This window comes from Moschus berezovskii, chromosome 4 (assembly GCF_049115385.1).
Source record: "Moschus berezovskii isolate FMDL1 chromosome 4, NW_MosBer_1.0, whole genome shotgun sequence".
Classification (NCBI taxonomy): Eukaryota; Metazoa; Chordata; class Mammalia; order Artiodactyla; family Moschidae; genus Moschus; species Moschus berezovskii.
In genome coordinates, this window is record NC_142463.1 from 16,052,379 (window position 1) to 17,205,811 (window position 1,153,433).

The following is a 1,153,433-nucleotide window of genomic DNA, read 5'->3' on the forward strand; positions in this document are numbered from 1 at the left end:
TCCCGTGGTCATGTATGGATGTGAGAGTTGGACTGTGAAGAAAGCTGAGCACCGAAGAATTGATACTTTTGAACTATGGTGTTGGAGAAGACTCTTGAGAGCCCCTTGTACTGCAAGGAGATCCAACCAGTCCGTCCTAAAGGAGATCAGTCCTGAGTGTTCATTGGAGGGACTGATATTGAAGCTGAGACTCCAATACTTTGGCCACCTGATGCAAAGAACTGACTTGTTGGAAAAGACCCTGATGCTGGGAAAGATTGAAGGCAGGAGGAGAAGGGGATGACAGAGGATGAGATGGCTGGATGGCATCACTGACTCAATGAACATGAGTTTGGGTGGACTCCGGGAGTTGGTGATGGACAGGGAGGCCTGGCGTGCTGTGATTCATGGGGTCGCAAAGAGTTGGACACGACTGAGCGACTGAACTGAGCTGAACTGAATGAGAATCTGCGCATTAGTACTGGGGAGTAGGGAGCTCTACTCAGTGCGCTGTGGTGACCTAAATGGGAAGGAAATCCAAAAAAGAGGGGATATATGTATGCATATTGCTGACTCACTTTGCTGTGCAGAAAAACTAATACAATATTGTAAACCAACTATATGTTAATAAAAATTAGGAAAAAAAAACAAACAACCCACTCCTCTCCTGTTGATCTTTGTGGTCATAGATTCTTCTGTGGTCATAGATTCTTCCCCAGTAAAGAAGAAAGACCCCAGGCCAAGAATGACCCCTTCCAGCTGAGACCAGGCCACTGCAGCCCAGAGACCCAGTGCCCTGCCAGGCAGCAAGGCTGTGCAGGTAGAGCCAGCTGGCTGCCTTTGATGGAGAACGGTGGTCTCTGCAACCCTTTGGCCTCCAAGTCCTAGAGGCTGAGGACACAGGGTGATGAGAGAGGAGACTGGAGCAAGTTAGAGTCTGCACATGCCCCCCCGCACTTCCTGGCACCCTGGGGCTCCACCTCGGCCTGGAACGCCTGCCTGGATTCCTGCCCGTGTGGTTTCCCCTGGGCCTCTCCCTCACGTCCGCTGGCAGAGCATCCCCAGCTGTCTGCATTCCTCTGCTGTGAAGACGGCCACCTCAGGGCCAGGCCTGGCTAGGACAGCTCTGACTGTGGGAGCGTGCGTGCTGGTGAGGTGTGCAGGGACACACCTGTGGGCACCAGCCTCTCTGAGCTCGCACATAGCTGTGCCCTGTGTGTCCATATATGCATGCATGTGTGTGTGCAGGAATGTGGAGAAAGGGCCTGTGTGGATACGCATGAATGTGTGAAGAGTACAGGGGGAACTTGCGGATCTCTGATGGCCCCAGGGACCCATGGGCAGGGACATGAGCTCATGCATGATGTAGGGGTTGGGGAGTGTTTCCCATAAGTGAGAACCCTTGCGTGTGTGAGGGTCATGCACCTCTCCTGGGCTCAGCTCACAGCCATTGAGAGAAACGGGAGGAAACAGAGAAGGGGCTCAGGCTGAGCTCAAGCATAGAGTCCATTTGCCTGGCTGAGCTGAGGGTTTTGCACTTGTTCCCCTGTTTAACCCTCACACCAATCCCAGGAGGGATGGAAGTGGAATTTGAGGCTTGGAGAGGGCCAGTTACTTGCCCAAGGTCACACAGTCTGTAAGTGGTGGAAAAGTGAAAGTCACTCAGTTTTGTCTGACTCTCACAGCCCATGGAATTCTCCAGGCCAGAATACTGGAGCGGGTAGCCTTTTCCTTCTCCAGGGGATCTTCCCAACCCAGGGATTGAACCCATGTCTCCCACATTGCAAGCAAGTTTTTTACCAGCTGAGCCACAAGGGAAGCCCATAAGTGGTGGAGCCAACCTTTAAATCCATGTCTGCCTGACTCTTGAAGCTTTCAGGCAGAGCAGGGAGTTGCTGCAGGGGTCATAGAACAGAAGAGATCAATGCACCATACAGCTCAGGGCTGAACTCTTCCCTGAGGGCAGTAGACTTTGAGATGCCCACCCATACCTCTTGTACCCAGGCCCCCACCTGCTCCAGTGGCTGTATCATAATAAACATGCATGTGGAGTCATTGCTCTGTGTCAGGTCCTGGCTAAGTGCTTTGTACTAATCTCATCTAATCCACCCCAATACTCTGAGAGATTGGTATTATTATTAGGTTATTATTATTATGAAAGTGAAAGTGAAGTCGCTCAGTCATGTCCGACTCTTTGCGACCCCGTGGACTGTAGCCCACCAGGCTCCTCTGTCCATGGGATTCTTCAGGCAAGAATACTGAAGTGGACTGCCATTTAACTGAGTGTAAATAATACCATGTGCCTGTGTGCTCAGTCACTAAGTCATTTCCGACTCTGTGATTCTATAGAAATGTAGCTCGCCAGGCTCGACTGTCCATGGGATTTCCCACTCAAGAATACTGGTGCCTATATGCATAGTAAGTCACTTCAGTTGTGTCTGACTCTTTAGGACCCTATGGACTATAGCCCACCGGGCTCCTTTGTCCATGGGATTCTCCAGCAAGAATACTGGAGTGGGTTGGCATTCCCTCCTCCGGAGGATCTTCCCTACCCAGGGAACTGAACCTGCATCTCTTATGTCTCCTGCATTGGCAGATGGATTCTCTACCACTAGTGCCACCTGGGAAACCCAAATGTGGGTAGACACACATGTCTACATGTATTAATACATATATGTATATGCATATATGTACATATAACATCGTTCTTGTGTTCAACTCTTGACTCCATCGACCGTAGTCCACGAGGCTCCTCTGTCCATGCGATTTTAGTATTATAGATAGTATTATTTGGGCTTCCCTGGTTGCTCAGTAGGGCTAAAGAAGCCACCTGAAAATGCAGGAAACACAAGAGACATGATACAATCCCTGGGTCAGGAAGATCCCCTGGAGGAGGAAATGACAACCCACTCCAGTATTCTTGCCCCCAAATTTCCATGGACAGAGGAGCCTGGTGGACTACAGTCAAAGGGTTGCAAAGAGTCAGACACGACTGAGTGACTAAGCACAAGAATACTGGAGTGGGTGGCCGTTTCCTTCTCCAGGGGATCTTCCTGACTTGGGTATCGAACCTGTGTCTCCTGTATTGGCAGGTGGATTCTTTACCATTGAGCCACCCATTCCGTTCCGTCACTCAGTCGTGTCCGACTCTTTGCGACCCCGTGGACTGTAGCCTACCAGGCTTCTCCGTCCATGGGATTCTCCAGGCAAGAATACTGGAGTGGGTTACCGTTTCCTTCTCCAGGTGGTCTTACTGACTTGGGTATCGAACCTGTGTCTCCTGTATTGGCAGGTGGATTCTTTACCATTGAGCCACCCAGGGAAGCTCAAATAATACTGTATATAATATTTATTATATAGAATAATAATTCTTAGTATTCTCATATTAGATATGAGGAAATCGTGGTGCCAACATGTTAAGAAACTTGCCCCAAATCTCATGGCTGAAAATGGTGGAGGGAGATATTGAGCCCAGGCAATTTGGCTCCAGAGTCCCAGCGCTGAAGCCCTACACATGCGGCTCGGGCCAGCACTTCCTAGTGCTTGAGCCGCCAGCTTCATCCCCTTTCTGCTGGGTGGTCTCCAGCTCTACCCTACATGCAGGCTCAAGGGCATTGAGGGCCGGGGGTACCAGGTCCCCATCTCACAAATATGGAAACTGAATCTGGGCTGGTGTAGTGCCTGGGCCTGATAAACTGACTCCCGCAGTTCAGCCCTAGCGTCACCGGCTCCTTGTCTGCGGTGGGATGTAAGGCGTGTGCCCTGGTCTCTCTGGGCCTCAGTTTCTGTCCTGTCTGCAGAGGGCAGGCAGGAAGGGCTGTCCTGAAGTTTGCAGGCGGGGCGTCCTGGGAACAGGTGGGGCAGGCCTGGCAGCAGACACCGAGGGAACAGGCGGGTGAAGGTGAGACCAGGCCAGGCTGAAGTCGAGGTTCGGAGCCGGTTTTCCCAGGCTGTGTCTGAGTAATCCTGTGTCTATATTTATCTCTTCCTTTCTTGGGTGAGCAAACAGAGCCCGATGCCAGCCTGGCCTGCCACCCCCCAGGCCGGCACGTTTCTCTCACCTGCTGGGTGGCCCGCAGTCTTGGCTTTGAGCTCGGCTTGGCCCACGTAGGACACACAAGGATGTTGGAGCCAAGTGACTTCCGTGACAAATCTAATTGACAGTGGTGGCTTGGGATGCTCTGCAGGGGCCGCTGCATGCGTGGGCAACCCTGACCAGGGCCTGGGCAATGACCATGCACTGGGGGCCTGGGAAAGCCCTACCCAATTCAGGAGCAAAGGGCCCCCTTGGACTTCCCTGATGGTCCAGCTTTGGGAATCTGCCTGCCAGTGCAGGGGGCAAGGGTTCGATCCCTTGTCCGGGAAGATTCTATATGCTGCAGGCGACTGGGCCTGGGCACCACAGCTACTGAAACTCATGTGCCCTAGAGCCCATGCTCCACAGCAAGAGAAGCCACCACTATGAGAAGCCCATGCACCACAACGAACAGTAGCTAGCCCCCACTCGTCACAACTAGAGAAATCCTGCGCACAGCAACAGAGACCCAACACAGCCCAAAATAAGGAAAGAGTAAAAAGATACATATTTTAAAGAAAGGGTACTCTTATCTCAGACAATGACTTTCTCGCCTCCATTCACACTTCAGTGTAAACGGCAGCCCCTGGTCCCTCCAGGATCTGAAATTTCTAGACATCTAGAGTCAGACCACTCTGGGGCTAAATCCTGGCACTCTGGTTTCAGACAAATAACCTATCTGTGACTTGATTTCCTTGCTTGCCAAACAGGGCCAATAGTTTCCACTCCTCAGGGTCCTGTGAATTCATAACACTCAGGTGTTCTGTACTGACAGATGGGATCGGCTCCACTGGGCAGGGGTCACCGGTCCCCACCTGCTTCCACCCTCCAAGGCCCAGATACATGGCAGTGACAGTGGACCCACAAAAGACCACAAAGGGGGCTGTGTGTGCCTGACTCTCACACCATGCATTTAGTCATGGACGCCCCAACTCTGAGAGGTGCATGCAGCCTTAGACCTGGATGGGTTAGATGAGTTGGGGCTTGGACCCTGAGAAGACCTCAGAAGGGACCAGATACTCACTGCGCTGAGCCCCGTCTCCACGGTGAATGGGGAAGGACAAGTAGTCAGTCAGGCCAAAGGGAGGATGGGAACAGAAGAGCATCTTACGGAGAGATATAGCTCAGCCTGGACCAGATCTGGGCTCCATCCCCGACCCCAGCCAGGGTCCCCGATGGCTGGTTAGGTCTTTGCCCCGATTCTGGCCTCTGCCCTGGCAATGCCACCTTCCTGACCTTGGGGAACCCTGGGCCAGGTGCACGTGCACCGCAGCCCTGCCTGCTTCCAGGTTGGATTAGGCAGAGTCCGAGGACGTGCCGGGCTGGCAGGCTCCCGGGTGGGGCGGCTGCCGATGCTGGGGCTGCCCTGTGGTGGCTCAAAATAGGGCTGCAGCAAAGCCTTGTATGGCTCTGGCAGAGTAGCTCAGCGGCAGCACCGATTGGCTGGGCTGGCACTCCCAGCCAGGGTTGCCTGGGCCCCAAACCACGGTAACCAGAGCCACCGGGAGCGAGTGGATTAGCATGGCTGCCTGCCCACCCGCCTGCCCGCCACCAGGGCTGCTCTTTTCCTTTCCTAAAAAGGCAGAGCTGGGCAGGTGAACTGGGCCTGGGGTAAGGAGGGGTGGGCGGAGTGGTCCAGGTGGCTCTGCTGAGGGTTCGGGAATCCTAGCTCTGGCCTTGGGCCAAGCTCTTCCCGGCTCTGGACATCAGCTTTCTCATTTATAAAAGGGGGAGGTTGGTAGCTGGGTCTCTGTAAAGTGGCTGAGGCTGTGATGGAACTAAAGGATATGTCTGCTGGGGTCCCCCAACCCAGGTTTCAGGACTAAGAGGTAGCCAAGAGGCCCAGATTCTCTTTCCATAGAACCAACCACTCCTTGAATGTGTGGGCCTGGTTTTAAGTCTCTGCTCTGCCCCTTACCACTGTGGTCTTACGAGCAGCATCACCTGTCCAAGCCCCAGCCTTCCTCCTCTACAAAGTGACGAGGTGATAAGTCTCTCCCTGGGCCAGATGGCAGTGATGAGCCCCATGCAGGGCAGCCCCAGGCTGCTCCCTCCTCAGTTGCCCCCATCCTCACCTGACTCTTCTTGCTTCCTGTTTCTCCCTGCTCATGCCCATCTCAGGCTGGCCTGCCTTCTGAGGCCATCCTGCTAGCCGTGGTTTGTCGCTGGGAATCTCTAGGAGTAAGCATGGTCTCCAGGTCCTAAGCCCAGAGAAGGTCTAGGCCTAGGGAGAGGGTCCAGACCCAGATGGGGAATGGCAAGGCTTGGCCCAAGGCTTCCTGAGGTTCTGGGTCAGGTGTGACCCGGGTCGGTTGCCCTGCCAGTTGCCAGGGTGGAATCTTGGGCTCTACTCTTCTGTGAAGTGGAGGTAGGTGTCCTATCTCCCTCACTTCAAAAGGGAAATTGCCTCGTGAATTCCAGAGAGTCCATGGGAGGCCTGGTGTGAGTGACAGGTGGGCCTGAGGGCCAGCAGCAGGCTGGGGAGTCAGGTTCTTCAGAGAGTTTGAATGCACTTGACATGCTCTCAAGCACTGGAATCCCAGCTCCTGTGTCTGATGGTCCATACCTGCGCCTTCAGCCTCAGACACGGGGACCTACTGGGCTACCCTGGATGGCTGCTGAGAAGCCAGGCAGCTGTCAGGAAGAAGCCTTGGCCTGGGCCTACCTCCTCCCCTGGGTTCCTGGGGAGAAGGAGGTGACGAGTCTGAGATCTGGGGCTCCCCTGGGGCCAGAGCACAGGGTGGAGATGAGGAGGAGGAACTTGGGGCTCCCAGAGGCGCCGCACTAGAGCCAGACTTGAGTCAGGCTCTTATGGCCTCTAACCAGGCCTGCGTCTTTGGTTGGTAGGGGTCCTTTTGTTTTTAATATTTCTTTCTTTCTTTTTATTCATTTGGCTGCACCGAGTCTTTGTTGTAACTTGGAAAGTGGATCTTTCCAAGATTCACTCAGGATCTTGGATCTTCTTTGCAGCTTGTCGGATCTTTAGTTGTGCCACGTGGAATCTTTAGTTGCTACATGGAGACTCTCATTTGGGGCATGTGGATATCTAGTTCCCTGAACAGGGATCAAATCTGAGACCCCTTGCATTGGGAGGGACCACCAGGGAAGTCCTCAGTGGGGGCTTTTTGGAACTTCCACTTTCTTCTCTAAAAATGGGGACCGTGACTCTCATCTCCCTGGGTTGCCGTTGGGACTATAAGTTGTTGCTGCTGTTTAGTCCGTCATGTCTGACTCTTTTGAGACCCCTTGGCCTGTAGCCCGCCAGGCTCTGTCCATGGGATTTCCCAGGCCAGAATACTGGAGTGGGTTGCCATTTCCTACTCCAAGTGTTCCTCCCAACCCAGGAACTGAACCTATCTTTCCTGCATTGCCGGGTGGCTTCTTTACCACTTAGCCACCAGGGAAGTCCAAGGACAATAAATAGGGCTTGTAAAACGCTGGAGGCTGGGCTTGGCTCCGGCTCTGTGCTCTTCTTCTTCCAGGCCTTTTTGGGATTCCACTTTCCCACTGGTCTCGACTGAAATTCAGGATCTCCCCAAGGACTCGTTCCCAGATGGCTGCTCCTTGCCTTCCACACCCCATGATCAAAATGCCAAGGGCCATCTTTCCTCCGGGCCTCCTTCCACAGCATTATTTTTTTCACTCCCTGTAAAAACCCAGCACCTTTGAGGCCGATGCCATGAGGCCCTGTCCCTGCCCCCATCCCATCGCTGACATCTGCTCAGCCCTTAGGTGTTTCTGACACTGAGAAGTCGTATCCTCGTGTGACTGTTACACATTCCTCGTCTCTGTCACTAGGCACAGCCATGGGATCGCTTTGGCAGGTGAAATTTGAAGGGGGAGACGTCTTTTCCCATGTAGAGCATTTAGCTGTCAATGCAGCATTTCACAGCTCTCTCCTTTTTTCTGCCTCTGAGGTCACAGGAACACGGGATAAAGCGTCCATCAGCCTAGGTCTCCAAATGATGAGGATGAGTACAATTCAGCTGCTGACCCACATTGGACATATGGCAGAAGGGAAAAGTTCAGCTTGCATTGTTTTCAGTTCCTGAGTTTCTGGGTTGCTTGTTTCTGCAGCGTGACAGCCCGTATCCTAGATTATAAAGCCTAGCTCACAGCCTGGGTTTCCAGTCCAGCCCTGCAGTCAGCAGAGAAGAACATCCAGGTCACTGGCACCATGGATATTCGCTTCCCAGCCTTTTCATCTCTTGTGCCCAGCACCCACACCTGTGTGGTCCACGTTGCCTTCATCCACAGCTGTCCTGCCTCTGGAATAATGAACAAAGACAATTTCCAACCTTTTCTTCTCTGTTCTCATCCCAAATCCCCAGTCACTTGACCACCGGCCTTTTTCTGTGTCAGCCACCCCGGTTTGCATCCTTCCCAGCCTGTGAATTCAGGGCTATCTGTAACCTCACCTCTTCATCGGCCAGTTCTCTCACCTCCCACACACCACTCCTCTGTCCTGTCGCCGGGTAAAACCTCCACCTGGAATGAACCTATTTGGTTGCCCTCTCCATGCCTTTGAGCACCACTGAACAAACCACACCATTTAGCAGGAGCAGTGCCATGCTGGTGATTCTCTTTCCCTGGCCAGCTTTCTCCTGCTCCCCTCTCAGGCCATTCACACTTTCTCAAGTCTTCAGTCCACCCCCCCAACCCCCGCCCCCCACCCCAAACTGGACCTTCCTCTTCCCCCCTCAACAGGTGACATTTCCTGGCAGAAATGTTCTCAACTTCCTGTCACTGTTGTCACTTGCACCTCTTCCCTTGGGCCACACTGGGAGAAACTTCTGCATCTGGTACTTACCTCTCCTCCCAATCAAGCAGGCTGGGGTCTCACCACCTCATTCCCATCTCCCTTCTTCCCAGGACTCCTTGCCGCCTTCCAGCTGCAGCCCCAGCTCTCCCCTGCCCTCCCCTCAGGTCCTGGGGAGGATGTCTGGGTCTCTTCTCCTTCCTCCCCAACCACCACCCCCTGCCTCCACAATTCATTTAGCACTGGCAGTGTCTACAAACGGCCTGCAGGCCAGGCGCTGGACTAGGCCGGCTTTTCCCCAAGTCAGCAATGATCCTCCTGCCGCTGAAACAAGCAGGCGCTCTTAGGTTCTTAGTGCTAAACTTGTGTCCAGCATTTTACCCCGAAGACCTCTCTTGATTGTCCACGTACCTCTTCTGTCTGCTCCTATCAAGGCTTCCCCTCCACCCCACCTCCATCTGCAGCCCTCCCCCCAACCCCCCCACCCTAGGCTCCAGAGCCCACAGGAGTTTTAGGACTTACTCTGCATGAGAGCTTTGTTCTCTCCTGTGGCAACAGCTATGGCCACTGGGACTGAGGAATTAATGATGGCATTATTTGCTTAAGGATGGCCTCCCCCATTAGAATGAAAGTTCTCTGAGGGCAGGGCTGTCTGTTTGGGTCACTGTTGTATCTGGTGATTGGTCCCTCACTGGTGCAAAGCAAGTCAATGTTGCATACAAAAGGTGGGGACCTGTACCTGTCTTTTTCATCCCTGTAACCACAGCACCCTGTGTGAGGTCTGCTCAGAGGACATTTGTTGGAGCCTTACCATGTTCAAGGTTCTGTTAACCATGCTGTATACATGCTTCCCAGGTGGTGCTAGTGGTGAAGAACCTTCCTGCCAATGCAGGAGACACAAGAGCCACAGGTTTGATCCCTGGGTCAGAAAGACCCCCTGGAGTCAGCAACCCACTCTAGTATTCTTGCCTGGAGGATCCCCATGGACAGTGGAGTCTGGTGAGCTATACAGTCCATAGGGTCCCAGAGTTGGAAACGACTGAAGTGACTTAGCACTTAGCACAATCACTCTCTCATTTAATCTTCACAAGAAACCCTCCACTTTACAGAATAGGAAACAGAAGCCCAGAGAGGTTGTGTAACTTGCCCAGTGTCACACAGGCAGTGAATAACCGTCACGATCAGATTCCAGGTCTTACCTTGTAGTGAGCTCAGTGGTGGCCCCTCAAAGGTAAGTCCATGTCCTAACTCCTGGAATAAGTAAGTGTGACCTCCTTTAGAAAAGGAGTGTTTTCAGACATACTTAAGTTAAAGATCTAGAGATGAGATCATACTGAATGAGTGTGTTCCCCAAATCCAATGACGAGGGCCCTTAGATGGGACACACAGAGAAGGCAGCGAGAACGAAGGCAGAGGCAGAGATGAGAGCGATGCGACTACAAACAAAGGCCGAGCATGGCCTGCAGCCACCAGAAGCGAGGACAGGGGTCTGGGACAGATCCTCCCTCAGAGCCTCCCAAGGAACCTTGATTGCAGACTTCTGGCCTCCGGAAAGGTGAGAGAACACATTTCTGCTGTTTTAAGACATTTAGTTTGTTCATTTGTTCCAGCAGCCCTAGGAAATGAATATAGACCCCAAACCACATGGCCATGTACCCATGCCTCCTGCCAAGCCTGGAAGGGAGGGGCCCTTGGAATCCCAGGCTGTGTGACCATGGCCTGGCCACTCACCTTCCCTAGCCCTGATTTCTCTGTAGCAAAAGAAGCACTTGGGACTCCGAGTGTCCCTCCAGCTCTGACATTCTATAGCCCTAAGGAAAATCATGAGCCGGGCAAGCAGGCCTCTGTTGGGATTTTCAAATTTATTCCAACGTGCTGTTTTTTTTTAAAAAATATCCTCAGGCTGAACACTCAGCCAGAGCTATAATAAAGGCAATTATTATACTTGTAAAAACTTCTCATTCACAGTACAGATGTAATTTACAACAAAGGTCACACATCAATACTGAGCAGTATTTTCTTTTTGTACATCAGACTCTGTGCTTTAGACCTGTGGGAGTTTTTGTTTTTTTTCCTTTTGCACTGATATATATACCATACCGACGTTGCAAGATGCAAGTAGAGAAACTGGAGTTTAAATAAAATTACAGGCAAAACTACCCCATCCCAGTGTGGTTGCTGTACATATCTACAGTACGATTTTTGGAATGTATTGCCATTTAAGAACATAGAAACTCTCTACAGACATGTTCACATACGGAATACATACACCTTTTAGGGGAAAAAAAGAGGCAAATTTGTATCTTACAGAGAGTTTGTTATCTTACATTTGCCTATACATTTCTTTCTTCTGTTTCTTTTCTCTTCCTTTTTTAACACTAGGCTTAGTAAAGTGATCGTAAGTGCCGAAGCGGTTTTCTGATGGAAAGCAGACAGGATTCGCGACTCAGGAGCAGAATTGGTGGAACGGGTCTTTGGGAACTTTCTCCCCTTGGTCTGCAGATCTGTCTCCAAGGACGGCTGCCCAGGCAGGACTTTTACTTTGAAGAGGTTTTGTCTGGAGAAAGGACTAGAAAGCAATTCAGCTCAGTTTATCTTGCTTATTCTTATTCAAAAGGGTTGGGTGAGGATGGAGCAGGGGCTACAGGGACCCAGAAATTAAATCTTTCAGACTTGTTAACACAGAGAGAGGTGGAGGGACTGCTGGGTCTGGAAGTTGGAGGTGATGGAGGCGGGAGACTGGGCAGTTTGCTGCTGTTGGCTTCCTGGAGGGTCTTAGTGGTTGGGGCCTTGGAGGGGAGTGGGGCAGGGGGAGTAGGCTTGTAAAAGGTGCCTTGGAGAGGAACAGGTTAGTGCCCAGAATGACCCTGAGCTTGTCCTTAGGGTGAAGGGCATCCTGGAGGGTAGGCCTGGGGGCCGGCTGGCTTGGAATCCCCATGACAAGAGATGGCTCTGAAACTCTAGCAAGTTGGTCTCCGGCCCCCAGCACCCAAGGACCAGAGCTGGCCTGTACCCAGGAATGACTGTCCTGCACATTTCAGCAGAACAAGCGACAGGTGTCTGTGCCAACAATTTGCACTGCTTTCTCCACTGTGTCCCTTAACAGGGACAACAGTGTCACAGGCAAGCTGGAAATGTGCAAGTGGTTGGGAGCAGGGCAGGAGGGTGTGACATGAGAGTCTTTCCCTTATCATGCAGGTGTGCGTGCAGGCTGGGAGCTCTGTGTTTGGGGGAGCAGGAGTGGAGTGTGGCAGAGGGGGTGAGAGCCATGCCCAGTGACACACAGCCCAGGCGGGTGGCATCAATTCCATTTCTCTGGTGCCCGTGTAGGGCAACAACCTTTTGGCCAGACTGCTTGCACATAGTGTCTGTCATTGAGAAATGGGTCTCTGGTGACTCCTGGCCTCCATCCCCTCCGCCTGTGCCTGACTTTCCCCTGCTGGCCACCACCAGCCATGACTAGGGCTCCAGGAAGGAAACCTTCGTAGTTGGGCTGTCTGAGTACCGGAGGAATGATGCCCAGGGGAGAGCTGTGGGGCAGGGCTTGGAGGAGGGGCCTGGCTACCCCCAAGGTCAGGGGCTACTCTAGCAGAGCCCCCTGTTTGCTGCTCTGTAGGTCTGGAGCTGGAAGATCTTGCCCAGGAAGATTTCAAGCCTGGGCTGAAGCAATGCCCTTTATCCAGCTCCCAGGCCTCGGCCCTTAAAGCCTCCAGTCCTTAGGCAGCCACCTTCCCAAGCCCCTCACCTCCGCCCTGGGTTGAGGTTGGGAAGCAAAGGTGGGGAAAAACCCAGCCTCTGGACAAGGCTGTGACTGGGGCTCAGGGTTCCTTCTAGCTTTCTGCCAGGATACACCAGTGCCAGCACAGCCAAGGCTGGGCTTGTCAGCCTTCTTCCAGGGGCACCAAGAGCTTCAGACCCTGGCTCAGGCAGCCAGGAAGTGCTGGCTAACCCTAGCCTCAGTACCCTGGAGCCCAGCCGACCCCCTCCCAGGGAAGCCCTTCCCCATTGTCCCCTTTTTGTCTTAACCAGAGGGAAATGAACCAGGTGGTCTGGCTAGTTTGTCCTGGCAGCAGAGTCCAAGGAGGGAAAGGTCCTGATCTGGTGGAAGAGGGAATTACGCCCAAGGGTAGGAGCCCACAGAGGTGCCTCTGCACCTTATGGTGTCCTGTCTAAACAACTTCAGCAGCCCAGGAGCCCCCTCTGGCCATAGGATTCACACAGCCTGGCTGAGGAATGAGGATCGGCCAAGGAGGCCCCTGCTCGGCGGCATCAGCACCTGCCTGTCTGGGCTATGACCGTGGTCCTTGCACTTCCCCCTGCTGGTAGAAACAGAAGAAAATAATTTCTAGAGTTTGGGGAAAACCCCACCTATCCCAGGGCTGGGTGGACATGCTAGAGCTCAAGTTCCATATTTCAACTTGGGACTTCAATTTCTAGTCATGTTATTATTATTTATTATTATTTTTTACAAAGCAGCCTTTTGCCCCAGAAAATATAGGGCAGCTTCTTAAAGGAGGAGATGGGAATGAGGGATGAGGCACTAGTTATTCTTGATTGCTTTGGAGAAAAACTGAAATGACCTCGGACAATAGGAGCCTAGGGGAAATATCAAACACCATTCTCTTTCTAGATATATATACATATATGTATATATACACATATATAATTTTATTTTTTAAAAGAGATTTAAGCCAACCAATAGGAGGCCTGGGCAGTTCCCACCAGTCATGGTTCTGGGTACTTCTGGAGATAGTAGAGGCCTGACAGTGTGTGACACGGGAACAGGAGGACCGGTCCTGCTGCAAAGAGGTCCAGAAATGAGTCCTTGGAAGCTTCCAGTGCCAAGTACTGGAAAAGCCCAGTCATGGAGGAAATAGAGCCCTTTGTACCCCAGGGACCAAATGTGAAATGAAGCCCAAGCCTGGCCTTGGGAATGGCAAGGCAATGCACCTTGGATCTTGACCCCCAGGGGTTAGGCCTTGTCCCTTCAGCCTTGTGGGTAGTTTCTAGAACAAAGGCGCAGCAATGGCTGGGGCCCTGAGAGCAAGGCCGAGGTCAGGTGCTCAGGAACCGGGAGATGGGTGGTCAGGGCTCCTTCCCCAGTCCAAAGGTTGAGGGTGGGGTGCAGAGTAGAGGTGCTGGGGTGGGGGGATTTGTCTACGGGTCAAATGCCAGAATGGGATCATGATTCAGACCACCAGGGTGTCTGGGAGCCCTGGGGACCCAACCAGCAACTACCTTCTACCTGCTCCAAATAGTTTGTGTTGAAATCCTAGGAAAATTTACCTTTTCTTTGGAAAAGGAAAGTTGGAGTTTTCTGGGGGCCTGACCATGGAGTCTCCCAGCCTGTCCCTCTGCCTTGGGCCGCTGACCCTTCTGCTAGCAGCCAGGGGAGGCCACTAGCTGGGGTGGGATGAAGCAGCAATAAATAGGAACCATAAACTCTGTACATAGGAGTGCTTGCTTTTACATTTACTTACATATTTTTAAAAGTTTCCTTTTTTTCCTCTGTCTCTCCCTCAGTGCATCCCCTTTCTTTCAGCAACTGCCTGCCTCTCGCCAGCTTTGTGGGTGGCTGCTGATCACAGTGGCCCAGGGTGAGGCCCCATCTAAATATTCACAGCCTCAGTCTCCTCGTGGGTTTTTTTTTTTATGTCTGTGTGTGTGTTGTTTGTTTCTTTTCAAGCAACAAAAGGTCATAGAAAAAGGCACAGGTAACTGCATACGAGGTGGGAAGATAAGACAGACGGGGGAGCTGAGCAGAAGCTGCTTGGGAAGATCGACAGATGGGACACGGAGCCCGTGACAGCAAGATGATTCGAGGAAGTCGGCTGGAAATGTCTGTTGCCAAACACCAGAAACCAGATGCTGAAGCGGTCAGGGAGAAGCTAGGTGCTCCGGGGCCCCCGGTCCTCGGGCTGGTGTGGAGGTGCTCCGGGCCCCCCACTTCCCGAGGGCTGGGGGGAGCCCTGACTGGTCCTGGGTTCCCCGGAGAGGTTCCTCCTCCGGGCTGGGAAGCGAGCAGAGGTCTCGGCCAGGCAGCCCACAGAACTGCTGCGGTCCAGCGGCGGGGTGGCGGAGGCCGCGGGGTTGGCCGGCACCCGCGGTGACTCGAGGTGGGGGCTCTGGGACTCTGCCCGGCGGCCCGGGGGTGCCCGGGGTGAGGCCTCGGGTGGGGTGCAGGGGCTGTGTGTCAGCGTGGGCTCTGTGGGCACTTGGGCTGCACGGGGCTCCCAGTCGGGAGGTTTGCCCAGGCCCCCTCTCGTCCTCCCCCTCTCCATGGGGTAGTCCCTGGCCTCCAGCTCCGAGGACAGTGTGAATTTGGAGACCTTGGCCACGGGGGACACGGAGGCCGACGAGCTCTCGGTGGGGCTCCAGCGGCCTCGCTCCTGGGCCTCCCGGGACCCCGTCAGGTCGCTTCCGCCCCCCGAGAAGCCGCTGACCCAGGCCGCGCTGGGCCCGGGGAGCAGGATGGGTTGGGCCCCTGGCCGGGCCTGCACCATCTGGATCCCGCCGATGGGAATCAGGGGGCACGGGGCGCGGGCCAAGCGCTGGGAGTGCAGAGGCAGGTGGCTGAAGATGTTCTCCGTCCGGGCCGGGCTGTGGCCGTGGAAGTCATGGGGGGCCGAGAAAGGTCGGGAGAAGAGAGGATGAGAGGGGGCAGGTGAACAGGACGGACTTGGTGACTCGGCCTTCTGCTAGGGTCAGAAAAGAAGACAGGGGAAGGTGAGGGTTACCTGCTGGGCACATGGAGACCCTGAGGACTAGAGAGAGGAGGGGACTCGGCGAGATCACACAGCAGGTCCTGGCTGAACACAGCCACTATCGAGTCCCAGCCCTTGCCTATGGTGTCGCCCTGGGTGGGTGCCCTCTCTGGAATGGGCCGTCCCCAGCCCTGTAGTGACCATAGGCACACTCAGGAACCAAGGTCCCCACGCTTCCGGCCGGCATGCTCATCTTCAGAGGATGGGGCTGCCCACCCTGTTGGCTCCCACGCGCCGGCCCCTCTCATGATTCCGCTGCCTCTCACGTTCCTCAGACAACACTGACCCAACTTCACCCTTGAACATGAGTTCCCACCCCAGGCGCTTAACCTCCTCCCACCACCAAGAATCTGCCTGCAACGCGGGAGACCTGGGTTTGACCCCTGGGTCGGGAAGATCCCCTGGAGAAGAGAAAGGCTACCCACTCCAGTATTTTGGCCTGGAGACTTCTATACAGTCCATGGAGTCACAAAGAGTCGGATACAACTGAGCGACTTCCACTATTTCACCACCAGGAATTTTAACTTGAGCCCCAAATTAAAAACCAAGTTAAGATTCCTGGATGGTGCTACTTCTGGAGCTCGAATCTCTTGAGGGATGGTGCTGATTCTGCTGGTGGTGAGCAGAGGTGTTGGGTCGTGACAATCCGGTGACAGAGAAGGTGTTGGGGGGGAAAAGGAAGCCGACAATGACAACGGTGTCAGCGCTGGGGCTCGTGACCGTGGTGGTGACAGTGATGTTGTGACAACGGTGGTCAAGCTTATGGGGTGGCTGGAGTGTACTGATGGCAGATGGCACTGGTGATGTGACAGTGACGGTGCTGATGGCAGGATGGGATGGAGTTGGCCGAAGTGACTCGGAGGGTGCTGGTGGCAGGCATGTTGGAGATGTGGAGATTTTGGTTGGGCTCTGCCATCTGCTCAAAGAATACGTGGAAATGGGGTGGGAGGAAATGGCATGAGTATTTATACCCACACCTAAGGCCACACTGCTCGAAAGTGACAGAGCCCAGATTTAACTCTGGGTAGCCCAGAATTAAAAAACCACCAGGTAGTCCCTGGTGGCTCAGATGGTAAAGAACCTGCCTGTGATGCTGAAGACCTGGATTCGATCCCAGGGTTGGGAAGATCCTCTGGAGAAGGGCATGGCAACCCGTTTCAGTACTCTTGCCTGACGAATTCCATGGACAGAGGAGCCTGACCGGCTACAGCCCGTAGAGTTGGACATGACTATGCAACTAACACTTCCACTTTCACTTTCTTTCAGTGCAGCTCCATAGTCCACGCTCTGCTGCTTCTGACACACAACTAACTGGTTTCAGGCACCCAGCACAGTGCCTGGTGTAAGTGGTGCCAATGCACGCCTTATTGGTAACCGCTGAACCGGCAGGGGTGCAGCTCCGGGTGTGATGCTCAGGGAGGTGTGAGTTTGCGGCCCCCCACCCATCAGCCATTTGGGGGACAGGAACTCACCCACATGGAGGTGCAGGTCTCCGCTGGGCTTCTGCCGAGAAGCTTGTGAGGTAGAGGCGCGGGCGGGTAGAGAGCCTGGGGGGCCAGCCCTGAGCCTGGGCCACGATCGGCCGCTGAGGGGCTGCCCGGCCCCGCCAAGGCCCACTTCCCTGGCAGCGCTGACCGTGGTGGTGACTCGGCCTGGCCTGGAGACCGTCTCCTGGTGGGCGAGTGTCTGGGGGGGCCTGGGTCTGCAGCGCCCTTGCGTTCGGGGGGCAGGCGCGCTCGAGGAGGCAGTTCCCTTCCCAGGGGGTGGAAGGCAAGAGAAGACAGCTCGAGTCTCGGGGACCCACAGGGGAGAGGGCCCGTCTGTGGGCCAGGCGGGCTTGGGGCTGAGGCCAGTGGCTCTCGGGCCAGTGAATGTCGCTGGGGAGACGAGTCGCTTTTGGTTAGTGAGTGTTTTGGGGTGAGTGGTAGGTGGCTGCTTGCTTCTTTGCTTGGGGACCACGGCCTCCTCGGGGACATGGCCTGGGAGCTCAGGGCCGAGCCTGTGTCCTTCTCCACGGGGCCCCGGGGGGCCGGTGCCAGCCGGGGGAGGCACAGGATGCTTTGGCTGGATGTGGAGCAGCTGCCGGGTGCCGAGAGCTCAGCTTCTGAGACTGAGCTGCCCCGGGTGGCCTCTGTGGGCTGAGGGCCCTGACCAGGTGAGGAGTCTGCCGGCAGCATGGCTGGCGGGCCAGGCGGGGGCGCCTCCGAGGACGGGCCTGAGGGCTCGTCCTGGCTCTCCTCCTCGTCTTCGTCCTCATCTTCGTCCAGGTCTGAGTCCGAGTCCGAGTCGTCCAGGTCTGAAAACTGGTGCTCTGCCACGGCCTCTGCACCCTCTCGCCCTTCCGAGTCCTGGAATGGGTCATCACTGGTTCCTGAGGGACAGACACAGGAGACCCGAGGTTACAGCCGTCCCCCACGCTGCTTGGTGCCACAAACCCTGCCTGACAGCCAAGATCATTGAGGGATGGGAGCACTTTGTAAACAGAGCAAAAATGACCTTGTATCTACCATGTTCAGGTTCAGTTCTAGGGCCTGCATGTGCGTTAATTCACCTAATCCGCAAATAATCCTGCCAGGTTGGCACTATTCCTATCTTCATGTTACAGACAGGGAACTAAGATGAGAGAGTTTACCTTACCTTGCCCAGGTACAGTAAGTAGTAGGGTTGGTATCAAACCATAGCAAACAAGCCAGGCCTTTTCTTTTTCTTTTTGGTTAGTATTCAGTGCTGGCTTCACCATGAGCAAGTTAAGCCACTCAGATGGGCCTCTGTCTCCATCTTTGTCAAATGAATATGACAGTCTCATCTCATAGGGTTTGCTAGGAGGAGGAAACACAAGCCTGGCACACAGCAAGGGCTCAAATATTAATAACTGTAGCCACTCAATGCATTCATGGAGACATCTATTATTCTGGGACACAGCAGCCATGCTGGCGGGTCCAGTAGCACTGGACATGGTCAGTTTTACACACACCTGCCACTGTGGCCAGGCTGCTGATATCTGGCACAATAGCATCTGGCAGGTGGCAGGCCCTGTTCTCTGGGAAGGTTTGGCTAAGCTGACCGCAGCCTGCAGAGAAGGCCTCTTCCCAGCCACTCATATCCAGAGAAGGTGCTTGTAGAACTCCTGGTGCTCCCAGCTGGGGAGGAGAGTGGAGCTCTGAAATACCAGCCTCCTGGTCTGACTTCTGGTAGGGCAGTCCCACCAGCAGGGTCATCTCTAACAGGACACAGGCCTAGTTTGGGCATCTTTGAAGCTGGCAGTAATCAGGACTTTGGGGAGAGCTCCGCTAACATCTCGCCCACCTGGCAGGCTCCTGAGGGTTTGGGTCCTGCTGGCCCAACACTAAGCTCATGTTAGCACCCACTCGACTACTAACTAAGACAGCTGGACACACGAGCTGACTCAGGTCACTGGTACAACCATGCTTCTGGACTCCACTATGCCAAGCTGCACCGGGATCAGAAACCCCAGCATTTGTGCTTTCAAACAGCTCAGCACTCAGCAGTCAGATGCACACAACGGATGACAGTTGGCATTCAAGAGGATGTAGATCAAAAACTATGGGGTGGAGCTGGAGCTGTCAGGTGAAGGAAGGCCAAGGGCATGACCTCCTGGCAGCTGGGAGCAGAATGACCAGAGAGGGGGAAGGGGCTGGGGACCAGAGAGCAGGGGTCGTGAGCAGGGAGCAAAACATACCTTAAAGCTTTGCCCTAAGACTTTAGCCCCAGGAGCTCACCTAGCCTCTCACGTCTCGTCAACCTGTGGGGAAACCCACGCCCATAGCAAGCAAATGTTTCCCCAAGGTCACCCAGAAAGTAATGGCCGAGTCAGGACTAGCATTTATAACCCCTACATCATTACACTGCCAGTTTAAAGATGTTTTTATGCACCGCCAAGCAGGAAATGCTCTGGGTTTGAATCTCAGTCCCACCCCTTCCTTACTGTGCAATGTTGAATAATTTACTTTTTCTCTCTGGGTTCAGTTTCCTTGTCTGTATAATGAGGGGGGTGGGTAAGAGACAAGAGTTTCCTTGTCTGTTAAATGGGGGGGGGGGTGGGTAAAAGCCACCTCATGAAGCTGCTGGGAGGATTGTGAGGGTCTGACACCTAGTAAGTACCCAATAAACCTCAGTTCTTCTCACCCCAAGTACCCCACAACCTCAACACACAGGCAGCACGGACAGCATCTCATGCTGCAGTTGAAGGTCAGAGGGGTAGTGCTACCAGTCAGGGAGTCAGTCAGCGGCTCCTGATATTCAGCAGGAAAGATCCTAAAGTCTCTTTGTAACAGATGAAGACGCTGAGGGACAGAGAGGGCTGGTGCCCTGCCCTAGGCACCCAGCTCAGGAGTGACGGAAGCCAAGACTCCCCTGCCCAGCACAGAGTTCATCAGGCCCCCCACATCTGGGCTCTTGCAGGGCTCTACGGGAGGCCCCTGGCGATCAACCATTCCTAATGCCCCTCACTGTCAATCTCCACAAAGTCCCGCCTCTCTGGGGCCAAAGGACGGGTGGAACGAAGCGCGCCGGGGCGCTGAGGGGGTCTGGCCACACGGTGGCGCTGGTGCTCAACCTCCTCACCCTCAGGGGCGGGGCTGCGGCGCCGGCCTGGCCACCTCCCAACCACTTCGGGTCTAACAGACAAGCTCCTCCCCGAATCTTCATCATCGCGGGAAATGGCAACTCCATCCTTCCAGTTTCCTAGACCATACACCTTGGAAATCATCCTTGGCTCCTTTATTCTCATGCGTTCACCCTCCACCCGCCCCCGCCCCCGACCCCTGATGTGTCAGCAAAACCTAACAGCACGTTTCTGCCCTAACACCACCTCCCTCTGCCGATCCAGTCCAACACTGCTCAGCCTGCATCACTGCCTCCAGCCGCGCCCCCTACCGGCCATCCTCTGCATACAGAGTCAGGGCAGTCGCTCCAGCAGGCGGCTAAACCCATCCCTTGACCTTCACAGCCACAGCTCTCTCTGACCTCCCCCGACTCTTGCCCTCAGGGGCTCTGCACCTGCTGTTCCACCTGCAGGGAGAGCCCTTCCCCAGGCTCCACGTGGCTTCCTGACCCCCTGCCTCATGTTCGCGGCTCACATCCCCTGAAGAGAGGGGCCACTCCCCACACTTCCCTACCTGTCATGGATGCTTTGTTTCATACTCAAGGCCCTTGCCCTATTTCACATTTGTTCACTACCCGGCTCCCCTCTAGAATGCAGGCTTCCTGAGGACAGGAACTACATTTCATTCATTGAAGAATCTCTAACCTAGAGTAGGACTTAGAATAGGGCTGGTGCTGGCAGGAATTATTTCTAGAACGATTGCACTGATTTCATGCATGCTCAAATAAGGTCATCTTGGTCATGAGTTTTGGCCTCATTGGGAAAATGAAGCTGAACTTACCCAGTGGACCCTGGTGCGGTGCTAGTGGACACACCCTGCCTCCCACCCAGACAGGGCTCTGGGCTTGGGTGTAGCTCCCCTGTCCAGCCCACCAGGCACTGGAGTGGCATGGAGCCATATGGAGCGGTTTATGTCTGACCTCAGGCAACTTCCATAACCTGTTTGAGCTTTAATAAATGTCTTCAATTTAAAAAGGAGTGACACAAATTTCTACCACAGTTATGAGGACTTAATAAGACATCTGTAAATGGCTTGATGTACTTTCTTGATCAACTCAGTAACCTCATATTCTCATTTTGGAGGTCACATCTCCGAGTTCACTGTATTCTGTTCAATAAAGCTGATTCATTTCACCTAAAAGGAAATATGATCTAACTTGTTTTTAAGACTGCACATACATTCCCAAATCAGATAAACAGAAAGAAATAAGACACAGGAACACACACCTCTCTTGACTCCGATTTTAGGGGATCGGGTCAAAAGTTTGCTTTCTTCAGAAGGAATATCTCTGTTTGCTTATCTACCCACAAAGTTGCTCTGACCTCCTTCTTGGATGCTGAGGCCCGGCAGGGCCCAGCCAGACATGCTGACTTGGACTCACCCTCCCCTCTGCCTTGTCTTCACAGAAACTGGACCTAGTATGGCTCTAATCTTGCTACTGGGGGACTGAGGCTGGAGTGCAGGGCTGGGACGTGGGACGGGATTGAGAGATGACAGTCAGGGGGCTGTCAGGTCTGCCTGGCTTCAGGTCTCTTGAAAGCCCCTAGCTCTAAAAGACCTGGGCATCAAGCCCATGTCCATAGTGTGGAGGTGTGAGTGTGGGTGTGGAGCATATAAGAGTATGTACCTCACTGCGTCATTGTGAGGATTTGCCAGGATAACCACAGCACGTGTCTAGAGTATGCCTGACAGACTGGATGCTCAATCAATGTTGACTATGATTACTCATGTATTAATGTAACCACCATACATTCACTGAGCACCCACTGGGTGCCGGGTGCTCCACCTGTGTGGCAGACAGCAATGCACACGTGCTCGGGCTCCAGGCACCTGCTGTAAGAGGGAGGGGTGGGAGCACCATCCTTCTGTGAACTTAACCTTTGTCTCTTTGTACTTGGGAAAACTGGAGAAGAGGGTGAGGAAGAGGGTGAGGAAGGAGAAAGGGAGGGGGAGTAGAGGCAAGGAGGACAGACAGGAGGGGGAGGGTGGGGGAGGGGCGGAGGGGAGGGGGAGGAGGGAGTTGGCAATTCAGTACCTTCTTCGGCTTCCAGCTCCTCCAGCACCCCCGTCTCTTGGCACTTTTTGCTGTGGGCCTTCGACTTCATATGCTTAGTCAGATTCCCTGGAAAGGAATGAGAACAGATTCAGGCATGGCTGGAGGGCAGGGGGCCAGGGTGGCGCCTGGCAGGGCAGGTGCCAGGACATCCCTCTGCCCGGGTGCTCAGGTTGGGGGTGCAGCCGTGCACGATGGTACAGAGGAGCTGGGTAGGGTGGGTGAGGGGCTGTGAGGGGACAGAGGGTGTCATGAGGAAGTGAGATGCTGGTTAAAAAACAAAAGGAGATTAAAAGACAAGTCATATGCAATAGGTTTTTCCTGCCTTTGATTTAACCCTGGGTCCAGGAGCTGGTGACAGGATTACTGACCATCTCAAATGCTGGGATGAGAGCAGGGAGCCAGCCCATGAACTAGCATGGGAGTGGGTGCTGAGGATGTCCTTCTGGCTGAGGACACTGCTAGGCCAGCCCACAGAGGGGGATCTTAGGGTCTGGAAGGAGGAACCAGGACACAGTTACTGCTATTAATAGATGTGGAGAAAGGGCAGAAGGCATAGCGAAGCCTGCTAGACAGGGACGTAGCCACAAGCCTGGGGTCCAAGTCTTGACTTCCTTAGAAAGTCATGGCCCCTTCCTGGGCCTCCAAGGTCACTGCCATGCAGACATGGCCAAGGGTGGTGGACACAGGGAAGGCTGAGCAAAGGCTTCGTCCTCCCCATGACTACAAAGCCCTTGGTGGGTGGCTGACTCTGTCCACAGTGGGCTGAAGAGCAGAGGCAGCAGCTCTGTGGAATCAGGGGAAGCTCTGCGACACCGATTCTCCCTGACGTGTGCACAGCACTTCACAGGTCACAAAGCCCTATGGGCAGGAGCGGTCTACGAAGGACCAGCAGGGGAGCCCCAGCTCGCCTCAGGATGCAGGCCAGATGCCTCAGGATGTTCCTTTGGGCTCAGCAATCGCCTCCAACTGTGATGTGCTCACTGTTGCTCTAGAGATCGCTAAATTTCCGAGTGGTCCTTCATATAATAAATCACAAGGCCCTTGAGTCAGGTATTCTATCTCACTCATCTTATTAGCAGGCTTGAACAGAGGGACGGAAGAGAGAAGAATGGACTCCAGGAACAGATGCATAGAAAGATTGGTGGACAGACATACGGATGGATGGAGAAGTGGGTGAGAGGAAATACGGAGTGGCAACCAGGATGCAGAGGAAGGATCCAGATAGCTGGGTGGGATACTCGATGAGCAGACAAGCTGATGGGTAGACAGATGGAGGATAAAAATAAATAGAAGGATAGATGGAAAATAGATCACGAAACATATGAGAAGATGGAGAATGGAGAGAAGGAGACCTGGGCAAATGGGAGAAGGGCTGGCTGGCTGGATGGACGGAGGCAGCACACATCAACGGGAAGGCAGACAGACAGCAGGATGAAAGAATGGGCAAGTGGACAGAAGGATGGGTTGGTGGGAGGAAAAATGGGAGAGGCGGAGACGCAGATGAGAGGGGAAAACAAATGGACAGGAAGACAAGCTCTTAGGGTGAGCAGATGGGAGAAACGGATAAATGGGAGGATGGATGGGTGACTAGGGAGAGAGCACCCATGCATGAATTAATTTTCTTAATTATTCTGAGAATTTTAAGGAACCTTAGGGTTTTGCTCAGAGGCAACAGGAGCCTTAAGCTGAGATTGCCTGAGGTGTGCAGGCCAAGGGCAGCAGAGATGGAGAGAAGCTGTTTCTTTCCCCTTCCCTCCTGCTAGTCCTAGTCTGTGCTCCAGCCTTCCCTCAGATTCTCTTCTTTTAACTGGACAGAAACCTGGATCTTCTACTCCTGGCCAAATGGGGAGCAGAGCCATAACTTCCAGAGTCATCCCAGGGCCAGAGGATCCCCAACGTCCCTGTCTAACGTCCTGGGCCTCTGCCCAAAGCCTAAGCAGGATGTCAGGGGGCGGTCAAGGCAGCTGGGGTGTTCCATCCAGAGAGACCAAATGTCCCCTGAGATTCTGAGACCAGCCTGCCATCCCCTGAATACCCCAGACCCCAGGGGACTGCCCACACTGCTCATTTTGGCTGTGACATTATTGTTGGACCTGTTCTGTCTGGAAGGGTTGGGTCTCTTACTCAACCAAGTGAGGTGCTGAGCATACTATGGGTGCATAATAACTGTGAATGGGAAATGTTCTTCTCATCACAGAAGTAAAGTGTTGGGAGGAAACTCACAGACCATGTGACCCACCCCCAACCAGGCCCAGGGTCTTCCTGCTTCTGTTCTGACTCCTGGCCCTGGTGCTGATGATGCCACTGGATGAGATAATCAGCTGTCTCAGGTGACAGGATGCTCTGGGACAGCTCCTGTTCACCATCACGGAGAACCAAACAGCCAAAGCCACAATGCCAGTTAGTGCAGAGCCCTGTCTGGAGCCAGGTCTCAGGACTGCAGATGCCTTGCGTGCTCCGTACTGGTGGAACAGACCAAGACATGTAGGAGCTTGGTGGCCTTGGGTCTGGGTCTGAGCTCTGTCGCTTGCTAGCTATGTGTTCTTGGGCAAGTGCGTTAACATTTTGAGCCCCAGTTTCTGCAACTGTAAAGTTGTACCTACCTTGTGGGGATGATGGGAGAAGCTGACGAGCAAACACATGTAGAGTGGCAGCAGAGTGTGCCTGGCAGAGAGCAAATGCCACTGCGCGGAACCTCCTTCCTTCCCATGCTGTGTGTTTCCCCCCACCCCCAACAAGCAGTGTTTATTGAGCACCCGGGAGACTCTGCCACAGCCACGCGCTGGTTGTGGAGGAGAGAGAGATGCTGAGATGATGACTGCGATTTAAATGCCTTCACCAGTCTGTCTGGGCTCAGCAATCCCAGGAGAGGGCGCCAGGCAGCCCCTGGACGCCAGCTTCTCCTCTGCCCCTGCTCCGGAGGCTGCAGGGAGGAGCTGGGAGTCTGAGTGGCTGCCGGGATAGGCCGTGGGGACATACGGGCGGATGTGCAGCCCTGAGTGTTACCCAGCACCCTCCCTGAGTATCCCCTATGTAGGTCTGCCTGCTCCTCTGTGAATTGAAGGAGGCAAACCAAATGGCTGCAGGTGTCTTTTCAGGCCTGGATGCCATTTCCTTGTCAAGGGTCAGAGCCTCAGCTTTCCAAGCAGAGTTCACAGCTTTTCACATCGTCCCAGCACCCCCACCCCCACCCCAAACCTGACCGTCCTGAAATGAAGGAGGAAAGGCAAGCGGATGGAAATGATGGGTGTCTGGAACACAGGTGGATCCTCCACCAAGAGCATCAGCTGAAGACTGTGTCTACCCCATTCGGCTTTGGGCTTTGACCAACCACCCTCCCTCAGCCCCTGAGGGCTGCTCCAAACTGCCAGCTCTGTCCGCAGGCAATCGGCGCAAGGGCTTGTACCCAGCACAGCCCTTCTGCTGGCCTCGGGGAACCTTCTCAGAAGAGGACGCAGGACACCAGACCTCCGTAGGGACATCCCAGTGGGCCTTCCCCAGCCTCACTCCCTGAGACAAGCCGGTGCTAGCACCCAGGACCAGAGCTGCTGTCACAACGTCTGACACAGAGACGGAGACACAGACGGGCAGACAGAGACGGACAGGAAGGCTCCCAAGCTGGTGCAGCCAGGTTGTGGCGATGGAGGGCCCTGAGGACCGCCGGGCCCAGCTTCATCTCTCAGGCGGCCTGGGAAGCCTGAGCCCAAGGATGAAGGGAGGGAGGAGATGGAGGCAGGAGCCCTGAGAGGAGGGTGTCTCCTTGGGTGTCTGGGCTGATGGTGAAAGGTTCCGGGGACTAAGGGGAGCTTCAGTGTCTCATGGCTTCCGTCACTTTCCGGCCTCGTGCAGAGAGAGCCAAGAGTGAGCTGGCTCTGCTTCCATCTGTCACTGCCCATACTAGCCCCTCTCTACCTCCCAGAGTCTGAGATTCCACTTTCTCAGAAGCACTCACTGCTCTGGCTCTGGAAGGTTTTTGTGTTTCAGAAGGTTCTAGGAGCCTTGGCAGAGAGTTCAGCACATGCCCCATCAAAGGGTGAGAGGAAATCCTCCTGGGCGGGGCCTTCAGGGCTCCACCCCCAGGTTTCATCCCAGGCTCCGCCCCCTGGGCACTTAGAGGGCCTGCTGACACTCCACGGAGTTTATGTGCTCTGGACCCTCCAGGGCTCAGGGGGACCCAGGAAAGGACTGCAGATAGCTCAGCTGTGTGACTTCCAATGCAGGAATCTCCTGGAAAAGGGGTGTTCCTGCCAGGGACCCAGACCTCTCTCAGACTTGGCAGAAAAAGACTAGGACTTTGCCCTCAATAAAGCCAGAGAGAACTGAATAGAGATTGCTCTGGGAGACTGCTTTGGCTGGGGACTTGGCTCAATGGATCTTTCCAGTCTCACATAGAGGATGATGGCTCCCCGAGGTGGTAGGCAGCTCTGCGTGACCCTAGGCTGGGTGGGGGAGGGGGTGCTCTCAGGACTGGGCTCCTCACGCTGAGGATAGGATGGTGTGGTCCCCTGGACAGCCTGGGAGTTGGGCCAGTAGTGATCCACTCTGGAGGCCACCTGGTTGGCCACCTGATTTCACCAGTCCTTCCAGACAAGGGGAAGAGAGGAAGGTGGTGGGGGTTATGCCCCAGAGGCAGGGGTCCTAGCTGATAGTTACAGCTTCAGCTTTAACAGTCATTTCTGGCTTGGGTAGGGGTCGGGGGAAAGACTTGTTTTCTTTACCTTCATAGGGGTGCTTGGACAAAAGGTTTTTGGCATTCAGAGTCAAAGACCATCATCTGAATTGTTGGTCAATGGCTATCCAATTGTTGAATTTCCACCTCTCTCCTCCAGAAGGTCCCAACTGGCCCCCTAAGGCCAGAGGAAGTGGGGCTGAAGGGGGCGTGTGGGCATGGAGCCCACGACTAGGACGGAGGCCTGCTAGGTGACTGTCCTGCACGTGGCGGGGTTGCAGGCCTATCGGTCCTCCCGGGGCCCTCTGGACTGCTGTTGATGAGACACTACGAAAGAAGAGCGTCAGGGCAAGGAAGGAGGATGGTCGCCTGTGTTTGAACCAAAACCTTGGTGGAAAAGTTCGAGTTCCACTTGGGAATGATGGCGCCGAGGACAGAGGAGGCCAGGCTGACGGGGTCAGGAGACCAGAGATGAGACCCAATCACAGAGGGCTCTGCGAGCGAGGGGGTGAGATAAACTGCCCCCCAGCCTAGCACAGAGAGAATGCAAGGGATCAGGAGGAGGAAGAAGGAAGGCTCAAAGTCCGGAGGGGCCTGCTCAAAGTCACCCAGCCTCTCTCTCTGGGAGCAGCTATACCTACAAAAGGAAGGCTAATGGGCACCAAAGCCAAACCTGCTCTCAAGTTGCATCCACTGAAAAAGCACGTGGCCCTGGACGGGGCTGTCGTGGAGGCCCCCAACTTGCCTGAAGGAGAAGGTAGGACCCTTGTGCCCAAACCCTGAGCCAGGAATCTGCCAAGCACAAGAGGCTGAAGCCACCAGGGTTGCTGAGAGCCCAGGCCTCCCTCTGAGGCACCTTGGTCTACTCGGCTTCCAGGAAAGAAATGGGTCACAATGCCTTTCCTGCCCTGTAGGAGCAGCCAGTGGAAGGAGCAGAGAATAGCTTGGTCCAAGTCTCGCCGAACTCAGCCTCACTGGTTCACGCCTGGGTCCTGGGTGGCTGCAGCGGCCGTGGCTGCCCGCATCATCCAACACAGCCCTCTGGATTCATACCCTCATTGGGCGGTCCACCTTCCTCTCACAGGCGACTGCCAGAGCCTGAGCTGACCCTGAGGTGCTGTGTGGCCAGGGCAGGAATGACAGGTGCTGCCAGTCAGGGTGAGGGGAGAGCCCGGCCCAGTGCTGAGGGCTGCAGAGAAGCTGGGCGGAGCGGGAACACGGTCTGAGTGGTGAGGTGAGGTGGAGGCAAAGTCTGGCATGAGAAGTGACCATGCGAGTGTGTTAAGTGGCTCGGGGTGGAATGGATTTCCAAACTCAAGAGTGGCAGTGACCAGTGTGGATGCTGGAACTCATCAGTTCGGTGGATAAAGGGCTAAGGAGACATGCAAAAGGAAGCGGGGTGATGAGATCAAATACCAAACCAGGAGCTGTGCGCTAGAGTGCCACCGCCTGGCCGTGGTGGGAATCGCATGGGTGGAGGGTGGATGGGGCCAGTGTGGGATCTAACAGGACAGGCTGGGCAGCCGACAGTGTCACCGCCCCGCCTGCAGCAGGCTGCTCTGCAACTGGGGAGCCCGGAAATCAGGGCTGCTCAAGCCCCAGGCAGAAAGGTCCAGGCCCCGGGCTCTGTGCTGGAGCTCCCAGAGGGGAGCTCCCTGCAGCGGGCAGGGCCAGTGCTCCGCTGACCGTCTCTTACCTTTGGTTTTAAAAGCAAAGTGACAGTGCTTGCACACATAGGGCCGGACGTCAGTGTGGGTGCGGATGTGTTTCTTCAGCATGCTGGGCTTCTTGCAGCGAATTCCACACTCCTCACACACATATTTCCCTCGGCCGCGGCCTCGCACATACACATACTCTTCGTTTGATTTGTACCTATGAGCAACAGGCGTCATGGTAAAGGAACAACAAAGGAGGAGGGAGGCAGGTTCCCACCTCAGAAGATGCACTCGCTTCCTGGCCACATCCAGCTCTCAGCGGCGGGGGGAGCGGGGGCCGCGGAGCAGAGAGAACCGGGGCGGGGGATCCGCCCTGGAGCCCTGCACCCGCCCTGTCCTCAGACGCGGGGGGCAGGGGCGCGCCCCCTCCTCTCCCTCAGAGGCAGCAGGCCCTGCTGTTCCGGCCTGGAGGGAAGCCACAGGGCCACAGAGGGTCTCTGGCCCCTGATCAGATCTGGCCCCTCAAATCCAGCCTCAGCACCAGCTTCTGCTTCTAAAGAGCAGCGGCTCTGGGCCACCTTGTAACAAAGAGACCAAAATAGATGACAGCCACAGCTCCGGCAGCCGCCACTGAGCCAGTGCTCACCCTGTGCTGGACACCTGCCCACAGTCAGTCACATCCTCCACGGAGAGCCCGAGGCTCCCACAGCTAGCAAGGGACAGAACTTCTGAATCTGCCTGCCCCAGAGCCTGTCCATCCCCCACGAGGGGTGACCGGCACCGAACCAGTCCGCTCGGAGGCCCGCCAGACGCGCACGTGAGGGGAGAGCGGAGGGCGCTGTATTTCCCGGTCCTCGGAGTCAAGACACCCGGGGCCCGAAGCTCTCTCCCCAGTCTTTTCCGTCTTGAGCCGAGCGGGAAGCTCTCAGGACCCAGATTCCAGCCACCTGGTCTCTCTCCGGGGATCACCTGGGGTCCTCGCAGGAAGTACCGACAGCCTGCGGGAGCCTCCTGGGGCGGCCGGCCTCCCTGCTGGGCCTCAGGGCCCCTGTGCTCTTGGCCGTGAATCAGAATGCTCTTATTTCCACTTAGAAGGAACCCATGAGTCCCACAAGCTCACTCGATACCGTCCTTGTCAGAACGCCATGTTGGCCTAATGCTGTAGATGTGCGAGTGTCTTGACAGGGATGGGAAGGCTGCGGCAGGGCCCATGGAGGGAATCCTGGCATAATTCCAGGAGAAGAGCTTTCTGACTGTGAGACCCAGGGTCCGAGGGCACAGGCACCTTAGGAGAGGTGCAGCTTTCTCAGCCTGCAGAGTCTGCCTCCTATGCCAAGCAGGAGGCCTGCCTGTGTCCACACTGTACATCCCCCTCCCACCCAGGAGGTTTGGCACCCAGACTCTGGGTGGGGGTTCAGAGAGGCAGGGAGGGGACTTGCGGTAGGGGAAGGTGAGGGAGTGACAGCGGCTGGGATTCAGTCCTGCTCCGCTGGGACCATCAGCTCACAGCTGGGAGGATGTCACCAGGATGGGCCTGCAGGAGGGGACTCTGAGGGAGGGAGCCAGCAGGCAGAGGCACAGTGATTACCAACGCTCATGCTCAGATGCACGCACACACCACACCACTTCCACTCTGCCCTTCTCGGAGGTTCCATGACAGCCTCTCCCCTCTCACTTCTAACCACGATGGAGCCTTTGGGTCCCCTGTTTTTCACCCCCTCCCACCCAGGCCTATAGCTGCCCCCATTTCTACCACATGTGCGCTTCTCTCTGTACATAAGACAACTCGGAAGCAGGCAGACAGTCCATCGACCTTGACTACTGTCAGCCCCTTCATTCTCCCTCAATAGCAAGTTTAAACCACAGGTGGGTGCCCAAATGGAGACACACACGTACGCAGAGAAAGGACTCTGCTCGAGCCTCCAAGGGTGGTGCCGTAACTTGAGGGGTAGGCTGAGATGGCAGGTACGCAACCCCGGACACCACTTTGTCACACTGCATGGAAGGTGCACAACCTGCTGGGAACACAACCTTGGGCTGGGAGAGGCTAGAGAGGATGCTGAGAGATGGAGGCAGAAGGGAGGACCCCAGGCAGGGACCCCAGCAGCAAAGGCACGAGTGTTGAGATGCCTGGAGAGTTCGGTGGGCAGGGCAGACTGGATCACCATCAGCCTTGAAAGCCATGCCAAAAAGCTGAGACCTGGTTAACGTTGTCTTAAAGGTAAACGTAAAGTCTCAACAGAAGATACTTCCTTGGTGCCATGGGGAACGGTCTGCAAGAGGAGAAAGAGAGTCTGGGTACAGGACACTGGTGTTGTATGACAGGGATTTGAAGCCTTCTGGATATAGAATCTATAAACCCTGGGGGCTGTCTGAGTGATACAGGGGGCACCAGGCAGGAGGAACAAAGATTTCAACTTAGCTAGCTCAAGTGGTACCAGCCACGGGCTTAGCGAGAAATGGTACAGGATTCTAGCCCTAAATTACTGAATGTGAGATGCTCATGAGAGAATTGAAGAAATGTCCACACACAACCAGAATTCCATGGGACTCGGGATGGGACATGTAGCTTTGTGAGGAGGCAGGGGACTCCTCAAGAGTATGAAAACAGAAGAAGGATAGTGAGAGGGCCCAGGAAGCACCCAAAGGTAAGGGTGGGTAGAAAGATGGTGCCAAAAGCCACCGCCAAGCAGAGAGAGCCTGATAAGGAACCAGGAGAGAATGTGGTTTGGGAGCCAGAGAAAAGAGGCGAGAGAGGAGGCAGTCAGCAGGGCCCAGGCGATGGAGGTCAGGGGAAGCGTGGCCCCTGGGGTCCCAGGGCTTGGAGAGGGCAGTTCTGGTTGGCCAGCCTGGAGCCTCTGACTTCTCTGCTCCTCAAAGGCCAGTACTGGGGTTGTGCAGCTTGGTGGTTCCCAAAGGACCAAGTCCAGGGACAGGAGTGGGGCAGCTGTCCGGTGTCGCCTGGGCCCTCCTCCCCTTCCCAGCCCAGGCTCATTCCCTCCAGCCTGTGCTGGAGGTTGGATGGTCCTTTACAGGGACCTCCCTATAAGACCTCACCCCTCCCCCAGCAGCTTCAGGCCTCCACTTTGGACACACCCCACCACTGTGCACGCGAGCTCAGTCCTCTTGGTGCCAAGCAACAGCAGCCCCTGCGCCCCAGACCTCAGCGACCACTCCATCTGCTTCCCTTCTCAGCCCGAGTCTGGAAAGAGCCATCCTGCCGGCAGTCTCGCCTCCTCACCGCCCCAGCGCAGCTCCCCTGCTGACTGTTCCTGTCAGTGTCACGGGCTGCTAAATCTGAGTGACAGTGGTTTTATCCTGTCAGCCCTGTTGTCTACCATCTGGAGATACCTGCTGGCTTGGTGACCGAGTCTCCTCGGCAAGTTCCTTCTCTGCACCCCCACCCTCCCCGCTGGTACCAACCTGCACGCTTCTCCCCTCTCAGCAGCCTCCGGGTGAGCTCCTCCACACACACCTGATTTTTCCCCCTGGATGCCCAGGGCTCCTCTGTCTCTCCAGCTCTGACCGCTCTGCTGTACATCCAGCTGCCCTCTTGGCGTCGCCCTGGTGGTCTTCAGGCACCTCGCAGCCCATGTTCCCAGAATCCTGTTTCCACATCCCCCACCTGTACCACTGCCTCCTGGGTCCCCGCGTCAGTAGATGGCACGCACACCTGGTGGTGGCCAGGCCAGCATCCCTGATGCCTCCACATCCTTCAGTCTTCTTGGTCAGCCCATCCCCACGGCCTGTCAACACCACATGTGACATGTGTTCCAGGGAGGCCCACCTCCCAGCGGCCACAGGCCAGACCACCATCCTCTCTCCTACCCTGCTGCATACTTTCTTCACAAGACAGCCAGAGGGGACTCTCCCCAAATAGCACCCATCCTGTCGCTCCTCCCAGCCCAAGGGCCCCACTCAATGCTCCTCCCACTGCCCTCCGCATAAAGCCCCGCCCCTCACTCAGTGGGTGCTGAAGGCCCTGAGGCACCTCCTGGTCCAGCTACCCCTCCAGCTCTTCCCTTCATGGCACTTCTCCACCAGCCACACCAAATGTCATCCTGTGCCTTTGAGTCCCTTCCTCTGGCCTTCCACCTCCCCCTCCACTCCCTCCCCCGACCCCCGCCACCACCTGCTACTGTCTGTCTGTCTCCTTCAAGGCTCTGCCAATAGGCCCCTTCCTTCAGAGCCCTCTCTCACACGCCCATGGGCCTGGGGGTCCCACCCACTCCTCCTTCATGGCAACTGTCAAGCCGTGTGTACTGTCATGCCCTCTCACAGGGCGGTCCCTGTTAGCCCCATGGAGGGGGGGACACGTCTGCCTCATCCACTGGTGCATCCCCCGGGCCTAGCACAGTGCCCGATGCCCTGCAAGTGCTCGGTAGGCATTGCTGGACACACGAGAGCGAAACCAGGGCCTTCTTTCCTCATGTCTGCTAGAGACCCTCAGCCAAGATGCTCTCATGAGTCCCTGAGCACAAGTTCAGCCTGACACTGTGGGCTCCCCACGGATGCGGCACACAGCCAGTCCCTCCCAACCATGGTGGACTGGCTGCCAGAACACTCCCTACTTTCTGGTAGGGACCGCTCTGTGCATAGAGAGGTCAGCATGAGAGCCGGGTCTGAGTCCTGGCTCCTGAGTGAACGTGCTGGGCGACCTTGGAAAAATCACTTCCCTTCCAGCGAAAGCAGTCAGACTTTGCCCTTAGATGCACCAGTCACTGCCACAGGCCTGAGGTCATTCAACCCTCCCACCAGCCCTTGGCCACTGTTCCCATTTTATACAAATGTGAACCAAGGCCCAGGGAGTTCAAGTGATGTGACCGAGATCACACCATCAGCAACTTTTCCACTTTGTCCCCCTGTCCCTGCACAGACACTGCCGGATGCTTTTAGGTGATGCTGACCAAGGTTTCCTTAGCACCTTCCTTCTCTGGGGTGCCCAGGAGCCTGTAAGACCGCAGACAGAGGAGAACAGCACTGCTCTCCTGCAGCCCTCCTGAAAGGCTGCCAGCTCTGGGTGGAACCGAGGGTGTTGACAGCTGCAGAAAAATGCCCTGCAAAGAGCCAGGGAAAGAAGCCAGAAATGCATGGTGGGGCTCCCAGGGGTATGGTCCTGCTTCCCAGGTCTGCTGGCCCCTCCACCCTCCAGCTGAGGCAGCTCTTCAGCCACAGAGGAAGTGCCCTCCCTGCCCCCTGCCTGTGCCTAGCCTGCAAGACAGTTTGCCGCCTGGGTACAGCTGATTCACGGCTGTCTGAGCCCCACCACCTGCCTGTCTTCTGCTGCTCTGATGAGCCAGGGATGTCAGCCAGTCTGGAAAATGCTTTCTTTTGTCTTTGAAAAAAAAAAAAAAAGCTGTTTCTGTGGATTCCAAAATGTCTTAGAGAGACCTTGAGCTTGACTGCCTGAGGCTCAGGGCTGTGGGGGCCTGAGGTCACTACTCAGCACCAGGGGTCCTGAACCAACCTTCGCCTGGAAGAAGCTTTTCTGTTCCACTGCCCTGGATCAGGAGGGGAGCGAGGCTGCCAGGAGGGGAGTGGAGCTGCCAGAATCTTCTGGGTCTGTTTTCATTCTTATGCTGCAGCTCTGAGACTCACAGATTCAAAGGAAAAGAAAGAGAATCTTGCACAATCCCTTCATCAGGGGAGTCTTATTATTTTCATCTGACAGAGAAGGAAACAGAAACAGAGAGGTTGTGTGTCTTGCCCAAAGTCACAAAGGCAGCTCGAAAGTGGTGAAGCAGGAACCGGAACCCAGCTCTGAGCCCAGTGCTCTCACGGATGACACAGTCTGACCCCCTGCCTTCAGCAGCTTCCCCTCCAGTCCTGCCACTCTGACCATTCAGCACATGACCCCTTGGGTTGTGGCTCCAGCCTTTTCGTAGGCATTTCTGAAACCTGAAGTTTTCCCCAAGCACTTGGGAACGCAGTGCACAGCTCTGAAAGGAGATGGCATATCCCTCTGCTCTGGATTCCAGAAGAGGGGATGCGGTAGAAGTTAAATGGCATCTCAGGCAAGGCGATAGGTGAGTTGTTGTTTTTGGACTCTGCATAAGATGAAGACTCAGCAGTGAAGCTGCCCTGTGAGGTAGTGAGCGCCCTGTCACTAGTGCTGTTCATGCAGAAGCCAGGCCGGGAGGCCCTGGAGCAAGAGAATGAGTGGTTATGGCAGCTCAAAGGGGCTTTCAGGGCTGTAAAATGGGTATACTTACCCTCTGAAAAAAAGCGAAAGTCCCTCAGTTGTGTCCAACTATTTGTGACCCTATGTAGCCTGCCAAGCTCCTCTGTTCATGGGATTCTCCAGCAAAAATACTGGAGTGGGTTGCCATTCCCTACTCCAGGGGATCTTCCTGACCCAGGGATCGTACCTATGTCATATGCAGCGCAGGCAGATTCATCACCATCTAAGCCACCAGGGAAGCCCTGTGTGTCCTTTAAATTTATCCAGTAAACAGAAATACTGCTTCCTGACCAAATGGGGGTCTCAGGGCACTAGAAGGGAGGGGGCGTGTTGGGGAGGAGCGGTGAGCTGGCCACACGACTGAGGGACGCAGAGGAGGCACAGGAAGAGGGAATGGCTGGGGCTGAAGTGATGGAAGGCAGCGTGCAGTCTCCCTCCAAAGGGAGAGAGGCTACGCCTTTCCAGCCAAGTGTTGCATGAGGCTGTCAGATCTTCCGGGTTTTCAAGAAAACCACAAATCCAGATTAAAAACAATAATAATAATATTAGCATACCCTGAGATAGCTGTTACTGGGTACCGAACACTATTTTAAATGCTTTGCATAGCTTTCCTCATTTAAACCACAAGGTAGCCCCGCGACACAGGGAATTTAATCACCCTCGGGTACATTTTCTTATGTAAGAAAATGGAGTCACAGAAACGTTCAGTAACCGGCCTGAAGCCACACAGACAGCAAGTTAACAGAATCAGAATTTGAACCAAGGTCACATGTTACAAAGCTCAGGCACTTAATTGCTATGAAATTCTAAGACTTAAAATCTCCTCTTTGAAAAAACTGTTTCAGGCAAGCAAAATAGGAGAGGCAGATTTAGCCCAGAGCTAAACTTGTGGCTCAAAGTAAATTCCCCAAGGTCATGTGGCTAGTAGATACCTGTCTTGACCTTTAAACCCATGACTTCTCTTTCCACCAAGCTTCGTTTTTCTCTTGAATGAGGGTGTAAACTCAATGACCTCGGTGTGACCTTCCTAATTTGAGCTCTGAGGAGGCTGTTCCAAATGTCTATTATTGATGTTTTCATATATTGTTAATATTTTATCCTAAAATTCTCAACTCTCCTCCAGATTTGGATATTTTAAAGTCTTGTCAAAATTCTGATTTTATTTTGATTTTGTAGCCAAATATGCTTTCCCCCAGGGGCACACAGCCTGGGTAAAATCATGCAAAAGGAGAGGAAGATGCGACCAGAAATGTGCATGCTGTTCCTCTGAGGCGACCCACGCTTGCGGGCAGCCTGTGTTCCATGAAGCGAGGCTCAGGGTTGGTTCCCGGCGGTCACTGGCCCCCTGGAGGTCCGGCCACAGTGAGCCCACCAGCTTGTCTGCAGTGACTCGTTGCTCTCTGGGTGAGGCTCAGAAAGGAAGAGATGTCTGTGGAAAGAGGAGCAAGTGCCAGGTGGCACTGAGCTGTGTATCTGCTAAAAATATTCTGTTGCCAAGAGGTTGGGAACACACCCTTTGGTGACAAGTATACTGGGGAAGCTGAGCTGTGGGTCATGGGGGAAGTTCACACTGGGTCTGGGCACATTACAGACTCTCATTTTGTCAGGGTTCTGCAGAAATCATGTCATATCACGACATCTGGGGTCGTTGTTGTTTAGTTGCTAAGTCATGTCTGACTCTTCTTCGACCCCATGGACTATAAACTGCCAGGCTCCTCTATCCATCGGGTTTCCCAGGCAAGAATACTGGAGTGGGTTGTCATTTCCTTCTCCAGGGGAGCTTCCTGACCCAGGGATTGATTGAGGGTCTCCTGTATTGGCAGGCAGATTCTTTACCACTGAGCCAGTAGGGGTGGTGGGTATTTAATGCGGGGTCCAGGGACAAACCTGCTGTGCCAAGAATTCCTCGGCACATGTGTAATAAAGCATAGGCTCAGAGCCTGACAGCACAGGGTCTATTTTAAGCAGTATTCTGTGTATTTACTCAGTAATACTTACAAAGGCCTGGTCTGAGCCTGGCCCAGAAAGGCAAAGCTAAATAAGACTCTGACCTTGATCTCCAGAATGAATAACAGGTACTTAAAAGATGGTAAAATAAAGACAGAGAACATGTAACACAGGCAAATCACAAAGTGCCATGGAGGACCGGGTGGGTCTTAGGTGGCTTTTGTGGGTGAGTCAGGTCTGACTGGGGAGACTCCTGTGTTGGGAGTCCCCATCTGGTTGCAGGGTGGGGGATGGAGTGGGCTGGGAGGCCTGGAAGCTGGGGGATGGTGGTGTAATTGTATGGAGCCCAAGATGGGGCAGAGGCAAGGGTGAGAGGAAAGAGAACACAGATTCCCAGAGTCCAGGCTGCCTGACAGAACAGGAGGGGAGGGCAGGTCAGGAAGCCTTCCTTTACACTTTTCAGAAGCACTCCCACCACGGACGCCAGTCCATGTCTATTTTGCAGGCTTGTATCTATGCCATTTGGGCTATTTTCTCGATTTTTCTGGTGTGATTTCTCATTCTAGGGGGACATCAGCTCAGGGGTCTGACATGCAGCACTCGGGTCTAAAGAGAGGAGGTGGCTTTTATTCTAAAGGAATCAATACAATAACTTGAGATGCTGTGCAGTGAACGACCGAGTGGAGAAGCCTAAGAACCACCGAGCAGGCACCCAGCCTGGGCTGAAAGCAGCTCAGGCCCGAAGAATGCAGCCAAGGCCCTGTTTCTGACCAGACGGTGACTTAGGGAAGGAGGCAGGATGCCAGAAGCTGAGCCTGTCGTGTTCAGAGAAGTGAAACTACCAATGAGGAGTGCACTTCTTAAAGGTGCCCGTTTACATGGGGGCACCCCAGCCTTTAGCAGGCCCAGACTTGCAGGGCCTTTCACGCTGTGCTCAGGATTTACGGAAGGGGAGGTTGAGCAGCAGGGTTCTGGGCCCCCATGTCCCCCATCGCATTGAGCTGTTTTTCAGAATAGGAACCTATATAAACTGAACTTTGTAAAAAAGAGTCCCGTGAATTTAAAATCAATTTGAAAATCACTGTTAAAGTACATTCATGCTGGGAAGGACCTAAAAACCTTCAACTTCCTGGGTGGGAGGGGTCTTGCGCTCCCTCTGATGAGGTCTTTCTCAGGGCAGCCCATCCACAACCCCACCTCTGGCACCTGGGGTCTCATGGTGTCCCAGGCAGCACCTTCCACTCTGGGCAGATCTCCCCTTAATTAAGCTAAAGCTGACCTTCTGTAGTCTGAGCACAGTTCAGTGCAAGCCCTCTTGCACATGATGGTCCCTAAAGGATGCTGCTCTACCCAAGATTCCTCTGCTCCAGGCCTCAAACAGATGTGCTCAAGATGGATTCCAGATTCCTCCTCAGACCTTCCCAACCCCTCCAGGTTGTCCCTCTTAAGATGGGATGGCCCAGAGCACCCAGAGGCCCCCTGTTGTGACTGGAGCCAGTCCAGCCTGATGCAGGACTATGGTTGGCTAGTTCTCCCAGCTTCACTTCCTTGCTCCCCAGACAGGAAGCAGGTCAAGAATGGGGAAGTGATCAGATCCTGGAGATTGGATGCATGTTTTACTCTTTACTAAAAAGCACAAAAAGAAAGTCAGCCAGGATCAGAGGTGTTTCTTTTGTCAGGGAAAAAGAAACAGCTAGCATTTGTGGAGTGTTTACTCTGTGGTAGGCGTGTATTATAGGAATTATAATCAAGCCTTGGCGTGATTCTATACGGCAATTCTATATGGCAAGAAGTAGGGATGGAAGCTGGCTTAGACAAACCTCAGGGGTCAGTACAGAAGCCCGGCCTGTGTCTTGCAGGCAGAGGGGATGGGGACGGTGTTCTGTTACAGCCATGCTCTGGAAGCACCCCCTGAGGCTGCTTGCAAGAGTGAGTTGAGGGGAGCCTGACCAAGGCCATCTGTGATAGCAGCTGATGAAATATGTGTAGACACTGGGTGCCTGATCAATGCCTACAGGCCAATGTCTATGAGGCACTGTGTCACCATGCCCTGGGGAACCTCAGGGTTTCCTCAATGCTCAAAGATTTGTATGCCTCAAGATGCAAATAAGAGAAGGCTGTGAACTATATCAGATTCCCACAATGAATGTCAGGTGTCTCTGTGCTGGGGAATAGCTGTGAGGTAATGACAGCAAGGAGAAGGCAATGGCAACCCACTCCAGTACTCTTGCCTGGAGAATCCCATGGACGGAGGAGCCTGGTAGGCTACAGTTCATGGGGTCGCTAAGAGTCGGACACGACTGAGCAACTTCACTCTCACTTTTCACTTTCATGCCTTGGAGAAGGAAATAGCAACCCACTCCAGTGTTCTTCCCTAGAGAATCCCAGGGACAGAGGAGCCTGTTGGGGCTGCCGTCTATGGGGTCACACAGAGTCGGACACAACTGACGTGACTTAGCAGCAGCAGCAATGACAGCAAGGCTTTCCCAAATATCCGAAGGCACCCCTTTTCAAGAAGGGGCCAGCTGCCATTACTGGCTGCTTCAATCTGCAGAACACACAAGGAGGCTGTGTGTTCGGGCCCCAGACTTACAGACTCAAATCTTACAGGGGAAGAGAAGAGAGTTCCATTCTAGTTGTCCCATGATGACAGGCACCTTCCTGGCTCTTGGTCTGAGCAGATCTGCTCTCTACCAGCTAGGAGTAGAGGAGAAACCAGGCTCATAGAAAATCTGTCCACAGATGCCTCGGGTCACAAGTATAATCAATGCCAGTCTCCTGGGAGGCGGCTCAGACCACAGGCAAAACCAAGACAGGTAGGAAGATCTGGGTTCATTTTAAAAAAGAATGTTCCAACCCCAGAGCTACAAACTTGGAGCAAAGCAAGCTCGAGTGGTAGTGAGCCCCCCACCATGGATAGTGTGTAAGCACAGACTAAAAGTCAGGTTTGGGGCAAAATAGATTCCTATGGTAGAGAGGCTGGATTTGAGGTGGGTCTAGTGGGAATCTAAATGGACAGTACCCAACCTGGTGCTCCAGCCACAAACAGCCTACGGGGGGATAAGCAGGAAGGAAAGGTGTGGCCATGGCTCAGACGGTGAAAGGACCTGTCTGAGGTTGCACAGCTACAGTGTGGTGAAGTGGGGATCCACTTGCTTTGTTTGGGATGCTGCAGAGTGCAGTGGTTAGGCACGGGTTGGGGCGTTGGTAGGGGCAGACTGCTGGGGTTCAAATCCTGCCTCATTCCCACAGTGTGGCCCTGAGCATGCTACTGCCCCATGGCAGGGCTGGTGCTGGAGACTCAGAGCAGCTTGCTGTGGCTGTGGCTTTATTATACCTCTTGGCTGAACCCCTCAGCTGTGTGATCCTGGGAAGGTTACTTAACCTCTGTGTGCCTCAGTTGCTTCATCTGTAAAATGAGGATCATGTACTGTTTCTTGACTTGGGGGTAAGTGGACATAATTTGTATAACTATACAAAATCATACATCATTTTGTAATAACTCACAGATTGTACTTGTCTGACTTGGATTGCTTTTGTGTGTATGGTCTGTTTCAATTTTTAAAATTACTGAAAGTAATAGTATATACTCACAGGGTTATTGTGAGGTTAACTTTGTTAGTCTAGGTTATGTGCTTTGAACTGTGCCTAGTACATAGCAGGGGATCAATCTGTATCTGATCTGCTGTCTATCTCTCTGCCTTGAGAGCGCTCATCATAGTTAGGTTTAATTTTCAACAATATAAGGAGGGACTTCCCTGGTGGTCCAGTGCTTAAGACTCTGTGTTGCCAATGGAGGGGGCCTGGGTTGGATCTCTGATCAGGAAACTAAGATCTCACATGCTGCGTGGTACGGACAAAAGATTAAAGTAACATAAGGAAAACAAATGTCCCCAATTTTGATAGACTATGAAGCATGGAGATGTCCTTTCCTCCCAACTCAAAGGGGAAGCCATGGTTTGGGGCAAAGATGCCAGTGGAATGTCCATCCCTGGCATATACCGACCAGCTGATACAGGAAGCAGTAGGGCTGAAGCTCCATCATCCCCTCCTCCACCTCAGCCACAGGCAAATTTACAAAGGAATTCAGAACATGCTGATTAGAATGCTGAAGCCCTTGGAAGCCCTCTGAGACCATAGGCAAGATGATGATGGTGAGGACCAAATTCCAGTGATGAAGATGGAATTGCTGACTCGGACCATGAAGCATTCCAGCATCTACACTTGGATACTGAATACATGGCTGAAGGTATCATTTGTTCCTCCTACAACACATGATCCACCAGACAGGGAGTTTGTACCACTTATACTCCAGCTGTCCATGCGAGACAGCTTTTGAAATGGAAATCAATGTGATGAAAGATTAAGACCCAATAAAGAAAATGCAGGGTCAATAAAAGCCTCAGTGAAGTTAACCAAACTGTCAGATTTATATCAGCGTGATAGAGGTGCAAGATGGCGAACAGATTTAGAAGAAATTCTAAGTTTAAGAATAAAGAGATTTGGTTATTTGCACTTGAAAAACAGAAAACAAGGCTTCCCTGGAGGCCTGGCAGACTGGACCATGTGAGCTTTACATTTACAGGTAGCCTTTCAACAACCTATCACCTTAAATGACTGACCAAAGCTGCAGCCAAATGAGGGTCCTCACAACTGGATGATGGGGCTGAGGTCACGGCACATCCACAAGCAGGAATTGTCCCTGGGCGGCTTGAGTTCCTGCTGGCTGATCACATCTCATCTTCTCTTTGGTTAAAAGCTTTGAATGCTTTGGATAGTTCTTAGCATGATAGAAGGGAGGGGAATTTGCGGGAGGCCGGGTGAGAGATGTGGCTGTTGAAAGCTTCCAGAGCTCATACATTAAGTTCAGACTGTTGCCACCACTAGCTTGGTTATCCTTCAGAAAAGCCATGTCTATGAAAACTTGTCAGAAATTAAAAGATGTGCTGACCAGTTAGCAGATAACATCTCATCTGCCTCCAGTCCAGTGAACCTGGCCATGATCAGGCACTGGACGTGAAAAAGCAAACCCAGAGAAAGAACATGAGGTGCTGGTCGCAAGGGACACGGCTCTTTTGGAGTCATCTAATCGTAAAGGGGAAGGTAGAAGCTTCTGAACCTCCCAGAAGATATTTTTCAAGGATTGGGAGTTACACCCCAAGCACACAATGGGCCATCTCCTTGAGGCCTTCCTCATGTTCCACTCTCCTTGGCCCCTCCCAGCCCTCACCTTTTGGAGCTGGTTTCCTCACTTGTATTCATTCCACCGCTCACCCTGGGGATGCAAGTCTCAAAAGATTACAGCTTCTGACATGGCCTCCAAAGAGTCTTCTTTATGAGAGGGGAGAGGATACCTCCCCCTGCCAACTCCATCCTTCACCATCGGCCCTGGGGAAGCACCCCACCGCCATCACCATCATCTCTGTCCACAGACATTCAGTGGGGCCCACTCAGGGCCTGGCCAGGGGCACGTGGAGGTGCAGGAACAGGGTTCAACTGGGATTTGCCATGCAGGTGACTGAGAATCAGAAGATGCAGAAAGCAGGGTCCCCAGTTAGTGGCAGGGGGCTGTGAAGGGCAGAACGCAGGATCTGGAGCCACAGAGGTTTGCATTTGAATTGTAGCTCCGTTTCTCACTTCCCAAGTGACCATGGTCAAGTTCCTTTGCCTCTCTGAGCCTCAAGCCCCTCAACTGGAGAATGGGTATGTGCGTGTGTGTGTGTGTGTATACATTATTCAGCAAGGGGTGATGGAATTGGAAACTACATTTGTGGAGGGTTTAGTGCTGATTTCTGTACCTGGGGCACAGCAAGTCCTCAATAGGCCACAGCTGCTATTATTGCAGGGAGGGTGGGAGAGGTTGATGGGAGGGTAGGAGGGTGCAGGGGAGGGACAGGATGGCAAGGGGACTGTTGGAGAGGACAGGGCTCAGTCCAGGGGGCCACGTGCTACATTTCAATCAGTGGTCACCAGAGGTCAGTAGGTTGCCTGAGGTCCCCCCTCAAGTTCACACAGACATTAACAGCGGAAGGCTTCCCAGTTGGCTCAGTGGTAAAGAATCTGCCTGCCAAGTAGGAGACAGAGGTTCGATCTCTGGGTCAGGAAGATCCCCCAGAGAAGGAAACGGCAATCTACTCCAGTATTCTTGCCTGGGAAATCCCAAGAATAGAGGAACCTGGCAGATTTCAGTCCATGGGGTGCAAAGAGTTGGACATGACTGAGTGACTAACATTGACAGCGGAGCCAGGACTATGTCGGCCAGAGACTCCCATCTCCAAAGTGGGGCTGGGGCTGACGGGCCTGGGTGTGACCTCATCAGAAAGGGCTGCTCCATCCCCATGACTCCACACCTCCCCGCACCAGGCTCCGCGCCAGTAGAGAGCTGAGTCAGTGCACAGCCTCTCCAGGAGGCCTGAGGACAGCTCTCCAGCACATTGGCCCTGCAGCATCACTTACATCTGCCGTTCACAGCACGTGAAGTGCCTTCCAGAGCAACCGTCAGCAAGAAGGCAACCCTGTGGTCAGAATGACACCCAGATGAGATGTAGAATCAGCTCAGAGTGGCTGGATGAGAACAGAGCCTGCTAAGGTTTCCCACAGCTCTCCTCGGGGTTTGCTGAGACTGGAGGCAGGTACCGCACGTGTCCTCCAGCCTTCTGGCTTCACAACAGCCTGGGAGGCAGAGATGGCTGTCTGTGCTCCAGAGATGGAGAAACTGAGCCCAGAGACACACAAAGACACGCCCTCAGCCACACAGCAAGTGAGTGGCACCACAGTATGCCAAAGATCATTCTGATCAGCCCACCGCCTACATTTTAAAATATACAGTTGTGAACTGTAAGTGCCTTTTATGAAAAGTATTTCCCCTGCCCGTGGGCTCTAAGGCTGGCCATGAGGGGGAACATGGAGTTGTCTGAACCAAAGAGAAAATAATGCAAGTCAAGATAAGGTTAGACAATGAGTCTGGGGGCTTCAGAAGAAGACGTAATGTACAGCAGGCAGCAGCAGAGTGGGGAAAGTCTGGGAGACTCCATGGAACAGGGCCATTTGACCCGAGCTCTGAGGACAGTCCCCTGCGGGGATATGGAGCTAAAGAAGAGGAGAGGTTCCTCCAGGTGGAGGGAACAGCAAGATTAAGAGCAGAGGCAGAGAAGCCTGGGATGTCTGGCAGTTTGGGCTGGGGCAGAGAGAGGCACATAGGGAAGTGGTCTGGGGCCTAATCAAACATGGGGTGCTTTGGAGGGGACTGAGGAGTCAGTCAGGGTTCTTTCTGAGCCAGGCTTTCCAGCCAATTGTCTAATGGAGTTATAGGAATAACAGGGGATTTAAAAATAGCCCCAGTGCATGGAGTGTGTATACAATTTACAGTTATTTTCATTTGTGCGTTCCCATAACAAAAAAATTGGGATGAATAATATGGCCTTTTCCATTTAATGAGAAAGTAACAGAGGCCCTTTCCCACCTCCACTGACACCTGTGACCCCATGACCCCATCACAGGCCCCTCCACCCACTCATCTCCCACTCACTGCAGCTCCTGTCCCCCTCCAGCCTTGGACCAGCTCGTCCGTCTGGAAAAGTCTTCCCTCCCCTGCCCGCTGACTTTCTTACCTGCCCCTCATCCTCAGCTCACCACTGTGCCCTCAGAGGTGCTTCCCTCGCACCGCCTGGCCTCCTGGTCAACAGCTGCGTGTGCAAAGCTGGCCAGGAGGTGCCAGGGGCGGAGCTGTGGGACTCACCAAGCTGCCATGTTGATGTGTTCAGTCCTCATAACAGCCCGTGGTTGTGTCGGCAGAGCTCTCCCCACTCAGCAGATGAGAAAGGGGGCACTGAGGGGCTGAGCAACTGCTCCAGGTCACACGCCCAGCAGTGATGGAGAAGGACCTGGCCCCAGAGGCCACACTCCTGATTCCTCCCCGCCGCCACCATTCCTGCCTCTGTCCTGCCTGACCAGCGTCTTTCCAGGCATGCCAGACTCCATCTCTAGACACACTGGTTCCATGCTGCTGGGGCGATGGGATCGAGGCTTTCTCATTTAATCCTCACCTCAACCCCAGGAGGCGGCGCTGTTCCAGTCACCCCCCAGAAGAGGAGCAGCGGCATAGGTGGGCTAACAGTTTGTCCCAGATCAGACAGCTCATCGGGGCAGAACCAGGGTGGCTCCGGGTCTCTCAGACTCCAGGCACAGTGATCTTCCTCAAGACTACAAACGACAACCCAGACCAGCGTGCCCAGCCTCCCTCCCAAATATCCCCCCACCAGACCCACCCACCGGAAGTGATCTTCCCACGAATTGCATAAAAGCCTGCAGTGATGCTTCTCTGAGGCAAGTGCCTCGGGCCCTCCAGGCATCTGAGCTCAGAGACAGGCTTGCCTGAGCAGAAGCCCAAGGTTCCTGCCCCAAGGGCTCACAGTCACAAAATCACAGGTTTCACTCGCTGGTTACGTCTTCCTAACACACATTAGCATAAAACATGACAAATGTAATAAGGAGCATTTATGGGAGCCGCGTAAAATCACCCTGATGGTTTGTATCACAGTCTGCAGGAGGTTCTCACCGGGTAGCTGCAATGTAGCAGGCCGAAGTAGGCGGGAGCCAAGGGCCCAAGAGTCCCGGGAGGGGACAATACACATGAGGGGTTCTTGGGAGGCCAGAAGCAACCTTCCCAGCGTGGTGTGGGTGAAAGCACCCTGATTCCTCAAGAGGAAAGGGACAGCACCCAGGCCCACCCAGCAGGTAGGGTGCAGAGAGGGGTCCCTACAGTGAACGGCCAGGCCTGTATGCACAGCCTGCTGGAACCCCAACCTCCTCCTTACTACTTCCTGCAGGAACCCAGCACTTGACCCCATCCAGGAGTCTAATGGTTGTACTAGGGAGAAGGTCCAACACCTGGGGAGCTCAGCTGGTTGCTTTTAGCATGTTGTCTCCACTGGGATGGCCTTTCCTGGCACATTGGGCAGAGGAGACCAAAGGAAGAGGGTGGAAGGTGAGGATCTGAGCAAGCATGATGGATGCCCTGTCCTGCTGGACCCCAGGCGAGGCCCCAATGCATTCACGATAGCCTCTTCCCCGCCTCAGGTAAGGGCTGGCTGACTAAAGGCACTCTGGCCCCTAGAAGGGGGAAGGAAAAGAGCCTAGACCAGCATGGGGACATCCATGGGTCACTGCTGGGCCTTTTCCTGAAGCAACAAGACCCCGCGGGCACCCTGCTGGAGTCCAGGTGGGGGACGGCCCAGCCTGTATGAATCCACAGCATGCTGGCTCCTTCAGCCTCAGCTGGAACTCCTGGGCCACCACTCAGCCTATGGCTGGCTCCCCAGGGACACTCTGTTCCCCTGGTCCAGACCCATCCAAGCCACCACCTCCTCTCAGCCCCTCCTCTCCTCCCCCTGACCCCTGACCACCGAGGAGGAGGAGGAGGACACACGTCCTCAGCTGCCCTCCTCACAGGAAGGGTTCACCATTTGTCGGTGAAATCAGAACTGAAAGAGGGCAGACACTGGGAGGTGATAAAGCTCAGAAAAATCGCGGTTTGTAGGGTCTGGGCCTGAGTTCCCGAGCTAAACAGTCTCAGACGCTTCCGAGAGACAGCCCGACTGCTGCATCTGCTGATATTTAGAAAGTTGACGGGAACTGATCTCTTCCTCTCTGCTAGGGGGCGGCTCCTCTTCTTTCTGAATCAGCCTGGGCTCAACTGGACTGGCTGGGCGAACACATTGTCCTCCCAGGCCCCTAAAGGTCCTGTCTCCCAGCTGAACAGCACAGCCGGCGGACCAGCCCCTCCACCCTCTGCCCTGCCGGCGGGCTCTACTCCTCGCAGCCTTCCCCGGGGAAGTGCCCTGTCTGCTCCTGGCTCCAGTTCCCAGAAGCCCTGGCTGGCCGCCTCCTGGCCCCAGTCTACCAGCTGCATTGCCAGTGGGCCATAAGGCCTCGCTCGCAGCCTGGCTTCTCCCTGGCTTCCTTAGGTTTGTTTTGCCTCCTGTGTCTGTCCTGTCTGTTGTCACCATGTTCCTGGGAACCGGCCTGCCCAACACACCCGCCCCCTGGTACCCAGGCTCCAGCCCAGTCTGCCTTCTGCTGGCTGCTGTGCCCCGGGACCCACCTCCCACCAGCTGGGCTGTCCTTCTTTGGTCTGCAAGCCGCCCATGGTGACAGAGGACGCCCATCCACAGCACAGATCCAAGATTCTGCTTGGAGTTCAGGCCCAGCTCTTTCTCTGATCTGATGCCTTTAGCTCCCTTTCTTGGCCTTGGCTGATTCCGCTTGTTCGGAGATCTGCCCGGCGGCCCCTGACAGCCTCTGCCCTTTTAAACTCTTTCCTCAATTCCTGGCTTCCCTGGTCTCCTTTCTTCTGAGCCAGACTGGTTCGTTTTCTTTTTTAAGTTTTTATTTTGAAACAATCACAAACATGTTGAAAGTATAGTTCTAAAAAAATTCTTTTTTTCTGTAACTGTTTAACAGCAAATTGCCAACCCCATGAACCATCAGCCCTGAATTCTCCAGGGTATGCTGCTTCTATCCAAGCCCACGTCAGGCCTCTCTGTCTGGTCGGGCTCTAACTCTCCATGTAGGGTCCACCCCATGGTAGGGGTGGCTCTCCTTAAACCGCTAGGGTGTGTCTCCCCAACCAGGCCACCCTGTTAGCTCTTGAACACAAGGGATCCTCTGGAGTCAAACGTCTCTTTACATGGGAGCTGAAAGTGCGTCAGAATCCCAGCCTGATTCACCACAATGCCACCTCCCTGCCATCAGCATGGCCACGGCGAGATGGCACAGATCCTGTGCCCTCATACACACTCAACCACACAGCCTTCCTCCCTTTTTCCTGTTGGCGTATTCTGAGTGAAGGCCAAGAGGCTGGCTTCTATTATTCCTATGCTGTGTTAATGCCTCCCTGGGCTGTGGTTTCCTCATTGGCAAAGTGAGGAATTTGGATCAAATGATTTCTAGGGACCCTTTCAAAATAATGATAACAGTGGACTCTGATTAAGTACTTTCTATGCACCAAGCACTGTCAATTCTTTACATGTGGCCTCTTAGTCAAGCCTCATACGAACTCTTTGAGATGTAATTGCTATTATCATCCTCATCCTGCAGATGAGGAAGCTGAGGAACAGAGCAATTACCTAACTCACTGATGATCAACTGGTTGCCGTGTTAGAGCCAGGGTTCCCACACAGGTGGTCCGGCTTCAGCATTCACGCTCTACCACAGTGTGCTTGCAGAAGAGGGAGAAGCCAGCTAACTCCTTACTGGAAGAGGCCGTCATGTAAATAAGTACTGATCATTGATGGCAGATTAAGAGGTCCAACAGTGTGCTGGGCACATGATAAACAAACATCATTTCCTGTAATTCTCAGCTTTGTTCAACAGGTGCTATTATTATTCCCATTTTTCAGATGAGAAACCTGAGTCATAGAGACGTTATGTGATTTTCTAATCAGAGGCAGAACCAGAATTTGAACCCAGGTCTGGCTGATGCCAAAGTTATGCTCTTGTCACCATATTCTGCTCAACTGAGATACAGGGCTCTGCTCAGGGGGTGGGACCGAAAGATGCCACTCATCCCCTCTGTTTGGCAGTGCAGCGGGAGGGGTTGGGCCAGACCCTGGAGAGCTGATTCTATTTAATATGTCTGATTCACAGTGGCACAGAGAGGTACCTCCACTTCCAGGGATGCATTGAAGATACCCAAGTGGGCAGGCACAGGTGGCAGGATGTGGCCTCTGGAGGGTATCCCAGAGGCTGGGCCTTCCCCACTGTGGGCAGTAAGGAGCAGCTGATGCTTGCGGGGGACAGACCACAGCAGGGACCCCTCCTCCAAGAGACTCTGGTCCAACTCTGTCTTAATTTTTCTAAGCTCCTCATTTTTCCGGCAAGTCCTAGAGGTTTGATATGTCTATTGCCCTGCTCATCTCCTCACCTGTATGTGTCCAGGCAAGTAGTGCACAACACCCAACTCCGGGCTCCAAGAGGAAATTCTTCCCAACAGACATCTTATCTCAGGCCAGGGCACAATGCCAAGGGCTCTTGCCCAGGCAGGGGCACCCTGCAGATGAGCTCGGCTTAGATTCCCTGACCTTTAGAGAAGGCAGCTTCGCTGAGGGAGGGACAAGGACTTGCAGCAGCCCACATAGGCCCTTCACTCAGATCTCTCCCTGTAAACTGTCTCTGAGCAACATCTTCCTCAAGTATTGAGTGCAGAGCTGAAAGAGCTCACAGACTGACAAGAGCTGGAAAGACCGCGCCCATCATGTCATGAGAGCCAGAGATGGTTCACCCAAGCCACACAGTGACCATTCATGCTACAGATGAGAAAGCCAGGTTCACAAAGAGCAAAGGCCTACCCAAGGCCTCAGCACTAGTAAAGGCAAAGTCAGGATTTAGCCCCCAGTCCCGGACTCCGAGACCCAAGCCCTTTCCCACATCCTCCAATTACCAAGGGAGAGACTGCAATCCAGACAGAAAAGATGATTTGTCCAAAGTCTCCAGCTCTGGGACTCACGCCACTTAGCTCCCTCTCTCCGACAAGGAGGCCTCATTTCAAACAATGCCCAGAGATGGAAAAGGTAAAATTTCCTATGATTTGCAGATAATAAAATTCAGGTGGACCCATGCTCAACCCCAGTGTCAGACTTTCCACCTGCCCAACCCATGTGTCGTTTCTTTTTTGATTTCATTTTCATTGTCCACAGATTAGTCTCCAACTCTCACCTTCTTGATATGCTGTTCACACACAGCTGTTAGCGACAGAGCCTGGCTTACACCTTCAGCGGCTCTCTAGTGCCTGGGGAGAAAGGCCACCAGAGCCTGGGGAAGATCATAGTCATGCTGGAGGGGCAAGGAGGTGGGAGGAAAGGAAGATGGAAGGAAGGAAAGAACAGTGAAGGGGGAAGGAAGCAAGGAAGGCAGCGGCCCCTTTGCTAAGCACTTCCTATACGCCATAGTAAAGAGCCCATAGAATCATACCATTTAGTTCTCACTAAGGAGCCTACTTTAGGGACTAGCCAGTAATTGCCAGAGGCGGGCCTAGAATCTCATTCTGTCTCAGGCCAATGCCCAAAGACTTCCCAGACTTTCTGGAACACCAACACCTTCCCCTGTGCTCCTCGGAGCCCAGAAGTTCAAGGAAGTGCCACAGGGGCCCCAGGGACCTATGGGGGAGGCTGCACGGTGACCTTCTCAGAAGACTATTTGGAAGAATGAGTTATGTGCCTAAAACATTCTTAAAAACAACCCTACTAGTCGCCTGTTATTAAAGATGGTGGGGGAAACAGTATTTATGTTTCCTTTCCCTTTCCTCCTCTCTCTCGGCATAATAAACACACAAAGAAGAGAAAAGCAGGAGAGGACACTGGCAATGCAGTTTTGGAAGCTGGAAAGAGATGGATGGCTGAACAAGACTTTGCAGACTCAACAGAATGGAATCTAAGTTGACAGCAGGTTATATGAGAACAAACTCGACTTATACCACAGGGCCCCTCAAGGACGCTGGAGGTGTATACGGGGAGAACCAAGATAAGGACAACTAGTGGAAAGTCCTGTTAGAAGCAGTCAGACCTCACCCCTTCCTCAACTCCAGCAGCCAGATCGCTCCTGAAAAAGCCTAGAGGTTTATTCTCTGCAAAGGTTGAGATGGAAGGCCTTTGAGGGGGACTTCAGGCCAGGTGATGGCAGGACGGGGAGTCGCGAACAAATGAAGGGATGGAGTGAATGCATCACTGGAGGCTGAGACCCTCCTTCACTCTGCCTCCCACCTTTTTCCTTTCTGGGACTCTCAGACTACGGGAAATGAACCCTGCCACCTTCAGGTGGGAGACTGGAGTCTTCATCCAAGAAGAAAGACACAAGACTGCCACTGCAGCCTCCGCAGTAGAACAGCCTAGTCTTGGGGAAGGCTTGCTCTCACACTCAGGCACCCAGCCATCTTTGAGCCTCCCACTCTTAACATGCGAAGACACCAGAGGTTATCAGATATCTGAGAGAAGAGACTAAACAAATACAAGGGTGAAGGGAACCCGAAGGAAACAGAAATCAAGGGGAAAAGGACACTAAAGACAAAACAACTAACATTAATAGCCTCCGAGAGGCCTGAAATCAGTCAAATAAGAATAGGATACTTGGTACAAATGAACTTACTTACACTACAGAAATAAAGTCACAGATGTAGAAAACAAACTTATTGCTACCAGGGTGGCAAAGAGGAGGAGGAATAAATTGGAATATTGGGACTGACACATGCACACTACTACACATAAAAAAGATAACTAATAGGGACCTACTGTATAGCACAGGGAACTCTTCTCCATACTCTGTAAAGACCTATATGGAAAAGACTCTAAAAAAGAGTGGATCTATGTATACGTGTAACTGAGTCACTTTGCTGTACAGCAGAAACTAACACAACACTGTAAATCAATTATACTCCAAAAAAATTTTTTTAAATCATTCAACTTAAAAAATAGAGAATATTTTAACTAACAAAAGTACGTAAATAAAGATATTCTCAATAAAAAAGAATAGGATACTATTAATTTAAGAGGAACATGCAAGGAAAATTAAAAATGTGATAGCAGAAATGAAAACACGAATGGTTGGAAGACAAAGTAGAGGTCCCCAGAAAGGAGAGCGAAAATAGAAAGAGATGGGGATTCTGGCAGAGAGGTATAGAAATTAGAGGAATGAGCCAGGACCCATTCAATGCCTGAATAACAGCGGGGCCTCAGAGAGGAGAGAGAACCAGAAGAGAGAAAATCCTCAAGGAAACCACTCAGGAAAGTTTCCTAAAGCAGAAGTCCCTGACTTGCCAGATTGAAAGCATCAGTGAGTGATGAAAACTGCTCCACACTGAGACCCATGCTTGAGAAGTCGCCACTCTAAGGAGGAAGAGAAGGCCCTCAGACAGTCACAGAGGATGGGACAGGAATCGGGATGCATCTGGAACTCTCGAGAACAACCCAGAAGCTTGAGGAGACGGGAGCAACGCTTTCAGACTCTAAAGGCAAATGACTTCCAACACAGAATTAGACACTTGAGCCAACTGAGGAACACATTAAAAACACTTCAATCCATTCACTCATGCAAAGCTTCGAAAAAGCTCACCTCTCACAGGCCCTTTCTCAAGAAGATCGTGCTGAAGGATCGTCTCTGTGAAAACGAGGAAGTAAACCAGGAAAAAGGAAGATGTACGGCTATGAGGTGATCAAGCACAGGAGGCAAGAGAATCTCTAGGGTGAGAGTGAGGAAGCCCTGGGGTGGCAGCTGTGTTGCGGGCTGAGGGAGCAGCCAGTGTGGCCTGGAGTCCACAGGATCCCTCAGAGAGGACTGTGTCCGCAAGATGATTTACAGAGGACCTGATGCATCCGAACGTCTTCAGGGGAGAGTTGTGAAGTGAGAATTTGGGGGTTGAATTAACAATAAATATACAGACAACTGGGGTTTCCCTGGTAGCTCAGCTGGTGAAGAATCTGCCTGCAATGCAGGAGACCTGGGTTTGATCCCCAGGTTGGGAAGATCCCCTGGAGAAGGGCATGGCAACCCACTCCAGTATTCTTGTTTGGAGAATGAACAGAGGAGCCTGGAAGGCTACAGGCCATGGGGTTTGCAAAAAGTCGGACATGACTTAGCGACTAAGCACAGCACAGCATATAGAAAACTGATGAAGTTAACACACATACAACTTTTATTCCTAGAGAAAATAAAAGTTGTATAGGAAAGCAAAAGTATCATATAACATAGCCATGAAGCATAAATGGTACGACTCTGATGAGAGGATGGCGGATGAGGGGTCACATGTAGATTAGGGAAAGGCTCGTGAGTCACTAGCTTAAGCTGAAAAGCCCACAAGTAGCAACCCAGGCACATTATTCAGAAATACGAAGGTCAACCAAGATAATCAGCTGCTGCTGCTACTGCTGCTGCTGCTAAGTCACTTCAGTCGTGTTCGACTCTGTGTGACCCCATAGATGGAAGCCCACCAGGCTCCCCCTTCCCTGGGATTCTCCAGGCAAGAACACTGGAGTGGGTTGCCATTTCCTTCTCCAATGTGTGAAAGTGAAAAGTGAAAGTGAAGTCGCTCAGTCGTGTCTGACCCTTAGCGACCCCACGGACTGCAGCCCACCAGGCTCCTCCATCCATGGGGTTTTCTAGGCAAGAGTACTGGAGTGGCTTGCCATTGCTAGAAGAGATGAAAGTTATTGCTTCTGGGGTGGGGGTGGGGCAGGGCAGAACATGTAGGGGAAAGAAGAGTATTGTCGTCTTCCATAACAAAATTTATACAGATGTTTGGCTTTTTCAACTCTGTGCATGTAAAATTTAGATACAAGTAAACACAGTAGCTAAGACTCAGTGCTCCCAGTGCAGGGGGTCTGGGTTTGATCCCTGTTCAGGGAACTAGATCCCACATATTGCAACTAAGAGCTCATATGCCACGACAGAAGATCTCACATGCCACAACCAAGACCTGGGACAGCCAAATAAATACATGAATAAAAATAAATTTTTAAAAATAAATAAATAAAAACTGAAAGAAAGAGGGAGAGTGTGTGCCACTGTTTGCTAAGAGGACGCTTCCCCCACAGGAGAAAAGGGGATCCCCCAGGACAGGGAGGAGGCAGGTGGAGACTCAGGCAGATGTGGTCCAGGCCCAGGGGATGCCCAGTTCTCATTGCAGCCCTGGGGGCCATCGCATGTTGGGGTGGGGACTCCACTTCCCCACCCCCACATCCTCAGCTGAGCCTCTTGCTGCCTTAGACCTTACAGCAACCAGAGGCCAAATCAGCTTGAGAAATGGATTCTCCTTTAAATTTTAATAGGATGCATTTAGGTCTTCCCTGACCATCCTCAGGACTCTGGGGACTCTGGCCCCAGCAGACTCAGACATTCAGTCTGCCCCTTGATCAATATGTCTTTTCTATTTTTTTTTTTAAACTGTCGGTGACTTGGGTTTCATAGTGACATAATCAGCTTTGTCTAATGTCTGGAGTGAGTGTTCCCTGGGAAGTCCTTTGAGTGCTCAGTAGAATGATGCTAGGCCAGCACGGAGAGTGAACCTAACTAGACTGCTTAACATCTGAGATATCTGTTTGGAGGATAATCTTTACAAAGGAATAACTTTCCCAAGAATCTAAGTGGTTTTCCTAGAAACAGACATTTCCTGTTTTTTGTTTTTTTTTTTTCACAAAACAGCCATTCACAGATCTATTGTTGAGAATGTAGGTATCTAGGAACGGTGAGAAGAGGTCTGGATGGGGCTGAGAGAACCCTTCCCTCTTCCCCCATCCAAACCATCAGTTCTGCCTGCAGTGCACCAGCATCTGTCTCTCCTCATCCCACCCCATTACTCTAGGAGAAGCACCCCCTTCTCATCAGCGCTTGGCCCCAAGCCTTGCACCTCCTCGAGGACTCTGCCTGCACTCAGCTCCTTCTCTCCCAGCATCTGCCAAGCCCTCCCCCGCCCACCACTACTGTCAATCATTCCTAGCAGCACAAGCCTACTGAGGATCTCTCCACGTAAATATCGCCTGCTCAGCCTCACACACACATGTCCGGTCCCGCCCTCACCTCCTTGTGATTCCCTCCTTCCCTCCATAACCAGCCTCTTGGGACAGGTTTACACGCGCCACCTTCAGAACTCCATCTCCCCAAAGAGCTCCCATCAAGTTCACCAGTGACCCCCATATGGCGATATCCCATGGACACTTGCCTGGCCTTCCTGTCCTTGGCCTTTAAATGGCCCTCAGCACAGCTGACCTTGAACTCCCTCTGCCGTTGTCTTCCAGGATTTCTCACTCTGCCGGCTCTCCTCTATTCTTTTCACTTTTCCTTCTCAGATTCTTGCAGCTTCATCTCTACCTGTCCTCTGGCATATCCCGGCTCTGTCCTGGATGCCCTATTCTTTTCTTTCCATCTCCCCAAGTGATCCCCCATCCAGTTGCATCCTCCTAAATAGCATCTATGCACTGAAAAATGTGAATATCTACATGTATCTACACATACCTCAAATGTATCTTTCCTGTCCTCTGAAGGCCAGGCTCAGATATCCAGTTGCCACACACCTTCCTGAACACTTGGAGGTCTGACTGGCATCTCAAAGTGAACACTGTCCACCAAGCTTTGATCTCTCCTTCCCCAAGCCTCTTTCTTACTCTTCTTCCCATCCCTGCCCATCTCTGTAAATGGCAGCTTCATATATCCTTGAGCCAGAAACGTGGCAGTCATTCTCCATTCCAAGCTTCTCATCCTCACCCTTTGTATTCGATTCACCAGATGTCCTCTAGCTCCACCCTTCCCCTCTCCACTGCCATCTCCCTGGTCTGGGCCATTGAATGTCGCACCTGTACTTTGCAATATCCCACCCTCCTCTGTGTCCACAAAAGCCCAGGTCATATTCCCTAGGTGAGATGGAACAACAGGGTTTAGGAGAAACAGAAAGAGAACAAAACCAAGTTTGGGCACATGTGATAGGAGCTGGGCAACTTGCTCCTGGCCCACAGGGGCCACACTCAAAGCTGCACATCTACACTCCAGGGAGAAGCTGAGGATTCAAGAAGGATCAAGGCACTGAGTCAGAAAGAAGACACAGCCCTGATAGGCTGGACTCACCCAGGAAGGACAGCGGCCTGTCTCCAGAGTTGGGTGCCCAGGACCACTCCTCTCTGGCCCCCAGGACAGAAAGGATCTACTCAGAGCAGGCACTGGCCAGAGAGCTGGGAACCTATGAGCCAGCCCTTTTTGGAATCATGTTTCATTTTTGAACTGTAACACTTGCAGGGAAGGTAAGCAAGCAAACAACCTTGGCTCCCAGCCCCAGGTGCTTGCCCCATAGCCAAAGCCACCTGACTTCACCTTCCCAGGCCAAGTCTGACTTCAGGTTGGTGGGCTGGCCCTGACTCTCTGTCCTTCCTCCTTCCTGAGACCCAGGGTCTCCCCTGCTCATGGATTCTAAGGGCTGATGAGTTCAGGGACACAGCCCCTCACCTGAGGTCTCAGGTAAACGGAAATTCCTTCAGTTAATAAACATTCACCAGCACTGCCTACATGCCAGTCACCATTTTCAGCACTGGGGATACAGCAATGAAAAAAGCACAATTCCTGACTTCTCACAGGGTGTATGTTCAGGAGGGGGAAACAGAAGTAAACTAGTGACTGGGGAAAAACGAAGCAGGAAAGGGAAGTTGGATAAGAAATGCTGGAGGAAGGTACACAGGGGAGGATGATCTGGTAAGGCTTCCCTGAAGGGTGACTGAAGGAAGTGAGGGAGCTGTGGGACTCTGAAAAAAGTGTTCAAGGCAGAGGGTGCAGCAAGTGCAAAGGCCCTAAGGTAGCAGCATGTCAGACAAAGAGATCTTTGGCTGGAGCACAGGAAGCAAGGGGTAGGAGCCTGCCAATGCAGGGGACACAGGTTTAGTCCCTGGTCTGGGAAGATTCCACGTGCTGTGAGGCAACTGAGCCTATGCACCACAACTGAACCTGTACCCTGGAGCCCGTGAGCCGTAACAAGAGAGGCCACCACAGTGAGAAGCCTATGTACTGCAATTAGAGAGTAGCCCCTGCTTGCTATAACTAGCGAAAGCTCATGTGATGACCGAGTTCAGTCAATAAATACATAAATAAAAATTTTTTAAAGACCTATTTAAAAGAAAAAGGAGAAGCAAGGGGTAGAGGGGCAGGCAGAGGTCAGGGAGGACCTGGGGCTAGAACACGTAGGTCTGCGGAGTGGGAGTGACAGGGTCTGCTGATGTGAAATGGGATCGCTCTGGCTGCAGGGTTAAGAATACATGATAGTGGGTAACAATGGAAGCAGGAGATTCTAGCAGGAGACTGTGACGATCCAGATGAAACTCAGCAGCAGTTTGAGCTGGGACGTGGGAGACATGGGCAGATTCTGGATATGCTTTCACAGGGTGAGTTGACACGATTTGTTAATGGAGATGAGACAGAGCTGTTTTGAGCCTAAGGATCTGGTTCCCAAGATGGAAGGAGATGCTGTTGGTACCTGGAGGGCTTGCTTGGTCAGCACATACTGAGTTTGAGGTGCCCTAGTCTTCCAGGTCGGAGAAGGCGATGGCACCCCACTCCAGTACTCTTGCCTGGAAAATCCCATGGATGGAGGAGCCTGGTGGGCTGCAGTCCATGGGGTCCCGAAGAGTCGGACATGACTGAGCGACTTCACTTTCACTTTTCACTTTCATGCATTGGAGAAGGAAATGGCAACCCATTCCAGTGTTCTTGCCTGGAGAATCCCGGGGATGGGGGAGCCTGGTGGGCTGCCGTCTATGGGGTCGCACAGAGTCGGACATGACTGAAGCAACTTAGCAGCAGCAGCAGCAGCAGTATTCCAGGCAGAGGTACCCATGAGGCATCAGAAGCAATGGTTTACAGCTCAGGAGTGAGGTCTTAGCTGGAGATTCAGATTTAGTGTCCTTGGTGCAGGGACGAAGTTTAGCCAAGGAAGTGGACAACACTGACCAGGGAGACCATTCAAGGCCACAGGAAACTAGTCTGACTGACCAGGTGCATGAGTCATCAGGACACCCAGACTGCCAACTGACTCACCTTTCCTCTCTGCCTGTCCCAGTCTCATATACCCTCCAGGCCTAGCACACCTCCTCCAGGAAGCCCTCTCTGGCTACTTTGGGCCCAGGGGTCCCTGCCTGCTCTGAGCATCTGAACACTGACAGTCCACACCTTAGCACCAGGCCTTCTGCTACCCCTGAGCCAGCCTCCTTGAGAGCAGGATCACAGTTGACCCTCTTGGCTCTGGCTGTCTTCTGGTACAGAGCACTTGTAAGTTCTGTGACAACCCCAAACTTTCACGTCCACATCTGCAAATTCTCCTGGAGGGTGACACCAGCCCCCAAAGAACCATAATATCAAGGGGTCACAAGAAGCAAAGGTGGGAGGTACAGTGGGGGCCCAGATGGGACAGCAGGGCTGTGGGAGAAGATGACCTGACTGGTGGCATTACATAACCCCATCCCCCTACCAAAGTGCTGAAATTAGATGTGACAAGTGGAGAGAGTGAGGGTTCTTCACGGTCAACAGAGTGAGATTATCCTGGAGGGGATCAAAACAATGGACACAGAAATGAAAAAATACTCCGATACCCACTTGTTAGCACCATGAACTGTGCTGGTCTTTACACAGGGCAACACAGGATCCTCCAACAACCCACAAAGTATGTAATTATTCCCTTTTACAGATGGGAGGCAGAGCTGGAGAGGTGAGGGGACTGTCCCAGTGGAATAGGTTAGTGGGAGAGCCACTCTGGGGCAGGGAGGCCAGACCTGGCAAGACAGGGAGATTCTGAACACAGCGGGTGGTACTAAGTGATGACCTGGATGGAATGGTAGGGGTGGGTGAGAGTGGGGACCCTTGGCCAGACCGCAGGAAGAGGAGAAGAGGACTCAGACATGGCCTTCACCTCTCAGCTGAAGGTAGACTGTGTGGCAGAGACTCTGGGATGCAGCTGGAGCTGTGAACTAACTGGTCTGGGAAGAGGCTCCTGCCAGCTGCCCTTTCGGGGCTCAGAACAAGGGAAATGCCTCAGGGAACCAGATCTCCAGTCTGGAGACTGTTGCCTCTCAAGGTGGAAGCAAACCCCTTTGTTCACACCAGCTGATATTCAGCCACCCCTGGGACCCCACAGATGGTTGTTGAAGCTGCGGGGAGAAAGCTGTGACTGATCCACCAATTCTGGGGTGAAGTCTTACGGGGCCTTTGGAGGATCTGATGATGTGCAAACACAGAAACACACGGGGGCGCTCTAACCAAGTACCAGAAGAGGAAACCCGCCAGTCCCCAGGTGGAAAGACAGTGTTCCGAAAACCCGCTGGTCTAGTGTTTCTCAATGGAGCAGTTACGGGAAGTCTGGGCAAGATATTTCTCCCCTTTGGGGACGTGTCCTTGCCACTGCAGGATGCTTGCCATCACTGACCCCCTTCCCTATTGCTGTGACAACACAAGTCTCCAAGTTCAGTTTTCAAACACCCCTTCTCCTGGGAGACCCTGCTGGTCAGTGTTGAAGGATGCCCACCAGTGGCCTCGGGAGCTGGGCACTGTCTCCTCTCCCAATGCTCCAGAGGAACCCGGCACCTCCCACTTTGATCTTGTGAGCTGGGCACCTGCAAGTGCTGGAGGATTGTAGGCCCCATTGACATTCCATGTTCCTGGGGACCCTCCTCCCTGGGAGGCAGGTTTTCCTCCATGCCGTTATCCCTCAGGACTGGGTAGGAAGAGGGCTGCGTTGATTACACTGGGGACACAGACACAGGACCCTGAGACAGACACCACGGGACCTGCGTACAGACACCCACATCCCAGGGAGCACACACGTGGTCACACAGAACACAGCTCTCACGACACTTCCACAGAGCAGGCCTGGAACCAGGCAGCTTGCTGGGAGCCCCGAGAGCCCCAGAGCTGAGAATTCTGAGATGTTTCAGTCACTAGGTTGACAAACACAAAGCACCAAAGGTGAAAAACCAGGGGTGTTCCTCTAAATGTTTACAAACCGACGAGTCCTGGACCTGGCCAGTCCCAGAAGAGACCCAGAGACCGGTATACACAGCTGATGAGTGCAGTGCACCCTCAGCCCTGTAAACATCCCAGCTGGCAGAGCCCAAGGGACACCAGACCTGTCACCGTGGCTGCTTAGGCAGGACAGAGGTGACTTCTGCAGAACAGGCACCAAGGCAGACGGCAGTCTGCATAGGCCCCAGGAGGGCCACCATCAACCCCACCGTGGGGTCTAGGAACCCAGCCAGCATCTGAGGCAAGAGGGGCTGGGAGAAGACCCAGACAGCTCCAGTCCCCAGCATGCACCTGCTGTCCCCCAGCCCCCACCAAGGAGCCAGTGTCCCTTAACAGAGGTGGCCAGGAAGTCCCACAAAGATGGCACTTCCTGGAAGGTGGGAAGCCCAGGGATCCTGTGGGCACAGCCTTGCCTGGTGAGATGCTCACCACCTCTGAACACAGACCATCATTCTGAACACAGAACGCAGGCACCACCCCCAGCCTGCGGGCTGGCGCGAGCGCTTACTGCATGGAGAGCAGACACTGCCAACCAAACATAATTCTTACCCTCCTTCGAAGATTTTGATCCTCGCCGGCTCCCCTCTCTTGGAGGTGGGAGCATCCTCCTCCGGCTTCCCTCTCTTCTCCTCTTCTTTCTCCACTCTAGCTATCTCTTTCTGTCCTTCCGGGGAAACCAGTGAAGGGAGGCGAACCTGGCCCACCACAGGAACAACAAAATCACGGCTCGTTAACACGTTGTCATGGAATGATGCCCACGCTTCACCGTGGCTCACTTCATTCATCCTCCCTCTACCCAATGACAAGATGCTATTAGCCCCACTTTATAGAAGAAGGGAAATGAATCCCCAGAGGTGAAATCAGAACCAGGACTCTCCCAGGCCTTTCTCAGGGGGAGACCAGGCCTTCTCACGAGATGTGCGTTTCCTCTCTTTTTTCACACTAGTCTAGGGGATTCTGGGGACAGGTCCGCATCTTGGTCTCCTGGGCCATGCCAATGTCAGAGAAGGCATGTGAGGAATGCTGCATACAGAAATGAAGACTTCACCTTTGAAGATTAACTGGCCCAATTCTCCTTTATACATCAGAAAGTCATGGCCACACAGCAAGTCAAGGGCACTTCTAGGAGCAGAAAGCAGGTCTCCTGAAGGTCCTGACCACCCCTGACTGCTGCCAGAGCTGGACACAGAAAGGCTGTGCTGCCCACTGATGGGCATATGTCTGGGGGTGAGCATTTTAGGGAACCCATTCTTTTCATGAGCTATAGGCCTTGGTGTTAAGAGCTGGCTGGAAAACCTGTCCCCTAGATCCTCTGATGGTGGCAGGGGTGGGTGCACCTTTAATAGGGAGCAGTGATGCTGGGCTGGGGGCTGGGGCCAACAGTGATATTCTCATCCTACTTCTTGCCATTTTATTAAGGTCAGGAGGAACTGCCCTGTTTATAGCCAGTAGGAGCAGCAACTGTGTCCCCTGGTACTGGGACAATCTAAGGACAGAAGTCCCTGCTTCAGCCACCACACCTGCTCCTACAAGGGGCTGAACAGAAAAGTTCAGTTCAGTTCAGTTCAGTCGCTCAGTCGTGTCCGACTCTTTGTGACTCCATGAATTGCAGAACAGAAAAGTAGCTGATTGGAAATCAAGAATCTGTGTTCTTGCATCACATAGGCCACTGCAAACTGAGCCAACCTTGGGTGGATTACTTTACCTGTTTGAGGCTCAGATTAGACCATCTTAAAGATTCATTCCAGGGTCAACTTCAATGATTCAGTGACTCCTGACAATCTCTTCAGAATCGGAGATGGGGAGTGGAAACCAAGTGAGGGTATGGTGTGCCGCTTCAGCAGAAGATAGCTGATTTTATGCAATACTCATAGGTTTTCAGAGCGTGCTGTTTTCACTTCCATGTCAGCCTGCCATCTGGGCCATCCATGGACTGACCAAGAGGCCTCCCTCAGGCTGATAAATGCCTTTTGTCTTACAACCAGCTGTGATGTCAGAGCCAACCTGGAGGAGGCTGGTGTTGGTGGCAGCAGACACTCTACCAGGAAACATGGTTGGAATTGAGCAGGGGACCAGGGATCCACTTTAAGTTTTAAAGATAATAATGTGAATAACTGCAGATAGTGATTATCAAGTGTCAATGTGCCAACCACTGTTCTAAACACACCTTGCATATTTTAACTCATTTAATTATCTCCACATTCCTATGAGCTAAGTATTTTCTATCTTACAGCTTTTTATCTCTGTCTTACCAATGAGGAAACCAAACAAGAGAAGTTAAGTAACTGACCCAAAGTCAATTAGTAAGTGAGATCGGGGAACTCAAATTTGGGCAATCCAGCACTGAAGCCCTTGTTCTTAATCTCTTTGCAATAGTGCATGTGGTTGTCAAAATTATCTCCAAGGAGAAAAAAGGAAGGAGAAACTTGGGGAATGAAATGTGGCAGCAAAGTGAACTCTTGTATAAGCTTGGGTTTCTCCATGGTTTACATATGAAAAAAAATGTATGTGACCAAACTCAAACCTGATTTGGTGGTCTATTCCTGCATAAAGATGGCTAGGAAGAGCTTTGAAATGCTGATATCACCCAAAGGGCGTTTTCAGAGCTACTAACAGTGAATGGAAGCTATGGGATGACAATTGTCAGGTCAATATAATAGGGAACTTTCTTAAAGCACTGTCCAAAGATGGGTTGGGTTGTACTAAGGGGTGGTGAGCAACCTATCACTGGAATGCAAGCAGAGACCAGAGAGAGGGATGACTGTAGAAAGGCATCAAGCAGTGAGCTATGCAGTTATGTAATGTACCAGACTGGTGAGCTTCTGGTAGGAAACACACTAAGTTTAAGTGTTTAAGTGAAAGTCTTCAGTCATGTCTGACTCTTTGCAACCCCATGGACTATACAGTCCATGGAATTTTTCAGGCCAGAATACTGGAGTGGGTTGCCATGCCCTTCTACAGGGGATCTTCCCAACCCAGGGATCGAACCCAGGTCTCCTGCATTGCAGGCGGATTCTTTACCAGTTGATCCAAGTGAACCAAATGAGATATTCCAGGAAAAAGCTGCCCCTCATTTTAGGAAAGCAGCATTTTAAACAAATGGTTGTCAAACCCCACTAAGCCAAATTAATTCTTTATTTTTCTTAAACCACCTTTCAGTGTTCAGTCATTAAAACAGAGGAGCAGTTCAGATCATCCAAAAGAACTTCAGAGTGAGACCTAGTTTTGAATCCAGGCCATTTACTGTGTTTGGGACCTTGTGCAAGTTACCTGACTTCTTTATGCCTTGGTCTCTTTATCCATCAAATAATGATATAGAAACCTATCAATGTGGTTGTGAGGAAAAAAGTCATGTTGGGCGTAGTACTTGGTACACAGCAGGTGCACAATAAGTTCTAAGTATGACTATAATTCCCACAGCATCTTGGGAGTAGCCACAACCAGTAAGAGACACTGGAGAGAAAATCAGTCGTGATGTTTATAGCAAAAGTGGAAATCTCATTTAAGGATGTCTGTAGACTGACAAGGATATTTAGAGAATAAATTTGGGAAACAGTTTGGTGAAGAATATCCAGGCGAGCTAAGGAGAAATTCAATGTACAAGCATCACTCAAAAAAAAGGAGGATGCAAATATAGAAGTTAATGAACATAGTTTGTTCATTTATCTACAATCAGGATTTAGTTGAGGGGGATTTATTTGGCCAAAGGATCTGTTCTAAAGACTTACAAACGAAGACCTTTAAATTTGCAGTCACTTTTACAGTCTTCTTTCCTCGAATAATTGAAAGAAGAAAACAGACTCTCTGGAGTCAGACAGGTCTCGGCTCAAATTCTGGGTTTGCCAAATACTTGCCATGTGACCTGGACCTCTCTCACCTTCTGACTCTCAGTTCCTTCATCTACAATGGAAATGGTACTGCTACCTCACAGGCAGCAATGAACATCAACTGGATTCAAGTGTCCAGAACAATGCCTGGCACAGGGAGGCTACTCAACCAATAAGACCAACTGTTATTCCACAAATATCAAGTCAGTATAGCACATCATGACTTGAATCCTTACGCTGGCCTTGTCACCTGACAAGGTGACACCAGGATATGGAGGTGTCACCAGTCTGAAGCAAACTTGGAATTATCAAATATCAGTCTTCCTAAACTTACAGAGATCAAGGTTTTATGCCTCCTAATGCAGCCTCAGGTCAGAGGCAATGGAGGAGAAAACATGAGCATAGCCAGGGCTGTGCACTACCATCAGCAAAGATGGGTCAGGCTGTGGAACTGTCACCTACTGGTAAAGAGGGATACCACGGTTAAGCTCTATTTGCTGTTTCACTCACATAAAAGAAAAAAAAGAATATTTCAAGAGTCTTTTTTGTCAAACTCTAGACTCTCTGAGAAAATCTCAAGTGGCACCAGAGAACAGAAATAGTAGATGCGGAGAACAAGAAAAGCAGGAAAAGACAAACACTATAAGGAAGAAATATATGTTTGAGCGGCATAAAATTCTCAAACTGTGGCAGGCATTCCCATCACATCCCATGATGTGCTATACTGACTTGATATTTGTGGAATAACAGTTGGTCTTATTGGTTGAGTAGCCTCCCTGTGCCAGGCATTGCTCTGGGCACTTGAATCCAGTTGATGTTTATTGCTGCCTGCCAGGCAGCAGTACCATTTCCATTGTAGATGAGGGAACTGAGAGTCAGAAGGTGAGAGAGGTCCAGGTCACATGGCAAGTATTTGGCAAACCCAGAATTTGAGCCGAGACCTGTCTGACTCCAGAGAGTCTGTTTTCTTCTTTCAAGGTTTACCAACTCAGTCTTTTGGATGAGATTGTTTCTCTGACATTTCAATAGAAGCTAATGAGAAAGTGGGTCACTTTAAAGTTCACTTTAATGAAATGCATCTAGTCCAATGATATGAGGGACACTGACAAAGAAATCCAATAAATAAGGTGGCCAGTCACAGCTGATAGAGAGGAAATCTGCCCACTCAGTTGGGTCTCGTTTTGCAAATGGACCTTGAGGAGAATGTGGCTTTAAAGGCTCAGCAAAGGCTTTTACAATCAGTGCGTAGGAGAAAAACGAGACTGGACTCACCTCTGCCACGCGGGGCTTGCGGGAGCTGGATGGCACAAGCCTTCCTGTCTCAGGATGTGGAGCTGTGGCCATGGTGTATGTCTCTTTGCTCACCCTCTGCTTAGACCTCAGGAGGGACAAAGCAGCTTTAGTGGAAACCCCTGGAAGGTTGGGGTTGTACAAACTTATGCACCAACCAGCGTAAACAGAGGACCTCCTATCTGCATGCTGGATGTGATTTGGCTTAATGTAGTTTAAATAGCACCAACTGACATTAGTGGTTGTGTGGAGGCTGGGGAACTGCAGTACCTTCTTTGAGTCCGTACCTTCTTGCAACTTGGCTGGTCTGGGGGATGTTTCTGACAGAGGTTGTGAGCTGGGAGGTACCAGTGGAGGGAGGTCAGCTTGTTCCTTGGAATCTTCTTTCTTCACACTTGATGGGAGTAATCCTCTCCGATGAGGTTTACCAGATGGTTGGGCATATTCCTTCAAAGCCTCTGAGCCTGGGGCTGTCGCATGGGGCAATGAGGGCTGAGGAAGGGGAGGAATTTCCTTTGGGTCAGATGGATCTGAGGACAGGCTGGGGAGTGTTTCTAGTTCCCTCCTGCCCTGGCCCTGGCTGCCCAAGTGGGACTTCTCTGATCTCTTGCTATCCTCGGTGCTGCTAAGCACCACGCTACATGGTTTCACAAGTTCAAATTTTTCATCTACCTTAGAAGCCTCCTCTTCCTTCACCCTTTTTTGCTGCTGGGTTTCCATGGTAAGTTCAAGGCTGCCGGCTGGTGAAAGGACACGTTTGCTTCCTCCCACTGTTGATGAACTCCCCTCCAGGCTCAAGACACTTTCTGATGCCAGAGAAGTGCCTTTTCTTTCAGGTAATGTCACAGGCACTCTCAGGAATGGAGTCGGGAAACCTCTGCTCTGTTCTTCACTTACTCCAGCCAGTCTGGGCCCGACCTCGTATACATCTGCCCCACACACGGATGTCCCTTTGCATGACGGCTCCTCAAACTTGGGAAGAGCCACAGTTGCTGAGCTGCCTTGGGACTGGGTAACCAGGATCTGGGAGAGAGTGGTGTACATGGCACTCCCATAGGATGGCATGTTGGTCTGGATGCGGACGGGCACAACTAGAGACACCATGGTGTCTGGACAAGCAGGCAGGGCCAGCGGAGGGGCTGATGTAGGTGCTGAGCAGCTGGATGGGGGAGCCACAGTGGGCAGCTGGACGTCACTGCTGTACTCTGTGCTGGGGGAGAGGCCAGGAGTTCCTGTTGCTAGTGTGGCCAGGCTAGTTTTGATCTGGGGCACGTGGCTTTCCACTTCACCGGGGAGCTGAAGGGTGAACTGGGATTGCAGAGGCAGGAAAAACCCAGAAGAAAGTGCTGAGGAGGCAGGGTAAGGCATGGGGAGAAATGAAGGGGGTTGTCTGAACGGGATGTTGGCTGGGTGAGGCATGAGCTGGGGGAGGTGGAGTTGGCCTGGGTGTAGAACAGTAGGTTGGAGAGGAAGTGGGGGAGCTTGAAATAAGGAGGGAGGAAGAGGGGGCATGGAGTATGGTGTGGAGAGCAGGCTGGACATGGCCTGGGTGGGGAAGAACTCTGAAGACTGTCCTGGCTCATGCTGTAGGAGGTGCTGGAAGGAGAAAAGGGAGACAGGCGGGGGCAGGTAGGGTTTCTCCTGCAAAGGGAGCTGAGCAATGGGGTGGGGGAACACCTGCAATGCTTCTGTGTAGGGCGGAGTGGCCCCCAGCGCTGGTCTGTCCTGCACCTGGCTCTTGCCTCCCGGGTGCCCGCTGTGCGAGGTGGCTGCAGAGGAAACTGGGGGCAATACGCCTTTGGCCAAAGATTTACTGGAGGAGGGTTTTGGTTCCTCACTGTCCTGTCTTCCCTTGGGGGTGGCCTCTGGCTCAGTTTCAGGAGGCCTGCTCAGAGAAGCCTGTCTCACCAAAAAGCATTTTCTTCTCTCTGGTGGGGCTGCTGAGGCCACTGGAGCTGCTGGAGTTGGTGCCGAAGGGCCTGTCAAGGACAAGCTGCCATAGTCGAAGGATTTGCTGCGTGTCTCAGTCATATGGGTGGAGTGGGAGATGTTGGGGCTCTGTTCTGAGGCTGACCTCCGCATCTCACGGGCATGCGGGTGGTGGCTGGGGACGGTCAGCATGTGGGTGCCCAAGGGTTTGGAGCGTGTGTCTGACGAGGGCCCAGCAGCTTCAGTTTTTCCATGGTCATCTCTCTCGAAGGAGGCAGAGCGGCTGGACCCGCTTAGTGAGACACTGCTCTCCTGGCTCGGGCTGCGAGACAGAGGCACGGAGGACTCAAAGCTGGATTCTCCTGATGACTGGGCCATCTCTGCCAGGCGCAGTCTCTTCTTCTTGGGTGGCAGCTTCTCAGCTGGGAGCTGGGCAAGCGTCTGGCTGCGCTGGGGCCACTGGAACTCCTCTGTCTTCTCTGGCTCCTTAGGGGGTGGCTCCGGCTCTGTGTCTGGCCGGTCGGGCTCTTCGGTCACCAGGATTTCAGGAACCTGAATGTTGGGCTGGCGGACCAACCTGGGCTGCAGGGAGTGGGCCGAGCGTCCGTGTGGGGCGGGCGGGGGTGATGAGAAGGGGGCCGTAGACTTGTCTTCCCCTTCCAAACCGCCAGGCTGCTCCAGAGAGTCAGATTTCTCAAAGGAACTGGTGTGCTGGATGACAGAAATTTCTTTGGACGTGGTTCTCCTCTCCTTCCCTGATTCTGAACTGTTCCCTGGCTTAGGAGTCCTTGGCTGGAAGCCTGCGGATCCCTCCAGGGAGGGCACTGGCTTACTCGGCTCTGCTGGTGACTTGCTGGACTCCAAGGGAAGGTTCCGCGCAGCCTCTGAAGGCCCAGGGCCGCCGAACTGACTCTTTGTGGACTCAAAGCCGGGTGGCTCCTCCTCATCCCCGAGGCTCTTCTCTTTCCTCCTTTTCCTCAGTGGAGTGAGTTCCAAGGTGGTCCCCAGTTTGTAATGCATCATCTGGGACCAGGGCTCATGCTCGGCCTGGCTCTTTTCGGCCTCTGGAGACACATGAGCACCCACGGTGACTGGCTTTGCCATCTGAAGCTCTGAGCAGTAGTACTTTTTATGGGCCTCATAGTTGTCCCTTTTCTTGTACCGAGCACCACATATGTTACATTCATAGATCACCCCTTTCGTTTTCAAACCCTTCTTGGTCTTTTTGGTGAGGTCGCTTTCCCTGGGTTCCGGTTCATCTGCAGGCTTGGAGGCTGTGTCTTTGCTGCTGGGCCCTGCCTCCTCAGAACTGTACTCTCCGCCCAAAGGGAGTTCGATGGCCGGCTGGCGCTTGAGCATCCGGGGGTGGGAGGTAAACAGTTGACTGCTGCGGCTCAGGGCTTCCGAGTCGGCGACGTGGTCGTCGAAGGAGTAGCTGCCTCGGAAGGTGTGGTGGGGGGTACTGAGGGTGCAGGTGGCAGAAGGCATTGAGTGGCTTCTCAGCAGAGGCACAGGGGGGGTGGTGCTGGGCGGGCGCTGGAGGCTCAGCAGTGATTGTTCGGGCTTCACTTTCTCGCTGTGCGAGGACAGTGGCTCCCGGTAGAGGCTGGATTTGGGTGACTCCATGCTGCTCCGCCGTGACAGTGAGCTCCTCCTGGGCTTCACGCTGTCTATCTCACTGGTGTCCACCACGGCCTCGTTGATGGTGATGAGTTTGGTGATATGCTCAATCACCTGTGTCCGGGGCACGGACAGAGGCACCAGGCTGGGCTTGTCTTCGGTGGACAGGGGCAGGAGGGGCTGGGTGGAGGTGGCCGTCAGCATGGTAGTCCGCTGCCCGATCCTCCCGCACTTGCCAAAGATGATCTCGGCGTAGGACCTGGCGTTGGTGTTTGGGGGGCTGACCTGCTGTTCGGCGCTCTCAGAGCGTGAGAAATACCCAGATTCGGTGCTGCCTTTGCTACCCGGGCTCAGGAACGCCTGCTCGTCGATCACCTTCTTCCTCTCGCTCAAGCGGAGGGCCAGCTTCTGCTTTATTGTGTGGGTGTCTTCAGGTTTATGGCTCAGGGGGTGTTCAGATGAGGGTTCTGCAAAGGGAGCTGGGTCCTCGAGCGATGGGGCCGAGCTGGACTGGGACAAGGAACAGCGTTCGTGGCTGGAAGCCTGGCTCCCAGAGCTGTACAAACTGCTGGACAGGAGTGGGTGTTTGGGCCTCGGGGAGAGCTCTGTGGGGTGTGTGGACGTGGTGCCCGTCTCCTCTTCTGAATCTGTGCTTTCTCCCTCGGTGGGCTCCTCAAACTCTTCCCCAGGGATCCTCTCCATCTCCAGCCCTGGGGGATACATCTCACCACCCATTCCCGAGGCCAGGCCGGCTTTGATGCGGTGAGCATGGGACTTCCGGTGCTTGTAGAGGTTACTCTTGGTCTTGAAGGAGAATCCACAGGGGCCGCAGGGGTAGGGCCTCTCACCTGTGTGTGAGCGGATGTGTTTCTGGAGCACACTGGGCTTGGCACAGGGGCGGCTGCAGTATTGGCATATGTACTTGCCGGGCTTCTGTGGTTTCCTCTCCTTCTTGTGTGCCTCTTCCGTGGGCTTCAAGGAGACCTGGGAAGGACGGGGCACAAAGACTTTGGGGATGCCAGGCAGGTCCTCGGGAGGAATGATGGAAGCGTGGGAAGGGAGGAGCTGGCTTTGAGGATGGAGCCCAGGGGTCACAAAAGAGCCTGAGGGTCCAGGTCTCATTGGGTCGACCAGCTGCCATGTGGACCCCTCCAGGAGATGCTCGGGTTTGCCGGGTGACATGAATGCTGGTGTCAGAGGGTGCTGCGGAAGCTGGGAGATGTGGACCGAGGCTTCGATGGAGGACCTCTTGGGGGGCTTCTGCGGCTGGCCGGTTTTCTCCTGAGAGCCTTCCCTAAGAACCGACGAGGGGCCTGGGAAGGGCTGCGGGGCTAGTAGCTCTTGGAGGGGGCCCTCTTGAGTGGCGGCTGTGCTGCTGCCAGGGTACGGGGCGCTCGATGAGACACTGGCCTGAATGGCCTCTCCTTTGGTCAGTCGCTTCCGGGGACTTCCCTCAGCCTTCTTGGTGCCCTTGACACTTTGTTCAGGATCCATGACCTCCACAGGACTTCAGATGCTATTCAGGGAGGGTCAGAGCAGGCCGCATTTATGAATAATCCAAACGTCCCAAGGAGGCGTCTGCCTTGGGTAACATTTGTCAAGAGCTACGGAAGTCAAACCCAAGGTGGTCTGGGGAGTTTTTAAAAACTTTTTGCCAAGTGTCACTGGCTGCAAGTGGACTCAGGGCAGGTCATCAGGGCCCAGACTATTCACATCGGTGAGGCATGGCCCTCTACTTCACAGACAGAAAATGCACCAGCACTTTCTGCCTGAATGTCTGTCGTGGAAACGTCATGAAAGATGTCAGAGTCGCCATCGTATTGTTTCAGTTGGCAGTGGCAAGTGGCCCCCCACAAGTCCCCCGTGTGCTATGCAATCTGTGGATGGCTAGAGACGGCTGTGTACATGGTCCAGGCATCCCTGGTCCCGGCACAAGAGAAGCCACGCTGGATGTCGTGGGCAGCTCCGTCCCGCCTCTTCTGCCCTTTCGTCCGGTGTTGGAGATGAACGGTCGCGGAGGGGAACTCACGCTCTTCTACTTGACCAGAGCACACACACAGAAATACACACACAAAGAGAAGAGAAGAGAGAGTTACTGTAACTCATCCACAGCTCATGCAGCTCTGGTGAGACCTGGTATGATCCCTAAAGGTCAACAAGGGAGACGCAACCCCAACCCACAGCCCTGGACCCTGCGCACCAGGGCACTCTTGGCACCTCCTCTGCCCACATGTCCAGAGGTGCCAGTGACTCTGAAAGTCCACTGTGGTTCTGAGGACTGTGGCTCTGTGGGGTGTCAGGAGCAGAGTAGACTCTGGGAACCATGGGGGACTTAGGAATGACAAGCTTGGATTCCAGTCTTTGCTCAGAGAGCGACTCTGAATGGGTTTCAGCTCCCTAAGCCTCAGTTGTGTCACCTATGAAATGAAATAATATCTATGAAATAATAGCAATTCCTGGCTCAACTCCATCTCGAGCTGCAGTACATCCAACATGAAAATGGACATGGATGCCACTGGATGAATGCTGACTGGTCCTGTGGCCAGTACAAGAGTTGAGGCTGGTCGGTTATCTGGAGATGAGCTTTCTATGAGAGGGACTGTTCTCAGGTTAGTATTTCTCTCTCTATCTGGTGCTGGGTTCTGAAGGTATCCAGACTTATAGCTTTGCAAACCATTGCTAACCCACCTCCCAAGCCTGGTGTTTAATGAAAAAGCTAAAACCACCATCCCTATAGTGGTTCACAGTCTAATACAGGGTGACCACCAGAGCCACTAAGCAATAGCTGGAAGGTCATTCTGGAAGCTTCCTTCACTTTCCAGCCTTTTTTTGTCCAGTCAGTGACCCAGGGAAATCCTAGAAGTGGCTCAGAATAGAGGTCCTTGTCAAACTGAGAGGCAAAGTTGGTCAGAGTGGAGCCCCAAGTATGTCTGCTCTGCCGGGGTCAGCTGAAAGTTGGGCAGCCAAGGCTTCCTGGGCTCTGAGGGCATTGCAGGGCCCTTTTCCCCAAGAGCACAGACAGAATTTCAAAGCTGGAAGTCACTGTGAACTTTGTCCTGCCAGACATCTTACTTTCCAGTGGATAAAACTCAGTCCTGCGAGGGGAGGGTGGCCTGTTAAGGTCCTGTGTTCTTAAGAGGTAGGGCCTGCACTTGAATCCAGGCTCCCTACTGCCAGATTTTACTCCCCAGCCACCTCGCAGGTGTCCATACCCGGGGTGAGGGTCTGGGAGAATGACTGGTGTGTCTCTATAGCCTTCTTCCTTCTCCTGTAGGCATGCTCTGCCCTTGGCATACTGACCGCAGGCACCCTTCATGACCTCACCTTTATTTTCATTGGGTGTTAGCTGAAGCAGTCTTGAAAAGTTCCCACTTTCTACTTTCACAGAATACTCTGAAAGACTCAAATAATTGTTGCTCAAGTGGCAGGACCTCAGACATAGTGACATGCCACGGAAGGGCAAGGAGTTCAACAACTGGCTAAAAAGTATATTCTACACATTTATTCCTTTTTTGTTTCCTTTTCATCTTGGTTCTATAAAACCTTCAATATCACTATAGTAAAATTTTATAAATATTTTTAAAAGAATGACAAGCTATAAATCCAGATAAAAAACGTCTGTAAATAAGAATGACAAACCAGGACAAAGGAAAGCGTAGATAAGGCAGGAGGGCGGGACTGGTGAGATGGAAAGAGCACTGATATAGCAGTCAAAAGGGCTTCCAGTGCTTCTACAGCTCAGCCATACACTGATGTCTGAGATTCTTGGCAGCCAAGGAGAAAAAGAAGACACGGTCCACGGTAGAGTCATTATAACCAGAGAAGAAGAAAACACGTACGTTCCTTGCAGGAGGCAAAGCATTACTTGAAAAGAACTTTTTCATGTGGGACTTCAGACAGGGGCAGCGAATGATGCATGAGATCACCTATGCCTTTAAATAACATCCCTCCAGCAAATGCTATGACCAACCTAGACAGCATATTAAAAAGCAAAGACATTACTTTGCCAACAAAGGTCCATCTAGTCAAAGCTATGATTTTTCCAATAGTCATGAATGGATGTGAGAATATGTGTGACTGTAAAGAAAACTGAACGCCGAAGAATTGATGCTTTTGAACTGTGGTGTTGGAGAAGACTCTTGAGAGTCCCTTGGACTGCAAGGAGATCAGACCAGTCAATTCTAAAGGAAATCAGTCCTGAATATTCATTGGAAGGACTGATGCTGACGCTGAAACTCCAATACTTTAGCCACTTGATGTGAAGAACTGACTCATTGGAAAAGACCTTGATGCTGGGAAAGACTGAAGGCAGAAGAAGGGGATGACAGAGGATGAGATGGTTGGATGGATCACTGACTTGATGGACGTGAGTTTGAGCAAGCTCTGGGAGTTGGTGATGGACAGGGAAGCCTGGCATGCTGTGTAGTCCATGTGGTCACAAAGAGTCAGACACGACTGAGCAACTGAACTGAACTGAACTGAGCAAATGCAGTGATTGAGTTTCTTCAATGGAAGGTCACAACTCGGCAAAGGCTATTCTTTGAGCAGTCAAAGGCCTCCTCTGACATAGGCAGAGAGCATCCTTCCAAAGGAGGATGAATGTGGGAAAGGCAGGGAAACTTCATTTCATCATATTACTGTCAATAGGGTGGCCATGTAAGATGTCATCCAAAGTAGGGTACTTTGGAAAGTGAAAGGGGTACAACTAAGCATTACAGAGGAGCAACAGGAATAAACCAGGTCCTCTCAGGCAAACTGGAAGAAATGGCTACTCTTACAATCAATATTTACCTGTCATCCAGACCAGGCACGAGTGCCATATCTGGGAGTCTGGCATAAACTGTGATCTCTGCTGTGAGGACCGAACTGACACCATGGTCTCCTATGGGTCCTTAAAGACTGGGCATCGAGTCTCATCCCCTTACTTGACAAATGAGGAGACTGAGGCCTAAAGAAATAAGGTGATTTTCCCTAAAGACTGCAGTGTGATGGTGGCCAAGGCAGACCACCCTGTGCCACCCGCTTGCTGGCCAGAGTTCATCCCCACCTCTGTGACTAACTGGGCACCATAGCCTATGGTTCTGTGGCACATCCGGCACCAGAGTCTATGGCTCCCTGTTCTGTGAAGGCACCGGCTTGGCCTCATGGGAGGTGGCTGTATCCCTGGCGAGGAGTGACTACAGTGTCTGGAGGCTTAACAGTCAAGGGGGCCTTTCAACTTATGTCCTAACCTCGCTGTGGCTATTGGATGGAAGAAATGGGGAGAAGACTGAGGTTGGGGAGCCCATCCTGATGGCATTACCCCAGGCCTTGCTTATCCAAGCTAATGTGGGCAGAAGCTCTGAGTCATGGAAAAGTCAGATGAGCCAGGACCTGCAGTGTAGACAGAGAACTGTGCTCTGGGCTGGTTTGTGACTCCTGGGCTTGGCTGTACTTGTGTGAGGGAAGGAGGCCCTGGGGTGCTGTGGATGGATAATAAAGCGTTGACTCTACTTACTATGTCTATTGACCCTTTCATGCAAGGATCTCAATGTACCCCCAAACTACTAGCTAGCAGTGAGCTTCACCTCTTCTGATGGATGGATGGGCCCCTCTGCATGACTGAATGGGGTGTGATCAGTCTGAGTGACAGCCAGCTGGCCAACGGGGATCCTACACTGTCGGCTCCTGTGTTTCTCCCTTCACTGAGCCACAGGGGTGGGTGGGGAAGCGCCCAGAGGCTGGGGCTTGGAGCAGTTCCCAGGCCAGGCAGGAGGGTGGGGTGGATGAGGGAGACAGTCAGGTGACTGTTGTGTCATTAGGCGACTCACTGGGCCAGCACCACCTTCCTGGGGTCAGCACCTGCCTGGCAGTACTTGGGAGCAGGGCCTGGCACTCTTCTGGAGCGGGCCCTCCTGCTGGCAGCCTCTGGGGCAGGAGCAGGCAGGACACATCAGCACCATCAGCTACCTCGATCATGGAGTCAGGGAGGCCTGAGAGCCGAAAGGACCACCCCTTCAATCTGCACAGAGGGCACTTGAGCTGTGGGAGACAGTGACAGGCCCAGGCAACACAGGTCCTCAGATTCCGGGGCCAGTGCTCTCTGCTGCCTTGTTCCAAACCTCATGACATGTCAGAGGTCCTTAATACAAGAGGCAGTGGGAGGGGGCAGCCGGGACTGGGTGCAGAACTGGGGAAAACCTACAAGAACTAAGAAGGTTTCACCCTTGGAATGGGTTACAATTCACACTGGCATCAACATTCTTTTACTTAACTATTTAACCCCTTTAGAAGGACCATTTGCAATCTCTGTGACCAACTGATGCTAAGAAAATGGCTCTTGTCTACATTCTGTGCTTCTGAAGGTGTGTGTAAAATTTTAATACTAGCTAGAAGTAACAAAAGGAAAAATTGCCTCTGCAGAGAACTGGTGACCATACCTGTAAAAATCACCAATGACATGAGGTCAGAGGTAGGGGGTTTTCTTTACAGGGTCCAGAAGCTGGACCAACAGGAGTCTGAGCCTCAGGCCAGGGAAGGATGGATGTCCTCTGCTGATGGTGGCAGAATGGACCTGGGGTCCACCTTGCCTGCTACTAAGGTCACAGCCCTCAGAGCTCTGGTTTAGAAACCAGCTTAGAACCGTGAGAAGAACCTGAGTTTTAAGAGCCAGGTGGCTAACATATCAGACAACTTGGCTCTCACTCTGGAGGCTTCCATAGTTCTAGCTAGTAGGATATCCCGACACAGAAGAGAGTAGGGTGCTGGGGCTGGAGCGACGAAAGCCTCAAGGGAGAGGGATGAGGGGCATGCAACAGGGCTGAGGCCTGAAGCTCTTCAACCAACTGGACACCTCTTCTGGATCCAAGGCATGGGGACAACAAGGCCATTGCCCAGAGTGGACCCCCACAGAGTGAAGATAGGAGGGGGGCTCTAGCAGGTGGTCAGCTTCATTAGTCCTGGCAGGAGGCCAGCCTGAGTCTGCATGAGCTCTAGACTAGGGAGCTTGAATCACCAGCCAAGATAGATGAGACTCAGGCAAGATAGGGACAGTGGCCTGGTGTTCAGAGGGCTATTAAGTCAATCCATCCCAGACCTGGGGCATAAAGTTCTTATAATTTAGTTACACATACCCATGGATGAATGCACCCAAATATGCCAAAATCTGGTAAAAATTTTACTGACCGTAAGTAATAAAACACACCAGGACAGTAAACCTTTTGCTTATTTTCAGACGCTGAAACCCAGCACAGAAGGCCAGAGCCTAGCTGGGAGAGGCAAGTAGTGTTTTCATTTAAGAACCCAACATGAAAGCAGTGGCCCTTCTGAGAATCTGTGTGTATGACACTGTGTCTGTGTGTGTACGAGATGGGGCAGAATTCTTACGCAGCAAACAAATGTGAAAGTGGCTGGGGGCTCAGATAGTGGCAAGAGAGGGTAAATGTGAAGATGTGGGTCTGAAGCCTAACAGGAGAGGTTGTCAGAGAGCCAGTGAATGAAGTCTGGACAGAGAGTGGCCATAGCCAATGGTGGGGCTCTGGCTGGTAACGGGGAACAAGGCAGAGCCTGAGAATGTCTCCCACTAGCCACTCCCCTTTTCGTTTTAGCACTTGAAGCCCCTGAGCATCAGCTGAGTCTTTTGTCACCCACCTAGGATGCATCTACCAGCATCCTTTGCAGCTAGTTCTGGTCAACAGCTGTAGCTTGCAAGTCATGGCCAGAAGGAACAATGTCTGCCCTCCACGTCCTCATTTGCTCAGGAAGGAACCTGGAGGTAGTAGTGGAGGTGAACCTGACTATGTTTCATAAGGCTCCAGCTTCCATAGTGATTCCTCTAATGGATCTGGGCAAAGTAAGTTGAAAACCTTCTGGAAAGGATTCACCATTCTAGATGCCGTTAAGAACATGTGTGGTTCATAGGAAGGGGTCAAAATATCAATAGGAGTTTGGAAGAAGTTAATTCCAATCCTTGTGGATGGCTTAGACTTTACGGAGAAAGTAACTGCAGATGTGGTAGAAATAGCAAGAGAACTAGAATTAAAAGTGGAGTCTGAAGATGTGACTGAATTGCTGCAATCTCATGATAAAACTTTAACAGATGAGGAGTTGCTTCCTAGGGATGAGCAAAGAAAGTAGTTTCTTGAGATGGAATCTACTTTTGGTGAAGATTTTGTGAGGACTGCTGAAACAACAATAAACTTAGAATATTACATAAACTTAGCTGATAAAGCAGCAGCAGGGTTTGAGGGGACTGACTCCAATTTCGAAATAAGCTCTATAGAGGGTAAATTCCTTTCAAAGAGCACTGCATGTTACAGAGAAATCGTTCGTGAAAGGAAGCAGTAAATTAATGCGGCAAACTGCATTGCTGTCTTACTTTAATAAACTGCCACAGCCACCCTATCCTTCAGCAACCTCTACCTTGATCAGTTGGCAGCCACCAACATCAAGCCAAGACCCTCCACCAGCAAAAGATTCTGAATCATGCACTGAAGGCTCAGAAGAGGGTTGGCATTTTTTAGCAATAAAGTATATTTTAATCAAGTTATATACATGGATTTTTTTGACATAATGCTATTGCATACTTAGTAGATTACACTATGTGGTGGTTTCGTCACTAAGTCGTGTCTGACTCTTGCGATCCCATGGACTATAGCCTGCCAGGCTCCTCTGTGCATGGGATTCTCCAGGCAAGAATACTGGAGTGGGTTACCATTTCCTGCTCCAGGAATCGAATCCGGGTCTCCTGCATTGCAGGCAGATTCCTTACCGACTGAGCTACAAGGGAAGCTACAGATTACACTGTAGTGTAAACATAACTTTTATACGCACTGCTACTGCTGCTGCTAAGTCACTTCAGTCGTGTCTGACTCTGTGTGACCCCATAGACGGAAGCCCACCAGGCTTCCCCGTCCCTGGGATTCTCCAGGCAAGAACACTGGAGTGGATTGTCATTTCCTTCTCCAATGTGTGAAAGTGAAAAGTGAAAGTGAAGTCGCTCAGTCGTGTCCGACCCTTAGCGACCCCACGGACTGCAGCCTACCAGGCTCCTCCATCCATGGGATTTTCTAGGCAAGAGTACTGGAGTGGCTTGCCATTGCCTTCTCCTTTATACACACTAAGAAACCAAAATACCTGTGACTCACTTTATTGCGGTGATCTGGAACCAAACCCACATCTTCAAGGTATTCCTCTAACTGGCACACAGCTGATGCTCAAGAAATAAGAACAGATGTTGAATCTAGAGGTCAAAGCAGGGTCTCCAAAGAAGTCAATATGACGCTGAGCCACCCAGCTAGTGGTACAGCATTTCTAATTTCCCCAGACAAAAAATACATCAGTTCCCGAGCTGGGCAGGGCAGTGGGGACAAAAGCATAGGCAGGAGATGCTGCCACTGATGGTGGCAGATTTCAAGGATGGTCTGGGACACTTATCAGATGGAACCTTTCATATCAACCTAGGGCTTAAACTAGAACTGAAGACACTCATGGATTAAGTCATTACAATCTTGACATGCAGATTGGCTGGCCCATCCCCCTGCCTCCAGGCTTCACTAGATGGCTCTCCTGCTGAGGCTGGAGATTTTGGAGGCTCCAATGTACCTCATGGTCACTGGTTTCCTGTGAAATGATGACAGGTCAGTGAGGCCCAGGGCAGGGCAGCTCTCAAGGGGCCTGAACCTGGGCTTCCATTATGGTCAAAAGGATAAATTGCATGAGCACATCCTATCTTCAGACTCACAGCACTTTGTACCCATCATCTTCATTTGCTTCTGGGAGGAAACTGAGGCCCAGAGAAAAGACTTGACCTGCTCATGGAGAGCCAGCTAGGAGGTGTTTGGGCCAAACTGGAGAAAATTCCTGAACCCTCCAATTTTCTGTTTGGGGCCATGTACCCTGAATGGCAGGGATGGCCTGACACTGATTAAGCTTCCCTGGAAGCCCCCCAGGGGCAGACAGATCTGGGCTGCAGGGAGGATGGCAATTAGGGCACCTGAAGAGAACCAGGGGGCAGAACACCAGGACTCCTCACCACACCTGGCTTGCTTCCCAAGATACTCCCCACCTTTCTCAGGGTCTGTGAGTTCCCTCCAGCAAGGGCAGAGGAAGAGTCCTGGAGTCAAGATGCCAGGGGACCCCGTTACTTGTAGAGGAAGCCCCTGACACAACTCTGCTGTGTGACCCTCAGCATTTTCTTGCTTTGTCCACCTGCGAGAGGTTGCCTGCATTCCTTGGCCCCTTCCATCTTCAAAGTCAGAAGTGGCTGGCACATCTTTTCACACTGAATAACACTGATTGCTCTACCTCTCTCTCACCCGTAAGGGCTCTGGTGATTATGTTAGGCCCTGCCTAGATAATCTATAGGGCTTCCCTGATAGCTCAGTTGGTAAAGAATCTGCCTGCAATGCAGGAGACCCCAGTTCGATTCCTGGGTCAAGAAGATCCAGTGGAGAAGGGATAGGCTACCCACTCCAGTATTCCTGGGCTTTCTTTGTGGCTCAGCTGGTAAAGAATCCACCTGCAATGTGGGAGACCTGGGTTCGATCCCTGGATTGGGAAGATCCTTTGGAGAAGGGAAAGGCTACCCACTCCAGGATTCTGGCCTGGAGAGTTAGATAATCTATAAAAATCTCACCACCTCCACATCCTTGATTTAATCACATTTACAACATGCCTTTTTTCACGAAAGGCAACATGTTCATAGGTTCCAGAGGTTAGGATCTGGACATCTTTGGGAATTATTATTCTGCTTACCACAGTTCTATCTCAGTATTTTTTAAATCTGTATATCTTGTTCTCGAGTGAGGCTTAGAACTTTGCATAAGCTTATTAAGCAATTATTTCATTCAGGGAACTATTTTTCACATCTTTTGCTTATGTTCCTAATGAATTATATATTTATTTCTTTATACAAACTCTTTCAATATTGGGGATATTAATCTTTTCGATATGAACTGCAAATACTTCTATCATTAGTCTTTAACTTACTGAACAGGAAAATTTTGTTTCTATGTGGTCAATGCATCATCAGTCTTTCCTTTTATGACTTTTAGGTTTTGTGTCCAGGATTATTTTTTTAGAATGTCGCCCACTTTTCTTCTAGTCCCTTTAAGATTTATTTCTTCTTTCATCTCTCTCTGTCCCTCCACCCCTTTGTTCCTCTGTTCCTCCCTCCATCCTTCCCTCCCCCCCTTCCTTTCCATTTCTATCGTGGCTCCATCTGGCATTTATTTTTGTGTAAGGAGTGAGGTAGAGATAAAGCTTAGTATTTTTTTTTTTTTTTAATATAGCTAACCAGTTGTCCTAACAGTATTGTTGAATAATCCACCCTCACTCTGCTGACATATCCTGGGGCATCTAAAAGCACAGGTTCTAGCTCCATTCAGATCCATCGAAACAGTATCAATGGGAAAAGGGCCCCAGAATCTATATTTTTACAAAACTTTTTATGTAAAAATCTGACATAAGCGTCTCTACAGTCCACTATTCGGGGAAACCGATGGAACGCCTCTAATTACCTCCTCTAACTAATCACCTTGCCTCGAGGTCCTCAGTGTTCCTCCACTCCACCCCACCATTTATTGCAGAAAGTGAAATCTCATTGATTGCCAACCTCACCAAGCCTCTCCCTCTGTCAAGAACTCTCAACAGCTCCCAACCACAGGGAGATGCAGCCAATGGTGTTTCAGCCTCATTACAACCAGGCCCCTCCCAGCCTCCTCTCTCCACCCTGCACTTAGACTTTGCATCAACTCAAAACCACATGCTCTGGACCTCTCTGCTTGATCACATTGCTGTTCCCCAGAGAACAGGCAGAGAAAGGAGTCTAGGAGGCTAATTCCACAGAGGAGTCAGGGAAGGCTTCCTGTAAGACTCTGTGCTTGAACTGGGCCTTGAAAGATGGGGACAGTGTTGATGGTTAGACTTGAAAGAAAAGGATTCTCATCTAAGAGGGAGGTACAACACACGCAGAGCTCAGGAGGCTGGAGTGTGGTCACAGGGAATGTTTTATTTGCAGCCTCTCTTCCCTGCCAGGCTGGGGGCTCCACATGTGCAGGCAGAGGCCGCACACTATGCTAGAGGTGGGGCTCAGGGCATGGGCAGAAGTTTTCACAAGTTCCCTCCTAGGCCCTAGAATGACAAGAAAAAGCTTCCAACTATGGACGCTTGGTTCTGCCAAACAGATCTTCCAACTGAGCTGGGGTGAGTGCTGACCTTCAGAAAGCAGGTAGAACGCACAGCCTGGTTCTATGGGGTGGCCAGGAGCAGGTTGCTGGGCTGGATCAGGTTTCCAGGATGACCAGTCCCTCACAGTAACTCTTCAGCTTGGATTCACTCATGGAAAAACAGGCAATGCCTCGAGTTTGATGAATTGCCTATGCTGGGAAGAGAAAGTTTTCCACTCATCCAACAGGTCAAATAGTGCTACCTCCCTGAGAAGCCTGAGACATCTGCCTTGGATCAGCCCTGTGTCTAAACCAGTTCATCAACATCTTCCTGGGAAATTTGTCTCTCTCTCTGGACTGGGCAAAGGCTGGGCCTTATTTACCTTTGTATTTCAGTGCTGGGCACTGGACTCAGCCCTGAATAAAATATTTAAAATACTTTAAAAATACTTAAGTGAGTATCTGCTGCATGCCTAAGCTATACTAAACATGAACATATTGATCCTCATACAGGTCCCCTTCTGCAGAGGAGAGGCCCAAGCCTCATAGAGATGAAGCTATTTGCTTCAGATGATACAAGAAAGGGAAGAGGTAAAATCTGAACCTTGAGTTTAGACCATGGTCTAGAAAACCCCCAAAAGTGCTGACCTTGGTCAGAAGGGCCCGGTGGGTTCTGCCTTCCTTGCCAGCACCCTAGTTCCTCCAGGAAATCTTCCCAGTTAACCGCAGCCATCTCCACTCGCACCAAAGTCTCCTCCCTATGTGCAATCACTCTGTATGACCCTGTTAACCTCAGGGCTGAGTTTCTTGATAAATGCTTTTTATCAGCTATGAGTGGTAGATTATTCACTGTCTGGGCAGCTCCTAAATCATTTCCCTTGGATGACTGTCTGTGTTCCTACTTTCCCTTCTCCTCCTCCCTTCCAACTCCAAGACCCAGACAAGGTTTGAAATTTACGCACACTGGTTGAGAAGCAAATTCTATTTATAGCAAAGAGAAACCTAGGTAACTCCAGGTGAGTTACACCTGTCTAATGTTTGTCTTCCTGTTAGAAAGCCCAGGGATTGAGGGGGAATTAAACATCATGGGGGAGCACTGATCTCCAGAGACATCCCCAGGAGAGGAGAAACAGGTTTTACAGCAAGACCAAGCAACAATGCAGTCAGAACTCCACTCCGCCAGACCTGAGGAAGCCCAGACTTAGCACTGATTATTTGTGGTTGTAATAAGTAACGCAAAGATGGTCCTGACAAATGCCTTGTATCTAAACCAAACAACTGAATTATTAATATGTGTCAGGGCCATTCTTAGTGTTTTGCACAATAACTCTTATCAGGCAGGGATCATTATCATCTGCATTTTACAGATGAGGAAACTGAGGCACAGAATCACAAAGTTGGTAATGGCAGAACTGGAACCTGAGCCTGGGCCATCAGTGGCCTCTGCCATGGAGAGTTTCAAGGCTGCTGGGGCCATACCAGCCTTGCAGACAGGATTCAAGATTGAATCACTCCTAACACTTCAGGTCATCAGACACTGTTCCTAGCAAGTCCCTCCCATCCTGTGGACTAGCCTTAAGAAGAGCTTTTTTTTCCCCTTTCATTTACAAAAAAAGTATCTACTGTGTTTAACTCTTGTTCCCACTAAGACTAAAAATGAACTAAGGTCAGGAACTGTAGCCTGAACTCAACAAGGGCCCAGTGAAATCTAGATGATTGTAGTTAATTAATCTATGAAGATATCTACTGTTAAAAGTCTAGTTATCTATCCACCCACCTATCTTGTTATTAATTTATAACCTCCTTGTTCCAGTAAGGATTAAAAGAGCCTCCTGGACACCTGTGAGAACTTCATGAGCTTCTGAACTTAACTCGGCCTGCTTATCTTAAATGGTCCAGGAAGTACTTATGGGTGAAAGAGCCTGAAATGAAAGCTGGGCACAGTCAGGCAGACTTGTCTTCCAGCCATTCACGCCCTGCCAGTCGCTCATGGATGCTGCCTAAGAAGCACCTGCACTCCACGTTTGTCCCAGTGACCTCTCTCTCATTGGTATCCAGCAGGTCTAGCTGTTCCTTTGACGTCCTCTTGTTTCTACACAAATGTCCATGGTACAAAAGGAACACCTGCCTACAAGCTTCCTAGGTAGTTAAGGTCCTTTGGTTCACTCTAAAGGGTAATATATAGAACACGCTACAACACACATAATACACATTATAGAACAAATGACCAGAGAGATGGGGTGACATAGTGTATACCAAAGTGGACAATGACAAAAGAGGGACTACCTGTGGTCTCCACCATTCCTGCCCACGTGGCAAGATGGCCATAACTGTACTAGTAATGATAAAGCAGTTATAATGATTGCTTTGAAACTCATTTATTCATTACTCAAGTATTACATGGACCTTCTCAATGACAGGCCAGTAATATGAAAATAGACATAAATTATAGACCTTACTATCCATATGAAGCTAGATAGTGTGGTACTGACACAAGAGAGAGAAAAACAACAACACAATCAATGGAAACAACAGAGCAAGAAAACAGACCCCAGGATATACAGTTACCTGATTCATAAGGAAGGTATGACTGCATTTGCCAAGGGAATTGTTAGTCTTTTCGATAAATGGTGCTGATGCAATTGGATCTATATGGAAAAGAATAAACCTTGGCTATACCATATACACTTTTCACTTTCACTCATTGGAGAAGGAAATGGCAACCCACTCCAGTGTTCTTGCCTGGAGAATCCCAGGGACGGCGGAGCCTGGTGGGCTGCCGTCTACGGGGTCACACAGGGTCGGACACGACTGAAGTGACTTAGCACCAGCAGCAGCATACCATATACAAAAATTAATGTGAAAAAGATGATTGGCCTGAATACAAAAGATTAAAAAATGAAGCTTGTAGAAGAAAACACAGAAACATATCTTCATGAACCTGAGGCCAGCAATGATTTCTTGCACAGTTCACAAAAAGCAAAATCACATAATCATAAAAGACAGGATTGGTAAACTGGGCTTTACTAAAATGAAAAATGTCTACTTATCAGCAGATAAGAATAACAGAGCAAAAGACAAGTCAGAGACTGGGAGAAGATATGTGCAATACATAGTCAACAAAGGACTCATCCAGAATTTAAAAAAATCCTAAAAACTAATTTTAAGAAGCCACACAACCCAATTAAAAATGGCCAAAGTGAACCCCAAATGTAAGAGTTAAATGATACAACTCTTAGAAGAAAGCATAGGGGGAAATCGTCAAGATTTGGATTTACCAACAATTTCTTGGCTATGAGACTAAAACACAGGCAACCAATGTGAAAATAAACTGGATTTCATCAAAATTTAAAACTTTCATGTTCTAAAGGACATAATCCAGAGTGATAAAGCAGTCTACAGAAAGGAAGAATATATTTGCAAATCATATATGTGATAAGGGGTTATATCCAGAACATATAAAGAACTCCTACAACTCAAGGGAAAAAAACCAAACTACCAAATTAAAAAATCAGCAAAAAACTTGAGTTCCTCCAAAGAAGATAAACTAATGGTCAAGAAGCACATGAAAAGATGCTTAGCATCACTAATCATTAGGGAAATGCAAATCAAAATTATGAGATACCACCTCACACACATTAGAAGGGTTACTATAAATTTTAATCAGTTCAGTTCAGTTCAGTTCAGTCGCTCAGTCGTGTCCGACTCTCCGCGACCCCATGAATCACAGCACGCCAGGCCTCCCTGTCCATCACCAACTCCCGGAGTACACTCAAACTCATGTCCACAGAGTCGGTGATGCCATCCAGCCATCTCATTCTCCGTCGTCCCCTTCTCCTCCCGCCCCCAACCTTTCCCAGCATCAGAGTCTTTTCCAGTGAGTCAACTCGTCGCATGAGGTGGCCAAAGTATTGCAGTTTCAGCTTTAGCATCAGTCCCTCCAATGAACATCCAGGATTGATCTCCTTTAGAATGGACTGGTTGGATCTCCTTGCAGTATAAGGGACTCTCAAGAGTCAGAAACCCAGAAAATAATAAGTATTGGCAAGGATATAGAGAAACTGGAATCCTTATGCATTGTTGATGGGAATCCAAAATAGTGCAGCCTCTACAGAAAGCAGTCTGATGGTCCCTCAAAAAATTTTTTTTAAATTCAGTTACCATATTACCCAGCAATTCCACTTTCAGATACATACTACAAAATAGATTTTCAGAAAGATACTTGTACACCTTTGGGCTATTCACAGTAGCCCAAAGGTAGAAATAATCCAAGTGGCCACTGATGATGAATGGATAAGCAAAATGTGGAATATTCATGCATAGACTATTATCCAGTCTTAAAAGGGAAGGAAATTTTGACCAATGAATGAATGAATCCTGAGGACATTATACTAAGTGAAATAAACCAGTTACAAAAAAAAACAAATGGTAAACAATTCCACTTTTACAAAGTACCTAGAAGAGTCACATTTGTAGAGACAGAAAAACAATGGTTATCAGAGGTTGGCAGAGAAAGGGCAAGCAGAATTGTTGCTTAATGAGTATAGAGTTTCAGTTTTGCAAGATGAAAAGAGTTCTCAAGATTCACTGATATTGCACAACCATGAAAAAAATACTTAATATTATTGAGCTTAGAAAGGGTTGAGTGAAAGTCACTCAGTCATGTCCGACTCTTTGCGACCCCATGGACTATAGAGTGCATGGAATTCTCTAGGCCAGAATACTGAAGTGGGTAGCCGTACCCTTCTCCAGGGGATCTTCCCAACCCAGGGATCGAACCCAGGTCTCCCACATTGCAGGCAGATTCTTTACCAGCTGAGCCACAAGGGAAGCTAAAAAGGGTTAAGATGGTAAATTTTATGTTACGAGTATTTTACCAGAATTTTTTAAATGGCAAAAGATTTCAACAGGCACTTAAAAAAAAATTGCTATGTGGGCCACATTAAAAAAAATGCCTTGACGCCCGGCTCCGGCGGCGCAGACGCGAGAGATGCCCGGCTCCGGCGGCGCAGACGCGAGAGACGCCCGGCTCCGGCGGCGCAGACGCGAGAGACGCCCGGCTCCGGCGGAACCGACCACGTGCAGAATCGTGGCTGAGATGAGCTACCCCGCGCCCAGGGTTAGGGCGGTGGCCGAGAGGAGCTGTACCACGTTCAGGAGGCGGTGGCTGCTTGGGCACCAGAGGGCTGAGAGGAGCTGATCCACATTCAAAGCAGGAGGGGCGGCCTTGAGGAGATACCCCTCGTCCAAGGTAAGGTACAGCGGCTGCGCCTTGCTGGAGCAGCTGGGAAGAGATACTCCATGACCAAGTGGAATATAAGAATCCAGTGTTCTGGGGAGGAAGGAACAAGATGGCAGAGGGATAAGACGGCAAGACCGCTTTCTCCCCCACAAATTCATCAAAAGAACATTTGAACGCGGAGTAAAGTCCACAAAACAACTTCTGAATACTGGCAGAGGACATCAGGCTCCCAGAAAAGCAGCCCATTGTCTTCTAAAGGAGAGAGAAGAAATCCAGCTCCACCCACCAGAACACCGACACATGCTTCCCTAACCAGGGAACCCGGACAAGTCACCCGTCCAACCCCACACACAGCAAAGAAACTACATAATTAAGAGAACTCCACAAACTGCAAGAAGAGGGAAAGGCCACCCCAAGCAAAGCAATATAAGCAAGATGAAGAGGCAGAGAAATACCCAGCAAGTAAAGGAACAAGATAATTGCCCACCAACACAAACAAAAGAAGAAGATATAGGGAATTTACCTGATAAAGAATTTCAAATTTTGATGGTGAAAATGATTCAAAATCTTGAAAGCAAAATGGAGTTACAGATAAATAACCTGGAGAAAAGGATTGAGAAGATGGAAGAAAGATTTAATAAGGACTTAGAAGAAATAAAAAAGAGTCAATATACAATGAATAATGCAATAGATGAGATCAGAAACACTCTGGAGGGAACAAACAGTAGAATAACAGAGGCAGAAGACAGGATAAGCAAACTAGAAGATAGAATTGTAGAAATAAATGAAACAGAGAGGAAAAAAGAAAAACGAATTAAAAGAAATGAGGACAATATTAGAGACCTCTGGGACAATGTTAAACGCTCCAACATTCGAATCATAGGAGTCCCAGAAGAAGAAGACAAAAAGAAAGACCATGAGAGAATACTTGAGGAGATAATAGTTGAAAACTTCCCTAAAATGGGGAAAGAAATAATCACCCAAGTCCAAGAAACCCGGAGAGTCCCCAACAGGATAAACCCAAGGCGAAATACTCCAAGACACATATTAATCAAATTAACAAAGATCAAACACAAAGAACAAATATTAAAAGCAGCAAGGGAAAAGCAGCAAATAACACATAAGGGGATTCCCATAAGGATAACAGCTGATCTTTCAACAGAAACTCTTCAGGCCAGAAGGGAGTGGCAAGACATACTTAAAGTGATGAAAGAAAATACCCTACAGCCCAGATTACTATACCCAGCAAGGATCTCATTCAAATATGAAGGAGAAATCAAAAGCTTTACAGACAAGCAAAAGCTGAGGGAATTCAGCATCACCAAACCAGCTCTCCAACAAATTCTAAAGGATCTTCTATAGACAGGAAACACAGAAAGAGTGTATAAACTTGAACCCAAAGCAATAAAGAAAATGGCTACGGGATCGTACTTATCAATAATTACCTTAAACGTAAATGGGTTGAAATTTTCAAAAAGGCTAGGAAACAATTCTCATAGCCATCAATAGTTCAGTGTTGAGTTCATGAATAGTTTTTAAAGTTTGGGACAAACTGTAGTATTTGCTATTTGAAGTACTATTTGTAATTGGCATATTACGATGTAACATTGGTCTTCATTTCCAACTTAAAACGCCTAAAAATGCCTAACAGGTTTTTAGATTTGTGAATTTTAGTTGAAATGTATTTTACGATGTTACTAAACCTGCAGAAATATTGAAATATTTCAGAGAACTTATTCACTGTACATTTAATTTACTTTATTTATAAAAGTTATGAACTGTAAAAAAAAATGTCTTTATTGAGTATTTTACAATATTGCTTCTGTTTTATGCTTTGGCCATGAGGCATGTTGGACCTTAGCTTCCTGACCAGGGATCTAATGCACACTACCTGCGCTACAAGGCAAAGTCTTAACCACTGGGCCACCAGGCAAGTTCCTCAACAGGTAATTTACAAAGAGGTTATCTAAATAGTCAACAAGCATATGAAAAGGTGATTAACACCATTACTCATTAGGGAAATATATATCAAATCCACCACACATTCACCAGAATGACTAACAGGAAACAAAATGACATGAAATGTTGGGAAGAATGTGGAGCAAATGGACCTCTTCCTGTATATTGTTGGTGGGAAGGTAAGTAGATGCAGCCATCTGGACAACTGAATGGCAGAATCTTCAATGGCAAACACACACCTACCCCACGACCTAAAAATTCCACTCCTAAGAATATTTCCTATAGAAACGCATATATACATGTATATATATATATTTGCTAAAAAACGCAAAAATGCTCATAGTAGCTTTACGTTATGAAGCAGCAAAAACCTGGAACCAACCCAATGCCAACAACAAACAGAGTAGATAAATAAATTGAGGTATATTTACACAAGGATTATCACACAGTAATTAAAAAGAACGAAGTACTGCTACAGACAAAAATCGCTCTCACAGATAAAATAATAAGCAAAGGAGTTCAGATACAATAAACTATATACCGTATGATTCCATTTAACTAAAGAACTGACAATTAATTTTATTGTACTGGAAATCAGAATAGTGATTAGTTCTGTGAGGCAGGTAAGTATTGACAAGGAAGAGGCACGTAGGAGTTTTTGGGGTGATAGAAATGTTCTACATCTTGATTTGGTTATATATATTACATGAGTCGGACCTTTCTCAGCAAAGGTCCATATAGTCAAAGCTATGGTTTCTCCAGTAGTCACTTATGGATGTGAGAGTTGGACCACAAAGAAAGTTGAGTGCTAAGAATTGATGTTTTTTAACTGTGGTGTTGGAAAAGACTCTTGAGAGTCCCTTGGACTGCAAGGAGATCAAACCAGTCAATCCTAAAGGAAATCAACCCTGAATATTCATTGGAAGGACTGATGCTGAAGCTGAAGCTCCAATACTTTGGCCACCTGATGCAAAGAGCCTACTAACTGGAAAAAATGCTGATGCTGGAAAAGTTTGAAAGCAGGAGGAGAAGGGGACGACAGAGGATGAGATGATTGGATGGCATCACTGACTTAATGGACATGAGTTTGAGTAAGCTCCAGGAGATAGTGAAGGACAGAGAAGCCTGGCATGCTGCAGTCCATGGGGTCGTAAAGAGTCAGACATGGCTTAGCAACTGAACAACAAAAATATATGTAAAATCTATTTGAGTTGTAACTTTGTGATTTGTGTTCAGAATTATATATGTTATGCCTCAATTTAAAAAAAGACATGGACTTTTGCACTTGAAAAATACAAAGCCTATGAAAAGAGAGACACAAACAAAAATAGATTATAAGGTATGGTAGGCACTGTGATAGAAAGAGGTTCTGAGTATGGCTGGGGATGGGGAGGGAGGACTCACTGCAGGGAGTATTTAGAGGAGGTACACTGGGCTCTGAAGGACCCAGTAGATTTTACCAAGCAGAAATGGGGACTAGTGTGAGCAAAGGCAGGATGATGCGGGGGGAACCTTGAGTGTGTGGGAAGGTAGCTCTGTGTGGTTAGAGGGTTGGGGGTGTACAGCACCGTTAATGGCGGGAGAGGAAGCTGAGGACATGAATCAAGTCAGTCTTCAGACTTGTTTATTTAAACGAGCTCCCCATAAACACTTGCTGAGTGAATGAGTGAATGAACCAACCTTCCCACAGGCACAGCACATCTGATGCCGGGGGCAGCAGGCACGGCATGTTTGCACGGCGACAAGTAGTGATGAGATGCATCCCCGCTGCGGCTGTACAGCCCATTTCTTCTAAGATCGTTAACGTCCCGAAGTTCAATATCTTCTAGGTCCCAGAATTTGAAAACATCCTCACTCAGTTAACAGTACTGACTCTGCTGTGAACGCTGAGGGATTATTTTTTTTATAACTTACCCTCTCCGCCAACTTCCTTCCACACCATCTCGCCATTTTTGATAATTATATATTTTAGGTTGTTTTGGCAGTTGCCTTTAACATCTTCCAATAATATACTTAAATTGCTATTTCCTGGTCTGTCAACTTTTGACAGTATCTATTCATTTCTATGAAGAATGAAAAAATTTGTGCATAATCCCTCGTTTCTACTTGCCTTCTTCTGTCCACCTTTAAACTCCTGTTAGTTTAACATTTATTATTCTTACATTGTCAAGTTTCATAACATTTGCATTCTCTTCTATATTGAGTCTAGTCTATAGGTTAATTGTTATAGTCCTTCCCTGAATATTCATTGGAAGAACTGATTTGAAGCTGAAGCTCCAATACTTCAGCCACCCGATGAGAAGAGCTGACTCACTGGAAAAGACCCTGATGCTGGGAAAGATTGAAGGCAGGAGGAGAAGGGGGTGACAGAGGATGAGACGGTTGGATGGCATCACCGACTAGATGCACATGAGTTTGAGCGAACTCTGGGAGATGGTGAAGGATAGCGGAACCTGGCGTGCTGCAGTCCGTGGGGCAAAGAGTTGGATATGACTAAACGACTGAACGACAACAACAAAAATAGGTTAATTCTAAAAATTGAAGCTAAGAAACAATACAATTGCAAAGAGATTATTTCCTGAGGAACCACTTGGTATGAACAGTCCCCAGAGAAGGAAATGTAATTCCACATGACTAAGATCTTGTCATAAGAAGAAAAGTCTTCCACAAGTTAAGAACCAAGCAATCCTCCTACACAGTAATATATGCCTTCCTTCACTTCTTGAAATCACATCATCTTTTTGGATTGCTTTTTTGATTGACAGAAATAACTCCAGCTTTTTTTCCTTTCAGTAATACGGATGACTGAGTGATAAACTTTCTGAACACTTACACATAAAAAGTCTTTATTTTGCTTTCAGAGTTTGAGGAGATAGGATTCTTAGTTCAAAATCATTGTCCTCCAGAAATTTGAAAGCACTGGTAGACTCTCTTTGGGCATCTTTTTTTTTTTTTTAATTGATGAAAATCTGAAGTAAGTTTTGATTCTCTGTGGAAGCTTTTTGTTTTTTCATCTTTGATGTTCTGAAATGTCAAAAAGATTGAATGTCTAAATGTTCCTTTTCACTGATTCCTGTCCTGAATGCAATGTGATTTTTCCATTTAAAAAATCTGTGCATGTTTCTTCAACCCAGGGAAATTTTCTTTTGTTACATCTTTGTAATATCCTTCTCCCTCTGTCATTGTCTGTCATCTTTGTTTCCAGATTTCCTATTTAGTGGATACTGAACCGGAGTTGGTGATGGACAGGGAGGCCTGGCGTGCTGTGATTCATGCGGTCGCGGAGAGTCGGACACGACTGAGCGACTGAACTGAACATTCATGCAAAGATGGGCTCGATAAAGGACAGAAATGGTATGGACCTAACAGAAGCAGAAGATATTAAGAAGAGGTGGCATGAATACACAGAAGAACTGTACAAAAAAGATCTTCACGACCAAGATAATCATGATGGTGTGATCACTCACTTAGAGCCAGACATCTTGGAATGTGAAGTCAAGTGGGCCTTAGAAAGTATCACTGCAAACAAAGCTAGTGGAGGTGATGGAATTCCAGTTGAGCTATTTCAAATCTTGAAAGATGACACTGTGAAAGTGCTGCACTCAATATGCCAGCAAATTTGGAAAACTCAGCAGTGGCCACAGGACTGGAAAAGGTCAGTCTTCATTCCAATCCCAAAGAAAGGCAATGCAAAAGAATGCTCAAACTACCGCACAATTGCACTCATCTCACACGCTAGTAAAGTCATGCTCAAAATCCTCCAAGCCAGGCTTCAGCAATATGTGACCCGTGAACTCCCAGATGTTCAAGCTGGTTTTAGAAAAGGCAGAGGCACCAGAGATCAAATTGCCAACATCCGCTGAATCATGGAGAAAGCAAGAGAGTTCCAGAAAAACATCTATTTCTGCTTCATTGACTATGCCAAAGCCTTTGACTGTGTGGATCACAATAAACTGTGGAAAATTCTGAAAGAGATGGGAATCCCAGACCACCTGACCTGCCTCTTGAGAAACCTGTATGCAGGTCAGGAAGCAACAGTTAGAACTGGACATGCAACACAGACTGGTTCCAAATAGGAAAAGGAGTGCGTCAAGGTTGTATATTGTCACCCTGCTTATTTAACTTATATGCACATTACATCATGGGGAATGCTGGTCTGGAAGAAGCACAAGCTGGAATCAAGATTGACAGGAGAAATATCAATAACCTCAGATATGCAGATGACACCACCCTTATGGCAGAAAGTGAAGAGGAACTAAAAAGCCTCTTGATGAAAGTGAAAGAGGAGAGTGAAAAGGTTGGCTTGAAGCTCAACATTCAGAAAACTAAGATCATGGCATCTGGTCCCATCACTTCATGGGAAATAGATGGGGAAACAGTGGAAACAGTGTCAGACTTTATTTTTGGGGGCTCCAAAATCACTGCGGATGCTGATTGCAGCCATGAAATTAGAAGACGCTTACTCCTTGGAAAGAAAGTTATGACCAACCTAGATAGTATATTAAAAAGCAGAGACATTACTTTGCCAACCAAAGTCTGTCTAGTCAAGGCTATGGTTTTTCCCGTGGTCATGTGTGGATGTGAGAGTTGGACTGTGAAGAAAGCTGATCGCCGAAGAATTGATGTTTTTGAACTGTGGTGCTGGAGAAGACTCTTGAGAGTTCCCTGGACTGCAAGGAGATCCAACCAGTCCATTCTAAAGGAGATCAATCCTGGGTGTTCATTGGAAGGACTGATGCTGAAGCTGAAACTCCAATACTTTGGCCACCTCATGTGACGAGTTCACTCACTGGAAAAGACTCTGATGCTGGGAGGGATTGGGGGCGGGAGGAGAAGGGGACAACAGAGAATGAGACGGCTGGATGGCATCACCGACTCGATGGACATGAGTTTGAGTGAACTCCGGGAGTTGGTGATGGACAGGGAAGCCTGGCATGCTGTGATTCATGGGGTCGAAAAGAGTCGGACACGACTGAGCGACTGAACTGAACTGAACTGAACATTCTGGATCCATCCACCTACTTTTTCTCCTTGATGTTTTGCTCTACATTCTGGGATATTTCCCTAGTAGGAACTTCTAGATTATCAATTTGGTATTCCTTTATATGGGCTTCCCTTGTGGCTCAGCTGGTAAAGAATCCGCCTCCACTGTGGAAGACCTGGGTTCGATCTTGGGTTGGGAAGGTTTCCTGGAGAAGGGAAAGGTTACCCACTTCAGTATTCTGGCCTGGAGAAGTCCATGGATTGTATAATACATTCATCTATATTGATTGAGTCAGTTCACCCACTGTGTTTTTGTATAAGTCATATTTTAAATTTTCAATAATTATTTATTTTTCTCTGATTGCTCCACCTTCATAGCAACTGATTCTTTTCTATTAAATGAGATGAAATACCAATGATAATTTATTTTAGGGCTCTCTTACATTTGAAGTCTCTGTTTCCCTTGAAGTGAGCTCTCCTTTTTCTCTTTTTACCATTTTCTCCTTGGTTTTCCTCTAAAGCTTGGTGACCTTGGTTGTCCATGCTGAGTCGCTCAGTTGTGTCTGACTCTTTGCATCCCTATGGACTGTAAACCTCCAGGATCCTCTGACCATGGAATTCTCCAAGCAAGAATTTCCTCCTCCAGGGGTGGGTTGCATTTCCTCCTCCAGGGGATCTTCCTGATCCAAAGATCAAACCCCTGTGTCCTGTGTCTCCTGCATAAGCAGAAAGATTCTTTACCACCGAACCATGTGAGATATAGATTTACAAATGAAGAACTGCGTTATGAAGATAGTGTATGTGTTCAGTCAGGCAGTCAGTTCAGTTGCGCAGTTGTGTCTGACTCTTTGCGACTCCATGGACTGCAGCCTGGCAGGCTTCCCTGTCCATCACCAACTCCTGGAGCTTGTTCAAACTCATGTCCATCGAGTTAGTGATGCCATCCAGCCATCTCATCCTTGGTCGTACCCTCCTTCTCCTGCCTTCCATCTTTCCTAGCATCAGTGTCTTTTCCAATGAGTCAGTTCTTTGCATCAGGTGGCCAAAGTGTTGGAGCTTCAGCATCAGTCCTTCCAGTGAATATTCGGGACTTATTTCCTTTAAGATTGACTGGTCTGATCTCCTTGCAGTCCAAGGGTCTCTCAAGAGGCTTCTCCAACACCACAGTTCAAAAGCATCAATTCTTTCCGGGTCCTCCTCCTACAAAGTCAGCTACTATATTGGCATTTCTGGAAAGCTGATTACAAAATTCTTTACACAACAGTTGAGTTGTAACAGGAATTCCTTTATTTTTTCTCATGCCTTTCTGATAATACCAGAAAGCCCAATCCCCATCCTAGAAAGAGATACTCTATATAAAATGTAAGCTTCAAATTTCCTTTCAGCAGGCTCTTGCCTGCATCCCCAGCCTCTTCTCTTCCTTCTCTCCTTTATGTATTCTGGCTACAGGGAGCTGAAAAGTTCTCAGAACACATGTCTTTCCTGTCAATCCAAATGCCCTGACTCTTCCAGACATGTGAGAAACTCCTTCAGATGTCCTCTAAACCCACTGTAATGGTGCCTTGGCTGGGCCATGGTACCCAGATGTATGGTCAAACATTATTCTAGATGCAGGTCTCTTTTAGATGAGCTTATCATTTAAAGCTGTAGACCTTGAGTAAAGCAGGTTACTCTCCATAATGTGGGTGCTGCTGCTGCTAAGTCGCTTCAGTCGTGTCCAACTCTGTGCAACCACATAGACGGCAGCCCACCAAGCTCCCCTGTCCCTGGGATTCTCCAGGCAAGAACACTGGAGTGGGTTGTCATTTCCTTCTCCAATGCATGAAAGTGAAAAGTGAAAGTGAAGTCACTTAGTCATGTCCAACTGTTAGTGACCCCATGGACTGCAGCCTACCAGGCTCCTCCATCCATGGGATTTTCCAGGCAAGGGTACTGCAGTGGGTTGCACTGCCTTCTCTGTAATGTAGGTGAGCCTCATCCAATCAGTTAAAGGCCAACCAGAACAAAGACTGACCTCCTCCAGCAAGAAGGAACTCTGCCAGCAGACAGTCTTAGGACTCCAACTGCAGCTCCTCTGGGTCTGCACTCTCCCAGCCCACCCTGCAGATCTGGGACTTGCCAAGCCTCCACAATCATGTGAGCCGATTTCTTAAAATAAATATTTCTCCGTATATATTTAAGTCCTGTTGGTTCTATTTCTCTGGAGAAGCCTGACTAATACATCACCCCAGACAGTAAATTCTGCAGCAAGCTTTCTGCGACCCTCGTGCATTCAGTCAAACACTTCTGTACTTCTCACACCATGCTGTAATTTATTTATGAGCTTTTCTCCCCCTAAGAGACAGACTTCTTTCAGGCCAAGAGCCTTTCTCATTCACCACTGTATCCCTGGTACCTAGCACAGTGGCAGGCATACGAATAAATAGTTCTTAATAACTATGTTGGGCAAGTTCAGTTCAGTTCAGTCGCTCAGTCGTGTCCGACTCTCCGCGACCCCATGAATCACAGCACGCCAGGCCTCCCTGTCCATCACCAACTCCCGGAGTTCACTCAAACTCATGTCCTCAGAGTCGGTGATGCCATCCAGCCATCTCATTCTCCGTCGTCCCCTTCTCCTCCCGCCCTCAACCTTTCCCAGCATCAGAGTCTTTTCCAGTGAGTCAACTCGTCGCATGAGGTGGCCAAAGTATTGCAGTTTCAGCTTTACCATCAGTCCCTCCAATGAACATCCAGGATTGATCTCCTCTAGAATGGACTGGTTGGATCTCCTTGCAGTCTGAGGGACTCTCAAGAGTCTTCTCCAACACCACAGTTCAAAAGCATCGATTCTTCGGCGGTCAGCCTTCTTCACAGTCCAACTCTCACATCCATACATGACCACGGGAAAAACCATTGCCTTGACTAGACGGACCTTGGTTGGCAAAGTAATGTCTCTGCTTTTTAATATACTATCAAGGTTGGTCATAACTTTCCTTCCAAGGAGCAAGCGTCTTTTAATTTCATGGCTGCAATCAGCATCTGCAGTGATTTTGGAGCCCAAAAAAACAAAGTCTGACACTGTTTCCACTGTTTTTCCATCTATTTCCCATGAAGTGATGGGACCAGACGCCATGATCTTTGTTTTCTGAATGTTGAGCTTCAAGCCAACCTTTTCACTCTCCTCTTTCACTTTCATCAAGAGGCTTTTGAGTTCCTCTTCACTTTCTGCCATAAGGGTGGTGTCATCTGCATATCTGAGGTTATTGATATTTCTCCCGGCAATCTTGATTCCAGCTTGTGCTTCTTCCAGCCCAGCGTTCCTCATGATGTACTCTGCATATAAGTTAAATAAGCAAGGTGACAATATACAACCTTGACGTACACCTTTTCCTATTTGGAACCAGTCTGTTGTTCCATGTCCAGTTCTAACAGTTGCTTCCTGACCTGCATACAGGGCAAAGGGTAGGTAAATTAGTGAGAACAAGAGAGGGTCAAGGCAGGTGGAAGTCTTACTGAATAAGGAAATCAGGTCAGACTCTTGTAAGAGACCCTGTATGGGCCAGAGAGGGATAAGATAACTAGTTCCCGAAAACCATGCTCAGAGCACCACTCCTAAATACAGGTCATCATGAGGGCCTCTATGAGTTTAACCTATGGGAGGACTCTGTATGGCAGCGTACAACCAGCCAAGCTTCTCCAGTCCCAGGGAGCTCGGCTTAATTTAATACTGACTAAATTCTAAACTTAATCTCTTGTTAGGAAGTCTCACTTTGGGGCCTGATCTGAGTCTTCCTATTTTGATGACAGCTGAACTCTGCAAGCACTGGTGGAGGGGCACTGTTGTGTCCTGGAGGGTCACCTTCTCTAACTCCCACTCCTAGATCATTCATGCTCTGTCCTCACCAAGCAAGAAAATGTAGTCAGGTATAATTTTCTGAGACCTCATTACAGAAAAAAAGGCTTTTGCAATCTATACATCCTTTTCTCCATCTGCACCAGATGATTTTGAAAATTCCACCTGGCCGAAGAACATGGACTGAGGGTGCAAGACAGGAGGTGGATTCTTTGGGAATCTGGACTCTGTGCTTCCCCAAAGTTCACGCACAGGTTGCCTGATCCCCAGTGAATCAGGTACAAACGAATAAGTGAATGTATAGAACATACATATGCTAAATTCAATTGATTATAACATGTCCCAAGTTCCTCCCCATAAGACAAGCTCAGGCCAAGAGCATTTAACTCAGGAAAAAGGAAAAGAGCCAGAAGAAAAGATAAGTTGGATATCTTATCTAAGGGATGGGTGGTTTAAGAAAGATGAATCAGATCTTATGACAAAGAGACAAACTGGGGATCAACTTGGATAATTTCAAAAGCTGACGTTACTAAATGCTCTGTACCAGGCACTCTGCTAAGCACTCGAAATACACAGTTCCATGAGGTAGGAATGCTTTTAAGTCCATTTGACAGATGAGGCCACTAAGAGGCACGTAGTCAATAAAGGGTGGGCTGGGAGTCCAGGCAGACAAGCGGCTCCCAAGTGTATGCTCTGCTTGTGACCGCCTCCCCATATAAGTTTCACATGTGGCACCAGCACATTTAATCGAGAAAATAAGGAAAAAGTAGAATTCTGCTCAGGCCAGGGGATCTAGAGACATGGCTTTGCCCCACCTCATTGAGATACCAGAGCAAGTCATCCCAGATCTGTGCTATCTGTTCCCATATTTGAAAAAGAGAATATAGACCATAGTTGGGCCCGGGGACCTTACCAACCCTGATATTCTGGATGCTTCTGCTCCCTAACTTGGGTCTGCCAGCTGCTCTGAGGCCCACTCTCCCAGAAGGTCTGAGTTTGGTCCTTCCCGAGGCTTCCGACAAGACTTGTGTGGACAGAGACCAGCCCCCACCCTTTCTGGACACTCAGCTTCTTTATAGCACCAGACCCTCCTGCTGGCAGTGATGCTCCACCCTGAGCCCCATGGCCTTCACCTCTTCAGCTTCCCAAACCCCTACTTCCACTCCCTCCCACCTCTGTCCCCCTCCTCCAACTCTTTCTGCCTCCTGGCTGGGGTTCAAGGCCCTCCCTCCATCATGCTGGCTGGTTCCCTTTCTTCCCTTCTCTGCCTGGTCAAACCTTACCTGTCACTATTGCCAGCTCCACCCTGGGGTCTCCAGGGTCCCTGACACAACCAAATCCCCCCCTTCCTCTGAGTTGTGCTTACACCTCTACTTCAGATAATAATATGAATAATGTCCCCTTGTATGGGTGCCATGATTATAGCTCAGTAAAGATTTTTATAGTCGTTCTGTTTTCTGATTTTACCAGGTTCTTTCTTGCAGAGACGACCTACTGTTTATGCTACCTCTCCCAGCTTAGACAGTGAGCATCACACCACAATGGAAAAGCTCCTCAAGAGCGCCTTCTGGTTAGGGCCTTATCATCGCATTTTGCAGATGAGGAGACAGGTTCAGTGAGACCACCAAGCTGGAAAATGACCAGCGGGATCCAGAGCCCAGGCCTCTCCTTTTCAGACCAATGCTTCTTGAGGGTACCTTACTCCCTGATATGCACTTAGGATCTGACTCAGTCCCATATTCCTGTCCTGTCCCATTAGCTCTGACAAAGAGCTGGTGTTCTGAACTCAGGAATCAGGAGCAGTGTGTTGATGTGAAAAATTAATTCATAAGGGCCTAGAATCACCTTCCAAGTGCTTCCCTCCAGAGCCCTATGATGCCAGCCCCACCCCCTCCCTTCTCTTTACGCCTTGAGAAGATGGGCAAAGGTGGGACCTTGAGAGTCTGATATCCTGGTCCGTTTTTACTTCACCCAGAACTTCAGGAGACCCAGCGAGTGGCATTTCTTGTTTGTCATGAAGAAATAGGGCGGCTTCTGTTTGTTGTTCCCTTGAGTCTGGCAGGATTTATAGTGTGTCCCTTTCCAGGACTCAGGCTGAGAGGCTCTGGGGTGCCTGGAAGGGGGAACTACAGGGATGCCCTGGGGAGGGAGTGGTGGAGGCCAGCCAGGACCACTGACTGCTGAGTCACCTCCCAGGGTTCCAGGCAAGACAGAGCCCAGCTCACTGGCCTGCAGGGACTCCCCATTCCCTTCCCAAGAACTCCAAGTCCTTTTAACGTGCCACAAAACTCTCCAAATGGGTTTCATAATCAGTTTTGGCCCAAGTGAGTGATTTCTCTTTCCCAAACAGGATCATACCCCTGTCTCCCTGCCCAGGTCACTCCTAGCTCCCTTCGTCTATGTCAAATACCGTTCCCAATTCTTGACTGGCGGGGCTCAAGACAGCTTCTGTTGTATCCCTCACTGTACTGATAGCTTCACATGTCATACGCCCAGCTGTAGATTTTAGAAAGCAGAGCTGTGTTTTAATCCCCTTGATGTTCTCTGTGCCTGCCCAATGGTAAACACTTATGGGTGTTCATAAGTGAAAGAACAAATGAAAGGATGAAGTTTAATCATGGAAAACCTTGGCTAATGGGTAGTTCACAGAAGGCACTTTGATTCCTTTCTGGAAAAGGGGGTATATTCATTTTCAAGACTAGAGAATATAGTCAGGCCCAGCTGTCCATGGGATTCTCCAGATAAGAATATTGGAGTGGGTTGCCATGCTGTCCTCCAGGGGTCTTCACAACTCAGGGACAGAACCTATGTCTTTTATGTCTCCTGCATTGACAGGGGTGTTCTTTATCATTAGCAGCACCTGGGAAGCCCAGAGAATATATTAATCTATTAATAAACAGAGTTTTCTAAACTTTGAGTGTCTCTGTCATGAACATGCTCTATTTGGAACTTGCTTTTTGGAACCTACTCTATCAGATGATGTATAATTCACATACCATAAATTTCACCTTTTAACATGTACGATTAAGTGGTTTTTAGTATATGCATGAGATTGTGCAACCATCATTGTGCAATTTCAGAGCATTTTCATCATTCCAAAAAGAAAGCTCATACCCCTTGTCAATCCACATTCCCCTCCCCTCCATTCCCTGGCAACCGCTAATTTATCTACTTTCTGTTTCATATAAATGGAACCATACAGTATGTGGTCATTTGTGTCTGGCTTCTTTCACCAGCATAATGCTTTTAGTCAACTGCTTTAAAAATATTAGTAGTTCATGGTGCTTCTCAGAGCACCCTGGCCCCCAGAAGTTCTGAAGCCATAATACCAGGAAGACTATGCAGTTTGGAGGGGGCACTGTGGGCGATCAGGACAGCATGGGGACTGGCAGCAGATCTGTGGAGATGAGAAGTGTGGGAGTCAGACAGGAGATGGTGTCACAGCCTGTACAGTCTGGGGTCAGCAGCAGAACCAGTGGGAAAGAGCCAAATTACACACGGGGCTCAGAGCCCTGCAGTTTACTCAGGGATGCCTAAGGGAACAATTGCCTGCAAACTCCATTCTCCAGCCCTGAGTCTGGAAGAAGAGTCTCACTTCTGAGGTGGCTTCAAAGCTTAGCTCCTTAAGGTGTGAATCCCCAGGGATTGGCCGGTTCAGATCTAGGGGTGCAGGACTGGCAGTGGCCACCATCTCTATGTAACCCAGGCATAGCTGGGAAGCAGCGCCTCCTGGCAGGAAATCCCAACAGGCTAGGTAGAGCCAACAGTGCTTTGGTCTTAAGCAGCTTGTATAGGAATTGATTAATTCATTAATTAGTTGTTTCATTCAATTTTAACTTGCCCCCAAGTTTAACTTGCTTTATTCCACAGAGGACCTGAGGTAGTTTACACACACAAAACTGGAGCTTAAGTTAAAATTGACACATGGACTAAGAGAAAATGGAATCCGTAAGGTCTAGAGCAGAAGCGGGGTGAAGAACATAGATGAGAAACTTAGGAGCCCCACGTGCTGGCTCTGTTTGGGCCCCAGGTCAGGGCAGGGCTTCCTGGCAGTAAAAGAAGTAAGGACAACACAATGAGTCGCACCTTCCCAGTGTCCTGACGATAAGCAGAGCAGTTTCTCAGAGAAAGCGCAGCCCTTCTTGGCATTAAGATCTGAAGGGAATTTCTCTCGTGCTGTTTCAAATAGGGAGCCATTCACGGAGTCATTCCTCTAATACTTCTCGGGCTGTGACGCACCAGCTCCGGGCTGGCTCTGCTGGCCTCTAAAGATGCCAGGTGGGCCCCACCCTTTACATCATCAGCTCTTGTTTGGGAAATTCTGTGCCATTTGGTGTCCACTGTGCCACATTTCACCAGAAACACATATCATCTGTACTGTTATTTATATAAAACTTCAATTTACATTGACTTGAATCTGACTTGTTAAAACACAGCCTCATCATAGTAATAGGGATCATAGGTGTAACTGCCAACTCTAGGTTTTTACTGAACTGTTTTAATAATAGTAAGAAATTACTCTTGAAAATAAGGGATTTCATGGTGTATGATTTGTCTAATGTGCTGGTGGATTTTGTTTGCCAGTATTTTGTTGAGGATTTTTGCATCTGTGTTCATCAGTGCAATTTCTTTTTTTGTGATATCTTTCTCTGGTTTTGGTTTCAGGGTGGTGGCCTCAGAGGATAAGCTTGGGAGTGTTCCTTCCTCTGAACATTTTTGGAAGAGTTTGAGAAGAGTAGATAATTGCTCTTCTCTAAATGTTTGATAGAATTCGCCTGTGAAGCCATCTGGACCTGGACTTTTGTTTGTTGAAAGAGTTTTCTTGGAAAGATTTTTAAATCATAATTTCAATTTCATTACTTATTATTGGTCAGTTCATATTTTCTATTTCTTTCTGGTTCAGTCTTGGGAGATTGTATAAAAACTGTATGATCATCTCAATAGATGCAGAAAAAGCTTCTGACAAAATTCTACACCCATTAATGATAAAAAACTCCCCAGAAACTGGGCATAGAGGAAACCCACCTTGACATAATGCAGGCTATACTCAACAAATGTCAGGAGACATCATTCTCAATGGTGAAAAACTAAAAGCACTTCCTCTAAGATCAGGAACAAGATAAGGATGTGCACTCTCATCACTATTATCCAACACAGTTTTGGAAGTCAGGCCACTGCAATTAGAAAGAAAAAGAAATACAAGGAATCTAAACTGAAAAAGAAGTAAAACTGTCACTGTTCACAGATGACATGATACTATCCATAGAACATCCTAGGAATGCTACCAGAAAACTGCTGCTGCTGCTACTGCTGCTAAGTCACTTCAGTCGTGTCCGACTCTTCACGAGCCAATGGACGGCAGTCCCCCAGGCTCCCCCGTCCCTGGGGTTCTCCAGGCGAGAACACTGGAGTGGGTGAAAACTGCTAGAGCTCATTAATGAATTTGGTAAACTCACAGGATACAAAATTAATAAGCAGAAATCCCTGGTATTCCTATACACTGACAATGAATGATCAGAAAGAGAAATTAAGGAAAAAATCTTATTTACTATTATATCAAAAATAATAAAATACCTAGGAACAGATAAACTTACCTAAGGAGGCAAAAGAACCATACACAGAAAACTATAAGACTCTGATGAAAGAAATCAAAGACAACACAAACAGATGGAGAAATATATCATGTTCTTGTATTGGAAGAATCAACATTACAAGAATCAAAATGACTATACTGCCCAAAGCGATCTATAGATTCAATGCAATCCTCGTCAAATTACCAGTCGTATTTTTCACAGTATTAGAATTTTTTTTTTTTTTTTACAATTTGTATGGAAACACAAAAGACCCTGGATAGCCACAACAATCTTGAGAAAGAAAAAACAGAGCTGGAGGAATCAGGCTCACTGAGTTTGGACTATATTACAAAGCTACAGTAATCAAAACAGTATGTTACTGGCACAAAACCAGAAATATAGATCAATGGAACAAGATAGATAGAGATAAATCCACACACCTGTGGTCACCTAATCTATGACAAATGGAGAAAACACAGCCTTTTCAATAAGAGGTGTTGGGAAAACTGGAAAGCTATTAATACATGTAAAAGAATGAAATTAGAATACTCTCTAACACCATGAACAAAAATAAACTCAAAATGGATTAAAGATCTATTTAGGCAGAATACCCTTTGACATAAATCACAGCAAGATCTTTTTTGATCCACCTCCTAGAATAATGAAAATAAAAACAAAAATAGACAAATGGGATCTAATGAAGCTTAAAAGTTTTGCACAGCAAAGGAAACCATAAACAAAACAAACAGACAACCCTCAGAATGGGAGAAAGTACTGGCAAAAGAAGCAATCAAAAAGGGATTAATCTCCAAGATATAAAAACAGCTCATGCAGTTCAATATCCAAAAATCAAATAACCCAATTAAAAAAAATGAACAGAAGATCTAAATAGAAGTTTGTCCAAAGAAGACATACAGATGAACAAAAAGCACATGAAAAGATGCTCAACATCACTAATTATTAGAGAAATACAAATCAAAAGTAGAATGAGGTATCACCTCACACCAGTCAGAATGGCCACCATCAAAAAATCTACAGACAAGAAATGCTGGAGAGGGTGTGGAGAAAGGACCTACACTGTTGGTGGGAATGTAAACTGGTACAGCCACTAGGGAGACCAGTATAGACGTTTCTTAAAAAACTTAAATTAGAACTACCATGTGACCCAGCAATCCCACTCCTGAGTATATACTTGGAGAAAACCATAATTTAAAAAGATACATGCACCCCAATGTTCACTGCAGCATTATTTACAATAGCCAGGACATGGAAGCAACCTAAATGTCCATCAACAGGTGAATAAATAAGGAAAATGTGGTATATATATATATATATACACACACAATGGAATATTAGTAATAAAAAGAACAAAATAATGCCGTGTGCAGCAACAGGGATGGACCTAGAGATTGTCATACTGAGTGAAGTAATTCAGACATAGACAAATAATATGATATTGCTTATATGTGGAATCTTAAGAAAAAGGGTACAAATGGACTTATTTACAAAACAGAAGTAGAGGCACAGATGTAGAAAATAAACTTATGGTTACCAAAGGATGGTGGGGAGGGGTACATTGGAAGATTGGGACTGATATATACATACTACATAACTAATAAGGACCTGCTGTATAGCACAGAGAAGTCCACTCAATTCTCTGCAGTAACCAATATGGGAAAAGGATAAAAAAAAATAAGAGTGGCTATATGTATATGTATAACTGATTCATTTTGCTGTATACCAGAAACTAACAGAAACTGACTGTATACAGCTCCTCCATCTTTGGCTGCAAAGAATAGAATCAATCTGATCTCGGTGTTGACCATCTCGTGATGTCCATGTGTAGAGTCCTCTTGTGTTGTTGAAAGAGGGTGTTTGCTGTGACCAGTGCATTCTCTTGGCAAAACTCTATTAGCCTTTGCCCTGCTTCATTTTGCACTCCAAGGCCAAACTTGCCTGTTACGCCAGGTGTTTCTTGACCTCCTACTTTTGCATTCCAGTCCCCTATGATGAAAAGGACATCTTTTTTGGTTGTCAGTTCAAGAAGGTCTTGTAGGTCTTCATAGAACTGTTCAACTTCAGCTTCTTCGGCCTTAGTGGTTGGGGCATAGACTTGGATCACTGTGATATTGAATGCTTTGCCTTGGAAATGAACAGAGATCAATCTGTCATTTTTGAGATTGCACCCAAAAACTGCATTTTGGACTATTTTGTTGACTATGAGGGCTACTCAATTTCTTCGAAGAGATTCTTGCCCTCAGTAGTAGATATAATGGTCATCTGCATTAAATTCACCCATTCCAGTCCATTTTAGTTCACTGATTCCTAAAATGTTGATGTTCACACTTGCCATTTCCTGTTTGACCACTTCTAATTTACCTTGATTCATGGACCTCACATTCCAGGTTCCTATGCAATATTGCTCTTCATAGCATCGGACTTTACTTCTATCACCAGTCACATCCACAACTGGGTGTTGTTTTCGCTTTGCCTCTGTCTCTTCATTCCTTCTGCATTTATTTCTCCACTCTTCTCCAGTAGCATATTGGGCACCTACTGACCTGGGGAGTTCATCTTTCAGTGCCATTTCTTTTTGCCTTTTCATACTGTTCAGTAGGAATAGTACTGTTCATACTGTTTCATACATCACCCTTATGGCAAAAAGTGAAGAGGAACTGAAGAGCCTCTTGATGGAAGTGAAAGAGGAGAGTGGAAAAAGTTGGCTTAAAACTTAACATTCAAGAAACTAAGATCATGGCATCCAGTCCCATCACTTCATGGCAAATAGATGGGGAAACAGTGGAAACAGTGAGAGACTTTATTTTCTCGGGCTTCAAAATCACTGCAGATGGTGACTGCAGCCATGAAATTAAAAGACGCTTGATCCTTGGAAGAAAAGCTATGACCAACCTAGACAGCATATTAAAAAGCAGAAACATCACTTTGCCAACAAAGGACCATCTAGTCAAAGCTATGGTTTTTCCAGTAGTCACGTATGGATGGACTATTAAGAAAGCTGAGTGCTGAAGAATTGATGTTTTTGAACTGTGGTGTTGGAGAAGACTCTTGAGAGCCCCTTGGACTCCAAGGAGATCAAACCAGTCAATCCTAAAGGAAATAAGTCCTGAATATTCATTGGAAGCACTGATGCTGAAGCTGAAACTCCAGTACTTTGACTACCTGACACGAATAACTGATTCACTGGAAAAGACCCTGATGCTGGGAAAGATTGAAGGCAGGAGGAGAAGGGGACGACAGAGGATGAGATGGTTGGATGGTATCACCAACTCGATGGACATGAGTTTGAGCAAGCTCTGGGAGTTGGTGATGGACAGGGAAGTCTGGTGTGCTGCAGTCTGTGGGGTTGCAAAGGATCGGACACGATTGAGCAACTGAACTGAACTGAGAAACTAACATAACACTGTAAATCTATTGTACTCCAATAAAAATTTTTTAAAAATAAGGATTCAACCTGTGTTTCCCGAAAACCACCTCATGTTCTACTAATGATTTGTGTCCAGCACAAAAGCCCCTCCTCCCTTTACACTCCCAATGCACTGGGTTGCGCCCCTTTCACGAAAAGAAAAACTGCCCATTACCCCCTCTGCCTGCTAGAGTGATGGAGCCAGTCCCCAGGCAGTTGTGATTTAGGTTCCCCCATCACATCCCATAATCACAGAGCAGGAAGGACCCAAGAGTGTAATCCTATTATGAGCCCATGTGTGACAGACAGACATGCAGGGGCCCAGGGAGCAGAAGAGTTGCCCCCGATCACAAGGCTGGTGATGGCAGTGGTCAGGACTTCTTCCAGCCTCGCCTTTGTCATTGGCCCAGATGGACAGGTGACCATTTACATAACCAAAGACAGATGCTCACTGAAGTCCTCTATAAGAGGGACCAGGGTCTCACCCAACTCCACAGCAAGCCCTGCGAGGGTGGGAACCGTGTCTGTTTTGTTCCCCAGGGTGAAGTCTGCTGGGCACATAGTAAGTGCTCAGGGAACAACCCTGAGATGTCAACACCAAGGTCTGCATGATAGTCTCCTCTAGGGGGTTTGGGCAAGGAAGGGTCTGCAATTGCAAAGAGATATGCAGTACCTTCTGCCATGCTTGTTGAAGTCTTTTCAAGTGGGATGATGGGTTTACTGATCTTTTTCCTATTATTGTGTGCTTTGTTGCTGTTTGAAATATTTTTTAAAAATTAAATATATTTGTTAAATATTGATACATGAATAAATCAGTACTAAATGGCAACCCACTCCAGTGTTCTTGCCTGGAGAATCACAGGGACGGCGGAGCCTGGTAGGCTGCCGTCTATGGGGTCGCACAGAGTCGGACACGATTGACATGACTTAGCAGCAGCAGCCTCTGATCACATGGTTCGTTGTCCCCTATGGCTGGTCCAGATACCTCTTAAAGTGCAGCATCCTCTAGAATGACCTCCTCCCCACTGAAACACACACACACACACACACACACACACACACACACACAGAGGGGCAGCATTTTTGCTAGCGCGAACAGTGCAGGAGGAGAAATCCAAGTCAGTGGGGGTTGAGAGTTCTTATTACAGTTTCCCCCAATTCACACACATGCCTTCCTGAAAAAGAGGCCCTTTGTGAAACATTAAAGGACTGACTCGACACTCACCCAATGAGAAAATAGACTTATTCTTCGCTTAGAGAAAATGCCAATAATTTTGGAGCCAGATAGAACTTCACATATCTTCCAGCTCAATACCTTATTTTATGAAAGAGCCCTGGAGGGCAATGACCAACCCAGGTTCACACACCGGGTGTGCAAAAGCATCTCTCTGCGCCAGGAGCAAGGTCACTGGGGGGCACTTTTCTCTAGCTTGTCTGCCTGCTGGTTCCTAGGAACCGTCTTACTAGAAAGGCGTAGTGTAAATATTTTGCTAAGCAGCCAAGAGAGGAAACTTACCCAGGCTGAGTTGCCCTGCGCTGGGTGCTGGCCATGAACACAATGCTCAATGAGGGCCATTATCTGGGAAGGGAGGCTGTTTGTTCCGCTACGGGTCGGTGCCAGAGCCCGGAGCCACCAGGCTTGCCACTCTGGCTGCCACACAGAAGAGTCTCCTTGCGCTCAGCAGACTCTGCGGTTATGCAATGCCGGGCCAGGAGGTGAACTCTCCCCGGACAGCAGCCAAGCCTTGTTGCTTCCTGCCTGAGTGTATCCATCTGAACAGGCTCAAAATTGAGGGCCTCAGTGTTTGCAGAAAATGCTCGGGCCCTGAACCTGCTGGTTTATTCCAGAGGGCATAGCTTGCCCATCCCTGTAGCCCTGGCATCCTCCTCACGTGGTCCTGGGCCCCAGCACCACTCTCTGGCCTCATGACCATGCTTACTAGTCTGTGTTCTGGCCATTTCCTCTGCCTGGAACTCCCCTCTCCTTGCTCTTTCTCGGTCAGTTCTGTCTGGTCTAAAGCCCCCATTTTAAAGCCCAAGTCCCACCTCACATTCTCAAAGCCTTCCCTAATCACCCTAGCCACCAGTGACTTAAGCTGAAGTGGTGGGTTTTCAAGCCAGAAGAGACCTGGAAGTCATCGTTCCAACGGCCCTGTTTTCCAGATGGGGAAACTGAGGCTTAGAGAAGCTGACAAGCCTGAGAGCAACATGATCAAATGTGAGCACCAGCAGGACTCTCCTGCCTAATCTCCTTTTCTCACACTACACCTCCCATCTGTTGGTGGATCACGTCGGCTCTGCCTTCAGGCTGCACGCAGAGTCCAACCACTTCCCAAGGCTGCCACCCTGGCCACACTATCACCTCTTGACGATAGCACCAGCCTGCCATGCTACCCTGACTTCCTGCAGTGTGGTCTTCACACGTAGCCAGGTGGCCTTTCTAGAACATTCAGCAGACCAGGCCACTCCAGGGCTTGGACCTCCAGTAGCTTCTCAACTATCTGCACACTTTCACCCTCTGCCATGACCTCTCCAGCCTCTGTTCCTCCTCTTCCCCCATCCCTACCCCTCCAGTCATACTGGCCTCCTTGCTGTTCCCACCTGCCAGGTTCCCACCCCTGCCCAGAACACTCTTCCCCAGATGCCCCAGGGCTCACTCCCTCACGCCTTCGCTATTGTTTGTTGTTTAGTCACTAAGTCATGTCCAGCTCCTTTGGAACCCCAGGGACTGTAGCCTGCCAGGCTCCTCTGTCCATGCCCAGGTCTATGCTCAGATGCCACTTCTCAGGCAGGCCCATCCTGACCACCTGATTCCTTTCCTGAGGCCATCTTGTCACTGTCACCACACACTTTATATAAGTAAAAGATAATATCTTTATACTTTTATAGATAATAGATTCGTGTCTTTAATCGCTCATAAAACAGTGTGTAATAAGGTGACAACATATTCCTCTATTTTCCCCCTGCAAGAGGCAGGCATTTGTGTGTTTTGTCACCTTAAATTGTTGTTGCTGTTATTCTTGTTCAGTCTCTCGGTCATGTCCAACTCTTTGTGTGTCTTAATGACTTGGTGACTCTTAAAACAATACGTGGCAACTTCTGTCCAGGCAGGGTGGGCTTTAAGGATGATATATCCCTGTTAGGGTGGATAATGGTGATGGAGGTCCTGGAGTCCTTGTGGCATAGTGTGTGTGAGTGTGTGCGTGTGTTAGGAGTTGGGGGAGGGGATGGGTTTAGGGGCACATGCAGGATCAGCGAAATGAGAGCCTCTGAAGGCTCCCAGGAGGCCAGCTAGGAGACTGCCCAGATGCTATATTTACAGGGACTTATGGGGGAAACACCCAGACACCCGGGCCTCAGTGCTTCCCCAACCCGGCCCAGGCAGAGCTGACCCAGAATGGCTCATTCACAGAGGCGGCCACACAGAGGCTGCCCAGACCGGGGTGTGAGGGCCCAGGCACGACTGGCTCCTCCCTGCTTTGAGGCAACTTGAATCTGCAAGCCTAGGAATCTTTCTGTTTCTTGAAGCTCTCCAGTGGGTGAGTAGTAGGCCCCACTGGGGTTGGGGGCCTCAGCTAAGACCCTCTGCACAGAGCTCTATTCCCTCAAAGAAATACCTGTCAAATGAATAAAGAGGGAAGTGGAAGGGAAGGGGAACAGTTAGGCATAGGAGAGGAAGCCGAAGGCTCCGAGCAACAAAGGGATCCCCAGGAAGCATGCCAACCAGAACCAGGCAGAGCCCAAAGGGCAGGGCTTGTCCTGACAGGTGGGACAGGCGGGCCCAGGATTCACTCACTCGCCCATACCTGCAGCTTCGCTGGCCGGGAGCACACATCCCAAGCAAACAGAAACTCGTGATTTTGGTTTCATTTGGATTGACATTTTTATTTACCTGTGGCACAGTTTCTCTGAGGTTGGCTGGTTTTATTCTAAAGAGGGGCCCAAGCTGAGCTCCCCAAGTGACTGACTGTTGAAATCTGTCTTTTCTTTGTCTGTCCTGGCCCATCCTGACTCTGCTCCTGGCCTTCTGAGCACTTCTTCTCTGACTCTTTCACCTGAGCCTTTTCTTCCTGGATGCCTGTGCTCATTCCTCAGGCTTTGGTCCTTAATCCCCTACTTGTCTCTCTCGGCATTTCTCACCTTATCCCACCAGCAGCTTCCACAGCTGCGTAGACCACCAGCCCTGCTCCCGGAACTCCCCAACCCTGCATTTCCAGCGGCCAACATCTGGGCTTGGCATCCTGCTGGCCTCTCAAGCTCAATATGCTTAGCAGCAAATTCATCTTTTCTCCTCCTCTGCCTCTGGTATTAATATTCCCCTAAACCTCCAGGCTTGCAACACCAGAACTACCTCAGAATTCCATTCTCCACTGCCCCAATATTGTCCATCCATCCACCCACCCCACCCATTCCCTCATTTGTTCAACATCTGAGGGCTTCCCTGGTGGCTCAGGTGGTAAAGGCTTTGCCTCCAATGCAGGAGACCCAGGTTCAATCCCTGGGTTGGGAAGATCCTCTGGAGAAGGGAATGGTACCTACTCCAGTATTCTTGCCTGGAGAATTCCATGGACAGAGGAGCCTGGCTGGTCCACGGGGTCACATAGAGGGGCGCACAACTGAGTGACTAACACTTTCACTTTCTCACTGACTTGGCACTGGGGACAGTCCCCATGAGTCCTCCTCCCTCTCTGAAACCTCTAGGACCAACCCAGGCCATGTTCCAAAACTAGTCAGGCCCACATCTGCAAGTAATTTGCAGTGTGACCTCGGGCAAGTCATTTGCTGTTTCTGAGCTTGGGTGTCCTCCTCTGCTTTGGGAGAAGATAAGAATTCCTACCTGGCCTCTCCTCAGCCTGGCGGTGATACCTGCAGATGATGTCCATGTGAAGATCATCAGTTTATGACCATCACCCCCAAATATGTTGCAGCCTCTGATAGACCATGGCCTTAACCCCCATGCAGCTTCTAGCCTCCAGTCTGAGACAGAATCCCAGAAGCTGCATTTTAAAGTAATAGCCCAGGAAATTCTGTTCAAGTAGAGAGAGAGCTGTGGATCACACTTAGGGAAATTTTGGCTCACAGGAGAAAGTCCAAACTCCCTCACGACCCACCCCAGCCCCTGATCAGACCCTCACCCTACTGGTCTGTCCATTCATCACCCTGAACCCAAAACTGAGTCTGATCTTCTCCTGCCATTTCCCTAGCACAGAAAGCCTTCCTGACCTCCCTATCTCTGATAGTCTTTTGTCTACGCTGTAAGGTCCGACTCAAATGCCTTCTCCTTCCTCTGATTTGTAATTGGTATCCTGGCTGGCTTTTCACCAGCTCACATTCTAGTTTCCTAACCAGCCCGTAAGCTCCCCGAGGGTACCCATCTGTCTCACAGATATTTGTGTTCAAACACAAATGCTTATTGAGCATCTACAAAGACCGAAGCCTCACTGCAGTGTCATAGGAAGGAGGAAGGCAGAGTCCCTGCCTGGGGGTGCCCTCTCTAACAGTAAAAACAGAGTAGAAGTGAAGACAGGGGACCACAGAATCCCAGAGCAAGGGTTCCTAATGCCATGGGGGAGGGTTACACTGGAGGCAGAGGAGAAAAGTCCAGAAAGAATGTGCAAGGGGTCAAGCATGAGGAGTTCCACAAGAGCTGGGAAGGAGTAAGAGGGATGGAGACGACAGGAACCGCTGGGCTGGGAACGCTGAGCTGAGGAGTTAGACTCGTCCTGTAGGTCAGGGGTTGGCAAATCCAGCCTGCTGCCTTTTTTTGTCCATGAAGTTTTACTGGAATTCAGGCACGCCCATTCTTCTACACATTATTCATGGCTGCTTTCACGTTACAATGGCAAAGATGAGTAGCTGCAAAAGGCTGTACGGGCGGCCAAGCTTAAAAGATTTACACCTGGCCATTTTGAGAAAGTTCTGCGGATCCCGGCCATAGTGGTTGAAAACTGTGGGAGGATTTTAAGGAAGAGACAGCGTGGTCAGATTGGTGTTTCATCTTTGTATTACTCTGAGACAGCACAGGGATGGGCTGGAGCAGACAAGCCAACAGGAAGGGAAGACGGCTGGGAGGCTGCTGTAACGAGCTGTCCAGGTGATGGGGATGGCTATCACAATTGCTGTTGTTGATTAGGAGGGTTATTAAGAGTTGCTGGGTGCCCGCCTCAGGTTAAGCCTTTCACAAGTACTCCCTCACTGAATCTGCACAGCCACTGCAGGTAGTGTTGTTACCCCCATCTCACAGACGAGACACAGGGAGGTAAAGCAGCTTGCCCAAAGTCACGCAGCTGGGAAGCCGCAGAGTTGGGATGCAAAACGCCAAGCTCAAGGTCTCTGGGCTCAAGCTTGTTTGCTTGTTGACGGATCCCTTCAAGCTTAGCTGAGAATTCACAGAATACAAGCCCTCGGCAGGAGAAAATCGATCTGAGTCGAGTCAGGCAGGAAGTGGGAGGCAGGCGTGTGGCTATTTTGGAAGAGCGACACGAAAAACCACGAAACTTCCTACCTGTCCCGTTTTGCTCCCATCTGTCCTTGGAAACAAGGCTGCCCCTCTCTTAGATGAAAAGGTGTTTCTCCCCACACAGTGGCTCTGCCGCTGGTGGTGGGAGAGAGCACTAAGCTTAGCACATGCTGGCTATTTTTAAAGGGCTATATAAACAAACAGGGCTATGTAAATAAGAAAAAAAAAATGAGGTCATCCTTTTAAAATCTAAAAATGTTCTTTTTCTATGGGGTGAGCAGCAAAACCTCAGAAAGAACTCATGCTTTTTTATCTGTGAGAGGCCTTCTCCAGCCCACAGCCTCCCAAAGCCACCAGCCTGCCCCTCCCTTCTCTGTGCCCACCAAGGGAAGGCAGGGGGCCTGGGAGCTGGGACTCCTGGGTTTTATTCCTGGCTGTGTGGGCTTTGCCTCAAATGCCCAAAGCCACTGTCCAACCCCAGTCACCCCCTCCTTGGGGCTTTGACATCTGTCCCCAATCAGGTCACTGGCAAGTATCGCCCATGCTCACGTGTCCGCCTCCTGCATAAACTGAAGCTGACCCAGAGGACCCCTCTGTCACCCCTTTTCACCTCCCTTGCTCCCTTCCCCTCTCTTGATCTGTTGACTGGCCTCAAAGGTTCTCAGCATGATGATTAGAAGCGATTTGTATATGCCTTCCACATCCTCCCCTACCATTTTTTAGTATATTTTAATCTTTTAGACCTTTTCTTCCGAGCCTATGGCTGGAAGCTGTTAGAGCAGCCCTGGAGAACTGTGTTTAGGTCATCAATTGTTAGCAGACACCTCCCAGCTTCAGCAGGTGCTCCTGGGACTTCTCTGTGTTTCCCAAGTACTTTTTACATTACTGATGCCCCTTCCCTGCCCCATGAGCCTCTCTGCCATTGACAACATCACCTCGCTTCTGTCCTCTGCCATCTTTCACTACTTTCTCCTGAGCCTCCCAACCCTAACCCTCAGCATCCTTGGCTCCACCATTGTCCTTCAGCACAGAAAACAGAACCACCAATATTCGCCGAAGGACCAGTTTTCAAATTGTGTTCTGCAGAGGTGCTTCAGAGGTTCTTCAAATGTCATGTGACAATTTTATCCTAAAAATATAGTTTGACTCCTGTTAAAACTGTTAGGGAAAACGGACCTGCACATCCAAAGGTGTTCAATGGTACACTTAACAACGGTGGTGGCCAGCTGAATGTGGTTTGTGCAGATCTCGGTGGATTTGGAACTTTAGGATCGAAATGTGTTTTCAACTAGAAAGACTGGAGCTCTTTACTGAGCATCTTTATGCTGTTTTTTTGAAATTCAGGACAATACACACTTCTGTAAAACTACACAAACAAGTATATGCTAAAGCTTTCAGTGATACGAGAATGGATTACTTGGATTACTACGAAGATGTCACAAATGACTGTATGCTTCCTGAGTGTTGTAAGAAGAACGAATTCAAGCAAATGTTTGATACTGTTAGTGATGCAAACCAGAATTCCCATCTCCTCCTCCCCAAATGTCCACATAACATTGAATTAAAGGCCCATCCTGGGCTGCATGGTCGGCTGTGAGAAATCTGTTACCAATTCACATCGTTTTATTGACACGATTTAGAACTTTCTTAATACCATGCAACCAAGCCAAACAAAACAAAACAAAAAGACAAAGTGATCCTGGATGTTACAGCTGATATACTGATTCAATGACCATCTAGAACAGACACCAGAAAACTTCTTCTATACAGGGCCAAAGAGTAAATATTTTTGGCTTTGTGGGACAGACAGTCTCTGTCACAACTCTTCAACTCTGCCATTAGAGTGGGAAAGTCGCCATAAATAATGTTTAAACGAATGGCATGGCGGTGTTCCAAAAAGATTTCATTTACACAAATCAGGCAGCAGCCTGGGTTAGGCCCATAGGCTGTAGTTTGCTGATGCCTGATCTAGACCCTGAGCTTCTAATGTTTTTATGCATCAAAGCTGAATCATTGCTCTGTTAATGGATGCTCATAATAAATAGATGTTAAAGTTTTGAACTTAGAAAATAAATGGGTGTTAATAAACTACCACTTTAACTTGGCATTCCGTGCAGGATTTGACTTTTTTAAATGGCTTCTAAAACTCTAAAAGCTTGAAAACTACTAGCAGAAAGCTTTGCTGCTGAGAAAATGCTTTCATACCCATTTCCAAATTAGATTCACCGTCTAATCACTCATTCAGAAGTCACATTTATTCTGGAGAAAGCCCCAGTCCAGGACTGTACTAAATGTGAGGGGCCATGACTCCACAAATATATAATCCAACATATTCATCTCCAAGCCTCAAATGGTGCTAATTACCACCGACCCCCCACCCCCACCCCCGTGCCCCTGCCGCCGACATGAGGGATTCTGCAAGGCCACTGAAGGCTGGCACATGGTTGGCTCCTGCCTGGCACCCCTGCCAGCCTGGGCCTGAGCCCTCCACCTCACTCAGATGCCAGGTATTCTAGCTTCCCCGACGGTGGCTGGGGGAAGCTGTGCCAGCAGTGGGCCCTGTGTGCCTGGACACTCCAGAAGCACTGAGTCAGCACCCCATTAGTCACATAAGCTTGTGTTCCCCAGAGGGAGCACGGGAAGGGGTGGGGACCAGATTTCTCACAGGAACTGATAGTTCGTTTCCCTCTGGGTCAGTCCCATCTCCTAAAGATTCTACCGTGCAGCTGGCAGGGACTCCGTGGACAGGAAGAGAGAGTGTGAGAGGAGAGTAGGAGAGGGCCAGTGCCAGGCCTGGGGAGGGGTCTCCATCTGCATTCCCCACGACAGTGTCCCCATATCTCTGCCTGCAACCCTCAGAAGTTTCTATTTCCAGTTTAGTTCAGATATCTACTGTATACCAAGCTGCCTAAATCCAGACCCTGCCCTGAGACTGCCAGCGGAGCAGACTATGTACAGCTAACTGTGATGGATATGAAAGGAGACAAATGCTAAATCAAGGTACCACAAGGTATCCCAGGATGCCAAGGAAGGGGGACCCATTCGTATGTATTATGGTACCACTGATTTCTATTAAAACACAGATATCCCTAGGGTGGGAGTCATCCTTGAAGCTGTTACTGCCATTCTTCAGGAAGCATGTTAGTGGAGAAGAAAGTACTGTATCTTTTGTAGCCAGAGGCTCTGCTCCTTGCTGGATGTGTGACTGTCTTTAAATTACTGGACCTCTCTGTGCTCAGTTTCCTTATCTGTACGAGAGAGGCAACAGAACCAGCCGCGCTGGGGTTTCTGCAGGACTAAATCTTGTCTGCAATGTGCCCAGGTCCTGTGTGCAGCATTGGCCCTTAATTTCACCCTGACTCTCTCTGAGGAACTCAGGCACTGGGACCAGGTAGCAGAGCCTGGCTGACACGTCACAGGGCTGCAGTGAGGAGGGCGGAGTGGCAGCCAACCTGCTTGCATGAGCTGGAGGGCTGCCCATCTTGGGGAGCCCTGGCTCCCCAACATTCCAGGGCCTCACCGGTACCTCCCCAGCAGCCCTGTGCGGCAAAGGCCACGACTCTCCTATTTTCCAAGCAAGAAACTCGAAGCAGAAACTAAGCAACCTGCCTCCCAAACCAGTAAATGCTGAAGCTGGGATTTGAACTTGGGAAGATCCAGAGCCTCCACTATTAAGTTCCACATTTACACATCCCCTCAAACTGAGGCTCACGTGCCAGGGCTCCCTTTCTTAGAGTCCGGGGGATGATTCCGCCACCTCTGCTGGAGAACCCTGATCATAGCCTGGGTCTAGGAGGTCCACATGGCACTGCTGAGCTGTGTGCAGAGGTCCAGGCCCAGGCCCCCCACAGCTCAGGCAGCTACAGAGAGGCTGTTTCTGAGGGTTGCCAGAGGCCCTATCCTCCTCTCTGTAGGTGAGAAAACTTCTGCCTAGAGGAAAAGAAAGAGCACTGCTCATGGCACACCAGGCTGGGAAGCACCTGCTGGGACTCACAGCTGAGCCCACAGACCCAAACACAGGACAGGCATCTCCAGGGGCCCCAGAGAGAGGCCCCAAGCACCCAGACCTTGGCTAGACCAACATAAAAATACAGATCCCTGTGTCCCCGGCCCCCAAGAGCCTGATGCAGAGAGCATGTCTGGGTGGGCCAAGAAATCTGATGTCTTCCTTTTTTTTTTTAAAAAAAAACCAGGCACTCCCTCCCTCCCTCTCCTTCTCCCTGGATGATTCTCATATACTCCACGGCCAGACAAAACAACCAAAGATTTATATTCCTGACCCAAAAAGCTTCTAACACTACACACCTAAACTGAACCACAGCCTGAACTTATAACCTGAAATCACAACTCATACCTGAAGAGTTAAAAATGAATTAAATGGATACACACACACACACACACACACACACACACACACACACACACACATACACATATACAGAGAGAGAGAGAGAGAGCACCTAGCCATACTGGGGCCTTTCCCAGGCCCATTTAGTCAGTCTCTCTGAAGGTGGGGCCCTGCCATTGGAATTTTTAAAAACTCCAGGTGATTCTAATATGCAGGCCAAACCGAGAACCCCTTTCATTTCTTCACATCCAGGAGAAGCCTGAAAGATGCTGCTCTGTTGCGATCCTCTGATTAGGGAGGGGGTTTCTTAGGCAAGAGCCATCGGGGGGCGGGGGGCACAGAGAAGTGGGTGGAGCTCTGGCCAGCAGGAGATACAGTGAGGCTGGTATGTAGGGAGACTGTGGTCCCTTAAGAGGAGTTGTTGCCGAGGACAGACTGGAAACTGAGGGACTGGAGAGACAGACCTGCATCTGAGGGGAGAGACAGTCTGCGGCAGTAAAACAGTGTTGATTTTCAAGGTTTCTACTGTACTCCCGACCAAGGAAGTCCCGAGGAGATCCAGCTTCCACAGAGGCTCAGGGAAGGCATCACCATCAAACCTTATCACCATCATCATCCATTTTATCATCATCACCATCATGCATTATAAAGAGGAAGGACTCTAGCAAGCTCAGGCAAGAAAGACCATGTGGAGCTCCCAGCAAGCATGTTTGAGGACCACCCGTTTCCTACCTGTGTTGAAGGCACCACTTGCGATGACCAAAACTAAAACGCTGTTCTCTTTGAAAACCAGCGTTCATGTCCACTCCTGTGGCAGCTGCCTTCTCTCACACTCTGTTCTTCCCTCTGCAAGGGGGAGCTCGCCTGGCCAGTATCTCTCGAGGCTCCTCCATGAACTAGTTGGAGGCTGCCAGGTTCGTGCTTCGAATCCTGCAGGGGATGGTCAAGAAACATGATCAAAGAGTTTGCCTGGTCAACTTCTTTACACATAGAACAATGTCCGCCTGGTCCCAGATGGCCCAGGCCCCCAGCTCCTCCCAGGCTGCTTGTCTTGGGGCAGGGACAGATTCCCAAGTGGCCTGGGGAGATGGTGTGGTGTGGCGGCCCCGGTGCCTATCACGTTCTACCTTGTATCAGACACTGAACTTCTCTGAGCCTCTATTTCTTCATCAGCAAGGAGATAGAATTCTAAGATGGTGCTTAGGTTTCCTGTCTCCCTGGTGAAAACATCCTGCACGATCCTCAGGACTGTGAATATGATGGATCTTACTCTTAGCATTAGGTTACGTTACAGGCACACTTGACCTTAAAATAGGGCGATTATTCCATGGGCTTGACCTAATTGAGAAAATCTTTAAAAGCAGAGTTGTCTCTGGTTGGTCACAAAAGAGGAAGTCATAGGGCTTAGAATCTAAGTCATAGGGCTTAGAATCAAGGGAAGGATTCGCCATGCACTTGCTAACTTGCAGATGGAGGAGGCCGTCTGGTAAGGACCTGAGGGCAGCCTCTTGAAGCTGAGAGTAACCCCCTGCTGAACCCCGACAACTCCCAAGGACATGGATTCAAACAAGTGAATAAGTCTGGAAAAGTGAAATTTCCCTCTGAGCCTCCAGATGATAACTCAGGCTACGAATACCCTGATTGCAGCCCTGAGCAGAGAACCCAGCCACTCTGTGCCAGACTTCAGAACTACAGGACTTCGAGCTTACAAAGGAGGCTTGTTTTTGGCCACTGGGTTGGAGGTAATTTGTTACACAGCAAGAGAAAACCAAGACAACCTGCAAAAGCGACTCATAGTGGGGCCTGGGTGAGAATTAAACACAATAATAGACATAAGAGCTCATTGTATCCCCCAAATCACCAAACAAAGCAGAGCACTGAGGGCCAAGGGAGGCAATGTTTACTGCATCAGTTTTTAATAGCCAATTTACCAGGCTGATTTAAGAATGAAACAAGAACACGCAGAGGAACGTGTTTCATGAGCTAGAAGGCCTAGGCATTCTAGCTGAATCTAGAGTCACCACTCTGTACTCTGGTGTGTCTGCTGGAGGCAATATGGACAGGCAACTGAGAATGGGTAACCTGGATACCTACCTGGGTTCTACTGAAAGCCTTCTCCTCATTACCTCTGCTTTGCAAAGTTGCTGAGCCTTTCTGTGCCTGATAAGAGGGGCTAAGAATGACAAGAACCTCCCGGGGTTTAATGATTCCATACACCTGAAAGGTCTCAACCAATGCCTGGCACGTGGCTCGGTCCATGTCATACTATGGATACTATTTCACTATTCTAGTAATCTAGGTCTGGGGTAACCTGCATGCAGGTCTGGGGCACTGTCACCTTCCTTCTTTCGGGCACCATGTTTTTATTGACACAGCTTTGGGATAGTTCATGTTTTGTCAGCTACATCCTACTGCTGATTCCTATGAAGACACAGCTAACCAAAGCCCCTCTGCTGCCCCCTCCCTGCCTTACCCATTGCTCTCAAATCCAGCCAGCCCCATCCCACACTCCAGAGCAGCATCACACCACCACACAGCGGTGTAATGGGACTTGCTCCGTGGCTCCTGCCTAGTCTCTCCTGATTCTGTTGTCCAAGTCAGCCAAACTTTTCACGACTTCACATTTTTCTACCATCCCCAGATCCGACCTCACGCCCTCCAACAGATCTCAAATTATTAATAAAAAGAGCTAGTTCTATCCCTCCCAGTATAGAAATACCAAGGGCTCAGAACATGTTATCCCATAAACATAGTCCACGCTTTCCCACCTCTGAACCTTGTTGACATCTACTCCCCTCCCCTATAACCATGTCTCAGTTCAGTTCAGTTCAGTTCAGTCGCTCAGTTGTGTCCAACTCTGTGACCCCATGAATCACAGCGCGCCAGGCCTCCCTGTCCATTACCAACTTCTGGAGTTCACTCAAACTCACGTCCATTGAGTCGGTGATGCCATCCAGCCATCTCATTCTCTGTCATCCCCTTCTCCTCCTGCTCCCAATCCCTCCCAGCATCAGGGTCTTTTCCAGTGAGTCAACTCTTTGCATGAGGTGGCCAAAGTATTGGAGTTTCAGCTTCAGCATCAGTCCTTCCAATGAACACCCAGGACTGATATCCTTTAGAATGGACTGGTTGGATCTCCTTGCAGTCTGAGGGACTCTCAAGAGCCTTCTCCAACACCACAGTTCAAAAGCATCCATTCTTCAGCGGTCAGCTTTCTTCACAGTCCAACTCTCACATCCATACATGACCACGGGAAAAACCATAGCCTTGACTAGACGGACCTTGGTTGGCAAAGTAATGCCTCTGCTTTTTAATATGCTATCTAGGTTGGTCATGACTTTCCTTCCAAGGAGTAAGCGTCTTTTAATTTCATGGCTGCAATCAGCATCCGCAGTGATTTTGGAGCCCCAAAAAACAAAGTCTGACACTGTTTCCACTGTTTCCCCATCTATTTCCCATGAAGTGATGGGACCAGATGCCATGATCTTAGTTTTCTGCATGTTGAGCTTCAAGCCAACTTTTTCACTACCTGGCCAAATCCTACCCACCTTTCTCAGAAAGCTCAGCCAGCTCACCCCAGAGTGGACTCAAGTCCTGCCTCCCCAGAATACCCACAGCACATTTGCTGGTCTCTCAGAATATGTAACAGCACCTCTATGCCCACAGATTCCAGGAGTCTTAAAAAGCCTTGGTAGGGCTTCCCAGGCAGCACAGTGGTAAAGAACCTGTCTGCCAATGCAGGAGTCACAGGAGATGTAGGTTCAATCCCTGGGTGGGGAAGACCCCCTGGAGGGGAGCATGCCAACCCACTCCAGTATTCTTGCCTGAAAAATCCCATGGACAGAGGAGCTTGGCAGACTATAGTCCATGGAGAACACAGAGTTGGACAGGACTGAGCAACTGAGCACACACGAGTGCACGCGCGCATGCACACACACACACACACACACACACAGCATACACCTGGGGTGGGCCATCTGACTCATCCCCCTACCCCTAGAGCTGGTATGGTGTGTCACACACAGTCAACATAGAACAATTCTCTTTAGAACCTAACCTGGCTGTTCATTCATTTAACTGATGTGTATTCAGTGCCTACTTGGGGCCAGGCTGGGTAGCAGATCCTGGAGATTAAAGACAGCAAAGATTTGGTCCCTCCCTTCAAGGGGATCCTAGTTGGGGGTGAGGATGTGGGAGAGGCAAGAAGTCAAAGGAATGCATTATAGCATCCCTGGTTCTAAGCTGCTACGCGGTAAAGGTGTAAAGGAAGGAGCAGTCAGTCCTGACGGTGTCGAACGTGTGTGAGAGAGGGCGTTTCAAACAAAGGGTGCGCCCCCAAACTGACCGAACGTTCAAGAAATTGCCCTCTGTCCCTCTGGTCAGAGGTGAGGGGCAGTGATAACTCATGAGGGGAGAGCTGGGAGGGAAAGAACTTGGTATATGTGATAGTCTGGCCTTGATCTTGTCGGGGAGTGAGGTCACTGAACCGTCCTCGTCAGTGAGGTAATGCGGTCAGGCCCAAGGGTGTGGCTGGAGGAGGAGATGGGATGAGGTGGGAGGCCGGAGCCACAGCTCTCCTCTCCCTCAGTCAGCATCGCCTCGATGCCACTGTGGCCTCCGGTGGCCGGTGGGAGGGCCAGGTAGACACACCTGCATCGGGGTCACCGGGAACGTTACTCACACCTGAGGTTCTATATGGCAAACCGGGCTCCGCCATCTGCCTCCTCTCCCCCAAACACCACTGACATGACAAGAGACATGTTCAAGAAAGAACAGATCCATAGCAGCATCAGCTGGCCAGCAAGTCTGAGGAAAAGCAGATGAGTAGGAAGGACGGAGAATCTAATCAGAGCTCAGTCAGTCTCACCCAGCATGGACAAGAGAAGACCCACCAGCCGAACACCCAGGAACCTGGCACAGAGGCAGCAGAGCCAGGGCAGGGCGGGAAGGACGGGATTCCTGAGAGCCAAAGATAATGAGTGAATGCTTCCAGTTGCCAGAAACGCCAAAGTTGGGGCACAGGGCAGGGGACAGAAACCACCAGCCCAGACACCTTAGTGCCTTCATGAGCATGATTTACTTCCACGAGACTCCAGCCCTGGCAGATGGATTGACTTCTCATACAGAAACGTGCTGAAGGCTCCATCAGCTCTTCTCTGATTCTCTTGCCTCATCTCAACATTCCTCCTCACTGTTTCCACCGGTCTGGGACTGCTGTGTTGTGTTCCTTACACGATCCTAGTCAAGCCCTACGTTGACATACCTGTTTCAGAGACTTCCAACCGTCAACAAATCCAGATCTTGCCTCTTTCCTCCAGACATGCCAAGACGCTATAGAAGTGACGTTCCCCCTTACCCAGTGAGCGATGAACTCAGCTTCCTCTCCAACAGCATCTATACAAATTTTGAGAATCAAATTGACTTTGGGCTTGACATCTACATCATTAACTGCTAGAGGGCAACAGAGCCAAGACTACAGAGATCTGAGGGAAAACAGTGAAAACCCTGAGAACTGTTACTCAGCCGAGTCTCAAAGCCAAACAGAGAAACACTAAATATAGTACGCCACCCACTTATCTTTTCTTTAAAAAAAAATTACTCAAGGAATTACTCCAACAAAATAAAACCTGTATCAGAATAAGTAATTCAAGAAAGGTCAAGGCAGGACATGCAGGAAACAATGATGAACAGTAAGAGTAGAAAAATGTACAGTCGAATCTAAACAAATGTGGGTAATAATGGTCTCATCTTGATGGAAATTAGATAACATTTAATTCTTGACATTGACATAGAAACACAGGTTTTAGTTTTTTATTTAAGGGTAACCATTTCTGAAAGGAAGATAAGATACAGATCTTTTTAAACCACTGTGGGGGAGGGGGGATAAATTCAATTAATCCAGCAAGAGTTGGGTAACAAGAAAGGAAAAGTATAATGAACAAAAGATATAAAGTAAAACGAAACATCATAAATACAAGAATGTAAACAAATTAGATTACTTTAAGACAAGAGATTATGTAGGGGAAAAAATCTGGCCATATGCTATTTATACAAATTAATAAAGGCTGAAATCAAAGAAACAGCAAAAAGACATCAATAGGCAAAATAGTAACAAAAAGAATGCAGGTCGGTCAGTATTAATATCCAACAAAATACAAATATGTTAGAATAAAATGGGGCATTTTATATTGCTAATGAGTCTTTCTCCAAGAAGAAACAAAAACCGTGAACCTTTACCTTCACCCTGGACAACAGAACCATAAAATATATGAAATAACACATTCTTAGCACTACAAAGAGAAGGCAAAACAAAAACAAAACAAGCTCATGACTCAAGATTTGATGGTACAAGTAACCTTATATAAGAAAAATACAGAGGATTTGCAGACAGTAAGCTTAACTTCATATATACTCGAGAAACAAAACACCTTTTTCTTAAATGTTCTTGTACTAGACTACAAGAAAATCTCAAATTCTGACATAGATATCACAAAGTCAGTTCTCAATACCATAGAATTAGAAACTAACAAGTAGCAAATAAAAAAGTAAATTACACAGGACAACTTTAAAATGCATTGCTAACTAAATCTGAGTCAAAGAGGACAGCAAAACTGAAAGTGCAGAATATTTATAAACACACAAGATTGAGAATCCTACTTAAAAAACCTGTGGAATGTAACCAAAGCTGCATTTAAACCTTAAATACTTTCATAATAAGAGAAGAAAGATGGAAACTACATGAAGCAAGCAGCTAACCCAAGAAGCTGAAAAACAATAAAATAAGGCAAAATAATCTAGAAGGAAGGAATGAATAAAGGTGAAAGCAAAAACGGATGAGTGAGAAAAGTACAGCAACCACAATGGGAGAAATTGGTTCTCTGAGACAAGCAACACAGACAAACCACAGGCTAATCTGACTAGCAGGGAACAGTAAAATCACAAATAAGCACCGAGAAAGACATTATTAACATGTATATTAATATGGCTTTAAATATAAGGGAATTTAAGAGCAATTATTTTAAGTTTAAATACATAATTTAATGTCAACGAATTTGAAAACTGATGACTCTTTAGAAAATTATAAATTGTACAACTAAAGAAGAAGGAGAAAATCTGGAAAGGCCAATAACAACTGAAGAAACAGGAAAGGCTACCAAAGATGGAATTCCAAATTAGTGAGAAAGAATGGAGTATTTAAATAAGATAACAGTGACAACTGGCTGGTTGTATATTCATTTGACAAACATTTACTTAGTGACTACTATATGTTAGGCACTATTCTCTGGCATTGAATATGCAGCAATGAACAAAACAGTAAAGGTCTCTGCCTTTGGAGGAGTTGAGGGTCTGGCTGGGGAGATGAGCAAGAAACAAACACGTAGGTAAAATAAAAGGTATGACAATAAAGCGGGATACAGTGTGAGTATGGATGGAGAATTCTATTTTAAATAGAGTACATGCACCACACTTACAACAGATTTAAAGATAAAATATATAAGCAAATCCGTGAAAACACCAAAACTATTAGAATATTTGTATAATTTAGTGTTGGAGAATAACATTCAAAGTCTGAAGCAGATCTCAGTGCTCTTAAAGGAAGAGATTAACAAAATTGACTACACACAAAAAAATTAAGCACTGCATATAACAGAGGACCCTGCTGACGGTTACCAAGTAAATGACAGACAAATGACTGCAACATATATAAAACAGGGCCAATATCTACAATATGTAAAAAGCACCCATAAAACAATAAGATGAACAGCTAATGAAGTGGAGAGAGGAAATAAACAGATCATTATTCAAGAAATTAAAATGTGTAATAAATATATGCAAAGATGCTTGGCCTCATTAATAATCAAAAGATATATATTAAAAGTCAATATCACCTTTTGCCCATTTGACTGGCAAAGAGGAAAATGACTGCTACCATCCAGTGTTGGAGAAAATCAGCGATCACAGTTTATGCTGATCCAGCAGCTTCACAAGGGCACACACACAAATATACATAGATCATCTTACAAAGATGCACACATGATGGCGGCAGCACCATTTTTATCAGTGAACATGGAAACGACCTTAATATCCATCAGCAAGGAACTGGTCTAATAAGTAAATGATGATAAATCCACCCAATGGTATAATAATGGGACAATATTTTTTCTTAATTAAAAACAAATACATACTCTGACTGATATAGAAATTCATCGTGACTTTATGTGTTGAGTATTGGGTGACCTCCCTTACTTTTCACAGCCTGCTGGATGGAAGGCACTATTGCTGGTCCCACTTTCCACATGAGACTTAGTGAGGAAAAGAGACCTGACAGGTGGTAACCTTGGTTCCTGTCTCACTCCAGAGCCTACACACTTAGCTGCTACACACACTTTCCCTCAATGCATGTGTGTGTGCGTGCTCAGCTGTGTCCGACTCTTTGCGACCCCACGGACTGTAGTTCGCCAGGCTCCTTTGTCCATTGAATTTTCCAGATGGGAATACTGGAGCTGGTTGCCGTTTCCCACTCCAGGGGATCTTCCCTACCCAGGGGCTGAACCTGCATCTCCGTGTCTCCTGCATCGTCAGGCAGATTCTTTATGACTGCACCAATGGGATGGTGTGCAAAAAGGGGGAAAGCAGCATTACAGACACACACATATCTGTGTAGCTGTTAATGCTACAGAGGACCTGCAGGATGAAGTTGTCAGCACATCCTAGGGGTGAGACTATATGAATGGGGCTCAGAGCATGCATTTTCTTCCTTTCACATTCCTATACTCTTTTCCTTTTTTTTTTTTTAAATCACATATCGCTTTTAGAATTTAAAAATTGCAATTTTAAGATGATATAAAACTGTCTTCTTTTTAGAAAGCAGCCGAACAGGGCAGGTCTTCCTAGGGCAAGAGGGGCCCATCTGCAAGGTGGCATCTACCCAAGGCAGGAACGACCAGGGCCAGCTCTTCTGCCGGCCCCACCCAAAACCACAAGGAGGGAGGCCCATCCTCTCCCCTCCCCACCCTCCTTGTGGAACCAAAGCAACAGAGCATGGCCTCTGCTGGCAGGTGGAAGGCGCCCCACATCCGGCCTGGGCACTGGAGGTGCATCCCTGCAGGGGAAGTTCAGCTGATGAAGAGTTAAAGAAAAACCCCGGATGCCCACAGGGGCCAGCCTCACTAGAGCACAACAAAGCCACTTTCTAAGGGCTGGCAAGGAAGCCTGGGGGCCTGGGATTCCAGCAAGGGGCCTCACACCCTGATCCCAGAGGAAGTGGACAAGGCCAGCTCTGAGGCCACGGCTACCCTCCTGACACACAGCCTGTCCTCCACTGTGAATCTGCAGACAGGGCTGGCACAGGGATAAGCTGAGTCTGCTTGGGGCAGGGAACTGCAGGATGGATCATTCTTATTTTTATTTCTGTTATGGTGGTCTGTAAACCAATAAGAAAACCCAAAATCCAGGACACTGGGACACACATGCAGAAACCCATGGAATAATCTTGGGAGATCATGAGAGGCTACTTAGCAATTGGGAGGGGAAATGGAGAGAATTACTGCCTCATTTACCTAACATCAGAGAAGTAGCACAGGAAAAGCTCAGAGAGTCAGCCCTGATATCAGGGGAGCTTGGTTTCAGACAGACCCTGGTTTCACTCATTAATAGCTGTGCAACCTCGGCTAAACTACTTCACCTCTCTGAGCCTCTTTCCTCATGAGTAAAAAAGTGAAGGACATCACCCCTCCCAATGCTGGTTGTGAGCACTGGATGAGCCAAAGTGTGAGAGATCTAGCGTGGGCCTCGCTTACGAGAGGCACTCGGGTAATGCCTGTGCTTTTCCTCAGTCACAGTGGCAGACCTTCCCAGCCATCCTCCCTGGCTGTCCACCTCTCCTCGTTCTGGGTCCTGTTTTGAGGTTGGCTCTGCAAGGTTTCCTGCCTCCTCCCCTGCGGCCAGGCTTCAGTCTTTAGGCTGACAGGCTTTAGGCTCAGCTCCCTTTGCCGAGATGCACACCTTTGCTTCAAACGCGTGCATTCCTGTCTGAAAACATACATGGCCACATGCACTGGGCCGCCCCTGGATCCTTCCTGGTTCCTGACCCCATTCTCCAGACAAGAAGCTTCTCTCTCTCTCATGGAGTAATGAGGTGACCCCAAACAAGGAAAATGAGCAGAAAGAAAGGCAGGGGAGCTCAGAGCCTTTGAGATAGATAGGGCATACTTTGAGAAGACCTGGGAAATGTTTTCCAGTAAAAGCAAAAATAAAGGATGGTGATATATTTCCACCTGTATTGAGGATAGAAGAAGAGGAACTTCAAGGGCAGGGTAATGGAGTCTGTTTAGTGACAGGTGAGGCTATCTGGTCCCACGAACTCTATGGGGATCAGGCAGGAGAAACACCCATGGTTTTCAGACACTTCAGGGAATGGGGAGAGAGACGCTGAATGCAGGAGCCTAGCCCAGGAGCCTAGGAGAACAAAGAGTGGCGGGAAGAGGAGGTGCGGAGGAAACCCCAGGGACTGCACGTGAGGTTGAGGTGCTGAGAGCCGCCAGGGGTACAGGGGAAAAGGACTCGCTTCCTGCCATACCAGGCCACACCTAGTGGCGGCCCTCTTTCAGCGGAAGTCTCCTGCAGCTGGGTACAGTAGACAGCCCACTGGACTGGTCCACACTCGAGAGCCAGCTGCATCCGGCCACCTTGGACAAGACACTCCCTGTCACTGGGCTAGACCCTAGGGTGCAAAGGTGAACAAGGACTGTCCTGCCACGGGGCAGTCTCCATCTAGTAGGGAAGCTGGGCCAGAAAATCAGTGATTACCATCCTTTCTCCCAAGGACCCCCAAACTTGGGCTGTTTCCCACCCTCTCCCCACCTGGAAGGCTCATCACATGCCTCTAGTTTGCAGAGACAGAAAAAAGGGGCAGGGAAGGAAACTCGCGTTTGTTGCATGCCTACCGTGGACCAGTGTTAGTGCTATCACCTCACTGTCACAGACGCTGCCACCTGACAGTTGAGGAAGCACAGGCGTGTGGACAGTCCTGCACAGCTGAAGGGGAGCCCTAGGCTTTGGTGTCAGATTAAAACCAGGCACCACTGGTCTCTGTCGCTGCGTGGCTCCAGGCAGGTCACTTAACATTTCAAGTTTAGTCTTCTCATCTCTAAAATGGGAGCAACAGTGCACAGCCTGGGTGGGTGTAAGAACTCAGTAATACTGAGTCAACTTTCCAAAAAATGACCTTCTCTGCTTCCTCTTTTGGTTATTACCGATCTTTTAGCTTTACTTATATCGACAATGATTTTGTGTGCTAAGTTAAGAAGATTTCAGATTCCAACTCTATGGCAACTTATTGACAGGGATGGCACAGGAGGGGGAAAAAACAGCAGGTTGAGGCCCTGGGAGACCTGGGGACTGTGACACCCCAACCACTGGCCCACAGTGGGGAGGCATCACAATCAAGGCCCTCGGGGCAGAATGAGAACCAGGGTGTGTGTTTGGAGGAATTATTGCTTTCTGCATCCACATGGCTGCCCCCCGAGCTAAGAGGGGAAGCCTGATGACCTCAGACCCTCCAGGCATCGGACCGAGCTTCTGGCCTAGCTCTCCATCTGCCCAGTGCTGCTGATCCCCATCCCCCACCGGCTCAGGAGCTCAGGCCAACAGAAAAGGCTGTGCCAAAGGAAGCTGTCTGCTACAGAGCCCTCTGGGTCTGCTCTGCTGTTCTTCCTTTTTTTGGACTTTGTGGCTGTTTGAGCTGGTACCTTTTTCCATAGAAAGTTTCCATTGCATCAGTTATTTACATTGTCACCACCTATATACGTAGGCTGTTTCGAATCGGTGAACCAAATCACGCCCAAGCCCAGGCTCCGCCCTGCCCCCCACAGGGGAATGGGGAGTGCCAGGGTCAGCCCTCAGAGCCGGAGACCCCCACCGGTCCCGGGCTGGGGGTCTGACAGGTGGGAGGACCTGTCTCAGCCCTGGCTGGGCCACCTTTCATTGGCTCAGTCCCCTTGGAAAGCTATTTCTAAGGTGGAATTTAAGAGGACAGGCCCCAAGTTCGAATCTCTGTCTCCTCCACTTCCTCGCTGTGTGATCTTCCTAGAGATAGGTTACTTACCTAACATCTCTGAGTCTCAGTGAACTAGTGTGTAAAACAGGAAAAACTGTGGCACCTGCATGGCTGGACTAAGGGGAGACTCAATTTATCCACACAAAGTGCTTAAAACAATGCCCAGCCTAAAGCCTCAATGAAAGGCAATAAATATGGATAGAGTCCTCTTTTTCCATCATCCTGTAAAGATCTTCTCTGGACCAATACATAGCAGCTTCTGAACTGTCACCCTCTCCATAAGGTCAGATAAATTGTCCCAACACTCAGCTCTTACCATGCCCTTTCCTGTACCAAAGTTCTTAGTGGTTCTTCCTATAAATCTATACTTGGGATCTCCTCCACTAATAGCCTGGTTGCCCCTGACATCAATGCAGTCCTAGACAACCCCTGCTCCAGCCAAACTATTATGCTCACAGTTTGTCTGTTTCTGTACAGCTCTGTCTGTCTGAAATGCTTTTCTCCATTTCACTGTGGCCAAATACAACCACAATCACCCAAGTGAGCCTAGCTCATATGCCACCTCCTCCATGAAGCCCTCCATGCCCTTCCCTCTCTGGCTAGAAATGACTCCTCATTTACAGCACATGGTCCCGTTCCTGTGGCCTTTCCCTTTTCTCCCCTGTGTTTGTGGAATATAATACTGATACAAATGTTTGTCAGCATCACACACAAACCACACGACCTTTGGGGACAGGACTAGAATGCGTGTGATTCACCTTTGTATCACACACAGAGCTTTGAGCCTCATTCATGAGAATGAATGAGAAGATATACTCTGAGTTCTCTCACTTGACCGCCCCTGGGTGTAGGTGTGCTGGTGAAGATGAATCAACAACTACGCAGCATCCACGTGTTCTTCTTGAGGGAACCAGCGGACAAGCCATCAGTCAGGACCTCCATGGGCTCACAGCTCCAGCTCAGCCCTAGTTCCACTGCTGAGTCCCAGGTAAGCAGCCCATTGCCCTAGACGGGACCCTGAACCTCGGCACAGGGACTCCACGAGGCATCCTGAGAAGTCTAGGAGCCATGGCTGACTTCTTCCTTTTCCCCAGGTTCCCAGTGAATTCACTCCGAAAGAGTCTCTCAAGCCCCTGGGCTCCTGTGCACCCACTGCCCCTGGCTCCTCTCTCCATGCCGTGCAGAGTAGTGTTCCAACATTGCAGAGTAAGTGGGTATCACGGTGTGCCATAACCACTTCTGATGCTTGCTGACCACCCTTAGGAATCCAGATTCCTCAAGAAAGTGTCAGACCCTCTTCTCCATATGGTCACATGACCTTCCAGCCTCACTCATCACATGATGCTCTTGTTCACTCCTTGCCCTTCAGCTACTTAATACCTGGACGTGCCCCCTTCTACCCAGGTTCCAAATTCTGTTCAGGAAGGTCCTCCCTCCCCTCTCCGCCAGGCACACTCCCACCCATCCTTTGAAAGCTCAGCCCTGGCAAGTCCTCCTTTTCCCTTAGCCCTTCCAACAGCCAGGCACCGGGCTGGAATCTCTTTCTCTCTTGCCACTGACCCTCCACCCAGAGCTGCGGTGCAACACTGACCCCATTACGCTGTGATATTATCTTCCCGTGAGCCCATCTTCCCTGCAGACAGCGAGTGCCTTTAGGGCAAGAACAACGTGTACCATCTGTGTACCTCCGTGCTTGTTAGCACAGAGCTTGGTGTGCGGAGTGAATGAGTGATGAGTAACAGCCAGTAAACAACCCCTACTGGCCTGCCTTCCAGGGTGTTGCCCCTGACATCATCACATTCAGGAACTCACTTTCCAGGACAAGCAACAGGTGACTCTGCCAAACCAGCAGGCCCAGGGTCCACCGAGACCAAAGGGCTTTCCCAGGGTCCCCAACATCTCTGTCTATGCTGCAGCCCCAGACCCTGGACAGCCTAAGGCTTGCCTTTGTGGCGACTGCACATCCTGGGAACCTGGAGTTGGGCTGAGGCTTTGGGGCACTTCCAGGAGGAGGAGAATCTCAAGGGTGTTCTGCCTCTGGCTACTCAGAACCAAGACTGTCCATACTGTTGCCTCCCTCCTGCCCAGCCTGAGCACTCCTGTCTAGACTGTGCCCACCTTCGAGTCCTCTTACTCCTCACGGGGGCCACCCTCTTGTTTCCCTGCCAGGCTGAGTCTACCTATCCATTCTTTAAACAGCTAAACTCCCAGAATATAGGGGAGGGTGTGGGGCACACAGGAGGTGGGCAGGACCTCAGCTCTGCCTTTAACTGGCCACGTGACCAAGGAGAAGTCATGTTCCCCGCAAGCCCCCAGTTTCCCCTCTGTCAAAGATTAGAACAGGCCCATCTCTGAGGTCCCCTTCCGTTTCAACTCCCTGACAAGGAGTTGATTTATTTACTAGTCAGAATAACTCTTCCCAGTTAAAGGAAAACAAGCAGAGAAAACCATGTGTCTTTCTCAGCATCTCCTGTAAGTCAGGATGGATCTCTCACTCTGGAAATATGTTATACGGTCTTCTGATTCTTGAAGGAAAGCCCTCACTGGGTGGCAATTTCTATGTGCATATAAACCAGGGATTTAAAACACCCTTGCACACATCGGTTCTTCCTTTTGAATTTTACAGTTTGGTGAGATGGGTCTTTCTCACTCTCATCTAACAGATAAAGTGAGGCTCAGAGACATGAGGGGATGGTTAAAGTTCCCCAACTAGTGTGGGGGAGGAATGGCACTGGCCCCTAGGATGTCGCAGCACGGCTGCCAGGGAGCTGGCCTTGCCTAACGGACAGCCAGGATAGTTTAGAAAAGCAACACCCAGCTGCCCATGCTTTTCCACGTGCTTTCTTCACACATGTGGACACATTCAAAGATGTGTGGAGTACAAGGCCACGCAGGACGCTGGTGTGAGGAAGACGCCGAATTTCTAGAAGCCGGGCCCCTTCCAGGCCCACTATTCTAGAAAATAGATGATGCTGAGAGCTGGACAGACAGCTCTTCCAAGGAGAGAAGCCTTTATTTCTGAAGATTCCAATCCCACCTGCTATCACAGGCCTCCATGCCTTTGAACCCTGTCCAGGACAACAGAATCTCTGTCCCCCAAGATCAGGCAACGCCTCAATCCTCCTGGTCTTCCAGGCCCTCTGGATGCAGGGCTCCTCCCCTGAGACTCCCAGTGAGAGCTTGACTGCATGTGATCTGATTATCAAACAGGGCAGGAGAAAAGGTGGGGGCCCCGAGCCCTGGGGAAGAAGGAACAAGTGCTGCAGTTCTGGTCCCTTCTTCCAGCCTGTTGCTCCCATTTGTCATCCATGATCTTGTACTGGTGCTTTACTGGTCTGGTCTTCCAAATTACACAGTAAACTCCCTATTGGAAGCCCCATGGAAGGGCCTCTAGGTGCAGTTGTGCAGTACACAACCTGGACAACCATCCACAGCTCACAACTTCCAATCAGTCCCCGCATAGCATTCACCACCACTGTAACTGAAGACCTAACTCATTATTCTTGCTTCACAGAATACACATTCTCAGGGAAGGACCAGACTCTGTTTTTCTTGTTCCCAGGCTGAAGCCCAGACCCTAGCATCCTATTAACACGAAATAAGTTCTCCATAGATAGGTGTTGGAGTAATAAAGTCATTTAGCCACTCGCTGGTGCATTTAATTGGAAGAAGAGTGGACCTGCCCTGGAGCTGAAAGTGAGAGAATTGCATTCTGGTCCCAGCTCTACCACCAGCCCCCATGTGCCCTTGAGCGAGGCCTCAGTTTCCTTGTTTATTAAGGGAGGGTGGGGTTAGATGTCCCCGCCACATTTGCCTGATGCTGAAGGTGAGGATCTCTGGAAATTCTGTACCCTGGGCACCTCACTCGCCTCACCTACGTCCCGACCGTGGTTCTCTATGTTTTGTGTGGGCTCCCCCAGGTCCAGCAGTGCAGAAAGTGTCTAAATCTAGGGGAGAAGGGCTCCAGGCAGGGTGGAGACAGATGCCACAGTGGGGAGGGGAGCTATTTCTGCTGGACTCTGCCTGGGACAGAAAAGCAACACTGATAGCCACACTCACCGAGACAGCAGTGTTGTCAAAGGCTTTCACACCAGCTCTGTTTACCGGCAACCCGTCTGTGAGGAAGGAGGGAAATGATCTGGCCAGGGCCAAAGGTCACAGGCACCACAACTAGGACGGAACCCCAGATGTCCTGTGTTCAAGTCTGGGCCCTTTCAGCACACAGCACAGAACACAGCTTCTACTAGTAGGGGGCACAACTGATTTCAACAGGCAGAAGTCACTCATTCTTTTTTTTTCAAAACTTTTTATTTTGGAGTATAGCTGATGAACACCGTTGTGATAGTTTCTGATAGTTTCAGGTAAACAGCAAAAGGACTCAGCCACACATACACATGGATCCATTCTCCCCCAAACTCCCCTCCCATCCAAGCTGCCACATAACATTGCAACTCGGCTAGAAGTCACTTATTCTTCACCTAGGTTCTGGCGATGCCCTAGGCCTGTGGTTGCTGGGGGGTGTAGGGGGTGTCAGGGAGAGGGAAGGGTAGAGTGTGGGAGGGGTAGCAGCCTGCTGGTGGTTAAAACAGACAATGCAAGGTCCTCAAATGAGTGACATAATTCTAAAGTGTGTTTAGTTGCTCAGTTGTGTCTGACTCTTTGCAACCCCATGGATTGTGCCCACCAGGTTCCTCTGCCCATGAAATTTTCCAGGCAAGAATAGTGGAGTGGGCAGCCATTCCCTTCTCCAGGGGATCTTTCTGACTCAAGGGTCAAACCTGGGTTCTCCCACATTGCAGGCGGATTCTTTACCGTCTGAGCCACTAGGGAAGCCAGGATAATCTCCCTACCCAAAATGCAGCTAATTAGCAGTTATATTTCCATGTGAAATCTTAATTCCTCTTTGCCAGGTACAGTGATGCATCCACAGGTTCCAGGATGAAGACAGGCTTCCCAGGGTGGCTCCGTGGTAAAGAACCCACCTGACGATGCAGGAGTGGCAGGAGCTGTGGTTTCGATCCCCGGAAGAGGAAATGGCAACCCACTCCAGTACCCCGTCCAGTATTCTTGCCTGAAGAATCCCATGGACAGAGGAGCCTGGTGGGCTACAGTCCATGGGATTGCAAAGGGTTGGACACGACTGAGCACACACATGCACAGAGATGAGGACGCGGACATCCTCTAAAGGTCCTTATTCTGTCTACCCATCATGCTGCAAGGAACACATCTCCCCTAAATACAGCTCCAGGAGAAAGGCGGCCCAGGCCGGGAGAGAAGGAGATGGGGGAGGGGAGAGGCGGGCAGACACACACTCACACCCTGCCAGCAGCGGTGGTGGCAGCTTCCTGGCCGGCTGGTTAGTATACATCACCCTTGAAAAACTCGTCATGTTTCTACACTGAAGCGGGCACGTGCAGTTTCCACAGTGACTGCAGAAGCAGAGCCAGAAATAGCCCCACTGAGATGGAAAACATCCCCTCCTCAGAGCCACGCACTCTCTCATACCCACAGTCCCCACCCCGTGGCACCGTGGGCACAGGAGCTTCCAGCAGGCCCCGCCCTGCAGTGTCCCAATCTTTCCTTCTCTGACCTCTTGCCATGAGCCACTGGGCACCCCCTTGGGCCTGAAGCCCATGGTGTTCTGATCTGGCCCTGTCCTCAGGCCTCCAGGATGGGGCTGGGCCCTGCCCCAAGATAGCCAGGTCCACAGAGGCAAGTGGCTACTCACACCAGCCCAGCCTCTGCTCCGGGGCGAGCCCCACCAAGCTGCTCTGCGTTCCTGCCCTGTGACTCCCACTTGGGAATCTTGATTGAAACCCTGCCCCTCATCCCCCAGGGTGTTAGAAGAGCTCACCCTCTTCATGAGCTCAACATTTTGCTGAAATATATAGACCCGCAAATATGCAGGCCTCAGCATCCACACCACTCACTCATACGACATGGTGTTTTTAGGGCCCTGGGACGTCTCGGCCATGCTGGTTAATTTCTCCTGTGTTAGGTCCTATCCTGTCAAAGGAAAACAAAAGTCACCATACCTTCTACCTGCAAGGCATGGTGCTAAGCAATCTGTGTGCACTAGTTCATTTTATCCTCACCTCAACTCAATTGCTATCACCCCCACTTTACAGAGAGGAAACTGAGACTCAAAGAAGGGAAACAATTTGCCAGGGTCACAAAGCCAGAAAGCGGTAGGGCCCAGTCTGAGCCCAAGGTGCCAGACCTCAAACCTAGTCTGTAGCCACCTGTCACGTCACGGGGTGGGGTGAGCAGAGGACGCACCCAGATGATGCTTGCTAATGCTACATGAGATGTCCCAGACTGCCTCCTAGAAAGCTCTGAGCCACTCCTGGCACCTCCAGTTTCGTCTCTCTGTACATATTAAATAAGATTTTATTAGGGCCATGAAGAAGTGAGGGTGAGGGAGGTGCCACTGGAAATCACTGACTGTAGCCAACCGTCCCATATTGATGACCAGCCCAAGACTCAGGAATATAGGCGACCTACCCTGACGCAGGGCAGGCCTCTGAGCTGAAGCTGAAGAGGTCCATGTTTCTCCTGGTCCTGGGGGGAAATCATCCATTTTCTTCCCCTCAGCCCCCTGCCCTCCTGGAACAGAACTGACAACCAGATGTGGTGTGGGTCGTGGCCCCTGCTTTGACAACGTGGCAGACTTGCTGGCTGGGTGGTGAGATCGTGGTCTGCATTCCCTCTTCTGGGAAGCAGGGCATGTGTGGAAGCATGAGGGCAGGCACAGGCCTGCGGTAAACCCGTCATGATGGAGAACGGCAGCTCTCGGCCCTGAGACACCGCTACCAAAGATGGCAAGAGCCCTTCACTTTGAACCAAAAGCCTCAAGCCAAGTCCCATCCCGCTTTAATACTTAATACTCGCCACTGGGGATACTGAGCCACCCACACAGAGAAGATGGACTTTTCTGAGTCTTAACTCTTGGAGACTACAGTGTCTCGGTAAGGGGTCGGTAGGAGTTTGAAATGAGACAACCCGTGGTAATGCTGGAGGCACAAGCATTCCCTTGGTGGTGGAATGCAGGCTGGTGATGCTACAGCTGTGGGGCAGGACCCAGGAATATGCGATTCCCCGCCCCCTCCACCCCTATGCTAATTCCACTGCAGGTTGTCTACAGACCACGCTTGGAGAAATCGGTCTAGAAAGTGCTCAATGTGTGTTTGTAGAAGACAGGGATCTGTGAACATCTGTTGAGCTGCACATGGCTGCTGGAAGACACGGGCTGGAGGAAATAAGTAATTTTCTCCAAATACACTTCCTGTGAAGCCCAAATGATGGGAACTAGGTTGAGGATTCTAGGACTGAGAAGATGACGCAATAACTCCCTTCCCCAAGGAGCAGACGTGAGTGTTTCCTGTCAGATGGGAGAGACCTGGCTGGAGAGTCAGGCTGGGGTGGAGTAGGAGTAGGCGGGGGTGGGGGGGGTGCTCAGGGTCAAAGGTAGGGAGGGGTGATCCCCGGGGCCCCCAAGGGACTCATTCCACAGCCCGGTCTCTTCAGCATCTTCATGCAGACAGGAAAGAAAGAACTGAAAATACGCTCATTAAATCTGCATCTGGCACCCAATTTGGCAGGGTTGCCAAAATTCTGTAAGACTAGAATTAAATTAGCAAATTGGAAGTAAAATGATTTTAAGCAGACATGATGGAATTCATCAGAGCCAGGTGGAAGCTAGTGGGGGAAGGGACCCAGGAAAGCCCACACACCAGCCTCAGGGTGGGAAAGCCTGGCCGTGAGAGGAAACAGAAAAGAAACAAACCTGTGAGCAGACCTGACTCAGATGATTGGATTCACCCTTGGAATGTGCTCGGTGACAAAGCCAGCCCCATGCTGTGAGGTGGTAAGAGGCTCCTCCTAGGAGACAGGAGGTATGGCCGGCAGCAACCAGTGAAGGAAAGCAGCCTTTCACAAAAGAGCAAGAAGAAAGGACCCAGGGAATGGCTAGGAAACGAGATGGGCTGGGTTCCCCAGACCAGGGGTCCCAGGAGGGTAGGCACCAGGGGTGGTGCACACAGCGCCCTGTGTGCTGTGCAACCTGTGCTCCCCATTGTGTGTTAACTGAGCTCATGGTTTGCAGAAGACACGAGGATGGACTTGGAGGGGTGGGGGTGGCACAGAGTTTATGCAGGGAGGGCCAAGAGGGTAGAAGCACTTAGTAAGCATCAGACACCATGTCAGATGTTTGCCAAGCATGACCTCATTTCATCTTTTCAATAATCCTGTGCCATAAAGATTAGCCTTTGCTCTTTATTTTCCTGGGCTTTCTTTTTTTCTCTCTTTGTTCAAAAATAATTTTTTAAAAAAATACAGAAGTACATAAAGTAAAACGTGGACCAGTCACCTTTTACCCTCCCAATTTCTCCTCCCCAGATAAAAGTACCACTGAGAGTTCCCTGGTATTTTCCCATGTTGCTTCCACGAACACAGACTCTCATCTATACACGCACACGCATACACAACTGCTTAACAATTTCTGCATAAAAATGGGATCAGGTAGCACATCTCACACAGAAAACCTTTTTTCCAGTTAAGAATATGTTGTAAACGTACTCCCATGTCAGGACCTACAGATTCATTTCTTTCTTTTTAAATGGGCGAAAAGTATTCCGTGGTGCAAATTCACCATAATTTTCTTAAGCATTGTCAATGCTGGACACTGAGGTCATTTCCAAGTTCTCTCTGTTGCAAACAACGTACAAGGGAACACCCTTTAGATGTGTGTGTGTGTGTGTATACATATATACACATATATACATTTGTGCCTGTGTGCTCAGTCGTGTCTGACTCTTTGTGACCACCATGGACCATAGCCCACCAGACTCCTCTGTCCATGGGATTTTCCAGGCATGAAGACTGGAATGGGTTGCCATTTTGCTTCTCCAGGGGAACTTCCCAACCCAGGGATCAAACCTGAATATGTGCCTTTATCATTTTTATTGGCACCAAATTAAGCTCAAAGTGCCCTTGACCGTTGCCAGCACTAGCTTGTCTCTATTTTTTCACATTTTTGCCATCTCTAACCATTTTACTTTATAATCCTTTGTTTTTTAGTAGATAGAGCATAAATCATATGTTTATGAGCTATTTTCACTTCTCTGAACTACCTGCTTTTCCAGTGAGTGAGAGAAGGGGACGACTGAGAATGAGATGGCTGGATGGCATCACCGACTCTGTGGACATGAGTTTGAGTGAACTCCGGGAGTTGGTGATAGACAGGGAGGCCTGGCGTGCTGTGATTCATGGGGTCGCGGAGAGTCAGACATGACTGAGCAACTGAACTGAACTGAACTACCTGCTAACATCTTTGCACATTTTTTTAAATTTGGCTGTATTTTTAGTTGACTGATGGAATTCTCATCATAAGAATAACAACTAACACTTTCTATGCACCCAACACTGCTCTAGGCTTTCTGCGAGCTTCATAGCATTGAATCAAAACTCCAAAAGGGAAGTGGTAGCGTCAGTCCACGTTTACGGTGGGGGAAAGAGAGGCTCGGAGACTTCAAATGACGTCTGAGGTCATGCACACCCAATGAGGGACAGGCCAGTCTGAGGAACTAGCTGAACCAACCATTTCATCCTCAAATGAGATATTTGAAAAGCCGCTCCCTAACCTAGAGAGAAAGAAAATTCCCTCTTTAAATTTTCCCTCTTTCTGTTATTTGTTCTTCACTTTATCTGTGGAATCTAAGTGCATATTGATTTACTATTCCAGGTAAGAAACTGAAGTTCAGTTTCTAGAGGCAATAACAACATGGAATTGGACCATGTACCTTAGGCGGGACAGGGAAATGTTGAGAACAAGGCTGAAGTGAGGAGCAGGATTTGGGTGGGGGCAGGATTTATGCATCGGGGTAAGTGTCATGGGACGTGGAGGTTGAGGCAGGACCCCCTTCTGTGAAGGGCTCCAAAGGGCAGGCAGGCAGTTTCCAGGACTCCCCCTGGGGGCAACATGGGGTGAGAAAGTCTGGTACCAGGGAATAAGGTGAAGATTAGCTTAGCTAGGACTCATCACTAATCAAAGGGCGATCTCACCCAGCCCAGCACGTCCAGTGACCTGGCACCAGGAACAGTAAAGATGCTCATATTTCAGGGTGACAGACATACCTGTGTATGTGGAAGTGCTGGGGATCCCTTGTGTGAAATCCACGCTTGACAGAGGCAGAATTTTGGGTTTTAGTGGCACTTTTAATGAGGTTCTTTTTTAACTCCCAAAACACCAATGTTGCATGTGGGTTTCTGGGTTAGAGACCTACCACCAAGCTGTCACGTGGCTTGGCTACCCTCATCTCAGGGAACACACGCAATACTTTTGACTTCCTTGGACACAACACACAGTGGAGAGAGAAGGATCATTTGCATGCCATTTGCCATTTTTCTTCTGAGAAAATTAAGTTAACAAAATAGGAAAAAATGTGGGAAACTGACTTGCTAAAACTAACATGCAGAAACAAGTTTTAGAGGCACAAATCAGCATTTTTGTTGTTGTTGTTACTGCTGTTCAGCTTTGACCTCAGATAACTTTATCGTTCCCAAAATATTTTTGTATAGAACTCTAGTTCATCAATCTTATATATGTGTACATCTTCCTTATATACACACAAACATATAAAATCTGTTCCTTATATGTACAGATATAAGTATATATAAAAAACCATATATATATTCATATATATGGGCTTCCCAGGTGGTGCAGTGGTAAAGAATCCACCTGCCAATGCAGGAGATACAAGAGACATGGGTTCAATCCCTGGTTCGGGAAGATCCCCTGGAGCAGGAAATGGCAACCACTCCAGTATTCTTGCCTGGAAAATTCCATAGATAGAGGAGCCTGGCGGACTACTGTCCATGGGGTCACAGTCAGGTGTGACTGAACATGCACACACATACTCATATATATAATGAGTTCTTTGATTAATCAAGATTGGAAAACTGCACACAATATCTACCTCTACAAACACACACACACACACTTTTTGGGAGATTTTCAATGCTCTGTCACATATTAAAGACTCAGAAGTCCTGCCGTATATAAGGGTCTATTGATTTGGCTACAGCACTTTTATTTCTTTCCATCCACGGCACTTGTGTTCTAGAACACACACTACAGGAAACACCAGACTTTACTTCACAAGATCAGAGCCTGCTTAAAATAAAGAGTCTATCTTGGAGTGACTGCCCTACTCTTTTGAACATCAGATACTTTCTAACAGACTCATGTGATGGTTTCCTGTTCATTTGAGCATCTTACGTCTTTCCTATATTTCAGGGTGACACCAAGTGCCCACATGCCAAGGCACAGGCCCTCTGGAAACTGTAAGGAGATCAGGTCACCCAGACAAGCTAAGCTGTGTCTCCCAAGCAGTTGCACAGAGAAGCTGGACCAGTCGCTTGCTCTGGACTCAGTGGTTTTCAGCTGGAGGATCCCCAGAAACTCATCTAAGTTAGGTTGCTTGCTTTGTGAGTGCAAAATCACTGAAAGGAAGCTCTTGACCCTGGTCTCTTTCCTTCATTCCAAAAGACACTGTTCCCTGGCCCTGATGTTTTCTACCGTGAGAGAAAACTATCTTAGGATTACACCTTCCCTCTCTGATTCTCTTCTCACTGCCTCACACCACTGCCATGAGTCACTCCGATTCATATAATCACGGGAGGTAGCCCTACAAATAAAACTAGTTTCCATCGACAGCATCAATTGAAAGTGAGTCAGTGAACTTTCATCACATGTAAAGTGCATACTTGGCATAGCCTAAAATATATGTTATGTGGTACAGGAGACATTCACCTGGGAGCATTCTCCGCGGGACATACCTCCCAGGGAACATTCCTCCTTCATCATGGTTATCTGCATTGGTTTATAATTTTGCTCCTTCTCACACGGGCAACTCTAGGGGTGACAGTAGCCTTAGGGATTCAATTACCCGATGACCCTTTATGACTCTCCTCATGAACCTTGAGGAGGCCAGCTAGTTGGAGTGTATGTGGATTTACTCATTTATTTTTCCATACATTTTTCACTTTGGAATAATCCTATATTGACAGAAAAACTGCAAACACAGAGAGAGTCCCCGTAAACCCTTCACCCAGCTTCCTTTACCGTTGGCATCTTACATAACCAGTGTAGATTTGTCAAGTGGAAACTGACACTCGTAAGTTACTATTAACTCAACTACAGACTTTATTCGTATTTTACCAGTTTTTCAGCTAATGTTCTTTTTCTGTTCCAGGGTCTGTTCCTGAAGGATCCCATATTGCATTTAGTCATCATATCTTTTTAGTCTATGGATTTGCTTTTGTTTTCAAAAAAATAAATATCATCCTCCACTGCACACAAGGTGGTATGCTGGGTGCCCAAATACCCTGTCAGGAGAAATACAGATATGCTGGGCAGCAATGTCTGGATTTGAGTGCTCACTTTATCCCTCACCTGGGGAATGGTCCTCGTCTTGTCACTCCATAGACAGAGTTCTTGGACCACAGCTGCAACGTGGAGACGGTACCTCTTCCTTGTTAGAAGGCTGACAGTCTATGCGGACAGGCATTTTAAAGGTTTAAAGACCAATTCGCTTAGAGTCCTATCCAGCCTACTGTTATGATCATTGACGGGGGGATCATGAATTAGGCTTGGTATCCTGTATCTAAAGCAGGATGGTCCAGAGTCTGAGCTGCTTGGCTGAGCTGACCATTTCAGCCGCAAATGAGATCTTTCCATAGGCTCTCGGGTACACCATAAAGAAAGAGAGCTCTGCTTACATTAGTCTATTCATTTCCATACTTCCTTCATGGCTGTGCTCAAATGTCACCGTAGTGATAACCTCTCCAACCACCCTACATACATCCTGGTATCCTTCCCTTGGCATTCTCTTACTTCTTAACCTACGGGTTTCTCCTTCATGGCACTTATCCCATTTGACATATTACACATTCGTGCACGGCTTTGTTCACGGTATGCCTCTCTCTGCTAGTCTGTAAGCTCCAGGAGAGCACTGACCATCATCTGGTTTGATCACTGCTCCATCCCTGGTCTGAGGACTTGGGAAGCATTCGACAGATATTCAGTAAATGACTGGATCTCCAGGGTCACCCTGCAACATTTTGCCTCCATCCTGATCATCTGTAAACAAACTGGTCCCCATCCGAACACACTGTTGAATTCAAATGGGAAAAAAGCTATTTGGGAAGCAGGTGGCTTAGAGCCTTCTGGGTCTTCTTTAAGGGGGGAAAGAAAAAGGAGTAATACCCTTCCTTTAATATAATTTCATGCCATTAATGTCCCTTCACCTACCTCCCCTCCCATGAGCAGTTCTGCCAATTAGAAACCACAGTCTCTTCCTTGTCCAGAGTCTGTCTGCTGGCTTCTCCACACAATCAATTCCTGTGGAGCCCAGGCTGGAAGAAGCGGGTGAAACCCCCAGAGCCCGCTGTGGCACTCCATTATTGAGGCTATTCAGCATGCACATCAAAGGCCCACAGGCTTGTCAGGGCAGGGAGATGCCAGGGAATCTGGAAGACTGGCCTTGTGAGAACAGTGAGGTTCAGCGAGGAGGGGGAACTGGGAATTGACACACAGTGACCTTGTGGCAGGTTCCAGACAGAAGTCAGGACTCCTGGCTTTGCGTCCTGGTCCTGCTTCCTCTTGGGCTGGAACTACCTCCCCAGTCACCACGAGGGGCAGGTGCTTATTTCCTTGAGCACCAATGCTGGCTGGCTGCCTGCCCCTGCCTGACCCTGGGGACCTGACGAGCATGGGCAGCGGTGGGTGGAGGTCATGTTCCAGAAGCAGCAAAGCACAGGACAGTCAACAGCCAGACAGAAAGGAAATGGGGGTCACATTTGCTGAGAGCCTGGTCCTCTTTATCACCATCTCACCTCATTCCCACAGTGCCCGGCGACAAAAGTGTCATAACCACATGAGATAAGCAGGGAAGAGGAAACACAGAGAAGTTGAACAATGCCGCGAACTGCACAGCAAGCACATGGCAGAACCAGAAGCAGAGGGGAGATCTTCCTAGTTCCCAAGCCCTGTCCTTCGCCCGCCAGCTCTAGGAGGAATCCTGAAACCTCGACAGCACTCGAGTGAGGGGCAGGGCCTCAAAATACCAAGCTATGCCCTTGGTGAAGTAGCCAGAACAATCCCATTCTGGAGATGAGGAAATTGAGATCTGGAGAGGAAATGCAACTTGTCTGTGGCCACGTGGCTAGGGAGTGGTTGGATCAGCTAGACTCTGAGTTTCGGGAGGACGCAGGCACACTCCTAGAGTTTAGGCCTGTACTGAGCCCACGGAAGGACTCCACCCACTGTCTGTGAATACATGAGTGAATGACAAAGTTGGTTAGAAGCACAGCGTCCTGTGACTCCCACATGCCATGTGCTTGCCCCTCAACTGTGACCTCAGGAACTCAAGACCAGGCTGATGTAGGCAAGCACCACCTGAACTCAACAATGACTTTCAAACCCCATGTACCCCTGTCTGAACCCACGGATCTATCAGAGGCATGGTTAGTGATGCTGGCGCTTATCCCCATGCAGCCTGCAGCTCCCCACCGGAACTGGAACTGAGCCATAAAGTGGGACGGGAAGACAGCTGAACTGGTCATTCTTTGGCCCAAGAACTGGCGTTTACAACGTGGACTGGACCCTCTTCTCAAAAGTCTGGTATTTGCAGCAAATTGGTCTAATTTTAGTGAAACTTTCTGTTGTTGTTGTTTAGTTGCTGAGTCATGTCCGACTCTTTTTGTGACCCCATGGACTGTAGCCCGCTAGGCTCCTCTGTCCATAGGATTTCCCAGGCAAGAATACTGGAATGGGTTGCCACTTCCTTCTCCAGAGGATCTTTCTGACCTAGGAATGGAACCCTGTCTCCTGCATTGGCAGGTGGGTTCTTTACCACCGAGCCACCAGGGAAGTTCAGTGAACCCTTTAGTAGCAACCAATTCACAAATACTGCAATTGTTTTTATTACTATAATTCATTTATCATAATAATAACCAAAACTATTGTTTCCTGTTCACCTACTATGTGCCAGGCACAGATATCTCATAAGATATCTGATGTAAATAGTCTCCTGTAACCTATTCAGCCACCCTGTAGGGAAGAGTGAGGATTCCCATATTACAGATGAGGACACTGAGGTTTGGGAGAGGTAAAGGAACTTGGCCAAGGTACATAGCAGAAAACAGGAGACGCAAACTCAGGTCTGTGGGGCTCCATAGCACGTGCTCCTCCCACGTGGCTGATGTAAGCTGGGGACTGGGGGGTTAGAGCCATAGCTGGGGAGGCAGACACAGGGCCTGCCACGGTTCTCAGACATACAGCTGGCTGGGCTTCTGATCCCCAGGCTGAACTTCTAGAGCCAGGGGGCTTCTCCATATGCCCAGAAACCACCCCTAGAACCTCTCAATCAGACAGTGCGGGTATAGCTGGGAATTCTTATGTTACAAGCCCTCAGGTGACAGGAAAAGACACCCATGGTTAAACCACTGCTTTCAATTCTCAGGGGGTCATGCTTTCACATCTACATGCTCTTCCAGAAGGTTCCAACATGTTTCTTAAGATGTTCATTGCATTATTTACAAAGGATATCATGCCTCAGAACCCAAGACCTTACAATTCTAGAATTCTTAACAAAGCAACAATAATTCTGATCATCCACAGATAGGGTGTGAAGATCTTTGTTAACCATGACAACTATTCCCAGAGTGTGATGCTGATGAAAAGGACTTGGGAGCCCAGAGCCTTGGGTTTGAGTCCTAGCTCTGCCCTTTATTAGCCATGCAGCCTTAGGCAAATCAGTTCAACAAAATAGTTATTCAACACTCTGGGCTGAAAGAATGAAGACACAGGAGTGGACCAGAAAAGACATAGTGCTCTTAGCTCTGAGTTCCTCATCTGGAAGATGGGAACCAACAGCTACCAAGTGTATATGATGGCGTGCAGGCCCCCGCATGCTGATGGGGGTCTCACTCACAGCCCCAGGGCCTCCGGAAGCAGGCTGTCCTGTGTCCTGCTCTGCAGGTGAGGAAGCAGGGATTCACGGATGAAGTGGCTTGGGGTGAGCCTACAGCAGCAGCGTGTGGCTCTATCTGTGGTCTCTCCGCCCACCGCCACCACCGCCCCCCTTCTTAACGATTCTCCACTTGGCAGATGAGTCCACAGAGTGAGTGGATAACAGGAGAGAATGCTCTGCAGTCCATCAGGAACCGCACAGCTGTATGACATCATGGTTATTAATAATGGAAGTGGCACAACAAATTCGCCATCCCTGCAGAGGGACCACCTGAGTCGCTGCAAACCTCCCACACACAGAGCATCAGATTCTGTCATGGCAGAGCCGGGAGGGGTCTTAGGAGTCCAGTCCTTTCCTCATTTTTAGGGGTGGGGAGTGGGCAAGATGGGAGGGCAGCCCTCTGAGACAGCAGACGCAGCCCCGCACAAAGCCCCGGGTGTTTCGAGTATGGCTTTTGTGACTGATCCACCAAGATAACCCGACACCAGCACGTGCCCACTTCAAAGGGTGCTGGTAAGCGAATCAGCAGGGGCTGTAAGTGTGGCCTCTCCAACGACCCTCAACCCAGCTGCAGGGCCTGTGTACCTGTTGTTCCTCTGCTTGGGTACTCTTTTCCCAGATCTTGACATGGCTATCACATGTTCATGATTCAGGTCTCAGGATAAAAGTCAGCTCCTCAGAGAGGATGCTCTCGACCCTCGCTTTGGCTTTCCCAGCTCCTCCCTGACACTCCCCATCACACGGCCTTGTCTTCATGGTGTCTTCACGGTGTGCATCACCGGTGAGTATTATCTTGTCCATTACTGTTCATTCTCTCTTCCCACTGGAATGCAAGCTCCATGAACAGAGGATTCACTCACTTTCATTGTCTTAGTCCCCAGAATGGTGCCGAGGTCCCAGCAGGCACTTAGCAAACATGCTCAGCAAGCCCCCCTGGATATCAGCCTGGGTCACGGGCCTTCTAGCAGCCAGCAGCCCTTCACTCGTTGCTCACTCACTCACTCATTCAATAAATGCTTATTGAACGTCTCCTCTGTGCCAGGCATTCTCCTAGGAGCCGGGGATTCCAATCCAGCTGAGACAAAGCCCTTGCCCTAATCAAGCTTTGACAGTTGATTAAAACAATCGACACAATAGAAGCCAGAGCTGTTTCGGTCACATCATGTGTGACCAGACAATAGCTGACCGAAGGAAAGTGGGGGGAGAAGTATGGCAGAAAACGGGAGAAGTGAGAAAACACTGGGGAAATGCAAATAGACTGGCCTTACCTGGGCCTCCCACGTGCTCAATACAGTACTCATTTTGGGGAGCTGGTGCCAGGCAACCCCCCACCACCCCAGCTTTGGGGACATGAGGACAAGGGCACATGCCCATTGCCACAAGTGCCTCCTGGCTGCAGCCTGGAGCACAGCAGGATGGCTACACGTGAAAGCATGGACAGGAGTGGATGCGAGGGAGGTGAGACCGGTGAGTGAGGGTGTGTGTGCATGTGTAGGAGTGTGTATTCATGTGCAGTGGCACATGTGTGAGTGAGTATATGGGGTCAAGTGTGTAAGTGTGTGGATGGGTTGAGCATGTGGGAGTACACATGCACGTGTGTGTGTGTGTGTGGACTCTGGTGCCATTACTCTTCAGCACAGCTTCCACATCTGGTAGAACTTAACTTGCTCAAGATCCCCCCTCCACCCCACAAATGACGCATAGTAGGGACCCGATCATCGTCGAGTCCATTTAAGTCTTTCTGTTTGCCAAATATATTCCACAGAGTGTCCACATAAAGCAGCAAGGCTGGTTTCAGGAGAGAAGAGTCAACTTCTGGACATAACTGAATGGAATGAGAGCACTGGATGAGGAGTCTGGGTTTTGTTCCCTGCTCAACCGCTAACTCCTGGGTGATCTCGGGTCACTGTTCAGCTGTGACCTCAGGTAAGGCACTCAGCTCCTCCGGGCCTCTGTTTACTCTTCACTCAAGAAGGCAAGTAGAACTCAGCGACTGGATGAAAACACATCATGTCTACTGGTAGCTACAGAAGCACCGCTTCCTGGGAGAGCATGTGTGACCCAAAAAGAGCAACAAACAGGATCAACCAGAGAAATGTTGGGTCTGACAAAGCTAAACAGGTTCTTTCACTGCAGCACTTCTCAGAGCCTTTAACTTGTCAATATGAATTGTGACTGGCTAGAAGGGTTATAGAGAGCTTGCAGAATTTGCCAGACTTACTAGCACAAGGAAACCTAACTCGTGGCACAACTTTTAGAACTAATGTTCCACAGAACCTACTTTGGGGGATCTGCTAGCAGGCACATGGGACATTTCTCAATGCACCCTTTCTTGCAGACGTCGGAACAGAAATGGCGTTCAGTCTCCCTAGATCAGAGAGCACAGCCATGGCAAATATCAGCCCAGAATCATCCAAACCACAGCAACTGGCTTGGACACAAGGCTTTATATCTACAGAACATTTTTACTTACATGATCTCAGTCTTCCCTAACAACATTCCGCTGAGGACCTTCATCCCCATTTTCCAGATGATAAAATGTAGCCCGAAAGAGATTAAGGAATCTGTCCAGAGCCATTAAATGATGGCCCCAGTACTTGCCTTTATCATTTTTCTCTATGACCTTAATCAAGTCGTCAATCAATACGTTCTATATTTTATAGGTAAGCAATTGTAGCCACTTTGCAGAGCCCCCTGCCAGAGCCGAGGCTGACACACCTGCACCTGTTCTGCAGCAGCCACCACTGCTGTCCAGGATCCCCGGCGCAGCGGGCACTAGTTGAGAGGGGAGGGGAGGGCGCTCAGAGAAAAGCCCAAGGAATGAGAGCCGCTCTGGAAACACCCAGGCTGGGAGGCCGGGAGTCACTCCCCGCCGGTGGCCACACCCTCCCCACCATGCCAGGTACATTCCCCTCAGGGCTGTACCCCCCCGCGCCAGGTGCCACTCTGCAAGCGGGCAAGACGAGCCAGATCAATGCTAGTTTCACTCACTCCCATTAAGCCGGAGGAGCCCAAGTCCGATCTGCTCTGACAGTCTGAAATTGCCAGCGCCTCCAGGGGTAAGCGTGGCCAGGACGGCCAAAGCGGTTCACACCGGGGTGCCTTGTCCCGCCTTGTCCCGCAGGCAGTGAGAGGCCCCAGAGGCGGTGCGGGCTGCGGGGCTGCTCCGGGCACAGGGGCCGAGTGAGGCTGTGCCAGGCGCTGGTGTGCGAGAGAAGTGTGAACGCGGGAACGCTGGTGTCACCCCGGGTCGGTGACAGAAGTAGCGTCTGGGAAACGCAGGCGAAGAGCGCGTGCACCAGGCAACCCCAGGCTGCGGAGGAGTCCCGGAGGTCCGGGGAGCTGGCCCGACGCGCTCCTGCACGCGCCCGCGCCCAGCCCTCTCTCACCCGCTCCGCCCGCGAGGGTGGCCCCGCTGCGGGCCGGTCGGGCGGCTGACGCGCTTGGCGGTGCCCGGCTCCCGGCTGCCAGGCCGCGGCGGGGCGCGGGGCGCGGGCGCTCGCTGCTTACCTGCGGGCGACCGCGACTCCGCGGCTCCGGGCTGCGCTGCGCTGGGCTGGTCTGGGCTGCGCGCCCGGCCTCCGCGCGGCTCGGCAGCGCCCGCTCGCTCGGCTCCGCCCGGCTCGGCTCCGCCCGGCGGTGCCCGGGGCTCTCGCTGGCGGCCCACGCGGCGCGGGGTGGGCGCGGGGCGGGCAGGCGGGCGGGCGCCGGCGGCGGGCGCGGCTCCGGGCCGCCCCGCGGCCGCTTGGAAGCTCCTTATTTGGGCAGTGATGTCAGGGGAAGTCGCAGGGGCCGGACCACCCACTTCTTTCCATTCACTCCCCAGAGTTTCCTGTCGCCGAGCCCGGGGGACCCCGGCGCCCGCAGCGGGCGCCTCTCCGGCCGGCTCGGCCCTGGCGTACCCGGCTTCGCTGTCGGCCGCTTGGGGGTCCCGGCGCGGCCGGGTCCAGGAGGGCGCTCGGGCAGGCTGCCGCCCGGGAGGGTCCGCGTCTGGGGAATCCCCGGCTCCCGGCGGCCGCGGGGAGGGTCGGTGCAGCGGCCTCCGCGGTGACAGGCCGTGTCACCCCGGGCGCCGCCCCTCCCTCCGCGCCCTCCCCGGCTCCCGCGCTGTCATTTCCTCCCAGGCCCTCCGGGAAGGGCAGTCAGGGAACCCCGGTCGTCACCGCCGCCGGGGCCGTGCCCCTCGGGGCCCCGTCTCGGCTGCACCCGGCCCGGCGGGCGTCCATCTACGTCCCCAAAGTGCCGGGTCCCCGCCTTGCTCCCGGGTGCCAGCCCCGATCCGGGAAGCCCGTGCCTCCCAAGGCGGGAATATGCCTTCGCGAGTGCTGGGCGGGGCGGGCCTGGCCGGGCTCCCTGGACTCCAGCCTGGGCGTGGGAGTGGGGATGGGGGCTCCCCGGGGCTTCCCAGTGGCCTGACTTTGCCAGAAGCTACCGGATCCCAAGGCTTGGGACCTGAGTCACACTGCTCCACCTTTGCACCAGCGCCCACCAGGGACCCCACTGGCCTGCTTCCCGAGGGATCAGAACTGGCCACCAGGATCTGTATTTTACGGATGCGGCACACTGAGGTTCTGACTTGTCAGGTGACTTGCGGGAGATTAACTCTGCTGAACCTGGACTGACCCTGGGTTTGGCTGACTGCAGGGCTGGCCTCTGCTGCCCGGGAATAGCCTCAGGAGGTTGTGGGGCCTGGGACCAAAGTCAGGACAAGAGTCAGGCAAACTGAGTGCCTACAGTGCCAGCTGAAGAGGCACTCCCTCTCCAGGTCACAGAAGTTCAAGGACCCACAGGGTGACTGACAAGCTGACCTGGGAGAAGCTGACCAGGGCTTCCAAAAAGGCCTTGGAGGCCCCAGGCTTCCTCTGACTCCAAAGTGATGGCCTAAATTCAAGGCCCTGCCTGTCACAGGGAGTGAGCTTCCTCTAGGCCCAGGGGACAAGCTAGTGGCCCTGGGGATTTCCGTGCCTTCCTCATACAACAGCTTTCAGCAGAGCCCATTCCCTCCCTCCAAAGCCAGGGTAGAGCAAACAAGCCCCTCCCAGACCACCGGCTTTAATAGAGGAATGGCAGCTTCCACAGGGGAATCTCACTCCTAGGTGCCTGCAGGAGGAAACCACAACTCCATGGCTTGTAGGCGGTGGAGGGAGGTGTGATCACAGCTGGACACTCACTGTGCCTGCGCACTCATGCATACAACTGCACACCCGCTGGCCAGTTGCCAAGGCTCCCAGCTGTTCTGTTGATCACCACCACTTCAGTCCCCCCACCTTCCAGTAGCGCCCAGAGCTGCATCTCAGCTCCAACTGGGTCATCCTCTTTCTGACAAAGCTCCAAAGGGAAGGACCACACTCTCTGATCTGGCACGCAAGGCCCCTCAAACAGCTGCATCTCCCGTGGTTCAACCCTCCATGTCCTTTTCCAACACTCTCTCCATCCTTCCACCAGCATTCACTTTTGGGGGCGGGGGTCTTTGCATAGATTTTCCTCTGTCTGAAATGCCCTCTCTACCCGTCCTGTGTCCTTTACACCCCAAATCAAGCTTGTCTTTGACACAGTCTTCCTCTTACTTAGGGCAAGTGAGACAGGATACCCCATGGAACAAGACCTTGTCCCTCACTCCACTCCTTCCTTCCCACTCTGCCCTGCTTACTGTCTCTGGCTGGGAGCAGCTCCAGGTGGGAGCAAGTGGGGGTCTTGTCATAATTCATATGCCTGGCATATGTCACAGGCAGAAAGGCTCAGGTTTGTTCCTACCCCAGGACGAGTACCCTCTCCACCTTTGAGGGGTGGCCCTAACCCCACTGCAAGCTCCCAGTGGGTTTAGTCACCCTCCTTTGCTGCCACTGGCAGCTCAATGCTTCCTGCCTCTAGAGACGTGCCCATCACCCCAAGCTGCAGTCAGCTGAGAGAGACCTCTCCTCTTTCCAGTCTGGAAGCTGCCAGGAACTTTCCATCTTGGTTCTTCTCTCCTGCCAAGACTGAGAAGTCTACAAACGTTTGTTAAGTGAATGAATGATCCTGGGGGGTGGAGGAGAGCAAATGGAAAGATAAACTAACTATAGGAGTGGCAGAATGATCCAATTCAGAGCTGCAACTGAGGTTCAGGGGCCCTGGCTAGGGTCCTAGGGTGGAAGGTAGGTTCTCAGACTGGACTGGATGCTTAAGAAGTGGGCCAGTGTGCCAGCCCTGCAGAGGCTGCCCTGCCAAGGCCCTTTCCTTGGACTGCTCCTTTGTTCCAATTTTCTGTGGCTTGGGATTTGTCTTCCCCGCCCTTCTCTCGGTAAAGTTCTGTGCCACCCCATTGAGGCAGGCTGGGACATTCCCATCCCAACCTTCAAACATATACTCCAGACTGGCTACAGCAAGGTAGAAAGGAAGGCATGAGAAAAGTGTTTTAGTGAGTACTTTCATTGTGCCAGACACAGTCATTCTGGATTTTCTGGAACTCTCCCCAGAGACCCTGCTTTTTACCCCTCAGGTCACACTTCCCAGCTGGCAGCCATCCTCCAGGCCAGGAGTGTCGACCCAGAAGCCTTCACTCCTTCAACCAGAGCTCCCAGTCTCCTGTCTTGAGATTCAGTCTCCATCCCAGTTCCGGTGCCAGTTCTCACCGAAGGCCAGAAGGTCTTCAAGACTCCAGCCTCAGAGCTCAGGGATATGGGATGCAGGCAGGCAGCCGAGCTTCAAGGCAAGAAGCCTGAGCCCAACTCTGCTCCGTGAGCCATCACCCCTACCCTGGGGCCCCAGGCACCTTGCTCACCTTGCAGCTGGATGGACCCCAGGTGAGAAGGCAGGTGGTGCCAGGTGCCAGTTCCTTCCTATCAGCCCTTCCACTGCATATAGCTGGGCCAGGTCTTGAGAAATTCCCAGAGCTTGGCCCTGGGGGCTTTCCTACATTCCTTCATTCCTCAAACATGAATCAGGCTCCTTCTCTGTTCTGGGAACGTGCAACACTCACACAAACCTGTGTGCTGGGAGCTCCATCCAAGGATGGAGACTAGCAGGTAAACAGATCATCCCAGTGCAACTTGCTAAATGCTACAGCACTGTTTGCCCAGCCTGGGGCAGAGCAGGGGCATATGAGGTGAGAGATAAGATTTATTCTACTTCTGGGGCTACAATTCAGGGAGACTGTGGTCCAGGTGTCCCAGGCTAGATTGCTGAATGCTTGTTTCCATAGAAACAGTACACTACACACACACACATACACACACACACACACACACAGGGCTTGGTTCTGCTGTGAAGCCAGTATCACGCTGTAGAGAATTTATAGACTAAAAGAGATTGGAGCAGAGGAGATGGTTGGCATCGGATCTGTCATCTAAGAGGCTGTCTCTGTGAAATTTTCTTTCCAACTCCTAACAACCAAATTATAGATACAGTTTTGGAACACACCATGATTCCAAAAGGTTGGGGACTGCCATGGTCTTGGGAGAGCTTTCAAGGTGGAGCTAAGCAACCCACCCAGGAGGCTTTCCAGGTACTTTATGTTTGGATTTTGTGCTTACTTACCAGCCACCCCTTCTCCAGCTCCTTTCCTCCGTGGCTCTGATTCCCTGGACTCGCATGCTTTGTGTTGTTTTACTGTTTGTTGGTGTGTGTGTGTGTTTGCCGGGCACTCTCTTGATAGATCTGTTACATCAGTCCTCACTTCTCACAGAGGTAGCCATCTCTCTCCTGGGACAGAGGCTGAGGGACTCTTAGAGTTTATGGAGATCACCTCCAGGGGTCCCAGAGGACTCAGCCCCAACCTCCCTTCCCAGCCTAAAAGCTGTGTTTCCGGCTTCCTGTCTAAGTCAGGCATTCATTTCCTCCTTCATCTGATGCCGTGGGTAACAGCATGGGCCTCGGAGCCACATGGATCTGGCTTCAGCTCCCAGCCACACTTACTGTGCAATCTTGGGCATGTTTACACGATATCACTGATCTTGACTTCCTTATTCTAAAGAACTGCTGTGAAGATGTGACAAGAAACTGCAACAGAGCCCTTGGTGGAGTACCCAGCACCAAGTAGGTGCTCAATAAATGGAAGCAACGATTGATTATATTGTGACCCAGAATCCTGCTCCTCCTGTATTGTTCATTTTCTCTAGTGGGGATGCCCATCATCCCAAGCCTGAACCAGAATCCCTTCTCCATTCTTGCTGCCCCCCAGGCCACCATCACCTCCCAGTTATAACAGCCTTCTGCCCGGCCCCCCTGCCCATCTCCTGCCCTCCCCCTACCCCCGGCATCCATTCTCCACATAGGCAGAACTCTCTAAGACAAATTCAAGTGAGTACCTGTTCAGCTAACTTACCCTGTCTGTCAGTGCCTCTTTTAACAGCTTCAGTTCAGCTGCCCAAGCCTCCCTCTCTCTGCACACCCCCCATGCTCCCGTCATGCAGAACTGCTCACTGTTGCTGAACCTGCCGAGTGCATTTTGTGCATTCAGTCCTCAGTACTGTTCCTCTCATTCATATTGCTTGGCTGGCTCCCATCCAGCCTTCCAGGTCAGCTCAGAGGCCACTTCCCTTGTGAAAGCCTCCTGGGTCCCCCAGGTGGCATTGGCTGCTTCCTTCTCCGTGAAGCTCCAGCATTTGGAACGGATGTTCTGGCTTGTGCCCCATTATATGCAGTCATTTCAATGATGTATCTGTTGTCCCTTTAGTTTCTGCAACTCCATGCACAACCACGTCTTATTCAGTGTTAGGAACATCACAGGTATGCAGAGCATGCCCAGGATAGACTTCTGTGCCACTGGCCATCCTGTCCAGTAGGCAACTACAAGAGGCCACTGACCAGTCTCCCCCAGATGACAAAAGTGTCCTCTTTTCCTACACTTCAGACTGAGGCTTTGGCTCAATCTGAACCCCAGGTCTGCCTCATTCTGGTTTTCCACCAGCATTTCTGGGGACTCCCGCAGGGCCCACTGAATCCCAGGTGGGGAGGGTGGGGCCTTTGGTTCCAGGAAATCAGATTAGTCACTCCCCTTGGCAGCTGTGAGAACAGGTTTTCCCCAAGCCTAGGGGCCGACCTGCAAGATCATCAATAAGAAGCACTATTTACTCTGAGTATGGCTTCATGTCTGCCAATGGAAAGTACATCAGGAGAGCACCAGCTTCTGAGCCTTGGATTAAGACAGTCTGTGCGCAGGTCCTGGCTCTGACACTTACTAGCTGCTTAACTCCCCTGAGTCTCAGTTTTCACAGCTGTAAGATGGGGAGGATAATGCATCTCAGGGAAGGATGATGAGGAGCAAATGAGAGCTAATGAAATTAAAGGAGTCAGTGCATTGCATCAAGTAGCTGCCTGTAGTAGATGCTCAGTAGAGGGAGCCCCGCCCCCCCACCTCCATTCAGGCTCTTTGGAGGGCATCCTGATGCATGAGACTCAGTTGTTGATAGTAGCTCATAAAGTGAGGGAGGGAGGAAATGAGAATTTAATCAGGCCCCATAAACATTAAGACAAGATAAACTGTAACAGGTCTGACAAGAAAAAGTTTCAGGAGCAGCAAGAAAAATAGGGAAGTTCTGGGATGGCCATAGAAACATCTCCCCTTGTGTGAATTTTATCCAACCTATAGGGCCAGCAGAGTCTGAGGGCCTGGGGATGGGCAGGGGGTGGTCAAGAAGGAACCCCCAGGCAGGACCAGTGAGGCCTGATGGGGCCTGTGCCTCTGCCAGTCTGGTTCCCGAGAGGACTTGCACACTCAGAAAATAATTGCAATAACAGTGAATAAAAGCAATGGATGGTGCAGAAGGAATGGGAAAGAGAGATACGAATGAGAAAGAGTGGGGCCTGTCCTGAAAGCTAATTTTTGTTAGATGAAAGCCTCCATCTAACAACTATAAAGAAATCTAGAAATGGTCTCACTCCACCCCTGTTCAGGCTCCCTCCCATTGTGGTCTTTCTGATCTCTCAGGGCAGGTGGTGAGAACCCCAAACCTCTATCCTTTGGTCTTGGAGTCCTCCTGCAAGGAGAGCCTGGCCTGGTCTAGATCATTCATTAGTTCCCTAAATGCAACAGGAATTTTCACATTCCATGCCTTGGCTCATACTGTTCCCTCGACCTGGAATGCCCTTCCTTCTTCCCCTAGACTGCCATCCACCCTTCCCCTTCAGCTCTCCTATTAACTCTCCTAGACTATTTAGTGAACTCCTCCTATAAGCCTTCCTTCAAATGTTCTATTTTTAATTTTTTTTTCTGACCAGCTCCTACCCTCAGTAGAATTAAAAGATCACCTCCCTCAATGTTCCTGTAACTTGCTTTGCACACATCATCAGAACATCTATCATATAAAAACAAAGCATTTGCGTCTCACACCCCCACTAGGTTGGAAGAGCTACAGGGGTCTCTGCCTGGCAGGGCTTGACATATAGAGCACCTGGACAGCTTCCTTCCATACCTCCCAGAACTGGGGAACATGGCAGCATCTTCTACTCTGCCTGGATGTGTGGACAGAGCCCTGTTGATCCCTTGGGAGCTCCAGACTTTTAAAGCAATCAGCCATGCTCCTTCTAGCCTGAAAACAAGCCCTCTGAGGACTGTCTCCCCCAGGACTTCCTGTTGACTTTGTGCAGTCCACCCTCAACCCTACTCTGAATCTGACTGGATGAGAATCCCAGCAAGTATCCTGGGGCACCTAGAGGGTACCACATAGAAGGAGCTGAGTCAGGGGAGTGTGGGAGCACAGGCATGTCTTCAAGGATGGCAGACCGGAAGAGCTGGGGACCTGGGGAAGGAAAGGTAGGCACATGGATTTGGTGGCTGGTTCTGAGCTTGGAGGTGAATGGTCAGCAGCAATCTGGAAGTGGGGAGGAGGATGTGATGGTTAATTTTATGTGTTAGATTGGCTGGGCCATCAAATTCTGGGGTGCCCAGCATTTGGCCGAACATCAGGGTTTTTCTATGAGGCTGTTTCTGGATGAGATTAACATTCAACTCAACAGACTGGGTGGAGCAGATTGTCCTCTCCAATGTGGGGGGCCTCATTCAATCCATTGAAAATCTGAATAGAACAAAAAGGCTGAGGAAGAGGGAACTCCTTGGCTGCCTGACTGATTGAACTGGGACACTGGTTTCCTCCAGCCTTTGGACTTTGACTGAAACATCAGCTCTTTTTGAGTCTCCAGCCTAGAGGCTTTCAGACTGAAACTTATACCAGCAGTTCTCCAGGGTCTCCAAGTTGCCAACAGTGGATCTCAGGATTCCTCAATGTCCATAATCATACAGTCAATCCTTATAATAAGTCTCAGTTTCTCTCTTGTGTGGGCCTGTACTTTATATGAAAGAAAGTTATTCCCTCAGTCATTTATGTCCGACTCTTTGCGATCCCATGGACTGTAGCCTGCCAGGCTCCTCTGTCCATGGAATTCTCCAGGCAAAAGTACTGGAGTGGGTTGCCATTTCCTTCTCCAGGGAATCTTCCTGACCCAGGGATTGAACCTGGTCTCCAGCATTGCAGGCAGATTCTTTACCCTTTGAGCCACACTATTTCTGTTATATATGTGTATATGTGTGTGTATATCTTATTTTCTGATTCTCTAGAGAACTCTAACTAATACAGAAGGTGAAGGTATAAATTTCTCAAATCTCAGGAGGGTCCCACATTTGCTTCTGTTTGTCTGACAACTCTCTAATAAATGGGCATTTCCTACCTTCCTCACATTGGAGTTGGCCTAATTAGCCTAGGAGAGCCTCTTTGCAGCTGGGGACACAAGCTGTCACTCCTCTGGGGACTCCCAGCACTCAGTACGGGCCTAGTGGGTTCTCCGTGTGCTAGCTAAACAAAACAGACACCTTACACTGATTTGGGTCAGTTCAGCTCAGTCACTCAATCATGTCCAACTCTTTGTGACCCCATGGACTGCAGCATGTCAGGCTTCCCTGTCCATCACCAACTCCTGGAGCTTGCTCAAACTCATGTCCATCGAGTTGTGATGCCATCCAACCATCTCATCTTCTGTTGTTCCCTTCTCCTCCTGCCTTCAATCTTTCCCAGCATCAGGTCTATTGGGTAACTTTTGATAGATTTGGGCACAATCACACCTGGTCCTTCATGTCATCACCAAGGCTCTACAAGAGGCAGGAGAGGGAACCATAAACCCCGTTGCTGGATGAGCAAATGGAGGCTCAAAGAAGGCCTAGAGGTACCCCAATAGCAGAGGGGCCAAGGAAGGACGCAGCCCTGGGTCCAGCTGCCACTGCCTCATCTGAACACATGCAGCCTCTAACGGATGCTCAGTGAACACCTAATACAGGCTAGGCCCTATTCTGGGGACTTAAGAAAAAGTACCATGGTGAACAAAATGGATGAAAAGCCCTACTCTGTAGAGCTTACATTCTAGAAGGAAGAGCCAGACAATAAAGAAACTGAAGACATAAGTGAATCATATAACACGTTAGCAGGAAGTATGTACTATGGAAAGTACAAGGTAGAATAGAGTCAGGGAGTCAGGAATGCAGGGGTGGGAGATGGTCACGGATTTAAATAGGGTAGTTAGAGTAAGCCTCATTGAGACGGTGGCGTTTGAGCAATGACTTGAAGCAGGTGAAGACTGAGTCCTGTAGATATTGCGGGAAGATCTTTACAGGCAAAGAGAACAGCCAATGCAAAGACCCTGAGGTGAGCGTGTCAGGCATGTATGAGGCCCTGTAGGACATTGTGAGAACTGTAGCTTTTGGAGAAATAAAGGCTACAGCTGAGGGCTGGGCCCCCTCAGCAGGTTTCCAATGGTTACCCCTCTTCCCAGAGAGCAGGACCCAGCTTGGGATGGCAATGAAAGTGTTTGAGGATGTCTGTAAGGAGGAGGGAACAACAAAGAAGAGGCCCAAAGAGGTTTTCCTTGATTATCACCTTCCTCGGCTTCAGCCAGACAGCTGGTGACTTTACCTGCATCATTCCTATGGGCCTGTCTTCTTGCTGCTGGAATTTGATGTTGGGTTCCAGGGCAGCTTGGACCCTCCCTGGTGGGGATGGTACTGGACAGGTTAACGTCCTAGGAGAAGCATTCAGAACCAAAGTCAGAGAGACCCAGCTTCTGAGGGCTGTTTGCAAGGGGACACAGCCCTCTCAGGGGATGTGGGAGGAGTCAACCAGAGAAGGGGCGGGAAGCACTCCAGGTAGACTGTACAATGCTGGCCCCTGGCTGGCTGTCACATTGCCACTCAGCCTCGACAGGGAGGCAGGGGCTCCGCTTTGCCTCTACTACACAATGACAGATGTAAGAAGCAGATCCATTCCCGCAGCCTAGATGGGAGTTGCAGTCAGCAGCCTAATTTTAGATGGAGCATCTGCTCTTCTGTCCTGGAGACTCAGCTCTGTCTGGGATTCACTCCGTCTGGAATTGCCAGAGAAACAAATTCTGTTCTATAGGTACAGACATGGGTGGCGTCCAGATCAGAGCTGGCCAATGGGCCCTTGCCATGGGGAGGCCCCAGAAGCTACGCCACACCAGGGCCTCTGTGTCCTCCCGCTGGTCTCACGTCAGACACCAACAGCCGTGGAGTCCTGTGAGTGCCATCTTGGATTTCCAGTCTGCCTCCCAGCAGGTGCATCAAGTGTGGGTCTGCCGACTGAGGCTTCCTGGCCATCCTTTCCCACTGCTCCCAGCACAGGCCCTCAAGAGTTCATCCCAAGCACAGACAGACTAAAAAGACCAAGGCCAGGAGAAGCACCAAGGAAGGTGCTATTGTTTTGCAAATCTTCCCAGAAAGGCTTCTCAGAGGAGGTGATTTTTGAGTTGGACTTTGAAGAATGGGTAGGTATTTATCAGGGGAAACGGCCACCGTGACAGGGGAAAGAGGTGAACAAACAAAAGCTCAAAAGAGCATTGAATGTTTGGGAATGACCCAAGGGAGAGAGGGAGGGGAAAGTGGGGATTCCGGGTGTGTTGGGGACCCAGGACTGAACTCTAGGCTGAGGAATTGGACTGGTGCCTGCGTGTGGAGCACACGGAAGAGACTTGGAAGGGGCCTCTAGAGCCTGGGCTCCAACAGATGAGTGTGGTAGCTTTCAGGGGCAAAACCCAGGGCCTTCGAATCTGGGAGGGCCACCTTCCTTGTCCCCTTTTGTTATGGCCTGTAGGGTCCTCCCCTACCACCTCCCCCTCACACACCAAATGCAGGGAATGCTGGCCGTGCCTACTCCCCTCCCAGACTCCCACTTGAGCGCTGGGCTGAGCATCTCCAGGCATCATTTACCTCCTCCACTCCCCAGCCATTATGGTCATTGTTCCGTCCTTGCCTCAACCCCCAAGTCCTGTGGGCAGGTTCCCCCTTGGCTTCTCTGGACTCAGCTTTGCCACCCAGTGCTGCCATCTGGGATTCCTACAGAAGGACCCTGCAGTCTGACATGGCCTGCTCTAACCTCAGCAATGCGATGTGGTACATGGGATGGCAAACCATGCTCTCCAGGCTACGGGCATTGTCTAAGTCCTCTAACAACCTTTTCAGATGTTTATTACGTATCCCTTTTTGCAGGTGAGGAAGAAAAGCTTTGAGGAGGTGAACTAGCAGCTGATCACACAGCCAGGAAGTGGTGGAGGTGGGGACGGATCCCAGTCTGTCCTTCTTCCTTTCCCACCAACCTTCTCCCAGCCCTGAGGGCAGGACCTGGGCAGTTGGTGTCCAGAGCATAGGCGGTCATAAGACCTCTGGCCAACTTGGGTGGAGAATGGAAAGCTGGCATTAAAGGAAGCCTCTCTCAGAGATCCTACCTTGATGCCCTTGAGAAAGAAGGAGTTAAGAGCTTATGTAAAGAGATTTGCAAATAGAATCTACAAAACAACATTTGGATGATTTAAGTGTTAAGGAATCAGAACCATATGGATTAAATGTCCCTGACGTTACGTATGGTTTTAAAAATTAGAAGGAAATGTACTAGGAACACACACACACACACTCACACACACACTCACACACAAATATGTAAGGCCAGACCACATTTTTAGCTTTGTGGACCTGGAGGTATTTGAAAAACATGACATAACGCTCACCTAACAGTTCCCCAGGTGGCCCTCCCCTCTGCCCTCCCCAGCTTCTGTCTTCCCCGCCACCAAACAGGGCTCAGTCCTGCCCTAGGGTCCCAGCCTGAGAAAGAGGCTTCCCAGAACAGCCAGCCTGTTGCTCTAACCACAGGACAGTTAGTGCCAAACAGCTGGGCCGGGAGCGGCTGGGGTCTCCCAGAGACCAGATGGGTGGGTGGTCACAGGTGGCAGGAGGCAGAGGGGTTGCCAGTTTCCCAAGAGGGAAAACTGTAAGTGCTTTCTGAGAAGACACTGTCAAGTGCCAGGGAGTCAGGCACTCTGAGGTGAGGTTTCCATTCATAAATGCTTCTGTACCTCACTCAATTCTCCCACCCCCACTTCACAGGAGGGGAAACTGAGGCTCAGAAGGGCTGGGTGCCCCACACAACTGGCAGGCAGGAAACCAGACCGCAGCCTGGATTTCCTTGTCACACACCCAGGGCTGGTCCCACTGTACTTCGCTGCTTGAAGCAAACTGAAAATGGGCGCCTGGGTCCAGTTTAACTCTGAAAGTTAAAAAAAAAAAACAAAGCAAATCCTGATTGTGTCAGCTGCTTAAAGTTGAAGGGTGTTTTGGGGGACTCCCCAGATACAAATATATCTGGTTTGGTTGTGACTCTGAATTGCACGTGGTGTTGAGCTGGGGGGAGAGGGTCTGTGATGCTCAAGTGGGGAAAAACTAGACCATCAGAAATTGCCAGGTCTGGTTCTAGGGGAGAAGAGAAAGGAGGAGAAGGAAAGCCACTGCACACTGTGGTGGATGCCAGGAGCATGGCATCTCCCTGGACCCTCACCCTATCTAGAAGGCAGAGTTGATGATTTTCTTCCCCAGAGAAGGACACCCAGGTGCAGAGTCGAGGTAAGGCTCCCATGAGTACACTGCTGCATTCCTAACCCAGGCCCCTCCCACAGTAGGCCAATGCCCTTGTCCTAAACTCTTACTCTTACCTCCCCCAAACCAGCCAGGGCTTAACCAGAAGCAGGCTTGTCAGGAGAATTCAATGCTACACAGACACAAGCCCGGCCCAGCATCAAGAGGGCTGGCACCGAGTCTGTCTCATGCACGGCCAGGTCCCTTGCGTCCAGTCTCACTCCTAATGCTTGTTAAATGAGCATTAAACGTATCAGTGGGTGGAGAGGAAGGAGGCATCCTCATGCGTTCTCTTCTCTCCATCCCTCACTCACACCGTTGTTACGTGGATGCAGGTGAAGGCCTTCACACTGATGGATTTATTTAGGTGACACTTCAGCCTCGTCAATGGGACACATACTTACATCCTGTCCAGAGCTTTAGGGGTGCTGATTTTAAGCTTAGGATATTCTAAGGATGTGGAATAAATCCTCAGGGCAGGAAGCAGGGAGAAAGAGAAAGGGCACATGGCTGGGACAGAGAGGGTGTGACTCTCCCTCTCGAGCTTCCTCACTCTCCTATACCCAGCACTCTCTAGAAAGTCTGCAGAAAGGTCTGTTGATTGATGGGTTTCTTATAATGGCCTGTTGCTGCTACTGCTGCTAAGTCACTTCAGTCGTGTCCGACTCTGTGTGACCCCATAGACGGAAGCCCACCAGGCTCCCCCGTCCCTGGGACTCTCCAGGCAAGAACACTGGAGTGGGTTGCCATTTCCTTCTCCAATGTGTGAAAGTGAAAAGTGAAAGTGAAGTCGCTCAGTCGTGTCCGACCCTTAGCGACCCCACAGACTGCAGCCTACCAGGCTGCCCCATCCATGGGATTTTCTAGGCAAGAGTACTGGAGTGGCTTGCCATTGCCTTCTCCATAATGGCCTGTTACCGGGTATCTTTATAACTTGTCTCATCCCAGGTTGACCTGGCCACAGGCCACAAGGGCTGTGTCCTCCTCTTGGGATCAGATCAGTCACTTTCCAAGTACCTCTGGGGACTGTCTTTGCCCTCAGCCCTTCTCATGGTCAAATATGTTGGGGAAACATGATAAAACTGATTATTACACAGACCTCCTGGAGATTCCCAGCGTACACCCACTGACAGATGAAAATGCAGAAGGGAGCCGGTAAAGAAAACAGCTCATCTTTAATCTACTCTTATTAGAAAAGAGCAGATTCCTCTTCCCCCCACCAGAGGTTCCATCCTCTGCACCCGATTTTTAAGCACACAGGGTTCTTGCAATTCTGGGCACGAGTTGCCTAGAAGGCCCCTCTGAGATCCATCCTCCCATGGGCATCCCTGTTCTCCCACCAAAACCCCAAATGTTCTCTCTTCCAGTCTTTAATCCACTTCCCTCATGGGCCCCAGGCCTGTCCTGCTTAAATCTTCTCAGTGACTTCCTTTTGCACTTGAGACCAAGACAACATTTTTTCCTTCAGGGACCCCACCTGCCTTTGTTGCCTCATCTCCCCCTTACTTTACTCAAGGCATAGGGGTATTCTTTCAGTCTCTTCTCCCTCAAGGCCTTTGCACATGTCATGTCCATTGCCTGGAATGTTCTTCCTGAACATCCCTTCTTCACCAGTTAACTCCTCTCCAAACTTCCAATTTCACCTTGCACATCAGCAACCCAGGAAAGCTCTCCCTGACGCTATGTTCAAGAATACACCCTCTCTACATACTATCACTTCCTGGATCTCAGTTCAGTTCAGTTCAGTCGCTCAGTCATGTCCGACCCTTTGCGACCCCATGAATCACAGCACGCCAGGCCTCCAAGTCCATCCGGAGGACTCCTCCCGGAGTTCACTCAAACTCATGTCCATTGAGTTGGTGATGCCATCCAGCCATCTCATTCTCGGTCGTCCCCTTCTCCTCCTGCCCTCAATTCCTCCCAGCATCAGGGTCTTTTCCAGTGAGTCAACTCTTTGCATGACGTGGCCAAAGTATTGGAGTTTCAGCTTCAGCATCAGTCCTTCCAATGAACACCCAGGACTGATCTCCTTTAGAATGGACTGGTTGGATCTCCTTGCAGTACAAGGGACTCTCAAGAGTCTTCTCCAACACCACAGTTCAAAAGCATCAATTCTTCGGCGCTCAGCTTTCTTCACAGTCCAACTCTCACATCCATACATGACCACTGGAAAAACCATAGCCTTGACTAGACAGACCTATGTTGGTAAAGTAATATCTCTGCTTTTTAATATGCTATCTGGGTTGGTCATAATGTTCCTTCCAAGGAGTAAGCGTCTTTTAATTTCATGGCTGCAATCAGCATCTGCAGTGATTTTGGAGCCCAAAAAAATAAAGTCTGACACTGTTTCCACTGTTTTTCCATCTATTTCCCATGAAGTGATGGGACCGGATGCCGTGATCTTAGTTTTCTGAATGCTGAGCTTTAAGCCACTCTAGCCAAGCCTTGTCCATCCAGTATGCCTGTATACTCTCATGCCCTGCATACGCTTGCTCAGCATCATGTGCTTCCTCTTCAGAGCCCAACAAGTATCAACATTTGTAACTTCTTTTTATTCCTGTAAGTTTTTGTCTGATGACCAGTTCCCTCTCTGACATATAAGTGCCATGATTTGGGTGACGTGTGTACTATGTTCACCACTAAATTCCCAGAACCTGCCACGGTAGCTGCTGGCCTGAGGTTTTCCCAGCATGGCCTGAGGGGATGGCAAGAGGGTCGCAGTGACCTCAGTCTCCTTCCCATGCCGGGTGAGGTGGAAGAATAGGGGACCCAGACTCCAGCCTTGGGTGTCTCAGAAATTCACCGTGAGAGAGTGACAAGGGCACAGAATACTTCTGAGCTTGTTTCCTAATCGACAAGATTGAAAGGATGTGCCAGGGCAGAATGACTCCCATTTTTGCACCACATTATTAACTCAGTTCTTTCTTCCAATCCCAGGGTAAGAGGCACCACTGCTGGGTATCTGTCTGGTATCCCCTCTTCCCTTTCTCCTGGTAAGAGCTCCTTAGGGAACTGACTTTCTCAACTTCAGTCATGATTCTGGCAGGGGTCCCCATCACAGGACCCCACCACCCTGTCCATGGTAGGCAGCAACCTATCTACTTGGCCAAACATTACTGTCCGCTGGACCAAGTGTAGTCAGATGACCCAAGCAGCAGAGCACCTCCCTGGGATTCCTCCCCCTGTAATCACTTGGAGGAAAGGTTATGTTTCTATCTGGAGTCACTGGCTGGGATAGTGAAGGCCAGAAGCCTATCACCCTTCATGGCCTCCCACTGTGTCACGCTATGCGCAAGAAGAAGCCCAGAGGCAGCAGATACGACTGAGGTCAGCACAAGAAAGAGTAAATACGAGAAACCTAGGGAAAATAGGAGCCTGATGACCTGATGACATTGTATCACCTCCTGGATCTAGCCATGCCTGAGGTCCACCCACTCATTCATCCAGTAAAATGAGATGGTGAGGCAGTACCCAATCTCTTTCCTCCTCTCTCCCAACTCTCTCTCTATCTTTTAAGGCAGATGGAATTCTCTATCTATTACATATGAAAGAACACGGCCTAATACGCCCAGGTCCAAAGTCATCCCATAGTACTAAACAATCTCTGATAAGGACGGTAGTAGTGAAGATGATGCATTAAGAACCGTGTACCACTCTAACAAGCCTCATGTGTGTCATCCTGTCTAATCTTCACAACAAGCCTACACAATAATAGAGAAACACAATGGTGCGATGGGCATTAGGAACGCTAGAACAGGGTGCTAAAGACCTCAGCTCTAATCTTGGCTTTGGCATGCACTAACTGCGTGATACTGAGCTGGTTTCTAAAGCTCTCTGAGTTTACCTTTCCTCCCCTATAGGTAGCAATGCCTGTGTGAAAAGCTGCCATGAGGAATGATGAGAGACAAAACAAACTAGCAGCATTTCTAACTAGGAGAGTCTTCATACACATTAGCTGAACCTGGGAAATCCAGAAGTCGTTTCTAGAAGGATAGTTCTATATGTCTCACTTATTAGTAGTAGTGTTGGTCATGGGTAAAAGAGAAGAGGAATGTGTGAGACCCTCCCAGCTAGAGTTCAATATCTGGTGAACGTCGGACATTGGCCACTAGCTGCCAACTGTGCGGGGACACAAGGTTGGCTGATGGGTCTCCTTCCTCACATGCTGGGCACTCAGATGTGTCCATAGGGGTGGCAGCTCCAGCTGAGTGGTGACAGGTCGCCAAGGCAAGGAGCCTGTTTATGGCTTCCACATGGGTCTAAGCTGCTTCCTGTTTCTCTGGACAGTGAGAAAGGATGGTCCAGGGCTCTGCAAAGGCTGAATTGACCCTGATCCCCCATCTAATGGGTTGTCGGCTTTATTGGAGTGAGGGTAGGGTATATGCCCCTTTGAGTTGGGCTGTCTGAGAAGCTGGACAATCTGTGTCTCCTTCCAAAGAGCGATTCTGAAAACTGCTGCTCAGAATAAATATTTTGGTTGCATTTTGCGATGTGACTGTGGGGGAGATTTCCATTGAATGTGGTTTGCAAGGCAATTCTCTTCAGTTGTTTACTCCCTGAGATCCCCATGGCTGGTTCCTGGCAAGCAGCTGTGTCTGCTGCACTCCTGGGCCGCTGGGACCTGATACTCCTCCTCGCAGAGGCTGTACCGGCCGGCCCTTCCTGGGGGTCGGATTACAAAGATGCCCCAGGCACCAGCCACCAGACCCTCCCCACCTTCCGGCTCCACCTTGCCCTCCTTTGCCAGTGCTGGCCAAGGCTGGTGCTCGCTTAGGAGCCTCGTTCCCACCAACTAAGGGGAAACTGTAATTAGCTGAGCTGCTCTGGGCCAGGGGCTTGGAATTCCTGTGGGCCCAGAGATGTGGCCTCGTCCATTTCCTCTTCCCAGAGTGGCCTCCTGCTCCTGCTCCTCTCCACCCACTCACCTCTTCCCTGGAGCCACAACCACAGAGAAGGCACCGTGCAGTCTGAGCAAGGCCACTGTCTCCCACCCACCCCCCACCGGAGCCCTCTTGAGAGAAAACCCATCCCCAAGGGGCCAGAACATAGCACGTCTCTTAGTTACAGCGACTGTGACAACTATCCTACCCCTCCGAGGCCAGGTTCCTAGGGCTGCCGAGACCGTGCATACCTGGTGTTTGTGCCCGCTCAGATCACGAAGTCCTCCAGCCAAGAGGTCATCTCTAACTGCAAAGAGGAGGTAGGAAAAAGTGGAGGCATCAGGCCCGCCTCTGTGCCAGCTCACCCTAGGGCCTGCTCCCTGCTCCTGCTGGGGCTGCATTTCTGTTCAGACAGAGGAATTCAGGGGATCAGGGTCTCGCAATCAAGAGAGAGAAACAACAAAAATGGGGGGAAGGGACATTTCTGGGCACGAAGTAAGGTGTTTGTGGTACGGGACCCAGGGAGAAGATGCTCCACCAGGGATGGACCGTGAGGATCCTGGTTAGGGGACCTCATGTCAGGACTAGGCATTTGGAACATTAAAGACCCTTGTTGTGGAGGCATCCTTGAAGCTGGGTGGATATTGTTTTTTCTCCCACTAATTTTTTCACCTCTTCAAAGCCACTCCACAATTCCTTTGACATGCCCATTTCTGGATGGTCCAAGAGTTACCGTGATATGGACCTTTTAGGACTCCACCTCATTTTGTAAGTAAGAAGCTGAAGCTTCCAGAAACCAAGGTTTACACCCAGGGTCCCAGAGTAGGATGAGGCAGAACCTGGATTTGGACTCATTTATCAGAACCCCTAGACCAGGACTCCTGCCATGGCACCATGGCTGCTGTCAAACAGAGAAAAGACAGTCTGTCTCCCCAGCTGGGTGCCTTAGGATCTTTTGTGCCTATACTTGCAGTGAAAGTTGCTGGCCTCTCCCCACCTTCTCCTAGTGGTCCAGAGACCAGCTGCAGGCATTTAGGAAGGGGGCTGGTGGGGGCGGGGAACAATCTGCACCCCTGGAACGGCAGGGAGCTGACCAGCCCACATGGCACTGACTCTCTGCTGACACTCTGCAGACCAGGAGTGTCCCTCCTTCCCTTCTAGCACCACTCAGCCCCAGGCTCTGGGCTCAGCACCTGAAGGTCCAACCCTGCCCCTGGCCGAGCTCATCCTGCTCCAGACTGGGAGGATGTGGGAAACCCAGTTCCACCAAGGGCTAGAATTAATTTTCTCACCAAAAGCCACATGCCCTGTGGGTGCCCTGGGCTTGCCTCGGCTCACCTGTCATGGTGTTATTTTAGTGCCTTGGCGGGCAGGGGCAGAGCATCTCCCTGGGGGTCTGACCTGAGGCTGGTCCTGTTGCCCTCATCACAACTTGAGTCCAGCTCACTTCATGGAGAGGCTGGCACCTGGGCCTCATACTCATGGCAATGAGGTCTGGACCCTGCCGTGAAGGGAGAGGGGCCGGGACTGCTGAGTCCCCTTCTAACACGCACTGACTGTCACACCTGAAGCACACACACGCAGGCCTGACAGCCACAGCTGTGACACCAGCATTTCTCTGCAGGCCATCTTGGGGAGCAGGCCGGAGAGGGGCCATGCCTCTCTGGCCTGGCGAGGGGGAGACCCCCCTACCCACCAGGTCTCCTCAGTGTTGAACAGGTCCACAGTGGCAAAGGGGTCACTCTGGCCTTGGCCTTGGCCCCGTGCTCTAATTCCCATCTTCCAAACTCTAACTGCGGCAGGGTGTCACTCAGAGTGCCAGCACGGTGGGAACAGTGGGGCACTGAGCTACACGAAATGTACAGGGTCTCAGCCTAGTCGCCTGGTCTGGCTCAGCCTATAGATAAGGGCCATGTTCCATCGTGTTTCTCTCTGAACTGACTGCCAGGCTGTCTGAGTCCCAGCCTGGAGAGAAGGGATGTCTTTTCTGCTGGTCCAGAAGGTACAACTTGCCCTTCTTCCCAGAAATGGCTTTGGGCCACCTCATTCTTACGTTGGTTACTTACCACTACCCCAGTCTTTGAAAACAGTATGTCAGTATGCAGAGTCTAAGTCAAAAAGGACAAACCCCTCTTGGAAGTTTGCCTTTTATGGAAATAATCACTGCACCAATTATGGAGCACTGACTATATGCCAAGCGCCACACCAAAATTTCACCTGTATTGAACCCTCACAATAATAACCCCAGGAAGCAGTACTAATATTACTTCCACTTTACAGGTGAGGAAAACAAAGCTCAGAGTCCATATTTAAAACTCTGAGGTCCTGCCCATCCCCCAGGAGCTGAGCACTGACCTGTGTGTTTTATCAATGACCTTTGGGAGCTGTTTCTTGGGAACTGGGTGGTGATTCAAAGTGATGATGCTAAACCGTGATGAGTTCTCCCCCAGCAAGCAAAGCAGAAGTGTTCAGCCGGCACACACCTGCTTCAGGCCTCCTGCCCACCTGACCCTGGGCTCAGGATAGGAGGTACAGGAGACAGGAGTCCTTGCACTGCCTTCTGCCACAGACACAGCTCGTTCAGCACACAACTTCTGGGCCAGCCTGGTGCTGAGTTGGCTTCTCCCCACCCACTGTTCCCAGAGACCACCCTAATGGGATGGGTAGAGGCTCCAGCTGGCTGGGGCACCTGAGAAAAGACAAACCAGGAGAGAGATCCTGTGTCCCAGTCCATGTGAATCCATTGTCACAACCTGTGGCTGATGTGTACGCTCTTCTTGACATGGTCTGGCTGCCCCAGCTTGCATTTTCTTACTACCTGTGAATCTGGTTCATTTACGAATCTGCTCCCAACTCACCTCTGGGAACGGTGGAGCCCTGCTCAGACACATCAGTTTTCCCTCTCAGGCTCTCCCAGACACTATTTCCCAAGCTATTACATAATCAGGGGAGCCCAGCCCCCACCCACCAGGTATTTAATTGGAAAGCTCTTTCCCAAGGGCACTGGGGAAACTTGTGCCAGCCCAGGCCTTCCTACATCCCAACCCCCACTGTGGTCTCTCTCTCTTACACACAGACACACCCAGGTACCCCGGAGCAGCTGAGGCCGCATCTTCTGTCCACGCAATCGGCCATGCCCAGCAGCTTACATGCTTTGTGCTCATGGTGAAATACGATGCCCTGGGTCATTCAGGCCCACTCGCACCAGGAAGTCCTCTCTGACCACTGGCTCATGGCTGGTCTCCTCCTGGCTCTGATAGCACTGTGTGCTCCCCATGGCTGCATCTGTCTGCCTAAGGAGGCTATGACCTCTCCAGGGAAGGGACCAAGTCAGATTCCTCCCTGTGCCCCCAACACCTGAATCTGTCTGGTCCTGAGTGGGCAATGGGAAAGTGGATGAGGGGCTCAGTGAATGAAGAGAAGGATGCCCTGTAATAGGTGGCTTGGGGGGTCACTGTAAAAGCAGCATTAGAGACTTCCCAGAAGCACCGCATAACATCAGCTCTAGAGAGACTGAGAAATCAGTCCACTTTTCAGGGCAGAAACTGAAGCCCAGCTGGGGACAGGTGGTGGCTAAGGGTGCCACCTGTTCGTGGCAGAGCCAGGGACTCGACCCAGCTCCCCTCAGGCTTCTCCATACTACCATGCTGCCCCCGAACCTTGATAACAGGCTCTGGGGGATTCATTTCCTCAGTAATGAATCCACCATCCTGGGCTCAACCTGGGATACAAACACCACCAGTCCAGTGTTCAAGTTTTCTGTGCAGACATATACCTAAAGAGCTACAAAGTAGGGTGAAAAGGAAGCAACAGAAATTCATACAGAGGAACCAGCCAGGGGGATGCGAGAGGTCAGGAGAGACATCTTGGAAGAAGTGACATCCAGTTTGAGTTTTAAATGAGAATTTACGAGGAGGGCTCAGTTGGAGATGAGAGAGAGGAGAGGAAGTGGTGGTCCAGGGAAAGAGAAATGCGCAAAGGCACAGAAACATGAAATGATACAGCCCGATGGGGAACTGCACAAGCCCAGTGGTGAGGCTGAAGCCCTCAGTACAGAGGGAACCTGCACTCGGAGGCTGGCACAGGGGTCAAGGCCACATCAAGAGGGGCTCGAAAGCCATGCTCATCTAATTGGACTCCAGTTTGCAGGTAAAAAACCTTACCTCTGGAATCCATATGCCCCACAGTCCCCCTTCCTTTGTCCTTCTGCCATCTCCAGCGAGGTAGGAGGCTATAACCTTACTCTGTCATTTACCCAGGCAGTCCCTCAGAGCCCTGGAATAAGCACTTCTCAACTCACAGGCCCTCTTCTTGGCCACAGACAGCCTTGCATCTTAGATGGTGGAGGAGCTGTGCTATGCTAAAAATTGCTACTTGCAGAAATGAGTTGACTTTGGAATATGGTGTTCCTATGGATAAGCCTGCCAGACTCCCCTGTCCCTGGGATTCTCCAGGCAAGAATACTGGAGTAGTTAGCCATTCTCTTCTCCAGGGGATCTTCCCAACCCAGGGATTGAACCCAGGTCTCCTGCATTGCAGGTGGATTCTTCACCATCTGAGCCACCAAAGAAGGCTAGGGATAAGCGTCATCAACAGGTTTGGAACTTTAGCCAAAGCAGCTTCTCTTGGGTCTGAGTGAATGAAAGGGTTATTGCATGGCCCAGGGCTCCAAGGGGATACTGTTTGGAGCTGAGAGAAGGCCCACTCTGGCCGTGAATTTCCCTACAAGATTGTACCTACACAAGAATCCTGGAGGAACTACTTGGACCTTCACCAGCCTCCAGAACTCAGTAAAAACTCAGAAGCATGAACCACAGAAGGCTGGTAAGGGATGGAGCTAAGGAAGAAGAGGCTTCAGTAGCTTTCTGGCTGGTACCCCGTGTGGCTATCACCATCCCAGCATTTGGAGGTTCTGCCCACTACTGCCCTCCTGGCCCCAGCACCTGATGGTGACACTTGCGACCCATGGCAGAACCCAGAAAATTGTATAGGAACAAAAGGCTGTTTCCATGAGGCCTCATAGCTCCTTTTTTTTTTTTTTCTTTTTCTATTTTATTTACTTACCTTTAATGTGGGTTACTGTTAAAAAGTCTTTACTGAATTTGTTACAACATCACTTCTGTTTCATGTTTGGCTTTTTTTGGCCATGAGGCATGTGGGATCCTACCTCCTCGACCAAGGCTCGAACTTGCACCCCTGGCTTGAAAGGTGAAGTCTTAACCACTGGACCACCAGGGAAGTTCCTCTTTTTGAAAAGCTGAAGTATAGTTGATGTACAATGTTGTGTTAGTTTCAGACATACAGCAAAGTGATTCAGTTATACACACACATATATTTTTAAATCACACAGTGATTATCCAATCCCTACCCAATCCTTAACTGATCACCAGCTGAGTGACCCTTTGTCCTAAAACGTCTTCCAGGAGGCAATGCTCTCTGAAAAAGCCCTTCTCCTGACTCAGGAGATCCAGTCAGGCCTCCTGTGTGACAGATGTGGAAACTGAGCCCAGGCAAGGGGAAGTGGTTGCCTAAGGGTCACGCGGTGCGGCGACTGTGAGGGTACAGGAGGACCCAGGGCTCCTCACTCTCCACCTCACCACCCCGACTTCCTGGAGGTGACTCAGCAAGACAGTCGGCACAGGAAGGAAGTGGGAAAGGGAAGCCCAGCCCGCTGGATTCCAGGTCACCACTCTGTTAGTCCAAAGCCACCAACCACCTTGGCCATGCGGCTCTGCCTGGTGTCCGTGACCTTTTAGCCCTTCCTTCCCAAGGCCACAGCTGCTGACCATTTCCTCCAGGGTGAGACTCACTTGACCTCTCTGGGGTCTCCAGGGACTCCCGTGGTGCTTCCCTCTGCTAGGTCAGGGGGTCACTTCCACAGACTTGGCGAGTGGCCGAGCCTGTGTGGGTCAAAGGCTCATGAATGAAATGAAACCAGGAGGAATTACAGCCTCGTGTTTCGTAACTGGAGCTGTGGAGCCAGTATCCTGGGCTCATCGGCTGCTGTCTCTGGGTGCTTTGGTTAACTCAGTTTCTTTGTAAATCTGTTAAGAAAAAGTGATCCCACCTACTTTGTCAGTTGCTTAGAGGATTAGGTGAGATCTTACATTTGAAACCTACCGTAAACTAAGCCATTCATGGTAGCCCCTGTCATTGCTGCCTTTGCTAGGTAGATTGCCACACGTCATCTCATTTAATTCTCATGGCAAGCCTGAGAAGTAGGTAAATTATTCTCAGTTAGCTGGAGAGACACCTAAAGCTCAGGGAGGAGTAGGCACCTACCTCATGGCTGGTGGAGATAGAATTTGAATCCGGTGCAATCTGATTCCAGGGCCCAAGTGTTCCCCCACTAGTTACAGCACCTTCTCTTGATGTTAGGTGTCCTCTGCTGGTGTTTGCACTCCTGGCTACAGGCTTGTGTGGGCAGGGCCTCTGTCCCCTCCCCCAGGACTAGAGTCTTGGCTCTGCCACTTCCTAAGAGTGAGACTGGGAGTCTCTGAGCCTCTGTGGTCCCGTCCACTGCCTGGAAATTGGCTCTCTCCCGGTCCTCTTCACACAGGAGCAAATGAGATAGACGCCCCAAGCTGGCAAACCATGCTGTCTGAACTCACAGTGCTATTTGTGCAACCAGAGCAACTACTGGAAGGGTGGTCAGTGCAGCCCGAGGCTGGGGCTCCAGAAAGACCAAGCGGCGAGGACAGTCTGTCTTGGTCACCAACAGAAAACGCCACAGCTTCTTCAGCCTGGGGGCTTTCCGTATGCTGAGAACAGGCCTCCGAGAGCAAGGAGGAACAGACTGCGAGTACATCACAAGTCTCTCTGCTTCCCTGGACTAGAAGTTCCCCAAGGGGCAGGACCAGCTCGCAGCACAGGCCTTGGATGTTGGATGGAAGACAGTCTGCCCCCAAGCTCCAGCCACATGGGCCACCTGCTGGGTCACCAAGCAGACCATCACCACCCCCTCTAAGATCCCCTGACTTCGCAGGGAGAAGATAGCATCTCCCCTTCGTGAGCCCCCATCCCCACCTCAACTGCAGCATATTATCATTGTCCTATTTCAACCTAGGATTCTTGTTGGAGCAAGGGGAGGATTTGAATAAATAAATACACTTAAGTTTAATTGTTTTCCATCTGTTTCTCTTGCTGGATTGCAAGTCCCTTGAAGGCTCATTCTGTGTCGTATTTATAATTCTCAAAGACCAGCACAGGGGGCCTGTGGGGGTTTGTGGTGTGGTTCTCCCTTCATCCATGCAGACTGTGTCCTGTTTCACCATCTTCCCATACCCCGAACTCCCACAGGCTGGGCATGTATCAGAATGATGAATAAAACAGATACTGATAGATTCCACTACTAGCAAAAGAGCTGATTTATATATATCTATCTTGACACATTCTGGGCTTACTTTTGGGTTCTGGGCTATATTTTCAAAGAGCAAAGTCCTTGTTTAAGTAATCTTTTGCAGAAAAGTGAGCTGATATTGATGATCCATTATGGGATGGCAATAAGGAGCAGGGGCTTCCCTGATGGCTTAGTGGTAAAGGATCTGCTTGCCAATGCAGGAGACCCAGGCTCAGTCCCTGGGTCAGGAAGATACCCGGAGAAGGAAATGGCAACCCACTCCAGTATTCTTGCCTGGAGAATCCCATGGACAGAGGAGCCTGGTGGGCTACAGCCCATGGGGTCACAAAAGAGTCAGTCACAAGTTAGCAATTAAACAACAAGGAGTAGGGATTCATCTAAAGCCCTATAACATTTTCTTTTCTCTTTTACTTTGCTCCTGAGAAGAATGACTAGAAGGCCACTTCTAGGACATACCAAACACTCTCTGACCTGCATACAGCTGGATTGTGAGAGTTTGCTGTGGCCTTTTAACTACTCACTGTACCATGCACAGACCCCGCCTCTTGTCTGACTCAAGGAACCCTGGGACAAGCAGTATCAAAGGCTTCCAGGGGTGGGGGATGGGAAGAGCAAGCAGAAAGCAGGAGTTTCTTAGACCCCAGAGCCAGGAAGTGGTTCCAAGCTTCTGTGAGTCTCTGGTTTTCACCTGGGAAGAGGGAGACTCAAATCCTCCCTGTAGAGTTCCTACAGGACCAGTATGAGATGATAGGATGTTCAAACAACTAGCTCAGGGCACAGTAAGCATCAATTTAGTCATGCCACAAACATTAATTTAGCATCTACTATGGGCCAGGTGTGTATGCAGATGACACTACCCTTATGGCAGAGAGTGAAGAGGAACTCAAAAGCCTCTTGATGAAAGTGAAAGAGGAGAGTGAAAAGGTTGGCTTGAAGCTCAACATTCAGAAAACAAAGATCATGGCATCTGGTCCCATCACTTCATGGGAAATAGATGGAAAAACAGTGGAAACAGTGTCAGACTTTATTTCTTTGGGCTCCAAAATCACTGCAGATGCTGATTGCAGCCATGAAATTAAAAGACGCTTGCTCCTTGGAAGGAAAGTTATGACCAACCTTGATAGTATATTAAAAAGCAGAGACATTACTTTGCCAGCCAAGGTCCGTCTAGTCAAGGCAATGGTTTTTCCCGTGGTCATGTATGGATGTGAGAGTTGGACTGTGAAGAAAGCTGATCGCCGAAGAATCGATGCTTTTGAACTGTGGTGTTGGAGAAGACTCTTGAGAGTCCCTTATACTGCAAGGAGATCCAACCAGTCCATTCTAAAGGAGATCAATCCTGGGTGTTCATTGGAGGGACTGATGCTAAAGCTGAAACTCCAATACTTTGGCCACCTCATGCGGCGAGTTGACTCACTGGAAAAGACTCTGATGCTGGGAAAGGTTGGGGGCGGGAGGAGAAGGGGACGACGGAGAATGAGATGGCTGGATGGCATCACCGACTCTGTGGACATGAGTTTGAGTGAACTCCGGGAGTTGGTGATGGACAGGGAGGCCTGGCGTGCTGTGATTCATGGGGTCGCGGAGAGTCGGACACGACTGAGCGACTGAACTGAACTGAACTGAACTGATGGGCCAGGTGAGCTTTCCAGGTGGCGCTAGTGGTAAAGAATCTGCTTGCCAATGCAGGAGGAGGAGATGCAGGTTTGATCCCTGGGTTGGGAAGATCCCCTGGAGGAAGGCATGGCAATCCACTCCAGTATTCTTGCCTGGAGAATCCCATGGACAGAGGAGCCTAGCAGGCTACAGTCCATGGGGTAGCAAAGAGTCAGACAGGGCTGAAGCGACTTAGCATGCACGCATGAGCCAAGTGCTATTCCTGGCACCAGAAATAGCATACAGACAATGGCATGTGAATGCATGAAGACAAGCAAAGCGAGGAATAAGATGTGGGCAGCAGGAGGCACGGCCATCTTAAATAGGGGCCAGAGAAGTCTTTAACAAGACTTCTTTACATTTCAGTAAAGCCTTGAAGGAAATGAGGGAGTGAATCCTGTGCACATTTTTCCCAGCAGAGGAGACAGAGGAACAGTATAGGGGCCAGAGGATACGGGGTATTAGAAGTTATTGGTGGCTGCATCACTGGGGCTGTGGAGGCATTTATAAGACCTCTGGCTTTTACTCAGAGACAGGAAGTCACTGGAGGCTTTCCAGGTTGAGACAACCTGACTCTTAGAACTGATCGATACCTTTCTGCCGCACCTTCCCTTCCAAGCCTTATTCAATACTCAGACCTCTACCACTCCAGCTCATAGGCTTTCTCCATTCTCACATTCTTCCAGCTTTCTAAATCAACGCAAACCAGGAGGACCTCCGCTCGTTCTGCCAAATGTGGGCTGGACAGGGGCCTTGCCGAGAGACTGGTTGGAAAGAGAGAAGCCTTCAGCAGCGGGTCCTGCTCTCCTCCGCTGCTTGGAAGGCCTCTAGGCCTGGTTCGACTTCCGTAAGCACACACACTGGGTGCCCAGTGATGCCGGGGACCCCGGCGGAGTCCCCACTGTCACTTCAGCATCTGAGACAGCTCGGCACAGAACTAGGAATTTCATTTAGTACTTCCTTGCCCTGTTTGTTAACCGAAAGGTGAAATCAATTGTTCTAAAATGAAACAATTCCCATCTCTATCAGTGGTTCTTAACCTTTTGTGGGTCACCTGCCCCTTTGAGAATCTGCTGAAAGCTACGCGCTGTCTCTTCAGAAAATGAACACAGAATATGCATTCATTCTCTTATAACTTCAGGGCTTTCACAGATCCCTGAAAACTCAGCAACGAAACTAATGTCTATGCTGACAATTTCTCAGTCTGTAGTGCCAAGGGAATGAATGAATGATGCAATGAAGGAACAAGTGAAGAATAAAGAAGTTGCATGTACTTGGGGGAATTCAAGGCAGGACAAGGTCAGATATGCAGCACCTCTGGACACCTGAATTCTTGCTGATGGTTCCTGTAGGCTTCAAAGCAGCCAACTAAGATGTGTTAACAGCACATGGTGAATCTTTACTGGATAGGTGTCCTCCAGAGAGAGCCCCACGTTTCCTTTGTTGCAGTTCAGTCGCTAAGTCGTGTTGTCTGACTCTTTGTGACCCCATGGATTGCAGCATGGACTCTTTTCCTTAAATTTTATTTATCGCTCTCGTCCAGCCCTTCCGAGTGACCATCTTTCTCAAAGGTATAACACTTTCCTGCCATTCCCAGGGTGCCCTACACAAAGCAGAATCTTTTGGGGGTAACTACAGGGCAACAGGGTAAGCATAAATTCAGACATGGATAGGTAAGCCATTTCTTCTTCCTGACATACAGCTGAGCCAGCTGAGACCTGGAGCCCCAAGTCAGTCCTTCCCCATCATCACCCTCCTGCTGGGACCCAGGCTCCCAGCCTCCCTCTTCATTTTATTTTTCTGATACATGTCCTGAAATGCTGGAATGAACTTTCAACTCATTCTTAACTGCTGCATCTCTTCCTGTGAGGCTTTTAATGTAATCTCATTTTCTTCCAATCACTGTACTATGTTATGACAGAGGGAGACCTTCAGATGTGACTGGAGTCCGTAGGGATCTCTGCCCAAACATGCAATAGCCCCAGAGAGTTCTTCTCCTAGAGCAGAGTCTCCAAGCCCCAAAGACAAGGCTTTGAGGCGCCTCCCACTCCTCCTCTCACAGGTCTCCCTCTCTGCCCTCCTCCCCACCTCCCTCAGCACCAGGCTCTGGCCACCTGAAGCTGGGAATTCCCCAAACAGACCCGCTGTTTCCCAGCTCTCTTCCTTTGCATATGCTGTGCCTGCCACCTCACACAGAGGTCACCACCTGCTTGCCTTCCAAGAGTTCCCATCCCTCTGCGCAAGCCTCACCTTCCCAACCTCCTCAGAAGATCTGTTTCCTTCCTTTGCAAATCCAGGGTCCTTACCTCAACCGTGGCGCCTGTGACATTGTATTTCTGAACTCAGCCCTTCTAACAAAGTCTTTCCAACCTCTTTTTTGAAACTTGTTCAGGGGAAACAAAGGTAGAGCTTAGATAAACACAACTGTTTACCTGTTCATCCCGTGACCTGTGTCTTATTTATCTTTATTTCCCCAGCAAACAGCGGCGGGTACACACTGATGCTTCAGTACATATTTGTTAATAAATGTGTCCTTTGTAGGGTTGTTCTCTCTTTACCCTAAGAGCTGGGTTGTCTGTTGTAATCTCAACCTCCTGCCCTCCCACTGCCTCCACTTCCATTCTGCTGGGAACTTATTAGAACTGTGTGCAAACCACGAGGAAATAGGTACTAAGGGATTCTCTTAGGAGGAAACTGATGGACTTCTGTTATGGACTCAGGTTATTGTGCCTTAAGTGATGGCCATTCTGGTGTAGCTGTGCCTTCTGAGATCCAGTGGGTGAGGTCACTGGATGGGAAAACTCCTCCAGTCAGTTGTCATAGTAACCATGACTTTCAATTTCATGCAAGCGAGTCCCTGAGAGGAAAACACACCATGGGGTGGGGGAGGAGTGGTAGGAATCCATCAAAGGCGTCCTAGCATTGTCCTCTCTTACCCTTTTCTTTGCTTCTTGCTGGTTTACACGCTCAAGGTAGATGCCATTATGTGTGGGCATCTGAGTAGAAGCCGCTTAAAATAGCCACCCGACTATTTCAGGGAGCAGTTGAATATGCATGAAGCTATTTTAGAAAAGATGTGCCCGGCCCAGCTAATCCAAACCCCATCCTTTCCCTTGGAAATGCCAAGAGGAGCTGAATGGGACCTTTCTTAGTCTTTCCCACTGGGGTGGGGGTTTTTCAGAAGCCGCAGAAACAACACCTGGGCTAATGTTGGTCTAGCAGCCCTGTCAGCTCTGCCTCCCGATCCTGCAGTCACAGAGGCTCCAGGCCAGACAGTTCAGCCCTCCAGAGTCCTCCAGAGCCTTGGCAGCCTTCAACCACAACCATGCCACAATCCAGTTGGCCTATATTTGTTCATTTATTCCTTTAACACACTTTTATGGATAGATGAAATGAGACAAGTTCATTTGAGGGGGTAGATGGACAGGTGAGTGGGGACGACAGCCCTTGTGGTTCCTAAATAGAGGGGTGACCCAAAGAAGGAGCCCTGTTCTTCATGATGGCTTGAGAGAGGGGGGAGATGGTTGGATATGGTTCGGGGTGGGATGCCCTGTTGGGAGGGAGGGTGTGCCTATAAGAAGGTGAGAAAGAAAGGGGAGCCAGACTGTGGGGGCCTTGAGGGCTAAGTTAAAGCATGCCACTTTCTCTGAGCCCCCAGGCTGGGCCAGGAAGGCTCCCTTCCGAGCCTACAGCTCTGTTGCACCTGTTGCTGCCGTCAATCCAGACCAGAAATCCCTTGGTCAGATTCTCCTGGGCATCTATGTAACCCAGAGCCAGGCTAGGCACTGAGCAGATGCTCAGAATTTTGGTTGAAAGTGTGGATTCTGGGAGCAGACTGCCTGGGTTCTGATTTGAACTCTGCTTCTCACTAGCTCTGACCTTGGGCATGTTATCTGCCTCTCTTTGCCTCAGTTTTCTCACCTTAAAACGAGGATAATAATAGCACCTATCTCTTTTGGTGAGAAGTACATGAATTAATATATGTAAAGGGCTTAGAAGTCTATGGGGTGCCTGGTAAGAAACATCTAAAATTATTAGCTGTTTTTATTATTCTACCAAATCTGGCTTTTATCTTGACAATGGAAAGGCATCAGGGAGGAGGTTTTCTTTCCAAAATAAAAATAAGTTTACTGCTTTGCCTGATTTTACTTACACATGTCTACCATAAAAGTTGAAGCATTATAAGTACAAAGAAGAAAGAGGGAAACTATCTTTCATGCTGACCCACAGATAACTATCATTAACATGACTAGTTACTTCCCTGGTGGTCCAGTGGTTGAGAATCCACCTTCCAATGTAGGGGACTCCAGTTTGATCCCTGATAGGGGAACTAAAAAATAAGCATCAGTTCTTCGGCGATCAGCTTTCTTCACAGTCCAACTCTCACATCCATACATGACCACGGGAAAAACCATAGCCTTGACTAGATGGACCTTGGTTGGCAAAGTAATGTCTCTGCTTTTTAATATTCTATCTAGGTTGGTCATAACTTTCCTTCCAAGGAATAAGCGTCTTTTAATTTCATGGCTGCAATCAGCATCCGCAGTGATTTTGGAGCCCCCCAAAAATAAAGTCTGACACTGTTTCCACTGTTTCCCCATCTATTTCCCATGAAGTGATGGGACCAGATGCCATGATCTTTGTTTTCTGAATGTTGAGCTTCAAGCCAACTTTTTCACTCTCCTCTTTCACTTTCATCAAAAGGCTCTTGAGTTCCTCTTCACTTTCTGCCATAAGGGTAGTGTCATCTGCATATCTGAGGTTATTGATATTTCTCCCGGCAATCTTGATTCCAGCTTGTGCTTCTTCCAGCCCAGCGTTCCTCATGATGTACTACTCTGCATATAAGTTAAATAAGCAGGGTGACAATATACAAACTTGACGTACTCCTTTTCCTATTTGGAACCAGTCTGTTGTTCCATGTCCAGTTCTAACTGTTGCTTCCTGACCTGCATACAGGTTTCTTAAGAGGCAGGTCAGGTGATCTGGTATTCCCATCTCTTTCAGAATTTTCCACAGTTTATTGTGATCCACACAGTCAAAGGCTTTGGCATAGTCAATGAAGCAGAAATAGATGTTTTTCTGGAACTCTCTTGCTTTCTCCATGATCCAGCGGATGTTGGCAATTTGATCTCTGGTGCCTCTGCCTTTTCTAAAATCAGCTTGAACATCTGGAAGTTCACAGTTCACGTATTGCTGAAGCCTGGCTTGGAGAATTTTGAGCATGACTTTCCTAGCGTGTGAGATGAGTGCAATTGTGCGGTAGTTTGAGCATTCTTTGGCATTGCCTTTCTTTGGGATTGGGATGAAGACCGACCTTTTCCAGTCCTGTGGCCATTGCTGAGTTTTCCAAATTTGCTGGCATATTGAGTGCAGCACTTTCACAGCATCATCTTTCAGGATTTGAAATAGCTCAACTGGAATTCCATCACCTCCACTAGCTTTGTTCGTAGTGATACTTTCTAAGGCCCATTTGACTTCACATTCCAAGATGTCTGGCTCTAGGTGAGTGATTACACCATCATGATTATCTTGGTTGTGAAGATCTTTTTTGTACAGTTCTTCTATGTATTCATGCCACCTCTTCTTAATACCTTCTGCTTCTGTTAGGCCCACACCATTTCTGTCCTTTATTGAGCCCATCTTTGCATGAAATGTTCCCTTGGTATCTCTAATTTTCTTGAAGAGATCTCTTGTCTTTCCCATTCTATTGTTTTCCTCTATTTCTTTGCATTGATTGCTGAGGAAGGCTTTCTTATCTCTCCTTGCTATTCTCTGGAACTCTGCCGAAGAACTGATGCTTTTGAACTGTGGTATTGGAGAAGACTCTTGAGAGTCCCTCGGACTGCAAGGAGATCCAACCAGTCCATTCTAGAGGAGATCAGTCCTGGGTGTTCATTGGAAGGACTGATGCTAAAGCTGAAACTCCAATACTTTGGCCGCCTCATGCGAAGAGTTGACTCACTGGAAAAGACTCTGATGCTGGGAGGAATTGGGGGCAGAAGGAGAAGGGGACGACAGAGAATGAGATGGCTGGATGGCATCACCGACTCGATGGACATGAGTTTGAGTGAACTCCAGGAGTTGGTGATGGACAGGGAGGCCTGGCGTGCTGTGATTCATGGGGTCGCAAAGAGTCGGACATGACTGAGCAACTGAACTGAACTGAACTGAACTGAGGGGAACTAATATCTACTTGCCTCAGGGCAACTAAACCACTTGCCACAACTAGATAAAGCCTGAGTACCACAACGAAAGATCCCACGTGCTGAAACAAAAGATCCCACATGCCATACCTAAGACCTGACACAGCCAAATAAATAAATATTTTCTTAAAACACGAGTAATTTTTTAGATACAGTTGACTGTCATTATTCTAGCACTCTGCATTTGCAAATTCACTGACTCACTAAAGTTGGTTTATAATCTCGGAATCAACACTCACAGTGCCTTTCTGCATTTGCAGACGCACACAGAGCAAAAGCTTTCAGCCGCTCCACGTGCATGTTCCCAGTTGAGGTCGAAAAGGTGACACTGCCTGTTTCAGCTCCACTGTGTCAAGAAGTGTCCTTTTTACAGTCTATTTAGTGCCATTTTTGTGCTTTTTGTCAGTGATCTCACTGTGATGCGCCTTACAGAGACAACGCGTGTGCTAGATAACCTTCCTCCAGGCAAGGGCTATTTGCCATTAGTTCAATATTTTAATATATATTAAATATACATACATATATATAGTTCAAAAACATATATTAAATAAGGTGTATTTGATAGAAACACACATAAAACAGGTAATACGTTGACAGATTGACAGAAATGACCAGAGGCTCCCAGGCACCTAATGTTGTATTTCCCCTGGGAGTGATGGCTCAGTGTTCACTGGGTCAGTGTTCGTGGAACTTCAGAGAACTGAACGACTGTGAATAACGAGAATCAACAGAACTTTTCTAGATACACAGATGTGTACCGTTCGGACCATACTTTCCACATTATTTTGACAATCTAAAAAATAAAATAGTAATCAGGACATCCCTGGTGATCCAGTGGTTAAGAATCAGCCTGCCAATGCAGGAGACACAGGTTCGATTCCTGGTCTGGGAAGATTCCACATGCTGCAGGGCAACTCGAGATGCAACTACTGAGCCCACACACTGCAACAATCGAAGCCTGTGTGCTCTCGAGCCTGTGTTCCGTAACAAGAGAAGCCACCCCAGTGAGCAGCCCATGCGCTGCAACAGACAGTAGCCCCCACCCGATGCAACGAGAGAAAGGCTGTGAGCAGCAATGAGCACCCAGCATAGCCAAAAACAAACAAATACAATTTAAGAACCATATCCTATTATGTGAAAAGCAGCTTTCTGGACCCATAAATACATACAGGTCTCTAGATGGCTGCATTTCCATGGGCATTCTTTTACTTATTAACCTACTGATGGACGAATTGATTGCTTCTGATTATTCACTATTATAAACAACACTATGATAAACAGTCTTATTGGTAATAATAAAATAGCCAACATTTATTCAGTGCTTACTCTGGGCCCAGCACTCTGCTATGAGTTTTATAAGTATAATGTCATTGAATTTTATTTATAATAAGCATACGTATAAATTTACATATACAAATTATAGCTATGGTTTTTATAAGTATTATCTCATTGAATATTATCTCACAACAAGCCTATGAAAGTGGTATTATTATTATTATTATTATAACCACTTTACAGATAAGGGATCTGATGCTTAGAGAAGTTAAGTAACTTTACAGGATCACAGGGCTTAAAACCAGGTCTCTTTGACCTCTGATATCTCTTTCTTAACCAGTATGCTCTGCTTCCTTCTTATATGTACGATTCCAGGCACTTTTTGACTGTTTCCTTAGGATATCTGTTTAGAAGTGTGTTGATGAGTTGAAGGCTATGCACATTTGAAAATGTTGATATATATTGTTAAATTCAATTCACAATCCACCAACAGTCCTCCAGTGGCCCTGTGTCCCACTCCTCACTTCCCTAGGTATTCTCACACTCTGACATAGGCAACCAGAAGTACATCTTCATTCTTTAATGCACATCCTTTGACTACAGGTAGCTACCCTTCATATGCTTGCCATGCCCTGTGTTTTGTCTTCTGCAAACTGCTGATTCATATCCTCTGCCCATTTTCCTACTGGTCTGTCTTTACCTGATTTATGAGCTCTTCTTAGTGCTATTAACCCTTTACCTGCCATACACATGTTCCCCTATCATACGTACTTTTCTTAGTTCATTACTATTCCTTAACCCTGATTATTGTGGGATTTTTTGCCCATGGGTATTTAATTATTGATGTTTTATTTCATGATTTCTGGATTTAGTTTTCTACTCAAGGAGCCATTCTCCATCCCAACAGGGTATAAACATTCCCTCACTGTTTTTCTTCTAATACCCTTCTGGTTTCATGCTTTTTCTTTAGCCTGGAAGTACTTTGATGCAAGGACTGAGATTTGGATCTAGTTTTATTCTTTTATTTTTCTCCTAAAATAGCTAACTTGTTGTCTTATAGTATGTTAGGAATCATTTGCCTTTTTGTCTCTAATTTTAAACACCGTGCTCACTTACATCTACTTTTGGGGGCTCTGTTCTTGTCCATCGATCCACAGGCCTATTCCTTTACCAACACTGATTTTTTTCTAGGTTACTATTCCAAGTTTATCTTTTCAGATATACTTTATAATCATTTAATGGAAACACTTTATTAGAATTGTAATTGGAATTTCATTTAACTTGTAGACTAATTCACAATGTCTTCCCAAGTTTATTCCCGGAATTCTGTGTCTTTGGAGACTGGAGTCTTTTCCCTCTATGCTTTTCCCAGCTGGCTCATTCTGATGCCACCTTCTTCAAGGACCCTGCTCCAGCCAACCCTGCAGGAAGCAATCACTCTCTCCCCCAACACTTCCCGTGTCATTCTTACATTTTCACCCCGAATGACAATTAGTGAGACAGCAGGCTCTTGGAAGGCAGGGTCCCTGCCTGTTTGCGCACCTGTCACCATATGTTGGTAGATGGTCAAGGCCATGGAGATATTTGCGGAATGAATAGATGGATGAATCAGGAAGTGAAAGAGGACTCCCCGGTGGTGCAGTGGATGGGAGTCTACCTGCCAATGCGGGGAACACCGGTCTGATCCCTCCAGGAAGATTCTATATGCTGGAGAGCAACTAAGCCCACACGTCACAACTACTGAGCCTGTGTGCTGCCACTATTGTGCATCCAGAGCTTTCGCTCTGCAACAAGAAAAGCCACCGAAATGAGAAGCCTGCGCACGGCAACTGGAGAGTAGCCCCCACTCACCCCAACTAGAGAAAAGCCCACACAAAGCAATGAAGACCCCATGCAGCCAAATATAAACAAAATTACTTTAAAAAAAACAAATGAAGGAAAGACATATTCCTAGAAAACTGAAAGTGAAGTAGATTTTCTATCAAAAAAAAAAAAAAAACACTCTACATTTCCATAGACTTTCATTAGAAAACAAAAGCTTTGTCTTCAGCTAAATTCCTGAGACCACGCCAGAATCAGAGAAGTGGTGGCTGCTCGGGTGATGTGCCAAGTGCAGTCTGCCTCAGCACCTCTCTACAGAGACTTCCACCCTTGCCGAGCAGCCTAGGCACTTCTCAGGGAGGCTCTCAAGGCCTTGAGGACTTTCCAGAAGGAGGAGCACAGGCATTCATGAAGTGCTTGCTTGCACTTTCCTGGAAGATACAAAACTTCTGAAAGATTGGTATCACTAGCCCAATTTTGTGGATGGAGAAACTGAGGCTTAGAGAGATGGAGCCCTGATAGAGTAACTTGACAAGACTGGCAGGAGGTGAAGCTGTTGAACTCTAAGGGCCTGGCCTCTCCCACAATAATGTCCAGAGCCCCAGAGTCTGGGAGGCTAAGGGGCCCAAAGAAGAGTCCATGGAGTCAGAGAGAGAGAGGGTCCTGCCTTCACTGGCCAAGATAGTCCCTCAAGAACTTTTTTCCTTCAGAGCAGCAGTGATGCCTATGGGCTGTGCCTGAAGAGCACTGAACTCCAGTCTAAGAGCCAGTGTTCAGGCTGGGAATGTGTTACACTGGCCATGCTGTCACCCTGGGACTGGGGAGGGGAACTGGGGTGGAGGTGGAAGATTTGCCACGGGGGAAGGGGCTGGTCTCCAGCACACATTTGGGGACGCCCTTCCGTTTTCCTCCTCCCAGTCTGCCCAGGGTTGGCATTTCTCGACTTGGCCCTGCAGGCCCCTCCTGGGAGTCTGGCCAAGCGGCCACTTCCTTATTGGGCTGGCAGCTGCTGGGCCAGTCTCGGCTCACTTCTAAACCTGGATCAAAGCTCCAGTTTCTCACGAAGGACTGTGGGTTGGGGATCGATACATTCAACTGTCTTGGCACTGTGTCTGACCCCATGTGGGCCCCAGGGATGTGGAGATGAGTAAGCCACTGGCTTCCTCCCTTGTGGCTCCTTTCTGCTCAGGAGGCAGAGTTTGCGGAAAGGTTCTAGCCCCACCTTGGTGCCACGGTAGAGATATCTAAGTGCTGGGGGAGCCTAGATGGGGAGAAAGTGGTGAGACGATTCAGCAGGTACCAAGCTGTGAAGGTTAGATGTCAGGCTATGGCATGTGGACTTCATCTTGTGGACAAAGGGAGCCATCCCATGTTTTGAAGCAAGAGCCTCCCACAAACAGGTTTGTGCTTCAGAAACACATCAACCAGGTGTGTGTGTGTGTGTGTATATATGTGTGTGTGTGTGTATTTCTTCTTAACATAAATTACCTATTTTAAATTAAAACAATTATATTTTCCAACAAAACTTTAGAGAGTGGCATTATTTTATATTTATATATTATTTTATATTTTGGTAATGTCTTAAAGACAGCTAGATTTTTGTATATGCCTCTACATTTGATCTTTATTTTCAATATACATGTATAATTTTTAAGGTGAAAATTAAAGCATCTCCATTTTGCAAAAATAAAACCAAACCTAAGAGAACACAGAGCAAATGGATACGAACCCAGATGAACCGGTGACCCACATGGTGTCTGGGAATGGAAAGAACCCTGGACGGTTCACATTCAAGTTCCTGCTGCTGACATGCTGGACTACTTTGAGCAAAATTACTTCCCCATCTCAACCTCATTCCGGACATTGTATGCTTGTACACATTTGACAGAGGTGAAACAGTAACGTGAGGGTCTGGAAGGCTCTCTCCACATGCCCACAGATGTTTTAGATACCCTGCTGCAAACTCACCACCCATCCATTTCTTGAGAAGTCTCTCTCTCAGCTGTTTCAGTTCAAACTCAAGCCTGTCCTGTGAAAACGTGGCCCTGTCCAGAGAAGCAATCGTTCATGCGTTCGGTGGGCCACCTGCCCACCAGGTCCGGCCTGCTGGGCTGGGAACGTCAACATCGGCCCCTTCCTGGTGAGAGAAGGAACAGGGAGCCGGCTTGTTCTCCGAGAGCAGAAGACTGGCCAGCGAGGAGGAACATTTTAAGGTGGGACGCTTCCTCCTGCACCGTTGGCAGCTGTCTACATAAGGCATCCATTATGTGCTGCCCCTAAGGCCAGTGGGCCTGAGAGGCTAGGCTAAAATTAGTGTAAAAATGCACACCCGCCAGAGACACAGAACATCCGAAGGTCAGATGCCTGCAGCCTGCCACCCGGGCAGGAGCCAGGGAGCGGGCACAGAACAGCTGTGGCAGCATCGGCCTCCGCTTCCTCTCGGGCATGGGGATGACAGCCCTGCCCAGAGTCCTGGTTCCATAGCTTGGCTTGAGTTGAAAAATAGGATGCAGAGTACAATCCCAAACATTTTTTTTAAATCTGTGTACATTCATAGGAAAAAAAAAGGTGGGAGACAAATTCACTAAATGTCCAAAAGGCAGTATCAAATATGGAATAGTGCTAATTTTTTTTTCTTTTCCTGTACTTTCCAAAACATTCTCAACAAATACATACTACTTTTTCAATCAGAAGAAAACACAACTGGACTACCCTGGTGGTCCAGTGGTTAGGAATCCACCTGCCAATGCAGGGGACACAAGTTTGATCCCTGATCCAGGAAGATTCCACATGCCGCAGAGCAACTACTGAAGCCTGAGCACCCTGGAGCTCATGCTCTGCAGCAAGAGAAGCCTCTGCAATGAGAAGCCCGTGCATCACAACTAGACAGTAGCCCCCACTTGTCACAACTAGAGAAAGCCCACGCACAGCACGAAGAATCAGTGCAGCCAAAAATAAATAAATAAATACATATACATTTTTTTAAAAAGAAGAAAACACAACAAAAGATGCCATCCATTATATGTTTATATTAAATATAATTTTGTATGTATCTTAAATTTATAAAAGTGATTAAATTGTTTACATTTATAGTCATATAGTGAGGGCTTCCCTGGTGGCTCAGACTATAAAGAATCTGCCTGCAATGAAGGAGACCCGGGTTCAATCCCTGGGTCAGGAAGATCCCCTGGAGAAGGGCATGGCAACCCACTCCAGTATTCTTACCTGGAGAATCCCATGGACAGAGGAACCTGGTGGGCTACAGTCTATGGGTCGCAAAGAGTCAGACATGATTGAGTGACTAACACACACACACACACACACACACACAGAGTCATATAGCACATATGTGCATGTAAATATGTTTAGATATCTAGTCCACTGATGTTTATCGCTTTGAATTCCAGAATATCAAGCCTGACTGGCATTAAAGAGAAACATTTTCCAAGTCTTCCTTTTATGGAAGAAACTGAGGTCCCAGAAGCAAAGCAGGATGCTGAGAAACAAATTTTCACTGATCTTCATTCTGATAGGAGTTTCCCCAAATCTTGCCCACTTTAATTCTGTTGTTGTTTTTACTCCCACTTTATGGAGATAGAAACTGAGGCACAGAATTGATTCACCCCACAGCACCCAGCTAGGAAGCCACAGAGCAAAATCCCAGCCCTGCTTTCCTATCCAGAGCCCACGGAGCTAGAAGGAAGGACCTGTGGAAAACACTGGCTCCCTATTGTAAGTAGAGCTGCAATGAACGCTGGGGTGCATGTGTCTTTTGGAATTATGATTTCCTCCCAGGATTAGGATTGCTGGGTCATATGGTAGCTCTATTTTTAGTTTTTCTTAAAAAATTTTTTTATTGAAGGATAATTGCTTTACAGAATTTTTTTATTTTCTGTCAAACCTCGACATGAATCAGCAATATAGGTATACATATATATCCCCTTCCTTTTGAAACTCCCTCCCATCTCCTGCCCCATCCCACCCCTCTAGATTAATACAGAGCCCCTGTTTGAGTTTCCTGAGCCATACAGCAAGTTCCCCTTGGCTATCTATTTTACATATGGTGATGTAAGTTTCCATGTTACTCTTGCCATACATCTCAGCCTCTCTTCCCCTCTCCCCATGTCCATAAGTCTGTTCTCTATGCCTGCTTCTTCATATTTTTAGTTTTTTAAAGAATCTCCACACTGTTCTTCATTGTGGCTGGACCAATCTACATTCTCACCAACAGTGTAAGAGGGTTCCCTTTTCTCCACACCCTCTCCAGCATTTATCGTTTGCAGATTTATTGTTGATGGCCATTCTGACTGGTAAGGACATGGAAACAAGCTTTATGGCCATCATTAGAGGAAGACGTGGCCCATATATACAATGGAATACTACTCAGCAATATAAAGGAATGGCATTATGCCATTTGCCAAGACGTGGATGGACCCAGAGCCTGTCATACAGAGTGAAGTCAGTCAGAAAGAGAAAAATAAATATGGCATATTAACACAACTATGAGGACTCTAGAAAAATGACACAGATAAACACTATTTGCAAAGCAAACAAAGAGACACAGAAGTAGAGAACAAATGTACAGATGCCAAGGGGGAAGGGGAGGGCGGGATGAACTGGGAGGTTGGGATTGACCTATATACACTACGGTGTATAAAACAGACAACTCAGGAGAACCTACTGTACAGCACAGGGAACTCTGCTCAGTGCTCTGTGGTGACCTAACGGGGAAGGATTTAGGATCCAAAAAGAGGGGATATATGTATGCATATAGTTGATTCACTTTGCTGTACAGTAGAAACCAATGCAACATTGTAAAGCAACTATACTCCAATAAAAATTAAAAAGCAACAAAAAAAGAAAAAGAAAAACCACTAGCTCCCTGAAGCCTCAAGCACTGAGTAAGCCATCCCACACAGGAACATGTTTTGACTGTCTTTCCTGAGGCCTTTGGGGTGGTGCAGGCCTCCCCAGCCTCTGGGAGCCTTTGAAGGAACAAGTGCAAAGAATGGTGTGGGGACACAAAGGTCCTGGTGCCCCCGCTTTCCCCATGTGGGTCAGGTGGGGTGGGGAAGGTTTGCAGGGGAAGGCAGGCAGGTGCCAGGTCTTCGGAACAGGAAGAGTCAACCAGGGAAGCTGACTCTCAAGCTCTGCATTCCTTAACTGGCCCCCTCCAGCCTTCCCGTGTTCCAGCTCTGGAAAGATCTTGAAGCCACTTCACGTGCTGGTATCTGAGGCTTCTGCTCCAGCTACAACGTCTGCCTGCGGTGCCTGTCCCTCTCTCTGTCTACTGCCCCTGCTCTTTCAGGGCTCGACACATCCCTGCGTGTACGCATTCTTGTTAGCAAACACATTTTCACTGAGTGCCTACTGGAAATGGCAACCCACTCCAGTATTCTTGCCTGGAGAATTTCATGGACAGGGGATCCTGATGGGCTACTGTCCACAGGGCAAAGAGTTGGACACAACTGAGTGACTAACATTGACACTACGCATTAGAGCAAGACAGACAGAGTCCCAACCCTGTCGGTGCCCTGAGTTCTTAGAGAAGGCTTAGTGTTCAGGCTGCACCAGGTCACTCAAGTGAGGGCTCTGAGGTCAGACTGCCCAGGTTTAGCCTGGCTTGGCCACTTCCCTCTGTGTGTGCCCATGATAGGCACTCGGCCCCTCTGCATCAGTTCTCCTTGTCTGTAAAAGAGGATGATAACAGCACCTGCCTCATAGCACTGCTGTGTAGGTGGAGTGTAAATCCATATAAAATTCTTAGAGCCTATTATGCAGAGTGAAGTAAGTCAGAAAGAGAAACACCAATACTGTATATTAACGCATGTATATGGAATTTAGAAAGATGGTAACAACAATTCTATATGCAAGGCAGCAAAGGAGACACAGATTTAAGAACAGACTTTTGGACTCTGTGGGAGAAGGCGAGGGTGGGATGATTTGAGAGAATACCACTGAAACGTGTATATTACCATATGTAAAATAAATGACCAGTGCAAGTTTGATGCATGAAGCAGGGCACTCAAAGCTGGTGCTCTGGGACAACCCAGTGGGATGGGATGGGGAGGGAGGTGGGAGGAGGACTCAGGATAGGGGGCATGCGCACCCGTGGCTGAATCATGTCAATGTACAGCAAAAACCATCACAATATTGTAAAGCAATTAGCCTCCAATTAAAATAAATTAGCTAATATAAAAAATAAACTTGGATTACCTCTTAAAAATATTCCTAGAGTAGTACCTGGCACATAGTAAGTACTCAAAAATCATTCGTTATTATAATTCTTCTTCTTCTTATCAGCATATTTCTCAGATTCCCTCCTTATGATGGCCCCTGCTCCTGCCTTCTAGCCGCCCCTCCTCTGCAGCCGCTTAGAGCATCAGCAGCAATGTGATACGGGCCTTTGAGGGCATTTCGTCTCCTTTCCTGTATGTGGTGCTGCTGCTGCTGCTAAGTTGCCTCAGTCGTGTCCGACTCTGTGCAACCCCATAGACGGCAGCCCACCAGGCTCCCCCGTCCCGGAATTCTCCAGGCAAGAACACTGGAGTGGGTTGCCATTGCCTTCTCCAATGCATGAAAGTGAAAAGTGAAAGTGAAGTCGCTCAGTCGTGTCCGACTCTTCGCGACCCCATGGACTGCAGCCTACCGGGCTCCTCTGTCCATGGGATTTTCCAGGCAAGGGTACTGGAGTGGGGTGCAGGGACCATATTTATTCATCTCTGTCCCAGGTCCTGGCACAAACACAGCAACAGTGTCTCCAGGACTACTGTCAAGATGCTGGGTAACACGTGCTCTCAACTCCAACCAAGAAAAGTCTCAGAAGCTCCTCGCTGCCTGGGCTCTGGAGGAAGCACATCTGGCCATATCTCAGAGCTCACTGACGTTCCTCTAACTGTGAAGCCTGACCTGGATCCGACCCTTCTGAGCTGACAAGGGAGCAGGCACCAGGCTTCCTAGAATGCTTCTCTGTGTTGGGGAGCTGGGAGCTCTGCAGGCAGGTCATTGTAAACACCAACACGGATGCCCCACCAATTGGGAGCTTTCCCATGGTGATGCCTTTGTACCTACCAGTCCCTTTGCCTAGAGCGCACTCTTTGCCTTTCACAGTCCTGATCTGACGAACTCCTACTGATCCTTCCACACCCCCTCTTCCACAGTGCTTTCCCTTTCTTACAAGGTGTTGTTCTTTGTTTACACATCCCTTCTGGAGAAGGGACCATCTTATTCCTGTTGGGGCCCCCAGTGTCTGCCAGTGCCTGGAACAGAGGAGGTGTCAGGAAAGTTCTGCCAACCTAAATTTTCAAAGGAAAATCTAGTCCATTGGTCTGACTGCCCATGAAGGCACAGGTGAGAACTGCCACACTTGAACCAAGAAAACCCACAGGCCTTCCCAGGACACCTGCTCCATCGCTGGGACAGGAGCTGGGCGAGCAGCCCAGGACGTAAGTGTGCCGTGTGATGGGCAGCGGGCTGGCCTTTCACAGAGCTCTGGCCCCTGATTCTGGAACCACCCGAGGAGGTGGGTATGTGGGAGATGAAGACCCCCAGGAACAGGCAGTTACACTGCTCCCCGAGGGAGTGACAATACAGGGCTGGAGTCCAGTGCTCTGGCCCCCAGAGCCTACTCTTCCGTCTCTCCCAGGAGACAACAGATGTGAAGGCGTTTCGAGTCCTGCCAAGAGAGGAAACTGCAAAACTACACAATTGCAGAGTGTTACCCGCCACACAGAAAACGACTCTAGGGCGGGAGCCACCTGGGTCTGTAGTGGAGGGGGGAGGGCTGAGGAAGAAGGGCTTTAGTAACAGTACTGCATTCTTTCTCTCTTCCTTTCTTTTAAATATTTACTCATTTACTCTTTGTTTTGGCACATGGACTCTCTAGGTGTGGCATGTGGGCTTGGTTGCCCCACGGCCTGTGGGATCTTACTGCTTGGACCAGGGATCAAATCCACGTCCCCTGCATTGCAAGGCAGATTCTTAACCACTGGACCGCCAGGGAAGTCCCTGAATTCTTTTTTAAACAAACAGTTCTTTTTTTGCATTTTTAAAATTTTCGCTTTTTATATTTTTGGCCGCATCACGTGGCATGTGGGATTTTAGTTCCCCAACCAGGGATTGAGCCAGCACCCCTTGGATTGGAATTAGGGAGTCTTAACCATTGGGCCACCAAGGAAGCCCCAACACTGCATTCTTACAGGACTGCTGTCTGGGGGGAGGCAGCCCCGATCTTCAGGGGTGGGGAAGGAGGGGAACCGGGTCGGGTGGGAAGAGAGGTTCTGATGGCAAGTCCAGCAGCCCTCCACCAGAGAGGCCCCCAGGGTGCCTAGTGGCTGCTCTTCACTAGGAGATCTGAAGGGCCCCAGGGGGGCACAGACAATAAGGGGTTCCTGCGCTGGGCCTCCCATGACTGATGCTCAAGGTTCTGATACAAGCATCTCCTTGCTGCTCTCAGCCTCTCCCTGGGGCCCAGAGTCTTCTCCTGGCACCCCAGACTGACCATCTGCTTTCCTTCCTCAATCATATAGGGCCCAACCCAAGCTCCTTAACCTGGCATTCAAAGGCCCACCTGCTTCTCCCAGGCTCACTTCTACCCACTCTTTCTTTGCGCCTACTAATCCCAGTTATTCCACCTTTGCATGTGTTGTCTCCTTAGCCTAGAAGGCCCTTCTTCCTATTTTGCCTGGTGAACTCCTATTCATCCTTCAAAGCCCAGTTCAAGTTTCACCTTCCAATGGTCCTCCCTGAACCACCCCCACAACCAAAACCAGACAGAATGGACCCCTCCCGCCTTCACAGGTTTCCTCTACCGTGGCTATTTACACATCATCTCCTCCTTCAGATGGGAAGCTTTTTCAGAGCAATGATGTGCTTTATTCTTCTCTGAGCCTCAGTGCCCTCTGGTCTCATCTCCTGGGCAGCTCTCCTGGGCTTCCTCGCAGATCAGCCGATAAGCTTTGGCCTTGCACTCACTCCCACACAAAGAAAGGCCCTGCTCTTAGGTTAACCTGCTCTCCCACCCTCTGTCGCCTTTCACCCAGCTTGATCTCACACCCACACTCTGCTGTGGGCCTGCCCATGCTCTCGGCTTGTGTGGGCCGCCGTTGCCCTTCCCATCTGGGCAGTGCAGTCTACAGTGACCATGGGGTGCTGTGCAGCCATGACAGGGCCCATGCCAGGCTGGTGACTGTCCATGTTTGAATTTGTCTTCAAGCACAGTTTGCTGGAAGGGACACAGGTCCTGGCCCCCAAAGCACACATGCACTGCAGGGCACACGCGAAGCCCAACCCAGGCTCCCCATGGATGGGAGGTCCATGGAACAGTCAAATAGGAGGTGAGCCCTAGGGCAGTGGCAGGCAACTGCTATGCCCTTGGTCCCTCCTCCCAGCCCAAGGCCTTGATCAGAGCCTGGAAGAACTGACTTCTGCCCCATTCACTGAATCCTATTCCTTCACATTCACACAGAAAAACAGAAACAAAGAAAGGCAGGTTCCTGTCTGAGATTTTCCTGAGGAGTGAAGGCTGACATGGTGTCAGAACCAGTTCCCTGGCTCCTCTCCCAGGACACGTTCCTAGCGCCATATGCTGCCATGGGTAGAAATGCCAGCTGCAGGACTCTGGACATTTGGCAGTGTTTTCCTGAAGTCTTGGTAGAGTGCGGGGCTCCATTCTCCTGCCAAGGCTAGAGGCAGCCCCACCTGCCTCCTGGCCACACACACACCCATGGTCTTAGGGTTGTGCTGAAATGGCTCCACGTCCCATCGTGGGAGGGAGTGATGGGGAGCTTACCTGCTAAGGGTCAGCCGTGGTCTCATGGTCGAGATATGTCAGAGTTTTTTAAGAGCTTGCAGGGCTGTGCTGGAGGGAGGCCTGTGGGAAGCAGAGAATGTGAGAATATTATACCACCGCCATCTGTCAACTTGCACTTGAGTTTGAAAAATGCATCCCCACACGGTGAGCACAGCCTCACTGAGAAGAGCTTCACAGCTGAGCTCCAGCCACCACCCCTTCTCCAACAGGGTCATCCCAGGGTCAAGATCAGACTCCCCGGGGGTGCCATCATAGCCTCCTGACCCCACTCCCAGAGCTGGAAGTCTGGAGTCAACAGCCCCCGCTGGCGCTTCTGCGTTCTATTTCTGCTTCCCAGTGGAGGAACTCTCACTTTCAAGCACTCCTTGAGAAAAACCTCCCCTCACGGGCTCCCAGAGCACCAATAGTTGTAATTCATTCATTCTTTCTTCCATTATCCATTCATTCATGCCAACATTCCCTAGCCACTTGGGGAATCTCTTAGTGCTGCTGTCAGGTCTTACGGAAGCAGTCACGGAAAGGGACAGCTCAGGTCTAGTAAGTCACTTGTATACCCAGTGCAAATGCCACAGCTCCCAATCCCCAGCCTGGGGGGCTCCGCTCTCCGAGTGATCTCTGTGCTAGACATTGGGCAAAGCCCTTAAACTCCACGCAGGACCATAGGATGCTTCCCATCAATTTTAGCATGAAGACTCCTTTTCATGCAAAAGTATTCCTCAAAACTACCTCCCCGCCCACTGTGCACTTAGTATCTTTCCTTTGAAAAAAATACAAAAGCTACAGGAATGTGCCAAGTCGTTTCAGTCGTGTCCGACTCTTTGAGACCTATGGACTGTAGCCTGCCAGGCCTCTCTGTCCATGGGATTCTTCAGGCAAGAATATTGGAGTGGGTTGCCATGTCATCCTCCAGGGGATCTTCCCAACCCAGGGATCGAACCTGTGTCTCTTACGTCTCCTGCATTGGCAGGCGGGTTTTTACCGCTGGCACCACCAGGAAAGCCCTACAAGAACACAACACCTTACAATTAACTTGTATTTTAGTGATCACAGCACCACTACATCTAGTTAAATAATGGTGATACACACTCAACACATGTTATTTTTGTCTTCCATGTTTAAGGCTTTGGCCCCTTGGAGATCCATATTCATTCAATATTTGTTCAATGGGTATTTAAGGGGCATCTCTGGGATGCCTCCTCCAGGGCCACAGCTTAGGAGTCCAGGTAGGGGAAAGAGCAGTGGCTCTGCATGGTGGGGTGCTTAAGTTCCAGCCCAGCACAGACTGGATGCGAGCCCTCAGCAGGCCACTTGACCTGTCTCTAGCCCAAAGTCCTTATGAGTAAAGTGGAGATGATCACCCTGACAATGGAAAGTCATGATAGGATGAAATGAGATAGAAAGCACCCAGGTCAGGGCCTGGCATAAAACAGAAGCTCAACAAATGGGCACCAGAGGATTTTCATCATCATTGACCATCACCCTCATCATCATTACTGTCTTTATTATCGCCACCACCACCATCGTTGTGAACATCCTCATCGTCAGACCACCACCACTGCCACCACCACATCATCCTTTCCGTCTCTTGCTGAACCCCAAGAGGCCTGTCCTTGCCCCTCCAGTAGGATACACTGTAGTCTCCACCTTATGTGATGTGTATGCACATTTTCTTTCTCAAAGTCATGTGCTGCTCTGTAATTTCAGAGCTGTGTGAAACTGCATAAGGTACTTAACCTGTCTAAATCCATTTCTGCATGTAAAAATGGGACAAGTTTTAGTAACTCATGGAATTGCTGCAATGTAAATGCATATGAAAACTCAACACAATATCTGGGATTTGGTAAATGCTTAATAATAGCTGGTCATTATTACTGTTATTATTACACTTCTCCTCCTAGCCTCTGAGCCCCTATGAGCAGAGACCATGCCAAATTCATCTCAGTCTCTGCACAGAGTGTAGCACAAGGCTTTTCTCCCAACAGACATTAATGAATGTTTGCTAAAACAGTCTTGGAGGCTTACACAAAATCACATGCAAAATAACTCAAGGGACAGGAGCATGGAACATGGTCAAGGAGAGAGAAGGATAGAGCCCTGATAAGACTCTGAAAACTTCCAACAGATCTCCTGAAGGGAGCCATTTGTTACCCGGGGAGCTAATCTGCAGATCCGCTAGGACCTTCAGCCATTCATTCATTCATCAAGCTGACCAAAATCTCATTTGGTTCAATAACAAATCCTTGCTCAGTGTCTTTTTCCCCCTATTTTAAATCTTGCTTCCATCTGGCACACCAGTTGGTCTTCACAGAAATGCTTGGAGGCAGTTAGAACAGGTACGAACAATCCATTTTGTAAATAAAGAACTGAGAGAGGTGATGAGACTTGCCAGAGGGCACATAACAGTCAAGGACATGGTGGAAAGTAGACCAGGGTCCCATTCATGACATTGATTCCTTCCCACTGGCCCCATGATGTCAAGAACTTTACAAATCCGGAATCACTCATTCTCACTGCCTACTTTGCTTCTCAGAAAACAAAACTGAATTAAGTTATTTTGGTGCTATTTTAACATGCCCGTTGGAAAAGAAAGACGAGAAGTTCTGTGAGTCAGGGACTATGAGAGCCACAACAGTGTAGGGGCAATTAAATTTTTGGGTGCTGACCCCAGATGGCCTGGGTTCAAATCCTGACTCTGACATTCATCAGTTGTGGAACACTGGACAGAGCACTTAAGCTCTCTGAGCCTTGATTTCTTCATCTATAAGGAAAACTCATTCCAGCTATCTGCAGGACTGTGACAGTTAAATGAACTAATTTACGTGCAGTATCAGATCATGAACTCCTTATTGAGAAATTCAGACTTAAATTGAAGAAAGTAGGGAAAACCACTAGACCATTCAGATATTACCTCAATCAAATCCCTTATGATTATACAGTAGAAGTGAGAAATAGATTTAAGGGACTAGATCTGATTGATAGAGTGCCTGATGAACTCTGGACGGAGGTTCGTGACATTGTACAGGAGACAGGGACCAAGACCATCCCCATGGAAAAGAAATGCAGAAGAGTGAAATGGCTGTCTGAGGAGGCCTTACAAATAGCTGTGAAAAGAAGAGAGGCGAAAAGCAAAGGAGAAAAGGAAAGATATAAGCATCTGAATGCAGAGTTCCAAAGAATAGCAAGGAGAGATAAGAAAGACTTCCTCAGTGATCAATGCAAAGAAATAGAGGAAAAAAACAGAATAGGAAAAACAAGAGATCTCTTCAAGAAAATGAGAGATTCCAAGGGAACATTTCATGCAAAGATGGGCTCGATAAAGGACAGAAATGGTATGGACCTAACAGAAGCAGAAGATATTAAGAAGAGGTGGCAGGAATACACAGAAGAACTGTACAAAAAAGATCTTCACAACCAAGATAGTCACAATAACGTGATCACTGACCTAGAGCCAGACATCTTGGAATGTGAAGTCAAGTGGGCCTTAGAAAGCATCACTACTAACAAAGCTAGTGGAGGTGATGGAATTCCAGTTGAGTTATTTCAAGTCTTGAAAGATGATGCTATGAAAGTGCTGCACTCAATATGCCAGCAAATTTGGAAAACTCAGCGCTGGCCACAGGACTGGAAGAGGTCAGTCTTCATTCCAATCCCAAAGAAAGGCAATGCCAAAGAATGCTCAAACTACCGCACAATTGCACTCATCTCACACGCTAGGAAAGTCATGCTCAAAATTCTCCAAGCCAGGCTTCAGCAGTATGTAAACCGTGAACTCCCAGATGTTCAAGCAGGTTTTAGAAAAGGCAGAGGCACCAGAGATCAAATTGCCAACATTCGCTGGATCATGGAGAAAGCAAGAGAGTTCCAGAAAAACATCTATTTCTGCTTCATTGACTATGCCAAAGCCTTTGACTGTGTGGATCACAATAAACTGTGGAACATTCTGAAAGAGATGGGAATCCCAGACCACCTGACCTGCCTCTTGAGAAACCTGTATGCAGATCAGGAAGCAACAGTTAGAACTGTACATGGAACAACAGACTGGTTCCAAATAGGAAAAGGTGTACGACAAGGTTGTATATTGTCACCTTGCTTATTTAACTTATATGCAGAGTACATCATGAGGAACGCTGGGCTGGAAGAAGCACAGGCTGGAATCAAGATTGCTGGGAGAAATATCAATAACCTCAGATATGCAGATGACACTACCCTTATGGCAGAAAGTGAAGAGGAACTCAAAAGCCTCTTGATGAAAGTGAAAGAGGAGAGTGAAAAGGTTGGCTTGAAGCTCAACATTCAGAAAACAAAGATCATGGCATCTGGTCCCATCACTTCATGGGAAATAGATGGAAAAACAGTGGAAACAGTGTCAGACTTTATTTCTTTGGGCTCCAAAATCACTGCAGATGCTGATTGCAGCCATGAAATTAAAAGACGCTTGCTCCTTGGAAGGAAAGTTATGACCAACCTTGATAGTATATTAAAAAGCAGAGACATTACTTTGCCAACCAAGGTCCGTCTAGTCAAGGCAATGGTTTTTCCCGTGGTCATGTATGGATGTGAGAGTTGGACTGTGAAGAAGGCTGATCGCCGAAGAATTGATGCTTTTGAACTGTGGTGTTGGAGAAGACTCTTGAGAGTCCCTTATACTGCAAGGAGATCCAACCAGTCCATTCTAAAGGAGATCAATCCTGGGTGTTCATTGGAGGGACTGATGCTAAAGCTGAAACTGCAATACTTTGTTTGGCCACCTCATGCGACAAGTTGACTCACTGGAAAAGACTCTGATGCTGGGAAAGGTTGGGGGCGGGAGGAGAAGGGGACGACGGAGAATGAGATGGCTGGATGGCATCACCGACTCTGTGGACATGAGTTTGAGTGTACTCCGGGAGTTGGTGATGGACAGGGAGGCCTGGTGTGCTGTAATTCATGGGGTCGCAGAGAGTCGGACACGACTGAGCGACTGAACTGAACTGAACTGAACTGATCTAGAAAGGGTTAGTTGTAATCATTATTATTTTTTAATACTTTTCAGGAAGCAACAGTCAGAACTGTACATGGAACAACAGATTGGTTCCAAATAGGAAAAGGAGTACGTCAAGGTTGTATATTGTCACCCTGCTTATTTAACTTGTATGCAGAGTACATCATGAGGAACGCTGGGCTGGAAGAAGCACAAGCTGGAATCAAGATTGCCGGGAGAAATATCAATAACCTCAGATATGCAGATGACACCACCCTTATGGCAGAAAGTGAAGAGGAACTCAAAAGCCTCTTGATGAAAGTGAAAGAGGAGAGTGAAAAGGTTGTCTTGAAGCTCAACATTCAGAAAACAAAGATCATGGCAACTGGTCCCATCACTTCATCGGAAATAGATGGAAAAACAGTGGAAACAGTGTCAGACTTTATTTTTGAGGGCTCCAAAATCACTGCGGATGCTGATTGCAGCCATGAAATTAAAAGACGCTTGCTCCTTGGAAGGAAAGTTATGACCAACCTAGATAGTATATTAATAAGCAGAGACATTACTTTGCCAACAAAGGTCCTTCTAGTCAAGGCTATGGTTTTTCCAGTGGTCATGTATGGAAGTGAGAGTTGGACTGTGAAGAAAGCTAATTGCCGAAGAATGGATGCTTTTGAACTGTGGTGCTGGAGGAGACTCTTGAGAGTCCCTTGGACTGCAAGGAGGTCCAATCAGTCCATTCTAAAGGAGATCAATCCTGGGTGTTCATTGGAAGGACTGATGCTAAAGCTGAAACTGCAATACTTTGGCCACCTCATGCGACGAGTTGACTCACTGGAAAAGACTCTGATGCTGGGAGGGACTGGGGGTGGGAGGAGAAGGGGACGACAGAGAATGAGATGGCTGGATGGCATCACCGACTCTGTGGACATGAGTTTGAGTGAACTCCGAGAGTTGGTGATGGACAGGGAGGCCTGGCGTGCTGTGATTCATGGGGTTGCAAAGAGTGGGACACGACTGAGCGACTGAACTGAACTGATGTTATACAGATTTATATCTTAATATTTTAAGTTATTTATTTATTTATGACGGCACTGAGTCTTTGTTGCTCTGCGTGAGCTTTTCTCTAGCTGTGGTGAATGGGGGTTACTCTCTAGTTGTGGTGCGTAGGCTTCTCATTGCAGTGGCTTCTCTTGTTGCAGGACACAGGCCCTAGGTGTGTGGGCTTCAGTAGTTGTTGCATGTGGGCTTAGTTGCCTCACAGCACGTAGAATCTTCCCAGACCAAGGATCGAACCCATGTCCCCTGCATTGGCAGGTGGATTCTTAACTACTGTATCACCAGGGAAGTCCTGTAATCATTATTATTTGTGATGCATGCTCTGCACCTCGAACAAGGCCTGGCACAGAGAAGATCCCTAAAAAACATTTGTTGGATGGTTTAATGCACGAAATATTCCCTGGAAAGAGGTCAGTAGCTGTGCCTCCAGAATGGATAAGTCAGTCACAAAGGGAGCTGGAGACCGGTCTCAGAGAACCTAGGGTCCCCGAGTTCGTAGGTCAGGCAAAACCAGGAGTAAGGAGATTGGTTCAAGAGGCTTTATGTCCAATACATGTCAGGCTGTGCATGTGCTGTGTGCTCAGCTGCTCAGTCATGTCCGACTCTTTGCAACCCCATGGACTGTAGGCCACCAGGCTGCTGTGTCCATGCGATTTTTCAGGCAAGAATACTGGAGTGGGTTGCCATTTCCTCCTCCAGGGGATCTTTCCAAGCCAGGGATTGAACTGGAGACTCCTGCATTGGCAGGCGGGTTCTTTACCACCGCACCACCAGGGCCTCTCTCATGAAGAGCAGTAAATACGACTAATAACAGTCAGGAGAGCGGGCTCCAGAGTCAGACACTTCAATTCAAGCCCTCACTCTCACCCTGTTAGTACTAGTTGTGTGAAAGTGAAGGCGCCCAGTCGTGTCCGACTCTCTGCGACCCCATGGACTGTAGCCCACTAGGCTCCTCGGTCCATGGGATTTTCCAGACAAGGCTACTGGAGTGGGTACCATTTCCTTCTCCACGACTTACTTCCTAATATTGCCTCAGTTTCCTTACCTATAAAATGGGGACACCTACCTTGAAGGAAAGTTGGGTTGATCAGATAGCCCATGGAGGAGGTAACGCCTCCTATACCCAGCTCTGGTTCATAGAAATACTGATGATGAGCCTAACAAGGTCAATAGCAGCTGACCATGATGGAACTCGTCCCATGGGCCAGTTCATCCTATGCCAAGTGTTGTTCTTACCATGCTCTCCCTCATGTGGGCTTTGCATGCCTCTGCTAAGGCTGTGACATGTTAGAAATGCTTAAGCTGCACCCTCGGCCAAAAGGCTGCTGAAAAAAGGCAAATTCTCTATTTGGTCCCAGTGCAGATTGGACTCCATGGAGGTGACATGGCTCCTTGGGAAATGGTCCCCTGGGGAAAGGTGCTCTCCAAAGAATCCACCTGGGGCATCCCTCCCAAGCACCAGTGCAAGCATCTCATAGTCACCATGCAGGAGCCTCCAGGGCAGTCCCAGTCCCTATGGGGGGTGCAGACCCTGCTGTGCTCAGTTTCCCTGTTCAAGACCCCCAGACTCACCAATTGGCTTGCTTATGGGAAGGAATGGACATTTGTTGAGCCAGAAACTTTACAGTCTTGATTTCATGTAATCCTCACAGCAAGCCTGCAGGTGGGCACCCGGAGGTCTGCATGGACCAATTACAAGGCCCTGAACAAACTACTCAATCACCTATGCCTCCATTTTCTAATCTGTGAGCACTAGATAAATATCCTTATTCAGTAAACCCATTTTGCAGAGAAGGATGTTGAAGCACTGTGGGGAGGGAGGTGCTCTGTCCAAAGTCATATAACTAACAAGTGATGACACTGGAGCTGTATGACTTCACAGTTCCATCCATTCTTTCATCATCACTTCTGCTTTGAAGGTCCACCCAGTACTGTACACTGGATCCAAAGTCCCTCTCTTTTAAAAAAACATTCATAGATGGTATTATGGTATTATACTGAAACTGTATTTTTAATTTTCTAAAATCACAGTGACTTAACAGAAGTCAATATATTTTTTTATCTTTGAATAAAATTATATTGACAGGTTCTAATAAAGTTTTTGTTTGTTTATTTGTTATTCTTTATTTCTCTTTTTGTAGATTTTTTTTGGAAATAAATAATAAAATAGAACCATTTGGAGTTTGATTAAATAAGAAATAAAAAATATTCATGATGCAGTGGGACAGAAACAGTATAACCCCAAAAGACTAACTTATTTACTCTCTGGCCCTTTATAAAACAAGTTTGCTGACCCCTGATCTACTTGAAGTGACAAATAGATTCAAGGGATTAGATCTGATAGAGTGCCTGAAGAACTATGGACAGAGGTTCATGACATTGTACAGGAGGCGGTGATCAAAACTATCCCCAAGAAGAAGAAATGCCAAAAGGCAAAATGGTTGTCTGAAGAGGCCTTAAAAATAGCTGAGTAAAGAAGAGAAATGAAAGGAAAAGGAGAAAAGGAAAGATATATTCATCTGAATGCAGAGTTTCAAAGAAGATCTAGGAGAGATAAGAAAGCCTTCCTAAGTGACAGTGCAAAGAAATAGAGGAAAACAATAGAATGGGAAAGACTCTAGAGATCTATTCAAGAAGATTAGTGATACCAAGGGAACAATTTCATGCAAAGATGGGCACAATAAAGGGCAAAAATAGTATGGACCTAACAGAAGCAAGCAACATGGACCACAGCCTTGTCTGCCTCAACAAAACTATGAGCCATGCCATGTAGGGCCACCCAAGATGGCCGGGTCATGGTGGAGAGTTACGACAAAATGTGGTCCACTGGAGAGGGGAATGGCAAACCACTTCAGTATTCTTGCCTTGAGAACCCCATGAACAGTATGAAAAGGCAAAAAGATAGGACACTGAAAGATGAACTCCCCAGGTGGGTAGGCGCCCAGTATGCCATGGGAGATCAGTGGAGAAATAACCCCAGAAAGAATGAAGAGACGGAGCCAAAGCAAAAACAACACCCATTTGTGGATGTGACTGGTGATGGAGTAAAGTCTGATGCTATAAAGAGCAATATTACATAGGAACCTGGAATGTTAGGCCCACAATTCAAGGCAAATTAGAAGTAGTCAAACAGGAGAATGAATGAATGTGGACATTTTAGGAATCAGTGAACTAAAATGGACTGAAACGGGTGAATCTAACTCAGATGACCATTATATCTACTACCGTGGGCAAGAATCCCTTAGAAGAAATGGAGTAGCCATCATGGTCAACAAGAGTCCAAAATGCAGTACTTGGGTGCAATCTCAAAAACGACAGAGTGATCTCTGTTTGTTTCCAAGGCAAACCATTCAATATCACAGTAATCCAAGTCTATGCCCCAACCAGTAATGCTAAAGAAGCTGAAGTTGAACGGTTCTATGAAGACCTACAAGACTTTCTAGAACTAACACCCCCAAAAGATGTCTTTTTCATTATGGGGAACTGGAATACAAAAGTAGGAAGTCAAGAAACACCTGGAGTAACAGGCAAATTTGGCCTTGGAGCACGGAATGAAGCAGGGCAAAGGCTAATAGAGTTTTGTCAAGAGAACGCACTGGTCACAGCAAACACCCTCTTCCAACAACACAAGAGAAGACTCTACACATGGACATCACCAGATGGTCAACACCGAAATCAGACTGATTATATTCTTTGCAGTCAAAGATGGAGAAGCTCTATACAGTCAACAAAAACAAGACCGGGAGTTGACAGTGGCTCAGATCATGAATTCCTGATTGCCAAATTCAGACTTAAATTGAAGAAAGTAGGGGAAATCACTAGACCATTCAGATATGACCTAAATCAAATCCCTTATAATTATACAGTGGAAGTGAGATATAGATTTAAGGGATTAGATCTGATAGAGTGCCTGAAGAACTATAGACGGAGGTTTGTTTCACTGTACAATGGGAAGTGATCAAGACCATCCCCAAGAAAAAGAAATGCAAAAAATCAAAATGGTTGTCTGAGGAGGCCTTAAAAAGAGCTGAGAAAAGAAGAGAAGCTAAAGACAAAGGAAAAAAGGAAAGATATACCCATTTTAATGCAGAGTTCCAAAGAATAGCAAGGAGAAAGCCTTTCTCAGTGATCAATGCAAAGAAATAGAGGAAAATAACAGAATGAGAAAGACCAGAGATTTCTTCAAGAAAATTAGAGATAACAAGGGAACATTTCATGCAAAGATGGCACAATAAAGGACAGAAATGGTATGGACATAACAGAAGCAGAAGATATTAAGAAAAGGTGGCAAGAATACACAGAAGAACTATACAAATAAAATCATCAAACCCAGATAACCATGATGGTGTGATCATTCACCTAGAGCCAGACATCCTGGAATACAAAGGGAAGTGGGCCTTAGGAAGCATCACAATAAACAAAGCTAGTGGAGGTGATGGAATTCCAGATGAGTTATTTAAAATCCTAAAAGATGATGCTTTGAAAGTACTGCAATCAATATGCAAGAAAATTTGGAAAACTCAGCAGTGGCCCCAGGACTGAAAAAGGTCAGTTTTCATTCCAATCCCAAAGAAAGGCAATACCAAAGAATGTTCAGACTATTGCACAACTGCACTCATCTCACACGCTAGTAAAGTCACGCTCAAAATTCTCCAAGCTAGGCTTCAATAGTACGTGAACTGAGAACTTACAGATGCTCAAGCTGGATTTAGAAAAGGCAGAGGAACCAGAGATCAAATTGCCAACATCTGCTGGATCATCGAAAAAGCAAGAGAGTTCCAGAAAAACATCTATTTCTGCTTTATTGACTATGCCAACTATGACTGTGTGGATCACAACAAACCTAAATTCCTAAAGAGATGGGAATGCCAGACCACCTTACCTGCCACCTGAGAAATCTGTATGCAGGTCAAGAAGCAACAGTTAGAACTGGAGAAGGAACAATGGACTGGTTCCAGATTGGAAAAGGAGTACATTGAGGCTGTATACTGTCACCCTGTTTACTTAACTTATATGCAGAGTACATCATGTAAAATATTGGGCTGGACGAAGCACAAGCTGGAATAAAGATTGCTGGGAGAAATATCAATAACCTCAGATATGCAGATGACACCACCCTCAAGGAAGAAAGCAAGGAAGAACTAAAGAGCCTCTTGATGTAAGTGAAAGAGGAGAGTGAAAAAGCTGGCTTAAAGCTCAACATTCAAAAAACTAAGATCAATGCATCCCGTCCCATCAATTCATGACAAATAGATGGGGTAATGATGGAAATAGTGAGAGACTTTATTTTCTTGGGCTTCTAAATCACTGCAGATGGTGACTGCAGCTGTGACCTTAAAAGATGCTTGCTCTTTGGAACAAAAGCTATGATCAACCTAGACAGCATATTAAAAAGCAGAGATGTTACTTTGCCAATAAAGGTCCACTAGTCAAAGCTATGGTTTTTTCCAGTAGTCATGTATGGATGTGAGAGTTGGACTATAAAGTTGAATGCTGAAGAACTTATGCTTTTGAACTGTGGTGCTGGAGAAGACTCTTGAGAGTCCCTTGGACTGCTAGGAGTGCAAACCAGTCAATCTTAAAGAAAATCAGTCCTGAATATGCATTGGAAGGACTGATGCTGAAGCTGAAGCTCCAATATGTGGGCCACCTGATGCGAAGAAGTGACTCATAGGAAAAGAGCCTGATGCTGGGAAAGACTGAAGACAGGAGGAGAAGGGGATGACAGAGGCTGAGATGGTTGGATGGCATCCCTGACATGATGGACATGAGTCTGAGCAAGCTCCGGCGGTTGGTGATGCACAAGGGGGCCTGGTGTGCTGCAGTCCATGGGGTCATAAAGAGCTGGATGCTTCTGAGCAACTGAAACTGACCACTGAACTGACCGACTGACCTACTTGATGAAATATGCTGCCTCCTTTGAAAACACAATTATCTTTAGATTTCAGGTTGATAAAAGCAAGCTACAGAGTTTTATATACAGGATGATTTTGCCTACGGAAAAAGAACCCCATATAACAAAACCACATGAAAACAACACAAAAAACTCAGAAAAACAGATGAAAGTATTAACAGTTTGGGGGGCATAGAAACACAGTAAGTGATTTATGCTTTTTATTTCCTTGTACTTGTCTTCACTTTCTAATTCTTAGGAAACACACAAGTATCATACAATGGAAAAATCACATTTTAAAAAGAGAGATGCATAGTTGAACATCTCAGCTCTGGGCATCCCGGTAGCCAAGGTAAGGGATGAAAGAAGATGGGATTTTTGTCAGCGGTTACGAAGGAGCCAGAGAACTACAGAAACACAATCCTTCTGGCCCAGATTCTGAAAGACTTGGTCACCAGGGTCTTTGCTTCAAGGGTATCAAAAATTACAGTGCACAACTTTATTCTTTACTAAGGTACTGAGGTATTCCACACATATATGACTGTTCTTCAAGTACTGACCTTCAAATGATGTCAAAGAGAAAGTGTTAAGCTATGATTCCATAGGACAGCTCGCGTGGCCAGGGTGATACAGGAGTTTATAGCTCAAGGAAAGACTTGTGGAATCTGGTGGGGAAAAGCATCGATGTATCCAATAAACCCATACACTTTCTGCAGAGAATTTTTTTCTCAGAAAACAAAACTTACATTGAAGACCAGTGTGTAAAATAGATAAAGATGAGGTGCCTTGGTAGAAGTAGAGTAGGGCATGTTTTAGGTCAACCTCACAACTTTCTCCAAGACTGCCCCTGAATGGGGTTCTGTGTCACCTCTAGGTGTTCCTGGAGCCCAGCTGGCAAATGGCTCCATTTGACCACCCCTTGGAGACCTGGAGAGTCCCTGGTCCTCGGCCAGGTTGAGGGCACTGGAGAGAGCAGCAGAAAGGATGCTCTGTGCTCACAGAAGGCAGAGCTATGTCCAGACACAACTGCGTGGGCAAAGACAAGGTTTCACTGTGGATGTTAAAAAGTAAAGTCATAACTGCTTTCTTGAAGGGCGTTGGGTTGGGTAGCAAAGGACTCAGCATTCTGGAATGGCAGTTCTGGAGCCATCGAAGGCTCTGACAGGTGGCAGGCTGACGCCCAAGAGGAGGAGGGTCTTTGGCGGGTGGATAAGCCTAGAGGACACATATGTGAACCAAGGTTACAATCTCATTTCTGTTTGAAACCCGAAGAACAAAACATAGTTAGCAACAGGTTGTGGGACAGTACAGTGATGTGGTTAAGAGGGGACTCTGGATCAGATTTGAATTCTCCTCTGCTACTGACTTGCCCATGGGAAAATCATCAACTCTCCCCAAGCCTCAGTTCCCTCACCTGTAATAAAGGAAAATGGTAGCCATATGATAGAACAGTTGGGAGGATTAAATGAAATAGTGTCTGCCAAGTGCTTACCCGCTTACCTGCCCCATAGTAGATGCTCCATCATGATTTGCTATGTGGCCCAAGGGACCTGGCCAAGCCTGTAACCCATCCTTCCTGGGGTTTGGTTAACCCGGGCATGGACCTCTGATTCATGCAGTATTGAGGAAAGCCTCAGGGATGTGCTGCGGCTGTCACCAGTTCCCTGTCATTGAGGAGTAGAAGAATTTGGAGAGCAGCTGGGAGGAGCCAGGAGCAGCCATCCCTCAGGTGAGTGTCTCAGGTTGCCTCTAGAATGACTTGACAGAATCCTCTGCTTGTCAGGGTGATGTCAGAGGGGGCTGCCTTTGTGGGGTCCTGACGGGGTGCTCATGTGTCTCCTGCTCTGAGTGGCCATCCCCATGCAGTTAAGGTCATGCAGCTTTTACTCCACGTGAGGGACATGAAGCGTGCCATCTCTGCTTTGGCTTTGGGTCAGGCATCACGGGCTACTCTGGACATTTGCTGGGTTTTGGCCCCTCAACTCCCCCACTCCCTACTTCTGCAATAGCACTGTGATTTCATTTTGGAGGAATGAGCTCTCCTGCTCTTGATGGACAGTTAGGCAAGGCTCCCTGCAGCCCAAGGGATGACATGAGGCTGAGCTAGGTATTTTGTATGTTCCTCCCATGCCTCTGAATCTTCCATCTCTGCAGCCAGGACAGGACTGCCAGTGATTCATTCCTGTTTTATGCTCCTCCAAGGCTTCCCTGGTGGCTCAGAGGTTAAAGCGTCTGCCTCCAAAGCGGGAGACCCGGGTTCAATCCCTGGGTTGGGAAGATCCCCTGGAGAAGGAAACGGTAACCCACTCCAGTATTCTTGCCTGGAGAATCCCATGGACGGAGAAGCCTGGTAGGCTACAGTCCAGGGGTCGCAAAGAGTTGGACACGACTAAGCGACGGAACGGAACGGAAGGGGCCCTGGATCCTTTGCTGAGCCTGGTTCTCCAGCCTTCCTACAAATTCTGTGAGAGTCTCCTTATCCTTCCAACTTAACCCCTTTTCACTTGAGGTATCTAAAGTCAGCTTCTGTCCCTTACACCTAAGACTCCTAACAGATGCAGAGAAGAAGAAGTCACAATGGCTTCAAAGGGCTATGACCAAGGGCTCTGGCACCAAATGCAAACAGGAAAAGTTCAAGTGGAATACAGAAGCCTTCCTTTGTTGGGGCCAGCCCTTCCCCATGCCCACAGGGTAAACCATTAGTCCAATCCTGTAAGGGTAGTTTCATTTCACTTCTAGTGAGTGGTTCGGGCATAGGCATGTGACTCAAATCTGGCTAATGGGGCCTTTTATTCCCATTTTATAGCTAAAAGAAGGATCTCTGGGATAAGAAAGAGATTTTGGAAAAGATGATTCTCTTCTGCACCATCCACCATCATGCCTGCAAATGGGACCATCTGATGGCCTGGGTGAGAGAATGCTGAGTCGGTGGGAAGGTGGGCGGAGCAGGAGAGCAGGAAAGGGATGGGTCTTTGTCATCATTGGGCTGCTGGGCTATTCAAATCTGGAACTGTCCCTATCTCTAGGCTTCTGCAGTTAATAAGCCCCTTTTATTAAGCCGGGGCTTCCCTGGTAGCCACCTACAGTTGGGTTTCTCTCATGTGCAGCCCAGAGCATCCTTGTACCCAGCTAGAACTTCAGATCTGGGAGCGTGTACCTACCAGTGGACTGGGGTTGTAGCATCAAGGGCCAGTGGCAGGAATAAGCCTGGGGAAGGGAGTATCCAGAGGGTGGGTAGGTCCAAGGAGGACCACTCATGAGTAGGTATGGGTAGCCTCTGGCAGTGGTAGTCTCTAAGTTAGAAGAATGGCAGTGCCATTTCCTGGCCATCTTCTTTGTTTGGGGCAAGAACCTAGCCAGAAGCTTGAGGGCATAATGAATAAGATCCAACCCAATGTATGGTTTGGGTGGGATAGTAAGAACTAGCCAGAGTCTCATGGTATAAAGTTCATATGGGGCTTTGACACTTGCAGGGTATTGAAGGTTAAGACAGGGAAGCAGAGGCAGAAAGAAACACACCAGTTATGTAGAGTCACCAGCAGGGCAGAGTTTAGTGGAGGTTGAAAATCCATAAATACTCCTGTTTCACCACCTCCACCCACAGGAATGCCGGATGCAGAGCTCAGGACAACCATGCCAATTCCAGGCCAGCCCCCTGGGCACTCCTACTGGCTTTGGCTCAGGCATTGGACTGGCACCTTGGAGGGATGGCGCCTAAGAGAAGCAGGGGAGGCAGGGACTAACAGGGGCTGAGTTCAGGAAGCAGCTTCCATCAGGAGCTGGGAGATCCCCGGCGAGACTTCCAGCTTAGGGCACTCTGCGTCTGACAGTGTGTAAGCAAGCCTCGTGCCTCGGAGAGCCAACCCTGCTCTAGTCTGAAGGCCCAGCAGCTGGACCACGCTCCTCCCTCCATCCTGTGCTTCATGCATCCGCCAGGGATCAGGCGCTTCCTCCCGTTGCGTCCTCAAATGCTTCTTCAGAGCTCCCACCACCCGGACCCAGCACTGAACAAACCACAGAAAGTCTTTAGGGGCCATTTTCCCGGCTGCAAAGATCCTAAAAAGGTCATCTGGAGTGCCAAAGGGGAAACAGAAGCAGAGAGAACAGGGGCATGCTCTTAACCTGCTGTGTGACCCTGGGTGGGCAATGACATTGCCAGCTTGCACGTTCCCTGGTTCAGCTTCAAAAGGACAAGCACGTGTGAAATGGTAAATTAACTCTTCAGAGCCAAATGGAACGGCCCCCAGTCAGCCCGGAGTGAAGGCTGACTCTCCTCCCCCTCATCTCTCCTCCTCCAACAGCTGGGTCTCCTGCAACACCTGAAAGCTTAGTCCCAGCCCTTGTTCCACCCCATCACAAGTATTATCTAAGGAAACCCCGGCTCAGACTTTCCTGCCCTAACACTGTGCTCTGTTTCTGAAACTGTCTCCGCCTTGCTCCCAAGACCCGACACACTTTACTTCTCAGCCTTAGTTCAGCTCCCAGCTGCAGCCCCACGAGCCCCGTGCTGAGACTGCTCAGAAGGGTGGTGAGTCGGTGGCGGTGGCCGGCGGTGGCCGGCAGTGGCGGTAAAGCACGTGCTCCCTGCCAGGTGCCCATCTGAGCATTTTGCAGGGATCACTTTATCAAATCCCCAAAGAGGACCATGTCTGGCAGTTGCTCTCATTCCTCCTATTTTATAGAAAAGGGAGCTGAAGGCCAGCTTACCAAAGGTCACCTGGCTGGTAAGTGGCAGTGCCCGGATGTCCCCCTGACAGCCCACATTGGCGGTTTCTCTGGTCCCTGCTGCGGGCCTGAACTGGGTTTTCCCTCTGCCAACCCCTGGGCTGGCCTTGAGCGCCTGCCCCGCCCTGTGGGTGTGGTTGATCTCAAGTCCCAGGCCTCTCTCTCCCTAGCACTTTAGACTGCGGTCATGTCCTTCAGAGAGGACGTGAGATTTCACAGGACCTGGAAGAACACAGAGGGCATGGCGGTGGGGAGCGGGGTGAGACCAAAACTCAAGTCTGGTTGCTGGCAAATGTAGACCCCATGAGTATATCCATGAGTTGGTCCCATCTCTTACCCACTCACCCACAGCCGCTGGGCTATAGCTTCAGGGTGTTGATGGCATCCACCAACCAGGGAAAGCTGAGCAGGACAGTGAAAAAGCTTGACAGCCCTGTGTTCGGACCCCAGTCCTGTCCCTTCATGTTCTGCAAGCTTGAGGCACATCCACAGGGAGGGTGCCGCTCTCAGCGTCCGACCACCATCTGTGACATGAGGCTGAAGACATCAACCTTGCAAAGCCTTCTCGAGAGATGTGAGATGCCTTCCACAAGCGCCTGGCTCTCAGGGGCGCCCGCTCCTCTTGGCCCTGGCTGTCTGCTGATGCCAGGGGTGGCCTCTCGGGGCTGAGAAGTTCACACGGTCCCAGCGATGCCCACCACATGGCTGGCAAGGCCCTGAGAACACTGGGCATGCACGCTGGAGATAAATACAGGGTCCAGGCACCTGTTTCTGAACAAAGGGCTATTCTGGGGTTTTAATTGCTCATCAGGGGGAAGTCAGGCTCTGGCCAGTGACCAACCCTGGAGGCTCAGGACAAGCACTGGGGCAGCAAACACACCCAGGGGCAGGTGCAGAAATGCCAGCCAACAGGTGACAAATCCCAGACTGTCACCAAGGGAGGGCGCTTAAAAGGCCTCTGAGCACCCTCACAGTCTACAAATAGGGAAACTGACACCTGGGCGGGGGGAAGGCTTGCATTCACTGCTTCCACGAACATTCATCAAGCACCTCTGTTAGGTTTGGCTCTGTGCTCAGACCCAGGAACCTGACAGCATAGGGGAGACAGAAGGCACACATGCACACCCAGTGCCTTGTGACAACTGCCAGGAGGAGGCACGGACAGAGCCGGTGAAGCAGGAAGGAGGGACGCCACCCTGATCACGTGGTCAAGCATTCGTTCATCCATTCACTATGTGCTTGGGGCTTGTCTGTACCGGGCGCTGCTTAGGTGCTGGAGACACAGCCCTGAATAAAGTTCAGTCCCAGCCCCCGTGGGGTGTACAGTTTCACAGCAGAGAAAGGTAGTCACAGAAAGGAAGAGGAATATGACAGAATGTCAGGGTGCTACAGAGAAAACAACCCCAGGATAAGGGAACAGCAGGCACCTGCTGCTGGCTGATGTTTCAGGTAGAGACAGTCAGATTGATGCCAACCATGAAAAATGAACTGGAGCACAAGAAATACGCAGGGTAGTGAATACTCTGCCTTCGGAGTGAAGAGAGGAACCAAGGCCCAGAGATGACCTGCCTCGGGGGTCACAGAAGACCAGCCATGGACTCAGAAATTGCCCCAGGTCTCCCCTCCATGGCATGGCACGCCCTCTGTGCCCACAACCACTTTCCCCACCTCCATCCTCCCCCGGGGTTGGGGAAAGCGCCATGCAGCTCTGCTGGGTGGGGGCCAGGCCTCTTCAGGCACCACCGCCTGGCTCACCAGTCGCCCACATCTGAGACAATGAAGACTGACAGCCAGACCCTGGGCCATCCAGACACCGTAGGCTTGTCCCTCCCCCTGTCAGTGACCTCCCACTGATGTCAGTGGTGCCTTGGTGTCAGACACACATGGTGCCTGCTCTTCTGAGTTGTTTGACCTTGACAAATTCAGCGCAGCGTCTGTCACAACTGGCTGTTGTACTGCACTCACAGAGCAGGGGGGGATTAAATAAAGTGAGGAGCTAAATGTCCACAGGAATCTGTGGCCCACAGGGGGCTAGAGAGGGCGGCCACCTTCCCTTCCTACATTTGCCCCCTCACAACCTGTGCCTGGGCTGCATCCCAGAGTATCTCTCCCTCCTCAAGGCTCCCACAACCCTGAGAACTCTCATGGTTTCTTCCTGTGTCTGCTGTTGGTCCCAGCTGGAGAAAAAGATCTCCAGCACCCACAGCAGCCTCTGGCTCCTGCATGTCTCCAAGCCACTGGCTGGGGACTCAGCTTAAAGCCACACTCAGCACTGCTCCATTAAACACCCCCCACCATGCAGCTTCTAGCACGGAAAACTAAACTTGAAGAATCATGAGGAAGATAGACAAGCAGATTCAGAGTCAGCTTCTTATCAGCCTGATGACGCTGGGCAAGTTAACTTCTTTTTAAAATTATGAATGAGGATAATAATCAGTGCAAAGGTTCTGCAAAATTATATGGTGATTTTAATATTATTGTTTTCATTATAGGATCATAGGTTGAGGCCAGAGTTTATTCTACTTGTAACCTGGTACTACAATCCTTTCCACAATGTCCTGCCCCCTGGGCAACCTCTTCTAATTGACCTCTCCAATGATGGGGAACTTACTCCCTGATGGGCTGCTGCTGCTGCTAAGTCACTTCAGTTGTGTCCGATTCTGTGCGACCCCATAGATGGCAGCCCACCAGGCTCCCCCGTCCCTGGGATTCTCCAGGCAACACTGGAGTGGGTTGCCATTTCCTTCTGCAATGCATGAAAGTGAAAAGTGAAAGTGAAGTCGCTCAGTCGTGTCCAACTCATAGCGACCCCATGGACCGCAGCCTACCAGGCTCCTCCGTCCGTGATTTTCCAGGCAAGAGTACTGGAGTGGGGTGCCATTGCTTTCCCTGATGGGCAGTCTCTACCATATTTTGACTGCTTCTGAGCATCAGAAACATTGATGCCTGTTGTTTGAAGCCCTGCCATGCTGAGCTCTGGAATACAGAGAGGTGAGTGGGTGGTGAGCATGCCTGGGGGAGGGTCTGGGGAGAGGTTAGAGATTATGGTGGGAGTGAGTCAGGAGTCAAGGGCACCTGGAAATAACACTTGCTGCTACTGGGCCAGGGAGCACTCTCTCATGTAGCCCCACCACCGGAGGTCAGCTCCCCTTCCCAGGTAAACTCCTACCACCGGTGTCTTACTCTGCCCAAGGCTTCAGAGCCAGCCCAGCCCTTCCATAAGACATCCTGCCTGGGCTGCCTCCTGCCTGGGATTGCTCAGCGGCTGGACCACAGGGCCCTGGGTTCTCAAACCATGATGTATGATTAATGACTCTGATGAGCTCACCAGCCCACAGAGGGAGGGTCGATCCGAGGGGAGGCCAGAGGAAGGCTGGTTATGGATTTTAACCCTCTGATGTTACTGGCTGGGAATTTAACATCAATAATTCAAAGCAGTGGAGAGCAGGGGTTGAGAAAAATGCAAAAGAGAGAGGGAGGTAAGGACAGAAACAGAGAAGGGAAGAAAAGGGATGGGGGAAGGGAGGAGAAAGGAAAAGAAGCACAGATGATTCACTGAGTGTCTCCCAATGCCATTTTCACCTCCTTTAGCTCCTTCTAAGCCCCAGTGAAATCTGGGAAGCATATACCATCATCCCCACTACCCAGCTCAAGAAGCTGAGGTATAAAGAGGAAAAGGGAGGGTGTCAGGGGTTGAGGGGCTATAGAAAGAACCTGGGTTCTGTCTGCTACACCTTGACTCTGGAGTGTCACCGGGTGAGGGGACACAGAGCGAGGGTCCCTGCCAGCGGAGGACAGCCAGCCCCAGCTGACACTCGGGCTGACAGCTGGTGAGATGAGTCTGAAGGACCCTGTCCCAAGGAGAGAAACCAGTCGTCGGCCTTCTGGACAGCACCAGAACTTTGTTTCTGGAGCTGAAAAAATTAACTGCTATATTTAAAAGCATTGTTCGGTTGCTATGGCAACAGAGGGACTAAGAATAATGTAAAAAGAAGATGATATGCCAGGTTGTCACTGGCAACCCAATTTTAAGGGTGTGTGTATGTGTTTTAAAAGAGGGAGGGGGTGGGGAAGAGAGGGGAGACAGCATTTAGACTGTTTTCACCACTCCCTCTGGCACCAGCTGCCCCCGTGACATGTCCAAGATGAAGCCAGGCCTGCGATCTCACAGGTCTGCCCGAGTCAAGGGAGAGCTGGAATGGCCTGGCCCCGAACCTAAAGATAAAGATGGTTCTCATTCCCAGATTGCTGTCCCCTCCTGACAGCCCCCCACTGCCTGGGCAGCTTCCCTCAGCTGTGGAACCCCAGCCGGAGGCACCTCTCAAACAGATGGCCCCAAAATAGCTTCTTCCCTCCAACCTGGGAGATAGCAGCCAGCCTGGCAGACTCCCTGGGGACCACCAGGGAGACCAGATGGTCGGGAGAGAAGAGCAAGAGACAGATTTATTGATCTGCAACATGGATGTCAGGCTTGGGCGGACATGGGCACAGGGTCGCCCTGGCTCTCTGAGGAGTCCTGCAGAGAAACCCTAGGTCCAACCTTGGTCTGAAGCCTGGGCCCAGGTGACCTGGAGGATCTCAGAGCAAGCCTGACCAAGGACACAAAGGTGGGTGGGGACTGTGGCCCCTTGTACATCAGCCAGATGCTTGTCAGGGCTGAGATGGACGCACCCATGGGAGACATGGAGGAACTAGACAGCCCAAATCCCCGGGGCAGTTCATTAACAGTCAGGTTTTGGAAAGAGATCTATTATTTTTACCTCTGTCACGATCATGCACTTTGGAGGGAACTATGAAATCAGTCAACCAGGATGCCTGTGCCACATCTGCTGTGTGACCTCGAGCCAGGCCCTCAGCATCTCTGGACCTCAGTCCTGCCATAGGCAAAAAGACAGTGATTTTTTTTTTTTTTCCAGGACAGCAGGTGGGCCTAAGTAAACTGGAGTTTATACAGCACCAGGCCTGGCTCACAGAAAATCTTCAGTGGATCACACCTCCCACCAGGAGAAACTCTTACTTTAGCACTTCTCTCTTCAAGCCAACTCTGAAGACCACGGAGGCACCTGTGCAAATGAACAAGGAGTGAGGCACAGCTGGGGAGGTGCCATCACTCAGAGACGGTCACGGAGGCCCTCGGGGTGGCTGGACATGCCTGGAGGTCAGGGATTCTGGAGGAAGGGGGTGGTCTCACAGAACAGGGAGGAGAGGGAGAAGGAAAGACATTCTGAGCAGAGGGGTGACTTGAACAAAGGCAAGGAGGAGGGTCTGAGAGCAGGGGACACGTTCGTGGGGCCGGAAGCTACTGGCAAGCAGAGTCACTAGAGAAGGGAAATGATCAGACTGGTGTTTTAGAAGGGCCCCGTGTCTAGCTCAGCAGGGATGCTACGTGGGCCAGATGAACTGGAGGCAGGGAGGCCCACAGAGATGCTGGTAGAAGAGTTAAGGCAAGAGACAAAGGGGCCTGGGCCAAGGTGGGACAGGACTTTACAGTTTACAAGGTGCACCCATGACCTCATTTGATCAAGCCCAGGATGGACAGAGGGAACAAGTCCTTCCCCTTCCTGCCTATGGGGCTTCCCACAGGGGAGGGGCACCCAACATATAGGGAATAGCTACATATTGACTCTCAAGCATCCTCTAGAAGCAAGCATGTCCAGGAGAGCTGGAGAAGCCCAGACAAGGGATAGGTCTCTGGGTGGGTGTGGTCAGGAAGGGCTTTCTGGAGGAGGAGCAGTGGAGAGCATTCTGGGCAGACAATATGGCACAAATAAGTAGAGTTTGGCGAGAGGACTGGCCTAGTGCATTGGGGAAAGTAGCCCTTGGACCCCACTGCAGCTGAGACCTCTCCTAGGAGAGCTGGGAAAAAGCAGATTGGCGATCGCGGCAGGGCTAGGTCACAGAGAGCCATGAATTCCAGGTTGAGAGTCTGCATTTTCCTATGGGCAGTGAAGACTTGCGTGGAGCTAAGAAGAGTTGGGGAAGGATGAGAAGATGCGAGCAAAGCAGTGTCAGGAAGCCCAGCAGGGCCAGACATCTTATTCCTCCTTCCTCTCCTGACTCTCAAATATAGGATCCTCCTTCTTCTCTGGCTGTGTGAGTTACAGCAACAGACATCAGACCTCAAGCAACACACCATAAAAAATGGGTATATTTTCCACCTGGGCCTCATGGGAGTTCAGGCTAAGTTAGCCCCTGGGCAGAGAGCTCTCCTAAGTGGCTCAGCATCTGGGGACCAGAACTTGGGCAGAGGTCTCAGGGCCAGGGCAACTCCACAAATCTTGGTCTCTGCCTTTTCTCCTTCCCTCAACAAATATTACTGAGCACCTGTTATGTGTCAGGCACTCTTCTAGGCACTGAATCAGGTAAACAAAACCCTTCTTGGAGCCCAAATTCCAACAGGGGAAACAGACAACAGTAAATGAATATGGGAAGAGCATTTCAGGCAGAGGGAGTGGTGCATGCAAAGGTCCTGGGGCAGGAATGAGCCTGGTGTGTTTCTCTGACTCTTCATCTAATCTTCATGGGGGAAAGAGATGCTCAGAGAGGTTAGGGGACTTGCCTGGAGTCATGTTGCTGGTTAGTGGCCAAGCAGGGCTAGAGGGCAAATTTGTTGCCTGCTGGTCCAGAGCTAGTGCATCACTGGTTCACTGGCCACATCTCAGGACATAGGCTCCAGCCAGAGTGTGGGCATGGACTACTGACCATCTGGGGAGGCAGAAGAGGGGGTGGGTCAGCCATTCAACAATATTGATGTCAAGTGCTGGCTGTGCTGGGCCCTGACTTGTAGCAGGGCATGTATGGATGGACAGAAGTTAATGTCCTCATGGAACCTATATTCTAACGAACATTGAAGGATACGGGGATCACAGGATTCCAGGATCTTAAAGTCTGTGGCCAGAATCCAGGAATCACAGAATGAAAATGATTGTATCTTAGCGTCAAGAATTCAGAATCAGCTTCTCAGCATGTGACAGCTGGTGGAGCCCTTCAGCAGCATTTGGTTCATTTTAAGGAGGGGGAAACTGAGGCCTGGTGCAGTGAATGTCCCACAGATGGAGACTAGTGGGAAAGCCAGGATCTTACACCTAGGAGTCCAGGTTCCTGAGCCACAGGATTCTTTCGGGCAATGGAGATGAGCATGGGCTTGTGGGGCAGAGAGACTGCTGTGGGTCTGCACCCTTTGCTTGCTGTGGAATGGAATCTTTCTGAACCCTGACTTCCTCATCTGAAAAATCAGACTAACAGGGCATCTACCTCAAATAGATCTTGAAAAAATTAAAATAACATATGATGTAAAGTGCTTAGCATGGTAAATGCCCTAGATGCCGGCAGCTGTTGTTATAATTATTACTGAACCTTTAAGGACACTGGTATTTGTCTTTATAGGTGACAGAGATTGGACCCTGCTGGAATCAGAATGGCTGGCCTGCTCCAGCTCGCAGACTTAGCATCCCACAGAGGATCTGCGGGGCGTGTTAGCTGATGGAGAAGAAGGACTGCTTCACTCTGACCTCGAAAGAGACACGTGGTGGGTGGGGCCCGAGCCTGCTCCCTGCTCCAGTCCCCCCTCCCTCCTTCACTCGCTCCCCTGTCTCTATTTCTCCCCTCAACTCCACCCCTTACCCCCCCCCCCCCAACAGAGGCCTGGGCTGCAATTATAACCATAGACTTTGACCCTAGGGCAGTGGGAGCTAAGACCAAAGGGAAGCAAAGAAGCTTCCAGTGGATTCTAGTTAGGGTTCCAGATGCGTGTTCCAGCCCTCCCTCTTGACTGTGCTGAAACTAGCCTTGATGGTACCAGGACCTACCGGAAGATTACTGAGTGCACTGATAAGAAGCATACCCTCAGCATGGCGAGAGACCAAGGCCAGAGAGCTGCAACAGAGGGCTCAGAATGCGCCGCAGCAGCTGTGGCAAGTAGCTGCACGGGGCAACCAGGCCTAAACCCAGAGGACTTCCTCAAGGAGGAGGAAAAGGAGAAGGGTTTCGTTTGAGCTTTAAAGGATGGGGAGGATTTGGCTAAACAGACTTCATCGCTCAATATGGAAAAGAGTGTCACAAGCAGAAAACAAAATGAAATGAGGCAAAAGTACAGAAGCACAGAGGCTGGAACTTCCAGGGCAGAGAAGAGCAGCAGTGAGGCTCCACTGAGAACCTAGACTTTTTCGAAGCTGGAAGGAAAATGTGAGGGGGAAGGTGAAGCAAGAACTTTTGCCTCTGATTTTCACATTTACCTTGAGTGAACAGTAGTTCTTTCATTCATGTGAGTAACTCACCTGCCTAGAAAGAGCTGAGGCCGTCTAATTGAGTCATTTTTCCTTCCTGTGCCTCAATGTTTCCATCTCCCGAATGGGCGTGCCCTTGTCCTGGGAGGGAGACTGCCCCAGAGCACTTGTTCCTGACCAAAGGACAGACCTCACTGGCCTACGCTGCTCAGGAGGCCTGCAGCAAAGTCCCTGCTGGAAGTCTTGGCTCATCTGAAAGCCCTGGACTAGCTGGGACATCCATCTTCCTGGAGCAAAAGCCACAATATCAGAGAACGATGAGGCAGTGCCCGGACTCAGGGGGACACAGAATCATTCCTCAGCTTCATCTCAGCCTCATGCAGCCCCAGTTGGGACAACAATTTACATTTGTACCACACTGGGGAAAGGAATCTTTGAGGAGCTCCATGTCTCGCCTGGGTCTTCCACCCAGCTAAGTGGCAAAGTCGGGATCCAAACTCAGGACAATGTGACTCCCAGCCCCCAAGTCCTGTCCATCATGTCAGGCCGTCTCTTGCCTTAAGCTGCCCAGGCTGGGGGCACCCACCATATACAGACAGAGTAGCCCCATATCTATACCCAAGCATCCCTTAGAGGAGAAGCTAAGACAGGAAGCAATTTATTCTGAGTCACACAGGACTGGGACTTTTCAGGCCGACTGGGGCCCAGCCACACCTGCCATGCTGGAGGCCCAGCCTCTCTGAGACGGTTGACTCTGGCCCTGCTTTCAGTCAAGTGTCCTTTCCAAACCACCGTGGACCCGCCTGTGCTGCCCCTGTCCACCCTCATCCATCCTCCCAGACCCTCCTCTATCGCCCAGATGTGGAAAAGTCTCCAGAGAAGCCAGGAAATTCCATTCCCAGAGCAGCTTGCTAAACCCCATGCACTCGCAACACCACCTCTGTGCAGTCCCCTGGGGCTGCTTCCAGGTTCCAAAACTCTTGAAGGCCAAGAGGAAGGGAGATGCTGTCGTTTTTTTCACTGGGACCATCCCACAAATAGGATGGTTCGTTCACAGGTTGATTCCATTTGGACACACACAGAATAGCTTTGAGTCCATCTAGAAAAATTGTGTTCATCCAGTCCTGGCTCACCCAATTCAAGCGCTGGATTATTATTATTACTGATCCACCTTTTGAAGGAATATTATGTGCAATTCCTATGCCAGGTGTTGAGGGAACTGCAAACAGAACCAGAATCAGGCTCTGATGCCAAGAAGCTCATAAGTAGGGAGATTGGAACCCTTGTACACTGGTGGTAGGAATGGGAAATGGCATGGCCACTCCAGAAAACAGTATGGCAGTTCATGAAAAAAGTAAAAATAGAACTGCCATATGACCCAGCAATCACACGTGAGCATTTCTCCCAAGAATATTGAAATCGGGATCTCACAGTGGCCTCTCACTCTCATGCTCACTGCAGCGTTATTCCCAATAGCCAAGACGGAGAAACAACTAAGGGTCCACGGACGGGCGAATGGATAACAAACAGGTGGCACCCACATGCGACGGAATAGTATTCAGCCCTAAAAAGAAAGGAAACCCTGCCGGATGCAGCAACACGGGTGAACACGGAGGACATTATGCTGAGTGAAAAGAGCCAGTCACAAATGGGCAGATGTTTAGGATTCCACGTCCACGAGGTACCAAAATAGTCAAACTCAGAAGCAGAGAACACAATGGTGATTGCCGGGGGGAGGGGGAGGGGAGAAGTGGGGAGCTGCCATTCAACAAGTATAAAGTTTCAGTTCAACAAGGTGAATAAGCTCTAGGGATCTGTTGGACGACATCATGCCTGTAGTAAATGATAATGTGCTGCATGAATAAAATTTTGTTCAGTGTACTAAACGCTCTTATGAGGACTTCCCAGATGGTGCAGTGGTAACGAATCCAACTCCAATGTAGGGGACACAAGAGATGTGGGGTCAATCCCTGGGTCGGAAAGATCCCCTAGAAGAGGAAACAGCAATGCACTTCGGTATTCTCGCCTGGAAAATCCCATGGACAGAGGAGCCTGGCAGGCTACAGTCCATGGGGTCGCGAAGAGTCAGGCTGAGTGACTGAGCACATGCACGCAGAGCTCTTGTGACAGTGAGAAGCAAAGCTCGCAGACTAGACAAGGGATTTATAGGTGCACAGGCTACTTAATAACGCTGGTGGCAGAGATTTACATAATCTGTATCCTGCGCCAGGCATAGTTCTGAGTTGTTATCTGTATTAACTCATTTAACACTGGCAATGACACTATGAAAAATGGGTTACTATCATCTCTATTGTACAGATGAGGACACCGAGGCACTGAGAGGTGGAGGAACTCGTCCACCATCACAGTTACTCTGCTTACAGGTGCAGAGCTGGGATCGGAACCCAGGCAGTCGACTCCAAGGTCATGCTCCTAGCCCCTCACTGGGCAGTGGCTTGGTAAGTGGGAGTATATTCCAGAACAAGGCTGTGCATTGCACAGCATAGAGCCATGCATGAATGATTCCATCCAGGGAGTGATGCCTGACCTCGACGCTCAACAGAAACCCATCACCTGTGAAGACTAATGGAGCCAGCAGAGACACGTGAGCGCAGGAGGAGCCTCTGCTCCCTTGATCCCCACCTTCCCCATCCTGGCGTTGGGTCCCCTTCCTCCAGATGCAAGTCCCAGGGCTCTTGGTGTGTGCAGTTTGCAGCGTGGACATGGTCTGCTTTGCTGTAGCTGTAGGCTTGTCTCAAATCCCTCCCGAGCAGATCCCTTGCCCCACCCGCTTCTCCCGCCTCCAGCAGCCAGCACAGACCTGGGATGTGGCTGGTGCTTGTGAACTGTAAGTTGAACTGCCGTGAATTTCTTACAGATGGCCAGCCTGGCCCTGACTGGACTGTGAGATTAGCCAAACAAAGTTGAATTCCTCTTTCTTCTTTCCTTCCTTTCAAGAGGTATTTGTTGAGTATCCGCTACCTGAAACAGCTGGGATATGGCAGGACAATCCTATTCTCCAGGTACTCACAGTCCAGTGGGGGAGAGAGACTAGCAAAAAGATGACAGTAGTGTGACTAGTCCTGGCATGAGTGAGCCCAGGGGGCATAGGAGGACACTGGATGGGCAATGTTGGGAGGCAGTCAAGTCACTGGGCATCTAAACTGAGATCTATAGGAATTAGTCTAAGTGCTTGTGTGTGTGCATGTGTGTGCACACACACATGCACTGCCTGCCAGATTCAGAGAGTGGTTAAATCCAGAAATTCCTAGGAAGAGGGAATCATATTTGCAAAAGCCCTGATACACAGAGTGGCATCACATTTTGGGGTGGGTATAGCACAGAGGTGGAAAGGGAGAGGGAAATAGTGGGATAAGATCCCAAGGGCCCTTGCAAATCACACCAAAAAGGAATCTGGTGTTTATCCCTGGAGGCCACAGGGAGCTACTAAAAGATTTGATGCATATATTCATTCTTTTTCAGATCTTTTCCCATATAGGCAATTACAGAGCGCTGGGTAGAGCTCCCTGTGCTGTGCAGTAGGTCCTTGCTGATGATCTATTTCACACACTGTAGTGTGTATATGCTAACCCCAAACTCTTCATTCATCTCCCCCCCTTCCTTTCCCCTTTGGGAGCCATAACTTTGTTTTCACAGTGTGTGAATCTGTTTCTGTTTTGCAACAGAATCACTTTGCTGTAGACCTAAAACCAACACAATATTATTAACCAACTATATTCCAAGATAAAATAAAAATTAAATTAAAAATTTTTTTACAAGGGACAGTATAACCAGACTGGTGTTTTTGAAAGATTCCCCTGGTGCGCTGTGGAGAAAAGACTGGAAGGGCGCAGTGGTGGTGACAGAATCAGTTACAGAAACCTCGGTAAGACAAGGTTGTTAGAAGTAGGAGAGGGCGGGGACAGACCTGAAAGATCTCGAATCACCAGGACCTGACAGCCTTGGATAGGGTGGAGGTTGTGTCAGGTGAAGTCCTGAGTTTGGAGCACCCATCCCTTCTGGGGGCCCCATCTTCTCTTTGCCACTATGTCCATCCTCATCCCATTGCCCAAACCAGAAGTCATGGAATTCGTGGGGGAACTCCATATAACACCAAACATGAGCTCCATCCCATGAACTGGGAACAAACTTACCAGGAGAAAATGCACCCCCACTGTAAAATCATAACCCACATATGCAATACACCATAAAAATATGCTGTGAAACTCAGCAGAACTGGCTGACTCTGATAATTCTTATTAATACTTGTTTGTGATTTGTACCTTTCATTTTACTTCCTGTGAGCACTCATTAGCTGTCAAGCAGGTGCCAGGAGCTTAAGAAAAACCAACAGGAGAAAACTGAAAAATTGAGATAATTCTAAGTAGTAGTTTTGCTCTTTAATGCAAATTGGGGAGACATAGACAACAATTTAGTTTAGTAGTGGAACATTTCAGCACAGTTTTCAGAGCATGAGGTGAAGCCCTCCTATAGGTTTCTCCCGGTCAGTACTGGACAGCAATCTGATTAAGTGGTTCATGCTAAAGAATGAATAACCAGCAGGGTACCTGAACCCCTCCTGGAGGTACTAGCAGCTTGGTTAAGGGATGGAGGGCAAGCAGCTTTCCCCACTTCTTAAATGCCATCATCAGCCTGTCCACCCAGAGAACACAGCCTGTAGTTTCTCCTGGGATTACAGCCACCTTGGGGCAGCCCTAACATGAACCTTCCTCTGCATGTTTGCAGGGGTAGCATCAAATAGTGTCTTGGGGTGAACTTTCGCTTCCATTCCATCACCACTGTCATCTTCCAAAATCACTCCAAGAAAGCAAACTATCTTGGTTCATCCAGACCACTGTAACAGAAATCTATAGACCAGGAGGCATATAAACAACAGAAATTTATTTCTCACAGTTCTGGAGACTGGGAAGTCCAAGATGGAGGAGCTTGCAGATTCAGTGTATGGTGCGGACCTACCTCTTGATTCACAGACAGCAGTCTTCTTGCTGTGTGAAGGGTGAAAGGGACAAGGGAGTTCTTTGGATCTCTTTTATAAGGGTACGAATTCGGCTCTTGGGGCCTCCCTGTGGCTCAGCGGTAAAGATTCATCCTGCCATTGCAGGAGACGCAGGAGACTCAGGTTTGATCCCTGGGTCGGGAAGATCCCCTGGAGAAAGAAATGGCAACCTACCCCAGTATTTTTGCCTGGAAAATCCCATGGACAGAGGAGCCTGGAGGGCCTACAGCCCATGGGATTGCAGAGTCAGACATGACTTAGCAACTAAACAATAACAATCCTGCTCATGAGGGTTCTACTCTTATGACTTTAGCACCTCCCAAAGGCCCCACCTCCTAACACCATGACATTCATCAGGTTTCAATATATGAATTTGGGGGAACACATTCAACCTATAGAACAAACATAAAATCTAGGTTAAAAAGTATGCTGACTCTGCAAATGCAGCTTGAAGATAAATCAATATGTTCTCACTTCCACCAAAACACTGCTTGCGAGATCTTCCTCTGAGAACAGCTGCTGGGGCAGCAGGAGACTGGCTCCTCCTGGGAGAAAGAGGCTGCCTTCACATGTAAGGTCTAGGACTGAATGAACAAAAGAATGGGCTGTTTTCCTTCATGAGGTACAATTGCTGCCAACTAAAGTGAAGAAAGGCTTCCCTGGTGGCTCAGAATCTTCCTGCAATGCAGGAGACCCAGGTTCGATCCTTGGGTGGGGACGATTCCTTGAAGAAGGGAATGGCAACCCACTCCAGTTTTCTTGCCTGGAGAATTCCATGGGCAGAGGAACCTGGTGGGCTACAGTCCATGGGGTCGCAAGGAGTCAAACACGACTGAACGACTAACGCACAAAGTGAATAAAACAGTCCATTGAAGAACAGACACTCTGCAGATGGGAGACGACGGCCAGAGGAAGGAGTCTCACAGTTGTCTCTTTGGGGTATAGAAATTCACAATGCCACATAAGGAGCAAGGGGCCATGCTGGGATCTGAACTGGGAGAGTCAGGCTCTAGAGTTCAAGATCTTAACTATTCCACCACACTGCATCTCAGACTAGGGCAGAGAGACTTGAGGGCAAGACTGGAGCAGCCCAAGGGCAACATTCAAACATCTGGAACAGTGAGGGGAGAAGGGAGTGGTCCCGTGGGGATGACCAAAATTGGAGATGGAAGTAAAGGCAGGCAGGTCTCTGCTCACTGGAAGGAAGAACTTTCTAACAAGCAGAGCTATCTGGCAGTGGATGGGCTGTGCTGGGCAGGACCAAGCCCCTTGCCACAGGCAGTTGGCAAGGAAGGAGACCTGTGTGCTGGGCAGGGTGGAGGGAATTCCTGAACTGGAAAGAGGGCTGTACTTAGAGGTCAAAACTGATAATACTCTCTTCCTTTCCCAGACTTTTCCTCTATGCAGGCCTCGGTGGCTCGTACAGAAGGCACAGATGGTAATTTCTGCCTCTGGCCAGATGTGGGGCCCCAGTGAAGACGCGTTTGTGGGAGAGATGACCACAGACACAGGGGAGAGAACTCAGAGGCAGACCTTGGAGACACAGAACTGGTGTTTACTGAGTTTTTCTAAGTACTACTTATTTGAGCATTACATGTGTCACCTCCTTTTCTCCTCGCATCTTCTGAGGTTGATATTCTTCTCATCACACAGAAGAGGAGCCTGAGGCCCAGGGAGGCGAAGCAGAGAGCCTGGGGGGCCCAGGGCACCTGAGAGCCACCTTGGTGTTCCCACTGTGGGAACAGAGGCCCAGGCAGGCTTGGGGCCACTGGGGATCCCAAGGTGGTCGGAGGGTTCAGGGTGGGGGGCGGCGGGCAGCCGAGTAGAAAGGATGGGTGGGGGTGGAGTGGGGAGACACTGCCAGACGGAAATGAAAGTGGCCTCGAAAAAAAGGAAGGAGGGAAGAAAAGCAGAAACTAAAACAAGTGACAAAGAAAACGAGAGTCCAGAGGAAGTGGCCAGGGGGCGTGGCGCCGCCAGAGGAATCCCCCACTGCCCGGTGTTTCCTCTCTTCTCAGAGACTGGGGGTGGGGGGGGGTGCGGCTGACCAGCGGCGCTGTCACTGCGACACCTTGGGTCAGAGGCTGCCAGGCTTCTTTGGAAAGGAAGGCCTTGTCCCGCCAGCCCAGAGACGCGGCAGCGACACCGAGCCCAGAAGCCCAGGCGGGGGCTGGACTGACCACGTCCTGCTGGCCGCTTCTGGGACATTGATTAGACCTCACTGGGCCTGCCTCCTCTCTCTAAAGTGGGTACAACCTCCCAAGCCCACAACATGGCTGGGAGGGCTCACTGAGCCACAGACCGGAGCAAGGAGAATGGCACCTGGGGGCCCTGCTTGCCTGGAGGAGCACCCAGGAGACGAGCGGGTGGCAGGATGTGCACTGGCACTCCTGGGAGGAGCGTGTGGAGGGGGCGCTGTGGAGGGAGGATCCATTGTCTCATTCTTGAGTATTTATCTATTGGACGCCTGTGGGTCCTTAATCTCTCTATGCACTGTTGGCCCTGGAAGTAAAAGGCTGAGAAGGGTGAGTCTATTCCCAATACAGCCTCTGCAGAGGGACTCCCAGCTCCTTCTCCCGACTCTTCCACTTGATAGCTGTGCCACCTTGGGCAAGCGACTTGACCTCTCTGAGCACCCCTCCTCATCTGTAAAGTGAGAACGAGAAGCCTACCTACCTCCTAGGTGGCGAGGATTCAGTGAGACTGCAGAAAGCACTCAGTCCAGAGCCAGCCACAAATCCATCAGCCTCAGTGGGGCAGTGCCCAGCCTGGTGGGAAGCTGGCTGCTCTACAGGGACAAGAACAGCTCTGTAATGGCAGGTACCACCAAGGGCTGGAGCACTCAGGGCTCAGCAGGGATGCAGGGCTGGCTCTGCCAAGGTGTCAGAATGGACAGAAAGGAGATGGAGCTGGTTGGGCAAAAGGGTCCAGCAAAGGGAACAGCAGAAGCAAAGGCCTGGAGACCAGGCAGAGGGTGAAGCGTTTGGGCACAGCAGTGATGGATGAGGCTGGATTTGTCCAGGGTGAGAAGCTCTCTAGTCCAAGGCTCTCCAACAGTGCCCAGACCAGCCCCAGAAGTGAAACAGACATGCAGCTGGGGATGCTCTGGTCAGATAGGCTTCTAGGGCTGGTTCACCCAGCCAGACGTTTGCTCGGGCTGTCTGCCTCCAGATGGACCCGGGGAATTCCCCAGGGGGTGCACATGGCTCTTGTGAACTGGTCTGGCCTGAGGTTCAAGGCCAAGAATGAGGGCAGCTGCTGTGGTGAAGGTGTCACAAGGCTGGGGTCATGGGGAGGAGAAGGAGGGGCTTTCTCGGCCATGCCTTTGCTCAGTGTTCTAGGCCTTGTTTGCATAGAGGACAGCTGCCCCTCTGGGGCCACATCACCTGCCTCCATATAACTCCATTCTCACTCTCAGTCACAGCCCCCACTAGAGGTCTGGGGGTTATTCAGGCTGCCTTGGCCATGTGGCCTTCCACACAGCCATCCAGGAACAACCAGAAATCAGACCACCGGCTCTTTGCCCTTCTGCTCACTTGCCCAAGCATCAGGGTCTCCATCTGTGAGATGGAGATAATAACCAGACCTACCTCCCTGGAGGGTTGTAGAAATGAAAAGAGGTCCTGAAGGAAATGCACTTCGCAGAGAACTCAGAGAGGGGATCAGTCATTGGGGGCCCCTTCCCTTTATCTACTTCTTCCATCACATTAGAGGGACTGGCCAGACCCAGGCCCATTCCCTCCCTCGCTCCAACTCTGTGGCTTGTTCAGTTCAGTTCAGTCGCTCAGTCGTGTCCGACTCTTTGCAACCCCATGAATCACAGCATGTCAGGCATCCCTGTCCATCACAAATTTCCGGAGTTCACTCAAACTCACCTCCATCGAGTCAGTGATGCCATCCAGCCATCTCATTCTCTGTCGTCCCCTTCTCCTCCCTCCCCCAACCTTTCCCAGCATCAGAGTCTTTTCCAGTGAGTCAGCTCTTCGCATGAGGTGGCCAAAGTATTGGAGCTTCAGCTTTAGCATCAGTCCTTCCAATGAACACTCAGGACTGATCTCCTTTAGAATGGACTGGTTGGATCTCCTTGCAGTCCAAGGGACTCTCAAGAGTCTTCTCCAACACCACAGTTCAAAAGCATCAATTATTCGGCGATCAGCTTTCTTCACAGTCCAACTCTCACATCCATACATGACCACTGGCAAAACCATAGCCTTGACTAGACGGACCTTTGTTGGCAAAGTAATGTCTCTGCTTTTCAATATGCTGTCTAGTATATTGAAAAGATATATCCACTATCTATACAACAGTCTATTCACCTGCAAAGTGAAGAAGAAACTGAGCAGCACTGTTCCCCAGGCAAAAATAGTCAGCTGGAAAGCTCATCCCCTCAACCCCACCTTCTACTTCTACAGGAACCAGGTGCTTCCCGGGACTCTGATGCCCCTTCCCAAACTTGCTGTTAGAAAAGGACCTAATGTTAGTCATTTACCTTTTAGTCTAAATGAGCTTCCAGTACCTTTTAAATTGGAATATTTTTAGAAGGACTCTAATCTCCCTCCCAACTCCAGACCCACTTTACAGAAGGAGAAACTGAGAAGAGGGGGAGAAAAAAAGGCTGTGACTGGGGTCGGTGGCTTGTATATAGCAGGTCTGTACTCGAGACCAAGGCCTCACGAATATTACAGTCCTTGTAGACTCAGCCACTGTGCTTACTCCTCTTGTTATTTCAATTCAACTATAAGCCAACTAGCCCAACAGTTGATTCTGCATTGAAAGGTACAAGGTGCTGGAGACCAAGAAAGAGAAGATGTGTTCTTTCTTTTGATGTGCAATCGTATGTTACATGAGCCTCCAGTCTCACCACTCCTGAGCCTCACACCAGCCCAAGGAGGGAGGCAGGAATTATTGGGCCCATTTTCCAGATGAGGATCCTAAGACCAAGAGAGGGAAAGTGATGAGGCCAAGGTCCTACAGCCAGTTGGTTTTAACCTTAGAAAATCCAATGGCAGAGTAGGGTGCTTTCATCTTACCTCTTCATGTGGAGAGGAGAAAGCCCCCACCTGCCCCAAATTCCCCTCTGTCCACTTGAGGAGGCCTGGTCTAAGGCTCTGCTCAAGGAAGGCTCAGTGTGGGGAAAGTGCCAGGAGGATGGCTTCTACCCCACCTTGCCATGACCCTGGACAGGCTGCTTCCCTCCTGGAGCCTCTGCCCTCCTTCCCTGCAGAGGTGAGGAGTAGATGAGCTGACCCTTCAAGCTTCTCCCCTTGCTGACCTGCATGTGCCAGGCCTGCCCAGGCTGCAATCCCTGGTGTCAACACTCCCAGCTCCTGCTGCTGCCGGTACTGGGTACCCAGAGAGCTAGTTCCCCCATCAGCACTCGCTCCTGGGGCCAATCTAGGAAGGGGGCATCACTGGACCACCAAAAGGATGCTACCAATGCTGCAAACAAATGCATGGGGACGCCAGGGTGTACAGCCACGTGGTTCTCTCTGCTCTCTGCACATTAATAATGCATGCACAGCCGGCGTGGGTCCATCACAGGCCTGAGGTCAGGTGGCATTAGGAGGCTCCTAATGGTCCTGATTATGTGGGGAAGGCTCCCAAGTGGAATGTGGGAAGCTTGGGCGGGAAGCCAGGATTCCGGGCACTTAGATCCTACAGGTGGGAGGCGGGGGGTCTAAGAGGGCAGCTTCCACAGCCCATAGCTCCATTCAGAGGATCAAATGGGGTGAGCTGAAGCTTCCCACAGGGGGCTGTTCATGAAGAGGAGGAAGGACCCCAACCTCTGTGCATAGGTCACAAAGAAAGCGAGGAGTCTTAGAGATCAGGGCTGAGAGAAGCCCAGTCAGAATCTCTCCCTGGAGGCCCCTCTGCCCAGTAGCTCTGCAACCAGTGCCTGCACACCCCCAGGCCCAGGACACTCAATACCTCCAAGAATGACACACAGCCTATCTCTGAGCAGGTCTGACTGTGGAAACAGAGATAGTTGTACACTTCAGTCCAGAGCGCAAGTGCCACTAAATATTGATTGAGTGAGTCAGGAAGCTGGATAAAAGAGCTGACAAGAGAGACAGAGGTCCTGAGTCCTATTCCTGAGGGTCCTCTTTGTCTTCAAGTAATTCCAGGCCACCAAATTGGCCAGTTTTCTGGCCTACCACAGTGGCAAAATCCCTGCCAGAAGCCCTGAGCCAACGCAGGGCCCATGAGCCCCTGTGAGCTTTGCAGCCATGGGCAGATGGGTGAGGAACTGAGGGCTGGGTGGGCTTGTCCCCAAGCACAACCTCACCTGCGGGCTGAGCCCCACTTCTCGGCAGGATGTGCACCATTTATTCCTACGGAGCTTTATGCCCAGGCTGAACAAATCTCTTCAAGCTCCGCCCACTCCCCATCATCCAGCTCCTGGACCAGGAAGCTCCACCCTCTAGGACAGACCCCCAGTTCAGGCCTGGTTGCCCCCCAACAGAACCACAAGCATACAAAGCCAGAGACACAGTCCAGAGCCATGTCTTCACCAAAGAGCCCCTGCTGGGGGGTTAGATGTAGCTAGGTCCTGGGATGGGCAGGAGAGCACAGGACATCCAGGTTTCCAGCCCCCATAGAAAATGAGAGCACTCCAGTCGGCCAAGTTCAAGTGTTCAGAGCATTCTGGGAAATCACAGGGAGGAAACGCCGTGGCAATGAATTTTCATGCTGACCCCTGGCAGTCCAAGGCTCTTCTGTCATCTCCCCCAGGGGCCACTGGTATCTTCCTGGCTGCATGAGGCAACAGGCCATATGGGTTGTGCTGAGACCAAGTGGTTGGGGTGGGAGTGTGGAGGATGAGAACACAGCCAAGGAGGAGCCAAGGGATGGGATGTCCTTTGATTCTGAAACCCCAATGCTGACAGCCAGCTGCCTGATACCAAGGTACTAAGTGGTAACTACTGTAAAAAGCCAGGAGCTTGACAGTGAAGAGTGGAGTAGAATGCCTTACTCTGTGTCCCCCAGCCCTTGCTTTCACATCACAGGCCTCATGCTGGTGGGAAGGGCCCTGTGGGGCCACCACCCAGCTCTCCCTGTACTCAAGAGGAAACTTAGGCCCTGCCAGGGCAGAGGCTCTCAAAGATCATGTGAGAATTGGTGATGGAGACAGATGTGGAAGCTGGAACTCCTGTCTCCTGTTCATCACCAGCAAACATAGAGGGAGCCAGGAACTGGGACCTATGACTTGGCCTCAGCCCTGGTGGGGAGGCAAGCCTGTGCCCAGAGAGTCTGGCCACTGTGGGGTAAATGATACCGGGCCGGTTGTGCTTACAGAGAGGGTTGAAGCCCCAATACTTGGGACATCTGATTCAAAGAGCCAACTCACTGGAAAAGACCCTGATGCTGGGAAAGATTGAAGGGAGGAGAAGAAGGGGACGACAGAGGATGAGATGGTTGGATGGGATCACCAACTCGATGGACATGAGTTTGAGCAAGCTCCGGGAGTTGGTGATGGACAGGGAAGCCTGGTGTGCTGCAGTCCATGGGGTCGCAAAGAGTCGGACACAGCTGAGCAATTGAGCAACTTTCCAAGAGGTGAGTTTGTGCAGCCAATGAAAGAAGAAGAAGGACAGTGGCTGTGAGGGATGCTTCAGAGAGGACACGGAAGGGGAGAAGGGTGGGGAGACCTCCGTGGCGCCACACTCTCTTTGTCTCCTTACTGTCCTGTCACATCCTACTTGGCCACCAAACCGGTGTCCCACAAGTACACTTATCCTCATCATCTCCAGCTGTCCCCTCTGTCCTGATCCTGGCTCTCGGTGGGTACAGAATCTACACCCGCCCCCTCCTCTCAGCTCACGCCTTCACCCCCACTCCTCCCTGCCTGGCAGCTGATCATGCGTGCATGCAAAGTCGCTGTGTCTGGCTCTTTGCGACCCTATGGACCCTAGACTGTCAGGTTCCTCTGTCCATGGGATTCTCCAGGCAAGAATACTGGAGTGGGTTGCCATTTCCTTCTTCAGGAGATCTTTGCAACCCAGGGATGGAACCTGGGCCTCCCACATTGCAGGCAGAGTCTTTGTAGCAACGGCACCTGGGCCCCTTGGTCTGGGATAGGGTGGGGGAAGCAGAGAAGAGAATATCCATTGACAGGGGTGGCTGCAGATGCTGCTAGGTGAGATGCAGAATGTAGAAGAAAAGCAAATTGAGGGCTGGGGGCAGCAAAAATGATACAATGGTATGTTTGGCATTGGGAGTGTTAACAGGATGTTCCTAGGGCATTCAGGGTGAGTTTTGGCCCTGCGGGCAAAATGTTTGTGACACCAAATAATGCATTCCTTCTCCAGTATCAAGTGACTGCCCCACCAACATGCTCTAACACTCACTAGTTAGAGCCAACTCTTTGACTTCTTTCAAACATTCTATGTGTTTCAACACATTTAAACCTCCAATAACTCTTTTCCGAAAGCACTATTATTATCTCCATTTGACAGATGAGAAACTCAAGGCCCAGAGAGGTGATGTGATCCTGCCCAGTAAGTTACCGACCAAGCAGAAAACTGGAGTCAGTTACAAATAATTTCTATTGAGCACCTACTGTATAGGAAATCCTTTCATTTTATAAGGACTTTAACATGCCTGGCACACAGTAGGTGATCTAGAAATGCTTGCTATGTTGGTGATGATGATAGCGAAAAAGATGACAGTCCTGATGGGGGAAAGCTGAGAACTCTCTTCTTCTATTTGATTTAATCCTGTGAGGGAGAGGGGTTAGGGCCCCCTAACTATAAGGAAAGTGCAGCAAAGGCATGTGACATTGTGGGTCATGAGGAGGTGAGCTTAGATCGCGTAGACCAGCATCATCTCTGGGGCTTGCTCCCTGCTCTGAAATAGGAGCATCCCTCCCCACAACCAGCAGCCTGCTTCCACTGTGCCCTGCTCCCACCAGGGGCTGCCTGCTGGGGCCCTCTCTTCCCAGCCCCATACCTGGGGACCCAGGCTTCACCAGAGGATCAAACCCACCTCCCCTTCTCCACCAACACTAGGCACGCTCCGTGACAGGCGGGTGAAGGAAGTCTGCGTGCTCCCCGCCACCCACGTGCTATCTAAATTCACTGCCAGACAAAGCCTTCTCTTTGTCCTGGCGCCTCCCTCCCTCCCTGCCATTCATGTGCTGAGAGATTTCATTTCCAGTAAGTGGAGGCTGGAGAGAGAAGAAAGCAAGCAGGAGAAGGAAGAAGGAAAAAAAAACCTAGAAGGGAGGCAGGAGAAAAAGGCAACAACAGTGAATCAGGGCCAAGACTCAGCCCCATTGTCCAAGTGACAACTCATTAAAAATGATCTGTAGGCTGTGCGAGGGAGATGCTGCCTCCGAGGACCTACCTCTCCCCGTTCAATGAGGCAGCATCACAGCCAGTGCCTGCCCATGGTTATCACACCAGCCCTCATACACCCATATAGGGGGCAAACCGAGGGTTCCCCCATTCTCACCCCATCCTGCTTAGAAGGAAGGAGCTCCCAGGCTTAATGCCTAAGAACTGTCCAGTTCTGGGCTGCCCCCACCCGCCATGGTACCCAGAGCTGAGCTCTCCTACAGCACCTCGGGAGGTGCATTTCCCACGGATGAGACCAGGCCAAGCTCCCTGGGCAGAGTGCCAGATGATCAGCTCCTCCTGGAAGGGGTGGGGTCCTGGGATGACAAGGCCCCCTGGCTTGAAGAGAAAGAAGGTGGTCCCACTGCTCACCCAGCTCCTTCTCGCCCCAGGGAAGCAGGGCGGCCCCGGGAACAAACATTCATCTCTGGACCCCAGCTTTTCACATGTGAAAGGAGAGGGATGAGCTACAGGCATGCCATCTTTCCATGCCCTGCCGCGCTGCACCCCCCAATTTTGTGAGCATTCACCACAGGCAAAGGCAGTAATGGAAACCACTGCAGACCCGCGGCTTCCTCCAGCAAATGTTCATTGACTACCCTGGAGGCCCAGGCGTAAGACACGGAGGTGACCACATGTGCGTATTTCAGCAGTTCAGACACACAGCCTGTCAGAGGCGAGGCCTTGAGGGGAGCAGTGAAGGGCCAGAAGGAGTCTGGTTCTTCCTCTACACAGAGAGGCCAGCATGGCTGCCTGAGGCCCTCTGGGTCCCCAGGGCCAGCCCCTCCAGTCTCCAGCCACCCTCTGCTTCTCAGACCTCAGGCACTCTCCCCACTCCCAACACCAAGCACCAAGTGAGGCCTTCATGTTTTCCTTTATCTGCTGAGAAACCCAAGTCCCTTGTCCCCAGCTCGCAGGAGCTCCCCACTCGAGCATCTGGGATCTGAGTGGTCTGCTCTGAAGCCTATTGGAGTCACTCACAAGCTAGCTGGCCTCAAGCAAGCTGCTTAATGGATCTCAGCCCAGTTTTCTCGTCTGCAAATAACTACTGGTGGGTTGTCTGCAGCCTTAATTAAGATGCTGTGTGCACAGGGAAGAGCTTAGTGTGGTGCCTCAGCTTAACTTCCTCTGTGTCCGCTGTCTGCCATGTCCCAAAGCCCTGTTTTGGTTGACTTCCTCCTGCCATCCTACCCACCTTGGAGGAGACCCCATCTCAGCTCTGAAAGGTCTCTGACTCTCCAAGCCTGGTTGGTACATCTCTGTGTCCCCAAAGGGCCCATGACATACCTCTGGACTTCCTGTCACTGGAGTTCCTGTCCCGGGCTGCAGCAGACCCTTGACTCATCCATTGGCCCCTAATCTCTGGGCACCTTGAAAAGAGCCTAGTTTACAGTGACTCGTTAGCTCTAGTACCTTTGGTTTATGAATGAAGAGGCAGAGGTTCAGAGGAGTGAATGACTTGCCGAGGTCACATGGTTAATCACAAGGACGGTGGGGCATCGAACTTGGCCCCAGCATTTCTTTGTCACAATTGCATTTTAACAAGAGCTGTCCAGGCCTTAACCCAAGGCCTCAGTGACCCTGAGAATCCCAGACTGGTGACAAAACTGGGGAAGGGGATGTTTCTGGAAAAGGGGCTTTTTATGGGGAAAGTGTTCACAGATTCGTGGGACTCTGCAGTCCTAAAATATAACAGGCATCCTAACCTGTCCTGGCACATCCTTCGTGCCAGGCCGTGATGGGATCTCTCACATTCCTGCTCTCTTCCGTGCCACCATAATCCTATGACGAAGGATCTGGATCCAAGTACATATCTACAGAGGAAGTTTGTGCATGTGATTTGCCCAAGGTCATAACTGGTAGCTCAGACGGTAAAGAATATGCCTGCAATGCAGGAGACCTGGGTTCGATCCCTGGGTCAGGAAGATCCCCTGGAGAAGGAAAAGACTACCCACTCCATTGTTCTTGCCTCAAGATTTCCATGGACAGACGAGCCTTCTAGGTACAGTCCATGGGGTCACAAAGAGTTGGTGACGACTGAGCAGCTAACACTGCTACCACTACACAGCTGGTAACACTGAGACTCATATTTGGCGCTGGCCACCCTTGAGGGGGTCCCTCCCATCCCACTCTGGCCCAGGCCTGAGTCCTGTGCTGCTGATGGCTGGGATGGATGCCCAGTGGAGCAGACCTGCCCCAGGCCTTTCCCTTTAGGAAGGAGGAGCTGGTCAACACCAAAGGGAACCTTGGCATTGTGCCCAGAGCATATGACGCATCTCAGAGCACCATGTTGACACGGACATTTAGCAAAGAAACAAACACAAGGTCTTAAAAAATTAAAACAAACTCATAAAGTGATGGCGAAGAACACAAAACATGAGAATGCTTACAGGAAAACACAAAACTTCCAAGAAATTCATTTTAACCTTCTCTGTGGAAAACTTTGAGAAATACTGAGCTACTCCCATCTTCACATGAGACAGAGAAAGAAACCGGAGCCCAGAGATGTCAGGTGACAGGCTCAAGGTCACACAGCCAGTTCTCTCTCAGGACCTGGACGAAGGCCTAAACAACAAGCCCCCGCTGAGCCCAGTGGATCTGTGGCTAGAAAGCCCTGGATCCCAGGTAAGGTAATGCTGCTTATGAACTGTCCTGCCTGGGGTTGGTCAATTCTCTCCCCCATGCCTCAGTCTCCTCATCAGAAAAGTGGGGTCACGGTCTCAGTGGCATGTGCGCCAACACTAAGGATTCAGTCTCGCCTCAAACAGCCAGCCTCCCTGCCCTCCTTCGGCCCTGTGACCACTGTAAAGAAACTTAAGGCGTCAGCACTCAGCTCCCCAAGAAGGGGGATTCCAGCATCTCGCCTCTGCTTGTAATGGACCGTGGTTCCATCACACCACAGCATTCCGTGTGGGTCCCCAGGTACAGCCTCCCTAGGATGATACTGTGCTCAGAACAATCTCAGAGCCACCGGAAACCCGAGTTCCCTCAGCCGTCCATCCACTTCTCCTGGCGGGGGAAACAGGAACTTCTGACAATAGTATCCGCATAGATGCCGCATGTGGCAATACCCAAGGAGCGCTCACTGCCCCTGTGCCATTGGCCCAGCCGACAGGGGGTTTCCGGGGAGCCTGGGGTAGGGTTTCGACATCTTGAGCTGGAGATCACATGAGCAGAGCATCGGTGGTGACCAGGGAACTCCAGAAAACCAGGCTGGGGGAGCACTTTAGCAAGAGCTGAGTGAGGTCAGAAAAGCTCTGCTGCCTGGGTGGTGGTGGCCAGAGAGGCCAGCCCAAGGTCAGGCAGCCACTCCTTCCAGGAGCCGAGGTGAGCATGACAGGCTGTCCTAGAGACCGCCCTCCCAAGCCCTGGGCACCCGTAAGTCTTGTCAGATGGGAACAGGGAGGCTAGGGTGCATGAGTAATGGAACCTCGGGAGTTAATCAGCTCGTGAGAGAAAGAGACAGGGTTCCCCCTTCCTCCATCTGCCTTTCTCAGAAGAAAGTCCGGGCTTCTTCAGACCCTTGCACAGCTATGCCCAAATCTAGCTACTATTTTAAAAAGTACTTCTCAGCCACAGATGCCCAATCTTATCGCACATGGTTACAGGTGACCCTGGAAAGGCAGACAGGGTTATCATGTCCACTTGACCGATGAGAAAACCTGAGGCTCTCAAAGACTCTGTGACTCGCTTAAGGCCAAGATTCAAGTTTGGTCTCTCTGGTCCAGCCACCCAGGTCACTTCAGAAGAGGGGCCACCAGCAGCAGCACAATGGCAGCAAAGCCACATTCCCATGTGACCACGACTCAAACGTTTCTAAAGTGTTTTCACAGCCACCCCAACATCTAGTCATGGACAGCCTTTTCTGACCCACAATCCCCATGTGAGTGAGAAACTGTCTGTTACCATATTAAAGACAACAAAAAGGATCAGAGAGTTACAATGACTTGCCTAAGGTCACACAGCAAAAAAGCGACAGGTCTAGTTTTCTTGGGCTCCAAAATCACTACAGACGGTGACTGCAGCCATGAAGTTAAAAGACACTTGCTCCTTGAAAGAAAAGCTATGACAAACCTAGACAGCATATTAAAAAGCAGAGACATCACTTTGCCAACAAAAGTCTGAATAGTCAAAGCTATGGTTTTTCCAGTAGTCATGTATGGATGTGAGAGCTGGACCATAAAGAAGGCTGAGTGCTTGAGAACTGATACTTCAGAATTGTGGTGCTAGGCAAGACTCTTGAGAGTCCCTGGACAAGACTCGAGACTGCAAGGAGATCAAACCAGTCAATTCTAAAGGAAATCAACCCTGAATATTCATTGGAAGGACTGATGCTGAAGCTGCAATACTTTGGCCATCTTCTGTGAAGAGCTGCTGCTGCTGCTGCTGCTAAGTCACTTCAGTCGTGTCCGACTCTGTGTGACCCCATAGACGGAAGCCCACCAGGCTCCCCCGTCCCTGGGATTCTCCAGGAACTCATTGGAAAAGACCCTAATGCTGGGAAAGATTGTGGGCAGAAGAAGAAGGGGGTGACAGAGGATGAGATGGTTGGATGGCATAGCTGATTCAATGAACATGAATTTGAGCAAACTCCAGGAGATGGTGAAGGACAGGGAAGCCTGGCATGCTGCAGTTCACAATGTTGCAGAGTCAGACACAACTTAACAATTGAACAACTAGGACTCAAACCTATATCGTCCAGCTCCCCCATACTCTGTTCACCAAACCATACCCCTGGCCGTCTTCATACTAGGGGGATGAAGATACGGACCCCGGTGACAGTGTGGCCCCGGTCCCCTGTTCTCCCAGGCCCCAGGGCCCTGAGCCACTATCCCCAAGGCCACCCAGAAAGCAGCTTTTGCAAGACCTGCTGGGGGCAGGGCAACCAGGAAGCCTGCAAGGGCACTCAGGTGGGCAGGACCATCAACAATACTCCCTGTCCTCTGCAGCTTGGCCATCGCTCACACGTAGCCACACTCGGAGAACCGGGAAGAGACTTTCGGATGTTCAGCTAGGTTCTGGAGTGACACTGCCCACTTGTCTCTCCATTCCCAGCAGGGTGACACCCCAACGGCATTTTAGGGGGCAAAGAGTGGGGAAGGAGAAAACCGACATGGACAGAAAGCTCAGCTCTGGATGAGGGATCCTTTTCATTCCCTTATTCTACAAATATGAATAAACACGCTGGGCTAGGAACTCTCTCATTTCCTCTTTCACTGATTCCTATAAGCAGCACCAAGGAAGCCTTTCACCACACAGATGCTGAGAAGGCAGAGAGGTGGGATAAGTTGGGAAGTGAGTGCTGCAGGAGGGAGGAGTCTGTGGTCCCGGGGCTGGCCTGACTCTGCCACTCATTGCTCGCTGTGTGATCCACATAAATCTTGTGCTGTCATGGGGCCATGGTCTCATGAAGTAGCCCCTTCTCAGATGTCAGCTGTCCTAACTCGTGGTCTCTGCCCTTGGGTGGGCAGAAGCATCCTTGGTGAGGACAGCCAAGCCCACGAGGAGGAAAGAAGAAATAGGGGCAGCTGGCCGGAGAGAGGGCTCGTTCTCCCTGAGCCTACAAAGACTGGCACTCTTCTCTCTTCATCAGACTCAGTCAGAGAAGGGAGAGGAGAAAGAGGAACGAACTTTGGGGACTACCCTGGGTCAGCCCTCCAAGCATTTTCACAGAGTATCCTGTCTAGTTTCTAAGATAACCCAGGGAGACCCAAACTGAGGCTCAGAGAGAGAAAGTGACTTTCCCCAGATCACACAGCTAGGACAGGGAGGGGCTGCTGGGAACACAAGTCTGTTCGCCTTCAAAGAAAGAAGGTAAGCCACCTCTTCTCTTTCCTCCTTCCTTGTCCCCCAGCCCTCCCCCTCTTGTTAGACAGAAATGGAGGAGCAGTGTAGTAACCAGAAGGGAACCCACCTATCCCTCACCCCTGCACTCACCAAGCGGAATCTGGGTCCCCGACTGGCTCTCCGTGGTGGGAGTCTGCTTACCCCCACAGCCCTGACCCCTCCCCACACTCCCACCCACCCATGCCTCGGTGACTAACCAGACCTGGGGCTGACAAAGCCACCCTCTCTGGGCTCCCGAGTGGAAACAAACCCAAGCTCCTCCCTTCCTCTTTAACCCTCACCCCCATCTCCTTGACCTTGGGTCTCTGGCAAGGCCCTGCATTGCACTGGGAGATAACCCCACAATACAGGTGAGTCACAAGAGGCTGCAACCACACCACACATGTCTGCAGCTTGAAGAAACGTTGCCTTATTTGTCTGCTTTCCTGTGCATGCCAGGGGAGGGGGTGGGGCTGTAGAAATGGACAACCTTGGCTTTGACTTGCAGCTCAATCATTGATGGTGTGACCTTGCGTCCGTTGCTTGGGTTATCTGAGCAGCCTCAAACTCCTGATGTGTCAAATGCAGGGCTACTCTGAAAATTAAAAACCACGATGTCTGTTAAATGACAGACACATAGCAGGTCCTCAGCAAGTCTTCCATCTTTCCTTCAACTGCCTGAGATGTTCCAAGAGGACTGAGGGGCCTAGGCATTCATTTACATTGTCCATCCAAGAAAAGTGATAGAAAATGCTCTCCTTATGCTTGACTTTATTTGAGAAAAGATAAACAAAACACTTTTTAGAATTGATCTTGATTTTTATTTTAGCCCTTAATTCTAAATCACCTTGAATTGGTCCCTGAACACATCTGGCCTCTGAAATCAGAAGTTCTGTACAGGCACCAAATTTCATCTGTCCAACTGTCTGACCATCAATCTATCTACCTGTCCACACATCCACCCACTTACCCACCCACCCATCCATCACCCATTATTACATCTGCCCATTTATTTGTCCATCCATCTTTCCATCTCTTTGGCCACCCATCCATCCACCCAATATCTGAATACCTACTACACGCCAGTCACAGTGAGGCTACAACAAAAAGAAGCTTCCAAAGCTTCCCCATTCTGTTGGCTCAGACCCACACCATAAGACAGTCAATAATTGCTTTTCCACTGGTTGGATATAGAGACAGAAAAAGGACTGCCTCCCTTCCTGGAATCTGGCTTGCTCAACATGGCCTTTCTTCTGTTCCACATGTGAGTCTCCTGGTAAGTGTCTTTCACGTGAATAATTATTTCTCAGTGAGCAGGATATTCCCTGTAAGGGAGAGGGTTTCCCTAAAGTAAACACTAGGCATGCACACACACCACATAAACCTACCAGCTTCCAGTTTTCACTGGCATGTCCAGAGTACCCGTGTGCAAAGCACAGTCAGGGGCCCGCTGCTGGTTCTCGTTACTCCTCCTTATCGCCCCCCTGGGCTGAAATAATGCTTCACAGAGGAAACACTCCATCCTGCTGTTATATCATCTTCATTTATTTTCAGCATAGCCTCCCTCCCACCTCAGAATCTCTAGTTTCTGTGCTTATTTGAGAGGCTATGTGATAGAGTAGTCAAGAGTGCAGTCTGAAGCCAGGCTCCTGGGGGTCAAATCCATCCCTCCAACTGTGTGACCCTGAAGAAGCTGCCGAGCATCCCCGTGCCTCAGTCTCACTGCCTGTGAAAATGGGGATCAGTAACAACGCTTTCATGAGGTTGTCGTGAGGATGAAATGACATCATGTCATATTTCCACTGGGGGGCAGGATCACATCCTGATAAGGCATATTTAATTGTGAGTGGGTACTTGGGTGTTCCAATGACTGGAGTGGGGCATGGGGAAGAGTGTCCCTGACAATAGAGCACAGAACAAGAAATACTAAATCTTGCAACATGCTAGTCAGCCTGAACAAACAACTGCCCTGAAAAGTGTCAGCTGCATCCCCACTGAGAAACTCTGTATGGAAAGTGCATGGTAGACATCACCACGATGTGAGCTGTGACTTGTTTCCTGTCCCCTGCCATGGAAGCTCCGTGAGAGCAGACCTGGTCTGTCTCCTTCCTGTTGCCAGATCTTCAGCACTTAGGACAGGGCCCAACATATGGCAGACACTGGATGAACGAAAGAAGGAACGGTATGTGTTCGATCCATAGCTGGTGAGTGGCCGGTTGGTGAAATACATCAATTCCAATCACAGTTTGTGTTTTCAGAGTAGCTCCAGACCACAGGAAAAGGGGAGGTGGTGGAGGAACAGCTGCCCCCTCCGCCGCACGTCTTCTCCCAGCCTCCTTCGAGGCCTGAGCCTGCTGGAGATGGTCCCTGGGGGGCTGGCAGCTGCCTTTCACCGGTGAATACTGTCTGCTCATAAAGGCTCCTGTGTTCTCCCCAACCAGAATGTGGAGTAGGGCCCTCCTTGCTTTCCTCTCTGTTCCTGGGCACAGAGGACCTAATCCTAAGTAAAGCCTGGGAGATATCTGAGCAGTTGCATTTTTCTTCTCTTCCCTGCAAGTGTGCAATCAGGCACCATCACATTAATATGGACACACCTGATCAAGCAGAGTCCTTAGGAAATGTAAGGGGTAGAGATGAGAGGAGGGAGCCCCTAAATATTCTAAGCAGAAATGGATTAACCAGAAAACTCCCATCAAACATTTTTCCATCCTTAGCCCCCTCTCCTCCTTGGTAACAAATAGAATCCTTCCCTATCGTGTGGAGCTCAGAGTCCACTGAGCTTTTGCTAAGTGTCTATTGATGCAGTGGGAAGAGGTCCCTGACATTGTTGGTTTCCAGTCTTTGGGGAGACAGCCAGATGCCAAGAAAGCCATGATCTGAATGTGCTGGCCAGACAGCCAGGATGGAGAAACTCTGGGAGATTATGTCAAATGGGGGCTGAGTCCCTGACACTCCTCGGAAGGTAGGAGTACCTTTTTAGGGGTAGAAAGTTTAATAGGAACTTGAGCCCTTGCATTTAGTTGTGTTTTTCTTGTTCATTTTGATTTTGGTTTTCTGCAAATTCTGTTTAATAGATGGTATTGATCAGTAAGATCCTGGCTAATCCTGGTTTTATAAGGTATGTTTATTCAGTGAGTGAATAAGAAGATAGCCCATGCCCTCCAGAGCTCAAATCCCAACACATGCCTACCTAACCTGTCAGGTCTTACCAAGTGCCAGAAGCAGGCCAGCTCTGTTTGAGGATAATGGGACAGAAGGCGGGGGGTGGGGGGCAGGGGGAAGGGTGGCCAGGGAGGCTCTCTCTGATCAGGTGCCATGTAAGCAGGGGTCTGAAGGAAGAGAAGGAGCCAGCAGCATAGATCTCAGAAGAGCTTCAACATCAGCCACAGTGAGTCCTACATCATGAGTCAACATCATGAGTCCTAGTTCTGGGAAGTACTGGGCTCTGGTCAAAAGCTAGGAGCTCCATGGATGCATGCTGCATGTTAAGTTGCTCCAGTCATGTCCAACCCTTTGCAACTCCATGAACCATAGCCCACCAGGCTTCTCTGCCCATGAGACTCTCCAGGCAAGAATACTGGAGTGGGTTGCCATGCCCTTCTCCAGAGGATCTTTCCAACCCAGGGATCGAACCCGCGTTTCTCACATCTTCTGCATTGGCAGGAGGGTTCTTTACCTCTAGCACCACCTGGGAAGCCCCACCACCAAAGAAGAAGATGGATATTTTTCCTGAGTCTCCTCTCTGTGGACTTTCAGCCCAAATGAGCCCTAGGCAGTGATTCCCTTCCATCCTCTCACAAGTCTGGCACTCTCCTTCCGTGCTCACCCCAACAAGGAAGTGGAGCACAGGGTCACCGTCACCTGAATATCACCCTGGCGAAGTTCTCACATCTTTCCATCAAAGAAACCCTAAGAAGGGAGGACACCAGCAGGGCTCCCTTGGGGAGGTCCAGCGACATGGGCCAAAGCAGGTCCCACAAGCCAAAATACCTTTAGTCTCTTGTTTATGCTTAAAATGTACATATACAATTCTGCTTCATGATCTATGCATGTAACTCTCCCTGTGATGAAATATGCCTGCACTTAATGGTTCTCCTGAAAGATGAGCTAACTTTACATGGGATTCCCCGGGCCTGTGACATCCTGCATGGACTCCAGGGACATGGGCACCCAGAACTGAGAAGCACAAAGCAGAGGAACCCTGGCCTCGGGTTCTAATCATCACTTGCTATGGACACACTGTGTGTCGTTGCTTGAACAAAGAGAGGGGCTGTTGTAGCTCTTGGTTCCACCTTTTTAGGGAGCTCATGACTCCAAGGATCCCAGTGGAAGGAAGCATGAGGTGGATGACCAAAAACCTGAGCTAGAAGTGTGGGTGCAAGAGTGGGGATCTGGGAAGAATGCTCTGGCCAGAGGCCCTCCCCTCTGCACCAGAAGGAATATAGCAAATCCCCTAAGAAGGGGGATGTAGAACCTGTGTCAAAGGCCTCCTAGCTGGAGATCAACAACTGCCAGTAGCTTCTAGGAGATCTGGTACCTAGCATTGTCCTTGCACATAATAATCCTTAATCAACATTTGCTGAATGGATGGATGAATGAATGGTGAATGAATGAATAAATAGCTACATCACAAAGAACTAGTGACTCCCGCCAGCCTAGATGATGCTAATTCTTTCTGGCCCTAAATAGCATATTTGAGGTGGCCATACCACCCCTCCTGTCCCCACTCTAAATAAGTAATTTGATGCACTGCCTGCCGGCCCCATGGTTTCTCTCTGTGGCTAATGCAGTAAAAAGAGCAATAGACTATAAACCACTAATTATATTTAGACAAAAATCACCTTCCATAAAAACAACAGTAATAATAGGTACCAAATGCCTGGGCCTCTGCTAATCTCTTCACATCCATTATCCAGTTGTTTTTCACACCAACCTGTCATCAACACCCTTTTGGGGTTAGAAATCAGGGACTTCACAAGGTGGCATGTTTGCTGAGGAAACAGGGCCCTGAACTGGCCGTGAAGTCCTCGGTCTGTCCTCTGTGGGAAGCAAGGTCCTTCCCATTCCAACTTCCTGGCCATGGTCCTCGTGATAAGAAGAGTCTGAGGGACTCAGTACCATTTAAGCCCATGAACATGGGGCACAAGAGCTGTCCAAGGAAGCTGCGCATGGAGGTGGCACGTCCTAGTTGGGCTGCACTGGCTCCAGGCTCGGGGTACCTGCCCCTAGGTTGCTGTAACCCAGGGAATCTCATGTATGGGGGCCATGCTCCATGGGGGTGATGGCACTGGGTTAAGCCCACCAGCAGCAGATGCTGTCGGGGCTCCGTCCATCCTACTTGGCCGCCTGGTCATTTCCTTGCACACCAGCCTGACCTCCGCAGCCAGCACTGAGCCTCAGTCTCTGGAACTCACTTTCCTGCCTGTACTGAGGGCTGAAAGGGCCTGGGAGCTGGTGTGTTCCCACCCAGGGGCCAGCTTCTATCTGCTGGCTGATGGATGTAGGGTATAAATATGCTGGCTCCCTCACAGACACTCAGACCAGGTAATGAGAAAGTCAGGCAGGGCCAGCATGTGACCTGGGGCAATGGTCTAACCATGGGCCAGGGGCTACACAGACCAGATGAGCAGCAAAAGGGAAAGTGCAGACCTCAGGGTTAGGAGAAGGAGGAAAGATGAAATGAGGAGGAAGACCTTTCACAGCTCCTGAGCAGTAAAGCCCTGCTCATGAGAATCAGGGCCAGTGACGGGGAGGAAACCCTGAGCAGGCAAGACGTTTGATCCTGAGGACACACAGGGCCAGCTGGGACCCAGAGGGCACTGTGCAGGGCACCCCCAACTCCAGTCTGAGCTCACTAGCTTCCACCAAGTACCCATGTCAGTGCTACTTACCGAAGACTCAGCAGGCAGCTGCCTGCCACCAAGGCCAACTGGCAACTCCCACCCACGTAGAAATAGCAAGGGGATGAGGAAAAGGAATGGAATCCATTTTTTCTTAATTATAAAAACAGTACATACTGTATTTCAGAAAGTACAAAGAGAAGGTTAAAATGACTTATAATCCTACCTCAGAGATCTGATCACCACGATTCACACTTGGTGTCCTTCTTGATATACTCTTTTCTGTGCCTGGTGCCGTTTGGGTTTACTTTTTGTCCATTAGATTTACCATGTTTTTCCTTTGTCCATGTCAGTGCCTTTTCAAGTCATTGAACGTCCAACTGTGTCTTCAGTATGTCCACCCCCTTCAATAGCTGTGTGGTCGTATGTTGTGCAGATTGATGACATTTAAAGCAAATGACCCCTTACTGATAGACTGTTGCTGGGTGTACAGTAAACAACACTGCAATAAACCTCTTTAAGGTGGTGTCTTCCTCTGGCCAATTAAGAACATGGATCAAAACTCTTAAAAAGATATTATTTCCTTTGATCCAGTGATTCCACTCGAAGTGTTTGCTCATCCTAAGGAAGTAATCAGATAAGAGAAGGCTGCTGGCATGGAGAACCCAGAAGACCTGGAAAACCAGGCACATTATCAACACGGGGAGCAATGCAATAATGGAAGGATATACCATTCTTGAGGATGGGGCCAGAGTAGGAACAGGGCTTCTATGTAAATATCATGTGTACTTTTGTCTTGAGTGCCTGGCATGGAGTTGGCACTTAATGGGTTCAGAATAAAGTGTGAGAGTGGTTTCAAATGCAAGGGAGGCACCTAGTTAAAAGTCTGAGTCTTTGCAAAAGTTGGCAGAAGAGCAAGACCAAGACATACTGGTCCAAGGTCCCAAGCAGCCTTTAGTCTCAAGGAGAGCAGTAAAGGGTCTGGGGGCCAGGCAGGTGACCAGAAGCCCTGGCTTTATGGAAAAATGACACAGTAAAACCAAATGCACCCTTGTTTTGTCCCTGATCATTGAGAAGTCATTCCCCATCTCCCTGCCCCACTTCCTTCAACTGCTGAACAGGAAACTGTGGTTGACCTATCTACAAAAAGCCATCAGGGAGGTAACATTTGAAGACAGATCTTCCTCAACTTACAATGGGATTACGTCCTGACAAACTCATTGTAAACTGAAAATACTATAAATTGAAATGCTTTTAATAAGCCTATTCTACTGAACATCATTCCTTAGCCCAGCCTACCTAAGACATACTCAGAACACTTACATGAGCCTACAGTTGAATAAAGTCATGTAACACACAGCCCATTATTATAAAATATTTAATATCATGTAATTTACTGAATACTGTATTGAAAGTGAAAAACAGAATGGTCATCTGCAGTGTATCTGTTGTTTGTCCTGGTGATCACACAGCTGACTAGGAGCGGAGGCTGTGCCTGCCCAGCATCATGAGAGCGCATGCACTATGTATGCTAGCCTGGGAAAAGATCAAAATTCAAAAGGAGAAAAACAGTTTCTATTGAATATTTCTTTGTATCACTGTAAAGCCAAAAAATCATCAGGTTGAACCATCCTAAGTCAGGGAGCACCTATATAAACTTTAAGGTAAGAGAATCAGCCTCATCATCACAGCAACCTTAGTAAAGTCTGTTAACGTTTTTGTTACCCGCCAGGTACTATTCTAAGTGTTTTGGTTATGTTAATCTTCATGCTAGCTCTCTGGCATCGATGCTGTTACATGGCATGGATGACGAAGACCTGAATCAAGATGTCACACAGCTGGCCCAACAGCTAGTTGGCTGCATCACTGGGGTCTACACCCAGTGTCTGCCAGGGCCACTAATCCGAATGCCACATGCCCTCTGCCACCTACCAGCTGGCTCCACTGGGCTGCTGATTCAGCCTCTTTGAGACTTAAGTTTCTTTGTGACTTATAGACACTGATTGGAGAGGACTCTCTGTGGACTGATGTGCATAGGAGCATCCCAGGCAGGGGTAGGCGGATCACTTCTTAGCCCTCAACCTGCACAGAGTAGGTTGATTCTTCTCCCGGCAGAGAACCCGTGATGGGAGCAGTAAAGAGGCTGCCTGCTTTAGCAAAACCTGATGTCTGTGTAAAGGTGATGTGCTCCGGTTCTCTATTCCACTCAGGCCAGAGATGGAAAGAGGGTTCTATTTTCAGGACCGCAGGGGCTCCCCTTCCAACCTTCCAACAAGTCTGAGGCAGGGAATGGCATCATCTGGGAGGTGTGGGTGCAAAAAGAGGTTCGTTTGAAATGTGACACTTTCCACTTGGCACTATTAGGTGATTGGGGTTTTAGCCGCCCTCCGGGATCCACGGCTGGCCCTTCACCCAGCGCCTGTTTGAGCCCCTCTCATGTCCCTCTGTTTCAGCCAAGACAAAAACCCCAGATAAAGATTCTTGACCCTAGAGTTCCGGGTTGCTTCTGGGCCTCAGGGGCTCTCTGAACATTCTTACTCAAGACATATCTCATGTGTGTGTGTGTGAGATAGAGAGAGAGAGAGACAGACAGACAGAATAATTCTGGGGGAAGGGCCTGTAGTAGTCAACACGATCTCATTAGGGTTCCTTATTTTCTAATGCAATTCAGACATGCTCCAACAGAAGTCAGCCACATGCTCTCTGAAATAGATTGGCCCTTGTGTGGAACAGAGTTCACCTTTGCCCCACAAGGCCCTGGCTCACTTTGTCTCCATTAGCTATGCGATCTTGGACAAGGCATCTTGTCTCTCTCGCTCCTGTTCCTGCATCTACAAAATGAAGAAGTTGGCCTGTGGGCAGCTTTCACCCTGTGCTCTGTGGCACTCCAGAGGGCACAGGCAATCGTGGTGGCCAGTAGGGAAGAGAGGCATGACCCGGGGCCCTCCTCCACCCAATCAGAGCAGATTCATCTCTCATAGAACCTGCAGGAGATGTTACTCAAGTAACTGGCTCTGTAGCCTAAAGCCAAAATTCAATGAAAGCCCCAGCACAACTGATTGCTCAGGTCCTTCCTGACTGAGTCTGGGCTCTGGCTGGGCCATGCTGCTCTGATTCTTCTTTAATCTGTAGATGTGGAGAGGCCTCTTGGTTAAGAGCCAGATGCCCAAGTGGATACTGCCTCTGCTACCTACTAAGCACCATGACCTCAAGCATGTTGCCTAAAGTCTCCTACTGCCCATCTACGAACTATACACACCTACCTCATAGGCCACTGTGATGATTAAATAAACTCATACAAGAGATAACAAGTGTTGATGAGGATATAGAGAAAAGGAAACCCTTATGCACTGTTGGTGGGGATGTAAATTAGTGCAGCCACTATGGAAAACAGTATGGAGCTTCCTCAAAATATTAAACATAGACCCTCCATATGATCTAGCAACTCCATTTCTGCGTATTTATTCAAAGGAAATGAAAACAATAACTCGAAAAGATAATGCACCCCCATGTTCACTGCAGCATTATTCAAAACAGACAAGACAGGGAAGTAATCTAAGTATACATCAATACATAAATGGATAAAGAAAGTGTGATATATACAATGGAATATCATTCAGAATATTTCGAAGAGAAGGAAATGATGCCATTTTCAACGGCAGGGATGGACCTTGAGAGCATTATGCAAAGTGAAATAATCCAGACAGAGAAAGACAAATGCCATATGATCTCACTTACATGTGGAATCAAAAAGACAGAAAACAACTCAAATGGTACTAATATATACAGAAAACAGATCGGTGGTTATCAGAGGCAGGTGATAGAGGGACAGGCAAAACAGGTGAAAGTGGTCAAAAGATACAAACATCCAGTTATAAAATAAATAACTCCTAGGGATATAATGTATAGCAAAGTGACTATAGTTAATGATACTATATTGTATTCTTGAAAGTTGCTAAGAGAATAGATCTTAAGATATCAACGATTTTTGCAGAAACTAATGCCTGTGGCTGGCAATTTGTTATATAAGTGAATATTGATACATCTCTGGTCAATAATGTTCAGGTACATAAGATGTATTAATATGTCTCTGGTCAATAAGTTGTTAGAAGTTCTCATCACAAGAAAAAAAAATTGTAACCATGCGTGGTGATGGATGTTAACTAGATTTACTGTGGTGATCATTTTGCAACATATACAAATATTGAATCATGTCTTATGGCTGAAACTAATTCAATGTTATGTGTCAATTATATTTCAATTAAAAACAAAAAAGTCAAAACAGCTCTCCAAACACACAGCAAATAATCATAAGGGTTAGCAGCTACTCAGGTCTCCTGCACTGCAAGCAGATTCTTTATCCTCTGAGCTACCAGGGAAGCCCCTAGATTCTAACACAAGGCCTCAAATGTGGAATTTAATCAATAGATGGCAGCTGAATAAATGAGACAGTAAAAGAACACATTTATAGAGTCTGAAAATCCCATGAATTGACTCTTTAAGTGGGCACCACTCAAAGCACTAGGCTAGCGCTTCATCAGCCTAAATATGTACACGAGCCCCTTGGGAACCTTATTAAAATACAGACTCTGATTCAGCAGGTCTGGGGTCTAGCTGGGCACTGACATTTCTGAGCTCCTAGGTGAGGCCAACACTGCTGGGCTGCAGGCCAGACTTTGAGTAGCAAGGCTTTGGTCCATCCCTGGTCATACTCTTTAGTGTGCCGGCTTTCCTCCTGTAGTTACCAAACTGCTCAGGGCACTGGGGAACATCTGCAGACTGGGATGCTATTTATCAGCCACTGGACCACCAAGCCCAGAGCACTCTTGCACTGGATTCTCAGGAACTGAGAGGGGAGTCAGGGTGAAACCCTGAGTTGATGTCTGGGCTCTGCCGGGCGATGATGCTGGGCAAGTCCCCCGGCCTGTTCATTTGTGAACTGAGCTCAGCAACACCCTCTGTGCCCAGCCCTTTGCGACTGCGGGGAGGGCAAAAAGTGATAACAGATGGGACCATCGAGGGGCGGAGGGCCATGATTAACCGGCAGGCTTCATTGCCAAGTTCTCCTCTTCAGCCCTTGAAGTCCTCCTCAACGGGAAACTGACAAGCATGGGTGTTTGCATAATGGCTTGTAAGGGGCCAGAAGAGGAAGTCAGGCCGCTAAATTTAGCATGTGCTTACGCCCCCTCACCCGAGGCTCGGCCCACGCATTTCACCATGAGTAGGTGCCTTTCTATATTTAACTTCTGCCTGCACCTTCCACTTGAGCTCTGACACCGAAAACCCCAGGAGGATGTGGTGAGGCGGGAAGGGAAGTTGACAAAATGTGATCGGGGGCTGACATCACATGAGGTCCCATCTGCACCTTCAGGTGTGTGTTCTTCCTGGAAGAAACTGGAAAGGTTCTTCAGCTTCTCCCCCGTCCCCTTCATGGAGCAGAAGACTCACAGGGTCAAAGTGCAGCCAGAGACCACATTGCCCTTTAGAATCACGGCACTGGGTGAGGGTGAGGGGCCCTGGAAAGTCCAGCAGAAGTTACTTGAGGCAGGGAAGTCTCAAACGCCCTCCATGTGGCAGGTACAGTGCTAGGTCCAGGCACAACAGTCGGCCAAGTTCAGTTCACCCCAAGGCATCACTGGGTTGGCCTCATACTCAGGCTACAGGTGAGCAAGTCGAGGCCCAAAGGGCTACAGGGACGTGTAAGAAGCCTGTGATGGGTGGAGAACCCTGGCCAGTTTCCAAGTTCATTCTCCAAGTTCAGACCACCCTTCCCTTCCCACTCCTCTACAGGGGCCTGTCAGGGAAGTCAGGGGTTCAAGCCTCACCTGTGTCATCACTCAGGATTGTGACCTTGAGTTAGTCACTCCCCTCTTGGGGTCTTCCTGACCTCATCTGTAAAATAAGTCCACTGTCCTCGTTTTCTGTTTCACGTCTGAGTATCTTCTTGATGACATCAGAATCTGACTGTCAGAGGAAGTGAGACTGAATCCTGGGATAATTCTCCAACTTTCGCACCACAGGGGGACCTCCACCCTTTGCCTCTTTACTGACCAGCACACACGATTCTTACATAATCACCTGCAGAGATCACTCGGTCCCTCTTCATTCTCCTGGGGAAATTTCAATGTGGCCTCTGTGCTGAGAAGTTCAACAGGCCCTGGAGGGGCTGAGATAAAATATGACCCCCATTCTAGGGTCCATCTCCAAGTAGGGGAGAAAGACCCAGGAAAGACTGCATAGCCTTATAATGTGGTCCATGCTATAATGGAGGTTCCATGGGGCTGGTGGTTATCTAGCCAGAAGGGAAAAGAACCAGCAGAAAAAGATAAAATAAACTCTAGGCCAGCAATTCTCAAAGTATGGTTCCTAGACTGGCAGCATGAACATCATCTGGGACTTGTTAGAAATGCAAGTTCTTGGGCCTCATCTCAGATGTATTAAATCAGTGGTCTCTGTTTGATGCAGGTGATTCTGAGACTGTCTCAGTTTGAGAACCACTGGTCTGAGGCAGGCCTTTGGAAGAACAGCAGAAGCTTGAAATGTCAGCTCTCTAGGTCCTGTCCAGAACTTGGCTGGGAAAAGCCACAATTCAGAAAAATGGCACATAAAACATATGCCACCCATCCTCTCCCCCAGACCCCTAAGTGCCCCCTTTACAATATGTCAGACTCTTGCAAAGCTCCGTGTTCAGGTGGCTTGTCATGCCTCTACTGGTTACATCTCTAGGCTCTTGCCCTTGGCTGATACCAAGCATGGTTACAAGAAACATCCATACGAAGACTGTCTCTGAATTGCTGTAAAAGGGTGGATTTTGATCTAGTCATACAAAACTCTTTCTTTAAATCTCACATGGAGAATACAGTAGCAAGAAACAACTTGGCAAAGGCTTTCTAAAAAAGACAACACCCTGTGGTGGTAAGTAGGGGAAGAGGCACACTCACACATTTCTGGTAAGTGTGGAAATGAATACTGCCTCCCTGCAGAAACAACTGCCAAAAGCTTTTACAAATGTACATCCGCCAACCCAGCAATTGGATTTTCGAAATTAATCCTGAGGAAATAATCATGACTATATGTGAGTATGTTTGGGTGTTTGAGAAACAACAGGGACACCGTGGTGGTTAAGGCAGAGGGACCAAGCAGAGGTCATGGAGGGGGTGGGGCACGGTGAGCGGGCAGGTCATCTGGGAATTCTGGCTTTGCCCTGAGGGAGAAGAGAGGGTTTAGCATAGGAGAGATCTGTATTTTAGACAGCTCTCTGACTCCTGGGTTGAGAACAGATGCTGGGGGACAAGTGTAGAAGTCAGGACATGGTTGGAAGACTATTGGCAATCATCCATGCTAGAGACGGCAGCATATGAACCACAGCAGGAATGAGGGAGGTGAGAGATGGTTAACTTCTTTTAATTTTTTTTTGGGGGGGTGTTATTTTATTATCTATTTATTTATTGGCTGATTGATTTTTACCGGGGCATAGTTGCTTTACAACGTTGTCAGCTTCTGCTCTACAGCAAATACATGGTCAATTTCTGAATATGGTTTGAAGGGACATTTGGGCTTTTCAGTGGAGGGAAGCCTGCCTGAGGATGAACATTAGGTTGCTAAAAAGATGATTTCCTCTCCAGAAGCCAGAAGAACAAGAACAAACTAGGAAGAGGGTGTGAAATGCCTTCATCGAAGGAAAAGGCGTCACCAGTGGATGCCACACAAACCTGTCTGCTTTCTCTGATGGACATTTCTGAAATCTTCCATGTGAAGCTTCATGTCACAAGGATACCAAACTTTGATACCTAAGATCTGGGGGCCCTGGCTGCCTTCCTAGATTGAAAGGTAACCAAAGAAATGCAATTGAAAATAAGGATGTGATATAATTTTTCAGTTATCAGATAGGCCAAGATTTAAAAAGAATGATAACAGCCAGGGCTGGTGTGGGTGTATGGAAACAGCACCTCCCCACACTGCTAGCGGAAGTTTAAATTAGCACCACCTTTTGGGGGCACTTGGGCAATGTTATCAAGGGCCTTCAAAAGTACATGCCAAAGGGACTAGAACAGCTAAAACAATTTTGAGAAAAAATTATGGTGCGAGAAATCACTCTACCTGATTTTAAGGCTTATTATATAATTAGAGTCATTAAGACTGTGTGATATTGGCAGAACATACATCACTGGAACGGGGGAGCAAACCCAGAAATAGTTCCACACAAGAACAGACCTTTGACGAAGGATAAAATGCAATTTAAGGAAGAAAGGACAGTCTTTTCAGAAAGTGATGCTGGAACAATTGACTAGCCATAGGCAAAAACTGTGGAACTCAACACAAACCATACATTTTATACAAAATTTGACCCCAAATGGGTCACAGATTTAAAAATAAATTGTAAAACTATAAATCTTTTAGAGATGGCATAGGAGAAAAATCTTCAAAACCTAGAACTCAGTGAAGAGTTCTTAGATATAACATCAAAAGCATGATCCATAAAAGAAAAAACATCAATACGTTGGACTTCTTCAAAACAAAAAACTTATCCTCTGCAAGAGACTCTATTAGGAATATGAGAAGACAAGCTACAGACCAGGAAAAAATATTCACAAACCACATTTTTGACAAAGGACTAGAAAACATAGAGAACTCTCAAAATCCAGCAGTAAAAATAAATAAACAAACAATCCAATTAAAATCAGGCAAAAGATATGCACGAATATTTCACCAAAGAGGATATACAGAAGGTAAACAAGCGCACGAAAAGATACTCAATATCATTATCCACTATTCAGATGCAAAGTAAAACCTCTGAGACAGCTAAAATAACAAATAGTGAGAATGCCAAATGCTGGCGAGGATGTGGAGAAACTGGTCTTTCCGACACTGCTGGCAGGAATGGAAAATGGAAGACTCACTCTGAAAAAGTTTGGCAGTTTCTAAAAACTAAAGATACACTTAACATAGGCTCCAACAGTAGTATTCCTGGGCATTTATCTCAGAGAAATGCAAACTTTTGCCCACATAACACGTAGGCAAATATTCGCAGCAGCTTTATTTTTAAAACGCCCAACAGCTGCTTTTCAATAGGTGAAGAGTTAAAACAGTGGTACATCCAGACCACAGAATACTACTCAGCAAGAAAAAGGAAGAGACTCCTGATATACATAACAACTTGTATGGCTCTCAAGGGCACTAAGCTGAGTAAAAAAGTTCTCAAAAGATCATATATTGTATGATCAATTTACAAAACATTCTCCAAATGACTGAGTTTGAGATGGAGAACAATGCGAGTGGCTGCCAGCATCTGGGAAAGTTGAAGAGAGAGGGATGAGAATGGCTATATAGGAGGAGCATGAGGGAGGACTTTGCATGATGGAACAGTCTGTGTGGTAATTTGGTGGTGGTTACAGGAATCTACACGTAATGAAAATCACATAGAACAATACTGCACATGTTGTCATAATGTAAATTTCTGGTTTTAACATTGTATTATAGTTCAGTTCAGTTCAGTCGCTCAGTTGTGTCCGACTCTTTGCGACCCCATGAAGCACAGCACGCCAGGCCTCCCTGTCCATCAACAACTCCCGGAGTACACTCAAACTCATGTCCATCGAGTCGGTGATGCCATCCAGCCATCTCATTCTCTGTCGTCCCCTTCTCCTCCCGCCCCCAATCCTTCCCAACATCAGAGTCTTTTCCAGTGAGTCAACTCGTCACACGAGGTGGCCAAAGTATTGGAGTTTCAGCTTTACCATCAGTCCTTCCAATGAACACCCAGGATTGATCTTTAGAATGGACTGATTGGACCTCCTTGTAGTCCAAGGGACTCTCAAGAGTCTTCTCCAGCACCACAGTTCAAAAGCATCAATTAATCAGCTTTCCTTACAGTCCAACTCTCACATCCATACATGACCATGGGAAAAACCATAGCTTTGACTAGACGGACCTTGGTTGGCAAAGTAATGTCTCTGCTTTTAATATGCAAGAGGTAACCATTGGGGAAAACTGGTGAGTGGTACATGGAACCTCTCTGCACTATCTTTGCAACTTCCTGTGAATCTGTATTTATATTTCAAAATGAAAAGTCTTAACAACTGTCCTGAAAATGGAAAAAGAAGTACATGCCCTTTGACCTCAAAGTTCCATTTTTATGAATTTATGCTAAGTAAATAGTAATATCTAATAATGTCTAAAGGCATCAAAGATCATTAGACAAACATGATCATCTCAAAATTGTTTACAACAGTGAGAAACTAGACCAAGTCACTTTATGTATAATTGGTTAAATATTATAAATATAGCCAATGGAATAGTGTATGATCATTACAATGATGATATCAATCTACATTCACTTATAAAACATGGGAAGACATTTGCAATATACTATTAAGGGAAAAAAGATCCCTTAAAAGTTGCATACAGTTCTTTTTTCTAAGTTTGGTCGTGGTGGTGGTTTAGTCGCTAAGTCGTGTCCGACTCTTGCAACCCCATGGACTGTAGCCCGCCAGGCTTCTCTGCCCATGGAATTCTCCAGGCAAGAATACTGGAGTGGGTTGCCATTCTCTTCTCCAGGGGATCTTTCCGACTCAGGAAATGAACCCAGGTCTCCTGCATTGCAGGCAGATTCTTTACCAACTGAGCCACCAGGGAAGCCCCCTTTTAAGTTTAAACAAGTGTATATACTGCAAACTCCTTATGGGCAGGGGTTTTTGTGTGTATCATTTGATCACTGTTCTTAACTCCCAGTACAGTATTTGACAGAGTAGACAATCCATAAGTATTTGTTGAATAAACACATAAAGCACACAGAGACCCACCCACACACACATACACACACATTTGTAAAGGAAAAAGTTCAGAACATTATACAAGAAGATACTAATAATGAATGGGCGTATAGGATTCAGTTCAGTTCAGTTCAGTTCAGTTGCTCAGTCATGTCCGACTCTTTGCGACCCCATGAAACACAGCACGCCAGGCCTCCTTGTCCATCACCAACTCCCGGAGTTCACTCAAACTCATGTCCATCGAGTCGGTGATGCCATCCAGTCATCTCATTCTCTGTCGTCCCCATCTCCTCCCACCCCCAATCCCTCCTAGCATCAGACTCTTTTCCAGTGAGTCAACTCGTCGCATGAAGTGGCCAAAGTATTGCAGTTTCAGCTTTAGCATCAGTCCTTCCAATGAACACCCAGGATTGATCTCCTTTAGAATGGACTGGTTGGATCTCCTTGCAGTCCAAGAGACTCTCAAGAGTCTTCTCCAGCACCACACTTCAAAAGCATCAATTCTTCAGCGATCAGCTTTCTTCACAGTCCAACTCTCACACCCATACATGACCACGGGAAAAACCATAGCCTTGACTAGACGGACCTTGGTTGGCAAAGTAATGTCTCTGCTTTTTAATATGCTATCTAGGTTGGTCATAACTTTCCTTCCAAGGAGTAAACGTCTTTTAATTTCCTGGCTGCAGTCAGCATCTGCAGTGATTTTGGAGCCCAAAAAATAAAGTCTGACACTGTTTCCACTGTTTCCCCATCTATTACCCATGAAGTGATGGGACCAGATGCCATGATCTTCGTTTTCTGAATGTTGAGCTTCAAGCCAACCTTTTCATTCTCCTCTTTCACTTTCATCAAGAGGCTTTTGAGTTCCTCTTCACTTTCTGCCATAAGGGTGGTGTCATCTGCATATCTGAGGTTATTGATATTTCTCCCAGCAATCTTGATTCCAGCTTGTGCTTCTTCCAGCCCAGCGTTCCTCATGATGTACTCTGCATATGAGTTAAATAAGCAGGGTGACAATATACAACCTTGACGTACTCCTTTTCCTATTTGGAACCAGTCTGTTGTTCCATGACCAGTTCTGACTGTTGCTTCCTGACCTGCATACAGGTTTCTCAAGAGGCAGGTCAGGTGATCTGGTACTCCCATCTCTTTCAGAATTTTCCACAGTTTATTGTGATCCACACAGTCAAAGGCTTTGGCATAGTCAATGAAGCAGAAATAGATGGTTTTCTGGAACTCTCTTGCTTTCTCCATGATCCAGAGGATGTTGACAATTTGATCTCTGGTGCCTCTGCCTTTTCTAAAACCTGCTTGAACATCTGGAATAACTAAATCCCCTTTTGCCTGTTTATATATTTTTCTCTTTAATAACAATTATGTACTGTTCATGAAATAAATTTTTTAAGTAAACAAAGTGTAGAATGTCCTGTGAGGCCCTCCAGTCTGAAGTGGACAAACCTGGTGTTGATACACATGGGTCACCCCCAGCCAGTGCCGCCTGCCCAGAATGCACAGGCTGTATGAGGCCCCAGGACCATTCTCAAGGACCGGGGGATACTGTGCTTAAAATGAGGACCTTCATAAGACATCTGAACACCAGGGAGGACCCTAACACCCAGAGAGTTGATGGGATGACATTCAACGCAGGACCAATGCTGGATATGGGGTCCACAGGCAAATCTGCTCTCCAGAAGGCTGAGGGTGAATGTGGGCTGGCGACACATCTCTCCAGCAGGGCCAGGACGGTGGGTCTCAAATACTCACTGAAAACAGGCTGCACCACGATTTCCAGGAAGCTTCATAAAACATAGTTTCCCGCGGAACCCGAGTCTTTAGGAATGAGGCCCAGGAACCTGTCATTTCACAAAATTTCCGTAGTGATTGTGATGAACAGTGGAGTCTGAGAAACTCCAGGCTGGGGGCAGAAATCCAAAACAGAGTCTCACTGGACAAATGGTTGGCTGTAATGCCATCTGTGATGAAGGGACCTGAGACCTAATGATTACAGATTTGTAAGAAGCCTTTTCTCTAAAGAGTTCGGGAAATTTTAAGGACATTCCCTGAATTGCAGACACCTCTCCTTTAAGAGAACATGGACTACTGTCTCCATCGCTCCTCTTTGTTGTACTGCGACCCTCTGCTTTCTCAGAAAAAAGTCCCTGGTGATTCTAAGATCTCCCTCTTTATTTATTGTGCTAAAACACACACAACATGCAAGTTTTAACCATTTTAAAGCGTACAATTCAGTGGCGTTAAGGACACTCATAGGGTTGAGCAACCATCACCACTATCCAGTTGCCTGTAATTATTAGCAGTCGGGCCCTATTCTCCCCTTTGCCCAGTGCCTGTTAACCACCTGTCTGCTTTCTATCTCGACGGATTTACCTATTCAGGATATTTCATACAAGTGGAATCATACAATATATAACCTTTTGATGTCTCCCTTCTTTCACTGAGTATCATGTATTTAAGGTTCATCCATGTTGAAGCATGTGTCAGAATCCCATCCCTTTTTATGGCTGAATAATATTCCATTGTATACCACTTTTTGTTTATCTGCTCATCTGTTAATAGCTATTTGGGCCATTTCTATCTCTGACCTTCTTTGAACACTGATGTACACATTTTGGTTTGAACACCTGTTGTCCAATATTTGGGGTCTATGTCTAGGAAGGGAAATGCTAGATCACATGATAATTCTATGTTTAACGTATTCATGAACCTCCAAACTCTTTTCCACCCTTACTCTCTCTTATAAGGCACCTGGCATCCTAGTCTGTGCCCTGGCAACCTGGAGACTGTGTCAGAATTTAAAAATATGTGGGGGAATCAGGAGACCTGGGTGTAGATCAGACTGTGACCCTCTAAGAGCTGTGAGACTCCGTGCTGGTCATTCAGTTCTTTGTGTCCAATCTCATAGGGTGCTCTGAACAGAGTATCAGACATTAACTGAGACTTCAGATGAGAGGAGAGGCAATGAGGCAATGTGTTAGAGCAGTGGAGCTGAGAGTTACCTGGCCCTGTCACTCACTGATCGTAGATCCCTAGCAGGATCTACTTAGCCCCTCTGAGCCTTAGTCTCACCATCCAAAAAATGGGGCAAGTGAATAAGAGTACCTATCTCACAGGACCGTTGTATTACATTAGTCAATCCAAGTAAAACATTAACTACAAAGCCACACCAGTTTAGCTGCTGTGATAAAACGCTGCCACCGCTTAGCAATGCTGGTAGGGAGGGGCGTGCGCTCACTTTCTCTATCTGAGCCCCGTCATTCTCTCCCCTCCTCCCCTTCTTTTCTTCTCTCTCGAGGCATCTCTGCTGGGACCCTTCTCTCCCAATGGACAGGGTGGTGCACATAGATTAATTCGTGTCCAACTCTTTGGGACCCCATGGACTGTAGCCTACCGGGCTCCTCCGTCTATGGGATTTTCCGGGCAAGGGTATTGGAGTGGGTTGACATTTCCTTCTCCAGATAGATTAATTAATCCTAGATTAGTCCTCCCCCTAACATTTGAGGGACTGATGCTAAAGCTGAAACTCCAATACTTTGGCCACCTCATGGGACGAGATGACTCACTGGAAAAGACTCTGATGCTGGGAAGGATTGGGGATGGGAGGAGAAGGGGACGACAGAAAATGAGATGGCTGGATGGCATCACCGACTTGATGGCCATGAGTTTGAGTGAACTCTGGGAGTTTGTGATGGACAGGGAGGCCTGGCATGCTGTGATTCATGGGGTTGCAAAGAGTCAGACACGACTGAGCGACTGAACTGAACTGAACAAACGTTGCTACATTCAATGTGACTGTAGACTCTAGTTTATTCTTTTTGTGCATCTTCTCAAGGGCTTATGGTAGGTACATATGATATGGTAGGTACATATCATATGCTTGTTGATTGAATAAAGGAAAGAATGAATTTCCTTTCCATTGAGGCATTGGTCCCAGGGGCTGATCATGGCAAGGGGACCTGAGTCTTGGGGGTTCTTTTCCACAACTGGACCAGGAATGCACCGGAATCCTCCCACAATACCTCTCCTCAGTCTTGCAACCTGGCAAACAGCATAGTCAAAGTTATGGACGGAGGACATGCAGAGCAGAGCAGTGACAAGGCCAAGCCAATTGTCCCCCTAACCTTCCTCAACTCTCTTGTGGCTCAGAAGATGGTGAGCAGCAGGCAGCGGCCCTCCTTCCCCACCCTCAACCCTGCTGCATCTGTCTCCCCAAGTTACGTCCCTTTGAGAGGGAAGGTCATGCTTTTTGTTGAAGATAAAAGATGCTCTGAGAGGCTGTGTACATACTGGACATAGAGGCCCTGAAACCACTCTGATGGGGGAAGGGACGGGGCAGGGGGCATTATAGGGAAAAAAAACATTGCTGAAGGTGTACTAACAGAGAGAGGTCCCACCTGGGGTGTGTGTGCGTGTGAGCGTGGGTGTGTTTGGGGCCAGGGCATTAGCAGAAGCTGCCTCTTGTTCTAGGAGCCCAACCCGCTCCATTTTGAAGAAGCAGCTTGGTCTGAGCAGCTGGGGCTGCAGGCCTGTCGATGGTGACAGGGGTGCCTCCCCGAGAGTGTGAATGCTAACACACAAACTAGAGGCCAAGTGTGAAGAGAGTTCACACACCATCAGTGCCATGGTCACCTTGGGCACCTTCCCTTGGGCTCTAGTTTCCTGTCCATCAAATACCATGGGAGTCACATTGTGTTAGCATCTCTGCTTAGAGCTGCCATTGTTGGTTGAGATGCAAGTTTGAATGGGGACACAGTGCTGACAGCCCGCTCCATTCCCTGAGGCCTCTGTTCCCCAAGGACATGGCCTGGCATCTAAAGAGGGCCTGGAATTCCCAGGCAGCCACTTTGCCCAGCTGCTGTTCCTCTCCTGCCCAGGGATCCTCTTCATCTGCTTCCAACAGCCAGGCTTTGCCACGCTTTGCTGAGCAAAGGGTTGCCACGCTTTGCTGAGCCTTTTCCTGGAGCCAGTGGGCAGGAGCAGCCATCCAGAGAGCACCTCTCCTCTCCCAGAACTGCTTGGCTCTCCCACCTGCTTCTCCTCCCCACTGGATGCTTCACCCCATGAACAGACTCAACTTCATGCCTCTGCAGTCTAACTCCTTCCCCCACTAGACCGGTGGTCTCCAAAGTGCAGCACACACCAGAGTTCTGGGGGCACAGGTAGAAGACACCAGGCTTCTATATCAACTATTTTTATCACACCCTTCCATAAATTCCTATTCTTATTGTGTTTTATGTTGTACAAAATTAGTAGAATGGTCCAATTTATAAGTAAATAAAAAATGTACATATTGGTATGCAGTCTCAAACTTTTACTAGTGGAGTAAGAAAATCAGTAAAGTTTGGAGACTACTTTAGGGGAGGTAATATATACACAATGATATCAACACTGAATATTCATTGGAAGGACAGATGCTGAAGCTGAAGCTCCAATACTTTGGCCACCTGATGCGAAGAGCTGACTCATTGGAAAAGACCCTGATGCTGGGAAAGATTGAGGGCAGGAGGAAAAGAGGACAACAGAAGATGAGATGGTTGGAGGGCATCACTGACTCGATGGACATGAGTTTGAGAAAATTCTGGGAGATGGTGAAGAACAGAGAAGCCTGGCGTGCTGCAGTCCATGGGGTCGCAAAGAGTCAGACACAAATTAGCGACTGAACAAAAACAGCTATAATTTTATGTTTGGTGACCAACGTCACAACAAGGGTGAAAGTCAGATGTTGTGGACATTCAGGAGGGATGTGACCACTATCAAGAGAAGGCAGGCAGAGAAGCAGGAGGGCTTCGTAGGAGGGGTGGCTTCGGGGCTGAGTGCTGAAGGATAGGATGAGACCCATGGCCATGGGAAGGAGGGGCTTGCCCAGCGGCGGACTCTGCAGGAACAAAGGCCCAGGAGTTGGAAAGCACAGAGTGGGCACTGCGCCCAGACCTCAGTGTCCAGAGAACACACAGGAAAATCAGCAGGAGACAAGATGGAGGGTGAGCTGGGGATAGATGACAGAGAAGGAGCTCTGAACAGGAGGGATGTGCAGGGATTATGGGAACGTACTGAAATGGGGACAACACAAGGGAACCCACGGAAGCTCCAAGAAGAGAAGAGATGTGACCCTACTGGGCTTTGGAATTTGAACGGAAGGGGATGTAAAGACTGTTCGAGGAGACTCCACAACAACTGGAAGATGTAAGGTGAGCAGCACACCCGACCCAGAGGGCTTGGACTAAATCGGGAGAATAGAGAAAGGAAAAGAGGAGGCAGGTGTCAGAAATACCAGAGAAGCCAATTCAACTGAACACATAACAAGGTGGGAGCGAAGTGAGGACAGGAAAGGCAGGAGATGACTCAACATTCAGCACAGAGTAACCCAGAGGGACGACAGTAGGGGGTGCCCTTGAGAGAAAATTCGGGAGCAGGATAGCCTCTGCTGTCTGGAAGGACGAGTCTCAGGTTACAGGGTCTGAGTTGGTGGTTTGTATACAGAAGATGAATTCTACTAGGGCTAAAGCTTTCATACGCACCTTTTTGATGGGACTAGGTTTCCATCTTCATTCTACAAATACCTTTGCATCCCTCCTACGGGAATGACCCTGTGCTGGGCAGGAAGGACAGAGAGAGGAAGCAGAAATTCTGTTCCTGTCCTCAAAGATCCCCAGCTCCATAGGCAGACCACCGCATGAAGAAGTCTTTGACAAGCTGTTGGCTGAGGGCTGTAACATGAGGCCAGAAGAGGCTGTACAGAGGTGGTCCTTTTACACTTGTGTTTGGCTCAACAGTCAGTCATGTCCTGAGAGCAACCTCAGCCTTTCTTCATGACTCAGGGTCATCATCATAATCAGTTTTTAGACCATCATCACAGGTGTGGGTGGCAGGGGACTGACTGGGTTGGCGTGCGTACCGGGTGCCCATGACCTTGCATTTTTCAGAGGAACCATGATGTCAACTGTGTCACCCTCTGCCAAGCAAGCCAGCCTCAGAATGTGCAGTGCCATGGCTTTTGGATTTTACAATCCTCCTCCACTCTTGCCTCTCAGGCTTCTAGGACATCCCTTTGTTTGTTTCTGGATTAGGGAGTGCCTGGAAATTTCAGGGAAGGAAGATCTCAGGCTTCTAAGGACTGGACAAGTATGTCTGAGCAGTTTGGCTTGTTTTAATTAATTGATTACTTTCCCTCCCTGGTTCCGACAGCCTTGTTTCTTTTTTTCCTTTCCAGCCTTCCTCATCCTCCCAGATATTTATAAACTCTTCTTCCCTCAATCTACATCTTTGTTCCTTTCTCACTCTTGAGTTCTGCTATAAGATCTCCCTAGAGAGAATTGGAGAAGGAAATGGCAACCCACTCCAGTGTTCTTGCCTGGAGAATCCCAGGGACGAGGGAGCCTGGTGGGCTGCCGTCTATGGGGTCGCACAGAGTCGGACATGACTGAAGTGACTTAGCAGTAGCAGCAGAGAAGGAGATCCCCATCATCCAATCCCTGGATCATCCCATGTTGCTTAAAAACTCTGACAAGTCCTGAAACAGCCCCGTGGGAAGGGGCTAAGCTTCTGAGTCAGTTGGATATCGGTCAATACCTGGCTTCTCCACCTGGTAGCTGAGTATCTTTGGGCGGGCCTCTGAGCCTCAGTGCCCTTGAGGACAATACGGTTCTCCACCGAATTATTTGTTGAGGAGTTAGCATTTAGTGTTGATTCAGTTTGTTAGTGAGTCTCAAATGCTACGCCAGTAAATGTCAAGCAATGAGCAAACTGAAATTGAACTTTTAGCCCTAGATCTCAAGGCTCTTGCTGAGCACCCTATATACTATCACAACCCCACAGCTCCCCAGCTCCCTTTCCCATCTTCCCTATGGCTCTTATCACATATGGCAGGCTGTACATCAGACTCATTTTCTTCCTAGTGTTGTCAGTTTCTCTCCCTAGAATGTAAGCTGCACGAGGGCAGCGAGTTTGTTTCGCGCTGTGTCCTCAGCACCTTGGACAGTTCCCTGTGTGTCATAGCCATTCAGTGAACATTGTCATGGGGCTACCTGAAAAGTCATTGAGATAATGCTTGGTACAATGCCTGGCATACAGTGGGTGCTCATAGTGACATCTCCTTCCTTCTTTTCATCCCATTGCCTTTCCCTACTTGTTTGGCAGTGAGGACCCATGTTATGGCTTCTCCTTCGGGGGAATGCCCTTGCCTGGGCAGTGACTGTTGCTTCTTTCTTCCCAAGTGTCTTTCTGAACCTGCATTGATCCATGGTAGCTGCGATACACCTCCTGGACTGGTGACAGTTTGCTTCTACACTTACCGCTAGTGGGGCTTGGCCACTGCTGCACCTCTGCCTCAGCTTCCTCTGGTCACTTCCTGTGATGAGTCCCTCAGCCAGATCAAGGAGATGCTAGGATCTGAGCAATCTTGACCAGGACATGCATGGTCTATACTCACTACTGCAGCCCCATCAGAAAAATACTATCTGAAGACCAGCACCTGGCAGGTCCAGAGTTTGCACAGTAGTTCAAAACCAGGGATTTTTTTTTTCTCTAGACATCAGAAAATCTGATAATGTCTGGAGACATTTTTGATTTTCATAACTGAAATTTGCTACTGGTATCTAGTGGGTAGAGGCCAGGGATGCTGCTAAACATCTTACAATGCATTGGACACCCCCCTCACCAAAGAATTATCCCACCTAGCATGTTGATAATGCAAGGCTGAGAAACTGTGGGCAGTAGTAATTTAAAAAACAAGACGTGACATTCATTGAGCACGTACTGCGTGTTAGGGGCTGTGCTAAGCACTTTACATGCACTTTCTCATTTACACTCACCACCATCAGGTTAGACAGGCCCAGTCGTTTCCTGTTGCATAGATGAGGAAACAGAGACACCTAAGGTGAAGTCACTTGCACAGCAATGCCCAGCTAGTAAACGGTGGAGCCAGGATTTGAACTGGTCATGCTCTCAAGTGCCAGCCTGGGCATACCTGGAGCATTTGTACCTTGGTGCTCCCAACTCCTTCTCCATTGTATTGGCTCAGAATAGGGTGTGGCAGGACATTTACTCTGGTTTTCCTGCCCAGAACTCCATCCTCTGAAGTCCTGCCAGATCTGCTTAATTGACCCTGAGGAATCTCCATACACCTTCAGCCTTGCTGGGGCCATGTCAGGATGAACAGTCTCTTGGAATCGTTATGGAGCTCCCATCTGCTGATTTTGGGTTAAAATTTTTCAAGCAAGAGTACTGGAGTGGGTTGCCATTTACTTCTCCAGGGGATCTTCCTAACCCAGGGATTGAACCTGGGTCTCCCGCATTGCAGGCAGATGCTTTATTATCTGAGCCACCATGGAAGCCCCAGATATAAAAGGCTCCCCCAAATCATTCTGCCAATGGACATTCTATACCAACCCACCCACCAGCTTTAACTGTGGCTGCAGCTTTGGCCTCGGTCCTACACAGCTCCAGATCCCACCTCCTCCACACCAGCCATCTGGGGTCCATGATGGCTCTCATTCAAGCCCCTCAACCTCTGGCCTGACACCCACCTGATATTAAGTGCTTCATCAGGGTATCCTTATACACCCTGATCCCTCTCCTTTTTATGCTCCTTCCTCCAGACTCAATTTCCTTCCAGATTTTATGCTCAGCTCCACAAGGTTCTACTGAGCCTTCACTAGGAAGGAAGCTGTGTGCTGAGTGCTGAAGAGGACACAGAGCCTAAGCAGGGATATCCCACCCCCACCCCATGCACACGCACAGGAGGCAACAAAGGGGCCGGGGAACTGTGAGTCCTGCCCTGCCCTCCTAGAGGGGTGGGTGCAGAGAGCAGTGTGGGTCTGTGCATGGGACAGGCTTCCCAGAGGGGGGACACTTTACATTTGCTCCCCAAACTGTGAAGAATCAGGGGGAGGGGTGGACCTACTACTTCTGATATTCCAGAATTCCACTCCCGGCCCTGTTTCCCTGTCTTTTGTCCGGTGAGCCTGGCTGTCCCTAGATTCTGCCTCAGGACCTGTGGCGTCTCAGCCAGTGTTGTCTGCTGACCTTCCCAGAACTGCAGGAATCGCCCTTTCAAATACTGCTTTACTGGCTCCCGTCTCACTTCCTTCCTTCAGTTGACACATCTTCATTGAGTGCCTGGTGTGTGTCAGGCACCCAGGAATAGCCAGGATCACAGATTCTCTGAGCTGGTAAGACTTCTGTTCATCCAGTCTCAATTTTCCCAACCTTAGTGAAGTCTCTTTTCACTAAATTATGTTTGTCAGGCAATAAGCAGGAAGCTTCAGGCTGAGTTTGCTCAGGATTCATTATTACTTCTTCTTAGCTCAACATATGTTCTTGATTATAATCTTTCATCCTCACGAGGGTAAGTCAAGTAGAAAATAGCAAACACTGCTCCACTCATTCTCACTTTGAAGACAGAGACACTGAGGTCAAAAGACTAAAACAACCTGCCCACTAGGCCCGACTCTGAGCCACGCTTCTATCTGTCCTCTCACACTGATTTTGTCTCATGCAAACTTCCCATGGAGACCAACCGGGCAATGCTACCAATCTGTACACTGGCAGGATCATAAAACATGGGTGCTGGAGTTAATCTTCACAGTCAAATCATCTGTCTTCTTTGAGGTACAGGCCCTTGTTAATCAGCTTCCCTTCTTGTGAAGTGAAAAATCCTCTTCTCGGGGATGAGAGGAACTCCTCTGGGGGGCCAGGAGGAAACCCACCAGTTCAGAAGAAGGAACTGTCTTTGTCTCATCTCAAACAAAGAGCTGTTGCTTCTGGTCATCAGAGAGGAAGCTGGGTGGGGGTGGCGGGTTCTGTTTATGCCACTGCAAACATAACTCAGACAGTTCACTGGAAGTCTAAAACCTCTCCTATTGGCTTTGCTGGGCCTGACCAGAGAGGTTCCAGTGAAACTTGATCTCTGAGCACAGGGCTTTTCCTTAGGGCTATGGGCCAGTGTCATGGCCAGGTGTCCACCAGATCTCCCCTGAAGACTCCTTGTTCCGGCTCTTAGATGAAGAACAGTCTTGTGATGTTAGGAAGTCCCGTTGACCTCACGTTCATTCTGCTGCCGAAGCACTTGGCCAGGGTGTTGCAATGCCAGCCCTTTCTGATTAGCACCTCTCAGCACCATGACCCCAAGAGGCCAAATAACACAACAAGTGGTTCCCTTTTGTAGCAAGAATCATTTCTTCTACTTGATATTCAGAGACCTCAGGCCCTGAAACAACGGAGTATCCAAAGCTGACCACATGTCTCAGCTTTTGCACTCGTTAAGTGTTGTCCTCTCCAAAGCATGTCACATCCATCAGTCCAACTGGTCAACCCTAGGAGGGACAGTGACTCAGGGTTACTGTTAAATTGGACAAGGGAGTATGCAGCATACAATTAAGAAGCAACTTCATTTTTATCTCCCACTGTCCTATCAAACCTGTCCTGAAGAGCTGGTTATTCTTTGACCTTTGAAAGAAATCTAGAGCATATTCCAGGATTTTTCTAGTCACTCTTGGGTAATTAAAAGTTTCTAGGGGGACTAGAACTGAACTGAACTGAGGGGGACTTTCTTCATGTTCCAGTGGTTAGGAATCTGCCCTGCAACACAAGGGACCTGGATTCGATCCCTGGCTGGGAAGCTAAGATCCTACGTGCTGTGGAGCAACTGGGCCCTGGGACCATAACTACTGAAGCCCACGTGCCACGACTAGAGAGTCTGTGCTCCACAATGAAAGATCCCATGTGCCACAGCTAAGACCTGACACTGCCAAATAAATAAATAAATAAATTTCAAAAAAGTCTCTGGAACCAGGATTCCTTGGAGAAATGTCTGATGCTAGGGCTGGGGTATAGAAAATACAAGTTGAGCCTGCAACATTTTGTAGTGCCAGAAAGTAAGAAAGTGATTTTAAAAGAAAGAAGAGAAGGAAGGGAAAGAAAGGAAGGGCTGGAGGCATGCCAGAAGGACAGAGGAGCCAACACGAAAACGCTTCCAATGACCAAAGCTGGAACAACATGAATAACAAAACGAATAATGATAGCATTGCATTAAAACTCAAAAAAAAAATATCCAGGAACCCATGCTAATATAAATAACTTACTGAATAAACAAATAGAAGGACTATCTCTTTCCTACAAGAGGATTCCAAATAACAAATGAACAAATGAGAAAAATAAAAATCACTATTAGACACCACAGTAATAACTGCTGCAGGCAAGATCCACCTTATGAATGCTAAAACTGGCGAGTAAAACTCTAAGGAGAAGCAGGACATCAGCATAGCCTCAAAGCATCTCCCCCAATTATTTTTAAATTACTGTGGTGACTTTAAAAGAGGTCCACAGATTCTTTGATATTCCTCCTTCCTTTAAGCTGGGGATTACATCCCCTCTCCTTGAGTTTGAGCTGGATTCAGGGACTTGCTTCTCATCGAGAGAGTATGGAAAGGGAAAGATAAGTTCACAGTGGAGAATGTTGTCAGACACCACCTTAGCCAAGTGACTGAGGTTAACATAACAAGCAATAGGCTATGCTGGTGTCATGTACCCCCGATATGATGAAATAAGAAGGGGGCATTCCCCCCATATGGTATTTCCCAAAAAATCCATAACTGCAGTCTAATAATGAGACAACCTTCAGTTCAGTTCAGTTCAGTTCAGTTGCTTAGTCGTGTCCGACTCTTTGTGACCCCATGAATCACAGGCCTCCTGTCCATCACTAACTCCCGGAGTTCACTCAAACTCATGTCCATCGAGTCGGTGATGCCATCCAGCCATCTCATTCTCTGTCGTCCCCTTCTCCTCCTGCCCCCAATCCCTCCCAGCATCAGAGACTTTTCCAGTGAGTCAACACGTCGCATGAGGTGGCCAAAGTATTGCAGTTTCAGCTTTAGCATCAGTCCTTCCAATGAGCACCCAGGATTGATCTCCTTTAGAATGGACTGGTTGGATCTCCTTGCAGTCCAAGGGACTCTCAAGAGTCTTCTCCAGAACCACAGTTCAAAAGCATCAATTCTTCAGTGATCAGCTTTCTTCACAGTCCAACTCTCACATCCATACATGACCACCGGAAAAACCATAGCCTTGACTAGACGGACCTTGGTTGGCAAAGTAATGTCTCTGCTTTTTAATATGCTGTCTAGGTTGGTCATAACTTTCCTTCCAAGGAGTAAGTGTCTTTTAATTTCATGGCTGCAATCAATATCCGCAGTGATTTTGGAGCCCAAAAAAATGAAGTCTGACACTGTTTCCACTGTTTCCCCAACTATTTCCCATGAAATGATGGGACCAGATGCCATGATCTTTGTTTTCTGAATGTTGAGCTTCAAGCCAACCTTTTCACTCTCCTCTTTCACTTTCATCAAGAGGCTTTTGAGTTCCTCTTCACTTTCTGCCATAATGGTGGTGTCATCTGCATATCTGAGATTATTGATATTTCTCCCGGCAATCTTGATTCCAGCTTGTGTTTCTTCTAGCCCAGCGTTCCTTATCATGTACTCTGCATATAAGTTAAACAAGCAGGGTGACAATATACAACCTTGATGTACTCCTTTTCCTATTTGGAACCAGTCTGTTGTTCCATGTCCAGTTCTAACTGTTGCTAAGAAAACCTTAGACAAACCCAAATTGAGGAAATTCAACAGTATACCAGATCAGTACTAATGTTCAAAAGTGCTAAGGTCATGAAAGACAAGAAAAACTTGAGATATTGCTAGAAAAGCTTGAGAATAGAGGAAACGGAAGAAGACACAATGGCAAAATGCAATATGGGATCCTGGACGGGACCTTTGATCAGAAAAAGGACTTTTGTGAAAACTGGAGAAATCAACATATACTCTGTAATTTAGTTAATGGTGCTGCACCAATGCTAGTCTTGCAGGTTTGACAAACATACTACAGTTATGTAACATACTAACATCAGGGGTTTCGGGTGAAGAGTGTGCTGAAACTCTCCAGAGCATGCATTTGCAACAGAAGGAGTGCTCTCAAAGGGTGAAAAATGGTTGTTGTACAGAAAAAATAACATAGCTATTACCATGGTTGGTGGCCTTCTAAAAGACACAGCACATACATAGATACACAACGCACCTGTGGTATTAAGATTTCACGAGGGAAGAATTACAGAAATGAAGATCTACAAAGGCTCCTGGGGTGGGGTAGGGTGATAAGGAAGAAAGAGGTTGAATCTTAAAAGTTCTCATCACAAGAAAAAAGACGATAACTATGTACAGTGATGGCTGTTAACTAGACTTACAGTGGTGCTCAGTGCACAATATATGTACAAGTATTGAACCACTATGTCATACACCTGAAACTGACAGTTCAGGCCTGCTTCAAGACAGCCATGGGTGATGGGAAAGCATTTGTGTGTCATCTGCTCTCCTCCCTGCCACTGTGTCTATTTTCCCTCCGTGCTGGGTGTCTCTGGCCCCTTCTTGGTTTGAATGGGGGCCGGTGGACAAGGTAAGGGGCAGGGAAGGTTGTTTGTCCCATGCTCTCAGGAGCTGATGGTGCTTCTCTCTGGGCTGACAGTGTTAGTCGCTAAGTTGTGTCTGACTCTTTGTGACCCCGTGGACTGTAGCCTGCCAGGCTCCTCTGTCCATAGGATTTTCCAGGCAACAATACTGGAGTGGGTTGCCATTTCCTTCTCCAGGGGACCTTCCCACCTCAGGGATCAAACCCTGGCCTCTCACATTGCAGGCAGACACTTTACCATCTGAGCTTCTGGGCTTGGCAGATATTTAAGCTGATTCTTCCTCTCTTGGGCTGATTTAGATTCTTCAGAGACCCCCATGTGTTTCCTGCAGCCCCCAGCTATGAGTGATGCCACGTGTGACCACCTGGTTCTCCACGCTCACTCCTCTAGGCCACACTCTTGGGGCACCCATTAAAAGTGGATCTGGCTTGTGGCTTCTTTCTCTGCCAATATCTGTCCACACCTGGAACACTTAATCTGAGTTGTGAAATGGCATCCTCCTTCTTCTAATTACAAGGGCAGTCCTACTGACAGGAGAGGAAAGACTGGATGAAACAGAGCCTTTCTGACTGGTTGGACACGACACCCCTTACTCCCTTCTGTGTAACGTGTCCTATTTCCATGTTAGCAAAGCCGGCTAAAGGGGGTTTCTGTTATCAGCAGTCAAATATATCACTGTTCTCAAAGCCAAACTTACTTTGTACAGAAGACATAGAAAGGAAAACAACAAAAGAAAATAAGAGAAAAAGGAAGAAGGAAGATGGTAGCCAGCAGGAGCAAAATATATCAGAAATGACAGAGACCAATGGGGATGGTTTCAGCAAACTAGTACAGAGCTCAGTGCAACAAAGGATGGAAACAGGATTTATTTGTGTGCTTACTACATACAAGGCGCTGTTCTTAACACTTTATAAGCACCATTCGTTTGTCCCATAAATGGACCCATTTTATGGTGTTTATAGGAACATGGGTTCACAGAATTAGTGAAGTGGTAGATTTGCGACCCAGATTCAGGTCATGGTCTAATCAAGTTTAAGTGCAGATTCAGACACCTATTGGTGACCCAGATGCTATGCCAGGCACATCACTCACATTACCCCATTCATCCTTATGCCAACTGTGTCAGGTAGAGATTGTTTCCTACATTCCAGAGAAACCGGGCACATAAGGGTTAAGTAATCTGCCAAGTAACTGGTAGAGCTAAGCTTAGAGCGCAGGTCTTGTGATTGCCTAGTTTAATACTCTTTCTGTATGGCAACCCTGCCTTTCTTCATCTGCAGGAATGTGGGAAAAACATCACACAGGGCTGACATGAGCTGAGGTGCACTGAAATGGCTGTACCATTGCTAAAATGCTGATGTCCCTCTGTACCAGCTGGTAACCAACCTTGCTCTGAGCATCCTCAAATCCTACCCTGTCTCTTTTTGCCAAGACATCCCCCACAATCCAGATTCTAAAGAGTGAAGGTGGGTCTCTGGGATGCTGCTCTGGTGCCGTGGCCTGTATCAGCCTTAGCTAATTGTTTCTTTGATGCTCCTTTCTGTCCTAAACACTTTTGTGGTCATTATCTCTGACGTACAGAGATGAGAAAGCTAAGGCCCAGAGAAGGCTGCCTGGCTAGTTAAGAGTTGAGCTGCATCTAAGCCTAAATCCTTGGACTCCAAGTTCTTTCTGTGTTATATGGCCTTTAGTCACTCAACTAGAAAATTTTACACTATGTAGAGTTAATTTTTTAAAAAAATAGATTAAATTAGAAAGTGTCACAGATTAGGGATGAGTCTTTTTGAAAGAGACTTGTTAGTTAATAAATTCAGTGCTATTGGCAATGCTTCATCAGGTCTGAGACTTAATTGAAAGATCAAGAACATATTACATACACAAGCAACTGTAGTGGATGCAACTAATATTCCCCACAATGTTCTCCCTCCAGGTTCTACATCTCTGCCCATTGTCTTATGACCTGCCTGAGTGTTCTAGAAACATGTTTCTGCCTCATTAGCTTGGTCCTGTGACATGATTTGTCACTGAGATGATTGGGAATGTGATGTTTTCTGGGACTAAGTAGAAGCTTTTCAAATGAGCAGACCTCTCTGCCCTCTACAGCAGGAAAACAGGATGTCTCAGGTTCTGCTGTTCCTTCAGCTCGGGTCCCAGGATAGGAAGATAGGCCCTGAAGAGCCTCAGGGCCCAGAAGTGCCATAGTCTTCATGTAAAGGGAACAAGAAATGAATGTGTATTTTTTTTTAGTTTTTTTAAAAAATTTATTTATTTTTTATTGTAGGCAAATTATTTTACAATATTATATTGGTTGGTTTTGCCATATGTTGACATGAATTCGCCCCAGGTGTACATAAGTTCCCCCTCCTGAACCCCCCTCCCCCCTCCCTCCTCCCTTTATCCTCATACCACCCTGAATGCGCCCGATCTCGTCTGAATGTGTATTTTTGTATGTCAATATATTGGGATGTTTGTCACTGCAGTATAAGCTGACCGATACACTAGGAGAAAAGAATGCTTTGAAAATTGTAAGAATAGAAATGAATTGAGTCTTAGATTTTAAAGGTCTGTTACTTCCAGTTAAACACCGTTTCTGAGAGAGAATTCAGGGACATAATGGACACTTACTTAGCAGCTATTTGGATTTTCCAGAAATATTTTTACATAAAGTTTTCAAAAAGACTTATAATCGATAAACCATGGACTGTATATTTTATGGAACTCCAGAGTTTCTGGGTAGATTATCCAGAAATATGGGAAAAAAACACTTCTTGCCTAAAAAAAGGAATGATTCAATTCAGAGAATGATAAAATAATACATTTTAGAGATGGGATCTTAGGAGCACTGCATCCAACTCAGATCATGTGTGAATTTCCCCATAATTAAGTTTCACAATTACTTATTTTTGGTAAACAGAATAACTAAAGCACATTCTGTTTTCAGGTGTTGAAGCATGAAAACTTTGAAACAAATTCACTCACTGCTTTTCTCTCTCTCTATCCATCCACCCACCCACCCACCCAGTCAGCTAGCCAGCCAGCCAGCCAACCATTGTGTTCTTGATACAAGACAAACATCAAAACCCTTTCCTTTTAGTTGTCATTGTGGAAGAAGAAATTTCTGTGGAGCATATAAATCTGAGTTAAGACAGATTCCCATACGAGGAGCTTTAGACACTATACTGTTCTTTCCGGCAGAAAAACAGTTGGTTTCAGAATATAAGTTACCAGAAACGGGCATTCTTTCAGATCACCTGATCTTTCAGATCACCAGGGGGATGGAGGGAGCAATTTTGATACCTGAGCTTCCAACATAGACATTTCACGATTTCATGGATCCGCTGTGTGGCAAAATAAGCCACATTGCTCCTGACGTCAAACCACCAGAAGGATCAGCAGGTGACTCTACAAATAACCTGACATCCCCAGACTCTGCCTGCCTGGTTTTGGAGAGCTCCTGGAACTGTCCCAGGAGTTACATGGGGACACGGTTACACGTGTCCTGCACCCAGTGCCAAGCGTTCATTGTCAGTGAGGAACAGATCACAGAGAACGTGGTGCAAGGGGAAATCTACATGTTTAGGCTTCTTGCAGTTGCAATAACAACAATGATAAAGGGATGAGCCCCTTGGCATTTAAACAAAGTCTTCAGTCAGAATGTGGACAAAAGGAAAGAGGCTGCCCAATCAGGCTCTGCCCACATGGTTCACAAAAGAAAAATCTAATGGACTCTGGAGTTTTCTAAGGACAAGAATTGTCCTGTCATTGATGCTAGGGACCCAGAACACCTGCCACATGTCCATGGAGAAAAGGTCAGAGCCTTGAGAGGTGATCAGTACAGGTGCATGGACATTTCCTGAGCAAGCCCTTTGTGCTGGGCAACACTAGGCTGTGTCCCCACTTGAGCCAGAGTTCAGGGCAATGGGTGTGCCCACGTGGGTGTGTGAGCACATGCTGGGGGACAGGCCAAGCTGATTTGGACCAGAGGTAGTCTCCTCCCACTGCTGGCCCTGGGGGACCGGGGTCTGTCTTTGAGTTTTTCTGCCTGTGTGTTTCTGAAAGGTGACCTGTCCTTAGCAGCTGAAGAAGATGAGGGTACAGGTGAAACTGTGACAGTCATCCAGGTAGGTACTGGCTTTTCGGTGCCTTTGTCACTTCACCCAGATTCCATTGCTTCAAGACAGCCTCTAGGGTTGGGGCATGAGGCTGTCATCTGCTTGCATTAAAGAAGGTGCTTCCGTCTCCATTTCTGACTCTTGTTCATTCAGAAACCATCAAGCACTCACTCTGCCATCTTTCTGGAAAGCCCCCCATCTGCTTCACATAATTAGGGAGTGCATGCTATCCGTTCCCCGCTTTCTTTCTTAACGTGAAACCTTATTGTGTGTGGCATATACACTAGGTGGCGGATGTGGAACTAAGTCCTTTCCTGAGCTCCAGGGCAGCTCTGGGAGGACACCCAGGGGGCAGGAGGGAGGTGACCCACCCAAGGCCACACGACATTGAGCAGCAGCACAAGGACCATAGCTGGCGACTCAGACTCCTGGTTCGGATTCTCTGCCCTGCACCCACCCCTGAGCATGCCGGAGGGCTGTGGCAGGGAAGAGGCCCTGACTCAGGCCAGGCAGTCCGGGCTGCTGGTCGCCTGCCAGTCTCCGTGCAGAAGCTGAGCTGGGCTCTCCCGGTGGCTCTCCTTGGCTGGCGAGCAGGAAGCTCTGAATCCTGGACTGTGGCCCAGAGTGAAAGGAAAGGGGCTTCTCTATGTTTCTGACAGTCCCCATGACCGTCCAGGGACAAAGCAGGGCCTCACACTGCCTCCTGCCACCAGCCTCCGCCCAGCTGTTCTGGCCACGCAGCTCCATCTCTGTGGCCTGTCTGCAGGAACACTGGGTGTTTGTCTGCTTGCAGAATCGCGGCTGTGTGCCCAGGACTCTCTCCGGCCCCTCACCCCCGGCTCCAGGCCCAGTGGGACGGGCCAACAAAGCCACAAGCCTGCTTGTTAATCCCCAAACCCATCACCCAGCAAAGCCGGATCCCTGGTCCCTGATAGTTCACTATTAATATTGTATAGCTGAACATTCCACTGGGGACTGATCAAGTAAGCTCAAATGACAGGTCACCACTCAAATGTGTGCACTTTCTGGACATGCAGGGGAAAGAGCTTCAGGCTGGAGGTCAATGCAGGTCACTTACCAGACCTCAGCAAGTTCAATGTCATTATCCTCCAAATGTGAGCAGTAGCTCATCACAAGAGTTAATGTCTGCTGAGGACCCTCCATGTCCGACATTGTACTGCACACCACACCTTCCCTCACCCTCTGCGAAGAACCCAGAGATACTGGGCATGGGGAGAAGGTAGCCCCATAAAAGCAGCGGGCACCAGGGTTACTGAGAGCCTCACTGAGGACCACATCATCATTTAACAACCCGTTCATCCGACAGGTGGTTCCAGAGCAGCCCCTGCATGTCAGTCACTGCACACAGCCCACAGAACCCCTGTCCCCCTAAAGCTTACATTCTAGAACATTCAGCAAAGGCTCAGAGATGGCAGATGATGCTGTCAGTCAGGCAGTAACACAAAAGATGACTTTTCCCTCATCTTCCATAACTAGTACAGTAGAGGAGCCGAGCCAAGGGGGTGCTTGTCATTCCCTGGATTTTGAGCATACTGGGGCTGTTCCCATAGTGACCAGGGCTCCCCCTGAGTGGCCATTCTCAGCCTGCAAGAGAGGAGGACACACTTTCCTTTTGCACTGTTCCAGATACATAGTGTGGTGCAGGCGGCCTTGCAGGCCCTGGGGGGAGTCCCAGATGCCCACCACAATAGCCTCTTGAGCTCACGCTGGCCTGGCTGCTGAGGGTCGCTGGTGAGAACACCTGAAGTGACAGTGAATGCCTGACAGTGTAGCTGGGCCCCCCTGATCCCCAGATATGGGCTCAGCCTTGCTCCAGGCTCAGGAATCTAATCACATTGTTAGGGGTGGGGCAGGTCAGCTGACAGCAGGTCCTGCTCTGACACTTGATCTCAGTTCTAGGAACTTGTCTCATTCACTCATATAAGAAATATTGCCAAATTTACTGTAGAGCAGAGGGAACTATATTCAATATCTTGTGATAAACTATAACGGGAAAGAATATAGACATATACATATGTAGTTTGCTGCACACCTGAAACTAATATTGTAAATCAGGGCCAGAGGTCAAGGCAGGACCTCATGTCTTACATGGGAAGAAGCCTGGCAAATGGCTCTTTGTGACTTTAAAAAAAAAAAAAAGAAACATTGCCTGAGCAGGAATAGGAACTGGGCATACCCTAGGGAGCAAAAATAGGTCCCTGCCCTTAGAGAGTTTATATTCTAGTGAAACAGACAAATGAATAAATGTCAACGGGTGGTAAGTGATGAGCGACAAATACAGCAGGAAAGGGGATGGACCGTGACGGAAGCCCCATGTTAGTGTGGCAAGAAAGACCTCTTGGAGGAAACACCTGAGAAGACAGAAAGGGTGAGAGGGAGCAGGCCAGGTGTGTGTCTGGGGGACGAGCTTCACAGGAGGAAGGAACAGGACACGCACGTGGCCCTGAGGCAGAAGGGTGCTTGGCATATTCAAGGAATATGCCCATATTGACAGCTGAGCCCGTCAACTCCCTCCTGCGTCTCTGTGCCTGGGCCTCTGCGCCCTGTTTCAGATTCTCCAACACCAGATGATGCCCACCTGCCAGGGTCACTCCGGTCACAGCCCAGACCCTGCTGCCTGGCTTGCCTTCCTCCCAGCCCCACCGCTGGGATCTTCCCGAAGGGCATGGGTTGCCCAGATGCATCTGACTCTTCCGCACATCCCCATGTCCTCTCCAAGGAGAGGGGCTTGCTGGCTTTGGAGTCAGACTGCTTGGATTTGGATTTCAGCTCCATCATTTCCTACCTGGGAAGCCTGGGCACATGGCTCTTTGTGACTTGGTGTCTTTAACTGGGAAATGGAGATACAGTGGTATCTATCACAGGGGCTGCTGTGACAGCAAGTGAATTACATGTGCAAAGAGCACATGGAATAATGCTCAGCAAGCAGTAATGGGAAATTATTAAGGTAAGGAAGCCTTTTCTCCTACTTTCTCCTCTGCTTGCTGCATGGAGAGGAAATGAAAATGGCCCAGGTTTGGGGTCAGACAGATGTAGATTTGAGCCCCTGTTGGTGTTCCTGGGCAAATGACACAACCTCTCTGAATCTTTTTCCTCATCTTAATATGGAGATAACGGTCTGTCCCTCACAGGCTTGGAAAAGAGTAAGTGAAATGACATGGTAGGCCCAGAGACACACTCAGGACAGTTTCCTGATGGAGAACCAGCCTCACTCTGGAGCTAATGACAAGGTTTCAGAACTATCAGGGCAGACAGAACCAGACTGCAGAAACAAAAAGAGAAGCAGCAGCTCTGAGACTCAACGGAGGGGCCCAAGGAGATGGCAACCAGCTCACACTGTGCAGAGAGGCTCCCCCAGGAGGCAGAGAGAGCCTGGCCAGTCACAGGACCTAGGGTGACGGGGAGGTGGATGAGGCCAGGCCAGGTCACCGTCTGCCAAGTGGAGGCATGTGCCAAAAGGACCAGGCGCCAACGGCCAATGCCAAGGGGGAGCGGCGGCCACTACAAATCCCAGGAAACAGTCAGGGCACCCACGGTGGGACCCAGACAAGCCACAACTTAGCCAGCTGAGAGTCAAATCAGGTGAGGGCCAGGGGGCCAGGGCAAGTCTGAGACTGACTCTGGGGCTGTTCTGTGTCTTTCTTCAAGTGGCCAAGTCAGGGGTCAATATAATAGTCTAACAGTGTGCATCAAAGCAGGTCCCTCTGTTACCCCTGCAGGAAGATCTGGGGGAAGTATAGAGATCTTCCTCCCACCCAAAATCAAACCAGAGCAGAAAGCAGGAACAGATGCAGAAAGGAGCTGGATTCCTATATGGGAAAAGAGTCTGAAAAAGAATGAATATATGTGAATATATACCTGACTCCGTTCCTTGGTGGCTCAGCAATAAAGAATCCACCTGCCAATGCAAAAGAAACAAGTTGGATTCCTGGGTCAGGAGGATCCCCTGGAGAAGGAAATGGCAACCCACTCCGGTATTCTTGCCTGAGAAATCCCATGGATGGGAGAGCCTGGCGGGCTACAGTCCATGGGGTCTCAAAGAGTCAGACACGACTTAGTGACTTAACAACAACATAATCGAATCACTGTGCTGTAGACAGGAGGAAAAGGAGAAGGGACGACAGAGGACGAGACGGTTGGATGGCATCAGCGACTCAATGGACATGAGTTTGAGCAAGCTCCGGGAGATGGTGAAGGACAGGGAAACCTGGAGTGCTACAGTCTACGTGATTGCAAAAAGTCGGACACGACTGAGCAACTGAACAACAACAATGCTGTACACCTGAAGCTAACACACTGTAAATCAGCTGTGCTGTTCTGAGTGGCTCAGTCATGTCTGACTCTGCAACCCCACGGACTGTAGCACGCCAGGCTCCTCTGTCCATGGGGGTTCTCCAGGCAAGAATACTGGAATGAGTTGCCATGCCCTCCTCCAGGGTGTAAATCAGCTATACTCCAATAAAAGTTTAAAATAAACAAAAATAATAATAAAAAGAAAGGAGCTGGAGGTGCCACTTGACCCCAGAGAGGTCAACCTGATTCTGTCGGGTCCCTGGAGTCTGAACAGCCTGGATCAGCAACCACAGTGCCAGAACACACACCGAGGGCTTCCCATGAGCCAGGAGCAGCTCTGGGTTAAGAAAGGCAGAAAAAGACAGCATGGGGTTGATTCTCAAGACAGAACCGGGGGCCTTCTCCCCAGAGATGACCAAGGCAAGTGCCAGTGCAAGAAAAGTGTGCTGGCTGGCTGAGCTCCACCAAGGTTTAATGAAGAGCAAGGATAACAAAACTGAGAATTTTAATTACAAGTTCTTGCTTCCCCATTGTTTGTAATTTTGCTAAAGACTTTGGATCTCCCAGGGGTGACTGGCAATAAAAAGCTCTTAAAACGGAAGGGGTGTATAGAGGAGAGAGCCATTTCATGTGGCTTTAGAGCTAACCTGAGGGAGGAGATAGGCTGGTTATGCCCATTCGGGTAGATCAGACAGCTCTCTGAGATTTTCTTCTCTTTTTTGTAAAATCATAACTTGAGCCAGACCATGCCTAAGGTCCCTGATAGCCAGGGAGTCCCTGCAACCAGGCAGGGAGGGTTACCCTCATGACAACGGATGATCCAAGTCAGATACCAAGTCACTCTTGGTTCCACTCTCCTGCCCATTCCACACTAAACCATAAATGCCATTTCACCCAGCTCAATAAATGCTGTTGACGTGAAAGGAGAACCCATCCAACAACTCCTGTTTCCACCTCTCTTTCCTCCTCAAGAGAGGCTGCCTCATCCTCGCCACTCAACTGCTTCCAGTCAGCACTCTTTTTTTTTTTTTCTCACCAGACTATGATAGCAATTTTTTCTCCAGCCTCTGATGTCTTTTTCACACTAAGGCTATCTTCCACCAGCCACAGGGTGGGCGCTTCCACCTCCTGAGGGCTCCTGACAACCCTCCAGTGTTTTCTCAAGGTCAATGGGACACAGGAAGGTGTGCCAGCGCCTAGTGATGGGCTCCCCTTCCACCCACGACCCCAGTCTCCTCTGCTGCTCCCCATACCTCCTTGCCTGAAGCCAGGCCCCACTACTGGCAAGTTTGGAAGAAATCAAGATTTTCTTGCCTCTGAACATTTGCACATGCTCTTCCTTTTGCTGCGATGTCCTTCTGTCACCATCTGCCTTTAAGTCTCAGTTCTCTGGTCTTTTCCTGCTATCAGCCTTCCTGCTGTGTCTTAGTTTAGCTCTCTCCTCCGGCCCCATGAAGTTCTCTGCTGCAGCCATTTCCTGTTCTATGAGTGTTCAGCCTTCCTCCCCTACCCTGGAAACCCCTCAAGGGCAAAGAATATCTGTGCATCTAGATACACCCAGTATCAAGAACAGTGTGACACAATAGCCAAAAGGTGCAAGCAACCCAAGTGTCCATCAATGGGTGAATAAATAAACAAAATGTGGTAGAGACTTATAGTGGAATAGTATACAGCCTCAAAAAGGAAGGAAATTCTGACACCTGCTACAGCACGGATAAACCACGAGGCCACTGTGCTAAGTGAAAGAAGTCAGTCACAAAGGACAGACACAGTGTGATTCCACTTATGGGAGATACCTAAAGTCCTACATAGAGACAGAAAGTAGGATGGTAGGGGCTGAAGGGAGGTGGGGGAGGGAGAGGCAGTTCTTCACGGGGACAGAGTTTGGTTATGCAAGATGAAAACCATTCCTGAGATGAACAGTGGTGTGGCTGTCCATCAGTGGGAATCTAGTTAATGCCGCTGATTGGTACACTTCAATATGGTTAAAAGGGTACATTTTACATTATATATATTTTATCACAATTTAAAAAAAGAGAAATGTGAGCATAGAGAGAAATTTAAGGACTGTTTATTGAGTGAATAAGTGAGTGAATGAGTAATTAGCCAAGGGAAATCGTTGGAGCCCCCACGAAGCACTTCGGGGATTATGTAACTAAGTCAGAATGAAAAGCCTAGACACTGGTGGGAGACAAGGGTGGTCTCCCTCTCTAACACCGTCCCTTCCAGCAAGGGGTCTTCCCAGTGCCCAGGACACGGTTTTTAAACCTAGACTTCCCAAACCAAGTTGAGCGTCTGGGGCTGCAGCTGGATGTGAATCAGTGTTTGTTCTCAGGAAGCTGCCACGTCCTCCTAGGACCCAGCATAGAATAACACGCAGGGCAGAATCAGGGCAGGAAAACTTCAGCGCTTTGGCAGTGGCTGCCCCGGGCTGTGTGTTTGTGTGGCATGGGTGCTGGGGTCAGGAGAGCAGAGAGGAGCCTGAGGGGGCAGGCTGCTGGCAGGAAGGGCTCGCTCCACACTCATCCCCCGGGTGAGCCGCACGCTTCGGAAGTATCGCATTAAAGAGATGAATCACACACTGACTCAAAGAGAGGAGGCTGCAGGGTTGTAAATCAGAAGAATGGCTTTTATTTGTCAGAATGCTGCAATAAATAATATCTCTGTGTGCCACATGACAAAAGGAGAGTGGGAAAGAGCGGGGCTGGGCGCTGCAGGGCGAGGGGCTTGCAGAGCAATATATGGTGACGGGGGCGGCAATCCTGCAGCCACCAGGCACGTTCAGGACACTCTCCAGTCACTCTTCCCCCAAGCTTCCTGAGAGCACCAGGGTCATGAGAATAACAGCATAAGGACAGCTGGGGATGGAGGAGACCCTCAAGGTCACCGGCTTCAGCCCTGCTTTGTAAATATAGCAGGCTGCCTTGCTGGAGATGGGGTTCACGGTTGTTCTTCAGAATGACAGGACCAGAAAATCATCCACTGAGGGCTTCTCGGGTGGTCCAGTGATTAACAATTCGCCTTGCAATGCAAGGGACACCAGTTCTATCCCTGGTCCAAGAAGATCCCATGTGCCTCGGAGCAACCAAGCCCATCCACCACAACGACTGAGCCCCTGGGTTCTACTGCTCTAGAGCCCTGGAGCCACGATTATGGAGCCCGCCCACCTAGGGCCTGTGCTCCAGAACAGGCGAAGCCTGCGCCCCACAGCTAGGGAGTAACCGCCTCTTTCCAAAGCTAGAGAAAGCCTGAGCACAGCACCAAAGACCCAGAGCATCCAATACACACACACACATTTTCAAAACTGAAAATCATCCACTGAGGACAGAGATCCCTTCAAAATGGGGTGTGGGGGGGGATGTAATGCCCTCCAGAATTGATGAAGGTCACTGTCCTTGCATTTGTCAATCAGGTAAATGGTCATGGCCAGAATTATAGAAGGAAGCTCTTAGCAAACAGAGGTGCAGGATGGGGCAAGTAGCCCATTACCTGCGGAAGGGCATAGAATCCGATCCTTTGACTTCCAGGGCGTAAGAGTGAAAAGCTGCCTGGGTCTGCATGTTCCTGCAGAGGAAGGATGGGGACTCTGGGTCAGCAGAGGGGCAGGGAGACACGTGATCAAATCAGGCCGAGTTGCCCCAGGCAACCTGGAGCCTGCAGAGGCAGCTGTGCTTCTGGAGAGCATCATTCTATCAGGAAGCCCCGGATCCCACCCCCACCCACCGCCATCTGCCCCGCCTGCCTTGGTTTGTTACTGTGGAGGGTGAACTCCAGGCTGTAGGGCTATGTTGCCTGATATGGAAGCCACAAACCACCTGTGGCTATTGAAACACGGCTGGTCCACAATGCAATTTGCTCTAAAGGCAAAAAACACTGGCATCTGAAGACATAGTATTAAAAAAAAAGAATGTCAAATAGCATATTAATTTTTTAATATTGATGATGTTGAAATGATACCATTTTGGATATGTTGTGTTAAAGAAAATGTATTATTAAAATTGATTTCAACTGTTTCCTTTTACTTTTTTTAATGTGGGGACCAGAGAGTTTTAAATGATACGTATGATTCCCACTGGGGGCTCACATCATGTTTCCATCAGTTGGCACCACTCTGAAAGAATTCTTGGACACAGAATAGGCAGAGAGATCGCTCCAGGCCTACTGCTCTTAACGCTGGCTGGGTGGGGGCAGTCTGGGGATGTGGGTGCAGTAGCAGCACCCCACACTGAGAAAGGCTAGGTTAGGCCAGCTGCTGACATGAACAATGGGACAGAGATTTGAGTGATTCCATGACTTGCTCAAGCAAATTAATCAGATCTTGGCTTACAATTAAGCTTCATAAACTCTAGTGTAGTCTTCTTACCATCACAGCCTAGTTTACATAGAAACTGCTCCTGAGAAATCATTAGTCATTTTAGGGAGGGGGTTATGAAACAGCCTCCTGATTAGAGCTCAAGTTTTTACAATTTTGGGGGAAGAGCTGGTAAATCAATAATCTCTATCAAAGCCCTGTAACTTAAATAAAACTGGATCTGAATGCCCATCTTGGCATGGTGTTCCATCCAAAAGAAGCGCAAACTGAGCTCCCCAAGTTTTGAAAAGTATTAATTCTTGACTGAGCTCTCCCAAGAAAGTAGCAAATGGAAATTACCCAGCATGAGTCACAGCCAAGTTTCTTCAACACCTGCAGCCCTCCTTCTCTCGTGTGCAAGGATCACTCCATGGGGCAGCCGCTCAGGTGGCTCCCTTCTGTCTCGTACACCTGCCAACTCCCTTCTTCAGTCCCCCTCCTTCTAGTTAAGCTCTTCTCAGCTCGTCTTTCCTCTGGGACCTCTCCCTTCTTGCTGTACCTCCAGACCCTTCTGCATAAAGATGAGTTGAGCTCCTTCTGCTGCTTTCTCTTCTCCAGTATGTCATCTGCCATGATCTGATCAGCCCAAGGGGCCCTACAACTGGCTGAGGAGGTAAGGAATGAGTGAGGAGACGGGTCTCCAGATTCAGAATTTTGCATCCTTTAGGCAATTCCATCCTAGGAATCTAAAATGGATCAACAGCAGAAGAGATCAATGATTCAGGTTCAAAGGCGGGGACCACAGTATTGTTTATAACAGCAAAAAACTGGAAACAACCTAAATATCCACCAAGGAGTTGTGGTTAAGTAAATGATAAAAACTCTACAAACTGGAATATTGGGAGGATGCAAAACCTTCTGTTTTTGAAAATATTTATTGGTGTGGGAAATTGCCCCTGATAACATTAAATGAGACTAAAAACTAGAATATAAAGCTGTATACAAACTGTGAAACCAATTTTGTTTCACTTATATAGGTATATTGAAAAGTGCTTCTCTGGTGTCAGGTATTCCAGGCTCTTTGTGGCTTCTTTGAATCAGTAAGAATCCAGGAGAAAGTAACTGAAAAGCATGAAGTCAAGGGACTTTTTCAAGTGGGTTATCAAGGTGCGACCTTCCTTTCTTTGGTCCATGATGAGGACAGGAGGTGACATGGAGCCCAGCCAGCCCCTAACCCCCCAGGGGCTCCCACCAGCATCCAGGAGGAGCAGGAAGAGCATCTGACCCCCACCAAAAGACATCACCTTCACCACATGGGCCAGGAATTCAACGCCCTGAACAAGGAGGCATAAAGACCTGGCTTCATAGACAAAAGCATTCCTTGCAAGGAGACACACATCAGAAGGAGTATGGACACCTGGAAGGCAGGTGACCTCGGACCAAGGGTAGGCTCAGGTACAGATGTGGAGGGCAGGCAAGCTCTGGTCCCCACTCAGCGGCAGGTGCTCATCTAAAACTAGCTTACTGACACCCACCTTGTAAGAGTGTTGGGAAGGACTGCCCTGGATAAGTGGATAAGAATCTGCCTGCCAATGCAGGGGACACAGGTTCCATCCCTGGTCTGGGAAGAGCCCACATGCTGCAGAGCAACTAAGCCCGTGCATCACAACTGCTGAGCCTGCACTCTAGAGCCTGTGAGCCACAACTACTGACCCCAGGTGCTGCAACTACCGAAGCCTACGAGCCTGGAGCCTGCACTCCACAACAGAGAAACCACCACCACAAGAAGTCCATGCACCCAACAAAGAGCTGCCCCCGCTCACCGCAACTAGAGAGAGCCCGCGCAAAGCAATGAAGACCCAGTGCAGCCAAAATAAATAATAATAATAATAAAAAAGAATGTTGGGAGATGCCACGAGGGAAGGACACAGTACACAAGAAGCAGGAGAGAGCACAGGCTCTGAGCCAGGCTTCCTGGGCATGTATCCTGGTGCCTCATCTAGAAAACTAACTATGGTACCCGTAAGAGCCTCTTGATGACGGTGAAAGAGGAGAGTGAAAACGCTTACTAGAAACTTAACATTGAAAAAACTAAGATCATGGCATCTAGTCCCATCACTTCATGGCAACGAGAAGGGGAAAAAGTGGACGCACTGACAGATTTTATTTTCTTGGGCTCCAAAATCACTGAGGATGGTGAGTAAAATTAAAAGATGCTTATTCTTCAGAAAGAAAGCTATGACAAACCTAGACAGCATATTTAAAATCAGAGACATCACTTTGCTGACAAAGGTCTGAGGAGTCAAAGTTATGATTTTTTCAGTAGTCAAGTACAGATGTGAGAGTTGGACCATAAAGAAGGCTGAGTGCCAAAGAATTGATGGTTTTGAACTGTCGTGCTGGAGAAGATTCTTGAGAGTCTTGGACAGCAAGGAGATCAACCAGTCAATCCTAAAGGAAAGCAATCCTGAATATTCATTGGAAGGACTGATGCTGAAGCTGAAGCTCCAGTACTTTGGCCACCTGATGTGAAGAGTTGAGTCATTGAAAAAGACCTTGATGTTGAGAACAACTGAAGCCAAAAGGAGAAGGGGGCAGCAGAGGATAAGATGGTTAGATAGCATTACTGACTCAATGGACATGAATTTGATCAAACTATGGAAGACAGAGGAGGACAAAGGAGACAGTCCCTGGAGTCACAAAGGGTTGGTCAAGACTTAGCAACTGAAAACAATAATCCACCCTCCAGTCTTGTTGAGAGGACTAACACAGTCAATACAAGTAAATATGTGAAAAATGCCCAGCACACGCTCAGCACTCAGCAGCTATGAGTTTCCTTTTCCGCGTTCCCTTTCAGGAGGACTTTTCTTACTCCAGCCTCTGCTCAGGGCCTGTCCTTCCTTCTCAGCCCATTCTTTAGGACTCTCCTTTAACCCTTACCAGTTCCAGTTTCACATTTACACTTCACTTCCTATGGCCTACCATGACTCTAGAGCTGGTGTCTGCAGATGAGAGCCTCCAGGAAAAATTCAACCTGCCACCTGCTTTTATAAATAAAGCTTTATTGGAACACAGCTCACTCATTCACTTCTGTATTGTTTATGGCTGCTTCAGCATTACAACGGCAGAGCTGAGTAATTGTGCCAGAGACCAGATGTCCCACAAAGCCCAAAATATTTACTATCTGGCCTTTTATGGGAAAAGCGTGCCAATTTCTGCTCTAGATCCACACTGTCCAATAAAAATACAATATGAGTGATACAAGTAAATGTCTCATAGACACGTTAAAAAAGGGAAAAGAAACAAGGTGAAACTAACGTTAGTGACATATTTCATTGAACTCACATATCCAAAATATTCTCATTTCATTGAGAAATAAAAAAATGATTAATGAGGTACTAGAAGCAATGCTGGCATCTGACATACGCACTGTACGCAACAGCAACATCTTACCGGAGGTTAAAAACTGAACTGTAATACTTCGAAAACAATGAAGTTGTATTTCATGAGAAAGTGTTCTATGCTGCTTTCTTTTCTTCTTTCCCTTCTCAAAATATTTATTTATGTATATAGTTTTGGCTGCATTGGGTCTTAGCTGCGGCACACAGGCTCTCTGTTGCAGCTCGTGGGCTTAGCTGCCCCTTGGCATGTGGCATCTAAGTTTCCCAACCAGAATCAAACCAGCATCCCCTGCATTGGAAGGCAGATTCTTAACCACCAGACCACCAGGGAAGTCCCTATGCTGCTTTATTTTCTAAATTCAAGTGTGTAAATGAAAATTAAAAAAAAAAAACCCAGTCCCTCAACTGCACTAGTTACATTTCAAGGGATTATCATACTGGACAGCACAGACCTGGACAATAACCCCTCCCCACATATGCTTACGACCCTTCCACAGACACAGCACACCACTTCGTGTGTGGTTCCACCCGTATGCAAGGGGATTTTCAAGCTGGGAAAGGAGAATTTTGGGTGAGGATCAGAGCAGAGGTAGTTAGAGAAATAAGTAAGGGGCAGAGTGGATGCCCCCCGGTCCTCTGGCCAGTTCTTAGCTCCTGCAGAGACAGAGGTCAGAGACAGAAGCCAAAAGAACTACTTGAGAGAGGCTTCCTGTGACTTTGGGCCCAAGCAACACTGCTTTGGGACTCAGGGGATAAAGTGTCACCTAGCATCTCATTTCTGTCCAATGTCTGGACTGTCCTGTGTCTGAGGACTGGAGGCCTTGGGACCAAGCCCCCTGGCAAGGTGTGGCCACCATCTGCTAGGTGGAGGTGAGAATGAAGCTTCTCTGAGCAGCTTCAAGGTGGGTACTGCTACTGCTGCTAAGCCGCTTCAGTCGTGTCTGACTCTGTGACCCCATAGAAGGCAGCCCACCAGGCTCCCCCATCCCTGGGATTCTCCAGGCAAGAACACTGGAGTGGGTTGCCATTTCCTTCTCCAATGCATGAAAGTGAAAAGTGAAAGTGAAGTCGCTCAGTCATATCCAACTCTTAGTGACCCCATGGACTGCAGCCTATCAGGCTCCTCCATCCATGGGATTTGCCAGGCAAGAATACTGGAGCGGGGTGCCATTTCCATCTCCGTCAAGGTGGGTAGATGTGCATAAATGGAAGCCGAAGCAGGAAGGGAGGAAGGGAACAGATGCCTGTGGGGGCCACAGCTGATAAGCAGGGTGGTGGGTATATGGGAGACCCTTTGGAGAATGCCTCAAAATCACTAGGAGACTGTTTGGGCTGCAACCATTTGAGAACTGACCCCAAGAAGCAAAGTAACCCAGCCAGTGACCCCTCACAGGTCAGGAGCCAGGGACCCCATGGGGACGAGGGAGAGAGAAGCCTAAGCGGGAGGGCGTGGCCAGGTGGTTCCCTTTCCCAGTTGGGAACAAAGCACAGTGGATCCCGCAGCTTGGATGCACTCTGGGGCCTGGCCAGGTCCATTTGCTACAGGGAAGCACAGGTGAGTCACCAGGCCTCCTGCTAGCAACGGTGTCCTGGGATGTGGTCCAGGTAATTAGTGCCCTGGGCACAAGGGTTTCTCCATATTGTATCTCATCCAGGGAAGTGAAATTTGAAGAAAGCTGGGAATGGTGTAAATCATTCTGCTAGAAATGGATGGCTAACGGCATAAGGAAAACTCCAAGTAAGTGCCCATAAACTTGCCCGTGGAAAGGAGGGCGTGTCAATCAGCTGCTGCTTTGTCCTCCATCTCAACTGACTCAGCAGCTGAGCCCAGCCTTCTCACGTCAGCAGAATCCCCTATCCTCTGCCAAGCCAGTCTTTTCCTCTCAGGGGTCCCTCCAGCTAGAGGGACACCGGAGCAAAACCCTGGAGCCACCTCAGCTCTCTGCTCCCTGTCCCTCGTCACCCTTCCACTCCTTGCCTCTTTAGGTACCACCTCCTTCCCTGGAGTGTGGTCACGGAGGGCTAGCTCACATCACATGCACATCACCAATCCCACTGCAGCAAAATCCACTGTGGTATTGTGGCTCCTCAGACAGAGCCAGGCCTTGCCTCGAGCTTCCTAAGATGGGGATCGGGCACCGCTGGCCAATTAGAAGGTTATCTGAGGTTGATCTAGCTGTGTGATCTCAGGCACGTTACACAGTCACTCTGTGCATCCGTGAAATAGGACTAATAAAGTTACTGACCTCACAGAGTTATTTTGAAGATGAACTGCAGACAAACTGAGCTCATGTATTACTCTGCTTAGGCAAGTGAAGTTCAACTTTTCTTAGCTGTTATTATTACTATTGGGCTTCCCTGGTGACTCAGATGGTAAAAAGTCTGCCCGTAATGCGGGAGACCCAGGTTTGATCTCTGGGTGGGGAAGAACCCCTGGAGAAGGGAATAGCTACCCACTCCAGTATTCTTGCTTGGAAAATTCCATGGACAGAGGAGTCTTGAGGGCTACAGTCCATGGGGTTGCAAAGAGTCAGATTGTTAGGAAGACAATGTGTTTTATTTATAGTTATGAGTTTATTTTAATGTTACTCAGAGAAAATCAAATCAAAATAAACCCATGATTTTACAGACCCAAAAGAAAAGAAAGTGAAGTCGCTCAGTCATGTCCAACTCTTTGAGACCCCATGGACTGTAGCCTACCGAGATCCTCCGTCCATGGACTTTTCCAGGCAAGCGTACTAAAGTGAGTTGCCATTTCCTTCTCCAGGGGATCTTCCTGACCCAGGGATCGGATCGTACCCAGGTCTTCCGCATTGCAGGCAGATGCTTTACTGTCTGAGCCGCCAGGGAAGCCCTTTACAGACCCATGTTTAGGTCAAAACTGGATGAAAAAAAAAATCAATGTAAATACATTCAAAGAAGAATTTAAAAAAACAGTGTAGGGGACAAGCTAATGCGATATGAACTGTGATGGTGGAAAACAGACAATTTGGGAAATACTCTTCTAGTCTGAACCCTCTAGTTCACCGAAAAGGAAACTGAACAGGAACCTGGCTCCTAGGCCACCCATGTCGTCACCGGCTGGGACCAGACTGTCCTCCCCTGTCTTCCAGGTCACACTGCCTCAGCAAGAGACTCATCTGCACTCACTTGAATAAATATATGTAAAGGAAGCTCTGAATACAAGGCTTGTCACCAGACTGGATCACACATGACATGTGGGTCAAATCCCATGTCATGCAAAACAAAATAACGCCACAGAGTAAAAGCCAGCAGCCTATGACACAGGATCAGGTGTTCCTCCAGGGTCAGAGGTAACTGTGGAACTGGCTTCTCTGGTTCACTTCCTAGCTGTGTGACTATGGACTTGCTGCTTAACCTCTCTGTGTTCTCATTTGAAGATCTGCAAAAGGAGATAAGAGGCAGTAAGCCTAGTAGAGAGAGTTGCTTAGTCACTCAGTCATGTCTGACTCTTTTGAGACCGCATAGACTGTAGCCCTTCAGGCTCCTCTGTCCATGGGATTTCCCAGGCAAGAAAACTAGAGTGAGTTGCCATTTCCTACTCCAGGGGCTCTTCCTGACACAGTGATCCAACTTATGTCTCCTGCATGGGCAGGTGGATTCTTTACCACTGAGCCACGGGAAGCCCAGGAGACAGAGTACTCAGTGAAAAAGGAAGTTTCCTTATTTCTTTCCTCCAAAAGCCAGAGCAACCCCGCCACTCACTGAAGATGGGTCCCCACTAGTTCTGGGAAAATCCTCCTCCCAAACCTGTAGTGGCTCCCTGTTTCTTACCATGGCAGGTCTCTGGGCTTGACAACATGGACCCTCCCCTCCTAGCCAGCTTCATTCCCCTGACCCCAGCACCCATCCTAGTTTGTCTCATGCTCCCTCACTGCCCCAAGAATAAGATGCGTGCATTCTGACACCAGTACCCTCACCCCCCGCTTTCTCTCCCTGTCCTGACCACTCAGACTGACCTTCCTAAAACCCATATCTGGTTAACACACCCTCTGAAAGTCTATATGATTTGCCCTTTCCTGCAGAATCAAGTCCAAACTCCCTCCAGTCCCTCATAGCTTCCCCATCCTCCCTCTCAGAACCCCTCCTAATCCTTCCCCACATATATGACACACATATGTACAGACACACGTGTACATACACATTTTGTGGACACACACAGACACACACAGACACACAGAGCCTACCCTCAAGCCAGTCACACCCATTCACTGTCTCCAAAAGCACATGCTCCTTAAATGTGCACATCTTTGCCTCTGCTGCTGCTTCTTCCTGGAACACCCTATTGCCTTTCTCTGATGGGCAAATTCCTGTTGACCTTTGAACACCTTGCTGAAATGAAGTTTTCTGTTCTACAAACTCCCACCTTCCCTCATTTCTTGCAGCGAGGTAACTAACCCCTGACCAATAAGATGTAGGTGCAAATCACTGAGGGGTAAATACCAAGAAGGTTCTTTGGAAGGAGCACAGAGGACTTTGCATCCCTTCTGCCTTTCTCTTGCTCCTTTATATAAAATGGATGTGATGACTGGCACTTCAGTAGCCATCTTAGAACATGAGGTGGCCTTCACCATGAAAGCCAGGCTCTGTGGATGGAAAGCCTGAAAGACAGGAGCTTGGATTCTGTTTATATTGTGGAATTGCCATACAGGAAGCCTCGGCTGGCTACCTTTGGTTCTTTTATGAGAAAGGAAAAATGAATCCTCTGTGCTTAAACCACTGTCATTTTAGTTTCTTGTCATTGTTTTATATGCAGAAAATCTAATCCTATTCAATGCAACAGCCATACAAGCCATTTCCTGATTTGGCTCCTATTCCTCTCTCCAGGAAGCCCCTCTCTCTAGACACACATTTCCCTTCCCTGCTCCAAACCTACTTATTTATTTTTAGTTTCCTCAAGCATCATGCTTTTCTCAGGTATCACACCCTCTAACCGTTCTTCAGTGCCCCTCCTCCAGCTACCTGTCCCTCAGCTTTCCAGACCCAGATCGAGGGACACCTCCTCCAGGAAGCCTGTCGAGAAAAGCTTGCCACACCCTAGCTGGGCAGAAGTAAGCACTTCCCTTGTCTGTATGCTCCCAAATCACCACTATGGTACCTCTACCAAGTCATCATTTCCTTGTCCATCCCAGGTCCTGGGTTGCTTGAAGCAGGAGCCACATCATCTGTCTCTGTCTCTGGCATCTAGCCCAGGACCTGGCAACTCCAGGCATAAATGAAGTTGTTCAAGGAACATTCTCCAAGACAGGATTCATCTTTTAAAGCCTGGGAGGTGGGCTCAGGGGCAGAGTTGTGTCCTTGGGGAAGAATGGGGGTTCCTGCTGGGCAACAGGGCCTGGTCTCAGGCACAAGACCCCAGAAATGTGTGCTGAGAGGATGAGTGAATTTGCAGCTCAGCCTCCCTTCCAGCTTCTCTGGTGCTCACAGAAACTTTGTCTAGAGCTCTGACTTCTATCCATGGTGGCCCTGCCTGTCACCATCTGCCCCTCCCCTGTTCCTTCTCTGCTGCAAACACTCACCCTCCAAGGCAGAAGGTTCAAGAAGTGAAGGGGAAAACACCCAGATTCTTGAAATCTACCCTCCTGGGGCCACCTACTGCCCCAGAGCACAGAACAGCAACAGACATTTTATATCGGTTTTGTATCCTGCAACTTTACTGAATCTGTTCATTACTTCTAACATTATTATTATTAGTTTTTTTGGTGGAGTCTTTAGGGCTTTTTATATATAATATCATGTCATTTGCAAAGAGAGAGCTTTACTTCTTTTCCAATTTGATCTTTTATCTCTGATTCTTGCTTAACTGGTCTGACTAGGACTTTCAATTACTATGTTGAATAAAAGTGGCAAGAGTTGGCATCTTTGTCTCTTTCCTGATCTTAGAGGAAGCACTTTCAACTTTTCACCACTGAGTATGATATCATCTGTAAGCTTGTGGAAGTTTGTACCCTTACAAGTGGTTGGCGGCAATGCCCAGGTACCTCGTACCCTACACAGCACTATGAGTGTTTAGGATTTTTAATTAAAAATTGGCCAATGTGACAGATAAAATCTATCTCTCATTATTGTAACTTGCACCTTTTTTATTATTAGGCAAACTCAACTTTTTATATGTTCATTGGGCTTTTATATTTCTTTTTTGCACCACCTATTTTATAAGGGAAGAATTTTCAAAATTTATTTTGAAATAATCTTAGATTGACAGGAAAATTGCAAAGATGGTACAGAACATTCCCCTATACCCTTCACCCAGCTCTCATTAATGTTAACATCTTCCATAGCTATATGTTGTCAACACTGAAAAATTAACTTCAATACAATACTATTTACTGAACTTCAGACTCTGTTTGGATTTGACCAGTTTTTTCCACTACTGTCCTTTTGCTGTTTCAATATCTGATCCAGAATCCTACATTATAACATAGCTGTCATACCTCCCCACTCATATGACAAAATCTGTGACAGGTTTTCAGCTTTCCTTGTTTTTCGTGACCATAATATTTTTGAAGAGCACTGGTGCAGCACTTCGTAGAATGTCCCTCAGTGTGGGTCTGTCTGATGCTTCCTCGTGGCTGGATTTGGGTTATAAGCCTTTGGGAGGAATACCCCAGAGGTGATGGGCCCTCCTCCTTACATCAGTTCTGGGGTCACTTGAGAGCAACATGACTTAGAACTGAGGATGCTAACCTTAGTCACTCGGTTAAGGTGGTGTCTGCCAGGCTCATCAACTGTGAGTTACTATTTTCTCTCTCCACAATCTATTCTTTGGAAATGAGTCACTAAGTCTAGCTTACCCACAAGGGGAAAGGAATTAAGCTCCATCTACTGGAAGGGGAGTAGCATAAATGAATTGAAATTCTCAAAAAGAAGATATGCGCTTTCTCCCCGACTTATTTATTTATTCACTTGTGTATTTGTAACACATGGATTCAAGGATTCTTTTGGTTATAATTCAATACTATTATTATTTATTTTATTGCTTCAATTGCTCGGTTTTGGTCATTGAGAGTTCTAGTTGGCCTGTAAGTCCTTTAGACATACTTGTATTTTTTGTTTGGTTTGGTTTTGGTCTTAAGCACTGTCTACTTCATGCCAAGAACTTGCAGCTCATGTGTGTTTTAATCCACACATGCAAACTGTCCTTAGTGCAAGCCTCTGAAAAGCTTATTAATATTAATTGTAGGTATAAAGTAGACATTTAATAGGTGTTGGCTGCCATTTTCTTTCTTATCTTTTGCTGGTCCTTCCAGATGCAATGTTGTGAAATGGATGAAAAAAAGTCTTCCTCTCCTTTTTTCTCCAGGTTTGAGCAGGGATGACCATAGCAAAAAAGTCGTCATCAAATGAGCCCCTTTCTTCATCACGTGGAATCCTCCCATCAGTGTCCTCCCATGGTGGAGGTCTCTGGTAGGCATATTCTTGAGGGCAAGGAGGGTCCACTCCCAAGGCCCATGCCTGGGTGTCTCCCAGCCCAGCATGAGGCACCGGTTAAAACTCCAGGCTCCTCTGTTCATCTTCAACCAGAGCTCAGCTCCCACCACTCTCCTGAATCAGCACTGGAAGGCCACAGGTCACAGGGTTTGCAGCCTCTGAGCAAACAGAGCGAAGCACCCAACCCTCGGGTGACATGTCACCATCCAGCAGTCCAGGCTTAAAGAGAGTCCTTATTTCTCTTTCTACCCTCGATGAATTCCTCTGGGAAACATTTCCCTTCCTTTCTTCCAAGAGGAGGGAAGAAAGAGCATTTTAATTTCTATACCTTATTCGATTTAAAAAAAAAATGAAAGAGAACCACTCAAAAGGAGAGGAAATATTCTGAATTTTTAGAACCAAGAACGTAGACATGTTCAACCAGCAAAGGTTGCAAGTTGGAGAAAATGCATCATTTTCAGCAAAAGCCAAAGGGAACTGAAGGCTTGCCATGTTATATCTGGAAATACTGAGTTCGTTTAAAAAAAAAATAGCATTTTCTCAGAGGGCTCACACTCCACATGAGCTTCATCCCTTCTGAATGGATTTACAACCAAGTTCCCCTCTGCTGCCCCTTCCATTTTCAAAAGAATTAAAGTGCTTTGCTCTTGTACCATCCCATAGGACAGGCAGGGAGGGAAGAAGGCCTCCTTTCTAGCTTGTGGACAGACAGCACTTAGCATTTCTCACCTGGAGCACCACATCAGCCTCTCAGTTGGTCTCCTCCTGTGCTTTTGTTTTCGTTTTGTTTACTACAGAACTTCTCAGAGCCTTTAGTATCTTGATCAAGCCAAGAGAGAAATATTAACACATAATGATATACAGAGTTCCCAAGCTTATGTGCTTATGGAATCCTTTATTCAAGGAGCATCTACTAGCATCTCTCAGGTCACTATGGTTCCAGAAATCCAGTGTGGAAAACTCAATACCAATTCCTTAATAGTCACTAAAGGCCTTCCCTCGTCTGGTGAGTACTTCCCATTCCAGGCTCATCCTCTGGCTCTATCCTGTACTTTTCCTGCCACTCACCCTTGAACTACCTGCAAGTCCCTAAACAAGATCACCTTGCTTCAAGGTTCAGTGCCTTTGCATATGCTGTTCCACCAGCCTGAAATGCTTTTCTTAATTGCTTCTCCTTGCTTGTCCTCTGAGGTCGACACTGCTCATTCTGTGAAATGCTCCCAACTCCCTCAGGCTGACACAGACATACCAGCCCTGATGCTCCAGCAGCTCTCTGCCCGCCTCCTGTGAGCGTGCCCTCAATGTATATGTATACATATACATTGTATATGTGTATTTCCAAACTGGCTCATTGGAAAAGACCCTGATGCTGGGAAAGATTGAAGTCAGGTGGAGAAGGGGACAACAGAGGATAAGATGGTTGGATGGCATCACCAACTTGATGGACATGAGTTTGAGCAAGCTCTGGGAGTTGGTGATGGAGAGGGAGGCCTGGCATGCTGCAGTCCATGGGGTCACAAAGAGCCGGACATGACTGACTGAACTGAACCTATCAGTCCTCTGCTTTGCTTCTTGCTCTCTCCTGGCCCAATTCTTCAGCCTCCCTCCAATTCCATGAGACCCCACTCCACTTTAATACATTCCTTTTTTTCAAGTTAGTGAGAATTAGTTTCTGTTGCTTATGAGTTCAAAAGAAAAAACAAACAAACAAAAAAGCAAAACCAACTTCTATATCCAGGAAGAAGAGTTTTAAAAATATTGAGCTCAAGAAACAGATATTGAAAATGGCAAAAAAAAAAAAAAAAATTCAGGTCTATTTTCACAGGGGGATTAACGCTCACAGGACTCCAGAGAAAATTTAGCATGATCTGAGTGGTGACCGAGGTCCCCACTGTGACTCTTATCCTGAGAAAGCCCTTTGTCCAGTGCTGGTTGGGGGTGGGGTGGGGGGGATGTGCTCTAAGGTGCTGTTCCTGTTAATCAAAAAGGTGGGTGTCCTGTTAATCAAAAAGGTGGGTGCCCACATTCCCTAGAAGCAGCCATCCCCAGCTTCACTATGCAAATAGACTCTTCCAGAGCTTTGGGGCAGGCAGAGACCAGAGCATCAATTCCTGAACCTGACCATGCCATATGCAGAATGCTCCCCTAGAAACCATTTCACAAAGGTTTCGAAAAGGGGGGTTTTATCTTTCAAAGCAAATGAAGCGGGGAGAAGTGGATCATTGCTAAACACTCCCCGAGCCTTTGCAATGTGATTTTGCTGCTCCTTTCAGCAAAGGGTGGGTCTATTCCCCTCCCCTTGAATATGGCCACCCTTGATTTTTACTTTAACTCAAAGAATGTGGCGGAAGTGCTGTTGTGTCAGTTTTGGCCTGGGCCTTCAGAAGCCTAGCAGCTTTACCTTCCCAACTCTGGCAACCCTGAGACCATCACACTGTGAAGAAGCCGGATCTGGCCTCCTGGAGGATGAGAGGCCACATGGAGGAGAACTGCCAGCACCAAGACCCTAAGCACGGGGGTGCGGCTCTCTCGGACCTCCCTGCCCCACCGTGAGCTGAGTGCAGCTACAGGAGTGAGCCCTGCCAAGCCCAGGGGAGAACTGCCCACCCACAACTGTGAGAAATAAGAAATCACTGCCCAAGCTACTAAGTTTTGGGGTAGTTTGTTGGCAGCAATAGATAGCAAAAAATGGAAGGAACGGTCAGGATGAAGGATGGAGCACAAGTGTGGCAAATCATAGGGGAGAAGATGCCAAAGCAAGGTAGGTGTGCCTTTTTCACAAAATCTCCACAGAACTGAGGAATCAGAAACCCAAATGCCAAGACTGCCTCCCCAAACAGAGAGGTAACAGGCCCAGCTGTGGAAGAAGGGCTTGACCTGAGACTGTCGGTCTCTGCCTCTCCCATAAAGTTCCAGCCAGAGTTTACCCTGAGGCAAAGGAAGGAATGAACAACCTACCTGCCTAACTGCCCTGCCTCCCTTTTTTCTACATTCTCAGGATCTGAGCCATGATGTGGAGAGAATAAACTCTAATTAGAACACCTTTACATGCAAGGAACTACAATTGCCAAGTCGAGTTAAAGTCACAAATAACTTAAAAGCAAATACAATGAAGGCAGGTCAGAAGAGAGGCAGTATAACCAAAGGTTTAGCAGGATTTGGAGGAAGGAGAAGACACAAGGCGTCTCCCCTCTGTTCTAAGCATGGAAGGAAGGGAAAACTCAGCAGAAAGAGATGGAGACGAAACAGGAGGGAAGGTGGCAGGGCATGACCTTTAAAAGAATGACACAGCCCGAGGACACGACATAAACTTATTTAGGTCCAAGATGTAGGACGAGTCAACTTCCACTAGACCTTGAGCCTCAGTATATGCTGGAGAAGACTCCTGAGAGTCCCTGGGACAGCAAGGAGATGAAACATGTCAATCCCAAAGGAAATCAATCCTGAATATTCATTGGAAGGACTGATGCTGAAGCGGAAGCTCCAATACTTTGGCCACCTGATGCAAAGCGCTGACTCCTTGGAAAAGCCCCTGAAGATTGAGGACAGGAGGAGAAGGGGGCAACAGAGGATGAGATGGTTGGATGGCATCATTAACTCAATGGACATGAATCTGAGCAAACTCTGGGAGATAGTGAAGGACAAGGAAGTCTGGTGTGCTGCAGTCTATGGGGTCGCAAAGAGTCAGACAGGGCTTAGCGACTGAACAATGAACAACAACACATCAGCAAGCTAAATGACACACCTACAGGTGCTAAGACAGTTTCAAGGCTGAAAATGAAGGTCAAAAAGTGGGCGGTGGCCCAATTCCTGGAAATCCCTATCCCTTCCCCAAAATAGCTGGAATACTCCTCCCACTCATTAGCCTATGAAATTTCCCAGCCCTATAAAAACTGACAACCCCATACCCTGTGCCACTCTTGCCTCCTGACATGGCCCACACTAACTGTGGAGTGTGAAAGTGAAAGTGTTTGTCATTTAGTCATGTTCAAATTTTTGTGACCCCATGGACTCTAGCCCACCTATCTCCTCTGTCCATGGAATTCTCCAGGCAAGAATACTGGAGTGGTTTGCACTCCCTTCTCCAGAGGATCTTCCCAACCCAAGGATCAAACCCAGGTCTCCTGCATTGCGGGCAGATTCTTTACCTTCTGAGCCACCAGGGAAGTCCCTATGGGGTGTGCTTCTCTTTAAATAAATCTACTTTTTGCCTATCACTTTGTCTCTCACTGAATTCTTTCTGGGATGAATCATCAAGAACCTGAGCTTCCTGAGACCAGGTGTGTGATCTCAGTTAAAAATCTCTAGGTTCAAGTCCCAACCTGAGTTACACAGTCTCAGAGACAGGACATTATCCAAGGCAGAGGGAGCAGGAAAAAGGCAGAAAAGTAGGGGACACTGTCAGAAAGCAAAAACACCCCCCAGGTCATTCTTCCCCCCAAGCTAGTCTCCCTCCTTCCCTCTCCAACACCCCTCAAGGCAATGCCCTCTTGGCTGATGGATTTTACTTTGCCTCTACCCCACCCTGTGCCCAGCTCTGGCTGAGTTAATCTGGAAAACTAAGCATTTGAGAAGAATCTGAGAATGTCCCCAGGTGCTGGGTCTAGCTTTGGGAATTTAAGAATTCCTGCAAGAAATCAGTGGTAACTGTTAGCATCTGTTGCTTGAGAAAATATACCTGTGAAAATAGATTTCAATCCTCTTAACAATAATGCCCCCAGGAGTTAAGAGGGAGGTTGGGAAAAAAAACAGTAAAAGGAAAATAGTCAGCATATAAAACAGACCTACACTTTCAGAGGGATTCCCTGGTTGCTCAACAGGTAAAGAATCTGCCTGCAACGCAGGAGACCTGGGTCTGATCCCTCGGTGAGGAAGATTCCCTGGAGAAGGAAATGGCTGCTATCCACACCGGTATTCTTGCCTGGAGAATCCCACGAACAGAGGAGCCTGATGGGCTACAGTCCATGGGGTCTCAAAGAGTTGGAGATGACTGAGTGACTAACATACACACACACACACACACTTTTAGAAGGACCATCCTTATTTTACCCCAAAAGACAGCAGGGGAGTTGCAGGATCTGGGATGACACGTGAAGGAGTGGGGGGAGGGGCAGGGAGAAACAGAACCCTGCAGGTCTGTCACCATCAGGCTGCTTTGAGCGGCAATATTCACAAAGGCACCACACACACACACACACACACACACACACAGAGGCTGGTCTGGGTGCCTCGCTAGGAGGTCCAACTCTGTCCCAGGTCAAACTAGCATCATTTCCCTGCCAGTTTAGAAAATATCTTAGGCAGTCTAGAAAACCAGTAGTCTAGAAATCATGAATTAACTTTATGATTCTGCTACTAACTAGCTATGTGAGTTTCTACGAGTGGTGGGTTTTTTTTCCCTCCCTTGAAATTTCAGTAAGAAGGGATGGGGGAAGGTGGGAATAGGAGAGGAATACTGAGCTTGCTTCTCAAGGGATGTCAGACTGCCAGCTCCTGAGTGACTCTAGTCAACAGAACATTTCTGAGTCTCAATCTTCTTATCTACAAATGGGAATCATATGTAACAAGTGGGAGAGGAGTTGTGAAAAATGACAGCCTCCTACAATTAACATTAGTTTTTCTCTCTTCTTCCCTGATCCTTCTAATGATAGCTGCTCTTTCTTCTAAGTCCCACCCTCATGCTCTTTCTGAGTCTCTCATTTGACCCTTGAGAATGAACTGTCCCCCCTTTCATAACACAGAGCTAGTCTTCCCAGAGAGGGGCACTGCAGAACTGAGCGTGGTGACTTCAAACCTCTGGGTGTCCCAGGAAGTAGCTGGCAGGGTGCCCCGGCCCTTTGCCCCCTCAATCCTGGGTTCCTCTTTGGCTCCTGCTCAGAAGGTAACTGGCTCAAGGGAGACGAAGGGCCTCAGCGGGTGAGGCCACCTCCCTCCAGGCCAGGCACAGACAGTGACAACCACCCATTTTGCAACAAACAGGAAACCAGTTTACCAGCCTCAAAAATAGAACAGACAAAAACCCCAAAATATGAGGCTCTGACAGTGGGGCAGCTCAGGTTTCTCACGCTGCTTCCTGACAGCCTGCAGAATGTGTTTTTTTTTTTTTTTTTAATTTCACCAGAGAAAAGTCTTGCAATGTCTTTATAAAGACAGCTAGCCTCTGGGGGCCCAAGCCAGGAGGCAGCCCAGGCAATCAGGCTTCTTGCGCCATCACCAAGGCCCCGCCTTCCAAGTCTCCTATATGATTGTAAATGGTCAGACCACAGGGCCAGAGAAGCCCAGATCCCTGTCTTGTCCAAGTAGGTCTCCACACTCCAGCAATGCCCTTCCTGTGCAGCCTCCCATGCAATTCCATCCACCCACTTCTTCCACAGGTACCCAGAGGCCCCACTGGGTCACCCCATCTAAGAACCACGCTGACAATTAGCCAGCAGACATCCCCTCCAAAGAACCATAAAGCCATGGAGCTGGGCTCACGCTGTTCCCTCTGCCAAGAACACTGTTCCCTGCCTAATACACTGCCCCTCAGAAACATTCGCATTGGAATGGTGACTCGATTACTGCAGTGATATCACTAAGGAAGGGGCTTCCCAGATGGCTCAGCAGTAAAGACTCTGCCTGCCAACACAGGAGACTTGGGTTCAATCCCTGGGTCAGGAAGATCCCCTGGAGGAGGGCATGGCAACCCACTGCAGTATTCTTGCCTGGAGAATCCCATGGGCTCTTGATCTGTTTCTATCCTGTGAACACAGTGATGAAGAATTGCCAACCTGATCATGTTCCTTTTCTGTTTTCATGGCTAAGAAGCTTAGTGCCAAATGTGTCAATCACCTCCACCAGTTTTATGTCTTAACCTGCCCCATGGTTTTACTTTAGTTCTTTCTCCTTATTTTCCTTGTACCTTATTTCCTCATTTACTTTATTTTACTCTCGTGAAGAATATCTGTACATCATTTGAAATCTTTATACAGAATAAGATGTGCGTGCACACATGCTCAGTTGCTCCAGTCATGCCCTACTCTTTGTGAACCCATGGACTGTATCTTGCCAGGCTCCTCCTGTCCATGGGATTCTCCAGGCGAGAATACTGCAGTGGGTTGCCATGCCCTCCTCCAGGGGATCTTCCCGACCCAGGGATCAAACCCGGGTCTCCTGAGTCGTCTGCATCACAGGCAGATTCTTTACGCTGAGCCACCAGGGAAGCACTGGGATGAGGTAGAGGACACATAAAAGCCAATTCAGCAGCTCCTAGTTACTTTGCAAAACCACCTAGAATGTCCCTAACTCTGACTCTCCCTAACCACTCCGTGAAAGCGGGGCTCCCCGCCCCAGGGGCCCCATAGTCCCTGTGTGGACGTCCCTCAACTGGCATTCAGCCACAGATCTGTACTTCCTATTTTCCCCATTCTCACTGCCATCAGATTAGAAGGTTCTTGGATGTAAAATCTGAGAGCTTACCTCCTGCCGAAACTGGTACCCAGTGCTCCATATACGTCAGCTTGTTTACTCCTTAACACAAACCTGCCAGATAGGGAAACCTGCCATTCTGCAACTGCAGAAACCAAGCATCAGCAACACAAGACGCTTAGACAGGGCCACTGAGGGCAGAACTGACCCCAGACCTTGGTGTTCTAACCTTGTCTTGGGTTCATTTCCCTAAGTTGACCCAACATATGAAAAAGAACTTTACACAAAAGAAAATAAGAAAGAGAGAGACAAAGGCGAAAGAGGGAAGGAAATTAGATTTCCTTAGCTTATTAAATAATTTACTATGGACTCCAAACTCATCCACACCACTTGAACCATTTAAAATATGGCTTGGGTTATAAAAATCCATTCTCTACAACTGTCTGGAAAATTTTACACGCATTTAATTGTGGTTCCCTCATGCTTACCCTCCCATAGGCTGCTTAGGACAAATATATTAGAGAATGTAATCACATGCTTGACTGTTTTCGAGTATCCCCATCCTCACTACATCACTCAAAACACACACACACATTTTTAAATTCTGAGAAGTGGTTACAGAATAAAATGAAACCAGAAGCAAGAGCTAATTCTGCAAGAAGCTTCCAGAAGACAGTAATGTCAACTTTCCCGATGAGTAGGTGCCCGTGAACCATGAGGCCATTCACTCCTCAGCTCTACAGTGGCCAGACTGTAACTAAACTCTATGAAAGAATTCTAAATATTTAATGTTCCAGTTGGGAACCTAATTGGTCTGATGCTTTTAAATTAAAATGCCTACTACATAGACCAGTGCATTTTCATTCAACTTGGGCGGCAAAACGGCAGAAGGCTGCCTGGATCTGGGTCCAAATGAACCTGAATAAGTCCAGGTCCCTCCCTCTAAGCTGCAGGCTCAGATGGTAAAGAATATGCCTGCCATATCGGAGAACCTGGGTTCGACCTTCAGGTTGGGAAGATCCCTTGGAGAAGGGAATGGCAACCCACTCCAGTACTCTTGCCCGGAGAATTTCATGAACAGAGGAGCCTGGCAGGTTACAGTCCATGGGGTCACAGAGTCGGACATGACTGAGCGACTAACACTTTCACTTTCAAGGGAATGAGAACAGTACTGCCTCCCAGGGCCAAAGAGAGGATGGGCCAGCACAGCAGGGGATTATCACTGCATTCCAGGCAAAGGATGTCCAAGCAAGAATGGGGAGCCTCTTTTCAGACCCTCTGTTCCCCTGTTTTCAAGTGAGAGCAAAGCTGAAAAGAAAAAGGAATATGGCATAAGATGTGCGTAGACAGGGAGGAAAAGGGTTTCTGAGCCACTTCTTCTGTAGGAGCATTCCAAGTCCCAGTGGAGACTGTCTCTTCCAAGGGTTATGTTTGTTTTTCCCTTGGGCCATTTTATATCGTGTGTGTGTGTGTGTGTGTGTGTGTAATGTCTCTCCTATGTGGAACTGTGGACTCTCTGCACCCAGCTGCCGTGCCTAATTCACCCACCCCCACCCCCAGCATCTGGCAAGCAACTGAGATCATTATTCGCTGAGTGAATTGATGAGAGCAGCAGCTATCTCAGAGCTGGGGAAAACCACAAGCCTGGCGGAGTCCAAAAGCTCTAAGGTCAGAGGGGCTCAGTGTGCAGTTTCAGCTCATCAGCCAGGTGCCCTGGGGGTACCTTACTCACTCTCTCTGACCCTCCAGCTTTTCATCTTAAGTGTGAGCATAAGACATCTGCCTGGCCAGCAAAGCGCCCAGCCTAGTGTCAGGCACAAAGCAGGCCCCTGACAAGTTCAGTCTGGCCTGCCTCCATCTGCAGGATCCTGGGCCACCCAGCTTCACCTTTTCCTTGGTCAGCACCCAGGAGAAGGGAGCCGGGGTGCGCACCTGCCCCATTTGAGATGCCCAGATTCGACGTGGTGGGCTGGGCATCAGGTGTAACTGTGAGCAGGACTCTCCACCTGTCATCCTCAAGAAAGGATCTCCCAGCCTCCCCATCAGTCCCGGCCCCCACACTGCTCTGATACCTGTCAAGGGTTTCTCAGTCACTCCTCAGCTTCACAGTCCACTGACCCGTGAGCCACGGGATGAACCCATGGTCGTTCCCCCCCGGATTCTCCTTCCAGAGGCCCAGCCCGTCTGTCTTCCTCCTCCCTGCCTTTGCCCAGGTGCTGTCCCCATCTCCCAACAGCTTCTCCGTGCTGCCTGGTGAACTGCTGCTCGCCATTCAAGATTCGGCACCCTTCTTAGCCAGTCCCACATCCTTCCCAGCCCACACCCACCACCCCTCTGTGCTACCAGTCCATCTTACACACGTCTGTCTCCAGCAGTGCATCTTGTGTTACCCCGATGCTATGGACCCTCTCCTGCCTCCCCCACTCCACTGGGCTTCCTCAGGCTGAAACACATCCTGATCTGGGTCCCCGGCTCCCAGCACACAGCTCGGCACTTGGCAGTCATCTTCAATAGATGTCAGTTCTCTGTCCTCCCTACCAGATAGGTCCCGGGCACCCGCCCATTCCCTCGCTTATGAAGGTTCTGGGGCCTCGGGCCGGTCCCCTCTGTTTTCTGGGCCAGCTTCCTCACTGCCCCACACTTGTTTCTCTCAGCCCAGATCAGCTGCACCTCCCACATCTGCCCCACTCAGTTCAGTTCAGTTGCTCAGTCATGTCCACTTTGCAACCTCATGGACTGAAGCACGCCAGGCCTCCCTGTAAATCACCAACTCCTGGAGTTTACTCAAACTCATGCCCATTGCGTTGGTGATGCCATCCAACCATCTCATCCTCTGTCATCCCCTTCTCCTCCTGCCTTCAATCTTGCCCAGCATCAGGGTCTTTTCAAATGAGTCAACTCTTCACATCAGGTGGCCAAAGTATTGGAGTTTCAGCTTCAGCATCAGTCCTTCCAATTCAGGACTGATCTGCCCCACTCAGGTCTCCCCAACTCTTATTGATAGCCTTGGCTGCCGTCCCCTCAGGAAACCCAGCGGCAGTAACCAACCTGACCACACAGGGGGACAGAGGATCATCCCGGTGTATCCCCTCCTCTGCTCCCCGCATCACTGTCCCACCCCTTCAGAGAGGGTGTCATGGTGATTAACTGCGTTGGGGGCCCACAGACTCAGGAATGAGTCCCCACTATGTCAAGGCCCTTTCAGAACCTGGGCAGGCGAGGTCGCCTCCGCGAGCCTCTGTTTCCTCATGTGTGAGGTGGGGCCGGAGGGCCCCTGCCCCCGAGGGCTGTGCTGAGAATGTGAAATGCTTACGCAGCACCTGGCGCACAGCCAAGGCCAGCAGGGCTCTGAGTAAAAGCTGAGCAGGAAGGGACACGTCTGGGCTTCCCTTCTGAAGAAGAGGCAGGGACGCGGCCAGCAGGATGGCTCAGGCCTGACTCAGACGCTGGAGGGAAGAAGCGTCTCAAGGGGAATCCAGGGGCGGGGGACTCCCAGCTCAGTGCCTTTGCTACTTTTCTCAGGAAAGGTCAACCCGACAGAATCTAGACTGTGACATGCTCACCACCCCCACTCTCAACCCGACTCCCACCCCCACACCCCCTACACCCCCAAGAGTTCAGGATGAGTCACCCCCGGGTCACCTGGTCACTGAGCCAGCAGCTCAGGCTGCTGCTGCTGCTGCTAAGTCACGTCAGTCGTGTCAGACTCTGTGCGACCCCGTAGACGGCGGCCCACCAGGCACCCATCCCTGGGATTCTCCAGGCAAGCACACTGGAGTGGGTTGCCATTTCCTTCTCTAGGCAGCTCAGGCTACTGGGGCTCAATTTCCTCTCTTCCTCCTGATGTATTGGACCCCCCACCTCCCTTCCCACTCTCAGCCCCGTCCCTTTCCTGTGCTCTGATGTGGGAGGGATAATGCCCATTGAAATGCTTCAAAATTAAAAGTAGAGGGCATTTAATTCTCCCCACTGTAGAACAAGGCTCAGCCAAGCAAAGGGTCCGGGCCTGGCCCCCAGAACTCGCCCCCTGCCGCTTGGCTTCTGTTCCCTCCACTCCTCAGCCTCACACTGAGGGCCCCCTCCCCACTATTTGATAGCCCGATGCTAGAGAGTGAGGGCTTCCCAGGTGGCACAGTGGTAAAGCATCTGCTTGCCAAAGCAGGAGGCTCAAGAGACATGGGTTTGATGCCTGGGTTGGGAAGATCCCCTGGAATAGGAAATGGCAGCCCGATCCAGTATTCTTGCCTGGAAAATTCAGCTACAGTCCACAGGGCCGCAAAGAGTCAGACACGACTGAGTGACTAAGCACACACATACAAGAGAATGAAGACACGAAATGAGGGGAGAAGGGACAAAAATACAAAGATCGTTCACCCCTCATGCTTTAGACCTTGAGATGGATCCCAGAAGCCCAGAGGACAGAAGAGGAAGGATGCTTAGAAACCAGTGTGTGCGGGTTCTTGCTAGATCAGGGAGACCAGGGTGAGAAGGGAGGGAGGGAAGGGGCTCAGTGATGGTCCAGACACAGTCTCTACACACCATGCCAGGTGGCTGCGCCCACCTGCAAAGACACAGGGGTGGGGGGTAGGTAGTTGCCCAGTGTCTCACCCCTAACGAGCTGGGAGTCAGAATGTACATCCAGGCCTGCTGCCTCCAACGTGGTGGCTGATGGATACACACAAGGAGCCAGATCACTGGGGCAGGAGTGAAAGGGCTCATAGCGCAGGTGAAAGGGGCTCGGAGAGCTTGGAGATGGGCCGACGAGCCCTATGGCGGGAGACGGAGGACCCGAAGGATTTCATGACAGTCCTGATGTGTGGCCTGGGTCTTGAAGGCTGCATGCCCGGGAAAAGGTCAGGAGATCAAGAGGGCAAACAGCAGAGGCAAAGGCCCAGAGGTGTCCAGTAGTAGGGGCTGCAGCCCAGGGTTAGATGGTGGAGGAGGCCTCCAGCATTCCCTGCTGTCTTCCCTGCTCACCTGGAACCCAGAAGCCATTCTGTTTTCAGATAATTAGAGCTATAACTCCAATAATAATAATATCAGATATGTACACCATCTGCTAGACATGGTCTTCAGCACTTGATCAGCACCATCCTCTTTAATTCTAACAGTAACTCAAAGATGTAACTGTGATGATTATCCCCACTTTACAGATAAAAAACCTGGGCCCTGAGGCTCCCTTGATGGTCCAGTGGCTAAGACTCCAAGCTCCCAGTGCAGGGGGTCAGGTTCCATCCCTGGTGAGGGGACTAGATCCCACATGCTGTCACTAAGAATTCACATGCTGCAACTAAAGATCTGCCTGCCACAGTGAAGATTGAAGATCCTGCATGCTGCAGCTAAGACCTGGAGCAGTTGGATAAATAAATAAAAATGAATTAAAAAAAAAAAAAGAAATTGAGCCAAAGAGGCTAAGTAAGGTCCAAGGCATGTGAGTGCTGGGGCTGGATCTGAACTGATCAGCAGGTTCCAGCAGGCAGCTCTGCGGACCACGCTGCTTTGCTGCCTCCACGGTCCTGCCCTGCCTTCCTCTCCCCGGCAGGTCCATCTCTGCTAGTCTCATCCACCCAGGCTGCAGGCACCTCTGCAACAGGCTCAGTGTCTCCTCCTCCTCCTCCTGGCTGTCTCTCCTGACTCTGCGCCTGGTGTTCCTAAAGGAATTTGACTGGCATGTCCGGACCTGAAGATTCCAGCAGCAGAAAGCCCTTGTCGCTGTCTGGTTGGGGCTGGGAACCAACAATTTGTTGACTTAATCAGGCAGATGCAGAAAGGTGTTGTCATGGTGGCAAGGTTTCTATTCTAGGAGGCCAGGCCGTAATTAAATGTCCCAACCTGCACACCTCCAATTACTGCGCAAGAGCCGGTTTCCCGGGCCTGTTAACTAGCAATTATAGAACCTTCCGCTGAAATTCCAAATCACTTGGTAAAGGTCATTTCCTTTATTTATTTTTCGGATTTGGGAGTAGCAGTGAGATGAAATTACTGCCCAAAGTACAAGTGACATCCATTATTTAAAATAGGTTTATTCAAATAGCCAATCAGGAGCAAATGATACAGTCCAGGGTCCTTAAAATTTGTTAGAAGGGCTTCTATTTAAGGAGTACCTACTCTGTGCCAGGAACCACTACAGGTGCTTTAAAAATGTCATATGATTTAATTCTTATAATAATAAGATAATAATACAGATTATTTCCTTCTTTGAGAATAAACTGAAAACCAGAAAAGTGGTGTGTGTGTGTGTGCGCGCACGTGCTCATGCTCAGTCCTATGCGACTCCTTGCGATCCCATAGACTATAGCCCACTAGGCTCCTCTGTCCATGGAATTTTCCAGACAAGAATACTGGAGTGGGTTGCCATTTCCTATTCCAGGGGATCTTCCCGACCCAGGGATTGAACATGCATCTCTTGTGTCTCCTGCATTGGCAGGCAGATTCTTTACCATTGCACCACCTGGGAAGGCCTCAGAAAAATTAAGTAATCTTTTTAGGGTCATACAGCATACCTGGAACATTCAAGATTTACAGCCAAGTCTGTGTGCTTCCAAACTAAGTGGTCTCAAGGTAAGAACTCAGTTTAGGATTCAGAATAGGGCTGGTTATGTGCTTGGCAATGAGTGCTGAGAAACTACAAAGTATCCCATTCTCCAAGCCTATCTCTGGAGGCTCAGTTGAGACATGAGTCTCTTCCATCCTCTGGTTGTGGTTACACATTAAGGTAATAATTCCTCACCACTGATGACTAAGCCAGCTTTTTTCTGTTGACAAGAGAGACATGAAACAGCCTGAGAGCAGGAGGACCTTGGAACACAAATGCCTGGTGCCAAAGGCAACATCAGAAGCCATATGATGTAGACGTCACTAATCAGTCACGACCCTCTTTCCCAGTAGAGTTTCAGGCTCCTTCTCAACACAGGTGATTCCTCCAGTGGGTTGAACGGACCCAGGAGATGAAACTTATTTTCCCTCTCAGTCTATGCCATATGGTGACCATATTTCTGCATGCAAAATCTGGATGTGTGGTTTGACCGAAGGTTATTTTCCTGATTTATTAATTCATTTATGTTTCATAAAAGCATAAAATGAAATCACATTCAGTTATACACTTAGCAAATCACTTTTAATGAACAGAATGAAAGTACCCATAACCAGAAATGGCCCTGAGAATCTAGGTCATACGGTTGCCACAGGTGACCATGGGTGCATACCTCTCAGCCTTGCGCAGAAAAGACAATAAACGCCCAGAGGGAGTGAAAGCAGAACTAACCGAGAAGAGGTGGTGGAGGAGCGGTCAGGATAAAACCCGTGGACATCACCGTCTCACCAGGGCCCGCACCTGACTGCGGACTGAGCCTACAAATTATATTTTAACGCCTTGTCTCAGAGCAGAAATATCCAAACCGCGTGCCCATCTGCACACATACAACAGACACGTGTGGGTGCATCTTCCCAAACTGCAGTCAGCCAAGCTTTACACCAAACTTAATCGGGCTCCACTGTTCAGGGCCAGCAGTCAATCACAACGTGTGAAAGCCTAGCTTCACCCTGCGTCTCGCAGGCAGTCCCCGGCCACCCACGAGAAGTGAATGGATTCACTGGAGAAATCCACATATCCATGAAGCTGAAACGGCACCACTACCGCTGAGCTTGTCCCAGTTCTTTGGTTCTGCCTTCAGGCGGCAACCATCCTTTCAATTTCTTATTTCAAATAACTAAGTCACCTCCATTAGAGGAGAAATGATACCAACTGCCTTTAAGCCAGCAAAATGCCACAAACACCCTAGTGTCAGGAACTAACAGCTGACCCCAGGATCAGGGCAATGATCTCTCCTGGGTACCAGGAAGACTGCAACCAGGGAGAGGGAAGATGCCCAAACTCCATCTTGCTCCCCATCTGCCACCATCCCAGCTTGGGGTCTCCATCTAGAGAAGCACCAGCCTTCACAAATCAATGCCCACAGTACCTTGGCAGTCCAACAGCAGGGTTCTGCCTCAAGCTGAACTAAGTTGTCTTCCTCAGCTATTTGGAACCCCCTTGGAACTCTCCAAGGTACTGACCCTCTTTCCTGGTTGGGTCCCTAAAAACTGTGCCCTGGTGAACAGTGGTTGTTTAGCGTTTATGTAATATACAGGCACACTTTGGATACATTGTGGGTTTGGTTATAGATCACTGCAGTAAAGCAAATATTTCAGTAAAGCAAGTGACATGAATTTTTGTTTTCTCACTACATATAAAAGTTATATTTACACTGTAATCTGTTGAGTGTGAAATAATATTATGTCTAAAAAAATACATACATTAATTAAAAATTACTTTATTGCTAAAAAATGCTAACGATCATCTGACAATCCAGGGTTGCCATACCTTTTCAATTTGTAAAAGTCACAGAATCTTCTAAATGCAGTAAGGTGAAGTACAATTAAATGATTACATTTTTTAAAAAGGAATCAATTTAAGATAAATTTAGCTTTATTGCTGCCCTATTTGTGTCTCACGGGCTTCCCAGGTGGCACAGTGGTAAAGAATCCACCTGCCAATGCGGAGATGTAAGAGATGCAGGTTTGATCCTTGGGTCAGGAAGATCCCCTGGAGTAGGAAAGGGCAACCCACTCTGTATTCTTGCCTGGAAAATTCCATGGACAGAGGAGTCTGGCAAGCTATAGTCCATGGAGTCATGAAGAGTTGGGCACAACTGAGCACCCACACTTGTGTAGCCTATCCCTTCTCTAGCGGCTCTTCCCAACCCAGGAATCAAACTGGGGTATCCTGCATTGCAGGCAAATTCTTTACCAGCTGAGCAACCAGGGAAGCCCTGTGTGTCTTATAGTGGGAATAAAAGGTATGTTCTTATCACTCTGAGAAGCAGCTTTCTAAGGTTTTATCTTCCATTTATAGTGTGGGTCTTTTTTGAAACCAGGAGCCCAGTGTGGCATGTGGGCCATAGGTTTGCCTACAATTGCCTTGAACCTTTGATTTCACCAAGTTTTCACTGTCTTGGATCTTGCCTGTTCTATTATCTTGGCCTTGGATACTTTGCACCCCCTCCCTGCATGCTAAGTTGCTTCGGTCGTGTCCGACTCTGTGCGACCCCACAGACAGCAGCCCACCAGGCTCCCCCGTCCCTGGGATTCTCCAGGCAAGAACACTGGAGCGGGTTGCCATTTCCTTCTCCAAGGCATGAAAGTGAAAGTGAAGTCGCTCAGTCGTGTCCGACTCTTAGCAACCCCATAGACTGCAGCCTACCAGGCTCCTCCGCCCATGGGATTTGCCAGGCAAGAGTACTGGAGTGGGTTACCATTGCCTTCTCCAACCCACCCCCCGCCCCCCCAGGAACTCCAAATTCCTAGGATGCTGTTTTTAGCCCTTAAAGGGCACTCCATTTATCTCTTCCACTGGTTTGAGTCTTTCAATGACCAGATGCTTCTCATCCCCACTGTAGGGAGCGGTCCTCAGGATGCTCAGTTAGTGTTTACTGCCTTATAGACAGATAATTAATAACCTTCTGACTGTGACACCATCTCTTAAACCCTTGTCTTGACCTGCTCTCTGTGGCCTATTCTGCCAGCCAGACAGCTGGGCTCTCCTGATGGTGGGGACAGTGGCCTGGATCGGTCTTGTACTCAGAACAGGCATCACTGGCAACTTCAGGGTCCATGTTTTCTGTTTGTGTGCTTGTTTGTTTGTTGTATATTCTAGACGAAAAGAGGCTGAGAGTGACCTGGGGTTACACTTCCCATTTCACCCCATAAGAAAGCGGCCATGACAAAATCACAACAAATGGATCTTTGGAATCCTATTCTAAGCACTTTACATGCATTTGTTTATAAGGTGCTGGCATTATCCACAGCCCCCACCCACGCTGCTTTTCTTAAAAAGATAATAGAGTAGACGCAAAAAGATTATGTGATGCACCCCAGGTCACCGAGATGGTCAGTAATGGACCCAGACCATACGTCCAGGCTGGACCTCTCCAGAGACACTGTCCTTAACCACTGTGCTATGTTGCTCTTCCTGCTGAACTCAGAGCATCTTCAGGTTAGGGGGGTGGGAAGTGGCAAAGCATCAGGAGGAGGTGATAAACAGGTAGAAAGTTAGGGAAAGGATGAGTTGTTTCTTAGTGTTAGTCCCTCAGTCATGTCCAACTCTTTGGGACCCCATGGACTGTAGCCCTCCACACTCCTTTGAACATGGAATTTTCCAGGCAAGAATACTGGAGTGGGTAGCCATACCCTTCTCCAGGGTATCTTCCCGATCCAGGGATTGAACCCAGTTTTCCTCCATTGCAGGCAAATTCTTTGCCATCTGAGCCACCAGGGAAGCCTTTTTCTTTTTCTTAGGGTCACAGTAAATTCTAGCAAGAGAAATAATACTCAAAAAAAAAAAATAGCAGCTACTGTAGTTATAAAGGCAGATCCTGTCTAACCCCCCAAGTGTCATATAGTTTAGAGCTAGACAAATTGCCTTATTTTAAAGCTGGGTAAGCAGAGGCCCAGAGAAGTTCCTAAGTGCCAAGTTACAAAGAGAAATACCCAGAGGCACCTGCTTAAGAAGACAGAGAGATACTCAGTCAAAACCTGCCTTATGAGGCTATAAAGAACCCCTAATATGATATTTTAATAAAACAACCCAGGTTATAAAAATACCTGCTGCCTTAGGACAGACAACAGTGCAGGGCCAAGGCAGTGTGTGAGGCTACCTATCCTAATCGCAGCCAGCTGTCCTCCAGGGGGAGCCAGAGTCAGTCCTTGTCTGTAAAAGAAACACAAACGGGGAACTGTTTCGGCCTGAAATGGGCAGATGTCTAATAGGATGCCCTGGATTTGGCACAAACAGAGGATAAGGCCAGCGGGGGAAATGTCTCAGTTCCAGACACTGCTCAGCAGCTTTCGAGCATCCCCTCTGTAATAGCTGGGTCACATCTGTATTGTGTTCCCATCTGGACACCTCATTTCAGGAGTGATAGTGATGAGTGTCCCCAGGAAGGGAAATTAGCAAATACCAAGCTCAGAGAAGGCAAACCACTGGCCTAGGAACCCACTGCCCCATCTGAGAATGAGAAGCATCCCTGCCCGCCCCCACCCCCCCCACCCCCGCTCCCCAACCTCAGACAGGTGAGACAGAACAAGGCTCTCTGCAGTACAGATGCAGCCTGTTAGGATGGGGGCAGAGGAAGGAAGGTGTCCCCAGCAGCAGTTTTCTGGACCTGGATCAGCCTGGCCATGCCCATGAGCCTGTGTTCTTCAGGGCCTCGGAGACTGTTAGAGGAACGACAAGCCTTCACAGACTCCAGGTCCTGCTCCAACGTCCTTATTCTAGAGATGAGGACTCTGAGGTCCCAGACCCCACAGCCAGTAAGAGACAGAAGTGGGACTGGAATCCAGTCATTGAGACCCCCATCTAGCACTTTCTTAAAGTCTGGCCTGAAGCCTCTACCAGCAGGGGCAGCCACTATATGTCAAGCACATTTTGTCTCTCTGGCGACCCGGAAGCATCACTGCCATGGCATCCCCCAAACAGTGACTCACACATCTGCCGGGCAGCCACCACCAGCTGGTCCTTCTCCCGAACCCCGTGGGCAAGGCTCAGTGACCCGGAGGGAGCTTCAGAGACACTCTCTCCCAGCTAGCTCCCTCTCGCCATGAACCGAGGTGCTATTTCTCTCCCCAGGACCACGGTGAACAGAAACTGCTGTGGAAATCTCTTCTTTGCTGCTGACCATAAATAACATATCTTCTAGGCCAAAAGGAGATGGCTTAGAATTACAGAGCCATCAAATAGGAATGGCTGTCAGAAGTCAGCAAGTGCCCTCCAATTCTGGGCATGATGTCCAACAAGTAATTCTAACACCTGAGAGATGATATTAAAACTGGAAAGCTAACATCAGGCCACTTAACCCCTTCCCTTTAATTCTAGGAGAGTAGCAGCTCTGCAAACAGTGTCTTTCCTAGTCAGCCCCTACCTTTGTCCCCTAAAAGAGGCACAAATAGAAAAGAACCATGTCAGTATCTGTCTCCCAGATTCCTCAAACATTTGGATGGCAACCTGGGCTTCCCCACTTAAGGAGTGTTTGGGTCTCCCGTGCCTGCCTGCAGAAACCCATGGCATCCCCCTGCTGACCCCCACTCAGCTCATCCTCCCATGGGGGGCGCTTCATTTCTTGACAACCTTGTTCTAAGAAAAATCCCCAGAAGACACAGCAAGAGCCTTCTTGACCTGGATTGTTTTTTCAGGCATGAATAAAATTCAAGCCCCAAGATGTCATGTCTACGACGTTGTGGAAAGCTGGCTTCAGACCTCAGAGGTTGGAGAAGAGTGCCCTCAGCCAGCACTCAGCAGACACTTATCTGGCATGACCTCTGAGCTCACACTGCCAGGGCCAGAGCTGCCCAGAGCAGGGTCATGTGATCACAATCCCTGCTCCCCCGCATGTTTGTTTCACATATCCATTACTTTGTTCAGAATGTCAAATTCTGAATCTGGCAGAAATTCAAATTAGAGTGCTCCCATTTCACAGATGAGAACATACAGGCTCCCAAAGCTGAAGGGAAATGCTCAAAGCCATACAGCTAAGAAGATACAGAAGCAGAACTTCAACCCGGGCCTTCTTCTCTAAGGCCAATGCCTCCCACCACATTAGAGCCACAGAGCTTATATAACCTGGGTGAAACACTTTCTCAAACTCTATTTCAGAATCAAGAGTTGTCCTAAAATATGCTAGGCTCAATCCCCAGTACCTCCCACAGCATGCTAATCTGGTAATTATTACTCATTTATGATCATTCTCCATGGTGCTTTCAACCAAAAGCTTTATTAAGCATTAATGTGTTTCAGTTCCACAAATATTTATGTTTCAATTCCACAGATATTGATAGGCACTGAAGAAGTTAGTTTCCATTATTTTTTAAATGGACAGTTGCTTCTTCTTTGAGTAAGTCTATTTACTCCATCACCCATGCATTCAAATTTCATACATTTATTGAGTGTATAGTGTGTACACAGCGCTGTTCTGGGGATATAATAGTGATCAACACAGATAAGATCCCTGCTCAGGCAGAACTTACATTCTAGCAGAGGAGACAAGCAAATAAATAAGATGATTTCAAGTAATAAGTGCTACCAAAAAAGCATGGGGGCAGCAAGAGATGACATTTGAACTGATAATGGAGAAGAAGCAAACTCTATAAAAATCAGGTGAAAGAAAGTTCTAGGCAGAAAGAACAGTAAGCACAAAATCTCTGAGGCAGCAATGATCTTGGCCAGTGTTAATGGGACTTGGAGAGCTCAGAGAAAGCAGTGGAAGCTGAGGTGGGCTCATTCACATAAGACTCTGGGCCAAGTGAAGAGCCTTGGCTTTTCTTTTAGTTAAATGTAGCATGTGCCCCTGGAATTAAGGAATAAAATCATCTTCAGAATTAAACCATAAAGCCTACATACAGTTGATGTAACCAGCCACCTGTTGGTTCCTGGAGTGGGTACCCAAAGAACTGCAAGGCACCCCAAACTAATCCAGGTGGCCTTGAAGGCAGAGTCAGAACTGGTAAGTTTAATAGAAAGTGGCACACCCATCATTTGAGCTCCCATCAGCCTGACTCTAAAATCTTAAGTCTTTCTCTGCTCCAAGCTCCCATGTAACGTTTAGATGTGGAACACATATAAAGATAATAAGGAAAAAGGAATCACAACACTGAATCCAAAGTATAGTCTTACGTAGCACATTCCTTATGTACGATTGGGGTGGGTACATGAAAGGAGGCTACCCAAACTTGGTGAGACAGGAGTCCAGCATTTCTCTTACTTCAGACAAACCCCAGAGGCAAATTTTTAGTCAAGTAACAACTAACAACATCCATCCCTACAGCACTTGTTGGCAATGCAATATCACCCCTCAGTATCTGTGGGGTCTTGCTTGCAGGACACCCTGAGGATACCCATATCTGCAGATGCTCAAGTCCCCTGCTGACATTCTGGAAAACAACATGAAAATTCTTAGTTTAAGTCAGTGTTTATCTTCCTTGTGACCCAGAGAGTTCACCCCCAGCTATCAATCCCAAAGAAATGTTCACAGGGTTCCATAAGAGGCCATCTATGAAGAAATTCCCAAGTATTGTTTCTTGTGGCCAGGAATTAAAGGCAGGGTTCCTGAGACTAGGGGAAAGGGTAAGAAGAGGTTGTGGCAGGATCTGGCTCACCACTAAAGAATCACACAGTCATTAGAGGCCCTAACTAGATGCATGACTGCACAGAGATAACTTGATGAGTAATGCCGATGAAAACAAATACAGCCAGTGGTAGATAACACAGTTATCACCTTTCATTAGGAGGAAGTAGGTGTTCACAGCTAGCACACCAGCTGATTCACTGTGGGGATTTAGTAAACACTGGTTCTTTACCTGGACTTCTCTGGGAGCTCAACTGGTAAAGAATCCGCCTGCAATGCAGGAGACCATGGTCTGATTCCTGGGTCGTGGAGTTCCCCTGGAGAAGGAATAGGTTACCCACTCCAGTATTCTTGGGCTTCCTTGGTGGCTCAGATGGTAAAGAATTTGCCTGCAATGTGGGAGACCTGGATTCAATCCTTGGGTTAGGAAGATCCCCTGGAGGAGGGCATGCAACCCACAGTATTATTGCCTGGAGAATCCCATGGTCAGAGGAGTCTGGCAGGTTCATGGGGTCACAAAAAGTCGGACACGACTAAGCTTCTAAGCTCTTGGCAACTTCCTAGCTCTGGTTCTCCTTCTACAGCCTCCCTTGACAAGCCCTCCCCTTCCTCCCAGGTCAGGTCTAGCTCAACAAGAGAACTTCCTAAAGTCTCCAGAGTAGTTTAAACATTCTTGTCTCGAGGTGAGGGAGGTGGGTTAAGTGATTCTGAGGCAAGCTTAAGACTAGAGAAAGAGTTTTGAAAATCAACATCAGTGAAACCTTGGCATGAAAGCCCAGCAACTCAAGGATGGCGTGTGAGCAGATGTTGGGATTATCTCCATTTTACACACAGGAAACAGGAGGGGTTGGAAAGGATTTAGGAAACTTGCCCCAAGGCACTCACTGTCAAATTCTAGAACTGGTCTCAAAGCTCTTTCTTTACTTTACCTTGCTCAGTCCTGTCCGACTATTTGCGACCCCATGGACTGTAGCCTACCAGGCTCCTCCATCCATGGGATTTTCCAGGCAAGAATACTGGAGTGGGTTGCCATTTCCTTCTCAAAGCTCAGGCAGTTTGAATCCAGAACCCGCACTCTCTTTGCACATTTTATGTGTGCGCGTGTGTATAAGGAAATCTCTCAAACATACAGAAATGTACAGAGACTAATAAAAAGAATACATTGTGCCTATCTCCCGGGTCTATCCAGTCCACAGCCATTTGACTACAAAGCGTTTCATTCTCAATAGTGTTTATTTGTTCTTGTCTTCCCCCCTCCCCAACTTAGTCTGTCTTACTGAAAGATTCTTTATCTTTTGTTTTCTGATTTACTGGATCTTTTCTATTGGTTCTTTATTTTCTATTTTATTAATTCAGTTCTTTAACATTTCCTTTCCTCTTTCTTTGAGTTTGTTCTTCTGTTCTTTTCCTTACTTCTTCTTTTCAAATATAAATAATGATAGTTCTACCTTTTTGTCTCAGAATTGTTTCAGCCATTTCCCACTCACTTTTGAAACACAGCATTTTCACAGTCATTCAGTTTAAACATATAATTTCTATTATGTTTTCTTCTTTGATTCACTATTTAGAAAATTTTTGAAAATTTCTAACTTGACAGGGTTGGTTATCTTTTCATTATCAGATTTAATTATTTTGTAATCAGAGATATATATGATACTGGCTTTTTCTGTAGTTAGAGATATATATGCCACTTTTTTAAATTAGTCAATATTTGCTACATTATCAGTTTTTACAAATGCTCATGCATGCTTGAATAGAGCCAGGATTTTGTTAAATGCTTTCTATCAGAGGTCAACAAATGCCCAGTAAAGGGCCAGCTAGTAAATATTAACAAGTTTTGCAAATACTGTCTGTCACAGCTATTCGATGCTGCCATTGTAGCACAAAAGCAGCCATTGTCAATACTAACTAGATGAACAAGGCTTCTTCCAATAAAACTTTATTTATAGAAACAGGCAATGGGCTAAAATTTTCCCACGGGTCATAATATGTCAATCTTTACTTCAGATCAAACTTGTCAGATGTGTGTTAAAATATTCTGTAACCAACCCTAATAAATTTTTTGTCTGTTTACTCTGTCAGTTACAGAGTTATGAGTGATGTTTAAATATCCCTTTATTATACTGGATCTGTTCATTTCTCCTTGTCATTCTGCAAATTTTTGCTTTATGTATGCTGAAGTTATGTTATTAGGTAGAAACAAGTTTAGCATTGTTATAGCTTCATGAGCTTTTTAAAAGTCCTTAACAACATTCTTTGTTTACAGACTGTTTTCTGATCATAATATACTTTCTTTTGGCAGTATTTGTCTGGTAAATAACCATTCATTAAAATTCAATGTTTATTTTATATTTACTTACCCCCTCAAATTTCTATTTTGTTTTGGGTAACAGACAGTTTTGTGGTCACTTTAAATCACAACAGAAAATATAAACTTTAAAATATCTAGTCCTAGATATTAATCCATTAAATTGCTAGCTCCATGAAGGAAGATATTTTTATGTATCTTGTTCACTAAGAAATCCCCAGTGTTGAGCAATACCTGGCACAGAATAGGCACTCAATACATATTTATTGCAAGACTGAACTCTTCAATCTCCATTTCAAAGTAAGAGCCTTCTGTCCCCAAATTGGCCAGTTAAAGGTGATTTCTCCCTTCCCTAAACAGGTCCTGTGACAGGTGGGAATACGGGAAAGTATGATAAGCTTTTTTTTCTCTCACCCTCTTGCCCCTAGTTTATTAAGCCGGGCTTTAAGCCTCAGAAGGATTGGGGTGCCGAGGGGAGAAGCAGGGGCAATGACTCTCTTACTTGGCTACTAGGTGGTCCAAGAGACTTGACACTCTCTGAGCTAAGCAGAAGTTATAGCTGGGTTCCTCTGGCTGCAAGTCCCCTGAGGTGGTGGCTGCATCCCATCCCTCTGACTGCCCCACCCCTCTGCACCCAGGCCTCCAGAGGTCCATACCACAGGATCTCACTCTGTCTTTTCCAGTCAGTTCAGTCGCTCAGTCATGTCCGACTCTTTGCGACCCCATGAATCACAGCACGCCAGGCCTCCCTGTCCATCACCAACTCCCGGAGTTCACTCAAACTCATGTCCATCAAGTCGGTGATGCCATCCAGCCATCTCATTCTCTGTCGTCCCCTTCTCCTCCCGTCTCCAATCCCTCACAGCATCAGAGTCTTTTCCACTGAGTCAACTCATTGCATGAGGTGGCCAAAGTATTGGAGTTTCAGCTTTAGCATCAGTCCTTCCAATGAACACCCAGGATTGATCTCCTTTAGAATGGACTGGTTGGATCTCCTTGCAGTCCAAGGGACTCTCAAGAGTCTTCTCCAGAACCACAGTTCAAAAGCATCCATTCTTCGGCGATCAGCCTTCTTCACAGTCCAACTCTCACATCCATACATGACCACGGGAAAAACCATAGCCTTGACTAGACGGACCTTGGTTGGCAAAGTAATGTCTCTGCTTTTTAATATGCTATCTAGGTTGGTCATAACTTTCCTTCCAAGGAGTAAGCGTCTTTTAATTTCATGGCTGCAATCAGCATCCGCAGTGATTTTGGAGCCCAAAAAAATAAAGTCTGACACTGTTTCCACTGTTTCCCCATCTATTTCCCATGAAGTGATGGGACCAGATGCCATGATCGTTGTTTTCTGAATGTTGAGCTTCAAGCCAACCTTTTCACTCTCCTCTTTCACTTTCATCAAGAGGCCTTTGAGTTCCTCTTCACTTTCTGCCATAAGGGTGGTGTCATCTGCATATCTGAGGTTATTGATATTTCTCCTGGCACTCTTGATTCCAGCTTGTGCTTCTTCCAGCCCAGCGTTCCTCATCATGTACTCTTCATATAAGTTAAATAAGCAGGGTGACAATATACAACCTTGACGTACTTCTTTTCCTATTTGGAACCAGTCTGTTGTTTCATGTCCAGTTCTAACTGTTGCTTCCTGACCTGCATACAGGTTTCTCAAGAGGCAGGTCAGGTGGTCTGGGATTTCCATCTCTTTCAGAATTTTCCACAGTTTATTGTGATCCACACAGTCAAAGGCTTTGGCATAGTCAATGAAGCAGAAATAGATGTTTTTCTGGAACTCTCTTGCTTTCTCCACGATCCAGCGGATATTGGCAATTTGATCTCTGGTGCCTCTGCCTTTTCTAAAACCTGCTTGAACATCTGGAAGTTCATGGTTCACATATTGCTGAAGCCTGGCTTGGAGAATTTTGAGCATGACTTTACTAGCATGTGAGATGAGTGCAATTGTGCGGTAGTTTGAGCATTCTTTGGCATTGCCTTTCTTTGGGATTGGAATGAAGACTGACCTTTTCCAGTCCTGTGGCCACTGCTGAGTTTTCCAAATTTGCTGGCATGGGTCTTAAATGCTAAGACTCCCATCTGACTCTCTCTGCATGATCTATATCTCATCCATGGAAGCCATCCTCAGCCCTGTAGTAGCGTCTTAAAGTGAAGTTGCTCAGTCGTGTCCGACTCTTTGCGACCCCATGGACTGTAGGCTACCAGGCTCCTCCATCCATGGGATTTCCCATGCAAGAGTACTGGAGTGGGTTGCCATTTCCTTCTCCAAGAGATCTTCCCAACCTAGGGATTGAACCCGGGTCCCCCGCATTGTAGGCTGAGCCACCAGGGAAGCCGAGTAGTGTCTCAGGTACTTCCCAAATGCAATCCTCTACACTCTCCTCTTTGCCAAACTCCACTTTGGTGTCTCAGTCCAATGTCAGACATCAGAGCAGGTGCCTCCTACCTGCAGGAGACAAAGTCAGGCTCTCTGAGTTGTCTGGTTGAAGTGTCCGCCCCACCCCCATTCCAGCACCATAGATACTCAGGCTGAATTGATCCTTAGGGGATGGACTTCAAAGCTGCCTCACAAGATCCCCACTCCTAAATCTTCACCCTCTGGGTGAATCCTGGGTCTTGTTCTTGGGTTTCAGAGTCATGGAGTGGGGGGATCAACGTTTCCACTGGAAATTCTGCATCTTGATCAAGCACCTTGTTTTGAAAGGAGCAAATTATTACATCTTGGTGCCTCTGTCAAAACTTCCATTTAACATCCTATTTGAGTTGTATTTCCTAATGCTTTTTTATAGTTTATCTTAAGATTTTTAAATGCTATTTTTATTGTGGTAAGTCACATAATATAAGACATACTATTTTAACCATATTTAACTGTACATTTTAGTGTACATTTTAGTGGTTACATTGTTGTACAACCCTCACCATCATCCATCTCCCAAATTTTTCACTTTCCTAAACTGAAACTCTGTCCCCATTCAACTCTAAGCCTCCATCCCACCCACCCTCATTCTGCCATACCAGCCCCTGGCATCAACCAAAGTACTTTCTGAGTCTATGAATTTGACCTATGAATTATAAGTACTTCATAATAAATTAAGATTTTTTATGCACAAAAAGACTTACATTAGCTCTATTCTTCTGCCAGATATTCACTAGATGGATATTTAAACTGCAACCCAGGAGATTAACTTTTTAGCTTGGATCCAACCAAGCTAATTGCCTGCTAAAACCAACCAACAAACAAATAAAATTGACACACTTTTTGGAAGAATATGAAAGGGCCAAGTCTGTAAAACATTAACAATGTCTAGGATTCTTGATACTTTTTCAGAATTACCTGATACATGAAAGCAGGAAAAAAATGATCCATTTTCAAGAGAAAAGGCAATCAACAAGATCAACATCAAGATAAGCAAGATGCTGGAACCAGCAGACAAGAATTTTAAAGACGCTTTTATAACTACATTTGATAATGTAAAAGAAAATGCAATCACAGTGAAAAAGATAGGAAACATCACTGAAGAAACATGAGCTATAAAAGAAGGACAAAATGAAAACTCTAGACTGTAAAACACAATATCTGCAATAAAAATTCATTGTCTAAACTCGGCAGCATATGGAGATGACAGAAGAGACAGTGAATTCAAAGACAGATCAACAGAAAATATTCAAATCTCAAGAACAAAGAGAAAACGATTTCTTTTAAATGAACACAGTGAACCAATAAATGAATTTGGTAAAGTTGTAAGATAAAAATTCAATATACAAAAATCAGATGTGCATTTATACATTACTACCAAACTACCAGAAAGAAGAGTTTAAGGAGCAATCTACTTACAATTGCATCAAAATGAAGAAAATATCTAAGAATAAATTTGACCAAGGAGCAGAAATACCTGAAAACTCTAAGATACTGATAAAAGAAAATGAAGGTTCAAAGAAATGGAAAAATAGTCATGCCCATAAATTGGGAGAATTAATATCCATCCTACCTAAAGCAATCTGCAGATTCAATACAATCCTTATCAAAGTTCCAGTGACATTTTTCACAGAAATAGAAAAAATAATCCTAATATTTGTATGGAATCACAGAAGACTTTGAATAGCCAGTGTAGTCTTAGAAAAAACAACAAAGCTGGAGGCACCACACTACCTGCTTTCAAACTATACTACAAAGCTATAATAATCAAAACAGTATGGTATTGGCATCAAAACTGATGTAACAATCAAACAGACACAAAAATTGATTAGGGATCTCAGAAGTTAACTCATGTACATATGGTCAATTAATTTATGATACAAGAGCCAAAAATATACACTAGGGTAAAGGATAGTATATTTAATACATAGTAATGGGAAAACTGGACAGCTACATGCAAAAGAATTCATCTGGGCTACTCTCTTACATTATACACAAAAAATCAAGTGAAAATGGATTAAAGACTTGAATATAAGACCTTAAACCATAAAACTCCAGGAAAATATAGTGGGTAAGTTCCGTGACATCAGACTTGGCCATAATATTTTTTTTTGCATTTGATACCAAAAACAAAAGTAAAACTAAACAAGTGGTACTATATGAAACTAAAAAGTTTTCTGTAGGGCAAAAAAAAAAATCATCAACAAAATGAAAAGGTAACCTTCTCAGTGGAAGAAACCCACTCCAGTGTTCTTGCCTGGAGAATCCCAGGGATGGCGGAGCCTGGTGGCTGCCGTCTATGGGGTCACACTGAGTCGGACACGAATGAAGCAACTCAGCAACAGCAGCAGCAGCATATCTGATAAGAGGTTAATATCTAAAATATAAAAGGAATTCATACAACACAATAGCAAAAATAAACAATTTGATTAAAAAATAAGTAGAGGATCTGAATAGACATTTCTATAATAAAGACATACAAGTGGCCAACAGGTGCATTAAAAGGTGTGCAGCATCACTAATCATTAGGGAAATGAAATCAAGCCATTATCAAAACATTAAGAAATAACAAGTGTTGGTAAAGATGTGGAGACAAGGCAAACTCTGTGCACTGTTGGTGAGGAGGCAAACTGGTACAGCCACTACAGAAAACAGTATGGAGCTGCCTCAAAACATTAAAAATAAAACTATCATATGATCCAGCACTTCTACTTCTGGGTATTTATCCAAAGGAAATGCAATGACTGCCTTAAAAAGATATCTGTACCCCATGTTCATCACAGCATTATTTACAATAGCCAGGACATAGAAGCAACCTAAGTGTTCATTAAAGAATGAATGGATAAAGAAAATGTGGTGAATATATACAGTGGGATATTATTCAGTCATAGAAAAGATGGAAATCCTGCCATTCACAACAGCATGGATAAAAATGGAAGGCATTATGTTAAGGGAAATAAGTCAGATTTAGAAAGACAAATACTGTATGACATCACTTACATGTGGAACCTAAAAAAAAAATCAAACTCACAGATAGAATAGATTGGTTCCCATAGGGTAGGGGTGGGTGGGTGTGGTGGTGGTGGTGATGAAATGAGTGAAGGTGGTCCAAAAGGTACAAACTTCCAATTATAAGATGAATAAATTCTTAGAATGAAATGTACAGCATGGTGACTATAGTTAACAATGCTCTATTGTTTATTTGAAAGTTGCAAAGAGAGTAGATCTTAAAGGTTCTCAGTTCAGTTCAGTTCAGTTCAGTCGCTCAGTCGTGCCTGACTCTTTGCAACCTCATGAATCACAGCACGCCAGGCCTCCCTGTCCATCACCAACTCCCGGAGTACACTCAAACTCATGTCCACAGAGTCGGTGATGCCATCCAGCCATCTCATTCTCGGTCATCCCCTTCTCCTCCCGCCCCCAACCTTTCCTAGCATCAGAGTCTTTTCCAGTGAGTCAACTCATCGCATGAGGTGGCCAAAGTATTGCAGTTTCAGCTTTAGCATCAGTCCTTCCAATGAACACCCAGGGTTGATCTCTTTTAGAATGGACTGATTGGATCTCCTTGCAGTACAAGGGACTCTCAAGAGTCTTCTCCAGCACCACAGTTCAAAAGCATCAATTCTTCAGCAATCAGCTTTCTTCACAGTCCAACTCTCACATCCATACATGACCACGGGAAAAACCATAGCCTTGACTAGACGGACCTTGGTTGGCAAAGTAATGTCTCTGCTTTTTAATATACTATCAAGGTTGGTCATAACTTTCCTTCCAAGGAGTAAGCGTCTTTTAATTTCATGGCTGCAATCAGCATCTGCAGTGATTTTGGAGTCCAAAAAATAAAGGTTCTCAAGACAATGGAAAAAATTGTAACTAACTGCCAGCTGAACTTATTGTGGTAATTATTTCAGTGTATACACAACAAATTATTATGTTATATGCCTACAACAAATATAATATCATATGTTAATTATATCAGCTAAAAAATTCCACCCATGGTCACATGAAATTTTAAAAAAATTTTAATGAAAGAAATGCCAAAAAAAGAGAGCCTCAGGGGCTAGAGGAACAATATGAAAAGATTTACGTATATGTATTTGGAGTCCAGGAAGGACAGAAGTGAAAGAATCCGTGTAGGAAAAAAATTATGAAATAATATTGGCTTAAACTTTCCTAAATTTTGTAAAAGACATACATTTTAGACTTAGGAACCTCAGGCAGAACTTCAGGTAGGTAGAATATGAAGAAAATGGTGCCTCTTTATGTCATAGAACAACTGCTGAAAACCAAAGATAGAAAATCTTAAAAGGAGCCAGAGAAAAAAGGCACATCGCATACAGAGGGTCAAACTTCAAATTTCAGGTAACTGTTCATTAGTAAAAAGTGAAATGGCAGCCAGATAATGGAACAGCATCCTTAAAATACTGAAAGAAAAAAAAAATTAAACTGAGAACTCTGTATCAAGTGAAAATATCCTTTAAGAATGAAAATGACCCAAACGCACTATGTTAAGTAAAAGACGCCAGCCCAGAGAGCATGTACTGTATGCACCCATTTAAACAAAATATCCAAAAAAGGCAGATTTATAGAGCCAGAAAGTAGGTTAGTGGTTGCCTGGGGCTGGGGGTAGGAACAAAGATGAACTGCAAATGGACAGGAGGGGTGTTCAGGGGGGCAGGGTAGGGAGGAAATGCTCCCTGACCTGGAGACTTGGCCATCTCCCCAATCTCTCCCTACAATGTGCTTCCAGAGCACCTTGTCCATTTCCCACAGTAACATTCAGTGGGTTCTATAATCATGTTTAATATCAACACAATTCATGAAGACAGGCTCTGGCTCCAAATCATTTTTCCTGGTATCCCCCGAGCCCCACACAGTGCTTGGAGCTCCATACATACTTGATGAATGGAATTAAGTTTCTCATTTCCTATTGCCTTTCCCGGTGGCTCAGTGGTACAGAATCCGCTTTCAACGCAGGAGAGCAAGAGATGTGGGTTCAATCCCCTGGAGAAGGAAATGGCAACCCGCTCCAGTATTCTTGCAGGTAAAATTCCACAGACAGAGAAGCCTGGTGGGGTCCACGGGGTCTCAAAGAGTCGGATACAACTGAGCGACTGAGAAGCAGCAGCAGAGCAAGCAGCAGCATTTCCTATTGATGAGCCCTTTCCACAAACTGTGGGGCCTGGGATTCTCCTCTGTGTGGCCTCTCTCTCTATGGGGTTTCTTTTCCTCCAGGGCCTTTCTCTCAAGCAAGAGAGCCTGGATTTTTTCACCTTGCAGTTGAGTCCTGAGAAAACAAAGGGAGAAGTGGCCAGGCCTCACTTCTACTGCATCCAATTGAGCAAAGCAAGTCACAAGTCCAGTCCAGATTCATAGGACTGGTTTCTGGTTGGGAGGAACAGTGGGTTCATAGGGGTCTGGGAGGAAGTGTGGAGAGCCAGCGAGAATTAGTGCTGGCCTTCTGCTCATACTTCTTGCTAATTCCTTAGAGGTTACTTCCCATCCTTTGCATGAGACAAAGAAAATAATGGTGTGGTTAGAGGTTCACCTGGCCTAGGCCTTAGGATGCTAATATTAACTGAAGGAGGGGCTCCAAGAAGGCTGTTCTGCATTTTTCCCAGTTCAGTTACACCACCAGAGTCCCCATATTTGGGAGTAACAGTGGGGTTTTCTCAAAATTTCCTACACTTAACTTTTCATCACACAAAAATGCTTTTTGTGGAAGAGCAAGCTCTCCATCAACCCAAGCATCTTCCTACCGTTTGGTCCACACTGCTCTGAGCCTGAAAGAGGCCTGCTAATGCTTGCAGAATGCAGTAGAGACTTGCCCTTAGTTCAAGCATTTATATTCTATTCTTTGCTATTTTCACATACTTTTGATGATTTTGTCCAGTTTCACTTTCCCTGATGCTCAGGACTGATTTATGTCCCCCATATCAATGTATTAAAACCCTAACCACTGGGATTTCCCGGTGGTCCAGTGGTTAAGATTTCACCTTTCAATGCAAGGGGTGAAGGTTCAGTCCTTGGTTGGGGAACCAAGATCCCATATACCTCATGGCCAATAACACAAAACATAAAACAGAAGCAATATTGTAATAAATTCAATGAAGACTTAATAAAATGGTCCACCCACACACAAAAAAAATCATTAAAAAAATAAAAACAATCCTAACCCCCAATGGGACTGCATATGGAGATAGGGTCTTTAGGAAGTAATTATGGCTAAATGAGGTCAGAAGTGCCATGCTTAGTTGTTCAGTCATGTCTGACTCTTTGCAACCCATGAACTGTAGCCCACCAGGCTCTTCTGTCCATAGGGATTCTCCAGGCAAGAATACTGGAGTGGGTTGCTGTGCCCTCTTCCAGGAGATCTTCACAACCCAGGGAGCAAAACCAGGTTCTCTATGTTGCAGGTGGATTCTTTACCATCTGAGCCACCAGGGAAACCCAGGTCAGAAGGGTGGGGCCCTAATCCAATAGGACTGGAAGTATTCCTAGAAGAGGAAGTGAAAAAGATCTTTCAGCCTCCCTAGTTTTTAGGGAAAAAATGTCTGCTGGTTAAGCCACCCAGTCTGTGGTATTTTGTTAAGTCAGCTTGAGCAGACTACAACACTGCATCAATGGCTTAAATCTCCTCACAGGGACCCAACGAGACATGTATCACATCTCAGATGAGAAATGAGACCTGTTTTTAACTACTGTAAGTTGACCAAGGTCACCCGCTGAGTGACAGATCAGAACCCAGAATGCTGGTCCCAAGACTCAAGCGTCACCTTTTTGCCTCCAGTGCATCTCCTGGTAACTTGTAGTTTAGGGAAGGAGGTGGAGTCCTGGACTTCTGTGGCTGGAGGCTGGTTGCTCCCAGTCCTGTCCTCTGCTGCATTCTACCCTCTTCTTAGGCACAGGCCATCCCAGAGTACTGACCTTGGGGGGACAGAGAGAAGAGGAATTCTGCTTGGGCTGCACATTCCTTCCCAGCCTTTGGGGAGGGCAACAAAGAAGCCCAATTAGTACAGAGTATGTAAGTGGGTGGGGAGACAGCGGCTTTTGTCTTCCCTTCTGGGGAAGTACACACACAGCTTCTTTCTAGGTCCTGGTCATTCCAAGAGGGCGCTAGGACACCAGCATACACACTCATGTCAGTGATTCAAAAGCCCTGGAACCAAATATTTTTAAAATCCATTTATTTCTTTCTTGGCACATAAAAGTCTAGTTACTTGCTATTTCAAAGTAGGCAGCAGAAGCAAAGAAGCTGGTTTGTGAGCTCTAGTGACAGATTTAATCTCTAGTAAAAACCATCATTGTACAAGACTTTTCAGTATTCAGGACATGTTTATACCAGTTGAGCTTTATGCTCACATCAGGCATGAGTAGGGTGAGTATTTGAATATTATGATCCCCATTTCATAGGTGAGGAAATGAATACATAGGAACTTCATGGGGAATAGATGGAAAAACAGTGGAAACAGTGTCAGACTTCATTTTTTTGGGCTCCAAAATCACTGCAGATGCTGATTGCAGCCATGAAATTAAAAGATGCTTACTCCTTGGAAGGAAAGTTATGACCAACCTAGATAGCATATTAAAAAGCAGAGACATTACTTTGCCAACAAAGGTCTGTCTAGTCAAGGCTATGACTTTTCCAGTGGTCATGTATGGATGTGAGAGTTGGACTGTGAAGAGGGCTGATCACCAACGAATTGATGCTTTTGAAATATGGTGTTGGAGAAGACTCTTGAGAGTCCCTTGGACTGCAAGGAGATCCAGCCAGTCCATCCTAAAGGAGATCAGTCCTGGGTGTTCATTGGAAGGACTGATGCTAAAGCTGAAACTCCAATACTTTGGCCACCTCATGCAAAGGGTTGACTCACTGGAAAAGACTCTGATGCTGGGAGGTATTGGGGGTAGGAGGAGAAGGGGACAACAGAGAATGAGATGACTGGATGGCATCACCAACTCGATGGACATGAGTTTGAGTGAATTGCAGGAGTTGGTGATGGACAAGGAGGCCTTGTGTGCTGCAATTCATGGGGTCGCAAAGAGTCGGACATGACTGAGTGACTGAACTGAACTGAAGAAGCTATTAATAGCCCAAGAAAGCACCAAGAATCCACCCCAGAGCCTCTAATTCAGAGTGCAACACTCTCTCCATCTCAGAAGGCTCTAACATCGAGATGGTCATCACCTGTTTCCTAACAACTTCAAATAGAAATCTCTATTACTTTCCACTAATCATCTTCTTGCTTTATCAAAGCTACCACCTCCTATCTTGTAACTTAATCATCAGTTTAGTCACTCAGTTGTATCCAATTCTTTGCCATTCCATGGACTGCTGCACCCCAGGCTTCCTTGTCCATCACCAACTCCCAGAGCTTTCTCAAACTCATGGCCATCAAGTAGGTAATGCCATCCAACCATCTCATCCTCTGCCATCCCCTTCTCCTCCTGTCTTCAATCTTTCACAGCATCAGGGTCTTTTCCAGTGAGTCAGTTCTTCACATCAGGTGGCCAACGTATTGGAGCTTCAGCTTCAGCATCAGTCCTTCCAATGAACATTCAGGACTGATTTCCTTTAGGATTGACTGGTTTGATCTCCTTGCTATCCAAGGGACTACTCCCAAGACTTCTCCAACACCACAGTTCAAAAGCAGCAGTTCTTCGGCACTGAGATTTCTTTACGGTCCAACTCTAATATCCATACATGACTACTGACAAAACCATAGCTTTGACTAGATGGACCTTTGTCAGCAAAGTGATGTCTCTGCTTTTTAATATGCTATCTAGGTTGGTCATAGCTTTTCTTCCAAGGAGCAGGTATCTTTTAATTTCATGGCTGTAGTCACCATCTGCAGTGATTTTGGAGCCCAAAAAAATAAAGTCTGTCAATATTTCCATTGTTTCCCCATCTATTTGCCATGAAGTGATGGGATCAGATGCCATGATCTTAGTTTTTTTGAATGTTGAGTTTTACACCAGATTTTTCACTCTCCTCTTTCACTTTCATCAAGAGGCTTCTCAAGTCCTCTTTACTTTCTGCCATAAGGGTGGTGTTATGGGGACGACCGAGAATGAGATGGCTGGATGGCATCACCGACTCTGTGGACATGAGTTTGAGTGAACTCCAGGAGTTGGTGATGGATAGGGAGGCCTGGCGTGCTGTGATTCATGGGGTCGCGGAGAGTCGGACACGACTGAGCGACTGAACTGAACTGAACTGATCTGTGTATCTGAGGTTATTGATATTTCTCCTGGCAATGTTGGTTCCAGCTTGGGCTTCATTCAAACTGGCATTTCGCATGATGTACTCTGCCTATAAGTTAAATAAGCAGGATGACAATATACAGCCTTGACCTATTCCTTTCTCAATTTGGAACCAGTTCATTGTTCCATGTCCAGTTTTAACTGTTACTTCTTGACGTGCATACAGATTTCTCAGGAGGCAGGTAAGTTTGTCTAGTATTCCCATCTCTTTAAGAATTTTCCACAGTTTGTTGTGATCCACACAGTCAAAGGCTTTGGCGTAGTCAATAAAGGAAAAGTAATGCCCCCTTTTCAATTGAAGCCAGGATCACACAGCTAATGTTATAAGTGGCCTAGACTCTAGTCCTGCCATTTTTCCATGCAATCCGCACAACCCACCTTCCAATTAACCTCAACAACCCCAAACCTTCATTAAAAACCCTCTCATACCTGAGCGAAGTCGCTCAGTCATGTCTGACTCCTTGTGACCCCATAGACTGTAGCCTACCAGGCTCCTTCGTCCATTGGATTTTCCAGGCAAGAATACTGAAGTGGGTTGCCATTTCCTTCTCCAGGAGATCTTCCCGACCCAGAGACTGAACCCCGCTCTCCCGCATTGTAGGCAGACACTTTACCACCAGGGAAGTCCATTCACACCTAAGCAACTAGAAAAGACCTTTTGTACCCGTCTATATTGTTTGTGACAAGCTAGTCCTTCTCATAAATACGAGGAACAGTAATTCACTAAAATCAGAGTTAACATGTATTGGTGATCACCAGATTCTGTGTCCCCTGTTTCAAATGCTTGACATGTAATAACATTTAAATCTCACTACTTTTGATGTGACCTCCAGAGACCCCTTGGTCCCATAGCAGTTTCACCTTCCTGAAACCCTAAAAGAGTGATGGGCTGTAATGTGAATGATTCACCCTTGTCATGCAGTGCACAGCCTGTACAACTGAGCATGATCACCCTATTGGGCTGTGCCACTGTTACCCTCCTTGCTCAGGTACAGGGCTTACTTTAGGCCTTCTCCCTCACAAATGAGGCTGCTTCCCTTCTTTCCCAGTCTGTGAGCCATCTGCATATTTTATCATTCATTAATAAATATTTTTTAAAAGCCTTATTTCTCTTTTGCAGTTGCTTTCCCAGGAGTCACCATCACAGCAACAAGGGTACACTCCCCGTGGGAAAGAATGAATGAGGAATTTAGGGACTTGAGGAAATAGGAGATTCTAAACAGAGTACACGGCCTCGGATGTGCAGCAGCTCTTGTTCCGTATGTGTGCATGGGTATGAGATGTCCCATGCTTTTAAGGAACACGTAATTACAGTGTGGTTTATCTCATACAATAATTAGGCTGAGCATTAGAGAAGATAAAGGGAGAAGGGCACCAGGAGAAGGACTTCACTATTCATGTGCCATTCAAAACCAATCAACACCAAAGAAAACACTGCCTAGTTCATACCACTGTCTACATTTTACAGAGGAGGAAACGTAACTTCAAAAATGGCTCATCCTTCTAAACCCAGCTCAGAGGTGTGAACTGATACAATCTTTCTGTTTGGCAACAAATAGCAGGAGTCATAATTTCCTTTTGATGCAGTAACATGCTCCTTGCAACTTACTCCAATAAAATAATGAGACTGGCCTAAATATGTAGAGGGAATTTCATTACATTAATCACTGATATTGTTATTAACTATAATTGAGAATGGCAAAAAATAAGGAACATCTTAAATGACCACTGGAGAAATGGCCAAGTAAATTACGGTGGATCCAAATAATAGGATATCATGCAGTCACTAATACTCAGATTTTCAAGATGACTGTGACATGGGAAAATGTTTGTGATACAAGAATCTAAAACTATATAGAGTAAAAAGTTATTTAAAAGTATATGTGTGGATACACACAAAAAACAGTAGAAAGAAATGCACCAAAACATTAGTAGCAGCTGTCACTAGGTGGTAAGACAATAGGGAAATTTTTCTTCTTTATTCATGTGCGTCTTTTTCAAATATTCTATAGTGAATACGTATCACTTTAGCAAGAAGCGTCACCAGTAAAGGTGCCCCAAAGCTCAGGTGCTGCTGACAACAAAGATTAGGGAATTCTTCCTGAAATAGGTAAGAGACATGAGTCTGGATGGATGGAGAAGTGCTTTCTTGTCTCAGACAAAATCCACATGACATTCAGCTTTCCCACCAGCTTTTTTAAAAAATATTTCATTTATTAATTTATTTGGCTACCGCAGGTCTTGGTCGCCACATGTGCTCTCTGGTCTTCACTGCAGCACATGGGATCCTTTCAGTTGCGCATGTAGACTCCTAGTTGTGGCATCCAGCTCCACGACCAGGGATTAAACCCAGGCTCCCTACTTTGGGAGTGTGTCTTAACCACTGGACCACGAAGGAAGTCCCCCACTAGCTTTTGACTAGGAGCACTTCACTGCATGTCCTCACTGACAACACCTAAAACCTAAGAACAACTCGATTTTTTTTTCTGAATCAGTGTTCATGCCTTTCCCTCTCAGCCGGCTTTGTGACACCTCTTCCTTGTCGCTATTGCCAAGTTTACCAATTGACCATCGCCTGCAAACAAATACCCGCTTTTGCCTAATCCCAGATAAGCTGCTTTTTATATTGTTTCAGGGTTCCACATAGGACGTCCAAGGCACCACTGGGAAGGTATGGGCTGGGGACAGCGACACAAGGGCTAGCCTGGGCCTGCTCTCCCCTCCCCCACCCAAGCAGAGCAGCCATTATCCATCTTTGGGTGAATAATGGACTTTGTTTGCAAAAGGGACCTGAGAGTGATTGGAGGCTACATACTGGTCTAGATCATTAATAGATCAGTAAACACTCCAGTAATTAAACTATTCCTGTAAAACTAAATCACAGTACAGAACATAAGGATGGTTCTTTTCAAGGCTGCACGTAAACCTCATTGATTCTCATTCACTGGACAATTACAGCAAGGCCTACCTTTTCTAAAGGCTTATTGGGGAAAGTGTGTGTGGGGTAGGAGGGATGGGTGTGTGCGCGCATGCTCAGTCGTCAGTCATGTCTGATCCTTTGGGACCTCATGGACTGTAGCCCGCTAGGTTCCTCTGTCTGTGGAATTTTCCAAGCAAGAATACTGGAGTGGGCTGCCATTTCCTCCTCTGGGGGATCCTCCCAACCCAGGGGTTGAATCCACACCTTCCACGTCTCCTGTGCTAGCAGGTGGATTCTTTACCACTGTGCCACCTGGGAAGCCCACAGGGGACGGGAGCTAAGTGAAACAAGGGGAAGGGTGGAGAGGGCCAGGAAGGAGAGAGGAGGAAAGAAGGAGGGGACAGGAGGGAAGTCAGGGGCCTGGGAGAGCTTCTTCAAACACTAATGCCAAAGAGCACTTTTAAGAAGGCCCATAATTTTTATTTGCAATCTCTCAAAAAGCCAGGACTCTGACCTCTCTGCCTTTGTAGGTGCTATTTCCTCTGCCTAGAAAGTCCTTTCTGCACTGGGTCAGCCAGTAAACTGCTCAGACCTCACCGGGCTCAGATCCTACCCCCCACCCCCATCCCCAAACCCCTGGGAGCCAGCTCCCTGTGCAAACCCCAGCGGAAATGGTCACAGTTGCAAGTTAGCTGGATGACCCTCTGCTTGTTCTCCATGCTAGACTGAAGTCTCCTTGAGAACACAAGTCTTCCTTGTCGTCTCCGCACTCCAAGCCCAGATCCAGGCCTGATACCTGGCCATACAGCTTTCTTGCAGAGTCAGACAGTCCTATGTTTGAGTCTGGGCTCAGTTACTTAGGTGCAGGACCTTAGAATGTCGCTTAACCCCCCAGAGCCTCAGTTCCATTACCTATAAAATGGGTATAATGCTGCCCATCAGAGGGTGGTTGGAGGGATTGACTGGCCTCCTTACCTTTATTTATCTCCATGGCATTCATCACCATCTGATAAATTATATATTATCTTGTTTCTTTATTGGCTGTCTTCCCTCATAAGAAGGCAGGGATGTCGTGCAACAGGAACTGGCACCTGGTAGGTGCTCCATACATGTTGTTGCATGAATGAATGGGTTGAATATATACATGGGCAGCCCCTCAAGTAATGCCTGACCCTGTGACTGTACTCACAAGGGAGAGAGAGAGTGTTCTAGCCAATGACCCTTCAGCTCCCCCAACACAGGCTGTCACCAGAAGAGTGAGGAGGAAGTTGGTGGAGCAATTAGAAGTGACCCACGTAAAATCAGAAGCCTGCACGCCATCAGTGGGAAGGCAAAGTGGTATGACTGCTAAGGCAAACAGTATGTAGTTTCCTCAAAAAAATTAAAAATAAAACTACCACATGGTCCAGTGATTCTACTTCTGGATATCTATCCTAAAGAATTGAAAACAGGATCTCAAAGAGATATACCCATACTCACATTCATTGCAGCATTATTCACAATAGCCAAGAGGTAGAAAGAACCTACATGTCCATCCGTGGATGAATAGATAAGCAAAATGCGATATAGACATACAGTGAACTACTATTTAGCCTGAAAAAAAGAAAACCCTCCCCTATGTGGCAACATGGGTGAACCTTGAGGACAGCATGCTAAGAGGCAATAAGCCAGTCACAGAAGGATAAATACTGCATGATTCCACTTATACGAGATATCTAAAACAATCAGATTCATAGACTCAAAGAATGGAATGTTGGTTGCCAGAAACCTGGGAGCGGGGAACAGGGAGTTGTGGTTCAATAGGTACAAAGCTTCAGCTAAGATGAGTAAGCTCCAGGGATCTGCGGCAGAACACTGTATCTAGAGTCAACAATACTCCATAGTATACCAAAAAAATGTTAAAGGGTAGAGCTCATGTTAAGTGTTCTTACCACATTGAAATAAAATTTTAAGTGATCCCCGAATAAGAACACTTACAAATCAATAATAAAAAGAAAAATAAAGCTTAAAATGGGCAAAAATAAAAAAAGAAGAGCAATAACAGGAGTTGCTCTAAAGAAAAAAAAAGTGATTCCCACAGGAATAGGGCTTCCCTCGTGGTTCAATTAGTAGAGAATCCACCTGTAATACAAGAGACTGCCTGCAATGCAGGAGATCCCTGGGTCGGGAAGATCCCCTAGAGAAGGGAATGGCAACCCACTCTAGGATTCTTATCTGGAGAATCCCATGGACAGAAGAGTCCACGGGGTCACAAAGAGTCGGACATGGCTTCGTGACTAAACCACAGGAATAGCATTCTCCAGACTCACAGTTCTTCAGCCACTCCCATCCAGCCGGTCTGTGTGTCTCAGAAATACTATTGGGCTATATGGTTCTCCTGGCAGTTGTGTTGACTAGAAGTGCCGGGGAAAACAGGCAGCTCCATCCAGACAGCAGTTCTGAAGAGGGAGTCCTCATAACAGGTGAACCTGCCTGGCCCAACCCAACCATCTGGCAAGACTGCTGAGACCCAGGAGGGGCAGAAGTCCCAAGTTGTAAAGCTGGTGAAAAAGAATGAGAAGGGGGGGCAAGTGAATGCAAGGGGGTGATCTCTACCCAAAACTCACCCTGTCCGCATAACGCCCTCCTTGAGATCACACTCCCTTTTCATAAAGCTCTTTCCACTTCACAGAATTCCTCTACATCCCAGACCTCTCACCCCACTGTACATAGCAGGAAAGAATGCTTTGAATTCTTTCAAGTGCACTCTGGACTCTGATAAAGGCAGCTGGTATGTTCTGGAGCTCAGAGGGTTCTCTGGAGGTCAGGGCACCCACTGGGTGGGCATAGACCGTGCCCCCACTGGACTGGGGGACTCCTCAAGGCCCCTCATTGATGCTCCATCAGGCCTGCAATCCACAGATGCTCACAAAGGTCTCTGGAAGGAACTGCCTTCAAAAGAGCTAATTCTTAACCACACCAGGGACTGACTCTCCTTAGAAGAATTCCTAACTCACATTTTGAAACAATCCAAAGAGCTTTACCAACTTGACGGACTTTTGCCTTTCAACCATTTCTAAAACGTGACCTCTACTTAAAAGATATAGAATGACCTTCCCTGGGGAATCCTAGGAATGGACCATAGGCTCTGAAGGCATTTCTGGGAGGTAATTAAGGCAGTGACTCTCCACCTTGTCCACCATTGGACCAACTAGGAAGACTAAAAAAAAAAAAAAAAACAGATCCAAAATCTTACTCCCAGAGACTCTGGTGTAAGAAGTCCGGGGCACAGTGTGATGGAGGTATTTTTATTCCCCAGGTGATTCTAATGTGTAGCCAAGTTGGGGAACCTCTGCTTAGCACTGGGACTGTAAACACACAAGCTGGGTACCCCACTCCGTGGTGTTAGATGGCTACATGAATGTTATGAATTTTGTAAATTTGCATAGCCCTCATTGTAGAAGCTGATCAAGAATAGATGACTTGCCCAAGATCTCAGAGCTAAAAGTGCCAGCTAAGGCTCCTTCACGGGTATTTGTTGAGCACCTGTGCCCTGGTCAATCTCCTAATCCCCAACCAGGATCCCAGCCACAGTACCAGAGTTTACATCCAGTGCACCCAGGCAGTCCAGTCTGTGCAACAGTTTTATCTGACATTCACAGGCTTTTATAAAAGTCTGAATTCATTGGCTCATAAAAAGATTTTACATTAAAACTCTGGATTTGGGGCCACCACTATGCAGCACTCACACAAGGCAGAGCTCACCTGTTGCTGGCTTGCTGGTCCCCTCCTTGGACGCCCCCACCCTTCAGGCTCTCTGAAGGCTACCCTCTCCCCATCCTGCATGGCCATTGATTTGACATGTCTGTTCATGTCACATCCACTTTTGTGACCCCTGCTTTATATCATGAATAGAGGTGACGCTTCACAAAATGGGGAGATATCTTAGATATCTCATGATTTCAGGAAAAATCAGTCTTTGCTTTTACCTAAAGAAATGGGAATGAGACCCAATACACAGAAATTCAGATTATAATGACAGAAGGAAAATACCACAATGACAGAGTGTTTTATCATTCTCAAACTACTTTCATGCACCTTAACTTACTTGAGTTAGAAAAATCCTTCCCTCTCTGTCTCCATCTAACTCTATTGCTTAACCACATCCTGAAAACGGTCTGGATGTAAATCCAGATCAGTGGCCACTAGACAGTCAAAACAGAAACCCATGAACATAGGAAGCATTGGTCCTATTGCTTTTTAGAATAATCCTCAGAGATGCAGAATTAAAAGAGAAAACGTGATTCCAAAATATAATAAGGATATCAAGGGGCAGCATGTAATCTCGCACATACAGATAGAAACTATGAAACACATCCATATACATTCAACCAAAGTCAGAAGGAAATTTGAGGGATCCACATAATTTTAGATTTGTTAATTAGCCTCTTTCAAAAATGTTGCCTTTATCTTCCTAATTTTTAAAAAAATGACTCAAGCCTGAGTGCCAGTGGGAATCTATGCCCATATTTTACATGTTTTCCATGTAAAATGGAATAACAATGTTATCTGTTGTGCAGAAATGTTGAGAGAACTGAAAGAGTTAATGCATACACAATGCTGAGAAGAGCTCTGGGACAGAGTAAAGGACTCAATTAATTTCTGCAATTATTATTATTATTCAGGTATCTACGGCAATGTAGCTCTCCCTTTTCTCCTTCCTTTGCCCAAAAGAAGCTGATCAAATGGGTCTGTGGAATGCCCATGACTTCTGTCCATTAAGTAAAGGAGAACACGTTCAGATGTGGCACACTTTGGGCAAAGTTCTTGTTGAACCCACAGATTTAAACATTTAAGTGACTACAGTGTCTATTACAGAAGAAGCATTTGTGTACAATTCACTGGTTGGAAGAGCTACATGGAGATACTTGTTTCTCTGTCTACTTTTCTTTCTCCCCACAAAGGCCTATAAACTCCAGGATGGGAAATGTGCCTAATTCCTTTCTGCACCTTCAGTGTCCAGCCCCATAGTTGGAAGTCAGTAAACATCGCCAATGGTGAGATACAGAAACGAATATTCAGACAAGGCAGATATAGACCCAGATAAAGATTATTTTGGTTTGTGGGACAGTCTTGCCAGCAATAAGTCTCGGCGCCTGAGTGATAGGCTGTGACACTGCTCAGATGCCCCTTTGAGATAAAGGTACTCATTCTTCCAGATGCCACAGGTGTTGCCAGCTGACAGCTCACAGGTGAATCCCTCCCTAGGAGCTGCCTTCACCAAAGGGAACTGCATTACCTAAAATGCCCCATCACAACCCTCCCCAATCCAGTGACCAGTCAGTTGCACAGGAACAAAGCCTGGCCCCTGGGCCTCCACGTGGACCAACTCTGTGAAGTTCCGTTTCAGCTCCAGAAGGAACTGTATAGAATTGACCTTTGTTGCAACTGCATCACAGTCTAACTTTTCCCTTGGCCTAACCCTGCTCCCTCACTCCCAGCAAGCCTTCTGCACACAGATCTCCATCTCCAAGTCTGTTTCCTGGGGAGCGTGGCCTGTGACAGTTGGTACCAGGGTTGAGAGCTAGGAGGTGGGAGCAGGTTGGCTCTTCCGGGAAGTTTCTCATCCCCATACTCACACGACTGACTGCCTCACTTTATTCATGGCTCATCTCAGATGCACCACCTCTGAAAGACTTCTCTAACATCCTGTCCAATGCTTCCCCACCTATATCAATTGTTAGCACATTATCCCACTTTATCTCCTCTACAGTCATCACGTCTGAAATTGCCTTGTTCTTACTCTTTGCTTTCTTACTTGATCATGGTCTTTCCCCTGCTCTCCTGCCAGATGTAAGCTCCAGAGGACAGAACCTTGCTAGGCTGCTCACCAGTACATGCCCAGCTTCTAAGCTACACCCAGTGCAAAGTAACCTCTTAATAAATATTTGCTGCATGAATGAATGAGAAGATGTGTACACATTCACAGTGGAGAGCACTGGGCTGAGAGTGAGGAGCCCTTACCTCTAGCTCTGTTTCTGCCATTAACCACCTGTGTGATTTCAGGCAAGTGCCTTGACCTCTCTGAAACCCAACAGTCTACAGTCTAATCCGTAGAATGAGCTGGCCGAATGTGGTAATCACTAGGGGTTCTGGCAGCTCTAGCATGCTATAATTTTATATGATTATGCAACTTGGAATTACTCTGTCTATAAACTACATGGGAATCATAGAATATTTTAGCTGGAAAGGAGCTTCCCAGAGCATTTCACCATATCCGATGACTATGTGCTTTCAAATGCCAATTTCATGATTTTATAAGTGCTAGAGAAACTTCCATGGGAGACCCTGCATTAAACAATATACTTAACATACGGGTCATCAAAGCATTAAACACCAGGAAATAACTATTTTCCTCTTTCCATAAACACCAGGAAAAGTGTGAAGTCTCTGTCTCAAGTCCTATGAGGTAATGGCAAAAAGAAAACAGTGCAGGAGGCTGCCTGAGTGCCAGTGGGAATCTGTGCTCACAGGAGGACCTAGGAGCAGCGCCTGGCCTGGAGCAAGCCCTCAAGGGATGTTGGCTCTGAAAGCAAACAACAGTCATTTTGAGGCAGGGACTCTTATCAGGCATCCTGGAGTTACAGAGACTGAAGCACGATCATCCATGTCATATAACCTATAAGCAGCGGAGTCAGGGTTTGAACCTGGACAGTCTGGTCCAGAGCTTTGCCATTTAGCCCCAGAACAATGCTATCAGCCACAGGAGGCTTATTCTCTTTTTTTAAAGATGGGCGTTCTGGCCCAGAGATAAGTCACCACCTGACTCTCAACTAGGGGTAATGGATCTGTTCTAGAGACAACTTTCTCAAACCTTTATGTGCACATGAATCAGCTGAGTGATCTTCTCAAAAGGAAGGTTCCGATTCAGAAGATCTGGGGACAGAGACATGCATTCCTAACTGCTTTCAGGTGCCCCTCATGCCACTGCCCCCAGACTTCGAGTAGCAAAGGTATAGAAGAAGGAACTCCTTCTAAAAGTCAGAGACTAGCTACAGGCCCAGCTCGGGCAAACCCTGGTGATGAGACCATAGCCAGGAAGCACCTCTCCTCTCTGGGACTCAGAATCCTTGCCTGCAACGTAGAGATGAACTCACCTTTGCACCCACAGCCCAAGATGCTCCTGGTGACCAAAGCATAAGGTGTGTGTGTGTGTGTGTGTGTGTGTATAAACACATCATAAACCAGAAAGCTCATAAGAATAAGCTAGGGGCAAGAATGTGCTTGTTCACTACTCTCTAGTCCCTAGGACACAGGTCCTTGAGGGGGTCACCAGCAGAGTGCCTGGCACATAGTAGGTAATGGCAAGCCACTCCAGTACTCTTGCCTAGAAAATCCCATGGACGGAGGAGCCTGGTAGGCTGCAGTCCGTGGGGTCGCTAAGGGTCGGACACAACTGAGCGACTTCGCTTTCACTTTTCACTTTCACTTTTCACTTTCACACATGGGAGAAGGAAATGGCAACCCACTCCAGTGTTCTTGCCTGGAGAATCCCGGGGACGGGGGAGCCTGGTGGGCTTCCGTCTAGGGGGTCACACAGAGTCGGACACGACTGAAGCGACTTAGCAGTGTTCAATCAAAGAGCCAAGCACTTTAAGAGATTATCTAATTTAATCTCCCCAACCATCTTTGATGCCCATTTTACAGATAAGGAAACAGACATTACTGACCACACCCCAAACCATCCATGCCATCAAATGTTGAACCCTGGATTCAAACTGAGGTCTGCCTGGTTCCTATACCAAGGCTGTTTACACCCTTACTCCTATTACTCCTTTAGCTGAGAGGCTTGGCTGAGCTCTCCCAATGGACCCAGATTTTACTTCTGCACCTAAGTCAGTCAGATTTTACTTCTGCCGTCTAAGTCACTTGGGCACTTAGAACAAATGAGGACCCTTACTAAACGGTAGGCTCTGGCCTGGGGACAGATCCTACAAACACAAGTTGAGGCTTTTCATTTTAGGGATTGGAGAAGGCACAGAACAATTATCTGGTTAAAATAAACTCTTTAAGTATTCTGCAATGAGAAACTAAGTCAAAGACTTCTTATTATCAGGGACCCCAAAAGCCAGTGTCCAGACTGTGAGAGTTTAACAAGTTAAAAGGTTAAAAGGAGCAAATGCTTGAAACAGTTGTTCTTTTTTTTTTTTTTTGACTGATAATGTTTCATTGCCTCTTTACTATTTTTTTTTAATTTATTTTATTGGAGGCAAATTACCTTACATTAATATATTGGTTGGTTTTGCCATACATTGACATGAATCTGCCCCAGAAACAGTTGTTCTTAAAGTGGGGTCCATCAGGATCTCCCAATGGCCCCACTGTCCACAATATTTGTCCTTGACACTGACATAAAGCTCTGGCCCTGGCAGGAAATGTTGAGGTCACTGAGTCCAGCTTCCCACACAAGACAATGCCACAAGGGAAGCCTGGTTTTTGAGGCCAATCGTCCGCTAACCAAATATATTTGAGGCCCAGCGGCTTAAGGGAGGAAGAAAGTAATAAGAGAGGATGACATTATCCTTATTTTGTGTGTGTGTGAAAGTGAAAGTTATTCAGTCATGTCCGACTCTTTGTGACCCCAAAGACTGTAGCCCACCAGGCTCGTCCGTCTATGGAAATCTCCAGGCAAGAATACTGGAATGGGCATCCATTCCCATCCTTATCTCAGAGGCAGGGAATGGATGCTCGGAGAAGCTAAGGAGTTCAGTCCAAAGCTCAAAGGAATGAATGGTAGAGATGAGACTTGAATCCAGGGCCACATGACTCCAAAGCCTATGTCCTTTCCTCTGTCTCCCTCTATCTGTAAAAGAGCAATAGAACCCCAGAGCCCAGGAAAGAGCTGGGTGGGGCTCTAGAGGCTCCCCCAAACACTGCAGGCTTCAAGTATAATGGGGACCAGTACCTCACCTGCAGCCACAGTGAAAAGGTGCTTCCGCTTTCATGACTCCTGCTGGTGGCCCCCAGCGCCTATGGACAACGACTAAACACAAGCTGGCGACAGAGAGAAGTTCAAGACCTGATGAACCCTCAAAGGAAATCACTTCAGAGGAGATGCTGCTGAACCCACTCGGCGTGGGAGCCTCCAGCACATGAACCAGTGGGGCAGTAAGCCCCACATGGGGACACGACATCAGGAGCGGGAAGCAGTGCTCTCACCCCAGAAAGAACCCTGATCGCAGGGGTCTGCTGTCCTCTGTGTCAGAGGTATGGCCAGCAGCAATCACAGAGAAAGAAAGATCAAGAGGCTGGAAGGTCATGAGACCAGCTGATCCTGTTCCTCTGGGCCTGTGCCTGGACCTTACATAGAGTGAAAGGTGAAGGTTGCTCAGTTGTGCCAGCTCTTTGCGACACCATGGACGGTAGGGAACCCACCAGGCTTCTCTGTCCATGGAATTCTCCAGGCCAGAATACTGGAGTGGATAGCCATTCCCTTCTTCATGCGATCTTCCCAACCCAGGGATCAAACCTAAGTCTCCCACACTGCTGACAGATTCTTTATCATCTGAGCCACCAGGGAAGCCCAAGAATACTGGAATGGGTAGCCTATCCCTTCTCCAGGGGCTCTTCTGGATCCAGGAATCCATCCAGGGTCTCCTGCATTGCAGGCAGATTATTTACCAGCTGAGCCACCAGGGGAGCCCTAGGACCCTACATAACGCGTCCCCTCATTTAACCCTTCTCACAAATGGGTCAGAAGAGCCTGAAGCCATGGAGGATGGGCTGAGTAGTGGCCATCTGGGAGCCCTGTCAGCCTTCTGATATTATCAGAACCTCTCTTGTTCTACCTAGAACCAACTGCTCCTTGTTCAGCTCTCGGCAGAGATGGGGACTCTTCACCAACACCCCCACTGGCCTGCTGTGAGTTGACAGCTCCCTGCCCCCTTCCCCGGGGGGCCTCGTCACTACCACTGTTCTGTGGGTTCTGTCTGGCTGATCCTTACCCCTTTACCCTATAAAATACAGAGAACGAAATGCAGCTTTCATCAACACCTAGTGTATTCATCCTCTGGCACAACAAGTGCTCAGTAAATGCTGGCTCAATGACAGCAACAGCGTGAAGAGTCTGACTCAGGAGAACACTGGGGAAGAAACAGTTCTCCAGTCTTAACAGCACAAGATAATGATGCTGGAGCTCCTTCACAAAGCCAGGCTAGAATTCTACTGGGGGCGTGCACTGATCCATTAAGTAGTTACTGATCATCTACTATGAGCAGGCACTATGTGGAGATTTGGCAACCTACAAAACAGACACGAGTCCTCGTCTTCACAGCACTTACATTCTAGTGGAAGAGACAGACAAAGATGTTATATAGTGTCGGGTAGTGACGAATGCTCTGAAAAAATAATAAAGGGAGGTAATAAAGGTAATAAAGCGACACTGTGGCTCAGAGAGTGAAGAATCCATCTGTAATGCAGGAACCCAGGGTTCAGTCCCTGGGTTGGGAAGATCCCCTGGAGGAGGGCATGGCAACCCACTCTAGTGTTCTTGCCTGGAGAATCCCCATGGACAGGAACCTGGCAGGCTTCAGTCCATGGGGTCGCAAAGAGTCAGACATGACTGAGTGACTATGCACACATGAGAATAAAGAGTTTTAAGGAATGCTATTTGAGATGGGATGGCCAGAGAACGTATTCCAGGCAGTGAGAATAGCAAGTACAAAGGCCCTGAGGTGGGAATGCTCTTGGAACCAGAAAGCAGTGATAAAAGTTGAAGGGCTGGGAAGTGAAGCTGGGGCAGCATGCAGGATTATACTTTCCCTGGTAAGATCTCTGGATTTTACTCTAAGCACCATGGGAGATACTAGAGAACTCTGAGCATAGCACTGATATTATTCGATCCACATGGTTTGGGGACCAGAATAACTGATCTCCCATGTGAGCTCCAAGGACATCTAGAGACATTAGAGGAACCCTTGTACAGAAAGCAATTTGTTTTGAAAATAAATTGTCACAGTCTGCTTAGGCTGTCATAACAAAACAAAACAGACTGGTGGCTTAAACAACAGAAATTAATTTTTCACGGTTCTGGATGTTGGAAGGTCCAAGTTCAAGGTGCCAGCCAATTTTGTTTCTGGTGAGAGCAGATGGTGACCTTCTCACAGTGTCCTCACACGGCCTTTCCTCAGTGCACACACTCCAGGGGGTGAGAGAGAGATAAAGCAACCTCTCTGGTATTTCTTAAGGATGCTAATCCTATCAGATCAGGGCCCCACCCTTAGGACCTCAGTTCAGTTCAGTTCAGTCGCTCAGTCATGTCCAACTCTCTGCGACCCCATGAATCACAGCACGCCAGGCCTCCCTGTCCATCACCAACTCCCGGAGTTCACTCAAACTCATGTCCACAGAGTCGGTGATGCCATCCAGCCATCTCATTCTCTGTCGTCCCCTTCTCCTCCCGCCCTCAACCTTTCCTAGCATCAGAGTCTTTTCCAGTGAGTCAACTCGTCGCATGAGGTGGCCAAAGTATTGCAGTTTCAGCTTTAGCATCAGTCCTTCCAATGAATACCCAGGATTGATCTCCTTTAGAATGGACTGGTTGGATCTCCTTGCAGTCCAAGGGACTCTCAAGAGTCTTCTCCAACACCACAGTTCAAAAGCATCAATTCTTCGGCGATCAGCTTTCTTCACAGTCCAACTTTCGCATCCATACATGACCACGGGAAAAACCATAGCCTTGACTAGACGGACCTTTGTTGGTAATGTCTCTGCTTTTTAATATACTATCAAGGTTGGTCATAACTTTCCTTCCAAGGAGTAAGCATCTTTTAATTTCAAGGCTGCAATCAGCATCTGCAGTGATTTTGGAGCCCCAAAAAATAAAGTCTACAATTACCTCCTAAAGATCCTCTACTTCCCTGGTGGCTCAGATGGTAAAGCATCCATCTACAATGCGGGAGACCCGTGTTCAAGCCCTGGGTTGGGAAGATCCCCTGGAGAAGGAAATGGCAATCCACTCCAGTACTATTGCGTGGAAAATCCCATGGACAGAGGAGCCTGGTAGGCTACAGTCTATGGGGTCTCAAAGAGTCGGACATGACTGAGTGACTTCACTTTACTTCACCTCCTAAAGATCCTATTTCCAATACAGTCACAATGGAAGTTGAGGAGTACACAATTCAGCCCATGGCAACTGTACTCCTAAAGAACTAAAGGAAAAAAATCCTTTCTGCTCCTTCATGGTTAGCTTCAGAAGGGCTGATGGAGAAAATCAATGCTAAAGTCAGAGTCAGCCAAATACAGAGAGAAAGGAGGCAGATCTCTGCAGTAACCCTAGGGCGGCAGTTCTCTACCTTGGGGTGGTTCTAATTCAGAAGCACAGACGGGGCCCAGGGAAAGTACATGTTAACAAGCATCCTCAAAGGACTGATAGATGGTGGATGACTACAACTCTCCCTGGGCCACACTAAGAAGCAGCACCAAAAATAAAGCTTATTCCAAGTCCCTAGAGTATGCAAATAAATGGTGATTTTGTGTCCCTCATACTTTCAACAAAAATGCTTTACCCTAACCTGCCATGTTAACTCCTTCTCATCCACCTGACACTTGTCTCCCTAGATTGTATGATGTTTGTACATAGGAAAATCCATGAACCAGTGAGTCTACAAACACTGGTGCCTGCATGTCCTCACAGGGCCACAGCTGGACCTTGGCACCTATGCTGCCATGTTTCATGTACCATAATCCTCTCTCCAGGACTAGGCCAAGAATATGTGAAGAAGCCATAGACAATGACCTTCAGGAGAAATTCAAGGACTCCAGCTGCCTGAGCCCTCTGCCCTGCAGACATGCCCTATGGTACACCGGCCAATCCATGTAGATGCTCCCAGGAGCCACCATGTAGAGATGCACTGACCTGGAGAGCTGCTGACGGCCCTAGGTGATGAGGAACACGCTGCAATTCTCCTTGATGCTCAAGGGGCCGCTGCCAGGATGTTTCAGTAAACCTCACCATCGTTACAATTAACCCCATCAGCAAGACAGTCTGAGTGTGTTCTCTGCTCTCTGCAGCAAGAATGAGCCTAAGAACCAAGACCAGTGAAATTGGTGGCATAGATTCCCACACCACTGCAAACTTACTGAGTCTCAGCTGATCCTCACCTTCCTCCTGTGCTGTGCCCTGATGGCAACTCGTAAGACCCAGAAGAATATGACCAGGTCTCTGGGGTCAGCTGTGGTAGGATGTGACTGACATATCTAGGAGGTCACCCTGGCTTCTTTCGTTTCCACTCCACCCATGTTCAGACTACCAGGAAAGCCCTGATGGCCTTACTTCCAAAGTATCCTCAAACTGACACCTCTTTCCATTTCCACTGCCAAAGCCCTATTACACAATCACCATCTTGCCTGGACTACTCCAGGAGCATAGCATGTTCTCCTGTTTTCTACTCTTGCTCCTCTGAAATCCATCCCCATGTGGCAGATCATGTCCCTCATCTACTTAGAAACTTCCAGGGACCTCCCAATACTAACTCCTTAGCCCAGCCTGGAAAATCCCATGGATGGAGGAGCCTGGTGGGCTGCAGTCCATGGGGTCGCTAGGGGTCGGATACGACTGAGCGACTTCACTTTCACTTTTCATTTTCACACGTTGGAGAAGGAAATGGCAACCGACTCCAGTGTTCTTGCCTGGAGAATCCCAGGGACGGGGGAGCCTGGTGGGCTTCCGTCTATGGGGTCACACAGAGTCGGACACGACTGAAGTGACTTAGCAGCAGCAGCAGCAGCAGCAGCCCAGCCTTCAAGAACCTCAGGATGTCACCCTTGCCCATCCCTTTGACCTCTTCATTCAGGTCTTCCCTCAAATGTCTCCTCCTCCGAGGAGCCTGCCCTGACCACTCTAGCTAAAGCAGTCCCTCAGTCACCTAGTCACACTTTGCTTTTCCATCTTCCTCAAAGCACCTGTCAGCAGCTGACAAACCAGATTCACTTTTTCTGTGTTTAGTGCCTATCTCTCATTCTACAATATAAGAATTACAGAGAGGCATGCTGGTTTTCTTATTGCTGAGTCACCGGCCCTGGAACAGGGCCTGATGCCTCAGAAGGTACGCAGTGAGGGTTTGTTACCTGCCTTACTGGTATTGACCAAACATCCCACCACCTCTGGGGGTTATGAGTAGCCTTCATCACTCTGTCTTATTCACTTCTTTGGGTCATGACAGCTTCCACTTGGGTGGCTCTGCAGTGCACAAACCAAGCCCTAATGCCTCTGGTACAGACAAGTGAAGACACTTTGGCTGCAGAACAAAATGACCAGGTTTTGCTTCCAGGGCATGAAAGGCATCAGGATTCTGCTCCTCTGACACAGATGGCCCCCATGAACTCCTTGCTTTCTTTGTTTCCGGATTTATATACATTAAAAAAAATAATTTTTATTGGCATATAATTGATTTACAATATTGTGTTAGTTTCAGGTGTACAACAAAGTGAATCATTTACACATATACATACACCCACTCTTTTTTAGATTCTTTTCCCATGTATGTCATCACAGAGTATCGAATAGATAAACTTGTTGAGATCATCATAGATTCACAGGGAGCTTAAAGAAATAACACGAAGAGATCCCACATCCGCTTCACCCAGTTTCCCCCAAGTGGTAACATCCTGCAAAACTATGTCATAATATCTCAGTATCTGGACATTGTCATCAATACTGCATGATATAGAGACTTTCTGTCACCGCACAATCACTCAGGTGGCCCTTTCAGAACACAGCCACTGCCCTCTCTGACTCTGACAACCACTGAAGGTCCCTTTTTCTATAATTTTGTCATTTCACTCCTGGTGTTCTTACCACACTTTCAGACCCCATGTCATTGCTGCTGGATACTGGCTGTCTCACATCCGCTTGTGGTCAGCCTCAGGTCTGGAACCCTCTTCCTCTTGAGTCACACTGTCCAGTCTTCACCCTTAAATGGCACTCTGATTTTTTTTAGCAACTTCTTTCTACTGTATTCATGGTATTTCACATGTATCTCCATCTTCCTGGGTGGACAATATATATCAGTATAAAAAGCAGGAGCTTTGAATACTGTCTCCACTTCTTCCAGCATCAGTTTCCTCAGCTGTACAATGGGGTCAGTAATACCAACCTCCTTGAACCATGGAGATTAAATGACATAAGGAAGGAACTTCCCATTACCTAACACACCATGGGTATTTAATGCCTGGTAGCTGGGAGGAGCAACTGTATGTAATTTACAAATTACACTTACAAATCTCAGCCAGTCTGCAAAATAAAAATAGCAACTAAACAAAATGCCATTTCCTGATGGGATTAAAGTCAGAAAGGATCGTCCTGGTGCAGAATTCCTACAGTTTACACACTGTAGCTGAAAACTGGGCTAAGTTATCTTCTCTCAAACAGGGTATCCAAGATTCTGGAAAGGAATGGATTATTAGAAATCTACCGATAAATAACATTCATCACACAACTTGCTGTGTGCCCTTGTTAAGTTTCTCTACTTTTCTGAACCTCCACTTCTTGGTCTGCCACAGGGGAAGTCAGCCTTGACCTGTGGTTTCCTCAACCTGAGATTCAGAGTCCTACAAGGTACTACAAGGGAGGGTCCTACAAGGGACTCTGACCTCCTCCTCCCCTCACCCACCAACCCAAAGCGGCCTTCTATTACTGATCCTATGTATTAGTTCTGTGGAGTTTTCCTCTATTTTTTTTCTTTTCTCTTTTTTTAATTTTAGTTTTTTAAACCTATTATTATTTTTTTCTACATTTATCCCTTTGTTTGCCTTTCCTACTGTCCTTTTCTCCTTGCAGTTAATCTTTAACACATATAAATCTCCTTTATCTACCTCTATTTAACTCGGCATATCCATTCTTTCTTTCTTTTCTTTCTCTCCTTTCCACTCAACATATCTGCTAGCTTTATTTTCATTGCTTTATTCCCCAATTGGCACCTTGATTTAGTTTTGTTTTCCAGTTTGTTCTTTAATTAGTTTTATTCAGGTAGATATAATTTTTGGTTTGCTTTGTTCGCCAGGTCAATCTATTGTATGTAATTTTTGTTGGACTGTTTTGATTTTGCTTATGAGTGTATATGTATATGTGTATATTCAGTCACACTTTCTATTGTTGTTATAAACCTCTGCCTCTACACTGGGCCTTAGAAGTTCTGTGAGGTTTTCCTTTTTCCCCCTTTTTACTTTCTTCTTCTGTTTTTTTCTCTTTTTATATTTTTAATTTTTTAAACCTATTATATTTTTCTATACTTATTCCTTCGTTTGCCTTTCCTCCTGTTCTTTTCTCCTTGCAGTTAATCTTTAATGAATATAAATCTTCTTCATCTACCTCTATTTAACTTTCCATATCTGTTCTTTCTTTCTTTTTTTTCTTTCCTTTCCTCTCAACATATTTGTTAGTTTTGTTTTCATTGCTCTTTTCCCCACTTGGCACCTTGCCTTAGTTTTGTTTTCCAGTTTGTGCTTAAGTTAGCTTTGTTCTTAACTGGTAAATATAATTTTTTATTTCCTTTGTTTTCCAGATCAATCTACTGTATTTTACTTTTGTTGGAGTGTTTTTACTTTGCTCATGGGTGTATATGTATATGTGTATATGCCATTAGTTTAATTATTATTTGCCTGATTTTGTAACTGCCTTTGGCCTGGGGTTCATCTTTGGTTTCTTGTTTTGGGATATTTGTTTTACTCTCCCTCAATGCCATAACAAATCACTTGTGGAATCTTCATTGCTGACCAGAGATCAAACCCTGAGCCTTTGGAGTGGGAGCACTGACTCCAAGACCCTAGACTGCCAGAGAACTAACCTTAGGGAGTATCAACTAGTGAGAACTCACACAAAGGAAACCACTTGAATACAAGACCTGGCATCACCCAACCACCAACAGCACCCTGTGCAGGACACCTCATCAAAACAACAAACAAAACAAAAATACAAAACCATTCATCAGCAGATAGAAGTACCACCTCACTCAACTTTGCCCATCAGAGGGAAAACAAACAAAAGCTCAGCACAAATCTCACTCTATACAAAGCTCACACAAAGCACTGGACCAACCTTAGGAGGGCAGAAACCAAAAGGAAGAAAGAATTCAACCTTCAAGGAAAGAATTCAACTTTTCTTGAAGCCTGGGAAAAGGAGACCTCAAACACAATAACTTAAAAAAAAAAAAAGCAGAGAAATACTACACAAATGAAGGAACAAACTAGAAACACATAAGTCCAAATAAATATAGAGGAAATGGAAAAATTACCTGAAAAAGAATTCAGAATAATGACAGTAAAAATGATCAAAAACCTTGAAGACAAAATGGAGGAAATGCAAGAATCAATTAACAAAGACCTAGAAGAATTAAAGAATAAGCATACAAACAACACAATTACTGAATTAAAAATACTCTAGAAGGAATCAATAACAGAATATCTGAAGTAGAAGAACGAATCAGTGAGCTGGAAGATAAAATGATGGAAATAACTTCTGAAGAGCATAATAAAGTAAAAGAATGAAAAGAGTTTAGGACAGTCTCAGAGATCTCTGGGACCATATAAAATGCACCAATATTTGAATTATAGGGATCCCAGAAGAAGAGGAAAAAAAAGGGCATAATAAAGTAAAAGAATGAAAAGAGTTTAGGACAGTCTCAGAGATCTCTGGGACCATATAAAATGCACCAATATTTGAATTATAGGGATCCCAGAAGAAGAGAAAAGGGTATAAGAAATTTTTTGAAGCGATTATAGTTGAAAATTTCCACAACATGGAAAAGGAAATAGCCAATCAAGTCCAAGAGGCACAAAGAGTGCCATACAGGATAAACCCAAGGAGAAACGCACCAAGACACATACTAATCAAACTAACAAAGACTAAACACAAAGAAAGAATATTAAAAGCAGCAAGGGAGAAGCAACAAGTAACACACACGGGAAACCCCATATGTTTAACAGCTGATCTTTCAGCAGAAACTCTGCAGCCAGAAGGGAATAGCAGGATATATTTAAAGTACTGAAAGGGAAAAAAATCTACAACCAAGATTACTGTACCCAGCAAGGATCTTATTCAAAATTAAAGGAGAAATAAAAAGCTTTTCAGATAAGCAAAAGTTAAGAGAATTCAGCACCACCAAACCAGCTTTACAACAAATGTTAAACAGACGTCTTATATAGTCAACAAATACAACAGAAGAAAAAGATCTACAAAATCAACCCCAAACATTTAGAAAATGGCAATAGGAACATATATATCAATAATTACTTTAAATGTAAATGGATTAAATGTTCCAACCAAAAGACACAGACTGGCTGAATGGATACAAAAACAAGACCCACAGATATGCTGTCTACAAGAAACCCACTTCAGACCTAAAGACACATATAGACTGAAAGTGAGAGGATGGGAAAATATACTCCATGCAAATGGGAAGTAAAAGAAAACTGGAGTAGCAATTCTCATATCAGGCAAAATAGACCTTAAAATAAAGGAGTTAACAAGAGATAAGAAAGGACACTACATAATGATCAAGGGATCAATCCAAGAGGAAGACATAACAATTGTAAATATTAGAACACCAACATAGAAGCACAAACTCTAACAGACATACAAGGAGAAATTGACAGTAACACAATAATAGCAGGAGACTTTAACACCTCATTCACACCAATGGACAGATCAATCAAAACAGAAAATTAATAAGGAAACAGAAGCCTAAAATGATACATTAGATGAGACGGATCTCATTGATATCTTTGGGACATTCCATCCAAATGCAGAATAACTTCTCTTCAAGTGCACATGGGACATTCTCCAGGACAGACCACATCTTGGGTCACAAATCAAACCTCAGTAAATTTAAGAAAACTAAAATCATATCAAGCATCTTCTCGGACCACAACACTATGAGACTAGATATCAACTACAAGAAAAAAACTGTGAGAAACACAAACACATGGAGATTAAACACTGTGTTTCTAAATAACCAACAGGCCACTGAAGAAATCAAAAGGGAAATCAGAACATTTCTAGAAACAAATGACAATGAAAACACGACAACTCAAAACCTATGGGATGCAACAAAAGCAGTTCTAAGAGGGAAGTTTATGGCAATACAATCCTACCTCAAGAAACAAGAAGAACATTGAATAGACAACCTAACTTTACACCTAAAACAACTGGAAAAAGAAGAACAAAGAAACCCCAAAATTAGTAGAAGGAAAGAAATCATAAATATCCAAGCAGAAATAAATTAAAAAGAAATGAAAGAAACAATAGTAAAGATTAATAAAACTAAAAGCTGATTCTTTGAGAAGATAAACAAAATTGACAAACCCTTAGCCAGACTCATCAAGAAAAAGAGAAGAATCAAATCAACAAAATTAGAAATGAAAAAGGAGAGGTTACAACAGACAATGCAGAAATAGAAAGGCTATTATGAACAACTATATGGCAGTAAAATAGATAACCTGGAAGAAATGGACAGATTCTTACAAAAGTTCAATCTTCCAAGTCTGAACCAGGAAGAAATAGAAATTAAGAACAACCCAATTACAATCACTGAAATTGAAGCTGTGATCAAAAATCTCCCAAGAAACAGAAGCCCAGGACCAGATGGCTTCACAGGAGAAATCTATCAAACATTTAGAGAAGAGCTAATGCCTATCCTTCTAAAACTATTTTAAAAAACTGCAGAGGAAGGAACACTTCCAAACTCATTCTACGAGGCCACCGTCACCCTGATACCAAAACCAGACAAAGACAACACACACACACACACAAACTACAGGCCAATGTCACTGATGAACACAGATGCAAAAATCCTCAACAAAATCTTAGCAAACAGAACTCAGCAACACATCAAAACCTCATACACCGTGACCAAGCTGGGTTTATGCCCGGGATGCAAGGATTCTTCAATATATGCAAATCAATCAATGTGATACACCATATTAACAAATTGAGAGATAAAAATCATGTGGTAATCTCAATAGATGCAGAAAAAGCCTTTGACAAAATTCAGCACCCATTTATGACTAAAACTCTTCAAAAAACGGGCATAGAAGAAACCTACCTCAACATAGTAAAGGCCACATATGATAAGCCTACAGCAAACATTATTCTCAGTGGTGAAAAACTGAAAGCATTCCCTCTAAGATCAGGAACAAGACAAGGGTGTCCGCTTTCACCAATATTGCTCAACATAGTTCTGGAAGCCCTAGCTACAGCAATCAGAGAAGAAAAAGAAAGGAATCCAGATCGGAAAAGAAAAGTGAAGTTCTGTCTGCAGATGACATGATTCTGTACATAGAAAACCCTAAAGATAGTATCACAAAATTACTAGAGCTAATCAGTGACGTTATGCAAAGTAGCAAGATACAAAATCAATACATAGAAATAACTTGCATTTCTATACACTAACAATGAAAAATCAGAAAGAGCAATTAAGGAATCAATCCCATTTACCATTACAATGAAAAGAATTAAATCTCTAGGAATAAACTTACCTAAGGAGAAGAAAAAAACTGTATACAGAAAATTATAAGACACTAATGAAAGAAATCAAAGATGAAATAAGCAGATGGAGAGATAGTCCATGTTCCTGGGCAGGAAGAATCAATATTATGAAAATGACTATACTACCAAATGCAATCTACAGATTTAATGCGAGCCCTATCAAATTACCAATGGCATTTTTCACAGAACTAGAACAAAAAATTTCACAATTCATATGGAAACACAAAAGACCCCTAATAGCCTTTTCTTGAGAAAGAAGAATGGAGCTGGAGGAAGCAGCCTTCCTGACTTCATGTTATACTACAAAGCTACAGTCATCAAGACAGCATGGTACTGACACACAAAACAGAAATATAGACCAATGGAACAAGATAGAAAGCCCAGAAATAAACCCATGCACTTATGGGTACCTTATTTTTTTCAAAGGAGGCAAGAATACCCAATGGGGCAAAGACAGCCTCTTCAAAAAATGGTGCTGGGAAAACTAGACAGCTACATGTAAGAAAATGAAATTAGAACACTTCCCAACACCATACACAAAGATAACCTCAAAATGGATTAAAGACCTAAATGTAAGACCAGAAACTATAAAACTCTTAGAGGAAAACATAGGCAGAACACTCCATGATATAAATCAAAGCAAGATCCTCTATGACCCACCTCCTAGAGTAACAGAAATAAAAACAAAAGTAAACAAGTGGGACCTGATTAAACTTAAAAGCTTTTGCACAGCAAAGGAAACTATAAGCAAGGTGAAAAGACAACCCTCAGAATGGGAGAAAATAATAGCAAATGAAACAACTGACAAAGAATTAATTTCTAAAATATACAAGCATCTCATACAACTCAATACCAGAAAAACAAACAACCCAATAAAAATTTGGAAAAAAGAACTTAACAGACATTTCTCCAAAGAAGACATACAGATGGCTAACAAACACATGAAAAGATGCTCAACATCGCTCATTAGTAAAGAAATGCAAATCAAAACTACAGTGAGATATCACCTCACACTGGTCAGAATGGCCCTCATCAAAAAGTCTACAAACAATAATTGCTGGAAAGGGTTTGGAAAAAAGAGAACACTCCTGCACTGTTGGTGGAAATGTAAATTGATATAGCTACTATGGAAGACGGTATGGAGATTCCTTAAAAATCTAGGAATAAAACCACCATATGACCCAGCAATCTCACTCCTGAGCATATACCCTGAGGAAGCCAAAATTGAAAGAAACACATGAATCCCACCGTTCACTGCAGGACTATTTACAATAGCTAGAACATGGAAGCAACCAAGATGTCCATCGACAGATGAATGGATAAAGAAGTTGTGGTATATATACACAATGGAATATTTAGTTCAGTTCAGTTCAGTCACTCAGTCGTGTCTGACTTTTTGCGACCGCATGGACTGCAGAACGCCAGGCCCCCCTATCCATCACCAACTCCCAGGGTTTACCCAAACTCATGTCTATTGAGTCGGTGATGCCATCCAACCATCTCATCCTCTGTCGTCCCCTTCTACTCCTGTCTTCAATTATCCCCAGCAACAGGGTCTTTTCAAATGAGTCAGCTCTTCGCATCAGGAGGCCAAAGTATTGGAGTTTCAGCATCAACATCAGTCTTTCCGATGAACACCCAGGACTGATCTCCTTTAGGATGGACTGGCTGGATCTCCTTGCAGTCCAAGGGACTCTCAAAAGTCTTCTCCAACACCACAGTCCAAAAGCATCATTTCTTCTGCACTCAGCTTTCCTTATAGTCCAACTCTCACATCCATACATGACTACTGGAAAAACCATAGCCTTGAGTAGTTGGACCTTTGTTGGCAAAGTAATCTCTGCTTTTTAATATGCTGTCTAGGTTGGCCATAACTTTCCTTCCAAGGAGTGTATCTTTTAATTTCTTGGCTGCAGTCACCATCTGCTGGGATTTTGGAGCCCCCAAAAAAACAAAGTCTGCCACTGTTTCCACTGTTTCCCCATCTATTTGCCATGAAGTGATGGGACCAGATGCCATGATCTTAGTTTTCTGAATGTTGAGCTTTAAGCCAACTTTTTCACTCTCCTCTTTCACTTTCATCAAAAGGCTCCTTAGTTCTTCCTCACTTTCTGCCATAAGGGTGGTGTCATCTGCATTACTCAGCCATAAAAAGGAACACATTTGAGTCAGTTCTAATGAGGTGGATGAACCTAGAACCTATTATACAGAGCGTAGTGAGTCAGAAAGAGAAAGATAGATATTGTTTTCTAACGCACATATACGGAACCTAGAAAAATGGTACTGAATAATTTATTTACAGGGCAGCAATGGAGAAACAGACATAAAGAACAGACTTATGGACATGGGGACAGGGAGGAGAAGGTGAGATGTATGGAAAGAGTAACATGGAAACTTACATTACCATATGTAAAATAGATAACCAAGGGGAATTTGCTGTATGGCTCAGAAAACTCAAACAGGGGCTCTGTATCAACCTGGAGGGGTGGGATGGGGAGGGAGATGGGAGGGAGTTTCAAAAGGGAGGGGATACATGTATAGCTATGGCTGATTCATGCTGAGGTTTGACAGAAAACAGCGAAATTCTGTAAAGCAATTATCCTTTCATAAAAAATAAATTAATTTTTTAAAAAAGGAAAAAATCCATTACTTTAGTACAATTAATTTGAAAATTGTATATATTTTGTCATAATTTTATTCATATTGTACATACTTAAAGTTTCTTTGTGATTTCATTTAATGTTTCATCATAAATATTATAGATTTTCCTATAGAATAACTGTAGTTATGGCTTTACAATACATCATTGTGTTGATGTCACATTATTAACTCAGTCTGTAATGCTGGATTCTAATTTTTTCCATCATTCATAATATCAAAATAAACATTTCTTTACTTAAAAAAAAAAAAAAAAGAGTCCAGGAGAGTTTTCCTTTGAAGAAGCTCTGGTGGTTTAAGAACTTTTGAGAGCACATCCTGATAATTGCTGAAGTTTCTCTACCTGGGCTTCCCTGGTAGCTCAGACAGTAAAGAAATCTTCCAGCAATGCAGAGGACCTGGATTCAATCCCTGGGTTGGGAAGAGCCCCTTCTATTCCCTAGAAGGGAATAGCTACCCATGCCAGTATTCTTGCCTGGAGAATTCCATGGACAGAGGAGCCTAGCAGGCTACAGTGCAAAGAGTTAGACATGACTGACTAACACTAACACTGCTTCTAGCTCTAGAGGCATGTGATCCTGAGGACTTGCTCTTGTGAACAAGCACAGGGTTCTCTGAAGAAGAAACAGGTCTCAGCTTCACCACCAAGTCCTCCAGGAGGACTTCTCTGACTCTGCAGATAAACGTAGGGTCACCTGTGGCCACATGCATGGCAATAACTTGCCCACTGCAGCATTCTAGGGGTAGAACTAAGGAATCTCAAGGTCCAGAGCCTGAGCACCTCAACAGCAAGGTGATGGGTGCTCTGCGTGTGTGAATACCCGTGAGGGGCTGACCCAGCCTCGACTAATGGGCATCACTGGGGGTGAGAGGACCCCACGTGAATTGTAGCATGGCTTACTTTGTGACACAGTCACTGCGGAAGACTTTGTGTGACATCCTTTCCTAATCCAGGAGGGCAAAGAAGTAACAATCCATCTTGCTCAGCTTTGTAAACACTTGGTAATCACCATCAACGCAAATGACTGCCCAAGTCTGTTAGAGTAGCCACTTCTCATTTTTGATTATTTTAAATTAAATTTAAATTAAATACAATTTAAAATCCAGTTCCCCAGTTGCATTAGGCCTATTTCAATTGTGGCTACCAGGTAGACAGTTATAGAACACTTCCGTCATCACCCAAAGTTCATCTGGACAGTGCTGCCTGAGCTCAGCCTTCACCAAATTTCCGCCTATGAGTCCGTCACCAGCATGGTTCCCACGTCTTTCCCACTTGTTCCTAAAGGGCTTGGGCTGGGGTGAATGGCGCCCCTCTAAATTCACGTTCACCCAAACCATGACCTTATTCTGGAAGAGGGTCTTTGTAGATGCAACCAGTTAAAATGAGGTCACAGTGGATTAGAACAGGGCCCAAATCCAAGAGGACTTATAAGAAGAAGAGACACAGAGCAGAAGGCCATGTGATGACAGAGGCAGAAACTGGAGGACTTATCTACAAGGAAAGCCGAGCATTGCCTGCAGCCACCAGAAGCTAGGAAGAGACTATGCTTTTCCTGATACCCTTGACCTTGGACTTTCAGCCTCCAGAACTGTGAGAGAATAAACTCCTTGTTTAAAGCCACCCAGTTTGCAGTAATTTATTATAGCAGCCACAGGAAGCTAACACAGGACTCTCCCTGGAGACCTCCACATTCTCATACAACTCTCCCTCTCCAGACATCTCAGACCACTGGCTCCTTCGGATATTAACCTCTAGACATGACACCCACAGAGTCAAACATTTCCTCAACCACGCCAGCCAGCCAGTCACTGCACAAGGTGAGGAAGCCTGGCACTGGAGGGGCATGGGCTGGTAGACTGGCAGGGGCTGCCCACGAAGGAGCCAGGATACTCCTGTAGAGCCTGCAAATCCCACACACTCACTCTTTTCCATTCTAAAACAATATCACAAGGTTCCCAGAAAGCAAAAAGCCCCAGGCGATCCAGTTGGTGGTTAAACAGTGGAGCCTGATAGCTTACTTTATTAACTTGCTAAATCAAAGGGCTGTTATAGTCTCTGTCCGGTAATAAACCTCAGGAAGGAGCTGAATCACCCACCTATTAGCGTGGGGTTGGTGTGGTTAATGGATGTGACCTGGCCGGGCTTAGGCCGGACCACAACAAAGCAGGCCTGCATTTCCACCTACGAACCCTCCACCTGCCGCAGCCCCCTGCCTGTGGATGAAGGCTGCAGCAGACTCTGTTTGCCTTGGCTTGCTTTTTAAATACACCCAGAATTATCGCTCTCAAATACACTCCCACCCAACTCTTCCACGACCCCAAAGAAACACAAAGAAACCAAACATCCAGAAATCCAGGGTTTATTTAATTCATCCTTTAAGGAAGCAGCCAGTCCTAACTTTTTACAACACATTGTAAACAGGTGCAAGGCCCCCAGAGCCCATGCTGGGCAGCATGGGTAAGCCGAGCCCTGATCCAGCATCACCCTCTGATCACACAGGGCCAGGAAACACCCCTGGCTCTTTCTGCCCCTCACCCTCCCTTCCTGTGGCTATTCTCTGGAGCGCTTTTCCCCACTGCTTTAAAATGGAAAAGAAAGGCTCCGCTCTGAACAGACGGGCCTGGTACCACTGTTTTCCTTCCTGGAGCTTACTAGTCCTGCTGCTCTGGACAGGTGATTAAACGCTTGGTGTCTCAGACTCTTCCCATTTAAATGATGACTCCGATGGGACCTTCCTTCTAGGAATACCTAGGAAGGTAAGTAACTAAAGTGCCTAAGTTTGCTACATCATAAATGCTCCATTAATGTTGCTTGTTAATGATTTTGATGAATAATGTGCCCAGCATACAGTAAGTACTCAGCAAAAACAATAATTACTGTTATTATTTCTAAAGTAACATCTAGCAAAACCAGGCTCCAAGTGCAATAAAAACTCATTATAAAAAGCTCATTATAAAAGATTCAACTCAACAGCCATCTAAATTACATCCCTAAAAACGTTCCAAGAATACCCCCAAAAAGACTGAGACTGAATCCCCCACTCATGTTAAAAGCAGGACCCACAAAGATCCACAGGGTCCCAGGGAGCCAGGTTTGGCAGATCGCTCCCTACCGTCCCATCACCGGCCCCTCATACAGGCCATCTGATTTATTACCACGCTAGGACTGAGTTCTTCGACCAGGAGCTCAGCTCCATCACGCTCCATTACTCTCAGTCTCGTTTGCAGGCAGCCTCTGGGGCTTCATCCTCTTCCATCAGGAAGTCTTGGTGGGAAGAGTTCCATGCGCCCCTGTGATAATGTAATTCTCCATTCCCAAGGCTCAGGCCCACTGAGGATCCTGAAGAAGCAACCCAGCATGAGTTCATTCTTCCAAAGAGCAAAGAGAGAAAAAAGAGAAGCATTCACTCTTGTCCTCTACTGAGAGGGTAACGTTCCTTTGCATTTGCTTCTGAGGTCTGCTAACTGGATGGGGATTTTGGCACCATCCTTCTTGCCAGAGCATCAAGAAGGTATTAAGGCCAGTAACCTCTCCTTCACCTGCAATAGGAACTACAGCTGGGATCTGTGCGCCGGGCGTTGATCGTGGGTGGTGACCTCAGACCCGATCTCTGTGGCTCTCCAGAATGGGACTTAGGCGCGAGAAAGTTAAGGCTTTTCTTACACTGGAAAACGATTCACCCTGGAAATTGTTGCTATGAGAACAGGAAGGAGGGATATGTGCATTCAGCTACAAAGTCAGTACTCCATTCTCACTCACAAAGCACCTCGACTTCCTCCCAGACCAAAGAGCTGGTGAAATACTAAGAGTGGGCACACGCACGACACAGCAAGTCCCAAATTTCATGGCATATGTGCCTTTCCAGATGACTGCATGGATACACTCCATAACACATTGTTAAAGTGATAATTAGCGATAGACTTGTTATGAATATTCCAAATAAAATTTCTCTCCACGACAGTTGATAGAGACAAAGGGCCTCACAGGAAATGCAAGGAGTGACAGAGGGATCTTTGTATCTATGTGTGTGTGTGTGTGTGCATACACACATATATATCTTAAACAGGCACTGGGAAAATAGCATAAATCCGAAGTTCAACAAATCAAACAATCTCGGAATCCATCCTCAATGAACGGCACGTGGGTATGTACATTTCTCACACAATGCTGAGGGAACACAGTCCTCCCTCTTTACAAAAATCCAGGTGGCACTAGTAAAGAACCCACCTGCCAATGGGTTTACTAGTGGTAAAGACCCACCTGCCAATAAGAAATGCGGGTTCAATCCCTGGGTCGGGAAGATCCCCTGGAGGAGGGCATAGCAACCCACTCTAATATCCTTAATTAGAGAATCCCATGGACAGAGGAGCCTGGTGGGCTACAGTTCATAGGGTCACAAAGAGTCGGACACACCCGAACAGACTTGGCACACACACAAGAGAAGAGAAACTGGGTTTTGGAAGCCACTCTTCTGTGGCCCTGTTTAACAGAAGCCAAGGATGCTAGTAAAGATGGGTAGTTTAAGAAAAGCTACAGGTAGCACCGAGGAATAAGCAAGGAAGGAATACAACCAAGGTGACTCACATTTTAAGAGTGAAAGAGAACAGGCTCCTATTCATGTTCAACATTTTTCCTCTTAAGTGAGGAGGAAAGACTGCTCCTTAAGATTGCTAAAGACGCCAGCTCTGCCCCCACAACCTTTAACACACATCCCCACTTTGAAATTCACAGCGATTTTGCTCCACACAGAACAACGGTGATGTCAATGACACACTCCCCCTCCTCCCCACTGCCTAATTCAGCAGCACAGACGAAAGACTCCAGGCATCCAAACTGATGAGATGAGACGGGGAGGGGACCTCTGAGGTCAGAAAGAACAAAAGGAGGAGCCCCGGACCCTGCCTCAGTCACGGCCACTGCAGACGGAGAACCAGTGCAGCTCAGGGGCACGGGGAAGACCAACCCTTCAAGGGCGCAGAGGAAACAAGGAGAGGAATGCAATTTGCAGTGTTGCCGTATCTCCCCTGTTATCATCAGGGATTCTGGACTTGCTCAGATGGAATATTCTATTTTAAGGGTGAAGTTGAGCTCTTCTAGTCCAAGATGGAAAATCGGGTGGCAGCACACATTAGCACATGTACAGTCCTCCACACGCAGAAGCCCCCACTGCCTCTCCTGCAGCATCACTAGACATCACCCAACACCACTGCCTATCTTAACTGGTTACAGAGTCTGAGGACAGCCCCAAAGCCATCTAAGTATGCCCCCTTCAATTTCTAAATGAGGAAACCAAGGATCAGAGAGATAGAGAAGTGTGTCCCAAAGGCTTTAAACTATGTGGCAGGATCTCTTTATATAACCTAGGACCCTGGGAGTCTTAACCTTGCTTTTTCTACTACAGTGATGCTACTCCCCTTCTTTCTTTATTTGGACTAAATTCACACCCAAACCGCAGAATTATCTTGAAAGGAATAAAATTAAACTTTAGGATCAAAATTTAGATAAAGGAAAAGCTAACATTCAGTATACAATAATCTCAGCACTGCAGACAGAACCCACCAGCCTGACCCTTGCTTCTTCGGGACCTGAGGGAACCCAGCATCAGGGCAGAGGTCCCCAGGAACGCCTGGGAGTGGATGCTGCTGACAACCGCCAGGACTCACTCTTCTGCCTCGGGGCCTTTGCACTGCCTCTTCCCTCTACAGGTGCTCCTTCCCTGGATATCCACAGGGCTCACTCTCTTGCCTCCTTCAAGTCTGTAGTCAAACGCTGCCTTCTCAAACCCACCCTGACCACTCACTTTTAAACTGTTCCCTGTACTCCCAATCTTCTGAACTCTACTTAATTTTTTCCATAGTAATTTCACATTCTAACCAGGCTATACAATTAATGTATTTATTATGTTTATCATCTACCACCTTCCATTTTTAATAAATATGCATGAGGAAAAGGAATTTTGTCTTTTGGTTCACTCCTGATTCTCCTGGGTCTAGAATAGTATCTGGCATATAATAGATGCTCAATAAATACTGGTTGAATAAATGAAAGAATGCTTACTCTTTCCCTCTGCTTCTTGTCCCTTCTCTTTCTCCTTTAGCAACAACCACCTACTCCCCTCACACTCTCTCTCTCTCACACACACACTCACACACACACTCACACACATAACCCAGTCCGCCCCTTTCCTTCTTTGCCAGCTGTATCTCAGGCCTGCCACTAAGAGCCACAGGATAGTTTAGACTAAACTTACAACAGTCAGTAAACAAACTGATATTACCAAGTCCTCCATTAGAAATTCATATTTTATATGCATATATGGTTTTTTCCCATTGACTCAGTGGTAAGGAATCTGCCTGTAATGCAGGAAATGTGGGTTTGATCCCTGGGTTGGGAAGATCCCCCTGGAGGAGTAAATGGCAACCCACTCCAGCATCCTTGCCAAGAAAATCCCATGGACAGAACAGCCTGGCAGGCTACAGTCCATAAAGTCACAAAGAGTCAGACATATCTGAGCAACTGAGCACCCACACACACATGGTTTTGTATGCATGAAAAAACTCTATAAGGATATGTAAGAAACTGATACTCTTGGGTCTCTCCAGGAACCTAGGTGGCTGGGGCATAGGCTTTTCATTCTCTATACTTCTGTACTATTTGAACTTTAAACTACATGAATATAATTAACTTTTAAACATGCTAAATTAAAATAATAAAAAATTTTTTAAAAAAACCTCACATATTCCTCCACTCTTATCCTCAATATCATCTTAATACACATTTTTCTGGGTGAAGCTGACCCGAACGCCACCAGCCATGGGTTAGGATGGTGAGACAGGGTGGAAAGTGATCCTTTTCTCTAGTTCCCTTATTTTCTTAAATGAGATTGTTACTTTCATAATGAAATATTTGAAAAAGTTTTCATCAACAGAAGGATATGAATTAATGCAAACTTCTCTGCATACATAAAACATTGAGACTCTGTTTCAATTCATGAATCCCTTTACCTTTAATTTTGTTTCCCCCCATTTGGATTTCACATTGAACAGATTTCTGAATAAGTTGTCTAAGATGGTGCCAGAGTCTCTGGAGGTGCAGATGAAGAACAGACAATGCCTTCATGGAGGTTTCACCCAGCGCAGACAATCACAAGCAAGCAAGACTCAAAGGACACCCTTGAAAAGGACAGCTGTCATGAATAGGCCAGTGGATTATGTGCAATTTTCATGTTTTCCCTTTGGGATTTTCAAATTGTTCTAAATGTTCTGCCCTGAGATGTACAACTGAACTTACAACTTTTCTCCCTTACTATACTGTGGAGTGAAAGTGTTAGTCCCTCAGTTGTATCCAACTCTTTGCAGGTACCATGGACAGTAGCCCACCAGGCTCCTCTATCCATGGACGTCTCCAGGCAAGAATACTGGAGAGGGTTGCCATGTCCTTCTTCAGGGGATCTTCCTGACCCAAGGACTGAACCCACATCTCCCACACTGCAAGCAGATTCTTCACCATTTAAGCTTCCCCGGGAAGAGTGTACTGTGGAGTAAATATATGTTATTCATCACTGACCTTCTCTAGGCTGTGATCTGAGATGAAAAATAACAACCAAAGTTACTTCTAATTAAAAAAAGAAAAGAACAACTACCCTGGATTAAGAAAGACACTAAACGGTGAGAGTCAGAGTTAAGAGAGGAACTTGGAAACAAGGCCTCTAGGTTGTGACCTTCCTGAGAATGTTTAATTCATCTTTGTGTTCTCAGACTCCAGCTAGGCACTTTGTAACAGTGGCTACTCCATAAGTGGATAATGAATGAATGAATGACTATCTCTCAGCATCCAGTGAGGAATCACAAGATATGCCCCAGTGCCTAACCTAAAGAGCCAACGACTACTCTCTGTTTCACCATCTGTTTACTTTAGCCATCATTCATGGGTGAGTTCTGTTCTGGGCAAGGGAAAGGAGGCCAGAGCTACCCAAGCACGGATATGTGACATCATCTAAGAAAGAGTGTGTGCAGCCTTTCAGTGGCCCAGCCATTAACGTAACTGGATGCCAAGCAGTTAATGCTGGTTTCACGCTTGGAAGTCTTAGTAACTTTCACTAACTGTCCTTTGATCTCCTTCTGGGCATTCACCTCAAGGAAATCACTATATATGGATTAAACCAGAACCATGTTCATTAAAGAACATTTTAAAATAGAGAAAAGCTGGAAATAAGCTAAACATGGAACCATATAAGATTAAGTAAATAACTGATAGGATAACTCTGTAATTGAGTACTCTGACATTACAATTGCTGTAGACTCATGTAACTCACAGCCCAGAAACTGGCGGTGTGCATTCTTTGAGCTGCATCTACCTGGTTTTATTCCCTTATACCAAATGGCTTAACAGTCTCATTTTTTTGTAAATTACATTTTGGCCTACATTTTCTCTTCTGTAATTAAAGGCATTACTTAATCATTAAAAAAAGTTCATTGACATAGAAAAGCTGTTCACAATAAGACATTAAATGACAATATATGTTATTAAAGAATATATGTGGTATGATATCACAATATGAGAAATCATATTGATATATGATATACATTAATATACATGATACTATACGTCTAGAGAGGGATCTAGAAGGCTCAATGGTTGTCTTTGGGGTAAATAGGATCTGGGCCTGGTTTTTCCTCCTTTCATTTGTCTTACATTTCTTTTTTTTTTTGTCTTACATTTCTGATGCCTTCATAATAAGCATGTGCTGCTTTGTAATGATGAAAAATAACAACCAAAGTTACTTCTAACTGATAAAAGAAAAGTTGCATGCAGCAATTATTTGTAGTGGATACAAAAACTCAAGAAATGTTTTTTTAGAAAACATTGAAACTTTTAGGTTATAAAGACTTTGAAAAAGAAAAGAGAAATTTGGTCTCTGACTCTCAAAAACAATCAGCTGGTGTCAGATTTCATTCTGGGTTCTTTTAATATATATGGAAATTATTTCCTCAGTCAGTAATGTCTTCATAATCAGATTCCAAAACTTTCACTTTTTACCTTATGAGGCTCATTATAACTCAGGGTTTCATTTTTTTTTAAATTTTATATTGTACTATATTTTATTTACAGTGTTGTGTTTGATTCAGGTGTATAGCAAAGTGATATAGTTATATATATATATGAATTAACAAAAGCAATTCCCGTCTTTTGATGGGGAGCTCGTGGTTTATAATATAAATGGCATTATTTTGAGAGAGGGATAACTTAGGTATGGCATTGGGTTTTTTTTCTTTTTGCAGCTTGAGGCAGTTGTAAAATAACTTAATGTAGCTTTTTGCAACTATGTATTCTATAGTATTTTTTTCATTTGGTGAAATTTTAACTGTTAATGTTTATGGCATTGTGCTTTGTACCATTTATTAAATAAAAATCATTAAAAAAAATTTAAAACTAAAAAAAAAAAAGAAAAGAACAACTACCCTGGATTAAGAAAGACACTAAACGGTGAGAGTTAAGAGAAACATGGAAATAAGAGCCAGCCTCGCTGAGGCTGCCTTCTCCCAGAGATAAAGCCCTGCTCCAGTCACCTCCAAATTTACAAAGATATCAGTTCCACCAGACCACACTTGCACTCACACCTCAAGTCAAAGCACATCTACCACACATGTGGTCCTCACCAGGAGTGGCAGGATCACTACTGAGTCTTCCTTGGGACAGAGTTGGGGAGGGGAGAAAGGTACCAGGGAGCTGACAGGAGACACGTTGCCCGTAACAGGCAGCATCTGTCAGAAAGGGACCCCTGTTCACAAATAAAACAACTGTGACATGCACATGGCAACTTCTGAGAAACAGGAATGTCCAGACGTGCTTCTAGCCTAAAATAACCCAGTTTCAGGTAAGAAGTGGAGAAGGTAATGGCAACCCACTCCAGTACTCTTGCCTGGAAATCCCATGGACGGAGGAGCCTGGTGGGCTGCAGTCCATAGGGTCACTAGGAGTCAGACATGACTGAGCGGCTTCACTTTCACTTTTCACTTTCATGCATCGGAGAAGGAAATGGCAACCCACTCCAGTGTTCTTGCCTGGAGAATCCCAGGGACGGGGGAGCCTCGTGGGCTGCCGTCTATGGGGTCACACAGAGTCGGACACAACTGAAGTGACAGCAGCAGGTAAGAAAACAGTTCAATCCAGAATGTGGAGGGAGGGGAAAAAATTAACATTTTCTCATAGAGATGGTTAACCAGAACTACCACAGCTGAAGCAGGAACCACATGCTTCAAGGTAGATAGGAGATCAAAGTCCATAAGGAAGGGCATCCATGTAGGGTGGAACTCAGTGGTGGAGGGAAGATCTCTTCTCATAATATCCATCCACACAACTGGTTGTAAGTCAATAGATGGTTTTCTCAGGGTTATTCTGAATGCTTCTGGACTCCTGTTGCTTCTTCAGCTTCTCTGGCCTTTGTTCCAGCTTTTGTGGTTGCAAAGTGAGTATGTGACCTCCATTCGGTGGGTCCTGGGTAGACAGCCAGGGAACTGTTATGGGTGGCCCTTGGTCATGGCTGGCATCTGTGAACAGGGAGAGTGCTTATCACGATGGGACTCTACCATTCTCCCATTTCCATCATGTCAATGATGCACAGGTGCAGGATGAGGAGGATGGAGTGGGCAGTGGGCAGGGTACAGCAGGAGCCTGGGGAGGGAGCCAGGCAGGAGGTTAACAAGGGTGTCAGAGCTGCCAGGATGGCAGGAGGAAGGAAGGACCCCAGGATGGAATGACATGGTCAGAGGTGAAAGAATTCAGGAAGAGGGGCAGAAGGCAGGAGGATCAGGAAGAGGGGCAGAAGGCAGGAGGAGAGAGGCAAGGCCAGCTTGGGCTGGAAGGCTCATCATACTCCTTGCCATGCCCTTGTCACCTCCTGCTTTGCCCATCTGCCTCCCATCCCTTGCCTTCTGGTCAGTAGAGGCATCCCAGCCCCACTCCCAACCCCTACCTAGTACTAACCCTCCTCTACGCCCTACCAGGAAAATAAACTTACTTCCGCCCTTCGTGGGCCTGGGTGCCTCCAGCTCCAGTATACTTGATGCTCCTCTTGGTGTGGAGGCAATCCCTCCAGGCATCGGTTTCCTTGGCCTCTGGCAGAGTATTGCAGTCCGTGCTTTCAAAAACCTCCTCTCTTCTCATTCTTCAGGAGGGCGTCAGCATGTTCTGTCCCTCGACAGGACAAGATCCAGCAGGAGTGGGCAACACGAGGTCAAATCCGAGACACCAGACTGAGAGGACAGGAAGGGGAAACATGGGACAGTCCTGGGTGATCTGGACCATCTGGTCACCTCATTCTAGTTTTATGAGTGGACATTTAGACAAGGAGACTAAGGGGGATCAGAATTCTAGATCCAGTGTACAGCAGTGTACAGGGTCACCAGATTACTTTTTACTTGGCACCCAAGACCTTTCCTCACCATGGATCTTCACAGGTGCAAGCAGGACAGTTTCATGCTTTAAAACCATGTGAACACGAATGTAATCAACAACCAGCTCAGTTTGAATCAAGCCTCCATGGAAGCAGGTTCAGCAGTCCCTCTGCCAAGGCTTCCTCTAGGATGAGCATACACCCTTGCCAACACCCTCCTCTTAGCAGGCCCTTGCCTGGAGTAGTGGACAGGACACAATGCCAGCAGAAGACCTTGGACCCAATCCCAGCAAAAGCCATGAGCTTTCCTTCTGCCTTTCAGCCACAGGACTGTTTGCTAAGCCAAGTTGGATAAACATCTTACAAATGCAAGCATTTCCTGTGGCCACCAGAATGACTGAAATATAAGAATCCATCACTGGTAGCCACCAAATCTTAGAGTACACACTTTATACCAGACTTTACCATACATCAGAATCAACTGGAGGCCTTGTTAAATCTAGATGTCGGGGTGACACACCCAGGGTTTCTGATTCAGTAGGTCTGGAATGGAGGCTGAGAATCTGTATTTCTAACAAATTCCCAGGGGCCGCTGATCCAGGGACTATATTTTGGGAGCCACTGGTCAATACCAAGAGAAGTCAACAGTAGCACCTGACTTATGTTAAGGAATCACTACCATCACAAATGACTCAGTACTCTAACCTCACTCAAGGCAGAGTTACAGAAAAGCCTGCGACGAAGAGAAAACTAACTGCTGGTCAATGCATTCATGTTAAGGCATTAAAAGGGAAAGAAGTACCTTAGAGTTCATTTCTTCTCTCTCCTTCACTTCATTTAATAGTTCTAAGTTTACGGAGATTAAATGACTCACCCAAAAAACAATAAGACACAGATAATCGATAGCAGAACCCAAACTTGAAACCCCCACAGCACAAGGTCAAATCATAAACATGGAGTCTCAGAAAACCTGGACTACATGGATCAAGAGTTTCTACAATCGGTGAATTTGGGCTTTCTTCCTGTCCTCCCCAACAGAGCACTCACTCCATGCCATGGTCATTTCTAAGTAAACCTATGACAGAAGCAGTTCCTGGGTCTCCAAGGTCAATCGTGAGTCCACTGTCTGGCACTCAGACTGGTTTTCTCACAGAAATTCCCTTATTATATGCGTAGGGCCTGGGGATAACTCCTCCTAGTAGGCACAGTATTACTGAACCACAGTGCTCTAACACCATGGAGAATATGATTTCCTTAAAATCTCATTCTGAGCTCCCACGTGGGCCTTTGGCCTTCCTGGCCCCTCTTCCTGACCCACTTTTCTCATGCCAGACTTCTCCTGTCACCCAAGTCTCAGCTTATATGTTTCTTCTTCAAGAGTCACTCCTGAGAAACTAATCCAAACAGATCTCACTCCCACTCTTCCCACCCCATCACCTTCTCTATTTTCTTTACAGGCCTCAGCATGGTGTGAAACATTGTATTCACCATTCACTAGCACATGAGCTCCAAGTGGGCGGGGACTTGGCCTGTCTCATTCACCACTGTGATCCTAGCACCTGCAACTGTGCCTGGCACAGAGTCAGTTCTTTATACATATCTGTTAAATAAATAAGTGCACTCTCGCCTGGAAAATCCCATGGGCAATGGAGCCTGTAGGCTGTAGTCCATGAGGTCGCTAAGAGTCGGACAAAACTGAGCAACTTCACTTTCACTTTTCACTTTCATGCACTGGAGAAGGAAATGGCAACCCACTCCAGTGTTCTTGCCTGGAGAATCCCAGGGACTGGGGAGCCTGTTGGGCTGCCGTCTATGGGGTCACACTGAGTCAGACACGACTGAAGTGACCTAGCAGCAGCAGCAGCAGCAGCACAAAGAACAAAAGACCCTAAAGCACCAGAAGCGTCTTCTTCCCAAGTGGTTCCCAAAGTTGGAATCTGAGATTTTCCTTTTTTCTCCCTTTGCACAGTAGGAGTTGGACCCCTTGTGCTTCAACAGGATGTGGAGGGAGAAAATGTCCACTTAGGCTGGTGTCCTCGATGACAAGAGCAAAAAGGAAATCCCAGGGATCAGGGCTGGTGCTGATTCACATAGAAAGGATGCTGGTGAGTCAGGTCTGTCTGGGCACAGGATTTGGGAGGCAAACAGTGTAACGGAAGGATGAGATGCATTAGAGTCAAGGGCTTTGGCTCCAACTCCAGGCAAGTCATTTCAATCTCTCTGAGCTTCATTAGTTTCTCCATCTGTTAAATGGGAATAGTACAAATACCCAAGACAGGACTTTTCTCATGGGCCAGTGGTTAAGACTTTGTGCTTCCAATGCAGGGGTGCAGGTTCAATCCCTGGTTGGTGAACTAAGATCCCATATGTTGCGTGGTACGGCCAAAATTTTTTTTCAATTTTTTTTAATAAATAGCTAAAAATTACCCAAGACATGGGGTACTTGTGAGTTTCAAGGAAATTAGCATACATAGAAACTCTCTGTAAACAGTAAAAGACTATAACTTGCTATTCGCTGATCAATAATAAGACCAGGTAGTCTCTGGAGGGATCCAAGCTGATGAAACGGATCAGGGCAGGAAGGTCTACTGGGTCCTGCTCCGCCCCCTTACAGTTCTCCCCAGCGCCTCCAGGTCTCAGGCTGCTGGGTGGAAACCCTGGCCCAACAGTAGCTGTCTTGGGGTGCTGGCGCAGGCCACTCAAAGCCCTGGTGCAGCTGCCAGCAGCATCACTACCACAGATGGTGCGGCCAGAAGGAGCCCCAAGAGAAGACCACTGTGGGAAGCCGCAGAGGAGCCTGGGGAAACCGCCAGTGGAACTGAACCAGGCCAAGTGGTAGAAAATAGTCCGAGATCCCTGGCCAAAACCTCTGGATAACCTAGAGTCCCATAGATGGTGACTTCAGAGTAGCCAAGATTCCCTCTTATCACCCTGACTTCTCGACATCCTGGGTGGGAGGTGGGATGCGGAGTGGTGCAGGGTCTACACTCCTTCCTTTCCCCAACCGTATATTAACCTCGGTGCTGCATGAACCAATTTCCCATTAGCCAATTAAAAAACAAATTATTGGAATGTAGTTGATTTACAATGTTGTGTTAGTTTCAAGTGTATAGCAGATTGAATCAGTTATACATACACATATATCCACTTTTTTCCTAGATTCTTTTCCCATATAGGTCATTACAGAGTCAAATTTTCACACTGCAGGCAAAGAAGTTCTTGGCCACAAGGTGCCCTCACACTGCAAGTGTCACCTCCTCTGACCCAGTCACTCCCAAATCATTAATCATTCTTCCTCCAGTGATAACCTTAATGACAAATCTGCATGCAAAGAGTAATTTCTCATCCTTTCGACCAAGAATTCAATTCATGGGGCAACTGGCTAACAACCACCTACGACTAGGCATATTCGTCACACAGCAGTGAGCACATCTTCAGGAAAACACACACAACATCCAGCTCCCACCTTGGAGCACTCCATGACCTGGTTGGAGGCACAGAATTCATTACCCTCACTGTGAACCCCTATGTTCATCACCAGGAAGAAACCACACAGGGTGGGGAATAAAGCCAGGGGGTCATCTTCAGTGGCTGAGTTCTCTTTTGGCTCTGAAATGCTGCACTGATTGGGTCATCTGGATCACAGGTGAATTCTTTTATTTCTGACAATGTTATGAAATGATTGATGCTGGTGGATCCCAAATCAGAGATGTTCAGGGAGGCGTCATGCATCAAGGGGCTTAAAGAAGGAAAGATTTCAACAAGTCAAAAGGGCGAGAAAGGGAGGTCCAGGCAGAGGGAGGTGAGCAAAGCAAAGATGGGGCGAAGAGTGTGCTCGGGGCAAAGTCAGGACCGGGATGTGGAGGGATGAGAGCTAGCAGAATGGGAGGCTCTTATGAACTCTCTAAGGAGAATCACACAGAAGCTATTGATACAAGTCTCCCCCACCCCTCCCACTCTAGGTTGAGGATGCCACCTGGGGAGACACCAGACTACTATAAGTGATGATGGATGTGGGAATGCCAAGGGAGGACCAGGGGAATGCACATGTTGAGGATCTCTGGCTTTCAAGGGATGAGGAGAATAGGTGCCATAGAGGGAGGGGACCATGGAGGCTTATTCAGCCTGTCCACTTCCCGGGTCTGTACCCAGGGCCATCTACTGCCCCTGAGCGTGGAGACAGGCCTGCCTTGTTCTCTCCTTATCTCCATCCCCTCCCTGAGTTCTGGTCTGGGGCAGAGAGAAACAGCAGGACTCTGTTACTCCAAATTTTGGCGGGCAGGTTGGGACCTGCTCACAGGCCACCCAGTTATCTGGGACAGGTGCCGGGGGAGGGATGTCTGCTGGTCAGAAACAGGTGTGAAGGGCCCTGGGGTCTCTGGTTGGGGGTTAGGCAGGGTTGGCTGAGGAGCATCCCACTGGACTTCTATGTTCCTTCGTTCTCTGAGCTGCTATACAGACCAATCCTTGTACCGGGGGTGCCCTTCACAGGTACGTCTTGGTATACTCTTACTGTACTTTCAAAGTGAAAGTCACTCAGTCATGTCTGACTCTTTGTGACCCCATGGACAGTAGCCTGCCATGCTCTGTCCATGGGATTCCCCAGGCAAGAACACTGGAGTGGGTTGCCATTCCCTTCTCCAGGGGATCTTCCTGACCCAGGGATCGAACCCAGGTCTCCTGCACTTCGAGCAGATTCTTTACCATCTGGGCCACCAGGAAAGCCCAAAGTCAGGGTCTAAACTCACTTTCCCCGTCAAGTCCCTGACTCTCTTCATCAATAACAATCTTTCCTCCTCACATTCTCCCAAAGGACACAGTTCTTGTAACACTCTTCATCTCCTAAAATTACTTGTGGATCTGTCTACCTCCCCCACTGGACCAGAAAATCCCTCAGATGAGGGTCCACATCAGATTCAAATGCACAGGCAGCCAGGCAGATCCCATAAATGGGTGATACAGTTCATTTACGGGGCCAGGATGGTATTTACCCTGGTGTGGACCAGAAAATTGGGAGTCTCAAGATCTGTGATGAATGGGGGAGGGGACCTGCCTCACCTAAAGGGGCAGCTGCTCTCGTTGAAAATAATACCATGTGGGAGTGTGGGCGTATATTGCCAGAACTTCAGATTTTGAGGGAGAAGAAGGTATCAGCATTCTCATGCGAAATCACCACATCTTCAGTGTCAGCAGTAAATTCAAATTTAAGACACCACGTTGTGAGCCAAATGAATGCATCTGCAGGCCAGACTGACTTGAGTGCCACCCATTTGCAGCCTCTAGACTTTTTGTACGTTGCCAGTGCCTGGCACATCGTAGACGCTCAATAAATGCTTGTCGATTGAAACGCACACGAGCAAACGAAGGAATGAACAGAAAAGAAGGAGCAGATGGCCACGAGAGGGAAACAGGAGGGATGCCCAAGAGTCAAGACGCCAAGTGGCAGGTCGGGCAGCTCAAGGTGACCCCAGCGCCAAGCTGTCAGTGTGAACATCATGGTGGTCTTGCTGGCTGACTGGGAACGGGGATGAGAGACTCGGAGCCTGTGAACTCAGAGTCAGCATCCAGTTCTCAGAAGGCACTACGCTAAGCCACTCTCACTGCAGCCAAAACACAGACACAGCAAACAAACTGGTATGCACACACTCTCTTGTACAAGGTGTGCAAAAGTGGAGGCTCAGGCATGCCACAGATTCCACACTCCCAGAGACGTCCACTTTCTGCCAAGGGAAGAAAGAAGAGACGATTTTGCAATCTGAGGGGAGCAAGGCAGAAAGAAAAGAGTCATCCAGCCAGAATTCTGTCTCTAGCTAGAAACTCCTTCTCTGCCGTCTGTGGACTGCACTGAAGCCTTGGGTGGGGGTGGCCATGAGTGAGCCTAGCATGGACCCTCAGCCTCCAGGAACTCTATCAGGAGGGAGTGGTGTGCAAGCTGCTCAGGTGGAATGCCTGGGTTGCAAAAGAAAAGTTATTTCAGGTTCAACTGAGTTATAATTTATTTTTTCTAACCGATCATTACTGCTGCCGGCTCTATAAATAACCACCCAGGGAGGCTGCTTTTCTGCTCCCAAATCCTCCAGAAGCACTGCCAGGTTCTCTGTGGTTTCTGGCCTGCCAAACACACAGCACATTTCTTTTCTGTGCAGCCCTTCAGGGAATCCTTCTGCAATGCATGCCAAGGAATCTGCTGAGTTCTGCCCAACTCAATCCTCCCCTTCCTGATCCAATTCCTCTCCTCCAAACAGGCCACTCAGCCCCCCACCCCCACTCCACAAGAGGCCTCACTGCCTGGACACAGGTGGTTCCCAGGCCAAGGTCCCAGCTTCTCTCTGTTTACTCTGCTTCAAGCCAACAGCGGTCCTCCATGCTCAGAAGACAGGAACTATTTGTCGTACAGAAGCCCAGCTGCCGCAGCAGCCAAACTTCAGCCCAGGAAGGAAAAGAAGGTTAGCCTGATAGCATCACCAGCAAAATATCAAAGGTCAATACAGCCTCAGGAAGGATGGCTGTGGTTTACATGAAGTCAACTTAAATTATTTAAAGAAGAACATATTCAAGCATGACTCAGTTTAATCAAGTACAAAAAGAAAAAAGTATATTCTTGGTGGTGTTCGGAAGGATGGAGAAGTCCTTTCTAAGTACATGGCGTTTTCTCTTTAAACAGAGGAACTAGGAAGGAACTGATATTCAGGGAGACCCACCATGTACCAAGCACTATGCTGGGTCCTATTTGCTCATTATTCTGTTTCATCTTCACAGCATGATGTCTCAGAGGCAGGCATCTGTGTGTCTGTCCACTTTGTAGATGAGTGACCCAAGAAAAGAGACTTACTTGAAGTCATACAGAAGGAAAGATTCCAGCCCAAGTTTGCCAGACTCCAAAGCCCATGTTCTTCCACTGCAATGCCCATTGCCTCTCTAGCTAGGAGACTAGAGTCTGAAGACATGTTTATTTTTCTGTTCTTCAGGTTAATTTTGCAGCTCAGAAAGCAAGGACAACTTGGATATTTAACCACACTCCTTAACAGCTATATTTAAACTCCTTGGAAACTACTCTCTCTAGCTAGTCAACTGTGAACTCTTAGGTGGTCGCTCTTCCACCATCTATTAGGAAAATGACCATACGGGCCATGGCCACTTGTTGCTCTGCTGCTGTTTAGTCACTCAGTCTTGTCTGACTCTTTGCGACTGACTATGTTGCTTTAATGGTCTAATAATAAGAGCTTGTGTATTTATGAATAATTTTAGAAACAATAATTACTGAGACTTCCTCAGTGGTCTAGTGGTTAAGACTTCACCTTCCAATGCAGGGGGTGTGAGGTCAACCCCTGGTTGGGGAGCTAAGATACCACATGCCTTATGGCCAAAAAACCAAAGCATAAAACAGAAGCAATATTGTAACAAATTCAATAAAGACTTAAAAACAATCATTACTAATATTAACAAAACAATTTTTGAAAATGTAAGTATTCACAATTATTCAATCCCCCAAGACAAGTTAGGTAACCCTCTATATGTTACCTTGACAACGCTCCATGCTCACACTGTCAGGAACACTAATAACACCATGTTGTTGTTCAGTTGTGACTGACTTTTTTGGTGACCCCATGAACTGTAGCCCACCAGGCTCCTCTGTCCACAGGATTTCCCAGGCAAGAATACTAGAGTGGGTTGCCATGTACTATATTGTAATACATTGTATTAAATACATAACATTGATAAATATATTTTAATAAATAAATAAAATGAGACCTCTCATATCAAAAAAAAAAAAAAAAAGGACAAGGATCTTGTTTTCCATGGAGCTTACAGTGAAGTTCATGAAACAATGTCAGATAATGACAGCTAGTGGTAATTGCCACAAAGAAAATAAAACAAGGTGTTGTGATAGAAAATGATAGTGAATGACTGTGGGAGTAAGAGGGAAGACACATAGGGACCTTGAAGAAGGTCTCTGCGAGTTGCATGATGAGGAGGCCACCATGCTAAGGTCTACTTGGAGAGTAAGTGCCCTGGGCAGAGAGAATGTCAAATGCAAGGTCCTTGGGCAGGAGAGGAGGCCAGTGTGGCTGGACTATAATGAGTTTGTAGTAGGAGAGGCTGGAGAAGTTAGACGCTAAGGGTGGAAAGTCCCTGCCAGAGACAATTCCTAGCCACAGTGCCTACTAACTGAGTGAACTTAGAGATGAATGCCTCATGCTGCTCAGGGTTATAAAAGGAGTTCTGTAAAAGATAGGCTTCCCTGGTGGCTTAGACCATCAAGAATCTGCCTGCAGTGCAGTGCAAGAGACCCAGGCTCAATCAATCCCTGGGTCAGGAAGATCCTCTCAAGAAGGGAATGGCTACCCATTCCAATATTCTTGCCTGGAGAATTCCATGGACAGAGGAGCCTGGCGGGCCACAGTCTATGGGTTGCAAAGAGTCATGATTGAGTGGCTAATACACACAGGTAAAAGATGAAAAGAATAAACCTATGAAACATCAATATCAATTAGAAGCATGCACAGCACACAGTTTATGTCAATAAATGGCAGCCTTTGGTATCTGTTCACTTCTTTAATATTGATCTCCCCATAGCATGGAAGTTCTGTACCAGTTGGGCACAGCCAGTCTTCTACTCTGCTGACCCAGAGCAGCTGTCATCATGCTTTGCCAATTGAAAGAGCTCAATGAAAATTTAGTAAATGAATGAACTGAAAGATGAGTAAAGGCAATAGAATATCAGACCTTGGCTGAATACAAAAGACAGATATTGTTTTAACTAAACTTTTTTCCAATTATAAAAATAATGTCATGTATATTCTGTGAGTCTATGATATTTGAAACCAATATAGAAGCATATTCTACACACCACTTAAGACATATTTTCTGCTTCATATGTTGATTTGAGAGGTAGTGGATCATATGTGTTAAGAATGTGTGGGCTCTAGAGAGACTGCTGGGATGTACATCCTGCCCCCATCATTGGCCATCTATATCATTTCACTGAAGTTACTTGCCCTCTTCATGGCTCAGTTATTTTTATCTGTAAAATCGATTAAATAACAGGCCAACCTTGTAGTAGTATCATGAAAATTGAGTTGATACAAAATGCCTAAGTACTTCGTGGACTGTGGCACCACTGACTTAACCAATCCCCTTTTGTTAAAGGCATGACTACTTCTCAGGTTTTATAATAAACATCACACGAGAAATATCTTTATAGCTAAACTCTTGTAACATAAACAGGACTTCTCTCCTCAGGAGAAAGCACTAGAAATGGCATTGCCAAATCAAAGGTTATACAGATTTTCAGGCTTTTAATACAACTGCCAAACTGTCCTCAAAATACAAGTATGGGTCCATTTCCTCAAATTTTCATCTATGCTAAATACTAAACTTTAAGAAAATCTGTGCCAATTTGTTGGGGGAAAGAAGGACATTTTATTGTTTTAATTTGCCTTTTTAAGAATTACCAGGGATGTGGAACAGTTTTCATTTGTGTTGCTTCTCTTGTCAATTGCCTGCTAATGTTTAAAATGGAAATCCATTCTAGTAATTAAAAGCAGCAGAATAGGTGGCTTAAAGTGAATTCCCTGCTATGGGGAATAGTCACACTGAGCCAGGTGGTTGTATACTATGGAACTTTCACATCTCTTTATCTTGTGGAGAGTCGAACTAGAAAAGCTCCGCAGTCCTCCCTAACCCTGAGATTTAACTCTGGTTCAAACCAGCAAGGGGAGTCACCAAACCCGATAGGAAAAAAATCCCTGCAAATCAACAGCTGGAATCTAGGCCCCTCTGAGACCAGTGGTCCCCATGCTTTCCCAGGAAAGATTTAATAGCTAAACTTCCACCAGGAGCCTCTGCATAAGGATGCCCACATTACATCAGACAGAAAAGTTCAGGTGATGAGGCTATGCCTCGAATAGATGAGGACACGCCACAATGGGGAAAACTCCCTAACTCTCCCCCTTGCCAAGATGGAAACCTTTGAGGACCACAGACCAAACCTCGCTACAACACACACCTTCACACTCCAGGTTGATGGAACACGAGATTTCCAAGGTGTGGCTGTGGCCTGCTTATCTCAAGCCATATCTGTATAATTTTCCTTGATGCTCTGCATTGGTTTTGGGACAATAATTTGACATATAACCTCCTCCGTTTCTCACCCCCTGACAGGTATTAATATTTACACAGCAATTTTCTCTTAAGCTGGCCAAAAACCCACCAGAATTGGAGAGTCTACTGTGTTTGCAGTAAGCAGACACCTGGACCCAGATTTGCTAGTTGTCTGCTCTTAGAGCATTACTGTTCTTGGATTAGAAATGGGCCTGAAAGTATCTGACTCCTCCAGCCAGAATTCTGCACTGTTTTCAGAGGACCGTCTTCATTTTTACCAAGGGGACTTTACTCCTCTAAAATCTCCCTCATTTCTGCTGTCACAGTTGGAGTTTCTTGTTGGGTTTGGCCCCACTGGCCTAATGGCAGTTGGAAGCAGAACACTCGCATCTCTTAAATGACTGTTCTGTGGAAGGAGTCACATGTGGGGTGAAAACCCTGGCGAATTTTCCTGTGGGCACATGGTAAGCCCACAAACCTGAAAGCTGCAGAGTAGTAAAATCAGCAGCCAAAATAAAGCAAAAAGAAGACCATCTTCCAGGAGGGAGGTGGATTTAGACAGAGGCAAAGCCAGGACTAGATTCTTGGCAACATGAGTGAAACCCCAAACTTGGAGGGGAGTGCTTCTTGCCAGCCTCTTACTTAGCACACCCCTTGGAGGGGGGGAGCGGGGGAGGAGCTGGGTGCTGTGCATGTGACCCTCAGAGATGGGCAGACTGGCTGATGACTCCAAAGAAGACCCTTCTCCATCCTCAGTCTGGGATCACATTGTAGCAGAGGATACAGAGTCACTTGGTAGCTTGCTTGAGCAATGCATGCTAATCCGCCAAAGCCATATCCAGCAGCAAATGCGCTACACTGGGCCAAGCACTGGGGCTGATAAGAAATCAAGTCACTCTAAAGGCTTGTGATTTCACCGAGGACATAATGTTCATAACAGTAGCTCACAAGTCAGGTGCCAGAAAGAGATCCCAGCAGTGGGCGCCACTAAACACCCCTAAGGGAAGCTGGCAGACTCAGGAGGAGGCTGCCTGGCCTTTCTGGGAAAGTGGGTGCTTTCACCTTGGAGTGCAGGGGGGGTGGAGTTTAGGCCAGCTGATAAGAAGTGAGCTGGTTTGTGGGGGAGAGCGCAGACTGGGAAAGCAGCTGAGCACAGGCACGAGCTGCCTGCATTCCCGGCCGTTGGAGGAGGGTTCCTGCAAGGCAGACACAGAGAATTTGATAGGGAGGGAGGAGGCCAGATTTCAGAGAGGTCTGAATCCCACACAGAGAAGTCTGGGCTTTATCCAATAAGCAGTAGGGAGCAGTTGGAGACGTGTGAATAGCAGATTAACACACTTAAAGGAGAATCTTAAAGGCTTCAAGCTTTCTGTGGGGCTGCAGAACAGGCTAGGGTAAGGAGCATGCTAGAAATTTTTTCACAGTGGCTGTGATGGAGCTGGACCATGGGAGAGAAAGAGATCTGAAAGGTACCACAAAGCAAATCTCTAAGGGAGAAGAGTCTGGCAAGAGGGCTTAAGGATGAGTCAGAGGCAGTTGTGAATTTTGCAACTTGGTAGCTGTGAAGTAGAGGTGGCCTTGTTAAAGGCAAAGAAACAGGTTGCAGCTGAGGAGGTAAGAAGTGATAGGCTCAGCTCTGGAGAGTAACAGCCGTCTGACAAGAACTTAAAAAGGCCCAAACATCCAAAAGACAGGCAGCAAAACTGGAAGCAGGAGCCCACAGATTTTTGTAATTTCTGTTCAAGGGAATTAAAAATATGATGAAGTTTTATCCAGTGTCAATGAAACAGCTGTCTGTCCAAACAAATAACCAGTTAGTGTGGGTCCTGCACACTCTTTCTGCCTCCCCTGCCCGCAAGCCTCCTCAGACAGTTTCTCAGACTAGAAGCAGTGATCGGCCATAGAGAACAGGACCTAGAAAATGCAGAAATCCAGATTTCTAATCCTCTCTTCTACTGACAAACCCCTCTGAGATCAGTGGTCCCCATGCTTTCCCAGGATAGATTTAATACTTAAACTTCCACCAGGAGCCTCTGCATAAGGATGCCCACATTACATCAGAAACAAAAGTTCAGGCTATGCCTCCAATAGATGGGGACACGCCATATTTTCACACTTAGGCACATGCTTTCAGATCAGTGTGTAAGTACTGAGTCACTTCTTCCTTTTCCCTTCCCCTCTCGGCTCCCTCTTCCCCTCCCACCAGTACCACCACCTCATCCTCCACCCCCTAAACCACTGCTAATGTCCTGGCACATGGTTTTCTCCATCACATTGCTGTGTGACCCTGTGCACCTCCCATTCCCTCCAAGCTTGTCTTCTTTAGAAATGCTAGGAGTCTAGCAGGAGATGAACTCCAGATTCGACAGGACAGAGAATCACAGATTTCAACAAAGACAGGCAGCTTGTTGTGAAAAGAGCATTGAGACAAGTCAGGAGACTTGAGTTTGGGGAGTCAAGCAAGGGAATCAGATAAAGATCCTTAGGGACCAGGGGTCTCATGATTACCCAGCTCTGCTGACGTAGACAAGTTTTCTCACTCCACAGATACAGATGGGTGATAAGCAGCTCCCTTTCAGGGAGGTAATCCCAAATGCAGTGCTCACAGCTGCAGTTGTTCTGAATGACACTGGGAGGGAAGGAAACAATGAATGCAAAAAAAGGGCAATGCTTAAGGTGGAATGGATGTGAACAGTCTGAAATGCACACCTCCTCCAGTTCCTGGAAAACAAAGATGAGTCAAGCAGAAGCTTCATTTCACAGGCTTTCCTCCTCCGCTCGTCACACACATTCCCAGACACAGACTCATCCGTCCCCATGTCACCCAGCAGCGAGAGCTACCAGCCACCGCCTCCTTGTAAATTAAGCTGAAGGGACAGATCCACTGCTGCTGGGGAGTTGAAAACAAACTAGGCCACGTGGGGATGATTCCAGGGACCTGAGGGCAGGTGAGCTGAGCGCAGTAGAAAAAGCAGAGAAGGCTGGTCTGACGTTGTTCTGAAGGAGCCGAGCATCACTCGAACTGCACAGCCTGGAACCTGCTGTTATTTCTAGTTTCCTAGACAACTCTGCCTAAACCAGGTAGAAATTGGAACTCCTGCTCGGAGAATAATACAGGTCCTAGGAATGGGACAAAATAGGAAAGGCAAGATGATGCCACGTGCCACTTCAGGGAATAGGGACAAGCAGAGAGAGGGAGGTTTTCCTCAAGGGAAACTGAATTCCCATTAGGTTCATGCTTTCAGTATTCTTGCATTTGTGGCCAACAGAATGATTCTAATTCTAGTTTGCTGCTGAGACTGTGGATCACACAGGTGCATGGATTTGTCAAAACTGATCTGTACATTTCACTGTATGTTCCGTGTTGTTGTTGTTCAGTTGCTCAGTCGTGTCTGACTCTTTGCGACCCCATGGACCGCAGCACGCCGGGCTTCCCTCCCTGTCCATCACCATCTCCCAGAGCTTGCTCAAACTCATGTCCATTGAGTCGGTGATGCCATCCAACCATCTCATCTTCTGTCATCCCCTTCTCTTCCTGCCTTCAATCTTTCCCAGCATCAGAGTCTTTTCTACATTCCTTCAGTTCAGCTCAGTTCAGTCGCTCAGTCGTGTCCGACTCTGCGACCCCATGAAGCACAGCACGCCAGGCCTCCCTGTCCATCACCAACTCCCGGAGTTCACTCAAACTCATGTCCATCGAGTCAGTGATGCCATCCAGCCATCTCATTCTCTGTCGTCCCCTTCTCCTCCTGCCCCTAATCCCTTCCAGCATCAGACTCTTTTCCAGTAAGTCAATACCAGTAAATCTGGCTCTCCCAATTAACTGATTATGTGACCTTGAATGAGTCATTTAACCAGATGTGGTCCAAAGTTCCCCATCTGTCAAACTGAAACTAAGAAACCAGCCTCGAAGTGCCACATGGCTGTAAAATTTATAATTGTAAGAGCTGGTCGTGGCAGGAAATGCGCAGTACATTCAGATTAAGAAGCACCACGATCATCGATCGAAGCTAGGAAGAATTTATGAATGAGATTTGCTGCCTGCAGAAAACTCCTCCAAAATCATCCATCCTGGAACCAAATGTGGATAGAGGTGAAGATGCTATCCTCCACATCAAGGAAAGAGGCCAACAATCACTCCCTTTGTAGTATCACCTGCCCCTACAGGCTCTCTTAACCTCTTCCTCCTGAAACTCCCTAGTGGCCTCAAGATTGGGGCACACAGTACTCTTCCCTTGCTTCCAAACTCCCTCTGGGTTTGTGATGTCCAGGTGCCTGCAGCAAGGCTCGTCCCAGGAGGGGAGGAGAAAAATGATTCATGCTTGGGTGCAGAAAGCATCCAGAGAGAGCTGGATGGTTCCAACAACTTTGAGGATGTGAGAACCAGCCAGCCAATATCCCTGTCACCCCTCTTATGGATAAGAAAATGAAGACCCAGAAAAGTGGTATCACTTCTTACCATTTCTAAAGCCCCCCCCAAAGAACAGAACAATGAAGCAGCCTCTGGCTAACCTCAGGCTGGTCCTCTCACAGTGAGTTGCATCTCTTACTCCACAAATGGGTGACCTCTGGACAAAGGGACTGGATCAACCATGAATAGGCACTGAAGCACATCCAGGTGACTACGCAGCTCACCGGATTCTCTTCTCAGAAGGACTTTGAGACATGGGGAGAGAGTTCGGATATATAGGATGGAGCAAGGGCTTCCGTCAGGATGGAAAAGAATTCCCAGAAGATGTCTTGATAGCAGCTACCCTCGGACGTAGCTGTGGCAGCTGATCCCTGGAAAAACCCCGTATAAGAAAAACTATCAAAGGAGCATCAGATCCAGATTGCAAATTGTTTTAGCAGCTAAAACAGGCATAAAGATAGAGCAACTCACACTAATCCAAGGGGTTTATGCTTCAGTGCTGGCTGCCTCTGACTCTCACCCTTGACCCAGACCATTCATCAGTATTTTGATAAGTAGATTCCCTTCACAGAGCTACTTAATCTGGGTTCCCAGGGAAGTCTTGCAGAGATTAATGAAAGCAGTGTGCCTCCTGCCAGCTCTGGAGGCTGGGGCAGTTAAACAGCAGAAGGGAACAGATGTGTCATAGGTGCACAAACTTTCTCATCTCTGGACTTGACTCCACGAGAGGTGAGCTCAAGTATCTTTTCCATTTAAACACTTTGATCTATTTTTTTAATCCACTTTTTCCTTGGTATCCAGGGAAATTAAAGCCCTGGCTCATACCCTCCTGGACACCAGCTTTTAGTCCAGAGCCATAACAGCATCTGGAGCTAAACAAAGATTAGAAGACAAGAGGGTAGGAAGGACAGCAGCAGAGAAGAGATCTGGTGGGACCAAGGGCACAACCAATGAGCTAGACCCACCTTGCAACCTTCCCGCCAAAAGCTCTGGCTATGCCCTCTTAGGGGATGGTAGTAGGGAAGCTGGGGCTGGAACCCAGAATCCTGTGGCCTCACAGAAGTGCAGCCAGCACCGGTCACCTGGGTCCTGCCCTCAGAGGATGCTCTGCAGAGTTGCCACACCCCAAACCGCAGGGATGGTCTGCTCTGGGCATTGCCACTGTCTCCTCCAATTTCCTTTAAAATAGGGCAACTCTGGGTGCTGTGTTCCCCGTTAGAAATGATCCGGGAACATTTTCTGGATTGTACTCTGGAGAGATGGGAGTTATTTTAGCAGAGTGAGACATGACCAGGAAACTTTAGATTCAAATTCAGTTTGCAAATTATTGTACGTGTACTCAGTTGCTTCAGTCGTCTGACTGCAGCCCCATGGACTGTAACCTGCCAGGCTCCTCTGTCTATGGAATTTTCCAGGCAAGAATACTGGAGTGGGTTGCTGTTTCCTACTCGAGGGGATCTTCCTGACCCAGGGACTGATCCCACGCTCCTGTATCTCCTGCATTGCAGGCAGATTCTTTACCACTGTGCCACCTGGGAAGCCCTTGTGGATTATTATGACAGGAGTAAAATCAGTCTTGAGTAGTTGGTAGAACCTTATATTTTCTAGGAGAAAATAGTCTTAAAAATGAAAAGTTAAGCTGGGGCAAGAAGGAGGCGGATGAGCAGAGGCAGCAGCTTCTACTATGGTGACTGCCGGTGCTGACAATATCTGTCTATCACACATCACTTCAGGATGTGGGGGAAAACATAACACAGAACTTTGGGCTCACAAATAGGTCTGAAGGAGCTGACAAGTCAACTAACAAAGGCTTCTGTGGTAGAAAAGATAGTCACAATCTGAGCCCCTCTGTGCCTGCCCTCCTCCCTACTGTGACTGCAGCTGGCATCTCAGTCCTGCTGCCTGTGGACAGACAGGAAGATGGATAACTACCCAGCTGAACCAAAGTTCACCGTCGGAGGAAGATACAAGGCCAACTTTCTAGGAATCTTCGGTCCCACTAACACCAACAGTTCTCAGAGGATGGGGTGCAGATGCCCTAAGTCTGTGGACAATGAACTGGGGGAATGGGGGATGAACATGCCTTGGTCAGGGGAGGGGACAAAGATCCCAGCCCTTCCATCTAGGCCACTGCTCTTCAGAGGCTTGTTTCCTGGCCAGTCCCCAGGGCCGGGGGTCATGGGCATATACCCTGAGAAAACCATAATTCAAAAAGACACATGTATCCCAATGTTCATTGCAGCACTATTTACACTAGCCAGGACATGGAAGCAAACTAAATGTTCATCGACAGAGGAATGGGTAAAGAAGGTACGGTACATCCAGCCATAAAAAAGAACAAAATTGGGTCATTTGTAGAGATGCGAAGGGACCTAGAGTCTGTCCTACAGAGTGACGTAAGTCAGAAAGAGAAAAACAAGTGTCATATATTAACACATATATATGGAAGCTAAACATGTGGTTGGGTTTCCCTGGTGGCTCAGAGGTTAAAGCGTCTGCCTCCAATGTGGGAGACCCGGGTTCGATCCCTGGGTCGGGAAGATCCCCTGGAGAAGGAAATGGCAACCCACTCCCGTATTCTTGCCTGGAGAATCCCATGGACAGAGAAGCCTGGTAGGCTACAGTCCACAGGATCGCAAAGAGTCAGACATGACTGAGCGACTGAACGGAACGGAAACATGTGGTACGGATGAAGCTACCTGCAGAGCAGGAACAGAGATGCGGACGTAGAGAACGGACACGTGGACACGGGGCGGGGGAGGGGAGGGTGGGACAAATCGGGAGATTAGGATTAACACAGACACACTGTCATGTGTAAAATAGCTAGCTAGTGGGAACCTGCTGAATAGCACAGGAAGCTCAGTTCTTGCTCTGTGATGGCCTGGAGGGGTAGGATGGGAGGTTGGGAGGGAGGCTTAAGAGGGAGGGGAGGGAATACAGGTATACACATAGCCAATTCACTTCACTGTACAACAGAAGCTAACACAACCTTGTAAAGCAATTATACTCCAATAAAAATAAATGAATAGAAACCACTGGTGCCACTGCCTCAGCAGTAGTAGGTGCAAAAGACCCTCCCTTCTCGATCCAGAGCTGGACACACAAAGAGGTCAGGCTGATCTGCAGCTCTGGGTCCAACCCAGACCGACTGCTGCCTGGCCTGCCTCCTGGCCTCTGAAGCACGGCTGGTCCCAGTGGCAGGCTACTTGCCAAGGAGTCACAGTGAACTTGGCTGCTCCTTGCGGGATTCACTGGGTCTAGACCCAGAACCCACCTGTCTTGCCTCAGGTAGAAGATCAAGAAGGCTCCACAAGGTAACCCCTGTCCCCTAATTTTTCCCTCCCCTACCACCTTTTCAGCTCCAAATCAGCCTTTCGATCAGTTTCTCTCTGACTTTGACTGACCTCTGGGGTGCTGGATATTTATTGGAGGAACACAGCTGATCCAGAAGGCACTCTGAGAGGCAGGAGGCTGGTCTTTTCCCCCAGCTAACTAACCACCCCTGGACAGTCAGCAGCACAGTGAGTTCCTGATGTGTTACGGTTCGTTCCGAGGTCACTTGAAGAGTTGGACAAGACTCTAAAAGTCCTGACTCACCATATACGTCCTGCCTTAAAGGCAGACACTCTCTCAAGGGTGATCACTGCTGGGAGACCTATGACAGGAAGGGCAGCCTCTGAGTATTTCAAATACGCTGGGAAAAACTATGACCTGCAGAGTTTCTCCAACACCATCCCCCCAGATGCGATTCCTCACAGCCAACCTGATAGACAGCGAGGACAGGTCTTCCTAATCAGTCTTTTTATTTATTTTTGGATGCATTGCTTGCTGCTCATGGGCTTTCTCTAGTTGCAGCTGAGGACTACTCTTCATTGCGGTGCTCGGGGTTTTTGTTGAGGTAGTTTCTCTTGTTGTGGAGCACAGGCTCTAGGGTGCAGGCTTCAGGAGTCACGGTATATGTGCTTGGTTGCCCCATGGCATATGGGATTTTCCCCGACAGAGGTCAAACCTGTGTGCCCTGCATTGGCAGGTGGATTTTTAATCACTGGACCACCAGGGAAGTCCCTATCATTCAGTCTTTAAATGCTACTGAAGATTCCCTCTTAGAGAGGGGTGCTCAGTGGAGACCCCGGGGTGCACAGTGTTCTGTATTGGGTATTCCTGGACCAGATGTGCCCCCAGAATCCTGGAACACCATCTTCCTGGGAGCTGCAAGAAGTGGAAGGGATGGGGCATTCCTGTCTTGACCCCAGTTTCTCCAAGCCATCATCTGCCTACAACAAGCTTTTCCTATAAAAGGACAACAGGAAATATTTTAGACTTGGCAGGGTCATATGCCACTTCTGCTACATACTCTATTCCTTCAGGGTCTTTTTTTTTTTAGAAAACAACTCTTTGAAAAATGTAACAACCATTCTTAGCTTGAGGGACTGAGCAAACACAGGCAGTAGGCAGATTTGGCCCACAGACAGGCTGCAGTTTGCAGACCCCTGGCAAACAGGAAGAAGCTGGAACATTTTTTACTGGTCTCCACCCAGCAGCCCCTTGCCACCTTCCCTCCCTGCCCTGATGTCTCTAGACCTTCCCCCAAGCCGAGGGACTGTCCCTGACACTGCTCCAGCTGCACCTGGCATCTGTGCTCAGACCTAGGGTAGCCTCTCTGCAGCACACATTTCACCAAGAAAGCACATTGTACAGATGCAGATGGTAAGCTATTCTGTCCTCCGTGTGGCTAACACCAAGATGCTGAAGGCCTAAGCAGCCCCATCCTGCACTGTGCAGTCTCACCTGATCACCCATGTTCATCCATCTCCCTGCCATGGTGGTGCCATCTAGTAAATGACTTAACTTGGGTTCATTCTACTCTACCTCCTAGATAGTACAGGACAGGCAGATCCAGAGCATGGCAAATCCCACCAGTTCCATCTCGGAACATGGTCAGGACCCATCACTTTCCACCTGTCCACTGCTGTCACCTAGGCCACACCACCTCTCCCCGGACCACTGCCAGGCTTCCACCTAAGCCCATTCCTTCCATCCCTGCCCTTCTCCCTCCCCCTTGCTTAAAGCCTTCAAGGGTTTCCCATCTCATTCAGAGTAAAAGTCAATGCCTATGAACAATGAAGGTGCTTCCCAGGTGGCGCTAGTGTTAAAGAACCTGCTTGCCAATGCAGGAGACATAAGAGATGAGGGTTCAATCCTTGGGTCCGGAAGATCCCCTGGAGAAGGGCATGGCTGCCCACTCCAGTATTCTAGACTGGAGAATCCCAAGGACGGAGGAGCCTGGTGGGCTACAGTCCATAGGGTTGCAAAGAGTCGGACACAACTGAGGCAACTTAGCATGCACACATGAACAGTGAAAATAAACCCAACATCGAGGTCCTTGCATTGGCCCACTAAGTCCCCTGGGTCTGCATGGCTCCCTGCCTGGCCGCACCTCCATCTCCTCCTGGCTAATGCCAACTCTAACCACGCGGGCCTCCTTCCTTACTCAGGGTTTCTTTTTCCTCTTAGCTCTGATCACCAACCGCTCACATAATTTTTCATGTTTTTTTTCCTCTTTGGTCTAACTTTTTGTTTTTCTCACTAGGATATAAGCTCTATCAGCGAGAGGTTTAACTTCTACAATGTGCCCTACAACCCTAGGGCAAAGTGCTCACCACAGTGTAGGGGCTCCACAAATACACAAATATCTGTAGAATGCAGGAGGACAGGTCCCCTGCTGATGGGGGAGAGATGGCAGCATTGCCCTGACACTATGTATTCAGCCGCACTTGGATACCTTTATGCAAATAAACATCTGGTTCTGAAGCCCCCTCAGGACAAAACAATGAAAACAGATACACCCCTGGAGCCAGCAGTCTCAAACTGTTTATATTCAATCCTAAGCAGCAGATTTAGATTCAATCCTAAAGCAACTCAGATTTCAGCCAAACTAACCAACTATTCACAGGAAAAAACAAATGATTGCTTCAAGGTTTAGAACACACCTTCCCTCACTCACCACAACCATATGGCAGGCCCAGAAAGAGCAAGGGGAGCCCCGGTTTTGGTGACAGGTTAGAGTTCAAATCCTAGAGTTGCCTGTACAAGTAGTCTGATCTGGATGCGGTACCAAGCTCTCCAGGCCTCAGTTTTCTCTTCTGTTAAATGGAGATGTTGTTATCACTGTTCAGTTGATAAGTCATGTCTGACTCTTTGCAACCCCATGGATTGTGGCATGCCAGGCTCTTTTGTCCTCCACTGTCTCCTGGAGCTTGCTCAAACTCATGTCCATTGAGTCAGTAACGTTACCCAACCATCTCATCCTCTGTTACTCCCTTCTCCTTTTGCCCTCAATCTTTCCCAGCATCAGGGTCTCTTCCAGTGAGTCAGTTCTTCACATGGGGTGGCCAAAGTATTGGAGCTTCAGCTTCAACATCAGTCCTTCCAATGAACAGTCAGGACTGATCTCCTTTCGGATGGACTGGTTGGATCTCCTTGCAGTCCAAGGGACTCTCAAGAGTCTTCTCCAACACCACAGTTCAAAAGCATCAATTCTTCAGCGCTCAGCTTTCTTTATAGTCCAACTCTTGCATCCATACATGGCTATTGGAAAAAATTCAACAATCCTGCCTATAAAGTAAATTTTTATGCTGTACCACAGAATCGGACACGACTAAAGCGACTTAGCAGCAGCAGCAGCAGCGCCATCATCATGAGTTTGAAAACATGTTCCTTCTGGAGAAAAAGACGATTGGCCTCAGACATTATGAAAATGTGAATTATTAAGGAACAGACATTTTAGGTAAGAAATTTAGAGAATAAATAATGAGGAGACAGCCCAAACAACATCTAAACAGCATTGAAAAGAAGCAGAACATGAGTATGGGTGAACAGTAAGACAAGAAAGCTTTGCTTAAGATGTGAGTCGAGAGTCCAAGACCTGAGGTTCTTGCTGTCCAAAAGCAGTATCCCTGCTCCTCCAAGAAGGAAGATGCTGCTCTCCTAAATACCACTCTCCACCCCACCATCCCCACCCCACTGCCCCTACCCACGCCTCAGACCTTTGCCAAAACGCCCCTTCTTCAAAGAAGCCTCCCCACACTAGGTCAGGTCACTCATTCAACAAATGATTACTGAGCACCTACTACGGGTCAGAGTCTCCTTACTGACTCGATGGACATGAGTTTGAGTGAACTCCAGGAGTTGGTGATGGACAGGGAGGCCTGGCGTGCTGTGATTCATGGGGTCGCAAAGAGTCAGACACGACTGAGCGACTGAACTGAACTGAACTTTCAACTTTACAATTAAATAATTTCATGCACGGCCCTCCAATTTACTTCCTCTCCCCTTCACTAGACTCTCAGCTCCCAAATTTCATCCCCAGCACCTGGCACAGTGCCTGGAACAGAGTAGGCATTCTATAAGCATTCATCACATGAATGTATAAGTGAGTCAAAGCATTCAAAAGCCCCCCTTCCTATGCCCAAACCAAAATGCATCCTGCTGTCTGCCTTACACAGCCATAACTGATAATGTAATCAATGGGAGTTTTCTTTATTTTTAACTTGAGGATAATTGCTTTACAATATTGTGTTGGCCTCTGCCATACCACAACATGATTCAGCCACAAGTGGACATATGTCCCCTCCCTCTTGAACCTCCTCCCTACCCCCCCACCCCATCCCACCCCTCTAGGTTGTCACAGAGCACTTGGTTGAGCTCCTTGTGTTATACAGCAACTTCCCATTAGCTCTCTATTTTATACATGGTAATGTATATGTTTCAGTGTTACTCTCCTCAAGCCCAAGTCTCTCCTTCCCCTGTTGTATCCAAAGTTTATCCTCTACGTCTGTGTCTCTATCCCTACCCTGCCAATAGGTTAATCATTACCATTTTCTAGATTTCATATATATATGCTTTTATATATGAAATTTGGTTTTCCCTTTCTGACTTACTTCATCCTGTATAATAGGCTCAGACCTTTGCCAAAATGCCCCTTCTTCAAAGAAGCCTCCCCACAGGTTCATCCACTTCACTAGAACCAACTCAAATGCAGAAAGTTCCTTTTTATGGCTGAGTAATATTCCATTGTATGTATGTGCCACGGCTTCTTTATTCATTCATCTGTTGATGGACATCTGGGTTGCCTCCATGTCCTACTACTGTAAATAGTGCTGCTATGAACATTGGGGTTCAGTTCAGTTCAGTTCAGTCGCTCAGTCGTGTCCGACTCTCCGCGACCCCATGGATCACAGCACGCCAGGCCTCCCTGTCCATCACCAACTCCCGGAGTTCACTCAAACTCATGTCCATCTAGTCGGTGATGCCATCCAGCCATCTCATTCTCGGTCGTCCCCTTCTCCTCCCACCCCCAACCCTTCCCAGCATCAGTCTTTTCCAGGGAGTCAACTCGTTGCATGAGGTAGCCAAAGTATTGCAGTTTCAGCTTTAGCATCAGTCCTTCCAATGAACACCCAGGATCGATCTCCCTTAGAATGGACTGGTTGGATCTCCTTGCGGTACACTTCATGGGAAATAGATGGAAAAACAGTGGAAACAGTGGCTGACTTTATTTTTGGGGGCTCCAAAATCACTGCAGATGCTGATTGCAGCCATGAAATTAAAAGACGCTTACTCCTTGGAAGGAAAGTTATGACCAACCTTGATAATATATTAAAAAGCAGAGACATTACTTTGCCAACAAACGTCCGCCTAGTCAAGGCTATGGTTTTTCCCGTGGTCATGTATGGATGTGAGAGTTGGACTGTGAAGAAAGCTGATCGCTGAAGAATTGATGCTTTTGAACTGTGGTGTTGGAGAAGACTCTTGAGAGTCATGTGTCTTTTTCAATTATGGTTTTCTCAGGTATATGCCCATTTGTGAGATTGCTGGGTCATATGGTAGTTATATTCCTAATTTTTTAAGGACTCTCCATACTGTTCTCTATGGTGGCTGTATCAATTTGCATTCCCACCAACAGTACAAGAGGGTTCCCTTTTTTCCATATCCTTTCCAGCATTTATTGTTTGTACATTTTTTGACAATAGCCATTCTGACCAGAGTGAGTTAATACCTCATTGTAGTTTTGATTCTCATTTCTCTAATAATGAATGGATTTCCCTGGTGGCTCAGATGATAAAGAATCTGTCTGCAGTGTGGGAGACCCAGGTTCAATCCTGGGTCAGGAAGATCCCCTGGAGAAGTTCATGGTAGCCCACTCCAGTATTCTTACCTGGAGAATCCCATGGACTGGGAAGCCTGGTGTCCAAAGAGTTGGACATGACTGAGTGACTAATACTTTCTACTTTTCTAATAATGAGCAATGTTGAGCATCTTTTCACATGTTTGTTGGCCATCTGTACGTCTTCTTTGTAGAAATGTCTGTTTAGGTCTTCTCCCACTTTATGATTGAGTTGTTTGTTTTTATGGTATTGAGCTGCATGAGCTGCTTACATATTTTGGAGATTACCCCTTTGTCAGTTGTCTCATTTGCAATTATTTTCTCCCTTTCTGAGGGTTGTTTTTTCATCTTGTTTATAGTTTCCTTTGCTGTGCAAAAGCTTTTCAGTTTAATTAAATCCCACTTATTTATTTTTGTTTTTATTTCCAGTAAGTACTCTAGGAGGTGGGTTGAAGAGGATATTGCTGTGATTTATGTCAAAGACAGTTTTTGTCTATATTTTCCTCTTAAGAGTTTTATAGTTTATGGCCTTACATTTAGGTCTTTAATTCATTTTGACTTTATCTTTGTATATGGTGTTAGGAAGTGTTTTAATTTCATTCTTCTACATATAGCTGTCTGGTTTTCTCAGCACCACTTACTGAAGAGGCTGTCTTTTCTCCATTGCATATTTTTGCCTCCTTTGTCAAAGATAAGGTGCCCATAGGTGCATGAGTTTATCTCCAGACTTTCATTCCTGCTCCACTGATCTATATTTCTGGCTTTGTGCCAGTGCCATACTGTCTTGATTACTGTAACTTTGTAGTATAGTCTGAAGTAAGGAAAGTTGATTCCTCCAGCTCCATTTTTTCTTTCTCAAGATTCCTTTGGCTGTTTAGGGTCTTTTATGTTTCCATACAGATTGTGAAATTGTTTTAATTCTATTGTTTTATAATTGTTTTATAATTCTATAAAAATGCCATTGGTAATTTGATGGGGATTACCTTGAAACTGTAGATTGCTCTGGGTAGTATAGTCATTTTCACAGTATTGATTCTGCCAATCCAAGAACATGATACATCTCTCCATCTGTCTGTGTTGTCTTTAATTTCCTTCATTAGTGTCTTATGGTTTTCTGTATACAGGTCTTTTGTCTCCTTGGTTTCTACCTAGGTATTTTATTCTTTTTGTTGCAATGGTGAATGGGATTGTTTCCTTAATTTCTCTTTTAGATTCTTCATTGGTAATGTATACGGATGCCAGGGATTTCTGTGTATTAATTTTGTATCCTGAAACTTTACTAAATTCATTGATTAACTCTAGTAATTTTCTGGTGGCATCTCTAGGATTTTCTATGTATAGTATCAAGTCATCTATAAACAGTGAGAATTTTACTGCTTCTTTTCCCATATGGATTCATTTTATTTCTTTTTCTTCTCTGTTGTGGCTAGGACTTCCAAAACTATGGTGAATCCAAAACTATGTTGAATAGTAGTGGTGAGAGTGAGCCCCCTTGTCTTATTCCTGAACTGAGAGGAAATGCTTTCAGTTTTTCACCATTGAGAATAATGTTTGCTGTGGATTTGTCATATATGACCTTTATTATGTTGAGGTAGGTTCTGTCTATGACCATTTTCTGAAGAGTTTTTATTGTAAATGGGTGCTGAATTTTGGCAAAGGCTTTTTCTGCATCTATTGAGATTATCATTTGGTTTTTATTTTTTAATTTGTTTATATGGTATATCACATTGATTGATTTGTGCATATTGAAGAACCTTTGCATCCTGAGGATAAACTCCACTTGACCATGGTGTGTGATCCTTCTAATGTGTTGTTGGATTTTGTTTACTAGTATTTTGTTGAGGATTTTTGTGTCTATATTCATCAGAGATATTAGCCTGTAAGTTTCTTTTTTGTGATATCTTTCTCTGATTTTGGTATCAGATAATAGTGGTCTCATAGAATGAGTTTAGGAGTGTTCCTCCCTCTGCAATTTTTCAGAAGAGTTCGAGGATAGGTGTTAGTTCTTCTCTAAACAATACTTTGGCCACCTCATGTGACGAGCTGACTCACTGGAAAAGACTCTGATGCTGGGAAGGACTGGGGCAGGAGGAGAAGGGGACGACAGAGAATGAGATGGCTGGAAGGCATCACTGACTTGATGGACATGAGATTGAGTGAACTCTGGGATTTGGTGATGGACAGGGAGGCCTGGCTTGCTGTGATTCATGGGGTCGCAAAGAGTCGGGCACGACTGAGCAACTGAACTGAACTGAACTGAAACGTTTGAGAGAATTTGTCTGTGAAGCCATCTGGCCCTGGGCTTTCATTTGTTGGAATATTTTTGATCATGGTTTCAATTTTGCTGTTTGTTCATGATTTCTGTTTATTCTTTGTTCATTTTTGGAAGGTCGCACTTTTCTAAAAACTTGTCGATTGCTTCCAGGTTGTCCATTTTTTTGGTCTAGAGTTGCTCATAGTAGACTTTTATGAGCCTTTGTATTTCTGTGTTGTCTGTTGTAACTTCTTCATTTTCACTCATAATTTTATTGATTTGAGTCTTCTACCTTTCTTTCTTTATGATTCTGGCTAGTGGTCTGTCAATTTTGCTCATCTTCTCAAAGAAGCAGCTTTTAGTTTTATTGATCTTTTCTATTGTTTCCTTCATTTCTTTTTCATTTACTTCTGCTCTGATCTTTACAATTTCTTTCTTTCTATTAACTTCGGGGTTTTTTTGGTATTTTTCTAGTTGTTGTAGGTGTAAGATTAGGTTGTTTATTTGATGTTTTTCTTCATTTCTTGATGTAGATTTGTATTGATATAAAACTCCCCCTCAGAACTGCTTTTGCAGGACTTTTAAATTTACTCAGTTCAGTTCAGTTCTGTCGCTCAGTCATGTATGACTCTCCGCGACCCCATGAATCACAGCACACCAGGCCTCCCTGTCCATCACCAACTCCCGGAGTTCACTCAGACTCAAGTCCACAGAGTCGGTGATGCCATCCAGCCATCTCATTCTCCGTCGTCCCCTTCTCCTCCCGCCCCCAACCTTTCCCAGCATCAGAGTTTTTTCCAGTGAGTCAACTCGTCGCATGAGGTGGCCAAAGTATTGCAGTTTCAGCTTTAGCATCAGTCCTTCCAATGAACACCCAGGATTGATCTCCTTTAGAATGGACTGGTTGGATCTCCTTGAAGTATAAGTGACTCTCAAGAGTCTTCTCCAACACCACAGTTCAAAAGCATCAATTCTTCGGTGATCAGCTTTCTTCACAGTCCAACTCTCACATCCATACATGACCACTGGAAAAACCATAGCCTTGACTAGATGGACCTTTGTTGGCAAAGTAATGTCTCTGCTTTTTAATATGCTATCAAGGTTGGTCATAACTTTCCTTCCAAGGAGCAAGCGTCTTTTAATTTCATGGCTGCAACCAGCATCTGCAGTGATTCTGGAGCCCCCCAAAATAAAGTCTGACACTGTCTCCACTGTTTCCCCATCTATTTCCCATGAAGTGATGGGACCAGATGCCATGATCTTTGTTTTCTGAATGTTGAGCTTCAAGCCAACCTTTTCACTCTCGTCTTTCATTTTCATCAAGAGGCTTCTGAGTTCCTCTTCACTTTCTGCCATAAGGGTGGTGTCATCTGCATATCTGAGGTTATTGATATTTCTCCCAGCAATCTTGATTCCAGCTTGTGCTTCTTCCAGCCCAGCGTTCCTCATGATGTACTCTGCATATAAGTTAAATAAGCAAGGTGACAATATACAGCCTTGACGTACTCCTTTTCCTATTTGGAACCAGTCTGTTGTTCCATGAACAGTTCTGACTGTTGCTTCCCGACCTGCATACAGGTTTCTCAAGAGGCAGGTCAGGTGGTCTGGTATTTCCATCTCTTTCAGAATGTTCCACAGTTTATTGTGATCCGCACAGTCAAAGGCTTTGGCATGGTCAATGAAGCAGAAATAGATGGTTTTCTGGAACTCTCTTGCTTTCTCCATGATCCAGCGGATGTTGGCAATTTGATCTCTGGTGCCTCTGCCTTTTCTAAAACCTGCTTGAACATCTGGGAGTTCACGGTTCACATACTGCTGAAGCCTGGCTTGGAGAATTTTGAGCATGACTTTACTAGAGTGTGAGATGAGTGCAATTGTGCAGTAGTTTGAGCATTCTTTGGCATTGCCTTTCTTTGGGATTGGGATGAAGACTGACCTTTTCCAGTCTTGTGGCCACTGCTGAGTTTTCCAAATTTGCTGGCATATTGAGTGCAGCACTTTCACAGCATCATCTTTCAGGATTTGAAATAGCTCAACTGGAATTCCATCACCTCCACTAACTTTGTTTGTAGTGATGCTTTCTAAGGCCCACTTGACTTCACATTCCAAGATGTCTGGCTCTAGGTCAGTGATCACATTATCGTAACTATCTTGGTCATGAAGATCTTTTTTGTACAGTTCTTCTGTGTATTCTTGCCACCTCTTCTTAATATCTTCTGCTTCTGTTAGGTCCATACCATTTCTGTCCTTTATCGAGCCCATCTTTGCATGAAATGTTCCCTTGGAAACTCTAATATTCTTGAAGAGATCTCTTGTCTTTCCCATTCTGTTGTTTTCCTCTATTTCTTTGTATTGATCGCTGAGGAGGGCTTTCTTATCTCTCCTTGCTATTCTTTGGAACTCTGCATTCAGATGCTTATATCTTTCCTTTTCTCCTTTGCTTTTTGCTTCTCTTCTTTTCACAGCTATTTCTAAGAACTCCTCAGACAGCCATTTTGCATTTTTGCATTTCTTTTCCATGGGGATGGTCTTGGTCCCTGTCTCCTGTACAATGTCATGAACCTCCGTCCAGAGTTCATCAGGCGCTCTATCTATCAGATCTAGTCCCTTAAATCTATTCCTCACTTCCACCGTATAATCATGAGGGATTTGATTTAGGTCATACCTGAATGGTCTAATGGTTTTCCCTACTTTCTTCAATTTCAGTCTGAATTTGGCAATAAGGAGTTCATGATCTGAGCCACAGTCAGCTCCTGGTCTTGTTTTTGCTAACTGTATAGAACTTCTCCATCTTTGGCTGCAAAGAATATAATCAATCTGATTTCGGTGTTGACCATCTGGTGATGTCCATAGAGGAGGTTAATTTATGTATAAATTTAGGAATAAAGGAAAACAGTAGGATCTATAGCAACTGGCAGAAGGTTATTTTCCCTGAAAGGCAGCTCCATGTGAAAGACTAGAGAACAGGACTGTAGGTGTTCTCCTGGGATTGGCCGAGGTAGTGAAGAGTAATGCTTAAGGAGAAGGTGGAAGGAGCCAGACTGCCTGGGATAGGGTCTTGATCCCAGCACTGACGAGCTGTATGTATCCGGGCAAGCTATGGAACCTCTCTGTCTTCCAGTTTCCAAACTGGAAATTGGAAATAATAAGACTATTATTTTCAGATAACTGAATTAATAATGAAATGAGTTTGAACATATGAACTGCTTAGAACAGTGCCTTGCACATGCTAAGTACACACAATGTTAGTTATTTTTATGCTTTTGAAGAATGAGCAGAAAGGTAGGTTAAAACCAATGAGTTTGATGTGCTTTCATTAAGTCCACAAACCAGCCAGAACAAATCTCCAAGATACCCTATTACTTAAATTAAGTAAGTCAAGGGCAAGTGATGGTTTATTTACTTCAACTTTCCAGCCTCAGTTGCAGTCATAGTCAAGCTATCATAATAAAATACCACAGACTGAGTGGCTTAAACAACAGATGCTTATTTTCTCACAGTTCTGAAAGCTAGAAGTCCAAGATCAAGGTGCAAGCAGGTTTGATTTGTTCTGAAGCCTCTCTCCTTAGCTTTCAGGCAGCCACCTTCTCGCTGTGTCCTCATGTGGCCTTTTCTTTGAGCACTGCAGTCCTGCTGTCCCTTCCTCTTAAGAACACCAATCCTATTGGACTAGTCCCCTCCCCCTCACGACCTAATTTAACCTTAATTACCTCTTTCAAGGCCCTATATCCAAACACAGTCACACAGAGGTTAAGGCTTCAGCACATGAATTTGGGAGGAGGGCACAATCTAATCCATAGCAGTTGAAATGGTAAGAATGCCATGTGTGTGTTTGTGTGTGCTTAGTCACTCAGTCATGTCCGACTCTTTGAGACCCTTTGGATTGTAGCCCACCAGGTTCCTCTGTTCGTGGGATTTTTCAGGCAATAAAACTGGAGCAGGTCACCATTTCCTCCTCCAGGGGATCTCCCCAACCCAGGGATTGAAACCATGTCACCTGTGGGCAAATTCTTTACCCACTGAGCCATCGGGGAAGGCCTAAGAATGCTATGCCCATCTAAAATAAGAGCTGAACGAAATAACCCCAAGATAATGGCTACTTTTGCCTCTCGTTCAATCGATGTGTGTTCCCCCTCAGTGTTGCCCCCACACTCTGTCTTCAGGGGAAGTCCTGATCAGTACGTCACTGAGAGAGTCTTCTAGGAGTCAGGACTTGGAGGGGCCATCAAATCGGCTCACCCAGGAACTCCTACCAGGCTCCACGGCTGTAACGGCAACAGGCTGGAGCCCTCTCATTAGTGTAAGGCATAGGCAAGGGGTATTCCCCCTCTTCTCCCCCTTGAAGGGGCCAGGCAAAGCTCACAGTGGGGACTCCAGCACTTCCCTCTGCCTGACGGGAACCAGCATGGGCCACCTGTCAGTGAGGCCTGCCCACAACCTAGCGTGTTCTTGAGAACATGGTCCCTAGTCAACTAGTGTCCCTAGCCAAGTCAGGAAATGTCTCATTTAATGTCATGTTACAAAAATTGCATCTGAACTACAGAAACCAATATGTTAACAATCACGTGCCTGTTTTTATTATTTCAGAGGCATTCATTCTTCTACAAAAGATACCTTCCCAAGACACCAAACTGAAATTTGATAACTGTAGGTTTTCTATTTGTTCACTGACATATATTTTTCACACAGGCTCCATATTGTTTTCTAAGAGATAATAAACTCCCCTTAAAATCCTACCAGAATTCCCATCATCTTCAGAAACGAAGAAAGAAGAGAAAATGATAAGGGGGCGGGTTGTAATTCCCCAAAGGCTGGGAATCTTGGAGCTTTGAAGCTTAAAAGTCAGGATACTCAGGGATCAAAGAGATCAAATTGCGGGTCCAAGGGGAACAAAGACCCCTTGGAATGTAAAGAAGCTTCTCAGAGCTGCTGGCTCTGAAGACATCATATTGGCCTTGTGCGGGGGTCAGGAACTCCATTCCCATCCTCCCCTCCCTTCTCCTATCCCTGCCCTAATTCACCACCTCCTGAGTCTGTAACAACTCTTTGTACAGCAGACTCCCCCTGGTTTCACTGAAGTTGTTCTTTCTTGCCTTGCTAAGTAACCAGAAATGTAGTTAAGGTGACTTAAAATTCCCTTCTCCCTGAAATGAGCAGATTGTAACGTGCCTGTTTGGAATTTTCATCTTATTCACTGTGTTTTTAAAAGGGAGCCAAATATACCCAAAGAAAAACATAATTTGAAAAGATATATGCATCCCAATGTTCACTGCAGCACTGTTTACAACAGCCAAGACAAGGAGTAACCTAAATGTCTATCAACAGAGGAATGGACAAAGAAGGTGTGTTACATACATACAATGGGATACTACTTAGCCATAGAAAAGAATGAAATAATGCCATCCGCAGCACGTGGATGGATCTAAAGATTATCACACTGAGTGAAGTAAGACAGACAAAGGAAAGACAAATATCATATGATACTGCTTCTAAGTGGAATCTAAGACAGGAGAGGGAATGGCAAACCACTTCAGTATACTTGCCTTGAGAACCCCATGAACAGTATCAAAGGGCAAAATGATAGGATACTGCATGAGGAATTCCCCAGGTCGGTAGGTGCCCAGTATGCTACTGGAGATCAGTGGAGAAATAACTATAGAAGGAATAAAGGGATGGAGCAAAAGAAAAACCAATACCCAGTTGTGGATGTGACCAGTGATAGAAGCAAGGTCCAGTGCTGTAAAGAGCAATATTGCATATGAACCTGGAATGTTAGGTCCATGAATCAAGGCAAATTGGAAGTGGTCAAACAGGAGATGGCAAGAGTGAATGTTGACATTCTAGGAATCAGTGAACTAAAATGGACTGGAATCGGTGAATTTAACTCAGATGACCATTATATCTACTGTTGTGGGCAGAAATCCCTTAGAAGAAATGGAGTAGCCATCATGGTCAACAAAAGAGTCCAAATATGCAGTACTTGGATGCAATCTTAAAAATGACAAAATGATTTCTGTTCATTTCCAAGGTAAACCATTCAATATTACAGTAATCCAGGCTTATGCCCCAACCAGTAATGCTGAAGAAGCCAAAGTTGAACGGTTCTATGAAGACCTACAAGAACTTTTAGAACTAACACCCAAAAAAGATGTCCTTTTCATTATAGGGGACTGGAATGCAAAAGTAGGAAGTCAAGAAACACCTGGAGTAACAGACAAATTTGGCCTTGGAGCACGGAATGAAGCAGGGCAAAGGCTAATAGAGTTTTGTCAAGAGAACGCACTGGTCATAGTGAACACCCTCTTCCAACAACACAAGAGAAGACTCTACACATGGACATCACCAGATGGTCAACACCGAAATCAGACTGATTATATTCTTTGCAGCCAAAGATGGAGAAACTCTATATAGTCAGCAAAAACAAGACCAGGAGCTGACTGTGGCTCAGATCATGAACTCCTTATTGCCAAATTCAGACTGAAATTGAAGAAAGTAGGGAAAACCACTAGACCATTCAGATATGACCAAAATCAAATAAATCCCTTATGAGTATACAGTGGAAGTGAGAAATAGATTTAAGGGACTAGATCTGATTGATAGAGTGCCTGAAGAACTCTGGATGGAGGTTCATGACATTCTACAGGAGACAGGGACCAAGACCATCCCCATGGAAAAGAAATGCAAAAAAGCAAAATGGCTGTCTGAGGAGGCCGTACAAATAGCTGTGAAAAGAAGAGAAGCGAAAAGCAAAGGAGAAAAGGAAAGATATAAGCATCTGAATGCAGAGTTCCAAAGAATAGCAAGGAGAGATAAGAAAGCCCTCCTTAGCGATCAATGCAAAGAAATAGAGGAAAACAACAGAATAGGAAAAACAAGAGATCTTTTCAAGAAAATTTCAGATACCAAGGGAAAATTTCATGCAAAGATGGGCTCGATAAAGGACAGAAATGGTATGGACCTAACAGAAGCAGAAGATATTAAGAAGAGGTGGCAAGAATACACAGAAGAACTGTACAAAAGAGATCTTCATGACCAAGATAGTCACGATAATGTGATCACTGACCTAGAGCCAGACATCTTGGAATGTGAAGTCAAGTGGCCCTTAGAAAGCATCACTACAAACAAAGCTAGTGGAGGTGATGGAATTCCAGTTGAGCTATTTCAAATCTTGAAAGATGATGCTGTGAAAGTGCTGCACTCAATATGTCAGCAAATTTGGAAAACTCAGCAGTGGCCACAGGACTGGAAAAGGTCAGTCTTCATTCCAATCCCAAAGAAAGGCAATGCCAAAGAATGCTCAAACTACCGCACAATTGCACTCATCTCACACACTAGTCAAGTCATGCTCAAAATTCTCCAAGCCAGGCTTCAGCAATATGTGACCCATGAACTCCCAGATGTTCAAGCAGGTTTCAGAAAAGGCAGAGGCACCAGAGATCAAATTGCCAACATCTGCTGGATCATGGAGAAAGCAAGAGAGTTCCAGAAAAACATCTATTTCTGCTTCACTGACTATGCCAAAGCCTTTGACTGTGTGGATCACAATAAACTGTGGAAAATTCTGAAAGAGATGGGAATACCAGACCACCTGACCTGCCTCTTGAGAAACCTGGATGCAGGTCGGGAAGCAACAGTCAGAAATGTACATGGAACAACAGACTGGTTCCAAATAGGAAAAGGAGTACGTCAAGGCTGTGTATTGTCACCCTGCTTATTTAAGTTATATGCAGAGTACATCATGAGGAACGCTGGGCTGGAAGAAGCACAAGCTGGAATCAAGATTGCTGGGAGAAATATCAATAACCTCAGATATGCAGATGACACCACCCTTATGGCAGAAAGTGAAGAGGAACTCAAAAGCCTCTTGATGAAAGTGAAAGAGGAGAGTGAAAAGGTTGGCTTGAAGCTCAACATTCAGAAAACAAAGATCATGGCATCCGATCCCATCACTTCATGGGAAATAGATGGAAAAACAGTGGAAACAGTGTCAGACTTTGTTTTTTGGGGCTCCAAAATCATTGCAGATGCTGATTGCAGCCATGAAATTAAAAGATGCTTACTCCTTGGAAGGAAAGTTATGACCAACCTAGATAGTATATTAAAAAGCAGAGACATTACTTTGCCAACAAAGGTCCATCTAGTCAAGGCTATGGTTTTTCCAGTGGTCATGTATGGATGTGAGAGTTGGACTGTGAAGAAAGCTGATCGCTGAAGAATTGATGCTTTTGAACTGTGGTGCTGAAGAAGACTCTTGAGAGTCCCTTATACTGCAAGGAGATCCAACCAGTCCATTCTAAAGGAGATCAATCCTGGGTGTTCATTGGAAGGACTGATGCTAAAGCTGAAACTGCAATACTTTGGCCACCTCATGCGATGAGTTGACTCACTGGAAAAGACTCTGATGCTGGGAATGGTTGGGGGCGGGAGGAGAAGGGGACGACAGAGAATGAGATGGCTGGATGGCATCACCGACTCTATGGACATGAGTTTGAGTGAACTCCGGGAGTTTGTGATGGACGGGGTGGCCTGGCGTGCTGTGATTCATGGGGTCGCGGAGAGTCGGACACGACTGAGCGACTGAACTGAACTGAACTGAAGACAGGATACAAATTAACTTATTTACAAACTAGAAAGATAATCACAGACAAAGAAAACAAACTTGTGATTACCAAAGGAGACACAGGAGAAGGGTAAGTTAGGAGCTTGGTATTGAAATATACACACTGCTATATACAAAATAAATAACCAACAAAAACCTAACATATAACACAGGGAACAATACTCAATGTCTTGTAATAACCTATAATGGAAGAGAATGTGTGTATATAATGGAAGCGAATATGCTGTGCTGGCCTCAGTCGCCTCGGTTATGTCCAACTCTTTGCGATCCTACGGGTTCTAGCCCACCAGGCTCCTCTGTCCATTGGATTCTCTAGGCAAGAATACTCGAGTGGGGTGCCAGGCTCTCCTCCAGGGGATCTTCCCAATACAGGGATTGAAACTGAGTCTCCTACAATGCAGGCAGATTCTTTACCACTGAGCCTCCAGGGAAGCCCATGTAAGATGTACAGAAAAACCCAAATGAAATTTTTGGCCAACCCAATACTTGCTGGGGTTTTAAGGGCTGTTCATTTGGAAAGCAAAATAAAAGCAGAAGATTTCCCACGAATTCCCTCTCACTCAGAGAATTCTGCCTGAGTTAGTCTTGGCTGACTTGCACATAATCTGTAATGACAAAAGTCTTTCTCTTTCTTGGCTTGTTGTATTGACCACACAGAGCCTCAGAGATGTGGTTTCTACGAGCAGGATGGCCACGCACAGCAACAGACTTGACATGAGGCTTCCCAAGTGAGGCTGCTGCCAAATGCTCTTCTGCTCTGACAGAAAACCAGGCCCAGACTCCCCATCACTGTCCTGCCTGACCTCTCTCTGGGTGATGGGTAGAGGGAGAGGAGGGCTGGATTCTGGAGACTCAGAGGGACTCCCTGTGAGAAATGCTCAGAGAGTCCTTGTAGGGTCCTCTAGGAAGACAGCTGGAAGGACTGTCCAGGTTATTCAGTCCAGTGACCGCTTTACAGAGGAGAGCTCAGAGCCCTGGAGGGATTCAGCCCTCAACAGGGACAGGACACCTTGACTCCTCTCCCCGACTGCCTTTCCAAGTCTTTCCAGTGCAGAAGAAGGCCTTCCCTCCACCTGGCTGTTCAGACACAGGTCTGGGAGTTGTCTTGGTGCTGGCTACGTCCTGCTTCTCACCAGATCTGCGCTCCACCCTCTCTCCTCTGCTCTTTGCCCACGGGCTCACATGGGAGGACCACATCAATGGGCAACCTCTGCAGTCTGGCTCGTAGCCAGTGGGGCAGCCCCACAGGAGATCACAGGAGGTGGAGGGAGGTCAGTGGACTAATTCTCCATCTCCCTGACTGCGAGGGAGAGAGTCAGACACTGGCCTGGCTTGACCTTCCCCTGATGGCCACTGCTTCCTTCAAGGCAGCCCCTCTTTCAGGGTTCCAGTAACTTCCCCCTCCCACTGGTCCTTCAGCCCTCTACAGTAACAGCTCCATCCTACCTGCCCAGCATCATCCCTGTGGTTCCCCCACAGCCTTGTAGATGGTCCTTCCTGAACTGCCCTCCTACGAAAAGGCTGTTTCCTGTTCCCACCTAAATGGGACCCCCTTCACATCCCCATCGACCCTTATTCCAGCCCTGGCCTCTTCAGGCTGGATGGCTACAAAAGCCTCCTGAATAGGCTCCCAGCTTTTCTCCTGGCCCCTCCTCAACTTTCTCCCCTAGAGCAGGCCGAGTTATCCATAAAATGTAAGTCAAATCATGCCATACATCTGCAAATCTCGCAATGATTTCCACTGTAACCTCCAGTAGAATCAAAGCTCTTCCCCTGACTTCGGAGGGCACATCAGACCCAGGCTGTTCTTAGCAGCCTCCTCACGGACCCTGAGCAGCCACAAGGCTTCCTCTCCTTCCTTCTACTCCAGGCGCTTCCCAGCGCTAAGACTTAACACCCGCTGGTTCTTCTGCCTGGTGTTTGCCACTCCGCCTCCCTCACGCTGTCTCCTCATTTCCTGGAAGAGGTCTTCCTTAACAGGGCACATCTTGCATTTTATTCTCTGTCCCTGAGCTGTGCTCACATCCTTCCAGAGCTTAACAAATTCATAAATGCTGGATTATGTAATTTTTTTGTTTACTTTTAAAATGACTAACTCCCCTACCCTAACAGCAGAAGTTCCACATGGGTGGGAACTAGGTTGGCATTTCAAACCCTGCCCCTCACCCAGAAGAGGTACTCCAGGCACGTTTGTCAGATAAACAACTCAGTGTATGTTTCAATAAATGGAAGGACTGTCCTTTAAAGTGAGATTGTGTCCTTATTTTGCTGGAAGGTTGTTAATATGGTCCTTTCTTTCATGATATGACTGTAAAAATATACGACAGTTATCAAAAATATTAAATGGCAACCTTATACAAGTTCTCCCAAGATATTTTTGAAATTTTATGAGCCTATGATATCCCATGGACTTCCCAGGTGGCACAGTGGTAAAGAATTCGCCTGCCAATGTAGGAGATGCAGGTTTGATCCCTGAGTCGAGAAGATACCAGGGAGAAGAAAAAGTCAACCCACTTCAATATTCTTGCCTGTAAAACCCCATGGACGGAGAAACCTGCTGGGCTACAGTCCATGGGGTCACAAAAGAGTTGGATATGACTTAAGGACTGAACAACAACAACAAATTCTAGCCCAGATTAAGCAAAGTTTCAAAGGTCACAGTGCTAGGCCCTTGAGAGGTGAACTGAGTGACAGAGAAGAGGTAGGCTCTGCAGTCAGACTCAGGGTTTGAGTTCAAGTCCCCACTCTCGTTTGGTAGCTGTAAAACTCTGAGCAAATTATTTACCCTCTATGTGTTTCGGTTTTCTTTTCTATAAAATACGGATAATAGAATCTACTTCAGAGGATTTTTGTGAGAATTAAATGAATTAATACTTGTGAAGTTCTTAGAACAGTGCCTGGCACTATTCAATACACGTTGAACAAAAAATTTGTAGCACAAAAATGTTCAGCAAATATTAGTGCTGCTGTCATCACCATTATCACCATCATCACCACTGCCACCATGCTCATTACCACCAGCAGCAGCATAATCATCATCACCATCATCATCATCACCCTCACTATCATCACCACCATCACCACCATCACCACCATCAAACCAGGTCTTCTAAATCCCCCACAAGGACGGTTATCTCTTTAAAATGTTATCTCCCAACATTTTCTCTTCAACTGTCATCTAACCACCCCTGCCAACATCTGCTGGATCATCGAAAAAGCAAGAGAGTTCCAGAAAAACATCTATTTCTGCTTTATTGACTAAGTCAAAGCCTTTGACTGTGTGGATCACAATAAACTGTGGAAAATTCTGAAAGAGATGGGACTACCAGACCACCTGACCTGCCTCTTGAGAAACCTGTATGCAGGTCAGGAAGCAACAGTTAGAACTGGACATGGAACAACAGACTGGTTCCAAATAGGAAAAGGAGTACGTCAAGGCTGTATATTGTCACCCTGCTTATTTAACTGATATGCAGAGTACATCATGAGAAACGCTGGGCTGGAGGAAGTACAAGCTGGAATCAAGATTGCCAGGAGAAATATCAATAAGCTCAGATATGCAAATGACTCCACCCTTATGGCAGAAAATGAAGAAGAACTAAAGAGCCTCTTGATGAAAGTGAAAGAGGAGAGTGAAAAAGTTGGCTTAAAGCTCAACATTCAGAAAACTAAAATCATGGCATCTGGTCCCATCATTTCATGGGAAATAGATGGGGAAACAGTGGAAACAGTGACCAACTTTATTTTTCTGGGCTCCAGGATCACTGCGGATGGTGACTGCAGCCATGAAATTAAAAGACACTTACTCCTTGGAAGGAAAGTTACGACCAACCTAGACAGCATATTAAAAAGCAGAGATATTACTTTGCCAACAAAGGTCCATCTAGTCAAGGCTATGGTCTTTCTAGGGGTCATGTATGTATGTGAGAGTTGGACTATATAGAAAGCTGATCACCAAAGAACTGATGCTTTTGAACTGTGGTGTTGGAGAAGACTCTTGAGAGTCCCTTGGACTGCAAGGAGATCCAACCAGTCCATCCTAAAGGAAATCAGTCCCGGGTGTTCATTGGAAGGACTGATGTCGAAGCTGAAACTCCAATACTTTGGCCACCTGATGTGAAGAAATGACTCATTGGAAAAGACCCTGATGCTGGGAATGATTGAGGGCAGGAGGAGAAGGGGACGACAGAGGATGAGATGGTTGTATGGCATTACCGACTCGATGGATATGGGTTTGAGTGGACTCCAGGAGTTGGTGATGGACAGGGAGGCCTGGCGTGCTGCAGTTCATGGGGTCACAAAGAGTCAGACACGATTGAGTGACTGAACTGAACTGAATCACCACTAGATATCAGGTCAAAATTCAGCACTTAGAAAACTACCCTATTCCAGCCAACCAGATTTTCTGGATAACTAAGGTCCAGCCCTAATAACACATTTATAAAACATATTAATCTTTGCTACTTCTTAACCAATTTTGATGAAATGAGCATCATCACAAAAAGGCATGGCGCTGCAGATCCCAGAAATAACACAGTGAAAACACCATAGGTCTGAGGCTCTGCAGCCCCAGTGGAGCCTCCCTCTGTCCTCACAAAGCACTCAGCACTCTGAGCTTCATCCTCCTTGTCTGCTGAGTGGGAAGGTCACATGTACTGAGAGATCACTGTGGTCCTAAAGAGTCAGGTGCACACGCTGCAAGCTCTTAAAACACTCCTTTCTTTTTTGGTTAATTATATCATAATGCATCTATATTACAATTCACCTAACACCTTAAAGTAGGTCTCCCAGCAGAATTGTCTCTTCCTAAAGATCTGTCAAACACTCAAGCCCCTGCCTAGAAGAGTGGGGTTAATGTGTCAGGGGGCACCAACTCCTCACACTCTGTGCAGAAGAAATTCCTTTCTGGGGGTATTCACATGACCTACAGGGCAAGTCACCCGCAGGCGGCTCCTGAGGCAGGATTGGCTTTTGAAGTTGTGATATTTCTGAATTTAGCCTTGGACAAAGACACCATTCTTCCTCACAGCCATTTACACTCTGACTCAAGCAATTTTAACTGAATTCTATTTCCTTTCAACACAAGGCCATTTGAAGATACGAAAACCATATTTGTGAATGAATTCTAGCATTTGATTTGTACAGTCAATTCCACTGAATTCTTACTCAAAAGTTTTGACTTTCTAAGGCTCAGAACCCTTCTCCCCATCCTCAATATTATCACACACCCACATCCCAAATACGCAAATGTACATGAGTATATAGCCAATGCCTCATGTTAAAGAGGGCCTGTATTAAATTAAATAATATTGTTGAGTAGATATTAATATGGCTAAGATAAAAGATGAGAAAATAGAAGAGTCTTTGTAATATTTTAATATTGTTCATTATATAGAAACTGAAAACCAAATCAATAAATTTTCTGACTAGAGTCAACAAAATTTCCTCATTACTAAACAAGTCCTAGAGAATACTGACAAATAAACAGCATAGCTACAGAGAAAAGATAAAAGCATAAACCAAAGGCAGGAAGCAGAACTGGATTCCGAAATAATATTCTTGCATTTGAGATCAAAAGAAATATACATACATCTATAATTTTACAACTCCCACAAAGCCTAATTTCATTTGTAAAATACACCAGGGAATCCTGGCAAGTTCCTGTGGAATATAGCAACTAGGAGTGTTTTTTAATTAACTGCACATCTAGCAATGCACAAATATGAATTAAGCATCACCAGTTAGTTGGCACTGTGGAGAATTTAGGTCTCTTCCCCCACAGAGCAATCAATTTGTGAAACTTTACCCCACAACACAAGAAAACTGTGGCCCCAACTACCAATTTTAAGGACATTCTAATTCTGTAGTGATTCATCTTCAGTCTCTCCAAAAGTGTATCAGCGTCCTGTTGTATTTCAATGGAACCAAAGGGTTAAGGCTCTGAAAGACACCATTTCAGAAGAAAAATGGGTGAGATTATCTCCAAACAATCACTCTATTAGCATAAATTTGAATGTGTGACATTGGTCATTTTGTTTTAGCTTACAACCACTTTTGCAAGTGACAAGATTTAAACTGACTGATGGGGAGAGGGTGGGAAAGGGAAACAACACACATCCATCACAAACACACACATCACAGGACCCAAATCCAACAAGCAGAGGTGAACACAGGACTGGTCCAAGTTGAACGTGTGCACAAGACTCCCTCCCTCCTCTCTCCTCCCTTCCTTCCTCTGCCTTCATTTCTTCTTCTCTCCCTCCCTCCCTCTTCCCTGCTTCCTTTTTCCCTCCCTCCCTCCCTTCCTACCTTCAGTCTTTCCTCCCTTTCTTTGTGTCCTACCTTTTCTAGCCCATCAACAAAGCCAGGTGACTGTGGAAACACCTCACACTCACCCTGCTTCGAGTAACAAGGGGGTAGATCATGCAAGAATGCAAGTGATGTGACCTTCTGAGGTTGGGAATGCCTCTACCAGCATCTGTCCCACTTGAAAGTTTTACTTCCAGGTTATCCCGAATTTGTAATTTATGCATAACACAAACCCCTAAGCATTTCTTGAGCCCTCCTGGAAATCCAGAGATGAAGAAGGCCCAGACTCTTATCTGTTCTCAAGTCCTCATGGGATGAGCAGGTCAGTGGGAGAAAAAGCACTCTGGGATCAATGGGGGATCATAGTTTGCTCACATGCTCTATTCCATGTGCCAGAAGTTTTCTAGGGGAGTCCTCCCCTTCACCAGTTACCCTGGCAAGAAGGGCTGCCTCTCCTAACTGGACAGGATGCACCATTAACCACAGGAAGCCTGGGCATCCCATAGATGGGCCAAGTCTCAAGTAAGATTCTCTAGCCCTGTAAGGCTTGTTTCCCTCCATGGATCACACAATACACAGACCCCAACCCTCCATTACATCTGTTAGCTTGGGGCTGCGTGTTACCTACAACCTATTCTTCCTCTCTTCCTGTGATAATACCATAGGTTTCTCAATTGAAGTATATGAAAACCAATTCTGTTTTAACATGCCCTGGAGCACTTTACAGCATCCCTTAAATTAAGCAGGAACACCCTGGTCTCTGGACCACAGCCTCTCGGGCCAATCTCCCTTCATTTCCAGGACTCTGGCAAATAGTCCCCTCTTGGCCTCCCCAGTCCACTGCTCCCTGTCGAATTCTTGTTTCCCCCAACTTGAAAGAGTACATCTGATATATTTTACATCCTTCAGACCAAGGAGTACCACCATGTGAAATCTCTGCTTCTATTTCCTTTACTACAGCTTGTATTTGAAGAACATCTGGGCCTTTTATTCAAGCTTTTAGAAAATTAGGGAAGGTCACAGCCCAAGTAGTTACTTGGTAAAAGTAAAATTAGCTACAACAGCAAACTCTCACATAGCCTTGTTTATGTGCCTGGTAGAGTTCCAAGTGTTTTACATATACTACCCACTAAAACTCACCACAGCCCTATGAGGCAGTCTTATTTATTATCCCTATTTTGCAGGTAAATGAAAGTGAGACCTCTCAAAGAGGTTATGAGAAATTAACTTGCCTCAGTTCAGTTCAGTTCAGTCGTTCAGTCGTGTCCGACTCTTTGCGACCCCATGAATCACAGCACGCCAGGCCTCCCTGTCCATCACCAACTCCCAGAGTTCACTCAAACTCATGTCCATTGAGTCGGTGATGCCATCCAGCCATCTCATTCTCTGTTGTCCCCATCTCCTCCTGCCCCCAATCCCTCCCAGCATCAGAGTCTTTTCCAGTGAGTCAACTCATCACATGAGGTGGCCGAAGTATTGCAGTTTCAGCTTTAGCATCAGTCCTTCCAATGAACACCCAGGATTGATCTCCTTTAGAATGGACTGGTTGGATCTCCTTGCAGTACAAGGGACTCTCAAGAGTCTTCTCCAGCACCACAGTTCAAAAGCATCGATTCTTCGGCGATCAGCTTCCTTCACAGTCCAACTCTCACATCCATACATGACCACTGGAAAAACCATAGCCTTGACTAGATGGACCTTTGTTGGCAAAGTAATGTCTCTGCTTTTTAATATGCTATCTAGGTTGGTCATAACTTTCCTTCCAAGGAGCAAGTGTCTTTTAATTTCCTGGCTGCAATCAGCATCTGCAGTGATTTTGGAGCCCAAAAAAATAAAGTCTGACACTGTTTCCACTGTTTCCCCATCTATTTCATGAAGTGATGGGACCTAGAGTCATCCAATTAATAATTGGTAGAGCCGGGATTTGAACCTTTGCCATCCATTTTGGTGGTGCAACTCACCAGGAAGGGAATGCTGTTGTCATGACAACAAAGGCACTTTTATGTCCCATTAAATGCAGGATTAACTTCTATGAATACCTCGCAAGCCCTGTAGACAAGCTACATTTGTATGTATTTACATGTCACCTTCAGGAAGAGCAGGGTTTCTCAGGGTGAGGAGAAGGGGGAAGAGACTTCTGCCCTTGAAAGATTCTATTTTAATTTAAAAAAAAACACTGAACAGATCCTGCCCTGGATTTCAAGATCAGTTTTCAAGGTCTCCAGACATAAGGCGGTCGGTCATCTGAAAGGGGAAGCATGACAGGAGTCTGACCTCTGCGTGGCTTCCTTGCTCTCAAGATGCTGCTTTCAGATCTGACAGAGAACAGGAAAGCTGAGGAGCCAAAATCTTCCTTGTCTCAGATCAAGTATCAATGCCATTAGGCTTTGGAAGGTTGTGACAGCTGATGTCACATTCTCGAGTGCTAACATGGTGGCATCTATCTAAATGGACTGATAACCAAGCTAAGACATACAAGGTCAATTAACTATTTCTAGAAGTTCTATCTAAGACTCAGAAACTTGCTTGTTATCCTAGCCTAAATCCCTAGAAACATTGAATCATAACATTGCACAAAGCAAGTCCCACAAACCCAGGTCCCTATGGAGAAAGGACATGACTGCAGCAAAGGCCTGACAGGTAGAGGATGATCATTGAAAAGGTGATGGCAGTGATGATGGAGAAGACAGTGGCAGCCACAGTCATGGGAGCCAGCACTGGTACCACATCTCATGCGGGTCAGGAACTGTGCTGAGGATTCTTCTTGTACTGTCTTAATCTTCACAGCAACCATGAGAGGTAGATGCTGTCACAACAGCCACTGTAAAGTTGAGGAATCAGAAGAGCGAGGTCCAGAAGTCCAAGTGTCATGGCTGGAATCACATTACGAACCTGGGCCAATCTGACTCTATAACTTCACATTCTTATCTAACGTTCAACTGTCTTTCTACAAAAGAAATCTTACTGCCGAAATTTCTGGAAACAGGGTTTGCTGATTACTCACATTTTCTGGTAAATATATGTGCAATCAGTTCTAAATACTCATTTGAAAAATGTTCCACAACGTTCATGGTCCTCTTTCCTGTCTTAATGAGTATAGTATACTAAATATAAATGTACTTTATGAATAGATACATTCAGGGCTATCTCCTTGCTATCTGCCATAACAACCAGGTCTGATTGTACAGTATTTCAGAAATATGGGCTTCCCTGGTAGCTCAGACCATCAAGAATCTGCCTGCAATGCAGAAGACCTGGGTTTGATCCCTGGGGAGGGAAGATCCTCTGAAGACAGGAATGGCTACCGACTCCAGTATTCTTGCCTGGAGAAACCCATGGAGAGAGAGCCTGGCGGGCCTCAGTCTTCAGGGTCACAGAGTCAGATATGACTGGAGCGACTTAGCACACATGCACACACATGTATTTATACACACATAATACTATATGTGTGTGCATGTGTGTACATATATATATGTATGTGTGTGTATATATATAATACATACACATGGTATCTGACTTATAATGGTTTGACTTACAATGATGCAAAAGCAATATGCATTCATTGGAAACCATACCTCAAAATTTGAATTTTGATCTTTGCCTGGGGCTATGATATGCTGACCAATCCTCTTATGATGCTGGGCAGTGGCAGCTCCCAGTCAGTCACACAATCACAAGGGTAGAAAACCAATACATTAACAACCATTCTGTTTTTTACTTTCAGTACAGTGTTCAATCATTTGCATGAGATATTCAACACTTTATGATAAAGTAGATTTTACACTAGATGATTGTGCCGAACCATAGACTAATGTGAGGGTACTGAGCATATTTAAAATAGGCCAGGCTAAGCTATGATGTTCAGTAGGCTAGGTATATTAATATATTTTCAAGGTACAATATCTTCACATTATGGTGGCTTTATCAAGAAGAAACCCCAAGAAAACCCCAAGAAAGATCTATATAATAGTATATAAAATATATTTTTAAAATACTGTTTCATATATTTATTTTATATCTTATTTTTATAATTCACATCTTTTTATAATTTATATTATATCTCATTTTTTAATAATTTATATTATATCCTATTTTTTAATATCTCACTTTCAGAGCATCCTCATAGCATGTTAAAAAATATATCTAAGAAAAATTGATTTCATGATTTGCCTTTCTCTTTTAAAAGTTCAATCCAAAATATTTTGGTTGATCAGTAGAAGTTTCACAGCAGTAAACTGTACCAATGATTGCCCCTCATAATGTGTCTAAAAGAAGTTCTGAGAAGCAGGAGGAGGAGCAAATGAAAACTTACAAACAACAACAAAAAAAAGCCAGCATAAAAGCTAAAATGACCAGTCCCCTAATGCTAAGGAAAGTCCAATTTCTCATAAAGGGCAGTCAGTGTATTTTTATCTATGGCTTAATGTTTTTGCAGACACATTAAATCATAAAAATCCAAGAAACCATATCACACCCCCAAACCACACAATGTATTTTAAGGAATGTGTCCCTTTTCTAAGAAACTGCTTGATTCGCAGGAAGTGGCAAAGTGGCAGGTGTGTTCCCAGGATCAGCCAAAGAAACCAAATAAACGTTCCACTGGGCAAACCTGTTTCTCTGCGATAAACAACTGCCTGCTGCCTTACAGGGGGAAAAGGAACCACAGGACTGTCCCTGTGTTTGCCTGGCACTTCTGTTTTTCTGTTTAAACTGAAAAAGAAGAAGGCAGTCTACACCTATGAAGACAGGCCAATCCCAGGACCTGCGGGGGCTGGGGCTTCAACACCCCAGCTCTGGATGGAGGCCTCACGGGTCTTCTGGGCTTTAGGTAGGCAGATGAGAGGATAGTTAATCTAGGAATTACGGGAGAAGTAGATTTCACTTAGAAAAGGGATTATTGTGCAATTAGCTATATTACACAATAGTCAGGCTCCAGAGGAGTGGGGCTAGCGGGTGGGAAAGAGTGGCCATCTTTACTTGCTCCAAGGCAGCCCATTCTTTCCTTTTCACACCACTCACCATCCTGTAAATAACCACCTGCCTGTCTGTATCCTCAGCAGAAGGTGAGCTTTCAAGTCAGGGACTACCCACCCTGGGCACATAAAGAGCCCCTGTTGTGTGTACGCTCAGTCCGGTCCGCCTCTTTGTGACCCCATGGACTATAGACCATTAGTCTCCTCTGTCATAGAATTTTCCAGGCAAGAATACTGGAGTGAGTTGCCATTTCCTACTCCAGGGCATTTTCCCGATTCAGGGATCAAACCCAAGTCTCCTGCATTGATACCCAATACGAAATAATTCTTTTTTTAAATTTTTTATTTTATATTGGAGTATAGCTGATTAACAATAATGTGATCATTTCAGGTAGACAGCAAAGGGATTCAGCCATTCTCCCCCAAACTTTCCTCCCATCCAGGCTACCATACAACACTGAGCAGAGTTCCCTGCGCTATATGGTAGGACCTTGATGATTATTCATTTTAAATATAGCATAATACATAATTCTCACTGTTACTGTGTCCTCAAGAAATATCTGTTGAAGGACTGAAATAGAGAAGGAGTGAAAGAACATGATTCTCCATTTGGAAAGTCTCTTGTTAAATGCTTGGCATTGGATAAGACTCCCTATATTGCAGCTCTGGTTTCTCATGTTGTAAGGAGGGTTAAATAAATAAAGGCAGACTTTGAAAAATACCAAAGAGGAGCAGAGCTGAAGTGGCTTGCTGGAAGTTTCTGATTAAAATAAGGAACCGTCTAGGAGAAAGGAGCCAGCTGGTTGCTTAGGGGCATGGAGGGTAAAGCAAAGTCCTAATGGAGGTGGTCTGAGGGAGACCATCCAAGGGGACCCTGAGCCACACAGACAATAGTAGGGACAGTGTCCAGACCACCTAGGAGCTCTGAGGATGCACAGAGACAGACTAGGGCCAGAAGGGAGCTGCTGGGTCAGGCTGGGCCAGCTACTTAGTTGTCCTGCCAGTAAATATCCTCCAGGAATATTGTGCCTTGTAATGAATGAGCTGTTGTGAAAATGACCCGGGCAGACAATCTGACTGCAGCACACTAGTGGCAGGGCTGTGTCCTTCCCCTTGGCTAAGAGGTCTCTGCTACTTCCTTCTCCCAAGCAGATGGTGAATAAGAAAGGATAGACAACTAATGTTCATGACCTCCTGGATAGACAATGAATGTTCATGACCTCCTGCTATGGACCACCTCCTTCTCCCATGAAAATGCAGTTGGTGGCATCACTGACTTTACACAAAACTCAATTGAGAACTGTAACTCACCTATAGGCACACAACTGGGAAGCAGCAGAACCAGAACTCTTTCATTTTAGCCAGGATCAAAAGAGAACCTCTGGCCCCACGGGATCCTGTCTGCCCTCCCAGCCTCAGAGGCAGTCTGATGCTGCTGGCACAGCCTGCTCCTTGGAGAACTTGGCAGGCCCGTCCTGACCTCTGTCCCGGAGTCACCTCTATCTGGAGACATCATCTTATTGGAGTCTCAGCTTGATTTACTGGATGTTCAGCTCACCTGTCTGCTTCTAGCTAGATCTCTCCCAACACTTCTGTTAACCCAGTTCCACATAAAGAATGAGTCCCCAGACCAGTGTTCCCCAAAGGGTGGTCTCTGGGATGTTTGTGTAACTGGCAGATTCTGGGCCCAACCCCCACCCACAGAGTCACAATCTCTAGAAGTGGGCCCAGGAACCTGCAGTCATAACAAGTTTCCTGTATGACCCTTATGCCAGCTAATGTGGAAGCGCCTCTGCCCTGGGGTCTCCCAAATCTAACTCCCCAAGAACACCTTCAATTCATCCCCCATCTACAAAATTGCAAGAGTACATACTTAAGAGAAAAATTGGGGGAAATTTTTTTAACTAAATTTTTTAAATTTTAACCTGGAGTATAGTTGATCAACCTAGATAGTATATTAAAAAGCAGAGACATTACTTTGCCAACAAAGGTCCGTCTAGTCAAGGCTATGGTTTTTCCCATGGTCATGTATGGATGTGAGAGTTGGACTGTGAAGAAGGCTGATCGCCGAAGAATTGATGCTTTTGAAGTGTGGTGCTGGAGAAGACTCTTGAGAGTCCCTTGTACCGCAAGGAGATCCAACCAGTCCATTCTAAAGGAGATCAATCCTGGGTGTTCATTGGAAGGACTGATGCTAAAGCTGAAACTGCAATACTTTGGCCACCTCATGCGACAAGTTGACTCACTGGAAAAGACTCTGATGCTGGGAAAGGTTGGGGGAGGGAGGAGAAGGGGACGACAGAGAATGAGATGGCTGGATGGCATCACCGACTCTATGGACATGAGTTTGAGTGAACTCCGGGAGTTGGTGATGGACAGGGAGGCCTGGCGTGCTGTGATTCATGGGATCGCAGAGAGTTGGACACGACTGAGCGACTGAACTGACTGACTGACTGATAGTTGATTAACAATGTTGTGCCAGTTTTAGGTATATAGCAAAGTGATCCAGTTAAGCATATACATGTATCTATTCTTTTCAAGTTCTTTACCCATCTAGGTTATATTTTTTAATGTTACAAAAAGATTTAATATCTTACAATCAGAGTCCACATCAAATAATTTTTCTTTATTCAACTCTTATCTGAGTTTCCAAATCTGAAAAATCAAGAAATCCATTTAAAAATTATAGATAGCTATAGATATAAATATTTTTTAAAAATTAAGTGACTATTTTACTATGTAGAGAGAAGTACAGTTAACATTTTGGATTAATTCCTTCTGGCATTTTTCTAGGCATATAGACACAGATACTAGTTTTCCTATAAACAGTCTTACACTGGACTGTTCAGAGGCCTGCTTCTCTCATGCAGCCAAGCACGAACACATATGACTCTCCCACCTGAAAAGATACACAGGTGTCCCTGCAGGCCATTGACCTACAGTTCTCTGTGGCTGCCAATGACCACCAAAGGATGACAGGCAAGTGGCACTGGTAGAGAAGGAGGATGGGAAAATGGAGTCAGGGTGCCAAGGGATTGAAAATGTGTTTCTGCTGATATTAGCCATCTCACCAACCTCAGAAGACTACCAACTGGAGGTGGGTCAATTTCAACATACCTGAATATTTTTTAATCCTAAAAAGTTAGCAGAGGAAGAAATCTAAGAGGCTAACTGGACTAATTTCCTCACTTGTAAATAAGGAAACCAGAGTCAGGATAAATCTGGCCTCATCTGGATTTTCATGATGCCTCCTCAGCATACTCAGGGTCCCCCAGGCCTGCCATCTGTGCCTGGATTCTGTTCACCAGCCTCCCTCCCCTCGCTGCCTGCCAGGCTTGACAGAGGGTAGCAGCTACCTAGGGCAGGCCCAGGTAGGGATCAAGGCCCCAGGAAACACTTTCAAATTTCAAATGTCTCTCAATATCATCACCACAGCTCTTGATCCAACAACCAATTTTCAGATCCAAGGGTATCTAAGTCTGGCCATAGAACTTTGTTGGGGAGTATCCTGGTCAAGGCTATTGAATTCCAAAAGCATCAGGTCCCCACATTGTTGGCCAAACAGCCTTTATACAAGGAAGGCTCTGAACCAGCTGAGAACCATATTCCAGTCTCATGCTGTTTAAGACTGTTCTCCAGCCTTAATGTGATAATGCAGGCACAGTGCCCCTGAACCACAACACATGGGAGAGTTATGAACAGCAAGAGTTGGTTGAGAAAAAAATCATCAAATTCTGCCCACTTAAAAAAATACCTTGAAAAAAAAAATACCTCGAGTATTTCCACTCACGTGAGTTTGGTTTCAACTTCTGCCTCTCCACTCCCATTTCTGGTTGGAGTGAGGGCTCCCCTAGGACTGCTCAGCAGTCTGGGGCACACTGTAGATTAAAGCAGGCCACTAGACTTGCAACAGATGCTGCTGCTGCTGCTGCTAAGTCGCTTCAGTCATGTCCGACTCTGTGCGACCCCAAAGACGGCGGCCCACCAGGCTCCCCTGTCCCTGGGATTCTCCAGGCAAGAACACTGGAGTGGGTTGCCATTTAATAAACACTAATCCTGTCATTCAGTCATTCATTCCACCACACTGAGCATGTCTTAATGGGTTTTCAAATACAACTCATTTAATGCTCATTGTGACTATGAAATAGGCCTCATTCTTCCCATTTTAAAGATGGAAACTTTGTGGCTCAGAGCAATGAACAGATGCAGATTTACTGGGAGGTAAATGAGGAAAGTTTTGGGCCTCTGTTGGATGGGTTTCCTTCAAGGACCTAGCAATGTATTTGCAAAATCATATAATTGGTTTTCTTTTTCATTTATAAAATTAAGGTATTTTAGCTGCAATTTATTAGGAGCACTGTCTCTTTCCATTCTGATGTCTCCTCCTGTTGCATTTCCCTTTATGTCAAGTGATACTAAGGCAGCTACAGACACTGGGGATCCAGCCAAGCAGAAGTCGGCTTGGGGATAAATTTAGTTTGGGTGCAGTGGGCTTGAGGTTTGTGGTTTAGTCATTTTAATACAGGGGCAGGTTATTGCTAGCTGCCTCTGCAGCTGTCCCCATGGCTTCCAGGCATCCACCTATTGGGCCCACTCACTGTCACGGAGACTCGAAGGCGCACCATCTGGTACCTGAGATACGTGCAAAGTGGAGGGGAGATGAAGCCTGAAATACACAGAGCCAGCAGCTAGGCGATGGGCATTGCTCCCATTCATCAGGCATGTAGAATTGTACGAGGAGAATTCAGTGGTCACTCAGTGATGCCGACTCAAAAAGGGAAGTTTTCTCCTGTCAGAAATATATTTGATAATACATCAAATATGGTTATAAACAAACTAGACACTTCTTCCTTTTTGATGGGAATTATGCGAAACAGGCTTTATCAAAATTTATGCACTATGGGACCCAAACCCACAGCTGTACAACAAAAAAGTGAATCTGTGTACAAAGTCATGTTTTATGCATTAAGGCTATCAGTAATAAAAAAAAAAAAAATTTCGTCAACCATGCCAGAAGAAAATTAAAGGATATTTTCAGCTTTCATTTAGAAAAATTACAAAATCATTATTGCATGAAGAGGTGATCAATGAGTTTTCAGCCAAAAGATGTTAAGGGGGAAAAAGTATAGAGGTTTGACAGACAAATAACTAATAAAAATATTTTATTTTTCTGGATTTTGAAAAATTTGTGATATATATCAGGCTCTTAAGGCTCATGTTGGATGTGATTTCTTCTCTCATTTTAAGGAAATTTGTGTGATAGTATCTAAGTTTGTATCTGTAAATGGCAAATATAAATCTTCCCTACTCAAGGATCGAACCCACTTCATTGCAGGCAGATTCTTTACTGTTGAGCCACTGGGAAACGCTTATTACCACACCCAGTACACTAAGTTTCTACTTCACCTTGGTAGGCAGGCAAGGGCAAGAGGCATTTTGAGGACTTGAGTATCCATCTGCAATCTGACTCTTTTAGAACCAAGCACCCAGATTAAGGATAAATAATCTCAAATTCCTACACAGCCTCATTAAACCTGAATTGACTCTTCTAGGTGTCGTATTCCCTAGATTTGTACTAAAATGGCAGCCACTAGCCACGTGTGGTTCTTTAAGTTCAATTAAAATGAAATAGAATAAAAAATCTACTGTCTTAGTTACAGTGGCTGCACTTGAAGTATTCAGCAGCCTCACATGACTAGTGGGAACTATATTGGACAGTTCAGAGATGACTGCTTCCATCACTCCCATAAGTCCTACTGTTCGCTCAACTGCTTTAAATCTTCATTACCAAGACACATCTAAGTGCTCCTTCTTAAGCAGAGGGCATTTTCAGGTAAGCGTGGCAGACATGTGAGGAGAAGGGAAGGCCTATTCACAAAGAAAAGCAAAGTGGGGCAGCTCATTTGCAGAGAAGGGCCAAGGGAGAGCCAGAGAGGGAACCCAGACCAGCGAGGAGTGCAGACTTAAGCAGAGGAAAGGCATCATTAGATACATGCATCAGGGAAACGCCTCAAATCACACCCAAGAAAGAGTAAGAAGCAAAAATTATTATTAGCTCCAGGATCATGGTTATTTTTCTCTTTATACACACACACACACACTTTCTAGAGTGTACTTAGCACGGAGAGTCTTTACTGGGGACTCAGTTAGACAGCTTTGTGCAGTTGGAACATCTACAGACATGAACCGCAGGGATGTCAGGCCTCTCCCTCCACTGCCACCCCACTCCCCAAAGAGCTACAGCCAACTCCAGGCCTCAGCAGAGATTTGAGGTGTAGCACCCCTCCCTTTCTCCTAAGACTGAAGGGACCCCTAACTTTAATTTTTCTGCTGGGTTTGACTCAGGGAATAAATCCTACAACCAGTCTCCCATTATTTCTGAGATGAAAGGACAGCCTGGGCGCCTCCACCTCCTCTCACTGGCGACCAGGGGCACATGTGCAATGAACTCTAGAGCAAGAGGGCCTGGCAGAGTGTGGGACCCACATTTCTCCACTATGTCAGGGTGTGGGGATGGAGACGCAGACAAGTCCTGAGAAGGATAATGATAACAAACTGTGCCCTCATGAGCAACTCTAGGATGGAGCTCTCAAAAGGAAGGAGCTCTCATTACTATGGTGACACTGCTAAAGCAACAGCTGCCCACACCCAGGACAAGGTGGCAGCATTTACTTGACAGCCACCAGCCCATTTCCTCCTCATCATATTGCTCAGCCACTCACCTTGCAACGAACAACTCCTAAGAGACAGCCTGCACAGTGGGTTCAAATCATGGCTCTGTCAATTGCTAGCTGTGTGCCACTAGGCGTGTTATTCCTTTACTTCATACCTCAGTTTCCTTATCTGTGAAATGGCAGTCATAATCACAGTACCTACCTCATGGGTTGCTGTGTGGATTAAATGTATACATGTAAAGTACAGAGAACTGAACCTGGAGTGGGATAAGCACCCCTGAAGTGTTTGCTACCATGTTCCAGGCACTGGCAACATGAAGACAACTAAACACAGTACTTGCCCTCGAGGAACTTACAGCTTAAGAGAAAGATGAATAAGTACTAGAGGGTAAAGGGTGATTGGGGACACAAAGGAGGAACCCTGAAGCCAGAAAGGGCCTGATTTCTGGGCAAAGCAACAACTCTGTTAAGTGTCAAAGAACTATAGACAGTTCCAGGCCCTTTTAATATAGTTTCTCATTGAATACTCAGCCCATTTGACAAACAAAGAGTGTGAGGCTCAAAGAAGTTAAGGCACTTCCCCACTGTCACCCAGCTGGTAAGTGCTGGAACCAGGATTCAAGTCCATGTTCAATGTGGGGACCAGCCAGGCAATTGCCTGGAGGACATTTCTCTAAGGGGTTCTACAGCAGTACAGGGTAGGAAAGGTGATGAGAAATATGGGGCTAGTTAACACTGGTCTGTGCAAAATGAAATGTCAGTGGGCCCTGTGCTATGCTGTGCTGTGCTTAGTCGCTCAGCCATGTCCAACCTTTGCAGCCCCATGGACTGTAGCCCACCAGGTTCTTCTGTCCATGGGAATTTTCCAGGCAAGAATACTGGAGTGGGTTGCCATACCTTCCTCCAGGGGATATTCCCAACCCAGGGATTGAACCCAGGTCTCCGGCATAGGAGGTGGATGCTTTATCATCTGAGCCACCAGGGAAGTCCCAGTGGTCCTACATGGGCCCCAAAACCTAGTGCCCTCACCTGGAAATAAACAGTCCACTCTCGCACATATCCTGCTCCTCGCTATGTAATTATTGGATAATCTGTAAGGAGGAGGTTTGACTTATTAGCCAGCCTGGAGACCTATCTGTTTCCCACAGCCCTGTTCTAACTGGGGAGTGGGGAAGTCCTGAAAAGAGCAGGCAAGTTGGAAACATAAGCTGACATGTACACTTTCTTCACCCGGAAGCTCCAGGCTCCCCAGACTGCACACCACCCTACCTCACAGCAGCGTTTAGCCAGAAGAAGGGCTCCAGCTTGAGACCCAACCTGGTCCTTTTCCAGGAGACTCACCTGCTATCTGATTTATGTGTCCCAACTTCAACCCTGAGCTAACAGGGACAAGAACTTCAGGAAAGCCTCAAAATCACAGAGAAAACCAAAGAAACGGTAAGCAGGCCATACACTCAGAGCCCCGAATATAAATCCCAACCCTGCATTTCACTTTCATTTCTACTCACAGACGAGAGTTTACATTCAAGCGGAGGGACTGAGAGTTTTAATTAAATGTCATCAAAACACAAAACTCATTTCCTCTAACTATGCATCCCAACCCCCAAATGATGACATCAACGGGACAGAAACCATGATGGTGTGTGCCTACACCAACGGCCTGGCTCCTGCTCCGGGTACTCACTCCACTTGGGTCCCCAGGACCAGGAGCTCCTGCAGGCTGTCATGAGTGTGCCCCCAGCACAGTGTCCAACTGGGACTCAGCAAATATCAGCTGGCAGTTTGACAAATGAGTCTCCCTCCAGGTAAGGAAGGAAGCTATTGCTCAGAGAACCCTCCAGAAGTCCTTGGTAATTCACTTTTTCTCTCTGTTCTGAGCATCCCTGTGGGCTGGTTTAGCGTACAAGCTCACTCAAAAGGCGCCCCCTCCCCCACAGAGAAGATCAGGGGTTAATTGTGTCTATTGCAGAGCTGTCTTCCACAGTCCACCCCACCATGAAGTCTTCCTGCATCCTGATCTCATAGCTTGTAAAAAGCAATGGGTTCCGATGGGAAAAGAGGAGCAGTCAAACTCACAAGAAGCAAGTGCTGGAGAGGGATTTTCATGGGAATGGCACCTCCAGATCTGTCAACGATTGACGACTGCCTGCTTCCCAACCGCAATTCAACCCAAGGGCAAACATCGTCCTTCTGCTGACAGGTTGTGAGCAGGCTGGGAAGATAGCCTGCATCAAAATGAGGGGCAAGCAAGATCTGGATCAGCACAAAAAATGTTGGCCATCCAACCTGTGCACACTGATGTAAAACCGTCAACCTACAATAACAAGTATTTGAATAGGACCCAGCGGAGTTCTCTTTAAGTGGCCCAAACACTAGAGCTTTACTTAACAACAACAACAAAATTATCTGTTCCCCATCTGCCCTCCCCCCAGGCCTCCCCTGTACCCATCAAAAGCCACACGCGCTGCTAAGTCAGAGTTTTCTAAGAAGCTGGTTAGAGACCCCGAGTGGCTGGCCAACGGATTTCTTGCAAATGAGGCTCAGAGAGCGGAACCAGCAGCTGTGTGCCAAGAACACGTCAGCCCCACTCACAGCCCACATCTGCCCTGACGCTCTGAAGCACAGCCCATCCCTGCCACACTTTCAAGTTTGTGAAACTGAAAGAGAGCACCCAGAAGGGGAGGAGGGGGAGAAAACGACCCAGAAAGAAGCAGACGAAGGCAGGAACCGAGTGGGGTGGCCCCAGGACATGGCAGGAATGGATATCAGCTCTCCTCTCCTCGACCGCTGACCCTTTCCCCTCTGGAACCTGCACACGGACTCCAATTAAACCCACCGCTGTGCTTCCGAGGAGCGCCTGCCGACGACAGTCTGGCGGCACAGACACTGGCGCTGACAGCCGCGGAGAGAAACCCAAACCAGCCGCGTGGCTCAGCCTACCCTGTGGTCTGGTGAAAACACGTAGAGCCAAAAGAACAGCAAACATCTCAAAAACATGCTGGAGAAGCTGCTGGTTGGGCCGGGATGCAGGGGCTTCTTGGCTGCAGTGTGTGTAGACACCAGCCACCAGGGTCCCAAGTCTTCTCCCACTACTGGTCTATTTAAAAAAAAAAAAAAAATTGATGACTGGGAATTGGACTTTTAACTGAGAGATGACTGTTGCTACTCCCTCCAGGACATTAGACCCTCTCACCCAGGGCTTCTCAGCCAGGAGTGGATCTGGAGACAGATCCAGTTGTCATAACTAGGGCCAGGCTCCTGCTACTGGTATTTAGTGGACAGACGCCAGAGATGCTGCTATATGCCCTAAGATGCACAGGCCCGCCCCCACAAGAAAGGATTATCTGGTCCAATATGCTGAGGTTGAGGAGCCCTGCTCTAGGGCCAGTGAGCCCTGGCTTCAATACCAACTCCACTACTTACTAGTTCAAGTGTCTTGGAAAAGTTGCTTCTCCTCTCAGAGCCCCAGTACCATATATATTTAATAAATATTAGGTAGAAATTTTTAAATGCCAAGTACTAGTCAAAGCACTTTGCACTCGAGAATTCATTTAATCTTCCTAACCACCCTATGCCACAATACCATCCTTATCCCCATTTTACAGATGAGGAGACTGAGGCCAGCATTACTCAACTAATCGGTGGAAGAACCAGGATTCGCAATGTGGAAGCACAGCCTACACTCTCACATTACTTCACTCTTAGGTTGCCTTATAGATTAGAGCTCATGTTTACTATCTAACTTAGTCTCTGGTACAAAGACATGCAGCAAGCAGGGCTTCTCAGCCCTCCTTCAACATTTCCTCCATGTTGTTTGTACTGTCTTCAACACTGACACCAAGGATCATGACACTTGCTTTTTCTCTTTCCCTTCCAGCATCTAAAAAATGGCAAACATTCAAACACTCCCATTTCCCCAACACCAGCAATACCAACAGAAATGCAAACTGAGCTCTAGCCAGGCTGGCATTAACACACTCCAACACAATGTTCCCAAACATTGTCATGGCTCCAGGAGGGTCAGCACTGCAGGGTCACTGAGAACGACATCCTGGACATGACATTGCTCTCTGCTGGCCCCCTGGTTCCTCCACATGTTGGCCTTAGAAGGTCCCAAGTGTGCCTCTTTGGAAACACATTGTCAGATGTCATCTATATTTAACAGACAAGGAGTCCTTCCTACAATCTGAAAAACACCCTCTAAGGAGCACACTGTCAGGGCACCCAGGCCAGCCACTACACAGAAGCAGAAATTCAGCTTGCACCAGCAAGTTGGAAAAAAAAAAAAAAAGCCCAGAACAAGTCTGAGTGTGGCCAGGTCTGGAAGCACAGCAAATGAGTAATTAGCCAAGCCAAACATTAGACAAGTGGTTACTTTTATGAGAGGACAGACAGTTTCAGCTGATTCATGTGGGAAAGAAGCACAGGGCTCCTCCGCCCCCACAGACCCCTCCCACGAAGGCTCTCCTCTCTCCAGCTCTAAGCTGTGGGAAGGATGCTCCAGTACTCTACCACCTTCTCCTCCACATCTGGATTTCCTTCCATCTTCTCTTATTCTCCCCCCACACATCCCACATCCCCAAGCCTTCACTCTACCCCCTTTCATTAGAACAGTTCCCAACCTATTTAGATCTGTAAGGTCCAATCTTAAAAGATGATGCTGTGAAAGTGCTGTACTCAATATGCCAGAAAATTCGGAAAACTCGGCAGTGGCCACAGGACTGGAAAAGGTCAGTTTTCATTCCAATCTCAAAAAAAGGCAATGCCAAAGAATGTTTAAACTACTGCACAGTCTCACTCATCTCACACACTAGCAAAGTAAAGCTCAAAATTCTCCAAGTTAGGCTTCAACAGTACGTGAACTGAGAACTTCCAGATGTTCAAGCTGGATTTAGAAAAGGCAGAGGAGCCAGAGATCAAATTGCCAACATCCGCTGGATCATAGAAAAAGCAAGAGAATTCCAGAAAAACAACTACTTCTTCTTCATTGACTATGCTAAAGCCTTTGACTATGTGGATCACAACAAACTGGAAAATACCAGACCACCTGACCTGCCTCCTGAGAAATCTGAATGCAGGTCAAGAAGCAACAGTTAGAACTGGACATGGAACAATGGACTGGTTCCAAGTTGGGAAATGAGTACATCAAGGCTGTATATTGTCAACCTGCTTATTTAACTTATATGCAGAGTACATCATGCAAAATGCCAGGATGGATGAAGCACAAGCTGAAATCAAGATTGCCTGGAGAAATATCAATAATCAGATATGCGGATGACTTCATCCAATGGCAGAAAGCGAAGAGGAACTAGAGAGCCTCTTGTGAAAGAGGAGAGTGAAAAAGCTGACTTAAAACCCAACATTCAAAAAAAACCAAGATCATGGCATCTGGTCCCATCACTTCATGGTAAATAGATGGGGAAACAGAGAAAACAGTGACAGGTTTTATTTTCTTGGGCTCCAAAATCACTGCAGATGGTGACTGCAGCCATGAAACTAAAAGATACTTGCTCCTTGGAAGAAAAGCTATGACCAACCTAGATAGCATATTAAAAAGCAGAGATACTACTTTACTGAAAAGGTCTGTCTAGTCAAAGTTAAGTAGTTATGGTTTCTCCAGTGTTATGTATAAATGTGAGAGCTGGACCATAAAGAAAGCTTAGTGCCAAAGAACTGATGATTTTGAACTGTGGCGATGGAGAAGACTCCTGAGAGTCCCTTGAACTGATAGGATGTCAAATTAGTCAATCATAAAGGAAATCAGCCCTAAATATTCATTCAGCTGATACTGAAGCTGAAGCTCCAATACTTTGGCCACTAGATGTGAAGAACTGATTCACTGGAAAAGACCCTGATGTTGGGAAAGATTGAAGGCGGGAGGAGAAGGGGATGACAGAGGATGAGATGGTTGGATGGACCATCTCAATGGACATGAGTCTGAGCAAACTCCAGGAATTGGTGATGGACAGGGAAGACTGGCGTGCTGCAGTCCATGGGGTCGCAAAGAGTCAGACACAACTGAGTGACTGCACTGAACTGAACTGTAGGTCCAGTAGTTATTCCGAATATTTCACATGGCCCAACCTTTACCTGTGATGAAGATATTCACATGAATCAGTACTCAGGGTTGGACTGTTGGCACCCTCTGCATGCTAGCACAGGCCAGCTCAGGCCAATCAGCAGTGTTGACTGGCAAAAAGGCACATCTCTGATTAAATTAAAATATACCTTTTTTTTTTTAATGACTTGGAAGACTGCAATTGGTTTAGAAGTACAAATGGATGAGAATCTTTCATTCTGGGGTACAGAAAAGGATAGAATAACAATGTGGTTCTTAGTGGTTTACAAACTGGGTGAGGGGCTGCTACCCGTGCCCACTGACAAATGACACTGTCCTGGGATGCTGAAGGGGCCAGCCAGCTGAGTGTGACTGTTGATCCCTCCCCATGCGGGCCTCATGAGCAGCCAGTGGCCTCAAGGCAAAGCTGTTCTGGCCAATGGTAAGGAGCAGGTGGAAGTCAAGGCTGAGGAAGTTCCGGACATAGAAAGTCAGACAGCAGGACAGGGTGTGGCTGCAACCATCCTCAAGGGACACTGCAAGTGACTGATAAACATGTACTGTGTCTTAGATTAGGAGAATGAGGACATGGTGGACAGAGAAATGGAAGTGCTTGTGCAAGAAAAAGGGTTAAAGATAGATTGCTGCTGCTGCTAAGTCACTTCAGTCATATCCGACTCTGTGCTACCCCATAGACGGCAGCTCACCAGGCTCCCCCATCCCTGGGATTCTCCAGGCAAGAACACTGGAGTGGGTTGCCATTTCCTTCTCCAAAAGATAGATTAGGTTTAGGAAAAATGAGAAAGACAAGAAAAGCAACGTGGAACTTTTCTTGCTGTAGCAGATCCTTAGAAAACCACTCCCAGGAGGCGGTCCTAAGATGGTGGAGGAATAGAACAGGGAGACCAGTTTCTCCCCCACAAATTCATTGAAAGAACATTTGAACGCTGAGTAAATTTCACAAAACAACTTCCGAATGCTGGCAGAGGACATCAGGCACCCAGAAAGGCAGCCCATTGTCTTCGAAAGGAGATGGAGAAGTCTTGAGGCTACTGTAAGGATAAGACTGAAAACCAGAGGCAAGAGGCTTAAATCCAAATCCTGAGAACACCAGAGAATTTCTGACTCCAGGGAACATTAATAGATAGGAGCTCATCAAACACCTCCATACCTACACCGAAACCAAGCACCACCCAAGGGCCAACAAATTCCAGAGCAAGACATACCACGCAAATTCTCCAGCAACACAGGAACATAGCCCTGAGTTTCAATATACAGGCTGCCCAAAGTCACACAAATCCACTGACATCTCAAAACTCATTACTGGACACTTCATTGCACTCCAGAGAGAAGAAATCCAGATCCACCGACCAGAACACTGACACAAGCTTCCCTAACCAGAAAACCTTGACAAGCCACCCATCCAACCCCACCCACAGCGAGGAACCTCCACAATAAAGAGGAACCACAAACTGCCAGAATACGCAAAGGGCACCCCAAACACAGCAATATAAACAAGATGAAAAGGCAGAGAAATACCCAGCAGGTAAAGGAACAGGATAAATGCCCACCAAACCAAACAAAAGAGGAAGAGAGAGGGAATCTACCTGATAAAGAACTCTGAACAATGATAGTGAAAATAATCCAAAATCTTGAAAACAAAATGGAGTTACAGATAAATAGCCTGGAGACAAGGATTGAGAAGATGCAAGAAAGGTTTATGTCCAGTTCTAACTGTTGCTTCCTGACCTGCATACAGGTTTCTCAAGAGGCAGGTCAGGTGGTCTGGGATTCCCATCTCTTTCAGAATGTTCCACAGTTTATTGTGATCCACACAGTCAAAGGCTTTGGCATAGTCAATGAAGCAGAAATAGATGTTTTTATGGAACTCTCTTGCTTTCTCCATGATCCAGCGGATGTTGGCAATTTGATCTCTGGTGCCTCTGCCTTTTCTAAAACCTGCTTGAACATCTGGGAGTTCACGGTTTACATACTGCTGAAGCCTGGCTTGGAGAATTTTGAGCATGACTTTACTAGCGTGTGAGATGAGTGCAATTGTGCGGTAGTTTGAGCATTCTTTGGCATTGCCTTTCTTTGGGATTGGAATGAAGACTGACCTCTTCCAGTCCTGTGGCCAGCGCTGAGTTTTCCAAATTTGCTGGCATATTGAGTGCAGCACTTTCACAGCATCATCTTTTAAGACTTGAAATAGCTCAACTGGAATTCCATCACCTCCACTAGCTTTGCTAGTAGTGATGCTTTCTAAGGCCCACTTGACTTCACATTCCAAGATGTCTGGCTCTAGGTCAGTGATCACGTTATCGTGACTATCTTGGTAGTGAAGATCTTTTTTGTACAGTTCTTCTGTGTATTCCTGCCACCTCTTCTTAATATCTTCTGCTTCTGTTAGGTCCATACCATTTCTGTCCTTTATCGAGCCCATCTTTGCATGAAATGTTCAGGAAGCAACAGTTAGAACTGGACATGGAACAACAGACTGGTTCCAAGTAGGAAAAGGTGTACGTCAAGGTTGTATATTGTCACCTTGCTTATTTAACTTATATGCAGAGTACATCATGAGGAACGCTGGGCTGGAAGAAGCACAAGCTGGAATCAAGATTGCTGGGAGAAATATCAATAACCTCAGATATGCAGATGACACTACCCTTATGGCAGAAAGTGAAGAGGAACTCAAAAGCCTCTTGATGAAAGTGAAAGAGGAGAGCGAAAAGGTTGGCTTCAAGCTCAACATTCAGAAAACAAAGATCATGGCATCTGGTCCCATCACTTCATGGGAAATAGATGGAAAAATAGTGGAAACAGTGTCAGACTTTATTTTTTGGGGCTCCAAAATCACTGCAGATGCTGATTGCAGCCATGAAATTAAAAGACGCTTACTCCTTGGAAGGAAAGTTATGACCAACCTTGATAGTATATTAAAAAGCAGAGACATTACTTTGCCAACAAAGGTCCATCTAGTCAAGGCTATGGTTTTTCCCGTGGTCATGTATGGATGTGAGAGTTGGACTGTGAAGAAAGCTGATCGCCGAAGAATCGATGCTTTTGAACTGTGGTGTTGGAGAAGACTCTTGAGAGTCCCTTATACTGCAAGGAGATCCAACCAGTCCATTCTAAAGGAGATCAATCCTGGGTGTTCATTGGAGGGACTGATGCTAAAGCTGAAACTGCAATACTATGGCCACCTCATGCGACGAGTTGACTCACTGGAAAAGACTCTGATGCTGGGAAAGGTTGGGGGCGGGAGGAGAAGGGGATGACCGAGAATGAGATGGCTGGATGGCATCACCGACTCTGTGGACATGAGTTTGAGTGTACTCCGGGAGTTGGTGATGGACAGGGAGGCCTGGCGTGCTGTGATTCATGGGGTTGCGGAGAGTCGGACACGACTGAGCGACTGAACTGAACTGAACTGAAGAAAGGTTTAACAAGGACCCAGAAGGAATAAAAAAGAGTCAATATATAATGAACAATGCAACAAATGAGATCAAAAATACTCTGGAGGGAACCAACAGTAGAATAACAGAGGCAGAAGGTAGGATAAGTGAGGTAGAAGATAGAATGGTAGAAATAAATGAAACAGAGAGGAAAAAGGAAAAACGAATTAAAAGAAATGAGGACAATCTCAGAGACCTCTGGGGCAATGTTAAACGCCCCAACATTCGAATCATAGGAGTCTCAGAAGAAGAAGACAAAAAGAAAGACCATGACAAAATACTTGAGGAGATAATAGACGAAAACTTCCCTAAAATGGGGAAGGAAATAATCACCCAAGTCCAAGAAACCCAGAGAGTCCCAAACGGGATAAACCCAAGGCAAAACACCCCAAGATACATATTAATCAAATTAACAAAGATCAAACATAAAGAACAAATATTAAAAGCAGCAAGGGAAAAACAACAAATAACACACAAGGGGATTCCCATAAGGATAACAGCTGATCTTTCAATAGAAACTCTTCAGGCCAGAAGAGAATGGCAGGAAATACTTAAAGTGATGAAAGAAAATAACCTACAGCCCAGATTACTCTACCCAGCAAGGATTTCATTCAAGCATGAAGGAGAAACCAAAAGCTTTACAAACAAGCAAAAGCTGAATTCAGCTCCACCAAATCAGCTCTCCAACAAATGCTAAAGGATCTTCTCTAGACAAGAAACACAGAAAGGGTGTATAAACTCAAACCCAAAACAATAAAGTAAATGGCAATGCAATCATACTTATCAATAATTACCTTAAATGTAAATGGGTTGTATGCCCCAACCAAAAGAGAAAGACTGGCTGAATAGATACAAAAACAAGACTCCTATATATGTTGTCTACAAGAGACCCACCTCAAAACAACAGATACACACAGACTGAAAGTGAAGGGCTAGAAAAAGATATTCCATGCAAATAGAGACCAAAAGAAAGCAGGAGTAGCAATACTCATATCAGATAAAATAGATTTTAAAACAAAGGCTGTAAAAAGAGACAAAGAAGAAAACTACAATGATCAAAGGATCAATACAAGAAGAAGATATAACAATTATAAATATTTATGCACCCAACATAGGAACACTGCAATATATAAGACAATTACTAACAAGTATGAAAGGGGAAATTAACAATAACACAATAATAGTGGGAGACTTTAATACCCCACTCACACCTATGGATAGATCAACTAAACAGAAAATTAACCACAAAACACAAACTTTAAATGATACAATAGACCAGTTAGACCTAATTGACATCTATAGGACATTTCACCCCAAAACAATGAATTTCACCTTTTTCTCAAGCGCACACAGAACCTTCTCCAGGATAGATCACATCCTGGGCCATAAATCTAGCCTTGGTAAATTCAAAAAAATTGAAATCATTCCAAGAATCTTTTCTGACCACAATGAAGTAAGATTAGATCTCAATTATAGGAGAAAAACTATTAAAAATTCCAACATATGGAGGCTGAACAACACCCTGCTAAATAACCAAAAAATCACAGAAGAAATCAAAAAATAAATAAATATGCATAGAAATGAATGAAAATGAAAACACAACAACTCAAAACCTGTGGGACACTGTAAAAGCAGTGCTAAGGGGAAGGTTCATAGCAATACAGGCATACCTCAAGAAACAAGAAAAAAGTCAAATAAATAACCTTACTCTACACCTAAAGCAACTAGAAAAGGAAGAAATTAAGAGCCCCAGGGTTAGTAGAAGGAAAGAAATCTTAAAAATTAGGGCAGAAATAAATACAAAAGAAACAAAAGAGACCATAGCAAAAATCAAGAAAGCCAAAAGCTGGTTCTTTGAGAAGATAAATAAAATTGACAAACCATTAGCCAGACTCATTAAGAAGTAAAGGGAGAAAAATCAAATCAATAAAATTAGAAATGAAAATGGAGCGATCACACCAGACAACACAGAAATACAAAGGATCATAAGAGACTACTATCAGCAACTATATGCCAATAAAATGGACAACTCAGAAGAAATGGACAAATTCTTAGAAAAGTACAACTTTCCAAAATTGAACCAGGAAGAAATAGAAAATCTTAACAGACCCATCACAAGCATGGAAATCGAAACTGTAATCAGAAATCTTCGAGCAAACAAAAGCCCAGGACCATATGGCTTCACAGCTGAATTCTACCAAAAATTTAGAGAAGAGCTAACATCTATCCTACTCAAACTCTTCCAGAAAATTCCAGAGGAACGTGAACTTCCAAACTCATTCTATGAGGCCACCATCACCCTAATATCAAAACCTGACAAAGATGCCACAAAAAAAGAAAACTACAGGCCAATATCACTGATGAACATAGATGCAAAAATCCTTAACAAAATTCTAGCAAACAGAATCCAACAACATATTAAAAAGATCATACATCATGACCAAGTGGGCTTTATCCCAGGGATGCAGGATTCTTCAATATCCACAAATCAATCAAAGTAATACACCACATTAACAAATTGAAAAATAAAGACCATATGACTATCTCAATAGATGCAGAGAAAGCCTTTGACAAAATTCAACATCCATTTATGATAAAAACTCTCCAGAAAGCAGGAATAGAAGGAACATACCCCAACATAATAAAAGTTATATATGACAAACCCACAGCAAACATTATCCTCAATGGTGAAAAATTGAAAGCATTTCCCCTAAAATCAAGAACAAGACAAGGGTGCCCACTCTCACCACTACTATTCAACATAGTTTTGGAAGTTTTGGCCACAGCAATCAGAGCAGAAAAAGAAATAAAAGGAATCCAAATTGGAAAAGAAGAAGTTAAACTCTCACTGTTTACAGATGACATGATCCTCTACATAGAAAACCCTAAAGACTCCACCAGAAAATTACTAGAGCTAATCAATGAATATAGTAAAGTTGCAGGATATAAAATCAACACACAGAAATCCCTTGCATTCCTATACACTAATAATGAGAAAATAGAAAGAGAAATTAAGGAAACAATTCCATTCACCATTGCAATGAAAAGAATAAAATACTTAGGAATATATCTACCTAAAGAAACAAAAGATCTATATATAGAAAACTATAAAACACTGGTGAAAGAAATCAAAGAGGACACAAATAGATGGAGAAATATACCGTGTTCATGGATCGGAAGAATCAATATAGTGAAAATGAGTATGCTACCCAAAGCAATCTATAGATTGAATGCAATCCCTATCAAACTACCAACGGTATTTTTCACAGAGCTAGAACAAATAATTTCACAATTTGTATGGAAATACAAAAAACCTCGAATAGTCAAAGCAATCTTGAGAAAGAAGAATGGAACTGGGGGAATCAACCTGCCTGACTTCAGGCTCTACTATAAAGCCACAATCATCAAGACAGTATGGTACTGGCACAAAGACAGAAATATAGATCAATGGAACAAAATAGAAAGCCCAGAGATAAATCCACACACCTATGGACACCTTATCATGAACAAAGGAGGCAAGAATACACAATGGAGAAAGGACAATCTCTTTAACAAGTGGTGCTGGGAAAACTGGTCAACCACTTGTAAAAGAATGAAACTAGAACACTTTCTAACACCACACACAAAAATAAACTCAAAATGGATTAAAGATCTAAAACGTAAGACCAGAAACTATAAAACTCCTAGAGGAGAACATAGGCAAAACACTCTCCAACATAAATCACAGCAGGATCCTCTATGACCCACCTCCCAGAATATTGGAAATAAAAGCAAAAATAAACAAATGGGATCTAATTAAAGTTAAAAGCTTCTGCACAACAAAGGAAACTATACGCAAGGTGAAAAGACAGCCTTCAGAATGGGAGAAAATAACAGCAAACGAAGCAACTGAAAAATAATTAATCTCCAAAATATACAAGCAGCTCCTGCAGCTCAATTCCAGAAAAATAAACGACCCAATCAAAAAATGGGCCAAAGAACTAAACAGACATTTCTCCAAAAAAGACATACAGATGGCTAACAAACACATGAAAAGATGCTCAACATCACTCATTATCAGAGAAATGCAAATCAAAACCACAATGAGGTACCATTTCACACCAGTCAGAATGACTGCTATCCAAAAGTCTACAAGCAATACATGCTGGAGAGGGTGTGGAGAAAAGGGAACCCTCTTACACTGTTGGTGGGAATGCAAACTAGTACAGCCACTATGGAGAACAGTATGGAGATTCCTTAAAAAACTGGAAATAGAACTGCCAAATGACCCATCAATCCCACTGCTGTGCATACACACTGAGGAAACCAGAATTGAAAGAGACACGAGTACCCTAATGTTCATCACAGCACTGTTTATAATAGCCAGGTCATGGACACAACCTAGATGTCCATCAGCAGACAAATGTGGTACATATACAAAATGGAGTATTACTCAGCCATTAAAAAGAATGTATTTGAATCAGTTCTAATGAGGTGGATGAAACTGGAGCCTATTATACAGAGTAAAGCCAGAAAGAAACACACCAGTACAGTATAAGTCAGTGGAAAAGGTCAGTTTTCACTCCAATCATAAAGAAAGGAAATGCCAAAGAATGCTCAAACTACTGCACAATTGCACTCATCTCACACACTAGTAAAGTCATGCTCAAAATTTTCCAAGCCAGGCTTCACCAATATGTGAACCGTGAACTTCCAGATGTTCAAACTGGTTTTAGAAAAGGCAGAGGAACCAGAGATCAAATTACCAACATCCGCTGGATCATGGAAAAAGCAAGAGAGTTCCAGAAAAACATCTATTTCTGCTTTATTGACTATGCCAAAGCCTTTGACTGTGTGGATCACAATAAACTGTGGAACATTCTGAAAGAGATGGGAATACCAGACCACCTGACCTGCCTCTTGAGAAACCTGTATGCAGGTCGGGAAGCAACAGTCAGAACTGTACATGGAACAACAGACTGGTTTCAAATAGGAAAAGGAGTACGTCAAAGCTGTATATTGTCACCCTGCTTATTTAACCTATATGCAGAGTACATCATGAGGAACGGGGGGCTGGAAGAAGCACAAGCTGGAATCAAGATTGCCAGGAGAAATATCAATAACCTCAGATATGCAGGTGACACCACCCTTATGGCAGAAAGTGAAGAGGAACTCAAAAGCCTCTTGATGAAAGTGAAAGAGGAGAGTGAAAAAGTTGGCTTAAAGCTCAACATTCAGAAAATTAAGATCATGGCATCTGGTCCCATCACTTCTTTGCAAATAGATGGGGAAACAGTGAAAACAGTGTTAGACTTTATTTTGGGGGCTCCAAAATCACTGCGGATCTGATTGAAGCCATGAAATTAAAAGACGCCTACTCCCTGGAAGGAAGTTATGACCAACTAGATAGCATATTAAAAAGCAGAGACATTACTTTGCCAACAAAGGTCCGTCTAGTCAAGGCTATGGCTTTTCCAATACAGTATAATAACGCATATATATGGAATTTAGAAAGATGGTAACGATAACCCTGTATGCAAGACAGCAAAAGAGACACAGATGTATAGAACAGTCTTTTGGACTCTGTGGGAGAGGGCAAGAGTGGGATGATTTGGGAGAATGGTATTGAAACATGTATATTATCATATGTGAAATGAATTGCTAGTCCAGGTTTGATGCATGATACAGGATGCTCAGGGCTGGTGCACTGGGATGACCCAGAGGGATGGGATGGGGAGGGAGGTGGGAGGGGGTTCAGGATGGGGAACACAAGTACACCCATGGCAGATTCATGTCAATGTATGGCAAAACCAATACAATATTGTAAAGTAATTAGCCTCCAATTAAAATAAATAAATTTATATTTTAAAAAAAGAAAAGAAAACCACTCCCAATTCTGGAGTGATTTTTCCGTAAGTCAAGGACAGCAACAGACAACATTCCAAAGGAAAGACTGTTCATTGGTTAAAATGCATCCTCAATTGTTACTATACAAGCATACCACTAATCACAGCACTGCCCCAGTGAACATTAATTGACTATATAATTCATTATACACTGAATGTCAAAAGTTGCTTCCTGTACCTATTAATACATTTGAACATATTTGAAAATAAGGTATGGTAAAAGAGGAGGCTTGTTCAGGAACCAGGCTTCCTGGATACAAGTTCCAACTCTGCAACACTCTAGCTGTGTGACAGTTGGCCAATTCTTCAGCCTCTCTGTGCAGCACTTTTCCCCCTCTGTAAAATGGAGACAAGAACAAGGCCCGTCTCAAAGTGAACTCTCAGTAAACATTAGCTATTTGGGGGGCTGTGCTAGGTCTTTGCTGTTATGAGTGAGCTTTCTCTGACTGCAGTGAGCAGGAGCTACTCTCCAAATGCTATGTTGGCGCTTTCCTTGTTGTAAAGCTTGGGCTCTGGGGCAAGTGGGCTTCAGGAGTTGCGGCACACAGGCTCAGTAGTTGTGGTTCCCAGGCTCTAGAGCACAGGCTCAGTATCTGTGGCACACAGGCTTAGTTATTGCTAGGCATGCGGGATCTTCCCGGACCAGGGATCAAACCCATGTCTCCTGCATTGGCAGGCGGATTCTTTACCATTGAGCCATCAGGGAAGTCCATCAATGTAAGCTTTTATTTTTAAAAAGCCTTAGGATTAAAATGGATGAGTGAAAGACGTGGGGTGTCAACCAGTTTATGACGATTCCTTTTCTTCTCAAGTTAGTGCTGAATTAGCTTGTTCATCGTTGATCATGGTGAGCTTGGGTTACATCCAGAGACAGGCTTTCCTGTCTTTCTGTCTGTGGAGGCAACCATATCAGTTGCTGGCCCACTGTTCTGATCTCTATTCTGCTAGACCTGAATTCCCCTCAAGTCTCACTTTCAAGTCCCCTGAATACCCCTACAAAAGTCAGGCCTCTTAGTTACATTTTACTGTTCTGTCCAAGGTCCCTCAAACAGTCTTCAAGAAGAGGTGACCCCACCATGACAGACAATCCTGAAAGCACCCTTGTAGGGCCTGTTGGATAAAAACCTATTTAATTACACCTGTTAAAGCATAAAAGGTAAACTTTCATTAGAGAGCCATCATGATAGATGTAGGGACCACTGTCATGGGGTTTTGCCTAGGTGAGAGAGGCGGGGCTCAACTCTGAATACAATAAAGAAAAGGGGAAAGATAACCACAGAGCAAGGCATAGGTTGGTGGATGGAGAATTACTAAGAGGAAACATCAATGGTCGGGGGTGTTCTGACTAAGCCAACCTAACAGGTTCCTGCTGAAGACAGGCTGGGGTGATGAGATATCACCGGGGGAAGGGGATGGAGGAAAAGGAGCCTGATCAGTTATTGAGAGTGATCAGACATGCAGAATGGAGGCTTCTGATTAAATCAACTTAGCAAGACTCTGGCTAAAACTGGACAATGCAGAAACAAACACAGAGGCTTGAAAAGCAAAAACTAATTGAAAAAGAAGGGCCTGCCTAAAGTTTGGTCACCAAGGGAATCTTTGTCAGGCCCTGCCTCCAGAACAGTGTGTTTGTGAATAACGCCCACATTCTTAAGGAGATATGAGTCTTTGAATGAGCTACTTTGTGCTAGGAGAAGGAGGACACAGGGACTGGGAAGGAGGAGGGGGTGAGGAAAAGGGGGAGGGGCGTGGCCCCGGGGAGGGGTGTGGCCCTGGGGGAAAGACCGAGTGTAAGTGCTTCTTCCATCAGCATGGACACAATTTTGTTCTTAACATCCTTCAACTCCTGTATAGGATAAAGCAGTCATTCAGCCTCCCAGCATCCTAAGGCCAGGATGGTTTCATCCTTTGGTTTCCTGTTTATTTGTTTCCTTCCTGGTTCACACTGGAATCAAAGTTTTCACTGTATGGATACCAAACTAATTCAGGCTCTTTTAATCCAACATAAGAAACAAAAATGTGGTTTCCAGTGAGTCAATGTCGATGGATACAAAGCCAAGAGGACAGAGAAAAGGCCTCTCCTCCCCAGATGGTCTTTCTCTGCAGTGGAGTGGTGCAGGGGATGGGGTGGGGTGAGCGAGAGGAAGGAGTGATCTGGAGTCCCACCCCAGAACTGCTGACACCAAGTCAGCAAAAAGCATCTCCTTGTACCTGTCTCAACTTAGTGCCTTTCCACGGCCTTAGAGCAAAGCCTCAGAACTGTCCACAGGATTTCTGACATTCTCCCCCACATCCTAGACCAGGCTCAGAGGAGAACCCTCTGGGATTCAGGGCTAAGCTGTGTCTTCAGGTCAGCCTGCCCACACAATCAAGCCCACATGCACATATGCACATGCACACACACACACACACCTCTGCACACGAAGATGCACAGGAGAAGCAACAGAACCGCTCTAAGAATTTACAAAGGCGCTGGACCGCCATCAGCAGGGATGCACAGAGCTGTGTGTATGTCTGACTCTGAAAGTAACTGTCTCCAGGTAGGAAGAGACACAAATGAAGCTGCCTTCCAGCTGGAGCAAATACAGGCTTTGTTTTCTCACTAGAGTGCTGTAACAATTGACAGTTTGGGGGAAATAACACAAAATCTAAGAGTCCTGGTTCCCAGGCTAGGAGACAAACCAGATCTATTCATTCAACAAGCATTAAATACCCACTGCTTAATTAATACAGCAGCCATGCTCTCTCTGAAGAGATGCAGGGCCAGGCAATCCCGTGGGGTAGCGTCCTCACCACAGAGACCTCTCAAGACAGCGACAATGAGCACACAGCTCCTGTCATTGTGGATGCTTCCTTGTATCACTGGTGAGGGGATACAAATAAAAACTGGGAAAAATCAAACCTCTGCCATGATGTCTTCATTTGCATCAATGAGTTCCTTTTTTAACAAAGTGCTATGTTCAGGGAATACATCCGTTTACTGATTGTTCCTACAGAAAGGCCCTCTCTCCACCAGAAGACTGCTTCAACCAGAAATCTGCTTGCTTATTTGATGGGGTTTGTGCATCTTTGGGCATTTTTAGTTCCCTCCTGTCTGTTTCACGACCCCACTGAGGAGGGGGTGTCTTCCTAAGAATATGGATGTTGAAACTCCTCCTGATGACCTCTGTGTGGAAGGAAAACATGTGTGTCTCACGTCCCTTACACATCATTTACTCTACCCTGAACTTGACGTACACAATAGAGTCTAAAATCTAATGAATACAGTGGTAAAGGCTTCACCATCACTGACTCATTTGGCTCTCCCAAGAGCTCTATGAAGTAAGTTTATTGTTATCCCTATTTTACAGATGAGGAAACTGAGGCTCTAAGAACAGTCTTCCCAAGGTCCTGTAAAGCGGTAGGGCCAGAATTCTAATCCAGCCCAAGTTTCTCCAAATCTAGGGTCTTGGCCCTGTACCAGAAAGCTTCCAGGCCATAGTCCTCTCCCGGGTCGACAGAAACTTGGCATCCTGGCAAGGCTGGACCTTGTCAGGAGTGTTTCTGAGTTAGTTCTGAATTACAAAGCCCTTCCCTAGAGCAGATTTCTTGGAAGCACAGGCCTTGTGAGACCGATGAGGAGAAAGAACAGAACAAGATCAGGAAGCCTATTTGCATCCAGCGAAACACAGTCATCTGCTTTAGGACCAACTGCCCTTGCTCAGGGCTTCCTCACCAACAGTTCAAGAGGGGCCTTTGTCGACTTCACCTTTTCCGTCTCGGTGTGCCTGCCTTTAAACATACAATCACGCCTGTCCTATAGGGCCGCCATGAGGAGTCAGTGTCTTAAGAATCCTTCCACATCTGACAAGATGCCTAGCACACGCTGGTCGGTAAATGATGCAATTATTGCTATTATTTCTTGGTGGAGTCCCAGACTTATTTCTAGATCCACCTGAGGGAAAAGGAGAGCAGCCCTCCTCAGTGGGGGAGAGCGTTTTGTCATCAGCACTTTTTAGAATTTCTGGTGCATGGTGAGAGTAAAAAGCAAACAGACTTTTAATGGGTTTTATTATTGCTTTTAAATTCTCTACAGACAATGTACCTCCTTCTTGCCTGCACCTGTGGGAGATTCCTCCCATTCCCTCCCTCCCGCTCCAAGTTCCTTCCCCACCAGATGCATTCCACAGCCTAGATGGCTTCCAGTTTCCCCAGAGAGGAAATAGAGAGAGTGTGGCCATATCCCCCACCCCCCATGGAAATCCTAACACTTCAGGGATAAAGAGAGCAGATCCTTCATACACATGTGAAACTGTCCACAGAGGGCCTCCCTGAAATGCTATCCAGGGAGAGGAAGATGCACATGCAAAGCTAAGCTCATCACTGGGAAACATGCTGGTTAGGAAGGCTGGTGGTGGCAGGGTGGGGTGGGGGGCGGGAAGGAGGGACAGGGCTGGAGAAATAGTGGTCGATCTTCTCGTGCTGTGTAGCTCGTTTTAAGAATTTTCTATCATCTTTCATTCAGCAAGAAACCACAGACATGATCAGGGCCAGGGCAAAGAACAGTCTGGAAGGATCAAGGTAGGGCTTGGGGGACCAGTTAGGAAGATTTGGCCAAAGCCAAGCCTAGACAAAGGGGTGGAAGTCAGAATAGACAAGTGGATGGATCCAAACCCACGACCTTAAGAAGAGGAATGGAGAGGACGTGGTGATAGGTGTGATAGGCAGTGAAGACGAGAGGAGGAAGTCTGGTTTCTGACTCAAGCAGCTGGAGGTGCACCTTGCTGACAGGGGGACGTCAAAGAGGAGACACACAGGCTGAGGGTGGGGCTGACAGGGTTGGGGAGTGGGTGTGAGCAGATATTGAGCCACGGTGTGCACACGTGGGGTCACCCAAACAGAGATGTCAGGAAGACAGTGATAGTCAGGTGTTCCCAAGAGTGGTCCGGATGGAGTGGACAGAAACTGAACCCAGCGGGGAGTCCACAGGAAGAAGAGGTCCTGGACTACTTCGGCCCTTAATGACCAAGCAGAGGGGGTGAGCCATGGCAAAAGAGACCAGGCAGGGTAAGCCAGGAAAATAGGACAGAAACCATGAGGGGATGGTGGCTCAGAAGTCCAGGGCAGAAAAGAAGATGCAGAGTTTTAATGAAGCTTAATAAAATGCTGCTCAGAAAGCAAGAAAGATGAAGTCTGAACTCCATCAGTCGTGATGGGCGTGCAGGTCAGAGGTCTTCTTATGAGGAGCAGGTGTGATTCACACAAAGGCTGAAGAGGGAGTGGGACGGGAGATAGGCACTCAGACCTGAGGCAGCTGCCCCCAGCGTTACCCTCCTTCAGCACCACTCGGCATCTCCCTCCCAGCCTTGATCTTAATGTGTGATTATCCTGCTTATTGATTTGTTTACCTGCTTGCTGCCTTCTTCCCTCCCAGAAGGATAAGGTCTGTTATGATAAGTACTTAGTTTTCTGCATAGTTGGATCCCCCAATACCTAGCAGAATGCTTGGTGCAAAACAGGGACTCAAGAAATACCTGTTGAATACTGAATGAGTGAAATAGAAACAGACAGTAGTGATAGCTTGGTAAATAAAAAGTGAGAGGGGGATCTGGGAAAGGAGTGGGCTGCAAGCAGAAGCTACTGATGGAACGAGCCTTCGGTGAGTAGATGAGAGACGGATGGGTGCCCTGAGACGGTGGGGTGCCAGGTGTAGGGAGACAGTGCCTTACATCCACCCTCAACAACATGAGAGTTAAAACAGAGACTGAGAGCTATCTTTCTGGTCTAAATGACATCTAACTCATAGCCCTGGCCTGAGGACATGTTCCCCTAGAGTAGAACAAGGATTCCTGGGCAGGTGATTCATTAAAGAAATGCTCCCAAGGGACTTAGGAAAAGAGTTGGGGGAGAAGCCAAGCCACTCTGACCTCAGGTGAAGTCCCAGCCTCAGCCTGACCCCAGGAGACTCCTGGAGTACAAACTTGGCCTCCTCCTGAATCTGCTCCCTCCTCCCCAAAGCAAGGCAGCTGAGTTTCTCATTCCCACACCAGTTAATACTGGCTACCGAGATGTCAAGAGGTCAATTCTTTAAAGGGGCAGCAAAGGCCATAGAAGCTGTGGGGTGGGAGCACAAAACTGGTCAAAGTGATCCCAGGGTGTCCAGGCAGAGCACCAACAATGTCTATTAAATCTGTCCTGATCACCCCAGAAGATCCACCCAACAACCAACTTCATTCCAGGAGGCTGGAGGGCACAGGGCTAGTTACCAGTTAGAATCACTTTTGTTCTGGAAAACAGTCCTACAAAGAAAGATATCAAGGCTGCTTGTTGTTGCTGTTGTTAGTCCTAAATCTGACTCTTTACAACTCTGCCAGACTCCTCCGTCTATGGGATTTCCCAGGCAAGAATACTGGAGTGGATTGCCATTTCCTTCTCCAAGGATCTTCCTGACCCAGGGGTCAAACCCATGTCTCCTACATCGAAGACAGATTCTTTACCACTGAGCCACCAAGAAGCCCTTATCGAGGCTGCTAGAGCACACGAAAGTGCTCCTCTTGGAAAATGATAAGGACGTGAATTAGTCCTGCTACTAATACTGAATGTGATGTGTAACTCTCAAGAAAGTATGTAGAGTATTCAGAAATACTTAAAAGTCAAAAAAGAGGAAACTGTAGAACCTGTATTACAATCCTGGGACATATTTACTATTATCACAGAATGTGATATTGTGGCATCCTCAGAAATAAAATCGATTGAAATAAAATCAACCAACTAATATTTACTTAACACCTGCTGTACATCCAGCTCTGTGCCTGAAAAGATAATGTGGAAAAATGACTTCTGTGCTAGAAGTTCATCATCAGGCCGGGGAGCAGGTGATATTCCTGAAATAAAGAACAAGACAAGATAGGACCTGTGGGAGGCAATGTAGTTTGATGGTTTAAAGTGGGGCCTCAGAGTCAGACTGCTTGGGATTACTTGAATTTCTGCCTCAGTTTTCTAATCTGCAGAATGGAGTAATTATAGTACTTCCTTCACAAGACTCTATTGAGAATAAAATGAAGTCATTTGTGTAAAGCCTTTAGAGCAATTCCTTATGTATACAGTAAGCACTCAGTCCTTGGGAGTTTCACTGCTGCAGGCATTATCAGAGGTGAGGAATGGAAAAATCACCCGACTTGTCTTCTATCTGGCTCTGTTCAAGAAGGACTCAGACATTTATGCCTGGCTAGGGACCATACCAGACAAGAAATCAAGAAATGAAGGAGGCTCAAGAAGGAGATATATGTATACTTGTGGCTGATTCACACTGTTGCACTGAAGAAACCAACACAATTGTAAAACAATTACCTTCAATTAAAAGTAAATTTAAAAATAAGAAATCCATTTCTTGGGGAGGAAGATGGGAGGGAGGTTCAAAAGGGAGGGGATATATGTATACTTGTGGCTGATTCATGTTGAGGTTTGACAGAAAGCAACAAAATTCTGTAAAGCAATTATCCTTCAATTAAAAAATAAATTAATTTAAAAAAAGAAAAAAAAACATCCACCCTTGTTTTCCTGGACACAAGTGAAAACTAAGCAAGGATCAAGAGTTGGGACATGGCATGCACCTCTCCTGGGCTGGCCTGGGGTGGCTTTCCATCCTGGGAGCCTATCAGACATGAAGCACAAACATGCTCAGACTCTAGAGAGCACTGGGTCAGTAAGGAAGCACTGGGAAAGTTATCAGCATCTCTGTATCCTTATCAATGCTTTCCTGCTCAGCACCTGGAGCCAGTGCTGACAGGTTCCTGATCAGCAACAGAATGGGTCGTTCAGGCCCAAGCAATGCAATCGCACATGTGTTCCCATCTTGCATCTCCACTCCAGCTGTGTGACCTTGGGCCAGTGACTTCGACCTCTGGAGGCTCGAGTCCCTAGTCTGTAAAACAGTTCCCAGAATTGGCTACACTTTTAAATCACTGCTGCTGCTGCTGCTAAGTCGCTTCTGTTGTGTCTGACTCTGTGCAACCCCATGGACTGTAGCCTACCAGGCTCCTCCTTCCATGGGATTTTCCAGGCAAGAGTACTGGAGTGGGTTGCTACGGCCTTCTCCAAGAAAATCACTGCAGGAGTGTTTAAAAGTCCAAATGCCCAGGGCTTACCCCAGACCAAGAAAGTCAGAATTCCCAAGATGGGAAACACTGCTGAAGGGCAAATGGCCATCATCTACTCATCAGAATGAATTAACTGAGATTAATCATGGAAATGTTTAATACCATGTTTCACACAGTGTCCGAGCAAAGGAGGTTAACACATCTGTTCTCTGCACAGACCCACAGAGGATCATACTCTGGAGCTTCATTCTTTCCACAGGAAACTTCTGTTCAGATGCCTCACTTTGGCAAGGATCAAGGATCAAACCCACATTTTGATATCTCTAGTTCTTTGATCATCCGGGCCCTGAATCATCTTATTCTTCAAGAGAGAAAAAGGTCAGACCCAGAAAGAGTTTCTCTGGATGTAGGGTTGTGAAGCTAGTCCTCATTTCCAATTATGCACTCAATGGCCTCTTGTCCCTCATCCTAATAAGACAGTCACCATCCAAAGAAAGCCTGAGTCCTTGGCTTATAGGGGTGACAGGGCCCAGGGATGGGCATCCACAGCCCTGGCTGCCCTGGAGGCTGCCTGTACAGTTACATCCTTAATAGAGTGGTAGGAAAAACAGTTCTGAGCCTCTGGCTCCCCTGTCATATCATTCGACACAGGGCTTCAAACCTTGTAATACATAAAGATGTGTGCAAACCTGGGTGTGAGGATTTCAGAGTGTAGCAGGGGCCTTTCCTTTCCAGGCCATGTTTCCTACCTTACTGGTGTGTCCAGAAAAGGAACTGGGACAAAGCAAACAAGTGGGATCCCTTGCAACTTGTAGTTACACAGTTATGTTTTTTCTGTAATAAACATTTGGGAGAAATGAACAGAGCTCCAATTCAAGGAGTAAAAAGGGGTAGCCAGCATCCTCGCTGGAAGAAGAACTGGTGGGTGACAAGGGAAAACAGTGCTGCCCAACAGTGGAGAGATGGTGTTTGTGGTTCAATGGAAGCTAGGATGCCAGGGTGCCAGGCAACAGAGCTGGATGGAGACTGTTCCAATCTCACCATGAGTAGAAAAAAAAAAAAAGAGATCTGATCATGTGTGTCCCAGATTCTGAGATCCCTTTTTGTCAAGCCATTCAACAACACAGTATTTATTTATTATTTTTATTTTATTTAGCCGCATGGCTTTTAGGATCATAGTTCCCCAACCAGGGACCGAACCTCAGCCCTCAGCAGTGAAAGCGTGGAGTTCAAACCATTGTACCGCTGGGGAATTTTGAACACTGTATTTACTATAGGCTAAGCATATCCATCTATCTATCAACTGATAATATTTCACAGCCCCATTCAATAAGTACTCTGATTGTCTCACTTTGCAGATGAGGAAACTGAGGCATGTAGAGGTGAAGTAATGTGTCCAAGGTCATACGGCTAACATGTGACAGAGTGAAATATAAACCCTGGACTATGAGCCTGGCAGTCTGGCTCCAAGGCCTGTGCTCTCAATTCCGATGGCACATCGTTTCTAGTCTAGTAAGGGTGTCAACAGACAGTCAGAATAACACGTCTGCAGGATACACTAAGGACGGGCATAGGTGATGGTGTCCAAAGTCCCATTATTCAATGCTCACTCATAAGAAAGAAGGTGGAAGGAGCCACCTGGCGACAGCCTGACAGTCGTAAAGGCAGAGGAAATGAACCTTCCAATTGCTGGAGAGATAAAGAAGAAAGGAAACTTGATTCACCCATGAGAAATGAAAATAAATGTACACAAAAAGATCTTATGTGATTGTTCGCAGCAGTTCTTGCTACAGTCGCCAAAAATTGGAAGCAACCTGAGTTTCTATCAAGAGATGAATGGATCAACAATCTGCAGGACATCCATACAACAGAACACTACTTGGCCACATAGAAGATGAATAGCTGATGCTCCCATCATGAATGAATCTCAAAGCCTTGGGCTGAGGGGACAAAATCAAACGCAAACAAAAGGGGGGGTTATTTTATGATTCCATATAGGGAACAAAATCAAAAGCAAAAAAAAAAGGCTTTACTTTATGTTTCCATCTATATGGAGTTCTGTGTGTGTTAATCACTCAGTCGTGTCCAATTCATTGCGACCCCATGGACTGTAGCCACCAGGTTCCTCTGTCCATGGAATTGTCCAGGCAAGAATACTGGAGTGGGTTGCCATTCCCATCTCCAGATATGAAGTCCTAGAAAAGGCAAATTCCAGTTTCAGGAAACAGATCAGTGCTTGCCAATGGAAGAGAGTAGGAGGGAAGAAATGAATGAAACGGGTCCAAGAGAACTTTGGGGAGATGATGAAAATGTTCCATATCTTAATTGTGATGTGGCTACATGGGTGTTAAGACATTTTTCAAAACTCATTGAATTGGACACGTAAGAGAGCGAATTTTATTATTTGTATATTACACTCAATTTAAAAAAGAGATCTGATGTGATACGCCCTCTCTGAGGTGCTGGGAGTGACAGTGTATATGTTCTGCTTCCTTCATTTCTTTCTTTTCTTTTCTTTCTTTCCCACTTTCCTTCCTCTCTTCCCTCCTTCCTCCCCCTCCCTTCCTTCTTTCTTCCCTCCCCTTCCCCTTCTCTCTCTCCATCCTTCCTTCCTTCCATCCTTCCTCCTTTCCTTCCTTTCTCTCTCTCCTGAAAGCCTACTCTCTAGAGCCCTTTCCAAGCTGAGCCTCATGGCAGGCTGCTGAGTTCTGAGCATTCCCAGCGCTGCCATTACAAATTAGTGGAAGTGATCAGACACCCAGGCAGACTGATTCGCAGCTGACCTCAGAGGGGCAGATGTTCAGCAAAACTGGCCAGTGACCCACAGAGAAGGCTGGCAAGCCCACGAGGCTCTCCTTGGGCTCCTCTGTGACTTTGGCCTCCCAGGTAGAAACTATGCATATATTAGATGAAAAAGAGGAAACACCTTTCCAAGATTCACTTGGCCTGGGGAGGGAGGGAGATCATTTGTCTCTAAGAAAAAATGTTCACTCACCCTTGAATTATTCTCTCCAGAACATTCAGGGCTGGGGGCGGGGCTGAGGGGCTGCAGCCTGGGAGAAAGGGCAGTGGAGAGGGTCACACTGCTCTGAAGCGGCAACAAGATGAGCTCTTAGCATCCAAAACCCTGAAAACAATGGAGGTAGAGGAGGAAACCTGCCCCCATCCCGTTCTCACCTGGCTACCTAAGTAAGACAGCACCACATCAGGGCACCCCTTCCCCAGGCTGCACGAGAAAGGCTCAGAGACATCGACAGGCAGGGAGGCAGCAGGCATGGGAACAGAACACGAGCCTGGCACGGGTCCCTCCCCTGGGCCCGCAGGAGGCTCGAGGCAGCCGGAATGCCCATCTGCTGAGCCCCATCACTAGCAGCCTCACAGGAAGGGAAGGGGACAGTGACGACCTGAAGGCCCTCTGCTCAGAAGTCACAGCAGGAAGTGAGAAGCGGGGCCCACCGGCCTAGGGTAAATCACATCGCAGTCATCTGTCAGAACTCTCTTGGACAAACCCCTCACAGCAATAGAGAGCTATGAACGCCTTTGGCCAAAAGGCCTGAAAGTTGAGTTCAGCGAAGCACAACCAGCCACACGGGCAGTGGGAGGGGCAGGGGATGCCAGCTGCCATCTGAGCCTTTTGCTGGAAATGGAGCGAGCCAGTCTTAGAGAACAAGATGACAGCACTTTTATTTTTCCCCAAAGAGAGTTGGTCTCCAGGTGGTGAAACCTATCATTCAACAACAAGCTAAGACTAAAGAGATAAGGGTGGCATGAAGGTAGAACTCCAGCCCAAGACATGGGGAAAACACACACACACACACACACACACACACACACACAGAGGCACCCAGAGAAGAGGTGAGAGATTCTAGGCACCTAGTTCTTAGTAAAGGAAAGAAGGCAGAGGCAGTCTCTAACCCTAATTCACTCTGTTCTAGGTTTGGAACAGAACTGGATCTCGGGGAACTGTTCTATCAAAACAGGACTGCCAAGGCGTGAAACTGGAAAGCAACCAAAAACCCATCAGCTCCCCCAGGTTACCAAGAAAGTAGAACGAATTCCCTAGTAGCTGATGTGCTTCTGCATTTACAAGGCTAAACTATGTGTCAGCTCTTCAATATCACTCATTTCTACTTTGCCAGGCTCTTACTGGCAGGTTTAGAATATTCACACTCAGTCCACTAGCACCAACTCATCTTCTATCTTAGAAACAAAAACCTGGAAGAAACCTGTCTAAGTTACACTGCTAAGAGCACACCTCCTGTCTGTGGAACGAATCGTGGAATAAACTGAACAAATCACTGTAATAAAGTGTTAGTCGCTCAGTCATGTCTGACTCTTTGTGAACCCATGGACTGTAGCCCACCAGACTCCGCTGTGCATGGGATTCTCCAGGCAAGAATACTGGAGTGGGTTGCCATTCTCTTCTTCAGGGGATCGACATGTGTAAATATATACATCCTGTAAAAAGACTCAGCATTGCCTTTCATAATTAACAAGAGTTAAGGTTTACTGTGGTATTTGAGAAAACTCTGTAGACTGTTATTTTCAGTGCTATGGTGGGTCAAGTATATAGGCAACTCTACTGAAAACAACTAAGAAAACTGGATACTAGAAAAAAAACATCTTTTAAAATGACTCACAAGCTGAGAAACTGATAAGAAATTTTTTGTCAAGGTGAGATTCACATAACATGATGGAAATTAATTTTAAATTACTCTGGAAGCTTTGAAGACGTCCATAATTGAAACCAGTAATTCTACTCCTGTGTATATTCCCTAAGTCAACTTATATATATGCTTACCAGGGGAAGTTCACAGCAGTACCATTTACAGCAGCAAAAAAACTAGAAATAATAGTAATTTGTGTTCACTGATAACAGAATAGATACATAAACCATACTATAATCATTCCATGGAATTACAGTTCAGCAAAATGAACAAACGAGCTACACTCAACAATATGGACAAATCTAGGAGTGAAATATTTAACAACTAGTTGGCACAGGGATTGATAGTCAAAAGGGACTCCAAACATAATATTAGAGATGACCAACACCCACTGCTGTGCCAGGTGTAATCCCTTTAGGAAGGTGAAGGGACTTGAAGTCTCATGGGAGTACTCAGTAAACAGCAGTTCACCACCAACTAACATGGAAATATTTCAGTATTTCTGTGCATTCACCCAGTGTAGCCTCTGGTATGCATGGGCTAACTAGGAACACAAGTATATAAACAGTATGATTCCACTGATGTAATGTTCAAAAACAAGTACAACTAAAGATCTGGTCTAGAGATGCAAATATAAAGGGTGAGACAATAAAGAAAAGCATGGGGAATGGATATGAACGTGTCCAGAAAATGACTATCCCTAAAAAGGGAAAAGTATGATGGGATGGAGAGAGGTACCACTCTTCCAATGTAAAAGTAACTGTCTTTTTTTTTCTTAAATTGACTGGCAAGGACATGAGTGTTGGTCCTCATATAATATAAAGAGGGATTATTCTTTATACCTTTATATATAGTATACAAGTGTTCTTTTGTATCCAGTGGTTATTTCATTAAAATCATTTAAAAGGAATGAATTAGGAAAAATTTAATAAGAAACTCTCATCTCATATCACTATGGTTCCTGCCATAACTCTTCTAGGGTTCTTGGCAAAAACTATCTCCTCAATTGTAATTGTAATTGGTAAAACTCTTAAACCCACTTAAAATTCTATGAGCTTCTCCCCAAATCACTCCACAAACATTCTTGTAAGAATCCCTCCAGTGAGAAGTGGCAAAGTGCAACCTCCAGAATACATCCTGCTCTGGCTCTTTTATTTAATATAATCGTAAGCATAGTGAGTTTTGTTTTTGTTTTTTTAATCTCCTGGAATCTTCTCAAATTTTGAAATCTTTCAAATGAGGGCACAGTGCAAATGACTACATTCTGTCTCTCTTGCTTAGATTTCAAATGGTGATGCTCTCATTTTGTCTTTTACCATACGCTTCAGCTGTGTGATGCCCCAGTTCTCCTCATGAAATACGCTGACAGTCAGGGGAAGTTTCTAAGAGTGTATTAAATCTATATCGAGGGCCAAAGAGTATGTTTGGGAGGTTGCAGACATTGTGATTTTTTAGCAACTCCAACAGCTGCTTGGCATCTGTAGACTCACCATTCACTATTTTCAGTTATTTGTGAGCCACTCCTAAGAGCCACCACATGGCAACTCTCTTTTTTCTAAAGCACAAATGTGAACTGTGTAGCAAAACTACACAGCACAGGAGCAAGACACTCAGGCAGAGAGGGAGCCTTGTCAAAGCTCCCCTTCCCAACACGCCACCAGAGCAACAGAAACTCTCTGGATGTGAAATGACCTCCTTGAGTGCAAGCTGAAAAGGCAAATCATTGGAGGGCTGTGAATAATTATGGGAACCTCTCCTCTCTGGACAGAAACCTGCTTCAGAAGGAAGTCAAGAGCCTATGCAAATTTTTCTGCATTTGCAAATTTGGGAATTTGAAAAGGGTCTGAGGTGCATCCATCAAGAATGTCAAGAGTCTACTGTATAGAATCTTGATTGAGGAGGTTTTCAGAATTCTTCTTCTAATAAAATGGTTGGTTCATGTTTATCAGGGCTCCTCTGATTTAAAGACAGCTTCAGCATCTAACACTGAGCCTGCAAGTCCTGAACAGACCAAGTTTGGTAACAGAGGCTCAGTCAGCAGAGCATCCCATGTATTTATAACACTGTTTTTCTTTTTTTCCATCTCTATTATCTGTTTACCAGTTTTTCTTTGGATCCCAGTCATGTATAGTACTCATTTTTTTTAATGTTGGCCCTAACCTCCAATTCAAGGACCCATGGACATCCAAAGAGCTCCAAGATTCTTGAGACAGACTTCTGTATGCTTTTCCCTGGCTTCGCTACTTGAATCTAAGGTGTATTCTCAGTTTACCTCTACTGAACATCTAGATGTAAAGCTTCACCCTTCTTTTTTTTTTTAGATGGTGGCCAGCCACACCTGGTATATAAGTAATAAAGAGAGGAATCACATCATTCACGCATGCATGTCTTTCACAGACAGCCCAGATCAATAGCCCAAGCCCAGTTCCCAAATGTGATCCTCCCAAAGGGGCAGCCTCTTGGAGACAGTGATTCAGTTTCCCCACCACCACCAACCACAACCAACTCCTACCTCCTCTGCCTTTAAAGCCCCTTGGAATTTCAGAGAATAAATAGTCTTTTATCCATCTTACTACATCAGTATCCTTTTGCTTATATACATAGAAACTTTGGATAGTTCTGAACATTTCTGATCATATTCAAAGGCCTGTTGCTATTTCTTTTAACAAATTCAAAACTTTTTTCAAATAATTTACCAAAATAATGAATTTCTGTGTGTCTAGAAACCAAGCAAGACTCTTCTGCTCCTTTTACTTAGGGTCTTCACATTTTCAACATATGCATTAAACTTAAAAAACAGTACTCTTTAAAAAGTGTCAGCATTCATTTTCTCCTACTTTTGTTTTTCCTGTTGCCTTTGTCTTGGAATACATTGTAACTAAGCAAATTGGCAGAGGATTGGACAAAGCTTAACACTGCTTGTGTAACTCACATACCCTTCCAGTTTTGAGCACCATGTCTGAATTGAGCCAACACCACAGTTTAACATGAGGGTGTTATCATGACACCTTGAACTTTTTTAACAGCACACTGGTGGTGGGGAGTCTACACTCCCTACATTGACATAAGAAACACACAGCTCTCCTATTTCATCTTTACCACTATCCAGTCTCTTCCAATTACTTCCAGCATTAAAGTCGCCAAGTTGGAAAGTTCTAAGTGTGTCTCTGGTCACAACAAGACAGGCTGAGGTTCCCATGCGTTGTTCTTCTTAGAATTTTCTACAACATCAAATGTGAGAACATAAGCACTACTAATTCTAGCATAATAGTTTCCTGTCAAATTTCAGCAAAATATCATACAGTTCTCAATTTCAGTGAGGGGGGCACTTATAACATAATTTTGATCAGTAAGTCCTTGGCTGTCCAGAAAACTCAAATATTCTGTTGTCCTGCATAAATGAAGCTTTTTCCTTTTAGCATCATGTTGAAAAAAGTCATTTGGGGTATATTTCAAATTCTTCGGCTTTTTGAAACTGGACACACAAAAAGTCATTTAAACTCTTCTTGGTGCATATAGGTCACTGAAAGCATCAGTTTTTAAGCTACAAAACAGAGTTCTGAAGACCCATCAAATGCATGAAATTTCACTGAATTGTTCCCATTAAATACTTATATTAAATTCTATGCTTTGAATTCCCATGCCTTTTAAATTTTATTTTAAAGTTGTTTAGTATTTCTGTCTTACATTACTAATACTTCTTAGTGATATTTTACAAAAGAACTATATAAGAACCCTTGTACACTACTTTATCAATCCTGTCCAATTTGCTGGGTGTATTTGCAAACTAATCACAGAGGCTCTTAGAACTTTGTGTAAATGAATCCTTCAAGAGGGCATGAAATTTTCTGCCATGAAATTTTCCAATGGCTATAATACCTGAGCTGAGCTCATGACATATGACATCTCTCTTGCTTTACCACTTAGGTCCCAACCGGATAAGTGACACTCTGTCAATATGCATTCCAGATGGTCATGGTATCATCCTAACACCCAGCAAGTATAGGGGACATGTTTCTTTTTAGCCCAACTAATTTTCTTCTCAAGATATTTCGGTGCCCTTGGTAAGGCGATGATGGTGACACCCACTTTACAGAATGAAGAATGATTTTGGTCGAGGGCTTTGTCTAAGTCTGGTCTGAAATACCAGTGCTGTCTATTCACATAGCCAGCATTGCCTGCCCTGCTTGCCCAATGTATCTGCTGATTTATAAATATTCTTTGATTTCACCAGAAAGAGAATGAAGAACAGCATATCTGAGCCTCCTTGATGGGCAGCTTGGAGAGCAGAAAAGGACCTCAAAGGCATCAGGGAACTCACAGAGCAAGTAAGAGAAAAGTTAAAAGCTATCCAGTTGTCACACAGCTTTCTTAACATTCAGTTCAGTTCAGTTGCTCAGTCATGTCCGACTCTTTGCGACCCCATGAATCACAGCACGCCAGGCCTCCCTGTCCATCACCAACTCCCGGAGTTCACTCAAACTCATGTCCATTGAGTCGGTGATGCCATCCAGCCATCTCATTCCCTATCGTCCCCTTCTCCTCCCACTCCCAATCCCTCCCAGCATCAGAGTCTTTTCCAGTGAGTCAACTCTTCGCATGAGGTGGCCAAAGTATTGGAGTTTCAGCTTCAGCATCACTCCTTCCAATGAACACCCAGGACTGATCTCCTTTTGGATAGACTGGTTGGATCTCCTTGAAGTCCAAGGGACTCTCAAGAGTCTTCTCCAACACCACAGTTCAAAAGCATCTATCTTCCATCAAGTCGGGGCCTGGAATCTGCCAGGATTTCAGACTAAATGCATCTTCTGCTTGCCAGTATTTTTCACACACTGAGTGCCTCAATGGCTCACTTGGCAAGAACCCAAAGGCAGCACATGTTTCTCCATTCTAAGGAGGGTGGCTGCCACTGAGACAGTGGGTGGAGACAGTTCAGTAACAGCACCGTGGGGCACATCATCCACTGCCAAGTGCACACCCTTTGTCACTGGCCCTTAGAGCAGATACAGCGGGGTGTTGAGGACAGTAAAATCATCTGAGGCTGAAGAGGCCAGTCCATGTGTGTGTGCGCACGCGCATGTGTGTGAGTGCACGCTCAGTCATGTCTGACTCTTTGCAACCCCATGGACTGTAGCCCACCTGGTTCCTCTGTACATAGAATTTCCCAGGCAAGAATACTAGAGTGGGTTGCCATTTCCTTCCTCCTCCAAAGGAATCTTCCCAAATCAGGGATCAAACCCAAGAATCCTGCATTGGCAGGTAGATTCTTTACCAACCATGCCACCTGGGAAGCCCCTGAAGGGGCCAGACTTCCCACTAAATTAATGTCTGCCCAGGAGCCCTAGGCTGAGGCACTAACGGGTGCGATAAGAACTTGCAACAGTTCTGTGTCCTGTGAGCGCCTTAGCTAGACAGACAGAGGAGAGAGAGCTAAGTGCCACCCCACCTTTCCCCCTCTGCCTGCAGACATCTCCATGAGACAGTTGTTCTCCTACCTTGCAAAAAGTAATAATAATCCCACAGTATTTAATGCAAGAACGTACAGGGCCTCCAGCATCTGCAAGTTATCAGAACTTTAAAGAGCATATGTCAAGCAGCTCAGCCAGCATCTGGGTTCTGCTATTTAGCCACACAGTGTGGCCCAACCCCAGAGCAAAACTGAAACTCTAAGCGTGGCAGAAACTTTTTCCCTTAGCAGGAAGCATGAGGAACAGCTATGACCTAAAACAAATGAACCTGGTGGTCACCCTGGATTCAGGATTCCGGTTGTGCATCGAGCTAGTCACCCAGGGTTCTTGCAGGGATGACAGTCAACCTTCTCCCGGGTTCAAGCAGGGGTGAAATGACCACATGAAAGTCCAGACAAGCGATGACTGGCCAAAAGGGATGTGGGAGGATCTTTAGATCAACACCAACCCAAAGCCAGTTCCAAGCTCATCCCAATGGACACGTGATTTTTGCCTCCACCCATCCCCTTCCCTCACATAAATTGCTCAAATCATTCTCTCTCTTCCCCACACTCTCCCTGCCCCCTAACACACACAGTTACATAAAAGCATCTTAAACATAGGACCCAACTTCTTCAGTCTGGGGGAGGACCAGGAGATGTTGGGAGCTGCTGGGGTGCACGGTCTGATCATTAGTTGAAATTACATAATCATGCAAACAAGGGCTGGAGAACCGCTTAGGTGATCAGTTTAGCGCACACCTCAGGCGTCCCTTTTCCCCTCCCCCAACAGCCCGAAAGCAAGCAAGTTTTAACACAACCACAACCGAAGCACCAGACACGGCTGGGGGGTGGCGTGCAGCCGACTGCGGAGGTTAAAATTCCCAATGGTGGCCCGAAACTTGATGTGCATAGCAGAAAGAGGGCCAAGGGGCCGCTCACCCAGGAAACAGACCCCGAAGACCCTCCTGCCTGCATCCTCGACCCCCAAAGTTCAAGGGCGGGCCGAGCCAAAGAAGTCATCCAGACCTGCCAACCTGCAACATGAACCAAAGAAGCCGCGATCAACCAAACCTAAGCCTGGCCCCCAGCGCCTCGCCACGACTTCCGTCCAAGTCTCGGCGAGTTCAGGTTGTCTGACACGCTCAGGAAAAGTCCTCCAGCAGCTCCTACCGTCTCAGAGGGAGCCACTCAGCACCAGCGGTGTTTCTAATTTTGAAGGATGGTAAAATGTGGGACACAGCTGGGAACGGGGGTACTTGCTTTGCTAGCGGTAAGGCAAGACTCCCCAACAGAGGCAGAGTTTGGGTTTGCTTTGGTTTTCTTGGGGTGGGCACGAGGTTGTGATTTTGCTTTGGGAACATTTGCAGAGGGGCGCTAGGATTTCAGGGAGCTGGAGAAGATCTCCCATCTGCCTGGGCACCTAGCATCCTCCGATCGGATTTCATTTTCGGCGACAGAGAGGGCTCGCGGGGGGCTGGGGGTTGCTGAACAATCCTGGAGCCGCAGCCAGGGCAGCTGAAGAAACTGCAGGTTCTGCGGCTGACTATGCATCCGCCGGACCGCTGAGGTTCAGAGCAGAGACGGCCGCCAGTGCGCGGGTGCAGCGGGGCAGCCAGGAGCTGGGAGCGCGCGGCGCGCACAGGGTTACAGCCGCCGCCGCCGCCGTGATTGACGCGCGGGGGTCACTTGAGGCTCCCGCAGCTCCCCCGGCACCCGGCCAGGCAGCCCGCTCAGCCCACCGCGGGCAACGCACGCCCCGCAGCCGCCCACCCGGTCGTTCCCCGCGCCTCTGCCCGCGGACACCTCGCCCCAGAAGGGCCACGACAACATGGAATCACAGCTCGCTATTTCACTTGCCCGCGGCGGCCGCCGGCAAAAAACAATAAATAAAATGCGAGGCAACCATCAGCCGAATGAAAATCCAGAGTCCCCTACCTTCGGCCTTGGGATGGCACACTGGTCCTGTGTTCTCTGACCCACGGATCCAGCCCCTTCTTCATGAATTATTCCGGTCAGTCAGGATTTTGTGCATTTTTTTCCTGAACACCTGTTTCAAGTAAGGGGTAAAGACCTTATTGAAAGAACTGTCCTTAAAAAATAAGCTGTGCACACATATGTCCATCCAGGCATGCATGCGTGTTTGTATACACACATATGCACACGAAATATACATGGACATTGAAGCACCAAACTAGGCAGTTGGATAATGGGAGTCGGCTGGTTGTGAGCATGCTCGCGCCGGGAGCAGATCCACCCTCTGTTATTCCTCTGAATAAATATAAATCACGATCAGAAACCCAAACAGCAGCATCCCTCTTGAATTCCTGCTGCTGAAAAACACAGAATAAACGCAGCCCGGAGACACGGCATCTAATCAGCAGCTGTTTTCTGAACCCAGGGCCAACCCCTGCCTACCCTGTCTTTTCCATTATGAGTTCAGACCTTTTTTGAAAGGGGTTTTAACCTTTTAAAGATACAGTACACCAATTATCACTTCTGAATAGCTGTCACTCCAAGAGCAGGAAGCCAGTCCCATGCCTAAAGCCACAGGGCAGGCTTGCATGCAGAGATAATGATTTCATTCATTGGTGCCTTTTTACAAACATATATATATATATATATATATACACACACAGAGAGAACTAGCAAAGGCAAGCCATAAAACTAGACACATATTTATTGCAATGACGAGTTCCTCAGTGACTAATCAGCATGTTATGTAAACACTACTATCCTTCACTTCGGAATACACATATTCATGGGGTCAGACAATGCCAGGGACACTTGTCAGCACGAGTGTCACCCCTCAGAAGCTCCTACCTGCTAATAAAGGACCAGGAAGCCTGGCAGGGCAGCTGAAGGAAGTGGGGGGCCCTGCCAGCTCAAAATTAACCACAGGGTACTGCCATGTCCTCAAATTAAAGAACCCTCTAGCACTACTTATAATGTAATCTAGAAACAGATCTTGTTCCAACACACATTTTTTTTTTTCCAACCAGAATCAAAACTATCACCTGAACCTTCACCATCTCTAAGATCCAGACTTAGGTCCTTCTTCAAGATTTTGTTAACAAGCAGGTTTTGTTTGGTTGTTGGGTTTTTGTTTCTTTTTATTTTCCACCAGGGCTAGATTAAGCATGAAGGTAGAAAAATAGGGGCTGGGGATTGAGGATAAACAACCCCTGCCCTAATTTTTTTTTTAATTAAGTACTTTAGCCACCCAGGTGGTGTTTATTAGTCCAGTTTTGTTTTGGCTTTTAAAGCAGCAGCAATGAGAAGAAACCAAAACTCCCTACCTCATGTATGTTTGGAAGGAAGGAAAATGCCTTTTACAGTTTCTTTTTCACCCCAAGAACCCCAGGGCTTCAGAATGGCACTGGCTATTGGTCCCCTGGTTCCCGCCCAGCAGCAACAACACTAGTAGCTTACCTGAAAAGCCACCCCGATGTTCCCACAGCCACTCCTGGGCAGTCCCTCTAGCCCTGGCCTCAGAGCCCACCCTCCTTGGGCAAAGCACTAAAACCAATGCACTGTCAGCCTCTCACCTCATCACAGCCACTGCCTGCACTGCCCTCTCCCAGACACACACACACACACACACACTCCCTTCTCTCCCAGCTTCCAGGGCTCTTTAGCAGAAAATTATCATATTTCATGTGTCATCACCCAAGCTAGCTGGGCCTTTCACTGATTGGCTGGGCACCGGCAGCCGGAAATGTCAACAGCCACACAGCTTGGAATTGACTCTCCCGCGGCCACCCCAGACCTGAGCCCAGGAGGCTCTGTGACAAGGTGAAGACCTACCACCAGGAGCTTGTCACTTTTCTCCCTGGTCTGCCTCAGGCCCTCTCCTCCCTGCTGGTCTCCCTACCCTGCCCTGGGGGAGGGGACCGCCAGGGGATGTGGATCCAGTCTCTCCAGCCAAGCTAGGAGCTGAACTGCCTCCAACTGCAGGGAGGAAGGGAGCCACTGAAATTCCTGTTCTTCCCAGCAGGAAGATGTCTCCATTCGGTTTTAAAGATTTGAAGAAAGTGTTCCTGATAAAAAACCATCTCTACTCACATTGAAAAATAAAAATTATCAGTAAGGCTTGGTGAAAACAAGATTGCTCATCCTCGGCAGTTTATCTGTTGCTGCTCTTTATCCCCCATCAATATCATATGCACTAAGGTATCATAACCATAATATCCCAAGGGAAACCGGAAGACAACTTAGTCCATCCTCTTCCCTTAAATAGAACAGCTCTTAACCCTCCAAGAAAACGCACCAGAAAAAGAGGCTTCCTAACTTGGCTACCCAGTGCTTTGTGATGCCACACAGGTGTTTCAGAGTTAAGGCAGTCACTGTAGTGACCAAGCTGAATCATTTGACTGTAACTGAAGCACAGTCTCTCCGGCTGAATCTTTAGCAGCTTCAGTGTGACTCACCATTTCAGCCTCACCTCACTCTGTTCTCCTGGCTAAATTAAACCCCATCTCTCTGGACTGTGGTGTAAAAGTTGTTTCTCAAACCTTTAATTACGCTGCTATTCTTTAGACTTCAGAGACAAGCCTCCCAGAGCTGATGTAGTTCAAAGGTTATTTCATTAAGCCATGCATGTGATGCGTCACTCGTGTCGGCTGTTTCCACTCTGGAGTTTTGGGTTTGGGGGAGAGAAAACTGGGCTCGGACGTTTACTCCTTCCTTCTCCTCCAAAAAAAAAAAAACAAAACCAAAACAAAACCCCATATGTACACGACTGAAACAGCGGCAGTGCTGGGACCCAGACAAAGATGCCATCAACAAAGCAACATTTTGAAGAATATGGGGAAGATAGGAGGTAGATGAGACATCTGTTAGGAAAGGCTGATTAGTGCTGATAAGTCCACGCATGATTCTGCCTAGGCCCCTTAAGAAGAAAGTGCACAGACTTCCAGAAAAGGGTCCTGGAAAACCCCAAGCTCAGAGGATCAAAGGTCACATGAGGGTCACAGGCATCAGATCAGAGGCAAATAAAAGGACATTAGCAACTAGGAAGATTCTCTCCACTCAGAACAGCAATTATTCCCTAACATCTTTGGAAAGTGGGAGGTTTGTCCCTAATATAGGAAAAAGTCAAAGTCTCAATGGAGATAGCCCATTTTATTTAGGTATCACACACACACACACAAAGATGAACACAGAAAAACAGAAGAAGAAAAATATTTATAATCAAATAAGACACAAGTCATAACAGAGAAATCCAGAACAGCCTATATTAGTCTAATATAAGTACTGGAAGGAGATGACATCATTAAGAAAGTGGAAAAACAACAATCAAAGGAGAAATAGAAGAACATTTCCTCGAGCTGATGAGACTGGAGGCCTTAGATCATATGGGTCTATCGAGTGCTGAGTAGCAGGATTACTGAAAGAATACACAATTCCAGATGCAGTCTCTGACTCCAAGAACAAAGGGAAACAACTACAGGCTTCCTGACAGAGGAGAAAAATCAGGTTGCTTAGAAGGAAAGAAAATCAGACTGACAGCATACCTCACATCTGCAACACGAGGCTAAAAGATAGTGGCAGGATTTTTATAAAATTCTCAGGAAATCTTATTGTAACTCAAGAATTCAACCATCTGCCAAATTATAATTTCTCTCACATGTGATGACAAAAGAAAGGCTTGTTCAAAGACACAGAAATATCCTTTATTAAATTTTTAAAAAAGATTACTTGAAGATCTGTTCCAGCCAATGGAAAAAAATAAGCCAGAATAATAAACTCAAGAAAGAAGATATTATATAAGAAAATGTAATGAATAAAGCCAATAAAATGTATGGTTAAGTACAAATACAACTGATAATGTGGCAGTAAAGTTTAATTTAATTATTAACATAAGATAGGGAGAAAGAAAGAGAGAACTAGAGAAAGAAATCAAGAAATCTGGAATTAAATTTCCATACGATTTCATCCAAAAAACTGGAAAATCTCAATGGAGATGGGTAAGTAAAATCACTAGAATAAAAAAATAGGGTGGGAGGATCATTATGGAAGGCAATTACAACTCCATTTATCACCTCTCTTCCCAAGACCACATTAAAATGTGATAAAGAATCTTTTAAGTTCAAATACACAATGAAAAAGACAACAGTGGAAGAGCCATTAGCCAAGAAAACTGGAAAAAGAAGAATAGAGAGGAACTGAATTTATCAGCTATGAGTATCTACTTAAATGCTGCTGCTGCTGCTGCTGCTGCTGCGTCACTTCAGTCGTGTCCGACTCTGTGTGACCCCATAGACAGAAGTCCACCAGGGTCCCCCGTCCCTGGGATTCTCCAGGCAAGAACACTGGAGTGGGTTGCCATTTCCTTCTCCAATGTTTGAAAGTGAAAAGTGAAAGTGAAGTCGCTCAGTCGTGTCCGACCCTTAGCGACCCCACGGACTGCAGCCTACCAGGCTCCTCCATCCATGGGATTTTCTAGGCAAGAGTACTGGAGTGGCTTGCCATTGCCTTCTCCAACTTAAATGCTACAATAAATAATATAGCACAATTACAAAACCTAAACATGGATGATGGAATTGAATAAAGTTAAGAAACAGCTTCAAGTAAAGTGTTTGCTATGTGATAGGTGATAAAAACTGGATTTTAAATCAATGGGAGGAAAAAATGTATTGTTCAATAAACAGTGTCAGTGTGGTGTTCGGTATTGCTTCTAACTCATACCTTATACAAAATATATTGTTTCCACATATACACATGCACCCAATACTGCAGGGAAAAACAGGTGCTATGACTGACCAATAAATCATAGAATGTTATAAAGTTGCTGGGTTTTTTTCCTAATAGTGGAAAGAATAGAAAAATAGTGGTTATTCAGTTTATTTAAATACCACTGCGGTAGGTTACATAACAGCCCCCCAAAGACATTCACTTATGGAAACTGAATATTACCTTACATGGCAAAAGCTGTGTCTAACTGAAGACTCTTGAGATGGGAAGGTTATCCTGGATTATCTGGGAAGGTACTAAATATAATCAGAGTAGCCTTATAAGAGGGGAACTGAAAAAGGAAACAATACTCAAAACAAAAAGACAACCCACAGATGGGGAAGAAATGTTTGCAAATGTCATGACCAATAAGGGATTAGTCTCCAAAATCTACAAACCATTTATGACACTTAACAGCATCAAAACAAACAGCCCACTCAAAAAATGGGCAGAAGAACTGAATAGACATTTCTCCAATGAGGACATATAAATGGCCAGTAGACACAAAAGATGCTCAACATTGCTAATTACTAGAGAAACGCAAATCAAAACTACAATGAGATATCACCTCACACCAGTCAGAATGGCTATCATCAAAAAATCCACAACAAAAACTGGAAAGCATGTGGAGAGAAGGGAATCCTCCTGTACTGTTGGTAAAGCCACTACAGAGAACAGTATGGAGGTTCCTTAAAAAAACTAAAACCAGACCTACCATATGACCTTTCAATCCCACTCCTGAGCATATATCCACAAAAAAACATGATCAGAAAGGATACATGCACCCCAGTATTCACTGCAGCACTGTTTACAATAGCCAAGACATGAAAGCAACTTAAGTGTCCAACAGAGGAATGGAGAAAGAAGACGTGGTACATATACACAATGGGATATTACTCAACCATTAAAAAGAATGAAATAATGCCAACTGCAGCAACATGGATGCACCTACAGAGTGTCATACTGTATGAAGTAAGTCAGGAAGAGAAGGAAAAATATCATATGACATTACTTATATATGGAATCTAAAAAGAAATGATACAAATGAACTAACTTACAAAACAGAAAAGAGACTCAGACTGAGAAAGCAAACTTATGGCTTCTGGATGGGGAGGATAGTTAGGGAGTTTGGGATGGACATGTACACACTGCTATATTCAAAATGGATAACCAAAAAGGGCCTACTACATAGCACATGGAACTCTGCTCAATGTTATGTGACAGTCTGGATGGGAGGGGGTCTGAGGGAGAATGGATACACGTATATGTATGGCTAAGTTTCTTTGCTGTTCGACTGAAACTACCACAGCATTGTTAACTGACTATACTTCAATATAACATGGGCTTCCCTGGTGGCTCAGACGGTAAAGAAGTCACCTGCAATGCGGGAGACCTGGGTTCGATTCCTGGGTTGGAAAGATCCCCTGGAGCAGGGTATGACAACCAACTCCAGCATTCTTGCCTGGAGAATCCCCATGGACAGAGGAGTCTGGCGGGCTACAGTCCATGGGGTTGCAAAGAGTCAGACACAACTGAGTGACTAAGCGCACACACACACGATATAACATAAAAAGTTTAAAGTTTGAAAACATAAATAGAGCACATGAATAATAAAAAAATTAAAGAAAAGAAGAAGAGAGAGGGAGGCAGAAGGCAGAGAGGAGAAGGAAATGTGACCACAGGGGCCAAGACTGGCATGATGCGGTTACAAACCAAGGAAACCCAGAAGCACCAGAAGCTGAAAGAGGCAAGGAACAGATCCTCCCCTTAGAGGCTCTGGAGGAAGCGCAGCCCTGCTGACACCTTGATCTTAGCCCAGTGAAACTGATTTCATATTTCTGGACTGCAGAACTCTAAGGAAATAAAATATTGTTTTAAGCCCCAAAGTCTGTGGTCATTTGTTTTAGGAGCCATAGGAAACTAATACATCCACCATGATGAGAGACAGTACTTTCTAGGGATTATAATAATTATTATTACCAGCAACAATACTTACTGTGTGCCTGGCATTGTTAAATTATATACAGATCTAATCTCATTTAATTCGCATGCAAGGTGGCAATAGAGAGTTGTAGTTAATATGGCTCCACCACGTAGTAGCATGTATGCCTGGGCAAGCTATACAACCCTCGAAAGCTGCTTTGTCTCATCCATAAAGTAGAGGTGGTACCTAACTGTCGGGGTTGTTGAGGATAAAGTGAAACTACCTATGTAAAGGGCTTAGAACACTGCCTGGCAATAAAGACTCCAGAAATAATAATTAATAATGAGAAAGTTCTTCCTTATGCCGGGCAGCAGTCTGTCTCCCAGAGCATCTCTCATTGATTCTAGTTCTTCCCTTTGGATACTTACAGAAAAAGGTCTCTCCAAACGACCTGACTGTCAATCGAATATCTAAAGACAATGATCATCTCATTAAGAGTCTCAGCTTTGGGAACTTTCCTGGTGGTCCACACTCCCAATGCAGGGGGCCCATGTTCGGTCCATGGTCAGGGAACTAACTGGATCCCACATGCCACAACTAAAAGACCTCGCGTCCTACAACAAAGACTGAAGATCCTGTGTGCTACAACTAAGTCCTGGTACAGCCAAACAAATAAATTTTAAAAAAAATTTTTTAAAGAGTCTCAGCTTCTCCAGACTGAAAGTAACCAATGCCTTCAATCACTGCTCTTGTGAATTCACCATAGTTCCTTTCCCATCCTGACCACCTCCTCTGGACATATTCTTGCATATCTTTAGATAAGATCCAAGACTTATCATTCTGGTTCTAGAACAGCAGTTGGCAAACTAGCCCTCAATGCAGGTTATATTTTATAACAGTCTATGAGCTAAAAATGGTTTTTACATTTTTTGAGGATTGTAAAAAAAAAAAAGAAATTTCAATATAAACTATATATGGCCCGCAAAGTTGAAAATATTTATTATGTGACCTTTTTCAAAAAAAGTTTACCAATTCCTGTTCTAGAAGATCCTATACTTCTATCAGTGCAATATAAGATTACCCAAGACATTTGTGCAAAAAAATGTCTCTTGCAGTCTTGTATAGACCAACTTAACTGTAAGGCTGCTAATTATTCAGTCAGTACTCATTCTCTCTCCCCTTCTTGCTGCTGCTAAGTCACATCAGTTGTGTCCAACTCTGTGCGACCCCATAGATGGCAGCCCAACAGGCTCCTCTGTCCCTGGGATTCTCCAGGCAAGAATACTGGAGTGGGTTGCCATTTCCTTCTCCAATGCATGAAAGTGAAGTCGTTCAGTCGTGTCCGACTCTTAGCGACTCCATAGACTGCAGCCCACCACTAGGAATATGGCTACCAGTTTAATACTACATTTCCCAGTCTCCCTTGTCATAAGGTGTGGCCAAGAGGCAAAGTTCTAGCCAATGGGATGTAACCAGACATGACTAGTGCAATTTTCCAGTCCTGTTTTTAAAGGGGAGGATCATGCCCTTCCCTTGCCCCTTTCCCATTGTGTGGAAGGTGGATCTGACAGTCCTGTGATGAAGTAGCAGAGCAACAACATAGAAGGATCAAGGGTCTCTGGTGCTACCATTTTACCCAATACTGCTTATTTTCAGTCTGAGAGAGAAATAAACTTTACTTAAGCCATTGTTATTTTAGGTCTTTGTGACAGCAAGTGAATCTATGCCCTAACCAATACAACTATCAATTTTAACTCGCAAGTATTTTTTATTTTTGTGGCCGCTAAGACACACATCTCCTCCATGCTGCAATCATGCAGTTAATTTTCTGGACACCATCACAAGACCTTGCATCGACCTTGTAAGAATCAGTCTATCAATTTACCCTGACATCTGGGACCCAATTCTGTCATCCAAAGTAGCTACTGTCCCTTCTAATTTCATGTCATTTTTCAGGAAGCACTTTAGGTGCAGCACTCTAACTAAACACAGTGCTTATCAAAGTACCTGATAAATATTAAGTATAATGTAATGGAGAAGACTGTGACCTCAGTTTGTGTTGGAATAAAATAACAGATTAAACTAAGGTCAAATGAAGGAGAAGGTGTGGAGGATGGAGACAAACAGCTCTGAGGTGCTTACTGTGTTCCAGGCACACTTCTGTGAACTTCCTCAGTGTTCAGTTCAGTTCAGTCTCTCAGTCATGTCCGACTTTTTGAGACCCCATGAGAAACGCTGGGCTGGAGTTGGTGATGGACAGCAAGGCCTGGTGCAGTTCATGGGGTCACAAACAGTCAGATACAACTGAGCGATTGAACTGAACTGAACTGAACCACAGCATGCCAGGCCTCCCTGTCCATCACCAACTCCTGGAGTTTACCCAAATTCATGTCCATTGAGTCAGTGATGTCATCCAATCATCTCATCCTCTGTCATCCCCTTCTCCTCCTGCCCTCAATCTTTCCCAGCATCAGGGTCTTTTCCAATGAGTCATTTCTTCACATCAGGTGGCCAAAGTATTGGAGCTTCAGCTTCAACATCAGTCCTTCCAAGGAACACCCAGGACTGATCTCCTTTAGAATGGACTGGTTGGATCTCCTTGCAGTTCAAGGGACTCTCAAGAGTCTTCTCCAACACCACAGTTCAAAAGCATCAGTTCTTCAGTGCTCAGCTTTCTTTATAGTCCAACTCTCACATCCATACATGACCACTGGAAAAACCACAGCCTTGACTAGATGGACCTCTGCTGACAAAGTAATGTCTCTGCTTTTTTAATATGGTGTCTAGGTTGGTCATAACTTTCCTTCCAAGGAGTAAGCGTCTTTTAATTTCATGGCTGCAATCAGCATCTGTCAGTGATCTTGGAGCCCAAAAAAATAAAGTCTGACACTGTTTCCACTGTTTCCCCATCTATATGCCATGAAGTGATGGGACCAGATGCCATGATCTTTGTTTTCTGAATGTTGAGCTTCAAGCCAACCTTTTCACTCTCCTCTTTCACTTTCATTAAGAGGCTCTTTAGCTCTTCCTCACTTTCTGCCAGGAGGGTGGTGTCATCTGCATATCTGAGGTTATTGATATTTCTCCCAGCAATCTTGACTCCAGTCTGTGCTTCTTCCAGCCCCCCATTCCTCATGATGTACTCTGCATATAAGTTAAATAAGCAGGGTGACAATATATAGCCTTGACGTACTCCTTTTCCTATTTGGAACCAGTCTGTTGTTCCATGTCTAGTTCTAACTGTTGCTTCCTGACCTGCATACAGGTTTCTCAAGAGGCAGGTCAGGTGGTCTGGTATTCCCATCTCTTTCAGAATTTTCCACAGTTTATTGTGATCCATACAGTCAAAGGCTTTGGCATAGCCAATAAAGTGGAAATAGATGTTTTTCTGGAACGCTCTTGCTTTTTCAATGATCCAGCATTATCTCATTTATTAAATATTTCACTCACTCATTCATTTTTAAAGCACTAATTTTAATTTTTTTAAACAGTAACTACTAATACCCCAGTTGGGGCAGAAAACTATTATCCATAAACACTGATGAAAACAGAAAAGCTCTCTTTATCTAAGACCATGGGCACCCACCCTATTTGGACACCTGAAGAATTTATTACTGTCTTTCCTTGCAAGATTTAGCGTCAAAGATAAAAATACCCCAAGCACCAAACTCAGGAACTGTTCAGTGTAGAACAGTGGACAGTATTTTCAGAAACCTCTACCATCTTAAGACAGGTGAGAGGTAAGTACATGTTGGCCTTCTACAAAGCAGGATGGCAGAAAGAGTGTGCAGGCTCTGAGTAATGTCAGACTATATGGATTCAAACCCTCTGGGTTTGAGCCAACTGCTTAATCCTTTCCTGCCTCAGGTTTCCTTATCTGCAAAATAGGGACGTGTTATTCTTACCAAACCATCTCCAAAGCAGATTTCTACCCCTTTTTTTGCAGATAATGAATATGACCATGAATATGTCCTTGTCCAAAGGTAATCATCCAGTAAAATGTCAGCATGAGGCTTAAACCTTAGGTCTTTTTGATTCCCACCTCATGCCCATATGATCAAAGAGAAAGACAGAAAATAAAGTTACTGAATCATGCTGAAAAAGATGACTTGCCCACCAGAGGGGAGGTCAGAAAGCTTTTAATGTGGTGCTTCAGATGAGAGGCAACTGAGGATAACCTGAGTTTTCTTCTAACTTCCTTCAGAGCTTTCATCACTCAGGGTGGAACAACACCCTAGAATGGTGTTTAAAAAACAAAGTGCTGGCTCAAGACCTTTTTACAGTCATTCACCCTGTCTGGAATCTTGGTAGGGTGGTTTCCAATACATAAAAAACCAGCCAAGGTCAACGTGCATCTCCTTTCTTGCTTCTGGTTACCTAAAAGTGCATTTTTCAGAATCTAAAGGCACACACAGGCAAAACAAACAAAACCTTAGGGCACTGGTTCTTAACCTTTCTTTTACCTCTTACACCTAAGATATGAGAGGCACCATCTGGGACCTCAGTAACCAGGGAAGAATATTGGAAAAGTTTCTAGTGCAAAAGGAGTGTAGTATAACACAAAACAAACTTCTCAGACCTGGTAAGACCCTACTGTGGGCAGCCAGTGACATGGCACCCAGGTGCCCCAAATGGGTACTCTGAGTGCCAACTCTGCACTGAGACAGACCTCACAGCTCCCATTCCATGTGACCACCTGGCTTCTGTTTGCATATCCTGGCAACATCAACCCTACATGTGTGTACAGGGTACAGGGAGGGGGAAAGGCTGTCTTTCAGCAACTCACAGCCCACCTAAGAATGCTGCAAGAACAAACAAGGGAAAGTCATAATAAAAAGCAAGTCAGAGTCTATAACTCCACAGAAGAATCTAACAAACTATAGGAGCAGGATGGGATATTTTGTTTAGACTGGAAAGAACTCTGACTAGCACAGATCATGAGTAATCACCAGAAATTATATGCAACGTATTACATTCACCTGGGGTCAAAAACTCACATGCCTTCAGGGGCCCAGCAAACAACATAAGTGTGTGAAACAGTGTGGGAATAAGAAATCAGGCTTCCTTGCAAATCCAACTTCAAAATAAATAAACAAAAGCCATGTAGGCTAGCATTGACATTAGAAGATGAACTGCCAGTTTTCAGCCCCTCCCCACAATGATCAAGTCTGTAAAAGAAAGAAGAGAAGGAAAAACTTTTCATCCCTCTCTAGAAGGCTAAAGAAAATTAGCTTTTCTCACAAAGCAGTTTTCTAAAAGTGATTTTAGGTCATCATTACTTCCAAGACCTAGTTAAGACTGGATAAAAAGCCAAAGGAAGAAACAGAAAGAGTTAAAGAACACCCCTCAAAACTGAATGTCTCCAGATGAGTTGAGTTAGATGGTCTGATCAGCAACTCTCAGACTAAGAGTTCAATGAATCACTTGGGGGCCAATGTAGCGATGAAAGATGTTCATCTACAAGTCTCACTTACAGTTGAAAGGTGTCTCCACACTGAAACAGAAGGAAAAGGAGCAGGGCACAAGGAATGACAGAGCCCAAGGACATGATATAAACTGATTAGAACCAAATAAGTTCAAGATGGCAGACAAGTCAACTTCCACCAGACCTTGAATCCTCAGGATGCACTCTTCATAACAGATTAGTAAGCTAAATGACACACCCATGACAGTTCCAAGACTGACAATCAAAGACAAAAAAGTGAGTGGTAGCCCAATTCCTGGAAATCTCCACTCCTTCCCACAAAATGGTTGGGATAATCCTCCCACTCATTAGCCTGTGCAACTATCCAGTCCATAAAAACTAACCATGTCATATTTTGGGGCCATACTCAGCTTCTGAGCTGACCTACACTCTGTTTGTGTAATGTATTTCTCTCTCTAAATAAACCCATTTCTCACCTATCACTTTGTCTCTTACCAAATTCTTTCTGAGATGAGACATTAAGAACCTGAGCTTCATTAAGTCCTAAAACCAGGTGTGTGATCTCAGTTAAAAGACTGTGGGTTCAATATTGTAAAGCAATCATCCTTCAACTAAAAATAAATAAATTTTTTAAAAAGACTATGGGTTCAAGTCCCAACCTGGGTTTTGGCTTGGTTTGAGTCTTGGCCCATGGCTTCAAGTACTGAGTTACATCTGTCTCAATACTATTTTCTTATAACATAAAGGAGCCTTTACTCCTTGGGTTATTTCATCAAAAGCTCTCCCAACTTTTGGCTTTTATTATTTTGAAGTAATTTTAGACTTACAGAAGAGTTGTGACAAGAACATAAAGAATCCCATATACCCCTCACCCCAGCTTTCCCTGATGGTAACACCTTACATAACCATAGTATTATGATCAAAATCAGAAAATGGATATGGGTATTATACTATTAACTAGAATGTAGAGTTTTCTCTAATTTTGCCAGTTTTTCCACTAATGCCCATTTTCTGTTCCAGGGTTCAATCCAGGATCTGACACTACATTTGTTTGTCATTTCTCTTTGATTTCCTCTGATCTGTGACTATTTCTAGTCTTTTCTTGTCTTTCTTGCCCTTGACACTTGAAGAGCACCAATCAGGCATTTTGCAGACTCTCAAAGTAGGTTTGTCTGATGTTTTCTAATGTTTAGACTTGAGTTACAGGGTTTTGGCCAGAGTACCACAGAAGTGATATGCCTTCTCAGTACATCAAACTGGGGAAAGGAGGCATGATGTCAATATGTCTTATTACCGGTGATGTTAACCATGATCCTCTGGTAAAGTAGTATCTGCCAGGTATTGCCACTGTAAAGTTAATATTTTCCCCTTTGTAGTTAATAAACTTGGGGGGAGGGGGGAGGGTACTTTGAAACTTTGGAAATGGTCTTGCTACTCCTTAAAACTGTCACCCGCTAATTTTAGCATCCTTCGGGTGAGCTATCTACAACAATTATGACTATGGTATTCTAATGTGATTTTCTATTTCCCTCATCCCTCTATACTTAATTGGAATTCTTCTTTAAGGAAGAGTTGTCCTTTCTACCTATAAAATAACAAGCTCATCTAACTTTTATTTTTATCAAATATGAACTCATGGATAGCTATTTTATTCTTTGAGTTATGGCCAAATTTTTAAAATTTATTTCAGCTAAAATTGTCTCAACTTTGGCCATTGGGAGCTGTTTTATGTTGGTTCCTGTATTTGACACAATCCTGCTGTGGTTTTTTTGCTATTGATTAGCACCATAAGATGCTCCACGATCATCTTGTATTTTCCCTGCTCAGTCCTGGAGTTTATTTTTCCAAGAATAAACTTGGATATCCTCTTCTTGGATAATGGCATTTAGAAACTGAGACGAGCACTGAGTGTGCTCACTGCTACCAGGATGCATTGTTTCCAGGCCATCTTAGTGGTTGTCAGTCTGGCTAGAGGTTTATTAATTTCATTTATCTTTTCAAAGAACCAGCTTTTGATTTGATTAATAATTCTGAATTGCTTTTCTGTTTTCATTTCATTGATTGCTGAACTTATTTTTATTATTTCCTTCCTTCTGATGGCTTTAGTTTTAATTTTCTCTTGTTTCTCTAGTGTTGCTTTTTTTAAGACAGGTATTTCTGTTACTAATTGGAGACCTCTCTTCTTTTCTAATATAAATCATTTAACACTATCATTTCCCATCTAAGCACTGTTTAGCTGCATCTCACAAATTTGACAAGTTATATTTTCTTTTCATTCAGTTCCAAATATTTTTAATTCTTCTTCTTTGATACATAGCATATTTAGACCGATGCTGTTTGTTTTTCCTATATTTGGGGATTTTCCAGACATATTTCTATTTTGATTTCTGGTTTAATTCCACTATGGTTCATGAACATACTTTCTGAAATTACTATTCTTTTAAAGTTGTTCAGGTTTGTTTCATGACCCAAAATATAGTATCCAATGGTGAATATCCCATGTGCACTACAGAAAGATGTGTTGTTGGGTAGTGTTATATAAATGTCAATTAGGTCAAGTTGTGTGATGATGCTATTCAGACAAATATACTTTTATTGATATTCTTCCCATTTATTCCATAATTAACTAAGGAAAAAAGCACTGAAGTTTTCACGTTTAACTGTGAACTTGTCTAATTTGCTTTTTGATTCTATCAGCTTTTGCATTATGTGTTTCAGAACTCTGTTGTAAAGTACATGCATATTTAGGGTTATTACTTCATGGGAAATTGGGGCCTTTACAATTATTTAATGTCCCTCTTTATCCCTGAGAAAAATCCTTGTTCTGAAGTCTATTTTGTCTGATATTGCTGGAACAACTCCAGCTTTATTTTAGCTAGCATTTGCACAGCATCCTTTTCTATCCTTTTACTTTTAACCTGTCTTTATATTTGAAGTGAGTTTCTTATAGACAGTGTATAGTTTGTTCTTGCCTTTTTTATCCAATTTGACAATCCCTGTCTTCTAACAAGAGTGTTTAGACTATTCATACTCATAACGATTTTTTATGAATGGATAAAAACCTATTAATTTTGTTGTTTCTTTCTTTATCTGTTCTTTCTTCTTTTCTTTTTTTCTTTTTCTGCATGCTTTCATTTGCCTAGTTTAAGGGTAGAATAAGGGAGGAAACACTGCCTGTTGTTCTGATTAAGAGTCTTAGACAAGCACTGCATCACTGAGCCTTCTCAGTGATCCCACCCTTCCTCTGGGTTACTTCTGAATCCAGCATTTATACCTGCTCTTTTTCCAGGGGTCAAGAGTTGTTTTCCTGTGCCCTTGCTCCAGAAATGACAGGCTTTCATCTGTACCCTAAGGGTAATAGTGTCCACCCCTTTACACACACACACCACAATTTAAGGCTTTTGTTCACAGAAAAGAAGGGTCCAGGCAGAGTTTTCTTTCCCTCCCACAACAGCTTTGTTCCCTGTGCAGCACAAGGTAGACTTTCTGTAGATGTTCCAAATCACTTCAGGGAGATCATGGTGGGATTCATGGGAAAATGCCTATCAGAAAGCATGCCCCCCCTTTATTTGTGACCCCTAGATTCATCGTCTCTTACCAGTGTGCACTCAGCCAGACTCCACCTACTCAACCCTAGTTGAATTCTTACAAGGGTCTAGCTGCTTCTTGCCCAGGTAAATCAGGGCTCGTGTCTTATTTCTCCCCGGAGATATCTGTCTCTTCCTAAATTCTGGTTTCCCAGCAACCTCAATACTTCAATATGTTCAAGAAAGGATGTGAATCTGCTGTTGGTCCATTTTTTTTGCATTGTAAGTTTGGAAGTAATTCTCTTTCTAGCTCTCTACATCTTGGAGTAGAAACCATAATTCTGCTTTGTTTAATGAAGTTCTTATGCATCTTCTGCAACAGCAAGCAGGAGAAGATATAGCAGGTAGTCAGGGTAAATCATTGTCCTCTTGGAAACTTCCCTAAAGGACTTGAGAAATGGCATATGTCCCAGAAACACTTCCCTGTTTTTTGAGAAATGTAAGGTGTAGGAAAATATCCTATAGTGGTTAAGTAAAACGCAAATGATGTACTGATTTTTCATGAAGTATAAACTATAGATCAGTCAGCAGTAATTCAGGACAACTGCCTAGCTGAAAGCATCTACCAGTCTGCAATTGTCTGGCAAAGAATATGATGGTATACAACAAACTGCATGGATATCTAAGAATAAAGTAACTCAAAAAGATTTCTAGCCAACTAAGCCAATTTTAGAATTTTTCATACATGTCACTATTCAGTGAGAAATATGACAGGTGACTAACTACTCAAAATGAGGCCAATGACAAAAATATCATGCCTTGTTTATTATTTATTATATTTTCCCCAAAGGTAAGTCATTCCATTAACCATTAACTCCAAATTATTATTAACAATGATAGCAATGGAACAATATGATCAGTGATCACTTATGACAAGCCAGAGATATTACAAGCTTTTTCTCATTTCATCATCACAAAAACTCAATGAGAGAAATGGAACTCAGAAGGATTAAGAAAGTTGTCCAATACACAGGGCTAGTATGTGCTAGAAGCAGAATTCAAACCCAGTTCAGACTTCAAAGATCTTGCTTTTAGCTTCTGAGTGTGACTGCCTTAGAATGATACTAGTTAAGATTTTGTGTGGCCCATTGAGTATTTCCTTCTCAAGGAAAAGGCTGGAAGATGTCCACCCTCGCATAAAAACACAAAAGTGGCAGAAATGCCATACAGGCTAACAGCAGTTGTCCAATCAGAAAGTTATTCTGTTTCAGAATGGTAATAAGGGGTCAGTTTTTGAGAGAGGATGACAACTGACCTTTATGAGGTTAGTTTGAAAGGAAGGTACAACTGTCCTCCACGTTTTTTGAATTTCTCCCTGGCCACCTCCTTATTCGCGTGTGTGTGTCTGTGTGTGTGTATTGAATATTTTCGCTTCCACGTGACACTGCATTACAATGTTGTCATCAGTAATTTACTTACAGTCTTCTTGAAACTATATATCTGTCTCAACCACAACTATCTCTTAAGAATAAAGAGTTCAAAAACAAAATACACAAAAATTTTAACTAAAAGTCAATTGGCTCATTCAACAATAAAAATAAAGAATAAAGTGGCTTCCCTGGTGGTCCAGTGGCTAAGAATCCCTCTTGCAAGGCAAGGGACACCCTTTCAATCCCTGGTCTGAGAAGATCCCACATGCTGTGGAGCAAATAAGTCCGTGCTCCACAACTACTGAGCCCACACCCCAGAGCCTGCAAGCCACAACTACTGAGCCCACATACTGCAACTACTGAAGCCTGCATGCCTAGAGCCTGAGCTCTGCAACAAGAAAAGCCACCACAACAAGAAGCCTGAACAGCACAAACAAGTGTAGCCCCTGCTCACCTCTAGAGAAAGCCTGAGTACAACAACGAAGTCCACCACAGTCAAAAAATAAAATAAACAGATTATTTTTTAAATGCATAAAAAAATAAAGAATAAAGACCTCTTTATGGGACATCTACCATCTCTAATGAGGAGGCATAACATGACATCCTAAACTTATCTTAGATATATGGAGTACAGCAACAGCACAGAAATGAGTTAGTTACAAAGATAATAATGCAAACAGCCACTACTAAATCTTCAGCTGGAAAAAGCAAGCTCCACACATCTTTACCCAACAAGCTTGTGTAAAATAAGATAGCAAGTGAAATACAAAAAAAAAAAAAAAAAAAACAGTAAGAAATAGTGACAATCACCAGACAAGGAAAGAAGAGTTCCCAAAAAACAAAGAGCAGTAGCCATCTGGGGAATTTCACAATGGAGAACTTCACCAGGTGGCCCTGCCAGAATCTCTGAGTGTCAATACAAAGCAGTAACTGGTTCTTCTTGACCTTTCACAAAGATACACGTGGCAAATGAGGCTTCCCAGGTGGTGCTAGTTGTAAAGAATCTGCTTGCCAGTTCAGGAGATGTAAGAGACACAGGTTTGATCCCTCAGTTGGGAAGATCCTCTGGAGAAGGGCATGGCAACCTACTCCAGTATTCTTGCCTGGAGAATCCCATGGTCAGAAGAGCCTGGAGGGCTATAGTCTGTAGGACTGTAAAGAATCAGACACGACTAAAAGAATCAGACATAACTGAAGCGAATTTGCATGCATGCATGCATGGAAAATGAGTCTATTTAGACAACACATTGGGGAAACAGTCAGAGGCAACTAACTCAGGGGCCTCTGTCACCCCAAGCCCCACCTGGCTTCCCTGAGAGATGAAGATGGCGGGGGGGTAAGGAGGAGATCATATCTCCGCACATCTGTAATCCATTCACGACACACCAGTGAGCAGCTGCCCACCAGGAGAAGCTCTGCAATAGCGTGTGTCAACAGGTACTCCAATCATGTTTGATTTACTCTACTAAAGAAGTTAGGAAAATATATAACACATCAGAGCAATATTTTCATCAAAAGAAATTAATGTTCAAGCATTTTGTTCGGTTATTAGAAAAATTAACTCTTAGAATGCCTCCCTCCCTGAGGATGCAGAAACACCAAATATGAATACTCTGCCTTTTATTGGGCTATCTGTCAAAACAGCCTACTATCTCAAAATATTGTTTTAAAATCTGAATCAACTTTATCAGTACTCACCATGGAGTTAAAGCATTAGATTGAAAGACCGTATGCTTCAATGCTGGGACCTTTTAGAGGTGAAGAGAGTTCTATTAGTAATTACTTTGTAATAACAAGAATAAGCCAGGACTCTCCTAGGCTTCCCAGGTGGCTCAGTGGTAAAGAATCCTCCTGCCAATGCAGGAGATACAGGTTTAGTCGCATGGATAGAGAAGCCTGGTAGACAACAGTCCATAGGGTTGCAAAAGAGTCAGACATGACTTAGTGACTAAACCACAACAACTCCTAAGTAACCAAAACACTTGATCACTCAGGTGTGAGACCTCATTCCCATATTAGAACAAAGAAACCTAAGTTCACCTATCTTCCTCTTTAAAAATAAAAATAAAATAATAGCAAGAAAGTAAAAACTGAAATATATAAAACAGAAAATAAAAAGTGTGCTCTTTACAACCCCTAGAATCTCATCCTCAGATATAACTTCCACTAACAGTCTGTCTTCCAGTCCTCCTCCACATGGAGAGGACAGAATTCCCAAACACTACTATCTGAGACCAGATGCTGCTACTGCTGCTAAGTTGCTTCAGTCGTGTCCAACTCTGTGTGACCCCAGAGACGGCAGCCCACCAGGCTCCCCCATCCCTGGGATTCTCCAGGCAAGAACACTGGAGTGGGTTGTCATTTCCTTCTCCAATGCATGAAAGTGAAAAGTGAAAGGGAAGTCGCTCAGTCATGTCTGATTCTTAGTGACCCCATGGGCTACAGCCCACCAGACTTCTCTGTCCATGGGATTTTCCAGGCAAGAGTACTGGAGTGGGTTGCCATTGCCTTCTCCAAGACCAGATGAATGCGTACCAAATGGCCAAAAATAGTAAATGTCTACCCCATATACTGAGTTCAGACGGGACCTACCCCTTTCCTGCACCTCTGGGGTTCAGCATATGATTTGGGTGATTTGAGGCCAAAACATTGGGTGAATCACTTTTTTCCCTGGACATACAGTTGGTTCAACTGTATGGATCAATATGGTCACAGAATTCTTTTAGAGCCAATGGGATACAAAGAAACTTTTACTTGGGCTTCTTTGAAGACTCATTCTCCAGCTCACTCTCATATGTATTGAAACTGAAAGGATCTAAGGCCTTGACTTGCACTGTCCAAGATGGTAGCCACTAGCCACGTGGAATGACTGAGCATTACATGTCCAACTAGTCCCTTGGAATGGGACTAGTACAAATTGAGACACGATGTAAGTGCACAAGACACACTGGGCTTCAAAGACAATATGAAAAAGGAACATAAAATATCTCACTAATAACTTTCGTTGATTACATGGTGAAGTGATGATGCATGTGGCTCATAGTGAACTGCTAAACGGTGCTGGTCTAAAATATTTGAATTCCTGATAAAGTCAGGCCTAGTGGTCGTCCTACCCATGGACTTTTCAGCTATGTGAACTAATGCATATTATTTTGCTTAAGTAAGTTTTGATTTCGGAGAAGGCAATGGCACCCCACTCCAGTACTCTTGCTTGGAAAATCCCATGGATGGAGGAGCCTGGTGGGCTGCAGTCCATGGGGTCGCTAAGAGTTGGACACGACTGAGCGACTTCACTTAAGTTTTGATTAGGCTTTCTGGGACTTGCACTTGAAAGTCTTAACTGATAATGCACAGTCATATGAAGAAACATACTGCACATTCAGGAAACTTTTTTTTTTCCATTCCACATGGCCTGTGGGATCCTACTTCCCCAACCAGGGATTGAACCTGTACCCCCTGCACTGGAAGCACAGAGTCTTAAACCATTGGGCCAACCCTACTACTTAACCCAGTAGTCTCCAGGATACCACTCTGCATTGAATGAAAGATCATGGGCATTTTTGTGCACAAAGTATTCCATATGTGACCAATCAGCCATTTTTTTCTGTTAACACCACTGGATGTGCCCAGTGTATGGCACCAGCTTTCTTTCAGGTCCCCCAGCATCAATGCTCTGCTTTGTTCTGGGCCTTTGCACACACTTTCCCTTCTGCCTGGAACATGCTGTCCTCTCATTTGCCTGTTACCTCACATTGCAAATTAAGTGCCATCTCCTCAAAGGTGAGTTCCCTTTTCATTCAATTTAGAGAATACACCCTGTTCATGCCTCTCACAGCACCTCACCTTCTCTATATCTGTAGGGAAAAACATATGTTAATTTCTTAGATGTCTGTTTGAATCTACTTTCCCTCTCCCTGTTATACTAAAACCTGCATGTCACGGCTACGTGGTTCTTCTTTTCATCCCTAGCACCTGGACACATAGGAGGTGCTCAATAAACATTTTCTGAAGGGCAGACATGAATGTTAAAGGGAGCAGGAGAAACAGGAAGGCCAGGAGAAGGTGAAGTAATGCAGTAAGGGAGCCTAGATAATCCAGTATAACCAAACTAAAGAAAGTTTCTTTATGGTTCACACTGTCTAGAGGAACCATAACGAAGGTAAGGATGAGAATGGGCAAAGGAACAACAGGTCTGGAAGGATGTCAACAGTTCATAGCTCCCTGGACCTTCCCCCAAGCATAAAGTAAATGATCAGAGACTCAAAAGGTAAAGCCTGCAGTACAAAGCATTCCTGAACTGCACACAATAAAAATTCTACCTAAGGTTTTGTTCTGTTTTAGACACAGTAGATTCTTAGGCTCCTTTTTATAACCTGACTGCAAAAATATGGAAGGATCTAGGGTCTACTCTAAAAGCTCTCATCTGACTCTGCTCTAAGGATGATATCACACTCTTGACCTCTGCTTTGTGGAACTTCTCACGAGCCTGGTTGAAATGCTGACCTGGCCATATCCCAGCCAGCCTTTTGGAGTTCCATAAAAGTAGAAAATATCTGCTCTTTTTCTGTTCACATTCTTCTTCTCCCATGGGATCTACCTTGCTTGGTTTACTCACTTTACTTGTCAGGGAAGGAGGATGGTTAGTTACTGAAACTCTTTAAGATTGATATATATGCCTCTTAATTATTCCTTTGAATATGAGATCTCTCTTTAAATGAGAATGTCTCTTCATTTTGCTTTAATGAGATACATTTTTTTAATTTACTTTTTATTGAAGGATAATTGCTTTACAGTATATTGTTGTTTTCTGTCAAACTTCAACATGAATCAGCCATAGGTATACATATATTCCCTCCCTTTTGAACCTGCCTCACATTTCCCTTCCCATCCCACCCCTCTAGGTTGATACAGAGTCCCTGTTTGAGTTTCCTGAGCCATATTTTTAATGCATTACTTTTATTATGAAAAACTGATAGACACAATAGAATTCATGTAATGTATGTTATGATATAATCACAAGAGAAAAATGAATTCTTGAACCAAGCACCCAATTTAAGATCTAGACTACTACCTCTGAAGTCTTCTGTATGGCCCTCCCTGGTTTCATATATTTTTTGAAATAATGCAAACCACTTAATCAGTGAACCCCAGGAACCTAGGCTTAGATTAGTGGGGTGAGAACTTTGGAAGAGATTTGGTGCTGTCCACCCTGTAGGTGCTGATCAGTCTTCAGAAAGGTAGGAGAGCTACCATCTCTTAGAGGAAAAAGGAAGTGTTCCTCTTCTTTCTCTTTCTCCGCTCAACTTTTTAAAATTACATAACTCCTTTCTCTGCTGGAAGGACCATGGAAGTCTACTTATAGAAGAAGCAGGTACAAAGCCCTGCAATTCTGTTTCCTCCCTTTTCTACCAGTTAGCTTTAGTTATGGTTTACTAGGTATTTTTTCTTAGTAAAATCAGATATGCACTAGGAAAGCAAACATCAGGATCATAGAGCTGGTAACCATTTATTTATTACAGAAATACACAGATTTGATAGCTGGAAAATATTTTAAAGATAATTAAATCCAATCTTCTCATTTTATAGCTGAGAAAACCAAGGTATAGGACTTGACAAAGTCACTCAGCTAAATACATGTCTTTAGTCTCTAAATAATTATTTTTATTTCCTGTTATTCAATTCCCATAATTGATAGATTTTCATTATTAAAAACTTGATCACATTATTGACCATCTTACTTTAGTCTGAGGTATCTGGCCTGAACAAAGTATCAGCATTTTCACTTAGCAATATTAATAAAAAATAAATTTTGAGTGGTATATAAAAAGGGGATATATACTCATGTCAATGCAAAACATTTTATCTTATTCATAACAGCACTTCTGCCTTCAATCAAAAGTCAATGAATATTCTATCATACTTTTTTTACATCCTTACATTCTTCAACCTTATTCCTACTTCTAATAAAATAAAAAATTGAGCTGAATCTTCAAATATTAAGATACTTTAGCATACTTTTAAAAGGTGGAGATGATAATCATTAAGTATTTTGCCATATCAGGAACCTACCTTGCTACTATTTAATTAGTTAACCAAACATTTTGAATGCCTATCAGGTGGCCAACACTGTTCCAGACATATATCTTCTTCAGGATAAAAATGTTTTCAATTTAAGATTTTTTAAAAATGTCTTTATTTATTCATTCGTTTATTTATCTTATTCAACACATTTTACTTCTATTGTTCTGCAGGCATTTTGGTAGGCACCATTGAGAATAAAGCAGATACAGAAACAACTCTTGGAGAACATACCATCGATAGACAGAGGGACGTGTTTACCTAAATAGCTACAATATACAGAAGCCAAGCAGACAGTGTAAATGCGTGAAACAAGCTGAGTGTAAGGCAACAAGCAATGAAGAAGAGAATGCTATTCTTTATTTTAGGAGAAAGAATGAAAAAAGAGAAGATACAGAATGGAAGGATAGGAGGAAGAAGAGAGAGATGGAGTGGTGGGCAGAAGAGTGCAGAGGGAGAGGAGGGAAGAGAAAAGAAAGGAAAGGACCAGGACTGCGCCTTGAGCAACTCCAGACTTTCAACATTGAGAGGTCACGTAGAGGAGGTAGGTAGAGGGAGACCACCGTGATAGGAGAAAAGCCAAGAAAGCATGGTGTCCCAAAAGCCACAAGCTGTAAATGTTTCAAGATGGAGTAGAAGGCCAACTGTGTCAAATTTTGCTGAAAGCATCCACTGGATCTGACAACACTGAGGTCACTGGTACCCTTGACAAGAGCAGTTTCAGCATTGTGGTGGAGTTGGAGGCCAGGCTGAAATGTTTTAGAAGTAGGTAGAAAACAGAAAAACAGAGGTAGTATGAAGGCAACTCTTTTAAGAAGTTTTACTCTGAAGGGAGCAAAGAAATCAGGCAGTCATTAAAGTGGGACAAGCAATCAAGTGAGGAGGTTTCCTAAAAGACAGTTGATATTAACAAATGCCAATAAACACATGAAATGATGTTCAACATCATTAATCATTAGGGGAATGCAAATTAAAAAATACACTGAGGTACTACATCAGACACTTTAGGATGGCTACTATTAAAAAAAAACAGAAAATAAAAAATGTTGGGAGGGATGTGGAGAAAATGGAACACTTGTGTACCATTGATGGGAATATAAAATGGATGGTGCAGCCACTATGGAAAACTTTAAAACAGAAGCTCTTCAAAAACTTTAAAATAGAAGTATTATATGACTGGCAATTCTACTTCAGCATATATACCCAAAATAAATGAAAGTAAGGTATCTAAGAAATGTGTTTATATCCATATTTTCTAGCAGCACTATTCACAATAGTTACAATGTGGAAGCAACCAGTGCCCATTGATGGATGAATGGATAAGCCAAATGTGGTAAATACCTACAATACAATACTATTCAGCCTTAAAAAGGAAGGAAATACTGACCTATATTACAATATGGATGAAACCTGGGTCTATTATGCTAAGTGAAATAAGCCAATCACAAAAAGACCAATACAGTACGATTCCAATTATATGAGACAATGAGAGTAGTCAAAATCACAGAGACAAAAAGTAAAATGGCAGTTTCCAGGAGATGGGGGAAGGGAGAATGATGAGCTACTGTTTAATAGGACCAGAGTTGCAGTTTTGTAAGTACAAAGAGTTATAGAGGTGGATGGTGGTGAGAGTTGCACGTTTTGAACATATTTAATTCCACTAAACTTCACACTTAAAACTGTCAAATGGTAGATTTTATTTTATGTACACTTTACCACAATAAAAAATTAAAGACAAAAAGACAGTTGATATCAGATCAAGTCTGCCTACTGATGGGGATAATCTGGGAAAGACGAAAGTATTGATGGTGCTAGAAAGAGATGGACAAAGGAGGCAAATCGGCCAAACCCTGGAGAAAGAGAATGGAATCCAGGCAGAGAGAGGGAGGGGGAGTAGGAAAGAGGGAGAGGTGAAGGGGGAGATGGGGGGAGAGGGAGGGAGGGGGAGGGAAGAGGGGAAGGCAGGGGAGAAGAAAGGAGGGTGGGGTGGAGAGCCAATCTAAAGAGGGACACTTCTTCCATCGCACCATAAACAAGAAGGAAAACACAGTGATAAATTTGGTGGTGGAATTATGAGGGAGTCCCCATTTAACGCCTTCTATTTTCTACCTAACATAAGGGAGGAGGTCATTTGAGAAGAAGGAAGGAGGGTGAGTGAGAAGTTGGCAGAGGCAGGAAAAGATATGAAATAATCCATTCGGAGTGTGAAAGAAGTCCCTCCAGAGAAACACGGTAGGAAGTGCAGACCGCCCAGCTACAATTTGGGATTACAAATTTAAGGCACAGTCAGTCAACTCTATTTTTATTTACTCCAGCAAAGTTCAGCAACATGCGGAAGCCAAAAATCACCTGTGTATTGTGAGATTCTGAGTTGTAGACCCAGGGTAGATCCTGAGCTTCTGGGTTTCTAACAAGCTTGCAGGTGATGGCCCCTACTACTGGATCACCAAGTCACACTTTGAGTGACAAGGGACTAGAGCCCATTCCTTTGTCATTTTCTTCTCAAGCACTTATGTAGAGAGCAGGTCTGTCACCTCTAAGTCTGAAAATAATAAAAAACAGTTAAATTAAAATGATAATAATTAAAAAGGAGGGAAGCATGGAGAAGGTGGAAGAGTGTCTGTATTGCAAATACCTTTTCTTGCCCCTCTTCTCTTCTACATTTCCATGCTTGGCAACATCATACAATCTCACAGCCTCAATCACCATTTTTATGTGGATATGATGACTCCTTTCTTAGCTCCTTTCTTGTGCCTAATGGACACATCCATATAAGTGTCCCACCAGCAATTAAAACAACAAATTGCCCCCAATATTTGCTTCTTCTTGGTCTTTCAATGTATTTGATTCGTCTTACTCTCTGGCTTCCACATTTAAGTTGTTAAGACCCATTGATTTATTCCTAAAGTATTAGTAACTTCAGTGAATGCAAATTAGAACTACACCAAGATACCACTTCCCCTTAGCCGACAGGCAAAAATCCAAAAGTCTGACAATATACTCTGCTAGAATGACTGTGAGAAACAGAGGCTTACATGGCACAATCCTTATGGAGTGGATTTTTGCAATAATATAGCACGATTACCTACACCTTGACTTTTGACCTCGGAATCTATCCTAAAGACACATTGGTAACACATAAAATGATATGTACACATGCCCATTCACTGTAGCACGATTTATAATAACCAATGATTCAAAACAACCCTCAATGTCCATCAACAAGGGACTGCTGAATAAGTTACAATATGTTCATATGATGGAGTATTATGTAGACATAAAAAGGAATGAGAAATCTCCCTACATACTGATAGGAAAGAATGTAAGTGAAAAGGCAAGACGCAGAAAAGCATACATAGTATTTGCTTTTTAAATAAAAAAGAGAAAGAATAAGTTCAGTTCAGTCGCTTAGTTGTGTCCAACTCTTTGCGACCCCATGAACCACAGCAAGCCAGGCCTCCCTGTCCATCACCAACTCCCAGAGTTCACTCAAACTCATGTCCATCGAGACAGTGATGCCATCCAGCCATCTCATTCTCTGTCGTCCCCATCTCCTCCTACCCCCAATCCCTCCTAGCATCAGACTCTTTTCCAGTGAGTCAACTCGTCGCATGAGGTGGCCAAAGTATTGCAGTTTCAGCTTTAGCATCAGTCCTTCCAATGAACACCCAGGATTGAGCTCCTCTAGAATGGACTGGTTGGATCTCCTTGCAGTCCAAGGGACTCTCAAGAGTCTTCTCCAACACCACAGTTTAAAAGCATCAATTCTTCGGCAGTCAGCTTTCTTCACAGTCCAACTCTCATCCATACATGACCACGGGAAAAACCATAGCCTTGACTAGACGGACCTTGGTTGGCAAAGTAATGTCTCTGCTTTTTAATATGCTATCTAGGTTGGTCATAACTTTCCTTCCAAGGAGTAAGCGTCTTTTAATTTCATGGCTGCAATCAGCATCCGCAGTGATTTTGGAGCCCAAAAAAATAAAGTCTGACACTGTTTCCACTGTTTCCCCATCTATTTCCCATGAAGTGATGGGACCAGATGCCATGATCGTTGTTTTCTGAATGTTGAGCTTCAAGCCAACCTTTTCACTCTCCTCTTTCACTTTCATCAAGAGGCCTTTGAGTTCCTCTTCACTTTCTGCCATAAGGGTGGTGTCATCTGCATATCTGAGGTTATTGATATTTCTCCCGGCAATCTTGATTCCAGCTTGTGCTTCTTCCAGCCCCCCGTTCCTCATGATGTACTCTGCATAGAAGTTAAATAAGCAGGGTGACAATATACAACCTTGACGTACTCCTTTTCCTATTTGGAACCAGTCTGTTGTTCCATGTCCAGTTCTAACTGTTGCTTCCTGACCTGCATACAGTTTTCTCAAGAGGCAGGTCAGGTGGTCTGGTATTCCCATCTCTTTCAGAATTTTCCACAGTTTATTGTGATCCACACAGTCAAAGGCTTTGGCATAGTCAATGAAGCAGAAATAGATGTTTTTCTAGAACTCTCTGGCTTTCTCCATGATCCAGCGGATGTTGGCAATTTGATCTCTGGTGCCTCTGCCTTTTCTAAAACCTGCTTGAACATCTGGAAGTTCACAATTCACATATTGCTGAAGCCTGGCTTGGAGAATTTTGAGCATGACTTTACTAGCGTGTGAGATTAGTGTAATTGTGCGGTAGTTTGAGCATTCTTTGGCATTCCCTTTCTTTGGGATTGGAATGAAGACTGACCTTTTTACTTATAAGTACGTCCTTATGTTTTCAAAAAGAAGAAACCTAAGGATAAATCAAAACCTTAAAAAAATGGATTACCTATAACAGAAAGGAAAGAAAAATGAGGAGGGGATAGGCATGGAAGTCAGGTCCCATATTTTACAGTTTTTACTTTAAAAGCACTAAAATGTTTTATATAATCAAAACATAAAATTAAATAGAAAAAACACAAAGCAATGAATAAACATCAAACAATCTGAAATCTTCAGTGGCTTCCCACTACCCATCCACTAGGTCCAAACTCCTCAATCTTGTCTCAATGCTCTGAGGCTTATCCAGCCAGGCATTCCCATCTTACTTTCTGATGTTTCCCACCCTGCCACACCCCTGGCATCACATACTCACATACTAACCACTAACACCCAAGTACCCAGTTTATTTCCCCAGTTAGATCATACACCTCTTGAAAACGAAACGCACCTCTGATTCATTTTGGAAACCATCAATGTTCAATCTCTAGAATTATCATTTGGTAACATAAATTGGTGATAATTCTGGCATCTGAAAGCTATTGACTGGAGATTTTGTATTTATTTTGGAGAATTCAAGGAAGCCAGAGCTCCTGGATATTAATAGTATATCAAATATCTGGCTAAACTGTAACTTTTTAGTTACAAAACAAAGACAACAATGGAAGCAACCCAAGGGTCCTATGGGTGAATGGATAAAAATGTGGTATATCCATACAATGGATGATTATTCAGTCTTAGAAAGGAAGGAAATTCTGACAACTGCCACGACACAAAAGAACCTTGAAGGCATTATGCTAAATGAAATGGGTCTCAAAAGGACAAATACTATATGTATTTGTTCACATATAAGAGGTTTCCAGAGTAGTCACATTCACAGAAACAGAAAGGAGGATGCTAGTTGCCAGAGCTTGGAGAAGCAGGCAGTAGGGAAATATTATTTAATGGGTACAGAACTTCAATTTTGCAAAATGGAAAAACTTCTGGAGATGGATAGTGGTGATGGTTGCACGAAGTGAATGTACCTAATGCCACAAAACTGTATACTTAAAATACTTAAAAATAGACAAAACAGTAAATTTTATGTTATGTATATTTTATCACAATTTAAAAAAAAATTTTTAAAGCAAAGAAAATGAGCCACAAGAAAACATTTTAATGGTGACCTTTTAATACCTTGTGCCTGGGTGCATGCTAAGTCACTTCAGTCGTGTCTTGACTCTTTGCAACTCTATGGACTGTAGTCCACCAGGCTCCTCTGTCCATGGGATTCTCCAGGAAAGAATACTGGGGTGGATTTCCATGCTCTCCTCCTCCCAGGGATTGAACCCACGTCGTTTATGTCTCCTGCATTGGCAGGTGGGTTCTTGACCACTAGTGCCATCTGGGAAGCCCTTTAATATCTTATATTAATACAAAAACAATTTAACCAAATTTCCTAAAGGAAATCAGTCCTGAATATTCATTGGAAGGACTGATGCTGAAGTTGAAACTCTAATATTTTGGTGACCTGATGCAAAGAACTGACTCATTCGAAAAGACCCTGATGCTGGGAAAGATTGAAGGTGGATGGAGAAGGGGATGACAGAGGATGAGATGGTTGAATGGTATCACCAACTCAATGGGCATGAGTTTGAGTAAACTTCAGGAGTTGGTGACAGACACGGAAGCCTGGTGTGCTGCAGTCCTTGGGGTCGCAAAGAGTTGGACAGGACTGAGCGACTGAACTGAGCTGAACTGAACTGATCCCCTCCAGGGCCATTAAAGATTACCTAGGGAAGAGAAAGTAGGCTTTTTGCTTTAAACTTGGTACCACGTTCTCCCCTTAGAGGAGTATTTCCAACAGAAACATCCTGCCTGTGGACTGCTTTACCCCCTGGACTTTGCATAACCAGAAGTTACACAGAGCTGATTACTTTAAAAGGTGTTTCTGAGACTCTGATAGTTGTTTCTAATCAAAGCTTTGTATTAGCATTGATCCGTATTTGCTTTGATGCTTCTGAGTAGAGGAATGCTCTATCCTTCCTTTCCATTCCCACCGAAAAAATCACTGAACAGTGAGTTACTGGTGAGGCTGAGAAACCCCTTGGGAAGAATTTACCTTCACAAGGTAAAACTCTGCATCTTGTACCACACTTATACAAAATGCAAATAACAGGGGACATTGTTGGCGGGGGTGGGGGGGGGACGAGGGGGGGATAAGAGGTATGTGGGAAGGTTTTGCACTTTTCAATCAATCTTTTGTAAAACTAAAACTGTTCTAAAAAGCATAGCATATTAATTGAAAAACTAAAGTTCTGCATCTTAAGTTCCCTGAGCTGTTGGTATAGCAAATAATCATATTGATCCATGTAAGTAAAATGAAGCTTTCTTAGTAAGGACATACATTCTCCTTTAATATGCAATATGCTGCTGCTGCTGAGTCACTTCAGTCGTGTCCGACTCTGTGTGACTCCATAGACGGAAGCCCACCAGGCTCCCCCGTCCCTGGGATTCTCCAGGCAAGAACACTGGAGTGGGTTGCCATCTCCTTCTCCAAATATGCAATATATCTGGCCATAAATTAAGGGATATTTTGCTAGCCAGTCATTTTTTGAAATATATTTGAACATTAGGAGAGGAAAAAAAGGAAAAGTTGTAAGAATGCAATCCCCAAATTATAACCCCATAATTTCTGCTCCTGTCTGCATTGGAAACTCCACATTTCCAACTCATGGCTTTCCTTTTCTCTTGCCATTTAGAGAATATAAACAGACAAGTTGAAATCCTTGACCTTAGAGGCAATTAAATACTGAAAGGAATAAGTTATTGAAATGCCCTTCTAAGAGTTATTTAAAATGTAGATAACAAGCTTACACTTTCAGCTATGACGGCGTAGCTGGTATCAGACTAATCTTCCTGCTAAGAACATCTATAAAAGCTGGGGGAAATATCACACACACACACACACACACCACACCTGCTTGAAGATAATGATGAGCAAGTAAAACAGCCAATACTAGGGGGACAAAGATCCCAAAGAGGAGAAATGCTCCCTGAAGGGAACCCTTTCGCAGAGCCACATTTTTCCCTCAGGACATTTAATATTATACAATGCAGAGCATGGAGGTCAGAAATTAGCAGCCTAGAGACTGTGCAGTCTCATTGGACTGGAAAGATAACACCTGGGATTTATCGACCACTGAGAAGTGAGGGGGTCATTAAACAATAGGCTTTCAATTGAGACTCTAGAAGAGTCATGACCTATGACTAAGAAAAAACTAGAAATAGACCTGCCTCAACTGGCTCAAGGTGATTTTCCCATGCTCTACTGGGGAAAATTAAACTCCCTCTAAGGAAGATATTGTGCAGAGACTCTACAATTTTTCATATATAATATCCAGCATTCAAAGAAAAATACCAAACATTTCAGTTAAAACAGAACCAAATGACTGAAAACTAAGGGAAAAAATAGAATAAACTGATTCAAAGGTGATCTATATACTGGAGTTACCAGACATGGGTTTTCCACTAACTGCCAAAATACTTAAACCAATACATCACAAGAAAAAGAGAATACTTTAATGGCCAATAAGTATATGAAAAGAAACTAGTATCATTATTAATCACAAGATAACACTACAAATCTTCCAGGTTTGTTTAAAAAATACACTCATGTATGGATGTGAGAGTTGGACTGTGAAGAAAGATGACTGCCGAAGAATTGATGCTTTTGAACTGTGGTGCTGGAGAAGACTCTTGAGAGTCCCTTGGACTGCAAGGAGATCCAACCAGTCCATTCTAAAGGAGATCAGTCCTGGGTGTTCATTGGAAGGACTGATGCTGAAGCTGAAGCTCCAATACTTTGGCCACCTCATGCAAAGAGTTGACTCATTGGAAAAGACTCTGATGCTGGGAGGGATTAGGGGTGGGAGGAGACGGGGACGACAGAGAATGAGATGGCTGGATGGCATCACCGACTCAATGGACATGAGTTTGAGTGAACTTCAGGAGTTGGTGATGGACAGGGAGGCCTGGCGTGCTGTGATTCATGGGGTCGCAAAGAGTCGGACACGACTGAGCGACTGAACTGAACTGAAGTATTGATAAGGACATAAATTAATTTGCACTGCAAAAACTGCTGGTGTAAATGTAAACTGATGCAAAGACTTTGAAATGTTGTTATGTAGAAGTTACAGAAGCTAAACATACATATACCCTGTGAACCAGTAGTCCATTCCTGGGTATACACCTTAACAAAAAAATTATTGTTTATATTAACTTAAAGATAATAGATATGAATATTCCTAAAAACCTTATTTATAATATTCTAAATTGAAAATATGGACTTCCTAGGTGGCTGAGTGGTAAAGAATCTGCCTGCAATTCAGGAGACACAGGCTCAGTCCCTGGGTCAGGAATATCCTCTAGAGAAGGACATTCTGGCAATCTGCTCCAGTATTCTTGCCCGGGAAATCCCATAGACAGAGGAGCCTGGTAGGCTACAGTCCATGGGACTGCAAAGAGTCAGATATGACTTAGGGACTGAGCACGTGTACAAATTGCAAATAGCCCAAATGTCCACCAACAGCAGAATGGCCTCTTCCACTGTATCCAATGCAATAATATAAGAAAATGAAAAAGAACAAACTTCATTCACCCAACCCCTGATGATAAAGCTTATAAATATAATATTGAGGTAAAAAGCTAGACAAAAAAGAGAGCAAGCTATATGATTCTAAAGATTAAAACCAGATAAAATTAGACTACTGTGATATGACCCAGGATAGTAGTGATATTCAATGGAAGCAGATAATGACGGAGAGAAGGCACAAGCAAGATTTCTGATATCAGAATATTCTAGTCTTCTTTTGGGTAGACAGTGGAGAAGTGTGTTCATTTTGTGAACTGAGTACTACAAACTGTATACCTAAGATTTGTGTAGGTATAATGCACCTAACTCGGAGAAGGCAATGGCACTCCACTCCAGTACTCTTGCCTGGAAAATCCCATGGACGGAGGAGCCTGGTAGGCTGCAGTCTATGGGGTTGCTAAGAGTCAGACATGACTGAGTGACTTCACTTTCACTTTTCATTTTCATTCATTGGAGAAGGAAATGGCAACCCACTCTAGTGTTCTTGCCTGGAGAACCCCAGGGACAGGGGAGCCTGGTGGGCTGCCGTCTATGGGGTCGCATAGAGTCCAACACGACTGAACGACTTAGCAGAAGCAGCAGCAGCAGCAATGCACCTAAACAGAAAGTAACCAAACACTCAACAGTAGTTAGAAAAATAAATTATCTGGGCAACTAAACGTTCTTTAACAATGGGGCAAAGGGCACCTGGACTACAAGGTTCTAGAGACAATGTTCTATTATGATTCACTCATAGCAGCTCCCTTTGGAGCCATCTTATCTCTCTCTCTCTTTGGTCCCTGTCTTCCACATCCAATTTGGATTTGCAGCAAGTGGTTAAATTTTTTAACAATTTAACCCCAAAGTTAACATATTCAAGACTAAACTCTTCACCATTTGTCATTTCTCCCTTAATGCATTCCTTCCCATAGTCTCTATCACAAATATGAGATCATCAACTTCCTGCTGATGAAGGTTATTTGGTTGGTGCAAAAGTAATTGAGGTCTTGCATTGTTGACCTTTGTCATTTGAATAAATTAGACCTCACTAACCTCTCGCAAGAAAATAACTGGACATGATGAAACGTCCAGGTAAATGAGATAAAAACTTTTGGATAAAAGCTTTAAAGTAATCATGTTTTAGTCTACTTAAAATTATCTTTACAGATGTTTGGTAACTTAAGATTCTAAAGCTGTTCCAATTTAAGCTAAGTGATGCAAGTTTCTTTATATAAAAGATACTAAGACATCAATTACTAGAAAAAAATTAAAAGTATTTGAAAATATTAATGAAAATGTTCGGTATCACCTAAGATGTTCTCTATAAGTAAACAGGGTTTCTCTGGTGGCTCAGATGGTAAAGAATCTGCCTGCAATGTGGGAGACTTGGGTTCAAACCCTGGGTTGGGAAGATCCCCTGAAGAAGGGAATGGCAACTAACTCCAGTATTCTTGTCTAGAGAATTCCATGGACAGAGGAGCCTGGTGGCCTACAGTCCCTGGGGTCACAAAGAGTCAGACACGACTGAGCAACTAATGCACATTGGAATACATTCTTAAATAAAGATGGTTATGTTATACATCATTTTAATGTGTACTTACTGCTTTATGGTTTTTTTGCTAACGACTTATTCAGTTCAGTTCAGTTTAGTCGCTCAGTCGTGTCCGACTCTCCGCGACCCCATGAATCACAGCGCGCCAGGCCTCCCTGGCCATCACCAACTCCCGGAGTACACTCAAACCCATGTCCACAGAGTCGGTGATGCCATCCAGCCATCTCATTCTCTGTCGTCCCCTTCTCCTCCCGCCCCCAACCTTTCCCAGCATCAGAGTCTTTTCCAGTGAGTCAACTCGTCACATGAGGTAGCCAAAGTATTGCAGTTTCAGCTTTAGCATCACTTATTACTTGCTGTTTATTATATATATATATTTTTGGCTATAGTTCAGAGTTTTATTTGGTAAACAAGAGCTGACTCATGGGAAAAGACTGATGCTGGGAAGGATTGAGGGCAGGAGAAGGGGGTGATAGAGGATGAGATGGTTGAATGGCGTTATCAACTCAGTGGACATAAGTTTGAGCAAATTCTGGGAGATAGCGGAGGACAGAGAAGGCTGGCATGCTGTAGTCCGTGGGATCACAAAGAGTCAGACAGAACTGAGGGGTTAAACAACGACAATAAAGGATAGTCCATCACCAAGGTGAGAGGGTGGGCTGAATTCAAAGGAGCGGCCTCAACAGGCTCGCTCCCTCTTTTTATACTTTTTATCTCCTCCCCCTCCCTGCCCTACGCAAATTAAGGCTAGTACCTGTACCCATCCTCCATCAGGAAGGAGAAGTGTTTGTTTTTTCTTCCTTTTTCTTCACCTGAGGTTCCCATTCTGGTCCTAGGATTTTCCCTTTGTTTCCTTTTCATGGGCTTTCCCCTTTCTTTGTCTGTCTTTTAGCAGCTGCCATTTGGGACTCCTTTTTCTATTCTGTCTACCTAACATTCCCCCCTAAAGAGATGGGAGGCCCGATTCTTTGGTAACAGGGGCATTGAGGTCTCTCTGGCTAATTCCTGTACTTCCTGACTACTTCTGAACCGGGATGGCGAGGGGCATTGGGCCTCCCCCTCTTGCTAGTCTCAGGCCTCAGAGTCTTTATAGCAGTGTCAGTCTAAGGGTATATTTATTTTAGACTACGGAAATGATGTTAGCCAAAAAGCAAATTCAAGCAATTTTCTTATTGAAGTTCAAAATGTGTTATAAAGCAGCAGAGACAACTCACAACATCAACAATGCATTTGGCCCAGAAACTGCTAATGAAAACAGTGCAATGGTTGTTCAAAAAGTTTTGTAAAGAAGACAAGAGCCTTGAAGATGAGGAGTATAGTGGCTGCCCATCGGAAGTTGATGACCAATTGAGAGCAATCATCGAACCTCTTAACTACACAAGAAGTTGCTGAAGAACTCAACGTTGACTATTCTACAGTCATTCATCATTTTAAGCAAACTGGAGAGATGGAAAAGCTCGATAAGTGACTTCCTCGTAAGCTGACCTCAAATTTTAAAAATTGTCTTTTTGAAGTGCCATCTTCTCTTATTCTATGCAATGACAATAAACCATTTTCCATCAGATTGTGACATATGACAAAAAGTGGATTTTATATGACAGCTTAGTGCCTGGACTGAGAAGAAGCTCCAAAGCACTTGCCAAAGCCAAACTTGCACCAAAAAGGGCCATGATCATTTCTTGGCAGTCTGCTGCCAGTCTGATCCACTAAAGCTTTCTTAATTCCAGTGAAACCATTACATGTGAGAAGTATGCTCAGCAAATTGATGAGATGCACCAAAAACTGCAAAGCCTGCAGACAGCACTGGTCAACAGAAAGGGCCCAATTCTCCTCCATGACAACACCCAACTGCACACTGCACAACTTCAGTGTTTCAAAAGTTGAATGAACTGGGCTACGAGGTTTTGCCTCATCTGCCACGTTCACCTGACCTCTCACCAACTGCTACCACTTCTTCAAGCATCTTGGAAACTTTTTACAGGGAATATGCTTCTACAACCATCAGCAGGCAGAAAACGCTTTCCGAGAGTTCACTGAATCCTGAAGCAGAGATTTTTACACTACAGGAATAAACAAATGTATTTCTTGTTGAAAATGTGTTGATTGTAATGGTTCCCATTTCGATTAATAAAGAGGTATTTGAGGCTAGTTATAATGATTTAAAATTTAAGGTCCAAAATTGCAATTATATTTGCACCAACCTAATAGAAACCTCATCCCTGGGGCAGTATTATGCAGTTTCTAGAGGTTCTCCCTCAGAAGGCTTCCACAGGTCAACGCCTTCTTCTCCAGGCACACTGCTTTCATTTTTCCTCTTTTGTCCATCCATTCATTCATTGACCCTCTGTGTGTTTGTGAAATGTGGAGAGCATTCTGGTCCCTTTGAGAGGGGCTGATGATTGTGAAGGCAAGTCAGACATGGCCTCCATTAACCAAAGCCCTTGACTTTCTTTCTGTTTTTACTTTCTATTTGGTATTGGGGTATAGTCACTTAACAAACAATACTGTGAGAGTTTCAAGTTAACAGTGAAGGAATTCAGCCATACATATACCTGTATCCACTCTCCCCCAGACTTCCCTCCCATCCAGGTTGTCACATAACATTGAGCAGAATTCCATGTGCAATAGAGTAAATCCTTGTTTGTTATCCATTCCAAACATAGCAGTGTGTACATGTCCCTCACAAACTCCGTTACTATCCCTTCAACCATTCTTGCCCTCCGCCAGTAATCTCTAAATTTGTGAGTCTCTTCCTGTTTAGTAACTTCATTTGTATCATTTCTATTTAGATTTCACATATTAGGATTTCACAATATTTCTCCTTCTCTGACTGACTTACTTCACTTGGTATGATAATCTCTTTGTCCATTCATGTTGCTGCAAATGGCATTATTTCATTCTTTGAATTGGCAGAGTAATATTCCATTATATATATATATGTGTGTGTGTGTGTATATATATATATACACCACATCTTCTTTATCCAGTCTTCTGTCAATGGACATTTAGGTTGCTTCCATGTCTTGGCTATTGTAAACAGTGCTGCAATGAACATGGGGGTGCATGTATCCTTTTGGATCACCTTTCTCTCCAGATATATGTCTAGGAATGGGATTGCAGGGTGACATGACAGCTATATTTTTATTTTAAGAAATATCCATACAATTCTTCATAGTGGCTGTACCGATTTACATTCCCATCAACAGTGTAGGAGAGTTCCTGTCTCTCCACACCCTTTCCAGCATTTATTTTTTGTGGATTTTTTGATGAAAGCCATTCTGGTTGGGGATATTAAAGAAAAGATATCCAAGAATCCACAGAAGAACTATACAAAACAGATCTTAATGACCCAGATAACCACGATGGTGTGATCACTCACCTAGAGCCAGACATCCTGAAGTGTGAAGTCAAGTGGGCCTTAGGAAGCATCACTATGAACAAAGCTAGTGGAGGTGATGGAATTCACACTGAACTATTTCAAATTCTAAAAGATCATGTTGTGAAAGTGCTGCACTCAATATGCCAGCAAATTTGGAAAACTCAGCAGTGGCCATAGAACTGGAAAAGGTCAGTTTTTCATTCCAAACCCAAAGAAAGACAATGTCAAAGAATACTCAGACTACCACATAATTGCACTCATCTCACACACTAGCAAAGTAATGCTCAAAATTCTCCAAGCCAGGCTTCAACAATACGTGAATGGAGAACTTCAAGCTGAATTTAGAAAAGGCAGAGGAACCAGAGATCAAATTGCCAACATCCATTGGACCACAGAAAAAGCAAGAGAATTCCACAAAAACATCTACTTCTGCTTCATTGACTACACTAAAGCCTTTGACTGTGTGGATCACAACAAACTGTGGAAAATTCTGAAAGAGATGCGGATACCAGACCACCTTACCCACCGCCTGAGAAATCTGTATGCAGGTCAAGAAGCAACAGTTAGAACCAGACATGAAACAACGGACTGGTTCCAAATTGGGAAAGGAGTACATCGAGGCTGTATATTGTCACCCTGCTTACTTAACTTATATGCAGATTACATCATGCAAAATGCCAAGCTGGATGAAGCACAAGCTGGAATCAAGATTGACAAGAGAAATATTAATAACCTCAGATATGCAGATGACACCACCTTTATGGCAGAAAGTAATGAAGAACTAAAGAGCCTCTTGATGAAAGTGAAACAGGAGAAAGGAAAAGCTAGCTTGAAACTCAACATTCAAAAAATGAAGATCATGACATGCAGTCCCATCACTTCATGGCAAATATATGGGAAACAATGGAAACAGACTTTAATTTCTTGGTCTCCAAAACCACTCCAGATGGTAACTGCAGCCATGAAATACAAGATGCTTGCTCCTTGGAAGAAAAGCTATGATCAACCCAGATAATATATTAAAAAGCAAAAACATTACTTGGCCGACAAAGATCCATATAGTCAAAGTTATGGTTTTTCCAGTAGTAATGTATGGATGTGAGAGTTGGACCATAAAGAAAGCTGAGCACCAAAGAATTGATGCTTTTGAACTGTGGAGTTGGAAAACTCTTGAGAGTCCCTTGGACTGCAAGGAGATCAAACCAGTTCATCCTAAAGGAGACCAGTCCTGAATATTCATTGGAAGGACTGATGCTAAAGCTGAAGCTCCAATACTTTGACCACCTTATGCAAAGAACTAACTCACTTGAAAAGACCCTGATTCTGGGAAAGATTGAAGGCAGGAAGAGAAGGGGACAACAGATGAGATGGTTGGATGGCATCACCGACTTGATGGACACAAGTCTGAGCAAGCTCCGGGAACTGATGATAGACAGGGAAGTCTGGCATTCTGCAGTCCGTGGGGTGGCGAATAATTGGATATGACTGAGTGACTGAACTGACTAACTGATTCTGGCTGGTGTGAGGTGATATTTAATTATAGTTTTTATTTGCATTTCTCTAATAATTAGCAATGTTCAACATCCTTTAAAATGCATATTAGCCATTTGTATGTTTTCTTTCAGAAATACCTAATTAGGTTTTCTGCCCATTTGTTGATTTGGTTGTTTGTTTTGATGTTCTTAAGCATCAAGAGGTATTTATAAATTTTGGACATTAATCTTTTGTCAATCACATCATTTGCAAGTATTTTCTCCCAATCTGTCAGTTATCTTGTTTTGTTTATTGTTTCCTTTGCTGTGCAAAAGTTTTTGAGGTTAAGTAGGTTCCATTTGTTTATTTTTATTTCCATTATTCTGGGAGATGAATTGAAAAAGATATTGCTGAAATTTTTGTCAGAGTGTCCTGGCCTATGTTTCTCTCGGAAGTTTTATAGTGTCCAGTCTCACGTTTAGGTCTTTAACCTACTTTGAGCTTATTTTTGTGTATGATGTTAAAGAATGATCTAATTTAATTTTTTACATGTAGCTGTCCAGTTTTACCAGTACCATTTGTTTTAGATATTCTTTTCAACATTGTGTAGTCTTATCTCCTTTATCATAGATTAACTGTCCATAGATGGATGGGTTTATTTCTGGGTTTTCCATCCTGCTCCACTGATCTATATTTCTATTTTTCTGCCAGTACCAATCTGCTTTGATGACTGTAGCTTTGTAGTATAGTCAGGGAGCCTGATTCCTTCAGCTCTGTTTTTCTTTCTCAAGATTGTTTTGCCTATATAGGGTCTCTTGTGCCTCCACACAAATTTTGAGATTTTTTTTTGTTCTAGTTTTGTGAAAAAAACGCCACTGGTAATTTGATAAGGACTGCACTGAATCTGTAGATTGGTTTGAGTAGTATAGTCATTTTGACAATATTGATTCTTCCAATCTACAAACATGGTATGTGTGTCCATCTGTTTGTGCCTTCTTCAATTTCTTTCATCAACATCTTATAGTTTTCAGAGTATCAGTCTTCTATCTCCTTAGGTAGGTTTATTCCCAGATATATATTTTTTTTATACCGTGGTAAATGGAAGTGTTTCTTGAATTTCTCTTTCTGATCTTTCATTGTTAGTTTAAAAATATGCAACAGATTTCAGTGCATTAATTTTGTAACCTGAAACTTTACCAAATTCACCTGGACTCTAATTTCTTCCTACATACATGAGACTTTCTACACAATCTCACCAACAAGCTTCCTCCTCAGTTCAATCTTCCCTCTGCACTGCCACCAACTCACAACTCCCTCTCTAACATATATGTAAATATGGACACATTGGTAAAATACATACACACTGTTTAAGTAAGCAAGAGAAGCTCACTAAAGAAAATTTGGAAAATATATCAAGGAATATCATTCATACTCCATCATTCATATTTCTAATACTCAAAGACTTTTAATAATGTGACCATTTTATTTATAACTTTTGAAATGATATATCTCTCTTTAGTACACAAATCTGATCATTTTCTCCTCTCTTCTTAGAAGGGATCAATTTATTCTACTCCCTGTACAAAAAAGATCTGCACGACCAAGATAATCACGATGGCATGATCACTCACCTGGAGCCTGACATCTTGGAGTGTGAAGTCAAGTGGGCCTTGGAGAGCATCACTATGAACAAAGCTAGTGGAGGTGATGGAATTCCAATTGAGCTATTTCAATTCCTGAAAGATGATGCTGTGAAAGTGCTGCACTAAAAATGCCAGCAAATTTGGAAAACTCAGCAGTGGCCACAGGACTGGAAAAGGTCAGTCTTCATTCCAATCCCAAAGAAAGGCAATGCCAAAGAATGCTAAAACTACCACACGATTGCACTCATCTCACACGCTAGTAAAGTCATGCTCAAAATTCTCCAAGCCAGGCTTCAGCAATATGTGAACCGTGAACTTCCAATGTTCAAGCAGGTTTTAGAAAAGGCAGAGGAACCAGAGATCAAATTGCCAACATCCGCTGGATCATGGAGAAAGCAAGAGAGTTCCAGAAAAACATCTATTTCTGCTTCATTAACTATGCCAAAGCCTTTGACTGTGTGGATCACAATAAACTGTGGAACATTCTGAAAGAGATGGGCATACCAGACCACCTGACCTGCCTCTTGAGAAACCTGTATGCAGGTCAGAAAGCAACAGTTAGAACTGGACATGGAACACAGACTGGTTCCAAATAGGAAAAGGAGTACGTCAAGGTTGTATATTGTCACCCTGCTTATTTAACTTATATGCAGAGTACATCATGAGGAACGCTGGGCTGGAAGAAGCACAAGCTGGAATCAAGATTGCTGGGAGAAATATCAATAACCTCAGATATGCATATGACACTACCCTTATGGCAGAAAGTGAAGAGGAACTCAAAAGCCTCTTGACGAAAGTGAAAGAGGAGAGTGAAAAGATTGGCTTGAAGCTCAAAATTCAGAAAACAACGATCATGGCATCTGGTCCCATCACTTCATGGGAAATAGATGGGGAAACAGTGGAAACAGTGTCAGACTTTATTTTTGGGGGGCTCCAAAATCACTGACAGATGCTGCTTGCAGCCATGAAATTAAAAGATGCTTACTCCTTGGAAGGAAAGTTATGACCAACCTGGATGGCATATTAAAAAGCAGAGACATTACTTTGCCAACCAAGGTCCGTCTAGTCAAGGCTATGGTTTTTCCCGTGGTCATGTATGGATGTGAGAGTTGGACTGTGAAGAAAGCTGATCGCCAAAGAATTGATGCTTTTGAACTGTGGTGCTGGAGAAGACACTTGAGAGTCCCTTGGACTGCAAGGAGATCCAACCAGTGCATTCTAAAGGAGATCAATCCTGGGTGCTCATTGGAGGGACTGATGCTAAAGCTGAAACTGCAATACTTTGGCCACCTCATGCGAAGAGTTGACTCACTGGAAAAGACTCTGATGCTGGGAGGGATTGGGGGCGGGAGGAGAAGGGGACGACAGAGAATGAGGTTGCTGGATGGCATCACCGACTCGATGGACATAAGTTTGAGTGAACCCCGGGAGTTGGTGATGGACAGGGAGGCCTGGTGTGCTGTGATTCATGGGGTCGCAAAGAGTCGGACACGACTGAGCGACTGAACTGAACTGAACTGAACTGACAGTGTCCTGGCTGGTGGATGCAGATGTTCTGAGCCACCCTGTCTCTGGTCAGCACAGTGTCTAGTGACAGCGTTCCCAATGCCCATAGTACCCTTCCCTCTTCATTCTTAAACACTCCATCCTTAAACACCTTTCAAGGCCAGGTTAAAAATCATACTTCTACTAGACTCTACTTACGTGACACCTGTCACAACATGCTGTAACTATGTGGGAAGCAGCGTTAACGCTGACTCTGGAGTCAGACTGCCTTGGTTCAAGTCAGATCTGTGACTTGCCAGGTATATAACTGCGTCAATTATTTAATCTTCTTTGCCTCAGCCTCAGGGATAAAAGGATAAAACACTAGAACTCCACTCAGAGTAATTCTACGAAGACTAAATTAGGTGATCATGTCACTTAGCACAATGCCAGGCACATAGTAAGTCCTCAGAACGTTATTTATTATCATTGTCAAATATCTGTCTCCTCCCCCTACGCCACACACATCCTACAGGAAGGATTTGTTTTTCGTGTTTTTACCTCCTGTCTATGCTCAGTTTGAAGTGATTTATAAATGTATGAGAAATAAATGAATGATCTGTCAAATCTACCTGACATATACTCTTGCTATACATACTCTCATAGTGAAAAAAAGAGGGGAAGGAAAATGGAGAGAAAAAAGGAAGAGGAAGAAGACAGGAAAAATGAGAAGAAGGAGAGGGAGAGGAGAAGGGGGAGGAAAAGAAGAAGGAAGACAAGGAGGTGAGGAGGAGACGGGGGACAAGGAAGAGGAAGGGGGAAGAAGAAGAAATAAAGTGGAAAGGAGGAGGAAGAAATAAGAGCGAGCAAGGAATTTTTTAATTAATTTATTAATTAATAATCAATTCATTTATTTACTAATGATTTTAATTGGAGGATGATTACAATACTGTGATGGTTTTTGCCGTATGTCGACATGAATTGACACTGTTGACGATGGTATCCGAGTTTTGTGTGCACAGAAAACAGGCAGCAGCCATCACAGTACTCCAACTTGCCTCTTGCTGCTAACCCCTTGAAACTCAGGGATACATTAGTCTTAAACCTTAGTACAAAACTCAACATTACATTCTGGACCCTGGGACAACCAAACTGTATAACCAGGACTCTTCCCAGAGAGCGGGCCCTTAGATAGATTAAAGTCTACCATGACTGAACAGGGCCTCCCAAGGAAATTCTGGATCAGCTGGGGAAGAAGAAGGTACGCCAAGCATCCTGTATAGGGCACAATCTCACCCTCACGTGACTGGGGATGGATGCAGCGCTGTATGTGCAGAATACTTAAACGTTCCCTTGCAGCAGAAGTATCTTGGCAAAATCTGCTTGTACTGACTCCAGATATCCTGGCTTCTATTTCTATTCTAGATTCAGTGATAAATCCCCAAGAACTCATAAGTGGTTTCTGCTGCTGCTAAGTCGCGTCAGTCGTGTCTGACTCTGTACGACCCCATAGACGACAGCCCACCAGGCTCCTCTGTCCCTGGGATTCTCCAGGCAAGAATACCGGAGCGGGTTGCCATTTCTTTCTCCAGTGATTTCTAGCATACATAAAAGTACAGAAAGCCTTTGTTTTTCTGATTAGGGAGACTACATAAATTTTTAACTGATTATTAAGAAATAAATGCAAACCTTTGCAGAAAAAAATACATTTCTCTCTGTCTCTGACTGAGTATCAAAGAGGCCTTCGGGGCCTTCACCCTGGCTGAAGCCTGATGGTTTCATGCCAGGTGTAGGGGCCTGTTCCACCCCAACAGCTGTTCTCAACGGCAGTTCACTCATCACCAGAGGCCCGGAGTCTCTGAGCCAGGGGTCAGAGTCCTCAGGGGTCAAAACCCACAGAGAGAACACACGCCTTCCTGGTGGCTAGCAGCATCACTGGCTTGCAGATTTTTGCAAAACCATTAAGCCGGGGACTTGGAAGGCAGTCAGGCCTGAGTTTGAATTCCATCTCTACCACTTACTAGCTATGTGGCCCCGGGGCAAGTTGCCTCATCTCTCTAAATCTGAGTTTCCTCATTTGTGAAAGAGGGATAATAATAGCATTCACCCTTAAGGGTGGTGGTTAGGATTAAACAGATAATGCATAGAAAGGATGCGGGATAGCAGTGAACACACAGGGTACGCTCGCTAAATGACAGCTATTGTTACTGTTATTTAGGAATGGTTTTCTCAGCCTCCAGATTTTTTCCTGTAGTGCTTCCACTGAGAGAGAAAGTCAAATCTGAGGCTGAGGATGCAGAATTGGAAATGATAATAATAGCAAACCGTCAGGAGCATTGACAATGTTCCAGGCACTGTATAGGTGACATTCACATATTTTCTCTGGGTTAATCCAAGTACTACCATGGACCCCATTTTACGGAAGGGTGTAAGAGGCCCAAGGGCATAAAATTACTCACCTTGAGGAGAGGGTGAGAGAGGAGATAGTTCCCTGGGCTGAGTGGTAGTGGGCAGGGAGGTTGGAGTGGTTCTTTAAATAACTGTAGTGGAAAGGAAAGGGAATATTAAGAAATGCCTCTGTGAGTTATGAATCAGTTCCCTTTAATGTTCTTTCAGAGTCACAAGATTGGAATTCCTTTTTAATTAGTGGCTCCATCGTTGTTTTGAGACCACCTAATTCCAAAGGGCTGGTTTTAGAAAAGGCAGAGGAACCAGAGATCAAATTGCCAACATCCACCGGATCATGGAAAAGCAAGAGAGTTCCAGAAAAACATCTATTTCCGCTTTATTGAATATGCCAAAGCTTTTGACTGTGTGGATCACAATAAACTGTGGAAAATTCTGAAAGAGATGGGAATACCAGACCACCTGACCTGCCTCTTGAGAAACCTGTATGCAGGTCAGGAAGCAACAGTTAGAACTGGACATGGAACAACAGACTGGTTCCAAATAGGAAAAGGAGTATGTCAAGGCTGTATATTGTCACCCTGCTTATTTAACTTCTATGCAGAGTACATCATGAGGAACGGGGGGCTGGAAGAAGCACAAGCTGGAATTAAGATTGCTGGGAGAAATATCAAAAAACTCAGATATGCATATGACACCACCCTTATGGCAGAAAGTGAAGAGGAACTAAAGAGCCTCTTGATGAAAGTGAAAGAGGAGAGTGAAAAGGTTGGCTTGAAGCTCAACATTCAGAAAACTAAGATCATGGCATCTGGTCTCATGGGAAATAGATGGGGAAACAGTGGAAACAGTGTCAGACTTTATTTTTGGGGGGCTCCAAAATCACTGACAGATGCTGCTTGCAGCCATGAAATTAAAAGACGCTTACTCCTTGGAAGGAAAGTTATGGCCAACTAGATAGCATATTAAAAAGCAGAGACATTACTTTGCCAACCAAGGTCCGTCTAGTCAAGGCTATGGTTTTTCCCGTGGTCATGTATGGATGTGAGAGTTGGACTGTGAAGAAAGCTGATCGCCGAAGAATGGATGCTTTTGAACTGTGGTGCTGGAGAAGACTCTTGAGAGTCCCTTGGACTGCAAGGAGATCCAACCAGTCCATCCTACAGGAGATTAGTCCTGGGTGTTCATTGGAAGGACTGATGCTAAAGCTGAAACTCCAATACTTTGGCCACCTCATGCGATGAGTTGACTCACCGGAAAAGACTCTGATGTTGAGAGGGATTGGGGGTGGGAGGAGAAGGGGACGACAGAGAATGAGATGGCTGGATGGCATCACCGACTCGATGGACATGAGTTTGAGTGAACTCCAGGAGTTGTTGATGGACAGGGAGACCTGGCGTGCTGTGATTCATGGGGTTGCAAAGAGTCGGACACGAGTGAACGACTAAACTGAACTGAACTGAACTGAATTCCAAAGGGCAGAGTTAGCAGGAGGGAAGGACTTTCACGAAAATTGTAAGCAGTCTCCTACCATGATAAAAACTCAATTTCAAGCCCACCCGACCAATGACCTCTGTACAATCGGTACAGTGCCCTGCAGTGCAGGGTACATCCTAGACGGAAGAAGACCTAACTGAGGCCTCCAGAGACTCAGCTACACTCAACCGCAGAGACCCTCCACAAGCTCCTCCCAGGGCACAGCTCCTTTTCATTCTTTCATTTCCCCACCTCACCCCCTCTTTAATAATGAATGTGTGACTCAGAGGTTTAATGAGTTACCAGAAGTTCACCAGAAGGGAAGCCCATTGAGTAAACGCATAATTAAAATTACGAATGGACAGAGGAATACAATCACTGCAGGAGATGGGGAGCACAGAGGAATGACTCAGGGGTTAGGCTGGTTAGAAAAGGGCCTCTGGGACTTAAATTATTTCTGATGATGATCTGGAAATGAAAGGAAAATTCTGGAACCCTTCCACACTCAAAAGAGACAGAGGAGCCACCCGGGATCCCTTCCTTCCCTCCTCAAATGATCTAGATTGGTAGCCAGGAGTCACTTCCAGCAGAAGTTGAAAATAGCAAAGGCTGAATTCACCAAGGGAGTCATTATCCCTTTGGTGCTAACAACACAAGGCTCTAGCATCAATTACTTCCCTGGTGTAAATATCCTGCGGGAAATTATAAGTTAGGAGAACGTGAAAAGCTAAGGCAGCATCATACTGGGTTTTCTCTCTTGAGCTCAAACCTAGAAATATTCTGTATCTGTGGAGGCCTGACTAGGGAGAGAGACCAGGCAAGATGACCATGCTCTGCCTTTAGAAGAAGGAGGCTGGGCTGTGGTAATTTGCAGAATTGTACGCACTAGTCTGCAGCCAATGATCTATTCCTGTATGGTCAGGATGAGACAGAATAGTCCAGGGGGCTATGAGTTCTTAGGAGAAATGTGGGCTGATCCGAAACAAGAAGTCTTAGACTCCTTGTGTCAGGATCTCTAAAATGAAAGCAACAGAAAGCAGGTTCTGCCTTTGAATCTATTCCAGGAGCTTCTGTAACTGCAGCCACTCCAGGTCGGCTATGCTAATACACCAGCTGTACAAATTCATGCCAAAAATCAAACGATCTAAGTATGATATCTCAATGTCTTGTTCCCATCCAAGTGTGCCTGGTGTTCACAGAGGGCCAAGGCTACCCTATTTTTTCTTCTAGAACACAGAGCAATTGCTTTGGCAAGGTGGAGGGGCGTGAACAACTCAAAAATATTTCCACTAATGGTAATAAAAAGAGATATGGGCCCAAAAGGTATGTATAGAGTTGGAAAGTCATTTTTATTTTTGTTTGATTATAAAGTGACATAGTTTTTAAGTGGCACTGGAAACAAATTACTAAAGCTATAATATCAGCTATGAAGGAAAGGGAAGGTCCTCTTGCTTTCGTGTCTTTTCACTTACATACATTTTCCAAATGGCTTTCTCTGATTTCAGGTTGACAGGAAATGAATCCCTCAGATTGTCAAAAAGCCTTACAAGGGGTGGGCTGCTGCTGCTGCTGCTGCTGCTAAGTCACTTCAGTCGTGTCCAACTCTGTGTGACCCCATAGACGGCAGTCCATCAGGCTCCCCCGTCCCTGGGATTCTCCAGGCAAGAACACTGGAGTGGGTTGCCATTTCCTTCTCCAATGTGTGAAAGTGAAAAGGGAAAGTGAAGTCGCTCAGTCATGTCTGACTCGTAGCGACCCCATGGACTGCAGCCTACCAGGCTCCTCCGTCCATGGGATTTTCTAGGCAAGAGTACTGGAGTGGCTTGCCATTGCCTTCTCCAAAGGGGTGGGCAAGGAGCCTGAAATTTTCTTTTAGTCAAAAGAAACCTATGTCCATTTTGTAAAAGAAAAATAAAACATATGTACGTATATATATACGTGCTTCCCTGGTGGCTCAGAGGGTAAAGTGTCTGCCTGCAATGTGGGATATCTGGGTTCGATCCCTGGGTCAAGAAGATCCCCTGGAGAAGGAAATGGCAACCCACTCCAGTATTCTTGCCTGGAAAATCCCATGGACAGAGAAGCCTGGTAGGCTACAGTCCATGGGGTTGCAAAGAGTCGGACATGACTAAGCAACTTTACTTCACTCACATAGATATACACACACATACACACAGACACACTTAGAAGGTAAACTTATATGTGAAATTAATTATATTAGCATGGAAGGATCCAGTGATTTATTTTTCTTTACTCAATAAAGTAAGGGAAATCATTTATGTTTTTACCATCCTTTCTGAAAACTTACCTCCCAATAATCCATAAGCCACTATAAACGAAAGTTAAAAAAACAGCCCTACATCCCCAAAAAAGCTAAATTTTTGCCATAAAAATCTTTATGCAGGTAACTAAAAGTCCATTCCATCAAAGCAAGTGGAATACTATCCAAAATTGTACTATACTAATCTTGATCCAATCCCCAAACAGTCATTAATTCTGTAAAACACTGCTAAACAAGTAGGTAGGAGTTTCTCATCCATAGTTGCCAATAAATATAAAATATATTTTGCCCAGCCCTAGTCTGATACAGAGGATCAAAGGGTAGGCTCTGGAGCCAAGCCATCTGGGGTCAAGTCCTGGTTCCCACATACAAACAGCTCAGGCAAGTGAACGAATCTCTATGAACCAACCATGTCCTTAAGGTTCCAGTCCATCTGGAAGTACCTGGGAGAACTCACCATTCAAGGACAAACTGGGCAAAGACAGAAAAGTTCAAGATGCAGTCATCCCTATTGTCTAGATTGGACACAGAAAGAAAACTCAGAAGGGTAGTGGAGGAGAAGGATTTCAGAAGGGTTTGTTCATGGTCCAGATCTATTTTTAGCTAAGGGATAAGATGAATACCTAAAAGGTTATAATACAATGAAAAAATGCTCCCAGATTTAGCCAGCTCATAGTCTGAATCACTCCCTGAGTCAGGGCAGGACACAACACCCGCCCCTGTCCTTGAATAGTACAGTTACCTGAGTCAGAGCCTATTTTGAAAGGCTAAAACTGATCTACATCTGGCATTTCAAGGGCAAGCCAATTTACCCATATGAAATCAACCACAGGTGACTTTTTCTCTATTCATAGATGCCGTGGAAATCAGTCTGAAAGTACAGAAGAGGCAACATGGTGCAGCGGAAATGGCACCTACAAACTCCTGAACCACTATGTACTGGCTCTGAGACCTTGAAAAATTATTTAACTTCTCTGAACATACATTTCTCATCTGTAAAATGGGTGGCATAGAAGACTGCTAGTTTTGAGAGCTGCCCAAGAATGTGCTGGGGCAGTTTCATGAATGGAGCCACCATGATGACAGGGACACAGGCTACACATGTGTCCAACACATAGGCTTCCACTCTCCAAGCCTCCTCTAGCTACTCTGCTGCTAACTGTTCAACCTGCCAGATATAAAGGCCAATACTAGGCCCCCAACATGGTACGTACTTAGAGGAGACCAACTGACTAGTTGGCAATGAGTTGATTCCCTTCTATCTTGAAAAGGGTAATATTTCAAATTTCAGATTGTCAAATATTCTAGATATGAATTTATCTTTCCTGCCTGTAGGCCTCAGCCATCACCATTATCCAAGGGCTCACAGAGTGTCCAACTGACTGCTGTGTTGAAAGCCTGATCCTGCATAAATTCATTTTGGACAAAGAAATTCACTCTGCAGCAAAGAAGGTGCACATGGGCACAGGACTGTGTGATCCACTGGTCCTACTACTTAGCAATCCTTCAGAAACTGCTGGTTTGATAGAACACTGTGATAACCTTGAAAGCACAGCTAATGTAAGCTTAGACATTATATCTGCACAAATGAGACACTATTTGGGGGGAGGCAGCATACGGTGACAGATTTTATTTTCTTGGGCTCCAAAATCACTGTGGATGGTGACAGGAGACATGAAATGAAGAGACGCTTGCTCCTTGTAAGAATAGCTATGACAAACCTACATAGCATGTTAAAAAGCAGAGACATTGCTTGTCCAGCAGAGATGCGGAGAGTCAAAGCTATGGTTTTCCGGTAGTCGTGTGGATTTATAAGAGTTGGACCATAAAGAAGGCTGAGCACTGAAGAACTGATGCTTTCGAATTACGGTGCTGGAGAAGACTCTTGAGAGTCCCTTGGACATCAAGGAGATGAAACCAGTCAATCCCAAAGGAAGTCAACCCTTAATATTCACTGAAAGGACTGATGCTGAAGCTGAAGTTTCAATTCTTTGGCCACCTAAAGCGAAGAGCCAACTCATTGGGAAAGACTCTGATGCTGGGAAAAACTGAGGGCAGGAGGAGAAGAGGGTGACAGAGGATGAGATGGTTGGATGGCATCACTGACCCAATGGACATGAGTCTGAGCAAACTCTAAGAGACAGTGAAGGACAGGGATGACTGGCATGCTGCAGTCCATGGGATCACAAACTGTAGGACACAACTGAGTGACTGAACGACACACACTTTAAATAACAGCCATAATCTGGGGCTTGATTCCAATGAACAGAATATAGGTCTGGGAGCCAAGAGAGGCGGAGTGAGAGTAACCCTACTCACTAAAATTCCCAGTAGCAGCTGTGAAATCTGTGTTTCTGATATTTAACAGTTTAGGCTTTGTGGGTCTTAGATATGCTTCCATCACAGGACAGCTTTTGCTAAAATTAAAGCTATAAACAAAGCTATAGCTGCTGCCTGCCTGGTTTCTCTTGGTTATGCCTTCCAATAGCAGAGAAAGAAACTGAGTTGTGTTACCGGCAAGGGGGTTTGACCATGACCATCATAAGAAAGTAGTGATGTTGCTATATAACAGGACAGAAAGGAATATGGATGACGCGTGATAGCCTGACAGGTGATCCACAGGGTGTGCCTTGGTACTTCAATGCCCAACCTTAACTGTACATTGTCAAGTTCATCAACCACTGCCTGATAAGGGCATGGTAACCAGAGGCTCAGACCCCTCGGGGATGACTCACTTTACCAGACAAGCCACCTTAATCAGCAGAAGTGCTAACCAAGGGAGGACATTTTAGAAAGGAAAGCAGACCAGGGAGATGATAGGTCCAAGTTATGGTCTCAGGACCCACTACAACAATAGAAGCTGTAGTTAATCCCACTAACCCCAAAATTCTGACCAAGAAGAATCCTGAACAAGATGTGAGAGGACAGAGTAAACTTAAAGGAAGAAACCAGTGGATCTGAAAAGTACAAGGTACCAGGATCTGAATGGTATAGTGCGGCAGATGCTATTGGTGTTCCCCTCAGATCCCCATTCACCAGCAGGTCTACCCATCCTCCTGCTACAGGTGTTGGCTGCTTATGGCTCACACCTGTATCCCTCTCTAGAGGATTCTTCTTAGCTAATGGGAGCTGCCTTTTCTAGAAATGCATTTTCCTGCTCCCCGAAGGGGTACCTGTGCCTGAATGATGCAGGAAAATAAGAGTTCCACCGCTTTGCCTCAAGGTGGTAAACACTCTACAGTACAATTCACACTCCAGAGCTTCTTCCTCATGGAATTAGGCTCTTAGTTCAGGCTGATATAACAAGGTCCCATAGACTGATAACTTATCAGTTCAGTTCAGTTGCTCAGTCGTGTCCGACTCTTTGTGACCCCATGAATCACAGCACGCCAGGCCTCCCTGTCCATCACCAACTCCTGCAGTCCACCCAAACCCATGTCCATTGAGTCGGTGATGCCATCCAACCACCTCATCCTCTGTCGTCCCCTTCTCCTCCTGCCCCCACTCTTTCCCAGCTTCAGGGTCTTTTCCAACGAGTCAGCGATAACTTATAAACTACAGAAATTGATTTCTCACATCTCTGGAAGTCCAAGATCAGGGTGCTACATGGTTGTGTTCTGATGAAACACAACTTGTAACTCCCTTACAAGTTATAGACTGCTTTTTTCCTATATCCTCATACGGTGGGACAAAAAGCTAGAACGCTCTCTGGAATCTCACTATGAACACATTCCCAACCATCATGATGATGATTAAATTACCCCCCTCCCCAAAGCCCCACTCCTAATATCATCACATTAAGGGTTAGGATTTCAACATATGAACTGGGGGAACACAAACTTTCAGTCCTTAACATAAGCTGAAGCCAGACTTCTTCTAAAACCACCACTAGTTTCTTCCTGTCCTACACTGCTTCTCTCAGCCCATTAGGTGTTTCATAAGAGCAATCCCTCAATCAGCAGTATCTTGCTCATGCTCCCATCTCACCATGCTTCTGGGTACTCAACGTAGTAGAGCTATCCAGTGTACATTTCTGTGCACCATCCCACATGCTTGCATGCTAAGTCGCTTCAGTCGTGTCCAACTCTCTGTGACCCTACGGACTGCAGCCCTTCAGGTTCCTCTATCCATGGGGTTCTCCAGGCAAGAATACTAGAGTGGGTTGCCATGCCATCCTCCAGGGAACCTTCCCAAGTCAGGGATTGAACCTGCATCTCTTATGTCTCCTGCATTGGCAGGCTGGTTCTTAACCACTATTGACACCTGGGAAGCCCTGTGCATTCCACATAAAGTCCTAAAGACAGAAGATAGTCTAGGTTTGCATTTAGCAAATATCTACTCTCCTCTCCTCCACTGTGGGCAGAGAATCCCATCTGCTCCATGGCAGCAGACTACATTTTCCCAAAATAGCTGTAACACTGTCTCCCATCCCTCATGTGCTTCTTACAATGTAACCTTAACACTCCTTGGATCAAGAGTTGGGAACTGTGTCTCTTCCCCTTGAATGTGGGCAGGCTTTTATGACCGTTTTAACCAAACAAGAGTGGCAGAGGTGATGCTATATGACTTCCAAGGCTGGTCAGAAAGAACAACATAGCTTCCACTTGGTTCTCCAGAACAATTGTGCTAGAGTTCTAAGCCTCCTTGTGAGCAGTCTGACAGTCCTTCAGTCACCAAGCTGAGAAAGGCTGAGCTAGCCCATGGAGGAAGATCATGTGGAGAAGCCTAAGAATATTGGCCAGCCCCCTGTTATGCCAACCCCAAACATCTTCAGACTGCAACTATACCGGTGACCCTGAGCCAGGACCACCCAGTGGAACCTTTCCTGAATTCCTAACCCAGAAGAACCATGAGAAACAGTAAAATGATTGCTACTACTTAAGCCACTAAGGTTTAGGAAAAATTTTTCCATAGCAATAGTAACCAGGATACCTACTGATACCAAGCTTAGTCACATCACTTGTTTTGGCCAATGGGATTTTGCATCTTGTACTTCTGCCATCATTGTCAGAAGAGCATGTCTTGGGTGCAAACAAGCCACAGACACAAGAAAAGTAAGAGATGTGTGAAGCAGACATAAACAAAACATGCAACCTGGAGCCAGTTCAGATTAGTTAAACTTTAGCCAAACTGACTTGCAGATGCATGAATGAGAAATAAATGCTTCTAGCTCTAGGCCACTGAGATTTTGTGGGATTTTTGTTGCTGTTGTTGTTGTTGTTATATAGCATGATGGCAATAACTGATCCAAGAGGAAATAGGAAAGCATTCCCTGTTCCCAAGAATAGGATACTTCATAATTTATAATTAAAGGGGCTTCATGACGATTATTAATATAAAAGTGAAAATAGCAGCATTTTCCAATAACACATTTATCCCGAAATTTCAATATTCCTCTCCTTTTCGTTTCAACATCACTACGAACAAAGCTAGTGGAGGTGATGGAATTCCAATTGAGCTATTTCAAATCCTGAAAGATGATGCTGTGAAAGTGCTGCACTCAATATGCCAGCAAATTTGGAAACCTCAGCAGTGGCCACAGGACTGGAAAAGGTCAGTCTCCATTCCAATCCCAAAGAAAGGCAATGCCAAAGAATGCTCAAACTACCACACAATTGCACTCATCTCACATGCTAGTAAAGTCATGCTCAAAATTCTCTAAGACAGGCTTCAGCAATATGTGAACCGTGAACTCCCAGATGTTCAAGCAGGTTTTAGAAAAGGCAGAGGCACCAGAGATCAAATTGCCAACATCTGCTGGATCATGGAGAAAGCAAGAGAGTTCCAGAAAAACATCTATTTCTGCTTCATTGACTATGCCAAAGCCTTTGACTGTGTGGATCACAATAAACTGTGGAACATTCTGAAAGAGATGGGAATACCAGACTACCTGACCTGCCTCTTGAGAAACCTGTATACAGGTCAGGAAGCAACAGTCAGAACTGGACATGGAACAACAGACTGGTTCCAAATAGAAAAAGGAGTACATCAAGGTTGTATATTGTCACCCTGCTTATTTAACTTATATGCAGAGTACATCATGAGGAACGCTGGGCTGGAAGAAGCACAAGCTGGAATCAAGATTGCTGGGAGAAATATCAACAACCTCAGATATGCAGATGACACCACCCTTATGGCAGAAAGTGAAGAGGAACTCAAAAGCCTCTTGATGAAAGTGAAAGAGGAAAGTGAAAAGGTTGGCTTGAAGCTCAACATTCAGAAAACAAAGATCATGGCATCTGGTCCCATCACTTCATGGGAAATAGATGGGGAAACAGTGGAAACAGTGTCAGACTTTATTTTTTTGGGCTCCAAAATCACTGCGGATGCTGATTGCAGCCATGAAATTAAAAGACGCTTACTCCTTGGAAGGAAAGTTATGACCAACCTAGATAGTATATTAAAAAGCAGAGACACTACTTTGCCAACCAAGGTCCATCTAGTCAAGGCTATGGTTTTTCCCGTGGTCATGTATGGATGTGAGAGTTGGACTGTGAAGAAGGCTGATCACCGAAGAATTGATGCTTTTGAACTGTGGTGTTGGAGAAGACTCTTGAGAGTCCCTTGGACTGCAAGGAGATCCAACCAGTCCATTCTAAAGGAGATCAATCCTGGGTGTTCACTGGAAGGACTGATGCTAAAGCTGAAACTCCAATACTTTGGCCACCTCATGCGACGAGTTGACTCACTGGAAAAGACTCTGATGCTGGGAAGGATTGGGGGCGGGAGGAAAGGGGAATGACAGAGAATGAGATGACTGGATGGCATCACCGACTCTGTGGACATGAGTTTGAGTGTACTCCAGGAGTTGGTGATGGACAGGGAGGCCTCGCGTGCTGTGATTCATGGGGTCGCGGAGAGTCGGACATGACTGAGCGACTGAACTGAACTGAACTGAAGCCCAATTATTGATACAGGTCCCTTTTCTGAGGCCCTAAAGACATGTAACAAATGACCTCAAGGGCTTTCATTAATCAGCCTCCATAGAATGAAATGTTGTCAGGTGCTCTAAGTGCCTCAAAAAGAGGACAATGGATAGACAGAAAATCTCCTCAGCAGCCATTAACTAGAATGAGAGGCCACAGAAGACAAGAGTTAACTTATAAGTCCCTTGAGATAAGAGATCAGAAATCCCTTCAAAAAGGGACAGATAGTGATCCATCCAAGAAGCATATTATAAGTAAAAAGCATCAGTGATTCATTTAAACCAGGAATATAGAAAATAAACTTAAACCTAAAAGAGAAAGGGCTGCAGATATTTACCCATACATAAGGACCAAAGTGAAGAGCCATGCAAAACAAGAAAAGGAACCAGAGTCCAGGTGTCCAGATGAAAGCAGACATCAAATCTGGGGCTTATTAGGGTCAGTCTTGGCCAAAAGGGCTCAGCTTTCCTGGGTCCAGTGATCCAAATGAATATTTGAAGATAATTCACAGTATACTAAGAATAATCATTATCTAGTGCCTTTTTAAAATGGAATATAAATTGATTGGGAAAGGAAATTTCATATCAAATGATTCAACAACTCATGTGTTGGTGTTAATTTTAATTTCACATTAGCCTTGTCGTTAATCAAAACTGTATTTCCTGAGAATCCCTGGGGCTTCAATGGACCATAAGTATATGAAAGTAATTATGTGTCTTTCTCTAGTCCATAAAGTGGGACCAGATGGGATATTGAAACTCTTACTCATTTTTGAACAACTTTAGATACTGACTCTGGGATACGGACTTGAGTCTACATTCAAACTCACTTCATCACACTAACCAGACTGGCAAATGTATTGAGACTATCAGAGTCTCTTAGAAAGTCAACCTTGAAACATTTCTAAAAGAAGGAATCACCAGAGCCTGATCTGATTCAGATCAAGCATTTTATTTCGACCACCCTAGATGTGGAGGCCCACAAAACCCACCGTTTCAGGATTTCTCAACACCAGCACAACTGACATTCTGAACCAAACAACTCTTCACTGTGGGGGCCTCTCCTGTGCACTGCATGATGTTTGTTTACTAGTATCCTTGGCATCTGCCAACTAGGCGCCAGTAGCCCTTCACCCCCGCCACTGGTTGTCACAGCCAAAAATGCATCCAAACATTGCCAGATATCCCCTGTCGGGCAAAATCTCTCCAGTTGATGATCAATGTCTCAGTGTGGCCTAGCCATAAAGAGCCAGCTTCCTATATATGAAAGAGAAGCAAAAAGCCTTTAAGATTTAAGGGTATAATCAGTTCAGTGCAGTTCAGTTGCTCAGTCATGTACAACTCTTTGCAACCCCATGAACCGCAGCACGCCAGGCCTCCCTGTCCATCACCAACTTCCGCAGTCCACCCAAACCCATGTCCACTGAGTCGGTGATGCCATCCAACCATCTCATCCTCTGTCGTCCCCTTCTCCTCCTGCCCTTAATCTTTCCCAGCATCAGGGTCTTTTCCAATGAGTCAACTCTTCACATCAGGTGGCCAAAGTACTGGAGTTTCAGCTTCAGCATCAGTCCTTCCAATGAACACCCAGGACTGATCTCCTTTAGGATGGACTGGTTGGTTCTCCTTGCAGTCCAAGGGACTCTCAAGAGTCTTCTCCAACACCACAGTTCAAAAGCATCAACTCTTCAGCGCTCAGCTTTCTTTATAGCCCAACTCTCACATCCATACATGACCACTGGAAAAACCATAGCCTTGACTAGACGGACCTTTGTTAACAAAGTAATGTCTCTGCTTTTTAATATGCTGTCTAGGTTGGTCATAACTTTCCTTCCAAGGATTAAACATCTTTTAAATTCATGGCTGCAATCATCATCTGCAGTGATCTTGGAGCCCAGAAAAATAACGTCAGCCACTATTTCCACTGTTTTCCCATCTATTTCCCATGAAGTGATGGGACCAGATGCCATGATCTTAGTTTTCTGAATGTTGAGCTTCAAGCCAACTTTTTCACTCTCCTCTTTCACTTTCATCAAGAGGCCTTTGAGTTCCTCTTCACTTTCTGCCATAAGGGTGGTGTCATCTGCATATCTGAGGTTATTGATATTTCTCCCGGCAATCTTGATTCTAGCTTGTGCTTCTTCCAGCCCAGTGTTCCTCATGATGTACTCTGCATATAAGTTAAATAAGCAGGGTGACAATATACAGCCTTGACATACTCCTTTTCCTATTTGGAACCAGTATGTTGTTCCATGTCCAGTTCTAACTGTTGCTTCCCGACCTGCATACAGATTTCTCAAGAGGCAGGTCAGGGGGTCTGGTATTCCCATCTCTTTCAGAATTTTCTACAGTTCATTGTGATCCACACAGTCAAAGGCTTTGGCATAGTCAACGAAGCAGAAATAGATGTTTTTCTGGAACTCTCTTGCTTTTTCCATGAGCCAACAGATGTTGGCAATTTGATCTCTGGTTCCTCTGCCTTTTCTAAAACCAGTTTGAATATTTGGAAGTTCACAGTTCACATATTGCTGAAACCTGGCTTGGAGAATTTTAAGCATGACTTTACTAGCATGTGAGATGAGTGCAATTGTGCGGTAGTTTGAGCATTCTTTGGCATTGCCTTTCTTTGGGATTGGAATGAAAACTGACCTTTTCCAGTCCTGTGGCCACTGCTGAGTTTTCCAAATTTGCTGGCATACTTAGTGCAGCACTTTCATAGCATCATCTTTCAGGATTTGAAATAGCTCAACTGGAATTCCATCACCTCCACTAGCTTAGACAAGGTTATATTATAGCACCAGTTCTCAAAATTTTTTGTCTGCCTGATAGATTCAAATTCACAAGTGTAACACTTTTACGGACATACTCAGATTCTGACAAACTTTGACTTTAGGTAAAATGCAAAACTCTACCAGTTTATTCTGACTAAATAATAATATTAAAATGCAAATTGGTAAAAATTTTGTTTCTATGGACTGAACAGTGTCCCTCAGAAAAAAATATATGTGGATACAGATGGCCAATAGGCACATGAAAAGATGTTGATGCTCAACATCACTAATTATTAGAGAATTGCAAGTCAAAGCTTCAGTGATTTATCACCTCACACCAGTCAGAATGGCTGTTATCAAAAAACTTGCAAATAATAAATGGTGTAGAAGGTGTGGAGAAAACAGAACCCTTCTACATTGTTGGTGAGAATGTAAATTAGGGTGGCCACTATGGAGAACAGTATGAAGGTTTTTAAGAAACCTTACAGTATGGAGGTTTCTTAAAAAACTAAAAATAGAGTTGCCATATGATCTATTAACAGCAATCCCAGTCCTGGGCATATATGCAGAGGAAACCCTAATTTGAAAAGGTACATATACCTCAATATTCATATCAGCACTATTGACAATAGCCAAAACAACCTTAATGTCCATCAGCAGATGAATGGATAAAGAAGATACAGTATACATGACTTCTCTAGTTGTCTAGTGGTTAGGACTTCATGCTGTCACTGTCAAGGGTGCAGGTTCAATCCCTGGGTGGAGAATTAAAATCCTGCAAGCCACGCGGTATAGCAAAAAAAAAAAAAAAAGATGTGAGAGATATATATATATATATATATATAAAACAGAATACAACTCTACAGGTTTCAGAGGGAGCATGACCCTCTTGACCCCTTGATTTTGGACTTTTAGCCTCCAGAACTTTGAAACAATACATTTCTGTTGTTCTAAGCCACTCAGTTTGTGATACTTAACTACAGCAGACGTAGAAAACTAACATAATTTGATCTAGGAAAAATGTTTAACCTGATTTAATTTTTAAAATTTAGTGATTTCCACATGAAAATCTGCACATAGTTGTTTACAGGAACCTTATTAATAATTGTCAAAATATGGAAATAACCAAGCTGTCTTTTGGTAGGTGAGTGGATAAATTGTGGTATAGCTAAACAATAGAATATTTTTCAGAACTGAAAAAAAAGAGCTATCAAGTCACGAAAAGACATGGAAGAACATTAAATGCATATTGGTAGGTGACAGAAGCCAATCTGAAAAGGCTACATACTGTATGATTCCAACAATATGACATTCTTCCTAGAAAATGCAAGATAAGTGGCTTTCAGGAGTCAAGGCAGGGGAGATGAACAGGCAGAGCAGGGAGGATTCTTAGGGCACTGAAAATACTTTGCATGATAGTATAATGATGAATATATTTCATCATGCATTTGTCCAAATCCACAGAATGTACAACAAGAGTGAACCTTAAGGTACACCATGGACTTTGGGTAATTATGCTGTGTCAATGTAAGTTCATCCTTGGTAACAAATGTACCTCTCTGGTGGGGGATGTTGATAAAGGAGGCAAGGAGTATGTGGAAAATCTCTGTTCCTTCCTCTCAATTTTGATGTAAACATAAAAATGCTCTAAAAAAAATTTAGCCTTTTTAAAAAAATTATGGCATATTGTGAAAACATCAACAATGATTTACTAGTTGCAGTAAATTATTGGGTTGGCCAAAAGTTCTATAACATTTTACGGAAAAACCCAAACAAGCTTTTTGGCTAACACAATACTTCTGTTAATAATGCAATCATAGCTGATCCAACGTACCAAAGTGTCACCACATGAGAGTGAAATTCGCCACAGCACAGGATTTTGGTGTTGTGTCCCTGAGAACTGAGAGGTAGAGCTTATAACAGTTATTCATTTTGGCCACATTAATTTAGAATCTACAACACATATACAAAGTCTAGAAATAATCTTAAGAAGATTGAGGAGGAGACTGGAAGACAGAAAGTCCAACTACTGCTGTCACACCACTTCCCACGATGCAAAATCCAAACTCACGAGCAGAGAATGGGCGCACTTTGCAGTCCACTCACAGCCTTTTCTCTAGGCTCATCTTTGCCAAATCCTATATCCTACCTGCTCTGTTTCATCTGAAGCTGATCCAGGGCCTCCCAAACTTTTTCAGGTCAAGGCACACTCAGAAAATAATAATCTTCGAGGGTTCACAGGGATAAATAGACAGGGTCAATAAGGAAGCAAACCTGTACCTCTTCAAGGCATCCTGGGTCACCACAGCTCACACTGCGCTGGGAAGTTCTGCTCTAATCCGCCAGGATCGTCCCTGCCTCTGTTCTCATGTAGGAAAGCCCTACCTCTCACTGGGTCCACCTTCCTCCACCTCACAAACTGCTGTTTCTACTTTAAAACCCAGCTCAAGGACCATTTCATCTCTGATGTCTTTCATTCCTCAGCTCTGCCACTCCCCACCCCACTGCACCCAGTACCAAGACCTATGTCATGGCTCTTGCCATCATGCTGGACTGCCATTGGAGCCACCCCACCCAGAATGTGATCTTCTGTGGTCCAGGGCAAACTGGGTCAACAGTGATCCAGCAAATATTTATCAGCCTCCTATGAGAGGCAAGGCATGGGACCAAACAGTCATAAAGATCCAAGGATGAATGAGGAGAGGGAGGGTCCCTGGTCTCCTGGAGCCCACGGTCCAATAGGGATGATGGACATTAAACTTTCACTCACACAATTAATTATTTAATTTCAACAGAGGGGCAAGTTTCCAAATCAATGAATGCATCTAACAAGTAGACCTGATCTATTCTGAGAGTCAGAGAAAAGTGCCTTAAAAGGGTGACACATAACTGATGAGGTGAGAAAGATAAATAGGAATTAATTAGCTATGGGTTGGACTTGTATGAAAGCAGCACTCCATGTTCTAAACCAAGCATTCTGGCTCTTGACATCTTCACATCCATAGGACCTGACTCAGGCAGATTCTAAATAAATACTTACTGAATTAAATTTTTAAAAATGTTTGAGTACCTCTAAGCACTTTGTCTGTGTGTGTGTGTGTGTGTGTTCAGTTGCTCAGACATGTCCAACTCTCTGTGGCCCCATGAACTACAGCACATTAACTCCCCACTAACTCCACCCGGGAAGCCCCTTGTCTATAAATGGGTTCTTCCAAATAATAATTGTTACTTTGAAATCCTTTTCAACAATTAAAATGTAAAAGCATTTATTGAAACATTATGATATGCAAGCGTCTAAGTGCTTAAGATGTAAAGACAAACAAGAATTTTTTATGTGAAGAAGACAAATGAAAGCCTTCTAAGTAAAGTCCACAGGAAAACCATGGAGGAAAGAAAGCAAACAGTATGGACTCTACTTCCAAAGAAGTATGAGGCTTTGGTAAGGGACAAAGGCATTAGAGCATATATTAGTTATCAACTGTTGAATAAATTATCCCCCAATCTGAGAAACTTACAACAATACACATTTATTATTTCCATTTCTGTGGGTCAAGAATCTAGGGCAGGTTTAGCTGGGTCTTCATTATCAGCTTTAGGGTCTCTTCAGGCTGCAATCCAGAGAAGGCAATGGCACCCCACTCCAGTGCTCTTGCCTGGAAAATCCCATGGGTGGAGGAGCCTGGTAGGATGCAGTCCATGTGGTCGCTACGAGTCAGACACGACTGAACAACTTCACTTTTACTTTTCACTTTCATGCATTAGAGGAGGAAATGGCAATCCACTCCAGTATTCTTGCCTGGAGAATCCATAGACGGGGGAGCCTGGTGGGCTGCTGTCTATGGAGTCGCACAGAGTTGGACACGACTGAAGCAACTTAGCAGCAGCAGCAGCAGCAGGCTGCAATCAAGGTCCTCGCCCTGGGTCTCTCATAAGGCCACCATCAAGGCATTTGCTGGGGCCCTAGTCTTCTCAAGGCTCAACCGGGGTGTGATCTGCTTCCAAGTTCACTCAGCAGTTGTTGGCACTCACAGGCTGTTGGCAGGATTCAGTGCCTTGCTGGCTATCAGCCAGAGGTCATCCTCAGTTTCTTGCCACATGCTATCAGCCAGAGGTCATCCTCAGTTTCTTGCCACATGGGCCTCTCTAACAGCTGACTTCATCAAAGAAACAAGACAGAGAGAAAGAGAGGCTGCTAGTAAGACAGAAGCTACAGTCTTTTGTAACCTAATAATGGAAGTAATACCCATCACTTTTGCCCTGTTCTATTCATTGGAAGCAAGTCACTAGGTCCTGTCAGCATAGGGAATGAGGAGATGGGGACCACTGGGGGGCATCTTATGTCCGTCTAAGATGGCATCATACCGTGCAGACTCCTGAATACCAGTGAGGGGAACTTATATTTTACTAGGCAGTGGGGATCCCATGACAGTTTTAGGGGCACAGGAGTGACAGGAGTAGAGTTTTTCTCTACAGAGAGATTACACAGTACTGTGTGGGAGGGACTGGAAGCAGAGAGTGTGTTTGGAGTTGGGGAGATCAGTTAGGAAGCAAAGAAAGGGGCAGTGACATTTGCAGGTGTGACTTCTTGGAAGCAGAATTAGAACAGACCAGAGACTGAGTGGTCCTTTAGCTGCCTGTTTCAGGGTAGCATTCTGGAACAAGCAAGCCCATCAAGTCTGGCTATGAATTGGGAGCCCCAAGTTGGGTTTATGGTTTCAAATGCCTCCACCTGAGGCAACTGCTGTCCTCTCTGAGCTTTAGATAGCTCTCTCTTGGGGGAGGATCTCCTAAACACATAACGCATTCATTCCTGTTGCTCCTCTCCAAGGCAGTGTTACTCCATCCCCTGAAATTATCTGTTCTAATTCTGTCTCCAAGATATCACACCTGCAAACGTCACTGCCCCTTTCTCTGTTTCCTAATGTAAATAAGATGTAACTTCATCTCTTACTATCTTAAAAGTAAGGATGATATAAAAATGTAGGAGGCTTACTTACAAGCATGTTCTTGGAAACCCTGACTCAGCCTGTCTAAAGCGATTTCTCATAGTAAATCAAAACTGCTGCGAGTACAGGGTCATTGACAATGTAGTTTGTTAAATTAAGATGAGATTATGCTGGAGCAGAGCGAGCCTCCAATTCAATATGACTGGCGTCCTTATAAAGAAGGGGAAATTTAACTATTTACAATAGCCAAGACATGGAAGTAACCTAAGTGGGCATCAATAGATGAATGGAAAAAGAAGATGTTAGAGATATAGATCGATAGATAGATAGATAATGGAATATTACTCAACCATAAACAGAATGAAATAATGCCATTTGCAGCCACAAGAGGGGCTTCCCCAGTTCATGGGGTCACAAAGAGTCGGATACAACTTAGCGACTAAACCATCATGCAGGAACATGAATGGACCTAGAGATTATCATACTAAGTCAGTCAGAAAGAGAAAGACAGAAATCATATGATATCACTTACATGTGGAATCTTAAAAAATGGTACAAATGAACTTATTTACAAAACAGAAACAGACTCATAGACATAGGAAACAAACTATGGTTACCAAAGGGGAAAGGTGGGGAGGGGGATAAATTAGGAGTTTGAGATACATGTAAACACACTACTATATATAAAATAGATAACCAACAAGGACCTAGTGGATAGCACAAAGAACTATACTCAATATCTGTAATAAACTATAAGGGGAAAAAATCTGAAAAAATAATATACACAGACTATATAACTGGATCACTTTGATGCGCACCCGAAACCAACACAACATTGTAAACCATTTATACTTGAATTTAAAAATTAAAATTAAAAACATTAATAAAGAAGAAAATTGAACACAGACATGCACACACATGCCATGTGAAGACTGGAGTGACACTGCCAACAAGCCAAGGAATTACAGAAGCAGCGAGAGACGCCTGGAACAGATCCTTCCCTAGTGCCGTCAGCGGGAGAAGGGCCCTGCCAACACCTTGATTTCAGATTTCTGACCTCCAGAAATGAGAGACAATAAATTTTTGTTGTTCTAAAAAGCTCAGCCACCCCATTTGTGGCACTTTGCTCCAGCAGCTCTAGCAAAAGAATACGACCATGGTACAGAGCGTCAAAGTTACAACTTTAAAACCCCAACGGTACTCACAGCTACCTGTGCAGAACTCAAGGACCAAGGAAGTAGGCGAGCTGAAAACTGGGAAGAGGGAGCTTGGGCAGGTGGAGTCTGTAAAGTAGGGTGAGTTGACTCAAGTGGAAAAGGAGAGAGAAAGAGACAGAGCAAAAGCAAAACCAAACAGGGGCATTCAGGACAGGGCCTGGCAGGGACAGTATGAGAATGATCACCATCCTTGGCTTCTGCAACTGTACAATCCAGAGGTGCCAGCTGGTTTTAGCTGGCACCTGCTGCTACCACCAAGTGAGGGAAATAACCACACTAGGAGAGCGAAGCGACCCCCAGTTCTCCCACCTCCCAGCTGCCTGCCTTCCTTCCTCTCTTGGCCTCAGGAGGTCCCAATCTGCCAGTCTGGGGAGGAAGCAGGTGCCTGCAAAGAAGTGAGCACTGTCCCTCCTGTAGCTCCCAGATGGACTGATGCTCCTACTGGAGCATGAACAAGGGAGGGAAAGCAGACAGTTCCGGAAACATCAGGCTGTCACCCCAGTGATACCAAAGTCATCAATCATAACATTTGCAAATAAACTAGAGGCCTCCAGTTTAATGGATTTGATAAGAACCTGCAATATTCAGGGACTATGCTGTAGGGGGACTAGACGCTGAGAGACTCAAAGCTTAATTGACAAATTCCACATTTCCTCCCTCCACCCAAAGGCAAAACAGTGAGACTCCCTGCTGTGTCTACCCATCATCTGATTCCTCCAAGAAGCCGGCTTTCCCTAACCGCATTCAGGGCAAGACACTCCTCCTCAGTGCTTTAGCTCTACAGTCAAATTTTAGAATCATGGGAAGATGTGGGGTTGTGAACAACATGTGGCTGAGGAATCATCTCACAGTCTCATGTTGCACAGTCAAGAAAAATTAATTATATTTCCCATAGGCAATGGCTCTGGAATTTAAAAAATGAGTGGTTTGGGGCTGCCCTGGTAGTCCAGCGGTTAAGAATCCACCCTGCAATGCAGGGGACATTGGTTCGATCCCTAGTTCAGGAAGATCCCATATGCGGGGAGCCAACTAAGCCCATGCACTACAACTACAGAGCCTGAACTCTGGAGTCCACAAGCTGCAACTACTGACGCCCATACATCCTAGAACCCATACTCTGCAACAAGAGAAGCCAGTCCAAAAAGAAATCTGTACACTGCAACAAAGAGTAGCCCCCGCTCTCCACAACTAGAGAAAGCCCATATGCAGCAACGAAGATCCAGTGCAGGCAAAAATAAATATTTTTTTTTAATGAGTGGTTCCCCATGAAAATGTTGTCTATTAGTACTTTTATTTCCTTTTTTCAATTAAAACCCAAGTTTATGTCTCTATTAGATTGGAGGTTCTCAAACTTTATGGAACCCCAAGCTAGAAATATGACTCCTCCAATCTGCAGCTGTGATTCATGGTGATATAGACGAAATTCTGTCCCCCTGAAATTCATGTGTTGAAGCCCTATCCCCTCATGTGACTGTATTTGGAGAAGTGAAGTAAAAATCATTCAGTCATGTCCAACTCTTTGCGACCCCACGGGCTATACAGTCCATAGAATTCTCCAGGCCAGAATACTGGAGTGGATAGCCTTTCCCTTCTCCAGGGGATTTCCCAACCCAGGGATTGAACCCAGGTCTCCCACATTACAGGCACATTCTTTACGAGCTGAGCCACAGGGAAGCCTTAAAAGAGATAATTAGGTTAAATAGATCATAAGGATGGGGCCCTAATCCAACAGAACTGGTGTCCTTATAGGAAGAGGATGAGACAGCAGTGATGCACACACAGAGGAGAGGCCATATGAGGACACAGTGGCGACAAGGTGGCTATCTACCAGCCAAGGAGACAAGCTTCACGAGAAACCAAACTTACTGGCACCTTGATCTTAGACTTCCAAGCTCCAGAAAATAAATTAATTTCTGTTGCTTGAGCCCCATATTCTGTAGTATTTTGTGACAGCAAGCCTAGTAAACAAATAACAAATGGTAATTCTCAACCTTGATTCATTTATTCAACAAATATTTAAGGAGCACCTACTGGTGCCAGGCACTCTTCTGATTACCAAAATTCAGCAGTGAAAAGAGACAAAACTGTAGGGGAGGGAGACGTGGACAGGTGGAGTTTGGAAGGGTCCCCATGAAGGATCTCATATGGACATCAGGAGCCACCTTCCCAGTCCTCCCTCCAGCCCCCGAGAATCATGGCACATAAACAAGGACTGCACAGCACAGGGAAACTATTTTCAATATCTTATAATAAAGCACAATGGAAAAAATAATACAGATATACACACATATACGTATAACCGAATCACTCTGCAGTATACCTGAAACTAACACAACACTGTAAATCAACCATACTCCACTGAAAAATCACAGCACTAGACCGGCAGGTCGAGGACAGGTTCGGTGTCCGACTCATCTTTTTAAAGAGTCTGGAATGCAGCAGGCATCAAGAGGCAGCCTCTCTTCCCTGGGCACAGGGACCTGGTTCCCAGCAGCTCCTCCCCTCTGCACCTGTGGCTTGCAAAGCAGCATGTGCACAGTGGCCTCAGCGGCACCAGAAGCTTACTAGAAATGCCCATTTTGGGGCCCTACCCTGACCGCCTAGATCATAAACACTAGGGGTGCCACCTGAGCCTCCAGGTGATCGTGAGGCACATGGAAGTTTGAGAACCCCTGGTCTCCACTCCACAGCATTCACCTTGACCCAGAACCCAGCCTTACTGCCTCCTCTGCAGTCCTTTTCCAGCACCCCCGAGGGCCAGGCTCTGTGCAAGGCACTCTGCACAGTGGTCCCAAGCCATCAGGGCCCACAGGGTAGACACAGTCACTCCAAGGTCCTGAAAAGGAAACTGGGATTCAGGGAAGCCTTCCTTCTAAAAGACTCACAGTCAGGGTACCAATACAAGGGCCAGAATGCAAGCATTTCCTCGGTCCTTTCACCGTCCTGTTCTCTCTTCCTATTACTATCAGTAAAGTTTTTTCTTCTTTTCCTTTCTTTTTTTAGGCTCTTGCAGCACCCTACAGTCAGATTCCACCTGACCTAATGAGATTCAGCTCACCTTTCTTTGGTTTAGCCATGTCTGCGTTTTGAAAGTAACTCTGATGTCTACACACTCAGAATGCTCATCTAAAATTTAATATGAAAATCTCCTTTTTCATGCACAGTATATTACTAAGTTCACTATACTATTCAGGAAAATGGGATATTCTTCCCTTCTTTACAGGAGAAAAAGGACAAAAAAAACCCTCCCATAAAGAAAAAAAAACTAAATAGAATCCACTACTAGTTAGGGAAGCAAGAATAAAAATGTTGGGAAGTTTTATTATCCCTGGCCATTTTAGACTTGCTTTGGGGAAGCAGAAATGCCCGAATGAATAAATCTTTAGTCCAGCGAGGGAACTATGGACTCGCTGGGGAACGATGCCCAGAAAAGGAACAGACTGAGTAGCAGGCTTTCAAAATGTGTCTGAGTTTAAAACACAAGGGAACATATTGGCAAGGATGGGGAAAACAGAACCCTTCCTATACTGCTGATAGTAACATAAAATGGTGCAACCACTCGGGAAAATGGTTTCTTAAAACGCTAAACATAAACTTATCCTATGACTGCAGCCACTCCCCCTCTTAAGTAGAGAAATGAGGACATGTCCACATAAAGACATGTACATGAATGTTCACAGCAGCATTATTCACAATTGCCAAAAGATGGAAACAGCCCAAATGTCCATCAGATAAACAAAACGTTGGCTAGTCATACAGAGGAACACCATTCAGCAATAAAAAGAAACAGACGACCGATACAGGATATAACACGGACAAATTTCAAAAACCACACGCTTATTCAAAGAAGCCAGCGGTAAAACAATATATACTGTACGATTCCATTTATACGAAATGTCCAGGAAAAGCAGCTCTGCACAGACACAAAGTAGATTATACTTTGTGGGAGTGGGATGGAGATTAACTGTAACTGCGCGCAACAGATCTTTTGCTGGTGATGGAAATAATCGAAAACTAGTTATAGTGATAGCCACGCAACTGATGAAATCATTAGGTTGCACATTTGAAACTGGTGAATCTTATGGCATGCAAACTGCATCTTGATAAAGCTGTTTTTACAAAGGGCGCTGTCAGTGGGACACTTGAGGTGCACAGGCATGAGCTGTTGGACTTGGTACAACTAAGGCTTATTAACACTAACACACAGGTAAGCCCCGGGGAGAGGAAAGGCTGTCATCATTTTCTTCTCTGATAAATGCCTTGAAAGATAACCTGGGGGAAACAGTTCCACGGAGGCAGAAACTCTGTGGCTGAGCAAATATTCCAGAACAAATGCAAGCAAGGTAGGGGCAGACCTGCTAAAGTCTCAGTCCAGGGCGAGCCGTGCCCAGCCAGGTTCACGCCGCATGACTGAGCTGAGCAAGTCTTGGAGAAGCCTGTCAGAAGTACAGGCAGGATACACTGCCTGCAAAAGGGGAGGCATCCAGTGATCACAAGATGCAGCTGGGCCCTAGCAGGTAGGGCCCAAGAGCGAGGGGAGACGGGAAGCACTTCCCTCACAGGAGCAGCCAGGAGAGTGGAAGACAAACAGCAAATGACAGGAAGTTTGTGGTACCCAAGGCAGCAAGCTCTTTCACGGAACTTGGCTCAGACTTCTCAGACTTCTCTTGGGCTGGGTAAGATGTTGAAAAAATACCTGAAGCAAGCTCATAAGAGCCTCATCAGAAAATAAAATCAAAAGATTGCAGGACCTTGAACTATGGGAAGAGGGGAGGAAGTGGAGAGGAGAAGGCAGAGGCTTGGCTGAGTCAGGCCTGCTGGGCTGGGTGTGGAGAGAGGAACCAGGACTCAAACGGCCACCATGAATCCTCCTCCACACCTGACTCATTCTGGGACTTTCCCCAACTTATAGGGCCATTGGGGCCCACACCCCACCATCTCCTCAGATGTGCAATGGAGATTTTATCCACTACAAAAAGTTTTTGTGAGGATTAACAAGGGAATATAAGGCACTGAAAGAAAAGGGTATTTTATCTTAATGAAAACATAAAGAGTTTTTCACGGTTCCACCGCTGGATTCATCACGCTGGGATTCCCATTCCTCTGCATCCCCTCAAAGGTAATGGAAAAGAAAGGAAAAGAGGAAAGAAAATATCATATTACACATTATGCCAAGATTATCACGAACCAATATCCAGGAATGGTTAGAAAAATAAGCATGAAGCGAGTGAGCAAGTAAAATCAACCACTCTGGAGGAAGAGAAACCTGCACTTGGTCAAGATGTCATTCTTATGCCAATAGTCCAATGAGGGTAAAGCCCATGGTATGGGGCTGCAAAACATGTTGAACACTTGGAATTTCTTCTTCATGCAGTATCCCTATCTCAACTGGCTTTGCACAGTCCCTGGCTATAGAACCCATTCCCTGCTGAGATTGCATACTTAAAACTTAAACATCTTAATTTTGGAAGACTCCCAAAAGGCCTCTTTACTATAAACCATGACTTTAATTCCACGTGGGGAATGCATGGAGGTTCAAGATCAACAAAGAGTTCCCTCCCATCTTTAGGGCGTAAACTTCTAGCAATTAGCAGCTGTAGGAGATATGACAAAGGTGCCTCTTACCTAAAATTTAAACAGAGGGAGGAGCAGGTATTTCTGAAAGTCAAGAAATGCTTTGGGGACTAAAGGATAAGGGAATGGGAGTTTATTAAATCCTCTTGTGAGTACCCCCACACATACATCAAAGCATGTACCTCCAAAGTGAATTGCCTCCTGGTAGTATTTTACAAGCTTTCCTTGTTTGCTTATTTCTAATTAGCAATAAATGCACAGCACTGAAATTGGAGCCTAATATGTCATTCATGTCAAAGGGGCTGGAAAGGTCAGTATTGACTTGAGTGATAACTATTACTAAAGTCTTCAGAATGGAAACTTAAAAAGGGATTCAAAGATAACAAAGTCCTCCTTATAAACATCAACAGTGAAAGGCATTAGTGGAACTAATTCCTTGCCTATTATAGCACTCAAAGTCTGGAAAATAGGAAAACCGGCTCTTATTTAATAAACAGCTCTAACTAGAGTGAAAACCAACATGGTCTTGAGAATAAATCTGATGATTCTTGTCCTTCAAGGAGAGAAATTTAGTTAACACTGAAGGTTTTATCTCTTTTGACCTACCCATTATGAAACTGGGAAACTATAATTTATGTATCCAGTGAACGCAAAATTGATTAACAGGTCAGTGTAAATGTCAGCTTGAGGGAATTTAACAAATGTAGTTCCACAAGGGTCAGTTCTTGCCCAGTACTATTTAACATTTTCATTAATTACTTGCTGACAGAATAGGTTATAGAATTGGAGGTATATCATTAAACATGTCAATTTAGAAAAAAAATAGTTAAAATAAAAATAGGTGTTAATAAATTGGGAGACAAAGAGGGACCATTTGGTACTTCCAGGGCTCTGCTTGGTACAAAGCAGGTGTCCAATAGATGTTGGTTGAATTGAATAAATGCCAACAAAACAAAAGATCAACACAAGTGATTCCCTGGAGGAAATGATACTCTTTTTAAGTTTTCATAAATACGTACCATGCATTTGTGGCTCAGCTGGTAAATAATCCACCTGCAATGTGGGAGACCTGGGTTCGATCCCTGGCTTGGGAAGGTCCCCTGGAGAAAGGAAAGGCTACCCACTTCAGTATTCTGGCCTACAGAATTCCATGGACTGTATAGTCCATGGAATCACAAAGAGTAGGACACAACTGAGTGACTTTCACTTTTCACCATGCGTTTATTTACATTTTTTTTAACTTTTGGACCATTTTTGAAGTCTTTATTGGATATGTTACAACATTGCTTCTGTTTTATGTTTGGGGTTTTGTGCTTTTGTTTTTGCTTTTATCAAAAGGCAGGGGGATCCTTGCTCCCTGACCAGGGATCAAATCTACACCCCCCACATTGGAAGGTAAAGTTTTAACCACTGGACTACTAGGCAAATCCCCTCAGTTCAGTTCATTCGCTCAGTCATGTCTGACTCTTTGCAACGCTACGGACTTCAGCATGCTAGGCTTCCCTGTCCATCACCAACTCCTTGAGCTTGCTCAAACTCATGTCCATTGAGTCAGTGATGCCATTCAACCAGCTCAGCCTCTGTCATCCCCTTCTCCTCCCGCCTTCAATCTTTCCTAGTATCAGGGTCTTTTCTAATGAGTCAGTTCTTCGCATAAAGTGGCCAAAGTATTGGAGCTTTAGCTTCAGCATCAGTCCTTCCAATGAATACTCAGGATTGATTTCCTTTAGGATTGACTTGTTGATCTCCTTGCTGTCCAAGGGACTCCCAAGAGTGTCCTCCAATACCACAGTTCAAAAGCATCAATTCTTCAGCACTCAGCTTTCTTTCTGGTCCAACTCTCACATCCATACATGACTACTGGAAAAAACATACCTTTGACTAGACAGACCTTTGTCAGCAAAGTAATGTCTCTACTTTTTAATATCCTGTCTAGGTTTGTCATAGCTTTTCTTCCAAGGAGCAAGCGTCTTTCAATTCCATGGCTGCAGTCACCATCTGCAGTGATTTTGCAAACCAAGAAAGTAGAGTATGTCACTGTTTCTATTGCTTCCCCAACTATTTGCCATGAAGTGATGGGACCAGATGCCATGATCTTCATTTTCTGAATGTTGAGTTTTAAGCCAGCTTTTTCACTCTCCTCTTTCACCTTCATTAAGAGCCTCTTTAGTTCCTCTTCTCTTTCTGCCATAAGGGTGGTGTCATCTGTATATCTGAGGTTATTGATATTTCTTGCAGCAATCTTGATTCCAGCTTGTGCTTCAGCCAGCCTGGCGTTTCACATGAAGTACTCAGCATATAAGTTAAATAAGCAAGGCAACAAACAATGTACAGACTTGATGTACTCCTTTTCCAATCTGGAACCAGTCTGTTGTTCCACATATGGTTCTAACTGTTGCTTCTTGACCTGAATAGATTTCTCAGGAGGCAGGTAAGGTGGTCTGGTATTCCCATCTCTTGAAGAATTTTCACATTTTGTTGTGATCCACATAGTCCAAGGCTTTAGTACAGTCAATGAAGCAGTAGATGTTTTTCTGGAATTCTCTCGTTTTTTCTATGATCCAACAGATGTTAGCAATTCGATCTCTGGTTCCTCTGCCTTTTCTAATTATAGTTTGAACATCTGGAAGTTCTAGGTTCAGGTACTGTTGAAGCCTTGCTTGAAGAATTTTGAACATTACTTTGCTAGCGTGTGAGATGAGTACAGTTGTGCAGTAGTTTGAACATTCTTTGGCACTGCCCTTCTTCAGTAGTGGAATGAAAACTGACTTTTCCATCCTGTGGCCACTGCTGAGTTTTCCAAATTTGTTGCCACACTGAGTGCAGCACTTTCACAGCACCATCTTTTAGGATTTGAAATAGCTCAGCTGGAATTCCATCACCTCCACTATCTTTGTTCATAGTGATGCTTCCAAAGGCCCACTTGACTTCACACTCCAGAATGTCTGGCTCTAGGTGAATGATCACACCACCATGGTTGTCTGAATCATTAAGATCTTTTTTTGTATAGTTCTTCTGTGTATTCTTGCCACCTCTTCTTAACTTTCTGCTTCTGTTAGGGAAGTCCCCTACGATGCATTTAAAACTCAATGTAAAATTTCTTATAACAATATAACCATGACCCACGAAAAGCAAGAGCTAGATAACAAAAACGCACATGTTCAAAAAACTGATAAAGTGTGCAAACACTGTATAGTAGAGAACACACTCAATAGTTCAAAACTTGGTGCACACTGCTATCCTTTTCCTTAAGTATAGACACATGGATAGATAGATCCACCCCTGTCTGGAAAGGGATGAGGGAATAGCCAACAAAGATTAACAGTCTCAGAAGAAAACAGCAACAGCAAACAGAGGTGCAGCTGGGTGGAGAAAAAAATACAGTCACACCAAGCCAAGCCTTGAAAACATAAGTTCCATACTCTTATGTGGCTAGCTCACCCCCAAGCAGGATGGGACAGGACACCAGAGCTAAAGAGAAGCATTGCTGCTGCTGCTGCTAAGTCGCATCAGTCAGGTCTGACTCTGTGCAACTCCATAGACGGCAGCCTACCAGGCTCCGCCGTCCCTGGGACTCTCCAGGCAAGAACATTGTAGTGGGTTGCCATTTCCTTCTCCAGTGCATGAAAGTGAAAAGTAAAAGTGAAGTTGCTCAGTCACGTCTGACTCAGCGACCCCATGGACTGCAGCCTACCAGGCTCCTCCGTCCATGGGATTTTCCAGGCAAGAGTACTGGAGTGGGGTGCCATTGCCTTCTCCTAGGACACCGCTATTCACCTCCCTCTGAGTGATTGGATAGCTCCTGGAGGTTTTACTTTGTTTGGGGAAGGGGGAAGCTTTATTTTTAACTAGAAAGAGAGAAAAATAGAAGCATAGTTTACTGATGATGACTACCCTATCTAAAAGGCTCAGCTTTCAATCCACTTTCCATGGGCAGTGGAAGGACTTAACAAAAATATGCAGACTCTCACATGCCAAGTGGAGTACTCCAGCATAGCCAGGTAAGGAAGTAGAGGAATCAAGAAAAAAACTTCAAACTATTTTTTGGACCAAATATTAGGTCTTGGTAGAATTTTCTTTGGCTAAAAAAAAAAGAATAAGCAGACAATAAATAAGGGCCTTTCAAAACTACAAGAAAAAATATAAGAATTTAAATAATGTTTTGTTCTCTTAAGGAAACTTAAAAGGAGTATCACCTTAGTGGAGGGGCTTCCCAGGTGGTGCTAATGATAAAGAACCTGCTTGCCAATGCAGGAGACCTAGGAACAGTAGGTTCAATCCTTGGGTTGGGAAGATCCCCTGGAGGAGGGCATGTAACCCACTCTAGTATTCTTTCCTGGAGAATCCCATGGACAGAGGAACCTGGAGGGCTACAGTCCATAGACTCGGAAGCGACCTGGCATGCACGCACCTTAGTGGAAAAGAAAAACAAAGATATCAATGCTGTAAAATCAAAGTTGACATGCTGGAGCTAATGAGAAATAAAGAAAAAAGCAATATGAATTCAGAACTGAAAAAATGCTGGAGAAACATCCAGAAGCAGAATTAACATTGCAGAAAGTTAAATCTATGGTAAGGAGCCTGGCTTCAGAGGAGGGGGAAAAATCACCTAAAAGGCAGAGGAGATGGATAAAGAGATAAAGGATAAATAGAGAAACTATGGAGGACAAGATGGCATAGAAGTTTTGTTTATTGTGAAAAAGTATATTCACTTCTAACACACCAATCTGATTTTGCTTCAGGGAAAGTTCCCTGCAAGCCACAGGATAGAGAGTTCAGAGGTAACTCTGAGGTCATTTAATCATGTATTCATTCATTCAGTAGGTGTTTACTGGTTGCCTTTTATATGCAAGGAGCCCATAGGCTCACTAAATCAAACACAAGAGGTTCCAGTCCTCCTGGGGCACATCATCTAGTAGAGGAGCAGAGAATGAATAAATTCATTAACAAATAACAGAGAAACAAATAAAACAATTACAAACTGTCACAGGTAAGAAACAAACAAGGTGCTGAGACAGAAAACAAACAAATAAAAAGAGCCAGCTTTTGACAGAGCAGCAGGGAGGGTCCTTCTAAGGAGGACCAACTTTAAGCTGGGAAATGAAGGGTGAGAAGGAGCCAGGCCTGGGAAGAATGGAAAGCTAATGCCAGGCTATGAACTACGAAAAGCATGGTGAGTGCCAGGAGGAGCTAGACTGTGGTAGTGTAAATTAATATGCAAGAAGTAGGTAGGGGCCAGACTTCCCTGGTGGATCAGCAGTAAAGAACTCACCTGCCAATGCAGGATAGTGGGTTCAATCCCTGGGTGGGGAAGATCCCCCGGAGAAGGAAATGGCAACCCACTCCAGTAAACTTGCCTCGGAAAAAACAGAGGAGCCTGGAAGGCTACAGTTCATGGGGCAACAAAGAGTCAGACATGACTTAGTGATGAAACAACAACAGGCAGGGGCCAGGTTGTATGGAATCTTTGGGGTTTTTTTTAGCATTCATTTATTTATTTGGCTGCACCAGGTCTTAACTGTTGCACATAGGATCGTCAATCTTCATTGCACCATGAGGGATCTTCAGCCGTGGCATGTGGGATCCAGTTCCCTGACCAAGGATCCAACCTGGGCCAATTGCACTGGAACTGCAGTCTTAACCAGTGGACCACCAGGGAAGTCCCGGTCACATGGAATCTAGGAGGCCACTGTAAAGACTTTGAATGGTCTCCTTAATGTCTATTCTGAGAAATGCTGAGTTCCCCCTGCTTGTTGGATCAGGGGGGTGACCAATAGCAGAAGGAGGGGATTCTGTGCCATCCCACCTAGCCACCAAAAATAGTGGCTCAAAGGGACCTGTGTTAGATGTTTGTCCATTTGCCTGTGTTAGACGTAGTCAGCTGTAACTTTGCCTCCTAATACATTAGCGGCTTTCCTGGTTGCTCAGTTCGTAAAGAATCCACCTGTAATGCAGGAGACCCCAGTTAAGTTCCTGGGTCGGGAAGATCCCCTGGAGAAGGGATAAGCTACCCACTCCAGTATTCTTGGGCTTCCCTTGTGGCTCAGATGGTGAAGAATCCGCCTGCAATGTGGGAGACCTAGGTTCGATTCCTGGGTGGGGAAGATCCTCTGAAGAAGGGAATGACTACCCACTCCAGTATTCTGGCCTGGAGAATTCCACAAACTGAGAAGCCTGATAGGCTACAGTTCATGGGGTCACAAAGAATCAGACATGACTGAATGACTTTCACTGTCACACTAGCAAAACTTTCAGCCCAGAGCTAAGGTACCAAATCACTTCTATGAAAACAAAAGTGAATTTAAAAAGCAATCCTCTCTGTACCTAGAGACTGTCATACAGAGTAAGTCAGAAAGGTAAAAACAAATATATATATTAACACATATATGTGGAATCTAGAAAACTGGTCCAGATGAACCTATCTGCAAAGCAGGAGCAGAGACAACAGATGTAGAGAACAAATGTACGAACACTGAGGGGGAAGATGAAGGGGGGGTGAACTGGGAGATTGGGACTGACGCAGATCATTGAGACTGACATATATGGGCCTTCCCCGTTGGCTCAGTGGCGAAGAATCCGCCTGCCAACAAAGGAGATGCGAGTTTGATCCCTGGGTCAGGAAGATCCTCTGGTGGAGGAAATGGCAACCCACTCTGGTATTCCTGCTTGGGAAATCCCATGGACAGAGGAGCCTGGTGGGCTACAGACCATGGGGTCGCAAGAGCTGGACACAATTTAATGGCTAACCCACCACCAACCATGTATAAAATTGGTAACTAATGAGAACCTACTGTATAGCACAGGGAACTTAATTCAGTGCTCTGTGGTGACCTAAAGGGGAAGGAAATCCAACAAAGAGGGGATATATGTATGGCTGATCCACTTTGCTGCATAGCAGAAACTAACACAATATTGTAAAGCAACTATACGCCAATAACCATTTTTTAATCAATCCATTCATGCTAACCTTGTCACAGACATAGTGTCTCTAGTTCAAAATTAAGATCTTTATAGGAGAGGAGGCAGCCACAGCAGATGGGAAGCATGCTGAGCTGAGACCTGGGTCCTTTATCCCACTCTTGCTCTCTCTCCTCTGTTGCCGGACTGTATCATTTCTGTATCTTAATATCCTCGCTTAAGCGTGACCTCGCTCATGTCATACTACCCGTGCCTCAGTTTCCCCATCTGTAAAGCCCTGGGGAGACAGAACAACCTGGTCTCTAAGCCCCCTTTAGAATTTAAAACAGAGGAAATCTCTGAGAGAGGAGAGTCCACTTATATATAAACAGCTTACTGCTGACAGAAGTGGAGGACAATTGTAATGCCAAACTGAAGTAATCTGCTCAGGTTTTTCCTTGCACAAGATACCAAATATTATTTTAACAAAAACATTATCATATTAATTTCCACAACAGCAAGTCTTCCATGTATAATAGAGGTTCTATATTTGTTGAACTAGTGACATAGATTTCCTATGTTGAATAGGAAAATTTTAGCACAAATATATTTATTAAGCATTGTCCATTTAACAAACTATTTTTTAGAATATGCACTAAACTTCTGGCAGAGTATTCAATGCAAACTATTCAATTATATTTAAAATGTGATGTTTTAAAAACTGAGTTAGTAGTGGGGAGATAAACAGGTTTTATTTTTTAGTTTAGCAGATCTATAAATGGCAATACATTAGTCCACATGCTATTTGTTTAAAAAATCTGTCTGCTGTATTATTTTTTTTTTCTGTCTGCTGTATTATGGGCTTCCCAGGTAGCACTAGTGGTTTAAAAAAAACCCACCTGCCAATGCAGGAGACATAAGAAATACGGGTTTGATCCTTGGGTCAGGAAGATCCCCTGGAGGCCTGGAGGAGGGCAGAGCAACCCACTCCAGTATTCTTGCCTGGAGAATCCCATGGACAGAAGAGCCTGGCAGGCTACAGTTCATGGGGTTGCAAACAGTTGGACATGACTTAATTGACTTTGCACACATGTAGGTATACTGTATTATATTAAATCAAGTCTAAAAGATTCTGAGTATCTCAACAAACACATAAATGAGTAATTCCAAAGCACTCTCTATGGCAAAGAGTACCATGAATAAAATACGGTGGGATAGAAAGTAGCACTATCCAGGGACAGTATTAGGTTGGTGCAAACACAACCGCAGTTTTGGACTGTGAATTGTAAATCATTATAACTAGGCATCTTTATTAATCAAAATAGGAACTGTTACAATCAACAGATTTTTGCCAATGAGAAATATGTTTATTTATTCCTGTAACATAAAAATCCATGCTTTGGGATTCGATGAACTTTTGGAAAGCATTTTCTGCCTCCTGCTGGTTGTGGAAGCGTTTTCCCTGCAAAATGTTGTCGAGATGCTTGAAGAAGTGGTAGTCAGTTGGTAAGAGGTCAGGTGAATGTGGCGGATGAGGCAAAACTTCATAGCCCAATTCATTCAACTTTTGAAGAGTTGGTTGTACAACGTGGTCAGGCGTTGTTGTGGAGAAGAAATAGATGCCTGCTGCAGGTGTAGCAGTTTTCGGTACCTCTCATCAATTTGCTGAGCCCACTTCTCAGATGTAATGGTTTCACTGGGATGCAGAAAGCTGTGGCGGATCAAACAAGCAGCAGACCACCAAACTGTGACCATGACCTTTTTTGGGTGCAAGTTTGGCTTTAGAAAGTGTTTTAGAGCTTCTTCTCAGTCCAACCGTTGAGACAGTTGTCACTGATTGTCATATAAAATCCACTTTTCATCACATGTCACAATCTGATCAAGAAATTGCTCATTGTTGTTGTATAGAATAAGAGAAGATGACACTTCAAAATGACGAATTTTTTTGATTTGCGGTCAGCTCATGAGGTACCCTCTTATTGAAATTTTTCACCTTTCCAATTTACTTCAAATGCCAAATAACCATAGAATGATCAACACTGAGTTCTTCAGCAACCTCTTCTGTAACTGTAAGAGGATCAGCTTTGAGAGCCTATAAATTTGTTGTCAACTTCCAATGGCCAACCACTATGTTGCTCATCTTCAAGGCTCTCATCCCTTTGCAAAACTTCTTGAACCAGCACTGCACTGTACATTCGTTAGCAGTTTCTGGGCCAAATGCGTTGTTGATGTTGCAAGTTGTCTCTGCTGCTTTATGACCCATTTTGAACTCGAATAAGAAAGTCGCTTGAATTTGCTTTTTGTCTAACATCATTTCCATAGTCTAAAACAAATATAAGTAATAACTCATTAGCAAAAAAACATAAAGCAAGAAATGCGCATTAAAATGATATATAACATAACCACATTTTAGAATGTGGTTAGAATAACCACAATTTTAGAAAGTATTTTAGAATGTACTCCAATATCAAAGTCAAATTTCAATAATGTAAAAACTGCAATTATTTTTGCACCAACCTAATTTTTTTCTATTTTATTATTTTTATTTATTAATTTGACCGCGTGGGGTCTTAGTTGCAGCTCGTGGGATCTTCAGTCTTCACTGTGACATGTAGGATCTTTAGCTGAGGCATGTGGGATCTAGTTCCCTGACCAGGGATTGAATTGGGGTCCCCTGCCTTGGGAGAATGAAGTCTTAGCCACTGGACCACCAGGGAAGTCCCAAGAATAGTATTTTATACTGAGTGGTTAGGGAAGGCTCCACTGATGTGATATTTGAGCAGAGCTCTGTGGAGAGTTAAGAAGTGAGTGGAAAGGAGAACTAGAGAAAGAGAAAAAGCAGTACTTGCAAGAATTCACTGCCAAAATGTATTTCCCCTGTGTAGGACCCTATCCCCAAAAAAATCAAAATGTAAATTTATTTTAAAATGATATTGGAGCAGGAATAATCCTAGGCACCTGAGAGAAACAAAAACAAAAAAATCTCTCTGGAGAAGAATATCTTCATCTCAAAGGATTCCCAAAAACTATTTTTTAAAGGACAATGAGAAGCTCACAAAAAAATCCACCAAAGCACCCTAGTAAACAATATAAGCAGACAACATCAGCAGAAACACATAAGCCAAGATTACCATTATTGTAATTATGAAATGCAAAGTATATAACAATCATGCTTACTTTGTTTAGAGAAATAAAGCACAAGTCTGACAATATCTGCAGGGAACAAGAATCTGGAAATGACATGAAAGATTTGGAAAATAATAAAGATAATCTACAGAATGAAAAAAAAAGCACGAAAGATTGATGTCTGGGTTTAACAATAGATTAGACATTGCTGAAGACAGAATTAGTGAAAAAGCCCAAAGAAACTACCCAAAATACTGCAAAGAGAGAAAACACCAGAGCAAATACAGAGAAGACATTAAAATATAGAGAGGATACAGTCCAACATGAATTTATTTCAAGTCCCTGGTAAAGAAGAGAGAATGGTTAAAAAGAAATATTTTAAGAGAATCACTGAGAATTTTGCAGAACAAATGAGAGGCACTAATCACAGGTTCAAAGGATTCAGAGAAATACAATCACATTAAGTGAAAAGAAATCTACCACCAGACACATCATAGTGAAACTTCATAAGATTAAGACAAGGAAAACATCTTAAATACAGCCAGGGGTTAAAAAAAAACAAAAACAGATTACTTTGAAAGACTGGCAGTTGTCTTCCCAGTAACAACCATGGGGGTCAAAGACAATGGAATGACATCTTCAGTGTATTAAGAGAAAACAATTGCCCATCTAGAAATATAGCCTCATGGAAAATACCTTTTTAAAATAGGAGTGGACTTGCCTAGTGGTACAGCGGGTAGAAATCCACCTGCCGATGCAGGGAACGTGGGTTCAATCCCTGGCTCTGGGAAGATTCCACACAGAGCAAATAAGCCTGTGTGCCCGAACTACTGAGCCCATGCTCTAAAGTCTGTGCCACAACAAGAGAAGCCAGAGCAGAGAAAAGCCCTTTCTCCACAACTAGAGAGAAGCACCTGCTCACTGAACTAGAGAAAGCCCACAGGCAGCAACAAAGACCCAGCACAGCCAAAAACTGAAAAATAAGAAAAGTAATAAAATGGGAGCAAAATAAAGGAATTTTCAAACAAGAACTGAGAGCATTTGCTACGAAGAGTTACTCGCTAAAAGAAACTCTAAATGATGTTTTTCTGAGAAGAAAGGTAATCCCAGGTAAAAGATCTGAGCTACAAGAAGGAAGAAAAGCAGAAAAAGTAACAAAGATGTAAATAAATCTAAATTAACACCATTTGCCTAAAACTAAAAAAAATTCTTGTGAGGTTTTTTTTTTTATTTTTAAGGAAAAAGATGCATGATAATATGATTTATAATCAGGAGGGAGGTAAATGAAATTAAAGGGTTCTGAGGTCAGTGTACCATTCAAGAGAATAAAGAAATTTATTAATCAATTTTAGACTTTGATGAGTGAAACATGTATGTTATAACTTCATGAAGAATCACTAAAGGAATGCCTACATTCAGAACCAGGAAGGGGAAAAAAAAAATGATGTGAAAGTGAAAGTGCTAGTCACTCAGTCGTGTCTGACTCTTTGTGACCCCAGGGACTATAGCCCACCAGGCTCCTGTGTCCATGGGATTATCCAGACAAGAATACTTGTGTGGGCTGCCATTCCCTTCTACAGGTGATCGCCCCGACCCAGGGATCGCACCTGGGTCTCCTGCACTGCAGGCAGATTCTTTATCACCTGAGCCACTAACCAAAATGAGGCAAGAAAGGAAAGAAAACAAAATATAGAAATAGGTAGAAAAAACAGCAAGCCCAAATAAGAGATGTAAACCTAAACAGATCTGAGTTAAAATTAAATATAAATGAGCTAAATATTCCAGCTAAAAATCAGACTGTCGGACTGAACATAAAAAATCCTGCTGTATGTATGCCTTTTGCAAAATAATTATAAAGAAACTTGGAAAAGATATGTAATTCAAATACCAAATGAAACTTGATATCAATATACAGATATAGATACATACACAAGAGCAGACACAAACATCATTCAAAATATGTAAGAATCAAAGGCTTTATCTTAAGCAAAAGGAAGGATGCAGGTGGGTTTAATGAAAGATGAGAGAGATTATAATTGTTGGGTTATAGTTTCGGAGGTCAGAAGTCCCAAATGGATCTCACCGAGCTAAAACTGAGGTTCTGGCAGAGCTGAATTTCTTCTGAAGCCTCTAGGGGAGAATTTGTTCCCTTGCCTCTTCCACCTTCTAGAGACCACCTGCATTCCTTGGCCCATGGCCCCTTCCACCATCTTCAAAGCCAGCAGCATAGCATCTTCAAATCTCTTTTTACCTCTAACACTCTTGCCTCCCTCTCATAAGGACCCTTGTGATTACACTGGGTCCACCAGGATAATCTCAAAATCCTTCCTCACATTGACAAAGCCCATTCTGTAAATAAGGCAACATATTCACAGATTCCAGGAACTGATTAGGACATGAACATCTACAAAGGGATGGAGGAAGGGCATTATTCTGCCTACTACACATTGGAAGTCACACTGTGTCACTCATGCTCTACCCTAGTAATCAAAGCAACCACAGCTGGTCCCGACTCAAGAGGAAGGGGCACAGACCAGCTTCTCAATGGAAAGAGTGCCAATGACTCTATGGCATGTTTTTAACATCCTACCACCACCCCTGTGTAGCTGCTCCATGCTTCCTGCACAGGGAGGAGCTCCATTACTTTCTTCACCCAGCAGCAGCAAAGAGATGGACAATCTAACGATTCCACAGACATGTGAGAGAAGGCGAAAGATACACAGTGCAGTTGCAGTTTTGCTAATTTTAAACAGCGTCATATAAAACAATTAATCCCTCTGCTCTTTATGCACAGTCAAGCAAATCCTAGTTTAAATGTATTCCTCTGTAAGAATCAGACTTGAACTGTGTGAGTTTTGAATTATGTGAGTGCTTTCAGAATGCATCCCTTACATAAACTCTGAACACGCTGTACTTGTTTTGATTCTGTGAGGGTCCAAAACATAATATGACACGAAGAAAGAAAACAGAGGAGATGTGAAAATTACAAGCAACTTTCAGCATAAGGATTAAAGAATCACCAAATGATTAACTTCCTTCAAAATACGAGTTTCCCATGCTGTTTGAATTGAAGGAATGTTTTTTGCTGTTGAAATCAAGCATTATTAGTAAACAGCAGTTGTGAGAACTCGAAGTGGCTAAATTGTAGGCTTTGTTGGAAACAGGCCTGAATAGAACATATTAGCATAAATTGTATTTTTTATGGTTAAGCTGCAGTGTTAAATATCAAACTGTGCTAAACAATTGCTCTCCTTACAGCAGCCAAATTGAACTACCTGTTGTATCAGTTTAGTAAATTATCAAAACTGGAGAAGTCAGCAATTTCAGTGGATGTGTTTGTAAAATATCCTAAGGTCCTCTGGCTTAACTTCAGTGAACAAAATGCTCCTTAGGGTGTTAAAAGCCTGCCTATTAAAAATAAGGATTAGCAATGGGGTAAAAATAAAACTAATGTTTAAAAGGAAAGTCAGTATACCATAAAAAAATGAACATAATACATTCAGTTCACATTTCATATCAAAAAAGTCTCTATTCTGTCTTAATTTTCTCTAAATTAAGTATGGGATTTAATCATTTTTGTCTCACTATTGTACCTTCAGGAGACTGGACACTGAATTTTGCCCCATTAAATGGAGTATCACTGCTTCCTTCCACTTTTGATCCTAGCTGTTTCACACAAATGAGAAAGGGAGATAAGCAAAATGTATACTCTCATGACTTCATGGTTTTTGCTCAATTTTATGTATTCTTTGAGAATGCTAAGTATTGCAAATAGGCCTCTGTCTTCTACCTTTAGTGAATGTTTGTATACTACCCAGCAGATATTAATCATCCTGAGAGTTAAGTAGTTGGTATATGGCTTAGTTCCGTCAAATGTAAAGTTGAGCATCTACATTAGAGAGTGTTAGATGCCAAAGCTAATAATTGAAAATAAGATCATAAACCCTTGTCTGAAGTCTGACCATTCAAAACCACTTGAAATATTTGAAATAATCAAGCATTAGTTCATAAATGGTTTTCTTATGACTCCTGCAGTACAAGATTGTTAGAGGATCAAACAAGCTGTCCTTAGCACTTCCCTCAGGCTATTTTGCCACTCCTATTTTGATCTCATCTACATAATTGGGAATCATTTTTCATGTTTTTAATACTCTTGTCTAATTATAAAAAGCAACACATGCTCATTGTAGAAAATTTAGAAAACACAAATCAACTAAATAAAAAAGTAAAAATCCTCCATAATAATTTTTAAAGCCCCTGAATTCAAAAGAAATTAGAATTGGAGCAAAAAGGTAAATATAAAAATTAACTCATAAAAGTGCTGGAGGGAGATACAGTTGGATTTTTTATGAGTACCTCCCCAGCAATCCCACCTCAAGGATCTTATCAGCATTTCCCCCCACATCAGTGGGCATTCAAGCCAGTACCATCAGAATCTCAAAGCCAGGAACACTCCACAGGACAAATGGGACATGCGGAAAATGCATTAAAACATAATTCAAGTGGAGATAGATAGAGAAAAATTAGAACTCAGAGAAGAAAGAAGAGGGATCTGACTAGCAGGATCAGAGACTGTGTCAGAAAAGAAGCATTTGAGTGGACCTGTGAATGGTGATCTTAGCTATCAAGAAGCTAAGAAGTCAAAGGGAACGCACTCCAAAGGACAGGGAACACAGTGGAAAGCACAGAGTTAGTTGGGACATTCAGTAAGGATAGTGATCAAGTCACAGAAGAAATGCCTTGGTGACCCACTCTTCAATCATCAACAAAGTCAAACCAGACAGCAATTTGATCCATCCTTTTTTCTTCAGTGTTTTCTTATGAGTCCATGTCAGGGCACCCTAGAAAATCTAGCATCTTCAAACATTTCTGAACTCTGCTAGATGGGGTTATTCTAAAGGCAGTTAACAGAAACTCAATTCAAACTAGCAAAAAATAGCAATTTATTAACTCACATTGAGAAGCTGACTGGTTCGGTAAAGCTTGATCTAGGTGCTTATATGATGCTCATGTTTCAGTCTTTCTCTACTCGTTTCTGCTTCTCTTTGCAGACTAGCTCCATTCTTTACTGCTGTAAATGGACTTTTCCCATAACAAAGGACAGAGACTTTCTAGCAGCCCCAGGCCAACATCCTTACCACTTGCTGGCACAAGTGAAGAGAATAGTCTTCCTTCCTATATCTAGTAGAAGAGCCTCAGGGAGGTATCTTTGTGACCCATCCCTAAAACCACCCACCAAGACTGGAAGGATATTATAACACTACAGTTGGCCCAGCCAACTGTAGGTCACATGCCCGACGTGAGAGTCGGAGGCAGTGTATGTCACCTTAACAGTCTGCCCCAGCAGGACCACATGAAGTGAGGGAGCAGCTTCCCAATGGAAAAAGAGAAAGATGGGAGAGTACGTCTGGCACACAGCAGCTTTAACCATCATAGTCTATCTCCCAGATATTTGGGAGGATTTCTTCCTTCTCAAATATCTTCACAGTCCCCCAGACTTGAGTGCGAGTGTGCCTCACTGCTGGCAGATGGTGGCTCTCCTACAATGCTAGAGAGGTATACTAAAGACACACTCAGCTAGCACCTAAACAACCCCCTGACAAGGATTTTCACAAAATACTCAAAACGGAAAGCTTCACTGAACTGCAAAATGGAGAACCAAAGGATCCAATCACTCCCTAACCACACCCCCAAGTATAAGAGATATCTATGTCCAGCTCTTGTGTCTTAAGTTAGAATATTTAAAATATGGTCATTTAAATCAGATCAGAGATTGAACAAGCATTCATACTGTTACCAACCAGGGTTCCTGGCCTTCCCCAATCAACAGAAATTGATAAGAGGCCCGATAAGAAATTCAGGCAAGGGTTTATTGGGGCTTCTGCTACAGCAGCGGGGAATGAAAACAAGTAGCAGGTTCCCTTGCAGTAGCAGTGTATCAGGGGTCAGGCCAGAGGGCTGGCTTAGGCACTTTGCCCACCCTTATATGGTGTTGAGTGCAGCAGGCATGCATAGACCGCTGCTTTTGCTCCTGACACCCTGGTTTTGCTCCTGGCTCTTCAGAAGTGGCAGCTGAAGTTTTTTGGTCATTTTGTAACATGCTGTCCATAATTTGCCCCAACTGCAGGGGCACACGGTTATTTTTAGTTCCTTATAGTTTCTTTGTATTTTGCTGCTAGAGGAGACATTTGTCCGGATGCAAGCATTGCAGCACTACAGGAAAGCCTGTCTCAATATGTCCCTTTATATGTGCCAGGCCCTGTCCTAAGTGTGTTACATACAGTAATACTTTCAATGATCCATGAGGCAGGATATGAGCTCAGGCAGTCCAGCTCCAGAGTCCATGCTGTTAATCCCAACCCTGGAGTCACCCCACTCAAGATAGATCATAAGGTCAAAATGAAGATCCAGGGGACAGAAAAAAAAACAACAGTGATGAATACTACACTGAAAGAAGTAATCTACAAGAGAACAAGCAAGCAGATGTAAAAACATAATCTAGACACAGAACTGTCAGCTCCACAGCATGAACCTATGGGCGTAGTCCCAACGCTGGCTAGGACACCAGGACACACTGTCAAGAGAAGCTGGAAGCAATCTGCTTTACCTAATCCAGATTAAGGGCTCCTCCTACACCAAAGGCATGAAAACATCCTCTCCCTGCCACAGATGCTGGGCCCACAAAGGGAGCCTCGCATGAAGGGATAACCTCTTTACACAGGACCCAAGGCAGCTCATTGCCATGTGCAATAGCGTTCCTTGAATATTGCGGCACCTACTATTAGGAGAGTCACAAGGGCAGAGAGACTAGGTTCTGGAATCATGCATGTATTTATTGAGCACCTATTATGTGCCAGCCATGGGCTAGGTTCGGACAATGACCAGACAGATACGGCCACACCCTCATAATACTTTCCACCTCGCCCTGATTTGTTTCACATTCTAGGTGAGATTAACTAGAGTTTCTAGCATCTTTTACAAGCAGACCTGGGATCTGGACAGTATGCACCTGACAGGCATACAGTTGGTAAAATACTGAATTTGTTACTGTTGTTTAGCCACTAAGTTATATCCAACTCTTTGCAACCCCATGCACTGTAGCCCGCCAGGCTCCTCTGTCCATGGGATTTCCCAGGCAAGAATATTGGTGTGGGTTGCCATTTCCTTCTTCAGGGGATCTTCCCCACCCAGGTATCAAACCTGCTTCTCCTCCATTGTAAGCGGATTCTTTACCATTGAACCACCAGGGAAGCCCAGATATTTTCACTGTTTAGTAAATAGCCATTACCTAAATCTCTTAACTGCCCCACCATTGCACGCCCTAACCTGGCCTCCTTCCCAGGACCCCCTGGAATGTTCTCACAATCCATTAACTAGAAGACTAACCCAGGCCAGGCAGGGGGTCTCCAGGATGCTCTCCAGCATGTGATCTGCATGCAGTGTGATCGGTGGGTACCCATGCCTCTGTTCATATGCACTAAAAACAGCCAAATTGCAAAAAGTGCCTCCCCCCTCTAGACAAGCTTTAAACTCACACTTTTCTGGTTGATTGCCAGTTCTCTTTAGAAACAGTAGTTCTTTATGTTTAAAAAAAAATGAAAAACATCAGACACACAATGTGACAATCAGCAACTGTCTGAGTACCGCCTGTTGATTCAGAGGACGTCTTGCCAAGATGAGACCAAATTACCACCTCCGCCCCTGCTGCCCACTGCAGCTCCTCTTAACAGACACCTTCAGAACAGAGACCTCGGTGAGCCAGACCCAGATGGCCCAGCAGTCAAGGTAACCAGAGGGGCCTCTCACAGCTCAGACTCCTACTGGCTACATCAATCACAAAGGAATGCAAATCACACCTACCTGTCCACGTGACAGCCTCACTCACTGGGATATCCCCCTACCTGCCCAGTGCCAGAAAAGATGAAGACAGGCCCTGAGATAGGTCTGCAAAAGGCAGTCAGGTTCCCCGTTTTTACTATGCTCTCAGTTCTGGCTGCCCCTTAAAATCACCTGTGTTCACGTGTGTTAGTCACTCAGTCATGTGTGACTCTTTGCAACCCCATGGACTGTAGCCTGCCAGGCTCCTGTGTCCATGGAATTCTCCAGGCAAGAATACTGGAGTGGGTAACCATTCCCTTCTCCAAGGGATCTTCCAGGGATTGAACCCAGGTCTCCTGAATTGCAGGCAGATTCTTTACTGTCTGAGCCACCAGGGAAGCCCATAAAGTCAACTAGAGTGCTTTAGAGAGATCAGGCCACAGCTGGGCACCACCATGTTGACCACCAATCCACTGGGGCCTATTGTGGTATAGGGAGCTCCAGACCTATGAACTGACTCCATGGATCAGTTATACCCCAAGAATTCCCCTTTCCTACAGACAAGCCTGCAGTCCAGATGGAAAGTGTTCAGATGTCATTCTGGCTGCAGGTCTTCCCCGCCTACCCTGCCCATGCACTCATGCAGCAGATTGAGCCATGGGCCATGAGAGGTGCCCTCCTTCTGCCTGGTCAAGGTCTGGAGGCTCCCTGATTCTGGCATTTTGCTCACACATGGTGGCAGGACAGTGAAAACAAGAAAGATATTTATTTAGATCCTAAGATGAGAGTGCAAATTTTCTGTGCCACAAACTACTTATCCATCCTAATGTTTAAGGAAATTTGGATAGCTTCCAGTCTGGAGTTATTAAAAATCTTCTTGTACTTATATTTTGTTGAACAGATGTCCACACTTCTGTTGGATATGTATCTAGAGATGTAATTGCTTGGTCATAGAATAATATGCATATATTAAGTTTTGGTAGATATCACCAAAGGGATTTTCAAAATGGTTGTACCAATTTATTATATGCTCTCACCAATGGTATATGAGAGTTCTACATGTTCTGCATCTTTGCCAACACTTGCTGTTATTTGTCTTTTTAAAGTTTTAAACATTAATGGGTACATGGGTATTTGAATTTCCTTGATGACTACCATTGAGCACCTTTCTACTGGCCATGGCGACAGCCCTTATTTTTAAGTTCTTGTTCAGTAATTTTGGCCATATTTCCACTGTTTTCTTTTTTTTTTATTGATTTGTAGTTCTTTATATATCCATGATGCAAATCCTTTGTCAAATATATGTTATCTTCTCCTACTCTGAGGATTACATTTTCATTCTCTTAATGGTGTCTTTCAATGAACAGATGTTCTTACTCTTAGTGAAGTCAACATTTCCTATCATGTTTAGTATATTTTGTGTCCTGTTTACTTATCTTTGTTTATTGTAAGGTCATAAAGATGTTTTCCTTTGCCTTTCATATTTAGATCTGTAATTAATCTGGATTGTCATAGTACAGATCAACCATATAGATAGATAGATAGATACCAAGTGGATTGTGAATGACCTAGAGCCATTTATTGAAAAGACTGCCATTCCCCACGGCACTTAAGTGTCAGTTTTGTCAAAAAGCCAGGTGACCATTTGTGTGTCAGTCTAGCTCTGAACTTACATTCTGTTTCAATGGTCTATGTGTCTTTTCCAGTGCCATACTATAGCTTTAAAATAGATCCTGATACCTAGCACAGGACTTCACAGGTTGTGCTAGTGGTGAAGAGTCCATCTGAGAGATGTAGAAGACCTGAGAGACTCCGGTTCGATCCAGGGGTTGGGAATATCCCCTGGAGGAGGGCATGTCAACCTACCCCAGTATTCTCGTTTGGAGAATCAGTGCCACAGACAGAGGACCCTGGCAGGCTATGGTCCACAGGGTGGCAAAGAGTCAGACACAACTGAAACGACTTAGCAGGCAGGCATGCACAATAGCTGGAAGTGTAATTACTCCAATTTTGTTCTTTTTCAAGACTGCCCTGGCTACTTCTATATAAATGTTAGAATAAACTTGTCAATTTCTATTTTAAAAATGCAGCTCTTTTTAAAAATCATAACTGCACTAAACCCATAGATGGGGCTTTCCTGGTGACTCAGTGGTAAAGAATCCTCCTACCAATGCAAAGAGAGGTGGGTTCCATCCCTTGGTTGGGAAGATCCCCTAAAGGAGAAAATGCAACCCACTCCAGTATTCAAGCCTGGGAGAGCCCATGGACAGAGAAGCCTGACAAGCTAAAATCCACGGGGTTGCAAAAGAGTCAGACAGAACTCAGCAACTAAACAACAAACAACAAAAACCTGTAGATCAATGTGGACATCTTTAAAATACTGACTTCATAATCTGTGAACATGGTATAACCCTCCATTTATCTAGGTTTTCTTTATTTCAATAATGCTTATAGTAATTTCATATAGAGATTTTGTATATCTTTTATTAGATTTATGGCCAACTACATTATGGTTTTGACACCATTGCAAATGATACTGCTTTTTTAAATTCAACTTTTATTTATCTGAGGCTTGCATACAGAAATATAACTGATTTTTAAAATATTATCCTTGTAAAAAAAAATAAATAAATAAAATATTATCCTTGTGTCAGTAACTTTGACAAAGGTCTACAATTCTTTTGAATTATCTAAATATACAATTATTATATTATCTGGAAATAATGGTGGTCTTTATTATTCCTTTCCAATATTTGTGCCTTTTAATTCTTTTTCTTTTAACTTTTTTCATTTATTTTATTTTTTGGTGATGCCATGCAGCGTATGGGATCTTACTTTCCCAATCAGGGATCCAACCTATGGCCCCTGCATTGCAAGTGCAGGGTCTTAACCACTGGACCACGGGGAGTCCCTAGTTCTTTTCCTTGTTTTATTTTACTAGCTAGGCCCTCCAGTAAAATGTTGAATAGCACTGGTGGATAGCAAGCTTTCTTGTAACATTTCTGATCCCATCACTAAGGAAAATGTTTGCTAGAGGATTTTAGTAGGTACTCTTTACCAGAACAGGAAATTCCCATTTATTGCTAATTTGTTAAGAGATTTTTATCATGGGTACAAGTACGTGCTAAGTCACATCATTTGTGTCCAACTCTTTGTGACCTTATGGACTGCAGCCTGATAGGCTGCTCTGTCCATGGGATTCTCCAGGCAAGAATACTGGAGTGGGCTGCCATGCCCTCCTCCAGGTGATCTTCCCGACCCAGGAATCAAACCCACATCTTTCATGTCTCCTGTATTGACAGGCAGACACTTTACCACCACCACCACCACCTGGGAAGCCCTTATCATGGGTGAGGAGATTGCAGATTTTAACAGTATAATTCATTATTGCCTTCCAGGGATTTGGAGGTTTTTTCCTAACCACCAACTAATATCTTAATTTTTTAATGTTAGTGACCTATACAGAAATTATAGTTGGCATCTAAACAGGCTTACAGATATAGAGAATAAACTAGCCATTAACACGGTAGAGAGGGAAGGGGGAAGAACAAGACAGAGGTAGGAGATTGACAAGTACCAGCTAGGGGCTTCCCTGGTGGTCCAGTGGTTGCGAATCTGCCCACCAGTGCAGGGGACACAGGTTCAATCCCTGGTCCGGGAAGATCCCACATGCCTCAGGGCAACTATGCCCATGCACCAAAACTACTGAGTCCATAAGCTGCACCTGCTGAAGCCCATGCGAGCAAGAGCCCATGCTCTGCAACAAGAGAAGCCACCACAAAGCCTGCACACAGCAATGAAGAGTAGGCCCCACCCACCACTGCAACTAGAGAAAGCCTACATGCAGCAACAAAGACCCAGTGCAGCTAAACATACATTTTTTTAATTGAAGGCAGAAGGAGAAGGGGACGACAGAGGATGAGTTTGTTGGATGGCATCACCTACTTGATGGACATGAGTCTGAGCAAGCTCTGGGAGTTGGTGATGGACAAGGAAGCCTGGCGTGCTGCAGTCCATGGGGTCGCAAAGAGTCAGACAAGACAAGCAACTGAACTGAATTGAATAAAAAAAGAAGTACCAACTAGTATGTGTAAAATAAATAAGCTACAAAAATATATTGTACAGCACAGGGAACATAGCCAATATTTTATAATAACTACAAATGAAGTTACCTGTAAAACTTGTAAATCACTCAGTTCTACACCTGAAACATAATACTGTACATCAACTATACAATCAATAAAAGTAAATAAATAAATGGTTTCTCAAAGATAATGTGATACAAAAGGGGAGAGAAGAACACATAGTATAAATGAGTCCTCCTTGTCTTCTGAGCCCCTCTGCCAAGCACACTGTGCTTAATTCAGCAAAGGGCTCCTTGTTGACACACCCTGATGCCAATGGATCCAGAGAGAGGGCGAAGGCAATGGAAGAGAGTCTTTCAGGCACTCCTTCCTGGCACAGATCCTGAAATCTTGCCCCTCCCCTGAGGCTGCCTAGATTGGCAGGGAACCAAGCCATGGTGGCCCAGAACCTTCAAAGGTCTCCTTTCTAAAGAAAGATCATGTTTCTTGCTTTGCTGACAAGGAACCTAAGGTTCAAGGAAGTAAAGAGACTGATTCAATGGGCAAATGTCTTTTCAGGGCAAAAAATGTCACCTTCAGCACCTCAAGAGCACAGGAGAGAGAAAAACCTCTGTCGTGCATCGGGCAGACGTAAACTTGAGATTTCAGTTAAATTAAACTGCTGTTTTAGAAAAGGCAGAGGAACTAGAGACCAAATTGCCAACATTCACTGGATCATCGAAAAAGCAAGAGAGTTCCATAAAAACATCTATTTCTGCTTCATTGACTATGCCAAAGCCTTTGACTGTGTGGATCACAATAAACTGTGGAAAATTCTGAAAGAGATGGGAATCCCAGACCACCTGACCTGTCCCTTGAGAAACGTGTATGCAGGTCAGGAAGCAACAGTTAGAACTGGACATGGAACAACAGACTGGTTCCAAATAGAAAAAGGAGTACGTCAAGGTTGTATATTGTCACCCTGCTTATTTAACTTATATGCAGAGTACATCATGAGGAATGCTGCGCTGGATGAAGCACTAGCTGGAATCAAGTCTGCTGGGAAAAATATTGATAACCTCAGATATGCAGATGACACCACCCTCATGGCAGAAAGTGAAGAAGAACTAAAGAGCCTCTTGATGAAAGTGAAAGAGGAGAGTGAAAAAGTTGGCTTAAAGCTCAACATTCAGAAAACTAAGATCATGGCACCTAGTCCCTCACTTCATGGCAAATAGATGGGGAAACAGTAGCTGACTTTATGTGGGGGGGGGCTCCAAAATCACTGCAGATGGTGATTGCAGCCATGAAATTAAAAGACGCTTACTCCTTGGAAGGAAAGTTATGACCAACCTAGACAGCATATTAAAAAGCAGACACATTACTTTGTCAACAAAGGTCCATCTAGTCAAGGCTATGGTTTTTCCAGTAGTCATGTATGGATGTGAGAGTTGGACTATAAAGAAAGCTAAGCACCGAAGAATTGATGCTTTTGAACTGTGGTGTTGGAGAAGACTCTTGAGAGTCCCTTGGACTGCAAGGAGATCCAACCAGTCCATCCTAAAGGAAATCAGTCCTGGGTGTTCATTGGAAGGACTTACGCTGAAGCTGAAACTCCAATATTATGGCCACCTGATGTGAAAAGCTGACTCATCTGAAAAGACCTTGATGTTGGGAAAGATTGAAGGCAGGAGGAGAAGGGGACGACAGAGGATGAGATGGTTGGATGGCATCACCGACTCAATGGACGTGAGTTTGGGTAAACTCTGGGAGTTGGTGATGGACAGGGAGGCCTGGCGTGCTGTGGTTTATGGGGTCACAAAGAGTCATACACGACTGAGCAACTGAACTGAATGAAACTGAAACTGCTATTAAATATGTGATTTTTCTGTCTCACAAATCTTACCACCAAAAAAGGGACAAATCAATGCCAATATCCCAGGTTGGGCACAAACATTGGGCAGAGTGACAAGGCATCCTGTGTGGCAGGCTTCTTCTCCATACTGTCATTGCTGATGAGGCTAGTCATAGGATACAGCCTGGCCACCCCTCCTACCTAAAGGACATCCTTCACAGAGAGGACGACAAGCAAGTGAGGGGACAGGCCCTGGGGCGTAATCAAGGAGGAGACAGAAGTAAACCTAGGAAATGAATCCAAGGACCAAGGGAGAAATCCAGAAGAACATGAGCTCCAAACAAGCAGAGCCTAACGTGCATTCCTGGCCTAAAAATGTGGCAAAGAGGAAGCAGGGGTTTCGGAGCTGTGGTTTTCTCCATTAAAAGCAAAATGTGTCCCTTCCCCAACTACAAAGCAAACCTTAAGCAGGTTTGCATCTCCTGGTTCTAGAAACAAGGCAGAGGGGGGACTTTAATATTCATTACTTTTCCATAAGCAACTTCTATCTTAAAACTTAAGTATGTGACTTGGGCAAGCCATAAACTCTCTGGGTCTTGAATGCCTCATTAGTAAAAATGGGGTTGTTGTGTTATCATGCTCAGTTGTGCCCAACTCTTTGCGACCCTATAGACTGTAGTCTGCCAGGCTCCTGTGTCCATGGAATTTTCCAGGCGCAAATACTGGGGTCCCAGTTGCCATTTCCTACTCCAGGGGATCTTCCCCACCCAGGGACTGAACTCACGTCTCTTGCATCTCCTGCACTGGCAGATGGGTTCTTTACCATGTGCCACCTGGGATGCCCTAAAATGGTAAGAATGATTGCCCAAAAGGCAAATGGTTTGGCCAGATGACCCGGTGAGTTTCACAACATATCACTGTACAAACTACTGAGGTATTGACTTTATTCATGTGAAAGATATATCCCTAAACATATCATCAAGAGGTTATACCTAAAACATACTGCAGACTTCACTATTAGAGAAATCCCTTTGTCCATGGAGCAGTGGTTCTCTAAGAATGGTGACCAAAGAAGCAGCATCAGCACACCCAGGAACTTTCTAGAAAGGCAAATTCTGGAGCCCTCCACCCAGACCCATTGGCTCAGAAACCAAAACCTTGGGGATGGAGCCCAGTAATCTGTGATTCCTGATGCACTAATACAGTGACTCACTTAGCAAACACGTGCAATGTGGTAAGTTGCTTCAGTCTTGTCCGACTGTTTGCAACCTTATGGACTGTAGCCCACAAGGCTCCTCTGTCCATGGGATTCTCCAGGCAAGAATACTGAAATGGGTTGTCATGCCCTCCTCCAGGGGATCTTCCCCACCCAGGGATCAAACCTGTGTCTCTTACGTCTCTTGTATTGGCAGGCAGGTTCTTTACCACTAGCACCACCTGGGAAACCCATTTGTTTCAAGTATTAGCTTTATCTGCCAGCATGTCTGTCATATACAGTTCTAGAGTCTTTACCTCCAACAGTATCTGCTTTAGGGAGGAAGAGAAACCTCCCCACAACAGTCCTCCTCGCTGTTCTGGGTGCTCCCACCTTCGGGCCTTTCTCCCGGCCATTCCCTTTGCTGGAGAACTGCCCTCTCCACCCAATCCCCTACAGGACTTGACTCCAATGTCACCTTCTCAATGAGGCCTAACCTGTACCTCTGATTCCCTTCACCCTGCTCTACTTGTCCCAAAGTTCTTATCTCCTTTCAAAGAAAAAAAAATTCCATTATTACTATATAGGGTTTTCTGTATGTTGTTGTTCAGTTGCTCAGTTGTGTCCATGGACTGCAGCACACCAGGCTTCCCTGTCCTTCACCATCTCCCACAGTTTGCTCAAACTCATGTCCATTGAATCGGTGATGCCATCCAACCATCTCATCCTCTGTCGTCCCTTCTCTTCCCACCTTCAATCTTTCCCAGCATCAGGGTCTTTCCCAATGAGTCAGCTCTTTGTATCAGGTGGCCAAAGTACCAGAGCTTCAGCTTCAGCATCAGTCCTTCCAATGAATATTCAGGCTTGATTTCCTTTAGGATTAACTAGCTTGATCTCCTCGGAGAAGGCAATGGCAAGCCACTCCAGTACTATTGCCTAGAAAATCCCATGGATGGAGGAGCCTGGTAGGCTGCAGTCCGTGGGGTCGCTAAGGGTCGGACACGACTGAGCGACTTCACTTTCACTTTTCACTTTCACACATTGGAGAAGGAAATGGCAACCCACTCCAGTGTTCTTGCCTGGAGAATCCCAGGGATGGGGGAGCCGTCTATGGGGTCACACAGAGTCGGACACGACTGAAGTGACTTAGCAGCAGCAGCAGCAGCAGTTTGATCTCCTTGCTGCCCAAGGGACTCTCAAGAGTCTTCTCTACAGTTCAAAGGCATCAGTTTTTCAGCACTCAGCCTTTTTTATTGTCTAGCTCTCACATCTGTACATGAATACTAGAAAAACCATAGCTTTGACTACATGGACCTTGCAGGCAAAGCAATGTCTCTGCTTTTTAATACACTGTCTAAAAAGTAAGTTGCATGACTATAGTTTGTTTCATCTATTAGGAGAGCCTGGAATAGTGTCAGGCACATAGTAGACCCTCATACATTTGTTGAATGATAAATGAATCAAGCAAGTCCCAGCACAAACCTTGGGGGTGCACAGCCTTCCTTTATTTTGTAAAGATTCAAGTGAGCGGCTACCTTTATGAATGCAAGAGGTTTCTATTTCCCATGGAAGACTAGAGGACCGGTACTGTAGCACCTCACCTGAGGTCCCAGTATTGGTGCCACAGTGTATCTTTCTGAAGGTGATCCTTCTGATTTTTCAGCCAATATTAAGAAAAAGTGAATTGTTAGAAGCACACTATGAATCAGTAGTTGAGGTGTTGAATATAGAAATCTTTGCCATCAATTGAATGCACCATGCATCTGACAAAATTTTCTCTCAAAGCATTCTCCAGTGTTTAAAAGTTAAGACTATTAGCTAAATTGCACAATCATCAGAGTTAACTGAAATTCAACGCTCTTGCTTCTAGCTTAAAGTGGGAAATGTGACACGGTGCCAAATGCCTATGATCTTTTCTTGGCTGGTTCAACAGGAATGATTTGGAAGTAGGGTATTGTCTTTCATAACTAATTTATTTTTTATGATTTTCCAAGGAATTTCCAGATCTAGATATTTTTCTATAAAATTATTTTACTCAGATAGCTTTAAGGTCACCAAGGGTAAAAGTGAAAGTTTATCAACTAGGAAAGATCATTGGCTCATTGCTAGATGTTTCCATAGTCTTTCCATTCCCCATTTGCTTCAAATGATCAAACCATAATAAACAAATTTTCCATAATGTATTTTAGTCTGGAAATCAAGATCTGGTGCACTAGTGCATCTCACAATATTCACGAGCTTCCTCCCACCCTTTTCATAATAGACTCTTCTCTCATGCAGGGTATCCTCCTTCTCCATGTATCCACCAGGGGTACTTCCTGACTGGTCTAAGTCAATTATGGCTATCCTATTACCTAATGATTAGTTTTAGAATGTGAAGTCGCTCAGTCATGTCCGACTCTTTGTGACCCTATGGACTGTAGCTTACCAGGCTTCTCAGTCCATGGGATTTTCCAGGCAAGAGTATTGGAGTGGGTTGCCATTTCCTTCTCCAGGGGATCTTCGCAACCCAGGGATCAAACCTGGGTCTCCCACATTGTAGGCAGACGCTTTACCCTCTGAGCCACCAGGGAAGCCCAGTTTTAGAATAAGTGTGTGATAAAATTTTGGTCAAAACATGAAGGAAAGTCTGTTGGAGCTTCTGAACAAGAAACATTCTCATCTTCCTCTGGAGGTTGTTATTTCTGGATGTGATGCTTGGAATGACTGGACATCTTGTCAACAGAAAGGAACCAGCCTGAGTACAAAGCTAACAAGCTGAGGATGACACAGTAGAATGAGAAGAATCAGGAATCTTGATTGTTATTCACCATTACTAAGCTGATTATATTTACCAACCCTGGTGTTGTCCTATCTCTGAATTTCCTATAATGTAATATAATACATTTCCTTCTTGTTTAAGCCACTCAAGGTTTTCTATCTGTTCCTTACAGTCAAAAACACCCTAATTAATACAGCTGGGTATAGAATTCTTGGTTCACTCTCCTTTAGAATTTTGAAAGCATTATTCTATTATATACTAGCACTTACCATTGATTACTGAAATGATATGCAAATCTGTTTCTCATTTCCTTGTTAATAATCTGACTTTTCCTCTTTCTGTTCTTCTGTAGTGTTTGCCTTCATTCTCAGTGTAGTGAAATTTCATCAGAATGTATCTTGGTTTGGATCTTTTCTCCCTTAATACTCAATGGTCCCTTTTAATTGAAGAATTTGATTCTTCAGAGAAAGTTTTTTTCTTTGATTATTTTTTGTATCAGTTATATAGATGTTAGACTTTCTCAAACTATATCTATTGTCTTTTTCTCATATCTCTTAATCTTGCCACCTTTTTTTGCTTTAGATTCTGAAAGATTTTCTTAACTTTATCTTCCTGTTCACTCATTTGGAAATTATCAGTGTCCTTTCTATTATTTAGACATTTTTACTGTGCTTTCAAATTTTCAATAACTATATTTTTAATTTCTGAGAATTTTTTCTTGTCTTCTATGTCATTGTTTTATCTATGTGAAATCTCTGAATTGTTTTTTACAAGTTCATATTCTCTCAGGTGACTTATTTTCATTCTTGTCTTTTAGGATGTTGGTTTCCCTCAGACATTTGGTGGTCCTTAGTTAACCATTTATATTTACTGGTGAAGGACCTTGTGGGCTAGTGTGAGTAACATATCTGACTTCCTTTTGTAGTTAAGAAGGTCTGTTTGTTCTGAATGTGCAGGCAGACTGAACCTTTGTGTAGAGAGAGGTCCTTCTTTTCAGTGTATCTCGGGAGGAAACAAGCAGATGGATTTGTAAACCCCACCACTGCCAAAGAAAAGTGGAGCACTTAACTACATCTCCTTCCTAGTTTGAGATGACTCTCTTTTTTAATCTTCTAGCTCTTCCCCAGAATTTCCATTTTACCCCATGGATCGCCTTTAAATATCAGCCTGCCTTGCTGCCTTGTTCCAACTTCATTACTTGGACTGTCCTCTGCAAATCTTTTACAAGTTCAGAAAACAATTCTTAGAATTCAAATTGCTCTATGCACACCTAAGAAAGGAAGGAGCTACTTAGCTAAAATGTCCTGAGGACATCCTTCTAGTTAACCACCCAGATGCTGCCTCAAAGTTTACCCATCCTCTACATGGAACAATTCTATTAACTCTATGAAGAAAGGCTCCCGCTCCAACACAATTTCCCACTTGCAATCTAGGCCATGGATTCCTGTTAATACATTGCACACGTGAAATAACAGAATGCAAGCCCATCTCACTTCTGTCTTCCAGAAATTTGACAAAATTTCTTATCTACCCATGGCACACATTCCTATTTTCAGAGCTGTCATGGGTTCATTTCTCTCTACATTTCTTTAATTGTCATTTCAGTGGGTCCCAGGAAGACAGGGAAAGAAAATGAACGCACTCAAGTCTACCACCTTAAACCAGAATTATTAATATATTTCTATTAACACAAACCAATGTTTTATTTCCATTTGTGACAATGTGAGAGGTTCCAGAGTATTGGAGAAGTCCCTGAAATTGTAAGCCAAACTTGATATGTACACGCATATGTGCATTTTTCTAGGGAAAGCACTCAGTTTTCATCACATTCGCAGTGGCCTGTAATCCAAAACAGATTAAGAAACCAAGAGGAAATGGATAAAACGAATAACTGAGTGTTTTGGTGCAAGTGAAATTTATATAATGTGGGAGGTAATGGGTTAGAAGCAAAATTAATGTTCTGTGTAAAAAATTTTAATCTAGATTCAAATGTATAAAGCCAAATATGTTTTTCTCAAATAAATTTTAATCACAATCAATTTGTCTTGAGATACCTCTCTCCTAATTCCCTCCAAAGTCAGAAATTTAATCTAGGTTATGTCCAGGTAGGACAAATAGGAAAAGGAGTGCGTCAAGGCTGTATATTGTCACCTTGCTTATTTAACTTCTATGCAGAGTACATCATGAGGAACGCTGGGCTGGAAGAAGCACAAGCTGGAATCAAGATTGCTGGGAGAAATATCAATAATCTCAGATATGCAGAAGACACTACCCTTATGGCAGAAAGTGAAGAGGAACTCAAAAGCCTCTTGATGAAAGTGAAAGAGGAGAGTGAAAAGATTGGCTTGAAGCTCAACATTCAGAAAACAAAGATCATGGCATCTGGTCCCATCACTTCATGGGAAATAGATGGAGAAACAGTTGAAACAGTGTCAGACTTCATTTTTTTGGGCTCCAAAATCACTGCAGATGCTGATTGCAGCCATGAAATTAAAAGACGCTTACTCCTTGGAAGGAAAGTTATGACCAACCTTGATAATATATTAAAAAGCAGAGACATTACTTTGCCAACCAAGGTCCATCTAGTCAAGGCTATGGTTTTTCCCGTGGTCATGTATGGATGTGAGAGTTGGACTGTGAAGAAAGCTGATCGCCGAAGAATTGATGCTTTTGAACTGTGGTGTTGGAGAAGACTCTTGAGAGTCCCTTGTACCGCAAGGAGATCCAACCAGTCCATTCTAAGGGAGATCGATCCTGGGTGTTCATTGGAAGGTCTGATGCTAAAGCTGAAACTGTAATACTTTGGCCACCTCATGCGACGAGTTGACTCACTGGAAAAGACTCTGATGCTGGGAAAGGTTGGGGGCGGGAGGAGAAGGGGACGACTGAGAATGAGATGGCTGGATGGCATCACCGACTCTGTGGACATGAGTTTGAGTGAACTCCAGGAGTTGGTGATGGATAGGGAGGCCTGGCACGCTGTGATTCATGGGGTCGCGGAGAGTTGGACACGAATGAGCGACTGAACTGAACTGAACTGATGTCCAGGTAAACCCAGTCACTTCTGGGTAAAAGTAAGCATTTCAAGCTACAACTTGTCAATTCAAAATATCACACCATAATCATCCTTCTTGCCAGGGTTCTGTCCAGCATGGCTCAAGCATTTGGGAACATGCTGCCTGCTCTGGCCTCCATCACACTTACCTCCTTCCACCTGATCTTTGGGTACTGGTCTCTCTCCTCACCAAATCCTTCACTAATGTCTGGTCCTCATGTTAGCCTCTCAGCATCAAGTCCAGAGGGGTTATCTGGACTCTTTTAATCTCAATCACAAACTTCATGTTCACAGGTTCACTGGCTCACTCATACTCTTGAAGCTAAAGTTCAAGATTAAGGTATCAGTGAGGGGGGATTCCTTCTGAGGAATTAGGAAGAGATCTGTTTCAACCTCTTTTTGGCTTATAGATGGCCATATCTCTATGTCCCTTAACATCACCTTCCTTCTATGAGCATCTCTGTATCCAAATGTCCCCTTTTACAAAGACACCAGGCTTATTGGGTTAGAGCCAATCCTAAAGATCTCATTTTAACTTGAATACTTCTATACTCATTGGTCATGTATGGATGTGAGAGTTGGACTGTGAAGAAAGTTGATCGCCGAAGAATTGATGCTTTTGAACTGTGGTATTGGAGAAGACTCTTGAGAGTCCCTTGGACTGCAAGGAGATCCAACCAGTCCATTCTAAAGGAGAGCAACCCTGGGTGTTCATTGGAAGGACTGGTGCTGAAGCTGAAGCTCCAATACTTTGGTCACCTCATGCAAAGAGTTGACTCATCTGAGAAGACCCTGATGTTCGGAAAGATTGAAGGCAGGAGGAGAAGGGGACGACAGAGAATGAGATGGCTGGATGGCATCACCGACTCTAAGGACATGAGTTTGAGTGAACTCTGGGAGTTGGTGATGGACAGGGAGGTCTGGCGTGCTGTGATTCATGGGGTCACAAAGAGTCGGACACAACTGAGCGACTGAACTGAACTGATACTCTATTTCAAGATAAGGTCATATTCTCAGGTACTAGGGGTCAAGACATATGAATTTTGGAGGGATATAATTTAAACCATAACACCATGATTCCTTCGAAGATTTGCTTTTGATGTTCAAATGCCAACTCTTACAAATCAGAAGTCATTATGAATTTACATTTATTTATTTATAAATCTCAATAGGATCTCTGATTGTCTCTTTATCCTTACATTCCTGCTGTAACAATCCAAAGTTAAAGTCACTCAGTCATGTCTGACTCTTTGAGACTCCATGTACTATACAGTCCATGGAATTCTCCAGGCCAGAATACTGGAGTGGGTAGCCGTTCCCTCCTCCAGGGGATCTTCCCAACCCATGGATGGAACCCAGGTTTCCCATATTGCAGGCAGATTCTTTACCAGCTGAGCCTCCAGGGAAGCCCCATAACAATCCAAGTGCTCCCCAAACAATAAATTAATAACAGAATAAGCAGGACATAGGAAAATTAAGGGGTGGGAAGAAAAGAAATCTCTATTAATATTTCAAAATTTTCCCCAACTTCATTAAATCAGGCCTAGGTGCCAAATTCGCTGGGTCAAACCCATAACAATCTGCTATTTCCAGGGACTGCTTTATGTGCTGCTCAAAATTCTTGACAGAAGTGCCTCCTAACAGCAGAGGAGTGGAAAGACACCCCAAGAATCTTTAAGATATAACCCAAAGCAGCTTACTCAAGCAAGAAATTTTTGTATCTTCAGTTTAATCTTTAAATGCCATTGGAATTTTATGTTGCCCTCCAGAATATTCTTCGACTCATATGTGGCAATCGTTTTTATGAGGAAGAAAAATGCAAAACTATTTTCCCTCAAAGTTTCAAGTGACATCCAGGAAGATGTGCCCAGTTTATCCTATGATTCCATGTGCCCCTGGCTTAATGCCCCATGTTTGAAAAGCACAGCTTTCAGTGGAGGAAATAGGAAGTTCCACAGATAAAGGGGTTTTGTTTGTTTCCAGGGGAGAGGGAGCTTCATGCTGGTACTGCCAGGAAGCCAGTCCTTTTCCACCAAAGGACAGCATTTCCTGAAGAGCAGATACATGTTCCTCCCCAGCTGGGGGAAAAAAACAGTGAGGTGAAGAGAAAAAGGCCAGCCACAAAATTAACAATGGAGCTGCTCTTGAGCAAGGATGCGTACATCACAGGGAAAGAATGGGACGAACCAGGGGACAGAGGGGCCAGGGGCAAATGGGGTGAGTTCAGGGAGAAGAAGAAAAAGCAAAGCCCAGCACAAAGCAAAGAAGTCAGCAGAGTGTGCAAAGCATATGGAAGAAGGCAGAAAGGGCATGGGAAGAAGGGTTGAGTAGATTAGACTGTGGCAAAGGTCAGCAAAGTCTGAAATGGTAGTGGGACAGCAGAGCACAGATAAAGCTGAGCCAAGCAAAAACATCCTTGGCCTGAGCTTCAGAGAGTACCCAGAACTGCTACAAAGAAACAACTTCCTTGGGATTTCCCTAGAAGTCCAGTGCTTAGGACTCTAAGCTTTCACTGCCTGCCAAGGGCATGGGTTCAATCCCGGGTTGGGGAACTAAGATCCCACAAGTTGCTAGGTGGAGTGAGGAACAATTTCCTCTACTGTGTGTCCAGTTGTGCTATTCTGTCTTATTTCCATTAGCTTGTTGTCTTGTGACATCTACTTGAGTGAAGATTCTGGGCAATGACGATGCTGAAGTTGCCAGGTGGTTTCCAAAATTAAATACTATGAATCAGTGCTAAGTGTAAGTCTGAAAATTACTCAACCAACCCTTGAATTAATGTTAAGTCCGTGACAAGCACTGTCCTTCACATTCTGTAAGTTAAGAAATGATTCCTTGTTGGTTTTCATTTGCATCTCTTGGATTATTCAGCAAGCAATTTGAATATGTTCCAAGCTGGGTTCCTTTATACTCTTGCCCTAAAAAGTCCCGTTCCACTGATTTCATCTTTCCCTGCTTTGCTCATGTACAGATGTGACAGAAAAGACATCTGTGACTGTCAAATCAGTGTCGGCCTCTGAAGGTCCATGGCAGCTCCTCCCATTAAAATCAGCAAATCACGACAAAAAGTGAGACAGCCTCCACAGGCCATACTTAAGGAAATCCCTGGGATCATGGCCAATTACATCAAAACCCAACAGCACCAAAATGAAAGCAAAGAAATAAAACTGAACTTCTGTTTATAATGGAGACAATTCTCAGTTCTCAGACTCAGGTGTGTAAGGAATACAACTTTACTGTTCTCTAATAATCTGATGTACTTTGAAATTCTCCATTTGGTAATTGTACACAATTCAAAGTCTCTGCCCAACCCCATCTTCCCAGGGTAACATCCCAATTCCATGGCCTTCCTTACTGCATGCCAAGGTGGCAGAGGCAGAGGGGCGCCTGGTCCTGCAACTTCTCCCCCACTCCTGCCTGCCTACAGAGGGTGGGATCACTGGTCCTCTCTGGGTACCATGGAGACCTTCTCTCCTAACCACAGGGCTTTCTCTGCCCTATCTAAGCCAACCTCCAAGCCTTCCATGCCCCTTTAGAAGCACTTTCCCCTGTGCTGAGCAAGGGCCCTGGGAAGTACTGGGGGGCTTCTCTGCCTCCCTAAGACTTGAAGACATTTCTACTTGAATCCTCCACGGCCATATTGGTGATGGGAACTGGAGTCATACCTCCTGTCCAGACTTTGCCTAAACACAGGGGCATGGGTTTCCACTGCACTCTGGTTCCCCAGGCTTGTGAGCTTCTGGTACTCACTGCCCTTTAGGACTCATCCTAGACACAGGGCACAGCCTGCCTCCTCAAGGGCCATAAACACCGTCCTCTACTCCTTCGTCTCCACCATCCCCACCCCTCACCAAGGGCATAATTACCCCACTAGGAGCGGGGATGTCTGAGGAGCACTTCTCTTACTCATCAGGCATCCTTCAAAATCTGTTGTCTATGTGCTGAGTTCTTTGGTGCCCTCAAGAGGACCAGGCCTTGGAAAAAAAAAGAGTCAGGCATTGATTTCTAAATTCCACTATGTCACTTGTCTCCTGAGGCAATGAATGTGAAATGCCCTAGCTGCCCTAGCTGCAGGGGGATGTGCCATGACTAAGAGGAACCAGAGGGACAAAAACCTCAGTGAATAACTTGAAATGGTATCCTGCCACCTTCCCCATCGTCCTTCAGCTGTCTACATGGCTAGGGCTCTGTCTGCTTTCCTTTCATGCTTTGTCCCTTTTGAACTTCTCCCATTCAAAGTCCTTAGTGAAAGCATCAAAATAATTAGGTATTGTAATTGCTGTTTGCACAGGGACTAGAGGAAAGGGCAAAGGGGGCTTTTGGCTAGTCATGCAGGGGTGAAACAGCAGGAACAGTTCAAGGAACAGCAAGCAATAGAACATGGTTAAGAAGTAGGGGGCAAGTATCTCCTTTATGCTTTAAAAAAAGACTGTATTTGAACATGGACATACATACATGAGTGAAGCTACAGAAAAAGATCTTGGGAGGGCATTGGAATTGGGAAGGGAACTTCCATGCTTTTTCTCTGTATGCTTTATTTTCTTTACATTATTTCCAAAGAGAAAGAATCTGTGTTCTGTAGAAAAATGAAAAGCAGGATGCATGTGGAAGATGAGTGGCAGCTGAAGATGGATAGACAGGCAGGAAAGATGAATGAAAAGAAATGCCTTCACAGAGTTTGATCATTATTGTGAAGCTGGTAAAATACAGACAGAATTTGATGGCCCTAATTAGTATCTTTTGATTATTAAATCAACACACACTTACTGTAGGGGATTTGGAAAATATATGAAAATAATTAGTAATCTCATTCCCACAAAATAGCCAATGTTGAAGACATTTTGGTATATTTTCTACCAATAGAAATACATGTACTTGAATATTTTTACTTTCGTGGGGTCATTCTGTATAATTATTTTGTTCTTGTGTAATTTTTATTTACATTGTTTACTGCTTACAGAAATATTATGCTCATCATTATTAAAAAAACTCAAACAGATACCTTAGAAAGTGAAATTTCCCAAAATCTCATCATCATAGTTAATAGTTTGGTGTAGATTTTCCCAGATTTTTCCAATGAAATAGATGTTTATTGAAACAGGAATACACTGCACAAATGTTCACAAACTTACTCTTTCCATTTCACAATCAATATCCCCCAGTCATCTGATTTCTTCAGTTGATAGAGGTCAACCTCAGTTTTTCTACCAGACATATTATGTTTTATTACACGGGATGTATCTTATTTAACTAGTGTCCATTGATAGACATTTAAAATATTCCCAGGTTTAACTATTACAAAAAATGCTTTAGTGAATATTTTTATATGTATGTATGTGTGTACATATGGATAAATGTATATATATAATTCCATGCAGTTATGAAAATATTTCCTAAGATAAAATTCCTAGAAATGAATTGTTAGGTCAAATAGGAAGCACATTTTAAACGTTAAAGGATATTGTCAAACTCCTCGAAAAATGCTACGGAAATAGTTCCAATAACAGAGTAGGAGAGTACCTTTTAGTCAAATGTCAGGAATACTCGCTATTATCGATCTTTTAATATTTAATATGATTGGCAACACATATGATTATTTTACAAATGCTTTTCTCAGGCTGACACTTACTTTGGGTATTATTATAATTTTAATTTTGTTTTACAAAGAAAACTTTAATTGTATGCAGCCCAATTTATGGTTCTAAGATTATAAAAATGTTCATCTATTTTTAATTGTGTAACTTTTGTTTTACATTTAACTATTGAATCTAGTTACAATTTCCTTCAGTTTAAGAAATGAGGCAAAGATGCAGGTTGCTTTCAGTAAAAATTTTAATGCAATGCAAGATACATACAGAGACATGTGCAACACATAAATGTACAAGTTGATGAATTTCCACAAGGAAACTCCCCCATGTACCACACCATCCAGTTCAAGAGACGGAACACAATCCATACCTCAAAAGTCCCCTCATTTCTCCTTCCAGTCATTATCACCTCTGGGTAACCACTATCTTGGTTTATATACCCCAGATATTAGTTCTGCCTGTTTTGGGGTCTGGCTTGTTTTTCTCAGCATTATACTTGTTAGATTCATCAAGTTTCTGCATGTAGCTTAGATTACTTATTCTTATTTCTACATATATTGCTAGAGTATGAATATACTACTATTTATTTATCCTTTCCACAGTTTGACTTGATTCTAATTTGAAGCTATTGTGAATAATATGAATACTATGAACATTATTGCACATGTTTTTGGTAATCGTATATATATATATATATATGGACATGAGTTTGAGTGAACTCCGGGGACAGGGAGGCCTGGAGTGCTGTGGTTCATGGGGTCGCAAAGAGTCGGACATGACTGAGCGACTGAACTGAACTGAACTGATAGAGTGTTCAGCTTTAGTATATACTACCAAACAGTTTTCCAAAGTAGTTGTATCAGTTTACACTCCTACCAATAATATTCTTGTTGTTTGGTCACTAAGTTGTGTCCGACTCTTTGTGACCCCATGGACTGCAGCGCGCTAGGCTTCCTGTCCTTTGCTATCTCCTGGAGCTTGCTCAAATTCCTGTCCATTGAGTCAGTGATGCTTTCTAACTATCTCATTCTCTGCCATACTCTTCGCTGTTTGCCTTCAATCTTTCCCAGCATCAGAGTCTTTTCCAGTGAGTTGGCTCATTGCATCGGATGGCCAAAATATTTGAGCTTCAGCATCAGTCCTTCCAAAGAATATTCAGGGTTGATTTCCTTTAGGATTGACTGCTTTGATCTCCTAGCTGTCCAAGGCTTTCTCAAGAGTCTTCTCCAGCACCACAGTTCAAAAGCATCAATTCTTCAGCACTCAGTCTTCTTTATGGTCCAACTCTCACATCTGTACATGACTACTGGAAAAACCACAGCTTTGATTATATGGACCTTGGTCAGCAAAGTGATTTCTTTGCTTTTTAATACACTGTCTAGGTTTGTCATAGTTTTCCTTCCAAGGAGCAAGCATCTTTTAATTTCATGGCTGTGGTCACCATCTGGGTGATTTTGGAGCCCAAAAAAATAAAATCTGTCACTGCTTCCACTTTTCCCCCTTCTATTTGCCATGAAGTGATGGGACAGGCTGCCATGATCTTAGTTTTTGGAATGCTGAGTTTTAAATCAGCTTTTCTCTCTCCTCTTTCACCCTCATCAAGAGGTTCTTTAGTTTCTCTTCACTTTCTGCCACTAGAGTGGAGAAAGGAATAGCAAACCACTCCAGTATTCTTGCCACGAGAACCCCATGAACAGTATGAAAAGGCACCAACAATATATGAGATTCCAATTGTTCCATTTGGAATTGCCTAACTTTTAAATTTTAGCCACTTTGGTGGATACCAGGAGATACTTATTGTAGCTTTAATTTACATTTCCTTGAGAAAATTTTAGGGTACTTTTTATTGACCATTTGAACATCTGCTGTGTAAAGTTTTTTGTCCATTTTTCTATTTAGTCTGGATTACTTGCCTTTCTCTTATTGATTTTTAGTTCTTTGAAGTATCTTCTATTCTGTTGGAGAAGGCAATGGCAACCCACTCCAGTACTCCTGCCTGGAAAAATCCCATGGCCAGAGGAGCCTGGTAGGGTGCAGTCCATGGCATCACTGAGAGTCGGACACAACTGAGAGACTTCACTTCCACTTTTCACTTTCATGCATTGGAGAAGGAAATGGCAACCCACTCCAGTGTTCTTGTCTGGAGAATCCCAGGGACGGGGGAACCTGGTGGGCTGCCGTCTATGGGGTCGCACAGAGTCGGACACACTGAAGCAACTTAGCAGCAGCAGCAGCTACTACTCTGTGGCTTGTTCTGTCATTCTCTTAATGATGTCTTTTGATGATGAGTTCCTAATTTCAATCCAATCTAGTTTATCAATATTTTCCTTTTAGTTAGTGCTTTCGTGTCTTACTCAGGAGATGTTTGCCCATTCTAAGGTTGCAGACATTCCTTTACATTTTCTTCTAAGAGCTTTATTATCTTACTACCATATTTAGATCTACAATGCATCTGGAATTGTATTCTATGAATGATTTGAAGAAGGGGATCAAGATTTTTCCTACATGGCTATTAAATTTGAACCAGCACCAATTTATTGAAAACATATCCTTTCTCCACTACATTTCGGCAAATCAGTGAGCATATGAGAATTTCTTCCAAAACCCCCTACGATGTTCCATTGTGCCATTTGTCTATTCTGGTATATACATCACAGTCTTAATTACTATAGCTTTATAATTAGTCTACATTTCTGACAGTTCTCTCAATTTTGTTCTTTTCCTTCATGTTTGTTTTGGCCCCTTTCCTTTCCACACAAATTTTATAATCAGTTTGCCAATGCCCTTTTTAAAAGCCTACTGGAATTTTGAATGGTGCACGTAATTTATAGATTGATTTGAAGGAAACATCTTTACAACATTGAATCATCCATTCTATGAACATGGTATATATATCTCTACGTTTCTTTAAGTCTCATTTAATTTCTCTCAATATGTCTTCTTGTATTCAGTGTAGAGATCTTATACATCATTATTACAATTATTCCTATAAATGTGATGTGTGTGTGTGGGGATAAGTGGTATCATTTTTAATTTTCATTTTCTATTTTTGTTACTAAAACACAGAGTACAATTGATTTTTATATATTGACCTCATATTCAGCAGCCTTGCTAAATTTACTTATAAATTCTAAGAGTTTATCTTTGGTTTTTCTAAATACACAGTCATGTTACTCCTAATAATCACAGTTTTATTTCTTACTTTCCAGTGCCTCTTATTTCCTTCTCCACCCATGCTGCAATAGCTAGGACTTCTGATGCAAAATTAAATAAACGTGGTGATAGCAGATTTCCCAGGGAGAAAACTTTCAACATTTCATATGGGATACTCCAACTTCAGAAACCGGGAAGAGAGGATCTATAGCAAAGAAGACAGAGGAGTATCCAGTGGGTGAAATTCTCATGTGTATTCTGAGCCTGTTTCTGAATTCTCCACTCTGTTCTCCTGATCTTTCTGTCTGTTCCCATGTCAGTTTTCATTCTTTTAATTCCAAATAACAGACAATCCAACTCAAATTTATATCAGCAATGAAAGAAAAACCAAGTGTGACTCCAATAATGTCTGCTATGCTCTCCCCAATGGGGGCCTCATCCTTGGTTTCATATAATAATGACAGAGTTGGAGCCCATGAGCAGGAAGAGTGAATTCTGCTGGGCACAGAGTCCATAGATGTCCACCACAATTACAGTTCCTCTGCCAACACCAAAGGGATTTACTTAACTTTACCTATGGATACACTTTTAATAACTAGTAAAGCTTTCAAGTTAACATCACTATGGTTCTTTTAAAAAAATTTTTTCCAGCTATTCACTCATATTATTCTGAAAGAATCTATACTTCTAATCTTTTTCCTTCCATTCTTGTCATAGGGATCTGCTTCCCCAAAGCACCTTAAATTTTTCTTGCCTACAAGCATGCTTCATCCTTATCTCTCCCTTAGAATACCTTCTCCTTTTCTCTCTTCCTAACCATAAGTTGACCCTCCGTCAATACACAGATCAAATCTCCCGCCCTCCGTGATCTTTCTCAATTATCACATCTGGAACTGTTATCTCTGTCTTCCTATGTACTTAATAGCATAAAAAAATTTTTTTAATGATCCAGATTTGTCAAGTATCTTTTCCTATTTGTCAGTCTCCCAACTAGACTATAAATTCAACCAGGAGGAAATCCTTATTTTCATATTTCTATATAAGCTTCGCAGCAATCTGCCCAACCCTAAACACATAGTTTCTACCCTGAATATTTTTAAACCATGGGCCTGTTAAGCTATCACCCCTATTTTTTCTCCTCTTCCTTTCGAAAGAATGAAGAGCAGTAGAAGAAAGTAATAAATAATGCGTGTGGTTTATGATGTGGATTCTGCTCTGCAGGTGAACCTCATCATTTGGGAATGGTTGTAGGTACTTAGTACATAGCACCCTGGATGCTGAAGTTTTGGTTTTAGATACTGTGCAAGGTGCTGGAGTATAGTGATGAATAATATAGACATACTGCCTGTCCTCAGAAAGCTCAAAAATTTCTTTTCAAGTGCTGTAATTAAATATTACATTATTTTCATAATAGTTTTAATTAAAATAAATTCTTACTTTTAATCTAATCAATTTTCTTAATCCTTTCTTAAATTTAACACTCTTTGCATCTTATTTAAGAAGTCCTTCCCATGCAGAGATTATGAAGGAATTCGCTTGTTTATCAAAATGTTTTTCCTTTCATGTTTAATTTTTTAAATCTCCTTGAAATTTATTTTTATATATTGTATACAGTGATAGTCAGATTGTGTTTTTCCATATGCATAACCATGGGTCAAATACCATTTATCAGAAAATTCAATGCTAACCTGTAATGTGTACTTTGCAATACACAAAAAGTCCATAAATGCACAGTTTTGTTTCTGGGCACCCTATTTTGTGCTAATTGATAAGCTATTGTGGAATCAATTCCACTCTTTCGATATCACTACATCTTTATAATAAGACTTGATATCCATAGAGCAAGTCCTCTGACCTAGTTCTTCTTCAAAATGTTTTAGTTATGATTGCAGATATTTCTATTGCTCCTTATAGTTCTGTCATCCTTTTCTTTATATATTATGCTATGCCATTAGCATATATTTAACATTTCAAACTGATATTTTTCCTGGTAAAAATAACTTTTTATCCCTAGTGATGTTTTTAACCATAATATCAGGTTCACCTGACATTGTGCTTATTGTTTGACAGTATACATTTTACCATTCTTTCCCTTTATTCTTGGTTTAGTTTTAAGTTGCAGATAAGTCTTTCTCAGCTAGCTGGGATATCATGCACTCTGTTGCTATTCTTTCCCTGGTTATTCTAGAAAATGCAACAAACATTGTTCACTGATCAATCTAAGAATAATTATTAATCTTTACTCTCCTTAAAGGAAATACCAGGGCCTTAGAATGCTTTCTTAACTTATATGCCATTGTTGTCTTATATTCAGTTTTCCATATTTTAATGTATGATATTAAATTATATTTTATATTTCATTTTTCTCATGTTTACCAACATATTTTACCTCTTTACTATCCCTCATCTTTTACCACTGGAATCACTTTCATTCTGTCTAAAGGAAAAAAATCAGTGAAGTTTGTGGGAGGCAAACTCATAAAGTGGTAGCGAAATACATTTTCTTTACATAGAAATGTCTTTATATTGTCATCTTCTTGAAAGATAGTTTCTCTGTGCATAGAATCCTAGGTTTTCAGCTACTTCATTACAGAAGACATTTCACTGCTTTCTTTCTTCCATTGTTGGGAAGTGTGCAAATCATGCTTTTCAAGGCAAATTGTCTTCTTCTCTGGATATTTTTAGAATGTTCTCCTTGCCTTTAGTGATCTTCTTGTGAACTTTGGGCTTGATATATCTTATTAATTCTGGAAAAACATCAGTCATTAAATCTCCTCAAATAGTTGCTTCTGATCCATTCACCCTTTCCTTTTGGAACCTCAATTAAAAGTACATTAGAACTCCTTGTTTTATCCTCCATGTCTCTTTTTTAATTTTATCGAAGTATAGGTGATCTATTCTATGGATGTCTTTTAATGTCTCTTCCATATTTTCTGTCTTTTTGTCTCCCTATGCAGCATTTCCAAGACCATCCCCATGGAAAAGAAATGCAAAAAAGCAAAATGGCTGTCTGAGGAGGCCTTACAAATAGCTGTGAAAAGAAGAGAAGTGAAAAGCAAAGGAGAAAAGGAAAGATATAAGCATCTGAATGCAGAGTTCCAAAAAATAGCAAGGAGAGATAAGAAAGGCTTCCTCAGCGATCAATGCAAAGAAATAGAGGAAAACAACAGAATAGGAAAAACAAGAGATCATTTCAAGAAAATTAGAGATATCAAGGGAGCATTTCACGCAAAGATGGGCTCGATAAAGGACATAAATGGTATGGACTTAACAGAAGCAGAAGATATTAAGAAGAGGTGGCAAGAATACACAGAAGAACTGTACAAAAAAGATCTTCATGACGAAGATAATCACGATGGCGTGATCACTGACCTAGAGCCAGACATTTTGGAATGTGAAGTCAAGTGGGCCTTAGAGAGCATCACTAAAAACAAAGCTAGTGGAGGTGATGGAATTCCAATTGAGCTATTTCAAATCTTGAAAGATGACGCTGTGAAAGTACTGCACTCAATATGCCAGCAAATATGGAAAACTCAGCAGTGGCCACAGGACTGGAAAAGGTCAGTCTTCATTCCAATCCCAAAGAAAGGCAATGCCAAAGAATACTCAAACTACCGCACAATTGCACTCATCTCACACACTAGTAAAGTCATGCTCAAAATTTTCCAAGCCAGGCTTCAGCAATATGTGAACCGTGAACTTCCAGATGTTCAAGCAGGTTTTAGAAAAGGCAGAGGCACCAGAGATCAAATTGCCAACATCTGCTGGATCATGGAGAAAGCAAGAGAGTTCCAGAAAAACACCTATTTCTGCTTCATTGACTATGCCAAAGCCTTTGACTGTGTGGATCACAATAAACTGTGGAACATTCTGAAAGAGATGGGAATCCCAGACCACCTGACCTGCCTCTTGAGAAACCTGTATGCAGGTCAGGAAGCAACAGTTAGAACTGGACATGGAACAACAGACTGGTTCCAAATAGGAAAAGGAGTACGTCAAGGTTGTATATAGTCACCTTGCTTATTTAACTTATATGCAGAGTACATCATGAGGAACGCTGGGCTGGAAGAAGCACAAGCTGGAATCAAGATTGCTGGGAGAAATATCAATAACCTCAGATATGCAGATGACACTACCCTTATGGCAGAAAGTGAAGAGGAACTCAAAAGCCTCTTGATGAAAGTGAAAGAGGAGAGTGAAAAGGTTGGCTTCAAGCTCAACATTCAGAAAACAAAGATCATGGCATCTGATCCCATCACTTCATGGGTAATAGATGGGGAAACAGTGGAAACGGTGTCAGACTTTATTTTTGGGGGCTCCAAAATCACTGCAGATGCTGATTGCAGCCATGAAATTAAAAGACGCTTACTCCTTGGAAGGAAAGGAGTTATGACCAACCTAGATAGCATATTAAAAAGCAGAGACATTACTTTGCCAACCAAGGTCCGTCTAGTCAAGGCTATGGTTTTTCCCGTGGTCATGTATGGATGTGAGAGTTGGACTGTGAAGAAAGCTGGTCGCCAAAGAATTGATGCTTTTGAACTGTGGTGTTGGAGAAGACTCTTGAGAGTCCCTTGGACTGCAAGGAGATCCAACCAATCCATTCTAAAGGAGATCAATCCTGGGTGTTCATTAGAAGGACTGATGTTGAAGCTGAAGCTCCAATACTTTGGCCACCTCATGCAACAAGTTGACTCACTGGAAAAGAGTCTGATGCTAGGAAGGATTGGGGGTGGGAGGAGACGGGGACGGCAGAGAATGAGATGGCTGGATGGCATCACCGACTCGATGGACATGAGTTTGAGTGAACTCCGGGAGTTGGTGATGGACAGGGAGGCCTGGCGTGCTGTGATTCATGGGGTCGCAAAGAGTCAGACACGACTGAGTGACTGAACTGAACTGAACTGATCGTTATCAGAAACAAATGTCTACCATTTCCTTTTTTCATGATCACTGAATTCGTTTTCCTTAACAGCTATAGTATTTGCATCAGGTTCCTCTTGGCATGTGGAGAAGGCAATGGCACCCCACTCCAGTACTCTTGCCTGGAAAATCCCACGGATGGAGGAGTCTGGTAGGCTGCAGTCCATGGGGTTGCAAAGAGTCAGACACGACTGAGCGACTTCACTTTCACTTTTCACTTTCACGCATTGGAGAAGGAAATGGCAACCCACTCCAGTGTTCTTGCCTGGAGAATCCCAGGGACAGGGGAGGCTGATGGGTTGCCGTCTATGGGGTCACACAGAGTCGGACACAACTGAAGCGACTTAGCAGCAGCAGCAGCCTCTTGGCAGGAGAAGGGAGGAAGACCAGGATACCCTTTCAAATTACCTGTTTTCACAACCCAAAGGCTCTCTCCCTCCTTGCTACCATAGAGACAGAATACTTCCTACAGATATGGCTACTTTCCTATGTGATTGTTTAACAATTATTCTTCTTTTTCCTCTTTGAAACAAACCATGTCAGGAGACTGCTTCTACCAGCTATCCATCCAGTTTCCACAAAAATGACTGCCAGCAAGGGATATAGCTTTTACTCACCACGGTACACTTCTCACCTTAAAGAACGTGACGTTTATGGTACTTACTAAGGTCTGATCTTTGCTGCTGCTCTCTCTGCCTCTGCACTGCCTCCCTTCACTTCTTCCCACCTGGCTTCCCTCTGATCTCATCTATTTGGGACAGTCTTTACACACATTTCTGAAACTCTCTTGCTTTCTCCATGATCCAGCAGATGTTGGCAATTTGATCTCTGGTGCCTCTGCCTTTTCTAAAACCTGCTTGAACATCTGGGAGTTCACGGTTTACATACTGCTGAAGTCTGGCTTGGAGAATTTTGAGCATGACTTTACTAGCGTGTGAGATGAGTGCAATTGTGCGGTAGTTTGAGCATTCTTTGGCATTGCCTTTCTTTGGGATTGGAATGAAGACTGACCTCTTCCAGTCCTGTGGCCACTGCTGAGTTTTCCAAATCTGCTGGCATATTGAGTGCAGCACTTTCACAGCATCATCTTTCAAGACTTGAAATAGCTCAACTGGAGAAAGCAAGAGAGTTTCAGAAAAACATCTATTTCTGCTTCATTGTCTATGCCAAAGCCTTTGACTGTGTCAATCACAATCAACTGTGGAACATTCTGAAAGAGATGGGAATCCCAGACCACCTGACCTGCCTCTTGAGAAACCTGTATGCAGGTCAGGAAGCAACAGTTAGAACTGGACATGGAACAACAGACTGGTTCCAAATAGGAAAAGGAGTACATCAAGGTTGTATATTGTCACCCTGCTTATTTAACTTATATGCAGAGTACATCATGAGGAACGCTGGGCTGGAAGAAGCACAAGCTGGAATCAAGATTGCTGGGAGAAATATCAATAACCTCAGATATGCAGATGACACTACCCTTATGGCAGAAAGTGAAGAGGAACTCAAAAGCCTCTTGATGAAAGTGAAAGAGGAGAGTGAAAAGGTTGGCTTCAAGCTCAACATTCAGAAAACAAAGATCATGGCATCTGGTCCCATGATGGAAAAACAGTGGAAACAGTGTCAGACTTTATTTTTTGGGGCTCCAAAATCACTGCAGATGCTGATTGCAGCCATGAAATTAAAAGACGCTTGCTCCTTGGAAGGAAAGTTATGACCAACCTTGATAGTATATTAAAAAGCAGAGACATTACTTTGCCAACCAAGGTCCGTCTAGTCAAGGCTATGGTTTTTCCCGTGGTCATGTATGGATGTGAGAGTTGGACTGTGAAGAAAGCTGATCGCCGAAGAATGGATGCTTTTGAACTGTGGTGTTGGAGAAGACCCTTGAGAGTCCCTTATACTGCAAGGAGATCCAACCAATCCATTCTAAAGGAGATCAATCCTGGGTGTTCATTGGAGGGACTGATGCTAAAGCTGAAACTGCAATACTTTGGCCACCTCATGCGGCGAGTTGACTCACTGGAAAAGACTCTGATGCTGGGAAAGGTTGGGGGCGGGAGGAGAAGGGGACGACGGAGAATGAGATGGCTGGATGGCATCACCGACTCTGTGGACATGGGTTTGAGTGAACTCCGGGAGTTGGTGATGGACAGGGAGGCCTGGCGTGCTGTGATTCATGGGGTCACGGAGAGTCGGACACGACTGAGCGACTGAACTGAACTGAACTGAACTTACACACATTTTGAAGTCTATAGATTAAATTTCTCTCCTAGTTGAGCTGGAAATGGAGTTTGCAAGATTTTCATTATTACTTTTTCTCCTTTCTTGTTGTTTGTGAATGTTTTCAAGGGAAAGAGGGGAAAATGCTGACTACTGCAATTATGTTTATACTCAAAGGTCGGAATCATCTTGATTCCTGTATCTCACATCCAGTACAAAAATACATCATTAAGTCCTGTCAACTCAGTCTTTGAGATATATTCATAACTTGTTCACTTTGCCCTCCACCATTTCTACCCTAGTCCTAGTCACCATTGTATTTTATCTGGTTTATTGCATAGCCTCCTAACTAGCTGTCCTACAGATACCTGAGGTGCTTTGTAGTCTGTTCTCCATAAGGTATTTCCATTTCTAAATTTTTAAATTGAAGTATAGTTGATTCACAATATTGCATCAGTTTCAGGTATCCATCAAAGTGATTCGGTTATACTGAGAATACATATATGCCCTATTTTAGATTCTTTTTTCATTGTAGGTTATTATAAAATATTGAATTTAGTTGCCTGTGTATACAGCCCTTGTTTACCTATTTTCTATACAGCAGTTTGTATCTGCTAATCCCAAACTCCTAATTTATCCCTCTCCTCATTCTGTTTCCCTTTGGTAATCCTGTTTATTTTCTATGTTTATGAGTCTGTTTATGTTTTATAAATAAATTCATGCATATTATTTTTAAACTCCATATATAAGTGATAACCATTTGGTATTCATCTTTGTCTGACTTCATTCATTTAGTATGATAATCTCTAGGTCCATCCATGATGCTGCAAATGGCATTATTTCATTCTTTTTTATGACTAATATTCCATTGTATATCTATATACCAAATCTTCTTTATCCATTCATCTGCCAGACATTTAGACTGCTTCCATGTCTTGGCCACTATAAATAGCAACATTTACATTTTTTAAGACATAAACCAAATCATGCCACCTATCCTCAAAATCTTCCAATGGCTTCCTATCTCACTAGAATAAAATTCAAATTATTTAACATAGCTGTGAGGCCCTAATCCCTTCTTTCCCTTCTCTCCTCTCCCATTATTGTTGCATTCCAGCCACAATATCCTCCTTGCTGTTCTCCAAACAGATCAAGCATATACCCACCTCAGGACCTTTGCACTTGCTAAACTGCTACAACCTTAGTTCCCTCATGGTTTACTCCTTCTCACTTCTTTCACATCACTGCTCAAATATAACTTTGTCAGGAGGTCTTCCTTGAACAACTGCTCTCACATATCACTAACCCACACATCCACTCCACGTCTCCTTACCCAGTTTATTTCTCTTCTTGGCACTTATCACCACCTTATTTTTCTTATACTTACTTGCTTTTTTGTTTGGAGTTGTTTTCTACAACCAAAATATAAGCTCTATGAGAACAGGGCCTCTGTTTTTGTTCACTGATGTATCACAAGCATGTAAATAGTAACTGGAGCCATAGTAAGCACCCAGTAAATGCCACTGAATGAATGCTATGGCTACAAAGGAACCCAACTGCAAGAAGTACAGTAAAAGCAGAAGTTGTGCAGCTCCTCCATCTTTGCTGTCACACTGTCTCTCACTTACTTGCCGTCCCGCTTCTCTGCTCATCAGCCACCTCCAACATCCTCATTTTCGGCCTGAATCTACAAGTCTTTCCCACCTGAGGTTCCTCAGCTCAGTGTCTAAATCCCAAACATCTGATTGGTCTGCCTTAGTCCAAGAACCCATCCAGAATCCAATTAACCACTGTTGAAGGACAGATGAGGGGTGGGGGTTAGACATGTCTATTCACATGCCAAGTAGAGTCACCTTCTCCAAGCTCTCTAAAAATGGGGGAAATGCTGACAATCTTTAACTCAGATGCAGAACAAGCCTCCACTAACACTTCCCTGATATTGGTAGAGAGAACGTATGTGAATTCTATTGATACAAGGGTGCCTTTAACAAGTGTCTTCAGAGTCCTGCGAGTAACATAAGTGAGTGAATAGGGCAAGGTGGTAAAGATGGCAAACTCAGGAGTCTCTGCTACATCCAAAGAGGTGCAGCTACTAGAACTAACCCCAGCCAAGGAGGAATGTGGGTCTGGAGTTGCCAGATCTGATGGGTCAAGAGAAGCCAAGAAATTTGGAAACTGTAGTGTGAAATCTCCCACTTTAAAAATGATGACAACTAATCCAATTTTTGAAAAACAAAACACCATGCAGACCAAATAAAACACATCTGCTGATCAAATTTGGCTCAGGGCTACTCGTGAGCAATTCAGTTTTATATAGTCAGCTCAAAAATAGGACACAGGTAATTTATCACACTCAAGAGCAATGTTTCCCAAGAGGTTCAGTGTGAAGATTTCATTAGCTGGAGTAACCCGAACTCTCGGTCCCCTTTTACAGCACCTGCCCTATCTTCTCTGCCAGTCCTGATACAAATGCCCACCAACTTTTACCCATGAGAGACATGGCTTAGTGGAAAGAATTACATCCTTGGAATCAAATAAATTGGGTTAAAACCCAGTGCTACCTCCTAGCTTTCCTTAATTTCTCTAAAATTCAGTTTCCTCATCTGCAACCTAAGAATACTAATTCCTACCTAGTAGCATTCTAAGAAATGAAATTAATATAAGCAAAGTGCCTGGTACATAATAGAGGCACAGAATAGGTAAGTTTTATTAATAGAGTAGGAGCCGGTCTTCCCATAGAAAGACATGATAGCTGAAAATCTACAATTGTGATACAGGATGTTCACAAGCTCACACCACCTAAATCTTTTGTGGGATAAGTAGAGGGAAAAGATGTATTTAATAAATAAAATGCGGATAAGAAATACAATCATGCAAGGGCCCAGGTCTTCACACTAACGGAAATACTGGTGAACCTAGTCCAGAATGAATACATTTGTAGAAACCAGCACTAATTAAAATTCATAGACATCAATTATCTGATTATTCAAGAACTCTCTCAACTTTTGAAGCCAGGTTTGGTATGCATATTACAACACAACACTGAGTCAAGTAGATGCATGCCAATTCTCCAATGGCCTAAAAAATCTAATCCTGTAGCTCAAGGAGACATAACCAGGAGAAAAATACAATCCTGCTGGCCAGGTGTAAAGGGCAGTGCTGACTCCATCTGGTGTGGGCTGCCAGGGGGCTGGAGCAGGACCATCCGACATCCACCATCAAATGCAGGGGAGCAACTGCTATGGGAGAGAACCCAAAGTCATCAGGAGGAATGCCTCTCTCTCCCATCCTTCCCTGCACTTTCCAGGAAGGAGCCAAGTGCAAGCTGGAGGGCCACACAAGGCACACCTTAAGGGTCATGAAACAGGAAAGGGGTCATCCTAAAATGAAACATGTAAAGGAAGCTCCCTGCAGGAACTGAGAGCACCCTGGACTGCAGAAATCAGAAACACCTTTCTCCTGGCAGGGAACTCTAAATAGGTCTCGCCCTCCATGAGGTTTGAAAAGAGTTTTGTCTCTGATTGGCTGTGCTTCCCCACTAAGGAAACCTGACCTCCCCCATCCCAGATCTGCCTGGGCCTATTCCTATTCCTCAGGCCCTCATGGCTGTTATAATCATGCACGTCCATTATCAGCTTTCCTCCAGGGAGTACCAAGCACCGGAAAATCACTTATCTCCTTCACTGTCAAGCCTCCCCTGATAGGCAGGCCATCAGTAATTATTTAAGCTATTTTCTAGATTTAAAAGGTGGGGGTGCAGGGTAGTCTAACATGGGTGGAGTATAGATCAAGATAGACAGGAATTGGCAATCACTGCAGCTGGGCATTGGGCAAACAGAAGCTCATTATACTCTTTTTTTCCATTTTGGGGTATGTTTCAAATTTTCCATAATATAAAAGTTTTGAAACAAAGGTTTCAGGAGAACACAGCTACAACATGAAAATAAAATCAGGTGCTCAACCCTCTCCATTCTGTGTCTGGACACAGAAGACTCTGGAAAGTGTTCAGATCAACAGCCTGCAGGGTTCCTGCACTCCTAGGACAGAGATCGTATCTTCGAGGCATTACACTCAGTGTCCTCAACAAACCACCTTTGAAAAATTCCCTAGAACTTTTCAGAATTATTCTGGCAAGACCCAGCTTCCCTTCTTGGCCTATAAACCTTTGTGCCTCCACAAATTACCCTGACAACCTCAACCCACTCCAAGGGCCTCTACTTCCTGTTCCAAACTACCGTGTTGAGCAATCCAGTTATTGAAATAGCTCCTGGGTGGCAGACGAGCGCCTGTTAAGCTGTTTCTCCCTCTTGCAAGTCAGAAGCAAGGGTGCTGTTATCACTTTCAAGGAGCCAAGGAACACTTTATATTTTCTTCTTCCTCTTCCTTCTAAGCTCAATTTGCTTCTAATTAAGAAATTGTTTTCATCATCTAAAGTGGAGTTTTTTAACCCCAATCCTATGAGCATCTCAGCGTTTCCTATTTGGGGGGCAAGCCTGTGCATTGTGGGGTGTTCAGCAGCTTCCCTGGTCTCCACCCACTGGATGCCCATAGCATGTACACTGTCCCCAGCTGCTACAACCAAAAATGTCTCAAGACATTGCCAAGAGTTCCTTAGAGGGCGAAATCGCCCCTGGTTGAAAACCACTGGTCTAAAAGATAGTGAAAAGCCAAGATCAATAGGGTCCTGGCAAAAAAAAAAAAAAAATGAGATATACAGTTTATTTCCACATACATTTTAGATAACATATTTCAATGTATATATTTATAAATAAGAATACTGAAGAAATATCACATCCCAAGTCAGAAACACATAAAGGAACAAGATAAAAATGAACTCAAAACACTCGCAACTATTTCTTCTTTGTGGCTTCCTGTGTAAATCTTATTTGTTTCCTCCAGATTATTCTGTTTTCAAGCCAATGCAGACATCATTTCACAGCAAGTCCTCTCTGAAGTGCCACACCATCTGTGTTAGGAGGAGAAACTCCTAATGAGGTGAGGTGTGCTGGCCTTCCAGCACTAAGTCGACAGGTGTCACTGGAGAACAGAAGCCCCCTGAGATTTCCTCAAGAAACCAGAAGAAAGCACCCGGAACACATCCTCCCCGTAGAGCTTCAAATATCAATAGATTGTGATCATGGCCAAGAAACAAAACAAAAGGCTAAGCAAGCAGCATGTGAGGTGACAACACCCAAGGGGAAATACTATTCTATTTCTTCATTACACAGAGGGAGTTTCCCGTGGTATACTCCCCTCCTCAGAAGACAGAAAATCTGCTTTCTGCTCTCTGTTCTGCACAGGCCTTACACTAGTCGGTCTATTATTCAGCTTCGGAGGATTTACATACAAAGTCGTCTCTCCCAGCTCCACTCCCAATGGCCCCCTGACCCCATGAAGATATTAACATGTTCCTCCTCTCTGATGCTATGGACAGGGAGGTGATGGGTGCAGGGGTGCTGTTTTTTGGGCTCCATTCCTCCTGCAATCCCACTTCACTGCCTGTCTCAGCTTGGATCCCCTCAATCCTAGATTCTGGCCAAGGCCTCCTAACTGATCTCCCTGGTTTAGAGTTTCCCTTCTAACCCAGGTTTCACACGGACGATGATCTTTCAAGGGCACAAGTCAGAAGAAACCAGAATCCTTCTGCTGTTTCTCACTCCCTATCGCTGGATACAATCCCAGTTTTTTTGGTGCACATTTGCGAAGCACACCAAATGGATGGCCCAGAAGGTGTCCAAGCAGTTGCAGGATGAGCATTGAGTGAAAGAGGTGTGCACCCGTGAGGGATTCATCCACTGGATAGGTGCTGAAGGGAGGAAGGGAAGAGGGTGTTAGATGCAAGGACTTTAAAGTTTCCTTATAATCCTGACTTGCCATAATGCTGGGAACTCCTGGATCTGCCATTCAGGTCCTGCCATCTGACCTCAAGCCTGCTGCAGTGTGATACTAAATGATCATCCATGAATGCTCCTGAAATAGTCCAGCATACGGTACCCCACTTCCATAAGATAACTTCTTTTCTGCTTGTCTTTTTTTTTTCAATTACAAAGGAATGGTTTTGGCGATAACAGAATAAAACAGTCCTGGATCAAATTGCCAACATCCTCTGGATCATGGGGAAAGCAAGAGAGTTCCAGAAGAGCATCTATTTCTGCTTCATTGACTATGCCAAAGCCTTTGACTGTGTGGATCACAATAGACTGTGGAACATTCTGAAAGAGAGGGGAATCCCAGACCACCTGACCTGCCTCTTGAGAAACCTGTATGCAGGTCAGGAAGCAACAGTCAGAACTGTACATGGAACAACAGACTGGTTCCAAATAGGAAAAGGAGTGCGTCAAGGCTGTATATTGTCACCTTGCTTATTTAACTTCTATGCAGAGTACATTATGAGGAACGCTGGGCTGGAAGAAGCACAAGCTGGAATCAAGATTGCTGGGAGAAATATCAATAACCTCAGATATGCAGATGACACCACCCTTATGGCAGAAAGTGAAGAGGAACTCAAAAGCCTCTTGATGAAAGTGAAAAAGGAGAGTAAAAAGGTTGGCTTGAAGCTCAACATTCAGAAAACAAAGATCATGGCATCTGGTCCCATCACTTCATGGGAAATAGATGGAAAAACAGTGGAAACAGTGTCATACTTTATTTTTTTGGGCTCCAAAATCACTGCAGATGCTGATTGCAGCCATGAAATTAAAAGACGCTTACTCCTTGGAAGGAAAGTTATGACCAACCTTGATAATATATTAAAAAGCAGAGACATTACTTTGCCAACAAAGGTCCGTCTAGTCAAGGCTATGGTTTATCCCGTGGTCATGTATGGATGTGAGAGTTGGACTGGGAAGAAAGCTGATCGCCGAAGAATTGATGCTTTTGAACTGTGGTGTTGGAGAAGACGCTTGAGAGTCCCTTGGACTGCAAGGAGATCCAACCAGTCCATTCTAGAGGAGATCAATCCTGGGTGTTCATTGGAAGGACTGATGCTAAAGCTGAAACTCCAATACTTTGGCCACCTCATGCAACGAGTTGACTCACTGGAAAAGACTCTGATGCTGGGAAAGGTTGGGAGAAGGGGACGACCGAGAATGAGATGGCTGGATGGCATCACCGACTCTGTGGACATGACTTTGAGTGAACTCCGGGAGTTGGTGATGGACAGGGAGGCCTGGCGTACTGTGATTCATGGGGTCGCGGAGAGTCAGACACAACTGAGCGACTGAACTGAACTGAAATATTTTAAGATCAAGTGTCTCAACAACTGCACTCCCATGGTGACTACTTCCAAGCATACGACATGTGCCCTCCACTCCTTCTCCGTAACACACACACACACGTACACACCCCACTCATTTGATATTTGATCTTATACTGTGCCTTAGGGAGGAAAAGATTTAATTCTTACATGCATTGACTCATCTCTCTAGCTCCCCAAAAGGTTAAACCTGGTTAGTTCATCTGCTTCAATTGCAATTATCCCACCAATGAGGAAATGGGAAGCAGGGAGATCAGGTACCTGCCTCAAAATCACAGATTAGTTGGCAACAGAGTTAAGACCAGAATAAGAACTCCTTTCCCAGTGTTCATTATTACACTATAAGTGCTCTTCTCCACACAGTGCAGAGCATGTTCAGGAAGCAAGTAGAAATAAATACTTGGGGAAAAAATAACCTGCAGAAGCGGATAGCAGAGTGGTTAAGTACTTGGACTCTGAACTCAGCCTGCTGTCATTAAGATGTAGCTGTCATTTACTTGGGGCCTCCCTGGTGGCTCAGACAGTAAAGATTCTCCCTGCAATGCAGGAGAACGCGAGTTCAATTCCTGGGTCAGGAAGATCCTCTGGAGAAAGGAATGGCAACCCACTCCAGTATTCTTGCCTGGAGAATTCCATGGACAGAGGAGCCTGGTAGGCTACAGTCCATGGGGTTGCAAAATTTACTTAACTATGTGACCTGAGACAATCAACTGGGCCTCAATTTCATTGTCTGAAACTGGGGTAATGATAGTACCTCTCTTACAGGGTTGTTGTGAGAATTAAATAAGTTAATACCTACAAAGCACCCAAAACAATGCCTGCTACCCATGCTAATAAAATCAGCATCATAGTTCTAATATAGCCACCAAAATACAGTAAATACTATCCTTCTTAAAATTAAGTCTGGAAAGTCATAATTAAATCTTGTTAACTTTGTTCATTGTTCAAAAAGAAATCAGCATGGGGGGAAAACTCACATACTATTAGTCCACAAAAATGTAAGTGAAACAGTTACTGAAATCATTTCTACAAAGAGGAATGACCTCATAATGACCTCATAGATCAAACGCATTGTAATACCTACCATGCCGAAGAATAAAAAACCTTAACAGCCTCCAGCAGTAATTATCTAAGTAAAGTGGGCTGCAAATCTGTTGGAGAATTGTTTTTGCCATGATAATATTTTGAGTAAATTGCTGCTTCTATACTAAAAGTACTGGTGTTGCAGAACTGGCATACTAATAGAAAGATTATTAAAGAAACACTATTAAAATGAATTAGGTTTTATTAAAGATTCAACACTACAACAGTGCCTGATTACAAGAGATTTCAAGCTATATTGCTTAATGGGCAGATAAAAGTGCTAATTAAGCCCACTCTTAGAGGATGTCCCTAGGCAGGTCTACAAACCACAGATAGCAAGAGGTCTAAGGCTAAATGAGGAACCAATAACACCAGCCCAGCTGGATACAGTCCTGCCAGGAAGATGGGGCGAGATCAGCAAGAGCCAAGCTTTTCTGCACAGGAGAGGTAACCTGGTAAAGCACACAACCATCCAACTTTTTTGAATCTCAGGATTTTTGTTTGTTTTTTTTAACTGCTTTGTCAGCAACACTTCTAATTGCTCCTTTGCTTAAGTGAAGAGATCTAAATAATCCACCAAAAACTGGCGACCCTTAATAAACAGTACAAGCAAGGAGAAGCAGAGAAAGTCTTGCCGTGATCACCAAAGCCTTCTCAGGCAACCAGAAGACACTGACTAGCTCTCACGGCAGCACCTCGGCCAAAAGCATCTCTCACCGCAAACAGCCTAAAGCTCTCAGTGGTTCTTAACAGAGTTGCTAGACTAAAGGCATTAGCCATGCGTTTGAGGATCTATTTTGCTTTCCCACCTTGTTAATTAACTAATCAGGGATGGCAAAGCGCCTCACAAATATAAAGTGTCAGGGAAATGCTAAGTAAATTCACCTACATGTTCTATCAACGCTCAATTAGGAAAGGGGAGAGAGCTAGAGGCTCAGCTGTCCCCAGAATGCTGCAAGCCAAGGGCCAGCTAACGTGAAGGCAGAGAGACCCGTGTGCCCTGCAGCAGCCTCCAGCCCAGAGCAGGGCTCTCGGCAGGACTTCTGGAAAGGAAACCTGGACCAGGGCCACCCGGGGCAAAGGCAAAGCTGCTGGCGAGGCGCATCCTCGCCGTTCAGCCTCCATCTCCCCGCATCGCTCAGATGTCAACAAACCCGGACCACAAAGTGAAACTTTCCGGGCCCCCGCTGTCGCGCTGGGTGTCTGCCCTCTGCCTGGGCGCGCGGCGCGGGGACAGGTGTGGGGCCGAGGCTCAGGAAGGGACCCCCGCGCCCAGCCCCAGCGATTGTGTAATCGACCTGAGAAGGGGGTTCTCGGGACCAGCCCCACGCCGGGATGCGGAGGCGCGGCCCGGCGACCCGTCTGCAGGCGCGGCGCCGGGAGGTGTGAGGGGGATGGGGAGGACGGTCGTCCCGCCCCCCGGGACCGCCCCCGGGAGGCAAAGGGAGCCGCGGAGCTGACACAGCCCGGAGGGGGCGCCCGCGCGGCGGAGCTCCGCCGAGCTTGGGGACGCGATGGCTCGACAGTGCGGCCGGCCTTACCTGCGCGCCGGCCCAGCACGGCGGAAGGCGGTTCGGGATGCCGAGGCGGCGGACGGCGGTCGGCAGCGCCGGCAGGCACCGGGCCACGGCATGTAAGGAACCGCGGCGGCAGCGGCGGGCGCGGGACTGACAGCCCCAGGCCCCGCCTCCAGGCCCCGGGCCCCGCCCCCTCCGCGGCCGCGCAGCTGGCCCCGCCTTCTCCGCCCACCGCCGGGGTCAAGCTCGGTCCATCGGCTCGGGGGGGGCGGGGACCTCCGCTTCCGATTGGTCCGGGAGGTAACCGCCCCGCCCACTCCCCCGCCCCATCCTTGGCCGCCAAGCGGCGCTTGCGCAGTGGCTACAATGGGCAACGCATAGCGCTGAGTGCTGGCGTAGTTGGTCCCCCACCTCTTGTGCTGGGCATCTTACTTTATCCGGCACGACTGGGAGCCGTGGGTAACTGAAGAACCAGAAGTCAGACACGGTGAATTGTCTTTATTCACCTGTGACGGAATCTACGGGAAAAAAACAGAATGGGCCAGGCTCTAACCAAAGGAGACCCCCCAAACTAGAAACTGCTGCAAAAAAAAACGTACCACTGGCCCGGATGCATCTGCGCCAGGTCTGGGGGTGCTTTACTCACGCGCTGGATTCAGTCCCTGGTCAACAAGTATGATGTGTGTGCGGAGGGTCCAGCAGTTGTGAAGCAAGGTTAGGGCATTAAGGTTGTGCCTACAGAGAAAGTGAGGGATGCTGAAGAAAATAGCCCTTCTCCAGCGCCAGCTTCCTTCTCCCCAGCACCTCCCCATATCTGTCACCGCTCCCTCTGCGCTACCCTCAGCCTGTAAACAAGACCAGGTCTCTCCCAACAAGAATCAATTTTGACCCAGCCATTCCACTCCTAAGTATTACTCAAGGGAACTGAAAACTTATATCTACCCAATAACTTGTACACAAATATCATAATGACCCAAAAGCATATTCATAATGACCCAAAAGTCAAACACTCGAACGCCCATTGTTTGATGACTGGATAAATAAATTATGATTTGTCCATACAATGGAATTTCTCTGGGCTATGAAAAGAACTGAAGTACTGATCCCTGCTATAATTTGGACGAACCTGAAAACTAGGTGAAAGAAGCCGGGCACAAAAGATCAGGTTGTATATAAGTCCACTTATATGAAGTGTCCAGAATAGGCAAATTTATAGAGACAGGAAATAGGTTGGTGGTTGCCAAAGGCTGGGGGAAGGGAAAATGGAGAGCGATTGCAAATGGGCATGGAGTTTCTTCTGGGGTAATGAAAATGTTCTGGAGTTAAGAGTGATGATGGCACAATTTTGTGGATATATTAAAAACCACTGAATAATACATTTTAAAAGAGTGAATGTTATGGTATGTGAATTATCTCAATTTTTTAAAACAACGAACTACAATTTTTAAGAACCCACACCTAACTACCTTGAGGCTGTACACCTTCCAGTTACCATGCACTTTCCCAGCCTTTCTCATCCAATATTCTTGCAAGGGTGGTCTGCATGTTTTTATTCCTACTTCCTTATTTCCCATTTATGTGTTAATTCCATAGAATGTGGCTTCTGCCTCACTAGAGCTCAAAGCTGCTCTCTCCCTAATTCCTGCAGCTTTCTATGACTCTGAACATTCCCAATTGTCCCCCTTCTCTCCATTCTATCTTTTGACCTTCCTTTCCTTGGCAAACCTATTTTAAATATTGATGTTTTCCATGGCTCATCACAAAATCCTTCCTAGGTTCTACCATCCACGTCCATGAGTTCAGTTGCTGTGCTTCAAATTTGTACATCCATCTGATGTCCCACAGGTTTCTCAAACTCTATGTGTCCTAAGTAATTTAGGACAGCCCCCAATCCCCCACGCCACTGTCTTTCTAATAGTGATATCTATCACTGCGTGATGGGACCTGGAAATCATCCTGGATTCTTCCCTCATTCTTCTAGAGTCAACCACCAGTCTTTATCCAGTAGATGTCCTTAAATCCCACTGTTATTCTCTGTTGCTACAATCGTAGCACTGGTCCACATTCCCTCGTAATTTAACTCTCTTCGTCTTTTGTCTCCTTCAAATCCAGCTCCCAAACAGCTGTTAAGGCAGTTGCCCTCTGCTTTAGCTGACACAGCGAGCATTCCTCTTTCTGAAGATAGTGGTTAGTCTCTCAGTCGTGTCCAGCTCTTTGCAGCCCCATGGACTGTAGCCTGTCAAGCACCTCTGTCCATGGAATTCTCCAGGCAAGAATACTGGAGTGGGTTGCCATTCCCTTCTCCAGAGTATCTTCCAGACCCAGGGAATGAACCTGGGCCTCCTGCTTTACAGGCAGATTCTTTACCATCTGAGCCACCTGGAAAGCCCTCTTATGATGGTAGTACTGGTGATGGACAGGGAGGCCTGGCGTGCTGTGATTCATGGGGTCGCGGAGAGTCGGACACGACTGAGCGACTGAACTGAACTGAACTGAACTCTGATTTTGCTTTAAGAACTCACACTTCCCCTTCCTTAGTGAGATTGCCAATCAAGATGCCAACTTTACCTGGTTCGGGCTGGATGTGCCCTCGAGCAATACAGCATCCTTCTTCTTAAATTTGAATAAAATAATATTTTTTAAAAAATGAAGGTGTTTGCACCTGATTTTCCCTGACCAAGGAGACTGCCAGTCAATTCCTGATAATTCTGTCCTGGGAAGTCCTTTCAGAGCCTGGATGCTGTAGCTTTTCCTTCAGTTTTCTGAATGAATCCCATAGCTCTCCGATGAATTCCATTTTTGGAAGTTAACCAGCGTTGCCTGCAGCCATAGGACCCAAGGCATACAGTAACATGTTTAAGACACAAACCATGCCTTTCCCTACCCGAAACAGTCCAGAGGCATCCTATCCCCATGGGATACACTCCAAGCTTCTTGACCTAGTCCCTGCCTGCCCCTCCCATGTCTTCTTTGTCTACTCCCTGCCTAACCCTTCTGAATTACTTGGAGTTTCATGAAAATCTGCTGTAAGGCTTCAGGCCTCAACATTTTTGAGTGCCCTCTGTAGAAGAGCCTTCCCTATTTTCCCCCAGCTAACTTCAACCATTCTTTAGGAGTTCTCCTTCAGAAAGCCTTCCCTACTCTCCATATTCTGCCTCCTTTATGTCCTCAAACACCCTATTCTTTCAGCTGTTACTACACTTAATGCTGTCGTATTTTACTTACCCATTTAATCATCTTCCTCTGCCACTAACCTTGGCTTTCCTAAGGACTATACCTTTCTGTGTCATATCCTTAGTGCTTAGCACAGTGCCTGGCATATGGCAGGTGCTCAGACCTTTCTTCGGAGAAGGCAATGGCAAGCCACTCCAGTACTCTTGCCTAGAAAATCCCATGGACGGAGGAGCCTGGTAGGCTGCAGTCCATGGGGTCGCTACGAGTCAGACATGACCAAGTGACTTCACTTTCACTTTTCACTTTCACACATTGGAGAAGGAAATGGCAACCCACTCCAGTGTTCTTGCCTGGAGAATCCCAGGGACGGGGGAGCCTGGTGAGCTGCTGTCTATGGGGTCACACAGAGTCGGACACGACTGAAATGACTCAGCAGCAGCAGCAGCAGCAGACCTTTCTTTCTTCTTCTTTGCCTCTGTAATTCCTGAATAAGTGAAATGGATCTCACTGAGGGACATTAACAAGCATTTTCCCCAGAGACATGAAAAGCAGAAATTCAGGCCTAAAGCACCTCATACAGTTGCCCCCAAACTGTATTCCAACTCCAAAAAATGTTCCAGAAGATGGCTAAAATCTCAATATGATTAAAGGGTATTTATTTAAATGACACAGCTCTCATCTCTAAAATCTACTCAGTTTCTTCTGAAAGCCTTCATGGCTTCAGTTCAGTTCAGTTCAGTCGCTCAGTCGTGTCCAACTCTTCACGACCCCATGAATCACAGCACGCCAGGCCTCCCTGTCCATCACCAACTCCCGGAGTTCACTCAAACTCATGTGCATCAAGTTGGTGATGCCATCCAGCCATCTCACTCTCTGTCGTCCCCTTCTCCTCCTGCCCCCAATCCCTCCCAGCATCAGAGTCTTTTCCAGTGAGTCAACTCGTCGCATGAGGTGGCCAAAGTATTGGAGTTTCAGCTTCAGCATCAGTCCTTCCAATGAACACCCAGGATTGATCTCCTTTAGAATGGACTGGTTGGATCTCCTTGCAGTCCAAGGGACTCTCGAGAGTCTTCTCCAGCACCACAGTTCATGGCTTAATGAGATGCAAAATTAAGTAACTTAGACAATTGTATTCATTATTGTGACTAAAAAGCAAGGTATGTTTTTTGTGATTTTTTGTAATCATAGCTGAAGAATAAACAATATGAAACGCAAATCCATAGTTCCATCTTGATGTCTACAGTGAAACATGTACTACCTTAACAGGAATTATAGAACCAGCCATATGCAGATGTTGAGTGAGAAGAGCTGGATTCTAGTTTCAACTTAGCCATAACCATCTACTTGACCTTGGGTAAGTCATTGTTCTTGGATGCTTGCAGTCAGCCTCTCCAATATCTATTCCTCCATTGTCCCACCACCAGAACCACAAAATTTCTTTGGAAAACCACTTTTTCTCCATTCAAATCCATATGGTCTCACCTAACCTAACCCCGGGCTTCCCTAGTGGCTCAGATGGTAAAGAATCCACCTGCAATGTGGGAGACCTGAGTTCGATCCCTGGGTTGGGAAGATCCCCTGGAGGAGAGCATGGCAACCCACTCCAGTATTCTTGCCTGGAAAATCCCCATGGACAGAGGAGCCTGGCAGGCTACAGTCCATGATCGCAAAAAGTTGAACATGACTGAGGACTAAGCACACACAACCTGACCCCAAACTCCAGGGGCTTAAATCTATTGTTACACATCATTTAGCTACAGAAATTAGTTCAAAGGCAGACATGAAATTCAGTCAAAACAATGAGATTTGAGGAGACAGTTTCAAGGACTTCTGAAAAAAAGAAGATTCCTCTCCTGCTATCAGTTCAGTTCAGTTCAGCCGCTCAGTCGTGTCTGACTCTCTACGACCCCATGAATCACAGCACGCCAGGCCTCCCTGTCCATCACCAACTCCCGGAGTTCACTCAAACTCAGGTCCATCGAGTTGGTGATGCCATCCAGCCATCTCATTCTCTGTCGTCCCCTTCTCCTCTCGCCCCCAATTCCTCCCAGCATCAGACTCTTTTCCAGTGAGTCAACTTGTCGCATGAGGTGGCCAAAGTATTGGAGCTTCAGCTTTAGCATCAGTCCTTCCAATGAACACCCAGGATTGATCTCCTTTAGAATGGACTGGTTAGATCTCCCTGCCATCCAAGGGACTCTCAAGAGTCTTCTCCAGCACCACAGTTCAAAAGCATCAGTTCCTTGGCGATCAGCTTTCTTCATAGTCCAACCCTCACATCCATACATGACCACGGGAAAAACCATAGCCTTGACTAGACGGATCTTTGTTGGCAAAGTAATGTCTCTGCTTTTTAATATGTTATCTAGGTTGGTCATTACTTTCCTTCCAAGGAGTAAGCGTCTTTTAATTTCATGGCTGCAATCAGCATCTGCAGTGATTTTGGAGCCCCCAAAAAATAAAGTCTGACACTGTTTCCACTGTTTTCCCATCTATTACCCATGAAGTGATGGGACCAGATGCCATGATCTTTGTTTTCTGAATGTTGAGCTTCAAGCCAACCTTTTCACTCTCCTCTTTCACTTTCATCAAGAGGCTTTTGAGTTCCTCTTCACTTTCTGCCATAAGGGTGGTGTCATCTGCATATCTGAGGTTATTGATATTTCTCCCGGCAATCTTGATTCCAGCTTGTGCTTCTTCCAGCTCAGCGTTTCTCATGATGTACTCTGCATATAAGTTAAATAAGCAAGGTGACAATATACAACCTTGACGCACTCCTTTTCCTATTTGGAACCAGTCTGTTGTTCCATGTCCAGTTCTAACTGTTGCTTCCTGACCTGCATACAGGTTTCTCAAGAGGCAGGTCAGGTGGTCTGGGATTCCCATCTCTTTCAGAATGTTCCACAGTTTATTGTGATCCACACAGTCAAAGGCTTTGGCAGAGTCAATGAAGCAGAAATAGATGTTTTTCTGGAACTCTCTTGCTTTCTCCATGATCCAGCGGATGTTGGCAATTTGATCTCTGGTGCCTCTGCCTTTTCTAAAACCTGCTTGAACATCTGGGAGTTCACGGTTCACATATTGCTGAAGCCTGGCTTGGAGAATTTTGAGCATGACTTGACTAGCGTGTGAGATGACAGCAATTGTGCGGTAGTTTGAGTATTCTTTGGCATTGCCTTTCTTTGGGATTGGAATGAAGACTGACCTTTTCCAGTCCTGTGGCCACTGCTGAGGTTTCCAAATTTGCTGACATATTGAGTGCAGCACTTTCACAGCATCATCTTTCAAGATTTGAAATAGCTCAACTGGAATTCCATCACCTCCACTAGCTTTGTTCGTAGTGATGCTTTCTAAGGCCCACTTGACTTCACATTCCAATATGTCTGGCTCTAGGTCAGTGATCACACCATCATGATTATCTTGGTCGTGAAGATCTTTTTTGTACAGTTCTTCTGGGTATTCTTGCCACCTCTTCTTAATATCTTCTGCTTCTGTTAGGTCCACACCATTTCTGTCCTTTATCGAGCCCATCTTTGCATGAAATGTTCCCTTGGAATCTCTAATTTTCTTGAAAAGATCTCTTGCTTTTCCTATTCTGTTGTTTTCCTCTATTTCTTTGCATTGATCGCTGAGGAGGGCTTTCTTATCTCTCCTTGCTATTCTTTGGAACTCTGCATTCAGATGCTTATATCTTTCCTTTTCTCCTTTGCTTTTCACTTCTCTTCTTTTCACAGCTATTTGTAAGGCCTCCTCAGACAGCCATTTTGCTTTTTTGCATTTCTTTTCCATGGGGATGGTCTTGGTCCCTGTCTCCTGTACAATGTCACGAACCTCCTGCTATAGCTCCTATCAATCATATAAGGTCTAGAATTAATGCAACCACATGTGACAACAAGAATAGAGACTAGATTGCCAGACAGTGAATGAGTATTGAGAAATGCATAATGGGAAAATGGGAAATAAACAGAACCTCAGCTACATTGTTGAGTAGAGAGCAGCTAGATCAAACCACACCTGAAACTGTTAGCCCAAACTTTCCAGTTATATGAGTCAATAAATTCCCTACATTGTTGGAGTTTGGTTTTCTGTCTATAACATAAATTGTCCTAACAATAACACTTAACAACCTCTGTGGGTCTCCATATTCTCATAAATAAAATAAAGGTAATATGAATAATCTCTAGGAATTTGCCAGCTCTCACATCCTGAGTCTCCAAAGGATTAATATATTTATAAAGATGTAAGTGCATTATAATTTACAAGTAAGCACTAAGGAAAGTAAGACTTTCTAATTTAACCCAACAAAAGATAGCTGATACTAAAAATGCAAACAAAAATCCTTATTCTATAACCTATGCCGAGGGTTACCCTGATCTCCACCCTCTCCCACTATACTTCAGCCACTTATTCCTATACTCTGAGAATACCTATTGAAGAAGGGTGATCTGGAAAGAAAACACCTAGGTGGCCCTGCTTTAGAAAACCTCGGATTCTTGTTGGTGATGCCCACAGCCTTGGACCCCTTGTTCAGATTCTAACCTCTTCTACTTGAACTCTTTGACTTGAACCCTTCCATGTGCCTTCTCTCTCTCCCCGGATCTACCTCTGAGTCATATTTTTCACTTGCTGCCTTCCCAGCCCTGACCACCTTCCATCAGCCAGAAGTGGTGATAACAATTCCAGAGCACAGATTTGTTTATTTGTAGAAACAGGACCTAGAGGAAGGAGACTGGGATGGTTATTTAATGGAGGAGAGTCACTTAATAAAAGAGATTAAGCACCTTGGAAGCCCAAAGGGTTGAGCAAATTGTTTGATATACTGCACCAGCAAATATGTGTGAAAGGTTTCACTTTCGGGATATGCAACCCATTTACAATAATGCATTTGGACATGCAACTGTAGTCAACATCCTAATTTGAAAAAAGCATTGTCTGGGTCCTTGTTAGGTATGGCATTGGGGCTAAAGGCACTGGGAACCCCAGGAAGAGGCGATGTAGAAAGAATCCAGGTGGCTTTCCTGGAAATGGAAATTAAGCGCATGCTGCTAATGAAGTTTGTCCTCTGTTCTGGCTTTTCAAAATTCATGGGGAAAGGTCTTCAGCACAATTTTGATTGATTCCTTTAACATTTTATGACCAGATCACCCTTGTATACTGAGATGACTAAGATAATGTTCCTATCCTCCAGGAGCTCAGGAACTCGGGCAGGAAATGGCCACTGGATCAGACAGGTTACAGCACTGGCTCATTTGATCAGAAAATCCATCAGCAAGGGAATCCAGATGATACAGTTTATAGGGATCAGCCTCCTGGGGAAAGAATAAGCAGAGACGGTGGATAGTGATGTTATTTAGTCACTAAGTCTTGTCTGCTCTTCTGCAACCCCATGGACTATAGCCCGCCAGGCTCCTCTATCCATGGGATTTCCCAGGCAAGAATACTGGAGATACTGGAGTGGGTTGCCATTTCCTTCTCCAGGGGAATCTTCCTAACCCAGGGATCAAACCTGTGTCTCCTGCATTGGCAGGCAGATTCTTTACCAGTGAGCCACCAGGGAAGACAGGAGAATGGATATAGCAGCATAAATATAGAATAATCAGTTCACTTTACCCCACCTACCATCCAGCTTCCATTTTTGCTTTTCATTTGAGTGATGAAAATCTCATCCCAAACACAAGGAAACACGAGTGTCATCAGCCACTGTATTATGATTGGTGATGTTGAGTTTACTCCCACCTGGAATCTAAATTTTGTAGTTAGGTACCACCAGTATTCTTCATATAAAGTAGTTGGGAAGGAGGAAGAGAAAAAAGGAATAAGTTAACATAAATATGACAATTAGAGTCACCACTTCTGTAACTTGTCTTGAAGCCAGAGCTCATAATAAATCATGACTTCCTTCTTCAATTATCCATTCTGTGTTCATCTTACCCTCTACCAGCAGCTCAGCTGGTAAGGAGACCCAATCTTCATCTCAAAGTAACTGAACCCTTACTAATCCTCTCTGAGCTGGGTTGCCAGTTTTCCACTGAACTTTATTACTAGAATAGATTCTATAATGTGACCCCATGAACCCTTTGGGTTCCAAGCAGTTTTTTCAGCCCTAGCACACAGCAGAAACCTGATTTCCTCTTGACAGTCAGGACAGTGATCCACTTCTTTTCCTGTTGATTCAGTGGTGTGGGGAGTCCCCAAATGGCCAGGGACAAGCTCAGCTTCCAATTCATCAGAACTAAGGCTGCATTCTGTGGTGGGATATACTCTTCTCTTAGAACCAACACCCCAAACCTGTAAAGTCCAAGATCACGGAGAAAGAAGTTCTATTAAGGAGAGTGTTCATTGTAATTGTTAGAAGGACCACTCCTAACCCTTCCCTTTCCCATGTTTTTTTTTGTTGCTATGGTGACAGCACCAGCTATTGATTGCTGATTTAAAGCCTACACTGCATCCTACAGGTAAGCTCAAGCCTTGCATGGGATCACATCCCGGATGGCTTACTGGACCCTCGCTACAGACACCTCAGAAGCCTTATATTGAAGATGACAGAGATGCTGTCAGTCATTTTTCCTCTATGACAATATGGAGCAGAGTTGCCTGCAGATTTCAGAATTATTACATATGAAAGAAATGCATGCCTGTGTTCTTTAAGCCATTCTCCTTGCAGGGCAGGGGAGGGAGCGTCACTTTTGCTCTAACTAAGATAGCAATCATGGCTGTTAGCACGGCCCCAGCTTGTGCTCTTTTTGACTGCATTGCAGGGGTGGGGGTGATGGGGGAGGCAGGTACAGGGCAGGGAGTGTAGAAAGAGGAGAGCCTCTGACACTATAACCTATGTTCAAATCACCTGTTTGCAGTACATTCCCTACAGGGCAACGCTGTATCTCAGCAAACCTCCCCTGGGCTTCAGTTTCAGGCACTGCTCTTGCTCAGGTGTTTTCCCTCAATGTCGGAGGGAACACTGGGACACTCAGATGGTGGTAGGACTGCTTGAACTGCTCTGACTCACTCCTGCCCCATCCAGTCCACTGACTCTCCACTCTCAGCCAGCGCTACTGGGGTCCTGCTCTTTCTCTGTCTTGAACAGATGAAGGGGTGGGCAGTGATCTGCCCAGAGAGAGAGAGAAAGAATTCAACTCAGCTAAAAGGCTTTCTCCTCACCTACCCCAGCCTCCCGCCTAGCCCTCAGTTCTGTATGGTTGTGAATCCTTACAGAGACACCCAACTGTGTTCTGTCTCCCTAGGGCGCCTCACCATCTTTCTGATGGTTTCTCAGATACATCATCCTCCCTCTTCCTTCTGTGGCTTTCTCGGGGAAAAGCTGAGGAACCAGTGCTGGTTCCCTGTCCTGTGCTGAGATGAGGTTTCAGAGGTAGTGGGGAGACAGGTCATGAAGAACCCGTAGCAGAAGGAGGTGAAGATAAATAGGAAGGTGTTTGCATAGCATATGATTTCATTTATATACAATTTCCAAAATAGATCAATTTTAGAACGAGAAAGAATGCCTGCCGACGAACGGTTTCCAGGGGCTCCAGGGAGGCAGGGATGGGGAGTGACTGCTTCACGGGTGGGAGGATGGTGGAAATGTTCCAGAACTAGACAGCGGTGATAGTTGCACAACACTGTGAGTGTACTAAATGCCACTGAATTGTATACTTTTAAAATGACTAAAATGGTGCATTTCATGTTATGTGAGTTTTGTCATAAAAAAAATCATAGGCTATTGGACTTTAATTGGACAGAGAAGACACTCAAGCGTTCCAGGGTGACTCTGATGGAGACCAAAGTAAACAGAGCTGTAAGAGAATTATTTGACCTTGGAGTCCTTCTTGGAGCATCTGTTCCTCGAACATGGGGACCAATCGGGATGAATGAGAGTTAGGGAGAAAGCAAGAGGGGTAAAGGATGCTGACTTCAGAAGGGGGAGAAGAGCAGACATCTGGGCCAGGTCCCTTTCCTGGATTCTCCTAATGTCATGAATTTTCTGTTGTTTTTGTTCATCTGTTTGTTTCTGATTCCTCAGCATTCTGTCACCTTATCTGGGAAGAATTCAAAGCAAGCAAGCAGGAAGTGGATGGGTGGACTCCTCCTTTGTAAATCTTGGCCAGAGGCAGGGACCTTCCTCCTAGTCCTCAGTCTGAGAAGGCCAGAGACTTTTCCTCTAAGCCCCATACCCCTGCTAAACATGCTGAACCTCAGACATCTCATCCAGCTCAGCTGATGGGCTAGTCCCTCTGGAACTTCAAATCATGGAGAGTGATGCAAACACACAAAAGTAGGAGACTCACAACACCAAGCTCAAGGATGAGAATTCACTGGAGCCAGCACTGGACTGAGTGTGGGGCTTTGGCATTGAAGTCCAGGGGCATCTGCACCTAGCAGCATCTCCACCACACTGACCTTGAAGGTGACCTTGACTGTGGTAGCCACGGCCCTCCCTCTTGTCATGGTTATCTTCCAAGACTTGTTTGCCAGCCTCCCTTCAATTCTCAAGCTACCTGACACCCTTCCAATAAATCCTTGACTGCTGCAGTTAGCCAGAACTTGTTTCTGTTACTTGTAACTGAGAAAACTGGAATATGGATGTAACCTTCCTGCCTCCCTTCCAAACAGAAAACATGGTGCTTCCCAATTAAACGCAGACAGTTTCTTGTAAACTGAAGTGCTCTCTGCACCTTGATTGTTGTGTGTATATGTAAGAGTGTGTGTGTTTCACTTTAAACATTACAGATGTAAAAACAAAATGCTTTTCCAGACACTGTAACTATGGTGATGGGCAGGATGAGCATTGCTCTAGCAATTAGAAGACCAGGCCACACCAGGAACGCATCCTCGGGCAAGTCAGCTTCTTCTTTGTGCGGGCTGACATGATTTGTGAGCCCTTCTCCAGGACTTAAGAGTCTGTGATTCAGGAAATGCAAAGGAAATCATTTATATTATCAATGTGCCTGGGAAAACAAAGTATTCTTTCTCACAAAGAGGTTCCATCTGAGTCAGTGTCATACAGTGAAGACACCCTCAGTTGTCAATCTTGACTTCATCTATTAAATGAGGCACAGTCTTTCAGACAAACAATAGAAGTTAACAAAAGTCTCATCTCCCTGTGGGGTAGACTATCTGCAATAATCATACTAGTGAGAGTTCTCAAGTGGAGCTCTCATTTAATCCCTATGATAACCCCACAGAGGAAGTGCTGTTTTATAGATGAAGTAGCAGAGGCACAGAGAGGTTAAGTAATTTGCCCAGGGTCCACACAACTAGTCGGTGACAGAACCAGGATTCAAACTCAAAGGTTCTGGCTCCAGAATCCAACTGCTCTGTGTATGTGTGTGTGTGTGTGTGTGTGTGTGTGTGTTAAAATACACATAACACAAAATTCACCATTTTAGCCATTTCAAGGTGTACAATTCAGTGGCATTTAGTACACTAATAGAATCCGTGCTTTTAATGTGACACTATGTTGCCAAAAATGTATATGTCCTATTACTAAGCCATAAAAAAAGAATAAAATAATGCCACTTGCAGCAACATGGATGGACCTGGAGATTATCATACTAAGTGAAGTAAGCCAGAGAAAAACAAATATATGATACCACTTATGTATGGAATCTAAAACAGTGATACAAATGAACTTATTTATAAAACAGAAATAGACTCACATTCATAGAAAACAAACTTATGGTTACCAAAGCGGTAAGTGGGGAGGCATAAATTAGGGGCTTGGGATTAACAGGTACACATTAATATATGCAAACTGGGTAAACAACAAGGGTTTACTCTGTAGCCCAGGGAACCAAACTCAATATCTAGTAATAACTACAGTAGAAAAGAAGGGATAGAGATATATGTGTACATATAACTGAAACACTTTGCTATACATTTGAAACTAACACAACATTGTAAATTAGCTATATTTTAATTTTTAAAAACAATATATGTCATCAAATAAATAAACCCAACTCACCTTCAGTTTTACAGACTGAGAGACTCTGAGATGCAGCAGTCCGTTCTTTCATCCCTTAAATTCGATGGTATCAGTGTAATTTCCCAGTGACAGTTACAGAGCTGTGGTGTGATTCATGGTACCGGGTAGCTTCTACTTCTAATCCACTCTTTGCCTCCACAAAGGCAGCATCTAATCTTTTTAGATAATTTTATTTATCTTTTGGCTGTGCTGGGTCTTCATTGCTGTGTGGGCTTCTCTTTAGTTGCAGTCAGTGGGGGCTACTCTCTAGTTGTGTGAGGACTTCTAATAGCAGTGGCCTCTCTTGTTGCTGAGCACAGGCTCTAGGGCGTGCAGGTTCAACAGTTGTTGCAGTCATTGTGATGTCCAGGCTCTAGAGCACTGGCTCAATAGTTGTGGCTCACAGGCTCAGTTGCTTCACAACATGTGAGATATCAGGGATCAAACCCGTGTCTCCTGCTTTAACAGACAGATTCTTTACCACTGAGCCGCCAGGGAAACTCTGGCTGCATCTAATCTTCAGTTCAGTTCAGTTCAGTCGCTCAGTCGCGTCCGACTCTTTGCGACCCCATGAATCACAGCACGCCAGGCCTCTCTGTCCATCACCAACTCCCGGAGTTCACTCAAACTCATGTCCATAAAGTCGGTGATGCCATCCAGCCATCTCATTCTCTGTCGTCTCCTTCTCCTCTTGCCCCCAATCCCTCCCAACATCAGAGTCTTTTCCAGTGAGTCAACTCTTCACATGAGGTGGCCAAAGTATTGGAGTTTCAGCTTTAGCATCAGTCCTTCCAATGAACACCCAGGATTGATCTCCTCTAGAATGGACTGGTTGGATCTCCTTGCAGTCCAAGGGACTCTCAAGAGTCTTCTCCAGCACCACAGTTCAAAAGCATCAATTCTTCAGTGATCAGCTTTCTTCACAGTCCAACTGTCACAACCATAAATGACCACTGGAAAAACCACAGCCTTGACTAGATGGACCTTTGTTGGCAAAGTAATGTCTCTGTTTTTTAATATGCTATCTAGGTTGGTCATAACTTTCCTTCCAAGGAGTAAGCGTCTTTTAATTTCATGGCTGCAATCAGCATCTGCAGTGATTTTGGAGCCCCAAAAAATAATAAATCTCAAAAGATGAATTTCCATCACACTTTAACGTTTCAGTGGAGGATCTAGCAAGAGAACACTTCCTCGGAGGGCTGGTCCCACCTTTTAACAACATCCCATTTTCAGAAAGTCCTGACCTACATCCCCTTTCACACTTGGAAATTTTCAACTTTAATCCTGACTTTGGGGATAGAGGGCAAGGTGTTGAAAAAAGATGGTCTCCCTCTGCAGTGATCCTGCATGTTTGTGGAATATCTCAATCACCAAAATCTGACTATGTGTGGCTTTGGGCAAATGATCAGGGCTTCTCATCAGTCTCCCTGTGACACTCATTCACTCAACAACTATCAATGGCATCTGTTTGTGGCAGCGCTAAGCTGAGCCCTGGAAGCAGAGAGGGTTGGAGGGGTCACCGGGAGCGGGGAGGTGGTGGGTAGGAGCCAGTGGTTCTCAGCCTTGTTGGGCCATGAGTCACCTAATGGAGCTTCTCAAAATACAGTGCTCACTCTCACTGGATTCTGATATCTGAGTGGAGGCTGAGGTGGTCAGTGAACTTGAGGGACAGACACATGCTTCAAAAACTCTGTTGCATGAAAGGTACCAAATTCTAGTTACAAGACTAATAAGTACTAGGGATGTGATGCACACCCTGATAAATATAACTAACACTGCTGCATGTTATACGTGAAAGTTGTTGAGAGTCAATCCTAAGAGTTCTCATCCCAAGGAAAAATTTTTCTCTATTTCTTTAATCTTGTATCTCTATAAGAGGATGGATGTTCACTAAAGTTATTGTGATAATCATTTCATAATACACGCAGGTCAAATCATTATGCTGTACATCTTAAACTTATACAGTGCTACATGTCAATATTATCTCAATAAAACTGGAAGAAAAAAAACGATTCAAATTTTAAAAAGTCTCTCCCAGACTTATTTCATCTTCCTTGTCCTGCCCTCTTGCCATCCACCACTGCCCAACATCTCACCCCAAATGCATTTATTCTTTCAGAACCATTGGAATAAATGATTCTGAAACTACATTGAGCTCAGAGTAGGATTCTATGGTTCATTCATTAATATACTTCTCAAGTCAACATTTACTGAGTGCTTCCTGTGTGCCAAGCACTGGAGATACAAGGTAGATAAGACCTAGGTAGATACCATCCCTAACCCCAAGAAGCTCTCCATCTGGTTGGTACAGGCAGACAAGCAAACCAACAGCATCCATATAACTTGAGTATCCTGGAACACAGGAGAGCAAAATTTTATGAATCGAATGCCCCTCAACTTTCATTCTCCAGAATAAGTGATTCCTTTGTCTTCTTTTCATAGTTCCTATTTGCTGATGATCAAACACAATTAGCTATGAAACATCTGACAAGTCCTAACCCTAATGCATCTACCTTCCTTCTGCTTTCAGATACAAGGAACCTCCTCTCAAGCATCTCGCACCAGTCACAAACCCTGCATGCTAACACTCCTCTACCCAAAGGCCATTTTAATGAGGAGCTCAGTTCAGGCATCACTATAGAACATTAATATTCATGGTTAGTATTTGTACAAAGCCTTTATTTCAATCTTTTTTTTTCTGTTGAGGGGGAAGTCTTAAAGTGGCCAAAAATTCCCAATTCCTGTATATCCTCCCTGGGCCTCTATTTTCAGAGGGTTGTTTTTTTTTTTTTTTTTGGCTTCCATTATTTCATCAGGGTTGGCAAGGAAAGTTAGTTCTGCTCCTGTCCAAATGTTAAATGGATACTCATGTGTCTCTTTGCCACATTGGTGTAATTAATTTTATTGCAAATAGGATTTTTCTTTTTTTCCCCTTTGCATGCAAATGTGGTACCCTTTCAGTGTTTGCATAATAGCAGTAATTCTTTCATTTGTACAAAAGGACATGCATTATTTTGGCAGATAGATGGAGCTTTGATGGAGAGATTATTACATTTCAAAAAGCAAAGAGAATAAATCAGAATTTAGCCAGACGCTGACTACACACCCCCTCCCCCCAGCTGCACTTTTCATCCACTAAATGTCTGACACACTACACTTTCCTCCCAGATAATAAACCTTCCAGCCAGCAAGTAGTTCTCCACTCTTTGCCCTGCTCACCTGGGTTTTCCTGCATGCTAGCTTCTGTTTGGGTTTGGCCAATGAGAAGCAGCAGCATGAAAACGAAGGGTGGAAATAGAGAGAGACTGGGGTAATTACTCCTCATCTTCCTTCCTTGCTTGCTGGAGCTCAGGCAGTGGCTCTGCTCCCCATAAGACCACAGCCCAGCTCTCACTGGACTTTGGTAAGCCCCTTCCTTCTTCTCACTGCTCCAGCCTAGCCCTGGGAACCTCACTACCTCACCCTGGCTAACCCTGCCCACATTTAAATGACCGTTTATGGTCAACCCCTTAGAGTGAGCCATCTCCTTGCTTCCAGGACACTGAGAAAATCACCACATTCTTAAGTTGTCACTTAGCTCACTATGAACACACTCACACACACACACACACACACACACACACACACAGATACACACACACACATGCATAGCTCAGGGAAGCCTCAAACCACTGAGGTATGGAGGCATCTATATGACTCCACAGAGTTGTTTTTAAGAATCCCATTAAGCAAAAGAGGCATTTTCCCTTGATGTGTCCAGACTCACTGGAGTCATGTAGATACCTATTGTTTTGCCTGCCTGTCACTGGCCCCCGTTTTAGGGTCACAGTCCCCTGATTTTCCTTGAGGAGCCATCTCATCCCTTCTCTCAGTACGTGTGATTGGGTGGGGCTGTTCTCACCCCCAGCTCAGGAGAAATAGAGATCCTAGCTTGGCCACTCAGAATATCACCTACCTCAGGCCCCAGTGTTGGTTCAGGGATGGGCATGGGAACTAAGCCAGGCCAATGAAAACCACTAGGATGAAATTCTTGGAATTTGCCTGGGGCAGCTAGGGAAAAGGATGCTTCTCTGCCTCTGAGGTTGCTAGGGACATAAAGCAAAGCTTTGGTGGCCGTCTGCCACGAGGCGCAGAGCCTGCCTGAGAAGTGAGCAATCACAGAGGGAGCCCAGCTAGCAAGTGAAGGAGACAAACGGCTCGAGCACGTCGTGTGAGCCCTGGGTCAGCCGGCAAAATGTTCTGCTTCTTAATTTACTTAGGCTGAGTTTCTGTCACTTGCAACGGAAAGGATCCTAACAAGTTCATTAAAGACAGACCCTCTTTATAAACTAGGAACCACTGAGGACTTGGTATAGAGAAGAAAACAGAATTGACTATTTCTGGAGCAACTATTGTGTGCCCTAGAATAGAGCTCTTAAAAGTGTAGGTTAATTTACTTAATTCTCAAAATAACTGTTCAGCTAAGTTGAGGAACTTACCAAGTCCTACACAATTAGCATACCGCAGGGTTAAGTTCAAGCCAAGGATGGTCTACTTGCAAAGCTGCACACCTCCTCTGATGTGACGCCATCATCATCATGATCTTCATCTTCCTTCTCACTAGTAGGAGAAGGACCTCTCACACCTCTGGATCTGGACTGCCAACAGAACAGGAAGTTGAGCTTCCTGGCCACTAGAAATCACAGACCCTGACACATATGTTGTTATTGTTGTTGTTCTTGTTCAGTTGCTAAGTCCTGTCCGACTCCTTGTGACCCCACGGACTGCAGCACACCAGGCTTCCCTGTCATTCACTATCTTCCAGAGTGTGCTCAAACTCATGTCCATTGAGTCAGTGATGCCATCCAACCATCTCATCCTCTACTGCCCCCTTCTCCTTTGGCCTTCAATCTTTCCCAGCATCAGGGTCTTTTCCAGTGAATCAGCTCTTCACATCAGGTGGCCAAAGTATTGGAGTTTCAGCTTCAGCATCAGTCCTTCCAATGAATATTAATTGTTGATTTCCTTTAGGATTGACTGGTTTGATCTTGCTGTCCAAGGGACTCTCAAGAGCTTTCCCCAGCACCATAATTTGAAAGCATCAATTCTTCGGTGCTCAGCCTTCTTTACGGTCCACCTCTCACATCCATACATGACTACTGGAAAAACCATAGCCTTGACTATACGGACTTTTGACAGCAAAATGATATCTTTTTTTTAATACACTGTCTAAGTTTGTCATAGCTTTCCTTCCAAGGAGCAAGCATTTTTTCCAGTGATTTTGGAGCCCAAGAAAATAAAATCTGTCACTGTTTCCACTTTATCCCCTTCTATTTGCAAACAGTGATGGGAAGAGTTGCCATGATCTTGGTTTTTTTGAATGCTGAGTTTTAAGCCAGCTTTTTCACTCTCCTGACACATATATGTAACAGTACAAATAACTTAACATGAAGGAGACAGTAATCAGTACCAATAAAGAGGAACAGATATCATGTTGAGAAGGATTACTTCTATCCGAGACACTGGAAGACCAACATTTAAAGATGGTGGTAAGGAATCCAACCAGTCCATTCTAAAGGAGATCAGTCCTGGGTGTTCATTGGAAGGACTGATGCTAAAGCTGAAACTGCAATACTTTGGCCACCTCATGCAAAGAGTTGACTCACTGGAAAAGACTCTGATGCTGGGAAAGGTTGGGGGCGGGAAGAGAAGGGGATGACAGAGAATGAGATGGCTGGACGGCATCACCGACTCGATGGACATGAGTCTGAGTGAACTCCGGGAGTTGGTGATGGACAGGGAGGCCTGGCGTGCTGTGATTCATGGGGTCGTGAAGAGTTGGACACGACTGAGCGACTGAACTGAACTGAACTGAAGGAATCCAAAGATGAGGAAAGAGTCTAAGCAAAGACATCAAGGTTAGTAATGCCAGACCATAAGAAGATTTGTTTTGCACATTTACAAACGTAGGTTATTCTCTAGTTCACCAAGTTTCTCTCTTTGGATCCTTTATTTTCTCTTATTTTATTTTATTTTGGTAAGAACATTTAACATGAGACCTTAAAAAATTAAATTGTTAATCCTCTTAACAAGTTTTCCAGTTACAATCCAGTATTGTTGACTCTAGGTACAATGCTGTGTAGAAACCTCTAGAACTTTTTCATCTTGCTTAACTGAAACTTTGTGTCCCTTGATTCTTCATCCTCCCCTTCCCCAGTTCCTGGCAACCACCATTCCTCTCCTTGACTCCATGAATATGACTATTTTAGATACCTCATACAAGTGGAAGCATGCAGCATTTGTCCTTTTGTGACTAGTTTATTTCATTTGGAATACTGTCTTCAAGGTTCATCCATGTTATTGTATATTGCAGAAGTCCATCTTTGTTACGGCTGATGGTACTCCATTGTATACATATACACCACATTTTCCTCGTCCATTCATCTGTCAATGGACATTTAGGTTGTTTCCTAAATGTCCTTGGCTATTGTAAATAGAGTTACAATGAACACAGGAGTGCTAGTATCTCTTCAAGATCCTGATTTTACTTCTTTTGGATAAATACCCAGAAGTGGAATTACTGGATCATTTCATGGTTTTATTTTTAATCTTTTGAAAAGCCTCCAAACTGTTTTCCATAACAGCTGTACCATTTTGCCTTCCCACCAACAGTACATAAGTATTCCAATTTATCCACACCCTCACCAACACTTGTATTTTGGTTTGTGATAATAGCTATCCTGACATGTGTGAGGCGCTATCTCGTTGTGCTTTAGATTTGCATTTCCCTGATGATTAGCGATGTTAAGTATTTTTTCCATAAAGGAAATAATTAACAAAGTGAAAACGCTACTTGTGGAATGAGAGATAATATTTGAAAACCATACATTTGATAAGGGCTTAATCTCCAAAATATGTAAGTAACTCCTACAATTAAACAGCAAAAAAACTAATAGCCCAATTTTTTTTAATGGGCTCAGGACTTCAGAGGCATTTCTCCAAAGCAGATATCTAAATGGTCAACAAGTATACAAAAAAAAAAAAAAAATTCAACATCTCTATTTTTTCCCTGATACTCTTCCTTGTCAATAACAAGACCAGAGGGTCAATAACTCTGATCTCCCACATACCATGGTGCTTGTACATTCCTTCTAACTTTAAGCACAAGGAGAGGAGTGAATGCCTACTCTTCAAAGGAGTTCACATTGGAGACACAAGAAACGGTGAACTGGTAACTATGCTGCCAGTTTTAAAGGTGAACCCATATAAGCCTCTGAACGTGCCCTTAAAACTCCAGTATGTCAAGGCTCCTATCCAGGTCCCAAAAAAGAGGTGCTTTGTGTTCAAACACTGACACTCACTCCAAGTATTGTACGAATTCAGCCCTAGAGACACAAGTCTTTTTCTCCTCATCAGAAACCATGCTCTTGACCTCTCCTTTCCCTACAGTCGTCTCACTCCTCTGCAAACAAGTGACAAGCTTTCACACATGCGCCAGTGCCTCATTTTAGCATACTTCCCGCTTACACCCATTAGCGAAAGGTGTTGTGCTGATGCTAAACCAGGCAGACAGACCAACCCCACCCCCAGTCAGTGCATCTGCCAAGCAAAACACATGAAAATATGGTGTGCTATTTTTAAAAGCAAGTTAAATAAGGTGACTTTAAAGTTGAGTCTCCTGGGATTGTATTGAGTCCCTAGGTTCTTAGTATTGTGAGCCCGAGAGACCAAGCAGGTTAGCTTTAATTGTTTAACTAGGCCACTTAAGCCACTGAGCCCTTGTCTAATAGGACAATATTTATAGGCATTGCGTCATCGCATAGTTGAACTGCTCTTCTCAGACTGAGATCATCCTTCAGTTTGTTGGGATCTTTTTTTTTTTTTTACTCAGGAGGGATGAAATAAAGAAGGTCTCTTCATTAATAGAAACTACTGATAAAAACAGAAGAGTAGAAAAGTGTTGAGATGCTTACTTTTTAGATTTTCCCCTGGCAAGGGTTTGATTCATAGCCATGGAAATTTGAAGGTGATATTTTGGTCATAAGAGGCTAGGATATAAATATTTGATTAAAATTACTAGTCTGGAAAACTCAATTTAGTCAAATTTTCTTTCTAAAACTCATTACTATGGTTTGATGTAATTTTGTTTTTCATGGGGAGATTGATGTGGTTTTTCACTGTTTGGACTATATAGAATGCATTGTAAAAGAGTGAGCTTATTTTGCAGTTATATTTTTCAGATGAACTTCCAGTTATGCCTTAACCTCACGATTTGGTTGTTTTATTTCACAAAACTAACTGACACATATGATTTTATCATAATGATAGCAATGGTTTGCATCTATGGGGCACTGACTATGTGCCAAGTGCTGTGTGGAAACACATCAGGAAACAGTTCTATGAGTTTCTATTATTACCAACACGTTGAGGATGAGGGAAATGAGCTTAAAATGTTCTGTAATCTGCCCAAATCATACATCTAGTAATCACTGGCCAGGACTAAGAGATTCCCAGAGATCCCCAAGGTTCTTAGCCACTACATTAGGCTGACTTCCATCAAAAGTAGAGCATGCACTTTCTCCATGTAGTTCTGCAGGAGTCAAAGATTTTCTAGATGGTTTAGCTGCGGGAGGAGCCACGTTAATCTGAAGAGCACAGAAATCCCCATCAAAACAACAGATTTTAAGTTGCTTTATTCTCACTAAAGCAATGAAAGTGCTCATAAATTTGTGAAAATTTTTATAATAAATATAAGTAAAATTATTTAATAAAATGTTACTTCAAGCATGACATTATACAGCTATAATGTAGCTTCCAGAAACTAAAATTAAATGGATTTTCAAACAAAACAAAGAAGTTTGCAGTGTAGGCTGGCCTTTCAGCCAAGATGAAGCATCCATGATGAATGCTTTGATCCACCCCCTTTCCTCCAAATACAAAGCAAGAGAGGTGGGGGAAGATAAACATCTCCATTGACCAAACCTGGCAATGAATTACCAAGTGTTGAATGGGTTTGAAGGCACAGGTCTGTTTTGTTCCAAATCTGCAGGCACATGGTGACAGTTCAAATTTTGGCTGCTACCATGTAATGGGAACCAAAAGTGCTTCATGCACAATAGTGAATCAAAGCCAGGCTCACCACTCGAAGCCAGAGGCTGGGATGGGGCTCTTCGCTCTACAGAAAGAAGTCTACTGAGAAAAAGCAATTATCAACTCACTTCTTGAGAGTACAGTTTCACAGGGAATTCTTGGCTGAGGAAAGCAGGCTGTAGATATAACTTCCTGGGCAGGAAATGAGCCAGCCACCGTGCTGCCTCGTGCTGTTCTGGAGACATGCAGGAGGGTTAGATGGAAGCAACTGCAAGTCCCCCAAACTGCTAGACAAATGAGATGAGAGAAACACACATACAAACACACTCACATTCAAAATGTGGCTGCCAAAATAGATGAAAGAGTAGAATACTAAAGAAGATAGCCTACAAAACCATCAGAATCGTTCAATGAAGCATGAAATGCCTAGAGATAAAATTAATTTAATGAAATTGTCTTACAAAGACTTTAAAATAAGTATGCCTAGAATGTTCAAAAACATAAGCCAAGGCATCATTAACAAGAAGAAATTCTGAAAAAGAAAAGAGATATATACTCAACGAAACCAGGTATACACATTGGAACTAAAAAAAAAATGGTTACCAAAATAAGAACTTGAAACACTAAATAAACTACAGATTAGATCAAAAGAGCAGTGAACTAAGAATGAGTTGTGAGATGGATACACAGAATTTAGTCTTGAGTGACAATGAGATTATTTTTAATACAGCAGTCTGTTAACAGACATGGAAGATACCTGAGAGGCTCCAACCCATACCTGAGAAATATTCCAAAAGAAGACAATGAAAAGAATGATCGAAGAGTGATATTTAGAGATTGGAGCTGAGAATTTTCATGATTGCAAAAGATATGTGTCCTCTGGTGAAAGGACACTCTGTGGACAGAATCTGACATATTATGTGAAAGTGGATATCATTAGTGATAAGAAGGAACTTCTAAAAGCTACCAGAGAGAAAAAGCAAAAAATACCCAGAAGGAACCACAACGCTGACAATGACTTATTTTCAGCAATAATTGTGGCCAAAAGACAACGTAGTAACATCCTTAACGTGCAAAAGTCAAAGAGCTGTCAGTCTAGAACTGAAATTCAGGTAAGTCATTATTTAAGAGTGAGGGCAAGAAAGAGACATTTTCAAAGGCACAAAGGCTGAATGAGTCCTCCCGCATATATTCCCACGCTTACACACTTAGTGAAGAATTATTTCAATACAGAGGAATGTGAAATTACTAAAGAATAGAAGAAACAGTGAAATAATGGTGAGAAAAAATTGATTAAATACATTTTAGGATTAAATATTAATTGTGCAATGCTCTGTTTAGAATATAAAAAAAAAACAGTATGCTTGTTAGAATATTTTAAATTCCTACAGGATATGCTAAAAATTTTAGGGCAAACCTCTAAAAGAATAGATTTATAGCCAAGAGAGGATAAAATAAAATAAGTATTTGAAAAATAATATGCCAATCTAATAAAAAGCCAAAAGGACTGGGATGGAGGGTGAGGAAGAACACAAGGAAAATGCTAACAAAAAGAAATCAGAAAACAAGTTAAAGTATGTCAGTAATCACAATAAACGCAATTGTAGTAAATGAATTTATTACAAAACAGAGATTAACATGTTGGATTGAATGGACTGAAAGTAAGGAGTTGATAAAAATTTTATCCACATAAAACTGGTAAGGTGATGTTAATGCAAGAAATTAATAGGAATTAAGAGGGGAATTACATAACTATAACAATCTACCAGGAAGATAAAAAGATCATGAATTTATATGCATCTAAAAATGTAGCTTCAAAATATGTAAAACAGAATTACAACGAAAAGGACAAACTCATAATTAGACTCCAAAAATTTCAAACACTTATTCACACAGAATCAAATAAATCAAGCAGGAGGAATATTAGCAAAGTTATAGTAAATTTGAAGAACAAAATTTTGTCTGTTTATTTTGGCTGTGCTGTGTGGCATGTGGAATCTTAGTTCCCAACCAGGGATCAAACACATGACCCCTGCAGCGGAAACCACTGAACCACCAGAGAAGTCCCTTGAATAACAAAATTTTAAGCTATGATATAATATAGAATCTCCAAATTTTTTAAATGTAGTCCCTTTAAGAAATCTATTTTATGGAAAAATTAAGTAGACAAATGCACACACATGCACAAAGAGAGACAGGGAGAATTTTACAAGCAATTCGCCTTTAATACAAATGATATATTCTGATTCAATTTGTTTCATCCTATTCTATTTCTTTTTTAAAAATGAGAGTTGCAGTCAACTAAATTGACAGATCATGAACTCTTTATTGCAAACTTCAGACTTAAATTGAAGGAAGTAAAGAAAACCACTAAGCCATTCAGGTATGACCTAAATCAAATCCCTTATGATGATACAGTGGAAGTGAGAAATAGATTCTAGGGATTAGATCTGATAGACAGAGTGCCTGAAGAACTATGGACAGAGGTTTGTAACATTGTATAAGAGGCTGTGATCAAAACCATCCCCAAGAAAAAGAAATGCAAAAAGGCAAAATGGTTGTCTGAGGAGGCCTTACATATAGCCGAGAAAAGAAGAGAAGAGAGAGGCAAAGAGATAAGGAAAGATATAAGCATCTGAATGCAGGGTTCCAAAGAATAGCAAGGAGAGATAAGAAAGCCTAAGTGAACAACACAAAGAAATAGAGGAAAACAAGAATGGGAAAGACTAGAGATCTCTTCAAGAAAATCAGAGTTACCAAGGGAACATTTCATGCAAACATGGGCACAATAAGGGAGGGAAATGGTATGGACCTAACAGAAGCAGAAGATACTAAGAAGAGGTGGCAAGAATACATAGAAGAGCTATACAAAAAAGAATCTTTATGACCCAGATAACCATAATGGTGTGATCACTCACCTAGAGCCAGACATCCTGGAATGCAAAATCAAGTGGGCCTTAGGAAGCATAACTATGAACAAAGCTAGTGGGTGATGGAATTCCAGTTGAGCTATTCCAAATCCTGAAAGATGATGCTGTGAAAGTGCTACACTAAGTATGCCAGCAAATTTGGAAAACTCAGCAGTGGCCACAGGACTGGAAAAGTCAGTTTTCATTCCAATCCCAAAGGAAGACAATGCCAAAGAACGTTCAAACTGCAACACAATTGCACTCATCTCACACACTAGCAAAGTAATGCTCAAAATCCTCCAAGTGAGGCTTCAACAGTTTGTGAACCATGAAATTCCAGATGTCCAAGCTGGATTTAGAAAAGGTAGAGGAACCAGAAGTCAAATTGCCAACATCAACTGGATCATTGAAAAAGCAAGAGAATTCCAAAAGAACATCTACTTCTGCTTCATTGACTACACCAAAAGCTTTGACTGTATGATCACAACAAACTGTGGAAAATTCTTATATATATGGGAATACCAGACCACCTGACCCATCTCCTGAGAGATCTTTATGTGGGTCAAGAAGCAACAGTTAGAACCGGCCATGGAACAACAGACTGGTTCAAAATCAGGAAAGGAGTACATCAAGGCTGTATATTGTCACCCTGTTTATTTAACTTCTCTGCAGAGTACATCATGTGAAATGTTGGGCTGGATGAAGCACAAGCTGGAATCAAGATTGCTGGGAGAAATATCAATAACCTCAGATATGCAGATGACATCACCCTTAAGGCAGAAAGTGAAGAGGAACTAAAGAGCCTCTTGATGAAAGTGAAAGAGAAGAATGAAAAATCTGGCTTAAAACTCAACATTCAGAAAACTAAGATCATGGCATCTGGTCCCATCACTTCATGGCAAATAGATGGGGAAATGATGGAAACAGTGACCAGACTTCATTTTCTTGGGCTCTGAAATCACTGCAGATGGTGACTGCAGCCATTAAATTAAAAGACACTTGTTCCTTGGAAGAAAAGCTATGACTAACCTAGACAGCATGTTAAAAAGCAGAGACATTATCTTGCCAACAAAGGTCCGTCTAGTCCAAGCTATGGTTTTCCAGTAGTCATGTATGGATGTGAGAGTTGAACCATAAAGAAAGCTGAGCAGCACAGAACTGGTACTTTTGAACTGTGGTCCTGGAAAAAACTCTTGAGAGTCCCTTGGACTGGAAGGAGATCAACCAGTCAATAAAGGAAGTCAACCCTGAATATATATTGGAAGGACCAATGCTGAAACTGAAGCTCCAATACTTTGGCCACCTGATGCAAAGAGCTGACTCATTAGAAAAGACCCTGATGCTGGGGAAGATTGAAGGTGGGAGGAGAAGGGGACAACAGAGGATGAGATGGTTGGATGGCATCACCGACTCAGTGGACATGAGTTTGGGTAGACTCTGGGAGATGGTGAAAGGGAAGCCTGGTGTGCTGCAGTCCATAGGGTCACAAAGAATCGGACACAACTGAGTTGACTGAACAGTAAATTGACTTCACAAACTAAGAATGGATTGTAACCTGCAACTTACAAAGCTCTGATCTTCTAAATATATACAGCTCTGTACCCAAAAGGTAACAGTTATTCGTTCTTTTCAACCTGAAGTAGGTAGCATATACAATGGTGAACCACAGAAGCAAAAGAATTGTCAACAAGCTAGGATGTTTCTACCCCCACAGGTCAAAGTCAGTGTACAAGGGAGAAAAGGAATCAGAGGTATATGAATTTGAAAGATTGAATATGACAACTACAGCTGATTTATTATTTGCTTAGAACATCTAAGAGAATCACAAATGTTTAGTAGTAACAGAGGTCAACAAGATTCTAAACACAAGAATAACAAACACTAATAATAATTTTCCCGAATACCAGTAATGGTCAATTAGAATATGTAATAGAAAAAAGTTATCATTTATAATAGCTACAAAAACATAAAGAATCTAGAAGTAAATCTACCATAGCATGGTTTTTATGAAGACTATTGCAAAGCATTTTAAAAGATATAAAGAAAGACCACAGTACATGGAGAGGCATAACACGTTCAAGACGAATGAAGACTTGGCATGGTGAAGGTGGCTGTTCTCTCCAAAACACTCTGATAGTGAATTCAAAACCCAAAAAGATAAAGGTGATCCTGAAATGTGTTTGGAAGAGCAAAGAGAACAGTTGACATAATTTGGAAAAAGAAGGTAGGAGGACTTACCTACTAGAAAATCTACGTTTAACTGAAGGCACGATGACTAAGAGAATGTGGAATTGGCTGAGGAGTGAATGAAACAAAACAGCAGGACAGAGAATGCAGGAACAGGCTACCACAGGTATGAAAGCATGATATTAATCCATGGCAGAGGCATCATTATAATCAGTGCAGCAAAGATGCGTTGTTTAATGATTTATGCTGTGATACAATCAAAAAGGAAAACTTACAATTCAATCCCTAGGGCACAAAGAGCCAATGTTAAATTTTAAATTAGAGCTTTAAGATTTCAAAAGAAAATATAAACTATCTTTAGGGTTGTGGAGAAAGAAAAATAAGATTTCTTAAATAAGAAGCAAAAAGTACCAACCACAATGTAAAAAGATTGCTATTTTGTCATTAAAATTAACTTGATCTATCCAACAAAAGTTTTCATGAACAAGGTTAAAGATAAGATGCAAACTGAGAGGAAATATTTCTGATGCATATAATTGACAAAGGATCAGTGTTCATTCAGATAACATGTCTACAGTTTGATAACAGAATGACAAACAATACAATGAAAAAGTAAAGAAGGGACCAAATCAGACAATTCATAGAAGAGCAAACTTGACTGAACCATAATTCAATGAACACATATTTGTGCACACTGGAAAATCAGAGAGTTAAAATTATATATAACATTTTGCAACGTCAGATTGTCAAAATTAAAAATTTTGATAACACCAAGCACTGGGTCTGTTTGTAGCTATAAGAACACTGTTTAGAAAGTACAACTTTGTACAACCACTTTGGAAAATAATTTGACCTTATCCTGTAAAGATGAGCTACTCTCCCAGCAGTTCCAGTTCTAGGTAGGTACTGCAGAGAAACTCTTACACATGTATGTAAACAGACAGAAATGATCACTGCAGCACTGTAATGAAAGCAAAAAATGGAAACAACCTAAACGTCCATAAATAGAAGAAAGGATAAGTAAATTGTGGCATGTTTCTTCAGTGGACTATTCTACAAAATTAAGTAGAGATACTAAAGTTACATGCATCCTGGTGGATAAATCTTAATACATGATGCTGAATGCAAAAGTAAGTTGCATGATGAGGAACTCAGGATGATAATACTGGCAACAATAAAATATGATGAAAACTATTGCTAATTTATGAATACATATAAACGTGGTAATAGTATAAAAATATGCATGGAAATAATGAAACCAAAACTATTGATTATCTCTGAGCAGGGAAAAGGAAAAAGGGATAAGAACAGATTGTCAGGGTCTTCAACTCAATCTTTAATTAAATTTTTATTGGATGCCAAAAAGGAAAATATTAGGTTTTGACAGAGCTGGCTTCAGGGTACACAGGTGTTTGCTGTTATTCCCATACTTTTCTGGATTTCATCAGATTCCATCATCACAATTAGCTCTGTCCACTTCCCCTTTTCATTTATTTGTAGATTGTGATGTTGTCTGTCTATATCAATTCTGAATTAACTAATTGAAAATTCTGAACAAAATAAAATCTACCTGGTATTATCTATTCTCAAATATTCTTTGTTTGCAAAAAATGCTGTTGCTATAAAAACCTGTATTGTCACCTCATTTATGTCACTTCAATTCAGATAATTATCACAGGTTCACAAAGGTGAATTTTTAATCTCATAAGAAATCAAATTTTTAAATTGGTTCTCTCCTTCAAAAAAAAGTATAGAAGTAATATAACACAATTATAGAAATTTGGGGAAATAAAATTTCAGTCACCCAAAATCCGCCTCTCCCCAAAACTCCATTTGGGACTTAGTCAGGATTTAACAACAAACAACAATTAGGATTTAAGTGTATCTCTCACTAGACTTTTATCCCTGTGTATATTTGAATGCAGTTGTAACTAGTTTGCATACATAACTTTGTAGCCTGTGTTATCATCTCAGATCAATATTGCTACATAGTCTTCCTACTCTTACTAAACTTCCTTTATAATATGTACATAATAGTTCATCAAATCTTTCTATGATTATTTAACCTTCCTCCTATTTTTGAACATGTAGATTTCCTTCAATTTCATGTTTATGTAAATAAAAGGCCATGCCAAAATTTTAAGTGTATTTTATGTATTTTGGATTATTTTAGAACTGGAATTTCTAGGTTACAGAGCATGATCCTTTCCATAAATTGCTTCCCCAAAATGATCTTGCTGATTCCACTGCCCTATGGTAATGTTTGAAGGCCCTGAGTGGGTTGATGGAGCCCTGGACTCAAGCTGGAATTCTGTGGTTTATTGTTTTTTTCCTAAAAGGTTAGCCTTAATCTTTGTGTCACTGCAAGCAGACAAGCTGACAAGTGCCTCCTTCAACCTATTTATAAAATTTTCTAAAAGGTGATCTGGGACAATATCATCTCAAATGCCATCTATGTAATTAGGAATAACTCTTACTTCATGGTCATACCCTTAAATTTACATATCTTAAAACTATGTTCAAAATTTGGGCAGCAAGATGGGAAGGTTTTATTTTTTAATCTATATTATTATAAATAAACTTCTTGAAGATTGACTTTTTAAGGATAAAAAGGGGGCCCTGTATCTTTGCTTAAGTATAAGAAGAACATATTGAAAAATAAAAAAATATGGAAAATTAAATATAAGATCATGAATGTTCAGTCTGCTTGGGGGTGAGTAATTAAATAAAATTTTATTAAAAAATCACAACACATTTTGTTTTTTCTACCAAAGTAGGTTAATTGGGCCATATTTTGTAAGTAATTAAGTGGTAGTAACTCATGTGACGAGTTGACTCACTGGAAAAGACTCTGATGCTGGGAAAGGTTGAGGGCGGGAGGAGAAGGGGACGACAGAGAATGAGATGGCTGGATGGCATCACCGACTCTGTGGACATGAGTTTGAGTGAACTCCAGGAGTTGGTGATGGCCAGGGAGGCCTGGCGTGCTGTGATTCATGGGGTCGCGGAGAGTCGGACACGACTGAGCGACTGAACTGAACTGAACTGAACTGAACTCTTGCAGGGACATAGGTACAAGGATGTTTGCAACACTATAGAGGAAAAAAAAAATCTCAAAGCAGAGTGAAAGGCTATCATTAGGGACTGGGCGAGTAAATATTGTCACATACATGCTATGGAATACGAGCAGCAGATAAAAAATGGGCTGCTGCTCTGCCTACTTCATTGGAAGGATTTCCATAAGGTACTGCTAAGTGGGAAGCAAGATGTAGGGATTATATAATAAAAACAACAGACAAAAATAGCATGTGTGTATATAATTATAAATAAGCAGATCATCAAAAAGAGTTATCTGTAGGTAGAAGGGGGTAGGAGGAAGTTGGAAGGGAGAAGGAAGAAGGAGCAAGAAAGGGAAAAAGAGACCATTCTTACAGACAACTTGGATGATTAAGTTATGAAAGGACTGTTGAAGCAAAAAGACAAAAAAAAAGGAAGCAAGACGACATGCCACCAGAGTGGGAGAAGCTCAGTCCAAAACCTCACCTGAGTGATCCACCCCCATTGCAGCACTTAAATGTCACCACTATCAGAGACTGGTATCAGATTCCACTTTCTATCCTTCCTATTTAGTTGTACATAAAGTAGTACAATAAGGTAATATTGGAGAAGGAAATGGCAACCCACTCCAGTATTCTTGCCTGGAGAATCCCATGGACAGAGGCGCCTGGAGGGCTAGAGTCTGAGGGGTCGCAAAGAATCAGACACGACTGAAGTAACTTAGCACGCAAGATAATATAGCAAGGAGAGATAAGAAAGCCTTCCTCAGTGATCAATGCAAAGAAATAGAGGAAAACAACAGAATGGGAAAGACTAGAGATCTCTTCAAGAAAATTAGAGATACCAAGGGAACATTTCATGCAAAGATGGGCTCAATAAAGGACAGAAATGGAATGGACCTTACAGAAGCAGAAGATATTAAGAAGAGGTGGCAAGAATACACAGAAGAACTATACAGGAAAGATTTTCACGACCCAGATAATCATGATGGTGTGATCACCCACCTAGAGCCAGACATCCTGGAGTGCAAAGTCAAGTGGTCCTTAGGAAGCACCACTACAAACAGGGCTAGTGGAGGTGATGGAATTCCAGTTGAGCTATTTCAAATCCTAAAAGATGATGCTGTGAAAATGCTGCACTCTATATAGCAAATTTGGAAAACTTAGCAGTGGCCACAGGATTAGAAAAGGTCAGTTTTCATTACAGTCCCAAGAAAGACAATGCCAAAGAATGCTCAAGCTACTGCACAATTGCACTCATCTCACATGCTAGTAAAGTCATGCTCAAAATTCTCCAAGCCAGGCTTCAACAGTATGTGAACCATGAAATTCCAGATGTCCAAGTTGAATTTAGAAAAGGCAGAGGAACCAGAGATCAAATTGCCAACATCAGTTGGATCATCAAAAAAGCAAGAGAGTTCTAGAAAAACATCTACTTCTGCTTTATTGACTATGCCAAAGCCTTTGACTGTGTGGATCACAACAAACTGTGGAATATTTTGAAAGAGATGGGAATACCAGACCACCTGACCTGCCTCCTTAGAAATCTGGATGCAGGTCAGGAAGCAACAGTTAGAACTGGACATGAAACAACAGACTGGCTCCAAATCAGGAAAGGAGTATATCAAGGCTGTATATTGTCACCCTGCTTATTTAACATATATGCAGAGTTCAGTTCAGTTCAGTTCAGTCGCTCAGTCGTGTCCGACTCTCCGCGACCCCATGAATCACAGCACGCCAGTCCTCCTTGTCCATCACCAACTCCCGGAGTTCACTCAAACTCATGTCCACAGAGTCGGTGATGCCATCCAGCCATCTCATTCTCTGTTGTCCCCTTCTCCTCCCGCCCCCAACCTTTCCTAGCATCAGAGTCTTTTCCAGTGAGTCAACTCATCGCATGAGGTGGCCAAAGTATTGCAGTTTCAGCTTTAGCATCAGTCCTTCCAGTGAACACAGAGGATTGATCTCCTTTAGAATGGACTGGTTGGATCTCCTTGCAGTCCAAAGAACTCTCAAGGGTCTTCTCCAACACCACAGTTCAAAAGCATCAATTCTTCGGCGATCAGCTTTCTTCACAGTCCAACTCTCACATCCATACATGACCACGGGAAAAACCATAGCCTTGACTAGACGGACCTTGGTTGGCAAAGTAATGTCTCGGCTTTTTAATATACTATCAAGGTTGGTCATAACTTTCCTTCCAAGGAGTAAGCGTCTTTTAATTTCATGGCTGCAATCAGCATCTGCAGTGATTTTGGAGCCCCCAAAAAATAAAGTCTGACACTGTTTCCACTGTTTTTCCATCTATTTCCCATGAAGTGATGGGACCAGATGCCATGATCTTTGTTTTCTGAATGTTGAGCTTCAAGCCAACCTTTTCACTCTCCTCTTTCACTTTCATCAAGAGGCTTTTGAGTTCCTCTTCACTTTCTGCCATAAGGGTAGTGTCATCTGCATCTCTGAGGTGATTGATATTTCTCCCGGCAATCTTGATTCCAGCTTGTGCTTCTTCCAGCCCAGTGTTCCTCATAATGTACTCTGCATGTAAGTTAAATAAGCAAGGTGACAATATACAGCCTTGACGTACTCCTTTTCCTATTTGGAACCAGTCTGTTGTTCCATGTACAGTTCTGACTGTTGCTTCCTGACCTGCATACAGGTTTCTCAAGAGACAGGTCAGGTGGTCTGGTATTCCCATCTCTTTCAGAATGTTCCACAGTTTATTGTGATCCACACAGTCAAAGGCTTTGGCATAGTCAATGAAGCAGAAATAGATGGTTTTCTGGAACTCTCTTGCTTTCTCCATGATCCAGCAGATACATCATGCGAAATGCTGGACTGGATGAAGCACAAGCTGGAATCAAGATTGCTGGGAGAAATATGAATACCCTCAGATATGCAGATGACACCACCCTTAAGGCAGAAAGTGAAGAAGAACTAAAGAGCCTCTTGATGAAGGTGAAAGAAGAGAGTGAAAAAGTTGGCTTAAAACTCAACATTCAGAAAACTAAGATCATGGCATCTGGTCATCATTTTATGGCAAATGGGGAAACAGTGGAAAACAGTGACAGACTTTATTTTGGGGGGCTCCAAAATCACTGCAGATGGTGGCTGCAGCCATGAAATTAAAAGACGCTTGCTCCTTGGAAGAAAAGTTATGACCAATCTAGACAGCTTATTAAAAAGCAGAAATATTACTTTGCCAACAAAGGTCCATCTAGTCAAAGCTATGGTTTTTCCAATGGTCATGTATGGATGTGAGAGTTGGACTGTGAAGAAAGCTGAGCACTGAAGAACTGATGCTTTTGTACTGTGGTGCTGGAGAAGACTCTTGAGAGTCCCTTGTACTGCAAGGAGATCAAACCAGTCCATCCTAAAGGAAATCAGTCGTGAATCTATTGGAAGGGCTGATGCTGAAGCTAAAGCTCCAATACTTTGGCCACCTGATGCAAAGAATTGACTCATTAGAAAAGACCCTGTTGCTGGGAAAGATTGAAGGCAGGAGGAGAAGGGACAACAGAGAATGAGATGGTTGGATGGTACCACCAACGCAAAGGACATGAGTTTGAGTAGGCTCCGGGAGTTGGTGATGGACAGGAAGGCCTGGTGTGCTGCAGTCCCTGGGGTCGCAAAGAGTCAAACACGACTGAGCAACTGAAGTGAACTGAACTGAAGCTTCCCTGGTGGCTCAGATGGTAAAGAAACTGCCTTCAAAGCAGGAGGCCTGGGTTCTATCCCTGGGTTCAATCTGTGGGTTGGGAAGATCCCCTGGAAAGGGCAAGGCAAACCACTCCAGTATTCTTGCCTGGAGAATCCCATGGACAGAGGAGCCTGGCGGACTATAGTTCATGGAGTCGCAAAAAGTCAGATATGACTGAGTGACTAACCAGTGAGATAATACAGTAGACAGCGTTGAGTTCTCTTTCAAAATAAATAAATAAAAACACACTTTAGAGGATGAAAGTAGACACACTATATTAGACTTCTCTACAGAAACAGAGCCAATAGGATCTATATCTCTAACTAATACGTAAATTTTTAGAGAGAGATTTTAAGGAATTGGTTCATGCAGTTGTAGAGGCTGGCTAGTGGTGAATCCCAAATCTGCAGGGTAGGACAACAGGCTGAGGCCCAAGTTTGTTTCAGTTTGAGTTTGAAAGCTATCTGAAGACAGAATTCCCTCTTCCTGCTGAGAAGTCTTTTTGTCTATTAGGTTCCAACTGGTTGGATGTGCTCTACCGACTTTATGGAGGGTCATCTGCTTCACTCAGAGTCTCGTGCTTTAAATGTTCATCTCATTTAAAAAAGTAAACACACAAGAAACCCTTCATGGCCACAGGCAGCCTGGTATTTGCTCAAATATCTGATTACTGTGGCCTAGCCAAGTTAGCACCGGAGAAGGCAATGGCAAGCCACTCCAGTACTCTTGCCTAGAAGATCCCATGGATGGAGGAGCCTGGTAGGCTGCAGTCCGTGGGGTCGCTAAGGGTCGGACACGACTGAGCGACTTCACTTTCACTTTTCACTTTCACACATTGGAGAAGGAAATGGCAACCCACTCCAGTGTTCTTGCCTGGAGAATCCCAGGGACGGGGGAGCCTGGTGGGCTTCCATCTATGGGGTCACACAGAGTCAGACACGACTGAAGTGATTTAGCAGCAGCAGCAGCAGCAGCAGCCAAGTTACCACATGAAATTAACCAGCACATGGCACAAACAATATCATTTCAAAAATATCAAGCCCATCTCACGTACCATTTTTAACTGGACTAGATGAGACAACCACATTTTCTCTTAAGTTACATTAGAAAATACCATCAGAACAACCCCAGCATTCAAGGTACCTGAAACTCTGGCCCTGATTCCAGTTTCCTTCACTAACTAGGCTGAGTAAATGTCAGTGGGCACATATGTGAGAACTCAATGGTGTGTATATCAGCAAATGTCCTAAGTATGCTGCACAGATTTACTTAGAGTAGAAGCTCTATGCATGTGCCTTTCTACGGGATTAGTCTTATTTCTCTGACTTCTCATTTCTCCTCGCGGACTCAGAAATCCCTTGTGCCCTTCAAGGCTCAGCTTAAATATTTTTGCTTCCTAGAGACTGCCCTGTAACCTCTACCTCTCCCATCTCTCTAAATCCTGCTTCCCACCCCAAGTCTGGTGGGGTGCTTTGACATCCCTGTTGTCCCCATCAAATCCTTCCCTCCCCAATGTACACCCTTCCATCCTAGCACCTGCTATGCAGTATTTTAATTTCCTGTTTATGCATCTGTTTTACCCCCAATAGACTGTGAGTTCCTTGATGGCAGGGATGATATTTCACCCATTACAGTATTCCCATTGCTTCAGCAGTATTTATTAGACAGACTAATAACTAAATTCTGAATGCATTATAAAGTTTTTCAGAAAATCTTGCCCAGCTTCTCCAGTCCCGTCATAGCTGAAGGCGGTTTCACCTTGAACTTCGAAGGATCAGGACTACTTCTTTTAAAGGGTGTCCAGGCAACCTAAAGGCATAGCTACTACTAATGCTACTTACACATTGTGAATATTTAGAAAGCAGCGTAAGGACTGGGCAGTCTTCTGAGGGAAGAGCCTGCTGTGCTATTTTGATTAAAGTGAAGATTGATGTCCCCAAGGCCGCCCTTAATGAGGCCTTCAGCACTCTCATAAAATTTCCGTCTAAAATAAACACTCTGGGAGTGTTTGGCCCAGCTCCTAATCCCCATCCCCTTTGTCTTGGGCCTCTGATCCCCCAGGGCAGGCTGCTGGCAGCCATGTTTGTACCATGTGACAGTGCGAGACTGAACCGGGGGTGAGCATCTGTCCCTGGGGCAATCCGATTCTCTCTGACCCGCTCAGAGAAACCAGCAGAGTAGTTTCAGCCTACAGCTGAAAGGGAGAAACATAGTCTTTCCCGTGAATGGAAGAAATAGAGAAAGCTGCTCTCCAGTGATAGATACTAAAGCAGAGATGAGGGGTGGAGTCAAAGAAACCTGGGCTTTCCAGCGCCTGGTTTCAGTTCTCCCTTGGGTGGCTGTGTGCCCACCCAGGAGTTCCTTGAAACCCTCCTCTGTATTTATAATAAAGTCCCCCTCTCCCAGTTATGCTTACCCAACTGGATTTTTATTCTTTTACAACCAAAAGAGCGCTACTGAATTTTCCAGTTCATGAAGAGCAAGAGCAGAAAGACTCCAGGTATCCTGACTTAACTGGGCAAAGGAGTTGGTTACACAGCATCCTCACACTTTCTCCCCTGAGTAATGGGCCAAGGAAGGAGAAGAGGAAGTGAATGGCAGAGCATCCTAGGTTTCCTAGCCTCACTGCAGAGACCTGACGTATATCCCTGTAACTTCATCATGCTTCCATTTTTTTGCACCTGTGCAGCAAGACAGTGTTCGCTGAACCTTCCCCACGTAAGTGATAGAGGCTTAAGTAATAGATGTTTACTATGCATGTTGGATTTCTCAGATTAAAAAAAATGAGAAATGATACTCAGTCTGACTTGGAAATTCACCATTCGGGGAAATATATTTTCCAGTGACACCTTCCTTGAGCTCTTGGAATGCCCAGCTACATGTTTTACCTAAATATGAACTAGGACTCATATTTAGGGCCTATCTAGGGCCTATCTGTGTGACCCCTTGACTTATAATTTGGCCACTTGTGAAATCGAGATTTGACACTTGCCATAAACTCTGAATCACCCACATTCATATCCCGTTCCGTTCCGTTCCTTCGCTCAGTCGTGTCCGACTCTTCGCAACCCCGTGGACTGTAGCCTACCAGGCTTCTCCGTCCATGGGATTCTCCAGGCAAGAATACTGGAGTGGGTTACCGTTTCCTTCTCCAGGGGATCTTCCCGACCCAGGGATCGAACCCGGGTCTCCCGCATTGGAGGCAGACGCTTTAACCTCTGAGCCACCAGGGGAGCCCACATTCATATCAGGGAGGGGAAAATAATGAATTAGTAGAAGGTACATACTTTCCAGAGCTTTTGTTTCAGACAGAATCACTGACCTCCTTTCTAGCAAATGCTAGTTTCAGTTTTCCTTCTTCTTCCGGGAAAGCAGGAAGGAAATAGAAGTCTCTGCTTTAAGAGTGTGGAACCGGGGGTATAGCTCAGGGGTAGAGCATTTGACTGCAGAAGTCTCTGCTTTAAGAGTGTGGAACCATCTGGGATATGAAGGGCCCACAAGCAAGATACACCGACAGGAATTCATAGGGGGTCATAAGGTAGCTCTATTTTTAGTTTTTAAAGGAAACTCCGTGCTGTTCTCCATAGTGGTTGGATCAACTTACATTCCCACCAACGGTCTAAGAGGTAGCACAGGTTGTCCAACCCCATACTCTGTGATGACACAGAGGGGTGGGGAGGGCTGAGTGGGGAGGTCCAAGAGGGAGTGAATATATGTATACATATTGCTGATTCAATCCATTGTACAGCAGAAACTAACACAAGATTGCAAAGCAATTATACTCCAATTTAAAAAAAGAATTCATAGAGGGATCACCGTCCTGGAGTTTCATCACCTAGAGTTAACCAGGAGAAAGTCTGAAAAGTCTTGCAATGAGAAAGAAAATCAACAGAAGCTTAGTTACCATAAAGCTGATGAGACTTAAACCTCAAGGTCCCTGATATGGGTAAATCCCCCTGAGAGCTGGGAAGTATTGAAGTGGTAGAGGGTTCCAGAAGACAGGTGATAATCGGAAACAATTTTAAGGTATTGGTGGTGCCGGTGGTAAAGAACCTGCCTGCCAATACAGGAGACACAAGAAGACTCGGGTTCGATCCCTGTGTCAAGAAGATCCCCTGGAGAAGGGCACAGCAACCCACTCCAGTATTCTCTCCTGCAGAATCCCACGGATAGAGGAGTCTGGCAGGCTAAACAGTCCACGGGGTTGCAAAGAGTCGGACACGACTGAGGCGACTTCGCACACACACAAACCCTGGTCAGTTACCTATAGAACTCTTAGAAGAAAGGGACCTAGAACTCCTGAGCCCAGTAATTTCTTGATCTTTGTTTACTTCTAAGAAAATACTTAGCATTTGTAAAGTACTTTTAGTCCGTAATTTGTAAGTCCTTTTTCCTAACGAGAGCATCCTAAAGTTCTACAAACACAGGCCCCTCCTCCTCCCTGTGTGCTCAGGCTGCTGTGTGCGATGTTTCCTTCGTGTATATTGAGGCTCCACCCTGTGCTGTGTGTGGCTCAGAAAGCCCATCACGTGGCCCCTGTGCTCTTAGCCATGAGGTCAGGGAGGGAGCTGACCCATCCAGGGTGGGAGGACTAGACAGCCCTCTTGCAAATGGAATTCTGCCTCTCAGAGAATGAAGTCTGAAGTTCCCAGCATCTATTGGTAATACAAGGATTTCATGTTTCTTTTTAGTAATATAGTGAGCATAGGTATGTAAGTCTTTAGAATTGGTACTAAAAGTTGAGGGGCTTCCCAGGTGGTACAGTGGTAAAGAATCTGCGTGCCAATGCAGGAGATGCGGGAAACGCAAGAGACACAAGTTTGATCCCTGGGTCTGGAAGACCCCCTGGAGGAGAAAATGGCAACCCACTGCAGTATTCTGGCCTGAGAATCCCATGGACAGAGGGGCCTGGTAGGCTACAGTCCATGGGGTTGTAAAGAGTCAGACATAACTGAGAGACTGAGCATGCATGCCACAAATTCTGGATGTGCGCTGATGATCCAGACTCACCGTAAACAAATTGTAAAGTCCTTCTTCCAACTCTTCCAACTGCTACCTCCCCACCCATTATCCTGATTTCTAACTGTCCAGACATTGCCAAGGTCCAGCACACCCGACAGTCACATCTCACAGTTCTTTCCATATCACCTCATCAAAACCATCCTGTCCTTTTTAGTCCTCTCAGGACCAAGATGGCCCACTTCCTTGTTTTCAAGGTGACATTAGTTTTCTAATAGACTAAAGTTCTGTCAAGGTGATACAGCCTGAAAAATGGGTTGAAATCGTGAGTTATGCTGAAGATACGAGTCTTATCCAAATGAACAAACTTCAGCCGAATTTTTAAAAAACTTTTTTTAAAAAAATACTGCTTATTTCACATTATATAAGTGGCCTATTTAATTGAGAAATATTTAATTTAGTAAATACAGAGAAGTTCAAAGAAGATTATAAAAATCACCCTGTAAGAAGAAAGACAAAACAAAGCACCAATAATCTCATTACCCCTTGCTAATCCCTATTAACCTGTTCTTCTGGACTGCTTTTCCCCCCTAAACATATATAGATGTATAATATATGATTTCTGCAAAAACAGAACCAGAATGTAATCATATTTTGAAACCTAATTTTTTTAACTTAATAATCTACTGTGAACATTTTCCCTCTCACTAAAGACTTGTTTATAGAATCATTATTAATGCCTGCTGAAAACTCCATTACATCAAGGATCAGCTAAGTTTGAGGATAATCTAGATGAAATGGACAAATTCCTAGAAAGATGAAAACTACCAAAACTTGCTCAAGAAGAAACAGAAGATCTGAATAAACCTATAAGTAAAGACATTAAATTAGTAATAATAATTTTTTTAAAAAAAGACAACTCCCCACAAAGAAATGCACAGGCCCAACTGATTTTACTGGTTAAATCCACGTAATGTTTAAAGAGAAATTAATCCCAAACCTCCTCAAACTATTCCCCAAAACATGTGAACTAGAGGAAATAGTTCCCAAGTCATTCTATGAAGCCAGTATTACCCTAATACCACAGCCAGAAAAAGACATTACAAAAAGAGAAAATTATAGACCAATATCACTTATATGACTATAGATGCAAATGTTGGTCACTCAGTCATGTCTGACTCTCTGGCTCAGCTGTAAAGAATCTGCCTACAATGCAGGAGACACAGAAAACATGGGTTCAGTCCCTGTGTTGGAAAGATCCCCTGGAGGAGGAAATGGCAATTCAATCCAGTACTCTTGTCTGGAAAAGCCCGTGGACAGAGGAGCTATCAGGCTACAGTCTATGGGGTCCCAAAGAGTCAGACACAACTGAGCAAACACGCCCGTATATACATACATACATACACATACACAATGGAATACTGCTCAGCCAAAAAAGAATGAAATTTTGCCATTTGCAGCAGCATGGACAGACTTGGAGGGCATTGTGCCCCAAGACTACGATTGTCCAGAGTGCCTCAACACCTACCTGCAAAGGCAGATAAGGGGCTTGATATTTGATAGCTTTCCTTTCCTTGCCCCAAAGCCCTCTGAATGTATGGCCTCTTGCTTCTCCAAATCTGCCTCTTCCAATCCTAAAATCATACATGATTTTCTTCCAAACCGTCTGAACTTTTTGGTTCATGTGCCTGAAAAAACTTCCCACCTCATTAATAAGGAGAGATTATTGCAGATCCCACACCCCATCTCCTAAGCAGATTCATCCTCTATTTGAATCCCACCTTGATAACTTACTAGCTGGGGTAATGGCCTTGAGTGAATCACTTAACCTCTCAGAAGTTAAGAATTAAAAATAATACCTGCTTTACAGGTTTGTCCCAAGGATAAGAGATAAGAATAACACTAAACACAGAGATTTGCACTTTGCTCAATAATTTCATTTTTGCCAAAAAGCAAGAGTAGAAACAAAAACACATCCTTTCTAAAGCCCAGGGCTTATCCCGGACTTAGTGTTAATTTGTTATTGGGAGGGTGGAAAAGTCATGCCAAAGCTGAGAACATGAAATTGGAGGCAGGAAACAAACACAGCCACCAACTGCTCAGTCTTCCCAACAAAGTGGAGCCCCTCTGCCAGTCCACCTCAGGGACCACCTGCTTCCATCCTTCTCATCACAAGGAGTTCACCCCTTCACACTGAAGCCTGCGCTGCTTTATTAATATTCATCGATTCATTCAACAAATATGTATGGAATATGTGGCATATGCCAGACCCTGTGCCAGGAGTTAAATAAGCAGTAATGAGCAAAACAGGTGTCACCCCTGAGCTCTTGGCACTTAGGACCCAGGAGCAAAAAGAGCTCTCATTTGTAGAAAGTTCTTTATGTAACAGTGTGTTGAACTAGCAGGATCTGTGTCCAAAGCAACTGAATTTTTGTTTCCACTGTTCCTTTAGATTCTGACCGCTCTTAGGTGTTATAAGATTCCTCATCAGTAATGGGCATGCCGCTGCTAAGTCGCTTCAGTCGTGTCCAACTCTATGTGACCCCATATATTGCAGCGCACCAGGCTCCCCCGTCCCTGGGATTCTCCAGGCAAGCCATTTCCTTCTCCAGTGCATGAAAGTGAAAAGTGAAAGTGAAGTCACTCAGTCGTGTCGGACTCTTAGCGACCCTGTGGACTGCAGCCCACTAGGCTCCTCTGTCCATGGGATTTTCCAGGCAAGAGTACTGGAATAGGGTGCCACTGCCTTCTCCGAATAATGGGCATATATATATATATATATACTTTTCACAAAAATGGAATCTTTCTATGTATGCTCATCTCAAACCTGCTTTTGTACCTACAAATGTAGCTGGGACATATTCTGCATCAATACATATTGATCTACTTTATTATTTTCAGTGATGACATGATACTCTCTTATACAGATGCTTCATCATTTTTTAAACTTGCTCCCTCTTGATGGGTCATTAGTTGTCACTGACACTGTTTCCATGAAGATCCTCATCAATAATTATCAAAGTATGTTATACAGTGCTTCTGTGGGAGGAGTTTCTGGCAGTGTGATTGCTGGACCACAGAGTACGCCCATCTGGATGGAATGCTGGATGCTGCCAGTTGCCATCTAAGACACTTGGGTTACTTTACACTCCTGCCAACAGCGTACAAGGGGCCCATTGCCCTGCACACTCACCCATGTTAGATGAAATCACTTTAATTTTAACCACTCTAATTAGTGGGTTTTTTTCTAATTTTTGTTGTTGTTAAATTCAGTTGGGATCAGAGAATGCCAGTTCTTCTCCTGAATCCAATCCCTTTAATTCACTCTTCCAACCCAGTACAATATCTAGCTGAGCATTTGTTCAACCACCTAAAGAGATATTCCTTGGAGTCTCTTGAAGCTGAGTGTGTAGCCATGTCACTGAAGTCTGGCCATACATGTGGCCAGATGTAGGCATAAGATAAGTATGTGATTTCCATGTGGTGCTCTTAAAGGAAAGGGGCATTCCCTCCCCTTCCCCTTTTGCTGGACTGTTGGACACAGAAGACTGTGCAGCTGATTATGGATGCAATGGCAGGAACTGGGGCAGCCATCCTAGACCATGAGATGGAATCTGAATGTTCAGGATGCGAAAAGATAAGATAGCTGATATCTCACATCCTTGATGCTCCAGAATCACCATATACTAGCTCTGGACCATCCAGCTGTGTTTTTATATGAGAAAGGAAAAAAGTCTTCCTTCTCTATGCCAATGTATTTTGAGACCTCTTTATTTCAGCCCCAAAACTTGAGATAGGAATTGGGAAGACTTTTTAAAGTGTGCTTACATTGACTTTTCCCCCCAGAAATCCTGCCAGCCTCTTTTCCCAACTAGGTTTAAGATCCTTGAGAGCAAGACCTTATCTCACTACTTATTTAATGGTTGATTACGAGTGTCCTGCCACTTTTCTAGCCAGCACAGTGAAAAGAATCTACCTTTACACACTTGCCTTACTCATGTACCGTGCTTAGTCTTCAGTCCTGTCCAACTTTTTGCCATCCCATAGACTATAATCCACCAGGCACCTCTGTCCATGGGGATTCTCCAGGCAAGAATACTGGAGTGGGTAGCTTATCCTTTCTCCAAGGGATTTTCCCCACCCAGAAATTGAACGGGCATCTCCCGCATTGCAGGCAGATTCTTTACCAGCTGAGCTACCAGGGAAGCCCTGCCTTACTTCCAGAGATGACCTACTGTCCAGATACTATGCAACACTGCACCAAGCCCAAAGGAAAAATGGAAAACTGTAGCCAAAATGTGCAGCCTAACAATACTGTGCTTTATGCAGTTTAAAAAGTCTCATAGAATTTGTGTGATTTCTCAGAGTTGTATATTGTTTAAGTTAAAGATTCAGTAGACAGTGAACACCAATACAGCAAAACTTTTATTATCTACATTTGGGGCTTGCATATGTTTCCTAAGTAAAGGGGTGGGAAGAGCCAAGGGAGATGGACAGCAGTAACAGCCACACATGTTGATGTCTTAAGTCATTCTTGAGATGATTCTTCTAAACCCCGGTCAACTCTCAGCTGCCAGACAGACAAACCAGCTGTGATAGAAGAATCCATGGAATCTGGGGGAAGTACCTTGGAATCTTCTGGAGCTTAAAAAATTCTAAGTCACAGCTCTTGATGGTAAATGACAGGAAGGGTCAGAGCTGGAATAAGGGTTCAGGGTGAGTTCGGGAAAGGTGATTTACTAAAACTGAAGAGGAAAATGAGGGCTGAGTGAGTGAGAGCGTTAAAAAGTTGATGCAAATTGTTGGGAGGTTGGCTTCAGCTCATCCCGAGAGTTTCAGATAATTTACAGGCTGCCCTTGTAATGTGGTGAGTTTGCTGGAAGTTGTTAAGGAGGAACTGGGTGACCATTTTCAAGGAAACCATCAAAGATCTTGCCTCACTTGCTAATGATCAGGACATGTGATTTCCATAGCCACTTGTAATCATAAAATTCCACATCCCTGTAGAGTCCCTGGGATTGCAAAGAGTCAGACATGACTGAGCTACCAATACTTTCACTTTCACATGCGTTACCTAGGGACCTTTAATTTTTTGATTGAAGTATAGTTGATTTACAATATTGTGTTCCTTTCTGGTATACAGTAAAATGACTCAGATGTATATATGTGTGTGTGTATTCTTTTCTGGATTCTATTATAGGTCATTATGAGACATTGAATAAGTGCCCTGTACCCAGTAAGACCTTGTTGTTTATCTATTTCATACCTAATAGTCTTACCTATTAATTCCAAACTCCTAATTTATCCCTCTCCCCTTCTGCTTTGGTAAACATAAATTCGTTTTCTATATCTGTGAGTCTATTTCTGCTTTGTAAATTAGTTCATTTGTATCGACTTTTAGATTCCACATATAAGCAATATCATATATTTGTCTTTCTCTGTCCGACTTATTTCACTTAGTATGATAACCTCCAGGTCCATCTGTGTTGCTGTAAATGACATTATTTCATGCTTCTTATGACTGAATAGTTTTCCATTGAGTATATAAACCCCATCTTCTTTATCTGTTCATCTGTTGATGGACATTTAGTTTGCTTATCTTGGCTAGAATAAATGGTGCTGCAATGAACACTGGGGTATGTATGTAAGATTCTGGTTTTCTCCAGATATATGCTCTGGAGTGGGATTCCTGGATCACACCACAACTCTATTTTTAGTTTTTTAAGGGAACTCCTTACTGTTCTCCACAGTAACTGCACTGATTTACATTCCCGCCAACAGTGTAAGAGGTTTCAGGGACTCTTACTTTTGACTAAGGCCTTATGAAGATCATAAGACACACCTTTGTGTGTCATTTGTATTATTTTCTAAAATGTCTCTAAACCTTCCAAGGCCTTCGTGAGCTAACACCCATCATCCACAGGTGCCTCACTGTAAAACATAAAGTCTTTTAAAGTTCATTTGTATTTAGATTGATGGATGATTAAAAATACCAGTGACACCTCTTCTGTCTCTCTTCCCGACACAACTTAGAAATGTCTCCCCTAAATTTATCAAGGTAAATACTCCACCAGCATTACAGAATCAACCATGATCCCCAAAAAGCAGAGCTGTACCTTGTGTTGCTTTGAGGCCAATAATAGCTATAACTGGGCTCGGTAGATCCCACGCACAATCTCATAAATTCAGGAAGAAATCCATAATGTGGCTGAGACCACATATTGCAGGTAATCATAATCTTTGTAGAATGAGCACGTCTTTTCAAGAGCTAACTGTGGTTAAGGTTTTCGTCTGGAGCCTCCCTCACCCCACCTCCACGCCCAGGACCCTTTCTCAAGCACTTTAACTCAGACTTTGAATGCACTAAAATACCACAAAATGTAATAAGTAAGCATACCTAAGGTGGACCCTGCTCTCAAAGGACAAAATACACTCCCCAGTGGGACAAAATGCACTGACAGATGTAAACAGAAATGAACAAATGTCTTCATCAATATGAGGTCTAACTGCCCAAACCCATCAGCTTTTCTCCTCTACCTGGAGGCTGCATGGTTAATCTCCTCCCCACCTTGTTCAGTAAAGCCTGTCATTGAGTCGCTAAATTCCTCCCATTCATGTATCACTTGAGGAAAAGAACCAGAAAGTCTGGGTGATTTTCTGTAGCTGCACAGCCCTTACACAGTAGAACAAGGCAGGGAGTTGATCACTGCATCCTTGATCACAGCCTCTCTCTTGTCACTAAATAGGTGCATTTTCTCTGGTGCCTCTACAATTTCTTAGTAAAAGAAGCTAAACCACTCCTGCCAAAGCTTTGGTGAAATGATCTGCAGTAAAGTCTTTAGATGCTGTTATAGCAGTTTAAATATCACACACTTCCATTCCTATTGATTTGACCTTACATGCCTGCATAAACTAAAGAATGCATGCTAATAAGAAAATCTGGCAAAGAACTCACCATCAATATGTTAAGTTTACATAACATTGCATCAAAAGGGTGCAGATGTTAAGGAAAACTCTCAGAAATCAGATCACCCAGTGGAGAGCTGGTCAATGTCTTAGGGACAGATGGCAGGGTGGGGGCTGGGGAGGGGAGCAAAGGAGGTCTGTCTCATAGCAGTTGCTGATTTCTGTGGTGGAAATGCTGCCACCAGGGCTGATTTCAAGTTATTGTGACATCACTGAATGCAGAGCAGAGGAAGTTGTGGATAATGGGCTCCATGAGTAGGTATGAAGCAGCTCCAGCACACACCATAATGAGGTTTCTGCTACCTTATTATTTACTTATTCTTTCTTATATCAAGTGCCTACTATAAGCCAGGGCATGCGTTTGTGCTAGGTCACTTCAGTTGTGTCCGACTCTTTACAACCCTATGGACTGTAGCCTACCAAGTCCCTCTGTCCATGGGGATTCTCCAGGTGAGAATACTGGAGTGGGTTGTCATGCCCTCCTCCTGGGGATCTTCCGAACCCAGGGATCGAACATATGTCCCCTGCGGCTCCTGCATTGCAGGCAGATTCTTTAGCACTAAGCTACTGGGGAAGCCCCACTATAAGCCAGTCATTGTGCTAGATACTGGGGATAAATAGGAAGGAAAAGGAAACTTGGTCCTCATCCTCTTGGAACTCACAGTCTTGTGGTAAGGTAGACATTCAATCATAAAATTATGAAAAGATGTAAAATTATAACTGTGATTAATGCTAAGGAGGGGCAGTATATGGTGCCTAGAGGTCACACAGCTGGAGTACAGACAGGGTCAGCTTACCTGAGGGAGCGATCACTGGGTGGAAGCATCATCATGTAGAGTGATAGAGACCTGATCAAGCCAGAGGCTCAGGCACGTGCAAAGGGCCTGTGGTGGGAAGAAAGTTGCCTATCACATGATAGCATCAAGACACAATCACCTTTCTTCTTTTCTTTTGCATATGTCCTTACCTGTAAAGCTTTCAAAATCAGTCAAAAGCATCTTGGCTTGCTGCAAATATAATTAGGATTTTTATATGAAGAATGCAAAGATAAATATTTAATGTTCTATTTTTCAATTTCTTAAAATAGGCTTCTGTTGAATCCCATGTCAGAAATGATAGTTTTGAAAGCCAAAGTTTTGAATTTGATGGAACTAGGTTTCATTGAGAGAGGTAAGGAGTATCTCTTTAGACTCCAAAGGAAAAGGATGTTGAATTTAAGCCTTAGCTGCGAAATGGACAGAGGATAGAAGAGATCAAACACACCCTCCCCTGGGCGCTGGATGGGGAAATTGGATGAGACATCCTCCAGGAAGAAAACTGACAGCGTCCTGGGCAAAGGGAACAGCAAGGAGAGGAGGAGATAAGAGCTTGCCTCTCTCCAACAGTAGGAGGCAATGTGAAAGGCATAGCAATGCTTGGAGACCACCATCCAGGGAGCCCCAAGGCTGGAGGGGTCTCCCCAGCTGAGGGGTCATGTAAGCAATGCCATCACCGCTCTCTGGAGAGGACCTTTCATTGCCAGTTCCTGCAGATCACCCATGATGAACCAGAAGAGTGACACTCTCCCAGACCCAGAGTAGTGCTCAGTGTCATTGGAGCTGCCCCACGCTCAACAACCCAGGTCACATACAAACTCCCAAACACAGGGTGGTGTTCCTGGCTCCCAGAGAGGCTGGGGCAGGTGTAGAAGGCAGAGCCCGTGGCAGCACTGGGATGGGACCAGGAAATGACAAAACTGTCCCCAGCGCACCCCTTTGAGAAACACAGAGGTGGAGAGTGCCTAGAGGAGTGTGCAGGTTCAGGATGGAGGGATAGAGGCTACACCAGAGGACCTCGTAGACGCTGCTCAGGAATGTGTCTTTCAATAAGGTAACAGGCCTCTGCAGGATTATAGATATGAGAGAGCTGGGAGTTGTAGTATGAAAAAATTAGAGGCGGAGCACTTTCTGTGAGGACTGGATGATAGCCAGGTGGCCTGCCAGCACCTCCTTGCTCTCACACTCCCCCTCAAATGCCCTGCCCAAGTCTCCCAAGTACCCTGAATCCCCTGATTCTCCTGACCTCACGCTGATCCTGGAGTCGTATTTCTCTTCCCATACTAACACACGTTATTGGGGACAGTATGAGGAAATGGGCTTTGTCTACATGGTGGCAAAAATCAAATTAAAAAAAAATGTATAAAAGCAAAATTTCCATATTTTGGAAGTTTATCAAAATGTAAATGTCCACTAGTAGGTCATTTCTTAAAGTATGGTACATGGTACATCTGTATATGGAATACAATACAACAGTTAAAATGAGGTTGTACCATTTGTTGGCATGAAAAGATTCTCAAAAGAGACTGTGGGATACAAATAGCAGATTACAAGATTATACATGTAGTATGACTCATGTGCATGTAAGTGTGTCTAGAGCAAAAACGTGGAGATTTATTTCATATGATGGTGGCTTTCTTTAGAAGGGAAACTAAGGGGAACTTTCTCTTTTTATGGGGTGAATTTATCAAATATTTGAATCATAATGTGCTATTGCATTTGAAGACATAAAAAGCAATTTAAAAAATTAAGGCAAATTGGATGAAAGGTAACTTCTGACAAGTGACTGAGAGACTGCCGAGGAGTGTGACCACACCTGCGTTGACTCTTTCCTCCGACCCTGGACAAGTCTTGCCATCTCTCTGGGCCTCAGTCTCCTTATCTATAAAAGACACAAGGTAAGTATGAGGCTCCTGGAAAAAGCACAGACCTGCTTTCAAATCCTGATTCTTCCGTTCACTAGAGGAGTAACTTTGGGTAAGTGACCCTCTTTGAACCTGTTTTCCCTGTACGTGAAATGAACCACCTCACTCCCTTCAAGATGGCCATGAAAACAACACAGCAGCCTTGTACCATCTTCGAGTAGGGTGGGCATTTATGCAAACTTGATTCCCTCATCCCTGGCATCTTCAGAGCTTCTCTACCTCTGATTCAATGATTCCATACCTCTGAGTGGTCTTGCTTGAAAGCATGACCTCAATAAAACCATCCCCCTGCTGCAAGAAAGCTTTAACTTATCACCATGTACTCAGACTACAAAAATTCTTTATGCTATTATGTGTCCAACTTCAGGAATTCAAGTAAAATATTAATTTCACCATTCTTTCCTTAAAACAATTTGCAACCTAAGACAGGATTTGAGAAGAGAAGAACTCTTATTTCATTAACTTAAAGTTGTGAACACTTACTCTATGAGATTACAGAGTTTATTATAATCCTATAGTAATGAAGAGAGTGTGATATTGGTACAAGACTAGGTAAACCAAAGGAAAAGATTAGAGGGCCCAGAAATACACATGCCCACAAACATGTGTGTGCGCATGCGTGCACACACACACACACGTGATTAATGACAATTATAGAGACAATGATAGTGAAGAGAATTGGAAAAGGAATAGCTTTTAAATAAATTAATTGGATATGCATGTGGAAAAAATCATCTTGATCCTTACATCATATTGTACACAAAATAAGAATTACAGGTAGATTGTGGATCTAAATGCAAAAGGCAACAATAGCACTTTTAGAAGATGATGCAAGAGATCTGCATAATATCTGAGTGGAGAAAAGCTTAAGAAATAGGACATAAGAAGGGCTAAATAAAATATTTATAATTTGGCTACATTTGTTTAGGAACATATCTTCCTTGTTGAGGAGGAAGAAATTTTCCTCTACCTTTTGAGGCTCTTCTGGCTGACCTAAGAATTAAATTTACAAGATACAGATGAGCAGGAGAAAGTCAAACAAAAGTTTAAAGCTGAAACTCCAATACTTTGGCCACCTCATGCGACGAGTTGACTCACTGGAAAAGATTCTGACGCTGGGAAGGATTGGGGGCGGGAGGAGAAGGGGACGACAGAGAATGAGATGGCTGGATGGCATCACCGACTTTGTGGACATGAGTTTGAGTGAACTCCGGGAGTTGGTGATGGACAGGGAGGCCTGGCGTGCTGTGATTCATGGGGTCGCAAAGAGTCGGACACGACTGAGCGACTGAACTGAACTGAAACACGGGAAAGATCCAGAAAAACTGAGTAACTTGTCAAAATGTCCAAAATCCTCACTTTAAATACTATCTTCAGCTAAAGACAGAAGAGGATATTGGGGGTAGTGGTTTAGGATGTCATGAGGGAAGAAGGCAATTAACAGGAAGATGGAAAAGTAAATGTTTGGTAAATAAATGTTTGCTGGGCCATGCAGAGATGATGGGACACAGTGGACTCTGATCTCTGAAAATTTTCACCACCACACCTAGCCCATATTCATTGCAGATATCTCTGGTTATAACTCTATTCAAAGGTAGGCCCTCTATCTAAATTCGTTTAAGCAGCTATGGGGAAGGTGCAAGTTTCTCCCTGAGTTTTTTGGGTCTTGTTTTCAGCTCAAAATAATCTGCACGCCGAAGAGACATTGTAGAGTGGTAAGTTTTGCTCCCACACATCCTGAAAGGACACCACTAGAAAAGCTGAAAGTACGAACAACAGGATGGGAGACATTACTTGCAACAGTATCAGTGGCAAAATGGATTCCACCCAGAACATCTACAAAGTAATAAGAAAAAAACAGAATCAACAAATGGCCCCCAAAAACTTATCAGGTACATCGTAAAAGGGGGAAATGAGCAGTAACATGTGAAACAGTGCTGAACATCATTGATAATCAGGAAAATGCAAATTATTACAATAAGATGTCCCTACCAGCCCTGTGACTCAAAAATTTTACTCTGCCTATATATGTACCCAACAGAAAACACATATGGTTATTATATATATACATATATTTATATATATATATATATATATATAATCAGTACTCCTGGCAGCTTTACCTGTAATGGACTACAACTGGAAACAACCTAAATTCCATCAGCAATAGAATGGATAAACGCATTTGGGGTATATTCAGACAATAAAATATTACCCAGTACTGAAAAATGAAAAAAATTGCTGCTACATACAAGATCTCACATACACAATGTCAAGTGAAAGAAGCTATGACTCAAAGAAAACTTTCTTTTCTTCTATACATTTAAGTTTTTTACTTAGGCAAAACTAAACAACAGGATTTAGAGACATGAGTTTAAGTGGTAAAGTTATAAAGAAACAAAGACACAATTACCATAAAAGTCAAGATAATTGATACCTTTGGTGGAAGGGAAAAGTAAAAATGTGAAAGTGTTCGTTGCTCAGTCGTGTCTGACTCTTTGAAAACCCATGGACTCTATCCCGCTAGGCTCCTCTGTCCATGGAATTCTCTGGGCAAGAATACTGGAGTGGGTAGCCATTCCTTTCTCCAGGGGATCTTCCCAACCCAGGGGTTGAACCCAGGTCTCCTGTATTACAGGCAGTTTCATTACCATGTGAGCCACCAGGGAAGCAAGGAAGGAGTAGCAACTGGTGAGGGTAGGGGTTGGGGAGAGCAGGTGGCAAGGGACACTAGAGATGTTTTGTTTTCTTGACAAAGCCAGTAGTCACACAAGTGTTTGCTTTGTGATAAATCTCTGAATTCTGTACTTTTTTTTTTTTTTGCTTGTGCATTATATTCCATACTAAATAATACTAAGTAACTAAAAAAGAGTAGCATCAGACTTTCCACCAGCAAGTCTGGATACAACAGAGTGATACCTTCAAAATGCTAAGAGATAATTGTTTTCAATGCAGATTATTACATTATTACAATCAGACAAGTTATTTATGAAATGTATGGGTACTATAAAAATATTTTCACACATAAATGAACAAAAATGGCAAGTAGATGGGGAAACAATGGAAACAGTGACAGACTTTATTTTGGAGGGCTCCAAAATCACTGCAGATGGTTACTACAGCCATGAAATTAAAAGATGCTTGTTCCTTGGAAGAAAAGCTATGACAAACTTAGACAGCATATTAAAACACAGAGACATTACTTTGCCAACAAAGGTCCATCTAGTCAAAGCTATGATTTTTCCAGTAGTCATGTATGAATGTGAGAGTTAGACCATTAAGAAAGCTGAGCACTGAAGAACTGATGCTTTTGAACTGTGGTGCTGGAGAAGACTCTTGAGAGTCCCTTGGACTGCAAGGAGATCCAACCAGTCCATCCTAAAGGAAATCAGTCCTGAATATCCATTGGAAGGACTGATCCTGAAGCTGAAGCTCCAATACTTTGGCCACCTGATGTGAAGAACTGACTCCCTGGAAAAGACCCTGATGCTGGGAAAGATTTGAGCCAGGAGGAGAAAGGGATGACAAAGGATTAGATGGTTGGATGACATCACCGACTCAATGGATGTGAGTTTGAGCAAGCTCCGGGAGCTGGTGATGGACAGGGATGCCTGGAGTGCTGCAGTCCATGGGGTCACAAAGAGTCGGACATGACTGAGTGACTGAACTGAACTGAACTGATGAACAAAAATAAGGTCAACTTCTACAACCCTGTCTAGGAAGTTTCTTGAAGAAATGCTTCAGCAAAGAAGGAGTAAAACAAGAAGAAATATTAGTTTCTAGAAATAGTGATATAACCCATAAATACAGTGAAGAGAAGTTCAGAATGATATCAGGACAACCACTCTAGATTGGAGAAAGGGGACAGAGGTCCCAGAAGGGAATTTTCTAGAGAAATATTTTCCTTGATAGTATGTTTATTATTATAAATAGTTTCAAAAGATAAAGTGAAAGGCAATTTTTAATAGCTAAATTCAGGTGAGAAAATTAAAATTATAACTTAGCTGTTCTGGGAATAAGGTCTTTGTCATAATAGTATAAAGCCTTGATATGTAAACAGTTTGTTGACTTTCAGTTACTAGAATCAACCTAGAGCTAAAGCATGGGTATTATAATTAAAGAACTTTCCACTGACATCAGTGACTTTGACAATATAAACATTGAAGTATATAAATGACAGAATGTGGGGTGTGAAAGAGGGAAAGGGGTTGCAGGGATGGGCACAGGCCCTGATATCCTCATCTGACAAAGAAGAGAATCAAAAAGTATAGTCTCTATTTGTTAGAATAGGAAATAAAGATGTGCCCCTTCATGACCTAGTCCTTCTCTACCTTCTTAATCTAGTCTTAAAGCTTCTTGCAGGGCCTCCTGATTTCCTTCAGCACCGCAGTTATCTTCACCGTCTCTGCTCAAATGTGAGTCATGGACAACTGGGACACCGTCTTCCTCTTTGTCCACTCAACAGTCTTCATTGTCTAGATCTCACTTCAAGCATAACTTCCTTAGGAAAGCCTTCCTTTGCTCTCCAGACTAGATCCGGTTTTCCTGTTCAATATTCCTCTAGTTCACTGTACCTTCAAAAAATGCAAAAAGTTGCAAAAGAAAGTGAAAAATCATTGCTCTGATCATAGTTACTCGTGTTTGTATCAGTCACCCTTGACACAATAATGCTGCATAACAACCATCACCAAATATAAGTGGTATGCGACAATAAATACTTGTTCTCTAAAGTCTGTGGGTCTCTCAGTCAGCTCAGCTGATGTGTGGTGGGACTCACTCATGCATATGTGGTCAGTGCAGATCAAACAGACAAGTGTGCTGATCTTGGCTGGACTTTTTGTCGAGTCTGGTGCCTCGGCTAGGACAGCTTTTCTCCAACAAGATAGCCCAGAACTATTCTTAGTGTCAGCTTTCCAAGAGAATGAGCAGATAGTCATAGGGCCTCTGGAGATCTGGGCTCAGGACCAGCACACCAGCACTTTTGTCTCACTCTATAGGCTGAAGCAAATGCAAGGCTAACTAAGAAGTGGGAAATAGACTTATATGTTTTGGGGAGGACTGCAAAGTCATATATAAAGAGTTAGATACAGAGAAGGGTGGGAATTGGACCCTGGTTTTTTAAATTTTGTTAAAATACACATAATGTAAAGATTACCATTTAACCATTTAAAAATAGATATATATTAATGTGTAACCACCATCACCATCCACCCCCTATGACTCCATTCATTTGATAAAACTAAAACTCTCTACCCATTAAACAATAACCTCCCCTTCTCCCCTACCCCAGTCCCTGGCGACCACCACTACACTCTCTGTCTTTGTGATTCTGACTACTCAAAGTATCTCATATAAATAGAACCATAAAGTGAACTTTTGGTGTGTGACTGGCTATTTTACTTACTTTAAAGTCCTCAAGATTCATCCATGTTGTGGCATATTGCAGACTTTCCTTCATTGTTAAGGCTTGGTAGTATTCCTTGCTATGTATATACCACATTTTGCTTATCCATTCATCTGTCAGTGGACGAGGGTAGCTATTATGAATAATGCTGCTATGAACAAGGGTGTACAAAAACCTCTTTGAGAGCCTGCTTTCAATTTTTTTGACCATATACCCAGAAATGGAATTTCTGTGTTGTATGGGATTTCTAGTTTTAATTTCTTTAGGAAATTCCATACTGTTTTCCACAACAGCTGTACCACTTCACATTCAAAGCTGGGCCCATTTTTGCAATCAGTCTACCACAGGATGATTTATTTGATTAACGTCTGTCTCACCCAGGAGACTAAAAAGCACTATAAAGGCAGGAATTATGTTTTGTTTGTTCACTATTTTACCCTCAATGCCTAGCACAAGTGCTTGGCATGTAGTAGTTACTTAATAACCATTCTAAATCTGGGTCTGATGATTTTAATATCTGAGCTTCTGTGTTTCTATTTTGGTTTTGGTTGTTTTTTTTTCTGATGAATGTCAGTCATGATATTACCAAGTTTACTCTGATGCCTGGTCTCCTTGGATGTCAAGTGATGCATTCTAAAAATTGTTTGTAAGTATAATACAAGGTTTCGGATGATGATAACTTCCACTAAGATGATTTAGGTTTGCTTTCGCCAGGTGCAGGGGCGAGGGAGGAAGGGTACCTGGGATCCAGGACCACCTTTACCCACTTGCAGGAGCTGAGATTGTTGGGGCCTTAGAGATGGGCTACAGAGCCCAGGCAAGAGCTGGGTTAGCTCTCAGATACAACAGACTAATTTTAATGTCTCCAGTTTTTCTTCCTGTCTTCAGCAAGAGGATTGACCCTCTATTACCAGAGGTGAATGCTCTCCCTCAATAAATATTTATTCAATGAGACACTGAATAAATTTAATGGTCTTCATTTTTGGCCTTTTTGCAATATTTAAATATGATGGGAGGAATGAAAACGTTGCAGTTTTCAAAGGTGCCTGCAGCTGTTTCTGCATTCTAGTGGTGGCAGCAAAATTCATCTTTGGGAGAAGACTGTTCTTTTGTTTGGGAAAATGCTTTAATGAGCCTCTTGAGTATGCAAAGGTAAGGCCCAGAAATTAACCTGGAAGGAAAGGTCAAGACAAGGAAGAGATAACTGCACTGCCAGCAAACGGAAAATATTCCTGGATGCAGAATTTATAATGATGCAAACTAAATATTTCCTTTCTTGGGTGCGAATAAATGGGGATTTGGGGCCCCAGAACTTGGAGAAGGAGGGTTCTGGGTTTAACAGATTCTGCAGTAGTAAAGGGGTTTCCCCAATGGCTCAACAGGTAAAGAACCTTCCTGCAAGGCAGGAGACACCGGAGACTCACGTTAGGTCCCTGGGTCCAGACCATACCCTGATACCCTGGAGGAAGAAATGGCAACCCACTCCAGGATCCTTGCCTGGAAAATTCCGTGGACAGAAGACTGAGAACAAGGCACAAAGGAAGAGCTTTAGACCCCTAGGTGAGGGCAGAGCCAGTCCTGTGCTGTGCTGCCTCTCTGTTACTTTCACAGCCTTGCTTCTTTGTTATTTCTGCAGCCTCCTGTCTGCAACCCTGAGGGAACTGAGGGAACTGCAACCCTAAGGGAACTGGTCCACAACTGAGACAGCCTCGGGTGTAGCAGTATCTCAGTAGAGGAATGTACCCCCACATTCCACAAGACCAGAACAGCAGTTCAGAGCTGGCAGCTGCAAACGGTGCCTAAGTTACAAGCCTCGGTCATCGACAATTCTGGTCACTACTGACCCCACTGTGCAGTATCCAATTGCTCTCCTAATCCTGGTCATTTTACTCCTTAAATAGCTCTTAAATCTTTCGCCCCTTTCCAGCCCGTGGCTCCTGCCCTTCAGGCCTCCCACTCCAGCCTCCAGGTCTCTCTGCCCTTGTTCATTATCACAGCTACCAAGGTGATTTCTCCAAAGACCAGATCTGGTTGCAAACTCTCCTATGCAGAGTGCTTTGCTGTAGGGTTAGGTTTCAGCTCAAAAGTCAGGCAGACAAAGCTCTCCACCACCCAGGCCCAACATATGTGCCAATCACGTCTACGGGGCTTCCCTCCACCTCTGTGTCACGTGGTGACACGGTGTGTTGGCAAACTCAGAGCCAGCCTTCCAGGGTTTGAATCCCAGCTCTGCTACCAATAAACACTGATCATGGGTGAGTGATCCAGTCTCACCTGCACCTAAACCTGTTGTGGGGATGAAGTAAGGCAATAAACCTAAAATCTAACAACAGTGTGAGGATGGGGCTACATAAAGCATGAGTGTGAACTAGTGTTATCATCACTACGGTTATTCCCAAACTCTCCAGCTTATAGTTGCTCTATGTTTTTCCCTGCCAGCCGCCCCACCACAATGTCCTTTCTGTTTAATGTTCCTGACAAATTCCTATCCAGCCATGGATGTGGAGAAAAGGGAATTCTCATGCACATTTTTGGGGAATGTAAACTGATGCCTTCACTCTAGAGAACAGTATGGAAATTCTTTTAAAAAATTACTCTATGATCCAATTGTCTCGATTCTGGGAATTTATCCAGACTATGACAACACTGATTTGAAAAAATATATATGTGCCCCTATCCATAAAAAAGGCTGAGCACCGAAGAATTGATGCTTTCGAATCGTGGTGCTGGAAAAGACTCTTGAGAATCCCTCGGACAGCAAGGAGATCAAACCAGTCAATCTTGAAGGAAATCAGTCCTGAATGTTCACTGGAAGGACTGACACTAAAGCTGAAGCTCCAATACTTTGGCTACCTGATGCGAAGAGCCGACTCGTTGGAAAGGACCCTGATGTTGGGAAACAGTGAAGGCAAAAGGAGAAGGGGCAGCAGAGGATGAGATGGTTAGATGGCATCACTGACTCAATGGCCATAAATCTGAGCAATCTCTGGGAGATACTGGTGGACGGAGGAACCTGGCATGCTGCAGTCCACGGGGTCGCAACTGAGCAACTAAACAGCAACAACAAGGACAAATGAAAACATTGACTTGAAAACATATGTGTCCCCTTAGGTTCACTGAGGCATTGTTTACGATAGCCAAGATACGAACGCAACCTAAGTAACCATAAGGAAATGAAGGAACAAAGATGGCGTGGCATATGTGTACAATGCATTTGAAATCACAGTTCTCTGTTTGCATGTCTGTCTCTGCATCAAGTTATGGGCTATAAGTGAAGAGCCTTCCCCCATCTTATTCTGTCTCCCTAATGCCTGGCACATAGTAGCTGTGAAACAAATATTTCTCAAGTTAATGTCCATCTCCCATCCAAAACTGTAGGATGCTCAACATAGGACCATGTCTCAGTTATCTTTATGTTCCCCAGCTCTTAACCCGGCATTGGATATCATCTTCCAGCCCTATCAACACTTTCCAGCTGACCCTGTGAGAGCCCCAGATCTCCAGCCAGTCTCTGAATAATTCTGAACTTGGACATTGATTCTTGGCTGGTGAAAGTGAAAGTGAATGTCACTCAGTCGTGTCTAACTCTTTGCAATCCCATGGACTGTACAGTCCATGGAATTCTTCAGGCCAGAATATTGGAAGTGGTAGCCTTTCCCTTCTTCACAGGATTTTCCCAACTCAGGGATCGAACCCAGGTCTCCCACATTGCAGGCAGATCCTTTACCAGCTGAGCCACAGGGGAAGCCCCCTTGCCAGGTCACTGCTTGACCTGTCATCCACTCTTGCTATGGAAAAACCCTTTTTTCTTTTGCTGATAGCTTGCAGCCACAGCCAGAGAACTCAGAGTGTTTCGAGGACTGGCAGGAGAGGAAAATTGGCAGCTATTGTTGTGACCCCAGTTTCCACAGAATACCAATATATATATGATTTATTCATATTGGATCTGTGTTAGCAAGAGTCTAGAGAATTCGGTAGGGGCATGGAAACAGAGCCAAATGGTCATTGTCCACAGAACACTTCATTTCAAAGGAAAACATCCACTTAAATAAAAGATAAAACAAAGCAGCAGGCCAACTTTATAAAGTTGAATGTTTCTTATTTCATTATACATTTGAGTTAAAATACTGTGCATGATCTCAAAAGCATGGTCATGGATATCTGTTCCCAACACATATTCTCGGTCCTATTGGAAATGAAGAAAGAGATAAGTTCAGTAGACGCTGAAAATAATAATTGCTTTGTCGTGCCAAACAGCCTGACAGTAACGTAAATCAACCCCATCCGTGAGCTTGTGGAATGCACACAAGCCCACCCAATCCCAGAAGATGGCTTATTGTTGGTGAGTGGAATCCATCTGTATATTCTAACATGTAAAATTCAGAGGACAGATTACCTTGGCTTTTTTTCCCCTTTTCCAGTTTTTGCTCTATTTTTTTTAATTGAGGTAACATGGGTTTATAACGTTACATAAATTTCGTATGTATATTTCTATTTCTGTATGCCCTGCAGTGTGCTGACCACCAAAAAGTTAGTTTCCATCCTTCACCATAAAGTTAATTCCCTTTATCCATTTTACCCTCTACCTCTGCCCCTTCCTCTCTGCCAACCACTACTCTGTTCTCTGTATTTACCTGGATTGGCTTGTTCATTTGTTTTTTATATTCCATGTATGCATGAAATCATATAGTATTTGTCTGTTTGACTTATTTCACTTAGCATATCCTCAACGCCCATGCATGACGTCACAAATGACAAAGTTCCTTCTTTTTATAGCTGAGTAGTGTTCCATTGTATGCATATGCCACATTTTTCTTTATTCATTTCTTTATAGGCACTTAGGTTGCTTCCATATGTTGGTTATTGTAAACAATGCCTCAGTGAACCTAGGAGTACATAAATCTTTTCAAATCATTGTTGTCATGGTCTGGATAAATTCCCCGAAGCAGGACAGCTGGATCATATAGTAGTTCTCTTAATTTTTTTAGGAATTTCCATAGTGTTCTCCATAGTGGCGGCACCAATTTACATTCCCACCAACTGTGCATGAGAATTCTCTTTTCTCCACATCCTCTCCAACACTTGTGATTTCTTGCTCTTTTGATGACAGTCATTCTAACAGGCTTGAGGTGATATTTCATTGTGGTTTTGATTTGCATTTCCCTAATAACTAGTGATGTTAAACATCTTTTCATGTGCTTGTTGGCCATCTGTATGTCTTCTTTGGAAAAGTGTGTATTCAGCTCCTCTGCCTATGCTGTCATTATAAATGGGATTGTTTTCTTAATTTTTCTCTCTGCTAGCTCATTGTTAGCCTATAGAAACACAACAGAGTTTTACATGTTGATCTTGTACTTTGCGACTTTACTATTTCATTTATTATTTCTAATAGTCTCTGTGTGGACTTGAGAGCTTTCTGGCCTTCGCTGACGGCTCAGATGGCAAAAAATCTGTCTGCAATGCACGAGACCCAGTTTTGATCCCTGGGTCAGGAAGACCCCCTGGAAAAGGGAATGTATCCCACTCCAGTATCCTTTTTTTTTAATTAATTAATTTATTTTAATTGGAGGCTAATTGCTTTACAATATTGTGGTGGTTTTTGCCGTACATTGACATGAATCAGCCACAAGTGCACATGCCCCCCATCCTGAGCCCCCTCCCTCCCCATCCCATCCCACTGGGTTGTCCCGAAGCACCAGCTTTGAGTGCCCTGCTTCATGCATCGAACTTTGGTCATGTTTCACATATGGTAATATACATGTTTCAATGCTATTCTCTCAAATCATTCCACCCTCACCCTCTCCCACAGAGTCCAAAAGTCTGTTCTTTATAGCTGTGTCTCTTTCTGCTGTCTTGGATAGAGGGCTGTCTTTACCATCTTTCTAAATTCCATATATATGCATTAATATACTATATTGGTGTTTTTCTTTCTGACTAGCTTCACTTTGTATATTCTTGCCTTGAGAATCCATGGACAGAGGAGCCTGGTGGACTACAGTCCATGAGGTTGCAGAGATCTGGACACAACTGAGTGACTAACACCTTCACTGCTAGTTTTCTATAATATAAAATCATGCCATCCACGAATAGTGACAGTTTTATTTCTTCTTTACCAATCTGGATGCCTTTTATTTCTTTTTCTTGCCTAGTTGCTCTGGCTAGGACTACCTTGGCTTTTCTTAAAACCAATAGCTCAATATTTCAAATGTCTCTTACCTGAATAAAAACTGGATTACAGAGAATTCCAGTGTTTTGAAGAGTTGTTTGTTGAACAGAAGCCAACACCAACAGAGAGGAGAACTTGCTGCTCATAAGGGCTTAAAGGATTTAACAATTTCAAGTGGTCACTCCATTCCTGGGTCTTGTCTGCTATTGTGGACACTCTTGCCTGGGCGCCAGCCCCAAGGTAGCACTTAGTAAACCAAATCACAAGACCCCAAAATGTGTGCAGAATATCAATCTGTTTCCCGAGGGGACTATTCTTCCTAGTCATTGACCATGACTTCCCAGAGGTTCTGGAATGCAGGCCTCATGGAAAGAAGTTGACTCAAGTAAAGGTGGTTCAGTCCAAATTGAGATAATTTAGGGTCCCCTCACACTTTGGCAGCACAGTCTTTGGAGCCTCAGAGTAAGTCTCTCCATATTTCTTTATCTATTAAGCATGGCCATTCCATGCTCCGCTCCCTTTACCTTAGAATCTTCCCAAGCTACACACATGTGAAACAAGGAGATCCAGGAAGAAAACCTGGATGTCTGGGGGACAGGGTGGGAGGGGCACCTTTCTCTCATAAACCTTTTATTTAACTTCTTGAACTTTGTGCCATGTGAATATATAGCATACTCAAAGAAAAAAAATATAGTTATAAAAAGAATACTCACACCCTTGGCCTTGGGAGCAGTTCTCAGAAAGGCACAAGCCCCAGCCAGGCGCTGCATCTCCCAGCATTTCCCAGCGTCCAGGAGAGAGGCACGCTGACCGTCTCAGGATGGTCACTCACCAGGGTCATCCTTGTGACCATGCACCCACCATGCAGAGTCCTGCTGGAGTAGGAAGCTGGCCCTGGGGGTGTCCTTGGGACAATGTTGGAGCACCTCAATCCAGCCTCCCAGCACTTTTTCCAGCACACCAACATTTTCTTCTTTAAACTAAGAAAAAAAAATGAATTTTTATCCAATAGGACTTCCCTGATTGCACAGTGGATAAGACTCTGCCTGCCAATGCAGGGAACATGGGTTCAATCCCTAGCTCAGGAAGATCCCACGTGCCGAGAAACAATTAAGCTCATGCACCACAACTACTAAAGCCTGAGTGCCTAAAGCCCGAGTGCTTAGAGCCTGTGTTCTGCAACAAGAGAAGCCACCATGAAAAGAAACCCATGCACCGCAATGAAGACTCAGTGTAGCCAAAACTGAATAAATGTATAAAATTAAATAATAAATCAATAAAAAGAATTTGTTATTAAAAAAATAAGGGTTGGGGAGGATGGATATGAAGAAATTGGGATCTTTGTTGTACATTTTTGGTGGGAATGTAAAATGGTACTACGGCTCCAAAGAACCACTATGGAAAATGGTATGGAGCATCCTCAAAATATTAAAAATAGATCTACCAGATAATCCAGCAATCCCTCTTCTGGGACTGAACTGAAATAAGGATTTTGAAGAGGTATCTGCACTCCCACATACATTACAGCCTTATTCACAACAGTCAATAAATGGAAATAACTCAAATAGGCACTAGCAGATGAATGGATATGAAAACTGTGGTATATTCATACAATGGAATATTGTTTTGTCTTAAAAACAGAAGGAGATCCTTCTCTTTTCAACAACACTGGAGACATAAGTGAAATAAGTCAGTTCCAGAGAGACAAATACTGCATGATTCCTTTTATTAGTTCAGTCCAGTTCAGTTCAGTCGCTCAGTCGTGTCCGACTCTTTGCGACCCCATGAATCACAGCACGCCAGGCCTCCCTGTCCATCACCAACTCCCGGAGTTCACTCAAACTCTTGTCCATCAAGTCGGTGATGCCATCCAGCCATCTCATTCTCTGTCTTCCCCTTCTCCTCCTGCCCCCAATCTTTTTAACCTTTCTGTGCTCTGTTTCTGAACTATGAAATGAGGATAACTACTTTGTGGGCAAAGGAGTTCATATTTGTAAAGCATTTACAATAATTCTTGATTCCTTTTATATGAGGCATCTAATATAGTCAGAGGTATAGAAGTAAACACTATAATGGTGCTGCCCAGAGATGGAGGAGGAAATGGGACATTGTTCAAAGTGTATAAAGCTAGTTATATAAGATGGATAAGTCCCAGAGATGTGCTCTAAAACATGTGCCCAGTGTTAACAATAAAGTATCATGCACTCAAAGTAAAAAAGAATGTGTCTGTATCACAAAGTACTGAAGAAATCCTGAGCTGGTATAGAGGGCTATCTGCCCAACCTTTTGGGAGGAATCAACATGAAGAATGGGTAGGAGTTTTGGAGTCAGAGATATCTGGAACTGAATGTTGACCTAATCAATTGCTGAAAATGAAAGTGAAAGTCACTCAGTCGTGTCCGACTCTTTGCAACCCCATGGCCATGGAATTCTCCAGGCCAGAATGCTGGAGTGGATAAGCTGTTCCCTTCTGCAGGGGATCTTCTCAACTCAGGGTTCGAACCTAGGTCTCCTGCACTGCAGGCAGATTCTTTACTAGGTGAGCCAACAAGGAAGTTCAAGAATACTGGAGTGGGTAGCCTATCCCTTCTCCAGCAGATCTTCCCAACCCAGGAACCAAACCAGAGTCTCCTGCATTGCAGGAGGATTCTTTACCAGCTGAGCTACCAGCTAGACACAGGATTTGGGCAAATGACTGGACTTTCTAGAATCTCAGGTTTTAAATTACAAGTTGGGGATGACAGTGGTCCCTATCCACTGGAATGTTAGCTCCATGAGGGCAGGGACCTGTCTCTCTTGTTACTGCTTTATCTCAGGAGCTGGTCAATGCTTGGCACAAGGAGGTGCCCAGAACCTAATTTTGCAATGAATGATGAATATTGCATAGGGTTGTCATCAGGATTAAACAGGAAAATGCATGTCAAGTGCCTAGCAGAACATTTGACCCTTGTTGACTGAAACAAATGTTGCCTTTTATCGGCATTATTGATTTGGGTAGTAACTTGTCAAAATTATTTTGTTTTCTTTTTTTCACTTTTTTACTTGTTATTGAAATCTAACGTGTATACATAAAAGCACAACATTGTTTGAATTATTTTGGCAGCACCCCCACTCCACTTCTGTTTGTCTAAGGACACCTCTGCCACCTGATCCATCCTGCAACATGCTGTTTCCAACCATCTGTGCCGTGGTCACACCTTAGGTTGATTGGTTCAGTTAGATGGTGGTCTGTTGGTTTCATTTCTCCAACCTAGAAACTTAAGTAGAAAAGCCTTATTCCCTGCAGGCACCTACAAAAGCCTATTGGAGCACCCAGGAGTGGGTATGTATCAATGCAGACATTTCAACATGAAGAGCACGTTTTAGCTCTGAGGCCTTCTGTGGTTTCTGAGTGCTGCCTGCAAATGAAGCCACAAAGTTAATGGTTTTCTCATCTCCTCTCTTAAATGGGGATCCTGTCTTTCCTAATGATGGTGCCAAGAGCAACTAGACCATAAAATACCAGACAGGGATGAGCTAGGATGTGCTCTTTAGAGTTACTTCCTCATTCATCTGGGCTTCCCAGGTGGCTCAGGGGTGAAGAATCTGCCTGCAAAAGCAGGAGACGCAGGGGATGCTGTTTGGATCCCTGGGTAGGGAAGATCCCCTGGAGGAGGAAATGGCAACCCACTCCAGTATTCTGGCCTGGATAATCCCATGGACAGAGGAGCCTGGTGGGCTATGGTCCATGAGGGTCACAAAGAGCCAGAGGCAACTGAGCACACACGCATGCTCATTCATTCATTCACCACTTTGCTCAGTGTAATCGCTGAGTTACATGATGACACTAGACCCACAAATAGTTATGGTCCCACCTTGTAGAATTAATGATCAGGTCAGCTAAATAGATACTGGATTAATAATTACAGATATAGCGAGTGTTCTGGAAGGGGAAGTCTGGAGTTCGCTGTAAGTATATAAAAGGAGGAGCTAGCTTCATGGAGCTGGGTCATGGAGCTGACCTTTCCTGAAAGGTCAAAGTTGTCCAAGCAGAGACTAGAGTGTGGGAGACCAGGTGAGGCTACTCTTGGGCACCTTTTTTTTTTTTTTAAATGGTTGAATTTTTTTTTTCTTTTCCTTTTTTTTTTTTTTTACTGCATTGCATTTGCCTTAGTTGTGGCACTCAGGTTTTCCTTGCCACATGTAGGATCTTTAGATATGGCATGCCAACTCTTAGTTTCAGCATGTGGGATCCAGTTCCCTGACCGGGGATCAAACCTAGGCCCGCTGCATTGGGAGTGTGGAGTCTTAGCCACTGGACTACCAAGGAAGTCTTTCAGGCACCTTTCTAAGAACCAAGACTCACTGTCACTGAACCACATTGGCACCGCACCATGAAAATGCAAGACTTTTCTGGGTACCTCGAAGTTCCAATGCTGTGAGCATGGACAGTTGGAAATCCTGACCTTAAGGGGAAGCCAGGACAGTCACATCTAAAGTCCATCCCGGCTTGCCTGCCTCAGCACTAGAAGGATGTTCCACAGTCCTGTGTGGTCAACACTTCCCTCTCAGTGGACACTTGTTCTTCCTGCTTTACAGTGTGTCTTCCAAGCTTTGGCTCCTGAGAGGAAATATTTAGCTTCAGATGTTCCAAGAAAATGCCTCCTCTAAGGACTTCCCTGGTGGTCCAGTGGCTAAGACTCTATGTTCCCAGTGCAGGAGGCCCAGGTTTGATTCCTGGTCAGGAAACTAGATCCCACATGCTACAGCTAAAAATGATCCCTCATGCTGCAATGAAGATTGAAGATCCTGAGGGCCGTAACTAAGACCCGGCATAGCCAAATAAATAATTAATTCCAAAAATTAATATATTTTTAAAAATACGTCCTCTTTCCAAACTGTGCCTTTCTAGACTACAGTTGACAAACTTTTTTCTCTAAAGGACCAGATGGTAAATATTTCAGACTTCCCAGCCTTCATCCGGAGAAGGCAATGGCACCCCACTCCAGTACTCTTGCCTGGAAAATCCCATGGACGGAGGAGCCTGGTAGGCTGCAGTCCCTGGGGTCGCTAAGGTTCGGACACGACTGAGCGACTTCACTTTCACTTTTCACTTTCGTGCATTGGAGAAGGAAATGGCAACCCACTCCAGTGTTCTTGCCTGGAGAATCCCAGGGACAGGGGAGCCTGTCCCTGGGACAGGCTGCCATCTATGGGGTCACACAGAGTCGGACACGACTGAAGTGACTTAGCAGCAGCAGCAGCAGCATCCTCATCACTCTGCTCTGCTGCTGTAGTGCTGATCAGCCATAGACAGTCTACACAAATGAGCACAGCTGTGCTCCAATAAAACTTGGCTGAAAACAACTGCCAGATTTGGTCCGAAGGCTGTAGTGCACTGACTCCTGCCCTAGACTATTGTCTGTCTGTGGATTTAGAAAGTCTAGTTTGAAATTTACAGCTTGCGAGGACTTCTTTGTCCTAGGTAGCATCCTTCCCCCTCTCTCGTGGGGCAATGAACTTGGTCTCCTGGCTCAGCTTTAAGGGAAGTGAGAGAGCAAAGAGTAAATTACTACGAAGGGAAAATATATCAGGAGGTTTTTCAAAGCATTTTCCTGCAACATATTAAAGCCTTTAAGAAAAAAAGTCTTTATAGCAAATAGAATGAAATCCTATCTGACCTGATTCATTGTTATACAGGCTCGGACAGCTTGGAACTAATCTCCTCACTTCTATTCTTGCCTCTTTTCAACACATTCTCCACTCTCCTGCCAGAGCGTCTTTGAAAAACACAAATCTGATCATGTCGCTCCCTTGCTTAAAGCTCTACAATAGCTCCCCATTGCTCTCAGGATAAAGGCTCTGCAGGACAACTGAGCTCCTCCCCAGCTGAGCCCAGTTCCTCCTTGCCACCAAGCCCAGCGTGCCTGCCTGGCCCCAGGGCGTGAACCATGGCTGGTCTAAGCCAATCACGGCAACCCTACACCAGTGACTCGGGTGGATTTGTGACACAGTTCCACTAAGACCAAAGGAGAGGTGTGTCGGGGATTTGGGGAAAACTTCCAACATAGACAGAGCATGTAGAAGAAAACTGTTTTCCTCTATTCTCAGAACACTTCTGACACCAAATCTGTGGGCGTTTCCTTACCAAGCAATTCTCCAGTTACAGTTATCAATGGGCCCTACAACTTAACTCAATTCTGACCCTAAATGCCAGGGAGTAGTGCAGACCTCACAGGTTAAGGGCTCAGTCCCACAAAACCACACCCCACTTCTGACTCAATTTCAATCTCCCTGTACTTCTAACCCTGCTGACAAGTGCTCAGTCATACCCAGCTCTTTGCAACCCCATGGACTATAGCTCGCAAGGCTCCTCTGTCTGTAGGATTTTTCCATGCAAGAATACTGGAGTGGGTTGTCATTTCCTTCTCCCGGGGAGCTTCCCAACCCAGGGATAGAACCCAGGTCTCTTGCATCTGCTGTATTGTAGGCAGATTCTTTACCATCTGAACCACCAGGGAAGCCAGCTATAAATCAGGAGTTCCCACAACTCCCTCCATCAGGATCAATAATTTTCTAGAACATCTCACAGAACTTAGAGAAACATTTACTCATGTTTACTGTTTATTATAAAGGGTATTATAAAGGATACAGATGAACAGCCAGATGAAGATGTTCAAAGGAGAGTAAATGAGAAATTGAAATGGAGCTCCCATGCCCTCCATGGGTATACCACCCTCCCAACCACCTCCATGTATTCATCAACCCAGAAGCTCTCCAAACTCCATAGTTTAGAGATGTTGATGGAGGCTTCATCATGTAGGTATAATCAATGACTAACTCAGCCTGCAGTCCCCTAGCCTCCTTAGAACTTGGGAGATAGGGCTGAAAATTCTAAGCTTCACATCATGACTTGATCTTTCTGGTGACTTCTGAAGCTATCAAGGGACCCTCAGTTCCAAGTCCTCACCTTAGCGTCCAAAAAGACACTCATCACACTGGAGATTCCAAGGGTATTAGAAGGTTTTATTTCAAGAATCAGGGTCAAAGAGCAAATATTAGAATAAAAGATGCTCCTAGTCTCCCATCACTCAGGAGATTACCAGGGTTTCAGGTGCTCTGTACTAGGAATCAGAGACAGAGATAAATGTATCTCTCACTACATCACAGCAAGCAAGGAGAAGGTTTGTCCTTAGCCCCTTCATTTCTACTTGGTAAACTGTCATATTGGGGATGTGATGCCTGGAGTTTCAGAAACACACTGGATCATACCACCCCTAGGTTCTACCTTAGAGAGAATGAAGTTGATCTAGAATCCCCTGGGATTCCTGAAGGGCCCAGCGTCCAAGCTTTAACCTAGGGTGAGCTAAGTTCTTAAGAAAGCTGGACCAAATTCAGCTCTTAACTGTGTCGGGAGCAGGAAGATGGATGGCTGAGTCCGAGTCTTGCTGGGTCTTGGCTGCAGGAGACTCTCTTCCCTGCCTCACTGCACACAGCAAGGACACCCTCCTCCCAGGAGACAAGTTGAATGGATTGTCATCAAAGCTGTCCACTGATGGCAGGTCAGGCTCGTGACCCAGCACTGTTAAGAAACTTCAGGTTGAATTAAAATGTAGAGCTGCAGAAGAACTTGGTTTTATTTACCCAGCCCAGTATCCAGATGGATTGTCAAGATTTTGAGCTCCTCTGTATACCTGACACAGAGCCAAAGCTGCTATAAACCTTTGGGTAATTTGCCGCATATCCTAGACCAGTCTTGGCTCCCAGGGGTCACCCTCCAAGGAGGCACTGCTGGGTTCTTGGAAGGTGGTCAAAGAACTCAACAATCAAGGACTTTTCCAAATATGTGCATAAAGTTGTGAAAGCTGTACTTTCTCCCCGCCTTGGCCCAGCAGCTGGGGCTCTCCAATGGGCAGGAGCCAAGGGAAGCTCACTGCACCTCTTATTCAGACTAACTTTAAAAGGAAGCAACACTGGGAGAAGCTGTAAAGGATCCTGCCATTGGGGAGAAGCTGGAACCGTGGCCCTGAATGGCATCCTCTTCCTGTGTCCCTTGACAGCCTCTCAACTTCTTTCTTCGCGTTCTCTGGGCCTTCATGTGTCAAGAACCAGGAACAGAAGGCAAAAATTCCAACAGCTGAGATTTCCTCCTAACAGAGGAAAAAGGCTCAAGGGAAAGAGAAAGATAAAAATACAAGACATGGAAATTCCCTAGCAGTCTAGCGTTTGAGACTCTGAGCTCTCACTGCTGAGGGCACCAGTTCGATCCCTGGTAGGGAAACTAAGACCTCAAAAGCCTTTCAGCCGCAATACGTATATATATATATGGCATATTTGTACTCACACCCAGAACAAAGAAAGGGAAGATTTCTAAGATAGTTTTCCCAGCTCAGGAAGTTACTGTTGAAAAACTCTGAGTGGTTATTGTGTGTCCAGCCCTGTTCTACCGTATTCTTCTCATGATAACTTACTTAATCCCCACAGCAGCCCTATGAGGTAAATGCTCTGAGCAGCATCATCCCATGTTCCAGATGTGGCAACTGAGGCACTGTGCATTTGAGTTCCCTGCCGGTGATCACCGAGCGAGTGAACAGCAGGGTTCAGATCTGGACCCAACAGTCCCTGTCCGAGCCCTCTGTGACTGCTTCAGAGTGGACATAAAACATCAAAGATGAAGTGAACTTTTTAAAAAGCAAATCAGATGATGCCACCCCACTGCTTAAAATCCTTCCCGTGGTTTCCCACTGCCCGAAGGATGAAGACCAGCTCCTCATCCAGCCCACGAAGTCCAGCCCTGCGCTCCGCCATCCTGGCTGCGGCCGGGTCTCAGCCAGCGTTCCCTCCCACCACTGTGCGCCTTGGTGCTAGCTGTTCCCTCTGCATGAACTGCTTTTCCTCCTTCTCCAGCCCTTCTTTTTCCCTCCCACTCCCCCTCACTCTCCTTCTTCTCCTCCTCCTTTTCTTCTCCTCCTCTTCCCTCAGATCTTCTATCATCACTGCTTCAGGTGAGCCTTTGCGGACCCCTGAGCATCCTCCAACCCATGCTGTCACCTGCCATGTCTCTTTCCTCATCACTCACGCCAGCTGAGTGATTCTTTGATTGACATTTGTCCCTTCTCCACACTGGGGCTTCCCTGGTGGCTCAGTGGTAAAGAATCTGCCTGCCAGTACACGAGATGTGGGCTCGATCCTTGAGTAGCGAAGACCCACTGAAGAAGGAAATAGTAACCTGATCCAGTATTCTTGCCTGGACAGAGGAGCCTGGTGGGCTGCAGTCCCTGGGGATGCAAAACAGTTGGACTCGACTTGGTGACTAAACAACTCCTCCACGCTAACCCTGTCTGATAGAAATGGTGGGAGGAGCATGGGTTGTTTCAGATTTCCTAGAGACACATTTAAAAAGTAAAAAGGAACTGGTGAAGTTAATTTTAATAATATATTTTATTTTGCCCAGTATGTCCAAAATATTATCGTTTGAACATGTAAGCAACACAAAAATCAGTGAGATATGTTACCTCACTTTTACCCTACTCATGCTTTGTGCTAAGCCGCATTAGTCGTGTCCAGCTCTGCGTGACCCTGTGTATTGTAGCCTGCCAGGCTCCTCTATCTGTGGGATTCCAGGCAGGAATACTGGAGTAGGTTCCTGTGCCCTCCTCCAGGGGATCTTCCCGACCCAGGGATCAAACTTGTGTCTCTTATGTCTCTTGCATTGGCAGACAGGTTCTTTTCCACTAGCGCCACCTGAAAAAGCCCTAAATCTTAAACATTCAGCCTGTGTTTCACAGATGCAGCACATCTCAAACTAGCCACATTCAAGTATTCAAACCACATGCGGCTTGTGAGCACTGCATTGGACAGTGCAAATCCAGTCCAATCTCCCACCCTCAGGAAGGTCAAGTGTGGCCATTTTGCAGGTGGTATAACTGAGATCCAAAATGGCTAGTCCCGTGGCTCTCAGCCAAGGGTGATTTCTCCCCCAGGGGAGGGACAGTTTTGATTGTCAAGACTTTCCCAGGGTGGGATGTTAGGGTGGAGGCCAGGCATGCTGCCAAATATTCCACAAGGCACAGGGCAGCACTTCACAATAAAGAACAATTCAGCCAAAGACGCCAGTAGCACCCAGGGTGAGGTGAAGGACTCTGCAACGTGTGCATGCATTATTCACTGGTCATCCCCTCATTCCCTCTGGATCCTGTTCCTCCTGCTGTCTCCACTCACAGCTGTGCCTGTTTGAGATTCACAGCCTCCATCCCTGGTTAGCCAGCCTTTATCCAACAGTCCAGCAGGTCTTTCCAAACAGACTGCCAAACCAGGAGAGGAGAGGCTTTCACATCTGCGTCATGGGAGGAGGTAGGGAGCCAGGTTGCCTTTGCCTTGGGTTTGTGTACACACACACAGGCGTGCATGCACAGGCACACGCACACCAAGACACTGGGGGCGGGATCCAGCAGTGATTTCCATTGCAAGCCATCTCTGAGCACCTTTTAAAATCTTCACTTGAGTCTGTGAAAGGAGAACGAGAGCACCAGACCATGAGCAGATGCACCTTCCCTCCCTTTCCTGGTCTGCCTGCCAAATCTGCCTCCTCAGGAGACAGCTGGAATATGCATGAGACAGACGCTTGAGCAGCCCCGGGTTGTTTCAAAAGTTTGAGCATGCAGCCTGGGGCAGAGAAGACACCAGGGCCCTGCCCTCTTCTCCTCACTCAGCTCCGAGCTGCTTGGCTGGTGCTGCAGACTGAGAGCATCCTAGACCGATCCTTCCTCTCCCTCCCATCGTTCTAGGAGGAAGTTTAAGGAACACGGCTCCACAGCAATAGCAGTGAGCCAAGGGGAAAGGTGCCGGGTTCAATGGAAGTACCAGCCCTAAAAGAGCCAAAACTGCACATTTGGAAAGTGGAAAGCTGGAAATTTGACGGGATTTCCCCAAGCTTTCCCCATGTGAGCTCTGAGCAGCCACCCCTACCCCATGCCCCTTAGGGACACTGGCTGGCATAGGCTCTGACCAGGTCCTGAGAAAACAAACTGAAAGTGCCTAGTACAGGGCCTGCCCTTCACTGGAGATTTAATTTTAAAAAATAATTTCCCAGGGAATTCCCTGGTGGTCCAGTGGTTAAGACTTCATGATACCAACGCAAGGAGGCACAGGTTTGGTCTCCGCTCAGGAGTCAAACTAAGATCCCCACATGCCTTGCAGGCATCGCCAAAAATTTTTTTAATTAAAAATTGAAAAAAAAAAAAGGAATTTCTTAAAAGCATCAGACCCTGAGTTGAGTCAGTCAGGGTATCTGGTAACTCTTCAAGCCCTTATTCATCACACTTAAATCTCACTTTCAACAGTTTTATTGAGGTATAAAGTGAAAGTCACTCAGCCATGTCCGACTCTTTGTGATCCCATGATACAGTCCATGAAATTCTCCAGGCCAGAATATTGGAGTGGGTAGCCTTTCCCTCTTCCAGGGGATCTTCCCAACCCAGGGATCGAACCCAGGTCTCCCACATTACAGGCAGATTCTTTATCAGCTGAGCCACCAGGGAAGCCTTATTGAAGTGTAATTAACATTAAAGACTGAAGATAGCTAAAGCTTAGAATTGGGTAGGTTTTGACAAATATATACACCTGTGAAACCACCTCCAGACTTGAGATGGCAAATATGTCCGTCTTCCTTAAAGTTTCCTCTTTAAGGAAATGAAATCCTCTCATCTGAGGAGGGCCAAGCAGCTGACCTGGTGACCCCCAAAGTTCCTTCCTTCTTGAGCCTATGGGCCTATGTCTTGGGAATATGTCTTCCCAGCTTGGGAATCCACCCCTCTCTCCCCACAGGCAACCACTTGCCTGCTTCCTGTCATTATGGATTCATTTGAATTCCCTGGAATTTTATAAATGGGACTTTAGAGATCTACTTGTTGTTTTGTTTTTTTTAAAACCAGGCTTCTTTCACTAGCCTATTTTGAGATTCATCAACATTGAACAGCATTTGCTGGAGAGTATTCCATAGCATGCATATACCAAAGTTGTTGATCCATCACTTGATGAGCTGTTGCAACTAAAGCTGCTGTGAGCATTGAGATACAAGTCTTCCCATAGACTTGTCCTTCCCTTTCTCTTGGCTAAATACCTAGGTGTAGTTATCTAGCAGTGGCTGGAATCATAAGGTAGGTGTGAATTTTACTCTTTGAGAAATTGACAAACTGTTTTCCAAAGGGATTGTACCATTTTACAGTCCCGCCAGCAGTGTTTAAGAGTTCCAGTTGCTCTACAACCTTGCCAACATATAGTGTAGTCAGTCTTTTAAATTCTAGCTATACTAAGGGGGTGTAAAGTAATATCACAGTGTGGTTCTAATTTGCGCTAAAACCATGCCATCTTCTTTGTTGAACTGTTTGTTCAAATCTTTTGTTCATTGTAAAAAATTGAGCTGTTTTCTTATTATGGTTTTTAACGAGTTGTTTATTTAATCCAGATTCAAATATTTTAACATATATAGGATTTGAAATATTTTCTCCCAGTCTGCTACACGTCTTTTCATTCTCTTGACAGTGTCTTTCAAAGGACAAGAGTTCTTAATTTGTAACTTAAAAAAATACTCACTTTACTGTGAGGTGGTCTCACAGACATTGGGGATATCATTAAGACTATTTTGCTAGGGACTTCCCTGGCAGTCCAGTGGTTAAGATCCCACTTCCAACACAGAGAGTGCAGGTTTGATCTCTGGTTGGGGAACTGAGATTCCACATGCTGTGTGGTGCAGCCAAAAAAAATATTTTTTAAACAAAATAGAGTTTAAAAAGACTGATCTGGTAAATGTGAAGAATGGGTTCTCCATTTCAAACCAAACCACCCTCCTGTTGAGCAGCCTGTAGCCTTATGGAACCTCCTGAGAGATTTCCAGGACAGACCTCTCTGTACCTCGATTTCCTTATCTATGAAATGAAGATAATAATAATACTCATTTCATGAAGCTGACATGGGAATTAAATGACTTAATACACCTAGAACTCTTCCAACAGTGTCTGGCACCCTACTCTGTGCCAAACAAATGTTATCAAGGTTATTACTTCATGCTAAGGATTTCCACGAAGGCCAAAGACACCACTTTGGGCCAAATACTGAACAATTCTGGTTGTTTTGGTAAATATTCATCTCTGTGCCAGTCTTGGACTGAACGCATTACTCATTCACCTATCATAACAACTCAGAGGAGATACAATTGTTATCCCCATTTTACACAGGAGGACCAAGCCTGGTTGCTGCTGCTGCTGCTGCAAAGTCGCTTCAGTCGTGTCCGACTCTGTGCGACCCCATAGGCGGCAGCCCACCAGGCTCCCCAGTCCCTGGGATTCTCCAGGCAAGAACACTGGAGTGGGTTGCCATTTCCTTCTCCAATGCGTGAAAGTGAAAAGTGAAAGTGAGGTCGCTCAGTTGTGTCCGACTGAGTGACCCCATGGACTGCAGCCTACCAGGCTCCCCCGTCCATGGGATTTTCCAGGCGAGAGTACTGGAGTGGCTTGCCATTGCCTTCTCCAAAGCCTGGTTAGGGAACAACTAAACTAAAATTCAAACTTAGATCTGTGTTCTATCAACCAAAGGATTCCTTGCCTAGGAGTAGAGCAGGCTGTTCCTGAAGTCACTTGGGTCTTCCACCACTGACCTTGCTTACAGGACAGCAAACCAGCTCCAGGACCGTTTCAGGGCAGGGAGCCTGCCCCTGTGGATGACCCTTCCAAACGTGGCTCCTTTCCAGAGCGGAATGGCACAGCTTGAAGGGTCACTTGGATACAAGTCAGATGTAGGCCCATAGGCTCAAGAAGAAAGGAACTTTGGGGGTCACCAGGTCAGCCGCTCAGGTGGGAGGAAGGCCCTAGCCTCCCAGGAGGCCCTTCACTTCTCCAGCTTCAACTGTTAGACACCTTGCCTGCCTCCCTGAAACTTCCTCACACAGGAAAGACACTCAACCAATGTTTCTGAAACATTGGGGTGTCATGGAAGAGGGTTTCTAGAGCAGCATCTGCCCAACCTTTACAATAAGACACGTGGCCTATAGAAGATAGCATACCTGCCCCATATGGTACTCTGGAGTTGGATCCTGGCTGTGCCAGTTCCTGCTATACAAGCTTGGCACCTGACTTTATCTCCCAGAGCCTCAGTTTCTCCATCTCTAAAGTAGAGCTTCCAAGGTGGTTCAGCAGTAAAGAATCCTCCTGCAATGTAGGAAACATGGGTTCAGTCCCTGAGTCAGGAAGATCCCCTGGAGGAAGGCATGGCAACCCACTCCAGTGTTCTTGCCTGGAGAACCCCATGGACAGAGGAGCCTGGTGGGCTACAGTCCATGGGGTCACGAAGAGTCAGATACAACTGAGAAACTAAACAACAATAAAGTGGGAGTGACCCCCTCAAAGGGGCGTTGAGAGGATTAAAGGACTCACAACTTCCTGCACAGAGTAAGTGCCCAGCCCCTGCTGACAGACGATATGATGACGACAATTTCCAGAAAGATTCCAACATTCAGATTTGCGGCCAAGTCTTCTTCCAAATCATGGTGGAAGAAGAACTGGAACAATGGGTGTTTCAGTAACACGGTGCATTTTTAAACAAACAGGTCAAAAGATGTATCGAAGAACACTGCCCCTTCACGTGTACCACCTCGGACTCGTGTGTTAATCAACGATGCTTGAAAATTTTAGGCAACATTGTCATTCGTGGGCCACTTCTTCAGAAAGCAGTAAGTCTTCAAGGGAAGGAAGGCAGGAACCAAGCTGGGGTGCTACTGAGGTCCAAATAAGCTTCAGTGAAACACCATGGGAATGGTGCTGATTTAAGCCATATGTGGACTAGGAGCCAACTCTGAATTTGAACAGTTGCTTCTTTCTTTTCAATGTATTTTATTGAAGTATAGTTGATTTACAATGTTGTGTTAATTTCTGCTGTATGGCAAATTGATTCAGTTATACAAATATATATATTGTTTTTCATATTCTTTTTCATTATGGTTTATAGAAAGATATTGAATATGGTTCCCTGTGCTGTACAGTAGAACCTTGCTGAACAGCTGTTTCAGCCTATACGTTCTGATCTTTTTTTCCCAATACTGTTTTCAAAACTTTTTTTTTTTTATTCATTCATTGAAAAAGCATTTATGGCCTTTTAGCCAGAACCACCATCTTCCAGTAATTTCACCAAAATGACCAACATGAAAGGAGGAGCACCCACTCCCACTAAATGTTCTCCGGGCCTTTTAGAAAACAGGAAGCTTTTCCTTCGGCCATATACACGTGAATCTACCAAGAAGGTGATGTTGTCGACATCCAGGAACAGCATTCCAAAGGGAATGCCCCGCAAGTGTCACCACAGCAAAACTGGAAGAGTCTATGACATGGGCCTGCGTGTTGCTGACATTGTCATAAACAAACAGGTGAAGGACAAGATTCTTGCCAAGAGAAGGAGTGAATGTGTTGAATGCAGTAAGCACTCTAAGAGCCAGGATAGGAAGGAGACAAGGAGAAAGGTGCCCAGTTTAGTGGAAGTGCCAGCCTGCTCCAACCAGAGAGGCAGGCTTTGTGAGACCCCTGGAGAGGAGACTGAGCCACCGGAACCCATTTCCTAAGAATTCACGGCATGATGGGGGTTTCCCAGGTGGCGCTAGTGGTTCAGAGCCTGCCTGCCTGCCTGCCAATGTAGGCGACTTAAGAGATGCTGGTTCGATCCCTGGGTTGGGAAGATCCCCTGGAGGAGAAAATGGTAACCCGCTCCAGTGTTCTTGCCTGGGAAATCCTGTGGACAGAGGAGCCTGGTGGGCTACAGTTCATAGGGTTACAAAGAGTCAGACACAACTGAAGCAACTTAGCATAAATGCATGGCATGATGGGGTTAAAAAAAAAAAGAAAAGCAAAATAATTCAGTGAAGATACTCTGTACAGTATCGTAATAATGGATGGATGTCATGCACTTGTCCAAACCCACAGAACACACACCAAGGGTGAGCCCCAAGGTAAACTATGGACTTCGGGTGATCAGGATATGTCAATGTAGATTCACTCTTGGTTTTAAACCAGTAACACTCTGGTGAGTGTTGTTGATCATGGGACAGGCTATGCCCATGTGGGGCCAGGGGAAATCTTTAATTTTGTGGCAAACCTGATTCAAGAAAATAATGAGGGAATTCCCAGAGTGGTTAGGACCCTGTGCTTTCACTCTTATGGTCCCGGGTCCGATACCTGGTTGCTGAACTAAGATTCCACAAGCTGTGAGGCCGTTGATTTGACCAATACACTCCACCTTTACAGGGGTTACTCCAAGTTCACATGACAATAGCTTCGGGGACGGATGAACCTTAAAATGCACTCCACTTACGGGTGCCTAGCCTGAACATGGGTGATTCAGGGACTCTGGCTTCTCCCATCTGTGAGCTCATCCCATTGAGCCTTGTCATCCCCCGAAACCACTTAGTAAAAGAGGGAAATCAGGGTGGAGAAGGTGCACTGCCTCTTAAGATCTTTGAACTGTAAGTAACCCACATTGCCTCCTCTCACATTTTAGTGATGAAAGCCAGTCATGTGACTAAGCCTAACTGCACATTGCTGGCCAGACAGCTGCTTTCCAGCCAGGACTGTGTAGTCTGACAGGGAAGAGGAAACTGTGATGGACAGTCCACCACCTCTGCCACAGGGAGTGGCTCACCACTGTGCTTCCTTGCATTCCAAAAGGAATCAAGAGGAAAAGAAACACCTCCTGTATCACAGCGCTGTCCCAGGTCAAAGTGATGGCAAACCCTCTATTATAACCCAAGTCACCCAGCCACATGTTTCAAAGGGGCGTCAGAGAGCAACATATGTATTGGGCATCGGCCTACAGGGTGGCAGCTGAGTGGGTAGCCTTTGCAGATCCCAATGCAATGGACACATTCCTTTGTCCCTGAGCCGGAATGACCTTCCTGCAGCCAAAGCCAGGCTCCCAGTGGAACCAATGTGAAGGTGTCCTCCTCCCTTGCTGGAGACCTCTCTCCTACAAACAGGCTGCCATACAGGCACTCGGGACACCCAGCCAACATCAGGCTCAACCGACTCAGCCAAGGGAACTGAAGATTCCCAGCACGCCTTGCCCACTCCCTCTCTAAACGGTGCCCCCAGGAGCACGTGCCTCCAGACAGCAGCGGGTCGGCTTGTCAAGCCTCTCTCCAGAAAGCTGAGACACAAAGCGAATGCCAATGATCCCCCATACCCGCGAGGAGGGGGACGCAATTATAGCAAATTCTGCTTACAGTTCAGATTCAATATTTGGAAGGGATAATCCTGAAATAAGAGATTGCCTGATTTCTCTCCCCAGCCCGTGAATGGTTCATTAGCTCCTATTTGACATTTGATGGTGGAGTCTGATTGGCCTTATTGTGAGAGTTGGACTTTAAGAAGTCCCCAAGACCGAGCAATCAAGTTTCACAATGATCCCCAACTGCAAATTTCAAAACATAAATGGCAGCTGCGCCTTGGACATCAATCCCATGAATGCTGCGGGGAATTTGTATTTCATCCTCACTTAATGAAACCCAGTCCTGCTTGGCAAAGCGGGGGCCCCTGACTCAGCAGTTAGGATTTCCTCAGCGGCTCAACCCTGGTGCTGCAAACAAAGAACCCCCAACTGGAGCATCGGTAACAATGATGTGCCCCAGGCTTGTGTGGGCCACCTGAGCACTGGGTCTCTGAGGGATGTGAGATGAAGGCTGAGCCCTGGAGAGGATGCTGTCTATCTGTGGAGATGGGTCTCTTGCACCCAAACCAGAAACAAGGTAGCAGAAGCTAGATTCCATGGAGGGGGCACGAGGACTGCGGGAGTTCCCAAGAAAAGAGGAAGGACATGGTCTGGGCTGGCTTCCTGGAAGAGGGGTGCTGGGCCAGACATGGGAGAGGACTGGGGAAGCATCCCGGACCTGAGATGTGAGTGAAGGGCTAGAGGGCCCGACAGCTCCCCCGCTCCCTTGTTGGAGGCAGGTGGTGCCTCCCCGGGGTTCCTGCCACCTCCTGAGCCTCCCCACTCCCCACGCCTGCCACATGGTATTGACCTCACCTCATCGACCATGATGAGCCCTTTGAGATCAGGGACCATCTTATCCATTTCTGAGCCGCGAAGGTGAAAGTGTTAGTCGTTCAGTCGTGTCCGACTCTTTGCAACCCTGTGAACTGTAGCCTGCTATATTCCTTTGACCATGGAATTCTCCAGGCTACCATACTGGAATAGGTGGCCAGCCCCTTCTCCAGGAAGGGATCTTCCCAACCCAGGGTTCAAACCCAAGTCTTCCACATTATCGGCAGATTCTTTACTGTCTGAGCCAACAGGGGAGCCCCTTATTTCTGAGCCCTGATGTCCAGCAAAGAACTGAAGCTCAATAAATGTCAATTGAATGAAAGACTACATATGTTGCTATTATCACCTTGCTGGTGGTGGGGTTACGCGAACCAACATCTGGGTCGTTTCTTTGATACATCAGGATTCCACGACTCCCAAGAACTTCTGTGAGGTAGCATTCATGAAGAGGACTTCCTCTTTCCTTCAATTGTTGCCCTGAACTCTTAGGAGGGACAGAGGGTAGAGAGGACGAGGAGACAGTTATGGAGGGTCTACGATGTGACCGGCACTTGGAGGGATGCCTTATATCCATCCACTCACCACTTGTGACACCAGCTCAGGAACTCTGCCACATACAAGCTGTGTGTTCTCAAGAAAGTTAATAAGCCTCTCTATGCCTTTGTGTTCTCTGTAAAAGCGTTTTCTACCACCTAAGGTTGTGTGAGAAAGCCACATGTTTGTACTTGTAAACCCTTAGATCAGGGCTGGCTCGTCGTCAGCCCCCAGTGAACACTCGCTGGCCTTTTTGTGCCCTCATCACCCCACTTCGGTCACCAGGCTGTGCTGTTTCCATCTGACTCTCGAGAGATCTAGCCTTCAGTGAATTGAAGGATTTGCCCAGGAGTCCACAGCCGCGAGACCTCGGCTCTACCCAACTTCAAAGCCAAAGCACCCGGGCTTCTGCTGCAGGGAGCTGGGGGAGGTGAAGAAGCGAGGACAGTCCGATCCGGCTGCCCTGGGCTGGACACCTTCCCGGGTCCTCCGTTAGTCCCCCAGCTTCCACGCAGCTGCATGAAGGCTGCTCCCCAAGCCCCGGCCTCCACCCTCCAGCCTGGACCCCTCACCCCCAGGCCCAGTCCTGCCTCAGATGGGACCCTGGCCACCACCAGCCCTGTGCGCATCCAGGCAACAGAGGCCTCCCTTCCAGCACCTGTCACTCACTTGGACACCCCTGCTTACACACAGACATAAGCACACATGCATGCTCACACGCACAAGCCTACACGCTTACACCTGCACACGTACCCACACCAACATGCAGATGCCCACACAGACAGCCTGCTCGTGAGCACGTGCTCTCACACACGCACACACGTGGACATGACACTTGCCTACCACACGTGCACACACATGCTCCCCTACAGACACAAAGAGCACCCATGTATACATATGTTCACAGCCGGCAGGCACGCACACACGTGCTCACACACACCTTTGACCCCAAGGGGAGGAAGGCAGAGCTGCCGGCAGAGGCCAAGGTCAGAAGCACACCGTCCCCTCCCAAGAGGGCAAGACTCAAGTCTTCTGTCCGATCCAGCTTCTGTCTGCAGCTCAGGCAGCACCAGACCCTGGAGGCCCAGGGTCCTCCGCTTCGCCTCGGCTCTCTGGCTGCCTCAGGCTGCCCCTTGGCTGCCCCCCAGCCCTGCTGTCAGTACCGGGTCCTGCCTGTGGCCTGAACTCTCTCCTCCCTCTCCACGCCACTGCGGCCCTCCGTTCACCTCAGCATCCATATCTAGACCACAGAACTCAGACACCAGCTAGCAAGCAGGGACTTTCTCCTGATGACCCCACAGGCTTCCCCTTCTGTACACTGTCATATCATGTTTGCAGGACACCCCTCACAGCCGGGCATAGACATGCGGACTGGGGCTTCCCACTGCCCCTCAGATCAGACAATCTGTCTCCTCACCCTTTACCTCTCAAGGGCTGGCTGAGAGAATGATGCCCTAAGGATCAAGGACAGTTGGCTTCCTCTGCCTGCAGTGCTCCTTTACTGTCACCAGGGGGCAGCCCTGATCCACTTATTTGCGTTTTTGAAAAACACCCAACCCCCAGTCCATCTAGACAATGAAGCTGGGGAGAATGCAGACTTAAAGGGCTGCGTGTGTGGAGGTGGGGAAGGTGAGGGGGGTGCGACAAGATCAGTACAATATGGGTAGATTGGGAAAATAGATAAACATATCAAAAGGGAAGCCACTGGTTGAATGAGCTTCGGTGTCATTACTAACGTTGGGGTACAAACTTACTCTGAGTCTTCCACCAACCAGAGCAAAAAAATGAAACCATTCACTAGGTCACCCACTTCTTCAGGAAAAGGCCAACATTTCATTTGGGAAACTGGAAAACCACTACACCTTGGTTTAAACAATTCACCATACAGGATCTCCTGCTAGACCCTATACACTGATTTTTCTTTAAATTTGTCATCTCTCCATTTCACGCTTTAATTTAAGGTCAACATTAAGAACTCTGGCTCTAGAACCAGACCTCCATTCTCACTGTGTCCACTTCTCGTCCTCCTCTTCCTCTCCTCTCTCAATCCTACTCCAATCAGGTTTTCGTCCACTACTTTCCTGAACTTGATCCTGTCAAGGTCACCGGCCACTTCCATGTTGTCAAATCCCATGGCAGTTTTGTTTTCACCTTACCAGAGCGATCACAGCACTTGACCCCACGGAGCAGGCTCTTGTTCCTGAAACGCTTCTTTGTTTGGCTTTGAAGACTGAACTCTCGATGGGGGACTCCACTTACTGCTTCTTCATCTGCTGTGCTGGTTCCTCGTGCTCTGCTTTACCTCCAGATGCTGCAGGACCCTGTTACAGCTCAGCCCTGGGGTCTGGCCTCTCCTTCCAGCTCCTCTCTCAATCCAGTTCCAAGACCCTAAGAACCAGATCCTCCCTGGTGACCACAGTGTGTACGTCAGTGGCCCACATCTCTGCTCGGAGGTCAAGTAGGCATTTCATACTTAACATGTTCAAACTGAACTCTCCAGAGCCTCATCTGACCTGCGCATCCCTCCTTCCCGTCTCGGGAAGTGGCAGCCCCCTTTGACGTGGGTTAACCTTAGAACCGTCCTTGACTGCTCTCTTCATTCACCCTTCACATTCAGAAGAACAGGAAATCCTGTGGGCTCTGACTTCAGTGAATGTCTAGGAGCCAACCTGTTCTCAGCATCTCCATTCTGACCCCCATCCAAGCAACTGGCCCTGCTCCGTGGACCGTGGCTTAGGCTGGTTTGTTGGTGACTGTATCCATTGTGCCTAGAATAGTGCTTGGAACATAATGAGCCACCAGTAACTGTGTGCTGATTAAATTATTGTTTGCCCTAGAATTTGCAGTGCACAGATGACACAAAAAGGGTTTAGTTTCTTGATAAACGATTTCACAGCTAAGAACACTAGTTCGCAATGTTTTCACATTTTTTGAACAGTCACCAGGCCCCTTGCGTATGAACAGGAAGATGCTAACAAAATGAATGAGGCTCAGAGAAGTAGGACACTTTCCAAGGCCAAATATTTAGTGGTTGGTGGAGTTAATCTTTGAATCCTATTCATTTATTCAACTCAATAGGTATTTATTAAGCACCAATTATGTGCCCAGTATGTGCCAATTATAGACTTCCCTGATAGCTCAGTTGGTAAAGAATCCGCCTGCAATGCAGGAGACCCCAGTTCAATTTCTGGGTCTGGAAGATCCACTGGAGAAGGGATAAGCTACCCACTCCAGTATTCTTGGGCTTCTCAGTTGGCTCAGCTGGTAAAGAATCTGCCTGCAGTGTGGGAGACCTGGGTTCGATCCCTGGGTTGGGAAGATCTCCTGGAGAAGGAAACGGCTACCCACTCCAGTATTCTGGCCTGGAGAACTCCATGGACTGTATGGGGTCGCAAAGAGTCGGACACAACTGAGCAACTTTCACTTTCACGTGCCAGATATTGTTTGGGGGAAACAGACAAATTCCTGTCTAGTGGCAAGAGAAATGCAAGGAATGAAATGTTCATATATGACAGGTGCTACAAAAAAGTAAGGGGACCGGAGTGATGGGAGGCTTTCTGAGGTAGGATGGTCAGGAAGGATCTCTTTGGGGATGTGGCATTTGAGCAGACTTTGAGGAAGTGACAAGTGACCCATATAAGTGCATGGGTGAAGAGCAGATTTCCAAGGTAAGCTACCTCTAGCATGTTTGGGTGACAGCAAGGAAGCTCATGTGGCTGGAACCCAGAGGGTGAAGGGAAGAATTTTGCAATGAGTTCAGAGATATGAAGGGGGCCAAAGGGACCTTCAGGGCCAGTGGAAGCCTTTGAATTTTACCTTGAATGAAGTGGAAAATCATTAGTGGGCTCAATGAGGAGGGGAGAGACATGGTCTGACAGATTTCAACAGGATCACTGCGGCGGCTACTGCAAGGAGGCCTGAAGACAGGAAAGAGATCTGTTTGGAAAGCTCTTGGCCAGGCTGTGGTGCCCAGATGTTTGGTCAACCATGAGTCTAGATGTTGTTGTGAAGATATTTTTGTCAGATGTGATTAATGTTTACAGTCAGTAGAGTTCAAGTGAATAATGTGTGTGAGCTTCATCCAATCAGCTGAAGGCCTTAGAAAGACAGATTTCCCGAAAAAGAAGGAATCCTGACTCAAGATTGCAACCTGGAAACTCTGCCTGAATTTCCCACCTGCTGGCTTGACCTTCAAAATTCAGACACACGACTGCATCTAAATTTCCAGCTGCCAACCAGCCCTACAGATTTCAAACCTGCCAGCCTCAGCTGGCAAGTTGAGCCAATCTTTTAAAACAAATCTACACAGTTTGCCTACAAAACAGAAACAGTTGCAGGAGTAGAAAACAGATATATGGTTACCAGGGGGTAAGAGGGAGGAAGGGATAAATTGGGAAACTGGAACTGACATACACACATTGTTGTTGCTGTTTAGTTGCTAAGCTGTTTCTCACTCTTTGCAACCCTATGGACTGTAGCCCGCCAGGCCCTTCTGTCTGTGGGATTTCTCAGGCAAGAGTACTGGGGTGGGTTGCCATTTCCTTCTCCAGGGGATCTTCCCAACCCAGGGATCAAACCCAGGTCTCCCACATTGCAGGTGGAGTCTTTACCAGATGAGCCATTGGGGAAGCCTGTTTAGTACAGGTAACTCTATTCAATACTCTGTAATAACTTTTATGGGGAAAGAATCTAAAAAAGGGTAGATATATGTACATGTACAGCTGACTCATTTTGTTGTACACCTGACACTAATACAACGTTGCAAATCAACCATTCTCCAATAAAAATTTTAAAATTAAATAAAATCTGGACAGGTAGAGATAGAAGATGGAGAAGGAAATGGCAACCCACTCCACTAGTCTTGCCTGGAAAATCCAATGCACAGTGGAGCCTGGCAGGCTACAGTCCTTGGGGTTACAAGAGACTCAGGCATGACGGAACGACTAAGCAGAGGTAGAAGATAGATAAGAAGAGAGAATAGAATATATATAAATATTGAACAGAATCAGTTCTGTTTCTCTGGAGAATCCTAATGCAAAGCGCTTGCAATAACCCATGAGACCAGTGATCAACGATGATAGTTTGGACCTTGGCATTAGCAATAGAGATGGTGAGACATGATTGGGGTCCAGAAACATTGCAAAGGTTGAGTAAACTGGATTGGTTAATGAATTGAATTTGGCAATTAAAACAAAAACAGGCATCAAGGATGACCCCTAGATTTCTGACCTGAGCAACTTGATGAATGATAGCACCCACACCTGTTCCGGGAGATGCTGAGGAGGTAGACAAATGAGTCTGGAGCTGAGGGGAGACGTCAGGCTAGGGTACTTATGGCATTAAAGTCCTTAAGATTGGAGAAGATCTCCAAGGGGGTGATTATAGACGGAGGACAGTAATCCAAGGACTGAGCTCTGGAGCCTCTGGGGATTCTAAGCTCTAGAGGTCAAGAAGAGAAGGAAAAAACAGCCAAGGAAACTGAGAAGATGGGCCAGTGAAACTGGTAGAAAAAGTGAAGAGCATGTGTCCTAGAAGCCAAGTCAAGAAGATGCTTTATTCCAAGAAAGATGGCGTGGTCAGCTGTGATAAATGCTGTTGGGAAACGGTCAGTTTGGGGGCATGGAGGACTGTGGCGGTGGGCACTGGGCAAGGGATCCATTGTGGAGAGAGGAACAGCCCCAAAACACACAGAGGCAAGCTGTCACTCACTTTGTCTCTATGTTTGAGGCTTCCACACAGGGACCGGAGTCCAGGCTGGCCTGACAGTCACTTCCCATGTCCCTCAAGAAGGCAGTGCCCTGAGAAACGTCAACACACGCTGGCTGACTGGGGGCAGTGGCAGGGGTGTGCGTCTGTGGCATGATGGATTGGTGAAGAGATTAGGAAGAACGGGGTTGAAATATGAATCTGAGTCAGACTAGGCAGATGGGGAAGTTGCACCTTGTTCCCAGGGAAAGAATGACGCGTGATGGTCCCTGGCTGGCAGAGCAGGAAGACAGAGAAGAGAAGGAGGCCGTGGACACAGGACCCTCTAAACACTACAGGCTCGGCCCTTGTCTCTTGGAGCCAGGCCAGGGAGGCTGAGCTTGCCTGATGGAGAGCGCGGGGACTGGGGATTCGAAGATCGGAAGTGTTGCAGCTGCAGATTCAAAGGTGGGGCCTGTCAGGGAGGCCGCCATGGGGAAGGAGAGGCGGGCGGGGAAACCACGACTCACGATGTGGTCCCCAAGGGCCACACACGTTCTGGGGAAAGGGAGAGTCATGGGCTCCTTTGGAATGGGACTGTCCAGGTTTTCCTCCCAATAGCCACTGGGAGGTGGTCCATTATTTCCTCCACTTACTGATGAAGACTTGGAGAAGCTGCCCAAGGTCACACAGTTCAGAAGTGCTGGGGTCTGGGTTTGAACATGGATCTCCTTACCTCCTGGAGAAGGCAATGGCACTGCACTCCAGTTCTCTTGCCTGGAAAATCCCATGGACGGAGCAGCCTGGTAGGCTGCAGTCCATGGGGTCGCGCAGAGTTGGACACAACTGAGTGACTCCACATTCACTTTTCAGTTTCATGCATTGAAGGAAATGGCAACCCACTCCAGTGTTCTCGCCTGGAGAATCCCAGGGATGGTGGAGCCTGGTGGGCTGCCGTCTACAGGGTCGCACAGAGTCGGACACGACTGTAGCAACTTAGCAGCAGCAGCAGCAGCTCCTTACCTCCAAGGCCTGTGTTCCTTTTTTCTCCCATAAGCTGAGCAGAGACAAAAATTCCAGAGAGAAAGCGTGCTGCACACACCACGTGCTTGAACTCACTGGGCCTGTGAAATGAACTTCATCTGTAAAGGAAGACAACTGTGACACCTGTTGCAACAGATTGAAGGGGATTCTGCTCATAGAACAGCACGGCGCCTGCGTGTTTGAGAAGAGTTATTGTTTCTGACGGTTATTTCAGTTTACAGATAAGAAGTCATGTAAGTCTATCAAATTCTTCGTACTCAGAAGAGTAGGCCAAAGTCTGGATTCAAAGCAAGACAATGGGAATAACAAAGTTCACTCAAGCTTTTTCCATTTCATCCCAAGATAAGAAAGAAGGGGATAAGCATGCAGGCTAGTGGGGAGCAGCCCCAAAAGCATGAGGTGGGATTAAGCTTTTGCAGAAAGGATCAGCCTTAGGAAACACAGTGACATCAGATTTTAGCCACAGTTGGAGAGTGGGCCCAGAATACCCAGATGGGCTATCTGGGCTTCAATTCAACGTTAAGCATGGAGTACCTACTGCATGCCAGGCTCCGTGCCCGGCAGGGCAGAGCCGTGGGATGGGCACTGTTGACAGCTGTCCCAGCTGGCGGTGGCAATGACGCCCTTGCGGACTTTGACCCAACCTTCAATCACGGAGATGGTAGGTCACACACTGCCTCGAATGGCAGCTGTGAGATCAAGGGATTCGGTGGCATGAGTTACCCCCAGACAAGGATGAGCTCAGGAGGAGCCAGCCTCATCACTCTCATAGAAGCCTCATGTGGTGGGTCCTGTCACAATGCCCCTGTGATGGAAGAGGAAACGAAGCTCAGTTAGAGTTGATGCGACTTGACAAGATCACTCAGCTGCAGCAGGATCAGGTTGAACCCTGGTCAATCTTCTCCTAAAGCAGGTGCTCTTTCCTCCAGGCCAGGTTAGGCTTTTGGCTTCTAAAAGGCATTGACAGGTGAGATGGACAATACCAGGCCTGGGTGTACCCATCACTTGGGAGATGGCGGGCAGAGGCAGGATGAGGGGCTGGGCAGACACTGATCACAAGGATGGTCCTTCAATAAAACTGGGGAGAGGAGAGTGGGAGACACAAGGATCTAGGGACATGGAGAACCCTGAGGTCAGCCTGATATCTGCCCACCTGCCTGCCTGCACCTTTTGACCTGAGGAAAAACTCTAGGCTCAGCTGAGTCAGAGGCCCGAGTTCCCTCTCTCGTATCGACTGGCTCCGTTACCTGAGACAAGGTACCCTACCTCTGGAGCCTCACTCCCCCTGGCTGTGAAACGGTCTCCCTCACTCCAGCTGCACAGTGCCTTACCCACAAGGCAGGCGCTCACCCCAGCATCATGCTCCTGTGTCCTCTGGGCCTCCCTGCCTCCATCACCCCCAACCCCCTTCCTGGGAATGGGCCCTGGGCTTGTCAGGGTGCCAGCCAGCTGTCAACCCCGCCCTGGCTGACCAGTTAATGAGTGACCAGGGTGCTGGAGGCCAGCCTATAAGAAGCTGCCAGATGAGGAAGCAGGTGGGAGCCAGGTGGACGGCGGCGGGACACAGAGGGAGCAAGATGGCCAGCAGGGCGGTGTCCGTGTACCTCCTGTGTGCGGTTGCCCTGGTCTTCCTCATGCTGCTGCAGGGCACACAGTCAGTCTACATCCAGGTTGGTCCCGAAGGTCCCCATGGTGAGAGGCTGGGATGGAGAGGGAATGCTGAGAAACTCACTAAGGACAGTCCAGGACCCAGGGCTCAGCCCAACACCCAATCACACAACAGGGGCCAAAAGAGCAGGTGGGTGGAAGCAGCTGGAATGCCAGTGGCAGTGATGGCAGTAATGATAACAATAAACGACGGTCATTCTGCGTTGCTCTCCTCAAGTGCCCATCCCGGGTCAGAGGTCAGATGGGGAATCAGACTTAGTGCCTGACCTTGCAGAGCCCAGAAGGGGAGGGAGACTTCTTTAATGCTCCCACAACGCTTTGTATTCTCCCACGTGTGGGTGGAGAGGGGATGATGGCCACCAGAGAAGTTTGCTCAGAGAGTTAACTTGAGCTGACATTGCAGGATGAGCAGAAGGTATCTAGATACAGAGCCCAGGACTGCTCCAGGCAGAGAAAGGCCCCAGCACACAGAAAGGCCCTGAGAGAAGACAGCAGGGGGTCCAGGTCTCCTCACGGGGCAGCTGTGAGGCTAAAAGGAGTCCATCGATGGAGGCAGGGCCTGCCTGCCATTTGGCAAGGTGCCACTTGGCTCCTGGGTAGCACATTCGACTGGGCATCCTGGGGAAGGAATAAGGGACTCCTGAGGTGGGGATGTCAGCTTCCCCCTGCAGCCTTGGCCTTGGAGCCCAACCAGCTAGACTAGCATTGCCATCATTTTGCCACGTTGGTTCAGAAGCAATCACACAGTTACAGCAGTTGGGGGTGGGGTGGGGGTGCCTGGGTACCAGGCACCTGGGAGGAGTGGAGTTTGACTGTCTCTGTCAGATGAGGTTCAGAGTGGGGAAGAGATGGTGAGCCAGTGGAATTTGAATCAAAGACCCCCCGTCTCCAAAGCCCATGCCTTGAACCACCATGATCGCAGCCTTGCTCAACCTCATCTCCCAGTTAGCCTGTGGCACAGGGGGATGTGAAGTGCCAGGCACCACCTCCCACCTGCCAGGTGGTCTTCCACGCCTCGACTTTCCAACTCCGTGAGAACAGGGAGGCTCCCTGGTCTCCTGGAAGCACACTGCCCCCTTCCCTGCTCAGGCTGTGATGCCTGAGGTCTCCTTCCTCCTCCAGTACCAGGGCTTCCAGGTCCAGCTGAGATCGGTGAAGCAGCTGAATGACCTGGTGAGTCAGTGGGTGCCCAGCCCCGGCCTGCAAGACCAGAGCCCCCAGCCCTCTGTGTGCCGCCACCCGGCCCTGCCGCTGGACCTCCGGCCCATCTGCACCTCGGAGGACGCAGCTAGCATCTTCCAGGCCTTGAGTGAGTCCCCCCTCCCCCACGGAGCCCCTGACCCTCCTGTTCTCTCCTCCCTGCACCCCAGGCCCTCTGCCTTGTGTGGTTGCTGTTAATCACCTAGTGGCTGAGAATAGGGAGATTCAAGAAGCTCAGCCCCGCCCTTCCTGGCTGGGGCGCTGAAATCAGCCATGCCAGGGACCCCTTCAGTTCCCAGCAACCTGGCAGAGATAATCGGCCCGCCTCCAAGACTTCACAGGTCGGGGGAAGGGACACTGGAAACGGATCTGTAAAAATGACTGCAATACATAGGGTGACCAGGGAGGCGCAGCGGGGACACAGCAGAGAGACAGCTCATGTCTGGGGCATGAAGGGGAATCTGCAAGGCTTCCCAGAGTGGGTGACGTCTAAGCTGAAATGCGAGGGATGAAACAGCTGATCAGGAGAACGCAGGAACTGGCTAGCCTTTATTTTTTTTCTTTCAGTTTTATTGGAGTGTCATTGATTTATAATGTTGTGTTGGCTTTGGGTACACAACAGAACGATTCAGTTATACATAGACATCTATTCATTCTTTATTTTCTGGATTCTTTTCTCTGTAACCTTAATCTATAACCTATGTCTATATAGGTTAATCTGTAACCTATAGATTCTCATATAGGTTGTCACAGAATATTGAGTAAAGTTCCTCATGCTGTGCAGTGGGTCCTTGTTGGTTATCTGTCTTATGTATAGTGATGCTCAGTGGCAAAGAATCCACGTGCAACGCAGGAGACACAGGGGACATGGGTTCAGTCCCTGAGTGGGGAAGATGCCCTGGAGGAGGACATGGTAACACACTCCAGTATTCTTGCCTGGAGAATCCCATGGTCAGGGGAGCCTGTTGGCCTACAGTCCATGGGGTCGCAGAGTCGGACACGCCCGAAGTGACTGAGCGGGCATGCACACATACTCGTGTGTATATGCTCTTCCCAAGCTCCTGATTTATCCCTCCCTACATCATTCCCTCTTTGGTAACTATAAGTTTGTTTTGGGTAGCTGTAAGTATGTTTCCCCACTCCAGTACTCTTGCCTGGAAAATCCCATGGACGGAGAAGCCTGGTAGGCTACAGTCCACGGGGTCGCAAAGAGTCAGACACGACTGAGCGACTGAACGGAATGGAACGGAAGTATGTTTCTGTTTTGTGAATAAGTTCATTTGTATCATTTTTTAAAATTAGATTCCACAGAGAATTGGTATCGGGTGGTAATCTTTGTCTGATGGCTATTGTTGTTCCATTGTTTAGTCCCTTAGTCCTGTCCAACACTTTGTGACCCCATGGACTGTAACTCACCAGGGTCCTCTGTCCATGGGGTTTCCCAGGCAAGAATACTAGATTAGGTCACCATTTCCTTCTCCAGGGGAATCTTCCCAACCCAGGGATTGAGCATGTATCTCCTGCATTGGCAGGGGGATTCTGTACCTCTAAGCCACCAGGGAAGCCTAACTTACTTCACTTACATGATCATCTCTAGTAGCCAGTATTTACTGAGCACGTACTAAGTACCAGGCCCTGGGTCAGTCCCTTTGCCTGCCTGCTATGCTCACAACCCCTTGGCCAGGTTGATACTGTCTGTTGAGCAGGCAGGAAAGCTAAGGTAGGGTTTGAGTGACTCTCCCAGCCACTGCTAGAAGGACAGGACATGGGACTGTCCAAGCCTCTCTCTCTGCTTTTAAACTTTCTTCCTCTCAACCTGTGACAAAGATACCAGGCCCCTCCCTCAGACCCGCTCAGAGGCAGGCCTTCTCTGGCTGCCTGGTCCGTGACTCTCTGGACCACAGATGTTTCAGGGTCGGCTGACAAGTGTTTTCCTCCACCCAGGGACCATCGCTAACGACGACTGTGAGCTGTGTGTGAATGTTGCCTGTACCGGCTGCAGCTGAGATGGCCTGAGTGCCTTGAGCTCACCCAGGAACCTTGCCCCCACCAGTCCACTGCCTTCAGAGCCTCCACTCCCATCCAGGCTCTGGGGGTCCCCACCACCACAGTCATCCCCTCTCCTCCAGGGCCCGACAGCTGGATCTGGTGCAAAGCAATTGGACCCACAGTTGGAGAAGAGTTTGGTTCCTGGAGCAGCCCTGCTGCTCAATAAAGATCCTCCACCTACACTCGGAGCCAGGTGTCCATTTGTTCATCCCCAGGAGGCATGAGCAGAGCTTCCCAGGAAGCTGCCCCCTGAGTTAGGCGTTTTCCTAGTGTACTTGTCTGTGGAGTTGGTTCATTGAGCTCTGTTTCATATCGGAAGAGTGAGGTTGTGAATGGAAATGAGTCGCCTGGGATCACAGAGTTGGGAAGCCGCAGAGCACCCAGACCCATCTGACCCCCAAGCTAAGCTCAGGGCCTGGCCCAGCTGCAGAGCCAGAGCTTCTGTGCTCCTGATGTGGGGGGATGATGAGGGGAGAATAGGGGCGGATGGGGGAGAATGGGAGGAGGAACAGGGGCTCTCTCCTGAAGGTGGGAGTGTGGTGGGACAGGTGGAGAGAAGAGCCCACCTGTGCCCCTTCTGGGCTGATTCTGCCCACCCCCCAGCCCCCCGCTGCCTTAGTGCACCCTTGTCCCCCTTCCTGGGCTCCCCAGGACCGTCTGGCCAGCTCCAGGCAGGAGGCCTTCCTTCCCTCTCTTCACCCTGGTGGCCCTGAGGAATATTAATGATACCAGCATCTCCTGAGCATCTGCTACACCCTAGGCACTGCTCTGCATTCTCTGCGGATATTAACTCACTGAGTTCTCACAACAGTCCAGTGCAGCAGATACTTCATTATTACCACATCCACTTTATGAATGAGGGGCCCAGGTACAGAGAGAGCTAGTGAGCCCGGGATCACAGGCTCAGCAAAATGGCAAAGCAGGCTTCTTCCCAGGAAGTCCGGGCCAGGGTCTCTGCTCTGAACTGCCATGGTACTGCCTCCTTGTGACCCCAGGCCCTGGCCACAGCTGAGGACACCCAAAGGAGGATGCCCTGCAGCCACCGCTTTCCTCCAAGGGCCTTCCGAGCTCTTCTTGAGGCTGGGAATTCCTGGGAGAAGGGCCTCCCAGGGTGGCTTCCTCCTCAGTCTCTGTCCCAGGCAACCAGAAAGGAGAAAATCCTTGGGCCGTGCCCTCTGAACACAGATACCAAGGCCACAGCCATGGTGAAGTCCTCCAGACTAGCTGCCCCTCCTGAGTTCTGTTCCTGAGACCAGCAGCCACTCCAGCTCCTTCCTCTGCTCCCCTCACAGGGGCCTTTGCAAGGCCTCCTACATCTCTCTGGGCTCCTCTCATTCCTCTGTCCTCACTACCTCCCCACTCCTACAACCCCTGCCAGGTCAGAGATTCCTCCCTGCCCTGCACCCTGCAGGCTCTCTATGCCCACCATGCCAGAGGTGCGTCACAGCACTGCTCCGACAGTGCCCCTTACCCTTTGGAGGCTCCCCAGCACCATCTCTCGTGTCTAGACTGAGCCCGGCACCATCTGGCCTTGTCCCCCACCTGCCTGGGGAGGAGGCAGCAACGGCAACTACCACTGAATGAGCGCCTTCCCTGTGCGAGGCCCGTGGGAGCCCTCTGCACAGACGCCATAACAACACCGCAGCTCTGAAAGCCTTTCCTCTATTACCCCGTTTGAATCTTCACTCAACCCTACGAAGTAGGGATTCTTGTCTTTCCCATTTTAAAAATGAGGAAACCGAGGAAAGAATAGGCTAACTAACCTGCTGAAAGTCACACAACTGGTAACAGGCGACGCCTGAATTCACAGAGTTTGACTTCAGAGTAGATCAGCCCTGGTAGCTCAGACAGCAAAGCGTCTGCCTACAGTGCGGGAGACCCAGGTTCAATCCCTGGGTCGGGAAGGTCCCCTGGAGAAGGAAATGGCAACCCACTCCAGTATTCATGCCTGGAAAATCCCATGGACTGAGGAGCCTGGTAGGCTACAGTCCATGGGGTCACAAAGAGTCGGACACAACTGAGCTTCAGAGTGGGAGCATTGTTTCTGCCCCACCACCATTCTCATCAAGTGCCCCTGCAACCTTGGGAGGAGGGGTCTGTTATCATCTCCATTCTCAGATGAGGAAACCAAGTCTCGGAGAAGGGTACAGAGCCTATCAATGACAAGGTCAGGCTCAAACCCAGCCCTGTGCATCTCCTGGGCTCTATGTCGTCCAGGCTGAACCATTCCAGTGCCTTGGAGCTTCCTGATTCTGTGTCTGCATTAAACCCCATCCATTTTCTGAAATGCCTTCTGCCTCTCTCCCTTCACACTGATTTTGAAATTACATCCATCCCAGTGCAAATTCCAAGGGCAAATGCAAACACCCTGCCTTCTCTCCCCATTCACAGAGCCTTACTGACCTCTGCCCTGAAGATGCCTCACCCTCTGAATCCTGTAGCCCAGGGAATCCTGCTAGAATCACCCTGGGGCACTTTCTCTTCCTTCCCTAAGAAGGACCCTGGTTGCCTCCTTTTCCCTCATTCCCTCTACCGTTCTTTGATTTTTGTATTTTGTTTTGTTGTTTTGACCACTTATTGACTTGTCTCCTGTTTGCATCTGAACTCTTCTTTCATTACACACACATTTACACACACCATTTCACCTTGTCTGCGTGTGTGCTGTGTGTGCATTCTAAGTCGTTTCAGTCATGTCCAGCTCTTTGCGACTTCATGGACTGTTACCACCAGGCTCCTCCGTCCGTGGGATTCTCCAGGCAAGAATACTGGAGTGGCTTGCCATTTCCTTCTCCAAGGGATCTTCCTGACCCAGGGATGGAACCCGATTCTCTTCTGCCTCCTGCGCTGGCAGGAGGTTTCTTTACCACCAGCGCCTCCTGGGAAGCTGGTACAATTACAATCCCAGTTTTATGGAGGAGGAAATGAGGCTCAGAGTGGGAAAGCGACTTTCCAAACATCACACAGGACGTGGAAGACCTGAGCAGGACCACAGGGCTGAAACGGTGTAGCTGTTGCTTGCCCTGCCCTGTGTGTACAGGATCAACCCCGTGGCGGGCCTCACCTGCTCCAGGGCTCAGAAGGACTTCCCCAGACTCCGAAGCCATTAATCCACAGGGAGGCCCAGGGAGCAGGAAGGATGAGGGGGCATAAGGACTACTCCTGGAAGGGTGAGGAAAGGCTGCCTTCTGTGGGGAGGCACAGGGGTGAGGACTTGGCCCCTGAGCAGGAGTGATGTGGTCAGGAATGTGGAAAGTGGAGCAGAGGACATGATGAGAACTATGGCTTGGGGTGTGGGCCATGGGGGGGTGGGGCAGGCAGGAGGCAGGGCTTAAGTGGTCAATGTGGGGCTGGATCCTGAGGCCCCTTGAACACTCTCCAGCCAGGGGCTGACCGCACAGCCTCCGTACCTGTGTTGGTCATCCAAAGCAGCTCAGGTGCTCTCCTGTGGTTTAGTGGCCTTGATGACCCTGAGGATGGTGAAAGTAAAACAGAGGTTCCACTTCCCTATTGATGGATGGTGGATTCAAGTCCCCTCGGCGCCTGTGCAAGGAGGCAGCCTGAGGGGGTGCTGGCTTAGCAGAAAGAGTGGGATGCTTGTACATAGCACACTGAACCCTGAGCTGGTGAGGGCAGGGTAGGCATCCCTAACGTGTGATGATGCGTAAACTGGCGGATAAAAGAAGGAACGAACGCAACACCAAGAGGGCTCTGGAATCTGGTTTATTAGCCGCGGGTGGGCATGGATCTTGGGAAGCATCAGCAGCTCTGGTGGGGCCAGGGGCTGGGCAGCCCTCAGGCTGCTCTCTCCTCACTCCTGCATTCGGGGTAGGTTGAGCTGTGAGGAGGAGCGCCCTGAGCGGGAGGGACAGGAGGCAGGGAGTACCATCTGTTCTAGCATCCAGCACAGGCCGCGTAGGCACAGATCTCACACGTGCTTGGATCCGCCGCGATGGCCCCTGGACGGCAGAGACGGAGCCCCATGAGAGCAGCTTCCCTTCCACAAAGCTCCCTCCCTCACTTGAACCAGAGTTTGGACACCCGCCACCCAGGAGAAACCCAGGCCTGTCCTTTCTGACCAGCGGGGCTTTCAGCAACAAACCAGGACACAAGTACCGCTCAAGCCAGCCAATCAGAAGAGTCCACTCAGACAGGTGCTACAGCTGAGACCAGAAGAAGCCGGAAGCACAACAGAGGCTTAACAGACCCACCAATCAGAGTAGAGCCCGTCCTTGGAATCCCACCAATCAGAGCACATCTCTCCCTCAAGTGCTACGGATCAGGGAACCCAAGGGCCCCCCGCTCTTCAGAGAGGTTACTCACCCAGCCTGTCCAGGATCTCCTGAGCGTTGGGTTCCTTGCAAAGAGGCTTGAGTTCTTCGGGAAAATTAGGCAAGCTACAAAGGTTGGAAGCGATGGGTCCACCAGCATTTCTAGGGATCCTAGGCTCCTGGAGCTCCTGGAGGTCCTTGAGCTTCTTCACCGACTCCAGAGAAAAGGAGAAGTCTCCATCCTGAGAGAGAAATGTCTGGAGTGTGAGACCAGGCTGCAGCCTGCTCCCTGACTGCCTCCCCAAGGAGTGACCCCTCTCCTGGCCCAGAGGCGCTCAAGCAGTGTTTGCGGCATATGGGAGCCAGGTGCTCCGCCGCGGGGCAATATGAGGTAGTCAGAGTTCAGGCTTTACAGCCAGACACTAGGCTTGGATCCTGGTTTTGCCTTGGAATCATGAACAGGTCATTACACTCCAGGAGCCTAGGTTCTGCATGTTATATGAGGAGTGGAGAAAACAGACACGAAGTGTCAGGGACACAATAGGTGTCTGCTCGTAGGCGCCATGGTGCTGATCTGTGGGGAGAGACCCAGAGCTGGGACCAGATCCAGGCTTCCTGAATCCACGTGGTTGTACCAGGTTGTCTTCACCTCTGCCTCAGAGCAGTGTGGGCTGATCCCCTGGCCCCCAGCTCCAGCCTGGTGTCTGGCTGATGTTTGAGAAGCAATAAAAGGCCTCCTCGGGCCTGGCTGTGGAGCCAGAGTGGGGCCCCTAATGAGTGCCAGGCTGGCCTTTGGGATGCCCTTCCATCAGGACACCTTCAGGGTGTCCAGGTGATTTCTGAGACCCAGGTCAGGGTTTTGGCTGAGAAGTGAGGTCTGCAATGAAACTGAGCTCCTTCACTTCCCAACCACGTGCCCATGACAAATTACAGACTCTAAGGCTCCATTCCCTCCCCCCCAACCTAAAATATGGGACTAGCAATCCCCTTCCCAAAGTGATCCTGGGGCCCCAGTGGAGCCTGGTCACGGCAAGCACTCTGTAAATTGGCTAGTCACTTGCCTTTCCCTAACTGTTTCTCTTCTCTCTTCTTGACCTTTCTATGAGTTTGAAAATGAAAGGTTTAAGAGGCAGGACTGAGGAGATCCGTGGGGCAGAACCAAGCCTTAGACATACCCCACCCTCGGCCCCCAGAGAGAGGGGTTGCTTTATCAGAGGACAGGCCCTACACCCTGGAGGTAGAGAGCAGTCTGGGCAACAGTGAGGACAGAGAACTTACCTTCACGATGACTCCCCCTGTCAGGGTGGCCCAGGCTCCAAGGAGGTACAGGGCGGGCAGCAGGAAGGTGTTCATGGCGGCAGCACCCAAGAGAGGAGTGACTGGTTCTGGATGCCAGGGGGAAACAGTGGGACTTTTAAAGAGGGCAGGGTTACTGAGTAACTCAGGAGTCTTGATGAGCATCTCAGCTGCTTGCTGGTCAATTCAATCCTAATCAGATAAGGCTCAAGACCGCCCTGGCAGATAAGAGATCAGTCCAGGGAACCGTCAGAGCCCCAGCCCCTCCCTGGGCTCCCCCACTTTAACCCACGACTGGACTGGGTTCTGCATTCATTCACCAACCACTCAGACTCACTGATGGCTCGGGGCCAGGCCATGTGCCAGGGTGGGGCTGCAGCCTCCACCCAGCCCTTAAAGAGGGAGGCCCAGGCAGGAGCAGTGCAGGGTTATTAGGGGAGTGGGTGGGCAAGCGGAATGGAGGGGCCATTCACCCAGCCCAGGGGCAGGGCAGTTCAGGAAGTTTTCCCAAAGGAGGTTGTGCCAGCACTCGGTTTTAGAGAATGGGTGAAAATTTTCTTAGAGAAGGGGCCAAAGGTAGAAGGCCATTTTTTGCAGAGAATGCCTCATGTGGGATAGCAGGGAAGTAAAAGAGGCCTGGTAGAAGCGGGGAAATGTGAGTAATTCAGCCTGGGGGGAGGAGGAGATTTCAAGGGGGCTCCGAGTCATGAGAGATGAGATGACCAAGGCGGGTACTAGGTGTGGCCACTGTGACTTTGAGAAAGGACTCAGCTCTGTCATCCATAGGCCTGGGTTCAAGCCCCATCTACTGCCCCATTTCGATGTATGTGAATTTGGGCAAATTGTTTCCATCTCTGAACTTCAGAGCTCCCTGTATTCTCTTTGGGGACCAACATGATAATACATATCTCATGGGAGTGAGAATTAATGATGTTAGAAAGATGCGTACCTCAATGCCTGGCACACAGAAAGCACACAGTACAGATGCTATTATTATTTTGGTCAACAGCAGCAGCAGCTTCTGGTTCCCTTTGGCTCCTCTGGGGATCAACCTCCTGGTCTGAGCCACAGTCTGTTCTCATCCTGTGCTGGGTCTGCTGTCCTGTCCATCCAGCAGGTTCATATCATCCTCGAATGTGTTTTTTCTCCTCCTTCCTGATTCCTTTGACCCTTGCTTCTCTCACCATCTCCCCCTCCCTCCACAGCATCCCTTTCTTTTTTCTGCTCCCCCTCCCGCAACTAACTCAGCCTAATCTCCTCCATCCTGGCCTTTCCTGCCAAGCTCAACTCTGACTTTGAATATGTGGTTTCATTTGCCTTGGAAGGTTTTTCCTTCCTCATCACTAGATGAACTCCTACTTAAATGTTAAGGCCCAGATCCAATAACCCCCACTGCATTCTCAGCTAAATAACCTCTCTTTGATCTCACAGAAATAATATTCCCTACCTGGGATCTTGTTGAGTTGGGTTACTTGGGTGTGTGTCTTTGCCCCTCTAGACTCTGACCCCCATGAACTCTGTACCCCAGCATAGTGCATGTTTTTCAGCGGAGCTTCTAGGACACAGAGGAAGGGCAGCCCCAGGAGCTGCTTTGTTCTAATCTACAAACCAATCTGGCTGGAAGCCAGGGAGGCTCCAAACAAAGAGGTGGGGGTGGGAATCCCTGGGTGGGGAGAGTCAACACTGAAGGGGAAATTGGAGGGAACTTCAAAGGGGTTCAACCCCAGGGAGGAACAAGAAACACTTGGTTAACCTGCCCTCTCAGGCTAATCCTCAGAACCAGACTAAACTTCCCTCCTTTTCTAGTGTGTGTGTGTGTGTGTGTGTGTATGTGTATGTATGTGTGTGTGTGTGTGTGTGTGTGTGTGTGTGTACACAGATGTGTGTGAACTGAAGTGTGTTAGTGTGTGTGAGGGGTGTGTATATATGCTGAAGTCTACATATCCAGAACAGCCGTGTGGTGGCCTCTGCTAGCTGAGAGTTGGGTGGGCGTGAACACCAGTGGAGGGTTAGGTATGGACAGGGTACAGTAGGGTTATGGATGGAGTTTGGGTTGAAGGTAAGGCTAGAATCAGGGTAGAATTTATTGTGACTGGGATGGAGGTGAGCACAGGTACAGACCAGGAGGAGTGCAGCTGAGGTTGCTGCTGCTGTTGCAGTTGGGGTTGGGTGGACTTGAGCTGGGCTAGCGTGGAAGCTGGGTTAAGACCACTCATAGGTATCCAACTGGGGCTGGGGATACATTAGGGCAAGATGAAGCGGCAGAGAGTGGTAGGAGTTCAGGCTAGGACTCGAATTCGAGTTTGGGTCAGGGTCAGGCTCAGGGTGGAGCTGAGCTTGGGCATGGGGTAAGGGTCAGAATTGGGGGTGTGGCTAGGATGATGTGGGGACTGTCCCTGACACGGAGGTTGGTTGGGGTTAGGTTCAGGTTCTGTGCTTGGTTAAGATTGGAGTTGAATCTGCAGTTGGAGATGGAGTGGGTGGGGGTCAGGTCTGTGACTGGGGTTGGATCTGGAGCTGGACTGGGATTCAGTTTAGCATCAAGGATGGGGCTGAATAGACTGCTGTGAGCTGAAGGAGCCCTGTATCTGGTTCCCTTTGGTTTTTCAGTCCTTTCCCTCCTGAGGCACCATGGGATTAGGGGTGAAGGGAGGGGGCTTTGGTTCCTGCAGCCTCTTTCTCCCACATCCCCTCAGCCAGGGCTGACCTGGTGCAAACCAGGGGTGGGGTGGGTGGGGGTAGGTGCATGGGAGTGACGTAGCTCCGCACTGTGGGAAAGGGGAAATGGCTCCCGGGACTCAGCCCTTTGGGCCTGACCCTACCCAACCCTGCCTCTGACATCTACCCTGGGAAATGGAAACCAGTATCCTGCCTCTCTCTCCCCGCCAATTCCCTGACCCAACCTGGGCCCAGGTGTGGATCCAGGCCCCCTCCCTCCTCTCCTGCACTGAAGCTTCTGGATCTTGGGGCCCTCTTGGAAGCCTGGGGTTCTGGACCACCCCGGGCCCACACCTGAGTCCTGTGATCTTGGTTCCCCAGCACCGCGACACCCCTCATCATTCCTTACAGGCAGCAAGTGGGTCAGTCTGGGTTGTTTGGGGCCACTCACATCCAAGGCCACCTCTTCTGACAAACTCCTGAGCCTCCATAGCTTCCCAGGCCATACCACCTCTACCTGCCTCCCCACATGAAAACCCATCAGTGGCTGCCCAACACCTTCAGAAGGAAGCCCAGACTCCCTGTCAAAGCTCATCAAGGTCAGCTCCCTGCTCACCTGGGTGAAACCCAGCATCCCAAGTCTCCCCTAGGAGTGGGCTGGAAAGGAGCCCAGATCTGGGGCCCTGTAGGTCAGCAGTCCCAACCTTTTTGGCACCAGGGACTGGTTTCATGAAAGACAATTTTCCCATGGACCAGGGTGGGTGGGTGGGGAATAGTTTGGGGATGATTCAAGTGCTTACATTTACCGTGTACTTTATTTCTATTATTATTACATCATCTCCACCTCTGATCATCAGGCATTAGATCCCAGAGGTTGGGGATTCCTCATGTTGGTAGAATAGCTCCAGTTTTGGAGCCAGGAGGCCCTGGGTAGAGTCCCCGCTCATCAGTGAATAGTTGTCTCTTTCTGAGCCTCAGTTTCTACATCAGAAAAATGGAAACAATGACAACTATATTGTGGATTTTGGATTGCCTGGAAAACTTTCCTCACCGGCTTCCAGCCCCTGCAAGTCTGTATTAAGACCATATCTGTCCCCTGGGCACCACCAGCTTCCTATTCTTTCTCCTGATAAAACCTACCAATCTGTCCCACCCACTCTCCTGTGAACTCCTGAGAGCAGAGCCTGTGTCTTGCTCCGCAGTGGCCCCAGTACCCACACAAGGCTTGAGACTTAGTGGCTACCCCTGATCTCGCAGGAGACCCGAACCAGTAAACCAGTGAAGTCGCTCTGTCGTATCCGACTCTTTGCGACCCCATAGACCGTAGCCTACCAGTCTCCTCCATCCATGGAATTTTCCAGGCAAGAGTACTGGAATGGGTTGCCATCTCCTTCTCCAGGGGATCTTCCTGACCCAGGGATCGAACCCAGGTCTCCTGCATTACAGGCAGACACTTTACCATCTGAGCCACCAGGGAAGCCTGGAGGCCAGACAGGCTGTGGTATTTGGACTAATCACAACATTAACAGTAATAGGGAATGAGGATTAAGCACTTGGTTTGGGTACATGCTTTATGGGTGTGGAAACCAGACCCCATCCTGAAGCCCAGCCACCACTCACCCACTCCGGCAGCTGCTGGGATTTCCCCCTGCTATTGGGGTGCCCTCTGGACCCTGTGAGGTTGCCAACTGCCATCGTTTTTGGCCTAGAGGTTGTTGAACTCTTGGGTTGGAGTGACCTCACCATGGTTCCAGTGTGCCTGTTAAAGCTGGGTGCCCCGAGGCCCAGTCCTCCCAGGCCTGGCTCTGCTTCCCTGAGGGCAGGAGGCCTTAGCTGACCCTAGGAAGGAAGGCCTGGAACAGAGCCCAGGTGGGGGACTGGAGATTCCCATATTGATCTGTGTGACCATGAGCAGGGTGTGGCCCACAGTTCACAGCCTCCCCATCCCACTTATAAACACATTCTGGACATTCATTCTTCTGAGAGCCCAGAACTGTCTGAAGAAGACATCTCGATGTATGTGAGCCTCCTAACAGTTCTGGGAATACATGAAGAGTCACTGTAGAACCCACTTCATAGGTGCGGATACTGAAACTCAGAGGCCTGGAGAGGTTAAGATGACACAACTTTCCCGAGAGTGCGGGCAGAAGCTTTAGGCACAGTTGCCCTGGTGGTACTCGGCATGAGGGCACCCAGCCAACAGAGGGAGGTGCAGACATGAGCGTGGGGCAGGCCGGCTCAGCCTAGAGGAAGGCACAGCTTTTCAGACTCATTGCCAAGGTGGACTTGGCAGCAGCTGCAGTCACAAAGCTGTAAATTCCAGAGCAGAGGCCAGTTCTCACAAGTGCCAAAGAAAAGCTGAAACTTCTACTTGGTTCATACCTCCTTCCCTGTCTTCCTGGCCCCCAGACTTCCATCTTCGCAGAAGGAGGAGAAGAAAGGTGAAGCCACTGAGTCAGACCCTGTTTTTCAGCGACGCCCATTTTACAGAGGAGGAAAGTGGACAACTGAGTGGGAATTTGAAGCCTATTGGCTTGAGCTGAAGTCCAGGTGGGGGTTTAGGGCTCCCTCCCCTTTCCCAGGTGCTGGGGTGGGCAGGATCTCTCCCATGATGCTCTGGGGGCGCAGCTGGGGAGTGGACAGAGGGTGTGTCTGGTTGTTTGCTTGGCAGTGTCATCTCACGTCCCCGTGGCCTGGTGAGGATGAGGCACCGGGGGAGCTCCATTCACCATCTGCTCCCCACACGGCAGGCCAGCAGCTGCCTCTTCCCCCCAGCAACTACCCCCCCAACCCTGGCCCCCTGTGGGTATTGACCACAGAAACTACCACTGCACCCAAAGGCTGTCACAGAAGGAAGGAGACCCATCTGAGCTCCTGCCATGTGCCCCAGAGCCCACAGGCTAGAGGGAGGAGAGGACACAGGCATAGTTCCCCTGGGGCTCCTCGGGGAAAAAGGTCCCCCTGGGACCAGATCTGGGGACACTTACCAGACCACGTGGTGTTTGAACTGGGCCTTGATCAATGGGAGGATTTGGACAGACAGAGATGGGGGCTGCACAACAAAGGTTGGCATCAGAAAGCCCAGAGTAAGAGGATGGGCTGAAGCAGAGACTGTGACACCCTCTGGCTGTGGGTGAGCAGTCAGAGGCGGCTCTACACATCAAGTGGAGGCATTTTGCACTCGACTTGGTGACGGTACGAAGCCAGGGAGGAGAGGAGAGCTGTGATTTAGAAACACCATCATGGCCCTTGGTGTTGGGAGTGGACCATCTAGGCATGGCTGCTGCACTTGTCTAGGAAAGAAGGGGTGTGTTCCACCCCAATGTTGCCCCGGGAGGGCCAGGGGTGATTGGAAGGATGGTGTTGCAGGGGAATGATGGGTCTTGGCCTGTGGAAGAGAAGCAAGGGAAGGGGGCAAGAAGGGGAGGTAGATGGGCCCTTGGGACCTGCAACGTGCCAGGGCCTGGGCTGGCTGCTTCCATCTGACTGCTCATGGATGGTCTCGTCAACACTTTAATCCCACTATACAGATGAGGAAACTGAGGCTCAGAGAGGGCAGTGTCTTGCCCAGATGGAATTTTAGGTTCTTTTGACTACAGAGTCTATTTTGTTTCCATGGTCTCAGGTGTGATTCTGGCCTTTGAGGCCTGCAGGCAATGTGCTCAGGCACAGGCCCGCAGCTCACAATAGACCAGTTTCTGGTCTGACCAGGAAATCTGGGGGGTAGGGGGATAAAGAGGAGGGTAGGAACTGCCCAGGGGCAGGAACGAGTAGTATAAATAGATCTGGGTGCCTGTCCAAAGGGCCACAGCAGGGAGGAACAGTGACAGGGGCCAGGCCAGGAATATGATGAGAAAGGGGGAAAAATAGATCTGAGGATCCTATCCCCAGCTCTATCCCAGGTGAGTGTCTCCCAGGACAGGGGCCACAGGGGAAGACACGAGTGGCTGATGAGGTGACGAGCCATCCGGCCCTCCCTTCCGACAGAACGCTTTCTCTCCTGTCTGTGGTTCGTGGTCACACATAGGCACACCAAGGCACACAGTCACAATCATACAGGCAACACACATACCCCAGCACAGACACACAAGCACACACATAGAAGGTTTTGCGCACACGCTCGGAAGGCCACACGAGCAGAGTCAGCACCCGCAGTCACCCTGACTTACGGGACTTCCACACACGCCCCCTGCCTCCACCCCAGGCACACAGCTCACACACTCACACGCTCTTGGAGGACCGTTCCCAGGAAGGCCTCTACCTGTGGACGTCACTCAGGCGTGGGAAGGGTGAGAAGTGTCCTCGGACGTCTTTATTGCCATTGTTAGGACAGGAAGTTGCTTCTCTGACCTTCTGGGGCTGCGTCCTGAGAGGGGCGGCATTCACCCAGTGACGTCAGCTCAGGCTAGGGAGGGGTGCGTTGGGATGGGTGTGGAAACTGGCCCTGAGGGAGGTCAAGGGCAACCGGGGAATGCTGTGGAAGAGGTCATAGGCCTTGGTGCCAAGAGCAGACCAGAGTAAGGCAGTTCTGGGTTCCCATCCCCGTGCCACCCTCTCATGACGGTGACCTTGGGCAAATGACTTCACCTCTCTGAATGGCAATGTCCAGCAGTAAAAGGGAGATAAATGACATCAACCTTCAAGGCAATGGGAGTGCTGACTCAGATAACGGCTGTCAAGTGCTGGGCACAGGGCCTGGCAAATAGCGGCAATAATCATAATGTTCGTGATGGCCAAAGGGGTTGATGTGTGAGTGGGGGCGGGGGTCTCGGAGGGAGGGGTGGGAGGACAAGGGTGGGTGTACAGTGGCAAGGCTTGTGGCTGGCCTGACCATCGCCCTCCCCACACCTGCCCAGATAATGCATCAACTGAGGTCCCAGCAGAGCAGAGCCTCAGGAAACTCAGCTGGGGTGGATGGGGGGGTGACCTTCCCCACCCTAACCTTGGAGTAGGGACAGTGGACACCACTGTGGCTGAGCCAGGGCAGCAGGCTCAGGTGGTGGTGTTGTTCAGTAGCTAAGTTATGTCCGACTCTTTGCAACCCCATGGATTCCAGCACGCCAGGCTTCCTTGTCCTTCACTATCTTGCCCAGAGTTTGCTTAAACTCTCGTCCTTTGAGTCAGTGATGCCATCCAACCATCTCATCCTCTGTTGCCCCATTCTCCTCCTCCTTTCAATCTTTCCCAGCATCAGGGTCTTTGCAAATGAGTCAGCTCTTAACATCTGATGGCTAAAGTATTGGAGCTTCAGCTTCAGCATGAGTCCTTCCAATGAATATTCAGGGTTAATTTCCTTTAAGATAGACTGCTTTGATCTCCTTGCTGTCCAAGGGACTCTCAAGAGTCTTCTCCAGGACACTGTTGGAAAGCATCAATTCTTCGGCACTCAGCCTTCTGTATAGTCCAACTCTTACATCTGTACATGCTACTGCTGCTGCTAAGTCACCTCAGTCATGTCCGACTCTGTGTGACCCCATAGACGTCAGCCCACCAGGCTCCCCCGTCCCTGGGACTCTCCAGGCAAGAACACTGGAGTGGGTTGCCATTTCCTTCTCCAATGTGTGAAAGTGAAGTCGCTCAGTCATGTCAGACTCGTAGCGACCGCATGGACTGCAGCCTACCAGGCTCCTCCGTCCATAGGATTTTCTAGGCAAGAGTACTGGAGTGGCCTGCCATTGCCTTCTCCAACATCCGTACATGACTATTGGAAAATCCATAGCTTTGACTAGATGGAACTTTGTTGGCAAAGTGATGTCTCTGCTCAGAGGCTGCTCTGGAGTGGGCCCCACTCCAGACTAGAGGGGGCTCCTTGGCTCCCTCCAGCAAGCTCTCGTGATGAGAGAACAGATTCTGAGAGCTGGGCCCTGGGGATCCCGATCTATCTGGAGGAGCACCCAGCTCCGTTGGGGCTGCAGAGGAGAGAACACAGCACTTCTAAAGGAAGCCTTCCAAACAAGGAAAAGCACACAGCTGGTGGTCCTGCGCCCTCTGGTGGCTGCTGCTCCTTACTGCGACCTCATGGCTTTGTTCTAAGGCTCCAGTTCCTTGCCTGGTATGGACCGACAGAGCAGTGCAGCGGAGTGCAGACACTGGGGCAGGTGACTTAATCACTTTGCGGCTCAGATTCTTCCTTTGCAATAGGTTGCTAACAATAGTATCTACCACACAGCTGAAGAGGAAATCTGATCACCTGCATCAAGTACTTGGAGTAAGTAATGTAAAGAAACAAGGAATACATGGTGACTGCCCTACTCTGACTTCTGGGGTCAGCGTTGCTCAGGGACACAGCTTGAGAGCAGGGCCGAAGCAGCCTTGACCTGGGGTTGGACTCTGTCTGGCTCTGGTGCAGGCCCTTACCAAATGCGTGGTTGACTAGTTGCTTATCATATGGAGGGAGAGATACCAGGAGGTTAAGTCCAAAATCCTCTGGAAAATCATACTGGAGATAAACAGTGTCTCAGTAAGTCCAACACAGCCATTTTCCCTAATGTTTGGTTACAATCTGTCTTGGAAGTAGCTGACTTGTATCCAAGGGCAATGTTTTACAGAACATGTATCTTTACCCAGCAGAATGACACTCAGTGTTGAGATGCTCAGACAAAAGGGAACCTGAAGTAGACAGGGCTGTATGGGTTAAGTCAGAAGCAGGGAGAGGTCCTGGGCAGGATCATGGATTGGTAGGAAGTCCTCCCATTCCTGAGTCAGACCATAGCTTCAAGTCTACTTCCCACCAGTGTTGCTGGTCTTCCATCAGTGTCATTGAGCATGTTTCCATAATCACGATGGGACACCACCACTCATCCCATAGGATCGCTGGTGCTTGGCTCTTAACTAGCAATCCATCACTCCTCTAGCTTCAACCCCACCCCTTCTCCATGCTACTCTAGCTTCCGAGCCTGGCTCAGAATAGTGATACAAATGGAAATGCCTTCCCTGTCCATCTAGGACTCTACAAGGACTCAAAATAGCCCACGCCCACTCCAAGGTTTCCCTAAGCCAAAGCCCAGCCTCAGTATGACCTAACTGCTCACCCCCAGAATCTTCCTGCCAGGTGGCACCTTCAGAGTAGCTTCCCTGGGCAGTGTCCCTGTGCTGGCATTTGCTCCCTGTCATGGGAAGTCTGCACTCCCTATAGATAGGAACTGTGGCTTTCTCATCTCTGGATTTCTCAGGGGAATGCACGACACTCTGGGCTGCACAGATATTAAGAAGCTCCACTTTCACCTTTTGGAAGGAGCTCTCTGGGAAGGCAGAGCTGGGGGCAAGACTAGGGTCCAGGGAATTCCCCTGAAGTAATGGAGATGGTGTAAGAGAACATGACCTTGGAGTCAAATGATCTGGATTCAAACCTTAGCTCTACCACTTGTCAACAAAGGATCTGGGGATGCCTTCACACCTTTGTGTGAGTTTTTCCCCACAGGAAAGATGATGATAACAGGATCTACTTAGCATAGCACCTGGCACATACTGAATACTTTTTATGTGCCAGGTACTGTTCTAAATGCCTTATTTAATCCCTCTACAACTCTAGGAGGCAGGCATTATTCTCACTTTATAGGAACTATAAATGAGGAAAATGAGGCTGAGAGAAAGGAAATAATTGCCCCAAGTTCACAGAGCAGGTGAGATGGTCAGTAAAGAGCAACAATGACTGTTCTGAGGCAGTAATACGTGGGACACAATCTCCGAGACTCCAAGGAAGGACAGACTACAGGCTTTCTGCTTCTGGACTAGCTCCAGTCTTGTTCCCTCAACTGCAGCAAACGACACAGACCAATTGGTGTTGTAAATAGAGTTAACATAATATATTTAAGTGCCATTCATGCATATCACTTCTGGCAGCAACAATCCTAATGACACTTGGAATATTTCTTTACAGCACTAAACAGTTACAAAGAATGGGTGCCGTTCATCATAGAGGCAAAATATGAAATCGTGCAATAGCAAAACTGTAGAAACATTAAAACACTGACTGGCCAACAGCAGTACAGAGAGCAGATTGTGTTTGCACAAAAAGCCAATGCATTTCATCACATATATACAATATAGATATGTACACATCACCCTCTGAATGAACAATATCAAAATACTCTATTCCATTTGAAATAATCCCCAGATTGATTCCCTCCCACTTCAAAGGACATCTGAGAGACATGTATTTACAAGAACACACATGAATACATTTACATTTCAAAAACCGCCACAAATGCCAGTCGGATTATTCTCCTGGACAGAGTGCCCCCATTTGATTATATGCATTTGATTCTTTCCCCAAGTCTTCAGTCAATTTAAGCCCAAGACAGAACTTGCTTTGCATTAACAACTACTCACTGAAACAGCCACTAGAGGGATGCGGTGCACCTCCCCAGGTAGCTGTGTCTGGCCAGAACTGCTAGGAGGCCTGTCCTGGGCTTCCCAGTCATGTGCATTAACTAGAGTGGGATGGGTCTGGGTGGAGGCTCTGCCTCCAGTGCCATTCATGGTAAGTTTAAATTCTCACAAAAATATTGATCACTGCAAATCAGTAAATGATTGCTGAATGGGAAATCAGCTTCACACAATTTGTAAAATCTTCATCAGTGGTTTCTACTTGAATCACTCAGTATAAGCTACTGCATTCCAATACTCAAATTGTTTAAAGTGCACATTGCTACCCACACAATTTAAAGTTTCAAAACAGCTATTTTGGTATCTAGAGAACAATGACTTGAGCAGACTAAGAATCACCATCCCCCCCTTTTTTCCAAGCTTTTTCTATGCAGGCTGCTATCTCATCTTGCCTCTGATCCATCTAAGAGGGGCCTATTGGCTGCCTTTCCAGAATCCCCCAATTTTTACTGATCCAAGGGGCTGGACCTGAATTTCCTTTTTCATGCCAAGCAGGGTCCAAACAACAGGAACACAGAGCCCTTCCTTTCTCCCCAACCTCACCATGGCTGGCTTCCCAGTAATTCATTCAAGGCAACACTCCATTAAAAAAATACCCACAGACATTCACAAACACTGGCACATACACACAGAGAAATAAAGATGTTTTGCTTAGTCCAAGTAGAGATTACTCAATCACAGAATCAGTAAGGGTAATTAAAGTGACTTAAGCATGGCTGACAGAGACTAGTAATGCTAAAGAGCAACCAGTGAGCAGTTAGTATTCCTTGATTTGATGGAACATTTTATTTCTCCATTAGAACTGGAAAAAAAAGAATCTGTTTTTGGTCTAAAGAACCAATTCAAAACCTATTCATTGAAAAAAGAAATCTCATTTCTCTCAGTTTCATTATAAAACTAAGACAATCAATCCATGCAAAATAACTGTGATATAAAACAAAAAAACAAACTAATAAAAAATCCTAAGATGCAGGCTGCATTCAAAGAAAGGAACCAAACGGCATGCATGCACAGACACACAGGACAAGAGAAACAGCAGGCCACATGACAGGAACTGCACTGGAGAGTGAGGCAAATAAGGCCCACGCGTGGCTCTATGCTCCTTTCAGTGCTTCCGAAGTGGAAAGACAATGGGGGGAGCTGCTTTATAAGCACTGCCCTGCTGCTCTGTTGCCCAAATGAGCGCAGATTCAAATCCAGAAAATCTTACTGAGCTAATGTCTCCATCAGCAGGAACGCAGAGATAGAGAATATACTCACAAGGCAGGAATAATGACAAAGAGAAAGACACAATCTCTGATTGTCTTGTCTGTAAACTCTTATCAAGAAAACTAATTCTGTGCTTGCAGACACTGCATTTCTTCTTAATGAACCCAACAGGAGTTGGGCATTCACAGAAGATAGCAATAAATATTAAAATAACACCTTTTAATAATAAATACATAAGTGAATGTGGAGACATTGATTTGTTTAAAAAGCCAAGAATGCCCAGATTCTAATCAATCAAACACATTTAGAACTGGCAGACAGTGTAGACTTAGAAAAACAGATGCTGACAAGGTACAACATGAACTCTAGAATCCCCCAGGCATCAAAAAACATCCGGTCAGCCCTTCCTGCTACTCGGGAACAACATGCCCCTTTAGATTGTTTGGAGAGTATCAAACTCTGGGTTCTCTATGACTTACTAAGGAGAACTCAACACGCACGTTTCCAAAAAAGATTTTAAATAAGGGGAACTGGGCTTTGAAAAAAATCTATTTCCTTTCAGTTGCCTACATCAGTTAAAAGCATTCTGCAGAAAATAGCCTAACAAGGAATAAAAACTCACAGTAACTTTCTTCTCAAGACATAATAATCCAATTAGAAAAAAACTGTAGCCTTTTAGTAATTTTTGTACACATATTTATACATATGCATCTATCAACTGCTTGCAGCAAAACAGGCTCTGTCTGAAAAATCAGTCTGGCACTTGTGGTCAACATCAAACTGACACAATATGCAAAAGCCGTTCAAATCACACAACAGTTAGGAGCTACATAGGGCAGCCGGCAGGGAGACAAACATGTAGTACTCGTCTGGGTCAGATAAAAGCAGTAAGTCATCCAGCTAAAATCTTTTTGATTGTCTTCAAAAAAATTTTTGACAACATTGGTAAAATGATTAGCAACTTTGTTTTCTCAACTGGATTCTCTTAAACCTTTCCCTTCCACTGCACAGAAAGGTGACACTGGATCTGGTGCCTTGAGAAACAAGCTCTACACAATTGAATCCCAATCAAAGTCATCCTGGATGTCATCTGGAGGCAGAGAGCGCCGCATCTGGAAGGCTTGGGAAGGCATCATGTGCTGCTGGCTCATTGCTCCGTGATGGCCTGGAAGGAAGGAGGCAACATCAGCAGTGACTTGCGAGAGAAGAAAGGAAGAACAAACAAACGCCTACTGAACACTTCTTCGTGCCAGGAACTCACGCACATGCTCTCACTAATCCACCCAGAAGTCTCTACAAGAGGTTCCCTTATGATCCACATTTTATACGTATTCTGCACCCCACCCCTCTCTCTGAAACATGGAGTTCACTCCCTCCTGAGGTAGCCTCATTCATTGCTGGGAAAACTGAAAAAAAAAAAAGCCTTTCAGTATTAAACTCTGAGCACCAACCCTAACACATCACATCACGCCTCAAATTACCTGCAATCGTTGTTCCTGGAGTGCTGAGTGCCTGTGGGATGTGAGGATAACCAGGGGGCGGCATCACTGAAGGAGGGAGATTTTGCCTGGAGTCTATGTACAGATTTCCTAATCAGATTGAAAAGAACAAAGAAGGAAAACCTATTATTATAAGTAAAACAAATCAAGCATAAAAATCTTAATAGAACTGTTACCTAAAACTAAATTAAGCAGGTAAAGTGAAGATGAAAACAGAAGGGAGAATCTCCTTCTGGATGCTAAAACTCTGCCAGAGGTAATGCTGGATTTTCAGACAGGGTGCTGGGATGGGTGTGAGAACACTGGTACTAATTCTGGCACTGCCTCTAATTCTCTGGAAGCTTGCAAGCCAGTTATGTCTGTTGTTGCTACATACTTTATCATAGTTCAAAAGCATTTTCATATCCATTAGTTCTGAGTCTCCCATAATGAAGGCAAGACAGGGATTATCCCATTTCATGGATGAGGCAACTGATTCTCAGAAGACTGAGCTGACTTGTCCAAAGACACATCAATTTGTAGCTAGGGCTACAATTCAGCTCTAACTCATAGGTTCTTTCCCGTAACAGTTGTCTCTACTGCCCTGATTTTCTCATCCTGAAAGCAGACCTAAGTGTCCCCAAGCTGATTAACAAAGTGACTGAAGGCACAAAATGATAGGAAAGATTTATATAAAGTAAAAGAGCCACCTCAAAAGTGATTAACAATGTATTATTTAGAAGTGTGAAGATCTGAAATATAGATCTTATTTAAATAGCATTTCAGAAGGTTCTTAATATCCTTTCATTGACAGCAGTCATCAAGTATAACAGCTCCAAAATGTCAATTAAATTGCATCCTAATGCAAAACAGAAAGGGAGGGGAGGAAACATCACACAGGCACCCACAATAACTCCTGGGGAAGAACCACGGTAACATCGGTTTTACATTACGAAACATCTGGAATCCTGGAAAGGCTTTTCCCCTCAGGTATGCGAGTGTTTCACACAGACTACACCTGCACTCTGGGAATACCGTAATCAAACTAGGAAACAGTGATCATTTTCCCAGAGAAAACAGAAAGAGAAGAAAAGTCTTCCTTTTGTATTCAAGGTAGGGCACACTATCTTTGGCCACTCCGAGTTTCCACCTGCCACTGGAAAGTCAGATTGTCCAAGCTTGAGACAGTCTCAGAGAAACTCTAACCCAGCCCTACTTCTGTTCATGTAGGTGAGGAAGTGAGATGAGAGAAAATGGGAAAGAACCACGGAGAGAACCCAAGACTTCTGACTTCCAGCTACTGCCTCCCAAGATGACATGCTTTTTTACAGAAAAGTTTAAAATCAGAACTGAAGTCCTAACCAAACTGCCATAAGGAAGACTTCAGAAGAAGAGAAAAGTTATACGAAATTATAGCTCTAGTATGTTTTTGCAGGAGAAAAATTTCTGCCAAGTGCTGACCAGCCTTCACATTTGTGGCTCATGTTCTTTCTGAAGGTTGAGTCAGGCTACGGGGCTTCCCTCCTCTGAGTAGAGGAGGAGAAAGGTGAGAACTAGAGAAGAATCATGAAAATAAACAAGATGACAGGCATAAACTGACACCCACATCAAACAATCGGCCTTAATTTTTGAAACTGTCACATTCATAATACTTTTATTTTCATGTAGATATTCTCATTACTTCTCATCCCCCCCCCAACACCATATTCTCATTACCGACTGAACAGTGAGAGTGTACTTGGACTTTCTAAGCAAGAAATTAACTTACAAAGCAGCTTCCAAAGATTTCTGAGATCCTATAATATTTAGAACGTAGTCATGAGAATTTAAAAATATACACTGTGCTGCATACCTAAAGCTAATATTGCAAATCAACTATATTTCAACAACAAATCTAATCACAAAACATATTTCTTCAAAGCAGACTTTTGTTGAAAGACCATTCATTCATTTAAGAAGTATCTGTGCTAATAAGGTGTAAACGAAAAATAAAACTCCCAGTCTTTTTGGAACTTGTTTTCAGATTATTGGGAAGAAGATGGGAGGAAGGGAGGAAAACAAATAGTACATTATATACACTATGGAGAAAAACAAGGCAAGGAGGGGGAAAAGGAGTGCTGAACAGTAGGTGCTATTTAAGTAAGATGATCAGGGAAGTCATCACTTGAGTAGGTGCTTTTTTAGGGAAAAACTTGAGTCAGGTGTCTATCTGGGGAAGTCACTCAAGACAGAGGAAAAAGCAAGTATGAAGGCCCTGAGGTAGGTGGTGTGTGTCTGGAGTGTTCAAGTAACAGCAGGGAGGCCAGCAGTGCAGAAGCAGGGGTGTGACAGGAGGGGAAGGGAAAAGGAGACAAGGTCAGAGAGTAATGGGGGAACACTACGTAGGGCCATATAGGCCACAGTATAAGGACTTTGGTTTTTACTGAGAAAAATGGGCACTAATGAAAGGTTTTTTTTTTTTATTTTTTATTGGAGGCAAGTTATTTTACAATATTATATTGGTTGGTTTTGCCATACGTTGCACAGAGACATGATCAGACTTCTCTGTCACACAGAATCCCACTTAAACTGCAAAGTCCAGCTGAAATGTATCATCCTGTACAAAGCTTTTCTTTCTCCCCAAGACAGGTAAGCCGTTTTCTCCATTCTCATTGCCCTGTGGCAGAAATATAGTCCTCATAATACAGTATTTCTTGATAGACTTGTCTCTCTTATCAGGCTGTGAGCCCCTTGAGATCAGGGACTATTTGGGAGAGAACTCATTATTCCTAGTTCCCACTATATAGTCAGGCATAGGAAAGCTATAAACAAATGTTTGCTGAATGAATGCATGCACACCTATTTGTATTTAATGACCTTTAAGCAGAGCATCACATTAAGAACAGCACAACTAGAGGACTTAAACATTATTGGACAAGACAAACTGTAAATACATGTAAAATGATTTAGGAGTAAGAGGCAATACATTGATGTGTTACAACATCCTTTACTTCTTCCCCCTTCCACATGAACACATTATAACACTAATTTCTGGCATCTCTAAGAAGCCCAAAGAGGTATTTATCAAAAGGAGAGTCTTGAAAACATACAGGACAGGAAGAGTTTGAACAATATGGAGAGGCTATATTCTGGGAGTCAAAATCTATATCCAAATGAACTTTGCCATTTTAGGCAAATCACTTTCTCCCTTTGGATCACAGTTTCCTTAACTGTTAAATAAAAGGATAAAAATAACATTTCTCTGAAGTCCCCTCTTACACTACATTTCTAAGAAAATGTGGTGAAGAATTATTGGGGGATAGAGATGAGAGAAATAAGATATCTGAATAAATGTGAAATAAAGAGGGATGAAAGGAGGAGAATGAAAGAAGGACACAAAATGGCTAGGACTTAAAACAGAAAGAAGCAGGCAGGCATTAAAAAAAAAAACAAAACCAAAAAACTGAGTATCTGTGAACAGACATCAACAGCCAAGAGGTGATAGACACTTAACACCAGAGTTGATCAACATGGCTTACCAGACCAGGGCTGGCTAAAGTTAAAGTTCTTTTGACTCAGAAGGAAAAGTTTAAAGTTGGGAGACAAACACTATGGGAAAACTATAGGTCTTCTGCGTCTGGCAGGCTGTGAATGGAGTAGCATTGAGAATCAAGAAGGAATTGGGGAACCCTAGCAGGAAGGGAAGTGCTGAGAATAAAAATGAAAGATGGCAGAAAAAAATTAAGAAAATTATAGCCACAGAACTGGAAAAGATCAGTTTTCATTTCAATTCCAAAGAAGGGCAATGACAAAGAATATCCAAACTACCACACAATTGCGCTTACCTCACATACTAGCAAGGTAATGCTCAAAACCCTTCAAGCTAGGCTTCAACAGTATGTGAACTGAGAACTTCCAGATGTATAATCTGGATTAGGAAAGGCAGAGGAACCAGAGATCAAATTGCCAATGTCCGCTGGGTCACAGAAAAAGCAAGAGAATTCCAGAAAAATATCTACTTCTGTTTCATTGACTATGCTCAAGTCTTTGACTGTATGGATCACAACAAACTGTGGAAAATTCTTAAAGAGATGGGAATACCAGACTGCCTTACCTGCCTCCTGAGAAACCTGCATGCAGGCCAAGAAGTAACAGAACCAGACATGGAACAACAGACTGGTTCAAAATAGGGAAAGGGGTATGTCAAGGCTGTATGCTGTCATCCTGCTTATTTAACTTATATGCAGAGTACAACATGCACAATGTCAAGCTGGATTAATCACAAGCTGGAATCAAGATTGCTGGGAGAAAAATCAATAACCTCAGATAAGCAGATGACACCACCCTTAAGGCAGTCAGTGAACAGGAACTACAGAGCCTCTTGATGAAGGTGAAAGAGGAGAGTGAAAAAGCTGGCTTAAAACTCAGCATTCAAAAATCTAAGATCATGGCATCCAGTCCCATCACTTTATGGGAAATAGATGGGGAAACAGTGACAGACTTTATTTTCTTGGCTCCAAAATCACTGCAGATGGTGACTGCAGCCATGAAATTAAAAGACGGTTGCTCTTTGGATGAAAAGTTATGACCAACCTAGACAGCATATTAAAAAGCAGAGACATTACTTTGCCAACAAAGGTCCGTCTAGTCAAAGCTATGGTTTTTCCAGTAGTCATGTATGGATGTGAGAGTTGGACCTTAAAGAAAGCTGAGTGTTGAAGAATTGATGCTTTTGAACTGTGATGTTGAAGAAGACTCTTGAGAGTCCCTTGGACTGCAAGGAGATCAAACCAGTCAATCCTAAGGGAAATCAGTCCTAAATATTCATTGGAAGGACTGATGCTGAAGTTTCAATACTCTGGCCACCTGATGCGAAGAGCCTACTCAAAGACCCTGAGACTGGAAAAGATTGAGGGCAGGAGGAGAAAGGGGTGACAGAGAGTGAGATGGTTGGATGGCATCGTTGACTCAATGGACACATAAGTCTGAGCAAACTCTGGGAGATAGTGAAGGACAGGAAGTCTGGTGTGCCACAGTCCCTGGGGCTGCAAAGAGTCAGACATGACGGAGCAACTGAGCAACAACAAAAACCAGAACACAATAGTAAAGATCAAGGCTCAAAAATAAATGACCACAGAAGTCTAGGAACAAAAGGTTTTAAGAAAATAATCCAGGATCTCAGTCTAGAGATAATCCATGAGATGCCTGGCCACTCTGACAGGACAGCAGTGGATGTGATTCAAGAAGACCTGAGCAGGCAGATGAAAACAATCAGCAGGCTTGAAGAGAGGATAGGACAATGAAAATTACCAAGACAGATTAACAGAAAGAAAAAAGACTGAAGAAAAGCAAACAGAGCCTAAGGGACCTGTCAGACACTAGCAAGCAGCCCAATTATGCATTCTGGGAGTTCCAGAAGAAGAGAGAGCAAAGGGGATAGAAAGACTATCTGAACACATTATGGGTGAAAACCTTCCAAATTTGATGGAAGACAGGAATATAAACATCCAGGAAGCTCAATGAACCCCAAGTAAGATGAAGTCAGAGGAACCCACACCAAGACACATTACAAGCACATTTTCAAAAGCCAAAGATAAAGAGAGAATTTTGAAAGCAGCAAGAAAGAAGTAACTTGTCACATACAAGGGATCCTCAATTAAGACAATAAGCAGACTTCTCATCAGAAATTTCAGAGGCCAGAGGGTCGATGTATTCAAAGTGCTAAAAGAAAGACAGAGAGAGAGGAAAAAAAAACCTGTCAACAAAGAATCCTACAGCTGGTAAAAGTGTCCTTTCAAGAGTGAGGCAGAAAAATTAAGACATTCCCAGATGAGTAAAAGCTAAGGCAGTTTGTTACTGTTAGACCTGTCCTGGAAGATAATGGTCCAGAGAGTCTTGCAGGAAGAAATCAAAGGACACTAGATAGTAACTTAAAGCCATAAGAAAAAATAAAGATCTCAATAAAGGTAAATACATGGGCAATTATGGAGATAGCACTATCATAATGATTTTTAACTCCACTTTTTGTTCTATATATGATTTAAGATGCTAATATATTTTCTAAAAGCTATTAGTTTAAAAGTTCATGTTACTGTAACTTTGGCTTGCAGCTTCACATGTTTTACACATAATTTAAGAGACTAACACATTTAAAATAATTATCAGGGTATGTTTTGGGCACACGATGTAGAATCGTGTAATTCTGAGACATTGACAACCAACAGAGGCAGAGGTGAAGATGAGAAGGAACAGAGTTTTCACATGTTACAGAAGTTACACTGATATAAATTCAAATTAGTGTGCTATAATTTCAGAATGTTAAACTCAATTGCCATGGTAACCACAAAGAAACAGCTACAGAATATACACAAAAAAGAAATGAGAAAGGAATTTAAACATTTCACTACAAAAAAATCAAGTAAACACAAAAGACGACAGTAATGCAGGAAATAAGGGACAAAAAAAGCCACAAGGAATAGCAAAGAACAGTAAAACATAAAAGTCACTCCTTACCAATAATTCTTTTAAATATGAATGGATCAAACCTCTCAATCAAAAGATGGAGATTGGCAGAATGGATAAGAATACATGATCCAACCATATGCTGACTCTAAGAGACTCACTTGAGATCCAAAGACACAAACAGATTGAAAGTGAAAGGATGAAAAGATATTCCATGCAAACAGCAACCAAAAGAGAGCAGAGACTGCTGTACTAATAACAGACAAAAGACTTTAAACCAAAAAAGGTTATAAGAGCTATCTTGTAAAGTCTTATTCCCTGTAAAGGATATTATATCAACAAAATGTGCAATGTAGCAAGAAGATAGAACAATTATAAACATTTATAATTATTTATGCACGTAATAACAGACAGCAAAAATCATGAAGCACAAATAGAAATGAAAGGAGAAATAAACAGCTCTACAATTCTAGTTGGAGACTTAAATACCCATTATTTCAATAATGGATAGAACAACCAGATAGAAGATAAGCAAACAGGATTTAACACAATAAACCAACTAGATCTAATAGACATTTATGGAACATTCTACCCAATAATAACAGCATAAACATTCTTCTCAAGTGCATCAGATATTTTCCAGAATACAAATAAAGTTTCAACAGATTTCTAAAAAATATTTATTTGGTTGAACTGGGTCTTAGCTATTGCATGGAAGATCTTCAATCCTAGTTGTGGCATACGGGTTCCCTGACCAAGGATTGAACTTGGGCCCTCTGTATACGGTGCGTGGAGTCTAAGCCACTAGACCACCAGGGAAGTCTCTCAATAGATTTTAAATGACAGATACCATACAAAGTGTCTTCTCTGACCACAGTGGGACAAATTAATCAAAAACAGAAGTAAAAATGGAAAATTATCAGATTTGTGGAAATTAAATAACACACTTAACCGATGGATTAAAGTAGTCACAAGGGAAATCAGAACATACTTAAGAGATAATACAAACAAAAACAGAACATACCAAAACCTATAGGAAACTGCAAAAGCAGTTTTAAGACAGAAATTTATATGAACACTTACATTAAAAAACAGACCTACAAACAGAAGACACCAAACCCAAAGCCAGCAGACAGGAAGAAGTAGTATAGGTTAGAGCAGAGATAAATGAAATAGAGAACAGTAAAACATTCCAGAAAAATCTGTATTACCAGAAGCTGGTTCTTCAGAAAAAAAAAAAAAGCTGACAACGCTTTAACTAAATGGACTAAGACAGATAGATCCAAATTACTAACATGAGAACTGAAAACAGTAACATTACTACTGATTCTACTGAAATAAAAAGAATGAGAACTCTTTGAATAACTGTATACCAACAAAGTGGACACCCTAGATGAAACAGACAAATTATAGAAACACAAAATCAACAAAAAGTGAATAATGAAAAAAGAAGAAACCTGAACAGACCTATAATGATTAAGATGATTCAATACATAAAATAAAAGAAAAACCCCTGTACAAATAAAATCCCAGGATCTGATGGCTTCATGGGTGAATTCTACCACATATTTGAAGAACTAAAACTGATAAGTGAAATATAACCACATTAACAGAATGAAGGGGGAAAACCCTCACCATCATCTCAACTGATGCAGAAAAAGCGTTTGACAAAAGTCAACATCTTTCATGATAAAAGTGTGAAGGTGTTAGCTGCTCAGTTGTGTCTGACTCTTTGAAACCCCATAGGATGTAGTCTGCCACGTTCCTCTTTGAATGGAATTCTCAAAGCAAGGATACTAGAATGGGTAGTCATTCCCTTCTCCATGGGATCTTCCCAATCCAGGGATTAAACCCACATCTCCTGCATTTCAGGGAGATTCTTTACTGTCTGAGCCACCAGGGAAGCCCTTTCATGATAAAAACACTCAACAAATTAGCAACAGAATGAAATCACTTCAACATAATAAAAGCCATGTATGAAAATCCCACAACAAACATCATATTCAATAGCACAAGACTGAAAGGTTTTCCACTACTAAGACCAAAGCAAAGATGTCCACTTTCACCACTTCTATTCAACATAGTCCTGGACATCCTAGCCAGAGTAGTTAGGCAAGAAAGAGAAACAAAGGGCATCCAAACAGAAAAGGAAGAAGTAAATTTATCTCTGTTCACAAATATAATTTCACGTGTAAAAATCCCTAAAGATTACCATAAGAAATAAATTCAACAAAGTAGTAGGATACAAAGTCAACATGAAAAATTCAACCACATTCCTATATATGAACAATCTGAAAAGGAAGTAACAAAAAATCCCATTTTCAGTGACATCAAAAAGAATAAAATACTTAGGAATAAATTAACTTACTTACAGAGATTAAAAACTTGTACAATGAGAACTACAACACACTGATGAAACAAATTAAAGATGACATAGACACACACGTCATATTCATGGACTTCAAGACTTAATATGTCAAAGCAATCTACAGATTCAGTGTAATCCATATTAAAAATCTCAATGACCTTTGTAGAAACAGAAAATCCCATCCTAAAATTCTTATGGAATCTCAAGAGACCTTGAACAGTTAAAACTATCCAGAAAAAAAATAATGCTGGTGGACTCACACTTTTTTGTTGTTTTTGAGCTTTTTATTTTGTATTGCGGTACAGCTGATTAACAATGTTGTGATAGTTTCAGATGAACAGTGAAGGGACTCAGCCATATACATACATGTATCCATTCTTCCCTGAACTCCCCTCCCATCCAGGCTGCCACATAACATTGAGCAGAGTTCCATCATACTTCTTATTTCAAAACTTACTACAAAGATACCATAGGTGGACAATGTACTGGCATAAAGACCAATGGAACAGAATAAAAAATCCAGCAACACACATATATATAGTTGAATGATTTCTGACAAGGTGTTAAGACCATTCAATGGGGCAAAAGACAGTCTTTTCAACAAATGGTAACAGGAAAACTGGATACACACACACACAAGAATGAAATTGGACTGTTATATAACACCATATACAAAAATTCACTCAAAATGGTCAGACTTATATGTAAGACCTAATATTTTAAAACTCTTTTAATAGAGCTTCATGACATTGAATTTGACAATGATTTCTTGGATATTATACTGAAGGTATACAGAACAAAAGAAAAAAAAACACTAACAACACAGTAAAAAAGAAAACAAAAGAATGGGAGAAAATATATGTAAATCTTATAATTCATAAGGAGTTAATATCCACAAATACAGAGAATTCCTAAAACTCAGCAACAAAGAAACAAACCTGATCAAAAAATGGGCAAAGAACATTTCCCAAAGAAGATAAAAAAATGGCCAGTAAGATGAAAAGATGTTCAACATCATTAATCATACAAATCAAAGCTATAATGAGACTCTACCGCACATCCACTGAAATAGCTATTTAAAAAAAGAGAAAACAACAAATGTTGGCAAGGATGTAGAGGAATTAGAGCCCTTATGACTGTTAGTGGGAATGTAAAATGGTACAGCTGCTATGCAAAACAGTATGGTGGTTTCTCAGAAAATGAAACATAAGAATTAGCAAAGGATCCAGCAATTGCACTTCTGAGTATATACCCAAAATAACTGAAAGCAGGGCCTAGAAAATATTTGCACTTTCATGTTCATACAACATTATTTACAATAGCTAAAACATGGAAGCAACCCAAGTGTTTATTAACAGATGAACAGATAAATGTGATGTGTATAGATACGTAAAACCACCATATGACCTATCAACTACACTCATAGGCATACACCCTGAGGAAGCCAAAACTGAAAAAGACCCATGTACCCCAGTGTTCACTGCAGCACTATTTACAATAGTTAGAACATGGAAGCAAGCTAGATGTCCACTGACAAATGAATGGATAAAGGAGTTGTGGTCCATATACACAATGGAATATTACTCAGCCATAAAAAGGAACACACTTGAATCAGTTCTAATGAGGTGGACGAACCTAGAACCTATTATAGAGTGAAGTCAGTCAGAAAGAAAAAGATAAGTATCATATACTAATGCATATATATGGAATATAGAAAAATGGTACCAAATAATTTATCTGCAGGGCAGCAGTGGAGAAACAGACACAGACCACAGACCTCTGTACACGGGGAGAGGGGAGAAGAGGGTGAGGCGTATGGAGAGAGTAACACGGAAACCTACATCACCATGTGTGAAACACAGAGCCGAAGGGAACGTGCTTATGGCTCAGGAAACTCAACCAGGGGCTCTGCATCAACCTAGAGGGCTGGGATGGGGAGGGAGATGGGACGGAGGTTCAAGAGGGAGGGGACATATGTATGCCTATGGCTGATTCATGTTGAGGTTTGACAGAGAACAGCAAAATTCTGTAAAGCAATTCCCTTCAATTAAAAAACTAAAAAAAAAAAAAAAGCCACAGAAATGGAGATTCACAAAAAGGACCAGGGTTCTAGAGAATATGGAAGATCAAGTATGTGACATAAGCCAGGACGACTGAATGAAGCAACTCAGGGCAGAAAGAGAGGGCTTTTCAGCATCAAGTTTTAAAACAAGACAACGAGCAGGAAAGAAGTCAACTTGGAGATAAAAAGACATCAAGAAATTAAAGTGAAGAGAGAAAGAACCTGGATATTAAACACAGAATATGAATTTGAGATGGCTATAAGAGGAAAGAATAAAAGAAGAAAGTGAGATGAAAAATGCAGAGCACAAATTGAGTTCAGAGTAAAACTCAAATGAGACTTTCATTATGTATACTCTTTAAATAAATTAACTTTAATTTTAACATTCTTAGAAGATACATAAGATGTGGTGATTTTCATTGCAAGTCTATACAAATTTAAATTGATAACACCTTAAAACTATGTTCTTATTACAATTAAAATGTACATATCCTTAAGACATTTTCTTGATTGGTAACTTGAAAGGTTAAAGACCACAAACAATAAAATAATCAAGTAAATCATGACATAAAAACACAGTTTCTTTTATCTTAGTTTTTCTAAGATATACCTTAAATAAATTACTTGATTTCATTTATTTCTTAGAAATAAAAAGATATAAATGGATCACTTCTATCATTAACATATCAAGTTGCCCTAAACAGTTACTGAATATGAATGAGAAAAAGAGAAAATCAAGAAGAAAATTAAAGCCAAACCTGTTCCAATGTGTTGGGAAGGTTTTGTTGGATGCATGGCACCATGACAGACATTCTGCTGAACATTACTCTGTGAGTGGATAAGGCCAGTTTGTGTAAAGAACTGATTAAGAGAAGAACAGAGATCAGCAAATTGAACCTGATCTAAAGACCAGTTCTTGAGATCTGCCTGTCTCATACTCTCCATCAAACCTATGAGGAAAACATTAAAAATACTGTTAGCGTGGTCCTGCAAACGTTGCAAAAATAAAACAGCAATTCTTTTCCAGCCCTCAAAATTTACACTGGTAATCTTTTGCTAATGACATTTTCTAAATTATTCAAAGACTGATTCTTATCTCCCTCAGATCTCTTGTCTGTGACCATCCACTACATCAACTGGCCAGAAGACTTAATTAAGAATTTTAAAGTGTTGTTTTTAAGCATACTCCCAACTGTAAAAGAAACACCATATAAGGAGATGCTTATCTCAAAGAAACTTACACTGTACTCAAAACACATGGAAGGAACCATGTGTTGTAAGGAAGAAGGAACCAATACTCACCTTGGAACTGTGAGAGGTCTACATCTGACCAATTAACACTGCTGGCAATTCGACAGCTTTCTTTGAGCATATCAAGTGTTGCATACCAATCATTTGAAACACCTATAAAAATAATACTGACAATATTACAAATCTTGGATAGTGAAAGTTTGAGCTAGCCTTATTCCTGGTATTGGATGATCCCAATCCAGTTTTACAAATGGATTCAAACCCACTATATCTTGTGTTGGGGCAATCTGTTCTGTGAGACAGGAAGGAAAGGTATTATTTCTCTGCACTTTACAAATAAATGAAATTGAACCTAGAGGTGACATAACTTAAGGCCACTGTGATGTATCTAAGAATTGAACCCAGTTGTATTTTGCAAAATTCCAAGAGGCACCATTCACCTTGCAGAAGTCTGTGGCACCCTTTGGAGTTCTGCAATGCAGAGACTGCCTGGTCTGTGAGCAATGTCAGTTAAGCATCTCATCAGAAACCATCAAGACCTATCTTATGAGCAGCAGACTTAAAAAAAAAAAAATTCAGGGTATGAATCTATCATTCTAAATGAAACACTTGGCAGGAATATGCAAAGAAAGAAAAAGCAGGAACCTTCACCAAATACATAAACACAAAGTACTAGACTTCCCTGGTGGCTCAGGCAGTGAAGAATCTGCCTGGAATCCAAGAGATCAGGATTTGATTCCTGGGTTGGGAACATCCCCTGGAGAAGGGAATGGCTACTCACTCCAGTATTCTTGCCTGGAGAATTCCACAGACAGAGGAACCTGGCAGGCTATGGTCCATACCATCGCAGAGTCACACATGACTGAGTGACTAAGCACACACGCCAGACTAGGCATTTTATATTTGTATTCCCAATATGATCCTCATAATAGCATTGTATACCAGTGTTGTTTTATTTTTATAAGTAAAAAAATAACAAGACTAAAAGAGTTACTGCACCAAAGATCTAAGAGTCATAATGAGGATTGAAATGCAGGTCTTTCAGACACAAATCTATACGCTTTCTTCTAGACCACACTGAATCACAATAGATTGCAGACAGACTGTGCATTACATTCTTCTTTAAAATGCTCATTTTGCAGAAGGACAAAGAGTTAAAAACCAAAACCTGCAAAGGTTGCTGAGTTTGCTTATGTTACACTAATAAATTGTAATCAAGACAATAATCCAGGTTAATCTATGGATTAAACGACTTACAACTATAGGACTACAGCAAGGAAACATAAAAGACGACAGATGAGAAGAGTACGGACAGAAAATATATATAAGCCCCAGATAAGAGAATGGAATGAACAGCCAAACACAATTCAGAAGACAAAAACTTACCAGAATTACAGGATACCTGTTGTGGGGGTGGAGGCGCCTGATGTGTCAACGTCTGATGCGTCTGATGCTGGTGGTTCGGATGGTGCTGTATGTGTTGGTGTGGAGAGGGGTGTTGGGGGTGAGGTGACTGGAGCTGGCTGTGTTGCTGTGGGTGTGGTGCTGGGTGCTGGGGACGCTGTGGATGCTGCGGTAAACCATGCGGTCGATGGGACGGATGTGAAGACGGCTGTGTGTGCATCTGGGGATGTGACAGTGAGACCTGTGCAACCGAATTACTGCCCGTGGTGTTGAGGCCACTGCCGTGACTGTTGGTCAGGCTGCTTTGGTTGCTGTGTGGGTGAGAGCTCACTGTACTGCTGGGAGAGTGCTGATAGGAACAAGAAGTGTGGGACTGCTGGGAAGATTCGGAAGGGATGTTCATCAAACCTGAAAACAGAGAAAGCAAGATCACTGATGGTCAGATTTCAGTTGTATTTTATGACAAACATTTGCAAAATTATTTACAGAGCAAAAGTATATGCTGTCAGGAAGCAATTCTGGTTCAGTTTAACAAATGCTGATATAATATCCACCCTACCCTGGGCTCTGGGGTTACTGAGAAGAAACATCATTCTCTGTCCTCAATAGCTCATGGTCGAGGGGAAGGGACAAACACTTGAGGAGATTATGTCCAACATTGTAAGTATTAAAGCAAAAGTAATCAGAGGGAATACAGAATCTCTACTTCTTCCCTGTTCTACCTAGGAAGGGGCATCAAAACACAAAGAAGCCCTCCTTGAAAAGGCAATATCTGGGTTGTCTTCAAAGATGTGCTGTGCTGTCCTCAGTCACGTCCAACTCTTTCCAACCGCATGGACTGCAGCCCGCTAGGCTCCTCTGTCCATGGGGATTCTCCAGGCAAGAATATTGGAGTGGGTTGCCATGCCCTCCTCCAGGGGATCTTCCTAACCCAGGGATCCAGGTCTCCCGCACTTCAGGCGGATTCTTTACCAACTGAACCACCAAGGAAGCCCCTTGAAAGATGACTAAATGTTAAGGGAAAAGAGGAAGACGTACTGAGTCACATTCAAGATGGTTCTCTACAGGTCTGAAGACCTTCGGTAAAAGAGGAGAACAGAAATAAAGCACACTGATTTCTGATCTCTTTCTCTGACTACTCCAAAAACTTTAAGTCCAATATGGCAGTTTAAGGGTTAAGCTTACATATTTCTTAATGCCAGAAAAGAAGAATTAAAATCTCTGCACTACAATTTATACACTTGGTAACTCTGGAGAGTTATTAACCTCGCCAAGTCACAATCACCCCAATTATAAATAGGGATGACAATGGTACGTGCTTCATAAGAGCTGTTGTTAGGATTACAGCCACTAAAACTGTGTCTGTCTCAAGAATGTTCCATAAAAGTAATGAAACAGAGCAGTAGAGATGGCTGGTTTGTTGTTTTGCTTTGTTGTTTTGCTTGGTTTTGATGGTTGTTTGTTTTGCTTAGTCTTAAGGACTCTAGCCATCTTCCCATCAAACATGAGAAATTGTTACCACTGATATTTCAAAGCCAGTATTTCTGTACTGAGACCAGCAAAGCTGGATCTGCTTAGCAAAGTCTTACATGGGGTTTTTTATTTTGGTACTTATATAGAAAAAAAATTTAATACAAAATTTGAGAAAACACGTGACTCTTACTTTAACCAGAAAACTAACTTCCTATACAAACTACTGATACTCACCAATATATGTAATATTTACGTATAACATTAACTTTCATAATATTTGTCAGCAATATATATTAAAATGTAAAGGAAGGGATTTTTGTCTATTTTGTCTACTGCTGTGAACAGGTATACTCTCTGACCAGGAACATAGTTAACCTGACAAACAAAGCAATGCTTTGATGTTTGAGTTCCCGACAATTTCTGACTAATGTTCTATGGGCGAATAACAATGAGACATCTTGATTCTATCATATGACTCTGATTAAAATTAAACCAGCAGCTGACAGGACAGTAATACATAAATGCACCTGAGAAACTCCAACAAAAATGCAATCTAGTATTTCGTTGAAATATAATACTGCATCTCAACCAGTATCTCTTTTAGCATTAAATCTGATTTAAGTATGTTGTACAAAATAATGACCACTAACTATGCGTGTCATACATGAAATCGCAAATTCAGTGCTACCATACTCTAATAGCTATCTCTTTGATAACAGCAGTCAGGACAGAAAAGCAAGACATCTACTCTTGTGATGCCACATTTACCACTCAAAACACTTCACATGCTAGACATCACTAACTAATCATGACAGTCCTTCCCACATGCAGTGTCAGAATTCTTTAACCCAGTGCTCCAGGATACCAGTAGTAATCAAATGAGGTAGGCACCCATGACAAGATAGATTTCTTATATATACACACTACAGTAAAGGCACAAAAGGCATTCAATCCTTATCATGATGGTAGTGTTCTAAGATTAAGGAAATAAAACAGTGTAAACTGAAAATAATTCTTTAAAAATTTTCAATAAAAAATTAACAAAAAGTATTAAAACTCACCTTGTTGACTAAGTGACTGCTCAAAAACTGACTTATAAAGGCTCCGAAATGAGGCACTGAGATCTTCAAAATTATATTCTGAGAAGAGTAATTGTTTGTCTCGTTCTGGAAGGTTGTACTGTGGCTGCTGTTGAGGCGTTAATGACTGAGAAACTGGTTCTGGATGACTTGTCACCTAACAGTAAAAGAAAAAACCTACTAATTTAGTAGCTTTATATCAGAATTGGTTTGTTACATACAATATGTAACTAAAAATACTAGAACTGAAAATAGAATCCAAAGGAATTAACTTCCCTGTCTTTGGATTTCCTATCATCTATTAAACTGCATACACATAAAGGGCACACCACAAATTGTTACTTGTCTCTTAAAGAATCACAGAAATCTAATCCAATCTCCACATTTCACAGTAGGAGTTAAGTATTCAAAGGAGTTAAAGGAGCTTCCCAAGGTCATAATAAGTGATAAGTTAAGCCTGGAACCCTTCCAATTTCTGTGAAATTTTCATCTCAGTTTCCACAGAAGCACTCTCATCTCAAACGCACTATACTCTGAAACTAACATTTCTCATTTGTTTATTCAATTAACCTTTAAGTTTATATACTGTGAGTATTGCTGAGTCAGGTTGTATGACACTGCCCAAAGTAACAAGGAACTTCAATATATCTAACTCTTCATTTGTAGGTAAATTTTTCTTTTTTAAATGAAACTTAGGGGAAATGAGAAGTAAAGGATAAAAGACAAAGGAGATGCTGAGAAAAACAGATCAGGGCCTTGAGCTATGAAAGGGAAAAAAAGTACCATGAACACTTAAGTAAGAATTGTCTCTGAAAACAGCACAACTAGAAATAAAATTAATGAAACATGATCAGCAATATCTCTTAAAAGATTATATCAAGCAGTGACAAACTACCATATGTTTTAGCGTTTTGCAAAACTAAGTAAGACATGAGCAGTGACTATAAGTGGGCTTCCCTGGTGGCTCAGATGGTAAAGAATCTGCCTGCAATGCAGGAGACCTGGGTTTGATCTCTGGGTCAGGAAAATCCCCTGGAGAATGGAATGGCTACCCACTCCAATGTTCTTGCCTGGAGAATCCCACGGACAGAGGAGCCTGGTGGACTACATACTGTCCATGAGGTCACAAAGAGTCAATATATGACTGAGCAACTTTCACTTTCAGTGACCATAAGTTTATGCAGCCTTTCAAAATGATACTCGCAAGGAGTCTACAATAACCTGAAAAAATATGAATTTTGTGTAGGTCAATGGCTTCACCAACTGGCACTCTGGTGACATTAAACGTCTCCACACAGGCCATGTAAGCAAGTCTCAATGGCAGAATGACCTAGGCCTTTGAAAATCCTGTGATTACCCCAGAACAAGGGATGATGGGTGGCCTTACAAGGAGCAAATTATTATCTGATATTTTTCATCCATTTTCCTACTTGAAGGAAAGCAGTCCATGTCTCTAACTTGCAGGAATCTGCCAAGAGATGGTTTTTCATCTGCCTCCTTGTCCCCAGTTGGGGAGGGGCTTAGGGTACAGCTGCAAGTTGTTAACCATTTGGGTACAGAATGGAATTTACTCCTTCACAACAGGCACCCATCACTTGTATAGTCTCTCATCCGGTTCCTTTGGTTTAGCATCATCCTGTGGGATGTAGGGAGCTGACACCATAGTGATCTGGCTTATACAGTATGCATATGTAACAAAACTGTCACAATGCATTTAGCCTTACTGTGTCCTTAAAGGCTCTATGGATACGTGATAAGCCCAACCACAAGCTCACACTGTATTGTTGCTTTAGGAGCTCTTGATGACTGATTATCTTATTAAATGAAGGAGGAAAAAAAGAAAGTAGTCTACACTGACTAGTTTTTACCAGGGGAGTTTAACCCTCTTACATGTACTGGAATAACAGACATGTCTGCTCCCACTTCTGTCACCTGTTTCTATAAAGGCTTGTTTTTCTTCTTATATTCTGTAATACTGAATTCTGTGTTCTTTGATTTCATTTCACAATTTTCTACTAATTATTTTAAAACAACTTAAAATTACTAAATCTTTGCTGAGTTTGCTTCAATGCTCCAAATAGTCCTTTTCTATCATGACTTCACTACTGAGTGATTTAATTCACCACCCAGTCAGCTAAATATGTAATTTTTTTTCAGGAAGGGTACATGAAAACAAGGGTAGGATGCTTTCCAAACTCTGTATTAAAGAATTAATGTCTTTTTTTGACTTCACAACTGAACGAAAATTTGGTGGGCATAATATTTATAATTCCAAATCTATTCCCTCAACACTCTGTATAAAAATGTTCCATTATCTTCTGGTATTTAGTATTATGGAAGAAAAGTATGATTTGTGTTTCTCTGAATGCACCTTATTTCTTTTGCTAGAGTATCTATGATTACTTCTGAAATTTAAAAATTTGTCATGATGTGTCTAGTTTTTTCCATTTACTTTTCTTAGAGTTCATTAACCCTTTTATTCTTTATTTCTTTTGAAAACTGTTCTGTATCAACTATTTGGGGACACCTATAATCTGCAGTTCTCCATATGTATTATATTCTTTTATATAATTGTTATTCCTTTATCTGTTTTTTTTCTGCTTTCTTGAAAAATATTTTCCCTCCAGAGCACTGTTAATGGTTTGCAGTCATCTTTTTTCCCTACATTCAATATGAATTTTAAAAGTTTTGTTTCCCTCTTGTTATTTTTTAAATTCGGGTCCCCTCTGTCCCTTTTATCTTTTCCCTGTGTAGGTTTTATCTATTTACTCATCTTGGAACAGAAAGTGATTTGATGAGATCAAATCTGTGCCATGAACAGTGTGGTTGGTATGTGACTCTCCTGGGTTCCCTTCTGTCTACTGGGGAAGATAGTTGCAAGATGACTTGAAAAGAAGTATCAGATAACAAGGGTCAGCATAGGAGCAAGAAGACTCACACAGGTCCCTTTAGAGCATACCTTTGTTTTCTAGACCCAGTCTAAAAATACAAGACTGGTAAGCAACTGGGAACCAGGTCATCCTTACTTCTGGGGTTTGTAGAAATCCTGTTCTCAGATCCACTTCTGGGAAACAAGGTGCTATACATATCCTCTAAGCTCTTTTAACCAAGGGTTATAAAATACCATCAAACACAGCTTTAGAAAAGTAAAGTAAAAATTCTTTTCCTATTCCAATTGTTTTTCACTTGATATGGAACAGATTAAGTAGACCGAAATATGTAACATAATACAATATGTTTGTATCTAACTTGCTAAAGTATAATAAAAATCTGTTTTACTTATCTAAGCTAATGATCATTAACTGACCAATGAGAAATATACACATTCACTTTTTATTTGCATTATCAATTACATTTGGTTCAGTTTTAAGCACTAAATGAGTACTCAACAAAGGAGTTAATTTCACTAAGACTTACCGGTGTGTAACTATGCACACTTCCAACACTGTTCAAATTAACGGATGCCAAACTCTGATCTGAGAGACTGTTGTTAAGGCTACTGCGTGGGCTATCACTACCATCCTGATCAGTGTTGTACAATGTTACCTACAATGAAAAGAACAGCAACATTTGAATGAGCAATTCCCACTATAAAAATTACATTTTAAACAACTCTACAAAAATACAACTAACTGGAATACGGAAGGAAGGCAAAATATTACTGGTCTTTCCTTTGGTGTTTACCTACCCCCAGACCTGTGCTGTATACTCACTAATTCCCTGTTCACCACAAAATAATTTACTTTCAAACTGAAGGATATATCCCATCTAGAGGTATATAAATTCAACTTTCTAAATGGTATAATTAGCTTATCAACATTTAAGGGGAAATCCCGACCCAGAGATTGATTTTTACTGTTAAATATTTCTATAATGCATAAACTTATTTTTATTCAAGCTTTAAGCAAAACTGCTCTTTCCTTCTTTCAAAATCTTAGGCATCAAAAAAAGAATACAAAAACCAGAATTTAGGCATCATGGTGTTTATAATATTGAAAACCAGAAACTTAACCATCCAACGTATTTGCAGAATCAATAAATATGTGATCTGATTTTAAAATAAGATGCTAACATACATTAGACATGAAACAACTATGTATCAAACTGTTACCAATGATTAACTGGCAGGCAGCTGGGTATCTCTTAAGACTTTCATCACTGATGGTATACATTTTTACAATGCTTAAGTCTGTATATAATATGCATTATCATTTTTAATTAGAAACAAGAACAAAAAGATATTTTTAAAAGAGGAAATTAGCCCAACTATCCTTTAAAGTTCATCTGCTACAACTTTCCTTTCTATGCTCCTGCTTTTGTGGGACCGATTACTCCTGTACTGGCAGGCAGTTAACTCCAGCGCCACCTCAGAAACCCCCATTTTATGGTCTAATTAATTTCTGTTAAATGGAAAAAATATATATATATTCATTTGGCTGTACAGGGTCTTAGCTGCAGTACGTAGGATCTTCAGTCTTTAACATGGCATGTGGTACCTAGTTCCCTGATCAGGGACCAAATCTGGGCCCCTGGTATTGGGAGTTCAGAGTCTTAGCCACTGGACCACCAGGGAAGTCCCCAAACTTTTCTCCAATAGTAGACTGTTAGCAACTTGAGTTCCCCCCAAAATAATCATAAGCAGTGTAATGCTTTCTACTCAGTATACAAATAATACTACTTGCTGAATTTAATGACCAATTGAACTATCATCACTCTTCTGTCTGCACTAAAAATGGGGTCAACCCCAATGCTCATCTGTCAAATGTTGAAAGTGAAGGTCGTTCAGTCATGTCCAACTCTTTGTGACCCCATGGATTGTAGCCTGCCAGGTTCCTCTGTCCCTGGAATTCTCCAGGCAAGAATACTGGAGTGGGTAGCTGTTCCCTTCTCCATGGGATCTTTCCAACCCAGGGATTGAACCCAGGTCTCCCACAATGCAGGTGGATTCTTTACCTTATGAGCCAAAAGGGAAGCCCAAGAAAACTTAAGTGGGTAGCCTAACCCTTCTCCAGGGGATCTTCCCGACCCAGAGATTGAACTGGGGTCTCCTGCATTGCAGGTGGACTTGTTACCAGCTGAACTACCAGGGAAGAGAGGCATATATGCCTCTATACTTCAGGTAAAACCGAACTGTGTCACCTTCACATCAGCTAGGAATAATTATGTGTCTACGAACTAATGAAAGTGTATAAGGAAAAATGAGAGGAAATAAAACTATGGCACAGATTTTTCTGTTCTTTTCAGTATAAATTTCATTTTTTAAAAAAAATCAACCCTACAGGCTCTTAAACAATAAAATATCAACAAATTACAACCATTCTATCTATAGTCATTCTGTTGGCTGCTCATTCTCTCCTGTCCATGCTGTTACCTATTACTCAAGCCAGAAATACTCCCCATCATCTTAGACAAATCCTCACAACTAAGGAAGATAACACTGTTACTAAAATGTAACATAGAGTAAATATACAAATTATAGTTTGTTAATTAAAAAATGGACATATTCATGGAATCATACTTATGTAATCAACAGCAGTTCTCAAACTCTGATCTTAGAAGCCTTTTAGTCTTAAAAATTAAGCAGTCAAGAAGTTTTTAGATATATTTATCAATAACTGGCATATCAGAAATTAACAATTTTAAGTATTTATTAATCTAAAAATAATAATCACAAACTCAACTATATAACATAAAAATTTTTTTCTCAATAAATAAGTAAAATTAGAAGGGTGCCACTGTTTCACATTTTTGTAAATCTCAAACCCTGGCTTAACGGGAAAACCGCTAGATTCTCATATCTGCTTCCACGTTCCATTTGTTGCAATATGTTGCTCAGGTGGAAGGATAGGAAGAAACCCGGCATCACACACACACACACAGATATGGAAAAGGGAAGAATATTTTAATAGCTTTTTCAGATAACTGTAAATAGTCTTTTTTGATACTATACAAAAATATGACAAGTGGCAATTTTTAAAAGATTGGTTGCAATGGAGAATCTGAAACCACATGAATAAATTATCATACTCTTCTGCATTATAATCCACTTTCTACTTTGTATTCTGAATGCATCATTTATGATTTTATAACACTATACATTGATCATTTGAAAAATACTGTTCACTAAGCTCTGCAGATCTTCCAAATACTGACGTATTTCATTATACAAAATCAAAACATCACACTTGTTAACATCACCAATAATCTCACTGGAAAAGACTGTGAAGCTATCAGATTCACTGCAGTGCATATAAGTTTTCCAAACTTACGTGTTTTGCTTAAAAAATCAAATTTTACCATTGGCAAGAGATACTGTTAATTGTTTTCCTTAAAGTGAGAGGCTTATTCATTTTCAAGAAAATATCTGCCAAATACTCAAATCTGAATAATAGTGCCAGTTGGTCTTTCAAGTAAAATCATATCTCCATGAATAGAGCAGCAAGTTCAACATAAATGTCTTCCTTGAAGCCACCACACTGTGTTTTACGCATACTTCTCATTTCATTGCACACTCTTAAAAAGATACGTACTCAAAGGTCACAATTTAATAAAATTATTTTTCCTGCATCACCAAGGATATTCTGAGGTAAAACGTATGCCCCCCCCCCCCCACAATCTGAAGGGTGTGTGGCTGTGAAGAATACAGTGAGTATTAGCACAGTCAGTACTTCCTTGATTTGTGATGATGTTTACCTGTATTGCTTCAGCTACATCCATGAAAACAAAAAAAACAAAGAAAAAGGCAAATAATATTTTAGTATTATCATGGAATCCCAAAAAGAGTACTGGTTAGTCAGGTGTCCACAGATCGCAGAACCACTCACATAGAGCATACTGGAACACCAAAAGACCTGCTCATAAACTCCCCCAATCATCATTCACCAGTCAGTCATTATTTATCCACATTATCTCCTGTTACAGGTAACCATTATACAGATAGCTACCATTAATGATTAGTTTCATACAATGTATATATCCTTTTCTATCCTTCTGCAGCAAATTTAGCTAAAGGATTACATAAGCTTTGTTTCATACTGCATTAGTATCAGCTCTTAATCTTTATTACTTCCTTCATTCCATTTTTTTAAATTTGGGGCTTTTTCCACACAATTGAGAATTTCATATTAAGGTCTCTGATCCATCTGAAATTGATGTTTGTGAACGAAAAATCTCACTTTACTACTGATTCAGCATCATTTGTTGAAAGACATCACTGAACTCTGTTCCACAAGTCTGTCTGTCTATTTTTATGCCAATATATAGCTTTACTCTTGATGCCTGGAAGTATAAATCCTCTTTCATCTTTTCCTTCAATATTTTCTTCAATTACTGTTTCCCATTTGGAGTCTCATTTATATTTCGAAATTAGCTGTTCATTTTCTACTAACTTCCTTTTCCTAAAAAAAGCATTGTGGAATTTTGACTGGGATATTAAACCTACTGACCTTTATAATAATCTTCTTTACAAAAACTACATATCTACTAATTCATACCCTTTATTCTCTTAGGAATTCTTTATAGTTTTGTGTAGAATTATCTTGCATTCAATCCTGGCTATCTCAGACATATTGTGGGCTTGGTTTCAGACCACTACAGTAAAGAAAGTAAAAGTGAGTCACACAATTTTTTTGGCTTCCTAATGCATAAAAGTCACGTTTACACTGTACTAGGTCTATGAAGTGTGTTAACAGCATTATGTCTAAAGGAACAATGTACATACCTTAATTTAAAAGCATTTTATTAGCTGAAAAAAAAAAACAAACAACTAACCATCAGCTGACAACAGTATTGCCAGAAAACTTTAATTTGTAAAAAATGCAGTGTCTAGGTAGGGTAATACAGCAAAGCACAATAAAACAAGGTATCTCTATACTTGATGTTTTTGAATGCTAATGTAAGCATTATCTTCTAAATTTTGTTTTCTGTCCATGGCTGATACAAAGAAATACGAATGATTTCCAAAATCCAACACTGATCTAATATTGACACCTTTGTAAATTCATTTTTTAATTCTAAGAGTTTATCTACAGATTCTTTGGGGTTTTCCATATGAAAAATCATGTCATCTGTGAGTGATAGTTTTACTTCTGACTTCCAATTTTTAAACTTTATCTCTTTTCATAACTAATTTCTCCTCTCCTTGCCTAAACAAGATGACTGTCATATATTTTACTTTTATGTGTTACAAATCCACAATTTGTTTTTGGAATTTTTGCTTTACACAGTTATCTCTTAAAACAGATTGACTCCAGGTCATGACTTCAGTTAATACTGTGTTATGACTCCAGTCATAATGACTGGACCACCAGGGAGGTCTCCCATCTAGCTTATTTTTCAACTCAAACATAATTTTTATCCCTAAACATAAATTTTATCCCTAAAGATTTTGATTTGGGTTTTTAAAATGTCTTCCATGTGTCTATACACATATTCAACCTGAACTTCACTTATAGTAACAGTTCCTTCTCTGTGCAGCTCTCTCCTCTCTGACATGCCACTCTGTGAACTCTAGCCACCAAGTTCTCCTGGCTCTACCTCAATTTAGGGAGACCTTTGTGTCCTGGAAACTTTCTCAAGGCAGTAATCTAGTACAACCACAGGACTCAGTTTGTTCACCATTTCTCAGGGGATAACTGTCCTTATGGCCCAATCTCTTAAAAACCATTGTTTCATATACATTGTCTGTTTTTTCAGTTGTCTGAACAAATTAAGTCTAGACCCTGCTATTCCACCTTGGCTAGAAACAAATTATCTGCTTTTTTCAGTTCAGTCACTCAGTCGTGACCGACTCTTTGCGACCCCATGAATCACAGCACACCAGGCCTTCCTGTCTCTCACCAACTCCCAGAGTACACTCAAACTCATGTCCATCGAGTCGGTGATGCCATCCAGCCATCTCATTCTCTGTCGTCCCCTTCTCCCGAACCCAATCCTTCCCAGCATCAGAGTCTTTTCCAGTGAGTCCACTCTTCGCATGAGGTGGCCAAAGTATTGCAGTTTCAGCTTTAGCACCAGTCCTTCCAATGAACACCCAGGATTGACCTCCTCTAGAATGGACTGGTTTGATCTCCCTGCAGTCCAAGGGACTCTCAAGAGTCTTCTCCAGCACCACAGTTCAAAAGCATCAATTCTTCGGTGCTCAGCTTTCTTCACAGTCCAACTCTCACATACATACATGACCACGGGAAAAACCATAGCCTTAATTAGACGGACCTTTGTTGGCAAAGTAATGTCTCTGCTTTTTAATATGCCATCCAGGTTGGTCATAACTTTCCTTCCAAGGAGTAAGCGTCTTTTAATTTCATGGCTGCAATCAGCATCCGCAGTGATTTTGGAGCCCCAGAAAATAAAGTCTGACACTGTTTCCACTGTTTCCCATCTATTTCCCATGAAGTGATGGGACCAGATGCCATGATCTTTGTTTTCTGAATGTTGAGCTTCAAGCCAACCTTTTCACTCTCCTCTTTCACTTTCATCAAGAGGCTTTTGAGTTCCTCTTCACTTTCTGCCATAAGGGTGGTGTCATCTGCATATCTGAGGTTATTGATATTTCTCCCGGCAATCTTGATTCCAGCTTGTGCTTCTTCCAGCCCAGCGTTCCTCATGATGTACTCTGCATATAAGTTAAATAAGCAAGGTGACAATATACAGCCTTGACGTACTCCTTTTCCTATTTGGAACCAGTCTGTTGTTCCATGTCCAGTTCTAACTGGTGCTTCCTGACCTGCATACAGGTTTCTCAAGAGGCAGGTCAAGTGGTCTGGTATTCCCATCTCTTTCAGAATTTTCCACAGTTTATTGTGATCCACACAGTCAAAGGCTTTGGCATAGTCAATGAAGCAGAAATAGATGTTTTATTAATCTTTTATAAAGAACTGAATTTCTGTTTGTTGACTCAGGCTTCAGTACATGTGCTTTTTATTTCACTGACCTCTATTTTTATGTCCTCCTTCTTCGAATTTATTTTGCTCTTCTTTTTCTAGATGTTTAAACTGTTAATATCCCATCTTTACTGTATTCTACTACATGTGATTAAGAGTAATAGTTTGTATTCTACAGGCTTTGACATTTCATATTTCTGTTTCTCATCAATCCAACTATTTTCTAATTTTTGTAATGACTCTTCCTTGATCCACGGGTTATGTAACTATATTGCCTATTTCGCAAAGTTTGGGTGATTTTCTCATTACTTCCTTGCTATTATTTCTACCTTTAACTCCACTGCATTTGAAAATACTCACCATATGTTACTGGTTTCTGAAATTTGCTGATAATCACTTTAATGCTCTAGCACAAATCAGTATAACATGATCAATTTTGGTAATTTTTCCATGCGTACGTTAAAAAAAAGTATATTCTACAACTGTTGGATAAGACATTCTACATATCAGTTGAGTCAAATTTCCCAATTTTGTAGTTCGATTCCTTTAAATATCTTGACTAGGATTTGTCTGATTTTTGTGTTGTGGTATTGATCTGCTGTTTTATGATTTCTAGAGACATGTTATGGAGAAGGAAATCACAACCCACTCCAATACTCTTGCCTGGAAAATCCCATGGATGGAGGAGCCTGGTAGGCTTGCCCATGGGGTCACTAAGAGTAAGTCTTGACACAACTGAGCGACTTCACTTTCACTTTTCACTTTTATGCATTGGAGAAGGAAATGGCAACCCACTCCAGTATTCTTGCTTGGAGAATCCCAAGGACAGAGGAGCCTGTTGGACTGCCGTCTATAGGGTCACACAGAATTGGACACAACTGAAGATGAGATGGCTGGATGACATCACCGACTCGATGGACTTGAGTTTGAGTGGACTCCAGGAGTTGGTGTTGGACAGAGAGGCCTGGCGTGCTGTGATTCATGGGGTTGCAAAGAGTCGGACATGACTGAGCGACTGAACTGAACTGAAGCAACTAAGCAGCAGCAGCAGAGACATGTTAAAACCTACCTCACTGACTAAAGATCTGTCCATTTCTTTTTTTAGTCCTGCCAGGTTTTGAGGCTGTTACTAAGCATATGCAAATTTAGCAGTGTTACAGTTAATTACTGAAATGTTCCTTTTCCAAAAATCAATCTCTGTTTTTAGTGACGTGTCTTCTTTCTTTTACAATATATCTTTTATAAGTAGAACATAGTTTGATTTTTGTATTTCCATCCAGTCTGACAATCTTTAGCATTTAAAAAAAATTGAAGTTATTTGATTTTCAACCTTGTATTAGTTTCTGGTGTGCAGCAAAGTGATTCAGTTATACACACACACATATATGCTTTTTCACATTCTTTTCCATTATACTATAGGGTATTGAATATAGTTCCCTGAGCTTTACAGTAAGATCTTGTTGTTTATCTATTTTATATATAGTAGTGTGTATCTGCTCGGAGAAGGCAATGGCAAGCCACTCCAGTACTCTTGCCTAGAAAATCCCATGGACAGAGGAGCCTGGTGGGCTACAGTCCATGGGGTCACTACTAGTCGGACAGGACTGAGCAACTTCACTTTCACTTTTCACTTTCACACGTTGGAGAAGGAAATGGCAACCCACTCCAGTGTTCTTGCCTGGAGAATCCCAGGGATGGTGGAGCCTGGTGGGCTGCTGTCCATGGGGTCGCACAGAGTCGGACACAACTGAAGTGACTTAGCAGCAGCAGTGTGTATCTGCTAATCCAAAACTCTTATTTTATCCCTTCCCCACTCCCTTTTCCCTTTGGTAACCATAACTTTGTTTTTCACATCTGTCAGTCTGTTTCAAATACGTTCATTTATGTCATATCTTAGACTCCACATGTAAGTGATATCATAGGATACTTGCTAGAACTTTCTGACTTACTTCACTTGGCATGATAACTTCTAGGTCCACCCATGTTGCTGCAAATGGCATCTGAGTAGTATTTCACTGTATATACATACCACATCTTCTTTATCCATTCCTCTGTCAATGGACATTTAGGTTGCTTCCAGGTTTTGGCTATTGTAAACAGTCAATGAACGAACACTGGGGTGCATGTATCCTTTTGGATCACACTTTTCTTCAGATATATGCCTAGGAGTGGGATGGCAGGGTCACATGGTAGCTCTATTTTCAGTTTTTAAGGAACCCCCACTTTTCTCCATCATAGCTGTACAAATTTACATTCCCACCATCAGTGTACAAGGGATCCCTTCTCTCTACCTTTCTCCAGCAATTACTGTTTGTGAAATTTTGATGATAGCCATTCTGGGTGGTGTGAAGTGATACCTCAAGTAGTTCTGATTCACATTTCTCTAGTAATTAGCAACGCTGAACATCTTTTCATGTGCCTAATGTCCATTTGCATGCCTTCTTTGGAGAAATGTCTATTTAGGTCTTCTGTCCATTTTTCGAGTGGGTTGTTTTGATGCTGTTGAGTGTCATGAGCTCTTTGTAAATTTTGGAGACTAATCCCTCATCTGTCACATCATTTGCAAATATTTTCTCCCAATCTGTGAGTTGTCTTTATGGTTTATTTATTGTTTGCTGTGCAAAAGCTCCTGAGTGTAAGTAGGTCCCATTTGTTTCCTTTTGTTTTTATTTCCATTATACTGGGAGATAGAAAGAAAAAGATATTGCTGTGATTTATGTCAGAGAGTGTTCTGCCTATGTTTTCCTCTAATTTTATAGCAACCAGTCTTTCAAATAGGTTTTTAATGAGCTTATATTTCTACATGGAGTTAAAGAATGATCTGATTTCATTGTTTTACATGTAGCTGTTCAGTTTCCCCAGCACCATTTGTTGAAGAGACTGTCTTTCCAATGTTGCAGTGTCTTGCCTCCTCTGTCATAGATTAACTGACCACAGGTGCAAAGGTTTATTTCTGGGTTTTCTATCCTATTCCATTGATCTGTATTTCTACTTTTGTCCCAGTACAATATTATTTTGATTAATTAACTCTGTAGTATAATCTGATGTCAGGGAGCTTGATTCCTCCAGCTCCATTTTTTCAAGACAGAGCAAGCATCCTTTAATTTCATGGCTGCAGTCGCTATCTGCAGTGATTTTGGAGCTCCCCAAAATACAATCTGTCACTGCTTCCACTTTCCCCCCATCTATTTGCCATGAAGTGATGGAACCAGATGCCATGATCTTAGTTTCTTTATTGTTGAGTTTCAAGTGAGTTTTTTCACTCTCCTCTCTCACTCTCATCAAGAGGCTCTTCAGTTCCTCTTCACTTTCTGTCATTACTCAAAAGACTAAGACTGACTATGGTGGGTGGATTTATTTCTGGGCTCTGTATTCTGTTCCATTGAGCCATATGTATGTTTTTCTGTCAATATCAAGCTGTTTTGAATACACCAGCTTTGCAGTATTGTCTGAAGTCTGGGAAGGTTATGCTTCTAGCTTTGTTCTTTTCCCTCAGGTTTACTTTGGCAATTCTGTTTCTTTTATGGTTCCACATAAATTTTTAGGATTATTCTGGTTCTGTGAAAAACATCATATGTAATTTTATAGTGATCACATTAAGTGTGTAGACTGCTTTGAATAGTATAGTGATTTAAAAAATATAGTACATATACTGATCCATTCTTGTGACCCTGAGATGAATCCAACTTGATCATAGTATCATCCTCAGTCACTTAGTAGTGTCCAACTCTTTCACAATCAGGGACTGGAGCTCGCCAGACTTCTCTGTCCATGGGATTATCCTGGCAAGAATACTGGAGTGGGTTGCTATTTCCTTCTCCAGGGGATCTTCCCAATCCAGATAAAAACCCATGTATCCTGTGGCTCCTGCACTGCCAAGTAGATTCTGAGCCACCTAAGAATTTGTATGTATTCTTTGATTTGGCTTGCTAATATTTTGTTGAGAATTTTTTCATCTATATGAATCAAAGATACTGTCCTGTAATTTTCTTTTTTGTTATTGTCTATGTCTGGTTTTGGTATCACAGTGATAACAGCTTCATAGAATGACTTTGGAAGTTCCCTTTTCAATCTTTTGGAAGAGTTTGAGAAGGACTGGTATAAATTCTTGGTATGGTTGGTAGATTTCTTCAGAGAAGCCATCTGGTCCTAGACTGTCGTCTGCAGTGAGTTTCTTTTTTTTTTTTTTAAACAGATTCTATTTCACTTCTGGGTTCTTCTTGATTCAGTTTTGGTAGGCTGTATTTTTCTGGAAATTTTTCCATTTCTTAGTATAGTTCAAAGTATTCTCTTATAGTTTTTTGTATTTTTGCAGTATCAGTTATTACTTCTCTTTCATGTTTTACTTTGTTTATTTGGGTCCTCTCTTCTGCTTGGTGAGCCTGGCCAGAAGTTTGCTAATATTGTTTACCCTTTCACAGAACCAGCTCTTGGTTTTATTGATTTTTTCCTTTTTTTTAAATTTCTATTTACTATTTCTTTCCTTCTGCTGACCTTCAGTTCAGTTCAGTTCAGTCGCTCAGTCGTGTCTGACTCTCCGCGACCCCATGAATCACAGCACACCAGGCCTTCCTGTCCATCACCAACTCCCAGAGCTCACTCAGACTCAAGTCCACAGAGTCGGTGATGCCATCCAGCCATCTCATCCTCGGTCGTCCCCTTCTCCTCCCGCCCCCAACCCTTCCCAGCATCAGAGTCTTTTCCAGTGAGTCAACTCGTCGCATGAGGTGGCCAAAGTATTGCAGTCTCAGCTTTAGCATCAGTCCTTCCAATGAACACCCAGGATCGATCTCCCTTAGAATGGACTGGTTGGATCTCCTTGCAGTACAAGGGACTCTCAAGAGTCTTCTCCAGCACCACAGTTCAAAAGCATCAATTCTTCGGCGATCAGCTTTCTTCACAGTCCAACTCTCACATCCATACATGACCACGGGAAAAACCATAGCCTTGACTAGACGGACCTTTGTTGGCAAAGTAATGTCTCTGCTTTTTAATATATTATCAAGGTTGGTCATAACTTTCCTTCCAAGGAGTAAGCGTCTTTTCATTTCATGGCTGCAATCAGCATCCGCAGTGATTTTGGAGCCCCAAAAAATAAAGTCTGACACTGTTTCCACTGTTTCCCCATCTATTTCCCATGAAGTGATGGGACCAGATGCCATGATCTTTGTTTTCTGAATGTTGAGCTTCAAGCCAACCTTTTCTTAGGTTTTGTTTATTCTTTTTCTAATTCTTTTAGGTGGTAGGTTGTTTGAGACTTTTCTTTTTTTGAGGGAGGCCTGTATCACTATGAACTTCCCTCTAAGAACTGCTTTGCTGCATCCCATAGACTTTGTATGGTTGTTTGCCATTTGTCTCAAGGTATTTTTAAATTTCTTTGATTTCATTGTGGATGCATTGGTTGTTTAGCCTCCATATAATCTTCTTTGTTCCCCCCTCATTCCTCTTTCTACAGTTGATTTCTAGTTTCATGCTGTTGTGGTCAGAAAAGATTCTTTGGCTTTTAAATTGAATATTCAGTGGAAACACATTTAACGTGTTTCCTAATGCAATTAGATTTAAATACTATTTATTTTCCTGTGTTCCCATTTCTTCTCTGTTCATTTTTTTCTCCTTTCTTGGCTACTCTGGATTAATCAAGGATTTATTATTTTTCCTTACTTGGTAATATTCTTTCTTGTAGTAACCTAGAGCAGTGGTTTACAAGCTAAGGGACCTGAACCAATACAAGACCAATATCTGAGAACTTGAAAGAAACGCAGTTTTTCAGATCTCAATCCAGACTAAGAGAATCAGAAATTCTCAGAGTAGGGCCCAGGAATCTGAGTTTTTAATAAGCCTTCCTCGTTATTCTGATATATACTGAAGTATTAAGAATCAGTACCCCCTATTTTACTACATCTTGAGTTAGTACTTTTACTACTTGCCACACAATGTGAAGACATTAAGTATATGTAGTTCCTATTTTACCCTAGTACTGTCATGAACTTTTTAACTTCTGCAAGTATTTTAGATTCCAAATCATTGTGTTATACAACAGCACTGCTATTGTTTCAATCACTCAATACACATTTATATTTACTGACATATATATTCTTTGGTTTTCTTCATTCTTTTCTGCACAGGGCAATTTTCCTTCTATGTGAAAAATTAACCTCCTTTAATTTTTTTAATATGGGTGAACTAGTAACATTCTCTCACATTTTGTTTCTGTAAAAGACTATTTTTTAACCATTTTTCATAGAAATTCTATATTTGAGAATTCTGGGTTAGCAGGTATTTCCTTTCAGCACTACAAAAATTTCATTCTGGTGGTGTCTTTTATCATTTCTATTCAGAATTCAGTATGTTTCTTTAAAGTTGCCTATTATTTTCCTGATTTTAAGTTTTTTTAAAAAATTCTTGTATTTTCGTAGTTTGATTTTTATCTGCCTAATGATTTCTTTTAATTGGTCTTTCCTGAGTTTCTCAGGACTTCTTGAATCTGTACGGTGTTATCTTTTATCAGTCTTAAAAAATTAAAACACTGTTTCACCTCTATTTCCCTTTTCTTCTCCTCTGGAACCCTAATGGCAAGTTCATTAGATCTTTTCCCCATATCCCATTTATCTCCTAAACTTTTCTGAATTGTCCAGGATATTCCTTCATGCGTCAATCTGCACATTTTCTACTGACCTGTCTTCTAGTTCACCAATTCTCTCCTCTGGTGGGTCTAATCTTCTCTTAAACCCATCCATTGAACTCTTAATTTCAGTTGTTATACTTTACAGTTCTCTTGATTTTTCCACACAGATTCCAATTAAATTTTCTATAATTTGCCTATTTTCTTCAACATATTAGTCACAGTTATTTAAAAATCAGTATTCAGATCACTTGCGGATACTGTGATATCCTTCGTCTTTCCCCTGTCTTGTTTCCTGGAGTGTCTGACAATTTTTCCTGAAAATGAGAGCTTACTTATGAAAACCTGAAAAAGCTGAGGATATGTTATCTTTCAGAAAGAATTTAGTTTCCTTTTGGCAAGTAGAATATTAGCATACCACCCTAATAACAGTTTGAGACTGGTGTTATTTTGGTTTGCTCTTACTCATAGAATATAATCTTTCTGAATTATCAATCTGAAATACTGGGGTGTTTACCATAGCTCCCTTCTGGAAGAATTATAATTTTTGTTCCCCTTTCTCTATGAGACTGCTGAATCCTGGCTACTGCCAGCTCTACTTGCTTTGTCTGTGTCTGAGTCCAAGTACACACAGGTTGCTGCTGCTGCTAAGTCGCTTCAGTCGTGTCCAACTCTGTGCGACCCCATAGACGGCATCCGACCAGGCTCCAGCGTCCCTGGGATTCTCCAGGCAAGAACACTGGAGTGGGTTGCCATTTCCTTCTCCAATGTGTGAAAGTGAAGTCACTCAGTCGTGTCTGACTAGCAGCGACCCCATAAGCCTTAAGTGGATACTGCTTGCTAAAAGTTGAGGTAACTTTTGAGATTCCTTGGGATAATGGTCCTTAAGTCCTGGCTCTTTGGCAACCTCAAACTTCAGCTTTTACCTCCCCTAGCTCAATGACTGCTCAAGGTTCGCAGTTTTCTGTTCAGCCTCAATGCCATGCACTGAGAAGTGGGAAACGTCCCAAAGGAAAATGTGTATAGCTTACCTCAGTGTGCTACCCTTTTTATTGAGATTTTCACTTCTGAAGTCCTATCTTATTCTCCAATGCCTCTCCCGTCTTTTTAATTGGTAGGCAGGGAGTGGGGGATGCAGTGGTAACTTTATATAGATAGGGAGAAGGGTTAATCTGACACTAGCTATTCTATCATATCTGAAAGTAGAAGTCCAAAAACTCCAGCTCCTTTATTTAGTCATGAAGTCTCAGCATTACTATTTTCTAATTGTTTCCTAACAGCCACAACTTCCATGTTTAGGCCTCAGTATCTCCTATTTGGAATACTGCAAAGAACAGTACAGGATACTTCTGATGCCAGCCCACAGGTTTTACAAGAAATACTCAAGTCTAGCTGTGTATCCTTAGGGATGATTTTTTAAAGTACAGATTTCCACAAAGATAAAGTAATTGATTTGGTAGGCCTGCAATGGAATCTAGGAATTACTACCACCACCAAACATACACACTAACATACTCACCCCTCTCCTAAGTGATTCTGGTGGCGTCAGCCTGTATATTGTTAGCTGAGAAAAATTATTACTCTTTATCTCAGCTGCCAGTTTCCTATCTAAATTAGAAATCTGACTCTGATTATAACCTGTCTTCTGTTAATCCATTAACTTTAACAAATAGAAAGATACTACATACAGCAATTGAGTATGTGTATGTGTTTGTGTTTATGTATGTGCACAAGGGAGTTCAAGAATGAGATAAAAAACAAAGAGCAAGTGAAAACAAGGGAGACAAGAGGAGAGGGTAAAAGCAAGACTGACAGATTACATGAGTACTAGTGTGGGAAATATACGTCCTCAAGGTGCCCATCATGGTCCAGTAAGGAGGAAACAAATGCACAGAACTGAGTTACTTCATGAACCTCCCACAGCCTTTATAGGGTTTTCAGATATGAGGTTAAGAAATTACCTTGATTTCAAATATCTCTTGATACAAAGAGATATTTGTATCCCACTGTGTGTGTGTGAAGTCGCTCAGTCATGTCCGACTCTTTGCGACCCCATGGACTGTAGCCCATCAGGCTCCTCCGTCCACAGGATTCACCAGGCAAGAATACTGGAGTGGGTTGCCATTTCCTTCTCCAGGGGATCTTCCCAACTCAGGGATCGAACCTAGGTCTCCCGCATTTCAGGCAGACGCTTTAACCTCTGAGCCACCAGGGAAGCCCTCAGTCCAGTTCAGTTCAGTCGCTCAGTCGTGTCCGACTCTTTGCAGGTATACTTAATAATGAGCTGGCACAAAGTTTTGACCCTTGTCTTAAAAAAAAAAATTGCAGTAGACTACCTCATATTATTTCTGGGTATGTACCTAGACTTGAATATCATGAAAGATGTTGACCAACATTCAAATCAACTCTAGAAGTTTGCCTGAATTATTTATCTCAATGGATTCAGCTGATGCCCTTGGACTTTGTCAATCTTTTTTTAAATCACGTATTTAGAGGGGTAACCAATGATTTTGAAACAAACTGATTCAATAAAATGCTGTACTCAAAAAGTTTTTGGGACTGGAAATGTCAAGAATTTAGATTTAATACAGAGCTTCCCAATAAGTATCTTCCAATTTTCCAGAGATTTATTTACGTCTAAATTATGTCAAGCTAAAAAGCATTGAGGATTCAGCTTTCAAACTGCCATGTATGGTTTGGTCAAACTGATATCTTCTTGAACCTCAACTATAAAGAAACCTGTTGTTACTATAAAAGCAAATAAAATGTATTACTCAATGACATTTCAAAAGTGTTAAAAAAAAAAAAAACAATTACTTTGTTAGTCACAGTGTTGATTGCCAGAGTTGGAGAGGCACTTCCCGAAATAATACACTCCATTCCCAAAGAATCTGAATCTATGCTATATGGAGTTGAGGCCTAAAATACAAGAACAAAATAAATAATTATTAGCTCATAAAACCACCAACTTTAACACAATTTGAAGTTATTTCATAAAATTCTCCAACATCCAGTTTTGTACTTTGTTTCTGAAAATAAACTATTTGCTGAATTCTCTTCTACTATATTTTAATAGGCTACTATTAACCTGATATGGAGAAGGAAATGGCAACCCAATCCAGTATTCTTGCCTGGAGAATCCCATGGACAGAGGAGCCTAGTGGGCTACCTTTCATAGGGTTGCAAAGAGTCAGACACAAATGAAGTGACTAGCACACAGCCACTGACCTGATTATCACCATGGGCTATGGAATGAGTTTACAAATATTAAGAGATAAACTTCTGTAGCTGATACCGCTAATAGTCTACTAACGCCAATCCCTCCCTCTTCTACCTTTTAGTCATTAACTCATCACTGCCCAGCTAAAGACCACCTTTTCCAGCCTCATTTGCAACTACTTGCAGCGATGGGACTAAGATGTGACAAATGGGATTTGAGCAAGAGTGATGTGTGCAACTTTTGGGTCACGTCTTTAAAAAGAATTTGCTTGTCCCCCATTCGCTTTCCCTCTTGCTGCAACCCTGGGACACAGATATGGTGGTAGTGATCTTATATAATCAGAAAGCTGAAGTTAATACCCTCAAAAACAGTCTCAAAAACGACAGAATGACCTCTGTTCGTTTCCAAGGCAAAGCATTCAATATCACAGTAATAAAAGTCGATGCCCCAACCACTAAGGCCAAAGAAGCTAAGTTAAATGGTTCTATGAAGACTTACAAAATCTTCTAGAACTAACACCAAAAAAAGATGTCCTTTTCATCAGAGGGGACTGGAATGCAAAAGTAGGAAGCCAAGAGATACCTGGAGTAACAGGCAAATTTAGCCTTGGAGTACAAATTGAAGCAGAGCAAAGGCTAACAGAGTTTTGCCAAGAGAATGCACAGGTAATAGCAAACACCCTCTTGCGACAACACAAGAGAAGACTCTACACATGGACATCACCAGATGGTCAATACTGAAATCAGATTGATTACACTCTTTGCAGTCAAAGATGGAGACGGTCTATACAGTCAGCAAAAACAACACTGGGAGCTGACTGTGGCATAGATCATGAACTCCTTATTGCCAAATTCAGACTTAAATTGAAGAAAGTAGGAAAAACCAAAAGCATTCAGGTTATGACCTAAATCAAATCCCTTACAAACATACAGTGGAAGTGACAAACAGATTCAATGGATTAGATCTGACAGATGAGAGTGCCTGAAGAACTATAGTGGGAGGTTCGTGATATTGTACAGGAGATAGGGATCAAGACCATCCCCAAGAAAAAGAAATGCAAAAAGGTAAAATGATTGTCTGAGGAGGCCTAACAAACAGCTGAGAAAAGAAAAAAAGCTAAAGGCAAAAGAGAAAAGGAAAGATATACCCATTTGAATGCAGAGTTCCAAAGAACAGAAAGGAGAGATAAGAAAGCCTTCCTCTGCGATCAATGCAAAGAAATAGAGGAAAACAATAGAATGGGAAAGACTAGAGATCTCGTCAAGAAAATCAGAGATACCAAGGGAACATTTCATGCAAAGATGGGCTCAATAAAGAACAGAAATGGTATGGACCTAACAGAAGTAGAAGATATTAAGAGAACACACAGAACTGTACAAAAAAGATCTTCATGACCCAGATAATCACGATGGTGTGATCACTCACCTAGACCCAGACATCCTAGAATGTATAGTCAAGAGGGCCTTAAAAAGCATCACTAAGAACAAAGCTAGTGGAGGTGATGGAATTCCAGTTGAGCTATTTCAAATCCTGAAAGATGACGCTGTGAAAGTGCTGCACTCAATACGCCAGCACTGGAAAACTCAGCAGTGGCCACAGAACTGGAAAAGGTCAGTTTTCATTCCAATCCCAAAGGCAAGGCCAAAGAATGTTCAAACTACCACACAACTGCACTCATCTCACATGCTAGTGAAGTAACGCTCAAAATTCTCCAGCCAGGCTTCAACATACATGAACCATTAACTTCCAGAAGTTCAAGCTGGATTCAGAAAAGGCAGAGGAACCAGAGATCAAATTGCCAACATCAGTTGGAGCATCAAAAAAGCAAAAGAGTTCCAGAAAAACATCTATTTCTATGTATGCTGAAGGCTTTGACCATATGGATCACAACAAACTGTGGAAAATTCTTAAAGAGATGGGAATACCAGACCACCTGACCTGCCTCCTATATGCAGGTCAAGAAGTAACAGAACTGTACATGGAACAACAGACTGGTTCCAAACTGGGAAAGGAGTACGTCAAGGCTGCATATTGTCACCCTACTTATTTAACTTACATGCAGAGTACTTCATGAGAAATGCCGGACTGGATGAAGAACAAGCTGGAATCAAGACTGCGGGAGAAATATCAATAACCTCAAATATGCAGAAGACACCACCCTTATGGCAGAAAGTGAACAGGAACTAAAGAGCCTCTTGATGAAAGTGAAAGAAGAGAGTGAAAAAGCTGGCTAAAAACTCAACATTCAGAAAACTAAGATCATGGCATCAGGTGCCATCACTTCATGGCAAATAGATGGAGAAACAGTAGAAACAGACTTATTTTTTTTGGCTCCAAAATCACTGAAGATGGTGACTGCAGCCATGAAATTAAAAGATGCTTACTCCTTGGAAGAAAAGCTATGACCAACCAAGATAGCACATTAAAAGGTCAAGACATTACTTTGTCAACAAAGGTCTGTCTAGTTAAAGCTATGCTTTTCCCAGTGGTCATGTATGGATGTGAGAGTTGGACTATAAAGGAAGCTGAGTGTCAAAGAATTGCTGCTTTTGAACTGTAGTGTTGGAGAAGACTTTTGAGAGTCCCTCGGACTGCAAGGAGATCCAACCAGTCCATCCCAAAGGAAATCAGTCCTGAATTTTCACTGGAAGGACTGATACTGAAGCTGAAGCTCCAATATTTTGGCCAGCTGATGCAAAGAGCTGACTCATTTGAAAAGATCCTGATGCTGGGAGAGCCTGAAGGTGGGAGAAGGGGACGAGAGAGGATAAGATGGTTGGATGGCATCACCGATTCAATGGACCTGAGTTTGAGTAAGCTCCAGGAAGTGGTGATGGACAGGGAAGCTTGGAGTGCTGCAGTCCATGGGGTCACAAAGAATCGGACAGGACTGAGTGACTGAACTGAACTGAAAAAGAAGTAAATGATAAAGATAAAAATAGAAATAAAAACAGAAAACCAACAAAAACAATTTTAAGACAAAACCTAATTCTTTGATAAGACTAACAAAATTGACAAACCTTTAGCTATAACAATGAAGAAAAAAGAGAAAACAAATCATCAATATCAAGAACGAAAGAGTTATTACTACAGACTCTATATATATTAAAGTAAGAGAATATTATGATCCACTTTACACTAACAAATATAACTACTTAGATACAAGGGACAAAATTACTTAAGAACATAATTTACCAAAACTGGAATAAAAAGAGAAAATGTGAACAGTCCCATAACAAAGTAACTATCAAAAGTGAAACTGAAAGGGAAATTTGCTCAGTTGTGTCCAACTCTTTGCCACCCCATGGACTATACAGTCCATGGAATTCTCCAGGCCAGAATACTGAAGTGGGTAGCCTTTCCCTCTTCCCAGGGCATCTTCCCAACCCAGGGATCGAACCCAGGTCTCCCGCACTGCAGACGGATTCTTTACAAGCTGGGCCTCCACACACATAAAAAAACATCTTCAGTTTCAGGTCAAGATGATTTCACTGATGAAATTTCTCAAATATTCAAGGAAGATATGTCAATCTACCAATCAAGAAATTTTTCAGAAAATAGAAGGACTATACCCTTATCAGTTTTATGAGGCTGCTAAGTCACTTCAGTCGTGTCTGACTCTGTGCGACCCCATAGATGGAAGCCCACCAGGCTCCCCTGTCCCTGGGATTCTCCAGGCAAGAACACTGGAGTGGGTTGCCATTTCCTTCTCCAATGTGTGAAAGTGAAAAGTGAAAGTGAAGTCGCTCAGTCATGTCCGACCCTTAGCGATCCCACGGACTGCAGCCTACCAGGCTCCTCCATCCATGGGATTTTCTAGGCAAGAGTACTGGAGTGGCTTGCCATTGCCTTCTCCGTTTTATGAGGCTAGCATAACCCTAATATCAAAACCTAGCCAATATTACTATAGATGAAAATGTCACCTGTCAAATCAGTAAACAAAAGATGATAAGGCCATCAAGTCAAGGGCCACTGAAGCCACCCTAAACTGTGTACCCTGAGGGGATTCAGAATGGAGAAAAACAGGATTCTGACCCTAAATAGTGAAGGTGCATATCAAAGGAATGATTTCAATGAGCCCAGACTCTTGCATCTTCCCATACATAGAAAAGTGCTAAATTCATTAACTTGAGAGGTCTAGTTTTCTTGAACATAATCTTTTAATGTTCTGACTACCTGATTTTTGTTGTACCCACATCCCTCATGAACACAGATGCGAAAATCCTTCAGATATTAGCAAAAGGAATCCAATGATACATTAATGGGGTAATATATCATGACTCAGTAAGGGTTCATCCAAGGAATACAAGGTTCAACATTTCAAATGCAATCAATGTAATTCAACACTCAAACACAATAAAAGTAGGAATCAAAAGAGCAGTTAAAAAAACTTATACCCATTCACGATAAAAACTCAATAAACTGGGCTTACTAGAGAACTTCCTCAATCTGATAAACAGCATCTACAAAAGCCCTACAGCTTATGTCACATTTAGGGGTGAAAGACTGGATACTCTCCTCCTAAGAATGGAATAAGGCTGGATGCCCACTTTCTCATTTCAAGTAAAGATTTGAAATGAGAGATTCTCATCACTGCTGTAAGGTGCTAGGAAGAAACAGAGGAGGAGGAAAGAAAGACACAGGAAAACTGTCTATTTGCAGATAACATAATTATAGAAATCCCAAGGCATCTTCAAAAACTACTAGAATTAACAAGATTTCAGGATACAAGTTTAATACACAAAAACTAATTACATTTTTATTACGAGCAGCAAAAAACTGAACTTTAAAACATATAGCATACAAATCCAAAACATTCATGATTAAACCGAACTGGAAACATTCAAGTCCTCTACACTGAAAACTAAACATTCCTGAGAGAAATTAACAATGTAATGAATAGAAAGATATCACACTTTCATGGCTTGAAATAATATTGTTATGATATCAATTCTCCCCAGATCGGGTTGTCTGGGATAAGAGTGGTGGGAGGCACAAGTCACAAAAGGAAATGAGGAAACTTTTGGGTGTGACAGAAAATGTTCATACTGTCAACTAGTGATAACTTCACAAGACAAAAATCCTCAAACTGTAAGCTTTAAACATTCAATTAGCTGTACATAAACTATTTCCAATAATACTGTTAAAAAACAAAAAAGTAAATCCTACCATATGAAATGCTTTATAGCCTACAAAAATGAGCAGCATTTCTCAAGAAATTTTATTTCAATGAATCTCACGGAGGCAACATGTAGTACCTCCCACACAATGTACACTCAGTATATGTTTGCCCAATTGAAATGTTTTTCAGTTCTAGGAGTTCTGAGAGTATGCAGACTGCATTCCTTCCTCTGCCCATATATACCTTTAACTAAAGCCTCCCTCATTCAGACTCAGCCTCAGGGAAGAAAGGCAAGTGGTAAGAGTTTACTTCAAACAACAAAACCACTCTGTTTAACAATTCAGGATCTTAGTTTCCCAACCAAAACCCATGCCCCCTGAAGTGGAAGTGCGGGGTTTTAACCACTGAACCAACCAGGTTAGTCCCCTATCTTTTACTATTTTCTATGCAAAAAAGTTATACTTCTGCATCAAATTTCTAAGTCTTACTCCTCTTTCTATAGGCCTTCCCACAAAAGCATTTTCTACTTTGAGTCACTTGAGTTACCACTGCTTGCTCTAACATGCCGCTTAATTACATAGTAATTTGTTGTCATTTGTAATAGTATTTATGACAATTATATATATGTGTGTATGCATATACAGATATAGAGTAAATGTGGTGGTGCTGCTGCTAAGTCACTTCAGTCGTGTCCGACTCTGTGTGACCCCATAGACGGCAGCCCACCAGGCTCCCCCGTCTCTGGGATTCTCCAGGCAAGAACACTGGAGTGGGTTGCCATTTCCTTCTCCAATGAGTGAAAGTGAAAGGTGAAAGTGAAGTCGCTCAGTCATGTGAGACTCGTAGCGACCCCATGGACTGCAGCCCACCAGGCTCCTCCGTCCATGGGATTTTCTAGGCAAGAGTACTGTAGTGGCTTGCCATTGCCTTCTCCGTAAATGTGGTGGGTTCTCTTAAAATGAAGGGATCTGGTTAACTAAAACCAAACAAAGACACTACAAAGAGAGAAAATGACAAGCGAGTATCTCTGATGAATACAGATGCAAAAATACTCAACAAGACACACAAAAAAAGCATGTGACAAAACTAAATCATTCACTAATGATAAAATCTCTCATCAAAATTAGTATAGAAAGACGATATCAGCATAATAGAGGCCATGCATGACAAACTTAACAGCCAATAATCAGTAGTGAAAAGCTGAAACCTTTCCTTTAAAATCAGGAATAAGCTTAGAATTCCCACTTTTGCCATTTCTTATTTAACACAGTACGGGAAGTCTTAACCACAGCAATCAGACAGGAAAGTAAAGTAAGTAAAGCTGTCACTATTTGCAGATAAGGTCATACTATATATAGAAACTCTAAAGTCTGCAGGAAAAAAAAATAAAAACCTATCAGAACTAGTAAATGAATTCAGTAAAGCTGTAAGATACAATATTAATATATAGACATCTGTTGCTTTTCTATACACCAGTAATGAACTATCAGAAAGAAAAAGCATGAAAACACCATTTAAAATTGCATCAAAAACAGTAAAAACACCTAGGAATATACTTAAATAAGGAAGTGAAATACATATACTGTGAAAATTATGAAATTCTGATGAAGGAAACTAAAGATATATACAAAGAAAGGGAAACATATCCCATGTATTTGGATTAGAAGAACTAATATTGTTAGAATCACCATACGACCCAAAGCAATCTACAGCCCTAATGCAATTCTTATCAAAATACCCATGACATTTTTCACAGAAGTAGAACTAATCCTAAAATTTATACAGAACCACAAAAGATCCTAACTTGCCAAAGCAATCTTGAGGGGGAAAAATAAACAAAACAAAGCTGGGAAATCACACTCCCTGGCTTCAAACTATACTACAAAGCTACAGTCATGAGAACAGCATGGCACTGGCACAAAAACAGACACATAGATCAATGGAACAGAACAGAGCCCAGAAATAAACATATACACCTATGGCCAATTAATCTATGATAGAGGAGGCAAGAATATATTGTACAATAGACAGAAGAGTCTCTTTAATACATGAAAAACTGGGAAAACTGGACAACTACATGTAAAAAGAAATTAGAACATTTCCTTACATCATATACAAAATTAAACTCTATTACAAAATAAAACTCTAAATGGATTAAAGACTAAATGTAAGACCAAAAAACATACATCTCCTAGAAAAGGCCATATGTAGAACATTCATTGACATAAATCATAGCATTATTATTTTGGGTCTGCTTCCTAAGGCAAAAACAAAAGCAAAAGGGAACAAATAGGACCTATCAACAAAACAAAAAGAAGACCTACTAAATGTGAGGAAACATCAAATGATGTGACCAATAAGGAGTTAATAACCAAAATATATAAACAAGCTCAAACAATTCAACATAAAAAAAAAAACACCCAATTGAAAGAATGTGCAAAAGATCTCAACTGACACTTTTCCAGAAAAGATAAACAGATGAACAACAGGTACATGAAACAATGCTCAACAAATAATCAATCATCAGAGCAACACAAATCAAAGTCACAGTATCACTGCATACCTGTAAATATGGCTGTCATCAAAATGTCTACAAACAAATGCTGGCTAGGATGTGGAGAAAAAGGAACCCTAGTATACTGCTGGTGAGACTGTAAATTGGTACAGCACTATAGAAAATAATATGAAAGTTCCTCAAAAAATAAAAAAGAACTACCATATGATCCAGCAATTCCACTCCTGGGTATATACCTGAGGAAAATGAAAACACTAATTTGAAAAGTGTACCGCAATGTTCATAGCAGCATTATTTACAACAGTCAAGATATGGAAGCAACTTAAGTGTCCCTCAACAGATGACTGGATAAAGAAATGAGATATATATATATAAACACGTGTGTGTGTGTACATATATATATATATATATGTACACACACATATGAAGGAATATTAGTCATAAAAAAGAATGAAATTCTGCCATTTGCAGCAATATGGATGAACTCAGAGTGTATTATGCTTAGTGAAATAAGTCAAAGACAAACATTCTATGTTTGTCATCACTTATATGCTGAATCTCAAAAACAAACAAAAATAAATTACAAAAGAGAAACAGACTCTTAGATATAGAGAACAAACTAGTGGTTACCAGGGAGATGAATGAAGAAGTTAGGGGCAAGGTAAGGGTATGGGATTAAGAGAAACTACCATGTATAAAATAAATAAGCAACAAGGATATATTGTATAGCACAGGGCAATATAGCCATTATTTTATAACTTTAAATGGAGTATAATCTATAAAAATATTGAATCACTGTTATATACCTGAAATTAATATAATGTTGTGTATCAACTTAAAGTAAAAATACTTTTAAATAGCATTAAAGAAAAAAATTAGTATTCAGATCCAAAAATACATAAAGCCCATTATCTCATAATAAGATATGTATAGATGAAAAGAAATCTGATTGAGTGCTATGATCTTCAGCACAGCAATACTAGCAGCAGTATAGTGCAACTGTAAACAGCACAGACTCTTAAGGCACTGAGTTCGTAATTCTGGCCTTGGTACTTAGTACTGTCCTTTGTACCCTTGGACAACTTAATATCTGTGTCTATCACTTTCATCATTTGGATTTACTATAAAAATACATAATGTTCTTAAAAAACATCTACCACATAAACTCAATTATATTTTTATTATGCTGTTATCTTAGTTCAGGTTGCTATAACAAAATACCAATTAACTGGTGGCTTATCAAAACAGAAATTTATTTCTCACAGTTCTGGAGGCTGGAAGTCCAAGATTATGGTGCCAGCATGGTCAGGATCTTGTGAGAGCTCTTTTGCAGGTATCCTCATTGGTATTCTCACATGGCAGAAAAGAGCTAGCCAGCTCTCTGGTCTATTCTTATTACGGTGCTGATCACATTTATGAGGGCTTCACAGTCCTGATCCAATTACCTACCAAAGCCCTCACCTCCAAATACCATGACACTGGGATTAGGGTTTCAACATATGAATTTAGGGGAACACATTTAGTCCATGGCAGCTGTTAAGACTTCTATCCTTTTCCTTTACAGTTGAGGATTCTGAAGCTCAAAAATTCTAACAACTTGCCAAAAGTCACGAAAGATGTAAATAGTAAGGCCAGAAATAAAACAGGAATCCTAGTCATGGAGCCCATTCATCTTCACCATGTTCAGTTCAGTTCAATTCTTCTTAGGTATTCATGTCTACTTTATGACAAATAAGGAAAACATGGTAAGATGATGAAAGAAAACATAAAAAGGAAAATGAAAGGCATTTATTGATAGATATTCAAGGATTAAGAAAAGAAGAAAGTGGTGCTGGAGAAGACTTTTGAGAGTCCCTTGGACTGCAAGGAGATCCAACCAGTCCATTCTAAAGGAGATCAATCCTGGGTGTTCATTGGAAGGACTGGTGCTAAAACTGAAACTCCAATACTTTGGCCACCTCGTGCGACGAGTGGACTCACTGGAAAAGACTCTGATGCTGGGAAGGATTGGGGGCGGGAGGAGAAGGGGACGACAGAGAATGAGATGTCTGGATGGCATCACTGACTCGATGGACATGAGTTTGAGTGAACTCCGGGAGTTGGTGATGGACAGGGAGGCCTGGCGTGCTGTGATTCATGGGGTTGCAAAGAGTCGGACACGACTGAGCGACTGAACTGAACTGAACTGAATACCACAATGGACAAAAGAGACAGAGGTTTATTCAAATAAATGGAGGGAAGAGAAAGATAGTCCAGACAACTGTGTTAAGAATACTAGGCTGGAGATAGCAATCAGGCTTTACTTTTCCTTTAAGACATGAAGATACTGTTATGTGCATTTTTAAAAATTGCTTCTCTTACGTTAAAAGCTCTTCTTCCTTAAAAAATGAGTGACATACATTAATATTTCACATAGAACTCTGATGTTTACACACAAAGAAATAACATTTCAGAAGTTTAATAAGCTTTCAGGGATGTCAACATATTTCAGTTCAGTTCAGTTCAGTCGCTCAGTCGTGTCTGACTCTCCGTGACCCCATGAATCACAGCACGCCAGGCCTCCCTATCCATCACCAACTCCCAGAGGTCACTCAAACTCATGTCCACAGAGGCAGTGATGCCATCCAGCCATCTCATTCTCGGTCGTCCCCATCTCCTCTCGCCCCCATCCTTTCCCAGCATCAGAGTCTTTTCCAGTGAGTCAACTCGTCGCATGAGGTGGCCAAAGTATTGCAGTCTCAGCTTTAGCATCAGTCCTTCCAATGAACAACCAGGATCGATCTCCCTTAGAATGGACTGGCTGGATCTCCTTGCGGTACAAGGGACTCTCAAGAGTCTTCTCCAACACCACAGTTCAAAAGCATCAATTCTTCGGCGATCAGCTTTCTTCACAGTCCAACTCTCACATCCATACATGACCACGGGAAAAACCATAGCCTTGACTAGATGGACCTTTGTTGGCAAAGTAATGTCTCTGCTTTTTAATATATTATCTAGGTTGGTCATAACTTTCCTTCCAAGGAGTAAGCGTCTTTTAATTTCATGGCTGCAATCAGCATCTGCAGTGATTTTGGAGCCCAAAAAAATAAAGTCTGACACTGTTTCCACTGTTTTTCCATCTATTTCCCATGAAGTGATGGGACCAGATGCCATGATCTTTGTTTTCTGAATGTTGAGCTTCAAGCCAACCTTTTCACTCTCCTCTTTCACTTTCATCAAGAGGCTTTTGAGTTCCTCTTCACTTTCTGCCATAAGGGTAGTGTCATCTGCATATCTGAGATTATTGACATTTTATAACTCTTTCAAGTTTCAACCTGTGGGTCATGTTTAGTTTTTGACAAAAAGTTCTAAATGTTTAACAATCATACTCACTATTTGACCATCTTAGGTACTCCCTTAGATAAAACCCAGTAACTACTTAAATACAAGTATACTTAAACATAAATTGTGTCCTAATAAAAATACTACGTGCCCCCCCAAAACCCTCTAAATAAAAAAGTACAGACACATCAGTTTATCAGGACACAAAATTATGTTTTACAAAAATATTAACTTTCAGAGTATTTGTGAGAGCTTGTACTCTGTATTAAACAACATCTGTCTCCCTGATTAGACATACTCTGCTTACAGCTGTTCTCTTTCTTTAGTCTCCTCTCCTACAGTAGCAACCAACACACAGCTCAGGCAAAAATAAATATCAGTATACTATACTAACTGAAAGGCTCTGGTACTGGATATTTTATGGAACTATACTACAAAGGCAAATTGTTGGATCTTTTAAATGCTTTAAACTTAAAAGATAAAAATATAAACAGCAGAAAATAAGTATAGAAAATACATGTTCAAATACATATTCAAGAACATATTATATAAAACATAATTCTGTAATCAGAATACTATATTTTCATAGACTTCTATTATAAAACTGACAGTATGGTCTTCAGAAAAAAAAAAGAGTGCGCTTAGAAATAGAGAAGTATTGCTCTAAGAATTATGAAACAAGGTAACAGAATAAAAGCCAGGCTTCATATCCAAACAGAATGCCTAGTTGTCAACCCAACTACCAATTCAGATTTCCAAAAATACTCAAGTTCCAGGAAATTCAGAAGGAGAGAGCAAATGGTAAAGACCACAATTCTTCAGCCTCAAGATAAAATCATCCATGCTAATGCTCTGGGTTAAATGATGTGGACTCTTCTCCCCTTCCTTGAAATTCTGGCAGTAGATGCTAAACACTGTGTTCTCCACATTTTCACACAATAAAAGTCCGTATTATCCTCTAACTAAAAATAAACTTTAGAAAACACAAATTTTGAAAGATACCAAAAAAAAAAAGTTGCATGTTTTAAAAAACAAAAGCTGGACAGCAATAACTGAAGGTCATTCCCTCTCAAACCATTACGTACAGAGCTCATCGTCTCAGTCTTAAAACTCTATTACCAGAAGATTATACCATCAGTATAAACCTTTTTAAATTTTGGTTTGTATAAAACCAAAAAGGGTTCTGACCTGAGGGTTCACTTTTAATTCTGCAAAGCTCAGTAACTGGATACTTGAATTCCCTCTGCTGGCACCATAAAGTTGCCTGACTAAATCCCACTGCTGCCGTACCTCATGGCTCATCCAATCCCAATTTAAGCCCAGCTTGAGGTCCTTACAGATTTGTGTACAAAATAATTATTACATAGTTGGAATCAGGAAAAGGCATTTTGAGGATAATCAGGAAAACTCAATATAATCAGACTGATTATCTGCAGTGAAAGGGAATGATTTTGTTACATAAAACCAGTCCTCAGTGATGCAGAGAGGGAAGAGCAGCAAATTAAGAGACCTGGATTTAACCTTCAGTTAGATAACTGTGCCCTAATTACAAAACAAATAAACAAACAAAAACCCTGATTGCTAAACTGCCCACCTCACTTAAGGGCTGTCAGGATCAAATAAGTCTCAAAGTGTTTTGAAAAAAACAGAAAATGTCACCCAAGTAAAATATTACCTTCATTACAGTTATACTTACTGTAATACTGGAAATTACAGTATTTTACAGAAATGAATCTTTAAGATCTATATTTCCAAAATAATAACCCCATCATACTAAACTAGTGATAAAGAGCTTTTTACCCGTTCTACAGATCGTGCTCTCTTCTTTGGCCGAGTAGGCAGCGCATCTTCCTTCGGGTTGGTGTCTATTGCCCAATAGGACCCCTAAAGGTAAAGAAATAAATATTAACAATATATTACAGCCATTCTGTAACATTAAAAATGGACTTTCACAATCCTGTGCTTCAAAAGAAAACATTCTGCAGATACAACAATGGGAGGGTAGAGTGAGAGGAAACACTAATTTTCAACTGGGAAAAGTAAACATTTACGTAACAAAAGAAGTCCATTTATAACTAATTATTAAAGATTAAAAAAAAATCACAATCTGAAGAAGCCAAGTCCAAGAAATATGTCACAGCCAAATAAAAACAGGAAAATGACCATCCAAACACATTTGAAATGTACATATACTAAATCTTATTTGAACATATGTGATCATTACAACAGCACATGACATTCAAGGATAACAGAATGTTTAATTTTTTCCCTTAATTTTATTTTTTACTTTGCTATTTTATGGTCTTTTCCTTCCCAGCTTCCTTGCTTTTCCCTGCAGTAATAACTTGCAATGCCTATAAAATTTTTTAAAATATTTATTTATTTGGCTGCATCAGGATCTTTTCATTGCCGTGCACAGGCTCCACTGTGGCACAAGGGCTCTCCAGTTGTGTGCACAGGCTTAGCCACCCCGTAGCATGTGCGATCTTAGTTCCTGACAAGGGATCCAACCCATGCCCCATGCACTGGAAGGAGGATTCCCAACCACTGGACCACCAGGGAAGTCCCCAGAATCTTACGTGTAGTTTCTGCAACCTGGGACCTCACGAAAACTAAACAAGTGAAACATTTTATAAAACAACTTTCTTGACACATTTTATACAATAAGTGTACCCTGGGAAGCAATAGTCTATACATATATCTTTTATTGTTTATTCTAATTTTAACTATTCACTCTCTCTTACTTTTTGATACAAGTTCTCAGACCACTCTTTCAAAAATACATGTTGATGACATACTGGATTCCAGGCTCTCAAATTGTGACTTCCTCGAAAAGTATCTTGAAAAGCAAAGATTATATAATTGGCACATATACAAACAGGAGATCCAAGCTCAGAAAAATAAAAGTCTGTTCAACCAAGAATCTGAGAGCCTGGACCAGAATCAAGTTTAATCTTGGCCTCTATTATTTAATTAGTCTTCCCAGGTTGCTTTTTCAGGCAATGTTTGACAATGACAATGGAAAGACAGCATTCCAATCCCAAAGAAAAGCAATGCCAAAGAATGCTCAATCTACCCCACAATTGCACTCATCTCACAGTCAGTAAAGTCATGCTCAAAATTCTCCAAGCCAGGCTTCAGCAATATGTAAACCATGAAATTCCAGATGTTCAAGCTGGTTTTAGAAAAAGGAGAGGAACCAGAGATCAAATTGCCAACATCTGCTTGATCATGGAGAAAGCAAGAGAGTTCCAGAAAAACATCTATTTCTGCTTCACTGACTATGCCAAAGCCTTTGACTGTGTGGATCACAATAAACTGTGGAAAATTCTGAAAGAGATGGGCATACCAGACCACCTGACCTGCCTCTTGAGAAACCTATATGCAGGTCAGGAAGCAACAGTTAGAACTGGACATGGAACAACAGACTGGTTCCAAATAGGAAAAGGTGTACGTCAAGACTGTATACTGTCACCCTGCTTATTAACTTATATGCAGAGTACATCATGAGAAATGCTGGGCTGGAGGAAGCACAAGCTGGAATCAAGACTGCCGAAAGAAATATCAATAATCTCAGCTATGCAGATAACACTACCCTTACAGCAGAAAGTGAAGAAGAACTAAAGAGCCTCTTGACAAAAGTGAAAGAGGAGAGTGAAAAAGCTGGCTTAAAGCTCAACATTCAGAACACAAAGATCATGGTATCTGGTCCCATCACTTCATGGCAAATAGATGGGGAAACAGTGGCAGACATTTTTGTGGGGGGCTCCAGAATCACTGCAGATGGTGACTGCAGTCATGAAATAAAAAGACACTTATTCCTTGGAAGGAAAAGTTATAACCAACCTAAACAGCATATTAAAAAGCAGAGCCATTACTTTGTCAACAAAGGTCTGTCTAGTCAAGGCTATGGTTTTTCCAGTAGTCATGTACGGATGTAAGAGTTGGAGTATAAAGAAAGCTGAGCGCTGAAGAATTGTGGTGTTGGAGAAGACTCTTGAGAGTCCCTTGGACTGCAGGGAGATCCAACCAGTCCATCCTAAAGGAGATGAGTCCTGGGTGTTCATTGGAAGGACTGATGTTGAAGCTGAAACTCCAATACTTTGGCCACCTGATGCAAAGAGCTGACTCACTGGAAAAGACCCTGATGCTGGCAAAGATTGAGGGTGGGAAGAGAAGGGGCGACAGAGGATGAGATGGTTGGATGGCATCACCGACACAATGGACATGGGTTTGAGTGGACTGCAGGAGTTGGTGATGGACAAGGAGGCCTGGCGTGCTGCAGTTCATGGGGTACCAAAGAGTTAGATACAACTGAGCAACTGAACTGAAACTGGAATTTGACAGTGAGGGTAAGTGCAGCTTTCATCTATCAACTGTGGTGCCCCACATGAATTATCTGCATATACCTCCTTAAATACACCATGTTCTTTCATGCATCTGTGCCTGTCCTACATGCTGATCTCCTTGCCTATAACAGCTACCTTACCACTGACAAATTCATATTCTACCTCCAAATGTTAGCTCAGATGTTATCTAAAGGAATCCTTCTCTGATCCTTTTATAATACTCAAGAATTCATCTCTCTCTCTACAAGACCTCTCTATACTATTTATGGGGCTTCCCAAGTGGCACCAGTGGTAAAGAACTACCTACCAATGCAGAAGACATAAGAGACTCAGGTTCGATCCCTGGGTTGGGAAGATCCCCTGGAGGAGGGCATGACAACCCACTCCAGTATTGCTGCCTGAAGAATCCCATGGACAGAGGAGTTTGGCAGGCTACAGTTCCTAGGGTCGCAGAGTCATATACAACTGAAGTGACAGAGCACACACACACACATGCACATACAGCACATCCTTTTTAGGCTACAAATTCCTTAAAGTATAAAAACTCATTTCTATATCCACAGTGCCAGGTACCATATCAGACACAGAGTAAGTACTCAGTAAACGTGTTAGAATGAGGGCAGAGGGAAGATAATGCGCAAACCGTGCCAAGTACAGGGTGTAACATCAGGCTTCCCCAGGTCCTAATCTAGACAAGTATCTCACTTCACATGCAGCCATACTGGGGCATTCTTCCATGTTATCTTTTCTAAGTGGTCACTGCATTTCAGCTAACAAGCCTACCAGACCTGATGTAAGCTTGCCAAGAGCCATGTAAAATGTAAATGCTACAGAAATTAAGCACTAAAAATTAAAACAACAATTTCATAAATCGTTCAGGCTAGCAGGTCTCAAAATAAGCAAAGCAAGAAAAAGTTCTACACCCAGCTGTTACTAAAGTTGAAAGTGAAGCAGGAAGAAAAATACTCAAATTCAATGGACAACAGTTTAAATCACTGTTCATGGAAATGATAAATTTCAGTGTTTAGTTTGTTTTGCATGAGTGTGTATATTTGTATTAATCTGAGAATCCACTTACTGTCCAAACATTACAGTAATTTGTTATTAAACATTTTAATAAAACTACAAAAACAAATATGTATCTGTTCTTCCACACAAAATATGACTGGCTGTAATTTATCACAAATAGACCAACAAAAGATAAAACAATTGTTCATAAGCCTAACCCTATCCACTATGTATTTATTAGGTTGTTGCAAATGTAATCGCAGTTTTGCACTGATGATCTTTGCCATTTGATATTGGCATACATTCTTAAACAAATGTGGTTATGTTATACATCATTTTAATGTGCATTTCTCTTTTTTAACCAATGACTTATTACTTGTTGTTTATTTTATGTTTACTTTAGACTACAGAAATGATGCTAGACAAAAAGCAAATTCAAGTAATTTTTTTATTCAAGTTCAAAATGGGTCATAAAGCAGCAGAGACAACTTGCAACATCAACAACGCAGTCGGCCCAAGAACTACTAACATATAGTGCAGTGGTGGTTCAAGAAGTTTGCAAATGAGACAAGAGCCTTGAAAATGAGGAGCACAGTGGCTGGCCATTGGAAGCTGACAACGACCAACTGCAAGCCTAGACAGCATACTAAAAAGCAGAGAAATTACTTTGCCAACAAAGGTCCATCTAGTCAAGGCTATGGTTTTTCCAGTAGTCATGTATGGATGTGAGAGTTGGGGTATAAAGAAAGCTGAGCACCGAAGAATTGATGCTTTTGAACTGTGGTGTTGGAGAAGACTCTTGAGAGTCCCTTGGACTGCAAGGAGATCCAACCAGTCCACCCTAAAGATCAGTCCTGGGTGTTCATTGGTAGGACTGATGTTGAAGTTGAAACTGCAATACTTTGGTTACCTAATGCAGAGAGCTGACTCATTTGAAAAGACCCTGATGCTGGCAAAGATTGAGGGCGGGAGGAGAAGGGGATGACAGAGGATGAGATGGTTGGATGGCATCACCGACACAATGGACATGAGTTTGAGTGAACTCCAGGAGTTGGTGATGGACAGGGAGGCCTGGCGTGCTGTGATTCATGGGGTCGCAAAGAGTCGGACACAACTGAGCAACTGAACTGAACTGCAAGCCATCATCGAAGCTGATCCTCTTACAACTACTCAATGTCGACCATTCTACATTTGAAGCAAATTGGTAAGGTGAAAAGGTTCAGTAAGTGGATGTCTATGAGCTGACTGCAAATCAAAAAAACCAATTTTGAAGTGTCATCTTTTCTTATTCCACACAACGAACCACTTCTCAATTGGATTGTGACATGCAACAAAAAGTAGATTTTATATGACAACCAGCGATGACCAGCTCAGTGACTAGACAAGAAGAAGCTGCAAAGCACTTCCCAAGGCCAAACTTGTACCAAAAAACATCATGGTCACTATTTGGTGGTCTGCTGCCTTTCTGATCACTACAGCTTTCTGAATCTTGGCAAAACCATTACATCTGAGAAGCATGCCCAGCAAACTGATGAGATGCACCAAAACCTGCAACACCTGTAGCCTGCACTGGTCAACAGAATGGGCCCAATTCTTCTCCATGACAATGCCCAAAAGCATGTTGCACAACCAACACTTCAAATGTTGAACTGGGCTGCAAAGTTTTGTTTTGCTTCATCCACCATATTCACCCAACCTCTTGTCAACTGACTACCACTTCTTCAAGCAGCTCAACAACTTTTTGTAGGGAAAACATTTCACAGCCAGCAGGAAGCAGCAAATGCTTTCCACGAATTCCATCGAATTCCGAAACATGGATTTTTACACTATAGGAATAAAGAAACTTATTTCTCATTGGCAAAATGTATTGATTTTAATGGTTCCTATTTTGACTAAAAAAGATGTGTTTGAGCCTAGTTATAACGATTTTAAAAATCATGGTATGAAACTTCAACTACTTTTTCATAACTTAAGACAAAACCCTAAATGCCCATATAGCCAGAAAAAGAGTCTGAAAAGATACGTGCACCCCAAATTTCATAGGAGCACTATTCACATTAGCCAAGACAGGGAAACAACCTAACTGCCCATTGACAGATGAATGGATAAAGAGGATGTGGTGTATATGTACAATAGAATATTACTCAGCCACACAAAAAAAGAATGAAATAATGCCATTTGCAGCTACACAGATGGACCTAGAGATTATCATACTAAATGAAGTCAGAAAGAGAAAAACACCGTATGATATCAATTATACGTGGAATCTAAAATATGACACAAATGAACTTATGTACAAAACAGAAACAGACTCACTGACACAGAGAATAGACTTGTGGTTGCCAAAGGGGCGAGGGGGAAAGGAAGAGTTAGACTGGGAATTTGGGACTAGTAGATGCAAGCTATGATATATAGAGAATGGGGGATTCCCAGGGGGGTTAGCGATAAAGAACAGCCAGCCAATGCAGGAGACGTAAGAGGCATGGATTTGAACCCTGGGTCAGGAAGATCTCCTAGAGGAGGGCTTGGCAACCCACTCCAGTAATCTAGCCTGGAGAATCCCATAGACAGAGAAGCCTGGCGGGCTACAGTCCATGGAGTCACAAACAGTGGAACACAAACTGAAGCAACTTTGCACAAATAAACAATGGGTAAACAAGCTCCTACTGGGTAACACAGGGAACCATAGTCAACATTCTGTAATAAACCATAATGAAAAAATTTATGCATAACTGAATCACTTTACTGTGCACCAGAAACTAACACAACCTACAGTCTTATAAATCAACTATGCGTAATAAAACCAAAACAAACAAAAAATCCTGAATGCTCAAATGCAGAAACAACTGAAATGATTCACAAAAGAAGTTGCAAAATCTTCTACCTAGTGGCTCTTGCTAACCTATTATCTGAGTTTTATCTATGAAACCACCAGTTTGAATTAAAGGACTGGAAACTCCCCTTTGCAAATCAAAAATGCAAGACACCATCTGACACACATTACGATATCTATCATCAAAAAACAATATACCGTGTTGGTGGCGATGGAGAGAAACTGGAACCTTTGTGCACAGCTAGTGGAAATGTAAAGTGGTATACCTACTGCAGAAAATGGTATGGCAACTGCTCAAAAAATTAAACAAAATTACCATATGATCAATCAATTTCACTTCAAGGTTCTATACATACCCAAAAGAATCAAAAGCAGGGACTTGAACAGATATCTGTACCATCACGTTCATAGCAAGCTGTTCCCAATAATTGAAACGTGAAAGCGATACAAGTGTCGATGGATAAACATAAATAAGGTATATACATGCAAAGGAACATTATTCACTCTTTAATAAATTCTGACATAGGAATGCTATAAGTAAACCTTGAAGACATGCTAAGTGAAATAAATCAGTCAAAAAAAGGAAAATACTGTGTGATTCTACAAACATGAGGTACCTAGAGAAGTCCATATCACAGAAACAGAAAGTAGTGGTGGTTGCCAGGAGTTGTGGGGAGGGAAGATACGGAACTATGTTTAACCGGTACAGAGATCAGTTTGGGAAGATGATTAACTTCTGGAGATGGATGATGGTGATGGCTGTACAACAATATTAATGGACTTAATGCCACTGAATTATACACTTAAAAAATAACGACAATGGTAACCTTTGTTATATTTTACCCTACACACACAAAAATCCCTTTCAGCTACCTTTAAAAAGCAACTACCTTTTTTCTTCCTTATTAAACAATATTTCTCACAAAAAATAAACTGCTTAAATATTGCCAATCAACACACATTCCATCAAATTTCTTCCCAGAGCAGGGCCTACTCCTACAGGTTTAAGTAGAGCAAGTAAGAAATAAAAACTTTTAGTTTCCTGGTTTTTAAATCAAGTTTACTGAAGTATATTTTTTAAAAAATAAAGTGCACCTATTTTAAGTATACAGTTAAAGAAGTTTTGACAAATGTATATACATGCACACAATACCAAAATCAAAATAAAGAACATTTTCATCACCCTAAAAAGCTCCTCTATGTGGCTCAACAAGGAATCCCTCTTCCTATGTTCCCACATCTCCATCCCATACAGCTACTCATCTGCTTCCTATTATAGTTTTGCATTTTCCAAAATTTCACATGAACTCAAATTGTCACACTATTTTCTACTACTATTAGCAATATATGAGTTGAACTGCTCCATGTCTTTGACAATACTTGGTATTTAAGTCTTACCAATTACAACCATCTAGGGGATGTGCACGGCAACCCACTCCAGTACTCTTGTCTGGAAAATCCCATGGGCAAAGGAGCCTGGTAGGCTGCAGTCCATGGGGTCGTGAAGAGTCGGACACGACTGAACGCCTTCACTTTCACTTTTCTCTTTCATGCACTGAAGAAGGAAATGGCAACCCACTCCAGTGTTCTTGCCTGGAGAATCCCAGGGACGGGGGAGCCTGGTGGGCTTCCGTCTATGGGGTCGCACAGAGTCGGACACGACTGAAGTGACTTAGCAGCAGCAGCAGCAGGGGATGTGCAGTTGTACCTCAGTGATTTTCATGTGCATTTCCATCATGAATAATGTTGACAGGCATCTCTGCATGTGCTTACTCGAATCCAGGTATCATCCTTTGCAAAGCAGTCATTCATAAATTTGACCATATGGTTTATTTAGGTTATATAAGACTTTTGATTATTTTAAAGAATTTTTTATACTTTTTAAATAACAAGTCTTTTGTCAGAGATAGATATACAGTTGACTTTCTGTGTAAGTGTGAGGTTAAGGATCAATACAAATTTTTCTTCCACCATGATATAAACATTTCTTGAAAAAGACTATGTCCTTTCCCCAGTGAATTACACTGGCATCTCTACCTAAAATCAGCTGGATATATATATATAAGTCTACTTCTGAACTCTATTCTGTTTCATTGATCTACACATCTATCCCTGTGCTAATACCATTTTGTCTTGATTACTATAGCTATATAGAAAGTCTTAAAATCAAGCACTATAGTCCTACAATCTTCCCCCACATCCCCCAAAATTGTTTTGCCAATTCTAGGTCCTTTGCATTTCCATATGACTAAGAGAATCAGACTGTCAATTTCTAAAAAAGAAGCCTGCTAGGATTTTTATTGGGATCGCATTAACTCTATAAACCAATTTGGGGAAGACGGATATCTACGAGTCCTCTATTCCACAAACATGCTATATCTTTCCATTTACTTTGGTCTTGCTTTATTTCTCTTGGCAGTGTTTTACAATTTTCAATAACTAGGCTGCATATATTTCGTTAAAATGTATCCCTAAAGTATTTCACTATTTTGGATGCAATTGTAAAAGGAACCACTTTTTTTTTAAAACTTCATTTTCCAAACATTGATAGCATTAAAAAATAAAACTAAAAAAACTGTACTGACTTGTATCTTATGACTTTGCTAAACTCACTTGTTAGTTCTACCAGCTATTCCATATACTCTTTAGGATTTTCTACATATGCAATAAAGTCACTTGCAAACATAAGAAAATTTTATTCTTTTTCAACCTGGATGTCTTTTATTTTTTTCTTTGCCTTACTCCATTGACTTGAACTTTTAACAGAACAATGGTAACAGTGAATACAAGCATTTTTATTTCTCAATCTCAGAGGAAAAGCATTCAGTGTCTCACTATGAAATATGATATAAACTGTAGGTTTTTTTATAGATGTCTTTAAATAAAGGCAATTCCTTTATATAACTAGCTCGCTGAATGAGTATCAAAATTTTGTAAAAATGTTCTACACTTGAGATATGATTTTTCAGTTTTCTTCTACTCACATGGTGAGTTAAATCAACTGGTTTTTTTTTTATTTCAACCTGCAATGCATTCTTGGGACAAATCCTACCTGCTCATGATGTATTTTCCTTTTTACGTATCAATGAATTTAATTTGCTAATATTGTGTTAAAGATTACTGGGTCTAAGTTCACAAATAATTGGTCTATAGATCTGTTACTTCTTTGCCATCATAGTGATGCTGATGAAATGAACTGTTCCTTCATTCATGTTTTTTTTTGGTAAGAATTTGTGTAAGACTGGCATTGTTGCTTCTTGTTTCATTGCTTTTTGTTTATTTTCTATTTTATTTACCTTTATTATTTCCTTCCTTCTACTTACTTTGGATTCAACTTGTTCTTATTTTTTAACTTCTTAAGAAACATGCTTAAAGTAATGGATTTTGGACCCTTCTGATTTTTCAAATAAAAGTATTTAAATTTTTATATTTTCTGATCTCATCACTCAGTTCAAATATTTTCTAATATTCTTATGATTTCTTTCACCCAAAGATACATTAGAACTACATTAATTTCTAAATGTTTGGAATTTCCTAAGTATTTTTTTGTTTTTTCTTCCTAATCTAATTCCTCTAGTCAAAAAATATACATCTCAAAGACTTCATCATTTAGAAGGGAAAATATCAATTTAACAGTTCACACAACATTGCTAATGGGAAATGCTGATGGGATACCACCTCATACCCAGAATGGCTATAATCAAAAAGACCACAGATAACAAATGTTGGAAAGAATGTGAAAAAAAGGGAACTCTTATACACTGCTGGTGGGATTGTAAATTGGAGTCACTGTGGAAAACAGTATGGAGGTTCCCCAAAGAAACTAAAAATAGAACTACCATGTGATCCAGCAATTCCATTCCTGGGTGTATCTGTAAAATAAATAAGCTACAAGGATATATTGTACAGCACAGGGAATATAGTCAATATTTTATTATAACTATAAATATGACCTTAAAAATTGTGAATCACTATTATTCATGTGATACACTTGAAATTTATATAATACACGACATCAACTACACCACAATTTAAAAATGTGGATTTGTTGATTTCTCTTTTTAATTCTGATAATTTTTGTTTGATTTCTTGAATCTCTGTTTTTGGGCACATACATTTACAATTCTCAGATGTTCCTGATCAATTTACCTTTTCTTCTGGTGTGTCCAATATTTTGTTAAAGCCATTCAGTAAATTACTCATTTAGTTATTATATTTTCAGCTCTACAATTTTTTTTTGGTTCTTTTTCTAGTTTCCATCTCTATTCAAATTCCCTCTCCATTCATTAATTATTTGAGTATGTTTTAATTCTTTCAACATATTTATAATGGCTGTTTTGAAATCGGTGTCTGCTAAATCCACACGTGTTTCACCTGATTCAGGAGCTGAGACAACTTCAACTCTTATCAAAGTCACAATGACATCAGTCTCTTTCACTTCCTTCACTGAATGCTAGGCAAGCTTCCTATAAAATTTTCCCTAAGTAATACACCATCTTAAATCCCAACAAAAGTAATACAGGCATACCTCAGCAATATTGCAGGTTCAGTTGCAGACCACTGCAATTTAAAACAAATATCACAATACAGCAAATCATTAATTTTTTAGTTTCACAGTACATATAAAAGTTATGTTTACACTATATGGTAGTCTATTAAGTGTGCAACAGCATCATGTCTAAAAAAAACAATGTACAACCTTAACTTAAAAATATTGCTAAAAAATACTAACCATCAATACTGAGCCATCGGGTAGTCATAATATTTTTGCTGGCAGAGGGAGGGTCTCACCTCTATGCTGATGGCTGCTGACTATTCAACATAGTAGGTGCTAAAAGTTGAGGCAGCTGTGTGGCAATAAGACATCCATGAAGTCTGCCACATCAACTGACTCTTCCTTTCATGAACTACTTCTCTGTAGCATGTAACTCTATTTGATAGGATTTTACCCATGGAATTTCTTTTAAAATTAGAATCAATCTTCTCAAATCCTGTCGCTGCTTTCTCTACCAAGTTTATATAATATGCTAAATTCCTCTGCTGTTGTTTCAACAATCTTCACCTTCGCCAGCAATGGATTCCATCTCAAGGAGCTTTCTTTGCTCATCCCTAAGGAGCAATTCCTCAACCATTAAAGTTCTGTCAAAAGTTTGCAGCAGTTCAGGCTACACTTCTGATTCTAGTTCTCTATTTCCACTTCACATCTGCAGTTACTTCTCCACTGAAGTCTAGAACCCCTCAAAGCCATCCATGACAGTTGGAATTAACCTGTTTCAAAATTCTGTTAACGCTGATATTTTGACCTCTTCAAATGAATCATATGAGTGTTTCTAACACCATACAGAATGCTGGATTCTTTCCAGAACACTTTCAATTTCCTTTGCCCAGATCCATCAGAGGAATCACTGTGGCAAGCTGCTGCTGCTGCTAAGTCGCTTCAGTTGTGTCCAACTCTGTGCGACCCCACAGACGGAAGCCCACCAGGCTCCCCTGTCCCTGGGATTCTCCAGGCAAGAACAGTGAAGTGGGTTGCCATTTTAGATCCTTACAAAACACACTTTGTTCTCAACAGTGGGTTTAACATACTGAGTAACTCATGTTGTCAGACGTACTGTGGTGGTCAAAATGAGCACTGGCTTCAACTTAAAGTCACCAGCTACATTAGCCCCTAACAAGAGAGTCAGTCTGTCCTTTGAAGTTCTGCAGCCAGGCACTGACTTCTCCTCTTTAGCTACAGAAGTCCTACATGGCATCATCTTCCAGTAAAAGGCTGTTCTGTCAACACTGAAAATCTGTTGTTTAGTGTTGCCATCACAAAGAATCATCTTAGCTAGGCTGTCTGGATAACTTGCTGCAGCTTCTACATCAGCATTTGCTGCTTCACCTTGCACTCTCATGTTATGGAGACAGCTTCATTCCTTAAACCTCATGAACCAATCTCTGCTAGCTTTAAAACTTTTCTTCTACAGCCTCCTTATAGCTCTCAGTCTTCATATAACTGAAGAGAGTTACGGCCTGGCTCCGGAGAAGGCAATGGCAAGCCACTCCAGTACTCCTGCCTGGAAAATCCCATGGATATCCTAAGGAGCCTGGTAGGCTGCAGTCCATGGGGTCGCCAAGAGTCAGACACGACTGAGCGACTTCACTTTCACTTTTCACTTTCACACATTGGAGAAGGAAATGGCAACCCACTCCAGTGTTCTTGCCTGGAGAATCCCAGGGACGGGGGAGCCTGGTGGGCTGTCTATGGGGTCGCACAGAGTCGGACATGATTGAAGAGACTTAGCAGCAGCAGCAGAGCCCTGCTCTAGATTAGGCTTTGGCTTAGGGGAATGTTGTAGCTAGTTTGATCTTCTATCCATATACTAAAACTTTTTCCAGATCAATATTAACACTATTTTCCTTTCTTATCATTTATTTGTGTGTTCAGTGGAGGAGGAATTTAATTTCCTTCAGGAACTTTTCCTTTGCACTCACAACTTGGTTAAATATTTGGCACAAGAGCTTTCAGTCTATCTCAGCTTTTGACATGCTTTTTTCACTAAGTTTAATCATTTTTCTTTCAATGTGAAAGAAATGTGGGGCTACTCTCTAGTTGCCGTGCATGGGCTTCTCATTGCAGTGGCTTCTCTTGATACAGACCACAGGCTCTAGGGCGCACAGGCTTTAGTGCTTGTAGCACAAGGGCTCAGTAGCTGCAGTTCCCAGGCTCCAGAGCACAGGCTCAAAAGTTGTGGTTCAAAGGTCTTAGCTGCTCCGTGGCATGTGGGATCTTCCCGGACCAGGGACTGAACCCATGTCTGTCTCCTGCACTAGCAGGAGGATTCTTTATCACTGAGCTACCAGCGAAGCCTTAAGCTTAATCATTTTTATTTTTTTATATAAAGGGACAGACATGCAACTCTTCCTTTCACTTGAACACTTGGGAGCCACTGCAGTTATTAATTGGTCTAATTTCAATACTGTTGTCTCAGGGAATAGGGGTGCTCAAGGAGAAGGAGAGAAATGAAAATTGCAGGACAGTCCAGTAAGTTTAACAGAATACAAACAACATTTATCAATTAAGTTTGCAGTTTTATGTGAATGTGGTTCATAGTACCCCTAAACAATTACAATAGTAACATCAAAGATCACCAATCACAAATCACCATCACAAATAAAGTAATAGAAATAAGTGTGAAATACTGCAACAAGTACCAAAATGTGACACAGAGACATGAAGTGAGTATATGCTGTTGGAAAAATGGTGTCAAATAAACCTGCTTGACACAGGGTTGACACAAACGTCAATTTCTTTAAAATGCAATATTTGCAAAGCACAATAAAATGAGGTATACTTATACAAAATTTAGAAGGTCATGTGATATCCAGAAGAGAAGCTCTATCAATCCACAAACCTCAATTCAAATCCCAGATCTGGTTCAATAATCTTGGGCTAATTAACAAACCTTTGATTCCTTTTTCTCATTTCTCTTTCATAGAGTTATGACAATCAGCCCTAAGTATACACCAGGACAACTAGTCATCATTACTATTTGTGTCCAATACATACTTCTTGTTTATAGTGAAGTCATTTTGCAAATAATTTACATAATCAATAATAAAAGGGTAGTGGAGGAAAAAGACATTGGGATATTTTTGTAGGAACTGAAACATAGCAAACCCAAATGTTCTATATTTTTATATATAATATACTTAATACACTCAAATTTGTCTGACTTTGCAGGTTATGTAGGTACATGTATCACCTGCTCACTATCTTTTGAATGTAACTAATGCTGGGATAGGTTGGGGGTGGGAGGAGAAGGGGACGACAGAGAAAGAGATGGCTGGATGGCATCACCGACTCTGTGGACATGAGTTTGAGTGTACTCCGGGAGTTGGTGATGGACAGGGAGGCCTGGCGTGCTGTGATTCATGGGGTCACGGAGAGTCGGACACGACTGAGCGACTGAACTGAACTGAACTGCTTAACTAGTCATGCATGAAACTAAAACACCTATCTTGTAAATACTGATTCCAGATTTGTAATCTCTAAAATGTTCTACTTTATTATTACTTGTGAGTTTTTTCTTATACTTTACTATCAAAAGGCAATGCTTTTGATATTATTAAAACTATCAAAACTTATTCCAGGTTATAAATACATAAAAATTTTTAGCATATTATCACTTCCTGTTCTTCCTTTATAATTTTCAAAATAAAATACATTTGTGATTTTAGATGGCTCAGAATTTTGCTGAAGGATGGCCATTTCTATTTCATAATTACAAAAAATTTTCATACTTGGTTTATAAATCCCAAATGGAATGATGAATTCAATTCACATTTTCATTTCTGTATCAATTTCCTTGTAAAACTTTTGTTTACACATCAAACTTTAGGATCTGTCCACAAATGAACAGTAACAAGTGAATTTTGGTGCACAAACATCATAAAAGATGAAAAATATTTTAACATGACTTTCTAGGGGCAAAATGGGATGATTCACATTCTAGTCACAAAGTGCTGCATGATGACGCCCTTCTCGTTGAAGGATAAAATGGGTGAGGACAGAATATATGCTTTTGTCCTTAAAAATACTGGATTGGCCAAAATGTTCATTCAGGAATGTACTGAAAAACCCAGAGGAACTTCTTAGCCAACCCAATATATCACTAACTCAGTATTTCATGGGTTTGGGAAAACTAATCTATAATATTATCAACTCAATTTCACCATCATAATTAGAGTGCTGCTATCTGTCTTTGTATTCATCTTCTGATTTTACTAATAATAGCAATTGTACTACTAATAATAGAAATTTTCCTGTGTCAATTTTCATCTGTCAGTATGAGCGGAAAAAAAACACCTGAACTTGCAACTATGTTCAATGAAAACTAAAAGAAAAAAAAAAGACTAGACTTAAATGGCATCTACAGACTTTTATTATAACTTTTTGGAAGATGCAATATTTTGGCCAACACAATAAAACTGAAGGATAATAGTGATATTTCATTACTACATCCTCCTTCTAGGTCATTCAATCATTCTGCTGTATTCTTGATATTTCAGTGCTTGGGCACTGAATCTACAACCAAGATTACTCTACCCAGCAAGGATCTCATTCAAAACTGATGGAGAAACCAGAAGCTTCACAGACTTGCCAAGCAAAAGTTCAGAGAAGTTAGTACCATCAAACCAGCTTTACAACTAATTTTAAAAGGACTTCTATAGGCAAGAATATTGGAGAAGGAAATGGCAACCCACTCCAATGTTCTTGCCTGGAGAATCCCAGGGACAGGGCAGCCTGGTGGGCTGCCGTCTGTGGGGTCACACAGAGTCGGACACGACTGAAGTGACTTAGCAATAAGCAGGAAACACAAGAGAAGGAAAAAAATCTAAAAAAACAAATTCAAAACAATTAAGAAAACACCAATAGGAACATATATATAAATAATCACTTTAAATGTAAATGGATTTAATGCTCCACCAAAAGACACAGACTGGCTGAATGGATAAAAAAATAAGACCCATATACTGTCTACAGGGGCTTCCCTGGTGGCTCAGAGGTTAAAGCATCTGCCTCCAATGCAGGAGACCCTGATTCGATCCCTGGGTCAGGAAGATCCCCTGGAGAAGGAAATGGTAACCCAGTCCAGTATTCTGGCCTGGAGAATCCCATGGAATGAGAAGCCTGGTAAGCTACAGTCCACGGGGTCGCAGAGTCAGACACGACTGAGCCACTTCACTTCACTGTCTACAAGAGACGCACTTCAGACAGAGAAACACATACAGACTGAAAGTGAGAGGATGGAAAAAGATGCTCCATGCGAACGGAAATCAAAAGAAAACTGGAATAGCACTCCTCTTATCAGACAAAACAGACCTTAAAATAAAGAATACTATAAGAGATAAGGAAGGACATTACATAATGATCAAGGGATCCAACCAAGAAGATAAAGCAGTTGTAAATATTTATGCACCCAACGGAGGAGCACTTCAATACATAAACACTAACAGACATAAAAGGAGAAAATGACAGTAACACAATAATAGGTGACTTTAACACCGCACTTATACCAATGCTGCTGCTGCTGCTGCTGCTGCTAAGTCACTTCAGTCGTGTCCGACTCTGTGCGACCCCATAGACGGAAGCCCACCAGGCTCCCCTGTCCCTGGGATTCTCCAGGCAAGAACACTGGAGTGGGTTGCCATTTCCTTCTCCAATGTGTGAAAGTGAAACGTGAAAGTGAAGTCGCTCAGTCGTGTCCGACCCTTAGCAACCCCACGGACTGTAGCCTACCAGGCTCCTCCATCCATGGGATTTTCCAGGCAACAGCACTGGAGTGGCTTGCCATTGCCTTACAGAAAATTAATAAAGAAACATAAGCCTTAATTAACATATTAGACCAGATGGCCCTAATCGATATTTTCAGGACATTCCATCCAAATGCAGAATACACTTTCTTCACAAATGCACATGGAATGTTCTCCAGGATAGACCACATCTTGGGTCAAAAATCAAGCCTCAGTAAATTTAAGAAAATTGAAATCACATCAAGCATCTTTTCTGACCACAATGCTATGAGACTAGATAGCAATTGCAGGGTTGGGGGGACCTGTAAAAAACACAAACACATGAGATTAAACAATATGTTTCTAATTAACCGACAGGTTACTGAAGAAATAAAGGAAAGAGAAAGGGATAGAGTAGGTCGCTCAGCCGTGTCTGACTCTTTGTGACCCATGGGCTGTAGCCTGTCAGGCTCCACTGTCCACAGGATTCTCCAGCCTAGAATACTGGAGTGGGTTGACATTTCCTCCTCCACGGGATCTTCCCAACACAAGGATCGAACCAGGGTCTCCTCCACAATGCAGGCAGATTCCTTACCATCTGAGTCACCAGGGAAAAGGAGGAAATTAAAAAATTCCTCTAAGATTCCTTGCTAAATTGTTGCTAAATTCCTTTTAGCAACAAGACAAGGGTGCCCACTCTCACCACTTTTGTTCAACACAGTTTTGCAAGTCCTAGTCACAGCAATAAGAGAAGAAAGAGAAATAAATGGAATCCAGATTGGAAAAGAAGTAAAATTCTCACTGTTTGCAGATGCCATACTACACACAGAAAACCCTAAAGATACTATCAGAAAACTATTGGAGCTAATTAGTGAAATTTCATGAAGTTGCAGGATACAAAATCAGTACACAGAAATCACTTGCATTCCGATACACTAACAATGAGAAATCAGAAAAAGAAATTAAGGAATCAATCCCATTCTCCACTGAAAAAAAAAAGTATAAAATACCTAGGGATAAACCTACCTAAGGAGGCAAAAGAGCTGTATACAGAAAATAAGAAATCAAAAATGAAAGAAATCAAAGACGACATAAACAGATGGAAGGATATACCATGTTCTTGGATTGGAAAAATCAGTATTTTGAAAACAACTATACTACCCAAAGCAATCTCCAGATTCAATACAATCCTCATCAAATTACTAATGGCATTATTCATAGAACTAGAACAAAACAGTTTCACAATTCATATGGAAATACAAAAGATCCCAAACAGCCAAAGCATGATTAAGAAAGAAGAAAGGGGCTGGAGGAATCAACATTCCTGATTTCAGACTATATTACAAAGCTATCAAATTACAGTCATCAAGACAGTATGGTACTGGCACAAAGGCAGAAATAAACACCAATGAAACAAGAAAGCCCAGAAACAAACCCATGCACCTATGGGCACCTAAACTATGACAAAGGAAATAAGAACACACAATGGAGAAAAGATAAGTCTCTTCAGTAAGTGGTGCTGGGAAAACTGGACACCTATGTGTAAAAGAATGAAACTAGAACATTTCCTAACATCATACACAAAGATAAACTCAAAATGGATTAAAGATCTAAATGCAAAACCAGAAACTAGAATACTCTTAGAGGAAAACATAGGTAGAACCCTCTTTGACATAAATTACAGCAACATCCTTTATGACCCACCTCTTAGAGTAATGGAAATAAAAACAAAAATAAACAAATGGGACCTAATTAAACAAAATCTTTTGCACAACAAAGGAAATCATAAACAAGATGAAAAGACAACCCTCAGAATGGGAGAAAATAACTGCAAATGAACCAACTGACAGAGGATTAATCTCCAAAAAATGCAAGGAGCTCATGCAGCTCAATATCAGAAAAACAAACAACCTAATCAAAAAATGGGCAGAAGACTAAACATGCATTTCTCCAAAGAAGACATACAGACGGCTAATAAATACGTGAAAAAACGCTCAACATCGCTTATTATTAGAGAACTGCAAATCAAAACTTCAATGAGGTATCACCTCACACTGGTCAGAATGGCCATGATTAAAAAAAAAAAAAAAACTGCAACCAATAAATGCTAGAGAGGATGTGGAGTAAAAGGAACCCTCTTGTACCATTGGTGGGAATGCAAACTGATTTGGCCTCTTGGAGAACGGTATGGAGATTTCTTAAAAACTAGGAACAGAACTACCATATGACCCAATAATCCCACTACTGGGCATAAACACTGAGAAAACAACCATTCTAAAAGACATATGTACCCCAATGTTCACTGCAGCACTTTACAATAGCCAGGACATGGAAGAAACCTAGATGCTCATAGACAGACAAATGAATAAAGAGGGTGTGGTACGTATGTACAATGGACTACTACTAAGCCATCAGTTCAGTTCAGTCACTCAGTCGTGTCTGACTCTCCGCGACCCCACAAATCACAGCACACCAGGCCTCCCTGTCCATCACCAACTCCCGGAGTTCACTTAAACTCATGTCCACAGAGTTGGTGATGCCATCCAGCCATCTCATTCTCTGTCGTCCCCTTCTCCTCCCGCCCCCAACCTTTCCCAGCATCAGAGTCTTTTCCAGTGAGTCAACTCGTCGCATGAGGGGGTCAAAGTATTTCAGTTTCAGCTTTAGCATCAGTCCTTCCAATGAACACCCAGGATTGATCTCCTTTAGAATGGACTGGTTGGATCTCCCTGCAGTCCAAGGGACTCTCAAGAGTCTTCTCCAGCACCACAGTTCAAAAGCATCAATTCTTCGGCGATCAGCTTTCTTCACAGTCCAACTCTCACATCCATACATGACCATGGGAAAAACCATAGCCTTGACTAGATGGACCTTTGTTGGCAAAGTAATGTCTCTGCTTTTTAATATGCTATCGAGGTTGGTCATAACTTTCCTTCCAAGGAGCAAGTATCTTTTAATTTCATGGCTGCAATCAGCATCTGCAGTGATTTCGGGGCCCAAAAAAATAAAGTCTGACACTGTTTCCACTGTTTTTCCATCTATTTCCCATGAAGTGAGGGGACCAGATGCCATGATCTTCGTTTTCTGAATGCTGAGCTTCAAGCCAAGCCTTTCACTCTCCTCTTTCACTTTCATCAAGAGGCTTTTGAGTTCCTCTTCACTTTCTGCCATAAGGGTAGTGTCACCTGCATATCTGAGGTTATTGATATTTCTCCCGGCAATCTTGATTCCAGCTTGTGCTTCTTCCAGCCCAGCGTTCCTCATGATGTACTCTGCATATAAGTTAAATAAGCAGGGTGACAATATACAGCCTTGATGTACTCCTTTTCCTATTTGGAACCAGTCTGTTGTTCCATGTACAGTTCTGACTGTTGCTTCCTGACCTGCATACAGGTTTCTCAAGAGGCAGGTCAGGTGGTCTGGGATTCCCATCTCTTTCAGAATTTTCCACAGTTTATTGTGATTCACACAGTCAAAGGCTTTGGCATAGTCAATGAAGCAGAAATAGATGTTTTTCTGGAACTCTCTTGCTTTCTCCATGATCCAGCGGATGTTGGCAATTTGATCTCTGGTGCCTCTGCCTTTTCTAAAACCTACTTGAACATCTGGGAGTTCACGGTTCACATATTGCTGAAGCCTGCTTAGAGAATTTTGAGCATGACTTGACTAGCATGTGAGATGAGTGCAATTGTGCGGTAGTTTGAGCATTCTTTGGCATTGCCCTTCTTTGGGAATGGAATGAAAACTGACCTTTTCCAGTCCTGTGGCCACTGCTGAGTTTTCCATATTTGCTGGCATATTGAGTGCAGTACTTTCACAGCGTCATCTTTCAAGATTTGAAATAGCTCAACTGGAATTCCATCACCTCCACTAGCTTTGTTCGTAGTGGTGCTTTCTAAGGCCCACTTGACTTCACATTCCAAGATGTCTGGCTCTAGGTCAGTGATCACGTTATCGTGACTATCTTGGTCGTGAAGATCTTTTTTGTACAGTTCTTCTGTGTATTCTTGCCACCTCTTCTTAATATCTTCTGCTTCTGTTAGGTCCATACCATTTCTGTCCTTTATCAAGCCCATCTTTGCATGAAATGTTCCCTTGGAATCTCTAATTTTCTTGAAGAAATCTCTAGTATTACCCATTCTATTGTTTTCCTCTATTTCTTTGCACTGATTACTGAGGAAGGCTTTCTTACCTCTCCTTGCTATTCTTTGGAACTCTGCATTCAGATGCTTATATCTTTCCTTTTCTCCTTTGCTTTTCACTTCTCTTCTTTTCACAGCTATTTGTAAGGCCTCCTCAGACAGCCATTTTGCTTTTTTGCATTTCTTTTCCATGGGGATGGTCTTGGTCCCTGTCTCCTGTACAATGTCATGAACCTCCGTCCAGAGTTCATCAGGCACTCTATCTATCAGATCTAGTCCCTTAAATCTGTTTCTCACTTCCACTGTATAATCATAAGGGATTTGATTTAGGTCATATCTGAACGGTCTAGTGGTTTTCCCTACTTTCTTCAATTTAAGTCTGAATTTGGCAATAAGGAGTTCATGATCTGAGCCACAGTCAGCTCCTGGTCTTGTTTTTGCTAACTGTATACAGCTTCTTCATCTTTGGCTGCAAAGAATATAATCAATCTGATTTCGGTGTTGACTATCTGGTGATGTCCATGTGTAGAGTCTTCTCTTGTGTTGTTGGAAGAGGGTGTTTGCTATGACCAGTGCGTTCTCTTGACAAAATTCTATTAGCCTTTGCCCTGCTTCATTCTGTGCTCCAAGGCCAAATTTGCCTGTTACTCCAGGTGTTTCTTGACTTCCTACTTTTGCATTCCAGTCCCCTATAATGAAAAGGACATCTTTTTTGGGTGTTAGTTCTAAAAGGTCTTGTAGGTCTTCATAAGCCATAGGAAGGAACAAATCTGAGTCAGTTCCAGTGAGGTAGATGAACCTAGAGCCTGTTATACAGAGTAAGTCAGAAAAACAAATATCATATATTAATGCATATAGATGGAATCTAAAAAACAAAAACAACTGGTACTGATGAACCTATATGCAGGGCAACAACGGATAGGCAGACAGAGAAAACAGACTTGTGGACACAGCAGGGGAAGGAGAGGGTGGGACAAATTGAGAGAGCTGCATGAAAACATATACACTGCCATATATAAAACAGACAGCCAGTGGGAATTTGCTGTATGATGCAGGGGGCTCAACCTGGTGCTCTGTGTCAACCTAGATGGGTGGGATGGGGTAGGAGATGGGAGGGAGGTTCAAGAGGAAGGGGTCATGTGTATACCCATGGGTGATTCATGCTGATGCAGGACAGAAACCAACACAACGCTGGAAAGCAATTATAACTCCAATTAAAAAAAAACAGCAGCAATTATAACTCCAATTAAAAAAAAAGAGCCAATCCCAAAAGGTTGTGTACTGCAGTGAGTGCACTTGTGCAACAGTCTTGAAAGGACAAAATTAAAAACTGGAGGACAGACTGGTGTAGCCAGGGATTGGGGATGGAGAGGAGGGCAGAAGCAGGAGGGAGGCTGGACACAATTATACAAGGACAACACAAGAGAAGTGTGCAGTTGGAACTGTTCAGAATCTTGACTGTGGCCGTGGGGACCCAAATCTCTGCAGGTGAGAAAACTGTATACCTTAGTAATTACTAAGCACACACACAGATGAGTCCAAGTGAGATGAGGGAAACCTGAATGGGACGGTATGTATATCAGTATTTTGGCTATGATATTATACTGCAGTTTTACAAACGGTTACCACTGGGAGAAACCGGCAAAATATAGAAGGAATGTCTCTGCATTGTTTCTGAAACCACATATGCATCTACAATAATTTAAATTTTCAAATGTGTCAAAAAACAAAACAACAAAAATAAATAAATAAGTAAAATGTGTCAAAAAAAAAAAAAACAGCAAGAGAATCAATATACAATTAGAAAAGTTTCCTTGAGAAGACTAGAACAACTACTTCTTAGTTAACTAGGAAAGGACAAATATCACTCTTTGTGATAAACATTTATTAATCATCTACTATGTATCAAATATTATGTTAGCTGCTATGGGCCTATGAAAATGAAAAACACACAAGACTTCTCAATAAAAAACTCACAACTGGGTGGAACAGATCAAAATACAGATAGCTCCATCATTCAGGAACTGTAATGGTGGTATGTTCAAAGAACTATGGTAATAAAAAGAAAAAAGAGGTGGAAATAGCAAGGGAGGAAAAAAAGAAGGGATAGAGGAAGGGAAGGAAGACAGGAAAAGGTGAAACAGAAAAAGGAAGGTTACCTCCTTTCAGATAATGCTGACACCTGAGCTGGGCATTGAAGAATGAGTAAAATAGAAAGACTGCTTAGATACAATGAAGAGTATGGGCAAATAAGACTATATCATAAATCCAAGGAAAATGGTGCAGTATGGCATCAGGGACAAGAAGCAGAGGACTAGAATTGAAAATGTGGTATTCAGAGGTAGATTTGCACGTTTATTTCTGCACCACACCTTAAAGCAGCAATGTAATAGATGAAGCAGAGGTAAGCAGAGATTAGAGGAAGGAGTTCAGTTGGAGGTGACACAGTGATCCAGATGTTTAATCATTAAAATATTTTTAAAATCTCATTTACTCTAATCATCAGGTTGGCCAAAAAGTTCGTTTGGGTTTCCTTTAAGATGTTACAGAAAAACCCAAATGAACTTTTTGGCCAACTCAACACCTACTTTCATAGAAAAACCCAAGATCTCAAAACATCAAAGATGATGTAAGGAATCAGAAAAGATTCAGGGGGTTACTAAACCCTGTATAGATCAAGACAGTATTACATACGTTATAAGGGACTTCCCTGGTGGTTCAGACAGTAAAGCATCTGCCTACAACGCGGGAGACCCCGGTTCAATCCCTGGGTTGGGAAGATCTCCTCGAGAAGGAAATGGCAACCCACTCCAGTATTCTTGCCTGGAAAATCCCATAGACAAAGGAGCCTGGTAGGCTACAGTCCATGGGGTTGCAAAGAGAAGGACACGACTTAGCGACTTCACTTTCACCTTCATAATATAAAAATTTACAGTGAAACAAAAGCTCGTAATCATGTTTCATGTCTACAAACTGGCTGGAGACAACACAGAAGCCCTAATATTCCAGCATCAAAGTAAACGGTTAAACTCATTTCATCAATTTTCTGTTAACATACACAAAAAAGGACCAAATGAAAATTCAAGAATCAGAAAGTCCAAAAATTAAAATGTTCACCAGATATGACAGAATAAAGTCAGCAAGCCAGAGATCTTGAAGACAGATCAGTAAAAATGACCCAACAGTAGGAACAAAAAGGAAAAGAACAAAGGAAAATTAATAAAGAAAGCAATGATCTACAATGGTCTACAAAACAATGTCAGTCTATCATACTTTAATTGGATACTAAAAGCAAAGGAGAGAAATTGGGACCATGTGTTTTCTTAAAGAAACAATGACCAAAAATGTCACAAATTTGAATGAAAACCCTTTATTGACCCAGATTAGCAAATCCCAAGCAGAATAAAGAAAATCACACTAAAGCACATCAGTCAGACTATTTAAATCTAAAGAAAAATTCTTAAAAGCTACCACAGAGGAGGTGAAGTTGGGGTAGGGCAAGTTACAGAGATATAAATATATAAATGACAGCTGACTCTTCTTCAGAAACAATGGAGGCCAAGGATAATGGAACATCTTCAAAGTTCTGGAAGGTGGGGAAAACCACCCCCCAAAAAATTCAATTTCACACTCCAAAAAAGTATGAGAATGAAATAAACACTTTTCTAGTAAACAAAAGCCTACAAAATACGTTGCCTATGGTTCTATACAATAAGAAATGCCAACAGATGTTGTTAGGTTAAAAAGGGAAAATATCAGATTGAAAACTGGATTTCTAGAAAAGAACATCACAAAAGATAAATAACTAGGCAAGTATCTTCTCCAACATAACTTCCTCAAAACACAACTAACATTACAGAAAATAAAACAAATATTAAGGTGGGATTTATGATGCAAACTGACATACAAGATGTGGCAACAGCACAAAGAAAGGAATGGGTTCAGTTCAGTTCAGTTCAGTTCAGTTCAGTCGCTCAGTCGTGTCCGACTCTTCGCGACCCCATGAATAAGGAATGGGTAGATAGATGCAATTTTAACGTTGGAAGATTATTACATAAACTTGTGAAACGGACGGGAAGAGGTAAGTAGTAAGTGATATGAAGTATGAGGTGTAGAGTAAAAAGTGGTATATAACCTCCAAATAGATTTTGATAAGTTAATAGTACATACTGTTAAGCTCTACAATGACTACTAAAAAATTTAAAAATAGAGCATATAGCTAAGAAGTCACTAAACAAAATACAGTAGTATATTTGATTAACCAGAAAGATTGCAAAAATGAAGCAACACAGAAACAAAAGAAAAACAGAGCAACTAAACCAGCAATGTATTAAGTACAGACTGGTCTGCCAGGCTCCTCTGTCCATGGGTTTCTGCCATTTCCTACTCTAGGGAAAGACAGACTAAGCACTCCAATTAGAAGGCAGAGATTGTTAGACTGAATTTAAGAAGCAAGGGTGTCTATATGCTGTTTATAAGACACACACTTTAAATACAAAGGCATTTATAGACTAAAGCAAAATATATACTAGAAAAATAAATACCATGAAGGTGCATAAGAAAGCTGTATTAGTTATATTAATATCAGATGAAGTTTCAAGGCAGAGTATTTGAAGAAATTAAGAATATTTCATAAAGATAAAAAATTCAACAGGAAGATTAAACATTTCATACATAAATATTATTTTGAAATGGATTATATACCTAAATGTTAAAACTAAACATATAAAACCAACAGAAGAGAAAATATTTAGGACTGTGGTTGATTTTCTGGACAGGACACACAAGTTGTTAACCATTAAACCAAAAATAAATTAGACTTTTTAAATCTAAAACTTCTGCTCTTTTTTAAGACATTATTATAAAAACAAAAAGGCAAACCACAGTTTGAAAAAATGTTTACATAATATAAATCCAAGAAGACATATCTAGAATATATATAAAACTCTTTGAACTCTAATAATGACAACCAAATTTTAAAAGAAAACATGCAAAAAGTTTTAAAAGAACTTTCAGAAGAGAAGATAGACAAATGACAAGTACACAAAAAGATACTCAAAATCAATGGTCATCAGGAAAATTAAAACCATAATGAGACACTAAATCATATCTTATAAAATGACTAAAACTAAAAAGATAAGGGGGAAACTCTACTCAATAGTTTGTAATGACCTACATGGAAAAATAATCTTAAAAAGAGTTGGATATATGTATAACTGATTCACTTTGCTGTACAACAGAACCTAACACACCATTGTAAATCAATTATATGCCAATAAAAATTAATTATAAAAAAAGGTAATACTAACTGTTGGTCAGGATATGGAGCAACTGGAACTCACAGGCCTTGCTATTAGGAATGTAAGATACGGAACCACTTTGGAAGATTTGGCAGTTTCTAATCAAGTTAATGTTCCACCTGCCCTTTGGCACAACAATTTTTTCCATTATTCAAGAGAAACAAAAGCATATGTTCACAGAAAATTTGTATAAAACCTTGCTCAAAGTAATTCCACACTGAAAACAACCCAGATGCCCACTAACAGATAGACTAAAAAACGATGGTATATTCATACAATGAAATACTACTTAACAATAACAAACAGGCAAACTGACATATTCAATAGCATCCCAAACATTAGGCTGAATGAAGGAAGTCAGACATAAACAAAGAATATACCAAATGATTTCCATTTATGTGATGTTCTACCATATGAGATTTGTGTGAAGTAATTTTTTATGCAAAAATCTACTATGGACTTAACAATCACTATCTGAAAGTGAGACTCAACTACAAATTTGTTTTCAAGATTAAGATACTGCATGTTAAATTAGTTCTCTAGTCTGTAAAGCAATATACAAATATAGACATTATTATTTATTTGTTTCAACAATTTTAATACAGCAAGTTAATGTTCTCTTTCCTGGCGGAGAAGACCGCAAGGTCTTAAGTCTACAAAATCCCAAAGAAAGATCACAAACTAGAATTATCCAGCTCTGAACACATCTTCCAAACTTGAATCACTTGCCAAATTCAAGATATCCTAAAACAAAGAATAATTCTAGAGGTGGGGTGGGGGCAGAATGTGGCACCCAAATGAAAACTAGCCAGCATTCTTCAATAGAAATGATCCAACCAGTAATAAATACAATAGGAAAATTAAGAAAATCAAAGTATAGAAAATTCATCAAAATTAAGATGTGTCAAAGATAAACAATGGACTTAAATGCCTTTATTTTCATTATTACAAAATAGTTACCACTTCAAATAACATGTATGTTACTTATTCCAATAATTTCTGACTGAAATTTTATGTCAACAAAGTTCCCTGCTCTATTACACACAGATATGACCATTCTTTAATAGCCCTCTGATTAAAAAAAGACTAGTAACAATGCCATTATCTGATTAAATATAAATAAATACAATAAGTTAATATTAATCTCATACTCCTGGGGAAAGCAGTCCCTATCATAAATAACAGCCATCCGAAATGGCCAAATCTGTAACTTCTAAGTTTTACTATATTATCACGCAGATACTGCTCACTGGTAAACTGAATCATCACAGACTGTTTTCTGCTCTTCCTTTGCTCTCAATGCACACCATTTCAAGAGGCGCAGACATAGTACTGGATCCTTTTTGTCCCTTTCTTTGCCTTCACACCATGTGTCTCAGTGTTTTATCCTATCCCAGTTTAAATTTAGCAATCCAATTTTAAAGGATTTTTTGTTGTTGTTTTTTTTTTCTTTTTAAACCCTCCCTCATCCTAGGATGCTGCTCCTGCATAGCTGCCCACAAGACTATGGCACAGCATCTACATGTATCACACAGAGAGACACATGAACAACCTGCCCAGTTTCAGTCTTGGTTTATACCTGCTTACTAAACACAATTAAGAAAAAAGCCCTTTAATTCTCAGAGGTTTTTTATTTGGGCAAGAAGTTAAATACTCACTCTACTCAGACAATAAAAATAGGCTATCAATAGTCAAACACATAGTAGGTACTCAAAGGTAGAAAGCTTGGCTGGCTAACTGGCTGAGTGAATGTATGGACAAAAATTATTCCAATGCCAACTCAGGTCTCTGGAACATTCTAATTGAACAAATACAGTCTTCTATTGCTTTTACACTGATTATCAAATTAATCTAAGAACTGCTCAGAAAAGATTATTAAGGAATTGACTTTTAACAGATTAAAAATAATATGTAATTAGCATACTGACTGCAGTATAGCAAATGGTTTCTCTAAGTATTAAGGATACTTAAAAACAGTATATTCTATTAAGTTATTAATATCTGGCTATATCTTGTTTTTAAATCATCAGTGCCTTAACCTAATCCTTTTAGAAATTAAGTTGTAGATAAATAAGGTTTTACTATACCACAATCGACGTCTGAGAGACAGCTCACATATATTTACATATACACATATATATAGGTCATATACTGTTTACTGTAACCCACAGAGACTGAGACAGAACTGCGTTTGAGAATCTCCGAGGAGGTACCGGTCAGGAATGGACTGCCACAGGGACAGGGGCTCTGGGTGCAGCTGACTTGGGTATGGCATAAGCCCTCTTGGAGGAGGTGGCCATTAACCCCACCATAGGGCTGTCAGGCTCTAGCGGGGAAAAACAGAACCTTGTGCACCAGAACCCGAAGAAGGAGCAGTGACCCCACAAGAGACTGAACCAGACTTGCCCGTGAGTGTCCAGGAGTCTCTGGTGGAGGCATGGGCCGGCAGTGGCCTGCTGCAGGGTTGGGAGCAGTGAGTGTAGCACTGCATGCATGGGATCTTTTGAAGGAGATCGCCATTATCTTCATTACCTCCACCATAGTTTGGCCTCAGGTAAATAGCAGGGAAGGAACACAGCTCCACCCATCAACAGATAATTGGATTAAAGATTTACTGAGCATGGTAAATCAGTACATCAGTACAAGACCCAGTTTCCCCTTAGTCAGTCTCTCCCATCAGGAAGCTTCTATAAGCCTCTTATCCTTCTCCATCAGAGGGCAGACAGACTGAAAATCACAATCACAGAAAACTAACCAATCTAATCACACAGACCACAGCCTTGCCTAAGTCAATGAAACTATGAGCCATGCCGAGTAGGGCCACCAAAGACAGACGGGTCGTGGTGGGGAGTTCTGACAAAATGTGATCTACTGGAAAAGGGAATGGCAAAGCACTTCAGTATTCTTGCCTTGAGAACCCCATGAACAGTATTAAGAGGTAAAAAAATAGGACAATGAAAGATGAGCTCCCCAGGTCAGTACGGGCCCAATAAGCTAATAGAGATCAGTGGAGAAATAACTCCAGAAAGAATGAAGAGACAGAGCCAAAGCAAAAACAACACTCAGTTGTGGATGTGACTGGTGATGGAAGTAAAGTCGGATGCTGTAAAGAGCAATATTAAATAGGAACCTGGAATGTTAGTTCCATGAATCGAGGCAAATTGGAAGTGGTCAAACCGGAGAAGGCAAGAGTGAATGTCAACATTTTAGGAATCAGCGAACTAAAATGGACTGGAACGGGTGAATTTAACTCAGATGAACATCATGTCTACTCTGTGGGCAAGAATCCCTTAGAAGAAATGGAGTAGCCGTCATAGTCAACAAAAGAGCCCGAAATGCAGTACTTGAATGCAATCTCAAAAACGAAATTCCCAAGGCAAACCATTCAATATCACAGTAATCCAAGTCTATGCCCCAACCAGTGATGCTGAAGAAGTTGAAGTCAAACGGTTATAAAAAGACCTACAAGACATTTTAGAACACCCAAAAAAGATGTCCTTTTCATCTTGGGGACTGGAATGCAAAAGTAGGAAGTCAAGAAACACCTAGAGCAACAGGCAAATGTGGCCTTGGAGTACAGAATGAAGCAGGGCAAAGGCTAATAGATAAGACTTCTGCCAACAGAATGCACTGGTCATAGCAAACACCCTCTTCCAACAACACAAAAGATTCTACACATGGACATCAACAGATAGTCAACAGTGAAATCAGACTGACTATATTCTTTGCAGCCAAAGAAGAAGCTCTATACAGTCAGCAAAAACAAGACTGGGAGCTGTCTGTGGCTCAGGTCATGAATGCCTTATTGCCAAATTCAGACTTAAATTTAAGCAAGTAGGGAAAACCTAAAAGCATTCAGGTTATGACCTAAATCAAATCCCTTACCATTATACAGTGGAAGTGAGAAATAGATTTAAGGGAGTAGATCTGATAGACAGAGTGTCTGATGAACTATGGACAGAGGTTCATGACAGGAGGCAGTGATCAAGACCATCCCTAAGAAAAAGAAATGCAAGAAAGCAGAATGGCTGCCTGAGGAGGCCTTACAAATAGCTGTGAAAAGAAGAGAAGCCAAAAGCAAAGGAGAAAAGGAAAAATATACCCATTTGAATGCAGAGTTCCAAAGAATAGCAAGGACAGATAAGAAAGCCTTTCTCAGTGATCAGTGCAAAGAAATAGAGGAAAACATTAGAATGGGAAAGACCAGAGATCTCTTCAAGAAAATTAGAGATACCAAGGGAACATTTCATGCAAAGATGGGCTCAATAAAGGACAGAAATGGTGTGGACCTAACAGAACCAGAAGATATTAAGAAGAGGTGGCAAGAAAGAAGAACTGCACAAAAAAGATCTTCATGATCCAGATAATCACGATGATCACTCACCTAGAGCCAGACAGCCTGGAATGTGAAGTCAAGTGGGCCTTAGCATCACTACAAACAAAGCTAGTGGAGGTGATGGAATTCCAGTTGAGCTATTTCAAATCCTGAAAGAGGATGCTGTGAAAGTGCTGCACTCAATATGCCAGCAAATTTGGAAAACTCGGCAGTGGCCACAGGAAAAGATCACTTTTCCTTCCAATCCCAAAGAAAGGCAATGCCAAAGAATGCTCAAACTACCCCACAATTGCACTCATTTCACATGCTGGTAAAGTTATGCTCTAATTTCTCCAAGCAAGGCTTCAACAATACGTGAATCGTGAACTTCCAGATGTTCAAGTTGGTTTTAGAAAAGGCAGAGGAACCAGAAATCAAATTGCCAACATCCGCTGGATCATGCAAACAGCAAGAGGGTTTCAGAAAAACATCCATTTCTGCTTTATTGACTATGCCAAAGCCTTTGACTGTGTGGATCACAATAAACTGTGGAACATTCTGAAAGAGATGGGAATCCCAGACCACCTGACCTGCCTCTTGAGAAACCTGTATGCAGGTCAGGAAGCAACAGTCAGAACTGGACATGGAACAACAGACTGGTTCCAAATAGGAAAAGGAGTACATCAAGGCTGTATATTGTCACCCTGCTTACTTAACTTACATGCAGAGTACATCATAAGAAACGCTGGACTGGAAGAAGCACAAGCTAGAATCAAGATTGCTGGGAGAAATAGCACTAACCTCAGATATGCAGATGGCACCACTCTTATGTCACAAAGTGAAGAACTAAAGAACCTCTTGACGGAAGTGAAAGAGGAGAGTGAAGAAGTTGGCTTAAAGCTTAACATTTACAAAACTAAGATAATGGCACCTGGTCCCATCATTTCATGGCAAATAGACAGGGAAACAGTGGCAGACATTTTTTGGGGGGTGCTCCATAATCACTGCAGATGGTGACTGCAGCCATGAAATAAAACGATGCTTACTCCTTGGAAGAAAAGTTATGACCAACCTAGTTCAGTTCAGTCGCTCAGTCGTGTCCGACTCTCCGCGACCCCACGAATCACAGCACGCCAGGCCTCCCTGTCCATCACCAACTCCCAGAGTACACTCAAACTCATGTCCACAGAGTCGGTGACGCCATCCAGCCATCTCATTCTCCATCGTCCCCTTCTCCTCCCGCCCCCAACCTTTCCCAGCATCAGAGTCTTTTCCAGTGAGTCAACTCATCGCATGAGGTGGCCAAAGTATTGCAGTCTCAGCTTTAGCATCAGTCCCTCCAATGAACATCCAGGATTGATCTCCTTTAAAATGGACTGGTTGGATCTCCTTGCAGTCCAAGGGACTCTCAAGAGTCTTCTCCAGCACCACAGTTCAAAAGCATCAATTCTTCAGCAATCAGCCTTCCTCACAGTCCAACTCTCACATCCATACATGACCACGGGAAAAACCATTGCCTTGACTAAACGGACCTTGGTTGGCAAAGTAATGTCTCTGCTTTTTAATATACTATCTAGGTTGGTCATAACTTTCCTTCCAAGGAGCAAACGACTTTTAATTTCATGGCTGCAATCAGCATCTGCAGTGATTTTGGAGCCCAAAAAAATAAAGTCTGACACTGTTTCCACTGTTTTTCCATCTATTTCCCATGAAGTGAGGGGACCAGATGCCATGATCTTTGTTTTCTGAATGTTGAGCTTCAAGCCAACCTTTTCACTCTCCTCTTTCACTTTCATCAAGAGCCTTTTGAGTTCCTCTTCACTTTCTGCCATAAGGGTAGTGTCATCTGCATATCTGAGGTTATTGATATTTCTCCCAGCAATCTTGATTCCAGCTTGTGCTTCTTCCAGCCCAGCGTTCCTCATGATGTACTCTGCATATAAGTTAAATAAGCAAGGTGACAATATACAGCCTTGACGTACTCCTTTTCCTATTTGGAACCAGTCTGTTGTTCCATGTCCAGTTCTAACTGTTGCTTCCTGACCTGCATACAGGTTTCTCAAGAGGCAGGTCAGGTGGTCTGGGATTCCCATCTCTTTCAGAATGTTCCACAGTTTATTGTGATCAACACAGTCAAAGGCTTTGGCATAGTCAATGAAGCAGAAATAGATGTTTTTCTGAAACTCTCTTGCTTTCTCCATGATCCAGCGGATGTTGGCAATTTGATCTCTGGTGCCTCTGCCTTTTCTAAAACCTGCTTGAACATCTGGGAGTTCACGGTTTACATATTGCTGAAGCCTGGCTTGGAGAATTTTGAGCATGACTTTACTAGCGTGTGAGATGAGTGCAACTGTGCAGTAGTTTGAGCATTCTTTGGCATTGCCTTTCTTTGGGATTGGAATGAAGACTGACCTCTTCCAGTCCTGTGGCCAGCGCTGAGTTTTCCAAATCTGCTGGCATATTGAGTGCAGCACTTTCACAGCATCATCTTTCAAGACTTGAAATAGCTCAACTGGAATTCCATCACCTCCACTAGCTTTGTTCGTAGTGATGCTCTCTAAGGCCCACTTGACTTCACATTCCAAGATGTCTGGCTCTAGGTCAGTGATCACGTTACCGTGACTATCTTGGTCGTGAAGATCTTTTTTGTACAGTTCTTCTGTGTATTCCTGCCACCTCTTCTTAATATCTTCTGCTTCTGTTAGGTCCATACCATTTCTGTCCTTTATCGAGCCCATCTTTGCATGAAATGTTCCCTTGGAATCTATAATTTTCTTGAAGAGGTCTCTTGTTTTTCCTATTCTGTTGTTTTCCTCTATTTCTTTGCATTGATCACTGAGGAAGGCTTTCTTATCTCTCCTTGCTATTCTTTGGAACTCTGCATTCAGGTGCTTATATCTTTCCTTTTCTCCTTTGCTTTTCGCCTCTCTTCTTTTCACAGCTATTTGTAAGGCCTCATCAGACAGCCATTTCGCTCTTCTGCATTTCTTTTCCTTGGGGATGGTCTTGGTCCCTGTCTCTTGCACAATGTCACGAACCTCCATCCAGAGTTCATCAGGCACTCTATCAATCAGATCTAGTCCCTTAAATCTATTTCTCACTTCCACTGTATAATCATAAGGGATTTGATTTAGGTCATATCTGAATGGTCTAGTGGTTTTCCCTACTTTCTTCAATTTAAGTCTGAATTTCGCAATAAGGAGTTCATGATCTGAGCCACAGTCAGCTCCCGGTCTTGTTTTCGCTAACTGTATACAGCTTCTCCATCTTTGGTTGCAAAGAATATAATCAATCTGATTTCGGTGTTGACCATCTGGTGATGTCCATGTGTAGAGTCTTCTCTTGTGTTGTTGGAAGAGGGTGTTTGCTATGACCAGTGCGTTCTCTTGACAAAACTCTATTAGCCTTTGCCCTGCTTCATTCCGTGCTCCAAGGCCAAATTTGCCTGTTACTCCAGGTGTTTCTTGACTTCCTACTTTTGCATTCCAGTCCCCTATAATGTAAAGGACATCTTTTTTGGGTGTTAGTTCTAAAAGGTCTTATAGGTCTTCATAGAACCGATTAACTTCAGCTTCTTCAGCATTACTGGTTGGGGCATAGGCCTGGATTACTGTAATATTGAATGGTCTGCCTTGAAATGAACAGAAATCATCCTGTCATTTTTAAGATTGCATCCAAGTACTGCATTTCAGACTCTTTTGTTGACCATGATGGCTACTCCATTTCTTCTAAGGGTTTCCTGCCCACAGTAGTAGATATAATGGTCATCCGAGTTAAATTCACCCATTCCAGTCCATTTTAATTCACTGATTCCTAGAATGTCGACCTTCACTCTTGCCATCTCCCGTTTGACCACTTCCAACTTGCCTTGATTCATGGACCTAACATTCCAGGTTCCTATGCAATATTGCTCTTTACAGCACCGGACCTTGCTTCTATCACTGGTCACATCTACAGCTGGGTATTGGTTTTGCTTTTGCTCCATCCCTTCATTCCTTCTAGAGTTACTTCTCCACTGATCCCCAGTAGCATACTGGGCACCTACCGACCTGGGGAATTCCTCATTCAGTATCCTATCATTTTGCCCTTTGTTACTGTTCATAGGGTTCTCAAGGCAAGTATACTGAAGTGGTTTGCCATTCCCTTCTCCAGTGGACCACATTCGGCTGTGGTCCATGTGATCAGATCGACTAGTTTCCTGTGATTATGATTTCAGTAGACGCGAGAGACGCCGGCCCCGGCACAATGAACCACGCAAAGAGGTGCGGCCGTGAGGAGCTACCCCACGTCCAACAGGCGGTGGCTGCACAGGCGCAGGAGGGTCGAGAGGAGCTACTCCGCGTTCAAGGTCAGGAGGGGCGGCCTTGAGGAGATACCCCTCGTCCAAGGTAAGGTACAGCGGCTGCACTTTGCTGGAGCGGCTGTGAAGAGATTTTCCACGACCAAGGTAAGAGAAACCAAAAAGATGGTAGGTATTGCTAGGGGGCATCAGAGGGCAGACACACTGAAATGACCAACCTAGAAAGCACATTAAAAAGCACAGACATCACTTTGCCAACAAAGGTCCATCTAGTGAAGGCTATGGTTTTTCCAGTAGTCATGTATGGATATTTGAGTTGGACTATAAAGAAAGCTGAGCGCTGAAGAATTGATGCTTTTAAACTGTGGTGTTGGAGAAGACTCTTGGGAGTCCCCTGGACTGCAAGGAGATCCAACCAGTCCTTCCTAAAGGAAATCAGTCCCGAAATTTCATTGGAAGGACTGATGTTAAAGCTGATACTCCAATACTTTGGCCACCTGATGTGAAGAGCTGACTCATTTGTAAAGACCCTGATGCTGGGAAAGACTGAAGGCGGAAGAAGAAGGGGATGACAGAGGATGAGATGGTTGGATGGCATCACTGACTCAATGGACATGAGTTTGAGTAAACTCCAGGAGTTGGTGATGGACAGGGAGGCCTGGCGTGCTGCAGTCCATGGGGTCTCAAAGAGTCGAACACGACTGAGCAACTGAACTGAACTGAGTGACTCACATATAATAACTATTACATATACGTTACTGCTGCTGCTGCTAAGTCACTTCAGTCGTGTCCAACTCTGTGCGACCCCATAGATGGCAGCCAACAGTCTCCACCATCCCTGGGATTCTCCAGGCAAGAACACTGGAGTGGGTTGCCATTTCCTTCTCCAATGCATGAAAGTGAAAAGTGAAAGTGAAGTCGCTACTAGTTCAGGTTAAATTCACCATTGTCTTGTGTCTTAGATTTATCAAGTTAATTATTGTATCTAAGTCTAAAAGAAAACTTCACGTTCAAATGAACTTATGACTGGCAATAACCCAGATGTTCTTCAAATGGTGATTGAACTTTGGCAAATCCATAAGACTGGTTATATGAAACAAAATAGAACTGCTGATACTCCAAACAACAAAGATGGATCTCGAATGCATTATGCTAAGTGAAAGAAGCTAGACTGAAAAGGCCTCCTACTGAGTGAGTCCCACTTATTTGAATTTCTGGAAAAAGCAAAATTATAAAAACAGAAAATAGATCAGTGGTTGGTTGCCAGGGCTTGGGGTGGGGGACAAGGCGGTGCTGATGACCAATGGGCAATTAAAAAATTAATCTGAGGGCAAAAAAAATTTTTTTTAAAAAGTAGATATGGAAAGGAGACCACCACCAACAAAATGTTATATCCTGCTCCTAAGAAGGGAACAGAGAATACTGTATGTGCAAATAAAATGCAGTTCTTAACTAAACTGCTTTGACTAATAATGTCTTGTCAGCGTTGTATACCAGCACTTCTTTCTATTTCTGCAGTGCTCTCTCTCTGAATCAGACCCTCACCTCCTATCTATCCCAATCTTTCAAACCCTCTCTGAATGCCCCTCTCAACACTTACTCTGGGCTTTCTAGCCTTGGTTTGTCTAAGCGACTGTCTCACATTCGTAATCCACTTTTGTCTTAACATGCACCCTTGGCACCAACGCATTTTCTTCATTCCTGACTTCACGTTACTACTTACATTAATTCCCTTAATTCCTCGTTCTATCTCAACTGTGTTCTGATGGGTCCCTCAGCTAAACCTGATCAAGTCCTCTTCTCAGTCTTCAACTGGTGTTCTTACCTATCATGACTTAAAGCTACTACAAAGGCTGATGATTTCTTCTCTCCTTGAGGTGCTTTTAAAAGTGGCAAACTCTAAAGCCTCCCTTGGGAACCCTGGGTTTTTTTTCACTCCAATAAACATAACGTCCTTATTTTTGTCCAACAAAACTTTGCCTATCTTTAAATTCCACTTCGTGTTTGGTTTTATTCAAAGACACATATCAGAGGTCAACTTCTTCCTCACAAAAATCATGCATCTATTTTAAGGCTAGTATTAAAATTATACTATCTTCCTTCTTCAAGGTACATACCTATAATTCTCGCAACACAGTTTATCACTTAATGCTGTATCTTATTTTCTCTCAAACCTTTCCATTTTTCTACAGTGCTTTACAAATGAAATGACCCAAACAAGATACCAACAAATAAAAGACAATTTACAAATAAATACAATACAGTACTAACATGGCCAAAAAAAAGAATACACTTTGAACAAAAGCAATCTGTCAACCATGTTATGGTCTCCTATACTATGACAGAGGATAGGAGTAGAAAATAATCACTATCTCTGAACTTTTAAAAATTAACCCTCTAGTATTAAGTTTGCCATTTCTTTACAAACCAGCCATTGAGCACTTTACAACCTCCCCAATCCAGGTAAGAAAAAGCAACCAAAAAACAAAGAACTCTTCTTACAAAGAATTCATTGCAGTTATCTCTCCCACACCAGGCAGGTGGCCTTCACGGTGTCTTAAACTTGATTATTATCTCATTTCTCCTAGAGCCTACTCCTGCTATTAATTATACAATTGCTGATAGTACCTTTTATAATCTTTTATCTCCTTTAAAGTCAAAGTATCATTTTCCTGAGTTAGAGAAGAAGAAACAAGGTTGAGAAAAGATTAAGCTGGAAAGCAAAAAAAGAGAACTATTTTTTAAAAACAAAATATAGCTCATAGAATTTGTCTTTTAATAATGTGAGCAAAAGTACTTATTTCTAAAATAAAGAAGCATGTGTGAACTGCAGAATGAGAATACTTTTGATGAAAATTAGATTAAAAAACAGACAAAAATACAAAGCTAATGGTAAGCAAGGAGATAAAAGACAGGAATTAAAAAAAAAAAGGAGAGAGACAGTTTCCAGGATGCAGAAACAGGGCTGTCATCAGAGGAAAGAAAACGGAAATCTGTCCATAAAAAGGCAGCAGAGTTATGGATGCAAAATACAATTTCATTTTGTTTGAATTTCTTTTTAAAGAGAGTAACAAAGTAGCTGTTTGCATTTAGTTTCAGGGAACTAAGAAAAAAGGATTTCAGACCATTAGGGTATATAATGGGAGAGTATCAATTATTAAGGGCTTTTATAACAAAAATCACTAGAAAATAAAGATTGAGTCAGTAATAAATAGTCATATAAAAGCACCTATAAATCAACAAGAACTTTTCAAGTTTAATTGGTCACTACACCTCTCTGGTGATACACTGAACAGAGTTATATACCATAGAATTATGGGAAAGAAGCTGTATGAGCTACTTCTAACTCGACCTCTTGGACCCATCTGGATAATGGCAGCAGCCTGCAAATCCTAAGTACCCAACACCAAAAACTACTCCCACCCCACCTTGGCTCAATGGTTTTCTCCCACTGTGGTGAGGGTGGTTTTGGAAAAGCTCCTCAAATGCCAGGAAACACTGTAATACAAAAAGAAAAAAACAATTCATAAGTACCAAAACTTAACATTTTGGCTTCCCTTTCAAGGAAGACTGACTGGTAGAATGGAAAAGGCACCAGTAATAGGAACCAAGAAACCAAGAGTAGTCTCGTTGGGTATTCATTCTAAGATGTTTGCTGTACTCCAGGGATTTGGTGGGGTGGGCACCGAACACTACTAAGGGATACTAAACTAGGTGAATATGTGCCAGAAGCTGCTGATGGCCATCCCTACCACAAATTTGGCTAAAAATGAAGCCATGAGAGAAGCGAGTAGAACTAACAGACATAAAGAGACATCCCCAGTGATACAACTGAAGAATCTGGCTCCCATTCCAGTCCCTCCTGCAGATATATTCTCCCTTAAGTTAGTCTGTAATAGGTTCCTGTGACTTGCAAGTAAGTCTAGCCAATACACCTGGGTTCTAATTTCACACTGAACTTGGGCGAGTCATTCCTCATTTATGGACCTTGGTTCCTCATCTATAAAATGGGCTAAATCTAAGGTTTTCAAAACTGTTTTAAGCAACAGAACTAAGTTAAAAAAAATCTTATTTTGATATTAAAACTAAAATGATTTTATTCATATAAATGTACTTTATAAGATGAGATTTACTACATTTACTTCTGACCAAAATCAATTAAGAACAACTGGTATTTAAATCTTACCTTGAGACTGAAAATAAAAATGACTGTTAGTATAAATACACTATCAAATGTATGATATTTATCATATCAAATGTATATTTTACTACAATGCCTAAAATCAATAAGAACAATGATGTATTTGTGTGTGTTAGTTGCTCAATCGTGTCCAACTCTTTGCAACCCCATGGACTGTAGATCGCCAGGTTCCTCTGTCCATGGGATTCTCCAGGCAAAAAACTGGAGTGGGTTGCCATTTCCTTCTCCAAATGATGTGTTTGATAAAAACAAAGCTTTAAAAAGACTACTGCTGAAAGTTAAAAGCTTTTATTAACCTACCAGGATTCAATTTATTTCTGTACTGTTTTGGTTGTATTATAGTAAGACAATCCTGATTCAAAAAGAACAGTTGCAAAGAATAACATGGTATTACTTAATCACCTGCCATACCCCCACAATATTATTTAATTAAAAGTGGAGAAAAGCTTTTAAGTTCTGCACAAAAGAAAAGCTGACAGTGCAAGATTTTATTAAATACATCTCCAACTGGTTAAAATTTAGTACATAATATAGTTAAGCATTCATGGGGTTGATTTTTTATTTTTTAATGATTTAAATATCACTTAAAAATTAAATCTGATTGCAATTACTAGCTTCATAGAACTCTAATAACACAGATAATCTCAAAACTCTATTAAGAAGACTTTTAGTCAGATTCATATACCCTCACTACTCATCAGAAATTGTAATGAAGCAAATATAAGTTATAATTCCTCTTCTTTTATAATAAGTCTGCTTTAAAGCTAAGAAAAATTTTACCAATTCTTATTCACAATCTTAGAGAGTTATGGACACAAATAGTAAATTGTGTCAAACAAGACTATTACAATAATTTATTCAATCTTATTGAGAACCAACTTGATGGGGCAGATCATAGAAGATGCCATAAAACATTCATTATTTAACAGTGCCTGCTTTACAGTTGAGAAGAGTAAGTCTCCATGTCCTAACCTCAAGAAGTCAACAGTCTAGCAGGGGATACAATACAGTTAATAACACAGGTTTGAACTGAACGGGTCCACTTATACACACATTTTTTTCAATATTAAATACAATACTACATAATTGCAGTTGGTTGAATCTGGGAGATGTGGAACTGTGGATTCACAGAAATCATGTATACCAAGGGCTGACTATAAATTATACTTGGCAGAGGGTCAATGCCTCTAACCCATGCATTGTTCAGGGATCAGCTTTACATTCATTCATTCAACAGGAGTGTCTCCTCAGTGCCACCAGTCACTGTGCAAGCAACTGGGGCTAAAAAAGTGAGCTATACACGAACTATCCCCATCCTCTTCACATTTAGACTTCAACCTAACGGAGAAGGCAATGGCAAGCCACTCCAGTACTCCTGCCTAGAAAATCCCATGGATGGAGGAGCCTGGTAGGCTGCAGTCCGTGGGGTCGCTAAGGATCGGAAATGACTGAGCGACTTCACTTTCACTTTTCACTTTCACACATTGGAGAAGGAAATGGCAACCCACTCCAGTGTTCTTGCCTGGAGAATCCCGGGGACGGGGGAGCCTGGTGGGCTTCCGTCTATGGGGTCACACAGAGTCGGACACGACTGAAGTGACTTAGCAGCAGCAGCAAAAGCAGTAAATAAACCAATGAAGATTTTTAAACATAAACCATATGACCATTTTTGAAAGATGGCTGGCTACCATATACTGGAGACAGTAAGCCCTAGGATACAGAAATCAGTTAGAAGCTATTATAGTGATGACAAAGTAACAGGAACTCAAAAGATGGAACAAAAACTCAACTGAAGTATGTGAAAACAAAAAACATCACAGGGTAATGTTGCAGCTCGATCCTAAAAGACAAGGAGTATGAAGACAAGTAGAGGGAGTTTGTGCAATAAGCGAAAACTATATGAAAGGTATGCCTGGAAAACTTCAAGTAGTTCCTCACAGTGGATCTTGAATAAGGTGAAATCATAGCTAGAAAGGAAGATTAAGGAAAAGATAGTAAAGGATGTTAAGAAATACCTTCAAGACACTGGAGAGTGCTTTTAAAAACAGGGCAATAACATGATCAGGCTTACATTTTAGAAAAATTCTTTCAGGGACAGTAGCCTGAAGAAGGTGACAAGGAGTCTAACCAACCAAAAAAGAATGCATGCTTGCCAACAGATAGACTATCTCAAAAGTCCTAATCTATCAATTTATCATGACAATGAAAAATGGTCCAAGCAAGTACTCTGAGCTTCAGAAACCAAACAACTAGTACCAAGTTCAGGCCACAATTCAGTTGATACAGTTTGAAACTCAAAAAAAGGAAGTTTCTGCAGATAAAATACTAAAAATTCAACAATGGCAGAAGATAAATGGAATGAAGAGGAAAAAACAGCAACTAAGAAAACAAGGATAAAACAGAGAAAAATTTTACTTCAGGGTAAGAATTACTTCCACTAGTCAATTACATACAGATTCACTTCATTCCCCCTTGACCCAGATTCACTTCTTATATGCAACAATAAATTGTGGTTCCAACAAGAAATTCAAAAGTCATGTTTAATTTAAAACATAACACTTAAAAAAATAACCAAACAAAAACTAGATTAGAAACAGCAACCTGGAAGAGAAGACCAGCTCTACAGTAGCTAGCTAGCTTCTTACTGCTTGAAAAGAAATCTCTTCCTGTCTGCTGTTTCTGTGAAGCATACAAACTAAAATAGGGTAAGGCAAGGTGAGGCAGAACAGGAAGCATAGGGTAAAGGAGGACTTGCTATTTCACAAAGGTTTCTTATCAGTGAACTAGACAAGGTCCTGAAGCTTTCATCCCAATTCTTTTTCTTTATCAGTTCAGTTCAGTTCAGTTCAGTCGCTCAGTCGTGTCTGACTCTCTGCGACCCCATGAATCACAGCACGCCAGGCCTCCCTGTCCATCACCAACTCCCGGACTTCACTCAAACTCATGTCCACAGAGTCGGTGATGCCATCCAGCCATCTCATTCTCGGTCGTCCCCTTCTTCTCCCGCCCCCAACCTTTCCCAGCATCAGAGTCTTTTCCAGTGAGTCAACTCGTCGCATGAGGTGGCCAAAGTATTGCAGTCTCAGCTTCAGCATCAGTCCCTCCAATGAACACCCAGGATCGATCTCCCTTAGAAGGGACTGGTTGGATCTCCTTGCGGTACAAGGGACTCTCAAGAGTCTTCTCCAACACCACAGTTCAAAAGCATCAATTCTTCGGCGATCAGCTTTCTTCACAGTCCAACTCTTATAATAGGTGTAACTCAGATTCAAACATGCCAACAGATACAATGAGGAATCCAATTATTTTATCTTAAGAAAATGAATCCTACCTTTCCAGGGTCATCCTTGGATCGAGGCACTTTAAGGAAACATTTGTTCAGTGACAGATTATGTCGGATGGAATTCTGAAATTAAAAAAGAAAAGCTATAGGGTCATTGGAATCCAAAAACCAAAACCCTCCTATAAAAACAGAATCAGCAACCTACATATCTCTATATGCTGACATATCATTACAAATGGAATAAGCTTTTTAAATCAAATTTAAACCTTTCTGATTTTCAAATTATGAATGCTGCAAAGAGAAATAGTTATTGGAAAAGACAGTTCCAGTGAATCTTACAAAACTCCAAATAATGGAGTATATGTCCTTTTTAAATGTTTAGTAAGATCTTTTAATGATGCAGGAAGATGTCTATGATAAATGTTAAATACCAAATAAAAAATTATATGCATATTGTGATTTTAATTGTGGTATGTATTTATTAGCTAATTTATTTATTCTTAGAAACAAGGCAGAATGCAAAATGCTAGGAGTTATTCTACACAGAATTATAAGTGAAGATATTTTCTTCCTTTCACTTTTCTACCATGTTCAAATGATCTACAAGGCACATATATGAGTTTAAAAAGTTGTAAATAAAAAAATTCCACTGCTCCATTACAAGAGTACTTAAAAGCCAACTAGGTTCTCACTTCAATATGTAAGAAAGAAAACTACATGGAAAGACATGGGCTACAGAAGTCAGCAGGAACATGCAGGTTCCTCAATGCAGCAGGAAAGGAAAACCAACTTGGATAGAAGGAAAATACACCCAGAGACCTGAAAAATCTGTGAAACAAGCAATTTTTCATGAATAAGCAGGATTATGCCTCAATTTTTAAAGAAAATACCTACAGGCCATTTGTTCTTAATGAAATGCTCCAAAATCTCCAGGAGACAGTGAAGAACAGGGAAGCCTGGCATACTACAGTCCATGAGTTTGCAAAGAGTCAGACATGACTGACGGACCAAACAGTAGCAGCAACAACAATGGACAAGGTCAGAAACTGCCCTGGGGCCAGGATTCTATTCCAATACACCACACTGAGGTGGAAGCTGACTACAGCTTGGAAAGGGGCACAAAACTCCCACTCAAATGCAACTGGATAAACAAGGATAACTGATCTGGCTGAGGGGGCAAAAAACACTGAAAAAGGACACCTCTCCCTCACAGGTCCAAGGGCCTGAGTAAGACTAAGTCTGGATCAAGACCAAAAATAAAAGACACAAAACCACTAGATCCAAGCACAAGCCTGGCAAGAATAACAAGTAATAATCTACTGATGAGGGGCAGAAGCATGGAGATCCCCATCTGTAGGAAAGTGGGCACAGACAACTAAAACCTAAAGAGAAAGCAAGAAAACTGAGAAAACTCTACAGTACCCAAGCCTGTCTCCAAGCACAAGGTAACAGGAGTCTACTGCAGGAGTATAAAGTCTGTGGCATACTAACGGTAAAGGTACCAACAACGAAAACTCAAATCCAGCTCAACTACTGGCAACAGTAATTCAACTCAGACACAAATGGCTTGTAAAAAAGATGATTGTCCATTTACAGCTATATATACTATTTACCTCTATCTCAACCATTCTTCTACACATGTAGCTAAAACTGTCAAACGTTGCAAGTGACATGGAAAAGAAGGAAAAAAACAAACAAACCCACTGTCAAAAGATAAAATAATCAGCAAAAACCCCACTGAGAAATGACGCAGATGTCAGAAATATCAGATAAGAACTTTTAGAAAACTATATGTTCAAGCAACAAGTAGAAAAGGGGAATTTCAACAGAGATGTGTAAACTATAAGAAAGGGTCAAATGTAACATGATTATGTTTCAAAAAACCATGGTCAAAGATAAAAATTCCCTAGATGGTTCATCAGTAGATGGGACACAATTAGGGAAAGGCTCAGATATCTTGAGGATAGATCAGTAGAAATTATCCAAACTAACACACATGCATGCAGGCATGCACACATGCACAAATACAAATACAAAAAAATTCATCCAAGAACTGTGTAACGATACATGTATTTAGGGTCTCAGAAGAAGAAATGAAAAGGAATGGGACAGAGAAAAATTTGAAGAAGTAACAAGTCACGAATCTTCCAAAAATAATGCAGGACACATCAAATCACAGATGCAAGAATCTCAGAGAACATCAAGCAGAAGGAATTAAAAATCCACACACCTATATTCATTATAGCCCAAATGCTGAAAATCAAAATGAAGTGAACATCTTGAAGGAAGCAAGAGGAAAAAAAAAAAGATTATGTACAGAGAAATAAGCATCAGAATTACAGCAGATGTCTCAAAAAACTGTGCAAGTTAGAAGACAACAAAGCGACACCTTTAAAATAATACAAGAAAAAGACAGTTCTCTATGCAGTGAAAATATCTCTCAAAAATGAAGGCAAAATAAAGACTTTGCAAGACACAAAAGCTGAAAAAATTCACTTTTTGTACCATCAGTTGGCTGGTAATATTAGATGGAAGTTCTTCAGGCAGAAGTATGATACCAAATGGAAACTTGAAACTACAAAAAGAAATGAAGAGTTCCAGAACTGTGAAAATGAAGGCAAATTTTAAAAAATCACTTTTTCTTATTTGTAATGCCTTTGAAAGATGACTGTCTAAAGAATATATAACAGCTTATTATGAGGTTTATAATATGTAAAAGGAAAACATGATAACAAAATAAAGGCTGGCTCAGGGGAATCAGAAGTAGAGTAGACCCTTGAACAATATGGGTTTGGATTATACCGTTCCACTAAACATACTTTTTTCCAATACATACATACTGTAGTGGGCTTTTCTGGTGGCTCAGCAGTAAAGAATCTGCCTGCAAATGCAGGAGACATGGGTTTGATCCCTGGGTCAAAAACATCCCCTGAAGAAGAAAATGGCAATCCACTTCAGTATTCTTGCTCCTCCTCCATGGACAGAGGAGCCTGGTGAGCCACAATCCATGGAGTTGCAAGAGTCAGACATGACTTGGTGACTAAACCACCACCACAATATGCTATAGTACTACACAATCCAAGGTTTGTTGAATGTGCAGATATGTGGAACCACGGATATGGAGAACCAACTATAAAATTATACATTCAATTGTGGAGGACTCAGCCTGCACTGCCTGGGCTATTCAAGGATCAACTGTATAAGGTTTATAAAGTTCTCACTCCATACATAAAATAGTATAATGAAGGTACAGTGTGATAAGGTAAAGATATGGGTGGTAAATTCTAGAATAATTACTTCTTAAAACAAAATTTAGGAAGAGATATAACTAATAAAATAATAGTGAAGAGAAAATGAAATCACAAAAAGTACTCAGTCCAAATCCAAAAGACAGAGGAAAGAAAGACCTAATCAGAAAAACTACCCATCCAAAAACTTCAAGATGGAAAAAAAAAATCAAGATGAAATGAAAATGGTCATGTTTTCTAAATGGCTTTAGAAGAAAACATCTCTACTTGAGTCTTCCTCCTCTATAAAAAGCTTAAAAGCTGGAAATCTTCAAGATTCTGCCACTGTTCTTTTTTCATTCTACATTTGCTGTGTAGGCAATCTCATCCACAGCCATGGCTTCAAGAACCATCTGTTACACTTAAATCTATCTATCCAGATCTCCAGACCTTTCTCCTAAATTAACATAAATTTTCAACAATCTACTAGACGTCGCCAGAAACTCCAACCCAACATGTTTAAAACTAAACTCAATCTTTATTTCCAATGTGGTCTTCTTTCAGTTTCCTGTTCTCTGTCAAGCCTCCTTAACTCCTCCCTCCTCCTTACCATCTAAAACAAATCAGACACCAAATTTTTAAGTCTGCCTTCAATCTACCTTCTTTATTCCATCTCTTCTCTTACCATCTCAGTCTAGGACACCAGTCTCACCAAAAACTAGTACAATAGCTTTGTTCCTCTCTTTACCCCTCTCCAAAATTCTCCACCCAGCAGGCAGTTACCTCCTCACAAGGCAAATCTGACTTTACTGCTTCAATTAAAATCTTTCAGTAAATTCCCATTACACTTAGGATAAAATCTAAAATCCTAAAGCCTCCACAAGAGTCTTCATGACCTCACCCTACCCTGCTATCTATACTTCACCCTCACCCTCTCCAATGTTCTCTCTCACCTGTAGGCTTTCCATTCACTGCAAAAGTTATGGCCTCCAGCCTTCCTTCATTCCCTCCACCTGAGTCTACTCAATCTCCAATTCATTCTTAGTTTAAATGTTAGTTCCTTAAGGCAATCTTTTCTGACTTTCATAGATGATTAGGTCAGGCAAAATGTAGATTTCACATTACGTAATGATGTGTTTAATGTTCTTCCTCCTCTATATTGTATTCTCTATGAAAAAAGCATTCTCCATAAGGGTAAGGATCTTTTCTACCAATTCAGAAAATGGAATAATGCTTTTCATATGGGAATCATGAATCTTCTAGAAAAAATACCAAGAGCATATTCAGAAAATAAAAACACCCAGAGAGCTATGAGAGCCATGACATGTATTTACACCACACAATAGAGAAACGAGATTACTGCAGACCTCACAACTTGGGGACACACTGCATCTAACAACCCTAAGAAAAAAAGCTGAAAGAGGAGAGGCAGACATAATTAGGATGGCCAAGTTAAAGGTGGAGAAAAATGGCCCAGGTTAAATAACTGATGAATTTTCTAGTAGTCATGTATGGATGTGAGAGTTAGACCACAGAAACCTGAGCTCTTAAGAATTGATCCCTTTGAACTGGGGTGTTGGAGAAGACTCTTTAGAGTCCTTTGGACAGCAAAGAGATCAAACCAGTCGATCCTAAAGAAAAGCAAACTGGAATATTCACTGGAAGGAATGATGCTGAAGCTGAAGCTCCAATACTTTGGCCACCCGATGTGAAGAGCTGGCTCATTGAAAAAGACCCTGAGGCTGGGAAAGATTGAAGGTGGAAGAAGGGGACGACAGAGGAGGAGATGGTTGGATGGCATCATCTTCCAGGAGTTGGTAACAGACAGGGAAGCCTGGCATGCTGCAGTCCATGGGGTTGCAAAGAGTCGGACACAACTGAACAACTGAACTGAACTAAAATAACTGTTAAAGGTAAACTGCTTGGCCTTAAAAACCACGTCTTCGAAAGCAGTTTCTCTTTTCACAGCCTTTGTCTTAAAGTCTATTTTATCTGATATGAGTATTGCTACTCCTGCTTTCTTTTGATCTCTATTTGTGTGGAATATCTTCTCAAAAGTACAGCCTACTTACCCCAGAATCAGTTGAGATGAATATCAATGCATATTACTAGGCTCTAAGATGACTTATTTAAAATCTCTGAAGTTGTGACCCAGGAATCTGAATTTTAAAAGCACTATCACTGGTATTTATTTTCAACTTGAGTTTAATCTGGCATCTCTAATTCAATCAACCACTATGTTCCCACATATATTTCTCTTCTCCCACTGTGAGAGCCGGGACTCCCAAAATACAAATATCTATAGTCATTTGTTCTATCCTACGTCACACACTGATTACGGAGGAAGGCATTCTTATCTCTCCTTGATATTCTTTGGAACTCTGCATTCAGATGGGTATATCTTTCCTTTTCTCCTTTGCCTTTACCTTCTCTCCTTTTCACAACTGTTTGTAAGACGTCCTCAGACAACCATTTTGCCTTTTTGTATTTTTTTTTCGTGGAGATGGTCTTGATCACTGCCTCCTGTACAATGTCATGATCCTCTGTCCATAATTCTTCAGGCATTCTATCACACCTAATCCCTTGAATCTCTTTGTCACTTCCACTGTGCAAAGGTAAGGAATTTGATTTAGGTTTATACTTAACTGTACAAAAAAGATCTTCACGACCAAGATAATCACGATGGTGTGATCACTCACCTAGAGCCAGACATCTTGGAATGTGAAGTCAAGTGGGCCTTAGAAAGCATCACTACTAACAAAGCTAGTGGAGGTGATGGAATTCCAGTCGAGCTATTTCAAATCCTCAAAGATGATGCTGTGAAAGTGCTGCCTCAATATGCCAGCAAATATGGAAAACTCAGCAGTGGCCACAGGACTGGAAAAGGTCAGTTTTTATTCCAATCCCAAAGAAAGGCAATGCCAAAGAATGCTCAAACTACCGCACAATTGCACTCATCTCACACGCTAGTCAAGTCATGCTCAAAATTCTCCAAGCCAGGCTTCAGCAATATGTGAACCGTTAAATTCCAGATGTTCAAGCTGGTTTTAGAAAAGGCAGAGGAACCAGAGATTAAATTGCCAACATCTGCTGGATCATGGAAAAAGCAAGAGTTCCAGAAAAACACCTATTTCTGCTTCATTGACTATGCCAAAGCCTTTGACTGTGTGGATCACAATAAACTGTGGAAAATTCTGAAAGAGATGGGAATACCAGACCACCTGACCTGCCTCTTGGAAATCTGTATGCAAGTCAAGAAGCAATAGTTAGAACTGGACATGGAACAACAGACTGGCTCCAAATAGGAAAAGGAGTGTGTCAAGGCTGTATATTGTCACCCTGTTTATTTAACTTATATGCAGAATACATCATGAGAAACTCTGGGCTGGATGAAGCACAAGCTGAATCAAGATTGCTGGAGAAATATCAATCACCTCAGATATGCAGATGACGCCACCCTTATGGCAGAAAGTAAAGAGGAACTAAAGAGCCTCTTGATGAAAGTGAAAGAGGAGAGTGAAGAAGTTGGCTTCAAGCTCAACATTCAGAAAACCAAGATCATGGCATCTGGTTCCATTACTTCATGGGAAATAGATGGGGAAACAGTGGAAACGTGGCTGACTTTATTTTTTGGGGCTCCAAAATCACTGCAGATGCTGACTGCAGCCAGGAAATTAAAAGACGCTTACTCCTTGGAAGGAAAGTTATGACCAACCTCGATAGCATATTAAAAAGCAGAGACACTACTTTGCCAACAAAGGTCCGTCTAGTCAAGGCTATGGTTTTTCCAGTGGTCATGTATGGATGTGAGAGTTGGATTGTGAAGAAAGCTGATCGCCGAAGAATTGATGCTTTTGAACTGTGGTGCTGGAGAAGACTCTTGAGAGTCCCTTGGACTGCAGGGAGATCCAACCAGTCCATTCTAAAGGAGATCAATCCTGGGTGTTCAATGGAAGGACTGATGCTAAAGCTGAAACTCCAATACTTTGGCCACCTCATGCGAAGAGTTGACTCACTGGAAAAGACCCTTATGCTGGGAGGGATTGGGGGCGGGAGGAGAAAGGGACGACAGAGAATGAGATGGCTGGATGGCATCACCGACTCACTGGACGTGAGTTTGAGTGAACTCCAGGAGCTGGTGATGGACAGGGAGGCCTGGCGTGCTGTGATTCATGGGGTCACAAAGAGTTGGACACGACTGAACTGAAATGGTCCAGTCGTTTTCTCTACTTTCTTCAATTTAAGTCTGAATTTTCCAATGAGTCATGATCTGAGCCACAGTCACCTCCCAATCTTGTTTTTGTTGACTGTATAGAACTTCTCCATTTTCGGCTGCAAAAATTATAATCAATCTGATTTCAGTACTGACTATCTGGCAATGTTCATGTGTAGAGTCTTCTCTTGTGTTGCTGGAAGAGGGTGTTTGCTAAGACCAGTGCGTTCTCTTGGCAAAACTCTATTAGCCTTTGCCCTGCTTCACTTTGTGTTCCAAGGCCAAACTTGCCTATTACTCCAGGTATCTCCTAACTTCCTACTTTTGCATTCCAGTCCCCTATGACGAAGAGGACATCTTTTTTTGGTGTTAGTTCTAAAAGGTCCTGTAGGTCTTCAGAACCATTCAACTTCAGCTTCTTTGAGATCAGTGGTTGGTAAATAGACTTGGAATACTGTGATACTGAATGGTTTGCTTTGGAAACAAACAGAGATCATTCTGTCATTTTTGAGACTGCACCCAAGTACTGCATTTCAGACTCTTCTGTTGACTATGAGGGCTACTCCATTTCTTCTAAGGTATTCTTGCCCACAGTAGTAGATAACAATGGCCACCTGAATTAAATTCATCCTTTCCTGTCCATTTTAGTTCACTGATTCCTAAAATGTTGATGTTCACATCTTGCCATCTCCTGTTTGATCACTTCCAATTGACTGGTTCCAAGTTGGAAAAGGAGTATGTATATTTTCATCCTAACATAAAGGAGTAAGGTGTCTATTGTCACCCTGCTTATCTGATTTATATGCAGAGTACATCACGTGAAACGCCAGGCTGGATGAAGCACAGGCTGGAATCAAGATTGCTGGGAGAAATACCAATAACCTCAGTTAGGCAGATGACACCCCCTTAAGGCAGAAAGTGAAGAGGAACTGAAGAGTCTCTTGATGAAAGTGAAAGAGGAGACTGAAAAAGGTGGCTTAAAAGTCAACATTCAAAAAACTAAGATCATGGCATCTGGTTCCATCATTTTATGGCAAATAGATGGGGAAACAATGGAAACAAGTGACAGACTTTATTTTCTTGGGCTCCAAAATCACTGCAGATGGTGACTGCAGTCATGAAATTAAAAGACGCTTGCTCCTGGAAGAAAAGCTATGACCAACCTAGACTGCCTATTAAAAAGCAGAGACATTACTTTGCTAACAAAGGTCCATCTAGTCAAAGTTATGGTTTTTCCAGTAGTCATGTATGGCTATTAGAGTTGGACTGTAAAGAAAGCTGGGCACCGAAGAATTGATGCTTTTGAACTGTGGTTTAAAAGGAGACTTGGAGGAGATTCTTGAGAGTCCGTTGGACTACAAGGATATCAAACCACTCAATCCTAAAGGACGCTGACCCTGAATATTCATTGGAAGGACTGATAACTGAAGCAGAAGTTCCAATATTCTGGCCACCTGATGCAAAGAGGTGACTCATCAGAAAAGACCCTGATGCTGGAAAAGATAGGGCAGGAGAGAAGGAGGCGACAGAGGATGAGATGGTTGGACAGCATCATCAACTCAACAGACGTGAGTGTGAGCAAACTTCAGGAGATAGGGAAGGACAGGGAAGCCTGGCGTGCTGCAGTCCATGGGATTACAGAGTTGAACACAACTGAGCAACTGAACAACAACAAAAACCAGAACACAATAATCAAGGTCAAGGATCAGGAAGAGATGACCACAGAAGTCTAGGAACAAAGGATTTTAAGAAAATAACCCAAGATCTCAGTCTCAAGAGAATCCAGAGGACCGACTGAACAACAGCTGTGTGTGTGTGTGCGCTTCGTCACTCAGCCGTGTCCGACTCTTTGCAACCCCAAGGACTGCAGCCCGCCAGGCTCCTCTGTCCATGGGGATCTTCAGGCAAGAAGACTAGAGTGCACTGCCATGCTCTCCTCCAGGGGATCTCCCCAACCCAGGGATCGAACCCAGGGCTCCCAAACTGCAGGCAGATTCTTTATGGTCTGAGCCACCAGGGAAACCCAAGAATACTGGAGTGGGTAACCTATCTTTTCCCCAGGGTATCTTCCCGACCCAGAAATAGAACCAGGGTCTCCTGCATTGCAGGCAGATTATTTACTAGCTGAGTTACAACTACTTATAGTCAGTTTTAAGATTTTCTTTTTTAAACCTTTTTTATTTCCTTACACATAGTTTTTGAATGTGTGAAACACTTAAGATGTTTTAAAACTCAAAACTATATAAAAAGGTACACTCAAAATCTCATTCCCTTCTCTCTTCTACTTCAGTTCTATACATACCTATAGATAACTTTCTTTACTGTATTTCTAGTTTATTAGTCCAAATTTCTTTTTACAATAAGCAAATACATAATATACTCTTATTTCTTTTTCCTTTACTCAGAAAAGTAGAATATACCCCATATACCAATACCACTCTTTCTTATTTTTCTTTTTATTACCTTAAATTCCAATAACAGGTTAATTTTCTTCAGTAAAGTGGATAGCACAAAATTTTAAATTCCTTTTCCTCTAGTTCAGATTATAAAATCATTCAATTATAGAAACTCATGTTTTCTGAACTCTCATGGATTATTCAAAGGATTTTTTTAAATATGTAATCTCCCTTCAATGCCTTGGCACAAAATGAAAGGGAGTTCACCTAAATATTGGGCTTCCCTTGTGGTTCAGCTGGTAAAGAATCTGCCTGCAATGAGGGAGACCTGGGTTTGATCCCTGGGTTGGGAAGATCCCCTGGAGAAGAGAAAGGCTACCCACTCCAGTATTCTGGCCTGGAGAATTCCATGGACTGTATAGCCCATGGGATCACAGAGTTGGACATGACTAAGCAACTTTCACTTCACATAAATATTAAAATTTTATTTGACTCTTTTAAGCAAGCACAGCAACATTTTCTCCTCTGGGTAACTTTAACTGGCTCTGTGTTTCTGGAAAGATGGATGACAACTGCTTTAGGATCTTTATTCCACTCTTTTCATCCAATTTCACAAATTCTACATGACCTTCCATTTTCGGCTAACCCATCTCCTCCATACCTGAAGAAGAAATAGTAAACAGAAAATTTCACAAGCAATGTTAAACAAATCTAAGGACAATGAATGGGAACTTTGAAACATGAAAAGAGAGATAGGACTTTGGCAAAGGAGAAGATAAATCTCCATTTCTTCCATGTATCTTCCATGTATCTCCATTACTTCCATGTATCTCCATTTCAAATGTTCAAAATATTACATATTTATGTTTACAAAAAAAAACTTAAAAGTAATTATGGCAAGTTCTAGGCTCCTAAAAATGGATGGAGGAAAACCTTTTTAAAAAAAGAATAATTATGAAATAGCAATCCCTGGAAATATTAAAGGGCTTCCTAAAGCAACAAACTGAAAACCAGATAATCTCCTTGGCATATCTTTTAGTTCTAAAAAGCAGCAGTATTTCTCCACCATTCCCATTTTTCTCCTTCATTACATTCAAACCATGTATCTTCCAGGTGAAATATCACTATTTCTAAACCAGTTTCAGACCATAACTTGGGCTGGCCAGCAGCAAGAAATACAACAGACCGAATCTGGCACTCACGGGTGGACTCAGATGAAATAAGATCTCTGAACAAAAAACTGTAAGTTCTATAATAGTGTCATGTGCTAAGTCTCTTAGTCATGTCCAACTCTTTGTGACCCCATGGACTGCAGCCTGCAAGGCTCCTCTGTCCATGGGATTGATTCTCTCCCGCAAGGCTCCTCTGTCTATGGGACTGATTCTCTCCCAAGCAAGAATACTGGAGTGGGTTGCCATTTCCTCCTCCAGGGGATCTTCCCAACCCAGGGATTGAACCCATGTCTCTTGTATGTCCTGCACTGGTAGGCGGGTTCTTTGCCACTGGCGCTACCTGGTAATAGAGTTATTAATAAAACATACAGAAACACAAAAGATGAATTCTACAGGGAAAAAAGAGATTACATATGAGCTTAAAGAATAAACAGAATAAAGCTAACAGAAAAAAGGGCGAGAGAAAAAGTCTAAGGACAAGTAAGAGCAAAAAGCAAAAAATCAAAACATCTTTATCTAGGACAACTAATAGGTGGGAACAGATAGAAGAAAAAAGAGTATATGAGAGGGAACTAACAAAAAATAAAGCTAGGAAAGAAAGCTGGGACCAGGATGCTGGCTTTCATTCAAACTGCATTTATTAAGCCTTACTAAATGGAAGTACTATGCTGGGGCATGGTATAGAGGAAGAGATTAAAAAAAAAAAAAAAATCCCTTCCCATAAGGCACTTGGTTATCTGGCACAGTACAAAGCACACACTGGTACACAGTAATTTAGTAAATGTCTTTAATAAATATATTCAGACAAAGATGTTAAGACAGGAACGCTTAAAAGAAACAAGTGTAACTACCAGCTGATGGCAGCTCTGTAAACCCCCTTCTTCCACATGCACATAAACAAATACACACACCTCCACAAAGCACACAACTGGATAACTCCTAAATAAGAATATGAATGAACATGTGTAGATACAAAAGAAAGTTGAATTATCTGTTGTATAACGTAAGTTAGGCAGGTAACTACTCTGAAGTTTCCTGAAAAAGCTTAGGTGAGGAAGTAGGACTTCTTAAAAAGGTAGGTGATTCTAGAGCTGGGGCAGGAAAGGTATAAGATGAGCCTAGAATATCTTGTGGAGTCACAAAGTTAAGAAGTAAACAAAAGAACTGAACCATATTATCAACAGTTACAGGAGCCAACTTGTTAAGAGCTCCCAATGGCAAAGCAGGACCAATTTGAGGAACAAATAATAGCAATACAAAAAATAAATATCCATGAGTGCCAATTGTTACAAATAATGATTGAATGAGTGAATAAATACATAAAAGGGGAAGAAGGGACAAGTATTTTTACAGAAGAATCCCAATTAATATGGAAGGAATAAAGGAAAAGAGAAATTCACAGCTAGAAAACAAAAACTGCTGTAATGATCTACCAATGGAAGCTGAAATGAATAAAGTTTTAAGGAAAAAATAGAGTACTTGCATGCCAAAGTATCTCCCTCCAAACATTTCGTAATTTACAAAGTCATAAATAGTAACTTTACAGTGGAGAAACCTGACAGACACCATCTTAACCAAGAACCAAGGTCAACATACCAGTAATAAGATATACTGACATCAAGTTCCCCCTGATACGAGCGATCAGAGAGGGACACATCACTTCTGTATTATCCCTCCCCAAAATGCACTACCCTCAATCTAATCAATAAAATATCAGACATATCCAAACTGAGGAACATTCTACAAAATACCAGACAAGTACTTTTCAAAAGTGTCAAGATCATTATAGGCAAGAAAAGATGAGGAACAGTTACAGATTGGAGAAGCTTAAGGAGACATGACAAATGACAACAAAATGCAATGTGGGATCCTAGATTAGATCCTGAAATGAATCCTGGAACATAAAAAGACATTAGTGGAAAAACTGGTGAAATCTGAATAAAGTCTGTAATGTACTTAGTAGCTAACAGTACTGCTAAGTCAAAAGTATTAATTTCTTAGTTTTGTTAATGGTTGGTTATAGAAGGTGTTACCATGGAGGAACTGGTTGAAGGATATACAGGAATGCTTTGTACTACTTACGTAACTCTTCTGTAAATCTAGAATTCTTTCAAAATTAAGGTTTTTTTAAAATCTTGGGTCATGAAAACAATACTAGTTGCAATACTATGTTGGTTTTTTTGAACCCTAGACTCTCTCAACTTACCTGAACTGTGGGTACTGTTTTCCAGTGAATGCTACATTATCTCTACTCCCACTTTATGCTATGTCAGTCCTCTAATAAAGTTCTAACAATATTCTACCAAAAATAGTTATTCATCAAATTAAAAACATTTCCTTTACATCCTAAAAATGACTAGTAATCAGAATTTCATCTTTAATTACATAAACCTAGACAAAGCTTTACCTTCAGTAGAAGCCAATATTGTTCTTGTTCACAGTATAAAAATAAAAACTTAAATAAAATCCTTACCTTCCAACCACTGCCAGCCTCTCTATAATATGGAAAGTTATCACAAATCCACTGGTAAATCTCACTCAGAGTCATTTTCTTTTTGGGTGAGCTATTAATTGCAAATGTAATGAGGCTGGCATAACTGTATGGAGGTTTCCCATCTTTGTGCTGTTGAACTTCTTCCTGGTCCAGGGTTGTATTTGGGTCAAGGAGTGCATTCTTCTTGGAAATTCCTGTTCCATGTGCATTTTGTGCAGCATCAGATTTTTGGATGGCTGCTCTCATGGTGAGCTGTGGTAACCAGTCCATAGATGTTAGGCTGCTCTCCAGTTCAGATGTCATCCTGAAGGTAAATAGACTCCTTAGTCAATATCAAGGAAAGAACCCCTGCTTCTCAAAATATCCAATATTCACAAATCTAGGAGTTCCAAAGTGAGGGAAAGCCTGAGTTAAATCTGGAGGGAAAAGATTGAGTATATTAATGATCAAACCAAATATTTAAGGGATTAACATTTCCAATCTTTTTTCTGAATTTCTTCCTCTCCAAAACACAACAAACTTGGTTTGAAACTATCCAAGAGATAGAACAATGCATACACACAAAGTGATTTTTATGTCAGTTTTCTTAAAATGACTGTCACTTTGAACAGATAACAGGATCAGAGTGTGAAAAAAAATCTGTCTGCAGTCCAGCTCTTTACTCAGTAACACCACAGCCCTTTCAAAACTTAAGACTACACATCTGGCATTTTTTTTACATAAATTTTAGGGAAATCATACAAAAGAATACCAAAAGTAAAGTGTAGGCAAGAGGTCAGAGAAGTAACTGAGAAATAGGCACAGGAGTTTACATGGAGGAAAGAAGGTATAGCTGAGCAGGTGGGAGGTAGGAAGAGTAAAGCAGGGTAGACAAGAATAGCAAGGAGACAAGCTAGCTGGGGGAGTTGACCGAAAAGAGGAATGCAAACTCAAGGACACTGATGAAATACAGAAATGGAGAATAGGCAGCACCATGCGGTTTAAAAAAAAGTCAAAGAACAAGCTTTAAAAAAAACTAAGATCTGGGAGTATAGAATATAAGAGATAAAGTCACATAAATGAAAAGCAGGAAAAGCAGCATTAAAAACTCAAGGACAGGCTCACAAAAACATCCAGTAATATGGATTCTGTAATTTATTTCTCTCCAAGGCTGAAAAATTTCAAACCATTACCACTCAAAGAAAGAAAAAAGAAAAAACAACACCTGCCAGGTTAACACATATTCTGGAACAAGAAGGAAGCTGCTCTAAGAATGGAAGATAAAATATAGAAACAAAGCTTGACACTTCACACTAGCATGGCTAACTTTCAACAAGGGGTACAAACTTTCCTATCCTGGGATCAAAGAAGCAGGAAAAGTGAGCCTGACAACAAAGCAAAGAGGCATGAAAGACTTCAAACTGATATGAAAATAAAGGAAAAAAGAAAACAAAATAGGAAACTTAAAATATCTCAGTAAAAGGAAAAAACTGTGGCAAAGAAAATCCCACATATACCCTTCATTCCAAATGGCCACAGGCAAAAAACAATCTACACTTTGTGCTTAGGATCTGAACTTCTGGAAGACAATGTAGAACTGATAAAGAACACAGATTCTAGAGTCAAGCAGACCAGAATTCAAGTACATAATCTACCAGTGTGACAATCTATCTGTGTGACAATGAAAATGTTAATATCTCTAAACCCCATCTCATCTGTGAAATGAAACAATACCTATGGTTAAAATACTACTTTGAGAATTAAAAATTAAATGGGCAACTTACACTAGGAAGAAACACACAATAAGTGTTAGTTAATAATATTGCTCTAGGAGTATCTAGGGAAGGTACTAATGAACCATCGAGTAAACAAGATTAAGCAACAGCAATCAAATCAAGAGACAGCTATGAGGATTCTATCTGCATTACCAGATATTCTTTTTCTTATATTCTGATTAACAATTTTACATTTTTCATTTTCCCTTCCCATCTCCACAGTATGCATTCCTCTGAAACCTGAACTTTAAATTCCTCTATACAGCACCTTCAGAGATCTAAAAAAACCCTTACCCTCCCGTTCTACAATCTCAGCCATAAATGCCTATTTCCAGAATGAAATAAGTTACAGAAACTTGTGGAATAAGGAGCCAAGATAATTTAGAGATCACAGAATGTCAAAGAGTAGGCAAAGTACCCTAGAGATCAGAGAACAATTGCTTCAATCTAAAGATGAAAAACTAATTCACACAAATAGTTAACAGTAGAACTAAAACCTGAGCTCAGAGCTCCCGATGCGCAATCTAGCAGTTTTTCTACCATGCTTGTAATATTAGAGTAACAGTGTCTCCCTCTCGCTGATATAAAGTGCCGTGCCTGGCAAACAATAAACAGGCAATAAATGCCGGCTCTTGATGGTGGTGATAACAGTACTGATAGTTGCTGCTGTTATTATTCACATTTTATTCTCCAAGCATTGGCTATTATTATACCAGGCTGTCATCGTATTGGCCTCAATTAAGTCTCTACCAAATAGCTTTATTTTGTTCAAATTCCCCACAGAGCTAGTCACATACATTTTCAAAGATAATGTAGAAGTACATTACAAACTGGAATATAACTGATATTGCGGATGCTCCCTATTGAAAACCATCTTTAACTTCTGTTTCCTTCCACCAGTGCCACTGACTTTATGAGAATCTCAGTAATAAAACATGAACATACACTAAGTAGGTACACAAGCAGGAACTTAACACTGTTATAACATTTAACAAGAATTTATAATTATGAATGTGTACAAGATTATTCTAGAGTAAAATTTTATACTCACAGCAATTAAGATAAAATTTCTATTCTCTAGGAACCTATACTCCAATTAGGAAAGTCAAATGAAAGAGTTGAAAAAGAGCTATGGGTTCTGTAATGTTCAGAAAAATGTAGAAGACAACGTGGGCTGCAGCCTTAAGAAACACAGAAGGAAGAACTTTAGCTAAGACTTGAAGTTAAGATCTAAATAGGCTGGAAAGAATTTGTGCCTAGTCAAAGACATCATGAGTAAGAAGTATTACATTGTTGTGCTTAGGTTTACTAGTTCTACTATAATTTGAAGTAGACTATAAACACCTGTTAAATTTAAAATCTGAAAAACTGGGTTTCTGTTTTCTTTGCTGTTTGTTCAATTTTACATATTCTTGGTGGGGAGATAAAAAGTGTCTCCATTATTGCTGCTTAGGCTGGTTGCTGCAGTGGTTCTCTACTGGGAAGACAAAAAGATGACCATTAGATTTTGCCAGATCATCAAGTAACTTTAGAAAGAAACCTCTCAATGGAATGGTGATGACAGAAGTACACTTGTATAAGAGAACAGATGGTGGCAGATTTAAAAACAGCATGAGAGGCTCTGAGGAATCTGGTTATGGAAATCTGGTTAAGAAATGTCAGGCCCTCATTACCTCACCTCATTCCAAAAGTTTCCTAGCTGGCCTTGTAGGCTCTGATTCCTCCCTGCTAAGCACCTCCAGGGTCCATGTGTATACTCCAAGAGAAAAGTCAGCAATGGTTTCCTGTCACTGTACCCAAAAACTTTCAATGGTTCCTCTTCTCCTATTATACTAATTCTAAATGCCTCATTTTCAACTACTTTAGCTTTCATTTACCTTTTATTAATCCTTCTCGATAAATTCCTAGAGCAATTATAACCTCAGTTTGGCTCAACCATGCTGTTTTCACATGTACAATTACATCATAAGCGTTTTATCCTCACTTCCTTTTCCCCCACCTCCCCCTCCAGAAAGTCTTGTCAATCTACTCTTCTCATTCTCCATCTCCTAAATTGAACTAGATCTTACCTCTACAGATTATAAATATTTCTATTACAGAACTTACACAGAATTAAATTATCTTTAACTCTCTCATGAGGCCATGAGCTCCTTAGAAGAAGGAACTTTCTAATTCTTTTCTGTTCCTGCAATGCCTAGGAATACAGTAGGTAAAGGGTGCTTAAATGATCGGAACAGTGACTACCCAATGAAGGTGTGGGTATGCTCCTCCCCAAACAAACAAGATCAAACATGTTTAAAAGCTAAAAGCAAGAGGTAAAAGAAAAGAGGACTCAACAGTATGAGGAAGGATAACCACCGGATTGAAGTCCTTTATGAACTGGAAAAAAGTATGACTCAGCACAGACTGACAAGTAGCACTACACAGAAACAAAGTTCTACTAGAAGAGGAAAGAGAAAAGGGGAGATGGAAGCAAAGGTAAGAAGATAATGTTACTTGTAGGATAAAGCAAGGCATGAAGAAGTTTTGTGTGAAGTTCTTAAATCTATAATGGTATCTATTGTTTAAAAGGAGTTGCATGAGGAATTTTCTCTGCATACAGTGAAAAGGTAAAGAGTATCAAGATCGGAGAAGGCAATGGCAAGCCACTCCAGTACTCTTGCCTGGAAAATCCCATGGATAGAGGAGCCTGGTAGGCTGCAGTCCGTGGGTTCGCTAAGGGTCGGACACGACTGAGCAACTTCACTTTCACTTTTCACTTTCACACATGGAGAAGGAAATGGCAACCCACTCCAGTGTTCTTGCCTGGAGAATCCCAGGGACAGGGGAGCCTGGTGGCCTACCGTCTATGGAGTCACAAAGAGTAGGACACGACTGAAGTGACTTAGCAGTAGCAGCATCAAGATCTAACAACTCCACCCTAAGTCACGACACAGGAGGAGGAAGGGGGTTCTGACCTCACTTAATGAAATACTGCCACTGATTCTATCACAAATTCGCATTTTAGCTACTTCAGCCTGTTGCTCGGCTTCCCTCTGTAATTTCCCTAATACCTGAGGAATGACCAAAGCTTATAAAGAAAAAGTTCAAGACTTCAATAGGATTGAAAAGGTGGGAAATGGGTAGAGATATTGCCAGCTTTCCTAAATGGACCTAAGAGGAAGACATCAAGGAAAATAAGAATAATGAGGGTTATGATGTTGTGACGTAGATATGCCTGAATCTTCCCCTTCCATTCCTAGCACTTGGAATTTTATCTTAAGACTTGGTATCATGTGAAAAACTAAGCAACTGGGAACTTAAAAAGAAATCCCTGTAATCACCATAGCAGTAATTCTGATCACATGCATCTCAGGGGGTCAAAATACATATATATATTTAAACATTTTAAAACATAATTCCTGTTACTGCATCTCAGCACCCAAGGCCATCAGAAGCAAGGTCGATGGCAGAGACCACTAACACCTGTTGTGGCCTTCTTCCTTAAGACTACAACCCAAATCTTATTCTGGATACTATTACACCTTTTGCCCTATCCTGAATGTGGATACAACAGCTAGTATGCCAACAGTCATCTCTGGCCATAAAGTGATCTGTGGAAATGGAAGTCATATGATGAAGACACGGAGCAGAAAGAAGGGATCTGGGTCCCTGATTTTTTGGTGAACCAACCGTGAAGCTGCCATCCTAGTCCTGAACTGCTACCTTCCAGACTTTTTATGTTTGCTGTTGTTCAGTCGCTAAGTCATGTCCGACTCTTGCAACCCCATGGGCTGTAGTCTGCCAGGCTTCTCTGTGCATAGTGTTTTCCAGGCAAGATACTAGAGTGCGTTGCCATTTCCTTTAATGCCAAGTGAGGAATCGAACCCATATCTCCTGCACTGTAGGTGAATTCTTTACCACCGAGCTACCAGGGAAGTTTTACATGTTTAACTACTATAAAAAGAAGTCTACCAGCATGTGAATGCAACTACTAACAAACATGGAATGTGGGACATGGAAGTGAGGTGATACAAGTAATAGGACCTAAAATAAGACATTCTCTTAGAGGAGGTGATGAGGTAAACATTAAGAACTCTAATACTGCAGGATGGAAAGTTGGTAACACTTATTAAAGTGACAAAGGATTTGGTCAAATTGTCACCTATTATAACTGAAAAACAGATTATATGCCAACTGAGAATATATAGCAAGTAGAGAACTACTATAGGAAAAACTGAGAATACTGGCATGTGTTGCCTCCTTCTAGCTAATTAAAACAAAGTCCTAAAAAAAAAATTAACTTCAATTAGAGTTGCAAGCAGAGATAGAGAAAATGCAGATTTGCTAAGGGAAGTACTCCCTGCTTATGGCCTGCAGTTCAAGCTAAAAGTCCTATAATTTGAAGCCCTCTATGGTTGGGAAAAAAAAACACAAACTGCTTCTGAAAGAGCAAACTGAAGTGACTGAGTGATGGCTGCAAAACTGCAGCCTTAGTAATAGAGAAGTGTGGTCTTGCCACACAAAAGCAATGTTGTGAGGGTACTGACTTTCTACACAAGACTATTACTTCAATGGCCTCACCAGAGCCATCATTCCCTCAGGAGCTAAAAGAGGTGAAATAATTTGGATGGGGGAAAATATAGTCTTTATTTCCACTAACTTGTAACTGAAATTAAGCGGTTTCTTTAATTATGAAAGTAGACAACAAATCACAGTAACATTAACAGTACCCATGACTCTGCCATCAACAAAATTCACTAATATATTCATATAAAGTGATAAAAGTTGCATAATCTCAACTTTTTAAATTCACTACTTCAAATTTATGTGCATTAAGATTTGCCATTAGATTTTTTATTTAATGTGTTAAATTCAAAGATACATATATTACTGTTATAAAGTTAATATTTTGCTAATATAATTAATTGGTTTCTTTTATAATTCTAAGTATCTTATTTTATGAATTTTGAGACCTTACTCCGAGAAGGGTCCACAGGTTTCACCAGACTTTGAAGGGATTCCATGGCACCAGAAGGTTAGAAGTCGCTGGGGTAAGTTCCGAGCACAGAGGGCAGAGTCTTCACATTAAAAAATTCTGCCTAGGCATGTCCTTTGGCTCAAAGTAGCAAAAAGTCTAGAAAATTAAGCTTTATAAAATAACTGTATGGGGGCAGGGGGGTGCCTAGACTGCAAAAGTCTCTTAGGTATCCAAAATAATACCCAAGCTAATCAGTAAGAAGTGAGCTATAAAGTTGTGCATTTCCCAGAAAGGGCATCTTCACCCATACCAACTTCAGATGTGGCCACAGGGAATACTACACAAGGTGAGCCTCTTCAGAGGGCACAAAGAACAACACAGAGCCCAAAGAGCAGAATCAAGGAACTTATTATACTGCCATGGAGTGAGACTCTGCCACTGCTACCCAGGAGGATTATATAATCAATATGGCCTAGTGACTATTTTCTGCTTCTCATTATCCCATTTTCTAACTAACAGCTTTTATTGCTTTTATTCTATTCCTTTTCCTCTACTATAAACCAAGAAGCCACTCTGGAATCTAATGAAAGTGAAAGCACTCAGAGAGCTTAGAATTTCAGCTGGATATAATAACTGGATAAAATTCTAGGTTGTTTCTCTTGGGAAAGGGGAAAGTACCGTACATTTTGGAAGCATGTGACAGTAAAAAAAAAAACACCTTTTTTTTAATGTAAAAAAAAACCTTTTAATGTAAAAAAAAAAATTTTTTTTTAATGTATAACTGAAGCAATTTAAGTTATTCCAAGCAAAAGGAGCTGCTGTTATTTTTCAAAATTAGTTATCATATACCAGCAAAGCCAAAGTTTCTATCCTCAGTTCAATTTCAGCAAAATAACACAGCCAACATCCTACTTTAGAAAATATATGGTGATTAAGAACACAGGCTCTGTTTTATGACTGAAAGAACTCAAACCCAGGCTCTGTGACAACCTAGAGGGGTGGGGTGAGGTAGGGGGTGGGAGGGAGTTGCAAGAGGGAGGGAACATACTATACCTATGGCTGATTCACGTTCATGTATGGCAATAACTAACACAATATTGTAAAGCAATTATCCTTCAATTAAAAATTAATTTAAAAAACAAAAAAGAACACAGGCTCTGGAGCAAACTGCCTGTACTGAAATCCACGTTCTTTCACTTTTAGTTATATCACCTTAAACAAGTAAATTTGCCTCACTATGCCTCAGTTTCCTTCTTTGTAAGGAGAGGATAAAAACAGTACCCACCCCAAAGAACTGTTGTGAGGATTAAATGAGACATATATACAAACTACTAAGACGACCTGATGCAAAGAGCTGACTCATTTGAAAAAACCCTGATGCTGGGAAAGATTGAAGACAGGAGAAGACGGGGATGAGAGAGGATGAGATGGTTGGATGGCATCATCGACTCAAAGGACATGAGTCTGGGTAAACTCTAGGAGTTGGTGATGGACAGGGAGGCCTGGAGTGCTGCAGTCCATGGGGTCACAAAGAGTCGTACACAACTGAGCAACTGGAATGACTGACTGAAGACGAATTTTGAAAATAACCATTCAATAAATATTACCTATTATCATCAAATTCCTACTCTTCAGAATTTTCTAAATTTTAAATGACTGTCACTCTTACTTAGTGGTTTAATCTGACATGCCCTAAATCATACAATAATCACTTATCAACTTCAGTGGAAATGAGCCCCTCATTCAATTATTTACTCCAAAGAAATGACCAGAAAGGGTTGTTTTTAAATTTTGTTTGTAGACTGCATATGAAAATTGAAAATATGCTTTTCCCAAAGAAATAAGATTCTATGATGATGATTCCTGAAACAGCCCACAAAATCTTATTTATTCTATAAAGGAGTTCTAAAAATCCAAAGTTGTAAAAGTATCAAAGCCTCAGCTGAATATTATGCAGCAGAGACACAGAAGTATAACAAGGGAAAAAAAGAAATAAAATTTTCCATTTTCCTGGTATAGAACCAGTTTGTTCTTGATAAAATTCAATGTACATGGTTTATATCAGGCATACTTCTAAGTAGCATCTTTATCTTGGCTCTCCCATCTCACACTGACATAAGCCTCCAAAATTCATCCCTGAAGTTGGTATTATAAGCTCCAAAATTAATAACTTGCTCTTCTCTTCCAGTAAACACTCTCACCTTTTCAAAGCAGCTGATCTCTGCTCTATTTAGGAGGAAAGTGGACAGCATCAAACTAATCACCAATAAGCTATGAATGACTGAGCCTTTAAACTTCCAATGAATAATGATCTTTTTAAAAGACAAGCTACAAAAATCCTCACTGGTTTGAAGTGAGAATACAGGTGGAAGAATCATAATTTAGGATAAGAAATCCAATACACAAATAGTACAAGTTCACAAGTCAAAACTCTTCACCTTCACAACTTCTGTCTCACCCCTATAATTCCAAGAATAATCCAAAGCTTATGCAAAAACTTGAGGGATTTAGTGAGGCAACTGCCATTTGCAAACACAATTGTGGTTTCAGAGATATCTATCATAAAATCAGAGATGAAAAAGTACCTCATTATATCATTTTTAAAAACCCTGCTTTGGAGACCTGTTTTGGAGTCCAACACTATTCTTTATCTCCAAGGGAAGAAAAGTTCACAAAAAGTATGCAGTTAATTCACTGTGTTTGAAATAACAATATTTTAACAGGCTAATCTATATCTCCCTCGCTACAGAAGAAAATTTCTTTAAAGTCTATCTTGGAATATGAGAACTGGTCAAAATTGTGATGATGACTCTAACCAGTCATCATCACAATGATGCTTCATATTATTTACAGTATTAACACCATTTGGGTTCCCTCTCAAAGTTTAATGTCCAGAGCTCCAACAGAATTTGAATTAAGAACCATAATATAGTTACTGCTCTTCTCTAGATTCTCTCCAAATTGCTCTATTACTCAAATATATAATCTGAGATTCATAAATTCATACAAGCCACACTCAGTTAGAAGTCCATTTGAGGTAAAGCTTAGGGATCAGACTGTCAAAAGATACCTTTATGCAATATATGTAATTTTCACCTTAAAAATATTTTACTCTATAATTTAAAGAGGAAAAAACAAATATTTCTCGACATTAACCACTGAACTACATTCTTTCATCATGTAAGTACTGTATTTTGCATTTATATTTCACTCTACATATTAGAATCTCTATGTGTCCTGAGCAGCTGGAAAGTTAATGAACAAGAATCCCTTTGATAGAAGAATACTCAAAGGCATCTTTACATGTTACTTAAAAACCAAGACAGAATCTGCTATCACAATAGTTCTTATACTCAGTATTTTTAAAATATGTCTATATGCAATAATAAGGGCTTCCCTCATAGCCTGGTAGGTTGCAGTCCGTGGGGTCGCTAATGGTCGGACACGGCTGAGCGACTTCACTTTCACTTTTCACTTTCACACATTGGAGAAGGAAATGGCAACCCACTCCAGTGTTCTTGCCTGGAGAATCCCAGGGACAGGGGAGCCTGGTGGGCTGCCGTCTATGGGGTCACACAGAGTCGGACACGACTGAAGTGACTTAGCAGCAGCAGCAGCATAGCTCAGTTGGTAAAGGACCCACCTGCAATGCAGGAGACCCAGGTTCGATTCCTGGGTCAGGAAGATCCGATGGAGAAGGGATAGGCTAAGCACTCCAGTATTCTCGGGCTTCCCCTGTGGCTCAGCTGGTGAAGAATTTGCCCGCAATGCGGGAGACCAAGGTTTGATCCCTGGGTTGGGAAGATCCCCTGGAGAAGGGGAAGTCTACCCACTTCAGTATTTTGGCCTGGAGAATTTCATGGGGTCACAAAGAGTCGGGACACAACTGAGTGACTTTCACTTTCATGCAATAATAAACGTCCTTTGAGTAACACGTATTAACTCATTTAAGTGTTTATCCTGACCTCTCTGCAACCATACTGCTTCAACTCACAATATACAACATTTACTGGATATCTCCATACACACTGCCTCCATGACATTATACCAATAATATGGCATCCATGTTAGCAGAAGGTTAAAATCATGGAACGTGAGCCCAATTAATTTTTAAGTGTTAAAGTGATACACAGAAAATGCTAAAGAAACAGCTTAAGCTGCTACATATGATGTTTATCGCTCAGTGGTCCTCAAGTGTAGTCCAAACCCTACACATCGAAAGTATCAAAACAGTCTTCAGAGTAAGATATTATTTGTCTTTTGCATTGTCATCCTCTCAAAAGTGTACAGTGGAGCTGTTCAGATGCTATGTGATGGGTGCTATCAAAAGAGACTGAATGAAGAGGCAAAGAATATAATCCACCCATCTCTATGAAGCCAGACATTTTAAAAACTTGCAAAAATGTAAAGCAACACAAATCTTTTAAATTTTTGTTTTGGAAAATACAGTGATCTTTCATACAATGTTATCTATGTTATGCTAACATATAATTAGTTTACTATACATCTATGTAAATTAATAAATATTTTAATTTTGTTTTAGTTTTAACTTTTCAATACAATCAATTTTGATAGATAAAATTCAAAAGTGCATGCTCTTTGAACACTAAATAATTTTTGATACCAAAAAGTTTAAGATGCTGCTGCTGCTGCTAAGTCACTTCAGTTGTGTCCAACTCTGTGTGACCCCATAGACGGAAGCCCACTGGGCTCCCCCTTCCCTGGGATTCTCCAAGCAAGAACACTGGAGTGGGTTGCCATTTCCTTCTCCTATGTGTGAAAGTGAAAAGTGAAAGTGAAGTCGCTCAGTCGTGTCCGACCCTTAGCGACCCCACAGACTGCAGCCTACCAGGCTCCTCCCCATTAGTTATTATATAAATAAGACCTTCTTCTAAGAGCACATCAATCATTATCAATTAACATAATACATTAATACCAATTATCATTATGTGGTATGAAGCGGTCTAAAGAGGATTAATTTTCATAGAAATCCCATGCAATGTAGGGTGAAACATTTACTAATAATCTGTTCAAGTTATTTCAGCTTAGACTTCAGGGGGAAATTATCTTGCTTATTTCACTACTGGCTCATAAGGACCTTATATTCTTTGTTTCTACTTTTTGTTTCTTGCCATCATCACTTTAAAGCCTATCATTGCTTTAACATAGATTTTATCATCTTCTTACAGAAACTACTTCTATAAACGGCCACCATCTTTCCTCAGTGGAACTATTTCCTCCCACATGCTCAAGGAAGCCATAGATCTTTACCATCTTCTAAAATTTAATTGGTAATTCATATATATGAGCATCTGTCTTTATCTCAATGTTTAACCCATCACTAAGCAAATACAGGATTATCGAGCTCTTTCCTCAACTTGTAAAGCATGAAGTACTTAGGACTCAGATTTCAAGACTTACTGCAAAACTACAGTAATCAAGACAAGTGGTTTTAGTGGAAGAATAGATACATAAATCAACAGAACAGAATCCAAAAATAGACCCAACATATACAGATAAGTGATTTTCGATAAATGTGCCAAGACAGGTTGGCAGGGAAAGGAAAGACTTCCAAAAATTGGTGCTGAAACAACTGCCTGGCTACCTGTATGGGAAGAAAAGTTAACAATGACCCCTTACCTCACATCATACATAAAAACTTGATAAATGAATCCCAGAACTAAATGTAAAAACCAGAACTATAAAACTTACAGAAGAAATCATAAGAGAAAATCTTTGTAACATTTGGTTAGGCAAACATTTTTTAGATATGACATGAAAAATTACAATTCATAAAACAACTGACAAATTAAACTTTATCAAATAAAAAACTTATATTCTTCAAAACACACTGTCAGAACGAAAAGACAAGCCACAGACTGGAAGAAAACATTTGCAAAGCACATATCTTAAGAAGAACTTGTATCCAGGATATATAAAGAACTCTCAAAACTCACTGATAAAGAAAATTCAATTTTTAAAAATGGGCAAAAGATTTGAACAGATACTTCAACTAAGAAGGGTAAGTAGGTTATGGCACATGAAAAGATACTCAACGTCATTAGTTATTAAGGAACTGCAAATTAAACTACCCTGAGGTATCACGGCACACCTGCTGCTGCTGCTAAGTCACGTCAGTCATGTCCGACTCTGTGCGACTCCATAAACGGCAGCCTACCAGGCTCCCCATCCCTGGAATTCTCCAGGCAAGAACACTGGAATGGGTTGCCATTTCCTTCTCCTGCTAGAATGGCTAAAACCAAAAGACTGGTCATACAAAGTACTAACAAAGACATGAAGTAAATGGAACTCTCACACATTGCTGGTGGGAATATAAAATGGTACCATGATTTCTAAAACAGTTTTGATGGTTGCTAAAGTTATACATGCACCAAGTGCTAAGAGTCGTTTCACTCCGAGGTACTTATCCAAAATAAATCATATGTCCACACAAAGACATATACACAAATGTTCACAGCATTTTTATTTGTAACAGTTAAAGATGGAAACAATCTAAAAATCCATCATCAGGTAAATGAATATGCAAATTGCTATACATAAATCCAACGGAACAGAATAAACTATTGATACTTGCAGAGACATACATGAATCTTAAAATAACTGTGCTGAATAAAAGATGCCAGACCAAAAAAGAATACATACCGTATGATTCCATTTCTATAAAATTCTAGAAAATAGAAACAAACAGAAAAGCAGATCAACTGCTATCTTGCAGAGAGAGGGATAAGAGGGAAGAATCACAGGGACACCAGGTAACTTTTGAAAATGACGGAAATGTTGTGGTAATGACTTTATGGGTATGTATATATGTCAAACATCAAACTGTACCATGTCAATCATATCTCAATAAAACAAAAAAAAATTGCAAATTGGAATGGGTAAGGATTTATCCTTGGACAGCAAGAAGATCAAACCAGTCAATCCTAAAGGAAATCAACCCTGAATATTCACTGGAAAGATTGATACTGAAACTGAAGCTCCAAGACTTTGGCCACCTGATGTGAAGAGCTAATGCATTAGAAAAGACCCTGAGGCTGGGAAAGATTGAAGGCAGGAGGAGAAGGGGACAACAGAAGACAAGATGGCTGGATGGCATCACCAACTCAAGACATGAGTTTGAGCAAGCTCCAGGACACGGTGAAGGACAGGGAAGCCTGGAATGCTGCAGTCCATGGGGTCACAAAGAGTCAGACAAGACTGAGCGACTGAACAACAACAGTGATCTCTCAGCTAAGACATAAAAACAAAACACTATGAAAGAAAAAACTGGATGCCAACAAAATTTTACTTTTTAACAATATGCATCCATAATATATAAACAACTCTTACAATGCAATTTGAAAACAAACTATACAGTTTTAAAATGTGCAAAAGATTTGAACAAAGGCATACAAGTAGTCATTAAGTACATTAAAAGATGTTCAACATCATCAGTCATCAGGAAAATCATAATGAGATACTACTTCATACCCAGTAAAATGTCTAAAATCAATCTAAAAGGCAGTAATAATCTTCCTTCATGAATTTATATCCTTTAGATTTCTTCTTGGTATCAAAAACAAACATAACTAATTTGTGTTGCAAGGAAATATGAATGATTATCCCCATTTGCTATGGCTTCCAAACCAGCATTCCTCTCATTATATTACATGGGCTTTTCTTCTTGTTTTTTTCTTCTTCTTGTTTTCAATTTTCTACAGACCTACCTGTAATACGTTAAGAAGCACTATGTTTATCTCAGTCTCCATTTTACTCAAATAGTCTCATCTTTTCATAAACTGCACGGATTGTGCTTTCTTACACAGCTAATCACTTTAAGCTCTCTCTCCCCCACTTTAAGCTATGTGGGAGGTGGGAAGGAATAATGTTAACATACTACGAAGAAATGGGTTCCTCTGCTTAAAATCTCTATTTAGCAACATAACCTTCCACAGAGACCTGTCCATAGCACCCATCCCTCAGGTTCTCAAGTAAGCACTACTACGGGCAGACTAACCTTTTCCCCTGCTTTTGTTGTTTTTATGAGAATCTTGAATACAAATAAACACATAGTAAGTATTCAATATACATGTCAAACTCTGGACTTTTCGAGCAGTCCAGTGGTTAAGACTCCAGGCTTCCACTGCAGGGGGCATGGGTTCAATTCCTTCAGGGGACGAGGATCCTGCACCCTGAGCAAAAAATATATATGTATGTGTGTCTGTATATATACACATACACAAAATACACATACACAAAATACACATACACATATATACATCAAACTGAACAAAACTGAAGCAGGAGTCCAATTTCAAATACACAATCCTAAGGATACTCTGATCTGATATGAAGATATGAAGATGGGAATCAAGTTTTTCATTCACTACCAACATAACTGTAAGGAAAAGCTCTAAACCCTAAAAATATCCTCTCTTGAAATCCTAACTCTTATCAACCAACACTGAACACATGCTGCTTTGTATCACAAAACTTTTTGTCCAATTTTGCCTAGCTCACCAAGCCCTTTCTCAGTGTTGGCTCCATTTCCAGGGCCCTAGAAGTCAGTACCACAACAAATTAAAGGATTTGTACCTGACCCAAATTGCTTGTCTGAATTTTCTTCTTCAGGAAATGCAGTATCAGGACTGAAACAGTTTGGGCTGGTCTCCTTAATGAACAAGCTATGTACTTGTGAGGTATGGGATGGTCATGTGCCAGAAAAGCAAAGAAAAGTTGGTTTGTAAAAAAATGAAGAAATAAGTTACATTCAGGGAAATGCAAGAGAGAAGAAAATACACTGCCTAGGTTCCTAAGAACCTAAGTTCTCTTATGAGATCCAGCTATCTCTGGATTCCATGAAATACTGCAGTATTCACCAAATAAATTCCTTTACTTTTTTTGGATATATATCCAGTGCTTTTGGACTCCAAAGTCACTGCGGATGCTGATTGCAGCCATGAAATTAAAAGACGCTTACTTCTTGGAAGGAAAGTTATGACCAACCTAGATAACACATTAAAAAGCAGAGACGTTACTTTGCCAACAAAGGTCCGTCTAGTCAAGGCTATGGTTTTTCCAGTGGTCATGTATGGATGTGAGAGTTGGACTATGAAGAAAGCTGAGTGCCGAAGAATTGATGCTTTTGAACGTGGTGTTGGAGAAGATTCTTGAGAGTCCCGTGGACTGCAAGGAGATCCAACCAGTCCATCCTAAAGGAGATCAGTCCTGGGTGTTCACTGGAAGGACTGATGCTAAAGCTGAAACGCCAATACTTTGGGCACCTCATGTGAAGAGCTGAATCACTGGAAAAGACTCTGATGCTGGGAGGGATTGGGGGAAGGAGGAGAAGGGGACAAAAGAGAATGAGATGGCTGGATGGCATCACCAACTCGATGGACATGAGTTTGAGTGAACTCCGGGTGTTGGTGATGGACAGACAGGCCTGGCGTGCTGTGATTAATGGGGTTGCAAAGAGTCGGACACAACTGAGCAACTGAACTGAATCAGTGCTGGCTTCCTTTACTTGTAACTAAGCAAAACTTGACTAAAATACATTTTACCGAATCAAATCATAAATTTTTTTATCTTCCAGTACTATTATTTTATATTCTGCGCACTGGTGGTAGGCAGAGATTTTAAATTTAACTCCTCCTTTATTGTGCCAGTATATTCAGTGATGCTTTGTAGTCTCTATTACCTCTGATATTATTTCCCTCCATGTATATGAGTTCATGACAATTTAAATTTCTCCACCCACCTTTTAAAAAACTGCTACCTTTCAGGAAAGATTTTTTCAATTTTAGATAATGTGTTTCAAAATTAAATCACTATTTTTCTATCATTTTTCCTTGTTTTCTGCATTGGTATTTCCCCTTTGCACTTACTCTTTAACAGTTTCTTCAATTAAGCAGAATATTTTTTAGCATTCCTCATTTAAGAGAAAGCCTCAAATTATGATAAATACTGATAGCCAACAGGTAGAATTTAGTGATTAAGAGCATTGGCCCCAGAGCAAGACCTGTGAATGAAACCCAGCTCTGTCCCTTATTCACTGTATGTTTTGAATTGCTTTTTGTTTCCTCATCTGTGAAATGAAAATAATAATCATACCAACCTCAAAGAGTTGTGGGGGGAAGTTTAGTTAATGTATTTTAAAATGCTTAAATGCCTGGTCTAGTATATTAGTAAGAATACCACAAAGCTATCTATCAAAGTCAATATTTAGTCCCATAATAATTTTTATACAGCCTTAAGTCAGTGAATAGTCAATGGTACTCTTCAACACCTGATGCTCAGAAAAGGAAGTCCTAGAAGTCAGCTTAGATCAAAGATTAAATTACATTTAGGATACTCTAGACCGAAGTGACTTAGCAGCAGCAGCAGCAGCAGACCAACACTATCTAACAGAACTTTCTACAACAATGGAAATGTTTGTGTGTTAGCCATTATGACAGTCAGTGGCCATGTGGCTATCAAGCAATTAAAATATGGCTAGTGTGACTGAGGAACTGATATTTTTTAATTAATTTAAACAGCCAGATGACACTACTGGCTACCACATGAGATGCAAGCTTTAGAAGATAAGCCAGAAAGTTCAAAATGGATTTTAGAAAAGTTTCTGTAATGGTCAAAATTAAGATGGTTTCTCATTACTACTCTTCATTTAATTGGAACGTGTTAGAACTAAACACGCAAATTAACAGATTTCAATTACAAAAAGTTTGATAAATATGATGGACTATGATAACATAAGTTATTCCTGCCACTGTGTGGAACTGATTTAAAAACATGAAACTATATTAATTATAAATATGATAAAAATCTAATATTAAATGTCAGCAACATCCTTAGCCTGAGGTCAGTTGCAAACCTGAACATTACTGGTAAATTATCATACTAGAGAGTACCAAACTAAGTGAATTAATCCAAACAGAAAGGTAAATATGTATCATTTATTTGTACAATTAAAAAGAACATATAAAATTTAACAGAACAGAAAAAGACTCACAGACATAGAAAACAAAGCTTATGGTTACCAGAGGGGGAAAGGTATGGGGGAGGATAAATTAGGAGCTTGAGAATAACAGATACAACACTGCTATACATAAAAAAAAAAGTAGACAACAAGGTCCTATAGCAAAGGGAACTATATTCAATGTTTTGTAATAAACTATAGTGGGAAAAAAATCTGAAAAAGAAGAATTGATGCTTTTGAACTGTGGTGTTGGAGAAGACTCTTGAGAGTCCCTTATACTGCAAGGAGATCCAACCAGTCCATTCTAGAGGAGATCAATCCTGGATGTTCATTGGAGGGACTGATGCTAAAGCTGAAGCTGCAATACTTTGGCCACCTCATGCGACGAGTTGACTCACTGGAAAAGACTCTGATGCTGGGAAAGGTGGGGGGCGGGAGGAGAAGGGGACGACCGAGAATGAGATGGCTGGATGGCATCACCGACTCTGTGGACATGAGTTTGAGTCTACTCCGGGAGTTGGTGATGGACAGGGAGGCCTGGCGTGCTGTGATTCATGGGGTCGCGGAGAGTCAGACACGACTGAGCGACTGAACTGAACTGAACTGATATATGTATGCATTACTGAATCATTTTACTTTATACTAGAAACAACACTGAAAATCAACCATCCTTCAATAAAAAAAAATTTTTTTTTAATTTTTAAGAAATTTTAAAAATAAGAATTTAGGGAAAAGGGGAAATAGAAGGAGGAAAGAAATTCTCTTCTACCCCATGTTCTTGAGCTGACAGCAAAGGATACAAATATGTCCTCTTTTGCTCTAAAAATAATGATCCCTTTTGCTTTCTACTATTGAGGGTTTGAATGCATGCTCAGTCACTCAGTCGTGTCCAACTCTTTGCGACTCCATTGACTATAGCCCGCCAGGCTCCTCTGTCTATGGAATTTTCCAGACAAGAATACTGGAGTGGGTTGTCATTTCCTTCTCAGAGGGGATCTTCCTGACCCAGGGCTTGAATCCACGTCTCCTACATTGGTAGGTGGATTCTTTACCACTGTGCCACCTGGGAAGCCCTTTCTACTACTGGAAAACACAGAGGAAAAATTATGCCAGATGCTTTATGTATGTATCCCATGAATCCAAACAGGCCAGTGAGGTAAACATTAACAACTCTATTACAAAAAAACTTAGGAAAAGTGAAATAACTTACCCAAGATCTTATGAATAATATGTGCCAGAGATCTGAACCTGTGCCTACCGGATTCTACAACTATACACCAGAAGTGCCTTAACAATACCAAATCTGCTACTAGAAACCAGGCAGCATGAAGCCTTAAAATAAATCTACCCTTCTCTGGTCGTTCTAAACAGCACAGTTATCAATATCAAATGGAGGGCAATGAAGAAATGGATGGACAGGAAATTCATTTGGGACACTAACACACAAGCTTTTTCTGGTGCTAAAAATCCCTATGTATTACCTAACATCATAAACAAACAGACTGGATCAATAACAAAAGACATCTTTAAGGGAGAAGCGTAACAAAAAGGAAAAGGTTTAAGTGTGAACCATAAAAGCAGAAAAGATAATAAAAGGAAAAGATCTCAAGCAGAAGGTCAAAAACTACTGATACTTGAAAGTATTACTGATAACCTAGTGCCCTAGGCTGAATGCACATGTGAACCAAACAATCAATCCACAAAAATGCTAGGCAATTCAGATATGCAGAAAGGGCCCAATTTTAACAAGTCCAAAGAAATATCAAATTTTATTTTGCTTTAATCAAACCAAATTATAAAAAATCCAATGCTACAATGTGTAAAAGTAGTATGTTATATACATATATGTGTTTCAGTTCAGTTCAGTGGCTCAGTCGTGTCCAACTCTTTGTGACCCCATGAATCACAGCACGCCAGGCTTCCCTGTCCATCACCAACTCCCAGAGTTCACTCAAACTCATGTCCATCGAGTCGGTGATGCCATCCAGCCATCTCATTCTCTGTCGTTTCCGTCTCCTCCCACCCCCAATCCCTCCTAGCATCAGACTCTTTTCCCTGTCTATATATAACAAATGTTCAAGGAAAACTTTTGCTTTTTCAGTAAGCTTTTGCTATTACTGATTCTGTACCTGGAAATAAAAAGCAGATTCACCTCAGGATTCAAAGCCTCTTATATAAACTCGGTAAGCAAACAGATTCTGCTAAATTTTTAAGATTCTACTGTCGGACAGAAACTATATCCATCGTTACCTGAACTCTCACTCTTGCTATTCAAAATTCAGGACTTAAATAACGTAGATGACTCAGTATTCACTATCCAGACTCCTACTAGTCAAACTTAGGGTATGAATGTAGTCGATTCAGACTGCAAGGAATACCTGTGATTCTTATATATATCACATGATTTATAAAATTAGCACTTTTTTAGCAACATGCAAATACCTTACTAAAATCACATAAACACTGGCTGCAGAACAGAGCTGAGAAAACATTTAACATTGTATTTCTTAGTAGTTTGCTGCAACAAGTTATTAAGCTACTGCCCCTCAGTGTCAAACCTGCATTGCTTCTTCCCCATCTGCCTTAATGATGCTGGAAGTGGGACTCTGCCTGCAAACCACATTTCTGCTTTGCCAGCTTATTTCCTATAATGGTCTGCTAAGACTGAACACTAAAGATGGACTGCAAGCCTGGAGAAGAAAAAGATACTTGTGTTTTCCCATTCCTTCTTTGGGCTTCATAAGAGCACTATTGCAGCAAAGGTTTCCTCACCTCTACAAAAGAAAAGTCTTCCCCATAGCAGTAATAAAGTTTGCAGTTTTACTAACACTTAACTAGTTTAATCATACCCTACTCAAAGACCCCAGCACCAGCCAGCACCCTTTCCCCAGATTTCTGCGTTTCAAACCTATGGGATTTCTATTCTGAACTCAACACAAGCAGTAGCATGTAGTACCTTCACCTTGGAGATCTGAATTGTTTCCACAGGACCCTTCCTCTAAGTCTCTAGGTTTCCCCTTTGATGCCCAAGCCCTTAGGGCTCATAGCTGCTTCTGGAAGTATCTACCTCCATGATAATTTAAGTAGTTTTATTTTTATCCATTCTGTTATCTAGTTAACAACTTCAAATCTATTCAATGATTCTATTAAAGTCTCTGTTCATATTTCTGCCTCCTGACAGAATCCTGATAAAAAGAAAACAATCTCGTTATACTGTAATAGTATATGATGTTATTATAGTAACTTTTGTGAAAATGCAATTTACCTACATTATCAAGAACAAAACGTTAGTTAGAGCAATCTGACTAAAATTGTGTGTACTTAGCTATCATAACACAAAATCTTTTGCAACCATTCTTTTAGAGAAAATTTGGGGTACCTTTTTTTAACACACACAGTATCTACTGGAATAAAATTACATGATAAGACATCATCAACAATGACTCTCTTTTTCCAAATTTTCTACAATAATTGATTTATGATTACTTTTTAATCATAAATATACAGTGAGCATATTTTTTAAAAATAATTCTAACATGCTCAAATTCAACAAGGATCAAATATCATCTATAGAAAACAATATTTAACTTATTTACCTTAAATAAGGGCAGAGGAAGAGTTTTAATTCACTTACTAATAAGTACCTTCTCCTAACAAATTTTTTAGTTGTCACATGATTTCATTCCACCCCCATCTTTAATTCACATAAGTAATCCACTTCCACTCTCATCTATGCCTACAACCCTCTCCACCACCTGCTTACCCATTTTCTCATTCCCAGCCATATGGTGGTTCTTCTCCAACAACTCACATGCTTTCCTATCTTGAGGTAACTCACTTTCTAGGTATACAGGTAGCATACGAAGGTATATACAAGACATAAAGGTAGTATATACAAAGAGAGTTATGGCAAATAAGCAGTGCACAGAGTCGGACACGATTGAAGCAACTTAGCAGCAGCAGCAGTCACTGGGTTTGAGTTACTTTAAGATTTCTTACTCTACTTCTATTGGGATAGTGTAGTTGGGAGGCCATTTCTGGCTTGGAAAAGACTATGCAAAAGCAGACAAAAATTTATTGCGGTTTTAAGTAATTCAGTTTCTCTGCCCGTCACCAAAAAAATAGTCATTCTTTTCTTCTCCTCCTTATATCAAACCAAAGCTGGCTTTCAGTTAGAAAAATCAATGACAAACAATGGTCGTCTACCCATACATCTGAGAATGTGAATTCTATGCCTCAGAGATAGACTGGAGCATACAGAATATTACAAAAAATGAAAGATTAGGATAGAAGGATCCTAAGTATCTCAACTCAAATGTCACAGAGCTTCTCAGTTTATTAACTAAATGCTAAATTTATAGCTATATCCATAAAAATTTGATTATAGAGTATTACACACAAGAACTGTAACACAGTGAGCAATTTATAAAATAATTCATGCTATCTTTTCTCTTTCATCATCCCTTCCAATAATATAATTTTATCAAGCAAAAAAAGTTAAGTATCTATTATTCCTAATCCAATGTCATATATAAGCTTTACCTAAACAGAACTATTCAAATAGAGGGATATAAAGTCTCAGTAAATGACTTTAATACATGGTTAGCATAACCCACAAACAAGTGTATTTAAGGAAATCTATGATCAGTGGAAGATCAAAGTCTACAAAAATAACCTGATTTGGTCATATCTAATTGGACTGTGAACAAAGCTGATCACCGAAGAATTGATGCTTTTGAACTGTGGTGTTGGAGAAGACTCTTGAGAGTCCCTTGTACTGCAAGGAGATTCAACCAGTCCATTCTAAAGGAGATCAATCCTGGGTGTTCATTGGAAGGACTGATGCTAAAGCTGAAACTCCAATACTTTGGCCACCTCATGCGACAAGTTGACTCACTGGAAAAGACTCTGATGCTGGGAAAGGTTGGGGGCGGGAGGAGAAGGGGACGACAGAGAATGAGATGGCTGGATGGCATCACCGACTCGATGGACATGAGTTTGAGTGAACTCTGGGAGTTGGTGATGGACAGGGAGGCCTGGCGTGCTGTGATTCATGGGGTCGCAAAGAGTCGGACACGACTGAGCGACTGAACTGAACTGAAAGTTTTAAATATTCAAAAAAAGGGCAAAATGATTCTTCCCAACATATTAAGCAGAAATCACTCTTAATTGAAATTAGTTCTACAGCAGCTTTGGAGATTAAAGATAACAGTCCTTATTTTTTTAAGTTCTTTTCAAAACTATACAGGTGTCTGTTGCGGGGGTGTGGGGGCATATGGACTCCAACAAGGTAGAAAAGCATCACTCCACCTATTTCCATTATAAGCTGAAGATGTATCCTTAGAGAAATGCCAAAACAGCATAGGGTAAAGCTTTCCCACTGAGGAAAAAGGACATCAGCCTTAGTCTGACAAAAATTCAAGTATATGAAAACAAAAAAGGCAACTTTCTTTTGTGGCATTCTAAACCACCAAAATTTCTTTCAAGCCTGAAGATTCCATGACTCCTCATTAACAACTCTTAACAATTTTGTATCCCTCTTCTCACTCCTGCCCTCCAAAGCTGGTTAATTCCAACTCTCTTCATCACTTGCTCTGTTCCACCTATAATGACCTCACTGTTCCTCCAACAGACAAAGCACACTTCCTGGGTTCCCTCAGTCCAGAATGCTCATCCTCTACTATCCAACAAAAGGTTTATTCCATCACTCTTTCAAGTCTCCGTTCAACTGTCACCTTTTCGGTAAAGCTTTCCCTGGCTACCCTATCTAAAATAATACATATCTCTGAATTTCCTAATCCCTTTCTCTATTTTTCATTTAGCTCTTATCACTATCAGTATCTAACAGTTACTTCTTATTTTGTTTATTAATTACGCCTTTACCAAAATATAAACCCAATGATTACAGGATTTTTAATCCGTATGTTCACTACTGCAGCCTCAGCATTCAGACAGCTCCTAACACTATATTAGGTGATCAATATACTGAACAAATAAATGGTAGCAACAACACATGGTAGCTAGCTGCAACACCACATGTAACTGGTAGGTACTGCCATCAACAATTCACATTCCAGTCTGAAAAATTTTAATTAACAGGTTAGATTTACGTTATATTTTCAGACTGTGCTCTGAGAACTATAGTAATCCCTCAAGGTCAACTATGGGGGTAGAGCATGGAGGTCTAAGTCCAGCATTTATCTATTTTATTCACAGGATTTCACTTAAGATTTAATTTGAAGAAAGTATTTAGCAACTTCAAAAAAATATAAAAACACTGGGTTGAATGCAACTTAGTTCCTACTTTTTTACATTTTAATTATTTATTGTAAATGAGGATAATTTAGGTATCCTGTTTATATCATCCTTTAGAAAGGAATTTCAATTACTATCTAGTCTTTCCCTGTAAGCAAAAGTATCTCCCTAGCTCACAAAACAGCACTACGTCCCAAAACAAACTACAGTGTTTTACTGTGAACCTTACAGTGAAACTGACTCTAATATGACTTGACCAGCATAACTTTTAAAATGTTACATGTTCTAATAAAAAAAAAAAAACAACAGCACTCACCTTAATGAAGTTACAGATGGACAAGCCTGTCCATACAAACCCATCTGGCCACAAAGAGAATCTGAAAAGTAAAGAAGAGTTAGTTATCAGATGCTCAAAAATAAATTAAACTAAAAATCAAAATAAACTAAAAATGCTGCTGAGCAATATGATGAACTACATTAAGGAAGACTGACATACCAAGAAGCACAGGAAAAATAGGCACACTATAACTGTAACATCCAAAGAGGCTAAAAACTCACAAAATTTAACAAATTAAGCTTAGTTACAGATAAAGAGTCCAAATGGTTTAGTAGAGTCTAAGGATTCCAGAGAGGTGCCTAAAGGCTACCAAAGAGCTGACCATGCAGGTTCCCGTCCTCATAGGTTCCCATCTCCCACTTCATCTACCCTTCAATCAAAGCAGTGATATCTTTGTTGGTTTCACAGAATGGACTTCACTAAGACTTGATTCGAAGAACAGTTCCACTGCTTAATTAAAAATTTAAGAATAACACTAAACAGAAAAAGCTTTGTTCAAATTCTAGCTATGACACTATGAGACCTTGAAGAATTACACATCCTCAGAGAACCTCCCGGAGAAGGCAATGGCACCCCACGCCAGTACTCTTGCCTGGAAAATCCCATGGATGGAGGAACCTGGTAGGCTGCAGTCCATGGGGTCGTGAAGAGTCAGACACGACTGAGCGCCTTCACTTTCACTTTTCACTTTCATGCACTGGAGAAGGAAATGGCAACCCACTCCAGTGTTCTTGCCTGGAGAATCCCAAGGACAGGGGAGCCTGGTGGGCTTCCGTCTATGGGGTCGCACAGAGTCGGACACGAATGAAGTGACTTAGCAGCAGCAGCGAACCTCCATTTTTTCCATCTGTAACTTGGGGATAGTAACATCTAAGGTTTGTTATTAGAATTAAATCATTGAACAAATGAGAAACTATCTATTAGCACTACTATCCAGCGCAAAGATCATTCACAGTGTCTACAATTAATATGAATGAAAGAAGCTGGAATGGGAGGGTATAATATGCATACAATTGTTTGCAACTAAAGAAAACAGGTTCACTCTAAAAGGATCGGCTCCTTTTCCAGTTCCAGCCAACTGCTGCTGAGCAGGATTGAGAGCCTGATATTGTTCAGTTCAGTCACTCAGTTGTGTTCGACTCTTTGTGATCCCATGAACGGCAGCACGCCAGGCCTCCCTGTCCATCACCAACTCCCGGAGTCTACCCAAACCCATGTCCATTGAGTTGGTGATGCCATCCAACTATCTCATCCTCTGTCGTCCTCTTCTCCTCCTGCCCTCAATCTTTCCCAGCATCAGGGTCTTTTCAAATGAGTCGGCTCTTCTCATCAGGTGGCCAAAATATTGGAGTTTCAGCTTCAGCATCAGTCCTTCCATTGAATATTCAGGACTGATCCGCTTTAGGATGGACTGGTTGGATCTCCTTGCAGTCCAAAGAACTCTCAAGAGTCTTCTCCAACACCACAGTTCAAAAGCATCAATTCTTCGGCGATCGGCTTTCTTCACAGTCCAACTCTCACATCCATACATGACCACAGGAAAAACCATAGCCTTGACTAGACAGACCTTTGTTGGCAAAGTAATGTCTCTGCTTTTTAATATGCTGTCTACATTGGTCATAACTTTCCTTCCAAAGGAGTAAGCGTCTTTTAATTTCATGGCTGCAATCATCATCTGCAGTGCTTCTGGAGCCCAAAAAATACGGTTAAGAACATCTAATTTTTCAAGAGAAGCAAAATATCCAAAATTTTATTTGAAATCTTCTGATTTTTATTTTCTAAACACTATGTGGGCCAAACAAAACAGTGGTGGTTATCCCAAGTTTATAACTTTTATTTTAGAGGCTGACTGCACTCCCTGCATCTATCAATAATTATCCCTGCTTGCACTGAAGAGATGTTCTACTTCTGCCAGAACAACAGAATAGACAGCTTGATCAACATGCTCAGTGAAAATAACAAACCCTGGATAATTTTTAACCTTTATATATTAATCAATAACTTGAAAGAAAATAAAGTACGATCAAGGCTAGATAGAAACTAAGTGAAAGAGGGAAACTAGAGAAGTATGCAGAGTACTGAAACCAGCTTTCACTCATCTTCAGAGCATGGCGCCAAACCCTGAATTTCAGCGTGCAATTCCAAAGCTTATTAGGGCTCAAGGTACAAGAGGCAAAGTCCAGATGTTATCCAAGAGAATCTCAAGGAAAATTTCTTAACCTTGGCGTTGAGTGTTGGTGAGGGACTGGGGGCTACAAGAGCAGTTCAACAGTGTCGTCTCAGATACAACCAGAAACTGACCCTCAGCTAAATTATGGTTTAAAAAGCTTTACATTCAGAATTTTAGAGTGGTCCTAGAATGGTGATATCTGCCCCCCAACCTTGACAGATGCAAATGCAAATCCTCTCTGGCAATCTGCTTCTGATCTAGGCTTGGAAGAATTCTCAAGGATAAGGTCCCAAGATAAATAAATTCACATTCAAAAATCACAAAATCAGTAGGAAACAAGCCACTCAAGAGTAAGATACAGCTGAAACATCAGGTGGCAGACTCAAAAACTCAGACTTCAGATACGGGAATTATGAGACTTTTCCCTGTTTTTATTTTATGAATGATTTACCTATTCTTATATTTCAAATGCCTACATGTAGATGAATTTCAAATCCACATCCCTATTAGGGATCAATCTCCTAATTTCTAAATATAACTAACATTCTCTCCCAGAAATTCCAAATTTACTATGTCCAAAGCTGAATTCATCATCTTACTTTAAAGTATTTCCTACCTTTAGGGTCCTTTATCTAAGAATGGCTTTCAGGTTTCTAGTCTAACACCTTTCTTTTTCCTTGTTAGAGCTGAACACTTCAACTCTTGATTTCTATGAGGAATGATTTCTAAACACCCCTGGGCTCTCACCAAATGGGTAGAGCTAACTCCAGGATTCTATCCAGGATTCTGCAAGGTAGCTATCTGAGTGTGACTGCCCTATTGACTCCAAAAGTTAATCTAGACATCAGGTGAGCTGTCTATATTGGGTGGGTAGGGATAAGAAACGGAGAAGGCAATGGCACCCCACTCCAGTACTCTTGCCTGGAAAATCCCATGGACGGAGGAGCCTGGTAGGCTGCAGTCCATGGGGTCGCAAAGAGTTGGACACAACTGAGCACCTTCACTTTCACTTTTCTCTTTCATGCACTGGAAAAGGAAATGGCAACCCACTCCAGTGTTCTTGCCTGGAGAATGCCAGGGATGGGGTCGCACAGAGTCGGACACGACTCAAGTGACTTAGCAGCAGCAGCAGCAGCAGCAGGGACAAGAGAACGTATACAGTTAGCCAGCACATTTGGCTCTTAAACCTATACCACATTCTACATTATCAGCTTCATCAAAAACAAAGGTAAATTCTCATAAAAGTTACCATATGACCCAGCAATTCTACCCTTAGAAATATGTTATTTTTATATAAATTATATATACACACAAATATATACATACATGAATATATATAAAATGCTCTTGGGAATATATAATATACACTCTCCACCAAGAGAACTTAAAACACACATTCACACAAAAACCTGCACACAAATATTCATAGCAGTACTATTTATAAAGTCAGAAAGTGTCAGGAAACCAAATGTCCATCAACCGATGAACACATACACAAACGTGGCATATCTGCACAGTATCCATATACTATGGAATATTATCCAGCCATAAAAAGGAATGATATACTGTTACATGACACAACATGAATGAACCTTGAGCATCTTAGCATAAGAAAGAAGTCACATACAAAAGACCACATACTGCATGACTCCATTCATATGAAATGTCCAGAACAGGCAAAACTCAGAGTCAGAAAGTAGATTAGCCAGTAGATATGGGGATGGGAGGAGGGATGTGGATAGAGAGTGACTGCTAACTGGTTTTCAGGATTGATAAAAATGCTCTGCAGTTAGAGGTGAGGGTTGCACAACCTTGTGAATAAAATCCTTTAGTATAAGATCACCAAATTTTACACTTTTAAATAGTGAACTTTATCTTTCTAATCTATTGCAGCCTTGATGCCTTAGTTTCAGTTTTCTTCACTCTTTTAACTTAAGATTATTGCTCCTACATGGTGTCGTGAACACCAGTCAGGTTAGCTGAAAGAACAAATACACCAATATTCTTCTCCCTACCCAGGCAAATGTCCAGAAACATGGAATGCTCACAGAAGAAGGCTAAGATTCACAGTGAAATCAGTCTCCTCCAAATCACAAACTCACATTTCTGAAGTCAACTATGTTGAACAATTATATTAATTCACTCAACTTCATCCAAAATTTATACAGTTTAAGTAGGTGCCAACAGCACCAACCAGCATCTTCTGGAAATTCTTTGAAAATCAACAAACAAGAAACTTCGTATAGCATGACATAACCAAATATGGGGAGTTAAAATCAGTCATGCATTGATGCACATGCTCCAATAGAAACTACTGTATTACATGCCACCACTAACAGAAGAATATAGAATTTCTTTTAATACAAGCAGTCATCAACTGTACATTAAACTGAGCTACAAACAATTCACATCTAGGAAGAAGATGTTTAACAAACTAACAGGTGTATAAAATATATTATTTGAGAGGAGGAGGTGAAATGGAAGCGCTTTTATTTATAAAGAACTTATAACATTCATGACCTTGAGCCAAGACCTTGATTGCAATCCCAACTGTGATTTTGGGTATATTGTTAAAAGGGAAAATTCATGCCTCAAGTTACTGTAACAGGAGCTTGAATGAAGCCACCACCATGACATATAAAAGAATTAAAAGTCTGTTGAAAATAAATTCTAGTGCACTGTAAGTCAAGAGAGCATTCCTTAAAAAAAAAAAAAGAAAACAACACTTCTGAATTGAGCTCTATCTTTCGTAAGACTTGAAAATAAAAATTTACTAGCATTCATGAAGGAACAACCCTGTTGAGTCAGGTTCCTTGACTGAACATTGTGAATTGCTATACTATTACTCACAGGTAATCATTAAAGCAGTCATGGAAATAACCTGTGTCTTAATCATCCTAAACAGGAAAAATCTGCCAGAAGAAGGAGTAAAGGGAAAAGAATCCTGCTGAGTGAGTAGCAATCAACTGTTCATCGCAGCTCCACTCATTGAACCTAAAGGCAGTGATACAGCTATAGCTAAAAAGCGAGAACTCAGAGTCACATGCTCTCAGAAAGCAAAATCATGTGAGAATGATCAATTCATCATGGTAATGTTAGAGGGAGAAGAAAGGCCAAAACTTAAATTTGGAGAACTCAGAGAAGAGGAACAAGTTTTAAAAAAAAACCCTTGAGAAAACTGTACTGGAGACAGCAGCAAGTGATTTAATGGGGGAAAAGGCAAGTGTTACAAACAGATTAAGATGGACATAAACTGAAAACACAAAACAGGCTTTTAATGGAAGATCATTAATACTATGAAGGGTGGGGTTTGCAGACTAGTGGGAACAAAAATTAGACTGGAAGGGTGTTAAGAATCAGGAAAGAGTGAAATAAAAATTTAGCTACAAACTACATAAAATGAAAACAAACAGAAAATACAATAAGGTCAAACCGAGTAGAGAGGAACGGATTAAGAAATCAAGAAAGGTGAAGAACATGTTAGAAAGCTCATCCATCACACTATATCCCCATTACCCTGTTTCATTCTTCATAGCTCTTGTCATCTGATATGACTTGATAATGACTTTTGTTTTACTGTCTGCTTCTGTCCCACCAGAATGCAGATTTAAGTTTCTGTTTCAGTCTGTTATATCCCCAAATCCTAGTACGTAGTCTGCGGTCATATTTGTTCAAATGAATAAATAAACCAAGTTCCTCTAGATTGGAAAGAGAATAAACCCAAAAGAAGTAAAACTAAGATCTAACTGAAAATTCACCAAATCTTTTTAATGCAGTCTTTGTATCCACTTGGAGAAGGAAATGGCAACCTACTCCAGTACTCTTTCCTAGAAAATCCCATGGATGGAGGAGCATGGTGCAGGCTACTGTCCATGGGGTCGCAAAGAGTTGGACGCAACTGAGCGACTTCACTTTCACTTTGTATCCACTAATTCTCTCTGCCTCTGAAGCAAATAATTTAAGACAAATTCACAGAAGAACAAGTTGGGTATCCAGAATACATAAAGGACCTTTCAGTTCAGTTCAGTCGCTCAGTTGTGTCCACCTCGTTGCGACCCCATGAATCACAGCACGCCAGGCCTCCCTGTCCATCACCAACTCCCGGAGTTCACTCAAACTCATGTCCATCGAGTCGGTGATGCCATCAGCCATCTCACTCTCTGTCGTCCCCTTCTCCTCCTGCCCCTAATCTTTCCCAGCATCAGAGTCTTTTCCAGTGAGTCAGCTCTTCGCATGAGGTGGCCAAAGTATTGGAGTTTCAGCTTTAGCATGAGTCCCTCCAATGTACACCCAGGATTACAACTCAACAAAAGCAACTCAAGTTAAAAATGCCCAAAGATTTAGAGATAGAGCAAAGGGGTAGAGCATTTGCAAAAAAAAGAAAAAATGGGCAGAGACTTGAATACACATTTCTTCAAAGAAGATAGTAAAATATCCGATAAGATGAAAAGATGTTCAAAATCATTAGTTATTAGGGAAATACAAATCAGAATCACACTACTACTTCATCTAGGTAATCAGATACTAAGTAATCAGATACTTCAGTTAGGATGGCTATAATCAAAAAAACAGACAATAACAAAAGTTTCAAAGATTTGAAGAAATTGAAGCGCTCATACACTGGTAGTGGAAATGTAAAACAGTGCAGCCACTTTGAAAAACAGTTTGGCAGTTTGTCAAAAAGTTAAACATAGAGTAACCATATGACACAGCCATTCTACAGGGAATATACCCATGAAATGAAAATATACCACCAGAGAAAAATCTTGTTCATAGCAGTATTAAATAACAGTAAAATAGTGGAAACAACCCAAGTGCCCAATAACTGATGAATGGATAAATAAGATATTATAATCATACAGCAGAATATTATTTGCCAATAAAAAGGAATGGTACCTGCTACGACATAAATGACCCTTGAAAACATACTAAGTGAAAGAAGCCAATAATTAGACTATATATTACACGATTTTGTTTATATCAGATGTCCAAATCAGAAAAATTTATATTAAATTAGATTATGGTTAGTAGATTAGTAGTTTCATAGAGCTAGGGAGGCAGGTGGGCTTCCCTGATGACTCAGAATGTAAAGAATCCACCTGCAATGAGGGAGACCTGGGTTTGATCCCTGGGTTGGGTAGATCCCCTGGAGGAAGGCATGGCAAGCCACTCAGTATTCTTGCCTAGAGAATCCCCATGGACAGGAGCCTGGTGGGCTACAGTCTATGGGGTCGAAAAGAGTTTAACACAACTGAGCGACTAAGCACAGGGAGGCAGGTAAAGTGGACTACTGTTAACAAGTGTGGGGCTTGTTTTAGAGGGAGAGGAAAACATACACAACCCTATAAAAATGTTCAGAAAAAACTGCATTTTACACTTTAAATAGGTATATTGTATGGTATGTGAATTTTATCTCAATAAAGCTGGTGGGGAGGTCCTTTGAAGTTTCTTAAACTTGCTCACAAGTTTAAGCACATATTCACACACAAATATTCTCTTGTTCTGTAAGTTCCTGCTTCTTTCCTCACTAGTGCCATAGGAACCTCCCCCCAACCCTATTCCACAAAATGGAAAAGGGGAGACTAAAAGTAATAACTTCATCAGAAAGCAACTCTATTATAGCAATTACTTGGAAATCTATAACCCCTTCAACCATTGGTGGTTCAGGAAAGTTCGTTTTCTGGTGGGCTCCACCATTTCCAAACCACACACTAATTAAACGTGCTTAACAAAGATACACTTAGGTATACATCTGTACAAACCCTGAAAAAATGCTATAGGAAACCACTCTAACATTACCTATAAAACAACTACTTAGGCAATACCACCTCTCTTCCTAAAAAAAAAAAAACACTACGGCAAAGTGCTGTTTATTCTCTATTAACAGAAGATGAAAAAAAGCAGGCAAACCAACAATCAGCTTCAGCTTTACAAGACTGTTTCAGAAGTAGGAAGTGTAAATATGAACTGTCTCTTTACCCTCTATAGTTTAGGATTAGTGTCAATAAAACAGGTGGTAAATGTGGGGGAGGGGAGCTTCTTGGCTAAACATCACAGAACTAAATCTTCTTCCAAACCCCTAAATTTATGTAAACAGATCACAGGCCGCCCTCTTCAAACCAAATCATAACCCAAGCAATAACACAGGATTCTATTTCTGGGTCTGTTATTAACTCACTGGATAATCTTGAAACTTCAGTCTCTCTACTTTGCTCAATAACTTAACCACAATTTCCGGTCCCAAAATCAAATCATGTGGTCTAATAAAGAGTGTTTCCCCAATTTGTAGATTTACTTTCATGAAAAATCTGACAAAGGTATATGAAGTTAAATCACATTATATGTTTAAATCTTTAAAGAATATACAAGAAATATGAAAAACACTCTAAAGACCTGTTCACTCCAAAAATGTTGAACTCTTTCATTTTAAACTTATAAAGGTATTCACTAAATAAAGAATAAGCTCTCATAGGACTGAACAGTTTTGAGGCTTTAAATTTATGCTCAGTTATATTTAGAAAACCAAGATGCCACCTCTCTGGATTCCGTATCTTTATCTCAGGCATTTGATTCATGTGCTTCGCCTGGTATAATTCAAAGCAAGAGATCCACCATACCCCTGAAACATAAATTGAACACATCGGAACAGTATGATTGTTAGAGGAATAAGATACTGTACTACAACTGGGAAAGATGGGAAGCTATAGTCTCCACTGCTACAGCTTTTTAACAAAATAAGAATTACCTGTCTGGTCCCCAAAGCCAGTCAACAAACCACTGCCAACTTTTAAGAATTGTTTCTATCCTATTCCTGAAAATTCTGATTCAAGAGTCTAGAGTGAAACCTAGGGAATCTATTAATTACAAGTATCAGGTGATTCTGGTTTCACAGCTTAATTCAGGAACTACTGCTTTAGGACTGGGACAGCAGAAAGGTTTCATATCACTTGCCAATTATGTTCAACAGGTAGTAGTTGCCTGAAGTGCTACACTGAGAAGATCCTGTCTGAAAAAAACAAAAAATTAGTAGTTCGCCATGGACATGGTGATTGGGAAGTGACAACATGCAAACCATGTATCTGCCGTCTGTGACTCAGATCACTGACTGAATGGGCTTTTCTTAAGGAGGCTTTTGGGGAAGAGATCCAGAACTGAATTATTTACTTTTAACTGGCAGAAGCTCTTTCTGGGAAGGTAGTAGGCAGGCAGTAAGAGCAGGCCACCAACGCATGTGCCAGAACTCTTCAAAAGTAATTATTTAGTTTTCCAATATTATACAAAGATTTTTGCTCTCAAAATGTCTATAATCTTGAGAAATGAAAAATTCTACATGACAATATAAACTTGGTCTTTAAAAAAAAAAAAAGGTATTTTTAATTTGAGGAGTTTCACTTCACGTAAAGGTGAGAATTAGTGGAGCACTGACTGCCAGGTCCAAACAGTCTAGCTTAGATTGAATCAAGAGACAAAAATCAACTGTGGGTTTCTGATCAGGACATGACTGAAGTAATGTCCACTAGCAGCATTTACCAGGAAAATAAATGGGAGGTTATATAATCAAGGCATGCTCCATGTAAAGGCAAATAATCTCTTTCCTATTATTTCTGTATGTACCTGTCTCTGCCACTGGATCGCAGGCCTCCCAGTAGGCCAGGGACATGTCAAATTAACCATTCTACCTGCCATAATGCTGAGCATATATTTTGTACATAATAGTCCAAAACGTTTACTAAATTGCTATAAATGAAGGAAAACTCTTACAGCTATTTCCAAAGCAATAGTAACAGAACTTGGTATAGAAACATGAAAATCCAAAGAAGTAGATAGAATGAAATTATGACAAAAAGAAAGTGCGGAACTCAGGTTAAGAGAGACAACAAACAATAACAACTAAATGTAATGTGTAGACCTTGTCTGAATCTTGATTCAATTAAAAACTGTCAAAAGACACAATCAAGGATATTTTTACTATGAACTGACACTGGACAACTCTAATAGGAAATACTGTTAATTCTGTTAGCTACAATAATAGCATATGGCTATGTAAGAAAATGTCTATATATTTTAGACAAGCATACTAAGCTTTGTAGGAGTGAAAAGACAATGTCTACAATTTTAAAATACTCAAGCAAAAGAGAAAACGGAAAAAAGGCAGTTGAAGCATATATGACAAACAGCTTAATAATTATTAAAACTGTAATAGGTATAGAGAGATTCATTACATTTTATCTAGCTTTTGAGTATACTCAGCAGTACAGTTGGACTTTAATGTTACTCCTGCACTGTACAATCAACTCTCTTTTTTCCCTCACATTTCAGGAAGCTTAAGAATGACTAGTACTTCTGAGAAAACAGCCTAGACTCAATCAGAAAAAAAAAAAGGGGGGGGTGGCATTCATTTGTTAGCTCTACTAATAGGAAATCTTTCTGAATTGACTCAAAGAACTTCTTATAAATTAATATGAGGACTGAATATGAGCCAAGAGAGTGACTCAGCTGCTAAAAAGAAAATACAATCTTAGGGTTCATTAGAAGAACAGTATCGAGATCAAGGAGGTAGCAGTCCCATTCACTCTTCACTGGTTAGTTCACAACTGGAGCATTGTGTTCTGTTTTGAGTACCACATTTTACGAACACTTACGAGCTAGAAAGTTTGCAGGGAGGGATATCAGACTGGCAAGGAGTTTAGAAGCCAAATGTCGAATGACTGAAGAAAATGGGTGTGTATAGCTTGAGGAAAAAAAACAACACTTTCCAGCCTTCCATGTCAGCTCTAGCATAGAGACCCCAGTATCATATTTTCCAGAGGGTTTTAAAAATTGTTAACAGGCATTCCATAATCAAGAAAGTTTGAGTCAAGTACTCTTCTAAGGGACTTACCAAAGTATTCTATATCCTAGACCTCTTTATAACTCAAGAAATTCTGTATTTCCCAAATGTAACTATTCATTCAACAAGTATTTACTGAGCCCCTATTACCTGCCAACACTTCTCCAGGCACTGAGAATACAACAGTGAATGTTTTCAATATCCCTGAAAACAGTTTGTGAAACAGCCAGGCTGAGCCTTCCTGCTGGTTCTCTAACTTGCACTGTTCCTCCTCACCTCTAGATTTCTGATTACGTGCTCACAGTAGACTACCCTCTCACCATCTTATTTCAAACATCACTGTTTCCAAGAAGCTTTCCAGACCATAAGCAAAACCACTCTTTTCAACAAAACCCTGATTCTTTCTCTACATCAGTTCTTTGAGAAGAGACTATGCCCCTTAACTACCTTTGGATCTCTCACAATGCCCGGAACCATGTCTTGAATGTGTACGTGCTGAAAAAATATTTGCTGAATGAATAATCACATTCAAATATTTAAAGAGTTATCTTGTTAAAGAAGGCAAACTAGGTCTCCAATGTTGCACAGAAAAGGAGAAGGAAAAAGAGATGAAGTTAGAAGCAAATTTCCCCCCAATTAGAGCTAGCAACAAACAAGCTACCTTACAGCTACAGTGACTACAGGTATTCTAAGAATAGCTGAATGACTGTATCAAGCATTTTAGTGGGATATCTCACTGGCCTGAATAAAAGATTAACTCAAGATGTATGTCCATATGGATATGTGTATTAGACAAAAGGAAACTTTTGATACAACATTAAATTCTTAAAATTAAGCTCAAATATGAAATAGCCTTTCATTTGTTAGTACAGCTGATCCCCAGATAATATGAGGTTTATAACTTACACCTGAGTATAACTTACAGCTGCCCCTCCATATCTGCAGTTCCTCTGCATCTGTGAACTCAAACCATGGACCGTGTAGTACTGCAGCAGTCACTATTGAAGAGTATTCACGTACAAGTGGACCTGTGTAGTTCAAACCCTTATTGCTCAAGGATCACCAGAAGAGAGAATAAAAGAAAAAAAAAAAAAAACACACACACACTGTATCCATTCTGGAAGAATCAACACAAGGTTTCTTAATTACGCTCCCAAAGCAGAACAGATACAAAGAGGTAGGTCATCCACTTCTGTAAGCAAAGTTCCTTAGATAAGGAAATTCTTTAGGTCAATGATTTTCAGTATTTTGCAGTAAGAAAAAATAATTATGAAGCCATCAGCTTCTCTTAAAGTCATCGAACCAAACCACTGAAAGCATTAAGTTCTTCAAATAAATAAGCTAGTCATGCTGCCTTTTTAGTTAAAAACTAGAAAACAGAAAAAAATAGATGTCTCTGTACGCCTAGGATATCTCTCTGATGTCTCTCCCAAACCAAAAGTGGTCGTCTTTGCTGGCAGGGACCCTATTAGTTACTTGTGTCCCCAGTACCCAGGACATACTAGATGCTGAATAAATGAGCAAACAAATGAGAAAAACTGAGTCCAATGTTGCTGGATGAAAACAAGTACTTTATGAAGTATCACTAACAGTTTTGTTTTTCTTACCAGAAATCTGCCAAGGAAATGAAAGCAAATGAGTAGATTCTTAAATCTAGTTTTTCACTATAAAAGTGCTATTTTTATATCATTTATTTATATGTAAATCCAAGTTCTTGGTTGCTTCTGGGGGACTAAAATTAATTTATTGATCAGCAGAGCTAAATGACAAATTTATAATGCAAAGAAAAACCCAAAACATTTAATACACCCACAACTTGACGTATAAGATTATAATCAAATAATTTATAAAATTGATTAACATAACTGACCAAAAAGCAAAATACTTTTATAATACCACCAAGTGCTTAAACTATTCTTCAAAAGTGCCATGCTTCACACTTTTCAAATTCTCATTTGAACCATAAAAATCAGGGTTTTCTTAGTTAAAAACTAGAAAACAGAAGATTATAAAAATGATTATCTGCTCATGGTAGAGAACTTAGAAAATATAAACAGGTTCAAAGGAGAAAATAAAGACTACCCAATGTAAAAATCCTTTCTTTCCCAGTCTTTTTTTCTGTGGAGTTAAAAATTCTTTATATACTGTCACTCTCTCTACCCACTGCACAAGAGAAAACAGATTCACACTATGGCAGTAACCCAAGTATGGGTAGAATCATGTTCCAGGTACAATTTCTCAATCTCTAAATTTTACAGATGTACACTTTCATAAAAATAAGACCAAATCTGCTATTTAGTCATCCTTTGACGTTTCCCTTCTGATTTCATCTCCTTCTTACTTTCAGAATCACAAAGAATGCAAGCTGAAGTAAAAATACATCCAACTACTGGAAAAGGATCCAAATTTAGCAAAGGAAGACGCTGCTCCCAACAGTTTTTGTCCCTTCGTCTGACATCATCACAAGACAAGTTCTACTCCAAGTAGCCCAGGTCCTTTGAAGTTCTTAAACTTCAATTTCTACCTCAAAAATCCAAGTACGTTCTTCATAAAAATCTTGTCAGCTTTCTACTACAGAGTACAAGACTAGAAACAGAATGCAAGATCCAGGCTACTGTCTCTGCTCTATATAACTGAGTAACACTATGTCAGTCTCAGCGTGTCTCATTTTCTCCATCTGTCAAAAGAAGTATTAGTTGCCTTACCTACATCACAGGATTGAGTGAGGCTCCAAAATCTAACAGATCAGAAAAAAAGCTTTTCATAAAGTATTACTCAAATTAAGGTGGGTATCTTTCCAATACACACATGCCCTATAATAAACATAAAACATGACTTGCCCTGATGCACACGGATGTCATTCTGACAGTGATTCCTATCTATGTACATACATATGAGACAATACCATTAACAACTCCTTACACAGGGTAGACAGGTGAACCATGTCACAAATTCACAGACCCAATCACACTAGCAAAAGCCGATGACATACACTGTTTTCCTGCCATGACAGTCTGCTCCATCTTCATTCAGAAAAGTCAACCTGCTCATAACTGCAGCATACTTGACTGCTGTGTCTGTAATTTCTCAAAGTTGTAATGTCAAGCCACAGAAACACTTTAGTTCCCATATACATACCAGTCAAAATCTAGGATCTCACTGCACCCCACTCCCAATCCTATCTCTCTATAAGCAAACAGAATCTGAAATTGTTATTACAGAGTTCTAGCAGTCTTCCTCCGCTCATCCATTCTCTCACAAATCTGTTCCACAGATAAGGCCAGGTCTCAGCCTTAGGAAAAAGCCAATTCTAACTTCTGAAATCTTTAATAAGGTCACACTGGCACTGCATTTTACCAATCAATCAGAAGATCAATCTTATATCCTTGACACCACTATACACCTCTGGGAAGGACTCTGTTTAGTAAAATTCATTTACAGGTTTCAGCTTTGTACTCCAGGTAAAAACTTCAACTAAAACTCAGTTTACTGGGAAAATTCTCCTTCAGACACACAGTCATCCTAGGATCATCAGTCAACTCTTCAACAGAATCCATGACATACATATTATTTGAAAATAATGAAAAAATAGCCAATGCTATAGCTTAAATATTTGTGTCCCCCACAAAATTTCTATGTTGAAATCCTAACCCTAAACATGATATCAGGAGGTGGGATCTTTGGGGGGTGGCTAGGTCATGAAGGCAGAGCCTCCATTAACATGATTAGCCTCTTCTAAGAGAGGCTCCAGGAGGGATCCCTTGCCCTTTCCACACAGCATGAAAGCATCAGTTATGACCCAGGAAGGAGACCCTTACCAGAAGGCACTTGGACTTAAATTTCTCAGCTTCCAGAACAGTGAGCAATCAATTTCTGTTGTTTACAAGCTACCCAGTCTGTGGCATTCTGTTACAGCAGCCCAAACAAAGACAGTCAATATACCAGATTTCTACAGACTCTCTCTAAAAAATTCCACCCAAGGACTTTCTCCATCTCCAAAATTATTAGCATTCAATTCAAAAGAGTTTTCTAGGACTATGTTCTAAGCAATAGTGTCTCTTACTGAATCCCATAACAGACTTCTTTTACCTGGGAAAGTCAAACTAAGGCAATGTTAATGTAGGTCTGATTAAACCAAAATGAAGTCACTTAGATTACAGTAAAATTCTGAGAGCAACCAGAGTAGTTTCATAATTATTAGAAACTAAACTTGACAGTGCCAGAGTTCTTATTGAATATGGTCCTAATCATCTTACATCAAATTCATGTCTACCCTGTTTTTTCTCTTGTGACAGTACTAGACACCATATATGAGTCTCATCTGCTCTCCACTTCAGTTGTTTTGTCTCAAGTCTACAGAAAACAACCACTTTGAAAGACACTGCATTCTCAGGTTATCAGCTGACATGCCAAGTAAAACAGCAGCCAAAGGTACCTAACTAAAAAGATTACTTAAAATAAGTAGAATTCCATTGTTATAAATACATCTGGTCCCAAATAACAAAGCTATTTCCATATCCCAGCAGATGGCCCAGAGTAATAATGCTTTGCTGATCTGGCTATAACAAATTCTATTAAATCCAAAATCCTGTATAGCAGATGCCTTTTCCAATTTCTGTATAAGTCAATCTCCTTAACCAAAACATTAAGCTTTGGTTCTTGTTATTTGTGCACTAAAATCCATTTATGCCAATTAAGATGGTCAAAAATTTTGACAGTTACTATAAAATGCCTCTGTGGTGTTTTCTGAGTTTTGGGGTGGAGAAGGCAAAGAGTACCTCCATTAAGGACTGAAAGGCTAACTGTTCAAAATGAAAAAGATTCATAGCTAAAGGAAGGCTGAGGAGAGTAGTTATAGTAAGCTTCAGCTGTCCTAAGCCAAGGTTTCTGAATAGTGGCAATGTGGAAAGTTAAGTGACTAACAAAGCTGACAGTGAAGAACACTGAAAATACAATTTCTGATCTGAGAGGCTATTAGCAGGATAAACAGGAAGAAAGGTACCTGGATGCCTAACAACACGTATCTCTGTACACTGAAGTGTAAAGAAATGTGGATAAAATGTCAACAACTTTGCTGTTTATTTCCCCAACCATGCTCAAAACCACATCTTCACATTCTGGTCATACCCTTATTTGAAACATTACCCTCTGTTAATTCATAACACAGTAACAGTACCCTGCAGTGATTAAGAGTCACTGAGTCCTGAAAACAGACTGCAGGGGTTCAAATCCTGGCTGTTTCCACTCCCAGCTACATATCCTTAGCCAATGTACCTAACCTCTGTACCTATATCATCTGTAAAATTTTGGTAATAATAAGATCTATCTTCCAGAGTTGTTGTGAGGATTATATGAATAATAAATATAGTCAGAACACTTTGGAACCCACAGTAAAGCCTCAGAAAATGTTAGCTATTATTATCACTACCTCTATCATCATCATCATCACATTAATTACCAGTAAAGTTCTGAAAGAAAGGCACAAATATGAAATGACTTATCTAAATCACAAACAAGTGACAAAATGCAATAAGAAAAACCTCATTTTAAATCCTGAAGTTTAACATTAAAAGTTACTCACTCCCTAAGCAATGGGATTTTCCAACCTCTCTAATTCTCCAGAAACTCACACGAGGCTCCTTTAAGTTAGAAGAGCAGCATAAAGAAGTGGAAATAGCAACAGACATACACTAAGATGATCTAATTGCTTCATCACTGACTTCATCTTGGGCAAGTCACCTAATCTAAATTTCAAATCGCTCACCTTAAAAAACACTTTGCCTACCTCACAGGGCTGTTGCCTGATACACAGACAACACATGATAAAACATATGTAAGCCAAAAACACACTATATGAATGTTCAAGAGCCATGTGATACTCATCTTTATATCGCCAACACCTAACAGAATGAATAGCAGAGGTTATAATCTAAAAGAAAGCCATAAGATGGATGGAGTTGACAGGGTGAGGATTACAATGATAAAATGAGAAACTCAAATGTCCATTAACTGATAAGTGGAGAAATAAAAGGTGGTAGAGTCAGAAGATGGAATTGTGCTGGTGCTTAGTTGTGCCCAACTCTTTGCAACCCCATGGACTGCAGCCCCCCAGGCTCCTCTGTCCATGGGATTTACAGGCAAGTATCCTGGATTGGGTTACTATTTCCTCCTCCAGGGGATCTTCCTGACCCAGAGACTGAACCCACATCACCTGCATTGGCAGGTGGATTCTTTACCACTGCACCACCTGGGAAGCCCCATACAACAGAATCAGTTCAGTTCAGTTCAGTAGCTCAGTCGTGTCCGACTCTCCGTGACCCCATGAATCACAGCACGCCAGGCCTCCCTGTCCATCACCAACTCCCGGAGTTCACTCAAACTCATGTCCACAAAGTCAGTGATGCCATCCAGCCATCTCATTCTCGGTCGTCCCCGTCTCCTCCCGCCCCCAACCCTTCCCAGCATCAGAGTCTTGTCCAGTGAGTCAACTCGTCGCATGAGGTGGCCAAAGTATTGCAGTTTCAGCTTTAGCATCAGTCCTTCCAATGAACACCCAGGATCGATCTCCCTTAGAATGGACTGGCTGGATCTCCTTGCAGTACAAGGGACTGTCAAGAGTCTTCTCCAACACCACAGTTCAAAAGCATCAATTCTTCGGCGATCAGCTTTCTTCACAGTCCAACTCTCACATCCATACATGACCACGGGAAAAACCATAGCCTTGACTAGACGGAACTTTGTTGGCAAAGTAACGTCTCTGCTTTTTAATATATTATCAAGGTTGGTCATAACTTTCCTTCCAAGGAGTAAGCATCTTTTAATTTCATGGCTGCAATCAGCATCTGCAGTGATTTTGGATATTCAACAATAAAAAGGAATGAGATATTGACACATAATACAAAAATGGATAACCCTTGAAACACTACACTAAGTGAAAAAAGTTAGACACAAAAGACCATGAGTTGCATGATTCCATTTATATAGAATGTTCAGAACAGACACATCTACAGAAATTGTTAAGTACATTAGCACTTGCTTAGGAGTGGGAAATGAAGGGGAAATGGACAGTGACAGCTAATGAACACAGACTTTCTCTTTTGGGATGATATCTGGGATGATGGCTGCACAAATTGGTGAATACAATAAAAGCAACTGAACTGTACACTTCAAATGGGTGAATTGTATAGTATGTGAATTATGTCAATAAAACTGTTTTAAAAAAGAAAAATAAGTTTGAGAGAACTTTTGAAGTATAAAATCACTGGCTTTAGAACACAAGGTTGTTTCTTTTTTAAAGAAAGTGAGTTTTCTAATATTTGAGCAGCTCTGACATGTGGACAAGAATGAGACTGAAGGAAACATTAGGAGAAAATACTAAGAATTACCACACCAGACCATAACATCTCTACGCCTTTTGTAGAAAACAAATCTGGAATCTTTTATCCTTCCTTTCAAAATTCTCAGGTTACAAATCACCTCCTGGTCCCAGTTCAGTGGAAAAGACTCTGATGCTGGGAAGGGTTGGGGGCGGGAGGAGAAGGGGACGACCGAGAATGAGATGGCTGGATGGCATCACCGACTCTGTAGACATGAGTTTGAATGAACTCCGGGAGTTGGTGATGGACAGGAAGGCCTGGCATGCTGTGATTCATGGGGTCGCGGAGAGTCGGACACGACTGAGCGACTGAACTGAACCATGTTACCCTTCCTATCCTTGGCTTCTGTGGCACTGATGTGCTTCCTGGTTCTTCTCAGAAACTCTTTATCTATTAGCCTATAATGTCCCCCACAGCTCCAACCCTCAAAGCTCCTTCGCCTTCATACTGCTACCGGCCAACACTCATCTACTCATGGTTTTTACTACCAGATACAGCCCTGCTTAATACACAATCTACATTTCACATCATCTTACAGTGACGCACTACAGGAGTACTCTATTCAAACCTTGAGTTTCTCTGCTAAGGCTGGAAAGCAGTGACACCGCTCAACCAAAGTAATTCCTATACATTGTTTCTTTTGAGCAGATCTGTTTTTCTGATTGTTTTGCTTAGACTAATACTAAACTAGTCTACACTTCCAGAGTCCAACCGGCAAGCAGAAAAGACTATCAGGAGTTGCAGGAGGCTAATCTTTTATTGAAAAATTGATTGTATACAATCTAAGTGTTGACCATTACCCACCCTGGCTCATTCATCTTTATAGTGACACTTTCCTAATTTCCTCATCATTATCAGCCATTCTCCCAAAATTCTAGACTTTTAATCTTTTAATGTTTAATTCGCCCTCTTCCCTTGACACACATCCAGGTATCACTAAGTTCAAATTAATTTTTACTCAAACATACATTCTCTTATATAGTCTACACATTCTTTCATAGGACAGTGTAATTTAAAGACTAAATTAATAAGCTCAAAGGCAGAACTGCCTGGATTCAAATTCTGGCTCTGCTGCTTACTCTCTATGGGATTTAGGGCAAATTACTTAAACTTTCTGTAACTCAGTTTCTTCATAGAAATAACACCACCTTATTTTATATATATAAACCAACACCTTCATAGAAATAACAGCACCTTATTATAAAGATTTTAGGAGTTAAATACATGTATATAGTTTAAAACACTGTACCCAGCATACAGTACTCTATAAATGCTAGTTAGTTTTATTCCAAACATCACCATTTTATCTCAGACCCTCATCAGCTTATTCCTAAAATTCCTCAAGAGCCTTCTAGTCAGTCTCCCTACTCCAGAATGCTCAACTAATTATGAAAATCTTTCTCAGTAATAATATGCTTCATCTTACTCCCAATCTTTATAACCCACTGTGGTATCCCATCAAATTAAACTATATATCCTTAATAAGGTCCTCCATCAATACCTACTCTACCAAGCCTAAACTTATTTATTATTATAATTCACCAATAAGATGCTCTATGCCAATCATGTTGCTCGATATCTCCTCTACTGATACACTGTCGGTGTATGTCTTGGTAAACATCCCTTCACTCTCCTGGAATACATCTCTTACCTTTTGAAAATTTCAGTTTCTCCAAATCTCACTTTATACCTTTGATTTTGGCTGCACTGTTATCCCAACCAGGAGCCTGATGTTGCATGGAATTCTGAATGATGCATATGTTCTTTCCCCAATAAAAGTGAGAGGAGACCACATATTTTATTTCCTGTGTCTCTTCATACATAGCACATAGACTACTTCACACATAGCACAGTATTTTGCAAAAGTACACAAATACTGACTTAATAAATATGCCTCAGAATGTATCAGAACAACACTCTTTATATTCCACTGCCCCACCCATACTTAGCATAGTGAGGGCAGATAGAATCTGTCTTTAAGTATTTTTATTTTACATACACAGGAGAATATACTAACAATTGTACCATATTAAAAAAAAAACAAACATTCAAAGAGAATCATCGAAATCGCCCGACCTCATCCAAAAACATACCTAATAAAAGCATGAGGAAGCCCTCATATCTTCAGCAACACAAAACCAAAAACAAGATTCATCTTAACGTCAAGAAACACGAAAAGAAAACAGAAACCTAAAAAAAGATAAAATAAAAATTTAATCAAATCTCTAGATGCTACCCAAACATAAAAATGAGGAGGAGCTCAATGCTCGTCTATAAATATCTGCTTATAGCCTAGGAGAAATAAAAGGCTTCCCTCACTGCTGCTGTGGCCTGTTCCCTGTTAAGGGAGCAATCTGTGGTCATAAAAGAGCAAAAACACAGGAAGATGGAAACCTTAACCTGGAAGAGACATTAAGAAAAGAAATTACTCAAAACACATGTTTCAAAAACCAGAGTACAATGATGCTCAACAGAAAGAGAGGGAAAGTGAAATAAAAAAGCACCCACGAAATGAGTGACTCACTGAAACTTATCTAGTGCTGCCTGCAAGTAAAGAGCTATGCATATAACACATCCATGACATGCACGCCTGTTTCACTGGCAAACAGAACAGAAAGAAAAATGTATATCAGAAAAAGACAAGGTAGATGCCCCATCAATCTCTAACTCCCTGGTCAATCCAACTCAGCTCATTCAGGAATCCAACCAGGAACAACAGAGACGTGGATTGCACAATACAGAAAAGAAAAACCTTCGCCAACCATACACAAAAAAAGTAGAACGGAGAAGTGAAAACTATACACCTCAATGCATCTGCAGCTAGAGCTTATTATTCTCTTTAGTATTAAACTGTAGTGAAAAGAATAAGAGCAACTCAAGGAAGAGGGGAAAATGTCAATGAAACTAAGTCCCTTACTGGTCTCAATCTCAGAAAGTACAAGTCTTGCTTCTTCCAGCTGACCAACCGTCGGCCTCGGCACAGCAAACTGACCCTAACACCTTCCACGCCACCCGGAGGAAATCACAGAGGAAAAAAACAGCCCGCTTTAACCTCCCTCTTCACCAGCTGCAAACTGGAGGGGGGTTGGGGAGGGGGGAGACACCCTACCACGTGGGCAGGATGCAAGACACACAGGACAGCAACACGTCCGCATGGAACTGCTGCCTCTGCCCAATGCCGACAGAGGACACGGCGACAGGATGGGTGGGAACGCAGGCCCCCCGCACGGGCCCCCTCACCCCGAAGGGCACCCCTGACGCGCGAGGTGCTGGCCGCCTCGCCGGCCAAAAAGCACCCCGGAGCTTGAAGGGAAGAAGCTGCATCGCGCTGGGGAAGGGGGGCTAGCCCAGGCCAGGGGCAGGTCACGGAGAGAAGACGGCGGCCACTGTCCTCGGACTCGACGCCCCCGGGAATCCCGACTAACTCCCTCGGGCCCCGCCTGGGGGAGGGGCGGGAGGCGCGGGGCCGCGGCTTCCCTGCTGAGGGGCAGCAGCAGCTGAGAAGCGCCGCGGGGGAGGGAGGAACCCAGCCCCAGCCGCTCGCCGGGCCTCAGCCTGGGCCCAGGCCCCCTGCCCCGCCCGCCGCCCGCCCCACGACGCGGCCGCAACTGAGAGAACGGAGAGGGCGTCTCGCGGAGGGCAGCCCCTGCCTCCGTCCCGGGAGATGCCCCGGCCCCGCCTCCTCGCCCGCCGCCCCGGCCCGACCGCCCCGGCGGCGGGCGCTCACCTCAGGCTGCGCAGGCCGGGACGGCCCGGCCGAGCCCCCGGCCGCTGTGTGCGTCTCCGCCCTCCGGGAAACGTCCCAACGGCGCCTGGTGCGAGCCGCTGAGGCCCGGAGCAGCGCCGAGAGCGGCGGCGGCAGCGGGAGCAGCCAACATCCGGGGCCGCGCACCCGGAACTACTTCCCGACCCGCTCCCCCTCCCGCCGCCGCCGCCGCCCCCGCCTCCCGCGACGTCGCTGCGCCACCGGTGCGGCGTCGGCGGCGTCACTGCTCCGCTGCTGTCGCAACCGCGGCTATGAGCTCGAGATCCTTCCGCTGGGGCAAATAGTGCCCTGGGACTCCGAGTTGGGGCCCCGCTTCCGTGAAGCGGGTGTTAGGCCTCCGCAGACAGCTCCGAGCGACTTGTTGAGGCGGGGAGTAGCGGGTTCTCTCCCTCAGAGTGGCGGCCAGGGAGTGAAGGCAGTGGGGGCGGCCCTTTAGTTGAAGACAAGAGGAACCTCCGCCTTGAACCCTCCCCAGGGATCCCGGGGCCATGTGTCCCGGGGGAAGGGCGCCTTGCGCCTTTCCCCCAAGCTCCCTTCACCTCACCGTAGCAACAGGTACCTTATCCTCTCCGGGACACCGGTCACCGCGGCTTCTACGGCCCCAGCAAAGGCACCTTGGACCTCCAGGACACCTCTTCTTCCAGAACGCCACACGTCCCGGGTTCTAGACCCATCTCTCCGCCGGGGCCTCTCCTGTGCCTCGCCTTGGTTTCCTTCTCTTTAAAACAAAGGAGATGAAACTCTAAAGGCCCTTCTGATTCTTAAGCAGCTGCCCAGGTTATGGTCCTTGCTATCAACAGGTGGAGCACTTGGAAGAGCAGTTGGGCGACTTGTGAACTTTGGAATTTACTTCTACGTCAGTCTTTACTGATTTTTTCTCTAAAGTATCTGCCCTGTAATTTCACGTTTAATTACATTCAGACATGGTATTATTTGCTGTTGCTTCCTTCGCGTTAGTCATGTATAGCACCAAGTATGCTTTTGAACTCGCAATAGGAGCTCAATATTTGGAAATTCAGAAAACTGTTAGATGAATACTAGGTTGATTGGATGAGATGAAAAGGAGAGGCCTGAGTGAATTGACCTTGGGAACATCTTTTGACGGACCTCGTATTGTAGTAATCAGATAAAGACTGCAGGTAAAGAGCTGAGTACCCAATAACTTCAGCAAACATTGAACACCTGCCATTTACCAAGCAGTACTAGGCCGTGCGGATTCAAATTACTCCTATATCCCTTTTATACCTAAGACTCCAGCGAGATTATGAAGATTAAAGGATTCATTCACTCATCCATCCAACAAATATTTGCTGATCAGGTTGTCAGACCCAATTTTAGTGTTTGGGTTGGATCAGTGACTAGGAGCAGGAAGGGGGTGGGAATAACCTTCCATCTTGGAGCTATCATCTTAAGTATAGAGAGAAAGATGATCAACATAAGAAAAAAATTTGGTATGACAAAAGGTGTTTAGTACTATGGAGGAAAATTATAGACCAGGGTAAGAGGTATGAGTAAGAGATATGAAAAAAACTGGAGGAGGAAGGAAGAAAAGTGGAATTTTTTTTTTAACATCAACTACTTCTTCATCAATAATTAGTTCATTTACTTCAACTGGACCATGTTAGGTGCAGGGGGGGCTTCAGTGAACAATAAGCCAAAGTTCTGCCACTGGTAGAGACCACATGCCAGGTACTTTCCCTTGCCCTCTCAGTGTTTTCACCAAGTCCCTCAGTTAGAAATCCTGTGTTTATCTTTACAGCTGATGAAGCTGAGAACTGGGACTCAAACTCAGTGTCTTCTGAGTCCAGCTCCCTTTCCAGCTTCAGCTCAGCTGAGAACTCATAGTTTTTGTTTCATGCCTCACCTCTTTCATCAAGAAGACTGATACATGAATATAGATGGATGACATTAGATCTGCATTGGAGCAAAAGGGAGGGAGAAAATAAAACATTTAGAGGAAAAGATAGGGGACATAAAAAAATCTAGACATGTAGAACAAAGAAAAGGGGTAGCAAAGAAGACTACAGTTCAGTAGCTCAGTCATGTCCGACTCTTTGCGACCCCATGGACTGCAGCACGTCAGGCCTCCCTGTCCATCACCAACTCCCAGAGTTTACCCAAACTCATGTGCACTGAGTCGGTGATACCATCCAACCATCTCATCCTCTGTCGTCCCCTTCTTCTCCCACCTTCAGTCTTTCCCAACATCAGAGTCTTTTCCAATGAGTCAACTCTTTGCATCAGGTGGCCAAAGTATTGGAGTTTCAGCTTTAGCAGCAGTCCTTCCAATGAACACCCAGGACTGATCTCCTTTAGAATGGACTGGTTGGATCTCCTTGCAGTCCAAGGTACTCTCAAGAGTCTTCTCCAGCACCACAGTTCAAAGGCATCAATTCTTCGGTGCTCAGCTTTCTTTATGCTGCTGCTGCTGCTGCTGCTAAGTCGCTTCAGTCGTGTCCGACTCTGTGTGACCCCATAGACGGAAGCCCACCAGGCTCCCCCATCCCTGGGATTCTCCAGGCAAGAACACTGGAATGGGTTGCCATTTCCTTCTCCAATGCATGAAAGTGAAAGTGAAGTTGCTCAGTTGTGTCCCACTCTTAGCGACCCCACGGACTGCAGCCTACCAGGCTCCTCCATCCATGGGATTTCCCAGGCAGGAGTACTGGAGGGGGGTGCCATTGCCTTCTCTCAGCTTTCTTTATAGTCCTTTATAATTTAAGAAGATTTAGTGGAGGAAAAATGAAGGTAGATTCATAATAGCTTATTCCAATTCCAGTTTTACAGAATAAGATTTTAAATAGAACTATCAGGGAGAACCCAATTCAAAAGGTGACTTTAATGAGAAACTTGAAAGAGGTTAGGAAGTGAGTCATGCAGTGGATAGTAAAAAGTGTCCCAAGCAGAAGGAACAGCTAGGGGAAAGGCCCAGAAGTGAAAGTATTTGTGGAAATGTTAGAAATAGTGGAGGCCAGGACACCTGGAACCCGGTAAGCAAATGAAAGAGGAATGGGAGATAAGGTCAGAGAGTGGGGTCTCGGCCATTGTAAGGATCTTGGCTAAAGAGGACACACTACAGGGCTTGGAACGGAGGAGTGATATGGTCTGATTCGTGCTTTCAGAAGGTCACCCTGGCCATGCGCTAAGAGTAGATAGCAAGTGGACACTGATGGACGCCAGAGGCTCCATTAGTCAGGTGCAGGATAATAGCTTGGACCAAACTGTTAGCAGTGAGTAGGTCAAGTAAGATATAGTTTCTATATTTTAAGAACTCACAGTGTAGAGGAAAGCAGATAAGTAATTACAATACACTGTGATAAGGGAAATAGCATCCTGAAGAAGAGGCCACCCTTGCCAGTTTTTCTGACAGAGTAGACATTCCCTCTTCTACTAAGTTGCCAAGGGAGTTGAAAGTTCCTGTTCTTTGTTGGGTCACTGGGTGGATCCTTGATAACACAGGTAACATTTGTCTTCTTCCCAGCCCTTCAGGATTTGAAGCCCACTATCATCTGAGTGGTGCTATGAGCAGAAAGTTACTAAAGAACAGTCTGGGTCATGCATTTAAGGAGACGGGCCAAAATGGGATTATCCCTATTTGCCAGAAGAAGAAAACAAGACCAATAGTCAAGACTGGGAATCAAGGTCCTCAAAGTCCCAAACCAGGAATCTCTCTGAGCCACTTGAGTTGAGTCAGCCAGATGATGGAATAAAAGAGTAGAAAGACATTTTAGATAGCTGCCAGAATGGGGTTGGGGGTTTGGGAATCAGCAGCCTTTGAGAAGGAAAGAATCACAAGCCCCAGAATGTCAAAGGCTGACGACCACCCTATCCCCTACGCCACCCCCCAAAAGTTGTAAGGACCATAACATGGAGGGGGGTGGTTCTGGAATAGTAGGGGCAGGGTTAGCAGGCGTGGGCAGGAAAAGCGTAAAGCTCAGTTTGGGAAGGCCGACTTGGGTTCAGCCTCATGTTTTACATCTTACTTCCTATGTGCCTACATCAAGTTCCTTAGTTTCTCTTTGTCTCTATTTCCAGGTGTGTTAAATAGGAAAAATAACCATAGCTGCATAGTAAAAGAGATCATGCGCAAGTTGCCATAAAATAAAGGCCCCCAAAGACAGCTACTACTAGGTACAAGGTCGAGTGTCAGCACAGAAAACAGCAGTTCATAGTCTTGGGAGATGAGATTGGCCTGGAAGGGAGAGTGTGGAGCAGGAGAGCCCTCAGAAAGAAAATGGTATCCAACTCAGGGGATGATCCTTAAGAGAAATGAAATAAAGGTTTTATTGTTTTGTGTTGTTTGCAATCTTTTCCCAGCCTCATCTTGATTATAAATTTCCTGAAAGAAAGTCCAAAACTGGACTGCCATGGCCCTCAGTTCAGTTCAGTTCAGTTCAGTCGCTCAGTCGTGTCCGACTCTCCGCGACCCCATGAATCACAGCACGCCAGGCCTCCCTGTCCATCACCAACTCCCGGAGTTCACTCACCGAAGTTCACTCAAACTCATGTCCACAGAGTCGGTGATGCCATCCAGCCATCTCATTCTCCGTCGTCCCCTTCTCCTCCCGCCCCCAACCTTTCCCAGCATCAGAGTCTTTTCCAGTGAGTCAACTCGTCGCATGAGGTGGCCAAAGTATTGCAGTTTCAGCTTTAGCATCAGTCCCTCCAATGAACATCCAGGATTGATCTCCTCTAGAATGGACTGGTTGGATCTCCTTGCAGTATAAGGGACTCTCAAGAGTCTTCTCCAACACCACAGTTCAAAAGCATCGATTCTTCGGCGGTCAGCCTTCTTCACAGTCCAACTCTCACATCCATACATGACCACAGGAAAAACCATTGCCTTGACTAGACGGACCTTGGTTGGCAAAGTAATGTCTCTGCTTTTTAATATACTATCAAGGTTGGTCATAACTTTCCTTCCAAGGAGCAAGCGTCTTTTAATTTCATGGCTGAGGCCATGGCCCTACAAAACCTTAATTCAGCTCTGGCAGTGTGTCAAAAGCAGGGTGTTCAACATTTCACATGACCCACAGCCAATTAGACAAATGAGGCTTTATTTGATCCTTTCTCCCTCTTTATTGTAAAATGAAAGCAGAAAATAAGGAATGAATTGGTGGTGCTGGTAGTAAAGAACCCACTTGCCAATGCAGGAGATAATGCAGGAGGTTCGATCCCTGGGTCAGGAAGATCCCTGGAGGAGGGCATGGCAGCCCACTCCAGTAGTCTTACCTGGAGAATCCAATGGACAGAGGAGCCTGGCAGGCTACAGTCCATAGAGTCACAGAGAGTCAGACATGACTGAGGTGACTTAGCACACACACAAGACCTGCAAAGGGGAGAGAGCCCTTCCCATCATTCCCAGCCCTGGGGGAGCTTTCCAGATTCCATAGGTATCTTTATATAATACTTCATATTTCATGTATTAGATTTTTTTAAAAAAGCTATACAGAGGCTACTGGGAGGCTTTTAGCACCACTAACTGCTATTTAATGATAATACTTGGGTGTTTGGTGTTGGTCACTATGCACACTTAAATAGCATTCGATAAATCATTTATCAAGCAACTACTCTATAACAGGCTGAACACTATGGAGTCAAGAGGGGATAAGTACATTCTGTACCTTCAGTGGGCTCCTAGGCTTCTGGAAAAACAGACATGTTAACAGTCAATCCCAGTGCCGTTTGTAGAGATTTGTACTTGTGCCACAGGAACAAAGGAAAAGCAAGACTTAACTCTGTCAGAATGGTTGGGGAGGGGAGCACCAAAGACAGCTTCACTCTCATAGGTAAGATTAAGGCCAAGTCTGAATAAATAGGTAGGAGTTTGCCACAGAGACAGAAGCAGGGCTAGGGGTAAGGAAAGAAAATTTGGAGTAGAGGAGGAAAGCTTGTGCAAATCAAGGCATTGGGTGGATACAAGAAAAGTAGAGGCCACAGAAATTACAGTCTTAAAAGTGGTCATTAAACACTAATGGCTAATGAAAAGAGCTAACTCATGAATCTAGCCCATATCGCTCTATGTAAACCATCCATAAATTGAGTTCCTGCCCTCTAGGAGCTTGGTGTTAACCTCAGATTTTATCACTAAGGCAAAATGTGATCCTTCCCAAACACTCTACTGCTTAATCCTTCTCACAAGAAAGGAGTAACTTAAACTACATCTCACCAATAGAAAGTGGAAGGCTACATCTTTTTTCACAGCAATGAATTTACACTAGTGCACTCATACCACCTACCTCCCTCATACCCTCCTTCCAACCATCTTCCTTGTAACCACCTGGTTTAAACTTTGGCTTCCCTCCATTCTCAGAATCAACCAACCTAATTAAAAGCATAGTGAAAGACACAAAGGCACTGAGACAGCTGAACAAACAACAACAAATGCATAGATTAAATAGGGTACGTACATTACATACAAGCAATGGTGAAGATGAAGTTTGGGTGATGCTAGAAAGGGTGAGTCAGAAGATGTTCAAGTGGAGTGGGAGCAGAGGAACCCTCCTCTCTTCCCGTGACTTAGGAGCATCTCTTGGAATCATAGAAGGAAAGGAACCTGGTGAGCAGGAAAGAGCAGCCAAGATTTGCAACCCAAAGGATCCTGAAACTCTGATACAAACATGGTATTTAGGAAACAATTATTTGATTTCAAGTTGTGAGCTTATTTACCTCTCCATGTCTGATGGGCTAAATAAGAATGATCAAGAAACCCCAATGCTAGAGGGATAGTGGTAGGGAATGGCTAATATTTATTGTTTCTTGTGTGATTCAGTTCAGTTCAGTTCAGTTCAGTCGCTCAGTCGTGTCCGACTCTCCGCGACCCCATGAATCACAGCACGCCAGGCCTCCCTGTCCATCACCAACTCCTGGAGTACACTCAAACTCATGTCCACAGAGTCGGTGATGCCATCCAGCCATCTCATTCTCCGTCGTCCCCTTCTCCTCCCGCCCCCAACCTTTCCCAGCATCAGAGTCTTTTCCAGTGAGTCAACTCGTCGCATGAGGTGGCCAAAGTATTGCAGTTTCAGCTTTAGCATCAGTCCCTCCAATGAACATCCAGGATTGATCTCCTTTAAAATGGACTGGTTGGATCTCCTTGCAGTATAAGGGACTCTCAAGAGTCTTCTCCAGCACCACAGTTCAAAAGCATCAATTCTTCGGCGATCAGCCTTCTTCACAGTCCAACTCTCACATCCATACATGACCACGGGAAAAACCATTGCCTTGACTAGACGGACCTTGGTTGGCAAAGTAATGTCTCTGCTTTTTAATATACTATCAAGGTTGGTCATAACTTTCCTTCCAAGGAGCAAGCGTCTTTTAATTTCATGGCTGCAATCAGCATCTGCAGGGATTTTGGAGCCCAAAAAATAAAGTCTGACAAAGTTTCCACTGTTTCCCCATCTATTTCCCATGAAGTGATGGGACCAGATGCCATGATCTTTGTTTTCTGAATGTTGAGCTTCAAGCCAACCTTTTCACTCTCCTCTTTCACTTTCATCAAGAGGCTTTTGAGTTCCTCTTCACTTTCTGCCATAAGGGTAGTGTCATCTGCATATCTGAGGTTATTGATATTTCTCCAGCAATCTTGATTCCAGCTTGTTCTTCTTCCAGCCCAGTGTTCCTCATGATGTACTCTGCATATAAGTTAAATAAGCAAGGTGACAATATACAACCTTGACGTACACCTTTTCCTATTTGGAACCAGTCTGTTATTCCATGTCTAGTTCTAACTTGTGTGATTAGGAATGTGATAGACCCTTTGCAAATATTTTCACTTAATCCTTAGAGCAAAACTATGAGGTGGGTCATCCCCATTTTAAAGAAGAGGGAAAACAAATGCTCAGTGGTTTGAGAGTGATGGAGTGGGAATTTGAACCCAGGACTGTGGCTCTAAGTTCACCTCCAAAGACTCTCTAACCTGTCAGTTTACATTAGTATGAGAAATGTAACCTCCTGGGTGCTAGCCACTGCAGAAGGGTGTATTTACATCCAAGTGCCACTTCAGGAAACCTTTCAAACCATATCAGAGACACAGCTGAGGTGGGAACCTCTACACGAAAAATCCCAAAGAATTCTCTTCATTTTTCCTATTGAAACAAACACAGTCCAAATATTCTCTGCTGAGAGAGGAGGCGGGAGGCTGAAAATCTGTTTGTTTTGCAATCAAGAAAGGGTAAAGCACCCATATTATTGTTCCCAAACATTTCCTGTGTCTCTGGGAGGGTGGATTGTACTTCCCCCACTCCCTCAGCAACAGGTTTGGTATGTGACTTGCATTAGTCAGTGAAATGTGAGTGACTGGATGAGCCGCCTCCAGGTGGAAGCTTTGCGTCAACCTGGAAGCTTTGAGTCAGAGCACTTCACTTTGTTTTCTTTTCCCGCTGCCCTGATGACCAGCAATGTTCAGGATAGAGAGTGATCCATCTCCCTTCGTCCTAGAGGGAAGACCATGTGCAGCAAAGCTGACCTGGGAATGACACTCAGCCTAAGTGAGGAAACTAACTTTCCTGATAGGGCCATTGAAAACTGGAAGTTGCTCCTGTAGCATAACAGAGCCTGTCCTGACTAAGGCAGAGCCTTGTTCTTGTTGTTATTGTTTAGTCAATAAGTCACGTCCAGCTCTTTGTGACTCTATGGACTGCAGCGTCTAGGCTTCCCTGTCCTTTGTTATCTCCCAGAGTTTGCTCAAACTCAGGTCCTTTGAGTCAGTGATGCTATCCAACCATCTCATTTTCTGTCGTCCCATTCTCCTCCTGCCCTTAATCTTTCTCAGTATCAGGGTCTTTTCCAATGAGCTGACTCTTCACATCAGGTGGCTGAAGGAATTGGAGCTTCAGCTTCAACATCAGTTTCTTCTAATGAATATTCAGGATTGATTTCCTTTAGGATGGACTGGTTGGATCTCCTTGCAGTCCAAGGGACTCTCAAGAGTCTTCTCCAGCACCACAATTTGAAAACATCAATTCTTTGGCACTCAGCTTTCTTTATGGTCCAACTCTCACACCCATACACGACTGAAAAACCGTAGCTTTGACTATACAGACCTTTGTCAGCAAAGTGATGTCCCTGCTTTTTAACAGGTTGTCTAGGTTTGTCATAGCTTTTCTTCCAAGGAGCAAACATCTCTTAATTTCATGGCTACAGTCATTTTGAAGTGACTGTATGTATGAACCACCTCCACAGTGATTCTGGAGCCCAAGAAAATAAAATCTGTTGCTGCTTCCACTTTGACTGGATGCCAAGATCTTAGTTTTTTGAATACTGAGTTTAAAGCTAGCCTTTTCACCCCCCTATTTCACCCTCATCAAGAGGCTCTTTAGTTTCTCTTCAGTTTCTTCCATTAGAGTGGTATCACTGCATATCTGAGGTCCTTGATATTTCTTCCTGCAATCTTGATTCTAGCTTGTGACTCATCCAGCCCAGCATTTTGCATGATGTACTCTGCATATAAGTTAAATAAACAAGGTGACAATATCAGCCTTGTTGTACTCCTCCCCCAATTTGGAACCAGTCCGTTGTTCCATGTCAAGTTCTAACTGCTCCTTCTTGACCCACATACAGATTTCTCAAGAGATAGGTAAAGTGGTCTGGTATTCCCATCTCTTTCAGAATTTTCCACAGTTTGTTGTGATCCACACAGTCAAAGGCTTTAGCATAGTCCATTAAGCAGATTTTTTTTTGGAATTCTCTTTCTTTTTCTATGGTCCAACAGATATTGGCAATTTGATCTCTGGTTCCTCTGCCTTTTCTAAAATCCAGCCTGCACATCTGGAAGTTCTCAGTCCATGTAATGCTGAAGCCTAGCTTAACGGATTTTGAGCATTACCTTGCTAGCATGTGAAATGAATGCAATTGTATGGTGGTTTGAGTATTCTTTGGCATTGCCTTTCTTTGGGATCGGAATGAAAACAGACCTTTTCCAGTCCTGTGGCCACTGCTGGATTTTCCAAATTTGCTGGCATATTGAATGCAGCACTTTCACAGCATCATCTTTTAGGATTTGAAATAGCTCACTGGAATTCCATTACCTCCATTAGCTTTGTTCCCAGTGATGCTTCCTAAGGCCCACTTGACTTCACACTCCAAAATGTCTGGCTCTAGGTGAGTGATCACACCATCATGATTATCTGGGTCATGAAGATCTTTTTTGTATGGGTCTTCTGTGTATTCTTGCCACATCTTCTTAACATCTTCTGCTTCTGTTAGGTCCCTACCATTTCTGTCCTTTATTGTGCCCGTCCTTACATGAAATGTTCCTTTGATAGCTCCAATTTTCTTGAAGAGCTCTCTAGTCTTTCCCATTCTATTATTTTCCTGTTTTTCTTTGCTTTGTTCACTTAAGAAGGCTTTCTTATCTCTTCTTGCTGTTCTCTGGAACCCTGAATTCTGTTGGGTGTATCTTTCCCTTCCTATCTTGCCTTTCGCTTCTCTTCTTTTCTCTGCTATTTGTAAAGCCTCCTCAGATGATCACTTTGCTTTCTTTTATTTCTTTTTCTCTGGTATGGTTTTTGGTCACCGCCTCCTATACAATGTTACAAACCTCTGTCCGTAGTTCTTCAGGTACTCTACCAATTCTCATCCCTTGAATCTATTTGTCACTTCAACTGTATAATCATAAGGGATTTTATTTAGATCATATCTGGATGGCCTAGTGGCTTTCCCAACTTTTTTCCTTTTGCTGATCCAAATTTCTGGAGTCATCCCCAGGTAAAAGAGTTTGTTTAGGAATTATGTGAAAATAGAAGAAATGGATGATTGATGTAATGTTTCTTGATGTTCAGTCATGAAGCAATGTCTGACTCTTTGCAACACCACAGACTGTAGTACACCAGGCTCATCTATTCTCCAGTGTCTCCTGGAGTTTGCTCAGATTCATGTCCATGGTATAATATAGTGAAAGGTTTTAAAATACAGGATTTGAAGCTCAATCCTGATCTGTGGGCTTCAGTTCAGTCACTCAGTCGAGTCCGACTCTCCGCGACCCCATGAATCACAGCACGCCAGGCCTCCCTGTCCTACACCAACTCCCGGAGTACACTCAAACTCCTGTCCACAGAGTCGGTGATGCCATCCAGCCACCTCATCCTCGGTCGTCCCCTTCTCCTCCCGCCCCCAACCTTTCCCAGCATCAGAGTCTTTTCCAGTGAGTCAACTCGTCGCAAGAGGTGGCCAAAGTATTGGAGTTTCAGTTTTAGCATCAGTCCCTCCAATGAACATCCAGGATTGATCTCCTTTAGAATGGACTGGTTGGATCTCCTTGCAGTACAAGGGACTCTCAAGAGTCTTCTCCAAGACCACAGTTCAAAAGCATCGATTCTTCAGCGATCAGCTTTATTCACAGTCCAACTCTCACATCCATACATGACCACGGGAAAAACCATAGCCTTGACTAGACGGACCTTGGTTGGCAAAGTAATGTCTCTGCTTTTTAATATACTATCAAGGTTGGTCATAACTTTCCTTCCAAGGAGCAAGCGTCTTTTAATTTCATGGCTGCAGTCAGCATCCGCAGTGATTTTGGAGCCCAAAAAAATAAAGTCTGACACTGTTTCCACTGTTTTTCCATCTATTTCCCATGAAGTGATGGGACCAGATGCCATGATCTTTGTTTTCTGAATGTTGAGCTTCAAGCCAACCTTTTCACTCTCCTCTTTCACTTTCATCAAGAGGCTTTTGAGTTCCTCTTCACTTTCTGCCATAAGGGTAGTGTCATCTGCATATCTGAGGTTATTGATATTTCTCCCAGCAATCTTGATTCCATCTTGTGCTTCTTCCAGCCCAGTGTTCCTCATGATACTCTGCATATAAGTTAAATAAGCAAGGTGACAATATACAACCTTGACGTACACCTTTTCCTATTTGGAACCAGTCTGTTGTTCCATGTCCAGTTCTAACTGTTGCTTCCTGACCTGCATACAGGTTTCTCAAGAGGCAGGTCAGGTGGTCTGGGATTCCCATCTCTTTCAGAATGTTCCACAGTTTATTGTGATCAACACAGTCAAAGGCTTTGGCATAGTCAATGAAGCAGAAATAGATGTTTTTCTGAAACTCTCTTGTTTTCTCCATGATCCAGTGGATGTTGGCAATTTGATCTCTGGTGCCTCTGCCTTTTCTAAAACCTGCTTGAACATCTGGGAGTTCACGGTTTACATACTGCTGAAGCCTGGCTTGGAGAATTTTGAGCATGACTTTACTAGCGTGTGAGATGAGTGCAATTGTGTGGTAGTTTGAGCATTCTTTGGCATTGCCTTTCTTTGGGATTGGAATGAAGACTGACCTCTTCCAGTCCTGTGGCCACTGCTGAGTTTTCCAAATCTGCTGGCATATTGAGTGCAGCACTTTCACAGCATCATCTTTCAAGACTTGAAATAGCTCAATTGGAATTCCATCACCTCCACTAGCTTTGTTAGTGGTGATGCTTTCTAAGGCCCACTTGACTTCACATTCCAAGATGTCTGGCTCTAGGTCAGTGATCACGTTATCGTGACTATCTTGGTCGTGAAGATCTTTTTTGTACAGTTCTTCTGTGTATTCCTGCCACCTCTTCTTAATATCTTCTGCTTCTGTTAGGTCCATACCATTTCTGTCCTTTATTGAGCCCATCTTTGCATGAAATGTTCCCTTGGAATCTCTAATTTTTTTGAAGAGGTCTCTTGTTTTTCCTATTCTGTTGTTTTTCTCTATTTCTTTGCATTGATCACTGAGGAAGTCTTTCTTATCTCTCCTTGCTATTCTTTGGAATTCTGCATTCAGATGCTTATATCTTTCCTTTTCTCCTTTGCTTTTCGCCTCTCTTCTTTTCGCAGCTATGCTTAGACAAGCCTTTATAAGATAGGTTCCATGGACTGTGTCACATCCCAGAGGAAGTTACAAAGAAGGTTATGGTATAGTCCCTGTTCTTGAGGCAAGAGCCACCTCATTCATTTTTAAAACTAGCACCCTACTGGGTACCTGGCACCCACTAGGCATTCAATACATTTTTATAATTTTTTAAAACTAATGCTAAGGAATGATCTGGGAAAATAACTAACATCTCCTAACTCCTCACAAAGGCTCTTCTGTGTTGTAGTGTATTGCCCACTGGGTTAAGGGATCTCAGAGGGAATGGCTGTGGTCATTTAATCAGCCAATTTTTATATAATACTTTACAAGTGATATGCACCTCATTTATTTGAAATGCCACATAAATGAAAATTAGCTGGGACATTGAGATCTGCACGGCTGGAGTAAGATAGGCAGTTAAGGTGCACAAATCTCCTGAAGGAAATTATGACGAGCAGAAAACCTTTAAGAAGAGCCCAGTGGACTTGGAAAGGAGAAATATAGCTTGACATGCACTGTGAATCAAGTTTCTTAACGGGCCTGATTAACAGAATATACAGGTGAAGGTTAAACTCAGGCAAATGAAGGAGCATCTCCAAAGAGTACAGGACAGTAATTGGAAAACCTTCTATGAAACATCTTTGAAGCAAGTATTGAAGAAAGCCCTGCAAGTTAATTAGGACTACCCAGATCAGTGCTTCAAAACCAGAAAGAGAAACTGTTACTAACACTCACCTAAACAGTTAAGACACTGCATACATACATGCAGCTGATTCCAAATTATAACAGCATTGAGCATAATTAGCTTATTCAAAGGACAGACACAAAGCAGAGAAATGAAGAGTGGCCCAGGGAACCTGTTAGGGTTAAACTTAACAGGTAAAAATCAAACTGAGTAACATATACAAAAAAATTCTCTTTTTTTTTTTTGGTCAGGAATTTACATTGGGGTTTCTTTTGGTAAAAATAACAGAAATCCTTGCAACTGAAATACTTAAGGTGAATTGACATGATGACTGAAATTTGCTTTGAAATTCTCCAGAAAAAATGTGTGGGAGATCTATGAAATAAGACAGGCAAAATGATGATTTCTATAGAAGTTTAGAGAAGTTTAGAGTTTAATATTTTAGCTTACTTAAATCCCCATAATGATCCTAAAAGGTGGAGATCACTGTCCCCATTTTACAGGCAAAAAAAAAAAAAACCACACCCAAAACTGAGGTCATATTCCTAGCAAATAACAATGTAAAGACCTGGGCCTTAGGACTTCCCTGATGGTCCAGTGTTTAATATTCCACGCTTCCAATGCAGGGGACCTGGGTTTAATCCCTAGTCAGGGAACTAGATCCTGTGTGCTACAACTAAGATCTGGTGCAGCCAAGTCAATTAAAAAAAAAACAAAATGAAACTTGAGCCTCAATTCAATGACTTCCAAATTTTTCCTTTTCCTAATATGTCTGATTGTCTAAATATATTTTCTCAGATTCTAATATTTTAATGGAAAAGGGGAAGAGTTGTTTTTCTATACAATAGAAACATGTATAATTCATGCATCTCATCTCCACTTTTGAGCAACAATTTTACATACTTCTTGACTCAGGAAGGAGTTTTAATTTTATTTAATCTAAATTCATGCTTTACCTGTGACTTGTTCCCACTATTCAGGATAGTGGAAGGAGTGTGGAATGTTTCTTTTTGTAATGATTCTCAAAGCAAGAGATGACAAAAGACCTGCATGCTCAAACACAAAGCCTTGGTTCAAGTTCCTAAGTACAGTTTTTCCTTTTTAACCATTTAGCAGTTAATTTATGGCCTACATACCCACTCCCTTCACCCAATCTCTTTTTCTGCCATATTGGGTATAGCCAATCTTAGTCCTTAAAGTGGGATTTCTTGTTCCTTGTTACCTTGAAATATGTCATCCTCCTTGTGCCTATAAATTGCTTCTGGATTTGATTTGTTTCCAAAATGAAATTTTCTACAAATGCTAATCAGATGGCTATCCATTTATTCAGTAAACATTTATTAAATGCTGAAGGCAATGGCAAGCCACTCCAGTACTCTTGCCTAGAAAATCCCATGGATGGAGGAGCCTGGTAGGCTGCAGTCCATGGGGTCGCTTCGAGTCAGACATGACTGAGCGACTTCACTTTCACTTTTCACTTTCACACATTGGAGAAGGAAATGGCAACCCACTCCAGTGTTCTTGCCTGGAGAATCCCAGGGACGGGGGAGCCTGGTGGGCTTCCGTCTAAGGGGTCACACAGAGTCGGACACGACTGAAGTGACTCAGCAGCAGCAGCAGCAGCAGCAGCAACTCTAGGTTGGGTAACTGAGCTCAGGGCTTGAAGTACAAGGATAAAAGCAGTAGCTAGGGGGCAGTCCAGCACAATAGTGATTGAGTATGTGTTGTGATAAGTGAGTAATGGTGAAAAGTGAGTGAGCATGCCTTCGTTAGGCATTAAATCGCCCTCACTAGCCCTGTTCCTCACTACTAGCTCAATGGCTTTAGCTAGGTAAAATTGCTCAGCTTCTCTGAGACTCTGTTTCCTCATATGGAAATGGGAATAATAGAGCCAACTGCAGATGCACATTTAGAGTCCTTAACACCGTGCCTAGCTCATCATAAATGTTACAAATGTGAGCTCTTCCCATTCCCCTGTATGGTTCATAGAGAAAGGAGTGTGAAGGAAGGAGATGAATCTGACTGGGGATCAATGTTTTAAGGAAGAGTTTGCAGACACAGAAACATTTGAGCTCAGGCTCAAAGGATGAGTTCAAGTTTGTTGGGGAAAGGTAGGCAGGAGGATGATTCCAAGTATAAAGGTCTGGCCCCATTGCTCAAAGCAGTACATTTGGAAAGGGCCCTTCCATCTCCTGAGCTCCCAGGGGGTTGGGAGGCTGATTCAGATGAAATCTGCTTGACAACAATATCGCCACCATTCAACTCCTTCCCCTGCCCTCTCCTCTTTTCTCCTCGACTAGGACTGATCACAAAAGCACACCTCTCTATCTTCCCCCAATAAACATCTTGTCCACCCATTCCTTCGTAGGGAATTTTTTTTTCTAGGAATGTAACCAACAACAACATGAGTGGTACTGACTGTAATTTGAAATAGAAAGATATTGATGTGTCCAAATGTAGAAATTGCACTTTGGAGGACTAGCTAGGTGAAATATACATGAATTTATTCATTCAAGCCATAAAAATGCATTTTCCCACCACCGTACCAAAGAATATTCTGTATTTTCTTACATTTGAGCATCTTTATTGTGCACGTGCTATGGGTGCTATGCTCAGTCGCTCAGTTGTGTCCAACTCTTTGCAGTCCCACAGACTGAAGCCCACAAGGCTCTTCCCAGCAAGAATACGGGAGTGGGTTGCCATTTCCTCTTCCAGGGAATTTCCTGACCCAGGGGCTGAACCACGTCTTCTGTGTCTCCTGCACTGTAGGCAGATTCTCTACTGCTGAGACACCAGAGAAGCCCTTATTGTGCCTACAGTCTTGGATAAATGCACTGAATGCTTTAAATATGATTCCTTAACGTTTTCCAAACATCTTTATTTTCTGTGAAAAACTTCAAGCTGATGTGCAAATAGACAAATAATACAACAAACCCCCATAGTCATCATTCAGCTTCAACAGTTACCAAGGAGTAGCTAATCTTTTTCAATTTTGTTTCCTACCCTCACACTGACATTGTCCCATCAATGTTATTTTGAAGCAAATTGCCAACATCATACTTCATCAATACACATTTTAAACCTGTATTTCCAGAAGATTTGCTGTTCAGTCATTCAGTTGTGTCCGACTCTTTGAGACCCCATGTGACCCCATGGTCTACAGCACACCAGGCTTCCCTGTCCTTCAGCATCTCCCGGAGGGTGCTCAAACTCATGTCCATTGAGTAGGTGATGCCATCCAACCATCTTGTCCTCTGTCATCCCCTTCTCCTCCTGCCTTCAATCTTTCCCAACATCAGGGTCTTATTTCCAGAAGATAAGAGCTCTTATTATATCAAAACATATCATTCTCTTATCTAAAATTAATGAGAATTTCTGAAGTCACTGGTATTAAGATATATCTTAGACCCATCCTGTCAGTATTTAAATTTTCAGTCACCTTATGAATTTTTTAAATGTTTGTTTGAATCAGAGTTCAAATAACACATGGAAATTAATGATACGTCTCTTAAATCTTATTAATATATAAGTTCCCTCTCTGCCCCTCTTTTCCCAATGTGTTTGTCAAAGAAACTACATTATTTTTCCTATTGTATTTCCTACAATTTGAATCTTGTTGATTGCTTCCCTATGGTGGTTTTTAACATGGACTCTGCCCTCTGTGGGCTTCCCAGGTGGCTCAGTGGTAAAGAATCCACCTCCCAAGGCAGGAGACACAGGAGATGCAGGTTCGATCCCTGGGTCAGGAAGATCCCCTAGAGGAGGAAATGGCAACCCACCCCAGTATTCTTGCCTGGAAAACCCCGTGTACAGAGGAGCCTGGTGGGCTATAGTCCATGGGGTTGCAGAAAGTCAGACACAGCTGAATATGCACACACACTGCCCTCTATATTTCTTGGAAATCAGTAATTAGGTCGAGAGGCTGAATTACATTCATGTGTGATGTTTTGTTTTGTTTTAGACATAACTATTAGTAGTTCATTGGTTGCATGTTCTTCCATCAGGAGGCACATAATATCTGGTTATCTCTTCCCTCGTGTTTTCTACATAAATACTTTAAATTCTTTTCTCCCAAGATGTTACAACCAGCATAACGTGGATTGACAGTTAAGACTGTAGCTGATGTATAGTTGGACTACCATAGGACAGCTGATCTTTAAGAATCCTGAAGATTAAACTTAGTCCTATTGTTATCCTGTCATCTGTCATTATTATCTTATTACTCATCAAGTATTACTAAGTGCTCATTATAACATGGACTGGACATGATATTACAATAATTAAGGCCATTTACTGAGTCCCTACATAAGCCAGCTACTTTATGTAGATTATCTGTAATCATCACAACAGTCTCACACTGCAAGTTTTATTATCCTCATTTTATAGAATAAAATAAAATCTCAAGAAGATGAAATTACTTTCCTAAGGCCACGCGCTTTGCAAATGGCAGAAGCAGAGGTGGTATATAAACCCACATATGTCTGGCTCCCAAAAATCTGTCTTTTCCATTGACCCTGAGTCTTTTGAAAACACAACTGAATTCTAAGAATGATCCCTACCTTCAAAAGGATTATATCTGTATAGGAGAAAGAGTTAAATTAATAAACAATTAACGGCCCTCAAATAAGGAAGCACCGTATAAAGCATGAACAATGAAAATGTGTGCATTTCATAAGCAATGATCGTTGTAAATGAACAGGAAGGAGGAAAGATATCGATGTTGACTTGAGTTCCTGGGGGAGGTTTCGTCAAACAGTGCAGAAATTATTGCAAATATAAAAGCTTTACCAATGAGCAAAGGGTCCTTTGCACAAGCGTCCTCTCCCTTGGGATCCTTGTCACACTGACACAAAGATTTTGTCACCATAGCAACTGGTCATTGGACCAATGAAATAATCAGTTGTCATGGCAACATGATCTTCATCTTACTCCCACCAGGCACCTGTTCCAAATCATCACATCCTCCAACCACCTCATACCACCTTAGTGCTCCTTTCTTCTTTCTGCTAGTCACCCTGTGATCCCTAGCCATCTATATCTGAGCCCCTAAATTTATGACTACATGTATATATATGAGACCATTAAAGGCAGGGAAAAGGAAAAGGTAGTGCAAAACTTCACTACAGACAGGGGAAATACTTCTAAAATGTAAGAGTTGAATGAGCCAGAGCACTGAATAAAGAAATCATGTGATGCTTTTCTGCCACCACATTTTCCTAAGTAAAATTCCCTTGGATTTTGAAACATTGCACTACCTCTGTCTATTCCTTCACTGGCTGGCTCCTTTTCCTCCTCCTATCTCCTAAAAGCAGAAGTCTCTCAAGTCTCCACTCTTTGTGCACGTTCTCTAAACTGCACTGTCCAATATATCCACTAGCCACATGATGGTTCGGGCCTTTGAAATTAATTATAGATGTCCCAAACAGAGATATGTAGTGAGTATAAAAAGCTCACCAGATATTAAAGACTTTAAACCAAGAAAAAGAATGTAAAATGTCTCAATAATTTTCATAGTAATTATATGTTGAAATTATAATTTGGGTAGGTGATTACAATAAAATATATTATTAAAATTTAATTTTATATGATTTTAATGTGGTTACTGAAAAATTTACATTGCAAATCTGGCTCACATTTGTGACTTACATTTTATTTCTACTGGGTACCACTGCCTTAAGCTTTCTCCTGAAAGCCATCACAGCCATGCTGTAGCTGTCAAGTATCTCCTTGATGAAATGATTCTAGAATCTCAGATCCCAACCTCTTTTCTCAGCTCCAAACCCACATTTCCAACAGCCTTCTGGCCCCTTTACAGATAACTACCAGCTCCTCAGCTCAGCAACAACAAAGCCAGAAACTTACTCTCAAAACCTGTTCTTTCTCCTGATCAGCTTTCTCAACCTTTTATATTGCTTTCTCGTTGCTGCCGTAACAAATTACCACAAGCTTGGTGGCTTAAAACAAAATGTATGATCTTCTAGTTCTGCAGGTCAGAAGTCTGAAATGGGTTGCACTGCACTAAAATCACAGTGTCTCAGAGCTTCAGTCGTCTGGAGCCTCTAGGAGAGAATCCACTTCCTTTTCCAGTTGCTAGTGGCTGCCGGCATTCTTTGGCTCATGATGACCAGTCAAGTCTTCCTCATGCTGCATCACGCTGGCACTGAGTCTTCCACTTCCTCTTTCACTTTAAAGAACCCTTTCGATTATACCAGGATAATTCAGGCTAACTTCGCAATCTTAAAATCAGCTGATTATTTTTTTTCATCTTCCGTCTTCATTCTCTGTTGTCATGTAAGATAACATGGTGGCAGTTGTCAGGGACTAGGAAGTGGACATCTCATCTCAAAGGGCCGGACAGAAAGGAAGAATCTGTGTGCGAGGCCAACAAGAAAAGAAATGGTCATCAAAGCAGATAAGAGGGTAGCTCTGCTTTCAAGGCAATTGCTGACAGGGGGCAGTTAAATGGGCCAGTTGGTGTGGATATCAAAGGTCCAACTCCTTTCATAGCTCACAGCAGAATCTACCTCCTCTTAGACTCCTCTCCTGATCACTGTTTCCTCCCAGTTACACCTTACTTACTCCCGTGATAGCTTTTGTGCTTCCTTAGACACCTGTCTTATTCTTTCTGTCTCTTCATGATGTATATAAGCACATAGTCTTAACCTTTCTACTAGACTGGAAAATATTCTGTGAACAGGAACTATCTCCTTCACTTTTGTGTGTAACCATGATGCCCAACATGGTACTTAATGTATAGTGATTTCTCAATAACTATTTCTTGAATGTGGTTGGATGGAGACAACTCATGTTGACTTACAGAGCATGAGCTTTGTCACCACAGCCACTGATTTCCTTAAACAGTGAACACTTTGTCAATTGATTTCTGCTTAACTGATACTCCCCATTCTGTCATTTTTGTTGTTGTTGTTGGGGCTTTGTCACTGCGTGGCTTTTCTATAGTTGCAGCGAGTGGTGGCTTCTCTTGTTGCATAGCATGGGCTCTAAGGCACACGGACTTCAGCAGTTGCAGCTCCCAGGCTCCAGAGCACAGGCTCAACAGTTGTGGTCCATGGGTTTAGTTGCTCTACGGCATGTGGAATAACCTTGGATCTGGGATTGAACCCATGTCTCTGCCCTGCAGGCAGACTCTCCTCCACTGAGCCACTGGGGAAGCCCCCCATTCGGTCTTAGAACAATCAGTGTAATCCTGCTAGGTAAGGGGCTACTGTATACTTTTATGCTCATCCAGGGTAGATTGTATTTCAGTTCAAAACCTATTGATGCAAGGTGCATTTGATATTAGAGTTACATAATTTAAATTAAAATTATGTAAAACAATGTAATATGAATATCAAAAGAACTGTTTCTACAAAGACTAAGTTGATTATCCCAGAAATACTAGGAAATGCAGCATCCTAAAATCTACTGAACATTTAAACAGAGTAAAGGAGAAAAATGTATCATTCCAATAAATTTCAAAAGTACATCAACAAAATGTAACACCCATTCGTGATTTTTACAAATCGTTAAAACTGGGATCTGAAGGCCACTGTCCTTATTTACAGATAATAGGACTGATTACATGCAAATTTCAAAAATAATACACAGAATAGAATCTATTAAAGCTAATAAGTTTAAAGTTCAGAAAAAAAAACTAATATAGAAGTTTAGCAAATTTGCCCTACTCAAGATCAGTATGAAAAAATCAGTAGCCTTTCACATCAGTAAATAATCAGAAATTGTAGGAAGAAAGAAGATCCCATTCACAATAGTGACAACAATAACAAGATTCCTGGGAGTTAATAAGTGTGTAAGATCATCGTGAAGAAAAGTATAAAAATTGAAGAAAACACACACATACACACGTGAATAAATAAAAAGATCTATCATGTTTGTGAATTAGAAGATTCAGTATCATAAAGTTGTAAATTCTTCCCAAATTAGTTTATAAATTCAATATAATTCTAATTAAAACCCAAGTATGGCTATTTGTGGAACTAAACCGACTAATCTTAAAATTTATATAGAAGAGGAAAAGGACAAGACAATTTTGAAGATGTAGAGCAAAATAGCAAGACTGTCCCACCACATGTCAATGTAAAAATATAGGTTTCAAGATGGCCTCATATTGGTATAGTGATAGACGTATTAGTCAGTGGAACAGAAAAGAGACCCCAGAAAGAGATTCATGAATATATGCAGACTTGACATATTCCAAGGTGGCATTTCAGTTCAGTTCAGTTGCTCAGTCGTGTCCAACTCTTTGTGACCCCATGGACTGCAGCACGCCAGGCTTCCCTGTCCATCACCATCTCCCAGACTTTACCCAAACTCACATCCATTGAGTCAGTGATGCCATCCAACCATCAAATCCTCTGTTGTCTCCTTCTCCTTCCACCTTCAATCTTTCCCAGCATCAGGGTCTTTTCAAATGAGTCGGCTGTTCGCGTCAGGTGGCCAAAGTATTGGAATTTCAGCTTTAGCATCAGGTCTTTCAATGAATATTCAGGACTGATTTCCTTTAGGATGGACGTTGGATCTCCCTGCAGTCCAAGGGACTCTCAAGAGTCTTCTCCAACACCACAGTTCTAAAGAATCAGTTCTTTGGTGTTCAGCTTTCTTTGTAGTCCAACTCTCACATCCATACATGACCATGGGAAAAACTATAGCCGTGACTAGACGGACCTTGGTTGGCAAAGTAATGTCTCTGCATTTTAATATGCTATCTAGGTTGGTCATAACTTTTCTTCCAAGGAGTAAGCGTCTTTTAATTTCATGGCTGCAATCAGCATCTGCAGTGATTTTGGAGCCCAAAAAAATAAAGTCTGACACTGTTTCCACTGTTTCCCCATCTATTTCCCATGAAGTGATGGGACCAGACGCCATGATCTTTGTTTTCTGAATGTTGAGCTTCAAGTCAACCTTTTCACTCTCCTCTTTCACTTTCATCAAGAGGCTTTGTAGTTCCTCTTCACTTTCTGCCATAAGGGTGGTGTCATCTGCATATCTGAGGTGATTGATATTTCTCCCAGCAATCTTGATTCCAGCTTGTGCTTCTTCCAGCCCAGTGTTCCTCATGATGTACTCTGCATATAAGTTAAATAAGCAAGGTGACAATATACAGCCTTGACGTACACCTTTTCCTATTTGGAACCAGTCTGTTGTTCCATGTACAGTTCTGACTGTTGCTTCCTGACCTGCATACAGGTTTCTCAAGAGGCAGGTCAGGTGGTCTGGTATTCCCATCTCTTTCAGAATGTTCCACAGTTTATTGTGATCCACACAGTCAAAGGCTCTGGCATAGTCAATGAAGCAGAAATACATGTTTTTCTGGAACTCTCTTGCTTTCTCCATGATCCAGCGGATGTTGGCAATTTGATCTCTGGTGCCTCTGCCTTTTTTAAAACCTGCTTGAACATCTGGGAGTTCACGGTTCACATATTGCTGAAGCCTGGCTTGGAGAATTTTGAGCATGACTAGCGTGTGAGATGAATGCAATTGTGCGGTAGTTTGAGCATTCTTTGGCATTGCCTTTATTTGGGATTGGAATGAAGACTGACCTTTTCCAGTCCTGTGGCCACTGCTGAGTTTTCCAAATTTGCTGGCATATTGAGTGCAGCACTTTCACAGCATCATCTTTCAAGATGCGAGAGACGTCGACCGCGGTGGCGCAGACTCAAGAGATGCCACCCCGGGCGCAACCGACCACGTAAAGAAGCGTGGCCGTGAGGAGCTACCCCACGCCTGCGGCCGAAAGGAGCTACCCAACCTCCAAAAGGCGGTGGCTGCGCGGGCGCAGGAGGGCCGAGAGGAGCTACTCCACGTTCAAGGTCAGGAGGGGCGGCCTTGAGGAGATACCCCTCGTCCAAGGTAAGGTGCAGCGCCTGCGCTTTGCTGGAGCAGCTGTGAAGAGATATCCCACGCCCAAGGTAAGAGAAACCCAAATAAGACGGTAGGTATTGCTAGGGGGCACCAGAGGGCAGACACACTGAAATCATAATCACAGGAAACTAGTCGAACTGATCACATGGACCACAGCCGAATGTGGTCCCCTGGAGAAGGGAATGGCAAACCACTTCAGTATACTTGCCTTGAGAACCCCTTGAACAGTAACAAAGGGCAAAATGATAGGATACTGAATGAGGAATTCCCCAGGTCGGTAGGTGCCCAGTATGCTACTGGAGCTCAGTGGAGAAATAACTCTAGAAGGAATAAAGGGATGGAGGAAAAGCAAAACCAATACCCAGCTGTGGATGTGACTAGTGATAGAAGCAAGGTCCGATGCTGTAAAGAGCAATATTGCATAGGAACCTGGAATGTTAGGTCCAAGAATCAAGGCAAATTGGAAGTGGTCAAACAGGGAGATGGCAAGAGTGAACATAGACATTCTAGGAATCATTGAACTAAAATGGACTGGAATGGATGAATTTAACTCAGATGACCATTATATCTATTGCTGTGGGCAGGAATCCCTTAGAAGAAATGGAGTAGCCATCATGGTCAACAAAAGAGTCCGAAATGCAGTACTTGGATGCAGTCTTAAAAACGACAGAATGATTTCTGTTCGTTTCCAAGGCAAACCAGTAATCCAGGCCTATGCCCCAACCAGTAATGCTGAAGAAGCCGAAGTTTCACCCAAAAAAGATGTCCTTTTCATTATAGGGAACTGGAATGCAAAAGCAGGAAGTCAAGAAACACCTGGAGTAACAGGCAAATTTGGCCTTGGAGCACGGAATGAAGCAGGGCAAAGGCTAATAGAGTTTTGCCAAGAGAACGCACTGGTCATAGCAAACACCCTCTTCCAACAACACAAGAGAAGACTCTACACATGGACATCACCAGATGGTCAACACCGAAAGCAGATTGATTATATTCTTTGCAGCCAAAGATGGAGAAGCTGTATACAGTTAGCAAAAACAAGACCAGGAGCTGACTGTGGCTCAGATCATGAACTCCTTATTGCCAAATTCAGACTTAAATTGAAGAAAGTAGGGAAAACCACTAGACCATTCAGATATGACCTAAATCAAATCCCTGGTGGCATTACAGATTAGATATTAAATAAGTAGAAAATTGGTTGTTAAGGATCCAAATAATTTACCTGGACCCACTTCCCCACTGGGAGCCCCAGTCACTACTGGTATTTCTTCATCTCCTAATACTTCCAGCTGTCTCAGTGTTACCGCAGAGTGAGAGCCTGACTTTGGTGTGGCTTCCACTGCTCCCAAAAGGTGGAAGACACAATGGCTCTGGTGTTCAGGTCTCACCCTACCGGACTCATGGGGGATATGGCTCTTCCATCACTATCAGTTCAAACAAAGCATCAAGTACCACATAAGAGACCTGGAGACGGGCTTCCCCATTAAGTTGGTATAACAACCCATAAGCGACTTAACCTCCAATGGAGTAAAGTTCAACCATGAAGAGAAAGGAGAAAAGAGGAGCCAGCAGATAAACTTTTACCCCTTCCTCCTCCCTCTGACGGAGAAGGCAATGGCAAGCCACTCCAGTACTCTTGCCTAGAAAATCCCATGGACGGAGGAGCCTGGTAGGCTGCAGTCCGTGGGGTCGCTAAGGGTCGGACACGACTGAGCGACTTCACTTTCACTTTTCACTTTCACACATTGGAGAAGGAAATGGCAACCCACTCCAGTGTTCTTGCCTGGAGAATCCCAGGGACGGGGGAGCCTGGTGGGCTTCCGTCTGTGGGGTCACACAGAGTCGGACACGACTGAAGTGACTTAGCAGCAGCAGCAGCAGCCTCTCTCTGAGTGACAGTTCTGAGGTGTGGTGCCTCCACAGAACTTGCTGGGACAATGTCCTGGGTGACCAAGGGTGGATTCCCTTGGGAAGCCGTGACCATCTTGGTAACATAGCAAGCTTGTACTTGCTTTCTTTCTCCCACACCTCACTTCTCTTTTCCTTAATTATCGCTGCCCTAGGATTGCCCCTCTCAGTACCTCAGCATGTAGGTGGTACCTCAGGCTCTGTTTTTCAGAGAACCTAGGGTAAGACGACTGTACATATATACAGAAGAGAAAGAGAGAGAAAGGAAAGATGGAAGGTCCCTATCCCCACACCACACTGAAAACCGTATCTAAGTAAAACAAGCACCTTGGTGCTTTCCCTGGTGGCTCAGAGGTTAAAGCGTCTGCCTCCAATGCGGGAGACCCGGGTTCAATCCCTGGGTCGGGAAGATCCCCTGGATGAAGGAAATGGTAACCCACTCCAGGATTCTTGCCTGGAGAAGCCTGGTAGGCTACCGTCCACGGGGTCGCAAAGAGTCGGACACGACTGAGCGACTTGACTTTACTAAACATGAAAAAATAAACCTTCCAAACATTCTGAAGAGTATGTAAGGAGAATCTTTCTCTCAGGTAAGTATTTCCTAAAATCTCAAAAGCATAAAGAATGACAGAAAAGACTATTAAATGTGTTTACCTCTATTTTAAAAATATTTATGCAACAAAATATGACATGAACAAAGATAAATTATGAGCTGCAATCTGAAAAAGACACTTGCAATTCGTTTAAGTGACAAAGATAGGTATCTAGAATTTAACAAAGTTTCTGCAGATCAGGAATAAAAGATAAATAATGAAGGAATGGGCAAAGGAGAGAGGCAAGCAGTTATGAGAAGAGGACATCTAGATGGCCAACAAACATATGAAAAGATAGTTCATCTCATTGTAGAAAAGCCAAACCAAAATAAAACCTCCGGGGATACCATTCCACACTCACCTAAACGGGAAAAAACTCTAAAGACTGAGCATGAGTGTTGGCTATAGAGCAGTGAACTCACTCACTGCTAGTGAAAGCATAAATTGTTACAACCATATTTGAAAATAATTTGACAATATACTTGTGAAGATGTGCATGCCCTTTGACACCAAAATTCCATTTCTTGTTTAATAGATTTTTTAAAATATTTATTTATTCACTTTATTTGGTTGCACTAGGTCTCAGTTGCAGCATGTGAGATCTTTAGTTGCACCATGCAGGATCTTTTGTTTAAGTTGCAGCATGTGGAATCTAGTTTCCTGACCAGGGATGGAACCTGAGGCCCCTGCATTGGGGGTGTGGAGTCTTAGCCACTAGACAGCTGGAAAATCCCCCACATTCCATTTCTTATTATGTTTGCTAGGGAAAGTTTCACATAAATATACAAGGAGATGTATGAAGGAATGATCAGTGCATATTGTTTATTGGGGCGGGGGAGGGGGGGAATGGAAATAACCCAAATAGTCAACCAGAGAGAATACATTTTGGAATATTTGCAAAATAGAATACAATGCAACAGTTCAAATGAGTAAACTAGAGCTACAAATAGCAACAAGGATAAATCTCAAACACATAATGATGAGAGAAAAATACAGTTCGATACAATTTACACATAGAGTCAAAACATGTAAAACAAAGCTATATAAATATATCTATTTATTGGTACATGTATGTACTAAGTATAAAAACGCATAAAGGAAAGCTAAACAGTGAATTCACAGAAGAACTGTACAAAAAAGATCTTCCCGACCAAGATAGTCACGATAATGTGATCACTGACCTAGAGCCAGACATCTTGGAATGTGAAGTCAAGTGGGCCTTAGAAAGCATCACTACGAACAAAGCTAGTGGAGGTGATGGAATTCCAGTTGAGCTATTTCAAGTCTTGAAAGATGATGCTGTGAAAGTGCTGCACTCAATATGCCAGCAGATTTGGAAAACTCAGCAGTGGCCACAGGACTGGAAGAGGTCAGTCTTCATTCCAATCCCAAAGAAAGGCAATGCCAAAGAATGCTCAAACTACCGCACAATTGCACTCATCTCACACGCTAGTAAAGTCATGCTCAAAATTCTCCAAGCCAGGCTTCAGCAGTATGTAAACCGTGAACTCCCAGATGTTCAAGCAGGTTTTAGAAAAGGCAGAGGCACCAGAGATCAAATTGCCAACATCCGCTGGATCATGGAGAAAGCAAGAGAGTTCCAGAAAAACATCTATTTCTGCTTCATTGACTATGCCAAAGCCTTTGACTGTGTGGATCACAATAAACTGTGGAACATTCTGAAAGAGATGGGAATCCCAGACCACCTGACCTGCCTCTTGAGAAACCTGTATGCAGGTCAGGAAGCAACAGTTAGAACCGGTCATGGAACAACAGACTGGTTCCAAATAGGAAAAGGTGTACGTCAAGGTTGTATATTGTCACCTTGCTTATTTAACTTATATGCAGAGTACATCATGAGGAACGCTGGGCTGGAAGAAGCACAAGCTGGAATCAAGATTGCTGGGAGAAATATCAATAACCTTAGATATGCAGATGACACTACCCTTATGGCAGAAAGTGAAGAGGAACTCAAAAGCCTCTTGATGAAAGTGAAAGAGGAGAGTGAAAAGGTTGGCTTGAAGCTCAACATTCAGAAAACAAAGATCATGGCATCTGGTCCCATCACTTCATGGGAAATAGATGGAAAAACAATGGAAACAGTGTCAGACTTTGTTTTTTTGGGCTCCAAAATCACTGCAGATGCTGATTGCAGCCATGAAATTAAAAGACGCTTGCTCCTTGGCAGGAAAGTTATGACCAACCTTGATAGTATATTAAAAAGCAGAGACATTACTTTGCCGACCAAGGTCCGTCTAGTCAAGGCAATGGTTTTTCCCGTGGTCATGTATGGATGTGAGAGTTGGACTGTGAAGAAAGCTGATCGCCGAAGAATCGATGCTTTTGAACTGTGGTGTTGGAGAAGACTCTTGAGAGTCCCTTATACTGCAAGGAGATCCAACCAGTCCATTCTAAAGGAGATCAATCCTGGATGTTCATTGGAGGGACTGATGCTAAAGCTGAAACTGCAATACTTTGGCCACCTCATGCGACGAGTTGACTCACTGGAAAAGACTCTGATGCTGGGAAAGGTTGGGGGCGGGAGGAGAAGGGGACGACGGAGAATGAGATGGCTGGATGGCATCACCGACTCTGTGGACATGAGTTTGAGTGTACTCCGGGAGTTGGTGATGGACAGGGAGGCCTGGCGTGCTGTGATTCATGGGGTCGCGGAGAGTCGGACACGACTGAGCGACTGAACTGAACTGAACTGAACTGAAACAGTGAATTCAGGATGATTGTTACAGATGGGGAGAGTAAAATAGAAATAAAATCAATGTGGAGTGTGTTCAGTTCAGTTCAGTTCAGTTCAGTCGCTCAGTCGTGTCCAACTCTCCGAGACCCCATGAATCACAGCACGCCAGGCCTCCCTGTCCATCACCAACTCCCGGAGTACACTCAAACTCATGTCCAGTAGAACGTTCCAATTCTATCTGTAATATTGATTCCTTTTTGAAAAATCTGAACCAAGTACAGCAAAATGGTAACATTCATACAGCTGAGTATGGGAACAGGTGTCCTTTCTATTTTTCTTCTGTGTTTGCATCATTTCATTAAATTGTTTTTAAACTTAGTGGAATGCTTTGAAAAGATTCAATAAAGACTGTGTTAGTAAAAAAAAAACAAAACAAAAGCTACCATTGAAATAAGTGTGGGCAAAACAATTGTAATAAGTTGGGTAAATAATTCCAAGTAATTTAAAGTCCTGTACACAGATTTCTTTCCCAGGTGTGTTAAGTTCTTGCTCCACTTTAAAGAAAGCAAAACTTAAATCATAAAAATGCATGTTGTGAATATTGTATGTTCAAGAAAGTTAATGCTGGGATTCAATCCTCCTTCTCAACCTTGTTTTACATTATAACATTGGTGAATGAATGTATAAAAATTCTTGAAGTCAAAAATATTTAATGTAAATATAGATCACATTGTGTGATTTCTGACTTTAACTGAATTATTCCATTTCCAGTCCTGATTCCTGTTGGATAAAATTTCTACTGCGAAGGAAAAAAATAGAGATTTCTACTGCAGTCATTTCAGATCTATTTGTTGCTGTTGTTCAGTCACTCAGTCACGTCTGATTCTTTGAGACCCCATGGACTGCAGCACGCCAGGCTTCCCCGTCCTTCACCATGTCCCAGAGCTTGCTCAAACTCATGTCCATTGAGTTGGTGATGCCATCCAATCATCTCGTCCTCTGTTGTCCACTTCTCTTGCCTTCAATCTTTCCCAAATCTATTAACACATGTTAAAGGCCTGCATGCTATGTATAGATTAGGTGCAGATGGTTCCCCAAAGGACTGAGTGAACCAAAGAACTGGAGTGCAAACATCTTGAGCAGAGGATAAAATGGGAATTCAGCAAAACATGGGTAGGAAATGGAGCATGGATTTCTCCTACCATTTGTAGGAGGAGGGGAGGGAAAGGTTGGAAAGATACTTTATGGTAATACTTAAGAAAGAGGTGCTTAAATTTTGTCTGAATCTCAACTTTAACATACTATAGTTTCCAATTAAGAGCATTTTATTCATTGTTGTGTCAGAAAGTAGTCATCTCCAGTTTTCAAAGCATTCTGATAAGTTAACGCTTATGTCTTTTCCAAGAATAATGAATTAAGTGGGATCAAAGTGCTCTCTCTAATCTGCTATAATCATTGGTAAATTGTCATATTTCTTTTTAAGTGAATTTTTATTGACACAAAAAATTCATGCACCTTCTGCACACTCTACATTGATTTTATTTCGATTTCACTCAGAATGTGGTCCACTGGAGAAGACAATGGCAAACCAGTATTCTTGCCTTAAGAACCCCATGAACAGTATGAAAAGGCAAAATGATAGGATACTGAAAGAGGAACTCCCCGGGTTGGTAGGTGCCCAATATGCTACTGGAGATCAGTGGAGAAATAACTCCAGAAAGAATGAAGAGATGGAGTCAAAGCAAAAACAACACCCAGTTGTGGATGAGACTGGTGAGGGAAGTAAATTCCGATGCTGTAAAAAGCAATACTGCCTAGGAACCTGGAATGTCAGGTCCATGAATCAAGGCAAATTGGAAGTGGTCAAACTGGAGATGGCAAGAGTGAACGTCGACATTCTGCTGCTGCTGCTGCTGCTGCTGCTAAGTTGCTTCAGTCGTGTCCGACTCTGTGCGACCCCCTAGATGGCAGCCCACCAGGCTCCCCCGTCCCTGGGATTCTCCAGGCAAGAACACTGGAATGGGTTGCCATTTCCTTCTCCAATGCATGAAAGTGAAAAGTGAAAGTGAAGTCGCTCAGTCCTGTCTGACATTCTAGGAATCAGCAAACTAAAATGGACTGGAATGGGTGAATTTAGCTCAGATGACCATTATATCTACTACTGTGGGCAGGAATCCCTTAGAAGAAATGGAGTAGCCATCATAATCAACAAAAGAGCCTGAAATGCAGTACTTGGATGCAATCTCAAAAACGACAGAATGATCTCTGTTCATTTCCAAGGCAAACCATTCAGTTTCATGGTAATCCAAGTCTATGCCCCAACCAGTAATGCTGAAGAAGTTGAAGTTGAACGGTTCTATGAAGACCTACAAGACCTTTTAGAACTAACACCCAAAAAAGATGTCCCTTTCATTATAGGGGACTGGAATGCAAAAATAGGAAGTCAAGAAACACCTGGAATACAGGCAAATTTGGCCTTGGAGCACGAAATGAAGCAGGGCAAAGGAATAGAGTTTTGCCAAGAGAATGCACTGGTCATAGAAAACACCCTCTTCCAACAACACAAGAGAAGACTCTACACATGGACATCACCAGATGATCAACATCAAAATCAGATTGATTATATTCTTTACAACCAAAGGTGGAGAAGCTCTATACAGTCAGCAAAAACAAGACCGGGAGCTGACTGTGGCTCAGATCATGAACTCCTTCTTGACAAATTCAGACTTAAATTGAATAAAGTACGGAAAACCAAAAACCATTCAGGTATGACCTAAATCAAATCCCTTATGATTATACACTGGAAGTGAGAAATAGATTTAAGGGACTAGATCTGATTGATAGAGTGCCTGATGAACTATCGATGGAGGTTTGTGACATTGTACAGGAGACAGGGATCAAGACCATACCCATGGAAAAGAAATGCAAAAGAGCAAAATGGCTGTCTGAGGAGGCCTTACAAATAGCTGTGAAAAGAAGAGAAGCCAAAAGCAAAGGATAAAAGCAAAGATATAAGCATTTGAATGCAGAGTTCCAAACAACAGCACGGAGAGATAAGAAAGCCTTCCTCAGCAATCAATGCAAAGAAACAGAGGAAAACAACAGAATGGGAAAGACTAGAGATCTCTTTAAGAAAATCAGAGATACCAAGGGAATATTTCATGCAAAGACGGGCTTGATAAAGGACAGGAATGGTATGGACCTAACAGAAGCAGAAGATGCTAAGAAGAGGTGGCAAGGATACACAGGAGAACTGTACAAAAAAGATCTTCACAACCCAATCACGATGGTGTGATCACTCACCTAGAGCCAGACAGCCTGGAATGTGAATTCAAGTGGGCCTTAGCATCATTATGAACAAAGCTAGTGGAGGTGATGGAATTCCAGTTGAGCTACTTCAAATCTTGAAAGATGATGCTGTGAAAGTGCTGCACTCAATATGCCAGCAAATTTGGAAAACTCAGCAGTGGCCACAGGACTGGAAAAGGTCAGTTTTCATTACAATCCCAAAGAAAGGCAATGCCAAAGAATGCTCAAACTACCCCACAATTGCACTCATCTCACATGCTGGTAAAGTAGTGCTCAAAATTCTCCAAGCCAGGCTTCAGCAATATGTGAACCGTGAACTTCCAGATGTTCAGCTGGTTTTAGAAAAGGCAGAGGAACCAGAGATCAAATTGCCAACATCCACTGGATCATGGAAAAAGCAAGAGAGTTCCAGAAAAACATCTATTTCTGCTTTATTGACTATGCCAAAACCTTTGACTGTGTGGATCACAATAAACTGTGGAAAATTCTGAAAGAGATGGGAATCCCAGACCACCTGACCTGCCTCTTGAGAAACCTGTATGCAGGTCAGGAAGCAACAGTTAGAACTGTACATGGAACAACAGACTGGTTCCAAATAGGAAAAGGAGGATGTCAAGGCTGTATATTGTCACCCTGTTTATTTAACTTATATGTAGAGTATATCATGAGAAACACTGGGCTGGAAGAAGCACAAGCTGGAATCAAGATTGCTGGAAGAAATATCAATAACCTCAGATATGCAGATGACACCACGCTTATGGCAGAAAGTGAAGAGAAACTAAAAAGCCTCTGATGAAAGTAAAAGAGGAGAGTAAAAAAGTTGGCTTAAAGTTCAACATTCAGAAAACTAAGATCATGGCATCTGGTCCCATCACTTCATGGGAAATAGATGGGAAACAGTGGAAAGAGTGACTAACTTTATTTTTTGGGCTCCCAAATCACTGCAGATGGTGACTGCAGCCATGAAATTTAAAGACGCTTACTCCTTGGAAGGAAAGTTATGACCAACCTAGATAGTACATTAAAAAGCAGAGATATTACTTTGCCAACAAAGGTCCATCTAGTCAAGGCTATGGTTTTTCCAGTGGTCATGTATAGATGTGAGAGCTGGACTGTGAAGAAAGCTGAGCACTGAAGAATTGATACTTTTGAACTGTGGGTGTTAGAGAAGACTCTTGAGAGTCCCTTGGACTGCAAGGAGATCCAACCAGTCCATTCTAAAGGAGATCGATCCTGGGTGTTCATTGGAAGGACTGATGCTAAAGCTGAAACTCCAATACTTTGGCCACCTGATGCAAAAAATTGACTCACTGGAAAAGACCCTGATGCTGGGAAAGATTGAGGGCAGGAAGAGAAGGGGACGACAGAGGATGAAATGGCTAGATGGCATTACCGACTCGATGGACATGAGTTTGAGTGAACTCTGGGAGTTGGTGATGGACAGGGAGGCCTGGTTTGTTGCGATTCATGGGGTTGCAAAGAGTCAGACACGACTGAGCGACTGAAGTGAACTGAACTCCCTATCTGTAACAATCATCCTGAATTCATTGTTTAGCTTTCTTTAATGTGTTTTTACACTTAGTAAAAAATAAGACATTACAAATTAAGCCATGGTTGCCTTCAACCATATCCCAATCCCAGTCCCACTTCCCACACATAACCAAAGTTAAGACTGATAACTCTTGGAGCTAGAGTGTCCAAGTTTGAGTCTGCATTTTGCAACTTATTCATGACTCTGGACAAGTTATTTAACCTCACTTCACCTTATAGAGTTGCTGTAGGCTTGAATGTAAATGTTACAAAGGACTTAGAGCAATTTCTTTACTAGAAAACACTCAATATCATGCTAATTTAAGCAACCATTCGCTATTATTTTCAGTTCAATAGTATCAGACTTTCTCTTATGTTTTAAATAAGATAAACCTGCAGATAACATTGTTTTATGTGAGTTTGCTTTTACTAAACATCCCTGGTAGCTCAGTTGGTAAAGAATTTGCCTGCACTGTCAGAGACCCAGGTTCAATCCCTGGTTTGGGAAGATCCCCTGGAGAAGGGAAAGGCTACCCACTCCAGTATTCTAGCCTGAAGAATTCCATGGACGGAGGAGCCTGGAGGGTTACAGTCCATGAGGTCGGAAAGAGTCGGACAGGACTGATTGACTTTCACTTTCATCATATCAAACATTGTTCCCTAGCTTTGTTTTGTCACCCAGTTATAAATCCTGGAGGTCATTCTCTATATATAGAAATCAACCCGTTCTTTTAAATTTTGCGTAGCCAGTCTACTTCTGATAGACTTCAGATTGTTCCCAGTTTGTCCTATGAAGGCAATGCTACAGGAAACTCCTTTATACAGGCGTTTTGTGCACTTGGGTAAGTGCTTTACTCTGGTAGATGCCTAGAGGTGTGTGTGTGCACTTAGTCATTCAGTCGTGTCTGACTCTGTGTGACCCTGTGGACTGCAGCCGACCGGGCTCCTCTGTCCATGGGGATTCTCCAGGCAAGAATACTGGAGTGGGTTGCCATGCTCTCCTCCAGGTGATCCTCCCAACACAGGGATCGAACCCAGGTCTCCTGCATTACAGGTGGATTCTTTACCATCTGAGTCACCAGGGAAGCCCTAGAGGGGGATTTCCTAAATCATAGTATACACACATTTAAAATTTCAGTCTGTGCTGCCAGTTTGCCTTCCAAAGAGGCTGCACCAATTTATATTCCTACCTGCAGTCTTTTGAAAATTACCTGTGACGTCTGTGAAAGTTTTTCATATTCTTCCTAACAGTTTTAATAATCTTTTAAATTCCTCAACAATCTGATGGGTGAAATTTTTATCTATTTACTTTTTGGCCATGCCATGTAGCTAATGGGATTTTATTTCCTCAGCCAGCAATTGAACCTGGACCTTTGGCAGTAAGAGAGCAGAGTCCTAACCACTGAGCCACCAAGAAAGTCCCCAAATTTTTTATTCTAAATTTCATTTCCCTGATTCCTAGGAGAGTTGCTCCAATGTATATTTTAGTATGTATATTGGCCACTTGTGTTTTCCCATTTGTAAATTGTTGGTATCCTATTTTCTTTACCTTTTTAAATTAATGATAGCAGTTTTTTTATGCATTATTAATCTTAATTCTCAGATACTTAAAATTATTTCTCTTGGTCTATTACATACCTTAAGCTTTAGATATCATAAAGGTATTTATTGTTTTAAAGTTTTTATTACTGATATAGTCAAATGTATTACTTTTATACATTTTTTTCTCTTTGAATCTTCTTCTGTAAGATTTTCCTTACTCCTAAGGCCATAAACATTTTTCTACAATTTTTTGTCCTAGTAAATTCATGACTTAAAAAAAAAAATAACATTCTCTTTTTCATTTTTTGGTGGCACCTCGTGGCATATGGGATCTTAGTTCCCAGACCAGGAGTCGAACCTGCACACCCTGCATTGGAAGTGCAGAATCCTAACCACTGGATCACCAGGGAACTCCCTCTTAGCATTTTTTATATTTAGGTTTTTAATTTATCAGAAATGTATATTTTTAGTGGTATTGGTAAGAATCCAACTTGACTCTTCTATAAAAGGATTTCCAATCATCTCCAACAACATTTTTTGGGTATTAGCTTTGTTGAGAGATATTATCCACATCTTTAATGAGAGACAATTCACATTTAAAAAGTACAGTTCAATGTGTTTTTTTTTCCATATATTCACAGAGTAGCACAATCATCACTAAAATAAATTTTGGAACATTTTTATCACCTGCAAAAGAAACCTCGTAACCCTTTTTACCCCAACTCTTCCTGCGGCCTGAGTCAACCATTAATCTACTTTCTCACTATAGATTTGCCTGTTCTGGACAACTCATATAAATGGCATCACAAAATATGTGGTCCTATGTAATTGGCTCCTTTCACTTAGCATGATGTTTCAGTGATTATCCAGGTTGTAGCATGTATCTGTGTTTTATTCTTTTTTATTATCAAATAATATGCCACTATATGGCTATACCACATTCTATTTATGCATGCATCACCTGATGGACATTTGGGTTGTTTCTATTTTGGGCTGATTATGAATAGTGCTATGATGAACATTCAGAGAAGGCAATGGCACCCCACTCCAGTACTCTTGCCTGGAAAATCCCAAGGATAGAGGAGCCTGGTAGGCTGCAGTCCATGGTGTCTTGAAGAGTTGGACATGACTTAGGGACTAAACAACAAAAATAATCCTAACTCATTCACTCATCGGAGAAGGCAATGGCACCCCACTCCAGTACTCTTGCCTGGAAAATCCCATGGATAGAGGAGCCTGGTAGGCTGCAGTCCATGGGGTCACTAGGAGTCAGACACGACTGAGCGACTTCACTTTCACTTTTCACTTTCATGCATTGGAGAAGGAAATGGCAACCCACTCCAGTATTCTTGCCTTGAGAATCCCAGAGGTGGGGAAGCCTGGTGGGCTGACGTCTATGGGGTCGCACAGAGTTGGACACGACTGAATCGACTTAGCAGCAGCAGCATGATGAACGTTGTAGCCCCCAAGCAATCACTGATCTGGTTCCTGTCACTGTAGTTTGGTATTCCCTTTTCTAGAATTTTATGTAATGAAATCATATAGTATATATGCTTTTGTGTCTGGCTTTTTTCGCTAAGTATATTGTTTTTATGATTCACTCATATTATTGTACCTGATATTTAGTCGCTAGTAGCTCACACACTTTTTTGCTGAATAGCATTCCATTGTGTAGATACATTCGCCAAATTTTAAATTCTCGTGAAATCTAATTTGTCAATTTTTTACAAAGTTTATGCTTTTTGGATCTGATTCACAATGTGCCTTTAAATTTTAGTCATTGGTTTTTTGAGGAATCTCCACACTGTTCTCCACAGTGGCTGTACTAGTTTGCATTCCCACCAACAGTGTAAGAGGGTTCCTTTCTCTCCACATCCTCTCCAGCATTTATTGCATGTAGACTTTTGGATAGCAGCCATTCTGACTGGTGTGAAATGGTATCTCATTGTGGTTTTGATTTGCATCTCTCTGATTATGAGGGATGTTGAGCATTTTTTCATGTGTTTGTTAGCCATCTTTATGTCTTCTTTGGAGAAATGTCTGTTCAGTTCTTTGGCCTATTTTTTGATTGGGTCATTTATTTTTCTGGAATTGAGCTGCCACATGATCCAGCAATCGCACTCCTGGGCATACACACCGAGGAAACCAGAATTGAAAGAGACACATGTACTCCAATGTTCATTGCAGCACTGTTTATAATAGCCAGGACATGGAAGCAACCTAGATGTCCATCTGCAGACGAATGGATAAGAAAGCTTTGGTACATATACACAATGGAGTATTATTCAGCCATTAAAAAGAATACATTTGAATCAGTTCTAATGAGGTGGATGAAACTGGAGCCTATTATACAGAGTGAAGTAAGCCAGAAAGAAAAACACCAATACAGTATACTAACGCATATATATGGAATTTAGAAAGATGCAAATGATAACCCTGTATACGAGACAGCAAAAGAGACACAGATGTATAGAACAGTCTTTGGGACTCTGTGGGAGAGGGTGAGGGTGGGATGATTTGGGAGAATGGCATTGAAACACGTATGTTGTCATATGTGAAATGAATCACTAGTTCAGGGTCAATGCATGTTATAGGATGCTCGGGGCTGGCATGCGGGGATGACCCAGAGGAAGGATAAAGGGAGGAGGGAGGTGGGAGGGGGGTTCAGGAGGGGGAACTTATGTAAACCTGGGGCGAATTCATGTCAATGTATGGCAAAACCAACCAATATAATATTGTAAAATAATTTGCCTCCAATAAAAAATAAATTAATTACCAAAAAAAAAATTTTAGTCATTGGGGAATCTTTCCTCTCTGTTCCAATAAATCTTGGGCATACACATGACTCTTAGATAATAAAAATTCTCATGGTCATGACAGTCTGTGTCGCTTTACTGTCTGAGCCACCAGGGAAGATCCCCTGTCCAGGCATTAGAATGCTCAATTCTAAATACTGATGAAATTGTCAAGCTTTCTTTAAAGTAAAAACTCCTTTCCTTCCCTAACTTGGACCTTCTGCATGAATATTTATAGCAGGAATAAAAGGAGGTAGGGCCATGGTTATATTCTCATTTTCTGCCTAGAGTATCTATCTCCTCTTCTAGCTGGCTCTCTCAGGTTTGGGAGAGAAACCAAATAAATAGTATTTAAATAGTTAAACAGTTTCAAGCTTTCTGGGATTGGCAAATATTCAAGCTGACTCTTTCTCTCCTGAAGTAGCTTTGAGGATTCTGCAAAGGTCCCCAGTAGGAACATTTCTGTTGTTCCTACCACAATGCAGGTGACATGATTTCCCTTCCACTGGCTGCTCCCCACCTCAGCATTTGTTTTTTGGTGGTCCACTCTACACTGGGTCTTTCTGTGGGGGTCCCATGGCTCCTTCAGACAGTTCTCTTGGGCAGGATTTAAAAGGATTTAAACCAGTTCTCCCTCCATGCAGCCCACTTGATTCATTACCCCTTCAACTTTGTGACAGGATCACCTAACCAGGCCATCTCTGCCTCTTACACATTCCAGGCATGAGTCAGAGACTGGTCTACTACCTGAAGGAGTTACATCAAGGTATCCAGATGGTCCCAGTGAAATAGCTCTCTCATGACTTGAGAACAGGAATGAATGCCCTACCCCTACTCACTGAGAGAGGGGAGGAGAGAAATAGCACAGCTCTCTCCAGAAAAGTCCTCTTTAAAAGTCCTGCACCAACAGCCTTTACACCCTGAGGGTGAAGGAGTTGGAAACTATGAAACTGGTTTTTTACTCTACTCTGAAATTCTTACAAGTTAGTCTACTGACAACAATGTTATTTAATATCTACTGCCTCAGGGTTTCTGGCTGAAATTCCTAATTTAAAATCCTTTTACACTTGCATTTGTTGGATGTGATGTATTTTTTTTAACTATCTTAAATGGATTAAATTTGCCAATGTTATAAGATTATGGAATCCATATTCATAAATGAAATTGACCTATAATAGTGGGGGGTTTTGTATTAACCTTGAGTCATCCAGCAGGATAGAAATTTACATGCCATGACTCAGGTGTGCAAAGGAATATAATGTCCATTGCTGTTGTTCAGTTGCTAAGTTGTGTCAGACTCTTTGTGACCCCAGTTATTTTTCACAACTAACTCTATTTTAGACTCAAGCCTCTACTCCTGCTAATAGCAGAGAAAACAACGTGTTTATGTCTTTGTAAAAGTTGCTGTCCGACTTTGTAAAAGTCACGGCTGATGCTTTGCAACCCCGTGGGCTGTAGCCCGCTAGACTCCCCTGTCTGTGGAATTTTTCAGGCACAATTACTGGAGCGGGTAGCCATTACCTTCTCCACGGGATCATCCCAGCTGAATTTAAATTAAATTTTTGTCAATTCAGAATTCACACTTCCCCCCTGACTGTTTTCCCCCCTCATAAGAGCAAAGGAAGAAATGCACACTGTCCTGAGGCTCCTTCCCTGATCCCACTTATGAAGTCTGCCAAGGGAAGGCTGTTTCCACCTTCTCTTTTGGAGCATTAGTCTGGTATCTACTACTGATTCATCCTCCAAGCACTCTGTCCCTCCTTCATGGCCGCCTCAGGCAGGGAAACAATCCAAATTGCTAGGAAGTATTTCTAAACGTTTTAACTAGCTTGCTCACATTTAAATTCAAGGCATTTATTGTTCTTATGCTTTTGTTGCTAAATCAAGATCCAATCACATGTAATGGGACTCCATTACGCTGGCACTATATCCTCCCAAGTTCTTTAGTCACCTCTTCAGAACTCTCTTGTGAAACTTGTCAATATCGATCACATATAATAACCACAGCCCAGGTGTCTTCCTTATATTTCTTTCCTCACAATAACTTGGTGGAGAACATAATTCTATTGCTATTTTACAGAAAAATAAATTGAGGCACAATAGGATATAGGCTAAGTTGCTATAACAAAGAAATACCAAAATACAGTGACTTGAACAAAGAGGAGGCTTATCTCTCTCTCATAAAATACAACATAATTACACCAAAGGTCCAGGATAGCAGGCGGCTCTGCCTCACACAATTATCCAGGAACCCAGTACTTTCTTGCTACTTGATCACTGTCAAGAGTGTTATCCTCAGCTATATCGTAAACGCTGGCTCACCGCTACCCAGGCATGTCCAAGCCTGTGGGAAGGAGGAAGAGAGAAGTTGAAGGACAGGCAGTTCCTTTTCTCAGGAAACTGCAGATAGACACTTCAGTTCACATGGTCCAGAAAGGCCACGGTCACATGGCTCACTCACTGCAAGAGAGGCTGAAAAATATAGCCTCTACTTAGTAGCCACTAGCCAGGTAAAACCAGTGGTGGGTAGGTATGGTGGTGATTCTATCACTAAAAGAAGAAGGAAATCCTGGGTGTTAGGGATTGTTTAGGCATCTCTGCCATAGAACCCAATGTGATTCTCTCCTTCCAAATTCTGATCAGTCTGTCCAGTTAAAAAACTATGTTTTCCATTGCCCTTGCAGAGAGGAGCAGCCAGATAGGCAGAGGCAGAAGTCACAAGGGGGGCTTCCTGAAACATTTTGTCTGCTCCTTATCCTTCCTGCTGCTTGGAAAGCAGATGAGGTGGCTAGAGCATCAAAGGCCATAGCAGACCACGAGTGACCTGGAATATGGAAGCTGTGTACTAAAGATGGTGGGGGATGCAGAAAAGAATAACCTAGAAACTTCATGATCAAGGAGACACCACACCAGTTCCAAACTGCCTACCTCTTCATTTCTCCATTTTGAGGAAGAAAATAAGCTGCTTTCATAATTAAGTTGCTTTAATTGTGATCTTTTGCAAATAACCTAACGTAATTCTTAATTCAAATTGTTCAATTAAGCAATATATTTGAAATCACGCAGCTGGTAAGATGTTCATACTCATATTGACCTAGCTCCAAAGCCCATATTCTTGCCTCTCCAAAATTATATTAGTCTTTTACAAGACAGAAATGGCTTCTTTTTGTAAAGACTCTTCAGTACAGCAAAGAAATAGTAGATGGCGCCATCATATTTAGGGAAAGATATTTATCCTTTACACACAGAGTTCTGTGCATAAGAAAGTATTTTGGCTAGCAAAATATTTCTATGTATGCAACATAAAATTATAGAAAAGCACTATGTGCTATCAATCTAGACATGATTTGTTATCTCTTATCTCTGAACTTTTCTATTAATATTACTTGGCTTCTTGTTCATTTCTTTTGTTGTTAGCTAGCATGTGCCAACAGACAAACAGTAGGAGGTACCAGTGTTAAGGAAAAGTAATGAAAACACTTAAATGTATAACATTCTATTCATTACTATAACTTTTTTCCATGGGAAAAACTCCACAATTATTTAACTTTAAGTCTAATATATTGGGTCCATCTTACAGGATATATAGTTGGAAATTCTCTGATCTATGTAATTGACTGATGTGGCTTATACTTGCAGTATGGAAAAGATGCAGAAGCAATAAATAGGCTGTGAGAGCCATCATGACCCTGTTATCACATGTAACATGTATACAGTGAGCACATGTGTGTGTGTGTTTACTCAGTCGTGTCTGACTCTTTGCAACCCCCTGGACTGTAGCCCACCAGGCTCCTCTGTCTGTGGGATTTACCAGGCAAGAATACTACAGTGGGTTGCTATTTCCTCCTCCAGGGTGTCTTCCTGACCCAGGGATCAAACCTGAGTCTCTTGTGTCTCCTACATTGGGAGGAGGATTCTTTATCACTGCACCTCCTGGGAAACCCCCAAATGAATGTATTTCATCATGTGTAATGACCCTGTGCACTTGGATAAAGGCTTTAGCCTTTCCTGTTGAGAGATCATTTGGTCAGAGTAGGAAGTCACTCACATAAACTACTTAACCCACGTGTTCTAAATTTCTACTGGGGAAAATACCACTGGAATTAGGGAGGAAAACTGTGCTACTCTTTTGGGAAAAACACCAAAAAGTGACATAAGATTTTAGGAAAGTTTATTAAATAATATTAACAATATTATTAGCTCTTTGGTGGAAAAGGAGAAATGACTGAAACTATTGAAAATGTTTAGATTTAGAATATCTTGCATGGTATAAAGGAAACAGCTAAAACTGTGATTCATCAGCAAATGTCACTTTTTGGTTTTAGGATTCTGTGATAGACAGAATAAAGACCCTCCAAAGATGTTCATGTTTTAATCCCCAGAACCTGTGAATGTTATCTTATATGCCAGAAGGAACTTTAAAGACTTTAAAATAGGAATATTACTCTAGATAATCTGGGTGGGATCAGTGTTATAACAAGGGTCCTTAAAAGATGGAAGAAGAAGGCTGAAGAGAGAGAAAGAGGAGACTGGCTGGCAATTAAGCAGAGGTTAGTGAGATGCCATTGCTGGAAGTGGGCTATGAGCTAAGGAATACAGATACCCATGACAAGTTGAAAAAGGCAAAGAACTGATTCTCCCGTAGAACCTTCAGAATAAATACACCCCTGCCAACATGTAATTTGTTACAGCAGCTATGCTGCTGCTGCTGCTGCTGTTAAGTCACTTCAGTCATGTCCAACTCTGTGCGACCCCATAGATGGCAGCCCACCAGGCTCCGCCGTCCCTGGGATTCTCCAGGCAAGAACACTGGAGTGGGTTGCCATTTCCTTCTCCAATGCAGAAAAGTGAAAAGTGAAAGTGAAGTCACTCAGTCGTGTCCGACTCTTAGTGACCCCATGGACTGCAGCCCACCAGGCTTCTCCGCCCATGGGATTTTCCAGGCAAGAGTACTGGAGTGGGGGTGCCATTGCCTTCTCTGACAGCAGCCATAAGAAATAACATATATTACAGCAACAATAGGAAACAAATACAGGCTTCAAACTTTGGCAGGGGATTAAGCAAGGTAAAATAGTTAAATCAGTAAGAAATAGGGTCCTACCCATTCTGCTCCAAATCTCTCTTACCACTTTCTAATGAGTTTGTTGTAGATGCAAATGGGCAAATTAAGAATGATCTCCAGCTCTTTGGAAAAAATGACTCGTTCTAGGATTGGAAGAGGATACACAAGGTGTGACTGCAGCATCTTGTAGTGCCAGAAAGTAAGGAGGTGCTAAAATGCAAAACAAACGAAATAAAACAGAAAAACACAATAAGACAAAGATGGGGCTATGTCAAAGAGACCATTGGGAACCAACTGAAAAAGATCCTCAGGGTCAAAGTTGGAACAATTCAAACAACAAAATAATCAAATCAGTATAACCAACATATAAAATAAATATCCATATGAATCCAATTTGAGTTTCCTCCTTCTAAATTCTAAGCATGCAGCCAGGTGAAAGAGCACATGTAAGGGGACACATGTACACCTATGGCCAATTCCTGGTAATGTATGGCAGAGGCCATCACAATATTATAATTATCCTCCAATTAAAATAAATAAATAAAAAGTTTTTAAAGATACATGTAAGCAAAAGTCTGGGTGATATAAATAAGTGACTGAAAAAATAAGTGAGAGAGACGAGACGAGACATCTCCTGGGCAAAAATATCCCAAATAACTTATGTAGATACTCTGCCCTCAAGGAGGTGGAGCATAACTTCCCACTCCTTACATGCGAGCTGCACACAGTAACTTCCTTCCAAACAGAAAAACATGGAAAGGGGGGAGGGGAAGAGTAATTTTACAGCAGAAAATCCTAGCAAATACTACCTCAGCCAAGTGATCAAGGTCAACATCAGTAGTGATAAGTTGTGTTGATGGTATGTACTCTTGAAATGTTGTGACAAAAAACGGTATCTTACTTCTCTGGTCTTCATCCCATAAGGCCATAATCCCTGTCTAATCATGAGACAAACATCAGACAAAGCAGTTGAGAGACATCCCATAAAATACTTGACCAATTCTCCTCAAAACTGTCAAGGTCACCAAAAACAAGGTAAGTTCTGAGAAAGTGGCACAGCCAAGAGGAGCCTAAGCAACTATGACAAGTAAATGTAACGAGGTATCCCGGATGGAATCCTGGAACAGAAAAAGGGCATTCGGTAAAAACTAAATTGGAAGGACTGGTGATGCAGCTGAGGCTCCAATACTTTGACCGCCTGATGCGAACAGCCGACTCACTGGAAAAGACCTTGATGCTGGGAAAGACTGAAGGCAAAAGGAGAAGGGGGCAGCAGACAATGAGACGGTTAGCTAGCATCACCAACTCAATGGACATGAATTTGAACAAACTCCAGGAGATAGTGGAGGACCGAGGAGCCTGGTGTGCTATAGTCCATGGGGTGGCAAAGAGTCAGATATAACTTAGCGACTGAATAGCAACAACAAACAAATCTGATCGCCTCATACCTGTCAGAATGGCCATCATCAAAAAGGCAGGAGATAATAAATGCCGGCGTGGATGTGGAGGAAAAAGAACTCTTGTTCGCTATTGCTGGGAGTGTAAATTGCTGCAAACACTATGATAAACAGTATGGAGGTTCCTCAAAAAGTTAAAAATAAAACTACCAAATGATCCAACAATTCCACTTCTGGGAATATTTCCAAAGGAAATGAAGACATTGACTCAAAAAGATATCAGCCCCCAGTGTTCACTGCAGCATAATTTACAGTTGCCAAGGCACAAAAACAACCCAAGAGTCCATTCAGTGGGTGAATGGATAAAGAAACTGTGATCTATATACACAATGGAATACTATTAAGACATAAAAAACAAGGAAATCCTACTATTTGTGACAACATGGATGGATCTTGAAGGCATTATGCTCAGTGAAATAAAGAAGACAAAGAAAGACCAAAACTGTATGATCTCATTTATATGTGGAATCTAAAATATTAAAATAAACATAACACCAAACTCACAGAAAAAGAAAACAGATGTGTGATTACCAGGAGAGGGATCAGAGAGATGGAGAATTAGAGGAAAAGTGGTCAAAAGGTACAAACTTCCAGTCATAAGATAAATAAATGTTAGGAAAGTAATGTACAACATGATGACTATAATTAACCCTGCTATATGATATATGGGAATGTTGTCAAGAGAGTAAAGCCTAACAGCTCAAATCATAAGAATTTTCTTCTTTGTTTTTATCATATCTATACGAGATGATGGATGTTAACTAACGTGGTAATCACTTCACAACACATGAAAATCAAACTACCATGCTGTACAACTTAAACCCAATACAATGACATATGTCAACTATTTCTCAATAAAACTAAAAGGAAAAAAGCAAAACAGGTTTGAATAAGGTATTGTTGTTGTTTACTCACTCATTCCTGTCTGCCTCTTTTGCAACCCCATGGACTGTAGCCTGCCAGGCTCTTCTATCCATAGGCTTTCCCAAGCAAGAATACTGAAGTGAGTTACCATTTCCTATTTCAACAGGGATCAAACCTGCATCTCATGCAAGCCTCCTGCATTTCAGGCATATACTTTACTGCTGAGTTTCCAAGGAAGTCCGTGTAGACTTTAGTTAATAATAATGTATCATTATTGTTAATTATAACAAGTGTACCACACTAACATAGTTCAGTTCAGTTCAGTCGCTCAGTCGTGTCCGACTCTCTGCGACCCCATGAATCACAGCACGCCAGGCCTCCCTGTCCATCACCAACTCCCGGAGTTCACTCAAACTCATGTCCATCAAGTCGGTGATGCAATCCAGCCATCTCATTCTCTGTTGTCCCTGTCTCCTCCTACCCCCAATCCCTCCCAGCATCAGAGTCTTTTCCAGTGAGTCAACTCGTCGCATGAGGTGGCCAAAGTATTGCAGTTTCAGCTTTAGCATCAGTCCTTCCAATGAACACCCAGGATTGATCTCCTTTAGAATGGACTGGTTGGATCTCCTTGCAGTCCAAGGGACTCTCAAGAGTCTTCTCCAGCACCACAGTTCAAAAGCATCAATTCTTCGGCGATCAGCTTTCTTCACAGTTGAACTCTCACATCAATACATGACCACGGGAAAAACCATAGCCTTGACTAGACGGACCTTGGTTGGCAAAGTAATGTCTCTGCTTTTTAATATGCTATCTAGGTTGGTCATAACTTTCCTTCCAAGGAGTAAGCGTCTTTTAATTTCCTGGCTACAATCAGCATCTGAAGTGATTTTGGAGCCCAAAAAAATATAGTCTGACACTGTTTCCACTGTTTCCCCATCTATTTCCCAAGAAGTGATGGGACTAGATGCCATGATCTTAGTTTTCTGAATGTTGAGCTTCAAGCCAATCTTTTCACTCTCCTCTTTCACTTTCATCAAGAGGCCTTTGAGTTCCTCTTCACTTTCTGCCATAAGGGTGGTGTCATCTGTATATCTGAGGTTATTGATATTTCTCCCAGCAATCTTGATTCCAGCTTGTGCTTCTTCCAGCCCAGCGTTCCTCATGATGTACTCTGCATATAAGTTAAATAAGCAGGGTGACAATATACAACCTTGACGTACACCTTTTCCTATTTGGAACCAGTCTGTTGTTCCATGTACAGTTCTAACTGTTGCTTCCTGACCTGCATACAGGTTTCTCAAGAGGCAGGTCAGGTGGTCTGGGATTCCCACCTCTTTCAGAATTTTCCACAGTTTATTGTGATCCACACAGTCAAAGGATTTGGCATAGTCAATGAAGCAGAAATAGATGCTCTTCTGGAACTCTCTTACTTTCTCCATGATCCAGTGGATGTTGGCAATTTGATCTCTGGTGCCTCTGCCTTTTCGAAAACCTACTTGAACATCTGGAAGTTCACGGTTCACATACTGCTGAAGCCTGGCTTAGAGAATTTTGAGCATGACTTTACTAGCGTGTGGTATGAGTGCAATTGTGCGGTAGTTTGAGCATTCTTTGGCATTGCCTTTCTTTGGGATTGGAATGAAGACTGACCTCTTCCAGTCCTGTGGCCACTGCTGAGTTTTCCAAATTTGCTGGCATATTGAGTGCAGCACTTTCACAGCATCATCTTTCAGGATTTGAAATAGCTCAATTGGAATTCCATCACCTCCACTAGCTTTGTTCGTCGTGATGCTCTCTAAGGCCCACTTGACTTCACATTCCAAGATGTCTGGCTCCAGGTGAGTGATCACGCCATCGTGATTATTTTCATCATGAAGATCTTTTTTGTACAGTTCTTCTGTGTATTCTTGCCACCTCTTCTTAATATCTTCTGCTTCTGTTAGGTCCATACCATTTCTGTCCTTTATCAAGCCCATCTTTGCATGAAATGTTCCCTTGATATCTCTAATTTTCTTGAAAACATCTCTTGTTTTTCCTATCCTGTTGTTTTCCTCTATTTCTTTGCATTGATCGCTGAGGAAGGCTTTCTTATCTCTCCTTGCTAACATAAGATATTACTAATAGGGGAAACTGAATTTGGAATATATGGGAATTCTATTACTACCATTGCAAACCATCTAAAAGTTTCTATAAATCTAATACTATAAAATGTAAAGTTTATTTTTAAAAAAGAAAAAAAATGAATTCTAGTTTCTGATGTAGTATCCATGAGGAGAATGGACCAAAGATAAGCAAGTTCTTTTGTGTCAACTGGCATGTGAATCCCATACTCTTGGATGGTCCCACTCTATTCTTTGGTTTTTCCCTAAAATAAACTTCTCTCCCCAACAAGCCAAGAATCTCTGGATAAGAATTAAGAGGCAACCAAGTACTTCTTCAGTAAGAGTTACCATCCCCATACCCTGTGCCAGCCACAGATATACCAAAGGAGGAAGGGCCCCTGGATGCAGTGTTACAAGAAAGCAGGATGGATACACTATTTTCTTCTTTGTTCACTGAACCCAAAATGAACAGTTTTCTGCTGGGTATTATGAGTGCTTAATTTGTTTGGTCTCCAGGGGTGGATTAGAATGAGGGGAAATGTGTCATTTTACTGCTGAAACTTTAGGCCTCCCTACATGCCTGGGAAAAAGTTCTTGCCTTTGTTGGCAGGGAAAGGAGGCTGGGTGGAGCACTACTTCCTCTCAATTTCAAATATCCCTTCCACGGACTTCCCTGAAACAATAGAAAGGGAAAGACTAGAGATCTCGTCAAGAAAATTAGAGATACCAAGGAAACATTTCATGCAAAGATGGACACAATAAAGGACAGAAATGGTATGGACCTAACAGAAGCAGAAGATACTAAGAAGTTGCAAGAATACATAGAAGAACTATCCAAAAAAGATCTTCATGACCCAGATAACCATGATGGTGTGATCACTCACCTAGAGTCAGACATCCTGGAATGCAAAGTCAAATGGACCTTAGAAAGCATTATTTATGAACAAAGCTAGTGGAGATGATGGAATTCCAGCTGAGCCATTTCAAATCCTAAAAGATGATGCTGTGAAAGTGCTGCACTCAATATGTCACCAAATTTGGAAAACTCAGCAGTGGCCACAGGACTGGAAAAGGTCAGTTTTCATTCCAATCCCAAGAAGGACAATGAGAAAAAATGTTCAAACTACCACACAACTGCACTCATCTCACGAACTAGCAAAGTAATGCTCAAAATTCTCCAAGCCAGGCTTCAACAGTACATGAACCGTGAACTTCCAGATATTCAAGCTGGTTTTCGAAAAGGCAGAGGAATCAGAGATCAAATTGCCAACATCTGTTGGATCATTGAAAAAGCTAGAGAGTTCCAGAAAAACAACTATTTCTGCTTTATTGACTATGCCAAAGCCTTTGACTGTGTGGAGCACAATAAACTGTGAAAAATTCTGAAAGAGATGGGAATACCAGACCATCTGACCTGCATCCTGAAAAATCTGTATACAGATGAAGAAGCAACAGTTAGAACTGGACATGGAACAACAGACGGGTTCCAAATCAGGAAAGGACTAAGTCAAGGCTGTATACTGTCACCCTGCTTATTTCACTTATATGCAGAGTACATCATGAGAAATGTCGGGCTGGATCAAGCACAAACTGGAATCAAGATTGCCGGGAGAAATATCAATAATCTCAGATATGCAGATGACACCACCCTTATGGCAGAGAGCAAAGAAGAACTAAAGAGCCTCTTGATAAAAGTGAAAGAGGACAGTGCAAAAGTTGGCTTGAAACTCAACACTCAGAAAACTAAGGTCATAGCATCCGGTCCCATCACTTCATGGCAAAGAGATGGGGAATCAGTGGAAACAGTGTCAGACTTATTTTGGCGGGGGGTTCCAGAATCACTGCAATGGTGATTGCAGCCATGAAATTAAGACACTTACTCCTTGGAAGGAAAGTTATGACCAACCTAGACAGTATATTAAAAAGCAGAGACATTACTTTGTCAACAAAGGTCCGTCTACTCAAGGCTATGGTTTTTCCAGTGGTCATGTATGGATGTGAGAGTTGGACTATAAAGAAGGCTGAGCACCGAAGAATTGATACTTTTGAATTGTCGTGTTAGAGAAGGCTCTTGAGAGTCCCTTGGACTGCAAGGACGTCCAACCAGTCCATCCTGAAGGAGATCAGTCCTGGGTGTTCATTGGAGGGACTGATGTTGAAGCTGAAACTGCAATACTTTGGCCACCTGATGAGAAGAGGTGACTCATTTGAAAAGACCCTGATGATGGGAAAGATCAAGGGCAGGAGGAGAAGGGGACGACAGAGAATGAGATGACTGGATGGCATCACCAACTCAATGGACATGGGTTTGGGTAGACTCTGGGAGTTGACGATGGACAGGGAGGCCTGGTGTGCTGCGGTTCATGGGGTTGCAAAGGATCAGACACGACCGAGTGTCTGAAATGAACTGAACTGAACTTACTAACTCTACGGTGTGCTTGCATGAATGAACGACACACCCTGCATGAAGCAAGTGATTAGCCCTGCTCTGCGATTTCACGGTGCCTCGTAATGACTGAAGGCAGCCCCAAAATGTGGAGCCTTGTTGGGGGTTTATACCCACCTGCCAATGCCAAGAGACACCCAACATCCCTGCGAGGGGAGTGGCCAGAAATGGGTGAAGTGTGTGGACTGAACTTTCCTTTTTTGGTCAGCTTTTCCTGGTCTCTTTGACTGTTTCATAATTGCATGGGGAATTAGAACTACTAACCTAATCTGTTGGACCATAGACTTTCAAGGGACTTGTGATCCATGCTGTTACTATGTAGTTTTGCTTAGACTCCATGTATGAAAGGGCCTAGCCTTGCTAGGAGTACATTTGGGAGCGATGCAGAACTCTGACTCCAGAAACATCTCTCAGATTAGAGGTCACTCTCTTGGCTGCCTGCCTCAGAGGCCAGAGACCTGAAAGTGAGTCTCTGTCATGGCTATGCCTCCAATCTATGTGGATAGAAGCACTGCTGGTCACCATGAGGTTTTTGAGGACACAGATTGGGAATTTCAGGATCTGGTCAGGCTGGAAATGAAATGGGTTTCTTGTTTTGGTAGTACTAGCTCTTAGCAGACCAGAGAAGGCTAGAGAGCTTGTGTGTCAACTCCCTAGATGGTCTTTTTGTGGAATCTGTGAACTGGAAGGGTTGGTCCTAGTAGCTTGAGGACAGAAATCACTTTTTCCTTGCTGGCCAACCCTCCACAATCCCTTTTGCTCTCACATATACTGGTGTGGTGGAGAAGGCGATGGCACCCTACTCCAGTACTCTTGCCTGGAAAATCCCACGGGCGGAGGAGCCTGGTGGGCTGCAGTCCATGGGGTCGTGAAGAGTCAGACACGACTTAACTTTCACTTTTCACTTTCATGCATTGGAGAAGGAAATGGCAACCCACTCCAGTGTTCTTGCCTAGAGAATCCCAGGGACGGCGGAGCCTGATGGGCTGCTCTCTATGGGGTCGCACAGAGTTGGACACAACTGAAGCGACTTAGCAGCAGCAGCATACTGGTGTGGCAACACTCAGAAGAGACATCTTGGGTTTTTTTGTTCATCCCTTTGTAACTCAGTGGTTCTGTTGTGTTCAGGTAACTCAGTGGTTCTGTTGTGTTCAGGACTGTACCTGGGAATGTGCATAGGCACATGGAACATGGATGCTTCCCCTAGTAGACCTTGTAGAAAGCTACTCTGTTACACTCTGGGTGGCATCAGAGAAAAGGGCAAATCAAACAAAGGCCTTGGCAGTAAGGAACTGAAAATCAATCTGGTATGCCATCACGTCTACCCCTTGTGCATCTCTACCCCACCTCAGCGGTAGAACTGGAAGGGACAAGTACGGTGCTTGCATCAGTAAGGGACAGGCTTAGTCTGACCAGGGAAGGAAAGCTTTGGTGGAGAGTCAGTGTACACCACCATCTAGGACAGGAAGGGACGCTTCCGGTGGGAAAAAAGCCACAGCTGTGGATGCTGCTTTTTTCTTTCTTACAGATGGGAGCTAACCGTTCCAGAACCATTCCTTTAAAATGTATTTTTAAAAGCTGGGATAGGTTTGATCCCCCAGATTTTAAAAGACACACCTGATCTTCTTCTGTGATACTGAATGGCCACAGCATCCTTTGGAAGACAAGAAATGCTGGCCAGTTAAAAGGTCTCAATTAATACTGTTTTAAAATTAGACCAGTTCTGTAGAAAACAAGGGAAATGGGTATAAGTGACATAAGTGTTGGTCTTTATCTCCCTGTGAAACATGCTAGACTTGTGTCCTAAGAGTGCAGATTTGGGTGTGAAACTGTCAGCTCCCTTCTGTCCTGTTACTTTGCCCCGTATCTGGGGCTCCCAAATGAACAGGCTGAGAATCAGGGTACCCCTCCAGGAGGGGTTCCCTCAGTCTTGTAGAATTCAAACAGTACCAATTGCAGTTGAGACTATCGAGAGGATTCAAAAAGTACATAGAAGCCTTTACAGGACTGACTTTATGACTTTACTTGGAGAGATATAATGCATGTCTTGGGACAGACGCTGACTTCTAACTCAAGAGCTTGAGTTTTGGGGGAAGCTACTACTTTTGGAGATGAATGGCTTGAACATGAGACAAGGGGAAAGAGGGAACATGAAATAGCCCTCCTCCCTACCGGGAGCCAAGCGGTTCCCATAACAGAGCCAGTTTGTCAGATGTATTCATGAAGGACTCAAATGAGCGCGCATGCTGAGACTTGACTGATACTGAATGAGGAGTTCCCCAGGTCGGTAGGTGCCCAGTATGCTACTGGAGATCAGTGGAGAAGTAACTCTAGAAGGAATGAAGGGATGGAGCCAAAGCAAAACCAATACCCAGTTGTGGATGTGACTGGTGATAGAAGCAAGGTCCGGTGCTGTAAAGAGCAATATTGCATAGGAACCTGGAATGTTAGGTCCATGAATCAAGGCAAATTGGAAGTGGTCAAACAGGAGATGGCAAGAGTGAACATAGACATTCTAGGAATCGGTGAATTAAAATGGACTGGAATGGGTGAATTTAACTCAGATGACCATTATATCTACTACTGTGGGCAGGAATCCCTTAGAAGAAATGGAGTAGCCATCATGGTCAACAAAAGAGTCCGAAATGCAGTACTTGGATGTAGTCTTAAAAACGACAGAATGATTTCTGTTAGTTTCCAAGGCAAACCATTCAATATTACAGTAATCCAAGTCTATGCCCCAACCAGTAACGCTGAAGAAGCTGAAGTTGAACGGTTCTATGAAGACCTACAAGACCTTTTAGAACTAACACCCAAAAAAGATGTCCTTTTCATTATAGGGAACTGGAATGCAAAAGTGGGAAGTCAAGAAACACCTGGAGTAACTGGCAAATTTGGCCTTGGAGCACGGAATGAAGCAGGGCAAAGGCTAATGGAGTTTTGCCAAGAGAATGCACTGGTCATAGCAAACACCCTCTTCCAACAACACAAGAGAAGACTCTACACATGGACATCACCAGATGGTCAACACCGAAATCAGATTGATTATATTCTTTGCAGCCAAAGATGGAGAAGCTGTATACAGTTAGCAAAAAAAAGACCAGGAGCTGACTGTGGCTCAGATCATGAACTCCTTATCACCAAATTCAGACTTAAATTGAAGAAAGTAGGGAAAACCACTAGACCATTCAGATATGACCTAAATCAAATCCTTTATGATTATACAGTGGAAGTAAGAAATAGATTTAAGGGTCTAGATCTGATAGATAGAGTGCCTGATGAACTCTGGATGGAGGTTCGTGACATTGTACAGGAGACAGGGACCAAGACCATCCCCATGGAAAAGAAATGCAAAAAAGCAAAATGGCTGTCTGAGGAGGCCTTACAAATAGCTGTGAAAAGAAGAGAAGCGTAAAGCAAAGGAGAAAAGGAAAGATATAAGCATCTGAATGCAGAATTCCAAAGAATAGCAAGGAGAGATAAGAAAGCCTTCCTCAGCAATCAGTGCAAAGAAATAGAGGGAAAAAACAGAAAAGGAAAAACAAGAGATCTCTTCAAGAAAATTAGAGATATCAAGGGAACATTTCATGCAAAGATGAGCTCAATAAAGGACAGAAATGGTATGGACCTAACAGAAGCAGAAGATATTAAGAAGAGGTAGGAAGAATACACAGAAGAACTGTACAAAAAAGCTCTTCACGACCAGGATAGTCACGATAATGTGATCACTCACCTGGAGCCAGACATCTTGGAATGTGAAGTCAAGAGGGCCTTAGAGAGCATCACTATGAACAAAGCTAGTGGAGGTGATGGAATTCCAATTGAGATATTTCAAATCCTGAAAGATGATGCTGTGAAAGTGCTGCACTCAATATGCCAGCAAATTTGGAAAACTCAGCAGTGGCCACAGGACTGGAAGAGGTCAGTCTTCATTCCAATCCCAAAAAAAGGCAATGCCAAAGAATGCTCAAACTACCGCACAATTGCACTCATACCACACGCTAGTAAAGTCATGCTCAAAATTCTCCAAGCCAGGCTTCAGCAATATGTGAACTGTGAACTCCCAGATGTTCAAGCAGGTTTTTGAAAAGGCAGAGGCACCAGAGATCAAATTGCCAACATCCGCTGGATCATGGAGAAAGCAAAAGAGTTCCAGAAAAAACATCTATTTCTGCTTCATTGACTATGCCAAAGCCTTTGACTGTGTGGATCACAATAAACTGTGGAACGTTCTGAAAGAGATGGGAATCCCAGACCACCTGACCTGCCTCTTGAGAAACCTGTATGCAGGTCAGGAAGCAACAGTCAGAACTGTACATGGAACAACAGACTGGTTCCAAATAGGAAAAGGAGTACGTCAAAACTGTATATTGTCACCTTGCTTATTTAACTTATATGCAGAGTACATCATGAGGAATGCTGGGCTGGAAGAAGCACAGGCTGGAATCAAGATTGCTGGGAGAAATATCAATAACCTCAGATATGTAGATGACACCACCCTTATGGAAGAAAGCGAAGAGGAACTCAAAAGCCTCTTGATGAAAGTGAAAGAGGAGAGTGAAAAGGTTGGCTTGAAGCTCAGCATTCAGAAAACGAAGATCATGGCATCTGGTCCCATCACTTCATGGGAAATAGATGGAAAAACAGCGGAAACAGTGTCAGACTTTATTTTTTTGGGCTCCAAAATCACTGCAGATGCTGATTGCAGCCATGAAATTAAAAAACGCTTACTCCTTGGAAGGAAAGTTATGACCAACCTAGATAGTATATTGAAAAGCAGAGACATTACTTTGCCAACCAAGGTCCGTCTAGTCAAGGCTATGGTTTTTCCCGTGGTCATGTATGGATGTGAGAGTTGGACTGTGAAGAAAGCTGATTGCCGAAGAATTGATGCTTTTGAACTGTGGTGTTGGAGAAGACTCTTTGAGAGTCCCTTGGACTGCAAGGAGAGCCAACCAGTCCATTCTAAAGGAGATCAATCCTGTGTGTTCATTGGAAGGACTGATGCTAAAGCTGAAACTGCAATACTTTGGCTACCTCATGCTACGAGTTGACTCACTGGAAAAGACTCTGATGCTAGGAAAGGTTGGGGGCGGGAGGAGAAGGGGACGACCGAGAATGAGATGGCTGGATGGCATCACCGACTCTGTGGACATGAGTTTGAGTGAACTCTGGGAGTTGGTGATGGACAGGGAGGCCTGGCGTGCTGTGATTCCAGGGGTCGCGGTGAGTCGGACACGACTGAGCGACTGAACTGAACTGAACTGATAACTGAGACTCAGTAGGCCCAAACCAACAAGCTGGTTTGGTCCCCAGAGACTCAAAAGACTTTTAAGCCTGTTCAAACTGCTCTCTCACAGACTCCTGCTTTGAGCTTGCCCACAGGATCAGAGTTTTGTTTGTTTGTTACTGAAAAAAGGTTATGACCACATTCCTTAAGGGTAATTGCTACTATTGTTTTGCTAATGCCTAAAGCTCTTGAGTTTACTAATGGGTAAACTCTTACTGTATTGACTGCTCATGATGTAGTTCAGTTCAGTTCAGTTGCTCAGTCGTGACGACTCCTTGGGACCCCATAAATCACAGCACGCCAAGCCTCCCTGTCCATCACCAACTCCCGGAGTTCATTCAAACTCATGTCCATCGAGTCGGTGATGCCATCCAGCTATCTCATTCTCTCTCGTCCCCTTCTCCCCCCGCCCCCAATCCTTCCTAGCATCAGAGTCTTTTCCAGTGAGTCAATTCTTCGCATGAGGTGGCCAAAGTATTGGAGTTTCAGCTTTAGCATCAGTCCTTCCAATGAACACCCAGGATCAATCTCCTTGCAGTCCAAGGGACTCTCAAGAGTCTTCTCCAGCACCACACACAGTTCAAAAGCATCAATTCTTCGGCGATCAGCTTTCTTCACAGTCCAACTCTCATATCCATACATGACCATGGGAAAAACCATAGCCTTGACTAGACAGACCTTCGTTGGCAAAGTAATGTCTCTGCTTTTTAATATACTATCTAGGTTGGTCATAACTTTCCTTTCAAGGAGTAAGAAGTGGGGAAAAAGTTCAGAGCAACAGTGCTCCGCCTTTAAAGCTGCTGTAACTCAAGGGGTCTCAAAAACTCTAGGAATAGAATATCACTTACACTGTCCCTGGAGACCCCAATCCTCAGGAAGTTATTATGAGGCATCTGTGTAAGCTAACTCAGGAAACACAGACAGTAGGTTTAAAGTTTTACCCATACCTTTAATGAGGGCTTGAACTGCCCCCACAAAATGGCATTATCTCAATGACAGACTGTTTTTGTACACAGATATTGTCATAGATCCTGAAGCCTTAGAATTAACTATGACTCAGCTTTCAGCTTTTCAACCTCCTCATCGACTGAAGGCTTCCCATGGTGGGTTTCTCCACTTCAAGGAAAGGGGTTTCTTCAGCTCTGCAACTACCTTCACCAACAAAAATCATATGTGATGCCTCTTCTTGATCTGATGACATCTAACAATTCTCAGATGGACTGATGTAACTATGGACATAATGTAACTTTTCATTTTGATTATGTTTTAGCTTGATATAATGACTATTTTGCCTTACATCTGTAACTGTGTAACTGGATTTGTTTCTGAAAGCTTTTAAGTTACAAATGGTTGTTCAGGCCCCTACAGGTGCCACAATATCCTCCAACTATTACTTGGGGCCCCTGGATCAGAAACCCTCAATATGAGAGTTAGGAGAATATGTTGCCTCAACAATTTAGGGACAATGCCCCTCAACAGCAGGAAGTAGTTATGCAACGAAAACAATGCCCCTTTCCCTTGGCAACATAATTGTCCCCAAAGAAAAGGGGGGAATGAAAGAGTCAATTCCTAGACAGGTTGTTTTGAAGTCCGGGGTTCCTGAGGAGAAGAGAGGGATCTGCGGCTCTCAAAGAGGAGATAGGGGTCTGGAATTCTCAAGGAGAAGGGAAGGACAAATGTCTTTTGTTTTTTCTCTCTCTCTACATTCCTTCGTCTTAGTCACATAAAATCTTCTTTTCTTTAAACCCAGAGCTGATGTTTGCACAGAAAAAAAACCTCATCTTGCTCAGTTCAGTTCAGTTGCTCAGTCATGTCTGACTCTTTTTTGCAACCCAATGGACTGCAATACGCCAGGCTTCCTTGTCCATCACCAACTCCCAGAGGTTACTCAAACTCATGTCCATTGAGTCAGTGATGCCATCCAACAATCTCACCCTCTGTTGTCCCCTTCTCCACCCACCTTCAGTCTTTCCCAGCATCAGGGTCTTTTCAAATGAGTCAGTTCTTCACATCAGGTAGTCAAAGTATCAGAGTTTCAGTTTCAGCATCAATCCTTCCAACGAGTATTCAGGATTGATCTCCTTTAAGATGGACTGGTTAGACGTCCTTGCAGTCCAAGGGACTCTTAAGAGTCTTCGCCAACACCACAGTTCAAAAGTGTCAATTCTTCGGTGCTCAGTTTTCTTTATAGTCCAACTCTCACATCCATACATGACTACAGGAAAATCCATAGCCTTGACTAGACGGACCTTTGTTGGCAAAGTAACGTCTCTGCTTTCTAATATGCTGCCTAGGTTGGTCATAACTTTCCTTCCAAGGAGTAAGCGTCTTTTAATTTCATGGCTGCAGTCACCATCAGAAGTGATTATGGAGCCCAAAAAAGTAAAGTCTCTCACTGTTTCCATTGTTTCCCCATCTATTTGCCATGAAGTGATGGGACCAGATGTCATGATCTTAGTTTTCTGAATGTTGAGCTTTAAGCCAACTTTTTCACTCTCCTCTTTCACTTTCATCAAGAGGCTCTTTAGTTCTTCTTTCCCTTCTGCCATAAGTGTGGTGTCATCTACCTATCTGAGGTTATTAATATTTCTCCCGGCAATCTTGATTCCAGCTTGTGCTTCTTCCAGCCCGACATTTCTCATGATGTACTCTGCATATAAGTTAAATAGGCAGGGTGACAATATGCAGCCTTGACATACTCCTTTCCCAATTTGGAACCAGTCTGTTGTTCCATGTCCAGTTCTAATTGTTGCTTCTTGACCTGCATACAGATTTCTCAGGAGGCAGGTCAGGTGGTCTGGTATTCCCATCTCTTTCAGAATTTTCCACAGTTCGTTGTGATCCACACAGTCAAAGGCTTTGGCATAGTCAATAAAGCAGGAATTGATGTTTTTCTGGAACTCTCTTGCTCAAGGATGTTTTTCCTTAAACTCTGTACCAATGACTATATAACAATAATGTATCCTGCTTGAGGATATGTTTCTCCTTCTTGAGAACCTTCTGAATAATCCTGTCATTTTAAAATATATATTATTGGAGTGGGTCTGGTAAGACCTTTCTATTGTTAGTTCTAATCCCATTATCTTGAAATGTATATTGCGGGAGTGGGTCTGGTAAGACCTTGACAACCTTGAGACATTCTTTTGATTTATTGTAATAACCAATTGAAAAAGTATATAACTCCCTTTTCTTAGACTAGCGAGGGGGACACTTTCCATCCCCCTTCTGATGTCTATGTCAGAAGCTTTCTCTGTCCGTTTTTTACTTTAATAAAACTTTGCTACACAAAAACTCTTGAGTGATCAAGCCTGGTCCCTGGTCCTGAAGCTAAATCTTCTTTTTTGAAGATCCTGAATCCAACATCATTCACTGTAAGCTATCAATAGTGAAGTGAAGTTGCTCAGTCGTGTCCAACTCTTTGTGACCCCTTGGACCACCAGGCTCCTCTGTCCATGGGATTTTCCAGGCAAGACTGGAGTGGGTTACCATTGCCTTCTCCAGGAGATCTTCCCGACCCAGGGATTGAACCCGGGTCTCCCGCATTGTAGGAAGACACTTTACCGTCTGAGCCACCACAAGCATAGATTAAGAAAGGCCAGGAGGTCTTGGTAAACTTTGGGCCACATTTTGGTACATTCAGAATGGCCACAACATAATTATTACATTAGTGTTACCACTGATCTTTGTACACCACCTCTATAGGGACCACAAAGAACTTTACTGAGTGGATACATTTCCCTTGAGATGTGATAACAGAACAAATATATACACATATATATATGAAACAAATCATGGGAAACATTTAGTTGTATCTCAAATCTCACACCTAGATTGAAAGGAACATTTATTGAGCCCATGACTAAATTATTTCACAGTGCTATCTGCCACTGCCCCCGTGCCAGCCATCACACACCTTTCTGGAAAACAAGTGTGGGTTTTGTAGCCACAGCTCTGGTCTTCCACCAGCGTGGGTTCTTTTCCTCATGGGAGCTGGCTCAGTTCAGCTAATTTGTGCCTGATTCAGGTGTTTGTTGATGAGTTTCTTACACACTTTGTGACACTTCCACTGAGACTATGGGACTAGCATTTTAGAGCTGGCATTATCAGTTATTTAAAAGAAGAGACATACAGATCTCAAGGAAACCCAAAGGAAGCTAAAAAATTCCACCTCTGGGAGGAGCTTTTCCTAATAAGAGAAAGTAAAAATATTTAAAATAAATGGACACAAATCTCAAAAGATATAGGCAAAGAGACACAGTTTCCTGATGACTTAGAAAACATACTTTCAAAAGATGACAAAGTAATTCTCTTAAACCAGCAGCCACCTTTATAAAACCTAATGATTCCCTACGAGAGACATTCTCATTAGAAGCCAGACAATGTAAGAATATTTACTCTAACCATGAGATCGGGCTATTATTTCACAGAGCTGAAGCAATAAAAAGGGAATGTTCACAAGGTCCCACTACCACAAATTTGCTCACCCAATTCTATGTACGACTATTACTCTTTCTTGTTTTCTATTATAATTTAGGAACTGGCTATGTTTCCACCTATGTCAATCCTGCCACGTGGGCATCAGAGTCCACTTACTCTTGCCCACTCCAGAATATTGCTCAAGCAATTTTCCCCATCTGGCATCATTATTTCCCCCTGTATACTTTATTATTCTAACTGGCAGAGAAATAGGCTGCTCTTTTCCCCATTAAAAACATTCTCTTGATTTGAAAGCTCAGTATCATAAAGATGTTATTGTTTAGTCACTAAGTCACATCCAACTCTTGTGATCTCGTGGACTATAGCCCATCAGGCTCCTCTGTCCATGGAATTTCCCAGGCAAGAATACTGGAATGGGTTGCCATTTCCTTCTCTAGGGGATCTTCCCTACCCATGAATCAGACCTCCTGCATTGGTATGGGGAGTCTTTACCACTGGGCCACCAGGGAAGCCATCATAAAGATGTTAATTCTTTCCAAATTGATTTAATGATTCAACATAATTCCAATAACAGTATTCATTCTTTAAAAAAGAAGTTATTTAATTTAAATAATAGGTTATATAATTTTAAATCCTTCATTTACACTAAAGGCTAGTGAGATTTAAGTGACCTTCCTAATGTGACCTTGCTGGCTAGTTGGCAGTGTGAGACAGGACACGAACCAGGTCTCCTAGTTCAGCGTTTTTCCCCTACTTCCTATGCTGCCTCCTCCATACTCCAGCTGATATCTGCTGTGTACATGTACACTGAACATGACCAACTTACTTGATGCTGTCAAATAAAAACCATTCCTAGGAACCTGTATCTGGCTTCAGGATTAAAAAAAAAAAATCTGAAGTCTTCAGCAAGACATGACAAGATAAACACCAAACACTGATAATATGTTGTCAGCTTTCCAGGCAAGAAGAGACACTATTAATTTTTCCAAGAAATGAGTCACTTAACTTTTGCTTTTTACCAAGAATTTAGCTCAGGAGGTACAGGACTAACTCTCAGTTGGCAAATCAGTTTGAAAGTCAATTATGCACAGTTGTTTCATTTCCATTCCTGAAATTATCTTTTATTTCCTTTCATCCAGCAGTCAGAACTAAGGTCCAGTGGTTAGGGCCGTCTACTTCACAGTTCTTATTGTCTCGACATTGTGTGTTACTCTCAGTCGTGTCTGGTTCTTTGCAACCCCATGGACTGTAGCCCACAGGCTCCTCTGTCCATGGAATTCCTCAGGCAAGAAGACTGGAGTGGGAAGCCATCTCTACATTAGGTCCTTCTTCGCTATAGTCAGGAACTCCTCAGCATACATCCCTTCAATACCCGCTCTTACCCTTGTCCTCTCCTTGGCTAGAACCCCCATCTAGTTTTACTGATGGTAACACAGAAGGAGAACAAAAAAAGTCTCTGGGTGGCGGATTAGGAACCACCCTTACTTCTTCAGCTTCATGTTCTTCTGCAGAAAAACAGGGTCATAGGGCAGCAATATGAGAGACACAGGTTGAGAAATGTGCACGTGTTTGACCACCTTTGATCTCACTGAGTCATCAGTCCAGAGGACACACCACATGGCACCAGCAGCCACATTCTTGCCTACTGCTATTGAAGGGAGTGTCCACGGGGATGAAAGCATGATTTGGATGTTGCCAGAGTAGAGTGAGATGACACCTCTTCTAGTTTTCTACGGCACTCTCTGTTGTGCAAGTTGAGAAGACTTCCAGGGAAAGAACTCAAACCAGATCCACAATTCATGCATAGGTATGTCTGAGGAAAACAGGCAAGAGGAGAAGCTGACAGAAACAAATTGCAGGCAGGACTCCAGATTCCTAGGAGAGCGATCATCACAAAGGAAACAGTGCAGTGTATCCAGCTACAAGCAGCACCAGGGCTGGAGGGCTGGTCAGCATGGTAGTTCTAGAACCAATATAATATTTATTACCTAAACTTATCTAGACCAGCTATTGCCCATTGGTATCTTGCGTAAGTTCTGGGGAGGAGGGTGAGGGGTACATTTAGGCTGCAGGTAAAACTGAAAGACCTGCCCTCGAGAGCTATTACCATCCAAGTGTGTGGTTAAGTATGAACGTGGGTTACCTGGGCATGGTAATGGATAGTCTCTGAGATGATTCTCATAGATTTTCTTAGCTTTTATTTTCTATCCTGATGAAAAATTTGCCAATGTCATAAAACAGAGAACCCAACAAGCCTTTCAATTTACATAGCTAATTTCTGTATGCTTTTGATAACACTGTCACATTGGTGACAGTTTTTCACTATTTTTTGCCCTGGCATATTGGGAGGGCATATGAGGATTTTATAGTGAGATGGTGGGGTGGGGAGCCTATGATCCTTGCTGTTCTCCCGACACTGTGCTTATGGCTGGCATCCCTCTGATACAATGGCAAACAGAGGAGAGTGAGCTGTTCATCTCCTTTTCAAAGAAAATGGCAAGAGCTGAGCTAGTGCAAGCCCTGAGCGAACCTTCATCTGAACTAGAAAAAATCATCTGGGGGCAGTTACAGCTCTAGGGAGCATAGATTGGTGCCCCTGCACAAGCAGAAAAGGTGCTTCATTCTCCTGGAACACACATGTGGGAAGGTGTATAATTTGAGCTTCAGTTCAGTTCAGCCGCTCAGTCGTGTCCAACTCTTTGCAACCCCATGAATCACAGCACGCCAGGCCTCCCTGTCCATCACCAACTCCCGGAGTTCACTCAAACTCATGTCCATCGAGTCGGTGATACCATCCAGCCATCTCATTCTCTGTCGTCCCCTTCTCCTCCCGCCCCCAATCCCTCCCAGCATCAGAGTCTTTTCCAGTGAGTCAACTCGTCGCAAGAGGTGGCCAAAGTATTGGAGTTTCAGCTTTAGCATCAGTCCTTCCAATGAACACCCAGGATTGATCTCCTTTAGAATGGACTGGTTGGATCTCCTTGCAGTCCAAGGGACTCTCAAAGAGTCTTCTCCAGCACCACAGTTCAAAAGCATCAATTCTTCGGCGATCAGCTTTCTTCACAGTCCAACTCTCACATCCATACATGACCACGGGAAAAACCATAGCCTTGACTAGACAGACCTTTGTTGGCAAAGTAATGTCTCTGCTTTTTAATATGCTATCTAGGTTGGTCATAACTTTCCTTCCAAGGAGCAAGCGTCTTTTAATTTCATGGCTGCAATCAGCATCTGCAGGGATTTTGGAGCCCGAAAAAATAAAGTCTGACACTGTTTTCACTGTTTCCCCATCTATTTCCCATGAAGTGATGGGACCAGATGCCACGATCTTTGTTTTCTGAATGTTGAGCTTCAAGCCAACCTTTTCACTCTCCTCTTTCACTTTCATCAAGAGGCTTTTGAGTTCCTCTTCACTTTCTGCCATAAGGGTGGTGCCATCTGCATATCTGAGGTTATTAATATTTCTCCCGGCAATCTTGATTCCAGCCTGTGCTTCTTCCAGCCCAGCGTTCCTCATGATGTACTCTGCATATAAGTTAAATAAGCAGGGTGACAATATACAACCTTGACGTACTCCTTTTCCTATTTGGAACCAGTCTATTGTTCCATGTCCAGTTCTAACTGTTGCTTCCTGACCTGCATACAGGTTTCTCAAGAGGCAGGTCAGGTGGTCTGGTATTCACATCTCTTAAAAATTTTCCACAGTCTCTTGTTATCCACACAGTCAAAGGCTTTGGCATAGTCAATAAAGCAGAAATAGATGTTTTTCTGAAACTCTTTTGCTTTTTCGATGATCCAGTGGATATTGGCAATTTGATCTCTGGTTCCTCTGCCTTTTCTAAAACTAGCTTGAACATCTGGAAGTTCACGGTTCACGTGTTGCTGAAGCCTGGCCTGAGAATTTTGAGCATGACTTTACTAGCGTGTGAGATGAGTGCAATTGTGCGGTAGTTTGTGCATTCTTTGGCATTGCCTTTCTTTGGAATTGGAATGACAACTGAGCTTTCCAAATTTCTCCATTCACATTCCAGGGTGTCTGGCTCTAGGTGAGTGATCACACCATCGTGATTATCTGGGTTGTGAATATCTTTTTTGTACAGTTCTTCTGTGTATTCTTGCCACCTCTTCTTAATATCTTCTGCTTCTGTTAGGTCCATACCATTTCTGTCCTTTATTGAGCCCATCTTTGCATGAAATGTTCCCTTGGTATCTCTAATTTTCTTGACGAGATCTCTAGTCTTTCCCGTTCTATTGTTTTCCTCTATTTCTTTGCACTGATTGCTGAGGAAGGCTTTCTTATCTCTCCTTGCTATTCTTTGGAACTCCGCATTCAAATGGGTATATCTTTACTTTTCTCATTTGCTTTTGGCTTCTTTTCTTTTCACAGCCATTTGTAAGGCCTCCTCAGACAGCCATTTTGCTTTTTTGCATTTCTTTTTCTTGAGAATGGTCTTGATTCCTGTCTCCTGTACAATGTTATGAACCTCCTCCATCCATAGTTCATCATGCACTCTGTCTATCAAATCTAGTTCCTTAAATCTATTTTTCACTTCCACTGTATAGTCATAAGGGATTTGATTTAGGTCATACATGAATGGTCTAGTGGTTTCCCCCATTTTCTCCAATTTAAGTCTGAATTTGGCAACAAGGAGTCCATCAATAATTACATTTAAATGGACTAAATGCTCCAATCAAAAGACACAGAGTGGCTGAATGGATAAAAACAAGACCCACGTATATGCTGCCTACAAGAGACTCACTTCAGATCTAAAGACACACAACGACTGAAAAGTGAGAGGATGGAAAATATATTCCATGAAAATGGAAACAAAAAGAAATCTGGGGTACCAATACTGATATCCGATAAAACAGACTTTATTTTTTTTTTTTATTTATTTTATTTATTTATTTATTTATTTTTTTATTTTTAAAAAGAATTTTATTAAAAAAGCACAAATGCAAAGAAATGAACAGAGGAAAATTTATGCGTCGAACCTGGACTGGTCACTTATGATAATATACATGCTACAATTCCATTCTCTCCAATCATTCCACCTTCACACAAAGACTAGAACAAGAGACAAAGAAGCACATTACATAATGGTAAAGCAATCAATCCAACAAGAAGATATAACAACTGTAACACACAGTCACTCAACATAGGTACATCAAGATACATAGCAAATATTAACAAACATAAAGGAAAATTGACAGTAACATAATAAAACTAGGGGATTTTTAACACCCACTTACATCAATGGACAGAAAAATCAATAAGGAAACATTGAACTTAAATGACACACTAGAACTGATAGACTTATTAAATATCTGCAGAAATTTCCATCCAAAAGCAACAGAATACACATTCTTTTCAAGTGCACATAGAACATTTTCCAGGAAAGCTCATAAGCTGCCTCACTGAACAATAACAAAATTACACCAAAAAACAGATTAATTCCTAAGATCTTTCCGCTCAAGCCTTTTGGAACATAAAGAACATTTACCAAATGAGTATCCCTCTCAATATATTGGTTTTGCATACTCAGATATTCATATTTTAAAGACACATATATTTAAAGATATACAAATAAATATCTTCAACTAAATAAAATCTGTACAGATTGCATTTTGTTTCAGTGATATGTCACAAAGCTAAGACTCTATTCCCATCTCGGACCAGTTAGCTTCAAACAGAAGGTATCAATGACACTTATTAATCCTAACATGGACAAATTTATTCATAGGTCAGGCATAATAAAGTCTTAGCGGGATGAACCAGTGATAAGGGGCAAACATCCAGAGCTCACTAGGAGCAGAACTGGGAGAAACAAACCTAGCCGTGGCTGTCATGGCCCTGGTTCTGTGTTAGCAGTCGGCCCCTAAGGAGTAACAAAACAGGTCTTTGGGCTCCCAGAGGCAGGAATTCCCAAAATCTAGGAGGATCTGTATCTTAGACCAGCAGGGGTTTCAGGCTAGTGTTTCCATTCAAATGGAAAAAATGCCCACTTACACAGCTTGGCCATTATGGATGAAAGCTACAACTCAATGGACATGCAGGGATCAGGTGAAAGTGCGATTTAATTTACCCATTGGAGGATAAAAGGAATTTAGCTCAATTAGGTGCTAAGGATAGAAATGAGACTGAGACACAGCATATTTGCTCTCAAGTTGCTTACAATCTCGATGGAGACAGAGTCATAAAGAGGTGATTTCAAACTTGGGTAGATAGTGGGGGAATTTGACAGGAGAGGAGAGGAGAGGAATGCATAGTTTGTTATGAGAACACAAAGGAGGTTCATTTATGCCAAACGAAGTAAGGTTTAGGAAGATTCTTGGAAAAAATGCTGCTTGAGTTGGTTGTAGCAGACAAAGAAAAATGAGCAAGATTTACCATGAAAAGCCATGTAGGTTAGACACACAAAACCATATTCAGGGCACTTCAAGTAATTTGATATTATTACAGTGGAAAGCCAAAGGTCCAAAGGGTCACTTATGCCATGCTAAGAACTTTATCTTATGCAGGAATAGGGAGGTATGTTGGAAACTGACCATAATGCCCACCTCAGTTCTCCTCTTCCTTTTAGTGATAGACACCTAAGGCTTCCCTATTGGTTCAGACAGTTAAGACTCTGCCTGCAACGCAGGAGACCCAGGTTTAACACCCTGGAGAAAGGAATGGCTACCCACTCCAGTATTCTTGCCTGGAAAATTCCATTGACAGAGGAGACTGACGGTCTCCACAGTCCATGGGGTCGCAAAGAGTCAAACACAAACGAGGAACTAACACTTTCACTTTTGCACTTTCCCCTCCTCCTCCACTGAGTTTTCAGTTCAGTTCGGTTCAATTCAGTCACTCAGTCGTGTCTGACTCTCCGCGACCCCATGAATCACAGCACGCCAGGCCTCCCTGTCCATCACCAACTCCCGGAGTTCACTCAAACTCATGTCCACAGAGTCGGTGATGCCATCCAGCCATCTCATTCTCTGTCGTCCCCTTCTCCTCCCGCCCTCAACCTTTCCCAGCATCAGAGTCTTTTCCAGTGAGTCAACTCGTCGCATGAGGTGGCCAAAGTATTGGAGTTTCAGCTTTAGCATCAGTCCTTCCAATGAACACCCAGGATCGATCTCCCTTAGAATGGACTGGTTGGATCTCCTTGCGGTACAAGGGACTCTCAAGAGTCTTCTCCAGCACCACAGTTCAAAAGCATCAATTCTTTGGCGATCAGCTTTCTTCACAGTCCAACTCTCACATCCATACATGACCACGGGAAAAACGATAGCCTTGACTAGACAGACCTTTGTTGGCAAAGTAATGTCTCTGCTTTTTAATATATTATCAAGGTTGGTCATAACTTTCCTTCCAAGGAGCAAGCGTCTTTTAATTTCATGGCTGCAATCAGCATCCGAAGTGATTTTGGAGCCCAAAAAAATAAAGTCTGACACTGTTTCCACTGTTTCCCCATCTATTTCCCATGAAGTGATGGGACCAGATGCCATGATCTTCGTTTTCTGAATGTTGAGCTTCAAGCCAATCTTTTCACTCTCCTTTTTCACTTTCATCAAAAGGCCTTTGAGTTCCTCTTCACCTTCTGCCATAAGGGTGGTATCATCTGCATATCTGAGGTTATTGATATTTCTCCCAGAAATCTTGATTCCAGCTTGTGCTTCTTCCAGCCCAGCGTTCCTCATGATGTACTCTGCATATAAGTTAAATAAGCAGGGTGACAATATACAACCTTGACGTACTCCTTTTCCTATTTGGAACCAGTCTGTTGTTTCATGTCCAGTTCTAACTGTTGCTTCCTGACCTGCATACAGGTTTCTCAAGAGGCAGGTCAGGTGGTCTGGGATTCCCATCACTTTCAGAATGTTCCACAGTTTATTGTGATCCACATAGTCAAAGGTTTTGGCGTAGTCAATGAAGCAGAAATAGATGTTTTTCTGGAACTCTCTTGCTATTTCCATGATCCAGCGGATGTTGGCAATTTGATCTCTGGTGCCTCTGCCTTTTCTAAAACCTGCTTGAACATCTGGAAGTTCACGATTCACATATTGCTGAAGCCTAGCTTGGAGAATTTTGAGCATGACTTTACTAGCGTGTGGTATGAGTGCAATTGTGCGGTAGTTTGAGCATTCTTTGGCATTGCCTTTCTTTGGGATTGGAATGAAGACTGACCTTTTCCAGTCCTGTGGCCACTGCTGAGTTTTCCAAATTTGCTGGCATATTGAGTGCAGCACTTTCACAGCATCATCTTTCAGGATTTGAAATAGCTCAATTGGAATTCCATCACCTCCACTAGCTTTGTTTGTAGTGATGCTCTCTAAGGCCCACTTGACTTCACATTCCAAGATGTCTGGTTCCAGGTGAGTGATCACGCCATCGTGGTTATCTTCATCATGAAGATCTTTTTTGTACAGTTCTTCTGTGTATTCTTGCCACCTCTTCTTAATATCTTCTGCTTCTGTTAGGTCCATACCATTTCTGTCCTTTATCGAGCCCATCTTTGCATGAAATGTTCCCTTGATATCTTTAATTTTCTTGAAAAGATCTGTTTTTCCTATTCTGTTGTTTTCCTCTATTTCTTTTCATTGATTGCTGAGGAAGGCTTTCTTATCTCTCCTTGCTATTCTTTGGAACTCTGCATTCAGATGCTTATATCTTTCCTTTCCTCCTTTGCTTCTGGCTTCTTTCTTTTCACAGCTATTTGTAAGGCCTCCTCAGACAGCCATTTTGCTTTTTTGCATTTCTTTTCCATGGGGATGGTCTTGGTCTCTGTCTCCTGTACAATGTCACGAACCTCCGTTCAGAGTTCATCAGGCACTCTATCTATCAGATCTAGACCCTTAAATCTATTTCTTACTTCCACTGTATAATCATAAGGGATTTGATTTAGGTCATATCTGAATGGTCTAATGGTTTTCCCTAGTTTCTTCAATTTAAGTCTGAACTTGGCAATAACGAGTTCATGATCTGAGCCACAGTCAGCTCCTGGTCTTGTTTTTGCTAACTGTATAGAGCTTCTCCTGGAGAAGGCAATGGCAAGCCACTCCAGTACTACTGCCTAGAAAATCCTATGGATGGAGGAGCCTGGTAGGCTGTAGTCCGTGGGGTCGCTAAGGGTCGGACACGACTGAGCGACTTCACTTTCACTTTTTACTTTCACACATTGGAGAAGGAAATGGCAACCCACTCCAGTGTTCTTGCCTGGAGAATCCCAGGGACGGGGGAGCCTGGTGGGCTTCCGTCTATGGGGTCACACAGAGTCGGACACGACTGAAGTGACTTAGCAGCAGCAGCAGCAGCATAGAGCTTCTCCATCTTTGGCTGCAAAGAATATAATCAATCTGATTTCGGTGTTGACCATCTGGTGATGTCCATGTGTAGAGTCTTCTCTTGTGTTGTTGGAAGAGGGTGTTTGCTATGACCAGTGTGTTCTCTTGACAAAACTCTATTAGCCTTTGCCCTGCTTCATTTCGTGCTCCAAGGCCAAATTTGCCTGTTACTCCAGGTGTTTCTTGACTTCCTACTTTTGCATTCCAGTCCCCTATGATGAAAAGGACATCTTTTTTGGGTGTTAGTTCTAAAAGGTCTTGTAGGTCTTCATAGAACCGTTCAACTTCGGCTTCTTCAGCATTACTGGTTGGGGCATAGACTTGGATTACTGTAATATTGAATGGTTTGCCTTGGAAACGAACAGAAATCATTCTGTTGTTTTTAAGATTGCATCCAAGTACTGTATTTCCGACTCTTTTGTTGACCATGATGGCTACTCCATTTCTTCTAAGGGATTCCTGCCCACAGTAGTAGATACAATGGTCATCTGAGTTAAATTCACCCATTCCAGTCCATTTTAGTTCACTGATTCCTAGAATGTCGACGTTCACTCTTGCCATCTCCTGTTTGACCACTTCCAATTTGCCTTGATTCATGGTCCTAAGATTCCAGGTTCCTATGCAATATTGCTCTTTACAGCATCGGACCTTGCTTCTATCACCAGTCACATCCACAACTGGGTATTTGTTTTGCTTTGGCTCCATCCCTTCATTCTTTCTGGAGTTATTTCTCCACTGATCCCCAGTAGCATACTGGGCACCTACCGACCTAGGGAATTCCTCATTCAGTATCCTATCATTTTGCCTTTTGATACTGTTCATGGGGTTCTCAAGGCAAGTATACTGAAGTGGTTTGCCATTCCCTTCTCCAGTGGACCACATTCTGTCAGACCTCTCCACCATGACCCATCCGTCTTGGGTGGCCCCACACGGCATGGCTTAGTTTCATTGAATTAGACAGGGCTGTGGTCCTTATGATCAGATCAACTAGTTTTTGTGATTATGATTTCAGTGTGTCTGCCCTCTAATACCCCCTCCCAATACCTACCGTCTTATTTGGGTTTCACTTACCTTGGTCGTGGAGTATCTCTTCACAGCTGCTCTAAGAAAGCACAGCCGCTGTACCTTACCTTGGACGAGGGGTATCTCCTCAAGGCCGCCCCTCCTGACCTTGAATGTGGAGTAGCTCCTCTCGGCCCTCCTGCGCCCGCGCAGCCACCGCCTCTTGGACGTGGGACAGCTCCTCTCGGCCACCGCCCTGACCTTGGGTGTGGGGTAGCTCCTCTCGGCCGCACTTCTGTATGTGGTTGGTTGTGCCGCGTCTGCGCCGCCGGAGCCGGCATCTCTCGCTTCTCTCGTGTTTTATAATTATAACTAAATACATATTAACTCTAATTAATGTAAGCTGCTGCTACTGCTGCTGCTAAGTCGCTTCAGTCGTGTCCGACTCTGTGCGACCCCATAGCCTGTAGCCCACCAGACTCCCCCATCCCTGGGATTCTCCAGGCAAGAACACTGGAGTGGGTTGCCATTTCCTTCTCTGTAAGCTAGCAGTTGTTAATTGCTTATGAGGATTTGGAAATGGAGCACTTTCTTCTAGGTGAGCGTAGGGTGAATTTTAGGAAAGATCACATGGAAGAGTTGCATCTGAGCTGGGTCTTGAAGAGTAGATAGGCATTGGTCATGCAAAGGCTTTGCAGAGGAATGGAATATCATGAACAATCTGACCAAAGCCACACATTTTTTCCCAGTAACTACTTATCCATGTCCACTCTATGCCAGGCACCACGCTCGGTCCCAGGGGTAAGAAGATGAATTTGGTTTCATCGACTTCTGTTAACATGAAAGAAAGTCTTAGTCACTTAGTCGTGTCCGACTCTTTGCAACCCCATAGACTGTAGCCCGCCAGGCACCTCTATCCATGGAATTCTCCAGGTAAGAATACTGGAGTGGGTAGCCATTCCCTTCCCCAGGGGACCTTCCCACCCCAGGTCTCACACACTGCAGGCAGATTCTTTACCGTCTGAGCCACCAGGGAAGCTACTGCCAATTTTCTATTTGTTCTGTTACTTGTCTGCCACATCTATCAGGTCTTCTTGGGACACATTTTTTTGTGTGTGGCCAGTTTTTTCTCTCTTGAACCTATGAGTGTGTGATGCTTCTTTTGCCCCTTCAGTGTCCTACTTTCCATTTATCTTTTTAACCTGCTATTGATGATCATTTCTCTAATTTATTGAGGTCAATTAAATCTTCTAACTTGGCATATCAATCTGTTCGGGATCACATGTAATATTTATGAAGACTTTCGCTTTCTTTCCACTGAGCAGACCCACATTTTAGTACCCTTTTGTGCCAGTCTATAGTAAAGGTTGGAAGTAAGATAAGAAATAGGGCTTCAGAATCCCAGGTCAGAAAAACTCAGTACATCTGTAACTGACCACAATTTTGTCAATTGAGATTGCAGTGATGTCTCTTACACAGTTGTAACTTCATCAACGTAAACTTGAGTACCTACCACATGTGGAAACATGATGCTCAATGCATTGACCTTTGTTCCTGAGAGGGTTGCGGTCTAGATGAGGAGGCAAATAGACAACGAATACTCATTTGTTTACCCCTCTTCCTAATGGTTAAGAGAAAACAAAAGTGAGAATGTGAGAACAAGAAGGAATTCCCTTTTCCTCTGCCCTACCCTGTGATTAGCTACCTTCAGAAGAAAGAAGTTATTAACCTGATTGGTCAGAGCCCAGGACACTAACGAGTGCACACTTCACCAGTGGTTGGGGTCACTTTATTTTGAGGGGTCACATGGTCAGGAGTGCTGCTCTTGCTCCAAGTAGGACCAGTCCACTTTCTATCTGATGCACACCTGGATGAGTAAAGCCGGTCTGCTAGCATACCTGATCGTCTTCTCTCTTTCTGCGGGCATGCTTACACATGACAGTCCCCAAATCTAGAGGGTGGAGGTGGAGCAGGGAATTAGAAAGCTTCACTTCAGCCTTAAACCTAAGCCATGTGATTCAGTCTTTTGGCAGAGTTCTTCCCTGAAGGTTATTGGGTGCTAGCTCAGCTGTGAATAAAATGATCCTTTGGTTCCTATTCCAATTTCTTTCTTCTGTATAGTTCCCTTGGGAACTCTAAAGAGAGGAAAGATGATCAGCGGAGTAGGATTTAGCTATTTCTCATCCTTGAGTGTGGCAGCCCACACTGCTGGTCACAGTTTTGTGTTTCTTTTTTACAAATTTTTGCTGCTCTTTCCAGGAAAGGATCATACTTCCCTAACCTTAGACTTGGTCCCTACTGATGATTTGACCAGGTGAACTTGGTTCTGACCAACAAAACGTGAGCTCTAACGTGTAAAAGTGCCAGGCAGAAGTATCAAGAATCAGCACGCGATTCACTATCATCATCTTCCCCTTTTCATGAGACCAACATTGTTCGAGGTAAAGCTTACTCCAGGGCTTCCCTGGTGGCTGAGTGGTAAAGAATCTATCTGCCGATGCGGAAGACATGGGTTTGATCCCTGATCCAGGAAGATCCCACACGCGGTGGAGCAACTGAGACTGTGTGCTGCGACTACTGAGCCCGGGAACTGCAACATCTGAGCTCACGCTGAGACTGCTGCAGCCCATGCGCTTTCCAGCCTGTGCTCTGCAGCCAGTGAGGCTAAGTCCCCGCACCACAGCGGGAGAGCAGCCCTCACTCAGCAATGAGAGAAAAGACCGTACAGCAATGACGATCCAGCGGAGCCAAAAGGACTAAATAAATAAACACAATCATTTTTTTTAAAAGCTTACTCTATCAGTCTGAGTCCTGGCATGAAGACAACCTCAAATATGCCAAACGGATCTGTTATGGGCATGTTCGGTGTTTCAAGAAATAAAACCTCATTGTTGTAAGCCACTTTGGAATCACTTGTTACCACAGCCTGACCTGGCTTTTCCTGATATTTTCCTTACTACCCATCTGTATCAAACACTACTGTTTGTCCTCCCAACATCTATTTTCCCTCCTCTAAGAGAACCCCAATTTTTGCCCAGGGATTCACCTAACTCTAAATGTGCTTGCTGAGGATGGTGGGATTTCAATTCTCAGCCACAGAGGGAAATCGTGATTAAGTAATTCATGATGGCTTCTTACTCCCTGCTGGTGACTGGTTCAGATGTGGGACAGTGTGAGAAGTCTGCTTACAGTCTTCTGAGACAGGTTTTCCCTGCTAACTAAGAGACACAGGGGAAGAAACAGTCTCTCTACTTCCATTGGACATTATGTGCACACATGTGCCAGCTGGAATTATGGCGGCCATTTTATAACTATGAGGGGCACTGGTCTTCGGTAGTCAGAGTGGAAAGACGGAAAGAATTTGAGTACCTGAGAAAGTCACTGAGCTGTTAAATGAAAAAACCTTTGAGCTACCTACCTCTAGATCTTTTGTTACATCAGACAATACATTTTCCTTATTGTTTAAGACAGCTGAATCAGGAATGAAGTGGGAAAGAATGAGTTTAGCTCTAGGGACACTGAGGTGATGGCAGGACAGCATGTTTTTTTTTTATTGTTGAAGCTCAGGAGACGTCAGGGTTAAAACTGAATTTGGGAGTCATCTATGAAGAAACAGATAGACTACAAGAGAAATAAATAGACCCCACCAGGGTGTCCCTGGTGGCTCAGAGGGTAAAGCATCTGCCTGCAATGTTGGGAGACCTGGGTTCGATTCCTGGGTCAGGAAGATCCCCTGGAGAAGGAAATGGCCACCCATTCCAGCATCCTTGCCTGGAAAATCCCATGAACAGAGAAGCCTGGTAGGCTACAGTCCATGGGGTCTCAAAAAGTCGGACACGACTGAGCGACTGAACAGAACAGAACATACACATTATTGTTCCAGACAACTATGGTTCTGATCATCTTATAGCCATCCTATGTATGATACTGCAGAAGCCAAGTAGAAAGCATTAGGGTCTACAAAATATATACCATGGGACATTAAGGAAATGGTCAAGGTAGAAGATAGAGCCTCTACTGCCCAAGTCGATCTGTGGTTAGAAGATAGTTTTGAAAGTTACTAAGTCATGGGGCACTAGGTTCCTGCTACTTTAAGAAAATACATTCATGGTGGGGAGTGTTTTGAAATACAAAACACTGCTCGAAAAAGAATTAATTTTTGAATTTCTACTTAGAACTTTTCCAACGGCACAAGGCACATCAAGTGGGTAAATAAATGCACACACCTGCAATATATATATATATATATAGTGAAGCCTATACCTTACCTGAGATATCTTACCCCATTTCTAAATTGTTATTGCTTGGTCTGCTTTGAAATTCCTCTTGCCTCCCTAAGCCAAAAAAAAAGGACAAATATTTTATTGAGTCGGAAGAGCAAATGCAATCTCCAAAGATGGCTAACTTCAGTCCTGCAGTTATTTAGAAAGGAAAGTCTGGCTACAAACACTGTCCTTTGCTGGCAGAATTTGCAATTGGCTAGGGCCAAGGACAGTGTTTAATGATGACTCAGTTGTATGGTCTAGAGGGATGGGGGAAGACCAGCTAGTCATCCTTCTGACTAAAAGGACTCATATCTGTTTTCTTCACATTGAGCTTCTACAGACCCAGAACTGCTGCAACCTGGGAGCGGGTGTCGGAGGGAAAAGCGGAGACCCTCAGAAGTGCACCTTCAAATTATCTGGACCCTCAACCCAAACAACCCAACTCCCTCCTTCTCTCCCCGCTCCCCAGCTCAAGGCCACGATTTGGGCAGAGGAGTCCAAGGCCAGGGTCTAAACCGGGGGCCTAGCTGGATGACCTTCGCCAGGCCCTGGAGTCTCCCTTAGGAAGTCCTCGGGGCTCTGCCCGGATTCTGCAGGGGCCGCCGATGCACCCAGCCCAGAAGTGCTCGGAACGGCCTTTGGGAAGCATCCCGCTGCGGACCATCAGTCCGTCAGCCGGGACACCCTCTCCGCTTCCCTGGATAGCAGCCCCGACCCCTCCCGCTCGGGTCGCCCCACCCAGGCCGGCAGCGCCACGCCCACCGGGGTCCAGCGCGGGGCAGGGATGCCCTCGCTCAGCCTCGCCGCCGCCGGTCTCGCTCGGGGCTCCCCCCGGCCGCCAGCCCCGCTCGGGTCCCCTCCCCCGGCCGCCGCAGGCCCCGGCCCCGCCGCCCCTCCCGGGCGCCGCCCGCCGCGGCCGCCTCTGCAGCTGGCCCCGTGGCCGGCCCGCGCCCGCCGCCGCGCGCTGATTGGCTGGCCGGGGCCGGCGGCGGCGCTGAGTGGCCGGGCAGATTCGCTGGGTCAGGGCTGCAGAGGCGCCTGGCGCACCGGCGGGAGCGGAGCCGCGGCGCGCGCTCGCCGGGACGCCGGCCGCCCGCCCGCCAGCCCGAGCGAGCGGCCCGGGGCGCCGAGGGGGCCCGCGCCCCGCCGGGCGCCGCCGCCCTGGCCGCCATGTGCTCCCAGCTCTGGTTCCTGACGGACCGGCGCATCCGCGAGGACTACCCGCAGGTGCAGATCCTGCGCGCCCTCCGGCAGCGCTGCTCCGAGCAGGACGTGCGCTTCCGGGCGGTGCTCATGGACCAGATCGCCGTCACCATCGTCGGCGGCAACCTCGGTGAGCTAGGTGGGCCCGGGAGGGTGGGGTGGCGCTCCGGGGTCCCCGAGAGCCAGCGGGTGGGCCCGCGCATCGGGCCTCCCCCGGCCAAGTCTCCTTTGGGCCACCCAAACCTGCCGCTCTCCCCCGAGAGACCTCTTCGGGTTAGAGAAATTCCCTAACCTTGGGAGCTTTTCTGACCACTAGCATCTGCCCTGAGGCCAAGATTTGAGAACGGGGTTTAATTCACTTAGGAGTCTGGAAGTCTGGAAGGAACTTGAATTCACCTGAAGTCGCCTGGAGGTCCGAGGAAAATGAAGCTAACCCCAAATTAGCAAATTCTGCTCGCTTCAGTACCCTGCCAGTTTAGGTTTATAAGAGCCAACACTAAATTTACAAAATTGCCATTAAGATGAATGTTTTTAAAAGTTTTCCAAGAGTGCCCAAGCATCAGCAGTGCACTGCATAGACTATTATTCCCAAGCTAGGAACCTGCAGATGGGGAGAAATCTGAGAAAGATTAGAATCACCTCTTGAGTATAAAGTAGGAGAGGAGACCTTTGATGGGTTTTCTTTAAACTGATCTTCCTCTGTGAAAGTATTAAATTCTGATTCCAGAAAAGTCAAGATTTCAGGTAGAGACCATTCTGGCTGCATTGACTTCTCCACTGCTGTGTTCCAGAGATTTGGGGAGTAGGGAATGGGAGAGGGGCGGTAAGACATGGTTATCAGCTGTGATCATGACCTCAAAAGGTTGTGTGTTTTTAGATATTCTTAATTATCCTAATATAAACAGTTTCTGGCTTAAGAATTCTGGTTTAGGAAACTTCCCCTGGCCTGCAGTATTTGAGTCTCTGCAGCCTCCAGTATGGAGGTATCCAGAGGGGTCCAGGACTCAAGGAGCTTTGGGCCCACTGAGAGTGCTTCTTGGAATATCATTTATATTGTTTCAACCATGCCTGGTTAAATAAACTCATAATCTGTTACTTTTCTTTGGTAGGGGAAAGGGGTCCCAACTTCTGAACAGGCTACATACACATGAGATTTTGAATATGACCTACTTCTAAGTGGACCATATCTGTTCTAGATGTTTCATCCATAAATTAATCAAAAACCTTCATAAGTAGTATCAGATTGAATATTCTGTTGGAGAAATATACTCCAAACATTGGGTGTCATATACATTTAGTCTAAAAGTGTGACTGTCAACCATAAAGGGCTTCCTCTCTCTAGTCTTGATTTGCTAAAAATTCTCACAGTTAGTTAATGCTGAACTGGATTCCTAGACAAGGAATCAGCAGGATTGGATTATTACAGTTTTGCTGCTAACAAGTATCTTGGCTTTGCCTTGGCCAGGTCTCTTTATGTCTTTGAATCTCAACTTTCTCATTTATAAAGCTAAGGGTTAGGGTTCCTCCAGCTGTAAGATTATCTGTCAGTACTGTACTTAAATGGAATGATCTGTCATATTTTACTGATCTAGATATAGTATATACATCTTTCCACCCCCAAGAGTTTGCTCTTTTTAATTTTTTTTTTCCAGCCTGTAAAGATGCCTTTTTTGAGATACAGGCACATCATTCTCTATCATTTTCCTTTTTATAGACCCATCATGCATTCCGTGAAAGAGTAGGGGAATGCTCTCTGTTTTGTTTCTGAAACCCCATTTTAAACAGTCATAGGAAAATAGAAAATTAAATTCTAATGCTGCAGGAAACATTTCCACTCTTATGTTTAGTGTCTTAAAATTTTGCTGGAATTCATGTGTGAGTGTATCTCAATCTATTCAGAAGTCAGTAGTTACTTCTTTCTAAACTACAAGAAGATCTACATAGTTATTTGCCTAGTCGATCAAGAAAATGAACACAGGTACTTTTTGAAGCAGTTTTAACTTTTTGCTAATTCAGTGATTGCCCCACACAAGTCGCAACACATAAAACAAACCTATTAGATCACTGTTTCTGCTGTCCAAAGCAGTCAAAAGACTTATTCGGTGCGTGGTGCGTGGGGAGATTAATTAAAGCACGAGTAAGTGAGTTCCATGAGAAGACTGGGCTCCTTTGCTTTGCTCAGTGCTCTAACAGTGTCTAAATAGTGCCTCTCACGTACTAGGCACTCAATAAATGTATTTAAATGAATTAAGATATGCAGTCTATTTCCCAGTTTCTTCTAGAGTCAGTTATAGAAAACTGTTGGTAATTTGTTAAGCCAAAGTATTCCTCTGAAATAAACTCTAGAATTTATTGGCTTTGAAATCCAGAAAGAGTTACAATGGTACTGATTCCTTTCCTATTTGAGAATTATTATGGGAGCTGGGAAGGAGTTTGGGATCATCCATTCTGACCCTTTCATTTTATAAATGAAAAGCCTAATGATTACAGAGGTGGAGTGACGTGCTCAGTGCCATCCAGCTAGTTAGCAGCAAATGGATGGTTAACAACCTATGCTAATTCCCAGCCAGTGATAATGGAATAAGTGTATCCTTGGACAGGGAGGCCTGGCATACTGTGATTCATGGGGTCGCGGAGAGTCGGACACGACTGAGCAACTGAACTGAACTGGACATCTGCAACCTATAATATTGCCAAAAAGTTTGGGGTTTTCTGTAAGATGTTATGGAAGAACTCGAGTGAACTTTTTGACCAGCCCAATACCTTTCTCAGTAGATATGAAACTGAACAGAATTACATTATATTGAGGCTAGACAGTGATGTTGCAGAGTAATGTGATAGTTTAGGAAGTTCAAGTCTCACCTTTACTCAGGCTTCATATCTTTGCTCCTTTCCATTCTTTGTTTAGATTCATGTGGGAGTAGATGAAGGGGTCATTTTGAGACAAGAACGGGCAGTGACTCCACCAGTTCCTTAAATTCATTGCCCGTCTTCCCCCCATGGAGGCTAGTGGGAACCCAAATCCAGAGATAAGAATTTCAGATTATATATGAAGTAGAATTCAGACAAGAGGATCAAAATTTTGGATTTAAACACTGCAATTATTTTAAACAGAATAATACAAGTAAACTGAAGAAATGCTGCAAATACGAAGTTTTATGGTTATTCTTTTTAACCCAGTGGCCTGCTCTACCGAGCATAGATTCGGGTGGGGTGACTACTGGGAGGAGTGAATGACCTTCAGGTGACTGAAGCAATCCTGTAGAAAACCTTTGCGTTCACCTTCCTGCTGGATGTAGCATTATGAGAATCTGTGCATCGCCATGTCCTTCTTAGAAACCACAAGTTCTTCATTCATTCAACACATTTTTGGTAATTATTGTCAATCATGAGGATATAGTGGTGGTGAATATGGCACCAAAATGCACGTAGGAATATTCAAAACGAAACACATGGAGTATTTATCATATGCCATAGGCCAAGTTTCTTTTTACATATTAATCTGATAATTATGTGCCCAGTCAGGGCGTCTGGGCATATGGTGCTGGCTGGCAGCTGGGACCAACACTGAGTAATTCTGGGCTCAGCACTTTCTGTTTCCTTGCCTCCACTCCATCCCATGCATCAGCCTGCACTGACTTCACCTTGCCCCTTGCACTGAAATTGCTTCTGCCTGAGATGCTCATTGGGTCCAGCTCCCTGCCCCATGGGGAACTCTTTTTTGCCCTTTGTATGCATCTCAAGTCTTGCTTTTCTCTAAAGTCTGCCTTGACTTCTTACCTGGCCCCCAAGCATCTCTCTCTTCCATCTGCTGCGGAATAAGATACCATTCATTGTATTTTATTGTAATTTACCTATCTACAAAGTTCATCTTCTCTCACCCCCTAAATGACTGGATATTGCTCAAATGTATGCTCCAGAATAGATACATAGTAGACCTTTAGTTGACATTTGTTGGATGACTGAATGAAGTGCCTTAAAAGGCTAATGCAGCTATGTGAGAGGCTAATGCAGGCATGGAGACTTGTGCTGTAATTAGCTGCTGTATCTGGGATTTCATGACTGGATGCATAACTGTTTTCATGATGAGGATGTTTATTTATTTGAGGGCAGAGTCACTGGTGCAAATCAAGTGTTTTGACCAGGTCTTTTACAATTAACTGTTTCAAGAAACAAGTATAGCCCCAAACTCAGGAACAGATACCAAGACAGAGGAGATGAGTCTGACCTGGAAATGAGGATGCGTTACAGTTTGGCTCCTAGGAGCAGGATGATTCAGCATTCTCCCCTTACTTTCAGAGTTAAAACCTTGGTGGCTGTATGGCAGTTTCTAGGTCAGGTTCTTTACATTAAGTTGTTCTGGGAGGCTCTCACTTGGTTCTTTGTAGGAGTCAGGTGTGTAAGATTTAACATGTTTGGGTGGGGAGAAATCTTAATTAAACTTGAATGAGGAAAGGGTCTTGTCTCAGCCTTCCAAAAGAGGATGGGGGCCTTGTAGAGGAAGGATGGGTTCCCATTACTGTGCAGACGACACTAGCAAGAAAGGGTACCAGGCTCACCTTTGTGCACAAACTTTGATCTTTAACCTTAGTCCATGCTAAAGGCCTGGGCCTGACACCCTGTAACCTGAATAAACCAGCATCCAGCACTAGTGGAAAGATCAGGGAGTCGGTGGAAGCACCGACCATATAATGTTTCCAGGCTGACGTGAGTGCTGAATGGATATGCTTTACCCCGTGGGCCCACATGTATTACTGTGGGCTGACCTCCAGGACTGAGGATGGGTTAAAGTGTGGTTTATGTTGATGTTTCTAACAGCTATTTTTAGGAACAGCTCATGAACTGTGTTGGAAAACATTCTAGAACTAATAGATGGGGGTCCTTAGTGGATCTCAGAGCCCTACTTTATGTTTCTGAATCACTTGTTGTTACTACCATACCCTCCACCAGATTGGTTAAGCTCGCCTGGTAGAAGGGATACAGCCATCATCAGAGAGATCCAGGTCATCTGCATCCATCCATCCCCCTTGTCAATCCTCTTCTTAGTAGAGAGTCCACTGACATCCAGGTACATTACTGCTAGGCTTACCCCGCTCCACCAACTTCTCCAGTAGATAGGTGGGCCACAGTACCTATTTCCCAGAGAGACTTCACCTTATTTGAATTGTATATTGTTTTGTTACAAAACTACAACAGGATCCAAAATTCTCAATCTAATTCTACTTGATCCTTCACTATTAGAAAGTAACTCAAGATTTCCTTGTGAGGAAGGGATACAGTTAAGTTACTATGCATTGAAGAATAAACGGGAACAATGGTTCTTCATTCCTATAACTCTGGTATTGTTATTGTTGTTGCTGTTGTTTAGTCGCTAAGTTGTATCCAACTGTTTGCTACCCCATAAATTGCAGCGCTCCAGGCTTCCCCAGTCCTTCACTATCTCCCACAGTTTGCTGAAACTCATGTTCATTGAGTCAGTAATGCTATCCAACCATCTCATCTTCTGTCGCCCACTTCTCCTCCTAATAGTTTAATATCATTTATGTGTCAGTTGGGAGAAGGCAATGGCAAGCCACTCCAGTACTCTTGCTTGGAGAATCCCATGGATGGAGGAGCCTGGTGGGCTGCAGTCCATGGGGTCGCTAAGGGTCGGACACGACTGAGCGACTTCACTTTCACTTTTCACTTTCACACATTGGAGAAGGAAATGGCAACCCACTCCAGTGTTCTTGCCTGGAGAATCCCAGGGACGGGGGAGCCTGGTGGGCTTCCATCTATGGGGTCACACAGAGTCGGACACGACTGAAGTGACTTAGCAGCAGCAGCAGCATGTGTCAGTTAATCTTCACAACAATCCTATTCATTCCTTTACTTCATTCCACAAATATCAATTGGGTGCCCACTCTGTGCCAGCCCAGGTGCTGTGCTCGGTGCTGGAGACACAATGGAGAGTAAGAACAGACACAGTCTCCCTCATTATTATGATTTTGTTCATTCGTTTGCTCGATAAATATCTGTTGACTGCCTACTATCTGTGGGGTATTGATCTAGGCATCAGAACAAAACAGACAGACATCCCTGCCTCTCGAGGAGATTACATTCTAGATGGGGAAACAGAATACAAACGAGGTAAAAATATATTAGCATTTGGGGAAAAGAGCTAAGGAGGAGAAAAGGAAGGAAGGAAGAAGGAAGAAAAAGTAGCGCATTTCTGGGGGCAAGAGAAGGGATTGTAATTTTAGACAGGGTGGCTGGAGTGGTCTTCACCCAGAACATGAGGTTCAAGTAAAAGACCTGAAGGAGATAAGGACACAAGCTGTTTGGGATATCCGGGAATAGGGTGGTTCAAGGAGAGGGAACAGCAAGGAAACCAGTGTGGCCAGAGCAGAATGAGTTAAGAGTGAGCATTAGGAGAGGAGGTCAGAGAGGTGAGGGTGGGAGGGGAGCCCGTATATAGGGCCTTGTGAGTCATGGATGTAGTTTCTGTCTTACCCTGGAATGAGCTGGGAATCCACTGAAGAATTTTGAGCAGAGGGGTGACATGACCTGCCTTATGTGCACAGGATCATACTGGCCATACTGTTGAGAATAGACTGATGGCAGCCAGGGCAGAGGCAGAGAGATTGTTGCTGCAGCTCAGGTGAGAGATTAAGGACGCTGATTGTTGGACTAGAATGATTTCAGGGGAGGAAGGGAAAAGAGACTGGATTTTGGATATATTTTGAAGACAGAGTTGTCAGGATTTGCCTACTGAATCAGACATTGGACATGTAAGAAAGACTAATCCAGGAGGTCTTCAAAGTTCCAATGTTTGTCCTAAGTAGCTGTGAGAATCAGGTTTACTGTTTACTCATATGGAAAGGGTGTGAGGGGAGTAGGTTTGGGTAGGTGGTGAGGATCAGGACTGCCTAAGGTGCCCATTAAACATCCAAATGGAAATGGTAAGTAGGCAGTTTATCCTATCAGTTGCAATTCAGGGGAAAGTCCTGGCCTGAGGATATTAAAAGTAGAAGCATCTCCATACATCTCCCAGGAGTGACTACAGACAGAAAAGAGATCCAGGGACTGAGCTCTGGGGCATGCCACTGTTTAGTGGTTGGGGAGAGGGAGAATGCATGCTTAGTCACTCAGTCGTGTCCAACTCTTGCAACCCCATGGACTATAGCCCACCAGGTTCCTCTGTCCATGGAGTTTTTTCCAGGCAAGAATACTGGAGTGGGTTGACATTTCCTTCTCCAGGGGATCTTCCACACTCAGGGATCCCACTTCTCCTGCATTGCAGGTGTATTCTTTACTGCTGAGCCATTGGGGAAGCTCTGGGGAGAGGGAGAGGAACCAGCAAAGAATCCTAAGTAAAAGAAGTAAACCCTGGAGATTGTGGTGTGCTGGAAGCTGAGTGGAGAAAATATTTAAAGAAGGAAGACATGATGAGACTATTTCAGCTGTGGTTGGTAAATCAAGTTAGATGAGGACTGAGAATTGACCATTGGATTTAAACTATGGGCTTAGCATTAGTGACTGATAAGAGCAGTTTCAATGAAGTAATGGAACACAGTGAATATACACACTGTCTTAGGAGTTTGATTATCATGAAACGGTGAAGAATGGATTGATAACTTATATGGACTGAATTGTGTTTTCCCAAAATCAATACATTGAAGCTCTAACCTCTGATGAGATGGTATCTAGAGGTAGAGCCTTTGAATCATGAGATTTAGATGAGATCGTGAGGGTGGGGGTCTTCATGATCTGATTAATGCCTTTATAACAAGAGTTGAGAGAACTTGATCTTTCTGTCTGTCTCTTTCTCCTTGCCATGTGAGGATACAGCAAGAAGGCAGTATCAGACCCCAGTATCAGACTTCCAGTGTCCATAGCTATGCAAGATAAATGTCTGTTGTTTAAGCCACCCAGGCTATGGTATCTTGTAATAGCAGCTTGAGCTACGATATTGCTCAAAGATGAATTTGAGAGGCTTTTATTAAAGAAGAGAGAAATAACATCTACCCATATTTTATGTTAGTGTGAATGATCTGATAGAGGGAAATGGGAGATTTAGGAGAAGGAGGTTAATTGCTGGATCTGTGCCTTACATGCCTGAGAGGGGTTGGGATCAAATGCATATTTCAAGAAGTTGACTTAAGCTAGGAACAAGGACACTTCAGCCACTGTATAATAGAGAAGGTAACCTATTGGCCACAGGTACAGGTAGGTGGGTAGATGTGGTAGTGGAAACTTACAGAGAAGTTCTTTTCTGATTGCTTCGGAATCATTGAAATAGGAAGAGTCAGAATGAGAAGGAGGTAGGAAGAAGTAAAGATTTGAGGCAAGAAGACAAATTGTGAAATAGCTGTTTGCGGTTGAAGGAGAGTGAATGGACTAGGGAAACAGAATGCTTACCAGGCAGCAGTAAGGATGCCCTTGAGACCAGCCAACAGGTTTGGGTATTTTTTTCTCCATTGCACAGAAGAACACATGAAGTAGGCAGAGTGGGATCAGGGTTACTGGGATTGTGGTTTAGCCAAGCAAGAAATGGGTGCAAGGACATGAGGGTATATGTGTGGCACTTCACTATGGAATTTAAATAGTGTAAGGGAGGAAGTGAGGGCATGAAGCGGGTGAAGGGCAGTAAAAAGATGGGGGATCTGTGCATGGTGGTTCCAGATGGTATCAAAGTGTGGCTGGAGTTGGGGTACGAGAGAGTGAGCTGAAAAGAGAGGCGGCAGTGGTTGGAGATGGGAGTTATCATCACTGTGTAAAGTCTGGAATGTAACTGGGAGTGGTGGGTGGGCTGGGGTGATGGACAGGATCCTTGGAGGAAAGGAAGTCAAAAGGTGGAGAGACCTGGGCATTGGAAGAATTCTTTTTTTTTTAATTATTTGACTTCTTTCTTTGGCTGCACTGGGGCTTATTTGCAACACATGGGATCTTTGATCTTCCCTGCAGCATGCAGGATCTTTAGTTGCAGCATGTGAACTCTTAGTTGCAGCTTGTGGGATCTAGTTCCCTGACCAAGCATCAAACCCAGGTCCCCTGCATTGGGATATTGAAGTCACTAGTATCTGTGACAGTGCAAGAGAGTCAGTGAGTCTGCAGCTAAAGCTTCAAGGATAGGGGAGTGACTGGGAGCCTTAGAAGACCTGCACAAGTAGGGAGATATGGTATGGTTGGATGAGAGTCAGACTGGGTGTTTGAGGAGGAGAGAAGGGGGATAGTCAAGCCACAAAGAGAAGCAAGGAGCACGTCTCTCCTACCTCCAGGCCCAGCGACCCCAGGCGTGAGAGAGAAAAAACCGCCATAGCTTGGGAGGGAGTAAGAAGCAGTGCCACGGGGGAGAGGCAGGGGTCAATTAGACTGAAAAAAAGAAGAGGAAAGGAACACTCACTGAAAAGGTCAAGGATAGGGGATTTGCTGCCCATTGAGTCCCATCGACTGAGTCCCCTAGGGCAGAGGGGAGACGGAAGGAGGGAGTAGAAAAGGCAGTGTCAGAACTGGGGTGGGTGTGGATCAGAGTCCAGGGACATGGCCTTGGAGGCTGGAGTCTTGAGAGACTGACGTGAAAGGGGGGAAGGGCTTGATGAGAGTTGTCTTTGTGGTTGCAGGAAAGATTGTGTTGGTGAGGTGAGCGAGAGAGGAAGGTTTTCAAGTTCTTCTATTTTACAGAAGAGGAAACTGAGACCCAGGGACATTTTTTTGTCTTGCCAAGCTATTAAATGACAGCACAAATTAAATCACGTCTCTGACTTAGAGGCCAGGACTTTATCCGCTTTGCCATAAGTGCCTTTCATCTCTTGTGGCCTCAAGTTCTTGAAAGGCCTTTGCAAATAGCCCTGGGATGTTCCTGAATTCAGTGTGTATGAGTTGTCATGCAACAAGAGATAGACATCAAGCTTTTATTAGTTATACATGTTTCTTCTGAGCCAGAAGCACTGCGAGTCGACATCTCCTGTCGGAAACTTGCCTTGATTCTCTTAGACATAATCACCCAGCTGTCCCCTCCTCCTTTGCTGTCACTGTGCCCTGATATATATGCCTGCTAGAGCACTTCTAATATTGTGTTAGAATCTCCCCAGCCCCTGCCCAAACCAGACTGATAACTCTTCTTAACACCCAGGTGCTCTGTAGAATCTCACTGACATTAATTACAGTTGTCTGTCTTCTTTCTTCTTAAATCCCAGGGATGTTGTCTCACTCACACACCTCAACCCCTGTGCCCAGCCCTTAAGACAGTGCCTGGGTGCATGTTCCTTCACTGTCAGAGTCTCTCCCATGGCGCTTTGCTCTTACATATGATGGCACCCCTACCCCACCCGCTGTCTTGCATCTAACCATCAGTACCTGAATCTCTGCCTGAGGGCTTTCTCTGGTTACAGGAGCTCACTTTGCCCACACACGTATGGTAAGCCAGAAGGGCCAGGGAATTAACACCACACCTGGATCAGCTCTCAGCCAGACTTAGAATACATATAAAATTATAAATCGCTAGCTCCCTCGCCCCTTGGGTGTGGTAACCAAGGAGTGTGCACTAAACCATTTCTTATTGTTGCCCAGCAGGATTAAGCTCTGGGTGCCAAGGTCATCACTCACTTCCTAAGACACCTTTTATTTGCAGCATTGTCTTCTCCACTCCCCTCCCGATGTTTCCTGAAATTACCACCCTGATGATAAACCTCTTGTACTTCAGTCCTTGTCTCCAGGAGTCCCGCTGGGGAAATCCAAAACTAACACTGGGTTTGGCCCAAAGTAGGTGTTCAATAAATCTTCACTGGATGACTGCGTGAAATGATAAATGTGTGTTGAGTGACTGAATGATGTCAGTATCTTTCTCCATAAGGAGACGATAAACACCTAGTAGGCAGAGACCACCTGGCTCATCTTTGTATTCCTGTGTCGGACTCATCGCAACCGTTCAATAAAGGTTGAACTGAATTAAATGACCTCAAAATAGCATCTGGTGGAAAGAGAAGGTGGCCTCATAATGACTGTGGGTCTTAATGAGGTGGAGGTGAGATTTTCTTTGAGCAGTGTAACAAAGACCTTTAAAAGGGAAGGAAGAGCGGCATAGTAAGAATAAAAATAACTTCCGTATGAGGAAGTGCTGGGGGGTAGGGTAGAAAAAGACCGGAGAAAATGTGGAGCGTGATTGGGATGAGCCAGATCATGTTTGGGGTGACACATATTCCTCCTAACGTGACATGGTGATGTGCAGCACTTCCTGGATTACTATCCACTTACTTTATTTATAGCTTTGATTCCTTTCTGAGCTTTACTGCCAACCATGGCTGGTAGTAAACATGATCCTACTCTCAAGTGTAGTGGTTCTAAAAACTCCCATAAGTGAGGTCCTTTGCTGGCTTTCCTGCTATGGTGTTCTGCTCTTTTTCTTATTTCTGCCACTTGCTTTGTACATGAAGACTGTTTTTTTCCTAGCATACAAGAAGCCAGTTTAGGGTTTTTTTTTAATCAATCATTTATTTTTTGTCTGTGCTGGATCTTCGTTGTTGCATGGGCTTTTCTCTAGTTGTGGCAAGCAGGGGTCACTGTTCGTTGCAGTTGTGCGGTCTTATTGTGGTGGCTTCTCTTGTTTCAGAGCATGGACTCTAGGGCAACGGGCTTCAGAGGTTGTGGCTCCTGGGCTCTATAGAGCACAGACTCAATAGTTGTGGCACACAGGCTTAGTTCCTCCATGGCATGTAGGATCTTCCCAGATCAGGGATCAAACCCATATCTCCTGCATTAGCAGGCAGATTCTTGAAGACTGAGCCACCAGGGAAGCCCTGCCAGTTTAGTTCTGAAGCTTGCATTTTCGTTGTGAAGCCAGGGATGTATATGTATGTATATGAATGAGTGCTCTGTGCCCACACATCTAAAGGGTGGTGACCCACTGGGCATCAGGTCTGTGTAAATGCAAAGACTTTTGATAGTCCAGTACAGGGATTCATATACAAGATGTCATTTTTTTAAAATTAAAGCATAGTTCATTTAGAATGTTCTGCCAATCGCTGCTGTACAGCAAAATGACGGAGTTATACACATATATACATTCTATTTTTATATTCTTTTCCATTATGGTTTTGAATATAGTTCCCTGTGGATACTCCCAATATCCACAGGATATTGAATATAGTTCCCTGTGCTGTACAGTAGGGCCTTGTTCATTCATTCTAAATATAATAGTTTGCATTTACTGTCCCCAAACTCCCAGGCCATCACTCTTCCTCATCAACTACAAGTGTGTTCTGTTAGTTTTGTTTTTTAACGAAACATCTTTAATTTAAATACGATAATACATATGAAAGTTCCCTCAAACACAAAATGTTAGGCAAATTCAGATCTGAATGATTCTACATTTTATTATCCTTGACTCTTCCCTGTATTTGTATGAATGATTAAAAATGGGTTTCAATTTTTAGAGCTCTGCTTTCCAATAATGACTTATTTCTAAAGCTATTTCTCTGTATTATTATGTGCATTTCTCTGCTGTTGTACATATAAATGCAAAAGTCTAGTTTTGTAGAATTAATCCAATATATAGGTTAGGAAGAAAAACAGGCTCAATTCTTTGGGAAAGTTACTCATTTTTCTATCTTGTTCTTAATACATTAAAAATATCTCCAAATATAAATAATAGAGTAAAAAGGAAATCAGAACATAATTACCCATGAAAGTATATTATTCTTTTTGGAAGTAATATGGAGGGAATATTGTGGTTTCAAAAAGTTGATTTAAGCGAGGTTGGTTATTCATCATTGTACTAACTAGTTTGGGGTCTGATCATTCTCACAGTCTTATGGACCTGTTCAGGGACAGAGTGATCATTTTAATTTAAAAAAAAAAAAAAAGTGGTTCGAGGCTAAATAGTAAATCTCAAGCCCAGTCTAGGAGCCTGAGAGATCCCAGATATCCCAGAAGTAACTCAGCTCCTTTCCCTTCACTCTGACGTCCAGGTCAAGGTGATACCCAAGAGCACTAAGGCACTTAATCACATGAAATCCCTTGTTATTGAGGAAACGAGCCCCTCATGGTTCAGGGCTTTCCTTCCATCCCTTGCCAGCAAAGCAGAAGCCTGCCCTCTCTGAGTTCCTGCATCAGCCCTTCATTCCCTTGGCTTAAGGCCCATAGATTGCAGTGGGAATGTTAATGTTCCCAGGAAAGGTGACACATTAAGCTCCATCGTTTCCTGAGAGGAGATATTTATGGGAAAAGGGAGAGAGATTACTAAGTGGTTAAAGGCTCAAGAATTCACTGACAGGTTTGCCGAGCACCAGCCTTAAATCCAAGCTGTTCTTGGCCATGGCTGTGCGGAACTAATGTTCCTGCTGACGGATGCCATCACAGGCTGCAGACTCTTGTCTCCTACTTCCAGAAATGTTTGATTTGGACAAGGTGCCATGACATGCTGTGCAAAGTCGCTTCAGTCATGTCTGACTCTGTGCGACTCTATGGACTGTAGGCTGCCAGGCTCCTCTGTGGATAGGATTCTCCAGGCAAGAATACTGGAATGAGTTGCCATGTCCTCCTCCAAGGGATCTTCCCTACCCAGGGATCAAACCCACATCTCACGCGTTACAGGCGGATTCTTTACCACTGACACCACATGGGAAGCCCAAGGTACAGACAGCAAAGAAAATGGGAGTGATCAGGGGGCAAGTGATGTTGCCCCATAGCATGGATGCTGGAGCTGGGTCAACGGGTAGGAAAAAACTGGTTGTACTGATGTTTTCCCTAAATCCATCATGCTCCTCTCTGCACAGAGCTGGAGGCCAGCACAGTCAGAGACCACATCTGTCTAACTGCTTGCAAGAGCCTTTTCAGCTCCACGTTAATCCATTCCATTCTTCATTTATTAAAGGCTTCAGTTGGAATGAGCCAGGCCCAAAGATTTACCTTTGGAGAAGAGAGATGAAGTCCTGGTAAGACTTCCTAGGTGTACGTGAATCTGCTTGTCGAGGCTGAACTGTCTCTGTCCACATGTGGTTGGTATTTCCAGAAATGACCGAATTCTTTTCTTCCCATTTAGAAGTTTAACTGTTTGTCTGTGGTCTCATGTTGAGATTTAAAAGCCAGATGTTTCTGCTGCTTCTCATCTCTCTAGGTCACTTTTCTGTTGCAAAGCCATTTTTCTCATCAGGTGGTGCAAATCTCCATAAAGTGTCCTACCTTGCTCCATAGAATGTCTGTGCAGTAAAAATGCCAGTGCCTTGCATATGCATAGCATTTCGTAGTTTTTAAAGCATTTTTGCATATATTACCTCATTACGTAATGTCGTTCTGGGCTGTCGCTTTTCCCCTGGCTGTTCTGTATTTACTCACCTTTTTCACCAACTTGAATACTTTTCTTTCTTCTCCTACCAATTTTGAGGATATTACTCAGGGTTTGCTTTTTTCCCCCTTTCAGATTATTTTCCCCAGGGGCTGTTAGTGGCAAAGGATAAAAGCACATATAAATGATACTGTTTTCTGATGGCAAAGTGAAGATAACCTGAATGCTCTTTAGACATCATCCCTGAGAATTACGTTCCAGTTCCTTGGGTTCACGCTGTCAACAGAAGTACTGAAAACAATTTAACTTAATGACTGCACTTACTCTCTTTGCTTTAAATTGGTGAAACATCTAGAATGGGAGGAAACTGTGCATGTTAGATCCCTGTAGTTGTTTTGTGGTTTGGGTTTTTCTGTTTGGCTGCTGTTTTGTTTTGCTTAGAGTTTTTGTATTAATATTCATCATCCCTGAATAGAGAAATAGTAACTTCCTTAGTAACTTTTATTTTCTTGAAATTAATGTGGTTGTGCACTTTTATCACTTACGAAATCCAAGGTGCTTTAGGTTAAAGTCTATAACATGGTTCTCAAACTGTGCTTAAAAGGTTTTCTGTGGAGCACGTTAGAGACTCCTTTAAGGTTCACTAAGGCAGACCAAGTAATTCGCTGAACTCGCTTCTCATTGCCCTCTCCAGTCCGCTTCCTGTCTCTATCATTGTATCCCCAAATGCTGAGTGCACTGGAGATGCCTAGTTAACTACTAAGAGTAATACAAACCATAGGCTATCAGGGTTGAAAGAGATCAAGCAGGTTGCTGTGAGCTTATCTAACCTTGACATTCCTTCTGTGCCATCCTCGAATGACCTAATGAGCCTCAGCCCATTCCATCCTAAGATAGCGGAAAAGTATCCCTTTTGTTGAGCCCACATCTATCTATGTAGCTTCTATACAATTAAACAAACATGGAGTGCCTACCACGCACCAGGGACTGGGGACACAGCATTGAGCAGTCAGACAAAATAATGCTCTTATGGATAGCTCCCCAGCTCTATCTCCTGAGGTCACAGAAGACAAGCCACACAATTCTTCTGCATGGAACCCTACAGATAATTGACGACTGCACTCCTGTTCCTCTGACTTTTCATCACAAGCTAATACTCCCAGTTCATCCAGTGTCATGCAGGGTTAAGTCCTTTGGCTATACAGATCAATTGTTTTGTGATACATTCTAGTTTTTCTTAATATTGAATTGACTTTTAGTAGATTGATTATTTTTTAAGTTTTTTGTTTTAAAGGTAATACGCAGTTGGAGACATTTTGGAAAATATGGATAATTATAGGAAATCATCTATAATCCCATTACCACTGTTAAAATGTTGATATGCCTTTTCTAACTTATATCGATAATTTTGTATCCTTTCTTTTTCACTTAACATTGACATTTTTACATTCATTCATAATACTCCAGATGACTTTTAAAGATGAAATCATGAGAGTAGTAAAAATACCTTAAGTGACTTATACTGCATTCGCTGTCATTGTCTCCAGTCTTCTAAGCCACTAAGTTTTAGGGAATACTATTAATAGTTCTATATGGAAGGAGCTACTGGACTGTATTATCTCCTATGGATTTCTCTGACTTGGGTTATTCTCGGTACACTGCCCTCCTCCCCTGCCCCCATTCATTCTTTTGTATTTCCTCAGTGTTCATTTGCTTGGAGTATAAGATGGACAGTAGCATCTCATTACAACAGGATATTCAAGTGCCATTTTCAAGGCTCTTCTTTCCGCTAACTTCAGTCTTGAGGAATCTGTTGGAACCAGTGCTTCTGGTGGGATTCGATGACAGCCAGCACACAGCTCACTTCTTCCTCTGATTGCAGGCCTGCAGCTGAACCAGAAGGCGCTCACCACTTTCCCAGACGTGGTGCTTGTCCGCGTGCCCACGCCCTCCGTGCAGTCGGACAGTGACATCACCGTCCTGCGACACCTGGAGAAGCTGGGCTGCCGCTTAGTCAACCGCCCGCAGAGCATTCTAAACTGCATCAACAAATTCTGGACATTCCAGGAGCTGGCTGGGCATGGGGTCCCCATGCCAGACACCTTCTCCTACGGTGAGTGTCCTTAAAATAGAATTGAGACTTGTTTTTCCAAATTGCCTGCATCTCTTATGTTCTCTTTCCCCAGAAGCCCTCTAGTAGCTCCTGTTGGCTTTCAAGGTGAATTTGTTCATCTTAGTTGAGTCAATACCTTGAGTCTTTATCATAGTCATTCCCTCTGTCTGAAATGTCTTTGCTCCTTTTTCTCTGGAATTCGTTCATTAAATATGTAGCTGGGACACACTATGTGCCAACTATGACACTAGGCACTCTGCTCTAGCAGTAAGTAGGAGAGTCCTGCTCTCAAGGTGTTTCCAGTTCATCAGGGGCAGAGAACAGCAAGTAAACAGGCAATTTCAGTGCAGTGTAGTAAGTGCCACGATAAGAGTTAGTGCACAGGAGAGCTCCTACTTTAGTTTAGGATATTGAAGACTTTCCAGAAGAGATAAAGCTGAAGTTATTGAGCTAAAGCAAGGTGGGCAAGGGAGCAGTCTAAGAAGAAAGCAGAATATAGAAGGATCTAAAGGTAAGAGAACATGACCAATTGGTGTTATTTTGAGTAATTTGTAGAATATCAGGGAACTAGAGTTGAGATATATGGCTTGAAAGATAAGAAGTTGCCATCTACAGTCTATGAAAGAGGTTGGGGTAATCCTGAGACTAACAGGAAGTTATTGGAGGGTTTTAAGCAAGGAAATGGCCTGATCAGAGGTCACAATGTCACTTTGGCTACACTTCAGGGAAGGAATTAGACCAGAGGTAAAGTAGAGACAGGATATATAGTGGTGAAAGTGAAAGTCGCTCAGTTGTGTCTGACTCTTTGCAACCCCATATAGTCCATGGAATTCTCCAAGCCAGAATACTGGAGTGGGTAGCCTTTCCCTTCTCCAGGGGATCTTCCTGACCCAGGAATTGAACCAAGATCTCCTGCATTGCAGGTGGATTCTTTACCAACTGAGCTACTAGGGAAGCCATATGCAGAGGTAGGCTTTATAAATGAAGCAGGTGAGCAATGATGGTCGAAACTAAGGCGGTTAGAACAGGACTGAACAGATTCAAGATTTAAGAAGGAGACAAATGTGAGGACATGATGATTGTTTGGGTGTTAGGAGGGTGGAGAGGAATCAAGAGTGACTCTGGTTTCTGGTTTGGGCCACCAGATGTGAAAGCAAACACTCAATGAGTGTTCCAGGGAAGAGGAGAAACAGACTGGTGGGTAGGGCAAGGCATTATTGGGAGAGATTATTTGGGTTTAGGACACGTTCTGTTTGAGGTGTCTATAGTATATGCATGTAAAAGTATTCAGTGGGCAGCAGATAAATGAATCTGGAGCTCCTGAGAGAGGTGTAGACTATGGAAGTAGATGTGGAAACTTCCATTATGTTCAGTGAAATCGCAAGAATGGAGATTACTCAGGGAGAATATGCAGAATGAAGAGAGGCCTGAGCTGCGTGAAATGGCTAAATGGTAAATTTTGTTATATCTATTCTACCATAATAAAATAATAATTAATAAAAGAGAGTTTGAGAGAGAATCCTTTAGGGAATAGGAAAAGGAAGAAGAACTTATGCAAGAAGCCAAGTAAGAGCAACTGGAAAGTGAGAAGAGAAAGAAGAGAGGTGACAGAAGCCCATGGAAAGAACGTACCACGAAGAGTGGTACAATGAAAAGTGGTGTTTGATTCTAAAGAGGCACATACATAAGCACAGAGACGTGCGTTGGATGTAGCACAGGGAGTCCAATGACTACAGCTTCACTTTAGCAATGGAAAGAAAACCAACCTGCAGGGATGAGGAAGTGAGTGGGATGTGAGGAAATGGAAGCCCTTTGATAGCTTGATCATAGGGATCAGTTCAGTTCAGTTTAGTCACTCAGTCGTGTCCGACTGCAGCACGCCAGGCCTCCCTGTCCATCACCAACTCCTGGAGTTTACTCAAACTCACGTTCATTGAGTCGGTGATGCCATCCAACCATCTCATCCTCTATTGTCCCCTTCCCCTCCGGCCCTCAATCTTTCCCAGCATCAGGGTCTTTTCAAATGAGTCGGCTCGTCACATCAGGTGGCCACAGTATTGGAGTTTCAGCTTCAACATCAGTCCTTCCAATGAATACCCAGGACTGATCTCCTTTAGGATGGACTGGTTGGACCTCCTTGCAGTCCAACTGACTCTCAAGAGTCTTCTCCAACACCACAGTTCAAAAGCATCAGTTCTTTGGCACTCAGCTTTCTTTATAGTCCAACTCTCATATCCATACATGAACACTGGAAAAACCAGCCTTGACTAGACAGACCTTTGTTGGCAAAGGAATGTCTCTGCTTTTAATGTGTTGTCTAGGCTGGTCATAACTTTCCTTCCAAGGAGTAAGCATCTTTTAATTTCATGGCTGCAGTCACCATCTGAAGTGATTTTGGAACCCAAAAAAATAAAGTCTTTCACTGTTTTGCCATCTATTTGCCATGAAGTGATGAGGCCGAATGACGTGATCTTAAGTTTTCTGAATCTGAGCTTTAAAGCCAACATTTTCACTCTCCTCTTTCACTTTCATCAAGAGGCTTTTGAGTTCCTCTTCACTCTCTGCCATAAAGGTGGTGTCATCTGCATATCTGAGGTTATTGCTATTTCTCCAGCAATCTTGATTCAGCTTGAGCTTCATCCAGCCCAGCTTTCTCATGATGTACTCTGCATATAAGTTAAATAAGCAGGGTGACAACGTACAGCCTTGACATACTCCTTTTCCTATTTGGAACCAGTCTGTTGTTCCATGTACAGTTCTAACTGTTGCTTCTTTACCTGCATACAGATTTCTCAAGAGGCAGGTCAGGTGGTCTGGGATTCCCATCTCTTTCAGAATTTTCCACAGGTTACTGTGATCCACACAGTCAAAGGCTTTGGCATAGTCAATACAGCAGAAATAGGTGTTTTTCTGGAACTCTCTTGCTTTTTCCATGATCCAGCGGATGTTGACAATTTGATATCTGGTTCCTCTGCCTTTTCTAAAACCAGCTCAAACATCTGGAAGTTCACGGTTCACATATTGTTGAAGCCTGGCTTGGAGAATTTTGAGCATGACTTTACTAGCATGTGAGATGAGTGCAATTGTGCAGTAGTTTGAACATTCTTTGGCATTGTCTTTCTTAGTGATTGGACTGAAAACTGACCTTTTCCAGTCCTGTGGCCAATGTTGAGTTTCTGAGTTTTCCAAATTTGCTGGCATATTGAGTGCAGCACCTTCACAGCATCATCTTTTAGGATTTGAAATAGCTCAACTGGAATTCCATCACCTCCACTAGCTTTGTTTGCAGTGATGCTTTCTAAGGTCCACTTGACATTACATTCCAGGATGTCTGGCTCCAGGTGAGTGATCACACCATCGTGATCATCTGGGTGATGAAGATCCCTTTTGTACAGTTCCTCTGTGTATTCTTGCCATCTCTTCTTAATATCTTCTGCTTCTGTTAGGTCCATACCATTTCTGTCCTTTATTGAGCCCATCTTTGCATGAAATGTTCCCTTGGTATCTCTGATTTTCTTGAAGAGATCTCTAGTCTTTCCCATCCTATTGTTTTTCTCTATTTCTTTGCACTGATCACTGAGGAAGGCTTTCTTATCTCTCCTTGCTGTTGTTTGGAACTCTGCATTCAGATGGGTATATCTTTCCTTTCCTCCTTTGCTTCTGGCTTCTCTCTTTTCACAGCTATTTGTAAGGCCTCCTCAGACAGCCATTTTGCTTTTTTGCATTTCTTTTCCATGGGGATGGTCTTGGTCCCTGTCTCCTGTACAATGTCACGAACCTCCGTCCAGAGTTCATCAGGCACTCTGCTATCAGATCTAGTCCCTTAAATCTATTTCTCACTTCCACTGTATAATCATAAGGGATTTGATTTAGGTCTTACCTGAATGGTCTAGTGGTTTTCCCTACTTTCTTCAAGATTGTAACTAAGGGATGAGTCATGGTCAAGGAATGGGTTTTATTTGTTTAAGATGGGAGACAACTGAGCATGTTTAAAATACTGCTGCCATTCTGAACTGAAAGATTGAACATACAGCAGAGGGAGGACACTTAATGTTGCAAAATCCCTGAGGAGGTAAGAGGGAAAGGGGTCTGAGGCCCAGGTGCAGGGATGGCCTCAGATAAGAAAAACCCCTCTTGCGACTTCCGTGGCACTCCAGTGATTAAGACTCCATACCTCCAATGCAAGGGGTGCAGGTCCAGTCCCTGGTTGGGGAACTAAGATTCCACATACCACGCAGCCATAAATAAGTAAGTGAAGGGCCTTCATTGCATTGTATTCTAAGGAAGGACAAAAGGATGGTTAGGGAGGAGTTACCTTTTCAGTGGGTATCAGGAAGCTAAGAGTTCTCTTCTTATAAAATGTTTACATGTGATGATGCCCCTGTTTATCTGCATTGCCTCTATATGCTGCTTTACATTTTAAAAAATGAGCACTTTTGTGACAGGTCTTATTAGTATTTCAGAGTATTTTGCTTTGCAAAAAAACTGATGAACTGTAACACCTAGGAGGGATTGGGGGTGGGAGGAGACGGGGACGACAGAGAGTGAGATGGCTGGATGGCATCACCAACTCGATGGACATGAGTTTGAGTGAACTCCGGGAGTTGGTGATGGACAGGGAGGCCTGGCGTGCTGTGATTCATGGGGTCGCAAAGAGTCGGACACGACTGAGCGACTGAACTGAACTGAAGATACAAAGGGGCTTCCCTGGTGGCTCAGTGGTGAAGAATCTGCCTATAATGCAGAAGACGTGGGTTTGATCCCCGGGTAGGGAAGATCCCCTGGAGAAGGAAATGCCAACCCACTCCAGTATTCTTGCCTGGGAAATCCCATGGACAGAGGAGCCTGGTGGGCTACAGGCCATGGGGTCACAAAAGAGTCAGACACAAGTTAGCGACTAAACAACAACAAAGATGCAAAGGTGTAGGAAATCAAGGAAGCTTGTAAAACAGTTTAGAAGGATTTTAATATGTATTAATATTTATAGTTTTTAAATGAAGGCTTAAAGGAGTATAGTGGAGCCAGTTCAGTCATGCCTTAACCTTGGATGAGACAAATCCCAGACTTAGTTTCTTTGGATAATGGTTTTCTACCTCTGTACAACAATCTACTGAAAACTCAGCATCTTAGACAACACCCACTTACCAACTCACAGTTTCGGAAGGTCTGAAGTCTAGCTGTGGCATAGCCAGGTTCTATACTCAGGTCTCACTAGGCTGAAATTAAGGTGCAGCTGTCTGGGATCTCATCTGAGGTCTGGGTTCTTCCAGCCTCACTGGTTGGCATTTAGTTCCTCGTAGTTGTAGAACTGAGGTCCCTGCTTTCTGCTGGCTGTTAACTCAGGTCCATTCTCAGCTCCTAGAGGCTGTCTGCCTGGCCCTGTCACATGGACTTCTCTCCAGCATGGCATTTCGCTCCCCCAGGGAGCAGGAGAGTTTCTCTGCTGCTTCACCTTCTTTTACAGGGCTCACCTGATTAGGACAGGGCCCACCAAGAATATCTCCCTTTTAATTAATTCCAGTCAACTGATTATTAGCCTGATCACAGGAATGCTGTCCCAGCATGGTCACTGGCCCCTCCTACAATTAGGAGGGGGATTATACAAGGCATGTACACCAGCAGGTAGGACTCTCTGGGGCCTTCTTAGAGGTCTGCCTACCCCAGCCATGATAAGGGAAAAAAAATCCCTGCCCTGCCCATGGGCTTGTCATGATGACATGAACTGGAGCACGTGAAGCCTCTGCCAGGTAGAAGCCCATGATAATGCCACTTACCTTATCTCTCTGCTCCCACCTTTTGGATGACAGGTACAAAATACATAGTCTGTTGGATGGAATGGGTTCAAATTGCCTTAATCAGAGAGACGCGAGGCCTCTAAAGAATTCCCACAGAGCCCCCCAGGCATCAGCCTCACCTTCCCTGACTTTCGCTTTTCTTGGCAGGTGGACATGAAGACTTTTCGAAAATGATCGATGAAGCCGAGCCGCTGGGCTACCCGGTGGTGGTGAAGAGCACGCGCGGACACCGGGGTCAGTGCCCTCTGCCCCGGCTTCTGATTGGGCGGCAGCTCTGCGGACGGGACCCTCGCCCCGCGCGGCAGAAGCGCTGCTCAGAGAGACGGAGCTCCCCCTGGCGGAGCTCGTGGTGTAGTCCTTAGCGCTGCCCCTTCTCTCTGTCCCCACTGTTCTAGCTTTGTCCACGCCCTTCCTGGCCGTTCCCTTGACTCTCGCAGTAGACTCCTGACTTGGTTCTGACTGGTTTCCTGAACTCCACTGCCAGTGCATCCTCTTGTCTTTGTGGGAAGCAGTTTCTCTGGAACATAGGCCTCTTCTTGTCACCCCTTTGCTGAAAAACCTTGCCAAGAGCTTGTGTTGCCTGTTAGACACAACTCCTATTCCTCACCCTGGAGGAACAGTGTCCGCCTTCCTTGGCAGCCTTCTCTGGCTACCTGAACACTCCGTAATCCATTCTAGACTAGACTGTGTCTCCTGCTCTCTTAAAAAAATCTTTGTTCTCTTCCCTTTTCTGGGGACGCTGCCTTCCTCTGTGCTCTAGTGAGCTTCTGCCTGTGCATTAAAGCCAGCTTCGCGTCTTTCTTCTCCCTCCACAACCCTGGTCTCCTTCCCTCTCTTCCAAAGTTAATCCCTCTTCCCTTGTGTTTCCGAAGCACTTCATCCTTGCCTCCAGCGTAGCACTACGCTTTACAACAGGCGTAGATTTCTGTGCCGTTTCCCCTTTTTGACTGCAGCTGCTCAGAGGTGGGAACTTGGTCCTGCCAATCTCTGTCCCCAGGACCTCCTACAGTGCTCAGGACACAGTAGTTGAAGAGGATGTGTGCAGCCGAAAGCAGTTCCCCTCCCCCGTGGTATGTGAGCAGGCACCTCCTGATGATACCCAGATGCCATCCTGTACTGCTCAGGGCATCTGGAGTGACAGGAGGTACCCTGGGTGGACATGGAATGAGCAATTCCCTTGAACCTGACACACGCCCTGCTCTTGGCCTTCGCTGTGTAGAGGGTAGAGACGTTGCACTGCAGGGTGATGCCCACTGTGGCGCGCAGGTCCTAGCACCTGTTTCAGCCTCACCAAGGGAGGGGCCCACTATGCCCTGTGGCAGGGAAGGCTTCAGTGGAAGGAAAGGAGATTTCACTTGGAATGTGGAATTTGAACTGGGTAAGCAGCCTGCAGAAGCCGGGGTGGGCAAAGCAACCTGGGAAAGGAGTTGAGTAAGAGAAATGAGTTGGGATGGTGAGGTGGGGTCTGAATACTGTTCGGCTATACTGCAGTGCAAAAATGCAGTGTCTCAACTAGTTTTTTATTGTGGTGAAATATACGTGAAATAAAATTCAACTGATATTTATTGAGTGCCCGCAAAGTGCCAGGGGGACACAGGAAGGAACAGAAAAAAACTTCCTGCCCTCAAGGAGGTCACGTTGTAAAAGGTAAGACAGACGATAGATAAACGAAATAGCAAATGTAGTACTTTTAGATGTTTTAAAAATTAAGAGATAATTCATGAAACAAAAAATGTACCATTTTCTGTTGTCCAACTATGAGGATTTTAGTATTTTTATTCTTCTGTACAACCATTGTGTAAATAAATGTTAGTCACTCAGTCATGCCCAATTTTTTGCAACACCATGGACTGTAGACTGCCAGGTTCCTCCTCTGTCCATGGAATTCTCCAGACAAGAATAGTAGAGTGGGTAGCCAGTTCCTTCTCCAGGGGATCTTCCTGACCAAGGGCTCGAACCCAGGTCCCCTACATTGCAGGCAAATTCTTTACTGTCTGAGCCACCAGGGTAACCCCCACTATCTAATTCCACAGTATTTCCATCACCTCCAGAAAAATCCCTGTACTTGTCAAAGGTCAGTCCCAGTGGTCCCTCCCCTGGCCCCTGGCAACACCTAATCTACTTTCTGTTTCTATGGATTTGCCTCTTTGGGATGTTTCATATCAATGGAACCATACAATATGTGGCCTTTTGAGTCTGCTTTCTTTTAGTGAAGGATCATCCATGCTGTAGAATGGATCCATTTTTTATCCCTTTTTATGACTCAATAATAATTTATATGGATATGCCACATTTTGTTTATCTGTTATCCATTGATGAGCATTTGGGTTGTTTTATTTTGTGGTTATTATGAATAATGCTGATGTGAACATTCATGCACATATGTGTGAACATATGTTTTCATTTCTCTTGGGTATATATATATATACACCTAAGAATGGAATTGCAGGGTCATATGGCAACTTTGTGTTTAACATTAGGGAAACTACCAATGTTTCCCTACAATGATGTTCCACAACAGTTATGCCATTTTATATCCCTACCAGCAATGTATGAGAGTTCTGTTTTCACCACATACTAAATAAAACTTTTATATTAGGTATATTAATTGGCCTAGGCAAGTGCTGTAAATGTTCACCATACCTCCACAATAGAAACAAGTCACAAACCAAAAAGAACAAAAATGCATGTTTGTCAAGCATTAGTAATATATAGGTCTATTTTTACAGATTTATTTTTAAATTTTTAAAATCTTTTTTTAATTGGGGTATAATTGACATGTAACATTGTATTAGTTTCAGATGTACATCACAGTGATTCAATATTTGTATATATTGTGAAATGATCACAGTAAGTTAATATCTGTCATAGGTACAGAATTTTTTTCCTTATTATAAAAACTTCTACGATTTACTCTCAGCAACTTTTAAATGTGTAATTTGTTTTTATTATAGCCATCCTAGTGGGTGTTTGTGGTATCTTACTATGCTTTTGATTTGTATTTCCCTAATGACTAATGTTGAACATCTTTTCATGTTATTGTCCATTTGTATATCTTCTTTGGAGAGATGACTTTTCAAATTCTTTGCCCATTTTCAGTTGGTTTACTGATCTTTTTATTAAATTAAATTTTTTAGAGCTCTTTCTGTATTGCGGTTACTACACTCTTATCAGATACCTAATTTGAACATGATTTCTTCCTACTCTGTAGGTCATCTTTTCACTTTTTTTGATAGCATCCTTTGATTGTACGAAAGGTTTTTTATTTTGATGAAGTTCAGTTTTTTCTTTTGATTACTTGTGCTTTTGATGTCATTTTGTGCTTGCCTAATCCAAGGTCATACAGATTTACACCTATTTTTCTAGGAGTTTTACAGTTTTAGCCCTTATATTTGGGGTGTTTGATCAATTTTGAATTAATTTTTGTATATGGTGTGATGGAGTCAAATTTCATTCATTTGCCTGTGAATATCCAGCTTTCCTGGTATTATTGTTGAAGGGACTATTGATTCCCCACTGAATGCTCTTGGAACTCTTGTCAAAAATCCAAAATTGACCATCTGTATGAGGGTTTGTTCTGGGTTCTCAATTCTATTTCATTGATCTGTATGTCTATCCTTATGCCACACTGTTGTGTGTGCGTGTGTGTATTAGTCACACAGTCATGTCTGATTCTTTGCGACCTCATGGACGGTATGTAGCCCAGCAGGCCCCTCTGTCCATGGGATTCTCCAGGCAAGAATACTGGAGTGGGTTGCCATTCCCTTCTCCAGGAGATCTTCCCAACCCAGGGATCAAACCCGGATCTCCTGCATTGCAAGCCGATTCTTTTACCATCTGAGCCACCAGTAGAAAGTTTTGAAGTTGGGAAGTTCAAGTCCTCCAACTTTGTCCTTCTTTTTCAAGATTGTGTTGGCTATTCAGTTCAGTTCAGTTCAGTCACTCAGTCGTGTCTGACTCTTTGTGACCCCATGAACCGCAGCATGCTAAGCCTCCCTGTCCATCACCAACTCCCGGAGTCCACCCAAACCCGTCCCATAAATTTACATATAAATTTTAGAATCAGCATATCAATTTCTGCAGTAAAAGGAAGTTGGAGTTTTGGTGGGGATTACATTGAATCTGTAGGTCAATTTGAGGAGTATTTCCATCTTAACAATATTATCTTCCATTTTTTGAACATGGAATGTCTTTCCACTTATTTCAGTCTTTAATTTCTTTCAAAAATGTTTTGTAGTTTTCTGTGAATAAGTCTTGAACCTGTTTGACTAAATGTATTCCTTTTGATACTATTGTAAGTGGAATGGTGTTCTTACTTTCATTTTCAGATTGGTTGTAACACACAGTATCTGAGGGACAGTGGATAGGGAGTGAACAAAGTTGTAGCAGTTGTTAGGCTCTGGTATATGGAAATAAATCTCAAGAAGGCAGTGGACTCATGCACGATGTGCCCTTGAGAAAGTTACTAATCTTGTGGGCCCTAATTTTCCTTTTCTGTCAAACAAAAACAGCTATACTTGTCCTAATGCCTTCACAGAGCTAGCATGAAATATGAAAGATATAACTTTAAAAAATAAAGTATTTGGTACACAGTAGATGATTAAATAATCTTAGTACTCTTCCCCCGACCCCACCCTAGTTTTTTCCCACCTTGCTTTAAAACTGTAGCTCCTTAATTAACTGCAGACTAAGCCCCATATTGGAACCTCTGTGCCAGGACCAAGGAACCTGTTTTTAGCCCCCATTTCTTTTTTTTCACTTGGATTACATTTATTTATTTATTTATTTTGGTAGAAAAGCATTTGATTTATATGCAGAGGGCTAAGAAGTCAAGAAAACATTATAAATGATCATACAAATCAGGTTCAGCATCTTTAGCCCCCATTTCTGCTGAAAATCCTCCCAGTGCCTATCATTGAATCCCAGCCATCTGCTGCTAGATGCAAGATCTCCTGGTGCCAAATGTCCAATGACCAAGCCATGTTTTGGAGGTTACTTTTTGATCTTATTCGCCACTGGGGGCTGATACTTATCCCTTGAAATGTCACACTCTTTTTAAGGTAGTAACAAATCTTAGGAAGGCCATCTCTTTGTTCCATTTTTGCTAACAAGGTTCAGGGTATAGTATGTTCATGTCAGATTTGTAGAGGAAACCCTTCGGGCCCCCCTGCTCAGATCTGTTAGCTAATGTGCAAATGGAAAAGCAGATGTCAAATAATTCAAAAGCATAAGTGATTCAGGCAGAAAATAAAGAATTTGGAATCAAGTAGGAATGCTTTCCCCAGACATCAATAGAATTGTGGGTCGTTCCTTTTAGAATTAAATAGATATAGCTAAATAATACATTTCTTACGTTCGAAAGTTCAGGACGTCTGGCAGTGGCTACTTCTTCAACTCCCATAGTATTCAGCACTGACCTCTCCTAATGCCGTATCAGGCTGTGTCATTATCTTTTGTGGTCTCTCTCCATTTCAACTGGGAATTTCTCTAAAGTATGTTCAGTTAATTATGTTCCATAAACATTGATTGACACGGTGTAAGTTTTGGGGATTTAAACAAAAGTGAGTGAGACATGGACTCTGCCAGATCAGCATCCTCCAGTTTTGGAACCGAATTAACTAGATTCTTAAGATTTTTATTTTGGCCTCTTCTGTGTGTTTCTGGAATACATTTTGATTTCATTTTGGGGAAAAAAAAGCATTGTGAACAGAGAGGGAGGTGAGTAAAACCCAGGGAAAGTAAAATTTGATGGCCATTTGAGAAGACACAAGAATCAACTCAGGGAAGTTGAAGGGGCCAGAGTGAGGCAGGTTGGCAAAGAATGGTTGACTCTGGACCGGGAGGTGGGATGGCAAGGACTGTGCTCAGAGCGCGTCTAACTCCTTTTTCACTCTTTGTCTTTCTTCTTAAAGGAAAAGGTGTTTTTCTTGCAAGAGATAAACACCACCTCTCAGACATCTGCCACCTGATCCGCCACGACGTGCCCTACCTGTTCCAGAAGTACGTGAAGGAGTCCCACGGAAAAGATATCCGGGTGGTGGTGGTCGGCGGCCAGGTGATAGGCTCCATGCTTCGCTGCTCCACAGATGGACGGATGCAGAGCAACTGCTCTCTCGGTGAGGCACCGAAGCTCAGAGTGGGGCCGTTGGTCAGGGGGAAGCCACCGGGGTTTTTCATCAGGATGTTTTTGTTGTTCAGTTGCTCAGTCCACCTGTTTGTGACCCCATGGACTGCAGCACGCCAGGCTTCCCTGTCCTTCACCATCTCGGGAGGTTTGCACCCAATCAAGGTGTCTTGATCCCTCCTACCTGGTCAGACCCTCTGCGAGGTGCCAGGATCACAGAGAGGAATTAGAAGCGAGCCCTTTCCCTTAGCAGTAAGGAGTCCAGGTGGGGAACAGGTGGGTATAAGGGCCGTGATGGAGGTCAAACCACGGAATGTCAGGACACTGTGATGTGAACCCTATCTCGTAGGTGTTAGGACCTGGCAGTCACCATTAAACAAGGGAGTGACAGGAGGACTGGTGTTTGAGAAAAACTGACATCTGGAAAGAGGATGGATTGAAAGCATAGGAGGGAGGCAGGGGAGCTGAGTTTGGAAACTGCAGCAACAGCTCAGGCCAGAAGTATGGAGAGTCTAAAACTAAGGCAGTGGGGGTATTCCTTGGGGTTCCAGTGGCTCAGACTCTGCACTTTCACTGCTGAGGGCATGACTTCAGTCCCTGGTCTGGGAACTCCTTCGAGCAGTGTGGTATGGCCAAAAACAAAAAAATAAAAATAAAGAAAGTGAGAAGTAAACCAAGGTAATGGCAGGAGACAGAGCATATGCTTTTACCTTGCATTGATAATTGAAGTTGTCTTTCTTTTTCTTTTTTTCTTTAATTGTGTTTTTCCTCTATATTTGATGTTGTTAGAAAGCTGCAGTTTGTTTGGGTCAAATGTATAACCCTATCCCATTAACCTGTCAATAAGGCTTGTGTTCTGCTGTGGTGAATGGAGATGGTCCCAAGGGCATGGAAATTCTTATGTTCATTACAGAAAGCTATTGTCAACTATTGTCATGAGTGGAATTTGTTGGTAATATGAAAAAATACCCAGTTGTTATTTCCTAAATCACCAGATGAGTGTATCAAGTCTGGTGACTAATGAAGAGGCCGAAACACCAATCCAGTCCTTCAACTGGAGTGTGGTTGAGCAGTCTCCCAGAGTGGGCTCCAGGGTAGATGCTGATAGTGTAAGGATTAATGAGAGTCCTTGCCCTCAGGAGGTTTAGAGTCCAGTAAAGAAGAAGATGTATAAACAGATCATTGTAAGATACAGTGACTAAAGTGCTGTGAAAGAAGCAAATGCTAGGCTGAGGTTGACACTATACCTAGTATATTATCTCATTTAATTTTCATGACACTCCTATGTTTTGCCACAGTATCAAACCTTATGTATTATCACAAAATTCATTCTTTAACTGGAAAATACACGACTTTGTAATTTATCCATATTGCTTTTTTTTTTTTGATGAACTGTTTTAAAGCTGCTTAATAACCTTTTCCTCATACAATGTAATAAGTGGTGGAGAGGCAGAGTTAAGGTTTAAGTCATCAGTTTATGAGAATACAAGTGTTGTGTTTTTAAGTTGTCATTTTTTTTTAACCACTTGATTTATTTATTTTGGCTCTGCTGGATCTTTGCTGCTTTGCATGGGCTTTGTCTGGTTGTGGTGAGTGGGGGCTACTCTTGCTCACAGTGCACAGGGTTCTCGCCGCAATGGCTTCTCTCATTGCAGAGTACAGGCTCTGGAGTGCCGGCTTCAGTAGTTGTGGGCACAGGGTTTAGTTGCCCTGAGGCATGTGAGATCTTCCTGGACCAGGGATCTAATCTGTGTCCCGTGAATTGGCAGGCAGATTCTTATCCTACTGGACCATGAAGGAAATCCCAAGTGTTATCTTCGCAGGAAGACTAAAGGGAGACAATTAAATCTGAGGTCTTAGCTTTCTAACCAAGTACGAGTAAGTAGACTCTGTCTTGGTATGGGATTTTTGTCTCACAAGTCTCTCTCAGAAAATAATAAGTTAATTCTGTTTCTTCTAGTTTCTTCTAATGCATCCTCAATGTAGAAAAGTTAGGAAATATGGCACAGTCAAATGAAAAAAGATGTTTATCATTAATCCCACCATCTAGAGACAACCAGTGTTAACATTTTGGTGGTCTTGTTTCTGACAATGGGTTTTGGGTTTTTTTTTTGCATAATTATGGTCGTGCTGCACAGCCCTTATACCTTTTAAGTGTTAATATTTTCCCATGTGATCTCAAACTCACCATCATTTTTAGTAATGGTTGTGAACTATGCTCCTTTCTTCTACTGTGAGCTACTTAGATGATAATATTTTATTTACTCATCAACAAATATCAGATGACTACTGTGTACCGGTATTTTGATTTTCCAGTATTTTGAATAACTCTGCCGTTGGCATATTTGTGCATAAAGCTTTTTTCCCTATTATATAAGGTTATTTCCTTTGTGGTGTGATGACTGCGTCAGAGAATATAAACATTTTTTTAAACTCTAGAAAAGAATATTACTTTCGTATTACTTTCTCAAAGAGTGTCCTGATTTCCATGCAGGCCTTTTGTAAGTAATAAAAATGCCCATTTCGCTGCCTCTCACCAGCATACCCCCCTTCCTTTGAAAGGTCATTTGACTCATCAGTTGGTGTCTGGTATTTTTGCCAAAATTTGGCCTCTGTACACTAGGATGGATTAAATCTCGGAGACAGAGTTTTGGGAGAAGTAGAAAGAAATTCTACAGGTAACTCAGTTGGTAAAGATCCACCTGCAATGCAGGAGACCCCGGTTTGATTCCTGGGTCGGGAAGTTCCCCTGGAAAAGGGGTAGGGTGCCCACTCCAGTATTCTTGGACTTTCCCTGGTGGGTCAGATGGTAAAGAATCCTCCTACAATGTGGCAGACCTGGGTTCAATCCTAAGTTGGGAGGATCCCCTGGAGGAGGGCACGGCAACCCACTCCAGTATTCTTGTCTGAAGCATGCTATGGACAGAGGAGCCTGGTGGGCTACAGTCCATAGCGTTGCAAACAGTCAGACACGACTGAGCAACTAAGCACAGCACAGCACCGAAAGAAATAGCTTTATTGCTTTGCCAGGAAAAGGGGGCCACAGTGGGCTAATGCCCACAGGACTGTGTGTCCCACCCTGGAGGGGGTAGTGAGGAGTCTCATGGTATTCAAGGAGCTGGGCATGATCAGCTCATGGACATTCTTCTTATTGGTCAGTGATGAGATAATGGGGACTCAGCATCATCAACCTTCTGGTTCCTACTGGTCTGGTCTACATGCCATGAACAGCATACAGTTAACTTCTTCAGCCTGGTGAGGGTTTCAGAATTGCAAAACAGCTAAAAGGACATGGCTCAGAATATTATCCATAGTCCTTGAGGGAGAGCTAAAGGTCCTTGCTTTGTTTAATGGCTAAAGTATTATTATTTTGTCTTGCTGGACTGTTTTCATTTCTTTCTGCATGTTCTCACTTTTCTGACTAAATTTATTCTTTGACTAACATTTTTCTACAGACAAAAGGCAGGCGGAGAACATGGTTGGGGGTCTGTTCTGGGAAGCGCCCGTAGGGTCCTGCTCGGTTACAGTGTCACCGTTCCATCACTGTGATTTCCCCACAGGTGGCGTGGGCGTCATGTGCCCACTGACGGAACAAGGCAAGCAGCTGGCTATCCAGGTGTCCAACATCCTGGGCATGGACTTCTGTGGCATCGATCTTCTCATCATGGACGATGGCTCCTTTGTGGTGTGTGAGGCAAATGCCAACGTGGGCTTCCTAGCCTTCGACCAGGCATGCAACTTAGATGTGGGCGGGATCATTGCAGACTACACCATGTCCTTGCTGCCCAACAGGCAGACCGGGAAGATGGCCGTCCTCCCAGGCTTGTCTAGCCCCAGGGAGAAGAAGGAGCCAGATGGCTGTGCTTCAGCTCAGGGAGTTGCGGAGAGCGTCTATGCCATAAACAGTGGGTCTACCTCCAGCGAGAGTGAGCCTGAACTGGGAGAGGTCCGGGCTTCCTCAGCCAGCACCGCGGGGGCCCCAGCCCCCATGCTGCCTGAACCCAGCTACAACATTAACACCAGGATTGCTTCAGAATTAAAACTTAAGTGAATTCCTGCTTTTTGGCAGCACTGAAACCAAATCCTACTGCTTCCCTAGTAGTTTTGAGCGAATAAAATCTGGACTAGTGTGATTTCATTTGCACAGAAACTAGAAATCCCATCTGGGCACTCGGCATTCTTTCTAATGATGATTTAAGCAAATGGCCTAGCTTTGTGGTTTTTAGAAACACTAATATAAAAACCCTCACCGAGAACAACATCCCGACTGATTGATTTGAGACCGATGTCTGCCGCGAGCACTTGGATGTTATGGCTGACTTGGGGCACGGACTCTGTGCTGTGCTTTGGCTTTTAGCAGCGGAGCCCATTAAGCTGGAACTGCTCCTGGAGATACCGTACAAAAGAGCAACCACCCGACAGAGGCACGTGCAGAAGAGGTGGAATGTGACTGCAGTTGTGTGCTCTTCATTAAGAGTGTGTGTGTGTCCATGTGTGCGTGAGAGAGCTGCTCAGAGAATGCACAGCCCCAGTGCTGTTAAAGAATCAGTCTCTGCTCCCCATCAGTCACCATACTGACCATATTTCTCTGACACTCAGGATATGGTGTTTCAAAGGGAGCTTCCTCATTAGCATCTTCAATGAAGCGCTTTGTAGAAAGTGAGATTGAGCGTCCTTTGACTTCAGTGGTTGGCAGACATCCTGCTCTGTAACTGGAGCTTTCTACAAACTGCTTTGCCAAGTATATAGACCCTGCTTCAACTAACGCCGGCCCCAGCAGCCTCTTGCACCTTTGCTGCCTTTGGCCTCAGCTGGAAATGCATTTCAGTGAGCTAGTGGCCACACACTTCCTTCCTTAAGCGTGCACTAGAACACCATGGACTTCTTTTCGGTGGACTCCCGTTCACTTGACATCAGAAGCCAGTGGGTTTTTAATCCTAGAGAGCTACTGAAAAATAATCATTCCCCGCTTCCTCTGCTGAAACTTTGTGTGCTTAGCTATAGGAGATTTTCTCATACAAGTTGGTGTTGTGGGCCTGTTGGGTAGATAGAGCCATTGGAAACACACTCCAGTCCCATTGACATACTAGTCTTAGCCAGGTTCCAGAGACCTGTCTTTACTCACTTTTCCACACTGGGGAGACTCAGGTATCAAGGATAACTCATTGCATATCTTATGGGGGGACGGTGAAGGGAAGTGGATAATGTTGACATGACACCAAGTGCTTTCCATTTGAACTCTTCTAGCAGTAGATGATGACCCTTCCCTTGGGAGGAAATCACAGAGACGGAGTTTTCCATTTCTGCTTGTATGAAGTATGACAGAAGTGAACACGACTACCTTTTTAACCAAATAAACTAGAACAGACGCACTCAAGAGTCACCCTGATCATACTTACTTCCTTGGGAGACCTGACTCTTGAGCTGCAATGTTTCATGTGCCAAGACCACATAGACTTCCTCTTTGGAATTATCTCTGAAGCCATGCAAGAAAAGAGGCCTCACCACCTTATAGTCAGACCTCACTTTTTACACCACTCCTCCCCAGAGGTCATCCCAAGCTCCATCACTCATTTTACTTAAACTTATCTTCTAATGCTCTTTGGCTGTTAAAAAAAATCATTCCTCAAAAAAGAAATCTACCCTTAAAGGACAAAGACCAACAACATTAAGGAAGCTTACAGCTGGATAGCTCCAAGGAGGGTCCTAGAAATGTTCTGAGTAAGGCCAGCTTCCCTCGACTAAACACACATCTTCCCAAGGTGACTAGTTTGAAGGCAGCAACACCCATTTGGGTGTATGAATTCCTGAACTTCTTCTGTAATGTAAAATGTATGTAAAGTCAAACTAGTCCATTTTCTTTCACAACACATTTAAATAGAAACTGGCTTTGAAAATACTGTGGCTAAAATCAGATCTCACTAAGTAACAATTGTACAACGGAAAACTGGCACCGTGTAATGGAGATGTCTCACTACACAGTAGTAGTTTAAATACAGTCAACATAAGGTGCATGCCACTGAGCTGTAACTCCAGTCATGTGTCTGTACAGTTGAAAAATGATAATCCTTCACCTTTAATATAGGTTAAGACATGTACCTTATCTTTACCACTCAGGGTGGGTTTAGAAGAATGGTTCTAGGTTCTGTTCTCATTGGAATTGGCCAGATGCTGCCTATGTAAACCTCTGAACCAAGTGATGACCTTCTGGAAGATGCATCCACTCCTTCCCACAATTTAGTGTAAGCTCAGTCTCTCCACTTTACCTCAGGGGATGATAGTGGGCCCCATTCTGAGCAGAGCAGCTGGAGGATGCTTCCAGAGTTGTCAAAAGGGGCCAGTTTTCCAGCTGCCAGTGACACCTGTAGTCACTGGCGCCATTGCTCGGAACCCAGCCCTGTCTAGAAGCAGAGAGAGCTGGGGCACAGCTGGGTCGTAGCCTTGCTCCAGGATTTCCCACTCTGGCTGTGGGCCCTGTGAGCCTCAGCCAGAGGGCTGGGCCGCTCTCGTCACAGCTGCCCATAGGGCCCGCTGGAGGGAACATGGGGCACAGAGCCAGCTCCTCGTTCTGATTCTCCCCTTCAACAGCTGGTAACTCTATATAATCAAGTTGACTCTGACCTCGATTTTTCCATTCTTCTGATAGGGGATATGCCTATTTTATGTACCTCTTGAGGGCGGTGTGCTTTGAGGTTGAAGTGGGTTAATTAATGAGGCTGCATTATGTGGGAGGTGGTAGAAAGATGCCTACAGCATCTGGTTTTTAACAGTTTCCTATCACCCCTCTTCTGGGAAGAGTTAAAGAAAGAGACCATAAATTCTTGGCATTAGCACACTAAACAGTGGTGGGGGGCCTGAAAATGGATGCACCTTCTCAGAGATCTTATGACCTGAAAGGAGTAATGTATTCAGCCTTCTGGATGTATCGTATGTAACCTGAAACTCTTGACTGGTATACCAACTAACAGTCTTCCTTATGTAACATAAATTGCGGTGTCTGTATACAGTCTTCCCATTATCTGGTAGTAGCATCTTGAAACTGGTCAAAACTTGAATGCCAATAGCTCAGTCACTCAGAATATATATGATTCTGCACTTGGGAAAAATGTCTTCATGCTGTTTGTCTGATTGCTGAGGGGTATGGGTATCCCCCCTCGAAGGTGGATTTGGGGCTTTAGGTCTTGAGGGTCTGATCACCAGTGTAAGTGGATCATAAGCCATTAGTGTCACAATTGAAGACTCAGTGCTCCCAACTCAAAGGGGATTCCATGACCACTGGGGAAGGGATGAGGAAGAAAGAGAAGGAGAAAGGTCTGGAATAGTTTTGTGACATTTTGGTGGAAGTGGTAAGTTGGGATCATCTGAAATTCTAGTGGGAAAAGGAAGAAATGGCTCTTTGGTGAGTTGTTTGAAAGAATCATGAATATGCATTGATCTAACCTACTTGTTAGATTAGAAACTATTCTGTGTAAAGAAAATGAGCTACATGGATTCCCATCTACCTTGGCAGAAGTAGGAGAGACACATCCCTTTTTTAAGTCCTAATGAAGGCTGGTCTTGAGAACACTGTTAATGTAAATCCAAGGAAGACTGAAGCAGCTAGCTTCAATCACTCAGGTAAGAGCTGACCCTCCTGGAAGTGAATGACCAAGAAAGCCATGTGCAGGCGATCATAGAACCATGTCAGAGGGTGAGTCCAAAGTCAGCAAAATGGTCTAATATTTCTTATGCACCTGAAGGTGAGCAGGGCTTCTATCTGCTGTCATTTTATGCTGATGTTTTGGAAGGACCCTGGCAGCAGCCCTCTTGTCACTCTCCCTGGAGTTAGCATTCCTAGACCTACTGCTGTGGTCTAATATTAATAGAAAATCTGAGGCTGGTTATGGCTGCTTCTGAATCTCCAGCTCAGACTGTGGCTTAAAGTGTCACCAGAAGACCACCCAGTTCAGGAATATGTTGTCTTAATCCTTTCTTAAAACTGTACTACATTTTTTTCCCAAGTCTGTGGCTAGACTGCAGCCTGCCCTCCTGAAACACACAGCTGAATTTGAAAACCTCGTCCCTTCAAGCCTTTCCACTTCCTTCTCCAGGTGCAGTTCCCACACTGATCTTTGGCACTGTCCCAAGCCCTGTGCTGGCATCCCAACCGTGTTGGGAAGACTTGCTCTGCCGTTTCATATTCACTGGGGCTCAGAGGTGAAACTAAGAAGGTCACCCACCAAGCCAGATTTGAGGCCACAGGAAGAGCAGGACTTTGGAACCAGTTCAGTCCCGTTTCTATAGATGGAAATCTGAATCCTGGAGACCATTTCACTTAGCTGGTCGGCAGCAAGGCTGGGACCCAGACAGTCTGGTTCCCCACTGGTTTGGCATACTGCCAGGAGTGTCTCTGTTCTTCCATGGCACTCAATATTTGCTGCCATCCTGGAGCCAACCTGTACCCATCCCCCTTCTGCTGAGCCTCTGCTCTGGATCAGCATGGTGTGAAGGATTCAGCTCCTGGATGTGACTTTCAGGTAAGAGCCGCAGAGGTGTATATGAGATTTCCAGGTGTGTGCTGGCTTATCACCTGTGCTTTCTGTGGACCAGCCAAGAGCATATAGCCCCATCTTACCCCATCAGTGGTGGGATTTGAGAGAAGGCCCCTGCCAAGCTGACTGAAGGCTTCCTTGGCCCCAGTTTGATTCATGTTCCCTCACTGCAGAATGTCTTGCATTTCCAGAGGCCTTAGTGGCCCCCCCTCCATGGATGCCAAGGGCATAAAGGCCCCAAGCCTCTCCCGTCAGGCACAACTGAGGGGGAACCCTGATCAATAAACATGTTAGTTGCAACCAGCTGCAAAGTCAAAGGTTTCCTTCCACTCACAGGTCCACAGGACATCCCCCTTACAGCCAGCCACTAGGAGAGATTCTTGCTGCTGTAGCCCGTGTGTCAGCTAAGGATGCCCTGCTCCTTGAGATCCAGAGAAGTCTGCTGACTGGGCCTTTGGAACTCCGTGATTTCTCAGGAACTTGTATCTTGGGCCGTCACTGCTGACTCCAGACTAATGCTCCCGCATTTTAAGCGACAGTGGTGTCTCATCTCTGCACTGCCTAGCTGAGACAGGCTTAGTTCTCACCCCTCCTTCCACACGCACCAAAATTCAAATGAGTCAGCGTGGGCGTGGGTGCCTCTGTGTGTTTCGGTGATGTGGGAGGAAATGGGAGCCTTTACAGCAGTGCAGACATGGAGCCCCCATTCATAAAACACTCCTTTGACCCTACAGAAGAACCCACTCACCTTCCACCCCACATAATATCTGTCTCCTTTCTTGTGTGCATGCAGGCTAAGTCGCTTCAGTCGTGTCTGACTCTTTGTGACGCTATGGACCGTAGCCCGTCAAACTCCCCCATCCATGAGGTTCTCCAGGCAAGAATACTGGAGTGGGATGCCTTTCCCTCTTCCAGGGGATCTTCCCCACCCAGGGGTAGAACCCATATCTCTTACATCTTCTGCATTGGCAGGCAGGTTCTTTACAACTAGTGCCACCTGGGAAGCCCTTCTTGGGACAAACCAAATCCATTTATATTCTCATGGATGGCAGCACAGTCATTCCTTTTTTGATTTGATTTTTTAAAATTTAATTCCTGCCAACACCCCTACCTTCAAGATTTTACTTTCAACCATGGGTGGCTTATTAGAGGCATTTTCCTGAACAAAGATCACTCCCTCCTCAAGAGGAACTCAAATGCTGTCCCTTAGGGGGATGCATTGTTCATTCTCACTACCCTAGCCAGGCATGGCAACCACCATAATCACCACTAGCTGTCAGGGTCATCATGCTTCGTGAAAGCCAACATAGATTGATGTAAATGGTGCTGGTTTGAGTTACCCAGGTTCAAATCCTGGCTTGATAACTTATGGCTTATGTGACCTCAGGAAAGACACTTAATCTTGCTTAACCTTTGCATCATCACCTATAAATGTGGTAGATAAACACAGTCGAATGTGAAGCTCTTAACCGCAGATCTGGCTTTCAGCAGTTTTCCTCTTCTTGCTTCCTTCACTGTCAGCAATCACAACAGCTCCCGCTTGTGATCATGGCTCAGTGCCAAGGGATAGAAGCTGGCAGACAGCAGCTTTACAGCTGGGAAGAGAGATGCAGGGGAGGGAGGGGACAGGGCTGGTGGCTGCTCAAGCGTGCTGTGGTTTAGGCTTAATGACTGAAAGGTCCCATCTATCCCTGAGATTCTGTGATGCTCTAGTGTGAGATATAGAGGGTGTATCTGGCTTAGAAAAATCCTAGAGGAAAGGCTGCCACAGACAACTGGGAGGCTGGAGAGCAGAGAAGCAGTGTGACCTTGGATGATTCAGCATCTGGCTTCTTTGGCTCTTCCTGTGTAAGGTTTACTGGCTTTGCATCAAATGGAAGGAGGAGATGCCAGGGATTTGAATTAAATCTGTCAAACAGAGGGTGAGGGGAGTCAGAAGGCTGGGGGAGGGGGTGGGTTGTGTAGGGAACTCTGATAGCCCGACAGCACCATCTGGACTTGGCAGGGATGAGAGCCTTGAGAGCAGATGGAACTAGCCAATAAAGCAGCTAAAATTCTGCTGCCCCAGGCCTGGCCCCTATTGGACCCCCAGGATCTCCTGTTTAGAAGGAACACTGATTCTACTCTCTGGAGAGAATGTGGTCTCTTAGTCTAGAACTAATAAGGGTCTTCGTGGTGGCAGGACCAGGCAGGGGGCTGATTTGTTTAGTCCCACCCAGGAGTCCCCAAAGTAACTGTGGTGTGCTGTATCAGACTGGACCAGCCCGTGAGAGCGGATTGTTACCTCTTCAGGAATTTTGTGAGCTGGTTGTTAAAGTCAGCCATCATACAAGCCTGCCAGGCTCCTCTGTCATGGGATTCTCCAGGCAAGAATACTGGAGTGGGTTGCCATGCCCTTCTCCAGGGAATCTTCCCAACCCAGGGATTGAAACCAGGTCTCCCACATTGCTGGTGGATTCTTTACCCTGGGCTACCAGGGAAGCCCAAATTAAATATATATTATATAAACCTACAATTAAAGTATATTTAAAATGTAGGTAAAAAATAACCAAAACTCATCACTGCCTAATTATTTTACTACCTTTTACTGCTGTCTGTGCTCCTGAGGTTATTGACATCTATTGTGTTTGTATAGTGGAAATGCCACAGAATGGTGTGCAGTTGAGTGTCTGTACCCAACTGCACTGTTCAGTGACATCACATTGGTAATCTGAAATCAACCATGGTGGGGATAACCACCCCCACAGAGATGGGCAAACACGATATATCATTTTCCCCCCTGGGGAGATGCCTGTTAAACATTTATCAGCACACCAGTGCCAGTGGGTAACCAACAAAGAAACTGATATACTGAAGAATTGAAACATCTGGTTCCAGGGAGGTAGCATGAGTGATGGATTCCTCAGAAGCCAGTGTCATATTGTGCAGAACTGACTTGAAGAAAAACACTTGAAAACACAGCTTCTCTGCTTGTTCTATTTTTCTGTGTTTTTTCATACATGAGAAATCTGTTTGGTTTGCTCCTGAACTTAGGAGTTTTTGAGGCTCTGTCTCACCTGTGGGCTATACTTCAGCTAAGTTCCCCCCAGAAAAGTGAATTGTAGTTTTTCTTGCCTAACTGACAAATGGAAGATGTGCCAAAAAGGATATATCTCCGGATTTCCCTGGTGGTCCAGAGGTTCAGGATCCGCTTTCCAAGGCAGGGGACGAGTTTTGATCCCTCATCAGGGAGCTTAGATCCCACATGCCGTGGAGCAACTAAGCCCATGCATCGCTGCAACTACTGAGCCCGTGTGCTGCCACCAGAGTCCATGTGCCGCAATGAAAAATCCTGAGCAATGCAATGAAGATCTTGCGGGCTGCAGCTGAGACCCAGTGAAGCCAAATAAATAAAATAAATTTTTAAAAAGAATATATCTTAACTAGTCACCCAAAGAGCTCATTTCCAAGTGGTTTGAACAGTAATAACGAGTTAACTTCTCCCACAGAGAAGAAATCATTTCTAAATGACTGTTTTGCTGGTTTTGGTTTTGATTAAAATTATTGCCATGGAACAGAATGCATTGTTTGCCTTTGTCCCCAAATCTCTGTCCCTTTTGGTGGTTCTTTTTCAGTAAAAGTCACATGCTGAATCTATATTTTATTATTTTCATATCATAAAATGAGGAAAAGTCTTCATAGAAACTTTGTCCTATTCACTTGCACGCCAGCTGCATTCTGAAAAACCGTAATTTTCCTTTCAAACGCAGAGTGCTGTCTGAATTGTAATGTTGCCAACTCTCAACTGTCAAGATGATGGAGGAAAATACTAATGCAGATGGTATGAGCTTGTCATGGGCCTGCTCAGCGTACTCTCCTGGACTGACTTTAGAATGAAGATGCAAATAGCAAGTGAGAGCTGAAAGCCATTGGGAACGGCTGTGTGGTGCAGGAAGGGTCCCAGGGCACTGGAAGGATCTGGGTACCCACCGCAAGAGCCTTTAGAACTTATTTGCCTGACATTTCCAAAGACTTCCTGGAGGAACAGTGATAAGAGCTTCAGGAACTAACTCCAGGCAGCCCCAGGCCTGAGGACCTTGAACGAAGGCTGTTCCCCAACTGGTGAGGGTCAGGAAGAGAGGCACAGGGATAACGCTTCATTGTTGCAGCCAGGCTGTTGCTCTGTTGTGCCACCCACATTGTCCTTCAACCAAACACTGGGGAATGTGACCCGAACTTCTTTTTTATTGAAGAATATGAAATTCTTCAAACAACATAAAAGTAGAGAGCCTGGTTTAATGAATTCCTCTAGTTTTAAATTATCAAAATTTTATATTTTTACTGTATCTACCTATTTCTTTTCTTAAGCATTTAATAACTGTTCCCACACACCAGATCTTTTCTCCCCTGCATACTTCAGCAAGCATCTCATTTTTAAGATAGATTTCTGGCACTTCCCTGATGGTCCAGTGGTTAAGAATCTTCCTTGTGATGCAGGGGACATGGGACAGGGCCACTAAGCCCACTCACTGCACCTACCAAGCCCATGCACAGCAACTAGAGAGCCCACGTGCCAAGTCAACAAAAATTTCCTCATGATGCAACGAAGATCTCGTGTGCAGCAACTAAGACCCGACGCAGCGAAATAAATATATTTTTTAAAAGTCTATTCCACTGGCTATCTATTTTACATATGGTAACATATGTTTCCATGCTACTCTCTCAACAGCCAGTTGGAATTTGCTACATGTCACAGGGAGCTCAAACCAGTGCTCTGTGACAACCTAGAGGGGTGGGATGGGGTGGGACCTGGGAGGGGGATTCAAGAGGGAGGGGACATGTAAACCTATGGCTGATTCATGCTGATGTATGGCAGAAACCAGCACAATATTGTAAAACAATTATCCTCCAATTAAAAATAAATACATTTTTTAAAATGTCTATTCCACTTTAAAAAAAAGAGATTCCCTTATGCCTGTACCACATACAACAAAATTAACAGTAATTCCTTGATCCTGTCTAATACCCAGCTCAGAGGTTAACGCGTCTGCCTCCAATGCGGGAGACCCGGGTTCGATCCCTGGGTCGGGAAGATCCCCTGGAGAAGGAAATGGTAACCCACTCCAGTATTCTTGCCTGGAGAATCCCGTGGACGGAGAAGCCTGGTAGGCTACAGTCCACGGGGTCACAAAGAGTCGGACACGACTGAGTGACTGAACAGAACAGAACAGAAACTTCCATCAGTTGTCTCAGAAGAACTGGATTTACTGCATTGTGGACCAGTGTGCTTGATGGGGCCTGAGATCCCCTGGGAAGGGTGGTACCTGCTCTCCCACCATCCCTTCTGTGGCTCTGGCAGAAACCATGCTGAAGAGGCCCCAGCAGAGAGGTCTTTAGGCTGGCTGCAGACACCTGCCCCAGGTGTTTTAGCTTGGGATTTCCTCTCCCCAAGGAAAAGAGCCAGTGAGACTTCCCCTCCTGGTTTCCGATGGTCTGCGGTCATCCCCCGAGACTGTCCCTGCTTTGTGCTGCTGACACCCACCTGGCTGTCAGGCTGGTTCCCGTTTCACTGCTTTCCCTGCAGCTGTGTTTTTCACCAGGAGTTTCCTCAATCAGGGAACAGGCTTCCCCCAAGGATTACCGCTCTTCCCCTGGCCTCAGATCTACGGTAGTCTCAGTGAGTCACAGCTCTTCAGAGCTCCCAAAAGGCCTTGGCTTCTTCGTTTGTTAGAAATTTTGGCTGAATCCCTTCTAAGTCAGACAAGATTTGAGTAGCAGGACCTTGTGTCACATCTAAAGGCCTAAAGAGACAGCAACCGGATGTACTGCTTGCTCAGGGATGTTCTTTTGCTCTAAAGTCAGGGTCCTAAACTCCAGGATCTAATGCCTGATGGTCTGAGGTGAAGCTGATGTAATAATGATAGAAATAAAGTTCACAATAAATGTAATGCGCTTGAATCATCTCAAAGCCACTCCACCCTCTCTTGTCTGTGGAAAAATTGCTCTCCACGAAAATGGTCCCTAGTGCCAGAAAGGCTGGGGATCACAGCTCTAAAGAACATCATATGACGACGGATGATATCTGAATTAAAGTCTGTATTTCATTCTTTGACAATATCCTCAGTTCAGTTCAGTTCAGTCGCTCAGTCATGTCCGACTCTTTGCGACCCCATGAATCACAACATGCCAGGCCTCCCTGTCCATCACCAACTCCCGGAGTTCACTCAAACTCATGTCCATCAAGTCGGTGATGCCATCCAGCCATCTCATTCTCTGTCGTCCCCTTCTCCTCCCGCCCCCAACCTTTCCCAGCATCAGAGTCTTTTCCAGTGAGTCAACTTGTTGCATGAGGTGGCCAAAGTATTGCAGTTTCAGCTTTAGCATCAGTCCTTCCAATGAACCCCCAGGATCGATCTCCTTTAGAATGGACTGGTTGGATCTCCTTGCAGTCCAAGGGACTCTCAAGAATCTTCTCCAGCACCACAGTTCAAAAGCATCAATTCTTCGGCGATCAGCTTTCTTCACAGTCCAACTCTCACATCCATACTTGCTAGTAGAGAACATTTATCCAGGCCTTTCAGAAATGATCCCTCAGCCCCAAACCTGCAAATTCTATTGAAGATGCTTAGGAAAGGTTACCTGGTGACAAGATAAGAGATACTCTTATTTCCCAAGAACTCCTGGTTCTCTTGAACCTGTGTGTACCTTTTTGGGTCAAGTAAATCACATTTTAGTTTCCCAAGTTGTGCAGTGGTAAAGAATCTGCCTGCTAATGCAGGAGATGCAGGAGACATCGGTTTGATCCCTGGGTTGGGAAGATCCCTTTGAGTGGGAATTGGGAACTCACTCCAGTATTCCTGCCTGGAGAATCCTACGGATAGAGGAACCTGGCAGGCCACAGTCCATGGGGTCGCAAAGAATTGAACACAACTGAGCATTTATGCATACACAAAAATCACATTTCATGGAGAGCTTCAGAACTGAGACTGTGCCCTGCATCACTGTATCATGTATGACAGTGAGGTACATTTTCATTGAGGAGTCAGAAAAGAGGGCAAAATAAAACACTTTTGAATCAGTGAAAGAAAGAAAATTTGAGAATTTTCCATCAGCAAACTCTTTATAAAATAATGATAAGAATTGTGATTTGTGGGTTCAAGATACACATGAAATAAATAAAAGTAGTGATACATAAGTTGGGGGAAGAAAATGCAGTTTAAAGGTTTTAAAGTTCTTGTATTGCCCAGGATGAGGGTAAGCAACCTGAATAACTTTAGACTTTGATAAGTTAGGGATGAATATTTGAATTTCTGGTGTAATCACTTAAAGAAGAGAAACACAGTGTATAACCTACAATCTAGCAGATGGAGATGGGGGAAGGTAGAAAATGGAATGAGAAAAAATACATAATCAGTCTAAAAGAAAGAAGAAGGAAAATAGAACGTGCAATACAAATAGAAGGCACAGAATAATAGATTTAAATCCAAAAACTTTAGCACAGAAATAAAATGTAAATTGACTAAATGATTGTTTTTAAAATTACAGGTATAAAAATATCTAACTATACTACTTGTATGAGAGGTACATACAGAACGTAAGGCTACAGATTGCTTGAAAGTAAAAGGTTGTAAGAAGAAATAGAGTTTAGTCAGGGTTTAACTGGGAAAACGGTAGTTTCCTTGAGCATTTTGAGTAAAGAGACTGATTTTACGTAGGGAATTAGAATCTTACACGATCTTTGAAATGGTTGGATAATCAGGAAGCCAAGGTCAGCAAGGTTCTTTTATAGGAAATCTGCTTCCAGGAAAGCAACAGTGGGTGATTCTCAGGAAGATTAAGGGCTCCTCCATCTCATCTGGCTTCCAAATATTGTGCAATTGCCCCTCACTGGCTGAATTTATTCTAAAATCATCAAAGGAAAGAGATACTGGAAACTACAGTTCCAAGCTCCCCCTCTAAAGCAGAGGTAAATGCTTAAGCAGAGGTAAATGATAACACCAAGCTGATAACAAGCTATTCACCCCAAAGGAAATAGACATAGCTGTGTTAGTATCAGACCAAAGTATTCTGAAAGAGGAACTCTGCAGGTCAGTAGGTGCCCAATATGATACTGGAGATCAGTGGAGAAATAATTCTAGAAAGAATGAGGAAACGGAGGCAAAGCAAAACAACACCCAGTTGTGGATGTGACTGGTGATAGAAGCACGGTCCAATGCTGTAAAGAGCATTGTTGCATAGGAACCTGGAATGTTAGGTCCATGAATCAAGGCAAATTGGAAGTGGTCAAACAGGAGATGGCAAGAGTGAACGTCGACATTCTAGGAATCAGTGAACTAAGATGGACTGGAATGGGTGAATTTAACTCAGATGACCATCATATCTACTACTGTGGGCAGGAATCCCTTAGAAGAAATGGAGTAGCCATCACAGAAAACAAGAGTCTGAAATGCAGTACTTGGATGCAATCTCAAAAACGACAGAATGATCTCTGTTCGTTTCCAAGGCAAACCATTCAATATCACGGTAATCCAAGTCTATGCCCCGACCAGTAATGCTGAAGGAGCTGAAGTTGAACGGTTCTATAAAGGCCTACAAGACCTTTTAGAACTAACACCCAAAAAAGATGTCCTTTTCATTATAGGGGACTGGAATGCAAAAGTAGGAAGTCAAGAAACACCTGGAGTAACAGGCAAATTTGGCCTTGGAGTACAAAATGAAACAGAGCAAAGGCTAATACAGTTTTGCCAAGAGAACACACTGATCATAGCAAACATCCTCTTCCAAGAACGCAAGAGAAGACTCTACTCATGGACATCACCAGATGGTCAACACCGAAAGCAGATTGATTATATTCTTTGCAGCAAAAGATGGAGAAGCTCTATACAGTCAGCAAAAACAAGACCAGGAGCTGATTGTGGCTCAGATCATGAACTCCTTATTGCCAAATTCAGACTTAAATTGAAGAAAGTAGAGAAAACCACTGGACCATTCAGGTATGACCTAAATCAAATCACTTATGATTATACAGTGGAAATGAGAAATAGATTTAAAGGACTAGATCTGATCAACAGAATGCCTGATGAACTATGGATGGAGGTTCATGACATTGCACAGGAGATGGGGATCAAGACTATCCCCAAGAAAAAGAAATGCAAAAAAGCAAACTGGCTGTCTGAAGAGGCCTTACAAATAGCTGTGAAAAGAAGAGAAGCCAGAAGCAAAAGAGAAAAGGAAAGATAAACCCATTTGAATGCAGAGTTCTGAAGAAAAGCAAGGAGAGATAAGAAAGCCTTCCTCAGTGATCAGTGCAAAGAAATAGAGAAAAACAATAGGTTGGGAAAGACTAGAGATCTCTTCAAGAAAATCAGAGATACCAAGGGAACATTTCATGCAAAGATGGGCTCAATAAAGGACAGAAATGGTATGGACCTAACAGAAGCAGAAGATATTAAGAAAAAGTGGCAAGAATACACAGGAGAACTGTACAAAAGGGATCTTCATGACCCAGATAATCATGATGGTGTGATCACCCACCTAGAGCCAGACATCCTGGAATGTGAATGGAGAAATTTGGAGAACTCAGCAGTGGCCATAGGACTGGAAACGGTCAGTTTTCATTCCAATCCCAAAGAAAGACAATGCCAAAGAATGCTCAAAATACCACAAAATTGCACTCATCTCACATGCTAGTAAAGTAATGCTCAAAATTTTCCAAGCCAAGCTTCAGCAATATATGACCATGAACTTCCAGATGTCCAAGCTGGTTTTAGAAAAGGCAGAGGAACCAGAGATCAAATTGCCAACATCTGCTGGATCATGGAAAAACTAAGAGAGTTCCAGAAAAACATCTATTTCTGCTTCATTGACTATGCCAAAGCCTTTGACTGTGTGGATCACAATAAACTGTGGAAAATTCTGAAAGAGAGGGGAATCCCACCTGACCTGCCTCTTGAGAAATCTGTACACAGGTCAGGAAACAACAGTTAGAACTGGACATGGAACGACAGACTGGTTCCAAATAGGAAAAGGAGTATGTCAAGGCTATATATAGTCACCCTGCTTATTTAACTTGTATGCAGAGTACATCATGAGGAACGCTGGGCTGGAAGAAGCACAAGCTGGAATCAAGATTGCTGGGAGAAATATCAATAACCTCAGATATGCAGATGACACCAACTTTAAGGCAGAAAGTGAAGAGGAACTCAAAAGCCTCTTGAGGAAAGTGAAAGAGGAGAGTGAAAAGGTTGACTTGAAGCTCAACATTCAGAACACTAAGAACATGGCATTTGGTCCCATCACTTCATGGCAAATAGATGGGGAAACAATAGAAACAGTGGCTGACTTTCTTTTTGGGGGCTCCAAAATCACTTCAGATGGTGACTGCAGCCATGAAATTAAAAGATGCTTACTCCTTGGAAGGAAAGTTATGACCAACCTAGACAGCGTATTGGGGTTGCAAAGAGTCGGACATGACTGAGCAACTGAACTGAACTGAACTGAGACAGCATATTAAAAAGCAGAGACATTACCTTGCCAACAAAGGTCCAGATAGTCATGGACCTGGTCATGGTTTTCCCAGTAGTCATGTATGGATGTGAGAGTGGGACCATAAAGAAAGCTGAGTGCTGAAGAATTGATGCTTTTGAACTGTGGTGTTGGAGAAGAGAGTCCCGTGGACTGCAAGGAGATCCAACCAGTTCATCCTAAAGGAGATCAGTCCTGAGTGTTCATTGGAAGGACTGATGTTGAAGTTGAAACTCCAATACTTTGGCCACCTGATGCGAAGAACTGACTCATTTGAAAAGACCCTGATGCTGGGAAAGATTGAAGGCAGGAGGAGAAGGGGATGACAGAGGATGAGATGGTTGGATGGCATCACTGACTCAATGGACATGAGTTTGAGTAAACCCTGGGAGTTGGTGATGGACAGGGTGGCCTGGCGTGCTGCAGTCTATGGGGTCACAAGAGTCGGACACGACTGAGCGACTGAATTGAACTGAACTGAAAGTCAAAGCATTCCTGGAGATAAAGAGAATCACTTCAAAATACAAAAAATAAGGATTCAATTCACCAGGAAAATATTTGAATTTGTATTTGCCTAATAATCAAGCCCCAAAATATCTAATGTAAAAATTGATAGAACTGTAGGAAAATCATATTGGAGGGATTTTATATACCTCTCAGAAATAAATTAAAAAGTCATCAATAAGATGCAAAGTTTGAAAATGTGAAAAAAATTGATTTAATGGACATATATAGGGCCCAATAACTCCATTCTTTTCCAGCACACAAAAACAGTTACAAATACATATTAATGATACCCTGCGCCATAAAGAAAACTTCAAATAATTTCTTAAAGTCAAAATTGTACACAGAATATTTTATAATCTCAATAAAATTAAGCTGGAAAACAACAAAGGGGTAATTAAAGTCACCATCTTTTAGAAATTAAGAATTGTACTTCTAAATGACTCGTGAGTCATAAAAAATTAAGATTTAGAGCAAATGATAGTAAAAATACTTTTAATAACATGTGAGATCAATGAAAGCAGTATTTAGAGATAAATTTATAGCTTTAAATGCAAATCTTAGAAAAGCAGAAAGACTAAAAATAAATTACTAGACATGATGCAAAAAAAGCAGAACATTATGGGCCATAAGCAAGAGGAAAATCAGTCAACAGGAACAATAAATTGAAGCAATAATTTTATTGGTATACTCAGTGGAGAAGGATTCATGAAGAAGAATTCAGGTGTGGAAAGAACGGAAAACAGGGAGGAGGGGGGAAAGAGGCCAGTGACTATAGTAAAGAAGACAGCTCGAGTTTAATGAAACGGATGCTGAAGGACTTCTTTAGAATAAGGAATTTTTAATATTTTCCTTTAAATTATCTGCTGGAGAACTGTTCATCCTTCTCCTCACTCCCCCAAACTTCATTAAAGATCTCTTTGGAAGAGCTGGCTCATATTTGAGGTGAGAAGGAGTTGCGTCCCTAAAGAGATGGAAAAAACAGCTACAAGACAAGATGTGGGAAGTGTGAGGGTAACTGAAGCTAAACATGAAGGCAAGAGACAGGTAGAAAAGTAAGGCCTTTGGGACTTTGCAGTCTTTGAGAATCCTAAGTACACCCCAAGGGGATTTTACTGATCCAAAGGGGCAAGGTAGCCATCTGACTGATTTTTATTAATATTACATGTGTCTGAGTGAATTAATTTCAGTGAGGAATATAAAACTCTCTGATAGGTCCTTTTTGTTTAAGGGGGATAGTTAAATTTTTATTGAAGTATAGTTGATTTATAATTGCGTTAATTTCAGACATACAGCAGTGATTCATTTACACAACCATATGTAAGGGAAAATGAGCCATTTCAGGTTGCGTTCATCACCTGGGGAGATGATACAATATACATTTAAAATTTAGGAAACACAGTGTACATAAGACTGATCTCTATTAGATATATTTTTATGTCCAGAAAAAAAATCCAAAATGTTAGCTATGGCATCTCTCTATGAGGAGTTCTGAGTGGTTTCTATTTCTTCTTTATACATAACTGTCTGCCATAAGTATGAACACTCTGTAAGTATGTATTTTTTAAAAGTTATATTGAGGTAACATTTTTTTTCTTTTTAAAAAGTTTTTTTAATTGGAGGATAATTTATGACATTGTGTTGGATTCTGCCATACATCAACACGAATCAGCCATAGGTATACATATGTCCCCTCCCTCTTAAAGCTTCCTCCCATCTCCCACCCCCATTCCACCCATCAGAGCACCCTGTGACACACAGCAAATTCCCACTGTCTATCTATTTCACATATGGTAATTCTAAAGGAGATCAATCCTGGGTGTTCATTGGAAGGACTGATGCTAAAGCTGAAACTCCAATACTTTGGCCACCTCATGTGACGAGTTGACTCACTGGAAAAGACTCTGATGCTTGGAGGGATTGGGGGCGGGAGAAGGGGACAACAGAGAATGAGATGGCTGGATGGCATCACCGACTCGATGGGCATGAGTTTGAGTGAACTCCAGGAGTTGGTGATGGACAGGGAGGCCTGGCGTGCTGTGATTCACGGGGTCACGGAGAGTTGGACACAACTGAGCGACTGAACTGAACTGAACTGAATTTATATGTTCCCATGTTACTCTCTCAATTTGTCCCACCCTCTCCTTCCACCACTGTGTCCATAAGTCTGTTCTCTGTGTCTGTATCTCTATTGCTGCCCTACAAATAGGTTCATTGGTACCATTATTTTAGATTCCATAAATACGCATTAATATATGATATCTGTTTTTCTGACTTACTTCACTCTGTGTAACAAGACCTAGGTTCTTTCACCTCATTCGGACAGATTCAAATGCGTTCTCTTCTCATGGCTGAGTAATATTCCATTGTATATATGTACCACAACTTCTTTATTCACTCATCTTAAAGTGGACATCTAGGTTGCTTCCATGTCCTAACTATTGTAAATAGTGCAGCAACAAACATCGGGGTACATGCATCTCTTTCAGTCATGGTTTTCTCAGAGTATATGAAAGTAGTGGGATTGTTGAGTCATATGGTAGTTCTATTCTTAATTTTTTAAGGAATCTCCATATTGTTCTCCATAGTGGCCATGTTGGTCCTTCTTTTTTCTAATTTATTTTATTTTTGGCTGTCCTGAGTGTCCATTGCCGCACATGGGCTTTCTCTACTTGCAGTGAGTGGGGGCTACTCTCTAGCTGCAGTGAGCAGTCTTCTCATTGCAGTGGCTTCTCTTGTTGTGGAACACAGTCTCTAAGGTGGATGGGCTCAGTAGAGGCAGCTCTAAAGCTCCAGAGTGCAGGCTCAGTAATTGTGACACATGGGCCTAGCTGCCCTGCAGCATGGGGAATCTTCCCAGACTAGAGATCAAAAACTGTCCGCTGCATTGCAAGGTGGATTCTTAACCACTGGGCCACCGGGTTAGTCCTTTGACAGGTCCTTGATTTGCATATCCTCTCCCTGGTTTAGATCTATCCAGAAGGCAAAGAGCTAATGGGCAGGCTGCTTGATGAGTCTGGAGCAAAAATGTCTGCACTAAATGACCAGAGTCCTCAATGGGACAAGTTGATACAGTCATGGCCACACCTGGGCCATCTTAGAATACAACGATGAGATTGAGTGTGTGGGGGCAGTGGGTGGGGGTCACAGAGCTAGTTTGTGAGAAAGCTAGGATTTGAACCAGGCATGTCTGCTCCAGTGCCTACACTCTGTGCCCTACATCACAGGAGACCTTCCAGAGTACTTCTGCCCGGGACAGTAGAGATGACTCACACCCACTTCAAATAACTCTCTGAGGAAAGAGGCACCAGCTTGAAAGGGTAGCTTAACCCATCTATATGGAGCTCCTAGAAAGGCCCCAGGGGCCCTTTCTGCCCAGTACCTACAATTTATGTCTGCATTTTGCGATCTGCTTTCTATGTGCCACACAGCCTTTTTGCTCCTCCATTTCTCCTTTACTGCCTGTTTTTCCATTAAGTGGATCTTTTCTAGTGTGCCATTTAAATTTCTTTGTTGATTTTCACCGTTTTTAGAGTAATTTTCTTAGCAATTGCTCTAGGAATCATAATGGGCATTTTAATCACAATCTACCTCAAATTAATGCTAACTTAATTACAGCAGAATAGAGGAACTTTACTCCAATATAGCTCTAATCCCTACCCCTTTCTTTGGCAAAGAGCTATGAAGCATGAATCACTGGGAGACCTCTGAGAAACAGGATAAACTATTTGCAGTTTAATTACGAATACCTTGTTAGTGAACTGACAGCACATTATTCAAAGTCATACAAAGTCATAATAAACAAGAGTTTTACTGATCTCTGTGCCAAAAACTCTACATTCCCCCAGCATATGCTCTGTAACAATTAAAACACAGCTGCAAGTGCAGTCCCAGGGGAACAGGGGTGGGTACTTCAGCAATTCATAGCACCTCAATGCCCCATGCAAGGCTGCAATACATTAGATGCTCAGTCGTCCCTGATGCAGAGCTCATGGGTCACTAAGTAATGGGTTGAGCTTCCTCGACTGAGATGAGAGTTAGTAAGTCTTGAATGGTGTTTTGTTCCTGGACACTGAGCTTCTGTTTTTTGGCTAGATGGAGGGCTCTCAAGGCATATTCCTCTGCCTGAAAGAGAATTGCAGAGACAAAAGGAAATTGTCACAGAAAAGCATTATATTGGAAGCCCCATCTCTGCTCAGCCCCAGAAACATGGGCAAGGATGCTTCAACTTCTCACACCACCCACTGAGCTCTTTGTGAAAACTTGTGAACACATGAACTAGGTGTTCATAGCCAGCCTCACTTGTGGGATGAGGGTGAGAGAGGTCAGGGAACAGGAAAACCTGGATGCTGAATCTCTGAGTTTATAGTGGACAAAGTCTCTTTTCTCCATTTCAGGGCCCTTTGAACGAACATTTAGAGGCATAGAGGTGAGAGGTGCCACAAGTAAATTGCCATCTGGGGAATCCGGGTGGCCCAGAGTCCTGATTTGGACAGAAGTTTCACAGGACATCTTGAGACAGACTCTGGCTCATCTTTCCTTCCTTGCTACCTCCCCTTCTTCCCTCCCTCTCTGCCTTCCTTCCCCCTTTCCCTCCTTTCTTTCAATAAACATTTATTGAATGGCTACTGTGTTTCAGAGACTGTGACTATAGGTAGAAATTCCTAACCTTGTGAAATTTACTATATAGTAGGAGAGAGAGGCAATAAACAAGACAAATAAGTAGAATACGATGGTATCTTAAATAGTGATTCATGCTAAGAGAAAAACATAAAGCAGGCAGGAGGACAGAAATAATTAGTGATGGCAGTGCTGCTGCTGTTGCTGCTGCTGCTAAGTCGCTTCAGTCCTGTCTGATGCTGCTGCTGCTGCTGCTAAGTCACTTCAGTCGTGTCCGACTCTGTGTGACCCCATAGACGGCAGCCCGCCAGGCTCCCCCGTCCCTGGGATTCTCCAGGCAAGAACACTGGAGTGGGTTGCCATTTCCTTCTCCAATGTGTGAAAGTGAAAAGTGAAAGTGAAGTCGCTCAGTCGTGTCCGACCCTTAGCCACCCCACGGACTGCAGCCTACCAGGCTCTTCCGTCCATGGGATTTCCCAGGCAAGAGTACTGGAGTGGCTTGCCATTGCCTTCTCCGCCTGTCTAATGTTGGGGGGGGGGGGTTGCCATTTCAGAGGACAGGGAAAGCCTTATTCAAGAGAAGATAGCTGATTCCAGACCTGAAGGAAGCAAGGCACCAATCTGAGTAGACAGAAGTAGCCCTTTCTTCTAAGAACCTCTTGTAGACCTAACATCCTTAAAATACCTTGGAGGAGTGACTTCATTGAGTAGAAAATGGGGCCCTGAAATGCAGAGGTTTTGTCCACAGTAAACCTGGAAATGCAATGAAAACGCTTCTCTGTTCCCTGACCCTTCTCACCTCCATCCCATGGGGTGGCTGTCCCTCCTTCATGCTCCACAGTGCCCCAGGCTTTGTCATCACACTGTTATAACCCACTGATCCGGAACTCCTCCAGGCCCTGGTATACAGTAGGTGCTTAGTAAAAGTTTGCAGACAAATGGAAAGAATGAAGGAAGGAAGGGAGGAAGGGAACAGGGGAAGGACATCTTAACTTTTCCCATGTCACCTGCGCAAAATTGCCTCCTCCAACCAACCCTCTCTCCTCTTTCCTCTTGCCTGCTTTGTTTTTCTTTGTAGAGCTTTTCACTCTCTGAAACTATATTACACATTATGTGTTTACTTGTTTATTGTGACTTCCCCTCCTCCAGAAGAGTATAAGTTCCATGGAAATAGGCAATTTGGCAGGTGGTTCACCACTGTACCCTCAGTCTCTAGAACCATCCTTTGCAAATGGCAGAAGTTCAATAAATTATTGAATGAGTGGATCAGTCAATCAATAAATCAAGAAACCTGAGATTTGCCACTTACTCTATAAGAAATTTGGCAAATAATGGACCCACTCTGTGCCTCAGTCCCTTACGTGTAAAGTGGGAATGATAAAAGGCTTACTTTGGAAGGCTGATATGAGAATTACATGTGATACTTCATGTAAAGTACTTAGGCTAGTGACTGTCATGTAGTAAGCACTCAAAAATGATTACCTTCGGAATTGTTTCTGCCTGGATCCCTCCAGCAACAGGGAACTCACTATCACTGTGTAGTTAGAGTAACTGCTCCATTTCCCCAGGAACTCCCCAGAGCCCTTCTGTCCTGCAGGCCTCCCAGCACTGCCCAGCCTCAGTTTACCTGTGCAACCCTAAGGTGGTCCCCTTGAGGGAAGAAGACAATCCTGTTTTCATTGTGCAGTTGGACTTAACACAGGGGAAATGTCATGAGTGTCTGAACTTTTTTAGAGTAAAGGCTTACTCTGAGGACAAAAGCTAGTACAGCTGGACAAAACAGCCGAATCCAACCAGAGGAATTTCTCCCTCTGTTTTAGACTTGCTGCTTTTCTAGGGGAACTTGCCTTTGAAGAATTCATCATCAGGAAGTAAAGCATGAACAGAATTTTGAGAACAAAGATCGTCTTTTGGGGGGCTTTGTTAGATGTAGATTCTCGAATGTTCAAGATTGAAGTCAGGATCTGAATAGCTTCTGCTTCCTGGGCTTCATCTGCAATGGAAAGAAAGAGAGAAAAGAGGAAACAGGCCCTGAGGCAGCCGTGTCTACCCTCAGGGATAAGCACGGAGCATTTAGGGCACTCGGCTTTCAGGCAGTTCACCAGCTTTGTCCAACGTGCCATCATCAGAGTAAACTGAAAGAAAAAAAAAAAGTTCATTCCTACAGGTCCCTGAGCTGCTTAGCTTGCTTGCTTTCAGAGTCCTAGATTTCTCAGGCCCCCAATACAGGGAATTTGTCCTGGTGTGATTCCTTGGGTCCAGCTCAGCTTCCACTCTACAGCAAGAGGAGGGAGACAGACTTCTGGCAGCCACAAAATCTTAACTCTTCTTCCCCAAATCCAAAGATGCTTAAGCAACAACCTTTCTGCTTTCCCCATGTGAGGCTAAGCTAAGAGAAAAAGACAGAAAAGACACACTATAATGTTAAAGTTGACACTCTTTGGATAGCTATGATTTTCAAGTTTTATGCTTTAACATGAACCACTTTTATAATGAGAGAAAAGTCAATAAAGTTCTGAATTTTTCAAAGCTTAGCTCAAAACTTCTCTAAGAAGTCTTCCTTTTTCAAAACCATCCAACTGTCCTAATTTCTTCATTCTGGGACTCACCTTGTAATATAATTTGTACTTGTTGGAGTTATCTTTTCTTTCACATAGTTTCTGTCTCAGTCACTACGCTGTTCGTCTCTTTTGAGCAGAAACTAGGTCCTGCATCAATTATTATGATCTCAGAAGGAATGGTGCTGTACTCAGTCCTCAGCTCTTTGCTGAGCTGAGGATACAGAGATGACTCAGAATCCACCATGCCACTGAGAAGCTCATGGCCCAGTAAAGGAAGAGTAGGAGGCTCCAGAATAAATGAGCAATTGGACTTCTGTGTGGACACTCATGTGTCCTGGGAGGATAACACATAAAAAAATGGATGCTATGCAAAAATCTCAGGGGTTTCTAGCAGGGTTTTCTTTCCTTCCATATCTGTCCCTCATTAACCCCACTGGAAAGTCAGTGTGTGATGCTGTGGTGCTGTGCTGTGTTAAGTCACTTCAGTTGTATCTGACTCTGTGTGACCCTATGGACTGTAGACCACCAGGCTCCTCTGTCCATGGAGAGAGATTTTCCTGACTCAGGAATCAAACCCACGTCTCCTGAATTGGCAGGCAGGTCCTTTACCATTAGTGCCACCTGGGAAGCCCATGGGTAATGCTAGGGACCTGAATTATTCACAACAATGGCCAAATCTCTTTGATTCCTCTGTCTTAGTTTGCCCATCTGCAAAACAGGGAAGATGGCACGGATGCGCCCCATGACAGGGACAGCTGTTCTCCCTCTGAGGGGCAAAGTCTATGGATCAGAAGAAATGAAGTCACTGCTCTGTTTCCCAGGAAGAATTGCCACTTACCCAAGCCAGTGTCAGTCTCAAATCGTTTGCCCAGTAGATCTATTTGTTGGATGCGAGCCTGTGAGAGGACTTGATAGTGATCGTTCAAATATTTGTTCCAGATCTCAGAGACCTGTGAGGAAAGAAGATGGTAATCAGACAAGCAGCCTGTACTTTAGCCATTGAATCAGCCATTTGAGAGGGCAGAACCTCTGGCCAGGCTTTCTGACCATCTATAGACTCCTCATTTCACTGTGCCTGGAGGCAGGGGGAGCCCGGAGGTGCTTGTCCAAGGTAAGTGTGACAAATGCTGGGCTGCAAAGGGCACATGGCAGGTTGCTCTGGGGACAGCCCTGGTGGGGTCTAATTATAACAGCTGCCATGTATGTATAAATACCAAGAGAAGAAAGAGGATGGGATGAATTGGGAGATTAGGATTGACATACATGCACTACTATGGTGGTTCACCTGAGCATGCAATCACACATGTTTAAAATAGATCACTAGTGAGAACCTACTGTATAGCAGAAGGAATTCTACTCAGTGCTCTGTGGTGACCTAAATGGGAAGTGGCAGTTCTTCCTAGGAAGCAGAGCAGTGACTTCACCTCTTCTGATCCATAGACTTAGCCCCTCAGTGGGAGAGCAGCTGTCCCTGTCATGGGGCGCATATGTGCCATCTTCCCTATTTTGTAGATGGGCAAACTGAGACAGAGCAGTCAAAGAGATTTGACCAGTGTCGTGAAAAATTCAGGTCCCTAGCATCACCCATGGGCTTCCCAGGTGGCACTAATGGTAAAGAACCCGCCTGCCAATTCAGGAGATGTGGGTTTGATTCCTGAGTCAGGAAGATCCCCTGGAGGATGATGGTTTAGGTGGTGAAGAAATCCACCTGCCAATGCAGGAGCTGCAGGAGACCTGGGTTCAATCCTTGGGTCGCGAAGATACCCTGGAGGAGGAAAGGGCAACCCACCCCAGTATTCTTGCTGGGATAATCCCATGGAGAGAGAAGACTGGTGGGCTATAGTTCATGGCGTCACAAAGAGTCAGACATGACTGAGCACCTGAGCACCCACTCACACGTGTGTAAAATAGATAACTAGTGAGAACCTACTGTATAGCAGAAGGAATTCTACTCAATGCTCTTTGGTGACCTAAATAGACAGGAAATCCAAAAAGAGAGGATATATGTATATATACTTTGCTGGATAGCAGAAACGAACACAATATTGTAAACCAACTATACTCCAATAAAAATTAACTTACAAAATAAGGTTAAGATATATTCTTTAAAAAAAAAATGACTGCCATATGTTGAACACACAAAACTTCCTTTACATTCTCCCAACATGCTAAGTGAAGTCTTATTCTTATTACTCCCAATTCATAGATAATTAAACTGAGGCTCAGAAAAGTTAAGACCACACTTGACTCTTGGTAAGAGTGCTATGTGGCATAGCCAAGGTTTAAATTCAAGTCTGCCTGATCCCACAGCTCTTTTTTTTTTTTTTCAGTTACATCACAATGCCTCGTCCTCAGAAGTGGGTCTAAAATATGAAGAGTCACTGCATGAGAACCTCGGAGAAGGCGATGGCACCCCACTCCAGTACTCATGCCTGGAAAATCCCATGGATGGAGGAGCCTGGGAGGCTGCAGTCCACGGGGTCGCGAAGAGTTGGACATGACTGAGCGACTTCCCTTTCACTTTTCACTTTGATGCATTGGAGAAGGAAATGGCAACCCACTCCAGTGTTCCTGCCTGGAGAATCCCAGGGACGGGGGAGCCTGGTGTGCTGCCATCTATGGGGTCACATAGAGTCGGACACGACTGAAGCGACTTAGTAGCAGCAGCAGCATGAGAGCCTACACCACATGCAAAAATGGTTATTTGCTAAGCAAGGTGTATATGAACATAACCAACATTTTAATATATTGGAAACAGTTTAAAATCTTTCACAGGTAAAGATGGACATTTTAAAGTACTTTCATGTTCTTTGATCCCTTCACAGGACTTTTCCACAATCAGTTTTGCTTAAAAACCTAATTGCCTCCTCTATCCCACACTTCAATATGACCACTTTAGCTTGATGCTAGGGATATGACAGAGTATGCGTGTGTGTGTGTTAGCTGCTCAGTTGTGTCCGACTTTGCGACCCCATGGACTATAGCCTGCCAGGCTTCTCTGTCCATGGGATTCTCCAGGAATACTGGAGTGGATTGCCATTCCCTTCTCAGGAGGATCTTCCCAACCCAGGGATCAAGCCCTGGTCTCCTGCATTGCAGGCAGATTCTTTACCATTTGAGCTACAGGGAAGTCCTATGACAGAGTATATGGCAGTCTGTTTGGAGGGGTTTGGTTCTTATTGACCCATAATTTGTTATTTGCTAACTGCTCTATGGATGCTAAGGACTAAACTATTCTGGTAGAGGAGAAACAGAAAGAAAGAGAAGTGGAATATATCATGTATTAAGTTATATGACCTTGGGCCAGTCACTTCATTCTGTCTGTGTCTCGAATTTCTCATGAATGGTCTGACACCAGGCTCAAGATATAAGGCCTAAGTATCAAGGTTCAGCTCCCGTATTCCCAACTCACCTTGGTGTACAATGTGTCAGCCAGGTCCAACTTTTTAAGGCCATTGAAGATATTAGCCAGGTGGAAGTAGCCGCCTGAGGCCCTGATGTGCTCTGTTCCAAATGCACAACTGGCAAAATAAATCTATAGCAGAAGGAAGAAAGAGAGTGCTTGAGCTTTCTTTGTCAATCATAAGTCTGATAAAGGACGTGTATCCAGAGTCTATAAAGAATTTTTACAATGCCTCATTTAAAAATGGGCAAAGGATCTGAACAGACATGTCACCAAAAAGATACAACAATGACTAATAAGTATGTGAAATAATGCTCAGTATGATTAGTCACTGAGGAAATTCCAAATAAAATACAGGATGCTGGGGGCTGGTGCACTGGGATGAACCAGAGGGATGGGATGGGGAGGGAGGTGGCAGGGGGGTTCAAGATGGGGAACACATGTACACCTGGGGCAGATTCATGTCAGTGTATGGCAAAACCAATACAATAATATAAGGTAAAAATAATAATAATAAGATAAAATCACCTCTTGAATATCAAATTTAAAAAATTAAAAAAAAAATAAAGCAATAGTCCACAACAAAAATAAATAAAACCCACAATGAGCTACGTCTTTACACACACAATAACGGCTCTAATTAAAAAGACAGAAAATAACATATTGGCAAAGATACGGCAAAAATGGAACCCTCTTGTCCACTGCTGGTGGGAACATAAAATGATGCAGCCTCTGTGGAAAACAGTTTGCCAGTCCTCAAAAATTTAAACATAGTTTAATCACATGACCCACCAATTCTATTCTTAGGCATATACCCAAGAGAAATAAAAACATTCCCTGATAGCTCAGTTGGTAAAGAATCTGCCTACAACGCAGGAGACCCCAGTTTGATTCCTGGGTCGAGAGATCCACTGGAGAAGGGATAGGCTACCCACTCCAGTATTCTTGGGCTTCCCTTGTGGCTCAGCTGGTAAAGAATCCACCTGCAATGTGGGAGACCTGGGCTTGATCCCTGGGTTGGAAAGATCCCCTGGAGAAGGGAAAGGCTACCCACTCCAGTATTCTGGCCTGGAGAATTCCAGGGACTATATAGTCTATGGGGTTGCAAAGAGTCAGACACAACTGAGCGACTTTCACTTCCACTTTCTTCACACAAAGGCTTATATACAAATGCTCGTAAACAGTATTATTTATAATAGGCAAAAGCTGGAAACAACCCCAATGTCCATCAACTAGTGAAGGGTAATTGTGGTATATCTAGATGTTAGTCAACTATAAGATAAATGAAGTATTGATATATACACAACAACATGGGTGAAACTCAAAATAATTCTGGTAAGTGGAAGAAGTTAGATGCAAACAATCACATATCACTGTTTATATTAAATGTGTATATTAAAAGGTGAATCTAGAGGGACAGGAAGGTGCGTGATGGTTGCAAATGGATATGAGGGCTCTCTTTAGGGTGAACACTGGATTATGTTGATGGTTACACAACTCTGTAAGTTGACTAAGAAATCATTGAATTGTACGCTTAATTGTACATACCATTGAATTTTACGGTATGTGTCAATAATTCGGGGTTTTTTTTAAACTTAGGCTGAGGAATCTGAGCTTGATCTAATGCTAACTGTGTGGCCCAGCTCAAGACAGAATGTGCTTCTGCTTGATTTGTTGGAGGTTGTAGAGTATAGAGAGGAAACGCAGATGAAGAAGTGCACGAGTCAAGGTCCTAGGTGGGAGCAGACGGTGCCCTCACACCTGAGGACGTCTTAATAAAAGGTTTACCTCCGGAGACGTGGAAGGGGTAAGGAAGCAATGAGAGTTAGTGACGCACTAGGGACTGTGCTATTGAGACTGGTACAGTAAGAGACTGGCACAGTCCAAACTCCTGAGAACACCAGGGGAGAAAGCAGGGTTGCCAGGGCCAGCAAGAGTGACAGCTGCGGACAAAGGCTACCTGACGAGAGCTGTAGCCACGAGGAGCGCCTCCCCTGCCGGAAGGGTGCTGGTGCAGAAAGGTAGCACAGAGAGTAAATACCTCAGCCTCTGTCTTCTCAGAACCTCCTCTGCCATGCCTCTCACTCCCCAAACGCAACTGAGGCCAGACAGCAGTGAGGTCCAGGTTTTACCGTCCATAAAGGTCAGCCTTCCAGGGCAGAGTAGAGCAAAGAATGGATCTGGGGTAGGGGATACGGAGAATAACCAACACAACAAGGTTTCCAGCAAATTTAGGGACATCGTGCAGTGGCAGTCAACCAGAGGGAAGGCTGCCCAATGGAGAGGCTCAAGAAAGACTCAGCCTTCATTGAGACTGCAGTCTGACCCCAACCTCATCCAGATTTCAGGCTCAGGAACTCTTCGCTCTGGTAATATTGTCCAATGTGCTGTGCTGTGCTAAGTTGCTTCAGTCATGGCCAACTCTTTGTGACCCTATGGACTGTAGTCCACCACGCTCCTGTGTCAATGGGATTCTCCAGGCAAGAACACTAGAGTGGCTTGCCATGCCCTCCTCCAGGGGATCATCCTGACCCAGGGATTGAATTTGTGTCTCTTATGTCTCCTTCATTGGCAGGTGGGTTCTTTACCACTAGTGCCACCTGGGAAGTCCAAATATGGTCCAATATTGAAATCCTAATAGAAACCTTTGGAAGAACAGCTCAATCATCACCCTCATCATCCTGTCTAAACAGAGTTCTATAGATTACAAATCCCTTTCACACAACTCCAGGTCATTTAAATGTAATAACCACACTCTGAAGTAAAGATGTTGATGTTGCTTATAAAAATAATAGCCAAAGTACTACTACATGCCCTGCTGTCTTATTCGTCTCACTGGGACATTATTCAATGCCCCAGTGAGGCAGAGACTAGCTTATGGTTTCTGTCTTACAGGTGATGAATGACATGAAATAATTTATCCAAGTCTATGTGCCTTGTGAAAAGACACCACTAGAACAAGAAGGAAAGCTCTTAAAGCATCTTAGTCAGGATGCTCTTCTGCCTCCCTTTATCATCCTCAGAGCAACTGAGGCTTGGGAAGTGATGTGATGTGGACCAGGATGTACAGACAAAAAAGTGGAAAGTCCGTTGTTAGAATTGTGTTCCTGCTAGTAGTCCACCAAACAGTTGTAAACAGAAAGTTTCAGAGAAATGCTCAGTAAAAAGAGCAATAAACAACAACCAAACAGAGGTTCTCAGAAACATTCAGGTGTCGTAGTTTAGCTTGTTTACATCATTGGCCAGATGATAGCGGGCTTCCTCGTAGTTTTCCTTAGCCATGTAGAGAAGTCCCAGGTTCCGATGCAGTAAGGAGTGGATGGCATAACTACATTCGGTGGATTTGAGGACTGTCCACTGAGCTTGGGACAGATATTCCTCAGCCTGGACGACCCGGCCCAGACCTGCCCAAAAGAAACAGAGATTGTAATTCATATCCTGGCCAGAGAACACACGCTGAAAGATGAGTCATCATCCATTGACTCATTCACTCATTGACTTAAATACTGATTGACACACAAAAACCTGTACATGAATGTTTTTAGCAGCCTATTCATAATGGCCAAAATATAGAATTTAAATGTTCACCAACTGGTGAGTAAATATAGAAAATATGGTCTTTCCATATTCGTGAGTGGCATATCATTCAGGCACAAAAGGAATGAAGTACTGATACATACGACAACACAGATGAACCTTGAAAACACTGTACTGAGTGAAAGAAGTCAGAGACGAAAAGCAACATGTTGTACGATTCCATTGATGTGCGATTTCTAGAACAGGTAAATCCATAGAGACAGAAAGTGGATTGGTAACTGGCCAGGGACCGTACTCCAATACTTTGGCCACCAGATGTGAAGAGCCGCCTCATTGGAAAAGACCCTGATGCTGGGAAAGATTGAAGGCAGGAGGAGAAGGGGACGACAGAGGATGAGATGATTGGATGGCATCACCGACTCAATGGACACGAGTGTGAGAAAACTCCAGGAGATAGTGAAGGACAGGGAAGCCTGGCATGCTGCAGTTCATGGGGTCACAAAGGGTAGGACATGACTGAGCAACTGAGCAAAAACAGGGGCTGTAGGCATGGGGACTGAGGTGTGACTGCCGACGGTATTGGGTTTCATTTTGGGGTGACAAAAATGTTCCCGAATTAGATGTGACAATGGTTGCACAATCTTGCGAATATACTAAAGCTACAGAATGGTACTTTAGAAGGGTGAGTTTTATGGTACATGGATTATATCTCAATTTTAAAATATATGTATATTCATATGGAGTACCTTCCATGTGCCTTGTATGAAGCGATAGGAATTCAAAGATGAAATTTTACAGGGAAAGTATGAGTGACATGAAACAAGAATATTCATTGTTGTTGTTGTTGTGTCCAACTCGCTGTGACCCCATGGACTGCAGCACGCAAGGCTTCCCTGTCCTTTACCATCTCTCAGAGTTTCCTCAAACTCATGTCCATTGAGTCAGTGATGCCACCCAACCATCTTCTCCTCTGTCGTCCCCTTCTCCTCCTGCCTTCAGTCTTTCCCAGCATCCGGGTCTTTTCTAATGAGTCAGCTCTTCACATCAGGCGGCCAAAGTTTTGGAGCTTCAGCTTCAGCATCAGTCCTTCCAATGAATATTCAGGACTGATTTCCTTTAGGATGGACTGGTTTGATCTCCTTGCAGTCCAAGGGACTCTCAAGAGTCTTCTCCAACACTACACACAGTTCAAGAGCATCAGTTCTTCAATGCTCAGCCTTCTTTATGGTCCAACTCTCACATTCATACATGACCACTGGAAAAACCATAGCTTTGACCAAGCAGACCTTTGCTGGCAAAGTAATGTCTCTTCTTTTTAATATGCTGTCTGGGTTGGTCATAGCTTTTCTTCCAAGGAGCAAGCATCTTCTAATTTCATGGCTGCAGCACCATCGGCAGTGATTTTGGAGCCCAGGAAAATAAAGTCTGCCACTGTTTCCATTGTTTCCCTATGTATTTGCCATGAAGAGATGGGACCAAAATCTTGGTGTTTTGAATGTTGAGTTTTAAGCCAGCTTTTTCACTCTCCTCTTTCACCTTTATCAAGAGGCTCTTTAGTTCTTCGCTTTCTGCCATAAGGTGGTGTCATCTGCATATATGAGGTTATTTCTCCCAGCAATCTTGACTCCAGCTTGTGTTGCATCTAGCCTGGCACTTCACATGATGTATTCTGCATATAAGTTAAATAAGCAGGGTGCAAATATACAGCCTTGACGTAATATTTTCCCAATTTGGAATCAGTCCACTGTTCCATGACCAATTCTAACTGTTGCTTCTTGATCTGCATATAAGTTTCTTAGAAGGCAGGTAGGGTAGTCTGGTATTCCCATCTTTTTAAAGAATTTTGCACAGTTCATTCTGATCCACACAGTAAAATGCTTTAGCATAATGAAGCAGAATTAGATGTTTTTTTTTAATTCTCTTGCTTTTTTATGATCCCATGGATGTTGGCAGTTTGATTTCTTGTTCCTCTACCTTTTCTAAATCCAGCTTGAACAACTGGAAGTTCTCTTTCAAGTACTGTTGAAGTCTAGCTTGGAGAATTTTGAGCATTATTTTGCTAGTTGTGAGATGAGTGCAATTTTGTGGTAGTTTGAACATTCTTTGGCACTGCCTTTCTTTGGGGTTAGAATGAAAACTGACCTTTTCCAGTCCTGGGGCCACTGGTGAGTTTTCCAAATTTGCTGACATATTGAGTGCAGCACTTTAACAGCATCATCTTTTAGGATTTGAAATAGCTCAGCTGGAATTCCATCACCACTACTAGCTTTGCTCATAGTGTAAATAAGTACACTAGTATATTTGTAATATATACTAGTATATTCCTGCAATATAGTGTAAATGCAATCATAGTAACATTATAAGGTTTTCAAGTAGAACAAAGTTGTTGTCTAGTCACTAAGTTGTGTCTGACTCTTTTTTGACCCCATGGACTATCACCCACCAGTCTCCTAGGTCCATGAAATTTCAGAGGCAAGAATACCATAGTGGGTTGCCATTTCCTTCTCCAGAGGATCTTCCCAACCCAGGGATCAAACACACATCTCTTGCATCTCCTGCATTGGCAGATGGATTCTTTACCACTGAGCCACCAGGGAAGTCTTTAATTCTATGGATGGGGTAGAGGGGGACAATGGAGTGGAGAGAGGCATGGTCAGTGCTTTGGACTGAATGTTTGTGTCTCCTCAGAATTCATATATTGGAGCCCTAATCCCCAGTGAGATGGTAACTGGAAGTGGAGCCTCTGGGAGTTAATTAGATTATGAGGGTAGAGCCCTCATAAATGGGATTAGTGCCCTTACAAGAAGAGACATGAAAGAGATGATCTCGCTTTTGGCCTTGTGAGGATACACCAAGAGAAGGCAGATGTCAACAAGTTAGGAATTGGATTCTTACCAGATGCCAGCTCTGTTGGCACCTTGATCTTGAACTTGTAGCCTCCAGAACTGTGAGAAATAAATGTTTGTTTAAACCACCCAGTCTATGGTATTTTTTATACCAACCAAGCTAAGATAGAAAAGCTTAAGCTAGGCTTGGAAGATGAATATGTTTTCCAGATAGTTAAAGAAAAAAGGGCATACCAGGCAGAATTAAACATACGCAAAGCCTAGAGACATGAAGTAGTATGCTGTGTTCAGAGAACTATATGTTGGTCTGTGAAGCCAGAGCACAAAGTATAAGGGATTGAGTGGCAGGAAATGAGAGTGAAGAGGTAGGCAGGGCACAGATCATGGAGGGCTCAGTAAATCATGCCAAGGAGCTTGCTGCATGTGGATAAAAATTAGAGGATTTTCACAAAGGTAGAAAGAACTGGTTTAGATTTAGAAGACTCCTCTGGAACTATGTGGAGAGGAGGAAGAGTAAAACACTCATCCAAAGAATTTTTAAATAGTTCCAGCAAGTACTTGAAGCCAGAACTAAGGCAGTGAATAGGATGGAGTAAATAAAAAAGACATTTAGGTAGTTAACCATTGTCACATGGTTAATTGAAAGTCACCTTTATTTCTGATAGTCAGATATTCTCAACACCTAAACCTTTTTGTTTAGCTGTAAAGATATATAACAGTTTACTGCCTACTTGCTTGCCTCCTAGGGAGACTGTGAGAACTGAGCAGAAAACTACTCTGAGAGCATCTGCAGAGCAGGAGGCATGACCTCACATGGAATGAAATATTCCATGTGCCGAAAGCTGCAGGAGAAACGGTGTCAGTAAAGGATTGGGAGATGAGGACCCAGGCCCCTCCAAAGTCAACCTTCCGTTCTTGGCGCTTCCTCCCAGGCATACTTCATACGTAAGCACTGCTTTATTCTAGTTGTAATCATACGTCACTGAATTACTGGAGGAGAAGTGAGGAAAAAGCAGTTAACAAGAAGCAGCAAGTAATTTTGCCTGACTGATGCTGTCACTAAAATGGGAAAATATTAAAATCAAGAAGCCTTGGCCCAGGATGCTGGTTCATGTTAATTAAATAGGCAAGTCACATTTTCCAACTGGATTTTGTCTAGAAATTAAGAGCTTTTTAGACTGAGGCCTTCTCAAATTTAAAGAAGCAAATGACTCTTAGCTAAGATGTTTGCATATGTACGAACTCAGTCATTAAGTCATGTCCGACTCTTTGGGACCCCACGGACTATAGCTCGCCAGGCTCCTGTGTCCATGGGACTTTCCGGGCAAGAATACTGGAGTGGCTTGCCATTTCCTCCTCCAGGGCATCTTCTCAGCCCAGGGATCAAACCCGCGTCTCCTGCAGTGGCAGGCAGATTCTTCACTGAGACACCTGGGAAGTCCAGCTAAGATGTTTAAGCTCAGGAAAAAATTGGTAGAGGGTATTGATATCTATTTAAAATTTAAATTTTTCATGTCCAGTTCTCATTTATGGAGATAATGTTTAGATGTGCTCAGTACCAAAGGAAAAAGTGTATGTGCAAGGAAAAAAAACGACAAGGTTGCAAATTCAGAGAGCAGGATATAATGAAGTGAGCAGATCAAGCTGTGACAAGTAGGTTCGAATTAAGACTGTGACCGCTGAGTGGGTGAGCTCAGGCATGCCCTCCTCCATACAGCACTTACCTAGAGAGGTGCAGGGATAGAGTGGAGGTAACAGACATCAGGAAGGGAGACTATCCTACAGGGCAATTTGCAGAGTATACGCAGTAGAGACAGAAAGGATGGCCAGTTAAGGAACAGTGGTACTTGTCTCAAGGGGGAGACAGCAGGTTTACATTGGGTTGTGGCAGATCTGAGAGATATTATAGTGGAAGATTTTGCAGGACTTGGTGCTGAAAGTAAAGAAGCCCAGAGTAAAATTCAGAGATGATTCAAAGGTGTGGCTAGGAAGCGCCCAGGGAAAGAAAAAGGCATCAGCGTTTAATGAGGGCCTGCCTTACGCTATGCCTTCCACTGGCCTTCCACCAGGCGAGGCCACCTGCATCTGTGACTACATCTGCAAACAACCCTGAGCAAGAAATTTCAGAGGAGGAAACTGTATGCCTTCAATTAATCTAAGTTCATCAGATCTGTCCAGTCTCTACCAGTCTGCCAGATGCTCATTGCATGCTGCAGTCCTGACCTCAAGGAGGTTACAGTCCTGTGAAATCATTACACAATAAAGAAACAAAAAGTGACGTTCTAGGAAGGAAATGAACAGAACAGTTATCAAAAAAGGCGGGGAGAAGCCTACTTTGGAGATTACGGGAGATTATCTCTGAGAAGGTGGTGTTTAAGCAGATGCCTGAAGGTTGAATGGAATCAGCCACATAAGAGGGAGAAACAAGCATTCCAGGCAAAGTGTGAGAGAGCCCTGAGGCAAGAAAAGCCTTGATGACCGGGATCCCACAACTAGTGAGGAGGTGAAATTTAAACCTAGGTTCTCCCAGTTCCAAAGTGCTAACTAAAGTGAGGGAAGATGAGTAAAGTGGCTCCTCTTTGAAGTGTTACTGAAAATGTCATTTCCCAGGGGCTTAAAATTCCAAAGTTTTACTTAAAAAAAAAAAGATGAATGCCTGTAGCTTTTCCACTCTGGTCTGGAGGAATCTCTAAGATGGGAGAGGCATGTTGGAAGGGGTGTGTGGGGGGATGTGATTTATTTAGACTTTTAAAAAGGTTGGCAAGGTTATAAATCAGTAATGGTGGGAGTTATAATGAAACCTTGCATCTAGACAACACATTCCTGCTTACAAAGCACTTTCATGTTCATTACACACAAATTCATTTAATGCTCAAAACAGTCCTGTGAAGAGGACTCAGGTTCAACAAATGCTTACATAGTTCCCATTTAGGCGTCAGGTCCTGTGAGAGGGTTTTTGAGTGCCTTCTCTACACTAAGTACTGTTCTGGATGTAAAGACACTATGATGAGTAAGAATATACACAGTCCCAGTTCTCCCTGAACTTATGGTCTGTCACAGGAGAGGGACTTGAATTAAATAAGCTCCTCAACAATGTTGTTCTTGTTCAGTTGCTAAGTCGTGTCAGACTCTTTTGCAGCCCCATACAGTGTAGCCCGCCAGGTTTTTCTGTCCATGGGATTTCTCAGGCAAGAAAAATGGAATGGGCTGCCATTTCCTTCTTCAGGGAATCTTTCTAACCCAGGGATCAATCTCGCATCTCCTGCATTGGCAGGCAGATTCTTTACAATTGAGCCACCACGGAAGCCCCATCAACAAATGTATAATTATTATCAAGGTAAATGCCCAGAAAAAAGAAAGATGTTTCTGACTGTATACTCAAAAAAAAAAAAGAGAATCAACTCAGTCTGGAAGCTTGAGAAAGGGTTCTAGATGGGAGTGGTGACTCAAGCTGAGCCTGAAGGATGAATAGGAGTTAGTCGGGTGAGGGGGAGGGGAGGGAAAGTGTGGGGAGAGTGGCTAGAGAAGCACCTTCCAGAAAAAGGAAGCATCACAGTGCCAACGAGAGAAGGCCAACAGGACTGAACGGGAGAGAGAAGACGAGAGGTGAGGTGAGAGAATTCACAAAGGCTGGACACGTATGGGCTCACAGGGTGCTTTGGGAACCTGGTCTTTACTTATTGGAGTGACTTGGTCACCTTTTGTTTAGAGACCAGATTAGAGCGAGGCCAGGGAAGATTGCAGAGGCCAGTTGGCAGGGAGTAATTCAGATGAGAGATGATAGGAGTTAGGCTAGGGGGACTTTTCCAAAATTCCATAGCTAGTCCGTGTCAGAGATAAACAGAGCCTAGGCTATATTTCCCTGTCCAGTGGTCTTCCACTGGTTATGGAGGAGGGACAGGCCAGAATGGGGAGTCGGACCAAAGCAGGGTACAAAGGGTATTCTTGCAGCTAAGTGGCCTGGGATGAAGAGTCAGAGTGCAAACCACTGAGGAGGGGGTCCATGCAGAAGAGGCATCCCAGAATAAGGAGTCAGAGCCCACAAAAGGAGAGGAGGGCATCTGCAAGGGGAAAGAATAGGATTAGAGATGGGAGGTTAACTCATACAGGGTAACATTAAATATATAAATACATCAGTGAAAATGGAAGCCAACATTCTCACCATCAGAGAAGGGAGCTACAAATACAGAATGGGAGAAAATGAGACGGAACCCTGTGGATTTAAACGTAGTCCTAGGGACCCAAGATCATATATAGACACAGATGTAGAAAGAAAGAGATGAAGAGACCTAGAAATAATGTGCATATTCACACGCACATTCAGTTCAGTTCAGCCGTGTCCGACTCTTTGCTCCCATTAACCGCAGCACGCCAGGCCTCCCTGTCCATCACCAACTCCCGGAGTTTACCCAAACTCATGCCTATTGAGTCAGTGATGCCATCCCACCATCTCATCCTCTGTCGCCCTCTTCTCCTCCTGCCTTCAGTCTTTCCCAGCATCAGGGTCTTTTCAAATGAGTCAGTTCTTTGCATCAGGTGGTCAAAGTATTGCAGTTTCAGCTTCAACATCAGTTCTTCCAGTGAACACCCAGGACTGATCTCCTTTAGAATGGACTGGTTGGATCTCCTTGCAGTCCAAGGGACTCAAGAGTCTTCTCCAGCACCACAGTTCAAAAGCATCAATTCATATACACATTATCATACACATATTTCCTAATTCTGTCCACTGAGAAGCCTGGGAATAGCCATACCTCACTAGCAATGAGTATGTCTAGTGCACAATTCGTGGCTTCTAAATTCCATTTTCCACTAAAAGAAATCAGGGCTCCTTGCAGATAGGTTCCAGAAAGCAGGAAAAGTGATCAAAGAACAATGGGGAGGGAATTCCCTGGCAGTTCAGTGGTTCATTGCTAATGGGGGACTTCTCTGATGGCTTAGATGGTAAAGAATCTGCCTGCAATGCAGGAGACCCTGATTCAATTCCTGGGTCAGGAAGATCCCCTGGAGAAAGGCATGGCAACCCACTCCAGTACTCTTGCCTGAAAAACCCTATGGATAAAAGAGCCGGGTGGGCTACAGTCCATGGGTTGCAAAGAATCAGACACTACTAAGCAACTAATACTTTCACTTTTCAGTGCTAATGGATTCCATGCTTTCTCTGAGGAGGGCACAGATTCTATCTCTGGTCAGGGAACTAAGATCCTGCAAGCCTCACAGACACACACACACACACACACACACACACACAAAACCTCCCAAAAAACAAACAAGAAAGAAGGAAAGAGAACAATGGGGATGTGTCAAGGAAACACAGAAGCCAGTGTGATGGGCTGCCACTTGCCAAATCAAGGACAGTTTGAACATCAAATTAAAGATACTAATGGATTGTAACCCATTAAATAAAATAGGAAAACAAAGGTCTATGGTGATATAAATAAATATATTCACTGAAATTTGTTGAGGAATGGGATATTTATATAGTTTCAAATACCTCTCTATAATTTATTGGTTGCAAAGAGAGGAAAGAGTAACTTTACAGAGAAGAAGCTTGACAGATACCACCTTAATAAAGTAACTTGAACATCATCAATAATGGAACAAACTAAAAACACGTGCCAACTTCTAGGATGGGATGAGAAGAACACAGCATCACTTCTGTGATATTCCTGCCAAAGACACATCACCTGAGTCCAGTCATGAAGAAACATCAGAAAGACTCAAATTGAAGGACATTTTATAAAATAATTGGCCTTTAGTCTTTAAAAGTGTCAACATGAAATAAATAAATAAAAGTGTCAACATGGTAAACATCAAGGAAAGCTTGAGAAACTATTCCAGATGAAGGAGACTAGAGAGCCAAGGCAACGAAATGAGACTGGGATTCTGGGCTCTGTCCTTTGCTATAAAAATGTGATTGAGACAATTGGAAAAAGCTGAATGGGGTCTGCTGAGTAGGCAATCGTTGATAATGATTGCACTGTGGTTATGAAGGAGACATCTCTGTAGGATATGCACACTGAAGCAGTCAAGGCATAGGGCATCAGGTAAGCAGCTCTCTCTCAGATAGCTTAGGGGGAAAGTCCTTTATAGTATTCCAACAGTTTTACTTTTTGAAAAGTTTTTTTTTAAAAAATAATGGCTGTTGAGATATACAAAGCAGTAGTACAGTATTGAAGGCAAAAGGAGAAGGGGGCAGCAGAGGATGAGATGGTTAGATAGCATTGCCAACTCAATGGACATGAATCTGAGCAAACTCAGGGAAATAGTGGAGGACAGATGAGCCTGGCATGCCACGGTCCATGAGGTCACAAAGAGTCGGAAACAACTTAGCAACTGAACAACAAAACAGTACCTAAAATGCTGTAGATGCTCAAAAATGTTCATTCCCCTCGAAAATGCTAATTCTCCTCTTGCAGTAACCACCATGTGTGCTGTCTGCTCAGTCTGTGCTTGCTGCTCTCAGAATCGCCTCTCCCATCAGTGGGAGCAGGTTCCTAATTTTGTGTTTGGACTGTGTGACTCCCAACACGAAGGTAGATGCAGATGGATACCACACTCGAGCTGAGTCAATGCAATTCTTTTTTTCAGGAATTTAACATTGGAAATCAGATGCTAATTAGTTTCTATTACCCACCTTGAACCTGGAGGATGTGTAAATTCAATGTAAATTCAGCTACATATGATATTTTGAGGTAGCTGTCTTCTGCAGCAGGCAGAGGGTAGATAAAGCTTGTCTGTAGAGATGGAAAATAAAGTAGAATGCAGAGAGACACAGAGACAAGAGGCAAGACCCAAGAGAGAGAAACAGCACTAGCCTTGGCTGCTTATAGCATTCGGAGTCTAGTATCTCACAAAGCCTCCCTTCCTTTAGGACACTCCAGCATCCTAATAACTTTCCTCCTTTTGCTAAGGCCAGCTAGCATGATTATGGGTCAGTTATAACCAAAAGTCCATGACATCTCCTTCCCCACCTTGTGCCAAACTTTACAGCAATCCCTTTCTTCCACAAAATGTGTCTTGGTGCCACTGCCAGAGCTGGACATTTTGGCCATTAATATGACCCAGTATGGACTTACCTGGTGGCTCAGCAGTAAAAAATCCCCCTATAGTGCAGGAGATTGCCTGAAACGCAGAAGATGTGGATTTGATCCCTGGGTTGGGAAGATCCTCTGGAAAAGGGAATGGCAACCCACTCCAGTATTCTTGCCTGGAAATTCCCATGGACACAGGAGACTACAGTAGCCCACAGGTGGGCTACAGTTCATGGGGTCGCAAGAGTTGGGCAGGACTTTTACTAAACCACCACCATCATGACTCAATATAGCACTTCTAACCGGTTCCAGGGGGTCTCTAGTCAGTTTCATTTACCAAGGCTGGCTTCGGCCAACAGCAAGTAAGCAGGCACTAGCTCAACGGAACTCAGGCCGTGCACATTCACGCGAAAGCGAAGAGAGTGCAAAGCTGCCGGGACAGCATCTTCATGTTTTCCTTCAAAGATGTATTTCTGGGCAACGGTGTAGCAAAGTTCAATCAAATGTTTCTGTGGAAGAAAAAATGAGGCTATCTGAGACATCTAAGGGTAAAAGGTAACGGTGGTTATAGGTACCCCTGGAGATAAGAGCAACACCTAATGACCTGGTCAAGAGCCCATAGTGAGCCTGCCCACATTGAGGTGGACTTGAGACCCAAAATAGGTGATTAGAAAGGAAAACTCTGGACTGTGAGTTCCTGTGAGGATCCAAGGTCCAGGGACACGGATCTTTTCATCATAGGTCAGTACTTGGTATAAATGAGAGCTCAATATAAAATTATTAAATGAATATTATTATGTTCTTAATAAAATTTTAGTTTAGCAAAACTGTAATGTTTCAGGACAGTCTAAAACTTTCTGCCTTTCTGAGTTAATTTTGAGACAAACATATTCTTCCTTTTGGAATTATCCTGCTTAGGTAATATTAGAAATAACTTTGACTCTGCATCATTCTAAGGCCACTCTCAAAGTCTCACTATACTAAAATCAATGAATCTTTTGTTTTGAGATTTATGGCTTATAAAGCATTATTTTTGCAGAATAACTGAGATGCTATCAATGCCATAATAATAATTTTCCCAATCTCCTTTATTTATTAACTGGTATATTCATACAGCATTTCTTGACCTTCTACTATGTGCCTAGGCTCTTATTACAATACTTAGCATGTTTGGGAGCTATGGCTGAATTTTGTAACCCCAAAATTCATAAGTTTTTTTAAAGATTTTTTTTTTAGTGGACCATTTTTATAGTCTTTATTGAATTTGTTACAATATTGCTTCTGTTTTACATTTTGTTTTTTTGGCTATGAGGCATGCAGGAACTTAGCTCCCTGACCAGGGATCGAACACGTACCTCCTGTATTGAGAGGCAAAGTCTTAACAACTGGACCACCAGACAAATCCCCAAAATTCATATGATGAAGCCCTAACCTCTAGTACCTCAGAATGGGACTGCATTTGGAGATAGGGCTTTTTAAAGAGTCAATCAAATTAAAATGAGGTAATGGGGTATCTCCTAATCCAATCTAGTGGTGGCTTTATTAGGGGAGGAAATTTGGACACGAGGGATGTGTGCACACAGAGGAAAGACCACAGGAGGACACAGCAAGAAGGCGGCCGTCTGCAAGCCAAGGGGAGAGGCCTCAGAAGAAATCAACCCTGCTGACAGCCTACTGTTGATCTTGGACTTCCAGCCTCCACAACTGTGAGAAAATAAATTTCTGTTGTTCCAGCCCCCCATCTGTGGTACTTGGTTATGGCAGCAGCTCTAGGAAACTAATACTGCAGTGATTCAGCAAATTTGTGGACAACTGACTGAATGGAATTAGGGCATAAAGACATAAAACCACACCTCTTCCTGCAGAGGTTGCACTTCAGTGGCCTTGCACAGTCCGCCGTTCACTGGGGCCGTTGTGCTGCACCCCTTAAACCTGCAGTGTTCCACAGGCCCTACCTGCCGCTGCTGCAGCTGCTGCAAGCCATGCTGCCGTTCTTCCTCCGAGTTGTAGAAAGGCATGGAGGTGCGCAGGGGAATCAGGAGCTGACATATCTTCTCGTGGATGCTGCCCCAATCAGCTCTTTGATGAACCACACCACTGACAATGGAAACACGACTTTGTTATCTCTATCTTGGGCGTGACTGCAGATTCTCCTGGCCCTACTGCTGGCTGGGCCCTAGGGACTAGAAGAGTAAGCTCAGCACAGACCAGGCAGGGAGCCCAAAGCCATTTCAGACACAAATTGCTCTTCCTTCACATGGTGCCTGGGTGGTGTAAAGACCAGGGGTGTGTGGGAGGAGTGGCGGGAGGATATTTCTGCAGGCCCTTGGGTGTTGAAGCTGTGGCTATTCCGCTTTTCTTCACTAGTAACAACAAAGACGACAGTAACACTGTATTGGTCTAAGGTCATTTTCAAAATACCTGAAAGCTGAAGCTGATGAATTTAAGGATCTTTTTCTTAGGGAAAGGAGAGAGCCTCTCATGAGGCTCTCAGAGACACTTTCCTTATAGTTGGGGCATGGCTGGGAAGAGCACCGTTTGCAGTCCTCTGTGCTCCAGGGGGGGCATTCGCATAGAACACACTGTGAATATCCTCCAATCCTAGGGGTGCAACAGGCGGTCTCACAAGTAACTGTTCAACTTTTTGCAAACAAACAAAAATAAAAACATTATTTTTTTAAAGTTAAGGAAGCATGGGTATGGAGAGTAAGTAGCTACTCTAGGTCTGTATTCCAATGCCAATATGTTTTAGCTCTCCAGAGAAAATCATTGTAGCAGTTTAGTTTACAGCTTTTCTGACTGTTTTATGTGCATATTTAATATTTTTTAAACACTTAATTGGACAGCACAAATATAGAACATTTGCAACACTACAGAAAATGCAAAGAAATAGAGGAAAACAACAGAACAGGAAAAACAAGAGATCTCTTCAAGAAAATTAGAGACTCCAAGGGAACATTTCATGCAAAGATGGGTTCGATAAAGGACAGAAATGGTATGGACCTAACAGAAGCAGAAGATATTAAGAAGAGGTAGCAAGAATACACAGAAGAACTGTACAAAAAAGATCTTCACGACCAAGATAGTCATGATAACGTGATCACTGACCTAGAGCCAGACATCTTGGAATGCGAAGTCAAGTGGGCCTTAGAAAGCATCACTATGAACAAAGCTAGTGGAGGTGATGGAATTCCAGTTGAGCTATTTCAAGTCTTGAAAGATGATGCTGTGAAAGTGCTGCACTCAATATGCCAGCAGATTTGGAAAACTCAGCAGTGGCCACAGGACTGGAAGAGGTCAGTCTTCGTTCCAATCCCAAAGAAAGGCAATGCCAAAGAATGCTCAAACTACCGCACAATTGCACTCATCTCACACACTAGTAAAGTCATGCTCAAAATTCTCCAAGCCAGGCTTTAGCAATATGTGAACTGTGAACTCCCAGATGTTCAAGCATGTTTTAGAAAAGGCAGAGGCACCAGAGATCAAATTGCCAACATCCACTGGATCATGGAGAAAGCAAGAGAGTTCCAGAAAAACATCTATTTCTGCTTCATTGACTATGCCAAAGCCTTTGACTGTGTGGATCACAATAAACTGTGGAAAATTCTGAAAGAGATGGGAATCCCAGACCACCTGACCTGCCTCTTGAGAAATCTATATGCAGGTCAAGAAGCAACAGTCAGAACTGTACATGGAACAACAGATTGGTTCCAAATAGGAAAAGGAGTACGTCAAGGTTGTATATTGTCACCTTGCTTATTTAACTTATATGCAGAGTACATCATGAGGAACACTGGGCTGGAAGAAGCACAAGCTGGAATCAAGATTGCTGGGAGAAATATCAATAACCTCAGATATGCAGATGACACTACCCTTATGGCAGAAAGTGAAGAGGAACTCAAAAGCCTCTTGATGAAAGTGAAAGAGGAGAGTGAAAAGGTTGGCTTGAAGCTCAACATTCAGAAAACAAAGATCATGGCGTCTGGTCCCATCACTTCATGGGAAATAGATGGAAAAACCGTGGAAACAGTGTCAGACTTTGTTTTTTTGGGCTCCAAAATCACTGCAGATGCTGATTGCAGCCATGAAATTAAAAGACGCTTACTCCTTGGAAGGAAAGTTATGACCAACCTAGATAGCATATTAAAAAGCAGAGACATTACTTTGCCAACCAAGGTCCGTCTAGTCAAGGCTATGGTTTTTCCCGTGGTCATGTATGGATGTGAGAGTTGGACTGTGAAGAAAGCTGATCGCCGAAGAATTGATGTTTTTGAACTGTGGTGTTGGAGAAGACTCTTGAGAGTCCCTTGTACTGAAAGGAGATCCAACCAGTCTATTCTAAAGGAGACCAATCCTGGGTGTTCATTGGAAGGACTGATGCTAAAGCTGAAACTGCAATACTTTGGCCACCTCATGCGACGAGTTGACTCACTGGAAAAGACTCTGATGCTGGGAAAGGTTGGGGGCGGGAGGAGAAGGGGACGACAGAGAATGAGATGGCTGGATGGCATCACCAACTCTGTGGACATGAGTTTGTGTGAACTCCGGGAGTTGGTGATGGACAGGGAGGCCTGGCATGCTGTGATTTGTGGGTTCGCGGAAAGTCGGACACGACTGAGCGACTGAACTGAACTGAACTAAACAGAAACATTCTATTGGACAGCACTTCGACAAAGAATCCACTCCCATTCCTTTTACTTTTTTAAATGGCCACACCATGCAGCCTGCAGGATCTAAATTCCCCAACCAAGGAAAGCGCCACTGGGCCACCAGAGCCCAGGGAAGGGACAGGGAAAGTAACAAACCACTGGACCACTAGGAAGTTCCCTCCTATTCCTTACACAGTTTCCTCTATGAATGACTCCTGTTGCAATGAAAAGGAAAAAGAGGAATGAGTTTTCTTTCACTTTCCTGAGAATGAAGAAGAAAAAGAGAACAGTGAGCAGGCCTGAACATTCCTAGTTTTTATTGCAATTGTTCCTAATCTAATCTGTAACTGTTTGCTTTTCTGGCCCCTAACTCTGCAGGTGACTGCAGCTATGAAATCCATGAAATTAAGACGCTTGCTCCTTGGAAGAAAAGCTATGACAAACATAGACAGCATGTTAAACGTAGACAGTGTTTGTCATCACTTTGCTGACAAAGGTCTATATAGTCAAACCTATGGTTTTTCCAGTAGTCACATGTACAGATGTGAGAGAGTTGTGTGAGGACCATAAGGAAGGCTAAGCACTGAAGAACTGATGTCGTTGAACTGTGATGTTGGAGAAGACTCCTGAGAGTCCCTTGGACTTCAAGGAGATCAAACCAGTCAATCCTAAAGGAAATCAACCCTGAATATTCATTGGAAGGACTGATGCTGAAGCTGAAGCTCCAATACTTTGGACACCTGATGCAAACAGTTGACTTGTTGGAAAAGACCCTGATTCTGGGAAAGACTGAGGGCAGGAGAAGAGGGTGACAGAGGATGAGACGGTTGTATGGCATCATCAACTCAATAGCCTTGAGTTTGAGCAAACTCTGGGAGATAGTGAAGGACAGAGAAACCTGGCATGCTGCAGTCCATGGGGTCACAAAGAGTCAGACGTGACTGAGCAACTGAACACCACCACCAGCATATACAAAATAGACTCAAAATGGATGTAAGACCAGAAACCAAAAAGCTCCTAGAGGAAAACAGGCAGAATACTCTCTAACATAAACTGTAGCAATATTTTTCTTTGGATCAGTTTCCTAAAGCAAAGGAAATAAAAGCAAAAATAAACAAATGAGACCTAATGATATTTAAAAGCTTTTGCAAAGCAAAGGAAACCATTGACAAAATTAAAATACAACCTAATGTGTGTACATCAAGGTTGTATATTGTCACCTTGCTTATTTAACTTATATGCAGAGTACATCATGAGGAACGCTGGGCTGGAAGAAACACAAGCTGGAATCAAGATTGCTGGGAGAAGTATCAATAACCTCAGATATGCAGATGACACTACCCTTATGGCAGAAAGTGAAGAGGAACTCAAAAGCCTCTTGATGAAAGTGAAAGAGGAGAGTGAAAAGGTTGGCTTGAAGCTCAACATTCAGAAAACAAAGATCATGGCATCTGGTCCCATCACTTCATGGGAAATAGATGGAAAAAACAGTGGAAACAGTGTCAGACTTTATTTTTTTGGGCTCCAAAATCACTGCAGATGCTGATTGCAGCCATGAAATTAAAAGACGCTTGCTCCTTGGAAGGAAAGTTATGACCAACCTTGATAGTATATTAAAAAGCAGAGACATTACTTTGCCAGCCAAGGTCCGTCTAGTCAAGGCTATGGTTTTTCCCGTGGTCATGTATGGATGTGAGAGTTGGACTGTGAAGAAAGCTGATCGCCGAAGAATCGATGCTTTTGAACTGTGGTGTTGGAGAAGACTCTTGAGAGTCCCTTGGACTGCAAGGAGATCCAACCAGTCCATTCTAAAGGAGATCAATCCTGGATGTTCATTGGAGGGACTGATGCTAAAGCTGAAACTGCAATACTTTGGCCACCTCATGTGACGAGTTGACTCACTGGAAAAGACTCTGATGCTGGGAAAGGTTGGGGGCGGGAGGAGAAGGGGACGACAGAGAATGAGATGGCTGGATGGCATCACCGACTCTGTGGACATGAGTTTGAGTGTACTCCGGGAGTTGGTGATGGACAGGGAGGCTTGGCGTGCTATGATTCATGGGGTCGCGGAGAGTCGGACACGACTGAGCGACTGAACTGAACTGAATGAAGAGAAGAAAATATTTGCAAATTATGTGACCAAGAAGGGATCCCAACCCAGGGATCGAACCCAGGTCTACCGCATTGCATGCAGACGCTTTACCATCTGAGCCACCAGGGAAGCCCTATCAGGGGTTAATATCCATCATATAGAAATAACTCAAACAATTTAACATCAAAAACCAAACAAACCAATTTAAAAATAGGCAGAAGAACTGAATAGATATTTTTCCAAAGAGGACATGCAGATGGCCAATAGGCAGATGAAAAGATACTCAATATTGCTAATCATTCTGCTCAGTTCAGTCGCTCAGTCATGTCCAACTCTTTGCGACCCCATGGACTGCAGCATGCCAGGCCTCCCTGTCCATCACCAACTCCCGGAGTTTACTCAAACTCCTGTCCATCGAGTCGGTGACGCCATCCAGCCATCTCATTCTCTGTCGTCCCCTTCTCCTCCCGCCCCCAATCCCTCCCAACATCAGAGTCTTTTCCAGTGAGTCAACTCGTCGCATGAGGTGGCCAAAGTATTGGAGTTTCAGCTTTAGGAATACTACTTAATTAAAAAGAATGAAATTTTGCCAATTGCAGCAATATGGATGGACTTGGAAGGTATTATGCTAAGTGAAATAAGTCAGAAAAAGACAAATACTGTAAGATGTTAATTATATGTGGAATCTAAAAAATACAAAACTAGTGAATATAACAAAAAAGAAGCAGAGTCACAGATATAGAGAACAAACTAGCAGTTACCATTAGGGAGAGGGGAGGGGGAACAATATAGGAATATGCAGTTAAGACAAACAAATTATTATGTATAAAATATGGTGCAAGGATATGTTGTACAGCACAGGGAATATAGCCAACATTCTATAGTAACTATAAATGGAGTATAACTTTTAACAATTGTGAAACACTATATTATACACTTGGAACATATGTATTATTGTATATCAACTGTACTTCGATTAAAAAAAAACTGCAAAAAAAAGGAAAGGAAAAGAAAATCTACTGACCATAGATGTATGTGGCCTTCCCAGGTGGTGCTAGTGGTAAAGAATCTGCCTCCCAATTCCGGAGACATAAGGCTTGAAGCTCAACATTCAGAAAACAAAGATCATGGCATCTGGTCCCATCACTTCATGGGAAATAGATGGAAAAACAGTGGAAACAGTGTCAGACTTTATTTTTTTGGGCTCCAAGATCACTGCAGATGCTGATTGCAGCCAGGAAATTAAAAGATGCTTACTCCTTGGAAGGAAAGTTATGACCAACCTAGATAGCATATTAAAAAGCAGAGACTACTTTGCCAACCAAGGTCCATCTAGTCAAGGCTATGGTTTTTCCAGTGGTCATGTATGGATGTGAGAGTTGGACTGTGAAGAAAGCTGATCACCGAAGAATTGATGCTTTTGAACTGTGGTGCTGGAGAAGACTCTTGAGAGTCGCTTGTACTGCAAGGAGATCCAACCAGTCCATCCTAAAGGAGATCAGTCCTGGGTGTTCATTGGAAGGATTGATGCTAAAGCTGAAACTCCAATACTTTGGCCATCTCATGCGAAGAGTTGACTCACTGGAAAAGACTCTGATGCTGGGAAGGATTGGGGGTAGGAGGAGAAGGGGACGACAGAGAATGAGATGGCTGGATGGGACGGGTACGACAGAGAATGAGATGGCTAGATGGCATCACCGACTCGATGGACATGAGTTTGAGTGAACTCCGGGAGTTGGTGATGGACAGGGAGGCCTGGCGTGCTGTGATTCATGGGATCACAAAGAGTCAGACACGACTGAGCGACTGGACTGAACTGAACTGAACTGAACTGAAGAGACATGGGTTCTTTCCTAGGGTTGGGAAGATCCCCTGCAGGGGGGCGTGGCAAGCCACTCCAGTATTCTTGCCTGGATAATTCTGTGGACAGAGGAGCATGGTGGGCTACAATCCATAGGGTCACAAAGAGTTGGATGTGACTGAAGTGACCTAACATGCATAGATGTATGTGCTTATTTCTGGACTCTCAATTATATTCCATCAATCAATATGTCTATCTTTATGCCAGTATCACACTGTATTTCTGTAGCTTTGCAGTAAATATTGAAATTGAGAAGTGTGAGTTTTCCAACTTTGCTCTTTTTTGAGAATGTTTTAGCTATTTTAGGTCCCTTTCATTTTCATATAAATTTCAGAATCAGAGTGTCCATTAATGCAAAAATGATGGTTAGAATTTTTACAGGGGTTGCATTGAATCTGTGGTGGTGGTGGTTTAGTTGCTAAGCTGTGTCTGATCTTGCAATGCCATAGACTGCAGGTCACCAGGCTCCTTTGTCCATGGGATTTCCCAGGCAAGAATGCTGGAGAGGGTTGCTAGGTCCTTCTCCAGGGGATAATCCCCACCCAGGGATGGAAGCTGGGTCTCCTGCATTGCAGGTAGATTCTTTATTGACTGAGTCACCAGGGAAACTATTTCATATTAAGTCTTCCTGTCTATGAATATGAAATATCTTTCCATTTATTTAGGTTTTGGTTAGTTTTATTCAACAATATTTTGTATTTTTCCAGTGTATGTCTTGTACTTCTATGATTAAATTTATTCCTTTATTTGAAGTGCTATTGTAAGTGGAACCATTGTCTTAATTTCATTTTCAGATTGTGCCTTGCTAGTGTACAGAAATATAGCTGATTTTTGCATATTGATTTTATATTCTATAACCTTGTTTTTTTGTGTGAGGGGTTTCTCTATATAAAGATCATACTTTAAAAAATAAATAAATAAAGGTCATATTTTTATTCCTTAGTTTCCAAGCTGGATACTTTTTATTTCATTGTCTTCCCTAATTGCCCCAGCTAGAACCTCTAGTTCAATGTTGAAGAAAAGTAATGAAAGTGACATTCTTGCCTCATTTCTGATTTTAGAGGGGAAAATTTATTGTCTTCGACTATTAAGTATGATGTTACCGTTGTGTTTCTCTATGGTTCTTTTATGGATACTCTTTACCAAGTTACAAAAGTTCACTTCTATTCCCATTTTTTTAGTGAAAGTCACTCAGTCATGTCCAACTCTTTGCAACCCCATGGACTATACAGTCCATGGAATTCGCCAGGCCATAATACCAGAGTGGATAGCCTTTCCCCTCTCCAGTGGATCTTCCCAACCCAGGGATTAAACCCAGGTCTCCCACATTGCAGGCAAATTCTTTACCAGCTGAACCACATGGGAAGCCCAAGAATACTGCAGTGGGTAGCCTATCCCATCTCCAACAGATTTTCTGACCCAGGAATGTTGTTAAGTGTTTTTATCATGAACGGAGTTGGATTTTGCCAAATGTTTTTCCTGTATCTATTGAGATGATTATGTAATTCTTGTCTTTTATTCAATTAAGATGATGTTGTATATTGATTGATACTTTTATGTTGAACCAACCTTGAATTCCTGGGAGAAATTCTACTTGGTCATGATATATAATTCTTTTTATATTCTTCTGGATTTGGCCTGCTAGTATTTTGGAAAGGATTTCTGAATCTGTATCATAAGAGGTATTGGTCTGTGGTTTTGACGTTTTTCTCTGGTTTTGGTGTTAGGATAACATTGGCCTCATAAAATTGGTTGGAAACTATTCGCTCCTCTTCTAATTTTTTCAGAAGGGTTTGTGAAGAATTGTTAACACATCTTTAAATATTTGATAGAATTCACCAGTGAAATTGTTCTGGGCTTACTTCTGAAAAGCTTTTTTTTTTAAATTACTTAGCTAAATTTCTTTAATTATAGATCTACTCAGATATTCTATTTCTTCTTGAGTCAGTTTCAATAGTTTGTGTCTTATTAAAAATATATTTCATCTAGGTTTTCCAATTTGTTGGCATACAATTGTATGCAGTATTCTCTTATAATTCCCTTTATTTCTGCAAAGTTGGTAGCAATGTCTCCACTTTAATTTTCAGATTTTAATAATTTGATTCTTCTTTTCTTGGTCAGTCTAGCTAAAGTTTTGTCAGTTTCAACCATTTTAAAGAATCAACTTTTGGTTTTGTTAATTCTGTTTAATGTTTCCCTATTTTCTATTTCACTCAGACGGTACAGAGTCAGCCTGCAGTGCGGGAGACTCAGGTTTGAACCCTGGGCCGGGAAGATCCCCTGGAGAGGGAAATGGCAACCCACTCCAGTATTCTTGCCTGGAAAGTCCTGGAGGAGCCTGGCAGGCTACAGTGCATGGGGTCCCAAAGAACTGGACATGACTGAGCGACTTCACTGTACTATTTTCTATTTCATTTATCTTTGCTGTAATCTGCACTATTTCCCGCGTTCTGCTAGTTTTGGGTTGATTTTGCTCTTCTTTCTCTTAGTTGTTAAAGTGTAAGACTAAGTGATTGATGTGCGATCTTCCTTCTTATTTAGAGTACTTGTTTACAGCCATGAATTTCCTTCTGGGTACTGCTTTCACTGCATCCCATCAGCTTTAGTACGTTGTGTTTTTGTTCTCATTTCATGTCAAAGCATTTTTTAATTTCTCATCTGGTTTCTTCTTTGACCCACTGGTTGTTTGAGTGTATTATTTTTCGTATTCATATATTTCCCAAATTTCCTTCTGTTATTGACTAATTTCATTCCATTGTGGTTGAAGAACATATTGTGTATATTTTCAATCCTTATAAATTTACTGAGATTCTTGTATGATATAATATTTGGTCAACCCTGGAGAATGTTCCACATGCATTTGAGAAGAATATATATTCTGCATTCTATAAATGTCTTTAGGTCCAGTTGGTTTATATTGTTGTTCAAGTCATATTTCTTTGCTGATCTTTTGTTTAGTTGTTCTGTTCATTATTAAAAGGGGAGTTTTTGCATTTCTTTGCCTATTATATAGTTTTATTAAAAGGTGACAAAGTTGGCTGTTTGATTTCATTTATACATACTCGAAAATAAGTAACAATAACTGAGGGCAGGGATTAGCAAAGCTTTTCTTGGGGCCAGATAGTGAATTTTGGGCTTTGAGAGCCCTGTGGTCTCTGCTGCAACTACTCAACTCACTGTTGCATAAAAGCAGTCACAGATAATATCTGCTATGCTCAAACACTCTCTTGCCTTCCTTTCTTCTGGGACAAATGAATAAAGTATTTGCTTTATAAACTGTGACGGCTCTCATACAAATAACAAAAAGCATTTTAAAGGGTTTTTTGATAGAGAATTACTGTAAACAAATTAATAAAAGCACTTAACAGTCAGAATAAAGAAATAGGTGAGTTCCATGGGGTATTTATTAAATAGGGGCTTAGTAAGTAATTGTGTGAGCAATGGAAATATTAACTTACTTAACTGCCTGAACTTTTGTTCCACTGAGCGCATTTGCATATCTTGCCTTTCTAAAGAAAGGGAGCATATTTTATATATTTATGAGCTCTCTGCTTATTCATCTGTATCATCCCTAACAGTTGTCACAGGGCCATGCATAAAGAAGGATTGGAAAAGTATGCATTCAAATCAGGGATCAAGCAAATAGCTTGTGGGTTAGACATGCTTTGTTTGGCCATTACCATGTTTTTTAAACTGAAGTGGAAGACCGTTAGGCAGGGCCTAAATTCTCCAATTCACCACAGATCCTACTGTTGAATACAACTTGACTGTTTTCTCTTCCTATACAGTGAGAGCATTTTTATTTGTGCCCCACTTGTTAAATGAAAGGAAAAATTATTGCAAATTACTCTTATCTCTATGCTAAAACTTACTAACCTATACTACTAAAGCTTCTTTTACCTGTAATGTTGCAGTGTACTTTATAAAATTGCCTTCTCTTTAACTCCAATACTTTGGCCACCTCATGCGATGAGTTGACTCTGGAAAAGACTCTGATGCTGGGAGGGATTGGGGGCAGGAGGAGAAGGGGATGACAGAGAATGAGATGGCTGGATGGCATCACCGACTCGATGGACATGAGTTTGAGTGAACTCTGGGAGTTGGTGATGGACAGGGAGGCCTGGCATGCTGTGATTCATGGGGTCGCAAAGAGTCGGACACAACTGAGCGACTGAACTGCACTGAACTGAAAAACATCCTATTTCCTGGGAACATTCTCACAGTCCAACATAGAATGATATGTACAAGATTACACAGAATGTAAAAAATAAATGAATTTATAGGAAAAGAACATAAGAAAACTCACCAAATTGTGAAGCTATTAATATCTGGATTGTGAAGTTATGGATTATTTTTCATGTTTATATTTTGTATTGTATTACATATTGTATTCAGTAATTTCAAGTTTTCTGCACTGAGCATGAATTACATCTGCAATCAAAAAATTCTTTTGCAAAAAAATCAACTTTCACAAATTCAAGTTGACTTTCCTTCCTGATCTTTAAATTTGGAGTGAGGAAAAACAATATCTATTGAGTGCCAACTTGATCTCAGGTATGGCGCAAGATGCTTTACATTCAATCGTAAGAACCCTATAAGGGAGAACTAAAGGCCCTCATTTTTGAGATAGAGAACAACTATCACAGTTTTATTTTCTGGTAAAATCATGACCTCTCTAGGACACAAGGATATAGATATCTGGAGAAAAGTTAGGGGGAGAGGAGAAGACCTTAAAAATAATTAAAGGGAGTGAAAGAAGAGAAAGAAAATAATGGAGGATAAGGGCATAGGAAATAATAATTTATTCATGGATTCATCAAATATTTAGTTTCAACCATTTCAAGATACTTTGCTGGAGACCATAGGGTATACACAGATGGGTCTGAAACAGATCAAAGATAGCATAGGACAGTCCGTCTACATATTAAACATAACACTATTCTGCATTAATGGCACGGCATCCTGTATTAATGGAGCATAATAAAATTGAGCTAACAGGCTTGCCAACAACTAAAATGAGTCAGGGAAATAAGAGTCATCTGAAAGATTACAGAGTAACTACACAGTGAGTTGAGAGGAAGTGTTTACTCAGGACTTCCCTGGAGGTCCAGTGGCTAAGACTCCATGCTTCCAGTGCAGGATACAAGGGTTCAAACCCTGGCTGGGGAACTAAGATCCCATAAACCACACAGCAAAAACAAAAACAAAGACATTAAACAAGTGAGACAAAAACATAAAAGTATTGGAAAAGTGAAGGGAAAATGTGAGAGAGAAAATGAGATAGAATTTAGTTTGGGTTGAGCAGAAATACCTCTTTGAAGAAATAACATTTCTGAGAAAAGAAAGAAGAAAGGGCGTTAGGAAGAGCTGTGACTGTAGAGAAAAATTCCCACCAGAGGGAACAGGCTGGGCAAAGAAACTGAGGGAGAAAGGGAGTTGGCAAATTGGAACTGAAGGAAAGCCTCTATAACTGCACCCAGGAAAAGAAGGGTGAATGTGGTGGGAAATGAAAGTAGAGAGGCAGCCAGGGCTCTGTGGTGTCTCTACAAATTCTGAATTGTATTCTGTGTGGAATAAAGAAACAACAGTGAAAACAGATGCTGCCCTTGCCCTCATGGAGCATACAGCTTAGTGAAGAGTAAACATATGATTTCAATCTGTCATAAATGTGAGGATCCGGGGACATAATAGTGCTATGAAAGCACCAGGAGGGACAGTGGGTTCAGTCCAAGAGTATGTTCACTCTCCACTGGGGCCACTGCAATTGAGAAGCTATGTAGCCTTCGGTGTCTACCTTCCAGTCTAGCTTCCCATTGATACCTGTCATCTTTCCTTAATACAATTGAGAGCATGTGAAAACCATCCATGACCCCCCAGAGGATAAATTCCAAACTCCTTGATCTCATATCACTGTTTGGCCCTAACTTTTATCTTCTTGGTATAAATTCCTACTATTAGCTGTCACAATGATTTTCAAACTTTTCAAAAAATCAACCTATAGTAGGAAATACATTTCACTAGTAAAGCACATATTCACATAAAACCCTCAAACACAAGTCTGAAGAAACAATGCAAGTAGGATTACTCTGATACTTTCTAGGTTTTTCTTCCCCTTAAAATGCTGGTTGTGATTTATCATGACCTGCTAATGGGGCCTGGACAGCTTACAGTTGTGACAAACGCACCTATGAACAAAGTCTGTTCTCTCACTCTTTACCAAAGCAGTCCTGGATGCAAGAAGCGCCTTGCCTTTCCTTCTCCATTTCTCACTCACCTAGCAACTTCCTTCTGATCTTTCAAGACTTTGCCCAAATATTACTTCTTCAGAGGAGCCTTTGCAGATACCACCTCAGTCATCATGCTTCCATTCTTAGAGGTCCCAGGGAATAGCACTCCCTGAGTGACAGTATTTGTCATATAGGGTTGTTATAACTTACTTTTTTAAACAGGTTAGCCTGCTCAGGACTAGGTTTCTGAACGTCAGCAGCCTCACTGTCTTATCTCAGGACCCAAATAGGGTCCGATCTGAAGCAAAGGTCAGGGGATGTTATGCTGAAGTAAATGAAAACTAGTATCATATCCTTCCCACACCGTGGCGATCTTGGCTGTGCACCGACAAACGAGCTTTCTATCTGTTCTTCAAACACAGCAAGGTCTTCCCTCCCTCGGAGCCTCACTGCGCTACCGTTCCCCCAGCCGAGGGGGCTGGCGGGCTGTTCCTACTCAGTCATATTCAGGTCCATAGTCCACCCTCCGGAGAAGGCAATGGCAAGCCACTCCAGTACTCTTGCCTAAAAAATCCCATGGATGGAGGAGCCTGGTAGGCTGCAGTCCGTGGGGTCACTATGGGTCGGACACGACTGAGCGATTTCACTTTCACACATTGGAGAAGGAAATGGCAACCCACTCCAGTGTTCTTGCCTGGAGAATCCCAGGGACGGGGGAGCCTGGTGGGCTTCCGTCTATGGGGTCACACAGAGTCGGACACGACTGAAGTGACTTAGCAGCAGCAGTCCACCCTCAGAGAGGCTGTCGGCCCAACCTCCAGTCACATTTCCTTTAAGGCATTTTGTTCTAGTGGCCGAGTCTTCTGCGACCACATGGACTGTAGCCTGCCGTAGAATTTCCTAGGCAAGATTACTGGACTACTGTCTGGAATTATTCTGTTTGGCCTGTTGGTTTATCTAGCTTTCTCATGAAAGCATTACTTTTTTGGGAGACGTGGTCTCCCGAGTTTCTCCCTAGTAACTTCAGCACCTAGAACAGTGCAAGGCGCACGGCAGGCGCTCCACAAAACATCTGGTGACGAACGAGCGGGTGGAAGAGGAAGCAAACACAGACACTGAAGTCTCAGGGACCTGTGTTGAAGCCTTTAGACTCTAGAACCTAGAGGGTTCCCCGGCTGAGAGGGAGAGGATTGAGGCACCCAGGGGCCTACCAGTAATAAGTGACTGTGCAGGCCCTGCACACCCGCTCGGCCGGGGCTTCGCACACCTCACAGCAGAGCCGGCGCCCCTTGGGCACCGCCAGAGGGTAGATCACGTTCATGCCGCGGCAGACGGTGTTGTCAGTCTCCAGGACGGTTGCCCGGCGAAGACACCGCGGACAGCGGCGTCACGTGACCGACACGGCGCGGCCTCATCCCCTGCTCTTGGAGGGGCGGGGGAGGGACGTGTGGCTCGACTGACAACTTGGGGGCGCGTTTGTAGGTTTTTTTTTTAAATGAAGGAGGAAAAAAAAAAAAACAAGCCACCCCTCCATCTCTCCCCCTTCCGCACCGCTCTAAATCCAAAGGTTAAACGAGGCAAGCAAATTTTTAGCCGGGATCAGAGTCCAGCAGGGGCTGTACGGTGGCCGATAAGGATCAAACTCGGCCGGCCGGACCGTCACTCAGGCTAGGAAACTAAACAAGGGGGTGTGCCTCTCAGCCGAGAACTCAAGTGTCAGACTCGCAGGGTGCGGGGCGGAACCAGCACGTAACTCCAGACAAGCGGAACCCCTGCGCTGACGTCCCGCGCACCGTAGCCAACCGCGCAGTTACTATTGCGGCTGCGCGCGGGCCAGGTACGGGGCCAAGGGGCGTTGCGCCGAACGGCCTAGAGTTTGCGCAGACGCGGGGGCGCTCCGGGACCGATGGCGGCCGTGGACCTGGTTGCCGAGTTTCCCCAGCCCGCCGGTGCTGCGCGCTGGGCAGAGGTTATGGCTCGCTTCGCCGCCCGGTTGGGCGCGCAGGGCCGACGGGTGGTGTTGGTCACTTCTGGCGGCACCAAGGTCCCTCTGGAAGCCCGGCCTGTGCGCTTCCTGGACAACTTCAGCAGTGGGCGGCGCGGTGCTAGCTCGGCCGAAGCCTTCTTGGCCGCGGGCTACGGGGTCCTGTTCCTGTACCGCGCGCGCTCTGCCTTCCCTTTTGCCCACCGCTTCCCGCCCCAGACCTGGCTGTCTGTTCTGCGGCCCTCCGGCCAAGCGTCTTCGGGCTTGCTGAGCCTGGAGGCGGAGGAAAAAGCACTCCCGGGCTTCGCCGCAGCTCTGCGGAGCTACCAGGAAGCTGAGGCTGCTGGCACCTTCCTGGCCATAGAGTTCACCACTTTGGCAGACTATTTGCATTTGCTGCAGGCTGCAGCCCAGGCTCTCAACCCACTAGGTGCGTGCATTTAGGAGTTCATCGGATGTCAGGAGGCAGAGCCTTTCCCCCTAGACACATAGCCCCTTACTATATACCCAGGGCTCTCACAGCGGAGGAACCTGAGTTGAAAAGGAGCTGACTCCATACAGTTCTCTGATTTATTACACTCTGCTTTTTTCAGGTTCTTCTGCGATGTTTTACCTGGCTGCGGCCGTGTCAGATTTCTATGTTCCTGCCTCTGAAATGCCTGAACACAAGATCCAGTCATCTGGGGGCCCACTGCAGGTGATGGGCGCTTCTCTTCCAGAGATCTGATTCCCTGTAACCAATCTTGGGTTAATTTCCTTTTGATCTGGAGATGGCCTTTCTGCATTCCGTATGTGCTAGGCACTAGGGATACAGAGATGAATAAGACACCGCCCTCCCTCAAGAACCTCACAATCTGTTGAGGTTGCTGGACACAGACATAATTACAGTACAGAGTGATAAATGCTCTAGTAGAGGTACGTACAAAGTGAAGTCAGAGCTTGGGGTGAGTGAATCTTGGGGAAAGTCAAGGCTTTCTGGAGGAAATGGCTTGAACTGGGTTTTAAAAGATGAGCAGAAGATGTACCAGACCAAAGGAAGATCATTCCAGATAGAGTACACAATTGGAGCTTAAAAATGGGCATTGCGTTGTAAACTGACATTGTCTGGTAAAGCTAGAAAGTGGTGAGGGTGGAGTGCAGGCTGAAGGGACAGCTTCCTTCATAGAAAATTTTGTGTTCCTTCTTAAGGAGCTTGAACTTAATCCTATGGAGCCAAGGGAAACCTAAAAGAATGATAAAGTTTTTGTTTATGAAGAACATTCTGGCATTGTGAAAGGTGAATTAGAGTGGTGGGGGCAGATTAGATGGTGGTTATTGTTGCAGTTTAAGGAGAAGGTATGGGGAGGGTTGTGGTGTGGTGAAGATGCTGAAATCATCTGGCTTCTTGGAACCTGAGGGAATTTTTAGTCTTTTATCGGGTGATACAAGTAGGATTTAAAGAGAAGAAACTACCTGTGGAGCACTTGCTGATTCTGTGGAACAGTTCATTTTTTTCATTTCTTCAACAAATGTTTATTGAGTACCTACTATATGCCAGGCACTATTGAAGAAGATAAGGTAGTGAAAAGAAACATATTGTGCCCTGGTTTTGCTTATACTCTGCAGAGGAAACAGTAAGTCAAATGCATACTATATTTAGGTAGTGATAAATTTTGAGGAGAAAAGTAAAATGGGAAATGGGTATGTGATCCCTGTCACTCTTGCTAACTCTTTGAGGGAAAATTCTGATGATTAGCTTAGTGATTTCACACTTTTTAAATTCTGGGAACCTTCCTTTATCCTGTAATTCTTAGTTCTGTCTTGTACTTGAAAGTACACAAAACAACTCAACATACCCCTTAGAAGGGATTGAGAATGATATTGTGGTATTGATGAATAAAAATAAAATCAGTTCTGTTTCCTCAGTGCTAAGATGTTACAAGTGACAGTTTTTTAATGGAATCAAATAGCCAGTTCACCAGTGGAAGAAATATTTTAGACTGAGAGATTTAAAAACTCAACCTTGAGCTTCTGCCAGAGTAACATTTGTAGAACAGATTATTTGTATTTGTTTATTTGAGGGTTTGGTTTAAAAAATATAAAGGGAATGTTTGAGAAAATGTAATGCTATTTTTTCAGAGTTTTGTTTATGGTAATGAGGGTTGCAAGGCAGGGCTAATTCATAAGATGTGGTTTGCTCCAGAATATGCATGAAGCTCTGAAATCAGGCATCCTTATGAACCCTACAAAGGCAGGACTTTTAAGTAAGCATTTCATACGCTTTAAAAAGTTTGGCAGTGAGAAATCCTACTTAAATTGACATAGCCAAACATCTGAGTCCCTGCCTCCTTAATTTCCTTTGAGATTGACCTGGCTGGTAGGTAGTAACCTTGTTTGCTTATTAAGATTCTCTTTTTCCAATACAGATAACAATGAAGATGGTGCCAAAAATGCTTTCTCCTTTGGTTAAAGACTGGGCTCCCAAAGCATTTATAATTTCCTTTAAGTTGGAGACTGACCCCTCCATCATAATTGATCGTGCACGGAATGCTTTAGAAGTTTATCGACATCAAGTGGTGGTGGCTAATATCCTTGATTCGCGACGATCTTCTGTGGTTATTATAACCAAAGACTCAGAAACCAAGTTACTGTTATCAGAGGAAGAAGTAGAAAAAGGCATAGAGATAGAAGAAAAGATAGTGGATGATCTTCAGTCTCGACATACTGCTTTTATACATGACAAAAACTGAGGTAAAAAGCCTTTATTTATAGGATCAAAAATTGTTCAGTGGACCAGGACTCTTATAGGTGGTGAGAAGTAGAATAAATCCTTTGCTTTCATAAAGACAGAAAATGAAGGGGAAAAGCAGTGAGTGGTGGGCAGACTAATGTGGCTTGGCATTTGTCTTTTAAAGGTCTTTCAATACTCAAAAAATGAAAGCAAAGGCAAATCTGTTATGACCGAACCACGTGACACACTCACCTGAATGTTATGTTGATTTTGAGAATGGCTCTAGCTGTTTCTCAGCTAAAAAAAAAAAGCTTATTGGGTATCATATTCCTAAAAATATACATGTGGGGCCTGAATATCAGCCTTCTTCACACTATAAAAAGGATGATGGATGCCTGAATGGCCATGCTTATTTTGTTGATACCTACTGTGTGGTAGGCCCTGAGGATTTTGAAGATTCAAAGGTGAGTTGTTCCTGTTCAGTTGCTAAGTCGTGTCCAGCTCTGTGACTCCATGGACTACAGCACGTTAGGCTCCTGTGTTCTTCACTATCTTCCAGAGTTAGCTCAAAAAGATGAATAAACATGTCTAGTTTGGGAAATGGGTATATAAAAATTAAGTACAATAAAGTATGTGCCTCAAAGTCAATACAATGATGTTGTTTTTTTGGAAATTTAGTAAAAACGGGTGTAGGAGAGAAGGACACCTCCCCAAAGATAGATTAGCTGTAGATTGATGATTATCCCACTACATTTACTTCTTGCTTCTTGTCCTAGACTCACTTCATATTTGAGTTAAGAATTTACCTTTCAAATAATTTATAACTGCTATTGTGGGAAAGTTAAGCCAAAGGCCAGGCAGGACCCAGTTGGTGACCACTGCCCTGAAAGAGGTAAAGAGTATGGGTTTTGGAGTTGTCTTAGCCAGATTTCACCCTTCCAGCTGTGCCACCCATTCACTTTGTAAACTTAGATGCCTGACTTAATCTCAAGTTTCCTCATCTATAAAATGGTGATTTCTCTGCAAAGTAACACCATTTGTTGTGGGGAGTAAATAAATGGTGAAGGTAAAGCATGAGTCTGGCACTTGACACGTAGTTTGCACAATAAATGGTTGCAATTGCTAATTTTCTCACTTAGCAAGGCAGTGTTACTGCTGGTGTCCTGCTTCATTCCTGAATCCTTGAGAAGTTTTCAAAGCTCTCACTGTCCTGGGCTTTGGGTTGGGAGTGCAAAATAAGTAGACCAGAGAAGTACCCTCAATGATCCATAGGATGGTCCAGAATGCAGTGTGAAAAGCTGTCATTAAGAACTAGGTATAAAAAAGTACTTGACATAAATGAGTTAAAGTGCAATTCATGGAGTGTTGGGAAGAGTAGTCCAATGTATCTGTCTGATAATAGAAGTATAATAAACTTTGATATTTGCACATAAGTGCCAAGATATACCTAAATATGTCACCAGATCAGGAAATGTGACTTCATTAAATCAGGAAACAGGAAAAGTAGCTGCAGCAATCAGGACTTCTCTGGAAGCAACAATCCCATTGAACAAAAATTTTAAATTAATTTCTGATCCAAATAGCAGAATCTAAAAAGCAACATACTGTAGACAGTGGCTGCAGTACTAAAGGAGCATGAAGTAAAAGATTGACTTCTTCCCTTCTCTACATCTGTAGGTTCATGTGGATGATGGCTGTCATTATCTTTGAATGTACAATGGGGATAAATGGAGCTAGAACTAGAAGTGATTATAATGTTTGTTTTTATTAATATCATAATTATTACTCCCCTTGGGAACCATTTTCTATTGTGTTTTGTTAATGCTTAAAAACAACCTCCATTACCCTAAATGGAATTGTTTAGAGTGTTTTCCAATTCAGTTTCATTTGAATTCAGAGCATGTAAAAATTCCAAGAGGTGGTTTTTTTAGTCAGCAAATGGAAGGAGTGCCCTGGTGGTTCAGTGGTTATGATTTGGTGCTTTAACTGCCATGGTCCAGGTTCAGTCCCAAGCCAGGGCACAGCTCAAAACAAAAAACCAAGAACAAATAGGAATATGAGTCAATAAAAGCAAATAAAAAGGATCCTGAATCTAAATTGGAGGACTCCTGGAGAAGACTCTTGAGAGTCCCTTGGACTGCAAGGAGATCCAACCAGTCCATTCTAAAGGAGATCAGTCCTGGGTATTCATTGGAAGGACTGATGCTAAAGCTGAAACTCCAATACTTTGGCCACCTCATGCGACGAGTTGACTCACTGGAAAAGACTCTGATGCTGGGAGGGATTGGGGGCGGGAGGAGAAGGGGACGACAGAATGAGGTGGCTGGATGACATCACCGACTCGATGGACATGAGTTTGAGTGAACTCCGGGAGTTGGTGATGGACAGGGAGGCCTGGCGTGCTGTGTGATTCATGGGGTCGCAAAGAGTCGGACACGACTGAGAGACTGAACTGAACTGAAACAATGTATCCCTGAAGAGAAAATGACGCTTGAACTCTTAGAAGTGGGCTGGGGGAGATGGTGGTGAGCATTTTAGATAAGAGGGAAAAAAAAAAAAACACTTGCAAGGGCTCTGGTGCCAGAAGGAGAGTTTAGGAAGTGTTAAGGATAAGATCTGTCCGGATAATGCATGTAGAACTGGCAAAGCTTTGGAAAGGAGCCTGTGAGAAACTAGAATAAGGTAAGAAACGGTAAGTGTATGTTCAGGATACCAGAAAAGCATAGGCCCCAAAACATGAGTAAAATCGGGTTTAGGTAAACTAACTAGAATCTTGCGATAAGAGCATTTAAATGAAAAGCATATAAACCGGGCCTTTGTTAAATGTGTCATATATATATATATTTTTTTCCTTACATAGGTGGAGAATACGGTTCGCGAAAACCGAATTTTCAGTGCTTAGGACTTCTAAAGGACTTTAGGAATAGTTGTAGTCAAGTTCGGTTTCGTCATTTTTACAATAAGTGGGTTCCAAAAGTGTGATTTGTCTTAGGTGCCCCACCCATGTAATGAGTGACAAGTCCTAGCTCCCCCCGCCCTTTTAAGAATGAAGTTACTTCTAGAAAATTTAATCCAAGTTTGTTAGACTGGGGCTCTAGATAAGGTTTGGCAGGAAGCTGAGAACTATTAATGCCCTGTGACAGAACTTGAAGTTGCAAATAGGCGCCACGACGTTACCGTGGTTACTGCAGAGCCATTGGGAAGAGCCGTGCCTTCGTTACCGCGGGCTAACCCAGAGGCCAATGGTCTGCGCCGTAGCAATGGTCTCCGGCAGGAAGCGCAGCTCCTGAGCCAATGGCGCGCGTCGTTTCTATGGTTGCAGCCGGAAGGGTGGCCAGGCGTCTCCGCGGCAAGCGCGGTTGCTATGACGCCCGGGACTGAGCTAGCACCTGCTGCTTGCAGCCTGGAGGCCCCCGAACCCTCACCGCGTTTTCCAAGAGACGATTTCCGGCTTGGTTCCTGAGGTTCCCGCCGCAGCCCCAAGGAAGAAAGCAGCTATTCTTCGCTCTTTTTCAGCCAGGCCTTTCCCGGCAGGGCCCAAAAAGACAGAAGAGCCTCACCTGGCTTGGCCTTTCTAGCCGCGGGCTGGAGGGATTCGGGCTGAGAATAGATTGGTCGGTTTCCCGGGACCCACCCGTCGCAGGCCCTTAGAATTAGGCTGCTGCTTTTCTTTAAAGAGAGTTTAGAACACTCAAGCTGTTTAAGTAGGCGTTCCTTTGCTCACTGTCCAGGCGAAGACTCAGCCTTACTCAGAGACTGCGCGTGAAGGTAGGGGCCATGACAGAGTCCACCGAGCTACGGCATCCTCTGAGTATCGGCTTGTGAACAAAGACCTGCTGTTTCCTCCCTTTTGCCGTTTGTTCGTCATGCAGAACTTTAATTCCTGATGAAGCTCTGGAGGCCCTTTGTATTCTCAACATCAGACGTCATCAAGTCAGTTACCTTCTGCCTTTCAAGCTACAACCTCATCCACTTCTCTCATTACCCTGAGCGTCAGTTTTCTCATCCTGATCATTGCACAGCCATTCTCACCCTTTCTTGTCCACACTGCACATTCCTGAATGCTTATTCGTCTCCATCGCCTCTGTTATCTCTACACCCCCTCCTTCTTTCCTGCTACAGTGCTTTGGGTAACTAAGCATTTCACATTCTCCAGCCCTGGAATCATTTGGAAGATTTTCTTTGTGTCTCTGTACTACGGCAAGCTTTCTGTCTTGAGTAAACTCGAGACGAAAATGGAAAATTGGTAAATACAAACAGTAAATTTCTACAAGTCTGTGTTTTGAAAATGGAGGAGAAAAAAATCCAAATGTACTTTTGGACTTATCTCAGTCTTATTTAAAGAAGATGTTTCTTGTTAAGTGTATACTGTTTTAGGCATTCATTTTAGTGACGCATTCACGTATGTTTAAAGATCGTTCAGAATGATCATCTAACAATTTCAAGTTGGTATGAACTCAACACCATTACAGGATAGAATTTTCAGGAAAGGAGATGCTTGAAACAATTCTTGTGCCTGCTCTTCATGATAGTTAATCAGAAAACATTCCTTGTGATATAAGAAACAAAAACAGGAGGAATGATTGAAAATAAATATTTTTGACAAGGGGGCAGGCTTAAAAGTCCTCAAAAGATTGGAAGAGAGGCTGTAAAAGTAGAATATGATTTCTTTAGATCCAGTGCAATTGTAATTGAGCTTGGAAAACTTTAATTTGTCATAAAATATGTGTTTCTTGTTGAGTTTTACTATTTTATATATATAAAGTTATTTTGAAGATATGGAAAGTATACATTTTAAATGGATACTTGTGGGAATAGAATGCTTTAGATATTATTTCTCAGACTAATTTAATCAATTATTTGTGATAGTCATGCTCAAAGCCAAGTCAAGTGTCCACATACTCAGAAATCCAGCTTTCTCTTCTATAATAGATTGGAGAAGAAAAATGAGTTCTGTGGCTTTTTAAAGTTTTTCATATTAAATTAGAACTGAATAAATTTTAACTCTTGGTAATAAGGGCTGTTAGATGCTATATGTTAAGGAGTTTTCTTTTCCCCTTCCAGTATATATTTATTAAACAAACATCATCATGGCAATGTTAACATTCAAAAAACTTTCCTCTTACCCCTGCTGCTGCTGCTGCTAAGTTGCTTCAGTCGTGTCCGACTCTGTGCGACCCCATAGACAGCAGCCCACCAGGCTCCCCCGTCCCTGGGGTTCTCCAGGCAAGAACACTGGAGTGGGTTGCCATTTCCTTCTCCAATGCATGAAAGTGAAAAGTGAAAGTGAAGTCGCTCAGTCGTGTCCAACTTCATGACCCCATGGTCTGCAGCCTACCAGGCTCCTCCGTCCCTGGGATTTTCCAGGCAAGAGTACTGGAGTGGGTTAGCCTAGTGCTACTAAACCTTGGATGGGGCAGCCGGGGGAGGATTTTGCTCCCTAAGAAACATGGCAATGGATGGAGACATTTTAAATTGTCACAGCTGGTAATATATAACTGGCATCTAGTTAGTAGTAGCCAGAGATTCTGCTCTCCATTCTTCTGTCCACAGAACAAGAAAGAATTTCTGTCCCCCCACAAGGAAGAGTTAGCCAGCCCCGAATGGCTGGCTGAGTCTGACAGCAGTGCTAAGGTTAACATATCTGTAGTTCATTGTTCTGTTCTGTGTCAGTCCTTGCTCATGTGCATATTTTTACATAGTTACAGTGGACATTTGCTTCTCTATTTCACTTAATTTTGTATTTTAAGTGTTTAAACATTGCTACATGGGTCTCAACTTTTTAAAAGTTATTTTTATCCTTATTTACAAATTGAAAAGAAAAAAACTGTATAATGGATACTGTATTTAAGACATTTGTATGTTTTAAATTATATTTGCGTAGGAGGAAGAAAGAAGGGCTAGGATGAATAACCTAGGTGGATTTCTCAGTTTTCATGGCCATACTCTTTACTGTGTTCCCTTATGTCACTCAGAGACCATGGGGTCACAGGCTCTTCCTTTGTTCAGCGCCGGGAGATATGCTGTAGCATGAGGTATGGTCCTGGACCCTGCCCTGTCGTTGGAAGGCACCTACTGCAGCACTAAGAACGAGTCGAAATGACTGCACTCATTCTTTTGTCCTCTTCCCACTTAAAATTCTTTGCCTCTGTCTCAGTTTGCTCTTACCACTTCACTCTTTACATCTAGAAGTTTTTAGAAGCTCCAAAAATGCCACAGGATGTGCTTCTTTCCAGCCCGTGACTTTTTAAGATACTTAATGAGCATGTATTCAGTATCTCCATTTAAAGAATAGTATGATTATATACTTTGTTTTGTGGGCAAGTTTAGGCACGGTTTAGATATCCGAGCATTTAGAATTCAAAGAATGAATTTATATTACCCCAAGATCTTTTTTATAAGTTTCAAATTACTCAACCATTGGGGCTCAGTAAATCCATTGGGAAATGTTAGTTCTAGGATGTCAGACGGAGAAGGCAATGGTAAGCCACTCCAGTACTCTTGCCTAGAAAATCCCATGGATGGAGGAGCCTGGAAGGCTGCAGTCCGTGGGGTCGCTATGAGTCGGACACGACTGAGCGACTTCACTTTCACTTTTCACTTTCACACATTGGAGAAGGAAATGGCAACCCACTCCAGTGTTCTTGCCTGGAGAATCCCAGGGACAGAGGAGCCTGGTGGGCTTCTGTCTATGGGGTCACATAGAGTCGGACACGACTGAAGTGACTTAGCAGCAGCAGCAGCAGGATGTCAGAGGAGAACAGGCAGAAGGACCCAGGATTCCAGACAGAGGGACCCAAATATTCAGAGTCATGGAATAAGCAGCATGATGGGGATCAGTCCATACACTGGCATGAAGGGCTGTCAAGGTGTGACAGAAGATAAGAGAGAGACATGCAGGGCTCATGTTGTGAAGACTCCAGTGCCAAGCTGAGGATCCAGACTCTTCCTGAAAGCAAAGGGAATGTTAAGCAGCAAGTGATTTGCATTTACAAGGGTCAGTTTGAGAGCTTTATAGAGTACAGACTGGATGGGGGCCAGTCCGGCAGCAAGAAAATCAGTTAAGGACACTGTTACACTAAGTTGGGCAAATGATGAGGTGAGGCTAAACTAAGAGAGGATTAATTAGAAAATGATCTAAGAGATGGAATCCACAAATGCAGGGACTGGTTGTCCATGAGAGTGGGATGAATAAGTATAGGCCAAAGATGACTCCCAGATTTCTGACTTGGGAAACTATATTGATAGTGATTTTATTAACTGGGATACAGATGGAAGACCAAATGTTAAGAAAGATGAGTAGATTTTTCAAACTGAGTTGCACACTAGAGAGTTGGATATGCATTTGGTCTTAACTAGTAGATTCATTTTGTTTTGTCTTCTTGCCTACATCCTCTGCTCTGAAACTTATACTTTTCTGCCAATCCTTGCTTAAAGGATAGGCTTGGTGGCTGTATTATCCCTACTTCCCACCTGTCCTAGCCACAGCTGACTGAACAAGGAATATTGTACAACTAACTTCAGAGAGAGGGGAGCAATTCATGGGGTGAGCAACAAATGTCTCTCTTTCATAAATTTGAACTAAAAGGGATAAATAAAAGAAATGACTTAATCTGAACAATTACATAGGTTTAGAACTCAGATGACTGTTTTTAGCTTTGCTGTTGAGCACACAGAGAAAATCCATTCATGTGGAAAAGCAAGTAAATGGGAGCAGGTTCATAAGGAAACGCACAGGTGAAAGACCTTATGGGTCAGGATAGACTAGCAATGACTGTGTAGTTCCATGTCCATTTTCCATGTAACTAGGTTAGTGGCAACCCACTCCAGTATACTTGCCTGGAGAATCCCATGGACAGAGGAGCCTGGCAGGCTATAGTCCATGGGGTCGCAAGAGTCAGACATGACTTAGCGACTAAACCACCAACCAAACCAGGTTTCGGTTCAGTTCAGTCACCGAGTCGTGTCTGACTCTTTGCAACCCCATAGACTGCAGCACGCCAGGCTTCCCTGTCTATCACTAGCTCCCCAAGCTTGCTCAAACTCACGGCCATTGAGTGGGTGATGCCATCCAATCATCTCATCCTCGGTCGTTCCCTTCTCCTGCTGCCTTTAATCTTTCCCAGCATCAGGGTCTTTTCCAGTGAGTCAGTTCTTCGCATCAGGTAGCCAAAGCATTGGAACTTCAACTTCAGCATCAGTCCTTCCAATGAATATTCAGGACTGATTTCCTTTAGGATTGGCTGGTTTGATCTTGTTTGCAGCATATGCCCTTGTATCTTATTTTTCCAATAACCCTCCTGAGTAGTTAGGATTGGTCAGCTGTAAAGGCCAGAAAACTCAAAATAATAATGGCTTGAAAAATAAAAGTCACATAAAAGTCAAGAAGCAAGCACCCCAGAACTGATAGGGCAGCATTTTTAAATTGCCAAAGGTTCAGATTTCTTCTCTCATGATAGTATATCATCTGTGGCCTGTGGCTTCCATATCACGGTGTCCAGGATGGATGTTCAAGCTTCAAACTATCTTTGTCTGCATTCCAGCCAGTAGAAAGGAAGAGGATGAGGCCATCCTTTTCCTTTAAGGACATTTCCTAAACTAGGTGGCATACAATTCCATTTACATCCTATTGGACAGAACTTAGTCACATGGGTGTATCTAGCAGAAGGCACGCATCCTTGTGACCAGTCCAAAAAAAAAAATCTCATTTCTACAGGAAAAAAGAAGAATACACAATCATCAACCAATTAAAAATAAATAGATATTTTAAAAAGAATATATATTGTAGGAAAACTGGCAATTTCTGCTACATTTACTTATTTATATTTGCTCTAACTTCAGTGTATTTGTTTCTTGCCAGTTCTTCGAGATAGACCTGGAGCTTAGCAGAGATGGATTATTGTTTAATTCTCCTAATAACCCAATGAGATTGGCATTAATCAAAGTTTAAAGAAGCTAGATGACTTGTGTTAGTCACACAACTAGAAAGTGGTGGAGCCAGGATTTGAATCATGGCATGTCAGGCTCCTCTGCCCGAGCTATTCATCACCATGATAGTAAGAAGGGCGGAGAGCCAAAGGCAGGGTTCTTAGGCATGGTGGCATTTGACATGTCTGTTGAAGAGCCCAGGAAGAACACAGGAAAGGAGAGGCCAGGGAGGTAAGAGTGAAAACAGGAAAAAGTGACATCGCAGAACAGAAAGGAGTAGACAGATACCTATGCTAAAAGGAGCAGAAACATATCCAGTTGAATTTGGCATTTTGAGGGTTGTTGCTGAATGAGAGTGAGTACAGTAGTAAGAGCAGAAGCCAGATGCTGTGACTTGAGGAGGGTAAGATAGATTAGAAAGAGGACAGTAACTTAAGAGGGATATGGTAGGATCAAAGGAGAGTTATTTTGTATCTTTATTTTTACCATCAAAGACATCTTAACCCAAGTACATGACATCAGTTGAGAGGGAGATAGTGAGCCAACAGAAAAGAAAAAAGAAGCAATCCGAGTTGGGATCTGGAACACGGGTAAAGGGATTTGCTCTGGACAAGAGAATGGAAAACTCTTCCTCTGAGAAGGGAAAGGGAGCAGGATCTCTAAAAATGGTGGTTAGTGTATTGGTGGTCATAGAAGAAGCTGACAGTTTTATGATGGCCTTCGTTTTTACTAGTGCTGTGGGAGACATGGTCATCTGCCAACAGAGGCGAGAGGTGAGGTTTGGAGTTTGATGGGGGAGGTGGAAGTTCTGAATATTTACCAGTGAAATGGTAGCAGAAACTAGCCAAGTGCATGGAATGACCTATGCAAGTAGAGAAGCTTGGCTCAGGCGGCAGACCATGGATTTATAGTGGCTCCAAGTTTGCATACTTGTTCATTTTTCTCTCCCAGCACTCAGCAAACTAGAGTAGGTAGAAACAAGTCAGATGGTCAGACTTTTCCCCCAGTTTGGATTTGCAGGGAAGATGGGACAAGGGGTTAGGTAACTGGAAACATTGATGAGAGATTGATTGAGATGAACCACAGTAGGGTCCAGGCTTGAGGGGGAAATGAGTGAAGCCAAAGAGTATCTGGAAGTTTGAGACAGGATGTAATGGTCCAGGGACTGGAGGTTTCAACTGTCATTGTAGAACAGTTTAAGAGAGCAACAACTTCACACCCTTTTCTATGGCTATTTTTTTATATATTTATGGCAGTTCCCCAAAAAGTTAATATACATAGATTTATATATCCAGAAATTCCATTCCTAGGAAGATGCCCAAAACAACTAGAGCAGGGACTTAGATCCTTGTTACACCAGTGTTTCACAGCGGTGTTGTTCACAATAGTCAAAAGGTGGAAGCAACTCAAATGCCCATCAACAGATGAGTGGATAACCAAATAACAGTGAATTGTTATTCAGCCTTAAAAAGGAAGGAAATTCTGATCCATGATATGAAGAGGGTGAAACCTGAAGACATGCTAAGTGAAATAAGCTAGAAACAAAAGGACAAATGTGTGATTCCACTCATATGAGGTACCTGGAATAGGCACATTTATAGAGACAGAAATTAGAGAGTGGGAAATGGGGTCTCGTTGTTTAATGGATACAGAGCTTATGTTTGGGATAATGAAAATGTTCTGAAAATGGATAGCAGTGATGATTGCACAGCACTGTGAATGTTCTTAGTACCACTGAGTTCTACACTTAAGTACGGTTAAAATGGTAAATTTTAAGTTTTGTATTTACTATACACACGCAAAAGAGCAGAAGGTGGTAGAGTGGGACATTTGGAATTTAGAATTGTGGGATTTCAACAGTAGTTTAGGTTATGACAAGAGCTCAGTGGAAGCCAAGGGCTTAGATGACTAAGTAGAATGGAGGTTAAAGGTCTCTGTCTTTGGAAGGGTGTTCAGTCTAGGAGATTGGATGAGTAATACACTTGGCTATTGACTTCCATCCTATACCACCCTCCTGACCAGACAAGCTTCCTTTTCCTATATTGCTGCTTACCCTCAGATACCCCAAATTTCCCAGAAGCCAGGAATGCAAAGGTATTCTCAGTATCCCCCATCCACTTCTCCTTTCAACTTCCTCCAGCTTAAGACTGCCCACTCTACCCCACAACATGGTAGTGTGACGGGGCGTATGTTCCTCTCTGGGGGCAAGCAGCTCACAGTGTAGGCCATGTGAGAATTCAAACATTTATTTTCTTATTGTTCAGAATCTCACCAATTTACCACAGTTGTGTTTTAACATTTTGATGTATTTGCTTCCATTCTATGTGTCTGATTTTTACATAATTGTAATAATACCTTTATGTTCTACTTTTTTTCTTTGTTATAACAGAAGCATTTTTGCCGAATGTATTTCTAGCATCTTGGGTCCTCTAATACTCAGAACTAAAACCACAAGGAACTGAATAGTGCTCAGAGACCTTGTAGGGAGGAGGATATGAATGGGGAGCAGATGATGGGAGGAGGGTGAGGAAGATCACGAGAAGACTTTTAGCTCTAAGTCATGGGGAAGATGCATGGGGGCACTAAAATTCAGATCTGGATTCTTTTTTTCTTTAATGTATCAGATGATAATTAACATTTTATATATCATCCACAAGAGCTGTTGATGTGAAAAGAAGGAAACTCTGGAAAACTTATCAAGAAAAGATAAAAATAATCAAAATATAGTTTTGCTGTTAAAAAAGCAAAACTGATCATGATTATGTAGACTAACTGCAGTTCAATAACAATTATGCCTATCCCTATAATCAGGGTCACATTAACAGTCAAAAGTTATTAATATATTTGATTATACCAGCAAGTCTTATTCACAATTGTTGTTCAGTCTCTTAGTCATATCTGACTTTTTGCAACCCCATGGACTGCAGCACGCCAGGCTTCCCTGTCCTTCACCATGTCCTGGAGCTTGCTTAAACTCATGTCCATTGAGTTGGTGATGCCGTCCAACCATCTCGTCCTCTGTCGAACACTTCTCTTCCTGCCTTCAATCTTTCCCAGCATCAGGGTCTTTTCCAATGAGTTGGTTCTTCTCATTAGGTAGCCACAGTATTGGAGCTTCAGCTTCAGCATCAGTCCTTCCAGTGAATATTCAGGATTGATTTCCTTTAGGACTGACTGGTTTGATCTTCTTGTAGTCCAAGGACTGTCAAGAGTCTTCTCCAACACCACAGTTCAGAAGCATCAATTTTTCGATGCTCATTCTTTATGGTCCAACTCACATTCATACATGACTACTGGAAAAACTACAGCTTTGACTATATGAACTTTGTTGGCAAAGTAGTGTCTCTACTTTTTAATACGCTATCTAGGTTTGTCAGAGTTTTTCTTCCAAGGAGCAAGTGTCTTAATTTCATAGCTGCAGTCACCATCCACAGTGATTTTGGAGTCCGTGAAAATAAAGTCTGTCACTGTTTCCATTGTTTCTCTATTTGCCACGAAGTGATGGGGCCAGATGCCATGATCTTAGTGTTTTGAATGTTGAGTTTTAAGCCAGCTTTTTCACTCTCCTCCTTGACCTTCATCAAGAGGCTCTTTAGTTCCTCTTAACTTTCTGCCATAAAGGTGGTATCATCTGCATATCTGAGATTATTGATATTTGTCTTGGCAATCTTGACTCTAGCCTGTGCTTTATCCAGCCCAGCATTTCACATGATGTACTCTAATATAAGTTAAATAAGCAGGGTAAGAATATACAGGCTTAATGTACTCCTTTCCCAATTTGGAACCTGTCCATTGTTCCATGTCCAGTTCTAACTGTTGCTTCTTGACCTGCATACAGGTTTCTCAGAGGCAGATGAGGTGATCTGGTATTCCCATCTCTTTAAGAATTTTCCACAGTTTGTTTTGATCCATACAGTCAAAGTCTTTAGCATAGCCAGTGAAGCAGGAGTAGATGTTTATCTGGAATTCTCTTGCTTTTTCTATGATCCAGCGGATGCTGGCAATTTGATCTCTAGTTTTTCTGCCTTTTCTAAATCCAGCTGAAACATCTGGAAGTTCTTGATTCATGTATTGTTGAAGCCTAGCTTGAAGAATTTTGAGCATTACTTTGCTAGCATGTGAGAGATGAGTACAGTTGTGCAGTAGTTGGAACATTCTTTGGCACTGCCTTTCTTTGGGTTTGGAATGAAAACTGACTTTTTTCCAGTCCTGTAGCCACTGCTGAGTTTTCCAAATTTGCTGGCATATTGAATGCAGCACTTTCACAGCATCATTTTTTAGGATTTGAGATAGGTCACCTGGAATTCCATCACCTCCTCTGACTTTGTTCATAGTGATGCTTTAGTGATTCTCAACACAGATATCATTCCATCAATCAGCAGACATTTATCTCTTTGACACCATGTAGTGCAAGCTGTTATGTAGCATGACTACTTTCAAGTTTAAAAAATTAAAGACAGTATCAATGGTAGGCTTAGATCAAGAAGTTTTAGAAGCAAGCTAAATGACTTAGAAGTCAACAGAAGTTATAAGACACTTTCTAGGAGCAAAATAATTCCTTGATAGTAGAGAATTAATAGCTTTCTAGCTCCCAGAGTAATCCTTTTATTTCTAAATACTTAATAGACAAAAACTACTTTGGGATTTATAACATTGCAAGGGGCCTTGGGAATATTTTCAGATTATTAAATTACAAACTTCAGAACTGGACAGGCAGAAAGCTTGTATTTTTTAACACATGCTTTTCTTATTTTAGAGGGTGTAATAGAACTCTTCAAAGCTTTAATTTTTTGTACTTTAGCTATTTCATGTACGTGCACATTATAACTTGATAACATAACCATTAATTAATAGAGAAACTAAACTATACTTTGTAAGGAGTCTAACCCTAGGCATATAAACATAACAGATTTCTTGCACGCTCAGTTGTTTATGTGTGTTTGTACATACATGCGTATGCTTGTGTCTTCTATCAAGGGAAAATTTCAATTAGAAGATTGACTTCACCATCCTGAGAAAGAAGGAATTGAACTGCTTGCCTTGACAGAAAAGCTCTTGTTTTGTCTGGTGCTTGTTACAGCAAAGACAGGCTGATGACTGCTTCCAGAAATCTAGAAGAGCTGTCAGTGAAGCACGTGGAAGAAATTAAAGATGTAAGAACTAATATCATAATTTTGAGATAGCCATGGTTTTGGGACGTCCCTGGTGGTTCAGTGATTAAGACTCTGTGCTTCCACTGTAGGAGGCAAGGGTTCTATCCCTGCTTGGGGGAGTTCTGCTCAGTGTGGCCAAAAATGAGGAAAAAAAAAAAACTGTGGTTTTTTTCATCATCCTTCCATTATGTTAACATATTAAAAAGCGATGTTTGAATATCACTATGTAGTTTGCAAAGCACTCATGTGTACACTTTTTTTTTCATGAAATATATCAGCAATCTGTGTTGGTTTCCAATAGAATACATGTACAGGACATTGCCCAGAGAGGACTGCTTGAATATCCAAATAGGTCTGCTGAAGGTGGCTTTCATTATCTTAGAAAATTCATCCTTATCTCAATAACCAATCCTTTAGCTGACTCTCTGGCTAGTAGGCTTAGAGACCTGACTAGTCAGCCTACAGGGAATGGATCTGCTTCTCAAAGGTGGCCTTGTATTGACCAAACTCACAGAAAAGTTTGTAGAAGAATCTCCCCAGCTTTTAAAATAGCAGTAAGAAATATAACTACTAAAGGAACCGGACACATATATACTGTGGCTGATGCATTTTTCCTCTATAGACACACTACATAGGAAGCCAAATTTTAATCAAATGTTTACTTGCTGAATAAATGAAATGATTCTGATTTTTTAGAGCACCAGCTAAGATAACTATATTTCTACAATCAGACTATCATACCTGCCCTTATTGCTGGACCTGTTATATCCTAGAACCTCAGTACCAGGCCAGTAGAGGAGCATATAATGACACCTTTTGACACTTTAATCACTCTTTTTGATGTGTCCAGTACTGATTAACCTACATTCTTACATATAAGATACTTTATTTTTTTTACTCCAGATACTTAAATTTCCTTTAATAAAGTCGTTTCCAACTTCTCAAAATATAAAGAAAAAACTCCAGTTTAAGAACAAAATTATATTTCTCTTCCTAGAAATACAAAGGTAATAAAAAATAAGTAAAACAACTATCTTTAACGCTTTGCTGATCCAAACTTTTCTTGCCTTCAAGGAATGGCTATTTAAGTGTATCTTTAAGTATTAAGTTCAACAGCAGTTAAACATCACTGTGATTTGATTAACAAGGGACATTTCATTACTTGCCTAATTTGGGCTTTATATCCTGTTTGCTACCTAGGCAGACATCTTCTTTAGTTTTATAAAGTGCCATTTTGCTGTTTGGTATTTCTTGAAAACCATACAAAAGAAAGAAAGGGAAAAAGAAAAAACTTTACTAAAGCAAATGAGCCACCTTAAGAAACATTTTTGACAAAGTCCTTGAGTGTACAACCAGCCTTTTCTGTTTGCCTAGTTAAGCTGCTTTCTTTAAATGAGTTAATAAATTCTCTCCGGTCACTTACAGATCCCTCTATTGTGTTCTGACAGCTCAGCTCAGCTCAGCTAACCTGTTGATTTTTAAAGTTAACTCTTAGTGGGCAGTCTGATACCCAAACTCTTAAAGAAGAGTTCCATTCACATAGTAGACCATAAACTTTAACATTAGGCAGATGAGGGTGAAAAATTGCCTTGGCACTGACTCTCTTGTGTCACCTTGAGCAAGTTACTTCTTTGAGTTTAAAATTTCTCATCTGTAGTTTTGAGCTGAAAATAGCTCCTTAAAAAGGATTTGTGAGGTTTACACACAATGTGTATCAAACATTTCACATATGTTCTTGGCACCAACCAAGTATTTGATAAGAGTATTATTACTAGAAATAGATCGTATTGTTCCTGCCATTTTAAAGAGAAGGAAACCGAATCATACCAGGAAGTGATAAAGTTGGGCTGCAGTGCTGTGTTCCTTCTACTATACCATTCAGCTTTTTGTTCATATTCTGAGCAGTTGTCCCCAGAAGGCTTCAACACAATTCAGCAAAATGCAGTTACTCTTTGGTGGTCTACTTCTAAGCAATTTGGCCTAGTAAGAGTGTGAAGTCTGGCTCCTCCCTTTCTGTCTTGCTTGACAATGCAACTCCCTCAGCCTCTCTCAGCCTCCCCCCTCACCTGTAAAGGAGAAGATAACAGTGTCATAGGATTGTGGTGAAAACTCGGTATTTGATGTCCTTAACAGAGTACCTGGAGCATATAGTTTGCTTTCAATCTATTATTATTAGCCACATAGAAGTACCTTTTGTGAAGCTGCCCTATTAATCAGAAACTATTTTTAAAGAATACCCAATAGTTTATTTTAATAAAGCTCCTATTAACATTTCATCATTTTTTAACACCTTAAAACATAATTTATGTAATAATTTTAATTTAAATTAATAGTTAATTAAAATAAGCAATTATTATGAGTGAAAAAAATTTCAGACATTGTAATCACGAGTTTTGCTTAAGAGTATAAATAATTATTGTGTAGATATTTCTCTGTTACTGAGTATCATGACCGTATTTCCTAAACCATAGATAAGGAGACTTGATTTGAAACCTGAGTTGTTAATGGAAAAAAAAATCAGAGATTGTGATTTTCCCAGAAATTTGTGGTGATGTTGTCATCCTATCTGTGGGGAAACAGCGTCTGATAACGTGACAACAGGAAGTTTAGGGAGAGACATCAAATACTGAGTTCACGCTTAAGCAAAGTTGAGTTTTTTATTTCTCAGATTATAAACATTGATAGTATGGTGATCTCTTAATGACTCTTTCACTTAATAGTCTGGTAAGAAAATGTATTATTTTCTTCTTAGGTGGAAAACTATGCAAACCATGTCTGTGACTTACCGGAGGAAAAAGCAGCATTTTCTCATAGTTATGGAAAGGAAAACAAACAGCCTAGACATGAGTTTAAAGAGCTCCAACTCAGACCAGGTAATTTTTCCTTTTGTAAAAAATGTAAATTTTAATTTTTTCTCTAATTCTATTAAGTAGAGTTTGACAATTATAGAAAATTTGGGAAATGTATAAAAACAGAAGGAAGGAAAAAAATTACTACATACCCTCTACCTCAAGAGAAGTATTTGTAATGTTTTAGGTTTATTTTATACCTATCTTTTTAAGGTATGTATTCTGAAATATTCTGAAATGTGTGTGAGAGAGTGCAGAATGGTTATTTTCTTTAATGTCGGTTACAGCACTTACCGCGTTAGGTCATCATTCCCTGTGTAAGCTCTTCCGGGGCAGAGGTCATGTCCTAGTCTCCCTGGTTTCTGTGTTCTCAACAGCTCCTGCCTTGTAAACTACCTGGTATGTTAAGGGCTCAGGAAATATTTATTAAGTACTCCAAAGCTGCAAAGGAAGATACAGACAGGACCCCTTTAACATATTGCATTTTTTTTAACTCCATAAATTAGCTTTTATTATGATAGTCAGTGTTTATTCAGATTTCAGTTCAGTTCAGTCACTGAGTCATATCCGACTCTTTGTGACCCCATGGACTGCAGCACGCCATGGGGTCATTTTACGCCAGTAAATATTTATATTTACCACACATTTATTATTTTCTTTGCTTAGCATTTTTCTTTCATTTCAGATATCCTATTTGAAATCATTTTCCATTTTTTCATTTTAGAACTTTCTTTCACAAGGGTCCATGATGGACAGTTTTCTGTATTTTAAATCTCAGATGCAGAGTGAATTGAGCTAATCATTTGTACTTCACTCTAGTTTCAATTTTTCCCCCCTTTTTTGTTTTACATTGGATAAATGAGTTTTCTTCTGCTGGCTCAAAAGCTTGCATTCTAGTTTTGTTCATATTCTGATTGCATTTTAGGAATTTAAAATTTTTCCTGGTATTTTTAGTTTTTCTCAGCTGCAAGGTCATTGAGGGCTCTAATCTGCCTTGCTGTAAGAAGCAAAAGCTCCTCTGTGCCCTGTTACTCGGAGAAGGCAATGGCAAGCCACTCCAGTACTCTTGCCTAGAAAACCCCATGGATGGAGGAGCCTGGTGGGCTGCAGTCCATGGGGTCGCTAAGGGTTGGACATGACTGAGCGACTTCACTTTCACTTTTCACTTTCACACATTGGAGAAGGAAATGGCAACCCACTCCAGTGTTCTTGCCTGGAGAATCCCAGGGACGGGGGAGCCTGGTGGGCTTCCGTCTATGGGGTCACACAGAGTCGGACACAACTGAAGTGACTTAGCAGCAGCAGCAGCAGCCCTGTTACTAGCATAAATTAATTAGCTCATGAAGGATTGGGAAATAGGGGAGTAATGTCACTACAATGGGAGTTATATGTGGAAGTTCACATATACTTTTCCCCAGCACATTAATGATTTGTGTTCCCCAGCACATTAATGACTTGGGCTCACCAGCAAGCCATGGAGTTTATACCTAAAGCCCATTCATCCCATTTTGCTCTTCTGGGCTGTTTGGCCACGTATTTTGCCTTGAAAGTGCTTATTGCAAAGATATTCCTAATCCTTTGTATTTTACCTTTCTTTCTACCCTGCAGACTCAGCTCCTTCTTTATCTCATCTTTAGAGCAAACCTGATTTTCAAAAAGAAGACAGAGTCCTGTGTTTGCTGTGTATATGTGTATGTGTGCTGTCGTAGTCTGACTCTTTGCAGTTCCACAGACTGCAGCTGCTGGGCTCCTCTATCCATGAAAGTTTCCAGGCAAGAATACAGAAGTGGGAAGCCATTTCCTACTCTAGGGGATCTTCCCGACCCAGGGGTAGAACCCATGTCTCCTGCATTGGCAGGCGGATTCTTTACCACTCGTGCCACCTGGTATTCCCTGTATTTTCTGTGTTGTTCAGTTGTTCAGTTATGTCCAACTCTTTATTACCCCATGGGCTGCAGCCCTCCAGACTTCCCTGTCCTTCACTGTCTCAGCCCTCCAGACTTCCCTGTCCTTCACTGTCTCCTAGAGTTTGCTCACACTCATAGCCAATGAGTCAATGGTGCCATCCAACCATCTCATCCTCTGTCACCCCCTTCTCCTCCTGACCTCAATCTTTCCCAGCATCAGGGTCTTTTCCATTGAGTTAACTCTTCACATCAAGTGGCTAAAGTACTGGAACTTCAGCTTCAGCATCAGTCCTTCCAATGAATATTCAGGATTGATTTCCTTTAGGATTGACTGGTTTGATCTCCTTGCTGTCCAAGGGACTCTCAAGAGTCTTCTCTGGCACCACAGTTCAAAAAAATCAGTTCTTCGGCGCTCAGCCTTGTTTATGGTTCAACTCTCACATCTGTACATGACTACTGGAAAAACCATAGCTTTGGCTATCTGTTGACAAAGTGATGTGCCTGCTTTTTAATATGCTGTCTAGGTTTGTCATAGCTTTTCTTCCAAGGAGCAAGCGTCTTTTAATTTCATGGCTGCAGTCACCATCTACAGTGATTTTGGAGCCCAGGAAAATAAAATCTGCCACTGTTTCCATTGTTTCCCCATCAATTTGCTATAAAGTGATGGGACCAGATGCCATGATCTTAGTGTTTTGAATGTTGAGTTTTAAGCCAGCTTTTTCACTCTCCTCTTTCACCTTCATCAAGAGACTCTTTAGTTCCTCTTCACTTTCTGCCATAAGGGTGGTGTCATCTGCATATCTGAGATTATTGATATTTCTCCTGACAGTCTTGATTCCAGCTTGTGCATCATCCAGCCAGGCATTTCACATTGTGTACTCTGCCTATAAGTTAAATAAGCAGGGTGACAATATACATCTTTTACATATTCCTTTCCCAATTTGGAACCAGTCCACTGTTCCATGTACAGCCATAACTGTTGCTTTTTGACCTGCATACAGGTTTCTCAAAGGCAGGTAAGGTGGTTTGGTATTCCCATCTGATTAAGAATTTTCCATAGTTAGTTGTGATCCACACAGTCAGAGGCTTTAGCATAGTCAGTGAAGCAGAAGTAGATGTTTTTCTGGAATTCTCTTGCTTTTTCTATGATCGAACGGATGTTGGCAATTTGATCTCTGGTTCCTCTGCCTTTCCTCAATACAGATTGTACATCTGGAAGTTCTTGGTTCGTGTACTGTTGAAATCTAGCTTGAAGGATTTTGAGTATTACCTTGCTAGCATGTGAAATGAGTACAATTGTGCGGTAGTTTGAATATTCTTTGACATTGTCTTTCTTTGGGTTGAAATGAAAACTGACCTTTTCCATTCCTGTGGCTGCTGCTGAGTTTTCCAAATTTGCTGACATACTGAGTGTAGCACCCTAACAGCATCATTTTTTAGGATTTGAAGCAGCTCGTTTGGCATTCTATCACCACCACTAGCTTTGTTCATAGTAGTTCTAAGGCCCACTTGACTTCACGTTCCAGAATGTCTGGCTCTAGGTGAGTGATCACACCATCGTGGTTATCTGGGCCATTAAGACCTTTTTTATAGTTCTTCTGTGTATTCTTGCCACCTCCTCTTAATATTTTCTGTTTTTGTTAGGTCCATACCATTTCATGCCCATCTTTGCATGAAATGTTCGCTTGGTATCTCTAATTTTCTTGAAGAGGTCTCTAGTCTTTCCCATTCTATTTTCCTCTATTTCTTTATGTTGTTTACTTATATTTTCTATAGTATTCCCTTAATTTTTTAGGAATTTGACACATCTCTTTAATGAACCAATATTTGGATTCTCAGTGTTTTTTATAGCATTAATTATGCAATGATAAAGGTTTTGAGTGCTCCAAGCCATTTTTCCATAAGCTACATTATTTTTAGTGAGCATTTTTGTGAAATACAGATTCACTTGTTTATTTTAGGAACACATATGTCAATCACATCAGAAATGCATCTGTAATTAAAGGATGTCTTTTGAAGGTAAAGCAAACATGATTTGAAATTGGGTTTTTTGGAGCCCTATACCAAGTTCTTCCCTTGGGGCTTCCCTTGTAGCTCAGTTGGTAAAGAATCTGCCTGCAACGCAGGAGACCTGGGTTCGATCCCTGGATTGGGTAGATCCCCTGGAGGAAGGCATGGCAACTCCAGTATTCTTGCCTGGAGAATCCCCATGAACAGAGAAGCCTGGCAAACGACTAAGCACAGCAAGGACATACCAAGGCCACAGATTTCATGTTTGGTGGGAGAAAAAGAGGGAAATTCCTGGTAACCCCAACCTCTTTGGCCTGAGCAGTTAGAATACTGGAGATCCTAACTACTCAGATGGGGTAGATGTGGGAGGTCCTATTTAGGGAAGACAGTAAAGAGTTTGCTCTTGGACATGTGCATTTGGATGTGAATGTTAGACATATGAGTGGAAAGGTCAAACAGGCAACTTTGTCTGGAATGCATTGTGAACTAGAAATGTAAATTTGGGAGTCATCAGGTATAGCAAATACTTAAAGCCTTAGGATGGTAGGAGATACCCTAGGGAGTGAAAAGAAGAAGTTTCAGAGCTGGGCCCTGGTGTGTTCCAGTGTTTAGAGGTTAGAAAGGTAAGAAGTCAGCAAAGGAGTCTGAGAAGGAGTGGCATGAAAGGTAAGAGGAAACTAGCAGAGTGTGGTGCCCAAGGAGAGAAATGAGGAAGGTGTTTTCAGAAAAGAAAATGAACAACTGGGCCAAATACCATTAATAGGATATGTGGAATAAGGACAGGAGATTGAGCATTGGATCTGGTCAAGTGGAGCTCACTGTGATTTTGAGGAAAGGTGTTTCTGTGGAGCAGTGGATACAAAAGCCAATGAGTGAATTCAGGAAAGAATGGTAGGAGAGGGAGGGGACATGGCTGTGGTTGATCCTTTCTTGAAGTTGTGTGGCAAAGAGGAGTGAAGAAATGGTGGAGGAGCTGGAGGGCGATGTCAGTGTGAAGCAAAGTTTTTGTGGTTTTCATCACCTTGTTTTTATTATTTTTTTAACTTTTCATTTTTTAATTTTTTGGCCATGCTGTGTGCAGCATGCAGGATCTCAGTTTCCCACCCAGGGATCGAACCCATGCCCCCTGCATGGAAGCCTGGAGTCCTAACCACTGGACCACTAGGGAAGTCCCTATCACTGCTGTTTTAAATGGGAGATAGTATACCATGTCTCTCAGATGAATAGTTGGGAAGAAAGCTCCATGAGACAGCAGAGATAAGAGTCAACTGCAGGAGCTTTTTTTTTTTTTTTTTTTGAGAGGAGAAGGAATGAGATCCAGTGCACAAGGGGAGGGGCTGGCCTTAGGAACAAGGGTATCTTGTTTAATCTCACAAGAGGGAAGAGTACCAGAGAGCTGGCAGATTCGGTAAGGGGAGCTTGTGGAAGCTCTTTTCAAAGTACTTCTCTTTTCTCAGTGAAATAAGAAGTCAGGTATTCAGCTGAGAATGAGGATGGGCTTGAGGTATTAGAGATTTGATGGAAGAGAAGGATGAAATAATGGTTTAGGTCTCTAGAAAATGACAGAGAAAGACAAGCAGGGGAATGCAGGAGGATTGCTGAGCAGCAGTAGGGGCCCACGCAAGGCTGGTTGGCAGTCATGAGTTTGAAATGAAACCAGTCAGCACTGTCTGTGCAGTTTTCTCCAGCTACATTCAGCTTCTGGAGTGCACTGGTGAAGTGCTGGTTTTAAACAGGTTGAGTTTTGTCACCAAGTATAATGGAAGGAAAGGAGGCAAGAGAATTGTGAATGTTTTCAGGGGAGTGATTGTAATGATGGGCTGTAGAATCTCAGCTGGGTAAGAAAGGAAATGAGAATAGGGATGGAATAAGGAATGCTAAAAAGTCTTTATAGTCAATGGATGCTAGTTTCCAGTATGGTCAAAAATTGTTGAAATTGAGCTGCTAGCACAAAGATGTGGGAGGGATGATTGGAGAATAGGATATTTGAAATTGAGGCTAGGGAGAGGCTATAGAAACTATACAGGCTAATGACAAGGTCTAGGGAATTACTACGGAGTAGGTAACTGAAATGGGATAGAGGACTAGATTTTTGGAAGTTAGCTGGTAAAGGGACTGAAAGGACAGGCTCCTGGAATATAATCATTTACCTGAATGTTGAAATCATCAAGAATTTTGGCAGGATTAACTGAGTGACTATGGACAAGTTTCTTGGTGCCTGAGCCCTCATCTCTTAAAAGTGATAATATGATTCCTACCTCACTGGATTAAATAAGATAAATTTATCTCAGATGCTTAGTATAATACCTGCCACATTAGCAAACACTGACTTGAAACAACAATACACTTTAAAAGTTCAGTTCAGTTCAGTCGCTCAGTCGTGTCCTACTCTTTGCGACCCCATGAACCACAGCACACCAGGCCTCCCTGTCCATCACCAACTTCCACAGTTCACCCAAACCCATGTCCATTGAGTCAGTGATGCCTTCCAACCATCTCATCCTCTGTCGTCCCCTTCTCCTCCTGCCCTCAATCTTTCCCATCATCAGGGCCTTTTCCAGTGAGTCAGCTCTTCGCATAAGGTGGCCAAATTATTGGAATTTCAGCTTCAACATCAGTCCTTCCAGTGAACACCCAGGACTGTTCTCCTTTAGCATGGTGCAAGGATAATTTTAAACTTACACAGGTAGTAATAGTATCCAGAATACCAACCTAAACAGCATATTAAAAGGCAGAGACATTAGTAGTCATGTATGGATGAGAGTTGGACTATAAAGAAAGCTGACTGCCGAGGAATTGATGCTTTTGAATTGTGGTGTTGGAGAAGACTCTTGAGAGTCCCTTGGACTGCAAGGAGATCCAATCAGTCAATCCTAAAGGAAATCAGTCCTGAATATTCATTGGAAGGACTGATGTTGAAGCTGAAACTCCAATACTTTGGCCACCTGATGCGAAGAACCGCTTCATTGGAAAAGACCCTGATGCTGGGAAAGATTGAAGGTAGGAGGAGAAGGGGACAACAGACGATGAGATGGTTGGATGGTATCACCGACTCAATGGACATGAGTTTGAGCAAGCTCTGGGAGTTGGTAATGGACAGGGAAGCCTGGCCTGCTGCAGTCCATGGGGTCGCAAAGAGTCAGACACAATTGAGTGACTGAACTGAATTGAAGAATATCTACTGCTTTTGAGAACCTTTTCCCACTACTTTTTAGTTATTTGCCTGCATTTCTTATAACAGTATTGTTTCTGTTATTTCTTCCTAACAGAAATGCAAACAGAGGAGGTTGAAATGTATCAAGAAGGCTTGTCTACAGTGGCTCTGAGCAGCCCGTGTGAACAGATCACACACTTAATCATGCAAAGAAGTACACTCTTGAGGAAACTGGAACTTGGGAACCCCAAGCCAGAACCGCAAAGATGTCTGAGCCGTAACCTACAGAAAGACTTTCCCCAGGTATTCCAAAATTAACTACAGAATTGAATAAGAAGCAGGCCAGTTGAAAAGCATGTGTTTATTTAACCTTTCCTACATTAAAATATCAGGAAGCCAATTTTGATAGCGCTTAAGAATATAGACTTTACAGCAAAAGAGACACAGTTGTATCGAACAGTCTTTGGGACTTTGTGGGAGAGGGTGAGGGTGGGATGATTTGAGAGAATGACATTGAAACATGTATGTTGTCATATGTGAAACGAATCAGCAGTTCAGGGTCAATGCATGTTACAGGATACTCGGGGCTGGTGTGCGGGGATGACCCAGAGGGAGGATAAAGGGAGGAGGGAGGTGAGAGGGGGGTTCAGGAGGGGGAACTCATGTACACCTGGGGCGAATTCATGTCAATGTAGGGCAAAACCAACCAATATAATATTGTAAAATAAAAAAAAAAATTATTAAAAAAAAAAGAATATAGACTTTAGGCTCGAATGGACCTGTGCTGCCCCTTGTGAGCATTATATCCTTGAATAAATTACTTAATTTTTGTGAGCCTTGTTGTCATAATGTGTAAAATCTGGGAGCAACTCACCTACTCCACCAGATGATCATGAAAATGAAATTAAATTGCTTAATATATGTATAGCTCTAAAATGAAATCCCACATGTTAATTAGCATTATTATTGTTGAGAACCTACTGTGTGCCAGGCTTTGTGCTAGTAGATGTAGGAACAAAGTCAAATTAAACATGATCTGGACTTGCAAGGAAAGAAAAATGAAAGAAATAAATGAAGCTAATGAAGGAAAGAAATAAACTGGTGGTTATAATTCAGTGTGGAAAGTTCTTCAGTAAAGTGAGGCACAGAAGGCTAGGAGAACCCGGGGGAGGGGCTCAGTCAGGATGGATAGAAAAGGCTTCCAGCAGAGGTGGTATTGAGTAGCATTTCGAAAGCTGAGTAGGTGTGAGCTGGATGAAGAAGAAGGGAAAGGCATTTCTGGCAGAGGAGACAGTGTATAACACACACTGGTTCATGTGAGTCAGTGCTGAGAAATGCACCCGGAGATAATTTCAGAAACCACTCCATGGTGAGACTCATATGCTAAGCTAGAGAGCATATGAGTACTCAGCACCCAGCAGTGTTCCTGCAGTATACTAGAGGCATAAAAATGTTTCAAATTGACTAATAACTGACTGCTGTAAAAGTTCTGGAGAGTCACTAAATGATTTTAAGAGAAGAGTAACATTTATGCACGCACAGCATGATCTGATTTGTCTTTTAGAAAAATCACTCTGGCCGTCGTGGAGAGACGGATTGGAAAGGGGCCAGATTGGAAACTGGGGTTTCAGGAGATGTTAAATAATAATTAATTAAAGAATGAGAACCAAAATCAAGACTCAGAACGTAAATGGAGAAGGGAAGATGAACTAAGGAGTTATGAAGGAAATGGAATCTATAAAACAAATTGGTGTTTTGAAGGTGAAGTCTTAGATGATCTTAAGGCTAAGATCATAGTTTACTTAGATCACTACTAAGTCATAGTTTTACAACTCATGGACAGGAAGAATTAAAACAGATACTGCAAAGGATTTTGTTTTTATAAAATGTAATTCATAACATTTCTGTCACATTCCCATTTATATTTTGTTTAACCTAATGTTGTCATTTGCCTGAGCATAAAGTAATCAGTAGAGTCACTTTTATGTGGAAATTGACAAGCTGATTCTAAAATTGATAAGGAAAGGCTAAGGAACTAGAATAGCCAAAACAACTTTGAAAAAGAAGAACAAGTTGGAAGATACACTCTTCCCGCTTTCAAGACTTACCACAAAGCTGCAGTAATTAAGAAAGTGCAGTATTGGTGTAAAGGCAGATATATAGATCAATGGAACAAAATAAAGACCCACACCTGTATGGTAAATTGATTTTCAAAACAAATGGGAAGGTAATTTAATGGAGAAAAAATGTGTTTTTCCACAAATGGTGCTGGAATAATTGGACAGGCATGTGCAAAAAACAAACAGAAAAAACTCCCTCAACTCTATTGAGTTCCCTTCCCCACTGGTAAAGGAGGGAGTTCCTACCCTAAATACGATGAGATAGTCAAACACATGATACCCAGCTATGGACAGAGATGTGGTTGATAGTTAATCACACAGACTTACAGCCCAGGGGAGGACACTGCCTGTCAGGCAGGGCCACAGGTGGTTGTATTCAGGAACAGAGTGAGCTCACAGGACCCATGGGAGACAGACTTTGTGGTAACAATAGGAGAGGTGCCCCTTTGTTCCCGTGGGAGGATATAACTAGCTTGTTTAAAAAATTTCATGGGTTGGTGGCAAAATGACAATTGTTAAATGTCTGAGGGCCAGGTAGAGTATAGCTGTTCTGGCTGACAGGGGAACTAGCTGGGCAGGGAATCTTTCCTGTTAGATGAGGATATATCTGGCAAAAGCAGGGGAATTCACGGTTAGGCTTTTGGTGCACTGTGAGGTACTAGGGTGTGAAGGTAACACATGAAATTTTAGGCTTTATAATACCTTTATCCTATCCATAAACAAAAATTAACTCAAAACGGTTCATAGATCATGTAGGAGATAAAATCTACAGAAGAAAATTTTAATGACCTTGGATGTAGAAAGATTTTTATCAGACAGGAAGAGCACAGAGTATGAAATTGGATTTTATCAAAATTCAGAATTTCGCTCTTCAAAAGACAGAAATAAAAGAGGAAGGCACAGACTGGGAGATAATATTTTTTTTTAAATGTGTCCAATAAAATCTTTCTATCTAAATATATAAATAACTCTATCTAAATATATAAATAGCTCAATAATAGTAACATATACAACCCAACTAAAAAATGGACAAAAAATTTAAAAAGCAACTGCACCAGAGAAGATATACAAATAGTAAATAAGCACATGAAATAATGCTTAAATTCATTTATTATTCAGTTCAGTTCAGTTCAGTCGCTCAGTCGTGTCGAACTCTGTGCGACCCCATGAATCACAGCACTCCAGGCCTCCCTGTCCATCACCAACTCCCGGAGTTCACCCAAACTTATGTCCATCGAGTCGGCGATGCCATCCAGCCATCTCATTCTCGGTCGTCCCCTTCTCCTCCCTCCCCCAATCCCTCCCAGCATCAGAGTCTTTTCCAACACTTAGCATGAGGTGGCCAAAGTATTGGAGTTTCAGCTTTAGCATCAGTCCTTCCAATGAACACCCAGGATTGATCTCCTTTAGAATGGACTGGTTGGATCTCCTTGCAGTCCAAGGGACTCTCAAGAGTCTTCTCCAGCACCACAGTTCAAAAGCATCAATTCTTCGGTAATCAGCTTTCTTCAAGTCCAACTCTCACATCCATACATGACCACGGGAAAAACCATAGCCTTGACTGGACGGACCTTGGTTGGCAAAGTAATGTCTCTGCTTTTTAATATATACTATCTAGGTTGGTCATAACTTTCCTTCCAAGGAGTAAGCGTCTTTTAATTTCATGGCTGCAGTCAGCATCTGCAGTGATTTTGGAGCCCAAAAAAATAAAGTCTGACACTGTTTCCACTGTTTCCCCATCTATTTCCCATGAAGTGATGGGACCAGATGCCATGATCTTCGTTTTCTGAATGTTGAGCTGCAAGCCAACCTTTTCACTCTCCTCTTTCACTTTCATCAAGAGGCCTTTGAGTTCCTCTTCACTTACTGCCATAAGGGTGGTGTCATCTGCATCTCTGAGGTTATTGATATTTCTCCCAGCAGTCTTGATTCCAGCTTGTGCTTCTTCCAGCCCAGTGTTCCTCATGATGTACTCTGCATATAAGTTAAATAAGCAGGGTGACAATATACAACCTTGACGTACTCCTTTTCCTATTTGGAACCAGTCTGTTGTTCCATGTCCAGTTCTAACTGTTGCTTCCTGACCTGCATATAGATTTCTCAAGAGGCAGGTCAGGTGGTCTGGGATTCCCATCTCTTTCAGAATTTTCCACAATTTATTGTGATCCACACAGTCAAAGGCTTTGGCATAGTCAATGAAGCAGAAATAGATGTTTTCCTCATTTATTATTAGGAAAACACAAAAATCACAATGAGTCACCACTAGCAATTTATCAATATCAATGAATGCCCAGAATTAGACTACCCATATCAAGTATTGTTGACAATGTGAAGCAGCTGTAATCCTCATATTCTACTGATGGGAATATGAAATGATACTACCACTTTGAAAATCACTTAGCATTGCCTTAAAAAGTTAAACATGCAACTGTTACATTCCACTTCTAGGACTATACCAAGAGAAATGAAAGCATGTGCCCATGTAAAGACTTACACATGTCACAGCAACTTTCATTGTATAATCAACTCAAATGTTCATCAGTAGGCAAATATACAGATCTATACAATGGAATATTACTTCATAATAAAAAATACACAACAAAACAGATATATCTCAGTTATATGAGTGAAAAAAGCCAGACCAAAAAGAGTACATAGTCTATGGGTCCATTTGTATAAAGCAATGGGAAATGCAAACTGGTATATAATAACAGAAACAGATCAGTGGTTGTCTGAGGACAGTGTTGGGAAAGAATAAATTTAAGGAAGCATATGAAACTTCTGCCTGTGATGGATATTTTCATTATCTTGATTGTGGTGCTGGTTTCATGAATGTATACATGCAACAAAAAATTGTACACTGTAAATATATTTAGTTTGTTGTATATTGATTATACCTTTAAAAAACTTTAAAAAATTTTTTTTGCAAAGATCTTATTATTATGAATTGTAGCTTGTAAAAATTTCATTGCCTCCCTAGTTATATTTTACATAGACTAATGTTGAACTAACCTGTGCATAAAGTAGATGAGAGAATCATTCCTATCAAAATGGGACCACATATGACTTGAAAGCCCAAGAAGTTTTGCAAGGACTAATCTACATACGAACTACATTTTATTTAACATTAGTTTTAATTTTTATATTGGCTTTTTAACTTTGTATAGGCATATAGTAAAAAAGGATTCAAGCAGTATAAAACAGAATGAAAAATGAGTTATCTTCTCACCCCAAATCCTCAGTTCCATGCTGCTAAGCAACCACTGCCAACAAATTTTAATCTATCTTTCCAAAAAATTTCTATTCTCTTAAAATTCAAATTATATTCCATTATGCCTATTGTTTTCACTTTCTGTAATAGCATGTAGAGATTTTCCTTTGTCTTTTTGATAACATATATCCTTTAAATGGATGTATCAGAATTTATTTAACCACTTATTGTTGCATGGGGCAGAGGACAAAGAGATGACTTTTAATGCCAGGAATAATCAAAGCTTTTTTTAAAAAAAATTTTACTGTGGGATATGACAGAATATGTGCAGAAAAATGATAACACTTTACAGTTTGACAAATGGAATAAACACCCATGTAACCACTGGTCCTGTTAGGAATACAACATTGCCAATGCCTAGAACCTGTCTTATCTGATCACAACCCCTTCCTCTCAACAAAGATGTGCATCCCTAAATAATGTATGTAGTAGTTTAGTTTTGTCTATTTTTGAACATTACATACAAGGAATCAACTTTGGGAAGTGCTTTTTTGTAAAACGTTATGTTTGTATTATTTATTTTTAATCAGTTTGTCACTACTATATATTATTCCATCATGTGAATATACAGCATGAGACTATCCATTCTATGCTAATTGGGGTTATTTCCAATTTATTATCTATTTTGAACATATTTTAATTTTATCAGTTATGCTGCTGTGAATATTCTACTGTATATGCATTCATTTGTATAGGGTATATACCTAAGAGTAGATTTAGGAAATTATAGAGTATGTGGATCTTCAGCTTTGCTAGATAATGTCAAACTTTGTTCTTAAAGTAGTGGTCCCAGTTTATTCCAATTTGCCTTGATTCATGGACCTAACATTCCAGGTTCCTATGCAATATTGCTCTTTACAGCACCGGACCTTGCTTCTATCACTGGTCACATCCACAACTGGGTATTGGTTTTGCTTTTGCTCCATCCCTTTATTCCTTCTAGAGTTATTTCTCCACTGAGCTCCAGTAGCATACTGGGCACCTACCGACCTGGGGAATTCCTCATTCAGTATCCTATCATTTTGCCCTTTGATACTGTTCATGGGGTTCTCAAGGCAAGTATACTGAAGTGGTTTGCCATTCCCTTCTCCAGTGGACCACATTCGGCTGTGGTCCATGTCATCAGATCCGCTAGTTTCCTGTGATTATGATTTCAGTGTGTCTGCCCTCTGATGCCCCCTCGCAATACCTACCATCTTATTTGGGTTTCTCTTACCTTGGTCGTGGAAAATCTCTTCACAGCCGCTCCAGCAAAGTGCAGCCGCTGTACCTTACCTTGGACGAGGAGTATCTCCTCAAGGCCGCCCCTCCTGACCTTGAACGCGGAGTGGCCCCTCTTGGCCCTCCTGCGCCCGCGCAGCCACCGCCTGTTGGACGTGGGGCAGCTCCTCTCAGCCGCCGGCCCTGGCCTCAGGCGTTGGGTAGCTCCTCACGGCTGCACCTCTTTGCGTGGTTCGTTGCGCCAGGGCCGGAGTCTCTCGCGTCTGCGCAGCCGGGGCCGGTGTCTCTCGCGTCTGCGCCACCAGGAAATTGGAAGTGGTCAAACAGGAGATGGCAAGAGTGAACGTCAACATTCTAGGAATCAGTGAATTAAAATGGACTGGAATGGGTGAATTTAACTCGGATGACCATTATATCTACTACTGTGGGCAGGAATCCCTTAGAAGAAATGGAGTAGCCATCATGGTCAACAAAAGAGTACGAAATGTAGTACTTGAATGCAATCTTAAAAACGACAGAATGATTTCTGTTCGTTTCCAAGGCAAACCATTCAATATTACAGTAATCCAGGCCTATGCCTCAACCAGTAATGCTGAAGAAGCCGAAGTTAATCGGTTCTATGAAGACCTACAAGACCTTTTAGAACTAACACCCAAAAAAGATGTCCTTTTCATTATAGGGATCTGGAATGCAAAAGTAGGAAGTCAAGAAACACCTGGAGTAACAGGCAAATTTGGCCTTGGAGCACAGAATGAAGCAGGGCAAAGGCTAATAGAGTTTTGTCAAGAGAATGCACTGGTCATAGTAAACACCCTCTTCCAACAACACAAGAGAAGACCCTACACATGGACATCACCAGATGGTCAACACTGAAATCAGATTGATTATTAAGATTGCTGGGAGAAATATCAATAACCTCAGATATGCAGATGACACTACCCTTATGGCAGAAAGTGAAGAGGAACTCAAAAGCCTCTTGATGAAAGTGAAAGAGGAGAGTGAAAAGGTTGGCTTGAAGCTCAACATTCAGAAAACAAAGATCATGGCATCTGGTCCCATCACTTCATGGGAAATAAATGGAAAAACAGTGGAAACAGTGTCAGACTTTATTTTTGGGGGCTCCAAAATCACTGCAGATGCTGATTGCAGCCATGAAATTAAAAGACGCTTACTCCTTGGAAGGAAAGTTATGACCAACCTTGATAGTATATTAAAAAGCAGAGACATTACTTTGCCAACCAAGGTCCGTCTAGTCAAGGCTATGGTTTTTCCAGTGGTCATGTATGGATGTGAGAGTTGGTCTGTGAAGAAAGTTGATCGCCAAAGAATCGATGCTTTTGAACTGTGGTGTTGGAGAAGACTCTTGAGAGTCCCTTATACTGCAAGGAGATCCAACCAGTCCATTCCAAAGGAGATCAATCCTGGATGTTCATTGGAGGGACTGATGGTAAAGCTGAAACTGCAATACTTTGGCCACCTCGTGCGATGAGTTGACTCACTGGAAAAGACTCTGATGCTGGGAAAGGTTGGGGGTGGGAGGAGAAGGGGACGACGGAGAATGAGATGGCTGGATGGCATCACCGACTCTGTGGACATGAGTTTGAGTGTACTCCGGGAGTTGGTGATGGACAGGGAGGCCTGGCGTGCTGTGATTCATGGGGTCGCGGAGAGTCAGACACGACTGAGTGACTGAACTGAACTGAACTGAACCAGTTTATTCTGGCACTTGTATTGTATGAGAATGCCTTTGCTTCTCATCAATACCTGATGTTTTTGGACTTTTAAATTTTTACTAAACTGTTGGGTGCATAATGATATCCCATATTGGTTTTAATTAGCATTTCTCTGATTACAAATGAATTTAGTGTTATTATTTGTCACTTGAATTTCCTATTTTGTTAGTGTTTATTCAGGTCTCTTGTCCATTAAAAAATTGAGTTGTCTGTCTTCTTATTTACATGTATTGTCTATGTTCTGGTTTCAAGTCTTTTTATTGATTATATGTGTCACAAATACTTTTTCCCCACTCTGTGACTTGTCCTTTTAATAGTCTTAAAAGTGTCTTTTAATAAATAGAAGTTCTTAATTTTAACATAGTTCAATTTATCAATCATCTGTTTTATAGTTAGTGTTTTTCTGTCCTGTTTAAAAAATTCTTTCCTTCTGGGATTTTGATTTTTGGTTGCATTGACTCTATAAGTCTATTTGAGAAGAATTGGCTATCTTAAAATATTGATGTTATCTGTGAACATAGACTATCTCTCCATTTACTTTTTAATGTATATAAGTAAAGTTTTATCATTTTTTTCACAAAATCTTGCACATTTTTTGTTGTATTTATTGCTAGTTACTTCATATTTTTGGATGCTGTTAGTAGTGAATGCTGTATGTTTTTTGAGAATTTAATTTTCTAATTATCTATTGCTAGTATTAAAAGTATAATTATTTTTATATATTGACTCAGTTCAGTTCAGTCGCCAGTTGTGCCTGACTCTTTGCGACCCCATGAATCACAGCACGCCAAGCCTCCCTGTCAATCACCAACTCCTGGAGTTCACTCAAACTCATATCCATCGAGTTGGTGATGCCATCCAGCCATCTCATTCTCTGTCGTCCCCTTCTCCTCCTGCCCCCAATCCCTCCCAGCATCAGAGTGTTTTCCAGTGAGTCAACTCTTCGCATGAGATGGCCAAAGTATTGGAGTTTCAGCTTTAGCATCAGTCCTTCCAATGAACACCCAGGACTGATCTCCTTTAGAATGGACTGGTTGGATCTCCTTTCAGTCCAAGGGACTCTCAAGAGTCTTCTCCAACACCACAGTTCAAAAGCATCAATTCTTTGGCGATCAGCTTTCTTCACAGTCCAACTCTCACATCCATACACGACCACTGGAAAAACCATAGCCTTGACTAGATAGACCTCGGTTGGCAGAGTAATGTCTGCTTTTTAATATGCTGTCTAGGTTGGTCATAACTTTCCTTCCAAGGAGTAAGCGTCTTTTAATTTCATGGCTGCAATCAGCATCCACAGTGATTTTGGAGCCTAAAAAAATAAAGTCTGACACTGTTTCCACTGTTTCCCCATCTATTTCGCACAAAGTGATGGGACCATATGCCATGATCTTAGTTTTCTGAATGTTGAGCTTTAAGCCAACTTTTTCACTCTCCTCTTTCATTAAGAGGCTTTTTAGTTCCTCTTCACTTTCTGCCATAAGGGTGGTGTCATCTGCATCTCTGAGGTTATTGATATTCCTCCCGGCAATCTTGATTCTAGCTTGTGCTTCTTCCAGCCCAGCGTTCCTCATGATGTACTCTGCATATAAGTTAAATGAGTAGGGTGACAATATACAGCCTTGACGTACTCCTTTTCCTATTTGGAACCAGTCTGTTGTTCCATGTCCAGTTCTAACTGTTGCTTCCTGACTTGCATATAGGTTTCTCAAGAGGCAGGTCAGGTGGTCTGCTATGCCCATCTCTTTCAGAATTGCTAAAATTTCCTGTTCATTTTAATATTTATTTGAAGGTTTTGTACTTTTTCCACCTGTACAATCATATCTGAGAATAATGATACTTTTGTTTCTTCCTTTCCCATCTTTATTCCTTTAAATTTCTTTACTTACTTTACTATACTGACTTAAATCTTTAGTATTATCTTGAATAGCAGACATACTTGTCTTGTTAATGATATCAGAGAGAAAGTATTCAGCTATTCACTAGTATGATGTTTGATTAAGAGTTGCTGTTTTTTCAAAAAGTTGTCTGATTTTTGCAAAAGAAAGAGGTTAGAATTTTATTATTCATATTTTCTTTTACAGTTCTACAATTGCATTACAGTATTTTTTTAAAATAAGTCAGGAATTATGAGGATAATTTAGAAAACAAAATAAGTTATGTGGACTGTAATTGTTTTTATTTGTAAGATTCTGTAAAAAGAGCTATATTCTTTAAGAAAAAAAAAGACGACTTGCTGTTTTTTAAAGATAGACTTTATTGAGTTAAGAAAGTTCTTTTTTATTCCTGATTTGTTCGGAGTTTCTATTAGGAATTAATGTTGAGTTTAGAAAATGTTGAGTTTTTTCTATAGCTATTGAAATGATGAAGTCATTTAGAATTTTACCTGTTAATGTGAGGATTTCATTGATTAAATTTTCTAATGTTAAACCTATCTTGTATTTCTGGGATAAATCCAGCTCCTTCATGATATGTTATCCTTTCTAAATAGTATAGCTTCAGTTTGATAACTTTTCTTTAAATTTTTACATCTATGTTTATGAGTGAGGTGGCCCTGTGATTTTTCTGTGTTACCTTTGTCAGGTTTTAATATCAAGGTCCATCTAGGCAGTGTTAGCCAGCCTTTTTTTTCATTATTGGTTCTATGATGAGACTTTTTAGATAATTTTTTCTATCACTCTCTCACAAAATCTTGATGGTGCTGATATAAAGTAATTTTATATATGTACCTTAGACATCTGTCCTTTGTACTTGAAAGGGTAAGATTTCCTCACTTAGGAATCAGTTTGAACTCCCCTGGGGGCAGTATTATCTCACTGAGAATGAATGGTTTAGCCTCATAAAATTGACTGGATTGTGCTCCCTCTTTCTCTACTTGATTATATCTTTTTTAATTTAAATGACATTTTTGTTCATGAAGCTGATCGACATAATTTTCATTTACCTCACTTAGGAGAAACTTGAACAAACCCTCCAGCCTCTGCAAAAGGAACATCAGAAATATCAAGAACCTGTGCATCAGTCTAAAAAAAGTCTGAGTGAGGTAAGAAAAAATTTACAATCTTTTGCTTAATAGGTAATTACAAGTTAGCTTTTACCTTGGAAGTATTTTGTTTGAATACATTACAATGTATAAATCCATGCTGTAAAAGATATCAGTTGTGCATAAGAATATTATGAACACATCATAGAATTTTGGGAAGAAAAAATAAATTATTTAACACAATAGCTGATTTTTATTGAATGTATCAAAATGTAAGCAATCAATATGTGTTATGTCCTTTGAAAAATCACCATGGGACAGTACACACTTCTTTCCAAATATATTTGAAGTTTCTTTTTGCGGGGAGGTCCTTTAAAATGTGTAGCACATTATTTTAAATATAAGTAATTCTCCTTGTGGAAATTATTTTTGATCTAGGGAAATGTTATTAAGAGTTAAACCCAGTGAATAAAGTATACAGAGAATTTAACAATGGGAAGCAACCCAAGATAAATATATGTGGATGAAGCCATTGTATTATTTTCAATAGCAAAAATGGAAAACTACCAAAATGTTGAAATGATTATATAAATTATGCTGCACCCACTGGAACATTATATAGCCTCTAAAGATTATCATTACAACATCTATACAGCGATATAGAAAAATATTCCTCGTATAATGTTAAATGAAAAAGCCAGACAGAAATGTGTACATAGATTGAGATTATGTCTTTGTAAAAAATGTATGTAAATAAAAAATACTGCAAGGAAATATACCAGTAAGCTGAAAGTAGTTTTGTTATGTAGATGGTATTAATATTTGGTTGTTTTCTTACTTTTTAGAAAAATTTGTATAATGAAATTATATTCATATGCAAAATACATATCTTGGGGATCAAAAGCTAAATATAATTAAGATTGAATTTCTTACTTAATTTTTAAAATGCTTTAAAAATAGTTGTAGGAAAGGAGCTCTAAACATGAATTGAACCCTAAATGTTCCAACTTCGAAATTAAATAAAATTTAATATAAAGGCATTTTACAAGCTATATTTAATTACATATAAATGAGGAATATTTTCCCTCTTTTTTGCCAAAGATTATTTTTATGATTAAATTTCTAGTTTTTGAAAAAATTATATAACCATAATCTCTTAAGTATGTTAGGTTTGAAGGTGAAATTATATAAAAACAATAAAATATCACCAATTTTATATGGTTCAATCTAATAAAAGAAATGCACATAAATAATCTACTCTTCTTTATTGGCTTTCAAATACTTATTGGTCTATATCCTAAGAGTATATTTACTTTTCGGTGTACTACTAACATCAGTTTTATTTCAGTCCCATAATGAAGATCCAGAAAAAGATAAAATCCCACAAAACTGCAGAGAGAGAGATTTGGAGCAAGTAGCACAGAAGTTAGAGATGGCCCACGAAGAGATCCGAAGGCTCACTGATGAACTGCAAGGGAAGGAAAAGGTACAGAGTCAACTAGGTAAGCTGTGGTGACAGATGAACATTTCTGACCATGTTTTAAATGTGATGGTCCTACTAAGGGTAAAACACAAGTACACTGAGAAAAAAATCTAAGATAAAGCTGAAACTCCAATACTTTGGCCACCTCATGCGACGAGTTGACTCACTGGTAAAGAGTCTGATGCTAGGAAGGATTGGGGGTGGGAGGAGACGGGGACGACAGAGAATGAGATGGCTGGATGGCATCACCGACTCGATGGACATGAGTTTGAGTGAACTTCGGGAGTTGGTGATGGACAGGGAGGCCTGGCGTATTGTGATTCATGGGGTCGCAAAGAGTCGGACATGACTGAGCGACTGAACTGAACTGAACTGAAGATAAACATATAAACATCTGATATATAGTCTCGTTTTCTACAGTGGCCAGAAATTTTGTCGAAGCATATCATAACTACCAACAGGTGTACACCTCCAATACACCACCCAGTGCAAGAAATTTCCAGTGCTCCAGAAGCCCTGTTTCTTCTCCCTGTGTCTACATACTCTCTCCTCCCCCAAAGTAATGACTAGTCCTGACTTTTAAGGCTATTTCTGAGTTTTAACTGCAGGGAGTATACATTCTTTAGCTTGTTTCTTTCATTCAATATTATATTTGTGAGATTCATTCATATTGTTGCATGTAACAGTAATTTGTTCACTTTTGCTGTTTGTCCTCTAGTATTTCATTGAATAAACGTACTCCATTTATTTTATTTATCCCTTCTACTGTTGATAGACATTTATGTTGTTTCCAGTTGTGGTCTATTATGAACAGTGTTGCTCTAAGTATTCTTGTCTTTATCTATACGTTTCTGATCATGATATACCTGAGTAGAATTATTAGGTCAGACAGTTAAGGATTGGTTCTGTGTTATGAGATTACTCCCATGTTGTCTTCCAATTAGTTGTATTAATTTAAGCTCTGCTCAGTTGTGTGTGAGTTGTTAGTTACTTCACTTTCTTTGTCAGTGCTTGATATTGTCAATCTTGTTAATTTTACCTTTTCTGGTGAGTTATGTAGTAGTATTTAACTGTGGCTTTACTTAACATTTCCCTTACAGTTAACAATGTTGAAAATCCTTTCATATGTTTGTTGTTGTTGTTGCTTATTTAGGTATCAGTTCAGTTCGGTTCAATTGCTCAGTCATGTGCAATTCTTTGTGACCCCATGGACTGCAGCACGCCAGGCCTCCCTGTCCATCACCAACTCCCAGAGCCTACTCAAACTCATGTCCATTGAGTCAGTGATGCCATCCAACCATCTCATCCTCTGTCATCCCCTTCTCCTCCCACCTTCAATCTTTCTCAGCATTAGGGTCTTTTCCAATGAGTCAGTTCTTTGCATCAGAGTATTGGAGTTACAACCTCAGCATCAGTCCTTCCTATGAGTATTCAGGACTGATTTCCTTTAGGATTGACTGGTTGGATCTCCTTGGAGTTCAAGGAACTCAAGGGTCTTCTCCAACACCTCAGTTCAAAAGCATCAATTCTTTAGTGTTCAGCTTTCTTTATAGTCCAACTCTCACATCCATACATGACTACTAGAAAAACCATAGCTTTGACTAGATGGACCTTTGTCGTCAAAGTAGTGTCTCTGCTTTTGAATACACTGTCTAGGTTAGTCACAGTTTTTCTTCCAAGGAGCAAACATCTTTTAATTTCATGGCTGCAGTCACCATCTGCAGTGATTTTGGAGCCCCAGAAAATAAAGTCTGTTACTGTTTCTGTTGTTGCCCCAACTTCTTGCCATGAAGTGATGGGGCCACATACCATGATCTTTGTTTTTTGAATGCTGAGTTTTAAGCCAACTTTTTCACTCTCCTCTTTCACCTTCATCAAGAGGCTCTTTAGTTCCTCTTCGCTTTCTTCCATGAGGGTGGTGTCATCTGCATATCTGAGGTTATTGGTATTTCTCCCGGCAATCTTGATTCCAGCTTGTGGTTCTTCCAACCCAGCGTTCCTCATGATGTACTCTGCATTTAAGTTAAATAAGCAGGGTGACAATATACAGCCTTGATGTATTCCTTTTCCTGTTTGGAACCAGTCTGTTGTTCCATGTCCAGTTCTGACTGTTGCTTCCTGACCTGCATACAGGTTTCTCAGAGGCAGGTAAAGTGGTTTGGTATTCCCATCTGATTAAGAATTTTCCACAATTTATTGTGGTCCACACAGTCAAAGCCTTTAGCATAGTCAATGAAACAGAAGTAGATGTTTTTCTGAAATTACCTTGCTTTTTCTGTGATCCAGCGGATGTTGGCAATTTGATCTCTGGTTCCTCTGCCTTTCCTCAATCCAGCTTGAACATCTGGAAGTTCTCAGTTCATGTACTGTTGAAACCTAACTTGGAGAATTTTGAGCATTACTTTGCTAGGATGTGATATGAGTGCAATTGTGTGGTAGTTTGAATATTCTTTGGCATTGCCTTTCTTTGGAATTGGAATGAAAACTGATCTTTTCCAGTCCTGTGACCACTGCCGAGTTTTCCAAATTTGCTGTCATATTGAGTGCAGCACTTTCACAGCATCATCTTTCAGGATTTGAAATAGCTCTGCTGAAATTCCAACACCTCCACTAGCTTTGTTTATAGTCATGCTTCCTAAGGCCCACTTGACTTGGCACTCAGAATGTCTGGCTCTAGGTGAGTGATCACACCATAGTGGTTATCTGAGTCATGAAGATCTTTTTTGTATAGTTCTTCTGTGTATTCTTGCCACCTCTTTTTAATATCTTCTGCTCTTGTTAGGTCCATAGAATTTCTGTCCTTCATCGTGCCCATCTTTGCATGAAATGTTCCCTTGGTATCTCTAATTTCCTTGAAGAGGTCTGTGGTCTTTCCCATTCTATTGTTTTCCTGTATATCTTTGCACTGATCACTTAGGAAGACTTTCTCATCTCTCCTTGCTATTGTTTGAAACTCTGCATTCAGATGGGTGTATCTTTCCTTTTCTCTTTTGCCTTTCACTTCTCTTTTCTCAGCTATTTGTAAGACCCCCTCAGACAACCATCTTGCCTTTTGGCTTTGCTTTTTCCTGGGGATGATTTTGATCACCACCTCCTATACAATGTTATAAACCTCTGTCCATAGTTCTTCAGGCCCTCTATCTATCAGATCTAATCCCATGAATCTATTTGTCTCGTCCACTGTTTAATCATAAGGGATTTGATTTAGGTCATACCTGAATGATCCAGTGGTCTTCCCTACTTTCTTCAATTTAAGTCTGAAATTTGCAATAAGGAGTTCATGATCTGAGCCACAGTCCCTGGTCTTGATTTTTCTGACTGTATAGAGCTTCTCCATCTTTGACTGCAGTGAATAGAATCAATCTGATTTCGGTATTGACCATCTAGTGATATCCATGTGTAGTCTCTCTTGTGTTGTTGGAAGAGGGTGTTTGATTTGCTATGACCAGTGCGTTCTCTTGGCAAAACTGTTAGCCTTTGCCCTGCTTCATTCCAAGGCCAAACTTGCCTGTTTTACTCCAGGTATCTCTTGACTTCCTACTTTTGCATTCCAGTCCCCTATGATGGAAAGGACATCTTTTTTGGTGTTAATTTTAGAAGGTCTTGTAGGTCTTCATCGGAGAAGGCAATGGCACCCCACTCCAGTACTCTTGCCTGGGAAATCCTATGGACGGAGGAGCCTGGTAGGCTACAGTCCATGGGGTCGCTAAGAGTTGGACACAACTCAGCGACTTCACTTTCACTTTTCATGCATTGGAGAAGGAAATGGCAACCCACTCTAGTGTTCTTGCCTCGAGAATCCCAGGGACAGAGGAGCCTGTGGGCTGCCGTCTATGGGGTCGCACAGAGTCGGACACGACTGACGTAACTTAGCAGCAGCAGTCGGTCTTCATAGAACCGTTCAGCTTTTTTGGCATTTGTGGTTGGGGCATAGACTTGGATTACTGTGATACTGAATGGTTTGCCTTGGAAACGAACAGAGATCATTCTGTCATTTTTGAGGTTGCACCCAAGTACTGCATTTCAGACTCTTTGATTGACTATGAGGGCTACTCCATTTCTTCTAAGGGATTCTTGCCCATAGTAGATATCATGGTCATCTGAATTAAATTCACCCATTCCAGTCCATTTTAGTTCACTGATTCCTAAAATGTTGATATTCACTCTTGCCATCTCCTGTTTGACCACTTCCAATTTACCTTCATTCATGGACCTAACATTCCAGGTTCCTATGCAATATTGTTCTTTACAGCATTGGACTTTTCTTCCATCACCAGCCACATCCATAACTGGGTATTGTTTTTGCTTTGGCTCTGTCTCTTCATTCTTTCTGGAGTTATTTCTCTATTCTTCTCCAGTAGCATATTGGGCCCCTACTGACCTGGGGAGTTCATCTTTCAGTGTCATATCATTTTGCCTTTTCATACTGTTCTTGGGATTCTCAAGGCAAGAATACTGAAGTGTTTTGCCATTCCCTTCTCCAGTGGACCACATTTTGTGAGAACTCTCCACCATGACCCGTCCATCTTGGGTGGCCCTACATATAGCACAGCTCATAGTTTCATTGAATGAGACGAAGCTGTGATCCAAGTGATCGGTTTGGTTAGTTTTCTGTAACTGTGGTTTCCATTCTTTCCGCCCTCTGATGGATAAGGATAAGAGGCTTGTGGAAGCTCCCTGAATGGACTGACTGGCTGGGGGGGAATCTGGGTCTTGCTCTGATGGGCGGGGCTATGCCTACACAAATATTAACTCAAAATGGACCACAGAGCTAAATGCAAGAGTTAAAACTGTCTATGTTTAGAAGGAAACATAGAGTGAATTTTTATGATCTGGGCATAAGCAATCATATGTTAGATATAACACCAAAAGCAAAAGTGATAAAATAAAGCCTAATAAATTGTATGTAATTGAAATTAAAATTTCTGTACTTCAAAAGATACCAACAGGAAAGTGAAAAGACAAACCGTGGACTGAGAGAAATGTTTGCAAATCATGTGTTTGATGCAGAACTCATATCCAGACTGTGTGAAGAATTCTTACTTAATATTCTTTTATGTTGGAGAAGGCAATGGCAACCCACTCCAGTGTTCTTGCCTGGAGAATCCCAGGAATGGCGGAGCCTAGTGAACTGCCGTCTATGGAGTCTCACAGACTTGGACACAACTGAAGCTACTTAGCAGCAGCAGCAGCATTCTTTTATGTTATTATAAAAAGACAGTCCAACTTTAAAATGAACAACTTGAGTAGACAGTTCTTTAGAGAAGGCATTTGAATGGCCAAAAGGCACATGAAAAGATGCTCAAAATCATTGATCACTGCTGCTGCTAAGTCACTTCAGTCGTGTCCGACTCTGTGTGACCTCATAGATGGAAGCCTACCAGGCTCCCCCATCCCTGGGATTCTCCAGGCAAGAACACTGGAGTGGGCTGCCATTTCCTTCTCCAATGTGTGAAAGTGAAAAGTGAAAGTGAAGTCGCTCAGTCGTGTCCGACCCTTAGCGACCCCACGGACTGCAGCCCACCAGGCTCCTCCATCCGTGGGATTTTCTAGGCAAGAGTACTGGAGTGGCTTGCCATTGCCTTCTCTGCACTGATCACTAGGGAAGTACAAATTAAATTGAGATCCCACTCCACACCCACTAGAATGGCTATAATAAAAAAGATAACGTGAAGTGTTGGCAAGGATGTGAGGAAACTGGAACGTTGTTGATGGGAATATAAAATGGTACAGACACTTTGGAAAACAATTTGGCATTTTCTCAAGGTGTTAAGTATAAAATTATCATGTGACCCAGGAGAAATGAAGATATATGTCCACTAAAAAGCTTGTATGAGAAATTAACACAACATTATAAGTCAACTATACTTCAATAAAATACATTTTAAAAAAAGTTGTATGTGAATGTTCGAAGCACTATTATTTACAGTACTAGCCAAAACATAGAAACAACTTAAACATCTATCATTGGTGAGTGGATAAACAAAATGTATATCCATCCTGTGCAGTTAAATAGTTAAAATCGAAGACTTGACCCTGCTGTCCTTAGAAAGTCCTGTTTGCCAGGTTAGCCCTTGGCTAGCATCTGAGACGAGAAGGCAATGGCACCCCACTCCAGTACTCTTGCCTGGAAAATCCCATGGACGGAGGAGCCTGGTAGGCTGCAGTCCATGGGGTTACGAAGAGTTGGACATGACTGAGTAACTTCACTTTCACTTTTCACATTCATGCATTGGAGAAGGAAATGGCAACCCACTCCAGTGTTCTTGCCTGGAGAATCCCTGGGACAGGAGCCTGGTGGGCTGCCATCTATGGGTCTCACAGAGTCGGACACAACTGAAGCGACTTAGCAGCAGCAGCAGCAGGCAGAAGGTAGTGTCTATGTAAGTAGCCCCCAATAAAAACTTTGGCTGCTGAGTCTGTAATGAATTTTCTTGGCAGACTTTTCATGTGAATTGTCAGATTCATTGCTGGAGAAATTAAGCCCATCCTGTATGACTGCTAAGAGATGACTCTTGGAAGCTTGTGCCTGGTTTCCTCTGGACTTTGCCTCATGTACCTTTTCTGTGTTATTGGGAATGATGTCTTGTAAGATTCATGTTGGTCTCTTATTTCTGGGAGATTCCTCAGCTTGCCATTATAGGAGGCCTATCAGCTGTAGCATTGGTGATGAGTAGACCACAGGAGGCAACGTGATGAAACCTGGGGTAGAGAAAACAAATTCAATAGACTCCAGTGCCCTGTATACCTTCTTTATACCATTCTGCAATCCTCATACAGTTCTTGAATGGTACCAAAAGTTAGTTCTGAAATTTTTCTATTTTGCTATTCTAGGAACAGCTGGTGAAATTCTAAGTATTATTAATTTCAGGCATTAATTTTAAGTATTTATGTGTGTAACTTCTTTTTACTAAATTTGTAGTACCATGCTTAAAAACTTTTAGCTAGTCCTTTTGTTTACAGTGGTCCAAATTCTTTAGCATAGAATCTGGTTAGGGATACAGGGAAAGATCACATGATCAGACAATATCAAGGATAGGAAGAAACCTAAGATGTAGTAGGAACATTAAGAGGGGACTCTGGGAAAGCTTCCTGGAGGAGGTGACATTTATGCAGAAACTCAGAGGACAGCCATCCAGAGGGTCACTTGAAATTTGATTATTATGCTAATCATTTGCTCCTTACACAAATATATTGCTCTTTTTTTCTTTTAGCTTCTGCACTTGAGAAGGCTCAACTAGAAATTGAGAAATTGAAAGAAAATTTGATAAAGCTGAAAGAAAACGGTGGGTAATTTGAACAGACATTATAATATTTAATAATAAAACATTAAGCAATATAATTTATGTTAAGTAATATTAAATGGGCTTCCTGGTGGCTTAGAGGTTAAAGCCTCTGCCTGCAATGCGGGAGACCTGGGTTCAATCCCTGGGTTGGGAAGATTCCCTGGAGAAGGAAATGGCAACCCACTCCAGTATTCTTGCCTGGAGAATCCCATGGACAATGGAGGAGCCTTGTGGGCTACAGTCCATGGGATCGCAAAGAGTCGGACACGACTGAGTGAGCGACTTAACCTTAACTTAATATTATTAAATAGTATTTAATAAATAATAATATTACTACTAGTTCTATGATTACTATCTCTACTATCTTATTACTGTTACTACCACTTGTTGCTTACTAACATATATTCTATCAAGCATTTTACATGCATTATCTCTCATCCTAACATCAGTGCCAAGTTGTAGTATTATTCTAACCATTTCATAAAGAAACTGAGTCATGGCAAGGTTAAATGAATTATCCAGTAGCTACATTAAGTATTAGAGCTATATGTCTGACTGAAAAACCTTTGGTTAACGCAAACAATACATGTTTTACTGGGACCACTGAGGTTAAGACACTGTATAAGCATTTAACACCACCTCACTCTAACTTGGCTATGTATAAATGACACTAGCTACAGTGAAATAGAATGACATTTGAGTGTTATGATAGTAGCTACAAAAATAACTTAAAATATGTTTACTGGTTTTAAATAGTTATAAAACTAGGTTTATTTACCCTGTCATGTTATAATTTATAATAAGTAACATGTGTTTGGTCTTCACCCTAATAAAGGTGTCTTTTGTCATGACCACGAAGACTTCTGGAAAGTCCCTAGGTAACCAAAGAATAGGCTTCCCTGGTGGCTCAGTGGTAAAGAATCCACCTGCAGAAGATGTGGGTTTAGTCCCTAGGTCAGGAAGATCCCATGGAGGAGGAAATGGCAACCCAGTTCAGTATTCTTGCCTGGGAAATCCCACAGATGGAGGAGCCTGGTGGGCTACAGTCCATGTGGTCACAAAGAGTCAGACACAACTGAGCGACTGAACACACACACATGCGCACATTAACAACATTATTTCAGGTCAGGGTAGATAAGGGTTAGATGAGCATAATCGCTCTGAACCTAACTGTATAGGTTGATTTTTAAAATATAATTTTTTTTATTTATTTATTATTGACTGTGCTGGGTCTGTGTTACCTCACGAGCTTTTCTCTAGTTATGGAGAGCAGGGGCTACTCTCTATTTGCAGTGCGTGGGCTTCTGATTGTGTGCTTCTCCTTGCAGAGCATGGGCTTTAGGGTACCTGGGATTCAGTAGTTGCCGCTCCCAGGCAATAGAGCACAGGCTCAATAGTTGTGGTGCTTGGGCCTAGTTGCTCTGCAGCATGTGGGATTTTCCTGGATCAGGGATAGAATTCATGTCTCTTGCGTTGGCAGGCGTATTCTTTACCAGTGAGCCACCAGGGAAGCCCTAGCTTGATGTTTTAAAAAACAAAAAGCCTATATTCCACTTATGATAAGCAGAACAGTATTAATTTACTGACCTATGTAGAACTGTATTTTTAAGATTTGTGAAAATTAAAAATACTGGTAATATATAGTATAGAGAAATAGACAATACTATTGTGAAAATGTAGCTTTGTACAATCTTTCTGAAGAATAATTTGACAGGATCTGTCAATTTTTTTAAATGCGCATGTCTTCTGATCCAACTGTGTCATTTCTTTCTAGGGATTTATTTTTTTGGAAATAATGTCATAAGGACTTAGAGACTGATGAACAAGGAAAATCCTTGTATAATTGTTTACAAGCATAAGTATTGGCAGCAAACCTAAATCTTCATCAGTAGGGGGAAAGTGACACTGAAATGGCAATTTGGACAGTGGCTTACTATGCAGAATAAAATGAGGTACTGCATTAACAAATCATGGTATATTAATAAGATGAACTCAAAAGTAACAAATTATCAATAAAATACAGGTGAATTCCCCCAAATACTGTATATATTGAGTGAAAGTAGCCTGAAACAAACATGTGTGTATGGTAAGATTTAATTTATATGAAAACCGAGAATGAGCAAAACTATTAATAGTCTCTGTGATAGAAGTCAGAAAGTGGCTGTAGGGGTGGGTGGGAGTGGAGAACTGACTGAAAAGGATTTGAGGATATATTATGGTTTGATGAAAATGTTCTGTATCTTTTTGAAGGCAAGTTCACAAGTATATAAAATTTTCAAAATTCATTAAACTGAACATTTAAAATATGTTTGCTATATTGTATATAAATTCTACCTCAATTAAAAAATAGTTCCAAATAAGAAATGGAAAATGACTTTAGGTATACTATCCTGTAAAGATATCCATGATGTATTCACAGGTGGTAAATTTGCAGACAGTGTTGTGTAGCATGGTTCAAATTTTTTTAAACTGTATATGCAAAAGTTAGAACAAATCTTGCCTTCCATATATGTATATGGATTGTGAATTTTTTTTTCCTTTTTGGCGTGTTTTCAGCATTTTTCAAGTTAAAAATTCACATGCTAAGGAGAAAAAGGGGGTAGCAAGGGAAACGAAAAAGTGAAGAAGGAAAAAATTAATACAAGTTAAAAACCAAATAGGCAATGAAGAAGGAAGACAAAGGAAACTTTACAGCAGCAAAAGAAAAACAGGAGAAACATAAGTGAAAAAAAGAAACAGCTGCTGATCCAAGAAAATTACCAGCAAAAAGTTTATACTATTGAAACTTTGATGAGTGCTAGAAAGAGCACATCTCAACATGAGGTGCTGAGGTAAGAGTGGCCTACAGGCAGAGGTGCTCCAAGAGAAAGATGATTTTGATGAATTAATCTGATTTCACTTGGACAGTCTGTCTGTTCACTGCTCCTAGCTCAGTGCATCAGCTGTCTATGGGGGTCCTACTGTTAACAAGTGCAAGAGCAGTACCAAGGAATACATGAAGTGTGTAAGAGAGACTTCCCAGGTGGTGCTTGTGGTAAAGAACCCACCTGCCAATGCAGGAGACATAAAAGCTGTGGGTTCAGTCCCTAGGCTGGGAAGATCCCCTGGAGGAGGGCGTGGCAACCCACTTCAGTATTCTTGTCTAGAGAATCCCATGGACAGAGGAGCCTAGCTGGCTATAGTCCATAGGGTCACAAAGAGTTGGACATGACTGAAGTGACTGAGCATACACACATGTAAGAAAGATGGGACCACAGGAGCCTAGGAAGATGATTTTCTTGGTCATTTAGGTTTTAGAAGGCAGGTTCAATTGTTTTAAAATTCCAGGTCCTGGAAGAACCTCTATTGCTGGAAACACTACTCTGAAAAACTCCAACTCGTTAGACTAGCATGAGAATTGAAAAAACATTCTGTTCTGTTTCATGAGTTGGTACAACATTCTAGGGCTGGACTTGAGAATCTAGCAGCTCTTCTTTGCAGAGAATCACATGTGCAGAGACATGGTAGAACTGACAAGAACAGCAGGAAATAGCACTTCCTCAGTTTTTAGACTTAATGCCCCCAAATTAAAACTTCAATCCATGGACTTCCTTGGTTGTCCAGTAGTTAAGAGTCTACCTGCCAATACAGGGAACACAGGCTGGATCCCTGGTCCAGGAGGATTGCACATGCCGTGGGCCATCTAAGCCCGTGTGCCACAACTACTGAGGCTGTGCTTCCCAAGAGAAGCCACTGCACTGAGAAGCCTGCACACCTCAGCGAAGAGTAGCACCCACTCAGCAGCTAGAGAAATACCACGTACAACATCAAAGACCTAGTGCAGCCAAACATAAATTAATTAATTTGAAAAAACTTCAGTCCAGTTGAATCAATTTGCATTTTCTTTGTTTTAGACTCAATTGACCCACAGAAAGCAAAGGAACATAATCAGAGACTGGACGAGGAAATTCTGGCTCTAAGAAATCGGGTTCGATCACTTGACTCAGAAAAAAAAGTACTTGGAGAAGAGGTAAGTTGTTTAATTAAATTTGTTCCTAGAGCTAATTTAAATGTGTATAGACTAACAACAGTTAGAGCAGCCTAGATGGATAATACATCGTCCATTGGTCATTCGTGAAGTCTGATGCTGGTGGCTATAATATGGCAAGTAGTTGCTATACTTTGACCTGGACGCTTTGTATCACTATTTCTGCTTCATACATGTTAGCTGCATATGCTGAACAGTAATGTTATTGCTATTGTGCTTCAATAGAATCTTTTCTTTTTAATAAGGATTTAGATAATAGTTTATACTTTTCACATTTACCAAAGTTAAAGTTTGTTAATACCAAACACTTAGTTGTATTATGTTATTGAATCATTTTTAATATGCACTTCCAGGTTCTAGATACACTATATGTCACTTCAATTTTAGTTCTATTCATTTCACAATCGTATCTCTAGGATCTAATACAACGCTTGGCACACACTCTGAGTGTTTAAGAAATTCTGTTGCAAGAATGCGTAGTTATTCATTAGGATGGCTATTATCAAAACAATAAAAAAATAACAAATGTTGATGAGGATGTTGAGAAATTAGAACCCTTTGTATGTTGTTGTTAAGAATGTAAAATGGTACAGACACCCTCGAAAACAGTATGTACTCCCTTTAAAAAGTAAACATAGAGTCACCAGCAGTTCTGCTTCTGGTTATATACCCAAAAGAATTGAAAGCAGGCACTTGAACAGAGATTTATTCACTCATATTCATAGCCAAAAAGTTGAAGCAACTCAAGTATCCATTGACAGATGAATGGATAAACAAAGTATAGTGTATATGTGTGGGTGTATATATATATATATACAATAGGGCCTTAAAAAGAAATTTTAACATTTATTACAACATAGGTGAAACTTGAAGCCATTATGCTACTTAAACAAGTCACACAAAGACAAATAGTGCATAATTCCATTTATATGAGGTACCTAAAGTAGTCAAAAATCACAGAGATAGAAAGTAGAATAGTGGTTTCTAGAGGCTGTGGGGAAGGGCAGGATGAGGACTTATTGCTTAATGATTAGAGTTTCAGTTTTGCAAGATGAGAAGAATTCTGGAGATGGATGGTGGTGATGGTTACATAATAATGTGAATATGCTTAGTGCTTCTCAACTATATGCTTAAAAACAGTTAAAATGGTAAATTTTGTGTTATGTATATTTTATCATAATTTTAAAATGCAATCATAAGAATAAATAAACACTGTTCAAGTTGTCAAAATCTATAAATTTGTACATATAATAATGATAAAATATATTCAATGTATTTTAAATATGTTTGTGTATTTTATATATATATATATATATATATTTACATATGTTTGCTCAGTCATGTCCATCTCTTTCTCAACCCCATGGACTGCAGCCTATCAGGCTCCTCTGTCCATAGAATTCTCCAGACAAGAATGCTTGAGTGAGTAGCCATTCCCTTCTCCAGGAGATCTTCCCAACCCAGGGATTGAACCTGGGTGTCCTACATTACAGGCAGATTCTTTATCATCTGAGCTACCAGGGAAACCACCCCCCTCCAAATATATATATATATGGACATGACTGGGTGGCTGAACAACAGCAACACACATACATACACGTGAGATAAAGTTCAGGAAGGGTACATCCCAGACATTGTTACTTCTGGAAAGGGAAATGAAATTGTGGCACAAAGTTATGTGAAGGAAAAGATCACTTTTTACTCTATATACCTATATGTTGTTTAAATTTTTCACACAAGAATGTATTCATGTATAACCTATATATTTTTAAAATAAAGCAACCCCCTCACTGTGTATTTAAAATGCTTTTGTATTTCAGGTTGAACGACTTAAAAGAGGAACGTGTGAAGCTCAACAGAATAAGCATCTTGGAAACCACTCTCCTGGAAAAACTGTGGGTCCTGAACAGAAAGTAGAGGTATTAAAGTTCTGTTATTTCTGACTTCTCATTTTGAAGCGAGCTGCATTTTACAGAGTGCACCAGAGCACTGGGTGCTGAGCACGCGCTACTCTTTCATTGCCTGCCCTTTCCTATTGCCTTGCCAGAGTGTGGAGAAAGAAATTTGAGTCCAGAGGATAGGATATGTTTCTGTTTGCTTCCTCCCCACAGGGAATGATTAATATGAAAAATATAATGGGTTTCGTTAAAGAAAAAAGAATCTTACAAAAATACAACCAATATGGGCATTTTTAATCATCAAAATGAAGTTGCTTTATAGAATCAACCAGTGGTAGGGGAGTGGGTGGTGGGAACCACATATCAGAGAGAACTAAAATATGGTTTAGGCTCCAGTATGTACAGCTTCTAGTCTTTTCAGCACAGTCAGCCTCTGAAGTGGTGGGCAAAATGATCAAACACAAGGCAGATTGTAGCAAGAGCCAGTGTATCATAGAGAGGTGGTTTCAGACTTTCAGCTCAAAAAGAGGTGGTTTTGCTGCAGCCTTTTCTCTTGTACACCTAAGATGAGTAACGTTCCTTGTTGCTGAGGGATCTCCTTCACCGGAACTTGTCTTTTTTACTGTAACTCCCTGGGCCCTATACCCCCCCGCAACCTCCTCGGTATCAAGGAAATTATAGCCAGCGGATTTCTTGACGCCCTATCCAAGGAGCCAGTGTTCTTCTTGTCTTCCAAAACTCTTTCCCAGGTAATAATGCATTCTGTAGGAAGGAAGGAAAGGAGAAAAGGTAGGAAGGAAAGAAGGTGGAGGAAGAAAAGAATGAAGGAAGGAGGGTGGTGTAGGGAGGAAAGAAAAGGAGGGAGGAAGGGAAGAACGAATTTTCAGGCAAGACTTCAGGACTGTTTACCAGAATTTCTCCCAGGCAACCCAGAATGGTGGCACTCTGATTTAAAGTTGACTTAATGAACTTCTTATTTATCCTTCTATATGAATAAACATATACATATCTTTATTCATATAGAAGCATTTTGAATATTTATTCAGATTTCCTCCTTTCCTTTTTTTTTTCTTTCTTTTTTCACTAAAATGCCTCTGGAGATCCTTCCATATCACACAAAGAGATCTCCCTCATTGTTTAGAGCAGCTAGCATTCTGTTGTGTGGATGTACTATAATTTATTTAACCAGTCTCCTGTTGATGGGCACTCGAGTTATTTCTAGTCTTCTGCATATTTATACAGGTGTTTCTGTAGGATAGAGTCTCAAAAAATGGGATTATAAGGTTAGAGAGTAGGTGCATCAGTAATTTTGGTCAATGTTGCTAGATACTGTTCAGTGGAAATTGCATCATTTTCCTTTTCCCTCAGCAGTGGATGAGAAGGACAGTTTCCCAAAGATTCACTAACTGAATATATTGTCAAATATTTACATTTAGTAAACATGCAAATGTTTATGAAATCTTTACCAAATGCGAATGGGTATCTCAGTGTAGTTTTCATTTCAGTCATCTAGTGGTAGTGAGATTGAGCATTTTTCAAATGTTTAAAACTTATTTGTTTCTTTTATAAAATTAATTTCACTAAATATTTAATATAGTATAAACATACATATTTTAAGAGTTGAGTTCAATGAGCTTTGACAAAGGCATACATCTGTACAACCACAACCATTGCAATCAAGAAAATAACATATTCGTTAACCTAAAATGTTCCCTCACCTTTTGCTATCAGTGCTGCCCACTCCACCACTTTCTATGACCATACCCTTTCTAGAATTTTAAATAAACAGAATCATCTAGTATATACTCTTGTGTTTGGCTTCTTTCACTTATTAATATAATATTGCTTTTGAGATTTATCCATGTTGTTTCCTGTGTCTAGTTCATTTTTAAGCTGCTGAGTAATATTCCTGTATATAGATATACTATGCATTGTTTATCTAGCCACTGGTTAATAGATTAATCAAGTTGTTTTCAGCTATTATGAAAAAGCTGCTACTAATATTCACATACCAGTCTGTTTTTTTTTCCCTCTTAGATAAATACCTAACGGTGGAATAACTGAATCACAGAGCAAGTGCATGTTTAATTTTATAAGAAACTGTCAGATTGTCTTCCACTTTGTGATGAATAATGCTGGTATGAACATTCATGTACAAATTTTTGTGTGAGCAAGTTTTCATTTTTCTTCAGTATGTACATAGGAGTGGAAATGCTGCATCATATATTAATTCTATATTTAACTTTTTGTAGAACTGCCAGACTATTTTCCAAAGCAGTTGTACTATCTAACATTCCCATCAGCCGTGTAGGAGTGTTCCAGTTTCTCCATGTCTTACCAACACTTGTTACATTTTGTCTCTTTTATTATAGCCATCTTAATGGTATGAAGTAATATCTCAGTATAGTTTTGATTTGCATTTCCTGATTGACTAATGATACTGAGTGTATTTTCTTATGCTTGTTGGCCATTTCTTGAGCTCATCATTACCTTGCACAGGTCCACATTTCCATCTGGTACCGTACTTCTTCAGCCCAAAGAACATTGATTTACATTTCTTCTAGTGCAAATATAGTGATAAACTTTCTGATTTTGTTTGTCTGCAAAAGTCTTTGTTTTACTTATTTTTTTTTCTATTTTTTTATTTACTGTAGTAGAGTACATATAACAGAAATTTTACTTTGTTAACGATTTTTAAGTGTACAGTTCAGTGATATTAAGCACCTTCATATTGCTTTTCACCCTTCACCATCATCCACCTCTAGATCTTTCTTCATCTTGCAAAACTGAACCTCTATACCCATTAAACAGTAACTCCTTTTTTGCCAAAAGTTTTCACTTTCGTTTCATATTCAAAGGATTTGTTAACAAAATAGGCCACTCGTTATATACAAATAAATAATACAGATATATGTTAGAGAATTATCTAGCTTACTTTCAACATACTAACATTAACAAAAATGAGAAATAGAAAGAGCAGAGAATACATCACCAAATCAGGTTTGACCAACATCTAGGCTTAAACAGCGCTGGGAAGTCCCATGTCACAACACTTCTGGAGTCCCAGTTGAGAAAGGGTCCCAGGCAGCATGTTGGCTCCGTGGGTGAGACTTCAGAGATTGCAGTTCAGGGTTCCCACTTATAATCCCAGGACGGATGCAAATTGGTATCATCATAAATCTGTGACCAAATTGCAAGCCTGGTTTCCTGTTAATGCTGTTTGTTTTGTTTTGTAAAACTTGAAATGTTGCTAAGCCTGGGATGAGATGGTTGGATGGCATCATTGACTTAATGAACATGAGTTTGAGTCAGCTCCAAGAGTTGGTGATGGACAGGGAAGCCTGGCATGCTGCAGTCCATGGGGTCTCAAAGAGTTGGACATGACTGAGCGACTGAACTGAACTGAACTGAAGCCTGGGGCTTGGTTAGCCAGGCCCCCTTCAGGGGCTCAACAATCTCAAGATTCTTCCCCCATCTTATCTATGGTGCTGCAAGTTTTGCACTCACAGCAGGCAGTCACTCCCAGTCAGGGCAGTGTCCAGGCAGGTTAGAAGCAAGGTCAGAGGCCTTCTCTGCTTTGTCTCTGAAGCCTAAACAAGACTGTTTATTTAATTTCCCTAATACTCCTCATTTTTCCCTTCCCTCCCAGCCTTGGCAACCACCATTCTACTTTCTTTCTCTATGGTTTTGACTACTCTGAGTACCTCATTTAATTGGAATCATACAGTGTTTGTTTTTTTGTGACTTTCTTATTTCAGTTAGCATGATGTCTTCAAATTTCATCAGTGTCATAGCATATATAATTTTAATATGATGTATTAATCTTTTAAATCATGTAAAAAACAAAAAGTGGAGTTTCAAGCCATTGTTACAATAATATTAGCTTTTATAATTGCGCATATATTTACCTTTACTGAGATCTTTATGTTTTCATATGGCTTTGAGTGACTGTCTGGTATCCTTTGATTTCACTCTATATAAGTCCCTTTAGGCTTTCTCGTAGAGCAGGTCTAGTGGTAGCAAAGTCTCTCAACTTTTGTTGATCTGTGAATGTCTTCATTTCTTCCTCACACTTGAAAAGACAGTTTTGCTGGATATAGGATTCTTCGTTGACAGGTTTTTTTCTTTCAACATTTTGAATGTATCAGCCTGCTGCCTTCTGGTCACTAAAACTTCTAATGAGAAATCTGCTGATAATCTCATTGAGGATCCATTGTATATGATGAGTCACTTCTGTCTTGCTGTGCTTTCAAGATTATTTCTGTCTTTGTCTTTTAATAGTTTGATTCTACTTGTGTCTCAGTGTGGGTCTCTTTGAGTGTATCCCTCTTGCAGCTCACTGAGCTTGCTGGGTATTTATATTTAAGTCTTTAATAAAATCATCATTTTCTTTTGTTTTTAATGGTGACCATGTTTGTGGCCCATTCCTTGTTCTGTCATTCATAAATCAACCTGAAGGAGGCTGCTCCAGGAAGCAACACCAAGATGAACTTAGAATTAAAAGAGTTGTCCTTCACAGGGGTGATACCTGTGAAGCATAAAAGGAAGGAGTAGACATGGGCAGGCAGGTCATAATATAGTTCTCACATCTGTTCAAGAAAAGAGAAAAAGAAGCAAATCGGTTAAGAAGAGCCTAAGACTATATTGCAGCCCTGAGAAGTCTAACCCAGGCCAACAGGGGACTTTGGCACAATAATAAACTGTAGAGGATACACACTGGCCAGAAATGGCCAGGCTTTATTATTCTCACTACGCTCAGTCATTCACTGGAGGCTGCCTGGAAAGAACGTGGCATGTTCTTTCTTGAAGTGAGATGTGATACCTTGTGGCCCTCTGTATTATAGAATTCTTGACAATAGAGAAGACCCTTGTAGAATAATTGGTTAATCTACCTTCCTCTATGATAGACATTGTCTATGACATTCTGGATAGATGAGAATCTATCTTATTTTTAAAGATGTTCCAAAAAGAAGATCATACAGTTTTTCTCCCTAAAGTATTGGAAAATTTTTTCTGTCTAATCTCAATTGTCTAGGCTGTGATAGAAACCAGTTTTCTTTCCTTGTCATTAAGGCTTGAAATATGTGTGGGTTTCTAAAATAATGAAGCTTTATATTGACTCTCAGTGATCCTCTCACCTACTTCATTCCACATAAAACCAGCTGGAAAGGGGCACTGAGGAACACTGTAAGTAAATGCTTCTTCTCTATAAAGTAGAAGGTCTCTAAACTTAAAGAAGTTACTTAAGAAATAAGTAGTCAATTATACTTAAATGATTTTTAAAGTCATTTCCTGAGGAAAGAGGATGTAACTATAAATAGACTTTTGCTTTCAAAGTTCTCTCTTAATCTTTCATGAAGAAAAAACCCTCAAACTTCCTTGATTATGTTTAGTAGCTGGATGGATATCAATAAGTATTAACTCAAGGGTCTTTCTTATCACGGGAATGAAGTGAACTGAGTACTGTAATCTGTAGGTAGAGAATAGCAGCACTTTTCCTTGAGCTCATTTCCAGATTTTGACCTCGTGCCATGCTTTCCTTGTCATGGATCTTTAGCTTTCAGACAGGTCTTGGGAAAGTGAAAGTTCCTCAGTCATATCTGACTCTTTGCAACCCCATGAACTGTAGCCTGCCAGGCTCCTCTATCTATGGAAGTCTCCAGGAAAGAATACTGGAATGACTAGCCTTTCCCTTCTCCAGGGGATCTTCTCAGCCCAGGGACGGAACTCAGGTCTCCTGCATTACAGGTGGATTCTTTACTGTCTGAGCCAGCAGAGAAGCCCAAGTATACTGGAGTGGGTAGCCTATCCTTTCTCCAGGGGATCTTCCTAACCCAGGAATCAAACTGGGGTCTCCTGCATTGCAGGCAGATTCTTTACCAGCTGAGCTGCCAGGGAAGATGCCAGGTACTCAATGTCTCATGCAGTTATCCTGACCTCTAGCTGCTTTATTTTCTGTGTCCTACAAAAAGTAAATAAAAGGATAGAAACTAATATTTGAGTACCTATGATGTTTCAGTGACTTCACTGGGGGTAGGGGGTTGACATAATTCATTTAAGGTTAGCAGGCCTATTGTTCACCTTGCTTTACCAATGAGGAAACCAAGATCACAGTTGCAGAAATGTGGAAGTCAAGATTTCAGATTTCAGCTGACTACAAAGCTCATTTTTTTTTCCACTATAGTTTCCAAACTGTGTTTCAGAGATTCTTGCTATTCATAGGTGTAAATCTCTAGGTCTTCTACCTCTGCATCAGCCAGCGCCTCCATTTGTGGGCACTCTGCAGTTTCTCCATAAGAATTCTTCTGAAGATAAAAGGAAGTGGGAAGCCCTATAACTTCAAAAGGACAAATAATTTAGAAAACCACTCCCTTAAATCAAACAGACTCCTCCATGTGTTACTATAGTCTTTATCCATTTTTACATGCAGACAGATTTACCACTAAATAGGCTGTCTTAGTGCTGCTAGTATGCATGTTCTCAAAGAAAATGCTTAGTTGCAGCATGTGAACTCTTACTTCCAGTATGTGGGATCTAGTTCCCTGACCAGGTACTAAATCTGGCCCCCTGCATTGGGAGCATAAAGTGTTAGCCACTGGACCACCAGGGAGGTCCCAGAAGATGCTTAAAATGGAAGAAATGCTAGGTATCTGGCAGGAATAAAAAGTAGTCATGATGTATTTATCATCGGTCATATGCGTGATCTTGTTTTACTAACATAACTTTATGTAATTCTTATAACAACCCTCCCCGAGGTAAGTAGGTATGTTCTGTTTCATACTTGAGTAGAGGAACTTGATAAAGTAAAGAGGCACAACCAGGAATTGATCCAGGTCTGTCTGGTCTTAGAGACCATTTTCTACATCATACCAACTCTCGTGAGGATTCATAGAGGGAGCATATTATAATTCACGGGGTCTACAGCACACCCAGCACTGAGCATGTCCCTCTCTGGAGGTGATGACCCAGCAGCATTTTATTCTCTGCAGGGCCTGCATCCGCCATCTCCTTTGACTGTACCCATGAGAGAGGACAGCGTGACACAAGCACGTGCTGGGGGTGGAGGGTGGAGGATAGCAGTCACTCTTGTCATGCAGTGCCTGAGAGGCACAATTTGGCTCAGAGTGTTAGATGGCCCCCACCCTTCAGATAGTAGAACACTGCAAGTGGAAGATTCTGAGCTGTTACACTGTTCTCCAGAGTTGTTGGCAGCTACCCCATGCCAGTGAGGCGATCCCCTAGAAGTCTGTTCATTCTCCTCTTTGCTTACTGCTGGCTGACAGGTGAGATAGGCTCCCTTCAGTTGCCTAGAGATCGCTATGTCCATTGCTTATTTCTCACAGTATTGTGGCCCCTTTCCTGTGTTTTTCTGCTTTAAACTTTGATCATCAGTCTCATGAAATACATAAATCACCTAAATGTATGGCTGTATTTAGTATGCCACAAATTATGGTAAATTTCAAGTATATGTCCTTTTGAAAAGCTCTCTCGGAAGTTACAGCATTTAAGTACATGGCATTCTTGTATAGAGAAAACACAAAAGAAATGGGCACAAAAGTTCATTTTTAAGAGTTGAAAACATTTTCTGCACGTGGCACTTGGTCATCTCAGGTGGTGTATGGGCCGGGCTAAGCAGACTCTTGAGTGTTGAATGCATCAGCATGTCATGTGTGGATGTGCAGAAATGTTAATCAGTGCAGATGGCAGCTGATGAACAGGAAGAAGCTGACCTGGGGGTAAAATATTTTCTTCCCTGTATCCTTGTGCATTTCTGCTAGGAAGTCAACATATTAGTAGGTCTTTTGTCCACACAACTAGGTAGGAGGATAGGTCAAAGCTACACTTAGGTTTCAGCATCCGTTTTTCCAGTAGCATTCCCCATTTTTCCCAACTTATCAATGTGGAATTTCTATTAATATTTCTATTTCATTGATATTTAACATGAGGAAGATAAATTATTGAGAACCAACTTTACTAAACTAATGGATTTATTTTTTTTAATCCGTAGGTTAAGTTAATACAGTCTTGCAGTAAGTTATGAACCTGGGAATATAAGCAAACGCTAGAATACTTTCCCCCAAATTTGATTAGATAAAAGTCAATTATTTCCTTTCTTCAACCTAACAAAGGAATATTTTTATCTCTGAGTTAGAAAGTTCAAGTTGAAGTTTCTGTTGAAACCTAATTCTGAATAACAGTAAAAAGTAATATCAATGTTGATGTCTCCTGTTTCTAAATTACATCTAAATACTCATAAACCTCCTTTGCATTTAATTTTATTACTGGGCCAGTCAGCACTAACAAGGAATAATTAGGGAGTTTGGGAAGGTCATGTACACACTGCTGCTGCTGCTAAGTCACTTCAGTCGTGTCCAACTCTGTGTGACCCCATAGATGGAAGCCCACCGGGCTCCCCCGTCCCTGGGATTCTCCCAGCAAGAACACTGGAGTGGATTGCCATTTCCTTCTCCAATGTGTGAAAGTGAAAAGTGGAAGTGAACTCGCTCAGTCGTGTCCGACCCTTAGCAACCCCACGGACTGCAGCCTACCAGGCTCCTCCATCCATGGGATTTTCTAGGCAAGAGTACTGGAGTGGCTTGCCAGTAACTCAAAATGGATGACCAGCAAGGACCTGTTGTATAGCACATGGAATTCTGCTCAATGTTATGTGACATCCTGGATGGGAGAAGGGTTAGGGGGAAAATGGGTACATGTATATGTATGGCTTGGAGAAGGAAATGGCAACCCACTCCAGTGTTCTTGCCTGGAGAATCCCAGGGACAGGGGAGCCTGGTGGGCTTCCGTCTATGGGGTCACACAGAGTCGGACATGACTGAAGTGACTTAGCAGCAGTAGCAGCATATGTATGGCTGAGTCCCTTCACTGTTCACTTGAAACTACCACAACATTGTTAATTGGCTATACCCCAATACAAAATAAAAAGTTTAAAGTTTTGACGAAAAAAAAAGTTTAAAAAAAATAAGGTAAATTATCAACTTGATTAATTCAGAATCATCAGGATTCTGTAGTATGTTTTTCTAATAGTGCTTGTTCGCTTTGGTTAAGCTGCCAAACAGAGCAAGGACTGAAATATATCTTAAAGCAACTCTCTAAAGGATCCAAGACCAGATAAAAGATGGAATTGCTGGTAGGGGAGGTTTCAAGGCTATAGCCTCCAGAAGAGATTCTTAAGAAATGTAGCTTATCTTTTCAGCATTTTTAAAAAATAGCAAATATACGTATGTATTTTAGCTGATAGTTTATTTGGATTAAGATTTCCCTCTTGGAGCCTGAATTATCAGATAGGAAGACAGATGAGAAACCGGTATGAAAGGTCAAGAGACAGTGAAAGTACAAGATTTGAATGATGTAAGAAATTAAAAGATCATTTTCAGTTACATTTTGTGATATAGATGAGGCAGACTCTATAAGGATGCTTAAGAATTACTGAAAATAGACGAAATGTTAGTTGCTTAGTTGTGCCTGACTCTGCAATGCCGTGGACTACAGCCCTGGTGGGCTTCTCTGTCCATGGGATTTTCCAGGCAAGGATACTGGAGTGGTTTGCCATTTCCTTCTCCAGGAGATTTGCCCCACCCAGGGATCAAACACTGGTCTCCTTCACTGCAGACAGATTCTTTACCAATTGAACTACAAGAGAAGTCCCCAAAATAGGCAAAAAGAATGGTAAATTTACATCCTATGATGGTGATAAGTGGTTATAGAAAACCTTCCGGGATTAGTCATTCAGGAAGGAGCCCTTTAAAACTGTATTTAGAATAAACTAGTATATTGAAATTGTAAGGATGACTCCTACTCTTATGGCTATAATGTACGTAGGACAAGCATTAGTTCCATTTTACAGCTGAGAAAAAGAGGCTTAGAGAGAAAACTCATCTTATGAGCTATGGTACCATGATCTAGTTTTGCCAGGTTTGTCTCTCCCCATATGACTTTATAATTAAGTTAGGCAGAAAAGGATTATCAAAATTTATAAGATACGTGATTATTGTATTGAATATATAGAATTAATTATCTAAAATACTTTTTGCAGATATTGAAAATGAGCAAAGAAAAAATTGAAGTATTTGAAAGTGAGTTGTCAGAAGAGAGAGAAAGAAAAAAGCAGTTGACATCTAATCTTAACACTGAGCAGAGAGCTTTGGAAGTTGACAATGAGGTATTTTGCCATTTAGGATGTTATTTTCCTCTTTTTGCATTTGCAATTTAGGAATTTCATATTATTTATTTTTATTTTAAAATAAATTATAGCTATATAATATTATTTATATTAGGAATAATAGGGTGACTGTTGTTTCTCCAGACTAAATTCCAGCACTAGCCAAAAAGAGTCCTTTAAGTGGAAGGGATTTGATTATTTTGATGGTTGTAGAGTCCCTGACTTGTCTCTCCTTTTAACTGATGGTCATACCATCTTGGAAAGGTCTATCAGGAGACATACCAGCCTATATTTGGAAGAGAGACCTGGAAGTGAGTTTATGAAAGTCTGGATCATTAATTCAGAGGATGATGGCAATCAGTTTGCAGGGTGGGTGAGAGCAAGCACAGTGCCCTAAATCTCATGCTGATGACCGATAGGAATTTTCCATGGAATGAGGTAGGACACTGATAGCACTTGCCCTCTTCCTATGGTTTTGCATGGCTACTCCCTACCTTCTCTCCTCATCAACACTTTCCTCCCTTTCTGATCTCAAGCCTTCGGGAATAGTAACAAGTATTGCATGCTTTGTGCTAAGTTGCTTCAGTCGTGTCTGATTCTTTGCGACCCTATGGACTATAGCTTGCCAGGCTCCCCTGTCCATGGGATTTTCCAGCAAGAATACTGGAATGGATTACCATGCCCTTCTCCAGGGGATCTTCCCAACGTAGGGATCGAACCTGTTTCTCTTATGTCTCCTGCATTGGCAGGCAGGTTCTTTACGAGTAGCACCACCTGGGAAGCACCATAAAGTAAATTTTATGTTATCTGCTCCCTTTATAGGGAGCTATACCACAGTCTGGCTTTCAGGCTCTGTCATCCACCAATCAAATGCTGCATATTCTATGTAATCAATGCAGAAATTTAATAAAAATCTACATCTAACTAAAGTGTTTTCTCTCATGAATATGGAAAAAAATCAGAGGATTAGAGGAATCCCTAGTTAAGTCACTGAATATGCATAACCTGTATGCAGGTCAGGAAGCTACAGTTAGAACTGGACATGGAATAACAGACTGGTTCCAAATAGGAAAAGGAGTACGTCAAGGTTGTATATTGTCACCCTGCTTATTTAACTTATATGCAGAGTACATCATGAGGAACGCTGGGCTGGAAGAAGCACAAGCTGGAATCAAGATTGCCGGGAGAAATATCAATAACCTCAGATATGCAGATGGCACCACCCTTATGGCAGAAAGTGAAGAGGAACTAAAAAGCCTCTTGATGAAAGTGAAAGAGGAGAGTGAAAAGGTTGGCTTGAAGCTCAACATTCAGAAAACTAAGATCATGGTATCTGGTCCCATCACTTCATGGGAAATAGATGGAAAAACCGTGGAAACAGTGTCAGACTTTATTTTTGGGGGCTCCAAAATCACTGCGGATGCTGACTGCAGCCATGAAATTAAAAGACGCTTGCTCCTTGGAAGGAAAGTTTTGACCAACCTTGATAGTATATTAAAAAGCAGAGACATTACTTTGCCAACCAAAGTCTGCCTAGTCAAGGCTATGGTTTTTCCAGTGGTCATGTATGGATGTGAGAGCTGGACTGTGAAGAAAGCTGACTGCGGAAGAATTGATGCTTTTGAACTGTAGTGCTGGAGAAGACTCTTGAGAGTCCCTTGGACTGCAAGGAGATCCAACCAGTCCATTCTAAAGGAGATCAATCCTGGGTGTTCACTGGAAGGACTGATGCTAAAGCTGAAACTCCAATACTTTGGCCACCTCATGCTACGAGTTGACTCACTGGAAAAGACTCTGATGCTGGGAAGGATTGGGGGCGGGAGGAGAAGGGGGACGACAGAGAATGAGATGGCTGGATGGCATCACCAACTCGATGGACATGAGTTTGAGTGAACTCCGGGAGTTGGTGATGGACAGGGAGGCCTGGCGTGCTGTGATTCATGGGGTTGCAAAGAGTCGGTCACAACTGAGCGACTGAACTGAACTGAACTGAACTGAAGACAGCATAATTTGTTCTCAAGAGCAGTGTTTGAAGTCAGTCAGTTTGAATCCCAGCTTTATCACGTCCTGGCTATGTAAATTTAGGCAGATCACTTACATTCTCTGAGCCTCAGTTTCAATAACCCTACCTCATGGGGTTGTCATAAGGTTAAGGGTAAACAACATAGCACCTGACCTATAAAAAAGTAACAGTAAAAGAGCACATTTTAAAGCAGGTAATATCACTAATGCAGGAATTGCTGAAGAATTTCTCTCTACACTCCTTTAAGTGTATAAAGTGGGGATAAATAGAAGCCCAGTCTTTGAACCTATAAATGATAGATATTAAGAATGCTAATGGCATGTGACCCTTCATAGCCATGACTGGTCCAGGACTGCCTGGGCACCTAGTGCAGAGCTGGGGCCTTAGACTTGGCCTCCTACAGGCCCTATGGAGTCCAGTTCCCTGATACCTGTGGAGAAGAGCTCTTTAATAAGACCAACAAACACCACTTCTTACATAGCCTGGCCCTGTTAGGGTTGTCCCTGTATAGAAACCCCCTCTGGGCCGGTTGCTGCTAACTTCTGGAACTACCTTATTCTGTAGCAGCTTGTACTGCCAGGCTCTGAGTAGAGACCCCAGTACCCAGACTTGGGCCCCCTATGAGAAGGAGCCTTGGGCTCTCTCTTGGGCTCGCTTGCCTTGGCTCTTTGAGCTTCCTCGTGTTAAATTTATGGGTGGTTTTTGTTTTTGTTTTTTTAGCAGGAAGAAGATTAAAAGAGAAAGACAAATTTAGAAAAAGAATGCTTAATTTTTGACTTAAGGAATCTTTTCTTTAACTATGATAGAGAAAGGAATTTGTCTGCCAGAGGATAAATTAAAATATTTAAAGCAAAAAAGTTGTCAGAATCATTTCAAAGTTTCCTTTTTAGCAGTAATATACATTTTCTATGGCAAGCCTTGTTTTGCTCTACTAAATATTGTCATTTCTTAATCAGGAATTGCAAAAATCAAAGTCAGAACTTACATGCCTTTATCGTGAAATTCAAAGTCTTCCAGGCGCAGCAGAAGACAGAGACCAGTTTTTAATAGCATATGACCTGCTGCAAAGAGAGAATTCTGAATTAGAAGCAAAGGTGAGATTGCATTATTAAGTATTTAAACGTTCTATATATGACATGTCTTTTATGAAGATGACATAAAAGGGAACTAATTTCAGTAAGAGATGACTTGGAAATCAGAGTTTCTTTTATTATTATAGAACAAATTGCCACATGGTGTGGATTATAAGTCAAGCTGTATTTCAGGGTAAATATTCAGACTTCAGCCAGGACTTTACTCTTTAGGATTAACCTATGAATTTTTTAGTTTAAAGAAGCTTCCCCGTGGCTTAATTTTTAGAGCACAGGCTGTGCTGTACTTAGTTGCTCAGTCGTGTCCGACTCTTTGTGACTCCATGGACTGTCGTCCACCAGGCTTCTCTGTCCGTGGAATTCTCCAGGCAAGAATACTGGAGTGGTTGCCATGCCCTCCTCCAGGGTATCTTCCAACCCAGAGATCAAATCCAGGTCTCCTGCATTGCAGGCAGATTCTTTACTGTCTGAACCACCAGGGAAGCCATAACATAATGTAAAAGGTGAACTTAAAAACAGAACTGTCATATAACCCAGAAATTCTGCTTCTGGATAAATATTCAAAAGAAAGACTTAAACAGATATTTGGACATATATGTTGAAAGCAACATTATTCACAATAGCTAAAATGTGGAAGCAACCCAAGTGTACATCTGTGAATGAATGATTAAGCAAAACATGGTATATACATATAATGAAATATTGTTCAGCCTTAAAAAGAAGGAAATTCTGCAGTATGCTACAACATGGATGAACCTTGAGGGCATTGTGCTAAGTGAAATAAAGTGAAAGTGAAGTCGCTCAGTCGTGTCCAACTCTTTGCGGCCCCGTGGACTGTAGCCCACCAAGCTCCTCCATCCATGGGATTCTCCAGGCAAGAATACTGGAGTGGGTTGCCATTTCCTTCTCCAGGGGATCTTCCTGACCCAGGGATCGAACCCAGGTCTTTCGCATTGCGGGCAGACGCTTTAACCTCTGAGCCAACAAGGAAGTGAAATAAGCCAGTCAGAAAAAGACTGATAACTATTTGATTTCACTTACATGAGGTACTTAGAGTAGTCAAAAATTATGAAGACCGAAGGTAGTATGGTGGTTGTCAGGATCTGTGGGGAGGTAAGAATTGGAGAGATGTTGTTTAATAAGTACAGAGTTTGTTTGACAAGATGAAAAGAGTTATGGGGTTGGATGGTGGCAATGGTTGCACAACAGTGTGGCTATATTTAATACTACTGAACTGTACACTTAAAAATGGTTAAGATGGTAAATTTTATGTTTTATATATTTTATCACAATTAAAAAAAAGCAAAAATAAACAGAGGTTTACTAAAATGTCTTCAACTTTAAAAACTTAAAACATCTTTTCCAATTATACTGAACTTAGAATTAGGAAAATGGTGAAATGTCCCAACTCCAGTAAATTCCCCAAGTATAAAAATAGCACTGCCAGATTAGGGTCAGTGCAACACTAAACGGAGAGGTTGCCAGCTGTGTAATTTCCAGAGTCCTACCTATTAGGTTATCACCAACTCCTGGCTAAAAATTCCCACCCTCAGTTACTCTCTTATGTTGATTAAAATGGTAGGAAGGACTAAAGGCTTGAACACAATGGTTACAATATGTTGATTTATATTTTAATGCAACATGTGAGGTAGATGACTAAATCAAGGCCTAATTTATCCTATCTGAAGTTGTTACTCTGAAATCACAGAGTAAGTTGCTGAGAAACTGGGGCACAGATCAAACAGTATGTGACCTAGGGAGGGAAAGGTCCAGCCAATAGGGTAATATGTTGGTACAGCCTACATCTCAGCTTTGTTTGTGGGACCTTGTCAGCAAGACTCATTTTCATCACAGTATACAACTGAAGGATCTTGTCTCTCAAAATATCATCAGAAAACTTAACATAAAGAATGAAAGGAAGTGAGACGAATATAATATAAAGCCAGAGATCCAGATCACTATCCTGATAATGGGATTTTCTCTCCCTCTCTTTAAAAAAAACTTATTATTTTGAAATAATTTCAGATTTACAGAAAAGTTGCAAAATAGTATAAAGATTCTCCATATACTTTTACCTCTCCAAATGTTAACATGGTGCCATATTTGGTTTTATCAATCTCTCTCGCTCTTGCTCTACACACATACATACACACTTTTTTCCTGAACCCTGGGAGTGAGTTGGAGACCTAATACTCCTTTAACCCCAAATGTTTCCATGTGTTTGCTAAAAAGAGTGACATCTTTTTGTCACAGCACAAGTCTCAAAATCAGGAAATTAATATTAACATGGTATTATAATCTACAGCTGTTATTCAAATTTCACCAATTGTCCCACTCTATAGCAAAAGACATTTTTTCCCAAGTTCAAGGTCCAATCCAGGACCGTACATTGCATTTAACTGTCATATCTCTAAAGCTCCTCAAATCTGGAACAGTTCCTCATTCTTTGTTGTTCATGGTTTTGCTCTCTTTGAAGAGTACAAATCATTTGTTTTCAAGAATGTCCCTCAATTTGGGTTTTTCTCATGTTTCCTCACAATTTAGATTACATAATTTTGGCAAGAATACTGCAGAAGTGATGCTGTATCCTTCTCAGTGCATTGTATCAGAACAAAAAAGGATATCCTTTTGTTTTACTTACTTTGGATAAGGAACTGTCTGTCGGATTTCTCCACTATAAATTTATTACAATTCCCTTTGCAATTAATAACTACCTGTGGGGAGGCACTTTGAGACTATGGGTATTCTATTTCCCATCAAACTTTTACTCATTAAAAGTTTCAGTTTTGAAGCTTTGGTTCTTTACTTATTTTCTAGTTTCTCTTTAGAACATAGAGTGCTTTAGACTTAAAGATAGTCTTGCTGCTGCTGCTAAGTCGCTTCAGTCGTGTCCGACTCTGTGCAAACCCATAGATGGCAACCCACCAGGCTCCCTTGTCCCTGGGATTCTCCAGGCAAGAACACTGGAGTGGGTTGCCATTTCCTTCTCCAATGCATGAAAATGAAAAGTGAAAGTGAAGTCGCTCAGTCGTGTCCAACTCTTAGTGGACTCTTAAGCCATTGCCTTCTCCGAGTCTTGCTAAGAGTGACTAAAAATTGTATTTTATGTATTTATTAAAGCCCTTGTTTTATAGGCTGTTGTTTTATTTGGGCCACAGAATTTTAGAGCCAGAAGAGGATGTATTTGCGAAGGCCAGCTTCCTCAGGTAGGGACACCAGACTCGGAATAATGAACAAGTACCAAGTTGCCTGGTGTTTCTCAGTCTGAGCTCTGTCCTGACTCCTCTAGGGCCTTAAGCAGAAAGTGGAACAATCAGCTGAATGCTTTCTGGCACTTTGACATGGCTGGTTATGAGACTGAGCTATGTCACCAGGATAAAAGTTCGGTAGGGAGGAGCCTGTGGAACAGATTCTCTCCTGTTCCACAACATCTGTGCCATGAAGGGTCCTGTGGACTTAACTTTCTTCATGATAAAGAGCAAAGCTGACCACTTATAATAGCCAATGACTTGGTCGTTTGAGAATCCAGAATACCTAGAACATGCTTAGTGTCAAGGTCACCTTCCACTTTAGAAACTGTCAGCAATTCTCACTTTGCTTGAATGTCAAGTCTAAATTCTGTTTGACTTTCTTTACTTCTTAAGAAACTAACACTGACTATTTGTAATGTTTAAATTTTTACAATGACTATAGAAAAATCAGTGATTTAAATAGCATTTTGGAATCTGTCTTCCTGTTCACAAAATTATACAAGTTCGTTAAGAAAATTACTGTCTTTCAGGTCTCTTCATAATCTGATCCCTCCCCTCTGTCTTATCTTACTTCCTCAGCTCCTCATTTTGTAGCCTCTACTCCAGGAAGACCATCCTCCTCACTTGAGCAAAAATACTCCCTGCTCAGTTACACACTCTGCCTTTGACCGTATTGATCATGCTTGAAATATGGTATAGTCTCTTCTTTACCTGTCTGTATCTTCCCACCTCCTAAGGCGCAGTGTAAGACCAAATTTCTCCCCTGGAGAGGTTATAATCCATATGAGATTATATATATAGCTTTATGGGATTATAACCCATATCACACAATGTGGTTTTTCTTCAGATAATTGAAAAGGCCAAGAAGATCAAAAAGATTCATTAAAGTAACTTAAACTGATATTTAGATTGTGTTCTTAGAATCAAACATATTAATAATAACTATAAAAACTTTGCATTTTCAGAGAGGCTCAGAATGGGAGTCAGACAGGTTGTTGTCTCTCTTCATGCAATACTTGAATGGAGATTCATCTTCTGTTCTTCGAACTATCCCCCATCCACCCTTTCTGCTGTCTTCTGAAGGCATTCTTTCATTTTACGTGAAAATATGCATTTGAGGAAAGGACTCTGTTTATCAAAAAACAAAACAAAGCAACAAAACCTGAGCAAATATTTTGCCAAACTACACAGCAGAGCAGTGACTCTCAAAGCATCCACTGGAATCAGAATTGTCTGGGAGACTTATTTGAAGTGCACGTTCCCATTTCCCAACCCATACCACTGACTTGAATCTCAGGAGTGGGGTGGCGATGTGAGACCGCATTTTTTAACTCCTTAGGTGATGCTCTTATTAGCTAAAATACGAGAATAACTACAATAGTCTGGGAGTCCTTACATGTTCAAGTGTTTCCAAACAAGTAAAATCTGATTGGAAGACTTATGTTCTCTGTCATGTATAGCTAATATTATTTATAATGTTTTCTTATAACAATATTATTGCTTTTGAATAAATGAAGTACACTCTAAACTTGAGAACAGAAATATGTGATGATAATGCAAAACCTCTAATAGGGTAACACATCTTTTTGCTTGTTAAAAGAGCACAACCCTAAGCAGTACTCTAGAAAGCTAATCCTAGAGACCCAAAATGCCCTCTTTTCTAAAAACCATGGACTTAATGCACTCCTATGGTAAAAATGGGTTAGGTTAGGTAACAACTGCAAAGTGTTAAATTGGAATAAGACTTCAATTTGGATACAGTTTATGTTGCTGCTGCTGCTGCTGCTAAGTCACTTCAGTCGTGTCCGACTCTGTGTGACCCCATAGACGGAAGCCCACCAGGCTCCCCCGTCCCTGGGATTCTCCAGGCAAGAACACTGGAGTGGGTTGCCATTTCCTTCTCCAATGTGTGACAGTGAAAAGAGAAAGTGAAGTCGCTCAGTCTGTCCGACCCCTAGCGACCCCATGGACTGCAGCCTACCAGGCTCCTCCATCCATGGGATTTTCTAGGCAAGAGTACTGGAGTGGCTTGCCATTGCCTTCTCCGACAGTTTATGTTATTTAAGCTAATAATCATTTAAGCATGTAATGAAATCAACATACTTTTTTACAGTCACATATAAGAGTATGCAAAATAGAATATTTGTCTTTTTACTTAACAGGTCTTGAAGCTTTTACAAGAATCTGAGCAATTAAATCATTTTACTGTAGGGAAAAAAACTGCAGCTGCTAATTTAATTACAAGTGAAAATACCTATAAAGATCTTGTGCCTAAAGTACCACTTTTGGGAGTAGATATTCAAAGCCTGAAGGAAGAGAAAGAGGAACTCTGGTAAATGGAGAAAATCTCATGTCACCTTAATTATTTGGGGGGTATAATTATATAATTTTGATATTCATTTCCAAATGATGTGCATGGAAAAATCAGTTCAAAAAATTCCCAAAGCTTGGCTTTTGATATGTTATTACAATCTTAAACTTTTGTTCCTTCTTTTAAAAATAAATATATGCTTTTTTGGAAAATCTGGAAAGCAGGGAAAAGTATAAGGAGATTATAGTAACCTATAATTTCCACTATGGAAAAATGTTAATGTCCTAATTTTTTCTTTCTTGTCTTTTTTCCCATACATATACATGTATAGGGGGCTTTCCTGGTGGCTCAGACTGTAAAGAATCTGCCTACAATGCAGGAGACCCAGGTTCAATCCCTGGGTTGGGAAGATCCCCAGGAGAAGGGAATGGCAACCCACCTGAGTATTCTTGCCTGGAGAATTCCATGGATAGAGGAGCCTGGTGGGCTACAGTCCATGGGATCGCCAAGAATCAGACATGACTGAGCAACTAACACTAATACAAATATGGATGTATTTTTTACATAATTAAGACCGTACTTTTCAGAGAGGTTTGCTTGCTATTTTTATTTAACATTATATCTGATAACTTTTGAGAATTTTTTTCTTCTTTTTTCAGTTTTAATCTTGCCCTGTAACTCTTGTGTGTCTATTTTTCCAGCCAATATATCTTTTATTTTTGGTTGCTCAGTTCAGTTCAGTCACTCAGTCATGTCCAACTCTTTGCAACCCCATGGACTGCAGCACACCAGGCCTCCCTGTCCATCACCAACTCCCGGAGCCTACTTAAACTCATTTCCATCATGTTGGTGATGCCATCCAACCATCTCATCCTCCGTCGTCCCCTTCTCCTCCTGCCTTCAATCTTTCCCAGCATCAGGATCTTTTCAAATGAATCAGTCCTTTGCATCAGGTGGCCAAAGTATCGGAGTTTCAGCTTCAGCATCAGTTCTTCCAGTGAGTATTCAGGACTGATTTCCTTTAGGATTGACTGGTTTGGATCTCCTTGCAGTCCAAGGGACTCTCAAGAGTCTTACCCAAGGCCACAGTTCAAAAGCATCAATTCTTTGGTGCTCAGCTTTCTTTATAGTTCAACTCTCACATCCATACATGACTACTGGAAAAGCCATAGCTTTGACTAAATTGGACCTTTGTTGGTAAAATAACGTCTCTGCTTTTTAATATGCTGTTTAGGTTTGTCATAGCTTTTTTCCAAGGAGCAAGTGTCTTTTAATTTCATGTATGCAGTCACCATCTGCAGTGATTTTGGAGCCCAAAAATATAAAGTCTCTCACTGTTTCCGTTGTTTCCCCATGTATTTGCCATGAAGTGATGAGACCGGATGTTATGATCTTAGTTTTCTGAATGTTGAGCTTTAAGCCAACTTTTTTATTCTGCTCTTTCACTTTCATCAAGAGGCTCTTTACTTCTTCGCTTTCTGCCACATTAATGTATTTCCCAACCAGGGATGGAACCCAGAAACCCTGCAGTGGAAGTACAGAGTCTTAACCACTGAACTGCCAGGGAAGTCCCATCAGAAGTATCTTGCACAGAAACTTTTGAGATTTAGACAAGTGCATTACTGTGTTTTAGCACAAGTTCTATAGATGAAATCAAATTTTGTCTGGACAAAAGCCTAGAATTAGATCAGCAAAAGGAAAAATAGATGACATTTTAACTTATATATCATAATAAAGAATACCTTATCAGTGAGTTGAGAAAATATTGCCTCAGTTCAGTTCAGTTTAGTCGCTAAGTCGTGTCCGACTCTTTGCGACCCCATGAATCACAGCACGCCAGGCCTCCCTGTCCATCACCAACTCCCAGAGTTCACTCAAACTGATGTCCATCGAGTCGGTGATGCCATCCAGCCATCTCATTCTCTGTCGTCCCCATCTCCTCCCGCCCCCAATCCCTCCCAGCATCAGAGTCTTTTCCAGTGAGTCAACCCTTCACATGAGGTGGCCAGAGTATTGGAGCTTCAGCTTTAGCATCAGTCCTTCCAATGAACACCCAGGACTGATCTCCTTTAGAATGGACTGGTTGGATCTCCTTGCAGTCCAAGGGACTCTCAAGAGTTTTCTCCAGCACCACAGTTCAAAAGCATCAATTCTTCAGCGATCAGCTTTCTTCTTGGGTATTATGTTATAAAACTCTACATCTTGTTTTATTTAACCTTCTATTTAGCTGGTTTCTTCTGATGCCACTCTGGGGCAGGTGACATGGAGGAGTATATACTGTCTCATTACTACCCCAGGTTACAGTAGAAGTCTAGGTTCCCCTCTCAGCCTCTGTGAACACCCAAGGAAAGAAGCACTCCTCATTCCTGCTGGTAATGGTAGGAGTTACTACTCCTCACTAGGCCTTTACTTGTACTGCACTGACTATGATGGGAGGGATGTCTTGTTAATGCTCTCTACTTGGCCCCCATGATATCATGAGCAGGGTAGTGGTGAAAGTCCTAACCCTCTGCTAGGCCTCCTCTGAAACTACCCCAATAGAGAGAAAGGTACCTCCTTACTGCCAGGTAGGGGTGGAAGCCTATATTCCCCATGTCTAGTACTACCTGGAAGGGATGAAAACACCTGCTTCCCACTGGCCTCTGACACTATACCCAGCAGAGGAGTTGAGGTACCTGCTTATACCTGGTGAAGGTGGAAATTTGGGCTCCCATCTTGATGTTTGCTGACATGAATGAGGTAGAACCACAGTTTTTTTCTATGACATTTGGCTGGGGAAAAGTAGATAATGTCCAAAAGTTTTCTTTCTTTCTTGGTTGTCCATTTCCTGGTCCTCTGTACAGAGTAAAAAGCCTTTCATCTTTGCTTCTCGGTGTTGTCTGGGTTGCCAGCTTCTTCAGCACTAAGTCTCGAGTATACACGGCTACAATAAAACCCAGGAAACTCATAGACGTGTCATTCTTCAGGTCCTGAGTTCCCTAGCTGATTTCACTTCTTCCTACTTTTCAGAGTCTTCTTATATTTGTTTTATATATAATGGCCAGAGTTTTTAGTTGTACTTGTTGGGAAAAATAGGGAAAAGTATGTCTACTTTATCTTCCTGAATGCAGAGGTCAGTTTTTCCATTTTTTAAAAATATTAGGTATATGTTTGCATTTTCCCAGTCTTCAGCTTCCTTTGAGAGTAGGAAAAGGAAAAGAGTTTACAGAGGATGGAAGGAATCATTATTTTATCAGAAATTTATTTTTAAAATGTTTTACTCTTTATCTCATGTTTTTAATGATTTGAATATATTACATATAAAAAATTGCTGAGCTCAAGGTAAAATATTTAATTCTTTTTCATACAATATTAAAGGAATTTTAAAAAGAAAAAAAACTCAATAGATACAATTTTTCCTGTGTTCTTTTCCAGTATTTTTCTGTATATACCTTTCCCATATGTATGATGTTTACACACAATACATATATATTATTCATTGTTCCACAACTTTATTAAGTATTTAACGTTGATGAATAGTCTACATAGCACTTTCAAGTTGGTTTATCTTTAATCATCTTAGCCATTTCTGTGTCTCCACTTAATCACTGTTTTAAATACTGTGGTTATGAGCATTATTATATATTCAGCTTTTTTCTTCTTGCCAGCTGTTTTATACCAATAAATTCACTGGTATGCTATTACTCAGTCAGAATATCTGAACATTTTTATGGCTTTTGATGTACTGCCAAGTTGCCTTCTTAGAGAATTTGAACACCAACTATAACTTGTGAAGCATCTTGTGCTAGACCCCAAGGTACCAGAAACAAATTTAAGATTAACAGAATAAAACCAAAATGGACTTGTTTGTGTTCACTTTGCATTCACACTGTAACCATGGAAGGTATGTTCCCTCCCGTGGCTTCAATGGCTCACAGCCTTTTGGTTTTCCTCCCCCTACTCTGGCTTCTGAGCTTGCTCTTCAGGCGCCTTTCCTCTGCTTGTTCCTCACAAGTCTAGGCTTCTGTCTAGATCGATCCTCTTCCTCTTACTTCCCCCCTTCTCCCTGGCCCATTAACCCAAGGTTTCTGCTCACATTCCTCTATCTGTACCCTCACCCCAGGCATCTCTCCAGGGTATACCTACATTCTGTCTTCTTGGGCTGCCATCCACTTGCTCATTTGTTCCCGTCAGAAATCCAGGTGTCACTCATTGTTCCCTTTTCTCCCTCACCTGCCACACCCAATAAATGACAGGTCTTATCAAGACTGTCTTCTGAATATCTCTCTAGGATCCATTCTGCCTTTTCATCCCCGCCATCCTATTCTAGTCACTGTTGGTTAGTAGGCAGATCACAACAATCTCTCAACTGACTTTTCTGACACACAGGTTCCAAATAATCTTCCTAAGGCACACTCTCTCTTTTGCCTCCAGGCTTTTACCTATATTATTTATGAAGTCTTCCAACATCCCCCATTTTCAACATATATACACACAGGCAAGTATGCACACATCCCTACCTTTACATCTGCCTGCTGCTAAGTCACTTCAGTCATGTCCGACTCTGTGTGACCCCATAGACGGCAGCCCACCAGGCTCCTCTGTCCCTGGGATTCTCCAGGCAAGAACACTGGAGTGGGTTGCCATTTCCTTCTCCAATGCATGAAAGTGAAAAGTGAAAATGAAGTTGCTCAGTTGTATCCGACTCTTCATGACTCCATGGACTGCAGCCCACCAGGCTCCTCCACCCATGGGATTTTCCAGGCAAGAGTACTGGAGTGGGTTGCCATTGCCTTCTCCTTTACATCTGCCTAGCTGGCACGACAGAGCAACTTCACTTTCACTTTTAACTTTCATGCATTGGAGAAGGAAATGGCAACCCACTCCAGTATTCTTGCCTGGAGAATCCCAGGGACAGAGGAGCCTGGTGGGCTGCCGTCTATGGGGTCACACAGAGTTGGACACGACTGAAGCGACTTAGCAGCAGCAGCAGCAGCAGCTTGTGCCAACTCATCCATCAGGCCTCCAATTACTTATTACTAGTTTAATATAATCACTTGTTAACTTATCCTTATTTCTCACTAAATTGTAAGCTCCTTAGGGACAGGATTTTGTCCTGTTGTAACCCTAATGCCTGCCAAAATGCTTACTGAGTGATTAAAAAAAAATCTTTATAAGCTATATCTGCCCAATGCCATACTAAAAGTTGAAAAAGTGAAAAATTCACTAAACTGGTTATTTGTCTGTACCTGTAGACAAAAACCCGAAGAAGACTGGCACCCCACTCCAGTACTCTTACCTGGAAAATCCCATGGGCAGAGTAGTCAGACATGACTGACTTCACTTTCACTTTTCACTTTCATGCATTGGAGAAGGAAATGGCAACCCACTCCAGTGTTCTTGCCTGGAGAATCCCAGGGACAGGAGAGCCTGGTGGGCTGCCATCGATGGGGTCGCACAGAGTTGGACACGACTGAAGCGACTTAGCAGCAACATCAGCAGTAGACAAAAACCTATGATGGGTCATTTCCCTGCATATGAGTAAAAAAGATACGACTGATTTGTTTTTAAAGTTTATTTCCAAGTGTAAGACAACTGCTCCGCTGTAGAATTAAGTCAAAAATCTTGCTTGCAGCACTTTCTTCACTGGTACATATTTTTCCTCCATATTCTGCTACTATAAGGAGCATTTTGATAGTTTTTTTTATTATTATATTTGTGCTAAGTCCCAAACTAGGCGAAAATAAGCAGAAGGAAATTCCAGAGAAGGCAGTAAAGGAGGGAACTTTTCCAAGAGAGGGATGGAAGGAGGAGGACTCACAGCAGAACCAAGAAATGAGAGGTGAAGAACAGCAGTTGACCTTGCAGCCTGAGAAAGTTATGAGGCTCAGAGAAGAGCTGAGCCTTATGAATCAGAGCCTCCTTCAGTCTCAGAGCTCTGGGGATACCACGGAAGACACTAGTGCCCAGGTAGGTATGATAAACATGAGGTCTGACTGGCTCCATTTCCTCTGATCAGCTGTGGATAGAGGTTTAATTTATAATATCACTGTTAGCATATATCTGTTGAGCAATATCATAACCACGCCCCGAATGTTAATAAAGTAGCAATCAAAATCTCAGCTGAGCCCACTCGTTGATGCATAAAGGGTTCTTCAGTTCAGTTCAGTTCAGTTCAGTCGCTCAGTCGTGTCCGACTCTCCGTGACCCCATGAATCACAGCATGCCAGGCCTCCCTGTCCATCACCAACTCCCGGAGTTCACTCAAACTCATGTCCACAGAGTCGGTGATGCCATCCAGCCATCTCATTCTCTGTCATCCCCTTCTCCTCCCGCCCCCAACCTTTCCCAGCATCAGAGTCTTTTCCAGTGAGTCCACTCGTTGCATGAGGTGGCCAAAGTATTGCAGTTTCAGCTTTAGCATCAGTCCTTCCAATGAACACCCAGGATTGATCTCCTTTAGGATGGACTGGTTGGATCTCCTTGCAGTCCAAGGGACTCTCAAGAGTCTTCTCCAGCACCACAGTTCAAAAGCATCAATTCTTCGGCGATCAGCTTTCTTCACAGTCCAACTCTCACATCCATACATGACCACGGGAAAAACCATAGCCTTGACTAGATGGACCTTTGTTGGCAAAGTTATGTCTCTGCTTCTTAATATACTATCAAGGTTGGTCATAACTTTCCTTCCAAGGAGTAAGTGTCTTTTAATTTCATGGCTGCAATCAGCATCTAGGCTCCGCCAGTTCTCAGCAGGAAAGAATGCTGATTGATTGTCATTGTCGGCACTGGGCAGGTGGAATAGGGGACAGCAGGATTTGTGCCATATTTTGTGTTTCTGGTACCTAGTTTGATATACAAAATACATTGTTTTGGTGGGGGAATGGCCACAAACTTGAAATTCTTTTTAATGTGGCTGCTGCTGCTGCTAAGTCACTTCAGTCGTGTCCGACTCTGTGTGACCCCATAGACGGCAGCCCACCAGGCTCCCCCATCCCTGGGATTCTCCAAAGAATCCCAAGAATCTCCAAGAACACTGGAGTGGGTTGCCATTTCCTTCTCCAATGCTATAGCTATTTAAAGAGGAGAGTGAAAAAGCTGGCTTAAAACTCAACATTCAAAAAACTAAGGTCATGGCATCTGGTCTCATCACTTCATGGTGAATAGATGGGGAAACAATGAAAACAGTTACAGACTATTTTCTTAGGCTCCAAATTCACTGTGGACAATGACTGCAGCCCTGAAATCAAAAGATGCTTGCTCCTTGGAAGAAAAGCTATGACAAACCTAGACAGTGTATTAAAAAGCAGAGACATCACTTTACCAACAAAGGTCCATATAGTCAAAGCTATGGTTTTTCCAGTGGTCATGTATGGATGTGAGAGTTGGACCGTAAAGAAGGCTGAGTGCCAAAGAACTGATGCTTTCAAACTGTGGTGCTAGAGAAGACTCGTGAGAGTCCCTTGAACAGCAAGGAGACAAAACCAGTCGATCCTAAAGGAAACCAACCCTGAATATTCATTGGAAAGACTGATGCTGAAGGTGAAGTTCCAATAATTGGCTGCCTGATGTGAAGAGCCAACTCATTGGAAAAGACCTTATGCTGGGAAAGTTGAGGGCAGGAGGAGAAAGGGGCTGTAGAGGATGAGATGGTTGGATGGCATCACTGACTCAGTGGACATGAATTTGAGCAGACTCTCGGAAATAGTGAAGGACAGGGAAGCCTGGCGTGATGCAGTCCATGGGGTTGCAAAGAGTTGGACATGACTGAGCAACTGAACAATAAACAATTGCTATTTATTAGCGGTCTGCTTGCAGGAGAAATAAAAGGAGTGACTATATCTCAATTCTTTTACCTCAGTTCTACTGATTCCCTCCTGTACAAATTAAGATGTCCCTACACACACCTTTGTAGGAATTATTTTGAGATCCACAGAGGTAGAATCTCAAAAGTAAACCAACTCACAAGTAAAGCAACTTCAAAAAACTGATAATATACATTTGAGGAGTGATTCAATATACATTTAGAAAACAAGAAAGAAAGTGAAAGTAAGAAAGTGAAGTTGCTCAGTCGTGTCCAACTCTTTGCGACCCCATGGATTGTAGCCTGCCAGGCTTCTCCATCCATGGGATTTCCCAGGCAAGAATACTGGAGTGGGGTGCCATTTCCTTTTCTAGGAGATCTTCCTGCTCTAGGGATTGAACCCAGGTCTCCTGCATTGTAGGCAGACCCTTTACTGTCTGAGCCACCAGGGAAGTCCAAGAAAACAAGGAAGAGTATTAATAAAAGAAGTCAAAAATATACTTGAAAAGAGGTTTGGCTATAGAGTGAAAAATAGTCAAGTTATAGTAAACAAGGAAAATGTATACCTGAAAAGGAGATTCAGATACATCTGAATGAGAAGGAAGTCACTGGATTTGTTCAGAAGACCAAAAGGAAGTATGACATCATATAGTCAAAAGAGGCTGAATTTTCATGCCCAGACAATCCTTTTATTGGGCAGTGGGCCAGTGTAGGAGGCTTGAGCGGAGGCTGAACACTGTGGTCACAAAGATGATTTAAGTTTACTTATGAGCTTAAAATGATCAGCGAACTTTTAGACTAATAAAATCTAGAGTATGAGAACTAACACCTTGGTTAATTTATTCAGTTCAGTTCAGTTGTGTCTGACTCTTTGCGACTCCATGGACTGCAGCACACCAGGCTTCCCGTCCATCACCAACTCCCAGAGCTTGCTCAAACTCATGTCCATTGAGTCAGTGATGATATCGAACCATCTCATCCTCCGTCGAACCTTTCTCCTCCCGCCTTCAGTCTTTCCCAGCATCAGGGTCTTGTCCAATGAGTCAGCTCTTCGCATCAGGTGGCCAAAGTATTGGAGTTTCAGCTTCAGCATCAGTCCTTCCAATGAATATTCAGGACTGATTTTCTTTAGGATTGACTGGTCTGATCTCCTTGCAGTCCAAAGGACTCTCAAGAGTTCTCCAACACCACAGTTCAAAAGCATCAATCCTTTGGCACTCAGCCTTCTTTATGGTCCAACTCTTACATCCATACATGACTACTGGAAAAACCATAGCTTTAACTAGACGCACCTTTGTTGGCAAAGTAATGTCTCTGCTTTTTAATACACTCTCTAGGTTTGTCATAGCTTTTCTTCCAAGGAGCAAGTGTCTTTTATTTCATGGCTGCAGTCACCATCTGCTGTGATTTTGGGGCCCCCCAAAAATAAAGTCTGTCACTGTTTCTATTGTTTCCCCACCTATTTTCCATGAAGGTTAATTTATTAATTTTCTCTAATTTACCCTATCCCATTACTTGAAGAATCTTTTCTCAATACTTGGTGGAGGTGTGTGTGAAAAACTATTAAATATATAAAAATTCTATAAGAAATCTGGGAAAATAGCCATTTTGTGAATGAACAAATCTATATACCATATAGCCACAGAAACAGTAATTTTCTTCCATAACAGTGAATCTGGATTGTTAAAAGAAGTGTCAGCTATTCTTATTCATTTATTCAACCAGTATTAACTGAGTATCTGTGATGTGTTAAGGCACCATGTTAAGGTACATACAACAGGAAACGAGGTAGATATGGGCCTCATGGGGAAAAAAATAACATATTTGTGTTTTAAGATTCACATTTCCCAAAACATTCACACACATAATATTTTATTTACTTCTTTAAGCAAGTGAGGAAGAAAATACGGTTTTAAAAATTTATTTATTTTTTGTTATTTTTGTTTGTTTGCCTGCACTGGTCTTCATTGCAGCTCTCTAGTTGCAGTATATGGAATCTTAGTTCCCTAACCAGGGATCGAACCCGGGCCCCCTGTATTGGTGCATGGAGTCTTGTCCACTGAACCACTGGTAAAGTCCCAGAAAATACATTTTAGTCAGATTTTTGTCTGCAGTGCACTGTACAGTGATAATTTCAGAACCTCTCTGTGTACATAGCTCTTTGATCATCTGATAACTATAGATCATTCTACTTTTTAGTTCTTGTGTGTGTGTGTGTGTGTGTGTGTGTGTGTGTAGTTTTTAGACTTCACTGATGTTGCAAGATTATGGTGCTGGTACTTTGCTACTTTCCACATGTGCTGCATCTTATTAATCTCATAATGTGCAAATTTAGGTAGCGATAAATACCTAAACTTTAAAGAATGCTTATAAATGGCAAATATATAGTAAAAAAAAATTGTGAGAGTTTCTATTATGAGTAAGTATGTGAGCTGTATTGCTCATATGTCTTTTGTGACATCATTTGTGGCTGCTGATGATCTTTAGGGCTTAATTTCTGTTGTTCAACAGTATTCCACGTGAGGTTGCAATAGCTGCGTTCTAGATATTACTTTCCCACTATTCTTGAAACACATTTGAATCACTGTTAATTGTCTTAATTTTGTAGATTTAATATGTAGTTTCGCATTTTTCACTATGCCCTAGGCACTGTATATAATACTCTGTGTATATTAAGCAATACAGTGAGTCAGGAATATTATTGTTGCCACTTTATAGATGAAGAAACTGAGGCTTTAGAGAGGTTAAATAATTGGCCTAGTATGACACTTTGTGGTGAAACCTGGGTCTGTCTCCATTACAGCCTGACCTTTTAACTGTTTTGTCATCTGCTTCTTCTTGCTGACAGACTCACAGAAAGCACATAGTTCTCACGTCAAGCTAATTTTCTAAGGAAGGCTGGCAAGCTGGCTCCCCAAAGCCTTCCCAAGGTGTCTGTTTTCGATTGAAAATGAAAGTGTTAGTCACTCAGTCATGTCTGACTCTTCGATCCCATGGACTGTAGCCTGTCAGGCTCCTCTGTCCATGGAATTTTTCAGGCAAGAATACTGGAGTGGAAAAAAAAAAAAAAAGTACTGGAGTGGTTCAGTTCAGTCACTCAGTCATGTCCGACTCTTTGCGACACCATGAATCACAGCATGCCAGGCCTCCCTGTCCATCACCAACTCCCGGAGTTCACTCAGACTCATGTCCATCGAGTCGGTGATGCCATCCAGCCATCTCATTCTCTGCCGTCCCCTTCTCCTCTTGCCCCCAATCCTTCCCAGCATCAGAGTCTTTTCCAGTGAGTCAACTCATCGCATGAGGTGGCCAAAGTATTGCAGTTTCAGCTTTAGCATCAGTCCTTCCAATGAACACCCAGGATTGATCTCCTTTAGAATGGACTGGTTGGATCTCCTTGCAGTCCAAGGGACTCTCAAGAGTCTTCTCCAGCACCGCAGTTCAAAAGCATCAATTCTTCGGCGATCAACTTTCTTCACAGTCCAGCTCTCACATCCATACATGACCACGGGAAAAACCATAGCCTTGACTAGACGGACCTTTGTTGGCAAAGTAATGTCTCTGCTTTTTAATATGCTGTCTAGGTTGGTCATAACTTTCCTTCCAAGGAGTAAGCGTCTTTTAATTTCATGGCTGCAATCAGCATCCTCAGTGATTTTGGAGCCCAAAAAAATAAAGTCTGACACTGTTTCCACTGTTTCCCCTTCTGTTTCCCAAGAAGTGATGGGACCAGATGCCATGATCTTTGTTTTCTGAATGTTGAGCTTCAAGCCAACTTTTTCACTCTCCTCTTTCACTTTCATTAAGAGGCTTTTGAGTTCCTCTTCACTTTCTGCCATAAGGGTGGTGTCATCTGCTCTAGTATGAGTTAAATTATATGAACATACATATAAAAAGAGTAATCGGTTATAGTGAAGCTAACTCTAAAAACATTTACATGTGACTATGGCAACCCACTCCAGTGTTCTTGCCTGGAGAATCCCAGGGACGGGGGAGCCTGGTGGGCTGCCATCTATGGGGTTGCAGAGTCGGACACAACTGAAGCGACTTAGCAGCAGCAGCAATCACATTCTGACAGCTGGAACCCATGTTTTACCAACATTCTTTCAAATTGTCCATGTTTCCCCGGTAAAACGTTTCTTTTAGTATCCATCATCTGGAGAAAAACTGAAATACCGGCAGCAAGAGGAGGTAAAACAACTTCACCAGAATTTGCACCGGCTGCAGACTCTATGCAGCTCAGCAGAAAAAGAGCTTCGATATGAGCGAGGAAAGAACTCCGACTTAAAGCAACATAATAGCTTACTTCAGGAAGAAAGCATTAAGGTAATTCCTGTGGGGTTATCCTTCATTTAAGGGTCTCAGTTGCTCAACTGACCCCAGGAATGAAGGAATCTAACTTCTGCAACTTGGTAATTCATGATTGCATCCCCAGATGGGTAGACAGCGTCAGCGATCCGGTAGCTCCATCCTTCAACTTCTCTTTACCAAGTCGGTGCACTTCAGTTGTTTCTCTGCTGCTGAAAGGTTGTGTGTGCTGTAAGTGCGAAAAACGTTTAAGTCTTTTGAAATCATTACCTAGGACATTAAGCACTTAATAGTTTCGATGACCGGAACTAAATCTCTGGTAGCAACTTCCCTGGTTCTCTCTCTGGACATATTTATTCCCAGTAGGTGCATTCATTTTTTAAAAGATTATTTTTATGTGGACCATTTAAAATGTCTTTATTGACTTTGTTACAGTATTGATTCTATTTTATGTTTTGGTTTTTTGGGCCCAAGGTATGTAGGATCTTAGCTGTTCGACCAGAGATCGAATCTATATTCCTTGCGTTGGAAGGCAAAGTCTTAACCACTGGACCTCCAGGGAAGTCCCTAGGTGCATTCATTATTATTGGTTGAATCAGATATCAACTGCCCCAAGGTACCAACCATGAGAGCAAAATTGTTCTTGACATGAGTGTATCAAAAAGTTAGAGGAACATCCCCCAAACTCACTTATTTTACAATAATCTGTATAGAACTGCCACCCACAGATTCATCTAAATTTTATGAACTACAAAATGTTCAGACTGAACAACCATGTAAAATGGTATTTTCTTTAATTATGGTTCAATTCTGTAAACATATTTTAGGGACCTAGCTTCTATAAGCCCCTATTTAAGATTCTGGAGTTCAACATTCAACAGATATTTATTGAGCATCAGTCTTAACACAAGCCAGGCTATCTCATCAATACTGAGGATTTAGTGATAGGCAAAATGGACATAATCCTTATCCCCTGGTGCAGGGGTTAGCAAACTTTGGCTTATAGGTAAAATCCATAGGCAGGATTTGGCTTGCCTTTTATTTCTGTAAATAAAGTTTTATTGGCACACAGCCATACCTGTTCTTTCACATATTATTGATGGCTGCCCTTGCACTACAACAGCAGATATGAGTAGTTCTGACAAGAGACCATGTGGCCCACAGAGGCTAAAATATTTACTGTCTGGTCCTTTATATGAAAAGCTTGCCACCCCTGGTATGGCAGGATCAATGACCTTATTTAAAAAGTGACATAAAAATGGATTAAGAAAGGTCCCTACTTTTTAGGAGCTCACAGTCTATTAGGGGAGATATAGAGGAAAACAAATAGTCATTTATCTCAAACTTCTAGGAAAGCCCTTCTAGAGAGATCTAGAATTCCAGGATTGTTTGGATACACTTCTTCCCTATCCTCTTCATTCACAGTTTTTTAAATATTAAATATCATATTCTCTCAAGCCTTTGTAGTTTTAAATTAAATTTCAAATCTTTCTCACATTTCAAGACAGCCTTTTACCTTTCCCTTCAAACACCCCTCTTAGATCATTTTAATTATCTGCTCTGACTACATCTTTGTCAAGGTACAATGACCAGAACAACAGATGATAACATCTTAAATATGCTTGGTACTCGATAAATATCAGTATTTTTTGTTTAATGAACAAGTTCTTCAGGGATGGGTAAATGATAACTTGATAAAAGGAGAAGGTATTTTTTTTGTTTTGAATCTCCTTTATGGTAGGGTAAAATTTTGGCCATTTCATTGATGAGACTTCAGTTTTTGGGCTGATGCCTTAGGCCAGGCACCTAAGCAGAGTTATATGCAATAACCAGCTACCTTATAGTGGCAGTTTGTCCACTTTATCTATTATAAACCTCCCAGTCCTGAAGGGTCAGCATTTTATAGATGAGAAAATTGTTCAAGGTGGCAAAGCTGACAAATTGTGGAGTCAGAATTTAGTACCAGGCCTATTTCTGTCTTTCCCTCTCTTCAGTTTGGGGCACTTTGAAAATTCAGCTTTGCAAACTTAGAACTTTTAAAAATCCACTCAGAGATGTTTGAACTCTGGGCCTCTGGCTAATATTAGGCATACTTATAAGATTGTCTAAGGAACCAGAATGCAAATGTGTTGCTTTTTAAACCATTTTATTGTGAAATGAACCACTCAGAAAGCTTCCCCAGTGGCTCAGAAATAAAGAATCTGCCTGCAATGCAGGAGACATGGGTTCGATCTCTGGGTCAGGAAGATCCCCTGGAGAAGGGAGTGGCAACCCACTCCAGTATACTTGCCTGGAGAATCCCATTGATAGAGGAGCCTGGCAGGCTACAGTCCATAGGATTGCAAAGTCAGACACGACTGAAGCAACTGAGCACACACACACATACCGCTCGGAAAGTACAGTTCAGTTTATGTTTTTAAAAGAACACTGGCTGCAGTGTGGATAACAGATTAGAGGGGATGAAAAATGGAGGTGGTGCAGCCAGTGCTATTGCTCTGGTCCAGGCCGGAGATGATGATGATCTAGCAGAGGTGGTGACACAAATGACAAAAATGGACACGAGGTGTGTTGTGGGGGGGAGTGATAGCACGTGCTGACAGACTTACGACAGTGGAGAAGGAAGGCTCAAGGATGACTCTCAGGTCAGTAGCCTGAACAAAAGTTTGGGTGGTGGCGTCCTTTACTGAAATCAGGAAGACTAGGAGAAGGACCGTTTTGGAGATATGGGCAGAATCCAGATGTTCCACTTTGGCGTATATTGGTGTAAACGTGGTATTTTTAAATCATGAGAACGAATCTAGAGAGAGAATGCATCACTTTCAAGGAAGATATAGAACAGTCTGCTAATATTTAGAAGCTGAGTTCACTAGAACAGTCTAAGAAGAAACCAAGAAGCAACAGCAGTGGTAAATGAAAACCAGGAGAGGTGGGGATCACAGACTAAGAGAGGAGAACTTTCTGAGATGGAGAAAGGAACTGCTACCAACAGGTCAGTTGCCCACTGGACTTAAATTCTGGCAAAGGGAAAGTCAGTAGTGCCCTTGGCAAAAATAGTTTCATGAAGTAGTGGGATTGAAAGCCAGCTTGGAGTAGACTGGGGGGAAAAAAAAGGATGGAAACTATTTAGACCACGCATGTATAGAAACTCTTAGGAAAATTCCTTTGTCAAACTGCCAGCAGCTCCAGAGAGGTAACCAGTCTCATGACACTGGTATTTGTCAGTTCCTGGGGGACGCTACACTTCTTGGAAAGCTGCTTATTCTGGCTCACATTCACGTTCATCCCATGCTTATTTTTGTCACTTGTCTTTATTACCCATCTCTAGGTCAAAATTGAACTCAAGCAGGCCCAGGAAAAGTTATTAGACAGCTCAAAGATGTGCTGTTCACTCACGGCTGAGTGGAAGCACTGTCAGCAGAAAATCAGGGAACTGGAGCTGGAAGTACTTAAACAGGCTCAGAGCATTAAATCACAGAACAACCTACAGGAAATGCTGGCTCAGGAGAAATCTAAAGTTGCTGATGCAGAGGACAAGGTAATTATCCTCACACTTAATAAATATCATGCCCTGGATACTGCTACTGAAATTCTGTTTCCCTGAGGATTTTAAGAAATAGATACAGTGCAAACGATAAAATTCTAGGGGTTTTTCACTCTCCCATGCTTTCCTCTTTTGATGTCACCTGTTCGTACGGTTCTAGTAAATCTGAGATTAAATGACTTTCATTGTATACTTTCAAATTTTAAAGGATTTAGTCTCCTGTCACTTGGATTGTCTATTTGATTTTTAGTTTGTAATTTTTGGAGGGATAGGTGTTAAGAAATGAACCCTTTTGTAATGTTCAGTTCAGTTCAGTCGCTCAGTCGTGTCCGACTCTCTGCGACCCCATGAATCACAGCATGCCAGGCCTCCCTGTCCATCACCAGCTCCCGGAGTTCACTCAAACTCATGTCCATCGAGTCGGTGATGCCATCCAGCCATCTCATTCTCTGTCGTCCCCTTCTCCTCCTGCCCCCAACCTTTCCCAGCATCAGAGTCTTTTCCAGTGAGTCAACTCGTTGCATGAGGTGGCCAAAGTATTGCAGTTTCAGCTTCAGCATCAGTCCTTCCAATGAACACCCAGGACTGATCTCCTTTAGGATGGACTGGTTGGATCTCCTTGCAGTCCAAGGGACTCTCAAGAGTCTTCTCCAGCACCACAGTTCAAAAGCATCAATTCTTCAGCGATCAGCTTTCTTCACAGTCCAACTCTCACATCCATTGTAATGTTACGCCTGCATTTTAGCCTGCCCAACACCAGATGGCAGTAGTATGTAACACTTGCACATTTTCTTGGTAGGTTTGTCTGAGAGTCAAATCTTATGTAAAAAATAAATCATTTCATCAAACCACATAAATATAAAGCAAACATCAAAATTAGATGATAGCAATCTATCTTGAACTCAAAAACTCAATGTTGAGCTAAAGAAGCCAGCACAAAAGAATTCATACTATGTAATTTCATTTATATGAAGTTTAAGAATAGACAAAACTAAGCTATGGTGATAGAATAGTGGATATCCTTATGAGGGGGACATGAGGGAATCATTTATGGCGCTGGAAATATTCTTTATCTTGGTCTGGAAGTGGTGATTATGTAAGTAAAACTTCACTTAGTATGTGCAAGTTATGGGCATATTGTCACATGTATGTTATTACTCCATTAAAAAAGTAACTGGCAAAATTGATAAAGATTAGTAAAATTTTAAAAGTTAGACAATATAAATATTGGTACTGGATTTTGTGCAACAAGATCACATACTCTGAATGCAGTTCGAAGAGTAAACTAGTATAGACACTTCAGAAAGCAATTTGGCATTAGTATCTAGTTAAGTTAAAGATGTATATATACCATACAACCAACCCAACACTTCTACTACTAGGCATAAAAACTAGGGAAATTCTACTCCATTCTGTTGCACACATGTATCAGGATGCAACATGCATGCTCAGTCACTTCAGTCATGTCCAACTCTTTGCAATTCCATGGACTGTAGTAGACCTCTTGGTTCTTCTGTCCATGGGATTTTCCAGGCAAAAATACTGGAGTGGGTTACCATTTCCTCCTCCAGGGGATCTTCCCAACCCAGGGATCGAACCCAAGTCTCCTGTGTCTTCTGCATTGCAGGCAGATTCTTTACCACTGAGTCACCTGGGAAGCCCCAGTATTTGTTTATATAAACATAAATCAATCTCTAGAAGGGTGGACAAGAAACTAGTACCAGTGATTACCTATTTGGTGGAGGAAAACTGCAAAGAAGACAATACAAGAATGGAAAGGAGATTTTGTAGCTTAGTTTACCCACTCACACTAAATTATGTGAACGTATTGCATATTGCAACAATTAAGTCATTTAATTTTTAAATTAAAATAAATCTAGTCACACTCTCCAGATGAGATTTTTATGTTAGTACTACTGTTTGCTATCTACATGGTATTTCCCTGATTAGAAAATAAGTCACACTTAAAGTTTTATTTGTAAACTCTTTTCATTTAAGATTTTGGATCTGCAGCAGAAATTAGAACATGCTCATAAAGTCAGTCTGACAGACACCTGTATTTTGGAGAAGAAGCAATTAGAGGAAAGGATAAAAGAAGCAATAGAAAATGAAGCTGAAATAAAGCAGCAGTATTGGGAAGAACAACAGAAGCGGTAAGAGGAGCAAAGGTGCCATTTTTCTGTGGGCTCACCACCCCTGAGTTTACGCGCAGCGTCAATTTACCACTGCGTTTCCTCTGTGTCCCCACTGAAGTAAACTCAATTACAAAGCTGCATATGTATATACATATGTGTGTATGCGCTAAGAGGCTTCAGTTATGTCTGACTCTTTGTGACCCTATGGACCGTAGCCTGCCAGGCTCCTCTGTCCATGGGATTCTCTAGGCAAGGATATTAGAGTGGGTTGCCATGCCCTCCTCCAGGGCATCTTCCCAACCCAGGGATTGAACTAGTATCTCTTACGTCTCCTGCTTTGGTAGGTGGGTTCTTTACTACTAGCACCATCTGGGAAGCCCCACATCTATACATGGTGATATATATGTATGTGTGTATGTATATATATATGTGTATGTATCACTATATTCTGATTGTTTATTTTCTTGCTTGCCTTTCATACTAGAGTGTGGAATTCTCAAGGGCAGGGATTATTTCTTGTTCTGGAACATGCTTGGTGCACCAGTAAATCTTCTTGAATGAATGGATTGCCTATGAAATATGATCCCCTGGGATCTGCTTTTCTAACTCTTAACACGATTGGCACAAAATGCAGACTAGGATGCAGTTGCTATTTTGTATTTATCATCTGATTTTCTTTGAAGAAGATCCAAGTACTTTCAGTTCAGTTCAGTCGCTCAGTCGTGTCCGACTCTCTGCAACCCCATGAATCTAGGCATCTTAATCATTAACAAGCTGATAGTAGTTAAGAGCTGTCATGTTTTTTTCTAGAAGGGTTTTGATTATTATTAGGATTCTTACTAAAATGATCTTATATAGCCTAAACTTCAAGTCATGGGCATATTGTCATATGTATGTTCAGTTCAGTTCAGTTCAGTCGCTCAGTCGTGTCCGACTCTCTATGTTACTACTCCATAAAAAATGTAGCTGGCAAAATTGATAAAGATTAGTAAAATTTTAAAATTTAGACAGTATAAATATTGGCACTTCTGTGGCACTCAGAACATGTGTCTTAAAAAACTACTTAGTAGTTTTAACTACTGAAAAGATATATAGCCATTCACATAAATTGTTACGCTCAGAAGCTTTACTTTCAGCTCTAATTGAAACCTCTAGTATAGGACTTCCCTGGAGGTACAATAGTTAAGGCTCCATGTTTCCACTGCAGGGGTTGCAGGTTCGATCCCTGGTCTGGGAACGAATATCCCACATGCTGCTCCTCAGCACAGTCAGAAAAGAAAAGAAACCTCTAGTGTAGACCCTGACACTCAGTAGGTGCTTAGCAAATATGTTGTAAATAAATGAATGTTTGAGTAAGTGAATAAATGAATGTTTGAGTGAATAGTGAATTCACTCAGGTCTGATAGAAAAATACTTGTCTCGCTGCTGCTTCTAACAAGATGACATCCTTCCCCTGTTTTAATACAGCTAGTTCCTGAATAAACTACAATAAGTATACCTTTTAAAGCACTGCTCACAAAGTTAGAGAAAGCCCTAGGGCAAACATACAATGAGGCAAAATAAAAATAATGAATGGTAAACAAACTTCTACGGGACAAATAACACTATCAGCTCCAGGTTCAAGAGAACACTAGGAAGTTTGCCACAAGGTGTGTGTGCCAACTGCCAATGCAGGAGACGTGAATTAGATCCCTGGGTCAGGAAGAGCCCATGGAGAAATGGCAGCCCACTCCAGTCTTGCCTGGGAAATCCCGTTGACAGAGGAGCTTGGAGGGCTACAGTCCGTGGGGTCACAAAGAGTCAGACACGTCTCAGCAACTTAACCACTGCCACCACCATCCTGACACATAAGACTGCAGCTCTAACAAAGTATGAGAAGGTTTATACTAAGGGAGATTTAGTCTGCACAGGTAACACATAGCAGGGACACCTAATTTGGTCCAGGAAGCTCAAGAAAGCCTTCCTCAAAGAAAGCTATGTAAGTTGAAAGTAAAGAGGTTGTTATGGGAAAGCTAAGTAGAAGTTATCAGGTAAAGGAAGACCTGGAAGAGGAGGATAGGGACAAGGTTGATGTTGCAGGGGATTAATAAATGTGGAGGATGACTTGTTTTGGGAAGTGAAATTTTTTCATTTTGCCTGGAACAAAATGTTTGGGGGTAGAGGAAGTGGCAAGAAAATGGAGCTAGAAAGCTAGTTCACAAGTCATATTAAAGAATTTGGGGGAATTCCCTGGTGGTCCAAAGATCAGAACTCCATGCTTTCACTGCCAAGGACCCAGGTTCAATCGCTGGTTAGAGAACTAAGATCCCACAAGTCCAAAAAGAATTTGGACTTTTTCTTAAGAGTAGATAGAGGAGAACATTACAGCAGTGTTCACACATGTGCATTAGAATCAAGTGTTTTTAACTGACAGCCCTTATTAAAGCAGGGAGATGAAGGGATTCAACTCACAGCGCAGAGTGGACAAGCACAGGGACTATGGAATTCAGAATTAGAGCACCCCCCATCTTGCTGTAGCTGCGCAACCTGGAGCAAGGGAATCGAGCCTCTCGGTGCCACAGCTTCCCCTGCATTGCTGTTGTGCAGTCACTAAGTTGTGTCCTACTCTTTGTGACCCCACGGACTGCAGCACACCAGGCCTCCCTGTGGTTCACTGTCTTCTGGAGTTCGCCCAAGTTCATGTCCATTGAGGTGGTGATGCTATCCAACCTTCTCATCCTGTGCCGCCCTCTTCTCCTTTTTGCCTTCAGTCTTTCCTAGCATCAGGGTCTTTTCCAACGAGTTGGTTGTTGGCGAGTTCCCTTCCTCTGTGAAATAAGGACAATTATTTCTTCTTAGGCTAGTTTTCGGGAAAGAGAAAACTAAGAAAAGCTTCCATCACAAAGGAGGTTGCTTTGATGTTGGCCCATTATGGACTGCTTCTTTATCTCACCGAACAAAAAAATTCCCCTGTGCCCAGTCTAACAATTTTAGGTCAAAGAGTTTCTTTTGCAAAGCTTTGCAATTCACAGTGTGATTTAATATACATTAATTGCCTTAAGGAAACTCCTAGATCAGAATATGAATGAGCTACAGAAGCAAGTGAAAATCTTACAGGAAAAAGAGAGTCTACTGGAAATGACCAGTTCTCAGCAACAAATCAAACTTCAGCAACAAAAGGCCCAACTTAAAGAACTGGAAAATGAAAAAAGAAAATCTGATGAGGTAAGAAGACAAATAGATATGCTTCTCAGTTTTCCTATTCCCTTAGACCTAAGTAATAGTTAATAAGAGCTAATAATTCTTGAATGCCTAGCACTTTACCCATTAAGTTTAGTTAGGATTCAGACAGGGAAGCAGAATCTACTCTAGCTATTTCAAGCAAGAAGGAATTTAACACAGGGAATAACATGCTGACAAAACTGTTGGAAGGGAGAGGTAGGGGTGAGTAGGTCAGAAAGAACTGTTGCTAGCTTTCAATAAATCCAGAAGTTCAGAAACCACAGGGAAACCAACCCTTGCAGGAGATTAGCAGGAACTCTCCCAAAGCCCTTTCAAAAGTTTCCCTCTTTCATCTACCTGATAGTGTTACCAGAAACTGGATTTGCCTCTTGGTGGGTGTCAAGCCAAGAGACACAGCCAAGTCAATAGATCAGGAGAAGAAAGGATTTATTTGCAGCAAGTGAAAACACCAGGGATCTTTCCCAAAGCAGTGTCTCCTCAAACAGCAAAATTGGGGAAGTTTTAAGCTAAGGATACATGCATATTCATGAAGGAGCTTGAGCAAAGGAGAATTTAGCATAGAATTGGGACAAAGGTCCAGAGTCCAGGCTTTAGTTGATAGAAGTCATGAGGGTCAACATTATCCTTCTGTCCTCCACCTAAATGGGGGCCTTGCTGCTGCTGCTGCTAAGTTGCTTCAGTCGTGTTCGACTCTGTGCGACCCCATAGACGGCAGCCCACCAGGCTCCCCCGTCCCTGGGATTCTCTAGGCAAGAACACTGGAGTGCCTTCAGTTCAGTTCAGTTCAGTCGCTCAGTCGTGTCCAACTCTCAGCGACCCCATGAATCACAGCACGCCAGGCCTCCCTGTCCATCACCAACTCCCGGAGTTCACTCAAACTCATGTCCACAGAGTCGGTGATGCCATCCAGCCATCTCATTCTCAGTCGTCCCCGTCCCAGCATCAGAGTCTTTTCCAGTGAGTCAACTCATCTCATGAGGTGGCCAAAGTATTGCAGTTTCAGCTTCAGCATCAGTCCCTCCAATGAACACCCAGGATCAATCTCCCTTAGAATGGACTGGTTGGATCTCCTTGCGGTACAAGGGACTCTCAAGAGTCTTCTCCAACACCACAGTTCAAAAGCATCAATTCTTCGGTGATCAGCTTTCTTCACAGTCCAACTCTCACATCCATACATGACCACGGGAAAAACCATAGCCTTGACTAGACGGACCTTGGTTGGCAAAGTAATGTCTCTGCTTTTTAATATATTATCAAGGTTGGTCATAACTTTCCTTCCAAGGAGTAAGCGTCTTTTAATTTCATGGCTGCAATCAGCATCTGCAGTGATTTTGGAGCCCAAAAAAATAAAGTCTGACACTGTTTCCACTGTTTTTCCATTTATTTCCCATGAAGTGATGGGACCAGATGCCATGATCTTTGTTTTCTGAATGTTGAGCTTCAAGCCAACCTTTTCACTCTCCTCTTTCACTTTCATCAAGAGGCTTTTTAGTTCTTCACTTTCTGCCATAAGGGTAGTGTTATCTGCATATCTGAGATTATTGATATTTCTTCCAGCAATCTTGATTCCAGCTTGTGCTTTTTCCAGCCCAGCGTTCCTCATGATGTACTCTGCATAGAAGTTAAATAAGCAAGGTGACAATATACAGCCTTGACGCACTCCTTTACCTATTTGGAACCAGTCTGTTGTTCCATGTACAGTTCTGACTGTTGCTTCCTGACCTGCATACAGGTTTCTCAAGAGGCAGGTCAGGTGGTCTGGTATTCCCATCTCTTTCAGAATTTTCCACTGTTTCTTGCGAGCCCATCTTTGCATGAAATGTTCCCTTGGAATCTCTAATTTTCTTGAAGAGATCTCTTGTTTTTCCTATTCTGTTGTTTTCCTCTATTTCTTTGCATTGATCACTGAGGAAGGCTTTCTTATCTCTCCTTGCTATTCTTTGGAACTCTGCATTCAGATGCTTATATCTTTCCTTTTCTCCTTTGCTTTTGGCTTCTCTTCTTTTCACAGCAATTTGTAAGGCCTCCTCAGACAGCCATTTTGCTTTTTTGCATTTCTTTTCCATGGGGATGGTCTTGGTCCCTGTCTCCTGTACAATGTCAAGAACCTCCATCCAGAGTTCATCAGGCACTCTATCTATCAGATCTAGTCCCTTAAATCTATTCCTCACTTCCACTGTATAATCATAAGGGATTTGATTTAGGTCATATCTGAATGGTCTAGTGGTTTTCCCCACTTTCTTCAATTTAAGTCTGAATTTCGCAATAAGGAGTTCATGATCTGAGCCACAGTCAGCTCCTGGTCTTGTTTTTGCTAACTGTATACAGCTTCTCCATCTTTGGCTGCAAAGAATATAACCAATCTGATTTTGGTGTTGACCATCTGGTGATGTCCATGTGTAGAGTCTTCTCTTGTGTTGTTGGAAGAGGGTGTTTGCTATGACCAGTGCGTTCTCTTGGCAAAACTCTATTAGCCTTTGCCCTGTTTCATTCCATGCTCCAAGGCCAAATTTGCCTGTTACTCCAGGCGTTTCTTGACTTCCTACTTTTGCATTCCAGTCCCCTATAATGAAAAGGACATCTTTTTTGGGTGTTAGTTCTAAAAGGTCTTGTAGGTCTTCATAGAACCGTTCAACTTCGGCTTCTTCAGCGTTATCAAAGACATGTATTGCTATGTATTTCCCTTGAGGAGGAACCAGGGCTAATTTTATCACTGAACTATTGTTCTTGACTGCTTTCGCTTTTTCCTGTACTTCTTCACTTCCCTTAAAATCATTAACTACTGAGACCTGTTCAGGGACAAGCATTGTGGCCAGGGTTAGATCACAAAATGCATTAAGCCAAAAATGCCTTCTCTTATGTCAAGAAATCATGCCTGGTTCTTTCTCTGGAGACTCCCTACCCTGTCTGCTTACAGTAGCCCAAGAGGAGCATGGTAGCTCTTCCTGTGCTTTCCCCCATGCTTTCCAAACTGTGTGCAAGTGCCTCTGATTTGCAGAAACCGAACTGGAACTCTGCTGTCAAGGGAGTTTGGGAAATGTCATTTTCAGACTTCCAATCTTGCAGCACAGGGGAGAGCTTAGAAAAGTATGGGTCCTGGTGAGCAATGTCACAGTCTACTTTGTATAAGTAGCTTCCATCCAAACCCTTTCACCCATATTCAACCTTATAATCTACAAGAAGAATAGTATGCTTCCGCTGAGTAGAATGCCCTGTCACTCATACAAATGAAGATGAAACAGCACAACTCAGATTGGGGCTTGAACCCATTGTCTTAATTGAGATCACACACCTGTTCTCAGGACTTAACGAAGCTCAGGTTCTTCTGTCTTGTCTCAGAAAGAATTCAGTGAAAGACAAAGTGATAGGTAAGATGTGTATTTATTTAGAGAGATACACATTCCATAGGTAGATTGTGGTCCGACTCAAAAGGCCAGAGTGGCTCTGAAAGAAACACACTCCACAGGCAGAGTATGGACCATCTCAGAAGGCAAGAAGTCCAGAAATATGGCATAGTTAGTTTTTATGGACTGAGTAATTTCATAGGCTAATGATGGGAGGATTAGTTCAACTCTTTTGGAGAAAGGGCAGAGTTGGGCCATACCCACTGACCACTTTTTGGCCTTTTATGATTTGCCTTGGAACTGTCTGGCACCTGTGGGTGTATCACTTACCTAATTACAGTGAGCATATAATGGAAATTAAATTTTCTGCCATCTTGACCCTAATAGTTTCAACCAGTTTTTGTCATATCTTCAACAGTTATGTCATTCTTTTAAAGGTTGTACCCTGCTTCCTGTTTCATTAATACACTTAACTTCTGCGAGTTCCAGCAGTATCTGTGGTCATTTATGGATAATGTAATTGCTACGTCTTCAGTCTCAATCCACATGGATATACTAACTTGAAAACTTAATTATAAATTAACTACCAATAATACAATAAATTAACTACCAATAAATTTTGGGATATAGGTTTGAAAAGCCATTCCCATTCCAGCTCTTGGTTTCTTTCCCATATTCTGGCTCTGAGAGAGACCACAATCACTGGTTGAAAGTTTAGACATCATCTTATAGGACAACACTGAACCTCAAAAGATGATGTCACCTGGTCAGCATCATACCTACTTCTTCCATAGGTCTTTCCACAGTTTTGCAGGTTTTTTTTTTTTTCTGGATAGTAGGATATATGATGAGAGCAATGACTGAGACTTTGTTTCACCTCTCTTACTTTAAAATTATTTTCTTGTTCAGGAACTATGTTGAGTAGTAGTATATCATGACAGGAAATAAAGAATTTGGAAAGCCCACAGATGGTAGTCCTGGCTAAAGCACTGTGGACAGAGAAAGAAAATCCATGTCTAAAATGAGTGTCTCTTTCACTGAGGACAAATTGTTGTTCTGTCTGTGGTGGAAGAGGTCCAGTATAATAAACCTACTGTCCAGTGACTGTCGGGCGCCCCGCCCCTCCACAGTGGATGGTCCCATATCAATAGCTCATTGGTCTTTGCTTTTGGCAAGTTCAGCAGATTAGCCTTAGTGACCTCTTGTCCACTTTGTCCAAGAGCCCAAATGAGTGAGCACATAAAGGTCAGAAAAAGAGGTCAAATGACATCTACAGAATGTACTGTTTTTTCCACTTGATTATTGAGGGCCTCCTCTTCTGTAGAAGCCCTCTGCTGTGGAAAAGCACAGGAGGCACATGTATGTTCACACTCTAGGCTTGTGCTGTCTAATATTGTGTCAGCTAGCCACTGTGGCGATCTAAATTTAAATTAAAAATTTAGTTCCTGAGACATACTAGGCACGTTTCATGTGCTCAGTAGCTGCATGACCACCCTGCTGGAGAGTGCAGGCACAGAACACTTCCACCGGTAGGACACATTTCATCAGTCTTCCAATATTATTCTTTCCAAATCCCTGATCATCTGGCCAAACTATTAGAAACTTTCTATGAGTTAGCATGCCTCTGGACGTCTGTCTTTCCAGGCAAAGTGAACACAAACTTTGCCCACTGAGATTTCCCTTCCCGCTGGTCTGAAGGACCACCTTTCAGTTGGGGCTATCAGGCGTCAGCAGCCCTATTTCAAGTGGCTGCCACATTTTGTACAGAATCATAAGTACATCAGGCCCAAATTATTCTTTCTCGGCTAACTGCTAATACATAACTCCCCGTGAGGCCATAGGTTTGGGTTGAGAGAGGCAGTGATGCGATAGAAGTAAGTATCACTTGCTCACGCAGCTTGCTCAGTATTTCCCGTAGCAGTTCTGTTTGAGGACAGCACTACTGCACGTGCCCAATCCAGTGCTCAGTGGATAATAGAACACCTCGTTTCAGGAAGGGCAGCTCAGGGTCTGCGACCCTTTCTTTCTTGTGGCCAACCATGAGAGATGATTGAGAGGAGAGATGACTCTCCTCCCAAATCCTAAGATTAAACTAAAGCTTTCCGTTGTCTGCCACAGAAACTTGGGGCAAATTTGGGTCTGCTGGATCATAAAGCCCAAATGGCAGAGCAGTCTGCACCATGGCCTAGCACAGCACAGCTCTTTGTCTTGCTTTGGGCACCACTAAAACCAAACAGCCTTGATGGTTGCTTGATAAATGGGCTGAAGGAACAAAGGTGGTATAAGTTGATTCTAGACTCAGAAGAGGCTTTCTAAGAACTTGGCCTTTTCTATCATCAATAGCCCTCATGCCTCAGGTTAGAAAGCCAGCAAGGAGGAGAGACGCCCGGCTCCGGCGTCGCAGGCGCGAGAGACACCCGGCTCTGGCGCAACCGACCACGTGCAGAATCGTGGCTGAGATGAGCTACCCCGCGCCCAGGGTTAGGGCGGTGGCCGAGAGGAGCTGTACCACGTTCAGGAGGCGGTGGCTGCTTGGGCACCGGAGGGCCGAGAGGAGCTGATCCACATTCAAAGCAGGAGGGGCGGCCTTGAGGAGATACCCCTCGTCCAAGGTAAGGTACAGTGGCTGTGCCTTGCTGGAGCAGCTGGGAAGAGATACTCCACGACCAAGTGAAATATAAGAATCCAGTGTTCTGGGGAGGAAAGGAACAAGATGGCGGAGGGATAAGACGGCAAGACCACTTTCTGCCCCACAAATTCATCAAAAGAACCTTTGAACGCAGAGTAAAATCCACAAAACAACTTCTGAATACTGACAGAGGACATCAGGCTCCCAGAAAAGCAGCCCATTGTCTTCTAAAGGAGAGAGAAGAAATCCAGCTCCACCCACCAGAATACCGACACATGCTTCCCTAACCAGGGAACCCGGACAAGTCACCCGTCCAACCCCACACACAGCGAAGAAACTACATAATAAAGAGAACTCCACAAACTGCAAGAAGAGGGAAAGGCCACCCCAAGCAAAGCAATATAAGCAAGATGAAGAGGCAGAGAAATACCCAGCAAGTAAAGGAACAAGATAATTGCCCACCAACACAAACAAAAGAAGAAGATATAGGGAATCTACCTGATAAAGAATTTCAAATTTTGGTGGTGAAAATGATTCAAAATCTTGAAAGCAAAATGGAGTTACAGATAAATAACCTGGAGAAAAGGATTGAGAAGATGGAAGAAAGATTTAATAAGGACTTAGAAGAAATAAAAAAGAGTCAATATACAATGAATAATGCAATAGATGAGATCAGAAACACTCTGGAGGGAACAAACAGTAGAATAACAGAGGCAGAAGACAGGATAAGCGAACTAGAAGATAGAATTGTAGAAATAAATGAAACAGAGAGGAAAAAAGAAAAACGAATTAAAAGAAATGAGGACAATATTAGAGTCCTCTGGGACAATGTTAAACGCTCCAACATTCGAATCATAGGAGTCCCAGAAGAAGAAGACAAAAAGAAAGACCATGAGAGAATACTTGAGGAGATAATAGTTGAAAACTTCCCTAAAATGGGGAAAGAAATAATCACCCAAGTCCAAGAAACCCAGAGAGTCCCCAACAGGATAAACCCAAGGCAAAATACTCCAAGACACATATTAATCAAATTAACAAAGATCAAACACAAAGAAGAAATATTAAAAACAGCAAGGGAAAAGCAGCAAATAACACACAAGGGGATTCCCATAAGGATAACAGCTGATCTTTCAACAGAAACTCTTCAGGCCAGAAGGGAGTGGCAAGACATACTTAAAGTGATGAAAGAAAATACCCTACAGCCCAGATTACTATACCCAGCAAGGATCTCATTCAAATATGAAGGAGAAATCAAAAGCTTTACAGACAAGCAAAAGCTGAGGGAATTCAGCATCACCAAACCAGGTCTCCAACAAATGCTACAGGATCTTCTATAGACAGGAAACACAGAAAGAGTGTATAAACTTGAACCCAAAGCAATAAAGAAAATCGCTACAGGATCGTACTTATCAATAATTACCTTAAACGTAAATGGGTTGAAATTTTCAAAAAGGCTAGGAAACGATTCTCATAGCCATCAATAGTTCAGTGTTGAGTTCATGAATAGTTTTTAAAGTTTGGGACAAACTGTAGTATTTGCTATTTGAAGTACTATTTGTAATTGGCATATTACGATGTAACATTGGTCTTCATTTCCAACTTAAAACGCCTAAAAATTCCTAACAGGTTTTTAGATTTGTGAATTTTAGTTGAAATGTATTTTACGATGTTACTAAACCTGCAGAAATATTGAAATATTTCAGAGAACTTATTCACTGTACATTTAATTTATTTTATTTATAAAAGTTATGAACTGTAGAAAGTTTTACTTGTTGGGTCAAATGCTTGTTGCATTTGAAGTGCTAGTTACAAGAAAATCAAATACCTTCAATGTATAAATGCTATTAAGTTTTTAAAGGATTCTGGAGTATAAGTTAGTTTGTTTAAAGAAATTTAGTCTGTTCAACTTGAAAAAATAAATAAATAAAATTGGATTATTTGATTAAAAAAAAAAAATGTTGGAATCAAAACTCATGTACACCCAGGGTGGATTCATGTCAATGTATGGCAAAACCAACCAATATAATATGGTAAAATAATTAGCCTCTAATAAAAAAATAAATAAATAAAAATAATAAAAAAAGAGAAGGGGCATGGTGGTACTCTGCATTTTGTCTTAAAGGAAAGACAAGCTCAGAGAAATTAAGTGATCTGCAAAATCATGCAGCTAATAAATGGCATCTTCTGATTCCAAATAAAATACTTTCTCCACCAAAAAAAAAAAAGAAAGCCAGCAAGGAGAATCTGCTCTTCCATATTGTCTAGGCTGACTGCACACTCAAGAACTGGGAAATTCACAAACTGAGGAGCTTCACAAACCCACTAGACCCATGGTGAAACCTATGCTGAGCCAATGAGTCTCTGCAGACACACTCTAAGACACTCTGTGTGTTCAGACTCCATTTTCCACCTTACTTCCTCAAGTCCCCACTCTGGATTCTGAACCTCAGTTGGATTTTTGGGTTCCATGCTGCTGGTGCTGACTCAGAACCACTGGACTGTATGTCATTCCCCCCAAATCTACATAATCCCCTTTCTCCAGTGCCCTGTCACATGGGCAAAAGGCCACAGATCTCTTTGGGAAAGGCTTGGGAGAAGATCACGTGCTTGTGGCAGTGTCACACACAAGGTTCTTGCTGAAGAAAACCTGGCTACAGGGCCCTGGGTCTGAACTGGCTCAGGTCTGAGGACTGAGTAAGAGGCCAGTACTCTCTGTTGTTGCCATTCAAACTGGACCTCTGTTCACCAGACCCAGGTGCGTTTATTTATTTAAAAATACAACTCAAGTAGAACTTTAGTAAGCTGTTCATCTATTTTAGTTCTGTAATCACTGTGATCAGTTAACTACAACCAATGACTGCTACGCGTCTAGCCATTCGGTTTTATCCCTGGCCCTGTTGTCTCATAGCAATACTAATGCCCACCTTGTATCGGGGATTAAGCATTGTGCTTGACTTTTGACACTCTGCAGCAGCATCATCCCCCATCATAAAATCAGGGCTCAATTCCAATGTCGGCATCTCCCACCATCATCCTCACAGGAGAGCATCATGGAGCATTTCAAGGAATCTGGTGCTCACCAGTGTATTTGGCAAAGCCTTTGTGAAAGGAATGTCTTCTGAGTCATGTGAGGGTCATGATGAGTTGGGTGAGCAGGTCACCTATGATAAATCTACTCCAAACTTCCTATCTACTTAAGACTCTGGATTCTTTCCTCTCACTTAGTATGGCGTTTGAATATCATTTAACCCTGGTCACTGTTGAGTCCAACTTTCAGCCCACCAACCAAGCAAACTATTAAAGTCACTTGAGATGTTTAAATTAACACATTAAATCCTGAATCTCTGTAAGTGTATCCATCAGGTCAATAAATTCAACCTATTCAACATTATATTCCTTTCCCCCTAGTATAAACACCCTTGGAATACAGTCCTATGTATATTCCTCAGGTTTCTGCCAATTTAACATCATAAAATCTTTCCATTCTTTCAGTATGTCAGTCCTCCTAGGTCAGTGACTATACTCAACTCCTTTTCCCCAGGATGTGCTGGGATCTGACTCTCATTGTAGGATTCAAGGCAAAGACAATTGGTGGTGGTGGTATATGGGTGGGTCTTAAGAACATCGGGTAACATTGCACAGGTAAATGCCCCAGGTGGAGTCAGTAGAGTCCTGGAGACAAGGGTGCTTAATCTCCTGAGACAGTAGGACTGCTTATGCTGATAAGAGGGGCTCAGTAGGGCTTTGAGGCCCAGGGTGCTCAAGGTTATTGGGATCCTGTCAGATGTTCTTGTTCCCACTTCTCAGATTTCCATGTTTTCCAAATAAAACACTATTTTTCATATTGGAGATCTAGCAAGGCTATGAAGTCAACTTGTGCTTGCAGTTCTGCAACCTACTTGATGAAATTTGGATTTGGATTTTGGATATATTGACCTGCTGTCTACATGAAGGAAGTGCCCTGGGTTTCCGAGTATGCCTTGTTCCAGTAATCAAACCCTGAGTTGGCCATTTTCTCCTCTAGGACTCATTAACTTGGTCAGATGTAGCTAACCACCCCACACATCTTAGAATTGCCAGACTTTTTATATAGGCTTACACACCTGTTGGAAGGGCTGAGGAATCACAAGTCAGGAAAAGGAGCGATTAGCTTTCAGAAATTCTGGAGGCACAAAAATCACAGGAAGCTACTGTGGTTTCTGTAAGCCATTTTAGCAGAAAGGCTTTGCCCGTTTACCTTCTCTCAACATCACACCTTTCTTCACCAGTGTATTCTCATTTTTTTAAATGTTTTTCAGCTTCTCAAGAGCAACCAGGAATTGTCAAAGAAGCTGTCTGTGTTGCAGCAGGAGAAGGAAGCTCTAGGTGAAGAAAATGAGCACCTTTTGAAGCAGTTTGATCTCCATGTGAGGTAAACAAAAATAAGTTCCCTTTCGAAGAAAACTGTGTACAGTAAAGCTCCTTCTTACAGAGCCAGCTCCCGAGCTCAGCAGGGGATGCTCGCTGAGGTGACTTTTCAGAACGCCAACACCATTGTCCTTCCTTCCCAGAAGTTCTATCTTCTGGGTTTTTCTAGGGAGTTGTGGGGCCTAATTTCTTCTCAAGACAGGGAGGGGGAAGGAAATTGCTATTTATTGAGCTCTAGAAGTATCTAACATCTTGCTCTTCCCCAAATACATCCCTCTGACTTGCCTTCAGGCTTTTGCCCTCACGGGCTGTCCTCAGGCTGAACCATGCTCTCCCTGTTTCAACTCTTCCTTCTCAGACAAGCTTTCCTTGACACCTTCAGCTTGGGCTGGATGAGGTGCTCACTCTTTGTGTCCCTATAGCCTTTATACGTGATGGTCTGTAATTCTTTAAGAACTCACCATGTTGTTCTGAAATAATGTGATTCACACCTATCTTCCTCACCAGAATATAGGTTTTAAAGAACATGGGCCACAGTCTTATTCATCTTTCTATCCACAGTCCCTGGTAATGTAGAAGGTGCTCAATAAAAATTTGTGTTCCCAGACTTCCTGCTCTTTCTTTCATTCCCTGGTCATCATCCCACCAGATTCCTCCCACTCTCCTCCTCTCTGAAGTGTAGCATAGTAGTTCAGAGTATGGACTTTGGAGCCGTATTTCTTGGGTACAGTTCCTGGTTCTACTAGGAACTAGCTGTGTGACCTTGGGCAATTACTAACCTCTCTGTGCCTGAGATATCCCGTCTTTAAAATGGGCAAAATAGCCATTCCTTTCACATAAAGTTGTTGGGAGAATTAAATAATGAATACATACATGTAATAGAACAGTGTCTAGCACAAAGCTGATATTCAGTTCAGTTCAGTCACTCAGTCGTGTCCGACTCTTTGCGACCCCATGAACTGCAGCATGCCAGGCCTTCCTGTCCATCACCAACTCCTGGAGTCCACCCAAACCCATGTCCATCAAGTCGATGATTCCATCCAACCATCTCATCCTCTGTCGTCCCCTTCTCCTCCTGCCTTCAATCTTTGCCAGCATCAGGGTCTTTTCCAGTGAGTCAGCTCTTCACATCAGGTGGCCAAAGTACTGGAGTTTCAACTTTAGCATCAGTCCTTCCAATGAACACCCAGGACTGATTTCCTTTAGGATGGACTGGTTAGATCTTCTTGCAGTCCAAGGGACTCTCAAGAGTCTTCTCCAATACCACATTCAAAAGCATCAATTCTTTGGTGATCAGCTTTCTTTATAGTCCAACTCTCACATCCATATGTGATCACGGGAAAAACCATAGCCTTGACTAGACGGACCTTGGTTGGCAAAGTAATGTCTCTTCTTTTTAATATGCTATCTATGTTGGTCATAACTTTCCTTCCAAGGAGTAAGTGTCTTTTAATTTGATGCCTGCAGTCACCATCTACAGTGATTTTAGAGCCCCAAAAAATAAAGTCTGACACTGTTTCCCCTGTTCTCATCTATCTGCCGTGAAGTGATGGGACCGGATGCCATGATCTTAGTTTTCTGAATGTTGAGCTTTAAGCCAACTTTTTCACTCTCCTCTTTCACTTTCATCCAGAGGCTCTTTAGTTCCTCTTCACTTTCTGCCATAAGGGTGGTGTCATCTGCATATCTGAGGTTATTGATATTTCTCCTGGCGATCTTGATTCCAGCTTGTGCTTCCTCTAGCCCAGCGTTTCTCATGATGTACTCTGCATATAAGTTAAATAAGTACGGTGACAATATACAGCCTTGACGTACTCCTTTTCCTATTTGGAACCAGTCTGTTGTTCCATGTCCAGTTCTAACTGTTGCTTCCTGACCTTCGTACAGGTTTCTCAAGAGGCAGGTCAGGTGGTCTGGTATTCCCATCTCTTTCAGAATGTTCCACAGTTTATTGTGATCCACACAATCAAAGGCTTTGGCATAGTCGATAAAGCAGAAATAGATGTTTTTCTGGAACTCTTGCTTTTTCGATGATCCAGCGGATGTTGGCAATTTGCTCTCTGGTTCCTCTGACTTTTCTAAAACCAGCTTGAGCATCTGGATGCTCACGGTTCACGTATTGCTGTTATTATATCTACTTATTTTCAGTTTTCCTTTATGACCCACCTCTCTGCTTCTAGCTCTGCACCCCTCATCTCTATTTTTTCTTTAAGTTGAAGTTTCTTATTCTCTTATGTTCTCACTTCGTTTGTTGATGATAGTAATAATGATTTGAAAACCACTTTCTGCTGTATAGTGGAAAATTCTTCCGTCATTGATATTCAGTATCTTGATTATCGTATCACTGAGAAATATAGAAACATGGAAAGGAACATGTGCGGCTCAGCTCATATTAAAATGACAAATCTCAGACTAGAACTCAGCCCTCTACTAACCTGCACAGTGCTCTTCCCACTTGGCATCTGCCGTTAGAGGGAGGGGAGGGCATCCACATAGCACATGCTGTCTCACAGCAGTGGTTCCAGAAAGGCCAGGCAGGAGCTGCAGGCCTTCCCTCTGTCAGGACCAGGATGCACCTTCCCATCTTGGATCAGGAACCACCAGCATGTGCACTCACCACCTCAGAGCCAGGGATCCCAAAATGGATTCTCAGTGGAGATGTTTTACGTTCTGCTGATCATGTAAGCATATTCCTGCTCTTTAGTCAGCCTCAGGAGCACAGCCTTCTTGGGGTCTCAGTCAGATCAGGTATAAATCATTAATCTCATTGTTATCAATAAACAATGCTGATAGTTGGTGCAAACTGCCATGAAACTCCAGACCTGTGGTTGCAAAGCAACACTGTTTTAATTGGTATATTTCGTTCCTGGACCACTGGTCAGTGCCAAGCAAGAACTTTCACAAAATAGTATAGGCCTGATTCTAGGCCTGCTGGATTAAACCCTCTAACATAGCCCCGATTTAGTTAAGAATTACCCACTGGTCCTGTGCTTGATATTTTTATGCAAAATAACTTAAAACTGCTTTTGTACATATATTTTTCATTTCAAAAAATTATTTTTATAAATTCCTAGGTGTGGAATTACTAATCCAAAAACTGGAGCTATGGATCTCAAAATGTACTATCAAACATTCAGAAACATCCTACCAAAAATTTCTGCCATTATTGTGTGAGAGTAGAAATTTCACTACATCTGAGTTTGCATTGGGTGCTACTTTTGTGGGGGGGAAGGCAATAGCAAGCCACTCCAGTACTTTTGCCTAGAAAATCCCATGGACGGAGGAGCCTGGTAGGCTGCAGTCCGTGGGATCGGACAGGACTGAGCGACTTCACTTTCACTTTTCACTTTCACACATTGGAGAAGGAAATGGCAACCCACTCCAGTGTTCTTGCCTGGAGAATCCCAGGGACGGGGGAGCCTGGTGGGCTTCCGTCTATGGGGTCGCACAGAGTCGGACACGACTGAAATGACTTAGCATATTTGTGGGGGGAAGGCTCTGATGAAATTTTTCCCAGTGCTCTTTCTTTTAACTGAGGTATAATTTACATATACACAGATTTTTAAATGTACAGTTTGACGAGTTTTGACAAGTGTGTATGCCCACTAAGCCCAACCCCAATCAAGATACAGAACATTTCCTTTATCCCTTAGTTTGTTCCTTTTACGGTCAGTCTATATCTCCTGCTCCCTCACCTCCTCCCAGGAATCTACTCGTCTGATTTCTGTCTCTACTAGAATAGAATTATACTACATGTAATCTTTTGTGCCTTACTTCTTTTGCTCATTAATTTTTATTTTGGAATAATTCCATTCCATTGTTTTTAATGATCAATTATAGTCATAAATTACTTGTTATTTTATTTTGAATTTCTTTGATGGCTAGTGAGTCTGAATAGTTTTCCATATTATTAGTCCACAGCCTTTAGAACGGCAACCGCACCCCAATCCACTACTCTTGCCTGGAAAATCCCATGGACAGAGGAGCCTGGTAGGCTGCAGTCCATGGGGTCGCGAAGAGTCAGACACGACTGAGCGACTTCACTTTAACTTTTCACTTTCATGCACTGGAGAAGGAAATGGCAACCCACTCCAGTGTTCTTGCCTGGAGAATCCCAGGGACGGGGGAGCCTGGTAGGCTGCCGTCTATGGGGTCACACAGAGTCAGACACAACTGAAGCGACTTAGCAGCAGCAGCAGCCTTTAGAACAGTGAATCCTAACCCTAGCTGCACATACGTGGGCCCCAACATCGATTAATTAAATCAGAATCTGTGAGGATAGGGCTTAGGGATCAATATTTTTCTAAGATCATCCCCATGTGATTCTAATGGGCACCTAGGAAAACTACAGCTTTAAAAAAGAAAATGGAAGGAATTCTCAAAACTATAGGTTCATTTTTTTTTCATTCCCCTGATCCTGTTCCTGACCTTTACAAACAATGCTTTTTTTCCATATTTTCCCAGCTACTCTTCCCGAGGAACAAATTCCTTGCCATTTTGAAATAAAAATGAGGGAAAGACCATCTGGTTTTACTTAAACATAAGCCAAAATTGCCCTGAAATTTTAGAACATGAGTATTGTGCTGTCTTATCGTGCATGCAGTTAACCAAGCCAACCATAAACTTAGAAAATCCACATGTTTCTTTGGCAAGTTGGCCAACAGACCTTCTGACCAAACTGATAGGTGTACCAAATAGCCAGCCAGCTATTTGGGAAGGTTCTAAGCTCTCATCAGCCTCACTGCATCCATGTACTTTTCATACCATGTAGTACTACTGGAAGAAGCCTGAATATCTCGCAATAGGAGCTAGTTAGGTCAAGTATTGTACATTCACTTGATGGAATATTATACAGCTGTAAAAGATGGTGGCCATGAACATTAGAAGCAATATGGGAAAATGCTTGTGATACAATAAATGAAAAGAGCATAAAATAATTTTAACATGGACAGTGTTTAAACAGAAGATACTTATAAAAAGAGTGGAAGGAAATTCAACAATATCATAAAATAGATTGTATGGGAGTTGGGTTTTTTCCCCAAATTTTCTATAGTTTTATCATTTACAAAATAAATAATTTTTTAATTTTTATTAAATTTTTTAATAGTCCAAATGGTAGAATAAGAGAGACAGCAGCTGTCTGGCATGGAAGCTGCAGATGTGGGTTTTAATAGCCCAGGGCATGTGTAAAAGAAATTCTAGAAATCCATGTTGCATTTCAAATAATGTCAAAACATCAGAGGAACTGTGAACAGCTGGGACACACAGAGACCAGCAGGTGTACCATTAGTGTTTAAAGCTATGGACTAGGACGCTGAAACCCAGTGTATCTTTTGACAAACTCTTCCCAGAATAAGGGAAAATGAGAACGTTTGTGAGATGAAAATATCTTCCTGTAAAGAACCTAAGTCAATAAACAAGAATATATACTTTCTATTATATAGTGGGTGCTACAAGGGCCACAGAACTGAACAAGCCTGAAGCAGTTTTACAAACCTCAGTATCTAGAGTAACTCTATTGAGTTGCTGTAGCAGAGACACTGAATAAGATTGTCTTTAGAAAGGGAGGGGGTTTCTTCTTACCTAAAAGTGCAGGGAGCTCATTCTTTTCCAAAGTCTAGACTCCTTTCCTGTCGCTCCAGCGTCATTAGCACTTATCCGCATAGTCCAAGGCAGTTCATTATTATATTCACATTTTATCCAACAAGAAGGGAGAAAGAGGGGAAGGCAAGGGCATTCTGTTTTCCTTTAAGGCACATTACTTCCACTCCAGCTACTGGCCTGAACTTACTCACATGTCCTCATCTATCTGCCTCATCTAACTACAAAAAAAACTACATTTTCTTGTAGTTCATGTTTGAGCAACCAAATGCCAAGCTAAAACCAGGGGGTCTATAATGATAGAAGAAGAAGGTGTACTGGGAACCATCCCCACAGTCAGTCACTGCCACCCAAACTGACAAGCTGGTGACAAGGGCCAATGTGCATGTCTCTGACCTACAGGAATTCAAACTTCTCTGCTTGGTATCTGGCCAACAGCTGAATTAATCTTCTAAGGGAAAAATATGCAAAATGATTCTTTTATTTACAGTCAACAGGAGAGAGAGGGGCACTATTTTGGAAAATGGGGGTCTTGCAAAACACGCTTAGTGGTAAGATAATAACTTAACCAGAGCAGAAGACTCCCTTGGAGTCGCTAGACTAAATTACCATCTAAATAAGTCTCCTTTGCTCTTCCCCTACCATCCGGCTCCTAATTCTCAAAAAAAAATGTTAGTCGCTCAGTTGTGTCCGACTCTTTGCAATCCCATGGACTGTAGCCTGCCAGGCTCCTCTTGGGAATTCCCCAAGCAAGAATACTGGAGTGGGTAGCCATTCCTTTCTCCAGGGGATATTCCCAACCCAGGGATCGAACCTGGGTCTCCAACATTGCAAGCAGATTTTTTTTTTTACCATCTGAGCCACCAGGGAAGCCCTTATAATAGGTTCAGTTCAGTTCAGTTCAGTTCAGTCGCTCAGTTGTGTCCGACTCTCTGCGACCCCATGAATCACAGCACGCCAGGTCTCCCTGTCCATCACCAACTCCCAGAGTTCACTCAAACTCATGTCCATAGAGTCGGTGATGCCATCCAGCCATCTCATTCTCTGTCATCCCCTTCTCCTTCCGCCCCCAACCTTTCCCAGCATCAGAGTCTTTTCCAATGAGTCAACTCGTCGCATGAGGTGGCCAAAGTATTGCAGTTTCAGCTTTAGCATCAGTCCTTCCAATGAACACCCAGGATTGATCTCCTCTAGAATGGACTGGTTGGATCTCCTTGCAGTACAAGGGACTCTCAAGAGTCTTCTCCAGCACCACAATTCAAAAACATCAATTCTTCAGCGATCAGCTTTCTTCACAGTCCAACTCTCACATCCATACATGACCACAGGAAAAACCATAGCCTTGACTAGACGGACCTTGGTTGGCAAAGTAATGTCTCTGCTTTTTAATATACAATCTAGGTTGGTCATAACTTTCTTTCTAAGGAGTAAGCGTCTTTTAATTTCATGGCTGCAATCAGCATCTGCAGTGATTTTGGAGCTCAAAAAAATGAAGTCTGACACTGTTTCCACTGTTTTTCCATCTATTTCCCATGAAGTGATGGGACCAGATGCCATGATCTTTGTTTTCTGAATGTTATTAAGATGTAATTCACATACTGTACAATTCACTCATTGAAAGTGTATAATTCAGAGGCTTTGTAATCCATCACTACAATAAATTTTAGAACATTTCATTACCTAAAGAAATCCTTTAGGTATACCCTCCATTCCTGGTTTCCCTCCTTATTCCCAGCCCCAGGCAACCACTAATGTACTTTCTTTCACTCTGTATTTGTCCCTTCTGGACATTTCATATGAATGGAATTGTATAATATGTGGTCCTTTGTGACTGGCTTCATTCACCTAGCATAGTGCCTTCAAAGTTCATTCATGTTGTAGCATATATTTGTACTTCATTCCTTTTTTATAGCTATATAATGTTCCATTATACAGATACTCCATATGTGTTTATTTATTCATCAGTTAATGGAAATTTAGGTTGTTTTCACCTTTTGACCATTATGAATAGTGCTACTATGAACATTCATGTACAAATTTTTGTGTGGGCATATGTTTTCATTTCTCTTAGGTATATACCTAGGAATGGAATCGCTAGGTCATATGGTTCTCTATGTTTAACCATTTGAGAAACTGCTAGGTCTTTTCCATTTGACAGTCCAACCAGCAGTATATGAGTATTCCAATTTCTCCACATCCTTGCCAGTACTTTTTAAAAACTATATGTGTTTATTTATTTATTTGGCTGTACCGGGTCCTCGTTGCATTGTGCGGGATCTTTGATCTTTGTTGCGGTGTGCAAACTCTTCATTGTGGTATGTGGGATCTAGTTACCTGACCAGGGACCCAACCTGGAGCCACTACATAGGAGAGTCTTAGCCACTGGACCACCAGAGAAGTCCTGCCAGTACTTCATTACCTTTTTTTATTTTAGCCATTCTCCTGTGTGAAGAGGTATCTCACTGTATTTTTATTTGCATTTTCTTAATAATAATAATGTTGAACATCTTTTTATGTATTTATTGGTGGTAAATTAATGTCAGAATCAGAATAAAAGTCTTGAGCAGAGATCTAGATAGAATTGGCATTTAGAAGTCTAAACTCAAGACGAGTGAAAGCAAACTTTCAGTTATCTGGAAAATCGACAGGACAGAGTGGGTTCTATCACTGTCCAAGGGTATAGCCCAGAACCAGAAAATTTTAAACTAATGACTAGTTCAGTGGAGTAGGACTCAAAATTTTTAGATGTCAGGGACCAGAGTCAAGGAGTTTCCTGTGTTGGGGATGACTGAATCTGGTGTCATGGGGGAGGTTCTACTTGGCCCATTTCCCCGACTTGGGTGATAAGTCCTATGGATGTGAGGCAGAACAAGTCTTCATCTCTGGGACCCACCCTGACAAAGCAAGAAGAGGAACCCAAGAAAGGTGCTACTCAAGGAGGCAAAATAAATTTTCACTGTGTTCAGGTGCGCCTATATTTAAATTTACTTTTGTAGAAACTATAATCAGAAACATCATTACTACAAAGTCAAGCTGCACAAAGTCAAGGATCGTTTAGTTGATGAAGTAGAACTCCGAAATGAGAGAATCAAACAACTTGAAAATGAGGTTGGAGCCCTGCGGCAGCAAATGGAAAAGGTGAGGGGGAAGGTGGAGCACTCACCGGTCCTGCTGGTGTTGGGCACCTGGAGGAAGCACACTTGATTTTTGATGTGTTTGTGGCCTCTTCACAGCCCAGGTTTCCATTTCTTTTCTTTGCACCTTTTTCAGTTTGAGTAATTGTTTAAGCCCTGCCCAAAAGTATGTAAGACTCAGAGTGATGCTAGGTCAAACTGGACACAGAAAATACTCTGCATTGCTGCTTAGGGCTGGCATCTTGCCTTCAAATGAAAGTGCCTTTTCTTTATATATATATATATACATATTTTTAATAAAATTTTTAAATTTATTTTTAATGGGAGGTTAATTGCTTTTACAATATTGTGTTGGTTTCTGCCATACATCAACGTGAATCAGTGATAGGTGTATATATATGCTCCCTCCCTCTTGAACCTCCTCCCATCTCCCGCTTGATCCCACCCCTCTAGGTAGAGTTCCCTGCATCATCTATCAAATTCCCACAGGCTATCTGTTTTACATATGGTAGTGTATCTGTTAATCACCCTTTAGCTGAGACTTCCAAACCAGCCTCCACAACTCATTCCTGCTTTGTGCAGCCCTCATTTGGTCTCACATTTCTGTCCATTTTAAATGGCAATGAAAACAGGTGACCCCTGTTCTTCTATCTGACTAGCACCTTCAGGCTGTTTTCTAAATCTTTCTGGTTTCTTTGTCTGGTCACCCCCTGTGACTTTCTGGTTTTGGCAGAAAGTAAACAGAACAGATGAATGGGACCCAGTGCAGAATGGCCTTGAGAGCAATAAACTACATCAGTTCAAAAGGGAGAGCAACTGATTTGGCCAGAAATGTTTCCCTTCTAGAGATCCCCAACCCATTTCAGAATTTTGAAAACATTGTCCTCAGTCCTAAATTACTCCTTTCTACACCCACCAAATTTTTATCATATCACCACTATGTGCCAAGGATACCAAAACAATTTATGTAAATTCAGTTATTCCATGGGCTATTATAGGACTCCACAATAAGACTCCCTCGATGACTGTAATAAAACGTGAGGATTATAAGAGATGGGTCACCAATGTTGTGTTTTTAAGTTTTTTTTTTTAATCCTCCTGTTACTTTAAACTGCAGTGAGAATGGAAAACAAGTTAGATTTTACAGTACCCTCCTATTTTGGCACTAACTCACCAAACTTTTGAAGACTTGGATCCAGGTTAGGAAGGCAACGCAGAAAGTATAACAGGAGAAAGTAGCAGCTCTTGTTCATGGGCCCATGGGAAATACCATCAGCCTACTCTGCACTACCCATTCTTCCTGGTGGCACCTGCCTCCTGCTTTCAGCAGGCATGTTTCCTGACTGTACTGTGTTGAAGAGTATACCCCTCAAATTCGTGGCCACCCGGAACCAAAGAATGTGACCTAATTTGGAAGTTTGCAGGTATAAACAGTCAAGATGAGGTCATACTAGATTAGCGTGAACCCCAAATCCAATATGACTAGTATCATCATATGAAGAGGAAAAGACGTACACAGGGGAGAAAGGCCACGTGATGATGAAGCACAGGTTGAAGCCACAGACCAAGGAGCCCCAAGGATTGGCAGCATTCATCAGTTAGGAGGGAGACATGGGACAGACTCTTCCCTCAGTGCCCCCAGAACTAACCCTGTCAACAACTTGTAGGAATTAAAACAACAAATTCCTATTGTTTTAAGCTGCCCAGTTTGTGGTACTCTGTTACAGCAGCCCTGGGGAACTAGAACACCTACCCAAAGAGTCACAGGTCTCCATGAAATTTACTAGAGGCTGCAAATAACCAGAGGCGAGGAAAGAGTTGTTGCGGTTGGCCTTGGACAGGCTTGCATGCAAAGGCTAGCCCTGCTACTTAATAGTTCTGTGACCTTCCCCGAGTCCCTTTGCGTCCTTTTCTTGTGAAAATGTGAATCCCTACCTCACAAGGCCTCTGTGAGGATTAAAATACAATGCCTAAAGTGGGACCACTTGGCACATACAGATCTTGATAGATGTTACTTTCTTCTTAGTGTAGTCTCTTGGCGGTGGTGGCTTAGTCGCTAAGCCATGTCCATCTTTTGTGACCCCATGGACATCAGCCATGGAATTTTTCCCAGGAAAGAATACTGGAGTGGGTTGCCATTCCCTTCTCCAGGGGATCTTTCCAGCCCAGGAATCAAACCCTGGACTCCTACATTGCAGGCAGATTCTTTACTGACTGAGGTATGATAAAATCTCTTAGAAGCGTGTTAATCAGTAAATGTACCACATAAGTACAAACCTGGAGCTCTTGATTTTACTTATGTTAGGGCCTGTGACCCAGAGCCCCAAGCATACAAATCCTGGACTCACTTTTAAGCACAAAATCTCCAGAAAATAATGCCACTTTTGGGCGGCTACATTCCTTCAGCCTTCTCTTACTCAGTGAGCCAGCTGAATCCTCTGTGTGGCCACCCAAACCAGGTTTCCACAATATTGTATCCTATTATTACAGCAGGCGTCCTGACTCCAAAAAATACAGTATTTCAGACGGACAGGGTGTCAGCTGGCCCAACTCAATTTCCTTTCTAATCCAGTTATAACTGCAGAGATTATTATTCGTCAGGTGGCTGCTTCTACTCTCAATCCTTACCATAAATGTATTTAAATAGCAACAGGGGAGACCGTTGTTAGACACTGAAGGGTCCTGGATGAAGGACTTTAAAATATGGAAAAGTTTCAAAACATGCTGTAATCTCCTTCCTTACAGTTCCTTAATAATAGACTAATAAATGGACAGCCTTTCCTCTTCCCTCTCTCCCTTCCTCTCTTTTCTTCCTTCCCTTCTATTTTGAATTATAATTGACATAATATTATGTTTACAGCATTATTACATTATTTAGTTATACAGCACGATTCAGTATTTGTATATAGGTCCACCACAATAAGTCTAATTAACATGCATCACCACCCATAGTTACAAATGTTTTTTCTTGTGATGAGAACTTTTAAGATCACCTATCTTAGCAACTTTGTCATATGCAATACAGTATTACTATAGTCACACACTGTACATTACATCCTTATAACTTACTAATAACTGGACATTTTGTACCTTTGACTGCCTTCACCCATTTTGCCCACCCCTCTCCCCCTTTGCCCCCGACTCTTTGCCACCCCATGGACTTCAATTCTCGCAGCCAACAATCCAATCTGTTCTCTGTATCGATGAGTCTGGTTTTTTGTTATTGAGTTTTTTTAGATACCACATATGTGGACAGTCTTTTCTGAATGATCTATATTATTAACAGTACCTTATTAAAAGAAAGTTGCCCCTCCTAACAATGTGATTCACCCATCTGCCAGAGGTCCTTACTCTCCTCCCACTCCCATTCATGCCCATCCCACGAAGGAAGGTGGGAACAAACACAAATAGGAGAAGGCACTTACCTATTACCACTAACAGGTCCTTGGTGAAGAGAGAAGAGCAATTCTACACTTGTGAGCTTCTGAACTCCTAACCAACTGTGATATTTACTAATAATCTGCTGACTCAATGTAAGGATGTTAGTGTTTTTTCACAAAATGTAATCCTGTATTGTTTTAGCTATAACTTCATTGGCTATTGCTTTCAGGGAAGATGTTGGTAGAAAATGAAACATGATGTCAAGCTAGAAATCATTTCAACATTATCACTGCAAGAGTACTCTCAATACCTGGCTGACATGCCAAGCAACTGAAACCCTGACGCTGCTTTTCAAGTGAGGTGGCTACAGTTCCATCTTCCTTTGCCTTAAAAAACTGTAACTACAAAGCAGATGGAAATATGTTATATGGAAATCTTTCTCAATATGGAGCTCCAGAGAATTTAGTTGTATTTATTAGTGACTTGATACCTACAGAATTAGAATACAGATGAGAGCATTGGGACCTTATTGGAAGTTGAGTGTTCAGACATTAAAAAATATTAACCCAAAAGAATGAATAAATGTCAAAACAAATACGTAGCATAAAATAACCAAGATAAATAGGAGAATGATCTAGCTGACAATGTCAGCAAACAGGTACCGACAGACAAAGAAGACAGGAGAAAAAGATGTTTGCAAGACAATTTGCTGTTGAGTTTAGAAACAGGCTGATGCTCTTAAATGTGTAATCCTTTCTCCTGCTGGAGTAATTATGAAGACTTGTGATCCCTAGGAGAAGGCATTCCAGCACCAGATCACCACCCAAAATGATATCCTGCTCCTAGAAAAAAGGAAACTTCTGGAGCAGGTCACAGAACAAGAAGAATTGATTTACAGCAACAAAAGGATAATATCTTCTGTCCAAAGCAGGTAGGTGCCTGCCCCAGCAGCCTGTGAGCTCCACAAAGAGGATATTTCTCCCTCCACAAAGAGATCATTCCAGAGGTGGTCTTTTGAGTTTGCAGACTTGTCCCATAACTGTTTCTCTGCCATTCGGCTGTTTTTAGCAGTTCATACAAGTGGCAGAAACTGTGAAATTAGAGAAAAGTATCATGGAGAATGTGAGCTGGGCATTCAGATAGGCTCTTTCATGGCAGGACTGCCTCCCAAAGACCCAGCTGTGTTCATCCTGGTCCATCCTGTTGTATGTGTGTTGACACTCATGTTTATGTTTTGGCATCTATGGTTTCAAGGTAGACTGAGAATAAGGCTGGCATCTCAGCTCTATGACTTTCTGGTTTTATCTTTTTACATAAGTTACTTTCCCCATTCTGAGCCTCAGTTTCCTTACCTGCAAAATAGGCTTAATAACAGTATCTATTTCATGGGCTCGTGAGGATTAAAGGAGCTAATACGTGAAAAGTTTTAAGTGTTTACTGTATAGATGGGCTTCCCAGGTGGCACTAGTGGTAAAGAACTCACTTTCCAATGCAGGAGATAAAAGAGATGCTGGTTCAATCCCTGGGTTGGGAAGATCCCCTGGAGGAGGGCCTGACAACCCACTCCAGTATTCTTGTCTGGAGAATCCCATGGACAGAGAAGCCTGGTGGGCTATGGTCCATAGGATTGCAAAGAGTTGGACACAACTGAAGCACTTAGCATGCATGAGCTGTATAGATAGTTGGCAGTGCCTACATACGTGGTAAGTACTTGGTAAAATGGCTGCTGCTGCTACTAATACTACTATTGTTTTTACTTCTTCTACTACTACTGAAACAAAAACACGGGGTGACTGATACCAGAACCAGATGCAGGCCGTGTGACTACAGTGTTCGAAGGCATGCAGAGTCCCGCCCCTAAATGGTATCACATCATTTCTTAGGTTTCTCAAGGGCTGGAACTTTGCCTTTCGTGTTCTTGCAGAGTGTGTCTCTATTCTCTATTTAATGACTGTGTATAAGCCAGAAGCTTACTCATTTTCACTTGGTTTTGGAATATGGTGGGAATTATTCTGGCAAAGTTGGTTCTAAAATCTGGCAATGGGCTAAGACCCAGAGCTAGTGGGAAGTGGAAGAGAGTTTTTTGATGATCCAGAAATGTTAAGTTACACCTCTGATCTATGCCATTCTTAGAGCACTTTTCCTGGATGAAGAAAATAAGCAGCTACGGAAAAACCGTCTCCAGCTCACACAGGAGGTTGGTCTCCTAGAGCGTATCATAAAGAGCATCCAGATCCACAGAGGGAAGGTAAGGCTGCTGTCTTCTCTCTTCCCTTCACCTTCTGCATGAAGCTGTAGCCTGAACTTGGCCTTGGTGGACTATGGCAGAAGTTCACTGGCTGCACACCCAGGCAGCAGGCCTTGAGACAGCTCTTGGCCAACTTGCTCTTCATCGGGTCAGCTTTTGTTCGACAAGCCTCCTCCGATGTGATCCCAAAACACTTTGTGTATGCCTCCCAGCTTCTTCCCTAACACACTGTACTGTCATCACCTTTTCACTTCTGTCATCATTTCAGCAGTGACATCCTGGAGGACAAGGGTTACATCTCATATGTCACTGTATCTATGAACAGGTGCTCCATAGATATTTGCGAATGAAAGTATGTTAAATGTCCTCACACAGATGCCTCCTTCTCAGCTACCCTGTTTGCCTTGTATTATTCCATTCCCATCTTGAGAGATGAACCCATCTGAGGCTCAGAAAGGTAAAGTGAAGCTAGTCTGGTGTGGCAAGGAGTCAAGTCAAAGGAGAACATCTGAGTCAGAGAAATGCAATTATGTTACAAAAGTCCTGGCAGGCAAGTAGCCAAGTCCAGAGAGATGCAGCAAATAGTCTACATTCAGATGAGATCCAGGGTCTGGCTGGTGAGGGACTTCAGTAAGCAGAGCTGTATTCTGAATCCAGGATGGAGCCTGCTTGCTTTCTTCCCTGGCTTATTTCATCTGCTAGGCCTTTCTTCCCAGGATATTTCACAGTAGATCCTGCTTATTGGATTAGGGCCATGGAAAGATATGTCTCATCTCCCCTCTCCCATCTTCCCAGCCTTTGTCTTGTAAGTCCTGTGGTTCTTAGTCTGTAGTGGAAGGGGTCTTTAGAAAATACACGTAGTCTGAGCAGACGACTCAACGCTGTGCAAGAACTTCCTGCAGTCTTCAGGGTAAAACTCCCAGTTTCCAACATGCTCTTCATATGCTCTGTGACCACGTCTCTGGTCTGTTTTGGTCTATATTTTTCTGAGAAAGAATATTTGGTTTTTAAAGTCATGGTGGACTTCCCTGGTGGCGCAGTGGATAAAATCTGCCTGCCAGTGCAGGGGACCCAGGTTCGATCCCTGGTCCAGGAAGATTCCATATGCCTTGGAGCAACTTAAGCCCATGCGCCACAACTGAGCCTCTGCTCTAGAGGTCAAGAGCAGCAACTACTGAAGCCTAGAGCCTGTTCTCTGCAACAGGAGAAGCCACTGCAGTGAGAAGCCCATTCACAATGAAAAGTAGCCCTCGATTGCCACAACTAGAGAAAGCCCGCACAAAAACCAATGAAGACCCAGTGCAGCCAAAAGTAAACAAATAAATAAATGAAAATTTAAAAGGTCATGGAGCTCAAAACAGGTAACTTTTTTAATGTTATAAAGGGACAGAAAATGTCTACCAGAGTATTAAGTAAAAGCTTACCTAGGTAAATATAATGGAATGATTACATCAGCTAATATGAGGTTATTCATATAGAAAAGTAGATATAAAAAAGCAGGCTAGCAGTTATGTGTAACTTTTTTCTGTATCTTCCAAGTCTCCTATTAATGTGTTATCATAATTTCATAGTTTAAAAACAGAAAAGAAAAGCAGGCTAGCAGTGAAAAGCACTAATATAGAAAGTCTGGCATTTATTATTTTAAAACTCATTTTATTTCTTGAGGTAACATTGGTTTTTTCCCTCGTATCTCAGTTGGTGATGAATCTGTCTGCAGTGCAGGTTCTCTAGGTTCAATTCCTCAGTCAGGGAGATCTGGAGCAGGAAATGGCAACCCACTACAGTACTCTTGCCTGGAGATCCCATGCACAGAGGAGCCTGGCAGGTTACAGTCCATGGGGTCGCAAGAGTCGGACATGACTTAGCAACTAAACTTACCTACCCTAACATTGGTTTATAACATTATATAGGTTTCATGTATATAACAATTATACCTTGACTTCTGTATACACTACAGCATGCTCACCACCAAAAATTTACAGTTTCTATTCATTACCATACAGTAGAACACTTCTGCCCATTTCACCCTCACCCACTTCCCCCTCTGGTAACCACTACTCTGTTCTCTGTATCTGTTTATTTTTGTTTGCTTATTATTCCACATGAGTTACATGAATTAAGGTAGGTTTAGTCACCAAGTTGTGTTCTACTCTTGAGACCCCACGGACTGTAGCCTGCCAAGCTCCTCTGCCCATGGGATTCTCCAGGCAAGAATACTGAAGTGGGTTGCCATTTCCTTCTCCAGGAGATTTTCCTGACCAGGAGTTGAATCCAGTCTCCTGCATTGCAGGCAGATTCTATAACAACTGAGCTGCAAGGGAAGAAACCAAGTGAGCTAAATCATATGGTATTCGTCTTTCTCTCTGACTTATTTCACTTAGCATAATACCTTGTTGTCCACCCACATTGTTACAGATGGCAGAATTTCATCTTTATATATTTATAGTCTTTATCCACCATTCAAGCATTGAAGGCACTTAGGGCGTCTCCATATCTTGACTATTGCAAATAATGCCACAGCTTTTCTTTTTTAAAAAACTTTATTTATTAATATGTACATAGGCTACCCTGGGTCTTCAATGCCGTGCAAGGGCTTTCTCTAGCTGCCGTGAACGGAGGGTTCTCTCGAGTTGTGATGCAGACTGCTTATTGCAGTGGCTTTTCTTGCTGAAGAGCAGGGGCTCGAGTGTGAGCTTCGGCAGTTGTGGCGCATGCGCTCGGCAGTCGCTGTGTCGCCCCCCCAGCATAGACTCTTCCCTGATCAGGGACTGAATCTGTGTCATCTGCTTTAGCAGGCAGATTCTTAACCACTGGACCACCAGGGAAGTCCACATACACTTTTCAAATTACTGTTGTCATATTCTTCAGAGAAATACCCAGAAGTGGGACTGGAACGTGTGGTAGCTCTTAATTTTTTCAGGATTCTTCATACTGTTTTCCACGGTGGCTGTATCAGTTTACAATCCCACCAACAGTGTATGAGGGTTTGCTTTTCTCCACATCCTTGACAGCACTTGTTATTTCTTGCCTTTTTGATAACAGCCATTTTAACGGGTATGAGGTAATATCTCATTGTGGTTTTGATTTGTATTTCCCTAGTAATTAAGTGTTGTTCAACATCTTTTCATGTGCCTGTTGTCTATCTGTATGTCTTCCTGGGGGAAAATATTTAGCTTTTCTGCCCATTTTTTTAATCCGGTTGTTTGGTTTTTTGTTGTTAAAAGTATGAGATGAATAACTGTCAAATATACCATAGATATTAGGGATTATATCCCTTCAATTTTGATGGTATAAACATATAACATTTAAGCTTAAAGTATACAATATAATGATTTATTATATGTATTTATTACAAAATGATCACCACCGTAAGACTAGATAACATCCATCATCTCATATAGGTACAATTTTTTTTTCCCTCGTTGTGAGAACTTTTAAATTCTACTCTCTTAGCAACTTTCAACATATACAATGCAGTTCTGTTAAGCATAGTCATCATGTCTTACAATACATCCCAAGAACTCATTTCTCTTACGAGAGGAAGTTCATACCACTTATCACATTCACCTAATTCCCCCATCCCTGACAACCACAAATCTGGTCTCTGTTTGAAGAAGGTTGTTTTTTTTTTTAAACTCCAAGCATATGTAAGATCATACAGTATCTGTCTTTCTCTCTGACTTATTTTACTCAGCATGATGACCTTAAGGTCCATTCATGCTGTCACAAATGGCAGGGTTTCCTTATTAAAAAATTTTCATTTTGCTGAATAGTACTATGCTGCTGCTGCTGCTAAATCACTTCAGTCGTGTCCGACTCTGTGTGACCCCATAGACGGAAGCCCACCAGGCTCCTCCATCCCTGGGATTCTCCAGGCAAGAACACTGGAGTGGGTTGCCATTATATTGTACACATATTCTTTATACATGCATCCATCATGGACACCTAAGTTGTCCATATTTTGGCTATTGTAAATAAAGCTCCTCTAAACATGGAATATAGATATCTCTTTGGGACAGCGATTTCACTTCTGCCAGGTACGTACCCAGAAGTGAGACAGCTGGATCACACGGTAGTTCTCTTTTTAACTTTTTAGGAACCTTCATACTTTCTTCCACAGTGGCTGTACCAATTTACATTCCCACCAACAGTGTAGAAGGGTTCCCTTTTTTCCATATCTTCTCCAGCATTTGTTATCTCTTGTCTTTTTGGTGATAGCTAGTCTAATAGGTATGAGGGGATTACACTTTTAACCAAAAATATGTATAAAAATACATATCACCAATGGCCTATGATTATAATTTAATACTCATCCTTTCTTTTAAGGAAACAACAGTTCGTGACATCCCTGAATCTGAAATATTGAATAAAACCATGTACTTACAAAACTCCAGGTTAGTAAAATCAAGGCCATCATTTGCATGCCTGAGAGTCACGGCTGCCTAGCTAGTTCTAGTTGCTGGCCTGAGAAAGCATAGTATTTAGAGGTAATTTTCTCTATATTTAGTATCTAAATCTTCTTGTAACTCCTTCTACCCTTGCTACCACTTCACCTTCACACTTGACAGAATCCTGACTTAATCCAGACTTAAGGTAGAAAAGAGTCCATTTTATGTGGTCCTCACATAAGGCCCTTCTTAGTTTTTCAGGAACAGATTTGGTAGAGTCAGCTGGAAGTCTTCGAGAGACTGAAGAACAGAGGTTAGAAGAAACAGTGGCAAACCCCAAGTCCCTCGAGTCCCTTTCGTGTTCACAGAATTCTGAAGCTGGATACATAAACGTGGCTTCGCCAAAAGAAACACACCTCATTCAAGAATAAAAGGGAGTCAGATCTAGAAAATCATTGGTGTCTAAAATAGACTGATCAAAACTGCTAACCTGAAGCTTGGGCGTGAAGTCGGAACACGACTTGGAGAAGAGTTTGGGCAGATCCTCACTGGACGTCAACCAGGAATCTTCAAAATTGTTGACAAATTCATTAAACCTGTTCTGCAAATGGATTTCTCAAGTTTTTTTGGTATCCTCAAATGCCTAGTATTGGTCAATGTCATGACATAAATTCAGTGGTTTAATAAGGCTGTTGTTCAGCAGAGCACATATATGGCTAATTCAGCATTCTATCTATTTTTATTGTCATGGGTATTATATTTTTTAATTTAAAAGAAAAAATAATGTAATCACCTTAAAGCAAATATTTGAGAAAGAAAAAAACCTATAAGGCCCACATTTTTAACACAATTACTTTCATTTATCCTTTTCTGGTTCTTATTCAAATGTATATATTTTAAATGATTATACTGTATATTCATTTTCATAGTCTGATTTTAAATTTATCATAAAACCTTTCCCCATATTTCAGCAGTCTTCATAATTATTCTTTTAGTAACCATATGATATCCTATCATGTTGTCCTACAAACTCTCCTGTTGTTTGACACTTGTTTCTACTTTTTTACTATTTAAGATTATTGCTGTGATGCAAGTCTTTGTAAATGTAGCTCTTAAGTTATCCAGAAAACACATTTACAAGATGGGCATGATTGGGTTAAAGGATATAAATGATATATAGCTTTGATAGATCACTTGTTGAATTGTTTTAAAAAAGATTGTGTCAACATATTCTTTCTATAGTTTTACTCTTCAAGCCTCAATTTCTTGATCCATAAAATGGGAGCAATAGTGGTTCCTATCCTATAGAGTTGTGAGGACCAAATGAAATGAACCATGTATGCAGCACTTCAGTTCAGTTCAGTCGCTCAGTCATGTCCAACTCTTTGCGACCCCAGCCCTTAGTCACAGCTTAATAAATACTTAAGACATCATTATTTATTTTCAATAGCAGTTTGGGTGTACTAGTTTTTCTGTAACCTCATCAACATAGGATATTATCAATATAAAAATTATTCCAAATAGTTGGTATAAAACTATACTGAAGGATGATTTCTGCTGCTCCTTCTCCTCCTCCCCTTCCCCCCAGCCATTTTCTCCTCCTCTTTCTTATATATCTTCAACTGGAAGTAGAGAGGGAGACCAAATGGAGAGGGAAAGTAACCGGAAGTTATTTTAAAAGACCTGTTAAGTTGAGACACACTGAATTTTTATATGTAACCTTGCTTTCTCAGACTGAAAGAGTGGTCACAGGATATAGGAAATAATAGCTGTGATAGTAAATCCAAGACTTACCCAATTCATTCAATTCATTGAATCTATTTATTGAATCCCTACTATGTGCTATTCAATAGTGGGCACACCTGTGAAGACAGATGAGGAAAGTCTCACTTTTTGTTGGCAAACCCCAAGTCCCTGTGCCTGCAGAACAGTGAGAACGAACAAATAGAAAACTTAGAATTTGGAGGAGAGAAAGTTTTATCGCATGGGCCATGCAAGAACAGATGGTTCCTGCTGGAAAGACCCAAACTTTCCAATAGTTTTCAGGGAATAGTTTTTAAAGGCATCATTTGGGGGTGATGACTGTAGGGTGTATGTCCTTCTTCTGAGTGAGGTAACAGGGTGACATTCCAGGAATCTCAATCATCAACCTTCTAGTTCCCACCAGTCTGGTTTCTCAGAAGGTAGTTACCATCCTCCACCTGGGTGAGGGCTTTAGTTCCTGCAGCACTCAAAGATCCGTATCAGATTATTACATATATCCCATGAGGAGGGACTAAGGCTCTGTTTTATCACTGAAATACAAATTTTTTTTACATTTAATTGTAGTTGATTAACAATGTTGTTTCAGGTGTACAACAAAATGAACTAAAATTTTATTTATTTATTGCTGTGCAGCAGACAGGATCATAGTTCCCTGACCAGAGATCAGACCCATGTGTGTGCTGGAAGCATAGTCTTAACCACTGGCCCACCAGGGAAGTCCCTGAACTATAATTCTGTGACTGCTTTTCCTTTGTTTTTGCATTCCCTCATGTCCTTCATTAGCAACTGTTTGGATCTGCTCTTTGGAACAAGGTCCAGGAGGCTCAAGTCTTTCTACAAACAAGGAATCAGGTACATAAGAAAGAGTTTTATACACAGTAGTGTCCTAGAAGGGCCTGCTGTCTCAAACCCTTTTTCTTTGGTACTCAAAAACCTTGAGGGAAACAGGTGGACAAGAAAGGGAACGTTTTAGATAGGTTATTCATAAGCTTTGCAAAGGAACCCGGTTTTTAGGAAGGACCCACTTTCATTTTCATGGAGATAAACAAGTGTGAAGCAGCTGGTGAGGTGGGGAAACCATATAATTCTGGATGGTGAATGGCATGAAGAAAATCAGTAATCTATCCAAAAGAGTGGCAGAGGGCTACTTTGGATTGAGTGCAATGTTCCTAACTGATAACCTGAGCTAACACTTGACCTACAAGACCACTCCCCACCCTCATGAAGATCTAGAAGAATATTAAAATCAGTTTACAGGCCGTAAATAGAATCCGAGTCTCCGTGACCTAGAGGAACAGGCTAGAGTCCCAGGTAGGTAGCCAGATAATGTAATGTAGGTCTCTTATGTAAGAAACTGGATTTTACTCTAAATAAGAGAAGCCAGGAGTGACTTATAAGCACATTCATTTAAAAGCTCTGGCTGCTCCGCAATAAGTGACTTGGAGATGATGAAAGCGGAAGCTTGTGGGAGAACTGGAACTAAAAGTTTAGTGCCTGACTTCAAGAAAGTGCTGAATATACTGAACAAGCCTTACATTCCAGGCTGTTCTAAGCGCTGAGGATAAACACGGTTTTCGCTTCCGTGGGCCTCCAGACTAGTGAAAAAGGGTAAGAAGCCGCACCTACGATGGTTCCGATGGTCTTGGTTGCAAAGGCTGATAAGGATTCCAAGCCCCGTAGCCTGAGGGAGAATAATCTGTACCGCACTTACTGTATCCAAGTGAATGGGATGCCCGTGGGCCTCGAGCAAAAAAACGCCGAGGACGTCCTCCGGCCTCAGCACTCAAGGAGACTCAGGCAAGGTAACACTTGCCAGTTGTCAAAACGGAAGGAAGCCCCGGCCACCCACGCAGCGCCCAGTTTGGGGCCGAAGGCAGAGAGCATCCGGGGGCGGGGCCGGCCGACCCCCGCCCCGCCGCTGCTCTTTCTGCGCCTGCGCCGGAAATAAACACCTCCCGGCCAAGCTGGGGCATTGGGTCGCCGGAACCCCGCGCTCCCGACTTCTGCTTCCGGGTCAGAGGCATGGCGGTGGCAAATTCAAGCCCTGTCAATCCCGTGGTATTCTTTGATGTCAGCATTGGCGGCCAGGTGAGGTCTTGGCAGCCAGCCAGCCCGATGCCAAAGGGAACGTGCACGCGGTCTGGCAGGCAGATCACCTCCTCAGGTGTAGCAAACTTGGGAAGCCAAAAAGTGAAATTGAACCAGCACCTGCCGACCTGCGGGGCGGGGGTGAGGGAGGAGGAAGAGGAGGAGTCTTGCGCATCCTAGCGCCCCGCTAATGGAGGGACCGGGTGGAACGGAAGAGTAGGCTATGGAGGCGGAGGTGGGAGAGACAAAGCGGCAAGGGGGCCCGAGGGTTCCCTGTTCGGTGAGGCCTTCGCGGGCTTGGACTGGGTTTTCTGAACGTCTCTCACCGGTTGCAGGAAGTTGGTCGTATGAAGATTGAGCTCTTTGCAGACGTTGTGCCTAAGACGGCGGAGAATTTTAGGTAAGAAGATGCTCTTTGCTGGATAAACCAAACGAGAAGCCGGGCCTGTCTGTGGAAACTTCTGCCTACTTCTATCCGTTCATTCACCGTCCTTGAGATCTGACTTCTCTGGGTATCCCTCTGAACAGTCTTGATTGTCCCCTTTTCAGTTTATGTTAATCTATATGCCTGGACGTATAACCAGCCGGTTGGTGGGCTGGCTAGCGCCGACGTCTCCCCTTCCCGCCGAGGTTAGGGGCGCTCAGAGATGTGATGCCATGGCGACTGAATCGTTCACTCTTTTCCTTTTCAGGCAGTTCTGCACAGGCGAATTCAGGTCAGTTTCTGACGTGGTTGACTTCTCTGCTTGCTCCTGAGGGGTGTCCTGAGGCTGCAGTGAGGGTATTGGGGAATCACCGGCAGGCCTTGAATGATTGCTGGTGTCAGTAATAGAAGGTATTACTATGTGTCTGTCTGTAAGGTCGAAACGGCCCAATGATGTTGAATAAAAGAACCCAGACACCAAATAGGTAATGTAACAGGCTTTACTGGCTGCGCAGCCCCGGGCGGGACCCCAAGACCTAACAGAGCGCGGTCAGGAAGTCCGCGCCGAACAAAGGCAAGAGGCAACTTGTATAACTTTAGGCAAGATTTGAAGTGGTGGTCTCTCACAGGTCAGTTTAGCCAGGGGGCAAGACTGGGTTGGTTGCCCAATCTGCTCAAGGTTGTGCTGACGCAGCGGAATAGTTCTTGCTGTTTCTGGGCAGAATGCTGTTTCTGGACAGGAGATTAGATTGATCTCTACCAGGAACTGATACCTCAAGGACACTCTAGCAATGGGGGAGGGAATGAGGGAACAGAGCACAATAGTCAGCCTTTTTCTGCCAGTGGGAAGAAGAGAAGTGGGGAAGGGAAGAGGCCAACACTGTCCTCAGTTCTTTTGCTTTCTTCGTCTCTCTTCTCCCGACCATCTTTAGAAAAGTGTCTCTGGCTCGACTGTATGGTAAACTTGAAAGGCCTATGTTTACCTGTTACAATTTCAAGTCTCTTTCTGTTTGCTTATAGAAAAGATGGGGTTCCGATAGGATACAAGGGGAGCACCTTCCACAGGTAAGGCCTTTGGCAAGCCATCCTGGGGGACTTTTAAAATTACTATTAGTATGTTTAGAATTACTTCCTTGGGGGATTTGTCTCTTCAGAGGAAAACAGAACCATAGCATAATTCTTAGTTCTTGAGAAAGGATGTTTTTGTGAATTCAACCATTGATTTGAGGACTTATTAAAACCAAAGTGATAAACATTATATTTTGAAATTAATGGTATTCCAGACCACAGAATCTTCTCCCAGGATCCTTTGTTCTCTGTTTCAGGGTCATAAAAGATTTCATGATTCAGGGTGGAGATTTTGTTAATGTAAGTATTGTTCCTTTCCTATTAAGGACCTATAAGTTTTGTTTTTGTTGTTGTTGTTGAGGCTGTTCCTCAGGGACCTGAGAACAATAGCCAAGTTTGCTGGGGGAGGAGGTGGGAATGGGAATGTCCTGTGATGGCTGCTACTCACTGCATCACTGGATGACATGTCAGCACTTTGATTAAGTCACTGACTTTCAAATCTCAGTCTTTTAGGTGATTCATATACCTATAGGTGATTCATGACAGACCCAAAGTAATTGGTCACATGGAATTTAGCTAGAAATCAGTTACAGTTACTTTTTCTAAATGGGGGCAAGTCCCTTTCCAGTGAGCTAAATGCTTATGCCCTGATTTCCCATTCACTTCTGGTATCCCAGTGCCTGGAAAGGTGAGTTATTACTTTTTTAATCAAGTTCATTAGTGGGCAAGGAATCAGAGAGTTCTGGAAGGATATTTTCCGTATTCACTAGGAGAACCCATTGAATTAATCCTTCATTGCTAAGCATGATTTTTCTTTCAATGAGACTGTATGCATCCCCATTTCAAGCCTCCTTCGCTTCCCCCGACCTTGCAGGGCTCTGAATAAACCACATTTATGCCTTCTTAAACCTGCGTTTGTCCTTACCACCCATTTCTGTGCATGATCTTTCTTATTAATATGATTTGGTTAGCCATGTTGCTGTTTTCTTGGATCTGGGAGACATTCTTTATCCTTTACATGTATATTTATTTTGATTCTTAGGAGTTTTTTACGATTTCTATCTTTCCTACACAGATAAGTTTACAAATTGGAAGATTTGGGGCTGAATCAGAAACAGATATGCTTTGTTTCATCTGTATGATGTTGTAAAACTGGGAAATTTTACCGGAAAGTTCTGGAGTTTTGTTTTCTCTGTTACAAATGAAAAGTAGGGGTGCACTTGGCCTGTGTTTCTCATGCAGCAACAATTGATTGAGTCAAGTAACAGCTCCCTTTAGACGGTATGTCCTTATTATTTCACCACAGTTCCCACCACTGGCTTCCCTTCTTTATGTCACCTACTCCTATAGGCATTTAAGTTTACAACCCCTGGCCACAATTGATTGGAGTAGGGCTTGGGGTGACCATATCCTTTTTTATTGGCAGGTAAGAAGGGCTAAGATGCTATTCTCTGCGTTCTTTCTTTTCTTCCCAAAGGCTTCTATACTGCTATATTGTCTTAGCAGGGATAGGACCAACCTCTTATGGGTCATTACCAGGCGCATATGATCACTTGCTGATTGCTCTAGAGATAGCAGTTAGTCAGCCAGAAGGCTGTCAGAGAGAAGAAATTACTCAGAGCCACCCTTAGGGCAGAAAAAATAGAATGGGCAAGAGGTAGAAGTGGAATTTGAGACATTCTAAGGTAGAAGGCAATGGCAAGCCACTCCAGTACTCTTGCCTAGAAAATCCCATGGATGGAGGAGCCTGGTAGGCTGCAGTCCATGGGGTCGCTAGGGGTCAGACACGACTGAGCGACTTTACTTTCAAAGTTGGACTAAGAATATTTGTTTGTTTTTTTAATAATGTGTTTTAAAATTTTTTAAATAATGTTTTTTTTCTGGTTGCAAAAGAAAAGTACAAAAATGAAAATAAATCGTCTCAAGGAATATACTCTTGGCATTTTCCTTTACAATTGCCCATCTTATTGTTGCGAACATTTGTGTGTCAAATATAACTTTTAACAGACTTAAACTTTAAAAAATTTGTGCTCAATCATTGTGTTTTCTCTTGTCACTATCTTCTTGAAAAACATTCTTGCTAATAACTCCCTACTGTTCCCTTAGGAAAAGACAGTGAATTTATTTGATCAGTCCACTACCACTGAAGATTTAAGTTGCTTTCTGTTCTTTGTCCTGCAAATTAATTCGGTCATTTTCCCTACTCTGGCTTCTGAAGCACAGTAGATGGTATGATTATGGAGAATGATGTATTAACTGATCTTTTCTCTAGGTTTTTTTTGAAATTGGAAAGGAACATGTTTTCTCTTCCTTCTATATGTATGTGTGTATTTATGTATAGTTAAAGAAATCCCATGGACAGAAGAGCCTGGCAGGCTACATCCATAGGGTCACAAGAGTCAGACATGACTTAGTGACTCAACAGTAACAACAAAGATACAATAGCTCTCATTTACACAGAGCTATGTGGATTGCAGAAAGTTTTTCTCATAGATATTATTATTGCATCTTTTTGGCAATGTTGTAAGGAGTAGGTGATTTCATTTTCACTTGATAGTTGAAGAAACTGGGGCTCAGAGACAGGAAGTGGCTTCTCCAGCTCATAAATGATAGATCTGGAACTCAAAGCCCATCTTTCCACTGTGCAGAGCTTTGTTGTACCAATAACTTTAAATCAAACAGTTTGAGCGTTTTTTCCTCCCCTGGCTTACATTAATCCTCTTTGGGGTCTTTGCTCCAGTAAGGGCCCCTTGATTCTGCGCTCAGTCATTGTTTTCACACCCATCAGGTACCAGATACTCTTTGTTTACCAGCTGGCTGGGAGAGATTGGTCTTTGGTCTCTCAATATTAACTTTAAACCCCTGGGGTTCTGTGTAAGGTACTACAGCAAAGCCTTGATCAAGTTGCTTTATTATCCTGACTTAAGTTCACTCACCTGAAAAATGGGGAAGAGGATATTGCATATTCCATGGAGTTGTTGGAAGAGCAGAGGGATAACACAAATAGGGCTAGTTTAAGCAGAAATTGGGGATTTATGACAAGGTGTTTTGTGGAAGCCAAAGGAAGAAATAGGTCTAGGAACTGGAGAATCACAGAACCAAGCAGTCCTTTCTTTCTGTTTCTCTGGAGCTTTCTACACATATGTACTGCCGCGCCTTTTCTTCTCTGGTCCACCTTGCCGAAGATAGTCACCTCCAACTTCCAGGTTTACACAGTACAAATTCAGTCTCCAGAGAGCATATGTTCTATTTCATGCTTCCCTCAGAAGGAACTCTGATTGGCCCTACATTCTCCCCTCAACTTCCCCTCACCTCAACTTTAGCCAGAAGGATGGTATCTTGTCGTACAGACTAGACTTCCAAGAGCCACCCACCTGCATAGTTGAGAGGAGAGGGGAAGTAGTCAGTTAAATATATACCTGCAGGCAAGAGAGTCTTTGGAAAGGGTGTTGATTACATATGTAATCACTGTTTCCTATCCTCTGCTTTGCTTGTGTCTTAACCCACCTTTCTAGAGGCCCAGCTGTGTGACTTTTTTTTTTCTCAGTGAGGTGCCCTAGCCAAGTTGTGGGCTGCTCGTGCCTTGGATGGGGCTTGTTTTGATTACAGGAGAGGGTTAAAGAGGTATGACTCCCAAAGTGACCTGCAGGAGTAAGAGGACTTTAAAGCAGCAAGGCTTCGAATGCAGCAGCTGCTTTCTGTGAGCTTTGAGAGCCAACACTCACAAGTCACTAACACTTCCCTTTTTTCTGCTCAGGGAGATGGTACCGGAGTTGCCAGTATCTACCGGGGGCCGTTCGCAGATGAAAATTTTAAGCTTAGACACTCAGCTCCAGGCCTTCTTTCCATGGTAAGTGAGGACCAGTCAATGTTTGGGGCTAGGTTTACAGCCAGCTGAATTCTGGGCCCCTCTGGAGGCCCAGCACAGTCTCTTGGGATAGAAGGAAATGCTTTCCTTCCCTTGCTTGACCCAGGACTCGGCTCTGCCCTGCCCACCTCTTTCCTCAGTCTGGTTTGATTTTTGGGGGCTGGACCCACTAGCCAGCCAGGGAACCAAAATCGAACTCTGCTGTGTGTTTTCTTACTTTGTGTGAGCCAGGAAATGTGGCTGGGCACTCAGCCTTGCTGCTTAGAATGCAGCCCGCTATGCTGTCAAGACCCAGTGTTCACACACCAGTCACGCCACTCACCCCTGACACCCTCACACTGCCTGCTAGCTGGTCACCCTATTCAGGTCACACACCACTCCTCCTCCCCACTCCAAGGACCCTCTCTGCCCGTTTACAGCCCCACTCAAACATCTCGCTCCTCCCTCTGTCCCCCTGCCCACCTCCTTTAGCCCCCCATCTACACATCCCTGCTTATTCCCCTTCACTTCTCCTTACTTACCCCGCACTCCTCATTTTCCCTTACCCTCTCACCTTGCTTCCTTCTCACTGTCCAACCCTCTCCCTCCCTCTTGTCATCACCTATTTCCCTCTGTCAGTTCCCCAACTCTCACTCCCCCAGACCCACTGTTTACAAGCGCATTCTCTGTCTGCTTGCCCATTCTTCCACTCATCCACTCAGGCATCCGTCAAGTGAAAATTGCTGGCATCCACTGTTGTAGGCCTTGTCGTAAGGCCTGAGGATACAGATCTGATCCCTGCCCTCTAAAGGGAAAGCACACATGCTGAATGATGAGTCTGTGTATAATTCACACCATCAGTGTAGTAAGGGGAGGTCACCTCAGTGTATGTAAGTACTGTGAGGGCCCCAAGGAATGAGAGTAGTCGCTGCGAAGATCCAGAGAAGTTCTCTACCAGATAAAACAGCCTAGACAGAAGATGTGTGACCCTGAAATAGCAGGGCGGCATGGGCGAGGGCCAGAAAGTGAGGAAGGTGATGAGAACGTAGGCTGTGGGTGGGGAGGGGATGAACTAGTAGAGACCACTAGAGAGGCAGGTGGGTCTAGCTCCTGAAAGGCTCTAAATGCCAGAATAAAGATGAGGTTATGTGGACTTGATTTCATGGAACGTGGAAAGCCATACACTTTTTTGAGCAGGACTGGTCGACTTTGTGTTTTAAAACGAAGATCCCGGCTGCAATGTTTGAGTGGCAGATAGGAATGAAGAGGCTAGGGCAGAGAAGCCAGTTAGGAGGCTGCCATGTCACACGGGTGAGCCTAGCGTAACAGACAGCGTACAAACCTCCTTTTAGAAATGTCAGGCTGGGAAAGCACGGCACCGTGCCAAAGGGGCTTAGGTGGGCTTGGGCCGTCGTCATGAGGTTTGGAACCCCTCTAGGTGTGTGCCACTATGTTAGCATCTGGGGAGGGGTCAGAAAAAAGTGGAAGGGAACTTTGCTTTCTGCCGCCTTCAGGCTGACACTGGTTAAGTTGTGTTGTCACCCATCTGTAGCACAGTTGTTTTAATTGTAGCGCAATTGCTTCCATTCTCCACTAAATCATGATGAGTTCCTCAAGAGCAGAGACTGAGTCTCATTGATCTCCTATTCTGACTACCTGACACAGAAAGGCGCTGAGCAGATACTGATGAGTGACTGAAGGATAATCAGAATAAAGGCTAAAGTTGAGCATATTCTCAGCAGCAACTTGTTTGCATTAATTCATTTTAATCCTCAGCATCCCTTTGAGATAGTGCAAATGAGGAAATGGAGGCATAGAGAGGTTATGCAGCTAAACTAGATCACAGGCGGTAGTGGGGCTGGGATTCAAGGTAGAACATCTGGCTCCAGAGCTTGTTCTCTGAACCAGTGAGCTATTCTGCCTGGAAGACTGACAAAATGACTGACGAAAAACACATATTGGATGACTGTTTTCCTACCTGCCTACTAATAAATGATTATACATTGAGCAGCAAGGTAGATAGATGGGAAAAACAAGAGGGAGGGAGGAAGGAAGGAAGAAGTGGGACCACTGAGGAGTCTGCCCTCATTCCAGAGCTAGGGCTGTTCTCACTGGCTCAGGCAGTCCTTGCTAATGTGAGACGTTCCTGCATACATGAGCAAACACCAAAAACAGTCTCATCTCACATGGGGAATTTCTAAAATATAAAGTGAAATCCCTTCTAGACAAAGTCTTTAATGTATTTCATACACATTTTCATTCCTTCAGTGTTAAATACAGACTCAACTAATTTAAATCCATTAAACATCCAGTGAAGGCTAGTGACCTATCTGATGATTTCCAGTGTTGTTTCCATAGTGTTACTTTTATGAGACCTGTGCTTTTAATAGTACTAGCGCTTTCAGTTTTCCATTTCCCACTCAGTTTTTTTCCAGAGCAAGGGAAGTATGCAGTGAAATATTCACCTAGTTACACAGACACCGTGGTCAGGTAGTGCTGCTGAAATGTGACATGGGTTTGCTGATTGCTTTGTGTTGTCATTAAATAATGCATTGTGAAGTGCAATGACAGAAACAAATTCAAGAGAGGAAAGGGGAAGGGATGTGGCTGGAGAATTTCAGATCCTCAATTTTAAAAAATAATTTTTCCTATAAAATTCAGTAATAAAGGATTTGGGGTATAGCTGTAAAAAGCATGTCATTAATTAAACGGAATCTTTAGCATAGCACTAACATGGCAACTTCTTGCACCTTAAATTTTTTTATTACCATTATTTCAGGACAGTGCAGAGCCATTCAGACAAAACAGTTTATGGCACAAGTGACAGGCTTTTTGTGAGCTGGTAGCTAATTCATTAAGTGTGATCCAGTTATTACCAGTACTGGCCTAAATACAGCAAATCACATTTCATAAACAATTTTTTCCATTATAAAAATTCACACTGTAGGAGACATGTGTAGTTATTGAAGGGTCTAGCTCTTTGAGGGCAGAAATTGTGTATTCTGTTCCTCTCTGTGTCCTTGGGTCCTAGGTCAGACCCCGGCTCACAGTCAGTGCTCAGTCAGATTTGCTGAAAGAACACGGAGGAGTCAGGGCTATAGTCTCTTTTAGGGAGTTTGGCCCTTCAGCTAATGTGGCCAGGAAAACTCAGGTGTGTCTGCTTGGTTTCCATCAGGCAAACAGCGGTCCCAGCACAAATGGCTGCCAGTTTTTCATCACCTGCTCTAAGTGTGATTGGCTAGACGGGAAGCATGTGGTGTTTGGTGAGTCCTGTTCCTGTCCTCGTCCAGGTCCCCTCACCCAGCATGGAGCTTCTAAAGGAACTGGTCCCCCAACTCTTGTGCTTGACGGGTGTAACTGCCCTGGGTAGTGGTCGGGAAGGTGGAAGCTATGGTGGGTGGGGAGGATATGTGGTTAGAGGGGATGACGAAAGGGCCATATGATGTAGTGAGTAGCCACCTGTGCAGTGTGTCTGTGTAGGTGTAGGTGTGTCTGTGGGGGATGGCAGCATTGAGAAATACCACACAGGCAGCATGGCACAGTGGGGCTCTGCAATTGCTCTGACCTAGGTATGAGCCCTAACTCTGCTCCTTACTACCTGTGACCTTGGGAAACATTTCATTTCCACTGAATATTAATTTTGTAATATTAGTCTCAGGTTCAAATAAGAAAATGGCTGAGAATGGGCCTTGGGGGGCTGGAAAATACCATGCAAATGAGAGTAGTCAAGTCCAGCTCATACTCTTCCCACAGGAAAAATCATTGATGGACTTTTGGTGATGAGAAAGATTGAGGTGAGTCCTGTGGTGCTGATCTCCTCTGTCTCAGCCATTCTGGCCTCATACTACCTGACTAGTATTGAGGAGGGGGAGAACTTGTTGGGCCAGGCTTCACAGGGAGGAGAGACCCTGTGCCTCCCAAGGGTTCTGGGGCCTAAGTTAGCCTCTCTTGTGCGAACTGAGCTTTGGCCTCTGCTGACTCTTTCACCTACTTGATGCAATCCTCCTCAGCATGGTATTCAAGGTTCTTCATGACTGAGTCCCTGCCTCCCTCTCCATGACCTCTTTTGCCCCTTCTGCCGCTACCACTTCCATATTCTAGTCACATCAGGCTGCTAGCCTGCCCTTAAATATGCATACACATCCCTGCCTCTTGCTCCTTCCTGCCCTGAGTCTTTGCTCATGTTGTGTCCTCTACTCTGTCTTATAACTTAACTACATTTTTATATGTCATGAGTTTGATGGGTGGGTTTTTTTTTTTTGAGATTATACATTTTCTCTTTGATCTGTATTATATTCCTGTCAGATCAGCCTGTGAGCCGTCAGTCCTTAGCACAGGGGCTGGCAGGCATCAGTAAGTGTGTGGTGGGGGGGTGTCAGAGTGGAGGAATCACCACTGTGCTTTCTCTCCTAGAATGTTCCCACAGGCCCCAACAATAAACCCAAGCTGCCTGTGGTGATCTCACAGTGTGGGGAGATGTAGTCCAGAGGGAGACTGAATCAGGTAAGTGTGTCTTTCCTGATCAGGAGTCAGGATCCCAGAGCGGGCAGCACTGTCTGGCGGAAAGAACTTTAGACCTGAAGATGCAGGACTGAGCACATTTTCTGTCTGTGTGACCTGAGAGAAGTCGATTCCCTTCCCTGAGCCTGTTTTTCTCATCTGTCCAATGGTGATAATGCCTGTCTCCCAGGGTCGCTGTAAGGATCAAAAGAGAAAGGTTGAGTGGGACACTTTATTTCTCTAACACTTTATAGTTTACAGACTGTCAACCTGAAAACCATCAGGCACTTTCTGACAGCACTGTTAGACACTCGTTTCATTCAGTAGTCCCACTTAGAAAGACCTGGCTGCAGTCCTGGGTGATTGGGAGGAGCCTGGGCAGCCAGAAGACTCTCTTGTCAAGCCTCTCATCCAGAACTGACACTGCAGTCCCAGGCCCTGGCTTTGTGTTTGCCAGACTCAGAGGTGAATGTGACACATTTCTCAGCCCACAAAGACTCACTTCCCACCCAGGCTTGCTACTCACTGCCCACTCTGTGCTGGACATTGGACGTTGTGAGTGGGAGAAAAAAGTTGAGCGATTCCTCCACCTTTTAGGAGCTTATGGGGAATAAAAACATTCTCAGAAGTGATCACTAGTAATATTGTTAAGTGTTAGTATGAGTTCAAGAAAGAAATTGAGCACTTCCAGCTAGGTAAAGGATGGTGGTGCTTTGCCTTTCTTTTTTTTCTTTAAATTTTCAAACCTGCAGGGTAATTGGAAGAATAGTACATTGAAACCTATATACTTTTTGCCTAAATTTGCCAATATTTAACATTCTCGTTTTAGCATTTTGCTTCTTTGCTTCTCCCCTCTCCTCCCACTCCCATTCCCTCTGCTCCTCTCCTACTCCTCTTCTTTCCTGTCTTTCCCTTACTTCATTTCTTTCCCATCTGGAAGTTGGAGGACTTCTTGACACCTTACTCCTAAATACTTCAGCAAGTGACTCCTAAAAAGAAGAGCATTGTGCATAACCACAATAATATTGTCTGATATACAAGTTCAAACTTCCCCAGTTATACAGAAACTTTTCTAGCTCTTAAAAAAAAGAAATCCAATCACGATTCACATATTTCGTTTGGCTATTTTAGTTAGGAAAGCAACATAATTCATGTGAAAATTTTCACACAGAGCAGCTAAAGCCCCCCAGCCGACAGTTCGCCCCCCGACCCCCATCTGTATCCCCACCCCACTGCTCTCAGAGGGAGCTGCTCTATCAGTCTGATATACATCCACAGGATCTTTTCTTTGCCAGTCTAATCTGGGGAGGTTTTGTTTTTTCCTAAATGGCATCATACTATAGAGTTGGCCAAAAAGTTTGTTCAGGTATGTCCATAAGATGTTACAGAAAAACCATACAAACTTTTGGGCCAACCCAATATTTGTTCATCATTTTATTTCCATTTGACATATGTCTGGAAGACTTTTCCTATACCATTCATGTAAAACTATGTAGTACTTAAAACAAAACTGATATGCTATATATTTGTAGCATATATCTGAATAATTACAAATTTTATAATTATACAATTTGATTTGAATTAAGTGTACATTTCTGCATCTTAGTTCTTATTTTTTATGTTGTGGCCATTTTGTCCTGAATATATGTTAAAAAAAATTGGCAGTGGGTTGTTTATCTTAACTTTGGTGATATCCTTTGTTAAAGAGAAGTTCTTAATTTTGATGAGATCAGAATTTTTAATCTTTTCCCTTATGTTGTGTTTTAATCTTGTTTAAGAAGGTCCTTACTACCTCAGTTATAATGCCTAATGTTTCTGTAGTTTTTCTTACAAAAGTATCTAGAATTTATTTTTCTGGATTCTGCCATTTTTTTCAAATGGAGATCTAGTCAAATACCAGAGCATCTTAACGACTATGCATACCTCCATCTGTGACTTACTTTGTGTTCACAACATCTGGCACTTAAAGGCATTCAGTTAAAATTTATTACATGAGTTAATAGAGAGGGAGAATGTCAGGCATTTTAGGCATGGATCTGGTGTGAGCAAATGCCAAGGCAGGAATGCACAAGTGTGTGCTGAAAGCTCACGTGGACCCTTGTCCAGCCAAATGCTCCCTTCTCAGGCCCAGCTGACACGCTGAACTGTCTTTTTTGCCGGTACAGGGGCCCCAGGCTCAACCTGCTGTCCCATGCCCTCACTGCTGTTCATTCCCCCTCCCCCTCTTTTCTGGGCTGAACTAAAGTTGAACTCATTGGTCCTTTTCCTTCTAAAGACTGACCACTGATCATCACTGGAGGACAGAAGATCATTAAAAACAGTAAAGTTTAGAAATCCTTTTATGTTTGCGGCCTTTTCTCTACATTTTTCTGAGTCCCTTACAAAAAGTTACTGGAAATCCATGTTAGAAGTTTGTCTTCTGAAGTGGCAATCATCAACCCCCCTCTCCTCACCTGCTATGAGCGAACGTCATGTAAACCTTTGCCTCTATGAAAGCCTTTCTTTTTAGCCTATAAACCCACGCAGAACAAATCCCAGGGGTGCCCTTTGATGCTCCAGAGGTCCTTTCCACCCATACTGTCCAGGAGGTATTCCTTTCTGTGATGGTGGAAATGTTTTGCATCTGTGCTATTCATTATGGTAGCTTCCAGCTACATGTGACCGTTGAACACTGGAAATGTGGCTGCTGTGACTAGGGACTCAATTTTTATTTTTATTTAACTTTAATTAAATTTAAAGAGCCACAGGTGCTACCTTCAACTTAGTCTTCTAATCTTGACTTGCTCAAAATTAAATCTTTCTTAGCTTATATTTAGAGACAATAGAGTAAAAGCAATTCTATCACTTAGTGAATATTTCTGGTGCTCAAATTCTGAGCTAAGAACCTTGCTTTAATTACCTCATTTAACTTTACCAAGTTGAAAACTCGTAGGTTTTAAGGTGTAGGGAATCTAAGTGGTAGCCTGACCTTAAGGCATTCCACAGATGGGGTCCTCACTTTGGGTTTCTGAGTAATGGATTTGGGAGAAAGTGGGGAAAAGAGGTGAGTAATTCCCCCAGGAGTATGGTATCCTTCCATCATGTTTCTCCCCAGCTGTAAAGTTAGAAATATCTCTTAATTTCTAAAGGAGTATTTCAGATCCCTCAGGTAGTATCTGGGTGGAATAGTGTGCCACAGCCAGTACAGATGATGTTTTATGTCCTCCTAGGCAGTGCTTCTCAGACTTGAGTGCACGTGTGAGTCACGGGGAGGCCTTGTTATGGTGCTGGCTCTGACTCAGTCGGTCTGGATGGGGCCTGAGGTTTGCGTTGCTGACCAGCTCTGAGGTGATGCTGACGCTGACCCGGAGTAGCAAGGCCACAGGGAAATAACAGCCTGTCTTTTAATTGAGAACTCACCATGTTCCAATCAGAAAAGACACAGGAGGAGATAATCTTTTGGTGGTATCAGTCCAGCACGTATCTGCTGCATTCAAATCAAGAATTCACTTATCAGGCATTTGAGGCCTTGTGCCTAGGCGCTGGAAACAGAGGAACGTAGGAAGGAGACAAGACAGGTGCAGTCACTCAGTCAGCTGTACCTCCTACGAAACCCTTCCTTTCACAACTTCTTTGTGCTTTACCTTACGTCCTGACCTTGGTTGTAATGAAAATGAAGTTTTCTATTAATATACAACTCTAGATGCAGAAACCTAGGTTTTATCTCAGTGGGTCCTTTGAAAGCTTTTTTATTATGAATTTGTTTGAAAGTGAAAGTTGCTCAGTCATGTCCAGCTCTTTGAGACCCCACGGACTAAACAGTCCTTGGAATTCTCCAGGCCAGAATACTGGAGTGGGTAGCCTTTCCCTTCTCTAGGGGATCTTCCCAACCCAGGGATCAAACCCAGGTCTCCCACATTGCGGGCGGATTCTTTACCAGCTGAGCCACAAAAGAAGCCCAAGAATACTGGAGTGGGTAGCCTATCCCTTCTCCAGTGGATCTTCCCGATCCAGGAATAGAACTGGGGTCTCCTGCATTGCAGGTGGATTCATTACCAACTGAGCTATCAGGGAAGCCTGAGTCTTCAGGGGAATTTGGGGAACAATGAATTTAAAGAAAGATCTCTACTGTTTGACAGCACCAGATCTGGGGATCAGAGAGAGATTAGCAGCGCTGTCAGAGCGCACAGCCACTCTTTTCCAAGAGACTCTTAGGCTTTCAAAACAGGATTCTCCTGCTGTAGAGTGAACTGGGTTCTTGGCTACTTACAGCCACATGGCGGAGATGTGGGGGCAGTGGAACCTCTGTTTTGAAAGCCTGAGAGTCTCTTGGAAAAGTGGCTGTGCGCTCTGACAGCCCTGCTAGTCTCTCTGTGATCCCAGATCTGGCGCTGTCAAGCATTAGAGATCTTTCTTTAAATTCATTGTTCCCCAAATTCCCCTGAAGAAAAGAATCACATAGGAGCATTTGTTAAGACTACTAATTCCCAGTCGCACTCCCCCACCCCTCAAGAGTTTGAGTGAATTTGAGGTAGGATCCAGGATGCTGTTTGTTACAAGCATCTCAGAGGCTTCTTACCAGAGAAATGTGGTTAATCCTGCTTTAGGTGGTGCTGGATGAATGTTTTTTAATATTTGTCTCTTAGGAGAAAATATAATTAGCATAGCACATAATTTTACAGCTATCATAACTTACAATGAGGTGTTATTCAAGTTCAGATAGTCAGTAGGTTAAAAATTAATTGCACCTGTGGATGGTGGCTGTGATAAGAGATGTGAAACTTCTGTTGTAATGACTGAGTTTAAGTCCTCCTAGGCAGTATTTCGCAAACTTTAGTGCACATCCAAACCTGGGATTTCCTGTAGATGTGATACATTCCTGTAGAGGAAGATACTGAAAGACACCTTGGTTAGATACCTTGGCTAACCCTTCATTCATTTCACAACTAAGAACTAATTAATTAAGATAGGCTCCATGCTGTAGGTGAGGCTACAAACTTGGAAAGCCCAGTTCTTGCCTTCAAGGAACTCAGTCTCTTAGGGAACCTGAAAATTACAGTACAATAAAGCACCGGACTGGAGATTTTAAGATGAAGGAAAATGAATGCTTGTGTCTGCCTGGAGTGTTTAGGGAGAATGCAGGAGACATGTTTCACCTGAGTACAAGAATGGAGCTTGTCAGGTAGCTAAAATGGGAGAGCATTCCAGGCACAGGGAATAGCGTGAGCAAAGGTACAAGCCGCAGGAAACAGCAGGAAGTGTTAGGGAGACTGCAAGTAATTCAATACAACCAAAACAAAGTGTGAAAAGCAAATAGAGGCGAGGCTAGAGGAGGCCAGGATAGATGTGAGATCCAGCGCAGGCTGATGTAGTTATATGTTAACCTCATGGTGGGGGTGAGCTTTAGGCAGTATGTACAACTCTCCGAGTTGGCTCACTGGAAAAGACTCTGATGCTGGGAAAGGTTGGGGGAGGGAGGAGAAGGGGACGACGGAGAATGAGATGGCTGGATGGCATCACCGACTCTGTGGACATGAGTTTGAGTGAACTCCAGGAGTTGGTGATGGACAGGGAGGCCTGGCGTGCTGTGATTCATGGGGTCGTGGAGAGTCGGACACAACTGAGCAACTGAACTGAACAACTCCCCCCAGCCCCCTCCCACCCCGGGGTGAGAGTCCACCATGCTTCTGAGATTCCAAACGGTGGCCTTGCTGTCCAAAAAGAACCAGGCCAGTAGGAGCCACTCAAGGTTTTTGAGCAGAAGAACATTGGTAACTGACTTTTTTATTCAGAAGTGTGGAGCATAGGCTAGAGGCCAGTGAGATGTCCACTGCAGCAGTCTGGCTAGAGGAGAGGTTCCACATGGAAATACAGGTCTAGGGAGCAGGGCAGCAAATACCTGCATACCTGCTGGGTGTGTAACACTGTTTGTTCCCTGCCCTGAAAGTCAGAAGCCCTGCCAGCTATAAAGGGCAAGGAGGAGAGAATGGTTCTATTCCAGTCCCTCCAGTATGAAGGCAAAGCTCCCTGCCCTGAAACCTGGTATACAGAGTGATACATCATGTCCATGGAATACTATATAGCCCTGAAAAGAAAGAAGTAGATCTGTATGTGTTGGCAGATTTCTAAGATACATTAAGGGAAAGTCAATATATAGTAAATTATATAAACATGATGCTATTTACTGTAGTGATGGATTGCTGACTGGTAGTAATGGTTACCTGTGCAGAGTAGAGATACCTGAAGACTTTGTTTTCAGTTTATGTATATGCTTGAATTTTCTACATTGGGCATGTATTTTATAATATTATAAAATTCAGATACACAGAAATACATACTGTGTATCTGCAGTTTTAACTAATCCTAGTTCCTCCAGTCCTTCCCAGGAGCATGTGGCTAACATCAGTTTGTGAATCATTCCCTGGTCCCCTCCTGGGTGTACCCACAGTACTTGGTTCCTGTCTCTATTCCCACATTTAACACGGTGTATCATGAATGTGTTGGTCTAGTTTTCTCTAGACTCAGAATTCCTTGAGGCAGGGACCATGCCTACTCACACCGTGCCTGGTCAGGGATTAGAGCTTAGGTCCTGGAGCACCATGCAACTTGTAAAGTGCATTCATACATTTTTGTACATTCTCCTTGAGGACCCAGGATTAGACTTCTGTCTGAGCCTGCGCTGTGACGCCAGGACCCACTGTGCTCTGGAGGAGGAGTGTTAGCCACGTTTGGGGGGAGGGGGCAGTGGTAACTGAGTGTACTCACCCCATTCTTTTAGTATAGCCAACTCCAAGGCCATAAACAGAGGGTGTGGACTTTCGTTTTTCTATAGTCCTGAGCCCAAAACCTTCGAGGAAGAGGGATTGCTCTTTGTTCTAGCGCTCCAGAGAGCCATCAAGGTCTGGCAGAAAGCACACAGACTTTGGAGCCAAGTAGACCAGGAAGCCCCATCACTGTCAGGCCATTAAACCCCTGGGAACCCTAGTTTTCCCCTTTGCTTAATTATAACATATTCTACACAGAACTGTGAGGGGTAAATAATAAATGAGATAGTGTATTGGCTGTAAATATTATTAATAGCTTCTTCCTTGGTTCTTACATAATATCCCTCTCCACTCTGCTGTAGGGCACCAAAGGTCTAGCCTGTGGCAAGAATCAGAGTGGTTCTTCCCTTTGGGAAAAGGAGGATTTGGGGTGCAGAGGAGAGCTGCGAGTGTTTTCTCTCGTGGCCTGTCCCCTCTGAGCTGCCTCTCTCTTCCATTCCTCGCAGACCCTCCACCTCTGCCACTGGAGGCCTTCCCTTGCTCGATGTGATGCTCTAGAGTAAGATAACCTGGATTGGCCCCTGTTTTTGCTTCCCTGCTGGCTGCTGCCCCATTTGATCAAGAAAGAGACCTTGGAAGCATCACAGATTCAAAACCCCAAATTTTGTGTTTAAGTTTTCAACTGTAAATAAAGTTTTTTTTTCTTTGTATGTTGTGTTCTTCTTAAATGGTTGTAATAATAGCCCTACCTCCTTATGCCTTAGCTCCAGCTAGGAGAACTGGCTCTCTCCAGAGACCAGCATGGACCAGAGGCAGGCTTTTGCTATGCAGAGTTGATGCCTCAGATTTATAAGCAGTTGTAGCAGTCCCCTCTTAGGTTAAAGCTAATCAGACAAGGAAGACAAAGCTCCGGGGCCTTCTAGCACTATTTCTTCCAAAGATGTTTCCAATAGGTTCCATTTGGTTAGTTCTAGAGCCTATAGGTGAAAGGTCACTAGCTTGAGATATTTGGGGATGGGAGACCATTTGGTAGAACGTGTCCTAATCATGATGAAATGGGAATAATTTAGTTAAAAATCTTGGTTTGAATCTGAAGTCATTTTTGAAACAGCTGAGGTCTTGAGACCTTCCCCTTTTAGAACCTTGGTTTCCTCATTTGTAAAATGGGGATAATATTACTATTTTGCAGTATTGTTGAAAGGGTCAAACGAGGATGAATGTAAGAGTAACTTGTCAACAGCAGCACACGTTGGAAGATATTTGTTTTGAAAGGAAATAGCCCAGCATAAAAAGATCCCGTTGAGTATCATGTTCAAGAGATGAAGGGAACTCCCTGGTATTCCTTTCATGAGGCAACGTGTGTGTTATCCCATTCCTACGTTCTCTTGGCTCATGGCAGGGATGACTCATAACTACTAGCAGCAGGCTACTGTAGCTAGCAGAGTAGCAGAGAGCTAAATTCTCTGACACAATAGAACCAGCCTAAAAGTGCTATTTCACTCTACTGCAGGTCAAGGAAGACGGTGAGATAATCCAGGGCCTCTGGTGTGTGGGTATTTGCAACTCTCTCTGGTTAAGTAAACAGGATTCCGGGGACACAGGAAAGAAGGGGCTGTGGAGGAGAAATCTTCAAGTAACTAAATGGAGTAGAGTTATAGAGGCAGGAGGGAGGATGAGCAGCTGGGATCCTGAGTTGACAGTCCCCTGATGGGACACTGAGCTGAATTAAATTACACTTGGCACCTGTATTCTGTGACAGGAACTAGGCACAGTTTGGATTCAGTGCGGTGTTAGAACGTGAACCCTTATGAGGGCGGGAAATTTGGTCCTGTCTTTACTGCTGTCTCCAGCACTAGAAGAGGGAAGCACCCAGTAGCCAGTAAGTGCTCAATAAATACTTGTCACATGAATGAATGGTATGTTTAAGGTGCTGTGGAAGAAGAGCGGAGAGATGGGGGGTGAGAGGAGGAGACAACAGTTGAGGTAAGTATTGGCAGATTGATTGGAATTAGCCTGGAGATAATGGTGGGGAGGACTTTCTAGGCAAAGGGAACTATGTTCTTGGGCCAGAGTTTATGAGAGATGGGGACCCAGTGAAAGTTTTGCAGAGGAGATTCTTGGAATGAACCCACTGGCTTTTCACATCACTTAAAGGTACACACCAGAGTTGTGGTCACTACACTGGGCTCTCAGGGTGACAGGAGGACTAGCAGAACTATGGTGTAGAGAGCTCCCACCTTGAAACAGGAGATGAATTTTGACATGAACTTTCTCCTTGGTGCTTCAGTACCATCTGCAGTGGTAGAGATGCAGCGATGAGGAAAACTAGTTTATTTCTTAAATCGTTCCTCTATCTTCATGTGCATTGAGCATGAAGACAGCTTAGTAAAGTAATTGGATGAGTAAGTAACGATACTTTTAAGTAATACTTTAAAGACAAAAGTTAGAGAATTTACTTTTCTGCTTGAGAAGCCATCCCTTCAAAGCAGTTACATAGGGAAGGTTGCTCATTCATTCTCAGAGGTGCTGCTGCCATTCTTCTAAGTGTCTTTGTCACTCCACTTTGCAAAAAAAGCTCTCAAGCCTATACGGCACACTTTTAAATGTCCTCAGTGTTGGCAGAACTGCCTTTGAGGAAACATTTTCTTTTTTAACAGTCAAAAGTCACCTGGCACTGGAACAGAGGAAGAGCAGTTCTGGGGCCGCAAACCTCCTCTCTTGGATTACTGGCACTGCTGCTGCCAGTACCTCCTCTGATCCATTTTCTACATCACACCGTGTTTAATACATTAAGATACCATATGTCAAGGACTATGCGAGATGCCTCAGGAACTGGCAGCCCTATAGGGAAGATGTAATGAGTGCAGTACAGTGTGTGAGGAGAGGAAGGGTCTCCTAATCTAGTAACACCTGAGGCAAGACATAGAGGATGAAGAATTAAGCAAGCAAAGGAGAAAGGAAGAACAGAGGGAATAGTATGCAGTAATTCAAAGGGAGCAGTTGTAAAAAGGTCACCTGGAAGGTTGGACAGGGGATGTGAAAGAAGAGTGGAAGCTAAGTTTAGAGGTCATGCAAGGTCCTGCCAACCACATTAAGGAATCTGGACAATTCTGTGGCTGGTGTAGTCACTAAAAGATTTTAAGTAAGACAGTGTCGTGATCAGATGCTGGTTTCTAAAGAACACTGGATGTTGGCGTGGGTACTATTAGAGTAAGAAAGAACGACACTGCGGTGCTCTAAGCCAGAGTTTGCCAGGCCAGGTATTTTCTGTTTTTCAGTGGTTCATGAGCTAAGGCTGATTTTTAAATGTTTAAATAGTTGGGGGGAAAGGGTTTAAACAGTTGGAAAACCTAAATATTCTGTGATGAAAAACTGCATGAGATTCAAATTTCCATAAGTTGCTTTTTGGGGGGAACACAGATGCACTTGTTTACTGATTGCCTATGGTTACTTTCAGGCTCTATAAAGTTGAGTGGTTGAGACAGAATCATCTGACCCCTAGAGAAAAAGTGTGCTGACCCCTGCTCTGGGGCTTCCCGGGTGATTCAGTGGTAAAGAACCTGCCTGCCAATGCAGGAGACATGAGTTTGATCCCTGGGTTGGAAAGAGTGCCTGGAGAAGGAAATGGCAACCCACTCCAGTATTGTTGCCTGGGAAACCCCACAGACAGAGCAATATGGTGGGCTGCAATCCATAGAGGTTACAGAGAGTCGGACACGACTTAGCAACCAACCAACCACCCCTGCAATGAGCACTAGATGATCATGGCCTACATTAGAGTAGCAGCAGTAGGAATAAAGACTGGATTGGCATTTAGAGATTTTCTATGACTGATTCAGGGCGGCGTTTAGGAGGTGGAATTGACAGGCTAAATGATACCGATGGGGTAAGGACTACCACACTAGCCTCCTAGGTAGCTTCCCTACTTCCAAGTGTCCAACCCATTCTCTACTCCCTAGCATTACCAAAAAAAAAAACCATTCCAGTCCCTGTTTCAACTCTAAAATTACCCTTCTCACTATTGCCCTTAAGTTTCAGATAAAATGTTCCTAATTTAACCCTGCCTTCCTGTATAACCCAGCGTCTTCATTCTGGTCCTATATAACTACTTTACTTGCATTTCCCCCAGATCCCATCTCTTCCTTCTATGCCTTTGCATAAACCTCCATGTGCTTGAAGTCGTCTCCCTACTTTCTTCCCACGGCCACTCCCAAAACGCTTTGTGCATTAGCAGCGCTGGGGTGTTTGGTATGTCACATTTTGAATTTGTGCCTTCATCCCTAGACTGAGTTTAAGAAGGCTGCAACTGGCGAACTTGTCCATCCCCAGGAGATAGCAGACGCCTAATAACGAAGGTGAAGGGCTTCATTTACATCATGTGGCAGCCTCAATTATGGCTGTTGTAAGAATAAAATGCCTAGCTTGCTCAATAAACGTGAGTTGAAATTAAATCTTTTTTGTGGCCAATACAAAAAGACGTGAATACTTAACAAGACAGTCCTCCTGTGCTTAGAAGGCAGGTCCCCATGGAGTACACCCCCGCCCTCCGCCCTCAATATTTTTAACAGGGGCTTCCTAATAGCTAGCGTGATACCCCCCGCAGAGTGACTGGTTCGTCGTAAACCGACGCTCTTTGAATGCAGACGTTTAAGTCTGTTCCAGAAACTCTCGGCTGTGCCGCGAGTACACGGCCATTGTAGAAAAGCCGGCTCTATCTGCAGTAATGGTCTGAGGTCACAGGGACCATATTTGGAGCAGGGCGGGAGGGAGGCCTTCTCCACATGCAGCTACGGTGTCGTCGGGCCCCGTTCCAAGCCCCCAGGTCAGGCCGGGTAATCCCGGCGCAGGCATCTGGCCGTACCTTTCCTTCGGCCAGGACACAACCCTGGACTTGGAGCCGGCCCACCCCGGCTGCAGCCTCGTGAAAGTCACGTCCCCTCTTGCCCGTCCTCTCGGGTTCTCTATGGTTCTCGTGGTGACTCTACTCTAATTCTAGTTCCGGTCTCTATGGCGGCAGCGGAGGCAGGAACGGTTGTAGGTCGGCCAAATTAGCCGCCTAAAGGCCAATGAGAGTGAAGGAGTGAAAGAGTATTAGCCAATAGAAACTAGGAGTTGTGGTCAGGTGGTGAGATTGACAACACTACTGACCAGTGAACGATGCTTAGGGCGGGTCGATCGCAGGGCTTATCCCGCCCGTCCCGCCATTCTCGCTAGTTCGATCGGTAGCGGGAGCGGAGAGCGGACCCCAGAGAGCCCTGAGCAGCCCCACCGCCGCCGCCGGCCTAGTTACCATCACACCCCGGGAGGAGCCGCAGCTGCCGCAGCCGGCCCCAGTCACCATCACCGCAACTATGAGCAGCGAGGCCGAGACCCAGCAGCCGCCCGCCGCCCCCCCCGCCGCCCCCGCCCTCAGCGCTGCCGACACCAAGCCCGGCACGACGGGCAGCGGCGCAGGGAGCGGCGGCCCGGGCGGCCTCACATCGGCGGCGCCTGCCGGCGGGGACAAGAAGGTCATCGGTGAGGACCGGACGTGGACGGGGGTGGGGCACGGAGGGAACTCTGGCGGCGGAACCGTTACCCGAAGCGGGGCGAGCCGGCGGGCGCGCGGGCGGCGGGGACCTACTCGGCGGCGCGCGGCCGCCCCTCCCCCAGGCTCCACTACTCGAGCCCTCGCGGACGCTGGCCCGCCCGGTCCGCGTGCCCGGCAAGCGCGCGCACGCGCGCAGCCGCCCGCGCCCCCTGCGGACCCCGCGCGGCCGCGCGCCCCTCCTCCTGTGCGGCCGCGCGCCGCCGACCGCGTGTGCAGCGGGGTCCCTCCCCTCGGTGCCCGCCGGCCGCGTGCGCCCGGGCCTGCACGCCGTTGTTCCGTCCCCCACCCGCTCCCTTCCGCGTGTACCCTGAGGGCGCGGCGCGCCGCCTACGCAGGCCGGAGTGGGCCGGGCGGCTTCCCCCTTCTCACGTGCTCGCCGCCGCCCGCGGTCCCCGCGCACACCCAGCTCGGGCCCGCGCCCCGGGCCTGCCCTGGGCCTCTGCTGCGGTGGGTTCACCCACGTGGACCGCGCGGATGGCCGGCGGGCCCTGGGGAAAAAGGCTGTCAGGTGGCCGTGGGCCGCTGCCAGGGAATGCGTGAGCCACCGGATGCTGAAGCGTGGCGGTTTTAAAAAAGGATGTCTAGTAATTGTGGGTTTTTTTTTCCTCTCTCCTTCAGCAACGAAGGTTTTGGGAACAGTAAAATGGTTCAATGTAAGAAACGGATATGGTTTCATCAACAGGTGAGGTGACCGCCGCTGAAGCCCTGTCCTGCCTCTTGCATTGCTCTCCTCCATCTGCAGGCTTTAGGAACTTGGGGTTGTTGGAGCTTGTGTAGGTTGCCACCCCTGTTGTAATGCTAGTGGGGTTTTGTTTTCCTTGATGACCGAAAGGATTAGGAGACCTAGAGAGATTGTCTTTGTTTTGTAGCTAAATGTTGATCTCCAGCTAACTTGAAAGGTACAAAGCGATATAAAAGGCAGACGGAGTGAGTGAGCCACCTCTTACAGTTAGGGCGAACTGAGAAAGCTAAGATCTGTTGTGATTCTGTTAGGCTTAGACCCCTCGCGTTTTTATCCGTCATTCTTTTCTGTGTTACTGAAATTGGTGTTTGAAAATGTGAGCCGCTGTTTATTATGTAGGTTATTTACAACTTGTTAACCTTTGGAGGTAACGTGATTTGACAATGCAAGTATGTCATTTTGGCTAAGGTCTTTTTGCCTTATTCGTCCTACTTCCTTGTCCCCCCAAATCGTACCTGTTACAGCTTTGGTTGTAGCTTACAGTCACCTTAGTCCACGATAACATTATTCTTTGTATTTGAAGGCAAAGCTGCAAACTGCATCTTTAGGATGAATTCTTTAAGTTGTTTGTGGCAGCAGTGATGGTGACGGCAGTTCTCTCAGTGCCCTTCGTGGTCCCTGTCAGCCGGGCATCTTTTCCAAGATGGCTGCCCAGGCTGGTAGTGCAGTTAGAGGGTGTAGAGCACTGGCATGCTGACAGCAGTCTTGGCCTTACAGGTATGATGCGGTCATCTTAGCATTTTATTTCTTACACC

At 44.1% G+C, this 1,153,433-nt stretch overlaps 10 protein-coding genes and 1 long non-coding RNA gene across 26 annotated transcripts in view; 7 read left to right on the plus strand and 4 right to left on the minus strand.

Moving 5' to 3' along the window:
• Window positions 1-10,656: 10,656 nt before the first annotated feature.
• Window positions 10,657-580,012, minus strand: HIVEP3 (HIVEP zinc finger 3). 6 transcript variants are annotated; one of them, XM_088835192.1, is made up of 11 exons: window positions 579,843-580,012; window positions 498,172-498,252; window positions 453,649-453,760; window positions 192,840-192,920; window positions 116,609-116,806; window positions 64,343-69,944; window positions 59,793-59,938; window positions 28,624-28,799; window positions 22,238-22,324; window positions 17,050-17,948; window positions 10,657-15,508 (listed from the first exon to the last, which is right to left on the minus strand). In XM_088835192.1, the coding sequence occupies exons 6-11, from the start codon at window positions 69,401-69,403 to the stop codon at window positions 14,702-14,704; spliced, it is 7,176 nt and encodes a 2,391-aa protein (XP_088691318.1). In that variant the 5' UTR covers window positions 69,404-69,944; window positions 116,609-116,806; window positions 192,840-192,920; window positions 453,649-453,760; window positions 498,172-498,252; window positions 579,843-580,012; the 3' UTR covers window positions 10,657-14,701. The 6 variants fall into 6 exon arrangements, with proteins under 6 accessions (XP_088691318.1, XP_055258403.2, XP_088691317.1 ...); XM_055402428.2 differs by having other exon boundaries at window positions 10,657-15,511; XM_088835191.1 differs by lacking the exon at window positions 498,172-498,252 and having other exon boundaries at window positions 10,657-15,511.
• LOC129540906 (uncharacterized) lies at window positions 579,782-591,655 on the plus strand. Its single transcript, XR_008682727.2, has 4 exons — window positions 579,782-579,934; window positions 584,259-584,346; window positions 589,402-589,447; window positions 591,013-591,655. It is a non-coding gene; the product is annotated as an uncharacterized LOC129540906 (long non-coding RNA).
• A 75,351-nt stretch (window positions 591,656-667,006) lies between these two features.
• On the plus strand, window positions 667,007-670,303 carry GUCA2B (guanylate cyclase activator 2B). Its single transcript, XM_055401603.1, has 3 exons — window positions 667,007-667,099; window positions 668,220-668,406; window positions 670,242-670,303. The coding sequence occupies exons 1-3, from the start codon at window positions 667,007-667,009 to the stop codon at window positions 670,301-670,303; spliced, it is 342 nt and encodes a 113-aa protein (XP_055257578.1).
• Window positions 670,304-674,054: 3,751 nt separating this feature from the next.
• GUCA2A (guanylate cyclase activator 2A) lies at window positions 674,055-684,251 on the minus strand. 2 transcript variants are annotated; one of them, XM_055403437.2, is made up of 4 exons: window positions 682,830-684,251; window positions 675,893-675,999; window positions 674,667-674,856; window positions 674,055-674,302 (listed from the first exon to the last, which is right to left on the minus strand). In XM_055403437.2, the coding sequence occupies exons 2-4, from the start codon at window positions 675,965-675,967 to the stop codon at window positions 674,238-674,240; spliced, it is 330 nt and encodes a 109-aa protein (XP_055259412.1). In that variant the 5' UTR covers window positions 675,968-675,999; window positions 682,830-684,251; the 3' UTR covers window positions 674,055-674,237. The 2 variants fall into 2 exon arrangements, with proteins under 2 accessions (XP_055259412.1, XP_055259411.1); XM_055403436.2 differs by lacking the exon at window positions 682,830-684,251 and having other exon boundaries at window positions 675,893-677,125.
• A 2,107-nt stretch (window positions 684,252-686,358) lies between these two features.
• Window positions 686,359-840,957, minus strand: FOXJ3 (forkhead box J3). Of its 3 annotated transcripts, none has more exons than XM_055403886.2 (13): window positions 840,899-840,957; window positions 818,177-818,237; window positions 793,893-794,217; window positions 780,460-780,534; window positions 738,203-738,286; window positions 725,042-725,143; window positions 709,139-709,267; window positions 705,704-705,878; window positions 703,152-703,577; window positions 701,817-701,918; window positions 701,273-701,464; window positions 689,647-689,754; window positions 686,359-689,330 (listed from the first exon to the last, which is right to left on the minus strand). In XM_055403886.2, the coding sequence occupies exons 2-13, from the start codon at window positions 818,218-818,220 to the stop codon at window positions 689,215-689,217; spliced, it is 1,878 nt and encodes a 625-aa protein (XP_055259861.1). In that variant the 5' UTR covers window positions 818,221-818,237; window positions 840,899-840,957; the 3' UTR covers window positions 686,359-689,214. The 3 variants fall into 3 exon arrangements, with proteins under 3 accessions (XP_055259861.1, XP_055259859.1, XP_055259862.1); XM_055403884.2 differs by lacking the exon at window positions 840,899-840,957 and adding an exon at window positions 840,301-840,439; XM_055403887.2 differs by lacking the exons at window positions 725,042-725,143; window positions 840,899-840,957 and adding an exon at window positions 840,301-840,439.
• A 74,440-nt stretch (window positions 840,958-915,397) lies between these two features.
• On the plus strand, window positions 915,398-950,935 carry RIMKLA (ribosomal modification protein rimK like family member A). The gene is made up of 5 exons (XM_055403479.2): window positions 915,398-915,691; window positions 931,707-931,937; window positions 937,880-937,966; window positions 943,645-943,848; window positions 947,417-950,935. Exons 1-5 carry the CDS (start codon window positions 915,529-915,531, stop codon window positions 947,905-947,907), a joined length of 1,176 nt encoding a protein of 391 aa, XP_055259454.1. The 5' UTR covers window positions 915,398-915,528; the 3' UTR covers window positions 947,908-950,935.
• Window positions 950,936-965,115: 14,180 nt separating this feature from the next.
• On the minus strand, window positions 965,116-1,003,682 carry ZMYND12 (zinc finger MYND-type containing 12). 3 transcript variants are annotated; one of them, XM_055403159.2, is made up of 8 exons: window positions 1,003,489-1,003,644; window positions 989,348-989,489; window positions 987,730-987,901; window positions 977,213-977,382; window positions 973,988-974,110; window positions 971,414-971,525; window positions 969,858-970,007; window positions 965,116-967,515 (listed from the first exon to the last, which is right to left on the minus strand). In XM_055403159.2, exons 2-8 carry the CDS (start codon window positions 989,408-989,410, stop codon window positions 967,394-967,396), a joined length of 912 nt encoding a protein of 303 aa, XP_055259134.1. In that variant the 5' UTR covers window positions 989,411-989,489; window positions 1,003,489-1,003,644; the 3' UTR covers window positions 965,116-967,393. The 3 variants fall into 3 exon arrangements, with proteins under 3 accessions (XP_055259134.1, XP_055259133.1, XP_055259135.1); XM_055403158.2 differs by having other exon boundaries at window positions 965,117-967,515; window positions 1,003,433-1,003,671; XM_055403160.2 differs by lacking the exon at window positions 965,116-967,515 and having other exon boundaries at window positions 969,869-970,149; window positions 1,003,433-1,003,682.
• Window positions 1,003,683-1,003,943: 261 nt separating this feature from the next.
• On the plus strand, window positions 1,003,944-1,007,604 carry PPCS (phosphopantothenoylcysteine synthetase). 3 transcript variants are annotated; one of them, XM_088835194.1, is made up of 3 exons: window positions 1,003,944-1,004,058; window positions 1,004,799-1,004,902; window positions 1,006,611-1,007,586. In XM_088835194.1, the coding sequence occupies exons 2-3, from the start codon at window positions 1,004,810-1,004,812 to the stop codon at window positions 1,006,932-1,006,934; spliced, it is 417 nt and encodes a 138-aa protein (XP_088691320.1). In that variant the 5' UTR covers window positions 1,003,944-1,004,058; window positions 1,004,799-1,004,809; the 3' UTR covers window positions 1,006,935-1,007,586. The 3 variants fall into 3 exon arrangements, with proteins under 3 accessions (XP_088691320.1, XP_055259427.1, XP_088691321.1); XM_055403452.2 differs by lacking the exon at window positions 1,003,944-1,004,058 and adding an exon at window positions 1,004,072-1,004,635 and having other exon boundaries at window positions 1,006,611-1,007,604; XM_088835195.1 differs by lacking the exons at window positions 1,003,944-1,004,058; window positions 1,004,799-1,004,902 and adding an exon at window positions 1,004,910-1,005,120.
• Window positions 1,007,605-1,009,263: 1,659 nt separating this feature from the next.
• CCDC30 (coiled-coil domain containing 30) lies at window positions 1,009,264-1,126,343 on the plus strand. Of its 3 annotated transcripts, XM_055403753.2 has the most exons (23): window positions 1,009,264-1,010,848; window positions 1,020,821-1,020,996; window positions 1,023,749-1,023,869; window positions 1,031,032-1,031,219; window positions 1,042,212-1,042,301; window positions 1,043,590-1,043,743; window positions 1,050,939-1,051,010; window positions 1,054,904-1,055,019; window positions 1,056,858-1,056,956; window positions 1,066,990-1,067,115; window positions 1,070,095-1,070,232; window positions 1,075,643-1,075,812; window positions 1,081,497-1,081,740; window positions 1,087,721-1,087,900; window positions 1,091,208-1,091,417; window positions 1,093,422-1,093,576; window positions 1,096,600-1,096,762; window positions 1,107,052-1,107,164; window positions 1,115,758-1,115,899; window positions 1,120,071-1,120,207; window positions 1,121,410-1,121,524; window positions 1,125,851-1,125,918; window positions 1,126,166-1,126,343. In XM_055403753.2, exons 2-23 carry the CDS (start codon window positions 1,020,937-1,020,939, stop codon window positions 1,126,341-1,126,343), a joined length of 3,039 nt encoding a protein of 1,012 aa, XP_055259728.2. In that variant the 5' UTR covers window positions 1,009,264-1,010,848; window positions 1,020,821-1,020,936. The 3 variants fall into 3 exon arrangements, with proteins under 3 accessions (XP_055259728.2, XP_055259729.2, XP_088691322.1); XM_055403754.2 differs by lacking the exons at window positions 1,075,643-1,075,812; window positions 1,081,497-1,081,740; XM_088835196.1 differs by lacking the exons at window positions 1,075,643-1,075,812; window positions 1,081,497-1,081,740 and having other exon boundaries at window positions 1,009,264-1,010,683.
• Window positions 1,126,344-1,129,623: 3,280 nt separating this feature from the next.
• PPIH (peptidylprolyl isomerase H) lies at window positions 1,129,624-1,147,056 on the plus strand. Its single transcript, XM_055403762.2, has 10 exons — window positions 1,129,624-1,129,764; window positions 1,130,100-1,130,164; window positions 1,130,457-1,130,480; window positions 1,131,209-1,131,253; window positions 1,131,514-1,131,556; window positions 1,135,014-1,135,106; window positions 1,138,279-1,138,366; window positions 1,138,857-1,138,897; window positions 1,139,517-1,139,606; window positions 1,146,853-1,147,056. The coding sequence occupies exons 1-9, from the start codon at window positions 1,129,699-1,129,701 to the stop codon at window positions 1,139,583-1,139,585; spliced, it is 534 nt and encodes a 177-aa protein (XP_055259737.1). The 5' UTR covers window positions 1,129,624-1,129,698; the 3' UTR covers window positions 1,139,586-1,139,606; window positions 1,146,853-1,147,056.
• Window positions 1,147,057-1,151,542: 4,486 nt separating this feature from the next.
• Window positions 1,151,543-1,153,433, plus strand: part of YBX1 (Y-box binding protein 1) — a 17,890-nt gene continuing 15,999 nt past the window's right edge. Inside the window, exons 1-2 of one of the 2 annotated variants that reach the window (XM_088835197.1) lie at window positions 1,151,543-1,151,863; window positions 1,152,555-1,152,618. In XM_088835197.1, coding sequence (XP_088691323.1) covers window positions 1,151,698-1,151,863; window positions 1,152,555-1,152,618 — 230 coding nt within the window. In that variant the 5' untranslated portion in view covers window positions 1,151,543-1,151,697. The remainder of the gene's footprint in view (window positions 1,151,864-1,152,554; window positions 1,152,619-1,153,433) is intronic. The other variant, XM_055403758.2, reaches the window with a different exon arrangement.

Bases quoted from the DNA above. Each gene is read 5' to 3' on its own strand.
- GUCA2A (XM_055403436.2), bottom strand. From the start codon at position 676,075: ATGCTCATCAAGACTCCTGAGTTACTCAGTAACCCTGCCCTCTTTAAA. The intron at 674,857-675,892 runs GTAAGTTCTCTG...TTTCTCTCTCAG, and splicing joins CAGGGGGAGTCATCGTGAAG to GATGGAGACTTCTCCTTTTC. The intron at 674,303-674,666 runs GTGAGTAACCTC...TCTGCCGTCCAG, and splicing joins GGAGATCCTGGACAGGCTGG to GGGCCATCGCGGCGGATCCA.
- FOXJ3 (XM_055403886.2), bottom strand. From the start codon at position 818,220: ATGGGTTTGTATGGACAGGCTTGTCCATCTGTAACTTCATTAAG. The intron at 705,879-709,138 runs GTAAGTCTTAGT...TTTTACTGTTAG, and splicing joins GTGTGCATAGTTACACACCG to GTGACAAGTCATCCAGAACC. The intron at 701,919-703,151 runs GTAAGTTTTTGT...TTATTTTTATAG, and splicing joins ACAGGTATCCTGTAATTCTG to GTGTTTCAAATGATTGGTAT.
- ZMYND12 (XM_055403158.2), bottom strand. From the start codon at position 1,003,542: ATGAACGTGATCTACCCTCTGGCGGTGCCCAAGGGGCGCCGGCTCTGC. The intron at 971,526-973,987 runs GTGAGTTGGGAA...CTTTCCTCACAG, and splicing joins CTGACACATTGTACACCAAG to GTCTCTGAGATCTGGAACAA. The intron at 967,516-969,857 runs GTTCCCCTAGAA...TCTTTCAGGCAG, and splicing joins GATGAATTCTTCAAAGGCAA to AGGAATATGCCTTGAGAGCC.
- HIVEP3 (XM_088835191.1), bottom strand. From the start codon at position 69,403: ATGGATCCTGAACAAAGTGTCAAGGGCACCAAGAAGGCTGAGGGAAGT. The intron at 17,949-22,237 runs GTACTGAATTGC...TCTGTCCCTCAG, and splicing joins GGAGCTGGAAGCCGAAGAAG to GAACCAGTGATGACCCATTC. The intron at 15,512-17,049 runs GTGAGTTCCTGT...TTCTGACCCTAG, and splicing joins AGACCTGCACCTCCATGTGG to CAGAAGGCCGAGTCACCAAG.
- PPCS (XM_055403452.2), top strand. From the start codon at position 1,004,128: ATGGCGGCCGTGGACCTGGTTGCCGAGTTTCCCCAGCCCGCCGGTGCT. The intron at 1,004,636-1,004,798 runs GTGCGTGCATTT...TGCTTTTTTCAG, and splicing joins CCAGGCTCTCAACCCACTAG to GTTCTTCTGCGATGTTTTAC. The intron at 1,004,903-1,006,610 runs GTGATGGGCGCT...TTTCCAATACAG, and splicing joins CATCTGGGGGCCCACTGCAG to ATAACAATGAAGATGGTGCC.
- CCDC30 (XM_055403753.2), top strand. From the start codon at position 1,020,937: ATGACTGCTTCCAGAAATCTAGAAGAGCTGTCAGTGAAGCACGTGGAA. The intron at 1,051,011-1,054,903 runs GTGGGTAATTTG...TCTTTGTTTTAG, and splicing joins GATAAAGCTGAAAGAAAACG to ACTCAATTGACCCACAGAAA. The intron at 1,121,525-1,125,850 runs GTAAGGCTGCTG...CTTTCTTTTAAG, and splicing joins TCCAGATCCACAGAGGGAAG to GAAACAACAGTTCGTGACAT.
- RIMKLA (XM_055403479.2), top strand. From the start codon at position 915,529: ATGTGCTCCCAGCTCTGGTTCCTGACGGACCGGCGCATCCGCGAGGAC. The intron at 931,938-937,879 runs GTGAGTGTCCTT...TTTTCTTGGCAG, and splicing joins GCCAGACACCTTCTCCTACG to GTGGACATGAAGACTTTTCG. The intron at 943,849-947,416 runs GTGAGGCACCGA...ATTTCCCCACAG, and splicing joins GCAGAGCAACTGCTCTCTCG to GTGGCGTGGGCGTCATGTGC.
- PPIH (XM_055403762.2), top strand. From the start codon at position 1,129,699: ATGGCGGTGGCAAATTCAAGCCCTGTCAATCCCGTGGTATTCTTTGAT. The intron at 1,129,765-1,130,099 runs GTGAGGTCTTGG...CACCGGTTGCAG, and splicing joins ATGTCAGCATTGGCGGCCAG to GAAGTTGGTCGTATGAAGAT. The intron at 1,138,898-1,139,516 runs GTGAGTCCTGTG...TTTCTCTCCTAG, and splicing joins TGGTGATGAGAAAGATTGAG to AATGTTCCCACAGGCCCCAA.
- GUCA2B (XM_055401603.1), top strand. From the start codon at position 667,007: ATGGCCAGCAGGGCGGTGTCCGTGTACCTCCTGTGTGCGGTTGCCCTG. The intron at 667,100-668,219 runs GTTGGTCCCGAA...TTCCTCCTCCAG, and splicing joins CACAGTCAGTCTACATCCAG to TACCAGGGCTTCCAGGTCCA. The intron at 668,407-670,241 runs GTGAGTCCCCCC...TCCTCCACCCAG, and splicing joins TAGCATCTTCCAGGCCTTGA to GGACCATCGCTAACGACGAC.